Raw genomic sequence first — 976,248 nt, 5'->3', positions numbered from 1 at the left:
GAGCAAGAGAGCACTGATCAGCTGTTGCTTTAACCCCCTCCTGTCTGGGTGGGGAAAATACTCCTGAGGGCGGCCTATACACAGAGGCAGGGCCAAAACCAAAGCTGAAACCCAGGAGCTGTGTGAACAAAGAAGAGAAAGGAAATTTCTCCATGCAGCCTCAAGAACAGCAGATTAAATCCCCACAATCAACTTGATAAATTTTGCATCTGAAGAATACCTGAATAGACAATGAATGTTCCCAAAATTGAGGCAGTGTACTTTGGGAGCAACTGTAGACTTGGGGTTTGCTTTCTTCATCTGATTTGTTTCTGGTTTTATGTTTATCTTAGTTTATTATTTAGAACTTATTATCACTGGTGGATTTGTTTATTGGTTTGGTTGCTTTCTTCCTTTATATATATTTTTTTTTCCTTTTTCTCTTTTTGTAAGTGTGTATGTGTATGCTTCTTGGTGTGATATTGTCTGTATAGGTTTACTTTTACCATTTGTCCTAGAGTTTTGTCTTTCCTTTTTTTTTTTCCTTAATCTTTCTTCCTTTTCTTCTGAGCCATGTGGCTGACAGGGTCTTGGTGTTCCAGCTGGGTGTTGGTCCTGAGCCTCTGAGGTGGGAGAGCTGAATTCAGGACATTGGACCACCAGAGACCTCCCAGCCCCACGTAATATCAATCAGCGAGAGCTCTCCCAGAGATTTCCATCTCAATACTAAGACCCAGCTCCACCCAACGGCCAGCAAGCTCCAGTGCTAGAAGCCCCATGCCAAACAACTAGCAAGACAGGAACACAACCCCACCCACTAGCAGAGAGGCTGCCTAAAGACATACTAAGTTCACTGACACTCCAAAACACACCACCGGACATGGCCCTGCCCCCCAAAAGGACAAGATACAGCCCCACCCACAAGAACACAGGCACCAGACCCCTCCACCAGGAAGCCCACACAAGCCACTGCACCAACCTCACCCACAGGGGCCAGACACCAAAAATAATGGGAACTATGAACCTGCAGTCTGTGAAAAGGAGACCCCAAACACAGCAAGTTAAACAAAATGAGAAGACAGAGAAATATGCAGCAGATGAAGGAGCAAGGTAAGGACACACCAGATCAAACAAATGAAGAGGAAATAGGCAGTCTACCTGAAAAAGAATTCAAAGTAATGATAGTAAAAAACATCCAAAATCTTGAAATAAAATGGAGAAAATACAAGAAACGCTTAAAAAGGACCTAGAAGAACTAAAGAGCAAACAAAAAAAGATGAACAACACAATAAATGAAATTTAAAATTCTCTAGAAGGAATCAATAGCAGAATAACTGAGGCAGATGAACGGATAAGTGACCTGGAAGATAAAATAGTGGAAATAAGTGCCACAGAGCAGAATAAAGAGAAAAGAATGAAAAGAATTGAGGACAGTCTCAGAGACCTCTGGGACAACATTAAACGCACCAACATTCGAATTACAGGGGTCCCAGAAGAAGAAGAGAAAAAGAAAGGGACAGAGAAAATATTTGAAGAGATTAGAGTTGAAAACTTCCCTAACATGGGAAAGAAAATAGTCAATCAATCAAGTCCAGGAAGCACAGAGAGTCCCATACAGGATAAATACAAGGAGAAACATGTCAAGACAAATATTAATCAAACTATCAAAAGTTAAATTCAAAGAAAAAATATTAAAAGCAGCAGGGGAAAAGCAACAAATAACATACAAGGGAAACCCCATAAGGTTAACAGCTGATCTTTCAGCAGAAACTCTGCAAGCCAGAAGGGAGTGGCAGAACACATTTAAAGTAATGAAAGGGAAAAACCCACAACCAAGATTACTCAGCAAGGATCTCATTCAGGTTCAATGGAGAAATGAAAACTTTACAGGCAAGGAAAAGTTAAGAGAATTCAGCACCACCAAACCAGCTTTACAACAAATGCTAAAGGAAATTCTCTAGGCAGGAAACACAAGAGAAGGAAAAGATCTACAATAACAAACCCAAAACAATTAAGAAAATGGTAATAGGAACATGCATATCAATAATTACCTTAAATGTAAATGGACTAAATGCTCCAAACAAAAGACACAGACTACCTGACTGGATACAAAAACAAGACCCATATATATGCTGTCTACAAGAGACCCACTTCAGACCTAGGGACACATACAGACTGAAAGTGAGGGGATGGAAAAAGATATTCCATGCAAATGGAAATCAAAAGAAAGCTGGAGTAGCTATACTCATATCAGACAGAATAGACTTTAAAATAAAGACTGTTATAAGAGATAAGGAAAGTCACTACATAATGACCAAGGGATCAATCCAAGAAGAAGGTGTCACAAAAAAATAAAACTAAAGGCCAATATCACTGATGAACATAGTGGCAAAAATCCTCAACACAATACTAGCAAACAGAATCCAATAGCACATTAAAAGTATCATACACCATGATCATCTAGAGTTTACCCCAGGAATGCAAGTATTCTTCAATATACACAAATCAACCAATGTGGTACATCATATTAACAAACTGAAGGATAACAACCATATGATAAACTCAATAGATGCAGAAAAAGTTTTTGACAAAATTCAACACTCATTTATGATAAAAGCTCTAAAGAAAGTGGGGAACCTACCTCAACATAAAAAGGCCATATATGACAAAACTCACGGTCAACATCATTCTCAATGGTGAAAAATTGAAACCATTTCCTCTAAGATCAGGAACAAGACAAGGTTGCCCACTCTCATGGCTATTATTCAATTAGTTTTGGAAGTTTTAGCCACAGCAATCAGAGAAGAAAAAGAAATAAAAGGAATCCAAATTGGAAAAGAAGAAGTAAAACTGTAACTGTTTGCAGATGACATGATACTATACATAGAGATTCCTAAAGATGCTACCAGAAAACTACTAGAGCTAATCAATGAATTTGGTAAAAACAGGATACAAAATTAATGCACAGAAATCTCTTGCATACCTATACACTAACAATGAAAAATCTGAAAGAGAAATTAAGGAAACACTCCCTTTTACCACTGCAACAAAAAGAATAAAATACCTAGGAATAAACCTACCTAAGGAGACAAAAGACCTGTATGCAGAAAATTATAAGACACTGATGAAAGAAATTAAAGATGATACAAACAGATGGAGAGATATACCATGTTCATGGATTGGAAGAATCAACATTGTGAAAATGACTATACTACCCAAAGCCATCTACAGGTTCAGTGCAATCCCTAACAAACTACCCACAGCATTTTTCACAGAATTAGAACAAAAAATTTCACAATTTGTATGGAAATACAAAAGACCCTGAATAGCCAAAGCAATCTTGAGAAAGAAAAACAGAGCTGGAGGAATCAGCCTCCCTGACTTCAGACTATACTACAAAGCTACAGTAATCAAGTCAGTATGGTACTGGCACAAAAATGGAAATATAGATCAATGGGACAGGAGAGAAAGCCCAGAGATAAATCCACACACCTTTGGTCACCTAATCTATGACAAAGGAGGCAAGAGTATACAGTGGGGAACAGACAGCCCCTTTAATAAGTGGTGCTGGAAAAACTGGACAGCTACATGTAAAAGAACGAAATTAGAACACTCCGTAACACCATACACAAAAAAAAACTCAAAATGGATTAAATACCTAAATGTAATGCCAAACACTATAAAACTCTTAGAGGAAAACATAGGCAGAACAAGCTATGACACAAATCACAGCAAGATCCTTTTTGACCCACCTCCTAGAGAAATGAAAATAAAACCAAAAATAAACAATGAAACTTAAAAGCTTTTGCACAGCAAAGGAAACCATAAACAAGACAAAAAAGACAACCCTCAGAATGGGAGGAAATATTTGCAAATGAAGCAACTGACAAAGGATTAATCTCCAAAATATACAAGTGGCTCATGCAGCTCAATATCAAAAAAACAAACAACCCAATCCAAAAATGGGCAGAAGACCTAAATAGACATTTCACCAAAGAAGACATACAGATTGCCAACAAGCACATGAAAGGATGTTCAACATCACTAATCATTAGGGAAATGCAAATCAAAACCACATGAGGTATTACCTCACACCAGTCACAATGGCCATCATCAAAAAATCTACAAACAAGAAATGCTGGAGAGGGTGTGGAGAAAAGGGAACCCTCTTGCTGTGCTGGTGGGAATGTAAGTTGATACAGCCACTATGGAGAACAGTATGGAGGTTCCTTAAAAAACTAAAAATAGAACTACCATATGACCCAGCAATCCCACTCCTGGGCATATACCCTAAGAAAACCATAATTCAAAAAGAGTCATGTACTACAATGTTCATTGCAGCTCTATTTACAATAGCCAGGACATGGAAGCAAACTAAGTGTCCATCGACAGATGAATGGATAAAGAAGATGTGGCACATATATATAATGGAATATTAGCCATAAAAAGAAATGAAATTGAGTTATTTGTAGTGAGGTGGATGGACCTAGAGTCTGTCATACAGTGTGAAGTAAGTCAGAAAGAGAAAAACAAATACCATATGCTAACACAGATATATGGAATCTAAAGCAAAACAAAACAAAACAAAATGGTCCTGATGAACCTAGTGGCAGGACAGGAATAAAGACACAGACGTAGAGAATGGGCTTGAAGACACAGGGAGGGGGAAGGGTAAGCTGGAACAAAATGAGAGCGTATCACTGACATATATACACTACCAAATGTAAAATAGATGGCTAGTGGGAAGCAGCTGCAGTGCACAGGGAGATAGCTCGGGGCTTTGTGACCACCTAGAGGGGTGGGGTAGGGAGGGTGGGAGGGAGGCTCAAGAGGGAGGGTATATGGGGTTATATGTATACATATAGCTGATTCACATTGTTGTACAGCAGAAATTAACACAACATTTTAAAGCAATTATACTCCAGTAAAGATGTTAAAGAAAAAAACAAATAAAACATGTGGGTCATGACACTTGGTGGCAAGAGCACAGGGCTGCAGGACACAGGGGTGCCTGGAAGCAACTGACGTCGACTGGGTGGTCAGGAGACTGGAGGAAGTGGAATAAACCCAGCATGTTTACTGGAAAAGTTGGGATTTTACCTAGAGCAGATGTCCCAGATCCAAGGAGGACTATCCAAGGAGGCCAAGACTTAGCTAGGCCAGACTCCCTACTTTCAGGGTGTCCAAGGGTGGGCCTGCTCTCCTGGGTAGGTCAAGGCTGCCCAAGGAAGGCCCAGGAGACACATAGGAAAAGCTAAGGAAAGTTTTAGGGGAGACAGCACATGAAGGCTGCAGAGCCCTGCAGGAAGGGAGTGGGCGAGGCCTTGGGGTCAAATAGGCCTGAGTTGTAATCCTGGCTCACTCAGCACAAGTTAACTCAACCTTTGTGACCCTCAGTTTCTTATCTGTAAAATGAATGGGTGGAGACTTGGTCCAGACTTGTCTCCAGGATTGAATGAGATAATGTAGGTAAAATGCCTGGCATAGTGCCTGCTCCCTGCGATGCAATGTGAAATGTGTTTCACACCTTATCACACAGTAAAGACAGCCCAGGATTGGAGCCAGCAGACACTGGCGTGACCTGCAGCCCAACTCCTAACCCCTCCTGGTTTTAGGAAGCTCGGTTTCCCTGTCTGTAAAATGAGGAGATGCATGATCTAATCTCTGTGGTGGATCAGAGCACCCCCTAGACCGGGCCTGCCTCCCACAGTGTTTTGAGTCTGGGGCTGGGTAGGGCCCCACAGTTGCAGAGAAAACCTGCAACCCCACTGGTGGTCTTTTCGTTGACAAGAAAGCCGTTATTGCAGAAATAGCACTTTCCTGCCCAACGGTGTGAGTGCAGAGGCCACCCCAAGACATGATTTTAGCAGAGTGCCTCTAGCCTGAATTTCTCCAGGGTCCTGATGTCTCAACTCCCAGAGCCAATGTTTATCAGTGAACTCAACAGCCAGCAGCAGCAGCGACGGTGAGGTGACCGAGGGAAGCAGTCTGGCAACCACAGGAAGTAACGTTTCTGAAAAGCCCTCAACCCTGGGGGGCGTCCATGTCAGCCTCCATGGCGGCCTGGCTTCTGCTCTGCCTGCAACACTCCAAGATCAGTGCTCTAGAGAGACCTGGAATCCTGGAGTCCGGTGGGGAGGACCTCTGATAGACTCGTCCTCTCCTAGTTTGCACAAAGCTCACACAGGGGTCCTCTCCTCTCCATATGCTCTCTCTACTCACAGAGCATCTCACAGGAAGAGCCTCCTGTCTTTGGAGGGCCGGAGGGAGAGTGGCAGGTTGCGCTCTTCCAAAGCGCCTCCTACTCCCACCCTCAGTGACCTGCCCTGCCCTGCCCAGGGCCCTAGAGCTGCACAAACACATCATAGACTTCCCAAATGAGGCTCTGGCTCCTTGCAAAGGGGAGGACAGGTGTCCCTCAGTCTCACTCCAACTGCCCCCTCCCCAGGATGGAGAAGAGCCCCATTGTGGGAATAGGTGGCTGAGACACACCTCTTCCCCTACCCAACCCCCAAATGCCTAAGTTATCTCATTGCTAGAATGAAAGCTGGAAGGTTGGGGCCCTGGGGTCTGGTGGCCAGGCATGCGGGGCTCCACTGGGGAAGGAAGAAGAGGCCAGACACCAGGGTGTGGGTCTGGGGGGGCAGCCGAGGCCAAGGGCCATAGGCTTGAGGACTACCAACCAGGCACGAATCCTGAAACAGCTTTGTGGCCAAGGAAGCTGGGCCAGGGGCCTCTGCTGGCCTGCTGTGCACTCAGCCCCCAGCAAGGCTGGCAACCAAGGTCCCTGTGGGTTGCCCCCCATGGAGGCCATCATGGCAAAGGGAGGCCCCACTGAGCCGAGGTTCTGGAGGTGCTGCCTGCTCCGTGTTTCCTCCAGGATGCTGAGAATGGGTCCCCCATTGCAGCGTTCCCTAGGGTAAGAGCCAGAGTCACAGACCTGGGCCCAAGGTGCTGAACCCCTACCAGTCCTGCTGTCAGTGAGGGTCATGGGCCATGCCACAGGGGTGGGGCACTGCACACAAACTCTCCGACCCATTCAAGGCCAGGTAGTCTTCCCGTGAGGCAGTCAGAGGCTCTGCACCTCTAAGCACGTGGTCCCCCAGCCCTCTGCTCAGAGCCTCTCAGGCAGCTGTCTTCTACTTCCCACAGGGACATAAGAAGCCCACAAAAGCTAACCACCCTGATAGCTGCACAGGATCCCAGGCTCTGAGCCCCCACCATCTCCTGGGTCCCAGGCCTTCAAGTTCATCCAGGTCAGCCTTTTACAAACTTTCACTGAAAATACTTTTTCCTTAAACAAAATCTGACCTGCACATTGAATCAATCAGTCAAACATTCGGAAGGGCAAGAGTGGACTTGGTGCCCCAAGCCCTGCCCATCCTGTTCTGAGACCTTCACCCTCAGCAGAGTCCCAGAGGTCTGAGGAAGGGAAGGAAATCCTCTGATTTAGTTTTAGTCCAGAATACAGGTGCCCAGCCCTACAAGTGATGAAACTGAGGCCACAGAGGCAGAGTATGTGGCGAGGCTGCTCAGCAGAGAGGCAGACATGGGCTGTCTCCCCACTGTCTACCCCCCACTCTCCGGCTCACCCACTTCTGCAGCCTGCAGACCGCACTCTCCCTGGCTCCTACTGGAACCTTGATGCATCCCATGTTTCTGGTCTGACAGCCAGTAAAACTCAGCCTTCCTTCTTGTAATCGCCAATTCATTTCCCGTTGGAGGACTCACTTTGAACTTGCAGAGAACAAAGACCCCTTTGTGAGTTGCTTTTGGGAAGGGAGATGGGGGAGAATTGCATAAATAATATGAGAAGCAGCAATCCCAATTATACTTTGTAACCTCTCTGGTGAATATGAAATAAAAACCACTTTATTTGGAAAGCTACAGTGGAGCCAATTTTCTCCAGCCTGGACATGGAGGCCCGGGGCCCAGGGCTGACCAGTGGGGCAGTCGCTGTACTATCAAGGGCAGCCAGGTCAGCCTGTCCCTGCTCAGCCCAGGCATCATACAACACGGCATTAATATATTTTTTTCCAGCTGCAGGAAGTCCAGCTTGTGCAGGAGGAAAGTCATTTCTTTACCGTTTGGAGCTGGAAAGAAAATGGCTTTATCCCCTCCTTTCCCCTATGCTCTCAACCATGTGTGTCTTCCCAAGTTTCCCTGCAGTCTGCCTGCCAACACTCCAGGCAGGGACAGAGTAAGAAGGTCTAGCCCTGGGGCCCCTGCAGGGGCCTGGGTCGGGGCTGCAGCTGTCTCCCAGCCACTCTCGCCCTCCCCCTGCACAGGGAAGGCCGGGCTGCCAGCTCCTTGCTTGCGGTTTCTTCACACACTCCATATTCTGTCAGCTGCTTGGCCTGTGCCCACATGCTCTCTTCACTCTCAAACAAACCCCTGTCCTTCCCTCAAGTTCAAGGCACATGCCACCTCCTCTGGGAAGCCTTCTCTGAGTTAGTTGCTCCCCTAATCAAACTTCTGCTAATACTCAGCACAGGGCAGCATGGATTTGTCTCAAGTCTGCCGCCTCAGTTGGCTGAGGCCCTAACAGAGAATGTAATTTATCCTGGTGCCCCCAGCGCCAGTCCCAGGCCTGACACAGCCGTAGCCTGTGAATGGATGGATGAGCATGTCCACATGCTTCTTAATCCATAATGGTACTTAGAGTGGTTAAGATGCTTTCAGCTGGAAACCACCTTCTGTAAGAAAAATGAGGGGTTGGTTCTAGTGGGAAGCAAGGTTCATGTAACTGAGATGTCTGGGTGGATGGCTTCAGGCAGAGCTTGATCCAGGGTCTTTGTATTCATCTCTCCATCTCTGCCTTATCACAGGCAGGCCTCCCCATTATGAGGGGAGATAGAAATATACATCCCAACTTAGCAACCTCCTAGAAGGACAGACCCTCTGTCCTCATGGCTTGGCAAAATAAATGCTCTGTTCCCATCAACCACCGGGGGTCTGAAGATAGGCACTTTCCTCAGAAAGTAAAAGCTCTGGCAACTCCTGTAAAGCAGAGATCTGAAGGTTCAGGTTCAGGAGACATGGGATACTGTACCCCACAGCTCACTGTGTTGCCCAGGATGACGCTGGGCATGAAAAGACTAGTAGAATATTTTGCATCTCTTTTATTAATAATTGACACATCATTTACTTCCAAAAGAGACCTGAGGCCACAGTGTAACTTTGGTCTTACTTTGGCCTTCCAAACAGCTTTCGTGTAGCCATAGCTTCCACTGGGTACCTTCTGTGAGACACTGAGACCAGGAGAAGTGGAGTGACTGGTTGAGGGCCACCAACAAGTGGGACCTCCTGACTGAGCTGCACCGTCCCCTGATCAGGAGACACCTCCTAAAGTCCAAGAGCAGCTTTGCTCTCAGTGCTCCCGGATGAAACCAGAGCACATGGAATGAAAGCGCGGCTGTGCTCTGCCAGGCTTTCTGCCCATGACTGTGCTCTCCAGCGCACTTCCTACTGGGGTCACATACTCCGGTCTTCTGGTGAGGCAAGTCCTGGTGCCCCAGGCACCTGGAGAGAAGCTCGTGGTTATTATTGTTGCTGTTGTTTTCAGCTTGCTCATAAAATTATATTTACATCCATACACACATGTGTATATGCATATACATATATATGACAGATCCATGAAAGTGGGCTAGAATCTAATGCAGAGGATCCATTTCATCTCATGGAATCCACACAAGGACACATTTCACAGATTAGGAAACAGTTCCCCGAGAGGTCAATTGACAAACCCAAAGACAATCAGCTAGTAAATGGAGAGACTGTGAATAGAAGGCCCGAGAGAAAAGGGTCTCACACTTCCTAGCAGCCCCTTTCAGTCTGAGAGGAGGCTGGACATGGCAACCAAGAACAGAGACTGAGCAAGTTCCATCCCTTGGTGTGGGGCTCATCCCTGAAAGTTAGCATCCTAACCTGTCAGTCATTCTTGGGTTGGGGCTGGGAAGCCCTTCGCTGTCTGGCAGTCCTTTCTTAGAGCCTGGAACCCTGCTGTCCTGACCTTCATTCTCAGAGGCCCAGGGGCTGGTCAGGGACACTGAGGGCCTAGCAGGACCTACAAGGCTGGTAGCAGCCAGTGGCATGGCTCACCCACTCCCAGGGGTCCAGGCCAGGCAATGCCCATGGGGGACCTGCAGAGCAGGCTTGAGTGCTGCTCTTCCCTGGGACAAAGGACAGGGGTGTCATTCTGACTTCACCCACTCACATGTGGCTGCAGGTTAGAGGCCATGAGATTTTCCTGTCACCTTCATTCTGGGCAAAGTATTTCCTGGTTTCTCTCCTGCTCCAAGCCCAGGACTCCCCATTCCACTCGGGCACCAACCCCTGCTCCAGTGCTGCCCCCACACCTCCCTGACCAGCATGCTATGCCTTTGGGGCTCTGCTTAGCAACCAGGACACAGGCCCTGACTTCACCCCAGTGTTCCATCCTGTGGATTGGGTCAGGGTGGGTGAATACTTTCATGTCCTCAATGTGTGGGGGCCCAAATGACACCACTGTGTGACATGCACCAAACAGGCGTCATAGGTCAAGTAAAGACAGTAGGTAGATCCTGCAACCCCAGTGGGCTCTGAAGCAGTCACACTCTTAGAGCAAGGGAGACTCACATCAGCAAAACTGTGTCACCCTCCTCACAAGGTTAAGGCTGTTCATTGGAATCTCTTTCTTCTTGTTTTATTTGTAATTTGTGAATGGTCTTGGTGGTATGGTTCTGTAACAGCTATAAACATAGGGGATTATGCTTACTTTCATGTTTTTATGTACTTAAGTAACATTATAATGAAAATAAATTGTCAATACTAGAGAATCAAGATAATTTTTCCCTCCAAAATGGGTATTTAAGAAACACTATGATAAAATAATCAATCCTCTCTGAGGTGTTAAATAGCCAATAAATGACTTAAGAAAGAGATAGCCCGGAAGAGGGTCAAAAACTCAGAGACAGTCTGGATTTGAACCCACATTCCTTTATGAGCTCAGACCTGGGGAAAGGGTCTTAGAGTCTCTGAGCCAGTTTTCACATTGGAAAGGCAGAAGCCCAGTAATGGTTAGTAGGTTTCTCTCCTCCGGGCATCATCATCCTTCCCAAGATGGGCCTCCTGTACTCAGACTCCCATGCAGAAGAACCTTCAGCCAAGAAAAGCCCTTCTTCAGTGGGAATGCCAGGCCACTGACATGCAGGATAGGAAAGGGTTTGGCTGAGACCTGAGGGGAAGTGGCCTCTAAGAGCTAGCAGGGCCAGCTGCCCTCTGCTGTGGGGCAAGGATCCCACCGCCCGGCTCTCTCAAATCTCAAGGCCCCCAGTCTTGGCCAACAGCCTGCCAGCCTCTGAAGGGCCCAGCTTGCAGCAGGTGAGCTGGGCCGGGTCCCGGAGGCCAGGGTAGATGGGCTGCAGTCTTCTCAGTGAGGACCTGTGGTCAACCACCAGACTGGCTCCCTTCAGGGCCCACCAGTTCACTGGCCTTGCTGCTCACCCTGGACATTTGGGGCCCTGCGTCCAGGGTCCACCCTGCAGGGGCTGGTAAGCTTGAATGACAAGGCCAGGATCTGATTATTTTTACTTTTCAGGGTTGCCCCCACCAAAATGAAGCCCTCTGTTTAACCAGTGGCCACTAAAAATAAATATTTAAACACCACCTTTGTGCAGCTGAGCTAGGTCACGCCTCAGAAACACGCCATCTCCCTCAGTTGCCCAGGCCCAATGACACCCTCGTGCCTCCAGTACTGGCCCAGTAGGAAGACAAATTCTGTGATGTCCATACACATCCATATTCCCCAGTGTCTGGGAGAGCAGTAACTGGTTAGAGAAGGTCAGAAGGAGACCAAGAAAGGGAGACCCTCTCCAGAGCATTCTCCCCACACTGGGATGTGAGCAGCCCCCAAGAAACACCCTGACCTTCCACAGTGTCCTGGGTTTGCTCCAGCCATGCAGGTCCCACCAGGACACCGGATACTACCGCCCTGGCTGCAGCTCAAGGCCAGAAACCACACATGGCAGGTGGTCCTGGGGCAGGGACTGCTGGGCCCTCTAGATGGGAGAGAACCAGCCTGGAGAGAAGAAAGTCCCCACCCCGCCAGTGACCTTCTGCTTTTTTCCCAGCCCTGAGATGTTCAAATTGCAGCTTTACTGCTAGGAGTTCAGGAAGTGGGGGTGGAAAGGTCCCATTTTAGCATCTGGAGTAATAGAGAGAATCAGGAGAGAAACAGAGAGAGAGAAGGGAGATGAAGAAAAACACAGAGAGGAGAAAGAGAGACAGAGGTAGAAAGAGATGAGAGAGAGGAGAACTCTCTGATTTCTCTCAAATGGGATGAGGGTAGCCGGGGAGCAGAGCAAGGTAACCCGCTGGGCTCCGGAGCTGCCCTCCTGCAGGATGGGCTCCCCTCAACCCCGGCCCATGAGGGAACAGAGCTACCAAAGCCCCACTTCCCTTGGCTGACAGTGCTCAGTAGGGCTTGCTGGGGGACCTTCTCTCCAAATGAAGTTGGACCTAGGTGGTGGGATGGAAAGAAGCTTCTGCTTGCCAGGTACCTGTAACCTTGGGTTGCACCATGAAATAGGTTTTTAGTAGGTCCGTGTTGTAAATAGCACAAATTATTTCCACTGTATTCTTGGTAATTAAATCACTATCACTTTGTGAATACATTGAAAATACATCTCAATACTTGCAATCATGTTTTGTCTGTCTCCTATTTCTTTTCTTTTCTTTTCTTTTACTTTTTCTTTTTTATTTTTCTCATATATTTAAAGGCTCAAAAAATAAAGTGGCCAGGAATTGCCCACCTGAGGTCACCTCATGGACTAGTATAGCTCTGTAAGTGCTCGGGCTCAGAGCATGACAGGGTTCCTCAGGACCAAGAGCAGCCTCGGGGGCAAGTCCTGCACCCCTCAATTCTCAGACCCTCAAATCCTCTTGCCCCTTAGGAGTCACTGCAACTAAGACCCTGAAAACCAGGGTGACCTGGGGGAGCTAGGTGGCTATGGCACTTGGGAGGGCCACCTACCTGGGGCTGAGCAGCCAGGAAGAATGGGCTCAGCCCACCTGGGAGGACTGGCTCAGGTTCCCAAGGCAGCACCAACTTTGGGCAGCAGGTGTTTGTAGTGGTGAGACTTAGTGGGGATGTGGCATCCCTAAGGCTTGTCTCTGCCCCTGACTTAGCTGGGTGTTATTACTGAAGGGGTTTCTTTTTTTGTCTTCTCCCACCCTCTAGAAACACCTTGAAGGAATCACAGTGATGAAAAATAATCGTTCACCTTGTTTTCATCCCGTAATATGACATATTGACATATTTTATCCCACCTGACATTCACAACAGCCCCACCTTCTCTCCCATCACACTTTTGTCTGTGCTGTTCTTCAAACACACCACTTTTCTGCCCCAGGCCTTTTCACATGCTCTTCTTCCTGCTTTAAATATTCTTCCCCATGCTGCATCCCTTCACTTCATTCAGGTCTCTATCAAATCTTCCCTCCTCTGTAAAGACTTACTTCACAATCTTGTGTAATCCAGGAGAATTTTCTTTTTCTTAAGAGATACACTGGTGTGTTAAGAGATTGTTGTGAATTAAAAACGGCAGATTTTTAAAGATTCTTTGCAGTTCTTCCAAAAAAAGTTATAATCTATTTCCTCACCCTTCTGCTCTGGGCCAACTTGTGACTTGCTTTGACCAATACAGTGTGGTACAGTGATGCCGTCTGACTCAAAGCTAGAACTCAAGAGACCTTGCAGCTTCCGCTCTCATTCCTTTGGAACACAGGTGCCTGTAAGGAAACCCAAGCCAGTCTGCTGAAGAGGCATATGGAGGAGAACCAAGGTGCCAGACCAATAGCCCCACCAGAGGTAGTGAGTGAGACCACCTGGTGGCTTGTTAGGAATATCTAACTAAAACAAGAGGGAAGAGTCAAGGTTTGCAACTTAAATTTTTTGAAATAAGAAATTATTTTAAAATTTTTCAAAATAAGAAAGGAAGAACAAACAGAAATAAAATATCAGATAGCTACATCTCTGGTCAATTGATTTTCACCAAGTTTGCCAAGAGAAGTCAATAGGGGAAAGGATAGTCTTTTCAAAAAAATGATGTTGGAACAACTGAATATGCACCAACAGAAGAATGAAATTGGACCCCTAACTCCCACCATTTAAAAAAATTAACTCAAAATGGATCAAAGACCCAAATGTGAAAGATATAACTGAAATATTCTTAGAAGCAAACATAGGCATAAATCTTCTTGATCTTGCATTAGGCAGTGATTTCTTAGATATGATACCACAAGCAATAAAAGAAAAACTAAATCAATTGGTCATCATAAAAATTAAACACTTTTGTGTTTCAAAAGAAAGCGAAAAGACAGCACGAAGAATGGGAAAAATATTTGCAGATCATATGTCTGATAAGAGATTCACTTTTAAAATATATAAAGAATTCTAAAAACTCAGTAATAATGCAAATAACTTGATTTTGAAATGGGCAAAGTATTTAATAGACATTTCTCCAAAGAAGATGACCAATGAACATTTGTATGAAAAGATGTACAAAAAGATGCTAAACATGATTAGTCATTAGGGAAATGCAAGTTAAAACCACAATGAGATTCCACTTCATAAACAGTAGAATTACTATAATAATTTTTAAAAGGCAGACAATAAGTATTGACAATGATGTGAAAAAATGGGAACAGTTATACACTGCTGGTGGGAATGTAAAAATATTTAACCACTTTGGAAAACTGTTTGGTGGTTCCTCAGTAAGTTAAACATAAAGTTACCATATGATCCAGAAATCCCACTCCTAGGTATATATCTAAGAATTAAAAACATATGTTCATACAAAATCTTGTGCATGAATCTTTATAGCAGCATTATTCATAATAGCCAAAAGGTAGAAACAACCTAAATATCCACCAATTAATAAATGGATAAACAAAGTGTGGTATACCTATAGGTGGAAAATTATTCAGCCATAAAAAGGAGGAAAATACTGTTAAGTGCTACAACATGGATAGATCTTGAATATATTTTGGTAAGTGAAAGAAGTCAGACACAAAAAGTCACATATTATATGATTCTTTTTATATAAAATGCCCCAAATAGGCAAAACCATAGACACCTAGATTAATAGTTTTCAGGGACTTGGGAGAGTGGAGAAATGAGAAGTGACTGCTAATGATATGCAGTTTATTTTTCCAGTAATAAAAATGTTCTAGAATTAGATAACAGTGATGGTTATACAAACTTGTCAATATACTATCACTGAATTTTATACTTCAAAATGCTGAACTTGGGCTTCCCTGGTGGTGCAGTGGTTAAGAATCTGCCTGTCAATGCAGGGGACACAGGTTTGAGCCCTGGTCTGGGAAGATCCCACATCATGCGGAGCAACTAAGTCCATGTGCCACAACTACTGAGCCTGCACTCTAGAGCCTGCGAGCCACAACTACTGAAGCCCACGCACCTAGAGGCCATGCTCTGCAACAAGAGAAGCCACCACAATGAGAAGCCTGTGTACCACAATGAAGACTGACCCCCACTCACAGCAACTAGAGAAAGCCTGTGTGCAGCAACAAAGACACAATGCAGTCAAAAATAAATAAATTTTTTTAAATGGTGAACTTTATGGTATGTGAGTTAAAAAACCCAAAACGTCTGAAAAAGATAAAACTTAGGCAACTACTAAAATTTCTGTAATATTTAATTTTCTTGATTTGTTCTTTGGTTTTATTTCTTCCTTCCCAAACTGTATACATTTTATTTCCTTTTCTTGTCTTATTGCATTAGCTGGTACTTCCTATATGATGTTGAAAAAGTGTGGTGAACACACCTACAATCAATTAATCTTCGACAAAGGAGGCAAAAATATACAATGGGAAAAAGACAGTCTCTTCAGCAAAGGGTGTTGGGAAAGTTGGACAGCCACATGTAAATCGATGAAGTTGGAACACACCCTCACACCATACACAAAAATAAACTCAAAATGGATTAAAGACTTAAACGTAAGACATGACACCATAAAACTCCTAGAAGAGAACATAGGCAAAACATTCTCTGACATAAATTGTACCAATGTTTTCTTAGGTCAGTCTCCCAAGGCAATAGAAACAAAAGCAAAAATAAACAAAACTGAGGTCTAATCAAGTTACAAGCTTTTGCAGCAGCAAAGGAAACCATAAACAATGGTTTATGTTTGGGAATGTAAGTTGGTGCAGCCTCTGTGGGAGAAAAGCACGGAGGTGAGAATGTAAGTTGGTGCAGCCTCTGTGGGAGAAAAGCACGGAGATTCCTCAGAAAGCTAAAAATAGAGTTGCCATATGATCTAGCAATCCCACTCCTGGGCATATACCTGGACAAAAATATGATTTAAAATGATACATGCACCCCAATGTTCATAGCAGTACTATTCACAATAGTCAAGGCATGGAAGCAACCTAAATGTCCATAGACAGATGAATAGATAAAGAAGATGTGTTATATATATACAATGGAATAATACTCAACCATAAAAAAGAACAAAATAATGCCATTTGTGGCAACATGGATGGACCTAGAGATTATCATACTAAGTGAAATAAGTCAGAAAGAGAAAGACAAATACCATATGATATAACTTATATGTGAAATCTAAAATATGACACAAATGAACTTTTATGAAACAGAAACAGACTCACAGACATAGAGAACAGACTTGTGGTTGCCAAGTGGGATTGGGTTGGGAGAGGGATGTAGTGTGAATTTGGGGTTAACAGATGCAAACTATTTATATTGATAAAATGGATAAACAACAAGGTCCTGCTATATAGCATAGGAAACTATATTCAATATTCTGTGATAAACCATAATGGAAAAGAATATTTAAAAATGAAGAATATATATATATATATTTATTTAAAAATATTTATTTAAAGAATATTTAAAAATGAAGAATATATATATATATACACATCTGAATCACTTTGCTGTACAGCAGAAATAACACAATATTGTAAATCAACTATATTTCAATAAAATTTATTTTTAAAAAAGGAAAAGTGTGATGAGAGGGGACTTCCTTGCCTCATTCCTGATCTTAGCGGGAAAGATTCTAGTTTCTCACCATTAAGTATAATGTTACTGTGGAGTTTTTGTAGATTTTTTTTTATCAAGTTGAGGAAGTTCCCTTCTATTCATGTTTACTGAGAGTTTTTATCATGAATGGAAATTTTATCAAATGCTTTTTCTGCAATTACGGATATGATCAAGTAATTTTCCTTTTTAACCTGTTGGCATGATTACGTTAATTAATTTTTTTATATTGAACCAGCCTTGAATACCTGGGATAAATCCCACTTGGTCATGCTGTATAATTCTTTTTATACATTGTTGAGTTTAATTTGCTAATATTTTGTTGAAGATTTTTGTATCTCTATTCATGAGACATATTGGTCTATACTTTTCTTTCTTGTGTTTGATGGGCTTGGTTTTAGGGTAATGATGACCTCATAGAATGAATTAGGAAGTATTCCCTCTGCTTCTATCCTCTGAAACAGACTATAGAGAATTGATGTAATTTCCTCCTTACATGTTTGGTTGACTTCACCAGTGAACTCAGGCCAATTGCTTTCTGTTTTAGAAGATTATTAATTATTGATTCATTTTCTCTAATAGGTATGCCTATGCCTATTCAGCTTATCTATTTCTTCTTGTGTGAGTTTTGTCAAATTATGTCTTTCAAGAAATTGGTCCATTTCATCCAAGTTATCAAATTTACAGGCATAGAGTTGTTCAAAGTATTCCTTTATTATCCTTTTAATGTCCATAGGACTTGTAGTGATGTCCACTCTTTCATTTATTAGTAGTCCCCTCTCTTTTTTTCTTAATTAACCTGGCTAGACACATCAATTTTATTGATCTTTTCAAAGAACCAGATTTTGATTCCATTTAATTTTTCTATTAATTTCCTGTTTTCAATTTCATTGATTTCTGCTCTAGTTCTTATTATTTCTTTTCTTCTGATTAGATTTAGTTTACTCTTCCTAGTTTCTTAAGATGAAAACTTAGACTATTGATTTTAGATCTTTCTTCTTTTCTTGTATAAGCATTCAATGCTATAAATTTCCCTCTGAACACTGCTTTTGCTGTATCCCACAAATTTTGATAAGTTCTGTTTTCATTTTCATTTAGTTCAAAATAATTTTTAAATTTCTCTTGAGATTTCTTTTCTGACCCATGTGATATTTAGGAGTATATCATTTAATCTTCAAATATTTTAGGAGTTTCCAGTTATTTTTCAGTTATTGATTTCTAGTTTAATTCAATTGTAGTCTAAGAGAAGACATTGCCTGATTTCTACTTTCAAATGTGTTGATGTGTTTTATTGCCCAGAATGTGGTCTGTCTTGGTGAATATTCCATGTAAACTTGAGAAGAATGTGTATTCTGTTGTTGTTGGACAAAGTGAGCATACAGACATTGATTATATTCAGTTGATTGATGGTTGATTATATTCAGTTGGTTGATTATATTCAGTTGGTTGCTGAGTTCAACTATGTCCTTCCTGATTTTCTGCCTGCTGGATCTGTCCATATCTGATAGAGGGATATTCCAACTACCACAGTGGAATCATCTATTTCTCCTTGCAGTGCTATTAGTTTTTGTCTCACATGGTTTGATGCTCTATGGTTAGGAGCATACACATCAAGAACTGTTGTTTTCTTGGAGAACTGATCCCTTTATTATTATGTAATGCCCTTCTTTCTTCCTAATAATTTTCCTTCATTTGAAGTTTTCTCTGTCTCTAATTAATATAACTACTCCTGCTATCTTTTGATTAGTGTTAGCATGGTGTATTTTTCCCATTCATTTACTTTTAACCTATAAGAGTTTTTACATTTAAAGTGGCCTTCTTTAGACAGCATAAAATTGGGTCTTGTTTTTTGATCCAGTCTTACAATCTCTGTCTTTTAATTGGTACATTTAGACCATTGATATTCAAGGTGATTATTGATAAAGTTGGATAAATATCTACCATATTTGTTACATAAGTTTGTAGTCCTTATTCTTTGTTTGTTTGTTTGTTTTTGCGGTACGTGGGCCTCTCACTGTTGTGGCCTCTCCCATTGCGGAGCACAGGCTCCAGACGCGCAGGCTCAGTGGCCATGGGTCACGGGCCCAGCCGCTCCATGGCATGTGAGATCTTCCTGGACCAGAGCACGAACCCGTGTCCCCTGAATCGACAGACGGACTCTCAGCAACTGCGCCACCAGGGAAGCCCTGTTTGTATTTTTGTCTGCCTTTTGTGGTTGTAACTCTTTTTCTGCCTTTTGTGGTTTTAACTGAATATTTTATATGATTTTATTTTATTTATCAGTTATATTTGTTTTCTTCTTTTTTTGCTTTTTAAAGTGGTTACCCTAAATTTGCAATATACATTTACAGCTATCCCAAGTCCATTTTAAAATAACACTATACCACTTCACAGGTAGTCAGTACCTCCTAATAACAATCTTAGTTCCTTTTTCCTGTCCCTTGTATCATTGCTGTCGTTCATTGAACTTACGTATAAGCTTACATAAATAAATATATTTTTATAATTTTTAAATAAAAAATTTATAATTTTTATATTTATAATAAAAATATATAACACACCCAAGTATACATAATCGAACACATTGTTGGTATTATTATCTTGAACAAACTGTTATCTGTTAAATCAATTAAAAATAAGAAAAATAAAAATTTTTATTTTACCTTCACTTACTCCTTCTTCAATGCTTTTCCCTGCTTTATGTAGCTCTGTCTAATCTATATAAGTTTTCTTCTCTTAAAGAAATGCTTAGACATTTCTTACAAGGCTGGTCTACTGGCAACAAATTCCCTCAAATTTTGTTTATCTAAGAAAGTCAAACATTCTCCTTCACTCCTTATTTATCCTTCAGTTTTGAAGGATCATTATGCAGAGTACAGAATTTTAGGCTGTAGAATATTTTCTCCTGAATACGTTAAATATTTCACTCACTCTCTTCTTACTTACATGGTTTCTGAGGAGAAGTTGGATATAATTCTTATCTTTGTTCCTCTATAAGTATGATGGGTTTTTTTTTCCTCTGACTTCTTTTAGAATTTTATTCTTTATCTTTGATTTTCTGTAGTTTGAAAATGATATGCCTTAGGTGTAGTTCTTTTGTTTGGTTGGCTGTGTTTTTTGGCATTTATCTTGCTTGGTGTTCTCTGAACTTCCTGGATCTGTGGTTTGATGTCTGACATTCATCTGGGGAAATTCTCAGTCATTATTATTTCAAATATTTCTTCCTTTCCTTTCTTTCTTGCTTCTCCTTCTGGTATTCTCATCACATGTATGTTACATCTTATGTAGCTGTCCCACAGTGTTTGGATATTCTGTTTTCATTTTTTTTAAGTCTTTTTATTCTCTTTGATTTTCAGGTTTCAAGGTTTCTATTGATATATTCTTGAGTTCAGAGATTCTTCCCTCAGTCATGCAGTCTACTAGTAAGCCCATCAAAGGCAGTCTGCTATAGTGTTTTTTATCTCCAGCACTTCCTTTTGGTCTTTCCTTAGTATTTCCATCCCTCTGCTTACATTGCTCATTTGTTTTTGCATACTGTCTATTTTATCCATTAGAGCTCTTAGCATATTATTCATAGTTGTTTTAAATTCCTTGTCTGATTATTCCAACACCCCTATTATGTCTGGTTCTGATGTTTGCTCTGTCTCTCCAAATTGTATTTCTTGTCTTTTAGTATGCCTTGTAATTTTTCTTGATAGCTGGGCGTGATGTATTGCGTAAAAGAAACTACTGTAAACAGGCCTTAGTAATGTGGTGGTGAGGTGTGGGGGGAGGGGAAGTGTTCTAAATCCTATGATCAAGTCTCGGCTTTTTAATGAGCCTGCGCCTCTGAACTATGAACTTCACAAGTGTTTCTCAGGTTTTTTTCTCCCCCTTTTGGTGGGACAGAATGGCTGAAGTGGCCTGGAGTTGGGTGTTTCCCTTCCCCTGGGTCAGTTAGGCTATGATAATACCCCCAGCAGGCTAGGCTCTGGTTAACTAGTTTCCCCTGAGGGCAGGTTTTGTTAAGAAGAACACAATGCTCTGGGCATATTTCAAAATGGTTCCTTTCCCTCTCCCCCTGTCAGAAGTATGTGGGGGTTTTTTTCCTCTGATACTTACTGTGAAAACCTGGTCAACTCCTGGAGGTCAATCTCGGTACCATGGGGGCCCCTGTATGATGGGTCTGCTGGAGTTATTAATTCTCAGACTTATCCACACTGGGCCTCCAGCAGTTCATCAGTTACAGCTCAAATTTTCTACCCTGGCACTGGACATGGTGGTTTCTGGCCGTGAGTCTCTGCCCCGGGAAGCTGTGGCTCCATGTGTTCTCCTCTGTCTCTCCAATGTTGGGGGCAGCAGTTGGCCTTATGTCTTCCCCTCTCTTACAAATCCAAGAAGAGTTGTTGACTTTTCAGTTTGCTCAGCTTTTTACTTGTTAGGACAGAGTGGCAACTTCCAAACTCCTGACTTGTGGAACCCTATTAGTTTTCAATTAATAATTTTAAAAGAATATGTACCAATATTAAAGATATTATTCGAATTTAGTAAAATATTTTGTATATGAACTAAAAATTTCACTCACCTTGCAGTTTGTGCTGTTATACTGCTTTTTTTTTTAATTTATTTATTAATTTTGGCTGTGTTGGGTCTTCGTTTCTGTGCGAGGGCTTTCTCTAGTTGCGGCGAGCAGGGGCCACTCTTCATCGCGATGCGCGGGCCTCTCACTGTCACGGCCTTCTCTTGTTGCAGAGCACAGGCTCCAGACGTGCAGGCTCAGGAGTTGTGGCTCACGGGCCTAGATGCTCCGTGGCATGTGGGATCTTCCCAGACCAGGGCTCGAACCCGTGTTCCCTGCATTGGCAGGCAGATTCTCAACCACTGCGCCACCAGGGAAGCCCTGTTATACTGCTTTAAATTTTAAAAACAAATAAAAACTTCAGTGGTCACATAGAATGGCAGAATTGAAGTAAATAAAATTCTGGATCTTCATCTCTCCAATCACTGTACTGTTGTCATTTTGCTATATCTGCAGCTTAAATGAAGGAATTCACAGTACCCCAGGGTTAGAGTCATGCCCCAAATGACTTCTGATCTCTGACAACTTACTTTGGACAGCACATTTCTGGGCCAACTGTATACATGGGAATCCTCCAAATTAACTTTCATGTACAATACAAAGTTTATTAAAGGATAAGAAATAAAATCATGCTAATTTGTAGCATATATATATATATATATATATATATATATATATATATATACTCACAGTAACCCTAGCAACTGTTTAGAATTTAGACCAACAAAATATTTTCCCAAGAAGAGTAGAGTATTTTATCACACAAAGTGATTAAAAAAACAACAACAACACAAAACAGCAGTCTGACTTGGCAGCTTTCACTATTGTTCATTTCTCTACAGACTGCACCCTTTTATTGCCCAAACCCAGGAAGACGGCTCCCAATACCCTGTCCTTGGTTCACCACCTATACTTTCTGTTCCCCTAATGCTTTGTAGTTTTTATTTTAGTCAGTTCTCAGGAGAGTCTTATGAAGTTAGAGACTATGTTTATTTTACAAATGAGGAAAGCAGTCCAGAGAGGTGAGTGGCTTGTCAAAGGGCTAGTCAGAGGGGACAGAGCCTAAAAGCCAGGTCTGCTAGACCCCAGTTCTCAGCTACTTTGTTTCGGGGCCCAGCTCCCCACCCATGGGACTCCATCCACACTGGCCTCTCTTAATAGTGCCATGGGTCGACCCCCTACCACCTTCCTGCTGACAGGTTCACCCCATCCATGCTCCCAGGAAACTGTCCTCAGCCCAGTGTCTACTGTCAGCCTAGAAAAAACCTGGAAATTCATGCACACTAAGGTGCCCAGAGCTGACACAGGTCCCTTTCTCAAGAGGTATTTGCATCAGGGCTCCTCATTAGGCTGCCAGGATCATCTGTACATACCTCCCTCTTTCTCCACATCACCTCAGGAGTAGTTTGCTCCCCAAAGATGAATTCTGCCTGAGGGTGAATCAAGAGAGAGACCCCAAAGTCAGATCAGCCTCAAAGTGCATTTAGAGTAACAATTAAATTACTCATTCTCTTGACTTGTGTCTGATTATAAGAAGCTAAGAAAATCTAGCTTGTCCCCAAGTGGTACTGCATCCAACAGCTTAGCCTCTGCCTCAGGAGTGCAGACAGCCTCAACAGGGCTTGGGAGAAGATGCTGTGAGAGGGCAGAATCTCACAAACTCTAGAAGTGGGTCTTGTCCTTAGTGTATTCAGATGCTTCCCTCCAGAGTTATTGGATTTACCAAGCTTAATAAGGGTCAGTGTAATCATTTTTGCCCTCCAGGACCTCACAACTCATTAAAGTCCTTCTGCACAGACAGATTAGGGAACAGGCCTGAGAAAAATGTATATCTGCTTTAAGAAAAAAATGGTTTGGATTCCAATTTATATCAGCCAGGATTTAGTTACAGGAAACAGAAACCACTCTAACAATTTTAAGCAAAAAGGAGTTTAGACAGGAAATTAGGAGCATTCAATTTTACTGAGAGGACTAGAGGAGAAGACGTGGACAAGGCCTATTGGACTGATGCCCAGGACAATTTCTGGGGATCAGCTGCCTCAGCCCCACCAGCCAGGTGGAGGTCAGGGGATCACTGCTGCTGCTGCTACACCTGTCTCTCAACTACACAAAGGAACTGAACGGACACTGGAATGCCACTGCAAGAGAAACAATTACCACAACTTTGCTTGCCTGCAGGAACAGCCAAATGCAGCAGAAGGATGCTCTTGACCTCAAATCATAGTGGCATGCAACTAACTGGCAGAACTGGGCATGTGCTGGAGCCAGCTCACTCCAGCTCCACATTCAGTGACATCATGTAAATAGCCTGAAATTGACCATGGTGTGAGTACTTATACCAGGGAAATCAGTAGACACTACAAGCCAGGGTGCACAGTTTTTTTCAGTTGTAGAGCTGGTTGTTAAATATTTACCAGCACAACACTGGGCAGAACCCAGTTCACATCTAGAACTCTAGCTGCAAGGGAAGCAGGAAATTTATTTGTTCACTTTCCAGTCTTTGAAGGAACACTAAAAGGAAGGTGAAAAGGATGCTAGATGCCAAACCACCAACAATTACACACACTTCTGGGAATGTATCCTACAGTAAATTTACATTTGTGTGAAATGATGTATGATTGATGATGTTGTAGGGTTATTAGTAATTGTGTTGAAGCAAAATTTCTTAACACAAGTTTCTCTTGAGCTTATGTTGAAGTTTATTAACTCTCCAGCAAGAGAACTGGCAAGGTGACAAAATAGTATATTGGTTCAAAGAGGGTTTGGAAGTTGTTGATGTGTATCTACAGCAGGGAAAGAATGCTTGCATAAGCAGCTCATTAAAAAAAGAGGCTGATAATAAGGTCAAGATTACGGTTTCATTTACCATGATCATTAAAACATCATTTCTGTTTCCGTCACAACAAATGAGTTTTTAGGCACAAAAGTCTTGGAGGACAACTGTTCCGCAGAAATAACAAGAAACACATCCAAGACACGCTACATCTGTGGCTATTAATTAGACATACAAAGTTACACTGTTTGATGTCCCAGCAGAGCTGGACAAGGGCCAGTGAGCCCCAAGGCAGCAAGTGTGTCAAGTGAAGTTCAGATCAGAGAGCCAAGCAACCAGGTCCTGCTTTGTCTCCATAGCCAGAATGAACTTCTGGTTGAAAGGTGCTAAATCCTTGATCACCAAATCCTTCACTTTGTTTTTTATTTAACAATAGGCAAAAATGGAAATGAGGTGTTACATAATGAATTGTGTTCCCCCCAAAATTCGTATGTTAAAATTCTAACCCCCATTGTGACTGTATGAGGAGATGGGGCCTTTAAGGGAGTAATTATGGTTAAACGAGGTCATAAGGGTGAGACCCTCATCATAGGACTAGTGTCCTTTTAAGAAGAGAAAGACAAACTCATTCTATGAGGCCACAATCACTCTGATACCAAAACCAAACAAAATGTCACAGAGAAATAAAACTACAGGCCAATATCACTGATGAACATAGATGCAAAAATCCTCAATAAAATACTAGCAAACAGAATCCAACAGCACAATTAAAAGGATCATACATTATGATCAAGTGAGGTTTATCTCAGGAATGCAAGGATTCTTCAATATATGCAAATCAATCAACGTGATACACCATATTAACAAACTGAAGGAGAAAAACCATATGATCATCTCAGTAGATGCAGAGAAATTTTCGACAAAATTCAACACCCATTTACGATAAAAACCCTCCAGAAAGTAGGCATAGAGGGAACTTTCCTCAACATAATAAAGGCCATATATGACAAAACCACAGCCAACATTGTCCTCAATGGTGAAAAACTGAAAGCATTTCCACTAAGATCAGGAACAAGACAAGGTTGCCCACTCTCACCACTATTATTCAACATAATTTTGGAAGTTTTAGCCACAGCAATCAGAGAAGAAAAAGAAATAAAAGGAATCCAAATTGGAAAAGAAGAAGTAAAGTTGTCACTGTTTGCAGATTACATGATACTATACATAGAGAATCCTAAAGATGCTACCAGAAAACTACTAGAGTTAATCAATGAATTTGGTAAAGTAGCAGGATACAAAATTAATGCACAGAAATCTCTTGCATTCCTATACAGTAATGATGAAAAATCTGATAGTGAAATTAAGAAAACACTCCCATTTACCATCGCAACAGAAAGAATAAAATATCTAGGAATAAACCTACCTAAGGAGACAAAAGACCTGTATGCAGAAAATTATAAGACACTGATGAAAGAAATTAAAGATGATACAAATAGATGGAGAGATATATCATGTTCTTGGATTGGAAAATGTTGGAAATCAACATTGTGAAAATGATTCTACTAGCCAAAGAAATCTACAGATTCAATGCAATCCCTATCAAACTTCCACTGGCATTTTTCACAGAACAAAACAAAAAATTTCACAATTTGTATGGAAACACAAAAGACCCTGAATAGCCAAAGCAATCTTGAGAAAGAAAAACGGAGCTGGAGGATTCAGGCTCCCTGACTTCAGACTATACTACAAAGCTACAGTAATCAAGACAGTATGGTACTGGCACAAAAACAGAAAGATAGATCAATGGAACAGGATAGAAAGCCCAGAGATAAACCCACGCACACATGGTCACATTATCTTTGATAAAGGAGGCAAGAATATACAGTGGAGAAAAGACACCCTCTTCAAAAAGTGGTGCTGGGAAAACTGGAGAGCTACATGTAAAAGAATGAAATTAGAACACTCCCTAACATCACGCACAAAAATAAACTCAAAATGGATTAAAGACCTAAATGTAAGACCAGACACCATCAAACTCTTAGAGGAAAACATAGGCAGAACACTCTATGACATAAATGACAGCAAGATCATTTTTGACCCACCTCCTAGAGAAATAGCAATAAAAACAAAAATAAACAAATGGGACCTAATGGAACTTAAAAGCTTTTGCACAGCAAAGGAAACCATAAACAAGATAAAAGACAATGCTCAGAATGGGAGAAAATATTTGCAAATGAAGCAACTGACAAAGGATTAATGTCCAAAATTTACAAGCAACTTATGCAGCTCAATATCAGAAAAACATACAACCCAATCCAAAAATGGGCAGAGGACCTAAATAGACATTTCTCCAAAGAAGATATACAGATCGCCAACAAACACATGAAAGAATGCTCAACATCATTAATCATTAGAGAAATGCAAATCAAAACTACAATGAGATATTATCTCATACCGGTCAGAATGGCCAACATCAAAAAAATCTACAAACAATAAATGCTGGAGGGGCTGTGGAGGAAAGGGAACCCTCTTGCACTGTTGGTGGGAATGTAAATTGATACAGCCACTATGGAGAACAGTATGGAGGTTCCTTACAACTAAAAATAGAACTACCATACGACCCAGCAATCCCACTACTGGGCATATGCCCTGAGAAAACCATAATTCAAAAAGAGTCATGTACCACAATGTTCATTGCAGCTCTATTTACAATAGCCAGGACATGGAAGCAACCTAGGTGTCCATCGACAGATGAAAGGATAAAGAAGATGTGACACATATATACAATGGATTATTACTCAGCCATAAAAAGGAATGAAACTGAGTTATTTGTAGTGAGGTGGATGGACCTAGAGACTGTCATACAGAGTGAAGTCAGAAAGAGAAAAACAAATACTGTATGCTAACACAGATATATGGAATTTAAAAAAAAAGAAAGAAAGAAAATGGTCAGAAGAACCTAGTGGCAAGACGGGAATAAAGATGCAGACCTACTAGAGAATGGACTTGAGGATACGGGGAGGGAGAAGGGTAAACTGGGACAAAGTGAGAGAGTGGCATGGACATATATACACTATCAAACATAAAATAGATAGTGGGAAGGAGCCACATAGCACAGGGAGATCAACTCGGTGTTTTGTGACCACCTAGAGGGGTGGGATAGGGAGGGTGGCAGGGAGGGAGATGCAAGAGGGAAGAGATGTGGGGACATATGTGTATGTATAACTGATTCACTTTGTTATAAAGCAGAAACTGACACACCATTGTAAAACAATTATACTCTAATAAAGATGTTAAAAAAAAAAAAAGGAGAAAGAGATTTAGAGCTTGCTTACTCTCTCTGCCATGTGAAGAAGACCCAGCAAGAAGGCAGCTGTCTGTAAGCCAGGAAGATAGCTCTCATAAGAAACCAACCCTGAGGGCACCTTGATCTCAGGCTTTTAGCCTCCAGAACTGTGAGAAAATAAGTGTCTGTTGTTTAAGCCACCCAGTCTGTGGCATTTTGTTATGGCAGCCTGAGCTGACTGCACAAGCTACATGTCCCTTAATAGTGTTAACTGGTTAAATAAATTATAGTATAACTATTCAGGGCCACATCAAATACCACATGAGAGGTACCCCGGAGTTATGTAAACAGCAATGCGGACTCCTACCACGAAATGCAGTGCAACCATTAAAACGAAAGAGGTAGCTCAAATAAGCACAAGGAATAACCTCCATAGTATGTTAAATGAAAAAAAAGAAGGTACAAATCTCTATATATAGTATGCTGCTCTTCAGGCTAAAAATGATCAAAGGAATCTTTATAGATGTATTTGCTCAACTAAATAAAGCTATCTCTAGAAAGATAGTAGTCTTCAGAGAAGAGTAGCTGGAAGCAGGGATGGGAAAGATTTTTACCATATGCCTTTTTGCATATTCTGAATTTTGTACCAGTGTGCGACTAGTGGCAATTTTAAAATGTTTAATTAAAAAAAATGTTTGCAGGAATAATACTACACTGTTCATGGGAATGTGGTGCTTGGCCCTGGAAAAGCAAGGATTGGGCTGGAGGAATCAGAACACCGCCTTAAGTGCCTGCTTTCCGGCAGGAGCTAACCCTGGACTTCAGGGCACACAGGGGGTTGGGGCCCTGGTCTGACCTTGGGCATGTCACTCACCCCTGTGGCCTCAGTGTCTTCTTAAAAGACCGCCCTTCCTGGGAGACAGACATCACCTATGCTTGTCTACACAAACCAGGTGTGAGGTGAGTTCTTTTCCTATGTGGGGCAGGGGTTCATTCAGGGATTCATTGCTATCTAGCCCAGATCAGACCCCAAACCAGACACATCTGTTAAACCCTGACCCCAGGCATCCACAAGAAGGCCACTTCCATGCTCAATGTGAAGGAGGACAATCGGGCCAGTGGTACCAGTGGTCAATAAGAATGGTGGCAAATGTGGGTTCTGGAACCCCTGCCTGGCCTGCATCCTGGCCCATCCCTCATTACCCTGCCCACATCTAACCTTGACCTGAGAGACAGGCCTGGTCCACTCTGAGTGGTGCTGTGGGGACTGGAGGGGACATGGCCTGTGGTGTGAGTGGCATGGGCTACACAGAGAGACTTGTAAATGCTGCCCAGGGCTATTTCCTCAGGTCGAGCTCTGGCTGGGAGAGGCTATCACAGCTGCTTCCTGTGATTAAAACATGCAAACCTAAAGACTTGTTCAAAGAAATAGGTGGCTTAACAACGAGGGGTGGGCAGGTTCTCTTTGAAGTGTGTATGTAGATGCCCTCAGGCCAGCCCACCCCTGCCTGTCCCTCTCCAGCACCAGGGCAAGCCGTGGTTGGCCAGCAGCAATTCTTCATTTATTCATGAAACGATCTCCATTTACTCTTGAAAAAGTCTCTGTGCTCATTGACATTTCTCTCCCTGACCTCTGACCCTCCTCTTCCCCAGTCCCAAGCTCCTGCATTAGGGTTCAGAGCTTGGCAGGACCCCAGCATCCCAGGGCCTGTATCTGACCCGGCCACAGCTGCTGGCCACCTCTGACACCCCCGCTTTCTGCCAGGGCCCCTCAGCTGTGTGTTTCTAATTCCCTGATGCTCAGGCTGAGAGGTGGGAGAGGGCAGCTCATGCTGGGCGAACTAGGATACCAGGCAGCCTTGATGGGCATGGGAAGGGGCTGCCCACTCAGGCCTGGCCTTCCCTGGGACCTCCAGATGCCAAGGTGTCAGAGACGCACAGAGAGCAGGGAGTTGCCAGGGGGGCCAGGCTGAAAGGGGACGCTCTAGCCTGGATGTTTCTGGAATCTGGCCTTGAAGGTCCCGACGGAATTTTTCCTCAGAGATGGACTTTCTTGGGGTTCCTTTAAGCAAATCAAGATGACAAGGTAATTTCCCAGGAGGCTGGGAGGTAGAACCAGGCCCAGGGGCTCAGCATTTAACCTGGGCTCCTTGGTGAGTGTAATTCTTTCCTTCCTTGCTCTCACCTGTGGCCTCCTCAATCCGCGGTATCTGTACAAAAGATGGTTATCGACTGGCACAGCCTGACAGGTGATCAAATGGCAAGCTGTGCCCTTCAGGTTGAATTATTTCTTAATCGATTTATTGAGGTAAAGTCACCTGTTCACCTCTTCCAGTAAGAGCTCACTCTCACTCTCATTCCTCTGAACCCCTAGGGCCAACATCTCCTGAACAGTGACTGTGGGCAATGATTGTGAGGGCAGAGACCAAGGCCTGGGCATCTGGAGAGCAGGGAGCAGCTGTCTTGGCTGGCAGCAGGCAGAGAGAATAGGAATGCTCTCAGGAGAGAGGAGATGGAGTGGGAAGGGCTGCGCTGCCTGGACAACCTGAGTTCACACTGGGCCAGTGGAGAGGCGTTGAAGGTCAAGAGCGAGAGGTGATGTGATCAGGGATCTGGGCAGCAGTGCAGGGGCTGGGCAAAGGGATCAAGGTGTGGAAGGAATGTGGGTTCAGGAGAAGTGGCTCTCGGCCATTGTACCTTAGACCAGTGCCCAGGGCTCTCTGAGCCTCATTTTTCTCCTCTGTGAGTTGAGCTGATAATAACAAGCCTGCCTGCGACTGAGGAGAGCTGGGGGTCAAGTGGCCCAGGGGTATGAGGGGCTGTGTAAACCACGTCATCACAATTGCACTAGTGGGTGTGGTAGGGGACACAGCAGCACCGAGCCAGCTCCATGGCTTCCTGAACGGGAATGTGATGGGGCCTGATCAGGACAGACATCTGACATCCTGGTGTCTTCATATGCCTCCCCACCTGCCACACCAGAAGGCCAGACCTCCCTTTTTATGTTTCTAATTTGACAAGTAACATAGGAGCACAGACCAAAACAGGCAAGCACACACACACACAACCACCACCACCACCACCACCACACCACCAACCCCTGCTCCCTCCCCACCAGCAGTAGCTGAGTAGGCTTCATCCTTCCGGTTCTTCTATGCTTAGCATACAAATGCTTAGCACCCAGAGTGGGGTGTGTGTTTGTGTGTGTGTGTGAATGGTTTCTTAGCACATGTGCTTATCCAACTTGTTTTTGTCACTTAGCACCAGGACTTGGGGGGACCTCACTTCCACCGACCATCATAAAGTCTTCCGTGGGCAGTGCTGAATGTCACAGAGCCACCAGCTGCTAAGCGGTGTTTGGGTTGTCTTGGACCTCACTCAAGACAAAGAAATGCTGGGGAACAATAGAGACAGATTTCTGAAGTGTGTTTCCTTCATAACCTCTCCAGAGTTGACAGGGATGTTGTTCCAGGTGAGGAGACCGAGAGGCCCAGAGGCCGCCCCAAGGCCACCCCCCAACCCGACCCCAAGGAGAGAGTCAGACTGCCAGGGACCTGCCCAGTGCCCTCGAGAGAAGCGTCTCTGCTCAGAGGAAGGTGTCTCTCAGGGATCCAGTCCCAATGACCTGGATTGCTCCTGTCCCCCGCCCACCCCCAGCCACATGAGTGACCAGACTCACTGCCCTCCACTCCTGAGACCAAGAGAGGGGCCTGGAAGGCTGGGGCAGAAAGAGTGCTAGATCTCTCCCCAAAGGGCTTTTGTAACTCTTGCAATTGCCAAGTTATCCGAAGGGTGATGCTTCATGCCCTGTGAATATCCCAGTCCCCAGGAACCTGGGGTTTTATCCTCCATGATGGTCCTGGCCTGAATCAGTCCCTCACTGAGGGCTGCAGATCAGTGGCTTCTGATTCTCTCCTTCTTTCCACATTGACATTCTTCTGTGAAGAAGAACTTCCCTCACCCCCTGGGATGAACAAGTACTTCTAAAAAGGTGTCATGCTTACCTACAATGGTGGGAAATGGGCTTCTCTCTCTCTCCTTCTCTTTCTTTCTTCTTTTCTTTCCTTTTTTTCATTCTTTGTCTTTTTGTTTTCTTTTTTTGATGATCACAATGAGCCATGGATTTGTATGTATTGTTCTTTGCACTCAATTATAGTCATTATACTCTTTCTTTTTTTTTTTTTTTTTTTGCAATACGCAGGCCCCTCACTGTTGTGGCCTCTCCCATTGTGGAGCACAGGCTCCGGACACGCAGGCTTAGTGGCCATGGCTCACGGGCCCAGCCGCTCCGCAGTATGTGGACCGGGGCACAAACCCGTGTCTCCTGCATTGGCAAGCAGACTCTCAACCACTGCGCCACCAGGGAAGCCCATCATTACGCTCTTTAATGCTCCAGTTGTCCCAGAAATCTTTGAGCACTTCTTTCGTTCTGGCACAAGATGTCCCAGGCCCACCTTATTCTGTTCCTGCCCCAGACCTAGGACCAGTCAGTCTCCCAGAAAACCATGGGTCCTTGGCATGGGAATGGGATTTAGAACTCAGGATCTGGCTCTCAGGGTGTTTACTGCCACAGAGGTGATCCACTACATTGTGGAGAAGAAAGATCTGACCAGAGAGTGGCTGGGGATCAGTCAGGTCCCCTAGGCACCTGTGGCAGAATGGAGACTGAACTCCAAGACTCCCAGCTCTCTGCTTAGGCTCTTTGGAGTGGGGGAGGTTTCCACGTAGGTCATTTCTAGGTGTATGTCCTGAAGCCCATGGTTTGTCCAAGGGAGGCCTTGTCAGCGTCCTTAGCTGCCCACCCACTAGTGATGCCTAAAATTCCACCATTCATTCCAATATGTCAAGATTTAGATCTCTTAGATAGCTAAGAACTAGTTCCCTGAGGAGTTCACTTAAAGGGTTCAGGTGTTCCCAAGACAGATTCCACTAACAGACATAGCCCTGAAGTGCCTGGACCCTGAGGTTGGAGGGAGGGGCCACTCTGAATGAGGAAGGATCTACACAGACTTTGGGGACTGTCTAGGTCTGGGCACTACCTCACAAATGTGTGTCACAGTCTGGCAACCCCAGCCCCCTGCATATCCACTGCTCTAGGGAAAAAATACATCACTCCCTGCACCCTCCAAGACCTCCAGGGGGCTCCTGCAGCTACATACAGAACCCCAGCTTTTATGGCCACAATACATTGAACTCATGATGGTCAATTAAGAAATCTATGTGTTCCCCTTTCTCTTGTAACTCCCATAGCCTCCAGGGCCCAACAAGGGACAAATGGAAATGTTATTCTTTGACAGAGTTGAAAGGGAGTGAGTGAAAACATCAAGCCAACCAAGAATGGCAGTAGGTGCATGGGGGTGGGAGTGGGGGCCTGGCTCAAGCTGGCTTCTGTTTTGAGGAGTAGACCCTAAAAGACATCAAAGGGACTACCACCTTTGAGCTGTGTTCACCTCACTGCTCCCTCTGCCCTTCCCACCTGTGCCCCATGGGATCCAAATATCTTTTGACCAAGAAGTTTCTACCTCATTAACAAAATAAGGAAAAGGGTTGTTTTCAATACACAGGGAGCTATTTCTGTTTGTAGCAGAATAGTACTTCAACATATTGAGGTATTTCTGTCTGGGTTTTTTTTTGTACTTTTTGCAGTCCCATCACGTAGTCCATTCAGACAGGGGGTTATTTTAGAATGGCTGACCTCAGGGTGGGGTCACCCAGCAGGGAACAGAGCACACACATGCAGGATTTTGACTTCCACTGCAGGCTGCTGAGACTCAGGGAAGAGAAGGATGGTAGGAACCAAGGCTTCACATTGCAAGAGCCAGGTTCTTCAAAAGAGAAAGTTTTGGTTTTGTGTTTTGGTTTTGGTCCTCAAAGGCCCAGAGGACAATAGACAGCAGGGTAAAAAAAACGATGTGTGTAGAACCAGTGCTCCACTCGAGGAAATGGAGGGTGTTCCGGACGGTGAGCGGTGGGGAGAGGGGGTGGGCGTGGCCTCAGCCCTGACCAAGACCGTGCAAGCATGGAAGAACACCAGAGCCTGATGGAGTCCAGGAGAGGACAGAGTTATGTAAGCCTCTTTCACCAGGGTTTCTCACCATGGCAGGTGAGATAGTTATGCTTAAACGTGGTGCCCAGGCCACCTCCAGCTTTCCCCTCCACTGTCCCTGGGGTGTTCTTGGTCCTCAGGACTAGAGATGAAGCTTTAGCCATCATATCCATGCTTCATGCAGCAGGATGGAGGAAGGGGGAAGGAGGGCAAAGGCCGTCCCGCAGACCTGTCTTCAAGTTATTTCCCATTTGCTGCATTTCTGCCCTTTGGTCAGAACAAATAACAGCTGGCCCAGCCTGCCAGAGCAGTGCTGCTCCAAACAGTCATCCAATACTCATCTGTGGCTGTTGAAATATAAATTTAAATTAATAAAATTATTATTTGGTGCTTAACATCACTAATCATCAGGGAAATGCAAGTCAAAACCCCAATGAGATATCATCTCATGGTTCTGTTTTGGCTATCATCAAAAAAGAAAGAGATAGGGCTTCCCTGGTGGCGCAGTGGTTGAGAGTCCGCCTGCCGAAGCAGGGGACATGGGTTCGTGCCCCAGTCCGGGAAGATCCCACATGCCACGGAGCGGCTGGGCCCGTGAGCCATGGCCTCTGAGCCTGCGCGTCCAGAGCCTGTGCTCTGCAACAGGGGAGGCTGTGACAGTGAGAGGCCCGTGTACCGCAAAAAAAGAATTAAAAAATAGAACTACCATATGTTCCAACAATTCCACTTCTGAGTATATATCTTAGTGTGTGTGTGTGTGTGTGTGTGTGTGTGTGTGTGTGTGTGTGTGTATACTGACTTGAAAAGTTATCTGCACACCCCGCCATGTTCACTTCAGGATTATTTACAATGGCCAAGACATGGAAGCAACCTAAGTGTCCACTGATGAATGAATGTATTTTTTAAAAATGTGGTGTATATATACAATGGATATTAAGGAAATCTTGTCATTTGCAACAATATTGTTGGAACATAAGGGCATTATGCTAAGTGAAATAAGTCAGAGAAAGAAAGACAAATATTATATGATCTTATATGTGGAATCTAAAAAACAAAACAAAATATTAAACTCATAGAACAGAACAGATTGGTACTTGCCAGAGGGGAGGGGATTGGGTGTGGGCAAAAAGGATGAAGGCGGTCAAAAGGTACAAACCCACAGCTATAAAATAAATAAGACCTGGGGCTGTAATGTACAGCATGGTGACTATAGTTCATAATACTGTGCTGTATATACTTGAAAGTCGCTAGGAGAATAGATCTTAGAAGTTCTCATCGCAAGAAAACAAAATGTGTAACTATATGTAGTAAAGGATGTTAACTACACTTATTGTGGTGATCGTTTCACAATATATACAAATATCGAATCATTACTTTGTACACCCAAAGTTAACAGTTATGTGTCAATTGTATCTCAATAAAAATAAATAACAACAAAAAGGTAAAAGTCAGCTCCTCTGTCACACTAGCATTTTAACATTTTAAGTGTTTGATAGCCACATTGGAGCTAGTGCCTACCATACTGGACAGCACAGACATAGAACAGTCATGGAAGAAAGTTCTCTTGGCAACACTGCCCAGAGGGGTGAAGGACTAGAGTCTACAAACTTCCACTTGTGGGTCCCTTTCAGTGCTCCTGCTTCTTCCCTCACCACAATCCCTACCTCTGGTGACCAGTGCCACATACTGGCCCCATCACACCGACCAATGCCTGATGCCAGGGCCCAAAGGCTAGCCAAGTCAAGTGGCCTCAGTATGGGAGGAGAGACCAAAAGGGACAAAAAGGAAGATGAGGAACTTAGGGCGAGGAGGACTGGGGTGCTGTCAGCCCATGTGGCAGCTGACTGGGCAAATGGAGGCAAAACTCCTCCCTCAACTTTCTCATCCATCCACTCACCCATCTACCCATCCACCATCTATCCACCCACCCACCCACTCATCCACCTATCCATCCATCCATCCATCTACCCATCTATCCATCTATTCTGCACTCCTGCTTTCCAGGAATTGTGGGTACAAAACAAATGAGCCACAATCTCCCACCTCAATAGGAAAACAACTAGCATAGTAATAATAATAATATCAGCAACAGCAGCAGCAATACCAATCAGCATAGCGGTGTGATAGATGCACTGACATATGTGGAGGGATGCCTGCTGGAGACACAGTTAACGGTAAATACTGACTAAATGCTGAGGAGCTGTCCAAGCCTCCTCCCCCTCTAAGGAGCCTGTGCTTCCCAAGGTGGGCTAAGGCTGTCAGTCTACATGCCGGGACCTACCCAACCTCCTTGAGGGAGGATTATGGGGTGTTGAGCGACCCCCCCCAGGACCTGTTATGGCCAGACCACTCAGCCAAAGTGGGGTCCAGGCCAGCCCCCACCTGCCTGCCCTGTGACCCCACATTCCTAGGCTGCCAAGTCTCTGCTCGTACAAGATGAACAAACCCAGGAACCCCCAAAGTGTGACCTTGCCTGCAGAGGATCCTGGCTGAAGCTGCCTTTGCGACTTTGGCTTCCTTTCAGAAGAGTTGGAAAATGTGCTCTCAGAGCCTGGCCATGGTCCCAGCTCTTCTGTCCTGGAGCTGTGTGGCTGCTCAGAGCTTTGGAGGCCCTGTCTGTAACACGCAGACCCATTCATCTTGCAGAGTTGTATGAGGATTGGAGACAATGTGAATAAAGGCTTAGCTGGGGGCTGGCATACAGCTGGTGCCTAATAAATGTTACACATGGTTACAAGGTGAGGAGGGTTCCCTTCCCACTCTCACAAACTCTAATGCTATAAACTAGAGATTTCAGGCACACAGCATTATTCCTATAAGTTCACAAGCTTGAACAAAACCATCCTGTGCATGGGCTCTGGTTTGTACTCAAAGGGAAAGGGCAACAAGCCATAAATCAAAACACTTTGACCTGTCTGGGGAATCTGCTCCCCCGCACACTTCACCTGAGTCTTTGGAGAATTTTCACCACATATGTCAACATGCCGGTCAGCCAGGAGGTCTGAGGCCTCCAGGGAACTACATTTTACAAGCATGCACAGGGCCACAGAGCCTGGATTCATGGCAGGTGGTCAACAGGGCGTTGCATACCTGAAAGTGAGCTGGTTGGCTGCATTTCACTGCTGGTTATGAAAAAGTTCAAGACCAGATCAATTAGTTATAAACGCAGCTTTAGAACTGAGTGGGCCATGGGTTTACAAAACTATTTCTCCCCCACAGGAACATATCCTACAGGTAATATTTGCCTGAGTGTTCAAGAGAGATGAAGCAACAAAGATTTCTGGAACACGAGGTGTTGGGGTATGTTTGAGGGAGAGACAGATAAGTCATTCAAACAACATTTATTTATTTAGTGCCTATTCTTCAGGTACTCTGCTAGTCAGTGAATAAGACAAGGTGGTCCCTGCCTTCATGGGCCTGGTATTCAAGTTGAGGAGCAGATAAGGAAATAGTCAAACAAAATGATTACAAGTGTTCAAGTGATGTGAAGAAAATAAAGGACTGAGATAATAATAACAATGGATGATCAGAGGCCTCCTTGATAGCATGACATTTAAACTGAGATCAGAAGGATGGAGAATGAGCCAGTCATGGGGAGAGTGCAAGGAAAAACACTGCAGACAGGGAGTAGTATGTGCAAATGCCCTGGGGCAGGAAAGACATTGCCATGCTCAACCCCCTGAAAGACTGAAGCAAAATCAGAGAGTTAGGAACAGAATGACATGGACCACATAAGCCATAATAGAGAGCATGAATTTTATTTTTTTAGTTAAATGAAGAGCTATTGGAAATTGCCCCAGAGGAGCTATGTGCTTAAGAAATACCACTCTTCTGTTGCTGCATGGAGAACAGACTAGAAGAAACTAAAAGTGGAGGCAGAGAGATCTATTAGCAGGCCTTGGAGCAATCCAGGTGAAAACTGATGATTACTTGAATGAGAGTAATGGTAGTAGGATAGGGAAAAGTGGGGAGAATTCAAAATATATTTTGGATATCGAACTTGTTGCAACTTGCTGCTAGGTTGGATTTCAGGTTGGAAGGAAAGAAGCAGAATCAAGGGTATCTCATGTATTCTTGGCTTTAAAATGCTGGTACCAGATGCTGATATTAGTACACTGATTGAGGGTGGGTGGATATATTAAAAAGGGAAATCAGGAGTTCTGTGTTGGACCTATGATGTTTGAGATGCCTGTGGAACAACCAAATACAAGTGATCTAAGGGCATTAGGAACTCAGAGGAGAGATCTGACCTAGAGATAGAAATGCGAGGCCATCAATTCACAGATGAAATCACCTAGGTGGAGCAGGACCCCTCAGACTTAGAAGCTTGGAGGAGGAGGAAGAGTAAGCTGAGAAGACACAGAAGGGGCACAGGAGGAGGAGGAGGAAACCTAGGAGAAAGTGGGGCTGTGGAAAGCAAGAGAGAAGTGTTTTAAGAAGAAGGAGGTCAACATGTCATCTGCTGAAAAGTTAGATGAGCACCAAGACCTGCCTGGGGATGGCTGGGGAAGCCACTGGGGACTGACCAGAGCAGATCCATTGTGGCTGTAGGACAGGAGGCAGTGGGTGTGGAATGAAACATGAAGGAGAGATGAGAAAGTGGAAATAGCAGGTGGAGTTACACATGTCATGTTTGCTGGCTTCCCCACAGCTTGAGAACACTCTGGCTCTGTTTGGGGGCCCTTCCCACCCTGAGAGTCCTGTGTCCCTGAATATAATGGAGAAAACTCTCTTCCTGGTCTCCTTTGAAACCAGGGCTCAGGCATGTGACCTGGGATCCTCCAATCAGATTCAACCTCATGAGACATCAAAATCCCTTCCCAGACTCCTTTGCAGCCAAGGCACAAGCATGTGATCTGGCTCCACCAATCAGATTCAATTTCATGAGATGTCAACTTCTTTTTTTTTTTCCCAACTTTTTTGCAGCCAGGGCTTAGGCATATGACCTGACCCCACCAATCAGATTTGCCTCATAAGGCATCTATCCAGGGGGAAGCTTCAGAGGGTAGGAGTGGTCGAGCTCCAAGCACTAGAGGGATACTGGTGGTGGCAGCAGTGCAATGGCAGTGAGGTCAAGCTCCAGGCAACAGACCCACTGTAGCATCTGGTGCTCCATGGGGCAATGGCAGTGGTTTCCACTCTGGCTAGTCCTGTGATGTTATAGTGCGGGAAGTTGATCCTTGGGACTTAGTTTTCAGCTTGCTACTTCAGCCTTCCCCAAAATTCCTTTTAATAAATTCGTCTTTTGTTTACTCTTCTTGACACAACTTCTGTTGCACAAATGAAGAACTGTGCCTGATTTAGTACGACAGAAAAAACAGAAAGAGCAGAACAGGAAACAAGGAAGAGCCTGAGTGCCCTGAAACCCCTGGATGCTGGACCAGCCCAGGACTACCTCAGACTTCCTGTTGTATGAGACCAATAACTCCCTCCCCATTATTCAGATTTTCTTGCAGCCAAGTGCGCTCCTAACTGAGCCAAAATCTAGTGGCTGGCAGGGGAGCACTGCAGGAATGGGCTGAGGGAGGAGGAAGGGGCAGATAATGAGAACCTCAACTTTGCAGGACAGCCATGCAGTGGCAAAACATTTGGTCAAATGGTCCCCTGCTGCATGGTGGGATACAGATCATACACTAACTGAGGCTGTAGAGTTGGGGAAATGTTAGGAAAAATCCAGAGCAGAGCTGTTATTGGCTACTTTGGGCAATGTTCTACAAGAGAGGAATGGATTGAGACCAGAGACAGCCAGATGTCAGGCAGTGATAGGAGGGAATGTGATGGTTCTGAGTGAAGCTCCCTCTCTCAGTGGCCTGCAAGCTGAATGGAGTGAAATTTCCAGAAAGTTCCAGAAAAGTCTTGCAGGATTTTGCACACACACACACACACACACACACACACACACACGGTTTCTTTACCCCAGACTGAAATTCTTGCTTGCAAATGACAGCCATAGTAGGAGATAAAATTGGGACACAAGGTCTTTCTCCAGAATCTTCTCTTAAGAATTCCATCTAACAGAGATGCCTCCAGGAAAGAGTGTATGAAGGGGCATCTCCCGCGAGGCCATTGTTTTGAATACAGTAACAAATCCGTTAGGATGAGGGCAAGTAGGTAAATCACTGGAACTGTTGTGTAAGACAGGCTAGGGGAGATCTCTGGCTACGGTTCCTTTCAAACGGAACGAGCCCCCCACACACACACAAAAGACCAAAAGCCTACCAAGTTTTTGAGTAAAATTATTACCTGAAATAATTCAATGGGTGACTGCCAATCCCCGGCCCTTAGGACCCCAAATTCACTCCAACCGGAAGTTGTGTGGCCCCAGGGATGGCATGCCCCCTACAGCCTGCTTCATGTGTGGCCATGGAGAGTAATGGACAGGGAGGACCCCTGCAGAGGGCAGAACCAAGTCCACAGGGGACAATGGCTACCGCAGTTGCTCCTAGAAACAGAGCAGGGAGCCAGATGGCCACCCAATGAACAGGGTGTCCTCATAGGGCAGGACCTTTGCTGCATGTACCAGTGACTGCTGCCTATGTTGGAGCAGATAACTTGTCTTATAGTTTAAAGGTCTTAGGACCACAAGGAGCGTTATGGAGAAGACTGGCCTAGATGTAGAGATATGAGACTTCTGCTGTCTGCTGTGGGAGACAGTGACATTTCCTGCATGTGGAGGAAGGGTGGGATGAGTGCTGAACAGCAGAGAGACAGACTGTGCACAGTTACTGCCTGCTGCCTCTTCAGTATCCACCCCTCCTTTCTTCTTTACTAACAGAGGCCTGGTTTGGGAGGGGGTATATAAGTGCCCTTCTAAAATGCTCATTTTCTCAGTCACGTGGGAACAGTGCCATCAGTGATATTCATTCTCCCAATCTATTTAAGTGGAGTCAAAAAATAAAACTGAAATCTAAATCAGCATTAAATTTTTATGGTATTAATAAATATTTCAGTCTTGCTTTGGCCAGTTGGCTGACTTTCCAATAGAATAGGGAGGTCAAGAAGAGTATGCTCTCAGACGGGCCTTGTTGGGATTCAGAGGTGAATATGGAAGGAGAATCTGATGACTGAATGGGGCATGTGCCCCAGGCTTACAGACTGGCTAGTCCCCATGGGCCATCCAGTGGAAGGATGGAACAGAGAGCAGGACATCAGGCAGCTAAACCACAGATCCTTCTGGTTGTCAGGAAAGTGTTGGGAAAGCGTGATTTTCTCCCATAGTTTCACAACTTCTTAGAGGCCATCCACAGAGCGTAGCCTTGTGTGGTGAAGCCTTACATTGCATACATTTGTCTCTTCCTTGAGCTCCGTGTGGCAGGATGCATAGACTCATCACCGAGTATAGATGCTGCCCCTGCGCCCAGGACATTTAGGGGACCTTTGGAGACCATATAAAAAGGAAGAGAGGGCTTCCCTGGTGGCGCAGTGGTTGAGAATCTGCCTGCCAATGCAGGGGACACGGGTTCGAGCCCTGGTCTGGGAAGATCCCACATGCCACGGAGCAACTGGGCCCGTGAGCCACAACGACTGAGCCTGCACATCTGGAGCCTGTGCTCCACAACAAGAGAGGCCACCATAGTGAGAGGCCCGCGCACCGCAATGAAGAGTGGCCCCCGCTCACCGCAACTAGAGAAAGCTCTCTCACAGAAACGAAGACCCAACACAGCCAAAACTAAATAAATAAATAAATAAATTTATAAAAAAAAAAAAAAAGGAAGAGAACTTGGCCAGGAGCCCACATTTCCTAGGTATCTACCAAGGCTATGGTGCTGTACACATACAGAGATGTGATCTCATTTTAATCCTCACAGCCCCCCTGTGAAGTAGGGATTATACCCTCATTTTACAGATAAAGTAACTGAGGATAAGAGAAATTGAGTAATTAGCCAAAGTTACCTAGTTGGAAGCCACGGTGCTGGAGTGCAGCCCAGGTCAGTGCTTGGAGTTGTAGCTCTGCCCCCAGATCCAGCTGCTGGCAGTTTCCTTAGGTGTGTGAGCATTTGTTATCTTGCAACACTGAAGAGCCATACAGTGCAGTGAGTAAACTCACAGGCTCCACAGCCAGACAGCCTTGGTTTGATTCCCAATTCCCCTACTCACTAGCTGTGTGACCCGGGGCAAGTTTCCTAAACTCTCTGTGCTTCAGTTTCTGCATCTGTAAAATGGGAATAATGAGAGCAGCATCTACCACATAGTTAGACCGTGTAAAACCCTTAGAATAGTAGCTGGCACATGAGAAGCCCCGAGTAAGTATCAGCTATCATTATTTTATTGTTGCTGATGGTGACACTGGCATGGGTGAAGGAGCCTGTGAAACTACATGGCTGAAGTAGTAGTGGGGGAAGGAGTCCCGAACTCCACCGATGCTGAAAGCCCCAAAAGTCCACTTCAGCAGTGGCAGGCGTGGAGGATGGGCTCCAACTCCCTGGCACTGCCCCCACCAAGAAGTGGTTTTGGTTTTGTCTGTTTGGTCTGAGTGTTCAGACTCAGGTCTCCTTGGATTTCTGTCCCCACAGAGCCTCCCACCCTACTGTCCGAATAAACATGCCCATGGTCATGTCCTGGGCAGGCCCCTTCCAAGGACTTGGCCTCCCTCAGGGGTAGTCAGAAGAGCGGGCTTGCATTCCCAACAGGCACCTGTGGAAAGGTCAGACACTTCTGCTGGAGGATGCATGCAAGTCTGTGGCCCAGCCAGTGTGGGGACACTTGCCCATCATTTCTGAGCCATGGGTCCTTGTCTGTCCCTGGGAAGGCCCAGCGACCAGAGAGAAAAGCTTTGGCTGGAGGGCAGGGGCATCCCTGCACCACTTATCTGCTCTCTGGGCATTAATGCTGCCTGGACCCTTCTACTGGTTCCCAGGGAGCCCTACTCTGCCTGAACTGAGCCCAGCACAGCTCTAACCCTCAGGGCCCAGCCACCCTACCTGAGCCACTGGCCTGAGGACCCAGACTCTCTCAGGGTACTCTGGGTCTGGCCAAAATCACCCAGGCCTTTACCTTCTTGAGAGGGCAACGCAAGAGCACTGGGTAAGCAAGTCTGCCTGACCCTGTTTGGCAATCCCCTCAGATGTGTCACTCCCCACCTAAAGTGCAAGCTTTGAAAGGGTGAGAATGGAGTCTCTACAAACAGAGCCTGTCACCCCTCACCAGGTTCCCCAGACTGGAACCCTACACAGCAGGCACTTAAACTGGCAGCAAACAGTGCCCAAATACCCTTATCAGTCCAGATAGCCATAAAGCTTCCTGAGTGCTGCAACCTGATCTCACAAAAATAGAGATGCTGATTGGAACCTTACGGAAACACTAAAGCCAGAGTCCTTCAAGGTACTGGAGGAACATTCTGGTGAGCTTTTCCTGCCCCATTTTACCTTTGAAAAATTGCAAGAAATTTATTTTCGGTTTTACAACATCTTTGAAAAGAAACCTACCACTATCTTTAAAAAGCAATAAAAATATCCATCCCCTTTTACCCAGAAATCTCATTTCTGAGAATGTAGCTTAAGGAAATAATTGAAAGTAAGAAAAGAGAAATAATGGTCAAAGCTTCCCACTACAGGTTTGACTAAAACATCTAAGCTGACTCTGGAAATGGCCTCATGTCTGTCCAACACCAGAAGGATGGCTATGTTCGTGCACGTCTATCAACTCAATGGTGTCCTGTACGGCTGTTTAAAATTATGTCTGTTTCACAAGGACAAACATATAAGTGACAAAGGAATAGTAAGTTCACCAACTGACGTGTGCCTGCATGTGACCCAGAAGGAAGTGTGTGGGGGGCATTGAGATTGTGGATGACCCTCCCTTCCTCCTTCCTTCCTTCCTTTCTTCTTTTCTTTCACACTTCCTTTCTTTCTTCCTTTAACTGAGGCCATGGGGTTTACTCTTCAAGACACAAGGATGAGAGCCCCCAGGAGAGAGGAAGAAGTGCCCTCAGACTGCTTCCCAGCTTTTCCTGTTGAATCCAAATATTTGTTCTTCCTCTCAGGCCCTGTGGAATCCAAATAGCAACAAAATAGCATCATTATCACCATTGCCATTGTCATCAAAGGGAGAGTCACGCTAAACACCCTCCCTGATGAATCCACATTTCCCCCAAAGTCCCTGCCTTGACACTCCAGCTCCAGAGAGATCTGCCCTGGAAGGCACCAGGTGGCAGTCACTTCATAGATGCCTCCTGGAGCCCTAATGTCCTGAGGACAAGTCATATGCAAGCATTCCAGCCAGTCCTGCTATGGGGAAGCACGTTAGGTAGAATAATAAAATTCCAGGCCTGAAGGAGGAGCTGATGGCAGTGTGTGAGGGTGGTTAGCAGGCTGGACCTGAGGGATCCTGGGCAACATCAGAGCCCAGGTGTCTTTGGGCTCACTCTGGCCTTGGGAGGCCAAACTTGTGTGGGCAAATCCTTAATAGGAGCAGACTAGGCTGGAACCTGGGCACCAGGTTACCAAAGCATCTGAAGCACTGTCTGCTCCCATGTAGAGCAGGGATGGAGACCTCAGCCTAAGAAGGCTTCTCAAGCAAGAAACAAAAAAGTACCAACCATATGGGAAAAATTGATTCATTAGACCTTTATGTTGCATTATGAATCATTATCAAAAGACATAATGAGGAAAGTAAAGACAAGTCACACACGGACAGTATTCGCAACATCTGTAACCAACAAAGAGTTATTATTCAAAGTATGAAAGAACGCTTCCAATCTGACATGGGAAAGATAAGCAGTCCAATGGAAAAATGAGCGAAAGACACACAGAGGCATTTGTAAACAAGGAATCTCAAATTATAAAGAAAGGAAATGTTGCTTAACCTCAAAGGCACAAGAAAGCCAAGGTAAAAATGTGTAGCCATGGGAACCCTTTGCTTATGCGAGTGTGATTCAGCACAACCGCTCTGGGAGCATCTAATGAGGGATCTGGCAGCACTTAATGAGGGGATATGTACCTGCCCTATAACAGAGCAAATCCACTGTTTGTTAGGTGTAAGTCAGAGAGGAAACTCGTGCACAGGCAGTCTAGGGGCCAGGCAATAGTCACACCCCATCCTCCAAAACACAGAACCCTGACAACAGTGCAAATAACCCTCAAAAGTAGACTACTTACTATTTAAATATGGTCTATTCATTTATTAACCACATAAATCTCAAAATCATTGTTTTGAGCAAAAATTGGGAGAGTCACAGAATTTAAAAATATCTTTGATCTTATTTCTAGAAAGTACAAAAATAAGGAAAACTATCAAATACATTAATTTGAGATGCACACATACAAAGGTGCTAATGTTACTGAACCAAGCTCAGGTCTGCTCACCTGTGTGCGGTAAAGATAATCTATTGACACCTGGCTGTAGCGAAGGAAAAGCACAGTGTTTATTGCAGGCACCAAGGAAGGAGTCCAGGCAGCTAGTGCTCAAAAGGCCTGAACCCTTCAAAGGCTTTCAGGGAAAGGTTTCTAAAGACAGGCTGAGGGAGGGGGGTTGTGGGGTGTGTGATCAGCTCATGGACTTTCTCTTGATTGGTTGGTGGTGAGGTAATTGGGAGTCAACATCATCAACCTTCTGGTTCCAACCAGTCTGGGGTCTTCATGCTGTGGACAGCATACAGTTAAGTTCTTCCACGAGGTGGGGGTTTCAGTATCTGCAAAACAGCTCAAAGGACCTGGCTCTGAATATTCTCTATAGCCCTTGAGGAGGAACTAAAGTTTCTTGACTTTGTTTAATGGCTAAACTATCAAATATTATTACTTTGTCTTGTTTGACTGTTTTCATTTCTTCTGTATTTTCTCACTACTCTGATTAAATTTATTCTTTGACTAAAGTTTTTCTACAGACAAAAGGCAGGTGGAGGACACTGTTGGGGGGGGTTCTGTTCTGGGAAGGCCCCATAAGGTCCTGCTCGGTTACACTAAGAGCCTAAGACTTCATTTAACTACTGCTATCTATTTAAGATGTACCTAAAATGACATTTGTACAATATGATTCATTGCTCTGTTGTTTGTAACAGCAAAAGATTGAAACAACTCGTGTCCATCAGTAGGGACTAGTTCAATAGATTAAGGTTCACCAATTGTCACTGTGCAAAAAAACACCTAAAGCAGGCTGTCTGTATAACCAGATCACTGTGATATATTGCTAAGTGGGAGAAATAAAGCCAAGGTGTAGAACAGGCTGTGGGCATGCTTTCCTTTTGTGTAGAAAATGAAAAAAAAAATAAGAAAACATTTTTGTTTGTTTGTCTTTGCCTGCTCTTGCTCACAAAAACCAGGTGACCATCTGTCCCCAACCTAGTTTGTGCCTGCTGTCCTGGCATAATTTAATCACACCTTTCCCTGTTGGTAACGCCCTGGTTGGACCAAGAAGTTACCTGTGTCACCCTAATCCAAATTCGTTGCTTCTTTTTCCTGAGAAAAAAGCTAGACTACATTTCTCAGTCTCTCCCACCATTAGGTTTGGCCATGAGAGTGAGTTCTAGGAAGTGGAATTTAAGTGGAATTGTCATGACTTTCAGGCCTGGCCTGTAAAACTGCCATGTGAGATCCTTTCCCTTCCAGCTAGCTGGGTGTCAATGTCAAGGGCAACCTCAGAACCCTGAGCTGAAGCTAGAGCAGCCCCTGGCAGCCTGGATCCCTGAGTGACCATGTGGAGAACAGCTGCCCACCCTCCTCTCCCTGCCTCTTTTGCCTTGCTTTGGTGAGTAGAAAGAAACTTCCATGGGTTTTAGTCATTAGGCATTTGAGGGTTTATTTGTTACAGCAGTCACCCTAACTCAGGCAATTAATTTCTTATTAAAAAATAAAATAAGTGTACAAATATACATTACATGCTTCTTTATTTGTAGGATATATTTTACAGGGAAACGTATTTAAAATAGAGTTCCTTAACCTACAGGATTACTATGAAGATTAAAAAAATAATGTATATAAAGCCTTCCTCAGTGACTAAACCAGAGTTGGTGCTCTAAAATGTGTAACATCCATTAATTATCTATTTACCAATTGTTAAATTGAGGCCATTGTCAGGGCTGAACACTGTCCCATCACCAAGGCTGTTCCCTCTCTCTTTTCTGGATGAAGAGGCCCCACCCTGATGGTGGCACCTCCAGCAGGTACCTGAGCTTACTTAGCTCTGCAGGAAGCGTTGGCAAACCCTTCTGGGTCAGGACTGGAAGGTCAGTGAGAGCCTTCCCTGTTCCTGGGAGAACAACTGCCCCTCACCTCCATCCACCCAGGCCCTGGGTGGGAAGAGGAGGACTCTGGGCAATTAACTCCATACTCCCTCACTTTTTATCTTCTTTTAAATTCTTAAAGTTCCCTTCTCTCCCATTCCAATCATTAAAGTAATAAGTGTTCTTTGTAGAGAATTGGGAAAACATATTAAGGCTCAAGGAAGAACATTAAGATGTCCATAGTCCCACTCACCAGAAATAATCTGGGGGCTTCCTGGTGAGGTGAAGCACTGAGGAGCAGGGCCAAGCTCAAAGTGTGTGTGTGTGTGTGTGTGTGTGTGTGTGTGTGTGTGTGTGTGTATGAAACTATACTTAAACAAAACTTATCATCATTTTCAAGTGCACAGTTCAGTGGAATAAATACATTCACATTATTGTACAACCATTACCACCCTTCATCTCCAGAACTTTGAAACTCTATACCTATTAAACAATAACTCCCCATTCTCCCCGCCCCCAAGCCCCTGGCAACCACCATTCTAATTTCTGTCTCTATGAATTTGACTTCACTCATGTAAGTGGGATCATACAAGATTTGTCCTTTTTGTGACTGGCTTATTTCACTCAGCATAATGTCCTCAATATTCATCCCTGTTGTACCATGTGTCAGAATATCCTTCCTTTTTAAGGCTGAATAATATTACATTGTATGGATAGACCACATTTGTTTATCCATTTGCCCAAATGCCGAGGTCTCGTCTGAGTGTTCTGTGAACTCTCCTCCCCTCTAATACTTACTGGGACCCGGAGGGCCGTTTTTCCCTCTCGTTCACAACAAAGTCTCAAAGAAGGTGCAAGAGCATATTCAGGTTATGGGCCTGGAGGGCCAGGAAGGCAGAGACTCTGAGACCAGGAGAAGGGAGAGGTGAAGGTCAGCTAGAATCATTGGGGGACAGGATAGTGGTGGACAGGACACTCTCCTGTGACCTGGGCCTGCTGCCCAACAGTCCTGGACACTTAGGGGCCTGGGGCTAAGGAAAAGACCTTGTCCCTAACAAGGGGACAGGAGTTGAACCAGGGAATGTCTCAGGAATCTTCCTAAGAAAGACAGTGGTGGACACGTGACCTCTCTTCAATTTGCACAAATCTACAGCCAAAACCCTCCTACCAGCTGTGGGTGGGTTAATTGAAAAAGACAGTTAATGTGGGCAGTCATGAAGTAAAACCACTCACAATTTAAAGCTTCTAACCGAAAACATACTTAATAACTACACTTTTTTTTTTTTTTTTTTTTTTTTTTTGCTGTATGCGGGCCTCTCACTGTTGTGGCCTCTCCCGTTGCGGAGCACTGGCTCCGGACGCACAGGCTCAGCGGCCATGGCGCACGGGCCCAGCCGCTCCGCGGCATGTGGGATCCTCCCGGACCGGGGCACGAACCCGTGTCCCCTGCATTGGCAGGCGGACTCTCAACCACTGCGCCACCAGGGAAGCCCTACACTTTTTTTTTAAATATAAATTTATTTATTTATTTATGGCTGCATTGGGTTTTCTTTGCTGTGCACAGGCTTTCTCTATTTGCAGCGAGCGGGAGCTACTCTTTGTTGCGGTGCATGGGCTTCTCACTGCAGTGGCTTCTCTTGTTGCGGAGCACAGGCTCTAGGCTCGCGGGCTTCAGTAGTTGCAGCAGCAGGCTCAGTAGTTGTGGCTCGTGGTCTCTAGAGCTCAGGCTCAGTAGTTGTGGTGCCCGGGCTTGGTTGCTCGGCGGCATGTGGGATCTTTCCAGACCAGGGCTCAAACCTGTGTCCCCTGCCCTAGCAGGTGGATTCTTAACCACTGCGCCACCAGGGGAGTCCGGCTTCACCACTTTTGAGTATTTCTCACCAGCTGTGAGCAACTCACGCAGCAGAAGCAGGACTCTAAGAGTACAACTGGGGAAATGAACTTGGTGTGAGCATAAAACAAGCCTTCCAAACAGCACTAGCAAAAATAATGCAAGGCACACGTGATCCATGGACATAATAATGTATAGCACAGAACTTGCTCCACAATACCTGGGTTCAAGAAACATTTCTTTATTTTTCAAATAAAAATTTCAAAACAAACAAAAAAAAGTTGTCTTTGAGCAAGTCGCCCCAGAACACATTCCAGAGGTGCAAGCCCAGCACCAGGCACCAGCCTCTACCCCAGTCCCTCCAAGGTCCAGCTCTGGGCCCCAGGACTGAACCATAAGACCAGAGGCTCCTTGTGGAGACGGCCCAGCCATTTCCAACACCTGGGGGCAATTTCCGCTTCCTGGTCTGGTGGGTGGGAAACCCTCTAGGGAGAACACAGCTGCAAAAAGAAAAAGCCACATGCTCAAAACCCACAACAAGGAGACACATGGTCATGTTTTCAGCAATTACTCACCTTTCACACACTCCCTCCCTAAGTCCCTGCAGACCCTGTGTTCCTCTGTTCCTAGGCTGGGGCTGAACTTCTGCCCAAGGCTGCCCCAAGGTGTGGGTGGGTGAGGTGGGGATGCTGGATGTTTCCCTCGCAAGTCCACACCAGCCACCACAAGGATTATTTTTCTCATAAAGACTCACCCTGTTACACAAGGTACAGACAGTGATTGTATAATGAGAAGGTCTTAAGGCACAGGGCAGGCAGAGGGTTGGAAATCAGAACACTTGGAAAGCTGTCTCCCCACTCACTGACTACTGGAGATCCCTAGAGGGAACAGCCCTTCCGGCCAGGCATAAAAGGCAGAAGAGTGGGTAGATGGATGCATGGAGGGACAGATAAAAGAACTGGGAAGTGGGGGGGCGGGGTTACATTAGTTAGAACTTCTTCTGTTATGAGTGACAGAAACTGAATTCAGGCCAGCTTAGGCAAAAGCAAATCTATTGGCTTATGTACCTGAAATATCCAGTGGGGGATCTACTTTTAGATATGGATGGATCTAGGGACTCAAACAATAATATTAGTCTCTCTTCACTTTCCTTGTCTTGACTCATTTTACATTTGTGTGTTGACATTTTCTTTCTCCCTGCAGATGGGCTATGCTGTCAAGGAAGAAGCCAGTAGCCCAGGCTTATATCATCCCAGCTTGGCAAGCCAACCAGAAAGAGACATTCTCTAATAGCCACATAGATTGGCTTGGATTGCATGTCCACCCCTGAGCCAATCCCTGATACCATGGTGATGGGAGCACTAGGATTGGGCAGGCCTGGGTCATGTGCAGTCAATGTGTCCAGGACAGGGTGGGGACACTATGACCCATAGTCTCACCAGAACTATTTTGATAGAAGATGGAGGAGGGTAGTCCTTGTATAGATAAGAAAAAGCCTTTCTGCTACAGCTGTGTATGTTGTTGGAAGTGTATAAATAAAGGCCTGAACATGGGAACATAGAGCTAGAAAAAATCATTGTGAGAGAAGCAGAAAATGAGATGGCAGGTGGGTCAGGGCCCCCTCACAGAGGACCCTTGAAACCCCATGAAGGGCTCGTCTTCTCAATCCATTTTGCCATCTATCAAAACCACCTGTGGATACAACTCAACAAAAAAAACCACAATTTAAAAATGAGCAAAGGACTTGAACAGACATTCGAAGAAGTTATATGAATGGCCAATAAGCACATGAAAAGTTGTTCAGCCTCACTCATTAGAGAAATACAAATCAAAACCATAATCACCTCACACCCATTAGGATGGCTATTACTGGGGAAAAAAAAATACCAATTGTTGGTGAGGATATGGAGAAACTGGAACCCTTGTGCACTGTTGGTAGGAATGTAAAATGGCACAGTCACTGTGGAAAACAATATGGCAGCTCCTGAAAAAACTAAAAATAGAATTACCAAATGATCCAGCAATTCCATTTCTGGGTATATACCCAAAAGAATTGCAAGCAAGGTCTCAAAGAGATCTCTGTAAGTTCATAGTAGCATGATTCATAATAGACAAAATGTGTCCACTGACAGATGAATGGATAAATAAAATGTGGCCTATATATATATATATACAATGGAATATTATTCCATTAAAAAGGAAAGAGATTCTGACACATGCTACAACACAGATGAATCTTGAAGACATTATGTTGAATGAAATAAGCCAAACACAAAAGGACAAATAGTATATGATTGCCCTTACATGACATACCTAGAATAGTCAAGTTCAGAGAGACAGAAAGTAGAATGGCAGTTTCCAGGGGCTGGGGAAGGGGGGATGGGGAGTTAGTGTTTAATGGATGCAGAGTTTGACTTTAGGAAGATGAAGAGCTCTGTGGATGGATGGTGGTGATGCCTGCAAAATAATGTGAGTGTACCTGTCTTAGTTGGCTCAGGCTACTATAACAGAATACCACAGGCTTGGTGGTTTAAACAACAGACATTTATTTTCTCACAGTTCTGGAGGCTGGAAGCCCAAGATCATGGTGTCAGCCTGGTCAGGTTCTAATGAGAGCCCTCTTCCTTGCTGCGTACTCATATATCCTTTACTCAGAGGGTGGTCATGGGGAGAGAGAGGGATCTCTCTTCCTCTTCTTATAAGGGCACAAATTCCATCATGAGATTCCCCACCCTTATGACCTTATCTAAACCTGATCACCTCTCAAAGACCCACCTCTATATATCATCAAAATAGAGATTGGGGCTTCAACATATGGACTTGGGTGGGGGGACACAAAAATTCAGTCCATAATAGTACTTAGTGCCACTGAACTGTATACTTAAAAATGGTTAAAATGGTAAATTTTATGTTATATGTATTTTACTACAATATATTTTTAAAGTTATACAAGTAAAAAATCTTGTGTAGTAAGTTAAAGACTCTGGTCCTTGGGCACCACCACGGATGATCTGATTGCTGGAGCTGCGATGGGACCCGGGAAGCACTGATCCTTTATGAGCTACAGGCACATCTGAAGCACACCACAGTTTGAGGAGCACCAATCTAGGTGATAGGGAGCCATGAAAGATTTCAGAGCAGGGTTGGGCAGAATGCAAGTAGAAGGTTAGGTCGCAGTGTGCAGAAAGAAGTTCCAGAGCCATCCTGCACTTATGGCTAAGGGGGGAAGTGGGAAGGGAGGGAGAGGAGCAAAGCTGTGAGGAGACAAGATGAATAATCTCCAGAACAGGGTGAATGATCTCCAAAGTACTGAACATACTGAACAGAAAACACTGACCACATGGCCATTTCCAGCCTGGCCAGTAGCCCCTCTCAAAGGAAGGGTAAATTCCACTCCCTGCAGCTCCCTCTCCCAGAGCCGCCTGACCGAGGTGGCTTGTAATGGGACCGTCGGCAGACACAGAAAGAGCAGCTTCTTCCACTGGAAGAAACCAGCCAGCATCTCTGGGGCCTCGCCAAGGGACAGAATCCAAGCTTCGGAGCGACCAGCAGGGACAAAGGCATCTGTGCTGTCCTGGCCAACACCTGCCAGGAGAGAAATGCAAAACCCTCACTGGGAGCCCAGAGGCTCAGCTTCGACTTGATGCTTTGGCCACAGATGACCGCTTATCGTTCAAGGAGACAATCCCGGCGTGGAGACAGTCCTGAGGCCAACCTTGCACTGGCCATTTCCGCTGCCACTGGAGCAGAGAGGCCCTTCTTGTTTGGAGACACTGCAGCAGCTGGAGGAGGATGGCTGAGATGGGGTCTTTGCCAGGAAAGATCAGAAATGCAATGCTCACAGTGCCTCTTTCTGCTCTCCCAGGGCTTTTCAAGGCTCAAACAGCTCTACCCAGAATAACAGAGAGGTGTGGGAACCCCGAGCCCCAGGCATTGGTTCCTTCCTTTCCCTCCAAGGGCAGTCCAGCCACGTGGCCATGGGATTTCACCAGAGAAAGGTCAAGCAGGAAGGGGACAAGGTGGGGGTCTTCCTCTGTCCCACAAAAGAAGACCCCTTGGTAGTGCAAGGGGCAAATGGGTTTTTTATGTTAGTTCTTAGATCCTGCTGCTAACAAAGTGATCACTTGGAAGAATATTTTCAGAAGGTCACCGTCCCTGCACTTGGTGCTGATTTTTGGCCTCAGACGTGCTCCCCTGGGTCACAGCCTCCAGAAGGCCTTTCCCAGCACAGCACATTGTCAAAGTCGCTATGACTTATCTGCAGAGAATCTCAGATTTCCTTCCACCCCATACCGCCCACCCCCACCAATTATACATGGTTTTTGTGTGTGAAAACTTGAACAATAATGTATGGGTTGAATGATATCCCCTCCCCTAAAATTCATTTGATGGGAGTCCTAACCCCCAGTACCTCAGAAAGTGACCATATTTGGAAATGGGTCACTGCAGGTTTAAGTTAGAATGAGCTTATACTGGAGTAGGGTGGCCACTAATCCAGTATGACTAATGTCCTTTATAAAAGGGGAAATTTGGACACAGAGATACATACACAGAGGGAAGCCCACATGAAGACCACAGAGAGAAAGCTACCTACAAGCCAAGGAGAGAGGCCTGGAACAGATCTTTCCCGCCTAGCCCTCAGAAGGAACTGACCCTTCTGTTGCCTTGATCTTGCCTCCAGAGTTACGAAACAATGTATTTCTGTTGTTTAAACCACCCAGCCTATAGTATTTTGCTACCGCAGCCCGAGAATTAAATACAGAAGGGTGTAAAGTACAAAGGGAAAGCTGACTCTCACAGGCACCTCCCTTCCAATCCCCCTCCAGAGTAACCCCCATGGGTGGTGTGCTGCGGCCACAACGTTCTTAATTCCATTCACCAGATTTTGTACACCTGGGTTCTGCACATGAATTAGTTTCACCAGTGAGAGACATTCATGTGTAATTTGGAAAGTGGGATTGAGGGAGAAGCCAGCCTGTGGCTGCTCCTCCAGCTGGCGTGGGGCTGTGGCTGTCTGTGGCCCACGTCAACATATCACAGCATCTCAAGATGTTTCACAGGTGTGAGAGGTGTGTATGGCAGTGGCAGCTGGGGCAGCAATGACCTCTGAATCAGAGCTACATGGTATGCCCTCCCACAAATCAGCCTCTGGCTCCCCTAGCCTTCCAACAGCACAGCAGGCACCTATTCCCCTCTCTTAAATGCCTTTCCTGGAAATGCCTTGAGAGGCTCCCATTTCCCACAATGGATCCTGATAGATAGAAATGATTTGATAAGTCTTATTCCAGACTTTTCTGCAGAGAATTTTATAACATTTATTGATGTCCTAATTAAAACTAGAAAATTAACATCTATTCATTAAAACTTTGGAATTACTTGAGTATACAAGAGAAAAGAATCACTTTTAACATTTTTGAAGTTTTCCCATTCAATCTTTTCACTGTGAATATGTCCGTTCCCCTCTAACCTGGGCGTATAATGTGCATACAGTTTTGTAACTTGCTTTTTCTTTTTTTTTTTTAAATTTTAGCTATTGCATAAAAATGCTTTTAATACAGAAGACATTAGCTCATTAGATGGGGCCAAAAAATGAAACATGGATAAAGTTAAATATCATACAATTCACATAATATCTTACGTTTTAATTAAAAAAACAAAAACAAAAAAACCCGGTCACTAAACAGCCAGTGAGGGCCATCTCCTCCAGGAAGCTGATTAAGTGAACTACAGTTGTTTATTCTCCATGCAATGAACAAAACAATAAAAACAACTTTAAAAACTGAGTCCAATAAAACTCTTAAATACCACAGAATGGGGAGGGTGGAGGAGGACTTCTTATCTCTAATTTCACACTACTAGAGAGGGGGCATCTTAAGGTTTTCAGGACCATACCTGGCATAGAGAAGAAATTAACTAAAAGTCACAAAGATAATAATCTCGGATTTTTATCAGATCGAAGGACCTAGTGAATATCATGGGACCTTCCTCTTTTCACATTCTTCTATCTCCTAAGTCATCTGAAAGTGAACATGCCTTCTCAGAGTCAGAGGGAATAATAATTTTAAACACCAGATTTTATCACTGTATTCCTCCTTCCTCAGTGATATAACCTGCTTTTTATTCTTATTAATATGTGGACAATTTCCCATGTTGCACAGTTGTCATCAGGAAGATGAGTTTTAATGGAAATATAGGGCCATTTTTTGTTTTAACTCACTTCTCTTGTGAGATAACTACTAAATATAACAGAGGCCATTAACATATACAGTTTAAATTAATTATAACATGAACACTCAGGTAAGGAAACAGAACATTTACTGTACTCCAGAAACCCTTCCCCTACCACTATCCTGACTTTATGATAATTTTTTCCCTGCTTTCTTTCTTTTTTTTTTTTTTTTTTTTGCAGTACACAGGACTCTCACTGTTGTGGCCTCTGATTTTGAGGAGCACAGGCTCTGGACACGCAGGCTCAGCGGCCATGGCTCACGGGCCCAGCCGCTCCGCAGCATGTGGGATCTTTCCGGACCTAGGCACGAACCCGTCCCCTGCATCGGCAGGCGGACTCTCAACCACTGCGCCACCAGGGAAGCCCCTTCCCTGCTTTCTTAGTAGTAGTTTTACTGTTTTTGGATTCATCTCTGGACAACATTGTTTAGTTTGGCTGTTTTTTAATGGAAACTTACAATGTCTTCTGCTGGCTTCTTTGTCTGTAGATTCATCTATTGTTGCATGTAACAATAATTTGTTATTTTTCATTGCTATATAGTATTTCTTGTATAAATATATGCTTACCTTTATTCATCCACTTATGTTGTTGTGGACCTTTGGGTTGTTTCCAATGTTTTATTATGAACAATGTTATTATGAACATACTTTTATATGAATCCTAGTGCTCATGCCATGCATTTCTGCTGGGTAAACACTTATGAGTGGAATTGCTCCTAAGACAAACTATACGTGGCATCAACCTGATTAGGTAATGATGAACTTGTTTCCAACGTGTCTACACCAGTACACACTTCCATCAACAGTGGATGAGTTCTCATTTCTCTACAACCTCAGCAACACAAGGGACCATCAGACTTTAACATTTTTACTGGTCAAGTGGTATGTGAGCATATTTCATTGTGGTTTTTCCCTCTATTCCTAGTTTGCTGAGTTGATATCATGGATGAGTGTTGAATTTTATCAAGTACTTTTTCTGCATATATGAGATGATTATATGATTTTCTACTTTATTCTATAATATGATCAATTCTAGTGACTGATCTTTGAATGCTGTAACAGCCCTACATTCCCTACACAACCATCACACATTGCTAGACTCAGTTTGCTAATAAATATTTTGTAAAGGATCTTTGTGTTGATAAGATATATTGGTCTTTTCCTGTGATATCTTTGTCAGGTTTTGTACTGGGGTTATGCTGGCCTTAAAAATGAAATTGAGATGTGTTCCCTCCTCCTCCATTTCATAACAGAGTTTCTATGAAATTGATATCATTTCTTCATTAAATATTGATATAATTAACCAGTGAAGCCATCTGGGCGTGGAGTTTTTTTCTCTGGCCAAGTTTCTCTTTACAAATTTAATTTTTTATTATATGTAGGGCTATTCAGATTACCTGTCTCACCTTGCATCAATTTTAAGTTGTGTTTTTAAATGTGCCCATTTCATCTTTGTTATTGAAGTCATTGGCTTAAAGTTATCTTATTACTCTTTTAATAGCTTCAAGATCTATAGTGCTATCCTCTTTTTAAATTCTGATATTCATAATTTGTGTTTTGTCTTTTATTCCCCTTGATCAATCTTTGCAGGGTTTTGCTAATTTCTTTCATCTTTAAGGGAAAAAAAAAAGACTTTTTGAACTTTTCAATATGCCATTAAGTCCATCTAGTGAATTCTTCATTTCAGATATTGTATTTTTCAGAATACAAATGAAGTCCTTTTTATTATTTTCAATTTCTCCTAAAGATTCCCCATATAGTCACTTCTTGGCTATTTTATAATAGCTATTTCAAATACCTTGCCTGAAAATTTGAACTCCTGACTCATCTAAAGATCTGTTTCTATTGCCTGAATTTTCTCTTGACTATAGGTCAATTTCCCTGTATCTTCACATGTCTACTAATCAAAAATTACTAGTCTGGTGTGGCAGCCAATCACAGTTCTTGACAAGAAGCCCCCATCTAAGCACTAGAATTTAACAGGGCATAGTGCAAAGAGGGTCCAGGATCAGAATGGGGAGTCAGGAGTAAAACTGCTCAAAGCACTAAGAAAGGCTTGGCTGAGGAGGAAATGCTGGATATCTGTTTTACAAACTCTGGATTCTATCATCTTCCTCTGAAAGGTGTTGATTTTTGTGAAATTCCTGACTTAAATTCCTGGCTGAACATCTCAATTTTGTGAAGACTTATTTTTCACACTTATTAGGGGAAGTCTGTTTGGATTTTGCCATTGGTTTTAGGATAAATTTGAGACATAGTCTTTTCTCCTAATATGTAGCCCATTTGGAGTTTCAGTGGACATCCCAAGGTGTTTGGGAAGCTCCTCTAACCTAGTAGTATTCTAAACTCCAAACTCTGGCTTCCCTGCAATGGGAAGCAGCTGAAATTTTGGACTAGCTTTTTCAGTTATTTCTTTCCACTATGTTGCTTTGAGTCTCCCCCATGCAACCACAGTTCAGGAGTAACTGAAGTAGGAAGGGAGTTGATATGCAGATTTTGAAGTTCCCCCCTCCATGTCTCCCTGCTCCCTAGGATTTCCCTTTTTCATTTCCAGCTCAGCTCTAAACTCCATCCTCAGATGCCTCAAGCCAATAATAATGGGACTTTCTTAGTCCTAATCCCCCAGTGCTCTGTGGCCTGGAGAGTGGCCTCCAGGAAAGAGCTAGGTAACTAATATGCATGATTATAATAATATGCAGTTCTCTTTTTCAAGGGTCAAATCTTCCCCAGCATCTGCCTGATTTTGGTCACTCTCCAGTGTTTCAAATAATTTTTTTCTTTTGGTGTTTTTTTTTGGCTACTTTGTCCATTAAAGTTTATTGTTGCTATTTGTGGGAGGGTTAGTCTGATACAAGATACTCCACTGTTACAGGAACTAAAACTCTGCTCAATACTGTATGTTTTACTACATCTACATTGAATTGCATGCTTTGGAATCTTAAAAAAATATTCCGCCTTTAAAAAGGCAGAAAAAATTTTAATGATAAAGTATTTATGTGTTCTGCCATTCTCCTATGGTTATGAAAACATCCCGTTCAGTGGGCTCCCATTTCCTGGTAATCTGTGAGCGCTTTAAAATTGAGCACCTAAATCTCCCTGACAAGTAGATGTACCGTTTCCCCCCACCACCCTGCCCCAACATGAGTTTTGGAAAAAGGCTGATCTGGTGTGAATTTTGGATTTGCCATTTATTAGCTCTGTGACCTTAGCCATGTCACCTAAGCTCTCTGAGTTTCCATTCCTCCCCTGTAAACTGAGGTCAAGCATACTGATCCCACAGGGATTAAGTAAATGAAGTAACTTATATAAAGTGTCTGGCACTTAATAACTGTTCCATAAATGTTAGTTTCATGTTTCTAGAGAGAAAGCATTTCATGTCTCTGAAGTAAGATTCTTGTTCTTACACAGAAAACTATTTGATTGTTTTCAACTAAAAACTGGATGTCCCAGGCTGTGTGTATAGAAATATTTTATCTTAGTTGTTATTTTCCCTTGGCAAATAACCCACCAAGACCCTAGAATAGAAGTAAAGAGAAACTAACATTGGCTGCACACCATGACCTGCCAGGTCTCTAGTGGCTGACAAAGGTGAGTGACCCTTAGTCAGGGCCAGTCTGGTGTAGTGGCCAGGGACCCAGCAAATGAAGGCAAGAAACCCCCAGTGAGGAGCTGAAACTTACAAGGGCGAGTGGAAAGGGGCCTGGTTGGGGTGAGAAGGCTTGACAAAACTCCATCTAAGTGCCCAGGAAGGCCAGAGCAAAGGGGTAATATGCCATAGAATCTGCATGTTTGCTCAGGGAGAGAGGAGGTGGGCATTCCAGGGCCAGGATGCTATGTGGACCAAAGCTTGGAGTTTTAAGAGAGATTTCCTGTCTCTTAGTGGGGAGGTGTGGTGATGGGGGCAGGGGTTAGAGCTTAGAGTCTGGAAAAGGCAGGTGGAGGTGGGGCCAAGCAGAGCCTTAGGGCAGTCAGGCCATGATTTCTGGGCTTGAACGGTGTCCTGTCCAAGCAGAAGAGTCCAGATAATGTTTGCTTCTTTAGGAAGAAGAGTGTGAAGACCCAGAAGAGGCTGACCTGGAGGAGCAGGAAATGGGCAGGATATGTCCTGTACATCAGCTTTGTGGGGAGATGCTGGGGTGAGAGGAGGGGCCATCCTGGTGACTGTATCCAGGAGGGGTTTGAGAGATTTGATGACTCAATGGATATGAGTCTGGAAGGAGTCTTGAGCAACTGAGATGTCTAGGTGGGGAGGTGGTGTGGGGGTGACACATTAACTGAAACAGTGACAGGAGGCACACACCAGGTCCTATGAATTCTCTCATCAGTCTTGGGAGGTAATCATAACTGTGCCCACTTCAGTGGAGGAAGTCGAGCTCTGCTGCAGGTAACTCATCCGAGGTCACACAGCTGGACTGGCACAGGGCCTGTCCCATCGTCTGTGGAGTTGATCCAAACCAGTGCAAACCAGTGCTGTGCTGGTAAATCCAATCCCCTCTCCCCCAAAAAAAGCCTGATTTGAAGCATTTGCCATTTCCTGTGGTGTAAATATTCCTCCCACCTCGGCCAATTTCAGGCCACCAGCATGATGTCACTGAACATGGAGTTTGGAAGGGCTGTGCACAAGCCATCATGAGTGGGTACTAGCCAGTACTAACCGGTACTAGCCAGCTCACCACTGACACAACCCAGGTCTGCCTGGTACTTGAGGCCCCTTCTCCCTCCACAGTGACAAACCAAACACCTCACAGCTAACTCAGATCTTTGTATTTTCAGTCACTGTCCTTCACCCTGAACTCTCCTGGGTTTATCTCCCCACAGCTTGGTGTAGCGAATGGGTTATAGGGAAATACCTATCACTGAGGTAGGTCACTCTCCCCCATTCTGTGCCCAGCCCCTTGGCCCTGCAGTTTCAGAATGTCCAGTGTAGTGAATTCTCCTGGAGTTGTATTCCAGCGGCAAATCTCACGCAGGGCCTTTCTGCTGAGTGAGCACAGGAAGCATTCCAGCTGGCACACGGCTTGTATCTGGAAGACATGGAGGAACCAGGCAGCACTCCTGGACCAGCAGGATCAGATATCTGATCACCATTCAGAACTCAACAGAGCGGTTTCCTGTCCCAAGTAGGAATGGTGTTTCTGGTGTCACAATCTGAAAGTGGATACAATTTGCACAGCAACTGTCTTCAGAGTTGACAATGCTACATCCTCATGGACAATTCACTTTAAAAGAATCTGCAGCATTTTAGTACCAAACCTATGAAGATCCTCTTGTGTCACATTTTCTCTCCAATCTTGTGGTTTGTGGATATTTTCCTTCTAACTTGGGACTGACTGCTATGCAGGCCGAAGAAAGGAAAACACGCCAAGCAAGGAATTAGGGCAAGTGGAACCCCACTGACTGTGCACCTCTGTGGGTGAAGAAGGCATGGGGATTTAGGTGAAACAACGTGATTCTGTGACGGACTCATCTCCCAAAGCAACTTGGGGGCAGCAGGCTGTTGGGGTAGCCACTCTGAGAGAAAGGGCAGTGTTAAGCCCTCAGCCGGGAGGCGAAGGTAATGACACTGCAAGGCCTGAGCTAACTGGAGGTCCCCAGGGGACGAAGTGGAGTCACGTGTCCTCCCAGCTTGGGGGACACCTGGCAGCCAAGCCCCAGGCCCTGGGTAGGCACAGTGGCCAGGCTGCCCCCTGACTCCCTGCAGAGCCGTGGGCCCCTGGCTGGGGCTGGACAGGGCTTCCTATCCCTCTGAGCTGGCCAGCTCAAGCATCACATCCTCCCGGGTACACGGCTCATGGGGGACTGCACTGACAATCCGCCTCAGAGAGACTGGGCCTGGTGAGCTTTTGCTGGAAGACACGTCCTTTCAGAAGAAGAAAAGGCCCTTGCCCAAATCTAATTTTAAAGGTCTGTGAATCATAACCCAAACTGCTCATTACCCAGGGACTGCATGGTGACTGACTTGGACCTTCAGCTCCAGCACAGAAGTTGGGAAGGCACACGTTAACCATGGTTCTCCTGATCCCAAGACTCTCTCAGAGACCTCCAGCTCATCAAGGCCCAAAAAGGGTCTCTAGACGCCCTTTTCTAGCACAAGACGCCCTGTATCTTCCTGTCACAGCTGCTCCTATTGAAAAAGGATCATTCCCAGAGGCCCCAAAGCCCCAGGCTCCAAATACTGCCTTGAAATCTAGTCATGGGCTTTAGCTCCCAGGTAGCGCAGAAGCCAAGTAACAGTAAATTATTAATATATATTTTATATGATGTTATCTAAGATATAGAATGAAACCTCAAAACCTGCCTACAATATAGGTAAGAGGTCAGTGGTTTCATCTTTGAAGACTGAAACTAATTCCCATTTGTGTTCAAATGTACACTTTTCTCTCTGGAAAATGCACTCGCTTCTGGTTGCATGGAGCCTGGTGTCTCTGGGCATGTCCACACCCTCCCAGACATCCACCGCCTCTCAAAGTCTGGAAACGCCCCTCTTATCTTGAGCTGCCACTTCCGTACGTCGCCCTGTGCTTTGATCTTCTGGGACAAATATCTGTGACCTGGGAGTGGAGAAATGTACCTCGTTCCCAAACAGGCCATCTGTCTGCAACTTGCCTCTCCTCAACCCTCGAGTCATCAGTAAATCTTTCTGCCTTTTTTCTCACTTTGCAGTGACTCAAGTTTTGCAGCAACAGAGTTGGCTTTGTGGTTTCCGTTTCCACAGGATGATGTAACCAAGACACTGGGTGCAATATTCCCACAGTATTTCTTGAAGGTCATTTAGTTGTTCAGGTTTATTTTTAAAAGGTTTTATTAGAGTGGCTAGTAGGTACAAAATGCCAGCGTTGACCGAGTAAAATACCAAATGACTTAACGTTAGGTCAGAAACGGCCAAACGCTAAGGTCCCTAGAAGTGAATGACCTACTTCTGGAAATCTATCCAATGATCCAAAGTATGAAGAGGGCTTTGTACAAAAGACTTCATCTGTGCTGTTATCCAAGATGGAACAGGACACTCAAGGTGGCCAACCAAGAGCAGGGAAATTCTCAATTCTAAGAGAGACGAGGGCCTTTAAAGATAAGTTTAGAGAATTAATGTATTTTAAGTGGGGGAGGGGGAGCAAGATGCCAAATTGTATGTACGCGTACATCAAACTATAAAGACGTTACAAAAACCCCAGAGGAAGTTACCAAAGTGGGAACAGGGTGGTGCAAGAGGAAGGTATTGTAGGTCATTCCTTTTCGTTCTCTACTTCCCAATAAATCTGTTTGCATTGTGATGACAATGTTATTTACAATGGAAGAGACAGGCTTCATCTAAAAATCCGAAGTGTTTCCTTCACAACACGAATGTGATCACTTGAATGTGCAGTTTTAGAAACAGTACATTTCTAGTTTGCAGAGGGCATTTTGAGCACATGAATGAGATCTCTCCTTTAGTTATGTAACAGAAGTGTTTGCCCAAAGAAAGACCTAAACTTAATTCAGAATTAATCAATTTGAAGGTCATTCTGAGTTTGACTAGAAGTGTTTTCTTTTCTGCAGTGGGAATGTGTACTGAGCTAGGCATGCGGGGGGCTGGGGCCTGACATGGGGTAATGGGTTGAGGCAAATGAGTAAAAGGAAAGAGGAGGTGGCAGCCCAGAGGCATCACTGACTTAATTAACTGTGGTAGACTGCTTAATGGAGAGAAATTCAATACAGATGCACCAGCTTTAGGCAGATTCCAGATATGGCCTAATTTGCACTATTAAAAGATTTAATCAATTTATTATATTTTCTCATTAGAAATCAGGCACGTATAATGGATAACTCTTACCATTTTAAAGGAAATGTAGTTAGAATATTCATAAAGAAAAAAAATTTGTTTTTGTCTACAATAATAAAAAAAGAAGACCCTCATAACTGGAATATAATGAATAATAAATGGAATGCATTAAAAAAATATCAGACAACAGGGCCTTAAGTGGTTTAACTGCACTGATGACAAGCCAGCCCCAAATCTGGTTGGTCCTGTGGTTTCCTGTGAACATCTTACACCCATCCCCTCTTCCACACATACATCCCTGTAGAAAAAACAAACAAAACCCTGAAGCATAGCAACACTAACATAAGTTTTTGTTTTTTTCCTACTGAAAGTCACACAAAATGAGTTGCTATTATTTGATCCATTGCGTTGTAACATTTACATCTTCATTGTATTTATAACAAGACTAAGCAGATTTGGTGTGAGCTGCCTTTTCCTTCAAGCAGAACAGGGACATCCTTCGAGGGCTGGGAAAGCACAGTGGGACCCATCGAGGCATGTACAGCCACGTACAGCCACTTCAACAGACAGATCCCTCGCTGGCCCCCAGTCACTGTGGCAAGAAGCTCCTTTGCAGCTGAGATTACATGCAGTAATGTAGCCTAACCCCCTCAGGGAGGGCCGGCACCTGCTTCCTTCCATGACAAGGAAGCACCAGGGGAGACCTTGGAGGTCTGGAGCCAGGGCGTAGCCCCTCAGCCACCGGCAAGCCATCCAGTGGGTAGGCAGCCCCAAAGGTGTGTCATCTTCCTGAAGAAGAGGAAGTTTCTATAAGGCAAGAAAAGCTTCTGTAAATCCACTGTTCTCTTAACCTCACCACTATCCTTGGGAGGTAGTGTGGAGACTGTGGCTCAACTGGCACCCCACGGCACATATCCTACCCCATGGACACACTGAGTAGTGAACGGAGATGACTGCAGATAACACCTGAACCTCCAGGTGACCCTTCAAAGCCCAAGAATTGAGGCAAAACGTGACTGTCACTTAGCCTGGTCACACATCATGATAAATGGTGTGAGCATTAGGGGGTGAAGGTGTGTGTTAGCCATGCCCCTGAGTCTGCTATCTGCACAGCAAGTTCCTCTTTGCTCCAGCTGTATCAGGCTGAGGCTGGGCTTTGTGAAATAGGTGTGGTCAGAGAGCTGGGCAGCAAGGAGGCGAGGACAGACTCACCTGTGGAGATCAAGAATTTGACTGTCTGAACTGATGGTGTTTGGGGCAGTGGGACAAAGACCAGCTGGGAGGGTCAGAGCTGCTTCTGTGTCTGGGCTCAGGAAGGGCCCCGCCGAGAGTTCACCAGCACCACCCAGCCCTTCTGCTCTCAAGACTCTGAAACGGATGGCACCACCCTCACACCAAGAGGACCATCACATGACCTACATTGTGTGACACGTGGCCTGTCTCCAACCATCAAAGTCCCACACGCTCGGGTCTGTGTGTGTGTTCTCATGCTGGCCCAGAGTAAGTGTTGGGAAAGCGATGCCACCTTCCAGAAGTGAGGTGCCTGCGCTGTCTGCCCTGCGATACAAGGCTCTCCAGCCTCCACTTGGGCAGGGCTCCCACACATGCAACCACAATGCCTAGGAAGCCCACCCAGCCTGCTCTCAGAACCCAAGTCCGTAAGTCCGTCCTGTGGCAACAAAGGCTGGCACAGATCCATGTGCCCAAGCAAGCATGTACCCCCTCATCTGTGTAAATGAATTTTTAAAATGCTACTGATGCTAGCCTATATACAATTCATCCCACCCTCCACACCAGAACCCCACAAACCTGGTGGTTCTTTGCGGGAAGGGCCTGAGGGCTGGATGGCTGGAGGAGGGAGAGGCCATTCACACCTTTGTGCATTGTGATTCCCACCCCCCTTCACCACCTTCACATATTATCCTTAATTTTTAATTATTAACAGGAGTTATCTGGCTTGGGGGTTATGGGCCATTTCATTTTCTTAATACTTTTCTGTAAAGTAATGAAAGCTAAGAGAAAGTCTAAAGTAACAAACGAAGCAAAGAGGTCTAACTAGAAAGTGTTCCAAGTTTAAGGGAAGAAGGAATCATCTTAGGTCAGGAGCGTGGGGCCCACAGGGTCACAGGCCATGCAGTTCCAGGTGGGAGCAGTGAGCAGGCAGGACGGAGGGCATTCTGCTGGGAGGAGTGCACGGCGGGGAATGGAGCACTGATGGAGGGGCTGGGGTAGCGTGGGGCACTGCTGGCCGTTCCAGACACGAGGGCCCAGCATGCTGGATCACCACCTAGAAAAGAGACTCAGGCCTGCAGTCCAATGAGACTGTCCACTTGTGTCACATCCACACTGGAAGGGTCTGAAATGACACCAGAGTGGACCATGGGGGAGTTTCAACAGGCTCCTGGAAGATGAGTCCAGGTGGCCAGTGGAGTAAGGTGGTGAGAGAGCTCCAGACAGAGGGAAAGCACAGGCAGGAGAGAGACTGATGTCCTCACAAACGAAGAGCCCAGTTCGGCTGGTAGCAGTACCCTGAAGGGTGTCCTACAGAATCCACTCTCTGGGCAGTGGAGGAGGGCACCAGAGCTGCTGATTTGGAGGGGTGCTTTAGGAAGAGGGAGTGGCCAGGTGGAGAATGAGCCCACAGGCCAGTGGGCACAGAATCCAGGCACGGCACTACGAGGGAAGAGGACCAGAGTGAAGGGGTCCAACGGCATTTCTGGAGATGGAGTCTTGATGAAGGGAGGTCAGCACCTCCATCGACATTAACGGTGATGTCAGGGAAAAGGAACAGACGTGGGCAAGAGTGGGATTAGGGAAGGAAACAGCCAGTGTTAACAAAGTGTCACCAGGACATCTGATGGACATTGAAGCTCAATAAAGTAATTGCTCACACCCTGTCCTACAGTTCCTTATTATGGTAAAGAGAGACAATTTAAGTGACTTTGTCATCAAGATGTATATTATGTTCTTCCTTACTGAGGAATAAATATGTCTTTGCTTTTTTCCAAGGAAAAACTAAACACTCCCACAAAGCAAATGGCAATTAGGATGAATGACAGCAATTCGTACTGTGAGCACAGTGTCATTATACTGGATCTTCACTGTCATTACATGGTAAATACCTGTCCTGGGAGTGTAATTTGCATCCACAAAGCTTGCTACCTTGGCATCAAAGATCTTACTTTTTTGATTCTTGGATTATATGCCAACTGCAGGTAATTTATCCTGTAGCTAGATCCATCCTAAAACCCTGAGCACATTCGTGCACACAGGATCACGTGGGCACTTGTTAAAATGCAGATTTTAACTGTCCTGGCAGGTGCACTAAGGAGGCCTGGAAGGTACATTTGTACCAAGAAGCCAGATGGGGCTTGGACCTGGTTTGAAGAACTTTGTTCTATAAAACACAAGATTCAGCAAGTTCTTTAAGAGGAACAAACAAAAGGTGACAAGTACATTCTAAGGAAAAAATAAAGGAAGAGGCACTTGAAAGTTTCATTTCATTCCTGAACTGCAGTGCATACAAATATTCCCCTCAAATAACTTGAAAAACCTTATGAATCAGTGTTTAAGTTTTTTACTCTCCAAATGTAATACAATTCTTCAGCTAAAACAAGAGTAATGAGACAAAATGGTTCTGAAAAGTACAATAGAAAAATATTGTCCACTGGTTTATTTTTCCAAATGAGCAATAGGCTATTTACAAATAAGCAGATCTCCAATGATGTATATTAAAATGGCAAATCTATTACTGTTTGAAATCTAAATGAAAAAAAAATTTAAGGCACATTTGTTCTGTGAATTTAAAACAAACTTTCTGGTTTAATGACAGATTCATTTCACTTTTGTCCCCAAAACACGTGAGCACCAAGATTATCAAAGAACACTTAATATTTAGTAAAACAGTAAGGAATGTAAAAATTAAGGAGGGGGAGAAGAGTTTTCAAAAGGAAATCTTTGGAGATCAGTTTACTGCAAATAAAATATACTAAACATTCCTAATACACATAAATACTAATAACTAACAGGTACTTGGGAAATGGCAGAGTTCTAAACGATGGATAGTAAATAAATTAAAGGTATTTCAGATATAAAGGATAAAACAAAACAGTAATTAAAGAATGAGACACCCATCTCCATCAACATAACACGGACAGGATGAAGTGATCAAAATCTGATACATTTCCCCCCAATGCTTTCATTAGGGTTGGGTCTTTTTTTTTGTCTTTGTTTTAGCTTGCATACATTAGATTTATGACAATAATTCTTATTTGCCATTCTAAATATTAATATTTTACCCTTTAAAAAGAAGGGTCTGGAGAAGAGAAAACGCCAGACCCTTCTTGAAATGTAATGCCAGGTCCATTAGGCCACACTAATTACAACAAGAACAGCCATCTATCTTTTACTGTGCTTTCCCTTCTCCCTTTGCTTTGAAAAACCTTCAAAAATGAGACAAGATTGGGGGAAACAATCACCTTTGGAAAGCTTTCTTGAAGATGATGATACAGCTACTATCACATTTCTTTATTTGACAACTGCAACATAAAATGGCTTAAAAAAATTGCTGTAAAAAAAGACAAAAGGTAGAATCTGTGCAAAGTTAACAGTTACAACAAAACGTTTACCAGAGTTACAGTGTTTTGTTACAGTAATACTTTGCAGGAACGTTCATGTTTTCTGCCATAGGACTATAGCAAAGAGGTGTGAAAAAGAAATATTAAAAAAAAAGTTTTGTTCATCAGGTACATTTCAAGTCATAATTAAGCAGGTCTGCTACATAATGTTCAGCAAGAAAATGTGTTCAAAAGGCAAACATGATCACATTTTTGTTCAAAAAACTCAATCTTCAAGGAGTCCTCTGTAAGAAAATCATGTGTAAAATATATCCTTGTATGGACTTCAAAAACTGATCATACAAAAAAATTTTGAAAAATAAATTAGGTAATTAAAAATGTCTTTTCCAGCAAAGCTGGACATTAGGCTGTCCTCACTGAGCCATTATTATTGCTGTTTTTACTGTAATTTGGGTCATTTTTTTCTAGCCACATTTCAGCCAACTGCTGTGTGGACCCATATGTTGATGCTTTGGACCCCAAGCACATTTTGTACTGTTTGGGATCAAGGTTGGGATCACAAAAGACAGGATGGTGGACGTGGACTACTCCTACTTCTTGGCTCCTAAATGTCTTCAAACCTGCCTGGACAACCTTGTTGAAAAGGTCGACATCCTCGAGCCCCCAGCCTTGGATAGAAACATCAAAGCCACCTACTTGGACGAGATCTCCCTTATAAATACAAGTAATGCCAAACCCATAGTTTCTCCAGAAGCCAGTTTTTTGAGTAAAGGCAAAATGGTTGTCACTGGGAACCTTCCCACTATAAACAATCTTAGGATCGTACTGGCTAAAGATGATTGGAAAATATATTTGTTGGCCCAGAACTGTATTTGCTCGACATCGCTGAAGAAATTCTGTAGTAAATACAAGGTCAACGTCACAGAAGAAGAGCAAAGATTCATTATTAAATTGGGAAGATCCCACTTCTAGGGCCAGAGCTCTTGAAAATTCTCCAGACACAGGCAAAATCTGCATGTCGGCTTTCGGGTACTTAATGCGGTAATCTCTCATGAGTTCAACTTGCTTGGCCTTGTCGGGGTTGGAGTCAGAATTAAAGAGTAGAACAACGAGCCTGACATTCTGATTCGGAATGAGACATGTCTTCTCAAAGTTCCCCATGAATCTCACAAACATGTCAAAACGTCCAGACAAAGGAATCAATATATTGATCTTTTTCTCTTTGGGTTCTTTGTGCTCATCCTTGGACCCAGGGAGCTGAAAGGGAACAAGCTTCTTCAGGGAATTCGAGAGAAAGGACAAGGATCCGGATTCTTGATTGATTTTGTTGGCCAGTTCCTTTGCATCCAGCTCCTCGTGTTCCACAAACTGGATCTTGCTGAAGGTCTGCTGTAAATACGCATGCCTCCGCACAGTCACCGTCATTTTCTTTCCTTTGTGTTTTTTGTACAGAAGCAGCAGGTCCAGAATGTACTCGGCCCCGTACATGGGATTCACTCGGCGATAGCCGTACTGTATCTCCTTAAAATCAATAACGCGCCCTCTGGTCTTGGCGTTGGCATTGATCATCTCCATGACCTGCATGACAATGTCATCCAAGGCCTCCCTCTGCGCGGAGTCCATCCCTCTTCGAGGGGGTTGGCTGTCAGCAGCCGAATACAAATATTTCCCAGTCAAAAACTCCCACTCCAGAATCTCCTCTCGCTGGCGGGGCTGAAACCTCATGAAGGAAGGAGGAATTCCCAGCTGGAGGTCTTCTTTATGAATCTCGGTGTTGCTATATTTGCTCATCAGGACAATCTCTCGGTGCAGCTGGATGGTGCGGTGTCGAAGCTCAGCAATCTTGCGGCTGAGCATGTAGCTGTGGAGCCTGTACTGGTAGGGTGGGTTTTTGTTAGGGTGCAGTGTGATGGCTCGGTGAATTTTACTGTTATGGAGATCTCTAATGTACCCCTTCTTGTTCTGTTCATAATTCTCATAAAAAAGCTGCTGCATCTGTTAAGAAACAAAAAAAAGATTGCTATTAGTATTACATGACTGAGTGTCCCTCTATTCTTATATTTCCTTATAGACCTGCATACTCTAAAAAAAAAAAAATCTAAATATTAGAAATCTTTCTAAATGAGTCAGAGCATATCTAAGATCCCAGGTAAAGCCCGATCTACAGCAGTCCAATGAGAGCAGAAGAATTATAAACCACTTAAAGAAACAAGACTTCATCAATAACCAGAGTTAGCCAATACAATTCTGTAGGCAAACAGAATTATGAAAAGGTTTTCCCATGAAGTAAAAGTGTAATCCTGAGCTCACAGCACACCAACTCAACATACCTGGAAGAGAATGCCACTGCTGGTCCCCACCAAGCCCGTGAAGGGGACCTAGGAGCCAAGGTCCCCTCCCTGAAGACTGGCACCCAAAAGGAGCTGCCATCTGAACAGGAATAAACTGCATCGGTGGAGTGAAAAGGAGAACTCCAGGAGGATGACCCGAGCGCAGGATTAATGCTGCTTCCAGGGAGCTGAGCAGAAGGAAAGCCATCCAGCCACATGCAGGAAGAGGCCTGCAACTGGGAAGGGCATGCTGTAGGTAAAACCAAGGGTCTGCGAGGTTACTGGGAGCACACTTGGAGAATCCTTTAAACATCTCTGTGTTCCTGTGCAGGCAGGAAAGGGCCTGCTTGCTAAGCGCCACGTCTCGAGCACCAGCAGAGCCAGCACATGGGGGCTCAGAGTGTGGAGTTGAAGGACAGGAAAGGCAAGGGGACTCGTTATCCCACCCCACTCTCCCTCTGTTCTAGGACACTGACTGGGAGAAACAAAAGTTTGAGATCCATCAGCCAAAACTGGGTCTGTTCCCTCAAGCTAGATAGGGAATATACTTAATTCTCCAGTACATTCAAGCAACAGGATGGTGAGCTCTACAAAGCCTTCTAGAGTAAAGAACAAAAATTTCCAAAAAATTTTAGTAAAAATAACACTTGTGGGACTTCCCTGGCAGTCCAGTGGTTGGGACTTTGCCTTCCAATGCAGGGGGTGCAGGTTCGATCCCTGGTAGGGGAGCTGGGATCCCACATGCCTAGCTGCCAAAAACCCAAAACATAAAACAGAAGCAATATTGTAACAAATTCAATAAAGACTTTAAAAATGGTCCATGTCAAAAAAAATCTCAAAAAACAAAAACATTTGTGGTCGGTATCTGATAAACTAGTCCTATTTTATTTGTGGCTCAACTTTGTTTTTCTTGATCATATTATTAAATACTAACTCTTGATAAGGGTGCATGGATTTGGATCAAGTAGGCCTTTGGACAGTCGTATTTTTGATTTTTTTTCCTTGAGCCACTAAAGTTATAATAATAGAAAAATACAGATTAGCATTTTTACACCCCATTTTCTTTTTCTATACAATTACTACAAGCTACCAATAAATGAAGCCAATAAGAGCAAAAAGAAGGGAAAGGCTTCTGAAGAATGGCTTAAAAGAAAAAAAAAGAGCACACAAGTAACGCTGCCGGTGCTGAGCAGGGGCTGCACACGCACCCACTCACTCACTCAATTCCCTGGAGCCATGAGTCTGCTGAACGCTGACCACCTGTGTCTTGTCCTCAGCGGAGCAACTAGCCTGGAACTGCAACACCTCCTCGCAAGTGCCCTTACCATTTCTGACTTTGCTTTCCAACATCATCTACAATTAACAAACAAGGTATGTGCATACACGGAATTACCCGCTGAAATGATTTCCAAACGTTACATTACTTAGATAAGACAGTCAAGTAAAAAAAAAAGGAAAGAAAAAAAAGAAAAGGAAAGGAAAGGAAGCAGAGTGTCTCTCACCTCTGAGAGAGAGCACCACCTTTCTCAAGTGTGCAGCGGGCACCCCCACAAGCGTGCAAGTGTCCACTCACTGTTTCTCTCAGCACAAGCAGCACTTAGCTACTCAAATTCTTGACTTAATACATGGACCAAAATAAAGCAGTTTGGGATTTGCTGAAAGAGGGCTTGAAGAAACTGATGTCCGAACTCCTCCAACCCTGGATAGACAGGCCACAGAATGATGACCAAGAAAAATGACAAGGTAATCAAATCGTAAGGACCATAAGAATTTATCTTTCTTTTAATTTCACTCCTCAGATGGGTCACAACAAAAGAGGTTTAATGAAAATCCTGTCGAAAGTGTTTTCACTGTTCATTTTCTAGCTGGGCTGATTCCTGGGTACAAACTGCATGGCTGCAAGGTGACAAGTGAGTGTCATCTGAGGATTCAAAACCATGAAGAAACACTGAGGAAAATTCTTTGCAGGTGCTAAAACAAATGCTGTCGTTTCCTTCCTCTGACCCTCACTCCTGTATGCCCCAACAACTTGAGGCCATTTTTCCAGTTTTAACAAAGTTAGCCTTTACAACATGCATCAAATAGCTGGGCAAGCCACCTGACTCCATGACTCCACCTGAGGACACCACTGTGTGAGGAGAGGCACTCAAAGGTTGGCAACATGCCCACCACAGCAAAGAACTCAGCAACAACCCAATGCTCCATGGTCGGGGACTACTACAGTCACTACCGTAAGCTATATGGTGGAAGGCTTCCTAACAATTTTGGCAGAGATTTTAAATATTTGTTATAATTACATATTACTTCCATTTTATCTGCTTATAATTTCAAAATTTTTAACAATGAGCATGAAGAACCACGTCTTTTTTTGAAAGGTCCCTTTATGTTTCCAAGAATGCAGGCACACTGAGCCATCAGTCTGGCCTTATAAGCTGCTTTCCAAAACTAAGAATACTCTGAAGCAGGTGGTGCTCCTTCCTCTCCCCGTGCTGCCAATCCCATCTCCCCGGGTATTTCAGACCCTGCTCTGCTCCTGCCCTGCTGGGTGATGTCTCAGTCTCCCAATGGGTCTTCTTGCAGAACTGTTCCTTCCTCAATTCTGCATGGTAGCAAAACCAATCTTCTTAAGAATATGAGTGGTAGAACCCACATGATTCTCTCTTCCCAAATACTCTTAAAAGAGAATAAAGAATGCAAAAGGAATAAACCCATAAGGACCAAGAGAATGGGTAGGAGACACAGACACAGTAGAGAAGAGATGTCCCAAAATTCTAAGAAAATGGAGAGTGAAGGAAGATGAAACCCAACAGACTGCTCTGAAGAGTAAGCCAATTTATTTAATCCTGAGAACTCTGCGGAAAGATACCAGTGTTGCAAGGCGGGTGGAGGCTGGGGCTGAACACAGGGAGATTGGAGGAACTGGATATATGGAGCAGTGAGAGCCCCACAGTTCCTCCCCACATACCACCATGGCGGGTGGTGGGAGATGCCCAGCAACTTCAAAAACACGCTCCCAGTTATTCCGGCATTTAGATGATGGGTCTGTTGCCAGAATTCATGCAGGGTTGCATATCAATCGTTGCAACTAAACTAGGACTGGTGAGTAGTAAATATTGGCGGTTTCTTGACACATTCATCTTTTTAAAAAAATAATTAATTAATTTGGGGCTGTGTTGAGTCTTCACTGCTGCGTGTGGGGCCTCTCTAGCTGCGGCGAGCGGGGGCCGCTCCTTGCTGCGGTGCGCGGGCCTCCCATTGCGGTGGCTTCTCCCGTTGCAAAGCACAGGCTCTAGGCGCACGGGCTTCAGCAGTTGCAACATGCAGGCTCAGTAGTTGTGGCTCACAGGCTCCAGAGCACAGGCTCAGTAGTTGTGGCATGCAGGCTCACTTGCTCTGCAGCATGTGGGATCTTCCCGGACCAGGGCTAGAACCCATGTCCCCTGCATTGGCAGGCAGATTCTTAACCACTGTGCCACCAAGGAAGCCCTAACACATTCATCATTTACAGTAGTTATTCCTGAATGTCACTGTCTATAGGTTATTTTCCCTTACTCCTCTGGGTTTACTTCATTGATAAGCACATAAGCCTGAAGTTCAATCTGTCCGCAAATGAAATCTGAACACCTAGAGAGGGATGCGTTCAAGGCTGACAGTAGAGGGGAAATGAAAGTCTAAACAGTAGGACCCCCCAGTCCTCTTCTCCCAAATGGCTCTCAGAACACTGGTCCCCCACTTCTCATTCCAAGTAGGAGGCTGGAAGCATCTTTTCTGTATCAACTAAATAGCCCCATAGATATCTACAGTCCTCCAACAAAAAACATCACCCAAAAGTTGATCACTACAGCAAGGATACTAGTTTAAAAAAATCTTGCCTATAGAGCTTCTAGTTAGTTTTTCAATGCTTCAGCCTCAAATGACAATTGACAGCCAAGGACCATCAGGCAGTTGAACGAGGGTTCCAATGGGAAAGATGGAGACAAAACAAGGAAACAAAAAGCTTGGTGGAAATAGAAACAATGCAGTGACTAGAAGAAAAACTCAACAACAAAAAAACCAAAAATTATAAGGTATTCAAAGAGAAGCTACTGTATCTGCACAACAAAAATGGAATACTATAAAAAAGATAATCAGAAAACAAAAAAGCTCTTGAAATTAAACATAAAATAGCAAAACAAAAAGAGTAGAGATTGAAGATAAAGTTGAAGAATATTCCAGAAAATAGAAAAACAAAACAAAAAAAAACAGGAGAGAAAAGTATTCACTCTAGAAAGAGAAAGCACATGGGGAAGAAAACACAAAACATGGGTCCAAAATTACTCAGGTGCCTGGATTGAACCCTAAGTGCCCAGAACAAAGAGTACAAATTGGGAACACTACAGATAAAACTATTAAAAACTTGCATAGAGGAGAAAAAAGGCCATATACAAATAATTCAGAAACTGGAGTGGCACTAAACACAGACAAAACTAAAGAACAATACCTTCAAAAGTGGGAGGAGTGAAAATTATTCTCCACATAGAATTCTCTTCCCAACCAAACTATCCATCAAGTAAAAGGGGAGAACAAACAGCTTCAGATATTGAAGGACTCAAATTCTACCTTGCATTCATTCTTTCCCAGGAAGCTATTAGAGGATGTGCCCATCTAGAATGAGGGGTTAAATCTGGAAAGATGACATAGGATCCCAGAAACAAGGAGTACAACACAGAAGGAAGAAAAGAGAGACCCAGAATGACAGTGCAAGGAAGTCCTACAAGAACAGTACTATGGACTGCATGTTTGTGTCTCCCCAAATTCATGTGTTGAAACTCTAATCCCCAATGTGGCACTATTAGGAGGTGGGGCCTTTGGGAGGTGACTGAGTTTAGATAAGGCCGTGAGTGTGGGGCCCCCATGATGAGATCGGGGCCCTTATAAGGGGATGAAGCACCAGAGCACTGTCTCCCCACTATGAGGACATAGCAGGAAAGCAACCATCTGTAAACCAGGCAGAGCCCTACCCGAACCCAACCATGCTGACACTTTGATCTTGGACTTCCAGCCTCCTGAGTGTTTAAGCCACTCAGTCTACAGTATTTTTGTTCTAGCAGCTGGAACAGACTACGACAAAGAGCTTTGCAGCAGGGAACCAGTGCACACGGTAAAAGGCACAGATGTTCACTGCTTGCATCTCCAGAATCCAGATCAGTGCCTGACACGCTGCAAGATACTCAACAGAGAGCTGATGAATTAATGATTAACAGCAGTCTTAATGCATACGAAGTATCAAGAAACTGGAAGATCTCAGTGCAGAAGAACACAGCTGATGTGGATAGACACAATACAATATACTTGTGTTCCTGTGACCAGGATACATGTTAAAATGTAAAAATCAGCAGCACATTTTGAAAAAGAATACACACCCTTCCACCAAAGGATATAGCTGTCATTTGTTTGTTACTCCCCAGAACACCAGTATATAAGTGTACATTTTATTCTTAGCTATCAAAACCCTGCACAAGGGGAGCGAGGTCCATCGGGAGTCCTCTATGAAAGCAGGTCTTCCGTGCATGACTGATTATTTCTTACAGACTCGATAGGACAACATGTCCCCAAACATTTTCAGGAAAACATTTCTCAAAACATTTTAGAAGCTGTCTGTGGTCATTACTTTCATAGTGACTGAAGTCTAGGTAAGCTTTATCTGAAATACAGAGTGTGTGTGCTAAAGGCATAAATACAGAGAAGAGAAAAATATTGACTGGCAGGCTTCTGAAAGGCTTAAAATCCCCTGGAACCACTGTAGACTGAAAATTTTAAGCTACAGTAAAGTTGTTGTAGGAACCTTCTGGCTGAAGTCTGGCTGAAAGGAATGTTGTGTTACATTCTTTTTCTCTTTTTATGAAGAAGAAATCTGTTGCAAGACAAAAGTGTGTGTGCGTGTGTGTGCAGCATGTGTGTGTGTTTGGGGGAGGCAGCACTTATTTTATTAAAAATAAGGTCAACTCTATGCCCAGATTAGCTGGTGCCCCCCCATGTCACCCCAAAAGATTTAGTCTACTAATATTGCTATAAAATAAATGTTTTAGACAAAGAAGCCACTCACTTGGCAGACTAGATGGAGTACATACCTGCAATGATCTTTAGAAAATCTAAATAAATGCCAGTGAAATAGCTCCCTTTCTAAAAGGACAAATAAGGGTATAAGTACTTCACAGATGATTAGATAGAATGTAACAGGTGAGGACATGCACTTCCACATAAGGATATTAATGGTAATACTCAGACCCTGCCCGAATCGGCTTCCACGGCACCTTTTGGTCCTTTAGCACATTTAGCAATCTCCCTCAACTTCTATACAAAGTCTTATTACAAATGACTTTGGTGTAGAGGTAAGGAACCATTTTCGTTTCACCCTCAATGTGGTGCAACAGGAGAGGAAGAGGAAAAATTCAGATTTCAGGGAAACTTTTTTGGAGAAGAGAAATACATGTCATAAATCAACTTCAAAATTAAGAACAGGAACATAAAGTATAATTCAAAGTAAAAATTTCAATGAGATATTAAGGCTAAGTTAAGGAAGAACGATCCAGAAATCATCTGTGATCCTGAAAAGGAGCCGGGCGGCTGGAGGGAAGTACTGGAGAAGCAACCCAGTGCTTAGACTCTGCCCTCTCCCAACCCCACCTGACCAGACCTCCAGGGCCAGCCCCCGGCTGAGTGCACAGCGCCCCACCTACTGTCATCTACCCCCTTAGCACTTTTATCCCAGGTCACACTATCCACAGTTCACATGAAGCCATCTTAGTACTCTCGGGTCTCATTTTTGCCTTTGTAGTATTTCTGGTATTTGCATTTGATTTTGGAATCCCTGGCAAAGTTCTCAAGTTATCTTTGTTTTCACCTTGACTAGTTTCTCTGCTGTTATTTGGGTTTTTCCTACCTTTTGTTTTTCTTTGAAGGTGCCTGGTTGCATTTAAGAAGGCATGCTGTGGGTGGGATGAAATTGAACCACTTCGTTCTTAGGCACTTGAATGAGAAATAGTTGGATCGTTAAGCTGAACATCTATACCTTCTATCCATTGTCCCTCTTTCCCTCATGTTATAGCTAATTCCACTGCTTACTACAATATTCCCCATTAAGCAGTCTCTAAGAGGAATAATCATATGACTAAGGGAAGTGGTTAGCAATTTTCTAGTAACAGAAATGAAACTATTATTTATCTGGAAGAAAGTTTAGAATATAACAATTTAAAGAAAAAAGGTTAAGAAATAAGGCTACATAGAGACATTTACTGCTTTTATACCACCAATAAGTTGTAAGACTTGGACAAGTCATTTGAATTTGTTGGGTTTCAAGTTTTCTCATTTATAAAATGACGGTATAGAGGTTCCTTCAAGGTGAAGAATTCTAAGATCTTATGTGCTAATTTTAGAACCAGTCTCATATAATTCTAAAGTCATGTCCTGATGTTCTTCAACCCATTCATCCTGATATGGTTGAAGGTGTAACATCAGAATGTTACAGGATTCTAGGTTCACCGAATCAAACTGTATTAAACGGTTAAAAACACATCCCAATGAACTGTTTCCATCCCATAAAAACAAACCTCCAATTCTGTTACAAATGAAAATAGTTAAGAATATGAGATTCATAACAGTTCATTTTAGTAACTCTAGGGGTAACAAATATGTAATTTTTTGGTAATAAAGAACATGTATTTTGAATAGTACCAAATTTAGAACAAGGACTTTGTTATTAAAAAGTACTTCAATAATCTATTACTTGGCACAGTCTTTGGAAGAATATTATAAAATGGAAAGTTAAAAAGTACTGCAGAAGACAAATCAATGCACATAGGTTATTTAATAATCACAAGGAATACCTTATTTAATTAAAACACACTGAAGAAGCCTTTTTAAGATGCATGGAATACCACTGATGGTTTAAAGTTAATTTCCAGTGTCCATAAAACAGCCCTTAATCTTTGTTCTAAAAAGTACCCTCATAGGGCTTCCCTGGTGGCGCAGTGGTTGAGAGTCCGCCTGCCGATGCAGGGGATACGGGTTCGTGCCCTGGTCCGGGAAGATCCCACATGTCACGGAGCGGCTGGGCCCGTGAGCCATGGCTGCTGAGCCTGCGCGTCCGGAGCCTGTGCTCCGTGACGGGAGAGGCCCGCGTACCGCAAAAAAAAAAAAAAAAAGTACCCCCATAATCTTGGATTCCAGCAAAGCCATCTCCCTTACTGTGAGGTGTTTCAGGACTCTGAGTCAGTCTACAGTAAATCTGAAAGGGGCTAATAAATATCAAGGTCACGCGATTCCCAGGAACTTCTAGCCAGCTGCGAATAACCATTAACTACCCATGCCTAATCTTCAGTTAACAAATACCTCTAGGGTCTTCATTAGCAAATGTCCTTCTCCTCTGCAATGAAGGCCAACATTCTCATTAAGTTAAGGCTCTTCCCATTAACTGTTTACATTAATGTCATCATAAAGTACATACTTCAGCCATATCAACAGACTATCACTGCTCCAGATGGACAGCTATTTCTAATTCTGATTTATACAGTGTTTTAATTCACTGCAGAGAATTTGTTTTCTTACCCTTTTGTTCTGAGAACTGATTCAAAGAAAATATGGGTTGTCTAAATGTCAGGAGACCATAACTGGTGGTAGTTTCAAAATAACCATATTCACAAGTTTTAAATATTTAAATTAACAATGTCATACACCTGCAGGTAGGGTTTCCAGATAATTTATTGTCTGAAGCAGGATCTTCTGAGATGAAAGAGGAAATCCGTTAATAATTAGGCCAAGATCACTGGTATAAACTGGGCCTGTCCCCAGCTCTCAAGACATATGGTTACCCTACATGTCCCTATTAGGTCTCCTCTAATTAGTTTTGTGTAGGCTTTGCCAATTTTCAACCAATTAAGTTCAAGTATTAGGTGATTAGTTTTTTTTTTTTTTTTTTTTTTTTTTTGCAGTACGCGGGCTTCTCACTGTTGTAGCCTCTCCCGTTGTGGAGCACAGGCTCCAGACGCGCAGGCTCAGCGGCCATGGCTCACGGGCCCAGCCGCTCCGCGGCATGTGGGATCTTCCCAGACCGGGGCACGAACCTGTGTCCCCTGCATCGGCAGGCGGACTCTCAACCACTGCGCCACCAAGGAAGCCCAGGTGCTTAGTATTTTAAAGACTCTATTCAAGAAAGTAAGTTTTTCATGGGAATTAAGCTGGGTCTCTAATGGTAAAAAACGAGAACTATGTGTGTATGTGTGTGGGTGTGTCTTGAATGGTTACTGTCAAATTCTGAAATCCAAATACCTTTTAAAGAAGCCTGACACATTTCAAAATAGTTGAGAATTAACCTTGGCAAAGTAAACAAAAACTGTTGGTAGTAATTTAAGACTTCTACTGATACATAAGACAATATAAGTGATCAAGACCTGAAATCAATAGAGTTTGCAAGTGAACATTCCATGGTCTGAATAGTCAGCAGGGACAGTGGACAGGGGAGAGAGCCCTTATCTGCAGTCAGAACACTGTATCTAAACTTCCAGCTCAGGTCTTTACTCAGGTCTGACCTAGTGGGAGTCACTTAAAGCTTTTCAAGCATCACCTTTTTTTTCCCATAAAGCAGCAAACTTGGCAGGATTATGCAGAATGAATGTATGCAGAACTATCTTTAAATGACCAAATTCTTATGCAAATGCAGCACCAAATACTTAACTAAACATTCACATTAAAGGCACTGTACCAGGCAAGGAAAACTTCACAAGGTCACATACAAAGAAAGGATAAATGTGCGCATACACATACACATACACACACGTGCGCGCACACGTATACGAGACAGAGCATGGCACTGGGCAGACTGACACGGGACATAAACGAAGGGCTCTCTCTAAAACTCGACTCACAGCTGGCACTTGGGTCTAGTCCCCACTGGCCTCCGCTGACACATCACTCACAAGGCTGTTCACTAACTCCAGTCAACATGTGACACACCAGCTCTCTCATTTGACCAAAAGTCTATATGATAAACTGAGTTAACTAAGCTGTGATCTAGGGGATCACCAAAAAACAAACCAAAACAAAAGTAAAACTAAAGACACACAGGGGCAACATGAGAGAAGTGCACCAGGTTGGGGAGTCAGGAGAGCAGGACATACAGAATACAGCCCAGTGAGGTCCGATTTTTAGAGAGAAGCTAGAAATCTGGCTATTTTGTGTAGAGCCTCCTAACTTTTAAGTCAGTAACCAGAGCTCTACACACCACCAGTCCTTCCCATCAAGCTTCTTAGATAGCCAAATCCACCAGAGGGCAGACAGCAGAAGCAAGAAGAACTACAATCCTGCAGCCTGTGGAATGATAACCACATTCACAGATAGATTAAATGAAAAGGCAGAGGACTATGTACCAGATGAAGGAACAAGATAAAACCTCAGAAAAACAACTAAATGAAGTGGAGATAGGCAACCTTCCAGAAAAAGAATTCAGAATAATTGATAGTGAAGATGATCCAGGACCTCGGAAAAAGAATGGAGGCAAAGATCCATAAGATGCAAGAAATGTTTAACAAAGACCTAGAAGAATTAAAGAACAAACAAACAGAGATGAACAATATAATAAATGAAATGAAACTACACTAGAAGGAATCAATAGCAGAATAACTGAGGCAGAAGAACGGATAAGTGACCTGGAAGACAGAATGGTGGAATTCACTGCTGCGCTGCAGAACAGACTAAAGAAAAAAGAATGAAAAGAAATGAAGACAGTCTAAGAGACCTCTGGGACAACATTAAACGCAACAACATTCGCATTATAGGGGTGCCAGAAGGAGAAGAGAGAAAGGACCAGAGAAAATACTTGAAGAGTTTATAGTCGAAAATTTCCCTAACATGGCAAAGGAAACAGCTACCCAAGTCCAGGAAGTGCAGCGAGTCCCATACAGGATAAACCCAAGGAGAAACACGCCAAGACACATGGTAATCAAATTGGCAAAAATTAAAGACAAAGAAAAGTTATTGAAAGCAGCAAGGGAAAAACGACAAATAACATACAAGGGAACTCCCATAACGTTAACAGCTGATTTCTCAGCAGAAACTCTACAAGCCAGAAGGGAGTGGCACGATATACTTAAAGTGATGAAAGGGAAGAACATACAACCAAGATTACTCTACCCGGCAAGGATCTCATTCAGATTTGATGGAGAAATCAAAAGTTTTACAGACAAGCAAAAGCTAAGAAAATTCAGCACCACCAAACCAGCTCTACTACAAATGCTAAAGGAACTTATCTAAGTGGGAAACAAAAAAGGACCTACAAAAACAAACCCAAAACAATTCAGAAAATGTTAATAGGAACACAGATATTGATAATTACCTTAAACACGAATGGATTAAATGTTCCAAACAATAGACACAGGCTTGCTGAATGGATACAAAAACAAGACCCATATATATGCTGTCTACAAGAGACCCACTCCAGACCTGGGGACACATACAGACTGAAAGTGAGGGGATGGAAAAAGATATTCCATGCAAATGGAAATCAAAAGAAACCTGGAGTAGCAATACTCATATCAGATAAAATAGACTTTAAAATGAAGAATGTTACAAGAGACAAGGAAGGACACTACATAATGATCAAGGGATCAGTCCAAGAAGAAGATATAACAGTTGTAAATATTTATGCACCCAACATAGGAGCACCTCAATATATAAGGCAACTGCTAACAGCTATAAAAGAGGAAACTGACAGTAACACAATAATAGTGGGGGACTTTTAACACCTCACTTACACCAATGGAAAGATCATCCAAAATCAAAATAAATAAGGAAACAGAAGCTTTAAATGACACAATAGACCAGATAGATTTCATTGATATTTGTAGGACATTCCATCCAAAAACAGCAGATTACACTTTCTTCTCAAGTGCGCAAGGAACATTCTCCAGGATAGATCACATCTTGGGTCACAAATTACCTCAGTAAATTTAAGAAAACTGAAATCATATCAAGTATCTTTTCTGACCACAACGCTATGAGATTAGAAATGAATGACAGGGAAAACACCATAAAAAACACAAACACGTGGAGGCTAAACAATACGTCATTAAATAACCAAGAGATCACTGAAGAAATCAAAGAGGAAATCAAAACATACCTAGAGACAAATGACAATGAAAACACGACGATCCAAAACCTATGGGATGCAGCAAAAGCAGTTTTAAGAGGGAAGTTTATAGCTATACAAGCCTACCTCAAGAAACAAGAAAAATCTCAAATAATCTAACCTTACACCTGAAGTAACTAGAGAAAGAAGAACAAACAAAACCCAAAGTTAGCATAAGGAAAGAAATCATAAAGATCAGAGGAGAAATAAATGAAATAGAAACAAAGAAAACAATAGCAAAGATCAATAAAACTAAAAGTTGGTTCTTTGAGAAGATAAACAAGATTGATAAACCATTAGCCAGACTCATAAAGAAAAAGAGGGAGAGGACTCAAATCAATAAAATTAGAAATGAAAAAGAAGTTACAACAGACACCACAGAAATACAAAGCATCCTAAGAGACTACTACAGGCAACTCTATGCCAATAAAAGGGACAACCTGGAAGAAATGGAAAAATTCTTAGAAAGGTATAACCTTCCAAGACTGAACCAGGAAGAAACAGAAAATATGAACAGACCAATCACAAGTAACGAAATTGAAACTGTGATTAAAAATCTTCCAACAAACAAAAGTCCAGGACCAGATGGCTTCACAGGTGAATTCTACCAAACATTTAGAGAAGAGCCAACACCCATCCTTCTCAAACTCTTCCAAAAATTGCAGAGGAAGGAACACTCCCAAACTCATTCTATGAGGCCACCATCACCCTGATACCAAAACCAGACAAAGATACTACAAAAAAAGAAAATTACAGACCAATATCACTGATGAATATAGATGCAAAAACCCTCAACAAAATACTAGCAAACAGAATCCAACAACACATTAAAAGGATCATACACCACGACCAAGTGGGATTTATCCCAGGGATGCAAGGATTCTTCAATATACGGAAATCAATCAATGTGATACACCATATTAACAAATTGAAGAATAAAAACCATATGATCATCTCAATAGATGCAGAAAAAGCTTTTGACAAAATTCAACACCCATTTATGATAAAAACTCTCCAGAAAGTGGGCATAGACGGAACCTACCTCAACATAATAAAGGCCATATATGACAAACCCACAGCAAACACCATTCTCAATGGTGAGAAACTGAAAGCATTTCCTCTAACATCAGGAACGAAACAAGGATGTCCACTCTCACCCCTATTATTCAACATAGTTTTGGAAGTCCTAGCCATGGCAATCAGAGAAGAAATAAAAGGAATACAAATTGGAAAAGAAGAAGTAAAACTGTCACTGTTTGCAGATGACATGATACTATACATAGAGAATCCTAAAACTGCCATCAGAAAACTACTAGAGCTAATCAATGAATCTGGTAAAGTTGCAGGACACAAAATTAATGCACAGAAATCTCTTGCATTTCTATACACTAATGATGAAAAAATCTGAAAGAGAAACTATGGAAACACTCCCATTTACCACTGCAACAAAAAGAATAAAATACCTAGGAATAAACCTACCTAGGGAGACAAAAGACCTGTATGCAGAAAACTATAAGACACTGATGAAAGAAATTAAAGATGATACCAACAGATGGAGAGATATACCGTGTTCTTGTATTGGAAGAATCAATATTGTGAAAATGACTAGACTACCCAAAGCAATCTACAGATTCAATGCAATCCCTATCAAATTACCAATGGCATTTTTTACGGAACTAGATCAAATCATCTTAAAATTTGTATGGAGACACAAAAGACCCCGAATAGCCAAAGCAGTCTTGAAGGAAAAAAACAGAGCTGGAGGAATCAGACTCTCTGACTTCAGACTATACTACAAAGCTACAGTAATCGAGACAATATGGTACTGGCACAAAAACAGAAACATAGATCAACAAGATTGAAAGCCCAGAGATAAACCCATGCACCTATGGTCAACTAATCTATGACAAAGGAGGCAAAGACATACAATGGAGAAAAGACAGTCTCTTCAATAAGTGGTGCTGGAAAAACTGGACAGCTACATGTAAAAGAATGAAATTAGAACACTCCTTAACACCATACACAAAAATAAACTCAAAATGGATTCGAGACCTAAGTGTAAGACCGGACACTATAAAACTCTTAGAGGAAAACATAGGAAGAACACTCTTTGACATAAATCACAGCAAGATCTTTTTTGATCCACCTCCTAGAGTAATGGAAATCAAATGGGAACTAATGAAACTTCAAAGCTTTTACACTGCAAAGGAAACCATAAACAAGACGAAAAGACCTCAGAATGGGAGAAAATATTTGCAAATGAATCAACGGACAAAGGATTAATCTCCAAAATATATAAACAGCTCATGCAGCTCAATATTAAAGAAACAAAAACCCAATCCAAAAATGGGCAGAAGACCTAAATAGACATTTATCCAAAGATATACAGATGGCCAAGAAGCACATGAAAAGCTGCTGAACATCACTAATTATTAGAGAAATGCAAATCAAAACTACAATGAGGTATCACATCACACCAGTTAGAATGGGCATCATCAGAAAATCTACAAACAACAAATGCTGGAGAGGGTGTGGAGAAAAGGGAACCCTCTTGCAATGTTGGTGGGAATGTAAATTGATACTGCCACTATGGACAACAGTATGGAGGTTCCTTAAAAAACTAAAAATAGAATTACCATATGATCCAGCAATCCCACTACTGGGCATATACCCAGAGAAAACCATAATTCAAAAAGACACATGCACCCTAATGTTCATTGCAGCACTATTTACAATAGCCAGGTCATGGAAGTAACCTAAATGCCCATCGACAGACAAATGGATAAAGAAGTTGTGGTACATATATACAACGGAATATTACTCAGCCATAAAAAGGAACGAAATTGAGTCATTTGTTGAGACGCGGATGGATCTAAAGACTGTCATACAGAGTGAAGTAAGTCAGAAAGAGAAAAACAAATATCATATATTAATGCATGTATGTGGAACCTAGAAAAATGGTACAGCAGGGCAGAAGCTGAGACACAGATGTAGAGAACAAACGTATGGACACCAAGGGGGGAAAACCGTGGTGGGGTGGGGATGGTGGTGTGCTGAATTGGGCTATTGGGATTGACAAGTATACAATGATCTGTATAAAACTGATGACTAATAAGAAACTGCAGTATATTAAAAAGAAAAAAAAGTCAGCAACCAGTTTAAACTAGAAAAAGACAGAGAGAGAAACACAAAATAAGTCTGTGGGTCAAATATGGCCTACAAGTTCATTTCCTTCTAGGATTTTAAAAAAATCTCTTCCTGATTTGTTATGGAATCTCACTCTATCTAAAGACATTTTGTATCATTTTAACTTACCATATTTATCAAGTAATATCTTACCGAAACCCCCCTAAAGATTCAAGCAGCCTTTAAATGATGAAAGCCTAATCAGTGACGGGAGTTGCTGTCACAAGACAAGGCCACCAGGAGAAGGCAGCAAGCAAACTGGGGGTGGGGGGGGTGGGGAGAAGAGCACAGCTCAACTACCCTGCACTCAAGTCTCGTAAAGCACAGCTACCACTTTAGAACCCAGTGGTGTGTATCACAGCTTTGTTTCACACATTAAAGTCAGTAGTTCAGCCAGGTACACAGCGCTGAGGAATCTACAGTGGGGTTGGGGGATAAACAGCGGGTTTGGGATGTCCAGGCTTAATGAACTCTGTGGGGTTAAGGCAACCTGTGTAAATCTGAGAAGGGATTCTCACTACACAACAATCACACAAAGCTTTGAGTTCTTGAAGTTTTCTTTCACAAAAGATCATAAGAAAACTTTTCTGGAGAGAAGAATGAGAAGGAAAGGGAGTGTTTCTGTGGGAGAGAGAAAGGCTATTAAAGCTTTAAATCCCACAGTGCCAAATTTCTAGAGAAGTGATACAAATAAACATTTTCAAAACACAGGCAACCAACAAAGGAGCAAAAAGGCAATACAATGGAGCAAACATAAGTCTTTTCAAAAAACGGTGCTGAACAGCTGGACATCCACATGCAAAAAAAAATATATCAACCTGGACACAGACTTTAAACTCTTCATAAAAATTAACTCCAAGTAGATCACAGACCTAAATGTAAAACACAAAACTATAAAACTTCTGGAAAATAATAAGAGAAAACCCAGATGACCTTGGGTATGGAGACACCTTTTTAGGTATAACACCAAAGGCACAATCCATGAAAGAGATAACTGATAAGCTGAACTACATTAAAATTAAAAACTTCTACTCTATGAAAGACAATGTCAAGAAAATGAGAAGATAAACCACAGAGAGGGAGAAAATATCTCTAAAAGACACATTTAATAAAGGTCTATTGAAACTCAACTATAAGAAAATGAACAACCTGATTTTAAAAAGGTCAAAGACCTTATATACCTCACCAAAGAAATACAGGTGGCAAATAAGCATATGAAAAGACATCCAACATCATATGACATTAGAGAAATGTAAATTAAAACAATGAGATACCACTACTCACATATTAAAATGTCCAAAATACAAAATACTGAAAACACCAATCACTGGTGAGGATGTAGAGTAATAGGAACTCTCATTTGTTGCTGGTAGGAATGCAAAATGGTACAGACACTTTGGAAGACATTCTGGCAATTTCTTACAAAATTAAATACATTCTTACTGTAAGATCTAACAATTGCATTTCTTGGTATTTACCAAACTGAAGTGAAAACTTGTGTCTACACAAAAACCTGCACATAAATGATTATAACAGTTTTATTCATAATTGCCAAAACCTGGAATCAGTAAGTGAATGGATAGACTGTGGTACATCCAGAAAATGGAATATTACTCAGAACTAAAAAGAAATGAGCAGGACTTCCCTGGTGGTCCAGTGGTTAAGAACCCACATTCCAATGCAGGGGACGTGGGTTTGATCCCTGGTGGGGGAACTAAGATCCCACATGCCACAGGGCAACTAAGCCCATGCACCACAACTACTGAGCCTGTGCGCCACAACTAGAGACCTGATGTGCCGGAGCCTGCACACTGCAACTAGAGTGAAGCCCTCATGATGCACTAAGACCTGACACAGCCATACATACATAAATATTTTTTTAAAAAAAAAGAAAAAAAAGAAATGAGCTATCAAGCCATGAAAAAACATGGAGGAACTTTAAATGTATATTATTAAGTGAAAGAAGCCAACCTGAAAAAGCTACATACTATATATATAATCCCAACTATATCACATTCTGGGAAAGGCAAAACTATGGAGACAATAAAAAGATCAGTGGTTGCTAGGGGTAGGAGAGAAGGATGAACAGGTAAAGCACTGAGGATTTTAGGGCAGTGAAACTACTCTGAATGATACTACAATGGTAGATACATGACATTACACACTTGTCAAAACCCAGGGCATGTTCCCAAGAGGGAACCCTAATGTGAACTATGGACTTTGGGTAATTATGATGTGTTAATGTAGGTTCATAGATTGTAATAAATGTACCACTTTGTGAGGGATGTTGATAGTGGGGGTGGTTTTGTGTGGCAGGTTGGGTGGAGAGGGCTGGGGTATATGGGAACTCTGCACATTTTGCTTTGAAGCTGAAACTACAAAAACACAGAGTTTATTAATTAAAAAAAAAACACACAGGCCACCCATTAGGAAAAAAATCCTCGAAATATTTATGTTAATTAGATTCTAGGAAAACAGTAAATCTTTTTCTCTGGCTTGTTATTTATAATCAAGTCTTTCATTCTTTCCTTCATTCATCCATCCACTCACTGCTCTAGGCAAAACAAAACCTTTAGATAAATATATAAAATACTCTAAACTTCAGATCCTTTGTGGAAAGAGGTAGGTGAAAATAAAATGCAAGTGATTATACACACTGAGTACAATCTTTTGTTCTTGAAGACAGTAATTTAAACTAAAAAGACTTTACAGAAGGAGAACTATTTTTTGAGTGAGAAGCCAAGCTTTTCTCCCTCTGACTCTCTCCACAAACGCACACATTCTTCACAACGCACAACCCCTTGAGAGAAAAACCTATTTTTATTCATAAGTCATTGCCCAATCAATACTTGATGAATAAATGAACAGGATTATTTCTCCCGTTTTACAAAAGAGGACAGAAAGATTGATCACTGAACAATAAGTGGCTCCAGACAATATTTAAGCATAACAAGGAAAGAGCAGGACCAAGCTCTTCAACAGAGGGGCTAACTCTTAGAAAAGAAAACCACATCTGCCTGCCTCCCCTCCCCTCACAGACCCCAGACAGCCTGTGGAAGGCAGGCAGACCCCAGTCAAAGGCAAGACACTGGCACCCTGTCGACCTCCATTCCCTCCCCAACTCCCAACAGATATGGCAACAAGAGCTGAGAGGACAGGACTTTAAAATATGGATAATCTGTGTCATCAGCAAAATGCCAGAGGAACTGAAAAGCATCCTTAAAAGAGGATCAGTTAGAATTCTCACAAATTACACTAACTATCCCTACTTGTTCCACTGAAGTCCCTTGAAGGTAGGCCTCAACTGTTACTTCTGTGCCCCAGCATGTCACTGAGCCTGGCACATAACAGATTCCCTTAAGAAACATTTACCCAAAGGATAAAATGCTAATAACTGAGAGTTTCAGTGCTAAGCAGAGCATGATCTGCTCAATATCCCTAATTATCAGAGAAATGCAAATCAAAACTACAATGAGGTATCACCTCACACCAGTCAGATAAATGTTGGAGAGGGTGTGGAGAAAAGGGAATCCTCCTACACTGTTGGTGGGAATGTAAAATGGTGCAGCCACTATGTAGAATAGTATGGAGGTTCCTTAAAAAACTAAAAATAGAGTTACCATATGACCCAGCAATCCCACTCCTGAGCATATATCTAGGGAATACTCTAACTTGAAAAGATACATGCACCCTAATGTTCACAGTAGCACTATTTACAATAGCCAGGACATGGAAGCAACCTAAATGTCCATCAACAGAGGAGCAGATAAAGATGTGGTGTGTGTGTATACACACACACACACACACACACACACACACACACACACACACACACACACACACACACACACACAGTGGGGTATTACTCAGCCACCAAAAGGAATAAAATAATGCCATCTGGAGCAACATGGATGGACCTAGAGATTATCATACTAAGTGAAGTCCAAGAAAGACAAATATCATATGATATCACTTATATGTGCAATCTAAAATATGATACAAATGAACTTATTTACAAAACAGAAACAGACTCACAGAGAACAAACTTACGGTTACCGAAGGGGAAAGTGGGGGGGGGGTGGATAAATTAGGAGTTTGGGATTAACAGATACAAACTATTATATATAAAATAAACAACAAGAACCTGCTGTGTAAGCGCAGGAAACTACATTTAATATCTTGTAATAACCTATAATGGAAAATTAAGATGAGAAAGAATATATATACACATATATAAATAACTGAATCTCTTTGCTGTACACTAAAAACTAACACAACATTGTAAATCAACTATACTTCAATGAAATAAATTTTTTAAAAACAACAAAAAAACCCAGCATCATCCTACACTTCCAGAACAACCTACCTCCCTCATACAACCATCCAACAGAACCCTCTCTTAGTTACATGTGAGAACACAGGGCTTTTCCTTTGAAAAGTTCTTCAGAGGCACTGGACTTTATAACAAAGGCTTATTTACCCGCAGTCCGTAATAGAAGGTAAGCATTAATAAGCGGCATCTCTGGGAGGCTCTGCGAAGCACTCAGCATGGGCTCACTCATGGAAGGCTATGACAGGTCCTGCTGCTCTGCACATCTCACACACCAGGGGCTGGAGCTGGCGATCAGCAGCTGCCCCGGGCTCCCAGGGCGGGGCGGCCCCTGCTCCCAGGGAGCTCACCCTCCAGGGTCAGGACAGGCAGTTTACAAAGACCAGGTGAAACAGGAGACAGAGAAACAGAAAGCAGGGAGACCGGAGAGAGGGGAGCTTCGCAGACTCAGGAAGGGAAGGGGGAAATCTGAGCCAAGACCTGACAGAAGCAACTGGGGAGGGAAGTGTTCCAGAGGGCACCACAGGTCAGACTAGAGAAGATGCTATACTCCCAAGAACTGTCTGTCATCTCTTCTACGAATCCGCTCACCTACTCTGTGCCAGGAGCAGGCCTGAGGCTGGGCCCCCTGAGCACCATGGCCAAAGCGGCCATCCTCCTTCCAGCCCACACGTCCTACTACAGTCCCTCCAGGCCAGCTCATGGTGAGGCTCGTTCACGTGTGCAGTGGGGCCAATGATGAGCTGGGGTTAGATAATGGAGTGTGTGTGTGTGTGTTTCTGTGTAGGGAGAGACAGAATTTTAACAGCATAATCAATATGAAAGGTTTAAAAACTGGAAATGACTTCCTCAAACTTTCTGAATAAGTGTATATATGTATAAACCGTGGGACCAAATTTTGGTCAGACACAGCATAAGAAGTGGACAAGCCCATTTTTAATGTGTGCACAACACAAACATTCCTGGCACCGAGGAAGAAGATGTGGGGCCAGCACCAATCTCCCACACTGCGGGAATCGGAACCATCACCCTCTCGGCAATGGGGAGCACAGTGGGATCATTCTCACTGGTGAGCTGGTGGGGGCACTGAGTCTCAACAATGGGGTGGGGGTGTTGGGAGAGGAAGGGCCACTCTAGGGACAGTGCCACTTGCACCCAGCATAGATCCTCACACCTCCCTCTCCACCCACTTCTTTCTTCCTCACAATTGCTTTACAGGCAGCAACAACCGCCAGCCCTGGCCCAACACCAGAACCAAGTGGGATCCAAGGGCCAGCCCAGTTGTCTTAAAGTAGAAGTGCCTCAAGAGTATTGAGCAACTTTCCCTCAGTGCCCTCTGGATGGAGTGACTGAGTCTTGGGCAGAAAGCCATTACTAGTAATAGTAGTTAAGTAATCTTTAAATTAGAAATGTGAAAAGAAGACTGATCATAAAAATAAGAATGGGTAACTTCTATTTTATCACTAACATTTATTTACACATGGGCCTCGAGTACTCTAAACTGAAAGGAAACAGAATGAAAAAGTTCATTCCTGGTAAAGTTATCTCCACTAATTAAAAGGGCCTACCCTCCTGTTTCTTAGCCCGTTCACGCACCAACACATTTTACATGGGGACTTCAGCTGAGAAACAGTTAAGCAGGCTAGGTAACACTTTAAAGTATTTCAAAATGATATGTTTTAATGACTGCATTTTAAATGATAACTTGTACATTAATTTTCCTCTGAATTCTGCAGCCAATGCAACTCTCTATCCATCAATTTTGCCCTCATGTCCCTGTTTCCTAATTAATATTCTGCACCTTTAAATACAACTAATAATCAAGCACTAGAAAAAGAATGGGAGAACTGCTTCTAAACACCAAATGCAGTAGTATTTAATCACACCCAGAACTTTCTGCTCCTACAATAGAACCACTGCACATACATGGTCTCCAAGTCCCTGCACACCCCACTTTCTAATCTTGCCTCTATTTCTAAATTACATCACAACCTCCGACAGCATGTGTGCATGTGTTTGGTTGAGGGAAAGGGGAGACAGTGAGAGCCATGAAGCGAGGGCTGGGAGGATAACCACTGGGGTCTTTAAAAAGTCAAAATTCAATTTCAAGAGTATACTTCTGAAAAGAGGCCAAAAAAATACATCATCTACTTCTTTGCCCAAAGTTTTGAACAGATTCCACAATGTGTGTCTTATTAAAGACCGACTACAATGAAATGAAGGGAGATTTCATGAATGAAGTGTAGTCTTAACCAGCATTTCAAAAACCTGCACTGTAAGCCAGGTGATTCTTAAAATGCCATCTTGTAGAAATACTTAACTCACTTATGATTACTATTTCTAAACCTTTTTTAATTATTATAAAGTAATATACGTCCATTACAAAATACAGAAAACCACTTATCCTACTCCACTGACATTTGAAATATATTCGTTCTAATACACACATATGAATATCTTTATTCACGTATAAGGTAATGATACCGAGCAGCGGGGGCTCCTGGGCACCAAAGTCTTTCTGTGTCCCCCATTTCTTTAATTACAGGAAACAGGCTTCACTCAGCCTCCGTGACCTGCCCTGAGTTCCAACAGGCAGATTCAAGCAGTTGTTAATTAGGGAATGGAGGGGATGTAAGACAAGGGAGAAACAGTCAAGAAAATCAATAGTGCAACCTTGGGGCAAGGTCCTGGTTCCCCATCAAGGGATACACACAACAATATCTTTGAGCTGTTTTGCAGATACTGAAACCCCCACCAGATGGGAGAAGTTAACAGTTAACCATGGTATGCTGCCACAAGCATGCAGACCTCAGACGGTGGGAATCAGAAGGTCGATGATGCTGACTCCCACTTACCTCACCACCAGCCAATCATAAGAATGTCCCTGAACTGATCACGCCCTCTTTGAACCATTACTATAAAACTTCTCACTACCCCCTCCAAGGTGGGGGTGGGGTGCGGGTGGGAGGCGGGGAGACACACAGTTTTGAGGGCATAAATAAGCCTGCTATGGCCCCCTTTGCCTGGCAAAGCAATAAAGCTATTCTTTCCTACTTCACCCAAAACTCTGTCTCCGAGATTTAATTTGGTGTCAGGTACAGAGGCCGAATTCGGCTTCAGTAACGAAACCAAATTATACTTGGTAAACTATACAGTGCGTATATAAGTACACCATACCTGTGTAAAAATTCTACTTTTGACCATCTTATTTTCCTGAAATAGTTAACAACACTGACTGCTAAATAAAATCAAGCTACCAGGACTTTAACTAAAGAAAGAGATACTAAAATTATAAGCTACAAGAAGAGCAAAAATTTCATAGAAGTGAGAAAGCTTAAAGGCTAAAAGTAAAGGAATAAGTCATATGTCAACCAAAGGCTAGAAGTACAAATTTCTTTCATAAAAAGAACTTTGAGGCGGGGGGGGGGGGGGGGGGGGGAGGGGGGAGGGGGGAGGGGGGAGTACCAAGAGAAGAGAATTTCATATAGATTTAGAATCAAATTCAAGTTACATATTATCTTGACCCAAGTTAGTCAACACAAATTATATATAAATATACAAAGTAGATGTATATGTAAAATAAGCATACTCTAACTAAACAATGTAATACCCATAAAACTCATAAATATGAGTTTTACTAGAAGAAATGAAAACCTCTTTCCCAGTCTCTTGGCCAGGCATTTTCTTGAGTCCCATTCTGATGTTAAGTCCAAGTGTCAGATGGTACTGTGTCATTGCAAAAAAAAAAAAAAAAAAAAAAAAAAGGAGGGAGGAGAGTTTATTATACAAAACCCATGTTTCCAGGGAGAAACCAAGAAAACTCAGAGAGGTAAAAAGAAACATGAGCTCTATTCTTACTACCCAGCAATAACCAATGTTACTATCTTAACAGTCCAACTAATATCAAAATAACAGAGAAAAGCCACAATACCAAAATGTTACCAAGTAGTATTACATGCTGAGATCCATGACTATGACTGTAAACTATAGAACAATTAGCCAATGTCAGGAGTAAAAGCCATAATTTAAATGTGACTACTCTGGTTTCTTTTCAAATGCATTAGTGTAAAGTGCTAAAATGTTACACTGAGTGTATGTGAGCCTAGCAATTCACAATGAACTACAGGCATATTCCTAGAATACAAAGAAGCAATGCATATTTAGTTTTAATTACTTTAGTCTTTGTTTTACCTTACTCACAAGTACAATATACCTACGCAAATACTTAAGAATCACAGACTTTGCTTTATTTCTCCCTAAAGGTGGTGTTAATTCAATTTATTTTCCCTCAAATTATTGATAAATTTGACTGAAAGCCCATTAATTATATTTTCTTTAAACATCAGATTAAGCTTTGATAATAATAATAAAGCATTTCCATGCTCCCCAAATGCAAGTTTAATCACAAATGCATTCATTCCCAGTCTCACTGCTATGGTAGGGGTAAAGTTAAAAGCCACATAATATAAATTTAAAAGGAGACACCCTAAGGGAAACTTTCTCATCTGGACTGATTTGCTAGTTTCCTACTATGTTTTGAGAATATTCCTAAGTCTTTATATTATACCCTACTATTACAGCCAGAATGTTTTTCCATGACAGAAAACTTTGGGTGAAGTATCTAAGGACACCCTAAATTATGGCATTTATATAAAGTTAAATTTTAAGTAGATCATACAATACAGCAAACATAAAACCAAAACTACAAATGAAACCGAGTCCCCCTAGAACCTAGTTCCCCTACCAAGTTTATGATTAACGTTTCTATCCGAAACTGTATTCCCTTTCCTGTCCCTCCCGTTCCCCTCAGGACTGAGGAGTATCAAAGAAAAGGGGGTACTGAAACCAAGCAGGACCCTGCCAAGCCCTCTCTGGTACAAAAGCCCCTCCATGTCCCCTGTTTCTTGTTTGTAGAAAAAAGTCTTTAGTCTCCTAAGGCCTTCCCTCAGTTACAGAGAGCAGACTCAATCAGTAACTAGTTAGGAAAGTGAGAAACTGCAGAAAACAAAGGAAAAGCAGTCAAGCAAGAAAAGTAATGATAGCTTAAACAATAGTTAGTGATAACACAGAGTCCTCAAGGGATATACAGAACAATATGATGCAAATCTTTGAGTTGTTCTGCAGAAACTAAGACCCCCCACCCACCCAGGTGGACAATGGTGACTACACCTTACCACAAAAGCACATAGACCCCAGACTGGTTGGAACCAGAAGCTTCATGATTAAGATTCCCGAAACACCACCCTGTTACCTCACCACCAACCCATCAGAAGAAATTCATGCCCCCTGCACCTCCCACTCCAAATGCTGCCTTTAAAAGCCCTTCCCTGGGCTTCCCTGGTGGCGCAGTGGTTGAGAGTCCGCCTGCTTATGCAGGGGACACGGGTTTGTGCCCCGGTCCGGGAAGATCCCACATGCCGCGGAGCAACTGGGCCTGTGAGCCATGGCCGCTGAGCCTGCGCATCCGGAGCCTGTGCTCTGCAACAGGAGAGGTCACAACAGTGAGAGGCCCGCGTACCGCAAAAAAAAAAAAAAAAAAAAGCCCTTCCCTGAAAGCCATCAGGGAGTTTGGGTCTTTTCAGTATGAGCTGCCTGTTCTCCTTGCTTGGCACCCTGCAAATAAATGCTGCACTTTTCTTCATCACAACCTGGTGTCAGTAGATTGGGTTTGCCACTCATGGACCCAAGTTTGGTTCAGTAACAGAACTACAATATACTGATGATGAGTTCCTAACAGGCAATGATTCTTGCCAATGGGAAATGCTTGATAGAAACCTATTTCCTATTTGGATTTCATATTAGGAGCTTTTTAAACTTTTAAAGTAAATTAAATGGCATTGTGCTATTGTATTTCTTAAACATCTGACCTTGGTACACTGCCATGATTTCCAAAAGTGATACCCAGATGCCTTACACTTGCAACTGAGAAACAAAAATCCAATCCCCCAAGGAGAGGAAACGCTGCTCTGGATTCACTACAGGATGTAACGATTTCTTTGGGTCATGTGACACAGACCTGAGGTCCAAGAATCTGTCCTCCTTTCCTCTGTGGTGAGACTGGGCCTGGCTCTGGCTGCCTGCCCCCCATTCAATTAGCTGTGACCACACACGCCAAGTTCTCCCCAGCGAGCTGGGAGTGGAAGTGATGTGCTCCCCTGCCAGCCGGTGTCTCCTCAAGGCCTGGCTCTGTCTCCCCAGGCTCTGATCACCTCCTATGGCTGTAGCCAGAGCACCATAACCACGCGGCTGAGGACGAGGCCACAGACAATGCAGAGAAACAAAACTACATTGAGTCTAACTACATTTAGAAATTAACATCCATCTCCACTGCATTCCTCAGGTGGCTGGTATGGCGTTTAGCCCTCTTCTAAGTCACATATATTATATATTTGCCTACTATACTAAACATGTGAGGCAATGAATAAATTACAATTTAAATGCAACTCTGAGGATGACACCTCACAAAGATTACAGTAGCAACTATTTTCTGAGCAGCATTTTACATATTTCATATAATCTCATGCCAGCCCTAGGGACTATTCCCATTTAATAGAAGAGGACAAAATGAGCTTCGAGAAACTGGCTAAGTTGACAAGGAAACAGTGAGTAATGGCAGAGTCAAGATCTAAACCACTCATGTCTTTAACTAGAGCAGACGCCAGCAAACTGTGGCCCACGGGCTGAAATCCGAAATCGGCCTGCTGTCTGTGAAAAGTTCTGCTGGAACACAGCCATGCTCGTTTGTTTAGCTGTTGTCTATGGCTGTTTTTGTTGGGACACAGACGTTATGGCCCACAAAGCCTAAAATATTTACTGTCTGGCCCTTGACAGAAAAAGCCCACTGATCCCTGATCTAGAGCCACACACCATCACAGTGTCTCTGTTCACCGGATGCAAGTGAGGCACGTACAGACTGTGCCCAATGTGGTGTTCTCCCCACATGGCTCACCTTCCCATCTACAGCCCACGTCTTCTTGCTCTCTGTTCCTGCCCCTGAACCCACCTCTATTGACCAGTGCCAAGTTGCACCTCCCTCACTCAAGACACCCTGTTACATCCATGGAAGTCACACCTCTGGCTTCCTACCTTCTCAATGCTACATAGCTCCTTCAAAAAAGATTCAGGCTAAATTAAAAACCTGAGAGCAATAACACCAGAAGCAGAAAACACAATGCATCAAATTCTGCATAACTTATACTTTGTGGTATACATTTATTCTACTTTGGTTTTGTGCATAAAAGGCAGTTTCAAGACACAAAAAACTAACATAACACTCCCCGAAATAGAACCCTCAAAGACCACAAACAGCCGAGTTATGTTCATTTTATCCCTGTTTCTAACCAGCATTAGAGCTGCATGAGCAACTGGATATGAATGAGTCACAAAAGTTCTCAGAAGAATCATTCTGAATAAGGTACAAGAAAAAAGGCCTTCCCTTACAGAATTCATTTCACAACAAATGAAAATATTTGTTTTCCACAACAAATATTTTCTGAATACCCAATATAAGCCAGGCACAGCTGTACAGGCACCCAATACTCTACAGCATGAAGTAAATATTTTTTAATTTCAAGTACTCATCATCTAGGTGACAATCTAGATTGAATAAGACAACATCCAATCACGATCTGTAGTCATTTCATGAGCCAGTTTACTTCTAAAATTTTATTTTCATTTTTATGAGTTTCAAGGTAAAAAATAAGAGTTTTTACCCCCCTACCCCACCCCAAATTACCAGCTATGAACAAAATTATTATGGGCTGTAACATCTAATATGACTGGTACATATGCTGCAAAGAGGAGGCTGAGATGCCAGAGCCTGTTTTGCTTCTCATAGGCTATGTGTCCTCAAACAAGTCTCAGTTTAACTGTGAAATAAGGGGGCTAAACGTGAAAGTCCCTTCCAGGGTTACAATTCAGGGCAAATTAATATAGTATGAACAAGATTAGGGAGATCATTCGAAGACTGCTCTCCAGGACAATAAAAACAGGCACTGACAAGGATGGCTGGCTGCCCCCTGCCTCCCACCTGCACCCCCTAAATTGGTCAGTCACCAAACTGGGCAATACAGTCCAAGTCTTTCCAACATGTCCCCTCTTCTGCATGCAGCCCACCAGCAAGGGTCCCGGTTAGCTCTGACCCTCGGCATTTCTCAGCTGGCTGCAGCAGAAACCTCTTCTGTCTTCCCTGCCCTCAGCCTTACCTTCCTCTAAACCTGTCAGGGTGATCTTTCAAATATGTAACTGGTCATGCTGCTGGCTTGCTGGGAATACTCAAATCTGCCCAAAAGAACTACTCCACATAATCCCGAGGTCCCCTCACATTCCAGCCACCTCCACCAAGCCCAATTCTGAGGCAGCTCTGTGGCTGGGCTGGCAGCCTCCGCCTCTCCATATGTGCCAATCTCCTGGCTTGGTGGGACTCCTGGGTAAACCCTGTCCACTTGGGACTCAGTCCTTTCCTGAGCCACAATCTGTGGGTCCAGTGGACCTGGGCACTTTCTGTCACAGGACATCTCACTGCCTGTTTCTCAGCTCTCCCTTACAGGATCTCCCAGGGTGTGCCCACAGGTGTGTGAGTGTGTGTATGTGGGGTCGGAGGGGTGGTTTGAGGAGAGACAGAAGGTAAATCTCCTTTAATTCTTCTTACAGAGCAGTGATTCTCCATAAGAAGCACATGGCAGAATCATCTGAGATTCTGATGCATGTCTTTGGCAAAACTCACTCTGTAAAGAATATAACGAGGCTGGTGTTTAAAGAAAGGAACCCCAGAAAGGGTTGGCTATTACCCCACATGTGCTCCTTTCATGAATATCAGCATGAAGGCACTCTGGCAGGAAGGATCATCTCTCAAATCCTATGGAACAAGCTGAGGGACAAATGAGTAAGCTAGAAAAGATTTCATAAGAAAGATGCCAAAAAACGGGCAGGATGTTGGTTAGCAATCCCCATCTCACTCCTCTGTGCCTTTATGGTTGCACTTAATGGGTGGGGTTGTGGGCTCTTCTTCCAGGATGCTGGGCAGGCAGGCAGAAGGCACCAAGTCAAAGGAGCTAAATCTTAAATAAGGACTGCAGCTGTGAGTCAGTGAATGGAGAGGTGACAAGAAGTTAGAAGTGGCAGGGAAGAAATGCAGACAGGCGTTCCTTGGCAGCTCTGGTGGCCCTGGGCTGGTAGGGGCTGCCCTCCTATTTTTATTCCAGGGATGTGTTCTCAGGGAGACCAGGCTAACCAGAAGGAAGGAAAGATTGTCACCTTCCACCTTTCCTGAATTAAGCCCAAGAGAGCACTGGAGGCTGCCTTCATGCCCTCCCAGCAGTGACAGGATAGGTTAGAAGTGATCTCCAGTCAGCAGCACATGAGCCAGGGCCATCACCATAGCTGGAGACAACCCTCAGCCCTCTGCACCATAGCTTTCAACCTGAGCTAATGTGATGGGTCACTGCATTCCATGAGCTTTAGCAACTTCAGAGGCTGCTGTGACAAGCTCTCATCCTACCCAGACTGCCAGGGAGGGAGATGGGGGCAGGCCTGGAAGGGGATCTGGGGCTTAGGAACAAAGTACAGTGGAGGACCAGGGCATTTGTGACAGCTGGCAGCACTCACTGGTAGGACAAGGTGACCCCAATTTAGGGTGTTGGTTTTTATCTTTTTCTTCACTTTAAAAAGGCTGACTTATAAATAGTAGTTTGCATGTTTAGAAATTTTGGAAAGGTGGTTAAGACTGAAGGATAAAGATCATAAAATGAGAACCAATAATTAAAAGAGATCTATTTAATGGAAAATACACAAGGGAAAAAAAGCCCCAAATATTGGTGAGATAAATTGTTTTTGTGTTTTACATGGCTTTTTCCCTACCAGCCTGAACCAGCTATAATCTGGGGGGAAACGCCATGATCTTTGGGCTTATATCGTATGTAGACCCAGATTCCTTTTTTTTTTTTTTTTCCAAATCGATTTTGCCCTGCTATAGAAAGGTCACTTGTTTCTAGAAGAAAACATTAATAGCATCAGTTAACATATAATTTTTTTAAATGCGATAACAGGATTCAGTAACAGCTATCTCCAATTAAATGAAACAAGACCACCACAGATCATTTTTATTAAGAATTGTTTACACCTAAAACCAAGCTTTAAAGTGGAATATGCTGGGTTCCAGAAGCCACAATCCTCTGAAAGGTGAAGTGAGGAGATGTAGAATACATAAGACAGAGCAGGCCCCCAGGAAGCACTCAATAGGTCCTGTCCACAATACTCGCAGGCCACATACTTTCTCCCTTTGGGTCACCCACTGCACAAGTCAAGGCTAACATCCAAGAGTACAAGATGACAGAGGACACTATTTAACTTCAACACAAAGACTTCACATATTTAGTCACTCAAACTACTTCTAAGAAAGTAAACAACTACCAAAAAGCCCTGTTATAAAGTTGCCAGGCATAAAAATCAGCATCTGGTAGAGTTAAGAATAGCATCATTTGACAAACATCAGAGTAATTAATTAATTCAGATAAGAATCATGAACGGATGCTAAAATTAGTAAATGGCAGTAGGGGAGGAACAGGATAGCTCATGGTCTCAAAACATCTCCGTATAAAATAAGTTTGTATTACAAAGGGAAAAACAGTAATTTTACAGTGGAGACTTGGCAACCAATCAGAATTAATCCTGCCCGTTGGGGGTCACACCGACATCATGTGCCCCCATTATGTCCTTGTTCTTAGAAAATACATTTAGGGGCGAAAAAGAATATTACGTCTGCAACTTACTCTCAAATGGTTCAGGAAAAAATATATACATATAGAGAATGATAAAGGTGATGTGGTAAACATTAACCACCAGGGAATCTGGATGAAGGCGATATGGGAGTTCCTTTGCACTATTCTTGAAATTGTTCTAAGTCTAAAATTACTTCAAAATTTTAAAAATTTACCAAAAAGAAAGGTTAAAAACGACAGTGATTTTTTTTTGTAATACTCCATTCACCAACAAAGAAATAATAAATGATAGGTAATATCTTTCTAAAAGGTTCTTCAGCCGTTCAAAGAGCTTTTCAGAAGTATAAGACGCTTTTGATCTGTAATTGGTTTTATTAAACCTAAGGTTTCAATATTTTATCTTTTGGATCTTTTTTTCCCTTTTTCTTTTCTTTTTTCTTTTTTTTTTAAATAATCAACATGGCAATACCTCCTTATATTCTTTGTGGTTTCCTGGACAAAAACCTGTTACTATTTCTGTCTCTAATTCATCCTTTTTGCCTGCTGTGCTGTGGGCATGACATCAATTTATTATAACCAATAATTTACAGTGCCTCCTAGTTACTAAATTACCACCATACACACTGATGAGTCAGAGAACCAGCATACTCATCAGTTAAGAAAAAGCTTGGTCTTTATATTCCCTTAACATAAACAAAGTAGCCATCAATCTGTATAGATTCTACAGAACTTGCTGATAACTAGAGAAGATATGCAGCTCTACCAGATTTTTACAGCGACTTGCTGAAAGATACATACTCAAACCGAAATGGTATTATAACAAAACTATTATGAATCCAACATTTCAACTGATGACTATTAGTACTAGCCATTCTGACATTTAGACACACAAACCCACACACACTTATACTGCTCAAAGTGGAAAACATTAATTTTGAAGATGGTTTAATAATTTGCTCTACCTCCCATGCTCCTGGTATGGTATGGTTTTCTATTTCAAGTGTCTATAGTTAGTGAAACATTCCATCCTTAAAATAATAGGATTTAAGGGGATTTGAGTTTTGATGAATGTTACATAGTGTTTGTATGACTAAATGAGAAGTTTAATTTCAAACCCAAACCCAAGCCTGCACTCCTTTCTCTTCCTGCCAGAGCAGTCTGAGCAAAGAGGTAGGATCTAGGAAACTGACTGAGGCCACATGGGCACAATCAGGCTCTCGAGCTAGGTGTGAGGTTACACAAAGCAGCAGGGGAACCAATTCCCAAGTGTTCGTTTTTAACGAGTCATATATGATCCATTAAAGAAAGCAACTAAGCCTCTGAGACAGGGCTGGGGACAGGGAGAAGCAGCTCATCAGCTGGTTTATGAATTCAAGGGGCTCTGAAGATGGCACTATGCTACGGGTCACAATCGAGATTTGTTTCTTGTGAAAGTGGTTTGGAACAGAAGCATTTATGTGGGCTAACTTCATACAAGTTAACACTTGAGAAAATAAACGAACAGACATCAAATTATTCATTGAAAGAATACGGTGATCTATAGAAAGTTAGTAAACTGGGGAAGCTAGAAAAGAGAGCTCTGTTAGACAACAATAAATTGGCTACAGAAAAGAAAAAAGGGGTAAAGAGACTATATAACCTATGAGAAAACAATTTTTTTGTTTGTTTTTTTGCACACAGAAGTATCTTAATGGCAGAGGAGAATGGATGAGTATTAATGCATTTGGGGGGCATAGCCTAAAGCAGTCCTCCAATAAATATTAAATTTCTTTTCTCACTTTCAATCTTAAACATTCACACAAATTTGCTTTGTACTCTATGATATCCATGTTTGTATCATGGTAAAAATGTCTCTCCCTCTCCCAAACCTGATATAAAATTAACGTTCTGGGAACTTAAGCCATGGTTATCCTCTGGCTACTCAGTACCCCCCCCCAACATATCAGCACACACCTGGAAACCCTTTTGGAGAAACCCAGCTCTAAAACTAACATTTTATTTAAGAGAAACAAGACCAGACAAAAGAAAACAAAACCAACAGCAAAGAAGTAAAACTTAAAGGGGGAAAATCCTAGTGGGATATCTGAAACATATCTTGTTTAGTCAGAAATAGTCTGCTCATTACAAATGTTTTTTATATTAACATAGCATTTACAGTCAAAAAAAGAAAAAAGAAAGAAAAGAAAAAGAAACCACTCAGTACCTAAAATGGGAATAAAAAGGCTTTTCTTCTATACCTCATTTTTGGAAACAAAAAATTTTTGGCTACGAGGAAAGAGTTACACCCATATAAAACTTCAGCATGGGAAGAATTAGTATCACCAAGTGCTTCTCAACTTTGCCAACTAACAAACGTATTTTAAAAATTATTCATTCCAATTTTCAGAGTACAACTCATGATGCTGGCTGGCTGTCAACAGCTGTATACTGTAGTACTTTATATAATATTTTATTTCAATGTTAACAGGCCATTTTTCTTAAATCTCAAGGTACCTTTATCATATTCCCTATATATGCTAATTTATCAAACACATAAAGTGCCTCATATGTTAGCCTCTAAGAGGAATACATAAATAGTTAAGACAATGCCCAATTTACCAGGAAAAAAAACAAAGTCAGAAACTTGATGCAGTCACACCCTGAGAAAGTAGATCAAAAGAACATGCTATCAAAACAAATACTGTTTTGCTGAATTTACCAATAGGATCTTAAGAGGAGGGCTATGTTGCTATGTGACGTGGTCAGGTATTACCTAGAATCAAGTAACTAAAATTACAAAAGCCAATTTCAAGATGGATTTAGGCTTCCTGTTCACACTACACCTTTTTCCTAAAGTAAAGCCACCAATGAGGTCAAGCAAGGTATGGTCCCTAACAGGAGACAGACAGCACCCAGGGTGGGGTGTCAGAGCCTGAACAGAGTAAGAAAGGTTATCTATACAATGGTGTTGCAGCAATAGGAGATTAATTACATACAATGGAAATTTACCCAGTAAATAAGTATATGTGAGGATAATGGGAGCTAGATTTCTCAACTGTCAGAGAAAGGAGATACAAATATGGAAAGGGAAAAAATGAGAATGAATCCTTTAGTGTTGAAATGGGATTCTGGGTACCAATGTAAACTCATGGACACACACACACACACACACACACACACACACACACACACACACACACACACACACACACACACACACACACACACACACACACACACACACACACACACACACACACGGTAGTTCAGTTCACTGAACGGGCCTGAGAGTAGCAATACCCCAATAACAATGAGCACATCTAGAGCCTTGATCTTGGCTTCTAAATATTTCTCATTAAAATGAACCAGTGTCTCTTTGAGATATGGCAGATTGTAGAGCTGCAGCAGGGAAAAAAAATAAGAGCCTGGAACATCTTGTGCCAGAAAACAAGAAACTACTCAAAGAATGACAGACACAAGTCAAAAAGACACAGAAGCCAGCAAGAAAGGGCTGCCACTGGACAAATCTGGGATGATTTAAACACAGAAAAATATAATAGTAAAAGATTAGGGACTTCCCTCGTGGCGCAGTGGATAAGAATCCGCCTGCCAATGCAGGCGACACAGGTTCAAGCCCTGGTCCAGGAAGATCCCACATGCCGCAAAATAACTAAGCCCGTGTGCCACAACTACTGCGTCTCCACTCTAGAGCCATAAGCCACAACTACTGAGCCTGCGTGCCACAACTACTGAAGCCCGCACACCTAGAGCCTGTGCTCCACAACAAGAGAAGCCACCGCAATGAGAAGCCCACACACCACAATGAAGAGCAGTCCCCGCTCGCCACAACTGGAGAAAGCCTACGTGCAGCAACGAACACCCAATGCAGCCAAAAATAAATAAAATTAAATTAAAAAAAGATTATCACCCACTGAATAAAACACGAATAGAAGAGTCCATCCTCATACAATCACATACATGAATAAATAGATGGGAAAAACAAGCTTCACCCTACTTTTAACTAATCAAGGTAGAACGAATGATTGGAATTAGAAAAACACCATTTGGCAATAATCTGTAATAATTTATTCAGCCAAAAAACATCGATGGCTGCTAAAACTAGTGGATATGAGTTTCATAAGGAACAGGATATTTACAGAGCCCGAAACAACCTCTCCACAATGATACTTATTAATTATAAAGAGTCATGCACCCCAATGTTCATAGTGGCACTATTTACAGTAACCAAGACATGGATGCAACCTATGTATCCATCAACAGATGAATGGATAAAGATGTGGTGTATATATAAATATTTATATATACACACAATGGAATATTACTCAGCCATAAAAAAATGAAATAATGCCATTTGCCACAACAAGGATAGACCTAGAGATTATGATACTGAATGAAGTCAGACAGAGAAAGACAAATATATGATATCACTTATATGTGTAATCTAAAAAATAATACAAACGAACTTATTTACAAAACAGAAACAGACTTACAGGCAGAGAAAACAAACTTATGGTTACCAAAGGGGAAAGGCGTCAGTGGGGGGATAAATTAGGAGTATGGGATTAACAGATACACACTACTATATATAAAATAAACAACAAGGATTTACTGTGTAGCACAGGAAATTATATTCAATATCTTGTAATAACCTATAATGGAAAAGAATCTGAAAAAGAATGTCTATGTATCTATATATAACTGAATCACTTTGCTATGCACCTGAAACTAACACAATATTGTAAAGCAACTATGCTTCAATAAAAAAAATTTTTTTTAATTAAAAAAAGAGAGTAACTTTACAGTGGAGAACAACAACTTGATCAAGTGATCAATGTTAATACCTCCAATAACAGAACAAATCAAAACCATGCACTATTAGAATACAAGAACACAGCATGGATTCTGTCATATTCCTGCCCCAAATGCAAAACTTTAATCTAATCAGGAGGAAACAGTTAGCAAGTCCAAACTGATGGACATTTCACCAGCCTATAATCTCCAAAAGCCTCAAGGTCTAAAAATTAAGGAAAGACTGAGGACCTATTTCAGACTGAAGGGACACAACACTCAGAGCATTTAAAATGCTACCCACTTTAGGACTTGAGGACACAGGGAGGGGGAAGGGTAAGCTGGGATGAAGTGAGAGAATGGCATGGACATGTATACACTACTAAACGTAAAACAGATAGCTGGTGGGAAGCAGCCGCATAGCACAGGGAGATCAGCTAGGTGCTTTGTGACCACCTAGAGAGGTGGGATAGGGAGGCTGGGAGGGAGACACAAGGGGGAGGTGATATGGGGATATATGTATATGTATAGCTGATTCACTCTGTTATAAAGCAGACACTAACACACCATTGTAAAGCAATTACACTCCAATAAAAATGTTAAAAAAATGCTACCCATTTTAATAAAATTTCAATTTATACAGATTTACAGAAAAATGACAAAGAGATGTACACCTGTATGCCATGAACTTTTTCTGTTTTAAGGAAAAAGAGTTAAGTGAAAACCTTTATCACTGATACTTAAGAGTGGAAACTGTTATACAAATTCAAAGTTCCATAGGAAAAAAACCCTGCTAAACAAAAATCACAAAGTCAGTTGCTATGCAGCAATAATGAGGTATGTTTGCATGAAGTCAACAAAGGAGGAGAAAAGGCAGTAAAAATGAATCTTTCTGTATTTTCTATGTTAAATTTCCAGGATAGGATACACAAACAGTCAAGTCAGAAACTGTTCCCATAGAGGTATTCGCTTAGGCATGCTTCAGTTTATTGGAAGGGAGTGGCTATAACAGTATGTTAAAGAAAAGTCTACTGGCATGTGATCGACCTATATTAAAAGATAATTTAAATAGTAAGTTCAATATAGAAAGTATAAAAACTGCCTCCAACTTTGTAATTTAGACCCTTTAAGATCATTACAGAGTACTGTTAAAATACTGATCAAATTTCTCAAAGTCCTTGTCTTTGACTTTCAGTCCAGTATCTCTCTTACCACCTACTCACTAACCCTGGTAAAACTTTCCGAATGCTTCAAGTAAAAAGCATGGAAAGGAAAAAAATAAAGCTCAAAAGATCTCTTTTTAACCTTGGTACAAGATTTGATTGTAATTTACTCATTACACAGTTTGAGATTACACAGTACCTTAAAATTGGTCAGGTTTTTTACACACTTGGCCACAGGAAGTTAAGGTTAAGAGGTAAAGTTTATGGTCCTCCTGTTTTGGAGCAGAAGCAGCTCAGTAAACATCTTCAATAAGACAACATAGCTTCTCAACTACACTAAAACACACTTTATTCTGCACTGACTTCACCCACAAAGTTTTGTAACTGTCAGGATCATGAGGAAAATTTAGAGTCCTTCCTTCTGTCACACTGTGGGATGATATGATTTGCACAAGTTCCCTTGGATGAATCAGGCAATGTAAACTTGGCATGTACAGCTCCCTTTGAATAAATAAACTGTGGAAATCTTTAATCTCTTCATTGTAATTACTTTATTTGTTACACAAAGCTCAGCTTTTCCATACAAAGGTCTGTTAGTTTACTTGTTAGCTAATCAGGTAAAAGATTTTTTTGTTGAAATATCAAGGCAGTCCGCAAAGAACAGGCTGCATGTTGGATACCCTTATCCCCTAAAATAAAATCTAACCACTTTAGCTCATCCATCTTTCCAGTCTAATTTCCTACCGCTCCAATCATACTAAGCCACATGTAGTTTTCACAGCAGGTCAGACTATCCCATATCCCTGTGACTTCATACTTACTGCTCCCCTTGACAGGGTGCCCCACCCTTGTGACTGGGTAACAGTTCTGTCCATGTGAACTTCTCCCTGCCACCCAACACCTCCACCCCGAACAGTCACTCTCTGGTTTCCTAGAACACCCCATTCCTAGCTCTGTCAGCACTCCCCACTGAGATGTGTGATTATATGATCTCTCCCCTGCGGGACCACAGGCTCCTTGAAAGCAGGGTTCTGTCTTACTCATCTTTAAACCTCCGCCTGACTAAAATGAAGGATGATCCTTATATCAGTCTGTACTGTTTCTATCAGACAGCAAAAATATCATCTAAAAAAATCCAGTCTCTACAAGACGTGCATTCAGTTATATCACTCGTACTTTATTTGCCTTTGAGGGGAAGGGAATGGGATGTGAAGCATAAAAACCATCTCCGTTGGGGGAAAACATCAAAAAGAGAGTTGATTCATGTACATTCCCTGGCTCTATCACCTGACTACCCTCAACCTGGCCACCTTCCAATTGGTTACACGGCTCACCTCACCCCCTCCCCACCTAAATCTGGGGAACTTGTACTCACTCTTTAGACACCTCTCCCAGAGCCCCATCAGGTATGCCTGCCCCACATGCACACAGCTCTCTCTCTGTACTGTCTGCATAGTGGCACCATCATTGCAGTTAATCAAATAGTGCCCTTGCGAAGATGCATACTCCAGAGGACAGGGCCTCCAGATATCACAGGGGTAACTGTGCCTCACTGAGTGCCAGGAACATAGCAAACACACAAATATTTTAAAGTGTTAATTTTGCTGAGTATTGAATGAATCACAGAAGTTTATGTATCATCTGTCTCTACCATTAGAAAAATTCCACAACAACAAGGATGGGCACATATTTACTCCCCTCAGAACCCCTGCCAGTCATACAGCACCACTATCTCTTGGTTGGCATTTAATGATTACTGCTGAATGAACAAATAATGAACAACTCCTGTATGTCTCTTCAAAATCGCTCTCACCTTATTAACAGTTACCCAGGTATGAAACATGGAATGTGATTATCTTCTGTAAGTTGCTCAAACTTGTTCTAAAAACTTTTGCCCATTACCATTAAGGTTAAGTGCTCTGTATTAATATTCTAAATGCCTAAGGCACATGAACAGTGAAAAAAGGCGGGGGAAATCAAACCCAACCTCAGAGATCAATTCAACAATTTTCCATATCCTCATTATAGTCATGCATAAACCTGTCCAACCTTAATATTATAAAAGTACAAAAATGGAACGAGCTACTTGCCCAAATTAGAAACAGAAATACAGTACCAAACAAAAGCACATCAGCCTGGACTAATCCATAAATAGGGTACTAAAAATTTCTTCTGAAACAATGGTGAGACATTGTGACACACCTAAAATCCAAATCACTGACAATACCAACTGCTGGAGAGGAAGAGAGCAACAGGAACTCTCCTTCATTGTTGGTGAGAATGAAAAATGGGCCAGCCACTTTGGAAGACAGTTTGGCAGTTTCTTAGAAAGCTAAACATATTCTTACCATAGAATCCAGCAGTCACACTTCTAGATATTTACCCAACTGATTTTAGAACTTATGTCTACACAAAGTCATGCACACAAAAGTTTTACAGCCACTTTGTTCATAATCGTCCAAACTAAAAGCAATCAAAACGTCCTTCAATAGATGGCTAGATTAACTATGGTACATCCAGACAATGAAATATTACTCAGCAATAAAAAGAAATGAAAAAATAAAAAAAATAAAAAGAAATGAGCTATCAAGCCACAAAAAGACATGGATGAACCTTAAATACATACTCCTAAGTGAAGAAGCCAGTGTGAAAAAGCTACACAAAAGTATATGATTCCAATTACATGACATTCTGGAAAAAGTAAAACTATACAGTTGGTAAAAAGATCAGTGGTTGCCAAGGGCTTAGAGGGTGCAGGGAGGGAGGGAGGAGCATTGGACAGGTGAAGCACAGGGATTTTTGAGGGCAGGGAAATTACTCTATATGATAATATGATACTGTAATGATGGATACATGACACTACGTATCTGTCAAAACCCATGGCACTTTACAGCATTTAAAGTCATTTAAGAGGTCAGGGGAGGGAACTGAGCAATTAAGCAAAGGGATGGTGGATGGTGAGAGCCACGTTTCTCACTGCTGTAGTGGGAAGGTTACAGTTAAGCAGAGGGAGGAGGCTAGAGTGATCCATGTGGTACTGATTCCAGCTGGAGACATCAGTATCAACTCATGTTTAGTTTAATATAGATACAGGTGGTTACTTACAGAAATATTTATAGACTTATGGGTCAGTATATACACATAGATGTCCTTGCTCTGTCAGTATGAAGGGAGGGCCTAGGAGCAAATGATACCCCAAGAGCAACAAGCACACCCAGCATCCAGATCTTGGTTTCTGACACCATTCCCCAATAGAAGGAGCCTAGACTCCCTGAAGAAATGGTTGATTCTAAGGCTGGGACAGAAAATTTACAAGACGAGCCTGCAGCATCTTCTAGTGCCAGAAAGTAAGAAAGTACTTGGGAGATAGGCAGGGAATCCAACTAAAAGAACGCCCAATGGCCAAACCTGAAACAATTTTAGCAACCAAATCAAGTAGTATATAACCCAAAATATAAATATCCATGAGTCCTTAGGGGATAAAAAAAATAATTGAATAAATAAATGGGAGAGAAGAGACAAATCTGTGCAGAATTCTAAATAATATATGTAGATACTCCAAGCTCAAGGCGGGGGGAGCATAACCCCTCACTCCTTAAGAATGGGGCTGTGCTTACTGACTTCCTTCCAAAGAGCACAGTGTGGAAATGGGAGAAAAGAATTTTTACAGTGGAAAAACCTAACACTCTTGTCAGCCAGGTGATCAAGGTCAACATCAAGCGTGATAAATCATGTGATGATATGTGATGAGAATGGCACTTTACCTCCATGGTCTTCTTTTAAAAAACTCTTAACTCCAGGACTTCCCTGGTGACTCAGTGGTTAAGAATCCGACTGCCAATGCAGGGGATACATGTTCGAGCCCTGGTCTTTGAAGATCCCACATGCCGCAAAACAACTAAGCCCGTGTGCCACAACTACTCAGCCTCCACTCTAGAGCCCACAAACCACAACTACTGAGCCCATGTGCCACAACTACTGAAGTCCGCGTGCCTAGAGCCCGTGCTCCGCAACAAGAGAAGCCACTGCAATGAGTAGCCCCCGCTCGCCACAACTAGAGAAACCCCGCACACAGCAACGAAGACCCAATGCAGCCAAAAATAAAATATAAAATAAATTAATTTAAAAATAAAAACAAAAAAGCAAAACTCTAACTTCAGCCTAATCATGAGAAAAACATCAGATATATTCTAATAGAGGGGCATTTTCAAAATACCTGACTCAAAACTGTCAAGATCAAAAAGGAAGGCTTGAGAAACTGCCACAGAGCAGAGGAGCATAAGGAGAGATGACGATAGAAAAAAGACAATAAGTAAAAAACTAGGACATCTGAATAAAGTATGGCATTTTCTCTGTAATATTCCTGTAAATCCAAAACTGTCCTAAAGTCAAAAACTTATTTTAAAACAAAATGAAACAAACCAACAAAAATCTTTCTACTCACCACCAAACCTTACACCAGTGGTTGTCAAAGTGTGGTCCCTGGACCAGCAGCATCAGAATCACCTGGAAACTTGTTAGAAATGTGAATTCTCCGGCCACACCCTAGCTAGGCCTGCTGATTCAGGTCAGGGGATAGGGTTCAGCAGTTTAAAATAGCCCCTCAGGTGACTCTGATACACACTAAAGTTTGCACAGTGGCTCTGATTTCTGATACAGGAAGTGGGTGGGACTTGAGAACCAGGTGATGCTCAGGCTGCTGGTCTGGGGACCACATTTTTGAAAATCTCTGCTTTACAAAAACCAAGCAATACAAGTGGCCATTACTGTGTGCAAGTACTTACCACAACACACCTGTGAGAAAGGTTTCATCACACCCACATTAGAGAAAGAGAGTGCTTCTCCTTGGCCACACAGTCACACGATGGGACTGTGGAGCCTTTGTCCTGCCCTCTCCAGGGGCAGCATTTCTGGGCAACACACTGTATTGGTCTCCCAGGCTGCTGTAACAAATGACCACAGACTGGGTAGCTTAACACAACAAGAACAGTTCTGGAGGCTCGAAGTCCAAATTTAGCAGGGCTGTGCACCCTCTGGGGAAAACTCTGCCCTTACCTCTTCTGGCTTCTGGTGGCTTTTGGAATTCTGGGCTCCTGGCCACACGGTTCCAATCTCTGCCTGTCTTCTCTATGTGTCTGTGTTATTTCCCTTTGCTTCTTTCCTATAAAAACACTTGTGATGGCATTTAGGACCCACCTGGATAATCCAGGGTAATCTCCTTATCTCAAAATCCTTAGCTTAAATATATCTGCAAAGACCCTTTTTCCAAATAAGGTAATATTTACCAATTTGAGGGATTGGGACTTGATGCCTTTGGGTGGCCTACTATACATATTGTAAATCAGGATGCTAATCTAATGGATTCTTCTACAAAATTATAGCAGAGAATTTTTTATAGCAGAAGATTTCTTACCAAGGATCTGTCATCTTTCTTCTTTCTATAGGGATGACCACAGAATACCATACAAATTCAACTGCAAATGTGAAATACTGCCATCTTTTAAACTTTCTAAAATTCAACTTACAGTTAATAAACACCTTCATCAAGGCCACAGAATTCAGAGGACTTGTTTTGGAAGATCCTGACCAGCATCTTTAAAGAGACTTTTGAGAAATCTTAGGACTAGCTTAAAGATTTCTCAAGGAACTGATCCAGGAATGTTCGCTCTGCTGCTTTTACATTGGAAATTTCCTAAGAATAAATCTAGGGATTGGAAATCAAACTCCTCTTTAGTTTGTTCTTAGGTTGAGGTCCGCCACTTTAAACCCATTACACCACTGCTTTAAACCATTTACAATGGCTTGGCAAGAGTCTCAAAGAAAAGTAACAGAGTACTCTGAGGTCTAACTGCTATCCATTAAACACTGTTTTAGTATTACATGAGTATACTAAAAATATCCTGCCAAATAAAGAAATGTAAGAACCACAAAAAGTTTCCCCTTGTCTAAGACACCTGACAACTGAACTTTATTGGTTCTTTTCAAACGAATACTGGCAATACTTACAATAAAAAGGTAAGAGTGCAGTGCATTATACAGAAAAAGAAAACGTAATTCCATCAGAGTTAGAAATGCAGGATCTGCAGTTAGACTGCCTAGATTCAAATTCTGAATCAAGCACTTTACCATCTGTATGACCCTGGATGAGTTAACTAACCCTGTTTCACAGACGAGGAAACAGTCTTGGAGACCAGAGTTTAAAGCATAAAATATCCTTTAAACCTCACTCCCCTCCAAAACCAAATTATTTATTACAGTGGCTTAACTAAATCAATGTTCAATTAAAACTCTCTCCTGAAATTAATAGTGATTTCTGCCTTCTAAGTTAAGTGCCCACTAGGAAACATTACTGATCTACCATAACTATTACCACTTAGATCACTTGGTGATCAGCCAGCTTTCCACCGATTAGGAAGTTTTATTAGCCAAAACTTATAACGGAAAGGCTGAGCCCCTAATTGATTTCTCTATCAATTAGCAAAGGCTGTGCAGCAATTCCCTGATGATGCATGCAATACTATGGAGTGGGTTATCTTTTTAAAAATAAGCAAAACCATGCAGTTTTAAAATCAATGTAAGTGAATGTCAAATTTCATGATAAATAAAACCTCTGTAATATAGGGACACAAGCCCCAGAGCTTACTACTCCAAGCAAACAATGCTCTGGCTTCTGTCCGGGTGTTGACCACCAGCCAGCCATCTGTGATCCACTGGTTCTCAGGCTGCCCCTGAGGTTTACTAGTTTCAAGTAGTATTCCCGCACATCAGTCACCAGCTGATAAAAAAGTTCCTCATCGTTATGCCAGCACACCTCCCATATCAGGAAGTGCTCTTTTTAAAGAAGACAATGTTCACTTTTGATAAAAACCTCCCATATCACTACCTTTCAAGCCAGCTATAACAAGTACCTAAATGGTGGGTGTTCAAACATTGCAGGTTCAAACTAAGCAAACATCAATCAAAGGTAAGATTTTCCTCTTATTTCACTGGCCTCCCCTGCTCAGTCTCCTTTGCTGGATCCTCTCCATCTCTGACTGCTAACCCCTGGCAACCCCAGGGCTCAGCCCTAGGGCTCTTCTTCTATCTCCACTAACTCCCTAGGAGATGTCATTTGTCCTCTGGCTTTAAATAATGTCTAGATGCAAATGACTCACATTTGTATTTCTAGCTTGAACTTCTCCAGTCTTTGCCATCACCTTAACTCTATCCCTCCACCTGCTCAGGCAACTTTTCTCTCTCCCCACATCTCATCCCTCAGCAAGTCCCATCAGCACTACCTTCAAAAATCCATCCACAATCTAACCACTTCTCTCCACTCCTACTGCTACCACCCTGGGCCAAGCTAACCTTCCCTCTTCTCTGGGTTGCCAGACATGCCTGCTCACCAATCTCCCTGCTCCCACTCGTGCTGCCCACAAACCAGGAGTTCTTTCAAAACATTAACTCCCTGCACTCCTCTGCCCCCACCCCTCAGTGCCTTCCCAGATCACTCAGTATGGAACCCAGAGCCCTAAACATGGACAGGCCTTAGAGGATCTGGCCCCTCTCACTCATGCGCTCCAGCCACCTGGCCCCCTTGTCCTAATCACGCACACATTCTCTGCCTCAGGGCTTTGCATGACTCATTCTTTTGCACGCCCCATTCCTTCTACTGAAGATGACCCTTCCTGGATATAACAAGGTTCGCTTCTTACGTTCTCAGATGGACTAGCATTCTCCTGCCCCTCCATCACTCTATCCCCTTATCGTGCTTGTATTTCCTCAGAGGGCTTAGCAAGACCTGACAGTATACATCTGTCTCCTTATTCTCTGATGTCCCCATAGAGAAGTAAATGTGTCACGACAGCATGCTTTGCTGTACTCATTGCTGCATCCCCAGCGTCTAGAACAGGGCCTGCCACATAGAAGGCATGTAGATACGTTTTTCAATGAATTAACCATTAAGAAAAATTTAAGTATGCTTGCATCATCTGTGATCTCATACCCACCTGACCCTAATAAAACAACCAGAATTCTAAATTATTACAGAATCAATTTATAAAAACCTAAAAAGCAAACAAGTGTTCCTTCCGCGGTAAAAAAGAATTAAGAATGGACTCATCTTTCTGCCTTAAATAAACCACATCGTTGTAAATGAAAATAGCCTCATGTCTTTAAATGAGTGTTCCTGTTGAAGAGAAATGCACAGATGTTAACATATAAGAAAGGAAAAGTACCTACAGTATTTTTCAGAAGAAAAATTCTTTGAAAATAAATGCCAGACATCAAAGAAAATAACTCTGTACTGATTTATCCCTGCAAGGGTTCACAAAGCGAAAACACAGAAACAGAACACTACAGGGTTAACCATGATGATGTTAGCAAGGGTGCTAGCATTAAATTGCTGAGTGAATGCTGAAAGATTCTTTTTAGCCAGGGAAAATTTTTGCTGTAATGGTATCATTACAAATTTCTTACAGTAATAACACGGTACATTATAAGCTTGCTCAAATGATAAGCTCTTTATGAGGGTTAAAAGTCTGCAGCCCTCTCAAACAAAGGTCTTTCTGTCTTGGATTTCCTAGAAGTCAATAAGCTAAAAATCACATCCTGCACGATATCCACTTAGACTCACAGAAGATCTAGTCTTCTATGGCTTCACCCTGTTCCCCAGGGCACTGAGCAGTCAATGTGATACAGTGGCAGAGACGGCAACCTCACTTCTGTGTCCAATTAGATCATCTCTGGGTTCAAACTGCTTTTAATTTTGAAATAATTTCAGAATTACAGCAGAGTTGTAAAAGCAGTAGAGAGAGTTCCCATCTCTTCACCCTGCTTCCTCTAATGTTAGCATCCTATGTAACTATGCAACACATATCAAAACGAAGAAAGTAACATTAATACAACCCTATTAACTAAACTACAGGCCTTATTCAGATTTCATTCGTTTTTCCACCAATGTGGAAGAGAAAAGGTCTTCCAAGACCTTCCTTCCTTTCCCTTCCAACCCAGGACCCCATACTGCATTCAGTTATCATGTCTCCTTGGTCCCTGCCATTTTGGGACAGTTCTTCAGTCTTTCCTTGCTTTTTACGACCATGGCACTTTTGAAGATATTTTTACAGGTATTTTACAGTATGTCCCTCAACTTGGTCTGTCTGATGGTTTCTCCTGACTAGACTGGAGGTATGGCTTTTGGGGAGGACTAAGGCCTTCTCATCCCATCCCATCCCTGGTGCCTGCCAGGTTTTTCTACTATAAAGTTACTCTTTTTCCCATTCCCCTACTCCATTCATTTAAAAATGAGTCACCAAGTCCAGCCCACATTCAAGGGGAGGGAAATTAAGCTCCACCACCAGGAGGGAAGATTATCATATAATTTGTGACTGTTAAAACCACCACAGTGATTAATAAATACTTTGCAACTACTTTTTTTCAAACTGAAATTTGTCTGATAAACAAATCTCAAGTTATGGTTCATGGAAACTAACAAAAGCTGCGGCTTAAAATAGAAAAAAAAAAAAAAAAGAAGAAAAAAGAAAGCTGAGGCTTGAGAAAGATTTGTAACCAGAACACATAAACAGACATTTGTGAAATCATCAACTGCATAGACAAAAAAATGATATTTTAAAATATCATTTACTTTTAGCTTTAAAGTGTTTGTCAGTTTAATCTCTGGCCAAAAGTTCTGTTTTCATCATTGTATCTAATAGAGCTTCCTTCCCTTTCCTTACTCAGGATTTACTGCTGACCAGCACTCATCATCATTGACTTTTATCTGGCTACACAAATTGCCATTAACATGGCTTAGAGAGGGGAAGAAGGGAAAAATATACATAAAGCATTAGCCTGCCAAACATAAATGATGAGGGGATACTCTGTGCCAAGTTTGGCTTCCCTACCAACTGGACTCTAAGTTCCTTACCAGTAAGACAAAGGTCTAAACTCCTTTTCTGTGTTCTCCACTACCCAGGATGAAGCTCTGCACAGGACAGGGGCTAAATGTGATGATGCCAATTAACTAAAACAACTGTGGTCTCTACTTATTTCCAAAACATGGATCATGAGAAATGTTTTAAGGGTAAATAAATGGCACTGATGGTTCTTAAACATGAGCAAGGAGAAGAATCACCAGAGAAGCCTGTAAACAGTGCAGATCATTAGGTCACACCAGCAAGAGGCTGCTTCTGGGTTTGGGCCTGGAAATGTGCTTTGTAACAAACACCTCAAGTGATTCTCTTGTAGATGGCTTCTCTTTTAAGAAAGAGCAACCTGATATAAGAACTACACGCAATGCTACTGCTTGAAGCACACACACAGACACACACATAACACACACACATGCACACACACACATGCACACAGACTCACGTGTGTGCGCGCAGACACACAGACACACATATGAACATAAACATGCACAGATCCAGAATTTTCCCACTGAAAAAAGGTCCCACATCACTCAAGTTTTAGAAAGACTGATTTACAACATAGTCTTAAACCTTAGCGGCTTCACCTCTGACATCAGGCTCATTCTTGCCTTTGTTCCTCACTTGTCACTTTTTGGAGACCAGAAAGTCTCATCAGTTTGAAAAGATAATACTGGAATTAAAAACTTTAAAAAGCTTTGCTGTTGCCATCCTAAGACCTCATACAAATGTGACAGGACACCATCCTGATTGTTCATAACAGTCTAGAAACCCAGCAACCTTTAGAGAAGTGGGTGACCCAGACAACACAAGCCTCCTCCACACTGACCCCCGATTCATCCTGCCCCGCTCTAACTGTTCCACAGGTCCTCCACACTTTCCTGTATAGCTTATATTATTTTGCCCTGGTTTATTGTTGGTTTACTATAATTAGGTAGTGAGGTATTTTTCATATAGATTAGTCCATTTTCACATAGTGATAGTAAGTTTTAGAGCTCATTTTATTCCTGTTATCTCAAAATGGCTTGTACAGCACTTTGAATACTTAGATACGACTTAGAAGGTAGATTGTCGGTTTATTACAGAATTGGGGTGATGACATCTGTGATCTCAATCTTCTCAACTATACAGGAAATGTTCTTCTGCTATATTTTAAGATAAAGATATATGGATCCCATCTTTTGATAATGTGGCTAAGAGCCCTTTTCTGTCAACTAAACATAAGTTAAATATGCCTCATTATGAGCTTCCAGTAAGAAAGGTGGTTAATATATAAAGCCTAGAATATCTTTAAGATATTCCTACCAAACTTGAACATAATGAAGACGTATCTATCTGCCTTTAGATCCACACCTCACAACCACAAGACTGATATATTAAACAGTGAAACCGTTTCAGAGGTGTTTATGTACCTATGGAAGGTTTTGTCTTGCCACTAAAATAATTACAGGTCCAAAGCAACTGATTTCTCCATTTCAGGTAAACTTTGATTTGTTCTGTCAGAATAGTCTTCTCAGAACTGTAAAAGCAAACAGAGATTCCAAGACCACACTGTTAATACAAATCATATTCAAGTATTTGTTGATATAGGTCAAAATCTATGCAAAGTGCTCAGGGAATGAGTTCTGAAAGGCTAAATTTTTCAGACACTTGAGGATATCCCCCAATAGCATTTCCCGAGCCTTCCCTCTGTGCCAAAGCACTACCTATGATAATATGCATCATCTCAATTAATCCTTGAAACTATCTTACATGGTAGACAATTTCTTATACCATTTTTAAAGGAAATTAAGGTCCAGTGAAGGCAGGTAACCTGCTGTCTGAGATCATGCACCTGGCGAAGAATGAAGCCAAATCAATTGTGATTCAAACCTAGGCCTCTTGTGCCCTGAAGAATGTCCTCAACACTCACTACCTTGTTTCCCCCAGCACTTGAGGGGGAAACCTCACCTCATCCTTCACCTCTTTCCTCTTGCTTACGCCATTCGGGCAACAGCGGTCCCCTTGCTGCATCTTAAACACGCCATACACAAGCTGGCCCTCACCGTCTCTCTCTCTACACCTGGCGCAGCCCACTAGAACGGAAGAGAGCAGGGCCTTCGCCTTCTGCATTGCTGCCTCCATCAAGAACAGTCTCTTGGTCATAGAAGACGTTCAAACTTAATCTGAAAAATGAATGTGTGTGAATACTGTAACTGATGGGTTGCAAGTCTTTCTAATTTTTAGGATACAATTTCCTGACTTCTTCAGTGAGGGTAAGAGGCTACTCAGTGATTTATCTGATTGTGAACAAGCAAAATTTAAGCTGTGAAGCTAAGGCCCCATAATGAATGGTCTTAGGTGACATCAATGAAAGTGGTAGAGTAAAGAACTCCAAAACTTCTCTCCTTTACAAAAGCAAAGACATCATGGGCAAAAATTGTTTCAGGCAACCTTTTCAGGACTCTGGATATTAGTCAAAGGTAATCCAGGAAGCATTTATGCAAGAATAACAGCGAAATTTTGGTAAGAACAGTGAGTTTTGTGACATTTTAACTTGCCCTATTTCCATTCCCAGATCCCTAGCAATGTGGTAAGTTTGAAAATCAACAGTCCACAGTCACGGTGGAAACCAGCAATCTGGCAGCCATGGAAGGGAGCAGAATGGGGCTGGTGATCCTTCAAAACCCCAGTCCCAGAGAACTGTCATTATCTGACCTGTCTAGTGGTTCCCTAAAAGACCTCACTTGCAAGGCTGTCTTTATTTGACCTGACCCACAGTCCTCCCATTGCAAACAGCCTCTTGGTAGGGAAGGGGGGAGATATTTGTTAAAAACAATCACAGGTAATTGTTGAACATCATGCTGCCTGAGCAAGTGGCTAACAGGACAAAACAGGCTAACCAAAAAGCTTAAAGAGAAAAGCTGGGGTATGAGATGTCCATAAGGGGCTTTGAAAAGCTTTAACGTATTCCTGGGAATCCAGAAGGCCATGCACATGCATGGGTCTGTGTGCATGCCCAGGGAAGACCTGAGAAGGCCCTAAGCACTCATCTCTGGTTGACCTTGAGGTTCTGCACAAGCAGGAAGCAGCTAAGGAAGAGCTGAAAACTGTCAGGTGAGTGTTGAAGGCAAACATGAACAGATACACAGAACCCCTGAGCAAAGACTGGAAAACTTATTCGTTCCAGTGCCTAAGGAAATCTCCATGCAATCAGTAGCTGACCACTAAGCAAACCAAGCAGAGATTTTAGTGGCCAAAAACATGAAAAGAATACAGACCTTACAGAATAAGTTCTAAAAAGTCACTAAACAAACAACAGCAACATCATCAAACCATGGAGAGAGGGCAGAATCTGATTTCCAAAGTGGTTTATATTATTTAAAAGGTCCAATTTCCAACTAGAAATTATGAGACATGCAAAGAAACAAGAAAGTATTGCTCAAAAAAAGGGGGAAAAGGCAGCCAATAAAGAGAGAGAAATTATAAAAAAGAGTCAAACAGAAATTCTGTAGTTGGAAAGTATAACAACTGGAATGAAAAATTCACAACAGATTTGAACAGGTAAAAGAAGGAATCAGCAAACTTGAAGGTAAATCAACTGAGATTATCCAATCTGAGGAGTAGAAAGAAAAAAGAATAAAGAAAAATAAACAGAGCCTGAGCATATGCATAATGGCAGTCCCAGAGAAGAGTAGGAAAGAGAAAGGGGCAGAAAGATTACTGGAAGAAATAATGGCTGAAAACGTCCCAAATTTGATGAAAAACAATTCACACACCCAAGAAACTCAATAAACTCCAAGTATGGTAAACTCATAAAGAGCCACACCCAGACAAATAATCAAACTCCTGAAAGCCAGAGGGAATCTCAAAGCGACTTATGACATAGGAAGGATCCTCAGTAAGTTTAACAACTGATTTCTCAACAGAAACCATGGATACCAGAAAGCCTCCATTCAAAATGTTGAGAAAGACTGTCAACCAAGAATTCTGTATCAACAGAAGCATCCTTCAAAAGTGAAGGAGAAATTAGGACATTCCCAGACAAACAAAAACTGAAAGAATTTGTCACTAGCAAACCTGCCACATGAGAAATACTGAAGTCTTTCAAACTAAAATGAAAAGACACTAGGCAGTAACTCAAATACACAGGAATAAAAAGTCCAATAAGGGTAACTACACAGGTAAATACAAAAGACAATATAAATGTATTTTTAAAATCTGTATTGATAAGTCTTTTTTTCTCTAATCTGGTTTAAAAGACAACTTCATAAAGTTGTCTTTTAAAAATTATATAAATATAATTATAAATTTATAATTTTTATAAATTATAAAATTATAATTATAAATCACTAATTATAAATCTACGTTGATGGGCATACAATGTAGAAAGATATAATCTGTATGACAATAACAGCATTAAGGACTGAGGGGAGAATTAGCTATACAGGAGCAAAGATTTTGTATACTATTGTTATTAAGTTGGTATTAATTTGAACTAGGTTGTTATCAGTTAATGTTAATTGTAATACTCAGGGTGACCTCTAAGAAAATAACAAAAAATAAAGTAAAAGAAATGACAAGAGAGTGAAAATGTATAGAAAATATGTACTTAACACAAAAGAAAGCAGCATGGAGGAACAAAAAAGACATGACATAGAAAACACATAGCAAAATGAGAGACATAAATCCTATCCTATCAGTAATATTAAATGTAAATAGATTAAACATTCCAATTAAAAGGCAGAACTGGCAGAATGGATTAAAAAGTGATCCAACTATATGCTTTCTACAAGAGACACATTTTAGATTCAAAGACACAAATAGGCTGAAAGTGAAAGGATGGAAAAAGATATGCCATGCAAACAGTAACCAAAAGAGAACTGGAGTGGTTGTACTAATATCAGGCAAAATTGACTTTAAGGCAAAAATTGTTACTAAAGATGAAAGAAGAAATTTTATAATGATAAAAGGAGTCATCCATCAGGAAGATCTAACAGTTATAAGCATATATGCACCTAACAACAGAGCCCCAAAATATATGAAGCAAAACCAGACATAATAAAAGGGAAAAATAGAGAATTCAACAATATTGGAGATTTCAATATCCAATTTTTAATAATGGATAGAACTAGCCAGACAAACAAGGAAAGAGAAGACTTGATCAACATAAAAATCAACTAGACTTAGACAACAGTCCACACAACAAGAGCACAATACACACTCTTCTCTAGTACATATGGAACATTCTCCATATGTGAATCACCATATGTGATTCTCCATATGTGAATTCTCCATATGTGAATCACCATATGTGATTCCATAAAAAAGACTCAATAAATTTTTAAAAATTGGAAATAATACAAAGTATGTTCTCCAACCATATGGAACGAAATTAGATAGAAATCAATAACACAGTGATTGGTCTTAGACTGCTGTGCTTTTCACAGCCGCCTTACTTTCTCTTATTTTTCACTTCCCTTCATGTCTTTCCCACTCACTGCTGACACAGTCCTTACATAATATCCCCCTTTTGGGGGTGCTAATTTGCCCTTCTAATCTATCAGGGGCTTGGAAATTGAACCACCAAACTGCCAGAACAAAAGAATAAGGCTCAGTATAAGACCATGAAGGGCTCTGCCTCGAAGAAACAGGCTGCATTAGTGCTCAGTATTTGAGCATCTATTCTAGCCATTTAGAGGCCTGCCTGGTTCTTGGCCACGTAAGTTAATGGGCAGCCTATAGGAATGAGGAAGGCACCCCTATAACACAAAGCAGGTCTAAGACAACTAGCAGTTAAGAAACATTATTTCTTCTATGATTAAAGAAAAAAATCTCAGGCTTCTGATGTAAGGATGTTCAATACTCCTTTAAAAGCCAGTCAGACTAATAAAGAAGAACTTCTCTTTTCACATATTTTGCTCTAAACTCCAATTCCCCTTGGTGATATGCCTTCCTATAAAAAGAACATCATGGGGACATCCCTGGTGGCGCAGTGGTTAGGAATCCGCCTGCCAGTGCAGGGGAAGATCCCACATGCCGCGGAGCAACTAAGCCTGTGCACCACAACTACTGAGCCTGTTCTCTAGAGCCTGTGAGCCACAACTACTGAGCCCACGCACCACAACTACTGAAGCCCGTGCACCTTAGAGCCCATGCTCTGCAACAAGAGAAACCACTGCAATGAGAAGCCCGCGCACAGCAACAAAGAGTAGCCCCCACAACTAGAGAAAGCCCGTGTGCACAAAAAAGACCCAATGCAGCTAAAAAATAATTTTTAAAAAAAAGAACATCATAGATCTTACCCTTCTATTTTATATTTAAAATCAGCATCACAAGGTTTTACACTTTTAAGTTTTTTTTCAACTATTTCATGAACATATATGTTTTTGTCTCCTCAACTAGACTAAAGTCTTTGAGGGAGAAAAAGGCCATTCATCTTTCATTCTTCTTTTGCAACTTCCTACCAGTTCGGAGGGCAGTACTTGGGTCATTAATGATCCCTTAATAAATATTAACTGGTTAACTCAGACATCACAACTGGTGTGGCTTGGTGTACTGGTGTATCCCAAACAGTTCTAGATGTGCCAAATAACAATCCCTTTGGGTCTGCAGAGGGCGGGTAGAGTGGTTAGGGGATGGGGTAGCAGAAGCCCTCTCGAGGCAGTTGCCTTAACATGTGTGCCATGATGTAAAAAAGACTGGGAAACATTAGGATAAATGACTGGTTAGAAACACTGCTGAATAGAACTGGAAATAGCCTGAATATCCATTAAAAAAAGATGAAGCTCTTTAGGTACCGAAAGGAAAATCTTCCAAGACATGTAAGTGAAAACCAGCAAGATGTGCATAGTATGTAAAACATGCTAACATTCATATAAAAGGGGGAAGATATACAAATTTAATTGCTTATATACACGTAGGTTGTATCTGTAAAGGTGCACTATGGTGGCTGACTCATGAGGGGAACCCAGTGGCTGGAGATAGAGGTGGCAGGACTTATCCTAGTAAACCCTTTGCACTTTCGAATTCTGAACCATATGACAGCATTAGCTATTAAAAAGATAAACTTTTTTTAAGTTGGCAAATCTATCTATGCTTGTTGCTAACTTTCATTAGTAATGATCATTTTCTACCTAGTCAAACATTGAGTTAAAATAATAAAAGCAAGATCTGGATGCTGGTTACATAGCTATGTCCAGTTTGTGAAAATCCACTGAGCTCTATACTTATTTATGATCTGTGCACTTTTCCAAAGGTATGATATATATATACTTCAGTAAGAAATGAAAAATAAAATGAATAGATTACTTAGGTCAACTTTCTTTTTGTCCCCTCCTATTAAAAGAGTAGTATAATATTTCATAGATTTGCCTAAATAAAATAAATTACTGTGTCAAATTGTTCAATAATGTTCATCAAAGAAAGAAAAAAACTGGTATAACTTGAGTTAGTGATGCTGACCCCATGTGACAAGGGGGAGTCAGGCCTGCCAGCTCCTTCTACCTCTTTTCCACCAGCATTAACAGTCTCAAGGTCCACACTCTCTCTGCTGCTGGGTCCTCACAGTAGATTTTAATAAGCCTTGAAAAGCATTACTAAAAACCGCCTAATGGGTTACCATATTGCAGTCACATTTTTTCATTATGAAAATGAAATTTTTAAAGTCACTTAACAAAAATGCCAAGGTCATAAAAGACAAAGAAAGAGGCTGTGCAAACATCCTAGATTAAAGAGACATGACAATCAAATGCAAGACCCCAGGCTGGAGCCTGTAATGGAGAAGGAAGAGCTGTTACCAGGAATTTACTGAGTCTACAGACAACATTATGTTAAATTTACTTAAGCTGTACTGTAGTGGTATAAGAGAATTTCTCTATTTGTACTCAAAATACATTGACATTATTTAAAGTAAAGGGCCACAAAGAAAGCTACCCATAAATGGTGGTTGGGTAAGTCTACGTCTCTGTACTGGAAGAGGGTGGAGGGGCAGTCAAGCAAATGATAGCACAAATGGAGTAAAACGATAACAGGTTACTCTGGGTATAGGTATATGGATGTTCCTTGCACTTTTTTTTTCTGTAATGTTCCTGTGAAATTAAAATGATTTCCAAATAAAGTTTTTAAAGTCATGTATTAATAATTAGCCACCAATAATAGTCAAAACAGGGACTTCCCTGGTGGTCCAGTGGTTAAGACTGTGCTTCAAATGCAGGGGGCATAGGTTTAATCCTTGGTCGAGGAACTAGGATCCCACATGATGTGTGGTGCGGCCAAAAAAAAAAAAAAGTAAATAGTCAAAACAAGCTTAGAAATGAATCTGGATTTTGATTATGACAGTTGCTCCTGAGGAGCCACTTTAATTATGTAAGTGTAATCCCAAGACATTATCTGGGACTTGCAAAAAAAAAATTACACCTTCTGGCTAGGTTTATAATAGAGCTAAAAAAGTACCTTCCAAGACCCAAAGCTTAACATAATTGTCTTTAACATAAGATTCCACCTCAATAATTTCTCATAATGTGAGCCTTAATGGAGAAACTAGATTTACAGAAAGTTTAATAAAAGTTCCTCATCCACATGAGGGTATTAATCTTGCCTGAGTGGTGAACACAATGATAAATCCTAATGACGACTTAGGTTAGAACCTCTTAAGCATTTTCTGTTAGAATAAAAAAGGAAACAGAAAAGAAATCAAAGGTCTAATAAAATGGTAAATGTCCCAACAGAATTCTTAAAAATGATATGGATGAACTCCATGTGAAAGGCAAAACTATATTTATAGAAAAATGTATAGAAAGTTCCTGTGACCCAAGGAAGGGAAGAATTTCTTAAGACATGAAAAACACAAACCACACAGGAAAAGAATGATAAACTAGACTATACTTAAACTCACAATTTGCATATAATAAAAATACCACATTTGCAAGCCACACTCTGGGAGAAGATATTCTCCCACAAAAGGAGAGTCATCTGGTACAAGCCCTGTGGAGACCAAGCCAGCAGTATCTAGAAAAAAATGTGTCATCAGGCATTTAGGGAAATGCAAAGCAGTAGACAGCATCTGAAGCTGACTCAGGAGATCCTGGGCAAGGACAGGGAGTGACCCAGGGAAGGAGCTTCCTCCCCCACCAGATCCTTTTAGCTAATAAGGTCATTTACCAGATGCGTCAAGTCTAACCGGCAGTTCCAAGTGTACAGACAGGATGATTCCCAGCACCCTCACTTCAGGCCTTAGAAAACTTTGGCGATTACATCATAATAAAGGGAAATAGCCCCAAAACTGTCTCCCAACCCCTACACCCCCAAGACAATACTTTCTCACTCTATCTTGGCACTAATGTTAGGTCAGAGCTCTTGATAAACTCAAGGTACTGACTCTGTTGGTGTCTATCTATCAGCGTGTAAGATCTAACAGTATGACAACACTAAGAGATTTTTTAAAATTCTCTCTCAAAGGTAGACCTATCCTCTGCAGTTCTAGCAGGAAGGCTAGCTTCTCAGAGATCAGGGGCAGCATAAAGCACTCCAAAATACACAAGGCATTACACATTTTAAGAATAATGAAACTTGTTAAGGTTATAACTACTTAATTAAGGATGGGGAAAATGCAGGAATACTGCCAGCTGTATCGTGCTTAAAACTGCACGAAATCTCCAAACGGCTTTCCTAGCAGCAAAAATCCATGAAAACAGAATCCCCCCTAGATCCAGTGAGCAATGGCCCATGCATGGGGAGGCGGGGGAAGTACACAAAGAGATTAGAGTGTTCAGTCAGATCACATTTGGGATTTACAATGTTTCTTTTATAACTGGAAACTATACAAAGACTACTTCCTGTATACTCGAAAATGTCCACTTCCCTAAAAGTTCAAACTAAAGAAATAGTGTGATTAGGAGACATTTAAAAAGAAGTCTAGGAGAAAGGCAAGTACAGGCCAGAATACCATTTCTTCACACAAGCACTTTAGAAAATTAACTCAGAAGACAAGCTAACACTTTACATCTGAAAATGCATTTCTTTTTCTTGGGCAAAGGTCTAGCAATTCCCTTTGCTCCTCACAACTATCAGTAGTGTATCAATCTAAACAACACAACCTAAATCATTTTTTCCATTCTGACTAATATCACATCCTGCAACTGTAGGCAAGAGGTGCACATCTGCCAATAAAAACAAAGAGAAATCAAAAGCTAACTCATATTCTCCACAACTATTAAAGAGAAAACATCCCCAAGTAGGTTTCCTTCAAAAAATTGCACCGAGGTATCAATATGTTGGAAACTGCCTATTCTGAAAGGAACAACTATATTGCAAACTTACAGATCATAACAACTGTTAAAAAATCAAGGTTTAATATATATGCAAAGCCAAATACTATTGGCTGTTTTACATCATTACTCATTTTATGAATTCAAACATTTAAGTTTCTAAACTGTGTCGGTCAACGTGACCAGATGAGAGAAGTCAGACCTTTGGGAGAAAAGGGACACTCTTATAATCACATCTGCAAAATCAGAAGTCAGATTAGATAAATCTTCTGGAAAATCATGAAAGTATCACTGTGACCTGTATTAATCCTTTTCTTTGGGTCCCAAATGCCATTATTAACTAAGATTTTAGGACAAAAGTACATAAGGTATGTTCTAAAAACCAAGAGAAAAAGTAATGAGAGAATTCAAATTAAAAGAACCAAGGTAAAAATGTATAACTTAATATGAATTTTTAAGCCTTAAAGAGGACATTATCACTAATAGTTTCCTATGACTGGTCCAGACCTAGTAACAAAATCAACAGATTTTCTTCTGTTCTTACCTCATAAGACCAGACGCACTGCACCCCTGCAAACCTCCGGACACACCTTCCCACCTCAACATCCTCGTGGGTTGTGTACATTTCCCGGAGGCACTTGCCGATGTGTGGTACCATTCTCCGGAGAACTTCCCGGCTCATGATCACACCAGGGCCCCCCATGCAGAAGTTCTCACCAGGTTCCAGAGCAAGTTTCCCCATTTCTTCCGTGGTGCCCAGTCCTGTCTGCCCAAGAAAGAGGGGTTCACTACTATTCAAACTCCTCAGAAAATTCTCCAGACGGTCTCCTTTGATGTAAACATCATCGTCTGCTCTCATAAACCATTCATACTTGTCCAAGTAGTGGTCATGCATGTACTTGAGCATCATAAAAGACTTCTTCTGGGGTGGGTAGGAGTCGTCCACTCCCCGTAGTGGCACTATTGGAATTGGGATCGATGTGTCTGAACCCTCACTAGAGAAGAATTCGACTTTCCCAGGAATTGTCTTGGACCATGTTCTGGAATTAAAATAAACATCAGTGAGGGAACAGTTTATTCCAGGCTTCCCATTTCCATAAATTCCCATATCTTGATTCATGTTGAATCACTTTGAATGTACATTCAAAAGGATGATAAAAAGCTTCCCCTTAACGGAAGCCCACACTACCGGTATTGCAAAGTCCTAACTCATTTTCAAAAGAATCCCAATGAAAAAGAATGATGAAGTATTAAAATATTTCCCAGATAACTATGTTTTAGCTATGGCTGAAAACCAAATTGCCAAGGCACCAAGTCTAGATATTCAGGTTAATTCTCTGATACTACCAACTCCCTACCTACAAACTCCTCCACTCTCTAAAACAAAAAAAATTTTTTTTAAAAATTGTTCATTCAATACATTTTCTTGGAATGCTCATCAAGCGCCAAGTATGCATTAGGCCACGGGGATGCAGCGGTGAGCAAAACACAGACCCTGCAGCTGATGTGGAGTCAACACGAGGCCAGTCATACACTTATCCAAGAAAGGTGAGCAAACAAAGGACACCAACCAGACAGGGAGCGGGGAATGCTTCCCTGAGGCGGGTGAACATCAAGGATAAGAAGCAGACCCAGAGTGTGGGGGGGGGGGGCTGTCTTGATGGGGGAAAACTGCAAGGCCTAGCAGCCCTCCAGAGATGGGGGCCTTTATGCTTTAAAGCAGCAGGAAGCCACTGCAGGAGCAAGTCTATCGGCACCATTTTTCCAACAGCATTTGCTCACTTCATGTCTCTGTCGCAATTTTAACTGTCACAATATTTCAAACTTTTCATTACTACTATGTTTGTTATGGCGATCCTTGATGGTACTACTGCAAAGAGAGGCTGATGGTTGGCTCTGTAGGCTCAGATAATGGTTAGCATTTTTAGAAATAAAGGGTTTTTTTGTTTTTTTTTTGGTGGCTCGCTTCTCCCTGTTCTCTGGATACTAACCGAGCCGGAGTCCCCCCAACCCCACAACCCGCCAGGATCAGGGGACCACGAGGGGCCCAGCTTCTCTTCGGGAGGGGGAGCCACGTTCTCCATACCCAGCTGGGAGTGCCTCGCTGCCTTCCCATTGGCCCAGCCGATACTAGTGCCTTCTGCCATTGGTTGCTGGTTCCTTGATCCCCATTGGCCAGTGCTCATTGTGACCTCACGGACCCATGTGGGAGCGCCACAGCCAGATTGGCTGCTGCACCCAGCCAACTACCACGGAGAAAGGAATTTCCAGAATAGCTGGGGCGGTGAGGCTGATTTAAGGTGGTCTGAGCAATCCCAGGTCCCAGGGCTGCTTCTCAGCTTTTTCCTGGTTTCAGGACTTAATGAAGCTCAGGTTCTTGACATCTCATCGCAGAAAGAATTCAGTGAGAGACAAAGTGATAGGTAAGAAGTGGATTTATTTAGAGAAAACACACTCCACAGAGTGTGGGCCATCTCAGAAAGTGAGAAAGGCCTAGAAATAAAGTATTTTAAAATTAACATATGTACATTGCTTTTTAAACATAATGCTACTGCACCTTAACAGACCAGTCTGATAAGCATAAACATAATTTTAATATACACTGGGAAGCCAAAAAAAAAATTATGACTCGCTTTATTGGGATATTTGCTTTATTGCAGCAGTCTGGAACTTCCACAGTTATCTCCGAGGTATGCCTGTATAGCCAATCATAATCACATGATGAGAGCAACTGTAAAACGCATCCTCACTTCAGAGATGTTAAAATGTGAAAAAAAAAAAGTGCATCTTAGAATGGATGTAATATAGTAGTTGTAATGTTTTTCCCTTAATGCCTATGGATTTAAAATGGACCTACAGGTCTTATACCATTTACAGAACCCTTAACTAAGAATTCGGCATAAATGAAACCTGATGGGACTACAGATGCTATACTAGGTACTGTACTTCATTTTCACAAAGGATTTGCTCCTGAAAAAAAGCATGTAAACATAGTAGGAACGAGGCAATTAATTTAAAGAGAAATCAACCCCTCCTGCAAAGAGAAAAGTCCATTTTAAAATGGGAATGAACACCAACCTACATAAAATATAACTTAAATGCACTCTTCCGACATAGCACCATCATCAGGAGGGAGACAATTTCCCAGTCTGGGCAAGTCAGTGATAACGAAGTTATACCAAGAAGATCCCCCATCCAAGTCAAGAAGCCCCTTATTTCTCCATTCATGTAGAAATGATTTTTGTTTGGCAGAACAATTCTTCAAAAACATAAATAATTTCAGTCCTTGGCAAGTAATAGAGTTCAATAAATACTGCTCACTCGTGTGAAATAAGGGACTTAAATATGCCGTGCATATGTATGAGCGTGCGCACGCAAAAGGGCAAGAAACGAGCTGGCTCTTATCTTTGAGAAATTTCCAGGTGAGGCACACTAACATTCCTACATGCAGAAAAAAAGCAACTTAATCAAAATACAACCAGAATATAATTATTAAGAGGTAAAATCCACAGACATGCTGGAGTTGAAATATACTAGAGTTCATGGTACTTCTGAAATAATTTTAAACAAAATAGTCTGTAGTATCTCACAACTGATTTTAAAAGGGTAGTGAATAAAATCAACTTAGCTTTAGCTTCTACCCAACTGGTTCTGTGATTAATAATACAGACCACGGGCTTCCCTGGTGGCGCAGTGGTTGGGAGTCCGCCTGCCGATGCAGGGGACAAGGGTTCGGGCCCCGGTCCGGGAGGATCCCACGTGCCACGGAGCGGCTTGGCCCGTGCACCATGGCCGCTGAGCCTGGGCGTCCGGAGCCTGTGCTCCGCAACGGGAGAGGCCACAGCAGTGAGAGGCCCGCACACCGTAAAAAAATAAATAAATAAATAATACAGACCACATTCAAAGTAGTACTAAAGTAAGTCAACTCCAGAAGCCATTAAAATCCTAAAGCATCATGGGGTTATTTGGAATACAGGGTAGGTAAGACAGCGCTTACATTCAGAGGAAAAACCTGCTCTTGAGACATAATACAGTGTGTGATGGTTAAGAGCATGGACTCTGGAATCAGGCTACTGGGGTGAAAACCCTGGCTTCACTTTGGGCAAGTTACTCTGTGACTCACTTTCCTTATCTGTAAACTGGGGATAATAATAGTACCTGCCTTATAGGGTTGTGGTGAGGGTTAAATGGATTATTACATCTAAAAGAGCTTAGAAGGCAGCCTGGCATGAGGTAAGCATTACTAAGTGTGACTTATTAGGGAATACAAGAGTTTGCAAATAAAATAAGGTACTGAAAGAAAAATGGGGGAGACAGGAAAGTGTGGGCTGAACTTGGAATAGTCAGTCTCAAGATTACACACCAGAGTGAAGGCATTGTGAAAAATGCTGCTTCTCTTATTTCTGGCTAAAAACCTGACACTCAAGCTATATAACAGAGTTCTATCATACTATCAATCTCAAGACAATGTCAGGGTAGAAGTCTAAAAAGACTTTAAACTTTAAAAGTGTTCTCACTTAAAACACCAGAATCTTTCATTATCAGACTGAGGATCAAAATTCATTTTGTCTGGCTCTGCTTCCTATGTGCCACCCCAGATAGAATATAGCGATGGAAGCACTAGCAGTACAACCATCAGTGATGTGATTAATACTTGAACTATAACCTGAAATGGTGTAATTTGTCCAGGAAGAGCAACCAGTTAATTTTAAAAACAGACAATCTAACCTCAAACCATCTTTAAAAGCCTCTCTGCAGTTTTAAGGTAACTCCACTGATTATTATCTTTTCCTTTTCAGGTAACCCAAGGAAAAACCTCACATTGCCCTTTTCTGTTCTTAAATGACTGGTAATTTGAGGGAAATCTCTTAATATTGAGCTTTTGTAAATCCTTCAATCTTGGCAAATTATGATCTTTTTACTTAGGGTCCCTTTAGCTTAAATAGCTCCATAAAGAGTTCTGGAACATAAATCATGATTCATCACCCTGGGGAAGGCAGGGGGAGGGCATCAATAATTTCAAAGAAATGAAGGAACTGGTACTGAAGAAGCAAACTGGCCCCCCTTCTGAGACAGAAACAGGTCAGCTTCCTTAATTTTCATAAGCAAATGTCAACTTTGCCATCAACACGTTTGTAACCAGGAGCAAAGAGCTCTCACTTAATTGAAACCACAGAACATTTGCAAGGGCCCCTGCCGGAAAGCTCACTTTTCAATGGACTGATAACCAACTCTTGCTAAAGCACAGATAAAACAACTGAAATCTGAGAGTGCCAAGCTAATAACCTTCCTTTCCTCCAGGCTTCTAAACACTGACCCTATATCAAGTTAAATCACAGTTAAGTCATGCAGCTGGACATTAGCTTCGCTGAGGAATGCCTTTGCTGAGTTAGGATTTAATAACAGTCTCCATTTCTATTCATGTCATTTTAAGAAAAACTACATAAAATACATTTCTGTACGAAACCACATCTACAGCATGACTGTTGTCCTGGGTACACATTCATAATATACAGGTAAATTTTAAAAGCAGACAACAGAATACTTGTGATATGGATTAATAAGGGAACAAAAGTACACATACAAAATAAAATAAAGTACAACTCTACACCAAAGTGTTTACTATGGTTATTTTTGGATAGAGGATCAGAAGGGATTTACTTTTCTTCATGTTTTCTACAACAAATAGAGTTAGGGGAAAAAAAAAATTTTAATCCAGGAGAAAGCTTTAAACTAAAAAGCATCCAAAGAAATAAAAATATTTAACAGATAATTTTACTTGTGTAATAAAAATATTTTTTTACTCTAATCAATGGAAAAACTAAAAGAAAACTGGAGTAAGATTGAGTACTTTCTTTCACATTTTCTAAACTTTAATAGTTACAGTAAGTTTTATAAATAAGAACGGGAGATTTTCTGTGAGTCCCCCCAAATCACTATTACATATGTGGTCTGATAGTTACAGTGGTAAGTTTGAAAAGACTCATATGATCAAATCACCTCAGAATTTGGAGTCAAGGAAGGAAGGGAGAATATAGTTTTCCCCTGCAGAACTGATAGATAACAGAAATTAAATGTATACATTTATATTCTTCCCTATTACAGAAAGGATTTAAGACAACTTAACCAAAATGCACACAGGATGAAAAGAATAAGCAAGAAAATTAAGAAAGAAAAACAAAAGTAGGAAAGTTGGAGCAAGGCATGAAGGTGGTGCCTGTAGCAGGGAGGGCAAAATCAGGGTAGTAAGCCTTCCGGCAGACAACCAAGAGAAGTCACAAGACTGTGTCTCACTGTTCAGGGTTAAGTGACATAATGATTCCAGATACTAAGACCTCAGGGAAGTTTCTCCCCTGCATCTATGGTAGAGAAACGGAGCAAATGTACTGAGTACCCTTACAGGAGGCACCATGTGATGGAGCAGCAATCTTAGCTCATCCTCCCAAAAAAGTACATGGAGGACAGTTCTATACTGCCAGTCAGAGCGCCACGGGCCTGGGAGAACTGAGGTCTTCCCAGACAGTCTACCCAATGAGGACTCAAGGCCTTTCCTGGAACTGAAGGAATGCCCCCGGCAGGATATACAAGCCTTATTCAGCCCAGGAACACTGCACTTAGCAGCAGGTTCCCCCTTCCGTGTATGTGGTTTCCGGATATGTGGCTTCCTCTTTTAAAATTTTTAACTGTCTCACTGGATATGACCTTATGATATGAGCAATCTCAAATTCTTTTTAGAAGTAGGTGGGGAAGTATATAACGGGGATCATAAATGTTGGGGAAAATTTTTAAAGGAAAAATCAGATTAGACTCCTTACCATTAATCCTGAAAACTAGACTTAAGGTAAAAGCAAGCATTAAAGAGCCTTCCTGGCCCCTTCCCCCAGTAAAGATGTTGGAGGGTGGATTACAGCTTCCCACCTCAACAACGGCCTGGGCACTAGCCCAGGAGGCAGTTCCAAGGTATTAACAGCTCAGTGCAACCTGCCCTTTGAGCCTAGGTTCACAGCAAACAATAGAAATACTCATCAACAAACAGACCACAAATACGCTCTCTTTGAAACACAAGAATTAAAATTTGGAGTGTTAATGGCAGAAGGCAAATTCTGATCTTGTGGTCCATTTCCAAAGCTTCAAGTCTTAGAGAGCCACTTTGCATACATTGACAGTTTATATTTTGCTGCTGTACACTTAGAAGCGTAAATACACAACTAATTCTTAGTCATGCATAAACAAAATGTTTTCAAATATAATTCTAAGAAAAAAAAAATCAGTGTTGTTTAATGTAAACAATAAAACCACCCTGAACCACAGCCAACTCCTGTGCAAGCCAGTCTTCTTCCTCTGTTGAGGTGTTCCCTGGCATCAAGACCGCTTCCCAATCACCAACACCCAAAAGGAGTCACGGAGTGCAGGGCAGTGGGTTGAGGGCATCAGACTCTCAACCTATGACAACTTCACAAAGTGTGAGAGGCACCAATACCCACGTTTTACAGATGAAAAGACTGAGGCTCAGAGCCAGGTAAGTAATTTGCCCGAGATCACAAAGCTAAAAGATGTGGAAACCATGACACAAGTGGGGTCTGATTCCAACACCTCCACTGGCCAGCCTACTGGCTTGTTCATCCCCACACCTGTCTGCCCACATTTGTTCTGCAGTCCCACCTCTACTGCTAAGGCTGAGAGAACAGTCATCAGAGATAATGAGAGAAGGCTTACACCCACTTCAGCCACCTCCTCCCACTGTCTGCCTGGCTGAGACCTGCCTGTCAAGGACACCTTTAGAGTTTGGTCTGGTTTCGAAGGCCAGAAGACTTCATTCAAACGTTACTTTCTGAAACCCTCATTCCATGTTTGGGTCCCTCTGCCACTCTAAATCCTGCCCAATTATTTTCTGGTATTAGGTTGGAAACACACAGAACAAAGTTTAACAGAAAATCAGCACCTAGGTTCAATTTACAAGACAATCATTTTAATGGCATTAGTATCTACATTTTCAATAATTCTCAGGTTTTGCAAGCCCAGAGTTCACATCAAATCAGAGCAGTCTACACCTTATTTTTAATCATTCACATTAAAATGTACTCAAGTACAGAAAAAATATAGCAGCCCTGAACGCTTCAGGAAATGACACTGAATTAAGGTGAGACGAACAGTTTCACTACTTTTACACTGTAACTTAGTTTCAGTAACACCTTCCTCCAATTCTATCCAGAACCAGAAGCCAAAAAGACACTGACAATAAAAGATGAAGGCACTGGGGCTTCCCTGGTGGCGCAGTGGTTGAGAGTCCGCCTGCCGATGCAGGGAACATGGCTTCCTGCCCCAGTCTGAGAAGATCCCACATGCCGCGCAGCGGCTGGGCCCGTGAGCCATGGCCGCTGAGCCTGCGCGTCCGGAGCCTGTGCGCCGCAACGGGAGAGGCCACAACAGTGAGAGGCCCGCGTACCACAAAAAAAAAAAAAAAAAAAAAAAAAGATGAAGGCACTGAATACTTATATGAGTATACAAAAATCCTCACATTAAAAACGCTGTCACCTGATTCTCCCAAGTATCGCCTGGAAGGGTGAAGTTACAGTAACTGAGGAAATACAGTTACAATACCCAAATACATGTGTTAACCCTACATTTTGGGGCAGGATTAACTGTCATTTACTGAAACAAGAATGACCCTGACTTGAAACCCTAGGGAACCCAGGGCCAACATGCCATCTGTTCTCAGCAGTCTTGCAGGTACTTACAATTTAACACACTCAAAACTTCACTCACATTTCCTCCCAAGAGCTGTCACCTCCTTTTTCTTTTTTAACTGTAGTTATGTAGCTTTATTACAAAGTGTTCACTGTAGAAAAACTCAAAAATACAAGAACGTGCCAACATGAAAAATCATTCAGCATCGTGGTATGTATATTCTTTTACATTTTCTTTTCTATGTCACATAAACACAAACATTTATTTAGTTAGATTTTTTAAATGGTCTCATATGGGCATACAATTTTAAAACCTACTCTCACTAAGATATATTATGAACCTCTCCTCATTCCAATAAACACATTTCAGCCACATCTTTTTTTTTTCTCTCTTTTTTTTTATATTGGAGTATAGCTGCTTTACATTGTTGTGGTCACATCATTTTTTAAGGTTAGAGAAGTAGATCACAGCATGGACAAATTAGTGAAATCAATTATGATCCATAGCTCCTAATACAGGACACCAAAGATACTTGCAATTTCCACTTCATAACATACATCCTTGAACACATCTTTAAATTCCTTTGGAAAAAATTTTAATGGAATTACTAGCTCTCAGATCCCAGCCCTTTCTCATCATCCCTTCACTACTTCCTGCTATTCCACATTTCCAGGAACCTGTTGTCATCTCTGCCTCAAAAACTCCTGCTCATCTTTCAAGACTATGCAAGGGAAGAGGGGTAAGAATGTGAGTGAGACCCACCTCGATCCCCTTCTCAAGTCAATGCAGGCCTCTTTCTTCTGTACCCACACAGTAATTAGTCCAGGCACCCTGTGAGCCCTATCACTCAATAGTATTGCTTGTTTTCTTCCCTAGATGATGAACTCTGCAGGAATGGAATTATTAATCCATTTTCAAAAACTGCAGCTTAATTAATGGATGGGGAAAAGTGAAATTACCAATGCAATAAAAACACAATCATGTATACTCTTCTACTGACAACTACAACTATCCTTGGAATATTCTGTTTGAGAGCATCAAGATCTGGAACCATGACACAATACTAAAGTCATTTTCAGGACCACAATTTTCACCAGTTTTCTTATACAGGTAATTTATAACGTGAAATGGGTTGTGCCCCAAAAGTTCACTTACAGGTTGATTATTTGGATTATAGAAGCCTTTCAGTAATTTTTTTGCCAAACTGAATTCTACCTGAGAAAGCAAGCCTTGCTCTAAACTGTTTCAAGATAAACATGGTTTACTGAGTTCAAGAAAGAAGGAACTCTGAGATCTGCTCATTAAGGTTGGTAAAAGGAACAGTCTGCCTTCATTTAAAGCATTAGGAAGAGGCCATTAACTGATAAAACAACATTCTGCAATAAGATTCCTATATCTAAAGCTAGTGTTTCTCAAACTTTCTTACCACAATTCCCTATAGACTGATGCTAATCTTTAATAGTGCCCTTTATCACTCCTGGGGCAAAGAAGGGGAACCACCACCTCTTTCTTCTGAGAAAGAACAAAACAGTTCCCCGTCTTCAGCGCAAGGGAAGCAAGAATCAAGATAAATAAAAGGTGTTGAATTAGCTTAGTGTTCTGGGCACAAAAATGGACTGAAGAGCTAAATATGAATGCTTTCTCTTTTTTATCAAACCATTAATTAAAAAAAAAAAAATCTAGCACCAAAACTCTCCCAGCAAGAACAGGTAAGTATAGCCAAGAAATGTTTGAAACAGAAAAGTAACAAAGTAGAACTTGTGTACTGGATATTAAAATATTATTCAACCTCCAATAACTTCAACAGGTAGTACTGGCACAAGAAAAGACAGAAAGATCAATGAAACAAAAGAGCAGGTCCAAAAACATACCCAGGAATTCTGAGTATGATGAAGATGGCATTTCAAATTGGTAGGGAAATGGGAGCTTATTCAACACATGGTGCTGAGACAATGTATCATTTGGGGTAAAAATGAGGTTGAGGTGATTTGTACCCCTTCTAGAATCAGAAACATGTTACTTTAAAAAAAAACCTCTCCAGGGCAATAAACTTCCTCAGCTTATGGGGAGAACAACCCTAAAACCAGAAAGGAAAAGACTGGACTACATGGACATCTAACTTCTGTATATCAAATGATGTAACTAAGAAAAAAGAAAAAATATGGAAAAAATAGAAATTGCAGCTAATAACAAAGGAACCCAGCCAGGGATTCTGATGAACTGTCATTAACCAGCATAATAACTTTGGAGGAACCACTGTACCATTTTAAAGTGAAATTACCTAGAACACAAATACTTTGTGGATGAGTTAAAAAATAAAAAAAATCTTATATGTTGATTTGTAGAACACCACCCTACCCAGAACCCTAAGGGGATTTTAGTTTAAGACAATCTCAGAGCTCCCACACTGCAATCACTTCAGATATAAATCTTTTCTCAATTCTTTTTAAAATTCATTACATTTATAAAGCTAAGGATACATCCACCTGTTCCTGTGCAAAACCAGATCTCTGCTGACTTACCTCCTTCCCCCTAAATCTATTCCTCCTCTAGTTTTTCCCACCTCAATAAATGACACCACCACCCACCCTTTCTTTCAAGGCAAAATCCTAGAAGTCATCCTTGATTCCTCTCTGCCTCACTCCTCACAAGCATTCTGTCAACACATCTTCAACTCTGGCTCCAGCATATATCCTGGAACCATCCTCTTCTCTCCATCCCCATTAATATCACTCCAGTCCCAACCATGCTCATCTCCACCTGGACCATCTCCTAACATCTCCTTACTCCCCTACAATCTATTCTCCACACAATAGCAAGAATTAACTTTTCAGAATATAACGCAAGCCCTCCCTTTCCCATCTAAACCCTCCAAAGCGTTTCTAATTCACTTAGAGTAAAATTCCATAAGACCAGACACTATCAGCCTCATCCTCTTTCTTTTATTGACCTTCTTCAAGTTCCTTTGCAAACTGGTTCCTGCCTTGTAATTTACCAACTCTTCCCTCTGCCTAGCACACTCATCAATGACATTCCCACAAAGGCTCCTCATTATCAGATCTTGGCCCAAACACCACACTCTCCGAGGCCTTCCCCAACAACCTAACAGAGAGAGACACCACCCCACCCTGTCCCTACCCTGCTCTACTTTCTTCACAGCACCCATCACTAGCTGAAACCCTCTTTTTGGTGTCAGCCCCTCCCACTAGAACAGAAGCTCCATGAGAACAAGCATCTTCACTCTTGTGTTCCCCAACACTCAGAATCCAGACCCAAGGGACTATGCATGTATTTGCTGAACAAAGGGACAAACCCTAAGTGTATGGGAACATTCTGATGAACCAGGATCACTCCTGTCAACTTAACAGCTATGGTATCTGCTCAGTGCCTATGAGGGAGTTACCCTTGCCCTGTCTCTGATGGGCTACACTTTGAGTTTTGTTTTGCCTGCTTGTTAAAATCTGTTTCTTGCCTGCTTTCAGCTGTCACTGCACTGCTAACATCTCTTGGTGATCCCTCTCCCCCACTGTAAGCATATGGCAGGTCTGAAAAGTAAAAGTCAGTAATGATGGGCTCTTCCATCATTAAAGTGCACCAACTTTAGTGCAGACAAGTGTATCTCCTTGAATTTTTCGAAGGCTTTAGCTCCTTTCTGGGTCTCAGACAGTTTCTAGTCCCTAGATCTGAATTCTGACATTTTCAATATCCTAGCATAAAAGTACATTATAGTACCATCTTACTAAAAACACTGCCATCCCCTTCAACCCACAAGCCAAACAATAATTTTATTTTAATAAACAAAAACAAAAAACACTGAGGTTTTTTCCTAAGCTAAAGAGTGAATCTGCCTTTCAAGGGAGATGTAAAACTCAGTGCCAAACTAGAGTTCTACCTTGTGCTAGAAGATCTAATCCAACTTGTATACTGCATGAAATTTCCAATTTAAGAGCTGAATGTGGACTTTTTGGCCCAGGCTGCAAAGCACAGCAAAGCCATAAGCATAAGTTACATCCTATAACCTCCATCCCAATTCTGGCCTTCCCCCAAAGTTCCTTAAGTCTAAAATCGTCTTGTGCCATCTCCTGCAGCCAGTCTAAACACAGAGTTGACAGGCTGAGAAGCAGAGGACCTTAACCAGCAAAGCAGGTCCACCCCCAGGCTCCAACTAATATGACTCCTTAAGATCAGAGAGATACAAGAAAAGGTATGCAGGAAAGCTGACAGAATTACTAAATAGTATACACCATTTCCTGGTAAGGGTTTTATCAAAAAGGCAGAGTTGCCACAAAGAAGGGTCAGAGGGCAAATTGTGTTTCTACTTTTCCCTAACTGCCTTAAAGAAAATAAACAATGAGATAAAATCCTACATCCAAAAAAGATGAGGTAGGAGATTTGGAAAGGAGGCCAAGAGTAGAGCCTCAAGCATGGGCTTTGGGAAAAGATCATCTCCAAGTGTTAAATAGTAGGTCCAGTTTGCCATACATTTTCTGAGTATTGCTGGTGTACCAGGACCCCTACTAGTCTGTATATATTGATTTGGTATCTATGAAAATGTACTTGTTTGGGGGGCAGGGAATCACACCGTTTACTATTTGAACAAACTACTTTGGTAACTGTCCCAAAGTTGTGATTTCAAAGGACTTGTCACCAAACTGGAGTCATGTAGATTTACTTTCAAAATCATGCTGTAAACAGCTCATTCTCATTTTCTGATGCAGACATTTCTTTTTTCAAAAAGCACATGTACACCTGAAACACTGTAAAACAACTATAATTCAATGCAAAAAAAACCAACAAAAAGCACAATTCGTATAAAATTCCAGATAATTCATGATAGATCTGGGAGAAAACCTTGATCTGCGGGTTCCCAAATCACGATCTTGGTCAAATTTATGCTACCTTTTCTAACCTTTTCAGGCACTCAGGACCCTTGCTGGCAGAACCTGGGCTCTGGACTTAAACAAGATCCCAATGGAAACACACAGGAATGAGGAATCAATGCACTGAAAGGGCAGACATTCTCTACTGCTCTTTCATCTTCCTTTTCAGTCCCTTACTTCCCCCCATAAAGGAAGGGAGATCCATATATGTTCTTCCCCTCACAACATTTAATGCCTGAAAATTCAGACCAGAACTAGAGTTAAAAGCTGAAGTTATAAAGATACTGGTTATAAATTAAGAACCAACAGCAACCAGCTTGGTCTTGCTCAGCAATGACTGCTCTAAGAGTCCATTCCCAGATGACCTCTCGCGCATTGGTTTGCTCTGTGGCTGGATGAATCCCAAATCTTATCTGTAGAGTAAGCATTTCTGTACTTCACACATATAAGGTTTCCATTATATCCCTTTATTGAATCTACATCCCTCTTCTACCTCAAATTCATTCCAATACAAATCTGCCATTCCAAAATCATCTCTCTTTCTCGCTTCTAAAGATTACTTTGGCTAATCCCTTTGTTAATCCTGAACATGATTCCAGCCACTTTTCTAACTCATATGGCCAACCAGGGCCCAGACACCGAATAACACACACATCACTCAATTGGGTTAGTTAACACCAAATCTACCATGGGCCAGGAACTGCTTTTCCCAAAGGTTCTCTTTCCAATTATTCAACAGACTGGCGGGGCTGAGTATGCAGTGGGTACCCGCTTCCATTTACCGAAATGATTCCAACAGTGAAACCTACAAGTGTAAGGACTCTAGATTAACTTACATGGGCTCTAGTTCTACAAAGGTAAAGGTGAAGATTTCAGAGACTCAAATAGTAATCCCCACTGCCATCACTATCACAAGTACTGTTCTAAGTTTTCCCAACAACCTTACGAGGGAAATGTTCATTAGGGCTCATTTAACAAAGGCGAGGACTCGGACGAGAAAAGATGAAGTCCCTTACGTCAGGGTGAGGACCACACCCAGAGGGGCCACCCTGGTCCATCTGACCCCAAAGTCCTTCCTTCTGAACGTTGCGCTCACCATCCCGCCTCTGACCTCTGCTGCCAATGTCCGACATCGCCCGCGGGGCATCCCGATCCCACGGGCCACGGGTAGACCCGCTGGGCAGTCCGCTTGGATGCTGGATGCAGGAGGCGGTGCCCGGAGACCAGGGTCTCACCTGTAGGCAGCCACCGCGCGGGTCTGCAGGTATTTCTGGGCGGTCATGACTCCCACGAAGAGAAAGTTGCTGTCGTGCGGGCCGCCATCCTGGGCACTGCCGTGCGGCCAGAGCTGCTCCCCGCGCGCATCCCCGCGCGCCCCTCCGGCATGGGAAGCCGCGGCCGCCTGCCCAGGCCGGCAGCCCTCGGGACTGGCGCGGAGCCGTGGGCCCGCTCGCTTCAACTCGGAGGCGCGGGGCAGGACGAGCCGCGAGGCCAGCACGAAACCCAGCACGAGCCCGAGCAGCACGCTGAGCCAGGCGCGCCGGCCGCGCACTGCCATGCCAGCGCCGCTCCGCCCGCCGGGCCGCCGCCGCCGCCGCCGCCGCCGCCGCAGGCTCCGCGCGCCCTCAGCCCGCCGCCCCCGCCCGCGGAGGCCAGCCCGCCCTAGCGCCTCGAGGCCCGGCCCGGGCAGCGCCGAGGCCGCCGCGGGCCCGCCGTGCCCATCGCAGCCCTCGAGCCGCCCGCAGGCCCCGCGCCGGCGCTTTGTTCCGCCCGCCCACCCCCACAGCCGCGGCCTGTGCCTTTAAGAAGGGACCATGCCCGGCGCGCGCCGGCGGCGGCTCGGGCGCAAGGCGGCGGCGGCTCCTCCCGCTCGCGCTCGAGGGCAAGTGGCCAGCGCGACGGCGACGGCAGTGGCAGCCGAGTCCGGGCCCCCGTCCCGCCCAGCCCGCGTCCCCCAGCTGGCTCGGCTCCGCTGGCACTGCGCCCGCCCCGGTCCTCTTCGTGGCCGGCGCCTCCGCAGCACATCCTCCGGCTTAGCTCGCCATTGCAACAGGAGTGCCTCACGTCACGCACGGCGCGTTATGAAGCGGCCCCGGCGGCGGCGGAGCCTGGCCCCTCTCGGGATCCGTCCGCGTCGCCCGATTGGCGCAAAAGTGAATGGGGGGCGGTTCACGTGGCCAAAGTTTGACCCAAAAAAAAAAAAAATCAGCCCTTCGGGCGGGCGCGGAGCCCGCCCCGCCCCGCCCCGCCCGGCCGGGCCCGCGCGGTCTGCGGCCAGGTCGCCTGGGCTGAGGGGGCGTGGGGCCGGGTTCGGCGCCGGCGGTGGCTTGGACCGCGGCGCCCGGCAGCCCGTTAGCCTCTCGGCGACCACAAAGCCGCCGGCCAGCGCTCGGACTCGCAGCAGCGGCGCCCAGCACCGGCCCGAGGGTATCCCCTCGGAGGGGCCGTGCCTGCCGGCCGTCCAGTTCTGCAAGATGCATTGGTAGCGTGAATCTGAGGAGGGATTTTTAAGAAGGGACTTCTTGGTCCGCCAACTCTCCACGAACCACTCGTTCCTCCTGCATAGACTGTCTTCAGATAAACCCCCACTCCCCATGCCCAGCCCCTCAGCCAGGCGGACCTCACCGGCTACCTTGCCTGCGTCTGCCCATTTCACACTGTATCTTTGTTCGCGCCGCTGTGTGGGTAGGAGCGAGCACGTATAGAATAAACAGTTCAGGAGCCGTTTGAGACGTGCACGCTTGGAGAATGAACCGTGAATTCAGTTACCTTGTTCCCTGCCACTAGTTTCTAAGCTAAAAAAAAGCTATACTTAATGTCCAAGCTCCTAACACTACCCGCATTTAATAGATGTTGAAGAAATGGTAGGTAATGTATTTACAGTCTATGTGGACAGTCAGTATCTCTAATCTGAATCTTTGTCAATATTTTAACATAGTACGTCCATAAAAGTGCCATGGATTTCTAAAGACAGGTTTTGAGAACCGGATTCTCTATGATGGATTTTAAATTTTACACATATCCTCTTATTTTTTAAAATACATTTATTTATTTTTGGCTGCGTTGGGTCTTCTTTGCTGCCGGGCGGGCTTTCTCTAGTTGCGGCGAGTGGGGGCTACTCTTCGATTGTGATGTGTGGGCGCTACTCTTCTTTGTGGTGTGCGGGCTTCTCAGTGCGATGGCTTCTCTCGTGGAGCACAGGCTCTAGGCTCTTGGGCTTCAGTAGTGTGGCCTGCCGGCTCAGTAGTTGTGGCTCGCGGGCTGTACAGCACAGGTTCAGGAGTTGTGGTGCATGGGCTTAGTTGCTCCCTGGCATGTGGGATCTTCCCAGGGCTTGAATCTGTGTCCCCTGCACTGGCAGGCGGATTCTTAACCACTGCGCCACCAGGGAAGCGCCGCATTTTGTTTAAAAAACAAAAACAAACAAAACGCAGCTAAGGTAACAAAAGCTGATGAAGTGCCCATACAACAAATGTTTATGTAAATATTAGTGTTATTGCTTTGTCGTCAGTGTATTGGGGTTTTTTAAAGAAACTCCCAGAGAGCAAAGTATTTTCCTGGGCCTGACAGCTTCCCTTCATTTAATCAAATGAACCCATGAATTAGGGGCAGAAAATAAGCATGCTTGGGGTAAACTTTGGATCTTTCTTCATTGCTAAGATGACCAAAAGATTGAAATATTACACAATTTAAAGTGCCACCTTGTGGGAGAGATATCTCTGCAATTGAATGGTGGTCACTCTTGTTTATTCTTTGGATATCAGCACTTTCTTTGGCTCTTGTGATTTATATCAGAAATAGTTCATTACCCACGTTCCCACAGGCTCCCTCCCTAGGAGGTGATCCACATCTAAAAATAAAATACACATTATTCAGTGAACACAGGATTCCAACAGTGGTCTTGAGAAAAATACAGTACATGTAAACATGAATTAAAGACTTGAAAATCACCCGAAGGGGTTTCCAGTAAGACCATAAGCCACAAATGCCGAATAGTCACCAGATCCCCCAAATTCAGCAGCAGCCTCATAATTCAAAGTGATTTCTATACAGCACAAATCTAGCAAGATACAGATGTTCAATCTCATGACATAATGATTTCAATATTTGCTAACCTGCTTTAAACTTCTCTATTTCCTCATCTAGACTAAAATCTAATAAAAAGTACATAAATATGTGATGGCAATTAAATGTTTTGTCCTCCTCCATTTCCTGGCTCCTTGGTGTCCCTCAATTCCTAGGTCAGAAGCCTCACCTGCATACCTGCAGACTCAGTGGGAGTGTGTCTTTCATAATGTAGAGAGCATACCCTATTTTCCATAATGACTGGACCTGAAGGTTTAGAGCACCTGGGTCAAGGAGACTATGACACAGGTGAAGTCATCCCACGAAAAGTAGGGGATACCAGGCTAGGGGAGGGCAGGAGGAGAAGAGGGAGGGCAGGGTCCTGTAGAAGTTGGCCAGGGGCTCCAGGAGCCTTCACACTGGGGCTGGGGCAGCTTCCCAAGTACAGTCTGGGGAGATGGAGGGGAAATTCCTGCACAGCTGGATGGTCTGGCTGAGGCAGTTCTCCTAGAGAGGGATCCACAAGCATCCCAGCAAGGGCCCCCTCAGAGGCCTGGATCAGAAAGCAGAACTCTCCTACATGGGGGGATTTCACAGTTGGAGGCAAATGCCCAGAACCAAGGACTTCGGTGACAGCCAGAGGCCCAAAGGGCCAGACAAGAAAGCCCAACGTGGAGGTCCATCCAGAGGCCAGCCCCACCTGCCCAGATACAGCTAACACCAGCAAGGATCTGGGAAGATGGCGTGCATCTGAGACCCCTGCCCCCAGTGCACACACATGCACCCTCCCCAGAACCCCCTCAAGGCCGAGGCAGGTCCTCAGTCCCCGTGTCTTCCTCTCCTTTATTTATTTGTAAAGGTGAGAAGTCCGGTTGATCAGATTCTATAGGCATTTCACCTGAGGAAACTGAGGAAAGAACTTTCCTCCATGGAGCCCTCTCTGTTAAGTTGAGGGAGTCATTAACCATCTTTCTCATTTAAAAAAGGAGTGGTGTTAACCATAATCAGATAGACAGAGTTATTCAATGAGGAAGACTCCTAAAGGCACACCCTTCCCCCCCCCACCCCGGGGGCCTGGGCTGGATCAGGGACTCCCACCAAGTGTGGGGTCTGGGCTTCCTTTTGCACTGAGGGAGTCCCCCTGGACAAGCTTGCAGACCCCTCAGGGTCTTAGTTTCCTTGTCTCTAAATGGGTCTTTCCACTAGATCAGCGGTCCACAACATTTTTGGCACCAGGGACCAGTTTCGTGGAAGACAATTTTTCCACAGATGGCGGGGGGTGGGGGGATTCAGACAGTAATGTGAGCGATGGGGAGCGGCAGATGAAGCTTCACTTGACCTCCGCTCACCTCCTGCTGTGTGGCCTGGTTCCTAACAGGCTGCAGACAGGTACCGGTCCGTGGCCCGGGGATTGGGGACCCCTGCACTAGATCATGCTAGAAGTTTCTCCTCAGTGATTCTAGACAGATGATGAGAAATTTGTCCAGACATGCCACATCATCTAACTTCCTTTCTGTTTTCATGCATGAACCTATGTTACTGAACACTTTCTCGCAAATTGCAATTCTGTTCCCACACGCGTTACATTTTTTTTTCCTGTTCTTAATATATTGAACGCCTGTTACAGGTATAACATTTCATATAATTTGCAGCAATTTCTTGGAAACCCTTGGTAAATACCTCAATTGTTTGTTGGCAGCAAGCCTTGAACAACTGACAGAGTTCCCTGTAAGGGCTTCTTTAAAGACACAGCTCCTGGACTCCTGCCTTAAACAAGGGGCCCTGCAAAAAATGTTCATAATTTTTAAAAACCTTTGGAAATGGCTCTTTTAAGAAACAGTGAATGTGGAGGAGGGAGTCATAATCCATGCTTTCAGAAAGCTCTGTTCATCGCCTGCGAAGAAGAAAATCTATAATGACCATTTTACTAATATTACCACTTAACCTCTATTAACCCAATAAAATTTTGCTTTATTATTAATGCTGCTATTAAACTGACATTTAAGGTCCTCATTAGCTAATGAATTTTGCTCAATGTTTCCTTCTATTTGCAGCATTTCCAGCCAGATGCAGGAAAGGGCAAGTGATACGGCTTATGTTCTGGCTTCCAGACACTAGTAGATGTGACGCTGGTTGTGCTAGAATGTTCTTCATGCTTCCTTGGTCTGCTTACCAGCTCTGTCCATTCTTTCTGTCAGATATTGAGTCAGTATGTGTGTGTTTCTGTGTATGGGAGAGAGACAGAGAGAAGAAATTTAGCACCACTCTGTGTGCTGGCCGGATGGGATGTAATCTTACTAACTAGAAAACGTTGGCTGCTGCCAGCACGGGCACTATTGGGAAACTGCCTGAATGTTCTCTGGGAGATAACCTCACTGCAGAGTCTGGGGACAGTTTGCTTCTAGTCTAACACTTAATCCTTGTGTAGCAGAGAAGTTTGCCTTTCCCATCCATTGCCAAGAAATGCCATTAATCCCTAAAACGGTGCCAGAGTTTCCACAGCTGGAGCATTTGCACAAAGACAAAGTTTCCATTTCTCAGGAGGGAAGGAGTGCCCCCACCACCACCACCAGGCGCTGGTCAGCTGGCCCGCAGCATTGCCGCCTGAGTGCTGCACACAGTGGTGGTCAGGCCTGGAGGCCTAGTGGAAATGCTCCAGATGTGCAACTCAAACTCTCTTTGTTTTACTTGCAGTCTAGTGAAGCATAAAATTGCATGGGGGGAAAATTCAAGCTGCAGAAGAAGGTTTAAGCTATAAACTGAGGCAGCAGAAATTCAGATCCATAAACACATAAAGTGCAATGCAAGGATCAGAAAACATTAACACCATAAAACCTGATAAATGACCCCACTACATTAATCATTCACACACCTTGTTATTACACTATCATGCCTGGGCTAGGGTCATAAACACTTCTATCACCAGTGATGGGTGATAAGGATTGTTATCAGACACGGCAGTGAGGCCTCTACAGGAGTTTAAAATAAACACAGTGGGATGAGACATTCTCCTGGGGAGTCTGGAGAAGGAGGCTCTGAAACAGGCTGGGAGGAGAGCCAAGTCCTGCAACCTGTTTGGAGGGCAATTTCATCACAATTGCAACTTACAAATGCATTTACTTTTGACCCAGCAACCCCACTTCTGAGAATTTTTCCTCCAGTCATACCAGTACAGAATGACACTTGTACTGGGTTATTCTCTGCCACATTGTTTGTGATAGTAAAAGATTAGACCTGTGTCCATTTAGAGGGAAGTGGAGAAGTAAACAACACTGTATCCATCAGAAAATGAGATACTCTGCAGATGTAAAACAGGGTGAGGAAACCCTCTCCCTTCTGAGATGGAGAGAGTGCCACTAGGTGTAGGACAGAAAGCAGAGAGAATAAGGATTTTGCTAGTTTTTTTTTTTTTTAATAATAAAACACTAGAAGAATGCACAAGAAATAAAAGTGAAACCTGCGGGGTGGGGGTGGGGGCTGGTTGAAAGGAGAGACATGAGCCAGAGTTCCCAATGGACACTTTTGAATATCTATCTCATTTTTTATTATGTGACTGTATTATCTATCTAACCCTCCAAAAAAGCTACCAATTTCCCACAAGTTGAAGCCCTAAAATGCTATTAGCAGAGCATTGACCACTAAGACCATAGATTCTCCCTCACAGCTTATTTGGTGCAACTGCTCTTGTTTAATGGAAGTGGAAACTGGAGCCCATTAACCACATTGTGAGTGCTGCCACCAAGCCAATTAGCCAACATCCTGGCCCAGAATGTCTTGGACTGTAAGCAAGAATCCACCAAGTATTTTCTTTCAACTGGTTAAAATGAAAATTTCCAAGGTCTAATTGAACTTTTACTTTCCGGTTTCCTTAGCATATCATTATAAGTGTTCTTCCAACATGGAAATATTAAGAGCCTTCTCAAAGCACCAAAATAGACATGCCTATACTCCTTTCAGAATCTCTTTCTCCACTTGTTTTGTACTGGCTCCTCCTTGAACTTAATTTTTGGATCTTCCATAATCTTAGGGCCTCGTGCCATGTCTTTCCCCCCACCCCAAACATGTTTTTTAAAAAATCGGTCTTTCAAAATTTTCTTAGGCTATTATAGCACCAAACAAGAAAGCCAAGAGCAGATCCAGAACTTTGTGACAATGGCGCCCTCTTGTGGTACAGAGTTATTTCTGTTACCTGAAAGTCTATAATCTTGGACTCGAAAGAGAATAATGGTCAGATATTTTATTTTATGGTAACACTTTTACCAGCATTTTCCAAAGTGATATCCTGGCCTTTGATTTGTGGCTAAATAGCTGGTGACACTGTAATATGATAGGAATTGAATTAAATGGTCAGCTAGAATCTGCCCCTTGTATTTTGAAACTGAGTGAGATACTCTGGGGGAATGTAGGTTTAACCCCACTTTCCCCCTCATGATTCTGATATCCAAATAGTTTTGAGATCCATGGATATCTGCTTTCTTGTGGGAAATTGGTCAATTTCCCCAACAGATGAAAAGTATCAGCCAGTATAAATTGTATATGGGAGTAGATGTCCTCCTTCATCTTCCCAGGTTCACAGCTGCAGAGGGGTTCACACTGGAGAGGCTGTCTGCAGACCCTGGAGATCCAAATGGTTTCTTTGCAATTCTCTTCAAAAAGCCACCTTTAATCCTTTTGCACGCATATGAACTGTTGGTGGTGTGGTCATCTGCATACGTTTGCCTTGGTTGTGTCTCCCCAAGAAAGGTTCCCACCCACCCCTGAATTCAGAGGGTGCTCTGAAGGTGTGGCCTCCTGTCTAGCAAATGCAACAGAAATTTCATAGATAACGTTCTTTCATTACCAAAACTGAAAGTGACCCTCAGCTACAATTGGCCCTGCAGGACATTTCAATGATGTTGAAGTTAACAGAAGGAAATTAACTGAACTAGTATAATTTGTTTTCTGCTGTATATTTTCTGGGTTTTGTGATATGTTCCAGTCAGTGTTTCATTTGGTTTAATGAGAAATGAACATTTATGCCATTGTAAATACACTTTATTTTTATATACTTCATAGTAATGAAGCCAAGTTTCAAGAGGCTAAACATCAGAAGCAAGGATGAGAAGATGTGTTACTTAGGCTCAGACATGGGAGCTGTGCATGACACTTGCCTGGAATATACGTCAGGCCCAAACCACCTCTGCTTTACTCCTTTGTCAAATTTTGTGATGTCAAGAAAGCAAAACTGAAAGAGACTCAAAAATCCCACAGAGAGCTCTGATCCCTAACCAGAACTACCTGTGCCATCAGGGTCTAATCAGGGGACAGAAACCTTGCCAGTCATTTGAACAGAATTTTTTTTTTAAGTTTTATTGAGATCTAACTGATATACAATACACTGCATGTGTTTCAAATGTACAATTTGTTAAGTTTTTATACACCTGTGAAAACACCACCACTGCTGTGATCTGAATGTTTGTGTCCCCCGCCAAAACCTTATGGTGAAATCCTAACCTCCAAGGTGATGGTATTAGGAGGTAGGACTTTCGGGAGGTGATTCAGTCATGATGGTGGAGCCCTCATGAATGGGGTTAGTGCCTTTATAAAAGGGACCCCATAGAACTCCCTAGCCCCTTCCACCAGGTGAGGACACAGTGAGAAGTCTGAGACTCAGAAGATGGCCCTCACCCAACCATGCTGACACCCTGATCTCAGATTTCCAGACTGCAGAGCTGTGAGAAATACATTTCTGTTGTTTATAAGCCACCTGTCTGTGGTGGTATTTTGTTATGGCAATCTGAACAGAGAAAACCATGATCAGGATAGTGAACTTATCTGTCATTCCCAAAAGCTACTCCTTCCCTGCCCCCAACCTCCATCTCAGGCAGCCACTGATCACTATAGATTAGTGTGCATTTTCTATAGTTTTGTATAAACGGAATCATACAGTATGTACTTTTTAAAATCTGGTTTATTTCATGCACATTAAATTATCTTGAAGTCCACCCATGTTGTTGCATGGATCAATAGTTCACTCTACTTTACTGCTGAGTAGCACTGCACTCTATGAACATACCAGCATTTATCCATTCACCTGCTGATGGACATTTGCACTGATTTTGACTTAGGCTGTTACATGCAAAGCTGCTATGAACATTCATGTGGAAGTCTTTATATAGACACATGCTTTCATTACCCTTAGGCAAATACCTATGAGAGGAATAACTGGATCATACAGTAGTGTGATTTAACTTTTTAAGGAACTGCCAAACCTTTTCCCATTTTTTTCCTACTAGCAGTGTGTGAGAATTCCAGCTCTTTCACATCCTCACCAACAACTGGAATAGTGAGTCATTTTAGCCTTTTTAATAAGTATGTAGCAGAACCTCATGGTGGTTTTAATTTGCTTTTTCCTAATGACTAATGATGCTGAGGATCTTTTCATTGTGTACCCATCCACATGTCTTCCTGGTGAACTATCTGTTCAATGCCTTTGCCCACTTAAAAAAAATAGAACCATAATGGAAAAGAATATATATAGAAAAAGAATGTATATATGTATAACTGAGTCACTTTGCTGTACAGCAGGAATTAACACAGCATTATAAATCAACTATACTTCAATTTTTAAAGAAAGGTAGGAAATCCTGTCACAGGCTACAATACAGATGAACCTTGAGGACATTATGCTAAGTGAAATGAGCCAGTCACAAAAGGACAAAAACTGTGTGATTCCACTTATATGAGGTTCCTAGATTAGTCACATTCACAGAGGAAGAAAGTAGAAGGGTGGGTGCCAGCAGGTGGGAGAGAGGAATGGGAAATAGTTGTTGAATGGATAGAGTTTCTGTTTTGAAAGACAAAATAGTTCTAGAGATATGTTGTACAACAATGTGAATATACTTAACACTGCTGAATTGTACACTCAAAAATAAGGTGGTTAAAAAAAAGAAAAATATAAATCATGAAGTGTTAAGGTGTAAATAATTAAATATTTTTAAAAATTAAAAAATGGGTTGTTGTTTTTGTTTTTTGTTTTTTTGCGGTACGTGGGCCTCTCACTGTTGGGGCCTCTCCCGTTGCGGAGCACAGGCTCCGGACGTGCAGGCTCAGCGGCCATGGCTCACGGGCCCAGCCGCTCCGTGGCATGTGGAATCTTCCCGGACTGGGGCAAGAACCCGTGTCCCCTGCATCGGCAGGCGGACTCTCAACCACTGCGCCACCAGGGAAGCCCTGTTGTTTATATTCTTATTCTTGAATTTTGAGACTTCTTTATATAATCCGAATAAAAGTCCTTTACCATATATATGATTTGCAAATATAATCTCTCAAACTGTGGACTTTCCTTTTATCCACTTAAACAGTATCTTTCAAAGTGCAGAAATTTAGATTGTGCTTTTCGTGTTGCAGCTAAGAAAACTTCGCCTAACTCAAGATTTACAAAGATTTTTCTTTCCCATTTTCTTCCAGAAGTTTTATAGCTTTTTTGGTTTTGTTTTTCTTTTGTTTTTGTTTTACAACTTTATTGGAGTATAATTGCTTTACAATGGTGTGTTAGTTTCTGCTTTATAACAAAGTGAATCAGTTATACATATACATATGTTCCCATATCTCTTCCCTCTTGTGTCTCCCTCCCCCCCACCCTCCCTATCCCACCCCTCTAGGTGGTCACAAACCACTGAGCTGATCTCCCTGTGCTATGCAGCTGCTTCCCACTAGCTATCTATTTTACTTTTGGTAGTGTATATATGTCCATGCCACTCTCTCACTTTGTCACAGCTTACCCTTCCACATCCCCATATCCTCAAGTCCATTCTCTAGTAGGTCTGTGTCTTTATTCCCGTCTTACCCCTAGGTTCTTCATGACATTTCTTTTTCTTAAATTCCATATATATGTGTTAGCATACAGTATTTGTCTTTCTCTTTCTGACTTACTTCACTCTGTATGACAGACTCTAGGTCCATCAACCTCATTACAAATAGCTCAATTTCATTTCTTTTTATGGCTAAGTAATATTCCATTGTATATATGTGCCACATCTTCTTTATCCATTCATCCGATGATGGACACTTAGGTTGTTTCCATCTCCTGGCTATTGTAAATAGAGCTGCAATAAACATTTTGGTACATGACTCTTTTTGAATTATGGTTTTCTCAGGGCATATGCCCAGTAGTAGGATTGCTGGGTCATATGGTAGTTCTAGTTGTAGTTTTTTAAAGAACCTCCATACTGTTCTCCATAGTGGCTGTACCAATTCACATTCCCACCAGCAGTACAAGAGGGTTCCCTTTTCTCCACACCCTCTCCAGCATTTATTGTTTCTAGATTTTATGATGATAGCCATTCTGACTGGTGTGAGATGATATCTCATTGTAGTTTTGATTTGCATTTCTCTAATGATTGATGTTGAGCATTCTTTCATGTGTTTGTTGGCAGGCTGTATATCTTCTTAGGAGAAATGTCTATTTAGGTCTTCTGCCCATTTTTGGATTGGGTTGTTTGGTTTTTTGTTATTGAGCTGCATGAGCTGCTTGTAAATTTTGGAGATTAATCCTTTGTCAGTTGCTTCATTGGCAAATATTTTCTCCCATTCTGAGGGTTGTCTTTTGGTCTTGTTTATGGTTTCCTTTGCTGTGCAAAAGCTTTGAAGTTTCATTAAGTCCCATTTGTTTATTTTTGTTTTTATTTCCATTTCTCTAAGAGGTGGGTCAAAAAGGATCTTGCTGTGGTTTATGTTATAGAGTGTTCTGTCAATGTTTTCCTCTAAGAGTTTGATAGTTTCTGGCCTTACATTTAGGTCTTTAATCCATTTTGAGATTATTTTTATGTATGGTGTTAGGGAGCGATCTAATCTCATACTTTTACATGTACCTGTCGGGTTTTCCCAGCACCACTTATTGAAGAGGCTGTCCTTTCTCCACTGTACATTCCTGCCTCCTTTATCAAAGATAAAGTGACCATATGTGTGTGGGTTTATCTCTGAGCTTTCTATCCTGTTCCATTGATCTATCTTTCTGTTTTTGTGACAGTACCATACTGTCTTGATTACTGTAGCTTTGTAGTATAGTCTGAAGTCAGGGAGCCTGAATCCTCCAGCTCCGTTTTTCATTCTCAAGATTGCTTTGGCTATTCGGGGTCTTTTGTGTTTCCATACAAATTGTGAAATGTTTTGTTCTAGTTCTGTGAAAAATGCCAGTGGTAGTTTGATAGGGATTGCATTGAATCTGTAGATTGCTTTGGGTAGTACCGTCATTTTCACAATGTTGATTCTTCCACTCCAAGAACATGGTATATCTCTCCATCTACTTGTATCATCTTTAATTTTTTTCATCAGTGTCTTATAATTTTCTGCATAGAGGTCTTTTGTCTCCTTAGGTAGGTTTATTCCTAGATATTTTATTCTTTTTGTTGCAATGATAAATGGGAGTGTTTTCTTGATTGCACTTTCAGATTTTTCATCATTAGCATATAGGAATGCCAGAGATTTCTGTGCATTAATTTTGTATCCTGCTACTTTACCAAATTCATTGATTAGCTCTAGTAGTTTTCTGGTAGCATCTTTAGGATTCTCTATGTATAGTATCATGTCATCTGCAAACAGTGACAGCTTTACTTCTTCTTTTCCGATTTGGATTCCTTTTATTTCCTTTTCTTCTCTGATTTCTGTGGCTAAAACTTCCAAAACTATGTTGAATAAGAATGGTGAGAGTGGGCAACTTTGTCTTGTTCCTGACCTTAGTGGAAATGGTTTCAGTTTTTCACCATTGAGGACAATGTTGGCTGTGGGTTTGTCATGTATGGCCTTTATTATGTTGAGGAAAGTTCCCTCTATGCCTACTTTCTGCAGGGTTTTTATAATAAATGGGTGTTGAATTTTGTCAAAAGCTTTCTCTGCATCTATTGAGATGATCATATGGTTTTTATCCTTCAATTGGTTGATATGGTGTATCACATTGATTGATTTGTGTATATTGAAGAATCCTTGCATTCCTGGAATAAACCCCACTTGATCATGGTGTATGATACTTTTATTGTGCTGTTGGATACTGTTTGCTAGTATTTTGTTGAGGATTTTTGCCTCTATGTTCATCAGTGATATTGGCCTGTAGTTTTCTTTCTTTGTGACATCCTTGTCTGGTTTTGGTATCAAGGTGATGGTGGCCTCGTAGAATGAGTTTGGGAGTGTTCCTCTCTCTGCTATATTCTGGAAGAGTTTGAGAAGGATAGGTATTAGCTCTTCTCTAAATGTTTGATAGAATTCACCTGTGAAGCCATCTGGTCCTGGGCTTTTGTTTGTTGGAAGATTTTTAATCACAGTTTCAATTTCAGTGCTTGTGATTTGTCTGTTTGTATTCTCTATTTCTTCCTGATTCAGTCTCAGGAGGCTGTGCATTTCTAAGAATTTTTCCATTTCTTCTAGGTAGTCCATGTTATTGGCATAGAGTTGCTTGTAGTAATCTCTCATGATCTTTCATATTTCTGCAGTGTCAGTTGTTACTTCTCCTTTTTCATTTCTAATTCTATTGATTTGAGTCTTCTCCCTTTTTTTCTTGATGAGTCTGCCTAATGGTTTATCAATTTTGTTTATCTTCTCAAAGAACCAGCTTTTAGTTTTATTGATCTTTGTTATCATTTCCTTCATTTCTTTTTCATTTATTTCTGATCTGATTTTTATGATTTCTTTCCTTCTGCTAACTTTGGGGTTTTATTGTTCTTCTTTCTCTAATTGCTTTAGGTGCAAGGTTAGGTTGTTTATTCGAGATATTTCCTGTTTCTTAAGGTAGGATTGTATTGCTATAAAATTCCCTCTTAGAACTGCTATTGCTGCATACCATAGGTTTTGGGTCGTCGTGTCTCCATTGTCATTTGTTTCTAGGTATTTTTTGATCTCCTCTTTGATTTCTTCAGTAACCATTCGTTATTAAGTAGTGTATTGTTTAGCCTCCATGTGTTTGTATTTTTTACAGATCTTTTCCTGTAATTGATATCTAGTCTCATAGCATTGTGGTCAGAAAAGATACTTGATAAAATTTCAATTTTCTTAAATTTACCAAGCCTTGATTTGTGACCCAAGATATGATCTATCCTGGAGAATGTTCCACGAGCACTAGAGAAAAATGTGTATTCTGTTGTTTTTGGATGGAATGTCCTATAAATATCAATTAAGTCCATCTTGTTTATTGTATCATTTAAAGCTTGTGTTTCCTTATTTATTTTCATTTTGGATGATCTGTCCATTGGTGAAAGTGGGGTGTTAAAGCTCCCTACTATGAATGTGTTACTGTCGATTTCCCCTTTTATGGCTGTTAGTATTTGCCTTATGTATTGAGGTGCTCCTATGTTGGGTGCATAAATATTTACAATTGTTATATCTTCTTCTTGGATTGATCCCTTGATCATTATGTAGTGTCCTTCTTTGTCTCTTGTAATAGTCTTTATTTTAAAGTCTGTTTTTTCTGATATGAGAATTGCTACTCCAGCTTTCTTTTGGTTTCCATTTGCATGGAATATCTTTTTCCTTCCCCTCACTTTCAGTCTGTATGTATCTCTAGGTCTGAAGTGGGTCTCTTGTAGACAGCATATATATGAGCCTTGTTTTTGTATCCATTCAGCCAAGTCTATGTCTTTTGGCGGAAGCATTTAATCCATTTACATTTAAGGTAATTATCGATATGTATGTTCCTCTTCCCATTTTCTTAATTGTTTTGGGTTCATTATTGTAGGTCTTTTCCTTCTCTTGTGTTTCTTGCTTAGAGAAGATCCTTTAGCATTTGTTGTAAAGCTGGTTTGGTGGTGCTGAACTCTCTCAGCTTTTGCTTGTCTGTAAAGTCTTTAATTTCTCCATCAAATCTGAATGAGATCCTTGCTGGGTAATCTTGGTTGTAGGTTTTTCTCCTTCATCACTTTAAATATGTCCTGCCAGTCCCTTCTGGCTTGCAGAGTTTCTGCTGAAAGATCAGCTCTTAACCTTATGGGGATTCCCTTGTGTGTTATTTTTCCCTTGCTGCTTTTAATATGTTTGCTTTGTATTTAATTTTTGATAGTTTGATTAATATGTGTCTTGGCGTGTTTCTCCTTGGATTTATCCTGTATGGGACTCTCTGTGCTTCCTGGACTTGATTAAGTATTTCCTTTCCCATATTAGGGAAGTTTTCAACTATAATCTCTTCAAATATTTTCTCAGTTCCTTTCTTTTTCTCTTCTTCTTCTGGAACCCCTATAATTCCAATGTTGGTGCGTTTAATGTTGTCCCAGAGGTCTCTGAGACTGTCCTCAGTTCTTTTCATTCTTTTTTCTTTATTCTGCTCTGAAGTAGTTATTTCCACTATTTTATCTTCCAGGTCACTTATCCGTTCTCCTGCCTCAGTTATTCTGCTATTGATCCCTTCTAGAGTATTTTAATTTCATTTATTTTGTTGTTCATCATTGCTTGTTTCATCTTGAGTTCTTCTAGGTCCTTGTTAAATGTTTCTTGCATTTTCTCTATTCTATTTCCAAGATTTTGGATCATCTTTACTATCATTATTCTGAATTCTTTTTCAGGTAGACTGCCTATTTCTTCATTTGTTAGGTCTGGTGGGTTTTTATCTTGCTCCTTCATCTGCTGTGTGTTTTTCTGTCTTCTCATTTTGCTTATCTTACTGTGTTTGGAGTCTCCTTTTTGCAGGCTGCAGGTTCGTAGTTCCCATTGTTTTTGGTGTCTGTCCCCAGTGGCTAAAGTTGGTTCAGTGGGTTGTGTAGGCTTCCTGGTGGAGGGGACTAGTGCCTGTGTTCTGGTGGATGAGGCTGGATCTTGTCTTTCTGGTGGGCAGGTCCACGTCTGGTGGTGTGTTTTGGGGTTACTGTGGACTTATGATTTTAGGCAGCCTCTCTGCTAATGCGTGGGATTGTGTTCCTGTCTTGCTAGTTGTTTGGCATAAGGTGTCCAGCACTGTAGTTTGCTGGTCGTTGAGTGAAGCTGGGTGTTGGTGTTGAGATGGAGATCTCTGGGAGATTTTTGCCGTTTTGTTATTACATGGAGCTGGGAGGTCTCTTGTGGACCAGTGTCCTGAAGTTGGCTCTCCCACCTCAGAGGCACAGCACTGACTCCTGGCTGCAGCACCAAGAGCCGTTCATCCATACGGCTCAGAATAAAAGGGAGACAAAGTACAAAGAAAGAAAGAGGATAAAAGTAAATAAAATAAAGTAAGGTAAAATAAAATAAAGTTATTAAAATAAAAAAATAATTATTAAGAAAAAAATTTAAAAACAAAACAAAACAAAAACAGACAGATAGAACCCTAGGACAAATGGTGAAAGCAAAGCTATACAGACAAAATCTCACACAGAAGCATACACATACACACTCACAAGAAGAGGAAAGGGGGAAAAAATAATAAATCTTGCTCTCAAAGTCCACTTCCTCAATTTGGGATGATTTGTTGTCTATTCAGGTATTCCACAGACGCAGGGTACATCAAGTTGATTGTGGAGATTTAATCCACTTCTCCTGAGGCTGCTGGGAGAGATTTCCCTTTCTCTTCTTTGTTCACACAGATCCCGGGGTTCAGTTTTGGATTTGGCCCCGCCTCTGCGTGTAGGTCGCTGGAGGGCGTCTGTTCTTCGCTCAGATAGGACGGGTTTAAAGGAGCTGCTGATTTGGGGGCTCTGGCTCACTCAGGCCAGGGGGATGGAGGGGTACGGAGTGCGGGGCAAGCCTGCAGCGGCAGAGGCCAGGGTGACGCACCAGCCTGAGGTGAGCTGTGCATTCTCCCGGGGAAGTTGTCCCTGGATCCCAGGACCCTGGCAGTGGCGGCCTGCACAGACTCCCCGGAATGAAGGTGTGGAGAGTGACCTGTGCTCACACACAGCCTTCTTGGTGCAGCAGGAGGAGCCTTAGCGTCTCAGGCCTGTCTCTGGGGTCTGCGCTGTTAGCCGCGGCTTGCACTGGTTTCTGGAGCTCCTTTAAGCGGTGCTCTTAATCCCCTCTCCTCGCGCACCAGGAAACAAAGAGGGAAGAAAAAGTCTCTTGCCTCTTCGGCAGCTCCAGACCTTTCCCCGGACTCCCTCCTGGCTAGCCGTGGTGCACTAACCCCCTGCAGGCTGTGTTCACGCCGCCAGTCCTCTCCCTGCGCTCCGACTGAAGCCCGAGCCTCAGCTCCCAGCCTCTTCCGCCCCGGTGGGTGAGCAGACAAGCCTCTCGGGCCGGTGAGTGCCAGTCGGCACCGATCCTCTGTGCCGGAATCTCTCTGCTTTGCCCTCCGCACCCTGTGGCTGCGCTCTCCTCCTCGGGTCCAAAGCTTCCCCCTCGGCCACCCGCAGTCTCCGCCCACAAAGGGGCTTCGAGTGTGTGGAAACCTTTCCTACTTCACGGCTCCCTCCCACTGGTGCAGGTCCCGTCCCTATTCTTTTGTCTCTGTTTATTCTTTCTTCTTTTGCCCTATCCAGGTACGTGGGGAGTTTCTTGCCTTTTGGGAGGTCCGAGGTCTTCTGCCAGCGTTCAGTAGTTGTTCTGTAGAGTTGTTCCACATGTAGATGTATTTCTGATGTATCTGTAGGAAGGAAGGTGATCTCTGCATCTTACTCTTCCACCATCTTCCCCTAGATCCAGAAGTTTTATAGTTTTAAGGTTTGTATTTAAGTCTATGAACTATTTTGAGTTAATTTTTATATGAGATCTGGACCAAAGTTTATTTTTCTCCCATATAGATATCAAGTTTTCCCAGTACCATTTATTGAAAAAGGACCATCTTTTCTCCACTGAATTGCAGATTTTTTTCTAGATTTTTTATTCTGTTCCATTGATCTGTTTATTCACCTTGAGACCAATTACACAGTCTTGGTTAATGTAGCTTTATAAGTCTTGAAATCAGGTAATGTTAGACCACCAACTTAGTTCTTTTTCTAAGTTGACTATTCTGAATACTTTACACATCCTATGTGAATTTTAGAATCACCTTGTCAAATTCTATGAAAATGCCTGCTGAAATTCTGATTGATACTGCATGGAATCTTTAGATCAATTTGGGAGAAAATGTTGTCTTAATATGAAATCTTCTGACCCATGAACATAATCTATCTATCTATTTATGTCTTGTTTAATTTCCCTCAGCAAAGTTTTATAGTTTTCAACATACAGATCTTTTTTTTTTTTTTTTTGCGGTACCCGGGCCTCTCACCGTTGTGGCCTCTCCTGTTGCGGAGCACAGCCTCTGGATGTGCAGGCCCAGCGGCCATGGCTCACAGGCCCAGCCACTCCACGGCATGTGGGATCCTCTCGGACCGGGGCACAAACCCGTGTACCCTGCATCGGCAGGCGGACTCTCAACCACTGTGCCACCAGGGAAGCCCCAACATACAGATCTTTCACATATTTTTTCAAATTTAAATATTTCTTGGTTTTGGTGATAATATCGTTTTAAAATTTCAGTTTCCTGTTGTTTATAGCTAGTATATAGAAATACAATTGAAATCTGCATACTGATCAATCATGCAACCATGCTAAATTCAAAAATTCTAATAACATTTTATAAATTCCATCAGATTTTCTACATAGATGATCAGATCATCTGCACATAATGACAGTTTTACTTCTTCCTTCCCTATATGGATACAATTGATTTCCTATACTTGTTTCATTGCGCTGGTTAGAACCTCCAGTACAGCGTTGAGTGGGAATGTCTGATCTTGGAGGGAAAGCTTTCAGTCTTTTTCCATTAAGTATGGTGTTAGCTGTCAGGTTTTGGTAGATGCCTTTTATCAAGCTGAGGAAGTTCCTTTCTATTCCTAGTTTACCAAGTTTTATTAGGAACAGATGTTAAGTTTTGTTAAGTGCTTTTTCTGTGCCTATTGAGAAGATCATATGGTTTTTCTTTTTTAGTTTTTTAATGCGGTGAATTATACTGAATCATTTTCAATATGAAACAACGCACACTTGGTCATTATGTCATGGACTCTCTATTCTTTTTATAAATTATAGGACTTTGTAAAGCCCAACTTCATAAAATTTCATTTAGAATTTCTGCATCTATGTTCATGGGGGATATCTTGGGGAATGTTAATTTATAGTTTCTTTTTTTGTAACATGTTTGTGTGATTTTCTTATCAGGGTAATGCTATCCTTACACAATGAGTTGGAAATTTCCCTCCTCTTCGATTTTCTGCAAGAGTTTGTGTAGAATTTGTATTATTTCTTTCTTACATGTTTGGTAGAATGTACTAGGGAAGCCATCTGAGACTGGAATTTTCCTTGTGGGAAAGTTTTAAACTATGGATTCAATTTACTTAATAGATGTAGGGCTATTCAGGTTATCTATTTCTTCTTGAATAATCTTTGGTAGTTTGTGTCTTTCAAGAAATTTATTCATTTCCTCTAAATTGTGAACTTTATTGGCATAAAGTTGTTTATAATATTTCCCTTTATCCTTTTAATATCTACAGAATCTATAGTGATATTATCTTTCTCATTCCTGATATTGGTAATTAATTTCTTTTTCCCCCATATTAGTCTGGTTAGAGATTTTTCAATTTTATTGATATTTTTCAAAGAACCAGCTTTTGGTTTTATTGATTTTCTCTATCGTTTTCTTTTTCAGTGATTTCTACTCTGATAATTATTAATGGGTTGGCCAAAAAGTTCGTTCAGGTTAATGGAAAAACTTGAACGAACTTTTTGGCCAACACAATATTCCTTTGTTCTGGTTACTTTGGTTTAATCTGCTCTTATTTTTCTAGTTTTTTGAGATAGGAGAAGAGGTAACTGATTTGAGACCTTTTTCTTTTCTGATATAGGTGTTTAATGCTATAAATTTTCCAACAAGTACTATGTTAGCAGTACCCCACAATTTGAATGTTGTATTTTTATATTCATTTAGTTGAAAATGCTAATTTCCCCTTTGGTTTATTTTTTGACTCATGGATTATTTAGATGTTTCCAAATATTTGAGAAATGGATTTTCCCAATATCTTTCTCTTATTGATTTCTAATTTAATTCCATGGCAGTCAGAAAATATGTTCTATGACTTGAATCTTTAAACGTTTTCTGAGACTTATGGCCAGAATATTGTCTACCTTGGGAAATGTTCTATGTGCACTTGAGAAAAGAATGTATATTCTGCTGAATTAGGGTGGAGTGCTCTGTAAATGTCAGATCAAGTTGATTGATAGTGCTGTCTAAAATATCCTTTCTGATTTTACTTTTTCTATCAGTATTGAGAGAGGAGTATTGACAGCTATGATTACAGTTATGAATTTTTCCATTTCTCTTTGCAATTCTATCAGGTTCCAGTAAAATTTTGTTATTAGGTGCATAAACAATCATAAATGATTGTTGTGTCCTCTTGATGAACTGACCCCTTTACACTTTTGCTTTGTTTATGACAATAAACCTACTGTCGACCCTGATCTTCTGTATGTACTGTCTTTTTTTCCTCTGGCTGCTTTAAAGATTTTCCCTTTTTATTTTATCTTTATCACTGGCTTTCAGCAATTTGTTTATGATGTGTGTCTGTATAGTTTTCTTTATGTTTCTTGATAGATATGTGACTTTTACTGTCTTCATAAAATTTTAGAAAATTTTGGCAATTATTCCCTCAAATCCTTTTTCTCCACCTCCCCCTCCACTCCACCACCCCTGGACTCCAATTGTCCATATTAATATTGCTACTCTAAGTTGCCCTACAGCTCTGATGCCATTTTCTTTTCTTTTCTTTTCTTTAAAATTCTTTTCTTCTCTCTGGGTTTCATTTTAGATTGTTTCTACAGCCCTGTCTTCAAGTTCACTAGCTTTTCTTCTGCAATGTCTAATCCCATGCAGTGTTAATGCCACCCAGTATATGTTTCTACTCAGACATTGTGGTTTTCATCTCTAGAAGTTCTATTTGAGCCTTTTAAAAATATATCTTCTATGTCTCTACTTAACTTTTTGAACATATGAAATACAGTTATAATAACTGTTTCGATACTCTTCTCTGCTAATTCTAACATCTCTGTCAATCGTGAATCAGTTTCAACTGCTTCCACCTCATTATGGGTCATATTTTTGTGTCTTTTTGCATGTCTGGTAATCTTTGGATGACAGAGATTATTAATTTTGCCTCATTTGGTGCTGGATATTCTGAATTCCTTTGAATCTTGAGTTTTGGTCTGGGATGCAGTTAATTTCCCAGGAAACAGTTTAATCCTTTTGGGTCTTGCTTTTACAGCTTGTTAGGCAGGGCTAGGGTAGTGCTCAGTGTAGGACCAATTATCCTGTTAACGAGGTAAGACTTTCCTGAGTACTTTACCCAACATCCTGTTAATTACTAGACTTTCCAGTCTGGCTGGTGGGAACAGGAACTATTCCTAGACCTATGTGAGTGCCAGATACTGTTCCTTCAAGTTCTTTTGGGGGTTCTTTTCCCAGCCTCACATAACTTTCTCACATGCATCTGTGGAGAGTACTTTGCTAATGTTTGAGGGGGACCCTCTGCAGTTCTCCAGAGTTCTGTCTACACTTCTTTTCTTTCTGGTACTCTGTCTTGCAAACTCTAGCCACCTGGGTCTCTCCCAACTTTCAGCTCTGTCTTTTCAGTGCTGGGAGTGAGGTTTCACTGGGGTTTACTCTTCCTATACCATGTCCTGGAAACTCTTTGAAGGCAGTAAACTGGAGCAACCATGTAATCACTCTGCTTATCCCCCTATTTCTAGGATCACTGTCTTTCATTATCTGATGACTAGTATGTTGAAACTATTATCTATTTTATTTGGTTGTTTCAAGTGGGTGGGTAAAACCAGTGACTGCTATCCTATCTTGGCTGGAAGTGGAAATCAAAAAAGAGAGAACTTAATATAAAGAATTGTTGGGAGTCCCCTAGTGGTCTAGTGGTTAGAATTTGGTGCTTTCACTGTGGTGGCCCAGGTTCAATCCCTGGTTGGGGGACTGAGATCCCACAAGCCACGTGGTGCAGCCAAAAATAAAAAATAAATAAATTTTTTAAATTAGGTGACTTCCCTGGTGGCACAGTGGTTAAAAATCCACTTGCCAATGCAGGGGACATGGGTTCAATCCCTAGCCCAGGAAGATCCCACATGCCATGGAGCAACAAAGCCCATGAGTCACAACTACTGAGTCAGTGCTCTAGAGCCCACGTGCCACAACTACTGAAGCCCAAGCACCTAGAGCCCCTGCTCCACAACAACAGAAGCCACTGCAACGAGAAGCCCGCGAACTGCATCGAAGAGTAGCCCCCACTCACCAGAACTAGAGAAAGCCCGCATGCAGCAACAAAGACCTAGCACAGCCAAAAATTAAAAATAATTTTTTAAAAAATTTAAAGTTAAAAAGAATTGTTAACTAGTTAACTAAAAAGAAAACACTAAGATATCACGGAAGTTCCCACCCTTGGCAGGCCCCAGATTCAGACAATGTTCTCTAGGCTTGAGGGGCCAGCCTCTCAGACATCTCTTATAGACTGACAAATGTCCCAGGACAAAAAAACCTACTAGAGTTTTGTACATCTTTCTATGTTCCCATACTTTCTTCCCACATCTTGGCCTAATAAATGCATGATGTAAAAACAATGTTCAAACTATCTTGTACAGCTTTGAGAAGTTCTTTTCAGAAGGAAAGCTAACCTGGATTACCCAGTCTTCTATTACAGGAACATGTAGAAAAAGAGAGAGGATGACCAAATTGCCAGACTCTCGTCTCAGGATCCCCCACCCCTCCACTTGAGGGTCACAGCAGCAGATGTCAGTCACGAGGCTTGTACAATGTAAAATTTTTTTCTTTCTTTGAATTTTGTTCTGCCACTTATGAGCAAGCAACTTTGCGTTTTTGAATCTCAGTTTTCTCATGGATCATGAGAAATAGGGAGTAATCTATTTCACAGGGCTAAACCACATGAGGGATGTAAAATCACTTTGTGAGTTACTAGATGTTAGTTTTTACTTACTGGTGCAGATAGAACAAGAGTAACAAGGTCATTCCTAGGTCTCTCCTTTTGTCTCCTCTCTGTGGTTTTACCCCAGCCCACCTGGGGCAGCAGGGTTCAGGGAAGCCTGTTGGCATGCCAGCATTCTTCTCCCTTAGGGCAAATCCCCTTTCCTCCTAGAACCAGTTTCCTCATTTGTCAAATGGGTGTAATAATTCTGACCCTGTCTCTCTCTCTGGACCAGTAGATGAAAGGCTGTGAAGTGCTCTGAAATCTATGAAGCACCTGACAAATGCAAAGGCTTCCTGTTCTTATGATCATTATTATTATTTTGGCATTTTCCAAAAGTAGTTTTGTCTTTCACTAGTAATAGCCAAGCTCTAGAAGTTTGTAAGTGGTTGAAACATATTTTTCAAATAAATATGTTTACTAATAATACTCAAGCTCCTGAAATTTGTGAATGGATTAAATCTATATTTAAAATATTGTTTAGGGGACTTCCCTGGTGGTCCAGTGGTTAAGACTCTGTGCTCCCAATGCAGGGGGCCCGGGGTTCAATCCCTGGTCAGGGAACTAGATCCCACATGCATGCCACAACTAAGAGTTCACATGCCACAACAGAAGATCCTGCATGAGACAACAAAGATCGGCATGCCACAAATAAGACCCAGTGCAACCAAATAAATAAATATTAAAAACTAAAATAAAATAAAAAATAAACTGAATAATGTTGAAAATCTAATTTAAAAGATTAAAAAAAAACCCAAAATATTGTTTGGGGCCCTTGGTTACTTGGATGTAATCATCTTGTGAAAATTCATTGAGCTGCACACTTACTATGTGTGCACTTTTCTGTATGTATTTTTATATTTCAATAAGGTGTTTAATAACCAAAAATTTACATTTTTGTTTAAATGGGTAATGTATGCACATGGGGATAAAATTAAAAAGGTAGAAAGGGGTGGAAATGTCTTTCTTCTCATTCTGCTCTTCAACCTTTCAGCTTCCTTCCCCAGCAGCACACACCTCAGTCGATTTCCTTTGTATTGATCTAGAGATTAGTCTATGCATATCCAAACACATGTGTGTATGTGTGTGTGTGTGTGTGTGTATCCTCCCTTTTAAACTCAATGTCAGCATCCTATACAAACTGTTCTTCAACCCACTTTCTTCACTTAATATAACTCGTTCTATGGCCATACTTAGCTCATTCACAGTCACAGCTACTTAGTACTCTGCTGTACAGATATTCCATGATTGTATAATATTAGGTATACCAATCTTTTGTACGATGTACCCAAGAATATTCTTTTACACACCTTCTGTGTGAATGCATTCATCTTAGGATACATTTCTAGAAGAAGAAATAATGAGTTGAAGAGTTTGAAATTCTGATATATTCAATTTGCTTTCTGTACAGGTTGTACTAACATACACTCTTATCAACAACGTATGAGATTTAAGGGTGTCTGGTTCCCCACACCCTTGCCAATATATATTATTAAACTTTTTTTTACATTTTCCAGTTTTTCCAGGGGGAAAAAAGGAATTTCAAAGATATTTCATTGTTTTCCATTTATATATGGATACGGTTGAACATCATTTCATATCTTTAGAAACCATTTGAATTTTCTTTTCCATGAAGCACACTATTTGTGTTCTTAATATATTTTTCTATTGACTTGTTAGTCTTCTTTTTTATTGGTTCATGATTTGCCAATTTGTTGTTCAACTTTGTGGTTGTTGTGGTCAGGCAGAAATGTTTTATTCTTATGTGGTCATATTTATCCATTATGCCCTTAGACATAAAGAATCTATAGTATAAAAATGCTGATTCTCACAGAATTATTTTAAAAAGGTCAATATAAACCCAATAAAAATATTAATAGTATTTTTTGGGGGAAAACTAGACAAGCTGTTCCTAAAGATCATATAGAAAAATAAATAATTAGAAAAATTCCATAAAAGAGCAATGAAGGATGACAGTCCCCATTACACACTAAAGAATATTAAAACCTCATTAATTACTTAAAATTAAAGTGTGGTGTTGATGCATTTTATTAGTTTTCTAAGGCTTCCATAACAAACTGGGTGGCTTAAAACCAGAGAAATTTCTCCTCTCCCAGTTGTACAGGCTAGAAGTCTAAAATCCCTCTGAGACACTGTGTGGAATCCTTCCCTGCCTCCTCCTAGCTTCTCGGTGGTGACCATCAATCCTTGGCTTGCAGCTACATCACTCCAACTCCACCTATTTTCACATGGGGCTCTCCCTGTGTGTCTCATGTCTGTATCCAAATTTCTCTCTTATGAGGCCACCTGTCATTTGGATTAGGGCCCACCCTACTCCAGTATGACCCCATCTTAACTAACAAACACCCTATTTCTAAATAAGCTCACATTCTGAGGTCATGGGGGTTACAACTCTAACATACCTTTGGGTGGGGACGCAATGCATGTATATATAGAGATAAATACAACAGAACAGAGACCAAAGTAAATCTAAATACATCTGGAGATTTAGTATAAAAGTGAAGGAAAGGGCTTCCCTGGTGGCACAGTGGTTGAGAGTCCACTTGCCGATGCAGGGGACGCGGGTTCGTGCCCAGTCCGGGAGGATCCCACATGGCGTGGAGCGGCTGGGCCTGTGAGCCATGGCCGCTGAGCCTGCGCGTCCAGAGCCTGTGCTCAGCAACAGGAGAGGCCGCAGCAGTGAGAGGCCCGCGTACCGCAAAAAAAAAAAAAAAAAAAAGTGAAGGAAAGATGAACAACTGTGTGGCAATTGGGGAAAAAAACAAGTTAGATCTCTTTTTCGTCTTTATATCAAAGTAATTTCTAGAGGGATCAAAAGTTTCAACAACTAGGTACTGGTAGAATGGGGTAATCTTGGAGTAGACAAAGCCTTTATAAACATGACATAAAATGCAGAATCTATAAATTTACTTACTTGTAAAAATGTAAATTAAAACAGATATGAGGTTATCCCTACTGTGACATCACTTCCATTCACTTGTGGTTTCTGCCAGTGAAGAAAGTGTGTAGTTATAGCCACTGCTGGGAACTGTGGGTAAACCTGGGGATTTTCATGGACATAGGGAGAGACATGCTGAAGTGAGGGCAGGAGTGATTGAAAATCTCTGTATAAAGGGGTAAGCTATCCATCCACTCTGTTAGGTAGCATAGATTCTTTCCTAAGCTGAATTTGATCACTGGCCCATGTCAGCTTGCCCAGGGCTGGGTTATCTCCTCTATGCATATCTCCACACCCCAGTCTACTGGTCATGGTAGCATCTAATAATAGTCCTCTGAACCAGGCAATTCTCCACACACAACTCCAGGCAGCTACTACCTATCAATAAGCTGAAGCCTACTGGTTGTCCTAGCCAGTTATGACCAAACACAAATATTGTCTCCACTGCAGTGTACATTCAAGTTACATCTTCACAAGAAAGACCAGCATTCTTGGCTCGTTTGTATTGAAAGCCATGTTTGAATTTGCCATAAACCTGTTCTTGAGGACACTGACTATTCTTTCTAGCATGTTTCTCTTCCATTAAATTTTTATGTCTGAAATTTGTTTTAAAATTTAATAACAGGATAAACTTTCTTCCAGCAAAGGGTGTGACATCTTTCTATTTTTTAGTAATGAGAAGCAAAAAATTTGTGTTTCCCTTTTGGCCTTGGCTGCTAAGAAACTCAGAACCATGTTAAATACTTATTAACAGGAGCTGCCTGAGGCCTATGCCCTCCTTTCTTTGCCCTCAGTATACATTCCTCTTGTATTAATACCATTTAGTGTAAGCCACCCCAAGGCAGAACATTTGTAGGACGTGGTACAGTCCTCTGTGATCCCTCTGTTCAGGGCTCCAGTTCCACTCGCCCCATTGCTGCCTCAGGCCTAGTGGTGGTAACGTCTCCCTCAGGTTGCCAGCTACCACACCCTCCCTTCTTCACATCCCAACACCCTGCCCACACCTTTGTAAGCAGTCCCTTTATTAGGATCTTCTCAATTACCCAGTTTGTGTGTGCCATCTGTTTCTACTCAGGACCCTATCTCATACATACAAAGGATGTGCCAGGAGTGGGCCTTGGAAACAGACCCTCAAAATGGGATTCAGGGACTGGGTTGCTCACATATCTAAGGACTGAGCAGTGGGACATTGGTAACCCACCACAGACGTTCACTGGTGATGGCACAGGAGGGGAGAGCAAGGCAATGAGAGAGCAAAGGGCTGTAAGACAGTCACAAGGGCAACGAGAGGGTTTAGAAAGACTGTGGGGTCAGCAGGCTGCTTCTGATGGCCTTTGAGTGTATACCCAGAGACAAGGACAAATTGAAGGCAGTTACAGTCAATGCAGAGCCCAGCTGGAAATCAGAATGCTCTGATGGAATCCCCCATCCTCTGTAGCTGCAGGAGGGAAATGGTGGAAGCCAGTCCAGGGCCTGACTGTAAAGGCTGCAGAGCTGCATTGCCAATTAAATGCATAGCCCTGTCTGGTCTCTTATGCTGAGGGAACTGATGAGAGAGAAGGGGACCTTGAGATGTGGGTTGACAAAAGGCTGCGAACTTTGTCTTTCCCTGTACCCCAACCCCTAGCCAGCCTCCCCTGCATCTATATCTTTCAATGAACCCTCCTGGGGCAGTGCCTCTCTGGCTGATGCCTATTACCCTCAGGGTTTGCTCCCATCACTCCTCAGTGCCTCCAGGCCCATAGGAAGAGTTTGATTCCAACATGTCTCAGATGGACAAATATGAGGTCTGCCGTGGAGAGCAGAGCTAAACACTGCAAGTGAAGCAGGGCCTCAGGCATCTGTGTTGGCAGGAGTCTGGAAGAACCATGGTAGTGGACTCCAAGGGTATCAGAAGAAGGCTTGAGGAAGCTAAATTTCTCAAAATGGAATTCAGGGTTTAATGTGTTGGCTGGAGCAGCTGGGAATGGTGTTCAACTCTATTAGACTCCTTACTCGAAGCCTGTAGTCAAGTGGCCTAGAGTCTACACTCCCATAGGTTAGCTTGAATAAACTAAATATATGAGCTCTCTGTAGCTTGTACAGGTCAGCCTCTTGGGGCAAGAATGGGGTGGAGAGTGGATATTGAAGGGCAAATGAAAAATATCCACTATTCTCGAGTCCTTTTGAACACCACCAGTGCAATACAAGAATGCTGGTGCTCCCCCGTTACCAGCACCTTTTTTTTTTTTTTTTTACATCTTTATTGGAGTATAATAGCTTTACAATGGTGTGTTAGTTTCTGCTTTATAACAAAGTGAATCAGTTATACATACACATATGTTCCCATATCTCTTCCCTCTTGCGTCTCCCTCCCTCCCACTCTCCTTATCCCACCCCTCCAGGCAGTCACAAAGCACCGAGCTGATCTCCCTGTGCTATGCAACTGCTTCCCACTAGCTATCTACCTTACGTTTGGTAGTGTATATATGTCCATGCCTCTCTCTCGCTTTGTCACAGCTTACCCTTCCCACTCCCTATATCCTCAAGTCCATTCTCTAGTAGGTCTGTGTCTTTATTCCTGTCTTACCCCTAGGTTCTTCATGACATTTTTTTTCTTAAATTCCATACATATGTGTTAGCATATGGTATTTGTCTTTCTCTTTCTGACTTACTTCACTCTATATGACAGGCTCTAGGTCTATCCACCTCATTACAAATAGCTCAATTGCGTTTCTTTTTATGGCTGAGTGATATTCCATTGTATATATGTGCCACATCTTCTTTATCCATTCATCCGATGATGGACACTTAGGTTGTCAATAGCCCAGCACCTTTTTTAATACTTTGATGGTGGATCTCCTGGGCCACCACTGGAGGGTATCATTAGGGCGTGCACAGAGTAGATCCACACAACATTTGTGTCTCTTGAAACATCCTCTGTTAAATGTCTGGGAAATTCCAACACTTCGACCATGTTGACTATGGCTTCCTTTGGCTGCTATAACAAGTTAGAACAAACTGGATGGCTTACAACAACAGAATTTTTTTCTCTCATAGTTCTAGAGGCTAGAAGTCCAAAATTCAGGTGCTGGCACAGACATGTTCCCTCTGAAGCCTCTAGGGGAGGATTTTTCCTTGCCTTTTTCAGTTTCTGGTAGCTCCAGGTATCCCCTGGTTTGTGGCTAAATCACTCGGTCTCTGCCTCCGTCTTCACATGGCTTTCTTCTCTCTGGGTCTGTGTCTCTTCTCCTCTTCTTATAAGGATGAGCTGAACTGTTATGAACTGAACTGTGTTCCCCCCAAATTTATATGCTGAAGCCTTAACCTCTAGTACCTCAGAATGTGACTGCATTTGGAGATAGGGTATTTATAGATAGAGGTAATTATTTTAAAATAAGGCATTTAGGGAGGGCTTTGATCCAATTTGACAGGTATTCTTATAAGAAGAGATTAGGACACACAGAAACAAGATGGATGAGCGCCCACAGAAAAAAGACCATGTGAAGAGGTAGCAAGTGGGCAGCTGTCTTGCAATCCAAGGGGTGAGGCCTCAGAGGAGAGCAAGACTGCTGACGCCATCTTCAACTTCCAGCCTCCAGAACTGTGAGAGAATACAACCCTGCAGCTTAAGCAACCCTATCTGGGGTACTTTGTTATGGCTGCCTTAGCAGACTAACACACTAGTCACATTGGATTAGGGCCCACCTCAATCCTAAACATGACCTCGTATGACCTCATCTTAACTTGGTCATATCTACAAAGACCCTATTTCCAAATAAGGTCACACATTCCCAGGGTTAGGACTTCAGCGTATCTTTTGGGGGTACACAATTTAACTACTAACAGCCACCTTGAGTCCGATCATCAGTAAACCAGCTTAGCAGATATTAACGCCATCCCCAGGGGCTCCAACTCAGCTAAGGAGAGGCACTGGTGGGTAAGAGAAGAGGGGGGTCAGAGTAGGTATTCCAGCTCCTTCTTGTTGGGTCACTGCGAGTCGACTGTACAGATTCTGGTAACTGTTCTCTTTGCAGACCTTTGGTTTGCTAGGTGGGGAGAGGGCAAAGGAGAGGAGACTATCAATGGCTCCCCAGTGTTGCTAGCTGTGCCCATCCCTTGTTGGTTTTGTAAGCAGATTAGGTAGAAAGAAAGAGAACCAGGCATGGCTTTCTTAACATCAGAAGCCATTTTTGACCTAAGCCATTTTGTGATCCAAGCCTGGCCACAATGCTCACCCTTGAACATCTCAGTAATTAATGATCTTAAGGGAACAAAGGAACACAGAAAACAACTGTTATCAGGCAAGAAAAGTAACAACAGCAAAGATAATATATCAGGTGTAAAGACTCCCAGTTCTGTTTCAATGGTAAAGATTAGCCTGAAGTACTCAACCACCAGATCAACTGGAACCTAAGGGATGATGATGTTGACATTTTCTGACCCTCATGACTTCAAACAACTAAAGCTTGGACTCTGTCAACCGCCCAAACCTCTTCATGAATATGCAGGTATGCTTAGCTTAAAACTTCCCCAGTTTTGCTATTCTAGGAGACACCACTTTGGGGATAATCCCCAGTGTTCTCCTTAATTGCTGCAAGTAATAAATCCTTCCTTCTCCTGATCTTTGGCTTGGTTGTATCTTTTGGTTCGACACCTACCAAGAGTTGAAGCCAGTTTTTGGGTAAGTTTCTCTAAACCCCACCCACACATTTGCAAATAGCTCTTTTATCGACCCCTCCTCAGCCACCCAGTCTGAATGTGCCATGTTTCCTGCTGGAGCCCTGACTCATGCAGGCCATTATCTAGGCTCCTTTTGGGATTGGGGCGTAGTGTACTTGTCAGAGCAGGAGTCTTCATGTGTGCTAAGCAATTCTCTTGATTGTAAATCTTGGGAATGGTCTCAAGGACTGGGTTGGGGCAGCTTTAACCCAGACTGGAGAGATTTCAGAGACTAAAACGTGGATGTTACAAGACCCATGAGGATTTATACCACTACTGCAAAGGGCTAGTTTCTTCCCCTTGCTGCATCTCTACCCTTGCACAGTGGCTTGACGGTTCCTCCCATCAAGAGGTGGAGTCTTCCTCCATCCTTTGCAACAGAACTAGCCTTAAAATTGCTTTGGTCAATGAGATGGTAGCAAAATGTGAAGCAAATGGAAACTTGAAATGCTTTGGCACTGCGCTCGGAATTGAACCACAATGTGGACGAGCCCGAGTAGCCTGCTGGAGATCAAGAAACACCTGTTGCCCCAGCAGATAGCTAGCCAACTGCCAGACATGAGTGAGGCCATTTGGGTCCAGCTAGTCTCTAGCTGACCCACAAGCTGACCCACAGATGCATAGTGAGTGCAGCCAAGATCAACTGTGCCAAGCCCAGCAGAATAGTAGGGATATGTGGTTGTTTCAACTCACCAAGTCCAGGGTGGTTTGGGACACTGAAGAAGCTAAGGACTACATCTTCCAAATCAGAGGTTGCACTGGCAAGCTCGCTTCTCTTGCATTTTTTTTATTACAAGTCCTATTTTTATCATGGGGTTTACAAATTGATTTGATTATGGTGAGAAGAGGCCTGGAATAAACTGAAAGGAGGTTTGGAATAAATATTTTAAAATGAAGGGGGCTTGGGCTTCCCTGGTGGCGCAGTGGTTGAGAGTCCGCCTGCTGATGCAGGGGACAAGGGTTTGTGCCCCGGTCTGGGAAGATCCCACATGCCGCGGAGCGGCTTGTCCCGTGGGCCATAGCTGCTGGGCCTGCGCGTCCGGAGCCTGTGCTCTGTGGTGGGAGAGGCCGCAGCAGTGAGAGGCCCACGTACAGAAAAAAAAAAAAAAAAAATGAAGGGGGCTTACCCTATATCAACATTTGCAGAAATTTACTCCAGAAGCTGGTCTCATGGTATTGTATTACTTCCTCCTGTGATGCTAAAAAGGCAGTGTGGGGCCAATAAACTTCCCTAAGACATTTGTTAAGGTCTGTGTTTTCACATTACCATTAGACCCCCAAGGAGGACTTTCTACTGAGAAGCATGTCAGGAACAGGTACTAACACTGAAAACTGGAAAGACTCTCCTGGTTTGCGGTGAAGTTATTTCATCTCTAAATTACTTCCTAATGTTTCCAACTCTCACATTTCACAAAAGTGGAATCTGTGGCTACAGAGTATAGGTAAGTTAGGCATCCCAAGTCAGATCATTTCTCATTGCGATATGTATTTTCCATTTGTAGCCCTCATCACAGTACAGTCTTTTTTTTTAATTTTTATTTTATATTGGAGCATAATTGATTAACAATGTTGTTAGTTTCAGGTGTACATCAAAGTGATTCAGTTATACCTGTACATGTATCTATCCTTTTTCAACTTCTTTTCCCATTTAGATTATTACAGAATATTGAGCAGAGTTCCCGGTGTCTGGCATGCACTCCTAGTTGCGGCATGTGAACTCTTAGTTGTGGCATGCAGGCATGCAGGATCTAGTTCCCTGACCAGGGATCGAACCAGGGCCCCCTGCATTGGGAGCATGGAGTCTTACCCACTGGACCATCAAGGAAGTTCCTGTCGGGTTTTGATATCAGGGTAATGGTGGCCTCATAGAGTGAGTTTGGGAAAATTCTTTGGAATAGTTTGAGGATAGGTGTTACCTCTTCTCTAATGTTTGATAGAATTCGCCTGTGAAGCCATCTGGTCCTGGATTTTTGTTTGTTGGGAGTTTTTAATCACAGTTTCAATTTCACTACTTGGGATTATTCTGTTCATATTTTCTATTTCTTCCTGGTTCAGTCTTGGGAGACTGCACCTTTCTAAGAATTTGTCCATTTCTTCCAGGTTGTCCATTTTTTTTGGCATATAGTTGTCTGTTAGTGGTCTCTTATGATCCTTTGTATTTCTGTGATGTAGGTGTAACTTCTTTTTCATTTTTAGTTTTATTGACTTTAGCCCTCTCCCATTTTTACATGTTGAGTCTGGCTAAAGGTTTATCAGTTTTGTTTATCTTTTCAAAGAACCAGCTTTGGTGGGGACCTCGATGCCCAAGGAGACAGGAGGACCCCCAAGCGAACTGCCACCGCACATGGCTTGCAGGATCTTGGTTCATGAGCCAGGAGTCGGGCCAAAGCTCCTGCAGTGGGACCCCTGAGTCTGAACCACTGAACTAACAGAGAACCTCAGACCCCAGGTAATATTCATCAGAGTGAGGTCTCCTGGAGGTCCTCATCTCAGCACCAAGATCCAGCTCTACCCAACAGCCTACAAACTCCAGTGTAGGAAGCCTCAGGCCAAACAACCAGTAAGACAGGAGGAACACAATCCCACCCATCAAAAAAAAAAAAAAAAAAAAAAAGAGACGGCAAAAAAAATATGCCATAGATGAAGGAGCAAGGTAAAAACCTATAAGACCAAATAAATGAAGAGGAAATAGGCAATCTACATGAAAGAGAATTCAAAGTAATGATAGTAAAGATGACTCAGAATCTCGGAAATAGAATGGAGGCACGGATTGAGAAAATACAAGAAATGTTTAACAAAGATATAGAAGAACTAAAGAACAAACCAAAATGAACAACACAATAACTGAAATGACAAATACACTAGAAGGAATCAATAACAGAATAACTGAGGCAGAAGAACGAATAAGTGAGCTGGAAGACAGAAAGGTGGAAATAACTACCGAGGAGCAGAATAAAGAAAAATGAATGAAAAGAACTGAAGACAACCTCAGAGACCTCTGGGACAACAACGCACCAACATTCGAATTATAGGTGTCCCAGAAGAAGAAGAGAAAAAGAAAGGGTCTGAGAAAATATTTGAAGAAATTATAGTCAAAAACTTCGCTAAAGTGGGAAAGGAAATAGTCACAAAAATCCAGGAAGTGCAGACAGTCCTGAGGGATAAGCCCTAGGAGAAAAACACCAAGACACATACTAATCAAAGTAACAAAAACTAAACTCAAAGAAAAAATACTAAAAGCAGCAAGGGAAAAATAAAAAATAACATACAAAGGAATCCCCATAAAGGTATCAGCTGATTGTTCAGCAGAAACTCTGCAGGCCAGAAGGGAGTGGCAGGATATACTTAAAGTGATGAAAGAGAAAAACCTACAACCAAGATTACTCTACCCAGCAAGGATCTCATTCAGATTCAACAGAGAAATCAAACGCTTTTCAGACAAGCAAAAGTGAAGAGAATTCAGCACCACCAAACCAGCTTTACAACAAATGCTAAAGAAACTTCTCTAGGCAGAAAACACAAAAGAAGGAAAAGACCCACAATAACAAACCCAAAACAACTAAGAAAAAGGTAATAGGAACATGCATATTGATAATAACCTTGAATGTGAATGTATTAAAAGCCCCAACCAAAAGACACAGACTGGCTGAATGGATACAAGAACAAGATCCATGTATATGCTGTCTACAAGAGACCCACTTCAGACCTAGGGACACATACAGACTGAAAGTGAAGAGATGGAAGAAGATATTCCATGCAAATGGAAATCAAAAGAAAGCTGGAGTAGCAATATTTGTATCAGATAAAATAGACTTTAAAATAAAGACTGTTACAGGAGATAAGGAAACTACATAATGATCAAGGGATCAATCCAGGAAGATATAACAATTACAAATATTTATGCACCCAACATAGGAGCACCTCAATACATAAGGCAAATGCTAACAACCATGAAAGGGGAAATCAACAGTAACACAATAGTAGGGAGCTTTAACACCCCAATTACACCAACGGACAGACCATCCAAACAGGAAATAAATAAGGAAAAACCAACTTTAAATGACACAATAGACCAGATAGATTTAATTGCTATTTATAGAACATTCCACCCAAAAGCGTCAGAATACACTTTCTTCTCAAGTGCACACCAAAACATTCTCCAGGATAGATCACATCTTGGGTCACAAATCAAGCCTTGGAAAATTTAAGAAAATTAAAATTCTATCAAGCATCTTTTCTGACCACAATGCTATGAGACTGGAAATCAATTACAGGAAAAAAACTGTAAAAAACACAAATACATGGAGGCTAAACATTATGCTACTAAATAACCAAGAGGTCACTGAAGAAATCAAAAAATACCTAGAGACAAATGACAATGAAAACACGACACCCCAAAACTATGGGATGAAGGAAAAGCAGTTCTAAGAGGGAAGTTTATAGTAATTCAATCTCACCTCAAGAAACAAGAAAAATCTCAAATAAACAATCTAATGCTACACCTAAAGCAACTAGAGGAAGAACAAAGAAAACCCAAAGTCAGTAGAAGGAAAGAAATCATAAAGATCAGAGCAGAAATAAATGAAATATAAACGAGGAAAACAATAGCAAAGATCAATAAACCTAAAAGCTGGTTCTTTGAGAAGATAAAAAAATTGATAAACCCTAAGCCAGACTCATCAAGAAAAAAAGAGAGAGGGGCTTCCCTGGTGGTGCAGTGGTTGAGAGTCCACCTGCCAATGCAGGGGACATGGGTTCGTGCCCCGGTCCGGGAAGATCCCACATGCCACGGAGCGGCTACGTCTGTGAGCCATGGCCACTGAGCCTGCGCGTCTGGAGCCTGTGCTCCGCGGCGGGAGAGGCCACAACAGTGAGAGGCCCATGTACCCCCCCACCAAAAAAAAGAGAGATGATACAAATCAATTAAATTAGAAATGAAAGAGGAGAAATCACAACTGACACCACAGAAATACGAAGGATTATAAGAGACTACTACAAACAACTATATGCCAATAAAATTGCCAACCACAAAGAAATGGACAAATTGTTGGAAAGGTACAATTTTCCAAGACTGAACCAGGAAGAATTAGAAAATATAAACAGACCTATCACAACGAATGAAACTGAAAGTGTAATTAAAAAGCCTCCAACAAACAGAAGTCCAGGACCACATGGCTTCACAGGCGAATTCTATCAAACATTTAGAGAAGAGCTAACACCTATCCTTCTCAAACTCTTCCAAAAAATCGCAGAGGGAGGGACACTCCCAAGTTCATTGTACGAAGCCACCATCACCCTGATAGCAAAACAAGAAAAAGATATCACAAAAAAAGAAAATTATAGACCAATATCACTGATGAACATAGATGCAAAAATCCTCAACAAAATACTAGCAAACGGAATCCAACAACATATTAAAAGGATCATATGCCATGACTAAATGGGATTTATCCCAGGGATGCAAGGATTCTTCAATATATGCAAATCAATCAATGTGACACACCATATTAACAAATTAAGGAATAAAAACCATATGATCATCTCAAAAGATGCAGAAAAAGTTTTTGATAAAATTCAACACCCATTTATGATAAAAATTCTCCAGAAAATGGGCATAGAGGGAACCTACCTCAACATAATAAAGGCCATATATGACAAACCCACAGCAAACATCATTCTCAATGGTGAAAAACTGAAAGCATTTCCACTAAGATCAGGAACAAGACAAGGACGTCCACTCTTGCCACTCTTATTCAACATAGTTTTGAAAGTCCTAGCCACAGCAATCCGAGAAGAAAAAGAAACAAAAGGAATACAAATTGGAAAAGAAGTAAAACTGTCACTATTTTCAGATGACATGATACTATACATAGAAAATCCTAAAGATGCCACCAGAAAACTAGTAGAACACTACTTAACACCATACACAAAAGTAAACTCAAAATGGATTAAAGACCTAAATGTAAGACCAGACACTATAAAACTCTTAGAGGAAAACATAGGAAAAACACTCTTTGACATAAACCACAGCAAGATCTTTTTTGACCCACCTCCTAATAAAAATAAAAACAAAAATAAACAAATGGGACCTAATTAAACTGAAAAGCTTTTGCAGAGCAAAGGAAACCATAAACAAGATGAAAAGACAACACTCAGAATGGGAGAAAATATTTGTACATGAAACAACAAAGGATTAATCTCCAAAATATACAAACAGTTCATGGAGCTCAATATCAAAAAAACAAACAACCCAATTAAGAAATGGGTGGAAGACCTAAACAGACATTTCACCAAAGAAGACATACAGATGGCCAACAAACACATGAAAAGATGCTCAACATTACTAATTATTAGAGAAATGCAAATCAAAACTACAATGAGGTATTACCTCACATGGGTCAGAATGGCCATTATCAAAAAATCTAGGAATAATAATTGCTGGAAAGGGTGTGGGGAAAAGGGAACCCTCCTGCTTGTTGGTGGGAATGTAAATTGATACAACCACTATGGAGAACAGTATAGAGGTTCCTTAAAAGAATAAAAATAGAACTACCATATGACCCAGCAATCCCACTACTGGGCATGTACCCTAAGAAAAACATAATTCAAAAAGACAGATGTGCTACAATGTTCATTGCAGCACTATTTACAATAGCCAGGATATAGAAACAACCTAAATGTCCATTGACAGATGAATGGATAAAGATGTGGCACATATATACAATGGAATATTACTCAGCCATAAAAAGAAATGAAATTGAGCTCGTAGTGAGGTGGATGTACCTAGAGTCTGTCATACAGAGTGAAGTAAGAAAGGTAAAAACAATTACCATAGGCTAATGCATATATATGGAATCTAAGAAAGAAAAACAAAAAAGGTACTGATGAACTTAGTGGCAGGGCAGGAATAAAGACATAGATGTAGAGAATGGACTTGAGGACACGGGGTGGGGAGGGGGAACCTGGGGTGAAGTGAGAGTAGCATCCACATATATACACTACCAAATGTAAAATAGCTAGCTAGTGGGATGCAGCAGTATAGCACTGGGAGATCAGCTCGGTACTTTGTGACAACCTAGAGGGGTGGGATAGGGAGGGTGGGAGGGAGATTCAAGAGGGAGGGATATGGGGATATATGTATTCACTTTGTTGTACAACAGAAACTAACACAGCATTGTGAAGCAATTATACTCCAATAAAGATGTATTAAACAAAACAAAAAAAACCCCAAAAAACAAAGAACCAGCTTTTAATTTCATTGATCTTTTCTACTGTTTTCTTCATTTTTATTTCATTTATTTTTATTTATTTATTTTTTGCGGTACACGGGCCTCTCACTGTTGTGGCCTCTCCCGTTGTGGAGCACAGGCTCCGGACGCGCAGGCTCAGCGGCCATGGCTCACGGGCCCAGCCGCTCCGCGGCATGTGGGATCTTCCCGGACCAGGGCACAAACCCGTGTCCCCTGCATCAGCAGGGGAACTCTCAACCACTGCGCCACCAGGGAAGCCCATCTATTTCTACTCTGATCTTTATGCTTTCTTTCCTTCTACTAACTTAGGGTTTTGTTTGTTCTTTCTCTAGTTGCTTGAGGTATAAGGTTATTTGTGATTTTTCTTGTTTCCTGAGGTAAGATTTTATTGCTATAAACTTCCCTCTTAGAACTGCTTTTGCCGCATCCCATAGGTTTTGGATTGTTGTGCTTTCATTTTCATGTCTCTAGGTATTTTTTGATTTCCTCTGATTTCTTCAGTGATCCATTGGTTGTTTAGTAGGATATTGTTTAGGCTCCATGTGTTTGTGTTTTTTATAGTTTTTTTCTTGTAGCTGATTTCTAACCTCATAGCATTGTGGTTGGAAAAGATGCTTGATATGATTTCAATTTTCTTAAATTTACTGAGGCTCACTTTGTGCCCAGCATGTGGTCAATCCTGGAGAATGTTCCGTGTGCACTTGAGAAGAATGTGTATTCTGCTGCTTTTGGATGGAATGCTCTATAAATATCAATTAAGTCTATCTGGTCTAATGTGTCATTTAAGGCCTGTGTTTCCTTATTGACCTTCTGTCTGGATGATCTGTCCATTGATGAAAGTGGGGTGTTGAAAGTCCCCACTATTATTTTGTTACTGTCCATTTCTCCCTTTATGGCTGTTAGTATTTGCCTTATATATTGGGGTCCTCTTATGTTGGATGCATATATATTTACAATTGATATATCTTCTTCTTGGTTTGACTCTTTGATCATTATGTAGCATCCTTCCTTACTTCTTTTAACAGTCTATTTTAAAGTCTATTTTGTTGAGACTTCCCTGGTGGTGCAGTGGTTCAGGATCCAGGGGACATGGGTCAAGCCCTGGTCTGGGAGGATCCCACATGCCATGGAGCAACTAAGCCCATGCACCACAACTACTGAGCCTGTGCTCTGGAGCCCATGAGCCACAACTACTGAAGCCCGCGTGCCTGGACTCTGTGCTCCACAACGGGAGACAGCATCATAATGAGAGGCCCACACACCGCAACAAAGAGTAGCCCCTGCTCTCCACGACTAGGGAAAGCCTGCGCACAGCAACAAAGACCCAACACAGCCAAAAATTAAAAAATAAATAAATTTAAACATTTATTAAAAAAAATAAAGTCTATTTTATCTGATATGATATGGCCACTCCAGCTTTCTCTTGGTTTCCATTTGCATGGAATACCTTTTTCCATCCCCTCACTTTGTCTGTATGTGTCCCTCGATCTGAAGTGTCTCTTGTAGATAGCATATATATGGGTCTTATTTTTGTATCCATTCAGCCAGTCTGTGTCTTTTGGCTGGAGCCCTTAATCCATTTACATTTAAGGTAGTTATCAATAAGTATGTTCCTATTTTCATTTTCTTGTTTTGGATTTGGTTTTGTAGGTCTTTTATCTTCCTTTCCTCTTTTGTTCTATTCTCTTGTGATTTGATGACTAACTTTGGTGTTGTTTGGATTCTTGTGTGTGTATGTGTGTGTGTGTGTGTGTGTGTGTGTGTATCTATTGTAGTTTTTTGGTTTGCAGTTACCATGAGGGTTTGATATAGCAGTCTATATATAAACAAGATTGTTTTAAGTTACTGGTCTTTTAATTTCAAGCACATTTCCAATATCCTGCATTTGTGCTCTCCTCTTCTCACAATTGCTGGTTTTGATATTTATGTGCAGATGATTTCCTACATTTACTTTATGTTTGCCTTTACTTGCGAACTTTTCCATTTGTAATTTTGTTTCTAGTAGTGGCCTTTTCTTTTCCGCTTAGAGAAATTCCTTTAGCATTCGTTGCAAACCTGGTCTGGTGATGCTGAATTCTCTTAGCTTTTGCTTGTCTGTAAAGCTTTTGATTTTTCCATGGAATCTGAGAGCCTTGCTGGGTAGAGTTTTCTTGGTTGTAACTTCTTCCCTTTCATCTCTTTAAATATATCATGCCACTCCCTTCTGGCCTGCAGAGTTTCTGCTGAGAAATCAGCTGATAACCTTACGGGAGTTCCCTTGTATGTTAATTGTTGCTTTTCATATTTTTTTGTCTTTATTTTTTATCAACTTGATTACCATGTGTCTCAGCATGTTCCTCGTTGGGTTTATCTTACCTGGGACTCTCTGTGCTTCCTGGACTTGGGTAACCATATCCCATCCAGTGTTAGGGAAGTTTTCAGCTATTATCTCTTCAAATATTTTCTCAGGTCCTTTCTCTCTCTCTTCTCCTACTGGGACCCCTAAAATGCAATAGTTGGTGTCTTTAACGTTGTCCCAGAGGTCTCTTAGACTGTCTTTCTTTTCATTCTTTTTTTCTTTTTTCTTTATTCTGTTCCATGGCAGTGATTTCCACTATTCTGTCTTCCAGGTCACTTATCCATTCTTAATGCCTCAGTTACTCTGCTATTGATTTCTTCTAGTGTAGTTTTTACTTCAGTTATTGTATTGTTCACCTGTTTGTTCTTTATTTCTTCTAGGTCTTTGTTGAACATTTCTTGTATCTTCTCAATCTGTGCCTCCAATTCTTCTTCCGAGACCTTGGATCATCTTCACTATCATTACTCTGAATTCTCTTTCTGGTAGATTGCCTGTCTCCACTTCACTTAGTTGTTCTTCTGGGGTTTTATCTTGTTCCTTCACCTGGGACATATTCCTCTGCCATCTCATCTTGTCTAAATTTCTGTGATTGTGGTTTCTGATCTACAGGCTTGCAATTCTACTTGATTCTGCTGTCTGCCCTCTGGTGGATGAGGCAGGCTGTCTAAGAGGGCTTGTGCAGGGTTCCTGGTGGGAGGGCCTGGTTCCTGCCCTATGGTGGGTGGAGCTGGGTCTTGTCCCTTTGGTGGGCAGGGCTATGCTCAGAAAGACTTTAAGCAGTCTCCTGATGGATGGGGCTGTGCTCCCGCCCTGTTGGTTGTTTGGCTTGAGGAGCCTGGAGACTGTTGGGTGGGGCTAGGTCTTGTGGGGGTGAATGGCAGCCTCCTGGAGGATTCACACCAATGAGTTCTCACCAGAGCTGCCACTGACCATGTCTTTGTCCCCACAGCCACAGCCGCTCCCTACCTCTGCTGGAGACCCTCCAATACTATCAGGTAGGTCTAGCCCAGTCTCTTAAGCAGTCACTGCTTTTTTCCCTAGGTCCGGGTGTGCACTAAACCTTGTGTGTGCCCTCCAAGAGTGGAGTTTGTTTCCCCCAGTCCTATGGAATTCCTGAGATCACACCCCACTGACCTTCAAAAGTCAGACTCTCTGGGGTTCCTCCTCCCATTGCCAGACCCCCAAGTTAGTGGGGTTCAGGACTTTCACTCCTGTGGGAGAACTTCTGTATTCTAATTATTTTCCAACTTGTGGGTTGTTCACCTGGTGGGTATGGGATTTGATTTTATTGCGACTGTGCCCCTCCTACCATCTCGTTGTGGCTGCTTCTTTGAGTATAGGGTATCTTTTTTTGGTAGGTTCCAGCATCTTTTTTTGTTGATGGTTGTTCAGCAGTTAGTTGTGATTTCAGTGTTAAGAAGGGGTGAGCTCACGTCTTTCTACTCTGCCATGCTTTGCTATCTCCAGTCATTTATTTTTGTAACTGTGTGATGCTCATCTTCCCCCCCGCCCCGCCCACTGTGGATGCATCGCATGGTCCACGAGGGCAGGGCACGTCTCTGCACTGTTTACAGCATCTTCTGCATCACCAGACTGACTCTGAGTTTTCAGTTTCCCAGAGCACAGCATCATTTTCTATCTAAGTTCTTTTGAGATACAGTATTTGAATTGGGGTACAATATGCTGACATTTTACTTCAAGCTGCATATACCAATATGCCTAATCACGACATCATACATTTGTGGTTTCTCCAATGCCACTCACATCGAGTGGCATTACAGTGATGCTTACACCTTTTTGCCTTTTCTAACTCCTTTTGTAACTTTCTTTAACTTCAGCATTTAGAGGTCAGGAAGATCAGGAAAAGCAGCAAGAGACTGATCAGAAAGGCAGGAGAAAACCAGACAAGTGCAGAGTCCCAGAAGTCAAGAGAATAGTGTTTTTCAAGGAGTGCTCAATTACTGCAAATGATGAGTGCCAAGAATCATCAGACACATCAACTTAAGAAGAACTTTTGTGGAACATATTAACAGCAAATGGAAGAAGAGAAATTGGAGAGAGAATACAGGAACTTGTTCAAGAAGACTAGGAGCCCTGGGCAGGGTACGCACAGGAGAGAGGTGTGGGCTGTCTTGGGAGTAAAGACCCAGAGAGTGTGGTGTTATGGAAGGCAAGAGAAGGGAGTGCTGCAAGGAGGGTCAAGTGCTGGCAGGTCAAATAAGACAAGACCAAAAACTCCACTGGGGCATGAAAGAGAATGATCCAGGAATAGCATCTTTAGCATTAAGCAGCATTAATCTGTTCCTGATGAGTGGAGACAACTCAAAGCTCACTCTAGAGCACCAGAGGGAACCAGGGCTTTGGGTATGTGATATGGCTTTGTTCTTATGAGAAAGACTTGATGGCATGGTGGAGAGAAGGAAGCGAGGGAAGAGTGGTCCTTGAGAAGGAGGGAATAGTTCCTTTCTCCTCCTGCAGAGGCAGGTGCATTTGGCCAAGGACACAATGCTAGCCACCAGAAAGTTTCAGCTGAAGGTCTGTGCATATTTTGCCCCACATTTACTAATGTTGCTCCATGACCAGGGTAGACTGGGTAACGCATTCATCATTTAAACCTTAATAGCTCTCAAGTGTCTACTGCATCAGTTTCAAGCTGCTGGCAGTCTATACTGGGTTCATGCTGTGATCTCAGCTGCAGCCCCTCCATTGAGGCATAAGGCAGTGTTCTGCCGGTCTGACACGGCTCTGACCCATCCCTTCTTCCCCATGGGCCTCACGTTCTGGCCCCACTTCCTCATTCTTTCAATATCAGCACAGGACCTATCTCTTCTGGCAAGAGATATTTCCTACCTCTTCTGGTCCACCCTTCTGAAATGCTTACTGCCCTAGACTTGTAGCACACAATTTTCACCCAAGTATTCACTATTCCACATGATAACTGTTTCATTAGCCAGATCAAGCTCCCATCTTGGTTATCTATGGCCCTTGGCTATTAGGAACACAAGGACAAAGTAGACTATAGTGATCAGCGCCTTGGACCAGGTGACCCTCTAAGCTTCAGTTTCTGAAAACCAAGGTTAACTAGAAGTACCTACCTCACAGGATTGTAGTGAGGATTAACTATAAATGTATGTGCCTGGCACACAGCAAGTGCTCTTCAAATGCTAACTATTACACAAATTAGTTTCCTTCTCCCCTTTATTATCTCCCAATCAATTCTCCACATTGCACCACCCCCTCCACCACCACCTCATGGTGCCAGATGCAAGGTGGGTACACAGAAGTCATTGTTTCTTCCTATGTGTCCCTGACTTGATAATTCCTAAATTTATGGGAACAAAATGAGGTTTGAGGGAAAAGTCACAGCTAATAGTGTACTGAACCATGCCCTTCTACTTCTAAAATGAATAGTTGAGAGCTGCTTAACACAAGTTTTCAGCTACAGAAAATACATTAAAGGAAGAATTCTTTAAAAGTTCCTTTAAAACCTACAGGAATTTCTCTATATGTAAATAACAAACATGGGTGGAATATTTTAACCTAAGTCTAAAACTTCCCATGTTGTGAGTCTTCCATGCTGGTGGAAAGCCAATCTGGGTAAAAACTGGTAACTCAGATAAAGGTTCAAGGGCTTTCCTAAACCTCAGGAGACCCACCCTGGTTTTCAATGACCCTCTCTTCTGCCAGGAACTCCCACATTCCTCCACTCAAAATTTCACTCAAATGTCTCCAGACTCAAATACTTGATTTTGACTACTCCAGCCCATTTGTTTGCAATCACACTGTCTTCAAAATCCTGTTTTCACTCCCTCCAGCCCTCCCCAGGAGATTTTAAGCCCCCTAAGACCAAACTATATTTTTCCTTTATATATGTCAAGAGACAACTACAGAATATTTCACATACTCAACATATGTTGATTAATTTATATGAGACATTTCTGGAATACTTTCCCAGCTAATCATCACTATTCTGCAGGTTAATTTTGTTCCTTCTTAAAATCTTGATGTGAAGCAGGGATCAGCAAACTATAGCAGGCAGGACAAATCCAACCATGAGCTAAGAATTTTTAAATGTTTTTAACAATCCTTTAAAAATGTAAAAATATAAAGACTATGCAGCTGCAAAGTCTAAAATATTTACTATCAGGCCCTTTATAGCATACTTGACCAAAGTTCTAGACAAGTACATAAGAAATGAGTGCAAGAGGGATGACCCAAAGGGCTCCCAGAAACCTCATTGGCCCCTGAGGTACCTCTAGGCAAGATGTTTCTTTATCCTCTTAATTCAGAAACAACTCCAAGTGCCTGATTTTGTGGATAAACCCCAAGGAGCCTGCCAACTCTGAAAATCACTACAGCTATCTGCCACTTGCCATGCTCATTGCAGGTGAGGAATAATGAGAAGGGAAAATAATATTAGTGGGAGGTTATGAATAATAAAAAGCTGTGTAATATTAGATAGACAAATTCAAGTTCATAATGAAATTTCCTTAAATTTGATAAAGATGCTAAAAATGTTCCTTGCAAATTTTTTTTATACTTAGTTTCTTTTTTTTTTTTTTTTTTTAACAAAGCTCTGTACATAAAAATAAATATACAGAAACAACCCCATCAACTCTCTGCATCAGTAATCCTCGCTGGTGGGCTCACCATTTACAAGGAAGACATCATTCAACGCAACCTGTCACAGAGACTGTCCTACCAGCAAGGACCTGTTAACTTGAAGGATCATTGCCAGGTCTCTTTTATCAAGATTGCCAATCACTTGGAGGCCTTTAGCTATCAACTAGCAATGACCCATGAAATCAGTGAACACAGTCACTGGCTTCAGTGCAGTGTGACCAACTGCAACTACTGCCTAGTGACCACGTCCATGCTCTATAGGCTGCCTTCAACCCTTGAAGACACAGATGCAGTTAAGAACAGAAAGAAAGCCCCCTCCCCCTGGGTAGTCACTGTGAAAAGCGTGCATAAGGCAATTGAGTCGAGGGTTAAGGATTCATCTTGCTAGTGTCAAAAGCAACACTAACAAGATTCTTAGCCTCATCCACCAGACGATGGACCTCTGCGTCCAGGTCTCCAGGAGCAGGCTCCACCTCCTTCACCAGACAAAGGGCTGTAACCTGTGACAAGAGAAAAGCAGAACAGTGCTGGAAATGTTCTGTATCAAACATAAAATTGTGAGCCTGACATGCAAAGCACTGCAAAGATATGGATTCTATTCTCACAAACATTTTCATACAACTTTCAGCTACCATATGACAAAAAAAATTTACATGGTCACTGCAGTTTGAACTAACTTTCTGGTGGGAATAAAACAGGCCATTCAGCTTCTCTGTTTTAACTCTCCAAACACGAAAAACTACCCAAAACACACAAAAAAATTTGCCCAAAAAACCTCTCAAGATGGCTAGATTTAAGTATATAAAGGCTTCTAACTGCAGTGCTTAATATAATGTATACATTCAAATAAGAACTGCTCAACCTACAGAAAATAAATTTAAAAAACCAAAATCAAAAAGAATGGAACTCGTTACTTCCACTAGTCAGAACTGGGTAATCCACATGCCCCAGTCCCCAACCCCATCCCTGCCCACTCATTAGCTTCCTAAAGTTAATGGACATTTGGCAACCAGGTTGACTGATCAGGCTTTAGAGCCAGCAAGACCTTAAATGAGGTGGTTTTGCTCCTTACTTACTACAGAATCTTTGGTCACTAACTCCCTGTGTCTCAGTTTCCTTATTTGTAAAGCCAGGCCAGTCAAAGCCCCTAGCTCTGGATGCATTCCATTTTCTACAATTCCCTCCTAAATACCACCACTCTTTGCTCTGAAAAATAGTCTTGGAAGACTATTCCTTGCTTGGAGCAAGAAAAAGATTCAAAAAAGCATTTCCTTTTCAGACACACCACTTCCCTACAGCAAGCCAGCTTTGGGTGTTGTCAGAGCCCAGCCCAACTTGTGTCCAGTCTGCACAGAGCCCAGGTTCCAGACTCCTGACAGTCCTCCAATAGGCCAGCCAGGCTTCCACACCTCTGCCTCTGCAGCACCTCCCCACAGAAAACCCCTCTCCCGGACGGAGGATAGTCTTTGGCCTAAAACTGGTTCCTACATAAAGTATTTTAATGCCTTTGCCCTCCCCTCTCTCAGGATTAACAGAGAACTCCTGGCAGATCACAAAGGTTACTCATTTTCATTTGTGTGGGAGTCCTGTCTTCCCAAAAGGACGTGAAAGTCCTTAAGGATGGGGTAAGGACAGACTGCTATGGTTAGAGGGCTCAAGGATGTTGCATGCAGAAGCTCTCTGAATGAACATCTGTCCATGTCTCCTTGAGAAAGTTATTTGTAAGAAACAAGGTGGCCCTGGCTGGAAAGACCAAAACCCCTGTGTCCTAGCCCCTTGACAAACTTACCTGCAATACTATTCCTCGCCCCAGTTACCACTCCCTTTATAGGACTGTGTGGGAATACTAAATTACAGTGAGAATACTAAAATACAAGTGCAACCATCCAATTATTTCCTGAGGGCCTCGAGTGACCTCCTTTTTCAACTGCCAATCAAATGCTGACTTTGTGAGGCCAAGGAGGTTATAGGCCTCCTGGAAACAGGACTTGAGCCCACATCCTTGCCCAAGGCCCACAGGGCTCAGCACGTTGGTGACTTCCAGCCATTGAGGGCTGCTTTGCATCTGATTCTTTTATTTAATCTTCATAACCCTAAACTTAGGAATTAGTCTCAATTTACGGACAATGAAACAAGGAAAAAGAATCTTGTTTTTAAAGGTAAATGTATCCTGTAATTGTTCAGAATGCTTTGATGTTTGGTACTTACCTCCTCGCCGCAAGGGCTTTCTGTCAGATTTTCGTTTTGGGATGACTGAGGAAGTAGAAGGCCCAGGACTGTCTTCTTCCTGTTTGAACATACACAGGCTTAAGAATCTAGTTAAAAACATTCTACTCCAGGGACTTCCCTGGTGGCGCAGTGGTTAAGAATCCACCTGCCAATGAAGGGGACATGGGTTTGAGCCCTGGTCCGGGAAGATCCCACATGCTGTGAAGCAACAAAGCCCACGAGCTACAACTACTGAGCCCACATGCCACAACTACTGAAACTCATGCACCTAGAGCCCGTGCTCCACAACAAGAGAAGCCACTGCAATGAGAAGCCCGCGCACCGCAACAAAGAGTAGCCCCAGCTTGCCGCAACTAGAGAAAGCCCGTACGCAGCAACAGAGACCCAATGAAGGCTACATCACCTGAGGCTTTCTTGTATTTCCTTTGTAACTTTTTCCTTCTCGCATGCTATCCCACATTTCAATCTTCTGTCTCCTTTTCTCTTCTTCAAGCTGAGAAGAATCACACGTTGTACAGTATGAATTCATAAGCTACCATCTTTCTCAAAGAAAATGTAATTTTGATAACTTTTAATCTAAATGTCCTTCAAAACACACCTTCACCTGCACTTTCTTCAGTTAATAAAACAGTTGTCATCTAGTGGTGTGAGTTTAACTCACCAACAGAACCTTTTGTTTTTGTATACTATTAAAGAAAGCAAAAAGTGTCACAGAGAAAAGAATACCGACTCTTGTTCTAAACTGGACATTTTTGGTAATGGAGAATAACGCTGACCTGGAAAGGGTGAATGTGGCTGGCAGGCCTGCTTTGTTGCTACCTGGTTGCGTCACCTGAGGAAACTCACTTAACCCCTCTACTTCAAAGGCTATGAGGATCCAATGAGAGCAGATTTGAAAGTTCTTTGAAAGTCAAATACTATGGGAGCATAAAGGAAAACTAATCTCAGCAGAAAACTATGTCCAACAATGAGCACCTGAGAAAGCTTATACAGTAATTATGCAGTAAACAGGAGGGAAACACAGTGCCCTGGGTCTCTGACTCTGCTTCCTCCTCCTTGAAGAACAACTGGGTACTGCAACTTAAGTTCACACACAAGTCACTCTCTATTCCCAGTAGAATCCAGACCCAAACTTTAGTTCATTCTGGTTCCAATTAAACTGTGATATCACAAAGATATGTAAGAAGATGCCTTAGAAAGCACATATCCAGAAATTTCTCGATGGCTTTCAGGGTTCATCACTGCTAAATCCACATGTCTGTCCCTTCATGCTTCCACTGTCTGCAAGTACAGGAAGTCAAAGAGGAAACAGTCTCTTGATCTGAAGGTTGTTTTATGCTCATAGCTAACATGGAAAACACCAGAATGGAACATTGCTGATAAATCCTGAGACCAAATAAGACAGCAGACTGAACTGTGAGTCAGGCAGATTCTGTTTGTTAAGTTTGTTAAATACACAGAACCACAACTTTAAAACTGAACATAGGCTTCTATCTTCTCTCCAATTTTAGGAGGCGCACACTACAATTTTTAAAAATAATCTTTTAAAAATTTTTTTTCAGCTACATCAACAAATTGGATAAATGATCAGGCTGTTTTACTAATGCAAAAAACTCAGACCCTCAAGTCATTAATTTTGACATGTAGAAGGAATTCAACTTACTCTATGGCTCCAGAAACAAAACAAATGGTTGGAAATCAGCAAAGGAAAAAACTAAAATAAAACTGCTTAAAAATGGCATCTATGTATACTATGCTGCCATTTCTATGTAAAAATGATACATGCATGTGTTTATATATGGATAAAATGTTTCTGGAAAAACACCTAGAAAGCTTAACATGGAATGCTTGAGCAGCAGTAGATAGGGGAGCAAGGAAGGCAGAGACTTAATTTTCATAGTACAGATTTTTGTATCATGAATTTGTTTTAACCTCATGTGGTTTAGAAAACTACATAAATAATAGGAATGTGCTAGTACATTTTAGGTGACTATTTAAGTGGAAGATGGGCAACCCACTGAACACTGAAGAAGGCTGCTGAGAAAGGTGACCAAGAAGGCCGAATGTGTGTAGTAGGTGTTGTCTTATTCTGTCCTTTCCCTCTGGGCTCCAACCAAGCTGTGGAGACCAGCCATGTACTGGATGACCATGCAGAACCAGCAGTGGCAGAAAGGTACTCCATATTGGAAACACCAGAGACACATGCAAGACCAGGAGGAAGACCAACTTCTCTGGCTTCCTTCAGAGGAGAAAAAAAGGGGCCCAGAAACATCTGCACTGAAACTAGAAAGCAGAGTCTACACTTAGTTGTTTCAGTTACAGAGAATGGGTCCAACCTGGTGGGTGACCTTACTCCTGTGAAGAGCAGCACAACCCACCTGGCTGCTCAGGTCACTTCAATAGCAGCCTTTGGTTCTTCCTCCCCCCGACCCCCCAAACCTTTTACCACCCCTACAACCAAACCATGTGTCTTTAAAAAAATCTTTCAAAACTCCATCTCCTGCTCTCCATCTTGACCCTGGGTTGAGCCCATCGCCACCCTCCCCTGGCTCTCCTTCAATCCACTGAAGAGCAGCCGCACCAAGCCAGGTCATGTGACATGCTCGGCTTGAGACCAACCATGGAGCAAGAGGCTGAATGTGTGTCTGGTGGTATGGCTCCTGTACACAGCAAACAGTTTTGCTGGGTGAAATGCTGCCGTGAGGGAACCACTTAAAAGTAAAAACATAAATACAAGACACCCTTCTTTAAGAGTATTTCCCCCTAAACAGTAAGAAATTGCACAAGGAAAACATGCTGAGCAATACTTAGCTAAGTGGAAATGATTCGGCCTGAAATAGTTATTCTTTGTATCCACCCTAATGCGCATGCACATGTGCACACACACTTTTACCCACTAAACCTCAAATATCATGTATTCAAACTAAAACCAGTTCATACCTGTCTTAGTTTCTCCTTATGCTTTTCAACTTGTGCATTTAATTCATCTTGCATTTTCAAACGAGCAGCTGCTAAAGCCTCCTGTCGTTTAACAACAATATCAGGTTCTAAAATGTCAGAAAGAAATTGGGATAAAGCACCTTGTGTAATATAAAATGGGAACTCTTGAGGTCTATATTATTAGAAGTGTACAGAAGTCAGGCAATGCAAGAATATACTTTTACATGAATAAGTCTATTCTTCTGCATATATTTTACTGCTTAAGGGGGGGGCGGGGCAGCGGACTATCCCATCGCCACAGTTCATAGCCCTTGTTAAATATCCAAAGCATCAGAAATCTCTGTTCAAAACAGATTTCTGGGCTCCCTGAGCAGTTCCAATTCAGAGAGTCTGGCATGGGCTCCGAGACTGAAATATAAGTGGTCTGACGGCCAGTGAGATTCCATTCCACAACCTGGATACCTCCTAACACCCAGTCTCTAGGTTGACCAGAATTCTAGAAGACAACCAAGGAAAGATAAAGTTTTCTGATCATTAGCCATCACCTAATTAGCCCAGGTCTACACCAGAAAGAGGTAAAGATCGTCAGGTATTTTATCCTTGTTTTTACAGGAAAAAAAAAAGAGAAAAATCCTTCCAGCTAGCATTAACAGAAATGACCACCCCAGGTATCTGTTTTTATCTGGTTTAGAAAACAAAGCAAATTATATAAATATACAATCAAGTTCTCTATTTTACTCAGACCACTGTGTTTAAGGAGCACTAAGGGGAACTAGGCAGTGGTTTGACTAATTTTGTAAACAAGGAAACAAACTGGAACTTATATGTTCACATCAGTATCATCCAAAGGATATGCGATCATCATTACTTATAGATAGTTAGCAGTGGAAACAGGTCACCTAACTGAATCCACGTAAAACGGGGGCCAAAGTAGCACAGGGGTGTGTCTGTGGTGACAGAGATGACTAGACCTTTATCTTTAAAAACAAAATTAGTTCCACTTTCTAGAAATGTGAATTGTGGTAACATTTGGAACTGTTGGATCATTCTTAGAATAAAATTATGTGTGGACTTTTTTAACCTAATTTTTCTAACAAAATTGTACAACACAAGGTAACACCTTTCACTGCACATACACTTCTTGCAATGCTTCATTACAACAAACTCCTCTTCTGAGATGCCCGTCCCATTATCTTATAAATCTACTCCTCAGTTGTCAGCAGGTCTCACAGAGCCAGAGATGGCTGTACCAGGTGACTTGTTCTCTAACACCAGTCATCCACTTCACAAAATCCTGCAACTTAACCAAGATTTACTTTGTACTTTGTAGTTTTTGTTGGATATACAGCCAACAACCAAAAATGCTGAGATAATGGCAGGACCACAGGGTTTCATGGGAGAGGAGAGTGAAGGAATTTTCTAAGTCTTTCTACTAATAACTACATTTGTGTTATGTTTGCTTTCCTCCCCACCCTCAGTGACTGTGGTGGCTCAGATGACTGATGATTTGTATTTATTTAATTATACTGCTATTCTCAAGACACTTAACATTTATTTTAAATATGTCCTCAGAAACTCTAGCTTCTAACTAGTTAAAGCTACTGTTTTAGAGGGAATAAGTTTTTGAAACAGTCAGGTGTAATCCGATATCAGGTCTGATGAGTAAGTTGTGAAAATCAAAATGCGGTGGATGTGAATAACTAAGGCTGAGTTTGTCACTCACGATTGTTCTAGAGATTAATGAGACTTAGTAGACAGACCCATAAGTACGGAGCAGCTGTGAAGTCTTCACTTTAATCTCTCCTGTAAATGAAAAACCATGCAACACAATATGCAGTGAGTGCTCTACACACCATCAAGCGGGTTTTTCATCCCATCAAAAACTCTGAAATTAAAACAAAACAAAACAACACTATTGCAAATCACCAAAACCAATTTCCTAAGCATAAAACAGTTTTCTTCCCACACAGATCAGAAACGTATTTCTTACTCTTAACAACAGACTAACTTTTAAATACTAAAACAAGTAGGCGTAAAGCCACGTCTTCATTTGTTATCAGGCACTAACCCAGAGCAGCGGCAGCTCGATCCAGCTGCCTCTGCCTCAAGGCCCTCAGCCGGGTGAAGAGCTTCTGAAAGACCACGTAGAGAAGAATGCAGCTAAAGACGATGTACCAGCCATAGGTAGCCAGCAGGGAGCCCACTGAAAAGAAGAAAATAGTTTTCAAGAAACTAAAAATGATACTACCACTGGACTTTTCTATAACATTAAACAAAAGCAAAATAAGCGTAGCTCCTTGTCCTCAAAACCTTCACGGTGTAGCTGAAGACCTAAGTAGGCAGTTAAAATAACGAGTAGTACAACAATTCATGGATCACTGAGAAGGGACTTCTCAGCTACCTGGGGAATAGGAGGGGCAAGTCCGGAGGACGTGGGGCACGCCAGCTGGGTTTTGAGGGGTGAAGGGAAGTGTATCCGACTCAGGAGGGCATAGGCCTTTCAGATCCAGACTACATATAGAAAGGAGTGCCCATGGAGGGCTGATACAGCGCCGGATTTTGGGGGCGTGAGTGGGGGTACGGAGTCGAGGGGCTGAGGCTTGAAGGCACACGCCAAGGGCGGAGAGACCCCAGCAACCGCAAACCCGGAAGGCTTGCTTCGCATAAAGTAAAGAACTCGCGCAAAAAAGGGCCGACCGCAACGCCCGAGGAAGCACCGCTCTGGGAGGGCCTCCAAGCGCGCTTCGGGACCACCGCCCGGGCCTGCGTGCAGCGCCAACATCCAGCTCCCGGCCAGGTCCGGCCCGTAGGGCAGAGGAGAACGACTCACCGAACATGGCGGCGCGCCGAGGGTGGCGGCGCAAACCCGCTGCCCTGCGACCCGCGCCGACTCACCCGTGACGTGAAGGAAGCGCAGCCCCTCGGTCTCTAGGGCTGGCCGCGTGGACAGCTGATCCCCGTCCCGCTCCACGGCCGCCATCGCCTAGCCCGGCCCGGCCAAACCCGGCCGCGTCAGCTCCAGCCTTAGTCTTCCGGCCGGCCCCTACGTACACGTGGCACGTCTGGGGCCGGCGTCCCGTCGTCCCGGCCAATCGCGTAGCGACCCGGCCCAGATGCTCGGCCTATCGCCGCGAGGGCGTGGCCGAAAAGGGGCGGGTGAGCGATCAGGGAAGGGCAGGGCTAGCCGTGGCCTGACTGGAGCCCTACCATCCGCTGCGCACTGGGTGGTCTAGCGGCTACCTGACTGACTTCCCAGCCGACTCCGTATCGAATGTTTACCTTTGCACTGATTGGACACCGAGGTCGCAGGAAGTTGGGGCCGCCGAGAAACAGGATTTGCGCCCTGGCTCTTGCTCCGGGCACATTGGGCAACAGAACTCGGCAGATTGGTGATTCCCAGCCGTTGCGGGTTGCCGCCAAGGTCTGCCCCACCAAGCCGTAAAGAGCCTTCCCCTGCCGCTGCCGGTGTTAACCTTTCAGGCTAAGAAAGTCCCCGCCGACCCCCGCGGTTCTCTCCTCCGGAATCAAAACCTCTTGGGAAAGAATTAGCATAACAATGGCTCCAACACGCATTGAATCTTACTGAGTATCACAAGACGTCACAGTTATTTATAATAATGTCCTGGCTGTTTTCCCTGCCTGCAATGCCTTCCTCTACCCCCTTCCACTCCTCACCCGTCAACGCCTCTCTGAGCCCTACCTTAACCACCCTATTTGAAATTTGACCTTGAGGCATTTTTGGAGAAGGATTTAAAGTGAACGTACCCAGCTGTGTCTCAAAAGAAGGGTTGAGAATTAGGAAGAGAAATTAATGAGCAGGCGATGACTTCAGAGCGCACCGCCATCGCCACCGCCTTCACGAGCACCAACGCGAGGCTGAGGTACCACTGGGGCTTCCACCGCTGGTTGGCCTAGAAGTTCTTCAAAGGGATCAGCTCCTGGAACTGCACAACAACATCTTCAGCGGTGTGTCAGAAAGCAATAAAAGAGGAGATTCTTATAGAAGGACTTGCGTTCATGGGCCATAGCAAATAGAAGACTGAAAGCTCTTCATCTTGAAAATGGGCTTCTCAAATCGGGATTGAGGACTCTGGATTTTAGCAATTAAGACTGAAGACCCATTGATTTGATGAATTTAGAAGGAGGAATTTTATTCCTCCACCACCACCACCACCAAGTTTCTGAAGATGATGAACTCTTTGCTTTGAGGTGGTTTCTCACTTGCCCTGGCATCTTGCAGGAACTCAGTGTGCTAAAAATGAACGACTTCTTGGGATTACAGTTGCAATACTTGGTCTGGGATCAGCTTAAAATATACCTTGTATGTAAATACTGATGAACTACTCAGGATGACTAGGGTTACCTGACCTCTCTGTTTATACTCTGGACAGTAGGTACACTGTACTGGAGTCACTGTTCATGGAAAGAGCTGGTTAGGACCTCTCTATCAGGGAGTGAATCCTCTGAAAAAGGATCTGGCACAACAGTTTCAGTCAATGCTTGAAGTGTCAACTAAAAAATTATTCACAACCTAGAAGCTGAGAATTATGTTTTATTTGGCGGAAAGTTTTTAGGACTTCAAGCCAGGGAGGCAGCATTTCAAGTAACCCTGAGGAGGCGTTTGCAACAAAGGGCAGGTAGTCAGAACATCAAAGATTACTGTTAACTAAAGAAAACCAGAAATCCCAAATGGAGTTTAGTGCTTTCCTATGTATGGGAAGATGCAAGAATCTGGGCTCACTGAAATCATTCTTTTGATATGCACCTAAGCTATCTGGGGCCAGTATCCAGTGTTTTCACATCCTGAGTTTCCTCAGGGCTCACCTTAGGGAGTGGCTGCAGTCTGATGGCTGCTAAATGACAGGTATTCTTTGTTTCCTTCCTGAGTTCCCTCAGGGGTCACCAGCTCACCTTCCTTGGTGGCCGCTTGGCTGCAATCACTGATGACTGTGACATCCTTTGTTTACTGATACTGCAGGCAATATTCCATTTATTAGGAGCTGTTTACTTTTATGTAGTAACTTAGTGGTTAAGATTGCTGGTGGCTTGGGTTAGCTAAGAAGACAGTCTTTAACAGACAGTTCCCTGCCTTAATAAGAGGTGTCAGATTAAGATGTGAAAGCTTCAAGAGTGTTTCAGTGAATATCATTTCTGAGTTCACAGTGTAGTTCAGGAATTAACTTGGAGTAGCTATAGAGGAAGATCCCGCATTTCAAAGTTTGCTGTTGCTGGATTTCAAAATAAGTCAATGAGCCGTGAATGAATTAAGACAACCTGCATATCATAAAAATGTCAAAATGCTTCATCTGGTTAAATAGGAGAAAAGAGATTGCTTTATTTGCCTTTTTTACCCACCTTGCCTGTAATGTTTGTAATCATGAAGATGGAATAAATTTGTAACATTTAGTTTCTACCATATAAACAAAAATAGTGAACAATTCCTGTCACTCAGGACTTTGTGATATAAAATAGAAACCAGCACAACACTCATGAAAATAATGTACACTTTAAACATATACAAAGTATATTATTGTAAACTTCAATGTATGTGTGTGTATACATATGTATACATGTATAACGATGAGGAGTATATTCAACAGAAATTTAAGAAATTTTGAATGATTTCAGGACATGGATGTTTGGCTTTCATTTCAGTTCCTAGCACATTGCTGTTCTTGTGGTCTCACTGATAGAAGTTACTCATTCTTCCTAGCCAGGTTTATATGTTAACCTTTGTCCCTTTAATCAGTGTATAATCTCACCTAGCTTGTCTAGAACCATAAAGTTATTTCAGCAAACACTTTGCTCAATATAACTGCTCAGGTGTTATTAGCAAAAACAGGGCAAAAGTAGTATCCAGGACTCCCAACTAGTCACTGACAATGGTAGACTAAATTATTGGCCCCAATCCATTACTCCTTCTTGCAACTATACCCTTGCCTAGTCTCAAGGTGGGAGGAGTGTATTTCCGCATCCTTTGACTTTGAACTTGGTTAGGCTGCTTGCTTTGGTTAATGGAAGTTAGTGCAAGTTCATGTGCCTAAGGCACAATGAGGCCAAACACACCAAAACGGAGTTTGGGGCAGAGAAAGGTTTATTTCAGGGCCATGCAAGGAGACAGGTGGCGTATGCCCTAAAAATCCCTGACCTCCTGGAAGGGTTTCAGCAAAGCATTTTTAAAAGCCAGGTACAATCTCACTACTGGGCATATATCCTGAGAAAACTGTAATTCAAAAAGATATAGGTACCACAATGTTCACTGTAGCACTATTTACGATAGCCAGGACATGGAAGCAACCTAAATGACCATCGACGAATGGATAAAGAAGATGTGTTACATATATACAATGGAATATTACTCAGCCCTAAAAAGGAATGAAACTGAGTTATTTGTAGTGAGGTGGTTGGACCTAGAGTCTGTCATACAGAACAGGTATTTGTCAGAGAAAAACAAATACCTTGTGCTAACGCATATATATGGAATCTAAAAAAATGGTACTGATAAACCTAGTGGCAGGGCAGGAATAAAGATGCAGACATAGAGAATGGTCTTGAGGACACGGGGGGAACGGGAAGCTGGGATGAAATGAGAGAGTAGCATCGATATATATACACTACCAAATGTAAAATAGACAGCTAGTGGGAAGCTGCTGCATAGCACAAGGAGATCAGCTCGATGCTTTGTGATGACCTAGAGGGGTGGGATAGGGAGGGTGGGAGGGAGGCGGAGGCTCAAGAGGGAGGGGATATGGGGTTATATGTATACATATAGCTGATTCACTTTGTCGTACAGCAGAAACTAACACAACATTGTAAAGCAAGTATACTCCAATAAAGATGTTAAAAGAAAAAGACAGCCAGGTGAGGGAGGGGGGTTGCAGGATATGTGATCAGCTCGTGCATAATTTTCTGATTGGCTGATGGTGAGATAACAGGGTGGTGTCACAGGGGTTATCATTATCAGTCCTTAGGCTCTAGGAGGTCATGCTCATGGTCATCAAGTAGTTAACATCTTCCATTTGGTGGTGGTTGTTGGAGGGGGCAGGTTCACATCTGTAAAACAACTCAGGAAATGTGCATCAAATACTGTTATCCAGATACTTCAGAGAGGAGCTAAAGCAGATGATTATGGGAGAAGTACTGTCCCAGGAAGGCCCCATAGGGTCCTGCTTGGTTACAGTAGCAGTGTGTCAGTTTTGAGTGTAGGCCTTAAGAAGATTCTACTGTTTCCTTTTTGTGCCTTTGCCTGGTTAACTGACTTGTCCAAGGAGAATGAAATATGTAAAGCTGAGCCACCCTAGTTAATCTATAGACGTAAAGTGAAAAACAGAGCCAGCTATGAGAATAAATGGTGACTGTTGCTTAAAATAAGTTTTCAAGTGGTTTGCTATGCAGCATTTTAAAAATTTTTATTTTATTGAGGTATAGTTATTTACAATGTTGTGCTAATTTCTGCTGAACAGCAAAGTGATTCAGATATATACATATATATATATATATACACCTTTTTTATATTCTTTTCCATTATGATTTATTACAGGATATTCAATATAATTCCCTGTGCTATACAGTAGGATCTTGTTGTTTCTCCAGTCTATATATAATAATTTGCATCTGCTAATTCCCAACTCCCAATCCATCCGTCCTCTACCCGACCCCCCCCAACCAGAAGTCTGTTCTGTATATCTGTGAGTCTGTTTCATAGATAAGTTCATTTGTGTCATATTTTAGATTGCACATATAAGAGATATCATATGGTATTTGTCTTTCTCGGACTTACTTGAATTAGTATGATAATCTCTAGGTTGCTGCAAATGGCATTATTTCATTCTATTTTTTATGGCTGAGTAGTATTCCATTGTGTATATATACCACATATTCTTTATCCATTCATCTGTTGATGGACGTTTAGCTTGTTTCCATGTCTTGGCTATTATAAACAGTGCTGCTAAGAACGTAGGAGTATGCAACATTATTGTGGCAATAGCTAACTGATAAATTTCCAAACCTCAGCTTTTCACAAAAGTGTATGCCACAAAACAGGATTAAAGGTATTTGTAACTAAGGAGATTACAGAGACAGCAATCAAACAATGGTGTTTCTCGGAGATTGGTTCAAGATGGCAGAGTACAAGGATGTGCTCTCACTCCCTCTTGCAAGAACACTGGAATCACAACTAACTGCTGAACGATCATTGACAGGAAGACACTAGAACTCACCAAAAAGACACCCCACATCCAAAGACAAAGGAGAAGACACAATAAGATGGTAGGAGTGGCGAAATCACAATAAAATCAAATCCTATAACTGCTGGGTCGGTGACTCACAAACTGGAGAACAATTATACCACAGAAGTCCACCCACTGGAGTGCAGCTTCTGAGTCCCATGTCAGGCTTCCAAACCTGGGGGTCTGGCAACAGGAGGAGGAATCCCTAGAGAATCAGACTTTGAAAGCTAGCAGGATTTGATTGAAGGTCTTTGACAGGACTGGGGGAAACAGAGACTCCACTCTTGGAGGGCACACACAAAGTAGTATGTGCATCGGGACCTAGGGAAAGGAGCAGTGAGTGACCCCATAGAGACTGAACCAGACCTACCTGCTAGTGTTGGAGGGTCTCCTGCAGAGGCAGGGGTGGCTCTGTCTCACCATGAAGACAAGGACACTGGCAGCAGAAGTTCTGGGAAGTACTCCTTTGTGTGAGCCCTCCCAGAGTCCAACATTAGCCCCACCAAAGAGCCCGGGTGAGCTCCAGTGTTGGGTCGCCTCAGGCCAAACAACCAGCAGGGAGGGGACCCAGCCCCACCATCAACAGACAAGCGAATGAAAGTTTTACTGAGCTCTGCCCACCAGAGCAACAGCCAGCTCTAGCCACCACCAGTCCTTCCCATCAGGAAACTTACACAAGCCTCTTAGATAGCCTCATCCACCAGAGGGCAGACAGCAGAAGCAAGAAGAACTACAATCCTGCAGGCTGTGGAACAAAACCACATTCACAGAAAGATAGACAAGATGTAAAGGCAGAGGGCTATGTACGAGATGAAGGAACAAGATAAAAACCCCAGAAAATCAACTAAATTAAGTGGAGATAGGCAACCTTCCAGAAAAAGAATTCAGAATAATGATAGTGAAGATGATCCAGGACCTTAGAAAAAGAATGGAGGCAAAGATCTAGAAGATGCAAGAAATGTTTAACAAAGACCTAGAAGAATTAAAGAACAAACAAATAGAGATGAACAATACAATCACTGAAATGAAAACTACACTAGAAGGAATCAATAGCAGAATAACTGAGGTAGAAGAACGGATAAGTCACTTGGAAGACAGAATGGTGGAATTCACTTCTGCAGAGCAGAAGAAAGAAAAAAGAACGAAAAGAAATGAAGACAGCCTAAGAGACCCTCTGGGACAACATTAAATGCAACAACATTCACATTATAGGGGTCCCAGAAGGAGAAGAGAGAGAGAAAGGACCAGAGAAAATATTTGAAGAGATTATAGTTGAAAATTTCCCTAACATGGGAAAGGAAATAGCCATGCAAGTCCAGGAAGCACAGCAAGTCCCATACAGGCTAAACCCAAGGAGAAACACACCGAGACACATAGTGATCAAATTGGCAAAAATTAAAGACAAAGAAAAATTATTGAAAGCAGGAAGGGAAAAATGACAAATAACATACAAGGAAACTCACATAAGGTTAACAGCTGATTTCTCAGCAGAAACTCTACAAGCCAGAAGGGAGTGGCATGACTCCCTTTACTCCCATTACTCTACCCGGCAAGGATCTCATTCAGATTTGATGGAGAAATCAAAGGCTTTACAGCCAAGCAAAAGCTAAAAGAATTCAGCACCACCACACCAACTCTACAACAAAAGCTAAAGGAACTTCTCAAAGTGGGAAACACAAGAGAAGAAAAGTGCATACAAAAACAAACCCAAGGGCATCCCTGGTGGCACAGTGGCTGAGAGTCCACCTGCCGATGCAGGGGACATGGGTTCGTGCCCCAGTCCAAGAGGATACCACATGCTGCAGAGCGGCTGGGCCCATAAGCCATGGCCGCTGGGCCTGCACGTCCGGATCCTGTGCTCAGCAATGGGAGAGGCCACAATGGTGAGAGGCCCTCGTACCACAAAAAAAAAAAAAAAAAAAAAAAATTAAGAAAATGGTAATAGGAACATACATATCAATAATTACCTTAAAAGAGAATGGATTAAACGCTCCAACCAAAAGACATAGACTGGCTGAATGGATACGAAAACAAGACCCATATATATGCTGTCTACAAGAGACCCACTTCAGACCTAGGGACACATACAGACTGAAAGTGAGGGGATGGAAAAAGATATTTCATGCAAGTGGAAATCAAAAGAAAGATGGAGTGGCAATACTCATATCATGTAAAATAGACTTTAAAATAAAGAATGTTACAAGAGACAAGGAAGGACATGACATAATGATCAAGGGATCAATCCAAGAAGAAGATATAACAATTATAAATATATATGCACCCAACATAGGAGTACCTCAATACATAAGGCAACTGCTAACAACTATAAAAGAGGAAATCGACAGTTACACAAAAATAGAAGGGAACTTTAACACCTCACTTACACCAATGGACAGATCATCCAAAGAGAAAATTAATAAGGAAACACAGGGTTAAATGACACAATAGATCAGATAGATTATATTGATATATATAAAATATTCCATCCTGGGCTTCCCTGGTGGCGCAGTGGTTGGGAGTCCGCCTGCCGATGCAGGGGACGCGGGTTCGTGCCCCGGTCTGGGAGGATCCCACATGCCGCGGAGCGGCTGGGCCCGTGGGCCATGGCCGCTGGGCCTGCGCTTCCGGAGCCTGTGCTCCGCAACGGGAGAGGCCACAGCAGTGAGAAGCCCGCGTACCACAAAAAAAAAAAAAAAATATATATATATATATTCCATCCCAAAACAGCAGATTACACTTTTTTCTCAAGTGCGCATGGAACATTCTACAGGATAGATCACATCTTGGGTCACAAATCAAGCCTCAGTAAATTTAAGAAAATTGAAATCATATCAAGCATGTTTTCTGACCACAATGTTATGAGATTAGAAATAAATAACGGGGGAAAAAATGTAAAAAACACAAACACATGGAGGCTAAACAATACATTACTAAATAACCAAGAGGTCACTGAAGAAATCAAAAAATACCTAGAGACAAATGATAATGAAAACACGACAATCCAAAACCTATGAGATGCAGCAAAATCAGTTTTAAGAGGGAAGATTATAGCTATACAAGCCTATCTCAAGAAACAAGAAAAATCTCAAATAATAACCAGACAAAGATACTACAAGAAAAAGAAAATTACAGGCCAATATCACTGATGAATATAGATGCAAAAATCCTCAGCAAAATACTAGCAAACAGAATCCAACAACACATTAAAAGGATCAAACACCACGATCAAGGGGGATTTATCCCAGGGATGCAAGGATTCTTCAGTATACACAAATCAATCAATATGATACACCATATTAACAAATTGAAGAATAAAAACCATATGATCATCTCAATAGATGCAGAAAAAGCTTTTGACAAAATTCAACACCAATTTATGATAAAATCTCTCCAGAAAGTGGGCACAGAGGGAACCTACCTCAACATAATAAAAGTCATATACGACAAACCCACATCAAACATCATTCTCAATCGTGAGAAACTGAAAGCATTTCCTCTAAGATCAGGAACAGGACAAGGATGTCCACAGTTGCCAGTATTATTCAACATAGTTTTGGAAGTCCTAGCCATGGCAATCAGAGAAGAAAAAGAAATGAAAGGAATAAAAATTGGAAAAAAAGTAAAACTGTCACTGTTTGCAGACGACATGATGCTCTATATAGAGTGTCCTAAAGATGCCACCAGAAAACTACTAGAGCTAATCAATGAATTTGGTAAATTTGCAGGATACAGAATGAATGCACAGAAATCTCTTGCATTCCTATACACTAATGATGAAAAATCTGAAAGAGAAATTAAGGAAACACTCCCTTTTACCATTGCAACAAAAAGAATAAAATACCTAGAAATAAACCTACCTAGGGAGACAAAAGACCTGTATGCAGAAAACTGTAAGACACTGATGAAAGAAAAAGATGATACCAACAGATGGAGTGTTCCTGTATTGGAAGAATCAATATTGTGAAAATGACTAGACTACCCAAAGCAATCTACAGATTCAATGCAATCCCTGTCAAGTTACCAATGGCATTTTTTACAGAACTAGAACAAAAAAAATCTTAAATGTCTATGGAGACACAAAAGACCCTGAATAGCCAAAGCAGTCTTGAAGGAAAAAAACGGAGCTGGAGGAATCAGACTCCCTGACTTCAGACTATACTACAAAGCTACAGTAATCAAGACAATATGGTACTGGCACAGAAACAGAAATATAGATCAATGGAATAGGATAGAAAGCCCAGAGATAAACCCACACACCTATGGTCAACTAAGATATGACAAAAGAGGCAAGGATATACAATGGAGAAAAGACACTCTCTTCAGTAAGTGGTGCTGGGAAAACTGGACAGCTACAGGTAAAAGAATGAAATTAGAACACTCCCTAACACCATACACAAAAATAAACTCAAAATGGATTAGAGACCTAAACGTAAGACCGGACACTATAAAACTCTTAGAGGAAAACATAGGAAGAACACTCTTTGACATAAATCACAGCAAGATCTTTCTTGATTCACCTCCTAGAATAATGGAAATAAAAACAAAAATAAAAAAATGGGACTTAATGAAACTTTAAAGCTTTTGCACAGCAAAGGAAACCATAAAGGAGACGAAAAGACAACTCTCAAAATGGGAGAAAATACTTGCAAACGAATCAATGGATGAAGGATTAATCTCCAAAATATAAAAACAGCTCATGCAGCTCAATATTAAAAAAACAAAAACCCAATCCAAAAATAGGCAGAAGACCTAAATAGACATTTCTCCAAAGAAGACATACAGATGGCCACGAAGCACATGAAAATCTGCTCAACATCACTAGTTATTAGAGAAATGCAAATCAAAACTACAATGAGGTATCACCTCACACCAGTTAGACTGGGCATCATCAGAAAATCGACAAACAACAAATGCTGGAGAGGGTGTGGAGAAAAGGGAGCCCTCTTGCACTGTTGGTGGGAATGTAAATTGATACACTCACTATGGAGAACAGTACAGAGGTTCCTTAAAAAACTAAAAATAGAATTTTCATATGACCCAGCAATCACACTACTGGGCATATACCCAGAGAAAATCATAATTTAAAAAGACACATGCACCCCAATGTTCATTGCAGCACTATTTACAATAGCCAGGTTATGGAAGCAACCTAAATGACCATCTACAGATGAATGGATAATGAAAACATGGTACATAGATACAATGGAATATTAGCCACAGAAAGTAACAAAATCGAGTCATTTGTAGAGACATGGATGGATCTAGAGACTGTCATACAGAGTGAAGTAAGTCAGAAAGAGAAAAACATCGTATATTAATGCATGTATGTGCAACCTCGAAAAATGGTACGGATAAACTGGTTTGCAGGGCAGTAATTGAGACAGATGTAGAGAATAAACGTATGTACACCAAGTGGGAAAAGCGACGGGGGATGGGGTGGTGGTGTGATGAATTGGGAGATTAGGATTGACATGTATACACTAATGTGTATAAAATAGATAACTAATAAGAACCTGCTGTATAAAAAAATAAAATTCAAAAATTCACAAAAAACCTTAACAACAAAAACTGAACAATCTGATTCAAAATGAGCATAAGACTTGAATAGATATTTCTCCAAAGAAGAGATACAAATGGCCAAAAAGATGCTCAACATCACCAATTATTAGGGAAATGCAAATCAAAACTGCAACGAGATACCACCTCACACGCATTAGGATGGCTACTGTCAAAAAAATAGAATACGAGTGTTTGCAAGGACATGGAGAAATTAGGATCCTGGTGTAATACTGGTGGAAATTGGTACAGTCACTATGGAAAACAGTATGGTGTTTCCTCAAGTAATTAAAGATAGAATTACTATATGATCCAGCAATTCCACTTCTGTCCATATACCCCAAAGAATTGAAAGTAGGATCTCAGATATTTGTACACCCATGTTCATAGCAGCATTATTCGTAATAACTAAACAGTGAAAGCAACTCAAGTGTCTATCAGTGGATGAATAGACAATATGGATGAACCTTGGGGACATTATGCTAAATGAAATTAGCCAGTCAGAGAAAGATACATACTGTATGATCCCACTTATATGAAGTACTTAGAATAGTCAAAATAATAAAACAGAAAGTAGATTGCTGGTTACCAGGGGCTGGGGGCAAGGAATAACAGGGCATTATTGTTTAATGGGTATAGAGCTTCAGCTTCACAAGATGAAAACAGTTATGGGGGTGGACACAGGTGATTTTTGCACAACGTGAATGTATTTGATACCACTGAACTGTACACTTAAAAAATGGTTAAGATGGAAAAAATTGTTTATCATGAAGTATATCAAATACAAAGTGTAATTAAAATACATATGTATAATTTAAAGAATAAAAAAGAAACAATAGTGTTTCTCAAACTTGAATAATACAAAGACCTCTTTCAATGACTTTCTTGTAGACCTTCAAATGTGGCCTTTAAATTATGTTAAATATGTACATATATAAAACTAGATATATATCTCTTAAAGTTATATTTCTTACACCCTCAAAACCAGGGCACTTACTGATTATATACAAATACTACAAAGCTAGTATTAAAATCAACATTTTTATGTAGTTCCACAGAAGCAAAGGTTTTTTTTTGTTTTTTTTTTTTGCAGTATGCGGGCCTCTCACTGTTGTGGCCTCTCCCGTTGTGAAGCACAGGCTTCAGACGCGCAGGCTGAGCGGCCATGGCTCATGGGCCCAGCCGCTCCGCGGCATGTGGGATCTTCCCGGACCGGGGCACGAACCCGTGTTCCCTGCATCGGCAGGCGGACTTTCAACCTCTGCGCCACCAGGGAAGCCCGAAGCAAAGTTCTTTTGAGCGTTGCATGACTTGTCACTGGATAAAAGTTTCCACTAGGACATGATTCCAGTTAACCTGAATGAACCCCATGTTCTGAAAAATTGCACACTGAAAATACTGGGCTTCTGGGAAAAAATGGGTTCAAAGTAAGCCATAGGTCCCAAGACAAACAGATGGAGGTTGAGCTCTGAGCACAGGAGCCCTCACTTTCCTCTGGTCAAATTGATGCAAAAACTTCACTTGGGACAATAGCATAAATAATGTTACAAGGTCCCCTTTTTGCTTTTTTCTTACCAGCCCTCAAATTATCAATCGTGTCATTAAACTGATACCGAAGTAATTCTGTTCAGTCCAGATTAATTCAGGTAATGAACTCATGTTATTATTAAGTGCTGCACAAAGCCAGCACCCAAAGAAAGTTACTCCTTAGAGGTAAGGAACGTGATCAGAAAAAAGTTAACAGTTAACTTCAGCCAACTTATTTCTGAGGCTATTGACTCTGGGGCTCTCCCCAGAGTTCCACTTAGTGAGGTGGCTCACAGTTGATGGGGGCAGGAAGCCTGGAGATAGCATCTCTGGATCTTAAATGTGGAAAAGAAAACCTGAATCATTTTAGCTGTCCTATCAGAAGCAGAAGCAACAGGTAAGTGTGCATTTACAGGAAGGCTGTATGAAAGTAGAAAAGGCAGCCTCACTGGCATGTGTCGTGAAAGATTTGGGAGCTAAATTCTAATCCAGCCCCAAAGAAATAGATCTTAAGACACCTCCCCACCCCACAGTCCTTCTGTTCTGACTTTTGCTCATGTAGCAACGTTCTAGTCACAAAGGGAACCTCGGTGAGGGGATGGGTAATGCCTGCATTGCAGACACTGAAGAAGTTATATTCCTCTGAAATTAAATTAACAATAATATTTAAGTTTATAAACCTATGTTTGGTTTACTTCCTGGGTGTCTAAATATCTAAGGAATCTATATAAAAAAGCATCCAGGGCTAATCAGAACTAGGAGGAAGGCCAAGGTGTCTAGATTAAGAATACATGTATTAACTCATTTTATCCTCAAAAGAATTTTGGTTGTTGCTTGTATTTGGGTGTTGCAAGGTTGCTTTTTAAAATTTTTGTTGGAGTATAGCTGTTTTACAATATTGTGTTAGTTTCTACTGTACAGCAAAGTGAATCAGCAATATGTATATATATATCCCCTCTTTTTGGATTTCCTTCCCATTTAGGTCACCACAGAGCATCGAGTAGAGTTCCCCGTCCAGTACTATAGGTTCTCATTAGTTATCTATTTTATATATAGTATCAATAGTGTATATATGTCAATTCCAATTCCCCAATTCATCGCCCCCTTCCCCCTTGGTATCCATACATTTGTTCTTTATGTCTGTTTCTCTATATCTGCCTTGTAAATAAGATTGTCTATACCAATTTTTTTCAGAATCCACATATATGCGTTAATATACAATATTTGTTTTTCTGTTTCTGACTTCATTCTGTATGACAGTCTCTGGGTCCATTCATGTCTCTACAAATGACCCAGTTTTGTTCCTTTTTATGGCTAATATTCCATAATGTATATGTACCACATCTTTATCCATTCCTCTGTTGATGGACATTTAGGTTGCTTCCATGTCCTGGCTATTGTAAATAGTGCTGCAATGAACACTGGGGTGCATGTGTCTTTTTGAATTATGGTTTTCTCAGGGTATATGTCCAGTAGTAGGATTGATGGGTCATATAGTAGTTAGATTTGTAGTTTTTTAAGGAACCTCCATAACTGTTCTCCATAGTGACTTATCAATTTACATTCCCATCAACAATGCATGAGGGTTCGCTTTTCTCCACACCTTCTCCAGCATTTATTGTTTGTGGATTTTTTGATGATGGCCCTTCTGACTGGTGTGAGGTGATACCTCGTTGTAGTTTTGATTTGAATTTCTCTAATAATTGATGATGTTGAGTATCTTTTCATGTGTTTATGGGCCATCTGTATGTCTTCTTTGGAGAATGTCTATTAGGTCTTCTGCCCATTTTTCGTTTGGGTTGTTTGTTGTTTTGATATTGAGCTGCATGAGCTGTTTGTACATTTTGGAGACTAATCCTTTGTCAATTGCTTCATTTGCAAATATTTTCTCCCATTCTGAGTGTTGTCTTTTTGTCTTGTTTATGGTTTCCTTTACTGTGCAAAAAGTTTTTAAGTTTAACTAGGTCCCATTTGTTTATTTTTGTTTTTATTCTCATTACTCTAGGAGGTGGGTCAAAAAAGATCTCACTGCGATTTGTGTCAGAGAGTGTTCTGCCTGTTTTCCTCTAAGAGTTTTATAGTATCTGGCCTTATATTTAGGGCTTTAACCCGTTTTGAGTTTATTTTTGTGTGTGGTGTTAAGGAGTGTTCTAATTTCAATCTTTTACATGTAAGACTCCAAGCTTCCAATGCAGGGGGCACAAGTTCAATCCCTTGTTGGGGAAGTAAGATCCCACATCCTGCGTGGCAAATAAATAAATATATATATAAATAAAATAAAATATTTTCCTTAATAAGGGAGGTAAAGCAAAGAAAGACAAAGTAATTTGTCCATTGTCACAAAACTAGAACTTGGTGATATGGGGTCCCACCCCTCTGAGTTCCTCAGTCTCTAACAGCAGAATGACAAACCTTAGTTGTGGAGATATCAAGGGGTTAAGTCTGGCAAATGTAGCAATACGACCAGGTTTTCAGTGAAGTGCTCAATAAGGATGGCTGAATTTCTTTTTTTTTTTTTTTTTTTGTTGTTGTTGCATTATGCGGTCCTCTCACTATTGTGGCCTCTCCAGTTGCGGAGCACAGGCTCCGGACATGCAGGCTCAGCGGCCATGGCTCACGGGCCCAGCCACTCCGCGGCATGTGGGATCCTCCCGGACCGGGGCACAAACCCGTGTTTTCATCAGCAGGCAGACTCCCAAACACTGCGCCACCAGGGGAGCCCAAGGATGGCTGAATTTCAATGGACCTGGGACTCATGAGGTGGATGAGACTTCCCTCACCTTATTCGTAGGTCCTCGTAGCTCTTGCACAGGCTTCATGAGTGACTTTGAATTGTCAGACTTGGAATAGATTTCAGGCCATCAGAGACTTTATGATGAGAATGAAGAATTTGGTGAAGTACTGGGCCCTCTGCAAAAAGAGAAAAGTCCAACTCTCCAAGCCTGATACCTGGTTGTTTGGAATGGCCTATCCAGCTCCCAGTACCCTGCACCCCATGCACCAGATGGCTCACCCTCTTCCAACATGCCTGAGCTTTACTGCTCCCACACTTCATCCTTCTTGTCCCCCATCTAGAATGCCTGTCTGCCCCATTTCTGTCTCCTCAGAGAGCTTACCTAGGTGACCCCACAGTTGTTAGAGAGAAGCTGTGTGTCTACTTTGTGATGAAGTCCCAGGTCAGTTCTGATCTCTTTCTCATCCCAGTGCTCATGAGAGGGAGAGACTCAGTGTGTACCTGTTTGCCCTACTAGATTAGAGGTTGGGGTAATGAATTTTTTCTGTCCTACACACTGTCAGCTCTGAAAGGAGGAAGCAATGAGAATTTTGTTTGGGGCCATAATTTCTTTTCTTTTTTTTTTTTGATTTTTTTTTTTTGATGTGGACCACTTTTTTAAAGTCTTTATTGAGTTTGTTACAATATTGCTTCTGTTTTTATGTTTTGGTTTTTTGGCCATGAGGCATGTGGGATCTAGCTCCCTTACCAGGGATCAAACCTGCACGCCCTGCATTGGAAGGCGAAGTCTAAACCACTGGACTACCAGGGAAGTACTGAGGCCATAGTTTTTTTTAGAAAAGAACAGAGTCACTCTGTTAAGCAGTCCTGATGTAGAAACTTTACCACCTTTGTCAGTAACACAAAGTTTTGTTCTGTAGTCAAAGTGCTTCTTAACATACAACTCCCCAGGGATGCTCCTAACCATGGATAGTGAAATCATAATTGAGTAAAGTTTGATCAACAGAACTTTTAATCAATGTTAGTTTTGGTCTTTTTCCCATGGGATTGAAATAGACTTGAGACTTCATTGCTCAGCTCAGGTACCATGCCATGAGTAGACAGTGGCTTGCCATCCTATCACATTGCAGGGGACAAGTGCTGGGTAGTTTGGGCCTTCTCTTCATGGGGCAGGCATGCTAGAAAGGCCTTGGAACAGATGTGGGAGGCCAGTGTCAGCTCTCCACACATGTGTGCAGACTCTGGGTAAACTCCCCTTAACCATGACCTGGTTTTAATTTTTTGAGCATGAGTAGTCTGGAGTTGTGGATCAGGGCCTGCAGCAGAAGCTATCTAGACCTGGTGCAGCTAAGATGCAGGAAAGTAGGATAGAATCAGAGCAGATGGACTTGAGGTAAGGGACAGCTTGTTTCTTTTCATAGGCTGTTGAAAAGTTTCCCAGAGGGTATGAATTGTGGAAGAAAGGAACTGGACCAAGACTTCTGAGAACATGAGGGTGGCTGGAAGGATATAAAGTTATCTCCCAGAGCTGGGAAACTACAGTGTTTGGAACAGAGATGAACACAGTCCAGATCAGTGCTCAATGTCCATGGACAAGTCATGGCTAACTGGTAAGCTTCCCAGCAGAAGGTAGAGAAGAGTAATAGTGGTGGGAAGGAGGGATTAGACAGTATAGGCCCTTGAGGGGAAGGAGTTGGTGGCACAGAAAACTTGTGGTGGGCAGATGAAGCAAAACTAAGGCCTACCTTGGAGGGCATAGGGCCTGCAGACTGAGATAGGGATGGTGTCTCAAATGAATGGGAAATGGAGGCCTCAGCTAGCAGAACTAGTTTGTTTTAAGGAAAAACAGAGGCATCCAGTTAGAAGGAGGACACAAGGGCTCAGGTGTCCCATAGCCAGGCTGATGGGGGATGGAGGTATGCCTCCTGTTCTCCTGGACAGAAGCACTCCCATGGTATGGAATGTGGAGGAAGGGAGAGAGTAGGAAAGAGGAAACCTGAGACATCTTAGGCAACACAGGGAAACCTTAGGGTACTTTGTTCTGATGTTCAGCCCCAGGGTAGGTTCAAACAGGATACTTTATTTGTTGACTGTTTAGGCACTAGTTTTGATGGTCTGCAGCAGCTTCCTCTCCTGTGACTTGTGATCATGATATGAGAAAAGGTGATGAGCACAAGGTTGGTGTGATGATCCACTTAAAATTCAGAGAGCAAGTCAAGCCAGGCAGCACATTCCAAGATGCCCAGTCTGTATTCTTTATGACATAAATACAGTGTCAGTTTGTTTCTAAATGGTGATGTGTCTTTTTAAATAACATTTTTAAAATTAATTATTTATTTATTTTGGCTGAGCTGGCTCTTAGGGGCAGCACACAGGATCTTCGTTGCAGCATTTGGACGTCTTAGTTGAAGCATGTGGACTCTTAGTTGCAGCATGCAAGTGGGCTTTAGTTTCCCAATCAGGGATCGAACCGGGGCCCCCTGCGTTGAGTGCACAGAGTCTTATACACTGGACCACTTGGGAAGTCCCAGTGCCTGTGTCTTGACTTGAGAATCTAGAAAATGATGTACAAAGATATAGAAGCTTTCTTAGAGATCCCAATCTCCCCTTAAATTCTCTCTCTTTTTTTTTTAGGCATAGCTGCATGACATGCAGGATCCCCAAGCAGGGATCGAACCCATACCCCTTGCATTGGGAGGAGTCTTAACTACTGGACCACCAGGGAAGTCCTGAGATCACAATCTAATCTGCCCATTTTATGGAGAATTTGAAGCTCAAAGCCACTGTGGCTAATATGGAGAAGACAGTCATACAATGAATGGAGGAATGAATGAATGGACAAGGGTCAGAAATGGGACACAAACTACATTTGCTCTGTGGAAATGGCTTTGATTTTGGAGTGCTTTAACTGAAGAGACTGTTTTCTTAAGCTAATGTTTCCAACTAACAGCACCATTAATTCTGAGATGTCTATTTTCTCAAATTTTTCAGTGCCATGCTACCATAAACGAAACATAATTGTTCAGATAGAATCTCATTACACATTACTGCCTCTGTTGTATCTCACAATGGTTGGTCAAAGGCTATTTAATAGCCTTGAATTCCCTTCTGATCACTGAGCCGCATGTGTTATTTCTACCCAAATATATAGCACCAATGGAAAGATAAGCTCTGAGCCTAAGTGAAGATTGTGAACTCTGGGCCTCTGATACTTGATGCACAGGTTTTGTAGACCTGCACCTACAAAAGTGTATGACAAGCTCTCCCCAGTTGTGTGGCCATCAGGGGTTTGCCCATGTCTACTCCCTCAGAGCTTTCTACATGGCGGCTGACACTATCCCTAACCCTAACCTTAACCTTAACCCTAATTCCAACTTTAACCCTAATCCCATAATTAAGGAATAGAAAGTTATACTCAATAGCTTTTGTATTTAACTATCTATATCAATTATTTAGGATTATAATTGAGAAAAAATTTTTTCCATAGTATTTTTCTATTAATTCATTTATGAATCCAGCAAATTATGAAATAGTTAGTACATTTATGAAATAACATTCCATTCCATACTGCTCAGAGAGATGATGGATCTTCACATCTGTGCCTAGTATGGTGTCTGATGCCCAGTAAATTTGTGAATGAATATTACCTAAAATATATGCTATGAGGGAGGGCATCCACAGTGAACACAGGCGGCAGAAGAGATTTCAGGTAGAGGAAAGAGCAAGGTAAAATGTCATAAGGAAGGAACATGCCTGGCTTGTTTGAGGATAGTTGGGAATGCTGTTTGGTTGAAGTGAGCAAGGGAGAGAAACCTGGGGGATGTGAACAGACTTGTCAGTCGTGGACGCTGGCTTTTACTCTGTGTGAAATGAAGAGCCAGGGGAGAATTTTAAGAAGTGGAGGGAAGTTATCTGACTTACTCTGGTTGCTGTGCTACAAATTGACTGAAGGGACAAGGACAGAAGCAGGGAGGTCAGTTAGGAGACAACTGTAGTTACCCAGGTGGTAGCTCAATCCTGGTTACTAACAGTGGAGATGGTAATAAGTGGTCAGATATTAGATGTGTTTTTGCATATAGAACCAAGGACTGCTTCACAGATGTGACATCAGAAAAGGTCCTTCACTCAGAAAAACCCATGTTTGGTTTCATGCTCCGCTATAGCCATCTTGAAATTATTTTTCCCAGCTTTATTGAGATGTAACATATATAACTTTGTGTAAGTTTAAGGTGTGTGATGATTTGAGGAACATATATATTGTGAAATAAATACAACAGTGAGTTTAGTTAACACTTCCATGATCTCACATAATTACCACTTTTTTCTTTGTGGTGAGAACATTTCAGTTCCACTCTCAACATCTTTCAATTATATAATGCAGTATTGTTAATTATAATCATATGCTGTACATTAGATTCCCTAGAACTTATTATCTTATAACTGGAAGTTTTCTTCCTTTGACCAAAATCTCATCATTTCCCTACCACCTATCCCCTGGCCAGCATCATCCTACTTTGTTTCTATGAGGTTTTTTTAGATATCATATTAAAATGTGGAATTTTAATTTTAGCCTTTTTAGATTCCACATGTAAGTGATATCATAAAATATTTGTCAGTTTTGTCTGGTTATCTCATAAACATAGCCTCCTCAAGGCCCATCCTTATTGTCATAAATGGCAGGATTTCCTTTTTTATTATGGCTGAATAATTATATAATATGTAATTATATATTATACAATCTTTTTTGTCCATTAATCTATTGATGGACACAATCTGTTTCTATGTTTTGGCTATTGTGAATAATGCTGCTATGAACATGAGAGTGCAGATAGCTCTTCAATGTTATGCCATCAATTTTGTGGGTATATACCCAAAATGGGATTGCTAGATTTTATGGTAGTTCTGCTTTTAATTTTTTAAGGTGTATTATATGTTGATTCATTAATTTTTATATCACAATATTATTACCACCCTAGTTTATACACATATTAGTAATTACCTTAAACGGAAACAGACTAAATTCTCCAACCAAAACGCATAACTAGCTGAATGGATACTAAAACAAAACCTGTATATATGTTGTCTACTAGAGATCCACTTCAGATCTAGGGATACACAGAGACTGAAATTGAAGGGATGGAAAAAGGTATTCCATGCAATGAAAAAATCAAAAGAAAGCTGGAGTAGCAATACTCATATCAGACAAAAGAGACTTTAAAATAAAGTTACCAGAGACAAGGACACTACATAGTGATCAATAATGATCAATCCAAGAAAAGGATATAACAATTATAAATACATTATGCACCCAACTTAACTCAAATGCTAACAGCTATGAAAGAGGAAATCAACAGTAACACAATAATACAGGGGGACTTTCACACCTCACACCAATGGCCAAATCAGACAGAAAATTAATAAGGAAACAAAAGCTTTAAATGAGTCAATAGACCAGACAGAGTTAATTAATATTTAAAGGACATTCCATTAAAAAACAGCAGATCACACTGTCTTCTCAAGTGCACACGGAACATTCTACAGGACAGATCACATCTTGGGTCACAAACCAAAGCTCGGAAAATTGAAATGATACCATCTTTTCTGACCATAACCCTATGAGACTAGAAATAGATTACAGGGAAAAAAACGTAAGAAACACAAGCACATGGAAGCTAAACAATAGGTTACTAAATAACCAAGATATCACTGAAGAAATCAAAGAGGAAATCAAGAAACTACTAGAGAAAAATGACAATGAAAACATGATGATCCAAAACCTACAGAATGCAGTAACAACAGTTATAAGAGGGAAGTATATAGCAATACAATCCTACCTCAGAAAACAAGAAACATCTCAAATAAACAACCTAACCTTACACCTAAAGGAACAACAGAAAGAAGAACAAACAAAATCCAAAATTAGTAGATGGAAAGAAATCACAAAGATCAGAGGAGAAATAAATGAAACAGAACCAAAGAGAACATTAGCAAAGATCAATAAAACTAAAAGCTGGTTCTTTGAGAAGACAAACAAAACTGTTAAACCACATTCATCAAGATTCAATCAAGAAAAAGAGGGAGAGGACTCAATCAATAAAATTGAAATGAAAAAGATGTTACAATGGACACCACAGAAATACAAAGCATATAAGAGACTACTACAAGCAACTCTATGCCAGTAAAATGGACAACCTGCAAGAAATTGACATATTCTTAGAAAGGAATAACCTTCTAAGACTGAATCAGGAAGCAATAGAAAATATGAAATAAAAAATAGAAATAGAAAATCCAAGTAATGAAATTGAAACTGTGGTTAAAAATCTTCCAACAAAAAAAGCCCAGGACCGGATGGCTTCACAGGTCAATTCTATCAAACATTTAGAGAAGAGCTAACACCCACCCTTCTCAAACTCTTCCAAAAAATTGCAAAGGGAGGAACACTCCCAAACTCATTGTATGAGGCCACCATACCCTGATACCAAAGCCAGACAAAGATACTCCAAACAAAGAAAATTACAAACCAATATCACTGATGAAGAGAGATGAAAAAGTCCTCAACAAAATACTAGCAAACAGAATCCAACAACACAATAAAGGGATCATACACCATGACCAAGTGGGATTTATCCCAGAGACACAAGGATTCTTCAGTATACCCAAATCAATCAATGTGATACACCATATTAACAAATTGAAGAATAAAAACCATACGATCTCAATAGATGCAAAATAAGCTTTTAACAAAATTCAACACTCATTTATGATAAAAAGTCTCCAGGAAATGTGTATAGAGGGACCGTACCTCAACATAATAAAGGCCATATATGACAAACCCACAGCAAACAACATTCTCAATGGTGAAAAACTGAAAGCTTTTCCTCTTATATCAGGAAGAAGACAAGGATATCCACTCTTGCCACTATTATTCAACATAGTTTTGGAAGTCTTAGCCACGGCAATCAGAGAAGGAAAAGAAATCAAAAGAATCCAAATTGGAAAAGATTTAAAACTGTCACTGTTTGCAGATGAACTGATACTATACATAGAGCATCCTAAGATACCGCCAGATAACTGCTAGAACTAATCCACGAATTTGTTAAAGTCATAGAAAATTAATATACAAAATTAATATACAGAAATCTGATGCACTTCTATACACTAATAATGAAATATATGAAAGAGAAATTAGAAAGAGTCCCATTTACCATCATAAAAAAAGATAATAAAATACCTACGTGTATTTTACCTAAGGAGGTAAAAGACCTGTACTCAGAAAACTACAAGACACTGATGAAAGAAATCAAAGTTGACACAAACAGAAGGAGAGCTATACCATGTTCATAGATTGGAAGAATCAATAATGTGAATATGACTATACTACCCAAAGCAACCTACAGATTCTTTGCAATCCCTATCAAATTACCAATGGCATTGTTTTACAGAGCCAGAACAAAAAATCTTAAAATTTGCATGGAGACGCAAAAGACCCCAAGTAGCCACAGCAATATCGAAGGAAGAAAAGGGAGCAGGAGGAATCAGACTCCCTGATTTCAGACTATACTGCAAAGCTACAGTCATCAAAACATTTTAGCACAGGCACAAAAACAGACATAGAGATCTATGGAACAAGATAGAATGCCCAGAGATAAACCCATGCACTTATGGTAAACTAATCTATGACAAAAGAGGCAAGGATATACAATGGATAAAAGAAAAGGTCTCATCAATAAGTGGTGCTGGGAAAACTGGACAATTATATGTAAAAGACTGAAATTAAAACACTTACTAATACCATACACAAAAATAAACTCGAAATGGATTAACGACCTAAATGTAAAGCCAGACACTATAAAACCCTTAGAGGAAAACATAGGCAGAACAGTCTATGACATAAATCACAGCAAGATCCTTTTTGATCCACCTTCGTGAGTAATAGAACTAAAACCCAAAATAAACAAATGGGACCTAATGAAACTTAAAAACTTTTGCCCAGCAAAGAAACTATAAACAAGACGAAAAGACAACACTCAAAATGGTAGAAAATATTTGCAAATGAATCAACGGACAAAGGATTAATCTCCAAAATATATAAACAGCTCATGCAGCTCGATATTTAAAAAACAAACAACTCAATCAGAAAATGGGCTAAAGACCTAGACTTTTCTCCAAAGAAGGCATACAGATGGCCAATAGGCACATGGAAAGAGGCTTAAAACATCACTAATCATTAGAGAAATGCAAATCAAAACTACAAAATGAAGTATCACCTCACAACCTTCAGAATGGCCATCAACAAAAAATCTACAAACAATAAATTCTGGAGAAGGTGTGGAGAAATGGCAACGTTCTTACACTGTTGGTGGGAATGTAAATTGGAATATCCAATATGGAGAAGAGTAAGGAGGTTCCTGAAAAACCTAAAATTTAGAAATATCGTATAAACTAGCAATTCCACTCTTAAATATGTATCTGGAGAAAACCTTACTTCCAAAAAGTACATGCACACCAATGTTAATTCATCACTATTAACAATACGCAAGAGAAGGAAGACATCTGAAAGTCCATCAACCGAGGAAAAGACAGATAGGACTGGGCACATGTTGATTTTTATTGGAGTATAGTTGAGTTACCATGTTGTGTTAGTTTCTGCTGTACAACAAAATGAATCAGTTACACATATACATATATATAAATTATTTTTTAGATTCTTTTCCCATGTAATTATTACACGTATTGAGTCGAGTTCCCTTTGCAATATAGAAAGTCTTCATTACTTTTCTATTTTATATACAGCAGTGTGTATATGTCAATCACAATCTCCCAATTTATCCTTCCCCATATTCCCCTTAAGCATGTTTGTTTTCTATGTGACTCTGTTTCTGTTTTGTAAATAAGTTCATTTGTACAAGTTTTTTAGAGTCAATATGTAAGATATTGCTGTGAATTATGTCAGAGTGTTCTCCCTATTTTCTTTCTCCGCTTATTGTACCCTGCCTACATTTAGGGCTAATTTGTGTTTATTTTTGTGTATGATGGTAGATAGTGTTCTAATTTCATTTGTTGAGTTTTCCCAGCATCAGTTTTTGACGACTGTCTTTTCTCCATTGTGTATTCTTGGCTCCTTGACTAGAGATTAGTTGACTATAGGTGTGTGGATTTATCTGTGGAGTTTCTATCTTGTTCCATAGATCTCTATGTCTGTTTTTGTGCCTGTGCCAAAATGTTTTGCTGACTGTAGCTTTGTTGTTTACTCTGAAGTCAGGAGTCTGAATCCTCCAGCTCCATTTTTCTCAGTGTTGCTTCTGCTATTCAGGGTCTTTGATGTTTCCATACAAATTGTAATTTTATTTGTTCTAATTCTGTGAAAAATGTCATTGGTAGTTTGACAGGAATGCATTGATTTTCTAGATAGCTTTGAGTAATATACTCATTTTGAAACTATTTATATTTCCTATTAGGAATGTGGTATATCTTTCCATCTGTTTGTGTCATCTCAATTTCTTTCATCAGTGTCTTATAGTTTTTGGAATACAGGTCTTTTGTTTTCTTAAGTAGGTAATTTATTCTTTTCTATATGATGGTAAATGGATGGGATTGTTTCTTGAATTTCTCTCTCTGATCTTTTGTTAGTGTATAGAAATGCAACTCTTTTCTGTATATTAGTGTTTTATCCTGCAACTTAACCATATTCACTGATGAGGTCTAGTAGTTTTCTGGTAGCGTCTTTAGTAGTTTCTATGTATAGTATTAAGTTATCTGCTAACAGTGACCGTTTTACTTCTTTTCCAATTTGGATTCTTTTTCTTCTCTGATTGTCGTGGTTAGAACTTCCAATACTATGTTGAATTAAAGTGGCAAGAGTGGACATACTTGTCTCGTTCCTGATATTAGAGGAAATGCATCCCTCAGATAAATCCTACTTGATCATGGTGTATGATATATGTTGTAAGATTCGGTTTGCTTGTATTTTGCTGAGGATTTTGTCTCTATTCATCAGTGAAAAATGTCCTGTGATGTTCTTTTTCGTGGTATCTTTATCTCGTTTTGGTATCAGTGTTATGGTGGCCTCAGAATGAGCTTGGGAGTGCTTCTTTCTCTGCAAAATTTTGGGAGGGTTTCAGAAGGATGTATGTTAACTCTTGTCTAAATGTTTGACAGAATTTGCCTGTGAAGTCTTGGACTTTTGTTTGTTGGAAGTTTTTAAATACTGTTTCAATTTCAGTACTTGTGATTGATCTGTTCGTATTTTCTGTTTTTTTTTAGTTCAGTCTGGAAGGTTGTACTTTTCTAAAAATTTTTCTGTTTCTTCTAATCTGTGAATTTTATTAGCTGTGCATTATATTTGTGTATATATTTGTTTTTAGTAGTCTCTTATGACCCTTTGTATTACTGTGCTGTCCATTGTAATTTTTTTCATTTCTCATTTTATTGAGTTCTCTCCCTTTGTGTCCTGACAAGTCTAGCTTGAGGTTTATCAATCTTATCTTCTAAAAATACCAGCTTTTAGTTCATTGATATTTGCCGTAGCGTGCTTCATCTCTATTTCCTTTGGTTATTTAGTAACTTTATGTGTTTGGGTTTTTTTTTTTACAGCTTTTCCCTCTCATTTATATCTAATCTCTTAGTGTTGTAGTCAGAAAAAATACTTGATATGATTTCAATTTTCATAATTTTACTGAGGCTTGATTTGTGTCCCAAGATGAGATCTATCTTTGAGACTGTTCCAGGTGCACTTGAGAATAAAGTGTATTCTGCTGCTTTCAGGTGGAATGCCCTATAAATATCAATTAAGTTCATCTGGTCTAATGTGTCATTTAAGGTTTTCTTATTGCTTTTCTGTCTGGCTGTTTTGTCCTCTGGTGTAAGTGTATGTTAACGTCCCCCCCCGTTATTGTGGTACTGTTAATTTTTTTTTTAATGGCCGTTAGTATTTGTCTTATATATTGAGGTGCTTCCATGTTGGTTACATATATATTTACAATTGTTATATTTTCTTGTTGGATTGATCCCTTGATCATTTTGTAGTGTCCTTCCTCGTCTCTCATAACAGTCAATACTTAAAGTATACTTTGTCTGCTATTAGTATTGTTACTCCAGCTTTCTTTTGATTCCATTTGCATGGAATATCTGTTTCCACACCCTCACTTTTAGTCTGTAAGTATCCCTAGGTCTGAAGTGGGTCTCTTGTAGACAGCATATGTATGGGTCCTCTTTTTGTATCCATTCAGGCAGTTCATGTCTTTTGGTTGGAGCATTTAATCCATTTACAATTAAGGTTATTATTAGTATGTATGTTTCTATTGCTGTTCTCTTGTTTTGGATTTGTTTGTATCAGTCGTCTTTCGTTCTTGTTTTGTTCTCTTCTTGTGGTTTGATGACTATACTTAGTGTTGTGTTTGAGTTTTTTTCTTTTTTGTGTATGTATCTATTATACACATTTGGTCTGTAGTTCCCATGAGGTTTCGAGATAACAATCTGTACACGTACAATGTTGTTTTTATGTTGCTGGTCTCTTAATTTCAAATAAAATTCTCATTTCCTTTACTCTCCCATGGTTGCTGATTTTGATATATTTGTGTTTGGATTTTTTCCTACTACTAGTTTCTATTTACCTTTACCAGTGTGTTAGCCATTTTCTTGTTTGTAGTTGTGACCTTTTTTCTTTTTTCCCCCCTCTTAGAGAAGTTCTTTTAAGTATTTGTCATAAGGCTGGTTTGGTGGTGCTGAATTCTCTTAGCTTTTGAATGCAAAACCTTCAATTTCTCCATCAAATCTGAATAAGAGCCTTGCTGGATAGCGTGTTCTCTGTTGTAGTTTTTTCCTTTTCATCACTTTAAATATGTCATTCCATTTCTCTGGTCTGCAGAGTTTCTGCTGAGAAATCAGCTGATAGTCTTATGGAGATTCCCTTGTAAGTTAATTGTTGATTTTTCCTTGCTGCTTTTAATATTTTTTCTTTATCTTTAATTTTTGTCAGTTTGAGTACTATGTTTCTTGGCATTTCCTCTTTTGGTTTTTCTTCCCTGTTTCTTTTCCCACGTTAGGCAAGTTATCACCTATAATCTCAAAAAAAATCCCCTCAGGCTTTCCCTTTCTCTTCTTCTGGCATCCTCATTATATGAATGTTCGTGTGTTTTAATGTTGTCCCAGAGGTCTCTGAGACTGTTCTCATTTTTTTCTGCAGCCCATGTATTGAAGAGTCATACTGATATTCAGGTCTTTTATTCAACAAATACATTTCAAAATGCTATAGCTGTCATAAATAGTGATTCTTCTGATGCACCTGGGAAAAGTAAATTGAAAACCTTCTGGAAAGGATTCACCATTCTAGACAACATTAAGTACATTCTTAATTCATGGGAAGAGGTTAAAATATCAACATTAACAAGAGTTTGGAAGTTAATTGCAACCTTGGTGCGTGACTTCACTGGAATCAGTAACTACAGATGTGTTGGAAACTGCAAGAGAACTAAAATCCGAAGTGGAGCCTGAAAATGTGACTGAATTGCTGCAATCTCATGATAAAACATCAACAAATGGAGAGATGTTTCTTATGAATGAGCAAAGTAGTTTCTTAGGATGGAATCTAGTGGTGTAGAGGTTAAGATTGTTGAAATGACATCAAATGAGTTACAATATTACATACACTTAGCTGACAAAACTGTGGCAGGTTGGAGAAGATTGACTCCATTTTTTTGTTTTAAAAAAAAATTTTTTTTGTTTGTTTTCCGGTACGCGGGCCTCTTACTGTTGTGTCCTCTCCCGTTGCGGAGCACAGGCTCTGGACGCGCAGGCTCAGCGGCCATAGCTCACAGGCCTAGCCGCTCCGCGGCATGTGGGATCTTCCCGGACCGGGACACGAACACGCGTCCCCTGCATCGGCAGGCGGACTCCCAACCACTGCGCCACCAGGGAAGCCCTCAAATTGTGTTTTAAATGCACTTGTGAGTTGAGTTTGTTTAAAGTGCCATAACCTCAGTCTATATAAACATATTTTACGCCTTGATTTATCAATTTTATAATTTGGAGGCAAAAAGAATAGGTTTGAGCTTTGATCCTATTACTGTTTGGGCATGTCTGGGCAAGCGAGGAGTTCACTCATGCAAAAAATTGAGAGTCATCATGCATTCAACACACATTTGTGGGACCAAAACTGCATGAAGGAATGTGAGAAATCCGCAGGGGACAATAGATGCACAAGAAATAATTGTGCTCCCAAGCACTTCATAGCCTACAGAACAGTGAATGCCGGGTGGCAGCACTCAGCACTTTGTTGGGTGTGCAGAGGTCTAGGTGGATACTGGTTGAGAGGAGACTGACTTCTGACCACACTTAAAGCAGAGGAAACAGGATTAGGACTGAGGCAATGTGTGCTGCTCTCTGCCTTTGAGGAAGAAATGTGCTTTTAGGAGAGCTGCATAAAGATGAGAGAGATCTTTCATCCGTGCTTTCTAACATAATCCAAGTTGGTGTGTGGAACACCAAGCAGGGAAGCATTTCTTGTTTTTATTGCCTTTAAAAAAATACAATAAAATCGAAATAACAAAATTTACCGTTGTAATCATTTTTATGTGTACAGTTCACAATATTAATATACTCACACTGTTGTGCTCTTGCTTTCTCATAACTGACAGGTGTTGCCAACCACTCCTTCCCTTTTTGCAGAATGAACATATCTGACTAAATTGTCAGATATTACATAAAAAATATGTATTGCTCCACAAATTCTAAATTGTTTTTCTGGCCAGTGAGAAGCCTCTGGAATTGTATCCTGTACAATACAATAGTTTATGTGAGACACACTAAGATTAATACTTTTTTCCAGTCTAGTAAACAACAGTGTTCTTTTGTAAGAACAGACTTTACTTAATTTTTTCTAATTTTATTTCCATTATAGCACTTAAGATTTATTTCAATATGAAGATGGTCTAGAGCAAAAAGTTGAAATATGACACAATTGTGATGATTTTACGTTAGATTTGTCGAAGATAAATCCTAGTTAAAGCAGGGAGGATAGACTTCATAATAACTACTGCAGAAGGGAAGAAAGGGAAGAATAACTACTGCAGAAAGGAAGAAAGTCCATGAACTGAACATAAATTTACTCAAACAAAGACAGAGGCATGCTGAGTGAGAATTACTGAGTGGTGTGAAGGAGGCATTTGGTCCAAAGGGCAGAGAAGGGGTTTACAACTTCAAGCCTTCTAAACTAACTGCTCTAAGAGGGGTAGTGGGGCCTGTCTGGCTATTACCAGGTTTTGGCTAGTACAAATATATTTGGCTAAAACAAATTCTGACAGTGTTAAGCTTTCTCAGGTAGGCATTTTAAGTGGGGCTGGGGTCATCCTAGGGATATGGCCTTAAACCTCCAGAAGCCATGCTAGAGTTTGGTCAAATCTCTTAGTTCAGGGATCTGGATGCACTTAATTACAGACCCAGAGCTCTTTCGCAGTTCTCATGTTTCACTTGTTTGAATTCTGCTGAGTCAAGTTGAAAGCAAAAAGAAAGAAAGCATTTCTTCTTAAGCCTAGAGGCTGGATGTGTATGTGTGTGTTTGCTTGTGTACCCCTCACATGCCCAAGCATACACGTGCATATTTGTATACGTGCGTGTGTGGGTTTTTTTACAGGACAACTTTATAGAACATCTCAGTGAGTGAATGAATTCAGTGTTTCCAAATTTTGTGTTTGGTAATTTTATCTAGTTGTCTTAGTTTGGTCCAATCTTTAAATTTGGAGAGAAAATGAAATATGTTTTACAACAGTCTATGGTACCAAGGGCCTAGGGTATATGCCACTTGCAGCCATACTATTGGAAGAAGGTGCATTTTCTCTAGAATACTACATAGTATGTTCAGATCTTTCTGTAACCCTGGGGGTTTGTCCAGGGGAGTGTCAATGTAGCAGTTGTTGCCTGGGCTTCTCAGCTTTATTGGTATGGGTGAATGAAGTGCTGGTATTTGTTCTGGACTTTATCTAACATAGTCTCAACTATCTATAGATTAGGGTAATTTTGTGTGAATTCTGATGTTTAAGTACTTTGGTGCTCTTATACGATTTTAAATATAATTCTTAGGACTCAGAACTCTAGAAATATATAGGAATGAACACGTTTGAATTTGAAATGTGCATCTTGTCACACATGAAATAATTATTTTAATTGCTGTTTGATGTGTGTGGCGATATCTGAGAAAGTTTAATAAAGTTGGATTTCTCATTTCCAACTAATCTTAAAGTTACTATAAGATTATTTGGAGACAATTTTGAATTGGCAAGAGCAGCCAGTGCCCCTCATAGTTTAAGGAGCGTATAAATGCAGGTTTATTTCAGTATGTCTGTGATGGACCCTACACAGTCTGCATTTCCAAATAAACGTCCAGGTGCTGTGGCTGCTGCTGGCCATGGGGAACTGCACTTGCTGGTCAGCCACAGGGCTTTCTGATACTGCTTTCTGACATTTGAACCACAAGAGTTCCTCCTTTTGCTCCTGTTCACTTCACTCTCCCTCGGTAATATCCATGTTCCCCTTCATTTTCATGGACACTTCCTAGCAGCCTGTGTGCATTCAGATAGGAGTTGCCATGCTCCCTGGCTATGCCTAACAGAATGCATGCTGCTTTAACATCTTCTACCTATGAGCCACACTCTCTATTATCCATCTGGTGGAAAAATGGAAGAGTAGAGCTACGCAAGAGAAAAAATTTGGGGTGGAGCTAGATCCCTCTGCTCACTCATCCAAGCTGAGATGTGAGAAAGATCTGATTATGGGAAACAGTTGAGATTTCAGAGTTTGTTGTATTAGTCTCCTTTGGTGAATACAGCATCCGAGGCCAAACTGCTTAATTCCAGGACCATTTTGCTTGCAGAGAAAATTTGCTACTTCAATCTAATTTCAGAGTACTTAGCTGCAAATATATACCTAATTAATTTATGGATTTGTATTCCCATGGAATGACTAAAGAGGTTCGCTCAGCTCTCACCTCTCTCCCCAGTTTCCACCTCTTACATTCCCTTCCAATAAATGTTTCACAAAGGTGTACTGTGAAAATTGAGTCCTACTACAGGCCTAATAAATCAAACCTGCAGAGGGAGCACTTAGAAACATTTAGCAGGAGAGCCCCATGATGTCATCAGCAACCAAGTTATGGAAATGAGAAATTTGGCAAAATTGGCTTTGAGCTGGAACGAAAGCATGGTTTGGAGATGACCTTTTTTAACTTTCCATCCTTAACGAGGCCTTTATTTTGTGGGAAATTATTCTCCTCAGCCTTGGATTTTTCTACCCTGTTTGGTTTATTCAATTCTTTTCACCAGAGAAAACTGTGTAGAAGTTAAATTCTTTTAGAATTTAACTTTTTGTCAGCAGTTATCTGTATTATTTTGCATCTTGCTTTTAAAATGGCAAATGTTCCTTTTCTCAGGTCAGGTGTATGCAGTTGGCCCACGTTTACTGATTCACCCAGTTATGTGGTTTTTCTGTTCTGTATTGTATCTGTAAGGTGAGGAGATTTATTCTTTATTCAAAGTGTGGCTGAAGAAGTTGAGAGGGACAGATCAGATAAAAGATGAGTGTCCAGCCTTTGTTTACATGCTCAATTATTATTTTTTTTTCCACCTTTATTTCTATTCCGTTGGTCCTCAATGAATTAGGACCAGACTTCTTTTTAAATTGTGACCTATCTGGCTGGAGTCTTGTGAGGTGTTTGTACCCCATTGATTATATCATACTATTATACCACTACTATTTAAACATTCACCACCAATAAAACGTACTGATTTCTAACCCCTTAAAGACATCTATGAGAACGTCTGAAGTTCTGGCAAGTTGAATTGGCTTGAAAAGCAGAGGTAATACAGTGTGAGCCCTCATGGCAATGATTAAGGAATGTAATATGATTGGCGACGCTGACAGGAAAGGCAAATTCACATCTGAAATCCTTATCTATTCCAAAGAAGAAGAACCACTCGCTGCCAACTCAAGGATGCAAGGCTTTGCAGTAATGAACCTGTCAGTATCCCTACGGAAATGGTGCCACATTGAGAAATACGGTTGGCTCCCATTGGTAGCAGAGGGGTGCTCATTAGTGGCAAATCAGTTTTGGTGAGGGAAAGTCCACTTTGTTGAGCTCATGATGTTCTGCATCTCTGCTCTTATGGTTATTTTACATGTGGACTTGATGCCATGAAAGTCTACATCCCTTACTCATGCAAAATGCTTATACTTTCCAGCCCTACTCAGGCTTGGAGTATAGAATCTCCGTTCATGAAGGATATATCAGGCTATGTATCTTTAATAGTAGCCCAAATCAGGCACTACATCTCTCTAGGCACACTAGGAAGCCAAGAATCTATGAGACTGGTTAATGGTTGTGAACACAAGAACACGTTTCTGTTTCAAAACTCAGGATTTCTCCGTGGGGGTTCTCCCACTATAGCTTGTCAAAGAAGCCATCCGTATTTGAACAGATACTTTAAGTACCATTGGCTCTGCTGGGTCACAAGACCCACATTGCACTTTAGGCTCTGTACTAAAGCATCATCTGCCACTCAGAAGGGCTAACCCAATGCCCAACAGGCTATCGAGATGATTAGGGTCCCCCCAGGTTGGATATATTATGAGAGAAAACACTTGAGTTTACCGAGTCCAGGAATAAGAATCAAGGAGAAATCCAATCATTCTTCTGGGCTCCTAGAAGACGAACATAGGTAAACAGACTGCTTAGTCCCTGACTTCCATATCTCCCTCTGACCTTAGACCGTCTTGTCATTTTGTGTATCCAGGGAATTAAAAAATTCTAGCCAGAATGGAATTACTCCAGAAATTCAAATTATTTTCCTTTCCTCTGGGCACAGTCATCCTGGTGAATAACTCCTTTCCTCTGGGAAATACTTGGAAGGAGAATTGCAGTATAGACAAAAACCCACTTTTCAAAGGGACCTGCTCAACAAAGGGGCTCTGAGTCTCTGTATTGTCTTAAACCTGTGGCCAAAATAAGAGTCCATGAGCCCCCATTATATCAACATGTGCTACAACACCCTGGCCCTAGTTCTTCCCCGATTTATATAATCTGGTATAAAGCCTTCACAGGCTTTGCATCTGTCATTGCTACAGACCTTGGGATCTATTAGACTTTGTCTCAGAAGCTGTGGATCAGATTGCTCTGATTTATCTTCCATTCCTAGGGCTTACCATGGCCATTGAATCTACTGCCTCTGTAAGTTAAGTCATGCCACTTACTCCAAGAGTTAAGGTTCATGGCGGCATCTCCCACCATTGTTTGCAGTCTCCACTGAGCTTCCATGGATGCTGGAAGTCTCTAGCTGAGACCTTTCTAGTCTCTTGGTGAGGGCAATATCCTTGAGAGTCCCTGTTTGTGTCTAAATGGTGAATGGATTAGTTACACATGGTAGACCCACTCCATTTCCACGTCTTAAAGACTTGGGCCGTTTGTTTCTGGTTTATCAGGGAAGTGCCAGCATCCCAATGTCTTTGGCTGAAGACTACTATGAATCCAGGTTTCAAGTCATTTTATTCAAATAGTTTCATTGTTAAGCTTTAAAACAAATTGCTGGTAATGTTTAACCCCTTCATTTATAAATTGCAGTCAGCCCAGTCTTATAGCTGGTTCTTTCTGGTTCTAATATCCTTAAGGTAACTCCCCAGCAAGCTTTACAGACTCCTGTAAATACAAATATTCAAGAAGTTGCAGTCTCTCAAGTGTGTCTGCAAACTCACTGGGGAATAGAACCTGACGTTCTCCTTCTGGGCTGTGCTTGGAGGTGACTTTGTGTTGGGCCCGAAACAATGAGAAGAGCATCACTAGAGAGGCTACTGGCCCAGGGTGAGTCTTTGAGAGTTTTTAGAACAGAGAAGCTAGTTTGATGTGAGGTTGGAGGTTCAAACATGCCACTCCAAGCCTTAGGGTCCCAAAGCATGAGACTTCATGAAGGTTCTCTTTTACTTAGAATTCCTGCTCTGCAACCAGTACATTCAGGGTCTGAGCATAAACTCTGTTTTTAATTTACAAGTAATCAAGTGAGGCAAAGTTCTATATATTACTTTTCAGTAGAGAGTAACTGTCATTGATTTCTGTGGATCTCTACTGAACACTGCTGACCTCACTTTGACATTTTAGCACATTGTTTAGCTGTCCTTTTAAAATTATTTTTAAATTTTTTTCCATTTTACTTTTTATTTTTTACATATACGTGTATCCATTTTTTTCAAATTCTTTTCCCATTTAGGTTATTACAATATATTGAGAAGAGTTCCTCTTGCTATACAGCAGTTTCTTGTCTGTTACCTATTTTAAACATAGTAGTGTGTACCTGTCAATCCCAAACTCCCAGTCTATCCCTCCACCCCACTTTTCACCCCCAGTAACAATAAACTCATTCTTCTACTCTGTGATTCTGCTTCTGTTTTGTAAATAAGTTCATTTGTATTTTTTTTTCTATTCCACATTAACAAATATCATATGATAGTGGTATTTGTCTGGTTTACTTCACTTAGTATGATAATATCCAGATCTATCGATATTGCTGCAAATGACATTATTGCATTCTTTTTAATGGCTAATATTCCATTGTGTATATGTACCACATCTTTATCCATTTATCTGTTGATGGACATTAGAGTTGTTTCCATGTCTTGGCTATTGTATAAACAGTGCTGAAATGAACATTGGGGTGCATGTATCCTTTTGAACCATTTTTCTCCAGATATATATCTAGGAGTGGGATTGCTGGATCATATGTTAGCTCTATTATTTGTTTCTTAAGTAAACTACTTAAAGTTCTCCATAGTAGCTGTACCATGGTCTTCTGAAAGAAATATTATTTTCCAAACAAAAGTTTGTTTCAATTAATAAAAACTAAATGTTGGCCATAGTAAAAATAATTGTCTCAGATATTCACTCCATAAGGTCAAGGCTTCCGAGGCACTGCAGAATGTAGTGGCTAAGCACACGAGTTCTGAAGCGTTTAAAGCCATATTTCCAGCATTTAAAATATTTTTCTTCATTTTTCCTAGGTGTCTAACATTGGGCAAGCCTCAGCTTTCTTATCAGTAAAAAGGCGACAACAACAGTACCTCCTTCACAGAGAAGTACTGAGCGATACAGCGCACGTAAAGTTCTTAGCACATAGTCCTCTATAAAGGACAGCTGCTATTGTAATTTACCAGCGAAGGGACCTTCAACTTTGGTGACAGACCAGGGAAAACTTGACAATTCTGGTAAGAGGAAGGAATTAATGAACTTGAAATGTTTACCGGTATTCAAACGTAGATCGAAGTAATCCAAGAAGTAAAAATACAGATACTTGTGAGTAGTCCAATTGACATCTGAAAACCTAATGCAAAGTTCAGGAGCCTACGTTAAGTCTTGGAGCAGAAGTGAAAGCTGACAGAGGTGGAAGAATATGTCTTATAGCCCACCCTACCCATCATTCCTCCAGTACCTATCCAGGAGCAAACGGTTTGTCTTGCTGAAGTCATAATAGATGAGCTAGGGAACCTGATGATTTTTTTCAGTAAAATGTGTTCCGTTCAAATTGACCCAAGCAGAATGTAAAATCTGTCTTTCCTTCCTGGTGGCAGTTGCCATTGGTTTGCAGTCCTGTTGGCGAACACAGGGTTTTACTTTAGTGTCGGGCTGCAGCCCTTACTCAGGAGCGGCTATTCAGACTTTTCAGGTAGTCAGTTCTCCCTTCCCCATGCATGGATGGTGTTGGAGCAGTAAACCAGAACCCTGCCCACACTAACCTATGCCTGGACTGCAGGTGAAGCCCTCCTTGGCTTGGCTAGAGCCGGGTTTCATGCTTTCCATGGGTGCAGGAGGGGTGGCTTGTTCAGAGTGTGGGTTCTCTTTCTGGGCTCTAGCAGGAGTGGAGGAAAAGGGCACATACCTTGAACATAGGTCACTTGTAACATTCCTTCTCTTAACATTTGCAGAATCTTCCTCTGGGTAGGGCTAGCACAAGGGTGAGCTTCTGAGAGGAGCAGTTGGTGTTATAACCCCCTTGGTGTGCAAGGACCCCCATGTGGACCTGAAAGGTCTTAGCAGTCCCCTTTCCAGGTCTCTTGTTTGGCAACCCACAACCAGAAGATATCAACTCAGTTCAAATATTTCTGCCAACATGTGCATTTATTTGTATTAGAAGTACAAATGTAGGAATCCAAATACAAATACAGAGGGCGGCCCAGCCCGCCCAGAGCAGGGCACAGCGGGGATCAGACCGGTGAAGCGGGGCGCAGCGCTGCCCGTGTCGCCAAGGCACATTAGGCACGGAGTGCCTGCTTTTCACTAGGACACCACGAGCTGCCCAGCTAGCAGGGAGTCACGTCCTTGACAGAGAGGAGGAGGACAGCAGGACATGGGGCCAAGAGTCAGAACCTCCAGTCCCTCATAGGACGACAGTAGAGCAAGTACTGTGTGAAACCACTTGATGAGGGTGGAGACCCTGACCTGGTCCTCAGCCCACTTCCCTAGAAAAAGACCAGCACACACATTTGTCCAGGGCGCCTCCCCTCCCTGGGTCAGGCTCCTCTACACTGAGCACTCAATGCAGATTCCTAGAGGCTCTCAGATTCTGATATCCATCTCGGAGGAGATGAATTCACAGGCAGGAAAGATTCCACACAGGAAGAGAGCAGACATGTGCATCTTTTCTCCCATTCTGCCTGAGGCATCTCTTAGGGCCCCGACTGTTTTCTTTTACATGCAAGATTCAAAAAGAGAAGACTGCACACTACGGCTCTTACACGTGGCACAGTTCACACTAGACCTGGTGCTCTCTCACATTATACATGAAAGCTGTGTCCTAAACAAGCGCTACAGTGACTATATGCAACCTACATCTTGAAGAACTACTTTTGGCTTATCAGTTAAAATAGACCACAATGCACAAATGACCAAAGAATCACTCAGGTGCACCCTAGTGAAAAAGTGATGATCTTAGTAAAATGCAGGTTTGTTTGGACTCCAAAACAACTTCTGATCAGGTATTAAACTTGATTTTCTTTTTAAAGAAAGAATGTGGTCCCATTCTTCCAGGAAATATATTGTCAGTTCCTCTGTCTGTGTTTTCCTGAAAATGGTTAAGAAGCTAATACGCTATTATTAAGAAACTGTGCTCCTCTTCGTTTCAACTATGTTTGGGGTAATACAATTAGAGTAATACACACGTTAATAAGTTTTCCCAGTTTTACCACTGTAATGGGGACACAAATTCACACATCACTGCATGTAAACACAAGATTGCCTCTTACTCTTCACAAGACAACCCAGGCCTAATTCCTGAAAATTATTGCTCTCTTAGAATCTTCCAGAGAGAATGCATTTGTGAAGAATGAATATTTCATTTAATCCAGGAGCAGCTTGTAAAGAAAAACATACCATGTAATTTCACATACATACGTGTGTAAACATGGTTCACTAGCACAAAACTAATCATTTTGAAGGTCAAGAATGATTGAAAGTATCCTTTTAAATGTTTTAATAGAGTTATTCCGAAGAGCTAATGTATAATACTGTAAATTTCATCAATATATTTTACCTGTGTCTATTTCTATCCAAAAGTAAAAATTCCAAGGTATATCAGACTTGTTAGACCTAACAAGTGTAATAAGAAGCGTATTGATATTCTTCATGGGCTAACACAATCTGAGGTGTACACAGAGTGTTCTTCTTTGGGAAAAGAGCTCTTAGCCAATTTAAATTTAACTTCATGAGAAGGCATTAAAAAGCCAAATGCAGTAAAAGCAGCAACAAAAAACAAAACAATAAAAACCCAAAAGCAACCGAAGAAAAATTAGATGAAATATCTTCCTAAGGAATCATTTTAAATTCTGATTTGAGGCAGTGTAGACAGATAGGACTTCTGGGACAAAGAGACGCTCTGGAAATGTTTAAGGCGACCAAAAATTTGAACTATGATCTGCATATTTTATATTTAAAGTGAAATCAAACTTTTCCATTTTTAAGTTCTAATTGTGTTATGGTTTGGAAAAGACATAAACCTTTTTGCTGAAGGAATAGCTAAAGACTAGCATGGAACATGAAAAAGGACATAGATGATGATGTTGATGGTTTGTAGTTGTTGGTGATGATGATGATGATAATGCTGATGTAGCATATTTTATTTCTTCTAAAATCCTATCATTCTGCTGCCAACTTAAAAAGGTCGTCAGCAAATTATGAATTTTCTATCAATACTTATCTTTTAATTACATTGAAAGTCACTTCAAACTGAAGCTTTTTCTCTTTTTTTTTTTTTTTTTTTTGTGCTATACGGACCTCTCACTGTTGTGTCCTCTTCCGTTGCGGAGCACAGGCTCCAGATACATAGGCTCAGGGGCCCAGCCGCTCCGCGGCATGTGGGGTCTTTCCAGACCGGGGCACGAACCCGCATCCCCTGCATCAGCAGGTGGACTCTCAACCACAGCGCCACGAGGGAAGCCTCTCTTCTGTAAGCTTCGCGAGCCCTCCTGTTCTAACCAGGGCACGAACTCAATAAATGGGGCAGTTAGCTGATTGGTGGACGAGTTGACTGGAACTGTTAGGTGATAGGGTGGTCGGATCTCGTCGAAGTGACTGAAGTGCAGTTCTGTTTATTGAGGGGCTTTCACCTGTCAGCTGACAAAGCTGACAGCCCAAAACTTTCCTGTTGTAAACATGAATAGCACGTGAAAAACCCTGTTGTAATAAATACTAACTAAATCAAAGCACTCATCATTTGAGGCTGAAAAATCAGTCTGACAGTAAGTTCCTCTACTTTTTTATGGAAAATGAGAACTTTAGTATTGTATTTTTGTGAAAAACTGATAAGTGGGAAAAATAGAATCCAAATAACTAGTAAAGAAGAAAATATAGCAGCCACTTCCTGAGTCTGGAGGATTTGATTATTGGCACTCAGTCTTCACTCTCTCCAACCTACACAGTTTAAATTGTTCAGCAGTTTTATTGATAGAAGACCATCCTTCCCTGCAAAAACCACTATCACCCTCACGTTGTAGAGTAGCCCATTGGGCTAGGAAAACTGTTTCCTACTTAAAAACTGTTTCCTACTGTTTCCTAGGAAAACTGTTTCATACTTATATATATATAAACACTAGTACACTGGTGTGTTTAGATCAGTAGAATGACTGAGGTTGGAGAGGAGAGAATGTTGAATTCAGAAAACAGAGATGATGCTATACATATAATTTCATAAGAGTTGCCAATTATGCTTAAATATTGAACGGCCTTGAAACGAGAAGCATCAGTAAACATTTCTGAAGGTATAATTGGAATAAATATATGTTATAAAAATGCTTTTAGGTTATTTTCTTCCCCAGAATTTCACTGGCAAATTGTCTCCTCCAGAACTTCTTTTAAGAAAGAATAGATTGAAAGTCTTCATACTGTTAGAAGTTATAAAGTAGGGAACTGTGTTTGAAGAACAACTTGGGCTGCCCTCCTTGAGTGGAATGTGGTCAGGACACCTCCAGAGCCCTCCTCTGTGGGTGAGTGTGAGGTTGATGTATTAGGCACAGGGTGAGACTGCTAATAGGTAAAATTCTCCAATTGAAGAGAAATTTCATTTAGGCCAATAAGTTAAAACTGTTTCTCTACAAATACTCATTGTTATTTTATGTTTTAAATTGGATTCTCTAAATAAAAGCCAACTGGCTTGTGGCCTATGTAGCAACTAAAACATCAAATGGCAGGAAGGCAGTTGACGGGAAGAAACTCAGTATCTCACATTATATAGACATCCTTGAAAACTGCATGATAAATATATCAGTATATCTGCATTCACTTGATACTAAACGGTGTTCATACAAATAGACTTTCAACTTTTTCTGGTCTTTTCCACTCATCTTTTCTGTGTATCGTCTGCATTCAGTAAAGTGTATGAAATTAGCACTTTTCTATATCTTCTCTTCATAATGTTTTATCTTTTTTCTGAGTAATATATGTCCAAATATATAATTAAAATAAAATGTAATTTCCAATAAAACAAATAGAATTTTCTGAATGAGAAAGAGGAAAAAAAATTAGTACGAAATTTTTAATAATGCCAACAGATATTTATGTGTTAACCTACCGGACTTTTTCTTTTCCTATCAATGATGGAAAGCTTCTGAAGAGTCATGTGAAGTACATACTAGCATCCAGTTATAACAAAGAACTAACATCAAGAAGCAACTTGGCTTTGTGTTATAAAAATATCAAAAGAGTAATAATTTCAAGGTTTTTTTTCCTTTGGAATCTTGCTACATATCCATATTTCAAAGTATAAAATAATTTTTTCTTCAAAATGTATCATTGATGATAACCATTACCCATTTTTTTGCTTCTAAAGTTGATTTCACTTGAAACAATATTCACTAAGAAAATTTTGTAAAAATTCTATCTACACTTCTTTCACACACTGGAAAGCAATGTCAAAACAATGGCTTGTGAATGCTGTATACCCATCTTTGAAAGATAATCTTTGAACTCATAATAGCATATACTGTGGGGTTCATCTTCGTCTAGTAAAACACAACTCAAGGTAAAATGTTGAACTACTGGTGTTCAAAGATAAACATCTTTGACCTTAGCTACATGAGAATTTTGAAAATTCTTTTTTTTTCTCAACTGAAAACTTGTGGATAATGCATATACATCCTTCCCAAGCCTAGGGTGAAGTTATTAAACAATGCCAACCAGTGAAGATGGTGCCAGAGCAAAGAGGCCACAGAGAGAGGAAACTGGGTGGTAACTCACTGCAGTTCACACTTGAACTCAGATTGCCTGGGCGCTGAGATCAGTAGAGTGTATCTTGGCCAGCAGTGACTTCGCATACATGGACACCGGTGCTGCCAACGGTTGCAAAGAAAAGATACAGAAAGGGGCCGGGCCTAAGAGCTTCTCAGATATTTGCTTGTAGGTTTCACAGATTTCTTCACAAGGAAAATTCGCAGCTGCTTCCAATATCCAGAAAAATATATCTCCACGTTACAGATTCAGTAAGAATTAACAAGAATATCACTTTAAAACTCAATTAACCTGTTTGTGTGCTCGCATGTTTGTGTGAGCCTGAAATACATAATAGAAATATTTGCCACATACTCCTACGCTGCTCAAAGGTATTACATAATTTCAGATAAACTGAGTAGTATCTTTCCTTGCTACTCCAATTGATCACTATTGGTCTGGGTAGGGCCAAAGTTTAGAAGGAAACCTAACACTTCATTTTTCACCAGGAGGAAAATTTAGAGATACAGATATCCCACCCAATAGACCAAGTTGAAGAGCAGGAACGATGTAGGGAAAAAGACCCGAGAATATGAGTCTAGTTCCAAGATGTCTATGTGAATACGCCCTTTTCTCCAAGATCCTGATTTGCATTCTTCATAGCAGCAGAAGAAGCTCTGACAGTCTTTCCCATCCAGACACTCATAGACACAGGTGTCTTCAAATTCCTGCCAGTACACGGAATTGTTTAGGGTAACCATTGCCGGTGGTGGTGGACTCATATCAAGGAGAGAATAGTTCTGCTGGCAACAAGAAAAACACAAATATCAACATGAGATGAATCAAGATCAGCCCAAGGTGTATCAAGAAATAAGTACAGTTTATGCCTGTTCAATAAATAAAGAGGACTGTGCCATGCCCTATGCCCACCCTCATTCCTGCTCTGAAAAGTTCAGTCTTTGCAAATTTAATGCATGAAAAACTACAGTGACGTTTGCAAATCTTGTATTTTTTTGGGTTACTGATAAGGGAGAATAAGCCTATTTTCAAATGTGTATTTGCAATTTCAAGTCCCTGTTCTGCCTACTTCTCTTCTGATTTGGAGTATACACACACACACACACACACACACACACACACACACACACACACACACACACACACACACACACACACACACACACACACACACACACACATATATGAAATTCCGCAAATGTTAAAAAATACATATAATAAAGTGTGGAGAAGTAAAGTTCTTTTTTTTAAATTATCAAACAGTATTTTTAAAAAGTACATAAGGATGATGAGAGAATCTTCTTGTTCCATGCAATTCAGGTGAAAAATGAGTTTTCAATGTGTGGATACCAGACATTGCTTGTCATCTCTAGATAGCCAAAATCTGTGTACAATTGGAATGTTATATTTTCTACTTCACAAGCTCTCCTCCTGATGTTGGAAGTCAGTATGGAGCAGATAAGGAGACAGGACAATTTACAGTCACACATAAATGAGAATAGTTTGATTAAATATATTTGTAGCTCTGTGGAGTCAAACCACAGAGAAGCAGGTAGAGATGTAGAGCATTCGGTATTACTACTGGTAGCCTTTGGGGACATCTTTTTAATTGGGAAGTGATTGTGTGTGAGGACCGACCTTAATCAAGATGTCCTCGTCCTACTGTGCACAAGCCAATAGCCAGACAGGAGCATCATGGTGCAGCTGTCTACTTTCATCAACAATTCTAGGCAATGGGCAGAAATGAAAATTTTGCTCTAAGTTAGGTTATAATGTAGATACATATCCTCCCTCTCCCTGAAAGGGTGTAAATATCACCTGAAGGTTTGCTAAAAAAACAGATTCCTGTGTCTGTCTGAAGTATTAGTATTTTTCTAACAAACTCCAGTTGGAAAATATCTGCCTTTATTGAAAATGGCACATGAATTTTGACAGTGTTCAGCCAGATTTTCATCATATTTCTTCAACACTTTGTACCTATGTAGGGTCACACAGAGAAGCTCAGCAATTACAGGCAGGCGAGCCCAACAGAAGGAGCTTACTCAAAATGGACATCAGAAGCCTCTGCAGGGAAAGAGCTCACTAGAGAGTCAAAGGGTGCTCATAGAGGTCCCAGGCTAAAAACTATAAGATATCTGGGACAAAACTGCCTATCACACTCCGTATCCCACCTCTCGAGGTGGTCACACAGCACCGAGCTGATCTCCCTGTGCTATGTGGCTGCTTCCCACTAGCTGTCTATTTTACAATTGGTAGTGTATATATGTCAATGTTACTCTCTCACTTTGTCCCAGATTACCCTTGTTCCTCCTCGTGTACTCAAGCCTATTCTCTAGGTCTGCGTCTTTATTCTTGTCCTGCCACTAGGTTCATCAGAACGTTTTTTGATTCCACATATATGTGTTAGCATATGGTATGTTTTTCTCTCTTTATGACTTACTTCACTCTGTATGACAGACTGTGGGTCCAACCATCTCACTACAAATGACTGTTAAGTTTCACTTTATGACTAATCCATTGTACATATTGTCATATCTTCTTTATCCATTCATCTGTCAATGGACACTTAGCTTACTTCCATGACCTGGCTATTATAAATAGTGCTGCAATGAATATTGACGTCCATGTCTCTATTTTGAATTATGGTTTTCTCAAGGTATATGCCCAGTAGTGGGATTGCAGCATCATATGGTAGTACTGTTTTGGTTTTAAAGGACCCTCCATACTGTTCTCCTTAGTTGCCGTATCAATTTACTTTCCCACCAAGAGTGCAAAAGTGTTCACTTTTCACCTTCACAGCATTTATTTGTAGTTTTTTGTGTGATGTCCATTCTGACTGGTGTGAGGTGAAAACGTGTAGTTTTGATTTGCATTTCTCTAATGATTAGTGATGTTTATCATCCTTTCATGAGTTTGTTAGCACTCTGTATATCCTCTTTGGAGAAATGTCTATTTAGGTCTTCTGCCCATTTTTGGATTGTTTTTTGAAATTACGCTGCATGAGCTGCATTTTGGAGATTAATCCTTTATCAGTTGCTTCATTTGAGGGTTTTTTTCATATATATATAATTTGCTAGGCAAAAGCTTTTAAGCTTCATTAGGTTCCACTTGTTTACTTGGGTTTTTATTTCCATTTCTCTAGGTGGTTGGTCAGAAAGGATATTTCTGTGATTTCTGTAATAGAGTTTTCAAAGCTTTTGACATAACTCAAAACCCATTTATGAAAAGACTCTCCAGAAAGTAGACGTAGAAGGAACCTACCTCAACATAATAAAGTCCATATATGACAAACCCACAGACAAACCCACATCATCCTCAATGGTGAAAAACTAAAAGCATTTCCACTAACATCGGGAAAAAATTTGCCTACTCCTACTGTTATTATTCAACAGCATTTTGGAAGTTTTAGCCACGGCAATTGGAGAAAAAGAAATAAACAGAATCGCAATCGAAAACAAGCGGTAAAACTGTCACTGTTTGCAGAAGACATGATACAACACCTGGAGTACCCTAAAGATGCTACCAGAAAACTGCTAGAGCTAATCATTGAATTTGGTAAAATAGCACGATATAAAAGTAATGCACAAAAATCGCTTGAATTCCTACACACTAACGAGGAAAAATCTGAAAGAGAAATTGAGGAAACATTCCCATTTACTACTGCAACAAAAAGAATAAAATTTCTAGGAATAAACTTTCCTAAGGAGACAAAAGATCTGTATGCCGAAATCTATGACACTGTTGAAAGAAATTAAAGACGATACAAACAGATGGAGAGATATATATCATGTTCTTATGTTGGAAGAATGAACAATGTGAAAATGTACTACCCAAAGCAATCTACAGGTTCAATGCAATCCCTATCAAACTATCCATGGCATTTTTCACAGAACTAGTATTTTAAAATTCACAATTTGTATCGCAACACAAAAGACTACGAATAGCCAAAGCAATCCTGAGAAACAAAAGGAGCTGGAGGAATCAGCGTCCCTGACTTCAGACATACTACAAAGCTACACTAATTAAGACAGTATGTTACTGGCACAAAAACAAAACTAGATAAATTGGAACAGGATAGAAAGCTCAAAGATGAACTGACGCCCACGAGGTCACCTTATCTTTGATAATGGAGGCAAGAATATACAATGGAGAAAAGACAGCCTCTTCAATAGGTGGTGCTGAGAAAACTAGACAGCTACAAGTAAAAGAATGAAATTAGAACACTTCTTAACACCATACACAAAAATAAACTCAAAATCGATTATAGATTTAAATATAAAGCTTGACACTATAAAATTCTTAGAGGAAAATAAAATAGATATTTTAATTAAGGAGTCTCCAAGGTCTTCAGTCCAGCTAGGTTCCTTCCCGACTCACTCCTGTTTCGCCTGTTTGTATATTGCAGCAATGTGACTTTCTCAGAACGCTGTTTCCTGGCAGCAGGTACTACTGCACACCCAGAGTGGACTAGCCTTGCATACTATGGGCTGGGAAATCGTGGCACAGTTATTTGGACAACTTTCCCCAAAGCAATGTGTGGTCATCAGTGGAGCCTGCTGCTGACCCTCATCGCAGAGAGGTTGCTCATCTCTGCTTTTCCTTTTCGGAGGTAGTGGCCCGTCAACTAAACTAACATGTGGATCTTTCAGAATAGAGTTGAAGATATTGTCAGCTAACTCCCCCTTCCTCTTTCTTCTGAACTTCTGTTGAAGTTTTCTCTGACTGCGTCTTTGCACATAGCCTGGAACTTTTTCTGTCTGTGAATTGTTTTTCTATGACTTTCTTCAGGGTCATTATACTTTCCTGCTTAAGAAAAATAAATTCTTCTAGCTTCTAGTTATTCTTTCTTTTGACAGTATCATTTCTACACCACTGATGTCAATATTTCTTTCTCCACTCCGAGCACTCTGGCAATGTGAAGACTGAGAGTGGAGGAAGATATAATGTGCTCTCCGGCCTCAGGCTATTCGTTCTGATATTTCTCTGTTATTCAGCATCCCCCGCTCCCACCCATTCACCTTACTTTTCAATGCGTTGTTATTTGGCAGCATTTGATGGCCAGAACTATATGTTCACTGTGTAAAAATGGCCTTACCTTCTGTCAGAACTGCAATGATACACACTTGAAGAAATGCTGATGAAAATTGTCTGAAATGCACTGAACATACGGTGCTGATCAGCAGTTAGAAAACCAATTGTGGTGTATGCTTGGGCATAAATTATTGTCAATTTCTGAGTTCACATATATAAAGGAATAGAAATAGTTATACGTAAAAATTGTTATATGATAAAAGCGGTAGCGCACATCAATGATTTAAAGACATATTTTTCAATTTTCAATAAATTCTTACATTAATCCATACAATTAATATTCAAGCACATTAATAATTAAATATAACAATTTTTCTTTAAATTGTGAAACCTTACTCAATATTTAAGAGGCCTTATGTTTTCAACATCTCGGCGTCCTTTCAGTAGAATGGGTGTTGTGAGGATAAATGAGTTGATACATGTACTGGTGGAATGCATTTTGGCAAAACTTTTGCAATCTTTGGCGTAGCCAATTCTGCGTCTAAGAATTTAGACTAATAGTTACAAGTATGTACAGAACTGTAATGATAAAAATATGTTTAAAAGTGAAAAAGTGTGGATTAGCCCTTTGTCCAGCCAAGATTGTGCATCAATCATGAACATATGGTACAATTATTAAGATGATCCTATAAATTAATATTTTGACCCAGAAATGTATTTATAATTATTTTTGAGTTACAGGAATATATATGGTATACACTTTTACCCGGGGGGGGTGGGTAGAAGGAGTGATTTTTTTCCCTTTATTTTCCAAATTTTCTTAATTGGACATATTTTAAAGAATTAAGTACATTTTTGAAGGGAGTACATGCATTATTCATTGGCCTCCAATAAGTGCATATGTAAACAATAATATCTTTCTATTGTAGTTTATCCAGAGTTCTCAGAAATATTTGCACTTGCAGTGCTATACGTACGGAGGGGGCTTGTAGACTTAAGCGTTCATGAATCCATCTTGAGGAATCTGGATATAGTAACTACAAGGAAATCAGAAAAAGTATTTAGAAAACTACTATGGAAATCTGCATCACAAAACACTGGTAAAGAGTAATCTTTAAAGTATGATCACATCAGTCCACGCCACTGGTAGGTGAAGCTGAAGAGTGCTTGAATGTCACATTCATATCTTTGGAATACCTGTGTTGTATTTTTAAAGACTTCTTCAACTATTTATATCATTATATAAGATCCTATGAATAAGAATCATTTACCTATCCTCCCAGAAAATCTTTGCTACTGGAACTCACCGATGTCTTTTTCTTAGTGCTAGCTGGTTTTCTACAACTTGAATAGTAGTTGAGGGTAGCATACTCCATCAAAGCAGCAAAGACAAATAAGAAGCAAACGGTCACGAAGAGGTCCATGGCTGTCACATAGGAAACACGAGGCAAGGATTTCCTGGCTATGGTGCTGAGTGTGGTCATGGTCAGCACTGTGGTTATGCCTGCACAGGGAACACATACCAAGTTGTGAAAGGGGTCACACAGAATCCCTCCATTGCGACACAGTGTTTTATTTTTATGTGACTGCTTCTTGACATTGCATAAATAGAATACATTTAATTGTAATTGTTTAATTTTGTAAGCAACAGTTCCATAAAATGTTTTATTATAGTCTTCACATTAACATTAAAATACCTGAATTAAGTTAATATCTTCCAGTTTATTCAGTTATTCTCGTACTGTTTGACATTTTGCCTCTTAAATATATTTTTAATGAAAATACAGTTTTCAGTCCCCTGTACTTTCCGTCAGTTCGTCATCTCACACTTTTTTTCTGCCCAGATAAACCACTTTTTGTCTTCTCCTTCTCTATGCAACTTGTAAACTCTTTTTCTTGAAGACTCAGCACTCTTTCTGAGGCAAACGGCTTCGTATTACCCCAGGCAGATCTGATAATATGTAGTTTCACTATTCCTGTACCTTCTATGTACCTTACTCTTCTGCTTCTCACAGAGAATTGTATATGTCTTTGCAGTATGTCTCCCTGAACTGACTGTGTGATCATTAAGAGAAAAACTGTATCTTGCTCATCTTGCTTGCCTATTACCTAATATTGTGCCTAGCATTCTAGGATTTTCAATAAGTGCTTTGCATAAGTGTATTGATTCTTTGATTAATTAGTTAACTAATCACACTCGATTCAATCTATTTCATATATGTCGGCTAACACTAAAGATTTAATCAAAGACTGTGGAAAAAATTAGGAAAGGGTCATACATGTGATGAAAGAAAAACAAGAAAAGGAAATGGAGTTTACTAAAATGAAGAGTGAAATAACTGGATGATTATCATATGAAATGATGAGCCTGCAGGAAATTAGAACATGCAAGAGCTGTCAGACTGGCAGGTTAGTGATATAGACACCAGACTCACAAGAATAGACATTTTAACACTCCACCTCTGTGATTTAAAGGGAGTACTATAAAATACCTGCCCAGAAGTACTAATCAGGGATCAGGTATACGTGACAGATGCACACACATCAGATACCAGGTTTGCAGTTTGCATCCCAGCTACAGTTTAGTGCATATCTGGCCTGGCAATCAGCAAAGGCCAGTTGTAGAATAAATCAAACAGCACAGCATAAACAGCTTGAGTAGGTGTACAAGATAATGAACCAGAAGTCAACGGCTTCAGCCTTGCTCTTGGCTTTTCAACATTTGGTCATATAAAGTTACCTTGTTTAAAATGAGTTTCTTTAATCAATTCAGTGAAAATAGGATGCCAGGCTCTCCATGTTGTAGGTGAGCAAGTTGTGAAATTTTTGTAAAACTGATTTGTAAATTTGAAAAGTCTACACTGTTGACAGGTATTTTTATGAAAGAAGATTTCACAATAAATATATGTCCAATTTAATTTTTTAAAAAAGTGTTGACCATGTCATCTCTACAGAATTTATAAGTAGGTATTTTTCAGTAAAATTGGGTATTTTTACCTAACTCCTTCAAAACTTTTTTCTCATGTTTTGGAACACCAGGTGCAGTTATACATCTTCATACTGTCTCAAAGATCACTGAGGCTCTGTTCATTTTAAATATTTTGATTCCCTCTTTTCTTCTGATTAGTTAAATTTTATATGATGGTTTTCAATTATACATGACTTTTTTCCCCTGCCATTTTTCAATCTGCTCTTAAGCTCATCTAGTGATTTTTTTTCAATTCGACTATTATACATTTAACTCTAGAATTTCTTTTTTAATATACTACATCAGCTATTATCCATCTGGTCATCTGGTAATTCATTATTTTATTTTAAATCCTTGAATATTTGTAATCATACATGCTTTTACAGATAGTTTCCTGTAATTGATATTTAATCTCATAGCGTTGTGGTCAGAAAAGATACTTGATACAATTTCAATTTTCTTAAATTTACCAAGGCTTGATTTGTGACCCAAGATATGATCTATCTTGGAGAATGTTCCATGAGCAATTCAGAAAAATGTATATTCTGTTGTGTTTGATCAAATGTCCTATCTGTTGATTCAACATCAGAGTTGCATTTTTTTTACATCTTTATTGGAGTGTAATTGCTTTACAATGGTGTGTTAGTTTCTGCTTTATAACAAAGTGAACCACTTATACATATGTTCCCATATATCTTCCCTCTTGCGTCTTGCTCCCTCCCACCCTCTTTATCCTACCACTCTAGGTAATCACAAAGCACAGAGCTAATCTCCCTGTGCTATGCGGCTGCTTCCCACTAGCTATCTATTTTATGTTTCGTAGTGTACGTTTGGGAGTGTATTTTACGTTTGGCCTGCAGTTTTCTTTCTTTGTGACGTCCTTGTCTGCTTTTGGTATCAGGGTGATGGTGGCTTCGTAGAATGAGTCTGGGAGTGTTCCACCCTCTGCTATATTTTGGAAGAGTATGACAAGGATAGGTGTCAGCTCCTCTCTAAATGTTTCAAAGTGCCTGTGAAGCCATCTGGTCCTGGACTTTTGTTTGTTGGAAGATTTTTAATCAAAGTTTCAATGTCAGTGCCTGTGGTTGTTCTGTTAATATTTTCTATTTCTTCCTGATTCAGCGTTTGCAGGTTGTGCAACTCTAAGAATTTGGTCATTTCTTCCAGGTTGTCTATTTTATTGGCGTAGAGTTGTTTGTAGTAATCTTTCATCTTTTGTATTTCTGCAGTGTCAGTTTTTACTTCTCCATTTTCGTTTATAATTCTATTGATTTGAGTCATTTCCCTTTTTTGCTTGATGAGTTTGGCTAATGGTTTATCAGTTTTATCTTCGCAAATAACCAGGTTTTAGTTTTATTGATCTTTGCTATCGTTTTCTTCATTTCTTTTTCATGTATTTCTCATCTGATCTTTATGATTTCTTTCCTTCTGCTAACTTTGGGGTTCTTTTGTTCTTCTTTTTCTAATTGCTTTAGGTGCAAGATTAGGTTGTTTAACCTCTTCAATAAGTGGTGCTGGGAAAACTGGACAGGTACATGTAGAAGTATGAGATTAGATCACGCCCTAACAGCATGCAGAAAAATAAGCTCAAAATGGATTAAAGACCTAAATGTACGGCCAGAAACTTTCAAACTCTTAGAGGAAAACATACACAGAAGACTCTAAGACTAAGTCACAGCAAGATCCTTTTTGACCCACCTCCTAGAGAAATGGAAATAAAAGCAAAAATAAATGGGACCTAATGAAACTTCAAAGCTTTTGCACAGCAAAGGAAACCATAAACAAGACCAAAAGACATCCCTCAGAATGGGAGAAAATATTTGTCAATGAAGCAACTTACAAAGGATTAATTTCCAATATTTACAAGCAGCTCATGCAGCTCAATAACAAAAAAAAAAAAACCAAACAACCCAATCCAAAAATGGGCAGAAGACCTAAATAGACATTTCTCCAAAGAAGATATACAGGTCGCCTACAAACACATGAAAGAATGCTCAACATCATTAATCATTAGAGAAATGCAAATCAAAACTACAATGAGATCTCACACCAGTCAGAATGGCCATCATCAAAAAATCTAGAAACAATAACTGCTGGAGGGGGTGTGGAGAAAATGGAACACTGTACTGCTGGTGGGAATGTGAATTGGTACAGGCACTATGGAGAACAGTATGGAGGTTCCTTAAAAAACTACAAATAGAACTGCCATATGACCCAGGAATCCCACTACTGGGCATATACCCTGAGAAAACCATAATTCAAAATGATCATGTACCAAAATGTTCGCTGCAGCTCTATTTACAATAGCCAGGAGATGGAAACAACCTAAGTGCCCATTGTCGATGGATAAAGATGTGCCACACAATGGAATGCAATGGAATATTACTCAGCTATAAAAAGAAACGAAATTGAGCTATTTGTAATGAGGTGGCTAGACCTAGAGTCTGTCATACAGAGTGAAGTAAGTCAGAAAGAGAAAGACAAGTACCGTATGCTAACACATATATATGGAATTTAAGGGAAAAAAATGTGAAGAACATAGGGGTAAGACAGGAATAAAGACACAGACCTACTTGAGAACGGCCTTGAGGATATGGGGAGGGGGAAGGGTGAGATGTAACAAAGCGAGAGAGAGGCATGGACGTATATACACTACCAAACGTAAGATAGATAGCTAGTGGGAAGCAGCCGAATAGCACAGGGAGATCAGCTCAGTGCTTGGTGACAGCTTGGAGGGGTGGGATAGGGAGGGTGGGAGGGAGGGAAACGCAAAAGGGAAGAGATATGGCTACATACGTATATGTATAACTGACTCACTTTGTTATAAAGCAGAAACTAACACACCATTGTAAAGCAATTATAGCCCAATAAACATGTTAAAAAAAATACAAGAAAGCCTTGCCTAAATGAAAAAAAAAATTAGGTTGTTTATTCGAGATGTTTCCTGTTTCTTAAATTAGGATTCTATTGCTATAAATTTCCCACTTAGAGCTGCTTTTGCTACATCCCATAGGTTTTGGTTCGTTTTGTCTCCATTTTCATTTGTTTCTAGGTATTTTTTTATTTCCTCTTAGATTTCTTCAGTGATCACCTCGTTATTAAGTAGTGTAATATTTAGCCTCCATGTGTTTGTATTTTTTACAGATCTTTTCCTGTAATTGATAGCTAGTCTCATGGCGTTGTGGTCAGAAAAGATAATTGATATCACTTCAATTTTCTTAAATTTACCAAGGCTTGATTTGTGACCCAAGATATGATCTATCCTGGAGAATGTTCCATGAGCAATTCAGAAAAATGTATATTCTGTTGTGTTTGATCGAATGTCCTATAAATATCAAATCCATCTTGTTTAATGTATCATTTAAAGCTTGTGTTTCCTTATTTATTTTCATTTTGGATGATCGGTCCTTTGGTGAAAGTAGGGTGTTAAAGTCCCCTACTACGAATGTGTTACTGTTGATTTCCCCTTTTATGACTGTTGTTAGTATTTGCCTTATGTGTTTAGGTGCTCCTAATTTGGGTACATAAATATTTACAATTGTAATATCTTCTTCTTGGATAGATCCCTTGATCATTATGTAGTGTCCGTCTTCGTCTCTTCTAATAGTCTTTATTATAAAGTCTATTTTGTCTGATATGAGAATTGTTACTCCAGCTTTCTTTTGGTTTCCACTAGCATGTCTCTAGGTCTGTTATGGGTCTCTTGTAGACAGCATATACATGGGTTTGTTTTTGTATCCATTCAGCCACTCTGTGTCTTTTGGTGGGAGCATTTAAACCATATAAATAAGGTAATTATCGATATGTATTATCGATATGTATGTTCCTATTCTTATTTCTTAATTGTTTTGTGTTTGTTATTGTAGGTCTTTTCCTTGCCTTGTGTTTCTTGCCTAGAGAAGATTCTTTAGCATTTGTTGTAAAGCTTGTTTGGTGGTTTTGAACTCAGTTTTTGCTTGTGTGTAAATGTTTTAATTTCTCCATCAAATCTGAATGATACCCTTGCTAGGTAATCTTGGTTATAGGATTTTCTCCTTCATCACTTTAAATATGTCCTGCCAGTCCCTTCTGGCTTGCAGAGTTTCTGCTGAAAGGTCAGCTGTTAACCTTATGGGGATTCCCTTGTGTGTTATTTGTCTTCCCCTTGCTGCTTTTAATATGTTTTCTTTGTATTTAATTTTGACAGTTTGATTACTATGTGTTTTGGCGTGTTTCTCTTTGGATTTATCCTGTATGGGACTCTGTGCTTCCTGGACCTGATTAACTATTTCCTTTCCCATATTAGGGAAGTTTTCAACTATAATCTCTTCAAATATTTTCTCAGTTCCTTTCTTTTTCTCTTCTTCTTCTGGAACACCTACAATTTGAATATCGGTTTGTTTAATGTTGTCCCAGAGGTCTCTGAGACTGTCCTCAGTTCTTTTCTTTCACTTTATTCTGCTCTGCAGTAGTTATTTCCACTACGTTATCTTCCAGGCCACTTTTCCGTTCTTCTGCCACAGTTTTTCTGCTATTGATCCCTTCTAGAGTATTTTTAATTTCATTTATTGTGTTCTTCATCGTTGCTTGTTTTCTCTTTAGTTCTTCTAGGTCCTTGTTAAATGATTCTTGCATTTTTTTTCTATCCTATTTCCAAGATTTTGGATCATCTTTACTATCATTATTATAAATTCCTTTTCAGGTAGACTGCCTATTTCCTCTTCATTTGTTAGGTGTAGTGGGATTTTATCTTTCTCCTTCATCTGCTGTGTATTTTTCTGTCTTCTCATTTTGCTTATCTCACTGTGTTTGGGGTCTCCGTTTTGCTGGAGGCAGGTTCATAGTTCCCATTCTTTTTGATGTCTGTTCCCAGTAGCTAAAGTTGGTCCAGTGGATTGTGTAGGCTTACTGGTGGAGGGGAGTGGTGCCTGTGTTCCGGTGGATGAGGCTGGATCTTGTCTTTCTGGTGGGCAGGTCCACATTTTGTGGTGTGTTTTGAGATGTGTGTGGACTTACGATTTTAGGCGGCCTCTCTGCTAATGGGTGGGGTTGTGTTCCTATCTTGCTAGTTGTTTGACATAGGGTGTCCAGCAGTGTAGCTTGCTGGTCGTTGAGTGAAGCTGGGTGCTGGTGTTGAGATAGATATCGCTGGGAGATTTTCGCCATGTGATATTATGTGGAGCTGGGAGGTCTCTTGTGGACCAGTGTCCTGAAGTTGCCTCTCCCACCTCAGAGGCACAACACTGATTCCTGGCTGCAGCACCAAGAGCCTTTCATCCACACGGCTCAGAATAGAAGGGAGACAAAAGAAAGAAAGAGGAGAAAAAGGAAGAAAGAAAGAAAGAGGATAAAAGGAAAGAAAATAAAGTAACGTAAAATAAATAGTTATTAAAAAATAATTATTAAGAAAATTTTTTTAAAAAAATAAAAAAAACAAAAAAACCTGACGCATAGAACCCTAGGACAAATGGTGAAAAGAAAGCTATACAGACAAAATTTCACACAAAAACATCCAGCTACACGTGACCAAAAGAGGAAAAGGGAAAAAAACAGTAAATCTTGCTCTCAAAGTCCACTTCCTCAATTTGGGATGATTCGTTCTCTATTAAGGTATTCCACAGTTACACAGTTGATGTTGGAGATTATTCCGCTGCTTCTGAGGCTGCTGGGAGAGATTTCCCTTTCTTTTCTTTGCACAGCTCCCGTGTTTCGGCTTTGGATTTGGCCCCGCCTCTGCTTGTAGGTCGCTGGAGGACCTGTTCTTTGCTCAGATAGGACGGGTTAAAGGAGCCGCTGATTAGGGGGCTTTACTCACTCAGGCCGGGGGGATGGAGGGGTTACGGAGTGCGGGGCGATCTTGCGGTGGCAGGGGCTGGCGTGACGTTGCACCAGCCTGAGGTGCCCTGTGCGTTCTCCCGGGGAAGTTGTTCCTGGATCCCGGGACCCTGGCAGAGGAGGGCTGCACAGCCTCCAGGGACGGGAGGTGTGGAGAGTGACAGATGCTCGCACAGTTTTCTTAGTGGTGGCAACAGCAGCCTGAGCATCTCTTGCCCATCTCTGGAGCTCCTTTAAGCGGAGTTCTTAATCCCCTCTCCTCACGCACCAGGAAACAAAGAGGGAAGAAAAAGTCTCTTGCCTCTTCGGCAGGTCTAGACTTTTCCCCGGACTCCCTCCCGGCTAGCCGTAGTGCAGTAACCTCCTCATGCTGTGTTCACGCCACCAGTCCTCTCCCTGCCCTCCGACTGAAGCCTGAGCCTCAGTTCCCAGCCCCGCCAGCCCTGGCGGTTGAGCAGAAAAGCCTCTCGGGCTGGTAAGTGCTGGTCGGCACCGATCCTCTGTGCTGAAATCCCTCTGCTTTGCCCTCTGCACCCCTGTTGCTGTGCTCTCCTCTGCGGCTCCGAAGCTATCCCCCGCTGCCACCTGCAGTCTCCACCCGCAAAGGGGCTTCTAGTGTGTGGAAACCTTTCCTCCTTCAAGGCTCCCTCCCACTGGTGCAGGTCCCGTCCTTATTCTTTTGGCTCTGTTTATTCTTTTTTCTTTTGCCCTACCCAGGTACGTGGGGACTTTCTTGCCTTTTGGGAGGTCTGAGGTCTTCTGCCAGCGTTCAGTGGGTGTTCTATATGAGCAGTTCCACATGTAGATGTATTTCTGTTGTATCTCTGGGGAGGAATGTTATCTCTGCATGTTACTCTTCCGCCATCTTCCGCCTCTCTTCCCAGAGTTGCATTTTGATGTTGACTTTTTGCTTTGATCAAGAGTCACATTTACTTAATTCTTAGAAAGTCTATTAATTTTTTACTGTATACACAATATTGTAGATACCTCATAAAGAGCATTGACAGTTATTTTTTTTAAAAGAATGTTGAATGCTTTCTTATAATTGATTTAATGCTGGTGCTTTTGATCTTGTCATAGAATGATTTAAGCTTTATCTAAAGTAGGCACAACCATTCTGGTGTCAACCAAATATCCTGGTGTTAATGACATTTCTCCACTCTTCTGGTCTGTAACTCTATTAATGGCAAACACTGTGTATTTCTGGTATATTTATCCTCTTAATACCACAATGGTGACACTATTTTTTTTTTTTTCTGTACGCGGGTCTCTCACTGTTGTGGCCTCTCCCTTTGCGGAGCACAGGCTCCGTACACACAGGCCCAGTGGCCACGGCTCACGGGCCCTGCCGCTCCATGGAATATGAGATCTTGCTGGACCAGGGCACGAACCCACGTCCCCTGCATCGGCAGGTGGACTCTCAACCATCTGTGCCACCAGGGAAGCCCCTACAATGGCCACACTTTGATAGGACTTTCATAGTCTCAAGTTGTGAGCTACTTATTGAAGGCATGCTCACTATGACACCCTAATATGTAATTGTAAGGTCATAACCTCAAGAAAAGTTACAAAATTTGTGTTATGCTTTTGCCAGCTGATTTACTAATTCTTTCATGTATTTTCTGTTCAGCATGCAAAACTAATATTGGCAGAGGATACTAAAGGCTAATTTTGTTCAAAAAGTACTTTGTTGTTAAACAATGATTTTTAAAAGCCAACAGAAAATGTTCAATGTAATATAGAAGACTGTAAATATTTTAAAATTTAAGCAGTTCCCTCTTTTCTGAAAGAAATTTGAGGGGAACCTTTATATGCTACATTGCCTGTGTTAATAAAATATGGAAAGGCAAAATTCCTATCATTAAAAAAAAACATATACAACATGTTGCACAATCACAATCTTAAAACCACCGAAATTTAATGTTTTCTTAAGAAGACTTTGGTTGCCAGAAAAAAATTCATGAGAAGAATTTTTAGGTTATAGATAGGTAAAATAATATAGATAGAAAGTTTAACCTCAAATTTTAAGTGGCACACATGGAATGCTACAGTCAGGAAGAACAGTCTAAATTATCTACCTAGAAACAAGCATGAATCAAGTAGCCTTCAAATTAGATCAGTTACATTTGAGCTAGGCTTTTTATTGAAAATATTTTTATGAATACTTCTATGTTAAACAAAATGGTAGCAAAGATTTTTTGAAACTCACCTAATGCTGTTCTTGCTGGTGTAGCATCTTTTTTGATCCAAAATGATACCCAGGATAAAACCACAGTCAGTATACAAGGAATGTATGTTTGAATAGTGAAGTATCCCATTCTTCTACTCAATTCAAAATATATAGTCATGACAACATAATCACCTGTAATAAAACATTGTCAAAATTAACTTTCTTGTGTTAAAATAATTCAAAGAAATAAATTATTAAAACATTTTGTTAAATGAATAACGGATAAATATATTCAAGTACAACATTCATCAAACTGGGGAGTCAAAATTCTGGGGCTCTTAATTTTTATCATATCCGTGGTCCTGTGAGGCATTTTACTGTAAAAGGCACAAAAAGATATGTATTAATTAGAAGTGATAGATATGCACATTTATTCCACAGGAGATCATTATGTAATGTTCAGCTGTATGTTGCATGCTTAAAATCAAGGATAACAAATCAACCCTCAAGTAAATCCATTTTCATTTTGCTTTCTTAACAGTAACAGATGTACACATAAACTTTCAAATCTAAACTCCTGTAACAAATTTATATTTCTATTTTTTAGTATGAATTGCATCTTGCTACCACTGTAAATTTTCAAAACTTTATTATGGTCTAGTTGTGACCCAGGGTAAGCCACCCCAAAATGTGTCTAAATAGCATATTGATTATTTTGAATTAAAGTTACTTAAGAAATGCCAACATAAGAGGGACACTCTGACTCTCCTCTCTGTATCTGAAAGCAGAAAAAAAAAATCTCTCATGTGAAAGGGGCACTCCCCGCATCTAGAGGTAGGACTTCCTTATCACAAAGAAGCCTGTATAAAAAAACCTTGTCCCGTGTCAATTTTACAATTAGTCCAGCCACAAGAACTCAAGGGGGGATGATGGGGAATTACTCCGTCCCCAACAGTCTACACCATTCTGCATGAAATGCCCCTTGCACCTATATTCTTTGCACTCCTGGTCTCCCCAGGTCCTCTCATTTGCCAAGATCCATCCTCAATTGCTGCTGCATCCCTTCCCTACTGCCTAAGATGCTTTTCTTTTCCTATCACTTGCATCCATATAGTTACAAGTCAACTTTGAAGCGCAGCTTAGAAATCATTTAGCCTGCCAGGAAGCGTTCCTTATCTGTTCCTAACAACTGCAATAAAGTTATTTCTATAATTACCTATAAAAACAATGTTGTCTTAAGAACAATAAATTAGTTGGGTTATAGAATATATGTCTTGTTTATCAATGTTACTTGGTAAGCAATCAACTGGTAATTGTTTAATGAAAAGATCACATTTTTACTTAAAAAGTCCCATTTTTACTTAAAAATATTGATAGGGAGACCATATTAAGCCAGTATAAAATTATACCTCTCATTAAATTAGAATATTTATTGAGGAATGTGGTGTTCTGTTTTAGCAATATTCAGGATGGCTGATAGAACATCAATTATTGAGATCATTTTTCCAAGAAACATTTAAATATTTTAGCAAATTCCAGTATAAAGGAATCCGAATGATTAACCTGAAGCAATAAATAAAACCCACAAATATAGTTTTCTAAGTAATATGAAAGTCAAGTTAAATCATTTCCTTGGGAAATTTTATTGAATTATGTGTGATATTTAAATATTTATGAAGTTACAGAAAACAGTAGACAGAAAAGCAAAACCTAATAAATCACCCTAACTGTTATGAACACACCCAAGTGGAATATACAAAGAGTTGAATAATTTCTTCAACCACCATTGTCATTTCCTAAGATAAACAGTAGGACAACTCCAGAGTAGGCACATAATTCATTTTAGCAAATACATTCTCTTTGGCTAACCTGAGGTGAACAGGTACCCCAAATCTTGGGTTCAGAATACCCCTTTGCCTAACTCAGAGGTCTGCCTGAACGTCCCACTGTCAGGTGTGAAAGTAGGAAGGGACAGTCAAGGACACATTTTGAAGCCAGATTATTTTAAAATAACTTCTTTTTTCTTTCTTTCTTCTTTCATTCTTTTTTTTTTCTTTGTTCTTTCTTCCTCTTTCATTCTTTCTTTCTTTCTTATTTTTGGCTGTGTTGGGTCTTCATTGCTGCACGGATGCTTTCTCTAGTTGCATGTGGAATCTTCCTTAACCAGGGCTCAAACCCGTGTCTCCTGCATTGGCAGGAGGATTCTTAACTATTGCACCACAAGGGGAAGTCCTGGCTCTTGGTGAGGTTCTGGGACACACCACAGAAACTGGTTCCAGAGAACCCCCTCGTTCCTATTTTCCAGCTTCTACTTGGAGAAGCGGGGGCAGGAAGAATTGTGATTTCCGGCTTCACTGGCCCCTACAGGAAGACCAACGAAAAGCCAATATGCTACTCATCCCAAATTGGCTAGGGCAAAAGAAATAAGGAAAAATAGAGACAAAAGAGTAGGGATGAAACCTGCACCAGTGAGAAAGAGCTGTGAAAGAGGAAAGGTTTCCACACCCTAGGAAGCCCCTTCACGGGCGGAGACTGTGGGTAGCGGAAGGCGGAAGGCTCGTAGCCAGGGAGGAGAGTGCAGCATCAGGGGTTCAGAGGGCAAAGCAGAGAGATTCCCACACAGAGGATCAGTGACGACCAGTTCTCACCAGCCTGAGAGGCTTGTCTGCACACTCGCCAGAATGGGTGGGGGTGCGAGCTGAGTTTCAGGCTTCGGTCAGATCCCAGGGAAAGGTTTGGGTTGGCTGCATGAACACAGCCTGAAGGGAGCTAATGCAACACTGCTGGCCAGGAGGGAGTCCGGGAAAATGTCTGGACCTGCTGAAGAATCGTTTTTTTTGCTTCTGTTTCCTGGTGTGCAAAGAGAGGGGATTAGGAGTGCCGCTTAAAGGAGATCCAGGGATGGGCGCAAGCCACGGCTATTAACGCACACCTCAGAGACGGGAATGAGATGCTAAGGCTGGTGCTGTAGCCACCAAGAAGCTTGTGTGGAAACACAAGTCACTCTCCACACCTCTTGTCCCAGGAGCCTGTGCAGCCCACCACTGCCAGGGTCCTGTAATACAGGGACCACTTCCCCTGAAGAACACACGGCGCACCTCAGGCTGTTGCAATGTCATGCTGGCCTCTGCCGTTGCAGGCTCGCTCCGCTTTCTGTACCTCTCCCGCCACCCGGGTTGAGTGAATCAGAGCCCCCGAATCAGCTGCTACTTAAACCCTGTCCTATCTGAGCGAAGTACAGATGCCTGCCCTCAGGCGACCTCCATGCAGAGTGGATTAAATATCCACAACCAACTTGATGTACCGTGTACCTGTGGAGTACCTGAATAGACAACGTATCATCCCAAATTGACAAGGTGGACTTTGCGAGCAAAGATTATATATATATATATTTTTTTCTTTATTCTCTTTTGTGAGTACGTATGTGGAGACTTCTGTGTGTCATTCAGTCGGTATAACTTTGCTTTTAACATTTATCCTAGAGTTCTGTTTTTTGTTTTTGTATAGTTTTTAGCACTAGTTATCATGGTGGACCTGATTTTTAGTGTGTTTGTTCTTTCTTTCTTTTTTTATTACTTAAAACATTTATGAAATAATTTTTTATTTTTCAGTCTAGTAACATTTTATTTTACCTTTTTCTTTCTTCTTTCTTTTTTCTCAATTTTATTCTGAACCGTGTGGATGACAGGCTCTTGGTGCTCCAGCAAGACTTAACGGATGTGCCATTGAGGTGGGAAAGCCAAGTTCAGGACACTGGCCCACAAGAGACCTCCAAGCTCAACGTAATATAAAAACAGTGAAAATCTCCTACAGATCTCCACCTCAACACAAAGACCCAGCTACACTCAACGACCAGAAAGCTACAGTGCTGGACACCCCATACCAAACAACTAGCAATACAGGAACACAACACCATCGACTAGCAGAGAGGCTGTCTATAACCATAATAATACCATGGACACCACAAAACAAACCACCAGGGCAGACCAGCCAACCAGAAAAACAAGATCCTGCCTCATTCACCAGAACACAGTCACTATCACCTCCACCAGGAAGTCTACACAACCCACTGAACCAAACTTAACCACTGGGGACAGACACCAAAAACAGCAGGAACTAGCAACCTGCAGCCTGTGAAAAGGAGACCCCAAACACAGTAAGTTAAGCAAAATGAGTAGACAGAGAAACACACAGCAGGTGAAGGAGCAAAGACAAAAGCTACCAGATGTAACAGATGAAGAGGAAATAGGCAGTCTACCTGAAAAATAATTCAGAATAATGATAGTTAAGATGATCCAAAATCTTGTAAATAAAATGGAGAAAATACACGAAACGTTTAACAAGGAAATAGAACCAAAAAGCAACTGTGATGAACAACACAATAAATGAAATTAAAAATTCTCTAGAAGGGATCAATAGCAAAATAACTGAGGCAGAAACACGGATCAGTCACCTTCAAGATAAAACAGTGTAAATACGACAGATCATAATAAAGAAAAAAGAATGAAAAGAATTGAGGACAGTCTCAGAGACTTCTGGGACATTAAATGCACCAGCATTCAAATTATAGGGGTCACAGAAAAAGAAAAGATAAAGAAAGTTAGAAAATATTTGAAGGGATTACAGTTGAAAACTTCCTTAATAGGGGAAAGGAAATAGTTAAGTCCAGGAGCACAGAACGTCCCATTCAGGATAAATCCAAGGAGAAACATGCCAGGACACATATTAATCACACTATCAAAAATTAAAGAAAAAACTTTAAAAGCAGCAAGGGAGAAACAATGAAAAACACACAAAGGTATCCCCTTAAGATTAACAGCTGATCTCTCAGCAGAAACTCTACAAGAAGAGACTGGCAAGACATATTTAAGGTGATGACAAGGGAAAATCTACAACCAAGATTACCCAGCAAGGATCTCATTCAGATTTGCCAGAGGAAAACCTTTATAGACAAGCAAAAGCTAAGAGAATTCAGCACCACCAAAACAGCTTTACAACAATTGCTAAGAAATGTCTCTAGGCAGGAAACACAAGTGGAGGAAAGAACTACTATAAAAAACCCAAACAATTAAGAAAATGGTATGAGGAACATACATATCGATAATTACCTTAAATGTAAATGGATTAAACGTTCCAACCAAAAGACACAGAAAGGCAGAATGGATAGAAAAACAAGACCCATATGTATGCTATCAACAAAGGACCCACTTCAGACCTAGGAATACTAAAGAATGAAAGAGAGGGGATGGAAAAAGATATTCCATGCAAATGGAAATCAAAAGGAAGTTGGAGAGGAAATTCTCATGTCAGACAAAATAGACTTTAAGACAAATACTACATAATGATCAAGGGTTCGATCCAAGAATATATAACAATTGTAAATATTTATGTACCTAACATAAGAGCACCTCAATATATAAGGTAAATACTAACAGCCACAAAAGGGAAATCGACAGTAACAAATCATAATAGGGGACTTTAACACCCCACTTTCACCAAAGGACAGATCAGTCAAATGAAAATAAATAAGGAAACAGAAGCTTTAATAGATATATTAAACAAGATGGACTTAATTGATAATTTTAGGACATTCCATTAAAAACAACAGAATACACATTCTTCTCAAGTACTCATGGATCATTCTCCAGGATAGATTGTATCTTGGGTCACAAATCAAGCCGTGGTATATTTAAGAAAAGTGAAATCGTATCAAGTATCTTTTCTGACCACAACGCTCTGAGACTAGATATAAGTTACAGGCAAAAATCTGTAAAAAATACAAACTCATGGAAGCTAAACAAAACACTACACAATAACCAAGAAATAACTGAAGAAATCTAACAGGAAATCAAAAAGCACATAGAAACAAATCACAATGAAAACAAGACGACCCAGAACTTACCGGATGCAGCAAAATAAGTTCTAAGAAGGAAGTTTATAGCAATACAATCCTACCATAAGAAACAGGAAACATCTCAAATAAACAACCTAACCTTGCACCGAAAGCAATTAGAGAAAGGAGAACAAAAAATCTCCACAGTTAGCAGAAGGAAAGAAATCATAAAGACCTCATCAGAAATAAATGAAAAAGAAATGAAGGAAATGATAGCAAAGATCAATAAAACTAAAAGCTGGTTCTTTGAAAAGATAAACAAAATTGATAAACCATTAGCCATACTCATGAAGAAAAATAGGGAGGACGCTAGTAAATACAATTAGAAATGAAAAAGAAATAACAACCGACATTGCAGAAATTCAAAGGATCATGAGCGATTACTACAAGCAACTATATGCCAATGAAAAGGACGACCTGGAAGAAATGGACAAATTCTTAGAAAGGCACAACATTCAGAGACTTAACAAGGCAGAAATAGAAAATATGAATAGACCAATCACAAGCACTGAAATTGAAACTGATTAAAAACCTTCCAACAAACAAAATCCCAGGACCAGTTGGCTTTACAGTTGAATTCTATGAAACATTTAGAGAAGTGCTAACACCTATCCTTCTCAAACTCTTCCAAAATATTGCAGAGAGAGAAACACACCTAAACTCATTCTACGAGGCCACCATCACCCTGATACAAAAACCAAAGATGTCACAAAGAAACCTACAGGCCAATACCACTGATGAACGTAGTTGCAAAAATCCTCAACAAATACTAGCAAACAGAATCCAACAGCACATTGAAAAGATCATACATCATGATCAAGTGGAGTTTATTGCAGGAATGCAAGGAATCTTCAATATATGTAAAGCAATCAATACGAAACACCATATTTATTAACAAAATGGAGAAAAACCATATGATCATCTCTATAGTTGGAGAGAAAGTTTCAAATAATTCCACACCCATTTATGATAAAAAAAAACCCTCCAAAAAGTAGGCTTAGAGGGAACTTTCCTCAACATAGTAAAGGCCATATATGACAAACCCACAGCAAACATCGACCTCAGTGGTGAAAAACTGAAACCATTTCCACTAAGTTAAGGAACAAAACAATGTTGCCCAGTATCATCACTATTATTTAATATAGCTCTGGAAGTTTTCGCCACAGCAATTGGAGAAGAAAAAGAATAAAAGCAATTCAAATCGGAAAAGAAGAGGCAAACTTCTCACTGTTTGCAGATGACATGATACTATACATAGAGAATCCGAAAGATGATACCAGAAAAGTACTGTTAATGAATTTGGTCAAGTAGCAGGATACAAAATTAGTTCACAGAAATCTCTTGTATTCCTATACACTAATGATGAAATATCTGAAAGTGAAATTAAGAAAAAACTCCCATTTACCCATTTGCTCTGCAACAAGAGAAGCCATTACATTGAGAAGCCTGCACACCGATATAAATAGTCCCCACTCTCCACCACTAAGGAAAGCCCATGCACAGCAAGGAAGACCCAACACAACCAAAAGTTAAAAAATTAAAAAAAACTCTCCTAATTTCTTCTGTCTTCCCGGCAATTGAGCCCAACGTAATGTTTATTATGTTGCTGCATCCGTTCCTAGTTTACTCATTAATCTTTTATGTTCATCATGTTTTTCTAGTGAGACTGAAAGCTCCTTGCTCCCGTGAATGTTTTTCATACTTTTCTTAACCCTCAATAGCATAAAAATTACTCCGGCTACTACCTCAACTCCACCATTCCCTCCATTTGCCACTTCCCTTTCTCTTAGGGTTAATTTTAAAACAAGTTGTGTTCAACCTGCCTTCACCTTTCCTTTTGTTTAACATCATCTTGCTTACAACGGAAAAGGAATATCAGTATCAATGTTTGACATTTAAATGTTAGATCACCCAGTTTGGTTACCTTCTTTTGCTCAGCCTTACACCCCAAAAGTCTGCTAGTTTATTTCAAATTCTCCAAGAATGTAATTACATTATTAATTTAAGTGACTATTTTGGTAAAAACTTCCCCCAAACATGTCTCTTTATGTAGTTTCCAAAGTATATTTATATAATTATGATCTTCCATTCTTTTAACCTTATCAATATTTAATATTTAAACATAAATGCTATTTCTCACCTTTACTATTGTGACATTTGTGAAGTTTTCTTTTCTCTGCTGATCAGTTTTTAAAACCTTTCTCCCTGTGTAAATGTAGCACAGCCATGAGTTTCACAAGCCCAGATTCAAACAACAGTGGATCGAAAATATTTGAAAAATATTTTTTCCAGAAAGTTAAAAAAAGCAAACTTGAATTTGTCTTGCACGGAAAAGGACAATTGAACCTTGAGCAACAGGAGTTAGGGGCACCAACCCTCCATTCAGTTGAAGCTCCATATATACGTGCTCTTCAGTATATATGGTTCTCTGATTCCTTCGCATCTGCGGTTCTGCATATGGGGATTCAACAAACTGGGATTGTGTAGTACTATATAGTACTTACTACAAGGAAATCCAAATATAAGTGAACATGTGCAGTCTAAACTGTGTTGTTCAAGGGTCAACAATTTACATAGCATTCATATTCTATTTACAACTGTTTAGCATTTACTTTGTATTAGGTATTATAAGTAATTTAAAGATGATTTAAAGTATACAGGAAGATGTAAGTTAAATGCAAATACTATGCCATTTTATGTAATAAGCTTGAGCAACTGGGATTTTGATATCTTTACCTGGAATGACTCACCATGGATATCAAGGGGCAACTATAGTTCTCTATTTAGAATTATATCAAGAATTTAGACTGTTCTTTAAAGATAGTTACACTAATTATTAAAATTTACACAACATAGTCATATGAAACAAATTATTGAGTTTTAAAAGCCAATAAATGATTCATATTAACAAATAACTAGATCAGCAGAAAAGCCGACTTGAAACCAATCTAATCCTCAAGACCTGTCAGAAAAAAACTAACTGCAAAATAGTGGACCATAGATTCCTATTGTGGAAATTACCAAAAAACAAACAAAAGCCATAAAAAAATGTATTTAAAGACATTAATAAAGCATGTCTCTGTATCTAGTTGTAGAACTTGTAGAACTCTCACACTTAGGAAATTGGTTTATATAAATCTGGTCAGGGATGAGAATCTTAGGTTTATAGACATAATGTCAACATAGTCTCAATTTAAAAATATAAGATAATCTTGTCACCCTTTTCCCAATCCCAGTTAAAATACTAAATATTTTTGAGCTTTGAATCAGCTGTTTTGCCTCAAATGTCATTCGGATCATGCTGATCCGAATATAATTATTTTAAACATACACAGGAAGAAATCTGCATGAAAGGGAAAGGTATGCCTAAGTCATCAGTGGGAAAAAGTCGGATTTGTTTTTTGAGAACTACACTTCTGTAAGTTAACTACTACCTGCAGATGTTTTCACAATTTCTGTGGTGTTTCTGAGGCCCATGAAGTCAAACTGATAAAGCCGCCAGGATTTCTGATCAGCTGCCTCAACCGAATTTTTTCTCCATCTATAAATCATTTCTTCTTTGGGGTAGCCATCTGAAAATGCAGAAAAAATAACACTTGAAAGATGTAGGTTTGTAAAGCATTAATGTCGAAATTATAATGCTGATCATTTAATAGGAGCTGAAATTTTAGTCCATGGGCAAAGGCCACCTAACCCAGAAGGTTTCTACTGCAGATCTTCACAATCAGCAAGATATTCCAAGCCACAAGTGTTTCCATCATCTGTATGGACACAACACATATCTTTCACTGTGGAAGGCTTGATTATAGATGACGTTCAAAGAATGCACATGAAAGTACTGGTCAGAGTCTCACTAGCTCCTAAACACCAGGATCTAACAACCTGGCCCCCACTCACCAGACCTTCCACCTTTTTCCTGAACTTTGTCCAGATCTCAGGAAAGGTGATTTTACTTTTTTCATTATAAACTTTTATTATAAATAGCTTTTATTATTTCCAACATATTTATTTTTTTATTATTGAAGTGTAGTTGTACAATATGTCATGTGTACAGTATAATGGGTCACAATTTTTTAAAGGTTATAAACTACATTTATAGTTATAAGATACTGGCTATATTTCCTGTGCTGTACAATATATCTTTGTAACTTATACAAAACAGTTTACACGTTTTGATTCCCTAACTTCTATTGCCCTCATTTCCTTCTCCCCACTGGTAACCACTAATGTGTTCTCTAAACTATGTCTGCTTCTCTTGTTCTATTCACTAGTTTGTTGTATTTTTAAATTCTGCACTTGTGATATCATTCATGCAGTATTTGTCTTTCTCTCTCTGACTTACTTCATTTAGCATAATAACTTTAAGAAAGACAATAAGGATTTGAGAGGTCAACTTACTCTGTTATGCTCTTTTAGTCTCCAGTTCTGATCAGTTTGACATTTTCCTGAGACCATTATCCAACTTGTTAGTTACTCTAGAAAAGCAAGATATTTTGGTGTTCTAGGCTCAGTGTGGGCAACATGCCCAGAGCTGGGTGTCTTGGATAAGGGTTCTCCCCCACTCCTACTGGTAGTTAGCAGGGTTCTGTTGGCTCCCTAAGCCCAAGCCAGTGATTGGCCCGATGCTTGTTTTTCAACTCCTGGATTCCCTTTCTGAACAGCACTTGGGACCGCAGCGTTAAACTCCCCGGAACTCTCTGATGTAATAGACTACAAGTACGCTTCCTGCTTTCTAACTGTGGATTGCTCTGTGAAATTATTGTCAGCATTGCAAGGATACTTACTTGCTCTCCCCTAACTGGACAAAGTTGACATCAAGGCATTAGACTCAGCTTGAAGTAACCAAACATTTTACTTGGCCATTAGCCACTGTCTCAATAGATTTATCTCCTCATTAAACTATCAAATTATAAAAGGTACTTTATGCTATAATTCTTTTTTATTTGTTTTGTTAAACAGCTTTACTGAGATATAAAACTGACACATTTAACATACAAGTTTGGTTTTTTTCAGTATACTCTCAGAGTGGTGAAACTGTCACATAAATCTAATTTTAGAGTATTTTTATCATCCCAAAATGTAACCTTAATCATTAGCATTCACTCCCAACTCCACCTCCTTAACACATATCATGCATCGCTCCCAGACCTAGACAACCACTAATATGTTTTCTGTCCATAGGTTTGCCTATTCTAGGCATTTCATATAAATTGAGTCATACTACATGTTATCTTTTATAACTTTCTTTACTTAGCATAATGTATTTAAGGTTCACTCACACTGTAGCACATGTCAGTACTTCATTCCTATTTATTGCTCAATAATATTCTGTTGTATGGATATGCATTTTTTAAAATCTATTTGTCATTTGATAGACATTTCGTCTGATCTACTTTTACACTATCATGAATAATGCTGTTAGGAACATTGTGTACAAGATTTTGTGTCAATATGTTTTCAGTTTTCTTCAGAATATACCTAAGAGTGGAACTGTTGGTCATGGGTTTACTCTATATTTAATACTTCTCCAACAGTCATAGAGGTGTCAGGTTGTAACTTATTGTTGTTTAATTTGCATTTCCCAAATGGTTGTTATTGAGGATCTTTCCATGGATTTATTGGTCATATATATGACAAGTTTGCTAGGGTATGTTCAAATCTTTTGCTCATTTTTAAATTGGATTTTTTCCCCATATTTTGGAGTTTGGAGCTGTGTATTTTGTATTCAACTCCTTTATCAGGCATATGTTTTACAAATATTTTCTGCCATTATGCTGTTTATATTTTTATTTATCCATTTTTCAAAGAGTTTTATTATAAAATTATTGAGGCAGAGTTTCCTCTTAAGCACTTCGAAGATACCATGTAATTGTCTTTTGGCCCCTATGGTATCTGAAGGGAAATCAGCTGTTAATCATATTGAAACTTAAAAATGATAATTTTTCCCTTGCCTATTTCAAAATTTTCTCTGACTTTTGTCAATTTGACTATGATATGATAAGCGTGGATCTCCTTGAGTTCATTAAAGTTTGTTGAGTTCTTGGATGTATAGACTACTCCTCTGGGACTCCTACTAATTGTATATTGTTGATCATGGTGTGCCATAGGTTTACGAGTTTTGATACACCTTTTTCCTTTCTTTTCCATTTTTTTTCCTGTCTTTGGATAAAATCTACTGGCCTGTCTTCAAGTTTGCTGATCCTTTGTTCTGTCTACTCCAATCTATTTGTTACAGTTTCCTTTAATTTTTGGACATGGGTTGCTGTAGTTCTTCAAAAGTATTTAAGATAGGTGACTTAAGGTCTTTGTCAAGTACATCCAACATCTGGGATTCTTCAAGGATGACTTCTACTGACAGCTTTTATTCCTGTGTATGTGGCATGCTTTCTCGTTTGTAGGTTCTGTAAATGTTGATAAAAAATGTCTGGAAACGAGACATTTTACATTTTCGATAATATATTGTGACAACACTGGTATCTGAACCCTCTGTGCGCACCAGGGTTTGTTTTGGTCTTGTTGGGATCTGCGTGTGAAAGCAATTTATGAGAAAACCTTAGTTTTAACTCCTGTGCTTGAGAAATTTCCACAAGGCCAGAGGTGAGTGATACGGGTCTATAGTTTGTCTATAACAAATCCACCAATGATAACAACTGCTAAAAACTAAACTAAGATAAACATAAAAATCAAGAACTGGTCAGTCGCATCCAGCAAAACCCTAATCTACATTTCCTCCCAAAGTTCCCAGCCTCAATTTTGCGATGATTTGTTGTCTATATAAGTATTACACAGATGCAGTGTACAAGTTGATTGTACATATTTAATCTGCTTCTCCTGAGGCTGCAGGGAGAAATTTCCTTCTCTTCTTTGTTTGCACAGCCCCTGGGGTTCAGCTTTGGATTTGTCCCAGCCTCTGCATGTTGGTTACCCTCTGGTGTCTGACAGGAGGTGGCTCACTCAATCCAAGGGGAGCGAGTGGTACAGAATGAGGGGTGTGAGCCTGTGGCGGCAGAGGCCGGTTTGATGTTACAACAGACTGATCGTACCATGTGTTCTCTCAGAAAAGTGGTCCCTGGATCATGGGACCCTGGCAGTGGTGGGCTACACAGGCTCCCAGGAGGGGAGGTGTGGATAGTGACTTGTACTTGCACACAGGATTCTTGGTGGCTGCACCAGCAACAGGCATTTCTTGCCTGTCTCTGGTGTTCACACTGATAACCGCCATTTTTGTCCATCTCTGAAGTTCATTTAGGCAGTCCTCTGAATCCCTTCTCATCACACACCCCAAACAATTGTCTCTTGTCTCAGGCAGGTCTAGACTTTTCCTGGACTCCCTCCCAGCTAGCTGTGGCACACTCACCCCCTTCAGGCTGTGTTCACACAGTCAACCCCAGTCATCTTCCTGGGGTCTGAACTCCAAATCCTGAGCCTCAGCTCCTAACCCCCACCTGATCTTGTGCTTGAACAGATTCGCTTCTCAGGCTGGTGAGAGCTGGTCAGCACCAACTTTCTGTGTGAGGATCTCTCCGCTTTGCCTTCTGCACCCCGGTTGCTACACTCTCCTCTGTGGCTTCCAAGAATACCCCTGCTCACACCCTGTCTCCACCAGTGAATGGGCTTCCCAGTGTGTGGAAATAGTTCCCCCTTCACAGCTCCCTCCCTGAGATGCAGGTCTCATCCTATTCTTTTGTTTCTGTTTTTTCTTTTTCTTTTGCCCTACCCAGGTACATGGGGATTTGTACCTGGACAAAATATACATGGATCCCAATAATTATTGCAGCATTATTTACAATTTTCAAGATATGGAAGTAACCTCCATCAACAGAAAAATGGATAAAAAAACTGTGGTATTTATACAATGGAATACGACTCAGCCATACAAAAATTGAAATTGTGCCACTAGCAACAACATGGATGGACTTGGAGGGCATTATGCTAAGAGAAATAAGACAAAAACAAATATTGTTTGATATTACTTACATGTAGAATATAAAAAAGTCAAATTCACAGATGCAAAAGTAGAATGGTGGTTACTGGAGGTTGGCTCATTGGGGGAAATGAAGAGGTGTTGGTCAAAGTGTACATATTTGCAAAAATAAAAAAGTAAGATTTTTGCGATCATGCATCTAAAATGGTTTAATTTTGTGAAATTTCAACCCTTACTGATACGGTTATCTATGTTCTACTCTGGTGTAAATGAATAACATACATTTTCATATTTTGAGGCAGTATTATGCAGTGGACTAAAAATTAAGAGACTGACAGGAGAGGAAGTTGCAAAAGATACGTTTTTTGGTCCAACCTATGAAAACAGCCCCAAATGTATATGTTTGCCATGAAATAGCATGTTCTTGTAGAATAGGCAGAATTTTCCCAGAATCTCCATTTATGAACCAGATATCCATTCAGGCTATCTCCACCGCAAAATGACTGATAGCATCTTGCAAAATCATATTTCAAATATTTTGAGTATTTTAAAAGATACTACGTGCAGATACAGAAAAAGTACAACTTCATAGCCACCGGCACCTTGAAATATGTCGAGAGCACCTCACTTTCTACTAAAAGAATCTGGCAAACATTTGAGTACATTCAATTCTTTAAACTGAACTTTACACAAACTTTAGCCTGAGTTGATTACAGCGTGACTCCACTAATACTGGTGTTAAATATTGAGTCAACGCCTATTTTCATAACCCATGCGATATTGCGTTGGGGGACCTTTTCCCTTACAACTGACACAAATAACATTCTCCTGAAGTAGGAGCCCATATAAGCCACTATATATATCTCATTTTGTTTTTCCCCATTTTAAACCAGATAATCTGCTTCACCTTGGGGAATATATAGGAATCTCAAAATAACAAAATTACTTTCTTCCTTATCTAAAAACCAGGAAATGTAAACATTTCTACATTTTTGTATTTTCATGCAATTTACTGTCTTAACTTTCAAAAATTTAAATGTTTTTTAAAAAATACATTAGATTTCATTATTAAAACCTTGTAGGATGTCTTGGTCCAAGTGGGATAAAGTGATAAAGTGATAAAGACTTCTTCTGCAAAGCTGGGCTCTTATTGATTGATTTCTATGTGTTCCTCTAGCTCATCCCTGAATTACCAAAAGTGAGGAATGATGCTGGGTAAGTGCCTGGAAGCAGGAGGAGGGCTCCTGCTCCGAGGTTGAACATGTTAGGAAGCTGTAGTATTTCCATACAAGTTTACAGAGGCAGAGCTTTGTTTGAAAGACTACAGCTTACCTCTTGCAGGAGATCAGGATGAAGGTGAGAAGTTAGCATGAAAAGGAAGATGACTGCGTATCTCACTGATACATTTTGGGCACGGTTCACACTCTTCTCCGCTCTTAGAGATGATAACTACATGAGAGGTTCTAAAAGATTAGTATTAAACAAAAGGACTGGATTTTGTTATTCAGTGGTTTCCTGAGTCTATTTGAGAGAATTATGAAATAAAAGTTTGAGAAACTGCTGGTCTGAACCTTACATGACAGCAGCTTCTTTCCGAGAATTCTTACTTGTTTTTTAATAACTTTGCAAGGATGTGTGCATGAGTGCACGTGAGTATGTGTTATGTGTGTGTGTGTGTGTGTGTGTGTGTGTGTGTGTGTGTGTGTGTGAGCAGGCACAGAATACCTGTAAAAAGTCTTACCTTTTCTGAAGTTCTGCAGGCTCTTTGAGGAAAATCATTTCAACCAACTGTTTTCTAAATACCATGTGGAATCCACACATATGTGACAGTGTACTAACTCAAATTCCTGCCTTTATGTATTTCTCTCCTCAACAGGAATTGTGCAGTGTGAACTCAACAAAGCTTGCCAGATTGATTTAAATCAAGGTTTTTGAAGCAAATAATGTACTACTATCAAATATTAGTACTGTGGAAGTGTGCTCAAACTATTTTCCAGGCATGATTATGTGGATATAATTAGGCCGCCTACTGTAAATAGGAAAATAAAGCTTAGGGTTCATATTAGAGCGGGAGATCACTTAATATTCCCTCCGTGAAGTGTTGCTAGTCAACTAAAGACCTTTACTCTTGTGGGGATAGCAATAATTATAGTGGCTGATGTAAAGTATGCTCGTGTATCTACGTCTATACCAACTGTGAATATATGATGAGCCAATACGATAAAGCCTAGGAACCCAATAGAAACCATAGCTCAAACTATTCCTATATATCCGAAAGGTTCTTTTTTCCCTGAGGTTACAATACATGAAATTATTCCGAAGCCAGGTAAGATCACAATATATACTTTGGGGTGACCAAAGAATCAAAATAAGTGTTACTAGAGGATTGGGTCGGCTCCTCCTGCGGGATCCAAAAAGGTTAAGTTTCGGTCAGTCAACAGTATGGTAATTCCGGCTGCTAGGACTGGTAGTGATAATAAGAGTAATACTACTGTAACTAGGACTGATCATACGAAGAGGGGTGTTTGGTACTGGGTTATAGCGGGTGTTTTTATATTAAAAAAGGTTGTAATGAAACTGATGGCTCCAAGGATTGAGGATATGCCGGCTAGATGTAGAGAGAAAATGGTAAAGTCTACTGAGGCTCCTGCATGTGCTAGATTTCCGGCTAGAGGGGGGTATATAGTTCAGCCCGTGCCTGCGCCGGCTTCAGCTATTCAGGATGCTATTAGTAGTAGGAAGGAAGGAGGAAGTAGTCAGAAGCTTATGTTATTTATACGGGGAAAAGCTATGTCAGGTGTCCCAATTATTAGAGGGACTAACTAGTCAGTTTCCGAACCCACCAATTTGGTATGACCATGAAAAAAATTATCACGAAGGCATGGGCTGTTACTAGTACGTTGTAAACTTGGTCATCTCCGATTAGTTTGCCAGGTTGACCTAGTTCAGCGCGAATTAATAAGCTTAGGCCAGTGCCTACTATTCCTGCTCAGGCACCAAATAACAGGTATAAGGTATCAATGTCTTTGTTGAGAATAGTCAGCGATTTATGAACATAGGTAAAAAGGCAGAGTAGGTATTAGACTGTAAATCTGAAGACAGGGATAAAGTCCTCTTTTTGCCAAGTCCTATGGTGAATTATCATTTTGAATTGCAAATTCAAGGAAGCAGCTTCAATACTGCTGGGACTTCTCCCGCTTTTTTATCTCGTGGCGGGAGAAGTAGATTGAAGCCAGTTGACTAGGGTATTTAGCTGTTAACTAAAAGTTCGTGGGAGATGTATGCCTCCAATCTAGTGAGGATTTAACTTAAAGTGTTTGATTTGCATTCAACTGATGTAAGGTACAGTCTTGCAATCCTTATTGGGCAGGGGTTAAGTAAATTATACTTGCATAAGGCTTTGAAGGCTCTTGGTCTGATTTAATCTAAACTCCTATAGTAAGATGGAGAATGTTGGTGTGAGAGGTAAGAGTACTGTGGATAATACGATTGCTGTTGGTAGAAGGATTATTCGTTTTGTGCAGTGAAATTGTCATTTTCTTTTTATGTTGTTTGTAGAGGGAAATAGAGTTATTGCTGTGGAGTAGGCGAGGTGTATGTAGAAATATAGATTGAGTAGTGCTGTGATGGCTATGAAGGTTGGTATAACAAGAATTTCGTTTTTTGTTAGTTCTTGAATAATTATTCATTTGGGTATGAATCCTGTAAGTAGGGGAAGTCCTCTTATGGAGAGTAAGGTGAGTATGGTGAGGGTTGTGATAACAGGCATTATATTTCATGTTTGGGATAATGATAGTGTGGTGGTGGTTGAGTTTTGGATGAATAACATGAATATGGTGAAAGTTATTGTGATGTAGATTAGTAAATTTAGTAAAGTCAGGGTTGGGTTGTATAGTAGGATAGTTGTTATTCATCCTATGTGGGCGATTGATGAGTAGGCTATAATCTTTCGGAGTTGCGTTTGGTTTAGTCCGCCTCATCCTCCGATTAGGATAGAGAGTAGAGAGAGTTAATATTAGGTGTAGATTAATTGATGGTGAGATTTGATAGAGGATTGAAAGGGGTGCAAATTTTTGTCCTGTAAGTAGGATTAGGCTTGTAGTTAGGGGGACACCTCTGGTACTCAGAAGTGGAAGGGGGATAGTCCTAGTTTAATAGCTAGGGCCACGGTTAGTAGGATGGATGCTGTTGGGTTGAATAATTTTGTGATGGTTCATTGGCCGGAATGTAGTAGGTTATTGACAACTGCTAGTATGAGTAGTGTGGATACCGTGGTTTGTGTTAGGAAATATTTAGTTGAGGCTTCTGTGGCTCGGGGGTTAGCATTTTTTTATTATGATGGGGATGATGGCTATTGTATTTATTTCTAGTGCAATTCGGGCGAATAGTCAGTGGGAGCTAATAGTTACGATTATTTTCTTAGGATGAGGATTATTAGGATAATGATGAGGATGAATGGGCTGACCTTACTTTAGATTATAGTATGACATGGTAGCACGGAGAATTTTGAATTCTTAGGGGTAGGTTAGATTCTTATTATTTTAGAAATAAGAGGGTTTGAACCTCTATTATTTACTCTATCAAAGTAACTCTTTTGTCAGACATATTTCTTATCTTTTATGTTTGAGAGGGGATGCCTGTTGTTATAATGGGTAGTGAGATGTGTCATATACAGAGGGCTAGTGTTGGAGGAAATTTTTTCAGAGTAGGTGTATTAGTTGATCATATCGGAATCCGGGGTTGGATGCTCGAATTCATAGGAAAGATATTGTGAGTAGTAGTGTTTTGAGAATGAGGTTTGTTGTGTGTAGTTCTGGTGTGTAGGGGTCGTGGAATGCTCCTAGAAGAGGATAGTTGTGAATATATTTATTATGATGATGTTGGCATATTCTGCTAGGAAGAATAGGGCGAAATGGCCAGCTGCATATTCCACATTGAAGCCGGATACGAGTTCTGATTCTCCTGTTAGGTCGAAGGGGGCCCGGTGAGTTTCTGCTAGGGTAGAAATGAATCATATTATGGTTAATGGTCATGAAGGAAAAAAATAGTCATAGTTGTTCTTGTGTGGTAGTTAGTGTGGATACGGTAAAAGAGACGTTTATTGGAGTACTGATAGGAGGATGATGGCTAGTGTTACTTCGTATGAGATTGTGCTACTGCACAGAGAACTCCAAATAGTGCGTATTTTGAGTTGGAAGCTCAGCCGCATCATAGGATAAAGTAGACGGTTAGGTTGGATATTGCTAGCATGAATAGTACTCCTAGGTTTATGTTGATGAGGGGATATGGTATGGGTGGGGGCTTCATACTGTGAGAGCTAAGGTTAGGGCAATTGCGGGTGCGATGATGAATATAGCGGTGGAGGATGTGGCTGGTCGTAGGGGTTCTTTAGGGAATAGTTTGCATCGACGAATGGTTGGAGCAAGCCATGTGGGCCCACGATGTTTGGTCCTTTTCGGAATTGTATATAACCTAGGATTTTACGTTCCACTAGTGCTAGGAATGCAACAGCTCGGAAGCTAGGGAGAACGAGTGTTAGGATGTTAACTATAAACATTTTGTTGGGGAGAGGATTTGAACCTCTGGGTGTAAAAGTTTAACTTTTATGCAATTGCCGTACTCTGCCACCTCAACAAAGCCCTGGTCTTGGGCAGGTATATTTGCGCTAGTTTTAAGTTGAGATTAGATCATTAATTATTTGAAGGCGCTTGTTTGAAGGCCTTATTTCTCTTGTCCTTTCGTACTGGGAGAAATGCGTAATAGAAACCGACCTGGATTACTCCTCTGAACTCAGATCACGTAGGACTTTAATCGTTGAACAAACAAACCCTTAATAGCTGCTGTACCATTAGGATGTCCTGAACCAACATCGAGGTCATAAACCCTATTGTCAATATGGACTTTAGAATAGGACTGCGCTGTTATCCCTAGCGTAACGTTCCGTTGATCAAAATTTTGGATCAATAAGTGATACTATGCTTTGGTTAGTAGGCCTAGGCTTTAATCACTCGGAGGTTTTTTTGTACTCTGAGGTCACCCAAACCGAAACTGTCAACCCATATAAAGCTTTGTTATCCCGTGAATCTCCATAGGGTCTTCTCGTCTTATTTTGTTATCCCCGCCTCTTCACGGGGAGGTCAATTTCACTGATTAAAAGTAACAGACAGTAAAACCCTCGTGTGGCCATTCATACAAGTCCTTATTTAGAGAACAAGTGATTATGCTACCTTTGCACGGTCAGGATACCGCGGCCGTTTGATTTTCGCTGGGCAGGCAGTGCCTCTAATACTGGTTATGCTAGAGGTGATGTTTTTGGTAAACAGGCGGAGTTTTTGTTCACCGAGTTCCTTTTACTTTTTTTAATCTTTCCTTAATACACGCCTGTGTTGGGTTAACAGTGTGTTTAATAAATAATTTAGTGTTGGGTTATATTTATTAACTGTTAATTATCAGTATATTATCAGTTACTGATGTAAGCTTGTGCGAGGAGAAAAATTTCTTGTTACTCATGTTAACAGTATTACTTCTATAGTTGAATAGATTAATCCAATAGTCAGGCCACGCGTTGATTTATTTATTGTTGAAATTAAAACGTTTTGTTGTTGAGCTTGAACGCTTTCTTAATTGGTGGCTGCTTTTAGGCCAACTATGGTTTAAGTTTATAGTACCCCCTAGTAAACGTATCCATTTCTAAAAAGCTGTACCTTTATAGACTAACAATTAAATATACATTAAGACTTGTGGTTTTTAGTATTATTTAATGTTGAACTGAAATTCCTTTCTTGGACAACCAGCTATCATCACTTAAGCTCGTTAGGCTTTTCACCTCTACTTATAAGTCTTCTCACTATTTTGCCACATAGATGAGTTTGTTCTAGTTACTGCTTGTAAGTAGCTCGTCTGGTTTCGGGTAATTTAGCTTAAGATCTCTTTGCTAAGTTATTACTAGTTAAGTCATTATGCAAAAGGTACAAGGAGTAAGCTTTGCTTTTTTTTACTTTTAATATTTTTTTCATTTTTCCCTTATGGTACTTTCTCTACAGCGCCATTGGTGGTTAAATTTCTATCTCCTATACTTTAGATGTATGGTGAATGTTTTATTTGATTAGTTTATGGTACTAGCGGTGGGGAGGGTATGGGCTAGGTATAGTTCAAGATATACACGGATTGTGGAATCTTCTAGGTGTAAACTAGATGCTTTGTTTATGCTATATCTTGTTTTATCCAAGCACACTTTCCAGTATGCTTATCTTGTTACGACTTGTCTCGTATAATTGCTTAGCATAGGTTAGTGAACTGGGGTTTTGCTGTGATACTACTTGAGGAGGGTGACAGGCGGTGTGTGCGTGCTGCATGGCCTTATTCAATTAAGCACTCTGCTCTTAATTTACTACTAAATCCTCCTTTAGTTTTTAGATTTCTTAAAAACTTTCGTGTGGATATAAGGAGTGTTATTATAGAAAATGTAGCCCATTTCTTCCCATCCCATATAGGTTACACCTTGACCTAACGTTTTTATGTATGGTAGTTATGCTTACTTTTGTTCCCTTTTAGGGTTTGCTGAAGATGGCGGTATATAGACGGAAGTAGCAAGGATTGGTGAGGTAAATTGGGATTTATCGGTTACAGAAAAGGCTCCTCTAGAGGAATATGAAGCACCGTCAAGTCCTTTGAGTTTTAGGCTGCTGCCAGTAGTACTCTAGCGAATAGTCTTGTTTGGGGACTACTTAAGTTTACGACTAAGCTTAGTGGAGTATCTAATCCCAGTTTGGGTCTTAGTTGTCGTGTATTCAGATTGTACTAATATCACTTTCGTGGTTTGGCTTAGTTTTAATTATGGCTTTTTACAGCTTAATTGGGATTTGACTTTATTTTGTATGGTTCCTTAACACTCTTTACGCCGGGTCTCTGTTAATTTGGGTCAATCGTATGACGGCGGTGGCTGGCACGAAGTTTACCAACCCTAGCTAACATGACTTAGTCAAACTTTCGTTCATGGCTTAATTTTTATCACTGCTGTGTCCCATGGGGGTGTGGCTAAGCAAGGTGGCGTGAGTTGCTAGTGTTGCGTGCTTGATACCCGCTCCTTTTGATCTTTGTGATTTGGAGGGCATTCTCACCGAGGTGTAGATGCTTGCATGTGTAAGTCTGTTAACAACTAATAGAAAGGCTGGGACCAAACCTTTATGTTGATGGGGCTGGCGAAGCCCATCTAGATATTTTCAGTGTCTTGCTTTATGAAAAATTTAAACTACATTAACCTGTGGAGTTTAAAAGATGTTCGTGTAATTTCATTATGGGGCTTGTGTCAGATAGTATTGATTACGAAAAATATATTTGTAGATCTAGGGACGAAGCTGTCTAGGGGGGTGGTGAATATCTAAGCAGATGGTCAGTTTTGTAGGGGGTAAGAGGGTTTTTATCCATTACGAGATACAGTTTTTTGAGCCCAGGGGGAATAGTGGAGTACTATGTCCTGTAACCATTAATAATTGCACATGTTGGTTGTGCTAGTCAAATCAAAAATACATACAAGTCCAGCTACAATTTACTTGACTGTGACGAGACCTTTTAAGGTCATAGCTGAGTCTGTGCAGGCCCGCCCCCACAAACAATAAAAAATACCAAATGTATGGAATCTCAGTTATGTGTGAGCATGGGCTGATTAGTCATTAATCCATCAAGATGTCTTATTTAAGGGGAACGAGTGGGCGATTTTACGTTAAAATGGTCCTGAAGTAAAAACCAGATGTTTTATAAAGATCACCGTTAGCTACCATCCCCTATTTGAATACACCTCTGTTAGAACTGAGATCAGTTGAGAGGAAATAGAGACAGCAATGGCTGGTATTGACCGTGGAGGAGGCCACTTCATTCATTGGGTGGTGCTGGGAGGAGGATAGAGTTGATAAGTATAAATGAAGCTTTTCCTCTTTGCTTTCTCCCCCAGTGTGTTTATCTTCCAGGGTGGCCTCCACTGGATTCAGTGTGCATCCTCAATGTGTCCTGGGCACTCAGCTGGCGATTGCAGTGTGGGTGGCCACCAGAGAGAAGACAGACACAAGAATGCTGCTGGGTAAACTGAGCTATCTAGTAGCCCTGTTGCGTTTCATGGTCCCCTAGTTACGGAAAACTAACAGCATAATGATAATTTTTAAAGTTCCGTAGTGAATATCTTGGAGATACATGTAGCTTTCTGCATTCTATGGTGATTCATCTGGAAGTTGCTAATCAGGCAGTAAAATTTAATTCCAATTCACAGTCTTCATAAGAATGTGAAATACAAAAAAATTATTAAAAAACAGCGTTTCATTAAGCTAAGCTATTGAGTGCATAGGTCTCTGGTGAGTGAATAATAAGGAAATGAAATAACGTTTACTAGAAGTAAATACTCGTCAGTTAAACAAACGCACCGTTATCCTCAGGTCATAGAATCTGGATAGCTTTTGACCTAAGGAAACAAACGCACCGTTATCCTCAGGTCATAGAATCTGGATAGCTTTTGACCTAAGGTACTGAGGGTATAATGTCCATTTACTGCATGAGGCTCGTCTTCCTCAGCTGTCCATCTTGGATCCACAGAGCTCCTCCCTCCTTGCTCCTCTGAACCAGTGGTCATGCTCACCGCAGACACATTAGTATTCAGACTTATTTACTGCTCTACTCTCAGATTCTGCCATTTCCACAGGGACCTCCCCTCAAGCCAACTTCTTAAGGCAGAGCCTCACCTTGATTGTAGCAGGTGCACCCTGCTCTGTTGTTAGGCATGGATACCGTATTCATTTCTCTTTTCCCCTCGGTACAGCAAGCTTCACTGGCAGTCAGCCACATCTGCTTTTTTCCACTGCATGTCGTTTTTTGTTGAGGGCCTAGACAGAATGGGTGCTCTCTATATATTTACAGAATGATTGAAAGAGTGGAAGAAAACACCTACACTCCAGTGAAATCTAGGTTGGAATAGAGGGCAGTTGAAAATAGGAAAAGATTGGCTAAAAAAGCCACTTTCTGTCATTCTTGGTCAGGTAGAATTCAAATTAATTTCCCAGATAATAAAATTTCTGTTCCTGATGAAAATCCAATACGAAAAAAATTCAGTTATATTCCTTTTATTAACCAAAGACACAATTAGAAATTCTGTGTTCAGTAACTCTAAAACGTTTTGCCTTATATGCTCCATAATCCAGTGGAGTTTATCTCAGGTATGCAAGGATTTTTTAATATACGCAAATCAATCAATGTAATAAAGCATATTAACAAATTAGAGAAAAACAATATGACCAGCACAATAGATGCAGAAAAAGCTTTTAACAAAATTCAACACATATTTATGATAAATAATCCCCAGAAAGTGGTCATAGAGGGAACCTACCTCAACATAACAAAGGCCATATATGACAAACCCACAGCAAGTATGATAAGGGTGAAAAACTGAAAATATTTCCTCTAAGATCAGGAATAAGACAAGGTGGCCCACTCTCACCACTATTATTCTACATAGTTTTGGCATATTTAGCCACAGCAATCAGAGAAGAAAAAGAAATAAAAGAAATACAAATTGGAAAAGAAGACATAAAACTGTAACTGTTTGCAGATATGATACTATACATAGAAAATCCTAAAGAGGCCACCAGAAAACTACTAGCTAATCAATTAATTTGATAAGGTTGCAGGACACAACATTAATGCACAGAAATCTCTGGAATTCCTATACATCAACAACCAAAAATCAGAAAAGAAAATTATAACACTCCCATTCGCCACTGCAACAAAAAGAGTACTATACCTAGGAATAAACCTGCCTAAGGAGGTGAAAGACGTACTCAAAAAACTATAAAACACTGATGAAATAAATCTGACATACACAGGTGCAGAAATACATCATATTCTGAGACTGGAAGAATCAATATTTTGAAAATTACTATACCACCCAAAGCAATCTACACATTAAAAGCAATCCATATTAAACTACCAATGGCATTCTTCACAGAACTAGAATAAAATTTTTTTAAATTCATATGGAAACACAAAAGACTCTGAATAGCCAAGACAATCTTGAGAAAGGAAAACAGACTTGGAGGAATCAAGCTGGGAAAACAGGACAGCTACATGTGAAAGAAAAAAATTAGAACAATCCCTAATACCATACGTAAAAATAATTTCTAAATGGATTAAACACTTAAAAGTAAGACCAGACCCTATATATATTTTTTTATATAGAATAACATAAGAAAAACACTCTTTTACATAAACCACAGCAAGATCTTTTTTGACCCACCTCTTAGAGTAACGGAAATATGACAAATATAAACCAAAGGGAACTAATTAAACTTAAAAGCTTTTGCACAACAAAGGAAACCATAAACATGACAAATGACAACATTCAGAATGGGAGAAAATATTTGCCAATGAAACAACAGAGGACTAATCTCCATAATATACAAACAGCTCATGGAGTTCAATATCAAAAAAGCAAAAATCTAGTTAAAAAAATGGGCAGAAGACCTAAATAGACATTTCACCAAAGATGACTTACAGATGGCCAGGAGGCACCTGAAAAGATGTTCAACAGCACTAATTACCACAGAAATACAAATCAGAACTACAATGAGGTGTCACCTCTCTCTGGTCAGAATGGCTATTTTCAAAAACTCTATAAACAATAAATCCTGGAAAAGATGTGGTGAAAAGGGAACCCTCCTGCCCTGTTGTTGGGAATGTAAATTGATACATTCCCACCATAATAGGAACATAATGGAAATACAGTATGGAGTTTCATTAAAAACTAAAACTAGAACCACCATATTACCCAGGAATCCCCCTACTGGGCATATACCCTGAGAAAACCATAATTCATAAAGAATCATGTACCACAATATTCACTGCAGTACTTGTTTCAATAGACAGGACATGGAACCAACCTAAATGTCCATTGACAGACGAACGGATTAAGAAAATGTAGCAAATATATACAGTGGAATATTAACTATAAAAAGAAACGAAATTATTTGTAGTGAGGTGGATGGACCTAGAGTCTGTCGTACAGAGTGAAGAAAGAGAAAAGCAAATACCGTATGCTAACACATATATACGGAATTAAAAAAAAAAGGTTCTGATGAACCTAGGGTCAAGACAGGAATAAAGACGCAGAAGTGTAGAATGGACTTGGAGACAAAGGGGCAAGGGTAAGGGGCAAGGGTAAGCTGGGACAAAATGAGAGAGTAACATTGACATACTCTACCAAATATAAAATAGCTAGTGGGAAGCAGCCTCATGGCACAGTCTTCAGCTTGGTGCTTTCTCCCGCCTAGAGGGGTGGGGTAGGGAGGGTGGGAGGGAGACATAGAGGGCAGAGATATGGGGATCTATGTATATGTATAGCTGATTCAGTTTATTATACAGCAGAAACCAACGCAACACTGTAAAGCAATTATACTTCAATAAACATGTTTCATATATATATATATATATATAAACTGTTCATACAAGTTAATATCAAAAAAATTTTTTAAATGAGAAGACCTGAAATTTTTAAAAAGAAGAGATACCTATTACGAACAGGCATATGAAAATGCTCAACATCACTAATCATCAGCGAAATGCAAGTCAAAACCACAATGCGATATCACCTGACAGCTGCCAGAATGACTATCACTAAAACGATCACAAATAACAAATTTTGGTGAGTATGTGGAGTAAAGGGAACACTTGTACACTATTGGTAGCAATGTAAATTGGTGCAGCCACTGTGGAAAACAGTAGACCGTTTCCTCAAAAAACTAAAAATAGAACTACCTTATGATCCAGCAATTCCATTATTTAGCATATATTCAAAGAAAACTACTCTTAGAAGATACATGCACCCCAAGATTCATAGCAGCATTACTTATAATAAACAAGGTATGGAAACAACGTGTGTCCTTTAACAATGAATGAATAAGATGTGGTATGTATGCATAACTATCTATCATCTATCTATACACACACACACAAACACACACACACACACACACACACACGAAATTTTGCCATTTGAAACAATGTGTATAGAACTCTTATGCCTAGTGAAATAAGTCCGAGAATGATAAATACTGTGATATCACTTGTATGTAGAATCTAAAAAAGGAAACAAATATGTAAAACAAAACAGAAACAGACACAGATATAGAGAACCAACTGTTACTATGGGAAGAAAGAAGGGGGAGGAGCAAGATGGGGTAAGGAATTAAGAGATACAGACTGTTATGTATAAAATAAATAAGCAACAGATATATTGCACAGCACAGGAAATATAGCCATTACTTTATGATAACTTTAAATGGAGTAGAGTCTATAAAAATATTGAATCACTATGTTGTACACCCTGAAACTAATATATTGTAAACCAACTATACTTCAATGATAAATAATAAAAACTCAATGAAAATAATATAAATATTATGCACTTCTTCATTGCCAGGCTTTATGAAGCTGTTTACATGCTATTTTTTAATGAAACTACATCATAACCCTATGAAGAAAGTAATATTTATCTTCATTGTAGAAATGAAGAACCAGGCTTAGAAGAATGAAATATCTGGCCCACAGAGGAAAAGCAACACTTAACAAGTATTGATGGCAACATCTTGGCCATTATCTTTTGCTAATCACATTAAACTTTAGGTTCTTTATTTGCAAAATGATTTAGAAAATACATGCCTCCAATTATTTATGTAAATACTAGGAAAGATTGTATATACCTAGAGTGCTTAACTGTGGATAAATTAAGATGAGGCATTTAAAATAACGGCACATTGAATATTAAACGATTACAGCCCATCACTATGAAACATAATTTTCAAATGTTATTGTTGTATAATAGCATCAAAAATCCTATATAGAAGGACATATTTATTATTGCATGTCTGGATTATTTCCCGGAAGGAAGATTGTTAAAATAATAGATTTTTATTTCTTCTGTTGATGGAGCCCAAATCAGGCTTTTGGTTGTCATTCTAAGTTTCTCAGAGAGCATGATGCCTCTAAATGCTGATAAGACAGGCCTGATTCCAGATAGCCCTGGAAAATCTCTGGGAGCCAAAGTATATGGTAAGTACATGTCACACCCAGAGAAGCAGTGGAGTAATCCTTAAGGAAGGTTTTCTTTTGTTGTCTTTTCAGGATCAAGATGGAGGTCATTTGTGTTTTGCATCACATGATTTTAAGACGGTGTAGATGGTTTTCCCATTAGGACTACCCCAGGTAAGTCGCTGACTTGAGAACAAGACTCCTGAAGCACTACTTCTCTAAAGTGTTGAAATATTTCTTTTTTTCCCTCATGCCCATGTGTAAGGGCCAACCAAGCAAATCACAATTACCAGATGTACAGGGTCAAAGGAGAGGGCTTGTCTCTCTTTTTCTCCACCCTCATTTTCTTTTTTTTTCACTATGGTTTATTACAGGATATTCTCTGTATTGTAGAGTAGGACTTGTTTTTTATCCATCCTACATATAATACTTTGCTAACCCCCTTTATTGTTTTTTAAACATCTTTAATGGAGTATAATTGCTTTACAATGTTGTGTCCGTTTCTGCTGCATAACAAAGTGAATCAACTATAATGCATATGTATATCCCCATATCCCTCCCTCTTGCACCTCTCGCCAACCCTCCTTATCCCACCCCTCCAGCTACCACCTTCATTTTCAATGATCAGCTATTGTCTTTCTTTGGGGAGGGTGTATTTTGTGGTAGTTTCTCTGTCCTAGACCATAGTTCAGATGTCCCTAGTTGTTTGCAGAAATTCTATAGCTTTTACTCGAGGAGAGGAGTCTTCGGGCTTAACTGAGTGGTTGAATTCAGTATTCAAATTGCTACAAACTCAACTTGTAGCAAAGGGAGATTAGTATGTTCTACTACTATTATTGCCAGATTGAGGGTTTACTTATCACAAACCTATTGCTTCTTCACTGTTCAGCCAAGTTCACTTGAAGAAATGAGCTACTTTTTTTTTTGTTATACGCGGGTCTCTCACTGTTGCGCCCTCTCCTGTTGCGGAGCACAGGCTCCGGACGCGCAGGCTCAGCGGCCATGGCTCACAGGCCCAGCTGCTCCACGGCATGTGGGATCTTCCCGGACCGGGGCACCAACCCGTGTCCCCTGCATCGGCAGGCGGACTCTCAACCACTGCGCCGTCAGGGAAGCCCGAGCTACTTTCTTATATGTATAGCAAATCAAAATTTCAAACATTGAATAAAATAATTGAGAACAGAATATATCTATTTAAAATAGTCTATTCCAGGCTTACATTTTCATACCAATCACACAGCCACAACTACATTCCTCAAGGAGAGATGAAAAGGCAAGATCCTTTCCGCAATTTGCAATGACTTAAGAACAAATTTTAAATACTAAAATAATAAATAGATTTTAGGCTTTATGAAACTACAGAATATGAGCGTCACCAAGACCATGCTCACTTTGACACCAATTGCAAGTTTGAGAGTCCCCAGTACTATCTCAGGTTCATGATTTGTTAGGACTCAAAGAACTCAACCAAGTCATTAGACTTATGGGTACAATTTATTACAGCAAAAGATATAGCCTAGGGCTTCTCTGGTAGTGCAGTGGTTGAGAGTCTGCCTGCCGATGCAGGGGACATGGGTTCGTGCCCCTGTCTGGGAAGATCCCACACGCCGTGGAGCGGCTAGGCCCATGAGCCATGGCAGCTGAGCCTGCGTGTCTGGAGCCTCTGCTCCGCCATGGGAGAGGCCACAATTTTGAAAGGTACGCGTAAGGCAAAAAAAAAAATTATATATATATATATATATATATATATATAAAATAAAATCAGCAAGGGAATGGAAGAGGCATAGAGGGTAAGGTTCAGGTTTCCATAAGCATCCTCTCTCGACTGAGTTGGGTGGACAGCAAGTTCTCTGAGCAATGTTGTGTGACAATAAGCATGGAGCATTGCAAACAGGGGAGCTCACCTGAGCCTTCATGTCCAGAGTTTTTACTGAGGCTTTGTCATGGAGGTGTCACTGAGTGCTAATATAATTGAACTTAGACCTCGAGGGGTTAGGCTGATACTGTGTGGTCCAAGGTCTACAGCCGTAAATCACATTATTAGCATAAACAGTTGTGACCCAGAGGCCCCAACATAAATCACATTGTTTAGAAAGACTCTCCGGGGTAGCCCACAGCCCCTAGCTGAACAAAGACACTCTTATCATCTAAATATTCTGAGGGCTTGAAGATGACCTCCTTTGGAGCTAGGGGTAAAAGTCAGATCTCTTTTGAAGCTAGGTTAATTCTTTACTGCAGGAGAACACATTAACATAGTTGTTTTAACACTCTAACATATTTTGAGTGCATATCATGTACCATATTTATGCTGATTATTTCACAAGTATTAACTCAGCACTTCATATGATAACTTATTATTAACTCTATTTTACAGATAAGACAATACATGTGTAAATATATTAAATAACTTGTTCAAAATCTTTGCTAAAAAATGTAAAGTCCAGATATGACGTCAGCAACTGCACAATACTTTCTTCCTTACATAGAGGAATTTACTGTTAACTGGTTTATAAACCAGTCATTCGAGTGTAATATTACAAACATACGAAAATAGAACCCTGTATGTCTGGTTACTTGGTATTTGTCTCTACAGAAGCCTGAAACTATGATTGATCCTTTGCCAGACTTTGAAAATGTGATTCTTTGGAGTTTATGATAATGATGCCAAGCCCTGAAAATGTGGTTCTTTGGAAGTTCTTTATGATAATGACTGATATTTTTTTGTGCGAAGAACCTGGAAAAAAGAACCATGCCATAGCAGCTTGTCTGGATTTCTCTGTAGAAACATTATGATTGATGATGTACACCTTGTTTCACTGTTGGAGACCTGAGTTTGTTACCTTTCCTGGCCATGTAGCATGGTGTGTCCAGGCCTCCATAACAGCCCAAACCCCTAGATTCAAATGGGCTTCCCTGACCAGAGGTTTTACCCAGGCCCGTGAAGTGTGCTACTATACAGTAAGTAAGTGCTCCTGTGTGTCCCAGGATAGAGAAGGAGCCAGCGGCCTGTGCCCAACAACTTTGGGCATGACAAATGCATGCTTACTTTCCTATTTCTCTTGTTCTCTATGTTTCTGGCAAAGCACAAAACCAAAACAGGATTAAACACAAGCATGGTCTTCTCTTTAGAAGTCAATGATTTCTTCACATCAATGATTCCAATGTTGGTCTCAAAAGAGAGAAGATATAACCAAAAAAGGCCACTGAGGAAAGGTGATGTAGGCAAGGTGAACATTTTACTGTCCTTATAACACTATTGTGGATATTTGGCCAACTTACATGGATGTCTGACTCTTCTGGAGAATACTCACTGAGCTAAAACTTTAGACAAATCTCTTCCAGGATGTTTCTGAATGAAGGAAACAGATGCGGAGGAGATCGTCAAATGGTTAAAAATATAACTGCTCCATTTTTTCTCCTTGGGAGTTTCTCCTCAGTCCTCAAAGCTAATATAATGTGTGTTTTTTCACATGAAAACAGAGAATCAAGACATTCTTCTTGGTGTTGGTGTTCATCTCTGTAGTAATGGGTAGCATCTCTCCCTCCCAGTTCAGAGAAGGCAGGCATCATAGACAGTGTGTGCCCTTCTTGAGGGGCTCAGGAGATTGCTCTGATGCAGACTTTTCTTTGATGTACTTATTTAATTTATGTATTTATTTAATTATTAAATAAATAATTAAATAATTAATGTATAATTTCTTTGACTTGAAGTGGAACAAAAAGAGGCTCCTTAGCTTGTCTGAATGAACAAAGAGCATAAGAAAGGGATCAGACATCAAAAACAAAACTCTCAGCACACCCTCATTGCACCTAACAATTCTTTTATGTATTTATTTGGCACTACTTTTAATAGCATATTTTCTTTTTCTTTTTTAGGCAGACTTATCTTACTTTTAATTAAAAAGAATCTTGTCTTTTCAATTTACCTGAGTAGTTTACATGAAGTTATTTAGATAAAAGATTTGAGAGAAGGCATATTCTAAGAGAGAAGAGACTTACAGGGATGTGTCTACCTTTTATGGCTGAAAGACTTCCAGTGGGACTGTTAAAGTGCGCTCGGTGACCAGGAAGTGGCACTGCCACACAGGGGTGGGCAATGGCTGGAGGGGAGGCTGGTTGTATCCCTAGCATTCTGAAGTCCAGGCACCCGTCTTTGCAGGGAGGGCCCTTATTGAAGCCTTCTTGTTCCCAGGTCACTTCCTCTTTCTCACTGTGGATGGATGAGCTCTGAGGCGTGTCTTCTTCCTGGGCTACTACATTTTACACTCTGTCTCTCTGGTGTGATGTTGGTTCTCAAGAGATGGCTCTTCCCTTTCCCATTTTTCCCTCACCAGATCAGTGCATACCTGTGAGCAACAGCACCATCTTCCAGCTCTGCCCATGTGGCCTCTAAGTGTCTCATGTTGAAGCCGGGTGTGGGCTCAGAGGGTCCCTGACCTCTGAGCCTTCTCCCTACACATCCATCCCTGGGAGACGGACGGCCCCACTTCCTCCACTTGTGCTGTGAGTGTGCAAAGAAACTTACTTTGCTCACAATCACTCTCTTCAGTTGGGACCAAACAACACCATCTCAGGCTAAAAGTACGTAGGGGCTGTTTTCTGTGCTGAACCTCCTCCCTGGGTGTAAAGGGCCTTGACCAAATTGCCAAGTCATTGTCACTGTGATGTTTGACTTCAAGTGCAGCTGGGGATGCTGATGTCCAGGGTTCAGCCCTGTGCTCAACTCTGCCATCGCTTCCCTGAGGCTTGCTCTTTATTATCCCATTTTGTACATGAGAGAAAGAGATTCAGAGAACTGAGGGCAGAGGCAGGATTTGAACTCACAGTTGTCAAGTGTCAAAGTCGCTGCTGTTGCCTCCCACGGCCCTGTGACTGACAAGTGCAAGTTGCGGTGAGCCACTGCCTCTGTCAGAGTGGGTGGCGTGGGCGGAGGGGAGGAAGAGAAGTATCCTGCCTGTAAGAAGGGAGGTGTGGGCAGCATGTGGAGACATGAAAGGACTTTCCCTGGCATTACGAACAGCTGGTATCAACACAACTTGTTTTCTCCCCATCTACTTAAAGCCTTTCTCTTGGGGAGCATCACCTCTAGCTAGTGACACTGCTGTCACAGCAGAGCATACCACAAATAAGGTACCAAGAGGAAAGGGATAGCAGTGATTTGAAGTTCGTTAACAGAAAGGGGGCAAAGAACAGTTCTGGAGAGGAAAATGACCTGAAAGTTAAGGCAGTGAGCCCGTAACATGCCGAGACTTGCCAGAGTTTGAGGAGTAGTGAGGAATGAGGTAGCCCATGGGTGCGACTGGGGGAAACTCTACTCATCTCCTGAGTGTGAAAACCTGTCACATTCGCTGTAGCATCTAATCCTCTCGAAAACCCCACAGGAAATTAAATCACCCAAGTCTGTAGGCAAGAACTGTGGTCCCAGGACCCAAGGAACTAGCCCAGGAGCAGACCCCTCAGGATGTGGGGACACAGAGGCGGACATGGATTTTAACCCAGACCCATTGTTTGTCAAGATTTGCCAGGCCCACAAAACACACCGCTTCAGGGACAAGTGCTAGTAGGGCTTGACAGGAGAGTGAACCTCTGCCCAGTCACAGGACATGAAGAAGAAGAAAAACAATTGGGATAAGACCTCTTGTTAGGGAGAGGACAGAGGGGGAGGCTTCATTGGAGAAAGTGGCAGTGACCCTGGTGAGTACGTGCTCATGGAAGGCGCAATCTCTGGTGAGTGGCAAAAATAGAAAAGGAAGGAAGGGATGGTCCAAGAATAAGATTGTTGATATTTACGTAAATGGAATGTGAATTGAAGGGAGAAACCCTATGAAGGTCAGTGAGTCTGTGAAACTGAAAGGCTGTGTGATGGGAGATGATACATGAAAAGAGGACATGACTTTTAGAGATGGAAAACACTGTTCACTCACAGAACTCTCCATGCAGCCCACGTGTTGGAACTATAGAGAGAAACACAAGCAGGGACAGGAGGAGTAGATTTAGGAGCCATCAGTCAATTCTAGATCATTGAAAATGTATGGTAGAGGCACTGTCTATTGGCAGAGGGCTGGGTACCTCCTTAAGGAGGAGAAAGACAACAAAGTAAAAGTTTTCTTGTAGGTCCAGATATCTCAATTTTAGGACAATTAGCAGCATCCCTGGTCTCCACCCTCTAGATATGAGTAGCACACCCCTCCCAGTATTGTCCCGGTGCAGATACTTCCAATATTGCCTCCAGGTGAGAACCAATGCTGCAGAGAATTCCATTAAATGGCTGAGCTAGTATTTTATTAATCACCTTTCATAGCGTAACGAAATCATTTCCAATGTTTATCTGTAGAGAGCAGCTTTGACTATCAATACCTCATTATTTAGATAAATTCCCTGAAAAGGAATTGTGGTTATTTTTAAGACTGATACATATATCCAAAGAGTAAGGAGGGAAGTGTTCAGCTGGGAAGGATGCCAAGCATCTGAAAAACACAAGACAGGGAAATTATTTGAAAGCAAAGGAATTTGAGCTTGAGAATGTGAGAGCCCCTGTGGACAGGAGGTGCTCAAAGTCTCTGAGGTGGGACATTACTACTCAGCAGAGTGTGGTCTCTGTGATACCGTGATGTTGACATCTGGGTTACAGCCATACAGGCAAACAATTCTAAGAGAACAAGTCAACTGATTCAAGGTATTAACTGGATGGAATGAATCCTTCCTTTGTAGTGCATTCCTCTCTAGTCTCTAGATTTCCTTTCGATTTCTCACCTTTAAATGTTTGCTTTGTTTAAGATAAATGGCTGAATCCTGATTCTCAAAATATCACAGTAATGGAGTCTTGGCCTCCTCCAGATTGGAAGGAGCCCTTCTTCAGATGGAACTCCTTCCAGGCTGCTCAGAAACCCATTTCTCACTAGAATGAATGTTCGGCTGTCCACAGAGAAGTGTGAGAGGGTTCTAAGTTATGGGGAAAAGGATTAAGTAATGTCAAGAAAGAGCCAGGAATTAAGAAATTGTGAGGGCTCAGGGAAACTCGTGGACCAGAAGGATGACATAAATTTATCCCAAGGGGAGAGAAGAGATACAAATAAAAAACAGTTTATTTGCTATGAAAATCACTACACATACTTATTCTATAAATAGTAAGCAGACTTTTAGGATTAAAATTTGGTTCACTGCAGGCTACTCAGTACTTGAATCACTGATTTCCACTAAGCGCCGAAATAACTACCATTCCTTTACAATGAAAGATTAGAAAGATTATGAGCATTAATATTTCAAAGGGAATACACCTTGCACATTTTATGTGTATAAATTTATTTCCCAGAATAAATCAAACATGTAAAAAATGCCCGACAGAGGCTTTATTCACATTAGTCTGTCTAAACATGAACATTAATTCACTGAAAAATATTTGGGAAAAAATAGAAATATATAAAAATAGTTGTGGGAAAGTTGAAAAGGGGATATCTTTAGTTAGGCATAAGTGTAAAATTATAGCATTAGATTAATGATCTTTCAGCAGCTGGGACTAACACTCTTGACTCCTTCTGTAATTCTCCACCTTAAAATCAACCACAACTTATACACACTGATCTGAATGTATTTTTCAAGACTAGAGCTCAAATATGAAAATGAGCATTAAATTATCTAGTCAAATGTAATTTAAACTCTAACCACAACTTGAAGGATTTATTTGTGCTACATAAGCACAGGTGACAGCTCATTTCTAATGTTAGCACACACGTTAATTGCTTTTTCTTTTTTTAAAAAATTCTTTTATCCAATAAAGTTTACGTCCCTATTAGTTATAAATCTCTTTGTAATATCTCTAAATTGCGGAAAAGTTTGTTGTCCACTAGTTGACATATTTTCAGTCAAGGTCTTCTCCTATATTTATTTTGCCTTAATAAAAACTTTGAGGAGTATAGTATTAACTTATGGTGATAGAGCAGACTTGTTGCAGTTACTTCCCTGACAATATTTTAAACATGAATTATTAGAAACACAAACCTCTTATAAGTGTATATTATTATATGCAAATTTTTTCTAAACATTGCTAAGATGGATGTTACGACTTACAATCTGTTTATTGCATCATTTGCTGCTTGTCCTCAAAGGATTTATGCATCTTTTCACTTTGCTGGTTCCTTTGATTTGAAGGGAATAATGCAAAAAAAATTTAGATAAACATTGAAAATAACTTTGCAATTAATTATATTGATTTCACAGTAACTTGCAATAAACAGAAAACAAGGGACGATTATCCTACTGTGAGATTTTTTTTCCAAAAGCAAGTTTTTTCTTAACTGGACGTGAAAGTTTGAATTCAGAGTAATAAATACTGAGAAAAGGAACACCTTAATTTTTACTTCCTTAAGAGAAGTCATAATAATTGCTTTTTTCGTCAAAGAAATGATTTATGACACAAACTTTTAGTCGTTAACTGAGCTGATGAGTGAGGAAAGATGGAAGCTGACACAAGCACACAGCACTGTAGAATTTCTGCATTAAGAATGCTCAACAAACAGTCCATAAAACCCATTCCTTTCTCTTCCATGTTCAAAGTGAGAGGCTCAAAGAACACCCAGTTTCCTCTTCTTACTTTCCCCATCCACCACAAATTCATGAGCTTACTAGTTCATTTATGTTATATGAATGGATATACATATATAAACACATTTTAGTTATTAAGGACACAGTCATGCAACACCATGGATGAATCTCAGAGAATTATACTGATTTTTAAAAAGCCAATTCTATAAGGTTACATCCTGCATGATACCACTTATACAACCTGGAAATGACAGAATTACAGAAATAAAGAACAAATTATTGGTTGCCAGGGGTTAAGGACAGGAGGGAAGTGAATGGACCTAAAAAACTGAAAAGCAGCATGAAGGATGGAAATGTTCTGTATATTGACTGTATCAAACTCAATATCTTGGTTTTGGTATTGTACTTTTTTTTTTTTTTGAGGTACACAGGCCTCTCACTGTTGTGGCCTCTCCTGTTGCGGAGCACAGGCTCCGGACGCGCAGGCTCAGTGGTCATGGCTCACGGGCTCAACCGCTCGGGGGCATGTGGGATCTTCCCAGACCGGGGCACGAACCCGTGTCCCCTGCATCAGAAGGCGGACTCTCAGCCACTTCACCACCAGGGAAGCCCCGGTATTGTACATTTTTGTGAGATGTTACTATTGGGGGAAATGGGTAAAGTGTACATGAGGATTCTGCATTATTTCTTATAACTGCATGTGAAACTATAGTTATCTCAAAAAAAATTTTAAGTTTAAAAAGTTGTATGACGGGAAAAAAGGGGAGGAAAATATTGGCAAACTAAAAATTAGAGGATACAATGCTAGCAGACCAGCTGCTATAAATATGTTAAAAAACTGAAGGAAATCATACTTATGGAATTAAAGTAGGACAAAAATACTAGAGATATCGATAAAGCTATATAAGTATTCTTTTAAAAAGAAAAATAAAGAAGAACCGAGTAGAAATTCTGGGTCTGAAACTACAGACTGTTATAACAATCACTACAGGAAAATTAGGGAGGATTTGAACTTTCCAAAGGAATAGTGAACTTGATGTCAGGTCTACTGAGATTACTCAATCTAAAGAAAAGAAAAAAGAATTAAGAAAAATGAACAGAGCTTCAGAGGCTTGTGGCATACCATTAAGCATGGCAATAACATAATCAGAGTTCAGAAAGTATACTATAAGAGACAAAAAAAGTGGGCAGCAAAATTATGGAAGAAGTAATGCCCCCAAATTTCCATAATTTGATGAAACGTCTTAACCGACACATCCAAGAAGTCAATGAACTTCAAGAAGGATAAGTGAAGGTCAAGTACGATAAACTCTAAGAGATTCGCTACTAGACACATTATTGTGAAAATGATGGGAGCTGAAGACCAAGAGAGAATCTTGCAAGCAGCAAGAGAAAAGCAGCTTATCATGTACAACAGGTCCTAAATAAAATTAAAAGTAAACTTCTCCTGAGAAACCATGGAGTCCAGAATGACAATGAGATGACTTATTCACAGTATTGAAAGAAAAAGGCTGCCAAACAAGCATTCTATTTCCAGCAAAAATGTCCTTTAAAAAATGAGAAATTAAGACTTTTCAGGAGAAACTAAAACTGAGAGAGTACATCAACAGCAACCTGTCCTACAAGAAATAATGAAAGTTGAAATTAATACATTCTAGAAAATTCAGATACACAAGAAGAGAGGAATTGTCAGAAGTCAGCCAATAAAATAGGTAATCTGAGTAGTACTATAACTATTACAGTATTTATAATTCTAAAAGATTCTGAGAAAGAAAATACTGTGCCTTGATGCTTTAATGCTTGATGCTTGATGCTTTAATGGAGATTTTACCAAATATTAAATACCAATTTTATACAATAGCTTTCAGAGAAATGAGTATGGAACAGTTCCGATGATTTTGTGGGGCTAATGTCATCTAAATACCAAAACCAACGAAAATAGTACAAAAATAAAAGTACAACCAATATTCTTATGAAGTGGGGTGCAAAAGTGATCTTAAATATAATAGCAAAGATTTTAAAGTTTAATGCATTCCATTTGTTTATTTTTGCCTTTATTTCCTTTGCTTTAGGATACAGATCTAAAAAAAAATTGCTGTGATTTATGTCGAAGAGTGTTCTGCTTCTGTTTTTCTCTAGGAGTTTTATAGTATCTGGTCTTATATTTAGGTCTTTAATCTATTTTAAGTTTATTTTTGTAAATGGTGTTAGAAATGTTCCAATTTCATTCTTTTACATGTAGCTGTCCAGTTTCTCCAGCACCGCTTAAAAATGGGACTTAATTAATTTAAAACCTTTTGTACAGCAAAAGAAACTATCAACAAAAAGACAACCTACTGAATAGAAGATATTTACAAATGATATGACCAATAAAGGGCTAATATCCAACATATATAAACAGCTCATACTATTCAACATCAAAAAAACAAACCTGATTAAAAAATGGGCTGAAGAATTGAATAGACATTTTTCCAAAGGGAAATGTAGAGGCCAACAGGCACAAGAACAGAAGCTCAACATCACTAATCATCAGGAAAATGCAAGAAAAAGAACATAAATAACAAATGTTGGTGAATATATAGAGAATAGGGAACTCTGTCACACTGTTGGTTGTTGCACCAGTATGGAAAGCAGTATGGAGGTTTCTCAAAAACTAGAAATAGAACTACCGTATGACCCAGCAATTCCACTCCTGGATATATATCTGAAAAAAACAAAACTAGTAATTCAAAAAGATATATGCACCTCAATGTTTATAGCAGCATTATTTACAATTGCCAGTATATGGAAACAATCTGTGTCTAAAAAGATGTGAATGGATAAAGAAGCTGTGAGATATATATATATATATATATACACAATAGAATACTATTGGGCTATAAAACATGAAATTTTGCCGTTTTCAGCAACATGGATGGACTTGGAAGGCATTATGTTAAGTGAAATAAGTCAGAGAAAGACATATACTGTATCATATCATTTATAGGCAGAATCTAAAAAATTCAACAAACGGGAATAAAACAAAAAAGCAGACTCAGAGTATAGAGAACAAGTTAGTGGTTGCCAGTCGGAGGGAAAGACGTGGGGAGGAGCAACATAATACTGGGGGAGAAAGGGTTATTACAGGATTATATGAAATCATGTGTGTGAAACGTTTGAAAATTGTAAAGCACTCTAACATTTAAATCTTTCATTCAATAAAAAACCAAAAATATAGAAAGGATGTGGAGAAATTGAAAGTTTTGTACACTGTTGGTGGGAATGTAAAATGGTGCAGCTGTTATCAAAAACAGTATGGCGATGCCTCAAAAAATTAAAAGTTTAATTACCATATGATCCAGTAATTCCAATTCTAGCTACATACCTAAAAGAATTAAAAGTGGGGTCTTGAAGAGATATTTGTACACCTATGTTCATAACAGCATTACTTACAATAGATAAAGGGTGAAAGCACTGACAGATGGATAAACAAAATGTGTTACATACATACAATAGAATATTATTCTGTCTTAAAAAGGAATGGAATTCAGACACATATTACATCATTATGCTAACTGAAATAAACCTGTAACAAAAAGGCAAATACTGTCTGATTCTACTTATATGGGGTATCTAAAATAGTCAAATTTATGCAGATGGAACATAGAATCGTGGTTGCTGTGGATTGGGAATGAGGAGTTGCTGTTTAATGTGTATAGATTTTGAGTTTCACCATTTCAAAATTAATGTAATCCACCATATCAACAGGGTAAAGAAAAAAATTACATTATATCAATTAATGCAGAAGAAACGTTTTAAAAAATAAGTAACATTTGTGATAGAAACCATTCAAAAAGAACGAAGAGAGGAATGTATCCTCAACTTGATAAAGAGCAACTATGAAATGCTGTATCTGACATTACACTTTATGGTAAAAGACTACGTATCCTTTCCTTACTATCAAGGAATAGGCAAGGATGTCCTCTCTCACCACTCATTCATCACAGTACTGGAAATTCTAGCCTGTCGGCACAATAAGGCATTCAAGGGCATGCAGATTAGAAAGGAAAATACAATGGTTTATTACCTACACACAAAATCCCAAAGAAACTTCAACAGAACACCTCTACTAGAACTGATGTAAGATCAGCAAGGACCTAGGATACAAGACCAACACAAAAAAAACCAATCTTATTTGTACTTACTAGGAGTGAATTTGGGGAAACCAAAATTTAAAACAATGCTATTTATAATCAATTCAAAAAAAGAGAGAAATACCTAGGTATAAGTTTAAAAAATGGGCATATCTGCATGCTGTAATTTAAAAGAACACAAAGAAGATCTGAATAAATGGAGAGATATAATGTATTCCTGAATTGAAAAATTCATATGATAAAGATGTGAATTCTTTAAATTTTGCTATATGAAAAACCCTATAAACAGGATGAAAAAAATTTACAGACCAGGAGAAACTTTTTGCAATATATCCACATATCTGACAAAAGTCTTATATCTATACTATATAACGATCACTCAAAACTCAATAGCAAAAAAGCAAAAAATCCATTTAGAGGGTGGGCAAAACACATGAAGAGACATTTCACCAGAAAAGAAAGATACATGACAAGTAAACATATGAAAATATATTCAACATTATTTGCCATTATGGAAATGCAAATTTAAGTGATGATGAACTATCACTACATAGCTACTACACTAGCTAAAATAAAAATAGTGGTATCACCAAACACTAGCCAGAATGGGGGGAACGTGGATCTCTAATTCATGCTGATAGGAATTTTAAATGATAGAGACACTCTGAAAAATAGTCTGAAAGTTTTCATAAAAGTAAATATATACTTTTCAACAAGTGGTGCTGGAACAAAAGGATAACCACAGCCCAAAAAAAAGGAACAAAAACGAAAGTGGGACACTTATCTCTCTCATATATACAAAAATTAACTCCAAGTGATCAAAGAACTAAAACTATAAAACAAAATAAATCAGAGGAGAAAAATCTTCATGACCTTGGATCTGGCAAGGATTCTTAGATATGACACCAATTATTTTGTTGGTTAAGAAAACATAAACTGAACTTCATCAAAGTATTTTTTTTAGTTTGTGATTCAAAGGACACCATCAAGAAAATACAAAACCACTCATACAGTCGTAGAAAATATTTACAATTCACATAAGGGGCATGTGTCTAGAATATATAAAGAATTCTTACAACTCAATTATAAAAATGTAAATAATCTAATTAAAAATGAGCAAAGAATCTGAAGAGATATTTCTCCAGGGAAGATATACAAAAGATCAATAAACACATGAAAGAAGATAGGTATCATTGGTCATCAGGGAAGTGAGAACAAAAACCACAATGAGATACTTCACACCCTCTAGGATGATTAGAATTAATAAAATCAAGAAAATGACAGCTGTTGGCAAGAGTGCGGAGCTATTGCAAATCTCATACACTACTGTCAGGAATGTAACACTGTGTAGCTACTTTGGAAAACAATTTGGCACTTCCTCAAATGAACATAACTGTAACATATGACCCAAGCATTTCACTCCTAAGTATATACCTAAGAGAAACGAAAACATGTCCACAAGAAAATGTGTATACAAACATTATGGCAGCATTTTTCATAGTAGCTGAAAATAAACACAACTGAAACATACAATAAATGAATTGATTTAAAAAATGTAGTATATCTATACAATGGAGTATTAATCAATTATAAAAAGGAACAAAGTACAGATGAGTGTTACACATTGGATGTACCTCAAAAACATTATGCTAAGTGAAAGAAGGGCACAAAATTCCAAGTATTTTATTATTCCATTCACATGAAATTCCAGAATAAGCAAATTTGGAGGAACATAGTTTAGAGGTTTCTGAGTAGTGGAGGGGAGATAGGCATAAGCAGTGGTAACAGAAGGGTATAGGGTCTCTTTGTAAGGTGATGAAAACTGTCTATTACTGACTGTAGAGATCTTTGCACAAATCTGTGACTATGTTAAAACCAAGTTGTAGATTGTAAGTGGGTGTGTTATGTGAATGATATCTAAAAAAAGCTGCTAGCCTGAGAAAACCATAATTCAAAAAGAGTCATGTACCAAAATGATCATTGCAGCTCCATTTACAATAGCCCGGAGATGGAAACAACCTGTGTCCATCATCGGATGAATGGATAAAGAAGATGTGGCACATATATACAATGGAATAATAGTCATAAAAGGAAACGAAATTGAGCTATTTGTAATGAGGTGGATGAACCTAGAGTCTGTTATACAGAGTGAATTCAGAGAAAGACAAATACCGTATGCTAACACATACATATGGAATTTAAGGGAAAAAAATGTCATGAAGAACCTAGGGGTGGGCTTCCCTGGTGATGCAGTTAGGAGTTAGGAGTCCGCCTGCCGATGCAGGGGACACGGGTTCGTGCCTCAGTCCAGGAGGATCCCACATGCTGCAGAGCGGCGGGGCCCGTGAGCCATGGCCGCTGGGCCTGCGCGTCCGGAGCCTGTGCTCTGCAACGGGAGAGGCCACGACAGTGATGGGCCCACCTACCACAAAAAAAAAAAAAGAACCTAGGGGTAAGATAGGAATAAAAACACAGACTTACTAGAGAATGGACTTGAGGATATGGGGAGGGGGAAGGGTAAGCTGTGACAAAGCGAGAGAGAGGCATGGACATATATACACCACCAAACGTAAGGTAGATAGCTACTGGGAAGCAGCTGCATAGCACAGGGAGATCAGCTCGGTGCTTTGTGACCGCTTGGAGGGGGTGGGATACGGAGGGTGGGAGGGAGGGAGACGCAAGAGGGAAGAGATATGGGAATATATGTATATGTATAACTGATTCACTTTGTTATAAAGCAGAAACTAACACACCATTGTAAAGCAATTATACGCCAATAAAGATGTAAAAAAAAATTATTGTTAAAGATATAAAAACATGAAAAGCAAGACAAAATCTCTGAAGAAAATATAAGAGAATAATTTTATGTGTTTGTATAGGAAAGAATAAGGAAGGGATTTACTCATTTGTATAAGAAGTATAGGGCAATATTTCCTGGACAAGACACTAAAAAAGGCAATGTGACAATTTTTATTTTTAAAAAACAGTCTTCTGCATAATAAAAATCACTACAACAAAACAAAACAAACAAATAAAAGGAAGCTGTTAGAAAAAAAGTAAACATGAATTTACTTTATCATCCAGCAATCACGTTCTTGGGAACTTGAGAGATTAAAAACTATGTTTATGTAAAAATTGTGAAAAATATAATGTTCAAAACAGCTTTATTTATATTGGCAAAAATAACATGGAGACAACTCGCCCTTTAAAGAATGAATGGTTAAATGAGATCTGGTACATCCATACAATGGAATACTATTCAGTAATGAAGTATGAAAAATAACATGGAGACAACTCGCCCTTTAAAGAATGAATGGTTAAATGAGATCTGGTACATCCATACAATGGAATACTATTCAGTACTTCAGTAATGAAGTAAAGAAAAAGAAGAAGAAAACCCCAAATTTGTAGAAGTGAAGTTTTACTGAGCTCTGCTCACCAGAGCAACCCCCAGCTCTAGTTTTATGCTTTTGATTTATGATGTGTGAAAAAAGTCAATCTAATGAAAGAATTCAAAGAAAATCTAAATAAGTTAGGAGACTTAAGGTGTTAATAGAATGGAAGACTCAGTATAGTACAGATGATTAATATATGGGTTTCATACTATTTATGATCATATTTCTATAAGCTTCTCCAAAAGACAAAACCGTGGAGGCAGAGAACAGATTAGCGGTTGCCAAGGGCAGAGTTGGATGTGGGGGTGGTGATGCATGGTGCCTATATGAAGAAGTAGCAGGAGGGAGTTCCTTAGACGGGACAGAAAAGTTTTGCATCTTGGCTGTGGTAGAGGTTACACATACCTGTGTTTGATCAAACGGCATAGAAATATATAACCGTACACACAAATGAGTGAATTCAACCATTTGCAGTATCAATTTCCTGTTTTTTTTAAATTTTACTTCAGTTATGTAAGATGTCACCACCAGGGCAAGTGTGAGGTAGACTACATGGGAATCTATGTAGAATTTTTCAAATCTATAATCATTTCAAAATACAAAGTTTAAAGTATGGGGTGGGTAACAATCCCCCCATTTTTTGGTGCTGTCAACTTAGTGCCCTCCTACTTGTGACACACGCGCCCCAGTTTCACTGCATGTGTCACACCATACATCTCCAGCCCTCTGCATTTTGTGGCTCCGTTTCCTTCTGGTGCATTAGCAAGTTGCTGCCAATTCTCCTCTCCTCCTTCATCTATGAAATGAAGCACTTTCTTCCTGTGCCCCGTACTTCGGGTATTCTGGTTTTTGTGCTTCCTAGTTTATAACTGGCAGTTTGACAAATTAATTTTGGATGATGTAATGAGGTGCCTTACTCTGGAGAACACTCCACTGGGAGAGAGGTCTTGTATTCTCTCTATCCTACACCCTCTGATTTGGTGTCACAGCCTGCCTGAGCCAGATCTGTCAGATAAAACTAGAAATACCTGACTCACCTATAGAACAATGCTGTACTCTGTTAATCTCATATTAGACAAAGACAAAGGAGAACCTGCGTGCTTTCACTTTTCCTATAGTAAAATATATGCTATCTTTTAGGATTTGTTTGAAGCAGAGACTTTCTTTTTTCATTATTCTCACAATAAACACTCTATTCTCTATTGTTTAAAAATGCACTCCAATAACAGAAAAGCTAATCGGGAAATTTGAGGTAGAGGGATTTCAGATATCTTCAAGTGTTTATAAAGAGTTGCTGACTTCACCTGGTGTAGGGTCCTGGATGCAGTCCTCTCTAAATTACTGATTTATTACCGAAGAAGACTCTGCATTTTAAGGCCAAAATTGATCCAAAGCAGTGGCTATATCCAGAAATAACCAAATTAAACAGTGGCTCAGATAGGGTCCAGCAGTAAAATTTGCCCAGCCCGTATCTTTGCTTACTATTTGCAGAAGCTGGGTGCATGCTAAATGGGAATCTGGGTGGCATGTTCACATTTAGAATGGAAACTGGGAGACAGCAAACAGACAAGGGTATTGAAATACAGAATTCTGTCAACATATTTGTTGACAGAACATTGAACATCACGGCTTAGCAAAGATCATAGTACCAATCAGGGATCATTGATTGCTGCCATCCCTGAGGTCACTATTTTATTTCAAACCTGATGAAGACGTTAAACTGCTCTGACAACATTTGGAGAGGAGGGGTTATGGCACCAGAAGACAATGGCAGACAGCCTTCAAACCATGACAACTTCGTCCCATTACCAAGGTAGCTAAGTCAAAGGGCATAGTTTAAATTTAGGGGAAAAGTCACAGAATTGTCGAGTTTGTAGATATCATAAGGTAATCTAAAATGTGGAAGTAAAAAAATCAGATTAACAAATTATTTGCTTGTAATACAGGTTTGTTTGTTTTTAATGTTGTCTTGACTCAATCTTGGCTAGAGGCTGGTCAGTTCCCTCTCCTGAGCAGCTAAGTACTTCCGTACTTCAATTCCCTTATAAGAATCTTACACTCAGAGCACTGTGCACCAGCCCTCATTGCCCTTAGGATCAGACAACGGTAGAAACCCGCTATGGGAGCAGAAGAAATTACTCAATTAGCCAATCCACACGGAGCCCATGATTCCAAGCTAACCCCAGCCCACTTGCCATGCACAAGCTGCTCCCTAGAGTTCCAGCTTGCTGTGACCATGCCCCAGGTGCAACGCTTCATTTGACCCTGCCTGGCAGCCTTTTCTTGTCTGGGACTGCAAGTTATAAAAAATGTTCTTTTTTTCTTCCTGTCACTGTGCTGCGTTCCACCATCAAAAGAATCTTTAAAATTATAAAATGTGGGCCACGGCTGTGTTTTACTTCAAGCTATGAGATTAGTCAATGGCCAAACCAGACCTAGCCTGAAACATAAGGTACATATGCCTCTTACATTCCATAAAGCCCTCCAGGGTGAGGCAGGGAGCACCTCAGAGCTTCACTTTCATGGTAATATTTGTCTCCTTGAGAACAAGGAACAAGGATTTTTAACCTCATTGCCTAATATGGTGCCTAAAATTTTTACATATTTAATGCTTTTCTCATAAAATAAGTGAATAATTAGATGAGTAAATGCTATAAAGCAATGCTGTATGAAATTAAATAGCAAAACATTTTATACCAAATTTTTTAGGCTAAATTATTCTTAGATAACTGTAATGCAAAGCTTTTGTCATAGTTTTTCTGTGCCTTTGCTGTCACTCTAAATCTAGAAACTTTTCTGTACACAAATACTCTCAGTTTAAACTTCTTCATTGTTGCAGCTGAGGAAAGGAACTGCTAGGAAAAACCCACAAGCTTTAATAATTCCCTGGATGAAGGTGTATAAGTTTGCAGCTTGTTGATTTTGATACACCACTGGGACATCCAATGATATTGCGATGACTAGATCTGTAGTTGATAACAGAGGTCTGAGTAAAGAGGTATGCATACGAATTCATTAATATAGAGTAATTGAAAACATGATGGCGGCTCTGCAAGAATGTTCACACTTAAGGAGAGAAGAGCCCCCAACTGGGGCACCAGCAGTTCCAGGAGAGGAAGAGAAAGAAGCTAAGAAGGAAACACAAGCAGTATGTGCAGTGGGTGACAGAGAGCTGATCTGGAAGCCAAAAAAATATTTTGAAGATGAGGAGAGTGAAACTTGCCTGACGTTGCAGACAGAAATGGTCTTTGGGGAGGCAGATTAGGAAAAGTTCCTATTTTGTGGAAGTTCATTTAATTGTCTTAACATTTTAAAAGTTGTATCTGAAAAGCTGTATAGCACATATTGCACAAGATGACTTATAGAATCTTAAAATATCTTAAAACTTGACCACGGGGGGAAAAATCATTGCATAACACAAGGTCTCAAAGTGCATTACCAAGATAAGTTAAAATGAAAACAATGATTCCAACTGCCTGTCTGATTTGAATATCTTATTCTATGTGGAGGTGAATAGACTTCTTGACATCTGAAAGTCAGAAAAGAATTAGAGCCCAACACGTGCCATGATGAGGAGAAATGTCCTCTGCAGCCATCCGGGAGTAGAATAATAACATACTGGAATTCTAGGAAACAGTAAAATACGTGGCAAGCACTGTGGCTTTCACAGCTGTAGCTGCTTTATTTTGTATCTTCCCATCTGCCTTGACTCAATCTTTGGTCCAACACTTATATATAGAATGCATAAGCCTTTTAATATTCATGAATCACTTCAGAGGTATGAAGCCACCATATGAGACCCTCCTAAGGGATTTGGAGACCTGATTTCTGCTTGTAGCCTAGTAATTGAATAACTGTGTGTCCACTGGTTATTCATTACTTTTTTGTAGGGAAGTTCTCAATTATATTCTTATTTGTACATATCACTAATATAAAACCCGTTTGATGTTATTGCAGAAACACAGATTCCAAGGCCCCAGCCCAGACTTAGAATCTCTAGAACTATGCCCCGGAATTAGCATTTAATAGTCTTCCAAGATGTTTCTCATGCTTACTATTTCTATAGAATCACTGGTCTAGAAATTCCATCCAGATATACCTGCCTAGGATTTTTTTAATGAACATTTACTTTAAAGTAACTTTAGATTTACAGAAAAGTTTCAAATATAGAGTTCTCATATACCTTTCACTCATTTTCCCCATCATTAATATATTTTTTGAATTTTAGAATTTTATTTTTTTATACAGCACGTTAAGTTATCCATTTTATACATATTATATATATATATATATCAATCCCAATCTCCCAATTCATCACACCAACACCACCCCGCCACTTTCCCCCATTGGTGTCCATACGTTTACTCTCTACATCTGTCTGTATTTCTGCCCTGCAAAACAGTTCATCTGTACCATTTTCTAGGTTCCACATATATGTGTTAATATACGATATTTATTTTTCTCTTTCTGACACTTCACTCTGTATGACAGTCTCTAAATCCATCAATGTCTCTATAAATGACCCAATATCTTTCCTTTTTATGGCTATAATTCCATTGTATATATTTTCCACATCCTTATCCATTAGTCTGTTGATGGGCATTTAGGTTGCTTCCATGACCTGGCTATCATAAATAGTGCTGCGATGGACATTGAGGTACATGTGTTTTTTTGAATTATGGCTTTCTCTGCGTCCAGTAGTGGGATTGCTGTGTCATATTGTAATTCTTAGTTTTTTAAGGAACCTTCATACTGTTCTCTTTAGTGGCTGTATCAATTTACATTCCCACCAACAGAGCAAGAGTATTCCCTTTTCTCCACACCCTCTCCAGTATTCATTGTTTTTAGATTTTCTGATAATGCCCATTCTAACTGGTGTGAGGTGATACATCATTGTAGTTTTGATTTGCATTTTTCTAATAATTAGTGCCTGTCATTAATCTTATATCACCATAGTATATTGATATAACTAAGAAACTGTACCAGTACACTACTATTTGTTGCTACTGATTTGTTGTTGGTTACATCATTACTTATGGTTCTACTTCATACACTGGGCTGCCTGTACATACTAGTTTCTAATGACCCTCTTCAGAGATATTTATGTTATTTTTATTAATGATGATCACAAATATAAGTCTCAACCAGAGTATGCTGTTAAAAAAATAATTCAAATCCAGGTTGTATTATATTTACTATTTGGAATTTTATAGCATAAGCATAGAACAAATTCTCCAACCATGTCTTCTTTTGAACTATTTAGATCATAATAACTACATTCCTAGAATGTGATCTGTTTTGATGTGGACCACACCCTTGACTTCCAAGAACACTCAGTGGGAAGCACGGAAGGATTGAGTGGGGAGACCCATGCCATTTACAAAAAGGATGAGTATCCCTCATCCGAAACAGCTGAGACAGACCTCATCAATGAGAAGCAAGGGAGGGCATTGATGTGGAGAGTTGGTTGCCTTTGCTGAGCAACTGTTATGAGAGACAGCAGAGAAGTGAGGCCAACCCTGGATAATTGATTGTCATGTGGTGCAGAGTGAGGTGATCACCCAGAAGGCCAGTGGCAGTGGATGCACAGAGTGGAGAAAGTCCACGGCTACTCCTGCTCCCTTGGTTATTCTAGACTGGTGGCAGCACAGTGGTCAGAACACGAAGGGGCTCAAGTCCACACCTGTCAATATATAGATATCTGAACCCTTCTTGTGATCAACATAAATAAAAGTCAATAATAGCGCATCAGCACCATTCTTGTGGCCCAAGCTCACATCAAGAGCAATCCATGGACCAGGTTTCCCTTCCAGCGCCAGGCCTTGCCAGTGGATCCTAGAACGACATCATAGGCAGAAGCTCCAGAGCCACATGTGGTGTTTGGTTGATGCTTTGTGTAGAACAATATGTCAGAAAGCAACCCAAAGAAAGAAACAGAGACAAGCCAGATGTGCGTCCCCTGGAATCAGATTGCCAAACCAACTGGTCAACACAACTGGTCAACCCCACTGGTCATAGACCCTCAAGAGAAAAAGACAATTTCAAGGTAGGCGTCTACAGCAACTGAGACCCATGTTGGAACAAATTTGTGCCAGGCGTGTCCTAGGTGGATGCACTGCCAGCCTTAGCCAGCCCAAGCACCAGAGAGGGACAAATGTTTTTGAGAACAGGATGGGAGGAGTGGACAAGAAGGTGGAATAAGATCTTGAGCTCACCTCCCATTCATGGGTACACCACAATTACAACTATTTACAGAACAACTACTGATGAGAAAGACTGAAAGACTAGTAGAAAAGATCTACAAAGAATAAAATACCTAGGAATAAACCTATCTAAAGAGGTAAAAGAACTCAGAAAATTAGAAGACACTGATGAATTAAATCAAAAGTGACACAAACAGAAAGATATACCATGTTCTTAGATTAGAAGAATCAACATTGTGAAAATGACTATACTACCCAAAGCAACCTACAGATTCAATGCAATTCCTGTCAAATTACCAGTGGCATTTTTTTACAGAACTAGAACAAAAAAATCTTTAAATTTGTGTGGAGACACAGAAGACCCCCCAAATAGCCAAAGCAGTCTTGAGACAGCATTTAGTTTTGTTGCTCTTTGCTATTGTTTTCTTCACGTCTGTTTCATTTATTTCTGCTCTTATCTTTATGATTTCTTTCCTTCTACTAACTTTAGGTTTTGTTCTTTCTGTTGTTGATGCAGGTGTAAAGGTTAGGCTATTTATTTGAGATTTTTTTTGTTTCTTGAGGTAAGATTTTTTGCTATACACTTCCCTCTTAGAGCTGCTCTTGTTGAATCCCATAGGTTTGGCTTTTATTTTCATTTGTCTGTAGGAATATTTTTATTTCCTCTTTTATTCTTCAGTGACCCATTGGTTGTTTAGTAGCATATTTTGTAGCCTCTACATGCCTGTGGTTTTTTAGTTTTTTTCTTGTAGTTTATTTCTAATACCATATAGTGTTGTTGGAAAAGATGTTTGATATGATTTCAATTTTCTTAAATTTACTGAGTCTTGCTTTGTGACCCAGCGTGTCATCCATCCTGGAGAATGTTCTGTGCACTTGAGAAGAATGTGTGTTCTGCTGTTTTTGGATGGAATGCTCATAAATATCTATTAAGCCCATCTGGTCTAATGTGTCATTTAAGGCCAGTGTTTCCTTATTGATATTCTGTCTGGATGATCTGTCCATTGATGAAAATGGGGTGTTAATGTCCCCCACTATTATTGTGTTCTTGTCAATTTCTCCCTTTTCAGCTGTTAGTATTTGCCTTTTATATTGAGGTGTTCCTATGTTGGATGCGTATATATTTACAAGGGTTATATCTTCTTCTTGGATTGATCCCTTGATCATTATTTAGTGTCCTTTGTCTAACAGTTTTCATTTTAAAGTCTATTATGTCTGATATGAGAATTGCTACTCCAACTTTCTTTTGATTTCCACTTGCATGGAATATCTTCTTCCACCCCGTCACTTTCAGTCTGTATGCATCCCCAGGTCTGAAATGGGTCTCTTGTAGACAGCATATATACAAGTGTTGTTTTTGTGTCCATTCAGTCATCTATGTTTTTTGGTTGGAGCATTTAATCCATTTATATTTCAGGTAATGATCAATATGTATGTTCCTATTGCCATTTTGTTAATTGTTTTTGGTGTATTAGTAGACCTTTTTTCTTCCCTTACTCTTGTTCTCTTGTGGTTTGATGACCATCTTTAGTGTTGTGTTTGGGTTCCTTTTTCTTTTTTTGTGTATCTCATTGTCTTCTTTCCATTTTTTCTTCCTATTAGGTTTTGATATAACATTTTATATATGTTGAAGGTTGTTTTAAGTTGCTGATCTATTTCCTGTTCCTTTGGTATTTGTTGCACAGCTGCTCTCATGGTGTTGAGTTTTCTTAACTTTTGCTTGTCTGTAAAGCTTATGATGTCTATGTCACATCTGAGTGAGAGACTTGCTGGGTAGAGTGTTCTTGATTGTAGGTTCTTCCCTTTCATCACTTTAAATATACCATGCCATTCCCTTCTGGCCTGCAGATTTTCTGCTGAGAAATCAGCTGTCAACCTTATGGGAGTTCCCTTATATTTCTCATTTTTCCTTTGTTGGTTTTAATATTTTTTCTTTGTGTCTAATTCTTGTTGATTTGATTACTATGTGTCTCAGAGTGTTCCTCCTTGGGTTTATCCTGCTTGGGGCTCTGTGCTTCTTGGATTTGGGTATTTCCTTTCCCATGTTAGGGAAGATTTCAGCTATTATTTCCTCAATATTTTCTCAGGTCCTTTCTCTCTCTCTTATCCTTCTGGGACCCCTATAATGCGAATATTGGTGCGTTTAACATTGTCCCAGAAGTCTCTTACACAGTCTTCATTTATTTTCTTTTTTCTTCTGTTCCATGGCAGTGATTTCCACCATTCTTTCTTCCCGGTCACTTAGTTCTTCTGCCTCAGTTATTAAGCTATTGATTCCTTTTTTGTAGTTTTCATTTCAGTTATTGTCTTATTCATTTCTGTTTGTTCTTTAGTTCTTTTAGTTCTTGTTAAACGTTTCTTGCATCTTCTTGATCCTTGCCGCCATTCTTTTTCCGAGATGCTAGATCATCTTCACTATTACTATTTTGAATTCTTTTTCTGGAAGGTTGCCTATCTCTGCTTCACTTAGCTGGTTTTCTGGGGTTTTATCTTGTTCCTTCATCTGGAACATAATCCTCTGCCGTATTTTGTATAATTTCTGTGACTGTGGTTGTCGCCCCACAGGTTGAAGTACCATTGGACAATTTCAAGCAGTTTAGTTTTTGCTAATCTCATAGTTTAAACTGGTAACTCACTATTTTCATTAATACTTTCTATTTTAGTGATATGGAACTTATTTTTGTGTTGAATTTCTATTTGCAGCTTTTTTCTGTATGAATTTCCTTTTTGTATTATAGGCAAATCTTCCTGTTGCATTGTGGGTTTTATTTATTTATTTTAAAAATCTTCATTGGATTTTAATTGCCTTAAAATGTTGTGTTAGTTTCTGCGGTGAAACAAAGTGAATCAGGTATATGCATATGTATATCCCCATATCCCCTCCCTCTTGTGAATCCCTTCCACACTCCTTATCCCACTGCCACAGATGGTCGCAAAACACCAAAGCTGATCTCCCTGTGCTATGCAGCTTCTTCCCATTACCTATCTGTTTTACATTTGGTAGGGTATATAAATCAATGTTACTCTCTCACTTTGTCCCAGCTTACACCTTCTCTTCCCTATGTCCTCTAGTCCATTCTCTACATCTGTGTCTTTATTCCTTTCCTGCCCCTTCCATAACCATTTTTTAAATTCCATATATATGTGTTGAAAAATGGTACTTGTTTTTCTCTTTGTGACTTACTTTACTCTGTATGACAGTCTCTAGGTCCATCCACTTCACTACACATAAATCAATTTCACTTCTTTTTATGGCTGAGTAATATTCCATTGTATATATATATATATATATATATATATATATATATACACCCCATCTTCTTTATCCACTCATCTCTCAATGGACACTTAGGTTGCTTCTATGTCCTGGCTATTGTAAATAGAGCTGCAGTGAATATTGTGGTACATGACTCTCTTTGAATTATAATTTTCTGAGTGTATATGCCTAGTAGTGGGATTGCTGGGCAGTTCTATATTTAGTTTTTTTAGGAACCTCCATACTGTTTTCCATAGTGGCTGTATCAATTTACATTTCCAACAACAGTGCAAGAGGGTTCTCTTTTCTCCACACCCTCTCCAGCATTTATTGTGTGTAGATTTTTTGATGATGGCCATTCTGACTGGTGTGAAGGGATACCTCATTGTAGCTTTGACTTGCACTTCCCTAATGATTAGTGATGTTGAGCATCTTTACATGTGTTTGTTTGCAATCTGTATATCTACTTTCGAGAAATGTCCCTTCAGGTATCCTGCCCGTTTTTGGATTATTTATTTTTTCTGATATTGAGCTGCATGAGTTCTTTGTGTATTTTGGAGATTAATCCTTTGTCCATTGCTTCATTTGTAAATATTTTCTCCCATTCTAAGGTTGTCTTTTTGTCTTGTTTATGGTTTCCTTTGCTGTGCAAAAACTTTTCAGTTTCATTAGGTCCCATTTGTTTATTTTTGTTCTTATTTCCATTTCTCTAGGAGGTGGGTCAAAAAGGATCTTGCTGTGATTTATGTCATAGAGTGAGTGTTCTGCCTGTTTTCCTCTAAGAATTTTATAGTGTTTGGCCTTACATTTAGGTGTTTAATCCATTTTGAGTTTATTTTTGTGTATGGTGCTAGAAAATGTTCTAATTTCAATCTTTTACCTGTCCAGTTTTCCCAGCACAACTTATTAAAGAGGCTGCAATTTCTCTATTGTATACTCTTGCCTCCTTTATCAAAGATCAGGTGACCATTTGTGCATGGGTGTATCTCTGGGCTTTCTATCCTGTTCCATTGATCTATATTTCTATTTTTTGTGCCAGTACCATACTGCCTAGATTACTGTAGCTTTGTAGTATAGTCTGAAGTGCAGGAGCCTGATTCCTCCAGCTCCATTTTTCTTAAGATTGCTTTGGCTATTTGGGGTCTTTTGTGTTTCCATACAAATTGTGAAATTTTTTTGTTCTAGTTCAGTGAAAAATGCCATTGGGAGTTTGATAGAGATTCCGTTGAATCTGTAGATGGCTTTGGGTGTATATGTATAGTCATTTTCACAATGTTGATTCTTCCAATCCAAGAACATGGTATATCTCTCCATCTGTTTGTATCGTCTTTGATTTCTTTCATCAGTGTCTTACAGTTTTCTGCATACAGGTCTTTTGTCTCCTTAGGTAGGTTTATTCCTAGGTTTTTTATTCTTTTTGTTGCAATGGTAAATGGGAGTGTTTCCTTAATTCTATTTAAGATTTTTCATTATTAGTGTATAGGAATGCAAGAGATTTCTGTGCATTGATTTTGTACCCTGCCACTCTACCTAATTCATTGATTAACTGTAGTAGTTTTCTGGTAGCATCTTGAGGATTCTCTATGTATAGGATGACCTCATCTGTAAACAGTGACAGTTTTACTTCTTTTTAGATTTGGATTCTTTTATTTCTTTTTCTTCTCTGATTGCTGTGGCTTAAACTACCAAATCTATGTTGAATAATAGTGATGAAAGTTGGCAACCTTGTCTTGTTCCTGATCTTAGAGGAGAAGGTTTCAGTTTTTCAAAATTGAAAACAATTGTGGCAGTGGGTTTGTCATATATGAACTTTATTATGATACGGTAGGTTTTTTTATGCCTACTTTCAGAAGAGTTATCATAAATGGGTGTTGAATCTTGTCAAAAGCTTTTTCTGCATCGATTGAGATAATTATATGGTTTTTATCCTTCAATTTGTTAATATGGTGTATAACACTGATTGATTTGCCTATGTTGAAGAAGTTTTGCATTTCTGGGATAAACCCCACTTGATCATGGTGTGTGATCCTTTTAATGTGCTGTTGGATTCTGTTTGCTAGTATTTTGTTGAGCATTTTTGCATCTATGTTCATCAGTGATATTGGCCTGTAGTTTTCCTTCTTTGTGACATCTTTGGTTTTGGTATCAGCGTGATGGTAGCTTCATAGAATGAGTTTGGGAGTGTTCCTCCCTCCGCTATATTATGGAAGAGTTTCAGAAGTATAGGTGTTAACTCTTCTCTAAATGTTTGATACAATTTGCCTGTGAAGCCATCTGGTTCTGGGCTTTTGTTTGTTGGAAGATTTTAAATCACAGTTTCAATTTCAGTACTTGTGATTGGTCTGTTTATATTTTCTATTTCTTCCTGGTTCAGCCACGAAAGGCTGTGCTTTCCTAAGAATTTGTCCATTTCTTCCAAGTTGTCCATTATATTGGCATATAGCTGCTTGTAGTAATCTCTCATGATCCTTTGTGTTTCTGTAGTGTCAGTTGTTACTTTTCCTTCTTCATTTCTAATTCTGTTGATTTGAGTCTTCTCCCTTTTTACCTTGTTGAGTCTGGCTAATGGTTTATCAATTTTGTTTATCTTCTCAAAGAACCAGCTTTTAGTTTTATTAATAGTTGCTGTTTCCTTCATTTCTTTTTCATTTATTTCTGATTTGATCTTTATGATTTCTTTCCTTCTGCTAACTTTGAGGTTTTGTTCTTTCTCTAATACCTTTATGTTTAAGGTTAGCTTATTTGAGATATTTCTTGTTTCTTGAGGTAGGATTGTATTGCTATAAACTTCCTTCTTAGAAATGCTTTTCCTGCATAGAAAAGATACTGGATACAATTTCAATTTTCTTAAATATACCAAGGCTTGATTTGTGACTCAACATATGGTCTAACCTGGAGAATGTTCTATGAGCACTTGAGAAGAAAATGTATTCTGTTGTTTTGGGATGGAATATCTTATAAATATCAATTGACTCCTTCTTGTCTAATGTGTCATTTAATGCTTATGTTTCCTTATTTATTTTCATTTTGGATGATTTGTCTATTGGTGAAAGTGGGGTGTTAAATATTCCCAACTATGACTGTGTTACTGTCAATTTCCCCTTTTATGGCTGTTAGTATTGTCTTATGTATTGAGTTGCTCCTATGTTGAGTGCATAAATATTTACAGTTGTTATATCTTCTTCTTGGATTGATCCCTTGATCTTTATGTAGTGTCATTCTTTGTCTCTTGTAATAGTCTTTATTTTAAAACCTATATTGTCTGATATGAGAATTTCTACTCCAGCTTTCTTTTGATTTCCATTTGCATGGAATTTCTTTTTCCACCCCCTCACTTTCAGTCTGTATGTGTCCCTAGGTCTGAAGTGGTTCTCGTGTAGACAGCGTATATACAGGTCTTATTTTTGTATCCATTCAGCCAGTCTATGTCTTTTGGTTGCAGCATTTAATCCATTTACATTTAAAGTAGTTATCCCTATATATGTTCCTATTACTATTTTCCTAATTGTTTTGAGGTTGTTATTGTAGGTCTTTTCCTTCTCTTGTGTTTCCTGCCTAGAGAATTTCCTTTAGCATTAGTCATAAAGCTGGTTTGGTGGTGCTGACTTCTCTTAGTTTTGCTTGTCTCTAAACGTTTTAATTTCTCCATCGAATCTGAATGAGATCCTTGCTGTGTAGAGTAGTCTTGATTGTAGGTTTTTCACTTTCATCACTTTAAATATGTCCTACCACTCCCTTCTGGCTTGCAGAATTTCTGCTGAATGATCAGCAGTTAACCTTATGGGGATTCCCTTGTATCTTATTTGTTGATTTTCCCTTGTTGCTTTAAAATTCTTTTCTTTGTATTATTTTTTGATAGTTTGATTAATATGCGGCTCAGCATGTTACTCTTTGGGTTTATCCTGTGTGGGAATCTCTACGTTTCCTGGGTTTGATTGACTCCTTTCCCATGTTAGGGAAGGTTTCCACTATTATCTCTTCAAATAGTTTTTCAGACGTTCTCTTTTTTCTTCTTCTGGGACCCCTATAATTCGAATGTTGGTGCTTTTAATGTCGCAGAGGTCTCTAGACTGTCCTCAATTCTTTTCATTCCTGTTTCTTTATTCTGTTCCCTGGCAGTTATTTCCACAATTTTTTCTTCCTACTCACTTATCTGTTCTTCTGCCTCCATTATTCTGCTATTGATTCTTTCTAGAGTATTTTTAATTTCAGTAGTTTGCTTGCTCATTATGGTTTGTTTGCTCTTTAGTTCTTCTAGATCTTTAAACGATGTTGTATTTTCTCCATTCTGTTTCCGAGATTTTGGATCATACTTACTCTCATTACTGTGAATTCTTTTTTAGGTAGACTGCCTATATCATCTTCATTTATTTGGTCTTGTAGGTTTTTACCTTGCTCTTTCGTCTGTAACATATTTTTGTCATTTCATTTTTTCTTTTTTCAATGGGTGGTGTTGTCTTACTGGTTGTTTGAGTTGAGGCATCCAGCACTGGACTTTGCAGGGAGTTGGGTAGAACTGGATCTTGGTACTGAGATGAGGACCTCCAGGAGGTCTCACTCCAGTTAATATTCCCTGGGGTCTGAGGTTAGTCCAGTGGTTGGGACTAGGAGCTCCCACCTCAGGACCTAGGGCCTGACGTCTGGCCTGGGAACTAAGATTCCGTAAGCTTCTTTGTGCAGTTAAAAAAAAAAGAAGAAAGAAAAAAAGGAGCAGTACATTATCAAAGAATGAAAAAGAAAATAAAATTACAAAAAAAAACCATGTATTAGGAAAAATAAAACTATAATTGAAAGAACTGCAGCAACATAAAATAAAACCACAACAGAGAAAAGAGAAAAATGTGGGGATGTGGAGAGAGGGGGAAGCCAAAAGGAGAGAACAATAACAAAGTATAAAGAATAAAATAAAATTAGAAAAATAGATTTATTAGAAAACATAAAAATATAAAAGTATCAACAACAATGAATCAACAAGATAAAAGAGAACCTACAAGAGGAAGAAAGAAAAAGATAAAAGCCTTTGCTATAGGGGTGGAGTTAGGTGTGGAATTAGGCAGTGGTGGAGTTTAGGCTGGGGTGGGACCTAGGTGGGTGGTGGGGGTGACATTTGAGCTTGGGGCAGGGCCTAGGCTCAGGACCCACATAGGCCAAAAAGGCCCCTGGTGCGGGACTTAGGTGGGGTGATGTTCAAGTGTGGGGCGGGGCCCTGCTTAGGACCTGCAAAGAGGGGAAGAGGCAGCATGTCAAAGGAGGGCCTTTGGAGGTGTGGAGTGCTGGAGTTTGGAGGTAGGACCCTGAGTGAAGGTGTGTGGTGGGGTTTAGGCCCAGCACATTGGAGGGGTCTCCAGGTGTAGAGGTAGGGCCCTGAGTGGTGGTGCAGGGGTGGGGCTTGGGCTCTGCATAGCTGGAGACAGGCTCCAAGGGAAGAGGATTAGGCCCGGGAGTCCAACAGGCTCCCCAGTGTCTAAGTGGACAAGGAAAACACTGGCTCCATTCCTTTGCCCTCCCCACCATCTCCCCCACTATCTCCCCCGTCATGGCTGGACCCCTAACCCGTGTGTGGGAGCCATTACTTTTGCTCCCCCTTCCCTCCCTCCCACTCCCTCAGGACCTGCGTGGCTGAAGGGAGCCTCAGTGGGCAGAGGATCAGGCCCGGGATCTCAGCAGGTTCTTGGGGGCCCAAGTGGGCAGGGGAAACCTGGTCACACTCTCTTTTGATTCTCTGCCCTCCCAATGGTTCCCCAATTTCTTCCTTCGGGTATGGGATCCCTTCTCTGCCCCCAGCTGCCTCCCAGTCCTGTCCTACCTCCACTTCTCCTCCTCCTTCACTCCCCCCATGCCCCACATCCTACCCTGTCACTGGGGGTTCCTCCCATCCCCTTAGGTGTCCTTGGTCCTTCACCTGTGTCTGGTAGGTGCCCTTGTGTGGAGACATGAATTCCACGTCCTCTTAATAAGCCATCTTGACTCTGCCCCTATTTACGTTTTTGGTATTGATTTGTGAGATTGCTCTAAGAGGGATACTGTATGTCAGTATTTTTTCAGTTGAAAATCATAAAATAAAAACAAAATATTTAATTTATTGGATTGTGTAACTGACACAATCAGAGCCAGGTATGACTTTTGAAAGTATGATGCAGGTGCTCAAAAATGCATAAGCATCAGGAATCAGTGAACTTCATAGCACTTTTCTCAGTCTCGTCCCACCCTTCACTGGTGTGGAGTGGTTGAGAAGAAGGAGTCCAATTCCTAGTTCCCTCCCTTGGACTAAAAAGTGTAGAGTGGAAATTGATTGAAATGTTTTTGACCTGACTGTGAGATACCCAAGGAAAATAGCTAGTGGGAACATGCTGTATAGCACAGGGAACTCTGCTTGGTACTCTGTGGGGACCTAGGTGGGTGGGATGGGTGTGGGTTGGAAGGATGTGCAAGAGGGATGGGATATATGTATACATATAGCTGATTTATTTCATTGTACAGCAGAAACTAACACAACATTGTAAAGCAATTATACTGCAATTTAAAAAAAAAAGACTGTGCAAGTCAAAAAAAAAAAGGTATGATTAGAAAATGGGCACACACTTCACCAAAGAAGCTACATGGATGGTGAATAAGCACTGCAAATATGTTCAAAATTATTAGCCAGTAGGTAAATTCAAGTTAAGCAGAATGACTAAAATTTTTTAAATGCCAGCAAAACAATTACTGGGAAGTGTAAAGAGCAACTAGATATTTCCCATATTGCTGACGAGAATTGGAATGATGTAGCCATTCTAAAAAACATTTTGGCAGTTTCTTATAAAATTTAACATACACTTTCCATATGACTTAGCCATCCTGCACCTGGTGATCGACCATACAAAAATGAAAACATATTCACACAAAAACTAGTGGACAGATTTTCATAGTAACTTTCTTTGTAATAGCTAAAAACTGGAAAGAACCTAAACGTCACTCAGTGAAAGAATATAAAAACTATACTATCCATATAATAGACATGCATTAATAAAAGAAACTATACATGCCACAATTTGGATGACATTAGTTCGAATGAAAAAAAGACAGTCTCAACAAGTTTACATCTTCTATAGTTCTACTTATATAGCATTCTTGAAACAATAAAATTAATTATGGATAACAGATTAGTAGTTGTGATTGATTAGATCTGGGTAGAGGATATGATTACTAAAGGATAGGATATATCTTTTTTGTTTTTTTGTTTTTTGTTTCGGTATGAGGGCCTCTCACTGTTGTGGCCTCCTCCATTGCGGAACACAGGCTCCGGACACGCAGGCTCAGCGGCCATGGCTCACGGGCCCAGCCGCTCCGCGGTATGTGGGATCTTCCCGGACCAGGGCATGAACCCATATCTCTTGCATTGGCAGGCGGACTCTCAACCACTGCGCCACCAGGGAATCCCTAGGATATATCTTTTAACCAATAAAATAATTCTGCATCTTGATTGTAGTAGAGGTTATATGAATCCATCCACACAATACATTTTCATAGATCCACACAGTGCCTTTAAAAACTGGTGATATCCAAATAAGGCTTGTAGTTTGATTAATATATCAATGTCAATTTCCTTGCTCTGGTGATACTATATTTGGAGATACTGGGTAAAGTGTATACTAGTTTTCTCTAAACTATATACAATATTTATAAATTATTATAAATTATAATAATTATTTAATTTGTTATATTTATAAACTAAACAAATTTTAAAGTAGAAAAACTACTTATACAAACAATAACAGGCAAGAATTTTTTCAACTGTCAAAGGTAGTCAGACACATATTACATGCACATTCACTCACGTGTACATGCATACACAAGTGCACACTGTATGAGTCCACTCTTCTGAAATCCAAGAAAAGACAAAAGTGATCTGTGGTAGCAGAGTGTCTGTGTGAAGAGCTTGGTTAATTCTTTCCCCCCAAAAACAATGATGAAATTGACAAAGTTTTCAAAAATTATAAGTCTCTAGATGTTGGCTAAAGGACACACAAAAAATTGAGAATAATTTATTCAATAAAAGCTATTGGGCTGGATGTAAATATGTCAATCTGTGTCATTTTAGCCAGGTACTGCTTCCACCCACACCCATCTCCATGACATGTAAGTTCTTCCTGGAAGGGTAGTGCATTCCATGAGTACTGGTATCTCCATTGCACAGCCACACAGGGCTAATTTTATTTTGTGCATAGCATGGAAATATCCCATTAATATACAAAAATCCCACTGAAAAATCTGAGGGTCATTGTTGAAACAATAGATTTTAATGGCAAACAATCAAAAGTCTGACATTGCTGTGATATTAGTTGAGGAAAGTAACAAAAAAGCAGACCAGCCAGAAATCAAACACATAGATCCAGTCAAAGAGGGTCTTGCTAAGATTTCCTATACCCTGCACCCACTCAGAAGAGATTGGAGCGGGCCTCTGGCACCAAAAGCATTTGACTGAGCATAGGGCAGAGTTGTTAGGTCTCTCAGTTAGAAAAATTCAACAGCAAAGCCTGGAAACAAAACTCACTCAAGGGGTTTAAACACAACCTCTGACAGAGGTTATGGAGCCAGACATAAATTTTTTTTAAATGAAATAAAAGAAAGAAAGAAATATCAGAGACCTTTTCTGTGAGGATAACAGATGCTACAGAATTAGTCCAGGCAAGTCAGTAAAGAAGCAAAAAACTGCAACAACAAATATTGGGGATATGAGAATACAGAGTTGCTATAATATATTATCTTTCAACAAAACTGAGACATTAAAATAAACAGGAAAGTATAACTCATGCAAAGGAAAAAAATTCAGTAGAAATTCAGTACAGATGTTGGACAAGCAGACAAAGGCTACAAAGACGATATTATAAATCTGTTCAAAGAACTAAAGAAAACATTTTAAAAGAATTAAAGGAAAGTATGATGATGATGATGTTTCACCAAATAGAGACTACCAATATATAATGAAGTTCTAAAAATGATCCAAATGGAAATTCTGGATTTAAAAGGACAATAAATGAAAAAAAATTCACTAGAGGGACTCAGTAGCAGATTTGAACTGGCAGAAGAAAGAACCAGTGAATTTAAAGAAAGTTCAATAAACACTATTTACTCTAAAAAACACTAGAAAAAAATAGTGAAGAAAAATAAGCAAATCCTCAGAGACCTGTGGAATATCTTTTAGCACTCCCACATACACAATAATGGTAAAGCCAGGCGAGAAGAGAGATAAAGGAATAGGAAATATATTAGAAAAAATAAAGGTTAAAAACTTCCAAAATTGTATGCAAACAATCTGCATGTCCAGTAAGCTCAACAAACTCCAAGTGGAATAAACACAAAGAGATCCACCCTCACAAATATGATAATTATTAAAAGTCAAATACAGCAGTACTTTCTAGAGACAGAAATCATAGTGCTATTGCTTTAGGGTTGTGAGGAATTTGAGTGTAAAATTGTTTTAAAATGCAAGTTTTATTACAGATATACTGAAACTAACAGATCAGGAGGCAACTGTCATTGAAGAAATAGTTCCCAAGAAGAGGGGGGTATACCATACCACAGGGGGGCCACACAAAGGAGCACCAGTGTTGATCAGAAAAGGAGAGATCTGTGGGCAAGAGTCTATTTTGTTTTCCCAGAAAGGAATGGATGAAACAGAGTAAGCAGTTTAACTTTGGTTTAGTATCAATAATTTCAGGAAACTTTGGGGCATAGAGGCTGTCCCTAGTTGTCTGGCCCTAGGATGATTAAGGCAGATGGTTAGTGGCCCAGTGTGTAAAAGCCCATAGTGGAGGTAGTTAAGGATGTGGACTCTGGATTGTTGGTTTGTTCCCAGGCAAGTTGTTTGTTATCCCTAGGAATTAGCTAACCCTAAGAGAGGCAATTTCAATGTCAGTAGGTCTCAAGAGGTCAAAGCATCAGGAAAAAAAAATATGCTTAATATATAAAGAGGCAGGAAGAACATTTTTGTGATAATGGAAATATTATATATCTTTTTTGGATTATGGTTACATAGATATAGGCAAGTGTCAAAATATATTAAACTGAATATTTAAGATCTGTGCATTCTATTGTATGCCAATTACTCTAATCAAGATATATAACACAAATTAAAAATTAAGATAATCAATCTGATATAGTAATATAAAAATGAACAAAATAAAGTCCATATTGGTAAGTTAATATTAAGGTAAGATACCACGTATAGAAAGTTCCTAGTGCAGGATTTGGTACATATTCGGGGTTCAAAAATTAGAGGCCTTTCTATCACTTCTATTATCAACAAGACTACTCTAGACCACATTTTCACATTTAACCCTACTATGTAATTCAGAATTGTGTTGATAATCGGAGACACAGAGCATTACTAAATAATCAGAGCTAATCCTCAGGGCATTTTCATGATTCTATATTCTCTAACAATTCATAATTCATCTAAAACATGATTTAAATTATTCTTTCACTTAAATTGATCCAAACGCTCCTTTCCCAAGCACCTGTGTGTGTATATGTGTGTATTACACTTATCACTTGTGTTTGTTCTTAGTGATTTTCAAAAATCTTTTTATCAAAATGTCTTCTTCAAGTGTTGTCTTGTGAAGCAGCTGGGAGCTCTGACTGTTAGAATAGCCCAAATCTGCTTCAAGGAGCTTCTACTGATTGGCTCAATCCTACCCCCAGAAACACACAAGCAGCTTAATAATCCTTCAACGACAGTCATTCAGACAGTTCAAGTGTTCTTCAGGACACCTGTTGAAGGCATCTGAGGTCCCTTCCCAAGAGATAGTCTAACAATGTTTTTAGACTCCCTATTATTTCTTTTTTCCTTGAGCTTCCTTGCTGTTGAACAAGAATAAAGAATGAAAACAAATGAAGACAGCCTAAGAGAATTCTGGGCCAACTTTAAATGCAACAACATTCGCATTATAGGCATCCTAAAAGGAGAAGAGAGAAAGGACCCAAGAAAATATTTGAAGAGATTATAGTTGGAAACTCTAACATGGGAAAGGAAATAGCCACCCAAGTTCAGGAATCACAGAGAGTCCCATGCAGGATAAACCCAAGGAGAAACATGCCAAGACACATAGTAATCAAACTGACAAAAATTAAAGACAAAGAAAAATTATTGAAAGCAACAAGTGAAAAATGACAAATAATATACAAGGGAACTCCCATAAGGATAAGAGCTGATTTCTCAGCAGGAACTCTACAAGCCAGAAGGGAGTGGCATGACATATTTAAAGTGATGAAAGGGAAGAACTTACAACCAAGATTACTCTACACGGCAAGGATCTCAGTCAGATGCGATGGAGAAATCGGAAGTTTTACAGACAAGCAAAAGCTAAGAGAATTTGGTGCCACCAAACCAGCTCTACAACAAATGCTAAAGGAATTTCTCGAAGTGGGAAGCACAAGAGAAGAAAAGGACCTACAAAAGCAAATCCATCACAATTAAGAAAATAGTAATAGGAATATACATATCAATAATTACCTTAAATGTGAATGGATTAAATGCTCCAAACAAAAGACACAGCCTCACTGAATGGATACAAAAAAAAGTACCATATATATGCTGTTTGCAAGACACCCACTTCAGACCTTGGGACACATACATACTGGAAGTGAGAGGATGGAAAAAGATACTCCATGCAAATGGAAAACAAAAGAAAGCTTAGTAGCAATACTCATATCACATAAAATAGACTTTAAAATAAGAATGTTACAAGAGATAAGGAAGGACACTACATAATGATCAAGGGATCAAACCAGGAAAAAGATATAACAATTATAAATATATATGCACCCAACATAGGAGCACCTCAATACTTAAGGCACTTGCTAACAGCTATAAAAGAGGGAATCAACAGAAACACAAGAATAGTGGGAGAGTTTGACACCTCACACCAATGGACAGAGCATCCAAACAGAAAATTAATAAGGAAACACAAGCTTTAAATGACACAATAGACCAGATGGATTTGATATTTATAGGACATTCCATCCCAAAACAGCAGATTATGCTTTCTTCTCAACTGCACAGGGAACATTCTCCAGGATAGATCACATCTTGGGTCACAAGCCTCAGTAAATTTAAGAATATTGAAATCATATCAAGCCTCTTTTCTGACCACAATGCTACGAGATGATTAGAAATCAATTACAGGGAAGAAAACATAACAAACACATGGAGGCTAAACAATACATTATGAAATAAACAAGAGATCACTGAAGAAATCAAAGAGGAAATAACAATATCTAGAGAAAAATTACGATGAAAACACGATGATCTAAAATGAAAACCAGACAAAGATACTACAAAAAAAAAATTAGAGACCAATATCACTGATGAATATACAACAAAATACTAGCATACAGAATCCAAAAACACAATAAAAGGATGATACACCATGGTCAAGTGGGTTTTGTTCCAGGGATGCAAGGATTCTTTAATATATGCAAATCAGTCGATGTGATACAGAAGACCATGCAACTTCTTTAAACAAGCAGCTAACGAAGCAGGAGGTGCCTGGTCCTCCTCTGAGGTGGCCTCCTGAGATTTCAAGGGCAAAAACAGGTCCACGTCATAATGCCTGAAGTCTGCTGGACCAACCACAATGGGTGGCCCCAGACTCTGTTGTTAAGATCTCAAGTGGAGTGAGAGAAACACTTTGCCAAGTAATCTGGAGATTATCCAAACAGGTAGATATTGGTAACTTTAGATCTCCTGATGTTGACTGCAAAAACAAAGCAAGAAAAAGCTGCAAACTGTTTTCTCCAGGCTATTGTTTGAGCAGTATAAGTGGTTAGCTGGCCACCTGGTAAGAAAATCTTTCCTGGAGACCTATACATTACATTGTTCTCCTTAGAGTCTCTCTATATTCTGTTAAATGCCTAATGCAAGTCTCATGGTTATCAGAACTGAAAGATGATGCAAGATCACCCAGGCAGATATTTTATTTAACAGATGTGGAATCTGAGGACGTCAGATGGTAAGTGACTATTCCACTGTCTAGTTCAACTTAAGCATGCTGTTTTCAATACATTGACTGCTGACTTCCATTAAAGGTTAGTTTTTTAAAGGATGGCTTTGTTTTTCAAGAACTGAAGTTTTTGTTGGTTGGGGTGTGCTGAAGGAGTGTGCAATCAGCATGCAATGGATACAATTATGCTTCCATGATGGGCCTCACATACATATCTGAAGAGTAAGGAGGCAGAGGGAACACCTTACCCTTGGCTTCCACGTTACTCAAGAAAAGTACTGGGGAAACTTTGTCAATACCCACATCTGAAAGGTTTTCTTATGCACCATAACTTCACAGCTGGAGGATCTACGCTCAAACACTGAAGATACTCTTAGAATCTCATGCAGTTGAATAGCTGAATCATTTTGTGTTGAGGCAGCTGTATACTTGCACTGTCTACAGGTTTGTTCCACCATCATTCCCAACAGAGCTTTGGGGTCAGGCAATTTTCCTAGGTATATTACTAACACCCATTAATTGAAAGGTCTTATAAATGGCACCTGGCCCGTGGTATCTCCTTGTTTTTGTATTGTTTTAATAGCGACAGAGTAAAAGGACAAAGTAGGTGTTTAAATAAGTAAGCCCTCCAAGGGACCATAAGTAAAGGAAAAAGTATGGAAGACTCCTATAAGTTAATGATCACTCAGTAAAGCAGGTTTGCTTAACTACAAAACCAAGCAGGCTTGCTTAGCAATAAAACCATGCAACAGAAGCTTGAGACATGCCCCAAAACAATAAAACAATGGTGAAATGAGACACACATCCTGCCCAGTGATTTCAGTAATTTAATGACTCCTACGACATGCTTTTCTGGCCATATTAAAATGAAAAATATAAGGCAAAGGTGACATTATACTGAAACCTGAGATGATTTACCATATTTTAGTATATGTTACCATCTTTTTGCTCATTTCCATTGTGCCATGGCAGTCCCAGCTTGACCATGTAGGGACAAGAAAACTCCCCTGCCTGGCATGGAGGAGGAGCTGATGATGGAAGTTTGATGTCTATTCAAGAATGAAGAGTACATGTCCCTCCCTTCCCCACTTTTCCTTTGACTATAAAACTGTAGCCCAGTAAGTTCTTGGGGCTACAAGACTTGCCCACTTGCCCACTCAACACCTTGCCCACTTACTTTCATCCTATTCTAATAAATCACTTATCTATCACTTTGCCTCTGGCTGAATTCTTTCTGCACTGAGCCATAAAGAACCTGAGCTGCTCAGAGCCTCCCGAGACACATTTCTGCAATTCACTTTTACCATTAAGTTACCTTGCTGAACAGACTTGGGTTATCCAGAATTTTCTGCTAATTGGTACTCTGCACATCTAGTTTAAAGCTGCCTGGTGTGAGATAAAATGACCTCTGAAGCTTTATAAAATTTACAAATCCCTTGACTCATCAATATAAAGTTAAGTTGTTCAGTTCACTATTAGTATTATGCAAAAGTAAGGTAAAATACAATTAAAATTCAAAAATGCTACACGGGACAGCAACCTTATTAAACCTTTCAAAATAATGAAGGAAAAAAAGGTGAATTAAAGTCAAGTCTTAGAAAACGTAAATAATTTATTATCTGAACACTGCATACCTATTCAATATCATTTCAAGATGTTGGGCTCCTTCAACTTTGCACTTCATCAACAGAGACCTTAGTTCACCAAATATTTCCATCGTGCTGGCTTTGGCAATGTCCCTCTTTCCCTTCCTTTCCCCTACTGCCTCTGTTGACTGAAACATAATGCATAACCTAAAAGTTGAGAATAATGTTTATTCAGCAAACTGAGGACTTAAGCGCAGGAGGCAGCCTCTCACATAGCTCTGAGGGACTGCCCTGAAGAGGTAAGGAAGGAGGCAGGATTATATAGGTGTTTTGGAAAACAAACGAACAAAAACAGCTGGTCAGAACATCAAAAGATTAATGTTAATTAAAGAAAAATCGGATATCTCAAGTTATTGAGTTCAGCACTTTTCTATGTATGGGAAGATACAACAGTCTGGGCTTATTGAAATCATTCCTTTGATCCTTTGATCCTTTGATCACACCTTAACTATCTAGGACTAATACCCTATCCTGTTTTTCTCCCTCCTAAACCCCCTCAGGGTACACCACTGGGGCTGCTGGCTTGATGGCTACAATATCCTTTGTTTACTGAAACAACAGGCAGCATTCTTCGTCCACACCTCCCATAAACTTCAAGTCTCCATTCACTCAGTGTCTCTACTACTCAGTCTCTCAGACTCCTAAGCAGATGTATATGTTTCTTCTCCAGTGTTTCTATTCCTCATTTTCAGTAACTGAGAGGGTATGTGTCAGTTTCAGAGTATGCCTGAGTTTAACTCCCTATGACCTGTGGCGAGTAACTGTACATCCTGAGTTACAGCCTACATGCCTGCCTTGGCATCCTGTAAAATTGGAGGTATTGATAACAGAATTGATAACATATGTACTGTGAGTGGTAAATGAGACACTGTGGTACAGCATGAGGGCAGCGACCCCAGGACAGTGTCAGTGACACTATGCACATCACGTAAGATTATTATTACTGTTATTGATATATAAGTGTTTTCCAGTATGAGGTCACTCCCATGTCCTTTTTCTTATTCTTCATATCTAGGCCTAACGTATGCCAACGTTTTTGACCAACTACCTTAGCATAATGTGTGTGTGTGTGTGTGTGTGTGTGTGTGTGTGTCTGTGTCTGTGTTTGTGTGTGTGTGTGTGTATTTGTCCATGAACTTTGGCCCTCACAGCTCCATAAGGTTTCCTGGTGGTCAGCCCTAGGAATGAGTTTACAACCTAGATCAAAATGTTTGTCCTGGTCTCTGTTCCTTGAAACTCACAATATAGTCTTAGCCATTGAGTTTTGAACTTATTCCACTGTGGAAAGAACTAAAAGAAGAAAAGAAAGAGTTCTTCTCTCTAAGACCTAAAGCTGAGTGGCCCATCCCTTTTCTGGCCATGCCAGGGCCTCACGAGGTGGTAGGGTTCCCAACCTAGAAGTACCCAGATGCGAGGAAGGGAAGGAAGAAATGACAGCATGCTCAGAAAAGGGATAGACAGAGATATCTAAGAGAAGGACCTGCATTTTCCCTGATCTCTTTCCACTTCTTCTGTGAAAACTTTCCTTATTACATGGGTCTGATTCTGCTTATCCTACACCTGGAACCCTTTTCCTGGGTAAACAAAAGGAAAAGTAGGGCAAACCATGAAGGTTAATCAGTGAGGAGAACATGGCATAGAGTAGGTATTGCAATTAATGCATGATTAGTTGACTAAAATTTAAATAATAAACCAATCACATACTGTTTAGAAAAGTTGCCACATACGTTGTGTATAAAATGATTCAATTTTGCCATAATATTTACAAAAACTCCCACTATATTTGAAGCATTTTAAAGGTTTTTTGAAAGTACAGCTTTTTCCCAATTCTCTCTCCCTTTCTCCCTCTCTTTCTGCCTGTCTGTCTCTCTTTCCCTCCCTCCCTTCATTCTTTACACCCTCTCTTGCCCAACTTCTCTCTCTCTCTCTCCCTCCCTCTCTCTCTCTCTCTTTCCCCCTCTCCATGCATGAATGACAGCTGTAGGTGTGGATTTACAGAGATGTGAGATGCACAGAAACAGGGAAGATCAAGTTAGTGAGGACATGGGTGCCAGTTTCTATTCTGGCAGAGAGCAGATTACAGGTTTTAGCAGCCATGCAGGTAAAAAGTAGATGCAGGAGGAGCCTTGTGATAAGGTGAGAAAAAGGTTATTGCTGCAGAGATGAGCAAAGACCTTGTGCCCCAGGACCTGTGTGAGGATCGGGATGTGCACAGACACACCTTAGCTTGGAGAACATGGCTGGGAGAAGTACCTGGAAAGACTGAGCCTTTACCCAAGGCAGCCAGCTAAGGCAGAAGAAGATGGCTTTATATCACAGGTGGCATAAATTCACAAGTCCAAGACCTGTCCCCAACACACGACACTCAGTGAGAATGATGCCATATTAAGAAGGTTAGATCAGTCCTACAAAACTAAGCTAGGGAATTCCTTTTTCTTTTTTATTTCTCACCCTGGAATTTTAGGGGATACATTTTTATCCTGCTTTGAAGATTTTTCTACATATGATGCAGGAAAATGGCATGGAGTTGGAAGTCAGAAATCATAGACTCTAGGCACAGCTATAGCCCAGCTGGCTGCATGAACCTGTCACATAACCCTGGATCCACAGCCACTGCCTTTTCTACAGCCCATGAGTCTCATGGCTCTTCTTCCTCTGTCATCTCCCAATTTTAAAGGACTGTGTGCCCTCTATTTTAGCTGTAAAAATAATTTATGTCTCATTCTAGTGTTTCTATGGTTGTGTTTGGGCTCTGATACTTAAACCTGAAAGGAGTTTTACGTCCTACTTTCCAGGGACTGGCAGAAGGAAAGGAGGTCATTACATGCTTCTGTTTCCCTTTTCTCTTCCTATTCTCTGATACTACTAAAACTGCCTCAAGGGGAACCTTCTTCCATTTAGGCCTACAAAATCTCAAATCTTGTTATTAGCAAATCAATACAAAAATAGAACATTTTTCCTTCATTTTATGCTTTCTTTCATAGTAGAGTATAGTTTGTCATGAGACCTGTTTCTGCACCACCAACAGAATATATGACTTGGACAAGTTACGCAGCTTCTGAGCTTCTGATTTTTTATTTTTAATGAGTAAGAATTCCATCCTCACAGAAACGTTTTGCAGAGAGCCTGTATAGGAATAAATAATTACAGAGAGAAAAATAGCTTTATAGCAAGGAAATCTGGTGACCTGTCTTAAAAAGTAATCTAAATGAACCTAACTAGTTAGGGACAGGGGACACATTGCCAACGTCTCCTTTGTGGTGCACCTGCCCAAATGCATAACACAACTTTAACCACAAAGAAAGAGCACACAGACGCCAATGGACGGAGGTTCTGCAAAATGACTTGTCTACCTGTTACAGTAATGCCACTGTCTTAAGAAGGCTGAATAAACGGCCCAGATTAAAGGAGACTAAAATGACAAAAAAGGCAAATACAGCTTGTTATCATAGACTGGGTCTTGAAGTGGGAGCAGGGAGGGTTAGAGTGTGTGTGTGTGTGTGTGTGTGTGTGTGTGTGTGTGTGTGTGTGTGTGTGTGTGTGTGTGTGTGTGTATTCTTTAGCTATAAATATCATTATTAGGAGAACTGATGAAATTTAAACAAGGTTTGCAGATTACATAGTAGTATTGTATCAATACAATGCCCTGATTATTATAAATGCACTCTGATTATATAAAAGTATATCTCGGTTTTTAAGAAATACATTTTACTTTATTTAGGGGTAAAAAGGCGATATACCTGTAACTAGATCTCAAATGGATCAGCAAAACAAAACAAAACAAAACAAAAACTTGCCTGTGTTTATAGTAAACGAGACATAATAATTAAGTGAATGTAGTAAAACTTCAACATTTGGGGAATTTAAGTGAAGAGTATCAAAAGTTATTTTTCCTATTCTTGCGACTTTCCTGTAATCCTGAAATTATTTCAAAATAAAAAGGCAAAAAAAGTGATAATGTATATGAAATTTGTAGCAATCTGCATATCATATTTCATGCTACTTGCATTACTATGTTATGGTTACCTTCGAGTAGATTGGTAAATAGTCTGGAAATGTGCTACAAGATCATGGTGTAGCCAAGTTATAAACGTCTTTTTTTTTTTTTTTTTTTTTGCGGTACACAAGCCTCTCACTGTTGTGGTCTCTCCCGTTGCGGAGCACAGGCTCCGGACGCGCAGGCTCAGTGGCCAAGGCTCACGGGCCTAGCCGCTCCGCGGCATGTGGGATCGTCCCTGACCGGGGCACGAACACGTGTCCCCTGCAATGGCAGGCAGACTCTCAACCACTGCACCACCAGAGAAGCCCAAGAAAGTCTTTTTTTTTTTACAACGTTTTCTAAGCCAATCATACTTCAGGAAAGCTGACAAAAAAATAGTTCTGGGAATGGCCATACTCTCCTCCCCTCCACTGCTGTCTGGGAACTTCTAAGGAAACCATTCTCAGTGTCAGTGTAGAACTGCAAGCTCATCTACTCACAGCAGGAATGTGTGTGCACCTTTCTCTTAGCTAAGCCAGGCCTCGCCAATGATACTTGGACAGTATCTCCATTGACAGCCACATCACAAGGTGCCACACCTGCTAGATCCTCCAAGAACATCACTTTTCCCTCCTGTGATTGAAGCACTTTGTAGGGTAGCAAAATTTGCCACCCCAAAATGTCTCTGGCATTTGAATTATTTTAAACTGAAAGCAATCAAGTCCTAAAACAGGAAGAAACAATGAGCTTCCCTGTAACTGCCTGGAGAATTTAGATAGAGAGCTTCTTACAAGAATAGAGTGATTATGAGAGATGTCTGCAAAGAATATGGGTTATCCTGGTGGGGAAACTCTCTGAGATCAGAGTCCACTCTGTGTTCCATTGTCTCTGCTAGCCCAGCAAACATTTATTTACCAAACATTTGCTTTTCCATCTTCATCTGAATTGCTTCCCTTCCCTTTGAAGTCCCAAACCTCTACCCCGAACATCCTCTTTTGTCTTTAGCTGAATTAAGGTGAGGATTTCAGCCATTTGGGGAGTTACTCAGTTTTGCTGGGTCTTGCCCATGCATACATGCTATTAAACTTTGTTTGATTTTCTCCTGCTAATCTGTCTCATGTCATTTGAATTCTTAGACCAGCCAGAAGAATTGGAAGGGTAGAGGAACATTTCTTCCTCCCAGAAAACCTGTTGTCCAGGCAACATCATAGGTCCCATTATTACTCAGATGCAAACTGTGGCTGCCTCAGGACATATAGAGGTACAACTGGGCCCTAGGAGATCATATCAATACCCCAAAAGGCACATCCACATGGTGCCTGCATATAATTGAGCCATGTGACTGCCACACAAACTGAATACTAGAGACAACAGTAGATCCCTTTAATTAGAAGCAATTAGTCTATTTAATTTTTCTCTTGAAATGTATAAAACCACGAAGAGCTTTTCATAATACAAACTTAATGTAATGACGGAAATCCAGTTCTTTAAATGTTTCCTGAGGTCCCTCTGAACATGGTTTTCATACACAATTATGTGCCCACACCAAGGTACCTATGCTTAGGTAGTGACCATTCTCTGTCACTACTCCTCTCTTTTTTGGTAAAAACAGTTCCTTGTTCTTCTAAAGCAAGGTTCATTTTGGTCATTTAGACCCAATAAAAGTACCCATCAGATCCCACAGCCATGTGCCCAAAAGGCTCCAGAACACAGGCTGACCAACGGGCCAGCCCATCCGGTCAGTCTTCTGGCGAGATTTTCAGTCACCATGGCAGCCATGTTGGCCCCCTCTCCTTTTTCTCTCATCTGAAACTTCACAGGTTGTTCAACTCCTTTCATTTAAGTATAAGTCAGCGATTTAATAGCTGAAATCCTTTACAAGAACGAATGATAACTCACATATTGTAATTGGTTTGACTGTTGGCTAGGTCCATAAATGGCAGAGGTGGAGGAGTAAATGCCCATTCAATGTAGGAAATCAGTGGAGGAAAGGAAAATGCAATGCTTCACTGATCGATTGTGGGGTTAAGTCAGACAGAGAAGGAGGTTGCCACTGATCATGAGCTTGTCCTCCAAAGACACAGTCCCTACTGTGTGGCCAGGCTCTAACTGATGTGTCCAGCAATGAGAGGCATTCTCGCCTCAAGGAAGAGAGGCAGGTGTATGCCTTCCTCACCTTGGCACAGAGGAGGCAGCTGCCCTCTAATGGATGATAGACACTGACTCAGACTTCTGCAAGAACCAACTCAAGTCTTCAGACCTGTTTAGGTCTCCAAGACCAAGTCCTGGAGGGTCAGAAAATGCTGTAAAAAATTATCTTACTTCTGATGTGCATATTGCCTCCAGAGCCCTCTCCCTCTCCAGGCTTTCATGAAATGTCATTTTGGCTCCCTTACTACCTCCCTCTGGTCTTAATCCCCACTCCATCCTGCCCTCACAGCGTTGTTGCAGGAACCCTCGTTGGCTAGAAAAAAGCCCACTAGCATTACCCCAAGTTTCCAATTCTTCTTCATTACTCTCAGCCCTGAGCAAACTCTGAAAAGAGAACATGACCATCATTGCTTTAGTGATGACCAACCTCAGATTTGCAACCCCAGCCTGCTTTTTTTTGTCCCTTTTCCTCTAGAGTAAGCCCATAACTTACTTCTCTCCTCGTTTTGGTATCTCTGCTTTTATCCTACAACTTCTTCAAAGTAGCGTCCTCATCTGCACCTTAAGTGTCTGCTGTCATTCTCAAAGATACTCATTAAAGGCTTCCTAAAAACCCAGAAGGAGACTGGGTCCTTATGGGACCCTCCGTGAGTAACAAGGCTGGCTGCCTTCAGCCATCTTTGACCCAGTTTCCTCCCTTGATTAGACCATTTGCTTCCTCAGAGCCAGTGCCCATAAGGAAAATGGTCTTCCCCAGGCCCCATCCCAGTCACTGCCTTTTGGATCAGCTGATGTAGACTCTTAGTCATAGGCCCTAAGAGCAAAGGATGAGCAAGACCTGTGAGTGGCCTTCCCTCTCTCACAGACCTGTCTAATATAAAGGAAACTATGTGGTGGTACCCAGAGTAAGAACGTAGGACGATCAGTTTAGAGAACATTTATCCCAATTTAACTTGGCTGGTAGGTTTTTTTCCTCAGGCAGAACTAGCTCCCTTAAGGTCACCCAACCACTGAGCCAAAGGTCCTCCATCCAGTGACCTGACAATTTGCCCCATCTCGTCCAGGCTTATATTTGGAATACTCATCCCCACATCTTCACAGAGGTCCTGCTTTCCTAACTCTCAGGTCATCTCACTTGTCACCCCTCAAAGAAGACTCCCCTGATCACTAAGTCTTGCACACTCTCACAGGAGACACTACCTAATTTTCTTCAGAAAATTTTTCCTGAAATTTTAATTTTTCTAAACCAATTTTCTCCTGTGTTTGTCTGATTTCTGGAAGTCTGCCTCCCCTCCCTGGAAGGCTGCGATGGTGAGATCATGTTCTGCATCAGCCACACTCATCTCAGCTCCCCCCTTGCTGAGAACCTTGATGGATGCATGGCCAGTACTTAACATTTATGTGCTGAGTGAGTCCACCCATATCCTTCACACTCTCTCATCACAGCTTCCACGGTAGATACCCTGCTGCTCCATCCCAGAGCTCTTCAGGATAGATGCACAGGAGGCTCAGTTGCTGAGAATGTCAGCTCACAGCTGTACTTTGCACTGAGAATCACCCACAGTTTCAGGTGGCAGCTTCGCCCAAAGTTACGCCCCCTCTTCGGGGTCCCCATAGCCAATGACCTACTGATATGGAGTTACAAAGACTTGGCCCCGTTGCCTCAACTTTGGATCCTCCTGAAGGGCTGTTACAGCTCCAGAGCTCCCCGTGGCAAACCCAATATAAGTCAGGTTTTCCCTCTTCCTAATCCCGCCTTTCTGCAGAGAGCATTCCTCAGTTGCTTTCTGCATGGAACTCTCCAGCTCTGACTATTTTCAGGGAACTCAGTGTAACTCAACTCTTTCCCTTTAGCTGGACCCTCTTTTTTGCTTCTATTTTTGATCCTGTTAAGTTCCCTTTATTTGTCTTTTACTCTAGTTTTAAGATTTGGGTGATGTCTTGTACTCAGCTGGACCTGGAATCTTACTGGGTAGGACTTCCTGGTGGAAGGGACCAAACTTCCTCCACATTTTCACCTCTTAATATATAGAAATCTTATCAAAGTATATACCAGGAGAAATTCAGGGTACTCCTACTGATTTCATCTTGCAGGAGGAGGAGATTCCTTCATGCCAGATTGAAATGTGAAGGAAGTCTGAAATGTGGAGATGTGGGGTCTTCTTCCCTCAGAGACAGCCTTTGGTGGTGGCCAGAAAGATTATAAAAAAACTGAAGAGAACACAAAATTTAATGAATTATGTACCAGTTTAGAAGCCATTAAAACTGGAGCAGCAGCAAATGTTTCTATATCAGTAGTAATATACAATTTCATATTATTTTCATAAGGTGACGCTTATCAAAAATAATTACTTGTTTTACTCTTATGTACTTTCTAGTCCCTGGAAATACAGAAGAACAAAGCGTTATGTTTGACAGTTTAACAGCTTCTGACACACCATTATTTTGGAGAGATGGTCATTTGAAATACCAATATCTTGCTCTCAAATCTGAGATAGAATGGTTAGCCCAAGCTAATTGGAAGTAGCAACAACAACCTGGAGAAGAACATGATGTTGACATTAAATGAAAGGCATCTAATTGAATGTCAAGGCATACAGAGCAATGTTCTTTTGTTAAAACTTCCATTTCCTTTACATGGTGAAATCACACAAAGGGAAATATGCTCACCATGTGTCTGTTTTTCGGACTTTAAAATAATGGATATAAATGCTACATCAAAAGGCTCAATGTATACTAAAAAATAAAACCACAAAAATGTGACAATTGAAATAGGTATTAATCAGTTTTTACTATTTTCTTTGCCAAAACCCAATCCTTTGAAAACCTCTACTTTTACGGAGTTAAAAGGTCCCAACATTTTTTTTTTTTTTTTGGTGGTACGCGGGCCTCTCACTGCTGTGGCCTCTCCCGTTGCGGAGCACAGGCTCCGGACGCGCAGGCTCAGTGGCCATGGCTCACAGGCCCAGCCGCTCCGCGGCATGTGGGATCTTCCCGGACCGGGGCACGAACCCGCGTCCCCTGCATCGGCAGGCGGACTCCCAACCACTGCGCCAGGGAAGCCCCGGTCCCAACATTTTTGATTTTCATTCTTGATTTCTTTCACAGAACACCTCCACACACTGACACAAACTTAAACACCATATTTAATTTTATGACTGAAACTCATAGATACATCCTGCTGGGGCACTGGCTGTGTGCAAAAATTCTCTGTTGATGGAACTCACTATCTAGATTTTACATTTTAACCTAATTCTGTCACTGAAGTGAAACCAGCTCCTGGGTATTCCCGATAAAGAGCAAGACAGAAAAGTGATAGTAAAAGGTGTCAGTTTGCCACTTTTGCTCCTGTGCTTTCTAATATTCTATATGTACATTTAACTGAGCCAATCTGAACTCTTGAAAGACATTCAATAACTTGGAAGAGCATCCAATCTAACACTAAATACATGTGAGCAAAGAGCAAATCATTTTTCATGATTAACATCTGTTGTCATCATCATTAAATACAAGGAGTCCAAAGCTAGGAAAATGATCTAAGTCTGTGTGTGTGTGTGTGTGTGTGTGTGTGTGTGTGTGTGTGTGTGTAAAATACACATGTGTATATTAATTTTTTAACGTGGTGTTTTCTCAAAAGTTAATAAAATGGGATAATTGAAATATCCTCAAAGGGGCTACTGAACGTCACCTAAATAAATCCTAGTATTTAAGATGCAGGGTAACAATCATTTTGGAAATGTTGAAATAACAGATTTAATGCGAAATTTTGTTATTTGACTTGACACATCATCTTCAGTTAGCCTGTCTCCAGCTGATAGCTAGTTTCAGAAACATGACAGAAAGCAAGTAACATTTATATAAGAACAGATTAGCCCGGAAGAGCTGACCTCCCTCTCATCCTTGCAGTCTGTTGACCTGTTGCACTCATTAAAAGGCTAGTGTGCTATGGGAAAATTCCCCCAGACTCTCCACTGGGAGGAGAGGTCTGTCTTCTCCTGCATGAGAGTTCATGAGGGTGAAAAGCAGACCAAACAGCTCAGTCCTCTGGTGGTTGCTAAATTCAATTTCATGGAAGTTTACCTGGGAAAATAATGCTGTTCCCTCTGCCTTTTCCCCCAGAATAGGAAGGAACAAAGTAGATAAGCTACAGGAACTTCTTCTAAAAAACAGAAGAAAAACATATGAAAACATCTGTATTGGAACTAGATCAGAGAGCTTGAAGGTTTTAGAAAGATATTCAGATAATCTTGGCATGACTTCCCTGGTTTACATAAGCCTCTGCTTTGAATCTCTTACAGAAAGAAAAGGTCTGGATGGTGGTTTAAGATAAACATGCATAAAAATAGCAGAAATTATTTAATAAATGTTCCAATGTTCATTTGCCTATAGCAACTTCACAGAAAAGTTTACAAAAAACTTAGATGGGAATGCTTATATGGAGTTCCCTTTTTATTTTATATTGCATTATGTTTTAAACCATGGGGAGGGAATAGACCACAAATGTTTGTTTCCTCAGCTTTAAGTGAGAATTTATAACATCCTGGCTAATATATAATTTTATTGTTTATCCTAGCTTTTGTTTTGTATTTAATTTGATTACTTGCAAAAATAACTATGTCTCTTCTCATTAAATTAAATTTTAATTACAGACCTCTGTGGAAAATATTAAAAATCTAACTAAAAGTGAACATTCTGCAAAAAAAAAAATGGTTGTGAGGGAGATATAAAAAGGAATACATTTTATTTATAATTACATAACATTTTAGACAAAGCAACTCTGTGAGGGCTTGTTCTCTTTGGGTGAGTGGGCACTTACATGCCAATGCAAGTGTCTGGGGGCACCTTTGTGAAGTGGTGATTGGCCTGAAATATCCTGGATGGGAGGAGACCTTGGGGCCACCCTCCTACCGGGTATACCTCGCTGCTGCTTCATCCTCAAGCCGGTGTGTCCATGAAAAGAGCTTGCAGTGCATGTCATCCACCAGAAGGTGTCACTGCAGCTCTTGGATCTAAGAAGGTGTGCACCCTCCCAAGGAATAGCCGCAGTGCAGGAGTCACCAGACCCTCTGACCAGAACCCCTGAGAAGTGGCTCTCTGCATTGTATAACTCTGTAAACTCACAAGCTCCTAGAGCATGCTGCAACCAGGGCCATTTCTGTGTTCTTCAAGAGAAAAATAAAAATTAAAAGAAACCCTTTTTTAAAATTGCACATTTCATCCACAGTAGGCTCTTGATATTTGTGTTTGAATATGGAATAAATCATATTTATGCAGCACTTTCCATTTGCGTTCTTTAAATGTTCATCCAGCATCTCAATTATCACAAATCCTGTGCTCCGACACTTCTTTTCTTTTCTGGATCTCAGCGGAATCCAGCAGGCATAAAGGGCTTCAGGCAGACCTGTTAGCTCAGGGCTCGACTTTTCACTGGGGAGGCACATTGAGGGTGTGTCACTTAGGACTTACTGTTTGTTTTGCTACCCAGGGTAGCTCTTCTCTCCACTCTTCCTTTTCCATCTTCATTCAGTTTAACGTTTCCTAGAGCTGGGAAGGAGATCCTCTCCAATAGAGCAGCTCCCAGAAATGATTTAGAATGAATCTACACCACTCATCTGCAATCAACCTGAAACCCAAGGTGCTGAAGGGCAAAGCTTTTCTCATGAAATATCATTTTTACTTGTAAGAACAACTGGCAGAAAAATGGTGATTATTTTCAGACTTGGGTGTTTGGTACACATTTTCTCGAAAATGATTGAAGGGAGCCTGTCACTTCTAGAAAAACAATTGACAATATTTGTTGCCAGTACTAAAATTTGAGATATCAAAGTGGACATTTGAATTTTGGAAAACTTGTATCCACCATCATGAGCCTGACAGCTTCCCAATACTTAAACTACTATTCTAATGAGATTGGTGAGAATATTAACACAAGTGATCTGTGTGATATTGTGTCAACATTTGGATGATCTGCATAACTCTGTGAACCAATATTTCCCAAAGGACCAATGCATGATGTACAAAATCACACATGGGTAAAATGTATATTCCAAGTACAATATAGGACTTCTGACTGAAAGGGTAATTTTTACATTGGAGAATATCTCTGTGGAATTCTTTTGAAGCCTAGAAAACTGGATAAATGTTCCAGTCTTGAGGATAATTTACTTTTTATAACCTTATGAAAATTTCAAATGTACAAAAATGTTGACAATATTCTATAATGAATACCCATATATCCATCAAGATTCTACAATTAACATAGCCCTATACTTGCTTTCACACCTGTATAGATCAAATAAATCCATGTGTTTATAAGGGCTCTGCTGTGCTCTAACTGCATTTCTCAGTTAGGAATTTCCTATATTAGGAAATTCCTTCCGTCTCAGTGAATATAAATCCTCAGTATCATGTTCAAACTGTGCAGCCTGTTCTTATATGGACATAATGGAATTTATCTCAGTTATTGAATATTGAGGTTGATTAGACCCTACTTATTTGAGAAAAGTGGAAATGACATGTTTTTCTATAACAATGATCCTTACTTCCTTTGATAAAGTCCAAGAATTAGTATTCTTCAGTGAATGAACATACACTATTCCAGGGCTTATTGTGTGTATTGTGGTAAGTTATGTCAATATGATTTTTGCTTTGCAAGTTGAGTCCATACACAGATGTTGAAGAAAAGGTAGAGTTTAGATCGAAGACAAGAAGGAGTGAGGGAGCAACTCTAGGTCCTTTCAGATATCCTGCCTCATAGTAGGTCCTCAATAAATAGCAAAGAAATGAATAACTAAATGATGAAGCACAGTGGGAACAGATTTATTTCTGGAGTCTCTGACTGGAAGAATGAGAATCACAGATAGAGCTGCCGAGAGGTCAAGTTTGGTTGCACATTGGGACTTCCCTCCCCCCACCCCCACTCCTCCCACCTAAGTCTTCCCCACTCTCCAGCTAAGGACATCTTTTACAAATTGTCACAGAAATCAAAAATGAAATATAATTTATTATATAACTGTAAAATTCATTATAAATCATTTTTAAATCACCGAAATTCTTTTTTAAAAATACTAACAGCTTTATCAAGCTATAAGTCACATAACATAAAGATTATCCTTTAAGAATGGACAATTCAGTGGTTTTTAGTATATTCACAAATTGATTACCAATGCGTTGGTTATCAATATCTAATTCTAGATCATTTTTATCACTCCAATAAGAAACCCTTTCTATGCCTTTTAGCTATCACGCATCATTCCTCCCTACCCCCCAGCCCCTGGCATCCACTAAGATATTTTTTGTCTCCATGGATTTGTCTATTCTAGGTAATTCATATAAGTGGAATCATACAAATATTTGTCTTTTTGTTTCTAGTTTCTTTCACTTAGTAAAATGTTTTCAAGTTTCATCCATATTGTATCGATAGCATACCTCCGGTATTCCATTTCTTTTTATTGCTGAATAATATTCCATTGTGTGGATATTCCATTGTGTGGATATATCACATCTTTTTTCATCCATTCATCAGTTGGTGAACATGTGGGTTTTTTTCACTTTTTGTATACTATGGATAATGCTGCTATGAGCATTCATGTGTAAGTTTTTGTGTGAACATATATTTTCATTTCTCTTGGATATATACCTAGGAATGGAAATGATGAATCATATGGTGACTGTATGTTTAGCTGTTTGAGGAACTGCCAAACTGTTTTACAAAGGAGATGCACCATTTTACTGTCTCATCAGCAATGTACAAGGGTTCTAATTTCTCTATATCATTGTCAACAGTTGTTATGATATCTTTTGTGATAGAGCCACCCTGGTGGGTATGAGGTAATATCTCATTGTGGTTTTGATTTGCAGTTCACTAATGATATTAAGTATGTTTTCCTATACTGATTGGCTATTCGTATATCTTCTGTGGAGAAATGTCTATTCTGGTCCTTTGCTCATCTTTAATTGACCAATTAGTCTTTTAATTGTTGAGTTGTACACATACATGTTCCTATTCTCATGGTCTGTTCCTTTATACACAGGAGACAGACACCTCATCAGGTTAGAGACTGACGTTCACTAAGTAGCTCCCATCTGGGGGCAGACTTTGAGACACAAAGAGAGTAGGAGACAAATATGTTACAACTCACAGTGGACACTAATGGAGACAGATCTTTCCCTGTTGAAGATGGAACCCTGAACACTCTGAGTTTTTCTGGCACAGCACAATAGAGTCCTGTTTTTCTCTCAGAATTATCAACAGTGCTCTTTCCCTCCCCAAACTGTTCCCATTAGAACAAATCACATAACATACAAGTCTTGGGTATGAACAGAGCTATCAGTCAGCAAAAGCCCATTTAAAAAGCTCAGTAATGTGGGTTGTGCATCACTTGAGCTGCATGCAAGACACGTGGTACTGAAAATAGCAGGTGCAGCCACTGACTTCTGGGAGTTTTTACCTAGTCAAAGTCTTCCATAACACCATGGGAGATATTGATATTGTGGGAATGGAATCATGCTTAATTTTTTGTGTGTGATTCAATATTTTTATAGACTGCACCCCACTTAAAGTTGTTACAAAATAGTGGCTATATTTCCCTGTGCTGCACAATATAGTATAACCTTGCTATGTATCTATTTCATGCACAGTAGTTTGTCCCTCTTACTCCCCTTCCCCTGTATGGCCCCTCTCCCCATCACTCTCCCCACTGGTAACCACTAGTTTGTTCTCTCTGTGAGTCTGCTTCTATTTTGTTATATTCATTCATTTGTTTTATTTCTTTAGATTCCACATATAAGTGATAATACAGAGTATTTGTCTTTCTCTGTCTGACTTCACTAAGCATAATACTCTCTAGGTCCATGCACGTTGTTGTAAATGGCATTATTTCATTCTTTTTTGTAGCTGAGTAACAATGGAATCATGTTTTTGTTTTTTTTTTTTTTTTTTTTTGCGGTATGCGGGCCTCTCACTGCTGTGGCCTCTCCCGTTGCGGAGCACAGGCTCCAGACATGCAGGCTCAGCGGCCATGGCTTACGGGCGCAGCTGCTCCGCGGCATGTGGGATCTTCCCGGACTGGGGCATGAACGCACGTCCCCTGCATCGGCAGGCGGACTCCCAATCACTGCACCACCAGGGAAGCCCTGGAATCATGTTTTAAATGCATGTGAGACAGTCACCCATGTAATGGAACTCTGCAGTGAACTTTAACTAAATGTGAAGTTTCTACAGTAGATTCTCTGGTGGGGCATATTGCTACCATAAGCCACAAAATATGAGAAAGTACATCAGCATTCCTGAAAGTGTCCTTCTGGCGCTTCCCCGTGCAGCTAACATCCCTTCCTTCCTCGGGCCTTTGACGAGAGCTGAGCTGTCAGGAACCCCATCCACACACAGGCAGCACCACCCATCGTTAGACAGTTCTTATCAGGGGTGGGAGGTGTCATCGTGGTTCCACTGAATTGTGAGGTGTGGCCCAAGACACAATCATTAATCGCAGCCAAAATACTGGAGAAAGATATGCTACTGTTAATTAGAAAAAATTCAAGGTCATGGTGATGGTGGCCCTCCACTGAGGTCTATCCTGCTTTTCTGGGAACAATGCAAGCAGGGACTTGTAGGATGCCTGGGGTGAATAAACTGCAAATGATAACTGGCACCTGCTGTCAGTTTTGTTGTCGCTAGGAGCTAGGCTCACCATTCTACACAAGCTACCTAATTTATCCTCCTGTTATTACCGTAATTTTTCAGACTATGAAACTAAAACTTAGAAATACACAGTAATTGTCCTACGTCATCCAGATAGTGCAGACTTGGATTTGAGCCAAAATGATCTGACTGCAGAGCTAGCCAGCTACCTCACTTACCATTTCTTCCTTCTTTCAAAAGTACTTTGAGCGTTTCCAAGTGCCAGGCACTGACCTAGGGCCTAGAGGTGCAGGAGGAGATACAACAAACTCCTGTGCTCACGGAGCTCACCGAGGTGGGAGAGGCAGTGGACACAGAAACAAGGACACACACATGGTGTCTCAGAGAAAATGAAGAAGAATTTGAGAGTGTGGCCTTGTTCTGTTATACACGGGGGAATCTGGGAAGGCTCCTTGAATGCGGTGAGCTTTCATACCAAGACCTGGAGAAAGTGAGAAGAAAGTATGCACATGTGTGTTGGCAGAGGCTTCTACTCTGAGAGACGAGCTGACACAGGGCTTTGAGGCGGGTGTGCCCAGTGTGTGCAGGACATAGGTGTCTGGTACGGCTGAGCCCCTGGGGGAGCCAGCAGAGTGGCTGGGTGGGAGGTGGAGGACCTGGGAGCATGGGGAGGATTTGGCCCTTATTCTGAGTGAGAGAGAGAGCAATTGCTTGGACACAGCTGACCCTTGTGGCTGCTCTGATGAGATGGAGTGTCAGTGTCCAGGTGGTGGCAAGAAGCATCTGCCAGCATCCACAGAGAGACCACCACTGAGCTGGGTGGAAGCTGAGAGTGGATGTAGACACTTGGAGGATACAGCAGCTGGGTAACAGGGCAAGAGAGAAGTCAAGGACAACTCTGAGGTCTTCAAAGACAGAGTTTTAATTTAATAAATAGGGAAAAGAACTGAAAGGGACACATTGGGTGTGGTTTGTATTTGTTACATTGAGATACCTGAGGGACACCCAACCAGCAGAACACCCACCCCCTTTCAATTCCTCTTTGTCAACAATAGCAAAATTAAACAAGATGATACAGATATCAGTTACTTAGTGATCATGTGTGGGGCCCTTCCTGGGTGCGTTACAGAAGAGGTTTCCTTTATTTCATCCCCATGAACGTGTGGGTGAGTTGTTGCTATCCCCATGACTTCTGTTGGGCATGGTACTCCCCCTGCTTCCATGTCAAGCCTGGGGCAGCAGGGAGGCACAGAGATTTTGCCTGGCCTTGACTCTCAAGCTCAACTATAAGGATTAAGGGTTGAAACCCGACCCTGATGTGTGGCCTTTGGCCTTGAGCAAGTCACCCTCATCACCTGCTTCCCTGTTGGCCACGTGGGACGGCATGAGCTCTTGCCTCAGGTCAGTGAAAATAACGTTGGACAGTTCCTGGCCCACAGTGTGCTGTCACTTGTATTCTCATTCTTAGAATTGTATGTAGGACAATTTTTAGTCTTAATTTGAAGAATATCAATCTGCTCAATTTGTCTTGGATTTATGTCTTGTGGGATTCCCTGGGTCATTTTTTCTAGTTTCAGAAAATGTACAAGAGAAATTGGTGCCTTCCGCTTTGAAGTGTACGAGACCAACCACACTCATCCCTGGTCCTCTCCTCTCACTATTTGGATTGATTTAGAAGGTGAGAGGTGACAGCGAGATGGAGATTAAATGACTGAGTGGTTTGGCAGAGTCCCTACATGCCATAGAGTCTTAAAAGGATCTAAGATGACAGAAAAAGCAAAAAAAAAAAAAAAAAAAAAAGAAACACTCACAAGGAAGGATACTTGGCTTGTTTAGACCTATGAATTTCAGCTGCAGAGAAATGTGCAGACAGGTCTTGTGGAAACCCGCTGGGCTCCTGTGTCTTCTCTCTTACTACTCACAACAGCCCAGCCCAGTTTGTCTGCCAGCTCTAAAGCTCGTTTTCTCTACCAACAGGGCTTCTGGAGCTTTCTCACTGGGCTTTCATCCCTCTGCTAGCTGGTCACCCCTAGTCTGTCCCCAGTTCTGGCCCTAGTGGTCTGATACCCTGAGCTGACCCAGGCCCCCCCCAAGCTCCCTGGACACATGGAGCAACGGGGTTTCTATGTTCACCTTGGAAGCAATGGCCACCTCCATCTTCTGCTGAGCTTACCTGCTCTACCTGCAGCTACACTGCAATCGCCCCAAGACAGGATCATGTTTTACGTATCTTCATGTCAATCTATATTTAATATTTCTATTTTTATTTATCAATCACTTATCAGTTTTCAAAAAAGACAACTGCAGGTTGTTGAATTGATTTTGGACTTTACCTGTTGTAATTCCTCCCAACTTTCTGTAGTGACAAGACCAGTAGACTAGAAGTCAGAAGCCATGGTTTCCCATCTTGTATCCACCACAGGCCAACTGTGTGCCTGTCAGAAGCACAGGTAATCTCTCTGGGCCTTGGTTCCTCATGAATGGAATGAAAGTCTCAGATGAGATTATCTGTTAAGATACCTTCAAGCTGGAAACTTTTTTTTTTTTTAGCCGTACACGGGCCTCCTACTGCTGTGGCCTCCCCCGTTGCTGAGCACAGGCTCTGGACGCGCAGGCCCAGCAGCCACGGCTCACAGGCCCAGCCGCTCCGCGGCACCTGGGATACCCCCAGACCGGGTCACGAACCCGTGTCTCCTGCATCACAGGCGGACTCTCAACCACTGCGTCACCAGGGAAGCCCCAAGCTGGAAACTTTTAAATGCCTCCAGGATTTCTGGAGAGAAATCCTGAAGGCTAGAATAACGGCTGGGAATGTGACTCGGAGAGAAGAAACAACTTGTGACTAGAGTGGTGATATCTCCAAATAGAGTTTATTGTGTGTACAAAGGGGAAAATTGCAAGTCCAACACACTAACCCTCTGGCTATTGCTTAAGTTGTCAAAATTAAGTACTGAAGGGAAATGATTTTTGTTAGTGTCACTAAAAGTAAAAAAAAGTGCAGTAAAGGATGCAGTCAGGTATGAACAAAAGAATAAACATGGTCTGCAAATCTATATGGAGTCTGAAATTGTATTTCTAGGAGAAAGAATGCAGCTCAACCTTTCCATTAAAATTCTTGTCACCCCAAAGCACAAAGTTCTAAAGGTCTCTCTGTTCTCCTCTAATAACCTGATAAACTGTTGGCTGTGGAAAACTTTTCACAAGGCTCAGAAAGTGGGAAAGATTTCGTTATTCCAGTCAAATGGTAAAGAAATACCCTTAGAAGGGCTGCAAGGAGAGAAAAACAGACCCAGTGTTTGGTCGACGTGTTCCAAAGCTGGAAGATTTCAAAGGTTAACCTCGACAATTTTGTGATGTCCTAGTGGGAGTGGAAGGTGAGGACACAATCCTTTGTCATTTCTACTGCTTCCTTTGAGTTAAATTCTCCTTAGATGTTATACTTAATAGAAGTATGTCTCTTCTGAAGAAGTGACAGAGCACTCTTCTGAGAGAGTTACCACAGACAAAACTCTGGTTTGTTCTCTGGCTATTAGAAAATTCGCCCTGCAAATAATAATTATACAAATAATTATATAATATATATTATAAATAATATATATTATATATATAAATAATATATAAAAATATATTTAATATAAATAAATATATATTAAAAATATAATATATAAATAAATATATAAATAAAATTATAATTATATATATTTATATATATAAATATAATATATATATTTTATTTATAAATATAATTATAACAACCAAGAAAGCTAGAGTATTTGAGGGGTTCTCCTCTAATGGCTCCAATTCCACTTAAAATTCATATTTTCACATATATTACATATATGTATGTGTATGTGTATATATATAATGTATATATGCACATATATATAAAATTTGGTGTTTAGTAACCTATGGCATCATTATCCAGGCACACAAATGTCAAATGCTAGAGTCATTTCTGATTCCGCCCTTTCCCTGACTGCACACCCCAAATCTTAGGCATCCTCGTCAGTTCTGGCACAGTCTGCCCCTTTCCACCTCATAACTCTGTATCCCATCCCTCTCTCTTCAGCTCTCCCTGCATTCTGCTACACATTGATCTTTCTCAAACACATGGGTGACCCTGTCATTTGTTTAATTCAAAAGCTCTTAACATTCAGAAAACAGTTCAGGACTTCCCTGGTAGTGCAGTGGCTAAGAATCCACCTGCTAATGCAGGGGACACGGGTTCAAGCCTTAGTCTGGGAAGATCCCACATGCCACAGAGCAACTAATCCCGTGCATCACAACTACTGAGCCCGTGCTCTAGAGCCCACGAGCCACAACTACTGAGCCCACATGCCATAACTACTGAAGCCCATGCGCCTAGAGCCCCTGTTCCACAACAAGAGAGGCCACCGCAATGGGAAGCCCACACATCGCAACGAAGTTGCGGCCCCTGCTCGCTGCAACTAAAGAAAGCCTGCGTGCAGCAATGAAGCCCCAATGCAGCCAAAAATAAATAAATAAATAAACAAGTTTATTTAAGAAAAAAGGAAAAGAAACGAGTTCAGCTCTCTCAGGCTGATGTTCCATTCCAGGCATCTGTCCCTCTTTTTCACGGAACATTGTTTATGAATCCCTGGGCCTGACCACCACTTTTTCTGTTCCCCAAACTTCTCCTACCACAATTGTTTGTTAAATACTAACTTTAATAGCTTAAAATGATAACTCTTCCCTGATTTCCCATGGAAGAGTAACTTCCCCACCTCTGCTACCATGAAATGTCAGAGGAAATTTTACTTCCCTTATTACTGTTTGCATTATTATGAATTAGTATCAGTATATTATCTGCACATAATACTTAGAGAGAGGCAAAGCACAGTGGTTAAGAGCATGAGGTCTGGTGCTTATTTTAGAATCTTGAGTCATGTGACTTGCAAGTTACTTAAGCATCTTGGGCCTCAGTGTCCTTATCTGAAAAATGAGGAGAACAATGGTATCACATTGGGTTTTCTTAGGGGTTTAATTAATTAATTAATATATGAATATGGCCGTCAAAGCAGTATCTCATATACAGTAGGTGCTCAGTAAATGCTAGCTACCATTTATACCTCCTGGTTAGATACATAACTCTCTCAACATCCTTGAAGACAAGGACCAAGAATACTGAATGCTTCAAGGCAGCAGCATTGAGATTCTCACTGGTTCCAATAATAAATGGATCATATGACATTTATTTAGCTTTACAATCTTTCATTTCAAATTTCAAGGACATCTACCTTTAAAAATTCCTGTTAACCACTAACTGTAACTGAAATAGCATATGAAGGGATCTCCAGATTCAGCTCCAACATGAAAAGAGCTTGGAAGTTGTCACATCCATCTTTACCATGAGAAAAGCCTGGACTAACTGAAAGTCACTGACTAGTCTTGGACCCACTGGAGAACTGAGGTCTCAGGGCAATCACCACCCAGAAATCTACAGAGACAAGGAAACATGGAGAGTCAAGGTGGAGACTGTTTATCTGGGGAGAAGTTGCTGAAGCCCAAAACTGGCAGAAACACTTAAATAATAATTTTGGTTATTGCTGAAGGCTGTGTGAGCTAATATGAGACTGAAAAACTTGGGAGGCAACTACCTCAGGGGGCCTCCAACACTTTCATGGGCTTTACCTCCATGAGTCCTGTTATTGTGTGTACAAAGGGGAAAAGGCTGTCAAAGTGAAGATCCAAAAATTCCCTTTTTTTCTCTGGCAGGGGAAGACTAATCTTTGTGAAATACACACTAGCATTTGCCATAACATGTACTCTAGAGGGGAAAAGACTTTACCAGAGCCTTATCCCATATGAGAGAAAGGCATCCTTGCACTCCACCCTTCTAGTCTTCCTGTCTCACCTCAGGGAGTAAGAGACAGAGTCAACAGGGACTAGCACTTCAGTGAAATATAGATTGTGAGCTTGGCAGCTGGGCAGGGAGTAGGAGTTAGAGGAAAACCTATTCCACTGGAGAAATACTTGGGAAGTCACAGCCCAGAAACACAGGCCCACATACAGACTGAGGTATAATCATAAGATTATAGAAAGCTCCCCATCCCCAACACCTCACTCCAAACCAACAGGGCTCCAGTATAAGAACAGTGGATTATAGCCAAAGAGCTACAAGACCCAAACCCTCTCTGAGGAGGCATACTCAGGAAGCCCAAATCAGAAAAGAGAAACAAATGCAAGGCCACTGGAGGAATTTTTAGCCTCTAGAACCTACAGCTGCAGCAAACATGACACACTGCCCAACTCCAAGCCAGATTAACATAAAGTCTCATTCTAAAAGAGTATTTAACAAGAACCTATTAACCAATACAACTGGCCTGGATTTCAACAGAAAGCATAAAGCATGCCAAAAGGCAACAAACAAATACAAATCCATTTGGAGAGGCAAAGGCCTCAAAAGAACCATACTCACAGATAACACAGATGTTGGAATTATCACACAAGAACTTTAAAATGACTATGATTAATATGTTCATGGTTCTAATGGAAAAAGTGCCACTTTACCCCAATTAACTTCCCTTGTTCTCAGGCCAGCTCTGTCTGAAATTAAATAGCTATTCTGTCCTTTGATTAGTGTTAGTATATCTTTCTTCATTCCTTTGATATTAACTTGTGTAAGTCTTTATATTTAGTGGGTTTCTCATAGATGACATATGGGTCGTTTTTACTCCATGCTGACATGTAGAGGGGTTAATTCCGCAAGAAGATGAAGCAATCCTAGATCTGTATGTATCTAACAAACAACATCAAAATATACGAGGAAAGACTAAAAGAACTGAAAAATAGATCCACTATTATAGTTAGAGACCTCAACACTCCTTTCTCAGTAAATACAGAAATTTACTTAGCTATTAAATAGCAGATATAAGAACCAAAATCTAAATAAAACACGTTTTATCAATTGGTAATTTCTCAATTTATCAATAAACCTATGATCAAAGAAAGCACCAGTTTGGGGCTTGAAATTTCCTAATAAATGTTTACAGAATTTGATATAGTGTTCAAAATATAAATGATATTGTCTTTCAAAGGTCAACAATATTTAATTCAGCTAAATTGAGAAACTGTTTCAGATACTCAATTCTGTCCTATATTAACTTTTCACTATGGGGTTTCTTTATCAAAACTTCTTTAGAAAGACTAACAATGGAATGAGAGCTGTAAGAGAAACACTAAATAGCAAAGCACATCTGTATTGATGTTCAAGGTCTGCATCAGACTTATAAGAATTAAAAGCAAAGCACCACTTCACATTAAGGCATTAAGAAGACTAAGGAAATCCCTCATCTAAACCAGGCCTGAGAGTCAGCCCCCATGGCTCCATTACCCCAAGCACACTAACAAAAAGATATGCATTATGTCAGAACAAGCCTAACAGGTGGAGAACAGAGTGATGTTTCCAGTGCCCTCAGAACAGATCACATGTTTACAGGTGATGATCTAAAATCCCAGCACGCTAAGTTCAAGGGAAATATACCACTTGATGTAAGCTATGTGCCAAAGAACCCTGAAAAGAGGTACTTCCCATTCTCCACAACTATTTTCCTAATTCAAGTTCAAAAAATATGCATTGTCCTCAAAGCCACAACCTCTGCCTGGCTGGCATGGCTCCAATAAAGGGGATGAAATATATAATCTGATTTTCTCCAGCTCTTAGTCATCCAAAGAGAGGAAATGTATCTAAAAGTACAGAATGCAAGTCACCTGGCACATTTAAACATTACCCAAGTCGGCTTTCATGTTTCCACAAAGAATAACTGGATTGTTTTGGTTCTGTTCCCAGATACTGAAAATTAATTAAGAATGTACCACAACTTTCCTTCCTTCCTTCCTTCCTCCTTCTCTCCCTCCATCCCTCCCTCTTTCTCCAGCCTCTGATGACGTGCCACACACCTGCTCCAACAAGCTCCCATTGTAAATCTTGGGAAGAGGCACTGCTTCCACTTTTCTTCTTCATTGGAGACTCTCCCTCGACTCTTGGTTGTTTGTTTACAGACTTTATTTTTTGTACCAGTTTTAACTTCACAGCAAAGTTGAGCAGAAATTACAGAGATTTCCCATGCCTCTTTTTCTTTGATGGTGTGACTTTGTTGATGGACAAAGTTCTTGAATAGGAACAGCATATGTTCTCATTAATGAACTAATCACCTACTTAGTCAAATGGCATCCCCCAAATGAGGAATTACATGGGCTGCATCATCTTGAGCTGTTAACACACATGGTTTGTCTTGGGCAGTCACCTACACAGAATAAAGATCTATTAAGAACCTAATGTGAACAGGTGTGAATAGCTCACAGAAGACATGCTCCCTAACCTACAAAAATCAACAAAACCAAACTTTTTTGAAAATATCGACTAAGTGTACAGAAAGAGCACTTTATAACCAAAATGCATTGATAGACTTTCTTTCCAGTTACATTATGGCAGGAGAAATTATTTGGTTTACAGATTTCTTACTTTCATCTTTTCATGCTGTTAAAGCCATAATAAAGCACATATCCCAGACACTTCTGGTTTCATCACTGAAGACGATGATTTCCCTAATTAAACAGGTACATCAGTAGACAAGTGGGATGAAGCACAGGCATCTTCTCCTAAATATTGGAAAAGCTAAGCTCTCAGACGCCATTTCTCCCTCCTTTTTCATATCAGATAAGCCAGTTACACCAAGCAATACTGCTGTTGGGCAGCTGAGAGGGATAGGGGAGCTCAAAGGGGAAAAGAGATAACTTTTACAGTAGACAAGCAGGGTCTTCAAAATACTTTTGGTAGAAATTCTATGTTCACAGACAATTATTTGTGGTTTATTTGTATTCTGTGGTTGCTTGTTGAGTGTACCCACCTAGGCATTGCTCAGATAGTCCTGGAATGGTTCCCACTCTCTTGCTGAGATGTGCTCTAACCCCTGAACAGAGTGGGGAACAACGTGAGAGCCCAGATGACAGGCCAGAAGCAGATGAGTCAGGAGAGTTGTTCTATGTCCAAGGCTTACCTGATTCAGGCAGAAGCCTCTGAATCAGGATCCAGGAGGCAGTCTCCCCTCTCTTGCTTGGTTCACTTAGTGGAAAAAACAAAGCACTGGGGAGAGATGCTCCAAGAATTCCTAGCATCATTTACTAAGCTGACTATGAATATGTCCACAATGCTTTGATAAAGAATGTGCCAGTTTCTCCCCTGAAAGATGCATGCTTTCCTTAGGAAGCCCCTGAGAATTTTAATTTCCATATTCCTTTTGGGGGAGGGAAGCAGTAGCTCTGTCATGTCTTGTATGCAGGTCCATGTTTTTCAATCATTGATCGAGGAGACAGTGGTCAGAATACAGATGGAAGTGAAAGATAAAAACATTTCTAGAATGCCATACAGGGGTTCATTTGCCTTGACATTGTGTTTCTTTAGCTAATAACAGCTCAGATAAAGCCTGGTGTGGTAGAGAAGACCCTGGACTTGGAGAAGCAAGAGTGCATCAGTTGTGTGATCTTGCACTGCAATCTTTCTCTAAGACTCAGTTTTCTCATCTGTGAAAGGGGGATGGCAGATGGGAATGGAGGGCAGAATGTGCTACATTTCACATTGACAGGAAACACAATCATAAAAGAGAGATTGTCACTGTTCTCTGGCCACTCTTGGTGCTAGGGAATGGCGTCAGCTAGAGAGAAAATCCGATGTGTCCTTGGGACTGCTATAACTATGTGGGGGCAGAGCCAACATACGCTGACACAAAGATTTGCTACCTGGCATCTATTCCACTTCCAAATTAATTATGTTGGGAAAAAGGAGCATTGCCTTTTAAAACTCTGAAAAGCAGCCAACTATCTCAGACATTCTAGTATCACTGTAATAGCCGTAACAGTTCCCTAAAATTTCTCTAGCTCAAGTACAGTTACAGCTGGCACAGGTGTCAAAGATAAAGAGCATAAACGTGAGAGAGGACCTTCAAGATGGCGGAGGAGTAAGAAGTGGAAATCACCTTCCTCACCATAAATACATCAAATATATATATACACGTGGAACAACTCCTACAGAACACCTACTGAATGTTGGCAGAAGACCTCAGACTTCCCAAAAGGCAAGAAACTCCCCAGGTACCTGCGTAGGGCAAAAGAAAAAAGAAAACACAGAGACAAAAGAATAGAGATGGGAACTGCACCTCTGGGAGGGAGCTGTGAAGGAGGAAAAGTTTCCACACACTAGGAAGCCACTTCACTAGAGGAGACAGGGGTGGGTGGTGGGGGAAGCTTTGGCGTGATGGAGGGGAATGCAGCAACAGGGGTGAAGAGGGCAAAGCAGAGAGATTCCCACACAGAGTATCAGTGCCAACCAGCACTCACCAGCCTGAGAGACTTGTCTGCTCCCCTGCCTGGGTGGGTGGGCACTGGGAGCTGAGATGTGGGCTTTGGAGCTCAAATCCCAGGGAGAGGCCTGGGGTTGGCTACGTGAGCACAACCTGAAGGGGGCTAGTGTGCCACAGCTAGCCTGGAGGGAGTCCGGGAAAAAGTCTGGAACTGCCTAAGAGGCAAGAGATCATTGTTTCAGGGTGTGCGAGGAGAGGAGATTCAGAGCACCACCTAAACGAGCTCCAGAGACAGGCACAAGTTGTGGCTATCAGCGCAGACACCAGAGACGGGCATGAAATACTAAGGCTACTGCTGCAGCCACCAAGAAGCCTGTGTGCAAGCACAGGTCACTATACACACCTACCCTCCCGGGAGCCTGTTCAGCCTGCCACTGCCAGGGTCCGTGATCCAAGGACATCTTCCCCAGAAAAACACACGGCACACCTCAGGCTGTAGCAACATCACGCTGGTCTCTGCCGGCACAGGTTCACCCTGCGTTCTCTACCCCTCCCTCCCCACAGCCTGAGTGAGCCAGAGCCCCGATCAGCCACTCCTTTAACTCCCTCTTGTCTGGGTGAAGAGTGGATGCCAGAGGGCAACCTACACACACAGGCAGAGCTGAATCCAAAGCTGAACCCCAGGATCTGTGTGAACAAAGAAGAGAAAGAGAAATTTCTCCATGTGGCCTCAGGATCACTGGATTAAATCTCCACAATGAACTTGATGTACCCTGCATCTGTGGAATACCTGAATAGACAATGAATCATCCCAAAATTAAGGTGGTGGTCTTTGGAAGCAACTGTAGACTTAGGGTTTGCTGTATGTGACTGAATAGTTTCTGATTTTTATGTGTATCCTAGTATAGTTTTTAGCGCTAGTTGTCATTGGTGGATTTGTTTATTGGTTTGGTTGCTCTCTTCTATTGTTTTTATTAATTTTTTAATATTTTGATTTTAATAATATTTTTAATTTTATTAATTTTTAATTTTATTATATGTTTTTTTTTCTTTCTTTTTTTTTCTCCTTTTCTCTGAGCTGTGTGGCTGACAGGGTCTTGGTGCTCCAGCCTGGTGTCAGGACTGAACATGTGAGGTGGGAGAGCTGAGTTCAAGACATGGGACCACCAGAGGACTCCTGGACACAAGTAATATCAATCAGCGAAAGATCTCCCAGAGACCTATGTCTCAGTGCTAAGACCCAGCTCCAATCAATGACCAGCAAGCTCTAGTGCTGGACATCCTATGCCAAACAACTAGCAAGACAGGGACACAACACCTCCCATTAGCAGAGAGGCTGCCTAAAATCATAATAAGGTCACAGATACCCCAAAACACACCACTGGACGTGGTCCTGTCCCTCAGAAAAACATGATCCAGTCTCATTGACTAGAACACTGACACCAGTCCCTTCACCAGGAAGCCTACATAATGCACAAAGGCAACCTTACCCAATGGGAGCAGACACCAAAAACAACAGGAACTATGAACCAGCAGCCTGTGAAAAGGAGACACCAAACACAGCAAGTTAAGCAAATTGAGAAGACAGAGAAAGATGCAGTAAATGAAGGGGCAAAGTAAAAACCCACCAGACCAAAAAAATGAAGAGGAAATAGGCAGTCTACCTGAAAAAGACGTCAGAGTAACCATGATCCCAAATCTTGGAAATAGAATGGATAAAATACAAGAAACATTTAACAAGGACGTGGAAGAACTAAAGAGCAAACAAACAATGATGAACAACACAATAAATGAAATTAAAAATTCTCAAGAAGGAATCAATAGAAGAATAATGGAGGCAGAACAGATAAGTGACGTGGAAGATAAAATAGTGGAAATAACTACCACAGAGCAGAATAAAGAAAAAAAAAAAAGAAGGGAGGACAGTCTCAGAGACATCTTGGACAATATTAAATGCACCAACATTCGAATTATAGGGGTCTGAGAAGAAGAAGAGAAAACGAAAGGGTCTGAGAAAATATTTGAAGAGATTATAGTTGAAAATTTCCCTAACATGGGAAAGGAAATAGTCAAGTCAAATCCCATACAAGATAGTCAAGTCAAATCCCATACAGGATAAATCCAAGGAGAAACACACCAAAACACATATTAATCAAACTATCAAAAATTAAATACAAAGAAAAAATATTGTAAGCAGCAAGGGTTAGGCAAAAAATAACATACAAGGGAATCCCCATAAAGTTAACAGCTGATCTTTCAGCAGAAATTCTGCAAGCCAGAAGGGAGTGGTAGGATATATTTAAATTGATGAAAGGGAAAAAGCTACAGCCAAGATTACTTTACCCAGCAAGGATCTCATTTAGATTTGATGGAGAAATTAAAAGGTTTACAGACAAGCAAAAGGTAAGAGAATTCAGCTCACCAAACCAGCTTTACAACAAATGCTAAAGGAACTTCCCTAGGCAGGAAACACAAGAGAAGGAAAAGACCTACAAAAACAAACCCCAAATAATTAAGAAAATGGTAATAGGAACATACATATAGATAATTACCTTAAATGTAAATGGATTAAATGCTCCAACCAAAAGACACAGACTAGCTGAATGGATACAAAAACAAGACTCATATATATGCTGTCTACAAGAGGCCCACTTTAGAACTAGGGACACATACAGACTGAAAGTGAGGGGATGGAAAAAGATATTCCATGCAAATGGAAATCAAAAGAAAGCTGGAGTAGAAATTCTCAGACCAGGCAAAATAGACTTTAAAATAAAGACTATTAAAGAGACAAAGAATGACACTACATAACGATCAAGAGATCAATCCAAGAAGAAGATGAACAATTGTAAATATTTTTGCATGAAACATAGAAGCACATCAATACATAAGGCAAATGCTAACAACCATAAAAGGGGAAATCAACAGTAACACAATCATAGTAGGGGACTTTAACACCCCACTTTCACCAATGGACAGATCATCCAAAATGAAAATAAATAAGGAAACACAAGTTTTAAATGATACATTTAACAAGAGGGACTTAATTGATATTTATAGAATATTCCATCCAAAAACAACAGAATACACTTTCTTCTCATGGAACATTCTCCAGGTTAAATCATATCTTGGGTCACAAATAAGGCTTTGGTAAATTTAAGAAAATTGAAATTGTATCAAGTATCTTTTCTGACCACAATGCTATAAGACTACATATTAATTACAGGAAAAAAATGTAAAAATTACAAACACATGGAGGGTAAACAACACACTACTAAATGACCAAGAGATCACTGAAGAAATCAATGAAGAAATCAAAAAATACCAAAAACAAATGACAATGCAAGCACAATGTCCCAAAACTGCAGCAAAAGCTGTTCTAAGAGGGAAGTTTATAGCAATACAATCCTACCTCAAGAAACAAGAAAAACCTCAAATAAACAACCTAACCTTACACCTAAAGCAATTAGACAAAGAAGAACAAAAAACCCTTAAATTTAGCAGAAGGAAAGAAATCATGAAGAGCAGAAATAAATGAAAAAGAAATGAAGGAAACAATAGCGAATATCAATAACACTAAAAGCTGGTTCTTTGATAAGAAAGAAAAGAAAAGAAACAAAGTTGATAAAAAGCTGGTTCTTTGATAAGAGAAACAAAATTGATAAAATATTAACCAGACACATCAAGAAAAAAAGGGAGAAGACTCAAATTAACAGAATTAGAAATGAAAAAGGATAAGTAACAACTGGATAAGTAACAACTGACACTGCAGAAATACAAAGGATCGTGAGACATTACTACAAGCAACTATATTCCAATAAAATAGACAACCTGGAAGAAATGGACAAATTCTTAGAAAAACACAACTTTTTGAGGCTGAACCAGGAAGAAATAGAAAATATAAACAGACCAATCACAACCACTGAAATTGAAATTAAAAATTTTCCAACAAACCAAAGTCCAGGATAAGAAGGATTCACAGGCGAATTCTATCAAACGTTTAGAGAAGAGTTAACACCTATCATTCTCAAACTCTTTCAAAATGTAGCAGAGGGAAGAACACTCCCAAACTAGTTCTATGAGGCCACCATAACCCTGATACCAAAAGCAGACAAAGATGTCAAAAAAAAAAGAAAACCATAGGCCAATATCCCTGATGAACATAGATGCAAAAATCCTCGACAAAATACTAGTGAACAGAATCTAATAGCACATTAAAAAGATCATACAACGTGACCAAGTGGGGTTTATCCCAGGAAGGCAAGGATTCTTCAATATATGCAAATCAATCAACGTGATAAACCATATTAACAAATTGAAGGAGAAAAGCTATATGATCATCTCAATAGATGCAAGAAGGCTTTCGACAAAATTCAACACCCATTTATGATAAAAACCCTCCAGAAAGTAGGCATAGAGGGAACTTACCTGAACATAATAAAGGCCATATATCACAAACCCGCAGGAAACATCATTCTCAGTGTTGAGAAACAAACCATTTCCTCTAAGATCAGGAACAAGACAAGGTTGCCCACTCTTATCGCTATTATTCAATTAGCTATGGGAGTTTTAGCCACAGCAATCAGAGAAGAAAAACAAATAAAAGGAATCCAAATCAGAAAAGAAGAAATGAAGCTGTCACTGTTTGCAGATGACATGATAATATATATATAGAGAATCCTAAAGATGCTACCAGAAAACTACTACAGATAATAAATGAATTTGGTAAAGTTGCAGGATACAAAATTAATGCACAGAAATTTCTTGCATTCCTATACACTAATGATTAAACATCTGAAAGAGAAATTAAGGGAACATTTATATTTACCATTGCAACCTAAAGAATAAAATACCTAGGAATAAACCTACCTAAGGAGACAAAAGACCTGGATGCAGAAAACTATAAGACACTGATGAAAGAAACTAAAGATGATAGAAACAGGAGAGACATACCATGTTCTTGGATTGGAAGAATCAACATTGTGAAAATGACTCTATGACCCAAAGCAATCTACAGATTCAATGTAATCCCTATCAAACTACCAACAGCATTTTTCACAGAACTAAATAAAGAGTGTCACAGTTTGTATGAAAACAGAAAAGAACCCCAATAATCAATTGTATGGAAACACAAAAGAACCCCAATAGCCAAAGCAATCTTTTCGGTTTTTTTTTAAACATCTTTCTTGGAGTATAATTGCTTTACAATGGTGTGGTTCTGCTTTATAACAAAGTGAATCACCTATACATATATCCCATTATCTCCTCCCTTTTGTGTCTCCCTCCCACCCTCCCTATCCAACCCCTCTAGGGGCTCACAGAGCACTGAGCTGATCTCCCTGTTCTGTGTGAATGCTTTCCACTAGCTATTTTACATTTGGTAGTGTATATATGTCCATCCCACTCTCTCACTTCGTCCCAGCTTACCCTTCCCCTCCCCGTGTCCTCAAGTCCATTCTCTAAGTCTGCATCTCTATTCTTGTCCCGTCCCTAGGTTCTTCAGAACCTTTTTTTTTGATTCCATATATATGTATTAGCATACGGTATTTGTTTTTCTCTTTCTGACTTACTTTCCTCTGTATGACAGACTCTAGGTCTATCCACCTCACTACAAATAACTCAATTTCATTTCTTTTAATGGCTAATATTCCATTGTATATATGTACCACATCTTCTTTATCCATTCATCCATCGATGGAAACTTAGGTTGCTTCCATCTCTTGGCTATTGTAAATAGAGCTGCAATGAATATCACAGTACATGACTCTATGAATTATGGATTTCTCAGGGTATATGCCCAGTGGTGGGATTGCTGGGTCCTATGGTAGTTCTATTTTTAATTTTTAAGGAACTTCCATACTGTTCTCCATAGTGGCTGTATCAATTTACATTCCCACCAACAGTGCAACAGGGTTCCCTTTTCTCCATATCCTCTCCAGCATTTATTGTTTGTAGCGTTTTTGATGATATGGTCATTTGGACTGGTGTGAGGTGATACCACATTGTGCTTTTGATATGATTTTCTCTAATAAGTAGTGATGTTGAGCATCCTTTCATGTGTTTGTTGGCAAGCTGTATATCTTCCTTGGAGAAATGCCTATTTAGGTCTTCAGCCCAGTTTTGGATTGGGTTGTTTGTTTTTTTGATATTGAGCTGCATGAGCTGCTTGTAAATTTTGGAGATTAGTCCTTTGTCAGTTGCTTCATTTGCAAATATTGTCTTCCATTCTGAGGGTTGTCTTTTCATCTTGTTTATTGTTTCCTTTGCTGTACAAAAACTTTTGTTTCAATAGGTCCCATTTGTTTATTTTTGTTTTTATTTCCATTTCTCTAGGAGGTGGGTCAAAAAAGATCTTGCTGTGATTTATGACATAGAGTGTTCTGCTTATGTTTTCCTCTAAGAGTTTCATAGTGTCTGGCCTTACATTTAGGTCTTCAATCTATTTTGAGTTTATTTTTGTATATGGTGTTAGAGAGTGTTCTAATTTAATTATTTTACATGTAGCTGTCTAGTTTTCCCAGCACCACATATTGAAGAGGCTGTCTTTTCTCCATTGTATATTCTTGCCTCCTTTATCACAAATAAGGTGACCATATGTACGTGGGTTTAGCTCTGGGTTTTCTATCCTGTTCCTTTGATCTATAGTTCTGCTTTTGTGCCAATACCATACTGTCTTGATTACTGTAGCTTTGTAGTATAGTCTGAAGTCTGGGAGCCTGATTCCTCCAGCTCCCTTTTTCTTTCTGAAGATTGCTTTGGCTATTTGGAGTGTTTTGTGTTTCCATACAAATTGTGAAATTTTTTATTCTAGTTCTGTGAAAAATGCCATCGGTAGTTTGATAGGGATTGCATTGAATCTGTAGATTGATTTTGGTCGTATAGTTATTTTCACAATGTTGATTATTCCAATTAGAACATGGTATATCTCTCCATCTGTTTGTATCAACTTTAATTTCTTTCATCAGTGTCTTATAGTGTTCAGCATATAGGTCTTTTGTCTCCTTAGGTAGGTTTATTCCTAGGTATTTTATGGTTTTGGTTGCAATGGTAAATGGGAGTGTTTCCTTAATATCTCTTTCAGATTTTTCAGCATCAGTGTGTAGGAAGCAAGAGACTTCTGTGCATTTTTTATCCTACTACTTTATTAAATTCATTGATGAGCTCTAGTAGTTTTCGGGTGGCATCTCTATGTTTCTCTATGTATAGTATGTCATCTGCAAACAGTGACAGGTTTACTTCTTCTTTTCTGATTTGGATTCTTTTTATTTCTTTTTCTTCTCTAATTGCTGTCACTAAAACTTCCAAAACTATGTTGAATAATAGTGGTGAGAGTGGACAGCCTTGTCTTGTTCCTGATCTTATGGAAAATGGTTTCAGTTTTTCACTATTGAGAATGATGTTGGCTGTGCATTTGTCATATATGCCTTTTATTAAGTTGAGGTAAGTTCCCTATATGCCTACTTTCTGGAGGGTTTTTATCATAAATGGCTTTTGAATTTTGCTGATAGCCTTTTTTGCACCTTTTGAGATGATCATATGGTTTTTCTACTTCAATTTGTTAATATGGTTTATGACATTGATTGATTTGCATATATTGAAGAATCCTTGCATTCCTGGGATAAACTTCACTTGATCATGGTGTATGACCCTTTTAATGTGTTGTTGGATTCTGTTTGCTAGTATTTTGTTGAGGATTTTTGCATCTATATTCATCAATGATATTGGACAGCAGTTTTCTTTCTTTGTGACATCTTTGTCTTATTTTGGTGTAAGGGTGATGGTGGCCTCGTAGAAAGAATTTGGGAGTGTTTGAGAAGGATAGGTGTTAATTCTTCTCTAAATGTTGATATAATTCGCCTATGAAGCCATCTGGTCCTTGGCTTTTGTTTGTTGGAAGATTTTTTTTTTTTTGGTGGTACACAGGCCTCTCACTGTTGTGGCCCCTCCCGTTGCGGAGCACAGGCTCCAGACACGCAGGCTCAGCGCCCATGGCTCAGGGGCCCAGCTGCTCCATGGCATGTGGGATCCTCCTGGACCAGGGCACGAATCCGTGTCCCCTGCATCAGCAGGCGGACTCTCATCCACTGTGCCACCAGGGAAGCCCTTGTTGGAAGATTTTTAATCACAGTCTCTCGGTGCTTGTAGTTGGTCTGTTTATATTTTCTATTTCATCCTGGTTCAGTCTCGAAAAGTTGTGCTTTTCTAAGAATTTGTCCATTTCTTCCAGGCTGTCCATTTTGTTGGCATATATTTGCTTGTAGTAATATCTCATGATCCTTTGTATTTCTGCAGTGTCAGTTGTTACTTCTCCTTTTTCTTTTCTAATTATTTTGGTTTGAGTGTTCTCCTTTTTTATCTTGATGAGTCTGGCTAATGGTTTATCAATTTTGTTTATCTTCTCAAGGAACAAGCTTTTAGTTTTATTGATCACTGTTACTGTTCCCTTCATTTCTTTTCCATTTATGTCTGATCTGATCTTTATAATTTCTTTCCTTCTGCTACCTTTGGGGCTTTTCTGTTCTTCTTTGTCTAATTGCTTTAGGTGTAAGGTTAGGTTGTTTATTTGAGATATTTCTTGTTTCTTGAGGTAGGTTTGTATTGCTATAAACCTCCCTTTAGAATGGCTTTTGCTGAATCCCACAGGTTTGGGGATGTCATGTTTTCATTATCATTTGTTTCTAGGTATGTTGTGATTTCCTCTTTGATTTCTTCAGTGATCTCTTGGTTATTTTGTCGTGTATTGTTTAGCTTCCATGTGTTTGTTCTTTTTACAGATTTTTTCCTGTAATTGATATCTAATCTCATAGCTTGGTGGTTTGAAAGATACTTAATATGATTTCAATTTTCTTAAATTTACCAAGGCTTGATTTTTGACCCAAGATATGATCTATCCTGGAGAACATTCAATGAGCACTTGAGAAGAAAGGGTATTCTGTTGTTTTTGGATGGAATGTCTTATAAATATCAATCAAGTCCATGTTGTTTATCATTTAAAGCTTGTGTTTCCTTATTTATTTTCAGTTTAGATGATCTGTTCCTTGGTGAAAGTGGGGTGTTAAAGTCCACTACTATGACTGTGTTACTGTTGATTTCCCCTTTTATGGCTGTTAGCATTTGCCTTATGTACTGAGGTGCTCTTATGTTGGGTGCATAAATATTTACAATTGTTACCTCTTCTTCTTGGATTGATCCTTTGATCATTATGTAGTGTCGTTCTTTGTCTCTTGTAACAGTTTTTATTTTAAAGTCTATTTTGTCTGATATGAGAATTGCTACTCCAGCTTTCTTTTGATTTCCATTTGCGTGGAATATCTTTTTTCATGCTCTCTCTTTTAGTCTGTATGTGTCCCTAGGTCTGAAGTGGGTCTCTTGTAGAGAGCATATACATGGGCCTTGTTTTCGTATCCATTCAGCCGGTCTTTGTCTTTTGGTTGGAGCATTTAATCCATTTATATTTAAGGTAATTATCTGTATGTATGTTCCTATACCATTTTCTTATTTGTTTGGGGTTTGTTTTTGTAAGTCTTTCCTTCTCTTTTGCTTCCTGCCTAGGGAGGTTCCTTTAGCATTTGTTGTATAGCTAGTTTGGTCGTGCTGAATTCTCTTAACTTTTGCTTGTCTGTAAAGGTTTTAATTTCTCCATCAAATCTAAATGAGATCCTTGCTGTGTAAAGTAATCTTGGTTGTAGGTTTTTCCCTTTTATCACTTTAAATATGTCCTGCCATTCCCTTCTCGCTTTCAGAGTTTCTGCTGAAACTTCAGCTGTTAACTCTATGGGGATTCCCTTGTATGTTATTTGTTGCCTAACCCTTGCTGTTTTCAATATTTTTTCTTTGTATTTAATTTTAATAGTTTGACTAATAAGTCTCTTGGTGTGTTTCTCCTTGGATTTATCCTGTATGGGACTCTCTGCACTTCCTGGACTTGACTGATAATTTCCTTTCCCATATTATTGAAGTTTCCAACTATAATCCTTCAAATATTTTCTCAGAGCCTTTCTTTTTCTCTTCTTCTTCTCAGACCCCTATAATCTGAATGTTGGTGCATATAATGTTTCCCAGGAGTCTGAGACTCTCCTCCATTCTTTTCATTTTTTTTTACTTTATTCTGGTCTGTGGTAGTTATTTCCACTATTTTATCTTCCAGGTCACTTATCCATTTTCTGCCTCACTTGCCTATTGATTCCTTCTAGAGCATATTTAATTTCATTTATTGTGTTGTTCATCATTGTTTGTTTGCTCTTTAGTTCTTCCACGTCCTTGTTAAATGTTTCTTGTATTTTCTCCATTCTATTTAGAAGATTTTGGATCACCTTTACTATCAGTACCCTGAATTCTGTTTCAGGTAGACTGCCTATTACCTTTTCATTTGTTTGGTCTGGTGGGTTTTTACCTTGCTCCTTCATTTGCTGTGTGTTTCTCTGTCTTCTCTTTTTGCTCAACTTACTATTATTGCAGTGTCCTTTTCACATGCTGCAGGTTCGTAGTTCTCTTTGTTTTTGGTGTCTCACACCAGTGGCTAAGGTTGGTTCAGCAGGTTGTGTAGGCTTTCTGGTGGAGGGAACTTGTGCTGTGTTCTGATGGATGAGGCTGGATCATGTCTTTCTGGTGGACAGGACTGTTTCGGTGGTTCTTTTTGGGGTGTTTGTGACCTTATTAAGATTTTAGGCAGCCTCTCTGCTAATGGGTAGGGTTGTGCTCCTGTCCAGCCAGTTTGGCATAGGGTGTCCAGCACTGTAACTTGCTGGTCTTTGAGTGGAGCTTGGTCTTATCATTGAGATGGAGATCTCTGGGTGAGCTTTCACTGTTTGATATTATGTTGAGCCAGGAGGTCTCTGGTGGACCAATGTCCTGAACTCAGCTCTCCCACCTCAGAGGTACAGGCCTGACAGCCAGCCAGAGTACTTAGACCCTGTCAGCCACACAGCTCAGAAGAAAAGACCAAAAGAAAGAAAATTATAAATTAAATTTATTAAAATAAAAAATTTAAAATAATTAAAAAATTTTTAAGTAATAAAAGAAAAGTAAAGAAAGAAGAAAGCAAGCAAACCAAAAAGGCAAAATCCACCAATGATAACAAGCGCTAAAAACTATACTAAAAATAACAAAACAAACTGAAGAATGGACAGACAGAACCCTAGGACAAATGGTAAAATCAAAGCTATAAAGACAAAATCATACAAAGAAGCATACACATACACACTCACAAAAAGAGAGAAAGGGAAAAAAATATATCTTTTGGGAAGTCTGAGGTCTTCTGCCAGCATTCAGTAGGTGTTCTTTAGGAGTTGTTCCACATGTAGTTGTATTTCTGATGTATGTGTGGTGAGGAAGGTGATCTCCTCATCTGAGTCCTCCACCATCTTGAAGGTCTCTCTATTAAAAAATTGTTAATCTTAACACCTAGCCATGATCCTTCAAGTCAGCCTCCTCTGTTGCAAAGGGCATGTGCAAATGATCGAAGTCACGAGTATATAAAAGAAAAAATGAAAAGGCTATAATCATATTAATGAAATGAAGGGAGGATTTAGGCAGAAATCGCCAAGGTTCTGAGTAATGACCCATTGTTATTCACACTACCTCCTAAAGCAACCTCGAGAAAGAAAAACAGACACAAAACAGAAATATATATCATTGGAACAGGATAGAAAGCCCAGAGATAAAGCCACGCACATATGGTGACCTTATATTTGATAAAGGAGGCAAGAATATGCAATGGAGAAAAGACAGTCTCTTCAATAGGTGGTGCTGGGAAACTAGACCGCTACATGTAAAAGAATGAATTTAAAACACTCCCTAGCACCATACAGAAAAATAAACTCAAAATGGGTTAAAGACCTAAATATAAGGCCAGACACTATAAAACTCTTAGAGGAAAACATAGGCAGAACACTCTATGACCTAAATCACCGCAAGGTCTTTTTTGACCCACCTCCTAGAGAAATGGAAATAAAAACAAAAATAAACAAATGGGACCTAATGAAACTTAAAAGCTTTTGTACAGCAAAGGAAACCATAAACAAGATGAAAAGGCAACCCTCAGAATGGGAGAAAATATTTGCAAATGAAGCAACTGACAAAGGATTAATCTCCAAAATTTACAAGCAGCTCATGCAACTCAATATAAAAAACCCCAAAAAGCCCAATTCAAGAATAGGCAGAAAACCTAAACAGACATTTCTCCAAAGAAGATATACAGATTGCCAACAAACACATGAAAGGATGCTCAACATCTCTAATCATTAGAGAAATACAAATCGAAACTACAATGAGGTATCTCCTCATACTGGTCAGAATGGCCATCATCAGAAAACTACAAACAAATGCTGGAGAGGGTGTGGAGAAAAGGTTACTCTGTTGCACCTTTGGTGGGAATGTAAATTGATACAGCCACTATGGAGAACAGTATGGAAGTTCCTTAAAAAAACTAAAAATAGAATTACCATATGACCAGCAATGCCACTACTGGGCCTATACCCTGAAAAAACCATAGTTCAGAAAGAGTCATGTACCATAATGTTCATTGCAGCACTATTTACAATAGCCAGGACATGGAACCAACCTAAGTGTCCATTGACAGAGGAATGGGTTAAGAAGATGTGGCACATATATACAATGGAATATTAGCCATAAAATGAAACGAAATTGAGTTATTTGTAATGAGGTGGATGGACCTAGAGTCTGTCATACAGAGTGAAGTAAGTCAGAAAGAGAAAGACAAATACCATATGCTAACACATATATATGGAATCTAAAAATATAACGGTTCTGAAGAACCTAGGGGCAGGACAGACATAAAGACGCAGATGTAGAGAATGGTGTTGAGGACACGGGGAGGGGAAAGGGTAAGCTGCGATGAAGTGAGAGTCTTGCATTGACATATATACTCTACCAAATGTAAAATAGATAGCTAGTGGGAAGTAGCTGCATAGCACAGGGAGATCAGCTTGGTGCTTTGTGACTACCTAGAGGGGTGGATAGGGAGTGTGGGAGAGAGACGCAAGAGGGACGGTATATAGGATATATGTATACGTATAGCTGATTCACTTTGTTGTACAGCAGAAACGAACACAACATTGTAAAGCAGTTATGCTGCAATAAAGATGTTAAAAAAAAATAAGAGCATAAATGTGCTTGCTGTGTTGGTTTTTCACCCTGACTTGTTTACTGGGGAGAGAGCAAAGCTCTCTTCATCTCACACCTTGAGGCCTGAGTATCTCATTTTGCTCCATCTGTCCTCTTGCAATAGCAATAAAAGTAATAGTGTTAATAATAAAAGCGCAGACTCAGTAACCATTCTACTTCATTCAAACCCAGTTGCCCTTGCTCTCTAGGGAGATGCAGGCAGATGACTTTACCGCCCCATGCTCGGTTTCCTTGACTGCGGAAGGCATTGAGAAAAACAGGGCCTCCCAGGGTCATTATATGTATCAAATGGGCTGATGATTGTAGTTGCTCAGAGCAGTGCCTGGCGCGTAGTAAATGCACCTACACAAGTTAGAAGGAAAGTGAGGATTCCCAGTTTCCAGCATTAAGCTCTGTGCTCAACACTGAACCCGATGTCTCCATGCCAACCTGTGAGTAGGTCCAAGCAGGCAGGAGGATGGCCCAGAGCTTTCTTGACACTCAGTATGGTTCACATCTTTATCATCTTTCAAAAAGCTTTTATTTGCAGTATGCAGGCCTCTCACTGTTGTGGCCTCTCCTGTTGCGGAGCACAGGCTCCGGACGCGCAGGCTCAGCGGCCATGGCTCACGGGCCCATCCGCTCTGTGGCATGTGGGATCTTCCCGGCCCGGGGCACGAACCCGTGTCCCCTGCATTGGGAAGCGGACTCTCAACCACTGCGCCACCAGGGAAGCCCTCAGAAAGCTTTTTAAACTTTATTTTAGTGAATATATGCATTATATAAAACAGCAGAAACACACAGAGATGCTAGAGATTTCATTATTACTCCCCAAAATAATGTTTACTATCAAGACTTTGAATGGGGGAAATTTTTTAAAGGCAAGTAAGATTTTTTTTCATGAAATAATGAAAGTGACCATTAAATGTCTCCCCCCCCCATCCCCACCCTATTACAAAGATTAAATTTCCTCTGGAAAGCCACACATAAAAACAAAACAAAACAAAAACCCTGATCTGGACAGTAAATACTCAATAGAGTTGTTAACCTAGGCAACCATTCAGTAAATTAAGGTATTGTTTAGGCATTTTGAAGCTTTCTTTTTCATTTCTCAATACAGTGTTCCTGCCGTCCTGCCCTTCTTTCCCTCCAAAAACACATCCCAGAGCAGAAATGGTTATATCTCTGAGTCCTCTGAGTCTCTGTTCCTACAAACTAATTTTCAAAATGAAAATACTGCACAAAGATATGTAACAGAACTATGGAAGACGTAGGGAAGTAGTCTTTTCTTCATAGCTAAGGTAGTCTTTGCTTTGCATTGTTTCTTTTGTATACTCTTCAGGGTTTGTTTGTCTGCTGCCTGAGTAAGACAACACTTGTAGGATTATGTTGGATGAACGATAGGAAAGGTCTCTCTACTATAAACCAAGGAGGCAATGACCTTGTGATTAGATTTCCAGTTATTGATGCTGAATCTCTGGTTCCATCTTCAGTGACTTCAAGTTTTGATTTTTGCAAGATGTGAGAAACATGAAGGTTTTCCGACATTGTTATTTTTGCAAAATTTGCCTTTAATGGATCAAGCATCCATCAGTGGCTCCTTCAAATTGGTTTGTGCTATGGCTATGAACCTGGGCAGGATCAGCTGCATACTGTTGCTCTGGTGCTCACATCAGCTGTCTCTGGTCTTGCTGCTCATGTGGGGGTGACAACCAACAGTGGAGTGAAGGTGAAGATCTTGGCCGGCAGCACAATCAGCATGCTGATGCTTTCCTCAAGGTAGGACATTTCAGTGAGGTCCTACCTAAATCCTTGGGGGTACTTGTTGCCTGCACTGGAACACAGAGAACTGAACTATAATTGGACCAATAGGATTTCCCATCAGTTGCCAAAAATGTACACTTCTCTGTGTTCTCGGGTTGAAACCCTGATGTCCTTAAACTCTTAAAAACTCTGCACTAACAAAAACCAGTCCAGTGAGCACACGATTCATAACATCTAGGGAAAAGAGAGTGGCCGTCTTTTCCTTGGCTTTATTTTTAACACAGTCACAGAACCCAGTGTCTGAAGGCAACCTTTACAGACAAGTGTGCACATACTGTGTTGGCCAAAAAGTTCATTCAGATTTTTTCCGTAACATCTTAACAAAAAATAGTTCGGTAGATACTTCCAAACTGGTGAAATTAAGCCCAGAATGAAAGGCTAATTGCTAATGAGGGTTTAGCTGTTTTCTCTTCCTGAAGCCTTCCATGTGCAGAGTTTGTCCAGCACAGCTGTGCATCTTTGGGGAATCCAACCGTAATGGAGAAAATGTGCAAATATCCCTCACACCAGCTTCTGTCACCTAACTCCCATCAAGTGCACATCTTTAGCTAAATCGACTAGGAATCTATAAAGGGTATGTCTCTAGTCCCTTCCATCGTTTTCTAACTTGCTGCCATTCCCACTTTGCAGATGGGGGAAGGAAGGCTTAGCAGGGTTTAGAGAGGTGAAGAATGTTCCCCATTGTTCTACAGTGAGTGAGCAGGCAGCTGGGATTCCAGTACAGGAAGCCTTGTTTCACAGTCTTGGTCCCTCCCTCTCAGACTCCCCCTGCCCCCAGCAACACTCTCTGCAGCCACAAGGGTATTCACAGTGATAACTATCAAATGACTCCTTCCTGATCACTCAGGGAGCCCTGGACAGGTATCTCCCATCACATACACATTCTGTCATTTAATTTAATCTTCACAGAGACAGATGAGGTGGGTATTATGATCCTTGTTTCATAGATGAGAAAGCTAAGTCTCAGAGAATTTAAACAATATGCAAACACCTAAGCAGTGAGAAGAGCTCTCAGTGGGAGGAGCTCTCACTCTTATTTTACTCCAAGCCCTCCGACACTTCCGTTTTGCTGGTTTTCAGGCACTCAGTGTTTGGGATGTGTGAATAGCATCTGTGTACCCTCTAGTGCACACTCTTCTCCATGTGACCCAGCACCCAAAAGTCCATTGGCTGCACCAAGAGGAAGGGTTTTGCTACTATGTGAGAAGATCTGAGAGATGCTGAAAGATCACCTTCTCCAGCGCCTCCGCAACCTTCCTGCCACTGCACCGTCCTTCTCCCCTCCATCTGCTGTTGAGAAAGGGGCACAATACCTCCAGGGATCCACCGTGACAGGGCACCCAGGGTCATCTGGCTACAGAGGGACTTCATCAAACAAAAAGCTTCTGCACAGCAAAGGAAACAATAAGCAAAATGGAAAGCAATGTACAGAATGGGAGAAAATATTTGCAAATCATGTATTTGATAAGGGACTAATATCCAAAATATATAAAAAACTCCACAACTCAGTAGAAAACAGCAACAACAAATAACCTGATTTAAAAATGGTAAAGGACCTGAACATTTTTCTGAAAAAGACATACAGATGGCCAACAAGTACATGAAAAGGTGATCAATCATCAGAAAAATGCAAATCAAAAACACAATGAGATATCACTCCACATTGTCACAATGGTTTCATCAAAAAGACAAGAGTTCATAAGTGTTGGTGAGAATGTGGAGAAAAGGGAATCCTTGTGCACTGTTAGTGGGAATGTAAATTGGTATAGTCATTATGGAAAACAGTATAGAAGCTCCCCCCAAAATTAAAAATAGAACTGCCATGTGACCCAGCAAATTCCACATCTGGATATATATCCAAAGGAAAAAAATTTCCATCTTGGAAAGATATATGCACCCCCATGTTGATAGCAGCATTATTTACAATAGCCAGGACATGGAAATAACCTAAGTATCCATCCACAGATGAATGGATAAAGTTGTGAGATATATATATATATATATATATATATATATATATATGGTGAAATATTATTCAGCCTTAAAAAGGAAACCCTGCCATTTGCAACAACTTGGGTGGATCTTGAGGGCACTATGCTAAGTGAAGTAAGCCAGACACAGAAAGACAAATACTGCTTGATTTCACTTATGTGTGGAATCTAAAGTAGTCAAACACATAGCAGACTGTAGAATGGTTGCTTCCAGGGTCTGGGGTAAGGAGAAATGGGGAGATGATTGTCAAATGGTACAAAGTTTCAGTTTTGCAGGATAAGTTCTGGAGATACACTATACAGCATGTTACCTGTAGCTAACAATACTGTATGGTGTACTTACAATTTTGCCAAACTCAGTGAGTTCCAGACATTAAATATGCACAGCTTTTTACATGTCAATCATACCTCAATAAAGTTGTTTTAAAAAATAAAATAAGGGTGGCAGGATATCATTGTGAAAGAAAAAAAAGAAGAAGGAAAAAGGAGCACAGACTTCAAAGAGCACAGCCTTCAAAGTCACAAAAAGAGCACAGCCTAGCAGTCAGGCATTCTTCCTCTGCCATGACCCAGTCCTTAACCTCTCAGAACAACTTACTTCACTTAGAGCCAGAATAAAAATAACCCACTTTCAAGACTGGACAGCAGAGCCAGTGCAATCATGAATAGCAGTGGTTTACACCATAATGAGGGTAACAGTTAAAGGAGGTGACCCCAAAGCTCTGTCCTTCCTGCTACAGGCATCACTGTCTTCATAGAAGGCACATACAGCCAGGACCAGCCACATGGGGCACTGTCCCACCCCCCAAGGTGTGAGTGTCTACAGCAGTGAGATGGCAGGGACAGGGAAGAGTTGGAGAGGCCAGAGATCCAGGAACATGTGGGAAGATGACCTGGCTAGCAGGTGAAGGGCAAGCACTTCAAGGAGAATGGGGCAGGCAAAGAGACAAGATGGCAAAATCCCCCTCACCCTCTGCACTGGTCTGTCTGACATGGTCCCTAATCGGGAACCTGCTTCCCAGGGCACTGCCTTGATTCTCACTCTCAGCTCCAGGCTGCTGGACTCTGCCATGTCTCCTGGACATGCCAAAAAACTCCCTTTGGTTACATCCAAAGCAGGTGAATTCAAGTGAATACAGGAATATTTGGGGAACTTTGGAGTCCACATATTTTGTAGGCTGGAAGTGTGGGAACTTCCCTCCCTGTATTAGGGTTCTCCGGAGAAGCAGAACCAATAGGATAAATGTAGATGCAGGGATAGATACAGATAAAGATATAAGAGGACATTTATTATAGGAATTTGTTCATGTGATTATGGAAGCCAAGAAGTTTCACAATCTGTCATCTGCAAGCTGAAGACCCAGGAAACCTTGGTGGTGTAATTCAGTCTGAGTCCAAAGGCCTGAGAATTAAGAGACTGAGGTTTTAAGTTCTGGTCCAAGTCTGAGGCCTGGGAACCAGGAGCATTGATATCTGAGAGCAGAAGATGCACATCCCAGCTCAAGCAAAGAGCAAATTCCACCTTCATTCACTTTTCTCTTCTACAGGCAGACCTTGGAGATATAAAAGTTATGCTTACTCTATGCTACAGTCTATTATTGATAAGTGTGCAGTAGCATTACATCTAAAAAAAAACAATGTAAGTAACTTAACTAAAAAACAATGCTGTTTGGGAAGGGATGCCATAATTTTCAATTTGTAAAACAAAATGCAGTATCTGTGAAGCACAATAAAGTGAAAGAAGATAAAAGGAAGTATGCCTGCATTTGGTCCCTCAAAAGACTGGATGATGCCCACACACCTTGGTGAGGGCGATCTTCCTTATTCAGGCTACTGACTCAAATGTTGATCTCTCCTGTAGACATCCTCACAGAAACATTCAAAAATAATGTTTTACCAGCTATCCAGGCATCCCTTAGACCGGGAGTCCCCAACCCCCAAGCCACGGATTGGTATTTGTCTGTGGCCTGTTAGGAACTAGACCGCACAGCAAGAGGTGAGTAGCAGGTGAGCCAGCCAGTGAAGCTTCATCTGCCGCTCCCCATCGCTCGCATTACCACCTGAACCATCTCCCCCCACCCCCTTCCATGGAAAAATTGTCTTCCACGATACCAGGTCCTGGTGCCAAAAAGTTTGGGGACCTCTGCCTTAGACCAGTCAAGTGATACATAAAATGAACTGTTGCTCTCGCCTTGGAAGACGGGCTTCCTTTTGGAAGTTTTGTACCTGAGAATTTGCTTCAAAGGACACAGGGCCACTGCTGGCATTTCATAGCATCTGCTATTTGGTGATTAACTCATCCAAAAGAGAAAGGACTTTCAAGGAGCTGTGTGGTTTCTTTCCTGCCAAAGCAAATGTCCCACTTGCCAGGACATTCCACCTGGCAGAGGGTCCACTTTTTAATGCACCCGGGGAGCAGGCAGGGAATGGGCAATTTTGTCTGTTTATTTTAAGACACACACCAGTTATGAAGCATTTGGATGAGCCATGAATACTTGGTTCCCTCTTCAGGTCTAAACCCAAGAAGGGTTTAGAATGAAATACATTTGGCAGCACTCTGTATGCTGCACACGGGAAGAAACGAGCTATTTGTGGCTCCTAAAAATAAACCTTTCTGGTTTGTTCCTCTGCAAGTCCAATCAGACGCTGCTGGAGCCTGATAATGATGAGGCTGAGTTCAGCCTATCTTTCCTAGTCAGCCTGCCCTCCTGCCTTAAGGGGATAAAGCTCAACTGACCAAGAGATGCAGATGGTGCCCTCCCTCTAGGCATATATCTTTTTGAGTTAGTGTTTTCATTTTCTTTGGATAAATACACGAAAGTAGAATTGCTGGATCATAACACAGTTCTATTTTAAATTTTTTGAGGAATCTCCATACTGTTTTCCACAATGGCTGCACCAATTTACATTCCCACCAACAGTGCAGAAGGTTTTCTTTTTCTCCACATCCTCACCAATATTTGTTGTCTTTTGATCATAGCCATTCTGACAGGTGGGAGGTGATATCTCATTGTTGTTTTGATTTGCATTTCCCCAATGACTAATGATGTTGAACATCTTTCCATCTACCTGTTGGCCATCTGCATGTCTTCTTTGGAAAAAATGTCTTTTTAGATATTCTGACCATTTTTTAATCAAAAAAATTGTTTTGCTTTTGAGTTGTATGAATTCTGTATATATTTTGGATACTAGTCCCTTATCAGATATATGGTTTGCAAATATTTTCCCTCATTCAGTAAGTTGCTTTTCCATTTTGTTGATAGTTTCCTTTGCTGTGTAGAAGCTTTTTAGTATGATATATAGTTCCATTTGTTTATTTTTGCTTTTGTTGCTTTGCTGGTGTCAGATTAAACAAGTCATCACCAAGACCTATGTCAAGGAGCTTACTGCCTATGTTTTCTTCTAGGAGTTTTATGGTTTTAGGTCTTATGTTCAAGTTTTTAATCTATTTTGAGTTAATTTTTGTGTATGGTGCAAGAGAGTGGTTGAATTGAATTCTCTTGTGTGTGACTGGCCTGTTTTCCCAACACCATTTATCTAAGAGTCTGTCCTTTCTTCATTGTATATATTCTTGTCTCCTTTGTGGTAAATTAATTGACCACATATATGTGGATTTATATCTGGGCTCTCTATTCTTTTCCACTGATCCATATGTCTGTTTTTATGCTAGTGCCATACTGTTTTGGTGACTCTACCTTTGTAGTATAGTTTCAAGTCAGGGACTGTGACACTTCCACTTTTTTCTTCTTTCTCAAGATGGCTTTTGCTATTCAAGTTTGTGTGTGTGTGTGTGTGTGTGTGTGTGTGTGGTTTCATACAAATTTTAGGATTATTTGTTTTATTTCTTTAAAAATGCCAATGGAATTTTGATAAGGATTGCATTGAATCTGTAGATTGCTTTGGGTAGTATAGAAATTTTAAAAATATTGATTCTTCCAATATGTGAGCATAGAATATCTTTCCATTTATTTGTGTTTTCTTCAAGTTCTTTCATTAACACGTTTTAGTTTTCAATATACAGGTCTTTAACCTCCTTGGTTAAATTGATCCCTAGGTAAATTTTGCTTTCTCTTTTGTCTTTTTCTGAATTTAAAACGAACTGTAAAATGTGTTTATCCATTATTTCATTTTTGTCTTTTCACTCTAATGTATAGTGAAGAAAGCCACAAAACCTTCTGCCTGAGACTTCATCAAATTTTTTTGTCATGCCCCATATGCAATTTTAAAGATAGTCAGTGAAGTTAGTTGAACTCTTATGAGTCATACTTAAGTAGTTGTGGTCAATATATTTTAAATGAATCATCATAAATTCCACAGATATATTTCTATATTGACCTTTACTTTAAAACTTTATAAGCAAATAAATTTGATATTTCCTTTTATTTGTAGCCTTGTACTTAGAATTATATATTGTCTTTAAGAATTTGTAAGTGATTACTTGTTAGCTCTGGTATCAATCCTATGTAAAATATTGGAAAATAAAATACTATGAAAAATTACATCCTATTATAGTGTAATGAGACAACTATAAATATATTTAAGTAAAAACTTTATCTTTTTTTTGAAGACAAACCACTTGACTTGAAGATGATATTAAGCGTAAAATTATTGCAAATGAATTCTGTATATGTCCAAATAATACGCACAGCTCATTAGCATAAGGGTCTTTGGTAAGTCAACTGTTCATCAACTTCTGAGTTCTTTAATATTATAACAAAATGGTTAAGTTGTTCAAAGATTTATCAAAGCTACTTATTTTGTAACATGGGTCCTATGTAACAACGTCTAGAGTGAATATACCCAGGTGGCCCAGACGAAAACCGTTATCCATTTTCTCTGGTTGTATAGTGATGCTATAATCAATCATGTGACTGTTTGCTAGAAATCAGCATAGGCTGGACAATCATTTACAGAGCAGTCATACCCCAAATCAGTACTCACAGCTGGAGAATATCAGCGGGCAGGAGTGCTCATCCATGGGGAAGTTGTGCAGCTGCAGCTGGCATTCTGCATTTATGGTGAGCCTGTGGGGGAGCCAAGCATCACTCTTGTGGCCAGCCAGCGACAATCCAGCAAAGGCCCTAAGCAAAGCCAGGGGCGGTCACATTACTACCATGTGAGGAGCAGGGGCCTGGGGTGGCCACATAGAGCTCACTCTTAGCAGGGGCACCATCCATTCAGTATACCATTTGGGTTTTTTTGTGTTGTGTTACTTTGTTTTACTTTTAACTATCAGAAGCAGAGGAAGTTTCCATTATTAAAATTCCTGACTGTGTCTAGAAATATAAGCCAAGTAAGAGAGGAAACAAATCAAAACAATATGTCTTTGTTTTCATATGTCTTTGTTTCAATATGTCCTTGTTTTCATATGTCCTTGTTTCTTATGTCCTTGTTTTTAATCTGACTGAATTAAATCCTTCCTCCATTTTGAAAATGGTATATTTGCCTAAATAGGTATAATGTCAAGTTCATCCACTTGTAGGGAAGATTTCATACTTGGCTAACCCCCCTACTTGACTAGGCAGGTCGTGGCTGCACTAAATGTGTGTATTGCATCTTTTCAAAGCAGACATTCCTTGGGTCAGAATTTCTATAAAGGATCGCAGGACTGGCCATGTCTCTATTCTGGTTTGTTGAAGCTCACCTTCATTTCACAGTCTCATTTATATTCCTTTAAGAATTGATAAGGAAATAGCTATTACAAACTCCTGTTCTCCAAATGTAACTAACTCATCAGCAGAATTCCCTGTTGTGGCTTTTATTGTTGTTGCTGTTCCCAAGCTGCCAACATTATTATTTCTGTGAAACTTTAAAATTCTTTAATCTTCTGCTTATTTTGATATTAATCTGTGCCTTTATCTGTGCTACAAATACGTGTTTACCATATGAATTACAGATTTCTCCTTATGGCCACAAATCACTTGCAATTAAAAGCTCCTGATACTGGATGTGGGAGGAGGGGGTTGTGTTCAAGGGCTGGCAGTGGTATTCACTTAGCCAGGAGGACACAGGGGCCTGGTCAGAGGTATTAGAGAAATGACATTCCCCTGCAGCATGCTGAATCAAAATGCCTTTTAGGCTTTCAGGAGGAGATACACACAGGTAGGTGGCTCCTAGAATCTGGTGCCCAGAAGGGAAGTTGGGGGTTGGAAATGAATGTGGGAATGAATCCTCAGCGTGTATATGGCTTTTAAAGTCTTAGGAATGGATGAGCTAAGTCAGCAGGAAAGTGGAAAGTGGGTAAAGTGATGGGGAAGTCCTAAGGCAGGAGGAGCAGAATGAGGAGAGGCTATGTCAAGAACAGGACAGGAGGTGCAGGAAGCAGCTGTAAAGCAGCAAAGCCAGTGAGACAGAGATAATCAGCACAAGGCACTCAGTCCAGTGCTCTGGAGAGGACTCAGACACTGGGAGAGCAGGGTCCAGACACCACTGTCCTTGATCCCAACGCTGGGTGAGCAGAAAGACTGGCTTAGGTGCAGGGCATTCTATGGTATGTTGCAGCCATTTGTTCACCCTAGTGGAGAGACTATTGAGAGATACAGACCCAAGTTCAAACCCGGGTAACACTAGCTCCCGATGGAAACTTTGGGCAGGTAGTTCTATTCACATCTTTCAAACACAGCCCCTCTTACTTTGCTGGGTTTCTGTGAGGACAGCCAAGAGGACTCATTACAAGGTAGCTGCCACTTCCATTAGGGATGCATTAGGGAACACCCTCTGTGCTCTTTTGTTCCTTTTGTTCTCAAATTTGGCTATAATTACATTTTTCAATTAGTACACCAAGACATCTTTATTTTCTTAGCTGAATGGTCCTGTGGGTTAAACATATTAAAGATAATTTCCACAGCGCACTTACAGCAGAAATGGATTCTGATGAAGGAAGGAGTTTATATTTATCGTAGATCATTTGTATGTCTTTATTTTTACATAACATGGGATTAGGAAAAACTTCCTCAAGACCCGTAACATGTTGAACATGAGAAGTGATAGAACTTAGCAATGAAAAATAGGGTCCCATTCCTACAATGATCTAAATTAAAGTCCCCAATATCAGACCATCAGTAGCATCTCACCTTAAAGTGTAAAGGATTTTCCCATCATTCCAAATTCTGAGGAGCTGATTAGGGGTGGTGATCCAGTGAGCCTCTGCAGTTTTGGAATTGCGGAATATTGTATCTGGAATCCATATTAACCCCACCATGTTGCTGTTCAGAGTAAGTATTTTCATTGTGCTGTTGAACCGAAGGCGACTGTCGGTCCAGGTCTGGGCAAAAAATATATCAATTTGGTATTCCTGAAACAGAGCAAAAGGAGGGGTAAGACATTTCTATTAGTGGATTTTCTGCAGGTTTTGTTTTCTTTCTCAGGAGTATGTTTCTCCTTATGTCTGCATCCTCACCTGCCCACATCCCTTTCTGTTAGTGCCTAACACTGTGCCTGGATCAACGTGATGGACATTCAATAAAGGTAACTGATATTATTTGTCAACAGTGTGATAACATATGTGAAAATGTTCTGTAAATAATAAATTGTAATAAACACATAGAGTATGGTGAGGGGCCAAGAGGTAGTAGAATACAATTCAGAACATAGATGCAGACTCTCCTATATTCCTAAGTCCAAGCTGTGGCAGGTATCAAAATCTACCATTCTCTAATCTGTAAAATGGGTAGAATAGTAGTGCTTACCTCCTAAAGGGGTTATATGGAAGGAAATAAATAGTTAAATAAAAAGCTCTAGTGCCTGGCATAAAACAAATTATCCAGAAAGTATTAGCTCAGATAATAATAATTATCATTTTCACTCAAGAGCCTTCTCAAATAACACAATGCAAATCAAAAAGCAAAAAATAAGCAATGACAAAAAAAAAAATAGAGCTGATAGACACCCAAGCCGAATGCTGATTCTGAAAAAGGGCTGATGGCACTCAAATTACTTCTGTAACTGGAAGCAACCCCAGTATTTACAGCATTAGATACAGGATGGGGCTGACGTCACTGTGAGACATGGAGAAATGTCTTGAGCCTGGACCACCTCAGAGGCTCCTCCCATAATCACAGTTTAAAGGATTAGCTTTAGGTCCATAGTAAGGAGGAGCTAGAGGAAGACTGTTAGTGATTTTAATATCTTTCATAGTTTCTTTACATATTAGATATTATAAATGAATTACTTTTACAGAGTTCAGTAATTTTCAACAAATCCCATATTTACCCTTTTCATTGAGTTTCTGGTTTAAAGAACCTTTTTGACACAGGTAATTCAACAGACCAAATCCAGCCTTTTATTAACTTATCCCCTCATTCATCATGTCTTTGTTGCACTGACTATGTCAGACCCTGAAAACCATTGAAGGCCCAGAACTGTGCCAATAGGAAAAGCCCCTGCCTTCATGGGGCTTATATTCCAGTCAGGGAAAACAGGCCTTAAACAGACAATTAAGGTGAAAAAACATGACAGGTCGGATGTATTGACTGCTATTGACTATGCTTGGTAAGTTAACACAAGAAAGAAATTATCTCAGAGGATAATTGGCTGGTTTGAAAGCAGCTATGAAAGTGTGAACAGAGACTGTTGCCTGCCATTCCAGTAAGCAAAGAATGTTGCCCCAATTTCCAGTTCTACAAGGACCAAGCCATCAGCCCCTGCAGTGGTGTGCCCTGAGGGGAATTCAGGATGGAGAATAACAGGAAGTATTTTGTGCTTTGGAAACTGGCCCTAGATAGTTAAATGCATATTTAAGGAATAATGTCAATGAACCTAGATTCTTACATCTTCCCATACATAGAAAAGCACCAAAATCATTAACCTGAAATATCTGTTCTTTGTAATTAGCAGTGATCTTTTGATGTTTGACTACATTTTTTCCCAGCAAAAGTCTATGTATCCTGGCTTCTCCCTTAACTCTTCAGAGCAGTTCCTCAGAGCTATCTGAAAGGCTGTCTCCCAGGCTTAAGTCCTCAGTAAGATCCCCAGATAATAACTTGCAACTTTTATTTAGTTGAAAAAAGAGAAAAGAAAGATAAAACAAACACTGATTCTTGTAGGAATGGAAGAAGCAAATGTTTCTCACCCTATCAGTAAATCAAAGATTCAAGAAATGCTTTGACTGTTAAAAGCCTATTGAAACTCACCTTTGCAGAAATAATCAGACCCATTGCTAAAAATCTCTAAATGGGTTAAGTTGTCATGATGCAAAATCTTTGTGCAAATATGGCTCCAAGGACAAGTGACTAATATATGACTCTTCCACTGAACACTGATGGGACCAAGGTGTCTGTACTTAATTTAAGAGAAAAATTAAAGGTGAGAGTGAAGGCAAAGGGTTGGGTAGAGGCAGTGGCATTGAAAACAAAGGCATATCATGGATCTTGGAATCGTGTTGACACAAGATCTATGCAACTGTTAAACTGGCCTATCAGGTAAGAGGCTGGCTGGGCTTTGAGAGAGTTCTACTGCCAAAGGAACCTCAAGTCAGGAAAAAATGTCTGTGACTATTTGAGACTTAGATGTACTCTTGCATTTCTTTTTGTGATGGGTAGATCGTGGCTTGGAAAAGCTGATTGGACCCAAAGGAGGCTTATTCTCCAATGTTAACTTTTCCATGGCCAGAACAGTTAATGGAAAAGGAAAACTCCCAGACAATGGAGTCAAGAGCCAAGGAGAAGAGCTCTTGGGAGCCCAACTCTGGGAGCAAGTTAAAGCTTAATCAAAGACACTCTCTTCCCAGGGAAGAGAGCCCACTCAGGATCTGCCCACTGGGGTCTCAGAATTGCTGCAAACCAGTGGGTTGATTGTGATTATCCTGGCCTTTCTTCATCCTTGTTGCTATACTGTATATGTAGGTGTGGGTTAGATAGCTTTTCTTTTCAGTTTAGAGGTCGGTGGATCAAGGAAAGCCATGTGCAAACTTGATGTAAAGACGTACACATACAGGTAACTATGACGTTGGGGATGGGACTGGGTGGACCTTTGGGGTTACCTCAATTGAAGAAGGGAGGAGTGTGTCTGTCCTGATTAGGGAGAGACAGACAAAACATTTGGCAGCTAAAGACAGATCATGGTGGTCATTGGTACTATTCACCAAGTATTGCAGCATCCCTCCTTGTGGGCACATGATAGATTCACATGCTCCCATTTTAGGCCCTGAGAGACTGTGCCCACATGATCAGTGTCTAGATGATTCACACCAGACATGTATTGTAGGTGAAAAGGTAGAGAGAGTGGGATGCAGGGGCGGGGACTGTGGTCCTCACTGAGAAGGTGACTTAAAACAAGACCTCAGTGAGGTACAGGAGTGAGCTGGGCAGATAGATGCCTCCCTTGCTAGGGCCCTGAACACAAGAAGCAGGAAAGTCAAAGACACTCCTGAGAAGTAGGAATAATGCTGTGGTACAGATTCAGCCAAATGGGGCAGGGGAGCAGACCCCTCACCTCCTTGATGGCAAGATTTTAGCCAAACAATGATGATTGCTGACTATAAAATAGAGACTATATTTGAACAGAGAACATGAGAACACACTCAAAACTTTAAATAAAATTCAGGCTGTGAGAATAGCCAGTACAGTACATATAGGTATCTAAACGAATTACTTCCTTTTTCCCTTTAACACTGGGTTATTGGGTAAAGGAATAAGGAGAGAAGGATAAAGATGTTCTCCTCAACAGGGCCAAGGTCCACCAATCATGTGGGTAATGATAGCCAGTAAAGACTGTTTTCTGTAAAGGCCTGAAGTGTATTTTGGAAAGAATCTAAAACCAACCAGATTTTTTTTAAATCCCTATATTATATCAGGGATATTGAAACTCAGAAAACTTCAATAATTTTGCCAAAGTTACCAAAGGGCTCCAAGTAAAAATTTCCAAGTGGGTCTTTTTATTGTTTAAAAATGAAAAATCAGAAAGTCTCCTAATGACAAAATAGTCCTCCTCTTTACGCCCTTTCCCTACTTATCTTCTCTGCTTTCCATCCCCATTTATGTCCCTTCCCAATACGTTTTAAAATGCAGATCTGAGGGCTTCCCTGGTGGCGCAGTGGTTGAGGGTCCGCCTGCTGATGCAGGGGAAGCGGGTTCGTGCCCCGGTCCGGGGGAATCCTGCGTGCCGCGGAGCGGCTACACCCGTGGGCCATGGCCGCTGGGCCTGCGCGTCCGGAGCCTGTGCTCCGCAATGGGAGAGGCTGCAGCGGTGAGAGGCCTGCATACCGCAAAATAAAATAAAATAAAATAAAAAATAAAATGCAGATCTGAGAAGGGTAAATCATATATCAAGCTAAGCAGCATCACCTAAAGTCACCCCCATGAGGCACAGATGCTTTTGTACCCACCAGGCACTGACTATTAAGACAGACAATAATGATTTTCTGCTAGGGGGTAAAACGAGGCCTGAGAGGTTAAGTAACTTTCATCAAGTCACACAGCTGCTAAGTACCAATTGTGCCAAACTATATAGTCAAAATCTTCTTCCCAGGAGAAAAGGGAATCCTCCTACACTGTTGGTGGGTATGTATATTGGTGCAGCCACTGTGGAGAACAGTATGGAGATTCATTAAAAAAATAAAAATAGAGGGCTTCCCTGGTGGCACAGGGGTTGAGAGTCCGCCTGCTGATGCAGGGGACGCGGGTTTGTGTCCCGGTCCGGGAAGATCCCACATGGCGCGGAGTGGCTGGGCCCGTGAGCCATAGCTGCTGAGCCTGCGCGTCCAGAGCCTGTGCTCCACAACAGGAGAGGCCGCAACAGTGAGAGGCCTGTGTACCGAAAAAAAAAAAAAAATAGAACTACCATTTGATCCAGGAATCCCACTCCTGGGCATGTATCTGGAGAAAACCATAATTCAAAAAAATACATGCACCCCAGTGTTCACTGCAGCACTATTTACAATAGACAAGACATGGAAATAACCATCCAGTGACAGGTGAATGGATAAAGAAGATGTGATATATGTATACACACACACACACACACACACACACACACACGCACATGCACACGCACACACACACACACAATGATATATTACTCAGCCATAAAAAGAATGAAATAATGCCATTTGCAGTAACATGGATGGACCTAGAAATTATCACACTAAGTGAAATAAACCAGACAAACACAAATATCATATCATATCACTTATATGTGGACTCCAAAAAAGGATACAAATGAACTTATTTACAAAGCAGAACAGACTCACAGACATAGTAAACAAATTTATGGTTACCAAAGCAGGGGTGGGGGAGGGACAAATTAGGAGGTTGAGATTAACGTACACACACTACTATATATAAAATAGATAAACAACAAGGACCTACTTTATAACACAGGGAATTATACTCAATATCTTGTAATAACCTATAATGGAAGAGAATGTAAAAAAGAACATATATACACACATACATACATACATATATATATATACACATATATATATGTAGCCAAATCACTTTGCTGTACATCTGAAACTAACAACATTGTCAATCAACTATATGTCAACAAATTTTTAAAAAAAATCTGCTTCCCTGGATGTGAGTGAGAGCAGCTGCAGCAGCTGCAATCTAGTTGCCAGATATGGGAACCACCACCAGGCGGTGAAGAAAGAACGCCGGTGTAGGCATCCACTCCACTTTTGCCCTGTTTACAAACTGTGTGAAATTATTCACCTTCCTTGGCCTTTGATTCTTCCTCTGTAAAATGGCAGAGTTGGGTTAGATTAAATATAAGAATGCTTCCACCTCTAACATTTTATATTTCCACATCCCTGCCTGGAGTTAGCTTTTCAGTGCTGAAAGTAATTTTTCTGTAGGGGAACTATTTTTCTGTAAGGAAAGGGATCACACCATGATGCCCTAAGGAAGGGTCTGCAGGGTTTGGAGGGATTTTCTCTTTATTCTGAAGTCCTGCCACAAACTCCAACTCAAGAAGACAGAATGTGGATGGTGTGCGTTGGTGCCTGGTGTGGATGTTTTATTGTGTTTACATTTGACTAAATGTTGGAGAAACACTTGCCACCCACAAAGTAATATTTTTATGTCTCTCATAAACTTTCTTTGTAACTGCATTAATCATCTTTCCTGCAGAGGAAAAAAAAATCATTCTTACAATGTCTATCTAAAACAACATTTTACATAACTCATAAATAGCTGTGAAATTAATGTCTGAAATACTAATAACTGCAACAGGTGAAAAATGTGCAACATCCCCAACTTAAACCTTCATGCTTGTGGAGAGCCTATGCTGATAATTTGTTTTAATAATTGGAGGGCTCAATGATTCCTAAACAGGCCAGCAGTGTGTGGAGCATTTTAACAAAACAGAAGAAAAATTATGATTCTTCATGCTATCTCTCTGTAATTTCTAAAACACTAGAAATTTATTTTCTAATGCTTTTCTCCTTTCCTTTACCAAAGAAGAGGGCCATATGCAAAGATGATAGATTAATAAAGGACAGGGACTTGGAGACAGGAGGTTACAGGAGACACACACTCCAGGGCACAGGCGCTCTCCCTCCATCCCAGCACATCAGGTCATCGCCTGGAAGGTGACAGACAAATCCTTTAATATTGAAAGTCACTGGCAGTTTTCTTTGTAAAATGGAAATTACAGGCCCATGCCGGTTAGACTTTGTTCAAATGCCTCAGTTAAAAACGTATAATATGTAATGATTAGAATAAAATGATTTTTATTTCTTCATTATCAGGTATGGAAGCATAACAAATATATATTTTTGGTGTTACTTCCTCAAATTCATCATAGGAAACAAGGCTTTACAGCTGGCCTCCATTTCTCCCCCAGAGACCTGCTCCAGCCCTGCCTCCAGATCTGCAGCCTCCAGGGACTGCACCTGCCCTGTTTTCATCCCTGAGTTCCCTGAACATCCTTCCCACTAACCCCAGGCTCCTCCAGTCTTTGGAAGCCATTCACACACTCCAACATGTAAGCCCTACTCTGTGCTGGGCATGAGGCTAGGTTTATATAAAGACAGATGCAATATCCTTGCCTGCAGGAGCTTGGGCCCACAGCATGTGGAGAGGGTGTGATGCCCCACCTGGCACCCAGGCAATATGAGGGCAGCCTCCAGGAAGCCAGAGAGGCCCACCCAGGTGGTGCAGGGGGCTCTGCAGGGACCAGGCCTCCCATCTGGTCCTGGAACCACTGGGCAGAAAGTGGACAGGTGATGGGTGTATCCATCAGGGAGGACTGTATCAAAGCCGAGAGGAGTGACACCAATTCAGGGAGAGTGGGTTGTGAAAAGTATTTGTTACAAGGATCACCCATAGGAGCATCAGGAAACCAGGTAACCTCAAGATGCAACAGGGAAACATGGTGCCCTCCTGAGCAGGTCCAGGACTTGTCACCTGATACTAATGTAACCTAGGGCCCTTTTTAAGAAAAGGATATATAAATATAATATTAAATAAAATATATACATTTATTTTGAATGAGAAAAAAACATAAATACTCAAAAATTGCAAATGCCACAAAAATCACAAAATCAGGGAAAAATAGATTTTATTTTTATTTGCTAACTGGCCCACTTTCATCATACTCACAAGTCCTATATCTTTGCTTGCTTGTTCTTTAGTCACACCTTTCTATGGCAATGTTTTATGATGTTAGTTTTTTAGAGAGAGAGAGAATAAAAATTATTACTTCCTCTGGTATAATGAAACAAAATATTTTATTATTAACAGATTTTTAAAAGTTTACTTAAACTCACAATTCATTATTGGAAATATCATGTGTATATTTGGGCCTCTGCTAAATGGGGAAAAGCCTCAAGTTTCTTTTATATAAAGTTTGCGGATTCTGCATTTGAACTTGGGCTCTAGGATTTTCCTCCAAGCCACCCATACTTCGGGAGTCCTGGACCTTGAGAAACAATCACTCTGGGATAGAGCTTGGGTCTTGCTCATCCCGTGATCATCATAGTATATGGAAGTTGCAGGGAACCCTAACCCACTAACCATAGCTTGAAAGCTTCCCCAGCCCCACCTTCCCTTAGGGTCCACAATTACCTGCACCCAACAAGAGGAACTTGTAATGGGGGAATCAGAGGAGGAAGAGATAGCAGTATTATTTAAAATGCCTCGCATTTGCAAATTTCACACACTGCTATGACCTTCCCTGGGGCCTGGGAAGGAGCTTCTGCAAGAAAGGAACTCTGAGGCTTAAATTTTGCAAGCATGATGCAAATTGGGAAGACCCAATGGACCACATGGTGTTCGTGGATCTGGGCCAGGAGTCGCTTGTGGATGTCAGGTGGACCCAATCCAGGATGAGCAAGGGTATGGAGGAGACACAGCTGCTGCTGGAGATGATGCTAACAGTCAAGAGAATAGGAGGGAAATCTCCCTCCCTTCTGTCCTTATCTTCCAAGTGCCTCAGGTTGGCTGAACACAGCAGAAGGCCAGGTGACCAGGGACCTGGAAAGGCAGGCTTTGGAGTCAGCCCCCTGTGGTGGGAAGCAGTGCAGGGTTGAGTGGGAAATGAATGGAGGACCAGCAGGGGCATGAGAGGTGTGGAAAGGACACCCATCGAGAAGGAGGCTCCCCTCTTACACCCTGTGGACATTTTCCACATCCGCCTGCTCGCCTTTTCAACATTCCCTCTCTTGAATAGCTGTCCTTCCTCTGGAATTCAGCTACATATTTACTGCTTTCAGATTAAACTTGTCTTTCAGATTAAAGCATTCCATTGGATGTTATATTCTCCAACTACCATTGCTACTCAAAAGCATACAATGGCTACTCGTCTAAGAATTGAGTTTAAACTCCTTTGCATGATACTTAGGGCTCTTTTCTTTATAACCCAAGCTGACCATCTGATTCCTTGTAAACACACCCCTTACCACCCGATGTGACAAGACACTCTGCATACACCCTCATCCTCCCCATTCCACCCGTGCTGTCCCCAAACCTGGAGGCCCTCATCTCATCTATCAGTCCTCCCATCTCCCAACTCCCTGAGGCATGGCTCCTTAACATTACACGTTTGGCTGTAGCCTGCACCTCTTCAGAGTATTACTATTACTTTCTTCTCCTGATGTGAATGCCTTGTTTCTTTCATTGGAATAGCTCACAGTTGTCTGCATGTTGAGCACATAGCACTGTCACGTGGTCCCTCGATCCTTGTCCATAGCACTAATACTCCCTCCCCACACCGAGAAAGCAGCATCATTTAAGAGCACTTTCTTGACCAGCAGAGAGTTCCACCAATCAGCAAAGATCCGAGGCCTTATTTATAAAGCTGCCAGTTAAAACATGACTATAATTCTGTAGTCTGGGCTGGGAGCTACTGCCACTCACCACATGGAAGAGTGATGTGTTGCCTGCCTGCTGTGTACTTTTAAGTATGAGGTGATGACTTTTGTCTGGGGGCTCAGCCTCCAAATGCCTGTGCCCTTTCAGTGAGTGTCCATCCCAAGGGTACCTAGGGGGTTCCCAAATAGAGAAAGGGTCCTGCTCTCCCTCCCCTCTCCAGGGTGGCCACAAAGCACTGCCTGACCAACATGCCCCAGGACACCTGCTGAGCATATCCTTCTGAGCAGACCAGGTCACACCCAGCCCCTGAGACACAGCAGTCTCCCAGGACCCCATTCCTTCTCTGCTCCAGGTGATGTACCCACTTTGGATAGCAAATCTTCTTGTCCTCCCACCTCTGCAGGGTAGGAGGCAACAGAGAACCTTATTTCTGCTTCACCCCACTGTTGAAGTCTAGGTCCTTGTGTGCTCACTCATTCTAAGGGAAAAATCCATGTTCCTGGCTCCTTTCCAAACAGGCAGGAGCCCATCACAGAGGTGTGGGAAGAGGTGGCTATGGAAAACTCAAGGAGACTATTATGGGCTGAATTGTGTTCCCCCCAAATCTGTGTATTAAAGTCCTAACCCCCAGTGCCCCAGAATGTGACTGTACTTGGACACAGGGCCTTTCAAGAGATGATTACATTAAAATGAGGCCATATGAGTGGGCCCTAATCCAATTTGACTGGTGTATTTTTGAGAAGAGAGACACACACAAAAGGAAAAGCATGCGGGGATAAAGGGAGAAGGCGGCCATCTGCCAGCCAAGGAGAGGGCCTCAGGAGAAACCAACACTGCCAACACCTGGATCTTAGACTTCTAGCCCCCAGACAATGAGAATATATATTTCTGTTCTTTAAGCCACGGGATCTGTGGTACTTTTTTTTTAAAAAACATCTTTACTGGAGTATAATTGCTTTACAATGTTGTGTTATTTTCTGCTGTATAACAAAGTGAATCTGCTATATGCTTACATATATCCCCATATCTCCCCCTCTTGGGTCTCCCTCCCAACTTCCCTAACCCACCCCTCTAGGTGGTCACAAAGCACAGAGCTGATCTCCCAATAATATGCGGCTGCTTCCCACTAGCTATCTATTTAACATTTGGTAGAGTATATGTGTCAATGCCACTCTCTCATTTCGTCCCAGCTTACCCTTCCCCCTCCCTGTGTCTTCAACTCAATTCTCTACATCTACATCTTTATTCCTGCCCTGCCCCTAGGTTCTTCAGAATCATTTTTTTTATTCCATATATATGTGTTAGCATACAGTATTTGTTTTTCTCTTTCTGACTTACTTCACTCTGTATGACACACTCTAGTTTCATCCATCTCACTAAATACAACTCAGCTTTGTTTCTTTTTATGGCTGAGTAATATTCCATTGTGTATATGTGCCACATCTTCTTTATCCATTCATCTGTCGATGGACACTTAGGTGCTTCCACATCCTGGCTGTTGTAAATAGTGCTGCAAAGAACATTGCGGTACATGACTCTTTTTGAATTATGGTTTTCTCAGGGTATAGGCCCAGTAGTGGGCTTGCTGGGGAGTATGGTAGTTCTAGTTTTAGATTTCTAAGGAACCTCCATACTGTTCTCCATAGTGGCTGTATCAACTTACATTCCCACCAACATTGCAACAGGGTTCCCTTTTCTCCACACCCTCTCCAGCATTTATTTTTTGTAGATATTTTGATGATATGGCCATTCTGACTGGTGTGAGGTGATACCTCATTGTAGTTTTGATTTGCATTTCTCTAATGATTAGTGATGTTCAGCATCCTTTCATGTGTTTGTTGGTAATCTGTATATCTTCTTTGGAGAAATGTCTATTTAGGTCTTCTGCCCATTTTTGGATTGCGCTCTTTGTTTTTTTTTGATATTGAGCTGCATGAGCTGCTTCTATATTTTGGAGATTAATCCTTTGTCAGTTGCTTCCTGTGCAAATATTTTCTCCCATTCTGAAGGTTGTCTTTTCATCTTGTTTATAGTTTCATTTGCTGTGCAAAAGCTTTTAAGTTTCATTAAGTCCCATTTTTTAATTTTTGTTTTTATTTCCATTTCTCTAGGAGGTGGGTCAAAAAAGATCTTGCTGTGATTTACGTGATAAAATGTTCTGCTTATGTTTTCCTCTAAGAGTTTTATAGTGTCCGGCCTTATATTTAGGTCTTTAATCCAGTTTGAGTTTATTTTTGTGTATGGTGTTAGGGAGTGTTCTAATTTCATTCTTTTAAATGTAGCTGTCCAGTTTTCCCATCACGACATATTGAAGAGGCTGTCTTTTATCCATCGTATATTCTTGCCTCCTTTATCAAAAATAACATGACCATATGTGCATGGGTTTAACTCTAGGCTTTCTGTCTTTTCCATTGATCTATATTTCTGTTTTTGTGTCAGTACCATACTGTCTTGATTATGTAGCTTTGTAGTATAGTCTGAAGTGAGGGAGCCTGATTCCTCCAGCTCCGTTTTTCTTTCTCAAGATTGCTTTGGCTATTCGGGGTCATTTGTGTTTCCATACAAATTGTGAAAGTTTTTGTTCTAGTTCTGTGAAAAATTCCATTGGTAGTTTGATAGGGATTGCATTGAATCTGTAGATTACTTTCAGTTGTATAGTCATTTTCACAATGTTGATTCTTTCAATCTAAGAACACTGTATATCTCTCTCACTGATTGTATGGTCCTTAATTTCTCTCATCAGTGTCTTATAGTTTTCTGCATAGTTTCTGCATCAGTGTCTTATAGTTTTTGTCTCTGTACGTAGGTTTCTTCTTAGGTATTTTATTCTTTTAGTTGCAACGGTGAAAGGGAGGGTTTCCTTAGTTTCTCTTTCAGATTTTTCATCATTAGTGTGTAGGAAGCAAGAGGTTTCTTGCTTGCATTAATTTTGTATCCTGCTACTTTACAAAATTCTTTGCTGAGCTCTAGTAGTTTTCTGGTAGCATCTTTAGGATTCTCTATGTATAGTATCATGTCATCTGCAAACAGTGACAGCTTTACTTTTTCTTTTCCAATTTGGATTCCTTTTATTTCTTTTCCTTCTCTGATTGTTGTGGCTAAAACTTCCAAAACTATGTTGAAAAATAGTGGTGAGAGTGGACAGCCTTGTCTTGTTCCTGATCTTATGGAAATGGTTTCAGTTTTTCACCATTGAGAACAATGTTGGCTGTTGGTTTGTCATATATTGCCATTATTATGTTGAGGTAAGTTCCCTCTATACCTACTTTCTGGAGGGTTTTTATCATAAATTGGTGTTGAACTTTGTCGAAAGCTTTTTCTGAATCTATTGATATGATCGTAGGTTTTTTCTCCTTCAATTTGTTAACATGGTGTAGCACATTATTGATTTGCATATTTTGAAGAATCCTTGCATTCCTGGGATAAACCCCACTTGATCAGGGTGTATGATCCTTTTAATGTGCTGTTTGCTAGTATTTTGTTGAGGATTTTTGCATCTATTTTCATCAGTGATATTGGACTGCATTTTTCTTTCTTTGTAACATCTTTGTCTGGTTTTGGTATCAGGGTGATGGTGCCTTCACAGAATGAATTTGAGAGTGTTCCTCCCTCTGCTATATTTTGGAAAAGTTTGAGAAAGATAGGTGTTAGATCTTCTCTAAATGATTGATAGAATTTGCCTGTGAAGCTATCTGGTCCTGGGTTTTTGTTTGTGTGAAGATTTTTAATCACAATCTCAATTTCAGTGCCTGTGATTGGCCTGTTTATATTTTCTATTTCTTCCTGGTTCAGTCTTGGAAGGTTGTGCTTTTCTAAGAATTTTTCCATTTCTTCCGTGGTGTCCATTTTAATGGCATAGAGTTGCTTGTAGTAATCCCTCATGATCATTTGTATTTCTGCAGTGTCAGTTGTTACTTCTTTTTCATTTCTAATTCTATTGATTTCAGTCTTCTCCCTTATTTTCTTGATAAGTGTGGCTAATGGTTTATCAATTTTATTTATCTTCTCAAAGAACCAGCTTTTAGTTTTATTGGTCTTTGTATTGCTTCCTGCACTACTTTTTCATTTATTTCTGATCTGATCCTTATGATTTCTTTCCTGTGTTAACTTTGGTGTTTTTTTCCCTTCTTTCTCTAATTGCTTTTGGTGTAAGTTTACGTTGTTTAATTGAGATGTGTCTTGTTTCTTGAGGTAAGATTGTATTGCTATAAACTTCCATCTTAGAACTGCTTCTGCTGCATCTGATATGTTTGGCGTCATTGTGTTTTCATTGTCATTTGTTTCTAGGTATTTTTTGATTTCCTCAGTGATCTCTTGGTTATTAAGTAGGGTATTGTTTAGCCTCCATGTGTTTGTATTTTTTTACAGATTTTTTCCTGTAATTGATATCTAGTCTCATAGCGCTGTGGTCAGAAAAGATATTTGATAAAATTCCAATTTTCTTAAATTTACCAAGGCCTGATTTGTGACCCAGGATATGATCTATCCTGGAGAATGTTACATGAGCACTTGAGAAGGAAGGGTATTCTGTTGTTTTGGAAGGAATGTCCTATAAATATCAATTAAGTTCATCTTGTTTAATGTATCATTTAAAGCTTGTGTTCCTTATTTATTTTCATTTTGGATGATCTGTCCATTGGTGAAAGTGAGGTGTTAAAGTTCCCTACTATGATTGTGTTACTGTCGATTTCCCCTTTTATGTCTTTTAGCATTTGCCTTATGTATTGAGGTGCCTCTATGTTGGGTGCATAAATATTTACAATTGTTATATCTTCTTCTTGGATTGATCCATTGATCCTTATGTAGTGTCGTTCTTTGTCTCTTGTAATAATCTTTATTTTAAAGTCTATTTTGTCTGATATGAGAATTTCTACTCCAGCTTTTTTTTGATTTCCATTTGTATGGAATATCTTTTTCCATCACCTCACTTTCAGTCTCTGTGTGTCTCTGGGTCTGAAATGGGTCTCTTCTAGACAGTATATATGCAGGTTTTGTTTTTGTGTCCATTCAGCCAGTCTTTTGGTTGGAGCATTTAATCCATTTATATTTAAGGTACTTATCAATATGTATGTTCCTTCTACCATTTTCTTAATTGTTTTGGGTTTGTTTTTGTAGGTCTTTTCCTTCCCTTGTGTTTCCTGCCTAGAGAAGTTCCTTTAGCATTTGTTGTAAAGCTGGTTTGGTGGTGCTGATTTCTCTTAGCTTTTGCTTATCTGTAAAGGTTTTGATTTCTCTGTCGAATCTGAATGAGATCCTTTCTGGGTAGAGTAATCTTGGTTGTAGATTTTCCCTTTCATCACTTTAAATATGTTCTGCCACTCGCTTCTGACTTGCAGAGTTTCTGCTGAAAGATCAGCTGTTAACCTTATGGGGATTCCCTTGGATGTTATTTGTTGTTTTTCCCTTGCTGCTTCTATTTTTTCCTTGTATTTAATTTTTGATAGTTTGATTAATATATGTCTTTGTATGTTTCTCCTTGGATTTATGCAGTATGGGACTCTCTGTTCTTCCTGACTTGACTATTCCCTTTCCCATATTAGGGAAGTTTTCAACTCTAATCTCTTCAAATATTTTCTCAGTTCCTTTCTTTTTCTCTACTTCTGGGACCCCTATAATTTGAATGTTGGTCTGTTTAATATTGTCCCGATGTCTCTAAGATTGTCCTCAATTTTTTTCATTCTTTTTTCTTTATTCTGTTCTGCAGTAGTTATTTCCACTATTTTACATTCCACGCCACATATCTGTTCTTCTGCCTCAGTTATTCTGCTATTGATTCCTTCTAGAGAATTTTTAATTTCATTTATTTTGTTGTTCATTATTGTTTGCTCTTTAGTTCTTCTAGGTTCTTGTTAAACGTTTCTTGCATTTTCTCCATTCTATTTCCAAGATCTTGGATCATCTTTTCTATCATTACTCTGAATTCTTTTTCAGGTAGACTGCCTATTTCCTCTTCATTTGTTTGGTCTGGTGGGTTTTTACTCTGCTCCTTCATCTGCTGCATATTTCTGTCTTCTCATTTTGTTTAACTTTCTGTGTTTGCGGTCTCCTTTTTGCAGGCTGCACGTTCATAGTTTCTGTTGTTTTTGGTGTCTGCCCCCACTGGGTAAGCTTGGTTCGATGTGTTGTGTAGGATTCCTGGTGGAGGGGACTGGTTCCTGTGTTCTGGTGGATGAGGCTGGATATTGTCTTTCTGGTGGGCAAGACTGAGTCAGGTGGTGTGTTTTGGGGTGTCTGTGATCTTATTTTGATTTTAGGCAGCCTCTCTGCTAATGGGTGGGGTTGTGTTCCTGTCTTGCTGGTTGTTTGGAATGGGGCATCCAGCACTGGAGCTTGCTGGTCGTTGGGTGGAGCTGTGTCTTAGCATTGAGACAGAGATCTCTGGAAGAGCTGTCACTGATTGATATTATGTGGGCCTGGGAGGTTTCTGGTGGTCCAGTGTCCTGAGGCTCTCCCACCTCAGAGGCTCAGGCCTGATACCAGGCCAGAGCACCAAGACCCTGTCAGCCACACCACCAGGTACCTGGTTCTTGCCTTTCGGGAAGTCTGAGGTCCTCTGCCAGCATTCAGTAGGTGTTCTGTAAGAGTTGTTCCACATGTAAATGTATTTTTGATGTATTTGTGAGGAGGAAGGTGATCTCCACATCTTACTCCTCTGCCATCTTGAAGGTTCCCTATGGTACTTTTTTTTTTTTTTTGCGGTACCCGGGCCTCTCACTGTTGTGGCCTCTCCCATTGTGGTGCACAGGCTCCAGATGCACAGGCTCAGTGGCCATGGCTCACGGGCCTAGCCGCTCCGCGGCATGTGGGATCTTCCCAGACTGGGGCACGAACCCATATCCCCTATGAGAGTCCACATTGGCAGGCGGACTCTCAACCACTGCACCACCAGGGAAGCCCCCCTATGGTACTTTCTTATGACAGCCCTAGGAAACTAATGTAGAGACCAAATGAAGACTAAGAAAATCAGTACTCACTTTGAGGTAAAATGCCTTTAAATAAGTTGAAAGTGTCAAAGGTAAAAAAGAAAGTTATCCAAAGGTGTTTGTAACATTTGCTCTTAAACACAGTTTCTGCCACTTGCAAGTTTTTCACTTAAAATACACCTATACTTCCTATTCTAACTTTCACTGTCTGAATATTCACTTTAACAGTTCACAACCATTCTTATCCAAATTTACTATCAAGTGGAAAACCTGCTACAGTAAGTCCCTTATATACAAACGAATTCCATTCTGAGAGCACGTTCATAAGTCCAATTTGTTCATAAGTCCAACAAAGTTAACCTAGGTACCCACATAACACAATCGGCTATATAGTACTCTACTGTAGTAGGTTTATAATACTTTTCACACAAATAATACATTAAAAAAAATGTTTAATCTTACAGTACAGTACCTTGAAAAGTACAGTAGTACAGTACAACAGTTGGCATACAGAGGCTGTCATCAAGTGAACAGGTAAGAAAGTTACTGACTGGAGGAGGTGGGAGATGGTAGAGCTGAAGGATTATCAGCAATAGGAGACAGAGGGCAAGTTGCAATTTCTCTCACACCTGATGTTGATGGCACAGGTTCTGGTTCCTTGCTGCATTCAATTCTATCTACCCTCTTGACAAAACAATCCAGTGATGTCTGGGTAATAACTCTTTTTTTCTCATCATATGACATGGTAGCACTGGATTGCATTCTGAACAGCTTCTGCAACCTTTGTGTACAGTTCTACATTTGAGTCCTGTGCCTCAAAAACTAACAGCGCCTCCTCAAATAAAGAAAATCCCCTTGCTATTTCCTGCATTGTGAATTTCTTCCTAGCAGTACCACTACATCACCACTGCTTTTACGCTTGCTTCCAGACATGCTGGGCTTGAAATAAAGATACTGTACTACTGTGCTCTATACAGTACTGTACAGTAAAGCACAGTCATTTAGAGTATGTATGCAAGTTACAATGTACACCAGACACATGAACTAACTTACTTGTTTGGACATGCAAATGCATGTTTGCATCTTTGAAAGTTCAGAACTTGAAGGTTCATATGTAGGTGACTTACTGTATGTTGACTTTTTATGTGTCCATCAGCAAAACTTTTAAGTAGTAGGTGATTCTGGGTGAAAGTGTGTGGTTATGGTGAGTTATTTGCAAAAACAGTTATAAGAACTCCTCTTACTTTGTCCATGGCCATGGCCAGCTCCTCCCACACTGATTCTGGACTTGGCCATGTGTCTTACAGCAAATGTAACAGCAGCAGAGACTTGGAAAAAGCTTGAATGCAGAGGCTGGCCTGTCTTGCTGCTTTTTGGGAACACTGAAACAACCATCAAATGGATGAGACCAGGCCAGCCTGCTGGGAATTAGATAAATGCCAGGCTCACAGCCCCAGCTCACGTCAAGCCAACAACCACATAGGTAAGGGACACCATCCTCACCTTGCTAGCACCAGCCCACCATCCCATCCAAGAACCATGAGGAACACAGGCATATCTGCTTTCATAGAGCTTCACTTGATTGTGCTTTTATAGGCTGAAAGTCTGTGGCACCCCTGCATTGTCACTTGATGGTTAGCATTTTTTAGCAATAAAGTACTTTTAGTTAAGGTTTACACATTGCTTTTTTTTAGACATAATGCTATTGTAAACGTATTAGACTACAATATGGTACAAACATGAACTAGAAAACCAAAAAAGTTCATATGGCTGGCTTTATTTCAATATTTGCTTCATTGTGGTGGCCTGGAACTGAACCTGCAGTATCTCCCAAGTATACCTGTATGAAAAAACACTAGATTTGGGATGGTTTGTTTCACAGCAAGCTTACTGGTAGGTTCTTATGTTACATTTGTGTGTCATGATTATCATCTTCCCCTCCCTTTCCTGGAGAGTTTAGCCCCTCATGGTTTGTGAATTTTACTTCTTCAAACCTATTGCAAAACTGGGTCCAATATTATTTTATTTTTTTATTATTATTATTTTTTAGAATCTTTTTTTAAATTAATTAATTTATTTATTTTTGGCTGCATTGGGTCTTTGTTGCTGCGTGCCGGCTTTCTCTAGTTGCGGTGAGCGGGGGCTGCTCTTCATTGTGGTGCGTGGGCTTCTTATTGTGGTGGCTTTTCTTGTTGTGGAGCATGGGCTCTAAGCATGTGGGCCTCAGTAGTTGTGGCACACGGGCTTGGTTGCTCCGTGGCATGTGGGAGCTTCCTGGACCAGGGCTCGAACCCATGTCCCCTGCATTGGCAGGCGGATTCTTAACCACTGCTCCACCAGGGAAGTCCAAAACTGCGTCCAATTTCTAAATGGTATCTTTAATGTCTTTTTTTTTTTTTTTGCGGTACGCGCGCCTCTCACTGCTGTGGCCTCTCCCGTTGCGAAGCACAGGCTCTGGACGCGCAGGCTCAGTGGCCATGACTCACGGGCCCAGCGGCTCTGCGGCATGTGGGATCTTGCCGGACCGGGACACGAACCCGTGTCCCCTGCATCGGCAGGCGGACTGTCAACCACTGTGCCACCAGGGAAGGGAGAAGTTGGAGATATGGTGAAAACAGGGCTAAAAGAACCCCAGAAACAAGTGAAAATCATAAATATATCTTCACTGAATAAAACACAGATATCCTATAAAAAGAATACCAAAGTCATTTTGCACATCTTAAATAAGAGAGAATGTTACATAGTTTCCATTTACCATTTGTTGATGACTAGATACCTATCAGAAACTCTTATCTCTGAGATTTTAAAAATGCTTTACAAATTTTATATTATTCCATTATAGATAATACAAGAAATGTGTATTAATAATTATCATAGTTTTGTGACTCTAGTCCTCAAAAGGAGTATTGAATGCCTTCCCAATGGGAGCACTGAGCGTTTCTCTGAGATCTCACTGAGCCTGGAGACACAGCACAATTTGAAAGTGGAAAAGGTGCCTTTCAAAGCTGCTTCCCTGTCTATACACAGGTTTCTAAAAGTTTGGGGTCATCTCAAGCAATTTCATGATTAGGAATGCCAGGAACCAGGAGAGATCCTGGCCCAGGTCCTGTCTTCCACATAAGACTTATTATGTATTTGTTCCTAAAGTAAGAGCTGCAAAGCCCACTGCACTTGTCTGTCCTTCCACTTCTAATTCCAGTGTGTCCTGAGGGAAGCACAGCCTGGAGCCAGGCTGCCTGGGTTTGAATCCCAACTCACCACTCATGGGCAATGAAAATTTGGGCAAGTTTTAAAACCTCTTTATACCAAAGAAAATTGGGAAAATAATTATTCATATATCACTTTTAATTGCCTTGTGAAATATATTGTTTACACTCAAGACTTTAGGGCCATCTATTCTTAAGAAATTATTTAGTCATCTTTAAATAATTTAAAGAACTACTTGAGAGGTTATTACATGTATGTGTATACATACAGACACATATATGTGGATATATATATCTGTATTATACAAATGTATATTAAATATATGTAACTATTAAACATAGTAAAGATTTATATCTATATACTAACTTATGGAAAAGCATGACTGGCCATGGATGGAGAATGTGAAGTAATATCATCTTTTACAAATACCATATTAGCATGGCTCTTGTTCACATCACTGCACATCAGCAAAGACATAAAAACTCTTGCAAATATAGAGAATATTGAGAGGCGGAAGGTAGTTACAATGCTGCGTGCTAGTCTCTAATTCATTAGTGCTTTGCAATTTAGCAAGGCAAGTTTTACTGTCCATTTTGAAAAGTAACGTAAATGATATGCTTTCTCGCTGTAAGGTACCCTTCACAGAGAGATGTGTAAAGAACACCACGGTGAGTGCATGTGGCCTGGATGCTTGGCCCAGGTTCTGAGGCAGCCGGGAGAACCCCTGCATTAGATGGCTGCAAATACTTAATCTGTGTTCTTCACCCTTCAACATTAGGGCCCATGGGACTGGAGGCAGGACCTTTCAGGGATGACCTCACAGCCCCTTGGACCTGCCTCAACCTTCAGGAGAGTCAGAGAAGGCTAAGAATGGCTTTGTTTATTGTTTAAATATCAAAGTTTGGAAAGATTCTCACCTTTAATGTATGGTTTCACACCTTCTATAAGAAAGTTCTGCACACGACTTTCTTTTTTATTAATGTAAGATGGACTTTGTTCAATATTCTGTAATAACCTATAAGGGAAAAGAATCTGAAAAAGAATGAATATATGTATATGTATAACTGAATCACTTTGCTGTACACCTGAAACTAACACAACATTGTAGATTAACTATACTCCAATAAAATTTTAAAAAATGACTCTGTTAACATGAATTTATTATAGAAAAACTGTTCATCACTTTCCTAGTGTATCTTCTTTCCAGATAAAACTGTTTCTTGTGCTATTATTTGTAATGAAATATGAGTTTTAGGAAGTTCTAGGAAGTTAAATGTCAGTAGCAAATGATATTTCCATTTTCTTCTCTCCAATCAGAATGCTGGACACCACTTATTCCCCAAAGAGTCATGAACATTCCTCTGGAAGGGTTTCTTCCAGCGGTGCTGTCTCATCTACACAGGGATAACTTCCCAAGGCAGAAAGTTGTTAGCATTCACTAATGCCAGGACAGGCCTGAAATATGCAAGGAACTTGGAAGGTGGTACCCTGCAGGCCAAGGCCAAGGCATGGACAGGGGACCACAACCTTCAGAAATAATCAGGTCCCTAAACTGAATTTTTAAATAGGCTGCGAGGCCCGGTCGGGAGGCTCGACGTAGTATAAAATCGTGAACAGGAGAAAGGAGAGAGGCCCGAATTCTGGTTATGGCTGTGAGCACCTCAGTGCATGTGTGCCTGGCGTCCTTGCTGATAAATAAGGTGACCTCCATGGTCCCTGCCATAGTGAAGACAGACGTCATCACCATGTTGCCTGTGTCTGAAGAAAGTGGGTTCTGTCCTACTAATATACTGACACTGGCTACAAATTGCTAGGATTCCGTCCATGTTCTAAATAATAAACATGCCCTCACTTTGCTGAAGGCTCACAACATATTAACATCCCGATTTTACAGACAGAAACTAAGGGGCCGGGGAGTAATCCACCCAATCAGTGACCGAGCTTTGCTGAAGCCCACGTTGGTTTCAAATGTTTTTTTCACAACTGCACTCAGCAATAATGAGAGGTGCACCTCAGGCTCCCAGACCCTCAGACAGGAAGCTGGAGATGGGACGTGTGCTTTTGGTGTTGGCTCCCATTCCAGTAAGTTATTTTCCAACAGGCAAAGCTAAATTCATGATGAAAGGATACATTCAACAGATCTGAAGTCTCTCTGGGTAAATTAACATTAAATGAACTGAATCACAATTTGACTCGACAGTCAGCAACATTCCCCAGGAATCATCACGGAAGGGACCAACGGGAATTTCTGACCTGAATAAGAAGCCTTCTTAGCTCCTGAGACCTCATCCATGATTTACAGAATCCACATAATGTTCCAGGTAGCTGCCCAAGAAGGAAGTGGGGCTTACAGCATTTTTCCTCTCTTTTCCAGCGGAGTACATCTGTTACCCTAGGGGACCTTCAGTATTAAAGATGAGTTTAAAGAAGTACATCTCCCCTTTGGGACATTTCTTTACAAGAGGCCCTATAAACTGACAGTGGAAGGTGAAAAAAAAGTAATGTGGCTTTCCTGTGCTTGAAGAAAACTACTGTAATTCTGTATTGAGTTGCATTTAAAATTAAATATTTTAAAAGACAGGTGTCCAGGAGATCCCTGCTTTGAGTTTTCTCTCAGAATAGTAAACTACTTTCCCTTTAAGCATTGCTCAGAAGTACTTGCCACCACCCAAAAGGGAATCATGAGAATGTTAGAATGTAAAATGGTTTAGTAATACTTTGCAGAGGAGGCTGTATCAGGTGCTTACGTAAGCAAAGGTTTTATTTTGTGTTATTTGGTTTTTACCCTTGAAGAACTGGCTTGGGCTCTTTATCCTATCAGAAACCTTAAAAATAAGGATGCCAGATTCCATAGTGTTTTTTTTTCACATTGTGTGAGCAAAGGGTGTGGTGAAGCCTCTTTTCCCCTCAGATTTATTGAGATACAATCGACATATAACATTGTATAAGTTTAAGGTGTACAATGTGTTGATTTGTTATATTTACATATTGTAAATGATCATCACTATAGCATCAGCTGACATCCCCATTCCATCCAATAATTACCATTTCATTTTGTGGTAAGAACATTTAATTCCTTCCTTGCCTTTGTCTTTAAGTCAGGAAAAAGATGCCTTATCTGCTATTTAATGAAGAGACTTCTCACTTAGGTTTCTTTTTCTTTTTGGCTCAAAAATGTTTGATCTTTCCACGAGAAAATGATTTAAATTTATACAACATGCTTTGCCATATGACCGGTCTCAGCCTGAAGCTGGTACAGTTGGTGGCCATTCCTGGTCCAAGTTCACTGCCAAATCACATTCTATCTTCAGACTGAAGTTTTCCTTTTTAAATATTTAGGCAGAAAATAACAGGTCCTTAGTGCTGCCAGACTGCTAATACCCTTGTGCTTGGTTCCCTCCAGGATCACAAAGCATCTGTGAAGGAAACCCGGAGGAGTCTGGACTAACAAAGAAACTGAGAGGCATGGCATCCAAGGCAGAAAAGGATAACAGTGGACTCTTACTTTGGTGTCTGCCGAGGCCAGTGTTGGCCTGAGCTCATCATCCAGGTGAAGAGCTTCTGCTGATACCCCTTCCAGATCAGAAGAGGCCCTCACAGTGGGACTGGAAGGCGGCACAGAGGCTCACAAGTCTGCTGACAGAAGCTCCTTGGACACCATGGGGAGAGGGGCAGAGGTGCCAAGTTACAACCCTGTGCAGAGGACAGACCCAGGAAGAATGTGAGCTCGCACTTACTGAGAGGAAGAAGGAATGCAAAATACAAGCAAGGACCTGGAAAACAGTCATAAAGGTGGAGAGGCTCTGAAACCTGCCAGAGTTTAGAATCTCTGGCCTAGAAAGATGAAGTAAGTATACCAAGAGAGCACAAACTTTATCAACTCAAGGATTAGGGTTCACAGAAGAGAGGATGTCTTCTAGGTAGACAGTACTTTGTGACACTACAAGAAGAAATTTCCGAGACCTTGGTAATCTAAGTTAAAAATATCATATTCCTGACAAATATTTAAATAGGGCCTTAATTTGGAGACTAGGATGAAAAAAAAATAGTATGTTGGAATTCACCACTTTCTCATATGAAACTAGTAGAGATGGAGTCTTGCCTCATAACACTGTCTCCTAGCTTGAGGGCTACAGCCCTGATGGAAATCTGACATCATGATGGAAAGTCCATCCTGCAAAATGAACTAAATTCCTCATCATTCGGGGGAATTTCTCTCTTGTGAGAAATATACATAAATTAAAAACATCAAGTAAAACATTGGATTAAAATCTCACGCATTTTAAAGCATCAGTGAGCAGGTCAATTCACTGTTCACTAGCTATGTGTCAGGCATTATCATTATTTGACAAATATTATTTCTTTAATCTGCCCAAAATGAGGTAGAGTTCATGATTTCTTCAATTTTCTATCCAAAGACGGTGTCAACAAAGAGATGTACTTTCTTTTCAACTGGAAGACAGTCCAACCATTTTCACATTTCTTTTTGGCTGAAAATAGCAATGGATTAGAAAGCAGAATAAGTGAATATAATTTATCATTACAAGGAAAATATCATTCAAAGTTGTCAAGGTGCAGTAGACAAACATTTTCAAAAAGAACTCATCATAAATAATGTTGATTAAAAAATTAAATTAAAATTTCCCTAACTTTTGTGTATGTGTGTGTGTGTATATGTGGTATATATATATATATATATATATATATATATATATTCACAAGACTAGGTTTATCCTATATATATACATTTCAGTAAGCTTCCCCTGCCTGCGACTTAATATTCGGCTATGGCCTTCCTTCCTTCCATGTCAACAAATTGGAAGTACAGTTATGATTTTTAATGACTGCAGCATATCCAATTGTTTGAAATTATTATATAGTTTACTTCACCAATCTTTTACTGGGGGACAGGTTATTTCTGGGTTATTTTCTCTGGCATAAACAACCACAATAAACATCCTCAGACCTAAAAAAAAAAAGAAAGAAAAAAAAGAAAAAAGAAAAATGTGGAATGCTACAACTACAAAAATCAGAATCTAGATGTTTTCAAAGAAATCAAGTGACGTAGTCTGAACTACAAAAACAGGAGTGGATACTGAAAAACTTCAGAAGTCAAATGAAAGATACGCTTATATAGTCTACTTATAGACTTCATTGGAAATCGTCAGATAGATCTAAGACCATTTTAATTACTTGAAAAGTTTTAACATTTGTGTAATGAATGTGCTTTATAAAAATGGTCAGTATTACCAAAGTTATTTTAAAGCACGAAATTTCATAGGATAAACGGATTTCTGTGCATAAAAGTAATATTGCTTATATCTGTCACTATAAAAGGAAGAGAAAGAATGCTTTTGATGAGAATGATTGAGAAACTGGATTTTATTAAAATTAAGAATGTCTTTTATAAAAAATAATTAAGAAGGTAAAAGCAAACTACAGAGTAGGTGGTTATATGCAACACCTGTGACTGATAACAGAAATCAGCATGTCAGAGGAAACAAATTAATAAACTATTTCAAAATTGTGCCAAGTGCTTACTTTACAGTGTCTAGATGAATCTGCAATACCTTTAGCAAAAAGAGAAGTCAAAACACTTCTGAACAGGTTAAAATATATCTTTTGAGTACAGAACTACAGACCTGGGAGACTCATTGCAGTTTTTGAAGTATTTTTCATGCACAAGTAACTACTGTTGTAGGACAATCTGGGTCTAAAATATATTGGTGTGTTTGGAGACATTTCAGAAAAATTTATTACACAGAGATATTCCTATTAGTGTTCTAGTCTTGGGTGACAGACAAATTGTAACAGTCTCATCAAAACACATGTATGTATTTGTTTAATTATCAACATAATCAGGACACAGAACAGTTCCAACACCTCCCCACAAAACTTCTTTCTTCTATCTTTTTGTAGTCACCTTCTCCCCACTCATAACTCCTGATCAGTTCTCCATCCTTGTAATTTTGTTCTGCTGAGAATGTCATATAAATGGAATCGTACAGTATGTAACATTTTGAGTCCAGCTTCCTTCACTTTAAGCATAGCGTCTTACACCAAGTTGTTACATGATTCAAAATTTCATTCCTTCCTATAAATATTGTTCCATTGTAGAAATGTACCATAGTTTGTTTATCCATTCCTCAACTAAAAGACATTTGGGTAGTTTCTAGTTTTTAACAATTATGAATAAAACTGCTATAACTATTAATGTACAGGTTTTTATGTGAAAATAATAAAATTTCACCACTCTAGCATGAATATCCAGAAGTCATCTGCTGGGTCATATTATATGAACATGTTTAAATTTATAAGAAACTGCTAAACTTTCCTAAAATTGCTGTACAATTTTGCATTTCCACTAGCAGTTTACAAAGGTTCCAATTGCTCCACAGTCCTTACTATGGTAAGCATTTAAAAAATTTAACCATTCTATAGTTAAAATAGTTTAAAGAGGTTTGTAGCAGTATCTTATCATGGTTTTAATTTAATTTACCTAGTACTTAAGGATGATGAACATCTTTTAATGCATCTATTTGCCATCTTTATATCCTCTTTGGTGAAGTGTCAGTTCACATCTTTTACCCATTAAAATTTTTTTTCTCTTACTCTTGAGTTTGAAGAATTCTTTACACACAGTGAGTACAGGTCTTTTGTCAGTTGGGTGATTTGCAAATACTCTCTCCCAGCCTGTAGCTTGTTTTTTCATTTGTTCATTTATGTGCCATACTTTGGGTACCATGTTTAATAACTCAGCTTCAAACCCTAGACCTTGTAGGTTTTCTCCTGTATTTTCTTTAAAAAGTTTTATAGTTTTTGTTTCACATGATGATCTATGACCCACTTTGAGCTATTTTATGTTAATATTTCAAGGTTCACCTTTTGCTTATGAATATGTAGTTGTTCAAACACCACTATTCTTCCTCCATCAAATTGCTCTTGCACATTTGACTATAATCATTTGGCCACATTTGTGTAGTCTCTGTATGCTGTTCCTTTGAACTTTCTCGATCTCTTCACCACTGTCACACTACACTGATTAGTATTGTAGTAAGCCTTAAAATTAGAGTACTGAAACTTTATCTTTGTTTTTCATAGTTGTTTTGGATAGTCTATTTCTTCTGCCTTTCCAAATAAATTGTAGAATCACTTGTCCATGTCTACCAAAATACCTCCGGTTTTTGTGCCAGTACCATACTGTTACTGTAGCTTCTGAAGTCAGGGAGCCTGATTCCTCCAGCTCTGTTTTCTTTCTCAAGATTGCTTTGGCTATTTGGGGTCTTTTGTGTTTCCATACAAGTTCTAAAATTTTTTGTTCTAATCCTGAGAAAACTGTCATTGGTAATTTGATGGGGATTGCACTGAATCTGTAGATTGCTTTGGGTAGTGTAGTCACTTTCACAATATTGATTCTTCCAATACAAGAACATGGTATGTCTCTTCATCTGTTTGTGTCGTCCTTGATTTATTTCATCAGTATCCTATAGTTTCCTGAGTACAGGTCTTTAGTCTCCTTAGGTATGTTTATTCCTAGGTATTTTATTCTTTTTGTTGCAGTGGTAAATGGGATTGTTTCCTTAATTTCTCTTTATGATACAGAGCATTGAGTAAAGTTCCCTGTGCTATACAAAAGGTTCTCATTGATTATCCATTTTATACATAGTAGTGTATATGTCAATCCCAATCTCCCAATTTTCAGCCCACTCCCCCTCCTTCCCCCTTGGTATCAATAAGTCTGTTCTCTACATACGTGTCTCTATTTCAGCTCTGCAAACAAGTTCATCTGTACCATTTTTCTAGATTCCACATATTTGTGTTAATATACGATATTTGTTTTCCTCTTTCTGACTTACTTCACTCTGTATGACAGTCTCTAGGTGTATCCAGGTCTCTGCAAATGGCACTACTTCATTCCTTTTTATGGCTGAGTGATATTCCATTGTCTATATGTACCACATCTTCTTTATCCATTCCTCTGTTGATGGACATTACTGATTCACTTTGCTGTACAGCAGAAATTAACACAACATTGTAAAGCAACTGTACTCCAATAAAAATTAATTTTAAAAAATACCTCTGGGATTTGAATTTGTTTGCATTAAATCTATGTATAATTTTTGGAGACTACATGTTTACTTATTTGAATCTTCCACTCTGTGAACACAGTGTCTTTCCATTTCTTTATGACTTTTTGATTTCTTTTATCAAGATTTTTAGTTTTCTACAGACTGACACTGTACATATTTTACTACTTTTATTTCTAAGTATTTCAAATTTTGGAGTTATTTAAATCATTTTTTTTAAACTTTTCTGTTTTCCAATGTACATTTATACTGTATAGAAATACACTTGATTCATATGTGTTGTTCTTGTATCCTGTGATTTTCTGACACTGCTTCTCAGTTCTGGGAGAAATTTTCGTAGAGTCTTTGTGATTTTTATGTAGACTATCAAGTGTTCTGCAAATGGAATATTTTATTTCTTCCACTCCAATGTGCATGCTTTTAGCTTTTTTCTTGGCTTTTGCACTGACTAAAGCTTCTTACTATGGTGTTCAACAGAAGTATTGAAAGCTTGTTTCTAAGCCTAAGGAGAAGGCATTCAGTCTTTCACAATTAAGTATGATCCCACCTGTAGATTTTTCCCAGATGACATTTTTTGAGTTAAGGAAGTTCCCTTCTATCAATCATAGTTTGCTGTGAGTTTTTACTGTGAATAGATGCTGTATTTTCTCAAATGTTTTTCTGCATGAATTGCTATGATCATGTAGCTTTTCTTCTTTAGATCATTAATATGGTTATTATGTCAATTAATTTCAGAATATTAAACCAGTCTTGCATTTGTAGTGTAAATACTACTTGATGCTTTATATTATTCTTTTTATATATTGCTGGAATCAATTTGCTAATATTTCAGTATTTTTGCATATATGTCTATAAATGATAATATGTGGTTTTCTTTTTCTGTCAGGTTTTGGTATTGGATTAATGCTGGTTTCATAAAGTGAGTTACTTCAATTTTCTGGCAGAGATTGTACAGAATGAGTATAATTCCTTCTTAAATGTTTGGTAGAATTCACCAGTTAAAATATTTGGACCTAGAGATTTCTTTTTATTTATTTATTTATTTTTTGCATTAAAAAAAAGCCTATGAAATCAATTTCTTTAATGGTTATAAGACAATTCTGGTTTCATCTCAGGTAAGTTTTGATAGTTTGTGTTTTTAGAAGAATTAGTCCATTACATCTAAGTTGTTGAAGTTATACCCATAGTACTGTTTCTAATATTCACTTATTCTCCAGAGCACAATTACAGTCCCCATTTCAATTCCTGATATTGGTAATTTGTGTCTTCACTCATCTTTATTTTGTTATTCTTGCTGAAGTTTTGTGAATTTTATTAATGTTTTCAAAGAATCAGCTTTGATTTTATTGATTTATTTTCTGTTTTCTGTTGGCAGTTTTGCTGATTACTCTTACCTTTATCATTTCCTTCATTTGGCTTTATTTGGATGTGTTTTGCTCTTTGCTTTTTTGTTCTTAAAGTGGAAGCTTAGGTAATGATTTGATACATTTTTTCTTTTCTAATATAAATAATATAAAGCTATAAATGTCCCTCTAAACATTGTTTTAGCTGAAACCCTCAAATTTTTATATGTTGTATTTTTATTTTTACTCAGCTCAAAATTTTCTAATTTCTCTTGAGACTTTCTTTTTGGTCTATTGCATATTTAAAGGTATTCTGTTTAATTTCCAAGACTTTGGGAGATTTTCCTGTTATCTTTCTAGTTTTATTGCATTATAGTCTGAGAAGATACTTTGAATAATTCAAAAGTTTTAAACTATTGCTCTTCCTTCATTCTTGATATCTCAAGTTTCCTTCTGGTATAATTCCCTTTCCACCTTAACAGTCTCTTTTAATAACTTTTAAAAGAGAAGTTATATTGGCAACAAATTCTTAGTTTTCCTTCATCTGAAAATGTCTTTATTTATGAAGGATATTCTCACTGGATGTAGAATTCTAGCTTGACAATTCTTTTCTTTCAACACTTGAAAAATAAATGTCAGCCTCCTTTTGTGTCCTCCATGGTGTCTGATTAGAAACTCACTGACATTAAATCACTGTTCCCCTATAGGTAGTATCTTATTTTTATCTGGATGCTTTGTATTTGTCTTTAATGTTTAGCAGTTTGATATTGATGTGTCTTTGCATGAATTTCTTTGGTGTTTACCCTGTTAAGGTTTGGTCAGCTTCTTACATCTTCAGGTTTATATCATTTGTCAAAGTTTGGAAGTTTTTAGCCATTATTTTTTCTATTAAAAAAATATTTATTTATTTATTTGGCTGCACCTGGTCTTAGTTGCAGCACATAGGATCTTCTTTGCTACGTGCAGGATCTTCATTGAGGCATGCGGGCTCTTAGTTGCAGCATGCCAGGTCTAGTTCCCTGAGCAGGGATAGAACCTAGGCCCCCTGCTTGGGAGCATGGAGTCTTAAACACTGGACCACCAGGGAAGTCTCTCCTCAATTGTTTATTTATTTATTTGAATTTTATTTTACTTCTTTTTTATACAGCAGGTTCTTATAAGTTATCTATTTTATACATATTAGTGTATACATGACAATCCCAATCTCTCCCAATCTCCCAATTCATCCCACCCACCACCCCCAACCCCGCTTTTCCCCCTTGCTGTCCATATATTTGTTTTCTACATCTGTGTCTCTATTTCTGCCTTGCAAGCCAGTTCATCTGTACCATTTTTCTAGATTCTACATATATGCGTTAATATACGATATTTGTTTTTCTTTTTCTGACTTACTTCACTCTATATGACAGTCTCTAGGTCCATCCACATCTCTACAAATGACCCAGTTTTGTTCCTTTTTATGGCTGAGTAATATTCCATTGCATATACGTACCACCTCTTCTTTATCCATTCGTCTGTTGATGGGTATTTATGTTGCTTCCATGACCTGGCTATTGAAAATAGTGCTGCAATGAACATTCGGGCTCATGTGTCTTTTTGAATTATGGTTTTCTCTGGGTATATGCCCAGGAATGGGATTGCTGGATCACAAGGTAGCTCTATTTTTAGTTTTTTAAGGAACCTCCATAATGTTCTCCATAGTGGCTATATCAGTTTACATTCCCACCAACAGTGCAAAAGGGTTCCCTTTTCTCCACACCTGGTCCAGCATTTATTGTTTGTAGATTTTTGATGATGGCCATTCTGACTGGTGTGAAGTGATATCTCATTGCAGTTTTGACTTGCATTTCTCTAATAATTAGTGATGTTGAGCATCTTTTCATGTGCATTGTGGCCATCTCTATGTCTTCTTTGGAGAAATGTTTATTTAGGTCTTCTGCCCATTTATTTATTTATTATTATTATTTTTTTGCAGTACGTGGGCCTCTCACTGCTGTGGCCTCTCCTGTTGTGGAGCACAGGCTCCAGACGCGCAGGCTCAGTGGCCATGGCTCACGGGCCCAGCTGCTCCGCGGCACGTGGGATCTTCCCGGACCGGGGCATGAATCTGCGTCCCCTGCATCGGCAGGCGGACTCTCAACCACTGCGCCACCAGGGTAGCCCTGCCCATTTATTGATTGGGTTGTTTGTTTTTTCAATATTGAGCTGCATGAACTGTTTATATATTTTAGAGATTAATCCTTTGTACATTGATTTGTATGCAAATATTTTCTCCCATCCTGTAGGTTGTCTTTTCGTCTTGTTTATGGTTTCCTTTGCTGTGCAAAATCTTTTAAGTTTCATTAGGTCCCAGTTTATTTTTGTTTTTACTTCCATCACTCTAGGAGGTGGGTCAGAAAAGATCTTGCTGTGATTTATGTCAAAGAGTGTTCTTCCTATGTTTTCCTCTAAGAGTTATATAGTGTCTGGTCTTACATTTAGGTCTTTAATCCATTTTGAGTTTATTTTTGTGCATGGTGTTAGGGAGTGTTGTAATTTCATTCTTTCATTTTTTTTAGCATCACATTATTTCTACTCCCCTTCATCAATGACAAGAATTTTAGATTTTGTTATTTTCCTATAGGTCCCTATATCTCTGGTTTTTTTTCTTCAACATTATTTTCTCTGTTGTCAGTATTAGATAATTTTTTTAATGACAGCTTTATTGAGATATAATTCACATTCCATTTATATCTACTTATATCTCCCATTTAAAGTGTGCAGTTCAATGATTTTTATTAAATTCACAGTTTTGCAACCACCTCCACAATCAATTTTAGAAAATTTTCATCACCTCCCAAAAGAAACCCTGTATCCATTAATAGTCATACCCCATTTATTCCTTACTCCATTATCCCTAAGCAACTGCTGATTAATTTACCTTCTGTCTTTATGGATTTGTTATTCTGGCCATTTCATGTAAATGAGACATAGAACATATGGTCCTTTGTGACTGGCTTCTTTCACTTGGCATAACATTTTCAAGTATTAGATAATTTTTAACGAACTATCTGAAAGTTCACTAATTTGATCATCTGTCATCTGCATTCAGCCACTGAAGTCATATGGTTACCCTGTGAGGTTTTTGGTGGGGTTTTATGGAGTTTTTTGGTGGTTGTTTTTATTGTATTTGTCAGTTTTAAAATGTCTAGTTGGTTGTTCTCTTTGTCTTCTATTTCTTTACTGATAACTTTAACATTTGTTAAAAGAGTAATCATAATTGTTTCTTTGAGTATTTTAAAAATACCTGTGCCAGTCTTTGCCAATATGAAACAACTGTTTCATATTGGCATGGGAGTCTGTTCATTGTCTTTTCTTATACAAGTTGAAATATTCATGGTTCTTTATTTGCCAAGGGATATTTGATTATAGTCGTTATAGTTTAAATTTTATGTTGTGAGACTCTGGGTCTTAAATTCTATAGAAAATGTTGATATTTTTGCTTTTAGCGGGCAACTGACCTGGTTCAGGCTGCAAGTTCCAAACTGTTCTCTGTGTTTTGTGGCTCCAGTGTGAGTTGTATGTGAGCGTTCTAAGTCTTTGTACTTCTCTTCAGATCTATTCCACATATATCTAGAACCTAGGTAGTGGACTATCAGTTAGTCCAGTTCTAAAAATCTTTGATATGTTAATTATGATCAGATCCATGCATACATAGGTCAAGATAATTCCTGGAACATATAAACAATTTTATGGGGTCATTTTCTTGACCACTTCCCTTTCTTCAATCTATCCGGTATGTTCTCTGGAGAGAGGATAGGGAGAAAAAAAAATGTGACGCAGCTCTAGGAATGCAGCTCCACCAAATAAACAGGAAGTCTCTCTCTCTCAGAGTTTTGGTTCTTCTGGGTTCCAAAAGTTGCCACAGCCATCACCTAAATGAAATTTCTACCTGAGAATTAGGAGTTTTTTCCTAACACCTCAAGCCAGATAAGAGGGTTTATTCTAGAACCTCATTGTCTGAAAAACAGTGCTGACTTCCAGATTTCAAATTGTGTTAAATTCAAGCCAAGAGACTCTGGAGGAAAAACAGAGGTAAATTCCTTGACCATTTGGTACTTCAAATTCTGGTGTTCTTTCCCAATCCATTTGCTACTATTTAATTTTCAGTGTCTTCAAATAGATGCTCCAGGCATTCTGACCATGTTTTATGCTTTTATGAATTGGTAAAGAAAGAGTGAAGCACGTTTATCTTACCTACCACAGACCAGGAACTTACAAATTGTATCTCTATGAAAATTTTAATTTTCTGAGATTTGCTGGTATATAAAAATAGCTGATTTTGTAATATTGACCTCATGGCCAAGAGCCATGGAAAATTCACACATTACCTTTCAAAAGTAGATTCTATTGGATTTTCTATGTATAGAATTTTTATTTCTAATTTAATTCCATTGTGGACATTATACAATGCATGATTTTAATCCTTTTAAATTTATTGAGTCTTCATTAACAACTTAGTATGTGGTCTTTCCTGGAGAATGTTCCATGTGCACATGAGAAGAATGTGCATTTTGCTGTTGTTGGATGACTGCTCTAGAGAAGACTGTTAGGTTTAGTTGGTTTACAGTGTTGTTAAAGTCTTCTATTTCCCGGCTGATTTGTCTATTTGTTCTACCATTATTGAAAGTGGGACTCAAGTCTCAAAATATTATTATTTTCTTTGGAAAAGTTCCTCTCTGTGTCCTAAATATTATTGTTGTTCTCCCTTCAGTTCTCTCAGTGTTTGCTTTATGTATTTGGGAGCTCTGTTAGGTTCATGTATGTTTACACCTTCCTGATGGGTTGACTCTTTTATCATTATGTAATATCCCTATTTTCTTTGGTAACATTTGTTTTTCTTAAAGCCAATTTTAAGTCTGATATTAGTATAGTCACTATAGTAACCTAGTGTCAGCTGTTTGCATGATATATCTTTTTCCATCCTTTTACTTTCAACCTATTTGTATCCCTGAATCTAATAAAGTATGTTTTCCATGGACAGCATATATTTTTCTTTTTATCCAATCTGACAATTTCTGCCTTTAATTGTTTAATCCTTTCACATTTAATGTTATTGATATGGTTGGATTTACATCTGCCATTTGCTTCCTGTTTTTATATCATTCATGTCTTTTTATTCTTTTGTTCTTTGTTTACTTACTTCTTTTGTATTAGTGCACATTTTCTAACGTAACATTTGTTTTAAAAATTATGGTTGCTCACAGCCTGAAGAATGTCCTTTAGCATTTCTTACAAGCAGGTCTCATCACCACACTCAGGTCCATGTTGCATGTGCTCTATTCAAGATTGGTGCAACTGAGAGGTGTAGGGGAGCAAAATTTGCCACCCCAAAATGTCTATTTGGCATGTGGATTATTTTGAGTTGAAAACAATCAAGGCCTAAAAGACTCAGGAAGAAAGTTTGACCTTCCCCCTAACTGCCTAAAGAATGTAGACAGAGGACCTGTTCCAGGAAATGAGCTATCACCATAGATGAGTATAGTACAAACTGGGTGTGGAGACAGGGAGGAACCCAGCAAAGTCTGTTTGCTAAAGTTCCTCTCTGTGTTTCTGCTGTTTCTGCTGGCCCAGCAAACATTTGTTTACCAAACATTTGCTTTTCCATCTCCATGTGAATTGCCTTCTTCCCCTTTGAGGTCCCAAACCACTACCCCTAACATCCTCTTTTGTCTTTAGCTGAAGGGTTATTTAAGGCAAAGGTTTAAGTCATTTTGGCTACTCAGTTTTCCTGGATCTCTCCCATGGATACATTCTTAGACCAGCCAGAAGAAGCTAGAAGGGTAGAGGACAATTTCTTCTTCCCCAAAATAGGACAGAGGCTCCTTCTTCATCCATTCCCTACTCACAGGCTGAGAACTCTACTCCAGGCATGGCAAACCAAGAAAACTGGGGGCCCAATAACCCCTGCCACAGCTCACCCTTAGGGTGAAGGGCCCACACCAGGAAGGGCAAGCCTATAAGATCAGGGACTACTAACTCTCCCAAAGTGAGCTCATAGAGCAGACTAATCTTGGGAGAAGCAGAATCCCACTGTCCCCGCCCTAGTTCCTGTGAAGTGTGTAGGGGTTCTGCCTGGGATAGAGGGAGGTCATAAGGTTGAAGATCTTCACAGCTCTGCCTGAAGGGACTGACTTTATTTGAAATGCCAGCAGCCTGACCATCCAGGGGGAAACTGTAGCCCTAGATAATATAAGCAGCTCTTTGCAGGAAGCTGCTCTCAGCAGGAAGCCCCTTTGTCTTGTCACTTTAGCAAAGCTATATTGTCACTAAACTTAAACCATGCACCCCCATGCTCTACTCATCTCCAGCCCAAGCACACCTTTCAAATCTTTTGATCACACAATATCTTGCCTAACCTGTTTGGTTCTTTCCATAGATCAAAGAAGTAGAAATGAAGAATAAGTAAACTGATGACCAGATCTCTTCCCTAGCTTCTCCTTCAGCAATCTCACAAACAAACTGTGTGAACAAGTTAGCATATAAAGAAAGATCACAATAAGTTGACAGGACTGCAGTGGGGGATGGTGTTGACTCTGACCCCCATCTCAATGATTAACCGAGTTTTTTTTTGCTTTAAAAACTTTCATGGCAGAGCAGAATCTTTGGAGATGGTTTTTGGGGACACTGAGTCCACCAACTCCCCAGATTTCCAGCATTCTGATTAAAAGCAATTTTCCTTTCCCCTCCCTCTTGTGCCTCCCTCCCACCCTCCCTATCCCACCCCTCTAGGTGGTCACAAAGCACTGAGCTGATCTCCCAGTGCTATACGGCTGTTTCCCACTAGCTATCTATTTTACATTTGGTAGTATATAAATGTCAAGGTTACTCTCTCACTTCGTCCCAGCTTACCCTTCCTGCTCCCCTTGGCTTCAAAGTCCATTCTCTATATCTGTGACTTTATTCCTGTCCTGTCCCTATGTTCATCAGAACCTTTTTTTTTTTTTTTAGATTCCATATATATGTGTTAGTATATGGTATTTGTTTTTCTCTTTCTGACTTACTTCACTCTATATGACAGACTCTAGGTCCATCCACCTCACTAACAACTCAATTTCATTTCTTTTTATGGCTGAGTAATATTCCATTGTATATATGTGCCACATCTTCTTTATCCATTCATCTGTTGATGGACTCTTAGGTTGGTTCCATGTCCTGGCTATTGTAAATAGTGCTGCAATGAACATTGTGGTACATGACTTTTTGAATTGTGGTTTTCTCAGGGTATATGCCCAGGAGTGGGGTTGCTGGGTCAGATGGTAGTTCTATTTTTAGTTTTTTAAGGAACCTCCATAATGTTCTCCATAGTGGCTGTATCAATTTACATTCCCACCAACAGTGCAAGAGGGTTCCCTTTTCTCCACACCCTCTCCAGCATTAATTGTTTGTAGATTTTTTGATGATGGCCATTCTGACTGGTGTGAGGTGATACCTCACTGTAGTTTTGATTTGCATTTCTCTAATGATGAGTGATGTTGAGCGTCTTTTCATGTTCAGCCCTTCCTTTTGAAATGGTTACAGAAAATAGGGTGGAAGTCTAACATGGTTCAAAACCTAATGACTACTAATAAGTTAAAGTGAAAGGAATAAAATGATATAAGGCATCCTTGTACCTACCCACCTCAAGTTGGAGTGTAATTAGAAAAGAAGACAAAATAATAAAATTAAATTTAAAACTATGCTGCCCCACATTTGGGTGAAAATTGACCCAACAGTGACTTTTTGATGGATTTCTCTCTCCAGGGTCACTTTGCTTTCAGACTGGTTCTAGAAAATCCTCTTACTTTCTCCGTGAATGGGATTCTTCCACCCAGAATTTCCTTATGGTTGGGTGAACTGGTGTCCCAGGACCTGGCTGTTCCTACATTTGTCATTTTTTAGGACAGCACCTGGCCAGGTCTTCATCTCTGAGCACACACTCTGTCTTCACTGGCTACATTGAAAGTATGTCTCCTCTATTCTGAACAACTGCTGTTGAATACTTTCTTATTATTAAAAAATACCAGGATGTTGGGGGACTAGAATAGTGGTTGACAAATTGGGACTCATTAATAAAAGATTTTATAGACCCAAGAGTCAGAAGTGAAGGAAGGCACTGAAGACAATGGGCAGGGTATTTATAGAAGTGGCTGTCAGAATTATCTGGGAGGCATGTTAGGACACGGAGCCCCACATCCAGAGTGTTTGATTCAGTAAGTCTTTGAGTGGAGCCTGAGAATGTGCATTTCTAACAATTTCCCAGTTGATGCTGATGCTGCTGGCCCAAAGGACAACCCCTTGAAAGCCTCTTCATTAGAACAATTGAACAAAAAAATTATATTGTGGCAAAAAATTATATTGTGGACAATTGCTTAAAATTGAGGGATAGAAAAGACAATGGGATACAGAGGACAGGGCACTGGGTTCTGGTCTTCAGCTGCCATTATCTGGGCATGTGAGAGTGTCAAGACAGTTTTCATCTTACTGGGATGCTCTTGCTTAAGATATATTGGCTTCAGGGTTCCCTTTTCTCCACACCCTCTCCAGCATTTACTGTTTGCAGAATTTTTGATGATGGCCATTCTAACCAGTGTGAGGTGATACCTCATTGTAGTTTTGATTTGCATTTCTCTAATTATTAGTGATGTTGAGCATCTTTTCATGTGCCTCTTGGCCATCCATATGTCTTCTTTGGAGAAATGTATATTTAGGTCTTCCACCCATTTTTTGATTGGGTTTTTTTTTGATATTGAGCTGCGTGAGCTGTTTGTATATTTTGGAGATTAATCCTTTGTCCATTGATACATTTGCACTGTTGAGGAGAATGTAAATTGATATAGCCACTATGTAGAACAGTATGGAGGTTCCTTAAAAAACTAAAAATAGAATTACCATATGACCCAGCAATCCCACTACTGGGCATATACTCAGAGAAAACCATAATTTAAAAAGACACATGCACACCAATGCTCATTACAGCACTATTTACAATAGCCAGGTCATGGAAGCAAACTAAATGTCCATCAACAGAAAAATGGATAAAGAATATGTGGTACATATATACAGTGGAATATTACTCAGCCATAAAAATGAACGAAATTGGGTCATTTGTAGAGATGTGGTTGGACCTAGAGTCTGTCATATAGAGTGAAGTAAGTCAGAAAGAGAAAAACGAATACTGTATACTAATGCATATATGTAGAATTTAGGAAAATGGTACAGATGAACCAGTTTGTGAGGCAGAAATAGAGACACAGATGTAGAGAACAAACGTATGGACACCAAGGGGAGGAAGGGGAGGGTGGGATGAATTGACAGATTGGGATTGACATATATACACTAATATGTATAAAATAGATAATTACTGCTGTACAGTAGAAACTAGCACAACACTGTAAAACAACTACACCCCAATAAGAAAAATAATAAAAAAATAAGATATAAGCTTGGCTAACTCCCTCAAATATTGCCTACTCAATGATGCCAACCTTGACACTTTATCTTGAATTGCAAGTCTACCTTCACACCCCTATCCTGCTCATTTTTCTTTATTTTATAACACTTGCTACACACACACACACACACACACACACACACACACACACACTTTTGTTATTACCTTTACTTTTTATTGTCTATGCTTTCCCTTGAGAATGCAGCTCCCCAAAGACAGGAATCCTTGTCTGTTTAAATCACTGACATACTCCAAAATAGTATCTGACATACAGTAGAGGTTCAATAAATATGCACAAGAATGAATGCCTTTTAACACTTTATTTGCAAATTGAGCATTCATAAACCTAAAGTGCCTTCCAGCACTCCAGTCTCTCTACTTTTACTCCCAGTGAGCACACTCTGGTTGCAGCATCAATTATACTTCTCTTTTTTATCAGATCTTTGTTATGAAATGTTGCAAGTCTTTTCAGATTCCCTTCAAACATTCTAAATCTAATCCCAATTATGTCACTTCTCTAATGTCTACTTATTCTATATCTTGCATCCATCCCCCTGACACAGTCTTTAGTACAAATAGATTAAATGAATTTTCTCTGAATTTTGCAGCAAAAAAAAAAAAAGGCAACATTAGTAGCAGTCAGTAATCCCTTCACCTCAGTGTCAGCCATCCAATTCACAGCATTACTTCTGGACCTTAGTGACATTTTCAATGAATGCAGTTTCCATGACTTGTGCTTTAAACCACTAGTTCAGGATCAGAATTTGTTGTTTGTGCTCCTGTAAAATTATTGACTACTGTCAACATTATTAGATAGAAAAAAATATATCTACCCACATCAGTAAATCTCTCTGTTGCTATGGAAATAGCCCCGATTTCTTTTCCCTTTCTCCCTTGTCTGAAAGCACTTCTGTTTGCTGCTGTTATAGAAAAAGCCTGCATCCTGGTAGCTATAGTAACAGCTTGCAGAAAGTTGATTTTCACATTGTTGCTTCTCTCCAGTCTCTGCACACCAGGACACAGTCCTTAATTCAGCTAATTGCCGTGGATTATTATCTAGAAAACAATTAGGGTCAGATAACCTATTCTAACATCAGTGTACAAATACCTCAAAGACATTTGAAGTGTCAGATACATGGGGAGGCACCACCACACCAATCTCTTTCTCCCTCTCACATACTTACAAGGAGGACCAATGTGAAAGGATGAGTGTGGGTTCTTCTCCCTAACGGAAGACTGCCCCTCAGTTCTTGGATACATTTGGGTGTAGTAGAATGAACTGAAGTCAGAATTTCAACTCTGCCCCCAGACATACATTTGTTTGTTCTTCAATTCACCTTAAAAGAGTTCAATAATTTTGACAAAATTTGGAATACTACAAAAGGACACAATAGTCTTTTTCTGTAGAATGTTTTCATTAACTAAAAACTTCTGGAATGAACTGCATAATTCAATTTTTTATCTTGTAGTTAAATGAAAACTGATAATTTAAAATGAGCCCATCTGCTGCCATGTTGATTGGTTTCACTAGGATTCAATTATATGGTAGAAATCATAGAAGGGAATGATTTTAATAATTGATCTTGAACACAAAAGCCAAGGTTAAGCTAATATATCATCCAGGCATAGCACAAATATTAATATACAAAGCATTAAGATTCATAAATACATATAGTAAAGTTAACATAACATCCTAAAAATATGAGTAATATCTAAAGTTACTTGAAAGCCTTATATATCCTGGAATCCAAAGCTATTAGCCATTGACCTCTTTTCATAAGACTGGATTATGTCTAACTTTAGAATAGTCAGAATACTATTATAGGAGGTTGCCAAAAATCCTGGGAATTTTAGTACAAACAGCTTGGCAACAAATACAGAACACACACACACACGTGTGTGCATGCGTGTGTGTATATATATATTTCTGGAACACATATAAAATTTTCTTAATTATTACTATAATTACTGAGAAAAGTGCTATAAGAAAATGGAATTTCTGTTGTTATTGGGGCATCTATATAATTCATTGTGTAATTCAACAAACTGTAAATATATTTTCTCATTTTTTCTTAATAAGTTTTAAGGACAGTTTTAGATTTATTAAAAAACTGCAAAGGTAGTACAGCATTCTCATACACTCCTTACCCAGTTTTTCTTATTATTAACATCTTAGGTTAGTATGACATATTAGTTACAATTAATGGACCAAGAGTGATACTTTATTGTTGACTAAAGTCCATATTTGATTCATCTCTCCTTAGTTTTTTCCTAGTATCCTTTTCTTATTCCAGGATCCCACCCAGGGTGCCACATCACTTTTAGTTGTCACGTTTTCTTAGACTCCTCTTGGTTTTAATAGTTTCAGCCTTCCTTTGCTTTTGGTGACCCTGACAGTTTTGAGGAGTACTAGTTAGGAATGGTGTAGAATATCCTACAATTGTGATTTGTCTTTTGTTTTTCTCATGACTAGATTTGGGTTATGGTTTTGGGGAGGAAGACCACTGAGGTATAATGCCATGCTCAATATATCATATCAAAGGCATATGCTATCAGCATGACTTACCACTGCTGATGTTGACCTTGGTCACCTGGATGAGGTCATGTTTGTCAGGTCTCTCCACTGTAAAGTTATTTTTTTGCCCTCTTTCAATATTCTATTTTTTGGAAGAAAGTCATTAAGCTCAGTTCACACTCAAGTAGGGGGAGAAGGGTTAAGCTCTACCCCCTAGTAGGGAGTATCTCCATAAATTATTTGGAATTCTTCTGAAAGAAATATTTGCCTTTTCTCCATATTTATTTTATACTTTGGTTAATAATCTAATTCTACTGTATTGGGTTTTGGCTCAAGTTCTTCCAGCACTGGCCATGGGGAGCTCTTTCAGTTGGCTCATGTGCACTATGATGCTATGACATACCTCCATCAATGTGTGATTTTTCTTAAGAACTTCCTTGTTTTCTGATACTACAAAGTACTCCAGACTCATTTTATATATTTCCTTCCCCAGTCCTAGAATCAGCCATTTCTTTAAGAAACACTGGTTTAGAGTCTTTTTTATTAGAGATTGGTATTAGAAACCAATATCTGAGTACCAGTTACTCTCATTGCTACATCAGTTCTTCTAGGCACTCTTAGTTGAAAGAATGAGGAAATATATGTATATGTATTCTAGTCTATGTATACACACTTATTTACAAATATTCTTATATGTAACCATCGGTATCTATGCTAAACTAAACATTAGTTCATACTGAGCTAAATCATCACCACTGTATATCATTCTAGCTTCCTCCTCTTGCTTCTCTGTAAACTGTCATTACGACCATGAGACAGTTGACTCCCACCATTTGTTATCCACTTACTTAACTGTTCAATTCTAATATCCTGTATAGTGGTATCAAAATTTTAAACCATACCCATTTAAGACACAATTTTGCCAACTACAGCACAGTGCTTATGTATTTTTTTGTCTTGGTTTTGTTTAGTTTTTTTTTTTTCTTTTTTTTTGTCTTACAGACTCCACTCTTTTAGAAAGTTAGTTAGGTGAGTAAGTTTTCCCCTGCACCTTTTGTTTCATATATTTGTAATACAGTTAGTTAGAATATTTTTCATATTCTTCGTTCAATATGGTATAATATAGAGGACAGAGGAAAGTAACAATGAACTCAAATACAGGTATCCAGATTGAAGTATAAATAAATAAAAATTAAAATGTACAAAGACTTAGGGACTTTTTAGATTGCAATGTTTGTGCAATTGAAGTCTCGGAAAAAAAAGAAGAGAGAGGTAGAATGGGCAGAAAAATATTTGAAGAAATAAATGTTCAGTTAGTCAAACTGGACAGAAGAAAAAATTATATATTTGAGATGCACAGGAATCTCCAAGCATAATAAACATAAAGAAGGTTTTGCCTAGGTACCTTGGAATCAAACCAGTAAAAGCTAGAGATAAAGGAAAAATTTTGAACACACACAAAAAATAATATCTTGCTTGGTGACTATGTACAATTGTTAAATATGGATAAACTGAATACTAAAATTAGCAAAGTTTATTGTATGTAAGTTATACCTGAATAAAGCTAGAGAAAAAGGGACACGACAAAAATTAAAACAGAGCCTGGACAAAACTGAAATAACTTCAAGAGGACTGATTTAAAAAGAAAAAGACAGCAAGAATAAAAAATACTAGAAAAAAAGAAAGTGTATTATATGTTTTAAAAATAACAAAAGAGGGGACTTCTCTGGCAGTCCAGTGGTTAAACACTTTGCCTTCCAATGTAGGGGGTGTGGGTTCAATCCCTGGTTGGGGAGCTAAGATCCCACATGCCTCAAAAAACCAAAACAGAAAACAGAAGCAATATTGTAACAAATTCAATTAAGACTTTAAAAATGGTCCACGTTGAAAAAAATCTTAAAAAAAATAATAAAAGAATACTACAAACAACCTAGTGTGAGTAAATTAAAATTTTAGGTGAAACAGAAAATTATAAACTTTTCAACTATCAAAATTGACATAAGAATAAACTGAAAACATGAAGTCACCATTTGCAAAAAGGGCACCAAAATTGTTGGAAAACATTTTGCCCATGCCTTCCCCCAATCCTCATCCAAACAATAAACACACCATGGTCCAGGTAATTTCAAAGACATTCCTTACCAAATCTTGAAAGAGTGAATGGTTTCTATCTCTTTTCAAACTGATTCAGAGAATAAAAATCTCAGAAAGCTATTTGGCTGGTTTTATGAAGCAAATATAAGCTTGGCAACAAACAAAGCAAATACAAGAAAAATATCAATTACAATTAAAGATACTGTACTAGTTTCTTATTGCTGGTGTAGCAAATTACCACAAACATAGTGGTACAAACTACACATCTTACAGTTCAAGTGGTTAGAAATCTAAAATGGGTTGGCAGAGCTGCATCCCTTTGTGGAGGCTCTAGGGAGAATATTCCTTGCCTTTTCCAATTTCTAGAGGCTGCAGCATTCATGGGCTCTTGTCTGGCATCACTTTGATCACTGCTTCCTTGTCAAGCCTCCTTCTTTGACTCTGGTGTTCTCTCTTGTGAGAACACTTGTGATTAGATTGGCCATACTAGATACCAGAATAATCTCCCATCTCAAAATCCTTAACTTAATCACAACTACAAAGTCCCTTTTTTATTCTGTTTTTATTTATTTATTTATTTTGCAGTATGCGGGCCTCTCACTGTTGTGGCCTCTCCCGTTGCGGAGCAACAGGCTCCGGACGCGCAGGCTCAGCGGCCATGGCTCACAGGCCCAGCCGCTCCACGGCATGTGGGATCTTCCCGGACCGGGGCACGAACCCGTGTCCCCTGCATCGGCAGGCGGACTCTCAACCACTGCACCACCAGGGAAGCCCCAAAGTCCCTTTTTTAAATGTAAGGTAACACATTCACAGGTTCTGAGGATTCTGATGTGGACATCTTTGGGGTGACATTATTCTGCCAACCCCAAACGAAGATACAAAAATTCTAAATAAAATATTTATATCAAAACTAATAGTGTATAAACAACAACATTCATCTTGAATAAATAGATGTCATGCCAGAAACATGAGGTTGGCTCAACATCAGAAATTATATTGTAATGGAGAAAAGTTGTAGGATTGCCTCAATAATTGAAGAAACACCCTTCATTCATAGTAAATATTAATATTCAATCATAACAGAAAATGTTTTAATAGTTGAGAGGTATAATTGTAAATGTGTAAATATTAGTTCATTCCAAAATTATTAACTACTATCAAATTATTCTCCAAAGTAATTTACCAATTTTAACTTTCTTCAGGTAGATACAGGCATTCCTATTTTTTTACATAATCACCAAAATTTGGTATTGTCAGACTCTTTAAGATTTGCAGTCTAATGAATGCAAATATTATTTCACTGTTTACCTTCCAGTATTCCTGTTTACTAATGGATTTTTCTTCCTTTTGCTTTTTCTTTACTCATTTTGTAAATTGATAATTACTGAATCAAGTATCTGTTCTCCAAATTTCCCATCAATAACCTTGTTGTATTTTTCTATTGTGCTGTCCTTTCATTTCCCTAGTTGATTTACAGGAAGTCTTTGTGTTTTCTGAATAATAATCCTTCATTCTATAAATTGTATGTGAATTCTCTAGAAAACATCTCAGACATGAGATCAGAAAACATGGATGAGATTGTTCACTGCTGCATTATTTTAATCCTGAAAATGGAAAGTTCAAAACTACTTAATTGAACTGAGATTCAGGCAAACAACAGAACACTGCACAGCAGCAAAATGAATGGAGTCCTCTACATATCAACACAGCTAGCTTTCAAAAACATAAAGTTGAATGTGACGATTGTAAGTTAAAAGACTTCATAGACTATCATATGATTTGTGTAAATTTGAAGATATGCCAAGCAATACTATAAATTTTATAGATAACAGAACTAATTAATGGAAGTAAAAATATAGTGGTTGAAAGAATGCACACCAAATTCATGAGAGTGATTTGTTCTGGCCAGAACAATGTAGATAGGAAGTAAAAGGAAAACAAGGGTGATTTTAGTTTTAACTCAAGTATTCTCTTTTTGTTTAAAGAAAATCTAAATTGAACAATAAACACTCTCTCCCCTCTATTAATAACTTAAAATTGCTTAAGTGACTGACTTAAAATTTATTTTTAAAAGATCTTTCCAAAAAGAAAATAAAATTTTCATAATTAACCAAATTAAAAACTTAAGTAAATAGCCTTTAGGGACTTTCCTGGCGGTCCAGTGGTTAAGACTTCACCTTCCAATGCAAGGGGTGTGGGTTCGATCCCTGGTCAGGGAGCTATATCCCACATGCCTCGTAGCCAAAAAAAGCAAAACATAAAACAGAAGCAATTTCGTAACAAATTCAAGAAAGACTTTAAAAATGGTCCACATCAAAAAAAATCTTTAAAAAAAATAGCCTTTGGGCTTCCCTGGTGGCACAGTGGTTGAGAGTCTGCCTGCCAATGCAGGGGACATGGGTTCGTGCCCCGGTCTGGGAAGATCCCACATGCCGCGGAGCGGCTATGCCCTTGAGCCATGGCTGCTGAGCCTGCATGTCCGGAGCCTGTGCTCCGCAACGGGAGGGGCCACAACAGTAAGAGGCCTGCGTACTGCAAAAAAGAAAAAAAAGTAGCCTTTGACTCAGCGTACCATTGGAAATAAACACACAAGATAGTTATTTTCAAGGATATTGAAGAAATATATTTCTTATTAGCCCCATAGAACAGAAAGTTTATAGAGATCACACACATACAAACATAGTCATAACTCAGGACAAAGCCCACAAAGACATGGGAAAAAAGGGCACTCTTTTAGTTTTCTGCTACATTTATATTTTATTTTTCTATTGCTTACTTCATAGATTAACTTTCCTCCTGTTTTTGAAACACTGTTTAGAAAGAAGAAGAATTTATATGAAAAGAATGTACTTTTCAAGTCTGCAAGAAGATGAGTGACACTCATACCAAAGCCAACTCACCTTTCATTCTTGGTATTGTAAAATACTATTGTTTATCAAAAACAGTCTATGTTTAACTTGAAGTCTTAAATATTCTTAATGTGGCTGAGGAAAGCTCAGCATTTAAAAAAATATCCTTGTTTTTCATTTACAAAATACAATGAATAAGTATGGGGTGACGGCCGAAGTCTGTTGATGAAGGTAACACTTGTTAAATGATGGAGAAATTATTAACCTTGAAGAGCTGCTCCTCGCTATACTAAAAACCTAATTAAGTGAGAATCTGGTTTGGGAGTTTTATTAAGGTCACCAGTGTTGAATTTCAGAAGGAAGTAAAAAGTTGTGAAGTCTGTTTATCAAACCAAAATATTTAAGATGGCAGATTGTTCCAGAAGTGAGGAAAAATGATAAATGATTTCATAGGAAAGAGTAAATAATTTTAAATATTACTCAAAGGCACTTGAAAGCTCATATTTGTTCACATTTAATTGGAACTTGATGTTCAGTTGGGAATAAGGTATCTAAAGATTTCAACTTGCAGCTCATCTGCTAATATATAAATCCTCTAGGCTGAAAAAAACTGAGATGCCTAGCCTAGTATCCCAGGTGATTCAGACTTTTATCATATGTATTCTAGACTCAAATCTATGAAAAGATAAGGTAAACTCCTTACTGTAATGATCTTAGTCACTGTTACCTGCACCAGCTTCACAAACTTTCCCCCTTCTCTTGTGATTGCCAGAACTCCCAAACTGTGCTTAAATATTCAAATATATCTTTGATCCAGACATGACTTTCTTGCTGACCAAGGCTTTTTGTCTAATTGTGCTGACTCAATAATTCTATTTTTACTGATTGCATATTAAACGCATTTTTTGCAAACATTTTGCATACATATTACCTAACCGAAGTCTTTCATTCCATTCTTAACATTAATAAATCTCCCAAGAGAGGTGACTTGTAATTGATCAGTGTATTCCAGAGGTAGAATTAAAATATTTCTTGTTGCTGGCAGAAAGAAGTTATTCTAATTCTCAAATTCAGAGATCAACTCATTAAATAGTATGGATTTTCTTACAGGAAACAGCTCTGTGTTCAGTTACTGATAGAACAACTCAAAAGCTGTTTATTGATAGACTGTGTGCAATCTAATCTATTACCCTTCAAATAAATTTTTAGCTTCAGGATTAAAAGTCAAACTTCTCACTTCAAAGCTCTTATAAGTGTTATTTTTAAAATGATTTTGCTAGTTCAAATTTTATCATTTATTTATCTTTTGTTGGTGGTAATATTTTTAAAAACTTTTCATGGGGGAAAGTAAAACTCAAGTCTTTTATCCTCCTAATAACTTTTTCAATATACTCTTTTAGAATTCAATTCCTTTCTATCAATTCATTTAGCACAGTTTCTCAGTCTACAGAATGGCAAATTACATCACGTTATTAAAAATATTACTTTAAAGAGATAACAAAAATAAAATAAGAGGAAATGAAGTTTTTCCTTGTATTTTTCCCAGGAGACATTTTTCAGGGCTAAGATGCCCTGGTCCATCTGTCCCTTCCTAGTCAGCTCCCCTTGCTGGACACCAGCTCTACCTCTATAAAATTAAGGGCTGAACAAGTCAATCTCAAAGATTCCTTCCAGGCCTATCATTCTCTAATTGATTATCCCAAGATAATTATCTATGACGTGACAGTCACTTACCTTACTACTTTTAGTAGCAATGATATACAATATAGAATATAACTTATGATGAATTTATCTTGATTTCCTGAAGGCAGCGTAAATTCATTAGCTTTTAATCCATTAAATACTGAATGAATTTTTCTTGAAGCACTGATACAAAAACAAAAAGTGTAATTACTAAACTGGACAAAATATGAACTTTATTAAATTAAGTCTTCATATCTAAAAGTCAAGCTTGAGCTCCTAAATTATATAAGAGATCTGTTTGTCTGTTTATTGGTCAAATTGATAAAATCAATTTTACCCATGGTTTTACATCAAAGCTTTTAGATTTTTTTGAAAATATAACTACCAGAGATATCATAGAGTCCTCAAGGAGGATGACTGTGTGTAAAGCAAGAAAAAAAAAGCAATCTGTGAATTACTTATTTGCTCACTCAGTCCATATTTCCTCAGGCCACACGAGGCCAGGATTTAAATTGCTGTCACTAAGAAAAATGTCTCATGTTTCTTTCTTATTTGTCCAACTCCAGCAAGATTTCCAGCTCCTTGCAAGATCCTCTCCTCTTTACCGTCTCTTTCTTGGGTGAGGGGACCTTGTGGGTAAAAATAGCAGGTACTGTCAGTCATTTTGTGATACCAGCTTTCTCTTCCTCCTCTCTTGGGTCAACACACTAACTACAGAGGCCTCCCTGAGTGCAGGACAGAGCCATTACACCTTCCTGAAGGATGCAAAAACAGAACTGCTTATCCCAGCGAACCAGAGAGATTTAGAGAGAATCATTCCTTAATAACGGATAAAATAAGACCTCAGAGCAAAGATAATTATCAGGAACAAAGAAAGATATTATATAATGATTAAAAGTGGTCAATCCACCAGAAGACAGTGATCCTAAGTATACTTGCAACAAACAACAGAGCTGCAAAATATACACAACTAAAAGGGTTGAAAAAATAAGTAGACAAATCCACATATAGTTGGGGGCTTCATGACCCCACTCTCAAAAAATTCATAGACCTAAAAGGCAGAAAAATGATGAAGATATCGAATAACTGAACAATATCATCAGCCAACAAGATGTAATTGACATTTATAGGTGCTCCTCCCAACAACTGCAGAATACAATGCAATGGAGTTCTGTTTCATGGAGCCATTGATCATTTAGCTGCATATACATGCCGAGTTCTAGAATGACCGTGAGAAAAGATCCAATGGGAGGAAGCACAGCAGCTCTCAGGCCAGGAGCTACTTGTCTAGGGAAAAGATGAGGAGAGATGGAATTAAGACAGTGAAGTGAGGATCAGCCTCCAAAGGAAGGAATACTCAATCCACTGATTAAAACACATCACAGCATATTTGTTCTTTATCAGGGAATTTCTTATAATATTTCTCTACTTGATGCAGGTTTTATATATATGAGTAAGTCACTTAGGAAGATATTTTCTAAATGCACTTGAGCTCTCTGGATTCCTTGAATTATTGAGGTTTCTTTTTTAGTTTTTCAAACACTGAAAATACAAACTGTACTATTTCTATCTAAAGTCATTTCTACCAGATTCTTCTAATTATTGATTTCAAAAAACAGTGCTTTCACTTCACATTTAGCAGACTTACCTTTGTCTCCATCGCTACCTCAAGGCATATCCTCAAGGAGCACATCCCAAAATTGACCCTTGTAGGAAGACTATGAAGCTGTTCAAAGCTTCTCAAATGGGAAGTAGAAGAGACAAAACAGTCAGCATCAGAGAAAGAAAATGGTCCAGACATCAGGAGCTTCAACCAGGCTGAACTATCACCAGCTTCACGCTTGGGAGGCAAGACTATTTCATTTGACTTTGTACAATCTAAAGGAAGAATAACAGTACCCCACATATAAGAGGTAGATGCTCCATGCATAACAGGTTGATTCAGTGGAAGATTTTAGGAAATGCTTGATAAGTGAATGAAAGGTTAATGCAAAGCTCAAATGTTTGCACTTTCACCTGACTTGATTTAGAACTTCTAGTTCTGAACAAGATGCAATAGACTTAGAGATCTGATCTCTCTCTCTCTCTTTCTCTCTCTCTCTCTCTCTCTCCTACCATTTATACTTCATAGTCTGTGGATCACAGAGGAAGTCACAAGAGAAATCAAATATATAGTCAACTGAATGAAAAATTATATATATGTAAATTTGTAAGATGTAGCTAAAGCACTTTTGAGAGGGAAATTTACAGTACAAAATGTTTACATTAAAAAAGAGGAAAGGTCTCAAATTATCTAAGCTCTCACCTTAAGAAGTTTGAAAAATGATAGCAAAATATTCCCAAAGATAGCAGAAGAAAAGAAAAATAACAGCAGAAACTAATGAAATTAAAAGAGAAAATTGATGAACAAAAAAAACTAGTTTTTTGACAAGATCAACAAAGTGACAAATGTCTAGGAAGACTGACAGAAGAAGGAAGGCACAAATGACCAATATTAGGAATGAAACAATGAATATAATTACGAATCCTGCAGATATTAAGGCCATAGTAATGGACTACTATAAACAACTCTACACACAAATTCAACAACTTAGATAAAAAGGACCATTTCCTCAAAAAGCACAAAATACCAAAAATTAACTAACATTAAATAGATGACATAAATTAAATAGATGATGTAAAGCCTTACAACTATTAAAGAAATTAAATTTGTAGTTTAAAGATTCCTAAGGAAAAGAATCTCCAAGTCTATGTGGTTGCAGTGGGAAATTTTACCAAATATTCAAAGAATTAAGATCAATTCTACCCAATCGCTTGCAGATAGTAGAAGAGTATAGAACACTTCCCAAATCATGTATTATCTAATACCAAAACCAGACAAAAAGTACAAAAAAAGGAAAAAATACTAATATCTTTAATGATCATAAGTACAATAATCCTCAACAAAATAGTAGCAAATCAAATCCAGCAATATATAAAAATAATTCTACACCACAACCAAGAAAATTTTATTTCAGAAATGCAGTGTAAATTAAAAACACATTGCAATTTATAATCACTAAAAATGAAGTACATAGGTACAAATTTAATAAAATCTACATAGCACTTGTACACTGAAAACTACAAAACACCAATGAAAGAAATCAAAGCTCTGAATAAAAGGAGGCCATACTGTATTCATGGATAGAAGCTTCAATATTTTCAGATGCCAATTCTCTCCAAATTGATCTGTAAGTTTAATATAATATTTATAAAAGTCCTATAGCTATAGAAAAGTTTATTCTAATATATATGGAAAGGCAAATAAAGAATAAAGCATTTTTAAAAATAAAGAATAATTAGAGAAATTATTTTACCTTGATTTGAAAACTTACTCTACAACTACAGTAACAGTACTCAAGACAATGTGGTACTGGCAGAAGAACAGAAATACAGATCAAGGGAACAGAATAGAGAACCTACAAATAAACCCCCAAGTGTATGACCAATTGACTTTGTACAAAACTGCAAAGGCAATTCATTTGAGAAAGGATAATCTTTTCAATTTATGGTGCTGGAGCAATGGATATCCATAGGGGAAAAAATGAGCCTAAAGCAAAATCTCACACTTTACACAAAAATTAATTAGAAATTGATCACGGGGGGGGGGGGACCTTGAAGATGGCGGAAGAGTAAGACGCGGAGATCACCTTCCTCCCCACAGATACACCAGAAATACATCTACACGTGGAACAACTCCTACAGAACACCTACTGAAGGCTGGCAGAAAACCTCAGACCTCCCAAAAGGCAAGAAACTCCCCACGTACCTGGGTAGGGCAAAAGAAAAAAAAAAACAGAGACAAAAGAATAGGGACGGCACCTGCACCAGTGGGAGGGAGCTGTGAAGGAGGAAAAGTTTCCACACACTAGGAAGCCCCTTCGCGGGCGGAGACTGCGGGAGGTGGAGGGGGGAGCTTCGGGGCCGCGGAAGAGAGCACAGCAGCAGGTGCAGGTGCGGAGGCCAAAGCGGGGAGATTCCCGCACAGAGGATCGGTGCCAACCGGCACTCACCACCCCGAGAGGCTTGTCTGCTCACCCGCCGGGGCGGGCGGGGCTGCGAGCTGAGGCTCGGGTTTCGGTTTCGGACAGAGCGCAGGGAGAGGACTGGGGTTGGCGGCTTGAACATAGCCTGAAGGGGTTGGTGCACCACGGCTAGCCGGGAGGGAGTCCGGGGAAAAGTCTGCACCTGCCGAAGAGGCAAGAGACTTTTTCTTCCCTCTTTGTTTCCTGGTGCAAGAGGAGAGGGGTTTAAGAGCGCTGCTTAAAAGGAACTCCAGAGACGGGCGCGAGCCGCAGCTAAAAGCGCGGACCCCAGAGATGGGCGCGAGCCGCGGCTAAAAGCACGGACCCCAGAGACGGGCGGGAGACGCTAAGGCTGCTGCTGCCGCCACCAAGGGGCCTGTGTGCGAGCACAGGTCACTCTCCACACCCCTCTTCCGCGGAGGCTGTGCAGCCCGCCACTGCCAGGTTCCCGGGATCCAGGGACAACTTCCCCGGGAGAACGCACGGCGGGCCTCAGGCTGGTGCAATGTCACGCCGGCCTCTGCCGCCGCAGGCCCGCCCCGCACGCAGTGCCCCTCCCTCCCCCCCAGCCTGAGTGCGCCAGAGCCCCCGAATCAGCGGCTCCTTTAACCCCGTCCTGTCTGAGCAAAAAACAGACGCCCTCCAGCGACCTACACGCAGAGGCAGGGCCAAATCCAAAGCCGAGCCCCTGTGAGCTGTGAGAACAAAGAAGAGAAAGGGAAATCTCTCCCAGCAGCCGCAGAAGCAGCGGATTAAAGCTCCACAATCAACCTGATGTACCCTGCATCTGTGGAATACCTGAATCGACAAGTAATGATCCCAAATTGAGGAGGTGGACTTTAGGAGCAAGATCTATGATTTTTTTCCCTTTTCCTCTTTTTGTGAATGGGTATGCTTCTGTGTGAGATCTTGTCTGTATAGTCTTGCTTCCACCATTTGTCCTAGGGTTCTATCCGTCCATGGCTTTAAAAAATTTTTTTTTCTTAATAATTAATTTTAATAACTTTATTATACTTTACCTTCGTTCTTTCTTTCTTTCTTTCCTTCCTTCCTTCCCTCTTTTAGACAACGAATCACCCCAAATTGAGGAGGTGGTCTCTGAGAGCAAGATTTCCCCCTTTACCTCTTTTTGTGAGGGTGTATGTGTATGCTTCTGTGTAAGATTTTGTCTGTATAGCTTTGCTTCCAACATTTGTCCTAAGGTTCTATCTGTCCCTTTTTTTTTTCTAAATATTTTTTAATTCAATAACTTTATTATACTTTATTTTATTTTTACTGTCTCTTCTTTCTGTCTTTTTTCCTTCTTTCCCTCCTTCCTTCCTCCCTCCCTCCCTCCTTTCTTTCCATCTTGCCTTCTTTCCTTCTTTGCTTCTTTCTTTCTTCCTTCCTTCCTTCCTTCCCTCCTTTCCTTCTTTCTTTCCTCATACTTCTACTAATTCTCTCTACTTTTTCTCCCTTTTATTCTGAGCCGTGTGGATGAAAGGCTCTTGGTGCTCCAGCCAGGAGTCAGGGCTCTGCCTCTGAGGTAGGAGAGCCAACTTCAGGACACTGGTCAACAAGAGACCTCCCAGCTCCACATAATATCAAACGGCGAAAATCTCCCAGAGACCTCCATCTTAACACCAGCACCCAGCTTCACTCAACGACCAGCAAGCCACAGTGCTGGACAACCTATGCTAAACAACTAGCAAAACAGGAACACAACCCCACCCATTAGCAGAGAGGCTGCCTAAAATCATAATAAGTCCACAGACACCCCAAAACACACCACCAGACATGAACCTGCCCACTAGAGAGACAAGATCCAGCCTCATCCACCACAACACAGGCACTAGTCCCCTCCACCAGGAAGCCTACACAACCCACTGAACCAACCTTAGCCCGTGGAGACAGACATCAAAAACAACGGGAACTATGAACCTGCAGTCTGCAAAAAGGAGACCCCAAACACAGTAAGATAAGCAAAATGAGAAGACAGAAAAACACACAGCAGATAAAGGAGCAAGATAAAAATGCAGCAGACCTAACAAATGAAGAGGAAATAGGCAGTCTACCTGAAAAAGAATTCAGAATAATGATAGTAAGGATGATCCAAAATCTTGGAAATAGAATGGACAAAATGCAAGAAACAGTTAATACGGACCTAGAAGAAATAAAGATGAAACAAGCAACGATGAACAACACAATAAATGAAATTAAAAGTACACTAGATGGGATCAACAGCAGAATAACTGAGATAGAAGAACGGATAAGTGACCTGGAAGATAAAATAGTGGAAATAACTACTGCAGAGCAGAATAAAGAAAAAAGAATGAAAAGAACTGAGGACAGTCTCAGAGACCTCTGGGACAACATTAAGCACACCAACATTCGAATTATAGGGGTTCCAGAAGAAGAAGAGAAAAAGAAAGGGACTGAGAAAATATTTGAAGAGATTATAGTTGAAAACTTCCCTAATATGGGAAAGGAAATAGTTAATCAAGTCCAGGAAGCACAGAGAGTCCCATACAGGATAAATCCAAGGAAAAATATGCCAAGACACATATTAATCAAACTATCAAAAATTAAATACAAAGAAAGCATATTAAAAGCAGCAAGGGAGGGCTTCCCTGGTGGCGCAGTGGCTGAGAGTCTGCCTGCCGTTGCGGGGGACGCGGGTTCGTGCCCCGGTCCGGGAAGATCCCACATGCCGCGGAGCGGCTGAGCCCGTGAGCCATGGCCGCTGAGCCTGTGCGTCCGGAGCCTGTGCTCTGCAACGGGAGAGGCCGCAACAGTGAGAGGCCCGCGTACTGCAAAAAAAAAAAAAAAAAAAAAAAAAAGCAGCAAGGGAAAAGCACCAAATAACACACAAGGGAATCCCCATAAGGTTAACAGCTGATCTTTCAGCAGAAACTCTGCAGGCCAGAAGGGAGTGGCAGGACATATTGAAAGTGATGAAGGAGAAAAACCTGCAACCAAGATTACTGTACCCAGCAAGGATCTCATTCAGATTTGATGGAGAAATTAAAACCTTTACAGACAAACAAAAGCTGTGAGAGTTCAGCACCACCAAACCAGCTTTACAACAAATGCCAAAGAAACTTCTCTAGGCAAGAAACACAAGGGAAGGAAAAGACCTACAATAACGAACCCAAAACAATTCAGAAAATGGGAATAGGAACATACATATCGATAACTACCTTTAATGTAAATGGACTAAATGCTTCCACCAAAAGACACAGATTGGCTGAATGGATACAAAAACAAGACCCATTTTTATGCTGTCTAAAGAGACCCACTTCAGACCTAGAGACACATACAGACTGAAAGTAAGGGGATGGAAAAAGATATTCCATGCAAAGGGAAACCAAAAGACAGCTGGCATAGCAGTTCTCATATCAGACAAAATAGACTTTAAAATAAACACTATTAGAAGAGACAAAGAAGGACACTACATAACAATCAAGGGATCGATCCAAGAAGAAGATATAACAATTGTAAATATTTATGCACCCAACATAGGAGCACGTCAATACATAAGGCAAGTACTAACAGCCATAAAAGGGGAAATCGACAGTAACACAATCATAGTAGGGGACTTTAACACCCCACTTTCACCAATGGACAGATCATGCAAAATGAAACTAAATAAGGAAACAAGCTTTAAATGATACATCAAACAAGATGGATTTAATTGATATTTATAGGACACTCCATCCAAAACCCACAGAATACACATTTTTCTCGACTGCTCATGAAACATTCTCCAGGATAGATCATATCTTGTGTCACAAATCAAGCCTTGGTAAATTTAAGAAAATTGAAATTGTATCAAGTATCTTTTCTGACCACAATGCCATGAGACTAGATATCAATTACAGGAAAAGATCTGTAAATAATACAAACACTTGGGGGCTAAACAATACACTACTTAATAATGAAGTGATCACTGAAGAAATCAAAGAGGAAATAAAAAAATACCTAGAAACAAATGACAATGGGGACACAACGACCCAAAACCTATGGGATGCAGCAAAAGCAGTTCTAAGGGGGAAGTTTATAGCAATACAAGCCCACCTTAAGAAGCAGGAAACATCTCGAATAAACAAACTAACCTTGCACCTCAAGCAGTTAGAGAAAGAAGAACAAAAAAACCCCAAAGCTAGCAGAAGGAAAGAAATCATAAAAATCAGATCAGAAATAAATGAAAAAGAAATGAAGGAAACAATAGCAAAGATCAATAAAACTAAAAGCTGGTTCTTTGAGAAGATAAACAAAATAGATAAACCACTAGCCAGACTCATCAAGAAAAAAAGGGAGAAGACTCAAATCAATAGAATTAGAAATGAAAAAGGAGAGGTAACAACTGACACTGCAGAAATAAAAGAGATCATGAGAGATTACTACAAGCAACTTTATGCCAATAAAATGGACAGCCTGGAAGAAATGGACAAATTCTTAGAAATGCACAACCTGCCAAGACTGAATCAGGAAGAAATAGAAAATATGAACAGACCAATCACAAGCACTGAAATTGAAACTGTGATTAAAAATCTTCCAACAAACAAAAGCCCAGGACCAGATGGCTTCACAGGCGAATTCTATCAAACATTTAGAGAAGAGCTAACACCTATCCTTCTCAAACTCTTCCAAAATATAGCAGAGGGAGGAACACTCCCAAATTCCTTCTACGAGGCCACCATCACCTTGATACCAAAACCAGACAAGGATGTCACAAAGAAAGAAAACTACAGGCCAATATCACTGATGAACATAGATGCAAAAATCCTCAACAAAATACTAGCGAACAGAATCCAACAGCACATTAAAAGGATCATACACCATGATCAAGTGGGGTTTATTCCAGGAATGCAAGGATTCTTCAATATACGCAAATCTATCAATGTGATAAACCATATTAACAAATTGAAGGAGAAAAACCATATGATCATCTCAATAGATGCAGAGAAAGCTTTCGACAAAATTCAACACCTATTTATGATAAAAACCCTGCAGAAAGTAGGCATAGAGGGAAGTTTCCTCAACATAATAAAGGCCATATATGACAAGCCCACAGCAAACTTCATCCTCAATGGTGAAAAACTGAAAGCATTTCCACTAAGATCAGGAACAAGACAAGGTTGCCCACTCTCACCACGCTTATTCAACATAGTTTTGGAAGTTTTAGCCACAGCAATCAGAGATGAAAAGGAAATAAAAGGAATCCAAATCGGAAAAGAAGAAGTAAAGCTGTCACTGTTTGCAGATGACATGATACTATACATAGAGAATCCTAAAGATGCTACCAGAAAACTACTAGAGCTAATCAATGAATTTGGTAAAGTAGCAGGATACAAAATTAATGCACAGGAATCTCTGGCATTCCTATATACTAATGATGAAAAATCTGAAAGTGAAATCAAGAAAACACTCCCATTTACCACTGCAACAAAAAGAATAAAATATCTAGGAATAAACCTACCGAAGGAGACAAAAGACCTGTATGCAGAAAATTATAAGACAGTGATGAAAGAAATTAAAGCTGATACAAATAGATGGAGAGATATACCATGTTCTTGGATTGGAAGAATCAACATTGTGAAAATGACTCTACTACCCAAAGCAATCTATAGATTCAGTGCAATCCCTGTCAAACTACCACTGGCATTTTTCACAGAACTAGAACAAAAAATTTTGCAATTTGTATGGAAACACAAAAGACCCCGAATAGCCAAAGCAATCTTGAGAACGAAAAAAGGAGCTGGAGGAATCAGGCTCCCTGACTTCAGACTATACTACAAAGCTACAGTAATCAAGACAGTATGGTACTGGCACAAAAACAGAAAGATAGATCAATGGAACAGGATAGAAAGCCCAGAGATAAACCCATGCACATATGGACACCTTATCTTTGATAAAGGTGACAGGAATGTACAGTGGAGAAAGGACAGCCTCTTCAATAAGTGGTGCTGGGAAAACTGGACAAGTACATGTAATAGTATGAGATTAGATCACTCCCTAACACCATACACAAAAATAAGCTCAAAATGGATTAAAGACCTAAATGTAAGGCCAGAAACTATCAAACTCTTAGAGGAAAACATAGGCAGAACACTCTATGACATAAATCACAGCAAGATCCTTTCTGACCCACCTCCTAGAGTAATGGAAATAAAAACAAAGATAAACAAATGCGACCTAATGAAACTTCAAAGCTTTTGCAAATCAAAGGAAACCATAAACAAGACAAAAAGACAACCCTCAGAATGGGAGAAAATATTTGCAAATGAAGCAACTGACAAAGGATTAATCTCCAAAATTTACAACCAGCTCATGCAGCTCAATAACAAAAAAACAAACAACCCAATCCAAAAATGGGCAGAAGACCTCAATAGAGATTTCTCCAAAGAAGATATACAGACTGCCAACAAACACATGAAAGAATGCTCAACATCATTAATTGTTAGAGAAATGCAAATCAAAACTACAATGAGATATCATCTCACACCAGTCAGAATGGCCATCATCAAAAAATCTAGAAACAATAAATGCTGGAGAGGGTGTGGAGAAAAGGGAACACTCTTGCACTGCTGGTGGGAATGTGAATTGGTTCAGCCACTATGGAGAACGGTATGGAGGTTCCTTAAAAAACTACAAATAGAACTACCATATGACCCAGCAATCCCACTACTGGGCATATACCCTGAGAAAACCAAAATTCAAAAAGAGTCATGTACCAAGATGTTCATTGCAGCTCTATTTACAATAGCCCGGAGATGGAAACAACCTAAGTGCCCATCATCGGATGAATGGATAAAGAAGATATGGTACATATATACAATGGAATATTACTCAGCCTTAAAAAGAAATGAAATTGAGCTATTTGTAATGAGGTGGATAGACCTAGAGTCTGTCATACAGAGTGAAGTAAGTCAGAAAGAAAAAGACAAATACTGTATGCTAACACATATATATGGAATTTAAGAAAAAAAATGTCATGAAGAACATAGGGGTAAGACAGGAATCAAGACGCAGACCTACTGGAGAACGGACTTGAGGATATGGGGAGGGGGTAGGGTGAGCTGTGAAAGGGCGAGAGAGAGTCATGGACATATACACACTAACAAACGTAGTAAGGTAGATAGCTAGTGGGAAGCAGCCGCATGGCACAGGGATATTGGCCCGGTGCTTTGTGACAGCCTGGAGGGGTGGGATAGGGAGGGTGGGATAAGGAGGGTGGGAGGGAGGGAGACGCAAGAGGGAAGACATATGGGAACATATGTATATATATAACTGATTCACTTTGTTATAAAGCAGAAACTAACACACCATTGTAAAGCAATTATACCCCAATAAAGATGTTAAAAAAAATTGATCATGGATTTAAAAGCAAAATGTAAAGCTACATAAGAAAGAATCTTCAAGACCTATATAGCAAGATGAGGAGTTCTTATAGATGACACCAAAAACACAATCCATAAAAGAAAAACAAAAAATTGCGTATTACCAAAATTTAAAATTTTGTTCTGCAAATCTTATTAAGAGAATGGAAAGATGATCTACAGACTTAGAGAAAGAGAAAATATTTGTAAACCACATATCTGACAAAAGACCCCTATCTAGAATATATGAAGAACTCTCAAAACAAAAGTACAAAACAATCCAATTAGAAAATGGGCAAAAGACACTAACAGACTTGTCACTAAAGAGGAGATATAGATCACAAGCACATGAAAAGAAGTTCAGCATCATTAACCACTAGGGAAAGGCAAATTAAGGCCATGATGAGATAGCAACACACCTATTGAAATAGCTGATATTTAAAAAAAAAGTAAAACACCAAATGCTGCAGAGGATGCAGAGAAACTAGATTTCTTATACACTGATGGTGGGGATGTAAAATGGTACAACTACTCTGGGAAATAGTTTGATGGTTTCTTTAAAAAATTCTTTTAAACTAAATATAACCTTACTATATTGTGCAGAAATAGCACTCCTGGGCTTTTATCTGAGAGGAATGAAATTTTAGACTCACATTAAAACCTGTACAAAAATGTTCATAGCAGCTTTCTTTCTTATATAGTAAAAAACTGGAAGTAATCCAAATATCCTCCAATGAGTGAAAGGTTTAACCAACTGTTGTACTTTCATAGCATGAAATACCAGTCAGGAATAAAAAACCAACTGTTGTACTTTCATAGCATGAAATACCAGTCAGGAATAAAAAAAGAACAAAGTATTGATACAAACAAGTTGGATGAGTCTCAAGAGAATTACGCTGAGTGGAAAAGCAGGAAAGCAGCAAAGGTCGCATTTTGCATGATTCAATGCATAAAACATTCTTAGAGAACAGATTAGTGGTTTCCAGAAGTTATAGATGGGGGAGGGGATGGGTGTGGCTACCAAGGAAGAACAGAGGAGATCTTCTCCTAAGATCTTTGCCCTGATGGAACAGTCCTGTGTCTTCCCTGTGACGGTAGTTACAGGCACCTACACATGTAACAAAATTGCATGGAGCCATAAAAAGACACACAAATGAGTGAATGTAGGAGAGGTGAAATCTGAATAAGGCCTGTGGATTGCACCAATGTCAATGTTTTTGCTGTTGTTGTATAGTTATATAAGATGTTAACCCTTGGGGTAAAGGGTACTTAGACCTTTCTGTACAATTTTTGTGATTTCCTCTTAATTTATTGCAATCTCAAAATTAAAAGTTTAAAAAATTAAAATAATGGCTCCAGTGATTCTAAATTTCTTATTTTTACTGTTTAACAGCAGTAAATTTAGATTGCAATTATACAGAATTATAGTAGTTTGAGTTAAGATGAAAGTCTTTCATAATCTTCATTACTAGTGTTGTAAAGCAGAAATGGGAAAAAACAGAGAAAAAGGCTAAATGCATTACAGAAAACCAATGTCAAGTTATCAATATATCATTATATTGTTATGAGTTTATATGTCCTGAAGCAATAAAAGTCTAGGAATATTTTTGTACTGATCCCTCTAATTATGCTGTCAATCTCCTCCAGTTAGGTACCCGGACTGATTCTCAAAAGTCATCAAGTTATTTATGGTGACTAATTTTAACCTGTGTCTTAATAATTATACAATATGAACTAGTTTATACTCAAATGTCCATACTCTGCAATATTACATAGTGATTAGAAAGAAAATTTAAAAAATGCATAACATGGATAAGGGTAAGAAAGTTTTAAAACAACAGGTGGTCATTTGTCATACTTTTATATAACCAACTCATAGACATCCTCTTCTGTAAGCATTTCATTTACTATGCCTCAAATAACTGCCTTTCTGGACTTCACCAAGAAAAAAAAGAAATTGCAGTGCATCTCTGATTTCTTGCTGGTGTGAACCTGGACCCGCCATCCTCCCCAATGAGAGAAGTAGCCTCCATCCCTGGGACAGATGGTGACATCAGCCCTCGGCCTTAGAGACTTGCCTCACCCCAGTTTTCCTTTCTTGAGCATCTTAGTAGTTGCCAAAATCTGACTTTTCCCTTTCTTCTCTTTCATCTAAACAAAGTACAAACTTCTCCCACATAGCCAGTCAACTAAACTTCTGTTTCTATTTTAGCTGGGGGAAAAAATGGTATAGAACAGAAACATAAGTACAACCTCAGTAAAACATGTGATTCCAACGACATGGAATGACAGCTGCAGGATGATGTATAAAATATGTCTCCTGATCTGAGTTCACAGCCTGCTTCATCTTTGCTTTGTCAAAAGATCTTTCTTACACTTTAATCCACTTTGCGGAAGAGGCATTTCCTGTTCTGAGGTGCTACAACCAAGATGGCAACACAGGCCTGCATCACATCACTCTTAGTCCCTTTAATCAATTCTGCATCATACTGCAGAACAAAATTCCTAAAACAAAACTTTCATCATTCCCATACTCAAGTCTCTTGGTAATTAACCCCAGGCTTGTTTATTTCTTAATAGTTTAAAATTATAATGTGATCCATTGAAGCTTGACCATGCATGGGGAGCTGTGCCAGGTACTTAGTGACATCTCATTCAATCCATGGAATATCCCCTCTGAAAGACTGAACATACAGACGGACAATGACCAGACCACATATGACAATGGAACTCTGCATCACAACCTCTGAAGCCAGTAGCCCAGGGAGCTAAACCATAACCTCTGCAACCATCAGCTGAGAATGGTCAGGACTTGATGGATGACTGACAGCTTTCCTAAAATTTCACCCTCATTTCAAACTCAGGATCAACCAAAGAAAGCCAAATATGCACCCATAACCAATCACATACAATGTTCCAGCTTCCCTGTGCAAACAACCTCCAATCATGGTACACCTGGAGCCATCCCTTTCTTCCACTATAAAGCTTTCCCATTCCTTTGCCTGCTTTTGAGTCTCTGCCAAAGGTAAGTGATGCTGGCTGACTTTCTTGATATAGTAAGCCCTGAATAAACAGCCTCTGCCTGCTCTTATTTATTTCCACAAGTCCTGAAATCCAGAAGGATCATCTGCATGGTTTGCAGATGTAAAGACTGTGACCTGGGGTGGACAGAAGTTTGATGAAGGTCATTAGCATCTAGTTTAAAGTCTCTACCACTCCAGTCTCAGACCTCTTACTTCCTCTGCCATCTCTGTGCTCACATTTATCTGCTCTTACTATTAAAGGACACCACGAGCCTCCTTGTCAGCCCTGCGATCACAGAAATTAGTGGCTAATAAAATAACTGCACTTCTACTGATGACCTAATTTAAATGTTCAGGGTTTTTCTACTTGTCATAAGGAAAGTGATACCAAAACCTGGTAGAGCCAGTAAGAAGATACCTTTTCTTTTATGTTTCAACAGGCAGGGGAGGAATGATGAGCATTGAGAATTGTCAGATATTCAACAGTATCGCAGTGGGAACAGACTTGGCTGGTCTAGTTGGTGTAGTGTGAGGCAGGTATCCCAATAGGGGGATGGACTTTCTTGAACATTGCTCATAAAACACAATTTTCTCCATGCAGTTCATAAAAGGTTCTCTGACTCAGTAGGACCAATTAAAAGCTCCATCTCAACACAATGTTTAAGATACTAAAAATCTTATTATTTTAGGATATTTAAAATATTCATTATATGCTAAGCTGGTCCTATCACTCAGACGAGGGAAATCTGCACATATAGTTCAAAAGGATAATAGGGAGATTTAGAAAGAACCATGAGATTTTGAACAGTAACACTCAAGTAAAAATCAAAAGATCAAGGTTGGGGCTTCTCTGGTGGTGCAGTGGTCGAGAGTCCGCCTGCCGATGCAGGGGACACGGGTTCATGCCCGGTCAGGGAAGATCCCACATGCCGCAGAGTGGCTGTGCCCGTGAGCCATGGCCGCTGAGCCTGCACGTCTGGAGCCTGTGCTCCGCAACGGGAGAGGCCACAGCAGTGAGAGGCCCGCGTAGCGCAAAAAAAAAAAAAAAAAAAGATCAAGGTTACTTGCAAACAACCTGGGGACTCTTAAAATGCATAGACTGCAAATATGTCTAATGTTTTTAACTGTAGCATGCATGGTTAAGTTCTCCAATGCACTCATAGAGGGTACAATCCTTATGTTCTTCAGCTGCCACATCCCAGAGGTCACAGATAAACAGATTCACCATGCTAATACAACATTCTGTGGCTCTAGCTCAAGAAACATTGGGCTTATTGCAGCTCTTACTCTACCTCTTGCCCTTGTTAGACTTTAATTCATAACACAGCATTTCTATGATTTTTGACTTCACATCTACCACAAATATTTTAGTAATTCAAGGACCTGTGGAAAGTATATTTTGATAAAAGGATGGGGCCTTTAAGACTAATTTATTCTTTAATGAAAATATTACTTATGATTAATTGCAGTGTTATTTTAGGTAGGATGTATGTAAACAAAACACTATGCATATATAAGATTTGTGTTATAGAAAGAAAAATGGTAAGAAGGAAGAAGAAAGATGAAGGTAGAAGGAAGGATGGTAAATAAGGTGAGGATGGAAACGGTCCACTGGAAGAGTAGGTGAGTCTTTGAGGACCAGCGCCACATTCTTTGGGTAGCTAACCAGAATGACAAGTAGATATACCATGTAAAGCACATGAATTCTCACTTCAGGGAATTATTGTATACTTGACATTATACACAGTGGGAGCTGTGTCCTCCCAGAGTGTTTATGTCTCTTTCTCCAAACAGCATTTCTCTGAAGCTTTCACTGTGAAATAATTTCTATGAAATGTTAACAGGTTCCATGAAAATGGTGTGCTAATAACTTTGGGGTTCAATGCCCACCATATGCTACAATCCTGCTGAGATTCACAAGGAACTTTAGCACATCAAAAACTCCAAGAACTCCTGAGATTACAAAGCAAACAAAAAGTTTAACTTCAGTGTTTGACAAATATTCCCACATGCAAACTTTTCTCATCAGCCACATGTTTAACTCACTGCCTGGCACTAGCAAGTCTCAGGTGTTCTATACTTGATGCCAATGTATGCTGTGTGGAGCCCTTTGACACAGAACTAGAGGAAGTAGGTAGACACCAAAACACCAAAATGGTCCCCAGTGAGCCTTGTTTGTTTTTTTTACTCACAGCTTTGTGTAGTCCCTTCCTGCATTCTATCAGAGCTGGTCTGTGTGACCAACCAAATATGGCAAAAGTGCTCTATTATAAACATCTGTGGCTCCCATCTGGGCCTTGCTCTTTCTTGGGGCTCTTGCTCTGTGGCAAGCTGGCTGCCATGTTAAGAAGAAGCTCAGGCATCCTATGGAGGGTCCATTCAATGAGGAGCTGAGGCCTCATGCCAACAGCCACGTGAGTGAACTTGAAAGATTATCCACCCTCAGTGGGACCTTCAGAAGACTGCTTGGCTGCAACCTCTTGAGAGACCTTGAGCCAGAATAACCAAGCTAAGCCCCTCATAGATTCCTGATCCTCAGAAGTTGTGAGATACTAAATATTTGGTTTTTTTAAGCTGCTAAGTTTGGGGGCAATTTGTTATGCAGCAATAAGTAACTAGTATATTTGATAATTAAGAAAGCCTGGGGAATATGACATTTAGGGTTGTACCAGAGGAACACCATCATTCATTCAATCAAACATATGAATTATGCTGATATTATGAGCCAGATACTGAGATATAGCAGCGAATTAAACAGGCAATCCCTTCCTCTACCTTATATTCAACTCTCCATTAGTTGTCCTTCAGAATCTCTCATGTCTACGGTGACTTTACTTGTAGCTGGTTCCAGGCCGACCCCACTTCCCAGTACCCTGTGCAACACAGTGTGGAAGGGGTACCAATTTCTCATTAATGGACTGGAAGCAGCTCATGCAACTTCTGTGTCTAGGGCCATCAGCTCCCTCCTCTACTCTTCCTTTTTTCTTTCTACCAGCTTAAACTTAAACAGACAGTGGCCTAGCTCTAACCATGCAAAACATAATAACACACTTAGATATGATGAATCAAACATGGAGGGAACCTGGGTCCCTGAGTGATTGCACAGAGCAGGGTCACCACATTGACCTGATGGCTCAAGACAAGGCATTACATGAAAGAGGAATAAAAATAAACTTCTGGATTTCTCTGGTGGCTCAGTGGTTAAGAATCTGCCTGCCAGTACAGGGGATATGGGTTCGAGCCCTGGTCCGGGAAGATCCCACATGCTGTGGAGCAGCTAAGCCCGTGAGCCACAACTACTGAAGCCCACGTGCCTAGAGCCTGTGCTCTGCAACAAGAAAGCCACTACAATGAGAAACCCACACACCACAACAAAGAGTAACCCCTGCTCACCACAAATTGAGAAAGTCCATGCACAGCAACAATGACCCACTGCTGCCTAAATAAATAAGTAAATAAAATTTTTTTTAAAACTAAAAAAAATAAACTTCTATGTTTTTCTTTTAGCTCTCGACTTTTGCTTTTCTTTGTTACAGCAGTATAGACTGGACCTTATTTGTGCAATTTATAATAACAGAGCACAGTGTATTAAACACATAATTGAGCTAAAATATTCATAGTTACTCCCCCCACAAAAAGAAGAAAAGAAATATCTTCTAAGTATCAAAAAGCATCCAAGATAGCGTTATTTTGGGTTTAGGAGACACATTTCTCTTCCTGTTACTCTCCCTTGCTTGCTCTTTTTTTCTATTTTTTATCACTGTAAACCAAGGGTCAAGGGTCAGCAAACAATGGCCTGTGTGCTAAATCTAGACCAACACCTGTTTCTGTAAATAAAGTGTTATTGGGGTACAGCCACACCCATACAGTTACAAGCAGTCTGGCTGCTTTTGAAATTACAGCTTCAAAAGTGAATGGTTGTGACAGACCATCTGACCCGCTGGCCCAAGATATTTACTCTCTGGTGCTTTACACCAAAATCGTTTCAACCCTTGCTGTAGAGGACATGTTTCAATTAAATACTTTGTAAAACACACTTTACTACTGGCTCATTATTAAAAACCACAATGTCTAAAAATTCACTTGCCCTGATTCTAGTTGTTCAGATCTCCAAGCAGGGAGTTTCTTCTCTTACTTTACTGAGGAAGAAAAAGAAAATGTAAAGTCTTTTTTTTTTTTTTTAGAGTATAGTTGATTTACAATGTTGTGTTATTTTCAGGTGTACAGCAAAGTGAATCAGTTATACATATACATATATCCATTCTTTTTTATATTCTTTTTCCATGTAGGTTATTACAGAATATTGAGTAGAGTTCCCTGTGCTATACAGTAAGTCCTTATTAGTTATCTATTATATATATGGTAGTGTGTGTATATTAATCCCAATCTCTTAATTAAATCTGCCGGCCTTTCACCTTTGGTAACCATAAATTTACTTTCTATGTCTGTGAGTCTATTTCTGTGTTGTAAATATGTTCATTTGTACCACTTTTTTGGATTCCACATATAAGCAATATCATACAACATTTGTCCTTCTCTGTCCGGCTTACTTCACTTAGTGTGATAATCTCTAGGTCCTTCCATGTTGCTGGGCCAAACTCCACTCCCACACCAGTGTTCTGTGCCTTACAGATAGAAAAAGAAATGTAATTGCTAGGTATCTGCATACCTCCTCTTCATGGCCTTTCCCTCTTGTAAGAGAGAGGTTTCTGGACCTTAAGCCCAAACACAGATCATTCATAATATTAGCAGAGAGAAAATTGATTCATTTTTTAAAAAATTTCTACCTTCCTTAGATTATTTATTTATTTATTAGGTCACACCATGTAGCATGCGGGATCTTCATTCCCTGAGCAGGGATTGGAACCTGGGCCAATGGCAGTGAAAGTGCCGAGTCCTAACTACTGGACCACCAGGGAATTCCCTGTTTCATTTTTCTAAGCATGCTTTTTAAATTTTCATCCTTTTTTATACTGCTCTGCATCACTTCTATTTTGGATTCTATTTGGAATATTCATTATCCTATTCTGGCTATAGCATCCATTCAGGTAATTTCCTTTGAATTTCTATGAATTTTTGGTAGTAAGAATCTCCCACTATAAAGAAGTAATGGTGGAAGTATTCAAAGTTAGATGCTTCAAAACAAGTTTCCATTGCCTTTAGGGTTATATTAACATTATAGTTAATATTAGTAATATATTTTCCAAGATCTTAAAATAGTCACATATATTTATAACAGATATATGTTAATCAGAAAATAAACAATAAAAGATCATTAAATTGCCCATTACTAGTCCTCCAGATCTTCAGTGATGTCTTATGATACATCATCCTCAGGCTGATTTCATGCTGAATTATTCTTTCAGTCTATAAGCACATCCACCACCTTTTAGTGTCAGGACTAGGCAAGGACTGGGACAAAAAAGATGAGCTATGAATGGCAGAGCTCTGTCTTCAAGAGCTTTAGAGTCTTGTAGTAAGACAGATAAAGAAAAAGTTTATTTAAAATATAATGCTTGCTGGGAGTGAGGTTGTAACAATGCAGTAGAAATGTGGGAGGGAGAATGCCCAAGTCGGCAGGGGTGGGGTGATTAGAAACAACTTTAAGCTGATGCTTGAAAGTCTGCTTTGAAATTTTCCGGAGAGAAAATTTCCGGAGAGAAATTTTCCGGAGAGACCTAGAGACAGAAGGCATGCCAGGAAAAAGACAGCATATGAAAAAGAACAGGGTTATAAGAACTCCAGGTGGCTTAGAATTGTTGGATCTGGCAATGGTGTGCCCGGAAAGGGGGTCTGAGGGAGGACCAGGAAAATCAAAGAAGGTCTCCACTCCAAATTAAAGATGTTTTAGATTTTCCATTGAAGTCATGGAGGAGACCACTGAGGAATTCTGGGTGGGAGAAGCTGCTGTGGCAGAAGGTGAAAGACTGGTTCATTTGGAGGTGTGCGTGTGGGGGCAGAAGAACAGGCATTGCAGTAGCCAGTTCAGAGACCATGAGTGATGGAAGGTGATAGAAGGGAAGACACTTTTACACGTCTAGTGTTTGCAAGACACTGGGCATCTGTGAATGATTCCTGAGAAAAGGGAATCAAAAGAGGGGACCCCAGTGGTTGTCCTGGCTTAATCACCTTAGCAGAGTTTCCTCAGGGCAACAAAGGAAAACTTTGAGTGTGAGTTGAAGAGAGGAAGCTGAGTGTCAGGGAGACCTACCTGGTAAGAATCTGCAGGGCAGAGCACTAGGAGAGAGAACTACCCAGGGAGAAAATATTTCAAACGAATAAAAATGAAAACATGACATAGCAAAACATGTGGGATGCATCTAAAGCAGAGCAGCTTTTATTATTGATTGCACTAAATTTATTTTATTGCACTAAAGGCAATAGAAGAAAGATCTCACATCAATCATCTTAGCTTCCACCTTAAGAAACTGGTAAAAGGATAGCAAAGTGATATCTTCACCCCCTCAAAAAAAAATAGAGGAAAAGAAATATAAAGTTCAGGGTGGAAATCAGTGAAATAAAAGAGAAACAATAGAGAAAATCAATTAAACCAAAAGCTGATTCTTGGAGAAGATTAATAAAATTGACACACCTGTAGTCAGACTGATCAGGAAAGAGAGATGACACAAATTAGCTGTATCAAAAATGAGAGAGGTGACATCATCACAGATTCTATTTATATTAAAAGGAAAATAAGAGAAGATTACAAACAACTTTATGTCAATATATTGACATCTGAGAAGAAACAGTTAAGTTCCTTAAAAGACACAAAATGCCAAATTTCAATGCAGAAGAAATAATGTGAATATCCCTGTAACTATTTTAAAATTGAATTTTTAGTTAAAAATCATTCCAATTAAAACAACAAAACTTCAAGCTCAGATGTCTTCACTGGTGAACTCAACGTATAAGTAAAAAATAAAACCAAATCTATAGAAATGGTTTTATACCAATTATATACATATGTTCCAGAAAACTGCAAAGGAGGGAATACTTCCCAATTCATTATATGAGGCCAGGATTATCCTGATATCAAAACCAGAAAAAGACAATACAAGAAAAGAAAATTACACAGCAATATTCCTTATGGAAATAGATGCAAAAATTTAAAATACATGTTTAGCATATTGAATCCAACAATACAAAATGCAGCATGACCAAGTAGTGTTTAATCCAGAATGTAAAGTTGGTTTAACATCCAAAAGTCAATTAGTGCAATTCACTATATTAACAAACTAAAAAAAAAAATCATGTCAATAGGTTCAGAAAAAATAACTTGTCAAAATCCACTCATTCCTGATTAAAAAAAGAAACTCATGGTAAACTAAAAATAAAAGAGAACTTCCATAATCTGTTAAATGGCATCTTTAAAGATTCTTGAGCTAACATCATAATTATGAAAGACTGAATGCTTCCCCCTAAGATCATAAACAGTATAAGGATATCTGCTTTCACCATTTCTATTAAACTTTTCACTGGTGATTTTTGCCAGAGCAGTAACACACTCAAAGAAGTAAAGAAATGGAAGGCATATGAATTGAACAAGAAGAAGTAAAAGTGTAGTTATTTGTGGATGACATAACTATCTATGGAAGGGGGAAAAAATCAGATTGTCAAGGTTGCAGGATATAAGATCAATGTACAAAAATAAATTGTACTTTTTGTATACTGGCAACAATAATTGGAAATTCAAATTTAAAACAATGCTGTTTACAATACTATCAAAAATTGAAATAAGTGAGCATAAATTTGACAAATGATGTGAAATACATGCAAACTGAAAACTACAAAACATTGTTGGGAGAAATTAAAGGAGACCTGAACACATGAAAAAATATACTGTGTTTATACCTCAGAAGACTCAACATTAAGATGTTACTTCTCCCAACTGATCTTTTTGGTGAAGATTTATCTACACATTCCTAATAAAAATACAGTAGGATTTTTTTTTTTAGAAACTGACAAACTATTTCTAAAATTCATATGGGACTGCAAAGCACCCATAGTAACCAGTGCAACTTTGAAAGAGAAGAACAAAGCTGCAGGATTACAGATCTGATTTCAAGATTTAGTTTAAAGATACAGTAATCCAGATAGTGTGATAAAGACAAATAAATTGATCAATGGTTAGAACTGAGTCCAGATATAGACTCAGGCACATAGGGATAACTGATTTTTGACAAAGGTAAGAAAACAACACAGAGGATGATCTTTTTGACAAATGGTGTGGAAAGATTAGATACCCATATGGAAAAAAAAGAATTCTGATCCATATTTCACACTGCATACAATTATTACCTCAAAATGTGCTGTTGATCTAAATGTAAAAGTTAAAACTTAAAAATTTCTAGTAGAAAACATGGGAGAAAACCTGGGGTTTGGTGATGAGTTTTAGATAAAACATCAAAAGCATGATCCATGAAAGAAAAAAAAAATAAACTGGACTTCAAAATTTAAAATATCTGTTCTTCATGGTCTTCCCTGGTGGCGCAGTGGTTGAGAATCTGCCTGCTAATGCAGGGGACGCGGGTTCGAGCCCTGGTCTGGGAAGATCCCACATGCCACGGAGCCACTGGACCCATGAGCCTCAACTACTGAGCCTGCGTGTCTGGAGCCTGTGCTCCACAACAAGAGAGGCCGCGATAGTGAGAGGCCCGGGCACCGTGATGAAGAGTGGCCCCCGCTTGCCACAACTAGAGAAAGCCCTCACACAGAAACAAAGACCCAACACAGCCAAAATAAATAAATAAATTCCTACAAAAAAAAATCTGTTCTTCAAAAGACACTGTTAAGAAAATGAAAGACAAGTACAGATTAAAATAAAGACATTGTCTTTATTTAATAAAGTCTTTAATAAAGTCTTTATTTAATAAAATCTTTATTTAATAAAGTCTTTATTTAAAGACATTGTCTTTATTTAATAAAGTCTTTAATAAAGACTTGTCTTTATTAAAATAAAGACAAGTACAAGTACAGGAGAAAACATTTCCAATGCACATATTTGATAAAGGGCATCTACCTAGAATAAAAGTACTCACTTTGGTTCTCTGAAATCTTTTCTCCTAAGCTGGGCAAAGATGGTCCTTAAAATGCATATCCAGGGAGACCTTCAATATGGTGGGGGAGTAAGCCGTGGAGATCACCTTCATCCCCACAAATATATCAGAAATACATCTACATGTGGAACAACTCCTAAAAAACACCTACTGAATGCTGGCAGAAGACTTCAGACTTTCCAAAAGGCAAGAAACTCCCCATGTACCTGGGTAGGCCAAAAGAAAAAACAGAGACAAAAGAATAGGGATGGGACCTGCACCTATGGGAGGGAGCTATGAAGGAGGAAAAGTTTCCTAGGAAGCCCCTTCACTGGTGGAGATGGGGGGTTGCGGGGGAGTGGGAAGCTTCAGAGCCACAGAGGAGAGCGCAGCAACAGGGGTGTGGAGGGCAAAGTGGAGAGATTGCTGCACAGAGGATTGGTGCCGACCAGCACTCACCAACCCGAGAGGCTTATCTGCTCACCCACTGGGCCGGGTGGGGGCTGGGAGCTGAGGCTCTGGTTTTGGAGTTCAGATCCCAGGGAGAGAACTGGGGTTGGCTGCGTGAACACAGTCTGAAGGGGGCTAGTGCACCACAGCTAGCCTGGAGGGAGTCCAGGAAAAAGTCTGGACCTACATAAGAGGCAAGAGACCATTGTTTCTGGGTGCGCGAGGAGAAGGGATTCAGAGCCCCGCCTATACAAGTTCTGGAGACGGGCGTGAGCCACGGCTATCAGCACGGACACCAGAGACGGGCATGAAACGCTAAGGCTACTGCTGCAGCCATCAAAAAGCCTGTGTGCGAGCACAGGTCACTATCCACACCTCTTCACCTGGGAGCCTGTGCAGCTGCCACTGTCAGGGTCCCGTGATCCATGGATAACTTCCCTGGGAGAACACACAGCATGCTTCAGGCTGGTGCAACATCATGCTGGCTTTTGCTGCTGCAGGCTTGCCCCTCATTCCATACTCCTCCCTCCCCCGGTCTGAGTGAGCCAGAGGCCCTTAATCAGCTGCTACCTTAACCCCATCGTGTCTGAGTGAAGAACAGAAGCCCTTAGGTGACCTACATGCAGAGGTGGGGCCAAATCCAAAGCTGAACCCCAGGAGCAGTGCGAACAAAGAAGAGAAAGGCAAATTTCTCCCAGCAGCTTCAGAAGCAGTGGAATAAGTCTCCACAATCAACCTGATGTACCCTGCATCTGTGGAATACCTGCATACACAACGAATCATCCCAAAATTGAGGTGGTGGATTTTGGGAGCAACTGTAGACTTGGGGTTTGCTTTCTGCATCTAATTTGTTTCTACTTTTATGTTTATCTTAGTTTAGTATTTAAAGTTTATTATCATGGTAGATTTGTTTATTGATTTGGTTGCTCTCTTCCTCCTTCTCTCTCTCTCTCTCTATATATATATGTATTTCCTTCTTCTCTTCCTGTGAGTGTGTATGTGTATGCTTCTTTGTGTGATTTTGTCTGTATAGCTTTGCTTTTACCATTTGTCCTAGAGTTCTCTCTGTCCAGTTTTTTGTTTTTTTAGTATAGTTTTTAGCACTTGTTATCATTGGTGGATTTGTTTTTTGGTTTGGTTGCTCTCTTCTTTCTTTCCTTTTTAAATTACTTTTAATTTTTTACTTTTTATTAATTATCATTTATTTTCATAACTTTATTTTATTTTTCTCTTTCTTTCTTTTCCTTCCTTCCTTCCTCCCTTCTTCCCTTTCTCCCTTTCTTTCTTTCTCTCTTTTTTCTTTCTTTCTTTCCTTCTTTCCTTCTTTCTTTCTCTTTCTTTCTTTCTTTCTTTCTTTCTTTCTTTCTTTTTCTTTCTTTCTTTCTTTCTCTCTCTTTCTTTCTTTCCTTCTCTCTTTCTCCCTTTTATTCTGAGCCATGTGGCTGAAAGTGTCTTGGTGCTCCGGCCAGGTGTCAGGCCTGTGCCTCTGTGGTGGGAGAGGTGGGAGTTCAGGACATTGGTCCACCAGAGACCTCCTGGCTTCATATAATAGCAAATGGTGAAACCTCTCCCAGAGATCTCCATCTCAGCACTAAGACCGAGCTCCACTCAATGACCAGCAAGCTACAGTGCTGGACACCCTATGGCAAACAACTAGCAAGACAGGAGCACAACCCCACGCATTAGCAGAGAGGCTGCCTAAAATCATAATAAGGTCAGAGACATCCCAAAACACACCACAGAATGGGGCCATGCCCTCCCAAAAGATAAGATCCAGCCTCACCCACCAGAACACAGGCACCAGTCCCCTCCATGAGGAAGCCTACACAACCCACTGAAACAACCTTAGCAACTGGGGGCAGACACCAAAAACAACGGGAACTATGAACCTGCAGCCTACGAAAAGGAGAGCCTAAACACAGTAACTTAAGCAAAATGAGAAGACAGAGAAACACACAGCAGATGAAGGAGCAAGGTAAAAACCCACCAGACCAAACAAATGAAGATGAAATAAGCAGTCTACCTGAAAAAGAACTCAGAGTAATGATAGTAAAGATGATCCAAAATCTTGAAAACAGAATGGAGAAAATACAAGAAACGTTTAACAAGAACCTAGAAGAGCTAAAGAGCAACAACACAATAAATGAAATTTAAAATTCGTTAGAAAGAATCAGTAGCAGAATAACTGAATCAGAAAAACGGATAAGTGTCCTGGAAGATAAAATAGTGGAAATAACTATTGCAGAGAAGAATAAAGAAAAAAGAATGAAAAGAATTGAGGACAGTCTTAGAGACCTCTGGGACAATATTAAATGTACCAAAATTTGAATTATGGGGGTTCTAGAAGAAAAAGAGAAAAAGAAAGGGACTGAGAAAATATTTGAAGAGATTATAGTTGAAAACTTCCCTAATATGAGAAAGGAAATAATCAAATCCAGGAAGCGCAGAGAGTCCCATACAGGATAAATCCAAGGAGAAACACACCAAGAACATATTAATCAAACTATCAAAAATTAAATACAAAGAAAACATATTAAAAAAAGCAAGGGAAAAACAACAAATAACATACAAGGGAATCCCCATAAGATTAACAGCTGATCTTTCAGCAGAAACTCTGCAAGCCAGAAGGGACTGGCCAGACATATTTAAAGTGATGACAGGGAAAATCTACAACCAAGGTTACTCTACCCAGCAAGGATCTCATTCAGATTCAACAGAGAAATCAAAACCTTTACAGACAAGCAAAAGCTAAAAGAATTCAGCACCACCAAACCAGCTTTACAACAAATGATAAAGGAACTTCTCTAGGCAGGATACACAAGAGAAGGAAAAGACCTACAATAACAAACCCCAAACAATTAGGAAAATGGTAATAGGAACACACATATCGATAAGTACCTTAAATGTAAATGGATTAAATGCTCCAACCAAAAAACATAGACTGGCTGAATGGATACAAAAACAAAACCTGTATATATACTGTCTACAAGAGACCCATTTCACACCTAGGGACACATACAGACTGAAAGTGAGGGGATAGAAAAGATATTCCATGCAAATGGAAATCAAAAGAAAGCTGGAGTAGAAATTCTCATATCAGACAAAATAGACTTTAAAATAAAGACTATTATAAGAGACAAAGAACGACACTACATAATGATCAAGGGATCAATCCAAGAATAAGAAATAACAATAGTAAATATTTATGCAACCAATATAGGAGCACCTCAATACATAAGGCAAATGCTAACAGCCATAAAAGGGAAAATCAACAGTAACACAATCATAGTAGGAGACTTTAACACCCAACTTTCACCAAAGGACAGATCATCCAAAATGAAAATAAATAAGGAAACACAAGCTTTAAATAATACATTAAACAAGATGGACTTAATTGATATTTATAGGATATTCCATCCAAAAACAAGAGAATACACTTTCTTCTCAAGTGCTCATGGAACATTCTCCAGGATAGATCATATCTTGGGTCACAAATCAAGCCTTGGTAAATTTAAGAAAATATAAATCGTATCAAGTACGTTTTCTGACCACATTGCTATGAGACTAGATATCAATTACAGGAAAAAATCTGTTAAAATAAAAACACATGGAGGCTAAAAAATACACTACTTAATAACAAAGAGATCACTGAAGACATCAAAGAGGATATTAAAAAATACCTAGAAGCAAAAGACAATGAAAACATGACGACTCAAAACCTATGGGATAGGCTTCCCTGGTGGCGCAGTGGTTGAGAGTCCGCCTGCTAATGCAGGGGACATGGGTTCGTGCCCCAGTCCAGGAGGATCCCACATGCTGCGAAGCGGCTGGGCCCATGAGCCATGGCCGCTGAGCCTGCACGTCCGGAGCCTGTGCTCCGCAATGGGAGAGGGCACAACAGTGAGAGGCCCGCATACTGCAAAAAGAAAAAAAAAAAAGAAAAACAGAACAAAACAAAAAAACCTATGGGATGCAGCAAAACAGTTCTAAGAGGGAAGTGAATAGCAATACAATCCTACCTCAAGAAACAAGAAACATCTCAAATAAACAACCTAACCTTACACCTAAAACAATTAGAGAAAGAAGAACAAAAAATACCCAAATTAGCAGAAGGAAAGAAATCATAAAGATCAGATCAGAAATAAATGAAAAAGAAGGAAACAATAGGAAAGACCAATAAAACTAAAAACTCTTTCTTTGAGAAGATAAACAAAATTGATAAACCATTAGCCAGACTCATCAAGAAAAAAAGGGAGAAGACTCAAACCAATAGAATTAGAAATGAAAAAGGAGAAGTAACAACTGACACTGCAGAAATACAAAGGATCAGGAGAGATTACTACAAGCAACTCTATGCCAGTTAAATGGACAACCTGGAAGAAATGGAGAAATTCTTAGAAAAGCACTACCTTCTGAGACTGAATCAGGAAGAAATAGAAAATATAAACAGACCAATCACAAGCACTGAAATTGAAACTGTGTTTAAGAATCTTCCAACCTAAAAGCCTAGGACCAGATGGCTTCAAAGGTGAATTCTATCAAACATTTAGAGATAAGCTAACACGAATCTTCTCAAACTCTTCCAAAATATAGCAGAGGGATGAACACTACCAAACCCCTTCTACGAGGCAACCATCACCCTGATACCAAAACCAGATGAAGATGTCACAAAGAAAAAAAACTACAGGCCAATATCACTGATAAACATAGATGCAAAAATCCTCAAAAAATACTAGCAAACACAATCCAACAGCACATTAAAAGGATCATACACCATGATCAAGTGGGGTTTACCCCAGGAATGCAAGAATTCTTCAATATATGAAAATAAATCAATGTGATAAACCACATTAACAATTTGAAGGAGAAAAACCATATGATCATCTCAGTAGATTCAGAAAAAGCTTTTGACAAAATTCAACACCTATTTATGAAAAAAACCCTCCAGTAAGCAGGCATAGATGGAACTTACCTGAACATAATAAAGGCCATATATGACAAACCCACAGCCAACATCATTCTCAATGGTGAAAAACAAACTATTTCCACTAAGATCAGGAGCAAGACAAGGTTGTCCACTCTCACCACTATTTTTCAACAAAGTTTTGGAAGTTTTAGCCACAGCAAACAGAGAAGAAAAAGAAGCAAAAGGAATCCAAATCGTAAAAGAAGAAGTAAGGCTGTCACTGTTTCCAGATGACATGATACTATACATAGGGAATCCTAAAGATGTTACCAGAAAACTACTAGAGCTAATCAATGAATTTTGTAAAGTAGCAGGATACAAAATTAATGCACAGAAATCTCTTTCTTCCCACACACTAATGATGAAAAATCTGAAAGAGAAATTAAGGAAACACTCACATTTACCATTGCAACAAAGAGAATAAAATACCTAGGAATCAGCCTACCTAAGGAGACAAAAGACCTGTATGCAGAAAATTATAAGACACTGATGAAAGAAATTAAAGATGATACAAACAGATGGAGAGATATACCATGTTCTTGGATTGGAAGAATCAACATTGTGAAAATGACCTTACTATCTAAAGCTATCTACAGATTCAATGCAATCCTTATCAAACTACCAATGGCATTATTCACAGAACTAGAACAAAAAATTTCACAATTTATATGGAAACACAAAAGACCCCGGATAGCCAAAGCAATCTTGAGAAAGAAAAACAGAGCTGGAAGAATCAGACTCCTGGACTTCAGACTATCCTACAAAGCTACAGTAATCAAGACAGTATGGTACTGCCACAGAAATAGAAATATAGATCAATGGAACAGGATAGAAAGCCCAGAGATAAACCCACACACATATGGTCACCTTATGTTTTATAAAGGAGGCAAGAATATACAATGGAGAAAAGAGCCTCTTCAATAAGTAGTGCTGGGAAAACTGGACAGCTACATGTAAAAGAATGAAGTTAGGGCTTTCCTCGTGGCGCAGTGGTTGATAGTCCGCCTGCCGATGCAGGGGACACGGATTCGTGCCTTAGTCCAGGAGGATCCCACATGCCGTGGAGCAGCTGGGCCCATGAGCCATGGTCGCTGAGCCTGTGCATCTGGAGCCTGTGCTCCGCAACGGGAGAGGCCACAACAGTGAGAGGCCCGCGTATCACCAAAAAAAAAAAAAAAAAAAAAAAAAAAAAAAAAGAATGAAATTAGAATACTCCCTAACACCATACACAAAAATTAACTCAAACTGGATTAAAGACCTAAATGTAAGGCTAGACACTATAAAACTCTTAGAGGAAAATACAAGCAGAACACTCTATGACATAAATCACAGCAAGATCTTTTTTGACCCAACTCCTAGAGAAATGGAAATAAAAACAAAAATAAACAAATGGGACCCAATGAAACTTAAAAGTTTTTGCACAGCAAAGGAAACCATAAACAAGACGAAAAGACAACCCTCAGAATGGGAGAAAATATTTGCACAGGAAGCAACTGACAACGGATTAATCTCCAAAATTTACAAGCAGCTCATGCAGCTCCAATATCAAAAAAACAAACAACCCAATCCAAAAATGGGCAGAAGACCTCAATAGACATTTCTCCAAAGAAGATATACAGATTGCCAACAAACACATGAATGGATGCTCAACATCACTAATGATTAGAGAAAATCATACGAAAACTACAATGAAATATCACCTCACACCAGTCAGAATGTCCATGATCAAAAAATCTACAAGCAATAAATGCTGTAAAGCATGTGGAGAAAAGGAACCTTGTTGCACTTTTGGTGGGAATGTAAATTGATACAGCCACTATGGAGAACAGTACGGAGGTTCCTTAAAAATCTAAAAATAGAATTATCACATGACCCAGCAATCCCACTACTGGGCATATACCCAGAGAAAACCATAATTCAAAAAGACACATGCACCCCAATGTTCATTGCAGCACTATTTACAATAGCCAGGTCATGGAAGCAACCTAAATGCCCATCAACAGACAAATGGATAAAGAAGATGTGGTACATATATACAATGGAATATTACTCAGCCAAAAAAGAAACGAAATTGAGTTGTTTGTAGTGTGGTGGATGGACCTAGAGTCTGTCATACAGAGTTAAGTAAGTCAGAAAGAGAAAAATACCATATGCTAACACATCTAAAAAAAAAAACGTTCTGAAGAACCTAGGGGCAGGACAGGAATAAAGACTCAGACGTAGAGAATGGACTTGGGGACATGGGGAGGGGAAAGGGTAAGTTGGGATGAAGTGAGAGAGTGGCATGGACTTATATATACTACCAACTGTAAAATAGATAGCTAGTGGGAAGCCACCACATAGCACAGGGAGATCGATCAGCTCAGAGATTTGTGACCACCTGGTGGGGTGGGATAAGGAGGATGGGAGGGAGACACAGAGGGAATAGATATGGGGATACATGTATATGTATCCTGATTCACTTTGTTATAAAGCAGAAACTAACACACCATTGTAAAGCAATTATACTCTAATAAAGATGCTAAAAAATAAAACATAATAAAATACATATCCATTCACCTAACACCCCTGCCTAAAGCCTCCAACACGTCCCTCTGCTCTGGGAATGAAGCTGAGACTCCTGGGTGGTCCCCAAGCCCTGGGTGCCTCGGTCATCCCTGACCTGTTTTTCCTGCTATTTTTCGGTCCTTAGACCTTTAGGCTTGCTGGCCTTCCTCAGTTCCTCCAGAGGCACCTGTGTCTATGTTTCTCCACACCTTTAGGTCCTCCCTCTGCTGTTACCTTCAAATAGGATACTTCCCCACTTGTGTGCCCCTCCCTTGCCCAACAATGTCTTGCTCACTTCTCAGTTGTCAGCTTACACCTTATCCCTGCCAAGAGATCTTTCCTGATCCTCCAGGAGACCGGGGTATGTGTTTCCCAGAATCCCATGCTTCTCTTCCCCAGCACGAGTTACCATTGTGATTTAGTAAAAGCAGTAGTCTGTTCAATGTTTGTCTCCTCAAGACAGGGACTATGCCCATTGTCTCAGCAAGTGGCATGGCCCAACATATAAAAACATTTACAAATATTTGTTTGAAGAATCATAACTGAACACAACGGACTTGGCAGAATGAATCCTAGGCATAGAATTTTTGGTTTATAAATTTAAAACAAAAATGATTCCCACAGATAGATGGAAAGAAAATGAATGTTCTAAATATTTTAGTTCCCATCTGTACATCAGGCATTCCAATCTGCTCCTAAAACACCTAATAACAGGCTTCATTTGCTTGTTTGAAAAAGTGTTTGACAAGTTCAAATCTCTTAATGTGGGGATATATCCAAGTGTCAGTCACAGCATCATTTCTGTCGTACACTGAATGGTTACAGGAATCAGGACCTGGTAACTTGAGCAAAACAGAGTCACATATTTCAGGCGAATTTTCTTGGGACTCTATACAGCTTACAGATGACTGACCACTAGGGTTGAGATTGATGTATCACTAAACTCCGGAAAAAGAAATTCTGGTTATGACACTGCATTTCAGTGCTGAATTTAAATCACCTCTAATTTCTCCATTATAAGTCCTGGTAGTACATTGATACTCTTTCAGGGAAGTTTATGGTCTCTGTCAATCTGGATGTACCCCTGACGTTCTGCACTATCTGTGATGGCCTCTGGCTTTGATGCAAGTGGGCTCTGATGATTCCATTTCTAAAGTGGAATTCACTTAACAGGTATCTTTGGCTATGATGGAAATGAGAGTGCAGGTGATTCAAAACTAGTGGCTCTCACTTGTGCCAAACTGATACAATAATCAGTTGAGGAAATGTGTGGTTTTTTTTGTGTGTAGTAAATAGCACTAGGCTTAGTGAAGGGAGAAAAAACATAGTTTAGTTGACTCTATTTTCTCAAAATTATTTGCTAATTTTAAAATAAATTTCATTAAATTGACTTCTTGGTAAGTCATTTAACTGTCTTTTGGTTTTACATATGCATCCCTAGAAAGTTCTTAAATTGTTGAAGGCAGTACTTAAATCAGGTAAGGACATTTGCCTCACCACAAATAATTAAGAATGACAAACATCTGAGTATAACTTATAAACTTCCTCAGAACTCCAGTGAGAATTCAGTGTAGAAGACGGGGCAGGGCAAGGAAGGGGTTAAAATGTCACCTCCCTGATAAGGTAGAACTAGAGCCTAAAAAGAAATCATTCATTTAATAGGAGATGTGGAGATCTAAAAAAGAACTGCTAAGACCCATTATAGATCAACACACCCTGTTGCATCCCTGCTTTGAAAATTGCATTCTTATAAGCAAGCATTACAGAGATGGCTCTGGTTAAAGGCATCCAGCATTACTGGGTAGAAGAATCCACCAACTACCTCCAACTTTGATCACAAAAGAGAAAACAGATGACAACTAACAAAAGGGTCCCTCTAAACCCTGAGATGTTCCACTCTCTCACAAGGCATACAGTGTATTTCCCCTCCCTCGAAAGACACACAGGTCTCTTGTCCCTGCCTAAGTATGATGCACAAATATCGATCATTGCCTTCTATTCTAATATAAGATGTTCGGAACGAAAAGAATTTGAGAGAGAATGGGTGGTCTCTAAAATGAGCTCTGATTTGTTATATACTCAGAATAGGAAGGCAAGTTGGACTCTGCTCAGAGATCTGTTGGAAAGGAGGGAGAAAGCAACAATAAAGAGCAAATCCATTTTGTAAAGAGACGTTGGGTATAAGACACAGTAGAGGTGGGATCCAGTGATTCACAGGGAAAAATAAGGGAAGAAATTATATTATTGGCCTCAATTCTCAATACACAAATTTAGAGGATGAAAAAAGTAGACCATAAAAGGTAGTAACTCATAGAATGGAGGCTTTTTTTTAGATGAAAATGTGGAAATGTAATAGCATACCTTGTTGAAGTGAAATAAGTTTTTCAAGAATTTTTCAGGTTAAGAAGTTACTCCCCACAGACAGAAATATGCACCAGAGAAGGTTTATATAATGTGGAAAGGAAAGGAAGAGGTAGTTTCTACTTATAAGTCTCTGCCAACTAAAATGTCAATGTGATAAACATCACATATATTTAATTACATGCATTTGATATATTATTTAATATACGAAAAAATAGAATGGAGGGTATGTGATGGGGAGTGAGAGCTCCCTGCCCATCTCACCAACCCAAATCCCTCTACCCTGAGCAGAGGCAAGTAGCGGGGGAGGTTAGCTCTTTCAACTCTTTCTCACTCTGACGGTTAATTTCAGCTCTCTAGATAATGCTTTGCCACTGAAACATATATTGTTTTTACAGTTTTAGACTCCAGTATATGAAAATCGACTCTCTCAATATGGCTCATATTGATTACCTTTGCAACTTTATTTTTTTATTTTTTTGTGGTACGCGGGCCTCTCATTGTTGTGTCCTCTCCTGTTGCAGAGCACAGGCTCTGGACGTGCAGGCTCAGTGGCCATGGCTCACGGGCCCAGCCGCTCTGCGGCATGTGGGATCTTCCCAGACTGGGGCACGAACCCGTGTCCCCTGCATCGGCAGGCGGACTCTCAACCACTGCACCACCAGGGAAGCCCCCTTTGCAACTTTAAATCATCTGCTTCCAACTGTTCCCTTCTTCTAGAGACAAATCTTGATTCAGAGTGTCACACAATAAGCTGAACTTTCCTGCCATCTCTCACTTCTAATTTCATCTATAAACACAATTAAGTTTTCATGTTGATTCTAGAAGCTGAAAATTTTGAATTATCATTATTATCACAGAGATAGGTAACCGGGGCCAGGGAATGAATGTGCAGTTCCCAACCTGCCCCAGAGAAAGAGACTTGCTGACGAGTTGCCCCAGAAGGCAGAGGAGAGTCTCTGAACTTATCCCTTTGGGGGGCTGGGGGCTTGGTGAGAGTGGACCACGCTGTCTTAGAACTCAGGAGAGTAAAGAGAGGAGTCTTTGTGGTGTAGGTAGGCATATTCCAAGGCTTTGGAACACTAGGAGACACTGGAAAGTTAACAACTGACTATAATCAATATAAAAAAACAAGGCTTTGCAGAAAGCTGTCTGCTTCGTTCATGATATCCAAGGACATTGTGGAATAGAGAAGAAAGGAGCACCAGAGAAGGGGGAGGGGAGAGAGAGAGAGAGAGAAAGAAATAGGGAAGAGAAGGAAGGAAGACAAAACCATATAAGCCACATAAACAAAACTAAATCTAGTTTGTTTCATGAACATAAGTGAAACTGAACAGTTATTTCTTATAAATGCCTCTGATAACTATAAAAGAAACTTCAGTCATCTTCCTCAAAATGGTATGAGCTGGTCACTTTTAACCAATCTCCTGCTATCTGGAAACCCCCCTTATAGAGGGGGTGTAACCCCCACTGTAAAGGCTAAAGGGCTTCCTCATTTTCCCTTGATAAGCCACCCTACAATGTCATGCATCTGAGCTTCATACCAGCTTTGGATTTGAAACCTCCCAGTTCACAAACTGTTTTTATGTGCACAATAAACTTTTACTAATTACTATTTTATTGGTCTGGTGGTTTTAATTTTGCTATTTCTGGATTTTTGACAATCCAAACAAGGTTTGAGTAGCCCGATGACTCTGAACAGATCATTGCCCGTGGTCCGGCTTCCCCAAAGCATCACGCTGCAAAGTTTCCACAGGCTACCGTCTGTCTATTGGAGAAAGTAACCTGAGGGGACAGGGATGGGAGAGACAAAGGGTTCCCATGCAGACTGCCAGCCCACGCTGGTGTCTGGAGCTCCTGGCTCTTGATTTCACAGAACATTTCCAAGGGGAAGCCCAGCCCCTGGGAAATGAGGTGCAAGCCTCTGCTCCTGCCTGTACAGAGGACCAGCCTTGGGGCAGAATGCACCCTGTGGAGATCAGCATCACCCACGAAGCCAGGCAGGATGTGGGAGCTGTGGGCCGTCACTGCCAAAGGCCAGAGCAGGGGGGTTGGAGGCCTGGAGTGGCCCTGGATGACGTCTGGCCAGGTGGGACCAGGGCCAGTTCTGTGTGTGCCTCCAGCTCAGGGTCAGAGTGCAGCCAGGCAGCTCCCCCCCATCCCACCACTTTCCTCTCATCTCTCTCTCCAAGATTGCGGGATTACTTCTCCTTGCAGCTTGGGTTCTGCTCCCGCCCTGTCCTACTGATCTCATGTAGGGAAGTGGCCATAGAGAAGATCCTTAAATCCAAACCAGATAGTGCAATTTCCTTGGTTAAAATGACATAGAAACGTAGAAGAACATTCAAGAACCCTCCCCTGCGATGTGCTCCATCTTATAGTGTGTCTCCACTGTGCTCCTGTTGCCCTGCCTTCTTGGTGGTCCCACATGCCCTGAGCTCCTTCCTGCTCTGGGCCCCCTGCCCTCCTTCACATGGTCTCTTCTTAAATGTAGCCTCTCAGAGAAACCCTCCCCAATATCACCCTGCCTCACTCACTCTCAAACTCCCTTACCCTGGTCCTTCACTCTCCAGCCTTTATCCCCACCTAACACTATTTCCCTGGGTACTGGTTAGTGTGTTGAGAAGCTAGAAGCCAAGGAATTGCATGGTCACCTGTGAGTTCTAGGGGCAGGGTCTCTGCAGTTATTAGAAGAATTGGAAAACTGCAGAAAAACAAATTCTCCAGGGAAACACAAAGATTCTTTGAAGCAAAGTGATTATAGTTAGTAATCTGGAAAATTAATTTCAAGCATTAGATTAAATCACTTCTCTCATTAGAGGGGGAAAAAATCAATTGGAGAACGACACAACCTTTCAGAATAACCCTGTTTGAAGCAGGAGATTTAAAATATCACTAGCAGGACCTCCCTGGCGGCCCAGTGGTTAAGACTTCGCCTTCTAATGCAGGGGATGTGGTTCAATCCCTGGTCAGGGAGCTAAGATCCCACATGCCCCATGGCCATAAAACAGAAGTAATATTGTAAAAAATTCAATAAAGACTTTAAAAATGGTCCACATCAAAAAAATCTTAAAAAAAAATCACTAGCCAGTCATTTATTCCTCTCGCCAAAGAGAAACTGAGCTATCTAGAGAAGCTGGAAATAAAGGAACCAAAACTCAGCTCAAGGTAGAATGGGAATTATCCTTCCCATTCCATTATATCACAAAAGACAACAACCCCAATAGCGCAAGGCAGATTAAGTCCTGAATGCAGCAAGATCAGAGAGAGAGTTTCTGCCTTTCTTGCCAGAGGTAAGCTCCGGGGCTTACTGAACCTCACAGGGCCACTGTCCTGCTCTGTGTCCCCTGAGGCTCTGAACACCAACGCCAGGGGCCAGGGTCCTTTATGGTCTTCCCAGAAGAAATTTACACCAGAGTGTGACTCCTGCCTTTAAAAATGCATTTTTCTAATCTAGAAACAATAAATGTTGGAGAGGGTGTGGAGAAAAGGGAACACTCTTGCACTGCTGGTGGGAATGTGAATTGGTACAGCCACTATGGAGAACAGTATGGAGGTTCCTTAAAAAACTACAAGTAGAACTACCATATGACCCAGCAATCCCACTACTAGGCATATACCCTGAGAAAACCATAATTCAAAAAAAGTCATGTACCAAAATGTTCATTGCAGCTCTATTTACAATAGCCCGGAGATGGAAACAACCTAAGTGTCCATCATCAGATGAATGGATAAAGAAGACGTGGCACATATATACAATGGAATATTACTCAGCCATAAAAAGAAATGAAATTGAGCTATTTGTAATGAGGTGGATGGACCTAGAGTCTGTCATACAGAGTGAGTAAGTCAGAAAGAGAAAGACAAATACCGTATGCTAACACATATATATGGAATTTAAGAAAAAAAAATGTCATGAAGAACCTAGGGGTAAGACAGGAATAAAGACACAGACCTACTGGAGAACGGACTTGAGGATATGGGGAGGGAGAAGGGTGAGCTGTGACAAAGCGAGAGAGAGGCATGGACATATATACACTAGCAAACGTAAGGTAGATAGCTAGTGGGAAGCAGCTGCATAGCACAGGGAGATCAGCTCGGTGCTTTGTGACCTCCTGGAGGGGTAGGATAGGGAGGGTGGGAGGGAGGGAGACGCAAGAGGGAAGAGATATGGGAACATATGTATATGTATAACTGATTCACTTTGTTATAAAGCAGAAACTAACACACCATTGTAAAGCAATTATACCCCAATAAAGATGTTTAAAAAAAAAAGAATAAATAGAACACTTTCCAAAAAAAACAAAAAAAATGCATTTTTCTAACAACAAAAGGAATCAATGCACACAGGGGCAGGAACCCCTTGGGAAAACACATGACAGGTTAACACAAAGCAGGTGTCAGAGACAAACAATTTCAGATTAAAATTTTAAATGGCTAGGCAGCATGCTATGCTATTATTTATAACAAAATCCTCTGAACATGGACATTTCAGATCCTGAATTTCTTACTCACATGGTGATGTGGTTGGATTACCTCAGAAAACTCTTCCAGGTTTAATATTCTGGCTGCAGTGCCTAGTGTCAGGTCTGTGGTGGGGCTGGGGGAGGGTTGTTCCTCTCTCAGGGAGTCAAATTCTCTCATCCCAAAGAACCTGCCCCACACTGTCCTGCCAGTGTTTTTAATTTCTACCACTGCACAGAGTCTCAGATTGAAGGAAGTCCTACAGATTCCTCAGAGGCCTAACAAGTTTGTCCAAGAAGCAGATGACACCATTCTCCCCTGGCAGAGGGAGGGATGGAGGCAGTTAAGTTCCAGCTGGCTGGGGCAATCACATCTGTGCTGAGCACCCAGTACCTACAAGACAAGACTCCTCGCCTGGGGTCCACACACAGTATAAGATGACTCCACTGTGAGCCAGGAAAGTAGTGTCATATTGACACAGAATGACTGCCCAGCCCAAGGTCTGGGGCTGGTGAGGACCCAGGAGAGCCAGGCCTGGGCCAGTCGGTCCTGGGGGACCCAGTTCTGAGAGGTCCTAGAGCTACTGGCCAGAACAATGAAAACCCAAGGCACTAAGGAAGAACAGGCAGAGGACAGCAGGAAGGTCTGTCCCTGCAGTCACTCTCTGACCCCTCTCCAACCCTCTTCCATCCACCGACTGAGAAAATAGCCACACTCCCACATCAGATTATTAGTGATGGGGCACTAGAGGAGAGAGGAAGATGGCGAGTTTCACTTTAGTAATCACTCATTTCCTCAGTACACACCTTTCTCAAGGAAGCTCATCTGTACTGGGTTTGCTGGTGTCACTTCAACCCTCAGAGCTGTGGCGGGTGCAGTGGCACTAAGCTCTCAGGTGCCCACACTGAGCAGTCTTACATGGGAAACCACATCTGTCCGTCACACGGACCCAGGCCCCAGGCCAGCAAGGTTTCAACGGCAGAGTGGGGTGGTGGGACACAGCAAAGAAAAGCCTGCAGCCAATTCTGTCCCCACCAGCTTTGCTTTTTATCTGGACTGCCCTCTGGAGAATCACCTCTATTTGTGAACTGGAGAAAGGGAATCTACAGCTACCTTCTGAGAATGAATCAAAACCTCACATTAATGTTCAAGTTATGAAAAAAGCCCGTTCAAATGATCTTAAATAATATTTAATTTATAAATATTAAAAAACTTCATATTTAATACTTTATTAGGATTTATTTTAAAAACTAATTTATACATAGGTTTCAAATAGAAAAATTACTACTTTTGTGTTATTTGGATTTTTAAATTCTCTTTTTAAATACTATACAGTGTAAAATAAATACACCTTCTCATCCACCAGACAAGTTTGGTTCTCCCTCTCCTGGGAGACCTTGTCACCTCCCCATATATGCACTCCTGGTTCTACTCCAAAAGCTCCCCAATGCCTCCCACCCACTTATACCCTTACCATCCCCACCTTCCACAGTGATGAGGCCCAAGAAATGGGGGTACAGCATGGAGGAGGGAGAGCAGGGGAGCCCCACTGAACTGTCAAGTCTGGGTGGGTCAAGGAACACCCTTGCCAATAGGTGGAGAAGGGGGTGTCCAGAGAGAGTAGGAGGGATGGAAGTTAAGGAGTCATTTGGAATTCTGGAACTCCAGGAAGAGCTTGGTCATACCCTTCTGACCCCAGGGAGGATGAAGTGACTCAGATGCATTCTTATGTAATAATTTAACCTCATATCTCAGACTGTCCACCAGAAAGTAGGGCAGGTTACTTACATTTATTAGGAATAGCATTTTTCCAATCAAGTGACCGATGAAAGAAAACAAAAATGCAAACAAAGACACAAAAAGATTTTACTTTCCAAATATTCCAACTTTCCCTTATTCCCTAAGCTTGCAGGAGGGTGGGGGGTGGGGGTGGCACTGTTTCTGAAGGAGCGCCTCCCTTCTTTTAACTTGTCTAGGGGAACATTCACTGTTTGTTACCTGGGCAATCAAACACAAATCTGTTCAGAGCACAATTTCCTGTAATATAAAACATGTGATGAATTAGCACTTGAAAACAGCTAAAGGAGAGAGTTTACCTTTCCGATAACTAGCCTACTGGTGAAAGAATACTCCAAGGAATAGGCAAGGCTTGTCAACCACTTCAGAATTCTTCCCTTGCAGGAATGAACCACATTGTGAGGCTGTGTTCTCTGGTTTGTGAAGTGTACCTAAGGACTCGGTGCTTCCCGGGCCTCCTGAAGGCAAGACAGGGAAATCAGGAATGATGGCCAGGGAAGGCCTGTAGTCCCAGGGCCCTGGCTCTGGGGCCTGCTGAGAGGCACAGTGCTGGTGGCTGGCTGCATCCCGCAGCCGCCCTGCACTTTCCTGCACTCTGAGCAACTTGGCATTTGTATTCTTCCCACCTATAAATTTACTCACTAGACTAGGAAATGTGATGGAATTACATTTCATCATGTAGCTCTTGTCATGGACACTGTCTAAAGAAGAACCTTCTGGAATGCTAGAAATGTTCCTATAAAATGTGTGACAATTCAGCACTTAAAATGTGGCTAGTGCCACTGAGGAAGTGAATTTTTAACTTTATTTACTTTTCACTAATTTAAATGTCAACAGCCTTCTATGACCAGTGGCAATGGTACTGGGCAGCAGGGGTCTGTAGGTAATCAGAGCTTCCGTTGCAAGCCAGGGAGCAGACCCACTTCCAGGGGGAAAGCAGACAGATGTTCCTCCATGGGATAAAGTTGGGGGAGTGTCACTGGGTACCCGAGAGACACCCTCTGGCCAGTGACACAGGCATCCCTGTTCTTAAACTCAGAGCAGCCAATCAGGTTAGCCCAGCAGAGGTGAGGCAGATGTGGTGGGGGGTGGGAGGGTCAAACAGGTGTGAAAATACCAGAGGGAAGATGCAGAGAAGGACAGAAAGGAGAGGAAACTAAGTATGTACTGATGACACCCTCACCCCTCGGGCAGCCTGTACCAGGCTGTCGCTCACTCCCACCTGGCAGTATCATCACTGCCCTGAACTGAGGATCAGATATGAGGCTCCCAGCACCCCCATCCTTCAATGCTCAATCTACTCAGCTTCCACAAATTATGAAAATGTCATAATTTAATGCACCAAATATCTTACCTTACAGTGTCTGGTAAAAGGTTTTGTAGCTTGGTTTGAAAGAGTTGGAATGATTAATCATGCAATATCCTTTAAAGTCACGTTATTTAACCAATGCACGAACTCCTCATCTAACCCGTGTGGTTGAGCTTATGCTGCCACATGGTTGAAGGTGCTGGGGACACAGCAGTTCCTGCTTAATTCCACTGGCGGCAGAGACAGTAAGGAAGGCTGTAGAGTGTCCTGTGGTGTAAGAGCCACCAAACCATGGCAAAATCAAGCAGACCTCAGGGGGGTGGCCAGGAAAGGCCTCTCTGATGAGAGGACACTTCAGCAGAGCCCACAGGAAGGGAGGAGGGATCCAGGGAGGCTAAACAGGCCCTGAGGTGGACATGAGGCTTGGGGCCAAGGTGGAGCAGGTCAGGCGCCCGTGTCATCCATGCAACACACAGAATATTAACAAAGTGTGCTTTGGAGGCTGCAGTACCTTTCACAAGGCAAGCCTATCGACCTACAGGCATCCAAGTGTGTGCTGCTTCCAGAGAGCCTGATGCCCTGAGACATGGGGCTGAGCACCTCCTGGTCAACCTTAGATGACAGTCAAAGCAGGAGTCCACCCAATGCTCTGTGTGTTTAGTACTGAAACTTAACTAATCTTAAGATTTCAAGAAAGTATCAAGCACCTTTCAAGAGATTTCAAGCATCTCTCCTGACCTTCTCCCCAAATGTGTCTATTTGGAGACTTTGGTGGTCACTGTCAATTTTACAGCCCACCTCACATCTACCATGTGTCCCAAATACTCTTCCTTCTGTGTTGTCTCTAGTGATTTCAATTAATTCCATTCTACTTTGTCACTCCTTGAAGGCAAGCCACACATGTCCCTCGAATGATATACCACCCAGATCATAGACTATCTGTCCATCTTCAAAGTTGCAAAGGTTCACTCTTTCAGTGATGTGATCCTTGATAGCAAAGACAAGGGCACCTGAGGTTCCAATGGCCCGTCCTTTCCGCAGGATCTAGAGAAGCCATTCTCCTTTGTATCTTCCTTCACTCTTAAAACTCCTTCATTTTTATGTGTCTTGATTGGGATCATCAAAAACACTTCACTGATCACTGCTCTGAATATGGCCTTGAATCTGTTCTTAGCACTGGCATTGCCACCAGAACCACATGCCAGACCTGTATGTGGCAGTACAGCTCAGGTACAGACATTGAGACAACATTAACTGTGTACTAGTATCGGATGTTGGGCAATACTCCTGTTTTATTTCTTGGCTTTGTGTGCTGTTTTCTGGCATTATACTTCAGTTCTTGGTCTTGCCTTTTGATATCAGTAGGATGAGTGATAACCCATTCACTGCACAGCGTGGACTTAGCTCTGAGCCTGTGACAAACAATACTGGATGAGAACAGCAGGCCGCTGGTCCATATCCCTAGAGATAACACCAGACTGGCTGGTGATCCAACAGAGAAGGACAGCAGGAGCCCACCAAGACTGGGCTATGGGATCTGTTCCTGGGTGGACAGGATGTTTTACAGCAGTGAGACTGAAAGAGAATTTGGAGCAGCGGCTTTGCCTGATAAGGGCAGCTTCAGGTGGTGAGGCAGGACAGACAAGACGCCTGTCTGGAGACCTTCAATGATGATGACCGAGAGTCAGAAAACAAGGAGGTGGAAACAGGTTTTCCAAATACATGAAGTTAATGGGAGGAAAAATAAATAGAGACACATACAAATGACAGTGGGGTCACTCTTGTCTGTGTTCTGTATATGTTTCAGGTTCTGTTTAGTAATCATCTGCTTACATGTAACCACGTAACAGTCTGCAGTGGGGGGGTGGGTTCTTTTCTCTTAAAATACATAACCTATTCTTTCATGTCAGGGTTGGGGTAATACGTTAAGAAGACCTTTCAGAATAAGAATCAAAGTCAGAGGTTTTCAGTATCAGAAGGCATCAGAAATGTTACAGAGTATGGTAAGGCTGAGTCCACACCAGGTCAAGATCATGTTCTTAAAGGTTCTGAGAGAGAAAAGCAGTAAATGGTGGTAGCCTGTGTGCTCGAGGAAGTAAGTGTGGAGAGGGGATGGGTCAGCTGAAGGAAGCGACAGAAACAGCAGGACTAAGGAGGAAAGGGCTCATGAGGAGAAGATTGGTAAACATGAGATAATTTAAAAGACAGGATTATGTATTTGTATACATTTATTTGCATGGAATGAAATTAGAATACTCCCTAACACCATACACAAAAAAACCCCTCAAAATGGATTAAAGACCTAAATGTAAGGCCAGAAACTATCAAACTCTTAGAGGAAAACATAGGCAGAACAGTCTATGACATAAATCACAGCAAGATCCTTTTTGACCCACCTCCTAGAGAAATGGAAATAAAAACAAAAATAAACAAATGGGACCTAATGAAACTTCAAAGCTTTTACACAGCAAAGGAAACCATAAACAAGACCAAAAGACAACCCTCAGAATGGAAGACAATATTTGCAAATGAAGCAACTGACAAAGGACTAATCTCCAAAATTTACAAGCAGCTCATGCAACTCAATAACAAAAAAACAAACAACCCAATCCAAAAATGGGCAGAAGACCTAAATAGACATTTCTCCAAAGAAGATATACAGACTGCCAACAAACACATGAAAGAATGCTCAACATCATTAATCATTAGAGAAATGCAAATCAAAACTACAATGAGATATCATCTCACAGCAGTCAGAATGGCCATCCTCAAAAAATCTAGAAACAGGGGCTTCCCTGGTGGCGCAGTGGTTGAGAGTTCCCTTGCTGATGCAGGGGACATGGGTTCATGCACTGGTCCAGGAGGATCCCACATGCCGCAGAGTGGCTGGGCCTGTGAGCCATGGCCGCTGAGACTGCGCGTCCGGAGCCTGTGCTCCGCAACGGGAGGGGCCACAGCAGTGAGAGTCCCGCATACCGCAAAGAAAAAAAAATACAGAAAAAAAAATCTAGAAACAATAATTGCTGGAGAGGGTGTGGAGAAAAGGGAACACTCTTGCACTGCTGGTGGGAATGTGAATTGGTACAGCCTCTATGGAGAACAGTATGGAGGTTCCTTAAAAAACTACAAATAGAACTACCATATGACCCAGCAATCCCACTACTAGGCATATACTCTGAGAAAACCATAATTCAAAAAGAGTCATGTACCAAAATGTTCATTGCAGCTCTATTTACAATAGCCCGGAGATGGAAACAACCTAAGTGTCCATCATCAGATGAATGGACAAAGAAGATGTCGCACATATATACAATGGAATATTACTCAGCCATAAAAAGAAATGAAATTGAGCTCTTTGTAATGAGGTGGATGGACCTAGAGTCTGTCATACAGAGTGAAGTATGTCAGAAAGAGAAAGACAAATACTGTATGCTAACACATATATATGGAATTTAAGAAAAAAAATGTCATTAAAAACCTAGGGGTAAGATAGAAATAAAGACACAGACCTACTAGAGAATGGACTTGAGGATAGGGGGAGGGGGAAGGGTAAGCTGTGACAAAGCGAGAGAGTGGCATGGACATTTATACACTAACAAACATAAAATAGATAGCTAGTGGGAAGCAGCCGCATAGCACAGGGAGATCAGCTCGGTGCTTTGTGACCACCTAGAGGGGTGGGATAGGGAGGGTGGGAGGGAGGGAGACGCAAGAGGGAAGAGATATGGGAACATATGTATATGTATAACTGATTCACTTTGTTATAAAGCAGAAACTTACACACCATTGTAAAGCAATTATACTCCTATAAAGATGTAAAAAAAAAAAGAAAAGAAAAGAAGACCGAGCAGCGACTTCACACTTTCTCCATCCTGTCCACAAAATAATAATAATAATAATGATAAATAAATAAATAAATAAATAAATAAACACAGCCCCCAGTCCTCTACACAGCCAGAGATGAAAGGCTCTCACACTTCCAGGTATGCCAACATACCTCACTGTTTTTCCTCAGCCCAGGCTCCCATCCCTCCCACTCCAGGGGCAAGAGGAGCTGCTGCAAGACCAGGCATCACTCACGTGGACTGGTGCTCAAAGAGGGCTGTCTGCTTCCTGCTGTGCATTTTCTGTAGTCCTGCCCAAGCGAGCAGGGCCCTTTGAGACTAACACAGCAGCCCCCTCCACCTCCAGTGCATCAGAAGGGAGAAAGCAGGCTTCTCATCAATTCACTACTTCTAGGATATAGGGAGAGAGAATGAGCTTAACCACCATGGACCTAACTATTCTCTTCAATAATTTACTCAGCAAGGAATATTTAATACATTGTATCTTTTTTTCACTGAAATTGTTTATTAGAAGAGAATAATTTAGACTCATAATGTATTCTGTGTCAAAATATATTCATCAAACAAGAGAAAATGGCCTTTCCCCTTTTCATCTATGTCTCCTTGCCTCCTGCCTCCAAGTCAAGGTTGAATGGTCATAAACAGAATTTTTAGAAATATTCTCTGTAGTCTCAGCACTTAGAACATGGCCTGACAAAACAGTTGCCACAATTCATGTCCAAGGCACAGAGTCACCACTGGTGCACCCTGGGTCTCGTCCTTGGTCCACCACACTGCCCAGCTGTCCTTTTATTCCCCAGCCACAGTCCAGAAAGATCGTGATCCCATCCAGTAAGTGGCCATGTACAAATGTACAGGAAGACCTTGGTTCTTGCATAAGGCAGGATGAGGCTCCTGGTGGATCCAGATGAAATGACAACTGCTTGGACCACACTCCACTGCATTTCAGGCCAGAGGCATGAAAAGAATCGATTATTTAAGTACCTATTGAATTTAACATAAATCAAATTCATTCTCTATTATTTTAGAGAGTTATTTTAAGTTTGAAGAATCTGCCCTCAATCCATATTCCAGGTGGTTGAACACCATTTCCAAGCTCAAAGTTATGACATGCAGAGTTTCCTGCAACGAAATTGGAATTTACTCCATTTAACACAGCAACAGTTATTATCATAAAGCATGTGTCCGTTTTCCCTGAGAAAATTAATCTAAAATTGTTTCACTTCTTATAGTTCATTTTCACTTTAAACTTATTTTTTCCTCAGTTGTAAGAGGCCCACTACGATTTATAGTGTAGTCAGCTTTATTATTTATTGACATAAAAATTGAATTTTTGTATGAGAAACTCTTGCAAACCTCAGGTAAACAAGAGTAGTATTAAAGTTTTCCCATCTATTATTTAGATCAGTTGATGAAGTAGAAAGAATCTTTGCTAAGATAAAAATTTTTTAATATGTTTTGCAAAGCTTAGATAATTGGATTATTCTTTCCTTCATACAGCTGTGGAAGAGTCAGTACAATTTAGATAGTCTCTGTCTACCAAGCAAAACATGAAGTGTTACCATATCAAGCAAATGAATTATTTTAAGAGAAGATGACAATAAGCTTGAAACTCTTATTTTTGTGTCCACATCCAGGATATTAAGGAGGGTTCTAGGATGGCAACCTTGACCAGCCGCTGTCTTTCTTTGCCAAAAGATTTTTTTAAGTAACAAAATTGGGTTTTCAAGTTCACATTCACGAAATATAGCAATGGCATTTAGAAATTCACAGGTGATTTCATTAAAGTCTAACATCTCCTTGGAATAGGACCACTCCCTCCTCTTCTGCCTCTAAAGTCCTTTTCCCCTTCCCATTTCATAATACCTTTAGCAGGTGAACTTAATGGAATGTTCTGAAATCAAAGGAAAATACAGTCAGCCCTCCATATCCACGGGTTTTCACATCCACAGATTCAACCATCCAATGGATGGAAAATGTTAGTAAAAAAATCCATACAGTTCCCAAAAGCAAAACTCAAATTTGCCCCATGCTGGCAATTATTTACATAATATTTACCTTGTATTTACAACTATTTACATAGCATTTACATTGTATTAGGCATTCTAAGTAATCTAGAGATGATTTAAAGTATATGGGAGGGTTGTGTAGGTTATGTGCAAATACTACGCCATTTTATATGAGACTTATGCATCCTCAGATGTTGGCATCCACAGGAGGTGGGGTCCAGGAACTAATCTCCCACAGATACTGAGAGACAACTGTATACTGCTCAAGTAGCCTCCAAAGTTAGCAAGAAAGGATATGGTCTCATGGCTCCATAAGTCCTTTTTTTTGAGTCTAGTTATTATTAATTTAACTATGATTATGTTGTTCTCTTGAGCATATAGTATTGAACATACAGGATTTTTTGTTCCGTATAGGATTTTTAAAAATTTAGATGTTTGAAAAAATATTTAAAGTATAAAGGTTACTTTAAAAGTTCTTAGTTTATTCATTCAAATACTTGTGTGCATATAACATGGAAACATGGGTATGAGACTCGGATATTTGATATTTCATGTAGAATGTTTAGGTTTTCGATTTTCTTGAATTTCCTTTAATATTAAGAATAAAACACACACACACACGCACACACACACACACACTCACACAGATGTTTTAATGTTTTAAATTTGGTCCAATCACTTAAAGTTTTAAAACTGCATTCACTATGCAAATGACCAAAACAATGACCTAGAATTGAGCTCTACTGCTCCCTGCACAGCACTTTATAGTTGTTAATGACAGGCTACAACAGCATGGTTAGGTTCAGGTCTGTAATTTGTAAAATGTATTTTTAGGATACACAAAAAATACAGTGCTAAGTCATTTAATGGCTTAAAACCAAAAGTAAAAATAAATAAATAAGACCACAATAGAAGTATTTCTTATTTTCAAATGGCAGCTTCCAAAGAGAGCTGTGATAATTATTTTCTTCACTATTAAAGAGTGAAATGAGGCAGAAGATACCTATTCACAAAAACAAACACAAACAAAACACACAAAAAACCCACCACCAACAACCAAACAGAAAAAATAGCAAATAGTTTAGAAAAAAACATAGGTAAACTATACAAACACACACAAATTATAAAAGCCTATGCTTCATTTTGCATGGGGAACAAGTATTTCTAGGGAAAAAGAAATCTGCAATTAAAAAAAAGTCATAGTGAGAGGAGTAACATCTAGAACAAAGTAAAGAGAATGACTATGGATAACCATCCATTCCAGACTCTGGGCACATACATGCCTCTCGAGTGTAGCATGACATTCAGAAAGGTAGAAGACAGTCAATACATGTGGAAATAAACTAAATAATATAAAATCTAGTTCGTTTGATCTGTAGTTCTTTTTCAGCAATTATCATCATAATGTATCTCAGATTCACTCTACAGAGTTGATGTATAGTAAGTTCAGAATTCTGTATTACAATGTATATTAATTGGTGCTAAAATGTTTTATTTATTTGTGAAAATATAGTAAACATTATAGTTAATCTATTTGAGCATTTAAAATTGTAAAACTGTGTAACAATTAAAAGCATTTATTCCTAATTATACTTTTATAAATGAAAGTTTCATATGTCATATAAGATCATGAAGAAAAACATAACTGGTAGACTGGAATTATTAAATAATTGTCTCAATATCTATATTATTTTTCAAGCACAGATATGGTACAAGTCTTCTTTAACAAATATTTGATGTGAGGGACTGTATACCCCATCCCTTGGCATCCCTTGAGGCCCCATTTTCCCAGGGGATAAAATAAGGTATAAGGGGAGATGCTGGCTATGAATAAATGGTCAAGGTGCCCAGCATAAATCAGGTGAGCATTCTTCTGTCCTCATCTCCCCAAGGGTAAAGGGAACATGACCGCTGGTCAGGAGAGGTATAGCAGCCTTGGAGCTCCATCAACTTGAAAGGTTTCCCTGGTAGAATACATTAGCTAAAAATGGAAGCAAACTCCCCTGCACAGCACCCCTATGCAGGGGAATTCACCATCTGGAGCTCCGAGTGTCCAGATGGCAGCCCATTAGCACGCTGTGCAGGGTGGCACAAGCTGGGACAAGAGCTGTGCACTTACCAGCGTGTCCTCATGCACAAGTCCAGCCAGCTTGCTTGTTCACTGTCAGCATGGGGGCACCGCCTGTCAGGCTGGCCGCAAACTTGGTGAGCTCCCCACCTCCTGCCCTGAGCGGCAAGGTCTTGCTGTGGCCGCAACAAAGCGCAAGGCCCAAGTCATCCTCTCCGGGCGTGCTCAGTCCCTGAAAGCGCGTCCACCTCGGCTCTTGACATCCCTGGACCCTGTTCCTCAAATCCCTAAGGGTCGGAGTGAGCAGCTCACACACGCACCCTGACTCACGCCTCCTGCAACATCCCCAAGGCCCGAGCCTCCAAACCTTGGAGCACCCTGTCCTCTTCCCTGGCGCTCTTTCCACCCCCGCCACCAGCTTATGCCGCGGCAGCTGTCACTTTCAGCCCTTCTCTGCTAAGGGCCTTCACTCCCGCTGCCTGATTTTCCAGGATTCCACGCGTCAGCACATTCCCAGCGCTGTATGCATCCACACTGCCCTCTCTGTGCCTGTGTCTGCCTGCTGGCCTCTTCTAAAGAAAATAAATTCTCAAAAGTGGACATAATCACCCAATGGAGCACCAAATCAGCCAGTAGCCTTAGGCACAGGCTCTGGGCCCCACCCCTTTCCTCTGGACTCTGCTTTGTCCCCTTGAAGCTCCAGAGACCTGGATTCTCTTGCGTCAGACCTCCCTCTCCACTCAGCACTCCACAGGTATCCTGTGAATCCCAGTACCCTCTCAGAGCTACATTCTGATGGAGGGCTTCTCTAGGACCCAGAGCAGATAAAGCACACAAGTTAGACTGCAATGGGTAATTCCAGGTGTATTTTACCAGACAGGCTGCAAAGTCCATCATGCTGTTTCTGGGGCATTAGGGTTGGAACATGGCAGTCCTCCACAAAGTGGTGTTAGTTGGAAGATTGAAGGTTACCATGTTTTAATCTTCATCTCTCTGGATGGGACAAAGATGGTTGCAAAGGTGGAGAGAATCTTGACAACTCACAAACCTAGCATTTGATTTAGATTATTATTCCTCAGGCAGGAATGAAAAACAAATTTTACAATGAATTTTCATCTACAAGCAAATATATTTAGATTTTAGAAGTAAAGTCTTAGACTGAAGCATTGGGCAGTGGGGAAAGGTGGACTCCCACAAGCCAAGAGAAATGCTTGGAGTCCACTTTGAAAACTCTCCTAGTGGGGGCTGTGATTCTACAACCTGCAGGGCAGTGTCCCAGAAGCCAGAGGCCCCATGCTGTAAGATACGGGCACCGTCATAGGAAAGACAGGAGGGGACTTTCAAAATTCTAATTCAAAATATTTTTATATTAGCCTATAAGCTAAGACGTGATTATTTTAAGACAATGGACTTAAGACGATAGAAACAGGAAGAATAAAACATTTGATTCTGAGTGACTACATAAATGTGCTGGTGAGCATACCCTGAAGGATGAAAGAAAAAGCCTTATTAGTCTTTGTGAAAGAATGGAGAGGAGTGAGGGCTTCCAGGGGTGGCAGAATGGCTGCCCTGGTCCCCACACAGGGAGTTCACACTGTGGCCAGATGGCCATTTCCAATTACTGAAAGAAAATGTTTCTCTACTCTGTAAAGGAAACTTATCATCATATTGAATAATGTTTCCTCCAGAGATGGCTATGAAATGCTGTGCTTTCTGAATGGAAAAGGAGCTGCATTAAGCTCATGAATAGCACTGCTAAAATGATATATGGAATCCACTAAAATCACTCCTAAATCCACAGCATGAGCAAATGTTACACTCTGTAGGGACTTAGAAATAATCTTGTCTGTTACTTTTCAGCCCTTTCTTTCCATCTTAAATACCTTGGAGATGGAATACTTTCTCATCACAACAGAGAGTAAAGTGGTTGTTGTCAGGGGCTGGGTGTTGGGGGAAATGGGAGATGGTCAAAGGGTACAAACTTCCAGTTATAAGATGAATAAGTTCTGGGGATCTAACGTGGGGCATGGTGACTATAGTTAACAATATTTTATTATTGGTTTGGCCAAAAAATTCATTTGGGTTTTTCATAACATCTTATGGAAAAACCCGAACAAATTTTGGGCCAACCCAATATATACTTGAATGTTGCTAAAAGAATAGATCTTAAATGTTCTCACCACAAAAAATGAAATGGTAACTATGTGATGAGATGGGGGTGTTGGCTAACGATTTGGTGATCATTTTGTAACGTGTAAGCATATCAAATCACACCATATACCTTAAACTTACACAATGTTATGTCATTTTTATCTCAATAAAACTGAAAAAATACATTCTCATCATCAATCCCTTTGTGGAGATTCTTTGCTAGGGCAGGGAAGGGTGCTGCAATAACTCTTCATGTCTAGTCTACTCGCATTCAGGGGAGGAAACTGAGGCACAGAGGGAGGCAGGTCCTTGTTGGGTTACCCTGGGCTTTAACACAAACAACTGGATGCTGCCCCATCGGCTGGCACTGCCAGTCTGGGCCAGAGAAAGGTCAGGCTCAGGTGAGTACCCACTTCCTAGGGAGGCTTAGGGTAGGTAAAACTATGCACTATTGAGGTTCTCGAAAAACTACTTCCTAAGCAACTGGTTAGGTAGGTTAACACAACTCAATATTTCAGCGTTTCTAAGAAAATGCTTCTGTACGTAGAGACACCAAAATCCAGCTTTCAATTTAACAGCTTGGCTGAAAGCTGCTTTTTTCTGTGTTTTATTTCTCTCAGTGCTGGCAAAGTGAGGATGCAAACATGGGACACTACTGAACCCCTTCCCTCAGCAAGACGCACTTTAACTATTAACCGTTCACCCTGGGGGATGGGGGACCAGCAGTGGGAGTACAGGGGGCACTCTGAGCTCTGACTCTCCGTGAACCCCACCCTCGATGCCCAGCCCCAGCTCCAGCAGGGAGTAAGCTAATAAAGGTGAAGCAGATTTAAAGTTTTAAGAAATATCCAATCTTAAACCATGGTAAATTCTGGAAATTTATCTAAAGGAAACAGTTCTAAACATAGAAGAGATTGTATATCGGAGTGTTCTGTCACATGAAAAGGAGAGTAATCAGCATGTCCTGCAATGAGGAAGTGAGCCAGCGGATTTGGCGGCAGTCTCTCCCTGAACTTGACTGAGCATCATGCTGCAGGGCAGGACTGTGGGGCCTCCTGAGTGCAGTGTCGGGCATGGACAATGTGTCTAATATCCTTTTACATCTATCTAGCTAGCTATCGATATGGTGTGTGTGTGTGTGTGTGTGTGTAAATATATATATATATATATACACAAATGCACACATATAAAGATTTTAACATCCATTTCTATCATCTATCTATCTACCTATCTAGTATTTTTTTTAACATCTTTATTGCAGTATAATTGCTTTACAATGGTGTGTTAGTTTCTGCTTTATAACAAAGTGAATCAGCTATACGTATACATATATCCCCATATCTCCTCCCTCTTGTGTCTCCCTCCCACCCTCCCTATCCCACCCCTCTAGGTGGACACAAAGCACCGAGCTGATCTCCCTGTGCTATGTGGCTGCTTCCCACAAGCTATCTATTTTACATTTGGTAGTATATACAAGTCCATGCCACTCTCTCACTTCATCCCAGTTGACTCTTTCCCCTCCCCGTGTCCTCAAGTCCATTCTCTACATCTGCGTCTTTATTCCTGTCCTGCCCCTAGGTTCTTCAGAAACATTTTTCTTTTACATTCCATATATATGTGTTAGCATACGGTATTTATTTTCCTCTTTCTGACTTACTTCACTCTGTATGACAGACTCAAGGTCCATCCACCTCTCTACAAATAACTCAATTTCGTTTCTTCTTATGGCTGAGTAATATTCCATTGTATATATGTGCCACATCTTCTTTATCCATTCATCTGTCGATGGACATTTAGGTTGCTTCTATGTCCTGGCTATTGTAAATAGAGCTGCAATTATCTAGTATTTTAAACGTTTTAAAAAAACCTACCAAAATGTTAAAGGTGGCTGTGTTAGGGTAGTAGGATTGTGGATATCAAAAAAAATTTTTTCTTCCTATTCCAATGTTTTGGAATGCATTTCTATAACTTTAGTAAGAAAAAAAAATCATTTAATTATAAACTGCTGTCAAATTTCAGCACAATAAAAATATATATGTTTTAGTTGTTTATAAAAGAATTTCTTCAGGGCCCCTCACATCAATGTTGGATTGAAAAGAAATGCTGTAAAGATACAAATGTATGTTACATCTTTAAATTATTCATAGTCCCCCTTTTTGTGCTTTTACAAAGAATGTCACGAATTTCAATTACTTCAAATCAAGAACGTAAATAAGAATCAACCAGAAGAGGTAAACAAATGGAGAAAAGTGCAATAATCTCTTCAGCTTGGCAGGATTGTTTTAACTTTGCTCTGGGCCCTGGGTGCCCAAGTGCAGCAGAAATCTAAAGCGAGACTGAATGTGAGGTGCCCTCTCTGTGCCCTTTGGCTGGAATATTCCAGGATGGCTTAGCCACTGTCAAGGGCCTGACTTCAGTCGAGGTCAGGCTCTGATTTTTAAGGGATCACGGAGGTCATCTAACTGAATACAAGAATTCACTCCAAATATTTCTCAAGGGCCTGAAGACCTTGAACACATTCAGGGTTGGGGAGCTCCTGTCTTTTGGGGTAGTGAGTTATGTCATTTGACACCTTTAATTCTTAGATCACTGTTTACACTGAGAAACTCTGTGTTCCTGCCATATGCACTCATATGGCACTCAGGTACTCCCGGATTCCAAAATCCATGCCCTCCACTAATTCGACTTAGAAAATTAGGACTTTGCTTTTTAGGTCTTTGGCTTGGAAGTTCCAGAAAGAAATTCGAGGAAAGAGGTAGGGATGAAGGAATCACGTCAGTAACAACCTCAGCTGACACCCTCTTTGACATGAATTTTCTCTCTTTGGTGCTCTTCTATGCACTTTGCATGTGATTCTCAAACATCCTTGAGGCAGATTCTTCTATGGCCCCCATTTTACATGTGGGGGCGCCCTACCTTGAGGTGACACGGCCAGGAAACTAGGGAGCCAGTATCCAAGCCTGCCATCCCTGGCTGGACCTCTCATGCTACTGACTCTCAATGTTGAACTGGTTTGATTCCAACTGGGGGGGCAGCACTCAAGAAGCACGGGCACCTTCTGTTGAAGAATGTGCTGCAGCCTTAGGATTAGCTAAGATTCCCCAGGAAGAGAATGAGAAGGGAAAAGAGTTGAGGCCAAAACTATAGGGAAATCTGCATTTGGAATGCAGAAAGAATATATTTAAAAGGGTTTAAAAAAAGAATATGGAGCCAGCTCAGGAAAACCAAAAGCACCTGCTATCCTCAAGCTAAGTGGATTTCAATCATGTAACCCAATTGGGGGCAATCATGAAAATGCCTAGTGCATGGCTTTACTCAAAAAAAAAAAAAAAAGGATAAAACAGCATCTACATCATCTTTACTTGCCATCTGGACAGGGAAGGTCAGTTTGCTGACCTCAAATTTTGAGTAGCTGAAAAACAGGAGGGAAGCAACATTTTATGAAGCTAAAACAAGCTACATTTACCCAGACACACACAGATTGAGGGCCATTTAGGCATTCTATAAAACAGCTTCTTGGTTGTAATAAGGCAAAAAATTACAGAGGCATCTGGAAATGTAATTTAAGTCAAAGGTGTGATGTTAGCCTGCGGGGTCCCCTGCAACCTGTGTACAAATGGGAGAGACTCTCTAGGTCCCACAGGGCCTTCTGAGAGGGCACCCACAAAATACTGTCACTTACAAAAGACTCCTTTTCTGGGTACTTTAAAAAATTAGCATCCATTCAGTCACTCTGCCTTAATCTTGGTTTTGTTTGTTTGTTTTTGCTTATTTGTTTTTGTTTTATAACTCCTTAACTCTTTTTCAAACCATGTGGTCATTGAGTTTTTGATTTAAGGATGTAAAGTGCAGTAACATAAATAATATTGTACCAAGAATTACATCAATGGTCTTCAGATTCTTCTCCAAGCATATGGGAAGAGAAGGAGGCTTCTCTGCATAGCGTGCAAAAATAAAGGTCACTGAAGAAAGGAGAAGAATCAAATTTCTGTATCCCTCAGGGAACAATCTCCCTCATGTCATATAGACTTTAACCATCTATTTAATAAAAGATCTCATCTACTTATAGCATTCACCGATCTCTCAATTATTCCTTGTAAGCCTGAGCAGTTCTCTTCACTGAATGTAACTCAGAACATGCACCTCAATATTTGTTTAGTGAAAGGAAAAAGAAAAGAAAAATAAACAATTTCACGTTCAACCGACCGAAAGGTTAAATAATGTTTGGCGTATAAAGTATTGTCAATTTTAAAAGCTGAAATCAATTCCTGATCTATGATTTTTGATAATAGATTAATGATAAGAAGAAACATCCCATACTAAGTAAGTAGTAAAATGACCACTTTCCGCTATTGCTGGTGAGCATATAATTGGCAAAGTTCTTGGGGAAAACTTGCACAAGTCGTAGCAAAAACAGACTTTGACCCAATGATTATATTTCTAAAAATCTGTGTTAAGTAAATCATATTAATTGAAGGCCATGTTTTACCTCAGAGAGAGGAGGAGGCAGGCATTAAGTTTCCCTGAGGCTGTGCTCTTCAGCTCTGGAGCCACGCGCAGCAGTGGACAGCCAGCATGAACCTGGGGATGCAGTCTGCAGGTAGGCGCTGTTGGCCTGCCGGGCACAGAGCTGCTGGACAGAGGCCAGGAAGACAGGAGTGGAGGGCTGGGGTCTCACATTCAGGCTTCCAAACCATGGAATCCACAGACAAGAGCACATTCATCATCCTGCCCTGTCCTGCAATATCCTGTCACCTGCTGTGGGAGCTGGGGGCAGGGCCAGAGCCATGGAAGGCGCTCTCAGCTTCACAATTTAGGATGGAGCTTCTCTCATGCAGACCTTATGTAACTAATACTGGGGAAGGGGTTTCACCCAAATTGGACGCTTTCCTATTCCTTGGGGCAATACTATATGGCCTGGAAGAAGAACCAGCCATTGTCCCAAACTGAAACCCATGCCCACTCCAAGGTCAGGAGTGCTGCACAGACAAAACTGGTAGCTGTGCCCATGTGTAGAGCAATGCCATACACTGGAAACAGCGAAAGATATGGCACATGGTCCCCTTCGGCCCCTGTGGTCCCTGGAGGGACTTAAAATCTAGGAAGAAGAAATGATAAAAAACCAGTGAAGGAGAAGCTACAGTAAGGATTCCAGAATGTCAGGGGAGGGAGTTAGCACTTGGGCTGTAGTCAAAAGGAGAAGGCCCAGGTTAGAGCAGGGCATGGGTAAACTGAGAGCGTGGCCAGAGTCCTCAGGGAGAAAGGAAGCTGCAGGGTTTGTGTTCATTACTGATCTCTCTGAGAAGCAGAATAACAGTAGCTGGCTTTCTCTCTGTGTGTTGATGTGGATGCACACAGAACCTTTATCTTACTGTGCAGGTAGAGAAATAAAGACTCACTGAAGTCAACCTTGCCAAGGTCACCCACGTGTTAGCATCAGTCCCAGTGGTTCAGAACCAGTAATGTCTGATTCCCGAGTCCTGTTCTTAACCCTGCTCCCTTCTGTGAAACACACAGGCTATAAATTTGCACTGAAGGTCAGAATGAGACATGAAAATCATCCTCATAGCTTGGTCTTAGGGTTGATAGAGTGGAAAAAGGAGACATTCGGGCAGGACTGCCATGCTCGACCAAGTCAGATAGACAGGAGCTGAGTGGGGATGTGGGGGAGCCTGAAATACAGAGAGGGGAGCCCTGGATGGAGTGTTCATCACTGCTGAGTGAGGGGAGCAGACATGTCACCCCAAAGTATGCCACTTTGGCTATGGAGTATTTTGAGCTGAAGGCCATCGAGAATTAACAGATGCAGAAAGATGCTTTCTCGGAGCTTCTCCCATCTGACTAAGACCAGAAACTTCTGAGAAATGAGCACTGCCATAAACCCCCTCTCCAGGAAGAAGAGGGAAAGCCAGCACCAAGATGGGCACAAACATCACTAAATAACCTTTATCTTCCATTAGTGTCCCATATATTTACCTGCTCAACATTTACTACCCCTAGAAGCTCAAAACCCTTTTCCTTTGTCTCGGTATTTCTCCACAAATTTATTGCCTCCATGTCTGACTGCCTCTTTGGGGTTTTCATTTTGTTTCTGTGAGGCTGGCCATCTGTATATGAAATAAACATTTTCCTCCTATTAATCGGTTCTTCTGTCAGTTCAATTTGCAGGGATCCAGTCACAGAATGTAAGAAGGGTCCCTCTTACAGGAAGAAGTGGGGATACAACTCTGCATGCCCAATGCCAGAAAGACAGAGAACCCCCCTGTCTTAAGACAGGAAGCCCCCAAGGACAGTGAGCCTACCTCAGAGCACCAGGAGACCCGCCCTGGCTCCTGTCTTCCTTCCCCACCCTGTCCCCCTCCTCCTCAGTGCCCACCTTGGGGAGAGGCTTTGCCTCCTGGGGAGGCAAGATCACCCTGGAAGAAGACAATGGCCCAGGTCCTCTTTCTGGGGTTATGTGTGTCTATCTCTAGAGCAGAATGCTTCACCCTCCTCTGTGTCCCTCTGAGGAGCATGACACACTGAATGTCAAGTGCGAGTGAGATGTGATCACTAATATGCCTCACAGTTTACAAAACACTCCCTATGCACAAGCTCCCGGTGCTGCAGGGAGGGGTGAGATACAACCATTTAACAGCCAGTGTGGGTCCTGGAGGCTCCTGCTAGTAGGGGCAGAGTCTTTCATTTCTGGAGCCTGGGGTAGAGCCAGGAAGGCCATTCCGAGGGTCCCGGGGTAGGGCTGGGAGGCCCTCAGGGCCGTGGCATCACTCAGCTGTGTGGCCATCTCTCAGAACCAGGACACATGTGACTGAAAAGGAGGTGACAGACGTGGAGCTCTGGGCCATAGCATAAAGCTGTGACAGCTGGGCCTTTACTTCTACTTCACTGACAATATTATTAGCAGCCACAGCAGATCCTCAAACATCTCTTAATTGAAAAGAACTGGTCAAACACAATGGCCAGTTTAAAGCTAGGAAGATTGATCGCACCTGCAGAAACAGTCAGCATGAGCCCCACTCGGAGTCCTGCAGAGCACTGGGGCCTAATAATTCAACCCCAAGAGCAGGTTTGGAAAATGTGTGGTGGAGACTGCTTGGAAACACATTGATGGAGGTCAGACTTGGTGATCTTGGGTCACGAAGCAGCTTCTGCCTCTGGGATGGTACTGAGTGCAGTGGTTGCCATGTGGCTCTGGCTGCTGAGGAGCTGCCCTGTGCTCCCAGGTGGCAGGGCTGAGCTGGTGGCCTCTGTCTAGTTTTCACCGTGTCCAAAGGTTTCTGCTTGTTGCAGACCCTCCCTTTTTCCCTTTCAATTCTAGGTAAACTCAATCTTTGTACATCTAATTGTCACCGACTCCACAGCTCATCTGTGTTTCCAGCCCGAGCGTGCTGGATCTGCATCCATGTCTGGTCTGCAGTGCTCTTGGTGCAGCCTCTGCTTCCCTAGTTCTTGCCAGCCACAGGACGGCCAGCCCCTGGCCATCTTATTCCTAACATGCTGCGAATGAGCAAATGCCACATTAGGACATCAGTAGAGCAGAAATCTGCGGATAATATCCTCGATGCAATGCAGGCTTATCCTCACCAAGTCCTTCAGTTCATCATGCTGCGTGTAAATGTGACCAGGACACACTTCCATCTCTTCTGGGGCCAGGAAGTTCAGCTCAGGAAAACACATATACATAAAAATTATTTTTGATTTGCACCGTAATCCTAGGTAACTGAATGAAGATATTAACCAGGTCCAGAAGATGAACGAAGAGAGGGAGGCCATGACCCAGCAGAAACATCCCCAGGACTAGAAAAGCCATGTGCCACATGGCCTCACAGAGGGTCACTGCCCACGATCATACATCATGGACCAGTCATTACATATGCTCACTCCTGACCCAAGTGACTCAGAACACCAGGGTCTTTGCCTGTGACTCATGCCTGAGAAGTGGATACCAACAATCCCACAAAGGTTTTGCAAATGTGTTTAATAACAGAGGATCAGATAAGAGAGGCAAACTGAGCCTTTGCCAGTTGATAATAAAAAGGGTTCTAAGATCCTTGCCATGTGTGGGAGGAGATTAGAAGAATCTATTAAGATTAGACTTAGGACCTCAAAGGGGTCAAAGCTTGCAGAATGTTGAACTGCAGGGAAGCACAGGAAAGGTTAAATGGCAACAATGAGGTTCATCCAGATGGGCCACGTCCCTCCTAACCATGGCCCCTAGGAAACAGGGTGCAGAGTGCATGAGAAGGACTTATCTTTAAGAGGCTGAGCAGGACGGGGAGAAAGAGTAAATAAGGAGCATTCAACCTTTCAGACCTTCTGCCCAGGGTGTGTGCAGTCCCTCCCCACAGTGCTTTCTGGAATCCAACACTGGGTGGGGCACGTCTCACATTCCCAACATTCTGAGTTGTGTCAGGCCTTGTCTAGGGTGCCTAGGGAGCTGCAGCACCTTTCTGAGAACAACAAAGTCAGACAGAGGGCCCAGAAATGAGCTAGAGAAAGAGAAGCTGGGGAGCGAGGCTACCTGGAGCCTGCGGGGTCCCAAGCTATCTGCCAAGTAGCCATGCAGACCCCTCTTCCTCCTTCTAGATTCCTAGCTTCTCCCTGCAAGGAGTTATCTACAAATGCTGGCTGCTTGTTTTTAAAGGAATATTGGCGTTGACTAAATCTAACATAGCTTAAGTGTTAGCAAGGAGAAGACCGACAGACTTATCTAGGACAGAGAAATGAATCAAATGGGAAGAGATGCAAAACACAAATCTGAGACCTGCCCCCCACCAATGTGCATGTATTTCCAGATATCAGTGATATAAGGAATATGGCTACAGTTAAATACAACTAATTCTGATATCTGACCACAGCATTTGGACTTTTTGCTTTTTTTTTGTTTGCTTTTAGAAAAGGCAGCAGGCAGAGACGGTATTTCAGTTCCCCCTGAAGCTCTCCACTGCCCACCCCCACTTCCTCAGAAGGAAGGTGGGGGCCTGCATACCAGTGACCAGGGTTTTCAAAGGCTATTTGATGAAACAAGGTAGGTGTTTTCCACTGAAAAATGTGAGTGTAAATGTTTCAGATGGAGTCAGTGTTAAATCTGTTTGGGAAATTTTGGAATAAATGAAGCTCTTTTAAAGGCTGAAGAGCCTGTATTTCATCTTCTAACTCATTTACCTAGAAAGTAGACAATATTCTTTTTTTAAATTAATATTTTATGTATATATTTTTAGAGCAGTTTAAGGTTCACAGCAAAACTAAGAGGAAGGTACAGAGATTTCCCATACACCCCTGCCCCCACCGCATGCACAGCCTCCCCCAATATAAACACCTCCTACCAAAACGGTGCATTGGTTGCAACTGATGAACCTACACTGAGGCATCGTCATCATCATCCAAAGTCTGTAGTTTGCATGAGAATTCACTCTTGGTGTTATATAGTCTATGGTTTTGGACTAATATACGATGACTTGTATTCACCATCATGTTATTACACAGAATAGTTTCAGTACTCTAAAGCTCCTCTGCCTGTTCATTCCTCCCTATCCTCCCCTAAACCCTAGCAACCACTGATCTTTTTGCTGTCTAAATAGTTTTGCCTTTCCCTTCTATCATATAGTTGGAATCAGATAGCATGTAGCCTTTTCAGATTGACTTGTTTCACTTAGTAATAAGCATTTAATGTTCCTCTATATCTTTTCATGGTTTGAGAGCTCCTTTCTTTTTAGTGCTGAATAGTATTTCATTGTCTAGCTGATCCACAGTTTGTTTATCCATTCACCTACTGAGGATATCTTTTTTTTTTCTAACGACTTATTGGAGTATAATTGCTTTAAAATGGTGTGTTAGTTTCTGCTTTATAACAAAGTTAATCAGCTATACATATACATATATCCCCGAATCCTCTCCCTCTTGTGTCTCCCTCCCACTCTCCTTATCCCACCCATCTAGGTGGTCACAAAGCACCGAGCTGATCTCCCTTTGCTATGTGGCTGCTTCCCACTGCTATCTCTTTTACACTTGGTAGTGTATGTAGGTCCATGCCACTCTCTCACTTCATCCCAGCTTGCCATTCCCCCTCCCTGTGTCCTCAAGTCTATTCTCGACAACTATGTCTTTATTCCTAGGTTCTAGCCCCTAGGTTCTTCAGAACTACTTTCTTTTTTTTTCTTTAGATTCCATATATATGTGTTAGTATACGATATTTGTTTTTCTCTTTCTGACTTATTTCACTCTGTATGACAGGCTCTAAGTCCATCCACCGCACTACAAAAACCTCAATTTCGTTTACTTTTATGGCTGAGTAATATTCCATTGTATATATGTGCACATATTCTTTATCCATTCATCTGTTGATGGACACTTAGGTTGCTTCCATGTCTTGGCTATTGTAAAAAGAGCGGCAATGAACATTGTGGTACATGACTCTTTTTGAATTATGGTTTTCTCAGGGTATATGCCCAGGAGTGGGGTTGCTGGGTCAGATGGTAGTTCTTTTTTAGTTTTGTAGGGAACCTCCATACTGTTCTCCATAGTGACTGTATCAATTTACACTCTCACCAACAGTGCAAGAGGATTCCCTTTTCTCCACACCCTCTCCAGCACTTATTGTTTGTAGATTTTTTGATGATGGCCATTCTGACCAGTGTGAGGGGATACTTCATTGTAGTTTTGATTTGCCTTTCTTTAATGCTTAGTGATGTTGAGCGTCCTTTCATGTGTTTGTTGGCGATCTGCATATCTTCTTTGGAGAAATGTCTATGTAGGTCTTGTGCCCAGCTTTGGATCTGGGTTTTTTTTTGGTGTTGTTATTGAGCTGCATGAGCTGCTTCTATATTTTGGAAATTAATACTTTGTCAGTTACTTCAATTGCAAATATTTTCTCCCATTATGAGGGTTGTCTTTTCATCTTATTTATGTTTTCCTTTGCTGTGCAAAAGCTTTTAAGTTTCATTTGTTTATTTTTGCTTTTATTTCCATAACTCTAGGAGGTGGGTCAAAGAGGATCTTGCTGTGATTTATGTCATACAGTGTTCTGCCTATGTTTTCCTCTAAGAGTTTTATATTGTCTGGCCTTACATTTAGGTCTTTAATCCATTTTGAGTTTATTTTTGTGTATGGTGTTAGGGAGTGTTCTAATTTCATTCTTTTACATGTAGCTGTCCAGTTTTCCCAGCACCACTTATTGAAGAGGCTGTCTTTTCTCCATTGTATATTCTTGCCTACTTTATCAAAAATAAGGTGACTATATGTGTCTGGCTTTATCTCTGGACTTTCTATCCTGTTCCACTGATCTATCTTTCTGTTTTTGTGCCAGTACCATACTGTCTTGATTACTGTAGCTTTGTAATATAGTCTGAAGTCTGGAAGCCTGATTGCTCCAGCTCTGTTTTTCTTTCCCAAGATTGTTTTGGCTATCCGGGGTCTTTTGTGTTTCCATACAAATTGTGAGATTTGTTGTTCTAGTTCTGTGAAAAATGCCAGTGGTAGTTTGATAGGGATTGCATTGAATCTGTAGATTGCTTTGGGTAGTAGAGTCATTTTCACAATGTTGATTCTTCCAATCCAAGAACATGGTATATCTCTCCATCTGTTTGTATCATCTTTAATTTCTTTCATCAGTGTCTTATAGTTTCCACATACAGATCTTTTGTCTCCTTAGGTAGGTTTATTCCTAGGTATTTTATTCTTTTAGTTGCAGTGGTAAATGGGAGTGTTTGTTTCAGATTTTTCATCATTAGTGTATAGGGATGCAAGAGATTTCTGTGCATTAATTTTGTATTCATTGATTAGCTCTAGTAGTTTTCTGGTAGCATCTTTAGGATACTCTACGTATAGTATCATGTCATCTGCAAACAGTGACAGCTTTTCTTCTTCTTTTCTGTTTAGGATTCCTTTTATTCCTTTTGTTCTCTGGTTGCTGTAGTTAATACTTCCAAAACTATGTTGAATAATAGTGGTGAGAGTGGACAACACTGTCTTCTTCCTGATCTTAGAGGAAATGGTTTCATTTTTTCACCATTGAGAATGATGTTTGCTGTGGGATTGTCATATATGGCCTTATTATGTTGAGGAAAGTTCCCTCTATGCCTACTTTCTGGGGGGTTTTTATCATAAATTGTGTGAATTTTGTCAAAAGTTTTTCCTGCATCTATTGAGATGATTATATGGTTTTTCTCCTTCAATTTGTTAATATGTTTTATCACACTGATTTATTTGCATATATTGAAGAATCCTTGCATTCCTGGGATAAACCCCACTTGATCATGGTGTGTGATCTTTTTCATGTGCTGTTGGATTCTGTTTGCTAGTATTTTGTTGAGGATTTTTGCCTCTAGGTTCATCATTGATATTGGCATGTAGTTTTCTTTCTTTGTGACATCTTTGTCTGGTTTTGGTATCAGGCTGATGGTGGCCTCGTAGAATGAGTTTGGGAGTGTTCATCCCTCTGCTATATTTTGGAAGAGTTTGAGAAGGATAGGTGTTAGCTCATCTCTAAATGTTTGATAGAATTCGCCTGTGAAGCCATCTGGTCCTGGGCTATTGTTTGCTGGAAGATTTTTAATCACAGTTTCAATTTCACTGCTTGTGATTGGTCTGTTTATATTTTCTATTTCTTCCTGGATCAGTCTCGGAAGATTGTGCTTTTCTAAGAATTTAGAAGAATTCTTTAGACAAATTCTAAGAATTTGTCCATTTCTTCCAGATTGTCCATTTTATTGGCATAGAGTTGCTCATGATCCTTTGTATTTCTGCAGTGTCAGTTGTTACTTCTCCTTTTCATTTCTAATTCTATTGATTTGAGTCTTCTCCCTTTTTTTCTTGATAATCTGCCTAATGGTTTATCAATTTTGTTTATCTTCACAGAGAACCAGCTTTTAGCTTTATTGATCTTTGCTACTGTTTCCTTCATTTCAGTTTCATTTATTTCTTCTCTAATCTTTATGATTTCTTTCCTTCTGCTAACTTTGGGGTGTTTTTTGTTCTTTCTCTAATTGCTTTAGGTGTAAGCTTAGGTTGTTTATTTGAGATTTTTCTTGTTTCTTGAGGTAGGATCTTATTGCTATAAACTTCCCTCTTAGAACTGATTTTGCTGCATCCCATTGGTTTTGGGTTGTGTTTTCATTGTCATTTCTTTCTAGGCATTTTTTGATTTCCTCTTTGATTTTTTCAGTGATCTCTTGGTTATTTAGTAGTGTATTGTTTAGCCTCCATGTGTTTGTATTTTTTATAGATTTCCCCCTGTAATTGATATCTAGTCTCATAGCATTGTGGTCAGAAAAGATACTTGATACAATTTCAATTTTCTTAAATTTACCAAGGCTTGATTTGTGACCCAGGATATGATAAATCCTGGAGAATGTTCCATGAACACCTGAGAAGAAAGTGTATTCTGTTGTTTTTGGATGGAATGTCCTATAAATATCAATTAAGTCCATCTCGTTTAATGTATCATTTAAAGCTTGTGTTTCCTTATTTATTTTCATTTTCGATGATGTGTCTATTGGTGAAAATGCACGTTAAAGTCCCTTACTATGATTGTGTTACTGTCAGTTTCCCCTTTTATGGCTGTTAGCATTTGCCTTATATATTGAGTTGCTCCTATGTTGGGTACATAAATATTTACAACTGTTATATCTTCTTCTTGGTTTGATCCCTTGATCATTATGTAGTGTCCTTCTTTGTCTCTTGTAATAGTCTTTATTTTGAAGTCTATTTTGTCTGATATGAGAATTTCTACTCCAGCTTTCTTTTGATTTCCATTTGCATGGAATATCTTTTTGCATCTCCTCACTTTCAGTCTGTATGTGTCCCTAGGTCTGAAGTGGGTCTCTTGAGACAGCATATATATGGGTCTTGTTTTTCTATCCATTCAGCCAGTCTATGTCTTTTGGTTGGAGTATTTAATCCATTTACATTTAAGGTAGTTATCAACATGTATGTTCCTCTTACCATTTTCTTAATCGTTTTGGGTTTGTTTTTGTAGGTGTTTTCCTTCTCTTGTGTTTCCTGCCTAGAGAAGTTCCTTTAGCATTTGTTGTAAAGCTGGTTTGGTGGTGCTGAATTCTCATAGCTTTTGCTTGTCTGTAAAGATTTTAATTTCTCCATCGAATCTGAATGAGATCCTTGCTGGGTAGAGTAATCTCATCGTAGGTTTTTCCCTTTCATCACTTTAAGTATGTCTTGCCACTCCCTTCTGGCTTGCAGAGTTTCTGCTGAAAGATCAGCTGTTAACCTTATGGGGATTCCCTTGTATGTTATTTGTTGCCTAACCCTTGCTGCTTTTAATATTTTTTCTTTGTATTTAATTTTGATAGTTTGATTAATATGTGTCTTGGCATGTTTCTCCTTGGATTTATTTTGTATGGAGCTCTCTGTGCTTCCTGGACTGGATTGACTATTTCCGTTCCCATGTTAGGGAAGTTTTCAAGTATAATCTCTTCAAATATTTTCTCAGTCTCTTTCTTGGGACCCCTATAATTCGAATGTTGGTGTGCTTAATGTTGTCCCAGAGGTCTCTGAGACTGTCCTCAATTCTTTTCATTCTTTTTTCTTTATTTTTCTTTGCAGTAGTTATTTCCACTATTTTATCTTACAGGTCACTTACGTGTTCTCTGCCTCAGTTATTCTGCTATTGATTCCTTCTAGAGAACTTTTAATTTCATTTATGCTGTTGTTGGTCATGATTTGTTTGCTCTTTAGTTCTTCTAGGTCCTTTTTAAACATTTTTTGTACTTTCTCCATTCTATTTCTAAGATTTTGGATCACCTTTACTATCAATACTCTGAATTCTTTTTCAGGTAGACTGCATATTTCCTCTTCGTTTGTTTGGTCTGGTGGGTTTTTACCTTGCTCCTTCATCTGCTGTGTGTTTCTCTGTCTTCTCATTTTGCTTACCGTACTGTGTTTTGGGGTCTCCTTTTCACAGGCTGCAGGTATGTAGTTCCTGTTGTTTTTGGTGTCTGCCCCCAGTGGCTAAGTTTGGTTCAGTGGCTTGTGTAGACTTCCTGGTGGAGGGGACTGGTGCCTATGTTCTGGTGAATGAGGCTGGATCCTGTCTTTCTCACAGGCAGGACCTCATCCGGTGGTGTGTTTTGCGGTGCCTGTGGCCTCATTATGATTTTAGGCAGTCTCTCTGCTAATGGGTTGGGTTGTGTTCCTGTCTTTCTAGTTGTTTGGCATAGGTTGCCCAGCACTGTAGCTTGCTGGTCATTGAATGGAGCTGGGTCTTAGCATTGAGATGGAGGTCTCTGGCAGAGCTTTCACCGTTTGATATTATGTGGAGCTGGGAGGTCTTTGGTGGACCAATGTCCTGAACTCAGCTCTTCCACCTCAGAGGCACAGGCCTGACACCCAGGTGGAGCACCAAGACCCTGTCAGCCACACGTCTCAGAAGAAAAGGAGGAAAAAAAAGAAAAAATAAAATAGTTATTAAAATAAAAATAATTATTAAAAATAAAAAAAATTAAATTGTGTTTAAAAAAAGAAAATGAGAGCAACCAAACCAAAAAACAAATCCACCAATGAAAACAAGCACTAAACACTATACTAAAAAATCAGAAACCAAAAATCCAGACAGACAGAACCCTAGGACAAATGGTCAAAGCAAAGCTATACAGACAAAATCACACAAAGAAGCATACACATACACACTCACAGAAAGAGAAAAAGGAAAATAAAATCTATATATTAAAAAAAAAAAGGAAGAAGAGAGCAACCAAATCAAAAAACAAATCTACCAACAATAATAAACTCTAAATACTAAACTAAGATAAACATAAAACCAGAAACATATTAGATGCAAAAAGCAAACACCAAGTCTATAGTTGCTCCCAAAGTCCACCGTCTCAATTTTAGGATGATTCATTGTCTATTCAGGTATTCCACAGATGCAGGGTACATCAACTTGATTGTGGAGATTTAATCCACTGCTCCTGAGGCTGCTGGGAGAAATTTCCCTTTCTGTTCTTTGTTTGCACAGCTCCTGGGGTTCAGCTTTGGATTTGGCCCTGCCTCTGCATGTAGGTCAACTGAGGGCATCTGTTCTTCGCTCAGACAGGACAGGGTTAAAGTAGCAGCTGATTAGGGGGCTCTGGCTCACTCAGGCCGGGGGGAGGGAGAGGTACAGAATGCACGGCAAGCCTGCAGTGGCAGAGACCGGTGTGACATTGTAACAGCCTGAGGCATGCTGTGTGTTCTCCCAGGGAAGTTGTCCCTGGATAATGGGACCCTGGCAGTGGGGGGATGCACAGGCTCCCAGGAGGGGAGGTGTGGATAGTGACCTGTGCTTGCACTCAAGTCTTCTTGGTTACTGCAGCAGAAGCCTTAGCATCTCATGCTCGCCTCTGGTGTCCACGCTGATAGCCTCATCTCGCGCCAGTCTCTTGAGCTCGTTTAGGTGGTCCTCTGAATCCCCTCTCCTTGCGCACCCCAAAACAATGGTCTCCTGCCTCTTAGGCAGTTCCAGACTTTTTCCCGGACTCCCTCCCGGCTAGCTGTGGCATACTGGCCCCATTCAGGCTGTGTTCACGCAGGCAACACCAGTCCTCTCCCTGCGATCTGACCTCTGAAGCTGGAGCCTCGGCTCCCAGTCCCCACCCGCCCCGGTGGGTGAGCAGACAAGCCTCTCAGGCTGCTGAGTGCTGGTTGGCACCGATCCTCTGTGCCGGAATCTCTCCACTTTGCCCTCTGCACTCCTGTTGCTGTGTGTCTCCTCCGTGGCTCCGAAGCTTCTACCCCACCCCAACCCCCGCCTCCGCCAGTGAAGGGGTTTCCTAGTGTGTGGAAACTTTTCCTCCTTTACAGCTCCCTCCCAAAGGTGCAGATCCTGCACCTTTTCTTTTGCCCTACCAAGGTACGTGGGGGTTTTCATGCCTTTTGGGAAGTCTGAGGTCTTCTGCCAGTGTTCAGTAGGTGTTCTATAGGAGTTGTTCCACATGTAGATGTATTTCTGATGTATCTGTGGGGAGGAAGGTGATCTCCATGTCTTACTCCTCTGCCATCTTGAAGGTCTCCCCTCTGAAGGACATCTTCATTGCCTACAAGTTCTGGCAATTATGAATAGAAATGCTATAAACATCTGTGTGCAGGTTTTCTTGTGGACTTAAGTTTTCGGATCCTTTGGGTAAATACTAAAGGAGCACAATTGCTGAACCATATGGTAAGAGTATGTTCCATCTTGCAAGAAACTTCTCAGATGTCTTTCAAAGTGGCTGTACTATTTTGCATTCCCACCAGCAGTGAGTAAGTGTTCCCTTTGCACCACATCATCACCAGCATTTTGTATTGTCAGCGCTCTTAATTTCGGCCATTTTAATAAGTGTGTAGTGGTATCTCATTGTTTTAATTTGCATTTCCCTGATCACGTATGATGTGGAGCATATTTTCATATGCTTACTCACCATCTTCTTTGGTAAGGTGTCTGTTAAGGTCTTTGGCCCATTTTTCAATCGAGCTGTTTTCTTACTCATGAATTTTAAGAGTTTTTCATATATTTTGGAAAACAGTCCTTTATCAGTGTGTCTTTTACAAATATTTTCTTCCAGTTTGTTGCTTGCCTTCTCATTCTTTTGACATTATCCTTCACAGAGCACAAGCTTTCAATTTTAATGAAGCCAGCTTATCAATTATTTCTTTCATGGATCTTGCCTTTGGTGTTGTATCTAAAAAGTCATTGCCATATCGAAGGTCATTTCGGTTTTCTCCTATGTCATCTTTTAAGAGGTTTATAGTTTTTCATTGTACATTTATGTCTGATCCACTTTGAATTAAATTTTATGAACTGTGTAAGTTGTATGTCTAGATTAATTTTTTTGCATGAGGCTGTCCAGTTGTTTCAGTACATTTGTTGAAAAGACTTTCTTTGTTTCATTGTATTTCTTTTGCTCCTTTGTCAAAGATTAGTTGAATATATACATTTTTCTTTCTGGGATCTCTTTTCTGTTCTATTGATCTATTTGTCTAGGCTTTCATCAGTACCACACTGTCTTGATTACTGCAGCTTTATAGTAAGTCTTGAAGAGTCAGGAGTCAGGTAGCATTAGTCCTCCAGCTTTGTTCTTCTCCTTCAATATTGTTTTGACAATTTTGCTTCTCCATATAAACTTTAAAATCAGTTTTTGTCAATAGCCACAAAATAACTTGCTTGGATTTTGACTGGATTGCATCCAAATCTTCAGATTAAGTTGGAAAGAACTGACATCTTGACAGTATTGTCTTTTTATTCATGAAAATGAAATATCTCCCCATTTATTTATTTAACTCATGAGAGTTTTGTAATTTTCTTCATATAGGTCTTTTATGTACTTTGTTAGATTTATACCTTAGTATTTCATTTGGTGGGAGGAGTGTTAATGTAAATGGCATTGTATATTTAATTTCAAATTCCACTTGTTCCTTGCTGGTAGATAGGAAAGGGATTGACTTTTGTATATTAACTTTGTATCCTGCAATCTTGCTATAATCACTTATTAGTTCTAGAGGTTTTTGGTCAATTTCTTCAGATTTTCAAGATGCTCTTTTTAAATGATGAGATTCAGCTTTTTTCCTAATGTGTAGTTTTCCTGAAACTAAAAAGTTAAGTGCAGTAGCACCCAAACATCAACACTCTTGAATTTTGAAAATTTAAAGGTAAATTTTGCTTTCAGAAAAGGAAGCCAAGGCTCATCCTGTCCCCAGCATGCTCTATGCCCTGTCACGGCTACCTATGGGAATCTCCATTGGGATTATCATAGCCACTAGTTAAGTGAGTAATCCCGAACATGCACCTCTCATTTAATGAGAACATTCTTAGATCGATTATCAGTTCACATCCCACAGTTCTCAGTACTACCCACTGTGGCTAGTATCACTTGATAACTAGCACTTTCCCCTTGTTTTACAAGCAATAACAATGCATCTATCGTCACAGAAACTTTATAGGGTGGGTATTTAGCCCACAGGAGAGAGTTGGCTCTGAGAGGTCAGTGAGCAAGTGGTAGACTGATTCAAATACACATCTTAGTGACACCAAAGTCCACATTAATGGATTAAAAACACTCTAAAAATGCTCTGTGTCACTGAATAAATGGCCACTAACAGACTGTCTCCTTGGTGGGTCTTCAGTAAGCACTCAATCAACTGTGGAATAAACTGTGGAAACTTTGAGGTTCCACCTTAGCTGAAACTGTCTTCCATCCTACCTTAAAATCAAATAAACAAACACACCCACATCCCCCCGGTGCTCACAGTTTGCACTATTCTGCACCATAAGTGCAGAATTTTCTGCTTGCAGTGACTGAGCTTGAAGATGGGTACTGCTGTGAAATATTATAACTTTATGGAACTGATTTTCTTTAAGAAGTTGTGTTCATAACCAAGAAGATATACCTCAATGAAAAGTTAAAACTATGTGATGCCTCTTCCTTGGCTGATCATCACTGAGTGATCCTTCTGCTCATCCCTCCCTTGGGTGAGTAGGTTTGGAAGCCTCCCCCTGTGGTGGCTTGCAACTTACACAACTGGGCTGGGTCCCTGGTCTGCGCTAACAACTTACATGACTGTGAACAAGTTCATTAAACTCTTTAAGCCTCAATTTTCTTGTCTTTAGAATGGGAGGACAGAAATTCCAGCACCACAGAGTTGTTACCTGTACTTAATGAGATAATTCATGCAAACTCATGAATATACAGTAAGTCTTTCAAACAAGCACAAAGGCAAATTCTAAATGGGAGGGGAGGAGAGACAGAGGGTGGATTTGAGTGTGTCTAACTTCTATCACTCAGCACAGAAGGTGTGGGGATATTTAACTGACCTGTCTCACTAGTCTCAAAAAAAAAAGCTGCTGTCATTCTAAATTGTACTCTCAACTCAATGATAAGGGGAAAAGCATTTTAGCACAAGCTCTCAGTCATTTTTCAACATGCCTGTGTACAGTTACATAGCAATAACTTTCAGACTTAATTGAACTTAAATGACTACGCTATAAAAGGATACATTTTAAAAAACTGGATTCTGGTTTCAGAGAATCTAAACTCTCTGGAGTGTGTTTGTTTTTAGGACAGGAGGTCTCCATGCTTCATGTATTATTTGTTTCCTAAGCAGCATTTCTCTCTTACATCAAAAGTCTGGTTTATCACAAGATAAATACCTTTCCAGCTATGGTTGAAGTGACTAATGTTTATGTTAATTTTTCATAGGTTGTTAAATAATGAATCATGTCACTGCTTCTCTGATCTAGTCATCGACTGGCAAAGAGCAGGTATCTAGATGCAGATTCACTCCTGGGAGGCACTGGGTCTCTCTCAGGCACACTGAACTTGTTTTCTCCTCTGCAAGAATAGTCTCCTAATAGTTCCTCCCTTGAAGGGCCTGAGAGGGTCACACATGGGGTCACTGTGGACCTCAACTAACGTAGCTCTCATCATTATATCCAGCACAGACAAAAGGTGCACCTATGTAAATGCCTGAGGAGCCAGGTCTAAGCTGGACCTTCTGTGAACTTAAATTCCTCAAGTTCTGGTTTACTTTAAGATTTGTTTTCTGGGTTTCAAGCTGCTAGAAGCTGAGAAACACCAGTAAGAAACTGAGGGAATTGCAATAGACATTCTGCTGACAGCATCCAAATGTTATGAGAGTGTCAGAGCAGGGGAGAGACAAGATGAAATGAAAGCAAACAGACGCAAGATGTCAGACAGCTGTGGCCTCCGGAGCCTGGGCCTGTGGCCAGCACTGCAGCCATTGGAGGACATGCTGGGCACCAAGGGTCATTGCTTAGCCTCAGCCGGCCCTTTGGTCAAGGACCACAGAGCAGTTTATATTTGATCAACTGTCTTTGAGAAGGCAGAATTGCAAAATATGTTTTAGACAGAGTGCTACCAAAAGGTGCAATTAAATTTGTCAATGTAGCTTGGGGATAATGTGTATTTACACGTGCTGACTTGTTCCTGGTGTTTCTGGACACAGGGAGCGTTCACTGGATTCCTGTGGAAGCCTCCCTCTTGCACAGATCTGGTGAAGAGATGATGGAAGGAAGGCAAGGTGCTGCCCCCACCCAGGAGCCCTGCCCACAGGTGGCCAACCTGTCAGCAGTGGTGGCACTGGGACACCACAGCTGGGCCTCTCGGGGCTCACATGCAGGCCTGCGTGACTAGAAGGCCTTGGCCTGGTGTCCCCTCATTGGCTCACTTCCTTCAGTGTCTTTTTTCCTCTGGCTCCCAAAATAACAAAAATATATTCCCTGACAGGCTCAAAGATGGCCTGTGGTATTTCTCCAACCCTTCTTTTACTTCTACTTTCTGATAAGAAAATGGTCCTTAAGGAGTCACCTTAATCATGGATCCTCTAGGGAATTTGGAGAGATCGGTGTGAGAGAAAATGGAGAGTATGTTCCCAGGAACCTAGCCTCTGTCTGCTCAGACGAATGACTCTCCTTCAGCAAAGCGCTCAGGCCAGTGCTGTCCCCACTCTGCTCCCCTCTGCGTCCCTGGGGGCATGTGCAGGATCTACTGGGCTCTGGGGACAGGAACGCTGCTCCTCCTACTCTGCTGGCACTTGATTTCTAAAATGTCAGTATTTAAATATTCAAATCAAACCACAGTTTGCTGCCACCACATTCCCTAGTGCTCTCAAGTACTAAGTGTTTGGAATATTCTCTATCGCACTTAGCCATCACCAAGACAAACATAAGAGTGTCAGCTCATAGCTGGCAATTCTCTGCACCAGTTTAGATGGTGAGTGGAGGGTGTGCTTGTGCATGCCCGTGTCTGCGTGTGTATGTGGTGGAGGAAGGATGCACAGGCGTCAGGCGGACCACAGCTGGGAGGCCCTGATGGAGAGGGGCATGGGAGGGACAGAGGGATGCACCACTGACATGATGGGACTCAGAAAGTTGAACGTCTCTCCTGTGGGGGAAAAAATGCACATGAATACTCTTCTTGCTACACTCATTTTTTCTTTTTTTGGTTTTCATAAAAGAGAGACCATCTGTGTGGTCTGCAATGGGGAGAGGCAAATTCAGGAGGAATTACAGGTGTTTCTGGAGGCTGAGGAGAGAGGAAGGGATCCTGTCCTCAACTCTGCCCTCTTCCTGGGCTCAGAAGCCTGGCTCCAGTGGTCTTCAGTGAGGGGCCTTCTGTGCAGAGCTGGCCTGTCCTTGGGCACCCAGGCATGATGCCAGAGCCCAGGGAGGAACCTGGCCTCTGACGGAGCCCATGGACATGTGCTGTGCGTTTTCCCCATCCTATGTGTTAGCTCTGACCCATGACTCCAGGCCCCAAGGATTCTAAGTTACTCCTATGGACCAAAACTGTGGAGAAGCTATTCCTAGTATTTTAAAACACCGTGGCCCAATAGGGTGTTTGAAAACCCTAGGGCAGGTGGCGATCTGCTTGTTGCTCAGAACGACTGTTCTTTTTGCTTGGCCTAGATTCCTCTCTCCCTCCCTCCCTCCTTCCTTCTCCCCAATATCTTTCTCTCTCTCTCTCTTTCTGTATTCCTTCCTCCCTGCCTCTCTCTACTCACCTTCCACACACACACACACACACACACACACACACACACACACACACACACGCGCACGCGCGCGCACACACACACACACATGGCCCAAGTGGTTAGATGCTGGTTCCCTGTCCTCCAGTGACATCCTATCTGAGCTCTGTTGGCTGACCTCACGGCACTCCACTCTGCTGGGTATCTGCTTGTCTGACCTTCCTCCTGACCTGTCCACAGTTAAGGGATAGAAGCCACACCCTGCAGCTGCATATCCAAAGGACACAACACATTGCCAGGTACTCAACAGAAACCAATTTCTTTTTAATCTCTTTTTTAGAATTCAAGCCAGTTGTAGTTAGTCAAGCAGTGCACAGGGGCTAAAGACAAATATTCTGCTATTTTTCTCCCCTCCATTTTATATTTGTTTGGATTAGTGGGGATTATTCCAGGGGAAGTATGTAGAGATGGCTGGGTATCTATACAGAATGTGGGAGATGCTGTTTTCCACGTTTCTTAAAGTATGGATGAGCTAGAAAGCTGGAGTTAGATAAAAAGAGTCGAGAATGTAGGCAACGTCAATAAAAAATTTTAAATAAAGTAAATCTCAAGGCCCTAAGTAAGGACTTTTGTGGGGAGTGATAAATATAGACCAAGGGTAATACTAGCTCTCTTGGGTCAAGTTCACCGAGGGCTGTTTCTGTAAATAAAGTTTCACTGGGACACAGCCATGCCCACCATTCACATATGGTCCATGGCTGAGTTCACTACAAGGGCACAGGTGAGTGTGGAAGAGAGGTCCAAGGTCCACAAAGCCTGAAGCATTTACTATCTGGCCCTTTATAGGAAAACTTTTCTGACCTCCTCCTCTAAGAGGTAAAAAGTGTCACTCCTTTACTTTCTCATGCCAGAAGTTAAGCTCCTTGAAGGAGGGTCTGTATCTGCTGCGTTCAGTGATGCATCTCGAGCTGGGGAAGTGATACCACATATGAAGCACCTGACACACTGCAGAAATAACCCTAAACACTTATTAACATGCTGATCTCTGGAAATACATATGTGACTTTCTCATTTTATTTCATGTAAAATTCTCAAAAGGGAACATGTGTTTTAAGAGTGAGGAGTGATGAAACAGTATTTCAAGTATGGCTCATAGAATTCAACATCATAGTATAGTCAGATGGTTCACAGTAAAACAGACAGACAGACCTGCCTCATATCAACTAAATTTAAACACAACATTTAAATTTACATGAACTATCACTCAGATGGGGCCTGGAGGAGGGACATCAGGAACAGAAGGGCTCTGGCCTGAGAAGGGGAAGAAAGGCTTTGGCAATAACTCAGACATTAAAGACGTTTACAACTGGTATGGAGAATAGGACACTATTTATAAGAAGAGGAAAATCAGACGGGAGAGCTGACCAAGAAGGAGTATGCAGGTCTAGGAGAGAGCTGAAATCCCACTCCAGCCATCTGCAATGAGGCATTTGGGTCAGCACCCCACTTTTGTCAGGGCGGTGTTGGTGGGGCCAAAGGGGAGTTGAATACACGCAATCACCTGGCCTTTGCACTATACCTCCACAGGCAGATGCCTGCTAAAAGAAATTCAATAGAACCCAGAGTCTCATAATGTCCAAAATTCCCAAACAGTAGAAAATCACAAGATATATAAGAGAAGATGCTGACACTGAAGTGAAACAGATGCTGAAATTATCTAACAAGGATTTTAAAGAAGGCATAATAAAAATCCTTCAACAAGCAATTATAAATTCTCTTAAAAGAAAATTTAAAAAAACAAAAAAATCTCAGTGAATAACCAAATGGAAATTATAGTAAATATAGTAAACACAATTTAAAAAAAAACTTTATTGGACTATAGTTGATTTACAATGTTGTGTTAATTTTAGGTGTAGAGTAAAGTGAGTCCATTTTACATATACATATACCCACTCGTTTTTAGATTATTTTCCCATATAGGTCATTATAGATTATTGAAGAGAGTTCCCTGTGCTATACAATAGGTCCTTATTAGTTATCTATTTTACATATAGTAGTGTGTATATGTCAATCCCAATCTCCCATTTTATCTCCCGCTCCTTTCCCCCCCAGTAAATACAATTTTTTAAATTCACTGAATGGTCTCAATAGTAGAGGGGAGATGGCAGAAGATGGACTCTGTATAAGTGGTGACAGATGAAAAAAATTTCTCAAGCTAAATAATAGAGAGAAAATAGACTGTAAACTGCAAAAACAAACATAAAGAACACAAAGAAGAGTCTCAGAGAACTATATAATAATTAAAAAGCAGTTAGTATTCACATTATCAAAGTCTCAAAAGAAGAGAGTGGACTGAAAAAGTATTAGAAGAAATAGTGACTGAAAACTTCTAAAATTTGAAGAAAGACATGCATCTCCAGATTCAAGAGGCTGAGCAAACCCCAAATAAAACAAACTCAAATAATCCATGTCTATACACATCATCATAAAATTAATGAAAATGAAGATAAAGAGAAAAAAGCAGCCAGAGAGAAATAACATATTACATATAGGTTGATGCCAATGCAAACAACACACTTCTCATCTGAAACCACAGATGCCAGAACATGACACAGCACACTTCAAGTGCTAAAAGAAGATAACTCTCACAGTGACTGTTCTACTCATCCAGTGAAAATACCTTCCCCTCCATATGAAGAGGACAGAAAAAACATTCTCAAAGAAAAATTCAGCAAATCTGTCACTAGTAAGTCTCTCTTAAAGAATGGCTAAAGGAAGTTCTCTAAACAGAAAGAAAATGATAATAAAAGAAGTCTTGGAACTTCAGAAAGGAAAAAAAGAGCTTGGGGAATGAGTAAGAGTAGGGATAAAATACAATAGACAATTCTTCTCATGAGTTTCTTAAATAATATTTGTTGTTTGAATCATAACACTATCTGATAGGGTGCTCAATGTATGCATAGGAAATCCCTAAGGCAATTATATCTAAAAAGTAAAGAGTATAGGAAACTAAATGGAAGTAAGTTTTCTATACTTCATTCAGTGTCATAGAACAATGAGACTATTATAAATCAATAATGTATATTGTGATTCTAAGAGCAGCCATGAAGAAAACCATACAGTCAAGAACATTATAACTAAATCAGGGTAGAATCCTAAAAAATGTTCAAGTAACCCAAATAAAGAGAACTAAAGAGAAACAGAGAAACAATTTAAAAAAATGAAACGAAGGGAAAACAAATAGGACAATGTCAGACTTAAATGTCAATATCTTATAATATATCAATAATTATCTTGGGCTTCCCTGGTAGAGCAGTGGTTAAGAATCCACTTGCCAATGCAGGGGACACGGGTTCAAGCCCTGGGCTGGGAAGATACTACATGCCGCGGAGCAACTAAGCCCATGCACCACAACTACTTGAGCCTGCATTCTAGAGACCACGAGCCACAACTACTGAGTCTGCATGCCACAACTACTGAAGCCTGCGCACCTAGAGCCCATGATCCACAACAAGAGAAGCCACTGCAATGAAAAGCCTGCACACCACAATGAAGAGTAGCCCCCACTCACCACAGAGAAAGCCCATGCACAGCAATGAAGACCCAATGCAGCCAAAAATAAATTAATTAATTAATTAAAAAAAATTATCTTAAATGTAAATGACTTGGACACAGCAATTAAAATACAGAAATTGACAGAGTTCATTAAAAAATCATGATCCAGGGGCTTCCCTGGTGGTGCAGCTGTTGAGAATCCACCTGCCAATGCAGGGGATATGGGTTCAATCCCTGGTCCGGGAAGACCCCACATGCCATGGAGCAACTAAGCCCATGAGCCACAACTACTGAGCCTGTGCTCTAGAGCCTGGGAGCCACAACTACTGAGCTCACATGCTGTTACTACTGAAGCCTGCGCACCTAGAGCCCATGCTCCACAGTGAGAGAAGCCACCACAATGAGAAGCCTGCGCACTGCAACAAACAGTAGCCGCTGCTTGCTGCAACTAGAGAAAGCCTGCGTGCAGCAACAAAGACCCAACACAGCCACAAATAAATAAATTTATTAAAAAATTAAAATAAAATAAAAACATGATCCAACTATATTCTGTCTATAAGAAATTCAGTTCGAATTCAACAAGTAGAATGAAAGTAAAAATATGGGAAAAGATATACCATAAAAATATTAATTTTAAGGAAAAGCAGGAGTAGCTATATCAACATTGAGCTGGCCAAAAATTTCGTTTGGGTTTTTCCCTAAGATGTTATGGGAAAATCCAAATGAACCTTTTGGCTAACCCAATACCTCATGAAGCAGACTTCAGAGAAAAGAAAATTACTAGTGACACAAAGAGACATTACATAATGATAAAAAGAGCATCTCATCAAGAACACATAACAATATGTTACATGCAATATGTTATGAACATCAAATATATATGAACCAAACAGAAATATGCTATGAGCATCAAAATACATGAAGCAAAAACTGATACATCTGAAGGAGAAATACACAAAATTCACAGCTATCACTGGGGACTTAAAACCTCACTCAAGCCATTGATTGTCCTATTAGACATAAAATCAGCAAGGACACAGACGAACTGAACAAATCAATCTGCAAACAGAACCTAATTCTCATAAATAGAAAACTCCACCTTAAAACAGAAGAATACACATTTTTTAATCCAACAGCTGTGAAGCATTTACTAGGATAGACCATATCCTAGGCCATAGAGTAAACTTCAAGAAATTGAGAGTAATTGGAAACATCCAGAGTTTGTTCTCTGACAACAATGAAATCAAAATTGAAATAAAAAAGAGAAATACAACAGGAAAATCTCCAATCATGTGGAAATTAAATAACATACTTCTCAATAATCTATGGGTGAAGTTTATATGTCAAAGAAAAAAATTTAAATGCATAGAACTGAATGAAAGTGAAAATACAACATATTAAAATATGTGGAATGCAGCTAAAGCAATGCTGAAAGGGAAATTTATAGCACTGAATGCTTACATTAGAAAAGAGTAAAGATCACAGTTCAGTAATCTAAATTACTAGCTCAAAAGACTTGGAATAAAAGAACAAAATAAACCCAAAGCAAGGTAAAGGAATGAAATAATAAAGATAAGAGCAGAAATTAATGGAATTGAAAATAGGAAAACAATAGAGAAAAACCAAAGAAACAAAAAACCAGTCTTCAAGTCAATAAAAGTGATAAACCTCTAACAAGAAAGACAAAGAAAAGTAGAGAAAAGACACAAATCACCAATATCAGTAGTGAGACAGAGGATATCCCTACAGACCTTGCAGCCCTTAAGAATATACAGTGGAGACTATGAACAACATTACACTCAAATTTGGTAATTAAGAAAAAATGGACAAATTCCTCAAAATCTACAACCTGTCAAAATTCATCTTAGATCAAACAGAGAACCTGAATAGTCTTATTACCATTTAATAACTTATATTTGTAATTTAAAAACTCCCACCAAATAAATCTTCAGACCCAGATGGTTTCACTGAAGAATTTTACTCACATTTCAAAATTAACACCAATTTTATATGATGCTTTCCATTACTTGTGTTTGGTGTTTCCTTTTTGAAAAAAATTCTGTTTCTTATACTGGGATATAAGCTCCCTGAGAGCAAGAACCATATCTGTATTTTTAGTAACCAGCAAAGCAGATGGCATAAAGTAAGTGATTAATAAACAGTGAGGTGAATGAATAACCACACAGAGGAAAATCCCTCAGAGAACATTGTAGAGTAATAGGTGTGTATATGTACATATAAAATACACATATTTAACATGCATTAAAGTCATCTGATTGATACATCTTCAAATTATTAACTGAGCTTGCCCCTAGGAACAATAGCAGGATTATGTGGTGACTGGTCAGGTAATTCCTTTCTGCATAATATACTTCTCTAATCTATATACTTATTTTTCAGTTGGGAGCATATGTTCATGCATTGCTTTTGGAAAGCAAACATTTGTTTTTTTAAGTAAACCAAAGAAGAAAATAATGCATGTTTCAATAGTCAAATAAAACATATTTCAACAGTTTTTTAAGGAGAAAAGGGAACCCTCTTGCACTGTTGGTGGGAAGGTAAATTGGCACAGCCACTATGGAGAACAGTACAGAGATTCCTTAAAAACATTAAAAATAGAGCTATCATATTATCCAGCAATTCCATTCCTGGGTATATATGTGAAAGAAATAAAATAAAGAAGAAGGACATCCTGCCATTTGCAACAACATGTATGAACACTAAGGGCATTATGTTAAGTGAGATTAAGTCAGACAGAGAAATGTACTGCATGATCTCACTTATATGTGGAATCTGAAAGAGCCAAACTCATAGATACAGAGAAGAGCTTGGGATTGCCAGAGGCGGGGGTGGAGGAGTGGGGAAAATGGGTGAAGGTGGTCAAAAGAGACAAATTTCCAGTTATAAAATCAATAAGATCTGAGGGTGTAACATATAGCATGATTTGACATTAAAAATTAACAATCTGGATTGTATATTTGAACGTTTGTAAGAGAGTAGATCTTAAAAGTTCTCGTCATAAGAAAAAACATTGTAACCATATGAGGTCATGTTAGATGTTAAATAAACTTATTGCAGTGATTATTTTGCAATATATACATATATCAAATCATCATGCTGTACACCTAAAACTGATACAATTTATATGTGAATTATGTCTCAATAAAACTGGAAAAAAAACCCAAAACATACTTTGACAGTTTTTCAAGTCCCAGAGCCATTTCAATCACCTCTTGACCCCCTTCAAAACAACACTTCTGTTACTTAAATGTGCAGTGTGTTGGATAAAATCAGGGAGCTGGGATCTAAAGTGCTGGCTTTGTACCAGTCTCTCCCCTCTCCTTAAATGTGCAGCCTGGGCACCTGCTTCCTCACTAGGTTCTCACTCTCACCATCTCACAGCCAGGAGCTAAAAGAGGGGTGCAAAGTCCAGCCTAATGTTTTAGGTGTTTTTCTTCTTTCTAGTTTTCTTATGGCCCCAGGGGGAAAATAAGATAGTTTATTTACACCTTATCATTCAGAAATATGGCAACATGATCAGATACTATTAGAAAGAAAATGAAGCAGGTTTGTCATCCATTTAAAACTCCAGCTGATCATTTCATGGCTCATCAGTAGAAAAAAGCTGGAAAAGAAAAACCAAACCCTTATCATCTATAAAATAATATTTCACAAAGTAGAAATCAAGGATTTAAAGAAACCAACCACCTAAGGGTCTTCTAAGATGAGCTGATCATTCCTCATTGAAAATTAAAAATAAATCATAAAAGCACAAGTTTTTCTTGTTGTTTTTACTCTATTTAACTTGACATCACCCTAAGACTGCATCCTTGGTTATCAGAGGATGTTTTTCGTAGGTTTCCTGTAAGCCTCATTTGCCCATCAGCTGCCTGAACCAGCAGTGGCTCATTTCTGTCAAATGGGCATCCTGTTAATGAGGCTGGTGAGCATGCACACCACCTGGCCTCCCAGCAGGACCACTCTGATGCCCAGCAGTTGCAAATCCACATGCACAGCTGGATGTTCAGTGGGGTCACTCGACTTCAGCACAAATGTCTTTGGCTGGCATCTGTGTGGGAAGGTCTTTCTCTATCCCAGCCTCTCAGCTAGGTGCCCTCCTCACATCAACTCTTTCAACTCTCAGGATCACACTGGGAACTGGGAAACATTACCTCCATTGTGGAGTGGAAGCCCAGGGGTCTCCATGTACCAGGTCACGCAGCTCTTATGTGGTGACTCCAGATTCAGAGCACAGTCTCTTTGATTCCTAAGCACATCCTCTTAAATATCATTTATGAAAAACAATATTGTTGCCCAGTAAAATGTGTACTATTCATGGATTTGACTACTCAAAGTCTTGAATATTTGAGAATAACTTCTCCAGTCCATGGCATTTTATAATCTGTAATTTTGAATAAATACACATTTGAATAATAAGCCTATTAAGACTAGTTTGTGGGAGTGAATTGCTTAGGTTCCAGCCACCCCTGCTTTACAAGCTCCAGTCTGCATTCCAGCATAGAGCTTGCAGTCCAAAAACCAGCAAGATAATCTGTAGAAAGTACATGTAGTGAGGGACCATCCCCAGAGCTGATGTGCAAGGTGCCTCAAAATCTGCATTTTTACTGGCTTCTCTGTGTTATTCTAATGTTTGTGTCTACATTCAATTTTGTTGCTTTCTACTTCCTACTAACACTCAGTAGGAGTCCCATATATTTTTCAATTACATTCAACTTCATGTCACAGTGGAAATGCTATGTTACAATGGCATTTGGTAGATTGGGGGATTCACTATGCTTTCTCGTGTGCAGAACTGGATGAATAAGACTGCTAAGTATCTCGTATAGTTTGGTAGGAAAAAAGTGAAGACATATCTTAACTGGGACCTTAGGATCTGAATATGGCCAGAGCTCATCACATCACTTTTGAGTGTTGAGGTCTTTGGTTTACTACTTCTTACCCAGCACTTCGAGGAGTGCTTACATAATTATGATGCTCAACGTGTATGTATAAGTGAATGAATAATCATTTGTCATTGGTGCATCACATAACAGAGAAAAGGGAAAACTGCCTCCAGAATGATGTGGTGAGGATACACATGTGTGGTCAGATGGTGTACACATGACAGTGCATCGGCATAGAACCGAGAGAATTAGAAATTCACTCAGACAGAAATCGTGGAATCTGTGTTTCTAGCCCCAATCTCAGCCTGATCCTTTCAGTGGATGCTGTGAGTGGCCACACGTCTGTAACACAGCTTCCCTCGTTGCATGCCCAGGTATTTGTGTTAGGATACACCTGTTACACAAATCTGGCCTAAAATGAGAGTCTAGATAAGACTTCCAGTAAACAAGGGTGAGTGTGCTCAAGAGGCCTGTCTTCTGTTTTTCCCTCCCTGATGGATAAAGTGTAGAATGAAGAACTCTGAGCGTCTGACATGGGGCAGCACCAGTGTGCTGACTTGAGATTCCCTACTGACAATGCCCTCCAAATTGCCCATGTTGTGTGGGTGGCTCTCAGTGGCCCTTACCCTGGGGCATGGCACAGAGGCTGCTCTTAACAAAACATCCTCTTGCCAGGTGCCTGCTTGCAATTCTCCACCCTGAAATGCTGGGAGACAGGTAGATTTGATAGTGAGATATTTATTTAATTCTGGCCCTTCAGTTCCTTAGACCCTTATTGCAATGCTCCATGTCATGAAGTTTGAAACTGGGGCTCTTATAAGTGGAGTCAGTACAATCTAGCAGCTGAAAGCAACACCTGAAGCAAGAGAGGAATTTCCAACCCTGCTATGGACTGAATTGTGTCCCTCCAAATTCATATGTTGAAGCCCTAACCCCCATTGTGACCACATTTGGAGATTAGGACATTATAGAAGTAATTAAGGCTAAATGAGGTCATAGGTAGGGCCTTGGTGAGATAATATTAGTGTCCTTATATTATTAGTGTCCACCATGTACACAGAGGATGTGCCATCTGCAAGCCAGGAAGCAGGTTCTTACCAGACACCAGATGGATCTCGGATTTTTAGGCTCCAAAACTGTGAGAAATAAATTTCTGTTGTTTAAGCCACCCAGTCTACAGTATTTTGTTAGAACAGACTAAAACAAACCCTAAAATACTAAGCCAAAACAACTTTGTGTATTAGGTTGATTAGTCCAAGTCTTGAGCCCTAAGTAGGTACAAGATAGACAATTTTCAGTGGCCATCAGGAGTGCTAACAGTGACAAGAGGTGAATGGTAAGAGCATTTGCCAGTTGATTTGTGGCCAGAAAGGACCAAGGAGAAATAAAAGAACAATAAAAGAAAACAATGCTGGTGGTTGTGGTGTTTTTCAATTATCCCTGGAAATGACCTTAGCTGCACACACACACACACACACACACACACACTCACACATGGTGTATAGACTTTAGAAAAGGGATCCAAGCTGGAGTAAATTTAACGGTGTAGGTAATGTCATGGTTGCAGCTCTGCAGGAAGTGTGAGGGGGTATGAGAGGAACAGAGGCTGGCTCAGGGGAGTGGGGTGATGGCGAACCATGGAAGGTGAATGTAGGCTACGAGAACAAGAAATGTCTACTGCACCACCAGGGAGGCACTGAGACACTTGTGGATGGAAACACACCACCAAAAAGCGACTGAAAATAAGTGATCTGGAAGAATTTTATGGTTGTTCTCTTGTACAGTGTCATTTTTTTTCCTTTCACTCAAGCCATTCGCCCATCTATTCACAGTTGCTGTTGAAGGATATAAATCTATTCCATCTTCTCAACCAATGGTTCTCAAGCCTTTAGGTACTTAATGCTAATAGGTTCTTCAGAAACAGTGTGTGTTCATGGTGGACATGCCCGATTTATCTCTATTGCCCAAGGTGCTAACCAACACCTTCGTGAGTGCTGTGATATGGAAAACAAGTGCCTTGATCCCAGCGTTTCCTGGGGAAAGCTGAGGATTCACGAATGTTCATTGGAGAGTCTGCATTCTACACAAATGACCAGCATGCACAATGCACTGCAAGACAAAACTGCTCGGACTCCTCGGAGCCGCCTTCAGTCATATCTAAGACCTGATGAACTTACTGTGAACCAGGAGAACAATTTGGTAACAGGGAGGAAAGACAGAGGCGCTGTCTTAAGGCATACAAGGTTGAAGAGGTGATTCTCCCCTTCCTCACCTCAGATCACTGTTTCTTTTTCAAAACACCCAGTGCTTCTTCTGGCCTCCAATTACTATGCATTTAAAATTCATACCATTAAAAAATAAATAAAAGATGACAAGAAGTAGGGAATCAAACTAAACTTCTGAACACTCAAAGTCTTCAGAAATTTAGTTCTACTGACAGGACAGTAGAACCCTAGGGTGTTCTGTTTCTTTGTATAGGAATGGATGAATACTAAACATTTTGAAACTGGAAACTGCTCACTTGGGTAGTTCCTGATTAAAGTTTTCATGCCATAGCACAGGGAAAAATGATAAATTTTGTGGAGTTAGACTAAGCATAAAGCCATCAGAATTTCATCCCCCAAATCAAAGGAATCTGTTAAACAAAGAAGTTATAGACTGAAAGTAAGTAATTACAAAACTGGAGGCTCTGTTATCAACAAAAATGGAAAATGTACAATGCTCCTTGTTTTGAATACAGCTAATGCACTATTATCTTGGACACATAAGATGAATGCACAGTGACACTGTATATTGCATTGCATGGGACATGGGACAATGCATGAGGCATTGTTTTGCAACACACTCTTGGAGGGCTGACAATACTGCATCACTAGATTGCTAAATTGGACATGTTTTAAAATGGTAAATCATGACCCTTCATTGATGTTATTATTTTCATTTAAAAGTAAGTCATATGTCTGATTTTTGCATTGATTTGAAGTTCTGAAAAGGAATTTCACAATTTTTGACTTTTAGGCTTGTGTGAGTTTTGGTTTTTTACCACGAGCAAGTATTAAACAAGTCAGTAACACTCAACAACACTTGGAACATCTGTGAGAAGCTGGTTTGTTTAAGGTAGTACTCTGGGCAGCCCTGCAAAGTTTTTAAGAGATTGAAATGCATGTTGGCGCAGTTCAGGAGCATTCCCCTGTTACTAATCCACAGATACGAAACACACCCAAGTAGGTGTGACACACACAAGCCAAACCACCAACTCTTTCCCCATTAATCAGAGAGTCATAACTTGGGCACTGTCACTGATGCTTTTTGCTACTTTCTTTATAATCAGGCATTGAGTTCAGCTTCTCATCTCCAGCATTTTCCAAGCTCTCCTTTCAGTAGAAAAGCACACAATGGTAACTTAATACAACCAGTCTGGAAATTTCCAACTCCTTCAACTCTCCACCTTGCAAGTTCCCAGACTTGAATCCTCTTCTGAGAAGCCTTCCTGACTTTTCAGGGCAGAGTCAGTCACTAGTGTTAAAATAATTAAACAAGGAGGCCATTAGATCAAAGTTGCTCTAATGCCTTGGTAGCTACCTGCATAAGCAAACCAAAACCTAAACCAAAGTCAATTCCTGTGAATGCACTGGTATCCCAGAAAATGAAATTTAAGAACAACCCATCATACACAGCCAACTAGGCTTTCCCAAGTAAGAAAACTGCTTAAACTGTAGCCAATCAAATAATTTTCCTGCTTTGCTTCCCCGTCTGCTCTATAAAAGCCTTACCCCCAGCTCCTGTTTGGTAGAGTGCTCCTAACCACTTCTGGTTTGGTGCTGCCCAACTCAAACTGATCTTGCTCAGATAAACTCTTGAAAAATTTTAACATGCTTCAGTTTATCTCTTAACACTAGAAATGCTTAAAGTAACAACTGAACTATTCTTAGGACAGAGACCACTTGCTCCTTTACTTACAGTTCCTCATGCTCGACAACTGCTGTACTCGAGACCTCTTGTTAGAACAATTTATTAACCCCCTTCTCTCCTTGAGAGCAGCAAGGTAAGTGTAGGTCCTCTGGCATAACTATCATGACCTAGAATAACACGAAGCTATTCTGTAAACACTGGTTCATGAATGAGTGGTTAAAGAGTGAATATTATTACCTTTTCTAAGCTCACAGTAGTTTTTTGGCACTAGTAAGCACTATAGTTCCTGTAGCACCCATTCTATAGCTGTGTCCCTTGAGAGCACAGGTTTAAAACAAGATGGAACTGAACTGTTAGAATATAGGAATAAATGGGCTGGGCAGTCATGTAAGCTTGGGAAATGATGACTGTTGGCTCTTTCTTTAAGAAATTCACTATTATATGTATGCATATTAGCATGCTGAAGGCTGTGTTGATCTCTTAAAGTTTAAAAAAAAAAAAGGAAAAGGTTTAATTTTCCCCAGCAGTCAAACTGGAGCTGCAGAAAGTATATTTTGCTTGTTTGTTATTTTTTCAGCATACCTTTTTATGTAGGCCAGAAGAAATTTCCCAATACCAGCTTTATGCTCCAGGCCTTTTTTTAATACAAGGTTGCTAAGAACTGACTCTCTTAGGTTTTTTATGGTACATGACTTGCCCCAGGCCATTCTGCGGAGGTGATTCTGCAGGTGTGCTTAGAGGAAGGGACATCAAGGCTCCTTCTTTCCTTGTAACCAGCATTTAGAGGTGAACTGGAAATGTTTGAAGCAACAACTGAATTATTCTTAGCACAAAGGTCAGAATGCGTTGTGAGAAAAAGAAAATAAAGGCTTCCTTTCTTTAGAATGATCCTGAAGGATGTCTGAGCCACCAAGGGCCCGTCTGTCATGCTTTCTGGCATTTATCTTCTCCACCTATAAATGTCTCCATGAGAGGCATCTGTCTAGGTAATGTCTAATGATAAACTAATTCTAATTTAAAATATTATTGGGCAGTGGAATCAGGATGGCTGCATAGTTTCTGAATTTCCCCAAATCCTCAATGCAAGCCAAACAGATCATTGAGGATGAGGATAACATATGAAAAACCCCTGGACGATATCTTTAAAATAGACAAACAAACAAACAAACAGGTGTCAGGGAATAGCCCTGAGCGCCAAAGAGGATCTGGCCCCAGGTAGAAACCAGGGCATTGGGTCGGCAAATTACGGCAAAACTGGGAGAAGTCCTTGCAGGCCCTAAGCTGCAGGTGTGTGCAGAAAGTGCAGCTGGCAGAGGGATTGAGAGTCACAGACCACCAGGGAGTTCGTGCTGGTCACAAACACTGAGGAAGCTGTAGAAGCAGAATGTGCCCCGAGCAGGGCGGAAGCCCTGGGCAGCAGAGACAGAAAGTCCCCCTGGGGTGGGGGGTGTAGAGAAGCAGATCCCAGCAAGAAGTAGGGACAATGAAACCCACCATTCCCAGGGGAAGGCCCGATGGAAGGCCAGAAAACATAGGGCTGGTCCTTGTTTCTGATCGCTTTCTTTAAACACTATGTTACTTCCTAGCTCTGAATGATGGACAGTTCTAGAAACTGTGACAACCTGATAGCAATGCCCCTAGGTGCCAGATGGTATTTTCTGAATGCCATTCCCCACTGAGTGGGGACAGAGCCCCGTAGAAGAATGACTAATTACAGGGTTTGGGAAAGAAATATACAAAGAGATCCTGGGACATCGTGTGACACCTGAGGAGGGTCATGTCAAAAGTCACAGAAGCCAATTTTCAGGGGCTTCCATTCAACAAAGACAGGAAAATGTGAGACTCAGAAAAGTAACTACTATAAAAGATACATGCACCCCAGTGCTCACAGCAGCACTATTTACAATAGCCAAGACATGGAATCAACCTAAATGTTCATCAACATATGAATGGATAAAGAAGATGTAGTACATATATACAATGGAATACTAATCAGCCATAAAAAAAGAATGAAATTGCTATTTGCAGCAACCATTTGCAGATGGACCTAGAGATTATCATACTAAGCAAAGTAAGTCAGACAGAGATTACTCATATGTGGAATCTAAAAACATGATACAAATGAACTTTTTTTAGAAAACAAAACAGAAATAGACTCACAGACATAGAAAACAAATTTATGGTCACCAAAGGGGATATGGGGGGCATAAATTAGGAGTTTGGGATTAACATACACACACTACTATATATAAAATAGGCAAACAACAAGAACCTACTACCTACTATATAGCACCGGGAACTATATTGAATATCTTGTAATAACCTATAATGAAAAAGAATCTGAAAAAGAATATATATGTATGTATTTATGTATAACTGAATCACTTTGCTGTACACCTGAAACACTGTAAATCAACTATACTTCAATTTAAAAAATGTACTGAATATATAAGGATGTATGAGCCTATAATGATATTCAATAAAGTGTGTGTGAGAGTGAGGGAAGGGAGTGGAGGGGAGGAGATGGGAGGGGAGGGAAGGGGGAGCGGGGGAGGGAACAGTCACTGGTCAGCACTGGGGATGCATAGAGCACTGCCCACTCTGCCAACTGGCAATTAAAGGGAAAGATTTCAGCATTCATCCTCCTTTTCCTGTACAGTAGTGTGCCTGGGTAACCAAATAGCCGTTAATTGATGAAGGACAGTGGTTTTGTACTGATGGACTCTATTAAATAAAGTGGAAGAAACAGTGCCTGATGTGATACAACATATGAAATGCAGGAAATGTGGGTAGTAGGGTAAATAGCTCCAGAAGAAAGAAAGCAGTCAAATGTCTTCAACACATCAATGCATGGAAAAGCAAGCAGATGGATGTTCTGCTGGAGAAGGAAGGACACTCATCAGACACGTGGATGCGACCAAGTGTGGCATGGATGGCCCGATGCTGCTCTAACAAGGCAGCCACACAATTATGACTGGTTGTGGTCTGCACATTACAGGATGCCAGGGAAGCAGTGGGGATTTTGTTAGCAGTATAACAGTATTGTTCGGTTTTTAAAAAGTCCATATGTTTTAGCAAAGTATTCTCGGGTATGTAGGGGCAAAATGATGAGAGGCCTAGGTTTGAATTAAATTATTTCAACATCAAAAATAAAAAGTGTGGGGAAATCTTGATAATTATTGAATCAGATTATGAGCATACAGGGTAACAATGTACTATTCTCTCTGGTTTTGTATGTTTCATAAATAAATTTTCCTACAAATATTATTGTGAGGAAAATGTCACTAAATATACATATTTATAATTAACTATTAGTAAAAGATAAAGTATTTGGAGCAAGAAATGCTATTCAGAATCTCCCCACTAGGTTCCTCCCTGCCTGTCCCCTTCCTCTTACCCCTCCCCCTCCATTCTCCGTCCTTCTCCCTCATAAAACCACACCAATCTACATCCAGATGGCTTGGAATTGTTAACCAAAGGAGCAGACTAATGGGCATGTGTGTCGGTTATCTTCTCAGAACTGCCAAAGCAGCCAACTCCCTGCTGAACTGCTAATGGGACCCTAACTGCAAACCCATTTCCCTACATCAACGAAGAGGATCACATCCAGAACATTTACAAACGAAGTAGGTAGTTAAAATGCAACAAGAAGAAAGCCCTGACATTTCAATTTTAGAGCTAGCAAATGATTATAGACTTTCAGAACAGAGTGTTATACGCCTCTGTCACAAGAGATGAGGCCAACTGTTTGATGGGGTGTTGTTCTCCTAGTCCCAGAGTGAGGCTTGCAAGCAGAAGGAGCATTTCTTTAGGTGCATTCACAGATGGATGAGTGGAATTCAGGCGACTCTGATGATGACAGAGTACAAATTGCTGCTGGCAGCCTGAGGGAGCCCTCATCTGCGTGGTGCACTCAGGGCAGCTGGACAGTTTGCCCAGGGTTCTTAGACTCACCAGCTAATTCTGAGACCACAGTTTGCCCAACAGGAACCAGCCTGTGCCTTCCAGGTGCAGAAACTTGGACTGTTAAGGCTGTCTTGGCACTGCAGGCCCTGTTCTGAGGTCTGAATACCATGGGAATCCCTGGATCCCTGGAGGGGGAGGAAGGTTCCGGGTCAGTATGACTGGAATTAAACTGGGTAATGGGGCTTGCAGTCATACTTGGTGAAAAGGATTCAAGGAACATTTCTGGCTCATAGAGGTCTGAGGCTGCAGGTGCACATGTGCTGCATGCATTTACTAGATGAAGTGATATTGCAAGAGATCAATGTCCGGGTCTGCCTGTCCTGCTGAACCTCAGGGCTGGAGAAGGATAGAGTGGATTCTGGGAAAGTAGTAAGGAGGGTGTCAAAGAGGAGTTCAACATGCAGAAGTGCAGGATAATAACTTGGGTATAAATAATCTAAGTCTCAGAAATGTCATAGCTCTGAGCTACAGGTTTCAAAGGAGGAAAGTGGAGTGAGGGTGAGGCTCAGTGGAGAACCCAGCCCTGATGATCCCCAGGGAAACTCTACAGTCAAGGAAGTCACCATGCTGAGGACTAAAGAATCTTCCAGGACTTCCCAGTGACAACTCCATGGACTCCAGGGAAGCTTCACTTCTCAGAGCCGACACTTCCTTCCACACACCTGGCCATGCTGTCCTATCCCTGCCACTCTATAATTTTTGCTCTGCTTACACACATTTCTCCTTTGGGCACCTTGGAAGCTAAGATCACCCTTATTCACATCTCTTCACTGCACCCAGAACAACAGTGTCTGACACAAGCATGGGTTTTGGTTGGCCTAGAACCTGTGTAACACATCACAGAATGTGCACAAATACTAAACCGAAACACTAAAACTGTTGTTCTAGGTGGCAAGGGAGGAATAACTTTCTTCCTTGTTATGATTTTCCTAATTGATGGTATACTACTTCTCTCTCTTTCTGTCTCTGTCTTCATATACTAAACACACACAAACACAATTTGCAGCGAAGAGCAAAGGAATGGCAGGAACATTCGGGCACTCCCACCAGGAGTAATAACTTGAGGAGAACATCTCTGTGCATCAGTGTTCCTTTATTTCTAGCTTTTACATTGGTAGCCCAAGGGAAAGAAAAATAATTTTTATTTAATATTAAAAGACATAGTTAAGTAAAGTGAAGGGGTTTCATGATTTAAGATTTGATGCAGATTCTCAAAGCTATAATTTATTTCTTAATTTGAGAGCATGGATTCTAATGGATTGTTCTTTTAGGAGAAATGTTTGATGATCTGGCTCTAACATCTAACGCAGCCAGCCAGGTGCAAGCAGTGTAACCCATGATGAGCACTCCCAGATGCTGGTGCCCTGTTCTGCCCGCTTCCTCCTCGCCCAGCACCAGACCAGGCCCAGCTCCTGCTTTTCTGTCACCACCTGATGAATAGTCTGAGTCATCTGCAGAGCGAGAGCTAAAAGCCCAATCTGGAAGGGACAGACTTGAAAGTAGTAATTATATATTTTCAATTTGAAATTGCTTGAGTTGAGAGATTCAAAATCTATTTGGGGAATGAATAATAATATACTGATAATTGGCACATTTTTACATCAGCCTTCCCCTTTTAAACACTCATTTGGGACAACTAGCAAGAAAATGCTAACGAAATAAAAATACCTTATTTCTTGCACACATCTTATTTGTCACATTCATCTGCCTTCACATTCTACTGTCATGATTTCAAAATAATCAAGAGCACTAATACTGCTATCAAAAAATTGATATATTGTGTTATTAATTGGAGTATTTGGTACATTTATATTTGAGGTGATTATTGATATGTTTCTGCTTGCCTTCCGTCTTGCAATTTGTTTTCTATTTGTTGCATCTGTCCTTTGTTCCTTGTATTTTTCTTTTCTGTCTTTTGGATCAACTAAAATGTGTTTTAGTATTCAGTTGTATCTCCTTTATTTGTTTTAAGCTATACTTCTTTGTGTTATTTTTAATGGTGGCTCTATAGTTTACAATATGCATCTTTTTTTTTTTTAATGTTGAGCCTTCTTTTAATTTATTTATTTTTATTTTTGGCTGTGTTGGGTCTTCGTTTCTGTGCAAGGGCTTTCTCTAGTTGTGGCAAGCGGGGGCCACTCTTCATCGCGGTGCACAGGCCTCTCACTGTCGTGGCCTCTCTTGTTGCGGAGCACAGGCTCCAGACGCGCAGGCTCAGTAGTTGTGGCTCACGGGCCTAGTTGCTCCGCGGCAAGTGGGATCTTCCCAGACCAGGGCTCGAACCCGTGTCCCCTGCATTAGCAGGCAGATTTTCAACCACTGCACCACCAGGGAAGCCCGATATGCATCTCTTAATTTATCAACATCTATGATAATTTTTTGTTTTTGTTTTTTTTTTTTGCTGTACGCGGGCCTCTCACTGTTGTGGCCTCTCCCGTTGTGGAGCACAGGCTCCGGACGCGCAGGCTCAGCGGCCATGGCTCACGGGCCCAGCCGCTCCGCGGCATGTGGGATCTTCCCGGACCGGGGCACGAACCCGTGTCCCCTGCATCGGCAGGTAGACTCTCAACCACTGCGCCACCAGGGAAGCCCCTATGATAATTTAATATTATTTACCTATCATATACGAAACTTACAAGAGTATCTACTTTCAATTCCTCTCTCCTCTCCTTTGTGCTATTATTGTTGAATGTTCTTTCCACATATAAACTTGACTACACATTGTTATTACTTTTGCTTTAAATGGCTAATTGTCTTTTGAAGAAATTAAGAAATGAGAAAAAGTGCTTTAAATTTACTTACATATTTCCATTTATCTGAGCTCCTCAATCCTTCAGTAGACCCAAGTTTCCATTTGGTATAATTGTCCTTCAGCCTGAAGCAAGGTTTTTAATTTTTCTTGTAGCACACCTCTGCTGGTGATGAATTCTCTCACTCATTAATCATGTATATATATTTTTAAAATATTTATTTATTTGGTTGCACAGGGTCTTAGTTGTGGGAGGTGGGCTCCTTACTTGTGGCTCTCTGGCTCCTTAGTTGTGGCATGTGAACTCTTAGTTGTGGCACGCATGTGGGATCTATTTCCCTGACCAGGGATCGAACCAGGGCCCCCTGCCTTGGGAGCACAGAGTCTTAACCACTGCACCACCAGGGAAGTCTCCCAATCATATATTTTTTAACATACATTTTGAAGGATATTTCCCTTGGTTATATAATTTTTTACTAGATCGATCTCTCTCTCTCTCCTTTAAAGATGTTATTCCACTGTTATTTTTAGTTTGCATTATTTCAGATGCGAAGTCAGACTATTTTCATCAACATTCTCCTCTGTAATATGTCACTTTTCCCTCTGGTTGCTTAAAAATGTTTTTCTTTATCTTTTTTTGTTTCAGCAATTTAATTATTATTTTCCTAGGTATGAATTTTCTGCCTAGGGTTGGTTATGTTTCTTTGTCCTGAGGATTTATATTTTTCAGTTAAACTTGGAAAATATTCAGTCGTTATTTCTCTATATATCTTCCCCCAATTCCTCTCCTTCTGGGGCTGCTATTACACACACTTGAGACCACTTGACATTGTCTCAGAGGTCACTCAGGCTCTGATCATTCTTTTAGCCCTTTTCCTTCAGTAGTTCAGCTTAGATAGTTTCTATTGAAGATAGAAAGTTCACTGATCTTTTCTTCTGCAATACATGCAATATTAAATTTCCTGTTAAGTCCGTATATTATTTTAAAATTTTAGATATTGCCTTTTTGAGGTCTAGAATTTTGATTCTTTTCATAGTTTTCAGTCTCTACTGAGATTCCCCATCTCTTCTTTCATTATCTTCCTGTTTCCCTTTAAACCTTAATAATATTTATAATAGTCTTTTAATGTCCTTGTCTGTTATGTCCACCATTACTATTCTTTCTGAGTCTTTTCTGTGAAGACTGAATTTTCTCTTGATTATTGCCACACTTTCCTGCTTCTTTGCATATCTAATAATTTTTAATTGTATTATGGACACTGGATGCAACGCTATTAATGTCTAGATATTGTCTTTTTTCAAGTACATTGCATTTTGTTCCAGTAATTAGTTAATTCAGCTTGTTTCGTTTGAAGCTTGTTTTCAATCTTTTTTGAGTAGCTCTAGAACTTAGACTTCTTACTTTTGGGTTAGACTAGCCCTATTTCTAAAGCATTGGCTTCCTTGAGTTTCAAATAAATGCTTAGTGTCTCTCCACTTTGGCTGGTCTGAATTCTAATGTCTCTGAGCTTTGTACAATTTCCAAAGCTGCCATTCAACACAGAGCTTCCCAGTAATTGTTCCCTGTCAGGTCTTGTGAGCACTGCCTCACAGCTTATTATTTTGGTCAGATTTCTGAACCTCTTCTTCTGCACAGTTCCCTCTTCTCTGATATTCGTCCTGCATCTCCAGCCATGTCAGCATTGCAGAACTCTGATCTCCATTGCCTCAGCTCAGTGAGGCCAACATGCTCTGTCTGGGCTCCATCTTCTTGCACCAGGACTGGAGAGCACATCTAGGCAGAAAGCCAGGTGATGACGAGGCTCACCTTATGAGCTTTCCTGCTCTCCAAGAACATGGTCCCATGCTTCCTCCTGCCCAACATCCAAAAACAATCATTTCATATATTTTGTTCAATTACATAGTTATTTATAGTGGGAAGGCCAGCCTGACACATAACTTCTGCATGGCCAAAACAGGAAGTCAGTACAGATTTTTGAAAATCAAGACCACAAATTGTAGGAAAAAATGTGGTCAAGGCAGTCCTACCAAGGCACAGAACCAAAACCATGGTTGCATCATTTCCTCAGAAAGTAGAGCAGTAAAGGTAAAAAAATGCCCCTGATAGCTGTGAGAAAGTCTGAGACTGAATTGAGTTGTGTGGATGGTGCTTTGGGCTTGGGGAAGAAGACAGACCAAATTAGTGATGGAAGGGTAAAATGAAGAGTGAATTGTAGGAGTTCAGCTTTTGCTGCGTCTCATCTCTGACTGAGACATCTGTGTTGACCACACCTGAAGCAACGTGGACCTTGGCCCAGGTGTCTTCAGTCATCATAACTGAGAAAAACTGATGGGGACTAACTAACAAGGCATTTTTCCCACCCTAAACCAAAGTGAAACCAGATGGGCAAATGAATTACAATCCTATGGTCTCCGCCCAAAGGAGGAAAAGACGAGGTCTGAATTGTTTGGCTGGGTGAGGGGTAATTGGTAGTTTTCTGAGGCCTGGGGTCTCTGTCGTAAAGTTCATCTTACAAATCCCAATCCACCCTTGTGCATACTTTGGGGCTGTCATATAATGGGGTTTGGCCCCCCACACAGACATCCCTTGACAAGGTCATGCATATACATAAAGGAGTATTACCTAATAGGCCAAAATAATAACATACTGGATGACAGATTCTATAAGCAGACATATTCGAATAAATTAATTTAAAATTTTATATTGGCCTGATAAACACACTAAAATCTAAGGAAATATAGTAGCAATATTTGATATGAGAAACATTAAAATAAATAAGATATTAAATGGGATGACTAACTGAATGGATATAGCAGAGGAAAAACTTAACAAAACTCAAAGACTAGATTGAGCAAATGCCAATGGATAAGAAAAGACAAAGTCACATGAAATATAAAAGGAAAGTTAAGATATATGCAAGACACAGGCTGAAGTGCCGTCGTCCAGATAATAGAAGTCCTGAAAAGAGACAAACATTAAAATGGGTTGTAAGAAATATGTAAAGAAAGAGTGAAGCTAAAGAATTTTTAATATTTAAGAAAACACTTATATTGAAATGGCCTACAGAGAACCAAATAGGATATTTCAGGTGTCTGCCCCCAGTTCCTGAAATAGGGCTTCTGAAACCCTTGTAAATAGAGGTGCTAAGAAAACTTTTGTACTAATATTTAGTCTTTGACCCCAGTTCCCTGCACAGAGCTCATGAAACCCTTGAAAATTCCTAAGTGGTAAAAGCACTAGGAACATCTTTTGTTCTAACATTTGGTCTTTGACCCTGGTTCTTGACACAGAGCTCCTAAATCCCTTGGAACTTCCTGGGTGATGGGAGTGTCTTTGCTCTAATGAGTTGACTGGGTGGGCACCTGGATGGCTCCTGGATAGGGGTTGGTCACCAGGAAGACCAAGCCATTATCAAAATTTGGAACTTTCAGCCCCACCTCCCATTCTCTAGAGAAGGGAGAGGGGCTGGAAACAGAGTTACTATTCATGCCTATATGGTGAAGCCTCTGTAAAAACCCCAACAGTATGGGACTCAGGAAGTTTCCAGGTTGATGAACACATCCACATACCAGAGTGTGATGCACCTCAACTCCACGGAGACAGAAGCTCCTGCACTCGGGACCTTCCTAGACCTCCCCTGATGTATCCCTTCATCTGGCTGTTCATCCACATCCTTTAATATTCTTTAATAAGCTAGTAAAGGTAAGTGTTTCCTTGAGTTCTGTGAGCTATTCTAGCAACAAAAATTGAATCCCAGGAGGAAGGAGTCATGGGAACCTCCGATTTGTAGCCAAACCAAACAAAAGTTGTGGGTAATCTGGGGACCTACTACTTGAAGTTGGCACTGAAGTTGGGGGGGACAGTCTTGTGGGACTGAGCCCTTAACCTATGGGATCTGACACTAACTCCAGGTAACACTGTCAAAACAGAGTTAAATTGTAGGACACCCACCTGGTGATGAGGAATTGTGTGGTATGGGGAATAACCCCCCAACATCTTACTGTGATGTTGGGGAATAACCCCCCAACATCTTACTGTAAGAGTAAAGGAGAAACACAAAAGGAACACTGAAATTTTTGCAACACTGAGGAAAATGCCAGAGCACATACAAAGGAAATGAATCAAAATGACATTACATTGGATACATGATAGGAGTGGAAGGAATAACAAAAGATGCAAAAACTTGAAAAATTCTTCCCTTTTTTTAGTCTTTAAAATCCAAGTATTTAGTGAAATTAATACAGATTCTTCATCTTTCTTTAGTTAGTATTTGTCCTGCTATTTTCTGCTTTCCCTGATGCTTTTATTTGTGTCAATCTTGAACAGCAAATATTTGTATTCGGTTTTTCCAAATTGTTTTCTTCTACTGGGAGAGTTTTATCTATTTACATTTTAAACTTATTTATGTTTGGAACTATTTCTCCCTTCTTATCTGATTAATTTATCCTTCATTATCTGTACTTCTTTTTAGTTATGTCTTATCTTCCTTTTTGTAACTGACGGATCTATCAGTTCTGTAGAAAACAAGGATTTAGAATACTCTCACAATTGTCAATGAACCCTAGTCTATGAATGAGGCCCTGCTCTAGGGACTGGAGACAGAAGAGTAAAATAGACATAATATCTATCCTCAAGACAGTGGAGGGGAGAAAATCAGTCTCCACATTTCTGGGATAAAAGATGCCTCTAGCTAACTGATAAACATTAGTGTCTTTATAACAATTTTTAAAAAGGAAAAGAAAAAATAATAATTGGTACACTGATGGAAGGAAACAAAAGAATGCCAGATAATATAAAAAATATATAACAGTGGTTATTGAACTTGGTCTTTTAAGCAATGTTTCACAAAAGTATATGAAGCAACATGGCAAAGATATAACTATAAAAAATGACAATTAAAAATTTCTATGTTTATTCATTTGAGTTTTTCTGAATTATAACTGCTGCCATGTCTGTAATTGAGGTTGAAAACTGCCTTTCCAAATAGTGAGGGAACCATTGAAGAGCTTCTGGTCCATTTCTCTTCCAAAGATAATGACTCACAGCTTATTCATAAACAGGAAAAAATAATATAGAATGTTGGTATTTTCCCCCTCAGTCTTAAGAAAAGCTTGGGAACCTAGGTTTCTGTTATTGACTTTTGACTTCTGGTTCCCATCAAACCACTTCACTTGCCTCTTTTTCAGTTTCAGGATAACGTGTGAGGAACCCCCAGAATAACATCTGTGAAACTATTCTGCAAAACATAAATTCTTATACCCCTTTAATTTATGGAATGGAAGACATTCTGAACAGGGAAACAATGTAAGTCCTTTAAGCCTCTACCCGGCACTATGTCTATTCCTGTCACCAAGGAAGGCTGGCCCCCTTCTGAAGGGGCAGTATGTTACAAAACAGAAGTGCTTGAACTTTGTCACTCTTTCAAAGAGCAAAACAGGCATTTCTAAGATCCAGGGTCACATTTAAAACAATCCTATTAGAAAACTGGTTGAAAAACTGAGATTTTCACCATAGAAGATATTTGGGTGGCAAATAAGCATGTAAAAAAGATGTTCATCATCACAGGTCATAAGGAAATGCAAATTAAAACCAAAGCGAGCAGTCACTACACACCAATCAGAATGGCTAAAGTAAAAACAGCTGAGCTCTGCCAACTCTCAGTCTGGTACTTCCCAAGTAATAATCTCTCTAAGCCTCAGTTTCCTCACCTGAAAAGCAAGTATTTTTCATGTTTCTTCCTGTGTTTGAACGGTAATTTTCAGACTTGAAGATGATAAATGCAGCACCTATGACAGTCTCTGACCTCTAGTGGGGCTCACAAGAAGTAGCTACGAACACATACAGTAGGTATACAGCGATATGAATGCGTATAGTTACTTAAAAACTTACATAACCTCATATAACGAGAAACATTGTTTTCAGGGTAAAATATCATTTTCTATTCTCTCAAAAATGAAAATTGCTAATCAAAAGGAAAAAAACCTCACGTATCACAGAGAAGTAAAAAGTAAGAGAGGATTGTGAATTCACTTGGTTTTTTTAAAGAGGCATATGAAAATCTTCCTCAATGCATAAAACATTTAAAATAATATGCAAATTTATATATTAATAAATTAAAAGCAAGAGGAGAGGTGAAAAATAAGTAGAGAAAGAAGAATTAAAGATGTTCTCAGAGATGCAAAGAGTTTCTGAGGGAAAAATAAGAATAAGCGTGAAAATACCTGTGGAAGAAAGGAAAGGGGATGAGAGAGGTAAGGTGAGGTGTAAAGATTCGGTGTAATAATAAGGATAAAGAGGAATTATTTAGACATCAAGAAAATTCTAAAAATCTTGAAAAAAAGTCCTTGTCACATTGCTGCCTCTCTCAGGACAATGGTCTTAGAAGCTTTCAACTCGTTTTATTGCTCTCTGAAATGCCCAGTGAGCTGTCTAACCATTTCTCATGGCTCTTCATCGGTGTTCTAAAAGGTGGCAGAAGATCCACCCAGTAGGAGAGGGAAAAATGTTCTCTAGTCTCTAATAGTAACCTAAGAAATACCCTCCATGCGCGCGCACACACACACACACACACACACACACACACACGCACACATGGTGAAATAAAGCCAAAATTCTGAATATGTCCACCCCTGATTTAATTCCAGCCTTGGAAATAGCTGAAAAGAATTACCTGTCTCTAATCAGTCATTGGATTTCCACTTACCTGAGTTTAATGCTATTTCAAATATTATCTATACCTTTTCTATCAAAATGAATGATTTTGGACTTGAAAAGGGTAGAGTGATGAGAAAAATGATGATGATGACTAACAGAAATCATTTATTGAGTGTTTAGCACACACCAACTCTGCTAGGGACATTATGTAAACTGCTCCATTTAATTATTAGTTATAGTAATATACTAACAATTATTAGCATTTATTGAGAGGCAAATACATTTCAGCATACTGCTTTATTATCATGCATTGTTTTCTTTGATCCTTACACTGTTATGTGAGGCAAGTGAAGTTGAAAAGGGTCAAATTCATTGAAGTAGAACATGATAGTGCTATGTCTGATTCATCTTTCTTAGACCATTGCCCATTGTCAGGATTCCATTTATTCAATCATTCTTTTTTTACTGTCTACCAGGTATCAGGCTAAGAGGATGTGTGGTAACCTGCCCCCATAACTAACTGTAAATAACTTTCCTTGGGTCATAGAGTGAGTAGGTGGCTGAGCTGAGCCTCAAACCCAAGTTTGTCTAACGGCAAAGCCTTGTTCTTTGTCCTCATGACACTGCCTTCAAATGCGCCTTGAGACATAAGATTTAGGAAGATTTTGATAAAGGGCAGACTTTATCAGCTTTGGAGGGCTGAATAAATAAAATTAATATGTCCTAAAGCCCATGTACCACTTCAGTTTTCTCTCTTCTTTTCAATGAGATAACTGAAGCTCACTGGAGTTGTTACAGTACTGTACTTAAAAAAACTGATCCAACAATCTCCTAAACCAGGCATTCATTATGCAGTAAATGTTTGCCACATTCTGGGCACTGTTTTCGGGACTCACAGCCACTCTTTACAATCCTACTAATATTTGATAATAGATACTTCTATTATCAAATTTTGATGAGGAAAATGCGTTTGAGGGAGGTGTCTGGGCTGAGTCGAACCCAAGCTCCTTGCTGCCTCGCTCTCTTAGGCTTTCCCAGCATGGCTCAGCTTCTGGATGGAGGCAATGAGCAAGGCTGACCAGTAGAATTGGCAGCAGCAGAATAAAGGCCATAACTGAATCAAGTCATAAATGTCAGTCTAACTGACAACTAAGGAATGTGAAGTGGCTGGTAGAATGAAGATTTCCACAGCGATTTAACACACTTTGGCCAATAAGGGGAAAGAAAATAAGGCTTGATTTAATAGGAAATGCAGAATTTTTGAAAATTTTTGAAAAGGAAGATACCAGGATGAAATCTATGTTTCAACAAACCAGATCTGAAGCAGCATATGGGAATAGATGCAAGGGGCAGAGTCTGGAGACTTTGGGACTTCCCCAGGCAAGAGGATTAGAGAACTCAACCCTGGGTTTTAAAAGGAGGGTACAGCGACTTGCTTGGTTATAAAAACAGTTAAAGATAGCAATAAAGGTTAATGCTAAGAGGAGCCCAGAAAAGCTATGGGGTGGGGGGAGGGGGTCACTCTATAGAGGGAGGAGAATTTTGGAACAGAGATGGTGCTCTTGTCAACAGGGAATGTTGCCCAACATTCCAGTTCTACGTGGATCAAGCCACCAGCCACTGAAGCTGCCCCCACACCCAATGGTGTGCCCTGAGGGGAATTTAGGCTGGATCAAAACAGGAAGTTTTCTGTGCTTCTTAAGATGTATATCTAAGGAATAATTTCAATAAGCCCAGACTCTTGCATCTTCCCACACACAGAAAAGCACTAAAATCATCAACGTGAGACATTTGTTTTTTGTGATTAGCAGTAATCTTTTTTTTTTTTTTTTTTTTTTTGCGGTACGCGGGCCTCTCACTGTTGCGGCCTCTCCCGTTGCGGAGCACAGGTTCCGGACGCGCAAGCTCAGCGGCCACGGTTCACGGGCCCAGCCGCTCCGCGGCATGTGGGATCCTCCCGGACCGGGGCACGAACCCGCGGCCCCTGCATCGGCAGGCGGACTCTCAACCACTGGCGCCACCAGAGAAGCCCAGCAGTAATCTTTTGATGGTCAATTACATGGGTTTTTTTTCCAGCAAAAAATCCCTATATATCCTGGCTCTTCCCTTAACTCTTCTGAGCAGTTCCTCAGAGCTATCTGAGAGGCTGTCTCCTGGGCTATAGTCCTCAGTAAGGTCCCCAAATAAAACTTAACTTGTAACTTTTAGGTTTTGTATTTTTCTTCAGTCAACACTCTCCAGTAAGTTTTAGATATAATAAAAGATCCAGGGGGCACTAATAGCAGGTAAATGGAAGTACTAAAATAGTCTTCCAGGAGGCTTGATCTGAGAAAGGTGGCATTTACTTGTTACAATTTATAGTTTCAGGTTCACAAGAACTGCCTCCCATATAGATGTAACTGCAAACCACAGGGAGGGCAGAGAACACAGTGGTTATGGAATTGTGGAAACTGACCCATGCTGTTATGATTTTCATAAGAGGGAAATAGTAGGTTTAGGACAAACTGGTAAATCTAACAATTTCTACTCAAAGGCAAGAATAATTACCAGGTAGTTGTTAAGCCTTTAGAAAAGGCTACTCTAATCACTAGGAGCTAAAATGGAATCACTGAAAAAAAGAGTCATGGCAAGCAATGCCACATCATTTCAAGACAGAGCTAACTAGAATTGCAGGTCAGAGAAATTCTAAAGTTACCGGCCGTGTGCCTTGATTTTCAGCAGGTGTTTGTGGACACCAAATGTTGCAGTGAACACAGAAATATATGCTGAACAGTGCAGCAGGTTTAAGAAGGCGTGAAGAGCCATGCTCAGAGAATGGCCAAGAGCATACTTTTCAGCATCATGAAGGTTTGTTCACCTTTGAAAATGTGGTTGAAGACACAGGAGACATCATAACATCATGAGCTGCCTAGCTGAGCATTCTGTGTGAAAAATGGAATATTTCCTGCCATATCAGTAGACAAAGGATGTCACAGTCATCAGTGATTACAACCACTGCCAACTGGTGTGCTGGTGAGCCCTGAGGGCACTCAGGAAGGAAACAAAGAATGCTTGCCATCTAGCAGCCATCAGAGGGCAGCCACTCCCTATGGTGAGCGCTGAGGAAACTTAGGATGTGAAAATACAGGACACTGACCCCAGATAGCTGAGGTGCATATCAAAGGAATGATTTCAGTGAACCCAGACTCTTGCATCTTCCCATACATAGAAAAGTGCTAAATTGTTTAACTTGACATATGTGGTTTTCTTTAACATCTTTTGATGTTCCGACTACCTGCCCTTTGTTGCAAAACTCCTATATATCCTAGCTCCCCGCCTTGTCTCCTCCGAGGAGTTCTCTCAGGGTTAACTTGAGATGCTGCCTCCCAGGCTTGAAGTCCTAGAAATTCCTGCAGAATAAAACATAACTCTCAATTTTTAGGTTGTGAATATTTTTTTAGTCGACATGTGCAATGAGGGGGAATATGTCAGATGACATTAATACACAAAATATTCTTTCCAGGTTATGGTGATCAATTTAAACCAAAAAGAACTTTAAAGGAAAGAAGTAAAAATTAAGCATATAAGAACTGAATAAGGAGAGATAATTTAGCAGGAATTCATTTGAGAAGAAGCCTCAGAGTTTGGGTTGCAAACAAAGTTTAAGCTAGCAAAAAAATGCTACTACAACCTTATGCTGTGTAATAGTAGTCTTCTATTCCTACTAAGGGCAGAAAAGGTGGCCCAGCACAGGGCACTGAACTGACTACATCTGGAGTCAATGCATGGTTGGGAAACATATTTTTAGGGCCCTTCTGAGGACTGACAAAAAAAAAAAGGAGTTCACCACAGAACCAGAGGGTTTCCAATAGAAATCAGCAGAGTTGAATATTCTGAGGCATGAGATGGATAAAAACACTTAGGTCTAACCAGGCTGGTGAAGGGAATCTCAGGAGAAGAGAATAAGGAATTTTTAACCTTGAAAACGGAACTTAATTGTATAGAATTATATTCTCAAATACCCGAAGGGCCTTGATAATCAAATTATCAGTTATTCTATGTAATGCCAAGAAGTAGAATTAGGAGCACTGGTTTGAGAGATGTTAATGAGTGTCTAGGAATATTCTCATGTAGGAAAGGATTGAACAAGAAGTATGACTCAGATGGTCTAAGACCCTTCAGGCAGAAACATACCCAGTCTTGGACATGCTGGCAAATGTCAAGACCAAAATAATACGATTTATTCCACAAATATTTATTAAGCTTTACTGTAACCCCCACACTGAGTTTGAGGCTACAGATGCATTGGTAAAGAAGAGAGACAGTCCTTCACCCTTAAGTATGGGGCTGGTCATAGTGGGGACTTAGGCAGGACTTTCCCATGAAGGTAACCTCTGGGGAGCAAGTGCTAGTTAAGACTCTGAACTCCTGAGACAAGAGCTAGCTTGTAACCAAGAAAGAGGAAAGATAGAGTAGGCGGTGGAAGCAGGGAGGCTGTGTGTTTGGTTGACCAATATCGCAATCAGATAAACTGAAGCAAAGTTATTTTGCTGTAAGTCCCTTTCACAGAGGGTTGCTGGTCTTATCTTTTTTTAAGAAGGTGTTGCTCTAAGTATAAATGAGTTTACATATGTAAAACACCTAGAAGAGTCCCAGGCACATAGAAAGTGCTATATAAAGGTTGGCCATTATTGTTATTGTTGTTGTTGGCCTTTGTCCTGATGGTCCCAGAGGGGTTGCATTATGGACTGAATGTTTCTGTCTCCCCAAAATTCCTATGTTGAAGCTCTAACCATTCCCCCACAATGTGATGATATTTGGAGGCAGGGCCCCTGGGAGGTGATTAGGGTTAGATGAGGTCATGAGAGTGGACCTCTCGTGATGGGGTTAGCTTTAAGAGGAAGAGAGACCAGACTTTCTTTCTCAGTACCATGTAATAGCACAGCAAGAAGGTAGCTGTCTGCAAGCCAGAAAGAGGGCCTTCATCTGACAACTGCATTGGCTGGCAACTTGATCTTGGACTTCCAGCCTCCAGAGCTGTGAGAAAATAAATGTCTGTTGTTTAAGCCAATGCAGTCTACTGTATGCTGTCATGATGGCTTGAGCTAAGGCAAAGAGGGAGGGGGTGCTGTTATGACAGGAGGCCGAACCCTCTCACTGGGCTTGCAGCATATGCTATTCTTGGTCACCAGTTGCATCTCCTCTCAGGCAGAAACCCTCAAGTAAAAGGGATTTGGCACACAATTTTGATCACGTTCCCATCACTACATCCTCCCTGCTGCTGGCTTTCTACAGCTCTCAACACTGAGGAACTCTGGATCCAGAGTCATCTGGCAACATGCTCCTCTTCATTCTCCTCCTCACACTCATTGGCCTTTGATCAGCTCCTTCAGTGGGCCATGCTTCCTCTGGCCTCATGCCCTTGTCATGCCATTCCCTCTTCATGACATGCTCATCCAGTCCTTCCACATCAGCATGTGTCCAGTAAAGTCTGAATTTCCTAATCAGATAAATTTCCCCATTGTACAGTACACCTTAGCACTTACCAACATCTGTAAATATGTTTTCTGTGAAAATGAAACTAACGGCTTCCCCCTTACCCTTTTCCCCACACTCCACCAGGACAGAGGCTCCATGTCTAGTGCTGACCATCTCACCCCAGCCCTCAGCACAGTACCTGGCATACATCTATATGCACTGAACATGTCTGTTTTAATGAACACATTGATAAAGCGCAATAAAGACTTGAACCCACCACACACATTAGGTAATGCCTCCGGCCTGGGTTTAATTTCTCTGCACATACCTTGACTCCAGGGACCTTGAGGAAAAACAGGAGAAGCTTTTAAACCATGCATGTCTTGCCTCTCACAGAGGGAGCTGCTTACTCATTGTGTGTGTCAGTCATATGTGTGGTGACCACCTTTCTGGGGAGTTGTGACAGTTCATTTTACGTGTCAACTTAACTAGGCTAAGGGATGCTCAGATAGCTGATAAACCATTATTTCTGGGTATGTTTGTGAGGGTGTTAGTAGACTGAAGAAAGAAGGTCGTTCTGCCCAGTGTGGGAAGGCACCACCCAATGCTCTGAGGGCAGAGGAAGGAGGAAAAGGGCCCTGGGACGCTGTGCCAGTGGGAGGAACAGTGGCCTTGCGGATGGGCTCCCTGTTCATTCCTGGAACCATCTGCCCAAAGCCAACAGGCCTGAAGCACGCAGGCCGAGCCTTGCACTGTGCAGGAACTGGGGACACAAAATGAAGAGAAGACAGCCCCTGCTCTGCATGGGCACAGAGTGCAATAGGCCAGGGTGGTAGTTTAGAGAAGCCTAACTTCAGAAAGCTGAGCAAAAATAGTCACACTGAAACTTCTGTAAGGCTATCAGTGGATTTATCAGCCAAAACCTTACAGAACAAGAGAGAGTGGAATAGTATATTCATTGTGTTAAAAGAAAAAAATACCAATCAAGAATACTTAACCAGCTAAGTCACCTTTCAAAAATGACAGTGAGATAAAGACTTTCCCAAACAAACAAGAAAGTTCATCATCACTAGACCAGCCTTATAAGAAATGCTAAAAGGAGTTCTTCAAGCTGAAATGAATGGTGATATTCTGTTTGCAATCAGCTGAAGTGCTATAAGAGAAATTAAGATGTAAGAGAAAGGAGAATATAGTTATTTCTATATTTCTTTCCTTTTTGGTATATCTGAACATTAGTTGAGAATTTGCTCTATGTCATAGACAGATATTTTCTGTCGGACATCCTTCAAATGTTGCTAGTAAATATATTTAGAAGCACATTTGCCATCCTGAATCTCTTGGAGAAGACTTCTAAGAACAGTTTGGAGAAAACTCTGATCCAAGACTAATTACTCATTTGCTTTTGGAACTGAACATCTAAACAAATCAAAATAAAACCAATTTGATGTGAGACATCACTTTCCATTAAAAGGAGGAGGTTCACATGTGTTAATTTTGTTGGGAGCTAATATATGCATGCCAATTATGATGCAAAGACTCCCTTTCACAACAGCAGTAAATGTAATACTTAATATTTGATGTTTAAATTAAAAGTATTCCACCAATGAGATATTATTTGCTGAAAATGTTCAATGTAAATTTAATCATGATGGAAGAATCAGATATACCAGAATGTGGGACCTTATACTGTTATCAGATAACTAACCTACAATCTTCAGAAAAATAAAATGGTACAATAAACACAACAAATCAGAAGGGAGGGTGCCAGTCTAGATCAGAAGAGACTGAAGAGATATGGTTAGTAAGTATCAAGGGTGAACTTGATTCTTAGATCAAAATAACATAGTCATGAAAGACATTTCAGATGCAACTTGGAAATTTGGGTCTATAGATTAGATACTAAATGATAACTTTGATTTAATGGTATTATGGGTATGTAGGAGAATGCTTTCTATCTTAGGTGGTGCTTGTAAAATATTAAGGGGTGGTGTATTGTGATATCTGCACTTTACCTTCAACTAATTTGCTAAAGAGGAGTGTGTGTGTGTCTGTGTATGTGTGTGTGTGTTTAGAGAGAGAGAGAATAAATGTGCAAAAACTCAGTTAATCTAGGTCAAAGGTTAATAGGCGTCTATTGTACTGCTCTTTCAGCTTTGCTTTACATTTGAAAATTTTCAAAATTAAAGTAGGAAAATATTTTATGTTAAACATTCTAATTTCTTCTATGTGCCATGACAGTAACATTTGCTCAGGGACATGGAGATGGTTTGCTCTGATATCTCCTTCTTCCAGCCCCTCCACCAGCTGAACTGAACAGGAGTCCACTCCAAAGAAGGCACTGTTGAGCGACAGTGAGGCGAGCACTGTCAACAATGGGGTTGGCCCCACCACACACGGTCCTTATACAGCCTCTGCAGGGGAGACACATAGAAGGCTTAGACACTTCCTGCCCCCATAGAATGTTCACCGTTAGGTGGGGCTAAGGCAAGCAACTCTGTATACACGTGGTAGAAAGCAATGCTTACATTGGGAAAGATAGCAATGGAGCTTACAAAAGCTTTGGAAAATCTCAAGATGTTTGTAAAATTTGTTTGACAACAGAATAAAAGAGAAGTGAGAGGTAAAGAAGAAGGGTGCATGGCTGTCAGGCTTAGGAGTTTATTTGTAATTTTGGGGGCAGTGGGGAGTCTCCAAGGGTGTTGAAACATGGTAAGAGCTGTGTTTCAGCAGAATTTGTCCATGAGTGGTATTGGTCAGACAGGTCAGGATTGCTGAAAGGGACTAGGGTGAGAATCCATGTGGGGACAGTGAGGCTGGAGAGGTTAAGAGGCAATGAAGAGAAACTGACACCCAAAGACCCAGTGTCTAGTGGACCTGGATCACCTACTAACATTGTAGGCAAATCTCAACCTCCATGTGACCCCTACCACTTTTTTACCTTAAGAAAAATAGCTGCAATCTCTTGGGTTGTTAAGAGTATCAAATAGGTAAGAGATCTTAAATGTTTTAAATTCTAACAATAATGTTGCCTTACATTTATGGGTTAAATGTAGTTTTTTGCTGGTCCTTCATCCTAGCTGCTAACTAGGGACCACTGTGCTTACCCCTCTCCTAATAATAATCTGTATCTGGGAGCATCAAAGGGATGCTCCACACAATCACCACAGGATGCCCACTTCCTTTCCTCTGATCCTATTTTAGAAAATGCTGGGTATGCTCTTTCATGTTTGGCATGCTTTGGTTACCATCTTCATTATTGCTGGGTACTGCTACCTGACCCAGCACTAGATGTATCTAAAAGCTGCCACAACCATTTCCACTTAGCCCGCTGGCCCTGTACTCTCAGAAGACCAAAGCTGCACAGTGGGCAGTTGGCACAATGAGGAGGAATTAACTTCACCTTTTTGTGTAGATCCTTATCTAAGAAGTCCTAAAGTAGGGTTGCTTGAGCCCCAATGTCTTACCATGGTTTCAGGGAAACATGAAACATAAGTTCTCCCTTTCCCCCTCCCCCAGGTTCCCTGGAGAAAAGGGAGTGCCAGGTACCAACACTCAGCATGATCCCTTCTGTTGACCAAAGCTTTGTTAATGAGTCAAGTTTGCCTTTCCTGGGTGATCCCTGTCTTGGATTGAGTTCTCTCCTAGGGAGTTTCTTATCATGCAATGAAAAACAATTCTTTTAAGCCCCCAATTTTCTTTTTCTTTAGGCATGCCCAAATATTTTGGAGCAAATGTGACAACTGCGTTATTAATATTCATATACCCAAGGAGCTGTAGGAGGTCTTAAAGAAACATGTTATCAATTTTATTGTATAACTTTTTCTCCATTTTTATAAATAAAATAATAGTATATTTGTTAGGCTTATTTCTATCTATATGTTTATAAACTCCTTGAAGACAGGGAAGATATCTTTTATTTCTTTGTTTCCCATGAATAGCCTAATCATCATCTGGTAAACACAATAAAGGCAGCTGTATTTGTTTTCACATCCTTACATTTACAGAAGCAATAATATATTAAAGCACAGTAACGCTCTCCCACTCTTTAGGGTTCTATGCACTCTTTCAGATGGTTTTTCCATTATGTGGTCTTGTACCAACTGAATATCATTTTGGGGGAAAATGAGCCTTGGCTTCTAGCTCATACTATGGACAAAAATTAACCTGAGGTGGATTACAGACCTAAATTTGAATGCTAAAACATTCAAGTCTTAAGAAGAAAACAAATAAAAAATATGTTCATAAGCTTGAGTTAGACAAATATCTTCTAAATAAGACATAAAAAGCATTCAGCATAAAAGAAAAAACAAATTGACAAACTTAACTTCTTTAAGATTCTTCATCAACAACATTAAAAATATGTACAGACATTAGAAAAGATTGGAGTTTCCTAAATTCAATGTTCCTCAGCTATGACACAAACCCTTGGCTATTTCACATTTGCCCCACAGAACTTGAGGGCAAGGAGAGTAGATACAAACATGGAGCTCAGGCTGCCTTCTGTGTCCTGAGTAAGAAAGTCCTTGTCTCTGACCCAGGCATCTCCTGTCTTCTGCCAGCATCCATAAAACTGCAGTAACTTGTTAGTTTGTAAGTAAAGTAATATCTCAGACTGTCACAGCTCTTGACAGGGAGAACCCTGAAGCATCTCAGTAGTTGGAACTTGTCCAAAATAGAAAGTCAAGTTAGAACTCCAGATCACCAAAGCACAGAACCAGTGACTGTCTCTCCCCACCCCAACAGAAGATGGGGTTCTCTGTACATGGAGGTTGAGTCAGAGACCCAAGATTTGGTGACAGAGAAATAACAGGTGAGCAAAACTGCCATTTCCCTGATTGGCTGGCTCACAGAATTTTTTTTATTTTTTTATTTTTTTTAATTTTTTTACATCTTTATTGGGGTATAATTGCTTTACAATGGTGTGTTAGTTTCTGCTTTATAACAAAGTGAATCAGTCATACATAAACATATGTTCCCATATGTCTTCCCTGTTGCGTCTCCCTCCCTCCCACCCACCCATCCCACCCCTCCAGGCTGTCACAAAGCACCGAGCCAATATCCCTGTGCCATGCAGCTGCTTCCCACTAGCTATCTACCTTACTGCGTTTGTTAGTGTGTATATGCCCATGACTCTCTCTCGCCCTGTCACAGCTCACCCTTCCCCCTCCCCATAACCTCAAGTCCGTTCTCTAAGAGGTCTGCGTCTTTATTCCTGCTTTACCCCTAGGTTTTTCATGACATTATTTTTTCTTAAATTCCATATATATGTGTTAGCATACGGTATTTGTCTCTCTCTTTCTGACTTACTTCACTCTGTATGACAGACTCTAGGTCTATCCACCTCATTACAAATAGCTCAATTTCGTTTCTTTTTATGGCTGAGTAATATTCCATTGTATATATGTGCCACATCTTCTTTATCCATTCATCCGATGACGGGCATTTAGGTTGTTTCCATCTCCGGGCTATTGTAAATAGAGCTGCAATGAACATTTTGGTACATGTCTCTTTTTGAATTATGGTTTTCTCAGGGTATATGCCCAGTAGTGGGATTGCTGGGTCATATGGTAGTTCTATTTGTAGCTTTTTAAGGAACCTCCATACTGTTCTCCACAGTGGCTGTATCAATTTACATTCCCACCAACAGTGTAAGAGGGTTCCCTTTTCTCCACACCCTCTCCAGCATTTATTGTTTCTAGATTTTTTGATGATGGCCATTCTGACTGGTGTGAGATGATATCTCATTGTAGTTTTGATTTGCATTTCTCTAATGATTAGTGATGTTGAGCATTCTTTCATGTGTTTGTTGGCAGTCTGTATATCTTCTTTGGAGAAATGTCTATTTAGGTCTTCTGCCCTGGCTCACAGAATTTTGTCCACAGGTTTACAACTTCCAAGGCAACAGATTTTAAAATAAATAAATAAATAACAAAAATGTAAAAACTCTTCCAGTTTATGAAATTAACAAACTGAAGAAAAAAGGCCTAGAAATACTAATTAGCAGCACCTCCCCCAAATTCTAAGTCTTCACCCCAAAGTGAGGCCCACAGAGAGCTTCCAATCAGCCATGAGTGTTTCATTTCTAAATATTGAAAGGCCAGTGAGGAAATGCTTTATCTAAATATACTCCAGAACAAACAGAAAAGTAGGATTTCAGAGGTAACAGAAATAATGTGGGACCAGAAGAAAACTTCAAAGACACCATGGTCAATGTTCTCAGAGAGAGAAGTTACCAAGCCACTGAAAAAACAGCAGTATGCTGTAAAAAAGGAATATTCCAAGAACAAGAAAGATCCTTTGGAAATTAAAAAAAAAAAATCCATAGATGTTAGGTAAATTTGGAGGAATTTCCCAAAAACTATTTCGAAAAAAGACATATAAATAAAAATAATAGAACATAAAATAATATGTAATATAAAAGAGAAAATTAATTATATCAAAGAAATAATTTATCAAAGAATTAATACAAGACAAATTTTCCAAATCCAAGGACTTCACTTCCCAGATAGTTAAGACTTGCCTAGTGCATGGTACAGTAGAAGAAAATAAAGTAGGTAATACCCATATTTAAAATATATCATCAGAAATTCCAAAATATGAGGGGGAAAAGAAACTTGCTGTTTGGAGCAAGAAGCAATCATAATCAAATGAGCACCCATAAGGACAGGGTAGAACTCATCCATAGCAATTCAGCAATCAAGCCAGCTTGTACAACTCTGAGGGGAAATTATTTCCAACCCAGGAGAGTGAGGGTAAAGATATCCAAGGTTTCCAACATGCAACATTCCTCAGGAAGTTCCTGGAGAATGTACTCCACCAAAATAAGGAAACAGAATGACCAAGAACAGGAAGATCTGATTTGGAGATGAGGAAGTCAACACAGGAAACAAAGGAAGGGGCTTTGTGGGATGCTGGTGCAGGGGGGCTCCAGGTCCACAGATGAGGGACAACAATCAGAGAAATATGGCCAATAAGGGCTGTCTGAAGCATTCAAACCTATGGAGAGGGTCTTATGGTTCCATCAGAGTTGCTGATAAAACACTGCAGTGCTAGGATAAAAACACCAAATTTTTTTAAAAGGAAGAAATTATCTCCCAGACAAACAGAATTTATGCCGCCCTCAACTCTGCAAAAAAGTAAGTAAATCACACTAGAACATTCTGCAGAGTTCAGTACTTCTATATTTAAAACATTGGAAGCAGGGAATAAGGATTTCATCAAATTGTATTTTGTAATTGTTTGGGGAGGATGAGGGCAGGGAAGGACATGTAGAGGAGGGCTGATAGTAGAAGAGAACTAAATTCTAGTTTTCTCCAGTAGGCATCACTATGTATTGTCTTCCACTGACTAATCCAGAAGTTTTCATACCAGGATATTATGAGGAACATGAAGGTAAATAACAGAAGGAACTCCTCAAAGAACGAACAGTGGACTCAAGTCAGACAGGGTGGAGCATGAGGCAAATATATTTTTCTTTTTAAAGTCTTTTAGTAGTATTTTATTCTTTAAGGTATGAAAATTAAATTCCATTAATGAACATAAATTTTAAAGTAATGAGGAAGATAAAGAGGAAGAAGTGGGGGGTAAGAGATAGTGAAGGGGGAGGGTGGAAGGGGAGGAGGAGGTGGGAGGGAGATGCAAAGAGCGAGAAGAGGAAAAAGGAAATAAAAAAGAAAGTCCTTGGTCATTGCATAAACAAAGTGAGTTTGGAGAGATAACTTCACATGACTTCATTACTAAAATGACCTATATAATAAAATAGGCATTTTGATGGGAATAGGATGGCAGTGAGCATGGAGGAGGGACATGCAGGTTATAAGGACGATGTCTTTCAAACTAGAGAGAAATGAAAGAACATTATCAGAATAAATTAATATTTAGATGGCATTTTTACATATGAAAAATTTTAGCAGTAAAATATTTTCATCTAATAAAGGAGGTATTCTCCAACTGACATGGTTTATAAGGGAAATAATGGAGGTTTTATTTTCCTTTTTTTTTTCACATATCTGACAAGAACGCCATTTACTTGTTATTAAATTTTTAATAGATAAACAGTAGTTTATTCTAACCTCTGGCACATTATTTAAAGGGGAATTCAGTGCAGGTCCACAGCTAGGAAAAAATAATATATCACACTCAGAATCCATATGGAAATAAGTATGAGTAGCATAATTTCTTTTTATTACTTTTTATTTATAAGTAGATAAAATGATTAATACAAAGCAAATTTAAACAGTATTTGTAGGTATAATTGAAAGTAAATGAAAAACCCCATTGAGAAGAGCATGGAATAAGGGGAAATAAAAAGTCTTTACTAGAATTATTCCTTCAAGGACTCCTAGGTACAAGATCTGTTGAGCTCTGATGAATATGTGCTCAGCACCAAATGAGAGGAACATCATGTCCACTGTCCCTGAGAGTTGTGCTTCCACTGCTGCCCTGCTTCCTTCAGTGGCTAATTCATGATTTTAAATATATCTTCTTTCTATCTCCCTCTTCTCCTGTAATTTACCCCAAACTAACACTCGACTTTCCATATGAACCTCTAACCCAGGTCTTATTCCTCACAGCTATATTTCCCATTCCCCCTGCATTCCAGAAGCTCCTGTGACCTGCAAATCTCACCTGGCCCAACAGGGCAGAGGGAAAGGCCCATGGGCCTCACTCACTGTATTATCCCCTGCTAGCACAAAGGAGATGCTCAGTTAGTACTTGTCAGCTAAAAACATAAGAACTCCACTCCCTTTGTTCAGGAAAGTAGTAGGAATTCCATGCAGTGTGGGCAAATGCAGATGAAGGAAGAGGTAGTGATTTATATTCAGCAAGAGAGCTCCATGCACAGGAAATCTGAGGAGCCATGATGAGAAATTCTGACACTGCACACATGGTCTTACATATTCTGCCCGGTACACAGTGATATTTCACTATAGTTATAATTACAATGGTGAGCACACAGATACCTAATATTAGAATATACTGATATAAGAGTTATTACTATTACAAGGCAAGTAATATTATCCCCAGTTTACAGATAAGGAAATAGAAATGCAGTAAGATTAATAACTTACCCAGTGTCACATAGGCAGTAATGGCCAAACTAGAATTTGAGCCCAGGTCTGTCTGTCCACCTTTTAAGTTTGGAATTTACCTGAACACAGGAGTAAGTATCTCAAGTACCTTCAAAGTTCAGATTTATAAATAACAATGTGAGAACCAGAGGTATACACAAGAGCGAACACAGCAGTTGTGATGAAACAGGAAGTTCAGGATGAGCCTAAGGGAATTCAAATCTATTATTTTAAAATCCACTGTGTTTTCAAATGAAACACTACTGCTGGCTTTCTTTTTTTTTCAGTCAGTTTATGGTCCCTTGTGTTCAAATCTTGAAAAGTTTACATTTCTTTTGTTACATTTGAGGCAAACTATCACATTGGAATAAAAATTTTAGTGCCATAAAGGTGAGGTTATTTTTTTAACCCTGTTTAAATCATATAATTTTGCAAAGCATAATTCTTGAAAAGTATTTATAATCTTTTTTCCTCCAAAAAAATTTCCATCTTCCACTCCAAGCATGCAGTAATTGAATTCTAGTTATCATATTTCTGAAGTGGAACAAAAGCATATAATACTGGCAAAATCATTTTTTTATAGTGCAGTATTACCTAACCAAAAGTGCAAGTAATTTTGCCAATAATATATGCTTCTGTTCCACATCAGAAACATGATTCTTTCTCCGTTGAAGTGGAGAATAAGGAAGTTGAGACTCTGTCATCTCCTATAGTTTCTGTATTTGGAAAAGAATGTCCTTACATGTATATTATACACTTAGATAAGAGGTAGGTAGGAAAATGGTGGGATGGAATTACTTGTCAAGTGTGGACTTTTTTAATGGACAAACTACTTAAAAAGACATAGAAAAGAAAACACTCCAAAACATTTAATTTTATCTGTAGCCCAGAGCTCCAAATGTATATAGCCTTATCCTTGCACAAAAATCTGGTCACTTAGAATGAAAACAGGAAAACAAACCCATCTTCTACTAAAACCAAAACTTGCCTTGATGGGAAAAGGGTGAGTTGGGGAAAAAAAATCCATCTCAGAGATTTCCACCTCTGGGAAGAAGCAAGAGACATACTTACACATATTTCTCTAGAAATCCCTGGATATTATCTATAAAACAAACACGAGAAGACTGTGAAAAGTAGAGAGAAGAAGGCAGACCCCCCCCAGGGCATCAGGACACAAGGAACAGCTCAGTGGTTAATTCATTGGGGTGATGTAGCCTAGACTTGGAGCTGAAGAAGCCAGCAACTCAAAAACATCATAAACACCACAAAAGTCTGTTCTTTCTAGATAAAGAACCAGTAATGGGGCAGCTAGAATACTTTTAAACAATAATTGCTCTATTTTACCCAAACACAAGAGAAAAACTGTGGAATTAGCCTGACCCGTGCCAACAATGATGAGTGGGGAGACTTGACAATCCAACCTTGCCAGGCTATAATAATATGCCCCAAACCTCAACCCCGTGACTAAGGTGATGTCAGGGAAGGCTGAGTAGAGAGACAGGACTTTCATTCCCATCATACGTTGGGAGCTTCTCCTCCCAATGGTATGACTGGAGATGACATGGCAAGGAGGCACTTCTATGCCTCCAACCAGTTAGGTATCAGTAGCAGTCAAGTGGAAATTCAGGACATCCAACTCTAACCAGCAGTAATTAGAAGACACCAGTCTTCTGGTGTCAAGGGATACCAAGTAAGAAACCAGGACTTCTACAACTTGGAAGTAATGAGGTGACACCCTAACCCCTCCTCTGCTGGAGTGGTGTCGGGGAAAGATAGCTAAAACAAAAAGGTTAATTGACCAGTTTCATAACATAGTACCTAAAATGCCCAGGTTTCAATTAAGAAACACTCATCATACCAAAACCAGGAAGATCTCAAACTGAAAGAAAAAAGTCAATCAATAGATGCCCAAACTGAGAAGACAGATGTTAGAATTATCTGACAAAGATTTTGTCAGGTGAAAGCAGTCATCATAAAAATGCTTCATTGAGCAATTATCTATATACCTGAGACAAGTGAAAAAATAAAAAGCATAAGCAAAGAAATGGAGAGACTCAATAGAAAATATATAGAAGACGAATGTCAGAACTGAAAGATGAAATATCTAAAATTAAAAAAAAATTCATTGATGAGTGCAACAACAGAATGGAGGGGACAGGGGAAAGAATCATGAAACAGAATATAGAACAACAGACATTACACAATCTGAAAAATCAGAAAGAATACAGACTGGAAAAAATGATCAGATTTTCAGGGACCTGTGAGACTATAAAAAAAGATCTAGTGTTCATGTCTTTGGAGTCTGGAAAGCAGAGGAGAAACAGAGTGGTGATGAAAAATTACTTTAAAAATATAGGTGATAACTTCTTAAGTTGTCAAAAGACATAAGCCTACATAATAAGCTAAGCAAACCAAAAGCAGAATAAGTGCAAAAAAATGTAAACTACAACCAAAAAAATGTACTATGACATCATAGTAAAATTTCTGACAAATAAAATTTTTTAAATCTCAAAAACAGTGAAAAAGATACTTTATCTATGGGGAAAAGACAATTTGAGTGACAGTGAATTTCTCATCAGAAATCAATGCGGTCACATGCAAGCAGTACACATTTTTCAAATACTGAATAAAAAGAACTCTATAATCTTATATTCAGCAAAAGTAACCTTTAGGAATGAAAAGGGAATAAAGACATTTTGGACAAAGAAAATCTAAGAAAATTTGTCACCAGCAGGTCTATCCTAAAAGGATGGCTAAAGGAACATATCTAAGCAGGAAGAAAACTATTGAAAAGGAAATCTTAGAACATCAGGAAGGAAGGAAGCACACAGTTAGTAAAAAACATAAAAAATACAATTGATTTTCCTTTTTCTCTTTGGTTTTCTGTATGATGGTGGATGCAGAAATTATGATTCTTTCTTATGTATGTTCATAAAATACTAAGACGATTTTATTATAAACTAGGGAGGACAAAAGGATGTAAAGGAGGCACAGTGTGTATATTCCACTTAAATTGGTAAAATTATGACACCAGTAAACTGTGATAAGTTTGCATATATAATGTAAGATTTAGAGCAACCACTGAATGCATACAAAAATCAATACACATAAACACTATAGATAAACAAAAATGGAATTCTACAAAAGCTCAAATAACCTGCAGAAAGGCAGAAAATGGAAAAAAAAAAACAGGAAGAGCAAACAGAAAACAAACCACAAATGATAGAGTTAAATCTTAACAAATTGAAAATAACATGAAATGCAAATGGTCTAATAACATCAATTCAAAGATAAAGACTGGCAGAGTGGATTAAAAAACATGAACCAATTATGGTTCACTTAAAACAATTCAACAACATAGGTACGTTGAAAAAGGATAGAAAAGGTATATCATGCAAAAGATAATAAATAAAAAGCAGGAATGGCTACATTAACATCAGATAGAGTGGACTTCAGTGTAGATTTTCATAATGGTGAAAGTTTCAATCCACCAAGAAGACATAACAATTGAAAATATGAATGTACCAAACAACAGAGCTATAAAATCTATGAAGTAAAAATGACAGAACTGAATTATAGGCTAAAAAGAATTATAGACTAAGAGCAAATCCCAAGGATGCAAGCCTGGTTTAATATTTGAAAATCAAGTAATGTAATCTAGCATATTAACAAGCTAAAGAAAGAAAATCATATGATCACATCAATCAGTGCAGAACAGGTATTTGACAAATACAATACTCTTAGTATAACCTCTCAGCCTAAGCTTTCTTATAGGAGTTTCATGGTCTCTGGGCTTAAATTTAAGTCTTTAATCCATTTTGAGTTTATTTTTGTATATGGTGTGAGAAAATGTTTTAATCTCATTCTTTTACATGTAGCTGTCCAGTTTTCCCAGCATCACTTATTAAGAAGACTGTCTTTCCTCCACTGTATATTCTTGAGAATGCGTCCACATGCCATTGTGCAGGTTCCCAAACTCCAAGAGGACAGAGGCTCATTTGTTTGGGACCTCGCCCTATGTATCTCTTCATCTGGCTGTTGGAAAACTGTTGTCAGGCAAGGAGTCTCCTCCATTCTGCCTTATTGCAATTGACCAAAAATCTATTTCATGCAAGCAGTCTAAAGCACTTCACTACCTGGAAGGTACCTGCAAAGAAGCTATGTGGGGGAGTGAAGTAGGAGAATTGGCTTCCTCAGTCTTCAATTCATGATTCCTAGGAGAGCTATGAAAAAAAGAGAACCTTGCATGTAAAAGTCATGTCTTGGGCAGAGCGCAGTGATGGAGACAAGATGGCAGAGTAGAAGTACATGAGCTCACCTCTTCTTATGAAAACACCAAAATCACAACTAACTGCTGAATAACCATTGACAAAAAAAGCAATGGAACCTACCAAAAAAGATAGCCTACATTGAAAGACAAAGAAGAAGCCACAACAAGGTGGTAGGAGGGGCACAACTGCAATAAAATCAAATCCCATGCCCACCGGGTGGGTGACCCACAAACTGATAAATAATTATACCACAGAAGCTCTCCCACAGGAGTGAAAGTTCTGGGCCCCACGTCAGACTCCCCAGCCTGGCAGTTTGGAAATGGGAGGAGGAGACCCAGAGAATCTGGCTTTGAAGGCCAGTGGGGTTTGATCACAGAAATTCCACAAGACTGGGGGAAACAGAAACTACACTCATGGAGGGTGCACAAAAGGTCTTGTGCACATCAGGATCCAGGGAAAACAGCAGTGACTTCATAAGAGCCTGGGTCAGACCTACCTGCTGGTATTGGAGGGTCTCTTGTGGAGGTGGATGGCAGCTCACTGTGGGGACAAAGACACTGGCAGTAGTAGTTCTGAGGAGTACTCATTGGCATGAGCCCTCCTGGAAGCTGCCATTTTCTCACCAAGACCTGGCTCCACCCAACAGCCTGTAGGCTCCAGTGCTGGGGCACCTCAGGCTAAACAACCAACAGGGTGGGAACACAGCCCCACCCATCAGCAGACAGGCTGTTTAAAGTCTTCCTGAGCACACGGCTGCCCACTAAACACACTCCTTGAGCTGGCCCTGCCCACCAATGGGACAAGACCCAACTCCACCCACCAGTGGGCAGGAACTAGTCCCTCCCACCAGGAAGCCTGCACAAGCCTCCTAGATAGCCTCACCTGCCAGGGGGCAGAGAGCAGAAGAACTATATCTGTGCAGCCTGTGGAACAGAAACTGCAATCACAGAAGGTTAGACAAAATGAGACAGCACAGAAAACATGTCCCAGAGGAAGGAACAAGATAAAACCCCAGAAGAACAACTAAATGAAGTTGAGATAGGCAATCTATATGAAAAGTAATCCAGAATAATGATAGTAAAGATGATCCAAGATCTCAGAAAAAGAGTGGAATCACAGATCAAGAATATACAAGAAATGTTTAATAAAAACCTAGACGAACTAAAGAACAAAAAACAGAGATGAACAATACAATAACTGAAATGAAAAATACACTAGAAGGAATCAATAGCAGAATAACTGAGGCAGAAGAATGGAAAAGTAAGCTGGAAGAAAGAATGGCAGAAATCACTACTGTGGAACAGAATAAAGAAAAAAGAATGAAAAGAAATGAGGCCAGCCAAAGAGACCACTGGGGCAACAATAAACACACCAACGTTCACATTATATGGGTCCCAGAAAAAGAAGAGAGAGAGAAAGGACCGGAGAAAATATTGGAAGAGATAATAGCTGAAAACTTCCCTAACATGGTAAAGGAAATTGTCACCCAAGTCCAGGAAGTGCAGAGAGTCCCAGGAAGTGCAGAGAGTCCCAGGCAGGATAAAACCAAGGAGGAACAAGCCAAGACACAGAGTAATCAAACTGACAAAAATTAAAAGACAATTTGTGAATGTACCATACTGTTTTGATTACTGTAGCTTTATAGCATATTCTGAAGTCTGGGAGCATGATACCTTCAGCTCTCTTCTTTTATCTCAAGATTGCTTTTTTTATTCAAGTTCTTTTGTGGCTCCATATAATTTTAGAATAATTTTTTCTATTTTTGTGAAAAAATGTCACGGGTATTTTGGTAGGGATTATATTAAATCTGTAGATTGCTCCAGATACTATGGACATTTAACAATATTAATTCTTCCAATCCCTGAACATGGGATATCTTTCCATTTATTTGTATTATCTTCAAGTTCTTTCATCAATGTCTCATAGTTTTCAGAGTATAAGTCTTTCATCTTCTTGGTTAAGTTTATTCCTAGCTATTTAAAACTCCTAGAAGAAAACATAGGCAGAACACTCTTTAATATAAATCATAGCAATATTTTTTTGGATTTGTCTCTTATAGCAAAAGAAACAAAAACAAATAAAACAAAAACAAATAGAATCGAATTAAATGTAAAAAGCTTTTGCAAAGCAAAAAACAAACAAGCAAAAAAAAATCAACAAAACAAAAAGACATCTACTGAATAAGAGAAAATATTTGCAAATAATATGACCACTAAAGAGTTAATATCCAAAATATATAAACAGCTCTTACAACTCAATACCAAAAACCAAACAACTCCATTAAAAAATGAGAAGACCTGAGTAGACATTTTTCCAAAGAAGGAATACAGATGGTAAACAGTTACATGAAAAGATGCTCAACATTGCTAATCATCAGGGAAATGCAAATCAAAACCTCACATCTGTCAGAATAACTATCATCAAAAAGAACACTATCTGCTATTTGCAAATGCTGGTGAGGATGTGGAGAAAAGGGAACCCTAGTACACTGTCTGAGGGAATGTAAATTGGTATAGCCACTATGGAAAACAGTATGGATGTTCCTCCAAAAATTAAAAATAGATCTGCCATATTTTATCCAGCAACTCCACTCCTGGGTATATATCCAAAGAAAACAAATATACTAATTTGAAAAGTACATGCACCCAATATTCAAAGCAGTATTATTTATAATAGCCAAGATATGAAAGCAACCTAAATATACACACACACACACACACACACACACACACACATACATACACACACATATATATGATTATTACTCAGCCACAAAAAAGAATTAAATCTGCCATTTGCAACAATATGGATGAACTTGGAGGGATTATGCTTAGTGAAATAAGTCAGACAAAGGCAAATAATATATGTTATCACTCATATGTGGAATCTAAAAAATAAAACAAATGAGTGAATATAACACAACAGAAACAGTTACAGACATATAGAACAAACTAGTGGTTACCAGTGAAGAGAAGGAAGAGGAGGGTAATATAGGGAAAGGGGATTAAGAGGTACAAAATACTGTTAAAGTAAGCTATAAAGACATATGGAGAAATATAGCCATTATTTTATAATAACTTTAAATGTAGTAATGTAGCATAATCTATAAAAATACTGAATTACTATGTTGTACACCTGAATCTCATATAATATAAAATAAATATATTTCAATAAATAACCCCTCAGAAAACTAGAACTTGCTCAACTTGATAAACATCTACAAAATACTTATAGCTACTATTACTTAATAGTGAACAGCTAAATCCTTTCCCCATAAAATCAGCAGCAAAGCATGTCCACTCTCACCACACATATTCAACATACTATTGAAAGTTCTAGCCAATGCAATAAGGTAAGTAAAGGAAATAAAGGGCATACACATTGGAAAGTAATAAATAAAACTGTCCTGATTTGCAGATGATATGATTGTCTATATATGATAGAAATCCCAAAGAATGGACAAAAAAACTCCTTATAAAATAATGAGTGAGTTTAGCAAGGTCTCAGGATACCAAATGACTACACACACACAAAAATTGTATCTACATACAAACAAAGAACATGTGGAAACCAAAATTAAAAATACAATAGCATTTATAATCCTTCTTTTATAAAACAAAATACTTTGGATTCCAGTTTTACTTCTAACATATAAAAAGCTTGAAAGTCCTCACTGGTCCTTGCAACAAGAATAAAGCCCAACAACTAGAATCAATGACTTCTCTTAGAGCCACTGGATAACGGAGATTGTAAGACTCCAAAAGTGAGTCTTTTTGGAGTCAAAAGACTCCAAAAGTGCAGCCACCCCAAAGTCTGAAGATACAGGTGAACACAGAGAATTAAAGCTGATGAGTAACTTACTCAGTAGAAGCCACTGAGCCATAAATTGGGAGGAACACTTAAAGTTGGAAGCTGAGTGTGGACTAGTATGTAAATGAGACATTCCTGGGGGCTGCAGTCTTAAAAGAACCATCATACTCTCATGGGTCTTACGAAACTTCAGGAACCTCCCCAGGATCTCATGGCAATGTTTTTAAAAAATGTCCCTCTGTCTCTGGCAGTGGTCAGGGAAAATAAATCATTGTGAAATATGACGAGAGTGTTCTCCACAACCAAGGCCTACTTTCCAGAAGAAAATAATTTACCAGAGCCTTATCCCCACTATGGGAAATGTCAATTACCCAACTCCTTCCCTGTGTACTTTTCCTCTCTTACCTCCTAAGGGAGTTGGCGGGAGGTAAGAAACAATTATGAATATCACAGCCTAGTGACACAGGGCCACTAAAAGTCAGATTAATCATAAGATAATAGAACACTTTCCCTTTCTCTCACCTTACTAACACCTCCAACGTGGCTTCAATATAATAACATTGGATTGCAGCTGAAAGTGTTGCAAGTCTACCTTTGGAAGGCCAAAGACAGCAAGGGAGACCAAAACAGAATTTGGAGTCCCTGTTACCTATAGTTACAGTAAATATTAAATAAACTCAGTCCAACTACTAGCCAGATTAACATAAAACCTCACTCTGAAAGCTCGTTTGCCCTCAGTGTCTATTACCCAATAAATGTCTGCATTTCAACTAAAAATTACAAGTCGTACTAACAGACAAGATAAAATACAATCTGAGAAGCAAAGAAAGTATGAGAAGTAATTCAGATATGCCACAGGTTTTGGAATTATTGAAGAGGGAATTTAAAATAATTATGATTAACATAAAGGGCTGTAAAGGAAAAAGTAGATTATATGGGTAATGTAAGCAAACTTCAGAAAACTAAAGAAAACAAAATATAGACAGAAGCCAGAGAGCAGAAAAAAAAAATATGTAGGTGTAAGTCTATACAACATGTACAGGATTTTTATGTTGAAAACATACAACATATATTTCATCATGTCTATGAGAGAAATTAAAGATCTAAATAAATAGAAAGACATATCATGTTTATGGATTAGAAGAGTCAATGTAGTAAAGATGTCTTCTTTCCAAATTGATATACAAGTTTAACAAAATTCCCATAAAAATCTCTACAAGATAATTTCATATATATAAATACACTTATTCTAAAAATTATATGTAAAGTCAATGAAACTAAAACAGATCTGAAAATGAAGAATAAAGTAGGAGGAACCACTCTACACAATATTATGGCTACTATATATAGCTACTGTAACCAAGACCATAAAGCATTGCCAAGGGGTAGACATAGATCAATGTAACAGAATAGAGAACCTACAATAGAAGGAGCCCACATATACAATCAACTGAGTTTTGACAATGGTACTAATGCAATTCAATGAAAAAAGGGAGCATTTCCAACAAAGACTCCTGGAATAATTAAACATTCATAGGCAAAAAAGAACCTCAAATTAAACTTCAAACCTTATACAATATAACCCCCCAAAGATCATAGATTTAAATGTAAACATATAAAAGGAAAATTGAATTGTACGATATTTAGTTGGCATCAGAGAATTGCTGGAAAACATCGAAAGAGAAATTATTGCTAGAATATATAAAGAACTCTTATAATTCACTGCTTTAAAAAAAATCCAATTAGAAAATGGATGAAAGACACAAGGAGACATTTAACACTGATGAAAGAAATCAAAGAAGATCTAAAAACATGGAATGACACACGATTTTTATGAATTGAATGACTCAACATAATGTGTGTGACAACAGATGTGATTCTCTCCAAACTGATACACAAGTTTAATAAAATTCATATCAAAATTTCAGGCAAGATCTTTGTAGGAACAAAGATTATTATAACATTTATACGAAGAGTCAAAGAAACTAGAATAGCTAAAACACTTTTGAAAAAACAGAATAAAATTAGAGGAATTAACCTACCTGATTTAAAGACTTATTTCATAACTATTGTAAACAAGACTGTGTGGTATTGGTGAAGTGATAGATAAATGGAACAGAACAGAGAATCCAGAAACAGACCCACATGTACACACATATGCCTAAATTTTTTTAACATCTTTATTGGAGTATAACTACTTCACAATGTTGTGTTAGTTTCTGCTGTATAACAGTGAATCAGCTATATGTATACATATATCCCCATATCCCCTCCCTCTTGTGCCTCCCTCCCACCCTCCCTATCTCACCCCTCTAGGTGGTCACAAAGCACTGAGCTGATCTCCCTGTGCTATGCAGCTACTTCCCACTAGCTATCTGTTTTACATTTGGTAGTGTATATATGTCAATGTTACTCTCTCACTTCGTCCCAGCTTACCCTTCCCCCTCCCCATGTCCTCAAGTCCATTCTCTACTTCTGCATCTTTACTCCCGTTCTGCCCCTAGGATCATCAGAACCTTTTTTTTTTTTTTTTTTAGATTCCATATCTATGTGTTAGCATACGGTATTTGTTTTTTTTTCTGACTTACTTCACTCTGTATGACAGACTCTAGGTCCATCCACATCACTACAAATAACTCAATTGCATTTATTTTTATGGCTGAATAATATTCCATTGTATATATGTGCCACACCTTCTTTATCCATTCATTCATCTGTCGATGAACACTTAGGTTGGTTCCATGTCCTGGCTATTGTAAATAGTGCTGCAATGAACATTGTGGTACATGTCTCTTTTTGAATTATGGTTTTCTCAGGGTATATGCCCAGTAGTGGGATTGCTGGGTCATATGGTAGTTCTATTTTAGTTTTTTAAGGAACCTCTATACTGTTCTCCATAGTGGCTGTATCAATTTACATTCTCACCAACAATGCAAGAGGGTTCCCTTTTCTCCACACCCTCTCCAGCTTTACTGTTTGTAGATATTTTGATAATGGGGCCATTCTGACCAGTGTGAGGTGATACCTCATTGTGGTTCTGATTTGCACTTCTCTAATCATTAGTGATGTTGAGCAACCTTTCATGTGTTTGTTGGCAATCTGTGTATCTTCTTTGGAGAAATGTCTATGTAGGTCTTCCGCCCGTTTTTTGATTGGGTTGTTTTTTTGATATTGAGCTGCATGAGGTGATTGTATATTTTGGAGATTAATCTTTTGTCAGTTGCTTCGTTTGCAAATATTTTCCCCCATTCTGAAGGTTGCCTTTTCATCTTATTTATGGTTTCCTTTGCTGTTAAAAAGCTTTTAAGTTTCATTAGGTCCCATTTTTCTAGCTTTGTTGTTTTTTTCTTTTTTTGCGGTACGTGGGCCTCTCACTGTTTTGGCCTCTCCCATTATGGAGCACAGGCTCCGGATGCTCAGGCTCAGCAGCCATGGCCCATGGGCCCAGCTGCTCCGCAGCATGTGGGATCTTCCCGGACCAGGGCATGAACCCGTGTCCCCTGCATCCGCAGGCAGACTCTCAACCACTGCACCACCAGGGAAGCCCTTAGCTTTGTTTTTATTTCCATTTCTCTAGGAGGTGGGTCAAAAAGGATCTTGTTGTGATTTATGTCATAGAGTGTTCTGCCTATGTTTTCCTCTAAGAGTTTTATAGTGTCTGGCCTTACATTTAGGTCTTCAACCCATTTTGAGTTTATTTTTGTGTATGGTGTTAGGAAGTGTTCCAATTTCATTTTTTTATATGTAGCTATCCAGTTTTCCCAGCACCACTTATTGAAGGAACTCTCTTTTCTCCATTGTATATTCTTGCCTCCTTTTCATAGATTAAGTGACCATAGGTATGTGGGTTTATCTCTGGGCTTTCTATCCTGTTCCATTGATCTATCTTTCTGTTTTTGTGCCAGTACCATACTGTCTCAATTACTGTAGCCTTGTAGTATAGTCTGAAGTCAGGGAGCCTGATTCCTCCAGCTCTGTTTTTCTTTCTCAAGATTGCTTTGGCTATTCGGGGTGGTGGTATAAGAACCCTTAACATGAGATCCACCCTCTTAAGTGTTTGAGTGCACAACACAGTATTGTTAACTACAGTTTCCATGTTGTATAGTAGATCTCTAAAACTTATTCTATCCTGTATAACTTTATACCTATTGAACAACATTTCCCTATTTCCCCCTCCCCCATCCCTTACAACCACCCCTGAAATTCTTAAGATACTAAATGAAAAAAATCCATATCTAGTCACATAGTAAGATTTCAGAGCACCAGGAATAAAAGAAATTTCTCAAAGCTTCCAGAAAGAAGAAAAACATTACAAAGAATAATTATTCAGAATGATATTGAAATTTTTAAAAAGAAAAACTGAAAAACTATGGAACAATGCCTTCATAATTCTGAGGAAAAATGATTTTCAGTCCCACAGTGGAGCTTAACCGAGGATTAGGAAGGCCAGTATAAAGGGGGTCCAATGCCAGAGGGAAGTGAAGTTCTTTAGATGATAGTCAAGGAAGACCCTTTTATGACAGGTGTTCATCAGGGTTAGAGCTCTCCCAGGTCTATAAAAAGTGTCACACTGGGGGGCCAGGAGTGGGAGATGAGTAAATCACCAGACAGAACTGACTGTGTGGAAAACTCTTCTGAGAGATATATTACAAAGTGCTAAGAGTACAGGAACTTTTAGTGATATACTCCAAGAAAATCGAGTCTACAGTAGAAAAAAAAAGTCAAGTTTTGACTCCAAGGAAAAACAGAGTTTGATGAGAAATGACACTAGCCTAAGAGTGAACAGAATTTACATGGTCAAAAGAATGAAATCTCTTATTATGTGTTTACCCAATTGATATGCATTTACACGGGGAGAGGCAAGGTTGTGGACAGCGGCTGTGAGGTCCCCACAGTCCTCAGCAACCATTACAAAAAGTCAATCATCTGCATCTAAAATTAAATCAAAGAAGTAGAATATGCAGATTATTCTGAACTAGAGAGAGAGAGATCAGAGAAAATAAAGCTTTAGGTGAAAGTGGTTGCCTCTGGAAAACAGGATTGAGAAGAGAGACATGATTTTTTGTTATATTTTAAAGTATTTACAAATAATACAAGGATAGGAATAACAAGTTAAATGAACACAAAATGAAATTTAGGAAAGTAAAGACATTTTCAAAGTGCTGTTGCATTGTCTCCATTTATGGGGGCACAAGATACTATGTCAAATCCTGATAAAGGACTTTGTCACAGACTCTAGAGCTGTAGACCAATAAGAAGAAAGCAAAAAAAGTTATTTATCTTAAAGATAAAAGCAACCTTCCCCACCCCCACCGAAAAAGGAGAGAAAGACAAGATGAAAAAGTAACATGAACACAGTTTCATTTGTCACAGAATACCCATGGTTTTATAAAAGGGAAACCAAATATGCCCCAGAAGTAGTCACAAAGTCCTCCAAATAGAGAAGATAAAGTCCTGTAAACTCTGAAAAAAGAGAAAAATAGGGCGTCTGTATTACAAAATAGTCACAGATGTCTCAGCTGTGTTGGCCCCAGTATGTTATACATTAGGCTTGGTTGTCCAGAAAGGATGTGCACAGAGTCTTTGGAACATCTAATATTAAATAGATATTGCTGTAGATATTACATCAAAAGAAAAAAACCACATGTCCTTGCTCTTACATAAGTAAGGGTTTCAACAATTATGACAGCGTAATATGTTTCTTCAGCCATATTTCTTTTTTCAGGACTAGGGAACCACAAGCAAAAACAATAGAGCAATAATGTTATTGAACTATTGTTTCTACTTTAACCTTCAGTCTTGTATTCATCTCCCCTTAAACCATCCAGAATTTGATTTGGAGTTAACTGAGTGAAACTTAGGTTTAATATTCCAAAATATGTGCTCCCTAGCTTATGAAGGGGAATCTTTTCAGGCCAGAGCCCTTGGCTTTCCTCTCACCTATACTGCAGTGACCTGCCTGCTCCTCTTCCCAGGATACTCCATTCCATATGGTTCTTCCTGAATTCATTTGAACATTTTGGTTTTGCTCTTTACTTGAAGAATTTTTCATCAATTGGTTTGCTTTCTCACAATTCTCTCACAAGTTTCCTCAAGCTCTCTGGGAAAGGATCATTCATTTATCCACGAACCTTTGCTTAGCACACACTGTGCTAGGCAACATGCCATTGACTGGAGACGGCTGTAAGAATGAATCTGCAGGGTTATGGTCTAGTGCAGGATGGGGCAAAGAGAACTACTACAAGACAGATTAATACATGATACGAAAGATTTGTAAAGGACTAACCTTGGGGGTGTGGGGCCAGAGCTCAGAAGAGGCTTTCCTAGGGCATCGATTACTGAATCTGGGAGGTCACAGGCAGGAAGACCACCCAGACAGAAGTCCAAGGTGTTAAGCCAGAGGAGACCCTTTACAGTCTTGAGTTTGCTGCAATGAGCAATGCTTAGGGGAAAGCGGTGAAGCTGAGGCTGGATTCAGGTAATGCAGCGTCTTGCACGTCCCAGGAGGGCATCAGGCCTTTTTTATAGAGAAGAGGCAAGTAAGAATCATCACAGTATTTTAATCAGAGGGCTGACCTGGAGGAAGGGCAGTCCGAAAGCAGCCCCATCAGCAGCCACCCAAAAGAGAAGGCAAGGGCCTGAGCTGCGGGGAGGAAGGAGGAGTGGGTGTTCTGCACTTGAGAGAATCCGGGTGGTGTAATTGTGACCTACTGACTGAGTTGCCTGATGGGGGGAACCTAAGATTAATTCACATTTTCTAGACTGGGGAATAAATTTAGAATGTTATATCTAAGAAAATATAAATGAAAAATGCCACTTAAAAATATGTAAAGAATTGATATCCATTTCCACATAATAAGAACAAGAGGCAGCTAAACCATGATCACATTACAAGAGATCATTTGACTGAGAAATTATGTCTATTATACATGACTAATTCATTTAACATTATCACCTCCCAGTAAAACACAAGGGAAGACAGGCATTCACACAATCACATTCTAACCCCTAAAGTTAAAACCTATCCTTTATCTGAAACTATTTTCAATTATATTCAGATATAATTCAGAAGCATTAGAACATGCAGTCAAAAAACTTTCTCCTGAAAAATCACTCTCTCAAAGCTTATATATGTCAATTTCACACTCCATATCAGCCATTATAAAATTCAATCCAAATTTTTACTATTTGAAGATCTATCTAAATGATTCCCTAATGCAGAAGTCATTTTGTCAAATATTACTTTGCAAGGCCTTAAAAAGGATAAAATGCTTAATCATTGTATTCATATTTAATGATCACAGCATCTTTTTGACATACGAGGCATGGCTTGAGCTTAAAGGATGGAGCCTGCCATTTCTTTCGCTTCAGGACATTGTGTGGCTATGGACGCCACACTCTCCACTCCCCATGGTGTAGTCAGCTCTTCACAGCTCCCAGTTAGAGGGAAGCAAGCAATAGGTTTACTGAGCATCAACTCAGGGCAAAACACTGCACTTTTTCTCCTTTAGCAGCACAAGAGACCTAATGTCAGTGCTGGACTCACACAACTTGCCCTGGGTCACACAACATGCTTGAGACATGGTTTACCTGGTCCACCAAAAAGATCCTCCTTGAATGTCTAGACCAATTACTGGACCACTGGAGCTACTGGGAAGTAGCTGCTGAACAAATTAGGATGGTGCACAGAATTTCCCTTGCTGCTTACAAGAACAGACTGTCTTCAAGTACGGAAGAACAGCCACTTAGGAAAATAGCTATTATCCATTCATTCAAAGAAGCTCTATCTGGCCACTCATCCTGTTACTCTCAAAGTTATTTAATGTTTTCCCTAATTAAGATCGGTTGTTAGTTTATTGTTTATTTGTATAGGAACACACACACACACACACACACACACACACATCTTAATCATATTTACCTAAACTAGTGAAATTTACAATGATAAAAAAGAAGTATCTCTGCCTACATAGCAACTGATTATTTCTCATCACTATAGTTAAAAACACACATTTTTCAGTATAGATTTTAGAATACAAATTTTTAGAGGAAATTACTGATCTTGCTTTGTGTGATGTCTGAAAGTCCCATTTTATCACTCATGGTGCTAATTGTTCTTATGACACTTTGGAAAATCGATTCTAATTTGGTGAACACCATTAATGAATCCTGGGAAATTTGTATCTTTTTTAATCAGTTGAGGACCAGCCCTGTGAGGTTCTGAAGCAAAACACAGACACTTCAGAAATGATCTCTATCTTAAGGAAGTTCTGAGTTTCTTACAGAGGAAATTGTTTTTCCATTGGCATCTACTTTGAAAAAAGTGTTAAATTACACAATGTTGACTATGAGTGCAGTAGAATCTCTGTGGAGTGTGAGACCAACACGAGCAGAAGTCCAGGAAGGCTTCTTGGAGGAGGGGCTTTGAGAGAGGCTCTGGAACCAGGATAATTTGTACCTGTGGTTATTCTGAAGAAGACAATGCACAGTTGGAAGGGGGGGTATTGAAAGGACAAGCCAGGCATGAGTGGGAATAAGCCAGAGGCTAGTGTGGTAACCACCAGGGCTTCAGAAGATGGAGTGGACAGTGGGCATCTGGGTAGACAGGTGGGGTGTCACATGGCATAGTCCCCAGAAGCCAAGCAGAGGAGGTTAACGTTGAACTGAGCAGTTGATCACTGTGCTGGTGGTCTTACATAGAAGGGTGGTACCAACAAAGACTGCTTCAGGGGCACCCCTCACAGAGAGCTGTAGAGGGGATGCCCTTTCAATACAGTGAGGGGGTACTTCCCTGGTGGCGCAATGGTTAAGAATCTGCCTGCCAATGCAGGGGACATGGGTTTGATCCCTGGTCCGGGAAGATCTCACATGTTGCGGAGCAACTAAGCCCGTGCACCACAACTACTGAGCCTGTGCTCTAGAGCCCGCAAGCCACAACTACTGAAGCCTGCATGCCTAGAGCCTGTGCCCTGCAACAAGAGAAGCCACCACAATGAGAAGCCCGGGCACCACAATGAAGAGTAGTCCCTGCTTGCCACAACTGGAGAAAGCCTGTGTGCAGCAACAAAGACCCAATGCAGCCAAAAAAAAAAAAACCCATACAGTGAGGGGAAGGGATGGCAGCAAACTGAAATGCCTCAAGGACAAGGGCTGCAGCATCTCTTGGATAAATCTGTACTTAGCACATGATACTTAATCTAATTTACATGTATATTTAAGCTGATGGCATACATTTTCAAATCTGGTCTCAGGCCAATCATTATGGTCACAGCCAAGGCCATTTCTTATATTAGCAATTCCCTAGGAATGAGATAAATGAGGTGTAAGACAATTTTTTCTGATGCCTGTGGACAAGCTCAGAGATGTGAAATTGGCTTTTCCTTAGGTGATGGGAGGTAAGCAGTAAAGCATTTAATTTCAGGGAGGCCTTAAGAATTGGAACAAATGGTGTCATAATTCCCTTGGTTCATGAGTAATGTTGATTTTCTTCAATTAAATGCTTAAAATGCAAGTAGCTCAAAGAAGTCCAGATGTCTGGTATTCTGTGAGAACTTTATAAACAACTGAGATGTCTGGATCTTGTTGAAATGTGAAATCTGGTAAATGTGTAATATAAGATGAACCTAGATATTTACATTGACAAAAATCATCACGCTCAAGTTAACAGCTCCACTGCATTTGCAGCTTTAACAATTTGCTATCCAACTTTGTGGGTGACAAATCCAAATACCTCATCAGGAATTTCCTGATAAAGAAAAACTCCATCATCATAAGAATTAATAAAAAGCTCTCCCAGAGGGGTTTGTGTTTGGATTCCAGAAAGCAAATTATATTCTCAGAAACAGAGCAAATAGCCTTTGTTGATAGGAAAGCATTTCATTAGGAGTCTGTTCCAAGATGGGAAGGCAGTGAGAAGAGGAGAACTCACAGCTCAGAACCAAGACACAAGAGATCCAAAGATGCCCCAAGGGCCCCTTGTGCCTTGGCTACAGAAAGCGATCCCAAGCTCTGAAACTGGGGCCCAACACCCTCCCAGGGACAGGAGTTTCCATGAATAATAAATACTGAATGAGAAAAGGAGTCTGGCAATGGAAAACCTGGGAATTTGTAGGCATTGACTGAGGACACATGGTAAAAGAATTATGAATCCATTATTTTAAAACATCTTAATTTCTCAACAGGCATGCGTAGAGGGTAGCATTTCCTGCCAGAAAGCCAGTTTTATGTTAATATTAAAGCATGACCATATTCACTTTTCTGTTCTCTACTGATGGGTGAAGAAATCACAACTGCAATGAAACTATAAATAAAAAACAGAAGGAAAATGAAAATTCACAAACATGTAGAAATTAAACAACACTCTCTTAAATAAACATAGGTCAAAAGAGAAATCACAAGGGGAATTTGAAATATCTTGAGAGTAATGAAAATGAAAAAGTCACATACAAAAACTTACAGAATGCAGCAAAAGCTGGGTTAAGAGGGAATTAAGAGTTGAAAATGCTTACATTAAAAAAGGAGAGGGGCTTCCCTGGTGGCACAGTGGTTGAGAGTCTGCCTGTCAATGCAGGGGACATGGGTTCGAGCCCTGGTCTGGGAGGATCCCACATGCCGCAGAGCAACTGGGCCCGTGCATCACAACTGCTGAGCCTGTGTTCTGGAGCCCATGAGCCACAACTACCGAAGCCCGCATGCCTAGAGCCTGTGCTCCGTGACGGGAGAAGCCACCGCAATGAGAGGCCTGTGCACTGCAGCAAAGAGTGGCCCCCATTCGCTGCAACTGGAGAGGACCTGTGTGCAGCAGCGAAGACCCAACATAGCCAAAAATAAAATAAATAAAGAAATTTATTAAATAAAAAAAAGAAGAAAGATTCCAAATCTACAACCTAACTTTACACTTTAAGGAACTAGTAAAATAAGAACAAAATAAACCCTAAGCTAGCAGAAGAAAGGAAATAAGAATTAGAACAGAGGTAAATGGAATAGAGAATAGAAAAATAAAGAAAATCAACAAAACCAGGAGTTGGTTCTTCGAGAAGGTCAACAAAATTGACAAACCTTTAAGTTAAATTGACTAAGAAAAAAAATAAACTCAAATAACTAAAATAAAGAATGAAAGAGGGGACATTATAACCTAATGTTACCAAAATAAAAAGGATTATAAGAAAAAACTATGAAAAAGTGTACACCAACAAGTCAGATAACTAATGAAATGGAAAACTTCCAAGAAGTACAACCAATCAAGACTAAATAATGAAGAAATAGAAAATCTGAACAAATGTATAACTACTAAGGAGACTGAATCAGTAATCTAAAACCTCCCAATAAAGAAAAGCCCAGGACCACATGACTTCACCAGTGAATTCTACCAAACATTTAATGAAGAATTAACATTAATCCTCCTCAGTCTTTTCCAAAAGAATTGAAGAGGAGGGAACACTTTCAAACTCATTCTATGAGGCCAGCATTATCCTGATAGCAAAAACAGAAAAAGACATTAGAAGAAAAGAAAACTAGACACCAATATCCCTTATAAATATTGATACAAAAGTCCTCAATGACATATTATCAAACAAAATTCAACAGCACATTAAGAGGATTATACATCATGAACAAGTGGGATTTATTCCTGAACAGCAAGGATGGTTCAACATGTGAAAATCAATGCAATGAACTATATTAACAGAATGAAGAAAAAAAAGACATGATCTTTGCAACTGATTGAGATACAGCATTTGATAAAACTCAACACCCTTGCATGACAAAAACACTCAACAGACTAGGCATAGAAGGAAACAACCTAAACATAATAAAGGCCATATGTGAAAAGCCCACAGCTAATATTGTACTCAACAATGAATGACTCAAAGTTTTTTGTCTAAGATCAGGAACAAGACAAGGATGCCCACTTTACCACCTCTGTTCAATGCAGTACTGGCAGTCCTAGCCAGAGCAATTAGGAAAAAAAAAGGAAATTAATAGGTAGCCAAATTTGTACAAAAAATGTAAAATTATCTCTGTTCACAGACAACATGAACTTATATGTAGAAAACCCTAAAGATTACACACACACACACAATCTACTGGAACTATAAACACATTCAGCAAAGCTACAGGATACAAAACTAATACTCCAAAATCAGCTGTTTCTATACACTAGAAATGAACAATCCAAAAAGGAAATTAAGAAAATGACTCTATTTACAATAGTATCAAAAAGAATAAAATACTTGAAACTAAACCAAGAGGCAAAGAAACAAAAACAAAAACTTAGATACTGAAAACTACAAAATGTTGCTGTAAGAAATTAAAGAAAACACCAATAAGTGGAAAGACAATCCATGTTCATGGATTGAGAGACAATATTGTTAAGACATCAACATTACCTAAAGTTATCTACAGATTCAATGCAATCTCTATCAAATTCCCAACGTTTTTTTTGCAGAAATAGAAAAAAAAATCCTCAACTTCATATGGGATTTCAAAAGATCTCAAGTAGTCAAAACAATCTTGAGAAGAGGAAAGCTGGAGATCTCACACTTCCTAATTTAAAAATTTACTATGGGGGCTTCCCTGGTGGTACAGTGGTTGGGAGTCTGCCTGCCGATGCAGGGGACGTGGGTTCGTGCCCCGGTCTGGTAGGATCCCACATGCCACGAAGCGGCTGGGCCCATGAGCCATGGCTGCTGGGCCTGCGTGTCCGGAGTCTGTGCTCTGCAATGGGAGAGGCCACAACAGTGAGAGGCCCGTGTACCACAAAAAAAAAAAAAAAAAAAAAAATTACTACGAAGTCCAGTAATCAAAATAGTGCAGTACTAGTATAAAAACAGATGTATAGACCAGACAAATAGAAAAGATAGCCCCAAATAAACCTAGACTTATATTGTCAGATGATTTTCAACAAGACTAAAAAGACTATTAAATGGGGGAAAGGACAGTCTTTCCAATGAATGTTGGGAAAACTGGATCTCCACATGTCAAAGAATGAAGTCAGACACTTACCATGCACCATATACAAAAATAAACTCAAAATTTATTAAAGACCTAAATGTAAGAGCTTAAACTATAAAACTCTGAGAAGAAAACATAGGGGAAAAGCTTCATGACATTGGATTTGGCAATGATTTCTTGGATATGACACCACAGCACAGTCATTAAAAGAAAAAAATAGACAAATTGGAGTCCATCAAAATTTAAAACGTTTGTGCAACAAAGGGAACTATAAACAGAGTGAAAAGTCAACCTACAGAATTGGGGAAAAGGTTTGCAAATCATACACTTGATAAAGAAATATAATCCAGCATAAAAAAATACAAACAGCCTGATTTAAAAGTGGGCAAATAATGTGAATAGATATTTCTCAAAGAAGATATATAAAGGGCCAATAAGCACATGTAAAGATGCTCAACATCACTAATCATGAAGGAACTGCAAAGAGACACTACTTCATACCCCATAGGATGGCTTTAATTAAAAAAAATATTTTTTAACAGAAAATAACAAGTGTTAGTGAGGATGTAAAGAAATTGGAATGTTTGTGCACTGCTGATGGGAACGTAAAATCGTGAAGTTGCCATGGAAGACAATATGATGGTTCCTCAAAAAATTAAAAATGGAATTATCATATGATCCAACAATTACACTTCTGAGTATATACTCAGAAGAACTGAAAGCAGGGACTCAGATATATATTTGTGCACACATGTTCACAGCAGCGTTATTCATAACAGTCAAAGGTGGAACCAATTCAAGTAACCATTGACAGATAAATGGATAAATAAATGTGGTATATGTCAATACATAGAAAAGAATATTATTCAGCCTTAAAAAGAAAGGAATTTCTGACACATGGCACATATGAATCTTGAAGACAATATGCTAAGTGAAATAAGCCAGTCACAAAAGGACAAAGACTGATTCCACTTATAGGAGATACCTACAGCAGTCAAATTCATAGTGACAGAGTGTGGTTGCCAGGGTTTAGGGGCACAGGATTGGATGAATTATTGTTTAACGGGTACAGAATTTTAGTTTTAGAAGATGATAAAAATTCTTTGGATGGACGGTGGTAATTGTAGCATGATTTGAATGTACTCAATGACACTGAACTGTACACTTAGTTAAAATGATAAATTTTATATTATGTATATTTTAACACAAGTAAAAAAATGCCTCTCCCCTGAATGTTTTTGAACTTCCAATAGTGACTTAAGTTATTTAATTTTACTTAAATAGGTGGGAACTTAAAAGTAGATATAAATTCCGTATCTTCTAATTCTCACACAGCTGTAAATTAAATTTTATAAACAAAATACAAAACTCAAAATCAATTAAAAATATCAAATCGACCTCATTAAAATAATGAGATACATGGTACTGTTCTGGTGACAGTTAATTATAGCTGCTGTAGTCTCCTCCATTGGACATGGATAACACATACCATTAATCATAATACATCCGATTTTAAAGGATGAAAGGGGAGTTTCCCTCTGTACATCACCAGATGTGTGTTAATGTCATTGTCTTTCATATCCAAGTCTCATCTGTTGTTTCTCTGGTCACAGTTTCTTATCCACAGATACACTCCTTAACTGGCCTCTACTGGACCAGCTCACAGGATGGAGCAGCCCCTCCATGCTCATCCCTGCCCTTCACCTGCCCACTAGCTGAGGGGTCTATTTTTAGTGACAGTTGTGAGCTATCCAAATAAGCCAAGGCCAAATTTTTATTGTTATCACATGTACTGTTATTTAAAATACACATGAAATATGAATTAGTAAAAGAATGGTTATTTCCTTGAAAACTAAGTTGACAACTTAGGGAAAAGTCCGATGATGGCGTCACTAAATAAGCACTGCCTAAACTCATGTTGGCCAGGCGAGTGGAGAGGCTTAGGGGTCTGGCACTCTGTGCACCAGTATCTAAATTCTCACTCCACCATAAAAGGTGAAGATTAACATGTATAGAAGAAGCTGTGAATAAAACTCTTAGAAGAAAACATACACTGAACATAAATCACAGCAAGATCTTTTTTGACCCACCTCCTAGAGTAATGAAAATAAAAACAAAAATAAACAAATGGGACCTCATGAAACTTCAAAGCTTTTGTACAGCAAAGGAACCCATAAACAAGACGAAATGACAAGCCTCAAAATGGGAGAAAATATTTGCAAATGAAGCAACGGACAAAGGATTAATCTCCAAAATATACAAACAGCTCATGCAGCTCAATATCAAAAAAACAAACAACCCAATCAAAAAATGCACAGAAGACCTAAATAGACATTTCTCCAAAGAAGACATTCAGATGGCCAACAAACACATGAAAAGATGCTCAACGTCACTAATTATTAGAGAAATGCAATGAAAACTACAATGAGATAACACCTCACACCAGTCAGAATGGCCATCGTCACAAAATCTACAAACAATAAATGCTGGAGAGGGTGTGGAGAAAAGGGAACCCTCTTGCGTTGTTGGTGGGAATGTAAATTGAGGCAGCCACTATGGAGAACAGTATGGAGGTTGCTTAAAAACTAAAATAAAACTACCATGTGACCCAGAAATCCTACTACTGGGTATATACCCAGTAAACCATAATTCTAAAAGACACATGCACCCAAATGTTCATTGTAGCACTATTTACAATAGCCCGGACATGGAAACAACCTAAATGTCCATCAACAGAGGAATGGATAAAGAAGATGTGGTACATATATACAATGGAATATTACTCAGCCATAAAAAGGAACGAAATTGAGTCATTTGTAGAGATGTGGATGGATCTAGAGACTGTCATACAGAGTGAAGTAAGTCAGAAAGAGAAGAACAAATATCGTATATTAACGCATACATGTGGAATCTAGAAAAATGGTACAGATGAACTTATTTGCAAAGCAGAGGTAGAGACACAGACATAGAGAACAAGTATATGGATACCAAGGCGAAAGGGCGGGGTGGGAGGAATTGGGAGATTGGGATTGACATATATACACTATTGATACTATGTATAAAATAGATAACTAATGAGAACCTACTGTATAGCACAGGGAACTCTACTCGATGCTCTGTGGTGACCTAAATGGGAAGGAAATCCAAAAAAGAGGGGATATGTTTATATGTATTGCTGATTCACTTTGCTATACAGTAGAAACTAACACAACATTGTAGAGCAACTATACTCCAATAAAAACTAATTTAAAAAAAGAAGAAGGGCTTCCCTGGTGGTGCAGTGGTTGAGAGTTCGCCTGCCGATGGAGGGGACACGGGTTTGTGCCCTGGTCTGGGAAGATCCCACATGCCGCGGAGCAGCTAGGCACGTGAGTCACGGCTGCTGGGCCTGCATGTCCGGAGCCTGTGCTCCGCAACAGGAGAGGCCACAACAGTGAGAGTCCCGCGTACCACAAAAAAAAAAAAAAAAAAAAAAAGCAGCTGTGATCTCTGTAAAAAAAGAAATCACAAACTCTAACAAACCCTGATTCAGGGACCAGCCTTGGTGCAGGATTCCCCTCCGGCGGGGGATGGCCATGGTCTGCACCTCAGTGGCCTCAGTGGCCAACCCAGGTGTCTCCTACTGTTGTTCCCAGGCTACCAGGGCTGCCAAAACCTTGGTCTCTGGGGACCAGGCTGCTGGAATCACACAGCTTGAGTGTTGCCTCCTAGATCAGAGCAAAAGTGAGTCCTAAGGAGTCTCAAACTGACCATTAAATGTGAAAGTGATATCATTCTTGGTGTGAACTAGTTCCCTGTCCCTAACCAACTATAGGGGTCTAGAAAACCCAATCCTACCATGTACTGAGAAAGCAGGGGCAAAAATATTTTATGAAAGGCAATCCAGTTACATGGTATTTGGCCTCCTCTCCTTCCTGCAAGAAAAATACTTGTCCCTCCATCACAGGGGGACAACCCACAGGCCTTTCTATTCATGGCATCCAGCTCAAAGCTCCAGCATTTCTGTGTAATGTGCAGGAGTCTCTCTGTCAAGACCCTGCTGCAGTTCTTCCCGATCCAGAGACTTAGAGCTAAAAGAACAAGTTACTTGCCTTGTCTCCAGCCCACTGGGTAACTGCAATAAATGTTGGAAGATGGCAGTAAATGTCCATGCCTGTGCCGTGAGGGCAGCTCTAGGAAGTGTCCGTGCTGGTTTCAGAGAGTGTCTCACCAATTCATTGTGCCAAGTGTCCTTGGGAATGAACTTTCTTTTCTGTTATTTTCCTTGGGCCCTTCTGAAGTAGACACTGGAGAATATCCCTCCATAGGGGCTGAGCAGATTTCTTAGTCTGGCTCGTAGACATTTAATGGGTTGTTTTCAGTTGCAAACTTAGTTTGGGTTCATATGTTCAGGTTTGTGTGTTGGTATCTATTTTGGCAGTGTGACTTTGCTGAGATCCAGGAGGCTTCTTCCAGCAGCTCGATGCTGCCAGCAGCACGAGTCCACAGCTGTGCCGAGGCTTTTTCTTGACACTGTTTATGTGTGTCCTGTTTCTTTGCCTCTCCCCCATGCCTTTAATCTCTTCTTTTTCTCCAGCATTTCCTCTCTGCTCCGGGTACTTTCGGTGTAGGTGCTTTGGCCTCCAGTGGGAGGACCACATCTGTGGTTCTTTCTCTGGACCTCCATACCCTGTTGGAAGGTTTACTGGGTGCCAGTTTTAGCAATGAGTGCAACAGCCACACTCTTGATTCGATGATGGCTGCTGGCTTATTGTAATCTGACTTTGTTCATCAAGATGAGTCTAGATTTTATCCTTTTGAGTTTGGAATTGAGAATTGTCTTTTCCCACCCATTTAAATCCCTGAATTTGTGAATTCCATTTAGTGTCTAATATTCCTGCTTGCAAACAACTATTTGTTTTGGGGGAATCATCTTTTTCTCTTAATGCTTTGTCAAATGCAATCAATATCAAGAAAGATGTACCACTGAAAATTTGTTTTCCAATCTGTCTCCTGGCCACGAGATTCCCTGTTAAGTGGGTGAGACCTCGCAGGGCTGCCATGAGAGCAGAAGATAAAGTGCCGGTGAACTAGACACAAATGGGATAAGTATAGTTTCTTACCACATTTGTTTCAATGATCCCATTCTACAAGTTGTGTTTAACAGGTAAACCTTAGTTTTACAACAACCAAAACTATATCATTAGAAATCTTCGACCTGGCAATTTATTCCCAGGCCCTAAAAAGATACAAACACAGGCCATTCCACTATGATTTTATGAGAGTCAAACTGCTCTAAAGGTTCCTCCTCACTGCTGCCCTCCAAATAACCCAGACAATCCAGATTTTAATTCAATCTGTATTTTAATTCGCCCACTAAAACACAAGCTTCCGAGGTCTATGCTAGCAGAAAGGGATCCAGCCAAGTGGGTGTTAAGCAAACATCTGGTGGATGGATGAATGGATAGATAGGATAAGACGGATGGATGGATGGATGGATGGGTGGATTGTAACCCCTTCAGTGAACTCAGTCACTCCACAGTGACCTTGCCTTCCTCTTATTCCTACATTCACTCTTTCGGGTCCTGTTCAAACTCTAAGTTATCATTTTTGTGGATGTATTTCTCCCCAACCAGACACTAAGCTGTTTGAGAGCAGAGGTTGGGTATAAGTTATCTTTATTTCTCCCACTGTACTAATCATTCAGGACTACATGGATGGTGCTTAATGAATAATTGCTGTCTCACTGTAGGCTATGGCAATGAAAATGTACCAAGATGTTCAACCAGGCAAAAGATATTAGACATGTAAAAGGATGAAAATCCACCTTTTTTCATGAACACATTAGCATACCTATTTTATTCATTAGAATATTCCAACTCTCAATAGAAGTTTCATTCACAAAGAAACAAAAAGGAAGATTTCATAGATGCCTTATTAGGCAAAATCAACATGTGGTATTAAGATGGTTCTTAGAATTTTGGAAGGTAGAGAGAAAGGAACTCCAAGTTATCGCTGTGAGCCAGGCCCATCTGTGCCCAACATCTTATTAGAATTGGGCTAGACTGACATTTGGGACCACTCTGACATTACTGAAACAATTCCCCAGCTTTCTTTCAATGGGAAACATAGTCTTCCAAATACCAAAACTACTTAGGTAAAGAAGGTATAGTACTTCACTGAGCTTCAAGCATAATCATCAGCTTATTATCTATTTTGTTTGACTGTGTTTCTCTTGCTAAACAGTCACCTCTTAGCACCCAGTCTTATCAGCACTGTTGATGTAGGGCTGGGGAACCAGGCCAGTGGTATGTGCAGTGGCACCTTCTCCAGGGCACAGGTTGTCTGTACCTACACATGGTAGCAGAGGGTTACTCTGAAATGATGCTGCTTTGGCTTTCTCTTCCTTTTGCTTTCCATTTTTATTTTTATTTTTTTACCAAATTCAGAGCAGGGCCACACAAATAAATTAATTCCTCTACACACTCAATAATAATTCCTTAAAAATGCAGACACTGGGTTTGAATCCACTTCTAGCTGTGGGACTTCGAACAAGTTACCTTTCTGTGCCTCAGTTTCTTCATGTGGGAAAGAAAATAATAATAACAATATGTCTTATTTCACAGTGTTGTCCTAATAATTATATACAGTACTGTATATGAAGCACTTATTACAGAGTCTGGCACATAAACGTTTGTATCTATATTATTTAGCCAAAGCAGACTTTATATACCATGCATCTGTAGTGAGATCAGACTGCTTGAGTTCATACCCTGCCTCAATTATTTTCTAGTTTTTGTGACCTTGGGCAAATTATATAACTTTTCTAAGTGCTTAGAACAGTAGGCAGTACAGAATTTACCCCAGTGCTTGGTATTACTGTGGTGGTGGAAGGCTGGGCAGCTCCATGCTGGAGCTTCTACAAAAGCCACTCTTAGTCACATGGGCTGCACAGCCCTGGGATCCCTGTAGGTGTCTATTGAGTAAATTGGGTACCAGCTGCTCAAATGAAAATTAGAGATGATGGAACAAGGATGGGTATCACCAAATGGAAACTGAGCTAGTCTCTAAGATTCTGACTCCTTGAAGCTGTGAGGTGAAAATCTGAGTCCTCTCCAGAGGCAAAGGCATTGGTAGTCTATGAATGTCTGCTTTAAAGCGATCATAAATTCTCAAACACTAAACCAAAATGCAAGGTCCATTTCACTGCTGAGAAAGTTAAAAAGCTTCCAAAATAAGTAGACATTTAATTCCTTATATAGTTGACATCATAGAGCTGATGTTTGCAGTGTACCAGAGCCATAAGATACTCTGTAAGAATGCTATTCTCTTGTTGCTTATAAGAATTGGACTAAGTAGACACAATAAATAAGGCAAGGGAGATTGGTTCATGATGGCTGAGTAGAAGGACGTGTGCTCATTCCCTCTTGCGAGAGCACCAAAATCACAACTAACTGCTGAACAATCGTCGACAGGAAGACACTGGAACTCACCAAAAAAGATACCCCACATCCAAAGACAAAGGAGAAGCCACAATGAGACAGAAGGAGGGGCGCAATCACAATAAAATCAAATCCCATAACTGCTGGGTGGGTGACTCACAAACTGGAGAACAATTATACCACAGAAATTCACCCACTAGTGTGAGGGTTCTGAGCCCCACATCAGGCTTCCCAACCTGGGGGTCCAGCAACATGAGGAGGAATTCCCAGAGAAGCAGACTTTGAAGGCTTAGTGGGATTTCATTGCATGACTTTGACAGGACTTGGGGAAACAGAGACTCCACTCTTGGAGGGCACACACAAAGTAGTGTGCACATCAGGACCCAGGGGGAAGGAGCAGTGACCCCATAGGAGACTAAACCAGACATACCTGCTAGTGTTGGAAGGTCTCCTGCAGAGGCAGGGGGTGGCTGTGGCTCACCATGGGAACAAGGACACTGGCAGCAGAAGTTCTGGGAAGTACTCCTTGGTGTGAGCCCTCCCGGTGTCCTTGGTGAGCCCCACCAAAGAGCCTATAGGCTCCAGTGCTGGGTTGCCTCAGGCAAAACAAGCAACAGGGGGGGAACTCAGCCCCATCCATCAGCAGACAAGTAGATTAAAGTTTTACTGAGCTCTGCCCACCAGAGCAAAATTCAGCTCTACCCACCACCAGTCACTCCCATCAGGAAGCTTCCACAAACCTCTTAGATAGCCTCCTCCACCATAAGGCAGACAGCAGAAGCAAGAAGAACTACAGTCCTGCAGCTTGTGGAACGAAAACAACATTCACAGAAAGATAGACGAAATGAAAAGGCAGAGGACTATGTACCAGATGAAGGAACAAGATAAAACCCCAGAAAAACAACCAAATGAAGTGGAGATAAGCAACCTTCCAGAAAAAGAATTCAGAGTAATGATAGTAAAGATGATCCAGGACCTCGGAAAAAGAATGGAGGCAAAGACTGAGAAGATGCAAGAAATGTTAACAAAGACCTAGAAGAATTAAAGAACAAACAAACAGAGATGAACAATACAATCACTGAAATGAAAAATACACTAGAAGGAATCAATAGCAGAATAACTGAGGCAGAAGAATGGATAAGTGACCTGGAAGACAGAATGGTGAAATTCACTGCCATGGAACAGAATAAAGAAAAAAGAATGAAAACAAACGAAGACAGCCTGAGACCTCTGGGACAATATTAAATGCAACAACATTCACATTATAGGGGTCTCAGAAGGAGAAGGGAGAGAGAAAGGACCTGAGAAAATATTTGAAGAGCTTATAGTTGAAAACTTCCCTAACATGGGAAAGGAAATAGCCACCCAGGTCCAGGAAGTGCAGAGAGTTCCAGGCAGGAAAAACCCAAGGAGAACAATGCTGAGACACACAGTAATCAAATTGATAAAAATTAAAAACAAAGAAAAATTATTAAAAGCAACAAGGGAAAAACAACAAATAACGTGCAAAGGGACTCCCATAAGGTTAACAGCTGATGTCTCAGCAGAAACTCTATAAGCCAGAAGGGAGTGGCATTCAAAGTGATGAAAGGGAAGAACCTACAACCAAGATTACTCTACCTGGCAAGGATCTCATTCAGATTCGACAGAGAAAGCAAAAGCTTAACAGACAAGCAAAAGCTAAGAGAATACAGTACCAACAAACCAGCTCTACAACAAATGCTAAAGGAACTTCTCTAAGTGGGAAACACAAGAGAAGAAAAGGGCCTACAAAAACAAACCAAAAACAAGGCAGTGGTAATAGGAACATACATATCGATAATTACCTTAAATATGAATGGATTAAACACTTCAACCAAAAGACACAGGCTGACTGAATGGATACAAAAACAAGACCTGTATATATGCTGTCTACAAGAGACCCACTTCAGATCTAGAGACACATACAGATTGAAAGTGTGGGGATGGAAACAGATATTCCATGCAAATGGAAACCAAAAGAAAGCTGGAGTAGCAATTCTCATATCAGAGAAAATAGACTTTAAAATAAAGACTATTACAAGACACAAAGAGCGACACTACATAATGATCAAGGGATCAGTCCAAGAAGAAGATATAATAATTATAAATACATATGCACCCAACATAGGATCACCTCAATACATAATGCAAATGCTAACAGCTATAAAAGAGGAAATTGGCAGTAACACAATAATAGTGGGGGACTTTAACACCTCTCTTACACCAATGGACAGATCATCCAGACAGAAAATTAATAAGGAAGAAAAAGCTTTAAATGACACAACAGACCAGATAGATTTAATTGATATTTATAAGACATTCCATTCAAAAACAGCAGATTACACTTTCTTCTCAAGTGCACATGGAACATACGCCAGGGCAGATCACATCTTGGGTCACAAATCAAGCTTCGGTGAATTTAAGAAAGCTGAAATCATACCAACCATCTTTTGTGACCACAATGCTATGAGATTAGAAATAAATTACAGGGAAAAAACTGTAAAAAACACAAACACATGGAGGCTAATCTATACGTTACTAAACAACCAAGAGATCACTGAAGAAATCAAGGAGGAAATCAAAAAATACCTAGAGAAAAATGACAATGAAAACACAGTGATCCAAAACCTATGGGATGCATCAAAAGCAGTTCTAAGAGGGAAGTTTGTAGCAATGCAATCCTACCTCAAGAAACAATAAAGATCTCAAATAAACAATCTAACCTTACACCTAAAGGAACTAGAGAAAGAAGGACAAACAAAACCCTAAGTTAATAGAAGGAAAGAAATCATAAAGGTCAGAGCAGACATAAATGAAATAGAAACAAAGAGAACATTAGCAAAGATCAATAAAACTATAATCTGATTCTTTGAGTAGATAAACAAAATGGATAAACCTTTAGCCAGAATCATCAAGAAAAAGAGGGAGAGGACTCAAATCAGTAAAATTAGAAATGAAAAAGAAGTTACAACAGACACCACAGAAATACAAAGCATCCTAAGAGACCACTACAAGCAACTCTATGCCAATAAAACAGATGACCTGGAAGAAATGGACAAATTCTTACAAAGGTATAACCTTCCAAGACTGAACCAGGAAGATATAGAAAATATGTACAGACCAATCACAAGTAACGAAACTGAAACTGTGATTAAAAATCTTCCAACAAACAAAAGTCCAGGACCAGAGGGCTTCATAGGTGAATTGTATCAAATATTTAGAGAAGAGCTGACACCCATCCTTCTCAAACTCTTCCAAAAAATTGCAGAGGAAGAAACACTCCCAAACTCATTCTATGAGGCCACCATCACCCTGATACCAAAACCAGACAAACATACTATAAAAAAAGAGAATTACAGACCAATATCACTGATGAATATAGATGCAAAAATCCTCAACAAAATACTAGCAAACAGAAACCGACAACACATTAAAAGAATCATACACCATGATCAAGTGGGATTTATCCCAGGGATGCAAGGATTCTTCAATATATGCAAATCAAACAATGTGATACACCATATTAATAAATTAAAGTATAAAAACTATATGATCATCTCAATAGATGCAGAAAAAGCTTTTGACAAAATTCAACACTTATTTATGATAAAAATTCTGCAGTAAGTGGGCATAGAGGGAACCTACCTCAACATAATAATAGTCATATATGACAAACCCACAGCAAACATCATTCTCAATGGTGAAAAAATGAAAGTGTTTCCTCTAAGATCAGGAAGAAGACAAGGATATCCACTCTCACCAGTATTATTCAACATAGTTTTGGAAGTCCTAGACATGGCAATCAGAGAAGAAAAAGAAATAAAAGTAATCCAAACTGGAAAAGAAGTAAAACTGTCACTGGTTGCAGATGACATGACACTATACATAGAGAATCTTAAGGATGCCAACAGAAAACTTCTAGAGCTAATCAATGAATTTGGTAAAGTTGCAGGATACAAAATTAATATATAGAAATCCGATGCATTTCTATATGCTAACAATGAATTATCAGAAAGAGAATTTAAGGAAACAGCCCTACTTACCATCACATAGAAGACAATAAAATACCTAGGCATAAACCTACCTAAGGAGGTAAAAGACCTGTACTCAGAAAACTACAAGACACTACAAAACTACAAGATGAAATCAAACTACAAAACTACAAGATGAAAGAAATCAAAGATGATAGAAACAAATGGAGAGATATACTATGTTCATGGACTGGAAGAATCAATATTGTGAAAATGACTATGATACCCAAAGCAATCTACAGATTCAATGCAATCCCTATCAAATTACCAATGGCATTTTTTAACAGAACTAGAAGAGAAGCCACCACAATGAGAAGCCCGCACAGCAACGAAGAGTAGCTCCCACTCTGCAACTAGAGAAAGCCTGCACATAGCAACAAAGACCCAACGCAGCCATAAATAAATAAATACATAAATACATAAATAACAAAACAAAGAAGTTAGAGATTTTAAGAAGTTTCTTACAAGTTAACATTCTGACAACAACAAGATGTGGCTTCAGGATTTGGTCTCAGCAAAGAGATTTAGTTAGCAGTTACAACCAGCAGTCTGGGTACTGGCAGCCTGGTCAGAGAACACCAACTGACAAGCACAGGGCCCCCCAATGATTAGACATTTCAGTGGCCAAAGATAGAATATTTCCTACCATCTTTGGCACAAAATAATGGCCAGAATTCCACAAGCGGTGAGAGCAGAGACCATGTACCTCTAAAGAATAGAAAGAGGTAACATCACATATCTAGGCCAGACGTTATAAAAACTTAAATGCCAACAGAGGCCAGCCAGGTAACACAAATAATTGAAGTGCCTAGATGTAAGAAAAACAACTATGCATGCATGACAATGAAGGGCAACATACAATAAGGAGAAGCAGGGACGGGGTTGCAAGAAGGAGCAACTGACCTGTTGAAAGGGAGCAGCTATTCTCAGTTCACAGCAACTTGCCATATAAAAACACACCTAGTTTATCAGGGTTTTTAAAATCTGGTAACACCTGATTTTTTAACATATAATTTCATAACATTTAAACAGCAGCAATGAATTTAGTTGTTTAAACATCATGTGTCATGGACAGACTTGAGAGTGGTCCTCCATCAGCGGTCCCCAACCTTTTTGGCACCCGGGACCCGTTTCACAGAAGACAATTTTTCCACGGACCGGGGACAGGGGATGGTTTTGGAATGATTCAAGCGCATTACATTTATTGTACACTTTATTTTTATTATTATTACATTGTAATACATAATGAAATAATTATACAACTGACCATAATGCAGAATCAGTGGGAGCCCTGAGCTTGTTTTCCTGCAACTAGATGGTCCCATCTGGGGGTGATGGGAGACAGTGACATCCGAGATGTGTTGCTTATGTCCAGTTTACTCAGTAATCTGGTTTTGGTTGCTGTCACTGCAGAAAACCCTGCTTCACAAAGATAGGATGCTGGAAATGGAAGTAGGCTTTTCAGTGCTTTTGTGGCAATCTCAGGATATTCTGCTTTGACTTTAATCCAGAACGTATGGAGATTTGAAGTTGTCTCAAACATACTTTTCAGGCCACTGTCATTTGCGATCTCAAGAAGTTGATCCTCTTCTAGCACGGACAAAGTCGATTCACCTGGCTTATTCACAAATGGTTCGTGGATCCATTCCTTCCCAGTTCGGGGGTCTTTTGTGGTTGGGAAGTAATGCTCAAACTCTTTTGAAAGCCAAGATAGGTGATCATGCACCAGCTGGGAGAAAGAAGGCCCTGGCTCAGTCTCTTTCAAAATCTCTGCTGATGTTCAAAACATGTCAAAAATCCCAATGTTCACTCATTACCCCTGTAATTCCAGTTTGGCTTTGAATGCAGCCACTTTATCGGCCAACTTGAACACAGCTGTCATTCTCTCCTGAAGTGACAGACTGTCGTTGAGCAGGTTGAATATGTCACACAAGTAAGCAAGTTTTGCGACCCATTCTGTGTCACTGAAATGTAATGCCAGCGGTGACTGTTCTTCTAAAAGAAATCTCTAGAGCGGCTCTCACAACTCAAGAACTCTGGCCAGTGATCTACCTTTAGAAAGCCATCACACTTCTGTTTATAAGAGAAGACATGTGTGCTCTGCATCTATCTCCTCACAGAGTTGTACGAACAGACGTGAGTTAAGGGCATGTACTTTAATGTGGTTGATAATTTTAATCACATCCTGCAAAACGTTGTTAAGTTCAAGTGACATTTTTCGGCTAGCCAGTATTTCTCTATGGATGACTCACATTCAGAAGTGCCCTCTTTGACCCGAGCAGTGAAACCACAAAGCCGTCCAGTCATGGCAGCCGTTCCACCCATGCATATACCGACACAAAATGACCAATTCAGTTTTCCTGATATGTAATCATCAAAGACTTGGATATTTCTGCAGCTGTGGTGTTGGTTGGCAACAAAAGTGCACATAACATATCCTCATGCACATCCTCTTGAAAAATATATCGCACAAAAACAAGCATTGTTGCCTTGTTGTCAACATCGGTAGACTTAACCTGGATTGCATATCATGGTGACTCATTAACCCTCTCTAACAATTGTGACTCAATATCTTCTGCTATTTCATCAATTCATCTAGTTATGGTGTTAGCCAAAAGAGGAACACGTGCCACCTTTTGAACTGCAGCCTCTCCCAAAAGTTCATGACAAATGTCCTTAGCAGCAGGCAGGATCAACTCTTTACCAGTATTAAAGAGCTTCTTACCTTTAGCAACGTGGTTAGCGCTAAGAATGATGCTCTCAGTGCAGACACATTTGATGAAGTGGTGGCCTTCAATAATTGCTTCTGTTCTTCGTGTTCAGGTTTTTTTCTTTTGAAAAACTCCAAAGTCTAGTCTTTTAATGCAGGGTGCTTTGTCTCCATGTGGCAAAGCAGTTTTGAAGGTTTCATGGCTTCGTTGGATAGCCAGTCACCACATATTATGCAAAGCGGGCTTGGAGAATGTGAATCAGCTGTTACAATGAACCCATAATTTAAGTAGGACTCTTGATATTTTCTTTTAACTGCAGTTTTCTTCTTGTTGGCAGTCTTAGAGTCATCTGCTGTCTCATCATTTGGTCTTTCCCCCTTTTCAAAGAAGTTTTCCAGCAACATTTGTTTTTTACTCATTTTGGCTAGGAGTAGCTTGTGGGCTACCAAAACTGTGGCTGAGACAAGTGCACAGTGCTGGAAAGAGGTGAGGACAGAAGTGGTAAATAAAATAATGGGCGGGCCATGCACAGACTAAAATAAGTGTCAGATTCTGACTTAAAGCCTGCCACCAGATGCAGCTGTACAGTTGCATCAACTCACTTGCCACTATAAAGCCTGCTGCCAGATGCAGCTTAATTGTCACTTGCCACTCACTGATAGGGTTTTGATATGAGTCTGCAAGCAACTGATTTATTATGGTCTCTGTGCAGTCAAACCTCTCTGCTAATGATAATCTGTATTTGCAGCAGCTCCCCCGTGCTAGCATCACCACCTCAGCCCTATCTCAGATCATCAGGCATAAGATTCTCATAAGGAGTGCACAACCTAGGTCCCTCTCATGTGCAGTTCACAGTAGGGCTCACACTCCTATGAGAATCTAATGTCACTGCTGATCTGACAGGAGGTGGAGCTCAGGCAGTAATGCGAGTGATGGGGAGTGGCTGTAAATACAGATGAAGCTTCACTGGCTCACCTGCTGCTCACCTCCTGCTGTGTGGCCCAGTTCCTAACAGGGCACAGACCACTATCAGTCCATGGCTCAGGGGTTGGTGACCCCTGTCCTCCATGATGCTTACCTCCTGGTGTTCACATTTTTGTTTAATCTCCTCTTCTTGAGTGTGAGCAGAACCTGTGACTTACTTATAACCAAGAAAACATGGAGAGGTGATAGGGCATCATTCCCATGACTCTGTGACATTATATAAAAGTCTAGAGAAGCTCATTATGGATGGATGAAGTAAGTAGCCAAGTAGAGAGAGCTCATATGCCAAGGCACTGAGGGTTCCCCTAGGGTGGTCTCCAGGAGCTGAGGGTGACCTCTAGGAACTGTGGTTACCCTGGGGTGTTCTCCAGGAACTAAGGGTGGTCTCGAGGAGCTGTGGTTCCCCTGGGGTGGTCTCCAGAAGCTGAGGGTGGCCTTTAGGAGCTGTAGGCAGTTTATAGCTGACATTCACCGGGAATCCAAGGCCTTCAGTCCTACAAGCACATGGATATGAACTCTATAAACAACATGAGTGATCGCAGAAGCAGATTCTTACCCAACTGATCCTCCAGATGAGAACACAGTCAGAGACACTTGGATTGCAGACTCGTTAGACCCTAAGCAGAGGACCCAGTTAAGCCTTATCTAGACTTCTGACCCACAGAAACTATGAAATAATAAATGTGTTCTTTTTTAAGCCACTAGTTTTTGCTCATTTGCTACATAACAGTATGTAACTAATTAATAAATACACCGTGCAAAAGGAACAAATCACATCTAAAGGACATATTTAAAGGACGTATTTTGGACATATTTTGCCATGGACAACTAATAACATCTGCTGTATTTCATTAAACCTGGCATCAATATTTGCCAAAATTATAAGATTATCTAGGCTGAGAGTTCAAAGCATTTAGAGGACACAAATGAGCCTTAAGTGTCATCGTACTACAGGCAGGGTAAGTTTTTTTCTACTTCATTTCCTCAATAGTCAATCAGGACGATGATTGAGACATAACCCTGGATTTTACTTTCACAAAGTCTTGTGATCATTTTTACTGAAACTGTGGCCTAGATAATAACACAATTAGCTTTAGAGGTGGATTCTTTAGGGATTGGGTGACTCGCCAAATGACATTTAGGGCAGAACTAGATGCATAATAAGTATATATTAAATGAATACACGAATGACTTTTAAATATCAGGTGCTACCCTGGCATACCTCAGCTGCCAGCGCTTGTACTGTTCTTCTACAACATCAGAATTAGTAACTAAAAACAAAACAGAGGGTCTGGATACAAAATTTATGAGTGACATTGTTCTTTGAAGGGAAAGCAAGTAAGTTGAAAAATAGAACAATATAGACTCAAAAGTTCAGAATAATGCACCAACTCTAATGAAATATAAATTAAAAACTCTCAATTTAGGCTGAAAAGCATAAACTGCACACACATAAAATGGGTTATATATGGTAGCATAAGTGGAAAGGCTTAGTTCTTGGGCTACATGCCCATTCCTTGTGAACTGAAAGAAATATCATATTAGTTAATGCCACTATTGTTACTGCATTTATTGTATAATAAACATACACATGAGTCAGGCCACTGGCATTTCCTTCCATCTCAATTCCAGGCCTTGGAGAACCATGTTTAATTTTGACAAGTATCACCAACTAGAGACCATTTAGAGGAGTCAAACCAGCACAGTGGCATGGCGCCTGGTACATGGTTGACATTCAATAAATGTCTACTGAATTACTAACTTATGGATTAAGTGACAATAATCTTTAAACTAAACCCTTGAGAAAAAAACTTGAAAAAAATGAAGTGTTCTAACTAGTAGGATACTATGTTGTGGCACTTACAGTTTGTGATTATGGCATGGTGGTGACAGGGTTCAGGATACACAACCCCAAAATATGGCACCTTGGCATACTGAATATTCCAAGCTGAAGGAATTTGAGAAATGGCATGTGCAAGAAAGACTTTCTGATCTTCCCTTGAAGCAAGTCATAAACCCTCCTATGAGAGATGCCCTTCCTATACCAGCAAGAAAGGAGCATCCTTATCCCCAAAGACAGAGGGACACAAAGCAGAATCTGAAGGAACAGGCCTTGCTAAGTTTCTACAGTTCACTACCTTTAGCTCACGTCCTTTGTGCTATCACATCTTTCCACAGCTTTCCACCCTTCATCAAACATAGCACAAAACCACTCAGCTTTAACCATTTCTTTAGGTCTTCATTTCCTATGAAGCTCCATGTCACATAAATCTTATACTAAATAATTTTGTATGCTTTTCTCCTGTTAATCTGTCTTGTCAGTTTATTTTTCAGACCAGACAGGGACCCTATGAGAGTAAAGGAAAACTTTTTCCTCCCCTACACTGGTTTGGTACACAGACACAGGAGCCAGATGATTCAGGTTCAAATCCAGCTCCTACACCTGCATTTAATGTCACTTACCCCCTTTATACTTAAGTTTTCTTATTTGTAAAATAAAGAATATTAGAATACCAGCACCCATCTCAAGAGGGTTTTCATGAAGAAAAAGCATGTTAGCACATTTACCAAGTTTAGAAAAAAGTACAGCACATGGTAAGTAGCACTTAGTAAGCATTATGATTAGTATTATTGTCATTAATAATAACATTATTCTTGTATTAGCTAAAAGGCTAGTTAGAAGTAGGCCTACTCTGAGTCATTCCAGGGGTCAAAAATAGGATTAGTGGATAGAAGTTACAGGGAAGTAGACCAGTCCTCCACAAAGAACTTTCTGGTTATCTGAGCAGCCCCAAAACAGAAATAAACTTTTAGAAGCAAAGAACACCTCACTCATGGAAATTTGCAAATAATTCTTTATGATTTTTAAGAGAGAGTTCATGTTAAAACATCTTTAATTTCTTTCAGTCACTCAACAATTCAAGCAATCCCTTTGACCCAACCGCACTCCAAAACGGAAAAGGAGTACCACTTTTTGTTTGTTTGGAAGAAAGCAAGTGTATAACTTATTCAGAACACTGAGAGAGAAAGCATTTCTGTGTGGTCTGTTAATATTTGCATCTGTGAAATCCTGAGTATTGCTTTGATTCAGGGAAGAAGACTCCAAACTGAAATCCAGGCCTCAATTCAGGGGGATGAGAGAGAAATTTACATATGTAAGAATTTCAGGGAAAGCAAAGTTTTTTTTTTTTTAACCAGTTTTCTTTTTATTTAAATTAATTAATTATTTATTTTTTACATCTTTATTGGAGTATAATTGCTTTACAATGGTGTGTTAGTTTCTGCTTTATAACAAAGTGAATCAGTTATACATATACATGTTCCCATATCTCTTCCCTCTTGCATCTCCCTCCCTCCCACCCTCCCTATCCCACCCCTCCAGGCGGTCACAAAGCACCAAGCTGATCTCCCTGTGCTATGCAGCTGCTTCCCACCAGCTATCTACCTTATGTTTGGTAGTGTATATATGTCCATGCCTCTCTCTCGCTTTGTCACAGACTTGAGGATATGGGGGGCGGGGGGGAAGGGAAAGTAAAGTTTTAAGGGAAATACTTCAGTGAAATGAGACTTAAAGGGAGTTTAAACAAAGACTGTGCTCTAAAGCCAAAATCTCTAGGTTTAAATTCTGTCTCCATCCCTTATTAGCTTTGTGACCTTGAGCTAGAGCTTAACTTCCTTCTTCCTTGATTTATTTTACCTAAAAACCAAGACAGCAATATTACCTACCTCACTGAGTTGTGAGGATTGAATGGATTAGTATATGTAAGGTATTTAGAAGAGCTTTACACATAAATGGTAGCTATATTTCTCCTTCTCCTCCTCCTTCTTTTCTTAGAAGCAGTAGTAGCAGAAATAGTAGCACTAGAAGTGGCAGTATTTATATTATTTTACTAGAATCCTTCTTTAATCACAGTATTGTGCCTTGGATAATATAAGTAAACAGTAAATATTTCAAGGTTTTTGGTTGTTGTTTTTTTTTGCTATTAAGGAACTCAAGATAGAGTAGAAGGAGTATTATATATCCCAGGCATGTAAGTGGGTGAAAAAATCATCAACAGGAAAACTGTAGAGGCTGATAAAGTCAATTCACGTATCAGAACTCACAAAATGGAGGCCACCCAGTGGCTGGGCAAACATCACAAATGTGAACCTAATTCACCCCATAGTCACAGGAAACACACCTAACTCAGCTTTAGCTATACTATTTGCCCTAGAAAAGAAGACCTGCTGGCCTTAAAGGAACTCCCCAGCCTCCTAGCAAATCACGCCCTGTTAACACATTTGTTGCCTTGCTCTTGACCCAAATCCCCTGGGAAGAGTGCTATACTGCTTGTGACCCAGTGCGTGAATTGTTTTCCCTTAAATAAAGGGCATCAAACTCATTATTGAATTGTCTCAGTTTTGCCATTTGACAAAGGCTATTATTGTTTTCCGTAAAGTGGTTAAACGAAGGACAGATCACCATCAAATCCTATTTTCAACATTTGTATGTAACTGCCTTGATTTAGAAACTGGGAACTTTGAATGTTTTACTCTGAAAGGATTTGGAAATGCTGATTAAAAATAAATGTTTATTTAGCATATATGTAGGAATATTATTAAATTCAAAGGTATGTTGTGAGGAGCTGTTGCACTCAGCTCTGATGTACTTGCATCAGACTGACACACTGGGCATGAAACATAGTAACTGACAGTGCTGATGATAAGCACAGATCTGAGGAGTTTGGGGGATGGCATGCACCAACTGTTCAGCATGGTTTACTGATAACAGTGAGACTGATGAATCACAGGTGGTAAAGGTGAGAACCCTACGGTGGGGATGGTGGTGCACGCAACCAGCAGAACATAGCATATCCTGACCAAGACTTAATTTGGGGTGTCTGGACCCAAGGTGTTTGGTGCACATGTCAGTGATTCTTGGTTTGAGAGAATGAGTGTTTCCATATGGCGCCTGGTCTCTCCAGACCTGTGAGAGGGGCCTTTGACTGGCAGGTATCTCCTTTCTTCCACATTGCTGCTATACTGCATCCTTTTCCTGCAAAAAACTATAGCTTTATGGCCATCATCACTGTGGGTTCTGTGAGGTGTCTTAGTAGTCGAACCCTGTCTAAATGCCACCAGTAGTAAAAAGTGTAGCCAACCTACAAAAAAAAATTGTGTTCAGGTAGGTCACTCTTTCTATTTATTTCATTTTTTTATTTTTTAAGTATGTCCTGGTTGTGATAATATGAAAGAAAACTAAGGACACATTTTAACTTAAGAAAGATATCAATATCTATCTAAAAATTTGTATTTCCAGAATTCAAAGGACCAAAAACATCTGCTTAGAGACTTATTCCATGTAATAAAGATAATAAATTTCTTTCCAATGAAGCCTGCAAATCTTAATTAGACCTGTGAGTTCAGTGTTATAGTACATTTCCATGGGTAAATAAATAATTCTTTTGGGTATATAGTCCCTTATTCCCTCAGTAAATCTGTACTTTATATAATCTAGTTAATTAACTTTGTCTCTCACTTTCCATTTTAAATCATCATCTTCATTCATCAACTAAACTATCCTGGAAACTCGTAGCAGAATATTTATTCATGCTCACTCAGCTACTTTCATGACATATTTTTAAAATCAAAAGTTATTTTTTGAAAAGAGTGCAGCAAGGGACCTATAAAAGCAATATATCTTAGTGTTGGTATTGTTACTCTGGGACTGTTACATGTGTGTTGCAGAACAAAGCAAATGAAGAATTAAGTCAGGGAACTGGGATTTTCAACCATCAGAGAGAGAATATACAGTTATAAAATGGATGAAGTTAAATAAAATCATGTAGTCTTAAATTTCAATTAAGTGTATCAGCTCAGGCTATATCTTAGCTTAACATATTTCCTAGATTGCTCCACTGAAAAAGCCTAGAAACAGTATCAAATCTAGTAGCAATGAGTACCCTAGATTCCAGATAGTAGCCTATAAATACTAGTTAGCAGTAAAGGGAACCAGAGTTCCTTGAAAAAATGGTCATTCTAGGTTTGATGTAGGAAATATATAAGATAAGCACAGAATATCTTGTTATAACAGGATGCAAATAATCTATTAAATGTATTTCCAAAGAAGCCCGGAGGAAATCTCAGTATCTTTCCACTGCCTAAAGATAAGAAAATTTGAGTTTCAGTAAGAATAAGTGCAATAGATTGAAAATATATCAGATATGTTTACCCCATGTCTTCAGAGAGTTTTAAAAAGCTGATTGGTCATCTTTGCAAAATAATGAGCTGGTGCCCTAGCATCCTCTAAACCAGTAAATAAAGGCAGAAAAAAAATCAAGCATTTATCTAGGCTTTTCTGTACAAACTGCACCTTAGGGTATCCAGGCAATCAAATAGTTGATAAGAAGAGGTTTATCTTTATAGAGTATTATATTCCCTGCTGTTGTTAAACCTATTTCACTCATATGTAAGGTTATATTCTAAATCAAATTTTCTATTTTAATGAAATTGGTGTCTCTTGGAAGTGAATAATCAAAGAAACCTATTTCTAAAGGGAGAAAACGTGAATCCCTAGGATTAAGGCTCAAAGGATTGATCAATTAAGAAGCCAGGAGCACATGTCTCTGCCAAAAATGTATTAGAATTGCAATTGTCTAGCCAACCTATGTCTCACAGGTCTTAAAACTCAAGAGTATACTACATGCATCAGTCCCCCACCAGGTCACAACCAGTACATCCCCCATCCTACTGCTATGTGATCCAGTGATAGACACTAACCTGTGGTTACTCCGTTAATCTCCCAATCACTCACTACCTACACACTAGGCAATGAAATGTCTTGAATTCACTTGTCACATGATAACCTAATTTATGAGCAGACAAGTGAGGATCAATGGAGATTAAAAAAATAAACTAACATGAGGAGATCAAGATGGTGGAGTATGAGGACCACCCTCAAGAACACATTAAAAATACATCTACATGTGGAGCAGTTCTCACTGAACACAACCTGGAGACAGGCAGAAAGACTCCAGTGCAACCAAGGCTGTAAAGAAAGATCTACATGGAGTCAGGTATGAAGAGAAGCAAGGCGATCAGGTCAGAACCAGTGTCCCTAGGTAAGGACACAGAAGAGGAAGGGGATTACATAGGCAAAAAGATCCTCCTTGGGGAATGAGTGGTTCAAACCACATATTGGGTGCCCCAGCCCTCGGCTGGCACTGGGAAGACAAGTCCCCTAGCTGGTTTGAAAATCAGGAGGGCTGTAGGAAACCTTGACTCTGCTAGTGAAGAGCTCACACATATTTGTTACTCTTGGGAACAAGGCAGAGGAAGCAGACTGAAGCTGCCTAGGATGCTGGCTGGTTTCCCATAAACACCACAGCACACCCTGGCCCACACTCAGCACTCACTCTGGCCCCTATGGCTCTGGTGTAGCTCCACACTATGGCAAAGGCTTCTGATGCAGTTGTGTGGACGAAGCTGGCTCAAAGCCATCATGGCATACAAATGAGGCAAAGGTGGCCATTACAGGCATTCACGGAGGCAACAGATCAGGAGCAGTCTGGAGTTCTGACTGGTATGCCAGGACTGCCCCAGCACCTGCCCCAGCCCTCACCAGGTGACCATTCTAGGCAGGTACTCTAGAGCTGCTGTCCTCTGGGCCAAAGGTGCCTTTGCTGGGAGAGGGCAAAGCACACACACACAAGGAATGGAACCAGCTGGGACTCAACCCATAGGGCTTCTGCTCCAGCACCCTGGAACCTGCCTCTGCTCCTGATAGGGTGGTGATGGCCACTGAGCATAGGGGAAGCTCAGCTCACATCTGGCAGTGGCTCTGGGTGCTCCATCTCCAGCCCTACCTCCCAGCAAGGTGACAGTGGCTAGCACACCCAAAGGGAAAACATGACCCATGATCATGTCAGATCCAGATTTCCCACCAAAGCCACAGGGCACTGCATAGGGACATTCCCACAAAAGGACACCAATTTGGGACTAAGATAGGTGACTATTTCACCTACTGTCATAGAGACAGAGAAAGTTAAACAAAATGAGAAGACAGAGGAATTTGTTCCAAATGAAAGAACAAGGAAAAAAACCTGAAAATGCAACTATTGAAACAGAGATGAAAATTTACCACATAAAGAGTTCAGAGCATTATTAATAAGAATGCTAACTGAACACAGAAAAAGAATAAATGAACACAGTGTATAGTTTAATAAGAAAGTAGAAAATATAAAAATCACCAGTCAGAGCTTAAGAATGCAATAACTGAAATGAACAACACTAGAAGGAATGAACACTAGATGAATTAACAGCAGACTAGGTGATACATAAGAACCCATAAGTGATCTGGAAGATAGAATAATGGAAATTGCCACATCAGAACAGCAAAAGAAAAAAAATTTTTTAAACGAGAACAGTTTAAGGGATCTCTGGAAAACCCCCAAGTGTACTAACATTTGCACTATAGGGGTTCCAGAAGGTGAAGACACAGAAAAAACTGTTGAAAATGTTGAAATTATGGCTGAAAACTTCCTAAACCTTAAGAAGGAAACAGATATCCAAGACAGGAAGCACAGAGGGTCCCAAACAAGATGAACCCCAAAAGACCCACATCAAGACATTAAAATGGTAAAAATTAAAGATCAAGAGAATTTTAAAGGTGGCAAGAGAAAAACAAAAAGTCACATACAAGGGAACCCCAACAAGGCTATCAGCTGATTTTTCTGCAGAAAATTTGTAGGCCTGAAGGGAGTGGCATGATTCACATAAAATGCTGAAAGGGAAAAACCTACAACCTACAATACTCTACACAGCAAGACTGTCATTTAGAACTGAAGGAAAGATAGAGACAAGCAAAAACTAAAAGAGTTCATCAATACAAAACTGAACATAAAAGAAATGTTAACGGACTTTCACTAAGTGGAAAAGAAAAGGTTGCAACAAGAATCCATAGGAAAGGAAAAAATCCCACCACTAGAGGCAAATATATAGTAAAGGCTGAGGATCAACCACTTAAATATGTATACTTAAAGACAAAAAAAGTATGAATATCAAAAGATAAAAAATGTAAAATAAACTATAACTACAATAAACAATGAAGGGATAAATATGAAGATGTAAAATATGACATCAAAAACACAAAATGTGGGAATCTAAAATGTTAACCTTTTAGAATGTGTTTGAATTTAAGTGACTCTCAGCTTAAAACATGTAGAAATATTATAGATCAATATATAAGAACACTGTGATAACCACAAATAAAAACTCTACAATAGATACACAAAAACTAGAGAGAAAGGAGCACAAGCATACCACTAAAGACAATCATCAAACCGCAAGGGAAGAAACTAAAAGAAGAAGAAAAGAACAGAAAAGAACTACCAAAAAAAACCTCCATAGAAAACAAGTAATAAAATGGCAGTAAGTACACAGCTATCAATAACCACTTTCAATATCAATGGAGTAAAAGCAACGATCAAAAAACATAGGGTGGGGGCTCGAGGTCAAGATGGTAGAGTAGGAGGACCTGGGGTTCACCACTCCCCACAAGTACATCAAAAATACACCTACAAGTGGAACAATTTGCACAGAGCACCTGCTGAACACTAGCAGAGGACCTCAGACACCTAAAGGACAAGAAAAGATAACCATGTAACCAGGTGGGATGAAGGAGAGAAAGGGAAGAAAAAGAAAAGAGGAAATGGGATGGGAACCACATCCCTGGGGGGAGCTGAAGGAAATAAGAGGTTACTGCACCCAGGGAGGTCCCCTCACAGGTGGCAAAATACACTGAAATAGAGGGGGAGCTTTGGGGTCTATTGGAAGAAAGTGCAGTGGCCAGTCGGTGGCAGGCAGGAGAGAGCACAACTTCCACCAACAGTCTGTGCCACAGCCCTGTGCATCCCAGCATGAGATGGGTGCCCGCCCATGCTGGCAGGAACTGGGTGCTGAAGTGTGGGGTTAGGACAGTGGATCTGGAGAGAGGACTGTTGTTGGCTGCAAGAAGATGACCTGAAGGGATGGGAGTGAGGAGCTCACCTGCATGGAGAGAGACTGAGGGGATGGGCATGAGGAGCTCCGTGGCTGGGAATGCTCCTGGAGGAAGCAAGGAGCCATTGTTGAGTAGTGCACAAGGGGTGGGGTCACCATCAGGGACTCTCTATGCACATGTCAGCCCCTTCCTCCACGGGCACTGGGAGGGACACCCACCAGAGCAAGCACGCGCACTCCCATCTGTTGCCAACTCCTGATGGCCCCTGCCTCCATGGGCACTAGAGGGGGATCCCACTGGAGCAAGCACACAGGCCCCAGTCATGGCCGCCTTAATCCTCTCCTGCATGAGCGAGCACGCATCTCTGTCTGTCACTGCCTCCTGCTGGCCCCTGACACTGTGGGCACTAGAGAAGGATCCCATCAAAGTGAGCACACATGCCCCAGTCATGGTACTCTTCTCCCTCTCCCACCTAAGCGAGCCCGCACACCCCAGTTGATTGCTGCCTCTTGCCCCTCCCACCTAAGTGAGCAAGTATACCTCAGTCACTGCCTTCGTCACCTCTTGCCTCGGTGGGGAACAGACACCTGAGGGTGGCCTACACACAGAGGTGGAGACAAAAACAAAGCTGAGACCCAGGGGCTGTGCAACTAAGAAAGAGGAACTGAAATCTCTCTGTGCAGCTCCACAAGCTGCAGATTAACCCCCATGATCGGCTTGGTAAGCCCAGAGTCTGCGGAACATCTGAATGGAAACATCTCCTACAACTGAGACCAGTCTAGTTTTAGCAGCTCTGGACTATGGGAGCACATACACACATGAGCTGGGCCAGGTCAGAGTCTGAGCTGTCCCCACAGTGTCCACAGATGGTCCAGAGACCTACCTAGAGGTTGTGGAGGACCTCCTGGGGAGGAAGGGGTTGACTGTGGCATGGTGGGGGCAATGACACTGATAGCAGAGGCCACAGGGAATTTTTTGCTTTGTTGTTTAATTTTTAAATATATTTTCATTTTTCTACTTTTAGTTTTTTCTTATTTTGGTTTCTTGGTTTTTACTCTTTTCATTTTTGCTTTTTTGTTTGTTTTTCCTTTCTTCTGTCATTTTTGCAATTTTATTGTTTCTTTGCTTTTTTTCTTTGTTTTTATTGTTTGTTTTGGGTTTTGCCTGAGATTTTTGTTGTTTTTCTTTTTTCTCATTTTTGTGTGTTTTTGTTTACTTTGACTTTTTGTGTTTTTCTTTTGTTACATTTACTTTTATTGTTTGCTTTGCTTTTTGAGTTTTTCTGTTTGATTTTTTTCTTGTTTTTTCTTTATTTAGCTTTTTGTTCATTTTCATTTGCTTGGTTTTGTTTTTATTTTTTGTCTTAGTTTTTCTCTGGAGTTTTTGTTTTGTTTCTCTTGTGTTTTTTTGACACTTTTATGTGTTTTTTGTTTACTTTGACTTTTTGTTTTATTTGCTTTGGCTTTTGAGAGCTTTTAGTTAGTTGTTTTCTTTGTTTGTTGGTTTGGTTTTGTTTGTTTGGTTTGGTTTTTGTTGTTTGTCTTAATTTTTTTTTCTGCTTGTTCTTTATTTGTGTTTTTGTTCCTTTTGGACACACCACACAACTTGCAGGGTCGTGGTTCCCCAGCAGGGGGTCAAACCTGAGCCTCCGTGGTAGGAGTGCCAAGTCCTGGCTGCTGGACTGCCAGAGAATTCCCCGGCACCTGAGAATATTAATCAGCGGGAGCTCTCCCAGAGGTCCGATCTTGGCACCATGATCCAGCTACACCCAACACCCTGCCAGATGCAATGATGGATGCCTCAGGCCAAACCAGCAAGTGAGGAACACAGCCCCGCACATCAACAGACAGGCTACCTAAAGACGCACTAAACTCACAGACACCCCAAAACATACACCCTGACACGGCCCTGCACACCAGAGTTACAAGACCCAGCTCCACCCACCAGAGTGCAGGCACCAGGATGCCTACACAAGCCCCTGGACCAACCTCACCCACCAGGGGGCAGACACAAGAAGCAAGAGGAGCTACGACCCTGCACCCTGCAGAAAGGAGACTACAAACACAGTAAATTAGATAAAATGAGATGAAACAGAAATATGTTGTAGACGAAGGAGCAAGGTAAAAACCTCTAAGAAAAAATAAATGAAGAGAAAATAGGCAATCTACCTAAAAAAGAATTAAGAGTAATGATAATAAAGATGATCCAAGATCTTGGAAATAGAATGGAGACGTGGATCAAGAAGACACAAGAAATGTTTAAAAAGGATGTAGATGAACAATACAATAAATGCAATGAAAAATACATTAGAAAGAATCAATAGCAGAATGACAGAGGGAAAAGAAGGGGTAAGTGAGCTAGAAGATAGAATGGTAAAAATAACTGCTGCAAAATAGAATGAAGAAAAAAGAATGAAAAGAAATGAGAACAGTATCAGAGACCTCTGGGAGAACAATAAACACACCAACATTTGAATTATAAGGGGTCCCAGAAGAAGAAGAGAAAGAGAAAGGGTCTGAGAAAATATTTGAAGAGATTATAGTCAAAAACTTCCCTAACATGGGAAAGAAAATAGTCACCCAAGTCCAGGAAGTGCAGATTCCCTTATAGGATAAAACCAAAGAGAAACACACTGAGACACATATTAATCGAACCAACAAAAATTAAATAAAAAGAAAAAATATTAAAGGCAGCAAGAGGAAAGCAACAAGTAACATACAAGGGATTCCCCATAAGATTATCTGCTGATTTTTCAGCAGAAACTCTGCAGGCAAGAAGGGATTGCAACAATATATTTAAACTGATGAAAGGAAAAAACCTACAACCAAGAATACTCTAACCAGCAAGGCTCTCATTCAGATTCAATGGAGAAATCAAAAGCTTTACAGACAAGCAAAAGCTAAGCTACTTCACCACCAAACCAGCTTTACAACAAATGCTAAAGGATCTTCTTCAGGAGGGAAACACAAGACAAGAAAAAGACCTACAAAAACAAAGCCAAAACAATTAAGAAAATGGTCATAGAAACATACATATCAATAATTACCTATGATACAAGTGGATTAAATGCTCTAGCCAAAAGACACAGACTGGGTGAATGAAGACAGAAACAAGAACCGTATATATGCTGTCTACAAGAGACCCATTTCAGACCTAGGGACACATATGGACTGAAAGTGAAGGGATAGAAAAAGATATTCCATGCAAATAGAAATCAAATAGAAGCTGGAGTAGCAATACCCACATCAGATAAACTAGATCTTAAAATAAAGACTATTACAAGAGACAAGGAAGGACACTACATAATGATCAAGGGATCAATCCAAGAAGAAGAAATAACAATTGTAAATGTTTATGCACCCAACATAGGAGCACCTCAATACATGAGGCAAATACTAACAGCCATAAAAGGGGAAATCGATAGTAACACAATGAGAGTGGAGGGCTTTAACACATCACTTACACCAATGGATAGATCATTTCAACAGAAAATGAGTAAGGAAACACAAGCCTTAATGACACATCACACCAAATAGACTTAATTGATATTTATCAGACTTTCAATCTGAAAGCAGCAAATACACTTTCTTCTCAAGTGCACATGGGACATTCTGCCGGATAGATTGTATCTTGGGTCACAAATCAAGTCTTGGTAAATTTAAGAAAATTGAAATCATATCAAGCATCTTTTCCGACCACAACACTATGAGATTAAAAATCAATTACAAGGAAAAGAAAACACAAACACATCAAGGTTAAATAATATGTTACTAAATAATCAACATATAACTGAAGAAATCAAAGAAGAAATCAAAAAATACCTACAGACAAATGGCAGTGAATACATGAGAAACCAAAAACCTATGGGACACAGCAAAAGCAGTTCTAAGAAGGATGTTTATAGCAATAAAATCTTACCTCAGGAAACAAGAAAAATCTCAAATAACCTAACATTACACCTAAAGCATCTAGAGAAAGAAGAACAAACAAAACATAAAGTTAGTAGAAGGAAAGGAATCATAAAGATAAGAGAAGAAATAAATGAAATAGAAATGAATGAAACAATAGTAAAGACGAATGAAACTAAAACCTGGTTCTTTGAGAAGATAAAAAAAATTGATAAACCTTTACCACACTCATCAAGAAAAAAAAGGGAGATTATTCAAATCAATAAAATTAGAAATGAAAAAGGAGAAATTACAATGGGCATGGCAGAAATAAAAAGGATCATAAGAGAATACTACAAGCCACCATATGACAATAAAATGGACAACCTGGAAGGAATGGATAAATTCTTAGGAAGGTACAACTTTCCAAGATTAAACCAGGAAGAAATAGAAGATATAAACAGACCAATCACAAGTAATGAAATTGAAAATGTAATTAAAAATCTTCCACCAAGCAAAAGTCCAGGACCAGATGGCTTCATAGGCAAATTCTATCAAATATTTAGAGAAAGGCTAACACGCATCATTCTCAAACTCTTCCAAGAAATTGCAGAGGCCACCGTCATTCTGATTCAAAATCCAGAAAAAGATATCACAAAAAAAGGGAAATTACAGGGGCTTCCCTGGTGGCGCAGTGGTTGAGAGTCTGCCTGCCGATGCAAGGGACATGGGTTCATGCCCTGGTCTGGGAAGATCCCATATGCCACAGAGCAGCTAGGCCTGTGAGCCATGGTTGCTGAGCCTGCGCGTCCGGAGCCTATGCTCCACAACGGGAGAGGCCACAACAGTGAGAGGCCCGTGTACTGCAAAAAAAAAAAAAAAAAAAAAAAAAATTACAGACCAATATCACTGATAAACATAGAGGCAAAAATCCTCAACAAAATACTAGCAAACAGAATCCAACTTTTAAAGGATCATACCCAAGATCAAGTGAGATTTACCCCAGGGATTCAAGGATTTTTTCAATATAGGCAAATCAATCAATGTGATACACCATATTAACAAATTAAAGAATAAAAAACATATGATCATCTTAACAGATGCAGAAAAAGCTTTTGACAAATCTCAACACTCATTTATGATAAAAACTCTCCAGAAAGTGGGCATAGAGGGAACCTACCTCAAAATAATAAAGGCCATATACAAGAAACACACAGCAAACATCATTCTCAATAGTGAAAAACTGAAAGCATTTCCTCTAACATCAGGAACAAGACAAGGATTTTCAGTCTCACCACTATTATTCAACATAGTTTTGAAAGTCCTAGCCATGCAAATCAGAGAAAAAAAGAAATAAAACTAATCCAAATTGGAAAAGAGGTAAAATGGTCAGTTTGCAGATTACACGATGCTACACATAGAAAATCCTAAAGATGTCACCAGAAATATACCAGAGCTAATCAATGAATTTGGTAAAGCTGCAGGATACAAAATTAATGCACAGAAATATCTTGCATTCCTATACACTAACAATGAAAGATAGAAAGAGAAATTAAGGAAACAATCTTATTTACCACTTCAAAAGGAATTAAATACTTAGGAATAAACCTACCTAAGGAGGCAAAAATCCTGTTCTCAGAAAACTATAAGATACTTATGAAAGAAATCAAAATGGCACAAACAGATGGAGAAGATATACCATGTTCTTGGATTGGAAGAGTCAATATTGTGAAAATGACTATACTTCCCAAAGCAATCCACAAATTCAATGCAATCCCTATCAAATTACCAATGGAATTTTTCACAGAATTAAAACAAAAATTTTTACAATTTTTTTGGAAACACAAAAGACCCCGAATAGCCAAAGCAATCTTGAGAAAGGAAAATGGAGCTGGAGAAATCAGGCCCCCTGACTTCAGACTGTACTATAGGGCTCCAGTATTTAAGACAGTATGGTACTGGCACAAAAACAGAAATATAGATCAATGGAACAGGATGGAAAGCACAGAGATAAACTCATGCACCTATGGTCACCTAATCTATGACAAAGGAGGCAAGAATATACAATGGAGAAAAGACAGCCTCTTCAATAAGTGGTGCTGGAGAAACTGGACAGCTACATGTAGAAGAATGAAATTAGGAAACTTGCTGACACCATACACAAAAATAAACTCAAAATGGATTAAAGACCTAAATGTAAGGCCAGACACTATAAAACTCTTAGAGGAAAACATTTGAAGAACACTCTTTGACATAAATCACATCTTTTTTGACCCACCTCCTAGAGTGATAAAAATAAAAACAAAAACAAACAAATGGGATCTAATTAAACAAAATCTTTTGCACAGCAAAGAAAAACATAAATGAGATGAAAAACAACCCTCAGAATGGGAGAAAATATTTGCAAATGAAGCAACTGAAAAGGGATTAATCTCCAAAATATACAAACAGCAAAATATACATGCAGCTCAATACCAAAAAAACAAACAACCCAATCAAAAATGCATGGAAGACCTAAATAGACATTTCTCCAAAGACATACATATAGCCAACAAACACATGAATAGATGCTCAACATCACTAATTATTAGACAAATGCAGATCAAAAGTACAATGAGATATCACCTCACACCATTCAGAATGGCCATCATCAGAAAGTCTACAAACCATAAACACTGGAGAGGGTGTCTAGAAAAGGGAACCATCCTGAACTGTTGGTGGGAATGTAAATTGATACAACCACTATGGGGAACAGTATGGAGCTTCCTTAAAAATCTAAAAATGGAACCCCCATATGACCCAGCAATCCCATTACTGGGCATATACCCTGAGAAATCCATAATTCAAAACCACACATGCACTGCAATGTTCACTGCAGCACTATTTGCAATAGCCAGGACATGGAAGCAACCTAAATGTCCATCAACAGATGAATGGATAAAGAAAATATGGTACATATATGCAATGGAATATTACTCAGCCATAAAAAGGAATGAAATTGCTTCAGTTTTGTAGAGATGTGCATGGGCCTAGAGTGTGTCATACAGAGTGAAGTAAGTCAGAAAGAGAAAAACAAATATCATATATTAATGCATATATGTGGAATCTAGAAAAATGGTACAGATGAACCTATTTGCAGGGCAGGAATGCAGATGTAGAGAATGAATATGTGGACTCGGGGAGGGGGGAAGGGGGGGGTTGGATGCATTGGGAGATTGCGATTGACATATATATACAACCATGTGTAAAACAGATAGCTAGTGGGAACCTGCTGTATAGCACAGGGAGCTCAGCTTGGTGCTCTGTGGTGACCTAGATGGGTAGGATGGGGGTTGGAGGTGGGAGAGAGATTCAAGAGGTAGGGGATATATGTATACATATAGCTGATTCACTTCATTGTAGAGCAGAAACTAACACAATATTGTAAAGAAACTACCCCAATAAAAAAAAATTACATGATCATATCAATAGATGCAGCAAAAGTATTTGACAAAATTCAACATCCATTCATGATAAAAATGCTCACTAAAGTTGGTATAGAGAGACATATCTCAACATTATAAAGCCGTATATTCCAAACCCACAGCTTACATCACATTCAGTGGTGGAAAGCTAATAGCCTTTCCTCTAAAATCAGGAACAAGACAAGAATATTGTCTGTTGCCACATTATTCAACATTGTAGTGGAGGTCTGAGCCATAGCAATAAAACAGGAAAAGAAACAAAAGTCATTCAAACTGGAAGGGAAGAAGTAAGACTGTCACTCCTTGTAGATGACATTATATTATATATAAAGAATCCTAAAGTCACCACCAAAAAACTTTAGAATTATTAAATGAATTAATTAAAATTGCACAATACAAGATTAATATATAGAAATCTGTTGCTTTTCTATATGCTAATAATGAGCTATCAGGAAGAGAATGCAAGAAAACAATCCCAATTAAAATTGCACCAAAAATAATTAAATACTAGGAAAAAAACTTAACCTAGGAGGTGAAAGACCTATACCTTGAAAACTATAAGATATTGTTGAAAGAAATTAAAGTTGATACAAAAAAAATGGAAAGATGTACCATGTTCATGGACTGTAAGAATTAATATTGTTAATTACATACTGCCCAAAGAAATCTACAGATTTAATGCATTCCCTATCAAAATACCCTTGACATTTTCCACAGAACTAGAAAAAATAATCCTAAAATTTATACGGAACCAGAAATTGCCTCGAATGGTCAAAGCAATATTTAGGGAAAAGAACAAAGTTACCAGTATCACCCTCTCCAACTTCAGACTACACTACAAAGTTGCAGTAATCAAAACAATATGATATTGGCCAAAAAAAGACACATAGATCAATGAATCAATGAAACAAAATAGAGAGCTCAGAAATAAAACCATGAACTTATAGTCAATTAACCTACAACAAAGGAGGCAAGAATATACAGTGGTGAAAAGACAGTCTCTTCAATAAGTGGTGCTGGAAAAACAGAACAGCTACATGTAAAAGAATGAAATAAGAACATTCTCTAACACCACATAAAAAAATAATGTCAAAATGAATTAAAGACCTAAATGTAAGGCCTGAATCATAAATCTCCTGGATTAAAACATGGGAAGAACACCCTTTGACATAAATCATAGCAATATTTTTATATCTGTCTTCTAAATCAAAGGAAACAAAAGCAAAAATAAACAAATGGGATCTAAATAAATTTAAAAGCTTTTGCACAGCAAAGGAAATCATCAACAAAATAAATTGATGGTATAGGCACATGAAAAGATGTTCAACATTGCTAATCAGAGAAATGAACATAAAACAACAATGAGATTATCACATCACACCTGTCAGAATGACTATCATCAAAATGATCACAAATAACAAATGTTGGCAAAGATGTTGAGAAAATGTAACCCTAGTACACAGTTGGTGGGAATGTAAATTGGTGTAGCCACTATGAAAAACAGTATGTAGGTTCCTCAAAAACTAAAAATAGATCTACCATATCCATAATTTCCACTCCTAGGGTATACCTGAAAAAAATCAAAACAGTAATCTGAAAAAATACATACATCCAAAGGTTCATAGCAGTATTATTTACAATAGTCAGATATGAAAGCAACCTAAGTGTTCATGAATAGATGAATGGGTAAAGATGTCTGCAAACGAATCAATATGATAAACCACATTAACAAATTGAAGAATAAAAACCATAGGACCATCTCAATAAACCCAGAAAAAGCTTTTGCTAAAATTCAACCTCCATTTATGATAAAAACTCTTCAAAAAGTAGGCATAGAGAGAACATACCTCAACATAATAAAGGCTATATATGACAAAACCATAGCTAACATCACACTCAAAGGTGAAAAGCTGAAAGCATTTCCTCTAAGATCAGGAACAAGACAAGGATGCCAACTCTCACGAATTTTATTCAACATAATTTGGGAAGTCCTAGCCACAGAAATCAGAGAATAAAAAAGGAATCCAAATTGGAAGGGAAGAAGGAAAACTGTCACTGTTTGCAGATGACAGGATACCATATATAGAAAATCCTCAAGACACTACCAGAAAACTACTAGAGCTCATCAATGAATTTAGTAAAGTTCCTGGATACAAAATTAATACAGAAATATGTTGCATTTCTACACACTAATAACAAAATATCAGAAAGAGAAATTAAGGAAACAATCCCATTTACCATCACATCAAAAAGAATAAAATACCTACGAATAAACCTACCTAAAGAGGCAAAAAACCTGTTCTCTGAAAACTATAAGATGGTGATGAAAGAAAGTGAAGATGACACAAACAGATGGAAAGATATACCGTGTTCTTAGATTGGAAGAGTCAATATTGTTAAAATGACCATACTATCCAAAGCAGTCTACAGATTCAATGCAATCCTCATCAAATTACCAATGGCATTTTTCACAGAACTGGAACAAAATATTTTTAATTTGTATGGAAACACAAAAGACCCTGAATAGCCAAAACAATCTTGAAAAAGAAGAATGGAGCTGGAGGAATCACACTCCCTGACTTCAGACTATACTACAAAGCTACAGTCATCAAAACAGTATGGCACTGGCACATAAACCAACACATAGATCAAAGGAACAGGATAGAAAGCCCAGAAATAAAACTATGCACTTATGGTCAATTAATCTACAACAAAGGAGACAAGAATATACAATGGAGAAAAGACAATCTCTTCAATAAGTGGCGCTGGGAAAACTGGACAACTACTTGTAAAAGAATGAAATTAGAATGTCTCCTCACAACATTTATAAAAATAAGCTCAAAATGGAATAAAGACCTAAATTTTAAGACCAGATACCTTCAAACTCCTAGAGGAAAACATGGGCAAAACACTCTGACATAATTTGCAGCAATATTTTCTTGTATCTGTCTCTTAGAGTAATGGAAATAAAAACAAAAATGGGACCTAGTTAAACTTAAAAGGTTTTGCACAGCAAGACAAAAAGACAACCCTCAGAATGGGAGAAAATATTTGCAAACGATGAGAGTGACAAGGGCTTAACTTCCAAAATATACGAACAGCTAATACAACTTAATATTAACAAAAAACAAAACTCAATCCTGCAATTCCACTCCTAGGCATACATCTGGAGAAAACTCTAATTTGAAAAGATACATGTACCACAATATTCACAGCAGCAATACTTACAATAGCCAAGACATGGAAGCAATCTAAGTGTCCAAAGACAGATAAAGAAGATGTGATATATATATGTATACACACATAAAATGGAATATTGCTCAGCCATAAAAGGAATAAAATAATGCAATCTGCAGCAACATTGATGGACCCAGAGATTATCGTACTAAGTCAAGTAAGTCAAAGACAAATATCATATATCACTTACTTGTGGAATCTATAAAAATGATACAAGTGAACTTATTTACAAAACAGAAACAGATTCAAAGACAAAGAAAACAAACTTATGGTTACCAAAGGGGAAAGAGGGTCAGGAATAAATTAGGAATTTGTTTTTAACAGATACATATCACTGTACATAAAACAGATAAACAATAAGGACCTACTGTACAGCACAGGAAACTACATTCAATGTTTTGTAATAGCCTATAAGATGGAAAAGAATTTGAAAAAGAATATATATATATATATATATGTGTGTGTGTGTGTGTAACTGAATCATTTTGCTATACACTTGAAACTAACATAACATTGTAAATTAACTATGTTTCAATTAAAAAGAAGATGTGGTGTATGGAATGGAATGGAATATCCCTCAGCTATACAACGGAATATTACTCAGCCATACAAAAGAATGAAATTCTGCCATTTGCAATAACATGGATGGACTTGGAGGATATTATGCTTAGTGAAATAAGTCAGACAGAGAAAGACAAATACTGTATGTTATCACTCATATGTGAAATATTAAATATAAAAAAAGAATGACTATATAAAAACAAAATCAGACTCACAGATATAGAGAACAAACTAGTGATTACCAGTGGGGAGACAGAAGGGGGGAATGGTAAAACAGTGGTAGGGGATTAAAAAATACAAACTACTATGTATAAAATAAATAAGCTACAAGTGTATATTGTACAGCACAGAGAATATAGCCATTATTTTATAATAACTTTAAATGGAGTATAATCTATAAGATAAATAAATAAATAAATAAATATTTTGGCTGCTTTGGGTCTTCATTGCTGTGTGTGGGCTTTCTCTAGTTGTGGTGAGTGGGGGCTACTCTTTGTTGTGGTGCATGGACTTCTGATTGCGGTGGATTCTCTTGTTGCAGAGCAGGGGCTCTAGGCATGGGGGCTTCAGTAATTGCAGCACATGGGCTCAGTAGTTGAGGCATGTGGGCCCTAGAGAATGCGGGCTTCAGTAGTTGTGGTGCGTGGGCTCAGTAGTTGCGGTGTGCAGGCTCTAGGGGGCATGGGATTCAGTAGTTGTGGTGCGTGGGCTCAGTAGTTGCAGTGAGCAGGCTCTAGGGCACGTGGGCTTCAGTAGTTGTGGTGTGAAAGCTCAGTAGTTGTGGGTCATGGGCTCCAGAGCACAGGCTCAGTAGCTGTGGAGCACAGGCTTATTTGCTCTGCAGCATGTGGGATCTTCCTGGACCAGGGATCGAATCCGTGCCCCTTGCACTGGCAGGCGGATTCTTAACTACTGCGCCACCAGGGAAGTCCCTAATCTATAAAATATTGAATCACTATGTTGTATACCTGAAATTAATACAGTACTGTAAATCAGCTAAACTTCAATTTAAAGATAATAAATTAATATAAAGCACAGAAATCAAAACAAACAGGAATAAAAAAGAAACTTGGAACCGCATGAATAGAATGCCAGCTAATATCCAGGTTTCAGCAGGTGAAGATGAGCTGAAACTAATTTGCCCTCACCTCCTCTGGATCTTCTGTTCTCTTCAATAAAAAAAAAAAAAGAGAACCTTCAAGGGAAGAAACAATCCCAACTTAGCACCTACTCACAACAATCTGCTAGGTGAGCCTATGTGTGGGCTCCTGGATTAGCACTGCATTTGGCCTATAAAAAAACAGAAATTGATGAATCATACAACATATGAAATTTGTGTGGTGCTTTTCATTTGGAAACAAATGTCCAATTGATCTAAGGAAGCTTCCCCTTTTCCCTTTTCTATTCATTTCATTAATTCACGTGGTTCATTTGGGGTTGGTGGTACCTCACGTCCTTCTCCGAATGCACAACCTGCCCCCAACAACAGGACTTTTACTGAAACTATCAAGAAAGGTGGTTTATCCTCCTGAGACAGAAGGTGGTAAAGACCATTGGAGCCTGGACCTGGTGGGGTACAGAGAATGAAGCTCACACAGAGGAGACAGAGATTCTTTAAAGCATAATTTGGGGAGAGGGGGAAGATGGTGGAAGAGTAAGATGCGAAGATCACCTTCCTCCACACAGATACATCAGAAATATATCTACACGTGGAACAACTCCTACAGAACACCTACTGAATGCTGGCAGAAGACCTCAGACCTCCCAAAAGGGAAGAAACTCCCCACGTACCTGGGTAAGGCAAAAGAAAAAAGAATAAACAGAGACAAAAGAATAGGGACGGGACCTGCACCAGTGGGAGGGAGCTGGGAAGGAGGAAAGGTTTCCACACATTAGAAGCTCCTTCATGGGCAGAGACTGTGGGTGGCGGAGGGGGGGAGCTTCAGATGTGCAGAGGAGAGCGCAGCAACAGGGGTGCAGAGGGCAAAGCAGGGAGATTTCCGCACAAAAGATCAGTGCCAACCGGCACTCACCAGCCCGAAAGACTTGTCTGCTCACCCGCCAGGGCGGGCGGGGCTGGGAGCTGAGGATCGGGCTTCAGTAGGAGCGCAGGGAGAGGACTGGTGGTATGAACACAGCCTGAAGGCGTTAGTGCACCATGGCTAGATGGGAGGGAGTCCGGGAAAAAGTCTGGACCTACCAAAGAGGCAAGAGACTTTTTCTTGCCTCTTTGTTTCCCGGTGCGCAAGGAGAGGGGATTAAAAGCACTGCTTAAAGGAGCTCCAGAGATGGGCGTGAGCCACGGCTAACAGGACGGACCCCAGAGACGGGTATGAGACACTAAGGCTGCTGCTGCAACCAGCAAGAAGCCTGTGTGCGAGCACAGATCACTAACCACACCTCCCTTCCGGGGAGCCTGTGCAGCCCACCACTGCCAGGGTCCCAGGATCCAGGGACAACTTCCCCAGGAGAATTCACGGTGTGCCTAAGGCTGGTGCAGTGTCATGCCGGCCTCTGCCACCACAGGCTAGCATCCCACTACGTACCCCCACCCCCTAGCCTGAGTGAGGCAGAGGCCCCGAATCAGTGGCTCCGTTAACCCAGTCCTGTCTGAGCGAAGAACAGATGCCCTCTGGCGACCTACACGCACAGGCGGGGCCAAATCCAAAGCTGAACCCCGGGAGCTGTGAGAACAAAGAAGAGAAAGGGAAATCTCTCCCAGCAGCTTCAGGAGCAGCAGATTAAATCTCCACAATCAACTTGATGTACCCTGCATCTGTGGAATACCTGAATAGACAAAGAATCATCCCAAATTGAGGAGGTAGACTTTGAGAGCAAGATTTATTATTTTTTCCTCTTTTGTTCTTTTTGTGAGTGTGTATGTGTATGCTTCTGTGTGAGATTTTGTCTGTAGAGCTTTGCTTTCACCATTTGTCCTAGGGTTCTATCTATCCTTTTTTTTTACTTAAAATTTTTTTAATAGTTATTTTTTAAATTTTAATAACTTTATTTTACCTTACTTTCTTTTCTTTTATTCTCTTTCTTTCTAGTTTTTCTCCCATTTATTCTGAGACGTGTGGATGAAAGACTCTTGGTGCTGCAACCAGGAGTCAGTGCGGTGCCACTGAGGTGGGAGAGCAAATTTCAGGGCACTGGTCCACAAGAGACCTCCCAGCTCCATGTAATATCAAATGGCGAAAACACCCCTGAGATCTCCATCTCAACACCAAAACCCAGCTTCACTCAACGACCAGCAAGCTACAGTGCAAGACACCCTATGCCAAACAACTAGCAAAACAGGAACACAACCCCACCCATTAGCAGAGAGGCTGCCTAAAATCATAATAAGTCCACAGACACCCCAAAACACACCACCAGATGTGGACCTGCCCACCAGAGAGACAAGATCCAGCCTCATCCACAAGAACACAGGCACTAGTCCCCTCCACCAGGAAGCCTACACAACCCACTGAACCAACTTTAGCCACTGGAGACAGACACCAAAGACAATGGGAACTACGAACCTGCAGCCTGCAAAAAGGAGACCCGAAACAAAGTAAGATAAGCAAAATCAGAAGACAGAAAAAACACAGCAGATAAAGGAGCAAGATAAAAACCCACCAGACCTAACAAATGAAGAGGAAATAGGCAGTCTACCTGAAAAAGAATTCAGAATAATGATAGTAAACATGATCCAAAATGTTGGAAATAGAATAGAGAAAATGCAAGAAACATTTAACAAGTACCTAGAAGAACTAAAGATGAAACAAGCAATGATGAGCAACACAATAAATGAAATTACAAATACTCTAGAAGGGATCAATAGCAGAATAACTGAGGCAAAAGAACGGATAAGTGACCTGGAAGACAAAATAGTGGAAATAACTACTGCAGAGCAGAATAAAGAAAAAAAATGAAAAGAACTGAGGACAGTCTCAGAGACCTCTGGGACAACATTAAATGCATCAACATTCAAATTATAGGGGTTCCAGAAGAAGAAGACAAAAACAAAGGGACTGAGAAAATATTTGAAGAGATTATAGTTGAAAACTTCCATAACATGGGAAAGGAAATAGTTAATCAAGTCCAGGAAGCACAGAGAGTCCTGTACAGGATAAATCCAAGGAGAAACATGCCAAGACATGTATTAATCAAACAGTCAACAATTAAATACAAAGAAAACATATTAAAAGCAGCAAGGGAAAAACAACAAATAAAGCACAAGAGAATCCCCATAAGGTTAACAGCTGATCTTTCAGCAGAAACTTTGCAAGCCAGAAGGGAGTGGCAGTACACATTTAAAGTGACGAAGGAGAAAAACCTAAAACCAAGATTACTCTACCCAGCAAGGATCTCAGATTCAGATTTGATGGAGAAATTAAAACCTTTACAGACAAGCAAAAGCTGAGAGAGTTCAGCATCACCAAACCAGCTTTATAACAAATGCTAAAGGATCATCTCAAGGCAAGAAACACAAGGGAAGGAAAAGAAGTATATTAACAAGCCCAAAACAATTAAGAAAATGGGAATAGGAACATACATATCGATAATTACCTTAAATGTAAATGGATTAAATGCTCCCACCAAAAGACACAGACTGGCTGAATGCATACAAAAACAAGACCCATATATATGCTGTCTACAAGAGACCCACTTCAGACCTAGAGACACATACAGACTGAAAGTGAGGGGATGGAAAAAGATATTCCATGCAAAGGGAAACCAAAAGAAAGCGGGCATAGCAATTCTCATAACAGACAAAATAGACTTTAAAATAAAGACTATTAGAAGAGACAAAGAAGGACACTACATAACGATCAAGGGATCGATCCAAGAAGAAGATATAACAATTGTAAATATTTATGCACCCAAGATAGGACCACCTCAACACATAAGGCAAATACTAACAGCCATAAAAGGGGAAATCGATAGTAACATATTCATAGTAGAGGACTTTAACACCCCACTTTCACCAATGGACAGAATCATCCAAAATGAAAATAAATAAGGAAACACAAGCTTTAAATGATACATTAAACAAGATGGACTTAATTAATATTTATAGGACATTCCATCCAAACACAACAGAATACACATTTTTCTCAAGTGCTCAGGGAACATTCTCCAGGATAGATCATATATTGGGTCACAAATCAAGCTATGGTAAATTTAAGAAAATTGAAATCATATCAAGTATCCTTTCTGACCACAATGCTATGAGACTAGATGTCAATTACAGGAAAGATCTGTAAAAAATACAAACACATGGAGGCTAAACAATACACTACTTAATAATGAACTGATCATTGAGAATTCAAAGAGGAAATAAATAAATACCTAGAAACAAATGACAATGGAGACAAGATGATGCAAAACCTATGGGATGCAGCAAAGGCAGTTCTAAGAGGGAAGTTTATAGCAATACAATCCTACCTTAAGAAACAGGAAACATATCGAATAAACAACCTAACCTTGCACCTAAAGCAATTAGAGAAAGAAGGAAAAAAGAAACCCTAAAGTTAGCAGAAGGAAAGAAATCATAAAGATCAGATCAGAAATAAATGAAAAAGAAATGAAGGAAACGATAGCAAAGATCAATAAAACATAAAGCTGGTTTCTTGAGAAGATAAACAAAATAGATAAACCATTAGCCAGACTCATCAAGAAAAAAAGGGAGAAGACTCAAATCAATAGAATTAGAAATGAAAAAGGAGAAGTAACAACCGACACTGCAGAAATACAAAAGATCATGAGAGATTACTACAAGCAACTCTATGCCAATAAAATGGACAACCTGGAAGAAATGGACAAATTCGCAGAAATGCACAACCTGCCAAGACTGAATCAAGAGAAATAGAAAATATGAACAGACCAATCACAAGCACTGAAATTGAAACTGTGATTAAAAGTCTTCCAACAAACAAATGCCCAGGAGCAGATGGCTTCACAGGCAAATTCTATCAAACATTTAGAGAAGATCTAACACCTATCCTTCTCAAACTCTTCCAAAATATAGCAGAGGGAGGAACACTCCCAAACTCATTCTACGAGACCACCATCACCCTGATACCAAAACCAGACAAGGATGTCACAAAGAAAGAAAACTACAGGCCAATATCACTGATGAACATAGATGCAAAAATCCTCAACAAAATACTAGCAAACAGAATCCAACAGCACATTAAAAGGATCATACACCATGATCAAGTGGGGTTTATTCCAGGAATGCAAGGATTCTTCAATATACACAAATCAATCAATGTGATACACCATATTAACAAATTGAAGGAGAAAAACCATATGGTCATCTCAATAGATGCAGAGAAAGCTTTTGACAAAATTCAACACCCATTTATGATAAAAACCCTGCAGAAAGTAGGCATAGAGGGAACTTTCCTCAACATAGTAAAGGCCATATATGACAAACCCACAGCCAACATCGTCCTCAGTGGTGAAAAGCTGAAAGCATTTCCACTAAGATCAGGAACAAGACAAGGTTGCCCACTCTCACTACTCTTATTCAACATAGTTTTGGAAGTTTTAGCCACAGCAATCAGAGAAGAAAAGGAAATAAAAGGAATCCAAATCAGAAAAGAAGAAGTAAAGCTGTCACTGTTTGCAAATGACATGATACTATACATAGAGAATCCTAAAGATGCTACCAGCAACGTACTAGATCTAATCAATGAATTTCGTCAAATAGCAGGATACAAAATTAATGCACAGAAATTTCTGGCATTCCTATACACTAATGATGAAAAATCTGAAAGTGAAATCAAAAAATACTCCCATTTACCATTGCAACAAAAAGAATAAAATGTGTATGAATAAACTTACCTAAGGAGACAAAAGACCTGTATGCAGAAAATTATAAGACACTGATGAAAGAAATTAAAGACAATGCAAATAGGTGGCGAGATATACCATGTTCTTTGATTGGAAGAATCAACATTGTGAAAATGACTCTACTACCCAAATCAATCTACAGATTCAGTGAAATCTCTATCAAACTACCAGTGGCATTTTCACAGAACTAGAACAAAAATTTCACAATTTGTATGGAAACACAAAAGACCCGGAATAGCCAAAGCAATGTTGAGAACAAAAAACGGAGCTGGAGGAATCAGGCTCCCTGACTTCAGACTATACTACAAAGCTACAGTAATCAAGACCATATGGTACTGGCACAAAAATGGAAAGATAGATCAATGGAACAGGGTAGAATGCCCAGAGATAAACCCACACACATATGGTCACCTTATCTTTGATAAAGGAGGCAGGAATATACAGTGGAGAAAGGACAGCCTCTTCAATAAGTGGTGCTGGGAAAACTGCACAGGTACATGTAAAAGTATGAGATTAGATCACTCCCTAATACCATACACAAAAATAAACTCAAAATGGATTAAAGACCTAAACATAAGGCCAGAAACTATGAAACTCTTAGAGAAAAACATAGGCAGAACACTCTATGACATAAATCACAGCAAGATCCTTTTTGACCCACCTCCTAGAGAAATGGAAATAAAAACAAAAATAAACAAATGGGACCTAATGAAATTTTGACATTTTTGCATAGCAAAGGAAACCATAAACGAGACCAAAAGACAACCCTCAGAATGGGAGAAAATATTTGCAAATGAAGCAACTGATAAAGGCTTAATCTCCAAAATTTACATGCAGCTCGATAACAAACAAACAAACAACCCAATACAAAAATGGGCAAAAGACCTAAATAGACATTTCTCCAAAGAAGATATACAGACTGCCAACAAACACATGAAAAAATGCTCAACATCATTAATCATTAGAGAAATGCAAATCAAAACTACAATGAGATATCATCTCACACCAGTCAGAATGGCCATCCTCAAAAAATCTAGAAAAAATAAATGCTAGATAGGGTGTGGAGAAAAGGGAACACTCTTGCATTGCTGGTGGGAATGTGAATTGTTATAGCCACTATGGAGAACAGTATGAAGGTTCCTTAAAAAACTACAAATAGAACTGCCATATGACCCAGCAATCCCACTACTGGGCATATACCCTGAGAAAACCATAATTCAAAAAGAGTCATGTACCAAAATGTTTATTGCAGCTCTATTTACAATAGCCAGGAGATGGAGACAATAAGTGTCCATCATCGGATGAATGGATAAAGACGATGTGGCACATATATACAATGGAATATTACTCAGCGATAAAAAGAAATGAAATTGAGCTATTTGTAATGAGGTGGATGACCTAGAGTCTGTCATATAGAGAGAAGTAAGTCAAAAAGAGAAAGACAAATACAGTATACTAACACATATATATGGAATTTAAGAAAAAAAAAGTCAAGCAGAACCTAGGGGTAAGACAGGAATAAAGACACAGACCTACTAGAGAATGGACTTGAGGATATGGGGAGAGGGAAGGGTAAGCTGTGACAAAGTGGCATGGACATATATACACTACCAAACGTAAAATAGATAGCTAGTGGGAAACAGCCGAATAGCACAGGGAGATCAACTCGGTGCTTTGTGACCACCTAGTGGGGTGGGATAGGGAGGGTGGGAGGGAGGAAGATGCAAGAGTGAAGAGATATGGGAACATATGTATATGTATAACTGATTCACTTTGTTATAAAGCAGAAACTAACACACTATTGTAAAGGAATTATACTCCAATAATGTAAAAAAAAAAGAAAAAGCATAATCTGAACACTGGGACTCAGCCATGCCTGAAGCTAGGAATACCCTTGGACTTATCAGTTACCTAAGCTAAAATGTTCCCCTAAGCCAGTATCTCGAAAAGAATTGTGAAGAATAAAACAGTTATCTCTGGATGGTGAGATTTCAGGAGATATTTTCTGCTTTTGTACTTTTCTGTCTTGTTTGCAGTTTTTACAATAAATATGTACAACAAATAAAGTTTACAATATAATAGAAACAATATAAGACAGCGGTATTTGGGACATCACTCTATGTAAAGAATTAACTACAATGTGTGGATCTCTTAGATAAAGTCAAAATTATAGAAAGGATCGTAAAGCCATCTTGTTTATACTAATATTTCAGACAACAGAACCTGTTCCATGTTGTAACCTCATCAGAGAGGGAATCCCTGTAATTCCCCTCAACTACCCATAATTTCCAAATCTTGTCATTTACCATTAGGAAAGTCTTCCTTAGCTTTAATTCTGAACACTCTTGGCTCATGTTCTGTTATTCTTTTCTTGGTGCAGACGCACAAGTGTTCATCCAGCCATATTTCCACTGGGACCCTTTCCCTTCTTCTCCTATTTGGCCCTTAAAAAACAAGCTGCCATATGAGACATCCAAAAGAAGGGGTCAGGCCCTTATATTGTGCATAGAAAGAAGTAAGGACAAGGCAAGAGGCTTTTAGATTTTAAAATAACAGCTTCCCTCTTGAGCCTTCCTGAATGGTGAAGTCCTTTTCCTGTCAGTTGGAGCTGCCCGAGGGACCTTTATTCCTATCCAAATGGTGGCATGGTTCCAGGTTATAAACAGACTGTTTTGCCACTGATCCTAGACCAATGTCTGATTTCTAGACACTCCCACCTTCTGTGACTGTCTGCTGGTATGGCCCTACAATCCCAAATATCTGTCTAAATATTTCTAAGGTACCTGTCACTGTCATTTCGAAGCACCCAAAACACCATGTGCATTTCCAACTACAGAATGACTCTACCTTCTGAATCATCAAAAAGAGATTAAGCGTTCAATATAGTTTTTGTGTTGAATCAGTGGTTACCCTCCCATTTCCCTGAATCACATCTTCAGATTTTTCTGAAACCTCTGCAATAAGCATCCGCAGCAATTTGTATATTGTTCAGATGTATGGGGAAAAGAGGGTGGGGAGGTATGCAATCTAGGCAAGAACAACTATGTCTTTGAAGTGAGGACCTATGTCAATGGTTATAGGCAGTTTCACTGAGAAATAAAATGAAATACTAAAGCAAACTTGGGACAAGTAAAAATTATTACCTATGGATTCAAGCAGCAACTACTTTACAAAAAAACATGGCTTATGCATGGGAACATTATATAGCTTCTCAATATAGACAGGTCATGTAGTATTGTAGAAAGAGATGAAGCTACGAATCAAAACACTTGGGTTTGATCAATGATACTATTTATTTTACAGGGATAATAGTTATAAAACCTAAACATTAATTTTTTCATTTGGAAAACAAGGAAAATAATGCCTGCTCTCCTACATTACAAGGTTATTATAGAAAAATTTTGTAAACTCAAATTATCAGTGTACATTAATTTAAAAAAAAAGCAACTTGGAGGAAGCAGAAACAATGCACAGAGAAATTGCATAAAATAAACTGTTTTAATAACCTCAGAGAGATAAAGTATTGCATCCAGGAGACTAAGAAAGACATTCACAAAACAAAAAGAGCTCTTTGAAAAAACAATGCATTCCAAATAGAAGGAATACAAGATAAAGTTGAGGAAATCCGTGACTAAAGATTAGAAAAACAAAAAAATAAAAAAAAAATAGAGAAAGTATATGCAAAATAGCAGAGGATCCCTCCAGAAGTCATCTTAACTGAAGGAATTCTAAAAATTAGAACAAGAGAATATGTATTAGAGGAAATTAGTGAAGAAATATTTTGAGACTTTATTCGTGGAACTTCAGGGCAGAGTTTCCACATTGGAAAGGATTACTGACTGTAACTAAAGTACAATAAATGAAAAAAGTCCTGAAATAAATCACAGTGCTATGAACCAGCAAACTATTTAATTTTATATAATTACTAATAAGGTATTAGTTGACTAATTATGAGCACATCCATACAATGGAAATGAAACAACACAAAATTGTGTTTTCTAAAAACATTTAATGACATAAGAAAATGTAGGTAGAAGTTGAAATGGGATTTGTTTTTTAATAGGACATATTGATTCAGTTCCTACAGAGAGCTTGGAGGTTGTCACTTCTGCTTTATGACAAGAATAAGCTGGAAAAACTAAAAATCAACCATCTTTCTTGGAACCATCAAAGAACTAAAGTCATAGATCAAACTGCCACCGGAAAATGGGCACATTTTGAGAGATAAGCAATGGAGATCTTCTTGCTTGGGGCAGAAGTCACAGGAGCCATAAAATAATAGGAACAATGAAATGCTGATTCACTGGAGGCTGAGTGAAGACCAGCATGACAATGAGAAAACCCTGTGGGCCCAGCATAAGCAATACCCCAATGCTCTCCTGGATTTTCTTTTAGGAAACCCTCCCTCCCAGATTCTGTGATATTGTTATTTATAATACAAAATGTATATTTGGTCTTAATCCCCATTTCTGGCACAGAACTCCTAAAACTCTGGGAACCCTTGTTGGAGAGCAACAAAATAGTCTTTTGTTATGTGAATGAGGTAACTTTTGAACCACACTGAAGGATGGGGCCTGGTTGCAAGGAGAACCAACCATGTGACTAGAGGGTTGGAACTTTCAGTCCCACATTCCCTGACCTCAGATCTCTGGGGATGTGAGAAGGGTTGGGGGTTGAATCAATCACTAATGGTCCATAATTTAATCAATCATGACTAAGTAATGCAACCCCCATAAAAATCCAAAAGGCTGGTGTTTGCAGAGCTTCCAGGTTGGTGAACATGCGGAGATGCAGGAAGAGTGGCATGCCCAGAGAAGGCAGGGAAGCCATATGCCTATCCCACATCTCTCACTGTGCATCTCTTCCATCTGGCTGTTCATCAGTATAGAGAGCCCAGAAACAAACCCACACACCTATGGTCAATTAATCCTTGACAAAGAAGGCAAGAATAAACAATGGAGAAAAGACAGTCTCTTCAGCAAGTGGTGTTGGGAAAGCTAGACAGCCACATGTAAATCAATGAAGTTAGAACATTCCCTCATACCATACACAAAAATAAACTCAAAATGGCTTAAAGACTTAAAAAAAGACATGATACCATAAAACTCCTAGAAGAGAAAGAACATAGGCAAAACATTCTCTGACATAAATCATATCAATGCATTCTTAGGTCAGTCTACCTAAGATACAATAGATACAAAAGCAAAAATAAACAAATGGGACCTAATCCCATTTGATCTAATCAAATTTATAAGCATTTTGCACAGCAAAGGAAACAAAGACAACCTAAAGACTGGAAGAAAATATTTGCAAATGATGTGACCAAGAGGTGATTAATTTCCAAAATATACAAACAGCTCACCCAACTTAATAACAAAAAACAAACAACCCAATCAAATGGGCAGAAGACCTAAATAGACATTTCTCCAAAGAAGACATACAGAAGGCCCACAGGCACATGAAAATAGGCTCAACATTGCTAATTATTACAGAAATGCAAATCAAACATACAGTGAGGTACTACTGCACACCCGTCAGAATGGCCATCATTAAAATGTCTACAAATAAAAAATGCTGGAGAGTGTGTGGAGAAAAAGGAACCCTCCTACACTGTTGGTGGGAATGTAAATTGCTGCAGCCATTATGGAAAACAGTATTAGGTTTCCTCAAAAAACTAAAAAAAGAGTTGCCATATGATCCAGCAATCCCACTCCTGGGCATATATCTGGACAAAACTCTAATTCGAAAAGATACATGCATCCCAATGTTCATAGCATCACTATTTACAATAGCCAAAACATGGAAATAACCTAAATGTCCATCAACTGATGAATGGATAAAGGAGATGTGGTACACATATACAATGGAATATTACTCAGCCATAAAAATAAGAATGAAATAATGCCATTTGCAGCTACATGGATGGACCTAGAGATTATCATACTAAGCAAAGTAAGTCAGAGAGAGAAAGACAAATACCATATGGCTATTCCCAAGTTATATCCTTTTATATAAACTGGTAATCTAATAAGTAAAATGTTTCCCTGAGTTCTTGTGAGCCACTCAAGCTAGTCAATCAAACCCAAGAAGGGGATCCTTGGAACCTCTGATCTATAGCCAGTTGGTCAGAAGCACAGGTGACAAACTGAACTTTCAATTGATGTTTGAAGTGGGGGGTCAGGCAGTCTTGGGGGACTGAAGCCTTATCCTGTGGCATCTGACGCTATCTCCAGGCAGATAGTGTCAGAATTGAGTTGAATTGTAGGATACCTAGTTGGTGTAAAAAAATTGCTTCTTGGTATGGAACCACACACCCACATCCACACACACATGCACACACACACACATACACACACACATATTAGAACAGATAATCAGAATCCTTATATTCTCATGGTGAAGATCCAAAATAGATCCCATCATGGTCCTGGTAGGAGAAGGGGGAGAGAAATTATTGTGAAATATTCACAAAACCTTCTCAATAACAAAGGCCTACTCTCCAGGGGAAATGACTTTGCAAGGGCAAAATTCTGAAACTTGATTCCAGATAGGGGAAATGATGTAGAAAGAAACTCTAACCACTGGAGTATGGACAGCAACACTCATGAAGCCCACAGCCCTGAGACAAAAGGTCCACTAAAAGATTGAGACTAATACAGAAAAGTATAGAATGTCCCCCACCACTTCACATACACCTACCACACCAAGGAAGCTCCAGTATAACTGGGTTACAGCTTAAACAGTTACAAGACAGAGACTCTGGAAGACAGATGATTCTAGGACTAGGGAGGGAATATACAGGATGAACCTGGAGAATCCTGCAATGCCAGAAAATAAGAAAGCAAAAAAAAAAAAAAAACATAAGCAAACAAATAACAACAAAAACCCACAATGGAGACATGACAACTAAATATTATGTGATATCCTAAATGGGATCCTGGAAAATGACATAGAACTCACTGTTTTATATATTCTATAGGGAAATATTAAAAAAAAAGTATGGGCTTCAGCCAATGTTATGTATCAGTACTGGCTCATCACTTGTGAAAAACGTATCATGTGGGTGTAAGATGTTATCAAAAGTGGAAACTAGGTGCAGGATATATGAGAACTCACTGTGCTATCTTCATGACTTTCCTGTAAATCTAAAACTATTCTAAAAACGTATTTATTTTAAATGGCAACAAAATTGGAGATAGTATGACCCTACTAATATTTTGTAGAAGATATTATATAAAGTTGAAGAGATTGTATGAAGTCATCCAAAGAAACCATTTGTACCAGGAGATTTCTTTTTGGGGAACTTTGTAATTACAAATTCAATTTCTGTAGTAGTGTAGGGATATTCAGATTGCCTTTTTAATCCTGGCTGAGCTTTGGTAGTTTGTAGTTTTCGAGGAATTAGTCCATTTCTTAAAGTTGTTGAAATTATGAGCATAAAGTTGTTTACAATACTTCCTTATTACCTATTTAATAGCTGCAAGATTTGTGGTGCTATCTCTAATCTCATTCCTAATAATGGTGATTTGCATCATTTCTCCTTTTATTTCTGTCAGTTTTGTTTATCAATTTTATTGCTTTTTTTGAAAAAACAAATTTTCTTTTATTGATTTTCTCCATTGTTTTCCAATTTCACCTTGAAATGATTTCTGATCTTATCATTGTCTGCATTGTCTTGTCTTGCCTTCTTCTGTTTCCTTTGGGTTTATTTTGCTTTGGGTTTATTTTGCATTTCCTTTTTAAATTTCTTGTAGTAGGAATTTAAATTACAGATTTGTGATAAACAACAAGGTCCTACTGTATAGCATAGTATCAGTATCCTGGAATAAACCATAATAGAAAAGAATATGAAAAGAATATATACGTATAATTGAGTCACTTTGCTATACAGGAGAAATTAAACACAACATTGTATATCAACTATACTTCAATAAAAATTTTTTTAAAATTACTGATTTGAAATCTACCCTCATTTCTTTCTTTTCTGTTTAACATCTTTATTGGGGTATAATTGCTTTACAATGGTGTGTTAGTTTCTGCTTTATAACAAAGTGAATCAGTTATACATATACATATGTTCCCATCTCTTCCCTCTTGCATCTCCCTCCCTCCCACCCTCCCTATCCCACCACTCTAGGTGGTCACAAAGCACCGAGCTGATCTCCCTGTGCTATGTGGCTGCTTCCCACTAGCTATCTACCTTACGATTGGTAGTGTATATATGTCCATGCCTCTCCCTCACTTTGTCAGAGCTCACCCTTCCCCCTCCCCATATCCTCAAGTCAGTTCTCTAGTAGGTCTGTGTCTTTATTCCTGACTTATCCCTAGGTTCTTCATGACATTTTTTCCCTTAAATTCCATATATATATGTCAGCATACAGTATTTGTCTTTCTCTTTTTCACTTACTTCACTCTGTATGACAGACTCTAGATCTATCCACCTCATTACAAATAGCTAAATTTCGTTTGTTTTATGGCTGAGTAATATTCCATTGTATATATGTGCCACATCCTCTTTATCCATTCATTCAATGATGGACACTTAGTTTCTTTCCATCTCGGGGCGATCGTTAATAGAGCTGCAAAGAACATTTTGGTACATGACTCTTTTTGAATTATGGTTTTCTCAGGGTATATGCCCAGTAGTGGGATTGCTGGGTCATATGGTAGTTCTATTTGTAGTTTTTTAAGGAACTTCCATACTGTTCTCCATAGGGGCTATACCAATTCACATTCCCACAAGCAGTGCAAGAGTGTTCCCTTTTCTCCACACCCTCTCCAGCATTTATTGTTTCTAGATTTTTTGAGGATGGCCATTCTGACTGGTGTGAGATGATATCTCATTATAGTTTTGATTTGCATTTCTCTGATAATTAATGATGTTGAGCATTCCTTCATGTGTTTGTTGGCAGTCTATGTATCTTCTTTGGAGAAACGTCTATTTAGGTCTTCTGCCCATTTTTGGATTGGGTTGTTTGTTTGTTTGTTATTGAGCTGCATGAGCTGCTTGTAAAGTTCAGAAATTAATACTTTGCCAGTTGCTTCATTTGCAAATATTTCCCCCCATTCTGAGGGTTGTCTTTTGGTTTTGTTTATGGTTTTCTTTGCTGTGCAAAAGCTTTGAAGTTTCATTAGGTCGCATTTGTTTATTTTTGTTTTTATTTCCATTTCTCTAGGAGGTGGGTCAAAAAGGATCTTGCTGCGATTTATGTCATAGAGTGTCCTACCTATGTTTTCCTCTAAGAGTTTGATAGTTTCTGGCCTTACATTTAGGTCTTTAATCCATTTTGAGTTTATTTTTGTGTATGGTGTTAGGAAGTGATCTATTCTCATTCTTTTAAAGGTAGCTGTCCAGTTTTCCCAGCACCACTTACTGAAGAAGCTGTCTTTTTTCCACTGTACATTCCTGCTTCCTTTATCAAAGATAAAGTGACCATATGTGCGTGGGTTTATCTCTGGGCTTTCTATCCTGTTCCATTGATCTATCTTTCCATTTTTGTGCCACTACCATACGGTCTTGATTACTATAGCTTTGTATTATAATCTGAAGTCAGGGAGCCTGATTCCTCCAGCTCTGTTTTTCGTTCTCAAGATTGCTTTGGCTATGCGGGGTCTTTTGTGTTTCCATACAAATTGTGAAATTTTTTGTTCTAGTTCTGTGGAAAATGCCACTGGTAGTTTGATAGAGATTGCATTGAATCTGTAGATTGATTTGGGTAGTAGAGTCATTTTCACAATGTTGATTATTCCAATCTAAGAACATGGTATATCTCCCCATCTATTTGTATCATCTTTAATTTCTTTCATCACTGTCTTATAATTTTCTGCATACAGGTCTTTTGTCTCCTTTGGTAGGTTTATTCCTAGATATTTTATTCTTTTTGTTGCAATGGTAAATGGGAGTGTTTTCTTGATTTCACTTTCACATTTTTCATCATTAGTGTATAGGAATGCCAGAAATTTCTGTGCATTAATTTTGTATCCTGCAACTTTACCGAATTCATTGATTAGCTCTAGTAGTTTTCTGGTAGCATCTTTAGGATTCTCTATGTATAGTGTCATGTCATCTGCAAACAGTGACAGTTTTACTTCTTCTTTTCCGATTTGGATTCCTTTTATTTCCTTTTCTTCTCTGATTGCTGTGGTTAATACTTCTAAAACTATGTTGAATAAGAGTGGTCTGAGTGGGCAACCTTGTCTTGTTCCTGATCTTAGTGGAAATGCTTTCAGTTTTTCACAATTGAGGATGATGTTGGCTGTGGGCTTGTCATATATGGCCTTTATTATGTTGAGGAAAGTTCCCTCTATGCCTACTTTCTGCAGGGTTTTTATCATAAATGGGTGTTGAATTTTGTCAAAAGCTTTCTCTGCATCTATTGAGATGATCATATGGTTTTTCTCCTTCAATATGTTAATATGGTTTATCATATCGATTGATTTGCATATATTGAAGAATCCTTGCATTCTGGAATAAACCCCACTTGATCATGGTGTATGATCCTTTTAATGTGCTGTTGGATTCTGTTTGCTAGTATTTTGTTGAGGATTTTTGCATCTATGTTCATCAGTGATATTGGCCTGTAGTTTTCTTTCTTTGTGACATCCTTGTCTGGTTTTGGTATCAAGGTGATGGTGGCCTCATAGAATGAATTTGGGAGTGTTCCTCTCTCTGCTATATTTTGGAAGAGTTTGAGAAGGATAGATGTTAGCTCTTCTCTAAATGTTTGATAGAATTCTCCTGGGAAGCCATCTGGTCCTGGGCTTTTGTTTGTTGGAAGATTTTTAATACCAGTTTCAATTTCAGTGCTTGTGATTGGACTGTTCATATTTTCTATTTCTTCCTGATTCAGTTGTGGCAGGTTGTGCATTTCTAAGAATTTGTCCATTTCTTCCAGGTTGTCCATTTTATTGGCATATAATTGCTTGTAGTAATCTCTCATGATCCTTTGTACTTCTGCAGTGTCAGTTGTTACTTCTCCTTTTTCATTTCTAATTCTATTGATTTCAGTCTTCTCCCTTTTTTTCTTGATGAGTCTGGCTAATGGTTTATCTATTTTGTTTATCTTCTCAAAGAACCAGCTTTATGTTTTATTGATCTTTGCTATCGTTTCCTTCATTTCTTTTTCATTTATTTCTGATCTGATTTTTATGATTTCTTTCCTTCTGCTAACTTTGGGGTTTTTTTTGTTCTCTTTCTCTACTTGCTTTAGGTGCAAGGTTAGGTTGTTTATTCGAGATGTTTCCTGTTTCTTAACGTGGGCTTGTATTTCTATAAACTTCCCTCTTAGAACTGCTTTTGCTGCATGCCATAGGTTTTGGGTCATCGTGTCTCCATTGTCACTTGTTTCTAGGTATTTTTTGATTTCCTCTTTGATGTCTTAAGTGATCAGTTCGTTATTAAGTAGTGTATTGTTTAGCCTCCATGTGTTTGTATTTTTTACAGATCTTTTCCTGTAATTGATATCTAGTCTCATAGTGTTGTGGTCGGAAAAGATACTTGATACAATTTCAATTTTCTTAAATTTACCAAGGCTTGATTTGTGACACAAGATATGATCTATCCTGGAGAATGTTTCATGAGCAGTCGAAAAAATGTGTATTCTGTGGTTTTTGGATGGAGTGTCCTATAAATATCAATTAAGTCCATCTTGTTTGATGTTTCATTTAAAGCTTGTTTCCTTATTTAGTTTCATTTTGGATGATTCTGTCCATTGGTGAAAGTGGGGTGTTAAAGTCCCCTACTATGATTATGTTACTGTCGATTTCCCCTTTTATGGCTGTTAGTACTTGCCTTATGTATTGAGGTGCTCCTATGTTGGGTGCATAAATATTTACAATTGTTATATCTTCTTCTTGGATCGATCCCTTGATCGTTATGTAGTGTCCTTCTTTGTCTCTTCTTAGAGTCTTTATTTTAAAGTCTATTTTGTCTGATATGAGAACTGCTACGCCAGCTGTCTTTTGGTTTCCATTTGCATAGAATATTTTTTTCCATCCCCTTACTTTCAGTCTGTATGTGTCTCTAGGTCTGAAATGGGTCTCTTTAGACAGCATAAAAATGGGTCTTGTTTTTGTATCCATTCAGCCAATCTGTGTCTTTTGGTGGAAGCATTTAGTCCATTTACATTTAAGGTAATTATCGATATGTATGTTCCTATTCCCATTTTCTAAATTGTTTTGGGTTCGTTATTGTAGGTCTTTTCCTTCCCTTGTGTTTCTTGCCTAGAGAAGTTTCTTTGGCATTTGTTGTAAAGCTGGTTTGGTGGTGCTGAACTCTCGCAGCTTTTGCTTGTCTGTAAAGGTTTTAATTTCTCCATCAAATCTGAATGAGATCCTTGCTGGGTAGAGTAATCTTGGTTTTAGGTTTTTCTCCTTCATCACTTTCAATATGTCCTGCCACTCCCTTCTGGTCTGCAGAGTTTCTGCTGAAAGATCAGCTGTTAACCTTATGGGGATTCCCTTATGTGTTATTTGGTGTTTTTCCCTTGCTGCTTTTAATATGCTTTCTTTGTATTTAATTTTTGACAGTTTGATTAATATGTGTCTTGGCATATTTTTCCTTGGGTTTATTCTGTATGGGACTCTCTGTGCTTCCTGGACTTGATTAACTATTTCCTTTCTTATATTAGGGAAGTTTTCAACTATAATCTCTTCAAATATTTTCTCAGTCCCTTTGTTTTTCTCTTATTCTTCTGGAACCTCTATAATTTGAATGTTGGTGCATTCAATGTTGTCCCAGAGGTCTCTGAGACTGTCCTCAGTTCTTTTCATTGTTTTTTTTTTATTCTGCTCTGCAGTAGTTATTTCCACTATTTTATCTTCCAGGTCACTTATCCGTTCTTCTGCCTCAGTTATTCTGCTATTGATCCCATCTAGAGTATTTTTCATTTCATTTATTGTGTTGTTCATAATTTTTTGTTTCATCTTTAGTTCTTCTAGGTCCTAGTTAAATGTTTCTTGCATTTTCTCTGTTCTATTTCCAAGATTTTGGATCATCTTTACTATTATTATTCTGAATTCTTTTTCAGGCAGATTGCCTATTTCCTCTTCATTTGTTAGGTGTGGTGGGTTTTTATCTTGCTCCTTCAACTGCGGTTTGTTTTTCTGTCTTCTCATTTTGCTTACCTTACTGTGTTTGGGGTCTCCTTTTTGCAGGCTGCAGGTTCGTAGTTCCCGTTGTTTTTGGTGTCTGTCTCCAGTGGCTAAAGTTGGTTCAGTGGGTTGTGTAGGCTTCCTGGTGGAGGGGACTCGTGCCTGTGTTCTGGTGGATGAGGCTGGATCTTGTCTCTCTGGTGGGCAGGTCCACGTCTGGTGGTGTGTTTTGGGGTGTCTGTGGCCTTATTATGATTTTAGGCAGCGTCTCTGCTAAGGGGTGGGGTTGTGTTCCTGTTTTGCTAGTTGTTTGGCACAGGGTGTCCAGCACTGTAGCTTTCTGGTCGTTGAGTGAAGCTGGGTGTTGGTGTTGAGATGGAGATCTCTGAGAGATTTTGGCCATTTGATATTATGTGGAGCTGGGAGGTCTCTTGTGGACCAGTGTCCTGAAGTTGGCTCTCCCACCTCAGAGGCACAGCACTCACTCCTGTCTGTAGCATCAAGTGCCTTTCATCCACAAAAAAGAGGAAAAGGGGAAGAAATCATAAATCTTTCTCTCAATGTCCACCTCCTCAATTTGGGATGATTTGTTGTCTATTCATGTATTTCACAGATGCAGGGTACATCAAGTTGATTGTGGAGCTTTAGTCTGCTGTTTCTGAGGCTGCTGGGAGAGATTTCCATTTTTCTTCTTTGTTCTCACAGCTCCCAGTGGCTTAGCATTGGATTTGGCCCCGCCTCTGCATGTAGGTCACCGGAGGGCTTCTGTTTTTCGCTGAGACAGGACGGGGTTAAAAGAGCCGCTGATTCGGGGGCTCTGGATCACTCAGGCCGTGGGGAGGGAGGGGCATGGAGTGCGGGGCGAGCCTGCGGTGGGAGAGGCCGGTGTGATGTTGTAGCAGCCTGAGGCTTGCTATGCGTTCTCCCGGGGAAGTTTCCCTGGATCCCGGGAACCTGGCAGTGGCGGGCTGCACAGCCTCCCCAGAGGGGAGGTGTGGATAGTGACCTGTGCTCACACACAGGCTTCTTGGTGGTGGCGGCAGTAGGCTTAGCATCTCATGCCCATCTCTGTGGTCCGCGCTTTTAGCCGTGGCCTTCACCGATCTCTGGAGCTCCTTTAAGCAGCGCTCTTAATCCCCTCTCCTCGCGCACCAGGAAACAAACAGGCAAGAAAAAGTCTCTTGCCTCTTCAGCATCTTCAGACCTTTTCCCGGACTTCCTCCTGGCTAGCCGTGGTGCACTAACCCCTTCAGGCTGTGTTCATGCTGCCAGTCCTCTCCCTGCGCTCCCACCGAAGCCCGAGCCTCAGCTCCCAGTCCGAGCTCCCGTCCTCCCTGGCGGGTGAGCAGACAAACCTCTCAGGCTGGTGATTGCCGGTCGGCACTGATCCTTTGTGCGGGAAACTCTCCACTTTGTCCTCCGCACCCCTGTTGCTGCACTCTCCTCTGCGGCTCCGAAGCTCCCCCCTCTGCCACCCGCAGTCTCTGCCCATGAAGGGGCTTCTTAGTGTGTGGAAACCTTTCCTCCTTCACAGCTCCCTCCCACTGGTGCAGGTCCTGTCCCTATTCTTTTGTCTCTGTTTATTCTTATTTCTTTTGTCCTATCCGGGTACGTGGGGAGTGTCTTGCCTTTTGGGAGGTCTGAGGTCTTCTGCCAGCGTTCAGTAGGTGTTCTGTAAGAGTTGTTCCATGTGTAGATGTATTTCTGGTGTACTGTGGGGAGGAAGGTGATCTCTGCATCTTACTCTTCCGCCATCTTCCCCTCGTTCCTCTACCCTCATTTCTAGTATATTTCTTCCTATGAATTTCCCTCTCAGCACTGGTTTAGCTTTATCCCACATATTTTGATATGTTTTTATTTTTATTCAGTTTATGTATTTTTTAAATTTGAAAGTCTTCAAATATTTTGATGCATGGATTATTCAGAACTGTGTTGTTCATTTCCATTTGCTTAGAGATTTTCTTGTTGTCTTTCTGTTATTGATTTCTAGTTTGCCTTATGGTCACAGAACAAACTCTGTATGATTTAAATTCTCTTAAACTTGTTGAGGTTTGCGTAAATCATCTCTCTTGGCAAATGTTTTATGAGTACTTGAAAAAAAAATGTGTATTCTGCTCTTGTTGGTGGAGTGTTCAATACATGTCAATTAGATCCTATTGCTTGATTTTGCTGATTGGACCTTTTGCATACTTCCCAAGTATAACTGTGGATTTATATATTTCTTCTTTCAGCTTTGTAAGTTTTTGCTTCATGTATTTAGAAGCTCTATTGACTGATGCACACATTTAGGATCATTATGTCTTCTTGGTTGATTGATCCTTTTATCATTATGTAAAGTCCCTCTTTATCTCTAGTAGTTTTCTTTGTTCTGAATTCTACTTCATCAGATATTAACATATCTCTCCTGCTTTATTTAACATTTGCATGGTACAAATTTTCCATTCTTTTACTTTCAACCTACCTATATTGTTGAATTTGAAGTGAACTTCTTTTAAGCAGCATATAGTTGAATCATTTACATTAAAAAAACTTTAATCTACTCTGCCTATCTCTGTCTTTTAATTGGTGTATTTTAACTGTTGACTTAAAAAAATGCACAACATGAGAATTGTGAGTTAAGTTTTATTTGGGGCAAAATGAGGACTGCAGCCCGGGAGACAGCGTTTCAGATAGCTCTGAGAAACTGCTCAGAGGAGGTGAGGGGTGGAGCCAGGATATACAGGGTTTTGTATAAAGGGCAGGTAGTTGGGACGTCAATGGATTATTGTTATTTAAAGAAAACCAGACATCTAAAGTTAAGGAGTTTAGTCCTTTACTATGGGAAGATGCAAGAGTCTGGGCTCACTGAAATCATTCCTTTGATATGCACCTCAGCTCTCTGGTGCCAGTATCCTGTGTTTTCACATCCTGAGTTTCCTCAGGGCTCACCGCAGGGAGTGGCTGCAGTCTATTGGCTGCTAGATGGCAGGTATACTTTTCAGCCCTGAGTTTCCTCAGGGCTCACTGGCTCACCTCACGTTGAAGGGCTGCAATCGTTGATGAGTGTGCATTCTTTGTTTATTGATATGGCAGGAAATATGCCATATATAAATATTCCATTCCATTTATAAATATTCCATTTATCATGACTGTTTACATTTTAAGATCATTATTGATATATTAGAAAATAAGTCTGTCATTTAATATTAAATTTTCTATTTGTTTCCTCTGGCTTCCCTAATTCTACTTTTAAATTTTAAAAATTTATACTTACACATAGAAAGCATTGGCAAGAAATGATGCAATTTGTTACAATGATTTTCTCTTTATGATTCTAGTTACTTGTATTTCAGTATATTACATTTTCCATTTCCTATTCAAATGAGGAGATGGAGAGCACCTGGGCTTTTCTTCCTATCCAGGCAGACTAACCCAGTTATGAGAAAAAAATCTATGGCAAAATGCCCACTGAGGCTAGTTTAACTTCTCACAGGAAACATAAGTCATGCCTAACTGGTGTCTGTATAACAAATGCATAAAACAGCACCAGCTGTCTGGGTAGTCCTCAGTGTTTCTCAGTGAGTAAATTTGTAAGTGACAGAAAGGTTTAATACAACCCATAAACAAAACTACAACAAACAAGCCAGCTGGCAAACATTAAAATACTCTCAAAATTCACATCTCACTAAGACTGAGTAAGCAGCACCCACATTCATACTCAAAAGCCAGGACATCTTGGTTCTTAGTGGGCCATGCTTGTGACTATACAAAAGCCTCTGGAAAGCAAGAGCACTCAGCCAGTTTGAATTAGTCTGTCTTTGCTTCTACATATGATTCAGTCAAGTGCCATGGGCAAAAAGTTAGAAAATATATCATAGAGAGAAAATTACTGAAATCATTGTTTTGAAGTAGAACAAATAGCTGAACATTCTACAAATAGTAGTTAACAAGGGTTATTTTTCATGTAACTTCACATTTCATTACGAGTAGGATTTTTCCTTTCCCAAACACAATAAGGCAAGGGAACTTCATTCCCTGTGACTGCTATATGCATGTATATTGCAGTGTAACTGCTTCAACTTGGTATTTTACACATACTGAGCTACACAGTTCCATAGGGTTCTGGCTGAGCTAGCCTTTTGTTCATGAAAACAAGTGCTTATTTATTTCCTCACTAACCATTAAAAGAAAGCCTTAACCATGAAAGGCAGCTATGTCAAAGGATCATTTAAAAGGCAGTCATTTAAAAGGCATATATTCTATATTTGAATGCTTTTATAGAAGCCAGGAGAAAACTGTGGGCAGACATACCCCATGCTATTGATGTTGGTCACTTCAAGTAGGTGGGAAAAAACAGAGAACAGAAAGGAGAGTTAACTGTTTTTAACACATTGTTGTACTGTATGCTTGTTACAATGGATATGTAAAACTTTTGTAATTTACAAGAGGGAATGAATAAAGACTTAAAGGGAAAGGGGAAGCAATTCCTTTTGCCTTTCTCTTCTCTGGGCTCCTTGCCCATACTTTGGTGTTTATAAATACTGGTCTGTTGCTTCTGATTCCCCCCCCTGCAGGGCATCCCTGTCTCTTCCCAGTGGGCCCTGCTGTGAGCCACCCAGGGCGGGCAGGAGCTCCCACATTAACTATGTCTGAGTGGAGATCTTTGGCAGCAAAGGAGTTAACTTTTAAGCATTAAACAGAGCTAATGTGACTTTATTAACATCTGAAGGAAAGGGGATCAGTTCCAAGGAGTGGCTTTTCAGTGCAGACAAATGTGTATAGACTTATATGCCAGAGAAGAGGCAAGGACTCCAGGAAGCCTGGAATCTCCTGAGACTGGTTGTGAGGTGTCACTGAGGGTATCACCGTATGATGAAGACAGCACACAAACACCTATTAAATCTTCCACATTCATTTCAAGGTGAGAAAGATTATGAATATGACTATGAAATAATAAAAATATACATATATTGGTCTCTGTCCCCAGTTCCTGGAACAAAGCTGCTAAAACCTTGTAATTTCCTAAGTGATAAGAGCATTAGGAACATCTTTTGTTCTAATATTTGATCTTTGACCCAACTTCCTGACACAGAGCTCCTAAATCCCTTGGAATTTCCTGGATGATAACAATGTCTCTTGTACTACTGAGGCAACGCTTGGTCAGCATCTGACTGATTCAGGATGAGTGCTGGTCACCAGAAAGGTGAAGCCATGACTAGAATATTAGAATTTTCAGGCACAGCCCCCACCCCATCCTCCAGGAAGAAGAGACGGGTGGAAATGGAGTTAATCACCAATTATGTTTGTATGATGAAGCCTCCAGAAGGATCCCACTAGTATGGGGCTCAGAGAGCTTCCAAGTGGGGGAACATATCCCTGTGCCAGAAGGGCGGTACACCCCAACTCCATGGGGACAGAAGCTGCCACGGTTGGGACCCTTCCAGACCTCACCCTATGTATCTCTTCATCTGGCTGTTCATCCATATCCTTTATGGTAGCCTTTATTATATAATGAGCCAGTAAACATAAGTGTTTCCCTGAGTTCTGTGAGCTAACCTAGCAAATTATCCAACCCAGAAGGGGTCATGGGGGCCCTTGTTTATAGCTGATTGGTCAGAAGTACAGGTGACAACCTGGGACTTGTGATTGGCATCTGAGCTGGGGACTGTCTTGTGGGACTGAGCCCTTCACCTGTGGGATCTGAAGCTCTCTCCAGGCAGTCAGGATTGAGTTAAACTGCAGGACACTCAGCTGGTGTCATAGAATTGTTTAGTGTGGGAAAAGTCCCCACATCTGGTGTCAGAAATGGTGTGCGTGTGGGAGAGTAAAGAAGAAACACAAGAGTGTTTTTCTTGTCCAATAACTGATATTTATTTCATAATTCACCACTCTGAATGCTTGGCACAATCAAGGTTTTTAACTTTTGAAAGAATAATAATCCGAAAATAATTATAGGAAATATTAGCTAGAAATTGTGCTGCATTATTTCTATCAGTGGCAGTTTTACTTGTTCTTCCTGGGATTTTCAATATTTGACACATGGTCAATTTTTAATATAGTACCCTTGGGAGAACTGTGGAAGAAAAAATACAAACACACACCCAGATCACATATTTATGTTGAGAAATCAGATATTAGCAAACACACGTACTAAATTTGAATATTAAAACTGTCAGCACTTTTATTGGGAGAAGTGAGCTCATTAGTTAGTGTGGGGGAAATTCTGTGATTTAATTCATAGCATCACATCCCTGAAGCACACATTACAGAAAAAAACTTGTTCATGGTTATATGACCATAGCACTGTCTTCAGCCAAAGATTCCATAAATTGACCAAAAGACTTTTTGAATAACAATGCTCCCCACTATGTGAAATCCCCCTCTCCTAGAAAGCCTATTATTATTGTTATTATTTTGGAGCCAGGCCATTTATCTGATAACTTACCAGGGGAAGGAATATGCCTTCAAATCAATTTTTAGAGCCAAGTTTGAGTTTCTAACTCCTCGGTGGAATTTCTGATTAGTTATTCCAAAATCCTCAAATAACGAGACCAAGGAATAAACAGGCAAGTCATAATAAAACACAAAGACTTTCACTTCCAAAACTGTGTGGAAAATGGCAGTTTTCAGGATTTTATGTTTTTAAGATTAAAGTGAATTAACTGGTTCTATAAGCTTATAATATTGACAGCAGCTAACGTATTTAACTGGACATATGGCCCTTGCTAAGCCGAGCCCAGGAGGTAGACCCACTTTTGAAGAGCTCTGACACCAGGAGGCCTTGTTCACACTTGAGTGGCCTGCAGCAAGGCTGTGTGGGTTCTCAAATTACATACTCAGCCGTACCTGCTGTGAAGAGCCACCCTAAGACCAGAATTCATGGACACTCCAAAGTCTTCACTGGATACAATTATGTTCAAATTGTTCTTAACACATCCAGATACATACATGCAAAAAGCATGCTCTCTCTGATAGGCGTTTTAACTTTCTTTTTGAGATCATTGTTGTAGGTTCACATTCAGTTTTAAGAAATAATGCAGACAGTACCCATGTACCCTTCCCCTGGTTTTCCCCAATGGTAACATCTTGCAAAACTATATTACTAATTCACAATCAGGATTCACTGACTTTACTTTATTCATTGACTTTACCAGTTTGCCTGCACTCATTGTGTGTATGTGTGTGAATTTAGTTCTATGCTATTGTATCATGTGTAGATACATGTCACCTCCATCACAGTAAAGACAGAGCTGCTCCATTACAAGGATCTTTCATGCAACTCTTTTATATAATCATCTTTCTTTTGCCCCCAACACCTGGCAGTCCCTAAACTGGTCTCTGTTGCTGTAATTTCATCATTTCAATGTTATATAAATGCAATCAAAGTATATAATCTTCTGAGTAGCTTTTTTTCATTCAGAATACTTCCCTTGAGAACCATCCAAATTATTCTATCAATAGTTCCTTCCTTTTCATAACTGAGGAGTATTCCATGGTAGAATGCATCAGTTTGTTTAACCATTCTTGTCAACTGAAAAAGATTTGGCTATTTCCAGATTCAGAATTACAACTACAATTGTTATTTGGAATTACAAAATAAACCTGCTATGAACAGGTTTGTACGTGCTCTTGTGCAGACATGAGTTTTCATCTCTTAGGGACAAATGTCCAAGAATGCAATGGGTTAGATTATAAACACATGCTGAGCTTTGTAAGAAACTGCCAAACTATTTTCCCAGGTAACTGTTCCATCTTGCATTCTTACCAGAAACATATGTGTTCCAATTTCTCCACATCCTAGCTCCAAATGCCAGCATTTGGCATTATCACTATTCTTTCATTTTTGTCATTCTGATAGGTCTGCAGTGATACCTTTTTGTGGTTTTAATTTGTATTTTTCTAATGACTAATGATGTTAAACATCTTTTATTTGCCATCTGTTTATCTTCTTTGGTGAAATGTCTCTTCATGCTTTTTGCCCATATTCTAATTGGATTGTTTGGTTGGTTCATTTTTTACAGTTAAGTTTTGAGATTCCTTTATAAGTTCTAGATATCAGTGTTTTGTTGGGTATGTGGTTTGCAAATATTTTCTCTCAATCTGTAAGTTGTCATTTCATCTGCTTTAAAAGGTCTTTGGCAGGGTCTTAATTGTAATGAGGTCAGCTTGTTGGTTTTTCTTTTTATGAATCTGGATCATGTCTTAAAATTACTTTTACTAGCCCCAGACCCTCAGAATTTCTCCATTGGAAAAATAAAAGCTTATAGTTTTACATTTTATTTTGAGTTAGTTTTTCACATAAAGTATGAAGTGAACGTTGAACTTTTTGTGGGTTTTTTGATTTTTTATTTGTTTGCCTGTCAAAAATCAGTTGAACATAATTGTGTGGGTCTATTTCTGGATTCTCCATACTGTTTCACTAAGTTATCTGTCTATTCCTCTACCAGACTACATTTTCTTTATTAGTATACCTATATGAAAAGTCCTGAAATCACGAAGACTAATTCCTCCAACTTTATTCTTCTTTTTCAAAATTGTTCCAGCTATTCTTCATCCTATACCATTCCATATAAATTTTAAATAAGCCTGTCTTATATTCACCAAAACCTTGATACTATTTTGATAGGAATTACATTAAATAGATCAAGTAGGAGAAAAGTGACATCTTTATTTTGTTGAGTTTTACAATCCAGGAATAAAATATTTTTCTATTTACTTAGGGCTTCTCTGATCTCTTTCATCAGGATCTTGTCATTTTCAGCATATAGAATTTGCACATATTTTGTTAGATATATCCCTAAGAATTTCATGTTTTGGAGCAGTCATAAATGCTCTTTGTTTTTAATTTTGACTTCCACATGTTCTTTGTTATTATATACAAACGTGACTAAATTTGTGTGAAGATCTTTTATCCTAAGACCTTGCTGAATTCATTAGGTCTAGGTGTATTTTGTAGATTCCTTGTGATTTTTACATAGTCAGTCAGGTTACCTGTAAACTGACAGACTTTTATTTTACTCTTTCCAACCTGTATGCCTTTTATTTCTTATTCTTGCCATATTGCCGTGGCCTGAACCTCCAGTACTATGTTGAATAAGACTTGTGAAAGCATACATCCTTGTCTTGTTTCAATTTTCAGTCTTTCACCATTAAGTCTAATATTAGCTGTAGGTTGTTTTGTTTGTTTGAATATTTTAGATGCTTTCTATTTTAGAAAGCATCTATTTTAGAAGCTTCTATCAATTGGAAGAAATTTCTCTTTATTCCTAGTTTGCTGAGTTTTTATCATGAATAGGTATTGGGTTTTATCAAATACATTTTATGCATCAAATGATATGATCACATGATTTTTTTCTTTAGCCCATTGATTTAGTGGATTGCACTGACTGATTCTGAAAGTAAGTTGAACCAGCCTTCCATACCGAGTATAAATCTCATTTGGTCATGGTGTATAATTCTTTTATACTTTGCTAGATTCTGTTTGCTAATATTTGTTGAAGATCTTTGCATCTAAGTTCATAAAAGAATCTAATCTGTAGCTTAGTACATTGCCTTTATCTGGTTTTGCTATCAGATAACAACTAGCTTCATAAAAACAGTGGAAGGGTGTTCCCTCCTTTCCTATTTTCTGGAAGAGGCTGTGTGAAATTGCTATTAATATTTCTCTGTTTGACAAAATTATCTAGTAAAACTATATGGAACTCAAGACTTCTTCGGGGGAACTTTTAATTACTAATTACTTAATGGTTATAAGAATATACAATTTTTCTATTTCATTGTAGTTTTGTTTTTCTGGTCAGTAAATTTTTTAATGGTTCATTTATGCTAATTCATAGAATAATGTCAAATTTATAAGCTTAAAATTGATTTTAGTATTATCTTATTAACCCTTTAATTACTGTAGGATCTACAGTAGTACACTTTGTTTCATTCCTAATATTGGTGATTTGTGGGGGTTTTCCTAGTTTTTATTTTTCTTCTGTTTCACAATCTTCTCTCTCATCTCTGTAGGGGTTCTTGAGCATTTTTAAGAATTCTTGCTTATCTTATAGCGGTTTTTGGTATATTATCTGTATAGTTTTCTCTGTGGTTACTCTAGATATTACAATAAACATATGTAACTGTAATGGGCTAAATTATGTCCCACCTAAAATTCATATATTGAAGTCCTAACCCCCTGTACTTCAGAATGTGACTGTGGTTGGAGATAGGGTCTTTAAAGAGGTAATTAAGTTATTAAAAAGAGGTCATTAGGGTTTGACCTAATCCATTATAACTGGTGTCCTTCTAAGAAGGTGAATAGGACACAGACATGCACAGAAAGAAGACTATATGAAGACACAGGGAGAAGACAGCCATCTATAAGCCAAGGAGAGAGACCTCAGGAGAAACCAAACCTGCAGACACCTTGATCTTGGCCTTCTAGCCTCCATAACTAAGAAAATAAATTTGTTGTTTAAGCCACCCAATCTGTGGTACTTTGTTAATGGCAGCCCTACCAAACTAATGCAGTAACACATTATTTAATGCATTACTGTAAGTAACACATTACTGTAAGTATCACAGTCTACAGTCTACTGGTACTGACAGGTTATCACTTTGAGGGAAGCATAGAGAACTTTTTCTGTTTAGGTCCTTTTATCTTCGCCACTTTCAAAATATAATTGTCTAAGTATTTCCCATCTATACTACATTCTCATTTATCTTTTTGTTGGCATCTGTTCATTTTCTCTTCTCATTCACATTGTGATTTTCATGTTTCATTGTATGAGGGAGAGTTTTTGTTGTATCCGTGGCATTTGGAATATCATATTATGGCACTGGGGCTAACTCATTGCTGTCTTATTCCTTGTTCTAAGGTCCCTAGGCAGTTTGCCTTCTTCTTACCACCTTTCAGTATTCCTACACTGGACTGTTGTATTATGTCCGGTGATTTTTAGAAGGATGTGAGAACAATGGGGATGCTCCACCTTGACTGGAATCTCAACATTTTTAAACATTCTGTCTGGTACAATGAGTGTTTCCACATTTTTGGTCATTTCTTATTGTCATATTCTTATGGAAATTTGCCATATCTGATTTTTATAAGATTTTCTGATTTACTTTCATGAATAGAGACTCTGCTTGCCCTATCAGACTTGGGAGACTTCTAGTTCTAAATTCTGGAAACAGACTCGGGAAAGGCTCAAATTATCTAAAGAATAATCTTTTTTATTTTTTTACATTTTTATTGGAGTAAAATTACTTTACAATGGTGTGTTAGTTTCTGCTTTATAACAAAATGAATCGGTTATACATATACATATGTTCCCATCTCTTCCCTCTTGCATCTCCCTCCCTCCCACCCGCCCTATCCCACCCCTCTGGTGGTCACAAAAAACTGAGCTGATCTCCCTGTGCTATGTGACTGCTTCCCACTAGCTATCTATTTTATGTTTGGTAGTGTATATATGTCCATGCCACTCTCTCACTTTGTCACAGCTTACCCTTCCCCCTCTCCATATCCTCAAGTCCATTCCCTAGTAGGTCTGTGTCTTTATTCCTGTCTTATCCCTAGGTTCTTTTTGACATTTTTTTCCTTAAATTCCATATATATGTGTTAGCATATGGTATTTGTCTTTCTCTTTCTGATGTACTTCATTCTGTATGACAGAATCTAGGTCTATCCACCTCATTACAAATAGCTCAATTTCGTTTCTTTTTATGGCTGAGTAATATTCCATTGTATATATGTGCCACATCTTCTTTATCCATTCATCCGATGATGGACACTTAGGTTGTTTCCATCTCTGGGCTATTGTAAATAGAGCTGCAATGAACATTTTGGTACATGACTTTTTTGAATTATGGTTTTCTCAGGGTATATGCCTAGTAGTGGGACTGCTGGGTCATATGGCAGTTCTATTTGTAGTTTTTCCAGGAACCTCCATACTGTTCTCCATAGTGGCTGTACCAACTCACATTCCCACCAGCAGTGCAAGACTGTTCCCTTTTCTCCACACCCTCTCCAGGATTTATTGTTTCTAGATTTTTTGATGATGGCCATATATACAATGATATCTCATTGTAGTTTTGATTTGCATTTCCCTATTGATTAATGATGTTGAGCATTCTTTCATGTGTTTGTTGGCAGTCTGTATATCTTCTTTGGAGAAATGTCTATTTAGGTCTTCTGCCCATTTTTGGATTGGGTTGTTTGTATTTTTTGTTATTGAGCTGCATAAGCTGGTTGTAAATTTTGGAGATTAGTCCTTGGTCAGTTGCTTCATTTGCAAATATTTTCTCCCATTCTGAGGGTTGTCTTTTGGTCTTGTTTATGGTTTCCTTTGCTGTGCAAAAGCTTTGAAGTTTCATTAGGTCCCATTTGTTTATTTGTGTTTTTATTTTCATTTCTCTAGGAGGTGGTTCAAAAAGGTTCTTGCTGTGATTTATGTCAGAGTGTTCTCCCTATGTTTTCCTCTAAGAGTTTGATAGTTTCTGGCCTTACATTTAGGTCTTTAATCCATTTTGAGCTTATTTTTGTGTATGGTGTTAGGGAGTGATCTAATGTCATACTTTTACATGTACCTGTCCAGTTTTCCCAGCACCAGTTATTGAAGAGGCTGTCCTTGCTCCACTGTAGATTCCTGCCTCCTTTATTAAAGATAAGGTGACCATGTGCATGGGTTTATCTCTGGGCTTTCTATCTTTTTCCATTGATCTATATTTCTGTTTTTGTGCAAGTACCATACTGTCTTGATTACTGTAGCTTTGTAGTATAGTCTGAAGTTAGGGAGCCTGATTCCTCCAGCTCCGTTTTTCATTCTCAAGATTGCTTTGGCTATTCAGGGTCTTTTGTGTTTCCATACAAATTGTGAAATTTTTTGTTCTAGTTCTGTGGAAAATGCCACTGGTAGTTTGATAGGCATTGCATTGGATCTGTAGATTGCTTTGGGTAGCAGAGTCATTTTCACAATGTTGATTCTTCCAATCTAAGAACATGGTATATCTCGCCACCTATTTGCATCAGCTTTAATTTCTTTCATCACTGTCTTATACTTTTCTGCATACAGGTCTTTTGTCTCCTTAGGTAGGTTTATTCCTAGATATTTTATTCTTTTTGTTGCAATGGTAAATGGGAGTATTTTTTGATTTCACTTTCAGATTTTTCATCATTAGTGTATAGGAATGCCAGAGATTTCTGTGCATTAATTTTGTATCCTGCTACTTTACCAAATTCATTGATTAGCTCTAGTAGCTTTCTGGTAGCATCTTTAGGATTCTCTATGTATAGTATCATGTTATCTGCAAACAGTGACAGCTTTACTACTTCTTTTCTGATTTGGATTCCTTTTATTTCCTTTTCTTCTCTGATTGCTGTGGCTAAAACTTCCAAAACTATGTTGAATAAGAGTAGTGAGAGTGGGCAACCTTGTCTTGTTCCTGATCTTAGTGGAAATGCTTTCAGCTTTTCACCACTGAGGACGATGTTGGCTGTGGGTTTGTCATATATGGCCTTTACTATGTTGAGGAAAGTTCCCTCTATGCCTACTTTCTGCAGGGTTTTTATCATAAATGGGTGTTGAATTTTGTCAAAAGCTTTCTCTGCACCTACTGAGATGACCATATGGTTTTTCTCCTTCAATTTGTTAATATGGTGTATCACATTAATTGATTTGCGTATATTGAAGAATACTTGCATTCCTGGAGTAAACCCCACTTGATCATGGTGTATGATCCTTTTAATTTGCTGTTGAATTCTGTTTGCTCATATTTTGTTGAGGATTTTTGCATCTATGTTCACCAATGATATTGGCCTGTAGTTTTGTTTCTTTGTGACATCCTTGACTGGTTTTGGTATCAGGGTGATGGTGGCCTCGTAGAATGAGTTTGGGAGTGTTCTTTCCTCTGGTATATTTTGGAAGAGTTTGAGAAGGATAGATGTTAGCTCTTCTCTAAATGTTTGAAAGAATTCGCCTGTTAAGCCATCAGGTCCTGGCCTTTTGTTTCTTGGAAGATTTTTAATCACAGTTTCAATTTCAGTGCTTGTGATTGGTCTGTTCATATTTTCTATTTCTTCCTGATTCAGTCTTGGCAGGTTGTGCATTTCTAAGAATTTGTCCATTTTTTCCAGGTTGTCCATTTTATTGGCATAGAGTTGCTTGTAGTAACCTCTCATGAACTTTTGTATTTCTGCAGTGTCAGTTGTTACTTCTTTTTCATTTCTAATTCTATTGATTTGAGTCTTCTCCCTTTTTATCTTGATGAGTGTGGCTAATGGTTTACCAATTTTGTTTATCTTCTCAAGGAACTGGCCTTTAATTTTATTGATATTTGCTATGTTTCCTTCATTTTTTAAATTTATTTCTGATCTGATCTTTATGATTCCTTTCCTTCTGCCAACTTTGGGGTTTTTTTGCTCTTCTTTCTCTAATTGCTTTATGTGCAAGGTTAGGTTGTTTATTCGAGATGTTTCCTGTTTCTTAAGGTAGGATTGTATTGCTATAAACTTCCCTCTTAGAACTGCTTTTGCTGCATCCCATAGGTTTTGGATTACTGTGTTTTGGTTGTCATTTTTCTCTAGGTATTTTTTGATTTCCTCTTTGATTTCTTCAGTGATCACTTTGTTATTAAGTAGGGTATTGTTCAGCCTCCATGTGTTTGTATTTTTTTTACAGATCTTTCCCCTTAATTGATATCTAGTCTCATAGCATTGTGGTCGGAAAAAAAACTTGATATGATTTCAATTTTCTTAAATTTACCAAGGCTTGATTTGTGACCCAAGATATGATCCATCCTGGAGAACGTTCCATGAGCACTTGAGAAAAATGTGTATTCTGTTGTTTTTGCATGGAATGTCCTATAACTATCAATTAAGTCCATCTTGTTTAATGTATCATTTAAAGCTTGTGTTTCCTTATTTATTTTCATTTTGGATGTTCTGTCCATTGGTGAAAGTGGGGTGTTAAAGTCCCCTACTATGAATGTGTTACTGTCGATTTCTGCTTTTACGGCTGTTAGTATTTGCCTTAATGTGTTGAGGTGCTCCTATGTTGGGTGCATAAATATTTACAATTGTTATATCTTCTTCTTGGATCAATCCCTTGATCATTATATAGTGTCCTTCTTTGTCTCTTCTAATAGTCTTTATTTTAAAGTCTATTTTGTCTGATATGAGAATTGCTACTCCAGCTTTCTTTTGGTTTCCATTTGCATGGAATGTCTTTTTCCATCTCCTCACTTTCAGTCTGTATGTGTCTCTAGGTCTGAAGTGGGTCTCCTCTAGACAGCATATATATGGGTCTTGTTTTTGTATCCATCAGTCAGTCTGTGTCTTTTGGTGGGAGCATTTACATTTAAGGTAATTAACGATATGTATGTTCCTATTCTCATTTTCTTAATTGTTTTGGGTTCATTATTGTAGGTCTTTTCCTTCTCTTGTGTTTCTTGCCTAGAGAAGGTCCTTTAGCATTTGGTGTAAAGCTGGTTTGGTGGTGCTGAACTCTCTCAGCTTTTGCTTGTCTGTAAAGGTTTTAATTTCTCCATCAAATCTGAATGAGATCATTGCTGGGTAGAGTAACCTTGGTTGTAGGTGTCTCTCCTTCATCACTTTAAATATTTCCTGCCAGTCCCTTCTGGCTTGCAGAGTTTCTGCTGAAAGGTCAGCTGTTAACTTTATGGGGATTCTCTTGTGTGTTATTTGTTGTATTTCCCTTGCTGCTTTTAGTATGTTTTCTTTGTATTTAATTTTTGAGTTTGATTATTATGTGCCTCGCTGTGTTTCTCCTTGGATTTATCCTGTATGGGATCTCTGTGCTTCCTGGACTTGATTAACTATTTCCTTTCCCATATTAGGGAAGTTTTCAACTATAATCTCTTCAAATATTTTCTCAGTCCCTTTGTAGAAAATTTTCTCTTCTTCTTCTGCAACCTCTATAATTCGAATGTTGGTGCATTTAATGTAGTCCCAGAGGTCTCTGAGACTGTCCTCAGTTCTTTTAATTCTTTTTTCTTTATTCTGCTCTGCAGTAGTTATTTCCACTATTTTATCTTCCAGGTCATTTATCCGTTCTTCTGTCTCAGTTATTCTGCTATTGATCCCTTCTAGAGCATTTTTAATTTCATTTATTGTGTTGTTCATCATTGCTTGTTTCACCTTTAGTTCTTCTAGGTCCTTGTTAAATGTGTTTTGCATCTTCTCTATTCTATTTCCAGGATTTTGGATTATCTTTACTATAATTATTCTGAATTCTTTTTCAGGTAGACTGCTTATTTCCTCTTCATTTTTTAGGTTTGGTGGGGTTTTATTCTTGCTCCTTCATCTGCTGTGTTTTTTTCTGTCTTCTCATTTTGCTTATCTTCCTGTGTTTGGGGTCTCCTTTTTGCAGGCTGCAGGTTCGTAGTTCCCATTGTTTTTGGTGTCTGTCCCCAGTGGTTAAAGTTGTTTCAGTGCATTGTGTAGGCTTCCTGGTGGAGGGGACTAGTGCCTGTGTTCTGGTGGATGAGGCTGGATCTTGTCTTTCTGGTGGGCAGCTCTGGTGGTGTGTTTTGGTGTGTCTGTGGACTTATTATGAGGGGGAGAAGATGGGAGGAAAGGAAAGAGGGAGGGAATAGGGGAAGGAGGGAGGGAGGGAAAGGAAAGAAAGGTAAAAATAACTGGAAAAAAATCTCCATGCCTTGGGAAAAATTGTGAATGAGGCGAGCTGTGTCTGTAGGAAAGATGTTCTTTCTTCCTAACCCTTTCCACCCATGTGGCTATGCCCCAGGTAAATAGGTGCTAAGCTTCATGTACTCAAGACTCCCACTAGTCCATACCCCTTCCTTCAAACCGCTTTGTGCCACTCATCCCAAGCTTTCCCTGCAGCTTCCCACATCATTCACACTTCTTATGTGCCAGGCAGTGGGCAGAGTCTCCAAGCACTTGCTTGCCAGAGTTCAGAACCTAGTAGAAGTGAGTGAGGTGAATAACACATCAGCATGTGTTTTATGTAGAGAAGGACATGGTACAGCAACAGAAAAACAAAAGGGAGAATCTAAACCTTGTCCTATTCCTGACTCAGTTCAAATTTATTTACTATTTAGAAAGTGGTTCTAGATTTGAAAATTAAGTTTACAGAAAGATTAGTGTCTCACGGTTATTTGCCCTTCTCAGAAAACATACAAATAAAATGTATGCACAGAGCAACTGACAACTGAATGCAAATGCCTGTTCTGAGTTCACGCTTTGTCTAGAATTGCCTATTTTTGACTAGACAGTCTTGTCTTAACAAGAGCCCTGCAGCTCTGCCTTAAAAGTCCAAAGATGCAAGAACCATTAGCACAAAGGTGAGTCACCAATGCATCGTCTCTCTGCTGAAATATCCAGTTTTTCCTGACTTCCCAAACACAACAGAGACACACTTCATCTAGTTTACCAGATGTCTGCATGTAGATTTTAGCCACTCATCAGACTAGATACTCCTGAAGCGCAAGATTTTCTCTGAGCAACCTCAGTACCCTCAGCAACACTGAGCCCAGGACCTCTATACAGTTGTTTTCAATAAATATTTGTTAAGTTGAATGATAAACATGTGTAAAAAACACATGGAAACTAGAACCCTGCTTTGTGTGACGGAATCTACTGTGAATCTGTGGAAGAACAATTTGTCATGATTTAGTATGAGCTGATTGCCTATATTTTACTGGGAACAGCGTGTGATGAATTGGAGCATTTTTGAATATAAGAATCTACAGTCTGCCAGGCTGACAATATGGTGGCTGTTTATCAGATGTGATAATCCAGGTCAAACTGAACTGCTGGAAACTGAAGAGCTGTCATGGGGACATAGGAGGGGAAAGTGGACCCCCAGGAAATTCTGCTGCCAGGAGGAATTTGGTCTCAGAACTCAGGAAGACATTGATCGGGTATCCATGTCCAAAGACTAGAGTAGTGTGAAGAGAAAAGCCAGAGAGCAGAGAGAGACAGGGGGGCTGTGTGCTGTCTCTGGCTTCCAGTTAAGGGCCAGAAGGCAGAGGGTGGGTAGATACAAGGGTCTGGGCTCTCTCCTCATGGCAGGCCCTAGAGGCTCCTCTCCAAAGAGGCTAAATTCCCAAACGCTGGCTCCACAGAACACAGCATCCCAAGTGAAACACCTAAATTTAGTTAAAGATGGGGGAGCAGGTGATACTTATCTCCATTCTCCAGATTTGGTAACATTCTCTGCTAGCAAATGATTAGTACAACCTCAACTGTGAGAACTCTAGGGAGGTTTTGTGAACTATAATGGGAAACACCCATATGTGATTCTAGAAGGGAGGGATTCCACTTCCTTCTCCAGCACATCACCAAATATCTAAAGCGATACAGAGGTCTAGCCAAAGAAGATCATTTTAAATGAGAAAGCTTATATTCCCCACATCTGTGGTAGGAAAGTGACAGGAAAGAAGCTGAGGCAGAGCTTGCAGATGTGATTATGGGCTGAGTCTTGATTCCAAGAACTCTCCCTTGCCATTATGGAAGGTGTGTGTGTGTGTGTGTGTGTGTCTGCATATTTGTCCTATGAAGTTCAATAAAATCCATGCCCATTAGCCAAAACAACTGCATTGATACCCTCATTCAACAGAGTTGCAGACAGCCAGCTACGAAGAGGTGTGAGCCAGACACTCTTGATTATGGTGGTGAAAAGACAGGCTAACTCTGTTCCAGGTGGAATTTGTTAACTGACATTTCATTTCTTTTTTTGACATTTCATTTTTTAAAAAATTTACAATGGGAGACATCGACGTGACAGAAAAGCCAGTATTATATTGCTTGTTTGCAGAGATCCCTGCCTCTCAGTTGAGATTGTGTTAAGGTCCTATATAGAGGTCAAAAATTTGACTCATGGCTGTAAGAAGCCATGGTCAAAAAAAATTTGACTCATGGCTGTAATGACACAGGTATTTATGATGTGTTTGTGTAAAAAGCAGGCTGTAAAATGCTATTTTCAATATAAACTGTGCATGTATATATGTATGTATGTGTTATCATCATGTATATATTTGGAAAACTATAGTCTAAAATGTAAATGGTGATATTTAGGATTTTTTTCTTCTCTGTGCTTTTCTATATTTTCGAATTTCAACAGTAAATATCTAATACTATTGTGATCAGAGAAAAATCTTCATGGTAGATTTTTTCCAAATTACCTTTTGAGTGTATAATAAACACAAGGAATAGAAATGTTCTTAGGCCCTACTGCATCAAGATAACAAGGCATCTGTCACTCCTTGCTCACTGCAGAACTACTGCCATCTACCTATGTGATCTGGTACCCAGAACCTGGGCATCCTCTCCCCATGGCCAGAGGCTTTTCTTAGAACCCAGGAAGGGCAATCACATATGACTACAACCCAATCTCTATTTTCCTTGGTTGAGATTGGGGGACACCGCTTTCTGGACTAAGCAAGTTACAAATATCAGGGCAAACAACTTTTCAAGAAGGCGATGTGGTGCTATGAAAAGCTTTGGAGTCTGACAGTCCTCATTTGGAATCCTCTACCCCCTTACATGCTTTGAGCAATGCTCTCAGTTTCTGTGAGTCCTGGTTTCCAAAGGAACAACAAGGAAACAGCAGTAATCCTTGCAGCCTCTGAATAACTGATAACCCAGGTGAAATGGGAATGGCAAGTGCCTGAGTGCTTGGCTCAGAGCCCAGGGTGGGGCACATGAAAACAGCCTGCTTAACAAAGGTCTGTGGACTGTACTCAGTAAATATCTGCCACCACTAATGCTAACTGTGTATGTTTACTATGTGCCAGGCACATTGCTATGTGATTTGCATTCATGAAACCCACTGTAGTTGTCAGAACATTGTAGGAGGAATGTATTATTATCTTCACTTTTTAAATGAGGCATGTTTTAAATGAGCAAGGTTACACACTTGCTCATAATTCCATGGAGTTAGCCTTGGAACCAGGTAATGTGATGAAATTTGAGCCACTATATTCTGTCCCCTCCCCACATAAAATAAGAGATTAACAAACTCATTAACACACTGAGGGGACCTCCACATTCAAAAGGTACAGTAGTGTCAATACCTTTTGGAGTTCCTTCTTAGGGCTCTTCATGCTCTGACATTTTGAGCTTCTATAATATGGAAAATTGGGTTTCTAAACTAAGTGCCCAAGCACTGTTGCCAAAATTCTCCAACCTGTTATCTTTTTTAAATTTAAAAAATTAAAAATTCTAAAGGAATTTCTTCTCAAAAAAACATCCTGGGTGTGTAATCTTTCTGTACATCTAATAGAGGAGTCAACAGTAGAGCTAAAGGGAAGGCACCCAGGACTGGAATGTGTGCACACTGAAAAGCAGAATCCCCAAACCTGCCAGGGAGCTGCAGCACTCAACACAGGCTCATATACGGCAATTATAAAGCAATCACAGCTCACACTCAAGATACTTAATCTACCACCTTAAGTGCTTCATACATTTTTCTCATTAATCCTTTCTATTACTTATTATTCCCACTGTACCGATGGGGAAACTGAGGTGCAACTCACTTGGGTGTTCTGCCCAAAGTCACACACTAGTAGCGGCAAAGCCAGGATGTGACCCGAGTCGGCCTGGCTGCGCTCCTCCCACTTGATCACTGCTCTTCTGCTTCCAGCTCACCAACCTGGCTGCACTTGCCTTTGGTTTGTTCCCTCTTTACTTGTGCAGTCCCATCCTCTCCTGCTTCAGGCTTCAGTGCCAGGGCCTTGTACTCAGGCACTGATGCACCGGGTCAGCCACCTTTCCTGAGGACATACTCTCATTCACGCGGACCATTCCAGGACTGGGGAAAGATATGAGGAAACATATTAGGAGGGGAGGTACTTTCTCAGTTGCCTTTAAATTGTACCAAGCAGGAATCTGAAATTCCAGCTACCAGACAGGCGTAGCAATAACCCATGGAGAAGGACCCTCTAGATACAGACATGAACAACTGTGTGGTACAGCAGCGGGTACACTCTGGAGGGGAGGGTTCTGCTAGCTGATGAACTTTTGTGAATTCTTTCCCTAATCTGTAAAATGAGAACACTGAACAGATCATTTCAAAGGTCACTTTCTGTTTGGAAAATTCTGTAATTCAACCTGTAGGCAAGGAAAACAAATATTTAATGAGCACATCTCTCTTTGGATGGCAGGCCTGTCTGTTGTTCTCGTCAGCATTAAATCTTTGGAGACTGAGTACAACCAGCCCACGTGGACTGGGATGCACTATTCTGAGCCTCCAGAACACCAGCTGGTTTCTGGTGAGACAAGAAAAACCATGAAGTGAGAGTGTCATGAATCCTTACACAGTAGTTATAGGTTAGTAACAGCTGCCAAAGGCAGGCATGTCAGGGCAGAATAAAATCTCAGAAATTGGAAGGGGAAAGCAGAAGACATGTACACAGATGCTCCAGGATCTTGTGAAAATATGATAATAGAGAAATCAAGTGAGAAAGACATTCTGTGCCATACCTGCACATATACTGAAAACGTTCACACACAAAAGCATCCTTAATAAGGCTCAAATCTGAGGGACAGAGTTCCCTAAAGTAAAGAGTCCCCATTTCTATCATGAAAGAAATGAAAAGCTGGTAAACCAAGTCATGAAGATACAATGGCTGGTTTATTAGCTGATATAGTGTGACCCTGACAGAAGCCATGAGTTAATGAATGTAGTAGAAAGCTTCACGTAGACAGAAAAATGATGAGAATGTTTAAAATTCCAGATTAAAAGAACTAATGTTTGAGAAAACGTGACTATGTATCAAAAGTTTATTGACAGTATTGACATCACCAAAAATGGCAGAGTACAGACTGTTGGAGCATCCTTTCAAAGAAACATAGAAAAACTTGGCAAAAATTGCCAGAATTAACCTTATCAAAATTCTCAAAGGTAGTGAAAGGTTTTCAGTAACCAAGTAAGCCAGGAGAAAGTTCATAGAAACAGGGCAGGAGAGTGCTGTGGCATTTTAACTTATCTAGGCCAACCCTCCCACCCAGTGCAGCATCAGTCTTGAAGACAGTAGCCCATGTTCCCCTTATGGATACCTGGTTCTGGAGAGAGCAGAGCAGACCTTGTTCCCAGGAAATTGTGTTTGTTGGTTTCGACCTGACGGGAGCTGTTACAAGGGACTGATTCACAAAGGAAGTTAGAAAATGTGAATAGACTCATAACAAGTAAAGAGGTTGAATCAACAGTCAAAACCTTCCAGCAAAGAAAACCATGAGCGGATGGTCATTGGTGAATTCCACCAAATATTTAAAGAATTAACATCACTCTTTTTCAAACTTTTCCAAAAATAAAAGAGGAGGGAATACTTACTTCCTAACTCATTCTATAAAGTCTTCATTACAAAGTCAGACAAAGACATCACAGGAAAATAAAACTATAGAACAATATCCCTTATGAATATATAGGCAAAAATCCTTAACAAAATACTAGAAGACTGAATGAAATAGCATATTAAAGGGATTATATCTCATGACCAAGTGGGATTTATCACAGGAATGCAATGGAAGTTCAACATACAAAACTTAGTGTAATATAACAGATTAGAGAAAAAACAAAATAATCTACACAAGCATCTCAATGTAGCAAAAGCAATTGCCAAAATGCAGTAGCTTTTAATAATAAAACCACTCAATAAACTACAAATAGAAGAGACTTTCCTCAAAATTATAAAAGGCATATATGAAAAATCCACAGCTAACATCAAATTGAATGACAAAACACTGAAAGCTTGCTCCCTAAGATCAGGAACCCACTAAGATCAAGGATGCCCAATTTTGCCACCGCAATCAATACTGTAATGGAAGTTCCAGTTAGACCAATTAAGCAACAAAATAAGTAAAAGGCACCCAAATTAGTAAGAAAGAGGTAAAAATATCTCTCTTTACAGATGACCTGATTTTACATGTAGAAAATCCTAAAGAATACACACACACACACACACACACACACACAATGTTAGAGCTAATAAACAATATCAAAAGCAATGTTTCAGGATATAAGACCAACTCAGGAAAAATCAGTGTATTTCTCTACACTAGCAATAAACAATCTGAAGAGGAAATTAAAAAGAGAATTCCACTTGATAGCATAAAAATAAAATACTTAGGAATAAATTTAACCAAGGAGATGCAAGTATTGTATACTGAAAACTACAAAACATTGCTGAAATAAAGACACAAGAAATGGTAAGGCATCCTATGTGCATATATTGAAACACTTAATATTGTTAAGATGGCAATATTATCCAAAACAATCTACAGAGTCAATGCAATCCTTACCAAAATCCCAAGAGCTTTTTCTGCAAAAATACAAAATGTGACCCAGAAATACATATGAAATTTCAAGGTATCCCAAATAGCCAAAACAATCTTGTAAAAGAAGAACAAATTTGGAGGTCTCACACTTCCTGATTTGAAAACTTTCTACAATGTACAGTAATTTAAAGAGTGTATATGCCAGTATCCTTATTGGCATAAGGATAGACATACAGATCAACAGAATAGAACTGAGAGTTCAGAAGTAAACCCATATATCTATGGTCAATTGGTTTTAAACAAGTGTGCCAAGACCATTCAATGGGGAAAGAACAGTCTTCAACAAATGGTGCTAGGACGACTGGATACACATGTGAAAGAATGAAGTTTTACCCCTACCTCAAACCACATACAAAAATTAACTCAAAAGTGAATCAATTTCTAAATTTAAGATCCATAACTATCAAACTTTTAGAAGAAAATATAGAAGTATATTTTCATGACCTTGGATTCAGAAATAGATTCTTAAATATAATATCAAAAGCACAAGCAAGGGCTTCCCTGATGGCGCAGTGGTTGAGAGTCTGCCTGCCGATGCAGGGGACAGGGGCTCGTGCCCTGGTCCGGGAAGATCCCACATGCTGTGGAGCGGCTGGGTCCATGAGCCATGGCTGCTGAGCCTGCGTGTCTGGAGCCTGTGCTCCGCAACGGGAGAGGCCACAACAGTGAGAGGCCCGCGTACCGCAAAAAAAAAAAAAAAAAAAAAAGCACAAGCAAGAGAAGAAAAATATATAAATATGGCTTTATCAAATGAAAAATTTTTGTGCATCAAAGGACATTTACCAAGAGAGTTAAAAGAAAAGACACAGAATGGAAGAAAATATTTTCAAATCATGATTTTGATAAGGGTCTAGTATCCAGAATATATATATTAAAAAAAAACTCTCACAATTCAAAGACAATCCAATTTTAAAAATGGTCAAAGAATTTAAATAGATATTTCTCCAAAGAAGACAGATGAATAGCCAAAAAGCACATGAAAAGATGCTCAATATCATTAGTCATTAAGAAAATACCAATAGAACACAATAAGAGTGAGAAGGGATTTCCCTGGTGGTCCAGTGCGTAAGACTTCATGCTCCCAATGCAGGGAGACTGGGTTCGATCCCTGGTTGGGGAACTAGATCCTGCATGCATGCTGCAACTAAGAGTTCACATGCCACAATTAAGAAGTGCACATGTCGCAACTAAGAAGTCTGCATACTGCAACTAAGAGTCCACGTGCCACAAATAAGAAGTCCACGTGCTACAACTAAGAAGTCCATACAATGCAAGGAAGATCCCACGTGCCGCAACTAAGACCCAGCACAGCCTAAATAAATAAATAAAACAGTAAGAGCAAGGATTCTGGGAAGATGGCAGAGTAGGAATCAATAGGAATCTTTCCTCAGCTAGAAAACAACTGTACTATCAGAATCTGTCTGATGTAACTATTTTGGAACTCTAGGGTCTACTGATGATTTGCAACTTCCAAGCAAAGACTTGGATGGTAACTTGCAGTTCATTTCAGTCAACTTCTGCTCTTAGCACAGGAGCAGCTACACATCCTCTACCCCAGCCTCATGGCAGGCAGCTGTGCACATGTTTCTGGAGCAGCCTGCATGTAGCTGGTTGGAGCCAGGATGGGCAAAAAGGACTCTGTCCTCCAAATACTGGGGATCTGTGCTCTGATCACTGATTGCTGCTTCTGACCACGGAGGTACAGAGGAAAAGGTGGGCAGGCATTGTTGTTATACTTCCCCTCACTGTTGCAAGCTCCCCGCCTCTGGCTGAAATGCCTTCAAGGGGATTGAAAGGGCCAGCAACCTTTTATTTCCAACTTTCATTTTTCTCTTTTTCCCCTTGTGGGATCCAGACATTAAAAACTAGAACATTCAAAAACAACTGCATGTATGAGGGAAATTAGAAAGTGACTGTGCATACCCAGGGAAAAGAATCAGAAAAGAACAGAGAAGACCTTACATTTACACATCAAACTGATCCTCAGCATACAGATAGCCTATAACAATCAAAAACAAGGACAACAAATAACAACAACAACAAAAGCAGCAAACCCTGGGGAAAGAGAAGAATCTGATTTCCAGAGTAACTATATTATTATATTCAAACGTCCAGTCCTCAGCAACCAAGAAATTGTTATGGAACCAAACTTGGGTCCACTCACCTGACACACAGCAAAGCCAATCTAATGACACCAGGTAGTGGTCAAGGTAAGTACAGCATTTATTGCAGGGCCAAGCAAGGCAAATGATCAGGTCACACTCAAAAGATCCAAATTCCCTGATGGCTTTCAGGAAAGGTTTTTTAAAGGCAGTGTGAAGGATGGGGCTGCAGGGTGTATGAGTAGGTTGTGCACAATTCTCAGATTGGCTGGCATCAAGGTGAAGTTTTGAGTATCATTGATCTTCTGGGTTCAACTGGTCTGGGGTCTATGTGCTTGCAGTCAGCAGTTTCATCTGGTGGGGAACTGCTTTCTATAAAGACAACTTAGGAATGTGTGTCAGGCCTTTATCTATATCTTTCAGGGAACTGGAGTTTGGTGATTCTGCTATGTGGCAGATTTATAGCCTAAATTGTTACCAGATTCCAGGCCCAACAGCTGTTCTTTGTTTCTACATCTTCATATTTCCTAATCATTAACTCTTGAGTCAGCCTTTTGAGAATTAGGGGAGGCCTGGAAGACTAAAGCAAAAAACTTATACTTCAAAGGACAGGGACACAGGGGCTTGTATACAGTTTCAGAATTGACAGGCATACAAAGAAACAGGAAACTATGGTCCATTCAAAGGAAAAAAATTAATCAACAGAAACTGTCCCTGAAAGACCTATGGCAGATATACTAGACAAAAGCTTTAAAATAAGTGTCATAAAGATGCTCAAAAAACTAAAGGAAAATGTGGAGAAAGTCAAGAAAACAATATGTGAACAAAGTAGAAATAACAATAAAGAGATAGAAAACCTAAACAGAATCCAAAATGAACTCTGGAGCCAAAAAGTACATTAACTGAAATAAAATATTTAATAGAGAGAGTGAAAGGCAAATTTAAGCAAGCAGAAGAAAGAATCAGGAAAACTGAAGATAGAACAGTAGAAATTATTAAGTCTGAGGAACAGAAAGACAAATTTGCAAAAAAACGTGAACAGAGCCTAAGTGACATTTGGACACCATTTACCAGAAGAAGAAGAGAGAGAGAGGGACAGAGAGAATATATGAAGACATAATTGCTGAAACCTCCCAAATTTGATGAAAGACATGAATCTAAACTTCCAAGAAACTCAGTGAATTCCAAGTAAGGTGAACTCAAAGAGACCCACACTGAGAAACATTATAATGAAACTTTCAAAAGACAAAGACAAAGAGAGAATATTGAAAGCAGCAAGAGAGAAGTGTATCATCACACACATGGCATCCTCAATGAGATTATCAGAAGATTTCTTATCAGCAACTTTGGAGGCCAGAGGCAGTGTGCTAATACAGTCAAAGTGCTAAAAGAAAAAAAAAACTGTCAACAAAGAATGCTATAACTAGCAAAATTGTCTCTCAAAAGTGAAGGAGAATACACTTAAAACTAATACAATGTTATATGTCAGTTATATCTCAATAAACTGGGAAGGAAAGGTGAGGAAGAAATTAAAACATTCCCAAATAAACAAAAGTTGAGGGCGTTTGTTACCTCTAGACCCAGCTACAGGAAATGCTCAAGGGAGTCCCGCAGGTGAAATGAAAAGACAGTACACAGTAGCTTGAAGCTGTATGAAGATATAAAGCTCTCAATAAAGGTAAATATATGGGCAATTATAGAAGCTAGTGTTATCTTAACAATGGTTTGTAACTGCACTTTTGTTTTATACGTAATTTAATAGGTTAATACATTTAAGGAAAATAACAGTTATTAGTCTAAAAGTTAGTATCACTGTACATTTGATTTGTAACTCTAAATCTTGCTTCCTGCATAACTTAAGAGACTAAAGTATTTTTAAAAATTAATAGTTTGTTTTGGAGCACACAATGTATAAAGAGGTAATTTTGTGGTATAAAGAATAGAAGTGTTGGCATCTTGTATGCATCACATGTTCCAGCGACATTGGGAAGATCGAAGGAGACACAGAGAGGAAACAGTTTCTAAAGCACCATAGACACACAGGGTGTGTGGGTTATGCCACTGCTTCTAGACATCTGAGCCCCAGCTCTGGGGTTTCACCAACTCAGTGCACTGTTATTGAGAGAAGTCATGTCAGGCCTTTCTGGGGATAGGCAATGTAGACCCTGTCTGCCTAGGTTACCCAGGCTGGCTGGGGAAAAGCAGAACCCCAAGTGGCCCCCATGGCACAATAGTAAATGTGCTTATGTCTCGCTTCTTTAGAATCTATGTTCCGTGATGGCAGGAATTTTTGTCTTTTTTTTTCTCCAGTGGCTAAATCCCCATTGCCTGGCACAGTGCTTGGCCCATGGTAGAAGCTCCATAAACATTTGTTAAATGTTGACTATTGACTGGTTCTAAGTACAAACAAACCATTTGGGGAGACTTAAATACTAATGAAGAAATTGGAGAAGACTGAATGGAGAAAATGGGTTGGCTTCCACTGGGCAAAGATGGGGAAGGGATGGTCCACTTGGTGGGATGGCAGGGAGCAGGGAAGCAAACGCCGTGTGGGCCCACAGTGTCTGGGATGTACCCCCAGGGACTTAGGACATAGGTGAAGACCAAGTGATGGGGACAGGTAACGCTGTGCCCTCAGGGAGTTGGGACTGCCTGTCTTTAAGGCATTATTTTCCACATTTCAATCACTCAAATGTTATTATCACTATTTTTGCTATATCTTGTACCCATTTATATTATTTGCTTAATAATTTTCATTTTGACTTAAAAAAAAGAATAAAAGTGTTGGGAACAAAACTGTAAAGGAGTAAAGTTTTTGTATATTATTGAAGGTAAGCAGATACAAATTCAAATTAGAGTTAGGAGTTAAATGTAATCACCAGGGTAACTGTATAGAAAATAGGTATAGAATATACACAAAAGGAGATGAGAAAGTAATTTAAACATGTCACTACAAAAAAATCAACTAAAAACACAGAAGAAGACAGTAATGAAGGAAATGAGGGACAAAAGAGCTGTAAAGCATACAGAAAACAAGTAGCAAAGTGACAGAAGTAAGTTCCTCCTTATCAGTAATTACTTTAAATGCAAATGGTTACACTCAATCAAAAGACAGAGATTGACAGAATGAGTAAACACATGACTATATGCTGTCTATAAGAGATGCATTTGCACAAAGGCACAAATAGATTGAAAGTGAAAAGACAGAAAAAGATATTCTGTACAAATAATAAACAAAAGAGAGTAGAAGTGGCTATTCTAATACCAGAGCAGACTTTAAATCAAAAAAGATTATAAGAGGCAAAGAATGACATTATATATTAATAAAAATTTTAATAAAGCAAGATGATACAACCATTTATGCAGCTAATGACAGACCATGAAAATACATAAAACAAAAACTGATAGAACTAAAGAGAGAAATAGAGTTTTAAAATAATAGTTGTAGACTTCAACCCCACTCACATTCTGGTTGTTCTGTAATGGATAGAACAACCAGACAGAAGATAAGCAAGGAAACAGAATAGAGGACTTAAGAAACACATTAATCCACCTAGATCTAACAGACATATACAGAACACTATACACAATGATAACAACAGCATACACATTCTTGTTAAAAGCACATAGGACATTTCCAAGAATAAACTTGATGTTAGGCCACAAAAGAAGTATCAGTAGATTTTAAAAGATAGATATCATATGATACTTTTATCATCTCCAACCACAATGGGATGAAATTAGAAGTCAATAACAGAAAGAAAACTGAAAAATAAACAAAATTGTGGAAATTAAACAACACACTTTTAAACAACCAATAGATCAAAAAGAAACCACAAGGGAAGTTAGAAAATACTTAGGGACAAATGAAAACAAAAACATAACATACCAAAACTTATGGGACATTGAAAGCGGTGTTAAGGGGAAATTTTATAGCTATAAACACTTACATTCAAAACCAAGAAAGATCTCAAATCAACAACCTAACTTTACAACTTGAGGGAGTAGAAAAAGAATAACCTACAACTGAAGGTAACAATAAAGATTACAGCAGGGAGAAATAAAATAGAGAATAAAAACACAATAGAGGAAAGTCACTGAAATCAAGTGTTGGTCTTGATTTCTAAAATCAGAAATCAAAGTGGTGACATTATTACTGATTCTACAGAAATAAAATGTATTATAAGAGAATACTATGAACAACTGTACAGCAACAAATTGGATAACCTAAATAAGATGGAAAAATTCCTAGAACTACAAAACCTATAAAGACTAAATCAAAAAGAAACAGAAAACCTGAATAGACCTAAAACTAGTAAAGAGATTGAATCAGTAATAAAAAAATCTCCTGACCACCCCTCCCCCCCAAAAATAAAGGGTGTAGGCCTGATGGCTTCATTGGTGAATTTTATCAAAGATTTAAAAAATTAACACCAATCCTTCTTATATATTTCCCCAAAACTGAAAAGGCGGGACACTTCCTAACTCATTTTATAAGGCCAGCATTATCCTGATACCAAACCCAGACAAAGATATTACAAGAAAAAAAAATTACAGACCAATATCCCTTATGAACATTAGCATGAAACTCCTCAACAAAATACTAGCAAAACAAATTCAGAAGAATAAAAGGTTTATACATCATTACCAAGTGGGATTTATTCCTGGAATGCAAAGATGGTTCAATATAAGAAAATTGATCAGTGTAATATACCACATTAAGAGAATGAAGAGGGGGAAAATATGATCATCTCAATTGATGCAGAAAAAGCATTTGACAAAATTCAACACCTTTTCATGGCAAAAAACCCCCAAAACCAAAAAAAACTCCAAAACTAGGACTAGAAGGAAACCATCTCAACATAATAAGAGCCATATATGAAAAACCCACAGCAAACATCATACTCAATGGTGAAAAACAGAAAACTTTTCCTCTAATATCAGGAACAAGGCAAGGATGCCTGCTTTTACTATTTCCATTGAACATAGTACTTGAAGTGCTAGCCAGAGTACTTAGGCAAGAAAAAGAAGCAAAAGGCATCCAAATTGGAGAGGAGGAAGTAAAATTATTTCTACTTGCAGGTGATATGATCTGATTATACATAGAAAACCTTAAATATTTCCCAAAAAGTTAGAATTAATAAATGAATTCAGCAAAGTAGCAGAATACATTCAACAGACAAAAATCAGTTGCATTTCTACACATTAACAATGAACAATCTGAAAAGGAAATTAAGCAAACAAAACTACTTTCAGTAGAATCAAAAAGAATAAAACACTTAGTAATTACTTAACCAACGAGGTGAAAGACTTCAACACTGACAATTACAAAACACTGCTGAAAGAAATCAAAGAAGATGTAAATAAATGGAAACTCAACCCATGTTCATGGAGTGGAAGATAGTCTCTTGTTAAAATGTCCACACTATCCAAAGTGTGCTATATATATATAGACTCAATGCAATACCTCTCAAAATCTCAATGACTTTTTTTTTTGTTTTTTGCAGAAATAGAAAAACTCATTCTAAAACTCATATGGAATCTCAAGGGACCCTGAAGAGCCAAAATCTTGAAAGAGAAAAACAAATTCGGAGGTTCCACACTTCCTAATTTCCAAACTTACTACAAAGTTACAGTAAGCAAAAACAGTAGGGTATGGGCATGAAGACTAATGGAATAGACACAGAGACAGACATATAGACAACAGACACACAGACTAATGGAATAGAATAGAGAGCCCAGAAATAAACCCACATATATATTGTCAAATTATTTTTGACAAGGGTGCCAAGACCATAAGTGTGGAAAGGACAGTCAACCAGGCTGAGACACCCCCAAAACCTTCTAGTCTGCTCATCGGCCTTTACTGCCTCAGACCCACCATGACCTCATTTCCCTCCCTCCGCAGTGGAATTCGGTGCCCCTTCACTTGCGTTCTCATTAACCACCTGCACCCCCTTCATCCTGTACTGCTGAATACAACAGTGTCTGCTCCTCTCCTGCCCTGCACACTGCACCCCACATGGCCAGAGGAAAACCCCTCAGTCAGCAGAACCCCTACCTGCCTGCCCACAGAACATCTTTCCTCCTAGATGGTGCACACTGTCTCTTCTCCCAGGTTTTCACCACGGCCCTGGAGGCCCCAGGATGAGGGTGGCTCCTCTAACCATGTCTATCCTGTTCCCTTGCTTATCTCCTCCATGTGCATGAGTCCCCTTGCTGTTCTAGAAGTCTCCAGAGTGCTCCTGTCCCAGAAACCTGTTCCCCACTGGAATGCCATTTCTCCAGAGTCACACAGCTGTCCCTCAGCCACTTCCAAGTCTCTCCACTCACACACACACACACACACACACACACACACAGGCACACAGGCACACACATATACTCACAAACACATGCACGAACAAACAAATCAGATACACCAGGCCCTCCTTATCCCCTTTCCCTGCTTTACTTTTCCGCACAGAATTTATCACCATTTGTCAGATTATACATTTGTTTTTCTTTAGAAATGTCTCATCCCACACCTTAGAATGTAAGATCTGGGAGCATAAGGAGATTGTTTTCTCACTGCTACATTCCTAGCACCCCTGAGAGATGTCTAGTAAAACTACGTCCCCAGTAAATGTTTACTGAATAAATAAGCACTGAATAAATAAGAAAAAAAGAATTCTGGCCCAGGTCAGGAAGTGCCGAGGCTGGGATGTGACCCAGGCATCCTTGACCTCAGCCTGCAGAGCCCAGCTCTCACCTCAGCAAGGTGTCTGTGCCCAGTGTCCGCTCTGCTCCACTGAACTGCAGTTTCACTTGGGGTCAAGTATAAATGTGATCGGCTCCAGCTGTGTCACTCGAGGTGGGAGGTGTCTGGGGTCACCTAAGCCGTGTCTGCCATAAACAACCCTGTAAGAGCCCCCGTTGGCGCGGCAGCAGCTGAAGGACCCGGTGCTCCTGTCGGGCTGTGCATCCACAGCAGTGGCTCAGGCACCTGCTAGCTTCCTTGTGCCTGTGGACCCTCTCTGGGGATGGAGATCCTGGCTTCCTGAAGGGACGGAAGGTCCTCAGGGCCTCCGTCTGTCCTGGAGACCTGGGTCGGCGTGGAAACAAGAATGTCAGCCATAGGGCCCTGGGAACCCAGCACAGACCGTGGGGGCCCCCAGAGCCCCAGCACAGCAACTGGAGACCCGTGCAAAGGTCGCATGCTAAATATGTCAAAAATAAATCAGCAAATCCAGAAAAACCTCAGTATTTTTTTCATGCTTTACTTAGGAAGTAGCCATTTAAATAAACTGCCTGTTGAAAAGATATTTATTTGCCCACAAACTTGAATGTATATATGATAAAGTTGTTAATATAACAGTAAAGTTTTTGTTAAGTTACTTTTCAAGTTAAAATGTAGTACAGCTTTAACACCCTTCCATTGTATAGGACTTTCCAATTTGAAAAATGCTTTCATGCAGATTATTCCTGGGATTTCAGTAAATCCTGGTGAGGCTGGCTGGGTCATCATTACCGCCCTCATTCTCAGAGGAAGAAACAGGGCCTTAAGCTCAGTTAGTTCATGATGCCTGTCCAGGCCTCAGTCTACTGCCAGATGGTCTACACAGACTTCCAACAAGCCCTGTGGAACTTGGCCCTTGCCCCACCCCCAATAGGAGCAGGCTGCTCCCTGGAGGGGGTCCCCCTACCACAGGTGGCAACCTCTCCCCACTCCCCGCCGCCCCGGGAGCGTTTCATAAAGTGTGGTGAGCAACGTCTAAAGCTCCACAAACATCCATTTATCTGATTTACCACCCCTATGTTCCTTATGGAAGAAAGGGAATTGTCAAAATTCCAAAAAGTTCAATTTCTGAAAATGTATGTAATATGTAATCTAAGCAACACTGCACTGCACCCTTAAAATTTTGTTAAGAGGGTATATCTCATGTTAAGGGTTCTTACCACATTAAAAGAAAATTTTAGAAGGAGAATTAGGAAGGATGAAAAAACTGGGAGAACAGTTTGCTATTAGTCTGAATTATGTCATTTATAATATACATTCAGAGTCAGTTTTAAGCTCTTCAATAAAATGTTTATTGTTGGCGACTCTATAGTGCCTGAGTCACTATGCTCCATCTAAAAGGCACCATATGGGTCTGGAGGGGAAGATGGCGGAAGAGTAAGATGCGGAGATCACCTTTCTCCCCACAGATACACCAGAAATACATCTACACGTGGAACAACTCCTAGAGAACACCTACTGAACGCTGGCAGAAGACCTCAGACCTCCCAAAAGGCAAGAAACTCCCCATGTACCTGGGTAGGGCAAAAGAAGAAAAAAAGAATAAACAGAGACAAAAGAATAGGGACGGGACCTGCACCAGTGGGAGGGAGCTGTAAAGGAGGAAAGGTTTCCGCACACTAGGAAGCCCCTTCGTGGGCAGAGACCGCGGGTGGCGGCGTGGGGGAGCTTCGGAGCCGCGGAGGAGAGCACAGCAACAGGGATGTGGAGGGCAAAGCGTGGAGAATCCCGCACAGAGATTGGTGCCAACCGGTACTCACCAGCCCAAGAGGCTTGTCTACTCACCCGCCGGAGCGGGCGGGGCTTTGAGCCTTGGGCTTTGGTTGGAGCGCAGGGAGAGGACTGGGGTTGGCGGCGTGAACACAGCCTTCGGGGGTTGGTGCACCATGGCTGGCCGGGAGGGAGTCCGGGGAAAGGTCTGGACCTGCCAAAGAGGCAAGAGACTTTTTCTTCCCTCTTTGTTTCCTGGTGCGCGATGAGAGGGGATTAAAAACGCTGCTTAAAGGAGCTCCAGAGACAGGCGCGAGCCGCGGCTAAAGGCGCGGACCCTAGAGACGGGCAGGAGACGCTAAGCCTGCTGCCGCCGCTGCCAAGAAGCCTGTGTGCGAGCACAGGTCACTATCCACACCTCCCTTACGGGGAGCCTGTGCAGCCCGCCACTGCCGGGTTCCCGGGATCCAGGGAAAACTTCCCCGGGAGAATGCACGGCGAGCCTCAGGCTGGTTCAATGCCATGCTGGCCTCTGCTGCCACAGGCTCGTCCCTCACTCCGTGCCCCTCCCTTCCCCGGGCCTGAGTGAGCAAGAGCCCCCGAATCAACAGCTCCTTTAACCCCATCCTGTCTGAGCAAAAAACAGACGCCCTCTGGCGACCTACACACAGAGGCAGGGCCAAATTCAAAGCTGAGCCCCTGGGAGCTGTGAGAACAAAGAAGAGAAAGGGAAATCTCTCCCAGCAGCCTCCGAAGCAGCGGATTAAACCTCCACAATCAACTTGATGTACCCTGCATCTGTGGAATACATGAATAGACAACGAATCATCCCAAATTGAGGAGGTGGACTCTGAGAGCAAGATTTATTATTTTTTCCCATTTTCCTCTTTTTGTGAGTGTGTATGTGTATGCTTCTGTGTGAGATTTTGTCTGTATAGCTTTGCTTCCACCATTTGTCCTAGGGTTCTATCCATCCGTTTTTTTTTTTTTGTTTTTTTAAATTTTTTTTCTTTCTTAATAATTAATTTTAATAACTTTTATTTTACTTTATCTTCTTTCTTTCTTTTTCTTTCTTTCTTTCTTTTTCTTTCTTTCTTCCTTCATTCCTTCCTTCCTTACTTTCTTTATTTCTTTCCTTCCTTCCCTCCTTTAGACAATGAATCATCCCAAAATGAGGAGGTGGACTTTGAGAGCAAGATTTATGATTTTTTCCCCTTTTCCTCTTTGTGTGAGTGTGTATGTGTATGCTTCTATATGAGATTTTGTCGGTATAGTTTGCTTCCAACATTTGTCCTAAGGTTCTATCCGTCCGTTTTTTTTTTAAATTTTTTCCTTAATAATTATTTGTTAATCCAATAACTTTATTATATTTTACGCTATTATATATTTATTTATTTATTTATTTTTTAACATCTTTATTATATTTTAATCTTCCTTCTTTCTTTCTTTTCTCCTTCCTTCCCCCCTTTCTTCCTTCCTCCCACTGTCCCTCCCTCCCTCCTTCCTTTCTTTCTTTCTTTCCTCCTTTCCTTCTTGCCTTCTTTCCTTTTCTTCTTCTTCCTTCCTTCCTTCCTTTTTTTCTTCCTACTTCTACTAATTCTTTCTCTCTACTTTTTCTCCCTTTTATTCTGAGCCGTGTGGAGGAATGGCTCTTGGTGCTGCAGCCAGGAGTCAGTGCTGTGCCTCTGAGGTGGGAGAGCCCACTCCAGGACACTGGTCCACAAGAGACCTCCCAGCTCCACATAATATCAAATGGCGAAAATCTCCCAGAGATCTCCATCTCAACGCCAGCACCCATCTTCACTCAACGACCAGAAAGCTACAGTGCTGGACACCCTATGCCAAACAACTAGCAAAACAAGTACACAACCCCACACATTAGCAGAAAGGCTGTCTATAATCATAATAAGTCCACAGACACCCCAAAACACACCACCAGACATGGACCTGCCCACCAGAGAGACAAGATCCAGCCTCATCCACCAGAACACAAGCACTAGTCCCCTCCACCACGAAGCCTACACAACCCACTGAACCAACCTTAGCCACTGGGGACAGACACCAAAAACAACGGGAACTACGAACCTGCAGCCTGCAAAAAGGAGACCCCAAACACAGTAAGATAAGCAAAATGAGAAGACAGAAAAACACACGGCAGATGAAGGAGCAAGATAAAAACCCAGCAGACCTAACAAATGAATAGGAAATAGGCAGTCTACCTGAAAAAGAATTCAGAATAATGAGAGTAAAGATGATCTAAAATCTTGGATATATTATGGAGAAAATACAAGAAACGTTTAACAAGGACCTAGAAGAACTAAAGAGCAAATAAACAGTGATGAACAACACAATAAATGAAATTAAAAATTCTCTAGAAGAGATCAATAGCAGAATAACTGAGCAGAAGAATGCTTAAGTGACCTGGAAGTTAAAATAGTGGAAATAACGACTGCAGAGCAGAATAAAGAAAAACGAATGAAAAGAATTGAGGACAGTCTCAGAGACCTCTGGGACAACATTAAGCACACCAACATTCAAATTATAGGGGTCCCAGAAGAAGTAGAGAAAATGAAAGAGAGTGTGAAATATTTGTAGAGATTATAGTTGAAAACTTCCCTAATGTGAGAAAGGAAATAGTTAATCATGTCCAGGAAGCATAGAGAGTGCCACACAGGATAAATCCAAGGAGAAACATGCCACGACACATATTAACCAAACTATCAAAAATAAAATACAAAGAAAAAATATTAAAAGCAGCAAGGGAAAAACAACAAATAACACACAAGGGACTCCCCATAAGGTTAACAGCTGATCTTTCAGCAGAAACTCTGCAAGCCAGAAGGGACTGGCAGGACATATTTAAAGTGATGAAGGAGAAAAACCTAAAACCAAGATTACTCTACCCAGCAAGGATCTCATTCAGATTCGACGGAGAAATCAAAACCTTTACAGACAAGCAATAGCTAAGAGAATTCAGCACCACCAAACGAGCTTTACAACAAATGCTAAAGGAACTTCTCTAGGTAGGAAACACAAGGGAAACAAAAGACCTACCAAAACAAACCCAAAACAGTTAAGAAAATGGTAATAAGAACATACATATCGATAATTACCTTAAATGTAAATGGATTAAATGCTCGAACCAAAAGACACAGACTTGCTGAATGGACAGAAAAACAAGACCCATATATATGCTGTCTACAAGAGACCCACATCAGACCTAGGGACACATACAGACTGAAAGTGAGGGGATGGAAAAAGATATTCCACGCAAATGGAAATCAAAAGAAAGCTGGAATAGCAATTCTCATATTAAACAAAATAGACTTTAAAATGAAGATTCTTACAAGAGACAAAGACGGACACTACATAATGATTAAGGAGTAAATTCAAGAAGAAGATGTAACAATTGTAAATATTTATGCACCCAACATAGGAGCACCTCAATAAATAAGGCAAATACTAACAGCCATAAAAGGGGAAATCGACAGTAACACAATCATAGTAGGGGACGTTAACACCCCACTTTCACCAATGGACAGATCATCCAAAATGAAAATAAATAAGGGAACACAAGCTTTAAATGATACATTAAACAAGATGGACTTAATTGATATTTATAGGACATTCCATCTGAAAACAACAGAATACACTTTCCTCTCTAGTGCTCATGAAACCTTCTCCAGGATATATCATATCTTGGGTGACAAATCAAGCCTTGGTAAATTTAAGAAAATTGAAATTGTATCAAGTATCTTTTCCAACCACAACACTATGAGACTAGATATCAATTACAGGAAAAAATCTCTAAATAAAGCAAATACATGGAGGCTAAACAATACACTACTTAATCAATAGATCACTGAAGAAACCAAAGAGGAAATCAAAAAATACGTACAAACCAATGACAGTAAAAACATGATGACCCAAAACCTATGGGATGCAGCAAAAGCAGTTCTAAGAGGGAAGTTTATAGCAATACAATCCTACCTTAAGAAACAAGAAACATCTTGAATAAACAACCTAACCTTGCAGATAAAGCAATTAGAGAAAGAAGAACAATAAAACCCCAAAGTTAGCAGAAGGAAAGAAATCATAAAGATCAGATCAGAGATAACTGAAAAAGAAATGAAGGAAATGATAGCAAAGATCAGTAAAACTAAAAGCTGGTTCTTTGAGAAGATAAAGAAAATTGAAAAGCCATTAGCCAGACTCATCAAGAGAAAAAGGGAGAAGACTGAAATCAATAGAATTAGAAATGAAAAAGGAGAAGTAACAACTGACACTGCAGAAATACAAAGGATCATGAGAGATTACTACAAGCAACTCTATGCCAATAAAATGGACAACCTGGAAGAAATGGACAAATTCTTAGAAATGCACAACCTGCCAAGACTGAATCAGGAAGAAATAGAAAATATGAACAGACCAATCACAAGCACTGAAATTGAAACTGTGATTAAAAATCTTCCAACAAACAAAAGCCCAGGACCAGATGGCTTCACAGGTGAATTCTATCAAACATTTAGAGAAGAGCTAACATCTATCCTTCTCAAACTCTTCCAAAATATAGCAGAGGGAGGAACACTCCCAAACTCATTCTACGAGGCCACCATCACCCTGATACCAAAACCAGACAAGGATGTCACAAAGAAAGAAAACTACCGGCCAATATCACTGATGAACATAGATGCAAAAATCCTCAACAAACTACTAGGAAACAGAATCCAACAGCACATTAAAAGGATCATACACCATGATCAGGTGGGCTTTATCCCAGGAATGCAAGGATTCTTCAGTATATGCAAATCAATCGATGTGATACAACATGTTAATAAACTGAAGGAAAAAACCATATGATCATCTCAACAGATGAAGAGAAAGCTTTCAACAAAATTCAACACCCATTTAGATAAAAACGCTCCAGAAAGTAGGCATAGAGGGAACTTTCCTCAACATAGTAAAGGCCATATATGACAAACCCACAGCCAACATCATCCTCAATGGTTAAAAACTGAAACCATTTCCACTAAGATCAGGAACAAGACAAGGTTGCCCACTCTCACCACTATTATTCAACATAGTTTTGGAAGTGTTAGCCACAGCAATCAGAGAAGAGAAAGAAATAAAGGAATCCAAATTGGAAAAGAAGAAGTAAAGCTGTCACTGTTTGCAGATGACATGATACTATACATAGAAAACCCTAAAGATGCCACCAGGAAACTACTAGAGCTAATCAATGAATTTGGTAAAGTTGCAGGATACAAAATTAATACACAGAAATCTCTGGCATTCCTATACACTAACAACAAAATGTCAGAAAGAGAAATCAAAGAAACAGTCCCATTTACCATTGCAACAAAAAGAATAAAATATCTAGGAATAAACCTACCTAAGGAGACAAAAGACCTGTATGCAGAAAATAATAAGACACTGATGAAAGAAATTAAAGATGATACAAAGAGATGGAGAGATATACCATGATCTTGGATTGGAAGAATCAACATTGTGAAAATGACCCTACTACCCAAAGCAATCTACAGATTCAATGCAATCCCTATCAAACTACCACTGGCATTTTTCACAGAACTAGAACAAAAAATTTCACAATTTGTATGGAAATACAAAAGATCCCGAATAGCCAAAGCAATCTTGAGAAAGAAAAATGGAGCTGGAGGAATCAGGCTCCCTGACTTCAGACTATACCACAAAGCTTTATTAATCAAGACAGTATAGTACTTGCACAAAAACATAAATATAGATCAATGGAACAGGATAGAAAGCCCAGAGATAAACCCACGCACATATGGTCACCTTATCTTTGATAAAGCAGGCAAGAATATACAGTGGAGAAAAGACAGCCTCTTCAACAAGTGGTGCTGGGAAAACTGGACAGCTACATTTAAAAGAATGAAATTAGAACACTCCATTACGCCATACAAAAAAATAAACTCAAAATGGATTAAAGACTTAAATGTAAGGCCAGACACTATCAAACTGTTAGAGGAAAACATAGGTAGGACACTCTATGACATAAATCACAGCAAGATCCTTTTTGACCCACCTCTTAGAGAAATGGAAATAAAACCAAAAATCAACAAATGGGACCTAATGAAACTTAAAAGCTTTTGCAAAGCAAAGGAAACCATAAACAAAACGAAAAGACAACCCTCAGAATGGGAGAAAATATTTGCCAATGAAACCACTGACAAAGGATTAATCTCCAAAATTTACAAGCAGCTCATGCAGCTCAATATCAAAAAAAGAAACAACCCAATCCAAAAATGGGCAGACGACCTAAATAGACATTTCTCCAAAGAAGATATACAGATTGCCCACAAACACATGAAAGAATGCTCAACATCATTAATTGTTAGAGAAATGCAAATCCAAACTACAATAAGATATCATCTCACACTGGTCAAAATGGCCATCATCAAAAAATCTACAAACAATAAATGCTGAAGAGGATGTGGAGAAAAAGGAACCCTGTTGCACTGTTGGTGGGAATGTAAATTGATACAGCCACTATGGAGAAAAGGATGGAGGTTCCTTAAAAAATGAATATAGAACTACCATATGACCCAGCAATCCCATTACTGGGCATATACCCTGAGAAAACCATAATTCAAAAAGAGTCATGTACCACAATGTTCATTGCCGCTCTATTTACAATAGCCAGGACATGGAAGCAACCAAGTGTCCATAAACAGATGAATTGATAAGGAAGATGTGGCACATATATACAATGGAATATTACTCAGCCATAAAAAGAAACGAAATTGAGTTATTTGTAGTGATGTGGATGGACCTAGAGTCTGTCATACAGAGTGAAGTAAGTCAGAAGGAGAGAAACAAATACCGTATCCTAACACATATATATGGAATCTAAAAAAAAAAAAAATGGTCGTGAAGAACCTAGGTTCAAGACGGACTAAAGATGCAGACCTACTAGGGAATGGACTTGAGGATACGGGGAGGAGGAAGGGTAAGCTGTGACAAAGTGAGAGAGTGGCTTGGACATATATACACTACCAAATGTAAAACAGATAGCTAGTGGGAAGCAGCTGCATAGCACAGGGAGATCAGCTCAGTGGTTTGTGACCACCTAGAGGGGTGGGATAGGGAGGGTGGGGGGGAGGGAGATGCAAGAAGGAAGAGATATGGGGACATATGTATATGTATAGCTGATTCACTTTGTTATAAAGCAGAAACTGACATGCCATTGTAAAGCAATTATACTCCAATAAAGATGTTAAAAAACAACAACAAAAAACAGGCCATGGAGCCACACTGCAGAATACTTTTCACCAATTAAATAGAACGGAGCACATCTATTAACTTTATGTGAAAGGTGATCTAATTGTTTTCAGAACCAAATGAGCCTTAAAAATTACTTGGTGCAAAAAACTTACAAAAAACAAAATTACAGCGTAGAGATGTGGCATCCTACTCATGTCCAACTTTTCCTTCAGGATTCTCAGAATCATGTGATATCAACTACTCAAATCAACCTGGAAATAACGTCTTTATTTGCCCTCTCATGCAGTTTGTCCTGCTCTCATTCACAAATGCACCTATAGGGCTTCCCTGGTGGTGCAGTGGTTGAGAGTCCGCCTGCCGATGCAGGGGACACGGGTTCGTGCCCCGGTCTGGGAAGATCCCACATGCTGTGGAGCGGCTAGGCCCGTGAGCCATGGCCGCTGAGCCTGCGCGTCCGGAGCCTGTGATCCACAACGGGAGAGGCCACAACAGTGAGAGGCCCGCGTACCACAAAAAAACAAACAAACAAACAAACAAAAAAACCTATAAAGTATGCAGTAACCTTGAAGTAGTTCTCAACATACAGCACTTCTGTGAATTGCTGAGATTAGAGACACCCTTTCCTGTGAAAGAGGCCCAAGTGCTGAGTAGTCAGACAATTAGAAAACACCAGTATCAAATCAAGAATCATATTTAACAGTGATCCTATCTGCTCAGGAAGCAAAGGAAGGAGCTCTTCAGAGTGGGGCCCTCTCCTTGAAGATGCTCAGGCTTCATGATTTCATCAGTGATGGACAGAGCTGCTTATAGTGTCTATTCCATAAAACTGAGGCTTTTTGCCCATGTGTATCCAAATTTGTTAACTAATTCTTTGATTTCCATGATCTAAAACAGACACAGTAAATGGATCGACTGATAAGCATTTATCAGTATATCTTAAACTTCCCAGAAGTCTCCCTGACTCTGGGCACCCCCAGCCCCAGACTAACCTAAAGGGCCTGTGTTCACCTTCACTGTTGTACTGGGGTCCTTTCTCCTAAGTGTCTCCTAATTTTTCTCACTACCAAAGCTCCTTCGGTTAAAGATGGAAGTAATCTCTATTACATGCCAATGTCCCGTGCCAGTGCCAGGGCAGAACACACATTGTTTCCCATTCTGAAGGGACTGTAGAAGGCATCCTACTGGGTGCAGTGGAAGCACAGACATAAGGGTTTTTTCCCTGAATTTTGTGTTATCTAGAGAGAGAATGAGAAACGTACACGGGGAACTAAGAAAAAAAAAAAAAGAGGTTGCAACAAATGGTCTAGGAGAGACACAAAGGACTGCATGAATTGAGAGACATCTGGGATAATGCAGACAGGCTCAAGGACAAAACAACATATGCATTTGGACGAAAGAATGAGCATCTTCAGGGAGACTGGTTTGCTTGGATGAGTTCTGGAGGGAGCATCAATAGAGTGGTTGAGGTAAGACAGAGTGAGTTAGGTAAAACGTGGTCCTACTGGGATCCAGGGTCCTCAGGGGCTTGGGGGCAGAAGCTGTGTCTCCACTGTACCCCTAGCCCAGAAATCAAGTCAGGCTCCCCCGCAGCCTCTTTACCTGTGGACAGTGTAATGTACAAATCATTAGTAAGTGGATTTGTGATGGTGTAGACAGAAAAAGGTCAGCAGTTTACTTTCACCCCATGTTTTAAAAAATTAGGCTTGTTGAATAAATACAATGAAAAAGAAGTCTAGAAAGCAAACATTTACTTCAACTCCACTTATGGAGCTTTAAAGCACCCATGCTCCACATATACAATAAAATGATACTGCAGACAGGGCCTGGGGATTTGTGATGCCATTTGGAAAGAATCCATATGTAGACTTTGACATGTGTTGGGGAGACTCACCCTTGCTGAGGCCATGTTTGTTTGCATTTGCATTTAACTGAAAGCATTTGGAAGTGAAAAATCTTTCTTAAAAAAATAGTCAATAGCTCTTTTTTTCAGTAATCAAATTTTGCCATCAGTCAGTTCAGATGACTAAAATTTTTATATAGCTTCCTTTGTGAATAAAAGTCGGAAAAAAATGATGTTAGCCTTTGTTGCTGGGAGTTAGCTTGCTTGCCTGCAAGTGCTATTTTAGTAATGAAAACTGTCTTTTATTTTTCCCTGCCTCATTTATGTCATGCTAACAAGCCCAGCTTGTAAGTTCCCATTAAAAATGTGAAAAATATATTTTATATAATTTCAATTCATTTGACCATTTCCTTATATTATAAAGTATAATGATAAAACCTAAATTACACTACACATACACACAAAGGCTTTCTCAAGCATATAAAATGGTTAATGGAGAAAACTTGCAGGACTGAGAACCCTGCAGAAGGCGCAGAGATTCAGGGTGCTCAGTGGGACTCTGGCTGATGAGGAGGCAGGGAGTGCTGGCAGCCAGTGCTGCCAACAGTGGGGCTCCACCGAGCTCACTGCAGTCCCTACTGGTCTTCATTCACTAAGCCGGGGATCTACAGCAGCTTTTATTGCAGGGGACTTTAAAAGGCATCCTTGTGGTTTCTGAGAGTTATTCCTCATCCTTCTGTTTGCAAGCTAAGTAAGCTTTCTTTATCCTTTCCACATGAATCACATTTTCTGCCAACTGTCTAATGATGCTGTGGTTTTCCTGTGATCTTAACTTCTCTGTGCCATCCTTCTTCAGTTGCAGGAATGAGAGGCAGGCCTAGCCCTTGAGTTAGTGATTCTGAATCAGGTTCCATTGAATGCAGTGCACCTATTTTCTGAATTCCTCCAAAAACAATATTTCTGATCTGAAACCTGCTGACAGAAGTTTTCTATTATTTTGAAAATTCAATTAAGAATCTGATGAATGTCATACAAGCTCATGTATTCCCCCAGATAAATAAAAGGTTATACATTCAAGGTGTTTGGGTTCATTCTTCTCTGGCTATCATTATACCTGCATCTTCATTTCCTTTGACTAAACCAGAATAGTGGCTTAGACCTCCTTAGAGAACTGTGCAGGCTGCCAGATCAGAAGCCAAACGCTCTGTAACTTACTTTTCAGAAGTCTTTTCATGCCTGATACCATCGACCATTGTAAGGGAGTAGACGGATTGCTTCTATCATTCTAGGGGAGAACACAGCAGCAGGTGTAAGGATCATATCCGGATTCAGCAAGAATTGGCCACAGAGAATCTTCATAACGAGAGGAAAAACAGAGCTTCTCATGATGACAGCTAGGCATTTTATTTATAATTTGGTGTGACTGTTTGCCTTGCCACACAACTAAAAATTCATCAGGATGTGTCCAGATAAAGGCTATAACTTAAGCAAATTCTGGGTTCCCAAGAGAACTCTTACTGAGGATTAAAACTCAATTCAAGCAAATGTGCCCAGTTAATAGCCACTGAAGGGATCTGACACACCAGCAAATATAGCTCCAAAGGCCTTCTTTAATATTAAAACTCTATTTAATACTCATGCTGTCAAGCCATGAACATTTGAAATATGTCTCCCCCAGTGAGTGGGATCGGCCATAAGCAGATGGGCTCAGTTACAGGCTATTAGACACTGACTCTGGGAAGCATGAGCTTCTTATACATATATGCTCATATATATACTCATATAGGATGGGAGGGGCCTTAGTTCTGCCCAATCGCTGAGCATTCACAACCCATTCCTTCCCTCCCTGTTCACAGAGCCAAGGAATGCTTCACACAATGTATTCCAGCACCTACTTGGGGACCAGCCCCCTCTGGTCCACACATGCTCTGAGGGTCCATACAAGGCATGACTGTGGGGGTGAAGAATGCTAGTGAATGTATTTCTTGATTACTGATTATATTTTTATTTTAGAATCAGCAAATGAGTGAATATTTAATGAATTTTACATGATTTTTTTTTAAAAAAGTGCGATAGTTAAACCAACAACTCCACCAGAATGTTTGTTACAATTTATCCCAAGCCCAAAGTTTCCCAACCCAAAGCAGCCTGATTAAGTAGGAAAAGCCCTCGATCTAACATCAGAATAAGTAGACCCTGGTTCTGTCACTATGCATCCAGCATTCTTCAGGACCTCAGTTTTCTAATTTGCAAACTAAATGTCAGGGCTAGCACCTATAACTGTTAGCCTTCACCATAACCAATACGTAGTGGCTTAAAACAACAATCATTCATTGTTGCTCATGAATCTGTAAGTCAACTGTGTGGTCCTGGTGAGTTGGGCCAAGCTTGGCTCATTTTGGTTGAGCTCACTGGTGTGGGTGCCATGAGCCCCCACTAGGAGGTGTCTTACCTAAGACGGCCTCAGCTGGAATGGCCCATCTCTGCTCTATGCAGCCTGGCCTTCCTGGCAAGCATACCTGGTTTCCATGGTGGCTGGGAAAGGGCTCAAGCAAATAAGTGGGAACAACAAGGCCTCTTGCCTCACAGGCTTGGAACTGAGGGGTAACTCCTATCTCCTTCTATTGTTCAAAGCAAGTCCAGGTCTGATACAAAGAACAGAGAAAGAGACTCCTTCTTTGAATGGCAGCAATTAAAATGTCACACTGGGGATGCAAAGGGATGTGGACACAGAGAGGGGCATAACTAGAACCACTGCTTGTAAGCAATTGTTCAAGATATCTTTTGAACTTTAAATCACTATCATGTATCACTCATTCCCCAGTGGGCTTCCTAGAGATTATCCTCAGCTAAAAGCCAGCCCCTAAGAAATCAATCTCTGCATGCAGAAAGCGAACCAGGAATTATTTGGAGAGGACACAATTCTGCTAGGAATATAATCAAGAGAAGAGTAAGCCTGAGAAGGTGAGAGTCGATTTTTATTTAGTTCTCCCCCAACCTATCCTTTCCCCTTAAAGGTTTGGATGATGCTATGTCTGGGGCTGGCATGGACCAGTTCTCAGAGCTGTTTGGGACTGTGTTGGAGGCTGTATGTTCAATTTACCTTACTTTCAAGGAAGGTGATCGAAGTGTTTATTATTTTTTAAATAATGTTCATTCACAGCAGGCCCATAGGCTAAGAAAACAAGTTTGCTGCCAACTCCCACAAGGCCTCTTCATGAGTCTGCTGTACTGCCATTTTGTCCCCTTTCATCCCAGCCACTTGATAGATTGTTAGCCCTTGCCAAGATTTAAATCCATCTTCAGGTGAAATCTCACCCACTCACAATATACACACACTATGCAGCATTTTCTTAATTTATTCTATTTCTAGCTTTTGTACTTAAATCATAATGAAGGTGTTTCTCTGAACACCTTCCCTGCTCCTGTTCAATTTTAAATTGCACTTAATTTTTTTAAAGTATCATTCTAACTTCCAACAGTTCTTCAATTCTGTAAAAGAACAGGGTTTTTTGTGTGCCTTTGCCTGTTGCCTCTCTACCCTTTGCCTTTGCATTTTCTTTTAGCAATTGCCAGTTCTTTTTTTTTTTTTTTTTTTTTGCGGTACGCGGGCCTCTCACTGTTGTGGCCTCTCCCGTTGCGGAGCACAGGCTCCGGACGCGCAGGCTCAGCGGCCATGGCTCACGGGCCCCGCCGCTCCGCGGCACGTGAGATCTTCCCAGACCGGGGCACGAACCCGTGTCCCCTGCATCGGCAGGTGGACTCTCAACCACTTTGCCACCAGGGAAGCCCAATTGCCAGTTCTTTGATGGGGCATATTAATGACTGTCCTCACTGTTCACCACACCAATCTCAAAAGTGCCACAGCTGTGTTCACGCCTGATCTTGCCTACGGTCCTATATCAAGGTGCTGGCTGGCCATGCTCTTTCTGAGGGCCCTAGTGGAGAATCAGTCCATGAATTTCACAGCTTCCAGTGTTGCCAACAACTTTGGTGCTTCTTGGCTTATAGACACATCACTCCAATCTCTGTTTCCATCATCACATGGCCTTCTCCCTTTATGTCTCTTGTCTCTGTGTCTCTCCTCTTGCTATAAAAGGACACAGTCATATTGGATTAGGGCCCACTCTACTACGCCAGTATGACCACATCTTAACTAGTTACATCTGCAACAATCCTATTTCCAAACAAGGTCACATTCTGAGGTTCTAGGAAGGATATGAATCTTGAGGAGAGACTATCCAACCCAGTACAGGCCTCTTTATTAGATTAGTTGATGTTTATTGAACATGTATTAAGGTCATCTTGCAAAAGACATTTCATCCTGACAATTACAGTCTCAGGGAGACTATGCTTATCCCTGGACTATTTCTGTAGCAAGAAGAGATGCTGTGGCTTTGAGGGGCTTGGGATGACTCAAAGAGGATATGTATTTCCTAGGGACATATCTTTCTTCCAAATAGGTATGACTCCTTTGAAATGTGACATATTGCCTCACATTTCACCTGATCTAGAGATTATCCTTAGCTCTAGATGAGGAGACCCTGGACAATGCTGGTGCCAAGTTACATCCTCCAGAAGAGGTACTTTTCCTTTTGTCATGTCAATATTCCACGCTAGGCCCATGTTCCAGTTTCTCTACTGTAGTTTTATTTTACTTCTACAGATTTCTTAATGTGTTTTTTTTTTTTTTTTTTTTTTTTTTGTGGTACGCGGGCCTCTCACTGCTGTGGCTTCTCCCGTTGCGGAGCACAGACTCTGGATGCGCAGGCCCAGCGGCCATGGCTCACGGGCCCAGTCGCTCCACGGCATGTGGGATCTTCCCAGACCGGGGCACGAACCCGTGTCCCCTGCATCGGCAGGTGGACTCTCAACCACTGCGCCACCAGGGAAGCCCTCTTGATGTGTTTTGATCAAAGTATATTTTTCCTTTTCTAAATATGGTTTTTTTTCCCACAGCATAAAGAGCTAAGAACTTGGTTTTCCAAAGTTAGAAATATTGTGAGAAGAACTGAGTAAATGATCAAAATACCAAATGATAAGATGAAACAAGGTGTATTCGCCAGAGTTCTCCAAAGACACAGAATCAATAGGACGTATACATAGTGAGATTTGTTAAAAGGAAATGGCTCATGGGATAATGGAGGCTGGTAACTCGCAAGATCTGGAGGGTGAGTAGGCAAGGTCCCGACCCAGGAGGGCCAGTGGTGCAGCTCCTGTCCATGTCTGAAGGCCTGAGCATCAGAAGAATCAATGGTGTCATTCTCATTTGAAAGCTGAAGGCTCAAGGCATCAAGACGTTGTGTTTCAGTTTGAATAAAAAAGCAGAAAAATGCTGATGTTCCCGTTTGAAGGCCACCAGGTAGGACGAAGTCTCTCTTACTCAGGGAGGGTCAGCCTTTTTGTTTGATTCAGGCCTTCAAGTGATTGGGTGAAGCCCACCCACATTAGGGAGGACAATCTGCTTTTACTCTGTCCACCCATTTAAATGTTAATCTCATCAAAAAATACCCTCACAGACACACCTAGAATAAAGTTTGACCAAATGTCTGTGCACCCTCTGGCTCACTCAAGTTGACATATAAAATTAACCATCACCCAAGGAAAACCCACATTCTGTGTGTTCAGCATCTCTGAGAGCCTGGGGAAATAGTAACATGTTTAAGCCCTTGATGTGACCTGATCTGAAACCCCTGATATGTGGGCCAGGGCACAGTACAAGTGTGCGCTGGGCTGTGGTGATGCTCAAAACTGAGCTGCAGGGAAGATCCAGCCTTAGAGCTTGCCTTACCTCTGACATGCCTCAGCCTTAAACACTGTGTAGGACTAGAGAGAAAAAGCCCTTCCTTTGGTTTCCAGAGCCACCTTCAGCTGAGTAAAAGAGATCAGCTGATCACAACAAAGCCTGGAAAATCACCGGCCATCTCAGGAAGCCGTTTCTTTCATCTTTACCCAATTTCCTCAAAGTATTCAGGAAGCTGATAAGGCTACAGGGAGGAGGGCTTGTGGAGAAGGCAAGGAAGATGCTCGTGTTCCTCTGGCTGCCACTTGCTCACAAAGGTCAGCACAGGAAACAATCCATTAAGCCATAAGGGGCATCTGCAAATTAGTCCCTATTTGTCTTCACATTTCTAAAATTAATGCAACCCAGAATAGAATAGAATAGAAGAAAAATGAGAGAATGAGAGAGTAGCTGCCCTGGAAAATCCAGCAGGGCTCGAAGGAGTCTAAAGAGCTGGCGTGTGGCTGTGCAAGCCCTTGGGAACATATGGGTCTTTTCGTCCCAATTCCCATTAGAAGAAAGTCCTTGTGAAATAGCACAATACTCGCACAACTGGAACTGCATGGCTGATGAAACGTATACCACAAACACAGCGGCAACACAGCAACTGCACTGTGAGGCTGGAAATGCATAGTGCTTTCGCGAAACCACATCTCTCAGGCGGCGAGGCTGTTTCACTAACAGCCAGCCACCGTCCAGCTAAAACTGCCAGTGCTCAGCCTGATTGGATAGTCTGTTCTGGAAAATGGCAGAGGAAGACAAATACCACAGGTATAAAACCCTGGCAGAATTTCAGAATATAAACTCTACATAAGGGCTACCCATGGGGTCAGGTCATCTGAACACACTGAAATCAATTTTGTCATTTCTCAATAAGGAAGCTTCTTGTGGCTGACTTAACAAAATACCACAAACTTGGGGCTTAAAGCAGCAGAAATTTTTTCTCTCACAGTTCTGGAGGTCGGAAGTCTGAAATCCAGGTGTTGGCAGGGCCTCACTAGCTCCAGAGGCTCTTGGGGAGAATCCTTCCTTGCCTCTTCCAGCTTCTGGTAGCTGCCACATGTGGTTTGTGGCCACAACACCCCAACCTCTGCCTCCCTCTTCACACCATCTTCTCCCTCTGTCTGTCTCAAACCTCCCTCTGCTTCTCTTTTATAAGGACACTTCTCATTGGATTTAGGAGCCCCCCGATAATTCAGGATGACCTCATCTCAGGATTGATAAATTAATCCCATAGTCACAGGCCCTTTTACAAATAAGGTGACGTTCACAGGACCCAGGGATTGGATGTGGATATCTTTTGTGGAGCTGTTCTTCAGTCTCCCAAGGAAGGGCTAGGTGAGATCAGCTACAAGACCCATCCAATGCTAACACTCTGAACGAATAAATGCAAAGTGCTGTGGTGCCAGCACCCCTGTGAAACCAAGAAAGAAGGAAACATGTACAGGGCCCACAAGAAGGGCATCTAGGGTTTAAGATTAGCAAGCTCAGGACTGGGAAGAAGCCCTTGAAAATAAAAATGCCCATGGCATTCAGTGCAGAAACTCTACATGCTAAATAAACACTAAAAGACTCTTGAGTTTCATTTCATTCTTGAAGGGACTGGAAGATGGTAGACTAGACACACATGTATCTGGGTGACAATCATCTGCATCAGGACCTTCACACTATGGTTCCCCTAGACTGAAATCCTTTGCACCTCTCACTGTCTGACAGACAAGGTAGTTACCTTTCCAGCACAAATATCACCTCCACCGGGAAGCCAACCTGGCTCTCTCATAGAAAATTAAGGTCAACAAAATGACTTGTAAATTTTTTGAATAGCAAAGATCACATTTCCCCATCATGTGACTTTAAAAAATTATTCTAACTATATAACTTTGAACATCGCTACCAGCTTACCCTCTGCATTTTGAATCGTTTGACTCTTTCATCTGCAATGAATTACTCAAGAGGGTAGAAGGGATTTCTTGTACAAACACCATAGTAAGAACTCTCCACTGGCTGCCCAAAGCTGTCATCTCCTAGGAGCTGCCTTCATTTTTGCACTTGGTTGAGGATGAATTATATAACTCATTTTTTTCTTAAAAGTCAGCACTGAGCTCCTACTCTGTGGTAGTTACTATCCTTGGGGCTGGGCAGTCAAAAAAACAAAATTCAGCTTCTTTCCTCAGGAATCTATAATGCAGCTCAATCAAGGCAAAACCCATGTACTTACATTTGCAAGTAAAATGTTTTCAAAGTTGAATATGCCTTTAAAGTAACATAACCTATCCCACTAAATACTTCTAAGATATTTTGCTCAATAAAAGAAGGTAGTCTTTCTGTTAAATAATTTTCACATAACCTCAAGTGCTAGCTAGTAGTAGCCAGTGTTATTACTCTAAACAAATGAGAAGAAATGATAATCAAAATAGGCAACCAAAGTTTCAAAAATTATTTTAAAAATTATGTTTGATTTAACTTGAAGTTGATAATTTAAGATTCACACGATGGTATCAGTAAAAATTATCTTTTCCTAATATCAACTTTGAGCATAAGCTGTTAGGTACAATATGATTATTACTGAAAACTACTTGAAGGGTGCAGATAGCTTCTCAGACTTTCAAACACAACAGCTCCTCCTGGAACTTCAGAATGAAGCATCAGTGTGACATTCATGTCCTTTACCAACCACTTCCAACCCATCTCTTCAGCTCTACCTTCTAGTCTTCCACCTTCTACCTGTCCCTTCCACTTACCCACCCACCCACCCATCCCCACAAGCACACATGTATACACACACACACTAAGTGTGTTACACTAAATACTAAATTTCATCCCTTGCTGTACCACTTAGTATCAGGTTACTAATTGATCTGAATTTCAACAGGTGACTTAAGTTTTGTTGTACAGAGTAAGTGCTACATTCACAAATGGAAGATTCTCAATAGAGACTCTAGGATGGCCTGAAATTATCTCACTTCCTAGTCCCCAAGCCCTTGTGTAATCCCTTGCCCCAGAGTATAAGCAGCATCTGTGACTTGCTTCTAACAAAGAGCATACAGTAAAATGACTAGATATCACTCCCGTACTGTACATCTCGTTAAGACTCTCTCCTTGGCTGGCTCTGATGGAGCAAACAGCCACGCTGGATGGGTCCTTTGCAGCAGGGGCTGACAGCAGTCTCTGGCCACCGTAACAAACTGAGGCCCTCAGTTGAACTGCATATGAACTATAACCACAAGAGCTTGGAAATGGAGCCTTCCTCAGTCAGGCCAAGATGAGAAAGCCCTGCAGACAGCCCAGCCAAGTCATGCCTGGACTCCTGTCCCTCAGAGTATATAATATAAAAAAAATTTTTTTAAATATATACATTGTTCTTCGTAACTGAGTGTGTGCTAATATAATTATACAGTGAACTAATTGATGAGGTATAAGAACAAACTGAGCTCAAATATTAACTTGTGCAAAACCAGAAATAAATGGTAGAAAGAAAGAGAATCCAGAAATTTAGAGTCTTTATGGAGATGAAATCGACTGCTTCTGAAGTCAGTAATATGAAGTAAAACCATAAAAGATGTTGAACAACAAAATTCCATTAAGAATTCTCAGCCCCTGGGGATGGAAGGTACAGCAAGGTGACTATGGTTAACAGTATCGTATATTTGAAAGTTGCTCAAAGAGTATATCTTAAAGGTTCTCATTGCAAGAAAAAAAAATTGTAACTATGTGTGACAATTGTAACTATGTGTGACAAATGCTAGTTAGACTTACTGTGGTGATCATTACACAATATATACAAATATCAAATCATCCTGTTGTACACCTGAAACTAATAAAATGTTATATGTCAATTATATCTCAATTAAAAAGCTATCAAGAAATAATATTAGTAGGAAGACCCTGAGCTCACCTCCTCCCACAGGCATATCAAAATTATAGCTATTAACAGAGAACAACCTGAACACTAGTAGAAAAGACTTCCCACAACTAAAGATATATAGAATGAACCACAACAAGACAGGTAGGGGAGTGGAATCGGGGTATAATCAAGACCCATACCCCCAGGTGGGTGACCCACCAACAGAAGGATAATCACAATTGCAGAGGTTCTCCCCAAGAAGTAAGGGGTCCAAGCCCCACATGGGGCTCCCCAGCCTGGGGTCCTGTGCCAGGAAGACAAGCCCCTAGAGCATTAGGCTTTGAAGGCCAGAGGGGCTTAACTTCAGAAGAGTCAGAGGGCTGTGGGAAATAAAGACTCACTCTTAAAGGGTGCACACAAAGTCTCACATGCCCTAGGACCTAGGGTATAGCAGTACGTTGAAAGGAGCCTAGGTCAGACCTACCTACTGATCTTGCAGAATCTCCAGGAGAGGCAGGAGGCAACTGGAGCTTATCCTGGGGACGTAGACACTGGTGACAGCTACTGTGAGGAGATCGTTCTACCACATGGACACTGATGTAGGCAAGTGCCATTTTGGAATCCTCCCTCTAGCTTATTAGTGCCAGTAGCCAGCACCACCCACCAGCCTCTCAGCACAAGTACTGGGATGCCTCAGGCCAAGCAACTAGCGGGGCAGAGCCACAGCCCCACCCATCAGCAGGCCTACTGCCCTAAGACCCCCTGAGCCCACAAGCTGCCTCAGGGCTTGGCCCTGCCCACCAGAGGGCCCAGGACCTGGCCCCACACAGCAGTGTGCCAGCACTAGTCCTAGGACCAGTCTTATACGCCAGCAAGCCAGCACCAGCCCTGGAACCTCCTGGGCAATGGCCCCACCCACCAGCAGGCCAACACCAGCTCTAAGACCAACCATATTGGAATCCAGCAGCACCCAGCAGCAGGCCGACACAGGCAGGACAGCCAGGGCACTATAGCCAGAGATCCCAGGACCCAGCTATGCCCAGGAATGAACCAGGAACATGCTCTAAATAAAGAAACAAGAAAAAAAAATCCAGCAGAAAAACTAAGTGAAGTGGAGATAGGCAATCTACCCAAGAAAGAGTTCAAGGTAATGACTGTAAAGATGATCAAAGAACTTGGGCGAAGAATGGATGAAAGCAGAAATTTTTAACAAAGAGTTAGAAAATATAAAGGAGAACCAAACAGAGCTGAAGAATACAATAACTAAAATGAGAAATATACCAGAAGAAATCAACAATATATTAAATGATACAGAGGAATGGACCTGTGAGCTGGAAGTCAGAGTAGTGGAAATCACTCAAGCTGAACAGAAAGAGGAAAAAAGAATAAAAATAAATGAGGACAGTTTAAGAAACCTCCAGGACAACATCAAATGTACTATCATTCACATTATAGGGGTCCCAGAAGGAGAAGAGAGAGAGAGAGAGAGAGGAAGGGGCAAAGAACACATTTGAAGACATAATAGCTGAAAATTTCCTTACACTGGTAAAAGAAACAGACATCCAGATCCAGGAAGCACAGAGAGTCTCAAACAGGATCAACCCAAAGAGGACCACACCAAGACACATAGTAATTAAAATGACAAAAATTAAAGATAAAGAGAGAATATTAAAAGCAGCAAGGGAATTTACATACAAGGAAACTCCCATAAGGCTATAAGCTTATTTTTCAGCAGAAACTCTGCAGACCAGAAGAGAGTGGCATGATATATTTAAAGTGATGAAAAGGAAGGACCTACAACCAAGAATACTCTACCTGGCAAGGCTTTCATTCGGATTTGATGGAGAAATCAAAAGTTTTACAGACAAACAAAAGCTAAAAGAGTTCGGTACCACTTAACCAGCTTTACAAGACATGTTAAAGGAACGTCGCTATGCAAAGAAAAAAAGAGGCCACAACAAGAAATATGAAAACTATAAAAGTAAGAATCTCATTGGTAAAAGCAAACAGTAAAGGTAGTAAATCCGCCATATATAAAGCTAGTAAGAAGGTTAAAAGGGAAAAGCAGCAAAATCATCTATGTCCACAATAAGCAGTTAAGGGAAACACAAAACAAAAGATGTAAAATATGATGTCAAAAACAGTAAACATGGGAAGGCAGAAAAAAATGCAGGGTTATTAAAATGCATTGAAACTTAGAGACCAGCAACTTAAAATAATCACATATACATAGATTGCTATGTATGTACTGTGTGGGGAACATAGTCAGTAACTATGTAATACCTTTGTATGATGACATAACTAGACATATCATGATGAGCATTATTAAACATACAGAAACATCAAATCACTATGTTGTGTAAAAGGAACGAACATAGTTTTGTAAGTCAGTTATACTCCAAAGAAGCAAACAAACAAACTCATAGAATAAAAGATTAGATTAGTGGTTACCAGATGCAGGGGATGGGAGAGGGGGAATTGGATAAAGGTGATCAAAAGATACAAACTTCCAGTTATAAGAAAAAATAACTACTAGCGATATAATATGCAACATAAATATAATTAGCACTGCTATATGTTTTATATGAAAGTTTCTAAGAGAGTTCTCATCACAAGGAAAATTTTTTTTCTATTTCTTTGTTTTGAATCTCAATGAGATGATGGATGTTCACTAACCTTACTGTGATAATCATTTCATGATGTATGTAAGTCAAATCATTATGCGGTACACCTTAAACTTATGCAGTGCTGTAGGTCAATTACATCTTAATAAAAGCAGATGATAAATAAATAAAACCTTTTTACTTCTTTTTCCCTTTAAAAAAAAATAATAAACCTCAGTCAAACATGGGGACTCAGGACTTCACAGATGATCAGGTGACACTGTTGTCTTTAAAATAAGCTTAACAACCAAGTTTGTTTCATACGGTCAATGTAGCCACCATGTAGCAGAAACACAAGCTGTACTACCCCCAAGGAAGGCACCCTGCTGATATCCACCTGGCTTGAGGCCTTGGTGGACCATGGACAAGGCAGAATGTCAGAAGGCAGAACAGAGGCCACGGGCTTCCTCCTTTGCCAGGGCAGAGATTCTGCATCTTCTAGGTGGGACCTCTTGAGGCTGGATTCTTGAAGGTTGTGTGGGTTGTGTGCACCCTTTCTTCTCTTTTCCTGAAGCAGGTTTTTACGAGATGGTTCTGTCTCTGCTTCTCCACCATGTATGGATGGCTGTGTGCAAGGACACTGCAAGGGCTTATAAATCTCTGGACCGAAGGAGTCACACCAGACTAGACAAACTGCCCAAACACCTCGCATGTTAAGCTGGATGCAGTCCTTGACAGGAATGTGGTTGTCTGCTTAGGACAGTGGTGAATGTGTTTGTTCTATTTCAAAAATTATTTGGTGACTAGAGGGGTGGATTGTTGCAGAGATGGCTAACCACCCACCAGAAGTCCACACTTTCCACTCCATAGGGTAAAACTGTCCCTGGGAATTGACGAGCATGCCCCTGAGAGAGGTGATACTTTGGTCTATTCTGAGTGCCTTGTAGAATCCTAAAATAAGATGAATCACTAGCTGGCTGTGAATGAGTTTTCTAGAATACTAACGGTGCTTCAAGAGAAGGTGATAAGATGCTGAAGACAAACTTAATCTACTTCACAATATTAGAAAATGGATTGGGGAGAGGAATTCCATTTATAAAATGAAAAACAAATAATGTATTTTCTTACAGATAAGAGTCTTCAGATCACGAGAAGGCTTACCAGGAAAGTATCTAGCCTTCCAGGACGTAGACAAGGAGAGTTTTTCTGTCATCGCAAACAGAAGAACTGGAGACAAGGTTCTGTAATAGGCTCTCAATTCTAAGGGTAGGATGAGAAAAGCAAGGTTGTATTAACTGAGATCTAGCTTTGCATATAGCTTAAATATTGTCCTGATATTAGATGTGACCCGGATTTCTTGTCTGCACCCTGAGGCTGGCCAATGGGCAGAGAAAACTCTGGAGGTTTTATTTGAATGAACTGGTACAGCTTGAGAGGGGTCAACACTATTTTTCCTTATTCCCACAACTTTGAAAGAGAAAAGGAATTGCTATTCACCAGAAAACTTATTCTAGGGACTTCTCTGGTGGTCCAGTGGGTAAGACTGTGCTCCCAATGCAGGCGGCCCAGGTTCAAACCCTGGTTGAGAAACTAGATCCTGCATGCATGCCGCAACTTAAAAAAAAGATCCCACATGCCACAACTAAAGATCTCACATGCTGCAACGAAGATCCCGCGTGCCACATCTAAGACCCGGCACAGCCTAAATAAATAAATAAATAAGTAAATATTTAAAAAACCCAAAAAACTTATTCTAGAGCTCCTGAATAGAATGTTCAAGCTCTAAGATAGACTTTAACATGGTGACACCTTAACAACCAAAATTCAGAGTAAATATCCGTATCTGACTACAAATATAATTTTGACATCTCCAGAAAACAGGTCTTCAGCATATTTAGAATGGATACTGCTTTACTGCTGAGAGGAAGAACCCACTCTCACCACAATGAACCCAGAAAGAGACAGATCCCAGCAACGTGTAATATGTTTGTCCTGGCACTCCCACAGTTAGCACACTGCCTGGTGTCAACTACAAACTGGCACTTGCCATTGGCACTTGCCATCTACCTCTACAAGGATTAAACCATGTGCTACTGCAGCTGCTGACTTTCAACACCCCCTGAAAGGAGTTCAGGTAGAGAGCAGAAATGAGGCACTCTGTGCTCTGGAAAAAACTGGCAGAACAGGTCTTCAGATAGTGAGATATTTTCATGAGCTGATTTTATGAGCCCAATTCTTGTATCTCCTCATATCCAGAAAAGCACTAAAATCCTTCATGGTGACATCTGCTCCTCATGACTAGCAGTAACCTTCATAAGACTAGCAGAAACCTTCTGCAAAAAATATGTGCTTGATTGCAGGTACTCCCCCTTCACCAAAATCACATATATACTGACCTCCCCCCCTACCTCTTTGGAGCAGTTTCTCAGAGCTATCTGAAATGCTGTCTCCTGGGCTACAGTCCTCATTTTGCCCCAAATAAAACTTAACTCGCAACTCTCATGTTGTGCATTTTTTTAAAGTTGACACCGGTAAATAAAGAGCAATCATGTTTCTGGACATGGTGCTGAAAATCAGAGATTTATCAAGCTACAGCACCAAATCAGGACTGGTAAACAGGCTTTCCTAAGAACATTCAAGTTTGCAGCACCATCAGTGCATTCACCAGCAACGATAAAAGCAGGACTGGGCCATGTATTAGTAACTGTATAATTAGCACTGCCCCTCCTCATTCCTCGCCTCTCCACAATTCTGTCCAAGCAGACTGAACTAAGAGAAAAGAGGGCAGGGAAGGCGCAGGTGGTAAAAGCACAGACGTGTTCCCTGCCTGGCCTCTAAGCTCAAGGCAGTGCCCCCAAATGCCACTGCTAATGGCAGCTTTGACCCAAAGGGTCAAAATTACAAAACCAAAATAGTTACTACTAGTTGGGAGTAGGGATTGTGACAAAAATACACAAGCAGCCTCCTATTTTGGATTACCTCTGCTCTAAACGGTTGCCTAGGATACAAGGGAGCCCAGATTTTGAAAAACAACACAGACACTGAATGCAAGATCAGACATCTTTCAAGTTAGTCAGATGAATAAAAACTAGAACGTAGAAGTCAAGCGGATTCTCCAGTGTCTCCGGAGGTCCTTAGGTGGGAAAGGGCCTTGCAGCCTCCATTTGCATTTGCAAAGTGAAGCTGGTTTCAGCCAGACAGTGGGAGACTGAGCAACTACCTGAACACAAAGAAACCTTTATTGGGTAGTTCTCTTTTTCTAAACTCAGAATAAAATATGGCCATTTACCATTGAGACATTTACTTCACTGCTTTATTTCAAAGATTCCTATTTACTAAATAAACAAATCCTACCAGTTCACTCCATCCCTGGCTTCCCAGGATGACGTAGGGTCACAGCTGGTTCAGGGCCAACCAGAAACAGGTTTCAGCTTCTTCCTTTATACCAATTATCATGAGCCTTAAAATTTCATCAAATCCGCTACTTTCATCTCTAAGACAAGAAAGGACAAGGATATGAACTGACCAAAAAGTCTTCAGACTGTTGGTAAGTACAATTCCATTCCCAAAGATGCAGGAGAAGACATTTTGTTGATGCAAAACTTATATTCACAAGACTTTTCTTTTAAAACCAGTGTCACCATGAAGGATGCAGTCTAATGGAACAGAAGAGGGAAGGATGACACAGGTGATATGGGGCCACAGTCACTCTCAATCATGAAAAATAGATATTTACAACTTGACAGATGATCATAACTACTCGATACTGTCCCAGAACGCCTCCGTGCCACATCAAATGCAGCAATGAATTACCAATGGGAAGCCATACCCCAAATTGATTTTCTGCCTCTTTTTATATTGTCATAGAAGACAAAAAGCAAGGTTTAAACTGCATTCAGGATGTTGAAAAATGTTTTGTTTTGCAGAGAAGGTGGTATAAGTGTAAACTGGACACCACCCTCCTCAAATAGGGGATGATTTACCCCCAGGGGGTCTGGATATCCGGCCTCTGCTTCCTAGCTTTCTTCCTTCCCCAACACACTTGGAAAACTTTCTCTTCTAACCCGCCCCTCTTCCCTCTTCTTCTGAAAAGGGCAGCTTCAATCACTTTTGAGTAATAAAATTACCAGCGTAATCAGAGACAGTTGAGGATGTTTGAATATAGCTTCTATTTTCCCGGCAGACAGCAGAGCACTGCAAGAAAGCACAAATACACGGAACGCAAGCTCTGTGCGCTCATTCCTTCAGTGAGTATGGGTTGCAGAGGCAGTCTATTTTTGCATGTGTGTAACACGGGTATATGTCCTCTACAAAATGATGACGTGAATATTACTTCCTTTTTGTTTTTCTTAACATCTTTATTGGAGTATAATTACTTTACAATGGTGTGTTAGTTTCTGCTGTATAACAAAGTGAATTAGCCATACATATACATATATCCCCATATCCCCTCCCTCTTGCGTCTCCCTCCCACCCTCCTTATCCCACCCCTCTAGGTGGTCACAAAGCACCGAGCTGATCTCCCTGTGCTATGCAGCTGCTTCCCACTAGCTATTTTACATTTGATAGTGTATATATGTCCAAGCCACTCTCTCACTTTGTCACAGCTTACCCTTCCCCCTCCCCGTGTCCTCAAGTCCATACTCTATGTCTGGATCTTTATTCCTGTCCTGCCTCTAGGTTCTTCAGAACCTTTTTTTTGGTTCCATATATATGTGTTAGGATACGGTATTTGTTTTCCTCTTTCTAACTTACTTCACTCTGTATGACAGACTCTAGGTCCATCCACATCATACAAATAACTCCATTTCGTTTCTTTTTATGGCTGAGTAATATTCCATTGTATATATGTGCCACATCTTCTTTATCCATTCATCTGTCGATGGACACTTAGGTTGCTTCCATGTCCTGGCTATTGTAAATAGAGTGGCAATGAACATTGTGGTACATGACTCTTTTTGAATTATGGTTTTCTCAGGGTATATGCCCAGTAGTGGGATTGCTGGGTCATATGGTAGTTCTATTTTTAGTTTTTTAGGGAACCTCCATCCTGTTCTCCATAGTGGGTGTATCAATTTACATTCACACCAAAAGTGCAAGAGGGATCCCTTTTCTCCACACCCTCTCCAGCATTTATTGTTTCTAGATTTTTTGATGTTGGTCATTCTGACTGGTGTGAGATGATACCTCATTGTAGTTTGTTTTTTTTTTTTTGTGGTATGCGGGCCTCTCACTGCTGTGGCCTCTCCCGTTGTGGAGCACAGGCTCCGGACACGCAGGCTTAGCAGCCATGGCTCACGGGCCTAGCCACTCCGTGGCATGTGGGATCTTCCCGGACCGGGGCATGAACCCGTGTCCCCTGCATCGGCAGGCAGACTCTCAACCACTGCGCCACCAGGGAAGCCCCCTCATTGTAGTTTTGATTTGCATTTCTCTAATGCTTAGTGATGTTGAGCATCCTTTCATGTGTTTGTTGGCAATCTGCATATCTTCTTTGGAGCAATGTCTATGTAGGTCTTGTGCCCAGTTTTGGAGTGGGTTGTTTGTTTTTTTGATATTGAGCTGCACAAGCTGCTTGTAAATTTTGGAGATCAATCCTTTGTCAGTTGCTTTGTTTCCAAATATTTTCTCCCATTCTGAGGGTTGTCTTTTTGTCTTATGTTTTCCTTTGCTGTGCAAAAGCTTTTAAGTTTCATTAGGTCCTATTTGTTTATTTTTGTTTTTATTTCCATTTCTCTAGGAGGTGGGTCAAAAAGTATCTTGCTGTGATTTATGTCATAGAGTGTTCTGCCTATGTTTTCCTCTAAGAGTTTTATATTGTCTGGTCTTACATTTAGATCTTTAATCCATTTTGAGTTTATTTTTGTGTATGGTGTTAGGGAGTGTTCTAATTTCATTCTTTTACATGTAGCTGTCCAGTTTTCCCAGCACCACTTGTTGAAGAAGCTATATTACTTCTAATAACATTTATTTTTCCCAATTATAAGTGTGATGCATTCAGATTGTGCAGCATTTTGAAGACTTGGTAAAGTATGCAGAAGGAAATTTAAATTATCCATAATCCTACCTCCTGGAATAAGTATGGTGAACATTTTCATCTATACTCTAACAATTTTTCCCTTACATATTTACATATAAACACACTCAGACACACATATATGCACAGAAATGAAAGGGAAGACATGGTTGTGTGTATACTTTTGGTTCCTGCATGAGTCTCTCTAACAGAGTACAAATCTTTAATACATAGTAGAACTGTAGAAATACATGACGTTAAGAGTTCTTTGATATAACTCATTCATTTGATGGATGCAGCAACTGACACAGGCACTCTGAGAGGATTTTCCCAGTGACCCACCTACCTCAGGAGAGAAGCAGTCTGCCTCTGAGTGCAGTGATCTCTCCAATATGCCCTGAAAGTCTAGGACAAGTGTCTCCTAACAACTTGACACTAGACCTTGGGAAGATCACAATTACAAAAATCCACAAGTATTGCTAAAAAGCCTGCAGCTGCTTAAGGGTTCTATGAGCAGACCTATGGCTCAAGGGAACACTGTATCCATACAGCTGTTCCTGTGACAGCTGAGGTATGGGACTGCAAGCTTTTAAGAAGAGGAACAGAAACAAAATAATTTGATCCACAGAGTGTGCATGCCTCCTCTTAGACACTGCTTTAATTTTGGATTGGGAATCCCATTTGCCAGGGGGAAAGCAATGTCTTTTTGAAAGTGGGGAGTTTCTGCAATAATGCCTGAGTTGTGTTCTTGCTGGAAAAGAGTGAGATATTGTAATTGGGAAGAAACTTTTGTATTCTATTACAAGTTAATCACTAAAGGGATGTTGCCTATAAGCTTAAATTATACATAATGGTCCATCTCTGGGAACCCTGCCTCCCAGGTAATGACCATTAAGCTAAAATACCTTTGTTTAGCTCACAGGAAACATCCTGACCAGGCCCACCTGTGAATGACTACAGGGAGGAAGAAATTCACACCTCCCCTCTGAAGGCTGATGGCAACCAGGATGTGTTTGACTTTACTCTCTCCTCTTTTGGTATAAAAGGAGCCTGAGTTCTAACTTAGGCAAGATGGCTCTTTGGGACACAAGCTCACCATCTTCTCGATTAGTTGGCTTTCCAAATAAAGTCATTATTCCTTGACCCAACAACTCGTCTCTCCATTATTGGCCTGTCATGTGGCAAGCAGTACAAGCTTAGACTCAGTAACAAATTTTGGCGAACTAGCCAGGAGCCTTGGTGCTCATGGCCAGGCAGGCCCAGTTAGGGAATTTTCAGGTAAGGCACAAGGAGCTGCCAGGACCATTTGTCCTGAGGATTTGCCCTCCAAAAGTCCCTGAAGTGGCACTGGCTGCCCCAGTGCTTGGCAGTTGGAGCAAGGAATCAACCTTTGGAAGCCAACAGGCTCCATATAGTAGGGTAAGTTGCTCCAGTGTGAACAGCCAGGAACTTTATTTCCTCTCCATTTGGGGCCTTTTCTACAGAATAAGCCAATTTGTTTTGTATTTGAGTGGGGTACCCTGTCGGAGAGCGGAAAGAGTTGGTGGACTTCCACCCAATTTGTGAACCAGTTTGTTTCTTTGGATGCTAGCATTTCTTTGTGTTTTGTTTGTCTTGAAAAAGGGAGAATGTTTCAACTACCTCTAAAGAAAGTCCTCTGAGGTGCATTTTGGATAAGGGATCTGATTATAGCTCTGAACCTATGGGTTAGAGAAAGATGATATCTTATTGTAATAATATGTGGCCACAGTACCTGTTAAGATCTCCACAGGGGGGTTAGAAAGGGTTATCTTGGGACCCTGTGCATTGTGTACTGCTACTCTTGCTGTGTTAATTACATCCTCTATGGTCTCCTGTGTTGTTGGTATATGTAAAACCCCAAGACCAAACTTGAGGGTTTATTTATTTTCTGCTTGTTCTTTGGGCTTTTTGTTTCATTTTGTGTGGTACTGTTCTCCATTTACAGCCAAATCAGTTTTGTGATACTTAAAACTTTTACTGATATCAAATGGAGGAAAGGAACAGGAAAAAAACAGTCTGTTCTTGTCCAAGAGTGGGACAGTCCAAGGAAGAAGAGAAAGGTTCCACTTGGTTCCTAAACTCACCAAAAGCTACAAATAGAAATAGAAGTGTCTTTTCCATATACATTTAGCTATGTAGACAGGTGACCTTGATTTATCCCATCTGCCAGGAGCCCAATTTGAATCCAACCTCTTTTCTAACTGATGGGTTTTATACTGTCATACCTGACTCATGTCTAAAATTTTGGAATAGGAGCTATGAGGTCCCTGTGTTTGTACATGTGTTATAGATGTGTGGCACTGCCAAAATTAATTTGTAAAAGAGCTCTATTTAATTGGCTTAAAGAAATTGCTCATATAAATACTCAAATATAAAAGAAACTGGCCGCATTTCAGGTTCACATGATTTAGGAAAAACACAGTATTGAATTAATATCTGGTGTTAGTTAACTTAAGCTTGTGGGTTTGATACAGATAGATCTTGAGTCAACAACTTTAAGTATAATACTTTCATTGTACCTGGGTTTACTAGAAATCAAATAATACCTTATACCTGTTACAGTTTGTCAGCAAGGAAAATAACAATGTGACAAGGCTTTTAGGTAAATAAAATAGAGGTAAATGAAGTAAAGAGTTTTGGGGTAACCTTTATGGGAATAATGTTTTGGGAACGTCTATCTAGAATAGTCTCTCCAGATTTTCATAACTCGAAACTGAACTAAGTTTTAAGATAAGATTGAACTTAATTAAGAAAATAAATCTTAAAGGTAAAGTGATATAAAACCTGAATTTGGTTCTATAAGAGGACAAAGTTTTCTTAAAATATTGAACTGCTTTTGGTAACAGATTGTGAGGTTCTTTGATTAAATGATCTCTATTTGCCATTGAGATCTTTTATTATCACTGGTTAAAACTTTTTGATATTTTTGACAAACTTCCCAAAGTTCAAGTTCAAAGTGGGGTTCATTTGAACTCTGGCTAACTTTGGGGTTTTCCAGAGGGTCCTGGAACACCTCAAATTATTTGTTTTCTCTCCATCTCAGAGAGGAATATTAAACTAATTGGGCTTATTTGGTGGAGGCATTGTCAAATGAGTGATGATAAAACTTCTTAGATTGTGTCACAAGGGTAAACGTTATTAATACACGTATTCTACGGAACTCCTAAAATTCTGGTATATCTTAGTAAATGGTATCAGGCATAATTTTAGTAATTATCTTAAACTGTTTGTCACAGCAGTAATCAAGTTTCTATTCAACTGCATCATAATCCCAGTTGATTGATGCCAAAGCAAAAAGGCGTCCTTTTAATGGTTAGATGATCAATTGTTATCTATGGTTTTACAGTGGCTTTTGAACGACTCTATAGCTATTCTGTGAAAAAAGCAGGGAAGAATGAGAAATCCTTTATATGCAAGCATTTGTACTATTATCAGAGAAAATAAGAAAAGGAAAAGAATGAGAGTGAGGATACGTTGCTTCAAATTTTAACTCCTCTGGCTGAGCTAGCTGTCCCAGCCACTCTGGCCATAATGCCAATATATCCACCACCCCTTCCACCTTCCATTCCTATCCAGCCCCAATTCCTGACACTGGGGCCCAGGCCTTCCCTTGCTTATAGGGATCAATTAGAGAATCCTGTGTTAGTTTCTGGAGCACAGGGTCTGGTCTGGTGTTGCCATCTGAGACCCAACAGGGCACCCAATTTTGGCCAGGAGCCACTTCAGGGACAGGGCAATTTCCTTTATGCCATTATCTTGTAGGGGGCCTAAGTGCAAATGAACAGCTGGCTAGGTTTCTCAGACTTCTTTAATTGGAAAGATGGCAACTCACCTTATAGGGAGGATCCTTTACACCTGAAGCCCACTTGACAGCATCTACAGCTGAACCAAATTGGGGCCCCAGTGAGAGAAGAAGGCCCTTAATAGAGCACTGCTTATTAGTACATCTTGGCAGGGCCTTGAAAAGGGAAACCAAAGCCAAAGTGTTTGAACAAAATTCAAGAAATTCAGCAAAACAAATGAAGAACTCTCTGAATTTTTGGAAAGGATTTATCAGACCTACAGACATCATACTAATGCAGGTCCCTAGGCCCCTGAAAATATTAGAATGGTAGTTTTGACCTTTTGGAGCAAAGTGCCTCAGATATCAGGAGAAAGTTGAAAAAATTAGATGGTACATTTGGAAAGAACCCTTCTCAATTGGTAGATTTTGTTTTTAAAGTATTCAACAGGGAACAACAACAGAAAAAAGAAAATGCAAAATGAAACACCACTTTTTTGGCAGAGGCATCGGATTCTCAGAGGGTGAGTAACTTGAAGAGAGGTAAGCCTCCATTGGGGAAGGAGCAACGTGCTTACCGAAAGGAGGAGAAACATTGGAAAACGGATTGCCCTGTGCTAAAACAGAAGAAGAACAAAAGACAAGAGAGAAAGGAACATTCTGAATGAAGAGGTCCACGGGATCCCTTGGACCTGAGGTACCTAATTCCCCACAGGAGCACCGGGTAAAACTGACAGCAGGAAATGGGCTGACTAACTTTCTGATAGATCACACCCTGAAGTTTTTCACAGAATAGCTTAACATCAGTCCCACCAGAGTGCTGTAAGCCTACAGATGGCACTCACGAAAATCCCAGAAAAGGAGACACAGCTCCTTCCCCCAAGGTCTTAAAAATAACCCAAAGACTGCTGTCAGACCTCCCCAGATGGAGAATCAAACAGAGGAAAATGCCCCACTGAGGACTGAAAAATACCCCTCTTTTTAAATAAAATTTTATTGGAATATAGTTGCTTTACAATGTTCTGTTAGTTTCTACAGTACAGCAAAGTGAATCAGCTATACGTATACGTATATCCCCTCTTTTTTGGATTTCCTTCCCATTGAAGTCACCACAGAGCACTGAATAGAGTTCCCTGTGCTATACAGTAGGTTCTCATTAGTTATCTATTTTTTACATAGTATCAATAGTATATATATGTCATTCCCAGTCTCCCAATTTATCCCACTCTCCCCTTTCACCCTTAGTATCCAAATTTGTTCTCTATGTCTGTATCTTTATTTCTGCTTTGTAAATAAGATCGTCTATACCAATTTTTTTCAGATTCCACATATACACGTTAATGTATGATATTTGTTTTTCTCCTTCTGACTTACTTCACTCTGTATGACAGTCTCTAGGTCCAGCCACGTCTCTGCAAATGACCCAATTTTGTCCCTTTTTATGGCTGAATAATATTCCATTGTTTATATGTACCACATCTTCTTTATCCATTCCTCTGTTGATGGACACTTAAGTTGTTTCCATGTCTGGGCTATTGTAAATAGTGCTGCAATGAACATTGGGATGCACGTATCTTTTTGAATTATGGTTTCCTCTGGGTATACACTCAGGAATGGGATTGCCAGGTCATACGGGAATTCTATTTTTAGTTTTTGTGGGGTTTTTTTGGCAGTACATGGGCCTCTCACTGTTGTGGCCTCTCCCGTTGTGGAGCACAGGCTCCAGACGTGCAGGTTCAGTGGCCATGGCTCACTGGCCCAGCTGCTCCGTGGCATGGGGGATCCTCCCAGACTGGGGCACGAACCTGTGTCCCCTGCATCAGCAGGCGGACTCTCAACCACCGCGCCACCAGGGATGCCCTCTATTTTTAGTTTTTTAAGGTATCTCCATACTGTTTCCCATAGTGTATCAAGTTACATACCCACCAACAATGTAAAAGGGTTCCCTTTTCTCCACACCCTCTCCAGCATTTATTGTTTGTACATTTTGTGGTGAGGCCATTCTGAATGGTGTCAAGTAGTATCTCATTGTAGTTTTGATTTGCATTTCTCTAACAGTTAGTGATATTGAGCATCTTTTCATGTATTTGATGGCCATCTGTATGTCTTCTTTGGAGACATGTTTATTTAGGTCTTTCACCCATTTTTTGACTGGGTTGTTTGGGTTTTTTTGATATTGACCTGCATGAGGATGTATATTATGGAGATTAACCCTTTGTTTGTTGCTCCATTTGCAAATAATTTCTCCCATTCTGAGGGTTGTCTTTTCATCTTGTTTATAGTTTCTTTGCTGTGCAAAAGCTTTTAAGTTTAATTAGGTCCCATTTGTTTATTTTTCTTTTAATTCTCATTACTCTAGGAAGTGGATCAAAAACAATATTGTTGCAATTTAAGTCAGAGAGTGTTCTGCCTATGTTTTCCTCTAAGAGATTGATAGTGTCTGGCCTTACATTTAGATCTTTAATCCATTTTGAGTTTATTTCTGTGTATGGTGTTAGGGAGTGTTCTAATTTCATTCTTCTAAATGTAGCTGTCCAGTTTCCAGCACCACTTATTGAAGAGGCTGTCTTTGCTCCATTGCATATTCTGGCCTTTGTCACAGATTAGGTGACCATAGGTGTGTGGGTTTATCTCTGGGCTTTCTATCCTGTTCCATTGATCTATATTTCTGTTTTTGTGCCAGTGCCATACCATCTTGATTACTGTAGCCCTGTAGTATAGTCTGAAGCCAGGGAGCCTGATTCCTCCAGCTTCGTTTTGTTTTTCTCAAGATTACTTTTGCTATCCAAGGTCCTTTGTGTTTCCATACAAATTGTAAAATTTTTTGTTCTAGTTTGGTGAAAAATGCCATTGGTAATTTGACAGGGATTGCATTGAATCTATAAATTGCTTTGGGTAGTATAGTCATTTTCACAATATTGATTCTTCCCATCCACGAACATGGTATATCTCTCCATCTGTTTGTGTCGTCTTTGATTTCTTTCATCAGTATCTTATAGTTTTCTGCGTACAGGTCTTTGGCCTCCATAGGTAAGATTATTCCTAGGTATTTTATTCTTTTTGTTGCAATGGTAAATGGGATTGTTTCCTTAATTTCTCTTTTTGATCTTTCATTGTTAGTGTATAGGAATGCAAGAGATTTATGTGTTTTAATTTTGTATACTGCAACTTTACTAAATTCATTGATTAGCTCTAGTAGCTTTCTGGGGACATCGTTAGGATTTTCTATGCATAGTATCATGTCATCTGCCAAAAGTGACAGTTTTACTTTTCTTTATGAATTTGGATTCCTTTTCTTTTTCTTCTCTGATTGCCATGGCTAGGACTTACAAAACTATGTTGAATAACAGTGGCAAAAGTGGGCACCATTTTCTTGTTCCTGATTTAAAGGAAATGCTTTCAGTTATTCACCACTGAGAATAATGTTTGCTGTGGGTTTGTCATATATGGACTTTATTATATTGAGGTAAGTTCCCTCTATGCCCACTTTCTGGAGAGTGTTAATCTTAAATGGGTGTTGAATTTTGTCAAGCTTTTTCTGCATCTATTGAGATTATCATATGGTTTTTACTGTTCAATTTGTTAATATGGTATAACACATTGATTGATTTGCATATATAGAAGAATCCTTGCATGCTTGCAATAAATCCTAGTTGGCCATGGTGTATGATCCTTTTAATGTGTTGTTGGATTTTTGCGTCTATGTTCATCAGTGATATTGGCCTGTAATTTTCTTTTTTTGTGATACCTTTGTCTGGTTTTGGTATCAGGGTGATGGTGGCCTCATAGAATGAGTTTGGGAGTGTTCCTCCCTCTGCAAATTTTTGGAAGAGTTTGAGAAGGATAGTTGTTAGCTCTTCTCTAATTGTTTGCTACAATTCGCCTGTGAAGCCATCGGGTCCTAGACTTTTGTTTGTTGGAAGATTTTAAATTCCTGTTTCAATTTCATTACTTGCGATTGGTCTGTTTATATATTCTATTTCTTCCTGGTTCAGTCTTGGAAGGTTGTACCTTCCTAAGAATTTGTCCATTTTGTCCAGGTTGTCCATTTTATTAGCATATAGTTGCTTGTAGTAGTTTCTTTTGATCTTTTGTACTTCTGCAGTGTCTGTTATAACTTCTCCTTTTTCATTTCTAATTCTATTGATTTGAGTCCTCTCCCGTTTTTTCTTAGTGAGTCTAGCTAAAAGTGTATCAATTTTGTTTATCTTCTCAAAGAACCAGCTTTTAGTTTTATTGATCTCTGCTATTGTTTTTCTTTCTTTCTATTTCATTTATTTCTGCTCTGATCTTTGGATTTCTTTCCTTCTACTAACTTTGAGTTTTGTTTCTTTTTCTTTCTCTAGCTGCTTTAGGTGTAAGGTTAGGTTGTTTATTTGAGCTTTTTTCTTGTTTCTTGAGGTAGGACTGTATTGCTATAAACTTCCCTCTTAGAACTGCTTTTGCTGAATCCCATAGGTTTTGGGTTGTCGTGTTTTCGTTGTCATTTGTTTCTAGGAATTTTTTCATTTCACCTTTGATTTATTCCGTGATTTCTTGGTTATTTAGTAGCATATTGCTTAGCCTCCATGTTAGTGTTTTTTACAGTTTTTTTTTGCTGAAATTTATTTTGAATCTCATAGCGTTATAATTGGAAAAGATGCTTGACACAATTTCAATTTTCATAAATTTCTGAGGCTTGATTTGTGACCCAAGATGTGATCTATCCTGGAGAATGTTCCCTGTGCACTTTAGAAGAAACTGTATTCTGCTGCTTTCAGGTGGAATGTCCTATAAATATCAACTAAGTCTATCTGATCTAACGTGTCATTTAAGACTTGTGTTTCCTTATTAATTTTCTGTCTGGATGATCTATCTATTGGTGTAAGTGGAGTGTTAAAGTTCCCACTATTATTGCGTTACTATCAATTTCCCCTTTTATGGCTGTTAGCATTTGCCTTATGTATTGAGATGCTCCTATGTTGGGTGCATAAATATTTACAATTGTTATTATGTTCTTCTTGGATTGATCCCTTGATCATTATTTAGTGACCTTCTTTATCTCTTGTAACAATCTTTATTTTAAAGTCTATTTTATCTGACACAAGTATTGCTACTCCAGCTTTCTTTTGATTTACATTTGCATGGAATATCTTTTTCCATCCCTACACTTTCAGGCTATATGTGTCTCTAGATCTGAAGTGGTTCTCTTGAGGACAACATATATATGGGTCTTGTTTTTGTATCCATTCAACCAGTCTGTGTCTTTTGGTTGGAGCATTTAATCCATTTGTATTGAAGGTAATAATCGATGACATATATTCCTATTACCATTTTCTTAATTGTTTTGGGTTTGTTTTTGTACATCTTTTTCTACTCTTGGGTTTCCTGCCTAGAAAAATTCTTTCAGCATTTGTAGCAAAGCTGGTCTGGTGGTGCTGAATTCTCTTAGCTTTTGCTTGTCTGTAAAGCTTTTGATTTCTCCTTCAAATGTGAATGACAGCCTTGCCAGGTAGAGTATTCTTGGTTGTAGGTTTTTCCCTTTTATCACTTTAAATATATCCTCCCACTCCCTTCTGGCCTGCAGAGTTTCTGCTGAAAGATCAATTGATAACCTTATGGGGATTCCCTAGTATGTTATTTGTTGCTTTTCCCTTGCTACTTTTAATATTTTTTCTTTGAATTTAATTTTTGTTAGGTTGATTAATATGTGTCTCAGCATGTTTCTCCTTGGGTTTATCTTGTATGGGACTCTCTGCACTTCCTGGACTTGATTGACTGTTTCCTTTCCCATGTTAGGGAAGTTTTCAACTATAATCTCTTCAAATATTTTCTCAGACCATTTCTCCTTCTCTTCTTCTTCTGGGACCCCTATAATTCAAATGTTGGTGTGTTTAATGTTGTCCCAGCGGTCTCTGAGACTGTCCTCAATTCTTTTCATTCTTTTTTCTGCTCTGAGGTAGTTATTTCCACTATTTTATCTTCTAGGTCAGTTATCCGTTCTTCTGCCTCAGTTATTCTGCTATTGATTCCTTGTAGTGGTTTTTTTTTTTTTGTGTGTGTGGTATGTGGGCCTCTCACTGTTGTGGCCTCTCCCGTTGTGGAGCACAGGCTCCGGACACACAGGCTTAGCAGCCACGGCTCACGGGCCCAGCCGCTCCATGGCATGTGGGATCTTCCCAGACTGGGGCACGAACCCGCGTTGCCTGCATCGGCACGCAGACTCTCAACCACTGTGCCACCAGGGAAGCCCTTCTTCTAGTGTATTTGTAATTTCAGTTATTCTGTTTTTCAATCACTGTTTGTTTGTTCTTTAGTTCTAGTTACTTGTTAAACGTTTCTTGTATTTTCTCCATTCTATTTCTGAGATTTTGGATCACGTTTATTATCATTACTCTGAATTCTTTTTCAGGTAGTTTGCCTATTTCCTCTTCATTTATTTAGTCTCGTGGGTTTTTACCTTGCTCCTTCATCTGAAACATATTTCTCTGTCTTCTCCTTTTGTCTAACTTACTGTGTTTGAGGTCTTCTTTCCACAGGCTGCAGGGTTGTAGCTCCTCTTGCTTCTGGTGTCTTCCCCCAGTGGATGAGGCTGGTCCACTGGCTTGTGTAGGCTTCCTGGTGGGAGGGACTGGTGCCTCCGTTCTGGTGGTGGAGCTGGATTCTTTTACCTCTGATGGGCAACGGCTGATGTGTTTTGGGGTGTCTGTGTGTTTAGTACAACTTTAGGCAGCCTGTCTACTGATGGGTTGGTTTGTATTCCTGTCTTGCCTGTTGTATGGTGTGGGGCGTTCAGCACTGAAGCCTCCTGGCAGTTGGATGGAGCCGGGTCTTGGAGTTGAGATGGAGACCTCTGAGAGAGCTCTCACCTAATAACATTCCCTAGGGTCAGGAATTCTCTGGCGTTCCAGCATTCTGGACTTGGCGCTGCCATCCCAGAGGCTCTGGGCTGACCTGCGGCCTGGGAACCAAGACCCCGCAAGCCACATGGCTTGGCAAAAAGAAAAAAAAAAGAAAAAATTGGTAGGGATGAAAACAAACAAAACCGAAAATGGTAAAAGCAAAACCAAACAAAAACAAACACAAAGACACATACAAAATAAGAAAACAAAAACGGAGACGGTCGGCTGGGGCTGCGGCACACAGGCGCGGGAGCCGGTGCGGTGTCAAGTCCAGCTCGGACTCTCGGACTGGGCCGATTTGCATTTTACCCATTGATTCATATAAAAACCTAGGTAAGGGGGAAGGCGGAAGATGGCGGAAGAGTAAGATGCGGAGATCACCTTCCTCCCCACAGATACACCAGAAATACATCTACACGTGGAACAACTCGTACAGAACACCTACTGAAGGCTGGCAGAAGACCTCAGACCTCCCAAAAGGCAAGAAACTCCCCACGTACCTGGGTAGGGCAAAAGAAAAAACAGAGACAAAAGAATAGGGACGGCACCTGCACCAGTGGGAGGGAGCTGTGAAGGAGGAAAAGTTTCCACACACTAGGAAGCCCCTTCGCGGGCGGAGACTGCGGGAGGCGGAGGGGGGAGCTTCGAAGCTGCGGAGGAGTGCACAGCAACGGGTGCGGAGGGCAAAGCGGGGAGATTCCCGCACAGAGGATCGGTGCCGACCGGCACTCACCAGCCCGAGAGGCTTGTCTGCTCACCCGCCGGGGCGGGCGGGGCTGCGAGCTGAGGCCGGAGCGCAGGGAGAGGACTGGGGTTGGCGGCTTGAACATAGCCTGAAGGGGTTAGTGCACCACAGCTAGCCGGGAGGGAGTCCGGGGAAAAGCCTGCACCTGCCGAAGAGGCAGGAGACTTTTCCTTCCCTCTTTGTTTCCTGGGGCGTGAGGAGAGGGGTTTAAGAACGCTGCTTAAAGGAACTCCAGAGACGGGCGTGAACCGCGGCTGAAAGCGCGGAATCCAGAGACGCGCGCGAGCCGCGGCTGAAAGCGCGGAATCCAGAGACGGGCGCGAGCCGCGGCTGCAAGCGCGGAATCCAGAGACGGGCGCAAGCCACGGCTAAAAGCGCGGACCCCAGAGGCGGGCGGGAGACGTTAAGGCTGCTGCTGCCGCCACCGAGGGGCCTGTGTGCGAGCACAGGTCACTCTCCACACCCCTCTTCCGCGGAGCCTGTGCAGCCCGCCACTGCCGGGTTCCCGGGATCCAGGGACAACTTCCCCGGGAGAGCGCACAGCGCGCTTCAGGCTGGTGCAAAGTCACGCCGGCCTTTGCCACCGCAGGCCCGCCCCGCACTCTGTGCCCCTCCGTCCCCGCCGGCCTGAGTGCGCCAGAGCCCCCAATCAGCGGATCTTTTAACCCCATCCTGTCTGAGCAAAAAACAGATGCCCTCCAGCGATCTACACGCAGTGGCAGGGCCAACTCCAAAGCTTAGCCCTGGGAGCTGTGAGAACAAAGAAGAGAAAGGGAAATCTCTCCCAGCAGCCTCAGAAGCAACGGATTAAAGCTCCACAATCAACTTGATATACCCTGCATCTGTGGAATACCTGAATAGACAACCAATCATCCCAAATTAAGGAAGTGGACTTTAGGAGCAAGATCTACGATTTTTTCCCCTTTCCTCTTTTTGTGAATGTGTATGTGTATGCTTCTGTGTGAGATCTTGTCTGTATAGTCTTGCTTCCACCATTTGTCCTAGGGTTCTATCCGTCCATGTTTTTTTAAAAATTTTTTTTCTTAATAATTAATTTTAATAACGTTATTATACCTTTCTTCCTTCCTTCCTTCCTTCCTTCCTTCCTTCCTTCCTTCCTTCCTTCCTTTCTTCCTTTCTTTCTTTCTTTCCGTCCTTCCTTCCCTCCTTTAGACAACGAATCATCCCAAATTGAGGAGGTGGTCTCTGACAGCAAGATTTAGGATTTTTCCCCATTTACCTCTTTTAGTGAGGGTGTATGTGTATGCTTCTATGTAAGATTTTGTCTGTATAGCTTTGCTTCCAACATTTGTCCTAAGGTTCTTTCCGTCCCTTTTTTTTTTTTCTAAATAAGAATTTTTTAATTCAATAACTTTATTATACTTTATTTTTACTGTATCTTCTTTCTTTCTGTCTTTTTTCCTTCTTTCCCTCCTTCCTTCCTTCCTCCCTCCCTCCCTCCCTCCTTTCTTTCCTTCTTGCCTTCTTTCCTTCTTTGCTTCTTTCTTTCTTTCTTCCTTCCTTCCTACCCTCCTTTCCTTCTTTCTTTCCTCATACTTCTACTAATTCCCTCTACTTTTTCTCCCTTTTATCCTGAGCCATGTGGATGAAAAGCTTTTGGTGCTCCAGCCAGGAGGCAGGGCTCTGCCTCTGAGTAGGAGAGCCAACTTCAGGACACTGATCAACAAGAGACCTCCCAGCTCCACATAATATCAAACGGCGAAAATCTCCCAGAGACCTCCATCTTAACACCAGCACCCAGCTTCACTCAACGACCAGCAAGCCACAGTGCTGGAAAACCTATGCCAAACAACTAGCAAAACAGGAACACAACCCCACCCATTAGCAGAGAGGCTGCCTAAAATCATAATAAGGCCACAGACACCCCCAAACACACCACCAGACGTGAACCTGCCCACTAGAGAGACAAGATCCAGCCTCATCCACCACAACACAGGCACTAGTCCCCTCTACCAGGAAGCCTACACAACCCACTGAACCAACCTTAGCCACTGGAGACAGACATCAAAAACAGGAGGAACTACGAACCTGCAGCCTGCAAAAAGGAGACCCCAAACACAGTAAGATAAGCAAAATGAGAAGACAGAAAAACACACAGCAGATAAAGGAGCAAGATAAAAATGCACCAGACCTAACAAATGAAGAGGAAATAGGCAGTCTACCTGAAAAAGAATTCAGAATAATGATAGTAAGGTTGATCCGAAATCTTGGAGATAGAATGGACAATAGATTGGACAAAATGCAAGAATCAGTTAACAAGGACCTAGAAGAACTAAAGATGAAACAAGCAACGATGAACAACACAATAAATGAAATTAAAAGTACTCTAGATGGGATCAATAGCAGAATAACTGAGGCAGAAGAACGGATAAGTGACCTGGAAGATAAAATAGTGGAAATAACTACTGCAGAGCAGAATAAAGAAAAAAGAATGAAAAGAACTGAGGACAGTCTCAGAGACCACTGGGACAACATTAAACGCACCAACATTCGAATTATAGGGGTTCCAGAAGAAGAAGAGAAAAAGAAAGGGACTGAGAAAATATTTGAAGAGATTATAGTTGAAAACTTTCCTAATATGGGAAAGGAAATAGTTAATCAAGTCCAGGAAGCACAGAGAGTCCCATACAGGATAAATCCAAGGAGAAATATGCCAAGACACATATTAATCAAACTGTCAAAAATTAAATACAAAGAAAGCATATTAAAAGCAGCAAGGGAAAAACAACAAATAACACACAAGGGAATCCCCATAAGGTTAACAGCTGATCTCTCAGCAGAAACCCTACAAGCCAGAAGGGAGTGGCAGGACATACTGAAAGTGATGAAGGAGAAAAACATGCAGCCAAGACTACTCTACCCAGCAAGGATCTCATTCAGATTTGATGGAGAAATTAAAACCTTTACAGACAAGCAAAAGCTGAGAGAGTTCAGCACCACCAAACCAGCTTTACAACAAATGCTAAAGGATCTTCTCTAGGCAAGAAACACAAGAGAAGGAAAAGACCTATAATAACGAACCCAAAACAATTTAGAAAATGGGAATAGGAACATACATATCGATAATTACCTTAAATGTAAATGGATTAAATGCTCCCACCAAAAGACACAGATTAGCTGAATGGATACAAAAACAAGACCCTTATATATGCTGTCTACAAGAGACCCACTTCAGACCTAGAGACACATACAGACTGAAAGTAAGGGGATGGAAAAAGATATTCCATGCAAATGGAAACCAAAAGAAAGCTGGAGTAGCAATTCTCATATCAGACAAAATAGACTTTAAAATAAGGACTATTAAAAGAGACAAAGAAGGACACTACATAACGATCAAGGGATCGATCCAAGAAGAAGATATAACAATTGTAAATATTTATGCACCCAACATAGGAGCACCTCAATACATAAGGCAAATACTAACAGCCATAAAAGGGGAAATCGACAGTAACACATTCATAGTAGGGGACTTAAACACCCCACTTTCACCCATGGACAGATCATCCAAAATGAAAATAAATAAGGAAACACAAGCTTTAAATGATACATTAAACAAGATGGACTTAATTGATATTTATAGGACACTCCATCCAAAAACAACAGAATACACATTTTTCTCAAGTGCTCATGGAACATTCTCCAGGATAGATCATATCTTGGGGCACAAATCAAGCCTTGGTAAATTTAAGAAAATTGAAATTGTATCAAGTATCTTTTCTGACCACAACGCCATGAGACTAGATATCAATTACAGGAAAAGATCTGTAAAAAATACAAACACATGGAGGCTAAACAATACACTACTTAATAATGAAGAGATCACTGAAGAAATCAAAGAGGAAATCAAAAAATACCTAGAAACAAATGACAATGGAGACACAACGACCCAAAACCTGTGGGATGCAGCAAAAGCAGTTCTAAGGGGGAAGTTTATAGCAATACAAGCCCACCTTAAGAAGCAGGAAACATCTCGAATAAACAACCTAACCTTGCACCTCAAGCAATTAGAGTAAGAAGAACAAAAAAACCCCAAAGCTAGCAGAAGGAAAGAAATCATAAAAATCAGATCAGAAATAAATGAAAAAGAAATGAAGGAAACAATAGCAAAGATCAATAAAACTAAAAGCTGGTTCTTTGAGAAGATAAACAAAATAGATAAACCACTAGCCAGACTCATCAAGAAAAAAAGGGAGAAGACTCAAATCAATAGAATTAGAAATGAAAAAGGAGAGGTAACAACTGACACTGCAGAGATAAAAGAGATCATGAGAGATTACTACAAGCAACTCTATGCCAATAAAATGGACAATCTGGAAGAAATGGACAAATTCTTGGAAATGCACAACCTGCCAACACTGAATCAGGAAGAAATAGAAAATATGAACAGACCAATCACAAGCACTGAAATTGAAACTGTGATTAAAAATCTTCCAACAAAGAAAAGCCCAGGACCAGATGGCTTCACAGGCGAATTCTATCAAACATTTAGAGAAGAGCTAACACCTATCCTTCTCAAACTCTTCCAAAATATAGCAGAGGGAGGACCACTCCCAAACTCCTTCTATGAGGCCACCATCACCTTGATACCAAAACCAGACAAGGATGTCACAAAGAAAGAAAACTACAGGCCAATATCACTGATGAACATAGATGCAAAAATCCTCAACAAAATACTAGCAAACAGAATCCAACAGCACATTAAAAGGATCATACACCATGATCAAGTGGGTTTATTCCAGGAATGCAAGGATTCTTCAATATACGCAAATCTATCAATGTGATAAACCATATTAACAAATTGAAGGAGAAAAACCATATGATCATCTCAATAGATGCAGAGAAAGCTTTTGACAAAATTCAACACCCATTTATGATAAAAACCCTGCAGAAAGTAGGCATAGAGGGAACTTTCCTCAACATAATAAAGGCCATATATGACAAACCCACAGCAAACATCATCCTCAATGGTGAAAAACTGAAAGCATTTCCACTAAGATCAGGAACAAGACAAGGTTGCCCACTGTCACCACTATTATTCAACATTGTTTTGGAAGTTTTAGCCACAGCAATCAGAGAAGAAAAGGAAATAAAAGGAATCCAAATCGGAAAAGAAGAAGTAAAGCTGTCACTGTTTGCAGATGACATGATCCTATACATAGAGAATCCTAAAGATGCTACCAGAAAACTACTAGAGCTAATCAATGAATTTGGTAAAGTGGCAGGATACAAAATTAATGCACAGAAATCTCTGGCATTCCTATACACTAATGACGAAAAATCTGAAAGTGAAATCAAGAAAACACTCCCATTTACCATTGCAACAAAAAGAATAAAATATCTAGGAATAAACCTACCTAAGGAGACAAAAGACCTGTATGCAGAAAATTATAAGACACTGATGAAAGAAATTAAAGATGATACAAATAGATGGAGAGATATACCATGTTCTTGGATTGGAAGAATCAACATTGTGAAAATGACTCTACTACCCAAAGCAATCTATAGATTCAATGCAATCCCTATCAAACTACCACTGGCATTTTTCACAGAACTAGAATAAAAAATTTCACAATTTGTATGGAAACACAAAAGACCCCGAATAGCCAAAGCAATCTTGAGAACGAAAGAAGGAACTGGAGGAATCAGGCTCCCTGACTTCAGACTATACTACAAAGCTACAGTTATCAAGACGGTATGGTACTGGCACAAAAACAGAAAGATAGATCAATGGAACAGGATAGAAAGCCCAGAGATAAACCCATGCACATATGGACACCTTATCTTTGATAAAGGTGGCAGTAATGTACAATGGAGAAAGGACAGCCTCTTCAATAAGTGGTGCTGGGAAAACTGGACAGGTACATGTAAAAGTATGAGATTAGATCACTCCCTAACACCATACACAAAAATAAGCTCAAAATGGATTAAAGACCTAAATGTAAGGCCAGAAACTCTCAAACTCTTAGAGGAAAACATAGGCAGAACACTCTATGACATAAATCACAGCAAGATCCTTTCTGACCCACCTCCTAGAGTAATGGAAATAAAAACAAAAATAAACAAATGGGACCTAATGAAACTTCAAAGCTTTTGCACAGCAAAGGAAACCATAAACAAGACCAAAAGACAACCCTCAGAATGGGAGAAAATATTTGCAAATGAAGCAACCGACAAAGGATTAATCTCCAAAATTTACAAGCAGCTCATGCAGCTCAATAACAAGAAAACAAACAACCCAATCCAAAAATGGGCAGAAGACCTAAATAGACATTTCTCCAAAGAAGATATACAGACTGCCAACAAACACATGAAAGAATGCTCAACATCATTAATCATTAGAGAAATGCAAATCAAAACTACAATGAGATATCATCTCACACCAGTCAGAATGGCCATCATCAAAAAATCTAGAAACAATAAATGCTGGAGAGGGTGTGGAGAAAAGGGAACACTCTTGCACTGCTGGTGGGAATGTGAATTGGTTCAGCCACTATGGAGAACAGTATGGAGGTTCCTTAAAAAACTACAAATAGAACTACCATATGACCCAGCAATCCCACTACTGGGCATATACCCTGAGAAAACCAAAATTCAAAAAGAGTCATGTACCAAAATGTTCATTGCAGCTCTATTTACAATAGCCCGGAGATGGAAACAACCTAAGTGCCCGTCATCGTATGAATGGATAAAGAAGATGTGGCACATATATACAATGGAATATTACTCAGCCATAAAAAGAAACGAAATTGAGCTATTTGTAATGAGGTGGATAGACCTAGAGTCTGTCATACAGAGTGAAGTAAGTCACAAAGAAAAAGACAAATACCGTATGGTAACACATATATATGGAATTTAAGAAAAAAAATGTCATGAAGAACCTAGGGGTAAAGCAGGAATAAAGACGCAGACCTCCTAGAGAACAGACTTGAGGTTATGGGGAGTGGGAAGGGTGAGCTGTGACAGGGCGAGAGAGAGTCATGGGCATATACACACTAACAAACGTAGTAAGGTAGATAGCTAGTGGGAAGCAGCCGCATGGCACAGGGATATTGGCTCGGTGCTTTGTGACAGCCTGGAGGGGTAGGATAGGGAGGGTGGGAGGGAGGGAGACGCAACAGGGAAGACATATGGGAACATATGTTTATGTATGACTGATTCGCTTTGTTATAAAGCAGAAGCTAACACACCATTGTAAAGCAATTATACCCCAATAAAGATGTTAAAAAAAAAAAAAAAAAAAAACCTAGGTAAAATTCTAAAATTATATAGACCAATCAACTTTCCCCATTTAAATCTTCTAAGTAAAATTTAAGAGTGTAATGGTTTTCTAGTAATTTTAAATATCAATATTTAGTTTTGTGGTGTTAATATTATATTTTCTGACATTTAAAAAATGGCGTTTGGACTTGAGATCAATAAAATAAAGAGGTAATAAAAACCTACGTCTTTTTAAAACTTATAAAATATAGAAGTTGACACTAAAGCTACTTGGTACAGAAAGTTGAAAGAAAAAGAATAAAAATCCCTGTCTGAAAAAAAAAAAAAAAAAAGAAAACAAAAACCAAGAGAACCAGATAAACTCAAAACGAAATCAAACAATTAAAAACCAAACTAACAAAAACAAAGAATAAAAACAAAAGTAGATTGCAAGCTGAAGGAAAAAGCAAAGAAAACAAACACATAAAAATGATAAAATAACATAAAAACAAAATAGAACAAAGGAAAGAAAAAAACAAGGAAAAAACACAGAACAACATAAAAGTAACATAGAAATAGAAATATAAAAAACTAAATAAAAACAATAATAAAAAAACAAAATATAAAAAACAGTAATAATAATTATATTTTCCTGGGGACTCAGCTGTCAGTGTCTTTGCCCCCTCCGTGAGTCACAGCCAACCTCCATCTCCCCAGGAGGCCCTCCGAAACCTCTCGGTAGGTCTCTAGTCCTTCTTTGCCACTGTGGGAGCAGCTCAGACTCTGACCTGGCCCAACTCCCACGTGTACTAGTCCCCAAAGTCCACAGCTGCTAGAGCTAGACCGGTTTCAGTTGTGGAACACTTATCCATTCAGATATTCCTTAGAAGAGGGGTTTACCAAGCCAATCTCAGGGATTTAATCTGTGGTTTGTTCAGCTGAACGGAAATATTTTTGTTCTTCTTCCTTAGTCATTGTGCCCCTGGGACTCAGCTGTGGTTTTAGCTCCACTTCTGTGTGTGGGCCACTCACAGGAGTGTGTTCCCACAGCTGCTGTGGAGCACTCAGGTCTGCCCCAGTGAGGACAGGGCATGTAGGTGGCATGACATCCTGGGTCACAGGGGCCCCAGCGGTGACAGGTGCATGGTGAAAGTCATGGGTGCATGAGATCCAGCCCTAGTGGGAACCGGCATGAACTCAGCCCTGGTGGGGGCTTTTCCTAGTGCCTGGCAGGGCAGGGGGCCATCACATGGGGGGAGAGAGGCTGCAATGGCAGCTCCACCTGCTGCACATCACTCAACAGTGGTGCCTTCCTTCTATAGCAGTCTGGATTTCCTCCACAAGCATTCCTGGTTGCGGATTTCCTCCCTCCCATCCCCTCAGGCTGTCTCCTCGCAGTCAATGGTAGTCCTCCCCCCAGGTTTGCTCTCCAATCCCAACGTTCCAGCTCTTAGCCCTGTGTGCACTGGCAGACACACGTCACAGTTGGGGGTGCGCAGGGCTGTGGCATGGACCACCTGTGTAGGTCTCACTCTGTCCTGTCTGCCACAGACTGGCTGTTTCACCCTCCTCTGACAGCCTCAGATGCTCCCCTTCTGTCCCAACTGATTTCCCCATCAGTGAGGGCGCTTCCCCAGACGCGGAACCTCTTCTCTGCTTCAGCTCCCCCCAAGGGGCACAGATCCCATCCCACTTCCTCTCCTCTTTTTTTCCCCTTCTTTATTTTGTCCTACCCAGTTATGTGGGGATCTTTCTTGTCCTTACTGGTGTCCAAGGTCTTCTGCTAGTGTTCAGCTGGCGTTCTGTGAGAATCGTTCCATGTGTAGATGTATTCTTGATGCATTTGTGGAGAGAGATGAACTCCACGTCTCCTACTTCTCCAACCATCTTGGTTTCCCCAGGACTGAAAAATAGACTTTACTCAAATGCCTCAAGCTTCAAAAATTTCAGATAACCTGCTAGTGTTTGTGTGGACACTATTTTAGGATATCCCACCTGGATAGAAAATCTCTGAAGTGGTTAAAGCCCTCCTTAAGGAAATTATCCCCTGACTTGGATTAAAGCATTAAAACAACATTCATCCTGGAGACCACAATCAACAGTTAAAAACAAGAAAATGAATCATATATTGAAAAGGAATGTTGTTAAAAAGTCAAGAGACATTAAACTTGGGATAAGGTCTTGCCAGTTGTCCATGAAAATGGATCTGGGTCCTATAAATATGATTCCTTGGCCAACTGGCAGTAAGTTTTGTCAGCAGGGGGTGCTGGAGAGACACTGTGAAGGCTTTGCTGCTGGGTTCTGGAGTGCTCTCTGAGAGGGCTGCTACAGCGTGGCCATGTCTCCAGGGCCCAGCTGCTTCAGTGCACTAGGCCCTTCCAGCTCCAGGCTCCAGTGGAAAGGCTGTCCCCCACCCTGTGCCCACCCCACCCCCAACCATGCCCGGCTCCCGCAGCACCTGGCTCCTCAGTGCACAGCACTCAGTGGTACCCCGTGGCCAGCAGCTTCACAGCACTCTCCCTGGTTTTGTAGTAGAATGACTCCTTGGGTAAATGGATTCCCCTAGCAACGTGGAAGGTGGATTTCTGGCAAGTTCCACTGGTGCAGGACCACAGTTGACTCCTCTGTTGTCCAGCAAGCCATGGCCACAGCCCCTTTGACAATGTCTGCATCTCAGACCAGGGCCCCTTCCTTGGGTAGCTATCTCCTTCTGTATGCTATGCCTGTATTTTTCAGTGTTCTCTTTACTTCTTACTATCCCATCCCCCTTTACTTCAATCCTCTGTTATAGTTACAGTAATTCTTTATACTATACTTTCCCAGTTCAAACCACTCTGTAGCTTCTCTCTCCTGAGCTGATACTGACAGACACAGGCATCAAGCTGTCAGAGCTCTGTGCCGGCAAACTATATACACTGACTCAACTGAGAACAGAAGAGAGTTTAGTGCGGGGTGTCCAGCAGTTCACAGAATAAAGGGGAGGTGTGGAGGCCAGGCTTGGAAAGGAGAGCAACCTTGGCAGGTCGAGGGTTCTAGGTGCCAAAGCCAACGGGAAGGACCTGACTGGGTCAGCCTCCCTGAAAGTCGAGCCTGAAGGTGCTGTGGGCCGGTCACATACTGAGGGAGTGCCCAGGAGCAGGAGAGGCAGGGAAGGAGGTCAGGGCAGCAGGGAAAGTCAAGCAGGGTGTTAGCTGGAGGCAAGTTGGCCCCATGGGGGCACTCTGGAGCACAGACACAACTACAGAATTACTCCACTGTGGCGAAGGGGCCAGCCTCTTTTGCCAGCTGTCTGTCATTTACTGTACCCCTTCCAGGCATGGTGGCTCCATTCAGCCAAGGGATGTTCTCTGGAAAGTTGCTCAGCTGGCAACACAACAGCAGCCTCCTCCAGAAGACATTGTAAGAGAAGGAAAGAAACAGGAACCTCAAGTGAACACAGGGAATTAACCTCTGAGTGGGGACAAACTTTACCACAACTGCCACAGCAGCCTTGAAATGAAACACAGGAGTGAGACGGCAGGAAAATGCAAACAGCGGAAGCACTTCCAAGCCCTCTTTGCTGTTTTCATCTAAACGAATCCTCCCAATTCCATCTGACTCCAAAACATGTCCTATGTCACTGAGGTGCAGACCCTCTTGCTTGGGAGGACTGGAGCAGAGCACATTATAAAATGCTCCCTTGACTGGGAAAGAAGAGCAGAAGAGGGGAAGGCAGCACGGGTTGTAAGATGTTTTGATGTGTTTGGGGAATTTAAAAACCTAGCAATATTCATGCACATGTCAATGCTTTCATTTTGCTTGGAAGCTGCTAGTAGTCAAATTAGCTCCCTGCATCCCCCAAAGTCATACTCACATTGAAGAGGCTTGTGTGTTTCTTCATTGCTTGTTTTTGATTTTGTCTCACTTTCCCTTGACATGCTACTTCCCAACATTTTAGCACACAGCATAAGTTTAGCTATGCAATATTTTAAATAAATGTTATCAATTCCTTCACTCCTAGAACTTGAAGTGTAAAATTAACAGGATAAAGTCAGAAAAGGGATTATTTTTGAAGCATGCACATGAAAATGGTGCTATTTTCTAAGACGAGGGGGAGTGGGAATCCAGAAAAAGTGATCCAGGAGCAACCTCCTGAGTCCTGAGCAGGCCCTCCCTCTCCCTATGCCAGCAGCTGCTCCTCCATCCACCATAACTACCATACCTGCTCTGAGGTTAAAGGGTCTTTCCTTTTTTTCCCAATAATGATTTGTTTCACTGTGTTTTCTACATAGATAGAAATAAGGCTATTTTGATGAAGAGGGTGATGCAAGAGGGAAGAGATATGGGAACATATGTATATGTATAACTGATTCACTTTGTTATAAAGCAGAAACTAACACACCATTGTAAAGCAATTATACTCCAATAAAGATGCTAAAATAAATAAATAAATAAAAATGGGGCTTCCCTGGTGGCGCAGTGGTTGAGAGTCTGCCTGCTGATGCAGGGAACACGGGTTCGTGCCCTGGTCCGGGAAGATCTCACATGCCACGGAGCGGCTAGGCCCATGAGCCATGGACGCTGAGCCTGCACGTCCGGAGCCTATGATCCGCAACGGGAGAGGCCACAACAGTGAGAGGCCCACATACAAAAAAAATATAATAAAATTTAAAAATAAATAAATAAATAAAATTTTAAAAAAACACAGATGAATGGATAAAGATGTGATATATATATATATCACATCTTTATATGTATATAAAAAAACAGTCTTTACAAAAACAATCTATAATTAAATCAGTAACAAAATTTAACTTTAAATGAGTCAAGTATTCTACATTTGAAATTCAATTTCACAGACATTCAAGATTAGTGAATTTTGGTAAGAAAAAAAGACTACCAGAAAGCAAAAAGACACCTTTTCAACTGATGTTATAAACTCTTTTTTTAAATTACTTTGGGAAAACACACAGTATAGTTATTTAAGAAAAGTCTTTTAAGGAAGACTGAAAACTATTTTAAAATTTTCCAAGAAACTGAAGCTTTTCCATGCAAGTGTGGGCAACACTAGTCTTTCCTCAAAGTCCTTCAAGTGGCCTGGAGTCTACTTTTAAATGTGTCCCTTCTGGTGGCACCTCTCCTTTTTTTTCCACCAGGAATATTTGAATCATAGCACAAAACACAATCAGCATTTCATTAAAAGCAGTACCAATTATTCCGAAAGGTTAGTGAGATGCTTTTTCTTGACTAAAGTTTGAGCCCATGGGTCTTCTAGACCACTCAGTGGCAAGGTTTATTAAGCACTACTGTATCTCCAAAAACCAGGGACACAGAATAAAAGGGCACCACGATTTCAGGAATATTTAGAAAAGAATGGAATAAATAAAACAGAATACATCTTTTATGTTCAAAAGATATATGGTTAGTATTAAGCCAGATTTCTGTGAATATATGTATATTGCAGTAAGAACTGCTAGGTCTATCAGGGGTTAGGAAAAAAAGGGAAATCTAAAATATCATAAGTAAATGACCAAAGGATTTTTCTAGAAACCTAATCTTTAGTTCTTGCAAACAGCCAGTACCACTTTAGTTCATTTATTTCAGCTACTATTGAGCAATATCATAGAGGTATGATCATGCAAAACTGGTAATTTTCTGGGAATGTACGTAGCAGGGAAATGCCACCTTTCCACAGAGAATGCTTTCCCCTTTAAAAGTATAAATCCAAGTTGACATATCTAAATTGACCAGGATTTTACCTGTATGAAAGGAGAAGTCCACACGATGCTATAGCTGTCCAGTTAAATTCCCCACAGAGGATTCCAGTGGAGATAAAACTCCAAGTACACTGAGGTTCTTTTTCTACTGTTTCTCAAAAAAAGTACATAAACTGCTGAGATCTATCAGGCTGTATTTTGGCCCCAGTGATTGCCTGATCATAGCTCAGCAGACTAAGCTAAATTCTGTTTTGTCCTCTTCTCTTTTCTCAATACTTCCCTAGAAAAGAAAAGATCTTCTACCACGCATCAAAGCAACAAAAAACACCAAAAGATAATTTGACTCTCCAAATCCATGGGATGTTACAAATGGGAGGAACAGAGACCCACATGTTCTACAGAGTATATTTTGGGGGATCTACGGGAAGGAGGGAACTTGGCCCCCACATTCTTACCACTAATAAACACCACTGACCTACCAGAGGAAAACTCACATATTCCTGAAACTCTGCCTCCAATATCTTCCTATTGTAATGAAACAACCTGATATCATTTCAAGTTTTCAGAAATAGAGATATATGTCTAGGAAAATGTTTTCTATGAATTCAATTCCCACCATATTAACGTCCTGTCATTGCTATGACATAAACATCGACAACAGCTAAATATGAAACTTTTTTTAAGTTCCTATTTTTCCAGGGTTCCAACTTTGTCTTTGCCTTGCAACAGTTTAGCCAGGCTTAGGCACGTGAGAAATTAGAGTATAGATCTCACCCCTTGAGCTTGTCCCTCATTAGGGAGAAAAGTAATGCGCCACCTGCTGTTTACATTATGCAGTGCAAAATGCAACTCCTCATGAGACTGAACTGTAATGTATCCGATTCCTTTCATATGTAAGTCATCGGCGAGTATTAGAGTTGAAAGGTATCTCAGATATAATTCAGCTGAATCCACTTATTTTACAAATAAGACAATAATTTGTTAATTTTTTTTAGTGTTTATTGTTTCTTTAAAAAGTCCTTTTTGAGTTCAATAAACATTAATTAAGCATTAACTACTAAATAGTTACTAAATATTAACTAAACATATCCTCAGGGACCATTATACCAATGAGTATAAACTAAACTATTTATCCAAATCTAGTCAAGAATATGCATTCCTACTCTCAAGCTAAAGACTGAACTATTTCTAGTGTTTTAAAAGCAGCCAGGCTCGGGCTTCCCTGGTGGCACAGTGGTTGAGAATCCGCCCGCCAATGCAGGGGACGTGGGTTTGAGCACTGCTCTGGGAAGATCCCACGTGCCACGGAGCAACTGAGCCCGTGCACCACAACTACTGAGCCTGCACTCTAGAGCCCATGAGCCACAACTACTGAAGCCTGTGCACCTAGAGTCCATGCTCTGCAACAAGAGAAGCCACCGCAATGAGAAGTCCGCGCACTGCAACAAAGAGTAGCCCCCGCTCACCACAACTAGAGAAAAGCCCGCGCACAGCAACGAAGACCCAGTGCAGCCAAAAATAATTAAATAACTATTTAAAAAAATAAAAGCAGCCAGGCTCAACGACAGACACCCCCATGAACACAAGCCCACAAACGTCCAGAGAAGGCAGTTGGGTGGTGGGGTGGGAAACCCCAGTACGTGGTGAGGGTCTGGGGCAGCTGAGCATGCACACATGGCAGCACAGCGACAGACTTCAGTGTTTAAAAGCAGCCATGGGTGATAGGTTAGACTTGTTCTGTAAGATACCAGAAGGCAAATACAGGGTTAGAGGACAGAAGTAAAGGGGGCAGATTGTAGCTGCATGAGAAGAATTTTTCTGTAATTAGAACTGTTCAAAAATGGAAGTGTCTCCCAGTGAAAATGCTAAAGCAGTGGGTAGGTAGATCTTCTCAGACATTTTGTGCCCAGGGAGAAGTGATTCCCCAGCTCCCACCAGGTCCCAGTTACCTTTTTAAAATGGGCTTGCTCCTGGAAAGCCATTTACTTGAGGTCATCAACTAAGCCGGGGTCACAGCTGGAGTTTTAGTTTGCAGGAGAAATAGTTCTCTTTTCCTTTTTCCTTTTTTAAGTTTTTTGGTGGGAGTGGAAGGTGGGAAGACAGAAGATAGGGAGGCTGGCTCCATAAGTCAATCCTAGCATTTTCTTTAGAACTGGTACGGATGATAAATCTTTAGCTGCATCTGACTGGCACATGCAGATATCAATAAGCACATGGTTTAAACTTGGGAGAGATGTAATTATTCTAGAGAGTTGTTATACAGGTGAAAGTTTTTATGCAGCTGAACAGTGTTTTCTAGTTAAATGGTAAAATCTGATGTTTAATTTTAACAACAACAAAAAGAGTAGTTACCTCAATGGAATACTGTTTTATCATAGACTTATTTAAAACCCTACGCAGACAGCCGGAGTTCAGAATCCACCCAGCCCAGTATAAGGTATGAGACCAAACTGTGTGGCTTAACCACACGGGGGCCTCCTTGAAGGACCCATGAAGCTGGAGAGTTTACTGCACCAGAAATATAAGAACATATGTTTGGTGAAAGCTCCCATCATTAGACCTACACAATAACATCTCCATAATGTGGCCTTTCATTTCCTGCCAGCATGGACACACTTGTATGTAAGTTATTAACCTTTAATGGAAAACAAAGTATTAAACCCAGGAGCAACAGCAAGTTGCCTCATTCCTAATATATTCCTACTTTGTATTATGACCTTCCCGGCTATTAAACTCAAAATGCTTTATTTATGGCTTCATTCATTTAAACTGTATTGAGGCACTGCCACCTGAAGTACACTACAGAATATTTACCAGCATTTAGTGGCTTCCTTAGAAATGCGAAGTCCTACCAAGACTACACAGATGAAACAATGGAACTAGAGTCAGAACTTCTAGAAGACAGAAGAACTGAAGAGAGAAATATAAAAACCAGGTCTCAGTCCTTTTACAGAGAGGAGGGAGCTTGGGGGCTATCACAGTTCAATATAGTTTCAAGTGCACGAAGTAATCAATGAGGTTGGCAGAGTAGAGTTGGCAAAGGAAGACAGTGACTCGGTCCTCAAGACCCCACAGCCTGGCACATGTGATTCTACTCAGCACGGCTCTGTGCTCCCATCATCTGATGCTCCTCTGCGGCAGGCACTCACCAGGAATAGCCTCTGTACCACGCTCATTTCACCTAACACTTAACACAGTAATTCCACAGAGTTCAGTGAACTGCATTGTTCGTTGACACACTTTTCTCCTGACATTCTAGAACTCTCAGGGACCTTCTGAAGCTGAGTTGAGTCCTGTGGGCAAGGACTATTTGACCACAGGTGGCAATGACACAGTCTGTTAGTTCTAAGAGCCTGGGAGCTGCCAGCTGTTTGCTGGAGAGCTGTTTCTCAGAGCAGCATGCCATGACCTTGTAGGACCAGACAAGTGGGGCTTCAGCCCTGCCCAGAGGCCCAGTCTGCCGATGGGGAAGCACACTGACAGGCCATGGGATGCTCCAAGTAGGTAACCACCCTGCCCCTTCCAGAACAAAGAAGGTTTATGTTTGAACAAGGTTCTCCTCTCATGAAAGTTCGTGACCACAAGTGGTTCAATACTGGAAATTTTAAAAACCACTTGGATTTTAGATTCTCCTTAATGTCATGTAAATTAAAGTACATATTTTTAAATCATATAGTTTCCACTGTTCTTCATCTCTTGGTTTATAACCACAATGCATTGCCCATATTCTAAGCATTTAATTTTATAACATTGATAAAAGGTTGTAATTAATGACAGTATCTATTCATACATATTTTAGGGAAAAAACTAGAAGGGGGAACATGGTTCATTCTTCAGTAACTTTTGGCTACACAGAGATTCTAGGACCAAGTTCTGCTGCTATGAAATACAGATACTTAAGCAAAGAACAAACCTTTTCACCTGGTGATTCGTACAAATCCTTATATTCTCTGTGGTGCCACCTAGTGGTCCAATCATCTAAACTGCATCTTTTTTTTCACAGTTTACAGACATTTTATTGAAAACCTTACATTGAATAGCCCCAAAGAGAGAGAAAAAAAAGACTGACCTAAACAGGAAACCTGTTTCATTTATATCTGGTATCCTGTGTAGATACAAACATTGAACTGCTTTTTCCATATTTTGTTTTTACCACCATCACTTTACATACCACCATCACTTTACATACCACCAATGACAACAAATAACCTATCTGCAACAAGACTGCAGATTTTTCACACAATGTTCTTATCATTGGCTTGAATTCAAAATTTTGAACTATCTCCACAGAAGCTGAGAAGTATAATACTTTTCGATTTTATTAAATGTTTGTAAGCATCCTACAGGCTTGCTTGCTAATCCTTGTCTTTGGCAAGTCCCTTTTGACTAGAGATTTTTAGCACTAGCAAAGGGAATGAAGGCAGCAAAGATAATAATACATGCATTTGGTCTTCCTTTTATGGTTTCTTGTTTTATCTTTTCTTGATGGACAAAAGTGTTTTAGAAGTGAGAAATTTATATTGAAGGGTAATTTTTTTAAAACAAATGATGCTGGTTCAATTGATTTAAATAAAATTTTTTCTAAAATTTTGGTTATGTTGGGCATCATTTTGATATTACTTTTCTCAACATTAGGGTATCTGAAGTAACAGAGACCTGAAGCTATAAGTTTTTCTGTATAAAAACTAAACTAGAAATAAACTGCATCTTTTAAAAAAATGTTTTATTAATTTTTATTGGAATATAGTTGCTTTACAGTGTTGTGTTAGTTTCTGCCGTACAGCAAGGTGAATGAGCTATTCATATACATATATCCCCTCTTTTTTGGATTTCTTTCCCATTTAGGTCACCACAGAGCATTGAGTTCCCAGTGCTATACATTAGGTTCTCATTAGTTATCCATTTTATACATAGTAGGGTATGTGTAGTAGTGTCAATCCCAATCTCCCAATTCATCCCACCCTCACTTCTCCCCTTGGTATCTATACGTTTGTTCTATACACAGACTATCTGAAGGCATTATCATCAGGCTGGTGAAAGCCATACACATGGTTGCAAATCCCTTTGCTTTGAATAATTTACCTTCATACCATCTCAATACAGTCTTGGAACACATGTCTCCTCTCTGGGACATTTAAGTTAGGAATGAAAAAGAATATTTGCCAAACTTCAGGTTTCTTGACAGGGTGAGAGAAGAATGTAGTTGGTATCCAAATAACTGACTGATGGTCAATAGAAATGAAAAGGGCTCAGTCCTTCCAGGTGAGTCCACCCTGTGCACTGTCACTACACAGTGGCGATAATGCCATCATGAGCATAGACAGTAAAAGAAACACTACTGGGAGTCCGGGTTTAGAAATTGTTACAAAACAGTAATAAAGACTCGATTTGGAAATACATCCTTGACTCCATATTTATTGAACCATATTTTCAAACTGGAATAAAGGTTACAGTTAACTATCCCAGTTATCAGTAGAAACTTAGAAATTACAGGTCAACATACTTTTCTTGTAACTTGGATTTAGCTTATAAACTAAACCAATAGAAGTAGAGACTACTTGTTATTTGCCCACCAAAATCCATTCTCCCAATTTTCAGTAAGAACAGGGTTGTACGTGGGAAGAGAGTGCCAGACAAGAACCCATTTCACAGACCCCCCTGCAGCTGGCTGTAGCCCCAGAACTTAGTTCTCCCCAAGGGGCTTGTGAACAGAGTAGGGAGTACCCTCCAGGCTTTGCAGTCACATGCTGGAAATGATGGAGCACTCATTGTCAGCCTGCTTCCCTGAATGCCCAAGGGGCCAGAGCAGCCTACCAGCCTGAAACGTTCCTCAGAATTCCTAATAAGAAATTTCTATACTCTTCAAATCATTGAATTACTTGGATTTTCTTGTTACAGCAGCTTAGTGTTCCCTAACCAACAAATGGAGGCCTAAAATTATTTTAATAGTGGCCATTGGATCCAAAATTCATTTGTGTGTAGACTTTACAAATGGTTTTACTGGTGACAATGGTTGCATTTAGCCTAAGAGCTTTCCTAAAAAAACATTAAATGGTAACTGTGTGATGGGATGGAGGTGGAAGCAAATATTATGGTGGTAATCATTTTGCAATTTATAAATCTATCAAGTCAACCCACTGTAAACCTTAAACTTACACACTGTTATGTGTCAATTATATCTCAATAAAGCTGGAAAAAGAAAATACATACTCTAGCAATATAAAAGCAGTTAAAAATCAATTTTATTTTATACAAAGTGGCACAGTTTCAGATTTAGTGCTAATCATTTATCAATTTTGATCAAGTCAAAGAACATACTGGAATCTAATGGACTAAATTAGTCTTCAGAACTACAAGGATGAATTCAGACAGCACATCTCTACAGTTACTCTGATTATTTATGAGATGGTAGCTCTTAGTTTCCATTATAGCAATTTGTTTTTTTGAAGTACTTTGACAAATAGCAACAGATCAAAACAATGACCAGAAACTGGATGTGTAGCCAGAAAGTTTGGGATACATAAATTAATTTCCCAAATTCAAAGATACTGTGACTTTTGGGTGAGCATAACATAGCTCACTTACTGTTCAGTACATTTCTCAGAATTTAGTCAAATTGAGAAATCAAATGATTCAGACTTCGCTGAGTTCTTCACCCCACAGGGTGCATCTAAAACTTAAAATGAAAAGCATACACAGAAATCGTTACCCTTATCCACAACTACTCAGTAAGACTCTGCCACTTATTAATTACACCAAACTCTGCTGAGAGAGCTGGGTATAAACTCTTGTCACCATCTGCTCCATTCTCAGATGCATGGTAAACCTGAACCTGCTGTCTTATCATTATGAGTCACCATGGGAATTCAGTAAGATAGGACTTTAAATTCAAAGGCTGTCTTTGAAGATAGAGTAGATTAGCACACTCTTCAGTATAAGTCCATGGCTTCTCCATGCAACTGTTTGTAAAATTCTGCAATGGAAATATCCCAAAGATTCACTGTGACATGAGTAAATAAACAGCTTCCCAGTTGAGCCCACATGCTCTCATGTCATGCAACAAGCCTGGCTGCACAGGGCCAGGCAAAAGCCCTCCTGGTATTGCAACAGAAGCTGGATGTAATGATTTCTGCCTGGATGTACATAGACACTGTCTGCATGTACGCAGTTGCTTCTTTTTTATTTCTTTGTCCCTGGGACTTCTTTTAGGCAAGTAAATTTGGTCTTTCTGTTTTTAGACTAAATGGCAAATGTTCTGAACTATGTTGTCTTACACCTACCAATCAGGATGGTCATTTTCCAAAGAATAAGTACATGGGACAATCCCTTTAAAAGAACACCACATTTCACATATGGAACTAATGAAGGGCATGCAGAGGGAGCCCTAAGGATAACCTGGTGACCAAGACTCACTTTCTCCATCACCAGGGCCCTCTGCTGCCCAATCTTTCCAGGCAGCACAGAGGCATCCAACTGTGCAGCCCTATAGATGTGTAAGGCACAGACAATGGAGCAAAACTCAAATGACTCCAAGACACAACCTCTGGAATCCTTTGGTTTTAATAAATCAGACACTCTAGTTGTTTGTCATTTGCCATTCTTGCTTAAAAACCAAAAGCATAAATGACCATAGACGTTGAAGCCTTCTTGTTAATTGGATTCAAAAAACATTCTCTACTGGAACTACAAGAGCAAAAATGGTTTAATCCCATAAAAACTGTGTGTCTGATGACTTGTCCTGACCCAGCTTGTGCAAAGAACCCAATTGGAAAATGTCTTTTTTGAAGTTATTGGTTACTTCGGGACACGGAAAGGTGAAGGTTTCTTGCAGATCAGCTCACATCCATGTGCTCCCAGGTGAGAAGGAGGAAGTGCCCTTGAGGTTTTCAGAAGCTGAAAATCTGGAGGCCAAAAAACTGGAATCAAGTACTGAATGTTTCAAAGCAGGGCCAGGGTTATGGTCTTCGGGCCACCTGCTGGAGGGTCTTGTATTTCCATCTGGACAATGGATACAGAAGAACAGTCTACTCTAGACTCTTTTTATCCTCAACCCTTTGAAATAAGAAAGGGTAGAGAGTCTGGAAAAAAGGGAGAAATGGACAATGTTTTTATGATGTGCTTCTCTGATGAAGGTTCCAGCACTTGTATACACCTGAACTGGGTGATCTGTTGCTTTTTCCTGATCAAAATCTGGGGTCTTAGGAAGAGTCGGTGCAGGAATACAGAGGAATGTGCTAGAATCATCCTTGAAAGTTCACTGTACAATTGAGTTTCATTTATTGCAGAACAAATATGACAAATATAATTTTAAAAACCTCATTCGCCATCTGGCACAGGTACTGGTTTTCTGTTTGCAGTGGATGCTGCTGTGGTGGGAGCTAAGGGGTTTCCATCCAGCCATGCGAGATGGGCTAGCAGATGTGACGTGACAGGCTTCCAGGCAGGGATTCTCAGAAAAGCTCTCCACAAACCTGTTTTATTCTCTCACCAACACTGGATGATACCTCTCACCTCTTCCCACAGCCCTTTCCAGCACTGTGAGAATGTCTCTGCCAATTCCCAGGGTAAATCTTTGGTGTTAAATTTGATTTCAGGACCTAAAACAATGCCTGACCCAAAGATGCTCATGTATATTTATTAAATGAGTGACTTTCTTTGATTACTGATTTAATCATTGTTTTGTATCTTTATTTTCTCTTCGTGATTCTTCTCTTGTGCTTTTTAAAAAATATTTTTTCTAGTACTTCTGGGGTAATGGTGGATTTTTTCTTATTCATTTTTGAGAACACTTTTATCTTTGCTCTCAAACCTTTAGTAATCTCTATCACGTTCTAACTTTTTCATTGTCTCCTTTCAGTCTCCTAAATATATAATCATATCATTAGCAAACAACTTTAGAACTAATAACCCCAAGTTATGCCTCCTCTAAGTTCATGGTACTCAGTATTGGTTGATCTTAACAATCAAAAAACTGTTACACAGGGCTATCTTGTTTTATTGCACTTTGCTTTCTTGTGCTTTGCACATTGAAGGTTTGTGGCAACCCTGCATTGAGCAAGTCTATTGGTGTCATTTTTCCAACAGAATTTGCTTCCTTTGCGTCTCTGTGTCACATTTTGGTAATTCTCGCAATATTTCAAACTTTTTCATCATTCTCACATTTGTTATGGTGATCTGTGATTAGTGATGTTACCACTACAACTCACTGAAAGCTCAATGATGATGAGCATTTTTTGGCAATAAAGTATTTCTGAACTAAGGTATGTATACTGTTTTTTCAGACACAATGCTATTGCACACATCATAGACTACAGTATAATATAAACATAACTTTCCACACACTGGGAAACAAAAAAATATTCATGTGACTCAGTTTATTGTGATATCTGTTTTATCATGGTGGTCTGGAATTGAACACACAATATCTTCGTGGTGTGCCTGTAAAAGCAGAAAGCTGGGGTGCCTCTAGAGCAGGTGTTGGTGAACTTTCTTCTATGAAGAGCTGGGGAGAAAATATTTCAGGCTTTATGGAACAGAGTCTCACACATTCTTCTTTAGTTTCTTGGGATTTGCTGTTGCTGTCGTTGTTGCTGGGTTTTTTACAATACTTTAAAAGTGTACAGATTTTTCTTAACTAACCAGAAATTTTTAAGAAAGAAAAGCAGGTCTTGGCCCCAACTGGCCCATGGGTTGTAAATTACTGAACCTTGACCAGTTTCATGCCCAGATTTGATGCTCTTGCTTTAAGGCCCACACTCATTCCAGAAGGTGTCTGTCTCAAGGTCCCCTGCAGAACGGGGACAGCAGTTGATCTCAGTGATTACAAGCATTTCCTTCTTGGTCTCAAAGTTGCGATGTTTACACAGCTGCACCTCCTCCTTCAATGTGAAACCACCTTACAACCTGTCAAGGAGTCTCCGGAGGGAGAGATCAAGATGGCAGAGTAGGAGGACATGGAGCTCACCTCCCCCAAAAACACATTAAAAATGGATCTACACATGGAACAGTTCTCACTGAAAACTAACAGGAGATGGGCAGAAAGACTCCATTGTGACCAAGACTGTAAGAAAGACCCACATGGAATCAAGTAGGAAGGGAGAAGAAGTGATCAGGTCAGGACCTGTGCCCCTGGGAAGGGCTCAGAGGAAAGGGGGATTACATGGGTGGAGATCCTCCCTGAGGAGTGAGGGGTTTGAACCACATATTGGGCCCCAGCCTGGGGGCCCAACACCAGGAAGATGAGTCCCCTAGCTGGTTTGAAAACCAGTAAAACTAACAGGAGGGCTGAGAAAACCTAGACTCCACTCATAAGGTGTGCAGAGATGCTTACTTGCTCCCAAAACAAGACAGAGGAAGCAGACTGAAACTGCCTGGGACTTTGTCTAGCTTCCTGCGACCGCTCCAGTGCACCCTGGCCCAGGCTGAGCACCCGCTGAGCACTTATGGCTCCAATGCAGCTCCACACTAGGGTGGAGGCTGCTGCTGCCAAGGAAGGTGCACAGTTGGAGGGACGGAGTGGGATCAGACCCAGCACTGCATTTGAAAGGGGCGAGAGTGGCTGCTACTGGCATTTGCAGAGACTTAGCTCTGACTGGTGCCAGGACCACCCAGTGTGCATGCTGGCCCATACCTGGTGCACACTCCAGACCCTCTTGCTCCAGTGCTACTCCACTCTGGGGTGTAGGTGCCATTGCTGGGAGAGGGCAGAGCACATACTTACAGGGAATGGAATCAGCTCAGACCCAACACTCAGGGCTTCTGCTCCAGCAACTTGGGAGCAGAAGTTGCTGACCCACCCTACATAGGGCAGGGACAGTCACTGAGCAAAGGAGAAGCTCAGCTCACATCTGGCACTGGCTCTGGCTGCTTCATCTCCAGCCCCACCTCCCACCACGGTGATAGCTGCTAGTGCACGCTCAGATCCGGCTCTCCCATCAAAGCTACTCAACACAAACTGCATAGGGACATTCCCACACAAGGACACCCCTTCAAGACTGGAATAGGTGACCATTTCACCTAATTTCATAAAGACAGAGAAAGTTAAACAAAATGAGAAGACAGAGGAAATTGTTACAAATGAAAGGACAAGGGGGAAAGAAACCTGAAAGAAAGAAAAAAAAAACAACTAATGAAACAGAGATAATTTACCAGATGAAGAGTTCAAAGCATTAGTAATAAGAATGCTAATTGAACTTGAGAAAAGAATAGATGAACACAGTGAGAAGTTTAACAAGGAACTAAAAAATATAAAAAGAACCAGTCAGAACTGAAGAATACACTAAATGAAATGAATGACACACTGGAAGGAATTAACAGCAGTCAAACAGAAGAACACATAAGTGCTCTGGAAGATAGAATAATGGAGATCACCCAAACAGAAGAGCAAAAAAAAAAAAAAAAAAAACTTAAAAAAATGAGAACAGTTTAAAGGACGTCTTGGACAACACCAAGCACACTAACATTTGCATTATAGGGGTTCCAGAAGGAGAAGACAAAGAGATAACAGTTGAAAATGCATTTGATAAAATTATGGCTGTAAAATTCCCAAACCTGAAGAAAGAAACAGATAGCCAAAACAGGATGCACAGAGGGTCCCAAACGAGATGAACCAAATGAGACCCACACCAAGACATATTGTAATTAAAATGGCAAAAGTTAAAGAAATAGAGAGAACTCTAAAAGCAAAAAGAGAAAAACAAAGAGTCACATACAAAGGAAGGGAATCCCCCATAAGTCTATCAGCTGATTTTTCTGCAGAAACTTTGCAGGCCAGAAGAAAGTGGAATGATTTATGTAAAGTGATGAAAGGGAAATACTTACAACTGAGAATACTCTACAGCAAGACTGTCATTTAGAATTGAAGGAGAGATAAAGAACTTCTCAGATAAGCCAAAAACTAAAAGAGTTCATCAACACTAAATGGACACTGGGGCTTCCCTGGTGGCGCAGTGGTTAGGAATCTGCCTGCCAATGCAGCGGACATGGGTTCCAGCCCTGGTCTTGGAATTAATAGATAACTACAGGACATTCCATCCAAAAAAAGAAGAATAACATTCTACTCAAGTGCACATGGAATGTCCTCCATGTAGATCACATGCTAGGCCACAGAACAAGTCTCAACAAATTTAAGAGGATAAAAATTATATCATGCTTTTTTCTGAACACAATGGTATGAACTAGAAGTCAATCACAAACAAAAATGGAAAAAAACACAAACACATGGAAACTAAACAACACAGTACTAAAAACACACACAAAAACCAACAATGGGTCAGTGAAGAAATCAGAGATGAAATCAGAAAATACCTCAAGACAAATGAAAATAAAAACACAACTTTCTAAATCCTTGGGATGCAGCAAAAGCAGTTCTAAGAGGCAAGTTAATATTGATACACGACTACTTTTAAGAAACAAGAAAAATCTCAAATAAACAACCTAACCTACCACTTAAACAAAATATAAAAAGAAGAAGAAACAAAGCTCAAAGTCAACAGGAGAAAGAAAATAATAAAAATCAGAGAAAAATAAAACACACACACACACACACACACAAAGATCAATGAAGCCAAGAGCTAGCTTTTTGAAAAGATAAACAAATCTATAAGCCTGTAACCAGGCTCACCAAGGAGAAAAGCGAGAGGACTCAAATAAAGAAAATAAGAAATGAAAAAGGAGAAATAACAACTGATACCACAGAAATCCAAAAAAACATAAGAGAATACTATGAACAGTTATATGCCAACAAACTGGACAACCTAGTAGAAATGGATAAATTTCTAGAAACATACAATCTTCCAAGGCTGGATTAGGAAGAAATAGACAATCTGAACAGACCAATCACCAGTACTGAAATTGAATTAGTAATCCAAAAAATTCCACTAAATAAAAGTCCATGAACAGACAACTTCACAAGGTATTCTACCAAACACATAAATGAGAGCTAATATCTATCCTTCTCAAACTATTCCAAAAAACTGAAGAGAAGGGAACATTCCCAAATTCATTTTACAACCACCATTACCCTGATACCAAAACCAGACAAAGACACTGTAAAAAAGAATATTACAGGCAAATAACTCTGTTGGATATAGATTCAAAAATCATCACCAAAATATACACAAACTGAATCTGACAATATATAAAAAAGATCATATATCATGATCAAGTGTGATTTATACAAGGGATGCAAATCAATCAATGTGATATACGATACTAACAAAAGGAAGGATGATCATCTCAATAGATGCAGAAAAAGCATTTGACAAAACTGAACAACCATTATGATAAAAAATCTCTCATCGAAGTTGGTAAGAAGGAACAAATCCCTACATGATAAAGGCCATTTCTGAAAACTGACAGCTAACATACTCAGTGCTGAAAAGCTGAAAGCTTTTCCTCTAAAATCATGAAAAAGACAGAGTTCCACACTCTGGACACATCTATTTAACACAGTATAGGAAGTCCTACTTACAGCAATCTGACAAGAAAAAGAAATAAAAGTCATCCATATTGGAAAGGAAGAAGTAAAACTGTCACTATTGGCAAATGATGTAATATTATATAGAGAGAAACATAAAGGCTCCACCAAAAAAATGTATTAGAACTGATAAATGAATTCAGTAAAGGTTTAGGATACAAGATTAATAAACAGAAATCTGCAGCATTTCTATACACTAACAATGAACTATCAAAAACACAATCCCATTTAAAATCACATCTAAAAGAATAAAGTATTTAGGAATAAACTTAACCAAGGAGGTGAAAGACCTATACTCTGAAAACTATAAGACATTGATGAAGGAAACTGAAGATGATACAAAGCAACAGAAAGATATCCTGTGTTCATGAGCTGGAAGAATTAATATTGTTAAAATATTTGTACTGTCCAAAGCAATCTACAGACTTAATGTAATCCCTATCAAAATACCCATGACATTTTTCACAGAACTAGAATAAACAATCCTAAAATTTATATGGAAACAAATGACCCTGAGTAGCCAAAGCAATGTTGAGAAAAAAGAACAGAGCTGGAGGTATCACACAGTCAGACTTCAGACTATACTACAAAGCTACAGAAATGAAAACAGTATGTTACTGGCACAAAAACAGACCCAGAGATCAATAGGCTCTCCCAGAAATAAACCCAGGCACTTATGATCAATTAATCTACAACAAAAGAGACAAGAATAAAAAAAAAGAGAGATAAGAATATATAATGGAGAAAAAACAGTCTCTTCAATAAGTGGCACTGGGAAAACTGGACAGCTAGATGTAAAAGAATGAAATTAAACATCTCACGACATTTACAAAAATAAACTCAAAATGTATTAAAGACCTACATGTTTACAAACAGAAACCATAAAACTCCAAGAAGAAAACATAGGCAGAACACTCTTTGACATAAATCTTAGCAATAGTTTTTGGATCTGTCTCCTAAGGCAAAGGAAATAAAAGCAAAAATAAACAAATGGGACCTAATTAAACTTAAAAGTTTTGCACAGCAAAGGAAACCATTAACAAAATGGAAAGACAACCTATGGAATGGGAGAAAATACTTGTAAATGATGTGACATATAAGGAGTTAATATCCAAAACATATAAATAGCTCATACAATTCAGTATCAAAAAAAATTGAACCCAATCAAAAAGTGGGCAGAAGACCTGAGTAGACAGTTTTTTCAAAGAGGATATGCAGATGGCTAACAGGCACATGAAAAGATGCTCATCATAGCTAATCATCAAAACCACAATGAGATAGCTGCCAGAATAGCTATCATCAAAAAGACCATAAAAGGGCTTCCCTGGTGGCACAGTCATTGAGAGTCCGCCTGCCGATGCAGGGGACAACGGGTTCGTGACCCGGTCTGGGAAGATCCCACATGCCGCGAAGTGGCTAGGCCCATGAGCCATGGCCGCTGAGCCTGCGTGTCCAGAGCCTGTGCTCCACAATGGGAGAGGCCACAACAGTGAGAGGCCTGTGTACCGCAAAAAAAAAGACCATAAGAAACAAATATTGGTGAGGATGTGGAGAAAAGAGAACCTTGTGCTCTTTTGGTGGGAATGAAAATTGGTGCAGCCACTATGGAAAACAGTATGGAGGTTCTTCAAAAAACTAAAAGGAGAACTACCATATGATCTAGCAATTCCACTCCTGGATATATGTCTGAAGCAAACAAAACACTAATTTCAAAAGATACATGCACTCCAATGTTCACTGCAGCATTATTTACAACAGCCAAGATACTGAAGCAACAGAAGTGTCCATCAACATTTGAATGGATAAAGAAGATGTGGTACATATATACAATGGAATACTACTCAGCCATAAAAAGAATGAAATACTGCAATTTGCAACAACATACATGGACTTAGAGGGTATTATGCTTTGTGAACTAAGTCAGACAAAGAAAGACAGATACTGTATGTTTCCACTTCTTGTGGAATCTAAAAAATAAAACAAATAAATACACATAACAAAAGAGAAACAGACTCACAGATACAGAGAACAAACTAGTGGTTACCAGTGGGGAGAGGGAAAAGGGAGGGGCAAGATAGGGGTAGGGGATTAAGACATACAAACTACTAGGTATAATAAAATAAGATACAAGGATACAGCACAGGGAAATATTGCCAATATTTTATAATATGATATTTTATAATAACTTTATATGAAGGATAATCTATAAAAATACTGCATCACTATGTTGTACACGTGAAACTAATATTGTTTATCAACTATACTTCAATAAAAAAAGAAGTCCCTGGCATCCACAGAAAATCCTTTCAATATAATATGGAGTTTCCTTTGCAAGCATTGCTGTTTGCATTAAGATTCAGCTAGATTCATTATATTCAACTGATCTGCAGCACTCTTTTATCCTTACTAGCTTTCTGGATTAGTCAAGGAAGCACCACAAAATGAACATTTTATTACAAGGAGGGTGCATTTTCACCTTCCTTATACTGCCCAGTCAAGTTTTATAGTTTGTGGAATACTGATTCTGAGAAAATCTGAACAACAAGAATTTGGCCCTGACATCTTGTTTGGAGGAAATTCTTTGACAATTTTTACAATTTTTTTTCAATGCTATTTGTTTCTTTCTTTGGTCCACACTTTACAATTTATCTCTTCTGCAAGTTATTCATTTTATCTAGATTTTTAAAAGACTGTACATTAAATATTTTGAAATTATTGGCTAGTCTGTTAAATCTTTTTGCCCATTCATTTTGTTAGTCAACATTGGATTTCTTGTCTTCCAGAAGAAGTGAAAGGCAAGTGGTCTGCCATCATGGAGACTTCATGGGCATTGGGATGATTTATTAAGGTGCTATCAGAGGGATGACATTTATATTACAATATCTTTGTATGGTGACAGATGCTAATGAGACATATCATGTTGATCATTTTGTAATGTATAGAAATATTGAATCACTATGTTGTGCACCTGGAACCAATGTAGTGTTGTAGGTCAATTACACTTCAATCAAAAATAAAATATATAGACACTAGGAGGAATCGCAAAAAAATTAAAAAATTAAATAAAAAAGAATATCAAGCCACAGACACCAGAAGAAATGAGTAAAGGTGGTTAAAAGGTACAACTTCTAATTATAAAATAAATGTCTTGGGGATGTAATGCACAGCATGGTGACTATAGTTAATAATACCATATTGCATATTTGAAAGTTGCTAAGAGAGTAGGTCTTAAAAGCTCTCATCATAAGGAAAAATATTTAACTCTGTATGGAGATTGATGTTAAGTAGACATAATTGTGGTTGGTGATCATTTCAAAATATACAGAAACATCAAATCATGTTGTATGCCTGAAACTAATTAATATATGTCAATTGTATCTCAATAAAAAAATATATCATATAAAGAATAAAGTAAAAGCAAACTGTTTAAAATACAAATTCATAAACTTTTATAAATATTTCTTCATCATGTTCTCCTGGAGGTAATAGTACAGACTGTAGAATCATAAGTGTGATTTTGAGCTCATTAATTACCAATTTAAGACTCTCTGCATTCATACATGTATCATATATTGATACAAAGGGAACTACCCTTGTCTTTTAGCTGAACTTTTTCACATGCAACAGATATATGAGAACTGAGAATCATGAATGCATACTGAAGCCGCATACAAGCCCCTGTGTCCAGGTCCCTTGAAGTAAAAGGCTTTTGCTTTAGTCTCCTAGGTCTCTCCTGGTCTCAAAAGACTGGTTCAGGAGTTAATGATTAGGAAATGTGAAGATGTAGAAACTAAGAATAGCTGTTGGGCTGGAATCTGGTAACAATTCAGAACACACATGGCAGAATCACTCAACTCCCAGTTCCCTGAAAGCTACAGATAAAGGCCTGACACACATTCCTAAGTTGTTTTTATAGGAAGCAGACCTCCACCGGATCAAACTGCTGACTGCAAGCACGTAGACCCTAGACTGGTTGAAACCAAAAGGTTGATGATGATTAAAACCTCACTTTGATGCCAGCCATCCGAGAATTGAACACAAGCTGATCACGCACCCCACAACTCCCCTCCTTCACACTGCCTTTAAAACCCCTTCCCTGAAAGGGAAGTTTGTGTCTTCTGAGCATGAGATGGCTGTTCTCCTTGTTTGGTGCCCTACACTAAAGGCTATACTTTGCTTCACCACAAACCTGGTCTCAGTAGATTGGCTGCTCACAGGTGAGCAGACCCAAGCTTGGTTCAGTAACAACATCTGATTCGTACAGTTAATTATGATAGGCTTTTAGGGCTCCGGGCCATGGGTGTGACAGTCGTGCCTAAGACTTACAGTGTCAGTGCTGGGCCCCACTGCTCTCCAGTGAGTCTATACACAACTGTAATGACTTATGAGAGGTAGGGACCCCTTACCCAACTCAGGATAATGTGCACTCCTGGACTTTTTATTCCTCAGTAATGCCAATGATGTAAGAACCACAAGACTGGAAGGTCCCACTGAGGACAAGACAACTTGACCAGAGTGTTCCTTCAGAGCACAACCACCTAACGATGTCCAACATGTTGGATTTTAATATGGTGGTTTATCTCTGGAAAGGAAGCAAGCATGAAAAATTATGCAACGACTAGCTGAGTAAGCAACTGACAACATATGTCCCACTGCAGACAGTATCTTATGTCATCTCTCACAACCTCAGAGTATCAAAGGGAAGAGACACTAAGGAAAGATTTTAAATAAATAATAATATATGTAAAACAAGAAAGACAAGAGGTGTAGCCATGAGAGCAGTTGCATTTGGCTACAATTTTGCCCAAAGACATCAAATTATTCTAAGTGTCTGTTGAGTTGCAGATGTGCCTGATTATATTGTAAACCCAAAAGGAAAAAAGCTGAAAGAAAAAACTGTAATGAGTGTTCTCTTCCACTCCCAGGCTGGGATAATATTTTAAAAGCATGTGCCTATTTTGAGACCTCCAAAAAACACGCCTCCCATATGCAAGAGTAATGAAACATGAACATGAGATGACTTTGAAATTGGAGTTCAAAGAACTTCCTATCACTATTTTAAAGAGCAAAATAAGTATGAAGGACCAGTTCTTCCCATAACACGGAGCTGCAGATCAAAGAATAAAGAGGAACTAGGGCATGCATAAGACTACAGGACCACACAGAGCACATGGCAACCTGAAACACAGCAGCTTTCATGCTGCTGGAGAACAGGAATGAGCCAGGAACACTGAGGAAGAAGAAATGATTTAAAGAAATGTGTAAGGGCCTGCCTGCTCCCTCTCATTACTCTGACCTCTGAACCCTCTGCAGTTCTCAAGTCAAGCTAACATCTACCACCTGCTCTGACACAGCAAATGTAATTAACACCATCATTTGCAGATGGAGAGAAAGAAACTCTGCTCCAAAGTCAGCCAGAGTTTCTCTGTGGATCTAGAATTAATTGGCCGGTTGGTGGGAATTCGGTTTTGCTGCAAAGTGAAGAGGAGGCCACCCTGCAGAGCACATGGTGCCTCTGGGATGGACCGCCCTGGGCACGGGTCTCAGGCCATGTCTAACTACACTTAGTTCCTTGTCCATAAAGACACTGGGAATACTGAATTCATAAGGTTCTGTAAGGACTAAATGAGATAATATGGGTAAATTCTTTGGCGGGTGCTGGGAACTCAGTATAAGCTAATTCTGTAACAGGGAAGAGCCAAATCTGACCACATGTTGGATCTGTTTCTTTTACTTTAACCTTTGCTTTCCACTGTTTTTGTTCACTAAAAGGATACTGTCTATACATAATGGCCTACCTCGGGGAACCCTGCCTCTCTGCCTGAATGTTAAACCAAAGTACCTTTGTTCAGGCAAACATCTGGGCCCTGTCCACCTGTGGATGGCTACAAGAAAGAAGAAATTAACACATCCCCTCCGTGAGGCTGGCCAGGTGGTATTTGCAAAACTTATGGCCTTTTTACTTTACTTCCTCATCTCCTCCCCCTCTCTGTGCTATAGAAGAAACCGGCATCCAAACCCCGATAATATGGTTATTTTGAGACTTTAGTCTGCCATCTTCTTGGTCTGCCGGCTTTCCGAATAAAGTCATATCCCTTGCCTCAACACCTCGTCTCCAAATTACTGGCCTGTTGTGCGGTGAGCAGAGAGCAAGCTTGAACTCAGTAACAATTCCTTTTTTTCTCCTTCACTGAATGCACACATGCTTTTTTAAAAAAAATAAATTTATTTACTTATTTATTTTTGGCTTCGTTGCTGCTCATGGGCTTTCTCTAGTTGCTGCAAGCGGGGGCTACCCTTCATTGCAGTGTGCGGGTTTCTCATTACAGTGGCTTCTCTTGTTGCAGAGCATGGGCTCTAGGTGCGCAGGCTTCAGTAGTTGTGGCACGTGGGCTCAGTAGTTGTAGCTTGCAGGCTCTAGAGCGCAGGCTCAGTAGTTGTGGTGCACAGGCCTTAGTTGCTCTGCAACATGTGGGATCTTCCCAGACCAGGGCTCGAACCCATGTCCCCTGCATTGGCAGGCGGATTCTTAACCACTGTGCCATCAGGGAAGTCCCACACATGCTTCTGATAGAGCAAAGTAGTGCAGTTGCTAATGTCCCTTGATATCCAGTAATTTCAGCAGATTTGTAGTTTTGTGCTCTAGCTGAAAGCTGCTTAAATTAATTGCTGCCAAACATATGTATCATTTCATTCATTTTAGATAGTTTATCTTCTCGGAGACACTAGGCACATCCAGAAAGAGGAAACAGATGAAGAGACTATGGGCAAATCCATAAGGATGGAGCATAATGCACTGACCTTCTAAAGTTTGTTTCCTGGTCAGAGCTGCTGGGATTTGCCCTCTCCTGCATGTCTGGGACTATATAATATACGTGCTGTGCAGCACTCAACATGAGGTCTTTGCACTTGTCGTTCCCTCCTATTCAGGGTGCCCCAACGCCACCCCGAGCCTTCTGCCATCCCCTGCTGGGTTAGCTTCAACTCACCGCCTTAGCTTCACAAGTGCCTGAAGGAATCCTCTGATGATCTCTGATCAGGCCGTGTTCTGTCATAACATCACTCCAAAGCTGCTCATTCCATTTCTTCAAATAATTCATCTCAGCTTGTATAGTAATACATTTTGGTGGTTATATGAATTAATGACAATTTGATCTTCCAGGCTTTATCACCTTGATTTCAGAAACTACATCTTGTTTGGCATAAAGAAGGTGTATGGTCATAAACTTCTAAATGGCTGCCAAATATCTCCCCCACCTGGGATTCCAGCCCTTGAGGAGATTCTCTCTCCTGTGGGTTGGACCCGGTGATGTGCTCCTGACAAGTAGAACACAGCAGAAGTGACAAGGCATCTCTTCCAGATTACATTGTAAAACCTTGCCCCTTAGGCCTCCCCTCCCCTCCCTTCTCCCTCTGTCTGTCTGTCTGTCTGTCTCTGGCCTCTCTCTAATACAACCAGTTGCCCTCTGGAGAGGCCTGTGTGGCAGGAACTGAGAGAGGCTCCAGGCAAAAGCCAGCAAGGAACCAAGATCCTCAGCCCAACAGCCAGTGAGGAAATGAGTCCTGCCAATATCACACAAGGATCCTGGAATCGGACTCTCCCCAGTCAAGCTGTGAGATGACTGCAGGCCCAGCCTCATCTGCAGCCTGTGAGAGCCCTTGGAGCAGAGGTGTCAGCTCAGCCACACCCAGATTTCTGACCATGCATACTGGGAGATAAGAAATGTGTCACTTTACACTTGTATGTGGAATCTAAAAAATGATAAAAATGAACTTATTTACAAAACAGAAATAGACTCACAGACATAGAAAATAATTTTATGGTTAATAAAGGGGAAAGCGGTGGGGGGAGGGGTAAATTAGGAGTTTGGGATTAACAGATACACACTACTATGTATAAAATAAACAACAAGGATTTACTGTATAGCACAGGGAACTATATTCAATATCCTATAATAACCTATAATGGAAAAGAATCTGGAAAAGAAAAAAAAATATATATATATACACACACACATAACTGCTGTACACCTAAAACTAACACAACATTGTAAATTGAATATACATCAATTATTTTAATGGTTAAAATGGTTAAAAATAAAATAAAATATTTTTAAAAAAGAAGTGTGTCACTTTAAGTCCCTGAGTGTTGGGATAATAGATAACTAACCTATACTTCGCTGCACACTCTTAACCTGATGGAGAAACACATATTTTACTTCCAAACAACAGGAAAAAAGATGGAGTATTTTTCTGAGTTGTAGAAAGAGAAATGTCCCACCAAATTCAATTCAATCAGCAATTATGCCTGGGCTTTGCTACAGAAAGCTTTACTGAAGAGGCAGTAGATATGAGAATTGGGGACAGAAAGTCCACGCAGTGGGGAGGAGCATGCAGAAGCTAATCAGATGCAGATGGAGCAAGAGACAGTTACTGAGCAAGGGTCAGGCACAAATCAGGGCCACCACACACACACCCATCCCCCACCGATGGCTGTGACTGAGAACGACACATAGACCTACAGAGAGAAAATCAACAATGATATCTGGTAAGTGTCTTAACACACCAGGAAAAGGCCTCTGCCCAGCCTGCAGTGAGGGCAGGAAACTTCTCAGGAGTAGAAGGACAGTAAAAATTATACAGACAAAAGAAGCTGAGCATTCCCAGCAGAGGCAATGGCACCAGCCAAGGGACAAAGTCCCAAATACCTTGTGGACAGCCTGATATCCATGGCAAGAAGTCTGGATCTGAGCCCGGAAGCTGTGAGAAGCATTGGCAGTGTGTGAACAGGCGGCCAGGAGGAGGGACTGGGAGTTCCCATGCTGAGGAAACTTCCACAGCACCACACCAGCAATACGTGGTGATATAGCGGGCCTGGAGGAAGGGAAGGGGAGGGGCAGGGACAGTGCCAAGGAAGGGGAGCTGCATCATCACACAGCCACGTGAAAGGGACAAGGGGGCCTTCTCAAAAGTTGTTCAAAAACCTATCCTTTTGAAACTATTCCAAAAAAATTCAGAGGAAGGAACACTTCCAAATTCATTCCATGAGGCCACCATCACCCTGATACCAAAACCAGACAAAGATACCACAAAAAAACAAAATTACAGGCTGTATCATTGATGAACATAGACATAAAAATCCTCAACAAAATCCTAGCAAACTGAATCCAACAACACATTAAAAGGATTATACACCATGTTCAAGAGGGATTTATCCCAGGAATGCAAGGATTTTTCAATATTCACAAATCAACCAGTGTGATACATCATATTAACAAATCAAAGAATAAAAACCATATGATCATTTCCATAGATGCAGAAAACGCCTTTGACAAAATTCAACATCCATTTATGATAAAAAACTCTCCAGACAATGGACTAGAGGGAAAATACCTCAACATAATAAAGGCCATATATGACAAAGCCACAACTAACATCATACTCAATGGCGAAAAGCTGAAAACATTCCCTCTAAGATGAGGAACAAGACAAGGATGCCCACTCTCACCACTCTCATTCAACATAGTTTGGAAGTTCTAGCCACAGCAATCAGAGAAGAAAAATGAATAAAAGAAATCCAAATTAGGATGGAAGAAGTAAAACTGTCACTGTTTGCAAATGACTTGATACTAAGAAAATCCTGAAGATGCCACCAGAAAACTAGAGCTCATCAATGAATTTGGTAAAGTCACAGGATACAAAATTAATATACAGAAATCTGTTGCATTTCTATACACTAACAACGAAATATCAGAAAGAGAAATTAAAGAAACAGTCTCGTTAAACAACACAAAAAAGAGAATAAAATACCTAGGAATAAACCTACCTAAGGAGGCAAAAGACCCATACTCTGAAAACTATAAGATGCTGATGAAAGAAATCAAAGACGACACAAACAGATGGAAAAATATACAGTGTTCTTGGATTGGAAGAATCAATACTGATAAAATGACCATACTACCCAAGGTAATCTACAGATTCAATGCAATCTCTATCAAATTACCAAGGCATTTTTCATAGAACTGAAACAAAAAATTTAAAAATTTGTATGGAAACATAAAAGACCTGGAATAGCCAAAACAAGCTTGAGAAAAAATAACGCAGCTGGAGGAATCACACTCCCTGACTTCAGACTATACTACAGAGCTACAGTAATCAAAACAGTATGGTGCTGGCACAAAGGCAGTCTTATAGATCAATGGAACAGGATAGAAAACCCAGAAATAAACCCACTCACCTATGGTCAATTAATCTACAACAAAGAAGGCAACAATATACAATGGAGAAAAGACAGCCTCTTCAATAAGTGATGCTCAGGAAACTAAACATGTAAAAGATATAAATATGTAAAAGAATGAAGTTAGAACATTCTCTAACAGCATATATAAAAATAAACTTGAAGTGGATTAAAGACCTAAATGTAAGACCATATAAAATACTTAGAGGAAAACAAAGGCAGAACACTCTTTGGCATAAATTGTAGCAATATTTTTTGGATCGTCTCCTAGAGTAACGAAAACAAAAGCAAAAATAAACAAATGGGCCCTAATTAAGCTTAAAAGCTCTTGCACAGCAAAGGAAACCATAAAAAGACAACCTATGGACTGGGAGAAAATATTTACAAACAATGCAACTGACAAGGGATTAATCTCCAAACTATACAAACAGCTCATACAGGTCAATATAAAAAACAAAAAACCCAATCAAGAAATGGGCAGGAGACCTAAATAGACGTTTCTCCAAAGAAGACATACAGATGGCCAAAAAGCACATGAAACGATGCTCAACACTGCAAATCAAAACTGCAGTGAGGTATCATTTCACACCCGTCAGAATGGCCATCATCAAAAAGTCTACAAATAATAAATGTTGGAGAGGGTGTGGAGAAAAGGGAACCCTTCTACACTGTTGATGGTAATGTTAACTGGTGCAGCCACTATGGAAAACAATATGGAGCCTCCTTAAAAAAACTAAAAATAGAGCTACCATATATGATCCAGCAATCCCACTCCTGGGCATACATCTGGAAAAGACAAGAACTCTAATTTGAAAAGATACATGCACCCAAATGTTCACAGCAGCACTATTCACAATAGCCAAGACATGGAAGTAACCTAAATGTCCATCAACAGGTGAATGGATAAAGAAGATGTGGTATATATATATATATATATATATATATATATATATATATATATGTTACAATGGAATACTACTCAGCCATAAAAAGAATGAAATAATGTCACTTGCAGCAACATGGCTGGACCTATAGATTATCGTAATAAGTGAAGTCAGACAGAGTAAGACAAATATCATATGATATCACTTATATGTGGATAAAAAATAACACAAATGAACTTATCTACAAAACAGAAACAGACTCAGAGGAAAAAAAAATTTTCAGCAGAGGGCTGGCTGGCTCACTTTGCCCAGGTGAAAATCAATGAACAATGAGGTCTTCAATCAGCAGGTGAGAGTTGGGACACCGAGGGGACCCAGAAGGGAAGTCCTTTGCATCAAGTGAGGCCATTAGGGTGCTATGTCCTCATACACAGATCTGGTCTTCAAGAATCTCATTCACTGAGGTCAGCTTTGGTGCTCTGCCTTAGTTTCCTCTAAAGAAATCAAACACCACAAATTTAGACCCCAAACAGGAGACCTGCCTTGCAGGTATTCCTTCTACCATCCACATGAAGACCTATTGGAAGAGTTCCTGTGCCACTTCAGGGCACTTCAGTCTACCAGAGGGACTGTGGCAGGCAAGTCCTGGGGCAGACAGCACTGCTCCTCCTGCCATGTCCTCCTGCAGGTGCAGAGGTAAGCGTGGAGCTCAAACTCCACTGTGCTAGAATCAGCTGGCCAGCATACCTCGGGACAAGACACAGATCAAGTAAAAAGTGAAAGACACAGATCAAAGATGATTCTGACTGTCTGTAGGGTTGTTCTGATTGGCTTATTTTGTCAATGAATATGTTGCTAACTTTATGGGAACCAAAAAGGGGAGGTTTGGATGGCCAAGTTAGGATGTTCAGTTAAGAACTAGCCAAGTGAGGAGTAGGAACTGGAGAGCCTACACAAGATCTAGGAAAACATCAGAAATCATGTCTTCAGCTTAGGGTAAAAAAAAAAAATCAGAAGAAGCTCAAATTACAGAATTTTCAAATAAGGAACATCATGTATGGTGCATATAACATGTAAAGTTCTCTCTTCAGTGGCTTTTAGTCTGTCCAACACTGCTAGAGAGCAAGGGAGAGAAAGATTTTCAGTAAATAGTCTATAAACGCTGTTTGAATGTTGCATACTGGGAAGAGTTTTCACCCACCAGGGCACCTCACAGAAAGGCCAGCTCCTCACAGAGGAGTTTTGCAGGTCAATTTCAACAAGACAGAGTGACTCAGAGAAGGCTGGACAATTTCAGAAGGAGAAAGGGGAAATGAATTCAGGGGGTCACATTTTTTTATCTCATGTAAATTCCTTTCAAATGCTTAAAACTTAATTGCTTTTCTCACTCAATGTCTTTCTTGAAATATCTAACTTGTAACTTTGAAGCCAAAAAAAAGAAGAAAAAAAAGGAAAACAGTATTTTACTGTTTTCTTTGATTCCAGTTCATTTTCATTTCTTTGCATAGCTCAAGGACAAGTTTATTTTTAGACTTCAGTATAATGAAAGAGAAGGATGGGCAGATTAGAGAGTCTAGAAACAAAAGGTGAGTGATTGCAAATCTTGCAAATCATTGGCAAAATTAATTGTTCACAGGAAATTTTAAAAGAGTTTCTTCAGTTTTATAAAAACAAATTTCCCTGTTGTGTGCTAAAATTATAGGACATTTGCTCTGGAAGAGACCAGAGAGGCCACTGTGTGCAGGTTTTTTCTCCCCGAGAACGTCCCACACCCCCAGAACCTTGGTGTCCATGGGGCACCTAGTAACCTGGGAGCAAGAGAGTCTGCCCTACAGAAGCAAAGGTGAAACGTGCCTGCCTCCAAGGCCCAGCCATTTGTTTTGTTCCAGTCCTGTCCTCTTGCAGAACTTCACCTGCTCTTCAGTGGACAAAACAGTGGGCAGTGCGGTTTGTACAGACTGAAGTGTGTCTCGGGACCTCCCAGCCTGGGTACCTGGCAGCCTGAGGAGTAAACACAGCAGACCAGCAGACAGTGGTGGATCAGCAGGACTTGCATCCCACCAGGACACACACCCAGCCCTGCTCTGTTGTTGTGAACAATGGGACAACACAAGTGCAGGGACGTGAGTGGGGCAGCTGAACCGCCAAAGCAAAGGCAAGGACGTGGCAAAAGCAAGCGAAAGAGAACCAAGCTGGACAAAGTGAGGATGCAGAGGAGAAGCAGAGAGGATGGTGTCTAATGAGGAGGGACTTCACAGGGAGATAAAACAAGAAGCAGAATATCACAGGTGAGTGGCTAAGTGCAAGGGAACCCCACAGCCAGATTTCAGGGCTAGCTTAAGCTGCAGTGGCAGCATCACTGGACCACCACGCATCATCAGTGGTGGCCCCTAGGAGATGTATGTGAAGGTCGGCGCTCCTTCACACCCATGAGGTCTGATAATTATTTTGAAACAGGCCTCAGGAATATGGTTCTGACAAAAGAAAAATCTGTTATTTCCTGACAGATGCAACGAACTATTAAATGTTGGGTCTTGCTTACAGTTGAGCTATAAAACTGATTTGTGGGTGGAAGGACCAAACTTAGTGCTATGAAGGGCTCCTTTTGACGTCTTCATACCACGGTCATCCCTGTGGGCTGGGATCAGGTTCCCACCTGGTGCAGTGGTCCCTCATAGTTAACTGTTGAGCAGTAAGAAGCACCTGGGGCCCCTCCGTGGTGCTGGCCGGCAAGGAGTGCCTGGACTGTCAGATGCATCTTTACACTGAGGGCCATCTGCCCTCCTGCACCTTCCTCTGTTATTCAACACAAAAACTTCAACATTTCTGTAACAGGTAAGCCCTTTGGTCAAGCTCCTGTCCTCGGTGTTTTCTCTCCAACAAGAGGAGCATTTCAGAGCCCATGATGACTTTCAAGACCACCCCCTTCCAATCTATGGATCATGAAACAGCTACCAAATTATATAAGAAGCATCAGTGAGAATCGGCAAACTTTGATTTCTCTTACTGACTTCTCTCTCCTTTTTGAAAAGCAAGGCAATATTTACTTATCCTCATCCAGATTTTCCATAATTTATCAAACATCATGGATACTGGCTTTGTGCTCACACTGACCAACTTTTTCAGGACCCTAAAATCATGACCGGTCTGAAGTAGGACTCATATTTAAAAATAAACAACTCCAGAGTTGAATTAATTCTTAATATTTATTACATCCTTTCCAGTTTGAAAATTATTTTCTTTCAACTGAATTTCGCCAACTTCTTCTATGTGTAGAGAACCCCTGGAAATCGTGGCAGGAAACAAAAAGAGCACAGCTCCTCAGGAGCTGGACTTCAGCCCATTTCCCCCCTCAGAAAACTGCCTGGTTTTCTTGTCTCTGGAGCCTTCTGCTTACATCCCACATTCTTCTTCTAAATAGGCACACCATCCCTCTCCATCCCAACCCCCTCCCCACAAAAAAGAAAACCTTAGTCCTTGGTTTTCTCTACTTTTCCTTCTATCCATAGGAGGACAGAAGTCTGTCTCAGGAGGATCTCAGAAATGCTTTTAGGGTTTTACAGAATTGTATCTTCTCATCCCTTCAAATGTTTTATCTTTTTTTTTGTAAATAAAAGAAAGTACAACTTTAAATAAAAATGAGCACAGCTCCTGAGCAGTGACCTCCAGGAGCAGTTTAAAATGTTTGGGGTCTGACATACTTTAAACAAATAGGAATGTGGAGAATATGAAGTGCGTGCCACCACTGAGGGGTTTTATTTGTCATGTCTGTTTTTATTGCAACAGTAGCTGAAAAAAGGCATCAACTGAATGGTGGTGGTGTGCTATGGAGTGAGGGAAGGTGACAATGTGAGCCTTGAAGAGTGAGTATAATCTTTACAGAAAGAAAAACTGGACAGTCATCCCAAGAGAAGATCAGGAAGAACAGAGGCATGGAATATAGGGAATGTAGGGGCAGGGCTTGTTAGTCCAGCATACCCAAAGCATCACGTTTCTGAGAGCACAGTGGGTATACGAGGCTGAAAGAGGCTGGAGACAAGCCTTGGAAGACCCATAGGGCTAGCTGGGGAGCCTTGTTCTACAGCCACCTGGGATCCACACAGGGTTTTTGAGAAGAAGAGCAATGAACTCAGACCCACTTCCAGGAAGACAGCTGTGGTACCTGTGTGAAGGCGATATGAGAGAGAGAATATTTTACACAAGAAAGCCAATTAGGAAATTATGAAGCAGATCAGGCAAAATATTGTGCAAGCCTGAAGAGAGGGCAGATACAAACATACAAACAAAGAAAATAGCTCCTGGAGCAAAGTTCCCAGGGAGCAGAGGACAGGCATCAGTGCAGAAGGGAAAAGAACAGGGGAAAGCTGAGGGACCCACGAGACCCCTCCACCAGGGCAGGCTGGTTGGAAGGAGGAGGGCTGGAAGACAGAGGCAGAGCACACAGAGGCTGTGGAGCCCGGGATGTGCCTGGGAGCATGAATCGCCAACAGCCCCCACGAAAACAAGGTGATCTCCAGTGCCACCCACAGTCCTGGAAGCATAGAGGGAAAGCGTGCATCTCCTCTGAAGGCCTGCCTCCTCACTGTTCACAAATGAGGGACAGAAGATACATGCGCCTTTCACTCTTGCTCTTGAATGATCATTGTTTCCCTTTCTCATTCCTTGCCAACATCCCTGTGCCAGCCTCCAGCCTTCCTGAGGTTGCTCTGACATTTCTAGTCCCCCTTCTGCACCTGTGCTCAGTCCTTTAGAGGGCGAGGCCCCACACATGCCTGAGTGGTCAGCTGCATCGCTCACACCCCAAAATGGGGAAAGCACAGTGTTCATTCCCAAAATGGAAAAGTTACAGGCAGGTTTCATGCAGCTTCTGTGATTCCAGCCATTCCACCTCCCTTACCACAGAGACCAGGGGAAGCTGGAAGTGTCAAAAGCTCAAGGAAAAAGGGAGAGTGGTGATGCAGAACCATGGGACCGCCGAGAAGGAGGGCTCTTACTCCTGGTACTCCTTCCTCGCAAACCTCGTCTCGATTTGGGGAGTGATGAGGCCTTGGTGAAGAACTCCATGATGGAGGGATGCCCTGAGCAAATGCTGTGCTACTGACACCATGCCTCATGGTTTCTCTGACCTGGGAAATCCCAGACACTGCAGCCTAAGTTACTTCCATTGTAGTTGATTTGAAATGATGTTTGTGATCATTTCCATGAAAATAAATTGTCAAAAGATCAGACATTTGGGTAGGTAAGTAATCTCCACTTACAGTGTTGAAGCTCTAAAGAAAACAGTGTTTAACTAACATGCTTTTGAATTGCTGTATCTTTTCCAAAAACCTAAGTCGTTCCATCAGTATGAACTGACTGAATAGCAACTGGTCAGAACTACAGATTAACACATTTCTTTTCATTCTCTTCTATATTATGCATGTTGTTGATTCACCCCTTCTAACTTGTTCAGTGAGGCAAGGCACACACATATCTTCCTGGTTAAAAAGACCTAATACAGACTGGAGTAGCCTAGATGGAGGAGTAGGAAGACCCTGAGCTCACCTCCTCCCATGGGCACACCAAAATTACAACTATTTACAGAGCAACTGTCTATGAGAATGACCTGAAGACCAGCAGAAAATATTTTCTAGAACTAAAGCTATAAAGAAGGAACCACAACGAGATAGGTAGGAGAGACAGAGAAGTGGTAGAGTCGAGACCCATACCACCAGGTGGGCAACCCACACAGGAGAATAATTACATTGCAGAGATTTTCCCCAAGGAGTAAGGGGACCAAACCCCACATCCAGGGTCCTGCACCAGGAAGACGAACCCCAGAATGTTTGGCTTTGAAGATCAGTGGGGCTTAACTTCAGAAGGGCTGTGCGAAATAAAGACTCCCTCTTAAAGGGTGCACATAGAATCTCACATGCTCTGGGACCCAGGGCAGAAGCAGTAATTTGAAAGGAGATTGGGTCAGACCCACCTGCTGATCTTGGAGAGTCTCCTGGAGAGGCAGAAGGCAACTGGAGCTTATCCTGGGGACACAGACACTGGCAGCAGCCATTTGGAGGCTCGTTTCACCACGTGGACACTGGTGCTGGCAAATGCCCTTTTGGAATCCTCCCTCTAGCTTATTAACACTGGGGGCTTACCCACACAACAGCAAGTTGGCACCAGTCCTGAGACCCCTGAGCCAAGCAGTCAGCTGTGCAGGGACCCGGTCCCACCCACCAGGGGGCTGGCACCAGCCATGGGACCCTCCAATCACCTCCAAGCTGACTCAGGATCTGAACCCATCCAACAGTGGATCGCCAGGACCCAGCCTTGCCCACCAGCAGGTCAACACCACCCCTGGGGCCCCAGGCCCTACAGCCAGCCATGCCAAGACCCAGCCCCACCTATCAGTGGCTGGCAGCCTCCACACAAGGCAAAGCCTGGCAGCCAACCAGGCCAGGGGCCAGCATCGCCTACAGCCACAGCCAGAGCAGTCGGCCCTGCCACAAAGAAGGGCCCACGCAGCCCACATACAGGGTATCCTTAGATCACACAGCTCTTAGAACCAGAGGGGAGTGTGCTGCTGGGCCCTAGAGGCTATCTCCTACATAAGACCACTTTTACCAGACTGGGAAATGTAACTGACATACCTAACACACACAAATGAAGACACAGAATTAGGCAAAATGAGGCAACAAAGGAATATGTTCAAAACAAAGAAATCAGATAAAACCCCAGAAGAACTAAGTGAAATAGAGATAAGCAATCCACCAGATAAAGAGTTCAAGGTAATAATCATAAAGATGCTCAATGAATTTGGGAGAAGAATGGATGAACACAATGAGACATTTAACAGAGTTAGAAAATACAAAGAAAACCAAACAGAGTGAAAGAATACAATAATTGCAATAAAAATACACTAGAAGGAATCAAGAGTTCCTTGGATGACATAGAGGAACATATCAGCGAAAAATCACTAATGCTGAAGAGAAAAAAGAATTTATAAACTTAGGACAGTTTAAGAGACCTCTGGGACAACATCAAGTGTATTAACATTACATTACAGAGGACCAAAAAGAACAAGAGAGAGAAAGGGGAAGAGAACATATTTGAAGACATAATAGCTGAAAACTTCCATAACCTGGAAAAGGAAAACAGTCACCCAAGTCCAGGAAGTGCAGAGAGTCGCATACAGGATTAAGCCAAAGAGGAACACACCAAGACACAATGAAATTAAAATGGCAAAAATTAAAGATAAGGAGAAAAAATTAAAATCAGCAAGGGAAAAGCAACAGAGAGCTCCCATAAGACTGTCAGCTGACTTTTCAGTAGAAACTCTACAGGCCAGAAGGAAGTATCACAATATATTTAAAGTGATGAAAGGGAAAAAACCTACAACCAAAAATACTCTGTGGGGTAGAGTCAATATGGCGGCATGGGAAGATGCAGCATTTGCGTCTCCCCACAGTTAGGGCACCTGCCAGATGCTGGTGGGGGACTTGACGCCTAAGGAGATGGGAGGAAACCCCAAGTGACTGGGTGGGACGTGGGGGGACTGGCAGGGGGAGAAGTGGAGGCTGGACAGGACCGGAGCACCTGAGGGGTGGCTGGGAAGGAGGAGGTTTCCCAAACCTTGGGGGGACCCTCGGGGGCTTGGATCGGGGGGAACACACCTAGCATTTCCCCTGCCCAATCGGCCCGGGAAGCCTGCCCAGCTCCCAAGGCTGGGTCTGATGCCGTCAGAGGCCCCCTCTGGGCCCTGCTGGTCCTAGGGTTGTAGGAGGAAGGGAGGAGGGGGGAAGAACAGGAGAGGCAGACAGTAGGAGGGGAGCCCTCCAGGACCACATGACTGGGGAAGGTGTGGTGGGCATTTCTCCTGCCACTCAGCCCCGGGGAGCCTGCTGAGCTCCCAGGCCAGTCCCTCACCCTCCAAAGCCCCATTTGGGCTGCAATGGCCCTGGGGGCACAGGAGGGAGGCCAGGGGAGAATGGGAGAGGCAGGCAGGACAGGCCCTCCAGGACCGCAGGAGCAAGAGAGGAGCGGAGGGCATTTGCCCAGCCTACTCAGGCCCAGGAAGCCTGTTGGGCTCCCAGGCTGGGTCGCCCACCCTCCAAGACCAGAGGCACGCCTGGGTCTTTCTGTTATGTTGAGCCTAAGCCTCACGCCCTGAGGGTCTTTTCCAGCCCTGTGGGTCCCAGCCACCACCAAAACCTCACCCCTGCCTAAGCTGCATGCCCCACAGCTGAGGCCTTTTCCACCTTTTTTTGCTTTTCCTACTCCTCTTTTTTACTATTGTGGTTCTATTTTACCTTCTGGTTATTGTTTCATCTATATTTTTATTTTTATATTCTTTCCAAGATATCTGTTAGTTTCATAGTCTAATTTTATTTTTTACTCTTCATTGTTGTTCTGCTGCTTTTTAATTTTTTGCCACCCTGTGCGGCTTGTGGGATCTTGGTTCATGAGCCAGGCATCAGGCCAAAGTTCCTCTGGTGGGAGCTCCAAGTCTGAACCACTGGACTAACAGAGAACTTCACACCCCAGGGAATATTCATCAGAGTGAAGTCTCCCAGAGATCCTCATCTTAGCACCAAGATGCAGCTCTACCCAACAGCCTACAAACTCCAGTGCTGGAAGCCTCAGACCAAACAACAAGTAAGACAGGAACACAATCCCAGCCATCAAAAAAAATAACAGTAAAAAAAGTGAGACAGCAAAAAGATATGTCTCAGTTGAAGAAGCAAGGTAAAAACGTATAAGACCAAATAAATGAAGAGGAAATAGGCAATCTACCTGAAAAGGAATTCAGAGTAATGATAGTAAATAGTATCCAGAATCTCAGAAATAGAATGGAGGCACGGATCGAGAAAATACAAGAAATGATTAACAAAGATCTAGAAGAACTAAAGAACAAACAAACAGAGATGAACAACACAATAACTGAAGTAGAAAATACACTAGAAGGAATCAATAACAGGATAACTGAGGCAGAAGAAGAAATAAGCGAGCTGGAAGACAGAATGGTGGAAATAACTGCCAAGGAGCAGAATAAAGAAAAAAGAATGAAAAGAATTGAAGACAAACTCAGAGACCTCTGGGACAACACTAAATACAACAACATTCAAATTATAGGGGTCCCAAAAGAAGAAGAGAGAAAGAAAGGGTCTGAGAAAATATTTGAAGAGATTATAGTGGAAAACTTCCCTAACACGGGAAAGCAAATAGTCACCCAAGTCCAGGAAGCTCAGAGAGTCCCATACAGGATAAACCCTAGGAGAAACACACCAAGACATATATTAAGCAAACTAACAAAAATTAAATTCAAAGAAAAAATATTAAAAGCAGCAAGTGAAAAGCAACAAATAACATACAAAGGAGTCCCCATAAGGTTATCAGCTGATCTTTCAGCAGCAACTCTTCAGACAAGAAGGGAATGGCACAATATATTTAAAGTGACGGAGGAGAAAAACCTACAACCAAGATTACTCTACTCAGCAAGGATCGCATTCAGATTTGACGGAGAAATCAAAAGCTTTTCAGGGGCTTCCCTGGTGGCGCGGTGGTTGAGATACCACCTGCCGATGCAGGGGACACGGGTTTGTGCCCCGGTCCAGGAAGATCCCACATGCTGCGGAGTGGCTAGGCCCATGAGCCATGGCCACTGAGCCTGTGCGTCCGGAGCCTGTGCTCCACAACGGGAGAGGTCACAGTAGCACAGTAGTGAGAGGCCTGCGTACTGCAAAAAAAAAAAAAAAAGCTTTTCAGGCAAGCAAAAGCTAAGAGAATTCAACACCACCAAACCAGCTTTACAACAAATGCTAAAGGAACTTCTCTTGGTGGGAAAAACAAAGAAGAAAAACACCCACAAAAGGAAACCCAAAACAAATTAGAAAATGGTAATAGGAACATACATATCAACAAAAACCTTGCATGTAAATGAATAAAATGCCGCAACCAAAAGACACAGACTGGCTGAGTGGTTACAAAAGCACGACCCATATATATGCTGTCAACAAGAGACCCACTTCAGACCTAGGCACACATACAGACTAAAAGTGAAGGGATGGAAAAAGATATTCCATGCAAATGGAAATCAAAAGAAAGCTGCAGTAGCAATACTCGTATCAGATAAAATAGACTTTAAAATGAAGACTGTTACAAGAGATAAGGAAGGACACTACATAATGATCAAGGGATCAATCCAAGAAAATATAACAATTATAAATGTTTATGCACCCAACATAGGAGCACCTCAATACATGAGGCAAATGCTAAAAACCATGAAAGGGGAAATTGACAGTACCATAATAGTAGGGGACTTTAACACCCCACTTACACCAATGGACAGATCATCCAAACAGAAAATAAATAAGGAAACACAAGCTTTAAATGACCCAGCAGACCAGATAGATTTGATTGATATTTACAGAACATTCCAACCGAAAGTGGCAGAATACACTTTCTTCTCAAGTACACATGGAACATTCTCCAGGATAGATCACATCTTGGGTCACAAATCAAACCTTGGAAAATTTAAGAAAATTGAAATCATATCAAGTATCTTTTGTGACCACAACGCTACGAGATTGGAAATCAATTACAAGAAAAAAACTGTAAAAACACAAATACATGGAGGTAAACAGTGCACTACTAAATAACCACGACATAACTGAAGGAATGAAAGAAATAAAAAATATACATAGAAACAAATGACAATGAAAACACAATGACCTAAAACCTATGTGATGCAGCAAAAGCAGTTCTAAGAGGGAAGGTTATAGCAATTCAATCTCACCTCAAGACAAGAAAAGTCTCAAAGAAACAATCCAACCCTATACCTAAAGTAACTAGAGAAAGTAAAACAAAGAAAACCCAAAGTCAGTAGAAGGAAAGAAATAATAAAGATCAGAGGAGAAATAAATGAAATAGAAACAAAGAAAACAATAGCAAAGTTCAGTTAAATTAAAATTAAAAGTTGTTTGAGAAGATAAACAAAATTGATAAACCCTTAGCCAGACTCGTCAAGAAAAAAAAAGGAGAGGATGCAAATCAATAAAATTAGAAATGAAAAAGGAGAAATGACAACTGACACTGCAGAAATACAAAGAATTATAAGAGACTACTACAAACAGCTGTATGCCAAAAAAATGGACAACCATCAAGAAATGGACAAATGCATGGAAAGGTACAATTTTCCAAGACTGAAACAGGAAGAATTAGAAAATATAAACAGACCTATCACAAGTAATGAAATTGAAACTGTAATTAAAAATCTTCCAACGAACAAAAGTCCAGGACCAGATGGCTTCACAGGCAAATTCAAACATTTAGAGAAGAGCTAAGCTAACACCGATACTTTTCAAACTCCTCCAAAAAATTGCAGAGGGAGGAACACTCCCAAATTTGTTCTATGAGGCCAATATCACCCTGGTACCCAAACCAGACAAAGATACTACAAAAAAAGAGAAAATTATAGACCAATATCACTGATAAAAATAGATGCAAAAGTCCAGAAGAAAACACTAGCAAAAAGAATCCAACAACATATTAAAAGCATCATACACCATGATCAAGTGGGATTTGTCCCGGAATGCAAGGATTCTTCAATATAGGCAAATCAGTCAACGTGATACACCATATTAACAAATTAAGGGAAAAAATCAAATTATCATCTCACAGAAAAAGCTTTTGACAAAATTCAACATCATTTATGATAAAAACTCTCCAGAAAATGGGCATAGAGGGAACCTACCTCAACTTCAAAGGCCATATATGACAAACCCACAGCAAACATCATACTCAATGGTGAAAAACTGAAAACATTTCTACTAAGATCAGGAACAAGACAAGGATGTCCACTCTTGCCACTCTTATTCAACATAGTTTTGGAAGTCCTAGTCACAGCAATCAGAGAAGAAAAAGAAATAAAAGGAATAAAAATTGGAAAAGAAGAAGTAAAACTGTCACTGTTTGCAAATGACATGATACTCTACATAGAAAATCCTAACGATTCCACCAGAAAATTACTAGAACTAATTGATGAATTTGGTAAGGTTGCAGGGTACAAAATTAATGCACAGAAATCTCTGTCATTCCAATACACTAACAACAAAAAATCAGAAAGAGAAATTAAGGAAACAATCCCATTTACCATCACAACAAAAAGAATAAAATACGTAGGAATAAATCTACCTCAGGAGGCAAAAGACTTGTACTCAATAAACTATAAAACACTGATGAGAGAAATCAAAGATGACATAAACAGATGGAGAAATATACCATGTTCTTGGATTGGAAGAATCTATATTGTGAAAATGACTATACTACCCAAAGCCATCTACATTCAATGCAATCCCTATCAAACTACCAATGGTATTCTTCACAGAATTAGAACAAAACATTTTACAGTTTGTATGGAAACACAAAAGACCCCGAATAGCCAAAGCAATCTTGAGAAAGGAAAATGGAGCTGGAGGAATCAGGCTCCCTGACTTCAAACTATACTACAAAGCTACAGTAATCAAGACAGTATGGTACTGGCTCAAAAACAGAAAGATCAATGGAACAGGATAGAAAGCCCAGAGATAAACCCACGTACATATGGTCACCTAATTTATGACAAAGGAGGCAAGAGCATACAATGGAGAAAAGACAGCCTCTTCAAAATGTGGTGCTGGGAAAACTAGACAGCTACATGTAAAAGGATGAAATTAGAACACTACCTAACACCATACACAAAAATAAACTCCAAGTGGATTAAAGACCTAAATATAAGACCAGACACTATAAAACTCTTAGAGGGAAACATAGGAAAAACACTCTTTGACATAAATCACAGCAAGATCTTTTTTGATCCACATCCTAGAGTAATGAAAATAAAAACAAAAATAAACAAATTGGACCTAATTAAACTTAAAAGCTTCTCACAGCAAAGGAAACCATAAATAAGATGAAGACAACCCTCAGAATGAAAATTTCTGCAAATGAAACAACCAACAAAGGAATAATCTCCAAAATATACAAACAACACATGGAGCTCAATACCAAAAAAACCCACAATCCAATTAAAAAATGGTCAGAAGATCTAAATAGACACTTCACCAGAGAAGACAGACAGATGGCCAGAAGCACATGAAAAGATGCTCAACATCACTAATTATTAGAAAATGTAAATCAAAACTACAATGAGGTATAACCTTACACCAGTCAGAATGGCCATTATCAAAAAATCTAGAAACAATAAATGCTGGAGAGGGTGTGGTGAAAAGGGAAACCTCCTGCACTGTTGGTGGGAATGTAAATTGATACAGCCACTATGGAGAACAGTATGGAGGTTCCTTTAAAAACTAAAAATAGAACTACCATATGACCCAGCAATCCGACTTCTGGGCATATACCCTGAGAAAACCATAATTCAAAAAGAGACATGTGCCACAATGTTCACTGCAGCACTATTTACAATAGCCAGGGCATGGAAGCAACCTAAATGTCCATCTACCGATGAATGGATAAAGAAGATGTGTCACATATATACAATGGAATATTACCCCATAAAAAGAAATGAAATGAGTTATTTGTAGTGAGGTGGATGGACCTAGAGTCTGTCATACAGAGTGAAGTACGTCAGAAAAAGAAAAACAAATACTGTATGCTAATGCATATATATGGAATCTTAAAAAAAAATCGTACTTATGAACCTAGTGGCAGGGCAGGAATAAAGACACATAAAGAATGGACCTGAGGACACGGGGGGGTTGGGGGGAAAGAAGAAGCTGGGGCAAAGTGAGAGTAGCATTGACATATATACACTACTAAATGTAAAACAGACAGCTAGTGGGAAGCAGCTGCGTAGCACAGGGAGATCAGCTTCATGCTTTGTGATGACCTAGAGGGGTGGGATAGGGAGGGTGGGAGGGAGGCTCAAGAGGGAGTGGATATGGCGGTATATGTATGCATATGGCTGATTCACTTTGTTGTACACAGAAACTAGCACAGCATTGTGAAGGAATTATACTCCAATAAAGATATATTAAAAAAATACTGTACATGGCAAGGCTATTGTTCAGATATGAAGAAGAGGTAAAGAGTTTTACAGACAAGCAAAAGCTAACAGAGTGCAGCATTACCAACACAGCTTCATTAGGAATGTTAAAGGGAATTCTCTAAATGGAAAAGAAAAGAACACAACTAGAAATATGAAAGGAAAAACTTCTCAAAGGAAAAAATCTACTGGTAAAGACAAATACACAGTAAAGGTAGTTAATCAACCACTTGTACAGCTACTAGGAGGGGTAAGAGACAAAAGTAGTAAAATCATCTATATCCACAGTAAGTAGTTAAGGGTTATGCAAAATGAAAAGATATAAAATATGTCAAAAACAGTAAATGGGGGGAGTAAAAATGCAGGGTTGTTAGAATGCATTTTAACTTAAGGGATCATCAACTTGAAATGATGATGTATATATATAATTGCCATATATGAACTTCATGGTAACCAGAAACCAAAAATTTATATATACACATACAAATGAAAAAGGAATCCAAACATAACACTAAAGATAGCCATCAAATCACAAGGGAAGAGATCAAAAGAAAAAGAAAGGAACAAAAAAGGAATACAAAAACCTCAAAAAATTTCACAAAACAGCAATAAATATGTCTCTATTAATAATTACTTGAAATGTAAATGGACTAAATGTTCCAAATAAAATCATGGAGAGGGTGAATGGATTAAAAAAAAACAACACCCATATATATGCTGCCTATAAAAGACTCACCTCAGATCTAAAGACACACATAGACTGAATGTGAAGAGATGGAAAAAATTATTCCATGCAAACAGAAATGAAAAGAAAGTTGGGGTAGCTATATAAGACCACATAGACTTTAAAACAGACATATCAGACCAAACAGACCTTAAAATAAAGACTGTCACAAGAGACAAAGAAGGTCATTACCTAATAATAAAGGGATTGATCCAACAAGAAGATATAATAATTGTAAACATATATATATATGTACAACCCTACCCAACATAGGAACACCTAAATACATAAAAGCAAATATTAACAGACATAAAGGAAGAAATTCACAGTAACACAATCATAGCAGGGGAATTTAACACCCCACTTACATCAATGGGCAGATCATCCAGACAAAAAAATCAATAAGGAAACACTGGCCTTAAACAACACATTAGATCAGATAGATTTAATAGATATAAATAGAGCATTCCATCCAAAAACAGCAAAATACACATTCATTTCAAGCACACATGGAACATTCTACAGGACAGATCACATGCTAGCCCACAAAACAAGTCTCAATAAATTGAAAAAGACTGAACCATATCAAGCATTTTTTCTGACCAAAATAGTATAAGATTAGAAACCAACTATAAGGAAAAAACTGCAAAAAAATAAACATAGGAGGCAAAAAAAATATGCTACTAAACAACCATGGGTCACTGAAGAAATCAAGAGGAAATTTAAAAATACTTGGAATTTAATGAAAACAGAAACACCATCTATGGAATGCAGCAAAAGCAGTTCTAAGAGGTAAGTTTACAGCGATACGAGCATGTCAGAAAATAAGAAAAATCTCAAACAAACAATCTAAACTTACACCTAAAGGAACGAGGAAAAGAAGAACAAAGAAAATCCAAAGTTAGTAAAAGGAAAGAAATCATAAATATCAGAGCAGAAATAAATGAAACAGAGACTAAAAACCAATACAGAAGATCAATGAAATTAAGAGCTGACTTTTGAAAAGATGACCAAAATTGCTAATTTTGATAAACAAAATTGATATTAGCTAGACTCATCAAGAAAAAAAGTGGTCTAAATCAATAAAATCAAAATAAAAAAGAAGTTAAACCTGACACCACAGAAATACAATGGATCATAAGAAATTACTACAAACAATTATATGCCAATAAAATGGACAACCTGGGAAAAACTGGATAAATTCCGAGAAATGTACAATCACCCAAGACTGAATAGCAAGAAATAGAAAATATAAACAGACCAATTACCAGTAATGATATTGAATCAGTAATTAAAAACACTCCCAACAAACTAAAGTCCAGGACCAGATGGCTTCACAGGTAAATTCTACCAAATATTTCAAGAAGAGTTAACAGCTTTCTCAAACTATTCCACAAAATTTAAGAGGAAGGAACACTTCCAAACTCCTTCTATGAGGCAAGCCATCACCATGATACCAAAACAGACAAAGAACCACAAAAAAGAAAATTACAGGCCAATATTGCTGATGAACATACAGTGATATTGAGGCAAAAATCCTCAATAAAATATTAGCAAACCCAATTCAGCATTACATTAAAGGGATCACAGACCATGATCAAGTGGGATTAATCCCCTGGAGACAACATCCTTAAATCAAACAATGTAACACATCACACTAACAAACTGAAGGATACAAATCATATGATCATCTCAACAGATGCAGGAAAAGCATTTGACAAAATTCAACACTGATTCACCATAAAACTCTCAACAATGTGGGTACAGAGGGAACATACCTCAACATAATAAAGGTCTATATAACAAACCTACAGCCAACATTGTACTCAAGAGTGAAAAGCTGAAAGTATTTCCTCTAAGATTAGGAACAAGACGAGGATGCCCAGTCTCACACTTCTATTCAATGTAGTACTGGAAGTCCTAGCCACAACAATCAGACAGGAAAAATAAATGAAAGGAATCCAAATTGAAAAGGAAGAAGTAAAACTGTCACTGTTTGAAGATGACATGATACTCTATACTGAAAATCCTAAAGACATCACCAAAAAACTATTAAAATTCAACAATGAATTCAGTAAATGGCAGTACACAGAAATCTGTCATGTTTCTATACATTAACAACAATCTATCAGAAAGAGAAATTAAGAAAACAATCCCATTTACAATTGCATCAAAAAGAATAAACTATCTAGGAAAAAAATCTAACAAAGGAGGTAAAAGACCTGTACTTGGAAAATTATGAGACACTGACTTAAAAAAACTGAAGATGACACAAAATAATAAAAAGATATACCATGTTAATGGATTGGAAGAATTAGTATTTCTAAAATGACTATACTACCCAAGGCAATCTACAGATTCAATGCAATCACTATTAAAATACCAATAGCATTGTTCACAGAACTAGAACAAATGATTCTACAATTTGTATGGAAACACAAAACCCCAAATAACCTTACTTCTCTTATTCTAAAAAGAATGAAATCTTGCCATTTGTGACAGCATGGATGGACTTAGAAGATATTATGCTAAATGAAATAAGTCAAAGAGAGAAAGACAAATATGATTTCACTTATATGTAGAATTCAAAAAGCAAAGGAAATGAACTAACATAATAAAACAGAAACAGAGTCATAGACACAGAGAGCAAACAGGTGGTTACCAGAAGGGAGGGGGTTGGGGGGATGAGGGAAATAGGTGAGAGAGACTGAGAGGTACAAACTTACACTTACAAGATAAATGAATCACAGGGATGAAATGTACAGTGTGGGGAATATAGTCAATAATAATTTAATACTTATGTATTGTGACAGTAACTAGACTTATTGTGGTGATCATTTTGTAATGTATAGAAATATCAAATCACTAGGTTGTACAATAGGAACATAGTATTATAAGTCAATTATACTTCAAAAAGAAACAAACTCATAGAAAAGAGATCAGATCTCTGGTTACTAGAGGTGGGGGGTGGGGAAAGGGAGAATTGGATCAAAGGTACAAACATCCAGGTATAAGTAAGTATTAGCGATGTAATGTACAACATTAATATAATTAACACTGCTGTAAGTTATATATGAAAGTTGCTGAGAAACTACATTCTAAGAGTTCTCATCACAGGAAAACCTTTTTGTTTCTTTTCCTTTAATGTTGTATGTATATGAGAAGATGGATGTTCACTAAACTTACTGTCATAAACATTCCATGATGTACATAAGTCAAATCATTATGTTGTACACCTTACACTTATACAGTGCTGTATTTCAATTATATCTCAACAAAACTGGAAGGAAAAATAGGCACAAAAGTGAGAAAGTATCCTATGACTCTGGGCCTCTCAAACCTGAATCAAAGAATAAAAGTGTGCATGTCCAGTCAACACGGGCATGTAATGCTCTGTGATATCACTAGGATGTGATAGAGAACAAGATATTAAAGACCCTGCCCCCCAGGATCCCCATCCCTAAATATTCCCCACCCAATTCTGTTAAGCTGCTTCTCAGATGTCTCCATTCCCTCCCCATTTGTCCTCACCACCCCAGGCCTTGACTGGAAGCCTGCTTTGAGTCATACATCTGTGGTAGGTCGGGGATGAGAGAACACAGATCTGTGCCCTCAGGGACTTACACATCTCACTGGGGAGACAGATCTGAAAACAAGTGGTTATCACTCATGAGGAGGTGTCCCAGCCACAGCAGTTACAGGGGTGCCATAATACGTGACGCTCATCTTTTTTTTTTTTTGCGGTATGCGGGCCTCTCACTGCCGTGGCCTCTCCCGTCGCGGAGCACAGGCTCCGGACGCGCAGGCCCAGAGGCCACGGCTCACGGGCCCAGCCGCTCCGTGGCATGCGGGACCCTCCCGGACCGGGGCACGAACCCGCGTCCCCTGCATCGGCAGGCGGACTCTCAACCACTGCGCCACCAGGGAAGCCCCTCATCTTTTTTTAAATTTGTTTTATTGAGGTATAGTTGATTTACATTGTGTTAATTTCTGCTGTACAGCAAAATGATTCATATATTATATTCCTTTACATATTCTTTTTCATTATGGTTTATTATAGGATATTGAATATATTTCCCTGTGCTACACAGTATGACCCTGTTGTTTATCCATTCTATATATAACAGTTTGCATCTGCTAACCCCAAACTCCCAATCCAACCCTCCGCATCCCCCCTCCGCCTTGGTAACCACAAGTCTGTTCTTTATGTCTGTGAGTCTATTTCTGTTTTGTAGATAAGTTCTTTTTTGTCATATTTTAGATTCCACATGTAAGTGATATCATGTGGTATCTGTCTTTCTCTTTCTGACTTCACTTAGTATGATAATCTCTAGATCCACCCATGTTGCTGCAAATGGCATTACTTCATTCTTTTTTATGGCTGAGTAATATTCCATTGTATGTATGTACCACATCTTCTTTCTCCATTCATCTGTCAACAGACATGTTGCTTCCATGTCTTGGCTATTGTAAATAGGGCTGCTATGAACATAGGGGTGCATGTATTTTTTTGAACTAGAGTTTTGTCTGGATATATGCCCAAAAGTGAGATTGCCAGATCATATGGCAACTCTGCTATTAGTTTTTTGAGGAACCTCCATACTGTTCTCCATAGTGGCTATAGTGGCTATACCAATATACATTCCTACCAACAGTGTAGGAGTGTTCCCTTTTCTCCACACCCTGCCCAGCATTTGTTATTTGTAGACTTTTTAATGATGGTCATTCTGACTAGTGTGAGGTGATACCTCATTGTAGTTTTGATTTAAATTTCTCTAATAATTAGTGACGATGAGCATCTTTTTATGCACGTGGTGCTCATCTTGCTTTGGGATTCACAACCCCTGGTCATGACATGAGGTGCATTGGTCAGAAGGACCTGACCCAGTGGGTGCCTGCTGGGAGGGAGCACACCTTTCTCTTCTGCATTAGGCCTTCCCAGCCCTGGGTCCTGTTCACTGTCCCCCCTCGACACCCTCCCATACCCGCTTAGGGAGCCTCACTGTCCAGGAGCTGAGAACAGCTGCCAGCCTGGTTACAGGATCCAGCTTGGCCCTTTCAGAACAAGTAAATAGTGGGGGAAATTCATAAAGCAGCGCTCACACCCCTGGGAATCAGACTTGGATTCAAGTTCTGCTTCCATTCACCCTCTGTGAGTGGGTTTCATGTTCTCGCTTTCAAGCAGAACAGGAATCCCTCAGTTGTTGGGCTGTTCTGAGACTAGTGAGACAGTGTGAAACAGAACCTAACTAGCAGACCAGCTGGATGAAGAGGGAGTGAGTCCCCAACCTGCATGCAGAGCCTGCTATGCCACTGAGCCCTGAGAAAAGGCAAGCATGGTAGGGTGAATTGCATCCAGCATCAGGTCAGGGTCACATGAAAAGTGACAATAAATAAATGACCAGAACGTGCAAAATAGGGGACAGCCCTATGTTAGGTTGCTAGGGCTATCATAATGAAGTATCCCAAAAGGGTGGTGCAAACAACAGAAATGTATTATCTCATAGCCTGGAGGCTGGAAGCCCAACATCAAGGTGTCAGCAGGGTTGGCTCCATCTGAGGGCCATGAGGGAGGATCTAGTCCCGGCCTCTCTCCCAACTGCTGCTGGTTTGCTGGCCATCTTTGGCATTTCTTGACCTCTAGATCTCTGCCTTCATCTTTACATGGTGTTCTCCTTGTGTACATATCTGCCTCCAAACTTCCCCTTTTCATAAAGACACCAGTCATATCAGATTAGGGCCACCCTCTCCAGTATGACCTCATCTTAACTAATTACACTGCAATGACTCTATTTCCAAGTAAGTTCACATTCTAATGTACTGGGGAAAAGACTTCAACATATGAATTTGAGTTGGCAGGGGCAGGGAGCTTTCCCTTTCAGAAAATGTTTTTTTACACTAAACTTAAAGACAGTGCTCTTTTCAGAGGTCCATAATGTAGCCCATACTCTGAAGAATGAGGGATATCAATTGGGAAATAACCATCAGAAATGGAAAAGTTTAAAATGAAAAGAAAAATAAGCTACTCATACATTTGAAGGAGTTGGTGCACAAGATCACAGCTGACAAAGGAGAGAAGTTTTATTATTACTAGAGCTGACTCACTGTTCTTAAATTGCTGAAAAGTTCACATCCACTCGCAAAGGGACATGAATGCCCCATCCTACCAGTCAGCATATCTAATGACATTTTGTATAAAGTAGTGAAAAACTTCAAGACACAGGAGGACAAAGAAAAGAGGACATATGGTGTAAGTTTAAAATGCACTGGTTTTGGGAGAGACCATCAAGATGGCAGAGGAGTGAGACATGGAGGTCACCTTTCTCCCAACAAATACATCAGAAATACATCTACATGTGGAACAACTCCTACAGAACACATACTGAACACTAGCAGAAGACCTTAGACTTCCCAAAAGGCAAAAAACTCCCCACGTACCTGGGTACAGCAAAAGAAAAAAGAAAAAAACAGAGACAAAAGAATAGGGACATGACCTGCACCTCTGGGAGGGAGCTGTGAAGGAGAAAAAGTTTCCACACACTAGGAAGCCCCTTCACTGGTGGAGACGGGGGGTGGGAGCTTCAGAGCCGCGGAGGACAGTGCAGCAAAAGGGGTGCAGAGGGCAAAGCAGAGAGATTCCCGCACAGAGGATGAGTGCCAACCAGCAATCACCAGCCTGAGAGGCTTGTCGGCTGAACAGCTAGGGCGGGTGGGGGCTGGGAGCTGAGGCTCGGGCTTCGGAGGTCAGATCCCAGGTAGAGGACTGGGGTTGGTTGCGTGAACGCAGCCTGAAGGGGGCTAGCGCGCCACAGCTAGCTGGGAGGGAGTCCGGGACAAAGTCTGGAGCTGTCGAAGAGGCAAGAGAACATCGTTTTGGGGTGTGTGAGGAGAGGGGATTCAGAGCACTGCCTAATGAGCTCCAGAGATGGGCATGAGCCACGGCTATCAGCGCAGACCCCAAAGACAGGCATGAAATGCTAAGGCTGCTACTGCAGCCATCAAGAAGCCTGTGTGCAAGCACAGGTCACTATCCACACCTCTCCTCCTGGGAGCCTGTGCAGCCCACCACTGCCAAGTTCCCGTGATCCAGGGACAAATTGCCCAGGAGAACACACGATGCACCTCAGTCCATTCCAACGTTACGCTGGCCTCTGCCACCACAGGCTCGCCTCACATTCCATACCCCTCCCTCCCCCTGGCCTGCTACTTTATCCCAGTCCTGGCTAAGTGAAGAACAGACACCTTCAGGCGACCTACACACAGAGGCGGGGCCAAATCCAAAGCTGAACCCCAGGAGCTGTGTGAAAAAAGAAGAGAAAGGGAAATCTCTCCCGGCAGCCTCAGGAGCAGTGGAATAAAACTCCACAATCAACTTCATATACGATGCATCTCTGGAATACTTGAATAGACAAAGAATCATTCCAAAATTGAGGCAGTGGACTTTGGGAGCAACTGTAGAGTTGGGGTTTGCTTTCTGCATCTAATTTATTTCTGCTTTTATGTTTATATTAGTTGAGTATTTAGAGTTTATCACTGGTAGATTTGTTCATTGATTTGGTTGCTCTCTTCCTTCTTTTTATATATAAATATATATGTATATTAATTTCCTTTTTCTCTTTTTTGAGTGTGTATGTGTTTGCTTCATTGTGTGATTTTGTCTGTATAGCTTTGCTTTTACCATTTATCCTAGGGTTCTGTCCTTTTTTTTTTCTTTTTTTTAGTTTTTAGTACTTGTTATCACTGGTGGATTTGGTTTTAGGTTTGGTTGCTCTCTTCCTTCTTTCTTTCTTTCTTTTTTAAAATTTTTTATTACTTTTTAATTTTTTTATCTTTAATAATTTTTTAAAATTTCTTATTTTAATAACATTTATTTTATTTTATTATTTTTTTCTTCCTTTCTCTCTTTTTTTTTTTGCGGTATGCAGGCCTGTCACTGTTGTGGCCTCTCCCGTTGCGGAGCACAGGCTCCAGACGCGCAGGCTCAGCAGCCATGGCTCATGGGCCTAGCCGCTCCGCAGCATGTGGGATCTTCCCAGACCGGGGCACAAACCTGTGTCCCCTGCATCGGCAGGCAGATTCTAAACCACTGCACCACCAGGGAAGCCCTCTTTCTTTTTTCTCTCCCTTTTCTTCTGAGCCTTGTGGCTGAGAGGGTCTTTGCACTCCAGCTGGGCGTCAGGCCTGTGCCTCTGAGGTGGGAGAGCCGAGTTCAGGAAATTGGTCACCAGAGACCTCCTGGATCCATGTAATATCAAACAGCAAAAGCTCTCCAGACATCTCCATCTCAAGACCCAGCTCCACTCAATGACCAGCAAGCTACACTGCTGGACACTATAGGCCAAACAACTAGCAAGACAGGAACATAATCCCACCCATTAGAAGAGAGACTGCCTAAAATCATAGTAAGGTCACAGACGCCCCAAAACACACCACTGCCCACCAGAAAGACAAGATCCAGCCTCATCCACCAGAACACAGGCACCAGTCCCCTCCAGCAGGAAGCATAAACAACCCAATGAACCAACCTTAGCAACTGGGGGATGACCCCAAAAACAATGGGAACTACACACCTGCAGCGGGTGAAACGGAGACCCCAAACACAGTAAGATAAGAAAAATGAGAAAACAGAGAAACTCACAGCAGATAAAGGAGCAAGGTAAAAACTCACCAGACAAAACAAATGAAGAAGAAATAGGCAGTCTACCTGAAAAAGAATTCAGAGTAATGATAGTAAAGATGATCCAAAATCTTGGAAATAGAACAGAGAAAATTCAAGAAACATTTAACAAGGACCTAGAAGAACTCAAGAGAAAACAATGATGAACAACACAATAAATGAAATTAAAAATTCTCTAGAAGGAATCAATACCAGAATAACTGAGGCAGAAGAATGGATAACTGACCTGGAAGATAATATAGTGGAAATAGCTATTGCAGAGCAGAATAAAGAAAAAAGAATGAAAAGAATTGAGGACAGTGTCAAGACCTCTGGGACAACATTAAACACACCAACATTCAAATTATAGGGGTCCCCGAAGAAAAAGAGAAAAACAGGGACTGAGAAAATATGTGAAGAGATTATATTTGAAAACTTCCCTAACATGGGAAAGGAAATAGTCAATCAAGTCCAGGAAGTGAAGAGTGTCCCATACATGATAAATCCAAGGAGAAACACGCCAAGAAACATATTAAACAGACTATCAAAAATTAAATACAAAGAAAAAATATTAAAAGCAGCAAGGGAAAAACAATAAATAACATCCAAGGGAATCCCCATAAGGTTAAAAGCTGATCTTTCAGCAGAAACTCTGCAAGTCAGAAGGGAGTGGCAGGATACATTTAAAGTGATGAAAGGGAAAATCCTACAACCAAGATTACTCTACCCAGCAAGGATCTCATTCAGATTTGATGGAGAAATTAAAATCTTTACAGACAAGCAAATACTAAGAGAATTAGCATCACCAAACCAGCTTTACAACAAAGGCTAAAAGAATTTCTCTAGGCACATAAAACAAGGAAAAGACCTACAATAAGAAACCCAAAACAATTAAGAATATGGTAATAGGAAGATAACATATCAATAACTACCTTAAATGTAAATGGATTAAATGTTCCAATCAAAAGACACAGACTGGCTGAATGGATACAAAAACAAGACCCGTATATATGCTGTCTCAAGAGACGCACTTCAGACCTAGGGACACATACAGACTGAAAGTGAGGGCATAGAAAAAGATATTTCATGCAAATGGAAATCAAAAGAAAGCTGGAGTAGCAATTCTTATATCAAACAAAATAGACTTTAAAATATAGACAATTAAAAGAGACAAAGAAAGACACTCCATAATGATCAAGGGATCAATCCAAGAAGAAGAAATAACAATAGTAAGTATTTATGCACCCAACATAGGAGCACCTCAGCACATAAGGAAAGCACATATGCTAACAGCCATAAAAGGGGAAATTAACAGTAACACAATCATAGTAGGGGACTTTAACACCCCATTTTCACCAATGGACAGATCATCCAAAATGAAAATAAATAAGGAAACATAAGCTTTAAATGATACATTAAACAAGATGGACTTAATTGATATTTATAGGACATTCCATCCCAAAACAACAGAATACACTTTCTTCTCATGTGCTCATGGAACATTCTCCAGGATAGATCATACCTTGGGTCACAAATCAAGCCTTGGTGAATTTAAGAAATTTGAAATTGTATCAAGTAACTTTTCCGAACACAACACTATGAGACTAAATATCAATTACAGGATAAAAACTGTAAAAGATACAAACACATGGAGGCTAAACAATACACTACTAAATAAGCAAGAGATCACTGAATAAATTAAAGAGAAAATCAAAAAATACCTAGAATCAAATGACAATGAAAACACGATGACCCAAAACCTATGGCATTCAGCAAAAGTAGTTCTAAGATGGAAGTATTTAGCAATACAATCCTACCTTAAGAAACAAGAAACATCTCAAATAAACAACCTAAACTTACACCTAAAGCAATAAGAGAAAGAAGAACAAAAAAATCCCAAAGTTTGTAGAAGGAAAGAAATCATAAAGATCAGATCAGAAATAAATGAAAAAGAAATGAAGGAAACAACAGCAAAGATCAATAACACTAAAAGCTGGTTCTCTGTGAAGATAAAGAAAATTGATAAACCATTATTCAGACTCATCAGAAAAAAAGAGAGAAGACTCAAATCAATAGAATTAGAAATTGAAAAGGAGAAGTAACAACTGACACTGCAGAAATACAAGTGATTGTGAGAGATTACTACAAGCAACTACATGCCAGTAAAATGGACAACTTGGAAGAAATGGACAAATTCTTAGAAAAGCACAACCTTCCAAGACTGAGCCAGGAAGAAATAGAAAATATAAACAGACCCATCACAAGCACTGAAATTGAAACTGTGATTAAAAATCTTCCAACAAACAAAAGCCCAGGGCCGGATGGCTTCACAGGTGAATTCTACCAAACATTTAGAGGTGAGCTAACATCTATCCTTCTGAAACTCTTCCAAAATATAGCAGAGGGAGGAACAATCCCTAACTCATTCTATGAGGCCAACACCAGCCTGATACCAAAACTAGACAAGGATGTCACAAAGAAAGAAAACTACAGGTCAATATCACTGATGAACATAGATGCAAAAATCCTCAAAAAATACTAGCAAACAGAATCCAACAGCACATTAAAAGGATCATACACCACGATCAAGTGGGATTTATCCCAGGAATGCAAGGATTCTTCAATATATGCAAATCAATCAATGTGATAAGCCATATTAACAACTTGAAGGAGAAAAACCATATGATCATCTCAGTAGATGCAGAAAAAGCTTTTGACACAATTCAACACCGATTTATGATAAAAACCCTCCAGAAAGTAGGCACAGAGGGAACTTACCTCAACATGATAAAGGCCATATATGACAAACCCACAGCCAACATTGTTCTTAATCGTAAAAAACTGACACCATTTCCTCTAAGATCAGGAAGAAGAGAAGGCTGTCCACTCTCACCACATTATTCAACATAGTTTTGGAAGTGCTAGCCACAGCAATCAGAGAAGAAAAAGAAATAAAGGAATCTAAATAGGAAAAGAAAAAGTAAAGCTGTCACTGTTTGCAGATGACATGATACTATACATAGAGAATCCTAAAGATACTACAAGAACACTACTAGAGATAATCAATGAATTTGGTAAAGCAACAGGATAGAAAATAAATGCACAGGAATCTCTTGCATTCCTATACACTAATGATGAAAAATCTGAAAGAGAAACTAAGGAAACACTCCCATTTACCACTGCAACAAAAAGAATAAAATACCTAGGAATAAACCTACCTAAGGAGATAAAAGACCTATATGCAGAAAACTATAAGTCACTGATGAAAGACATTAAAGATGATACAAACAGATGGAGAGATATACCATGTTCTTGGATTGGAAGAATCAACATTGTGATAATGACTGTACGACGCAAAGCAATCTATAGATTCAGTGCAATCCCTATCAAACTACCAATGGCATTTTTCACAGAACTAGAACAAAAATTTCACAGTTTGTATGGAAACACAAAAGGCCCCTTATAGCCAAAGCAATCTTGAGAAAGAAAAACGGAGCTGGAGGAATCAGGCTCCCTCACTTCAGACTATACTACAAAGCTAAAGTAATCAAGACAGTATGGTACTGGCACAAAAATAGAAATATAGATCAAGGGAACAGGATAGAAAACCCAGAGATAAACCCACACACATATGGTCACCTTATTTTTGATAAAGGAGGCAAGAATATACAATGGAGAAAAGACAGCCTCTTCAATATGTGGTGCTGGGAAAACTGGACAGCCACATGTAAAAGAATGAAATTAGAACACTTCCTAACACCACACACAAAAATAAACTCAAAATGGATTAAAGACGTAAGTGTAAGGCCAGACAGTATAAAACTCTTAGAGGAAAACACAGGCAGAACACTCCATGACATAAATCACAGCAAGATCCTTTTTGATCCACCTCCTAGAGAAATGGAAATAAAACACAAATAAACAAATGGGACCTCATGAAACTGCAAAGCTTTTGCACAGCAAAGGATACCATAAACAAGACAAAAAGACAACCCTCAGAATGGGAGAAAATATTTGCAAATGAAGCAACTGACAAAGGATTAATATCCAACATTTACAAGCAGCTCATGCAGCTCAATATTGAAAAAAAAAAAAACCACAAAGCAATCCAAAAATGGGAAAAAGACCTAAATAGACATTTCTCTGAAGAAGGTATAGATTGTCAACAAACACATCAAAGGATGCTGAACATCACTAATCATTAGAGAAATGCAAATCAAAACTACAATGAGGTATCATCTCACACCAGTCAGAATGGCCATCATCAAAAAACCTACAAACAATAAATGCTGGAGAGGGTGTGGAGAAAAGGGAACACTCTTGCACTGTTGGTGGGAATGTAAATTGATACAGCCACTATGGAGAACAGTATGGAGGTTCCTGAAAAAACTACAAATAGAACTACCACATGACCCAGCAATCCCACTACTGGGCATATACCCTGAGAAAACCATAATTCAAAAAGAGTCGTGTACCACAATGTTCACTGCAGCTTTATTTACAATAGCCAGGACATGGAAGCAACCTCAGTGTCCATTGACAGAGGAATGGATAAAGAAGATGTGGCACATATATACAATGGAATATTACTAGCCATAGAAAGAAACAAAATTGAGTTATTTGTAGTGAGGTGGATGGACCTAGAGTCTGTCATACAGAGTGAAGTAAGTCAGAAAGAGAAAAACAAATACCATATGCTATCACACATATATGGAATCTTAGAAAAATGGTTCTGATGAACATTGAGGCAGGACAGGAATAAAGACGCAGATGTAGAGAATGGACTTGAGGACATGGGGAGGAGGAAAGGTAAGCTGGGATGAAGTGAGAGAGTGGCATGGACATATATACACTACCAAATGTAAAATACATAGCTCGTGGGAAGCAGCCGCATAGCACAGGGTGATCAGCTCAGTGCTTTGTGACCACCTAGAGTGGTGGGATAGGGAGGGTGGGAAGGAGACTGAAGAGAGAGGGCATATGGGGATATATGTTTATGTATAGCAGATTCACTTTGTTATAAAGCAGAAACTAACACACCATTTTAAAGCAATTATACTCCAATAAAGATGTTAAAAAATAAAATAAATGGTAGAACTATAAATTAATTAATTAAATGCACTGGTTTTATCTAAGACATGCCCATTAGCATAGCTCCCACTGATTTCCTTTAAAGTGTGTGTGTTGGTTCTATCATCTTTCCAGACGCACAGACTTTGAGATACGATCTGAGGTCCTACACCTAAGCTCTATTAGCCATAAACTTGGCTGATGATATCAACAGGCTCCACAGGTTTGTCAGGATTAAATTTTGCAGCAGTGTAATAGCTAATACAATTAGAGCAAGGTAAGTGGAGCTATTCACTGATCAAAATGTAACCTAAAGACATGGGAAGTGTATGGGTATGCAGGATGTGCACACTCACACACAGAGATGCACGATGGGTACATAAGAGGAGAGGCAGAGGCTGAAAATGATTTTTATTCATTCATTCGACAAACACTCATCAGGGCCTCTCAACTGAGTCCCAGGGGACCAAAAAGAGATGTGGGTGCTGGCCTCAAGGGTTCACAGTCAAATGGGTACCTGCTACAGACTGAGGCTCACTGGATCTCTGGTTTAAAAAGACTTCACTAGTTTTTAAAGCCTTTAAATGCCATCTTCTTTCTCATTCTTGGAGATTTTTTTTAAGTTCCAGAAATCTTTCCCATTTATGCCATGTGGCTCTTCCAATATTCTATTGATTTATTTAATAATATGTAAATTTTAGATACCATCATTATTTCTACTGCTGTTACCCTGGAAAGGGCTTTATGTCTAGTGAAGAACCAAATGTCAAACACACACACTTTATAAATATATATAAATATATATATTGTTTTTCATTTCTTAAAAGGATATTAAAACTACATACAAGACCATCCTCTTAAAAAAACAACAACAAACAGACCATGGCTCTGTTCCTCTAAAGCTAATGCTGCCAGAAGAAATACATCATTAATTTCCCTCAAAGAGTCATCATTTATATGAAAACCTGGACAGAATGGACTTCAGAAAGCCCTCCCTTCTCACTAATCTGAAGACATCTGGGAAGGTTACTGAAGCAAGAAGAAAATCGCACAGTAAAGTTTCATAGGGCTTAACTCTTGGCTCCAAATTATTTCCTTGCCAACTATTAGAAATCAAACTTATTCCACCTAAACTTAAAATTTTAAATCAAAGGTGTGTGGCTATGATGGGAAAGCTTGCCCTAGATCAACACTCTCACTAAGAACAAATAGAAAACCTGGATAAAATACACATTTAAAAACTGATTTAAGAGGCCCAACACCAAGAAGGCAGGGTCAGCAGGTAGACTGCACTTCAAGGCACATGCCCTCTCTCCCCAGAACTTACCTCCTGTTGGCCTCCATGTGCAGGAGCTGGTGGGGAGTGGCTGCTAGGAGTGAGGGACCCAGCAGAGCCGAGGCATAAACAGAGTCTGGGTTAGCCAAGGAGCCCTACCAGGAGGGGTGAGGCTTTAGAGAGACGGAATGACGAGGAAATGAGCCAAACAGCACACGGTGTTTCCCTCAACACGTTTACAGACTAATCTGCACAGGTGATAAAGCAGTCATAAAAATGGCTTAAAAAGAGCAGAATTTTCAGCCATTTTATGCTGTCCGAAATATAAAAATTAGAGTTTTGGACCACTTTGGAGTTGCCTTGGGAAGCATCTCAAGCCCTCAGGTGGGACTCCTGCGGAGCTATTCCCAAGACTGCGGCGGTGGGGACCACAGCCCAGCTGAGCCTCAGAAAGACAGCAGAGCAGCCCCTACACCAGCTCTGACCTCCAGACACGAGAGGGAACATTGCGTGAAGTCTCTACAACTTTCGCACATAATCAAAATTACCAGGCAGACAACTACAGAGCCCACGCGCCCTGGAGCCTGTGTGCCACAACTAGAGTGAGAAAACTCGCACGCCACAACAAGAGAGAAGCCCGCACACCACGATGAGACCACATGCCACAACGAAGATCCTGCATGCTGCAATTAAGAACCGATGCAGACAAAAAAAAACACGTGACCAAATAGTTCTAAAAAAAAAAAAAATTACCAGGCAGACCAAAACATGGGGCCAAGCAACAAAGGAGACAACAGAAATGATACCACAGATGGCCAGATACTGCAGCTATCAGCCTAGAAATGAATGATTAACGTGTTCAAAACAAAGACTGCAAGATGGAGAATTTCACCAGAGACACTACCTCTATTAGAAACTGTCAAATTAAAATTGTAGAAATGAAAACTACATTAACTGAAATGAAGAATTCAGCAGATGGCTGGGACTTCCCAGGTGGTCCAGTGGCTAAGACTCTGCACTGCCAATGCAGAGGCCTGGGTTCAATCGCTGGTCAAGGAACTAGATCTCATATGCTGCAACTAAAAAGATCCCGCATGCCACAACTAAAAAAAGATCCCGCATGCCTCAACTAAGACCCAGCACAGCCAAATAAATAAATAAATAAATTTAAAAATAAATAAAATAAATATTTTTTTTTAAAAAAAAGAATTCAACAGATGGCTTTAACAGATAACAGACACATGAGCAGCAACTTAGGATGCTACAAAGTAGACTGGAATGTTTCCACTGATTGAAGCATGGAGAGCAAAGGGATGTAAATAAAACCACAAGCATAAGGGACAAATGGGACTTGGGAGAACTGTTTAACATTCACAGGACTGGAGTCCTAGGATATGAAAAGAGAGAGAAAATGGTGCAGAGCAATATTTAAAGAAATAATGGCCAACATTATTGCTAAACTGATGAAGTATATCAAACTGTAGATGCAAAAACTGTGATGAATCTTAAGCAGCATAGATGCAAAGAAGACTAAAACAAGGGTGGCACCGTGGTGCTCCAGCCTTCACTTCTTTTGGACTTTCCTGAGCTTAGGTGCCTTCAGAAAAGTTTTACAAAGCAATGGACATCCTCCAGTGGTTAACAGATTTCTTGGAATGGAATTTACTTTCTTCCCTCCTGACCTTGTGTGATTCCACATGGTCGTTGACTTCATGTCTCAAAACTGCAGCCAAAAGTGAGAGGAGCAGGGATGAGGTTCACAGATGTCACAGCGAGTTTCACGGGCCCCCATGTACCCCCACGCCCCTCCTGGCTGCATGCCATACTACAAGTTTTATACTTTTGGCTATGGATCATATAATGAAGCATATACTAATGATTTTTAACCCGTCTCTATGATCTACACAGCCGCCCCCTTAATTTCTGGGTGACACACCGTCACAAACAGCTGTTACAGTCACATCGTGTTGACTCAATCACTGCAAGTCTTAGATATCCTCAGATGACTTATACCAGTTCTTTTAAAAACAAAGGGAGGGCTTCCCTGGTGGCTCAGTGGTTGGGAGTCTGCCTGCCGATGCAGAGGACATGGGTTCGTGACCCGGTCCGGGAGGATCCCACATGCCGCGGAGCGGCTGGGCCCGTGGGCCATGGCCGCTGAGCCTGCGCGTCCGGAGCCTGTGCTCCACAATGGGAGAGGCCGCAACAGTGAGAGGCCCGTATACCGCAAAAAAACAAAACAAAACAAAAAAAAAACAAAGGGAAAGAAGTCAGTCTTAGAAGGCTACATACTGAGGATTCCAAATATGACTTTCTAGAAAAGACAAAACTATGAAGACAGTGAAAAGATCAGTGGTTGCCAGGGCTTGGAGGGTATGGATGAAGAGGTAAAGCACAGAGGATTTTTAGGGCAGTGAAAATACTCTGTATGATAAAATAATGGTGAGTACATTATACATGTCATAATATATTTGTGAAAACCCATAGAATGTACAACACCAAAAGTAAACCCTAATGTAAACTATAAACTTCAGCTAATAATAATGTGCCAATATTCATTCATCACTCATAACGAATGTACCACACTAATGCAAGATGTTGTGTGTGTGTGTGTGTGTGTGTGTGTTTAGAGGTATATGATAACTGTGATTTCTAGTCACTTTTTCTGTAAATTTAAAATTATGCTATATGAAATAAGTCAGAAAGAGTAAGACAAATACTGTATGATCTTACTTACATGTAGAATCTTAAAAACCAGAACTCACAGGAACAGAGTAGATTGCTGGTTTCCAGGGAGGAGGGGGCGGGGGTACTTATGCGTAACTGTTAGTCAAAGGGTACAAATTTCTAGTATTAAGATAAATAAGTTCCAGGGATATAATGTACAGCATGGTGACTATAGTTAACAATACAGTATTATATACTTGATAGTTGCTAAGTGAGTAGGTCTTAAAAGTTCTCAACACCCACACAAAAAAGGACTATGTAGGGCGACGAAAGTGTTAACTAACCCTATTGTTTTAATCATTTCGCAGTATACTGGATATATATATCCAAACACCTTAAACTTACATAATGTTATATGCCAACTGTATCTCAACAAAGCTGGGAATTTTTTTTAACTGCTCTAAAAAATAAAGTTTATTAATTTTTTTTAATAAAAGGAAAACGATCCTAGCATTAGACTCACCCTTGAGCCCTTTTCATCTCAAGTTCCAAGTCAGAACTATAGCTCTCTAGGTGCTGCTGCTGCACGTTCCTGATGACCACAGAAACGCAGTGGGCTAGAGTCAGAATCACTGCTCTGGGGTCTCCATCCCCATCAGCTCCAGCTCACTCCTCACAAATAAGTGGGAAAGGCAGTATCTTCTCTACCATGATCTCATGAAGATTAAATGAGACAGACTGATAGCAGAGAATAGGTATCAAAGCATTAGTTTTCTTTGTTCCATTAGTAAAAGGTTTCTTACAGTGAATATTCTCAAAAATAAACTCTCAAGCTCCCTTGTATGCAGCTTCCATACAAGGCCTGAAACAAATGATGGGTAATTTCTGTGAGGAACTGTGCACATTTAGATATGTTATAATGACAAAGCCAGAGTATGTGATTGAGGCTTTGTAAAAAAAGATTCTCTTCAACCCATCTGAACCATTTCTAATCTCCTCTATAACTAGAAAAAGCATAAACAACTCCAAGAGAGACAAGACAATGAAAATCAATCTGTTAAACAAGAGATCGAAATGCAACTTCATTTTATTTTGCAGGGAGAATGTCTGAAACTGAAACTTCAGTATGAATAATCTCAATAAAAGAAGCAGAAAAGTGGGAGGGAGGAGACGAGGGGGAGGAGGAAATTGTGGTTTTCTCTCTCCTTGATTGTTAAATGAATATTTAGGGGGGAAAGCCATAACTTTATCAGGCTTTAGCTTATCATCAAAACCGCGATAAAAATTTACATCCTTAAATCATGTACACATCTCTAAATTGTGCCTTTCTCCCATAATATGATTTTTAATTTGATTGTTTTAGTCCCTCTCATATTTTTTTATTATTATTGCTGACTCAATCCCCAATTCCCTCTTAAACACTCAGTTCTCTACTTTTGAACTGCTTTTCTTTTTCACGCGGTCCACTTTAGACTACTTTACAATTCTTTTGAAACTGTGTCATTTAGTTTCATAGAAATAGTGGGTATGTGTGATGTACTCAGCAATGGGAGAAGAAGCCCTTTATCATTCTGACTTCCAAGCAAAGTGCTAGGAACACAAAGGCTGGAACTACTCTTCCTTTAGGAAGCAGACGCAGAGAGAATTTTTAGGGCAGTGGAACTACTCTGTATGATTCTGTAATGGTTGAAACACGTTGTTACATATTTGTCCAAATCCACAGATGTACAACACCAAGAGTGAATCCTAGTGCAAACTGTGGACTTTGGGTGACGATGACATGTCAACATGGGTTCACTGACTATAACAAATGTCCCCCACTGGAGGCGGTGTTCATAGTGGGGGAGGCCATGCATGAGTCGGGGCATGGAGTATATGAGGAATCTCTGTACCTTCCTGTGAACCTAAAAAAAATGTTTTTACAAATAAAAATTTAAATTAAAAACAAAAGCAACTCGGAAGCCCCTGACACCCTGAGGCCTCTGAAACCTCTCTCAGGAGTGCTGCACATTCCCTCCTCCGGGAACATGAATCTACCTTTGCTCTGGCTCTCTGGGCACGATGATGGTTTATTTATGAATCTGGATTTGAACTAATCTCTCGTGAAGTCAGACGTGCACATACTCAGATGGAAGGGTCTGCACACTCCCCAGAGCAGGGTCTGTCTGGGGCAGAGCTGAGGGTGAAGCTGACTCTTCACCACACATGGCCTCAGAGCCTCAGTCTCTGCAGGTCCACAGCCCACACACCCACATGGCCTTCAAACAGCACATCAATCCCTCAGTCCCCAGTCGTGTCACATACCTGCCGTCCTGCCTTTTACTGAGGACCTTCCTACCTGTCCCACCTGGCAGACCCCTGCCTATCGGCCTCATCCCAGACTGAGAAGATGTCATCAGATAAATCTATCCCAACTGCAGTGGGCTTTTCTGAGGGGGTGCCAGCCATTAGCAGAGTCCTTATCACACTGTGGGGACTGTTACTTACTTTTAGCCTCCTCTACAGCCTATGATTTTCATGCAGAAAAGTATATCAATTCCAACAGCAAAACTTAATCCTGGGCACAAAGGAGATCTCAAGGTTACAGGAGTTCATGATAATCCCTAGATATGCAGATACAAGCAACTGTTCCTAAAACAATTTTGTGACTATGTATCTATGGAGGCACTTCTGTTTTATTGTTAGACATAAATCAGTGTCTGAATAAAGTGTGGTGGAACTAGTGTAAGAAAATAAAACTCCAAAATAAGAAACAAACTGAGAAATGACTACTCAGTGTGGTGAACTGAATAATTATTTATCAGGAAAAGGAAGTATTACAGTCACGGTCTACATTTCACAATCTGCAGCCCAGAGGTTGTGTGGGGTGAATCCTCTTTTATTCATTTCACCTCTTTGCTAGTGGCCCATCTCCAGTGTATGGATGACATAGGGGATTTTTTTAAAGTGAGTGACCCATAAATTTTAGCCCCACATGGAACCTTTATACCATCAAGGAAAAGATGGACACTTTTAATATCTGGCAATGAAAAGAAAAGATTTTGCTATTAATTTTGGAAGAATTATTTCCATCCACAGAACTTTGCAATGAAAGGAAGGCTTCTTAAGTTGGCATTTTGCAAACCCCCCTCAGCCTCAAGCATCCCCCAAATCCAGGAGCCGTTGTGCAGCGGGGAAGCACAAAGAAGGCCCCAGCATTAGGGGTTCCTGTGTCACTGGGCCCACAAAGCAAGTGCCTGCTCCTGAAATCCTCCACATTCTGCTCAGGGAGGCCCACCCCAGCCTGAGGCGCCTGTGAGAAGACCCTGACACTGGTGGATGCCAACATACCAGAACTTTCCTAAGAGCTAAGCACTTGGTACAGGGAAGGCCTTCTTCTACACTAGAAATAGTTACTACTGGAGCTCACTTTGCTTGTAAGTCTGTGAAAATACCTTCCTCTATTAGGAAAAATCACACATATACTTGATCCCATACTTTCTCCCCTGTTTTAAAAAAAAGGCAGGATATTTACCCTCAGGGAGACAGAAGTATCAACTAGGTAATCTCAGATCCTTTCCTGAGAAATGTTGAAAGGCAGGTCTTTTGGATCTTGAAAAATGAACTAAAGTAAAAAGGCTGTCATTTATATTCATCCCTAGTATAAATGAGGTCAGACATAGCCATTGACTGCACAACTGAAAATAACATGATCTGGAAATCTATGCACAGTAAACACACTTGTGGACAAGATGGGGATGAGATACTTTTTAATCATTAGAGCAATATCTCACTGCTGGTGTCACAATCTCTACTCCTTGAGTTTTACCATTTTCAGTGTTTAAACTTCCAATAAATACTACATATTTAAGAAGTCAATTGTGAGTTTAAACTTGCATGATAAATCTCGAGCAGAAACCCACAACGAGAATGTAGGCAAGAACTGATGCAAAGACTGTGAGATCAGAAAAGAAAATAGCTTCTTACCATGTTTATTGATGACACAGGACCAATGCTGTTAACATAGATGTCAACATCAATTACGGTGGGTTTTACTGTGGAGAAAACAAATGTGTGTTAATACACTGTGCCAGAGAGACTGAGGAAAGTGCTACTAAACTTCCTCTGAGTCACACACTAACAGCTCAACGGCATGTGGGAAAGGGGTGTATTTTTCTTTGGGACTTGCCAGGTAGTTACAATTCTCAAAGGATTAAAGATTCTTACTCATATTTAATAAATTCTTAAAAAACAGGATATTTATACACTGCAAGTTGCCAGTGATAGATGACCATAAAGATACTCTATAACATTTGTTTAGCTGATTATATGGCAGAGAAAACATAAAATGATAAAATATAAGACACTACATAAGAAATTTAATGTCAAAGTTATGCTAAGAAATCGAACCCAAGTAATGAGTAATATCAGGGACAATTCAAGTTATTTATCCATTACCTGGTTGCAACTCAAAGCAAAGATCTGGAGAGTACATACACCAAAGGAGATTAAGAAATACTGATTATTGGTGTCATTATTACCTAAGAAACACACACACACATCTCACAGACTTCAAATCATACAACTCATAAAATAATAATACTTTATGGGCTTCCCTGGTGGCGCAGTGGTTGAGAATCTGCCTGCTAATGCGGGGGACACGGGTTCAAGCCCTGGTCTGGGAGGATCCCATATGCCGCGGAGCAACTAGGCCTGTGAGCCACAACTACTGAGCCTGTGCGTCTGGAGCCTGTGCTCCGCAACAAGAGAGGCCGCGATAGTGAGAGGCCCGCCCACCACGATGAAGAGTGGCCCTCGCTTGCCACAACTAGAGAAAGCCCTCACACAGAAACGAAGACGCAACACAGCAAAAATAAAATAAATTAATTAATAAACTCCTACCCCCAACATCTTCTTTAAAAAAAAAAAATAACACTTTAGTAAGTCAAGAAATTACCGTTCCAACTATAAGGGAGTAAAACTCATATAACAAGAAACTGTAATATCTAACATCGTGCATCAGAGGTAAAATTTGCTCATTTAACCTTAAAGAAAATCATTTTCCCTTTCCTTGGCAGAAATGGAACTTGGGAGACCAGTAATGAGATTCCTGAGACAGCCACCTCTGAGTCAGGGATCCGTGCCAGTGAAAAGGAGGCGTCTCTCTTTCCCCAGCACTCAGCAACTGATAAAGGGGAGAAGAACACCAATTTCAGAATATTTCTGCCCCAGGGGAACATGAACAAGACTCCTGAACCTTTGCACGTAAACACAGAGTGTTTCTATGGAAACAAGGGTGTTCGCATCTGCAATTATTTCGACCTTCCACCAGTTTTGCTAACTAATCATTCACAAATGGACTTCTGCACTCTATTTCTGGAACTATGAGTGGCACCTGTAAGCTCACAGTCTGTTGTTCAATTATGTAACCAGCAGTCTGCAGCCTGAGCCATGTTGTCCGGACCTCCAAGAAAATGAAAATAATGACAATGAACTGGAGCCAACTACTCTGACATCTGTCAGCGCAACCAAGCCACGTTAGCTTGAAAGAGCTGTTGGCATTTTGGAAAACACCGCAATACAATTCTAAGTACTATGTATCTAGTGCTTAAATTTCATAAAAGGACTATTCTTCATTTTAGGCTGAGCTTTGCTAACTACTCTGAACAGTAAGTAGCATCTTTCTTCAACTTAATTGAAGAACACAGCAAGTGTTCTGTCTCCAAACGCTGTGCTGCATAACCTTGGTAATGTTATACAAAGGCTGTGTTAAGTCAATCAGTTGAGGACCTGCTTTTTGCAAGAGATTTTTCTGGTTGTTTCATGGTATTTATTAGACTTTAGGCTTCCAGGGTTTTTAATCTCATTAAATAAAAAGGACCTACAGATGTAAAGCCTTAAAAGCTTGAAGTGGGAAGTGTCAAATGAGTATTAAGTGCAATAGTATAATAAAGGTTTTAAGAGAAGAGTTTGGAAAACACAAACACACACACACACACACACACACAAAACTTGGGGGAAATAAACTGTTTTAAGTAAATTCTCATTTAAGCAGCACCATGCTAAAGTAAAAAGAGCCTTTAGGAAAGTGGCTATGACAGTGGTACCCAGGAAAGAGACTGGCCACAGGAGACTCAAGGTTTACAGTTCAAAGATTACAGATTAAGCCCAGACAAATGATCTTCAATAAGGATGCCAGGACCATTCAATGGGGAAAAAGTATTTTCAACAAATGGTGTTATGTAAACTGGATACCCACAAGCAAAAAACTGAAGTTGAATCCTTACACAATATACAAAAATTAACTCAAAATGGATCAGAAGCCTAAAGGTAAGATTTGAAACTACAAAACTCTTAGAAGAAAACATAGGAGAAAAGCTTCATGACACTGGGTTTGGAAATGATTTCTCGTATATGACACCAAAAGCACAGGCAATAAAAGAAAAAAGTAAATAAACTGGACTACATCAAAATTAAAAACTTCTGTGCATCAAAGGACACAGTTAACACAGTGGAAAGGCAACCCACATTATGGGAGAAAACATTGGTAAATCATATGTCTGATAAGTGGTTAATATCCAAAAAATAAAAAGAACTCCCACAACTCAACAACAGATAAGCAAAACAACCTGATTTAAAAATGGGTAAAGGACTTAGACATTTCTCTAAAGAGACATACAAATGACCAATAAGTACATGAAACGACATTTAACATTATTAGTCATTAGGGGAATGCAAATCAAAACCACTTCACATCCATTATGACGGTTACTATTAAAAAAAAACAGAAAAAAAACAAGTGTTGGCAATGACATGGAGAAAATAAAAACCTTGTACACTGCTGGTGGGAATGTAAAATAATGCAGGCAATATGGAAAACAGTATGGTGGTTCCTCAAAAAAACAAAAAATAGAACTACCCTATAACCCAGCAATTCCACTTCTGGTTATATACCCAAAAGAATTAAAATCAGGGACTCAAACATACATTTGTGCACACATGTTCACAGCAGCATCATTCACAACAGCCAAAAGGAGGAAGCAAGCCAAGTGCACATGGTGGGATAAATGGGTAAACCAAACATAGTATATACATATGGAATATTACTCAGCCTTTTTGTATTTGTTTATGTGATGGTCAGTCAGGTGCAGCCACAAGAGGAGAGGCTCAGGAAAACAAAATTGATTTATTCACAGGTCCTAAAGACAGGAGGTATGGCACACTTTGCCCAACTACATGGGAAAGACATAAGGGTGGTCAGGAGGCAGAAGACAGGGCAAGGGAGGGGGTGCTTAGGCCATGATCTGAATTGGGGTCTCTGAAGGAAAGGCAGAGCAGGGAAGGGTAAACAGCTCTGGTTGGCTAGTTTGGCTAGCTTGAATAATTCCTGTGGGCTTTCAGCTATACAGGTGGTCTCCAGTGGCCTGGTACCAGGCCCTGGGATGATTAAAACAGAAGAGTATTGCCTGCTGGGGTGTAAGGGCTGTATAGAGGAGATATGACTTTGGATTGAATAGTCTGTATGTTCAAAGGCTTGCTCCAGGCTGGGCTCCTTGCCATCTCTAAGAATTGGCTAACCCTAGAAGAGGCAGTTTCTGCCCAATCGGGAAGGGTTTTTAAGATATCAAAACATCATAATATACAGAAAAATTTAAATATATACAGAAACCCCCTCATGGTAAAAAGTAAATAAATTATATTTTAATGGAAAAAATTCTTGATGTCAATATCTTTGGGGCTAGACATTCAAAACCACATTTAACATAGTACAACATTCCTTTTAAACTTCAGCCCCTCTTGTGAAAAAAAGCCCAATTTTTATTTCCAAAATGCCCAACAAGTTACATGGTAAGGGGCCCCATTTGGGTGTCATAAAGGGGTACTTCCTAGCATATGTCTAAAATGCCAACCCTGAATAAAACAGGTACTAAAAACATTTCTTATAAGTTTGATTAGGTCCTCTTTGTTTATTTTTGCTTTTACTTCTTTTGCTTTGAGAGACTGACCAAAGAAAACATTGGTTTGATTCATGTCAGAGAATGTTTTGTGGTGTTATATCTTACACTTAAGCCTTTAAACCATTTTGAGTTTATTTTTGTGTATGGTGTGAGGGTGTGTTCTAACTTCATTGATTTACATGTGTCCAGCTTTCCCAACACCACTTGCCGAAGAGACTGTCTTTTCTCCATTTTATATTCTTGCCTCCTTTGTTGAAGATTAATTGACCAAGGTGTGTGGGTTTATTTCTGAGCTCTCTGTTCGATTCCATTGATCCATATGTCTGTTTTTGTGACAATACCACATTGTTTTGATTACTGTAGCTTTGTAGTATAGTCTGAAGTCTGGGAGGGTTATGCCACCAGCATTCTTTCTCTTCAGAATTGCTTTGGCAATTCTGGGTCTTTTGTGGCTCCATATAATTTTTTAAATATAAATTTATTTTTGGCTGTGTTGGGTCTTCGTTTCTGTGCAAGGGCTTTCTCTAGTTGCGGCGAGCAGGGGCCACTCTTCATCACGGTGCGCAGGCCTCTCACTATCATGGCCTTCTCTTGTTGTGGAGCACAGGCTCCAGACGTGCAGGCTCAGTAGCTGTGGCACACGGGCTTAGTTGCTCTGCGGCATGTGGGATCTTCCCAGACCAGGACTCGAACCCATGTTCCCTGCATTGGCAGGCAGATTCTCAACCACTACACCACCAGGGAAGCCCCCTCCATATAAATTTTAGGATTTTATTTGTTCTAGTTCTGTGAAAAATGTCATAGATAATTTGATAAGGATTGCACTAAATCTGTAGATTGCTTTGTGCAGTATGGTCATTTTAACAATATTAGTTCTTCCAATCCAAGAGCATGGGATATCTTTCCATTTCCTTGAATCATCTTTGATTTCCTTTATTAATGTTTCATAGTTTAGAGTGTATAGGTCTTTCACCTCCTTGATTAGGTTTATTCTATGTATTTTATCTTTTTTGATGCAATTTTAAACAGAATTATTTTTTTACTTTCTCTTTCTGATATTTTGTTGTAAAAGAAATGCAACAGGTTTCTGTATGTTAATCTTGTATCCTGCTACCTTGCTGAATTCACTTATCAGATCCAGTAGTTCTTGTGTGGAGACTTTAAGGTTTTCTATATATTGTATCATGTACTCTATATGTAGAAAATTATGGTTTTGAGTTATTATAGTTACTTGGACTTTACATGTTAAATTTTCACACGAGATTAAATACTGCAACAGGAGGAATAATTTTTTAAGGTTCCCTGGAACCTGATGGTGACTACAGGCTGACTCAAGTGGTCAAATAGGCAAAGAGCTGATAAGAGATTGTCCAAGACAAGGGTACTCCTGAAAATAGGCATCTGTTACAACAGAAATTATACTAACTCCCTGAGAGAAGAAAAAACTGAAGGTGACATTAGGAGAACAAATGAAACCATTTCTATTCACTCATAAGTAAGCAAGAAATAGACAATGACAGACACACAGATTAGAATAAATGGAATATAGGGCTGGTAAGTGTTGATAGGGACAGAACTGTGGAGTGGAGTGACTGTAGTTGTCCACAGAAGGAAGTCCTAACAAGCTACCCCAGACTGGCAGCAGTAGGAATGAGGAATGGAGACCCCAAAGAATGCTGAGTAGATGTGCTACGTGGGCAACAGCAAAGGGAGCATGTCGCCTGGCTGCTGGGCCACAAAAAGTGGCTCTGTCCTCACCAGTTCTGTAATATTGAAAAGTTTTTTAACATCTCTGTGCCTTAGTCCCCCTACGTCTAAGATGAGCTCATAACAGAACTTAATTCACGATGGGGGCTGAGAGGGGTTATTTGGACTGTTGTGAAGTAAATAGTAGGTACTCAGTAACATTTTTTGCTATGGCTTCTGAGGCCCCTAGAATTAGACACAGAAAAGAATGCCAAAATCTTGCATTTGTCATTCTTTCGAATAATATTTATGCCTAAAAGTCACCCTGGTCACTTAAAGTTTTATTTTTTCATGAAAAGTTTAAATATACTGATAGAAACATTTACATAGCAACAAATGAATAGAAAAAAGAGAAGTAAATAATACCAACTCTCATGCCCATGAGGGTTAAATAGAAGGGCTCTTCCCATAACTGGGAGCCTCCCTTCCAATCTTCCCTACGTTTGAGGAAAGGGAGTGAGGGCTCCTCTGCTGTTGGCCTCTCCAGCTTATTGCTCCCTTAGTTTACCTGAACTAAGAGTGCCCCTGGGCAAGGTGATGCATGAGGTAGACCAACTGCCCTATTCCATCACCAACTTCCATCTAAGTACTTTTACCCATCCTTCTGCTATTGCCCACAGACAAAAGTACTGTTAATGTATATTAAATAGCATTGTAATAAGCATGTTGCATTTTATCAGTATGTAATACCATTTTCATTTCCATTTAAGGACAGGAAGTTAAAACACGATTGAGGAGGTGACTTATCTAGGATTCTGCAGCCTCACAGAAGCAAACCCCCAGAGTTCCACCCTCAACCTCCCAGAGACTTAACTTTGGCAATGAAGCTTAAAGGGATTCTGGGGAACAATGACTTCAGGGGGAGTTTACCACCACCACCACCATCACCACCACAAATAATCTTTCCAGCCTCTTCTTAAAGTGAAAATACTCTGTCTCTGAGGCTTATATTAACTTCCTCTATATGATCTCAATGGAGATGTGTTTTCAAAAGTTTTTCTCTAGCTTGGAGAATATTAGGTTAGTGGGGTGGGTGGTTAAAGAGATTTGGGTAAGAGATACATAGAATGGGCAAACTTAGTTAATATTACAGTTCTGCCAAGATCCTAGGTCCATGCAAAAATGTTTGACATAGTTTAGTGCTAGATCATTTAGATGATGAAGTCATTGTTATGGGTCCCATTTCAGATTTAGGGTTCCTATATGGTCAGTTCTGACTTTTTTTTTTTCTTGCGGTACGCTGGCCTCTCACTGCTGTGGCCTCTCCCATTGCAGAGCACAGGCTCCGGATGCGCAGGCTCAGCAGCCATGGCTCACGGGCACAGCCGCTCCATGGCATGTGGGAACTTCCCAGACCGGGGCACGAACCCATGTCCCCTGCATCAGCAGGCGGACTCTCAACCACTGCGCCACCAGGGAAGCCCCAGTTCTGACTTTTGATTATAGTGTTAGAGCTAATCCCATCTCCACAAGTCCCAGAACTATGGATTCAACTCTAAAGTTATCACTTCTCTTCAATCATCCTTTAGGCATATGATCTCAAGTGAGCCAAGAAGAGTTTACAAAGATCAAGATAAAACTGCCATCACCTCAGACCTGGGTCAGACCTGATAGTAATATGGAAAAGTAATATGGAATATTACTTTTCCATAATAATATGGAAAAAGGTAAATGGTGAGATTCCACGTTTGTATACACTCAAATAAAATGTTTTACTAAAGTAGACAGCTTGAGAATTCACATTCTCAGAAGAATGAAAAGAGCACTGGGGTTAAAGTTTAGAACCACAGATTCTTCAGAGCTCCAGTGGGTAGATGCTCCAAAGCTCATATAAGGAAAGGAAAAGTGGAACATACGTCCAATGCTCTGATTTTTTGGAAGGAATGCCCAAGAGACTGGTTTCTGTCTTGCCTGAATTTAAGCACTGACAAGAAGGGGACACGAGGTTGGGGACTACTGAGAACAAAAGCCATCAATAGGTTTGGCCTGTCAGCAGAGTCTGCAGTACAACAGACCCTAAGGGGAGATCCTGGGTAGAAACTGGCAAACCTCTTCAATTAGATTACACACAAAAGCCCAGGGAGGATGCATTCCCAGACAAGGCTTGAGAGATCACCAGCCTTTCTAGTCAGAAGACAGCTGAAAGTCCTTCATATACAAAACCAGATCGCAAAGACTGGGAGAAGTGGCTGATTTCTTTAAATGCCTAAATCCCACAGAAGGTAACAAGGCATACAAAGAAACAGAGAAACATGGTCCAATCAAAGGAGCACATTAAACCTCTGGGAGATAAAACAGAAATACATGAATTACCAGACAAAGAATTCAAAATAACCATCATAAGGATGCTCAATAAATGAAAAGAGAGCACATATGGACAACTAAATGAAATCAAGAAAACAATGCATGAGCAGAATATCAAAATGAGAGAGATAGAAATTATAAAGAAGAACCAAACAGAAATTCTGGAGCTGAAGAATACAATAACTGAATTGAAAAACTAACTAGAGGGACTCAGCATCGGACTTGACTGAGCAGAAGAAAGAATCAGTGAACTCAAAGGTAGGACACTCGAAATTACTAAGATAGAAGAGCTAAAAGAAAAAAGAATGAAGAAAAGTAAAGACAGCTTAAGGGACCTATGGAATAAGGTTCATCAAGAAGAACAACATATGCATATGGGAGTTCCAGAAGCAAACTAAGAGAGAAAAGGGCAGCAAGCCTATTTGAAGAAATAATGGTCCCAAATGTCCAATCTGGAGAAGAGAAATGGAGATACAAATTCAGGAAGTACAAAAAATTACAAGTAGGATAAATCTAAAGATATCTACAGAGAAGTACATCATAATCAGGTTGTGGAAAATCAAAGACAAATAAAGGATCTTGAAAACAAAAAAGAAATGTGATTCATCACATATAAGGGAGCTCCTATTAGTTCATCATTGGATCTCTCAGCAGAAACTTTGAAGGCTAGACAAAAATAAAATGATATACGCAAAGTGCCAACGAAGAATACTGTATCCAGCAAAACTGTCCTTTGAAAATAAAGGAGAAATTAAGACTTTCTCAGCTGAATAAAAGATGAGGGAGTTCATCAACACTAGACCTGTCCTACAAGAAATGCTGAAGTAAATCCTTCAAATTGAAGTGAACAACAATAAGCAGCAACACAAAACCATACAAAAATGTAAAACTCGGAACTTCCCTGTTGGCGCAGTGGTTAAAAATCCACCTGCCAATGCAGGGGACACGGGTTCGAGCCCTGGGCTGGGAAGATCCCACATACCGTAGAGCAACTAAGCTTGTGTGCCACAACTACTGAGCCTGTGCTCTAGAGCCCGCGAGCCACAACTGCTGAGCCCATATGCCACAACTACTGAAGCCCGTGTGCCTAGAGCCTGTGTTCCACAACAAGAGAAGCCACCACAATGAGAAGCCTGCGCACTGCAAAGAAGAGTAGCACCAGCTCACCACAACCAGAGAAAATTCTGTGCAGCAACGAAAACCCAATGCAGTCAAAAATTAAAAATTAATTAATTTTAAAAATGCTTTAAAAATGTAAAACTCCCAGGTAAAAATATATAAACAAATATAGAATCCTATAGAATCGTAATGTATGTACATAAAATGTTTAATTATGGTACAAAATTTTTTAAAAATCAAAAGCATAAAAAGTTATTTTAAATCTATGTTAATGGATACACAATATAAAAAGGAATAATTTGTGTCATCAATAGCATAAATTTTACAAGGGGTAAAGAGATGTAAAGAAGTGGAGTTTTATATGCAATGGAAGTTAACATATCAGTTTATCATAGATTGCTGTAACTTTATTTTTTTAGTATTTTTATTGGAGTATAATTGCTTTACAATGTTGTGTTAGTTTTTGCTGTACAACAAAGTGAATCAGCTTTACGTATACATATATCCTCATACCCCCTCCCTCTTGAGCCTCCCTCCCACCCTCCCTATCCCCCCCCATTCTTCACAAAGCATCAAGCTGATCTCCCTGTGCTATGCAGCAGCTCCCACTAGCCATCCATTTTACATTTGGTAGTGTATATATGTCAAACATACTCGCTCACTTCATCCCAGCTTCCCTTTCTCCCCCGTGTCCTCAAGTTGGTTCTCTATGTCTTCATCTTTATTCCTGCCATGCGACTAGATTCATCATACCATTTTTTTAGATTCCACATATGTGTGTCAGCATATGGTATTTGTTTTTCTCTTTCTGACTTACTTCACTCTGTATGACAGACTCTAGGTCTATCCACCTCATTACAAATAAATCCATTTCATTCCTTTTTATGGCTGAGTAATATTTCACTGTATATATGTGCCACATCCTCTTTATCCATTCAGCTATCAATGGACATTTAGGTTGCTTCCAAGTCCTGGCTACTGTAAATAGTGCTACAGTGAACACTGGGGTACATGTATCTTTTTCAATTATGGTTTTCTCAGGGTATGTGCCCAGTAGTGGGATTGCTGGGTCATATGGTAGTTCTATTTTTAGTTTTTTTAAGAAACCCTCATACTGTTCTCCATAGAGGCTGTATCAATTTACATTCCCACCAACAGTGCAGGAGGGTTCCCCTTTCTCTGCACTCTCTCCAGAACTTATTGTTTCTAGAATTTTTGATTGTGGCCATTCTGACCGCTGTGAGGTGATACGTCATTGTGGTTTTCATTTTCATTTCTCTAATGATTAGTGATATTGAGCATCCTTTCATGTGTTTGTTGGCAATCTGTATATCTTCTTTGGAGAAATGTCTATTTAGGTCTTCCACCCATTTTTTGATTGGGTTGTTTGTTTTTTTGATACTGAGCTGCATGAGCTGCTTGTATATTTTGGAGATTAATCCTTTGTCTGTTGCTTAATTTGCAAATATTTTCTCCCATTCTGAGGGCTGTCTTTTTGTCTTGTTTAATGGTTTCCTTTGCTGTGCAAAAGCTATTTCATTAGGTCCTATATGTTCATTTTTATTTCCATTTCTCTAGGAGGTGGGTCAAAAAGTATCTTGCTGTGATTTACGTCATAGAGTGTTCTGCCTACATTCTCCTCTGAGAGTTTTATAGTGTCTGGCCTTACATTTAGGTCTTTAATCCATTCTGAATTTATTTTTGTGTGTGGTGTTAGGAAGTGTTCTAATTTCATTCTTTTGCATATAGCTGTCCAGTCTTCCCAGCACCACTTATTGAAGAGGCTGTTTTTTCTCCACTGTATATTCTTGCCTCCTTTATCAAAGACCATATGTGCATTGGTTTATCTCTGGGCTTTCTATCCTGTTCCACTGACCTATATTTCTGTTTTTGTGCCAATACCATACTGTCTTGATTACTGTAGCTTTTTAGCATAGTTTGAAGTCAGGGAGCCTGATTTCTCCATCTCCATTTTTCTTTCCCAAGATTGCCTTGGCTATTCGGTGTCTTTTGTGTTTCCACACAAATTGTAAAATTTTTTGTTCTAATTCTGTGAAAAATGCCATTGGTCATTTGATAGGGATTGCACTGTATCTGTAGATCGCATTGGGTAGTATAGTCATTTTCACAATATTGATTCTTCCAATCCAAGAATGTGATATACCTCTCCATCTGTTTGTATCATCTTTAATTTCTTTCATCAGTGTCTTATAATTTTCTGCGTACAGGTCTTTTGCCTCCTTAGGTAGGTTTATTCCTAGGTATTTTATTCCTTTCCTTGCAATGATAAATGGGAGTGTTTCCTTAATTTCTGATTTTTCATTGTTAGTGTATAGAAATGCAAGAGATTTCTGTGCATTAGTTTTGTACCCTACTACTTTACCAAATTCACTGATTAGGTCTAGTAGTCTTCCGGTGGCATCTTTAGGATTTTCTATGTATCGTATCATGTCATCTGCAAACTGACAGTTTTACTTCTTCTTTTCCAATCTGGATTCCTTTTATTTATTTTTCTTCTCTAATTGCCGTGGTTAAACTTCCAGAACTATGTTGAATTACAGTGGTGAGGGTGGGCACCCCTGTCTTTTTCCTGATCTTAGAGGAAATGCTTTCAGTTTTTCAACATTGAGAATGATGTTGGTTGTGGGTTTGTCATATACGGCTTTTATTAAGTTGAAGTAGATTCCTTCTATGCCCATTTTCTGGAGAGTTTCTATCATAAATCGGGGTTGAATTCTGTCAAAAGCTATTTTTTCATCTATTGAGATTATCATATGGCTTTTATCCTTCAATTTGTTAATACGGTGTATCACATTGATTGACCTGCATATACTGAAGAAGCATTGCATTCCTGGGATAAACCCCACTTGATCATGGTGTATGATCCTTTTAATGTGCTGTTGGATTCTGTTTTCTAGTATTTGTTGAGGATTTTTGCATCTATGTTCATCAATGATACTGGCCTATAGTTTTCTTTATTTGTGACATCTTTGTCTTGTTTTGGTATCAGACTGCTGTAACTTTGAAATGTTTAAAATACTTGCATTGATAACCACAAAGAAAATATCTGATAGAATATAAACAAAGGTGAATGAGAAGGGAATCAAAATATGTCACTACAAAAGAAAAATGGGGACTTCCCTGGAGGCGCAGTGGTTAAGAATCTGCCTGCCAATGCAGGGGACACGGGTTCACCCTGGTTTGGGAAGCTCCCACATGCTGTGGAGTAACTAAGCCGGTGTGCCACAGCTACTGAGCCTGCGCTCTAGAGCCTGCAAGCCACAACTATTGAGCCCACATGCCACAACTAGTGAAGCCCACATGCCTAGAGCCCATGCTGCGCAATAAGAGAAGCCACCACAATGAGAAGCCCGTGCACTGCAATGAAGAGTAGTTCCTGCTCGACGCAACTAGAGAAAAGCCCACACGCGTGCACAGTAACAAAGACCCAACACAACCAAAAATAAATAAATATTTTTTTAAATGAAAATAAAAGAATGCAACAAGAGAAGAGGGATAAAAATGGTTGCAAGACAGAAAACAATTAATAAAATGAAAATAGTAAGTCTTTCCTTATCAATAATTACTTTAAATGAAAACGAATTAAATGCTCCAATTAAAAAACATAGATTGGCTCAATGGATAAAAACAGAAGGTCCAAACTATATGCTATCTATAAGAAACTCAACTTAGATCGACACACACAAGCTAAAAGTGAAAAGATAGAAGAGGACATTTTATGCATGTGGGAACCTAAAAAGAGCAGGAGTGGCGACTTATCAGACAAAAGAGACTTTAAGACAAATACTGTCACAAGAGACAAAGAAGGTCATTATGTAATGATAAAAAGGCCAATTCACCAGGATAATATAACAATTATATATGCTCCTGGTACTTCCCTGGTGGTCTAGTGGTTAAGAATCCACCTTCCAAGGCAGGGGAAGGAAGTTTGATCCCTGGTCAGGGAACTAAGATCCCACATGCTGTGGGGCAACTAAGCCCATGTGCTCTAGAGCCCGCGTGCCACAACTAGAGAGCCCACACGCCACAACTACTGAGCCCATGTGCTCTGGAGACCGCATGCCACAACTAGACAGAAGCCCACATACCACAACGAACAGCCTGTGTGCCGCAATGAAAGATCCTGCGTGCTGCAACTAAGACCCAAAGCAACCAAATAAATATTAAAAAAAAAATATATATATATATATGCTCCTAACATTAGAGCTCCCAAACACATGTAGCAAAAAATGACAGTACTGAAGGAAAAAACAGATAGCAACACATTAACAGAAGTCAATACCCCCTTTCAGTTATAGATATAACAATGAAATAGATCAATAAGGTGCCAGAGGATGTGGAAACAGTACAGACCAACTGCACCTAATAGACATAAAAAGTAAAGCTCCAACACAACAGCAGAATACACATTCTTATCAAATGCCATAGAACATTCCTCAAGATAGGCTGCATATTTTATCATTAAAAAACTCTTAACAAATTTGCACAGATTGAAATCATACATACAAAGTATCTTACCTGACAACAATGGAATGACACTAGAAATAAATATGAGAAGGAAAACAGGAAAATGCACAAATATGTTGAAATTAACTCATTCTTAAACCAATGGATCAAAGAAGAAATCACAAGGGAATTTTAAAATATCTGGAAAAAAAGAAAACAAAAACACAACATACTAAAACTTATGAGACACAGTGAAAGTCATACTAAGGAGGAAGTTGATACCAAATAAACACATTAAAAAAAAGAAAGATCTTAAATCAACAACCTAACTTTACATCTCAAGGAACTAGAAAAAGGACAACCTAAACCTAAAGTTGGCAAAAGGAAGGAAATAATAATGATTATGTCAGGAATAAACATAATAGAAAACAGAAAAACAGTAGAAAAAAATCAACAAAACCAAGAATTGATTCTTCAAAAATTTCAACAAAATTGATAAACCCTGAGCTAGACTAACTCAGAGAAAAAGAGAGAAGACTCATATAACTAAAATTGTAAATGAAAGGGGGACATTAAAACTGATGTCACAAAAATAAAAAGGATAACGGACTAATAAGAACAATTATATGCCAACAAATTGGATAACCTAGAATAAGTGGATAACTTCATAGAAACATACAACTTAATAAGACTGAAGCATGAAGAAATAAAAATCTGAACAATTAACTAGTAAGGAAACCACATTAGTAATAAAAACCTAACACAGAAGAGCCCAGGACCAGACAGCTTCACTGATGATTTCTACCAAAAGAATTAACAACAATCCTCCCCTAACTCTTCCGAAAATCAAAGAGGAAGAAACACTTCCAAACTCATTCTGTGAGGTCAGCATCACTATTCTTGTACTAACACCAGACAAAGACACAAAAAGAAAAGTACAGACCAATAACATCTCTGATGAATTCTAATGAAAAATCTTCAACAAAATATTAGCAAACAGAATTCAACAGCAAATTAAAAGTACTATACATCATGACCAAGTAGGATTTACGCTTGGAATGCAAGATGGTTCTACACATTAAAATCAATTAATATAATACACAACAGTAACAGAATTAAGAAAAAAAACCACATGATTATCTCAACTGATTCGAAAAAAACATTTGACAGAATTTAACACCGTCATAATGAAAAACATTCAACAAACTAGCAACAGAGGGAAACTACCTCACCATAATAAAGGCCATAAAAGAAGAGCCCATAGCTTACCTGAAAAGAAATAAAAGGCATCTAAATTGCAAATTATGGATTTATAGAAGAAAAGTATAATTTACAGAAACATTATCTTATAAGTAGAGAACTCTAAAGATTCTACACACACACACGCAGTGTTATCATTAATAAAAAAATTCATCAAAGTTTCGGGATATAGAGTCATGAAAATTCATTGTGTTTCTATACATTAACAATGAACAATCTGTAAAAGAAATTAAAGGAAAAGTTCCATTTACAATAGAATCAGAAAAAATAAAATACTTAGAAATAAGTTCATCTAAGGAGGCAAAGGACTTGTACACTGAAAACTACATAACATTGCTGATTGAAATTAAAGAAGACACCAATAAATGACAAGACATCTTGGGTTCATGGAGGGGAAGACCTAATATTTTTAAGTTGTCAATACTACCCAAAGTGGTCTACAGATTCAATGCAATCCCTATCAAAATACCAAGGGCATTTTTGGTAGAAACAGAAAAACCCATCCTGGAGTTGACATGGCATCTGAAGGAACCCTGAGGAGGAAAAATATCTTCTAATAAAAAGAATAGAGTTACCAGTCTCACACTTCTCAACTTTGAAACAACTTCAAAGCAACAGTAACCAAGACAGCATAGTACAAGCATAAAGACAGATATACAAACCAAAGGAACAGAATAAAGAACCCAGAAATAAACCCCTGTGTACATGGTCAAATGATTTTTTACAACAGTGCCAAGACTACATCATTATCATTCCATTGGGGAAGGACAGTCTCTTCAACAAATAATGTTGGGAAAAATGGATATCTACATGCAAAAGAATGAAGCTAGACTCTTACCTAACCCCATTTAGAGAAATCGACTCAAAATGTATCAAAGATCTTAATGTAAGACAAAACTTTAAGACACCTAGTCTTAAAACTATGTGGGGAAAGTTTCATGACATTGGATTTGGCAATAATTTCTTGGATGTGATAGCAACAATGGCAAAGATAGACAAATGGGATTACATTAAACTTTATAAAACGTCTGTAAAACACACTAGCCAAGAGGTGGAAGTTACCTAAATGTCCATCAACTTATGGACATTAGATGTGCATTAGATCTTTCTTTATTCATCAAGAGTGAATAAAGAAAATGTGCTATACACATACAATGGAATATTACTCAGTCTTAGAAAAGAAGGAAATTCTGTTATATACTACAATATGGATGAACCTTAATGACATTATGTTAAATGAAATAAGCCAGTCACAAAAGGACAAATACTACATGATTCCACTAATATGAAGTGTCTAAAGCTGTCAAAAGCCAGCAGTGAAATTCTATGATTGTATTACAATTGATTAAGCCTAAATAGTACAAAACATTTTTCACTGAACTATTTTGAATTTATTTCACTTTCCTTTGTAAAAGTAAATCTACTTTTACAATTCATTTTTCCAGTATTGCAATTAAAGGGTTTTTTTTGAATACTTACCTGTTACCTATCCTTGCCTTCCTACTTATCTTTATTCATTCAACAAATAATCAGCAGGTGATTACCAAGCTGGATAGGGTTCTAGGAGCTGAGAACAGACCATAATCAAGACATAAAGCTCCTCCCTTCATACAGTTTAAATCCTAGTGGGTCAGACAGATAAGAAACAAGTAAACTGATCCATAAACCAAATATTTTGATAGTGGTGAGTACAATGAAGGGAATAAACCTAGGCATTGAGAAAGAGTGACTGTGATGTGGGGACAGGAGCCCACCTTAGATACAGTGGCTCACTCCCCTAGAGCCATTACACTCTATGCAGTTCATGTAGCCTTGCCTGTATAGGCAAGTTTTGCATAAGCAGACAGCCAAATTACATCCAACGAGTTGTAAATATAAACATTTAGAGTCCCAGAAACGGGGAAGAAAAAAATTTTGAAGAGATTTTAGTCAAGAAATTTCCAAAAACTGATGAAAGACTTCAAATCACAGATCTAAGCAATTCATCAAACCCCAAGAATCTTAAATATAAAGAAAACTATACCTAAACATGTCATTAGCAAACTGCTGAGTGGTCATTAAAGAAAAATAATCTTAAGAGCAGACAAATAAAGGTAAGTTATATAGAGAATGAAAATGATGGCTGTTACATCATAAGAAATAACAGAGGACAGAAAACAATGGTACAAGATTTTTAAAGTACTGAAAGAAAAAAATGTTAACCTATAATTCTATACACAAATAAACATCCTTTGAAAATAAAGGGTAGGGCTTCCCTGGTGGCGCAGTGGTTGAGAGTCCGCCTGCCGAAGCAGGGGACATGGGTTCGTGCCCCGGTCCGGGAAGATCCCACATGCCGTGGAGCGGCTGGGCCCGTGAGCCATGGCCACTGAGCCTGCGTGTCTGGAGCCTGTGCTCCGCAACAGGAGAGGCCACAACGGTGAGAGCCCCGCAAAAAAAAAAAAAAGAAAAGAAAAGAAAGGGTAAGTACACATATCTTCAGCCAGACAAAATCTGAGAGAATTCATCCACAGGAGATGTGCACTATAAAAATTATTAAATAAATTAAATAATTAATTATTTAATTATTAATTATTATTAAAATAATATTAATTATTATATTACTCATACAATTAAATAAACTATAGCATCTGCAAGAAGGAATAAGAAACACCAGAAAAAGCTGGTAACATCGTTATCAGACAATTTAATTCAATCTAAATTTGTTATGGTCCTACTATGACAAAATGTTACACCAAGGGGAACATAAAGACAAATTAGATAAACTGCCTTAGAAACTCCTACAGTGAAGTAAAGAAAATAAGATATACATGTCTGAGTAGAGAACAAAGTTGAAAGTAATATATTCTATAAAAATTACATGTGTATTGTAGAGTTTACTGTGGTTTGCAAAGAAAGCTCAACCAACAAAGTGACCTTTTGAAGTTAGGCTACACTAATAGAAACAGGTAACTTAGGCAGTCAGAATAGCAGGAACAGCTGCAGAGAAATCACTAAATACATACTAGGATCATTAGATAATTCCTTTATCTTTTTTTTTTTTTTTTGCAGTACATGGGCCTTTCACTGTTGTGGCCTCTCCGGTTGCGGAGCACAGGCTCCGGACGCACAGGCTCTGCGGTCATGGCTCAGGGGCCCAGCCGCTCTCCGCATGTGGGATCTTCCCAGACCGGGGCACGAACCCGTGTCCCCTACATCGGCAGGTGGACTCTCAACCACTGCGCCACCAGGGAAGCCCAATTCTCTTATCTTTAACTGGTATTTAGCATGCATGAAAGGGAAAATATGTTGGAAGAAAGGTTTACTATAAAAATTATTATAAAAGTTTGTTGTCTGAATAAAAAGTTTAACATTCATGTTGAAGAATTCTAACAAGGAAAGGTTTTGCATCACAGCTGACTTTATCCAGATGGTCCTGGCAACAGCGGAAAGCTATAAGGATGAGATGTGTAACTGCAGGCCAGTTGGGACTGATTTTAAAAGCTTCTGTATATGTGAAGTTAAAGAGTCTGCCAGAACAGCATGCACCTCAAATATCCAGAAGTAAACTGCAAATGTAGACCTAAGTAGTAATGGTCCAGGCCAAAGTAATAGATTTGAGAACATATGCATTAATACATGGGGATGGTGGCTGAAGCCACAAATGTCGACGTTACTATCAAATTAAAGATGATTTAAAAGAGAAAGAGAAGAGAACAAAAGATAACTTATTGAAGGTCCAGAGGTCTGGGTGACAGGAGGAGGGAGAGATGCCAGAAAGGGGCTAGTAAGATAGGGGCTGCCCATTCTAATCTAGTTCCAACTTTGGATGGATGGATGTTTGCAACACTGGACCTCAGAAGGCTCTGCCTTGAGGATGAGAACTATCTTAACTGTAAGAACAATACTAATTAGCATTTACTGAGCATTTATAACACCATCAGTCTTAGCAGTAAGCTCATTAAGTAAAACCTAGGGCAAGTGAATACATATCAGAGGTTGAAGAACATTTGGCAAGATTCCCCTGCCTTCCTCAAATTTCTTCCTTACCTGGTTAGAAGCTCTTTTTAGTTTTATTTATCTATCTGCCTCTGTTGATATGTATGTATGTGTTTATTTATTGGAACCTGTTTTTCAATCTATATGTATCACCCAATAAAACACAAATATACTGGTAGGATTAGCACGTTCCAATTTGCATAACCAGCTTGGTAAGGGAAAGTCAGGACAAAACTGAGAAGAAAAGTAAGAAGACTCCAAAGACCAACCCACCCAATTCCAACATTGATGGACTGTTCCCTATGGATTGCTATCAATATGCAAGCTGTATCAATGGGATTCTTTATGCCACCTAGAGGAGGCCCCATTAACCCAGTGTGTGTCTGAGGAGCTTTGGTAAATGCCCAAAGCAGCTGGAGAGGAAGCTGTGGACAAAGCCTGGGTCAGAGTCCAAGCAGTCTTGCTCAGTCTTGCTTCACATCTTTCCCGCTCCCAGCTCCTGTCCTCACCCTCTCTTAACTATCTCCTCTGAGAATGCTCCTCACACCATGGGACCCCAGCTGTACTGAAAAAGGGAGCAGATTCTGAATCTTCCTCTGACCTAGCCTATAGCTAGGTACTGTGGAGAAGGCCCAGGGAAACTCCTTCATATCACCAGCTGAGCTTCACCCCCGAGCAGCAATGAAGAAATTTCAGCTCATGGCAACTCTTGAAAGCAAGCAAGAGGCTGGCCTACTGGTGCCATTTATCACACTAATATTGTCCCCATTCATTTGCTTACCCACTTAAAAAAATTACACGTGTCTCTCTGCAATGGGTTAGTAGAAGCGGTAAAGGAAGAATGTTTTATTTGAAAAAGTTGCTGGCACCCAGTGTTTAAGCAAGCAATTTGAGAATTGAACAAAACAGGCAGACTAAGTATGTAGTTTTATTTACAGAGGCCACACAGGCCTGTCAGTTTCTATGAGAGCAGAATTCAGGACACTGTACCCCAGATTATATTCTTGACTGAATCTTTGAGTGATTATTGCTCAAAAGGTTCCTATCCCTTCTATACTTGGAAGAACAATTGTTCACCATAATTTCAGAATTAAAATTAAGGGCATGTGCACAGTCACCTGAAGTGCAAACCAAATGTTCAGAATGTGAGACTATTAAAGAGTTGGTCACTGTTTTCATCCATTTAGGTTTATTGTCAACCTTCTACAATAACAGTAAACACTAATGTTAAATATTCAGTGACTATGTTCTAATAGATTTTAGTAGGTTAATACATATGTGTTTTCAACACTGATTCCAGATGTGAATTTTTCTGTTACATTTTAAAATAATGCATCTGAAATAATTATTTCACTGAATTACTTTTAAATGACCCATACCCAGGGCAAATTGTGGCTAATCTTAATTCACTACCAGTTTCATATGTAACAGTATCTGTAATATGTTTAATGATAGCTTGTATTATTCTCTAGAAATGAAAGATGGACAGTGGATAACGTTTATTGAGGAAACATTTTCCAAAATTTTGCATTTGGAAAATGTATGCCTAGATAAACCCCAAAGCACTGGTCCAAACAGGAATCAATAACTATTTAGGGGACCAAATAAAGGTATTCCCTTTCACCATTTCTCTTATTAATGCTGCTCAAAGCTTTGATCTAGAAGTGGAAAAATGATGGTTAGTTTTTTGGAGATGGTTACTCATCTCCATGCCCTGCTGTTAGAAGTATGCATCAAGGCAACTCTTCTGGAAAGTTTGTATCCTTCAGCCAAGTAGTTCTGATTCTATAAATTCAAATTAGGGAAAAGCTATCACGGTAGATAGAAAATAGCCAAAAACTCCACCAGCAAGGGTAGAGCCTACTTAATCTAGGTTAACCTTGTGATTCACTTTGACTACATAACCCAATTCTGGTCCCATCCAAATTCCAATTGCTCCTTTGGAAACAAGCCCAGACTAGCCACCTAGAGGAAGAGAGATGATATGGAGACTGAGGCCCAGGTATCTTAGCCATTCCAATCATCCCATCAGAAGCCCAGGCAGGTCAAGGAGGCCACCAGGCACCAGCCAGCCCCTGGCTGACCCTCCAACTAAGCCCACCCCAGCTAATTCCTGTCATACTGCCAAATCACACAATAATACGTTTTAAGACACTAAAACCTAGAGTGGTTTATTTTATACTAATGTCAAATGTGGATAAAAGTTGATGTACCGGTGTTATTTACAATATGAAAAAATGTAAACCAAATAAATGTTCAACAAAAGAAAAATAGAAACCTATCAAATTACAGTTTTAAGATACTTCATTACACTCAATTACCAAGTATATAATGTTATGTGGAAAAAGTGAGGCTACTAAACTCTCTAACTTCACTATATTTAAACTTTTAATAGAAGCTGGAAAGACGTATGCCAAAATATTCACATGTGATAACTTCTGAGTAAGAAGGTGAGTTGTTTTTATTTTTTACATTATTTCACACATCCCCTTTTTACAAAACAATGTCTTTTTAACTTAAAAATAAAAATAATAACCAAAGGAAAAATGAAATGTTGCATCCAATGCAACTTACTTCATTAAGATACTTAGCAATTTAAATGTTGAGGGAAATGTTAAACAATTTTAACAAATACTGCCATAATCTTGTGAATTTTCTAAAGTTTATTAAATCAGAATGATTTACTTAGAGAGGAATTGTTATCCATGAAGACTGGCCTGCTGCCAGGGGGATGGAGATGGATTCAGACACTAAATAGGCTCTACGCTGGATGACACTGAAAACTCTCCCCGGGGGACAGTGAGCCCTCACGACAGTATGTCATCAGGCTGTGAGTCCAGGAAGTGCCTTCAACAAACTGCATCACAGTTATGGTTTCAGTGATGTAACAGCAGGGAGGTTTTCAATATTTGAGTAAACTACTGATTACTTTTAAAACTTGTTTGTTGTTGGAAGAAGAATAAATTTATTGGTGAGAATACTTTAAAAGTTTCAGCTTTTCCACTGTTGTGGTTGACATAGGTAAAAGTAAGTGGTTTCCTATGTAATCTCTGTAAAAACATATATAAAACCCCAGACATAGTAGTTATCCTACAATATTTGCCATTAGCTAATAATACCCAAACACTCCCTAAAGGGTCCATTTGTCCTTGACCAGAATCTAAAAAGCTGGAAAATGGGCATCTCCCTTCAGGAGAAACCCTCTTCTTCCACCTGTTCCTAAGCCAGGCAATAGTCAATTGATTCATCCAGATTCAGGGACTGACTCAGAGAAAACAGACCACTGGGATATGGATATATGACCTCACCTTTCCCATTCTTCCCATGACCTACTATAGACTAGTATGGGAACAGAGTGTGGTGTATATAAAACCAGTATGAGTATGTGAACTACGAATGTCACCTGCCATATCAGTAAACAAAGGATGTTGCAGCCATCAGCCATTACAGCCGTCCCCAATGGTGAGCCATGAGGGAGCTGAGGACGGAAATAGGATGCTTAACATCAAGCCATCAGACACTACGGCCACCCCCTCCCCCAAAAGTGTACCCTGAGGGGACTCAGGATGAGAAAGCACAGGACACTGGCCCCAGATAGCTGAGGTACATATCAAAGGAATGATTTCAATGAGCCCTGATTTTTGCATCTTCTCATACATAGAAAAGAGGTAGATTCCTTAATTGGAGATGTCTGGTTTACTTAAACTAACAGCAATCTTTTGATATTCTAACTACCTCGTTTTTGTTGCAAAAACTGCTGTATATCCTGGCTCCTCCCTTACCTCTTCGGAGACATCCCTCAGTAGCGATCTGAGAGTCCTGTCTCCCGGCCTTGAAGTCCTCAAAATGTCCACCAAATAAAACATAACTTTCAACTTTTAGGTTGTGCATTTTTTTCAGACAAGTATAACTACTAACTACTGCACATATCTGCCTTGTGACAAACTTAACTTAATAAGGAGCATCCCAGTAAGAAACTCTCTAAAAATAAGCACATTACCCCTCCTGCCTTGCCCAATTTAAGCAGGGGCTCCTCAAATCAAGCAGCCAGAAGAAATTCAAGGTCCACAAATGTTAGCATGCAGAGAAGTATGAGGCTTGCAATATTAAACTCAGTCAGGAAGATAAGATATACTTCTGTTTCCACTCAAGATGGAGTAATAGGAACTGGATTTACTCTTTTACTTGAAACAGTAAAAAAAATCAGACAAAATATATAAAACAATGGTTTTCAAGACGCTGGACATCAGGCAATGAAGGCCAGTGGTCAATGAGACTGGAAACAAGCAAGTTAACCTTACAACTGCCCCAGCTTACTGCCCGGATAGAGTTCCCAGGTTGTGGCTCATGGCAAAGCCCCCAGGCAAAGCTCAATGGATTCCCTGAGTTGAGATGACCCTAAGAGTCTCAGGAGCCCAAGGCGATTAGAGTTCACAGGACACAGCCCAGAAGAAGAAAGGGCTGTGCAGAAAGTATCTATCTTATCAGTGCATGTGTGTGAGGAAAACCACCTGGAACCAGTATAAGAACCAGCCATAAGAATTACAGGACAATTTCCTGTGTTCCCACATGACTGGGAACAGTGCCTGTTCTCAAAAGCCAGAGTGGAAAAATAAGAAATTCATCGGTTTTTGGTAGAGTACTCAGCGAAGTCCTGACTCAATACTGGAGAGTAACTAGCCCTAAACCTGCCAGAGCATTTCTCCAGATCTGCCTAACAAATCAAAAAAGCAAGATTTTTAAAGGATCAAACTGTTTCCAAGTAACTTAACTGCATCCCAGAATGACACTCAAGAATATCTATAGGAGTACAAAAATATCCAGCAGTCAACAAGGTAAAAGTCACAATGTCTGAAATGCCGAACAAGATTAACAGGCACACAAAGAAGCTAGAAAACACAGCCCACGATGACGAGAATAATCAGTCAATAGGAACTGACCCAGACTGATACAAATGCTAGAATTAGAAGCAAAAATGTTAAAACAGTTATTAATTGTATTCCAAATATTCAAAAAGCAGGGATGTTCAAAAAGTTAAGTAGAGACATGGAAGATATAAATATGACATAAATCAAACTCCTAGAGGTGATGATTATGATATATGAGATGAAAAATACACAAGAAAAGGTTAATGGTGGGTTAGACATGGCAGTAGAAAGGAATAGTGAACTTGAAGCAATAGAAACTATCTAAAATGAAACTTACAAAAAGAAAATATGTTAATGGAAAGAGCATCAGTGAGCTATGGAATAACTTCAAGCAGCCTAAAATATGTGTAATTAGAGTCTTTGAAGAGGAGGGAGATGGGGGAACTAGAAAAATACATTCTTGCAGAAATAATACCTGAAATTTTCAAAATTTAATAAAAAGTGTAAGTCCACAAGTCCAAGAAGCCCAAGGAGACTCAAGCATGAGAAAATGCCACAAGGCAAATTATAATCAAATTGCTCAGATGTAGTAATATAGAGAAAATCTTAAAAGAATCTATAGGGGAAAACATATTAAATCCAGAGGAATAATGATGAGTATGATAGCACATTAGTCATCAGAAAAAGGCAAGTGTCTTTTTGAGTACTAAAAAGGGAATAAATAAACAAACAAATAAAAATGTCTATTAACCCAGAATCCTGTATCAAAAATGAAGGCAAGAGACAGGACTTCCAGAATGCCAGAAAGAAGCGCTTAGAAGACCCACTCCCAAAGAAAGCTGTCATTTAACTGGTTAAAATTATTAGGACAAAATGTATAACATAGTGACTATAGTTGATAACACAGTATTGAATAACTGAAATTTTCTAAGACCGTAGAATTTAAATGTTCTCCCCCAAATAAATATACATATAAATATGTGGGATGATGGATGTGTTAATTAACTAGATGTATATGTACATCAACTAATCATGATATACACATTAAATACCTTACAATTTTATTTGTCAATTATACCTCAAAAAAGCTGGAAAACGAAGAATTTAAAGACCATGGAAATTGTCCCAAGGGCATACAGCAAATAGAGAAATATTCACTTAAGAAACTCTACTAAGTATCAGCAAGAATAGTGAGAGTCTAAGGCATTTTAGTCATGAAATGCTCCCTCTGTCCCACCCCCAGAGCCATTCAACAGAAACTCTATTCTGGCACTCTATGCTGAGTGGGTTTGACCAAGACAGCATCAGCTCCACGCCTCCAGGCTCTGAGTCTAGGATTATGGTCTCACCCTGGGAGAGGCAAGTCATCTCACTCGCCCCAGCCTCATTTTTAAGAAGTTTTATTTCAGGTAGGCATGGTCCAGAGGACTGATGTTCCCTTTCTCCACTGTGGCCTTCCTCATGGCGGGGAAGCTTATTCCAGATGTCCATGCCTTGTTCACTTGTAGGGTGGAGGTTACACGCTGGAAAGAGCAAGCCAAGCAGACCAGGGTTACCAACCTTCCTAACCCACATGCCTGGACAGCAAAGATGTCACTCTGGGAGTAGCAGGCTGCTGTCCCAGTCCCCAACAAATTTCAGTGGCACAGAGATTCTTTCCAGGAGAAGAAGAAGGCCCAAGTATGAAGCACTCTGCAGATCTGCATAAGGAGGATGACATTATTTGACACAAAGTGAGAAAATTCCATGCCTAAGGGTGTTGTTGAAAACAATGGAGATCTTGGTAGAGAGCTATTAAGAGGGTGCTCTTAGCTTTATGATACTGGTTAAAAAAAAAAAGCAAAACAGCAGAGCAACCAGAAGTTTAACATAGAGAACCAGAGAAAGAGACATCTATAAAGAGTGTTCCTGGAGTCACAGTCAATCCTGAGTGTCAGAAATTCTGTATATATGCCCTAAACTATATCCACTAAGAAGCAATCAGAGCAAGATATGAAGGACACTGACAACATTCTCAAGACATAAAAACAGACACATCAATAAAAACTGGAAGCCTTATGAGCACAAAAGCTTAAACACAACCACTGACCAAACACTGACTGAACAATAAACTACTATGACCCATGGACAATTCCTAAGGAACTCAGGTTTTAAATAAAATAATTTGCATGTCTGGAAGTCTGGAACACTGTGCATGACAAAGGCAGCAACATTTCAGTAGTGGTTAGATTTAGGGTTAGGAATATCCAAGTTACTAGTCCTTAACTGAACATGGTGTAAAATGTAAAATTTCTAAACTGTGATAGAAGCCCACAAGTTGCACAAACATCTGCTGATAAAAAAAATCTAGGACAGGGGGAAGAGGGTGGAAGAGTAACACGCGGAGATCACCTTCCTCCCCACAGATACATCAGAAATACATCTACACGTGGAACAACTCCTACAGAACACCTACTGAACGCTGGCAGAGGAGCTCACACCTCCCAAAAGGCAAGAAACTCCCCACGTACCTGGGTAGGGCAACAGCAAAAAGAATAAACAGACACAAAAGAATAGGGATGGGACCCGCACCAGTGGGAGGGAGCCGTGAAGGAGGAAAGGTTTCCACACACTAGAGCCTTCGCGGGCAGAGACTGCAGGTGGTGGAGGAGGGGAGCTTCGGAGCCGCGGAGGAGAGCACAGCCACAGGGGTGTGGAGGGCAAAGCAGAGAGATTCCCGAACAGAGAATCAGGGACGACCTGCACTCACCAGCCCGAGAGGCTTGTCTGCTCACTCGCCGGGGTGGGCAGGGCTGGGAGCTGAGACTTGGGCTTTGGTCGGAGCACAGGGAGAGAGAGGACTGGCGGCATGAACACATCCTGAAGGGATTAGTGCACCACGGCTAGCCGGGAGGGAGTCTGGGAGAAAGTCTGGACCTGCCGAAGAGGCAAGAGACTTATTCTTCCCTCTTTGTTCCCTGGTGCACGAGGAGAGGGGATTAAGAGCGCTGCTTAAAGGAGCTCCAGAGATGGGCGCGAGCCGCGGCTAACACAGCGGACCGCAGAGATGGGCATGAGACGCTAAGGCTGCTGCTGCCACCAACAAGAAGCCTGTGTGCGAGCACAGGGCACTATCCACACCTCCCCACCCGGGAGCCTGTGCAGCCTGCCACTGCCAGGATCCCGGCAGCCAGGGACAACTTCCCCGGGAGGACGCAAGGTGTGCCTCAAGCTGGTGCAACGTCGCGCCGGCCTCTGCCGCCGCAGGCTCGCCCCACACTCCGTACCCCTCCCTCCCCCGGGCCTGAGTGACCCAGAGCTCCCGAATCAGCGGCTCCTTTAACCCGTTCCTGTCTGAGCGAAGAACAGACGGCCTCCGGTGACCTACACGCACAGGCAGGGCCAAATCCAAAGCTGAACCCCGGGAGCTGTAAGAACAAAGAAGAGAAAGGGAAATCTCTCCCAGCACCCTCAGGAGCAGCAGATTAAATCTCCACAATCAACTTGATGTACCCTGCATCTGTGGAATACCTGAATAGACAACGAATCATCCCAAATTGAGGAGGTGGACTTTGAGAGCAAGCTTTATTATTTTTTCCGCTTTTCCTCTTTTTGTGAGTGTGTATGTGCATGCTTCTGTGTGAGACTTTTGTCTGTATAGCTTTCCTTTCACCATTTGTCCTATGGTTCTATCCATTAGGTTTGTTTTTACTTTTTAAAAAAATTTTTTTCTTAATAATTGTTTTTTTATTTTAATAACTTTATTTTATTTTACCTTACTTTATTTTATTTTCTTTTATCCTCTTTCTTTCTTTCGACTTTTTCTCCCTTTTATTGTGAGCCGTGTGGATGAAAGGCTCTTGGAGCTCCAGCCAGGATTCAGTGCTGTGCCTCTGAGGTGGGAGAGCCAACTTCAGGACACTGGTCCACAACAGACCTCCCAGCTGCACATAATATCAAACGGCAAAAATCTCCCAGAGATCTCCATCTCAACACCAGCACCCAGCTTCACTCAACGACCAGCAAGCTACAGTGCTGGACACCCTATGCCAAACAACTAGCAAGACACACAACCCCACCCTTTAGCAGAGAGGCTGTCTAAAATCATAAGTCCACAGACACCCCAAAACACACCACCAGACATGGACCTGCCCACCAGAAAGACAAAATCCAGCCTCATCCACCAGAACACAGGCACTAGTCCTTCCACCAGGAAGCCTACACAACCCACTGAACCAACTTTAGCCACTGGGGACAGACACCAAAAACAACGGGAACTACGAACCTGCAGCCTGCAAAAAGGAGACCCCAAACACAGTAAGATAAGCAAAATGAGAAGACAGAAAAACACACAGCAGATGAAGAAGCAAGATAAAAACCCAGCAGACCTAACAAATGAATAGGAAATAGGCAGTCTACCTGAAAAAGAATTCAGAATAATGATACTAAAGATGATCCAAAATCTTGGAAATAGAACAGAGAAAATTCAAGAAACATTTAACAAGGACCTAGAAGAACTCAAGAGGAAACAAGCAACAATGAACAACACAATAAATGAAATTAAAAGTACTCTAGAAGGGATCAATAGCAGAATAACTGAGGCAGAAGAACGGATAAGTGACCTGAAAAATAAAATAGTGGAAATAATGACTGCAAAGCAGAATAAGAAAAAAGAATGAAAAGAACTGAGGACAGTCTCAGAGACCTCTGGGACAACATTAAATGCAGCAACATTCGAATTATACGGTTTCCAGAAGAAGAAGAGAAAAACAAAGGGACTGAGAAAATATTTGAAGAGACTATAGTTGAAAACTTCCCTAATATGGGAAAGGAAATAGTTAATAAAGTCCAGGAAGCACAGAGATCCCATACAGGATAAATCCAAGGAGAAACATGCCAAGACACATATTAATCAAACTGTCAAAATTTAAATACAAAGAAAACATATTAAAAGCAGCAAGGGAAAAACACCAAATAACACACAATGGAATCCCCATAAGGTTAACAGCTGATCTCTGCAAGCCAGAAGGGACTGGCAGGCCAGTCTGCAAGCCAGAAGGGACTGGCAGGACATATTTAAAGTGATAAAGGAGAAAAACCTACAACCAAGATGACTCTACCCAGCAAGGATCTCATTCAGATTTGATGGAGAAATAAAAACCTTTACAGACAAGCAAAAGCTGAGAGAGTTCAGCACCACCAAACCAGCTTTACAACAAATGCTAAAGGACCTTCTCTAGGCAAGAAACACAAGAGAAGGAAAACACCTACAATAACAAACCCAAAACAATTAAGAAAATGGGAATAGGAACATACATATCGATAATTACCTTAAATGTAAATAGATTAAATGCTCCCACCAAAAGACATAGACTGGCTGAATGGATACAAAAACAAGACTTATATATATGCTGTCTACAAGAGACCCACTTCAGACTTAGAGACACATACAGACTGAAAGTAAGGGGATGGAAAAAGATATTACATGCAAATGGAAACCAAAAGAAAGCTGGAGTAGCAATTCTCATATCAGACAAAATAGACTTTAAAATAAAGACTATTACAAGAGACAAAGAAGGATACTACATAATGATCAAGGGATCGATCCAAGAAGAAGATATAACAATTGTAAATATTTATGCACCCAACAGAGGAGCACCTCAATACATAAGGCAAATACTAACAGCCATAAAAGGGGAAATTGACAGTAATACATTCATAGCAGGGGACTTTTACACCCCACTTTCACCAATGGACAGATCATCCAAAATGAAAATAAATAAGGAAACACAAGCTTTAAATGATACATTAAACAAGATGGACTTAATTTATATTTATACAACATTCCATCCAAAAACAACAGAATACACATTTTTCTCAAGTGTTCGTGGAACATTCTTCAGGATAGATCATATCTTGGGTCACAAATCAAGCCTTGGTAAATTTAAGAAAACTGAAATTGTATCAAGTATCTTTTCCGACCAAAACACTATGAGACTAGATATCAATTACAGGAAAAGATCTGTAAAAAATACAAACACATGGGGGCTAAACAATACACGACTTAAAAATGAACTGTTCACTGAAGAAATCAAAGAGGTAATAAAAAAATACCTAGAAACAAATGACAATGGGGACACAACGACCCAAAACCTATGGGATGCAGCAAAAGCAGTTCTAAGAGGGAAGTTTATAGCAATACAACCCTACCTTAAGAAACAGGAAACAGCTCGAATAAACAACCTAACCTTGCACCTAAAGCAAGTAGAGAAAGAAAAAAAAAAACCAGAGTTAGCAGAAGGAAAGAAATCATAAAGATCAGATCAGAAATAAATGAAAAAGAAATAAAGGAAAAGATAGCAAAGATCAATAAAACATGCAGGTGGTTCTTTGAGAAGATAAACAAAAATGATAAACCAATATCAAGACTCTTCAAGAAAAAAAGGGAGAAGACTCAAATCAATAGAATTAGAAATGAAAAAGGAGAAGTAACAACTGACATTGCAGAAATACAAAGGATCATGAGAGAGTCTATCATACATATAGAGAAGAGCTAACACCAATCCTTCTCAAACTCTTCCAAAATATAGCAGAGGGAGGAACACTCCCAAACTCATTCTATGAGGCCACCATCACCCTGATACCAAAACCAGACAAGGATGTCATAAAGAAAGAAAACTACAGGCCGATATCACTGATGAACATAAATGCAAAAATCTCAACAAAATACTAGCAAACAGAATTCAACAGCACATTAAAAGGATCATACACCATGATCAAGTGGGGTTTATTCCAGGAATGCAAGTATTTTTCAATATATGCAAATCAATCAATGTGATACACCATATTAACAAATCGAAGGAGAAAAACCATATGGTCATCTCAATAGATGCAGAGAAAGCTTTCGACAAAATTCAACACCCATTTATGATAAAAACCCTGCAGGAAGTAGGCATAGAGGGAACTTTCCTCAACATAGTAAAGGCCATATATGACAAACCCACAGCCAACATCATCCTCAATGGTGAAAAACTGAAACCATTTCCACTAAGATCAGGAACAAGACAAGGTTGCCCTCTCTCACCACTCTTATTCAACATAGTTTTGGAAGTATTAGACACAGCAATCAGAAAAGAAAGGAAATAAAACAAATCCAAATCGGCAAAGAAGAAGTAAAGCTGTCACTGTTTGCAGATGACATGATACTATACATAGAGAATCCTAAAGATGCTACCAGAAAACTACTAGAGCTAATCAATGAATTTGGTAAAGTAGCAGGATATAAAATTAATGCACAGAAATCTCTGGCATTCCTATACACTAATGATGAAAAATCTGAAAGTGAAATCAAGAAAACACTCCCATTTACCATTGCAACAAAAAGAATAAAATATCTAGGAATAAACCTACCTAAGGAGACAAAAGACCTGTATGCAGAAAGTTATAAAACACTGACTAAAGAAATTAAAGATGATACAAATAGATGGAGAGATATACCATGTTCTTGGATTGGAAGAATCAACATTGTGAAAATGACTCTACTACCCAAAGCAATGTACAGATTCAATGCAATCCCTATCAAACTACCACTGGCATTTTTCACAGAACTAGAACAAAAAATTTCACAATTTGTATGGAAACACAAAAGACCCTGAATAGTCAAAGAAATCTTGAGAATGAAAAACGGAGCTGGAGGAATCAGGCTCCCTGACTTCCGACTATACTACAAAGCTACAGTAATGAAAACAGTATGGTACTGGCACAAAAACAGAAAGATAGGTCAATGGAACAGGATAGAAAGCCCAGAGATAAACCATGCACATATGGTCACCTTATCTTTGATAAAAGAGGCAGTTTTATAACAAAACATATGTACAGTGGAGCAAGGACAGGCTCTCCCATAACTGTTGCTTGGAAAACTGGACAGGTACATGTAAAAGTATGAGATTAGATCACTCCCTAACACCATACTCAAAAATAAGCTCAAAATGGATTAAAGAGCTAAATGTAAGGCCAGAAACTCTCAAACTCTTAGAGGAAAACATAGGCAGAACAGTCTATGATATAAATCACAGCAAGATCCTTTTTGATCCACCTCCTAGAGAAATGGAAATAAAAACACAAATAAACAAATGGGACCTCATGAAACTGCAAAGCTTTTGCACAGCAAAGGAAACCATAAACAAGACCAAAAAGACAACCCTCAGAATGGGAGAAAATATTTGCAAATGAAGCAACTGACAAAGGATTAATCTCCAAAATTTACAACCAGCTCATGCAGCTCAATAACAAAAAAAACAAACAAACAAATCCAAAACTGGGCCGAAAACCTAAATAGGCATTTCTCCAAAGAAGATATACAGACTGCCAACTAACAACTGAAAGAATGCTCAACATCATTAATCATTAGAGAAATGCAAATCAAAACTATGATGAGATATCATCTCACAGCAGTCAGAATGGCCATCATCAAAAAATCTAGAAACAGTAAATGCTGGAGAGGGTGTGGAGAAAAGGAACACTCTTGCACTGCTGGTGGGAATGTGAATTGGTTCAGCCACTATGGAGAACAGTATGGAGGTTCCTTAAAAAACTACAAATAGAACTACCATATGACCCAGCAATCCCACTACTGGGCATATACCCTGAGAAAACCATAACTCAAAAAGAGTCATGCACCAAAATGTTCATTGCAGCTCTATTTACAATAGCCAGGAGATGGAAACAACCTAAGTGTCCATCATCGGATGAATGGATAAAGAAGATGTGGCACATATATACAATGGAATACTACTCAGCCATTAAAAAGAAACGAAATTGAGCTATTTGTAATGAGGTGGATGGACCTAGAGTCTGTCATACAGAGTGAAATAAGTCAGAAAGAGAAAGACAAATACCGTATGCTAACACATATATATGGAATTTAAGAAAAAAAATGTCATGAAGGACCTAGGGGTAAGACAGGAATAAAGACACAGATCTACTAGAGAATGGACTTGAGGATATGGGGAGAGGGACGGGTAAGCTGTGACAAAGTGAGAGAGTGGCATGGACATATATACACTACCAAACATAAAATAGATAGCTAGTGGGAAGCAGCCGCATAGCATAGGGAGATCAGCTCGGTGCTTTGTGACCACCTAGAGGGGTGGGATAGGGAGGGTGGGAGGGAGGGAGACGCAAGAGGGAAGAGATATGGGAACATATGCATATGTACAACTGATTCACTTTGTTATAAAACAGAAACTAACACACCATTGTAAAGCAATTATACTCCAATAAAGATGTAAAAACAAAAAAAACCTAACTGGCTAAGGGGACATAGGACAACAATTGGCCAGTAAGTAGAGGCACTAACCCAGGCAAGAGGCAACCACTAAGTAGCTAGGTTAAAGATGAAAATAAGGAAGAAAAAAATATGCGCAGGGATATCAGAGGTTGCCTACTCTGGGCGAAATAGATTTCTCAGCGTTAGTCCAGGTAAATAACTAAACAAATAAACAAACAACTAAATAACTAAACAAATTAACCAAGCAAACAAAAACAACATCAATGCCTAAGTGATGGAGGATTAGTATCCCGAGTTGCTAAAATACAGTATTTAAAGTGTCAAGTTTTCAAAAAATGTATAATACATGCAAATAAACAGGAATGTGTGACCAATACACAGGGTGGGGGATGGAGGAGAGCATACAATAGAAACTACTTTTGAGAGGTTCCATGGGTTGGACTTAACAAAGACTTCAAAGAGCTATTACACATTAAATACATTCAAAGAATTCAAGAAAATCATACCTAAAGAATCAAAGGAAAGTATGATAACCAAGTCTCATGGAATAGAGAATATCAATAAAGAAACAGAAATAGTAGCAAAGAACCAAATGAAAATTCTAAACTAAAAAAGTATAATAGGGCTTCCCTGGTGGTGCAGTGGTTGAGAGTCCGCCTGCCGATGCAGGGGACACGGGTCCGTGCCCCAGTCTGGGAAGATCCCACATGCCACGGAGCAGCTGGGCCCGTGAGCCATGGCCGCCGAGCCTGCGCGTCCGGAGCCTGTGCTCCGCAACGGGAGAGGCCACAACAGTGAGAGGCCCGCGTACCACACACACAAAAAAAGTATAATAATCAAAATAAAAAATTCACTGGAGAGACTCAACAGTAGATTTGAACCGGTAGAAGAAAGAATTGCCATACTTGAGGATAACTTAATAGAATGAATTTGAAGAACAAAAAGAGAAAAAAAGAGTGAAAAAAATTAACAGAGATTCAGAGAAATGCAGGATATCACTGAATACATCAATACATCTTGGAAATATCAGAAGGAGAAAGGCGAAGCGGCAGAGTATACAGTCAGAGAAATACAATTTAAAATCTTCCCAAATTAGATGAGAAACAATAATCTACACATCTAAGAAACTTAACCCCAAGAAAGATAAACAAAAAGAAATCCACATTTATACACATCACGGTCAAGATGTTGAAACCTCAAAATACAGAGAAAATCCTTAAAGCAGAAAGAGAAAAATAACTCATCACATACAAGGAAGCTCAATGAGATTAAAAATCAACTTATCATCAGAAACAATGAAGGGCAGGAGGCAGTGGGATGACATATTCTAAGTGTTGTGTATAAAAAACTGTCTTTCAAAACACAGTTGACCCTTGAACAACTCAGAACTTGGGGGCACCAACCCTCCATGAGGTAAAAAAATCAGCCTATAACTACATGGCTCCTCCATATCTGCAGTTCCACATCTGCGGATTCAACCAACCACAGACTGTCTGTACCGTAGTATTTATAACTGAAAAAAATCCACATATAAATGGACCTTTGCAGTTCAAACCCATGACATTCAAGGGTCAACTGTAAAGGCAAAATACAGATACTCCCAGATAAACAAAAAACTGAGAGAACCTGTTGCTAGCAGACCTGCCCTACAAGAAACACTAAGGAAGTTCTTCAGGTGGAAAGCAAATGACTCCAGACAGTAATTCAAATCTAAACAAAAAATCAAAGAACCCAGATAAAGAAAACTATGTAGGTTATTACAAAAAAAAAGCATAGTTGCATATACCTTCTCCTTCTTAACTACATTAAAAAGCAATTCCAAAAAGCAATATGCATATAATTGTATTGTTAGGCCTATAACAAGCAACATATTTATAAATAAAATACATAACAAATATATTTGTTAACAAATATATTTAATAAAATACATTTAACAATAACAAAAAGACAAGTAATATATTTAACAATAAGAGCACAGAGAAGGTGGGTGGGAACACAGCTGATTGAAATAGGTAATGACCCCACATGACAACTCTAACCCCTAGGAAGAAATGACAAGAATCAGAAATGATAAATAACTATAGCATTTAAATGGTAAATATACTTTAATAAAACATAAGATTATCTAAAATAATAATTATAAAAATAAATTATTCCATTTATAATATATAGAGATATAGTATGTATAACAACACAAAAATGGGTGTGTGAATGGGGCTATTAGGGCAAGTTCCTATATTTAATTCAAATTAAGTTAGTATAATCTAAGGTAGATATTGTTAAGAGTAGCAAAGATTTTGATAAGATGTATACTGTGATAGGCTTACAAATACTGAGAAAATAAGTCAAAAAATATAATTTAAAAATCATTAATCCACACAAAAAACCTGGCCAGAGGTACTTATAGCAGTTTTATTAACAAGTGCCAAAACTTGGAAGCAACCAAGATGTCCTCCAGTAGGTGAATGAATAAACTGTGCAATATCTGGACCATAAGATATTATTAGCATGAAAAAGAAATGAGCTATCAAGCCATGAAAAGAAGTGGAGGAGTCTTAAATGCATATTACTAAGTGAAAGAAGCCAACCTGAAAAGGCTACATTCCAGTTATATGACATAAGGCAAAATATGGACATAGTAAAAAGATCAGTGGTTGCCAGGGTGGGGGAGATGAATAAACAGAGCACTGAGCACAGGGGATTCTCAAGGCAGTGAAATACTCTGTATGATACTACAATGATGGATACATGTCATACATTTGTCCAAACCCGTAGAATGTATAACACCAAGAGTGATCCATAAGGTAAACTACAGACTTTGTGAGATCATGATGCATCAATGTAGGTTTATCCTTGGAAAAATACATTATTCTTGTGGTGATGTTGATAAAAGGCAAGGTTATGCATGTGTAGGGACCAGGGTATACAGGAAATCTCCGTACCTTCCTCTCAATTTTATTGTAAACCTAAAACTGCTCTAAAAAATAAAGATTTTTTTTTAATCATTAAAGAAACTAAAATGTAACAGGAAATATTCATTTAATACAAAATAAAGCATTAAAGGAGGAATAGAGAAACAAAAGAAGACTTGAGACATAGAAAACAAAAAGAAAATGTCAGATATAAGTCTAGCCACGTTAATGACATCATTAAATGTAAACTAAAAACACAATCCAAATAAATATAAAAACAAGATCAAACACTCTGTTGTTTTCAGGAGACACACTCTAGATTCAAAGATACAAACAGTTTGAAATCAAAAAGATGGAAAAGGATGTATGATGCAACTAGTAACCAAAGAAACTGAAATAACTATATTAATATTAGACAGAATATATTTTAAATTTTAAAAACATTATTAGAGATAAAGAGGAATCTTTCATAATGATAAAAGTTAATATGTTGGCAAATAACAGTAAATATAAATATTAACACAGCTCAAAATTACATAAAGAAAAACCCTGATATAATTAAAAGAAGTAACAGATAATTCAACATACACTTGAAGACTTCAAGTCTACTTTCAACAACAGAAGTAGGCATAAGATCTACAGGGAGGTAGAGGACTTGAACAACAATATAAAATCACAAGACTTAACACACTTCTATAGAACATTCTACCCAATAGTAGAATACACATTTTTCTTAAGTGCACAAAGAACATTCTAGATGACAGAGCATGAGCTAGACCATAAAACAAGCTTTGACAAATGTAAAAGGACTAAAGTCATTGAAAGTATGTTTTACAACCATAATGGAAATATATTAGAGATAACAGAAGGAATCTTGATAAATATACAAATATGTGGAGAATAAACAACACACTTCTAAATAAACAATGGGTCCAAAAAGAAATCACCCAGCAATTCCACTCCTGCATTTATCATCTGTGAGAAATCAAAATATATGTCCACACAAAATACACACATAGTCATACCAATATTATTCAGAGTAGCCAAAAGTGAAAACAATCAAAATGTCTTACTGAACTTTATTATGATTAATTAATAAAGAGATGAACAAAATATGGCATAGCCATACAACAGAATATTATTCAGCAATAGAAAGAATGAAATACTGATATATCCTATCATACAAATGAATCTTAAAAATATTATTCTAAGTAAGAGAAGTCAGAGACAGAAGTCCACATATTCTATGATTCCATTTATATGCAAAGTCCAGAATGGACAAATCCATTCTGGTGGTTGTAGGAACAATGGGTGGTTGTAGGAACAATGGGGAGTAACTGCTAGCTAGGTACTTATCTTCTTTTAGGGGTAATTAAAAAGTCATGGTTACATAACTTTGTGAACATCTAAAGACCACTGAATTGTACACTTTAATTGGATGAATTTTGTGGTATAAGGACTATATCCCAATAAGATGTTAAGAAAAGAAGGTAAACTAAAAATATTTTCAGGCATACAAATACTGAAAGAGCTCATCACCAACAGACTCATACTAATAGAAAAGTTAAAGGAAGTCCTTTAAGTAGAAGGAAAATGATAAAAGACAGAAATATCTAAAAAGAACCAGAAATAGGAATGACATGAGTGTGTAATTAATATATAATTTAATCTATTTAAGAGATAAATGTGTATTTAAATAAAAATAATAATGTATTATAGGGTTCATAACATATGTTTAAGTGAAAGAATGACCACAACAGCATAAAGTCTGGAAGGAAAGAGACAGAAATATACTACCACAATGTTTTTATATTATGTGTGAAATAGTTTAATATCACCTGAAGGTAGAATATGATTAAGTTAAAGATGTATACTATAAATCTTTAACACAACTACTAAAATAGCAAAATAAAGGGTTACAGCTAATAATAAAGCAAATAAAATGGAACCATAAAACGAGGAGAAAAGGAACAACAGAGACAGGATCTAAAAAAAACCAACAAGAAGATGACAGACAAATCTAACCACATTAATAATCACATTAAATGTAAATGGTCTAAAGACTCAATTAAAATGCAAATATTGTCAGATTGGATTAAAAAAGCAAGACCTACCTATATGGTGCCTACAAAAAGCACACATTTAAGCTAATGACAAATACAGGTTAAAAGTAAAAGGGTGGAAAGACCTATACTATACTAACACTACTCAAAAGAGAGCTGAATGTCTACTTTAACATAAAAGTAGATTTCACAGCAAACAATATTGCCAGGTATAGAGATATTCATTTTCTAATGATAAACTGGTCAATTAATCAAGAGGACATAAAAATTCTAAATGCTTTTACCCCCTAATAACAGTGTTTCAAAATTATTGATTCAAACACTTATAGAACTATAAAGAGACATCAACACATCCACAGTTACTGCCAGAGATTTCAATCCTCTACTCTCAATGATTGATAAAAATAGGTTTCAAAAGTCAGCAAGTAGACTTTTACAAAAGTATGTACCAGCTTCACTTAATTGAACTAACTTAAAGAACACTCCACCTAACAACAGCATAATACACATTCTTTCCAAGTATATATAAATCATATTCTAGGCCATAAAACAAGCCTCAAATTTAAAAGAATTCAAGTGATGGACCTGTTATACAGATGGACAGATGGACCTGTCAAGTCTGTCATACAGAGTGAAGTAAGTCAAAAAGAGAAAGACAAATACCGTATGCTAACACATATATACGGAATTTAAGAAAAAAAAAATGTCATGAAGAACCTAGGGGTAAGACAGGAATAAAGACACAGACCTACTAGAGAATAGACTTGAGGATATGGGGAGGGGGAAGGGTAAGCTGTGACAAAGTGAGAGAGTGGCATGGACATATATACACCACCAAACTAGTAAAACAGATAGCTAGTGGGAAGCAGCCGCATAGCATAGGGAGATCAGCTCGGTGCTTTGTGACCACCTAGAGGGGTGGGATAGGGAGGGTGGGAGGGAGGGAGACGCAAGAGGGAAGAGATATGGGAACACATGTATATGTATAACTGATTCACTTTGTTATAAAGCAGAAACTAACACACCATTGTAAAGCAATTATACTCCAATAAAGATGTAAAAAAAAAAAAATAGAACTGAGGCCCACCAGACCTACTGAATCACAATCTGCACTTTTACAATCTCCCCAGAGTACTTGTGTACCCATGAATAGTTGAAAGGTACATTTCTACCTCGACATGTCTTTTCTGTCTGAGAAATACACAGATTTTATCCAGTTTGATAAAATAAAACACTCAAAAATACAAAAAAAAATAAATAACATAAAATAATAAAATAAAAGAACTCAAGTTATACAACGTATGTTCACTGACCACAGTGGAAATACATTATAAAATAGCCAAAGGTATCTGGAATAATCTCAAATGTTTGGAAAATGAATACCACACATCTAAATAAAGCACACACAGGTCAAGAAAAAAAGGAAATTAGTAGGTATTTTTTTTATTGAATGTAAATGAAATCAAAATACTGAAATCTGGGACTTCCCTGGTGGTCCAGTGGTTAAGACTCCGTGCTCCCAATGCAGAGGCCCGGGTATGATCCCTGGTCAGGGAACTAGATCCCACATACATGCCGCAACTAAGAACCCGCATGCCACAACTAAAAGATCCCGCATGCACAACTAAGACCTGGGACAGCCAAATAAATAAATATATTTTTTAAAATATTGAAATCTGTGAGATGCTGCTATAGTAATATTTAGGAGGAAATTTATAGCACTAAACATTAAAATTGAAAAGAGGATCTCAAATTAATGACATCATCTTCCATTTTAAGAAACTAAAAACAGAGCAAATCAGGAGTTACATCAGCATCATAGTATAGTGAGATGTCCTGTTTGTCTCTCCCCTTCAACCTACAACCAGTAAAACACCCATACTTTATCAAAGGTACCTCTGTCCATCACCCTGGGATGCCAGAGAATTCCACACATCTGCACATCTAAAGGTGGGTGGACTGGAACACACAGAGGAGGTGGAATCATGGAGGTGGTACCTGCAATCCTTGTCCCCCAGCCCCAGAGAACCTGGAAGCAGCAAAGGAGGCAGCTCACATGACTCCAATCTCCCAGCCACAGTGACACCTGTGGCCATAGCTAACTGGGCAGCAGTGGCAGTAAGACCTGGGACCCTGTCCCTCCAGCCACCAGAGGTGTGAAAGACTCCCGCCCCCGCCCCCTGTCCCCAGTGCAATGGGGGAGCCCATAAACCTGACAACACCAGACGTGGCAGAGGCACATTCAACCCCAGCTCCTCCCACCCACAACAAGCCTGCGACTCAGGAGATCCCATATACAGCAGAAAAGCCCACCATTCCAGTGCCCCAGGCAGTGAGGCCAGTGACACCAGCAGCAAGGCACCAATGACTCCAGAGACAGGAGCAATGGATAACAAGGGTGCTGGGTAACACCTCTGACAAAGGCGGTGAAGGGTGAAAAGTGCCAAGTTTCAAATACAACCAGGGGTGGCTCAGGTAAGAAAAACCAAAAACTTGTCCTATAGCGCCACCTACTGGAAAATAAAAGAAAGGCCTGTAATTTCTAACCTGCGGAATCATCAGAACGAAATGAAAAAAAAGCTTTACCTAGGGCTTCCCTAGTGGTGCAGTGGTTGAGTCAGCCTGCCGATGCAGGGGGCACGGGTTCGTGCCCCGGTCCGGGAAGATCCCACATGCCGCGGAGCCTGCACGTCCGGAGCCTGTGCTCCACAACGGGAGAGGCCACAGCAGTGAGAGGCCCGCGAACCACAAAAAAAAAAAAACAAAAAAAAAAACGCTTTACCTAAACAAAGGTGTTCACTAAAATGCGTTGGCAGAGAAACAACTCATGAAGGACTGTGAAGAATCATAGTAACACTGTACAACAAAAAGAAAACAATAATTCTCCAGAAACCAAACTTAAAGTCATGGAATACTGCAACCAAACTGATCGAGAATTCAAAATAGCTGTCATGAAGAAACTCAATGAGCTACAAGAAAACTCAGAAAGGCAGTTCAATGACCTCAGGAATAAAATTAATGAAGATAAGAAAAACTTTACCAAAGAAATTGAAACTCAAAAAGAACCAAACAAATGCTGTAGCTGAAGAACTCAATAAACGAAATGAAGAATGCATTAGAAAGCATTGAAAATAGAGTAGACCATATGGAAGAGAGAATTAGTGAACTCAAAGGTAAAAATTAGAAATGATGCAAGTTGAAGAGAAAGAGAATTGAGATCTGAAAAAATGAGGAAATTCTGAGAGCTATTCAGTTCTTTTAGGAAGGGCAACATTAGGATAATGAGTAACCCAGAAGGAGAAGAGAGCGAAAAGGGAGCAGAGAGCTTATTTGATCAGCTCGGTGCTTTGTGACCACCTAGAGGGATGGAATAGGAAAGGCGGGAGGGAGACACAAGAGGGAGGGGATAGGGGGATATATGTATACATATAGCTGATTCACTTTGTTATACAGCAGAAACTAACACAACACTGTAAAGCAATTATACGCCAATAAAGATGAAGAAAGAAAGAGAGAGAGAAGAGAAAAAAAGAAAGAAAGGAAGGAAGGAAGGAAGGAAGAAAGAAAGAAAGAAATAGCTGAGAACTTCCCAACCCTGCAGAAGGAACTGGATATACAAGTCTATGAAGCTAAGAGAACACCTAACTACCTGAATGCAAGAAGACCTTCTCTAAGGCACATTATATTAAAACTGTCAAAAGTCAGTGACAAAGAAATAATTTTAAAGGCAGTCAGAGGAAAAAAAGGATAGTAACCTACAAAGGTACCCCCATTAGGCTACCAGCAGACTTCTCAGCAGAAATCCTACAGGCTAGGCAGGAGGGGAATGACATTCTCAAAATACTAAAAGATAAAACCTTTCATCCAAGAGCACTCTATCCAGCAAAGTTGTCACTCAGATATGAAGGAGAAGTAAAGGTTTTCCCAGAAAACAAAAGTTGAGGAAGTTCATCATCACTAGACTTGACTTATAAGAAAAGTTGAAAGAAACTCTTCTACCAGAATCAAAAAGACAAAAAGCACACAAAACTTTGACTAAGGTAATAAATAGATAGAATCAGAAAATTGCAACTGTATATCAGAATAGGTTTTTAAACATTTAATTATAGCATAAAGCTTAAAGAGAATAAAAGGGAGAAAAAAATAGCGATAGCTATTTCAATTTGTTAACCAACTCACAACATAAAAAGGAATAATTTGAGACAACAAAAAATGGGGGAAGAGGAAAAGTACAAAACCCATATAGGTAAATGGAGATAAGATGCTATCAGCAGACAATGGACTATTTCATCTATGAGATGTTTTATAAAAACCTCACAGTAACCACAAAACATAAATCTAGAGCAGAGACAACAAACATAAAAAATAAACATTTTTTATAGAAAACCACAGCACCAAATGACAGGCAGAAGCACAAGGAAAAAGAAACTGGATATATAAAGCAACCACAAAACAAAAGAAAAGATGGTAATACTAACTTCACATCTATCAATAATTACTGTAAAGGCAAATGGATTGAATTCACCAATTAAAAGACACGAAGTAGCTGGATGGATTCAAAAAACAAGCCCCAACTATATGCTGCCTCCAGGAGAATCATCTCAGCTCTGAAGACAAATATAGCCTCAAAGTGAAGGGATGTAAAATGATACTCCAAGTAAATGACAGCCAAAAGCAAGTGGTATAGCCATACTCATATCAGACAAAATAGACTGCAAGCCAAAAAAGCTAACAAGAGACAAAGATGTACAGTATATAATGATAAAGAGAACAATTCATCAAGAAGACATAACAGTTATTAATATAAATGCAACTAACATAGGAGCACCAAAATATATAAAGCAGTTACTAATAGACCTAAAGGGAGAAAATGACAGCAACACAATAACTTTAACAGCCCATGCACAATAATGGATAGATCATCCAGACAGTCAACAAGGAAACAGTGGCCTGAAATGAAACATAGGCCAGATGGATTTGATAGATTTGTACAAAACATTCCATCCAAAAGCAAAAGAACACACATTCTTCTCAACTTCACATGGAACTTTCTCAAGAACAAACCATATATGTTGAGACACCAAACAAGTCTCAATAAATTTAAGAAGAATGAAATCATTTCAAGCATCTTTTCTAATCACAGTGGTATGAAACTAGAAATCGACTACAAGAAGAAAGCTGGAAAAATCGCAAATATGTGGAGAATGAACAACATACTACTGAACAACTACTGGGTCAATGAAGAAATCAAAGGAGAAATTGTAAAATACTGGGAGACAAATGAAAATGAAAACACAGCATAACAAAATCTATAGGATGCAAGAAAAGAGTATTAAAAGGGAGGTTTATGGCAATACAGAACTATCTCAAGTAATAAGAAAAACCTCAAATAATCTCACCTTTCACCTAAAGGAGCTAGAAAAATAAGAATAAACGAAGCCCAAAGTGAGCAGAAGGAAGGAAATAATAAAGATCAGAGCAGAAATAAATGAAATACAGACTAAAAAGACAATAGAAAAGATCTATGAAACTAAGAGCTGATTCTTTGAAAAGATAAACAAAATTGACAAATCTTTAGCTGAACTCACTGACAAAAAGATAGACTAGGCTCTAATAAATAAAACCAGAAATGAAAGAGGAGAAATAATAATGGATACCACAGAAATACAAAGGATTATAAAAGAATATTATCAACAGCTTTATCCAACAAACTGAACAACCTAGAAGAAATGGAAAAATCCTTAGAATCACATGAATCATGAAGAAACAGAAAACTTGAAGAGACTGATCACTAGCAAAGAGATTGAAACAGTTATCAAAAACCTCCCACAAAAGAAAAACCATAGACTTCACAGGTGAATTCTAAAAAACATTCAAGGAAGATTTAATACCTATCATTCTCAAACTCTTCCCAAAAATTGAAGAGAAGGGAACACTTGCTAATTCATTTTACAAAGCCAATATTACCCTGATACCAAAACCAGACACAAACAACAACTAAAAAAGAAAATTACAGCCAGTATCTCTGATGAACATAGATGCAAAAATCCTTAATAAAATATTAACAGAATACAATGATGCATTAAAATGATCATACACCATGATCAAGTGAAATTTATTCCAGAAATGCAAGGATGGTTCAATATCCATATATCAATGTGATACACCACATTAACAAAATGAAGGATTAAAAACAGATGATCATCTCCATAGATGCAGAAAAGCATTTGAAAAAATTCGACATCCATTTATGATAAAAACTTTCAATAAAATGGGTATAAAAGGAATCAACCTCAACACATAGTAGAAGCCATACAATGACAAACCCACAGCTAACATCATACTCAATGGTGAAAAACTGAAAGCTATCCCTCTGAAATCAGAAACAAGACAAAGATGTCCACTCTTGCCACTCTTTTCAACATAATGTAAGTCAGAGAAACTACGCAAGGAAAAGAAAAAAAGGCATCCAAATTGGAAAGGAATAGTAAAACTGTCACTACTCACAGATGACACAATTTTATATATAGAAAACCTTAAAGACTCCACCAAAAAACTCTTGGAAATAATAAACAAATATAGTAAAGTTGCAGGGTACAAAATCTGTTTTGTTTCTATATTCTAACAATGAGCTAACAGAAGGAGAAATTAAGAAAACAATGCCATTTACAATCATTAACAAAAAGAATAAAATATCTAAGAAGAAATTTAACCAAGGAGGTGAAAGACCTATACACTGAAAGCTAAGACACTAGTTAATGAAATTGAAGACAACACAAATAAATGGAGAGATATTTCATGCTAATGGATTGGAAGAATTAACATTATTAAAATGTCCATACTATCTAAAGTTATCTACAGACGTAAGGCAATTCCTATCAAAATATCAATGGCATTTTTCACAGAACTAGAACAAATAATTCTAAAATTGTATGGAAATACAAGAGACCCTGAATAACCAAAGCAATTCTGAGAAAAAAAGAATAAAGCTGGAGGTATCACACTACCAGTTTTCAAGATACTCAATATATTACAAAGCTATCATAATCAAAACAGCATGGTATTGGTAGGAATACAGATAAATAGATCAATAGAACAGAATTGAGAGCCCAGAAATAACCCATGCATATATGGACAACTAATTTATGACGAAGTAGCAAAGAACATACACTGGAGAATGGATAATTTCTTCAATAAATGGTGTTGGGAAATATGGAGAGCTATATGCAAAAAAATGAACCTTGACCTCTATCTCACACCATACACAGAAATCAACTCAAGATGAATTAAAGACTTGAAAGGAAGACCTGAAACCATAAAACTAGAAGAAAACACGGCATTACGCTCTTTGACATCAGTCACAGCAATATCTTTCACGATATGTCTCCTCAAGCAACACAGGAAACAAAGGCAAAAATAAACAAATGGGACTACACCAAACTAAAAAGCACAGCACAAGAAACCATCAACAACAACAAAAAAAGACAACTGAATGGGAGAAGATAATTCCAAATCATATAACTAATAAGGGGTTAATATCTAAAATAAAGAACTCATACAATTCAACAACATCAACAACAAAATGACTTGATTAAAAAAATAAGAAGAGGAACTGAATAGACATTTTTCCAAAAAAAGACATACAGGGGACGAGGGGAAGATGGTGGAAGAGTAAGAGGCAGAGATCACCTTCCTCCCCACAGATACACCAGAGATACATCTGCACATGGAACAACTCCTACAGAACACGTACTCAATGCTGGCAGAAGACCTCAGACCTCCCAAAAGGCAAGAAAGTCCCCACATAACTGGATAGGGCAAAAGAAAAAAGAATAAACAGAGACAAAAGGATAGGGCTGTGACCTGCACCAGTGGGAGGGAGATGTGAAGGAGGAAAGGTTTCCACACACTAGGAAGCCCCTTCTCGGGCGGAGACTGTGGATGGCAGAGTGGGAAAGCTCCAGAGCCACGGACGAGAGCACAGCAACAGGGGTGCGGAGGGCAAGGTGGAGGGATTCCCGCACAGAGGATCAGTGCCGACCAGCACTCACCAGCCCAAGAGGCTTGTCTGCTCACCCACCGGGGCAGGCGGGGCTGGGAGCTGAGGCTCCGGCTTAGGCCGGAGCGCAGGGAGAGGACTGCAGTTGGCAGCGTGAACACAGACTGCAGAGGGTTAGTGCACCACGGCTAGCTGGCAGGGAGTCTGGGAAAAGTCTGGACCTGCCGAAGAGGCAAGAGACTATTTCTTCCCTCTTTGTTTCCTGGTGTGTGAGGAGAGGGGATTAAGGGCACTGCTTAAAGGAGCTCCAGAGACGGGTGCAAGCCGCAGCTAAAAGCGCAGACCCCAGAGACGGGCATGAGACACTAAGGATGCTGCTGCTGCCACAAGCAGCCTGTGTGCGAGCACAGGTCACTATCCACACCCCCATTCCAGGGAGCCTGTGCGGCCCACCACGGCCAGGGTCCCGGGATACAGGGACAACTTCCCCAGGAGAACGCACGGCGCGCCTCAGGCTGGTGCAGTCATGTTGGCTTCTGCCGCCGCAGGCTCGCCCCACACTCCATACCCCTCCCTCCCCCCGGCCTGAGTGACCCGGAGTCCCCGAAGCAGCTGCTCCTTTAATCCTGTCCTGTCTGAGCAAAGAACAGATTCCCTCCAGCGACCTACACGCAGCACGCAGCGGTGGGGCCAAATCCAAAGCTGAACCCCGGGAGCTGTGAGAACAAAGAAGAGAAAGGGAAATTCTCCCTGCAGCCTCAGAAGCACCGGATTAAACCTCCACAATCAACTTGATATACCCTGCATCTGTGGAATACATGAATAGACAACGAATCATCCCAAATTGAGGGGGTGGACTTTGAGAGCAAGATTTATGATTTTTTCCCCTTTTCCTCTTTTTGTGAGTGTCTATGTGTATGCTTCTGTGTGAGATTTTGTCTGTATAGCTTTGCTTCCACCATTTGTCCTAGGGTTCTATCCATCCGTTTACTTTTTTTTTTTAATAATTATTTTTTATTTTAATAACTTTTTTAAAGTTTACCTTACACTATTTTATTTTATCTTTTCTTTCTTCCTTCCCTCCTTCCTTCCTTCCTCCCTCCCACCCTCCATCCCTCCCTTCTTTTTCTTTCTTACTTTCTCTCTTTCCTTCTTTCTTTCTTTTTTCTTTCTTTCTTTCTTTTCTTCCTTTCTCTCTCTCTCTCTCTCTCTCTCCCCTCTCTCTCTCTCTCCCCTCTCTCTCTCTCTCTCCTCTCTCTCTCTCTCTCTCTCTCTCTCTCTCTCTCTCTCTCTCTCTCTCTCTCTCTTTTTCTCTATCTCTCTTTCTTTTTCTCCCTTTTATTCTGACCCGTGTGGATGAAAGGCTTCTGGTGCTCCAGCCAAGCATCAGGGCTGTGCCTCTGAGATGGGAGAGCCAACTTCAAGACACTGGTCCACAAGAGACCTCCCAGCTCCACATAATATCCAATGGCGAAAATCACCCAGAGATCTCCATCTCAACACCAGCACCCAGCTTCACTCAACGACCAGCAAGCTCCAGTGCTGAACACCCTATGCCAAACAACTAGCAAGACAGGAACACAACCTCACCCATTAGCAGAGAGGCTGCCTAAAATCATAATAAGTCCACAGACACCCCAAAACACACCACCAGACGTGGATCTGCCCACCAGAAAGACAAATCAGCCTCATCCACCAAAACACAGGCACGAGTCCCCTCCACCAGGAAGCCTACACAACCCACTGAACCAAATTTAGCCACTGGGGACAGACACCAAAAACAACGGGAACTACGAACATGCAGCCTGCAAAAAGAGACTCCAAACACAGTAAGATAAGCAAAATGAGAAGACAGAAAAACACACAGCAGATGAAGGAGCAAGATAAAAACCCAGCAGACCTAACAAATAAAGAGGAAATAGGCAGTCTACCTGAAAAAGAATTCAGAATAATGACAGTAAAGATGATCCAAAATCTTGGAAATAGAAGAGACAAAAATCAAGAAACATTTAACAAGGACCTAGAAGAACTAAAGAGGAAGCAAGCAACGATGAACAACACAATAAATGAAATTAGAAGTACTCTAGAAGGCATCAATAGCAGAATAACTGAGGCAGAAGAACGGATAAGTGACCTGGAAGATAAAATAGTGGAAATAACGACCGCAGAACAGAATAAAGAAAAAAGAATGAAAAGAACTGAGGACAGTCTCAGAGACCTCTGGGACAACATTAAGCACACCAACATTCGAATTGTAGGGGTTCCAGAAGAAGAAGAGAAAAAGAAAGGGACTGAGAAAATATTTGAAGAGATTACAGTTGAAAACTTTCCTAATATGGGAAAGGAAATAGTTAATCAATTCCAGGAAGCACAGAGAGTCCCATACAGGATAAATTCAAGGAGAAATATGCCAAGACACAAATTAATCAAACTGTCAAAAATTAAATACAAAGAAAGCATATCAAAAGCACCAAGGGAAAAACAACAAATAACACACAAGGGAATCCCCATAAGGTTAACAGCTGATCTTTCAGCAGAAACTCTGCAAGCCAGTAGGGACTGGCAGGACATATTTAAAGTGATGAAGGAGAAAAACCTACAACCAAGATGATCTACCCAGCAAGGATCTCATTCAGATTTGATGGAGAAATTAAAACCTTTACAGACAAGCAAAAGCTGAGAGAGTTCAGCACCACAAAACCAGCTTTACAAAAATTTCTAAAGGACCTTCTCTAGGCAAGAAACACAAGAGAAGGAAAAGACCTACAATAACAAACCCAAAACAATTAAGAAAATGGGAATAGAAACATACATATCAATAATTACCTTAAATGTAAATGGATTAAATGCTCCCACTAAAAGACACAGACTGGCTGAATGCATACAAAAACAAGACCCATATATATGCTGTCTACAATAAATCCATTTCAGACCAAGAGACACATACAGACTGAAAGTAAGGGGATGGAAAAAGATATTACATACAAATGGAAACCAAAACAAAGCTGGAGTAGCAATTCTCATATCAGACAAAATAGGCTTTAAAATAAAGACTATTAGAAGAGATAAAGAACAACACTACATAAGGATCAAGGGATCGATCCAAGAAGAAGATATAACAATTGTAAATATTTATGCACCCAACATAGGAGCACCTCAATACATAAGGCAAATACTAACAGCCATAAAAGGGGAAATCGACAGTAACACATTCATAGTAGGGGACTTTAACACCCCACTTTCTCCAATGGACAGATCATCCAAAATGATAATAAATAAGGAAACACAAGCTTTAAATTATACATTAAACAAGATGGACTTAATTTATATTTATACGACATTCCATCCAAAAACAACAGAATACACATTTTTCTCAAGTGCTCATGGAACATTCTCCAGGATACATCATATATTGGGTCACAAATCATGCCTTGGTAAATTTAAGAAAATTGAAATTGTATCAAGTATCTTTTCCGACCACAACGCTATGAGACTAGTATCAATTACAGGAAAAGATCTGTAAAAAATACAAACACATGGAGGCTAAACAATACACTACTTAATAACGAAGTGATCACTGAAGAAATCAAAGAGGAAATCAAAAAATACCTACAAACAAATGACAATGGAGACACGACGACCCAAAAAGCAGTTCTAAGTGGGAAGTTTATAGCAATACAATCTACCTTAAGAAACAGGAAACATCTCGAATAAACAACCTAATCTTGCACCTAAAGCAATTAGAGAAAGAAGGAAAAAAACCCCACAGTTAGCAGAAGGAAAGAAATCATAAAAATCAGATAAGAAATAAATGAAAAAGAAATGAAGGAAACAATAGCAAAGATCAATAAAACTAAAAGCTGGTTCTTTGAGAAAATAACCAAATTGATAAACCATTAGCCAGACTCATCAAGATAAAAAGGGAGAAAACTCAAATCAATAGAATTAGAAATGAAAAAGGAGAAGTAACAACTGACACTGCAGAAATACAAAAGATCATGAGAGATTACTACAAGCAACTCTATGCCAATAAAAATGGACAACCTGGAAGAAATGGACAAATTCTTAGAAATGCACAACCTGCCAAGACTGAATCAGGAAGAAATAGAAAATATGAACAGACCAATCACAAGCACTCAAATTGAAACTGTGATTAAAAATCTTCCAACAAACATAAGCCCAGGACCAGAGGGCTTCACAGGCGAATTCTATCATACATTTAGAGAAGAGCTAATACCTATCCTTCTCAAATTTTTCCAAAATATAGCAGAGGCAGAAACACTCCCCAACTCATTCTACGAGGCCACCATCACCCTGCTACCAAAACCAGACAAGGATGTCACAAAGAAAGAAAACTACAGGCCGATATCACTGATGAACATAGATGCAAAAATCCTCAACAAAATACTAGCATACAGAATCCAACAGCACATTAAAAGGATCATACACCATGATAAGGTGGGGTTTATTCCAGGAATGCAAGGATTCTTCAATATATGCAAATCAATCAATGTGATACACCATATTAACAAATGGAAGGAGAAAAACCATATGATCATCTCAATAGATGCAGAATGCTTTTGACAAAATTCAACACCCATATATGATAAAAACCCTGCAGGAAGTAGGCATAGAGGGAACTTTCCTCAACATAATTAAGGCCGTATATTACAAACCCACAGCCAACATCGTCCTCAATGATGAAAAACTGAAAGCATTTCCACTAAGATCAGGAACAAGACAAGGTTGCCCACTCTCACCACTCTTATTCAACATAGTTTTGGAAGTTTTAGCCACAGCAATCAGAGAAGAAAAGAAAATAAAAGGAATCCGAATCAGAAAAGAGAAGTAAAGCTGTCACTGTTTACAGATGACATGATACTATACATAGAGAATCCTAAAGATGCTACCAGAAAACTACTAGAGCTAATCAATGAATTTGGTAAAGTAGCAGGATACAAAATTAATGCACAGAAATCTCTGGCATTCCTATACACTAATGACGAAAAATCTGAAAGAGAAATCAAGAAAACACTCCCATTTACCACTGCAACAAAAAGAATAAAATATCTAGGAATAAACCTACCTAAGGAGACAAAAGACCTGTATGCATAAAATTATAAGACACTGATGAAAGACATTAAAGATGATATAAACAGATGGAGAGATATACCATGATCTTGGATTAGAAGAATCAACATTGTGAAAATGATTCTACCACCCAAAGCAATCTACAGATTCAATGCAATCCCTATCAAACTACCACTGGCATTTTTCACAGAACTAGAACAAAAAATTTCACAATTTGTATGGAAACACAAAAGACCCTGAATAGCCAAAGTAATCTTGAGAACGAAAAACGGAGCTGGAGGAATCAGGCTCCCTGACTTCCAACTATACTACAAAGCTACAGTAATGAAGACTGTATGGTACTGGCACAAAAACAGAAAGATAGGTCAATGGAACTTGATAGAAAGCCCAGAGATAAACCCATGCACATATGGTCACCTTATCTTTGATAAAGGAGGCAGGAATGTACAGCCGAGAAAGGACAGTCTCTTCACTAAGTGGTGCTGGGAAAACTGGACAGGTACATATAAAAGTATGAGATTAGATCACTCCCTAACACCATACTCAAAAATAAGCTCAAAAGGGATTAAAGACCTAAATGTAAGGCCAGAAACTCTCAAACTCTTAGAGGAAAACATAGGCAGAACACTCTATGACATAAATCACAGCAAGATCCTTTTTGAACCACCTCCTAGAGAAATGGAAAGAAAATCCAAAATAAACGAATGGGACCTAATGAAACTTCAAAGCTTTTGCAAAGCAAAGGAAACCATAAACAAGACCAAAAGACAACCCTCAGAATGGGAGAAAATATTTGCAAATGAAGCAACTGACAAAGGATTAATCTCCAAAATTTATAAGCAGCTCATGCAGCTCAATATCAGATAAACAACCCAATCTACAAATGGGCAGAAGACCTAAATAGACATTTCTCCAAAGAAGATACACAGACTGCCAACAAACACATGAAAGAATGCTCAACATCATTAATCATTAGAGAAATGCAAATCAAAACTACAGTGAGATATCATCTCACACCAGTCAGAATGGCCATCATCAACAAATCTAGAAACAATAAATGCTGGAGAGGGTGTGGAGAAAAGGGAACACTCTTGCACTGCTGGTGGGAATGTGAATTGGTTCAGCCACTATGGAGAACAGTATGGAGGTTCCGTAAAAAACTACAAATAGAACTACCATATGACCCAGCAATCCCACTACTGGGCATATACCCTGAGAAAACCAAAATTCAAAAAGAGTCATGTACCAAAATGTTCATTGCAGCTCTATTAACAATAGCCTGGAGATGGAAACAACCTAAGTGCCCATCATCGGATGAATGGATAAAGAAGATGTGGCACATATATACAACGGAATATTACTCAGCCATAAAAAGAAACGAAATTGAGCTGTTTGTAATGAGGTGGATAGATCTAGAGTCTGTCATACAGAGTGAAGTAAGTCAGAAAGACAAATACCGCATGCTAACACATATATATGGAATTTAAGAAGAAAAAACAATGTCATGAAGAACCTAGGGGTAAGACAGGAATAAAGACACAGACCTACTGGAGAACGGACTTGAGGATATGGGGAGGGGGAAGGGTGAGCTGTGACAGGGCGAAAGAGAGTCATGGACATATACACACTAACAAACGTAAGGTAGATAGCTAGTGGGAAGCAGCCACATGGCACAGGGATATCGGCTCGGTGCTTTGTGACTGCCTGGAGGGGTGGGATAGGGAGGGTGGGAGGGAGGGAGACGCAAGAGGGAAGAGATATGGGAACATATGTATATGTATAACTTATTCACTTTGTTATAAAGCAGAAACTAACACACCATTGTAAAGCAATTATACCCCAATAAAGATGTTAAAAGAAAAAAAAATCTAGAAACAATAAATGCTGGATAGGGTGTGGAGAAAAGGGAACACTCTTGCACTGCTGGTGGGAATGTGAATTGGTACAGCCACTATGGAGAACAGTATGGAGGTTCCTTACAAAACTACAAGTAGAACTACCATATGACCCAGCAATCCCAGTACTGGGCATATACCCTGAGAAAACCATAACTCAAAAAGAGTCATGCACCAAAATGTTCATTGCAGCTCTATTTACAATAGCCAGGAGATGGAAACAACCTAAATGTCCATCATCAGATGAATGGATAAAGAAGATGTGGCACATATATACAATGGAATATTACTCAGCCATAAAAAAGAAACAAAATTGAGCTATTTGTAATGAGGTGGATGGAGCTAGAGTCTGTCATACAGAGTGAAGTAACTCAGAAAGAGAAAGACAAATACCGTATGCTAACACATATATATGGAATTTAAGAAAAAAATGTCATGAAGAACCTAGGGGTAAGACAGGAATAAAGACACAGACCTACTAGAGAATGGACTTGAGGATATGGGGAGGGGGAAGGGTAAGCTGTCACAAAGTGAGAGAGTGGCATGGACATATATCCACTACCAAACATAAAATAGATAGCTAGTGGGAAGCAGCCACATAGCACAGGAAATCAGCTCGGTGCTTTGTGACCACCTAGAGGGGTGGGATAGGGAGGGTGGGAGGGAGGGAGACGCAAGAGGGAAGAGATATGGGAACATATGTATATGTATAACTTATTCACTTTGTTATAAAGCAGAAACTAACACACCATTATAAAGCAATTATACTCTAATAAAGATGTAAAAAAAAAAAAGACATACAGGTGGCCAACAGGCACATGAAAGGATTTTAAACATCACTAAAATGCAAATCAAAACCACAAGGAGATACAACCTCATGCTGGTTAGAAGGACTATTATCATTAGGCAAGAAGTAATAAATGTTGGCAATGATATGGAGAAAAGGAAGCCCTCACACACTGTTGGTGGGAATGTAAACTGGTGCAGCCACTATGGAAAACAGTATGGAAATTCCTCAAAAAATTAAGAATAGAACTACCATATGATCCAGATATCCCACTCCTAGGTACATATACAAAGAATACAAGAAAACACTAATTGAAAAAGATATATGCACTATGTTCACTGCAGCATTATTTATAATAGCCAAGATATGGAAACAACTTAAGGGTCCATCAACAGATGAATAGATAAAGAAGATAAAATATGCATATACAGATGTTTATATACATATATACACATACATATACACAATGGAATACTACTCAGCCATAAAAAAAGATGAAATCTGGGACTTCCCTGGTGGTCCAGTGGTTAGGACTCTGTGCCCTCACTGCCAAGGGCCTGGGTTCAATCCCTGGTCAGGGAACTAAAAATCCCACAAGCCACATAGCACAGCCAAAAAAGACATGAAATCTTTCCATGTGTGACACCATGGATGGACCTTGAGGGTATTCTGCTTAGTGAAATGAGTCAGACAGAAAGACAAATACTGTATGATTTCACTCATATGTGCAATATAAAAAACAAACACCAGAAATAAACCCACACCTACAGTCAATTAATCTTTGACAAAGAAGGCAAGAATATACAACGGAGAAAAAGACAGTCTCTTCAGGAAGTGGTGTTAGGAAAGCTTGAAAGCCACATGTAAATCAATGAAGTTAGAACACTCCCTCATACAATACACAAAAATAAACCCAAAATGGCATAAAGACTTAAATATAAGACATGACACCATAAAGCTACTGGAAGAGAACATAGGCAAAACATTCTCTGACATAAATTGTAGTAATGTTTTCTTAGGTCAGTCTCCCAAGGCAATGGAAATAGAAGCAAAATAAACAAACAGAAACCTAATTAAACGCATAAGCTTTTACACAGCAAGGGAAACCATGAAGAAAATGATAAGACAACCAGAATGGGAAAAAGAAATGTACAAACAACATGACCACCAAGGGATTAATTTCCAAAATATACAAAGAGCTCATACAATCAATAACAAAAAAAAACCACCCAATCAAAAAATGGGCAGAACACCTAAATAGATATTTCTCAAGAAAGACATACAGATGACCAACAAGCCCATGAAAAGATGTTCAACATTGCTAATTATTAGAAAAATGTAAATCAAAACTACAATGGTGTATCCCCTCATATCTGTCAGAATGGCCATCATCAAAAAGTCTACAAATAATAAATGCTGGACAGAGTGTGGAGAAAAGGGAATCCTCCTACACTGTTGGTGGGAATGTAAATTGGCACAGCCACTGTGAAAAACAATATAGAGATAACTTCAAAAACTAAAACTAGAGTTGCCACATGACCCAGCAATCCCAATTCTGGGCACATATCTGAAGAAAACGCTAATTCAAAAAGATACATGCACCCCAATGTTCACAGCAGCACTATTTACAATAGTCAAGACATGGAAGCAACCTAAATGTCCATCAATAGATGAATGGATAAAGAAGATGTGGTACATATATATAATGGAATACTACTCAGCCATAAAAAAGAATGAAATAATGCCATTTGCAGCAACATGGATGGACCTGGAGATTATCATACTAAGGGAAGTAAGTCAGACAGAGAAAGACAAATATCATATGATACCACTTATATGTGGAATCTAAAATATGATACAAATGAACTTATTTACAAAATAGACTCACAGACATAGAAAACAAACTTATGGTCACCAAAGGGGAAAGGGGGTGGGGAGTTTGAGATTAGCAGATAAATACTACTGTATATAAAATAGAAAAACAACAAGGTCCTATGGTATAGAACAGGGAACTATATTCAATATCCTATAATAAACCATAATGGAAAAGAAAAAACAAACAAAATAAATCATCAAACCAAACAACACAAAAACAAACGCATAGATACAGAGAACAGAGTAGTGGTTACCAGAGGGAAAGGGGCAGGGCAACAGGAGGGTGAAATGGGTAAAGGTCATCAACTTGAAAACTATGATTATTACATCTGCATTCGTCCCTCAAATGTGAATCAGTAGGATAACAACCTAATCAGCATGGGCTCAGTACAACTTTATAAAAGTATCTGTGAGATATTTTAGATCAGGATATTAATTACAGACTGATGAAATGCTGACAGCTCAACAGAAGTCTCAATTTAAGACACAGCTTTCATTGACAGTGGAGCTGAGGGCTCTATTCCACTGCACATAAACCAAGCTGAAACCACAGCCACAATAGTGTGCCAGTCTGGGAACACAGGGGACACAAGGCACCTGCCACTTTCTGTCCTCTCTACGGGCCAGGTGTTATAGTCTATAACTCTTACAACAGGACTTGGATGTCATTTTAATTATTCCATTTAGAGATGGAAACCTCCATCAGTGAGGTCAGGGAATCTGCCGGTAACTGGTGGAGGAACCCATTATATGAGTCCAGATTTTTTCTCACTCAAACACTCTCTAATCCACGTGACTCTCTAATCCACGTGAAGCTAATTTGCTCAATTCCTACAGTAGTAATGAATAAACATAAGAAATAGATCATCTGTTATTCTATAAACTGAACTGCATATTCAAATCAAGTGCAGTCATTAGATTATTCCTAGGGACACGTGACCTGAGTTATTTACCAAATTACATATAAGAAAAAATAAAATACTTATATATTGAAACCCCATTATATTCTTTCTCAACAAGAAATACTCGCCTAGTAAAAAGTATTTTTAATGAACTGAACTGCACGCATAAGCTATAATATGGCCTTGTCTTACACAGAATGGTGCCTTAGGTAAGCGTGCCATGGGACTAAGGTATGTGCGTGAAAGGTGGGGAATACGCAGGGAAGGGTCACCTGCCAACATGTGTTGAGCTGAGGTAATGGCTCTTCACTCAGAATCCTCTGGATACCTAATTAGTTTCTCCTGGAGATGACAGGTATAATTTCTCCACAAAATTTGTTCTCCACCTCCCCTATGCATTTGAATTAACTTTGTGATATAAACAGCTAACTAAGTCTACAGTAATAGCTCTTACTTCAAGCACAGCAATTAAGAGTGCCTGTTTCCTCTCCTCCTACATCTGTTCTGAGAGTGCAGTGAATACATTTGAATTATTATCTGGATATACAGTAATTGCCCAGAAATGACAACTCACCTGTCTGTAGAGTAGGCTGTGCTTTTTAGGTGAGGACTAGCCAGGCTAACCTAAATGTTCAGTTGAGACAGTCATCTGCTGTGCAGTAAGAATGGAAAAAATAGTTTGACTTGAGTTACAGCGGTCATCCAAAAATCTGTGCCCAGATGAGGCAGCTAGATTGTGTGCTTTAGGGACCCCAAAATATCCCCCATCCTACCTCCAACTCCCTCTTCCTCTGACATACAAGCACCTGCACTTCAACCTTTATACTTCATTCCTTTTAATTAAAACCTCGTGTCTCTTATTTTTTCTTAAAATATGAAACCCATCAGGATGAAGGACAATTCTATAGAACCAATATAAATCATAATATATCTAAATATTTAATTCTTTGTACAGCCCTTCACACATTTCAAAATTCTCTCAAATTCAGCGATCTAACTTGAACTCTCAAAACCCTGGCAGGACTTGGCAGGAGCTGTCACATTTACACACCCCAGGAACCAGGTGAGGAAGATGTGGGAACTTCCTCTGGCTTTCCATGGGCTGGGCCAGGCCTCTCTCAGAGATATCACATCTGTGACCAAAAGTCTGTAAGCATTCATTTCACAGTTCTATGGTAACTCAATTACGCTCACAATTTTTAACTGAAAGATATTAAAGAGCAGCGTGATAAGGCTTGCTTTAAAAATTATACTTTAAGGCCCACTTATTATTTCTTTTACTTTTTTAACATCTATTTTCTGTAACAGAGCTAACTCCTGTCCCATTGGGGATCGTATTCCCACTATTTACTCATCTTCCCTCTTCCTACCTCATTGGGAACACAACCCTGGCAAGGGCAGGAGTTCCTCCTGCAGTACCCTACAGGGTCTGTCTCGGTCATATCAGTACCTGAGTCAGTGCTGGGCTGCCAAGGCCTCTCCGCAAGCCTGAAGGAAAGAAGGGGCAGTGGCATCTCCTCTCAGGCTCTGACTCTGGTGGGGCCGGTGGGCACCCCTTACTGGGAGGAGCTGGGGGCCTGTCTTCCGCCACCAAGGCACTTCCTCACCACCCACATCATCAGCTTCCTCTCACACTGGATGTTCCTAATTCCACATTTAGAAGAAATTCTAATTAAACTTGGAAAATAAGCTTTAGGAAAGCCAGGAAAAGAAATCCAGATATGCAAACACATGAGAAAGAGGAACAGAAAATTAATCCCTCTGGCTACAGACACAGCCAAGAGGAGACTTTTCAGATGTCCTCCCTGAATTAAATGAGCCCATGGGTCATCTCTACACATTGTGCATGTCTTCACCATGTTCATTCACCGTTAAAAGCCAATTTTATTTTTCCCAACACTGATTGCATTTAGCGTAGACTGGCCAGATTATGGACAGGGAGGGAATTTGTATTCTGTAATAATCTATTTTCAGGAGAGTGCTTCAAATTTCTTGAAACCCCGAAGGGAGAAAAACTCACTCAGGTCATTTTCCTTCCTTTTTACAATTATCTTATTAAAAGGTTTATCCTCCTCCAGCATTTTTGAGCCCACATGACAAGATGTGTTGCTGAGATAAATGACACCCTGCATAGCCCTGAAAATAGCAAGGGACATAGCTGAAGTATTACTTAGAATGACAGATAGTTAAAAATGGGAAACTAAAACAGATACATCCATAATTCAGAAGTTAGCTGAGGAGAGACAATAGCTGGGAAAATAGTGAGTATTTTTAAAACACAATGATCACAATTTGTATTCTGAAAACTAATAAGAGTAACATGTGGACACATGACTTCTATGCAACATAAATGAGTCTGTTCGATTCTATTTACTGTTGACAATAACAGTGATGAACCATTTATTTCATTTCCTGATGTTGGATCTTTGTGGATTCAGTTGGACTACGTATGTTGGGAGATGCCAATGTAAACTGATGCATCTAAAGTTAGGAATTAGGAACTGTATCCTAGTGGACAGTTCTCAGCTGAAAACTTGTAAAAAGTATACAAAAATGTTGCAGAAACTGTTTCATGGTTACACCACATTATGCCATCCTCAAGACAGTCCTTCAGAATTTATTAATCCCATGGGAAAGATGAAAAATTGATGCTAGAAGAAATCAGGGGAGAGACACTTGATACAGCCCAGCAGGGAGGTGAGGGAGTGCAGGCCATGGAAGAAAACATCAAGGCTGGAAGGGAGGCAGGAATGAGCTCCATGTGGGAAATGGGACAGGGGTTAAGAGGATCATAGGCTGGAAAGAGATAACAGCAAGGATGCAGTTGAAGAAGACAGGAGGCTGGGTGTTCCTAGATGGTGTGACACATAAAAAAAGTAGGCAAGGGCCAGAGCGCTTACCTCTCTTTGTCATCTGAAGGGGCTTGGACTTCATCCTAGAAGCAAGTGGAGTTTTTAAGGAGTTTAAGCCAGGGAGAGCCTTAACAGGTCTGCTTTACTCCAAAGTGGGAATAGCATTATCAAATCCTAGATGCTACCTGCAGACCCCTTCCCCTTCCCCTCAGAAGAACCCAAGCGTAGGCAGTATCAGGCAGCTCCCCACCTGTCCACAGCCCCGGGCTGGATGCAGAGGGGATGCTCAGTAAATATGGGCCAACTGGCTGAGAGAGGATGGGACTGATAATGGAGGGGAGCAAATAAACTGGTAATTACAACAAACGACTGATAAATCCATGAACAGCACTGTATCATATAAATATAAGTTGACTGCACCTTGATGAGGAAGCACAATGGTTACAACAAATAAAATATTGCTACATGTGAAAAAAAGTAGTGAGAAAAGAAATACAGATATTTATAGTAAATTATCCCTTAAAGCAGAGGCCTCTACACCATGAACAAAAATGGTGTCTAATTCAGTATCTTTTACCAGGAGAGCTGTCCTTGGGCAGTTACTCTGAACATCAGTGAGTTGCCGGATTCTGCCACTCAGACATTATTTATCATTTAAGTGAGACAGGAAGAGGAGTCCTAAGATACCCAGTGACCCTGGGGCGCTTCATCAGGTCACCCTGCTGCCCCAGGACCATGACAATGTGCATGGTGGAACTTTCAAGTCATGAAACCAAAGAGGAGCATACTACTATATGGTTTTATATTTAGTTGTTTTTTAAATCTCTTTCACTCAAAAACCACAGAGCCCTTCTGATATATGAAAATGACTTCTGAGGACCAAATGACATGAGGCTTTAGAAGAGCTGCCTTCTAAGAAAGAAGCATTTGTTCTTTGTATTATGCTGTTTCATTTGGAAAATTCACAATTCCTTATTTTTCCTTAAAGGAAAAATAAAATCTTTAGAATTGTGAATTCTGCTTGCCTGTTGCACATGACAAAGCCTTAGAACATCCCCTCCCAAGTGTTGTGTCATGTGAGTATGTAAGAGGGGCCCCCTGATTTTGAATGGACTTGCCTTGCATTTTCTATAAATAGTGCAGTGATCTAGCTAGAGTCAGAGAGATCTGGGTTGGAAGCCAAGCTTACCCACTTTCTACCCATTTTCACCCACTTTCTTCCAATTTTCCCCCTCAGAGGATGAATGTGGTGCTGAATAATATTTCCAATGGCACCACGTATGGAAGGCACTTTGCTATGTTCTAGCACAAGATAAACAAAGGACCAATTGGACTAAACTTACCCAGAAGGGCAAAGAGCGAGTCTTATTTATCTTTGCTCTAAGGTCAAGCACAGTGTCTGACAATTAATGAGAAAATTAGTAACATCTTCTCAATCTTCTCTTTCCATGTAAATGCAGAATTGCTGCACACTTTTCATACTGGGTAGACTTTTTATGTATTTATGATGGGAAAACTGTGGTGACAATTGAATTTATGAACCTTGTGCAATGGTAATTTAGATGTATTGCTCAGTGAATAAATACCTTACAGCAAGAAGGAAGTTTAAGAGTAATTTGTTCCCCTCCTTCATCATATGAAAGAGGCAACTGAGACACAGAAAGATGACAAGACTGCTCCAATACTGCACAGGACATGTATCTCCAAACCCTCTGCACACTACACCACAAGGATTTTGAAATTCTATGCCTACTGGGACCAGTGTAATTCTATGTCTTGATACAGATAAATTGGAGAATGAGCCTCAAACTTGGAAAAACAGAGGGACGGGGCAGCTGGGGTAGTGTGAGGGTTGGCAAGCTGCAGGGCTCTAAATGAAACTGAGCCCCATGGAGAAGAGGAAACAAGCCATAGACTAGGTGCATCCTATGAAAAATGTGTCTGCAACAACCCCCATGTTCTCTGACCATCACCATGAATAGGTATGCATTTCTCTCCTGGCCAAGAACACTACCCTTGTCTTGGTCTTTTTAAATCTATCAATTGTTAATCTATCAAAACAATTGATAGAAAAATTAGATAGAAAATCAGCAAAGATATAGAAGAACTCAACAAAAGTATCAAACAACAGGATCCAATTCATCCAGTAACAGCAGAATACACATTCTTTTCAAGTATCCATGGAACATTCACCAAAACAAAACATATACTGGGCCATAAATTAAATAGTAACAAATTTAAAAGAATTTTGAACTCGTACGGAGTATGTTCTCTGATCACAATGGAAGCAAACTAGAAATTAGCAACAGATAACAGGAAGACTTTCAAACACTTGGAAACTAAAAACACACTTCTAAATAATCCACGAGGGGGCTTCCCTGGTGGCACAGTGGTTAAGGATCCACCTGCCAATGCAGGGGACATGGGTTCGAGCCCTGGTCCAGGAAGATCCTTTATGCCATGGAGCAACTAAGCCTGTGTGCCACAACTACTGAGCCTACACTCTAGAGCCCATGAACCACAACTACTGAGCCCGCATGACACAACTACTGAAGCCCATGCACCTAGAGCCCGTGCTCCACAACAAGAGAAGCCACCACAGTGAGAAGCCCGCGCACCGCAATGAAGAGTAGCCCCTGCTCACCTCAACTAGAGAAAGCCCGCATGTGGCAATGAAGACCCAACGCAGCCAAAAAATAATGAATAAATTTTTTAAAATATGAATAAATAAATAATCCATGAGTTAAAGGGGGAAAAAGTCTCAGGGGAAATTAAAAAATACATTGAACTGAATGAAAATGAAAATACAAAAGAGCAAAATCTGTGAGATACAGCTAAAACAGTGCAGAAAGTGCAATTTAGAGCATTAAATGCTTACATTAGAAAAGAATAGTCTCAAGTCGAGACTCTAAATGCTACCTCAAAAAAGAGGAGCAAAATAAACCCAAAGCAAACAGAAGAAAGTAATAATAAAGATAAATAGCAAAATATAATAAAATTGAAAATAGAAAAGCAATACAGAAAAATAATGAAAAAAAGTTGGTTCTTCAAAAAGGTCAATGGAACCAACCTCTAGCAAGATGACAAAGAAAAAAAGAATGGTGACACAAATTACCAATATCAGAAATGAAGCAAGGAATATTATTATAGGCCCCACTGATATTAAAAGGTTTATAAAGGATTAGCAAATAGAATACTGCAATATATTAAAAGTTTTCAAAAAAGAGTATTATTAAACATGATAAGTAGGTGTGGTTTATCCTGGGGATGCAAAGCTGGCTCAGTATTTGAAAATCAACCAATGTAATTCACCATATTAGCTGTGTAAAAAAAAAAATCACATGATCATATCAACTGATCCAGAAAATGTATTTGGCAAAGTTCAACACCCATTCATGACAAAATAAAATACTCTCTCAGAAAACTAGAAATAGAGGGAAATTTCTCAACTTGGTGAAAATATATATAAAATATCTCTAGCTAACATTACACTTAATTGTGAAAGACTGAATGTTTTTCCTCTAAGATCCAGAACAAAGCAAGATGTCCACTCACACTACTACTATTCATGTAGCATTGGAAGTTCTAGCCAGTGCAACAAGGTAAGAAAAATAATAATAAAAGGTATACAGATGGGAAAGCAAGAAATAAAAGTCTCAATCACAGGAGACCTGATGATGTACATAGAAAATCCCAAGGAACCTATCAAAAACAAACAAACAAAAAAACTTCCTAAAACTACTGAGCTTGGCAAGTCAGAGGACGCAACATTAACTTACAAAAATTAACCATATTTCTGTATACTAGCAATGAACACAGGGAGAAGAAAATTTTAAAATACAGTACCATTTACAAGCACTCCAAAACCATGAAATACTTAGGTGCAAATCTAACAAAATATATTCAGAACTTGTATACTAAAAACTGTAAAACACTGAATGTAAGGTACTAAAGAAGATCTAAATAAATGAAAAGACATATCCTGTCTATGGATCAAAATACTCAACATAGTAAAGATGTCAATTCTTCCCAAATTGATATAAAGATTTAACACAAGATATTTTTGTAGATACAGACAAGATAATTCTAGAATTCATATGAAAAATATGTATTATAAGAGCTAAAATAATTTTGAAAAATAAAGAGGTTGAGGACTTCCCTGGTGGCACAGTGGTTAAGAATCCACCTGCCAATGAAGGGGACATGGTTTCAATCCCTGGTCCAGGAAGATCCCATGTGCTGCGGAGCAACGAAGCCCATGAGCTGCAACTACTGAGCCTGCACTCTAGAGCCCACGAGCCACAATTACTGAGCCCACATGCTGCAACTACTGAAGCCTGCATGCCTAGAGCCCGTGCTCTGCAGCAAGAGAAGCCACCACAATGAGAAGCCCGCACACCACAACAAAGAGTAGCCCCCGCTCACTGCAACTAGAGAAAGCCTGCATGTAGCAACGAAGACCCAACGCAGCCAAAAATAAATAAAATATTAAAAAAAATAAAGAGGTTGAATTACTTCCACCCAATTCCAAGGCATATTACATAGCTGTAACAATCAAGACTGTGGGTACTGACACAGTGATAGACACATAGATAAATGGAAGAAAATAGAGATCCCAGAAACAACCCACAGAAGTTGAGCCAACTGACTTAGGACAAATGTGCAAACATAATTCAAAGAGGAAGGATAGTTTTTTCAACAAATGGTAATAAGGTAACCAGATATCCATGAGCAAAAGAAAAAGAAACTTAGCTCTAAACCTCACACCTTGATTTTTTATAACAACTCAAAACTGATAACGAATTAAATGTAAAACCTACAATTATAAAACGTTTAGAAGAAAACAGGAGAAAATCAGGAACTAGGGCTTCATGAAGAGTTCTTAGACATTACTCCAAAAGTATGTTCCATAAAACAGTTAAAAATCAGTAACTTGGACTTCCTCAATGTTAAAAACTTTTCCTCTTTGAAAGATCTTGTTAAAAGGAAGAAAAGAAAAGCTACATGAGGGAAAAAATTTGAAAACTACATCTGGCCAAGGAATCATATCTAGACTACAGGAAGAACTCTTAACAAAGCAGTAGAAAAATAAATAAAACAAAATCATCCAATTTTTAAGCGGGCAACTAATATGAGGAGACATTTTGATGAAGAGGATAAACTATTGGCAAATAAGCACATAAAGAAAATTTAACAATTAGGAAAATGTAGATTAAGACCACAAAGATATATCAATCTATTGGACATACACCTATTAGAGGAGCTAAAACAAAAAATAGTGACAGGCGGAGGGGAAGATGGTGGAAGACTAAGACACGGAGATCACCTTCCTCCCCACAGATACATCAGAAATACATCTACACGTGGAGCAACTCCTACAGAACACCTACTGAATAAAGGCAGAAGACCTCAGACCTCCCAAAAGGCAAGAAAGTCCCCATGTACCTGGGTAGGGCAAAAGAAAAAACAGAGACAAAAGAATAGGGATGGGACCTGCACCAGTGGGAGGGAGCTGTGAAGGAGGAAAGGTTTCCACACACTAGGAAGCCCCTTCACGGGCGGAGACTGCGGGTGCCGGAGTGGGGAGCTTCGGCGCCGTGGAGCAGAGCGCAGCAACAGGGGTGTGAAGGGCAAAGCGGAGAGATTCCCGCACAGAGGATCGGTGCCAACCGGCACTCAACAGCCTGAGAGGCTTGTCTGCTCACCCGCCGGGGCGGGCGGGGCTGCGAGGTGAGGCTCGGTCTTCGGTTGGAGAGCAGGGAGAGGACTGGGGTTGGTTGCGTGAACACAGCCTGAAGGGGTTAGTTCACCACGGCTAGCCGGGAGGGAGTCCAGGAAAAGGTCTGGAGCTGCCGAAGAGGCAAGAGACTTTTTCTTCCCTCTTTGTTTCCTGGTGCGCGAGGAGAGGGGATTAAGAGCGCTGCTTAAAGGAACTCCAGAGACAGGCGCGAGCCGTGGCTAAAAGCGCAGACCCCAGAGACGGGCGGGAGATGCTAAGGCTGCTGCTGCCGCCATCAAAGGGCCTGTGTGCCAGCACAGGTCACTATCCACACCCCTCTTCCGGGGAGCCTGTGCAGCCCGCCACTGCCAGATTCCCGGGATCCAGGGACAACTTCCCCGGGAGAACGCACGGCGGGCCTCAGGCTGGTGCAATGTCATGCCAGCCTCTGCCGCCGCAGGCTCGCCCCGCACTCCACGCCCCCCGGCCTGAGTGAGCCAGAGCCCCAGAATCAGCGGCTCCTTTAACCCCGTCCTGTCTGAGAAGAAACAGACGTCCGCCAGCGACCTACACGCAGAGGCGGGGCCAAATCCAAAGCTGAGACCCTGGGAGCTGTGAGAACAAAGAAGAGAAAGGGAAATCTCTCCCAGCAGCCTCAGAAGCAGCGGAATAAAGCTCCACAATCAACTTGATGTACCCTGCATCTGTGGAATACATGAATAGACAACGAATCATCCCAAATTGAGGAGGTGGACTTTGAGAGCAAGATTTATGAGTTTTTCCCCTTTTCCTCTCTTTGTGAGTATTTATGTGTATGCTTCTGTGTGAGATTTTGTCTGTATAGCTTTGCTTCCACCATTTGTCCTAGGGTTCTATCCATCTGTTTTTGTTTTAATTTTTTTTCTTAATAATTAAGTTTAATTTTAATAACTATTTTATTTTACTTTATCTTCTTTCTTTCTTTCTTTCTCTCTTTCTTTCTTTCCTTCCTTCCTTCCTTCCTTCCCTCCTTTAGACAACGAATCATCCCAAATTGAGGGGGTGGACTTTGAAAGCAAGATTTATGATTTTTTCCCCTTTTCCTCTTTTTGTGAGTGTATATGTGTATGCTTCCGTGTGAGATTTTGTCTGTATAGCTTTGCTTCCACCATTTGTCTTAAGGTTCTATCCGTTTTTTTTGTTTTTTTTCTTAATAATTATTTCTCATTTAATAACTTGATATTTTACTTTATTTTATTTTACTTTATCTTCTTTCTTTCTTTCTTTTTTCCTTCCTTCCCTCCTTCCTTCCTTCCTTCCTCCCTCCCACCATCCCTCCCTCCCTTCTTTCTTTCTATCTTTCCTTCTTTCCTTCTTTCTTTCTTTCTTTCTTCCTTCCTTCCTTCCCTCCTTTCTTTCTTTCTTTCTTTCGTTCATTCTTTCTTCCTACTTCTACTAATTCTTTCTCTCTACTTTTTCTCCCTTTTATTCTGAGCCAGTGGATGAAAGGCTCTTGGTGCTCCAGCCAGGAGTCAGTGCTGTGCCTCTGAGGTGGGAGAGCCCACTACAGGACACTGGTCCACAAGAGACCTCCCAGCTCCACATATATCAAACGGCGAAAATCTCCCAGAGATCTCCATCTCAACACCAGCAGCCAGCTTCACTCAATGACCAGCAAGCTACAGTGCTGGACACCCTATGCCAAACAACTAGCAAGACAGGAACACAACCCCACCCTTTAGCAGAGAGGCTGCCTAAAATCACAATAAGTCCACAGACACCCCAAAACACACCACAAGACGTGGACCTGCCCACCAGGGAGACAAGATCCAGCCTCATCCACCTGAACACAGGCACTAGTCCCCTCCACCAGGAGGCCTACACAACGCACTGAACCAACCTTAGCCACTGGGGACAGACATCAAAAACAACGGGAACTAGGAACCTGCAGCCTGCAAAAAGGAGACTTCAAACACAGTAAGATAAGCAAAATGAGAAGACAGAAAAACACACAGCAGATGAAGGAGCAAGACAAAAACACACCAGACCTAACAAATGAAGAGGAAATAGGCAGTCTACCTGAAAAAGAATTCAGAATAATGATAGTACAGATAATCCAAAATCTTGGAAATAGAATAGACAAAATGCAAGAAACATTTAACAAGGACCTAGAATAACTAAAGATGAAACAAACAATGATGAACAACACAATAAAAGAAATGAAAAATACTCTAGATGGGATAAATAGCAGAATAACTGAGGCAGAAGAACGGATAAGTGTCCGGGAAGATAAAATAGTTGAAATAACTACTGCAGAGCAGAATAAAGAAAAAAGAATGAAAAGAACTGAGGACAGTCTCAGAGACCTCTGGGACAACATTAAACACACCAACATTCGAATTATAGGGTTTCCAGAAGAAGAAGAGAAAAACAAAGGGACTGAGATAATATTTGAAGAGATTACAGTTGAAAACTTCCCTAATATGGGAAAGGAAATAGTTAATCAAGTCCAGGAAGCACACTGAGTCCCATACAGGATAAATCCAAGGAGAAATACGCCAAGACACATATTAATCAAACTGTCAAAAATTAAATACAAAGAAAGCATATTAAAAGCACCAAGGGAAAAAACAACAAATAACACACAAGTGAATCCCCATAAGGTTAACAGCTGATCTTTCAGCAGAAACTCTGCAAGCCAGAAGGGACTGGCAGGACATATTTAAAGTGATGAAGGAGAAAAACCAACACCCAAGATGATCTACCCAGCAAGGATCTCATTCAGATTTGATGGAGAAATAAAAACCTTTACAGACAAGCAAAAGCTGAGAGAGTTCAGCACCACCAAACCAGCTTTACAACAAATGCTAAAGGACCTTCTCTAGGCAAGAAACACAAGAGAAGGAAAAGACCTATAAAAACGAACCCCAAAAAATTTAGAAAATGGGAATAGGAACATACATATCGATAATTACCTTAAATGTAAATGGATTAAATGCTCCCACGAAAAGACACAGATTGGCTGAATGGATACAAAAACAAGACCCATATATATGCTGTCTACAAGAGACCCACTTCAGACCTAGAGACACATACAGACTGAAAGTAAGGGGATGGAAAAAGATATTACATGTAAATGGAAACCAAAAGAAAGCTGGAGTAGGAATTCTCAAATCAGAAAAAAGAGACTTGAAAATAAAGACTATTAGAAGAGACAAAGAAGGACACTACATAATGATCAAGGGAGCGAACCAAGAAGAAGATATAACAATTGTAAATATTTATGCACCCAACATAGGAGCACCTCAATACGTAAGGCAAATACTAACAGCCATAAAAGGGGAAATCGACAGTAACACAATCAGAGTAGGGGACTTTAACACCCCACTTTCAAAAATGGACAGATCATCCAAAATGAAAATAAATAAGGAAACACAAGCTTTAAATGATACATTAAACAAGGACTTAATTGATATTTATAGGGCACTCCACCCAAAAACAACAGAATACACTTTCTTCTCAGGTGCTCAGGGAACATTCTCCAGGATAGATCATATCTTGGGTCACAAATCAAGCCTTGGTAAATTTAAGAAAACTGAAATTGTATCAAGTATCTTTTCCGACCACAATGCCATGAGACTAGATATCAATTACAGGAAAAGATCTGTAAAAACTACAAACACATGGAGGCTAAACAATACACTACATAATAACGAAGTGACCACTGAAGAAATCAAAGAGGAAATTAAAAAATACCTACAAACAAATGACAATGGAGACTTGACACCCCAAAACCTATGGGATGCAGCAAAAGCAGTTCTAAGAGGGAAGTTTACAGCTATACAAGCCCACCTTAAGAAAGAGGAAACATCTCGAATTAACAACCTAACCTGCACCTAAAGCAATTAGAGAAAGAAGAACAAAAAATCCCCAAAGTTAGCAGAAGGAAAGAAATCATAAAAATCAGATCAGAAATAAATGAAAAAGAAATGAAGGAAACAATAGCAAAGATCAATAAAACTAAAAGTTCGTTCTTTGAGAAGATAAACAAAATAGATAAACCGTTAGCCAGACTCATCAAGATAAAAAGGGAGAAGACTCAAATCAATAGAATTAGAAATGAAAAAGGAGATGTAACAACTGACACTGCAGAAATACAAAAGATCATGAGAGATTACTACAAGCAACTCTATGCCAATAAAATGGACAACCAGGAAGAAATGGACAAATGCTTAGAAATGCACAACCTGCCAAGACTGAATCAGGAAGAAATAGAAAATATGAACAGACCAATCACAAGCACTGAAATTGAAACTGTGATTAAAAATCTTCCAACAAACAAAAGCCCAGGACCAGATGGCTTCACAGGTGAATTCTATCAAACATTTAGAGAAGAGCTAACACCTATCCTTCTCAAACTCTTCCAGAATATAGCAGAGGGAGGAACACTCCGAAATTCATTCTACGAGGCCACCATCACCTTGATACCAAAACCAGACAAGGATGTCACTAAGATAGAAAACTACAGGCCAATATCACTGATGAACATAGATGCAAAAATCCTCAACAAACTACTAGGAAACAGAATCCAACAGCACATTAAAAGGATCATACACCATGATCAAGTGGGGTTTATTCCAGGAATGCAAGGATTCTTCAATATATGCAAATTAATCAATGTGATAAACCATTAACAAATTGAAGGAGAAAAACCATATGATCATCTCAATAGATGCAGAGAAAGCTTTTGACAAAATTCAACACCCATATATGATGAAAACCCTGCAGAAAGTAGGCATAGAGGGAACTTTCCTCAACATAATAAAGGCCATATATGACAAACCCACAGCCAACATCGTCCTCAGTGGTGAAAAACTGAAAGCATTTCCACTAAGATCAGGAAAAAGGCAAGGTTGCCCTCTCTCACCACTCTTATTCAACATAGTTTTGGAAGTATTAGACACAGCAATCAGAAAAGAAAGGAAATAAAACAAATCCAAATCGGCAAAGAAGAAGTAAAGCTGTCACTGTTTGCAGATGACATGATACTATACACAGAGAATCCTAAAGATGCTACCAGAAAACTACTAGAGCTAATCAATGAATTTGGTAAAGTAGCAGGATACAAAATTAATGCACAGAAATCTCTGGCATTCCTATATACTAATGATGAAAAATCTGAAAGTGAAATCAAGAAAACACTCCCATTTACCATTGCAACAAAAAGAATAAAATATCTAGGAATAAACCTACCTAAGGAGACAAAAGACCTGTATGCATAAAATTATAAGACACTGATGAAAGACATTAAAGATGATATAAACAGATGGAGAGATATACCATGTTCTTGGATTGGAAGAATCAACATTGTGAAAATGACTCTACTACCCAAAGCAATCTATAGATTCAATGCAATCCCTATCAAACTACCACTGGCATTTTTCACAGAACTAGAACAAAAAATTTCACAATTTGTATGGAAACACAAAAGACCCCGAATAGCCAAAGCAATCTTGAGAACGAAAAATGGAGCTGGAAGAATCAGGCTCCCTGACTTCAGACTATACTACAAAGCTACAGTAATCAAGACAGTATGGTAGTGGCACAAAAACAGAAAGATAGATCAATGGAACAGGATAGAATGCCCAGAGATAAACCCACGCAAATATGGTCACCTTATCTTTGATGAAGGAGGCAGGAATGTACAGTGGAGCAAAGACAGCCTCTTCAGTAAGTGATGCTGGGAAAACTGGACAGGTACATGTAAAAGTATGAGATTAGATCACTCCCTAACACCATACACAAAAACAAGCTCAAAATGGATTAAAGACCTAAATGTAAGGCCAGAAACTCTCAAACTTTTAGAGGAAAACAGAGGCAGAACACTCTATGACATAATCACAGCAAGATCCTTTTTGACCCACCTCCTAGAGAAATGGAAATAAATATAAACAAATGGGACCTAATGAAACTTCAAAGCTTTTGCACAGCAGAGGAAGCCATAAACAAAACCAAAAGACAACCCTCAGAATGGAAGAAAATATTTGCAAATGAAGCAACTGACAAAGGATTAATTTCCAAAATTTACAAGCAGCTCATGCAGCTCAATAACAAAAAAAACAAACAACCCAATCCAAAAATGGGCAGAAAACCTAAATAGACATTTCTCTAAAGAAGATATACAGACTGCCAACAAACACATGAAAGAATGCTCAACATCATTAATCAATAGGGAAATGCAAATCAAAACTACAATGAGATATCATCTCACACCAGTCAGAATGGCCATCATCAACAAATCTAGAAACAATAAATGCTGGAGAGGGTGTGGAGAAAAGGGAACACTCTTGCACTGCTGGTGGGAATGTGTACAGCCCCTATGGAGAACAGTATGGAGGTTCCTTAAAAAACTATAAATAGAACTACCATATGACCCAGCAATCCCACTACTGGGCATATACCCTGAGAAAACCAAAATTCAAAAAGAGTCATGTACCAAAATGTTCATTGCAGCTCTATTTACAATAGCTCAGAGATGGAAACAACCTAAGTGCCCATCATCGGATGAATGGATAAAGAAGATGTGGCACATATATACAATGGAATATTACTCAGTCATAAAAAGAAACAAAATTGAGCTATTTGTAATGAGGTTGATAGACCTAGAATCTGTCATACAGAGTGAAGTAAGTCAGAAAGAGAAAGACAAATACCGTATGCTAACACATATATATGGAACTTAGGGGAAAAAATATGTCATGAAGAACCCAGGGGTAAGACAGGAATAAAGACACAGACCTACTGGAGAACGGACTTGAGGATATGGGGAGGGGGAAGGGTGAGCTGTGACAAAGCAAGAGAGAGGTATGGACATATATACACTACCAAATGTAAGGTAGATAGCTAGTGGGAAGCAGCCGCATAGCACAGGGATATCAGCTCGGTGCTTTGTGACCGCCTGGAGGGGTGGGATAGGGAGGGTGGGAGGGAGGGAGACGCAAGAGGGAAGAGATATGGGAACATATGCATATGTATAACTGATTCACTTTGTTATAAAGCAGAAACTAACATACCATTGTAAAGCAATTATACCCCAATAAAGACGTTAATAAAAAAATAGTGACAATACCAATTGCTGGTGAAGATCTCTCACATAGTGATGTTGGGATAGAAAATGGTACAGAAAGTTTGGAAAAGAGTTTGACAGTTTCTTAAAAATAATTAAACCAACATTTATCATAGGACCTAGGAATCGTACTCCTGGGCATTTATCCCAGAGAATAAAATCTTACGTCCATGCAAATTACCTGCATAGAAATGCACACAGTCATTTATTTGTAATAGTCAAAACCTGGAAACAACCAAAATGTTCCTCAATAAACATTAATCAAACTTTTGTCTATCCATACCATGGAAGATTGCTTAGCAATAAAAAAAGCAAACTACTGATACAGGCAACAACTTGAATGGATCTCAAAATCATTTTGCTGAGGGAAGAAAAGCCAATCTCAAAAGGTCACGTACTGAATGAGTGCACATACGCAACATTCTCAAAATGACAAAAATACGGAAATAGAGACCAAATTAGTGGCTGATGGGTTAGAAATTTTGGAGGAGGGGAATCTTCATGGTGATAAAACAGTTCTGCATCTCAATTATAGTGGTCATTACACAGATCCACACATGACAAGATGATGTGGAGCCACGTACACACACTGTACCAATGTCAACTCCTGGTTTGATACCCACGAATTGTGTGACTGCACTACCTTTGCAACTTCCTGTGATTTTATAATTATTTAAAATAAAAACTTTAAAAATATATTACAGTATGTTTCCTACTGGAATAACAAACATCAACACTCACTTCCAATATCAGGTCTCAGCTTCTTATCATATTCTCTCAGCAACTTGTTGAGAATAAGAGTCACATCTGTATCTTGGGATTTTGGAGCCAAGACCCACTTTTGGTTTGATGAAGAATCTTCATATTCATCCTCTTCCACCTTTCTGGATCTGTAATTATGGCACAAAGTATGACATATAAGTTGTAGCAATGGCTCCAGGAAGTGTCAAGCTTTGGCTCACCCAAGCACCACTGAAATAGGTAGAAAGGCCCTAGTACACTCATCCCAACCAATAGATTATCTCTAAAATTAAAAAAGTAAAACAAAACACAAATAAGAAAGAATCCAACAAGAATGATAGTACTATTAACATAGCATGATGTTTTCATTAAATGTCACAAAATGATTCCATGTCCATGTTAAACCATAGACATCATAATAACTCAATGCATGAAGGCCAACCAGCAGAGTCAGCCTTCCTTGGATCAACCTTGAGAACCTCTGAAGGTCAAGGCACAAACATCTTGCTGTTTCCACTCCCCACTGCCAAGACCTCATTTTAGTTGAAGGTAAGAACAGCTTCTTCAGAATGCACTCACTGAAAATTGTTGAATCTGACTCTGTGCTTCTCATGGAGACTAGCACCTTTGGTCTAGGCAGACACAGGGATACGAGGAGGTGGTATGCTTGGCCAGCACCCATGTGGGGTGCCAACGAACAGCGATATTGGTTGGTAAACACCCTCTGGTGATTTTACATGCCTCCTACCACACAAACTGATTCATCTCTTACAGAGCAGGCTAATACAGACATTAAAAATTAAAACCTTTCTAATATGTCTTTACCATTTGGCCCTTTAATAAATGTGTCCAAATGAACGCTGAGCATATCTGAGTCTCTCCTGAGCAGGGCTGAGCCTGACAGGCGCCTCTCCTGGGTGATACATGCTCACAGGAGTACTCGAATGGAGAGGTCTCAAAATGACAAGCTAGCTTCCTTAGTGAGTGAGGCCATCTCAGCAACACAGCCATCCAGGCCTGAAAAGAGCAGAGTCTTCTCTTCAAAGTAGCACTTCCAGGGGGCCTGCCATTTACCGGGGCAAAAAAGCTCATCACACAAACAAGCAACCTTCTTCCTTTATGGCTTGTCAGTGGGTGCACCGTAATGACTTTTTTTCTTCACAAAAGAGAACAAAATATAGAACAGAAAATTGCATTGAGGTTTATTTGTCCTGAGTATGAGCTCATTTCTGATTAGCTTCCCAGATGGGAGCCAAAATGGCAACAACATCTCAGGGCAGTTGTGTTCTGGGACGTGTGTCTTTAAGTTAGTTTTTAGAATGGTCTAAATTATCTGTAATGAACATGAAATAAATGAAAAGAATAAACTTTTTAAAGTTTATTATCTCTACTTTGTCTAACGCCTCAGAATCATATATATATACTTACATAATATAACATGTAACTATAATATATAACATCTGTATAATCTATGTATGTGTCATATGTACATGAGTCTTTTTATGAGTGTTAACTAGCCTTAACATAGATCAGAACAGTGTCAGTCTAGTCCTATATGAATATATACACTTACATGAAGTTTTGATAATAAATATATGGCATATATCTCAAAGATTGACATCTTTTAATTTTTTCCTTGGCTGATATTAAACTATAATTCTATTTCTTGACTGGAAGTTTAGAATAAATCATCCACAGGAACTATAAGTTGCCGTGGATTTTTTCACACTGAATATTCACCATCAATAGGAACTTGTAAAATTTGGGACACATATTCAAGAACTGATATACTTCATTTCATTATTTGTAAGCCTGATGTTTTATAAATAACACTACAGAATTTTAAATGCAGAATATTTTATTTTATCAGGAATATTGTCAGGAATGTTAATTTTATCATCTTACAAAAAAGTGGGTGGAAGCAGGTTCTGCAGGACATGGATTGCTGGGAGCCAACCATTGCCCACAGGACCTGGCAATTCAGTCCACAGCAAAAACACTTGGGAGACTATGGACAGAGAGACAGATCACCTGGGAGGATCACATACAGCATCCTCAGGACTCCTTCCAACTCGCCCACAGTGCGGTCCTCTCTTCCTCTGCTGTCTGTCTCTTCCCCTCCCCTCCCCTCCCTCATCCCCAGAGACAGCTCACCAGCACAGACCAGACCATGCTCTCCATGCCCTGTATCTTCTCTTGCCCCAACACTCATATGTTCACAGAAGGAGCACACTAACTCTTCATCAGTTTTCTGTATACACAGCCTTAGTTTCTGAAAAATACTTTGAGCTATGTCAATAACAGGTATTATGAGACTAATTCTCCCTCTAGCAGTCAAGTGGTGATGAGAGGGTTTTCCTGAAATTGCGTAAGCTTCTTAGCTCAGTGTAGGTGAGGGAGGAGACAAAGAAAGGAACAGCTGCAGCATCCTCTCCTGCCCCTTCCCCTTCGGGAGGTAAAAATGGGACACTCGTGGCTCTGTGGCTGGGTTGGGGGGGACAGCGGGCAGCACACAGGCAGCGATGCTCTGGGCCGACACTGGGCTCCTCCCAATCTTGATGCCATGTCAGTTTGCTGCAGGACTTCAGAGAATGAAATCGAAGCTTCCCAGTGCTAGTGCCGGACCACCAGCCCAAAGGAAAATCCTCCCTTTGATGAAAACGCAATCTCAGGGACTCACCAGAACGTGAATAAAACAAAAATGTTCTATTTTTCTAAATTCTAAGTGGGTTATATATAATCTTCATCAGTGTTATGTTATCAGGATTGTTGGGTCCTAAACACCATCATTACATTTTTCTTAAAAACAAATTGGTGATGTAGTGACAGCTCAGCCATCATATAGTATTTTCATGTCTTACATATTCTCTTCAGCTACAAGGACAGAGACAAAGTTGGATGTATCTATAAACATAAAAAGGAGCTCCTAAACCTCAGAAAGCAGTTAGCCATCCGCTTACGGTATCACCAAGGTCCAGGTGTGACTTAATGTGTTTTAATGTAGAATAAGCTCCTCCATAGGTGTCAGAATGGGTTATTTTCTCTCCACGGAGCTGCCAAGCCATCACCATGGAGCACAACTGTCAGAGCCTTCTCTAGGGCTCTTCAACACCAGGAAGGCATGCCAGAGTGCAAATGAGAACCCTCTCAGACTTAATAACAGTTTTGAAAGGTGATGCTGGACATCAGATTACTTTACATGTCTGTAAAACCCATTCAAAGAGCAAAGACACTTTCAAAGGAGAGGTATACAGCAACAAAATTAGTTTAAAACTTGGATTTTTTTCAACTGATATGCAACCTCTATTATCAAGGCCATGGAATCAACCCAGACATAGAACATATTAAAGTTGTTACACCTGCCTTGGCAAAATGAAAGGATGAAGAATCCCCAGAGATTGTATGTGTGTTTGGGAATCCCTAGACACCTGAGCACTTCAAGTTAGCCACCCAGATACCTTCCTACTAAGCACATAAAGTAATGAAGACAATAGCAGGTTTCCTTCTAACATGTATCTATAAACAGCTGATTATCTAACCCTGAACTGCAGGTCACTGCATCCAGTCGGTGGCAATAGGAAGGTCGATTAGATATAACCTCAGATCTGTATATGACCTGGGACCTCCACATTGTGCCTGGTGTTGTCTGCTTCTAAAAAGAGATACATCCAGGCATGATCAACCTCAGAGAGTGCACTCCTATCTCCCTTCCCAGCTAGCTCCTTAGACGGGAAGAAACTTCAGTTGAAGGCCCAAGGAGTGTGCAGCCTGATTGGAAGAGCTGCCATGAGTCTGCCTTCCCCAGCACACACAATCTGCCTTTCTCACTCTCAACTCTTAGCAAAGACCAGCAGTGTGCGGTGGAGAGGGCCAGGACTTTCTTCCTCAGGGTCTGTCAAAGGTAGGGAGGGAGAACTATGACCCATTCACATTCACGTCTTGTAGGATTTGTTAATGTACCTTCCTAGTTCTTTGGTACTTCACAAATGTGAATGAACATGCAAGACCTCCAGGTATTGCCTATTAACAACTGCAGGGTTTATAGCCCACAGGAAGGCTCTCTAGTTTTCTAGCTCCCAGATCTAGGAAATGAAGATGGTGTCAAAACAAAAGTGTTTTGGGGGTAGGGATGCCCTGAGATTCTTGGGGTGGTGAGCGGGATGGGAGGAAGGGAGCTGCTCTAATTTGTAAAGCACAGGGCAGTCTTCAAGTTCTGGGCTACAGATCTAGCCCGAGACAGAATTAAAGGAACCAAACCCAGAATCTCCAGTTATATTCACAGCAACAGTGTTTAACCCCTCTGGTCTCACTGTCTTTCCACCCTCATGAGCCATCTTCATCTCTTCCTGGAGCATTTCTAAGCTCCCATTAGGTGGTTGGTGTCCTGGGAGGAAGGTTGGGGTATCTATGGTGAGGTAATTTCTTACAGTTACTAGGTAGATAACATTATCAATTTCAACATGCTTGCTTTATAGGGGTAGGTTTGTGCATGCTCCCGTGTGTGAAAGTGGCTCATGTAGAAGGGGTGCATATGTGTACTGTGCGTGTGCTCGCAGGACCTGGGAAGAAAATCCTTTCTGAGAAGCAGGGCTCTCAGCTGTCCACCTTGCCCCAGTCCTCCTCCACCTGCCTCCAGCCCGGCTGCTCCTCACAAAGACCGGTTTAAACTGGGCAGGTAGGAAACCGTAACTCCTGGGTCTTGGGAAATTTCAGTGATTAAAATGATACGGAATGTTGCTGTGTGTGCTGTGTGTGTGTGTGCGCGCGCGCGCGCACAGCGCTGAAACACTTGGGGGAGGGGTAGGAGGTAGACACAGGCTTTCCCCTATGATGTTGGTTTTCAAAACCCCTCAAAACCACCAGATCCTAAAAGCTTCAGGAGAAGAGCCCATTAATCTCAGAGTCCCCATGTTTCAGGCTGCAGAGAAGGCTGCAGTCGCCCAGCCCGGAGAGGCAGATGGCCATGTCCGGGGTAGATGGGACAGGTAGGGTGCCGGCCGACTTCCCGTCTCCTCCCCGCGGCCCTGGCAGGATATGCCGCAGCCCAGACGACGGACGGCGAGGCGCGCCGGCGACTTGGGGCCGGGGGACAGCGCCCCCCGCCGCCCTCCCTCCAGTCTCGGAGCCTCCGGAGATGCGGAGCCCGGGCGCCACTTACCGTGCGTGCAAGCCCGAGAACAGGCAGAGGAGCAACAGCAGCTTTGGGGCCATGGTGCCGTGGAACGTGGGGCTCAGGGTCCGAGGCCTCGGGCCGCGCGCGGCTTCCTCCGGGTCGCGGGCCTCGCCTCCGCCGGTTCTCCGTGCCCTCGCTGCCTCCGATGTCGCCGAACGTGGCGCGACTCGGGTGCCGGGCCGCCGCGGCGGGACAGGTGCGGGCTCTGGCGGCCGGCCGCGCCCCCGACGGCCGGCGGGTCTGCGCGCGGCTCCGCCTGGCTCACACGGGACACCCGGTCCCCGCGGCGCACAGCCCCCGCCCGCGCACCGGCGCCAGGTCCGCGCAGCCAGCAGGCGGGAGCAGGTGGCTGCGGGCGGTCCCTGGCCCAGAAGACCCGCGGCCCGCAGCAGCCCACCCCGCCCTGAGCCGCGAGCCGCGCCGCGCGCCGCTGCCAGGGCGGTGGGCTCTGCGCGCGCTGTGCGGCCGCCGTGCGCTCCGGGGTGGGGGCGGGGAGGCGGCCGCTACTCTGGCAGCGACTCCGAGGAGGCCCCGGCTGGGTGGAGTTCCCCCAATTACACGTTTGACAATGCGCGAGGCGAAGAAAGCTAGGTTTGAAAGGACCCGTAGTTTGAGCCAGGAAGGGGGCGGGGCCCGGCGGGGGCGGGGGCGGGGAGGCTCAGGGATCCCTCCGAGAGCCTGAGGGAGGGCCCGGAATAGGCACCCGGTAGTCCGAAAAGAGCCCTCGATCCCGACGGGATGCCCTCCTCCCCGCAATTCAACACTAGGTAGCGGTTCTCCGCGCTCCCTGACCTCCCAGAGCGTCCCTACCTAGGCACCCTGGCGAAGGAGCGAGACGGTCTGCTGAGAAGCCCTTCCTTCGCACACGTTGTGCTAAATTGACTGAACCCCTTCCGCACACTGCTGAGATTCTGCAAGGAAAAGTGGCTTGCTGGAGAGTATTTGGAAAAAAGCACCCCCGATGTGTACCTTTCGCACACAGAGACTAATATATACCAATAAACAGCAGTGGTGAAAAAAGGTGTTGAAGGTAGGAGACAAAGATCCCTACCTAGATAAAAGAGCAAAAGACGTTCCATGTGGTTGAACTATGAAGCGCACTTCATTCAATAGCTTTTCAAAGACTCACAGACTGAAAATTGCATTTATGTTTTCATTAGTAATAATCATTAAGAATGTTAGTCTTTCACCATATAAGAATTACAGTGTCAGAGTACCTTAGAGTACATCCACTAAGAAGTTGGCTTTTATATTGGAGAAAAAAAGATAGTTCTTATTAAGTATTTTTTTATTTTGAACTACTATTCATAGAATTATAAAGATGTGATGTTTCTTTAATATATTGTCAAACAGCTTTGTTCACAGGATATATGCAAGGGTAAGTTGAAAATTGCCTGGTGTTTCCCTCTTATTTCTGGGTTCAACAACATGAACGTGGTCATGAAGTAGAGTGAAGTTGTTAGTGATGAGGATATATATATATATTAACAGTGGAGCTGTGGCCTTCTTTGCATTGCCATCTTCCTGTCTCTATCTGTCTCTGTGTCGCCTTGAGCTCGCTCCAGCTCATTCCTTCCCAGGACTCCTTCTGACATCCTCCCCTGCCTTCCACAGCTCTCTCACTCAGGTCCTGACACTATGAAGACTTCCATGCCTCTCTCTCTTTGTCACAGCTTACCCTATACACTACCAAACGTAAGGTAGATAGCTAGTGGGAAGCAGCCGCATAGCACAGGGAGATCAGCTCGGTGCTTTGTGACTGCCTGGAGGGGTGGGATAGGGAGGGTAGGAGGGAGGGAGACACAAGAGGGAAGAGATATGGGAACATATGTATATGTATAACTGATTCACTTTGTTATAAAGCAGAAACTAACACACCATTGTAAAGCAATTATACTCCAATAAAGATGTAAAAAATAAATAAATAAATAAAATATTAAAAAAAAAAAGAAGACTTCCAACATTCCTACATTCTGCCACTTTCAACACCTTTAACACTTCTCCCAGCTTCAGGGGAGTATGAGCCTTTATCATACTCTGTCCTAATCTTTCATTTTCTCTATCCCACACTGCAACTGAGCACTTTAAAAATCAGTTAGATGGGGACTTGCCTGGTGGTGCAGTGGTTAAGAATATGCCTGCCAATGCAGGGGACACCGGTTCCAAGCCCTGGTCGGGGAAGGTCCCACATGCTGCGGAGCAACTAAGCCTGTGTGTCACAACTACTGAGCCTGCATGCCACAACTACTGAAGCCCGCACACCTAGAACCCATGCTTCACAACAAGAGAAGCCACCACAATGAGAAGCCCGCGTACTGCAACAAAGAGTGGCCCCCACTCACTGCAACTAGAGAAAGCCCATGTGCAGCAATGAAGACCCAATGCAGCCAAAAATAAATAAATAAATTTATTTTTTAAAAATCAGTTAGATGATGACTTATCATTCGTTAATTGCTTATAGAAATATGTCAAGTCTCCACATACTTCTTATGTGCGCTGCAAGAAAACTGCATGTAAAAAGAAACAATTCATCTATGACTCAATTTTAAACACAGTAATAGGAACTTGGGTAAGATAACAGACATTGATAACATAATAGGGGCCCAGGGCTAATGTGAAAGTTTTATATAAATGAACTAATTTTAACTCTCATGATACTATTCCCATTTCAAAGATGGAGAAAACACACAGAGAAGTTAAGTCATTTCCCTAAGATCACACAGCTAGGAGGTTGAGGACTGGGAGTTAACACCCAGGTAGCAGGCTCCAACATCTCTTAATCACTATGCCATACTACTTCTCAGATGAATAGGAGCTCAGTAAACATTTATTGTTTGGTTCTTCGAACAAAGTTTCAGATTCCTTGCTGTATTCTTTATTATTTGAGCATGCGTACAAATGCTTACAAGTTGTTTGTAATAGAACAGACTGATACTTGAATGTTTTTGCAAAATATCAGTATAGTGAGAACTGTCCAATGAAGTTTTTACAACACAAACAGTGGGAAAGAAAATGTGATCTTCTTTTTACATCCCTTTGTTGTTTAGTCTTTTCCTTTCTTGCATATTTTCAATCTGTTGTTATCATGAATGAGTGTAGCATGATCTCTTCTGGTACTTGGCCCCATTTATTAGACTTAGTGGGTCAACTTGATAGAGTTGAACATTTTACCATAGAAAGCCCCCCTTCCCATGGTGCTGCCTGGAACAAGATTTTATTTTATTTTTTTAAAGCTAAATGAGTTGAGGAAAGGCAAATTCAAAGCAAGCTTTCTGGGCAGAAGTGTGAAAGCAAAATTCAAGGTCAAGAATCTAGAATCTTCAAAAGAAAAGCTTTCTGGCTTATTTTCCTGCCTGGCCCAGCTTGACCGAGGGAGGGTGGGGGAAGCAAATAGAAAGGGAGGGAGGGAAGGGGGGGAAAGAAATGCTTTACGGAGCATGCGCAGTGCTCACTCTCCTTTTTTATTTTATTTTATTTTTTGCCTCTGTCCTCTCCATCTTTAGCAGTAGAGAAGCTGACAGTTCGGTTCCACTTGGCGCCCGGCATTTGCATTCCATTCCCCAAGTTCTCAGGAAAGGGTAAATAAAAAGTAACCTAAGAAACAGGTAAGGGTTGGAGCACATGCACTTCTGTGAATATCGAACATCCTCTAGCTATGCTTGCTGTTTGTTTCGAGGGCTGACATTTGATTCAGACTCAAGGTTTCCCAAGAAGACCTGGGCTGGCCGCTGCGTCTGGCAGGAGGAGGGAGGGAGCCCGAGTGGGCGGCGAGACTGACTGCCTGGGCTAGGGATCCTCTTGCGGCTTCTTCAAGAAATACCTCTCAGAATTCCTTGCCTGGCCTCACTTCACCTCCTACAGGCGCGTAGGAACTAGCGAGATGTGGTGCTGAATAAAACTGAACTGCTGCATCAGCTGATCTTATTCTTCATTGCTTCTGGGTTTTCTGTTTGAATAAAATCTCCTCCACTCTCAAAACTTTACTTCTGAATTGTATAATGATGTTTCGTGGTTTAAAAAAACCTTTCTCTTCTCAACTTTTAAATAATTTTATTATCAAAGGATAATACACATACAACAAAATGCACTCATCTTAAAAGTATGGCTCAGTGAATTTTTACGTATATATACGTAAAAATTCCAATTTTACGTATATATACCACATGTGTAAGAATAACATATGTCTATTGTCCAGATTAAGATACAGAACATTCTTCCGGTGCCCCCTCCCGGGTGCTGAGCTAGCTTCACTGCCACCACCGACCCTGGTAACCACTATTCCATGTTCCATCACAACAGACTGGTTTTGCCTGCTCTTGAATCTCACATAGACTCGTGTAGTGTGTTCTATGTAACTGCTGGCTCTCATCCTACATAATGTGGTCCAGATGCATCCATGTTGCTGCAGGTAGCAGGCATCCATTACTTCTTATTCTGCGCGTGGTATTTCACTGTGGTATTCAGTATAGCACACAATATTTAGCTGACATGAACATATTCGTACATGTCTTTTGGTGGGCATATGTGCTGATTTCTCTTGGTTATCTGACTAAAAAAATTTTTTAGATCACAGGGAAGGTGTATGTTTAGTGATCATAAACATTACTAAAGAGATTTCCAAAGTAGCGGTATCTATTACCACCTATTGGCTCTGTATGAGCTCCATACATAGCCGTGAAATGTGGCCTTGTCATTCTTCTTGATTATAGCCATTCTGATATTTCATTCTGGTTTTAATTTCATTAAGCTCCTTTCAAAGTCTTGCCAGCCATTAAAATATCTTCTTTTACAAAGTATCATTCAAGTCTCTTCCCCATTTTTAAACTAGGCTGTTTGTCTTCTTTTTGGTTATAGAAGCTTCTTGTATTCTTGATATGAGTCCTTTAATGTGTGTGATGAATAGCTTCTCTCAGTTGATGGCTTGCCTTTACTTTCCGCAAATAGTGTCTTTTATTAACATTATTGCTTTGCATCCTATTTAACAAATCATTGCCTAACCAGAGGTTATAAAAATAGTCTACTATGTTTTCTTCTAAAAGCTTTAATAAGAAAGCTCCTTTTAGGTCTAGGTTTCATTTCTAATTAACTTTAGTGTGTGATTTTATTTATGAGTCAATGTTTATTTACTTCCATACTGATATAACCAATTTCTCTAGCATGATTTATTTAAAACACCATCTTTTTACCACTCAACTTATATAAATCAGGTGACCATATATGAATGCATTTTTTTCTGAGCTCTGTTCTCTTGATCTATTTGTCTAAACTTGCATCATTACCATGTTTTTTTTTTATTTCTATAGCTTTAAAATTGTTCTTAATATTTATTTCTTAGTACTCTGAATTTATTCTTTTGGCTGTTCTAGGCTCTTTGCATTTCCATATAAGTCAGCTTGTAAAGTTTCCCCAATCTTCGAAAACTACTTAATATGAAATATTCACAAGTTTAAAAAGAAATGTATAAGAATAATACAAAAATTTCCATATAGTATAATCTACAGCAATTTTGTTAATTGGTCCATTTACATCTTTAATATTTCCCCCACATAGTCCAAGATCCTATTCAGATGACACAATTATTGTCAGTTATTGTGACCTTTTAGTGTGCCTTTAATCTAGAGCAGTTCCTTGGCCTTTCATGGTCTTTCATAACATCGTGACAATATCCATAGCAGAAAGTGATTTTGTAGAATGCAGCTCAGATTGAGTCTATCAGCTGTTTCCTCCTGATCAGATTCAGGTTATGTATTTTTGGCAGAGATACGATATAAGTAATGTTGCTTTTCTCAGAGTATCACGTCGGGGGCACATAATGCTGATTTGTCCTACTATGGGTCATGTTGATCCCTTGGTTAAGTTGGTAACTGCCAGCCTTCTCCCCTGTGAAGTTGCTTTTTTTCATTTTATATTGTTAAATATTCTTTGGAGGGAGCTCTTTAAGAATATTTAACCATTTTAGTTTTAGCTTTCATTGGTGATTCTTGCCTGCTGGTTGTAAAATGGAGATTTGATAACTCGATTGTTTCTTCTGCATTTATGAATTGGTATTATATTGTGAGGAAGCGCTTTCCCTCTTCCTCTCTTACTATTTTTAGTATGGACTCATGACTTTTTGTCTTACTTAATACATTTTAGTCCATTACTATTCTTATTTACTGTTATTCTCAAGTTATCCAAGATTTAGACAGTAGGGGCCGCTTCAAGCTGACACCTGACTCCTTTTAGCATATCTCCAATGTATTTTTGAGCACGTCCTTACTTTCTTGTACAAGAAGATTTTCCAGGCTCACTCATAATTTCTTTTTCTCAGCCCTTGAATCCATACTTTCTCCCTTGTTCTTTTAATTAAAAATAATATTTAGAAAACATGATCTAACTGTATTAAAATATCATTGCTTTGAACTGAGGTGAGAAATGGTATCTCAACATAGTTCTAATTTGCATTTTTCCTGTTATGAGTAATATTGAACATTTTATAATGTTTATGGCCATTTTATATTTTAGCAAGTTATCTTTTCATGCCCTTTGCACATTTTTCTATAAGATTTCTTCATATCTTGTCCTCAAATTTTGAGAATTTATATTTTCCCATGGTATATGTTGCAAATAGTTTCTTCCTACTTGTCATTTTTCGTTTGATTTGCTTGTTATTTTTTGCATCATGCAAATTTTAAAAACTTTTCTGTAGTAAAATTTATCAGTATTTTATTGCATCTCAATTTAAATACATAGTTGTAAACCTTCCCCCACACTCAAGTTATAAAAGAATTCACTCATGATTTATTCTGATCATTTTTTACATTTATATCTCTAATCCATTTGGAGTACATTCTTGTGTATTATGTGAGGCATGATGCTATTTTGACATTTTCCAGATGGTTATCCAGATCTACCCACACTACTTATTCAAAAGTTCCTTTGCCGTAATGATTTAAATAGTTTATCATATACTAAATTTCTATATGTACCTAGATCTGGTTTTGAATTTTCATTTAATTCTAGTGGCTGCTTTACTATTAATATGTATAACCATTTTAATTATAAACACTTTGTACTATGTGTTAATATCTGTTTGGGCCAGTGTTAGCTCCTAGTTTTCTTGGTCAGTATTTTCAAGTATTCTCACATATTAATTTTTCCAGATTAACATTATTCTCAACTTGTACAGCCTCAGAAAAAAAAACTTTTTTCATGTTTTATTGGAGTTCTATTACATGGATAAATTAAGGAGAATCGACATTTTTATGATGTTCAGTTGTCCTTTACAATAACAAGAAATATTTTTTCTATTTGTTCATGAGTACTTCATATAAGGTTTTAATATTTCTTGTTAAGTTTGTTTGTAAGAACTTTATCTTTTTATTTCTTTGGTAAATGGTGTTTTCTCTTCCACAGTGTCCTCTAATTGGTTATTATTCATGCATATAAACGTTTGTTATTTTTATATTATTTTTATATCCTGCTTGCTTTCTGAATTCCCTTGATGTTTGAGTTAATTGATCATTGATTCTCTAGTGTTTTCCAGTTTATTATCACATTATCTACAAATAGAGGTAGATTTATTTCAACGTCCTCCAGTTTTATGCCTCCAGTGTGCCTCCTTTGTCTAATTCCAGTAGCTAATACTTTAAGTATGATGTTAAAGAATAGAGGAGGGCTTCCCTGGTGGCGCAGTGGTTAAGAATCCACCTGCCAACGCAGGGGACATGGATTCGAGCTCTGGTCCAGGAAGATCCCACATGCCGCAGAGCAACTAAGCCCATGCACCACAGCTACTGAGCCTGTGTGCTGCAACTACTGAAGCTCGTGTGCCCTACAGCCCGTGCTCTGCAACAAGAGAAGTCACCACAATGAGAGGCCTGCACACCCCAGCAAAGAGTAGTCCCCACTCCCTGCAACTAGGGAAAGCTCGTGCGCAGCAACGAAGACCCAATGCAGCCAAAGATTAACTAATTAATTAATTAATTAAAGAATAGAGGAAGTAGTGGAGGAAATTTCTTATTCCAAATTACAGTAGAAAGTTATCTAGGGTATCAATGAGAGAGAGACAAACAGAAGGAGGAGAAAGGAGATACCCATAAATAATTATTTTGAAGTTTTTTTTAAACAAATCAGAAATGGGTATTGAAATTTATCATATTTTCAGCAACAATAGAGTTACTCAAATGATTTTCCCCATAGGTGATTAATAACTGAATTATATTATTGAATTTCCTGATATTGAACAGTTCTTACACAGTTGAAAATAAACTTGGAAGTTTTTCTTCATTTTCTACATTTTGAAACAATTTACTTAAATTGGGATTCTAAGGTCTCCAAAAGTTTAGTAGAATTCCCCTGTGAAGACATCTGGGCTCTTTGTGTGTACGTGTGCGTGTGCATGTGTGTGTGTATGTGTAGAAGTTTCTTGATAAAGTTCTCTTTTTTCTTCCATGGAAAATTGACCTTAACTTTCTATCTCTAATGGAGTCAATTTCAGCAAGAAATTTCCCCAAGAAATTGTCCATTTCATCTATGTTTCAATGTTATTGAATAAAGGTGTGCTAAGTAGTCTTTCGTGACTTCATTTTGGTTTTCTCTGTATATGTAATTTGTTTCTTATTTTGTGTACGTTCCCCTATTTTTTCTTAAGTGGCTTGTATAATTCATTTTATTAATCCCCAGAATTTTGATTCATTAGTTAGATCTACTGTTTTTATATGTGATATACAATTAAATTCTGCTTTTGTCTTTATTTTACTTACCTTGTGTTTTCTTTTGGTTTATTTCATTGTTCTACTTCTAGATTTTTGAGTGGGAATTTAATTCCTTTTTTGCTTTTTTTTCATTTGTATTGATATGTGTTTAAGAATATGAATTTTCTTCTGATGTGCCTTAAATGTATCCCATAGATTTTTATGTGTAATTTTAAATTACCCTTGATTTCTAGAAATTTTGACAATTTCTGCATCTCCCTTCATCCTTGTGTTAATTAATAGAAGAATTTTTAAATTTCCAGTTAGAAGAGACTTTTCAAAATTTTGTTTTTAATTTCTAGTTTTATCATCAGAGTGTTACTTATGAACCTTCTACTTTATAAATATACTAATATTTCTTAATATCACTAAGTAACTTAATATGTGATTAATTTTGTGGCTGGTCCCAGTGTATTTGAGAAGAAAGTCTATTATCAATTATGAGCATGCAATGTCAAAATACATCATAAGACCTACACCATTATTTTTAGTTTTTTTTAATCTTTGCTTACTTTTTGTTCTCTTGCCTTATTTTGTCCTAATATTAAAGTTTTTAAATGTGTATGCGTTTATGTCAGTCTCCTTTCATCTTCTGTAGTTTCTACTTTGCATGGGTTATGGTCACAATTTTTGGTGTATTTCTAGGTATTCTAACTGTTGTATCTTTGCTTTGCATTGTGGTTTGTCATGTTTAATCTTTTTATGCCTGAATGTTACCATACTCAATGTCAGGATTTCAAACTCTACTTTCTTCTAGTTTTCATTTGCCTGGTATATCTTTGCTGATACCTTTATATTTAGCCTTTTTGGATCACTGGCTTTTGTGTGCATTTTTTCTGTATCATAGAGTTTAGTTCTGCTTTATGAACCTACTTGAAAATATTTTCCTTTTGATAGAAGAGGTAAGTCCTTTACCTTTACAATAAGACTTACTTTGGTACAAGGTCTCAACTTTCTCTGTATAGTGTGTCTTCTTTGCTCTTTTTAGATTTCATTTTTGGAGTACAAGGAGTTTTGTGTTTTTGTTCTGGTGTTTGTGATACTTTTTCTTGTCTAACCTTTCGATAGTTTGGCTGTTTTGAATGTCCTACTCTGACTTTTACCTACTATCTCTACAGCAGTCAATGGACTAGTTTCATTTTCCCCTTTCTCTCTCCTTCTTCCTCTTATCAGTACAATTCTTTCTGCTCTGTCATGGTATTTAACATTTGTGCACTATACTTCTACCCTCGTTTCCACCCTTTTCATTTTAGATCCACAAGTAAATATATTGAATGCTTACCATTAGTTCTTATAATGAAGGCTCCTTGAGGCTTGCCAGGATTAAGTTATAAAATCTTTACTCCATCAAAATGCATAATGTAGCATATAAGAATATGTTAACTCCAATCAGGCAGCTGCTTTCTGGTATATCCCATGCTATAATTGTCCAGGAATTCATGTTTACCTTTAATTTTCTTCCCACATATTAGGCAATTTTTAAATTGTTTTGTGTGCTCAGTGTGTTTGGAATTATCAACATGGTTGCAACATTTTTGCTCTCATTTCATTCTTTTATATCAGAACTTCCTTCTAGGATCTTCTTCCACTTCCTAGAATTTCTTTTAGTAAGGATCATTTGGCACCCAAAATCACAGATTTTTATTAACCTAAAAATGTCTCCGGTGCATTTTCTTTCTTAAAATATAGTTGTCCTACATATAGAATTCAATTTGAAAGTTATTTTCTCTTAACTGTCATTATTCTCTGGTCTCTCATATGTTGTGGAGAAGGTATCAATTTAATTTTCATTTGGCTTTCTTTCCTCTGAATATTTTTTGAAAATCATTGTAATTTTTTAATTAAACTTAAAAAATTATATAATTGTAGATTCACACGAACTTGTAAAAATGATACAAAGAAATCCCATGTAACTTTATTAAGTTTCCTCCAAAGGTAACAGCTTAAAAAACTATGGTACAAATCAAAGACAACACAAACAGATGGAGTGGTATACCATGTTCTTGGATTAGACAAATCAATACTGAGAAAATGACTGTACTACCCAAAGCAATCCACAGATTCAATGCAATCCCTATCAAATTACCAATGGCATTTTTCACAGAATTAGAACAAAAAATTTTACAATTTGTATGGAAACAAAAAAGATCTTGAATAGCCAAAACAATCTTGAGAAAGAAAAATGGAGCTGCAGGAATCAGGCTCCCTGACTTCAGACTATACTACGAAGCTACAGTAATCAAGACAGTATGGTACTGGCACAAAACAGAATTATAGGTCAATGGAACAGGATAGAAAGCCCAGAGATAAACCCATGCACCTATGGTCAACTAATCTATGATCAAGGAGGCAAGAATATATAATGGAGAAAAGACAGCCTCTTCAATAAGTGGTGCTGGGAAAACTGGACAGCTACATGTAAAAGAATGAAATTAGAACACTCCCTAATACCATACACAAAAATAAAATCAAAATGGATTAAATATAGATCTAAATGTAAGGCCAGACACTATAGAAGTCTAGAAAGAACACTCTTTGAAATAGATCGCACCAAAATCTTTTTTGACCCACCTTGTAGAGTAATGAAAATACAAACAAAAATAAACAAATGGGACCTAATGAAATTTAAAAGTTTTGCACAACAAAGGAAACCATAAAGAAGACAAAAAGGCAACCCTCAGAATGGGAGAAAATATTTGCAAATGAAGCAACTGACAAGGCATTAATCTCCAAAATATACAAACAGCTCATGCAACTCAATGACAAGAAAACAAATAACCCAATCAAAAAATGGGCTGAAGACCTAAATAGACATTTCTCTAAAGAAGACATAGAGGTGGCCAAAAAACACATGAAAAGATGCTCAACATTACTAATTATTAGAGAAATGCAAATCAAAAATACAATGAGGTATCACCTCACATCTGTCAGAATGGCCATCATCAAAAAATCTACAAACAATAAATGCTGGAGAGGGTGTGGAGAAAAGGAAACCCTCCTACACTGTTGGTGGGAATGTAAATTGGTACAGCCACTATGGAGAACAGTATGGAGGTTCCTTAAAAAACTAAAAATAGGGCTTCCCTGGTGGCGCAGTGGTTGAGAGTCTGCCTGCTGATGCAGGGAACATGGGTTCGTGCCCCAGTCCGGGAAGATCCCACATGCCGCGGAGCGGCTGGGCCCGTGCGTGACCGGAGCCTGTACTCCACAACAGGAGAGGCCACAACAGTGAGAGGTCCGCGTACCGCAAAAAAAAAAAAAAAAAAAAACTAAAAATAGAACTACCATATGACCCAGCAATCCCACTCCTGGGCATATACCCAGAGAAATCATAATTCAAAAATATACATGCACCCCAACAGGAAGACAACCATTTGAAAACCAGGAAGAGGGCCCTCACCAGACACAGGATCTGCCAGCACCTTGACCTTGGACCTGTCACTCTCCAGAATTTTGTGAAATAAATGTTTATTGTTTTAACCACCCACTCTATGGTAATTTGTTATAGCAGCCTTCAAAGGCTCAGCTATGACACCAGCTAGGTGACAATGTTGTAGCAAAAATAGAAATGAGGCTTTTCTGATAAACAAGGAAAAAAAACAATAAACAGGCTGGGGAAACAGCATAAACAGGCCTGAAAGAGTTAAACAATCTTAGTTATTCCTTAGCAGTTACTATTAACAAACACTTGTAGCTAGACTTGTCCTTCACAAATCTAACCTCTAACACTCTGACTCAGTTTGAATTACATCTTGCACCTGGTGTTTACACCCCCTACACTCCCTTGTAGCAAATCACCCCTTGTAGCATTCTGCATTTCAGAAAGAAGGTTGTGGGCCAATAACCCAGAGACAAACGGACCCAGTTACTGGGCTGCCTGATGCCAGCTGTGACTGTTTTGAAATGATTCAGGAATAATAAAAATACAAGACCTTCACTACTTTGATCCTTATCACCTACCCCAGACTGCGAACCCCACCTATAAGTCTTCTCCTATTTTCCCAGGGAGGGGGGGGTACAGTTTTTGAGGTGCTAGCCTGCTGTGTTCCCTTTTTGCCTGGCAAAGAATAAAACTACTCTTTTTCTTTTTCCTCCAAAACTCTGTCTCCGTATTTCTATTCAGCATTAGTGCACAGAGAGCCAAGATTTTAGCGTCAACAATACCTAGAAAGATTTTGGTTCCTATTCTCCTTGACCTTAGACTCTGCTGGTCTAGAGGTCTCAGTTCTGAAGGGAGGAATGCTTCTACCTGGGGACATGACAAGGATTCCATTGAAAACAGAGATAAGACTGGCAACCAGCCATTTGGGACTCAGGCCTCTGAATCAAGAAGCCAGGAAAGAGACTGACTGTGCTGGCTGGGTGATTAACCCTAATGACCATGGGGAAATTGGACTGCTGCTCCACAAGAGACGTTAGGAAGAGTATGCCTAAAATACAGGAGATATCTTAAGGAATCTTTTAGTATTTTCATGTCCTGTGATTAAAGCCAATGGAAAACTAGAGCAACACAGTTCAGCAGAAACCCCCCAGGAATGAATCTGGGTCAGCCTATCAGGCAAAACACCATGACCAATTGAAATGCTTGATGAGGGTAAAGTGAATATGAAATAATTAGTGGAAGGAAGTATTTGTAAATACCAGCTACAACCATATGGCCAGTTTCAAAAATGAGGAGTCTAACAGTTATGAATATTTCTTCTTTATTTTGGTGTGAATATGTTTTTGTGTGTATACAAATATTGTTGTTTTCTTTCCTCTATTATCCCCTTATCTAATATAAAGGATGTTAACAATAGTTAATTTTATATCTCATTATTTAAGTTATAAGATATCAAAACATGAGTGTACAGCGCCAAAAGACTTTGTGTTCTCTTCTGGGGAAAGTGTTAGCATGTTTTGGGTTGTAGTTAGGTTAGTTGCTTCATTTTAAGCAGAAATATAACTTTGTTACTGTCTTTATTTGGACATTAAATATGATTTAAGAGATGTGTATGGGTGCCAAGTTGACAAGGGGAAGACTATGGTGGCATTCTGATTTGTCAACTTGGTTAGGCTACTGTCCCCAATTATTCAATCAAATATAAATCTAGGTGCTGTTGTGAAGGAATTTGTAGATGTAATTAGAATCCCTAATCAGTTGACTTTAAGTTTAGGACATTTTCCTCAGTGGGCCTAACCTAATCAGATGTAAAGCCTTAAAAACTGGCTTGAGACTTTCTGGAGAGAGACAGAGAGACATATGGAGAAAGAGAAAAGATTCCCATCTGTGGGCAAACATCTTTGGCCTGTGTCCCTGGAGTTCCAGACTGCTCCTGACAGTCCCTTCCTAATGGCCTGCCCTGTAGACTTTGAACTTGCCTTGCCAGCTTCCATAGTGTATGAGCAATACATATGTATGTTTATCACATATATCTATATATTTACAGATCTATATCTATATCTCCTACTGGTTTGCTTCTCTGCTTTACTGCTGAAGAATATAAAATCATTAACTATTAAACATTTGGAGGAAGAGAGGTATACTCTTTCAGTAGCAAGTTAAAGGGTCACAAAAATATTCAAACTACTTTCTCTCACAGACAACGCTCAGGAAGTCAGAAGAACGGTTTTGAATGACTACACTTACATTGCCTTTGCCCCTGTCATGCCCAGATACTTCAGTTAGAATACTTTTTTTTTTTATGGTCCTTCATTGCAGTTTTTCAAAGCATGCAATTTTATTTATGTATTTCTGAAATTTTAATTTTTTTCTAATAGAGCATGTTCTTATTAGTTATATATTTAATACATATAAGTGTATATATGTCAATCCCAATCTCCCAATTCATCTCAATTAGGATACTTCTGCTAAGAAACTCCCCTCCATACAATGACGCTCCATTGGCTCACTCCTGTAAGCAAAAACAATGGGTGAGAAAAGTAGAAATTTCTTTTCCCTTGTCTTATTTACCTTGTGAAGATTTTAGGATGTTTGAGATTTGGCATGGTATACGTTTCTAGCAAAGCATGGAACTTCCAGAAATATCTTATGATTAGAAATTAACCATTTTAAAATGTCAAGTATTCCCAAGGCCAAGACAAGGTCAGTAGCTGTATGCAACGAAAGGGTAAAGCCAAGCTCTTCTTAAAAAGTTCCCATAGCACAGCTTTTGTCATGTGGGTTTAATAAAAAATCTAAAAATTCTGATGTAATCTATGTTTTTAAAATGGCTTAAAATAGGGATGAGGCATAGTGGAGTTTAAAATTAATTTATTTGAAAATAAAGTGCATGTTTTCTGAAATGCCCCAGTTTAAACTGGTCTGAAAAAGGTGCTGCAGACTCAAAGTTCACAGGATGAGGTAGGTTTCACTCTGGAGATGACTGAAGCAGAGGGAGCGGGAACTATGGGGAACTGTATAGTGGATTCCCAGCCAAAGGCAGAATGAACCCAAGCCTTAATTTGCTCAAGTCAGTTTTGATTTATGCCTGTTTTTCTGGTGTAATTATCAGTCTTGAGTCCTCTTAAAAGTGTCTTGGTTTAGGGCTTCCCTGGTGGCGCAGTGGTTGACAGTCCGCCTGCCGATGCAGCAGACATGGGTTCGTGCCCCGGTCTGGGAAGATCCCACATGCCGCCGAGTGGCTGCACCCGTGAGCCATGGCTGCTAAGCCTGCGCGTCCGGAGCCTGTTGCTCCGCCACGGGACAGACTACAACAGTGAGAGGCCCACGTACCGCAAAAAAAAAAAAAAAAAAAAAAAAAAAAAGTGTCCTGGTTTAAACAATAAATTCCTAATTTAATTCCATTATGTTTTGAGAACATACTTTATATGATTTTAATCTCTTTTAGTGTATTTCTACTTGTTTTATGATACAGAAAATGCTCTATCCTGGAGAATAGTACAGGTGCACTTGTAAAGAAGGTGTATATATTCTGACATTGCTGAGAGAGTGTTCTATTAATGTCAGCTAAGTCAAGTTGGTTGATAGTGCTGTTCTTGTCTTCTGGCTCCTTGCTGATTTTCTGTCCAATTGTCCTATCAATTATTGAGAGTGGAGAATTGATGTTTTCAACTATTATTGTTGAAATGTCTATTTCTCCTTACAGTTCTGTCCGTTTTTGCTTCATATGTTTTGGCACTCTGTTGTTAGGTGCATATCTGCTTTGAATTGTTATATATTCCTGATGAATTGACTGTTTTATTGCTATAAAATGTCCCTTTTGTCTCTAGTAATCTTTTTATATTAAAGTTATTTTTCTGATATTGTTATAATCTTTCCAGTAGTCTTTTGGTTACTGTATGCATGCATGATGTGTCTTTATCATCTTTTTACTTTCAACCTATTTGTGTCTTTGAATCTGAAATCTGTCTCTTATTGACAGCATATAGTGGGATCTTTTTTTAAAATTTAGTCTGATAATCTCTACCTTTTGATTGGAATACCAAATACATTTGTTAACATAATTAACGTAATTATTGATATGATTGAATTACACCTCCTGTTTTGCTTTTTGTTTTCTTGTATCCTCTTTGTTCCTGTGTTACTCCTTTTCTGCCTTCTTTGGTGTTAGATATTTTATAGTGCACCATTTTAATTCCTTTAATGGATTATTTACTCTTTTTTTACTTTTACTTATTTTCCTAGTGGTTGCTCTGGGGAGTATTGTTCTTACCTTAAAACAATATAGTTCAGATTATTACTAATTTAGTTTCAATAGTATACAGAAATTTTGTTCCAATATAGGGCCCTGTCATCCCCTCATTATGATATTATTATCCTACAAATTACTGCTTATAAAGTCAACAATATAGTTTTATAATTATTATTTCAAATAACTACCTTTTAAAATCAGTTAAGAGAAGAAAGAGTAAAAACTATATTTATATTTCCTATTATATTTACCTATGTAATTACTTTTACTGGTTTTCTTTCTTTCTTTGTATGGATTCAAGTTACCATCTAATATTTATTTTCAACCTGAAATACTTCTTTCGATATTTCTTGTAGGGTAGGTCTGTTATAGATTAATTTACTCTTTTTTTATTTACCCAGAGATGTCTTTATTTCAGTTACCTTTTGAAGGATAACTTTGCTTGATATAGAACTTTTGACCATTATTTCTTCAATAATTTTCTTCTTTATCTCTCCTCTCTCCTTCTAGGACTCATTTCATATATGTTGGTCTATTTGATGGTGTTCCACAGGTGTCTCAGGCTCTGTTCATTTTATTCTCTGTATTTTCTTTCTGTTCCTCAGACAGTCACTCTCTATTCACTTACATTCAAGGTTGCTGGTTCTTTTTTTGGTTTTTTTTTTGTTTTTTTGTTTTGCGGTACGTGGGCCTCTCACTGCTGTGGCCTCTCTCGTTGCGGGGCACAGGCTCCGGACGCGCAGGCCCAGCGGCCACGGCTCATGGGCCCAGCCGCTCCGCGGCATGTGGGATCTTCCCGTAACGGGGCACGAACCCGTATCCCCTGCATCGGCAGGCGGACTCTCAACCACAGCGCCACCAGGGAAGGCCAAGGTTGCTGGTTCTTTCCTCTGCCTGCTCAAATCCAATATAGAGGCCAACTTCTGAATATTTCATTTCAGTTACTGTACTTTTTAGCTACAGAAATTTTAGTTGGTTCTTTTTAAAAGTGATTTCTGGGCTTCCCTGGTGGTGCAGTGGTTGAGAGTCCACCTGCCGATGCAGGGGACGCGGGTTCGTGCCCCGGTCTGGGAAGATCCCACATGTCGCGGAGCGGCTAGGCCTGTGGCCATGGCCGCTGAGCCTGCACATCCGGAGCCTGTGCTCTGCAACGGGAGAGGCCACAGCAGTGAGAGGCCCACGTACTGCAAATAAATAAATAAATAAATAAAATAAAAGTGATTTCTGTCTCTTTATTGCTATTATCTATTTGGTGAAACATTGTTGTCCTACTTTTCCTTAATTTTTTAAACATGGTGTCCTTTAGTTCTTTGAACATATTTATAAAAGCTGATTTAAAGTCTGCCTACTAAGTTGAACATCTGAGTATCCTCAAGGTTAGTTTCTTTGGATTGTTTTGTTTCCTGTATATAGGCTATATTTCCCTGCTTCTTTGCATATCTCATAGTACTTGTTGAAAACTGGACATACTAGACATATATTTCAGTAACTTTGAAATCCAGTCATTCTTCCCTTCCTACTTACTGTTTGTTGTTGTACTTTTTTTGTTGCTGGAGGTTAGATTTTTTGTTGTTGTTTAGTAACTTTCCTGGACCAGTTCTGTAGTGTTTGTATTTCCTAGAGTATAAAATCTCTGTTTGTTTCAATTTCGTTTAATTTGTAGTCGTCTTTCTAGGTGTCATTTCTGTATCAGCACAGCTCTCTGTGCTCATTCTTGACTGTTCACACAGCCCTGAAGATGCACACAGCTTTCCAGATCTAGGAATATGTCAGAGGTTTTCATAGTTCACTGTGGACATGTGAGTCCCTACATTATCTTTTAAAATTTTTGGCTGGACTCTTTTTAGCCCCAGATTATATCACAGCCCTAGGAATCTATACTATTTACCTTCCCTGACTGCTACTGACTTCTGTTATCAACAATGCCCTGGGAATAAAGCTTTTCCTTGGAGCTCCAAGTCAGGTCGAATCGTGGCAAAGCCTTGGGGACAGGGCTTTTTCTGGAGTTCCAAATCAAGTTAGCCCACTTTATGTCAGCAAAGCTGCTGGTCTTTATGGGACCATGCCAAGGAGCTGGTAGGGAGATGGGAATATCCCTAAGCTAAAGTGTCATAGACCCACTTTTCTAATTGAGGCTCAGTAGTTTTCTTCAATAAACACTTTTAATTTGTTGTGTGCCTTTATCTAAATTTCCAGAGTTCTGAAATGGTTGCTTTTGATAATCTTGCCAGAGTTGTCATTGCTTTTTGAGGGGAGAAGATTTACTGAGGTACTCTCTCCACCATCTAGCAGTCTCATTTCTGAATAGTAAATTATATGGCCACTTTACCTAAAGCAGGAGTCCCCAACCCCTGGGCCGTGGACCCGTACCGGGCCATACAGCAAGAGGTGAGCGGCGGTGGGCTATTGAGCGAAGCTTCATCTGCTGCTGCTGCCTATCACTTGCATTATGGCCTGAACCAGCGCTGGCATTACCGCCTGAACCATCCCTCCCATTGCTCGCATTACAGCCTGAACCACCTTCCCACGCCCCACCCCCCACGTCCATGGAGGAATTGTCTTCCACGAAACCGGTCCCTGGTGCCAAGATTGCTGGGGACCACTGACCTAAAGGGTCAGCCTGCTACTCAGGCCAAGCCAGTTGTTGCCGTGTGTGGGTGTGTTCCCAATGTTGTTATGTGAAATATGGATACGTTTGTAAAAAATCCCAAAATTTTTATTTTATAAACTCTTAAAGACATATTTTCTTTGGGTGGGATACAACCACCCCTACCCAAAGAGGTTTCATCACATCCAGGCCACCCACTTTCCGGTATTCATTCCCTCCATCAATTTACATTCACTGAGCACCTGTCACTGGCCTGGAATAGTGTTGGCTGCTACGGAGACAGTGGTAGCAACATGAAGAATGTATAATAAATTAGGCTTAAATTATATTGAGTCAATTAAACCTCATTTCAAATTTTCCTTTTAAGGCTATGCATTGCAAAATATAGTATCTGATGTTTGGTTTTACTTGTCTTTCGATCTGAACTCAGAAAAACTAAGGGAAACCCATTTTTTCAGACTTTTATATTAGGGAAATTCTAAGCAGTAAATATTTTTCAATCACAAGTTTCCATAAAGAACCCAGGCTCATTTTAAAATAAACTACAGACCCACTAAGATTGGAGTTGAGATAGACTATTGAAAATGACATTGACAAACAGATAATCATGCAAATCTTTGATGAAATGAACCATTTTGCACACTTCAAAAGCATTACCTTACATCACTGCAAACCTGGCAAGTAATTGCAATGATCAGAGTAGTAATTCATATTCAAATCCTCACCATGTTTGCTCATGGCATTGATTGTCCCAGATGTGCTAGTATTGTAATAAAGACATTAAGACTAATTTTTAAATATTTAAACTACTGTTTTCACTGAGAGAACTATGGCATTTCCAATTTTTTTAAAAAAGTTCTTTTTGATTTGAAGCTAGTTCTTACAGTACAGGCTAACATTGATTGAAGACTCTGTGCCATCGTAGTTATGCTTTCCCCTTGATGTAGACTCCCCGCTCCTTGCAGTCACCGTAATCATTTACATGGGTGCTCTGAGAGGAGCAATCACATCCAAACACGGGGTTCTAGTCAATCAGTGCTTCTCTCTCTCTTCCCTCCCTGCATCCTTGCTCCCTCCTCTCTCTCTCTCTCTCTCTGTCTCTCTCTCAGATGGGGAGAGTGCTACTGTGACAGGTCCATTCTATCAAGAGGAGTTTCTAGGATCACAGAAGCACAAAAATCTTATATAAGAAGGAACAGACTTAAAGGTCACGTTTTCAGTGTAAAAAATGTTCTCTAGGGCATTCTTATCATTCAGCCAGTGCTTAAAGCAGGATTTTCCATTTTAGGTTACATTTTTGTTCTAAATCATCTTCCATCTGGAAGAAACTACATGGGGTTGTGAACCCAGATTTAGAAACTATGAGAACTGCAATCTATTTGCTCCTAATGATTTGAGGCAATAGATTAACCTCTTTGGGTTTTGATATCCTTATTTGTAAAATAGAGATTTCTCATTTACCTTACCTAATTCCCCTAACTTATCACAAAGGAGACATACAGCATTATTCCTAAAGCATTAACATAACAAATAGATTAGAAGATTACAACTTCCTTGTCAATATTCAATGCAGGGTGTTGTATCATTTTAACTTTGATAGTTACTCTCGAAATATCTGAACCCAATTGTTGCATATAAATATTTAGGTCAACTTTCACCATAGTCTGCCCTAAATAGACCCATCGCTTCCTGAGAAATAGAGAAGTAATACTGATTGCTGACTTATTAGAATATTCTGTCTATTTATGTTGATGTCAAAAGAGATACATTTAAATACTCTGGTTCTAAAAGTAGAGCACTGTAATTTATAATTATTTTCAAAAAATTTTATTCCTTGCCTTGTTGTCATTTTTCCCAAGGTGATTCTTCATTATGTCCTCATTAAAAATAACAAACACTGAAATATCTATAATACAAAATCAGCAGACAACTGATATGACCTTTTTCACTAAATATTCATCAGATTTAAGGCTGAGCAGCATGTAAATGCAGTAGTTAGATCTTCAAACTGGAATTCACCTAGCAGGGCTTCCAGGGTTTCCTGTAACAAAAGCTAGGACTTGTCAAGAAAATTATTGCAACCTGCTATGGAAGATATCATTTCCCATTAGGACTGAGATGTTTAAAGTGAGCATTTGTATGTATGTGTAGCCTTTTAGATCTAACCTATAGTATATTTTTCTCCAAACTACAATGCAAGGCTAAACTGTAAAGACTGTAAGAGAAATAAAAATAAACAGTAAATGAAAACAGAAGCTTCATAGTCAGCTTCATGTCTGCCCTTGGTTTTGGCCAATTTTATGCTGTGGTATAATGGAAAGCACAAACATCATTCTACAAATATAGCACCATTCGAAATAGAGAAATGCTTCTTGTGTGAAGTTTTAAGAGCACCCCTTTTGTTGACCTTTACCTTTCTATTATGAGAGCCTGAGTAGCGGCAATGGAACCTCTGTGTATTTAATGAACAAGGGATGCCAAAAATGGGCACCAGTCTTTTTGAAGAATGTAGTAGTTCTGTGCATCTCTCATACTACTCTGATAAAATGTAATACCTGATCTTGAATCCTGTGAAAAGGCTTGTCAGGATAAGTACTTGGAGTTTTCAGTGAATGGATGCTATAGGCATTTATCTGGTTATTCAAGATGAAAGACTTCTGAATATCTGCCTATATGTGTGTCCATGGCCATGACCATGTCTGTGTCCACGAAACATGGTGAGGTGGATGGGTTTTTAAGAATTAGGTACCATGAAGTAGTCAATTTAGGCAGGTTTAATTTTGATACCATTTGCTAATGGTCATAATTTCCCTTTTACAAGTCATAGAGGAGACAGAAACTGTTCCTTTTATACATGTTGTTCCTGGATACTTCTTCTAACAGCAAGTAGCTGGTCCACATGCAGTTCTTTGTATCACTCTTTACAAACAGCAAAAGGAAAGCCATGGGGCTTCCCTGGTGGTGCAGTGGTTGAGAGTCTACCTGCCGATGCGGGGGACACGGGTTCTTGCCCTGGTCCGGGAAGATTCCACATGCCGCAGAGCGGCTAGGCCCGTGAGCCACGGCCGCTGAGCCTGCGCGTCCAGAGCCTGTGCTCCGCAATGGGAGAGGCCACAACAGTGAGAGGCCCACATACTGCCAAAAAAAAAAAAAAAAAAGGAAAGCCATGGAGAACTGAGTAGTCACTTTGCCCACAGCAAGCACCCACCTTGGGAACACCTTCAGGTAGAGCTCTATCAAGCAGAGACCCGTAGGGCACCGCACCCTGGAGATGTATGAGACGGAAAGAACTTCCAATTCTACCTATTCACCTCACTGTGGTTGAAGTCAGCTTTCTCTCTACATACTACCCAGAAGAATTAGATTGGAACAGAGGTGAGCAGCCAAGTGAGACACTTTTTCCCAAGCAATTTCATGATGGGTTTCCTTTACATAATTTTTAGAAAATGAGTCAATCCACCCACCAAAATATGAAATATTTTTCAAAATATGACATTTATCCACAAGATCAGTTTATTTTTTAATGAACATTTAAGGTTCATATACAAAAGCTAACAGAGCAATAAGTCAATCATGAAATAACATACAGGGAAATAAAATGGAAAATAACTCATTTACAATTTCTCACCACTGAAGCACTACACACTGTCTGCAGTGAGGTGTGGTCAGTGTTTCAGACAGTGGATGCTCAGGCCAAATGCCAAGACTGTCATCACACTACTTTTTGTTTTAAGATCTTTTCTTTCTTGGTCATTGTTCAGTTAGTGGGGGGAGTCGGAGGGAGAGAAGTAAGTTTCATTCCCACCTCCCCCACAAAAACTATTTTTAAGCAGTTAAATTTTTCCTTGGGGAAACATTGTATCTGTTAATCTAACATATCATATATTTCTGTTATTAAATGTCTGCATAAATATTTGTTTATTCTATTTCTTAACATAAGATCATGCAGTACTTTTAATTTCAGAACAGTAAGAATTATCAAAGGTAATTAGTTTTGTACATAAATGCCCACAGTTTCTTTTTCAATGAAAAATGTGCTCTTTGTGATATTTGTTTCTTGTGAGAGTTGGTCAAGTAGTAATCATGGAGTATTTCCTAAAATATTTATTTGCTGGGAAAATTTGTATGAAATGACATTCAAAGTATAAAAAACATTGTTAGGTAACACTTGGAACAGTTAAAAATATACTTGTTTGTAAACTATCAATGTAAGATACTGAGCATCTGAGTATCAGAGCCATTGTCTCCTGTTTTTCTAGAAAGTGGCTTGATTTATCAATGTGACATCTTTGAAACATCTGACATTATATATAGAAACATCAAGGCAATATTATTTGTACATATTATTAAACATGCAAAAATTTCCTGAAAGATAGTGCCCAAAAAAGGGAGGTCCCCCAAGCTCAACCTCTCCTTGGTGCCCGTCACTGAACGTATGGCTGTCTTGGAGTTTGGGAGCATGGCAGCTCATTTTGGAGAGGTAGCCCCTTTAATCACTGGCTCCCTATTCAAATATGTTGCCCAGTAAACTAGGTTGAAAGTGCCAAACAGGACTGGGAATATAATTCGGGACATTTTGTCTATCTTGCTGATGCTGTTGTAAGTCTTTTTGTTTTCAGAAGTCTTGTCTTCAGGTTTTACTGAGGCTGAAGAGGCATTTGAGGTCCCTGAAGGGGTCTGCTCCTTTGGGATGTTTGGGGGGTGGGTCATCTTCCCAGTAGTATAAGCATTTGTTGATTTATTTAGTGTAAGTTCACGCTCCTTTTTCTGCAAAATATAAAAAATTTAAGGGCATGACGTTTGCAGGCAGCTGTCAGTTCACTTCTAAAGGTTCTGAAGGTTTATCTCTCAAAAGAGAGAGACAGAAACAGACATAAAGACAGAGACAGAGAGGGTATCAGCTTAGCTCTGGCAGAGGGCAGCCTTCCACAGACTTCTAAGCCTAGAACCCCACATGGCCAGTCTTGGATGTGAAATTCTAGAACAGGCAAAATACTTTATGGTAGAAAAATTCGGAATAGTGGTTACCTTTGTTGTGGTGGGACCAGGAATGGACTGGGAAGGGGCATGGTGACCTTTCTGGAGTGCTGGCAATGTTCTCTATCTTGATAGGGATTTGGGTTTACTGGTGAACATGTTCATCAAACCTCAGCACAAGTACCCTTAACATTTGTGCATTTCATGCTATGTAAATTTTGCTTCAAAAGAATCAAACAGTAAACAAATATTGAACTCTAGTTAGTGACATGCTTACTGAAGTATTAGTGGGAAATGTACTATTTACTTTGAAATACATCAAAAAATACGATGTATTGACAGATGGATTGAGGATGGGTGGATGGATGAATGGATAGACAGATTTTAGGTAACATAGATAGATAGATAAATGATAGATGGGTGGTGATGACACAAGCTCAGTAAAATGTTAATAGTAGACAGGTTTTCATTTTGTAGTTCTTCAACATTTCTGTATGTTTGAAAATTTGCATGATAGAATGTTGGGAAAAATTCTGTTCCTTTACCAAAGTAACATAATCTCATTAAATTAAATTTGGAAAACCAAAGAATAATTAAAGAAGATATATCACTATCTGAAAAACAGATCTGCATCCCATTGCTCATAGCAACATTATTCACAATAGCAAAAATATGGTAACAATGTGTCTGCCAGTCGATGGTTAAACAAAATGTGGTGTGTGTGTGTGTGTGTGTGTGTGTGTGTGTGTATACATACAATAGAATACACATTGGAACACAATGGAATAGTATTCAGCCATAAAAAAGGAAGAAAATCCTGCCATTTACAACAGGGAAGGACCTTGAGAGCATTGTGCTAAGTGAAATAAGTCAGACAGAGAAAGACAAATACCATATGATTTCACTTATATGTGGAATCCAAACAAAAAAACAAAAAAAAGCTGAACTCATAGATACAGAGAGCAGATTGTTGGTCACCAGAGGGCAGGGGGCAGGGAGCAAAATGGGTGAAGGTGGTCAAAAGGTAAAAACTTCCAGTTGTAAGATAAATAAGATTGGGAAATGTAATACACAGCCCAGTAACTATGGTTTTTTTAAAAAAGAAAGAAAATATATTAACCATTAAAAATATGTGGGAGGGAGCTTCAAGATGGCGGAAGACTAAGACGTGGAGATCACCTTACTCCCCACAAGTACATCAGAAATACATCTACATGTAAAACAACTCCTACAGGACACCTACTGAATGCTGGCAGAAGACCTCAGACCTCCCAAAAGGCAAGAAACTCCCCACGTACCTGGGTAGGGCAAAAGAAAAAAGATAAAAACAGCGACAAAAGAATAGGGATGGGACCTGCACCAGTGGGAGGGAGCTGTGAAGGAGGAAAGGTTTCCACACACTAGGAAGCCCCTTTGTGGGCGGTGACTGCGTGTGGTGGAGGGGGGAAGCTTCGGAGCCACGGAGGAGAGTGCAGCAACAGGGGTGCAGAGGGCAAAGCGGAGAGATTCCCGCACAGGGGATAGGTGCCGACCAGCACTCACCAGCCCGAGAGGCTTGTCTGCTCAGCCGCCGGGGTGGGCGAGGGCTGGGAGCTGAGGCTCGGGCTTCGGTAGGAGCGCAGGGAGAGGACTGGCGGTGTGAACACAGCCTGAAGGGGCTAGTGCCCCATGGCTAGCCGGGAGGAAGTCTGGGAAAAAGTCAGGACCAGCCAAAGAGGCAAGAGACTTTTTCTTGCCTCTCTATTTCCTGGTGCGCGAGGAGAGGGGATTAAGAGCACAGCTTAAAGGAGCTCAAGACGGATGCGAGCTGCAGCTATCAGCGCGGACCCCGGAGACGGGCATGAGATGCTAAAGCCGCTGCTGCTGCCACCAAGAAGCCTGTGTGCGCGCACAGGTCACTATCTACACCGCCCCTCCTGGGAGCCTGTGCAGCCCACCACTGCCAGGGTCCCGTGATCCAGGGACAATTTCCCCAGGAGAACGCACGGCGCACCTCAGGCTGTTGCAACGTCACGCCGGCCTCTGCCACCGCAGTCTCGCCCCGCATCCGTGTCCCTCCCTCCCCCCAGCCTAAGTGAGCCAGAGCCCCCTAATTAGCTGCTCCTTTAACCCAGTCCTGTCTGGGCGGGGAACAGACACCCTCAGGCGACCAACACGCAGAGGCGGGGCAAATCCAAAGCTGAAACCCAAGAGCTGTGAGAACAAAGAAGAGAAAGGAAAATCTCTCCCAGCAGCCTCAGGAGCAGCGGATTATATCCCCACAATCAACTTGATGTCCCCTGCATCTGTGGAATAACTGAATACACAATGAATCATCCCAAATTGAGGAGGTGGACATTGGGAGCAAAAATGTATATATATTTTTCCCTTTTTCTCTTTTTGTGAATGTGTCTGTGTATGCTTCTGTGTGTGATTATGTCCGTATAGCTTTGCTTTTACCATTTGTCCTAGGGCTCTGTCTGTCCTTTTTTTTTTTAAGTATAGTTTTTAGCGCTTGTTATCATTGGTGGATTTGTTTTTTTGGTTTGGTTGCTCTCCGCCTTCTTTCTTTCTTTTTTTAAATTACTTTAAAAATGTTTTTAATACTTATTTTTTATTTTAATAACTTTTAAATTTCATTTTATTATATTTTATCTTCTTTCTTTCTTTCTGTTTTGTCTCCCTTTTATTATGAGCCGTGTGGATGACAGGCTTCTGGTGCTCCAGCCAGACATCAGGGCTGTGCCTCTGAGGTGGGAGAGCCAAGTTCAGGACATTGGTCCACAAGAGACCTCTCAGCTCCACGTAATATCAAACGGCAAAAATCTCCCAGAGATCTCCATCTTAACACCAAGACCCAGCTCCACTCAACGACCGCAAGCTACAGTGCTGGACACCCTACGCCAAACACCTAGCAAGAAAGGAACACAACCCAATCCATTAGCTGAGAGGCCACCTAAAGTCATAATAAGGCCACAGACATGCCAAAACACACCACCAGTCATGGACCTGCCCACCAGAAAGACAAGATCCAGCCTCATCCACCAGAACACAGGCACTAGTCACCTCCACCCGGAAGCTTACACAAACCACTGAACCAACCTTAGCCACTGGGGACAAACGCCAAAAACAACAGGAACTATGAACCTGCAGCCTGCAAAAGGAGACCCCAAACACAGTAAGTTAACCAAAATGAGAAGACAGAGAAACACAGCAAATGAAGGAGCAAGGCAAAAACCCACCAGACTTAACAAATTAAGAGGAAATAGGCAGGCTACCTGAAAAAGAATTCAGAATAATGATAGTAAAGATGATACAAAATCTTGGAAATAGAATGGAGAAAATACAAGAAATGTTTAACAAGAACCTAGAAGACCTAGAGAGCAAACAAACAGTGATAAACAACACAAAAAATGAAATTAAAAATTCTCTAGAAGGGATCAATAGCAGAGTAACTGAGGCAGAAAAACGGATAAGTGGTAGATAAAATAGTGGAAATAACTACAGCAGAGCAGAATAAAGAAAAAAGAATGAAAAGAATTGAGGACAGTCTCAGAGACCTCTGGGACAAAATTAAACGCACCAGTATTCTAATTGTAGGGGTCCCAGAAGAAGAAGAGAAAATGAAAGGGACTGAGAAAATATTTGAAGAGATTATAGTTGAAAACTTCCCTAATACGGGAACTGAAATAGTTAAAGACCAGGAAGCAAGGAGAGTCCCATACAGGATAAATCAAAGGAGAAACATGCCAAGATACATATTAATCAAACTATCAAAAATTAAATACAAAGAAAAAATATTAAAAGTCAGCAAGGGAAAAACAACAAATAACATCTAAGGGAATCCCCATAAGGTTAACAGCTGATCTTTCAGCAGAAACTCTGCAAGCCAGAAGGGAGTGGCAGGACATATTTACAGTAATGAAGGGGAAAAAATCTACAACCAAGATTACTCTACCCAGCAAGGATCTCATTCAGATTTGACAGAGAAATTAAAACTTTTACAGACAAGCAGAAGCTAAAAGAATTCAGCACCACCAAACCAGCTTTATGACAAATGCTAAAGGAACTTCTCTAGGCAGGAAACACAAGAGAAGGAAAAGACCTACAATAACAAGCCCAAAACAACTAAGAAAATGGTAATAGGAACATACATATCGATAATTACCGTAAATGTAAATGGATTAAATGCTCCAACCAAAAGACATAGACTGGCTGAATGGATACAAAAACAACACCCATATATATGCTGGCTACAAGAGACCCACGTCAGGCCCAGGGACACATTCAGACTGAAAGTGAGGTGATGAAAAAAGATATTCCATTCAAATGGAAATCAAAAGAAAGCTGGAGTAGCCATTCTCATATCAGACAAAATAGACTTTAAAATAAAGACTATTACAAGAGACAAAGAAGGACACTACATAATGATCAAGGGATCGATCCAAGAAGAAGATATAACAATAGTAAATATTTATGCACCCAACAGAGGAGCACCTCAGTACATAACGCAAATGCTAACAGCCATAAAAGGGGAAATCGACAGTAACGCATTCATAGTAGGGGACTTTAACACCCCACTTTCACCAATGGACAGATCATCCAAAATTAAAATAAATAAGGGAAACACAAACTTTAAATGATACATTAAACAAGATGGACTTAATTGATATTTATAGAACACTCCATCCAAAAACAACAGAATACACTTTCTTCTCAAGTCGTCATGGAACATGCTCCAGGATAGTACTTGTACTGGGTCACAAATCAAGCCTCAGTAAATTTAAGAAAACTGAAATCGTATCAATTATCTTTTCCAACCACAACACTATGAGACGCTATGAGATAGCAATTACAGGAAAAAATCTGTGAAAAGTACAACACATGGATGCTAAACAATACACTACTTAATAAAGAAGTGACCACTGAAGAAATTAAAAAGGAAATCAAAAAATACCTAGAAACAAATAACAATGAAAACACGACGACCCAAAACATATGGGATGCAGCAAAAGCAGATCTAAAGGGAGGTTTATAGCAATACAATCCTACCTTAAGAAACAAGAAGCATCTCAAATAAACAACCTAACCTTACACCAAAAGTAATTAGAGAAAGAAGAACAAAAAAACCCCAAAGTTAGCAGAAGGAAAGAAATCATAAAGATCAGATCAGAAATAAATGAAGGAAATGATAGCAAAGATCAATAAAACTAAATGCTGGTTCTTTGAGAAGATAAATAAAATTGATAAACCATTAGCCAGACTCATCAAGATAAAAAGGAAGAAGACTCAAATCAATAGAATTAGAAATGGAAAAGGAGAAATAACAACTGACACTGCAGAAATACAAAGGATCACGAGAGATTACTACAAGCAAATATATGCCAATAAAATGGACAACCTGGAAGAAATAGAAAAATTCTTAGAAATGCACAGCCTTCTGAGACTGAACCAGGAAGAAATAGAAAATATGAACAGACCAATCACAAGCACTGAAATTGAAACTGTGATTAAAAATCTTCCAACAAACAAAAGCCCAGGACCAGATGGCTTCACAGGCGAATTCTATCAAACATTTAGGGAAGAGCTAACACCTATCCTTCTCAAACTCTTCCAAAATATAGCAGAGGGACGAACACTCCCAAACTCATTCTACGAGGCCACCATGACCCTGATATCAAAAGCAGACAAAGCTGTCATAAAGAAAGAAAACTACAGGCCAATATCACTGATGAACATAGATGCAAAAATCCTCAACAAAATACTAGCAAACAGAATCCAACAGCACATTAAAAGGATCATACACCATGATCAAGTGGGATTTATCCTAGGAATGCAAGGATTCTTCAATATACGCAAATCAATCAATGTGATACACCATGTTAACAAACTGAGGGGGAAAAATATATGATCATCTCAATAGATGCAGAGAAAGCTTTCAACAAAATTCAACACCATTTTTGATAAAAACCCTCCAGAAAGTAGTCATAGAGAGAACTTACCTCAACATAATAAAGCCCATACATGACAAACCCACAGCCAGCATCATCCTCAAAGGTGAAAAACTGAAACCATTTCCACTAAGATCAGGAACAAGAAAAGGTTGCCCACTCTCACCACTATTATTCAACATAGTTTTGGAAGTTTTAGCCACAACAATCAGAGAAGAAAAGGAAATAAAAGGAATCCAAATCGGAAAAGAAGAAGTAAAGCTGTCACTGTTTGCAGATGACATGATACTATACACAGAGAATCCTAAAGATGCTACCAGAAAGCTACTAGAGCTAATCAATGTATTTGGTAAAGTAGCAGGGTACAAAATTAATGCACAGAAATCTCTTGCATTCTTATACACTAATGATGAAAAATCTGAAAGAGAAATTAAGGAGACACTCCCATTTACCATTGCAACAAAAAGAATAAAATACCTAGGAGTAAATCTTCATAAGGAGAAAAAAGACCTGTATGCAGAAAACTATAAGACACTGATGAAAGAAATTAAAGATGATACAAATAGATGGAGAGATATACCATGTTCTTGGATTGGCAGAATCAACATTGTGACAATGACTATACTGCCCAAAGCAATCTACAGATTCAATGCAATCCCTATCAAACTACCACTGCCATTTTTCAAAGAGCTAGAACAAAAAAATTCACAATTTGTATGGAAACACAAAAGACCCTGAATAGCCAAAGCAATCTTGAGAAAGAAAAACGGAGCTTGAGGAAATAGGCTTCCTGACTTCAGACTATACTACAAAGCTACAGTAATCAAGACAGTATGGTACTGGCACAAAAATAGAAAGATAGATCAATGGAACAAGATAGATAGCCCAGAGATAAACCCACACACATATGGTCACCTTATCTTTGATAAATGAGGCAAGAATATACAGTGGAGAAAAGACAGTCTCTTCAATAAGTGGTGCTGGGAAAACTGGACAGCTACATGTAAAAGAATGAAATTAGAACACTCCCTAACACTATACACAAAAATGAACTCAAAGTGGATTAAAGACCTAAATATAAGGCCAGACACTATCAAACTCTTAGAGGAAAACATAGGCAGAACACTTTACGACGTAAATCACAGCAAGGTCCACTTTGACCCACCTCCTAGAGTAATGGAACCCAATGAAACTTAAAGCCTTTTGCACAGCCAAGGAAAACATAAACAAGACCAAAAGACAACCCTGGGAATGGGAGAATATATTTGCAAATGAAGCAACTGACAAAGGATTAATCTCAAAATTTACAACCAGCTCATGCAGCTCAATATCAAAAAAACAAACAACCCAATCCAAAAATGGGCAGAAGACCTAAGTAGACATTTCTCCAAAGAAGATATACAGATTACCAAGAAACACATGAAAGAATGCTCAACATCATTAATCATTAGAGAAATGCAAATCAAAACTACAATGAGATATCATCTCACACCGGTCAGAATGGCCATCCTCAAAAAATCTAGAAACAATAAATGCTGGATAGGGTGTGGAGAAAAGGGAACCCTCTTGCACTGTTGGTGGGAATGTAAATTGATACAGAGACTATGGAGGTTCCTTAAAAAACTACAAATAGAACTACCATACGACCCAGCAATCCCACTACTGGGCATATACCCTGAGAAAACCATAATTCGAAAAGAGTCATGTACCAAAATGTTCATTGCAGCTCTATTTACAATAGCCAGGACATGGAAGCAACATAAGTGCCCATCAACAGATGAATGGATAAAGAAGATGTGGCACATATATACAATGGAATATTACTCAGCTATAAAAATAAACGAAATTGAGTTATTTGTAGTGAGGTGGATGGACCTAGAGTCTGTCATACAGAGTGAAGTAAGTCAGAAAGAGAAAAACAAGTACCATATGCTAACACATATATATGGAATTTAGGGAAAAAAAATGTCATGAAGATCCTAGGGTTAAGACAGGAATAAAGACACAGACCTACTAGAGAATGGACTTGAGGATATGGGGAGGGGGAAGGGTAAGCTGTGACAAAGTGAGAGAGTGGCATGGACATATATACACTACCAAACGTAAAATAGATAGCTAGTGGGAAGCAGCTGCATAGCACAGGGAGATCAGCTCGGTGCTTTGTGACCGCCTAGAGGGGTGCGATAGGGAGGGTGGGAGGGAGCGAGACGCAAGGGGGAAGAGATATGGGGATACATGTATATGTATAACTGAGTCACTTTGTTATGAAACAGAAACTAACACACCATTGTAAAGCAATTATACTCCAATAAAGATGTTAAAAAATATGTGAAAGATGAAAAGCAGAGAGGAAGTGCATGGAGAAGGAGCAAGAAGAAGCAGTGAAAAGTGAGGTGGAATAAGAGTGCATATGTACCCAGATGCAGGGAGCACAATGACCCCGGGGCCACAGTGAGGGTGACCACAGCGTCAGAGCAGAGCAGGGTCTGTGGGCCACTCCTCAGAAATGGTACGGTTCTTTGCAGTCCCCATGGTGCCATGCACACACCCCTACTCGTCTGCCAGAAGAAGCCCATCAGCATGATGGACTAGCTACCTCAGTGGTTTGCACGGCCTTTGTCTCTGGGTGTAACCAGGACAGAGCAGACACTGGAGGAGAGAATGATGGGTCTCAGAAGTGGGTGTTTCAAACAGGACTCAGGGTGGCCACAGTGGTCCAGAGATGTGCCTCTGTCCTCCTTCCAGGACGACTTGCTGCTCAGCTGAGGGCAGACAGCTCCCTACACGGTCAACTTCAACTCCTTCCTCTGTCCTTTCACAGGTGTCCACCCCTAAAAACCATCTTGCATTCCCAACTCTGAAGATCCCAACAGGTAATGATGGTGAACACAGTCTGGTGTTCAAATTTTCTCCACTTCTAAGTAAAAGCCAGTAACGCTATACTTACTTATTCATGCTCACCACCGTGTGTAACAGTATGACTTGCCTGCCGGGATACCTGCAGATGCCTCGATGCCTCCACTGGCCTAAGGGATGGTATCCCCAGCACCACAGCCTTGGGGGACAACACCTAGTCTTCTAGGAGATCAGTGCTAATCTGAGATTACATGAGCCAGTTACCTCCATGTCCTCCTCTCCCTCCAGGTCTGCATTCAGATCTGTGATGAGTAATAAGGACACTGAGGCTGAGTGTGAGCAAGCGAGGTGGCCGATGATGATGACAGCCCATTCGACAACCTTCAAGGACTCTCCATTGCCCCTGGGTTCCACCTTCCTCCTAGACTCACAGACACGAGCCTGATGGCCTCAATTCCTGCAGCACCTCCCAGGCGGCTGCCCGATCAGGCTCAGGGAGGCTGTCTCCAGGCCTGTAGCAAACATTTACTTCCTGGCAACACAGTGTTGGGTGTCGGGAAGCCCCTCTCTCCAGACTCCATGTCCCCCAACAAACATCCTCCATGGTTCTGTCTGTTGGGACACTTCAGAATTCCCACAGTCTGAAGACGCCCTGCCTCTGCCATGTTTTCTCAGCTTCCCACCAATCGCCTGCTGCTGTCAGCTCACTCCTGTCCCCCATCATCCCCCAAAACACACCCCCTCATGAGATTCCTGCTTGTCAAGGCCCTCCCCAGGCATCTCCCTGCTTCCCTTCTTCCCTGAGGGGCCATGGGTGCACACAGCTGAGTGCCCTCAGCAGCAGCAGAGTATCCTGGTGTAGTCACGGGTTTGGGGCACAGTCTCCGGTAGGGCCTTCCAGACTCCCTTCATGATGATTTCCAAAGGACAGATGAAGTTTCACTTTCAAGTCTACCCTGATAAGTCTGGCCTGTTCCTCTCTCAGAGCAAAGGACTTGTTTGTTTTAAATGTGGCATACTTAGCACTTTACCATGTGCTATTTATTTTCTATTCCATGTATGTTATTTTCTTTTCCCCAAGGATCTGGTTCAGGTTGGAATGTTGTGCAACCTTTTTTCTTCAAATATTTTTTAGATTCAGGCACCGACCTCCCTCTAAATACTCAGCACTTAATTGCTTTGAATAGAGAAATGCTTCCCACAATAACTCACGTGCATCATTTAAGCAAGACAAATCATCTCATCAGTGGAATTGGGTGTGTTTGCCTGTTGTGTCGCTCCCAATAATTCGAATGCTCCCTTCATGACCTTCAAGCCACCTTGCAGAAGACACGCTGCATGGTGAAGTGGCAAGAGTGAGCAGAAGAATTGACTGTACCATTCAAAACTGGATAAATAGTCCCTGAACAGACAGAAGGTACTTTAGCAAAAGTAATAGGCCTGATATCAGACCTTTCCCTTGAATGAAGCTGGTGATTCAAAATAAAGGTAAAACAAGACCTGTTATAAGATTTTGTAAGGACCTTGAGTATAAGGGAAGAAATCATTTTTCAGGGGGAGGGATGTAGGGAAAACAAACACCTGGTCTTATACTTGGACATAAAATCAGGCACATTTTCTCTGGAGTATGGAGGAAAATGAAGTCAGTACCTTGATCTTGGCTGCTTCCAAGGCTTTTTTGCCATCCCAGGCCCAGCCTCTCTTTGTGAAATAGTTGACGGTGGCAAACTCGATCAGCGCAGAGAACACAAAAGCGTAGCACACGGCTATGAACCAGTCCATGGCCGTCGCATAAGCCACTTTGGGCAGAGAGTTCCGGGCACTGATGCTGAGGGTCGTCATAGTCAGCACCGTGGTCACCCCTGTGGTTGTCAATGACAGGGGTGGGGTCAATGGGAACAAGGATCAGCACCAGCACTGGACCCCAGTATAACACCCCTGAACGTGACAAAGAAAGAAAGGAACTATCACTTTAATCCCCAGCCTAGGTCTCCCGCTCCCTCTACAATTTTCACAGCACAACACATTCATAGCATTTAAAACACTGCTTAGTTTATTTACCTTGTCAATCGTCTCCTTCCTCTAGAACATAAATCGAGGTGGGCAGGGATTTGGGTCTGATTCATACACATACTCTAACTGTGTCCCCGTTGTCCTGACCTGACCCTGCAGAGAGCTGGTGCTCAACAAGGATGCGTCAGAGGAGTGGGGCATCTTAGTGGCCCCAAGGCAAGTCCAGCTGAGAAGGGCAAGAACGTTCCCACCGCTCTAACGAAGTGCTTCACAAAGACTCACTGTGCACCTTACAAGTCGTGGGCTCCAGAAAACTGATGAGACAGGCTTGCTTTCACATGGATTAATGCAGCATGCAGACTCCGAGGACCGGAGTGCAACAGAAGCACCACATCTGAATCTGGGTCTTGGCACTTCACTCCTTCTAACAAGGATCTGGGCCACCTTGATGCTGCCATGCAAGATGCCTGTAGCCATCTGCCTTGTCTTCTGGGGAAATTTGCAGTGACCATAAAGGAAGTCTGGATCCTCGGAAGGGGACGATAAGCCTCTAACAGGCATCTATTAAGGGCCAGACTCTGATCTAAGCTACATTCTGAATGGGTGTCATTATCCCCATTTTGCAAGTGAGGAGCTTAAAGATTTAAAAATAGTAATGTACCCAAATTCGCCAGCTGGCAAATGAGAACCTGTACTGGGACCCAGGTCTGCTGAACCCTTACAGCCCATGTAGTTTCCACATGCTCTGTGTCTTTCTTCTTACTGCAGTTTTGTTTGCAGAAAGGTGCAAGTATGTGTATGGGGTGTGGGTGCAACACACCTGTTATGAGTGGAACTGTGTACCCCCCCCCAAATGCATAAGTTGAATTCCTAATCTCCAGAACCTCAGATTTACTTTCCAGACCTTACTTGGAAATATGGTCTTTACAGAAGTAATCAAGTTAAAATGAGGTCATTAGGGTAGGCCTTAATCCAATATGACTGATATCTCTCTCACACACACACAGGGAGAACAGCACATGAAGACTGGAATTATGCTGCCACAGGCCAAGGAAGTACCAGAAACTGGGAGAGAGGCCAGAAACAGAGCCTTCCCTCATAGTCCTCAGAAGAAACGAACTCTGCTGATTTTGGACTTGTAGCCTCCAGAACTGTGAGAGAGTTAATTTCTATTGCTTAAGCACTCAGTGTGTGGTACTTTGTTAGGGCAGCCTCAGGAAAGAGCACCAAAAGAGTGTCATGTTGCTGGTGGTCATAGCAGCTTAGTCTTCATTCAGTGTCATCTTTCAGAGGTATTTATATACCCTCACTGAACACGGTACTGTGCATGGAATTAACGCTAAATGAGAAATCGGTAGTCATCTTTGATTTTTCTTAGAAATCCAGTTAATCATTGTGCTGGAGAGAAGTGTTCTGTGTGTGACCTTGAACAGGCTTCTTGTGTCTCCTTGAGTCCTTTAACATCCTAATGTGCTTTGAGAATCTCTAAGAGGAAGCAGACTGGAATATTCTCCAAACTAATTCTCCAAACTAAATCTTTTTCCTTGCCCACCTACTAATGCTCCCCTAAAGAGCTGGGGGAGCACTGCCTGGCCACAAGCCAACCTCCACACCCTCCTGAAGCTAAATCAGGTGAGGCAGGTGAAGCTGGGTATGTGGCTCGAGGTAGAGAGATGGTCAGATAGGAGCAATCCTGGGCCCTCACTGGAAATCCCGAGGCTCCCCCGGCTTCCTCCACCTACAGGAGCACTGGCGGGAAATGCAGGGCACGTTTTCCTTCTTTGGAAGGGACAGTGCAATAGGAAAAGCTGAGGCGGGAATAGTACTTTACAGTTTAGAAAGATGTGAGCATCCATTACAACTGACCCACGAAATTACTTCTAACATTGATTTTGATGAAATGAGCTTCCACGTAAAAGTCAAACACTCAACCATGTCTGCTGTGCTAAGGTACTTCCTGAGCTGGATCTTGCTAAACTTGATTTATGTCTCAAGGATGTCAGATAATTTTCTAAATTCTTATCATATATATGTATACATATATACATGTGTCATACGTACGTATGTATATCTCATATATATTACATTTATATATACATAAGGTAATATATATATTTTATATACATTTAATCTATTACTATCATATCACATGTAACATATTGACTGCCACTTGGGAGTTAATTTTAAAGTGGCATGCACATTTCAAAGAAAACTGCCTGATAACATAGAAAACAGTACTTTATGAGACTTGTGAAAATACCGTAGCAAAATCCCACATAAGACAGATTGCTGGCAATTTCAAACCTCAAAAAAAAAAAAAAAAGGCTCTTAGTGAAAGACTTTTCAAAAGGGAAACAGTGATCGAATTGCTCTGAACCCTGGTTCAGAGAGCAGCCCTAAATCTACTCTTTAACACTGAATTCATAACTAACTGGTCTGTTTGTTTTCTAGGTCACAGAATAGACAGGCAGCACTAGGGACTTTGAGGCTGCTGTCTTTGGGGTGTTAGAGGCAGTCACAGGCCTGGCTTGGGGACACTCACCAAACACTGTCCTGGCTGGAACTGATTCTCGGTTCAGCCAAAAGGACACTTGCGACAAGATCACAGTCATTATGCAGGGGAGATAGGTCTGGATGACAAAGTACCCGATCTTCCTCTTCAGATGGAAATGAGCCGTCATGATTGTGTATTCACCTGCAAATGAACAAATTACTGCAGTCAGCCACCTAAATGAAACCCTACAGTCCTGCCCTGTGGTTCCTGCCCCTGGTCAGAGCCCCGGAGCTTCCCTTCTCTCCACCCTCCCTTTGGACAAGCATTTATTTGTATTGTTTGGGTGAAGGAGAGGCTGAAGGATGCATGGATTTCTTAACGGTCATTTTATAAGTAAGTCTTTTGACCCCCAGCCTCTGAAGAGCCTCTGCTGGTGGATGCTTTGCTGGGGAAAATCAGATTTGTGTGTTTTCCTAATCCCTGGTCACAATCTATGCCACTCTCCACCTGCCCCCCTCACTGCTACTGCTATCAGGATTTCAGGATTTAGCCTCTCCAGATGTAACTCAGGACATCACAGAGCCCTGTCGTGGGCGGATTGTTTTCTCCTCATTTCCCAGCCAGGGAGGGCTGGAAGGAGTGGGGGGCTACCACTTCCCCACAGGCTCTGTGCCCCCTCAGCCGGCTTGGGGGTGAGGAGCAACAGCCTCCGGAGGCCACTGGTGCTGGCCACTCTGAGCTTCCGCTGGTCCACAGAGAGAGTGAGGGCATTTCCTTGGCGATGCCCCAGTGCCTTCTCTGGATCTGGCTGGCTGTGTGGGAGGCGAGTGCAGACCTCCCCTTCGTTGCGGAGAACGATGCTGCCCTGATGGTGAACTGGTAAGGAGCCAAGGCAGCTGCGGTGGGAGGGTGTGTTAGACAGAGTCTCCTTTGCTGTGTGAATTTGCATCTCCCTGGGGAGATGGGAAGGATGCTTTGAGAGGTGGAGGCAGAGCTGAGTTGATCTGAGGACAAGAGTTCTTCAGCTGAATTGCAACAAGTAGATGGTGTGGCCAGGGAGCCTGGTGGAACTGTGAATGTGGGGGGAAGGGCCTGGGGTCTCTGCTAAGGTAGACCCCTGGTGGGGCCATCTGTTCGAGGGTGGTCGGCTGGCTGCATGGGCAGAATGTTGAGACATTTGAGACTGATTACATAGCTCGGACGCCTGCTGTTGGATTCAAAGCCCAGTGCTCAGCAAGGCCAGCTGTGGATGTGTCCCTACGTGCCTTTTCTCACAGCATGAGTTAAGATCATATGTGGCAAACTCTGCCCTCTTACAGAAGAGGAGACCAAAATTCCCTCAGGGCCAAGATGCACCACGCCCTCCCCACAGCCCCAGGCAGATGAGAGCAGGTGAGAGGAGGGGAATAGGCTCAGGCCTAGCAGGAGGAGACAGGGACAGAGAGAAGGGGGGCAAGATATGTTTAGTAGCAAAGACATCTTTATCATGATCCAATTTTGCCTCTCAATTCTTGAGAAGAGGGAAAATGCCATTCTGTTTCTTTGCATTAGGATTTGAAGTTACTCTCCTACTTGTAATTCTTTTGTTGTGGTGGTTCTTTTCATTCTATTTTTGAGTTGAGGATAACAATATAAGATAACGTTCAAAAAAAGACCATCTTTTTGGAATGCAAATAGAGCAGAAACCCATTTATAAATTTTTAAAGAACGACATGAAACGACTCCCAACTGTAGCACCCTCCATTAGCATTGCAATTCTTAACCCCAAACCTCTGCCGTGCCACCTTTTCACTTGTTCCCATAAAATCAGGTCTGCTTTCTCTTCCCTTGCCTTTAACACGGTAATCACATGGCACAGCAGCCTCCTCCCAGCCCTGCCAGGCCCTTTCCCCAGGATGCCAGCCCACGCCAGTGGACGGACACTGAGTGCCTGTGTGAGAGGAGGCATGCACTGCACGTCCCTGTGCTTCCAGCCAGCTCCAGGGGGTGGTGATGCTGACAGAGTGACGCTGACCAGGATAACATTTGAGGCTTAGAACTCATGTTGCAAGCAGGACTTTCTCCATCCCTGTTCTACATTTCTCCTGCCATGAGAAGCCCTGCAGGACCCTCCCCTGCTCACAGCCAAGCTTGTGACCATGACCTCTATGGCTGGGCCTCCTGTGGCCAGGAGGTGTCTGAGGACACCCCTTGCAGGTGCAAGAAGGGAACGCGTTGTGTTCCTTTGGACACCCTGCCCACTTTGTGTCAGGTGAAGCCTGGCTTGTGCTGCCCTGCGGGCTCAGGCCAGCCCTGTGCCTGCAGGTGTGACAGCACTTGCTAAAGCCTCAGCTATTTCTATGGTGCCCGGTTGTGCTTCCCAAATTCAACCCCAGGAAAACCTCTGAAATGTTCAAAGTGGGGAGATAGCAGAACAGGTAAATGAGAGTATTTGCAGGAAGCTCTCTACCTTTCCTGCAGAGGCTGCTGCCCTCATGTCTCAGTGCTTGGGCAGGACTATGTTATATAAGTAGGTCCATGAGGGCTCCGGCCAGGGCCTGCGGTCACCAGGGCTGCTCACATGGAGGCAAATGCACCTCAGATTAATGCTCTCATGATCCTTAATGCCAGGATGCCACAGCTGATGCCTCCATGTGCGGCTGGAGGGAGGGGGCCCGATGTGGAAGGTTCCTTGTGGCCAGCACAGCACGACAGGCCCAGGTGGCTAAGGAGAGTCCTGGGCTCTCCCAGGGTGTGCGCCCCTGAATGGGGGGTGAGGCTTACCTGTGCTGGTGCTGATGTTCTCTGTGCCCACTGTCTGCCCCATCAGGTGGTATTGGTTCAGCCTGGAGCCATCTTCTGCCACCACAACCGACTTGGTTGTGCCATTGGTCCAGACATAGACAACTTCAGAATTAGGATATGCATCTGTATGGGGGAGGAAAAAGGGGTGTAAACATGGAATCATTTGCAGCGTGGCACAACCAAAGATGTTTATAAAAGTAGTACGAGAGATGATTAGAAAGTCAAAGTTAAATGACCTAAAGAAAGTACAGGCAGTCAGACCAGGGCAGACAGCACCACGGTTCAGGCCCTTCTCATTTCTAAAGGGCAGAGTGCTCAGAAGCCGGGCCCAGTGCTTCCTACAGGGTATCTTCTCTTCAGGGTGCACTGTCGCACGGGCCTGAGACCACAGGGTCTGGGGCTCTCCCAGCTCTTAGGGCTCCTGTTGTCATTACAAGAGCTCTGTAAGGATGTAATGCATAGAGTGCCTTGTCAACAGTTCATAAACAGTCAAAGTAAGAACAATGAATCACCCAAGAAGTAATGAATACACACCAAAAAGACAGTTTGGAAACCGGGAGCACTCAAACCAAAGCATGGACTGAGGCTCAGGGGTACACTGCTACAAAGCATCTTGTATGGTGGCAAAGTGGTGATGGTTTGTTTATTCGTCACAGTGTTGGTTACAGTATTAGAATTTTCTTAAATGATAGGGAAATGGTCAGTATTTACCTCATATCAACCTTGGGAAACAGTTTAAGTTTTGCTTATGATTCTCAGAGGCATAAGGAAGAAATGACCCAGGTCGAGTTAGCCTTAAAAAATAAGCTAAATTAAGCTTTGTTTGTAGGACTAAACTGGTTGTCTGCTCAGGGAATTTTCAAGCCTGGTCTCTGTTTTTGCTTTTATTTATTTATTTATTTTTGGTTGCGTTGGGTCTTCGTTGCTGCGTGTGGGCTTTCTCTAGTTGCGGCGAGCGGGGGCTACTCTTCGTTGCGGTGCGCAGGCTTCTCATTGTGGTGGCTTCTCTTGTTGCAGAGTGTGGGCTTTAGCATGCAGGCTTCCGCGGCACGTGGGATCTTCCCAGACCAGGGACTGAACCCGTGTCCCCTGCATTGGCAGGCAGATTCTTAACCACTGTGCCACCAGGGAATTCCCTCTGTTTTTGATTCTAACAACTTGGAGCAGCATTTGATCACATCAGCTACTATAAAGGTCTCTCTTTTCAGAAGGCACTTGTTGCCCTGTTGTCCATGCTGTCCTGGTGGGAGGGTGGTGCAGAAGGCAGAAACTTTACCCCTGGTGTCACACCTGTGACTGTTACCTTACACAGCAAAAGGCACTGTGCAAAATGGAATTAAAGCTATGGGCTTAAAATCAGGAGATTATCCTAGATGATCCCAGTGGACCCCGTATAATCACTTGAGCCTTTAAAAACAGAGAACTTTCTCCAGCTGGGGCCAGTCAGAGAGACCCAGCTCAGAGAGATTCGAAGCAGAAAGAAAGGACTCGACTGCCATTGCTGGTTTTGAAGGTGGAGGAAGGGGCCATGAGCCAAGGTATGTGGGCAGCCCATAGAAGGCAAGAATGACTCCCTCAGGTGACAGTCAGCAGGAGACAGGGACCTCAACCTACAACCCATGGAACTGAATCCTGCCAACAGCCTGAGAGAGGCTGGATGTGGATTTGCCCCCAGAGCCTCCAGAAGGGAAAGCAGCCCTGCTGACACCATGATTCTGGCCGTGGGAGACCCAGAGCTGAAACACTAGGCAAATCCACTGTATTCTGACCAACAGAACTGTAAGATAACACGTTTTTGATTATTGAGATATAATTAACATGTATCATTGTATAAGTTTAAAGTGTACAGCATCATGATTTTATATATGTATTGATACATATTGCAAAATGATCACTACAATAAGGTTACTTAATAAACGTGTTGCTTCAGTTAAATTGCTAAGTTTGTGATAATTTGTCATGGCAGTAGAAAACTGGAACAGGTAGATGGACTGATAAACAGAAGACTCTCTCCCAGAGGAAGGAGACAAATACACATAAGACATGTTACATGTGAGGTGGTAGTGAGTGCTATGGAGAAATATAAGCTATGAAGAGAAAAGAGGTGCTATTTTAAATAAGGTAATCTGGGAAGGCATAACTTAAGAGACCCAAGGGCTGTGCAGGAGCCTGCCACGTGGTTGTCAGAAGGACATGTATCCCAGAAAAGGGCACTGCAAGTGCACATGTCCTGGGGCAAGAGTGTGCCTACAATGCCTGAGGAGAAGGCAGGTGGGCAGTGTGGCTGGACAGGGTAGACAGCAGAGGGCAGAGGAAAAGACTACATAAACGTTGCCTCAAGGCTATTTAAGGCCTTTGCCTTTTACTCTGAGCTAGCCAGGAAGGCAGGGGCGGGGATAAGCAAGTAAGTGACATAGCCTAGTTCATGCTGTAAAAGGACCCATCTGGCTGAAACAGGAGACTAGAATGCAGGGGGGGAAAGAACAGAAACAGGAGAGTGCTTAGGGCAATATTAAAATAATTCAGGTGAAAGATGATAGTGGCTGGAAGTGGTAAAAAGAGGAGAAAATAGGGATACATTTTAAAGGAAAGGGTCATCCAATCAGCTAACAAATCAGATGTGAGCTGTGAGAGGAAGAGGGTGACCAAACCAGGCATCTGGATGGCTCATTTGTACTCTGGGATGGCAAAGATTCTGGAACAACCCAGCTTCTGAGGAAACAGCAGCATTCAGGTGCTGACATTTCAGAGTTGAGAGGCCTATGAGAGGTCTCCTCGGGATGCTGAGCAGACAGTGGGCCACACAAGTCAGGAGTCATGGGATTGGTCCCTGGTGAGGATGTGACTTCTTGAGGCATCGGCACACAGATGTCACTTGAAGCAGGGGCTGGTGACAGGGTCACCTGCAGAGTGAATGTTGGTGGAGGGGAGGGTGCTGCAGGGCCTAGAGGTTGGGAAGGTGAGGAGGGAGCTGCAGAGCCACTGGAGCAGCGGCCACTGCAGTGGGAGGACATGGGGAGTGTGCTTCGCAGGGGCTTGTGTCACAGGCTTCAGACGACAGCTGAGAAGTGGCCTCGGGGCCTCGTGGCATCTGTTCACCTCAGCAAGAGCACTTCCAGAGGAGCAGTTGGCTTTAAGGAACAGGGGAGCTCAAGTGTTCCCCATGGCTCTTGAGGGCCCTGAAGGTAAACCTGCACACCCGCCTCTGTATCTTCCCAGCTGCCACACACAGCACCCAATGCCTTCTGGACAAGGCTGTGTGCTTGGCTCGCAGCCTGACGCCAACTCCAGATGGAACAGAACCCATGTACCCTCACAGGGAGGCCTCTGCAGACGTCTCAGGAGATGGGATGGGCTGGCAGGGAAGGCATCCCTAAGCAGGACAGCAGGCTCCGGGACTCCACCAGGCAGGGCTGGTGCCCGGCACTGCGAATGGGCTCCTGGTGTGGCCACTGCTGAGGCAGACAAGCAGGACTACACGTGTGATGAGGTTTCCACAGAAGGAGCCAGAAGAGGTCACGTTAGTAATGAGCCGTGTTCCCACTAAGTGTGGGAGTTTCTTTGCTAGTGCACATCACTTCCTTATTCTTGCTTTATGTGCAAAAGAGTATACGTAACACTTGGAAAATAATAAAACAAGCATGTATGTAGCAAACATTGAGCTTAACACAGAGGAAAACGTCAGAACCTTCTAGGCGCACGACTCACCAAAGGCTCACTTTCTCCCCACAGGTGGTATTCTGAACTTTATGATAATCATTGCATTGTTTGCTTTGTAGTTGTACCTTCTGGGCAGACATCACTAAACAAAGGGGCTTTTTTTGCCTTGCCTATGTTTTCTTTGTGAAATCTGTTTTGTGTTTTTTACCCATTTGATTCATGTTTTCAAATATATTCTGATATACATATTTTTTTTGCTCCATGTGTTGCAAATATCTTCTTCAAGTTTGTGGCTATTTCACTTTGTTCATTTTTTTAAAAATTTTTTGATAAATGGTATGTTAAGTTAGTCAAATTTATCAACCTTTTAATCTTTCTGCATCTTATTTCGGAGGCCTTCCTGATGTTACACATGTAGTATCAAAGCTGGAATGCTCCATCTTTAACCATTAGGGCCTTGATCACAGACAGTTGACTTCTGTATATATTTTCCTACATAAGTATCCAATCAGATCTTCTCCATGTGGTTTTTGGTGCTGCCACCGAAATCATTAAGCTGTCCCTCCCACCCACTTACTTGCAGGGCCTGTTCTGACAAGTAAGGTCTCCATCAGGCATGGCCTCTCTCTTGCGGGATTCTCTGTTCTGCTCCTTTTTTCTACTCCAATTTCAATCTCCCCTGTCTTAACTACGCAGACTTTAGAATTCTAGACAAGAACAGCTGGAAGGGCGAGGTGCCAGCTTTTCTTCTTCATAGGGCCCTGGCTGTTCTTGGTCCTCTGCTCATCCATATACATGTTAGAATCCGCTCATCAGGCTTTCCCAAAAATACTCTGATGAAATTTATGTTGGACATGAATTGGATCTATAGATTACAGATTGGGGACACATGACATCTTATGGTATTGAGTCTTTTTATCACAGACTTGATATGTATTTAGGTCTTTGGAGTGAAAGTGCCTGACAGTAAGCCTTTTTGATTGTAATGTAAGTGCCTGGCATTAAGCTTTCCATTGCCGAGGCAACTATTTAAAAGGCATCCACCTCACATAGGCATGTTCCCAGCTACACTACTAGATGAAGGGCAGGTCCACCCATGCAGTTCCCCTTCTAGAAAGCCCAAGGTGACCTAGATAACTGGTCATTTGATGACCCCACTTCTCCCTAGTTAGAGTGCCTAATTCCTGTTCTTATGTTTTAAATTTGCCAATAAAGATTGAACTGGTGAAACCCTAAGCACCCCACCCTGGACCCCAATAAGGGTAGAGCCCTGGGTCTGCGCTCTTTCTCTCTCCCTTACCCGTGACAGTGCTGTGTGGCCCTGGGCGTGCTGTGTACCCTCTGAGAGCTCTGAGTAATAAGCCTTGTTTTTTCAAAGTTCCCTGGTGGTTGTTGCTGAGAATGCCTTGCAATCATCATAGGAACCACAAAGGCCAGTCCAGCCTCAGCGTTGCCTCTGGTCAGGGAATGTCTGAGGGGCCGCCATGGGTAGTATGGGCCCAGATGAGCACCCCAGGCATTCTCAGTCACAGAGCATTTCTGACTGCTAATGTATGAGCTGAGAGCAACACAAAGTATTCTTCTAGGTTGAAATATCTTTCAGTGAAGTTGTATCACTTTCTTTCTTGTGCTAGACATTCTCCCTCCAGATGTGTGTTACTCAACATGGTTCCAATAACCAGTGTAACCTGTCTCTGAGCAAAGCCATATGGGATCCCAACTTATCAGAAGGCTGCTCGGCGAGGGGGTGGTCAGAACCCTGAGAATTAGTGACATGATTCCAATGTTCATCTGCATATTAGTAAGACATGAAATAGAAGGACGTAAATAGAGTAGACCAGCTACAGCAGTCAATGGAATAACATGGATGCTACACTTGACTTACACAGCAGGTGGAGGTTGACTGTTCTTGTCACGTTTTTTTTAAATTAGCATGACCTTCCATTTCCAAGTTTCAGGTATTACAGAAGTGTTGATTTCACACGGACAGCACTGGAGTTACCCAACACAGTGCATTCTGCCGTAATGTCCCTTCTCTACTGGGGGAACATGGCTGGGGATGAGGGAGGTGAGGCCTGACGATGTGCTCCACCCTGGCAAGCTGCTTTCTAAGTGTCTGGTCACAGACACCACCAGGCATATGCTGAGACTTGGATGGTGCCCTGAGTTCCCCATAAAAGACATGAGATTTCTATCTTCCTATTATTTAGATGCTACAGGACCCTGAATATTGAAGGGCCATGGTACTGAGACATGGACTTGAGCAGAGTGGCCACACTGGATTCTAGCTGGGGCTGTGAGTATGGAGTGGACAGTACATGGTGATGAGGCAGCATCTCCTGGCAGTCCCCAGACTGTCTCAGGCAGCTTGTGCTCCTGTTGTCCTGTGCCACTGTCCTGCATCTTCCCCCAGCTCCTCTGCCTCATAGCAGGCAGAGCCGCTGCACTGTGAAGCTGGCCTCCCCCTTCCCGGCTACATTTGCAGTGAGGAGGGCTGCCAATGTCCCACTAACAACCCCCACTCCAGTCCCAATCCACACGTGGGCTGTGAGTCTGTACCCTGGCCAAAAGAGTTAAGGGGGCCCCCATAACCCCTGGAAGATGTGAGTGGGTTGGAAAAGGTGAATCCCAAAACTCAAAAAGAAAAAGAAGCTCAAACCTTGGGACAATAGGTCTCAGTGACCAGGGCAGTTCTGAGAGTCAGAAAAGACTGGGAGCACAGACATGTATCTAAAGAGAGTACGGGGGAGGCCAGGGGAAGATGGCGGAAGAGTAAGACACGGAGATCACCTTCCTCCCAACAGATACATCAGAAATACATCTACACGTGGAACAACTCCTACAGAACACCTACTGAACGCTGGCAGAAGACCTCAGACCTCCCAAAAGGCAAGAAACATCCCAAGTACCTGGGTAGGGCAAAAGAAAAAAGAATAAACAGAGACATGAGAATAAGGACGGGACCTGCACCAGTGGGAGGGAGCTGTGAAGGAGGAAAGGTTTCCACACACTAGGAAGCCCCTTCGCGGGTGGAGACTGCAGGTGGCGGAGGGGGAAGCTTCGGAGCCGCGGAGGAGAGCACAACAACAGAGGTGCAGAGAGCAAAGCGGAGAGATTCCCGCAAAGAGGATCGGTGCCGACCAGCACTCACTAGCCCGAGAGGCTTGTCTGCTCAGCCATGGAGGTGGGCGGGGCTGCGAGCTGAGGCTCAGGCTTCGGTGGGAGCACAGGGAGAGGACTGAGGTTGGCGGCGTGAACACAGCCTGCAGGGGGGTTTAGTGCACCACGGCTAGCCGGGAGGGAGTCTGGGGAAAAGTCTGGAGCTGCCGAAGAGGCAAGAGACTTTTTCTTCCCTCTTTGTTTCCTGGTGCGCGAGGAGAGGGGATTAAGAGTGCTGCTTAAAGGAGCTCCAGAGACTGGCGCAAGCTGCGGCTAACAGCGCGGACCCCAGAGGCGGGCATGAGACGCTAAGGCTGCTGCTGCTGCCACTAAGAAACCTGTGTGTGAGCATAGGTCACTATCCACACCTCCCTTACGGGGAACCTGTGCAGCCCGCCACTGCCAGGGTTCTGGGATCCAGGGACAACTTCCCCGGGAGAACGCACAGCGCACCCCAGGCTGATGTAACGTCATGCTGGCTGCTGCTGCCGCAGGCTCACTCCTCATCGTACCCCTCCCTCCCCCTGGCCTGAGTGAGCCAGAGCCCCAGAATCAGTGGCTCCTTTAACTCTGTCCTGTCTGAGCGAAGAACAGACGCTCTCCGGAGACCTACATGCACAGGCGGGGCCAAATCCAAAGCTGAGCCCCGGGAGCTGTGCGAACAAAGAAGAGAAAGGGAAATCTCTCCCAGCACCTTCAGGAGCAGAGGATTAAATCTCCACAATCAACTTGATGTACCATGCATCTGTGGAATACCTGAATAGACAACGAATCATCCCAAATTGAGGAGGTGGACTTTGAGAGCAAGATTTATTATTTTTTCCCCTTTCCCTCTTTTTATAAGTGTGTATGTGTATGCTTCCCTGTGAGATTTTGTCTGTATAGCTTTGCTTTCACCATTTGTCCTTGGGTTCTATCCATCCGTTTTTTTTGTTTTGTTTTGTTTTTATTTAAAAAATTATTTTTTCTTAATAAATATTTTTATTTTAATCACTTTATTTTATTTTATCTTACTTTATTTTATTTTCTTTTATCCTCTTTCTTTCTTTCTTTCGACTTTTTCTCCCTTTTAACTGAGCCGCGTGGATGAAAGGCTCTTGGTGCTGCAGCCAGGAGTCAGTGCTGTGCCTCTTAGGTGGGAGAGTCAACTTCAGGACACTGGTCCACAAGAAACCTCCCAGCTCCACGTAATATCAAACAGCGAAAATCTCCCAGAGATATCAATCTCAACACCAACACCAAGCTTCACTCAACAACCAGCAAGCTACAGTGCTGGACACCCTATGCCAAACAACTAGCAAGACAGGAACACAACCGCACCCATTAGCAAAGAGGATGCCTAAAATAAGTCCACAGACACCCCAAAACACACCACCAGATGTGGACCTGCCCACCAGATAGACAAGATCCAGCCTCATCCACCAGAACAGAGGCACTAGTCCCCTTCACCAGGAAGCCTACACAACCCACTGAACCAACTTTAGCCACTGGGGACAGACACCAAAAACAATGGGAAATACGAACCTGCATCCTGCAAAAAGGAGACCCCAAACACAGTAAGATAAGCAAAATGAGAAGACAGAAAAACACATAGCAAATGAAGGAATAAGATAAAAACCCACCAGACCTAACAAATGAAGAGGAAATAGGTAGTATACCTGAAAAAGAATTCAGAATAGTGATAGTAAAGATGATCCAAAATCTTGGAAATAGAATAGAAAAAATGCAAAAAACATTTAACAAGGACCTAGAAGAACTAAAGAAGAAACAAGCAATGATGAACAACACAATAAATGAAATTAAAAATGCTCTAGAAGGGATAAATAGCAGAATAACTGAGGCAGAAGAACGGATAAGTGACCTGGAAGATAAAATAGTGGAAATTACTACTGCAGAGCAGAATAAAGAAAAAAGAATGAAAAGAACGGAGGACAGTCTCAGAGACCTGTGGGACAACATTAAATGCACCAACATTCGAATTATAGGGGTTCCATAAGAAGAAGAGCAAAAGAAAGGGACTGAGAAAATATTTGAAGAGATTATAGTTGAAAACTTCCCTAATATGGGAAAGGAAAGAGTTAATCAAATCCAGGGAGCACAGAGATCCCATACAGGATAAATCCAAGAAGAAACACACCAAGACACAAATTAATCAAACTGTCAAAAATTAAATACAAAGAAAACACATTAAAAGCAGCAAGTGAAAAACAGCAAATAACACACAAGGGAATCTCCATAAGGTTAACAGCTGATCTTTCAGCAGAAACTGCAAGCCAGAAGGGACTGGCAGGACATATTTAAATTGATGAAAGAGAAAAACTTACAACCAAGATTACTCTAACCAGCAAGGATCTCATGCAGATTTGATGGAGAAATAAAAACCTTTACAGACAAGTAAAAGCTGAGAGAGTTCTGTGCCACCAAACCAGCTTTACAACAAATGCTGAAGGATCTTCTCTAGGCAAGAAACACAAGAGAAGGAAAAGACCTACAGTAACAAACCCAAAACAATTAAGAAAATGGGAATAGGAACATACAAATCGATAATTACCTTAAATGTAAATGGATTAAATGCTCCCACCAAAAGACACAGATTGGCTGAATGGATAAAAAAACAAGACCCATATATATGCTGTCTACAAGAGACCCACTTCAGACCTAGAGACACATACAGACTGAAAGTGAGGGGATGGAAAAAGATATTCCATTCAAATGGAAACCAAAAGACAGCTGGAGTAGCAATTCTCATATCAGACAAAATAGACTTTAAAATAAAGACTATTAGAAGAGACAAAGAAGGATACTACCTAATGATCAAGGGATCGATCCAAGAAGATATAACAGTTGTTAAAATTTATGCACCCAACATAGTAGCACCCCAGTACATAAGGAAAATACTAACAGCCATAAAAGGGGAAATCGACAGTAACACATTCATAGTAGGGGACTTTAACACCCCACTTTCACCAATGGACAGATCATCCAAAATTAAAATAAATAAGGAAACACAAGCTTTAAATGATACATTAAACAGGATGGACTTAGTTGATATTTATAGGACATTCCATCCAAAAACAACAGAATACACATTTTTTTCAAGTGCTCAGGGAACATTCTCCAGGATAGATCATATCTTGGGTCACAAATCAAGCCTTGGTAAATTTAAGAAAATTGAAATTGTATCAAGTATCTTTTCCGACCACAACGCTATGAGACTAGATACCAATTACAGGAAATGATCTGTAAAAAATACAAACACATGGAGGCTAAACAATACACGACTTAATAACGAAGTGATCACTGAAGAAATCAAAGAGGAAATAAAAAAATACCTAGAAACAAATGACAATGGAGACACGACGACCCAAAACCTATGGGATGCAGCAAAAGCAGTTCTAAGAGGGAAGTCTATAGCTACCTTAAGAAACAGGAAACATCTCGAGTAAACAGTTTAACCTTGCACCTAAAGCAATTAGAGAAAGAAGAACAAAAGAAGCCCAAAGTTAGAAGAAGGAAAGAAATCATAAAGATCAGATCAGAAATAAATGAAAAAGAAATGAAGGAAATGATAGCAAAGATCAATAAAACTAAAAGCTGGTTCTTTGAGAAGATAAACAAAATTGATAAACCATTAGCCAGAGTCATCAAGAAAAAAAGGGAGAAGACTCAAATCAATAGAATTATAAATGAAAAAGGAGAAGTAACAACTGACACTGCAGAAATACAAACGATTATGAGAGATTACTACAAGCAACTCTATGCCAATAAAATGGACAAATGGAAGAAATGGACAAATGCTTAGAAATGCACAACCTGCCAAGACTGAATCAGGAAGAAATAGAAAATATGAACAGACCAATCACAAGCACTCAAATTGAAACTGTGATTAAAAATTTTCCAACAAACAAAAGCCCAGGACCAGATGGCTTCACGGGCGAATTCTATCAAACATTTAGAGAAGAGCTAACACCTATCCTTCTCAAACTCTTCCAGAATATAGCAGAGGGAGGAACACTCCCAAACTCATTCTACAAGGCCACCATCACCCTGATACCAAGACCAGACAAGGACGTCACAAAGAAATATAACTACAGGCCAATATCACTGATGAACATAGATGCAAAAATCCTCAACAAAATACTTGCAAACAGAATCCAACAGCAATTGAAAGGATCATACACCATGATCAAGTGGGGTTTATTCCAGGAATGCAAGGATTCTTAAATATATGCAAATCAATCAATGTGATACACCATATTAACAAATTGAAGGACTAAAACCATATGATAATCTCAATAGATGCAGAGAAAGCTTTTGACAAAATTCAACACCCATTCAAACCGTCCAGAGAGTAGGCATAGAGGGAACTTTCCTCAACATAATAAAGGCCATATATGACAAACCCACAGCCAACATCATCCTCAATCGTGAAAAAATGAAAGCATTTCCACTGAGATCAGGAGGAAGACAAGGTTGCCAACTCTCACCACTCTTATTCAACATAGTTTTGGAAGTTTTAGCCACAGCAATCAGAGAAGAAAAGGAATAAAAGGAATCTAAAATGGCAAAGAAGAAGTAAAGCTGTCACTGTTTGCAGATGACATGATAGTATACATAGAGAATCCTAAAGATGCTACCAGAAAACTACTAGAGCTAATCAATGTATTTGGTAAAGTAGCAGAATACAAAATTAATGCACAGAAATCTCTGGCATTCCTATATACTAATGATGAAAAATCTGAAAGTGATATCAAGAAAACACTCCCACTTACCATTGCAACAAAAAGAATAAAATATCTAGGAATAAACCTACCTAAGGAGACAAAAGACCTGTATGCAGAAAATTATAAGACAGTGATGAAAGAAATTAAAGATGATACAAATAGATGGAGAGATATACCATGATCTTGGATTGGAAGAATCAACATTGTGAAAATGACTCTACTACCCAAAGCAATGTACAGATTCAATGCAATCCCTATCAAACTACCACTGGCATTTTTCACAGAACTAGAACAAAAAATTTCACAATTTGTATGGAAACACAAAAGACCCCGAATAGTCAAAGCAATATTGAGAACGAAAAACAGAGCTGGAGGAATCAGGCTCCGTGACTTCACACTATACTAAAAAGCTACAGTAATCAAGACAGTATGGTAGTGGCACAAAAACAGAAAGATAGATCAATGGAACAGGATAGAAAGCCTAGAGATAAACCCACGCACATATGGTCACCTTATCTTTGATAAAGGAGGCAGGAATGTACAGTGGAAAAAAGACAGCCTCTTCAATAAGTGGTGCTGGGAAAACTGGACAGCTACATTTAAAAGAATGAGAATAGATCACTTCCTAACACCATACACAAAAATAAACTCAAAATGGATTAAAGACCTAAATGTAAGGCCAGACACTATCAAACTCTTAGAGTTAAACATAGGCAGAACAGTCTATGATATAAATCACAGCAAGATCCTATTTGACCCACCTCCTAGAGAGATGGAAATAAAAACAAAAATAAACAAATGGGATGTAATGAAACTTCAAAGCTTTTGCAAAGCAAAGGAAACCAAAACAAGACCAAAAGACAACCCTCAGAATGGGAGAAAATATTTGCAAATGAAGCAACTGACAAAGGATTAATCTCCAAAATTTAAAAGCAGCTCATGCAGCTCAATAACAAAAAAACAAACAACCCAATCCAAAAATGGGCAGAAAACCTAAATAGACATTTCTCCAAAGAAGATATACAGACTGCCAACAAACACATGAAAGAATGCTCAACATCATTAATCATTAGAGAAATGCAAATCAAAACTACAATGAGATATCATCTCACACCGGTCAGAATGGTCATCATCAAAAAATCTAGAAACAATAAATGCTGGAGAGGGTGTGGAGAAAAGAACACTCTTGAACTGCTGGTGGGAATGTGAATTGGTACAGCCACTATGGAGAACAGTATGGAGGTTCCTTAAAAAACTACAAGTAGAACTACCATATGACCCAGCAATCCCACTACTAGGCATATACCCTGAGAAAACCATAATTGAAATAGAGTCATGTACCAAAATGTTCATTGCAGCTCTATTTACAATAGCCAGGAGATGGAAACTACCTAAGTGTCCATCATCGGATGAATGGATAAAGGAGATGTGGCACATATATACAATGGGATATTACTCAGCCATAAAAAGAAACGAAATTTAGTTATTTGTAGTGAGGTGGATGGACCTAGAGTCTGTCATACAGAGTGAAGTAAGTCAGAAAGAAAACGAGAAATGCCATATGCTAACACATATATATGGAATCTAAAAAGAAAAAGAAAATGGTCATGAAGAACCTAGGGGCAAGATGGGAATAAATATCTAGTAGGGCAGACCTACTAGAGAATGGACTTGAGGATATTGCGAGGGGGACGGGTAAGCTGTGACAAAGTGAGAGAGTGGCACAGATATATATACACTACCAAACGTAAAATAGATAGCTAGAGGGAAGCAGCCGCATAGCACAGGCAGATCAACTCGGTGCTTTGTGACCACCTAGAGGGGTGGGATAGGGAGGGTGGGAGGGAGGGAGACACAAGAGGGAAGACATATGGGAACATATGTATATGTATAACTGATTCACTTTGTTATAATGCAGAGACTAACACACCATTGTAAAGCAATTATACTCCAATAAAGATGTAAAACTATGTTAAAAAAATTCATTATGTTGTACACCTGAAATAATGTTATATGTCAATTATACCTCAATAAAAAAAGAAATAGAAAAAAATAAAAAGAGTACGGAGCACAGAAAACTATGCTTCCCCTCTCCCCCTCCCCCTCCGCCATGGAGCTACCTACTCAGTGCCCAGCATCCTCAAGGAAGACGGGAAAGAGGGCAAAGAGCTGGCAACACACTGAAGAGGGAGGACACTCGGGACGAATGAGGCATTTGGGAGAGTGGGGCAGGTGACCCCTCGGGTGGCCTGGAGGGACGTCGACTGAGAATGTGGGGATGCAGGTGGGACCTGTGGGGTGGTGGAGGCACAGAGGTGGGCGTGCAGACTGGACTGCTGGGGACACGGTCCTGACTGCAGGCTGGGCATCACTCTCCTCAGTGGGACTGGGGGTGGCTGTCCTTGAGCTCTGGGGCTAAGAGGCGCACTGACCAGGGAAGTGTGTCTGTCCTGCAGGGATCAGTGGCTGGGAGAGGTTGGCTCTGTTACCTGCAGGCTCTCTGGGCACCCGTCCTCCAAGCCTCTTTCTCCATTGTTGGTGGGGGGTGGGGTGGGGGTGGATAATAATACTTATCTTACAATAAGGACCCAATAAAATAATAATTATAACTAGATCAAAGTTACTTGAAATCACAGAGTGATGTATGAATGTCACCTACAATGTATATTAATAATTCATATCCTCTGGTTTTTCAAACTGTAAATATTAAATGGCCTATTGATATTGACGATGTTAATGGCATTGATAACAGCAGCAACGAGAGGCAGCGCGGCCTCCGGCACGTCAGTTCAACACTGTGAGTTCTGCTCTGCCATCAAATTAAGGATGGGAATAAATGAGGCACTCATGTGCCTTTCTGCTTGGGCGGTTAGCAACACTAAATTCTTCTCTGTGTGTCAGAGGTGTGGCAGCCCATCTCTTACCTGGGGACGACAGTAAAGAAGGCCATCAAGTTTGCCATGTTGCCATCATCTGTCATGATTTAGAGCTCCAGAAACATAATGCTTGCCTTTCTCCAACCACACATCAGCGGAGCCAGGCAAGAAGGTTTGAAACATTTTCATCCACAACTAACTTGGGAATTCATCACTGCTTTCAGAGCAGCTCTGTCCCTGGGTTGACACTTCCTGTCTGTCCACTTCTGGCACTGCAAATCCTGAATAAAAGGCCACAATGGCACATCAACCCCTTATTTCCAAGGCCTTTTAGAAGTGATGAGTTTTTGCCTAACTACGAGAGAAACATGTCTGACCTTCACTATGGGATGATCTTCGACAACCTCTTTACGCTCAAAGCTCTACTTCCTCATCTGCAGATTGAGGGAAACACCTAGGGGTGTTTAAGGGTAAAGTGTATTCATGAATGTCAAGTATTTAGCACATGCCTGACACACAGTTATAAATAAATAGTAGCTGTAAGAAACATAGCCATAGGTTGGAAAGAAGTTTTGCTTGGTGTCAAATCCAGTCTTATGAGAAGATCTTTCTACATGAATTCACTTTCTAATTGTCTGTCAAAAGCAAACCCAGTGTGTGAGGACCACTGGTTAGTCTTATCTGACAGGCTGCTTGGACACCCAGGAACTGCCAGTAACCAGTGAGGAAACCTCTTTTACTCTATGCATTCACTGCCTTTGGCATTAGAAGAAATGCAGGTTAGGATGTAATTGGAATTTTGGTGATTTGCAAAACGTACAGGATTTGAGTTCTCTGACACCCATGTCCTCAGCCTTCCTCCCTCTTCTAAAACTGGAGGTGGGAACGGGCTGAGTACCTTCCCCAGGTGACCTCACCACCCATCACCTGCGTGACCTGCCCATCTTCAATGGTACCGAGCCTCAGTCTCTTGAGCTGAAAACCAAGTCAATACCTGACACATTGATTCCATAATCTAAATTAGAAAATTTGTAACATATAAATGTCTGTGGTTACGTTATTTCTAATGGCCTATTGCACAACCAATATCCCTGCTTTCAATTAAGCAGGTAACAATTAGATCAGTGGGGCTTTGCCAGGCCACTTTCCTTGCCCAGAATCAACTGGGAAGTGAGTGCAGCTCTCTGCAGATGGAGATGAACAGATAACACTGCTGCCCTGTTACCCAGGAAGCGACACTGGAAGCCTGAGATTTGCTAGTCACATGGCCCATCACCACCCCACAGTCAGGTCCTTGTAAAATTACTTGGGGTCACTGTCCCGGCTGGTCTGAGGGAGAGTCAAGAGACCGTGCTCTCTGTGTCTATAGACTTAAATGGGTCAAATCAGGAAAGAAGGACAAAGGACTGTCACCCTCCCAGCAGAAAAGCTGCTTCCTTTGTGAAGAAGAGTGAGAGGCAGGTCAAAGGCCGGGAGTATGAGGAGGAAATCCCTCCATGCACTTTCTTACACTCTCATAAACTGATTAGCTTTTTATACATTCAAATCAGCAGCTCCTTCCAATTACTTCCAATTTCTCATAGAAAATAGTATTTTCCAAGTCACCTGGTCTTAAAATCATGATGCCATCTTTGACTCTTATACACACGCCCAGAGTCCATCTCAAAATCCACTTGTCACACCAGCCACCACCCTGCTCTCAGCTCTCATCACTTCTACTGCTTCATGGCATTCCAAGTGCTTGGTTTCACTTCCAAACTAGTGATTTCAGTACATCCCTTACTCCACAACATCACTGCTCTGCCTACTACTTTTACACTTTGGGATTTAAGGCCCTTCCTATCTGGGTTGTAACACTGTCCTGTCACTTCCCCAAAGGGTGTCCTCCACTAACTGATCACCTGTCATTTGTGTTTTGTCCTTATTTCCATTATGCCTTCTTCTATCCAAATCCTTCCAGGCTCAGTTCAAAATATGACCCCCATGAGGAGGTTCCCCAAATGGCCTTCAGTTTCACAAGGGTTTTAACCTGATTATCTAACATGTCCATCATCAGCTCCTTGAGCACCGGTCAAGCTTCTTTTTCTCACTGCACCTAGCAGAGTGCTGAGGGCAGAGCACACCCGACATAGCTGATAGTAATCAAGGGTAACTAACGCACAACACAGACAAAACTTCAATGTATTTCTAAGACCTCACATCAGGCACTCCGAAACCTGCGCTCTAGACCACCAACAGGTGAGCTGAGTCTCTCCGTATTGGGCATGACCAAGGCAGGAGCGGAGTTGTAATCCCACATGTCTGAATGCGCTGACAGGTTACCGCCATGACATCTACCCACGACGGTCTGAAATTCTCTCTACTGGAGATCCACCGAAACAGTGTCCATGTCTAATATAGAATATATTTTCATGAATCCAGATGTTTTCTCATGACTTAATCTAATACTTAAGGCACCATTTCACAAATAAAATTAACAAAAAAATTGTTTTTTTTTCTTTTCTAAATGGTCTTGATTTGTTTAAGCATTTGCTTCCAAATGTAAGCCATGCCATTATATTTAAGGAATTTCCTTATGTACTGGGAAGTATCCATCTATAAGCCAGGGCTAATTTCAACAACTGTTTGAATTCTTGAGAGAGGAGATAGGAATAACAGAAATGTCTGTTAATCCAGCTCTGCATTAGAGAAGCCAGAGCATGTGGCTCGTTAGAATAATGACGACTGTTTGCATTGCTTTGTCTCCTAATAGCAGAGAACTGTTGGATTGGGTAATTTGAAACTCATTACACTATCACATTTAGCCTCTGCAGACTCTGATGCTGATGGTAGAAGTGAACTACTTGGCCAAGCAGTTATTTTTAGTAAATCCAAAAGATGAAAGACAAGTAAGAAAAACACTTCATTGAATAGCATTTCTTCTCTTAAACCTATTAAGTCCTGAGCTGAAACCATACAAGCTGAGGAAAGGTGAAGTTTATGCAGTTTTGTAGCTCTTGATCAATTGTATGCAAACATGATATATCAGGAAAATCTTTTAAACTGCCTTGTATATCATAGTAAAGATAATAAGAGCAAATATAAATAAGCGATCTCATCTATTTCAAACCAGTCTTCAAGTATCAGGCAGATAAAAAGAAATTTGGCATGAGAGTTCAATATCTCTACTGAGTTGAAGAAATGGTTATATTGGTTTTGTCTCTCTATGGAGTTCAAGAAATGAATAAATTTATATATGTATATATATATACATATATATATATAAATTGATCTTGTTTTGTTTGGTTGAATGTTGAAATGAAAAGATCCTATCAGATGCATATTTTAGCTTTGAATATGATAAATGATATAACTGCAGCTGGTGAGTTGTTGAATATGAGATGATATGAAGAAGGGTTAAAAGCTCACATACTTTTTTTCACCAAAAATTGCTTTTGTGCTCCTGCCCTGCACACCATTGCCATTAAATCTGAATATCACATTGACTTGAATTTATTTAACTAATGATGAAAAAATAACAGTCTTTGACTTTTACTGTTTTTTACCTTTGATCAAATGAAGAGCATAATTTTCAGGTACAAAGAGTAGCATAATTTTAAGTTACACAACTCATTTTCCTCTTAGAGACATGAATCAGTGATTCCCAAGTGAGGTGCCCTAGGGATCTTTTGAAGGCTTTGTCCCAACTACTGATGTGCACAGCTATCCGACGGCAGTAAGTGGTTTAAATAAATCCTAGTGAGAGTCCCTTTCCATTACACTACTTCCCCAAAATAAATGTATGTTTTATCTCTCCATGGCGTTTGAAGATCATAGTTTGAAAAAAATGAATTATTCCCATCCAACTTAATTTTTGGCTCATCACACATACTTATTTCTCCTAATCCCCCAAATCCCTTTGGAATTATAGAAGCAATATAAAAGGAAACCCTCAGAATCGAAGGAAGTTCCTTGCCAGTAACGGCTGAGTTGCTGTTAGTAGGTAACAACTATTAACTCTGGACACCACATGAAAGGAGCAGGAAAGGGTCAGCCTATAAAGACAGAAAATATCACCCGACTCCAGTCAAATACCACCGAAAAGATGTTGCCCTACCCCACCCCAGGCCAGCAAAGAGAGTGGAGAGCCTAGGCTTTCACACTCAGCAGGTATCAGCAAAGGTCCAACACGAGGGAGCAGGGCTTTCATCCTTGCTGGGCAGCACTGATGCCAATTCTCTGTAGTGGGCTAGAGGCCAAGTGGGGAGCCTGGACTCCCACCCTAATCAGTAGGAGCATGTCCTCCTGCTCCTTGCTGGGGCTGCATCACAGGAAGTTTAGTGGAGGCTCAGACTCCTGCCACCCCAAGCCCACCCTCACCCACATGGTGTCAGTGAAGACCTGTATAGAGCTCGGAGTCCCGCGTCCACCCAGCAGGAGCAAGAGCCCAGTCATCCCTGTGTCAGTGGAGGCTGAAGGGAAGCCCACCTGGCAGTAATGAGGCTGTGCTGCACCTTTCCCTGCCAGAGCAGTGGTTTTAAAAATCTAGCTAAAACAGAAGGTTTCAATAAAATCCAGATTGTCATAACATAATACATAAAATGTCCAGGTTCCAATAAAAAAAATGTGTCCTAACAACAACCAGGAAGATCAAACTGAATTTTTTAAAAAATCAATAGATGCCAAAGAAAATATGACAGAGATGTCAGAATTACCTTTTAAAAAATTACTTTTTAAAAATCCTTTTAAAAAAAGAATTTTTGAAGCAGCCACCATAAGATGTTGCAACAACCAATTACAAACATGCCTGAAACAAGTGAAAGAATAGAAAGTCTCAGCAAAGAAACAGAAGAGAGAAAGAAAAACCAAAGAGAAGTTTTAGCACTTGTGTTGGTCTGCTTGGGCTACCATAACAAAATACCATAGACTGATTGGCTTAAACAATCAAAATTTATTTTCTCACAGTTCTGGAGGCTGGAAAGTCCAAGACCAAGATGTTAGCAGATTCAATTTCTGGTGAAGACTCTTGTCTTGGCTTACAGAGGGCTGCCTTCTCGCTGTGTTCTCACATGGCCTTTCTTCATTGCATGCATGTGGAGACAGAGAGAGATTTCTCTCCTCCTTTGCTTATAAAGGCATCATCCTATCAGATGAGGGTTCTACCTTTATGACTTCAATTAACTTTAATTACAAAGGCTCTATGTTCAAATACAGTAACAATAGAGATTTCAAAATATTTCAAAACAATAGGGTTTCAAAATATGAATTTTGGGGGTACATAATTCAGTCCATAGTGTTCTACCACTGGCCCCACAAAATTCATTTCCTTCTCACATGCAAAATACATTCATTTCATCCCAGTATCCCCAAAGTCTTAACTCATTCCAAGCATCAACTCTAGCATCTAAGGTCAAAAGTCTCATCTAAATATTATCTAGACTCAATTCATCCTGAGGCAAAATTCCTCTCCAGCTGTGAACTTGTGAAACAAGTTATTTGCTTCCAAAATACGATGGTGGGATGGGTATAGGATAGACATTCCCGTTCCAAAAGGGAGAATGTGGAAGGAAATAAGGAGTGACAAGTCCCAAGCAAGTCCAAAACCTAGCAGGGCGAGTTCCGTTAGATCTTAAGGCTTGAGAATAATTCTCCTTGGTTCAATGTTCTGAGGCAGCAGACTCATGCCCATTGCCCTGCAAGGCGTGGCACCCAGGGCTCTGCTAGCCCTGCCCTTTGAAGCCCGATTGGAGGCCATCTGGCCCCCTGGGCCTGTGCACTCTGCACCTGGGGTGGGACTGGCAGTCCTGATGGTCTCTGAATTGCCTTTGGGGTCTTTCTACCTGCCTTCTGTTGAGATGGCCAATAACACCATGAGTAACCTTTTTATTTGGTGTTCTCTCCTGAAGAAACTTCCTCTTTTTTTGCAATATGAGTATGAGAATTTTCCAAATCTTTAAGTTCTGGGTTTTTTTTTTTCATTTTTTGTCTTAACAATTCCTTCTTTAATTCAGCTCTTGCCTTTCACATTTTACTATTAAGCTGTCAAGAGGAACCAAGCCACTCCTCCAGCACTTTCCTTAGAAATCTTCTCAACTAAATAACCAATTTCATTGTTCACAAGGTCTACCTTCCACAAAACACTGGAACACATTGTAGTCAAGTGCTTTGCCAGTTCATAACAAGCAGCAGCTTTCCTCCACTTTCCAATAATCTGTCCCACATTTCCGCCTGAGACCTCACCAGAAGACCTTTAACATCCAAGTTTCAACCAGCATTTTGTTCATGATTCTTTGGGTATTCTCTAAGAAGAAGAAAGGTTTCTCTCTAGCTCTCTTTTTTCTTTCTGAGTCCTTACCAGTATCTCCTTTAACATCCATGTTTCACCCAACAGTCCCTACATAGCAATCTTGGCTTTTTCTAACATGCACCACAAAAGTCTCCAGCCTCTATCCATTACCCAGTTCTAAAGCCACATCCACATTTTCAGGTATTTGCTACAGTAGCACCCACATCTCATAACCAAAATCTGTATTAGTCAGGGTTCTCCAGAGAAACAGAAACAATAGGATATATATACATATATGTGTGTGTGTGTGCGTCTCTCTCTCTATATATAGACATATATAGACATATATACATATACATATATTTACATATATATACGTATATACATATATAGAGAGAGAGAGACACACACACACACATACATACATGGTTTATTATAAGGCATTGTCTCATGCAATAATGGGAGCTGAGAAGTCCCAAGATCTGCAATCAGCAAGCTGAAGACCCAGGAGAACGGATGGTGTAGTTCCAGTCTGAAAATTGTTAGGCTGGAGACCCAAGAAGAGCTGTTTCAGTTTTCATGGAAGGAAAAGACCAACACTGCCTGCTCAAGGCAATCGGGCAGGAGGAGTTTCCTCTTACCCATGGTAAGGTCAGCCCTTCTGTTCTATTCAGGTCTTCAACTGATTGAACGAGGCCCATCCACATTAGGGAGGGCAATCTGCTTTACTCAGTCAACCAATTTAAATGCTAATCTTATCCAAAAATATCCTCACATGCATGCCTACAATAAGGTTTGACCAAATATCTGGGCATCCTGTGGCCCAGTCAAGTTGACACATAAAATTAAAGAAAACAATAACCATAATAAGAAGCTCAGTAAATGAGTTCATCAGAAAGATGAAGGGGACAAAAGAAAGAATCAGTAAAATTAAAGATAGAACAATCAAAATTAAGTGATCTGAAAAACAGATTGTTGGGCTGCACCCTGCAGGTCTACAAGGCCTCTACTTGCCCATCCTTAAGACTAAAGAAAGAGCCAGTGACAGAAACATCAATGGTTTAATGGATGGGGGAACTTACACCTCTGAAGCAAGGTCCTGGAGTGACACCCCACCATGTTTGGCGGATGGCAGGCAGGACATGAGACCGTCTTTGCTCCCGGGGTGGAAGGAGAGATTTCCAGTTATAGGAGGAAATTATATCAGGTTACCTCATTGGTTACCAGGGAAACCAGCAGAGGGGTCTGTTCCTCACCACCCCTTTGATAAGCAGAGTGGAGAGTTCTTATCTAAAGCTAGAACAGTCATTAGCTGGGGCCTGGGGCAGGTATGTAGGTCAGTCATATGAGTAGGGTGTAGGTGAAGTAGGCACTGGTCAGGCAAGGGATATACAGAGAACAAGGGAATAGCCATCTGGAGGGGCCTGTGACCATACACAGATGTAATAGAAAAAAAAGTGAAAAGAGCCTCAGTACTTGTGGGAATACAACAAAAGATCTAATATTCATGTCATTTGAGTCAGGAGAGAAAAAGAGAAAGAGGATGGGGCAGAAAAAGTATTCAAAGTAATAACTGGTCAAATGTCCTAAATTTGACCAAAATCTATAGATTCAAGAAGTGGAGTAAATCCCAAATCAGTAAACCCAAAGAAATCCACACTAATACACATCATAGTCAAACTTCTGAAACTAAAGTCAAAGAAAAAACCTTGAAAGCAACAAGAGAGAAAAGAGGGCTTCCCTGGTGGCACAGTGGTTGAGAGTCCTCCTGCCGATGCAGGGGACACGGGTTTGTGCCCCAGTCTGGGAAGATCCCACATGCTGCGGAGCGGCTAGGCCCGTGAGCCATGGCCGCTGAGCCTGTGCATCTGGAGCCTGTGCTCCGCAACAGGAGAGGCCACAAGTGAGAGGCCTGCGTACTGCAAAAAAAAAAAAAAAAAAGAGAGAGAGAAAAGATATCTCACCTATAAAGAAAATATGGTTTGAATTATAGCAGATTCCTCATCAGAAATCATGGAGGCAACAGCAAAGTAACACATTTTTCAAATGCCACAAGAACTGTCAGAACAGGATCTTATATTCATTAAAAATGTTCTTCAGGTATGAAGGGAGAAATCAAGGTATTTTCAGATGAAGAAAAACTAAGAGAACTTATTGCCAGCAGTCTATCCTAAAAGAATGGCTTGGGACTTCACTGGTGGTCCAGTGGTAAAGAATCTGTTACAATGCAGGGGACGTGGGTTTGATCCCTGGTCAGGGAACTAAGATTCCACCTGCTGTGGGGCAACTAAGCCCGTGCACCACAACTACTGAGCCTGTGCTCTAGAGCCCGTGAGCCACAACTACTGAGCCCATGTGCCACAACTACTGAAGCCTGTGCACCTAGAGCCCGTGGTCCACAACAAGAGAAGCCACTGCAATGAGATGCCCGTGCACTGCAACGAAGAGTAGCCCCCACTTGCCGCAACTAGAGAAAAGCCTGTGCGCAGCAACAAAGACCCAACGCAGACAAAAATAAATAAATAAAATAAAAGATGTACAATAAGATATACACAAAAACACTGTAAATAAATAAAAATGGAATCATAATAAATGTTCAGCTAACCCACAGGGAGTCAGGAAAAAGAAAATAGAGAAATGGAAAACATAGAGAATGGAAGACCAAAAAATCAAATAAAATGGCAAACTTAAGTCATAACATACCAATAGTTCCATAAAATGTAAATTATGAAAATATACCAATTGAAAATATAGACTGGCAAAGTGAATTAAAAAATATGACCCGGGCTTCCCTGGTGGCGCAGTGGTTGAGAGTCCGCCTGCCGATGCAGGGGACACAGGTTCGTGCCCCGGTCCGGGAAGATCCCACATGCCGCGGAGCGGCTGGGCCCGTGAGCCATGGCCGCTGAGCCTGCGCGTCCGGAGCCTGTGCTCCGCAACGGGAGAGGCCACAACAGTGAGAGGCCCGCGTAACGCAAAAAAAAAAAAAAAAAAAATGACCCAACTATACACCATCTGCAAGAAGCTCATTTTAACGTAATGATGCTTAGAGTAAACATATGGAAATATATACCTCATTCAAATATTAATCAAAAGAAAGAAAGAGTGGCCATATGGATTTCAGGTAAAGTAGAATTCAAAGCAAAGAAAATTACCAGAGACAGATATGAACATTATGCAATCATAAAGGGTTAATTCATCCACAAGAAATTATAATCCTGAATGTGTATACACCAAATAACAGCTGAGAAATACATGAAACAAAAAACCCACTGAATTGAAAGTAAAAATAGTCAACTGCACAATTACAGTCAGAGACTTCAGCACCTCTTTCTCAACAATTGATGAAGACAGAAAATCAGCAAACAATATAGAACTCACAACACCATAATCAACAGGATTTAATCAATACTTGTAGAGCATTCCACCAAGCAACTGCAAAGTACACATGACTTTCAAGTGTTCACAGAACAAATATCAAAATGAATCCTATTCTGAGTCATGAAATAAACCCCCATAAATGTAAAGAAAGTTGAAACCATATGGAGGGTGTCCTCTGACTCTAATGGAATTAAACTAGAAATCAGTAACAGAAAGATAACAGGAAAATCCCCAAACTGTTTAAAAATTAAATAACCCACATATAAATAATCAAATGTTCATATAGGACATCTGAGAAGTGACTCATGCAATAAGGAGTTACCAGGTGGGTAACCGAAATTGGGTCATTAAGGGCTGTTGGAGGAGGTGACCTGCAATCTGAGAAGTGAAGACAAGAAAGAATTGCCTGGTGCAATTGCCTGGTGCAGGTCTAGGGGTAGGGAACTGCTTCCCGAGGAGCATACCCTAACAGGCAAGTGCCTCCACTTGCATTCTCAGTTACAAGCAAGGAAACCAGCCTGGTGTGTGTCCCACCATACTCTCCAGACTTCCCAAGCAGACTGCAGCTCATCTCATTCTTACTCACATATAGAACATAAATGCTTCTCTGTCTTTGGGGGACATAACCCCCAAAATATAACCATGATTCTTACTTGTGAAAATAACTTACAGCTGCCAAATTTCAGAGGGCAGGCATGAGCATCCATCGGGAAGTCTTCAAGTTGCATTGGGCACTCTGCTGAGATGGTCAAGCTGAAAAACAAGAGATGGGGACCTTTCAATGACTCACCGACTCTGGCTATTTACTGGACACCACGTTTTGAAAGCCATATTAAGCACTCCACTCATTATTTTAATTACTATCTTTTATGAAATTGTCTAAACTGTCCCACCAAATTACATAGGATTGCATTGTAGATGAATATCATTTAGAAATAAGGTTTAAATCAAATCTGCTCAGGAGTTCTGTGGCTTGGTGAGTGTCTGTACATACATTACCGCTTGTAAAGCAATTTGAGATGCCTTTAAAGATAATTTATTCTTTTATTCTCCCATCACTTACCCACAGTAATAAAAAAACTTCCCTTGACAAGGCTGAAAATATATGTATGTTCTAAAATAATTTATAAGCTCAAAAATATAAGTGTGGGGCTTCCCTGGTGGCGCAGTGGTTGAGAGTCCACCTGCCGATGCAGGGGACACGGGTTCGTGCCCCTGTCTGGGAAGATCCCACACGCCGCGGAGCGGCTGGGCCCGTGAGCCATGGCCGCTGGGCCTGCGCGTCCGGAGCCTGTGCTCCGCAACGGGAGAGGCCACAACAGTGATAGGCCGCATACCGCAAAAAAAAAAAAAAAAAAAAAAAAAAAAAAAAAAAAAATATATATATATATATATATATATATATATATATAAAAGTGTGGAATAAATACACAGTCCAAGTTTCGACCAGAAGCTGGCTATAATTATTGTGTACTGGGCTGATGTCATGAAACTATAGAGTAAGCAAAATTGTGTTATGATAGCAACTTTCTTATTGTTTTTAATCCAAGTCTGGTCTTCCAAATAATAATACCACCATTCACTACCACTGTCACCAATGACTAAAACAGTGCTGATCATAAGAGTTGCTTGTCTGGGCTAGGGACTGTGTTAAGTGTTTCACCTGCATTAACATATCTAATTAGAATAGCACAATGTATTGCTATTATCACCCCAGTGTCAAGGTAAGAAAGTGAGGCATGGATATTAAGGGATCCGGACAAGAATGCAGAGCCCCTAATGGCACGTGCCCCACAGGCTGTGTGACCCAAAACTCTGTTTGTACTTGCGGAGTCATCATGCTGTGGTGCTTTTATTTCCCTACAGATTTACTAATTAAGTAGTAAATCTAAATTTCTTTAATGAGTTAGTCTTCTGTTCTTAGTGTTTAATTCTATTATTTAAAATGAAATGTAATTGCATAAAATGAAATCAAATTGCACAATTTTCAACTTTAAACAGACGTTACAATTCTATTTTGTTATATTGTCTGGATCTTGCCCATGTGCCTGGGGTGAGAATAAAAATGTAAACACAATCATTTTTGCCTTTACTTCTTCCTTCTTTTAAGATAGCTTAACTTTTTTGCTATTAAATTGGGCATGTAATTCACACTTGACGATTGCAGATGGAGTAGTCAATTCATGTATTCTCTGAATGGAGCTAAAACGTGTCAGTGGAAGGAAGGTGTGTGCCCATCATGGAGAGGAAATCTGCTGCCTCTGCCTGGGGGTACCACTCTCCCCAAAATGGACTGAGTTCCAGAGGGTGTGAGTGTACATGGATGAGAATATACCACAAAAGTCTCATATTCAGGTGGGGAGATGATATCTAAAATTATACGCCACCTATGTTCGTAAAAGAGTATGGAAAATACAGAAAAGTTATAAAGAAGAAAATTACAAATACATATCATTTCACTTATAATTTCACCTGGTACACTTTGTCCAGATTTCTTCACAGCTACGGATGTTTTCTTTCTGTTCTTGGTTTATAAAATTCAGTCTTCTGTTTACCTAACATTAGAGAAGGGGCATTTCCCACATCTTTAAAATCTCTGCATAATCATGACTTTGAAAGGTAAAATATTTAATTCTAGCATGCAGATGTGTGTGTGTGTAATATACATATGCATATATCTGTATATGTATGGACATCTTCAAGCATAAACTATGTAAAAGGATTATTATTAGAGACTACAAAATGGGGAAGGTAAAGGAATATTTACTTATTAGAATTAAGAAAACAGGACTTAAAAAACACAGCCTGTGAGAAGGACAACATAAAGGAAAATAGTGTTACTTTATATTGTTAGTAAACTTAAGCCATTTGTTAAACAAAGCAATAGTGGGGCAGAAAACTTAAGTGAGTCAAATATGTTCTAGAGAATAAAATCACAATGACTCAGTAAATCTAGAATTTCTTTGAGAAGCAAATTTATAGTAGGGAAATAAAAAGTATATATAAAGCTATAGTGCTAGGTACAAAGCAATAAATGTGAAAGTAAGCACATGAAGAAATGGTGATGTGGGAGAACAGAGAACGCTTCCAATTAGAAAAGTGCATCTCAGTGCTGGTCTACGGTCTCTGTTCCAACAGTTGATGGCCTTGGTGTAAGGAAGATGCTGGGCTCAGCCAGTGGGAACAGTGTGAGGGGGGGCAGGGTGCTTCAGGTGGTCCTGACTGTCCAAGCCCTGCTGTATGCACAGCAGACTTCAACCAGCAGACCCAGTGCTGCAGTCTTCAAGTTGCCCCCAATAATATCAACAACTATGGGCTGGACTCCCACCAGCAGGGTGACGTGGAGATGGTCCTTCCATGGCAGAATCTTCTCTCCAGACACTGCCATGTCTTGGAGCTCACATAACTGGGCTTCTGTCCCCCAGAAAACACTCTATGGCCCACTGGGTCTGGAGGTTGCCTTGAAGCCAGATCTGTTGGCTGAATTCTTGACAATGTGGTGAATCACAGTTAACTCCTCTCCCCCCTGCTTGGTGCTGGGTCTCTGATTTGATCCCCGGGGCCACTGGAGGCACTGCCACCTGCGTTCCTGTTCCTTGCCCTTACTTGTCAGAGTAGACCCCTCAGGGAGACTTGACCTCCCACCTCTGGCACTCTGCCCACTCCTGGCTTTTCCTCCTTTTCCTCACGTACTCCTCTTTCTTGGCCAACACCGTGTGTTTATAAGAGAGGTGAGGAGCCATCTTTTCTGTCACTGTGTTCTCAGCATTTGGTGTCTTGTTTTATTCTAGCTGTTTGGTCCTGAGGTCTAGGCCAAAACCACTGCACTGACAACATTTAACAATAGCAAGGAATGTACACCAAGGAGTCTGCTTTTAGCATACAGCAGGAGGAGAGAGGGTGGGTAGAGACAGATGGACAGAATTTAGCTGGATGTAAAAAGAAAACCCTTTTGAAGAAAAAAATAATTCCAGTGAAAACATAAAAAAGATAATTCTACAATTACCATCTTGATAAATGCTAACATTAGAGCCTCACAGATTGTTCCCCCATTTTAATAGACCTCTTTAGAATTTGAATTCCAAACATCAGAAAAATATACTTCATCTATGATAGTGTCTCTCCTCTAAGGAGTGAATGTATTATTCAGATAAATTCCCCAATAGCAAATGTTTCAACCTTAGTAAGAGAACAACACTTAAAATTTTGATCCTTTAAGCATTTCAAAAACGGCCTATGCTTTTATAGTACTCAAATAATATCTCTAGATAAGAGGGACCCTTCCATTCATGGGGTTCTTAAAATGCAGTGTCCTTTGATGTACAACCAACCTCCTTCACACAGAATTGAGATCAGAGCACTCCATGGAATGTGGACTGTCAGAGCTCAAAGGAGCCAGCCAGGTCACCTCCTAGAAACCCTTACTTTTCTCAAAAGGTTAAGGAATATGCCTATGGAAAAATTTACTGAATTACTGGTAGATCCAATGATCCTGCTTTTTTTCCCCAAAGGTCAAATTTCTGTTTCTAAAGACATTCAGGCATTGACTTATTGGAACATAATATCCCATTTTTGAACATCTTAATTTTAGGGTAAGAAAAAGGGCATTTTGTGAGTTAAGCTGTTTGCTTCAACTTGGATGTAAACTCCCTAGAGAGCCCTCTGCTTGCCCAGGGGCAGCCCGCAGTGGCATGTGCTTCAGATGTTAAAACAGGCAAATTCGGGCTTCCCTGGTGGCGCAGTGGTTGAGAGTCCACCTGCCGATGCAGGGGACACGGGTTCGTGGCCCGGTCCGGGAAGATCCCACAGGCCGCAGAGCGGCTAGGCCCGTGAGCCATGGCCGCTGAGCTTGCGCGTCTGGAGCCTGTGCTCCACAACGGGAAAGGCCACAACAGTGAGAGGCCCGTGTACCGCAAAAAACCCCAGCCAAATTCTAGAGTAGCTTTGCCATTAATGAATTGTGCAACTTTGTAAAACTGCCTAACTTCTCTGGTCCAGCCTTTCCATTTGAAAAAGAGAAATAGCAGCTGCTTTATTCTCTGAAAAAAACAAGAATAGTTAATAGGTGCATAAAGAGATTTCTACCCAATATGCTCTCCAGATCTGAGCCTTCTTCATTTACTTGAGAATATTCAGTGCAATAGAAGGTGTGGTGGTAGGCAGAATAATGGTCCTGCAAAGATGTCCATGTCCTAATCCCCCAAACCTCATGACTTGTGAATATGTTACCTTAAATAGCAAAAGGGCTGTGCAGACATGATTAAGTTAAGGCCCTTGGGAGAGGGGAGTTTATCTTGGATTATCCAGATAGGCCCAGGCGAATCACAGCAGTCCTTATGAGAGGAAGGCAGGAGTGTCAGAGTCAGAGGTGATATGATGACAAAAGCAGAGGTCATGGGATTGTGGTCATGAGCTCAGGGATGCAGGCAGCCTCTAGAAGCTGGAAGAGGCAGGAAAGGATTCTCCCCTAGAGAATCCAGAAGGAATGCAATCCTGCTGCCTACAGCTTGACTTTAGCCTCTTAAGACCTTTTTTGGACTTTCGACCTCCAGAACTAGAAGATAATAAATTGGTTGTGTTTTAGCCAATAAATTCGTGATAATTTGTTACAACATCTATAGGAAAATAGTACAAAATTTGGTACTTGGAAGTGGGATACTACTGTAACAAATACCTAAAAATGTGGAAATGATTTGGAATTGGGCAGTGGGAAGAGGCTGGAAGAATTTTGAGATTCATTATAGAAAAAGCCTAGACTATGTTGAACAGACTGTTAATTGAAATGTGAATGTTAATGATTCTGTAATGAGAACTTGCAGTGAGAAACATGGTAGAGAAGACCTACATTATATGGTCATAAACACACTGCTGGTAGCAATATGGACATCAAAGGCCCTAATGGTGAGGTAACAGAAGGAAATGAGGAAACTGGAACTTGGAGGAAGGGAGATTCTCGCTGTATAGTGACAGAAAGCTTACGTGGAAAGCGGAACTTGTAAAAGATTGCAATAGGCTAAATAATGCCCCTCAAAGATAAAAGGTCCTAATTCCTGGAAGTTGTAAGCATTACCTTATATGGGAAAAGGGTCTTTAACAGATGTGATTAAGGGTCTTGAGATGGGGAGATTAACCAGGTGGGCACTAAATGCAGTCACAAAGATCCTTATAAGGGAGAGGCAAAGGAAATTGCACATAGATAAAAGAAAGAAGGTGATGTGATGAAAGCACAGATGTTTGAAGATGCTGTGCTGCTGGCTTTGAAGATGTAGGAAGGTGCCCTGAGCCCAGGAATGCAGGCATGCCGCTCTAGATACTGGAAAAGGCAAGTAAATGGATTTTGTCCTACAGCCTCCAGAGGGAGTACAGCCTGGCCAAAACTGATTTCAGAATCATGGTCTCCAGAAATGTAATACAGTAAATGTGTTTTAAGTCACCAAGTTTGTGGTAATTTGTTACAGTAACCACAGGAAACTGATACAATGATGAAATTGGACCCTTAGATGAGGAGAGTCCAAGCTAAGTGTTAAAGTTGTGGCCTGTTTTTTCTTCCTGTTGCTTATAGTAAAATGTGAGAAGAAAGAGACAGATTAAGGTAAGAGCAGCCAACAAAAAATGGACCAAGACTTGATCTGGGAAATTCTCAGTTTATCCAGGTTGCAAAAGATGCTATAATTAGGAGTTCATTGTCAGGAAAACATACTCTTAAGGGAAAGCCAAGGGTGTGGTTGGACCTTTTGCTACTGCCTCAGACTCTTTGAGGAAATTAAATGTGTGACGCATGGGTCTTCTTAGCCATGTAAGCAAAAGAATTATCCATGAAAGATTTATGAAGGAGGTCTAGTAGTGTAAATTCTTAAGACATACACAGGAGACGTAAATGATTCTTAAAAATTTTATACCAGCAGAAACACTGTCAGTTGGGGCTGAATGGGACAGACAGAGGCCAAAATGAAAGAAGGCTGTCAGAACACCAACATTCCACAGGCAGGAAATAGGTTGAAAGAAACTACTCAGCTGCAAACATGTGCTACCCTTCATGAAAAAGGCAGGATGACTCTAAGGGCAGAGCCTTAATCATGGAGGATTAGCCCCAGGCCTTTGAAACCTACTGTTGTTTGCCTAACTGGATTTAGAAATTTGTGTGTGGGGGGGATAGTGCTTCCTTTTCTCCTACTATTTTCTCTCCTTTCAAATGGGAATATCTTTAACTGTTATCCTCTGCTTGTCCCACCATTGTATTTTGTGGGTAATTAACTTGTTTATTGAGTTCCACAAATTCACAGATGAGGATTGTGCCTCAGGCTAGATCATACCCAAATCCTCACACATAGCTGATTTAGATGATTCAGATGATGAGATTTGGAACTTTGGAGCTGATGAGATTTAGTTGAGACTATGGACTTTGATGCCGTAATGAGTTGAGACTTTGGGGGATATTGGAATGAGATTAATATTTTTTGCACATGGGACAGACATGAATTTGGGGGGCAGAACTCAGATTGTGGTAAGCAAAATAATGATTCCCTAAAGATGTTCATGTCCTAATACTTCCTACTTATGAACGTGATACCTACCATGGCCAAAGGGACTTTTCAGATGAGATTAAATTAAGGATTTGGGGATGGGGAGACTACCCCAATTATTGGGCAGGCCCAATGTAAGCACAAGGCTACTTATAAGAAGGAGACAGGAGTGTCTGAGTTGAAGTGGGAGATGTGATGCTGGAAGCAGTGATAGTGGAAGGAGTGATGCAGGGCCATGAATGAAGGAGTGCAGGCAGCCTCCAGAAGCTGGGGAAGGTGAGGAAATAATTCTCCACTAGAGAATCCAGAAGAGACACAATCCTGGCAACATAAGACCTGTTTCAGACTTCTGGTCTCCAGAGCAGTAAGATAATAAAATTTGTATAGTTTTAAAGCCACTAAGTCTGTGGTAATTTGTTACAGCAACAATAGAAAACTAGTACAGTAGTTTCCATAAAATAAAATAATAATAATATTACTAATCCAATAACCAATTGTTAAATAATTTTCACAAAGTTGAGAAAGAAATTTGGTTTGGTCAACTTATAAATAGCTCACAAAGTATTCACTGTCATGAAAATCACAGGCTTGATAGTGAAATGGACCAGACGCCTCAGGCAATGTGGCCTGGCTTGGTCAGTGACTGAGCTGCAGGCTGCATCTCCACTGTTTTTTTTTTCTCTCCCCCACCCCTCCCCCTTGGCAACCACAAGTCTGTTCTCTATATCTGTTTGTGTTTCTTAGATATGTTCATTTGTGTTACATTTTAGATTCCACATATAAGTGATATCGTATGATAGTCTTTCTCTGTCTGACTTACTTCACTCAGTATGGCAATCTCTAGGTCCATCCATGTTGCTGCAAATGGCATTATTTCATTCTTTTTTATGGCTGAATAATATGCCTCCACTGGTCATTCAGTGGAAACATCACCTTCCTATCAAGACTCTCAGGCAATATATGAAATTTATTTGGGGACTCTTGAAATTCAATACTAACATAGCAAGCACCTAATGATTGGTGTTATGGGAAAGAGGTGAGGCTTAATTTGGCTGATACTTTTCCAAGTGAGTCTTTGTAAGGAACATAAGAATACCTAATGTACACAGCTTTCTATTTACTATGGTTGCACCCATCTGAAGGGCTGCCAGCTTTGGAGATGGAGGAAAGCTGGCACTCTCAGCTGGCTCTTTGTAGGCAACACCTTTATTTTTCTGTAGGCTCATTGTGTTGCCTCTGGCTTATTCCCACCTGGATGGGGCTGTGCAGGGCTCCTTCAACACTCTGGATAGTCTTCCTTGCTCTACACCTGAGTCACATCCTCAGAGAGGAAGAAGCTATAGATTAATATCTGCACGAGGAGCACCTGTTGTGCTGGGTCATCAGGGGGAAGGTCTCTGAAAGGAAGCCCAGCTCTGAGGGTTATATGCCTGTTTTCCTTATATTTGATTTACCTCTAGATTGGCAAATAAAAGAAGTTTACTCAGGTATTACAAAGAATTGGTCTTTTTATTAATATAACATGTCTACTCATATGTATTTATTGAGTCACTAGCTCTAAGAATAGAGATAGTCCTGCTTCTTCTTCAGAAACTTCCCCAAGAGCTCTGCCTGATGTCAAAATCCTGTTTACTAGAGCTTTCTCTTCTATACTCCTATGCTCAGGAAGAGCTGCAAACTTATTCATTCAATAAAAAAATGCATGAATGCATTTCTCTTCCTGTAAACAATCACTATTCCATGTATCATGATAAATAGTGATATACCATGTTTATTATTTTTCAGTTAGGCATCGCTGGTTTTCCTTGAAACTAATTACAATTCATAATAATGTTTTGAGGAAAACATTCTAAAGCTCAGCTATGTAAAAACTGAACTTTTAAAATCTAAACATTGACAAGTTGGGAACAATGTATGTTGGAAACCAGAGGTCATTGCCAGGTTCAGCCACTTCCACTCCACATTTTACTAACTAACCCGTGTATACTGGTCCCTTTGGTGACAGTTGTAGATCTATTGTAATTAAGTTTGATCCAAACCAGAACTACAAGCCTAGTTTCCTTCAGGGCCTGGCCATAGTGCTTATCCTGGTTAGTCGCCCTCCTGAGGGATCTCCATCTTAGCATTAACCCTGACCCTACCCAAAGCTAAAGCAGGGCCTTTGCCTGTGATAAAGATGAGATGAGATACCAAGTTCAGCAGGTACAGCCCAGGTTGGGGTGGGCAGCAGCCAATGGAGAGCAGAAGAATAAAGGGTGCAGTGACTTGTTTAAAAGGCAATAGAATTTAAATTCAGTGAAGGGCAACCTTGCAGAAAGCAGAACTTAGGGCATTATCTGAAAGTTCCAATAAGACTATACTAAAATGATGCATGTTTTGGTTTATACAATTGTAAAGTTCCATACTTAAAAAAAACCCCACAAAACTGTTATTGAGATAACATAATGAACCTCTTCCTTTTAGCAATGAAGCCAAATTCTACAATTTACTTCCAGCTTGAGTTACACATTTCATAAGTCATTCTAAATCTCATTGATTCATTTTGTACTCTTCAGTGTAATAGGGATGTACATGGGACCAACCATCAGAATTATTCTGGCTGAAAATCCTCTGTGAACTTGCACTATTTATTGGGATTCTCATTCCTCTTCAGCTATTGGAAAGAAGATGCCAGGAATTCTTTATTTTGGGAAAACTAGTAGATGTGTGATAATTTTACAAACTTAGCCATATTTCTTATCAAAAAGGGATATAAACTTTATTGATTTATTTTGATTAACATGGCTATTTCTATTTTAATGCTTGTGTTCCTCAGGAAGGCACTGTAATGATTGATGTGAGAGCAGAAACATTTTGCTTAATTTTTTTTTTTAACATCTTTATTGGGGTATAATTGCTTTACAATGGTGTATTAGTTTCTGCTTTATAACAAAGTGAATCAGTCATACATAAACATATGTTCCCATATGTCTTCCCTGTTGCGTCTCCCTCCCTCCCACCCTCCCTACCCCACCCCTCCAGGCTGTCACAAAGCACCGAGCCAATATCCCTGTGCCATGCGGCTGCTTCCCTCTAGCTATCTACCTTACTGCGTTTGTTAGTGTGTATATGCCCATGACTCTCTCTCGCCCTGTCACAGCTCACCCTTCCCCCTCCCCATAACCTCAAGTCCATTCTCTAGTAGATCTGTGTCTTTATTCCTGTCTTACCCCTAGGTCCTTCATGACATTTTTTTTCTTAAATTCCATATATATGTGTTAGCATACGGTATTTGTCTTTTTCTTTCTGACTTACTTCACTCTGTATGACAGACTCTAGGTCTATCCACCTCATTACAAATAGCTCAATTTTGAGAAACATTTTGGTTAATTTTTTATGTGTATCCACACACCCAGCAATAAACCTTCTTAATAAATCAAATGTAGGAAAATAAACACAAGCTTGGTCAATAAAAAGACTGCTGCTGGGCTTCCCTGGTGGCGCAGTGGTTGGGAGTCCGCCTGCCAATGCAGGAGACACGGGTTTGTGCCCCGGTCCCGGAGGATCCCACATGCCACGGAGCGGCTGGGCCCATGAGCCATGGCCGTTGAGCCTGCGCATCCGGCGCCTGTGCTCCACAATGGGAGAGGCCACGGCAGTGAGAGGCCTGCATACCGCAAAAAAAAAAAAAAAAAAAAAAAGACTGCTGCAAAAAAGGAGCAGCAAAATTATGCAAAGACATTCCTTTCTCAAAGTGAAATTCAAGTACATCTCTAATCATAAAGCACAATGCAATCAACAGTGTCGTGGGCTACAGAGAAGATGGAATAGACAGTGAAATCAAACAGACCCAGCCCCACCACTCAGCTCAATCTCCATGTGCCCACATTTCCCTATAAAGGGGATTACATAAAGCTTATCTTACAGTGTTAAGTCCTGACATACCAACTACCAATACAGAGATGTAGTACAATGCTTGACACACAGTAAATGCTTTAAAAATCCTAGAGGAGAAGTAAAGGTGACATCAGTCGAGGTGGGGGACTATGGAACATCCACAAAAGCAGTGAATAAGCTGCAAAAACAGTCAGCATAGACTTTTTACGGAACTCTGGAATCTGATAAAAAACTTACAACAGCCAGAGAAAACTTAACAAGAAAAAAAATGCCTGAAAACTAGTAAGCAGATTGATTGAATTCCGCCGGCGCGGGAGCCTCTGCAGAGAGAGAGCGCGAGAGATGGACATGGACAAACGGATTCATTTAGAGCTGCGGAACAGGACGCCCTCTGATGTGAAAGAGCTTGTCCTGGACAACTGTCGGTCAAATGAAGGCAAAATCGAAGGCCTCACAGATGAATTTGAAGAACTGGAGTTCTTGAGTACAATCAACGTAGGCCTCACCTCAGTCGCAAACTTACCAAAGTTAAACAAACTTAAGAAGCTTGAACTAAGCGATAACAGAATCTCAGGGGGCCTGGAAGTATTGGCAGAAAAGTGTCCGAACCTCACGCATCTAAACTTAAGTGGCAACAAAATTAAAGACCTCAGCACAATAGAGCCACTGAAAAAGTTAGAAAACCTCAAGAGCTTAGACCTTTTCAATTGCGAGGTGACCAACCTGAACGACTACCGAGAAAACGTGTTCAAGCTCCTTCCTCAGCTCACATATCTCGATGGCTACGATCGGGACGACAAGGAGGCCCCCGACTCGGACGCCGAGGGCTACGTGGAGGGCCTGGAGGATGACGAGGAGGATGAGGATGAGGAAGAGTACGATGAAGATGCTCAGGTAGTGGAAGATGAGGAGGACGAGGAGGAGGAGGAGGAAGGTGAAGAGGAGGATGTGAGTGGAGAGGAAGAGGAGGATGAGGAAGGTTATAACGATGGGGAAGTAGACGATGAGGAAGATGAAGAGGAGCTTGGTGAAGAAGAAAGGGGTCAGAAGCGAAAACGAGAACCTGAAGATGAGGGAGAAGACGATGACTAAGTGGAATAACCTATTTTGAAAAATTCCTATTGTGATTTGACTGTTTTTACCCGTACCCCCCCAAATCCCGCTCCCCGAAACTTATTTTTTTCTGATTGTAACGTTGCTGTGGGAACGAGAGGGGAAAAGTGTACTGGGGGTTGTGGGGGGAGGGAGGGGGGAGGGGGTGGAATAAAATACTATTTTTACTGCCAAAAAAAAAAAAAAAAAAAAAAAAAAAAAACTAGTAAGCAGGTTATGTAGCATTTTAACTTACCCTGTTACCAGCCCCCACTCTCTAGCTCTGCGGTAGGCATGAAAATGGGAACTCACATTCCTTGTGCAGGTTGCTGGTAATGGGAATGATATGGACCTTATTCTCAAAGAATGTTAGTTGCTTGTTTTGATCTGTCTGGTGGGTACCTGAAGGATTGGTTCAAGGGTCTGCCTTTGTTTCAACTGACTCAGCGGTGTATTCCTAGGGTGTTATTTGTTGAAAACATTTAAAGGCAAATGTATTCACCACAGTCACAGGGGAAATGGATACAGCTGGGGCAAGCAACAGACAGACTGAAAGCCTAGGAAGGAGAGGCTGAGGAAGGAGATACTTGGGGAAATAAGGGCTAAAAAGCTCCCACATATTCCAGAGAATCTAGAAGGCCATGTGCATGCTCAGGACTGGACACATGCTCAGAAAAGACCAAAGAAGACCCTAAGTTCTCATCTCCAGCTGACTCTCAGGATCTGTACAGGCAGGAAGTGAAAGCTATGGCAAAGTTGTAAACTGGCTAAACTTTAAAGAGCACTCCAACATACACACAGTCTATCTGCAAAGACTAAAAGAGCTTTTCTTTTCTTTTTTTTTGCTCCAGGTTATTAAGAAATCTGTATCAAATCACTAGCTGGCCACTAAGCTAATGAGAGTGACCACACATGACAAAGAATACAAACTTTTAAAAGTTGTTGAGAAAACTCACTAAACAAACAAAAATACCACAAAAAGCAAAACAGGAAACTCTATGGATGGAGGAGGATCTGATTTCTCTAGTTACCATATTATGATAATCAAAACATCCAGTTTTCAACAAAAAATTGAGGCATACAAAAATAAAACCCCACAAAAATAGATATCCCATTCATAGGGAGAAAAGAAATTAACAGAATCTGTCTCTGAGGAAGCAAAGACATTGGATTTACTAGAAAACACTTTAAATCAATTGCCTTAAATATCAAGGAGCTAAAGAAAACAATGGACAAAGGAATTAAGGAAACTTAGAGAACAATATCTCAACAAATATAAAATATCAATAAAGAGATAGAAGGTATAAAAAGAACCAAATAGAAATTCTACAGGTGAAAAAAAAATAACTGAAATGAAAAATTTGCTAGAGTGTTTCAACAGCATATCTGAGAAGATGGAAGAATCAGCAAACTTGAAGATAAGTCAAATGAAATTATCCAGTTTGAGGACAGAGAAAAAAGAATGAATAAAAATGAACAAAGCCTAAGAGACCTCTGGGACACCATCAAGAATACCAAAACATACATAATGGGAGTCCCAGAACTAGTGAAAAAGGAGAAAGGGGCAGAAAGAATATTTGAAGAAATAATGGCCAAAAATGTCTTCATTTTAATGAGAAATATTAATCTAACATCAAAGTTCAAAAAATTCCAAGTAGGATAAACTTAAAGAGATCCACACTGAGACATATTATAATCCACACTGAGACACATTATAATTATAATCTCATGAACAAGAGATCTTAAATAAGGTTAACAACTGACTTTCATCAGAAACCATGGAAGCCAGAGGCAGTAAAGTGACATATTCAAAGTGCTGGAAGAAAAAAGTATCCTTCAAAAATGAAGGAGAAATTAAGATATTGCAGATAAACAAAAAACTGAGGGCATTCATTGTGACAGACTTGTCCTATTATAAACACTAAAGGCAGTCCTTTAAGTGGAAACAAAAGAGTACTAGCAGTAACTGGAAGTTACATGAAGAAATGAAGAATGCCAGTACTGGTAAAGACATAGGTAAATATAAAAGCCAGTATTATTTTTATTTTTGATTCATAAACTTTTCTATTATCTTATATGATTTTAAAGACAAATGCATAAAGTGGTGATTATAAATCTATGTTACTGGGCACACTATGTATAAAGATGTAATTTTTGACAATAACAACGTAAGGGGGGAACAGAACTATAGAAAAAAAGTTTTCATATACTATTGAAACTAAGTTGGCATTAATTCAAACTAGATTGTCATACATGTAGATATTAATTTAAATCCCCAGAGTAACCATTAAGAAAATAACTAAAAATATATGCAGTATGAGAAGTGAGATGAGCGTTTAAATAGTGCACTAGAAAAAATAATCAATTAAATACCAAAGAAGGCAATAATTTAAGAGTTGAGGAACCAAAAAATGAATAAAGCATATAGAAAGCAAATAGACTTAATCATCTCTTTAAAAACCCTATCTCCAAACACAGTCACATTCTGAGGTACTGGGGGTTAGGATTTCAACATACGAATTTGGAGGGACACAGTTTGGCCCATAACAACACCCCTTAATACATTATCTTTAATCCTTCCTTGTCAGTAGTTATATTAAATCTAAATGAAACAAACACTTCAATTAAAAGGCAGAGACTGGTAGAATCAATAAAGAAATATGAACTAACTATATACTATCCACAAGGGATTCACTTTAGTTCCAAAAATACAAATAAGTTGAAAGTGAATGGATGGAAAAAAGCATTCCACCCAAACATAACAAAAAGAGAGCTAAAGATAAAATTTGTTACAAGAGACAAAGAAGGACACTATATAATGACAAAAGACTCAATCCAGTGAAAATATATAGAAATTATAAACATATATGAACCTTACAACAGAGCCTCAAAAATATATGAGGCAAAAACTGACAAAACTGAGGAAAAATAGACAGTTTTACAATAATAGTTGGAGACCTCAATATCCCACTTTCAATAATGGTTAGAAAAACCAGAGAATAATGACAAGGAAATAGAAGATTTAAATTACACTGTAACCCAACTAGACCTAGCAGTCGTATATAGAGAACTTCATCCAACAATAGCTCTCTTTTCAAGGGTACATACTGTTGTATGACCATATGATAGACCATATGAACAGTCACAAAACAAGTCTCAATAAATTTCAAAATATTGAAGTCATACAAAGCATCTCCCCTGACCAAAATGGAATGAAATTAGAAATCAATAACAGAAGGAAAATGGAAAATTTCACAAATATGTGGAAATTAAATAACACAATCCTAAATAACAAATGGGTCAAAGAATAAATCACAAAAGAAATGAGAAAAAACCTTGAGATGAATGGAAACAAAAATATAGCATATGAAAACCTATGGGATGCATCAAAAGCAGTGCTCAGAGTGAAATTCAGAGCTGTCAACGTCTGCATTAAAAAAGAAGAAAGGGGCTTCCCTGGTGTTGCAGTGGTTAAGAATCCACCTGCCAATGCAGGGGACACAGGTTTGAGCCCTGGTCTGGGAAGATCCCACATACCGTGGAACAACTAAGCCCATGCACCACAACTACTGAAGCCCGCGTGCCTAAAGCCCGTGTTCTGTAACAAGAGAAGCCACTGCAATGAGAAGCCCACACACGGCAATGAGAAGCCCACGCACTGCAACGAAGAGTAGCCCCCACTCGCTGCAACTAGAGAAAGCCCGTGTGCAGCAACGAACACCCAATGCAGCTAAAAATAAATAAATAAAATAAATAACTTTATAAAAATAAAAAAGAAGAGAAGTTTCAAATCAATAACCCAATTTTACATATTAAGGAACCAGAAAAAGAAGAGCAAACTAGACCCAAAGCTAACTGAAGGAAGGAAATAATAAAGACTGGGTAAGTGAAATAGCGAATAGAAAAACCTCAGCCTCTCTCACAGAGAAGCCAGAGGGCATGCTGCCCAGTGACCTAAAGCCCATAGGGTCTGCAGCCCCAGTGCAAGTCTTCCACACCACAGATGCTGCAGTTTTCCATCCTTGAATCCCTTCTTCCAGAATTCTGAATGCTGCAGATAATGGACAATCAGAGCAGGATTTATAATGTTATTTAACATATTTTAACAACCCAGAATCTTTCAAATGATGACCACATCCTTCTTTTGGAGAGCTGATAGAAAGGGTGATGTTGGAGCACGTGGGTGAGTAGACAGACACTTGCTGTACTGGGTGATGCTAGAGGGCTGAGTCCCAACTGAGTGGCGGCTGCATCTTCCATAATGCAAGGACTTGGTTAAATTTTCTGTTGGCTTCACTGGACAGTGGGGATTTCTTTGCCCAAACTCAGAGACTCAGTGCTTTTCTACCTAGAACTGCCCCTCAGTGTCACTCCTCTTGATGTCCATGACTGTGGTCTGACCATCAATCTCCTCTTTCCACTTCACATTTCAGAATCCTCTATTTTCTACTCTAGCAACTCATTTTGTGACAGTCTATCATTCCCATTAAGTGGCCAAATATTTTGGAACTGTATGGAGTTTCTGTGAATCAGGAAGGGTTTCTCTCACTATTGTTGAAATTACTGAGCTCAAGGCTACCAGTCCGCAAATGTCATCGACTTAGGAAAATTGCATTATTTTTAGAAAACAACATGATAAAATGTGCCCTAAAAAGTCCCTTTCTGGGTTGGTTTTACCCCCAGCACAGTGAATACCCTACGAGTAGCGTTGACTGGTCTTCATGATGCAAGTTCGTAGAGCAGAGGATCAGATACTTGTAGTAGAGGAGCTGAGCATAAAACAGGAAAACCGACAAGAGGATTTGGGTTCCACTCTCCTTATCATTAGTAGACATAAACAACATATGAATTCTGAAACTTTAGATTTTATCAATGAGTAACTTGTAGTTCTCCAAGTTCATAAGGAATTGAGTGTGCAGGTGAGACAGCTGTGCAGAGTGGGCTGGGATGGTTTGTATGGCATTGTAGCTTTTCATTGATGTCTGTGTGAGTTCACTAGGACGGCCAAAACAAAGTGTCATAGACTCAGTGGCTAAAACAATGGAAATGAATTCTTTCACAGATCTGGAGGCTGGACGTCTGAGATCAAAGCAGGGCTGGTGTCTCCTGAGGCCTATCTTCTTGGCTTACAGACGGCCGCCTTCTGTCCTCACATGGTCTCCCTTTGTGCCTGTCTGTGTCCTGATCTCCTCTTCTTATAAAGACACCAGTTGTAGTGGATTAGGACCTATTCTAAAGACTTCTGTTTAACTTAATTACCCCTTCAAAGGACCTATCTCCAAATATAGTCACATTCTGAGGAACCTGGGTTTAGCTTTAATGTGTGAATTTTGGGGGACACCATTCAGCCCATGACAATAGCCAACTCATATGTTTCTTACCTGCAGCTCCCCCCACCTTTCTGACTTGACAAATGATGGCATACAGACTGAAACAGACAATGAGGAAATCTACCTGAATTGGTTAAACTTGGACTGTTGAAAAGTGACTTTAAAAAGGGGGTGAAAACTTTTGAATTTGTGAGACATTATGTTCCATTTCATATGCCTTTTATGAGATCTTTTGAACAGCTCTTTTATGGTTGCTTTGCAGAGACAGCAAGAAATCTTTGGTTCATCTGGGGGCAACATTAACACACACACCAAGTGATACCTCATAGCCCTTAAAAAGAAAGGCAATGTATTCCAAATAGTCTTTACACCCCTGTGTGATACGGAGTGAAGGAGCAGCCAGAGGTGCTGGGTTCCAAAACAATTCAAGGTTGGGGAATGGCCGAGGGTGGGAAGGACTGACGACTCTGGAGGAAAAACATGTAACAAAAGGGAGGTTCATCCCTTCATTGGAAAGCCTGAGTGGGGTCCGCCCGGCTCTCGTGGAGACCTTGACCCAGCCTGGCTGACAATAACTAAACGGGTTTCTCCTCTGGGCCGTGTGCTGTGAAAAAGCTCTTTTCACTTATATTTACAAAAACCCTAGAACACGGGTACTATTTATATACCCATCTTACAAATGAAGTTACAAAACTTCTCCCATGTCACACAATTAGTGGCACAGTTAGGATTCCAACCCAAGTGGAATCATTCCAGAGCCTGCACACAAGTGGTGTCAGGTCAAGAACTTGCAAGTTGGTTAACAAGCTCTGCATCCCTAACAAGGGAAACTCAGACTGTGTTTTAAATTGTCTTGGCTTCTGTATTCAGAATGAATAATTCAGAATGGCTCCCCGAGAGCCAGGAGTCAGCCAAGTGCAACATTCCCAGCAGAGGCGAAGGGCCTGAATGGCCTGGCAGGCAGGGTACCAGGCAGGGCCTGGTAGCCAGGGCTGGAAAAAAGGGCCAGTGCCACATAACAGAGAAAGAATGAAAAGGAACCATTTGGTCAACCAAAAACTAGGGAAGCAGTTGCTATCTGGGAAGAACTCTGGGCCACATTTCAGACCTCAGCAGATGTGCATGAGGGGGTGTCCTAAAGGCCACTGGGAACCCGGGACCACACAAGATGAAATAGGGCTTGTGTTTTACAGCATATAAGTAAATAGACATGTTGGGACATGGAAACAGAAGAATTTTCAGAGAAGAAACCCGGGAGTGAGACGAGAAGGTAAAACACCGGAGGGCCTGATGTTCTGTTGGCCCAGCTGTGCCTCTGGGTCTGTGTGGCTTTGAAAGGGTCCCAAGTCTCAGTTCAACCCCCTACAGAATAAGGAAAAATATATGTCCAACCTCCCCGAGGGAGAGTACACCACCCACCTCAAGAGGCTAAAATAATAGGTATTAGCATCTTCCTAATGTGAGAGGAAAGGGTCTGGTGAGAGAAGAGCACAGGAAAACACAGGTTTATATAATGAAGGACAGTGAACACTTGTAGAGGGAGTTCATGCCCCAGTGTTTAGAGGCCAAGGGATTAAGATGAAGGACAATGAGGGGAAGTGGGTCTGACCCGGCTGATCCTTGACAATCAGGGACCAGCTTTCACAAACAGGTAACAGAGACAGTGCAACAGCCTGAAGCCATGAGCCCCGCGTGCTGCTGACCTGCCACAGAGAACAATGATCCCTACTCCAAGACATCTGAGAAGGAAAGGAGAAGGGTGGCCAGTCAGGGGGTCAGGAAATGTTCTGCTCCTTGCCCTAGAATTTCCCAGTGGCCCAAAGCAGAAGTAACTTGCCCTGAATACAGGGACCTTTTAAATCGGTCCTTGCCCACCTTTTAGGTCTATTCTTCTGAGATATCATCACACAATTTTTACACTACTTCATTCTGACTCCTATTTTCATATTTTTGCACATTTTTGTCCCTATGTCTAGAACATCCTTGTAACTCCCCCTCACCCCACTAGCCACACCTCCTCAAGACCTAGCTCAGACAGCCCTCCATCACTCCTTCTGTTAACCCAGTCCCCTGCCCACCAGCCCAAGAAGACAGGCCCCACTGTCGTATTCCTAAATATGCCTGCCTCCATTTCCATGACATGCGGGTCCATGGATGGTGTTTATGCACCAACTAAAGTTCTTTCAGGTAACTGTAAATTGATGAAGGGATGGAGCAAGTGGGGAGAAAAAGATGGTTAAGTGAAGGGCTGAGGGGGGAAGGGCAGGAGGTTGTCATCCTGGCTGACAGGCCTGCTCCCATGATCACTGCTTAGTTATTTAAATTAACACACAGGGAGATGAGCCGAACAGATCTTCGTCTTGCCTCCCCTTGTTTAATAACATACTTTCAGTTGGAAAATTAAGGTTTAGCCCCTCACCACCACCCCCACACACCCGCACAGGCTTACATGTTGCTCCGACTCTGGCACTGACATCCTGTGCAATGTCCTTCCACAAGCTCAATACTGCACTAGGAAAACAGAGAGCAGGGAGGGAGGAGGAGTACGTCCTCCAGACATCTGTACAATTGTCTGTTTTCCAGGCAGGGCCAAGCACAGCTTGTGCACTTAGAGGCTGATGGAGCACCCCCGGTGCAGGTGACCACAGGGGTGGGGAGGCCGGCAGACCCCCATCAGGACTGCTCTGTCATCTTCTGTCCCCTCAAGCCCACTGTTCATGGCTTGGCCTCTGCCGTTTGGCACCCAGGGAAAGGGTTTAGCAATGTGCTAAAAGTCAAACCAAAATGTCGAGTGTGATTGCATCTTCGTCTGCACTTAGCAGCCTCAGGGCTGCACAGTCTGAGCATAGTTAAAATGAAATTCAGCCTTCCTCTGACCCTTTCAGGAAACCCTGGTGCCCTTCAGGTGTCCCCATGCATTCATTCCTTCAAACTATTATCTACGGAACAGCACTGCTTTGCAAGACAGGTCTGGGAATCGTTTTTGACACTTCTCACACACATATCTCTCCATTTCAATTCTACCAGCAATCCTGGCAGTTCTCCCTCCAAAATGAGTCTACCCATTTTGTTCTTTGGTTTTGCCTCCGGCATATCTGCCCTCGTCTCCTGCCTGGATGTGGCACGGTGCTCTTAGGAGCCCTTAGGTGCCCCTAAGAGCACTGTGATCCCAGTCAGAAGCCTGATTCCTCCAAGCCCTGTTTTTTTCAGAAGGCAGCAGATACCTAACCTTAAACCCGTGCACTTCACTCCCCACATCAGCCCTTCCTCTGTTCCTTAAAATGCTGGCTCAGGACACCCAGCCAGTGCCACCTTTTCCTTCTGGCCACAATTGCAAAGTGACTTAGAGAAGTCTTTTCTGGGCCCACGCCCAACCTAAAGGGCCCTTCCTATTATTCTCTCCCATGTTCTTTTTCTTCTCTGTGCTTTAATGTTAATAGAAAATAACATTTCCTCTGTTTATATTTAAAGGTCTGTTTATTGACCTTATTAATATTGTCTGAAGCACTATGGGAAAGAAATTAGATTCAACTGGAAAAAAATACATTCAATAATAAAAATTAGATTAGCAATGTTTATTATTTTTTGTTGGATGTCTTTACAAATATTTAGTCTACTTGATCATTAGTACGTTTAAAATGCTTTTTAAAAACATCATTTAAAGATTTTTAAAATTTTTAAAATATTTTTTTACAAAAAGATTGTAGGGGAGTGACATCATCATTTTGAAGCCGCCAGTCTCATTTTGAAGCCGCCAGTCTCATTTTGAAGCACCACACCAGCAGCCATCCCAGGCTTCTGTGGCTACATGAGTTCCAGCCTAGACACCCACTGCTGATGCTCACCACCATGCACGCACTGGAGGCCAGCCCCTCCAGTGGGGTTGTGCATGTTGACAGCCTCCACTACAGTGTGCACACTCAGGGGAGACTGTGTAGCCATACGAAAGCACACGAGAGCCAAAGCCGCCACAACTGCTGGTGGGCTCAAATTGGGCCCTGTCTTCTGTCACTGACCTGCACCACTGTGCTCCCTGCAGCTGGCCACTCCCCTCCAGCCGTGCACCAGCAAGCCCCCAGCCAGACCCGTCATCTGTCTCCACTGCTGCACCCATGGCATGATCCAGCAACCCCTAGTGCACACAGACAGGCAGAACCCTCATGGTTGACCCTGCCCCTGCTGCTTGTCCTGGCCTCCACCACTACATGTGTGTCTGCAACTGACCCCTGCAGCTGAGTGTGTGCACACCACTGGCTCTGGCCACCACTACAATTCATAAGTCCTTAGCCAACCAAATTACTTGATGTAAATGTAAACAGATTGAATTCTCTAATCAAAAGATAGAGAGTAGGTAGATGGATTGAAAACCAAGAACCAATCATATGTAGCCTACAAGAGACTCACATTAACTTTAAGGGCACACACTGGCTCAAAGTGAGGGGATAGAAAAAGATATTCCACGAAAATGGAAACCAAAAGAAAGCAGAGATAACTGTATTTACACCAGAAAAATAGATTTTAAACCAAATCTGTAACAAAAGACAGACAAGGTCATTATATAATGATAACAGGTCAATTCATCAAGATGATATAACAATCCTAAATATATATGCACCGAACATCAGAACACCTAAATGCATTAAGCAAATACTAACATATCTGAAGGGAGAAATAGACAGTACAATAACAGTAGGGTATTCAATACCCCACTTTCAACAATATACACACATCCAGACAGGAAATGTATAGGTAAAGTTGGACTAGAACCATACTTTAGATCAATGGACCTAACATGCACGTACAGAACACACCACCCAAGAGCAGCAGAACACACATTCTTCCCAAGTGCACATGGAACATTCTCCAGGATAGATCATGTGATAGGACACAAAAAGTCTTAGCAAACTTAAGAAGAGTGAAATCATACCAAGTATCTTTTCTGACCACAATGGTATGAAACTAGAAATCGATGACAGGAAGAAAACTGAAAAATTCATGAATATCTAGAAATTAAATAACACTCTCTTGAATGACCAATAGGTCAAAGAAGAAATCTAAAGGGGAATCAAAAAATATCTTGAAGCAAATGAAAATGGAAATACAACATACAAAATCCTGTGGGATGCTGCAAAAGCCATGCTAAGAGGGAATAAGGGGGAAGTTTATAGACAAATGCCTAGACTAAAAACAAACAAAAAAAAGATCTCAAATAAACACCCTAACTCTACACCTCAAGGAACTAGAAAAAGAACAAACTAAGCCCAAAGTTAGCAGAAGAATGAAATAACAAAGATCAGAGCAGAAATTTTAGAAAGAGAGACCAGGAAAAATCAAAGATTAACAAAATTAAGAGTTGTTTTTTTTTTAAAGATAATCAAAACTGACAAACCTTTAGCTAGACTAAGAATAAAAGAGAGAAGACAAATAAATAAAATCAGAAATGAAAGAGGAAATGTTACAACTAATATCACAAAATACAACGAATCATAAAAGACTACTATGAACAACTATATGCCAACAAATTTAATAACCTAGAAGAGATGGATAAATTCCCAGAAACATACAACCTACCAAGACTGAAATAGGAAGAAATAGAAAGTATGAACAGATGAAAAATGAGCAAGGAAATTTAATCATTATCAAAAATCTCCCAACAAAGAAAAGCCTAGGACCAGATGGCTTCACTGATGAATTCTACCAAAACATGAAAAGAACAATGAACACCAATCTTTCTCAAACTCTTCCAAAAAACTGAAGAGGAGCGAACACTCCCAAATTCATTTTACAAGGTCAACATCATCCTGATACCAAAGCCAGGTAAGGACATTATAAGAAAACTAGCCCAATATCCCAGATTAACTTAGATGCAAAAATTCCTAACAAACATTAGCAAACCAAATTCAACAGCATATTAAAAAGATCATACACCATGATCAAGTGGGATTTATTCCAGTGATGCAAGGAATCAATAAATATGATACATCACATAAATAGAATAAAAGATAAGAATCATATGTTCATCTCAACAGAAGTATTCATTGAAAATGAATTCATCCTTTCATGATAAAAACATCTAACAATTTCAGTATAAAACATGCCTCAACATAATAAAGGCAATATATGACAGGACCACCACTAACATCATACTCAATAGTGAAAGTCTGAAAGCTTTTCCTCTAATATCAGGAACAAGACAAGAGTGCTCACTCTGACCACTCCTATTTGACATAGTTACCAGATGTCCTATCCAGAGCAATCTGGCAAGAAAAAGAAATAAAAAGCACCCACATTGGAAAGAACTAAAATTGTCTTTTTTGTAGATGATATGATCTTATATATAGAAAATCCTAAAAACTCCATCAAAAACTTGTTAGAACTAATCAGTGAATTCAATAAAGTTGCAAGATACAAAATCACATACAGAAATCTGTTGCATTTCTATACACCAATAAAAAAATCTGAATAATAAAGAAAAAATCCTATTTTCAATAGCTCAAAAAACAAAAGTACTTAGGAATAAATTTATCCAAGGAGGAGAAGGATCTGTTCACTGAAAAGAACATGATTTTGATGAAAGAAATTGAAAAAGACACAAACAAATGGAAAAAAAACCACGTTCACGGATCAGAAGAATCAATATTGTTAAAATGTTCATGTTATCCAAGGTTGTCTGTATATTCAATGTGATCCTTATCAAAATTCAAAAGGCATTTTTCACAGAGATAGAAAAACAATACTAAAATTTGCATGGAACAACGAAAGACTGAATAGCTAAAGCAATCCTGAAAAAGATGAACAAAGCTGGAGGTGTCACACTTCCAGATTTCAACCATATTACAAAGCTATAGTAATCAAAGCAGTATGGCTTTGGCTTAAAAATAGAAACAGACTAATGAAACAGAATTGAGAGTCCAGAAATAAACCCTCAAATATACAGTAAATTAATATTTCATAGGGGAGCCAAGAATACTCATTGGGAAAAGAACAGTCTCTTCAATACTTGGTGTGGGGAAAGCTGGATAACCACATGCATAAGAATGAAATCAGATCCCTATCTTACATGATTCACAAAAAATTAACTCAAAATAGATCAAAGATTTAAACATAAAACTGCTAGAAGAAAACATAGGAGAAAAGCTCCTTGACATTGGTCTTGGCAACCATTTTTTGGATATAACAACAAAAGTAAAAATTAATAAGGGGGACTCCACAAACTAAACTGCCTCTGCACATCAAAAGAAATAATTATTAAAATGAAAAGGCAACCTATGAAATGGGAGGAAATATTTGCAAATCATGTATCTGATAGGGTTTATTTTCCAAAATATATAAAAATCTCATACAACTCAACAGCAAAAAACAAACAATCCAATTTTTAAAACGGGCAGAAGAACTGAAAAGACATTCTCCCGAAGAAGACATACAGATGGCCAACAGGTACATGAAAAGGTGCTCAACATCCCTAGTTACTAGGGAAATGTAAATCAAAACAACGAGATACCACCTTACACCTGTCAGAATGGCTATCATCAAAAAGACAAGAGATAACAAGTGTTAGAAAGGATGTGAAAAGGGAGCACTCCTACACTGTTAGTAGGAATGTAAGTTGGTGCAGCCACTACAGGAAACAAAGTATGGAGGTTCCTCAAAAAATTAAAAATAGAACTACGATATGATCCAGCAATCTCACTTTGGAATATTTCCAAAGGAAGTGAAAACTAGCTCCAAGAGATATCTGCATGCCCATGTTCACTGCAGGGTTTTTTCATAATAGACAAGATATAAAAACAACCCTAAGTACTCTTTTCCGGATGACTGGATAAAGAGGATGTGATATATATACATACATGTACATTAAACACAAAATTATTCAGTCATGAGAAAGAAGATAATTCTGTCATTTGCAACAACTCGGATGAAACTTGAGGGCATTATGTTAGACAGAGAAAGACAAATATTATATGGCTAAAAAAGCCAAACTTATAGAAACGAGAGTAGACTTGTGATTATCAGGGGCTGGGAGGTGGGTGAAATGGGGGAGATGTTGGTAAAAATGTACAGACTTCTAGTTAAAAATGAATAAGTTCCGGGCTTCCCTCGTGGTGCAGTGGTTGAGAGTCCGCCTGCCGATTCAGGGGACACGGGTTTGTGCCCCGGTCCGGGAAGATCCCACATGCCGTGGAGCGGCTGGGCCTGTGAGCCATGGCCACTGAGCCTGCGCGTCCGGAGCCTGTGCTCCACAACGGGAGAGGCCACAGCAGTGAGAGGTCCGCGTACCACAAAAAAAAAAAAAAAAGAAAAAAAAAAAGAATAAGTTCTAGCTATCTAATGTGGAAGCACAATGATTATATTTATAATACTGCATTACATACTTGGAAGTTGCTAACAGAGTAGACCTAAAACGTTCTCACCACAAAAAAAGATATGGTAATTATGTGAGTGATGGAGGTGTTACCTAATATGATGGTGGTCATCATTTTGCAACACATAAGGTGTCAAAATCAACAAATTGTACACCTTAATCTTATACAGCGTTATATGTCAATTACCCTAATAAAACTAGAAAACAAATATACAAAAAGCATTGTATCATAAACGCTTTAACTTTTTTCAAAACTATTCTAAAATTTTACTGAAATCCGAGGATACCTGGTATCCTCTGACTGTCATCCCTTCTTTGTATGTGTTACAGCAAAAAGCTGGCTACTGCTGGTCTATGTGCTGTGTGTGCAACTATGATCAGGGCCAACAGAAAAATATGACCCTTAAGAAACGTTTCTGCTTCTGTTGGATTGGGCTGGGTTTCCAACGGAACTTTCTGTGATGATATGAATGTCCTGTATCTGTGCTGTCAGATACTGAAGCCCTTCTTTGACTAGCTATTGACCACTTAAAATGTGGCCAGTATGACTGAGAAACTGAATTTTAAATTTTATTTAACATTAAGTTCAATGTTTTATTTAATCTTAAATTTAATGTTAAGATGCAGTAGCTAACCCTGTATCTTAACATTAGAGATAGCACAGATTATAGGAAAAACAAAACCGAAAACTCATGATTTCATGCCACTTGGGAAATATTCTAAGCACTGATGACCTGGTGCCTTCATTCTTCTCCATAAGTATCAGACATATGCATAATCATTTTCAGGGTAAATACAGAAATCCTCAGGGCATTAACCACATAACTGAGAGACAGTGACCTCTCTGAATTTTATACTATGCAAGGTACTTGTCTGACATTTATGGATTATCTCAAACTCAAAGCATGGACAGATGATTATGCATGAGCTGAGACCACCAATTTCAGCAACCTAGAAGGAACCTTCACGTTTCCCCAGGTGAGGAGGCGGGAGGACTTCTTCAGCAGCCTTTCGACACTGAGTCAGCACCCAGGTGTCCCAATGACTTGGTGGTAGGTACAGACCAGTTTCGTGCGGGTGAGGGTGTGGGGCTCAGGATGGATTTACAGGCTCTGAGAAACCTCAGGTCGGTTGCAGACATGCTAAGTGCGTCTCATGGGAAAACTCTCCAGAAACGCAGCACTTTGCTCTCACAAAAGTGTTTCCGTGAAACCAGAGTTTCCTTGGGTCTGATACAAGGCACTCCTGAGCCCATTCCCCCTAAATGTAAGTGGATGGGGCGCCACCTGGTGGTGAGTGTTTTCACCCACGTTGGCTGAATAGAGTGCATAGCTGACGGCTGTACGTTTCTTAGACATTATGTTAAAGTAGGTATAGGCAGGTGAGTTGGGCATTTGGGCTTTATTGATGGACGAATTCCTGCATATTCATTTTCACCTGCCTCATCTATGAACAGGGATAATGATGGTACCAACCTCTTAGGTGTTTTGAGGGTTATATGAGTTTATACTGCTAAAGTGTCTGGCAAGTAATAAAAGCTATATACCTTTTTGAAAAGCAATTAGCAGCCCAGGTCAAGAGGTTTTTTCCATTTGACATTACTGAGGGCCTGGACCTTACCTTTGTGAGGTTGGGAATGGTGTTTGGGACCAAGTCCCCAGCCAGCAGCTACCTGGGACTTTCCACAACTGCCTCCAAGGAGAGGTTACTAGAGATTCCTCAACATTGTGTGAGCTATGGCCCTGAGCTTGCAGGTGGCTCCTTTTCAAGAAAGTCCCTGCCTGGACAGGGAAGCCCGAGACTCCAGCCCAGGAGAGCACGGTGCCAGGAGCCTAGGACTGAGTGTCTGACAACCTTTGTGGGGTCAGAACCTAAAAAGACAAAATGTGCTGGAGTTGCCCATTTGCAAAGGATGATGCGGTCCAATCTAATGGTCCAAAAAGTCTAGACTAACTGGAGTGAACTGATCCAGGATAATTCCAGTCATGTTTTCAAACCAAATAGGCAAGAAACCTGTATTAAAATGTCCTCATGTGTATCCCCAAAGTACAATTTGTTAGCCAAACATAAACTTGAATCAATATAAAACTGGCAGAAACCTAAGCACTGAGCATGTTTGTGGAAGAGAAATTTTCTAGATCTCCCTTCTAAATCCCTGAAGCTAAGGACTAAGCAGGGAAACGGCCTAGATTAAGGAATGTGGTCTGTTCATTACCGTATACTCCTTCACAAACGTGCAGTAAATTCCTCTTGAGGGCCAGCCCAGGAGCCAGGCACCCAGAGTCCATGGAGTGTATGAAATTACACAGAATCATGCATGATCAAGACATGGGCCCTTCCCCAAGATGCTCAGAAGTTCAACCAGGATATCAGACCCAGGTGGCCAACGCTCCAGACAAGATGACTTGGGGCTGTGACCGGAGGACCCTGAGCTGAGCCAGGTGCCAGTGGGCTGGCAGAGCAGGAAGCTTCAGGGAGCCGTCTGGGGAAGTCTGGGTGCCCATGCCCGAGGAAACCGAGAGAGGGCAAGGGTGCACACCTGATGGGGAGATGGAGGTGAAGGCTGTGCTGTACAGCCAGGTTCCCAGGCTCCCCATTTAGGAGCAAAGGTCATCTTCAGTCAACTCAGCTCACAAGCTGTTCTGTGAGACTCGTTTCACAGAATAGCTTGTGAGCTGGTGTGACTATAAATCTCAGGCTAACTGTTACACATAGACTTTTCTATTGTTGATCACATCTCATGTAGCAAAATGGGCTGATGCTTCATTTTCAGTTTCACAGATAGAGTGTCAGCGAGGAAGTAACAGAGACCATCCCTCTTCCCCCTGTTGGAGGGAGGGGAATTGGTACAGTTTTTCTAGAGAGCAACATGGAAATACATATTGAAAGGCTTATCTTTTGGCCAATTCCTGGAATTTATCCAAGGGGTAGAATTATATGCTTGCATGGCAATATTTATCGCCGAGGACAAAAATGGAAATGACATGAAATTTTTTAGAGACTATATAATGACAGGATACTGACCTGATGGCATTTGATGGATCACAATATTTGAGAACAATGTTTGATGACAGGAAAAAGATGTTCAATATATTTCAAATTATAAAGCTATTTACAAAACAATTTTCAGAGAATGAGACCACTCAAAAACTACAGGAGAGTATGTGTGGATACACACAGATATACACGTGTGTATGCAGGTGTGCCCACACACAGACACACGTACATGACGCACACCAAAGCATTAACATTGATTTTCTTTGGTCTGAGTGCCATAACTGTATTCCATATCTGGTGATTTTCCATGTTTTACAAATATTTAAATAATACATTGATTCTTGTCATTAACATAAATGTTATCTTAAAAAATTCAAGATTTGGCCAATATATCTGTTGGTGTCATGAAAGACTTTTAAAATTATTATTATTATTTATTTATTATTTATGTTTAGTTGCCTTGGGTCTGTTGCTGTGCGTGGGCTTTCTCTAGTTGCGGCAAGCGGGGGCTACTCTTCGTTGTGGTGCGCGGGCTTCTCATTGTGGTGGCTTGTCGTGTTGTGGAGCACAGGCTCTAGGCACGCAGGCTTCAGTAGCTGTAGCACGTAGGCTCAGCAGTTGTGACTCGTGGGCTCTGGAACACAGGCTCAGTAGTTGTGGTGCACGGGTTTAGTTGCTCCACAGCATGTGGGATCTTCTCAGACCAGGGCTCGAACCTATGTCACCTGCATTGGCAGGTGGATTCTTAACCACTGAGCCACCATGAAAGACATTTTTAACCAGCACTGGTGTTATAAGTAGGGATGTAGACACTCTCATACACATACCAGTGTTTAGTTAAAAACTTCTACTTACATATGTATAGCTTTCTTCAAATATATTGCCCACAAATCAAACATGTAACATGTATATAATTTCCTTCAAGTAAGTTATTTATACTATAACTTCATGGTGCTGTCAGCCAATCGCTATGCAAAAATGTGACTGTGCTGCCCCCCAGTGGCCATTCAAGGAATAGCTGTATATACAATCACGTTTTCAAACTGACATTCTCAGACCCTGCAGCTACACTGTATTGAGAGAAAGTTAATCAACAAACAAGGACCTTCAAGATGGCGGAGGAGTAAGACTTGGAGATCACATTCCTCCCCACAAATACATCAAAAATACATCTACATTTGGAACAACTCCTGCAGAACACATACTGAACACTGGCAGAAGACCGCAGACTTCCCAAAAGGCAAGAAAATCCCCATGTACTTGGCCGTGTGGCTGACAGGGTCTTGGTGCTCTGGCCTTGTGTCAGGCCTGAGCTTCTGAGGTGGGAGAGCCGAGCTCAGGACATTGGACCACCAGAGACCTCCCAGTCACACATAATATCAATCAGCAAGAGATCGCCCAGAGATCTCCATCTCAAGGCTAAGACCCAGCTCCACCCAACGGTCAGCAAGCTCCAGTGCTGGACGTCCCATGCCAAACAGCTAGCAAGACAGGAACACAACCCCATCCATTAGCAGAGAGGCTGCCTAAAATCAAACTAATTTCACAGACACCCCAAAACACACCACCAGACGTGGACCTGCCCACCAGAAAGACAAGATCCAGCCCCATCCACTAGAGCACAGGCATCAGTCCCCTCCACCAGGAAGCCTACACAAGCCACTGAACCAACCTCACCCACTGGGGGCAGACACCAAAAGCAACAGGAACTACAAACCTACAACCTGTGAAAAGGAGACCCCAAACACAGTAAGTTAAACAAAATGGGAAGACAGAGAAATATGCAGCAGATGAAGGAGCAAGGTTAAAAACTCACCAGACCAAACAAATGAAGAGGTAATAGGCAGTCTACCTGAAAAAGATTTCGGAGTAATGATAGTAAAGATGATACAAAATCTTGGAAACAGAATGGAGAAAATACAAGAAACATTTAATAAGGAACTACAACAACTAAAGAGCAAACAAACAATGATGAACAACATAACAAATGAAATTAAGAATTGTCTAGAAGGAATCAGTAGCAGAATAATGGAGACAGAAGAACGGATAAGTGACCTAGAAGATAAAATAGTGGAAATAACTACTGCAGAGCAGAATAAAGAAAAAAGAATCAAAAGAATTGAGGACAGTATCAGAGACCTCTGGGACATTAAACGCACAAACATTCGAATTATAAGGGGTCCCAGAAGAAGAAGAGAAAAAGAAAGGGTCTAAGAAAATATTTGAAGAGATTAGAGTCGAAAACTTCCCTAATATGGGAAAGGAAATTGTCAATCAAGTCCAGGAAGCACAGAGAGTCCCATACAGGATAAATCCAAGGAGAAACATGCCAAGACACATATTAATCAAACTATCAAAAATTAAATACAAACAAAAAATATTAAAAGCAGCAAGGGAAGATCAGGAAACTTCCATAAGCCTCTCAGATAGCCTCATCCACCACAGGGCAGACAGCAGAAGCAAGAAGAACTACAATCCTGCAGCCTGTGGAACAAAAAGCACAGTCATAGAAAGATAGACACGATGAAAAGGCAGAGGGCTATGTACAAGATGAAGGAATAAGATAAAACCCCAGAAAAACAACTAAATGAAACAGAGATAGGCAATCTTCCAGAAGAAGCATAATCCAGAATAATGATAGTGAAGATGATCCACGGCCTCAGGAAAAGCATGGAGGCAAAGATCAAGAAGATGCAAGAAATGTTTAACAAAGATCTAGAAGAAATAAAGGACAAACAGAGATGAAAAATACAATAACTGAAATGAAAATTACACTAGAAGGAATCAATAGCAGAATAACTGAGGCAGAAGAATGGATAAAAGTGACCTGGAAGACAGAATGGTAGAATTCACTGCTGTGGAACAGAATAAAGAAAAAAGAATGAAAAGAAATGAAGACAGCCTAGGAGACCTCTGGGACAACATTAAACGCAACAACATTCGTGTTATAGGGGTCCCAGAAGGAGAACAGAGAGAGGAAGGACCCAAGAAAGTATTTGAAGAGATTAGAGTAGAAAAATTCCCTAACATGGGGAAGGAAATAGCCACCTAAGTCCAGGAAGCACAGAGAGTCCCATACAGGATAAACCCAAGGAGAAACATGCCAAGACACACAGTAATAAAATTGGCAAATATTAAAGACAAAGAAAATTTATTGAAAGCAGAAAGGGAAAAATGACAAATTGTTTAAGCATAAGTATATCATGCCACTCCCATAAGGTTAACAGCTGATTCCTCAGCAGAAACTCTACAAGCCAGAAAGGAGTGGCATGATATACTTAAAGTGATGAAAGGGAAGAACCTACAACCAAGATTACTCTACCCAGCAAGGATCTCATTCAGATTTGATGGAGAAATTAAAACCTTTACAGACAAGCAAAAGCTAAGAGAATTCAGCACCACCAAACCAGCTTTACAACAAATACTAAAGGAACTTCTCTAGGCAGGAAGCACAAGAGAAGGTAAAGACCTACAATAACAAACCCAAAACAATTAAGAAAAAGGTAATAGGAGCATACATATAAATAATTACCTTGAATGTAAATGGATTAAATATTCCAATCAAAAGATATAGACTGGCTGAATGGATACAAAAACAAGACCCATTTATATGCTGTCTACAAGAAACCCACTTCAGACCTAGGGACACATACTGAATGAAAGTGAGGGGATGGAAAAATATATTCCATGCAATGGAAATCAAAAAAAAGCTGGAGTAGCAATTCTCAAATCAGAAAAAATAGACTTTAAAATAAAGACTATTCTAGGAGACAAAGAAGGACACTACACAATTATCAAGGGATCAATCCAAGAAGAAGATATAACAGTTGTAAATATTTACGAACCCAACATAGGAGCACCTCAATACATAAGGCAACTGCTAACAGCTCTAAAAGAGGAAATCAACAGTAACACAATAACAGTGGGGGACTTCAACACCTCATTTACACCAATGGACAGATCACCCAAACACAAAATTAATAAGGAAAAACAAGCTTTAAATGACACAATAGACCAGATAGATATAATTGATATTTATAGGACATTCCATCCAAAAAGAGCAGATTCTACTTTCTTCTGAAGTGTGCATGGAACATTCTCCAGGATAGATCATATCTTGGGTAACAAATCAAACCTCAGTAAATTTAAGAAAACTGAAATCATATCAAGCATTTTTCTGAACACAATGTTATGAGATTGGAAATCAATTACAGGGAAAAAACGTAAAAAACACAAACACATGGAGGCTAAACAATACATTACTAAATAACCAAGAGATCACTGAAGAAATCAAAGAGGAAATAAAAAAATACCTACAGACAAATGACAATGAAAACATGATGATCCAAAACCTATGGGATGCACCAAAAGCAGTTCTAAGAGGGAAGTCTATAGCTATACAAGCTTACCTTAAGAAACAAGAAAAATTTCAAATAAACAATCTAACCTTACACCTAAAGGAACTAGAGAAAGAAGAACAAACAAAACCCAAAGTTAGCAGAAGGAAAGAAATCATAAAGATCAGAGCAGAAATAAATGAAATAGAAACAAAGAAAACAATAGCAAAGATCAATAAAACTAAAAAGCTGGTTCTTTGAGAAGAGAAACAAAATTGATAAACCATTAGCCAGACACATCAAGAGAAAGAGGGAGAGGACTCAAATCAATAAAATTAGAAATGAAAAAGGAGAAGTTACAACAGACACCGCAGAATTACAAAGCATTCTAAGAGACTACTACAAGCAACTCTATGCCAATAAAATGGACAACCTGGAAGAAATGGACAAAATTTTAGAAAGGTATAACCTTCCAGACAGAACCAGAAAGAAATAGAAAATATGAACAGACCAATCCCAAGTAATGAAATTGAAACTTTGATTAAAAATCTTCCTACAAACAAAAGTCCAGGACCAGATGGCTTCACAGGTGAATTCTATCAAACATTTAGAGAAGAGTTAACACCCATCCTTCTCAAACTCTTCCAAAAAATTACAGACGAAGGAAAACTCCCAAACTCATTCTATGAGGCCACCATCACCCTGATACCAAAACCAGACAAAGATACGACAAAAAAAAGAAAATTACAGGCCAATATCACTGATGAATATAGATGCAAAAATCCTCAACAAAATACTAGCAAACAGAATCCAACAACACATTAAAAGGATCATACACCATGATCAAATGGGATTTACCCCAGAGATGCAAGATTTCTCCATTATACGCAAATCAATCAATGTGATGCACCATATTAACAAATTGAAGAATAAAAACCATATGTTCATCTCAATAGATGCAGAACAAGCTTCTGACAAAATTCAACACCCATTTATGATAAAAAAAAAAAGCTCTCCAGAAAGTGGGCATAAAGGGAACCTACTTCAACATATTAAAGGGCATATATGACAAACCCACAGCAAACATCATTCTCAATGGTGAAAAACTGAAAGCACTTCCTCTAAGATCAGGAACAAGACAAGGATGTCCACTCTCAGCACTATTATTCAAAATAGTTTTGGAAGTCCTAGACATGGCAATCAGAGAAGAAAAAGAAATAAAAGGAATCCAAATTGGAAATGAAGAAGTAAAACTGTCACTGTTTGCAGATGACATGATACTATACATAGAGAATCCTAAACATGCCACCAGAAAACTACTAGAGCTAATCAATGAATTTGGTAAAGTTGCAGAGTACAAAATTAATGCACAGAAATCTCTTGCATTCCTATACACTAATGACGAAAAATCTGAAAGAGAAATTAAGGAAACACTCCCACTTACCATTGCAACAAAAAGAATAAAATACCTAGGAATAAACCTACCTAAGGGGCCTTCCTGGTGGCGCAATGGTTGAGAGTCCGCCTGCCGATGCAGGCAGGTGATGCGGGTTTGTGCCCCAGTCCGGGAGGATCCCACATGCTGCGGAGCGCCTGGGCCTGTGGGCTGTGGCCGCTGAGCCTGTGCGTCTGGAGCCTGTGCTCCGCAGCGGGAGGGGCCACGGCAGTGAGAGGCCCGTGTACTGCAAAATAAAAAAAAACCTACCTAGGGAGACAAAAGACCTGTATGCAGAAAACTATAAGACACTGATGAAAGAAATTAAAGATAATACCAACAGATGGAGAGATATACCATCTTCCTGGATTGGAAGAATCAATATTGTGAAAATGACTATACTACCCAAAGCAATCTACAGATTCAATGCAGTCCCTATCAAATTACCAATCGCATTTTTCAAAGAACTAGAACAAAAAATTTCACAATTTGTATGGAGACACAAAAGACCCCGAATAGCCAAAGCAGTCTTGAGGGAAAAAAAACGGAGCTGGCGGAATCAGACTCCCTGACTTCAGACTATACTACAAAGCTACAGTAATGAAGACAATATGATACTGGCACAAAAACAGAAATATAGATCAATGGAACAGGATAGAAAGCCCAGAGATAAACCCACGCACCTATTGTCAACTAATCTATGACAAAGCCGGCAAGGATATACAATGGAGAAAAGACAGTCTCTTCAATAAGTGGTGCTGGGAAAAGTGGACAGCTACATATAAAAGAATGAAATTAGAACACTCCCTAACACCATACACAAAAATAAACTCAAAATGGATTAGAGACCTAAATGTAAGACTGGGCACTATAAAACTCTTAGAAGAAAACTAGGAAGAACACTCTTTGACGTAAATCACAGCAAGATATTTTTTGATCCATCTCCTAGAGTAATGGAAATAAAAACAAAAATAAACAAATGGGACCTGATGAAACTTAAAAGTTTTTGCACAGCAAAGGAAACCATAAACAAGACAAAAAGACAACCCTCAGAATGGGAGAAAATATTTGCAAACAAATCATTGGACAAAGGATTAATCTCCAAAATCTATAAACAGATCATGCAGCTCAATATTAAAAAAAAACAAACAACCTGATCCAAAAATGAGCAGAAGACCTAAATAGACATTTCTCCAAAGAAGACATACAGATGGCCAAGAAGCACATGAAAAGTGGCTCAACATCACTAATTATTAGAGAAACGCAAATCAAAACTACAATGAGGTATCACCTCACACCAGTCAGAATGGGCATCATCAGAAAATCTACAAACAACAAATGCTGGAGAGGGGTTGTAGAAAAGGGAACCCTCTTGCACTGTTGGTGGGAATGTAAATTGATACAGCTACTATGGAGAACAGTATGGAGGTTCCATAAAGAACTAAAACTAAAACTACCATATGATCCAGCAATCCCACTACTGGGCATATACCCAGAGAAAACCATAATTCAAAAAGACACATGCACCGCAATGTTCATTGAAGCACTATTTACAATAGCCACGTCATGGAAGCAGCCTAAATGCCCATCGACAGGCGAATGTATAAAAAAGATGTGGTACATATATACAATGGAATATTACTCAGCCATAAAAAGGAGCAAAATTGGGTCATTTGTAGAGATGTGGATGCATCTAGAGACTGTCATACAGAATGAAGTAGGTCAGAAAGAAAAAACAAATATCGTATATTTATGCATATATGTGGAACCTAGAAAATGGCACAGATGAACCGGTTTGCAGAGCAGAAATTGAGACACAGAAGTAGAGAAAAAACGTATGGACACCAAGGGGGGAAAGTGGCTTGGGGGTGGTGGTGCTGGTGCTGGTGCTGGTGTGACGAATTGGGAGACTGAGATTGATATGTATACACTGATGTGTATAAAATGGATGACTAATCAGAACCTGCTGTATAAAAAGATAAATAAAATTAAATTTTAAAAAAAGCAGCAAATGAAAAGCAACAAATAACATCCAAGGGAATCCCCATAAGGTTAACAGCTGATCTTTCATCTAAAGCTCTGCAAGTCAGAAGGGAGTGGCAGGACATTTTTAAAGTGATGAAGGGGAAAAACCTACAGCCAAGATTATTCTACCCAGCAAGGATCTCATTCAGATTTGACAGAGAAATTAAAATCTTTACAGACAGGCAAAAGTTAAGAGAATTCAGCACCACCAAACCAGCTTTACAACAAATGCTAAAGGAACTTCTCTAGCTGGGAAACACAAGAGAAGAAAAGGACCTACAAAAACAAACCCAAAACAATTAAGAAAATGGTAATAGGAATATGCATATCGATAATTACCTTAAATGCTCCAACCAAAAAACAGGCTCACTAAATGGATACCAAAACAACACCTGTATATATGCTTTCTACAAGAAATGAACTTCAGACCTAGGGACACATACAGACTGAAAGTGAGGGTATGGAAAAGGATATTCAATGCAAATGGAAATCAAAAGAGAGCTGGAGTAGAAAGTCTCATATCAGACAAAATAGACATTAAAATAAAGACTATCACAAGAGACAAAGAAGGACACTACATAATGATCAAGGGATCAATCCAAGAAGAAGATATAACAATTGTAAATATTTATGTACCCAACATAGGAGCACCTCAATACATAAGACAAATGCTAACAGTAATAAAAGGGGGAAATCGATAGTAATACAATCATAGTAGGGGACTTTAACCCCCCCACTTTCACCAATGGACAGATCATCCAAAATGAAAATAAATAAGGAAACATAAGCTTTAAATGATACATTAAACAAGATGGACTTAATTGATATAGGACATTCCATCCAAAAACAACAGAATACACATTTTTCTCAAGTGCTCATGGAACATTCTCCAGGATAGATCATATCTTGGGTCACAAATCAAGCCATGGTAAATTTAAAAAACTTGAAATAGTATCACGTATCTTTTCTGACCAGAATGCTATGAGACTACATACAAATTACAGAAAAAAATGGTAAAAAATACAAACAGATGGAGGCTAAAAAATATGCTACCAAATAAGCAAGAGATCACTGAAGAAATCAAAGCGGAAATTAAAAAGTACCTAAAAACAAATGAAAATGAAAACACGACGACCCAAAACCTATGGAATGTAGCAAAAGCAGTTCTAAGAGGGAAGTTTATAGCAATACAGTCCTACCTCAAGAAATAAGAAAAGTCTCAAATAAACAACCTAACTTTACACAAAAGCAATTAGAGAAGGAAGACCAGAAAAAAACGAACATTAGCAGAAGGAAAGAAATCATAAAGATCAGAGCAGAAATAAATGAAAAAGAAATAAAGGAAACAATAGCAAAGATCAATAAAACTAAAAGTTGATTCTTTGAGAAGATAAACAAAATTGATAAACCATTAGCCAGACTCATCACGAAAAAAAGGGAGAAGACTCAAATCAGCAGAATTAGAAATGAAAAAGGAGAAAAAACAACTGACACTGCAGAAATACAAAGGGTCATGAGAGACTACTACAAGCAACTATATGCCAATAAAATGGACAACCTGGAAGAAATGGACAAATTCTTAGAAAAGTACAACCTTCTGAGACTGAACCAGGAAGAAATAGAAAATATAAACAGACCAATCACAAGCACTGAAATTAAAAGTGTGATTAAAAATCTTCCAACAAACAAAAGCCCAGGACCAGATGGCTTCACGGGCAAATTCTATCAAACCTTTAGAGAAGAGCTAACACCTATCCTTTTCAAACTCTTCCAAAATATAGCAGAGGAAGGAACACTCCCAAACGAATTCTACTAGGCCACCATCATCCTGATACCAAAACCAGACAAAGATGTCACAAAGAAAGAAAACTACAGGCCTGTATCACTGATGAACATAAATGCAAAAATCCTCAACAAAATAGTAGCAAACAGAATCCAACAGCACATTAAAAGGATCATACACCATGATCATCTGGGGTTTATCTCAGGAATGCAAGGATTCTTCAATATATGCAAATCAACCAATGTGATACACCATATTAGCAAACTGAAGAATAAAAGTCATATGATAATCTCAATAGATGCAGAAAAAGCTTTCAACGAAATTCAACACCGATTTTTGATAAAAGCCCTCTAGAAAGTACGCATAGACGGAAGTTACCTCAACATAATAAAGGCCATATACAAGAAACCCACAGGCAACATTGTTCTCAATGGTGAAAAACTGAAACCATTTCCTCTAAGATCAGGAACAAGACAAGGTTGCCCATTCTCACTGCTGTTATTCAACATAGTTTTGTAAGTTTTAGCCACAGCAATCAGAGAAGAAAAAGAAATAAAAGGAATCCAAATTGGAAAAGAAGTAAAACTGTCACTGTTTTCAGATGACATGATACTATATTAGAGAATCCTAAACATGCTACCAGAAAACTAATAGAGCTAATCAGTGAACTTGGTAAAGTAGCAGGATACAAAATTATTGCACAGAGATCTCTTGCATTCCTATACACTTATGATGAAAAATCTGAAAAAGAACTTTAAGAAACACTCCCACTTACCATTGCAACAAAAAGAATAAAATACCTAGGAATAAACCTACCTACAGAGGCAATAGACCTTTATGCAGAAAACTATAAGACACTGATGAAAGACATTAAAGGCGACACAAGTAGATGGAGAGATATACCATGTTTTTTGATTGGAAGAATTAGTATTGTAAAAATGACCATACTACCCAAAGCAATGTACAGATTCAATGCAATCCCTATCAAACTACCAATGGCATTTTTCACAGAATTAGAACAAAAAATTTCACGATTTGTATGAAGACATAAAAGACCCCAAATAGCCAAAGCAATATTGAGACAGAAAAATGGAGCTGGAGGAATCAGGCTCCCTGACTTCAGACTATACTACAAAGCTACAGCAATCAAGACAGTATGGTACTGGCACTAAAATAGAAATATAGATCAATGGAACAGTATAGAAAGCCCAGAGATAAACCCACGCACATATGGTCACCTTATCTTTGATAAAGGAGGCAAGAAATACAATGTAGAAAAGACAGCCTCTTCAATAAGTGGTGCTGGGAAAAATGGACAGTTACATGTAAAAGAATGAAATTAGAACACTCCCTAACACTGTATACAAAAATAAAGTCAAAATGGAATCAAGACCTAAATGTAAGGCCAGACACTATAAAACACTTAGAGGAAAACATAGGCAGAACACTCTATGACATAAATCACGGCAAGATCCTTTTTGACCCACCTCCTAGAGTAATGGAAATAAAAACAAAAATAAACAAATGGGACCTCATGAAACTTCAAAGCTTTTGCACAGCAAAGGAAACCATAAACAAGACCAAAAGACAACCCTCAGAATGGAAGACAATATTTGCAAACGAAGCAACTGACAAAGGATTAATCTCCAAAATATACAAGCAGCTCATGCAGCTCAGTATCAAAAAAACAAACAAACTAATCCAAAAATGGGCAGAAGACCTAAATAGACATTTCTCCAAAGAAGACATACAGATGGCCAAGAAGCACATGAAAAGCTGCTCAACTTCACTAATTATTAGAGAAATGCGAATCAAAACTACAATGAGGTATCACCTCACACCAGTCAGAACGGCCATCTTAAAAAAAATCTACCAACGATAAATGCTGGAGAGGGTGCGGAGAAAAGGGAACCCTCTTGCACTGTTGGTAGGAATGTAAATTGATACAACCACTATGGAGAACACTATGGAGGTTCCTTAAAGAAGCAAAACTAGAACTACCATATGACCCAGCAATCCCACTACTGGGCATATACTCTGAGAAAACCATAATTCAAAATGAGTCAAGTACCACAATGTTCATTGCAGCACTATTTACAATAGCCAGGCCATGGAAGCAGCCTAAGTGTCCATTGACAGAAGAATGGATAAAGAAGATGTGGCACATATATACAATGGAATATTACTCAGCCACAGAAAGAAAGGAAATTGAGTTATTTGTAGTGAGGTGGATGGACCTAGAGTGTGTCATACAGAGTGAAGTAAGTCAGAAAGAGAAAAATACCATATGCTTACACACATATATGCAATCTAAAAAAAAAAAAACCAAAAGGGGCAGGACAGAAATAAAGACACAGGCGTGTAGAATGGACTTGAGGACACAGGGAGTGGGAAGGGTAAGCCGGGACAAAGTGTGAGAGTAGCATTGACATATATACACCACGAAATATAAAATAGATGGCTAGTGGGAAGCAGCCGCAGAGCACAGGGAGATCAGCTCAGTGTTTTGTGACCACCTAGAGAGGTAGGATAGGGAGGGTGGGAGGGAGATGCAAGAGTGAGGGAATATGGGGATATATGTATACATGTAGCTGATTCACTTTGTTATACAGCATAAACTAACACAACATTTTAAAGCAATTATACTCCAACAAAGGTGTTTAAAAAAAAGAAAATAACAAATCGTGGTTCTAAGAGATTAAACTAGAACAGCAAAGTACTCATGACCGCTCTATGATCAAGTTCAGACTCGACCTTAAGTGAGCCTAACTCCAAATTCCATGCTCTTTTCTCTTCCTATCACCCCAATTCAAAGCAGTGTTTTTCACTAATAATGAAAATCTAAACAGGATGTAAACAATCATAAAATATGCCTTTCTCAAAATAAAAATAGCATGGGGGAATTCATAGTGTGCCAGAGTGACAATGCAGAGTGACCCCACTCTGTCCAGTGCTCTTTTCCCAAGTGCAGGGCATTTTATTACCCATGATGGCACAGTCGCCGGCACTCTCAAATATCTGCCCACAAGCATGGACATGGTGATCCTGGGTGGAACAGCAGCCAGGTTTTCTGATACCATGTTGTACTAGCACAGCCTGCCTTCTAGTAATTCCTTTCTTGCCTGTTGTGGTTTCCTACACCAGAAACTAAGTAAGAGAGATTGGCTCTTCTGCCAGGGACCCAAAGGCCAGGGGAATAAGCCCTAAGGTGGTTCTCACAAAAGTCTGCACCTTCCAAGCGTGTGGAGGAAACGGAGATGAGAGCTGGTCACTATCTCCCAGTTCACTTGTTATAAAGAAAATGTGTCATGAGATTTGGCATGTGCCCTGAGAGATGTGGTCACCCAGGACTGCTTGGGCTTGCTGGGGAGTGAAATCAGAACTTGCTGCTACTCAATGATGACCTAAAGTTCTACCCAGCAAAAAAGCCAAACAATTAGCAAGCCTGGCCAGAAAGACAGTCATTCAGTCCTTGGGTGGACTGAAGTCAGGCTTTGGGTTCTGTGCCTCTTCCTTCTCCAGCTCTGGCAAGGATGACCGAGGAGACTGCTGTGCTGAGGGTCCCCTTGAGAATGCCTGGCCACCAGCCTGACATCCGAAGCACAACTCTGGGGATGGTTCTATAAAACATATCATTTTGTTTGCTACAAGAACATCCTGGAAGAAACTGCTTGGTACTTTACGTGTCCTCTGCTTGACAGTCCAACAGGAAATGTCTGTCGCTTTCTTTGGGCTTACCCTGAACAGCTAGTGACTTTTATCATTAGATCCTGTAAACAGATTACACACGGGTGGTAGAAAGTTCTTCAGAACTGAAATTGTAGATCACTTCCAGGCAAGCACCTAATAAGGCTTTTTAGAAAAGACATTTTGGGAGCAAATGGCATCAATGGCTTATGTTTCCTTGGCTTTTTGGAATCACCTATTTAAAGAATTCCATCCATCTGAATTGTGTGTGTTTTTGAATATTACCTTAAATGATTTCTGGAGCATGGTGGGGATTTTACATAAATGAATCCCTCCCATGTACCATAATCGCTATAGAGTTACTTTTTAGAAGTTGCTAACAGTACTTTTTCAGACATTTCTCAACATTTGTCTCAGGTTAAAACATTTGTCTCAGGTTAAAACAACATTTGTCTCACGTGAACCCTAGTTTGTTCTTCATGTTCATGTTCCATCTTTTTAGGTAGGTCCAAAGTCTGAATAAAAATTTTTAAATACAATTTTAGTTGAAGACTGTATGGAATTTTTATATTTTTTCCAATGTTTGGTATCATAAGCCATATGACAATAGAAACCTTTGTGCATAAAGCTTAGTCCTTATTCCTAATTATTTCCTTAAGATGGACATTACGTAGAAATTACTGGGTCAAAGTATATCACTGCTTTTATAAAGCTTGGCAGGAGTGACCCAAGTGCTAAACAGAAAGGCTGTACCTCTGGACGCTCAGTGACAGGGTGGGACCTGGACGGGGCTGTGTGTGTGATCCGTCCTATCACCAGTTAACTCCTGTTGCCATTTTGCTGTCTTTGCTAAATCAGTAGATTAAAATGCTATCAAATTACAGCTATAGCTCCATCATATTAAAATTCCTAACACTTTCAAATGGAACTATTTCCACTTTCCAAATGTTTTATAAGACTGAAAAAGAAAATTGGTCATCAACTTTGCAACTCGTTAGCAGCAGGCTTCCTCTACATAAACAAGGACAAATTACTGCTGACAAGTTGCTCTGGGTCTCACCATCTTCCGCATGACACTTTAACAAAGGTAAGACAAAGGCCATTATATGTCTAATAATGTTGCATCCCTCCAATTTTCAAATGTGGTGGATTAAACAAGGAAATTGCTCATACCTGAACTCAAATTCCTGCTGCCCCCCTCTCTAGCTGCGTGACCTTGGGCTGATTACCAAACAACTCTAAGCCTCAAGCTGTTTTTTGGTTAATGGAAATGGTGTCCCCCAGCTGGCTGGGCTGTCTGAGGACTGAAGGGCTGTCTGTGTTTGTGAAGTTGCCTGGTACACAGACACCCCTCTGCTGCCTCTTCCCCTTCTAGACCAGGGGTTTATCTCACCATCCTGTCCAAGCAATTGTGCATGGGATGAAGCATCCCATTGTCTTAGGCGATGGACCTAACTGATCTGTGCAGGATAGGAACCAGGTGTGAATCAAGGGCAATAATCCATGGGGATCAGGGATATTTTTATTCTATGAATGGAACGCAGAACGGTAGGCCCACACAGTGTCCCCACTGTGGCGACCCCTGGCATCCTCCAGGATGTGGAACTCATCTCCATACCTGCTCTCTGCTCACAGGGCTGAACAAAGTGCTCTTAATTTCATTGCCCAGGCTTCCTTTTCCATAGAATGATGGCAAAGGACTAACTGTCGACCCTTAAGATATTTCTCAGCTTTTCACATACTCTCTGCATGGAGAAGGCACTGTCTCAGACACTGATGTGATATTCACAACTCTTGTCTCCCTCTATGAGTGAAACACCTCCCAGATCAATGTAGGGAAAAGGGAAGAGTGAGGACTGGAACAAAATGCCAAGGTGTGTGCACAGATCACTGATCAGAATCCTTATTGGGTTGTTATAAATCGAGACCTGTTGTCAAATAGGTTTGGGATACAATGTGCCAAAGCATTCCTCAAAATTATGTTAGGACATGCAGCCTCTGAAGATGACTGTATCAATATTATTTTCCACTATGATTATTCTTTTAAATATAAAGTTTATTGTGAAGAATTGTAACTAAGATAGAGAAATTCCAGTAACAGCTACAAAAATGCATGTGCTTTTTTTTTTTTAACTTGACTTTAGTGCCTTTTTTCTTTCCTTTTTGTTAATTTAAAAAATATTTTCTAAAGTCTACTTAGGCCCACCATGGAACCTGAAAAGCTATAAAGGAGTCTCTCTGACTGGTCAATTTATTGATTTACTCAGATGCAATGAATAATTCAGAATTTTTTAAAAAAATGACTAATGATCATTTTAAATGAGCAATACTAAATTTTAACCTCAGCATTTGAAATGTTATCAAACCATACAAGAAACAGACTTTTAAAATGTCAAAAGCGTTGCACAATTGCAACAAAAAAGCGTTCTCCTTGGATTTTTAAAATAAAATTTCTTTTAAAATAAAATTTCCCTAACTTACATTATCTGGGTCACTCTTCCAAAGATGCCCTTGATCTGCACTTCCCTGGTGGTGCAGTGGTTAAGAATCCGCCTGCCAATGCAGGGGACAGGGGTTTGATTCCTGGTCCAGGAAGATCCCACATGCTGCAGGGCAACTAAGCTGGTGGGCCAGAACTACTGAGCCCTCTCTCTAGAGCCCGTGAGCTGCAACTGCTGAGCCTGCACGCTTCATCTACTGATCCTGCATGCTACAACTACTGAAGCCCAAGCGCCTAGAGCCCGGGCTCTGCAACAAGAGAGGCCACAACAACGAGAAGCTTGTGCACCACAACGAACAGTAGCCCCACCCATGGCAACTAGAGAAAGCCCACGTGCAGCAACAAAGACCCAGCGCAGCCAGAAAAAAAACACAACAAAGATGCCCTTGATCTTCAATCAAAAAACAAATATAGATAAATACTCTGAACCCATAGCAGCCCAAAGAAATAAGCTACATGGACATCAGTATAGGTAGGTCAAAAGGAAAAAATACCCATCACACACACGACAGAATCCTCAAACCAGCCCATCTCCTCTCGGCCCCACCCACCCCCACCCCTGCCCAGCAGCCCAGGGCACGACTCAGCACGCTCACCGCATGGTGTAGAGCAGAGTGCCATCATCCTCCAGCCGCAGCAGCTTGTTGGGCGTGGTCATGTTGTGGGCAATGGACTTCTTCCCATTGTGGAAGAAGGTGTCTGGAGTCCAGATTTTGCTGGCAAGGAGGTTGTTGAGAGGCAGGCGCTGCATGGGCCCTTTAAACCGAAGCCTTTCGTCTTTCCAGCTTTGTCGGAAAAACACATCTATGGTGTATTCCTAGTGCAAAGGGAGGCAACCAGGTGACAACTCAAGGAGAGGAGGCCCTGGGCCAGTGCCTTCAGGGTTTAGAGTGGTCTGGGTGGGGCCGCGCCTCGCACCTACCATTTCCGTGTCAGACACCGGGCCGAAGCTGGTGACGTAGATGTCCGTTCTCACCTGAGTGATACGCTCTGAAACACAGACACAGGTTCCTCACCAGGGCCCCAGCTCACAATTCACAGGGACATAACTCAGGGTGGAGTAAAACGGTGTCAAGGAGCCTATGTGGACTTGTCTTGCCAAAAAGGCAGAGAATGTCGAATCATGCTCTAAGTAAATGTCCCTGCTAAAAATGCAAATAATGGAGGACTAAACATATTCTTCTGGGAATGTATTTGCTAGCAGGTCCCTCCTTACCTAATGGAGCAGGTTCAAATGTACCACATCTAAATCGGTTAGAGCCAAGGGCACCACACATGCCTGAAACGGCACATGATTCTCAGCACAAAATTAAGCCAGTTGTACCCTGAAAGCGTATTTTACTATCCATTTAGTTTTATCAACTTTATAGAGTCAAAGTAAAAACAGTGATTATGGCTCTAGTGAAAAATTAAACCTGTAACATGCCATGGTGTGATGAGCACTTGCACTGAATAGTGGATTTCTGAAAAGGACTCGCATAGATGGGAGGGTATGACTTTGATTTTAAAGTATTTCCTAACATAGGGTAACCTCCGCTTCAGTAACACCTAAGAAGTGGTTCCTCCTTAAGTGGACCAGATGGCCTTACCATTATCTGGGAAGAAAAGGGAGTTTGCAGGGAGACCACTTCCCTTGGCTTCTTGCATCTGGAAAATGATAATATGCAGAAGCCTTAGCAACACCACCAATTCAAACTGCTAGCAGGGAAGCTCTTTGAGGAATTGTTTGAACCACAGGAAACATGAGCTTGGTTTAAGCAAAAATTTCCCTTGGGCCTCGAGGGCCTCAGCCAAGGAGCATACACCAACCTCCGAGCCCAGGCCTCAGTCTGTTGTCGTAGCCATCCAGGAGCCCATCCAAGATCCTGGTGAATATTGTGATGTTGTCATTGGTTTCATCTTTTACAGAACTGGCTGGCATTTGTGAAAAGCTTTTTAATGGAGAAACAAAAGAAAGAGTTCAAACTTGTATTAATTATTTCTTACAAATTCTTCTCAAAGTATAGAAACCAGGGAATAATATGGTGACTTGTCTTGACGGGAGGGCATCTGAGAATGATCTCTTGTACTACCCAGGTTATTGTTTTGCATACATAAGCCTTATTCTTGAATATCTTGAATAACCCTAATTCTTCAATAGCCAGCCAGAGAATGCTGGCTCTGGGCTGGTCTCCCATCAACCTTACATGATGCTCTAAATCCATCCCTCCCAGATTCTGAAGAGCTGTTTGTGTCAATAGTGTAGCCATTTTAAAGACATATTAGTCACTGCACATGGACGAGCAGAGCCTAACCCACTCACGGGGTATTTCAGAAGTTTGGTTTAAACACAGAAAAACTGAGTCTTCATTTTGTTAGTGAGTCAACTGCAATGGGCTATGGGGTGTCGGGGGGACATTAAAAACTTTATCCAATTTGAAAGTAAGATTGGTGTGCCCAAATTTCCCTGTATCCTTAATTGGGAGCATTTGTGAGCATTAAGCCAGGACTGGAGCATATGGTGAAGGGACGACAGAGTCTGTGGGCTTCTGTACCATCAGCACTGCCAGCTGCCAGCACACTTGGCTCCAGCCAAAGCACAGGATGCAGGGAGCAGGAATTGTGAAGCCCAGGCTGAAAACCCTGGCTTTACGTGATGTCGCCTCAGAGCAGAGCCTCAGGGAGCAGTGTTCTGTGTGACCCAACATGTCAACTTACGATAAAACCCTGAGAAGACGGGCAGAACCTTCTAGGAGGTTCACAGGAAGAACAGTCTAGTTTGTACAATTCAGTGACGTTATCCAGGCCTCAAAAGTGTATGTTGATGGAGCAGCTGGAAATGAGAAATGGCCCTGAGCATATTTGGGCAAACCGAGTAAGTTATCTGGAGGGAAAGAAAGTCACAAGTCTAGAAGATGGTAACACACCTGAACATCATGGGTTCCACCTCAGGCATCCATCGCTGCTTTTTCAGAAGTGCAAATAGCAAGATATGTCTTATTACCAAGAACCTGACCTGCACATCTGGCTTGGCTTCAAGGGGAACTCAACCCAGCTGAGAGCCAGCTGTGGTCCCGAGAAGTCAGCACCCTTGGTACTTGGGAGAAGAACAGAGGGCTCCTGGGACCTCCCTGTAGTGCCTGATTGTGGGGCCCCACTGTGCTCATGTGCTTTCTCTTCCGTGAAGTGGCTGGAATGGACGCTGAGCTCTGCCATCAGCAGGTGGATCTGAGGGCAGCACTGATGTGTACCTGCCCCACCCACTTCTCAAAAATTGGTCATTTTCACTGACTGCATCTAAACAGATCAACTCTCTAATGGCCTAAAGTGACTCCCTTTTGAATGAGACACTATAAAGTTCTTTGGATCTAATTTTCCCATCACCATTAAAATGCATATTGTTGAAGCTCTAACAACCTAAAATTCAGTCCTGTTAGTATGGAGCCCACAGACACATACTTTTTTTACTCTGTGACTTAGTATTTAAAAATATTGAATTCCCTTTTCTCTGACATCTATTGTAGTTTCACACTTTAGAAAGACAAAGCACTCAGCCTTGAAGACCTAACGTCAGGACGAAGGGGTTTAACATTGTCCTTCAAGTTTATGAAAGAAAGTCTGTGCACACGCCAAGTTGAACAACTATTGCTCAAACTAAATCTGACCTCAATGTCCACTTCACATGGTGCTCATAACTCTCACCAGTTTGGTTATTCAATTCTGGGCTTGGTCCAAGTGTCCAATTTTTGGAAGGTCCCCATTGGCTCTTTAACTTAGAAGAGAGATGAAAGCCTGCACACTAGTAGAAAAGGCTTATCACTTGTATGTGGAATCTAAAAAAGCCAACTCATAGAAACAGTAGAACGGTGGTAACCAGGGGCTGGGGGTGATGGAATTGGGGAGGTGTTATTTAAGGTTACAAACCTGAAACTAGAAGGTAAATAAGTTCTGGGGATCTAATGCACAGCATAGTAGTTATACTTAACAATACTGTGTTATAAACTTCAAAGTTACTAAGAGGCTAGATCTTAAGTGTTTCCACTTAAGGAAATGATAATTATGTGACATGATAGAGGTGTCAGCTAATGCTAAGGTGGTGATCATATTACAATATATAAATGTATCAAATCAACACACCCTAAACGTACACAATGTTATATATCAATTATATCTCAATAAAAAATGTAAAATAAAGTCACAATGAGAAAAAATAAAAGAAAAAGCATACTTTAATGTTTCAAGAACATTTTTAAAAACTATTACATCTGTTGTGAAAATGTTCTTAAATTATATTTGCTTTGAATAGCCTTGACTGCCCAGAGATAGAGACCATGGAGATGCCCACAGACCATGCAGTCCCAGTGCCTGTCTCCAGGAGAACTGCCTCCCGGACACTCTGGTACACTGCTCCACCACTGACTCAGACAAACACCATTCCACATGGCTCTGAATCCTGCTTCACAAATACCCAAATCATTGCCAAAAGCAATGGAATAGCATGCAATGTCTAAGACTTCCAAAGCTCTTCTTCCACTTTTTGGCCAAAGAGTTCAAATATATCTACACCCATTTACACATAATTACACTTTTCTTGCAGGAATTTCAATATCTGCCATCTTTTGCTGTAACTGCTTCTTCTATTTATCTGTGGACTTTTTTTTTTTTTTTTTTTTAGAGAGGCCGTGGCTGGGGATTTGCAGTGATTTCTTCTCTATTTTTACTGAAGGTAGGCCCTAGGAGGTATGAAACGGTTTCTAAAAAAGTCCTAAAAATGCCTGTCGGGGCAGGAGTAGAGGTTCCTCTCATGAACAACTGGGAAGTCCTCCTCAGTCCATAGATCCTCCTCAAAAACCATTCATCTGCAGCTCATTGTTACAAAATGCACTGTCTTCACTGCTACGGAGAGGAAGGCCCTTCCCTTACCACTGAAAGCAAATGACGTGCCAGGATACAGGAGACTCTCAGAGAGGTCTGGTGAACTTGCTCATGCATATCAAGCTGTACAATCTTTACAGACTGCTTCTAATATACAGAGTGACTTCAGCTTGCTTTGTTCCATTTGAGCTAGGAAAACAAAATAACACACACAGAGTGGGCTGTGCCTTCGGTGAGCAATTCCACACAGTGAGCAAATCCACGAGTCCTCCAGGTGGAAACACAAGATGCCCTCAGCCCTCTAAGGTACAGAAAGCAGGCTCCAGCTTGCATCTTCACTGTTTTGAGTAAAACCAAAGAGCTCTGCTGGCCCTCAGGTAAGCTGTGAGTACACAGCTGCTTCCAGGATAAGCTGAAGGCTCTGATCTCAGGGGGAGCAGATTTTGTGAGCTGAGACTAGATTCGTTATTTCTGAGAATGACCTTAGATAAAGTAGAAATGCTTGAAAAATTTGGTGATTTCCCCTTCAGTATCAGGATTAATGAACTAGGTTCTCTGAAAATACGAACTATTTCCTTATAGTTACTGCCAGTTTTCTACAAACACATTTAGTTTATGAAACAGTTGCAATATTTTCAGATTGATGTTCCAGAAAAGGGATCATAAAGGAAATGTAGACCTAACCACACATGTTAAAACATCCTCATTTTTTATATCTTCCTACTCAGGTACAGGTCTATACAAAAGGCACAAGGACTCGATCCCTAAGCTTGAACTCTGAGCCCCATATTCCAGACTGAAGAAGGAAGGTGGTGGTTGTGACATGGGCAGTGATACGGGTGGAACAAGATGCTCAGGGGGTGGAAGGGCTTCCTAAAATGCTATGAGTGGCCCCTGCCAGGCTTGAGGTCCTGGGTCTTTCAGAGATTTCTGATGAGGTGGAGTGGGGAACAGATAGCCATGAAACGTGGTCCACTAATGGGTTTATTTCACCAGCAGAGTTTTCAGAACAATAAATGTAAATGACTTTAGAAAGGGTCAACTCTAGCAATTGTACAAATTTCCCACCTGTCCCCGTGGTCTTACATCTGGTCTCTTCAAGGCGTTTGATTCTGTGACTTCTGCATTAGCCTCTTCCGGGTTTCTAGGGGTTTCTAGGCCCTAGAGACTCGGCTTTAATTCACCTAGGAGGAATAAGCACTCGTATTTTTATAATGTCCCCAAGTGATCTTCATGTGCAGCCATGGGGGAGAGGTACTGTTCTAAGCCTGTCTAGATTGGAAACAGAAAGGTGAGCCAACTGCCAGAGTGACTCCAAATGACCCCAGAGAGTGTCTCTTCTCTGTCACGTCTTCAGAGAGGCTGTCGGGTTGGGCCCAGTGCTTACCCCAGCAGCTCAGCTCAACAAAGGTATTGTGGACATCAGCCATGTGCTTGGTATTGTGGTGAGAACTGGTGGTGTCAATGAGAAAGGTGGCATCCCCAACCTAGGGAACATGACTGCATCTAAAAGAATAGGCCATGTTCCCAGAGAATTTCTGTAGAACATGGTTGGTGCAGGAATCTTTGCAATATGCAGGGCATTCTATGTACCCAAAGGGGAGGGATCAAGCTTTGTATGGGGTCAGAGGAGAGGAAAGCAGACCTAAGCTTTCAAGCATGAAGATCAGGTCTCAAGCTAAAGGAAGGGGTTGTGAGCAGTGGCACTAAAAATTGGGAGATTAGTATTGACATATACACATTATTATATATAAAACAGATGACTAATAAGGACCTACTCTATAGAACAGGGAACTCTACTCAATACTCTGTAATGAACTATATGGGAAAAGAATCTAAAAGAGTGGATATATGTATATTTATAACTGATTCACTTTGTTGTACAGCAGAAACTAACACAACATTGTAAATCAACTATACTCCAATAAAAATTTTAAAAAAGAAAAGAAATACTGATATTTGCAGAGGGTACGTTGAACTCTGGTGAGAAGAGCCACGTGTGTGGCTCAAATCATGGCGTATTCATGTGAAAAGCTCCACCTCTAGGATCTAGCCTGAAGGTGGTGGGAAACTCAGAGAATCTTAACAGGGGCATTTTCTTTCCTTGTGGCCCCCGGGCACCTTGGGGATGATGGACTTAGAAGAGGAAAGACTGGAGGCGTAGAGACCCATTGCTCAGGTGATGGCAGGGGGTAGAGGCAGGATGGATGAGGCCATCAGCAGGGTTTCTGACGGGGAGTAGGGGAGGAATGGGGAGGGAGGAGTCTGAATACAGCAGGGCAGGGATCCCAAGAGAACTGTCTCCAAAATCAGTTACGAACACAGGGTGAAACCTGCAGTAGAATCCATGCATTACTCTGAAAAAGGAGTGAGCAAAGAGTTGTACTGGTAGTCAAATCTAAGAGTCTTTTTCTTTTTGAGGAAATTTTACTCCAATGTATCTTTTCTATCAGTATTACAATCTCTACTAGTAATAATAACACTATGAGGTAGAGTCCATCTTTAAAGGTGCTTCATTTTACCAAGTGATGCCTGATGAGGTCTCCTTATTTCAGTAAAGGGTTCAAGTTCAAGTTCAAGTTCAAGTTCAAGCTATGTCATCATTTCTGTGGAAGAAAAATCTTTTGTCTCATACCACAAATGGTGCTATTGATGGCAAATGTGTGACACATTTCTTGTGATGTTATCTCTGCTTATGCTGACAGCCATTTTTTGATTTCCATAAAATAGGATAGGTAATTGCATCTGCAGACCAGCTTTAATGTGAACTTACTTTGGGACTGGAACAGAATTGCTTTTAAGCAGCAGCTTATCTGTTTTCTTGAATTGCATTTCTTTCTGCATTTTTTCTTCAGTATTTAATTACTTCTGATAAATGTATCTTCAGTTTATTTGCTTGTTACTTTAAGCTCACTAAATAAGTACCTCTAAATGGCATGGTTTTGTGATGTTTTCTTCAAATTTCCATTGCACGCCACTTTAGCTAACCATGTTAAAAAATACGTAAAATTTTTTTTAAAAAAAGCATGGTGGATATAGCCAGACATGAAAGTCAACCCCAAGTTTCCAAATAAGAGTTGTTCCCTCTTATGGTGGAAAACATGGATTGACATGTGTGCTTTATGTGGATAAATTCATGGCCATAAAACATTATGCCAGAACTCTTAGATGGTGCCCCTGTCAAAGGTGCCCCTGGTCCTGCCTGTCAGCTCCCTAGACAGTGCTTAAGTCCACCCTACCCCTGTCTGCCACCCTCCATGTAGACGCTCCACTCCTGTCCCCAACCACTGCAGCCTGGTTCAGAATCCTACCACCTGCAAGGTGCAACCCAGGTCCTGGTCTTGCAGGCCACACCTCCTTCATCTGACTCTGCCCACTTCTCTAGACTCAGCCCCTTCCCTCCCCGCAGCCAACTGGGTGCCCCACATATATGATTATAAAGCACATGAATCATACTGGTGCTTATCACACACGGGTCTCCCTCCCCCCAACCATTCCTATCAGTAATTACATCAGGTCTTTAAAAAGTCTTTCATTCACCCTATATCCCATCCCAGCTATTGTTCCATCCTTAGCCTCTCTTCTCATCAAAACTCACTGGAGTTTTCTGCTCAAAGGTCTCTGCTGTCTCTCTGCCCTTCTCTTGCCCCACTCCACTCGGGCTTTGCCCAACTGCCTCCCAGTGAAAGCCCTCTTCTGGCCGCTCCTCCACACTGCCAAACCCAAAGGTCCAGTCTCAGCCCTCAGCTGACCACATCCCCTTCTTACAACACTTCTCCGCTCAGTCGCAGGACATGACTCTCTTTCTTCTTATCTTCACTGGCCTCTTCTCCTCAGTCTTGCTTGCCCGCTTCTTACCTTCCTGACCTTAAACCCTGGTGTGTTCCAGGGCTGTCCAGGGACCCTTTTTCAGACACTCAATGTCTGATTGATCTCATTCAATCTAATGGCTTTAAATGTCTCTCTCAAGTTCATGTCTCCATCCCCAACCTCTTTCTCTCTGACTCCGGACCTGTATGTCCAATGGCCTGCCTGGCCACTTTGATATCTACTAAGCATCTCACAGGTCCAAGACTGCACTCATGATTCTCTACAGCCTCTTCTCCTACTGTCCCCATCAGCTCAACAACAGCCAACTGAACCCATCATGTTTTCAGGTCAAGCACTGGGGAGATCATCCCTGACTCCTCTTCTTTCACGTTCACATCAGCCCATCAACAGACCCTGCTGACCGAAATGCCCCTCCCCTGGGTCGTTGCATTTGCCTCTTAACTTCCTCCCTGGTCCCTCCTTTACTAAGCCTGCCCACCTTAGACTCTTAGTGTATTCTCCACTCGGCAGCCAGAGTCAGCTTTAACGTTTGTCATTTTACGGTCACATCTCAATGGGCTCATATTTCACTCTTCAACAGCCAACTGCTCGTCCTGATACTACCTAGCGTGGCCTACAAGGTCCTTCATGATCTGACCCTCCCAACTGCTTCTCTGGTCCTGCCTCCCACCAACCTTCCCTTTCCTCACACTGCTTCCTCATCATCCTGTATCTGCTGCTTCTCTCACCTGTCCAATCATCTCCATGAAGGGCACTGCTCACATGCTCACTTTCTTTAGACATCTGCTTGAGCACTTCTCTCCAGCACACTCACTACCTCTTACTCTGATCACTCTTCTCAGCAATCCTTGTGACCCAACTGATAAGTATGTGTTTACTGCACACTAGAAGGAGTCCTCCTGGAAGGCATGCTCTACCCTGCCCACCACAGAGTCTCAGCACCTAGAACACTGTCTGGCACGTAGAAAGGACTCAATAAACACTGATGCAGCCACAGGGCACCATACTGCAGGATGCCCACATGCTGATCCCCAGAACCTGTGACTGTGAATGTGCTCCCTCACATGGCAAGGGAGACCCTGCTGACATGACTTTGCTGTGCCCACCCCATGGGTCTGGTAAACCTCAGGGTCTCCTGGTCATAACACCCAGGATAGCTAGCCTGGACTTAGCACTCCCTTCCTACCTGGCCATGTTTCAGCATTTAGCACTCATTCAGCAATTTATCCTTCTCATCAACCCTGTGACATAGGATCCATTATTAACTCCACCTGGAGATTAGGAAACTGAGTTGCAGGCAGGCTTAGTAATTTTGCTGCCACACGGAGAAGCTTCACTGTCCTCTGTCAAAATGACACCTACATCCCTGAAATAGGAACCAAATTGATTATAGAGTGATGGCCCAATTTTATCTGTTGTTGTTAAAACTGAAAATGAACTTGTCCTGGGTTTCATTTATGTTTAGGTTTGCCTTTTGACCTTGAAATAAATTGTTAAATAAATACAAATAAAACAGAATTTTCAATGAACTGCTAAAGCCAGTTTCATAGTATATCTTAATTTTCCTATAATATGGTTCCCTCTCTATAACATTATATTTCATAGTACATATTTTGTATTTGATTTTATTCAGGCTACGATAAACCAACTATCTTTAGAGCAGTGTTATTTGAGTTCTAGGTTAGGACATTTCAAAGTATAGATTTTCCCCCATTCTATCCCTTTTCGTTGCACCTTAAATATCCAGACATTCTGGAAAAGGTCCTGCATGGAGGGTGCTAGCCCAGGCCCTGAGCCTAGAGATGGATCCTGACTTTTCTACTTTCCAATGATGAAACTTAGACATGTTTCTCTGTGTTCTATCACCTGAGCTCTTTTCACCTAAAAAGTGAGGGTTTTGTGAAAATTAAACAGTACATTTTTTTGAAAATGCATTCTGGAAATGAAGGAGAAATACTCATGTAAACACTGATAATTATTTTTCCTGCCACCATAGTTCTATGATAAGATTTTTCTACTTTTGATTCTAATATTTTCCTTTGAAATTTCACACCAATTAAAATATGCATGTTATGCAATTGCACCTTTATAAAAATCCAAAAGCCCACATTCTCCTTCTCCCCTTGAACCAAGCCAGTGACTCATCTTGGAGCTAATGGCCAGACAGGGCTGGCTGGGTCGACTCTGGCTGACTGTCCTTCTAAGCTTTGTCTTAGCTCACTGCCTGTTGGCATGATAAACCTGCTAAGAGTTTCTTCTACAAAGTGTGTAATTTGGAAGTATTTTCTTTTGGTGCCTTAAAAAATATTGGGCATTACTCTGTAGCAGGATCTTAGTCACCTAAAATGTTTACTATATGTGAGATCTCTGGCCATCTCTGCAGCCTCCACTTAGACGCCCCCTCACCTGTGTGTGTCCTAACTGCCTCACAGCACTTCTCTTTGTTTTTACAATTGTTACAATGACTTTTTTCCTGGGTCTTGTGAACCAGCAGCTACAGGCAAGAAGAACTTGCCATCTGGGGATTCACAAGAGAGAACTTGCCATTTAAAAAGACATTGTGAGTACTTAAATGACTCAGAGAGAGTATACTTTCTGCTCTAGTTAAAAGAAGAGAACTGTCCTTGAGAACGTGTATGAAAAAGCCCTCTTCATGAAACCAAAGGTCCTGGTTAGCACACCTGCGTAGACAGATAAAGAAGAACCTTATCTGTTCCTGTTCTTAAGCTACTTCTACAAGAATCTGCCTATAATTGCCAATTATAAAATACTGTTTTCCAAAGTCTATTTGAATTGTAGTTCCCATGTGATAAAATTCTAATGCATTTTTAATTTTCCAATAGATAAACCTCTAAAAAATATTTAATACTATTAAATGAATGGAATCAGATTTTACCTTATTGAGTTGATAATTCTCAAATTTATCTTACAATTATCACTGGTCAATCAAGTCTGATAAAGTGTGATTTTTCAAATGATGATAAACTAATTCCAGATTAAATTTAATATTATGTATTTTGACATTACATTGATTCAGACATTGTTATTATTTCTGTGCTAGTTTTTTTTTTACCATGTACATTTGATTACTGGTCTCATTAAAATAATTATAATGCCTCAAATTAAACCATGTCTCTAAACGTGACATTGCATAAGGCTGACAGTCAAATAGGCCTCTGTTCTGTTATACACTTGACTCATGCTCTGTTATATAACTTAAAACTAACAGAAGAATTACAAAGGCTACTGAAAATGAGCTACTGGTGGCTCTGATCAAATTTAGAAAATAAAAGGGAGAAGAAGGAGAAGAAATGAGACTCATATATTTTCAAAACAATTTCACATTATCTTATATAATCACAGTAAAATACATTTTACATATCACATTTATAAATTTCCTGATTGCCAAATCCACATGCTTTTCACAAATACTGGGTATAACTTTGTACTGCACAAAAGCACACGTGTACTTGCCTCTTTCCTTCTGCTCCCTGACTGGTTTCCTGTCACCCTCCTAACCCTCCACAAGTTGTCTGGTTTCCTTTATGTATTTACAGGCATCAGCATTTCTCTTGTCCCACAATGTTCAAATTAAGGCCTTACATGCTTCCCCGTTTACCTTTCTTTAGAACCAAATCACATAAACTCTTTCTTTGTGGGAAATAACAGAGCTTACCCAAACACTTTTTTCCTGTAATTTCAGAACAGAAAACTCTCTCTACTCCAATGCAGAGAATACCTTTCAAAATTACGTCTCCTTCCTCTATAGATCAGTCTGACTTAGACCTTCCCTGCAAACCACGTGAAATCAAGAGGGGACCACCAGGCAGGTTCACTCTGAGGAGGGCTGAGGACGGAACTCCAGCATGACCGGCTTGGCGAACTTCCCCAGTTAGCCATCCTTTACTCTTGCCTTCCCGACCATAAGACAGGGCTAATGATGCTTAGCTCATAAGGCTCCTCCTAGGGTTTATCTAAAACAGACAACATAACAAATAGGCACTCCATATTGCGATAGCTGTTATTTTGTCAAGGTTTTAAGCCAAATAAGTGTTCTGAAACTTTCTTTGCAATTTGACAAAATTATTCTTAAGTTCATTTATAGTAATAAGCAAGTGAAAGGAGCCTTGTATAAGAAGGGAAATAAATAGGGACTTGTGCCCCCAGATGTCAAGATGTCTTCTGTTGAAAACCACACCCTGCTGGGCTTCCTGCTTTGCTGCAGATCCTGGTCCTCAGAAGCAACTGGACATGTAGGACCAAGAGCTAAAAGTACTCAGGGGAGCTGACGTAAAATCCCACTTACAGGAAGATCTTCTAATAGAAATGATCTCAAATACTTAAAACAATTGTAAGCCAAATATGTTCACTGCAGGAAAATGCAATAACAGCACAATCGGAAACAATGTAAACACCCCAAATTAGGGAAGTAGCCTATGATGAATCATTTATGCACTGTAATAATATTCATCCATTTTAAATCATACATTTCAAAGAGTTTGTAGTAACAAAGTATTGGCATGAAGAAAGCACAAAAACACAAAACTGAAGGCACAGTATGATCTCAACTGTATAAAGCTAGGCATAGAAGCAAGGGGAAGAAAACACACCAAAATATGAAGAATGATTGTTTCTGTGTGGTGGAATTAAGGATGTTTTTCTTTTTCACATACTATTCTGTGTCTCACGCATTTTCTGCAGTCAGTAGGTATCGTTTTGGGATGGACTATTGACCTTATATCTAACAGATTCAAAACTTCTCCAACAGCTAATTCTCTAGGGAGATTGAGGGGTATTCTACCACTTGCTCTGTATTAGCTTCCAGAAACTAACAGATATATCTCTGTTTTGAAGATGACCTCAGAAAGTCATCAAATTAAATAAGAAATAAAGTATAGCTGCTTCTAATGGCTAAACTCGGTATGCACATTCCTTCATATTTCAGACTTTCATCCACCATAGTATAATACCTTCGTGACTACAGAATGCAGATTCACAAAAATATATCTGACCAAAATCTTAGGAAAAAATACATGTTCTCAATCCTAGCCTATTTCTTACCTCTGAAATACTGCTAAATATATGCGGTATATATAGTAAGCAAATTAACTACCTAATATATTAACTTGGAAATTTAAATATTGTGTATGATTTCACTTCTAAACACACTTCTCATGCAGATATATGTAGGAACATCATGGTTAAATCCTATAAGGTTTAGCAGCAGAGAGAGCCCTTGGAAAGGAAGACATTCACTGAACAGATAAGGAAACCAAAGGCACAGGTAGGGAAATAACCACTCAAGACAAGCAGCAAGGCAAGAATAACAACTAATGCTCTTTCCCAAGGGAATACCCTGAGTGGCTAAGAGGCATGTCCTACAGGCATGGTTAATGTGCACATTCCTCACGGTGCTGAGGGCTGGACTAGTCCCTGACGGACCTGGTACACAGCCCCACTGCCGTCATGTACCAGCCACACACCTGGGGATGGTCACAAGCCTCTCTCTCTCTCTCTGTTTCCTCCTCTGTACACACCTGGGAATGTCAAAAGAACAGAAAATGTCCAGAGGACAAAGAGAGAAGGTCATGGACTTGGAAGGGTCCTCCTTCCTGCCAACTAGTAGGGATCTGTTGCAGATTCACTGTGCCCTGAAGATCCCTCCATGTTTCACACAAGTGCAACCTTCACAGCTGATTTTCACAGAAGGGGTGCTTGGCGACTTTTGTCCTAAAATTTAACTTCTTAATTATACTCCACCAACTTCAAGTGACAATCCTTTTGATCAGCCAGAACAATTTGGGGAAGAAGAGGAAAGGAACTGATAACGCCAAATGCCTGGGTGTCCTGCAGATCTTCAGGCACATGTAGTTTCTGGTATCTGCCTCTGCATTCAGATGGCCACAGTTCAAGCCCTATGGCTCAAGCCAGGACCACTGCAAGTCCTTGTCAGTGCCACCTAGTGTGGGCCTGCATTTAAAGGCAAATTCCTTTGCATAATGGCACCAAGGAGGGCAATCAGAATGCTGATCATTGCCTTGTCTAACAAGCAATAAATGTCCTTTATGCAGGTCAACTTCTGAATCGTGCTTTAACCTGAGTGGGAGGAAACACAGCCGACTCTGAAACCATCTTCTTCCACTTTTGAAAACATAATCTGCCTCTTTTCTCTGACTCACTTCAGAAACCCCACACTTGGAATAAAGGAATAAAGTGTCTTTATTCCAAGTGCCTTGCTCAGGAATAAAGTGTGGGGTAGGGCAAGGACTCTTTTATTTATTTACAACAAGTTCAAGGGTGTGGGACTGCAAAGGTGGCCAGCGAGGGTTTGCTAATATACTGCTCAGCAAAGTTTCTGAAAGGCACTTGTGCCCCGAAAATCGTAAAATCAAAGCATAGAGGATAACTTACCCAAAGTGACTGGCTAAGTTCATGGAAATACAAAACAGAAGGAGGTTTTTGATCATGATAAAGCTAGAGAACATTCCATTGTCCATTCCCAATAAGAATAATAGCTGAAGCAGATGAATTTGGAAGAATAACTGTTCCTTTCTCAACCTTGATCTTGAAGCTGAAAGGGGGAAAAATATATAAACATGAATGTTTCTGTGACGCAGTTCCTGGAATCAAATCACACTGCTAACACACACAGTTCAGAAAGAAAGGAGCCTGGCTGTGCTTGTGCAGCACGGCTCCACATCAGGAGTTATCTGTGTTCACTGGCCTTTTTATTGGGGCATAAAAGGAAATTACAGTAGGCTTAATTTTCACTTTTACTCAAGGTGCAGAATCATTCCCCTAATTAATTTTTTCCCATGCCTCAAATACTTTGTTTTATTTTTACCATGTTATCAAATGACCCATTAGTCCTATTATTAGATTCAATGCCTGAAGTTATCTAACTGTATTTTGCATCTGTCAAATCCACAAGTGGAATACTTTTACCTTTCTGAAATATTTGCCACGCGTTCAAAGTCAGCAAGCTACTCCTTGTTCTGCAAGGTGCTGAGAGAAAGTATGTGAAAAGAGGGGGGGAAAGGCACATTTAAGAAACAGGTCTTCTACAAGATCAAGATAATATAAGAACTGCTTATAAGGGAGGGTTGCCACTTTCTCAGCAATCTGTCCCCATGACTGTAGAACTTAATAATCACTGCATTTGGGAAAGTCTCTTGGCTCTGGGCTCTGTGCTGGGCCCTAATTAATGCATTTGAAATCCAAGCAGGCACAATCCCTGGGCTCTGCAACTAACCTTAGCGAAGGCATATACTTCTCAATATGCGCATAACGCAAATAGATGCACATCCTATAGGAGCACTGCATGTTCAAAAGAAACATTTTCCCGAGGCGACCCCAGGCCAACTCCGGAAAAGGGAAACACACAACAGGTACTTCCACCTCAGAATCCAAGGCCCTCGAGTGGAGAAAGGCAGGGCGGGGGTCTCCTGGGCGCGTCCTGGGGCTTGTAGCCAAACCCGGGCCAGAGTCCCGGCGGCGAGCAGGCGGCGCTGCATGCGGGAAACCGGGGCGGCGCCTCCTGCTGCCCTCAGCCCAGAGCCGGGACCCCCAAAGAGAGGCTGCGCTCCCACGGTCCCGGGACCGCCGCGGGGGCTCGCGGGAGCTGGTGGGCGCGGGGGCGGCACTGCGGAGGCTAAGCCTCCGCCGGCTTGGTGCCCGCGGCTCGGCAGGGTCGGCCTCCTGCCCGGTCCGCAGCGGCGCGCCCAGCGCCAAACGCTCGCCGACCCTCCCCGGCTAGCTTCTGGCCCCAGCAGACCTGCCCGGCTCCTGCCCGGGGTCCGAGCGGAGCGTCCTGCCGGGCGGCGCTTTCTTTCTCGGAGAGGAGCGCGCGGTGCAGTGCCGGCTTGGTGTCCCCCGTCCCGAGCAGCCCGCGCGACCCGCCCGCGCCCCCCGCCGCCGAGCCGGCGCCCACCCTGCAGGAAGCTCCTGGACGCTGCGCGCCTCGAAGGCCCGGGGCCGACGGGGCCCTCCGGATGGGCGATCTCGCCCGTCGGCTCCAGTGACGGCGGCGGATGCCCCACGCCCCAATTCCTACCGGCGAGCCCGTGGGCACTGAACCCTGGTGCCCCGTCCCGCGGGGCTGCGCCGCTCTGGACCCCCCTGACCTCCCGCGCTGTCTATGCCTCCGCAGTCGCCGGGGGAAAGTTTGCGCTCCCGGCCGCCCGTGGCTCCCCGCCTGTCTCCACCTGCCTTCCCAAGCCAGGCAGCCCCGAGGATAGGGGTGCGGACCGAGCCGGGGCCGCCCGTCCTCTCGACCTCGCCCGCAGCTTCTTACCCCACTTCCCCGGTCCCGCGCGCCCGGGCTTACCCTGCGCGCCGGCCCGGGAAGGCAAGCCGTCGGCGAGGATGCATCCTCCTCCTCCTCCGCCTGCTCTCAACCGGCTGGCAAGAGCGGAAGGCCAGTGCGGCGTCACCGCCCCATGCCGCCAGCGCGAACTTCCCCAGTCCTCCCGGGCCGAAAGGCTCCGGTGCCCCCCGCGCTCCCGCCGCCGCCCTGCGGCTCCGCTCCGCGACCGAGGCCGCGCTCTGCCCTGCTGCAGAGATTCCGCCCCCCCACCCCCCCGCGTCCCCAGTGCACTCGCGCGCTCGCTCTCACCTCGCCCGAGCGCCACATGTCGTCTCCGGCTTTGGGGAACGTTCCTCTGCAGAGGCGCTCCGGTAGAGGCCGCCAGACTCTCACCAAATGCGCCCTCGCCTCGGGCCGGCTCAGCGGAGGGGGAGGGCTCCGGGCCCGCGGCTGGGCCAGGTTTGGGATAGGCCATATTTCCGATGAAGTTTCTTGGTAGCCTGCGGGAGAATATCGATGCCTCTTGTAATAAGCACCGGTCCCTCTTTTCAGAGCTGAGATGGAAAGGGCGTGTCAGCAGGCAGCCGCCGGAGGCCGTTTCTCTGAGAGCTTTCCTGTTTCAGGGCCAGCCCTGAGCACCTTACTGGCCTGGCCTCAGTCTTCCCGCAGTTCTCCACGCAGGCCTCTGTGTCCGCATCTGCTCCTCGCTTTAGAAAGAAGCTAGCTTGTGAGGCTACTTTTTAAAATCTGTAATTCATCGCTACGGGAAGGAAAGTCAGAGTAAAATTGGATTAATTAGAATTAAACACTTACCTAATTGCAGTATACATTTGGGCGTTTTAGGAAGTTCCCTTTCTGGACAAGAAGCCGCCTTGTCAGTAGCAAGGGACCCTGGGGTCTGCAGACCTGAGAACGGGTCTGGGGCGTGGACACTGGTGCAGGGCACTGCCTCCTGCACCCACGCACATGTGAGATTTCATTATTGGGATCGTGTCTGTCTCTGCCGCAGTGTGCCCACTCCAAGAGGTGAGGCTGGCACTAATGACGCCTGGGCGGAATAGGGGTGCAAAAGCAAGCACAGTCCTGGTTTTAAGATGGCAGCATCGGGTTTTCTCAGGAGGCGGCTGCCTCTTGGCTATGAGAACACCCAGGGGGAGATGTTCAAGATTTAAAGTAAAACCAGCAAGAACATGATGGGCAGTGTACTATTATTTCCGCATCTTTTGTGACACTGAGTTGTTTACAATCATTTTTAACAGAATAATTGTGAGAAAGGCAAATTTCTAACTCTCCCCCAGAAAATACCTTTAATCTTTCAGTGTGTGAAGTCACTCTGTTCTTCAGTTATGTTTAATGCCATGTATTCCAAATCTAAGCTAACTGCCGGCACTTTTGCACTTCCAAAACTCTAAGATTTTCCAAAAATAACAACTTGTAAATATATTTAAGGAACAGGACATAAAAATACATAAATGCTGCAAATATAAGGAAGTGTTATTCTGAGAATACAGTTAGTCACAGTATTAAATAACTCAGATTCTAGTGGTTCTTTATGAAATATAAATTAGGTAAGATGCTCATTTGAAAGGCTTTTCTGATTCTAAAATGAATAAATTGAACACAGGCATTTCTTTATTTTATAATTTCTCAAAAGTCATACACTAAGATAAAGTTCATTGAGAGTCAAAATCATTAAATTAAAAACAATCAGAATCAATACAATTTACCCTACTAAGTGTTAGAATTCTAGGTTTGGAGATACCAGTGACAGCTACTCTTTTCCCAGGATAAGGCAAATCAAAGAGTTCAAATAATTAGTGAATCTAAAGCTTTAGAGATTACCAAAGTCATTCAGTAATTTTTGCAAAAATGTAGATAAACCAGGGATTATTTTGGATTAGTAGGAATTACAGATACTAATTTTTAACAATATTATTTTAATCAATGAAATCAACTATAGGAGAATTTATGTTCTTTTGATGAATTATTTTTTAAATTTCCATGTTTTTCCTATTAGTTTAATTTCAGTACCTATTATTGAACATACGGAACTATGTTTACTAAGAGCTAATCTTTAAAATTGTATTGAAGCATGTGGCTTAAATATTTACCTTCTCCCTGAGATGAAATGGTAACCCAGTCTCTCCATATTTATGAACATATAACAGCCTTAGGTCAGATGGACCTGAAAGGATAGTGAAATAATAAGGCATATCATAACCTTATAGAAATTCACATTTTAGAAGACTATATATTACCATTTCATAATGTTTGTTTTAATATGGAATTCAGTGTTTGCCCTGAAAAATAATGGTCTATCAGCTGAATTCCCATTTGTTCCTTTAGCATTTCCCTTGTATTGAATGACAGAAAGCAAAGTAGTTATAGTTCTGGAAAGCAGTAGAGGGCACCACAGTTCCACATAACCTTAGGGTTGGACCAGTCTCCATAATAGTTTCCAGTGTGAGAGCCTAAAATAGCTGAACTTGGGGAAGCTGGGAGATGGGTGAACACTTTCTACCCCATCCAGAGCAGAGACAGCACAGGGAGGCTGTGTTTGTCGGGGTAGGTGGAATAGAGATGGCTAAACGAGAAAAGTGTCTCCATGAAGAAGAAGAGCTTGGTGAGAAGTTGAATGGAGGGTGTTCTAAGCTGAGAGTCCACCTGTGTAAACTAAGGCATGTTCATGGAACTGTATGTAATTTTTTGTTTAGGAAAATTCAAGTACAGGGTAAAGATAGCAACAGGTAAGATGAGACAGGTGCCAGAAGACAAGAAATGTGGCACCAAGCAGTTAACTTCCTCTGCAGGCAAGGAGTCATTGAATAGTTTTGTTGGTGGGGGAGGTACATGTTCCAGAACAGATTCCCTGTAGCAGCTGTATACAGAAAAAGTGTTGGGAAGAGGCAAACCTAGGCTAAAAGCATGAATGAATATTGCAGGACCAGCCTTTGGTGGATGGGAGTTTAATAAATGTTTGAGTCTTTTCATTAATTAAATCATAACTTCATTGATTCACATGTACTCAAAGTGGATTTATTAGTGCTTTGACAGAACAGAAACAAGAGGGTCTTGGTTGTTAAGGAAACAGAAATGTCAGCTCTGACTGGAAGAAGAAGCAAGATTCCTAGGAAAAGGTGGCAGTTGATTTGGACTCTGAAAAAGAATTTGTACAGAAGATATCAGAAAAGGTAAAAGAAAGAGCAGGAACAAAGGTAGGAAAGTACAGGGCACATTAAGTGATAAAAGCTCAATTCACAGAAGCACCCACTAATTTTGGAGTCTCCTGGAGAGGCAGGAGGCAACTGCAGCTCACTCTAGGGACATAGACACTGGTGGCAGCTATTTTGGGGAGCTGCTCTACCATGTGGACACTGATGCAGCCAAGTGCCATTTGGAAGCCTCCCTTTAGCTTTTTACCCTTGGGACACTGCCCTGCCCCCACCCACCAGCCTGTAGGCACCAGTACTGGGACGCCTCAGGCCCAGCAACTAGCTGGGTGGGGATACAGCCCTACCCACCAATTACAAGCTGTCTTAACATCCACTAAGCCCCCAGCCATTCCTGGACATGACCTTGTCCACCAGAAGGCCCAGGACACTGCTCCACACACCAGTGTGTAGGCACCAGAACTGGGACCCCCAGGGCTCTACAGCCAGAAACCTTGGGACCTAGCTTCACCTACCAGGCGGCAAACACTAGCCACAGAGCCCCCTGGGCCCCACCCACCCACTAGCAGGCAGAAAGCAGTTCTGAAATCACCAGAGCCCTACCCCTGGCTTGTCAGAGCCTAGTAATACACCAGGAAGCTGGCGCCAGCCCCAGAGCTCATTGGGCCCCAGTCCTGCCAACCAGCAGGCCAACACAGGCCAACACCTTGGACCCCTCAATCAGCCACCCCAGGATCTGGCTACTCTTACCAGAGAGCTGACACAAGCTTTGGGACAATGCATACCCCACAGCTGGCCCCACCCACAAGAAGCCTAACGCCAGCTCTGGAACCCCTGGGCCCTGAAGTCAGAGACCCCAGTACTATGTTCTGTCTGCCAGTGAGCCAGCATAGCCCCAGGACCCAGCTTCACACACTGGTCGGTGGACACCAACCCCAGGATCTCCTGGACCCTGAACCTACATACCAGTGGTTGGACACCAGCCCCAAGACCACTGCAGCCCTGCCCCTGTCTTGTCAGGACACAGCCAACACATCGGCAGGCTTTTAACAGCCCCAGGACCCACTGGGCCATAGCCCCACTCACCATCAGTTCAGCACCAGCTTTGGGACACCCCAGAACCCACAGCCGGCCATGTCAAGAACTGGCCACACCCACCAGCAGGATGACACTAGATCCAGGAACCCCAGCCCTGCAACCACCCACCCCAGAACCTGTCTCTGCCCACAACTGAGCCAGCGCCAGCCCCAGGACTCCCCAGGTTTCCACAGACAGCCACCCCATGACCCAGCCTCACCAACCAGCAGCTGGCAGCCTCTGCACAAGGCAGGGCCTGGCAACCAACTGGACGTAGGGCCAGCCATGCTTACCAAACTGCCCACAAATGTCAGCCTGCAACAACAGAAGGACCCACACAACCCTCATAGGGGACAACCCTAGAGCATATAACACTGGTAATCAGAGGGGAGTGTGTTGCTGGGATGCATAGTTATGTCTCCTACAAAAAACCACTTATCAAAGGTCAGGAAACATAACCAACCTACCAGAGACATAAAAATAAAAACATCAAATTAGGCAAAATGAGGCAACAGAGGAATATGTTTCAAATGAAGGAATAAGGTAAAACCCTAGAACTAAGTGAAGTGGAGAGAGGCAGTCTACCTAATGAAATGTTCAAGGTAATGATTATAAAGATGACCAAAGAGCTTAGAGAAGAATGGATGAACAGAGTGAGAAAGTGTAAATCACTGAAACTGAACAGAAAAAAGAAAAAAAAAAAAAAGAAATGAGGACAGTTTAAGAGACTTCTGAGAAAACATGAAGTATACTAATATTCACATTATAGGGGTCCCAGAAGGAGAAGAGAGAGAGAAAGAGGCAGAGAACATATATGAAGGCATAACATCTGAAAGCTTCCCTAACTTGGGAAAAGAAAGACACATCCAAGTCCAGGAAAGGTAGAGTCCCAAACAGGATCAACCCAAAGAGGAAAACACTAAGACACATTGTAATTCAAATGGCAAAAATGAAAGATAAAGAGAGAATATTAAAAGTAGCAAGGGAAAAGCAACAGGTTACATACAAGGGAACTCCCATAAGGCTACCAGCTGGCTTTTCAGCAGAAACCCTGCAGGCCAGAAGAAATAGCACGACCTATTTCAAATGATGAAAGGGAAAAACCTACAACCAAGAATACTCTACTTGGCAAGTCTTTCATTCAGATTTAATGGAAAAATCAAAAGTTTTACAAAGAAGCAAAAACTAAAAGAGTTCCACACCATCAATCCAACTTCACAAGAAACGTTAAAGAGACTTCTCTAAGCAAAAAAAAGTCACAACTAAAAACATGAAAGTTACAAAAGGAAAAAGTTCATTGGTAAAGGCAAATATACAGTAAAGGTAGTAAATCAGCCATGTACAAAACTAATAGGAAGGTTAAGAGACGAAAGTAGTAAAATCAGCTATATTTGCATAAGTAGTTAAGGGATACAGAAAATAAAAGAGTGTAAAATATAAAGTCAAAAACTGTAATTCTTGGGGGCTAGAAAGTAAAAAACCGAGGTTGTTAAAAAGTCTTTGAAATTAAGAAATCAGCAATTTTAAATAGTCATATATATATATATATATATATATATATATATATATATATATATATATAAACCTCAAAGGTAAGCACAGACCAAAAACCCATAATAGATACACACAAAAAACCAGAAAGGAATCCAAACACAACACTAAAGATAGCCATCAAATTACAAGGGAAAAGAATATAAAAATAAGAAAGGAACAAAAAAGAACTAAAAAAACCCAAAAACCCAAACAATTAACAAAATGGCAATAAATACACACCTATCAAATATTACTTTCAGTGTAAATGGACTAAATGATCCAATCAAAAGACATAGGGTGTCTGAATGGACACAAAAACAAGATCATTATATCAGCTGCCTACAAAAGACTCACTTCAGATCTAAAGACACACCCAGACTGAAAGTGAGGGGATGGAAAAGAGTATCCCATGCAAATGGAAATCAAAAAAAGGCAGGGTAGCACTATTTCTATCAGACAAAATAAACCTTAAAGCAAAGACAGTAAAAAGAGACAAGTAGGACACTACATAATGATCAAAGAATCAATCCAAGAAGAAGATATAACAATTGTAAATATATATGCACCTAAATAGTAGCACCTAAATACATACAGCAAATATTAACAGACATAAAGGGAAAAATTGACAGTAACACAATAATAGTGGGGGACTTTTACACCTCACTCCATCAATGGACACATCATCCAGACATAAAATCAGTAAGAAAACACTATGGCTTTAAATAACACATCAGAGCAAATGGACTTAGTAGATATACAGAGAGTATTCTATTCCCAAATAGCAGAGCACACATAGTTTTCAAGTGCACATGGAATATTCTCCAGGATAGATCACATGCTAGGCCACAAAACAAGTCTTGGCAAATTTTAAAAAATTAAAATCATATCAAGCAGCTTTTCTGATCACAATGCTATGAGACTAGAAAAGAACCACAAGAAAGAAAACTGGAAAAAAACACAAATGCATGGAGGCTAAATAATATGCTACTGAATAACCAATAGATCAAAGAAAACATTTTAACATACCCAGAGAAAAATGAAAAGGAAAACACAGCAATCCAACATCTATGGACACAGCAAAAGCAGTTCTAAGAGGGAAGGTTATAGTGATACAACCTTACCTCAGGAAATAAGAAAAATCTCAAACAACCTAACCTTACACCTAAAGGAATTAGAAAAAGAGCAAACAAAATCCAAAGTTGATAGAAGGAAAGAAATCATAAAGATCAGGCAGAAATAAATGAAATAGAGACTTAAAAACATAGAAAGACCAATGAAACTAAAGCTGGTTCTTTCAAAAGATAAAATCAATAAACCTTTAGGCATACTAATCAAGTATAAAAGAGACATGGCCCAAATCAATAAATTCAGAAATAAAAAAGGAGAAGTTACAACCAACACAACTGAAATAAAAGAATCATAAGAGATTACCACAAACAACTATACACCAATAAAATTGACAACCTAGAAGAAATAGGCAAATACCTGACTGAAGACTGAATCAGGAAGAAATAGAAAGTATGAACAGACCAATTACTGGTAATGAAATTGCATCAGTAATTAAAAACTCCTAATTAAAAACAAACCTAAGTCCAGGACCAGATGGCTTCACAGCTGAATTCTACCAAGCAAGGAAGAGTTAACACCTACCCTTCTCAAACCATTCCAAAAAACTGCAGATGAAGGAACACTTCCAAACTCATTCTATGAGGCCAGCAACTCTCTGATATAAACCAGACAAAAATATCACAAAAAAAGAAAATTACAGGCCTCTGTCACTAATGAACATAGATTCCAAATGCTCAACAAAATATTAGCAATCCAAATCCAACAATATATTAAAAGGATTATACACCATGATGATGTGGGATTTATCCTAGAGATGTAAGGATTTTTCAATATCTGCAAATCCATCAGTGTGATTCACCACATTAGCAAATTAAAGAATAAAAATCTTATGATCACCTCAATAGATGCAGAAAAAGTTTTGACAAAATTCAACATCCAATTATTTATTCATGTTTTACAAATTATTCTTTAATTGAAGTATAGTTGATTTACAATGTTGTGTTAATTTCTGCTGTACAGCAAAGTGATTCAGCTATACATATATATATACATTATTTTTTATACTCTTTTCCATTATGATTTATCATAGGATATTGAATATAATTCCCTGTGCTATACAGTAGGACCTTGTAATTTATCCATTCTATATATAAGATTTTGCATCTGCTAACCCCAAGCTCCCAATCCATCCCTCCCCCACTCCCCATCCCCTTGGCAACCATAAGTTTGTTCTTTATGTCTGTGAGTCTTTTCTGTTTCATGGATAGGTTCATTTGTGTCATATTTTAGATTCCAAATATGTGATATTATATATTTGTCTTTTTCCAACTTACTTCACTTAGTGTGATAATCTCTAAGTCCATCCATTTTGCTGCAAATGGCATTATTTCATTCTTTTAATGACTGAGTAGTATTCAGTGTGTGTGTGTGTGTGTGTGTGTGTGCGTGCGTGTGTGTGTGTGTATATATATATATATATATATATATATATATATATATATATACACCGCATCTTCTTTATCTGTCAGTGGACAGGTTGTTTCCATGTCTTGGCTATTGTGAATAGTGCTGCTATGAACATAAGGGTGTATGTATCTTTTTGAATTATAGTTTTGTCTGGATATATGCCCAGGAGTGGGATTGCTGTATCATATGACAACTCTATTTTTAGTTTTCTGAGGAGCCTCCATACTGTTTTCTGTAGTGGTTGCACCAACTTACATTCCCACCAATAGTGCAGGAGGATTCCTTTTTGTCCACACCCTCTCCAGCATTTGTTATTTGTAGGTTTTTTAATGATGGCCATTCCTACCAGTGTGAGGTGGTACCTCACTGTTGTTTGATTTGCATTTCTCTAATAATTAGTGATGTTGGTATCTTTTCATGTGCCTGTTGGTCTTCTGTATCAACATGCATTTATGATAAAAAAAAAACTCTCAACGTAGTGGGTATAGAGGGAACATACCTCAACAAAATAAAGACCATATAATGTAGGCCCCCAGCTAGCATGATACTTAACAGTGAAAAGCTGAAAGCATTTCCTCTAAGATCAGGAACAAGACAAGGATGCCCACTCTCACCACTTTTATTCAACATAGTACTGGAAGTCCTAGGTCTTAGGTACAGCAATCATACAAGAAAAAGGAATTAAAGGGATCCAGATTGGAAAGGAAGAAGTAAAACTGTCACTGTTTGCACGTGGCATGATACCATACATAGAAAATCCTCATGATGCCACCAAAAAACTATTAGAGTTCATCAATGAACTGGATAAAGTTGCAGGATATGATATTAATATGCAGAATGTTCATATCAGCATTATTTACAATAGCCAAGATATGGAAACAACCTAAATACCCATCAAGAGATGAATGGATAGAGAAGATGTGGATTATATGTAAAGTAGAATATTACTCAGCCATAAAAAGAAGGAAATTTCACCATTTGCAACAACATGGATGGACCTGGAGGGTATTATGCTTAGTGAAATAAATCAGACAGAGAAAGTCAAATACTGTATGTTATCTCTTATATGTGGAATCCAAAAAATAAAACAAAAGAATGAATGTAACAAAACAGAAACAGACGTATAGAGAATGAATTAGTGATTATCAGTGGGGGAGGGAAGAAGGAGGGGCATGATAGGGGATTAAGAGGTACAAACTACTATGTATAAAATAAATAAGCTACAAGAATATATTGTACAGCATGGGGAATATAGCTAATACTTTATAATAACTTTTAATGGAGTAATAATCTATAAAAATTTTGAATCACTATGTTGTATACCTGAGAGTAATATAATATTGTAAATGAACTATACCTCAATTTTAAAATACAGGGCACTGGATATGTGTTCAATTTGACATTCATATTGAAAGAAACTTGCTCCCAACTTCACACCACTCAAAAATCAATTCCACATGAATCGTACATGAAAAGGCACAAAGAAAAAGACTGATAGATTAAACTATATTAAAATTTAGAACTTTTGTTTATCAAAAACCAAAGAGTGGGAAAAATATTTGCAAAAGTTTTAACTATCAAAGACTTTATGTTAAAAAAAGATAAAATATCTTAAAAATCAATAGGAAAAAATCAGCAACAGTTTTAAACAGGTGTTTCACCATAGATGGAACCCAAATGGGCAGTAAAGGTTTGATAAGATTCTTTGTGGTACTTGTCATCAGGCAAATAAACATGAAACCACCATGAGAGACCACTCTATAGCCTTAGAATGGCTTAAATTGAAAAGACTGGCAATTTCAAACATTGCTAAGGATGTGAATCAATTGGAACTTTATATATTTATTGGAGTGTAAGTTAATGTAACTGCTTTGGGAAACTGCTTGATGTTATCTACTAAAATTGAAGATGTATATACTCTATGACCCAATACTTTCAATACTAGGTACATACTCAGTAAAAATGGGTGCACTTGTGCCCCAAAAGACAGGTACAAGTATATTCCTAAGAGCATTATTCATAATAGACAAAATCTGGTGACAAATATCCATCCATAATAGGTCAAATATATAAATTATGGTATATTCATACCATCAAATACCATACAGTAATGAAAAGTAATGAATGATCCCTCCATGTAACAGCATGCAAAAATCTCCTAAACAAATAAATGCCAGGCACAAAACTGTATTTATTGTGTGACGCCATTTTTTAAAAAGTTCAAAAACAGGCAAGAGTAACACATAATTTTAGAAGTGACCATAGTGGCTTATTCCTAGAAATAAAATGCATATTTTGTGAATTCGTCATGTTGCATAATAAATTAAGGTAGCATTTCTATTATACCTAGTCTGAAAAAGTCATTTAGAATGAGGCAGTAGGGAGAGCACTCAATTTGCAGAGAAAAATTTAGGTTTTAGTATAGACTTTTCTTCCATAATTAACCTCAGAAACTTGAACACATTACTTACTTTCTCTATATTTTCACTACCTTCTCTGTAAAAATGAAAGGCATACCTGTTCTACAGTTTGCTATAGGATCAAATGCAATGTTATATGACACATATAAAGCAAAATATAAATGTGAAGACATTACTATGAAACTCAGAGCACTCATTCATATTCATAGACCATTTTATCTTAGATTATTTAGTGATTTTCATAGCTAAAACTTTGGGGTTTTAGTATACAAAATGATGAAATATATTTGATTGATATAGAATATGGGTCATCAAGAGTGTCTTCTGTTCATGCATAATTTTGCATGTTGTCCAGTCACCAAAAAGTCACAGTCATGTTTAGCAAGGAAAGAGCAGCCCCAGCATGGACCCTCTTTGAAGGGCTCTGAACATCTGAGTTCTTCTGCTGTAACCCTAAAGACTTGCTCTCATGTGTCCAACATGTCACAATTCTATCATCGTCCATGGGCTACACCACTTATGCTAATTTAAGTTAGGGAAAAGGAAGGAAAAAAAAACTATATTTTTATTTTTCACAGAAACCAACATTTTATTTGGAGTTATTCTGAGTTGTAAAATGTCAATTCTGTCAAGGAATCATCCAGGAGTTAGTAGTAATGTTTTGAATCTGACTGGAGCTCATTCTCCACCTGTATATAGTATAACTACAATTCTGAACCCTCAATATAAATGCCACAAAAATGACTAAATGGGTTATAAAATATTTATCTTATGAATGAAAATACATATTTTATTTAATGACTACTTCTGTAAAATTTATACTACTTCCTGTCTGATAAATATTTAAATAAATATAAACAAAGGTTTAAATAAATATATTTATTTGATAAATATTTAAATAAAATAAATATTTAAATAAATTTTTTAAAAATGGGAGAAATTTGCAAATTCCCAAACACCTTATAGATATTCAAGAAATACTAAAAATAGGAGAAAATAAAGGACTTGGGAAAGTTTTGATCAGATCCAAAGCAGCAGCTTGGTTTTCTATGTGTGTTTTTAGTATATATTTGCAAACTTCTTTCTCAGAAGTTTGCATCTTTTAAAATGTGAATAAAAGATGCCTGTATTGATCTGTTTATGTTACTCATCTATTTAAAGGAGAAGCATTCTTGGCTTTCAAATACGCATTTGTTGGAATTGGACAAACACGTAGAATAAGGTTAATTAAGAATTGTGATGAAAGTGATGCACAGTATATAGATGAAATCTTACTTCTGGAGTAAAGAAGATCAATATTAAATGAGAATTTGTATGAGAATTTGGAGCCTACCTCAATATTTTTGGTGGAACAGAGAAGGTATAAAAATAAATAAATGCAACAAAGGCATAAAGCCAACAATGAAATAAAGCACCCATCCCATGAACTTTATATAGTTTCTCACTGGAAACATGTTTAAGTGGTCAGAATAAGGCAGGAGTCTCTAAGTAAAACTTCTTACAGATCACCCTACTGTATTATTTTATTGTATCTCTTTATGGAAGTAAGCTGGTGCTGGATCTCAAAGTCTACTAGCAGGGGTATTTGTAAATGCTTCCATTCCTCCCAAAATTCTACATAAGCCCACTGATGTAAAGCTGAATTTAAAAAATAATGTTATTTGTAATATTTGTAAACTCTTAATTTTTCAAACACTACACATATGTGGGCAATGGCTCGTTCCTTGGCAGGCACAAGAGGACAAGATTCACATGACAAAGAGTGGTTGCATCCATGTTCTAACTCATGGCTCTTTTTGCTTGGAGAGTCTATTCTTTGATGTTCCTTCAAAAAAACAGCCATTTGTTTACTTCTTATTGGAAATAATTATACATATCTATAATCATGTAGAAGTCATGAAGTACTCTGCTAGAAATTGTAGTGATTTCCACAAAATTGTGAATGTGTTTTAGTAACAAGTGTTTTAATTTTGCATTTGCTGGTCAGTCCCCTGCTGAACTGAAGGACATCACCAACCCCATGCTGTAAAGGAAGTATAGTTCTGAAATTAGGATTGGTTTAGTACTAAGGAACAGATTTGGAGGAATGAACACAACAATATACCAATTAGAATTTCATTCTTCTCTTAGCACTTGATTAAGCTTCCAGTTACTAATTCATTTTCTCTTGGGGGACTTTCATGCACTCTCCTCCATTACTGAGAATAGTAATGCCTTTTGATTAAAAAAGATGTTGTACAAGGAATTAGCTGAGAGGAATGTCTACATTAAGTCATCAAATTACCTACTGAGACATTCTCTGAGGAGTAAAAAGTTATAATGTGCAAATAAAAATAATACAGTTTGGGAGAAAGCAGGCTGCCGCCCACATTTCCACGGGCTACTCCTGCCCTGAGTCAAAACAGTGCCTTTGGATCAGTCCCCAAGTCTTTCCTTGGCTCTGGCTCTGACCACAAGCACCAGTGCCCATATCTGGGGCATAATTGGTACGATTATTTTTCAGCCATGAGTCTACAATTCTAAGACCATCTACCTCCTTAGATCCTTTGTTTTGGGGGGCAAAGGAGGAGAAGCAGAAACAAAGTCACGTAGGAAGAGGCAGTGGAGGACTGAGGGCCTTTCTCCACCTTATGTCATCTGAAAACGCTTGCTGTGACAGAGCTCTGTCCTGGTGCTGCTCAGCTAAGACTGACATTGCCCCATCTACAGCAGAGTTCAGATCTTTGCTTCCTGGGAATTGTTCTATACCTTATTTTTAATTTAGTTCCATTTTGAAAGAAAATCATTTTAGTCTGATTCACAACCTTATTTTTTCTGTTGAAAATTGTGTTGTTCAAAAGTTGTACAGGGGCTTCCCTGGTGGCGCAGTGGTTGAGAGTCTGCCTGCTGATGCAGGGGACACGGGTTTGTGCCCCAGTCCGGGAAGATCCCACATGCCACGGAGAGGCTGGGCCCGTGAGCCATGGCCACTGAGCCTGCGTGTCCGGAGCCTGTGCTCTGCAATGGGAGAGGCCGCAACAGTGAGAGGCCCGTGTACCGCAAAAAAACAAAACAAAACAAAAAGTTGTACAGAGTAGTCTTATCCCTATCAAAATAAAAAATTCTGCGAAGATTTCAAAATGCAAACAATTTCATAGTTCCAAAACATTTCTTTTTCTCAGTTAAGGAGATAAATACTTAGCTTCCTAAATTATCTTATCAAAAAGTAATATGGGAGTATCTAACAAATCGTTATCTCAGTTACCAAGTTGAGGTAAAGAAGATGCTGTATTTGGAAGATTCTGAGAAGTGTGGCACACCCGTAGAAGGAATTCATCAACTGGCACCTATCATTAATATTGTCATTTTCATTATTGAAAAACATGGGCCTGTTCACACACATGTGCCTAAGTAAGAGGCTTTTGTGCATAACATAATTACCTAATAAAGAGCTGGATCAGACAATCACAACCACAGGATAAAATAGTATACAATAAGGTACTAAAAATGCAGTAGTAACAGCAAAGCTAAAGGAGATAAATAAAAGAAGGACTGAAGCTGATACAGTGGCCAGTTAGGCTGCATGAGAGCATTTTAAGTTGCTTTAGTTAACAGTGCTATAGAAACTACAAAGAATCTAAGAAAGGCATAACTGTTGGCCCCAGTGACTAAGCCTTCAGGGCCGTTACAAGGACAAAGAGTGTCTTTGCCTGAGGGTAACATGCTATTAATAATCACATGGGACACACAAACATCCTGTTTGTCCATGAAACTAAATATTTATTTAATTAAATTTTATTTAATACTTGATATTTCACAACTTTAACAGACATCATTGTCACTGAAAATTCAGGAAAAGGAATATAATAAAACCATCAAGTATTTTAAAGTGTTGGAGGATTTTGAATAATTTTGAAGCAAATATTGGTAATGGAATACTTTTTATATACATATTCTAAAATAAATGTCATTTAAAATTAATTAAGTATTGCCTCTCGGAACTTTAGTAAAGGTCAAGATTTTGTCTTTCACTCTGACTTTTCAGTTGAAAAATTACCTCACCCAAGAATCCTCTATGATTTATTAATATATTTGAATAAACAGCTTCAAGGACCTGAAAGCCTCAGTGGAGTAAGAAAGAGTAAAAAGTGACTGGAGAGACATCCTCCTCTAGAAATGGCAGTCTAGATAACCCTAAGCAACACTTTTGCAGAATAGAACTAGCAAAGTTGTATAGATAATAGATGTTTGAAAAGCTGCCTGAAAGTATCAGACACCAACAAGATAGTAAAGAACAAGGTCAATCCAGAGGAGGAGAGTGGCTCATGGAGATCACCCTGGAAAAGAGTAAATATACCAATTATTATTAGACATTGATAAACTTATTCCAAGAATTCAACCTAGTCATAACATTTAAAAATCAATCAATGTAATTCACTTCATAATAGAGAAAATGAAAAAAAATATGATTTTTTCATATATATATGAATATGTATGAAAAATATCTGAGGAAACATAAAAGGGAATTTAATCTGAAAGGAATGATTTTTTAAAAATTAGTGGCAAACTTTATATTTAGATTACATATTTTCTTTAAGATGAGGAGTAAAAAAAAGATTTTTGCTCTTTTCACTTCTATTTAGCATTGTGCAATGAGGCAAGAATATAAAATTAAAATACTAGAAAATAAGAAATAATACTGCCATAATTAGATTATATTGCTGAAATATAGAAAATCTAAAATATCTAGAGATACATTAGAACTAATAAGGGTATTTAAAAATTTGTTGAGCACAAGATAAAACCAGCTTTCATCTCTATGTATCAGCAATAAACAATCTAGAAAAACATTCCTTGTAATAGAGTAAAAATGTCAAGTACCCAACAATCAGCATAGCAAAAGATGTATAAAGACTTCATGTGGAAACTATAAAACATTACTGATATGAATTTCAGAAGACCTAAATAAGTGGAGAAATAAGCCATGATCATGAATTGGAAAGATTCAACATTATAAAAGAGTAATTCTAACCAAAGTACTCTAGAGTTCAATACAATTCCAATCACCACCGGGGTTGTGTGTATGTATAGGACTTGAGAATTGATCCTAATTTGTTCAAGAAAGGGAGGAGGATTCTGAGAAGATGGCAGAGTACAAAGCACCAGAAATCTGTCTCCCCACCTAGATACAATTAAACAGAATCTGTCTGATATAATTACTTTGGAACCCTGGAGTCTACTGAAGGCTTGAAATTTCTAGGGAAAGGCTTGGAAGGTAAATTTGTTAATTTTGGTCAATTCGGCTGTTAGCATGGTAGTAGCTACCCATTCCCCAACCCTTGGTCCCATGGCAAGCAAATGTGCATATGTCCTCGGAGCAGCTTGCACACAACTTTCAGGAGCCTGGATGGGCAAATAGGACCTTGTCCTCCAAATATTGAGGGTATGTACTTTGATCACTGATTGCGTCTGATCACAGAGCTGTAGACAAAGAGGTAGAGGCCATTGTTTTTGCACTGTCTGCCATTGCTACAAGCTCCTCCTCCTCTGGCTGAAGTGACTTCCAGGGGATTGAAAGGGTCAGTGACATTTTTGTTTCCTTGGTTTTTCTCTTTTATTTCCCTTCTGTGAGCCAGGCATTGAAGAGTAGGACATTCAAAAGTAACCACATACACTGAAAAACTTAGAAAGCAACTGCACATGCCTAAGGAAAGGCACTGACTCAGAAAGACCTGAGAAGGTATTAAGTTTACACTTCAGGCTGATCCTTGGCACAGGGATATCCTAAAACAATACAAAGCAAAAATGAAAACAAATAAAGCAAACCTTGGAGGAGGGGGAGAATTTATTTTCCAGAAGTACTACATTGTCATATTCAAATGTCCAATTTTCAACAAAAAATTGTGAACCATACAAAGAAACAAGAAAGTGTGGCCTACTTAAGGGGATAAAAAACACAACAGAAATTGTACCTGGAAAAGAACTGAGAACGAATTTACTAGATAAAGACTAAAACTTCTGACCTCAAAAAGTTAAAGAAAACATGAATGGATAAAAAGGAATTATTAATAAAGACATAGAAAACCTGAAAAGAGACTAAAATTAATTTCCAAGCTAAAAAGTACAATAACTGAAATGAAAAAACTATTAGAAGGATTTAAAAGGCAGAGTTGAGCAGGCAGAAGAAAGAATCAGCAAACTTGAAGATAAAACAATGGAAATTATCATGTCTGTGGAAGAGAAAGAAAAAAGATTTAAGAAAAGTGAACAGAGCCTAAGGGACATGTGAGACACATTCAAGCAGAACGACACATGCATAATGGGAGTCCCAGAAGGAGCAGAGGCAGAGAAAGGGGCAGAGAGAATATTGGAAGAAATAATGGCTGAAAACTTCCCAAATCGGGTGAAATACATGACTATAAGCCTCCAAGAAGCTCAAGAAAGATTAATTCCAAGAGACCCCACCAAACATTATAATTACACTATCAAAAGCCAAAGATAAAGAGAATTTTGACAGCAGTAAGAGAGAAGCAAATCATCACATACAAAGGATCTTCAATAAAATTATCAGCAGATTTTTCATGAGAAATTTTGGAGGCCAGATGACAGTGGGTTGATATATTCAAAGTGCCAAGAGAAAAAACCTGTCAAACATTAATCCCTTACCCTGAAAAACTGCCCTTCAAAAGTGAGGGAGAAATTAAGAGAGACCTGGATAAATATGTAGGCTGAAATGAAATATTACTTGAAGCTGTATGAGGAAATAAAGATATGAAAAAGGAAATAAAGCTTTCTGTAATACAAACTACTATATATAAAAAAGATAAATAACAAGGACCTTCTGTATAGCATAGGGAACTATATTCAATATCTTGCAGTAAACTATAATGGAAAAGAATCTGAAAAACAAAAGGTGTCTGTTAAAGGTACCTATATGGATCATTATAAAAGGTAATAATATTGTAACAATTAGTGTAACTCCACTTTTTGTTTTCTACATAATTTAAGAGAGTAATGTATTAAAAATTAATTCATTGTTGCTTTTGAAAACACGATTTATAAAAATGTTATTTTATGACATTACCTGAAAGGTGTGGGAATAGATCTGTTAAATGAGCACACTTTTGGTATGTTATTGAAGTTAAGCTGTTATAAATTCAAATTAGAATGTTATACAGTTCTATTAAATGTGATGCCCATGGTAACCACAAAGAAAAGAACTGAAGAATATACAAAAAAGGAAAAGAGAAAGGATTTATTAATTTTTTATTTTTTTGGTCTTTGTTGCTGTGTGTGGGATTTCTCTAGTTGTGGTGAGTGGGGGCTACTCTTTGTTGTGGTGTGTGGGCTTCAGGAGTTGCAGGATGCAGGCTCAGTAGCTGTGGCATGTGGGCTTAGTTGCTCTGTGGCATGTAGAATCTTCCCAGAGCAGGATTGAACCTGTATCTGCTGCATTGGCAGGTGGATTCTTAACAACTGTGCCACCTGGGAAGTCCAGAAAGGATTTTCAATGCTTCACTTAAAA

General features: G+C 40.2%; 5 protein-coding genes across 7 annotated transcripts; 1 reads left to right on the top strand and 4 right to left on the bottom strand.

The window, feature by feature from the left end:
* Nucleotides 1-66,249: 66,249 nt before the first annotated feature.
* On the bottom strand, nucleotides 66,250-141,211 carry CHSY1 (chondroitin sulfate synthase 1). 2 transcript variants are annotated; one of them, XM_060155411.1, is made up of 3 exons: nucleotides 140,889-141,211; nucleotides 126,630-127,125; nucleotides 66,250-69,253 (listed from the first exon to the last, which is right to left on the bottom strand). In XM_060155411.1, the coding sequence occupies exons 1-3, from the start codon at nucleotides 141,209-141,211 to the stop codon at nucleotides 67,661-67,663; spliced, it is 2,412 nt and encodes an 803-aa protein (XP_060011394.1). In that variant the 3' UTR covers nucleotides 66,250-67,660. The 2 variants fall into 2 exon arrangements, with proteins under 2 accessions (XP_060011394.1, XP_060011404.1); XM_060155421.1 differs by lacking the exon at nucleotides 140,889-141,211 and adding an exon at nucleotides 140,750-140,885.
* Nucleotides 141,212-184,971: 43,760 nt separating this feature from the next.
* SELENOS (selenoprotein S) lies at nucleotides 184,972-193,696 on the bottom strand. Of its 2 annotated transcripts, none has more exons than XM_060155387.1 (6): nucleotides 193,537-193,696; nucleotides 192,710-192,844; nucleotides 190,642-190,748; nucleotides 188,105-188,194; nucleotides 187,681-187,759; nucleotides 184,972-185,972 (listed from the first exon to the last, which is right to left on the bottom strand). In XM_060155387.1, the coding sequence occupies exons 1-6, from the start codon at nucleotides 193,619-193,621 to the stop codon at nucleotides 185,893-185,895; spliced, it is 576 nt and encodes a 191-aa protein (XP_060011370.1). In that variant the 5' UTR covers nucleotides 193,622-193,696; the 3' UTR covers nucleotides 184,972-185,892. The 2 variants fall into 2 exon arrangements, with proteins under 2 accessions (XP_060011370.1, XP_060011379.1); XM_060155396.1 differs by having other exon boundaries at nucleotides 193,472-193,609.
* A 41,231-nt stretch (nucleotides 193,697-234,927) lies between these two features.
* GABRG3 (gamma-aminobutyric acid type A receptor subunit gamma3) lies at nucleotides 234,928-832,014 on the bottom strand. The gene is made up of 10 exons (XM_060155467.1): nucleotides 831,962-832,014; nucleotides 826,804-826,952; nucleotides 753,882-753,949; nucleotides 368,551-368,771; nucleotides 366,419-366,501; nucleotides 259,738-259,875; nucleotides 250,450-250,602; nucleotides 240,766-240,962; nucleotides 240,436-240,495; nucleotides 234,928-235,209 (listed from the first exon to the last, which is right to left on the bottom strand). The coding sequence occupies exons 1-10, from the start codon at nucleotides 832,012-832,014 to the stop codon at nucleotides 234,928-234,930; spliced, it is 1,404 nt and encodes a 467-aa protein (XP_060011450.1).
* A 23,406-nt stretch (nucleotides 832,015-855,420) lies between these two features.
* GABRA5 (gamma-aminobutyric acid type A receptor subunit alpha5) lies at nucleotides 855,421-958,839 on the bottom strand. The gene is made up of 12 exons (XM_060155452.1): nucleotides 958,823-958,839; nucleotides 958,319-958,509; nucleotides 956,650-956,709; nucleotides 956,116-956,275; nucleotides 942,829-942,950; nucleotides 941,942-942,009; nucleotides 941,616-941,836; nucleotides 896,743-896,825; nucleotides 871,987-872,130; nucleotides 869,272-869,424; nucleotides 866,367-866,578; nucleotides 855,421-855,720 (listed from the first exon to the last, which is right to left on the bottom strand). Exons 1-12 carry the CDS (start codon nucleotides 958,837-958,839, stop codon nucleotides 855,421-855,423), a joined length of 1,731 nt encoding a protein of 576 aa, XP_060011435.1.
* LOC132532149 (acidic leucine-rich nuclear phosphoprotein 32 family member A) lies at nucleotides 907,768-908,709 on the top strand. Its single transcript, XM_060170426.1, has one exon. The coding sequence runs from the start codon at nucleotides 907,814-907,816 to the stop codon at nucleotides 908,561-908,563; it is 750 nt and encodes a 249-aa protein (XP_060026409.1). The 5' UTR covers nucleotides 907,768-907,813; the 3' UTR covers nucleotides 908,564-908,709.
* Nucleotides 958,840-976,248: the final 17,409 nt, after the last annotated feature.

This window comes from Lagenorhynchus albirostris, chromosome 1 (assembly GCF_949774975.1).
Source record: "Lagenorhynchus albirostris chromosome 1, mLagAlb1.1, whole genome shotgun sequence".
Classification (NCBI taxonomy): domain Eukaryota; kingdom Metazoa; phylum Chordata; class Mammalia; order Artiodactyla; family Delphinidae; genus Lagenorhynchus; species Lagenorhynchus albirostris.
Note: the sequence above shows the minus strand (reverse complement) of the source record. Positions and strands in the feature narration are given on the sequence as shown.

What these genes read in the sequence shown, in the direction of transcription:
- CHSY1 (XM_060155411.1), bottom strand. Translation starts at nt 141,211, where the DNA reads ATGGCAGTGCGCGGCCGGCGCGCCTGGCTCAGCGTGCTGCTCGGGCTC. An exon ending in CGCGCGGTGGCTGCCTACAG is followed by an intron (nt 127,126 to 140,888) that starts GTGAGACCCTGG and finishes TTTTAATTCCAG; the next exon opens with AACATGGTCCAAGACAATTC. An exon ending in AGTGCGTCTGGTCTTATGAG is followed by an intron (nt 69,254 to 126,629) that starts GTAAGAACAGAA and finishes GTTTCTTAACAG; the next exon opens with ATGCAGCAGCTTTTTTATGA.
- GABRG3 (XM_060155467.1), bottom strand. Translation starts at nt 832,014, where the DNA reads ATGGCCCCAAAGCTGCTGTTGCTCCTCTGCCTGTTCTCGGGCTTGCAC. An exon ending in CCCGCTGATATTCTCCAGCT is followed by an intron (nt 259,876 to 366,418) that starts GTGAGTACTGAT and finishes CTGCATTTTCAG; the next exon opens with ATGGCTACCCCAAAGAAGAA. An exon ending in AATTGTGAAAACATCTGCAG is followed by an intron (nt 250,603 to 259,737) that starts GTAGTAGTTAAC and finishes GTTTTATTACAG; the next exon opens with GTGATTATGTTGTCATGACT.
- LOC132532149 (XM_060170426.1), top strand. Translation starts at nt 907,814, where the DNA reads ATGGACATGGACAAACGGATTCATTTAGAGCTGCGGAACAGGACGCCC.
- GABRA5 (XM_060155452.1), bottom strand. An exon ending in ACATGTGGCGCTCGGGCGAG is followed by an intron (nt 956,710 to 958,318) that starts GTGAGAGCGAGC and finishes ACTTTCTCTCAG; the next exon opens with CACCTTGCAGAACAAGGAGT. An exon ending in CGGTGTCTGACACGGAAATG is followed by an intron (nt 941,837 to 941,941) that starts GTAGGTGCGAGG and finishes CCTTTGCACTAG; the next exon opens with GAATACACCATAGATGTGTT.
- SELENOS (XM_060155387.1), bottom strand. Translation starts at nt 193,621, where the DNA reads ATGGCGGCCGTGGAGCGGGACGGGGATCAGCTGTCCACGCGGCCAGCC. An exon ending in GCGCTTCCTTCACGTCACGG is followed by an intron (nt 192,845 to 193,536) that starts GTGAGTCGGCGC and finishes TCTTCTTTTCAG; the next exon opens with TGGGCTCCCTGCTGGCTACC. An exon ending in AAAGCCCTTGCGGCGAGGAG is followed by an intron (nt 185,973 to 187,680) that starts GTAAGTACCAAA and finishes CTCTTGTCACAG; the next exon opens with GTTACAGCCCTTTGTCTGGT.